The sequence below is a fragment of the Phyllobates terribilis genome, unplaced genomic scaffold (genome assembly GCF_046119375.1).
Source record: "Phyllobates terribilis strain yellow unplaced genomic scaffold, ASM4611937v1 Scaffold_7__3_contigs__length_470593459, whole genome shotgun sequence".
NCBI lineage: Eukaryota > Metazoa > Chordata > Amphibia > Anura > Dendrobatidae > Phyllobates > Phyllobates terribilis.
The window spans coordinates 419,411,637-420,565,069 of NW_027362767.1; the positions used below are offsets into that span (position 1 = coordinate 419,411,637).

The 1,153,433-nt window shown below is 44.6% G+C and overlaps 4 protein-coding genes and 3 long non-coding RNA genes across 8 annotated transcripts; 5 read left to right on the forward strand and 2 right to left on the reverse strand.

Moving 5' to 3' along the window:
• Positions 1-108,356: 108,356 nt before the first annotated feature.
• Positions 108,357-340,682, forward strand: LOC141155582 (uncharacterized). Its single transcript, XM_073642452.1, has 18 exons — positions 108,357-108,471; positions 128,897-128,989; positions 161,287-161,325; positions 179,789-179,833; positions 193,084-193,128; positions 193,911-193,955; positions 210,371-210,421; positions 210,586-210,636; positions 230,014-230,100; positions 230,547-230,597; positions 230,725-230,775; positions 230,925-230,972; positions 231,263-231,295; positions 277,114-277,251; positions 298,444-298,698; positions 320,408-320,701; positions 336,238-336,570; positions 340,318-340,682. Exons 1-18 carry the CDS (start codon positions 108,411-108,413, stop codon positions 340,680-340,682), a joined length of 2,085 nt encoding a protein of 694 aa, XP_073498553.1. The 5' UTR covers positions 108,357-108,410.
• A 4,911-nt stretch (positions 340,683-345,593) lies between these two features.
• Positions 345,594-530,241, forward strand: LOC141155583 (uncharacterized). Its single transcript, XM_073642453.1, has 64 exons — positions 345,594-345,768; positions 346,218-346,394; positions 346,844-347,020; positions 348,385-348,552; positions 360,567-361,529; positions 361,770-361,859; positions 381,599-381,649; positions 381,790-381,840; positions 382,047-382,097; positions 382,218-382,268; positions 382,531-382,572; positions 382,774-382,824; positions 382,954-383,004; positions 383,160-383,216; positions 389,754-389,801; positions 397,064-397,225; positions 400,490-400,978; positions 401,219-401,308; positions 417,772-417,822; positions 417,978-418,034; positions 418,608-418,655; positions 431,510-431,605; positions 447,053-447,541; positions 447,777-447,866; positions 462,654-462,704; positions 462,846-462,896; positions 463,099-463,149; positions 463,279-463,329; positions 463,485-463,541; positions 464,115-464,162; positions 470,667-470,762; positions 471,606-472,292; positions 472,532-472,621; positions 479,231-479,281; positions 479,421-479,471; positions 479,679-479,729; positions 479,865-479,915; positions 480,175-480,216; positions 480,418-480,468; positions 480,598-480,648; positions 480,782-480,832; positions 482,160-482,207; positions 488,338-490,182; positions 490,741-490,875; positions 493,127-493,177; positions 493,279-493,323; positions 493,528-493,578; positions 493,710-493,760; positions 497,490-497,540; positions 498,318-498,365; positions 512,078-512,131; positions 512,368-512,457; positions 516,203-516,295; positions 517,776-517,826; positions 518,606-518,656; positions 518,788-518,838; positions 519,065-519,121; positions 519,959-520,006; positions 524,344-524,439; positions 527,778-527,906; positions 528,070-528,153; positions 529,037-529,129; positions 529,339-529,425; positions 530,075-530,241. Exons 1-64 carry the CDS (start codon positions 345,594-345,596, stop codon positions 530,239-530,241), a joined length of 8,832 nt encoding a protein of 2,943 aa, XP_073498554.1.
• A 1,757-nt stretch (positions 530,242-531,998) lies between these two features.
• LOC141155125 (uncharacterized) lies at positions 531,999-537,795 on the forward strand. The gene is made up of 4 exons (XR_012247513.1): positions 531,999-532,089; positions 534,568-534,660; positions 534,870-534,956; positions 537,527-537,795. It is a non-coding gene; the product is annotated as an uncharacterized lncRNA (long non-coding RNA).
• Positions 537,796-539,793: 1,998 nt separating this feature from the next.
• On the forward strand, positions 539,794-638,319 carry LOC141155584 (uncharacterized). Its single transcript, XM_073642455.1, has 19 exons — positions 539,794-539,887; positions 540,001-540,099; positions 542,584-542,676; positions 542,886-542,972; positions 598,483-598,581; positions 606,443-606,535; positions 609,401-609,499; positions 626,041-626,364; positions 626,595-626,681; positions 626,913-627,005; positions 628,045-628,143; positions 629,685-629,840; positions 630,071-630,157; positions 630,402-630,494; positions 630,733-630,819; positions 631,543-631,641; positions 633,937-634,035; positions 634,274-634,360; positions 638,084-638,319. The coding sequence occupies exons 1-19, from the start codon at positions 539,794-539,796 to the stop codon at positions 638,317-638,319; spliced, it is 2,211 nt and encodes a 736-aa protein (XP_073498556.1).
• Positions 638,320-660,381: 22,062 nt separating this feature from the next.
• LOC141155124 (uncharacterized) lies at positions 660,382-814,365 on the forward strand. The gene is made up of 25 exons (XM_073641796.1): positions 660,382-660,464; positions 660,730-660,831; positions 661,047-661,133; positions 686,901-687,032; positions 687,124-687,252; positions 688,366-688,464; positions 688,700-688,789; positions 689,054-689,152; positions 689,389-689,475; positions 762,343-762,474; positions 762,566-762,694; positions 763,806-763,892; positions 764,128-764,217; positions 764,482-764,580; positions 764,816-764,902; positions 783,888-784,019; positions 784,111-784,239; positions 785,347-785,445; positions 785,681-785,767; positions 786,046-786,144; positions 786,360-786,446; positions 788,065-788,193; positions 788,918-788,998; positions 789,344-789,438; positions 814,242-814,365. The coding sequence occupies exons 1-25, from the start codon at positions 660,419-660,421 to the stop codon at positions 814,302-814,304; spliced, it is 2,496 nt and encodes an 831-aa protein (XP_073497897.1). The 5' UTR covers positions 660,382-660,418; the 3' UTR covers positions 814,305-814,365.
• A 119,421-nt stretch (positions 814,366-933,786) lies between these two features.
• LOC141153300 (uncharacterized) lies at positions 933,787-936,618 on the reverse strand. 2 transcript variants are annotated; one of them, XR_012247280.1, is made up of 6 exons: positions 936,515-936,618; positions 936,170-936,208; positions 935,864-935,902; positions 935,555-935,593; positions 935,217-935,293; positions 933,787-934,107 (listed from the first exon to the last, which is right to left on the reverse strand). It is a non-coding gene; the product is annotated as an uncharacterized lncRNA (long non-coding RNA). The 2 variants fall into 2 exon arrangements; XR_012247281.1 differs by lacking the exon at positions 935,864-935,902.
• A 75,911-nt stretch (positions 936,619-1,012,529) lies between these two features.
• On the reverse strand, positions 1,012,530-1,022,115 carry LOC141153301 (uncharacterized). The gene is made up of 4 exons (XR_012247282.1): positions 1,021,972-1,022,115; positions 1,016,033-1,016,116; positions 1,015,699-1,015,775; positions 1,012,530-1,012,830 (listed from the first exon to the last, which is right to left on the reverse strand). It is a non-coding gene; the product is annotated as an uncharacterized lncRNA (long non-coding RNA).
• Between the last annotated feature and the right edge of the window lie 131,318 nt (positions 1,022,116-1,153,433).

The following is a 1,153,433-nucleotide window of genomic DNA, read 5'->3' on the forward strand; positions in this document are numbered from 1 at the left end:
GTTCTATTAGTCCATCTATACTGACCTCCATCAGGTTGCAAATTAAAAATAATTTTTTTCTGCATCTAGCTCTGAAAAAATATTTGGGCTTCTAGCAGTGTGTGGGACTTGGTCTATTAGTCCATCTATACTGACCTCCATCAGGTTGCAAATTAAAAATAATTTTTTTCTTCATTTATCTCTGAAAAAATATTTGGGCTTCTAGCAGCGTGTGGGACTTGTTCTATTAGTCCATCTATACTGACCTCCATCAGGTTGCAAATTAAAAATAATTTTTTTCTGCATCTAGCTCTGAAAAAATATTTGGGCTTCTAGCAGTGTGTGGGACTTGGTCTATTAGTCCATCTATACTGACCTCCATCAGGTTGCAAATTAAAAATAATTTTTTTCTGCATCTAGCTCTGAAAAAATATTTGGGCTTCTAGCAGTGTGTGGGACTTGGTCTATTAGTCCATCTATACTGACCTCCATCAGGTTGCAAATTGAATAAAAAAAATTTCTGCATCTAGCTCTGAAAAAATATTTGGGCTTCTAGCGGTGTGTGGGACTTGGTCTATTAGTCCATCTACAGTCATGGCCAAAAGTTTTGAGAATGACACCAAAATTATATTTTCACATGATCTGCTGGCCTCTGGTTTTTATTAGTGTTTGTCTGATGTTTATATCACATACAGAAATATAATTGCAATCATATTATGAGTACCAATAGGTTATATTGACAGTTAGAATGAGTTAATGCAGCAAGTCAATATTTGCAGTGTTGCCCCTTCTTCTTCAAGACCTCTGTAATTCTCCCTGGCATGCTCTCAATCAACTTTTGGACCAAATCCTGACTCATAGCAGTCCATTCTTGCATAATCAATGCTTGCATTTTGCCAGAATTTGTTGGTTTTTGTTTGTCCACCCGTCTCTTGATGATTGGCCGCAAGTTCTCAATGGGATTAAGATCTGGGGAGTTTCCAGGCCATGGACCCAAAATCTCTATGTTTTGTTCCATGAGCCATTTAGTTATCACCTTTGCTTTATGGCAAGGTGCTCCATCATGCTGTAAAAGGCATTGTTGGGCGCCAATCTGCTCTTGGACGGTTGGGAGAAGTTGCTCTTGGAGGACATTCTGGTACCATTCTTTATTCATGTCTGTGTTTTTAGGCAAGACTGTGAGTGAGCCGATTCCCTTGGCTGAGAAGCAAGCCCACACATGAATGGTTTCAGGATGCTTTACAGTTGGCATGAGACAAGACTGGTGGTAGCGCTCACCTCTTCTTCTCCGAATAAGCTGTTTTCCAGATGTCCCAAACAATCGAAAAGGGGATTCATCAGAGAAAATGACTTTGCCCCAGTCCTCAGCAGTCCACTCCCTGTACCTTTTGCAGAATATCAGTCGGTCCCTGATGTTTTTTCTGGAGAGAAGTGGCTTCTTTGCTGCCCTCCTTGAAACCAGCCCTTGCTCAAAGAGTCTCCGCCTCACAGTGCGTGCAGAAGCACACACACCAGCCTGCTGCCATTCCTGAGCAAGCTCGGCACTGCTGGTAGTCCGATCCCGCAGCTGAAACAGTTTAAAGATACGGTCCTGGCGCTTGCTGGTCTTTCTTGGGCGCCCTGGAGCCTTTTTGACAACAATGGAAGCTCTCTCCTTGAAGTTCTTGATGATGCGATAGATTGTTGACTGAGGTGCAATCTTTGTAGCTGCGATACTCTTCCCTGTTAGGCCATTTTTGTGCAGTGCAATGATGGCTGCACCTGTTTCTTTAGAGATAACCATGGTTAACTGAAGAGAAACAATGATACCAAGAACCAGCCTCCTTTTAAAGTGTCCAGTGATGTCATTCTTACTTAATCATGACTGATTGATTACCAGCCCTGTCCTCATCAACACCCACACCTGTGTTAATAGATCAATCAATTAAAAGATGTTAGCTGCTCCTTTTAAGGCAGGACTGCAATGATGTTGAAATGTGTTTTGGGGGTTAAAGTTCATTTTCTGGGCAAATATTGACTTTGCAAGTACAGTAATTGCTGTTAAGCTGATCACTCTTTGACATTCAGGAGTATATGCAAATTGCCATTACAAAAAATGAAGCAGTAAACTTTGGAAAAATTACTATTTGTCTCATTCTCAATACTTTTGGCCATGACTGTATACTGACCTCCATCAGGTTGCAAATTAAAAATAATTTTTTTCTGCATCTAGCTCTGAAAAAATATTTGGGCTTCTAGCAGTGTGTGGGACTTGGTCTATTAGTCCATCTATACTGACCTCCATCAGGTTGCAAATTAAAAATAATTTTTTTCTTCATTTAGCTCTGAAAAAATATTTGGGCTTCTAGCAGTGTGTGGGACTTTTTCTATTAGTCCTTCTATACTGACGTCCAGCAGGTTGCAAAAGGAATATAATTTTTTTCTGCATCTAGCTCTGAAAAAATATTTGGGCTTCTAGCGGTGTGTGGGACTTGGTCTATTAGTCCATCTATACTGACCTCCATCAGGTTGCAAATTAAAAATAATTTTTTTCTGCATCTAACCCAGCCAATAGTTTTGGCCTAATACCACAGTTTGGCCACTCAGCTCTGCTCGGTTACCATCCATTGTTTTTTTGTGCAAACAACTCCAGAGTTGTGAATTAGTTAACCACCAAAATGAGTGGAAAAAGGCCTGCTGCTGGTGGAAAGGGGAATAGGCGTGTTGGGAAGGGGAAAAAAGGTTGTGTCCGTGGGGTAGGTGCAGAAGAAAGACCATCTTCCAGCCAAACTAAAATGTCTACTTCTTTTAGCGGACAATGTGATAAGATCCCTTTCTTACGGCCACGCCAATCGCTACAAATTCCAGATGAGGCACAAAAACAGCAGGTGCTTCAACGGATATCAAGTGCTCCTTTAAGTGGGCTCTCCTCCACATCAACTTCAACATCACAAATACTCCAGTCCTCAAAGGTGTCACCCAAATCGCACTTGCTTCCTCACAGCTCCCAAATCTCCAGCTGCCCGTCTGAGTATGAGGTAGAACAGATGGTTGAGTCTGCAGAGCTGTTTACTCATACTATAGCCTGGGAATCAGAGGTCGACTCCAGCGCTTCTGTGAATCCAGACGAGGAAATGATCTGCACTGATGCCCAGAATCTTTATGAGTCGGATCCAGGACCAGACGCAGAAGGTTCTGACCATAATGTAGACCCTCATTCCCAAACTGTAACTCCTGTTGGTGGAGACAATGAGGAAGACGATGATAAGACTCAAATACCTGATTGGAGCGACAACTTTAGTTTTTTGTCAGGGCAGGAACAGGTTGGCTCTGAGGACGACGGGTGTGATAACGCACAGGGTGATGATGATGAGGTCGGAGATCCCACTTACTGTCAACCCACAGTCAGCCAAGAGATGAGGTCAGCAGAGGAGGTGGAGGAAGATGCTAGTGACGACGAGGTCAGGTTGCGCCTTCCTGGACAGAGACGTAATACTGGAAGCACGTCAACAACTGCATCCTCAAACACAACTCTGCCTCTCACCACAAGTCGTGGTGGCTGTTCAGGTCGCATGGGTGCTAAGCCTTGCATAGCCTGGGCATTTTTTCAGATCGATAAAGATGACCCAACTCGTGTTATCTGTAACATTTGTCAGCAAAAGCTAAGTAGAGGCCAAAAAATACATAGTTTGAGTACTTCATGCATGAACCGGCACATGGACATGAAGCATAAGTTGCAGTGGGAAGCTCAGTGTGCTACAATGCGGCCTAGCCGGCCGGGCCAACCACCGTCTGCCATATCTTGTGCATCCGCGGCCTCTTCATCCTCTGTGACTGGGGGGACAGCAGTCACACCTGTTTTGGGGCGCAGACCTGCCACCTCTTTACCCGCAACAGCCAGCGTGATTGGCAGGTCATCATTTTCTTTGGAGGTGGTAACACCAGCTGGTGTTGAGCGCTGTCCGACATCGATAGCACCACCTTTGGATCAAGGCAACCTAACATGTCCGCCTGCATCTTCCTCACAGACCGGCAGTTTGCCGGGGACACCCTTATCAACCCCGTCTAAGCACAATAGCCAGCCCTCGGTCCCTCAGATGTGGACAAGTAAAAGACCATTTCCTCCTAGCCATGAGAAAGCTAAGAGGTTGAATTTCACCATCTGCAAGCTCTTGGCTACAGAAATGCTGCCTTTCCGCCTGGTGGACACAGAGGATTTTCGAGACCTTATGTCCGTCGCAGTGCCCCAGTACCAGATGCCCAGTCGGCACTACTTCTCAAAGAAAGGTGTGCCTGCGCTCCACCAGCATGTCTCACACAACATCACCGCTTCTTTGAGAAACTCTGTGTGTGACAGGGTGCATTTCACCACAGACACTTGGACGAGTAGGCATGGACAGGGGCGTTACATGTCGCTGACTGGGCACTGGGTAACTATGGTGACAGCAGGACAAGGGGCTGCTGTCCAAGTCTTGCCGTCCCCACAAGTTGTGCGTCAATCCTCTTTATGTCAAAGTTCCTCCACTGCTTCTGCCTCCTCAACCTCCTCTCGGTCTTCCACCTGCACCCAAAGCCTGTCTGGTCATGCCACAAGCTTTCTAACTATGCAGAAGGGATCCTGCACACCTCCTTACTATGCTGGCAGTAGGGCTCAACGTCATCAGGCGGTTTTTACATTGAAATGTCTGGGAAATGTGAGTCACACAGCTGAGGAGTTGTGGTCAGCTCTGGAGAACCAATTTCATGAATGGTTGTCTCCACTGGACCTGAAACCAGGGAAGGCCGTGTGCGACAATGCTGCAAACCTGGGTGCGGCCCTTCGCCGGGGCAATGTCACACACGTGCCTTGTATGGCTCACGTGTTGAACCTGGTTGTCCAGCAATTTTTAGCCCACTATCCCAGACTAGATGGCCTTCTGCAGAGGGCACGGTCGCTGTGTGCTCACTTCCGCCGTTCGCATCCCGCAGCTCAGCGACTTACATCTCTACAGAAGTCGTTGGGCCTGCCACTTCACCGGCTAAAATGCGATGTGCCTACCCGGTGGAATTCAACTCTGCACATGTTGCAGCGACTGTGGCAGCACCGACAAGCCCTGGTGCAATACGTTCTGACGTATAGCCTGGGCCAACGAGATTCAGAGGTGGGGCAAATCACGCTGGAGGAGTGGTCTCAGATCAGGGACCTATGCACCCTTCTGCACAGTTTTGAAATGGCGACGAAGATGTTTAGTGCTGACGATGCCATTATCAGCATGACTATTCCGGTGATTTACATGCTGGAGCACATGTTAAACAGAATTCGGAGTCAGGTGGTGGCACAAGAGGAGGTGGAGGAAGTAGAGGAGGAGGAGTTGTATGCGGAAGGGCTAACATCTGCAAGGTCCAGAAGGTCCGCAGCACCAAGGCGGCAGGCATGTGAGGGTGGGGGAGATGGTTTTATCAGGGCGCATGGTAGCAGCCAAACTAGTGAGGAAGGTGCAGGAGCCCAGGAAGAAGTGGAGGACGAACTGATGGAAGACTCATCAGATGAGGGAGACCTTGATCACATTTCTGTTGTGCGAGGTTGGGGGGAGAGGACAGAGGAAGGAAGCATGATTGTTACCTCGCCACCAACACAACAGGGACTTGGTGCTCCTGGATGCGCAACACACATGAGTGCCTTCTTGCTGCACTACCTGCAACATGACCCTCGAATTGTGAGAATTAGAAATAATTCTGACTACTGGGTTGCCACACTGTTAGATCCCCGGTACAAAAGTAAATTTGCCGAAATTATTCCTGCCATAGACAGGGATGCACGCATGCAGGAGTATCAGCAGAGACTGTTGCAGAATCTTACATGTGCTTTTCCACAAAATACCAGTGGTGCACGTAGTGAATCTCACAGTTCCAACTTGCCAACCGTGGGACCGTCAAGTGTTCAGCACTCAAACCGTAACAGAACCACAGTATCTGCTGGTAACATCAATTTTGTGGAATCATTTCACCACTTTTTTAGCCCATCCTTTGCAAGGCCACAGGAGACAAGAAGTCTGACACATAGTCAACGCCTAGAGACGATGGTACAGGAGTATCTCCAAGTAAACATTGAAGCCACGACTGTGTCACTGGACCCTTGCTCTTTTTTGGGCTTCCAATCTGGATAAATGGCCGGAGCTAGCCACTTTCGCCTTGGAGATCTTGTCATGCCCCGCAGCCAGCGTTCTGTCTGAACGTGTGTTCAGCGCTGCTGGTGGTGTGCTGACAGATAAGCGCACGCGGCTCTCCACTGATAATGTAGACAGACTCACGTTCATAAAGATGAACAAATCATGGATCCGAAACGACTTTTCTACCCCTGTGTCATCCTGGTGAGAGTAAAAGCTTGATGATTGGTTAAAATCACCCTACCAAACGTTTTAAGCTTTCAAATTACTAATCATGTTTATCTGTATCTTGACTGGAAAATAATTTGGGCTTTGTAGCAGTGTGCAGCACTGATCCTATTAGGCCATCTATAATAAGCTCCACCAGATTTAAAATTAAAAATAATTTTTAGCTGCATCTAGCCCGGAAAATAATTTTGGGGCTCCGAGATGCGCAAGACACATAAGTGCCTTCTTGCTGCACTACCTGCAGCATGACCCTCATATTGTCAGAATTCGAAGTAATCATGACTACTGAGTTGCCACACTCTTAGATCCCCCAAACTTTTCGATCAACCTTTTCATTTTAATAAAGACCAAAAAAATGGTCATTTTTGAAATTATAAGCATTAGCAGGTTGTTAGAAACTGAAATCAAACAGTTTTCAACTCAAAACTTTATTCTAGGTGATGTTACATTTTCACATAGGACCCCTTGTTCGAAAGGAACTTCTGAACTCTCTCGTCCATTGAATTTGTCAGGTTTTGGATGGTTTCTGCTTCAATTGTTTTGCATGAGGACAGAATACCCTCCCAGAGCTATTGCTTAGATGTGAACTGCCTCCCGCCATCATAGACACTCCTTTTAATGATGCTCCAAAGGTTCTGAATGGGTAGAGGTCAGGGGAGCATGGGGGTCACACCATAAGTTTGTCCCCTTTTATGCCCATATCAGCCAGAGATGCAGATGTTTTATGTGCAGCATGAGATGGTGCATTATCATGCAGAAAAATGATCTTGCTGTGAAATACACGGTTCTTCTTCTTGAACCATGGCAGGAAGTGCTGTTTGAGAAAATCCACATACATTATGGAGTTCATCTTTAGCGCCTTCAGGGATCCTAAAGGGGCCGACAATCTCTCTCCCCATGATTCCAGCCCAAAACATTACTCCACCTCCTCCTTGTTGGCGCTGTAGCCGTGTTTGCGTGGGGTGTCCATCAACCAGCCATCCTCCACTCCATCCATCTGGACCATCGAGCGCTGCACGGCACTCATCCGTGAACAAAACAGTTTTGAAATCAGTCTTCATGTAATGTTTGGCCCACTGGAGCCGTTTCTGCTTGTGTGAAGTGGATAGAGGAGGTCGACAGGATGGCGTATGCACAGCTGCAAACCTCTGAAGGACCCTGCATCTTGTTGTTCGGGGGATGTTGGAGGCACAAGCAGCTTCAAAAACTTGTATGCTGCTATGACAAGGCTTTTTTGCCGCTGCTCTTTCAACCTGACGTAATTGCCTGTAGGAAAGAGTCCTCAATTTGCCCTTATCAGCACGCACACGTGTGTACTGTGAATCAGCTACATACTTCTTGATTGCCAAGACACTTCATCCTGATCATCGCACAATGTTGATTGTAGTCATGCCTTGACCTAAACACTCCACAATTTGTTGCTTCTCAGCAGCCGACACATCCTTTTTCTTTCCCATTTTGGCAGAAAATGTAGGCTGCTTAATAATGTGAGAGAGCCTTCTTAAGTAGTCTTGCCTTTCATTGGACACACCTGCCAAACTAATTAGCACATGTGTCTGCAATTGCTTACAGTGATATAAAGAGCCCTGACACACATCACCATCAATGAGTTTAACTGACAAACAAACAAATTCTTCCCTTATCACTCCTAAACACTTTTTGCATAATAATTTGGAACGCGGTGTACATGTGCTTTTCCACAAAACACCAGCGGTTCACGTAGTGAATCTTACAGTTCTAACTTGCCAACCGTGGTCTGTATGGAATTGTTCAATAAAGGGCCCAAAATTAAGATAACATAGATGGGAGAGGTCTCTATGAATAGGAATTCCTAAGTATTTGATACCCTGTGAGGGCCAGGCAAAGGGAAAGTTGAACTGGATGGAATCCTATATGGATTTGGGGAGGGAGACATCGAGGGCCTCAGACTTCGCTGCATTGATTTTAAAATTTTACCATGTAACAAAGTGATCTATTTCAGCCATAACAGCATGGATGGATATATGTGATTGAGTGATATATACTAGGACATCATCAGCAAATAGAGAGCACTTGTACTCGGTGCCTCCCACCTCAATCCACCTAATATTGGGGTTATGGCGAATTGATGAGAGCAGGTGCTCCGTCACTAGGATGTATAAGAGAGGGGACAGAGGACATCCCTGCCTTGTCCCATTGGTGATTGTGAAAGGTGATGAAAATGTTCTGACGCGCCCCCTGGGCCTTGGGACACCCGGAGCCGGACCCTTTTTGGTGGATGCTGGTGGTTGTAGTCTTCGTGGCGGCGACCCGGTTCCGTGGCTCAGGGCGGTCAAACCAGTGGCGGAACTATTTAAGTGGTTTTGATGTTTAAATGTCCGACTACGCCACCCGTGGATTGCGGTCAGAGTGAACCGCCGCTACAGGGCAGACCACTGAGGCTGGTGTTGTGGGTGCAGCAGAGCGTAGCATAACTCCCCACGGGAGGAGTATAGCCTCAGGGCAGTGTATGCGGAGGATGGGGGTGATGGTGCAGGGCAGCAGCAGTAACGACACGGAGTCAGTGATGCAGTCCAGGGCCTTTACTCACAGTTCTTATTATCCAGACCACGTCTGCAGGTAACGGCTGCCCACGTCGTACTGTGCTCACCAGGTGAGGGGCTCAGACAACTCCCAGATAACTTTGGAGCACTTCACAGGACCCCCTTTGTGTGTCCTTTGTCTGGCCTTTCTTACCAACACTTCTGTCCGGCTGCCTCGGGCCTCCTCTTGGTAAACTTGGCGCCAGTTTCCCTGACCCTATGTGGTGCCTTCCTAGCGGGTGTAGCGAGGGGCTGCGCCACATAAAATGTCAGAGCCTACCGGTTTCTAGCTGAGGGTCGTTTCCTGCCTCCACTAGTTCGGGGACCGGTCTCCCCCTTTGGCCTGACCCCTCCACGCAGGTGGATTCGGGCGTGCGGTGGCGACTCGCCCGTCCGCACCCCTGGGATCCCTTCATTCCTCGTTCCTGGAGCCTTCTCCGCTCCTCTTCCTTCCTTCTCCCTCTTCCAGTCCTGGGCCTTTGTTACTAGGCCCGCCTCCGGAGCAGAGCTCATGCAGAGCCCCTGCTCCCTGCCACTTCTGCTCAGACTTCTCTGCACTGAACTAAGATGGTGCCCACCTTTTATACTCCCTTCTCAATGCACCCAGGAATTGCTTCCTCCCTGCTCCTGCACTACAGGGTTCCCCTTCCTCAGTGTTCCCTCCCCCCACTCCAGCCAGGGACAGGGACTGTCGTGCCCATCTCAGGGGCATATTGGTCGCCCTGCCCCACGGCAATGTGGTGTAATGCATGCAGGTGTCGGGTCCTGATCCACACTCCATCCTTACCTGAGAGTGAGATATCACACCTCTGGGTGAGGTGCAATACGTCTGTAGCAACCGAGCCCTCAGGGTGCTACAGTTCCACTTATCTTCAGCCTAGGTGACGTATTGCGATACAGGGCCGTGATTTTGGCTATAAAAGGGTCCCCTAGACCCCTACCCCAAGCTTTTTAAGAGAATCATATATGGCGTGCCAGGAGACTCTATGGAATGCTTTCTCAGCATCCAACGAGAGTATCTAATTACAAATTTTTAACTGCATCTAGCCCAGGAAATACTTTGTGCCTAGTAGCAGTGTCTGCTAGTCAGCGGATTATCCCGGCTGTTAAGCAAGCTACACCACCTGTAGTTTAGACACTTAATTTTTTCAAAGGAAATGCTTCGGGACCATGGGATACTCAGTGAAGAGCATCAGGAGGCACCCCAAGGCATAGGGGCTGGGACTGGCAGTAGGATGCCTTGCGGTGGACAGCCGAGCTCGATCCTTATAAAAGCTTTTTAACTGCAGCAGCTTTAGTGGACGCTACTGGAGCTGGAATTACGCGGCTGCTGGCATGAGACTTGCCCTCCAATAGATCCTTGTAAATGGATTTAAAGTGTATTCATTCAAATTAGAGAGACAATTTAAATTAAAAAGCTTAGAGCTGCCTCCACCACAGGGGGGCTCGCTCGACCCACCAGCGGACAGGCACCAGTATTGGGAGAGGGGGGCTGGCCATCAGGGTTCACCGCGGCTCTGGCACAAACCCGGCGACACGGAGGTGGCACGGGCAGGAGCGGACTGGCCGTGTTGGCTTCTCACTTTTTGGATTTTAGAAGGGCATGACATGCCTATATCTGTGTCTCCCCCTCCTTTTACTCCTCCACCTCTTTTATTTTCGCATGACTATATGTACTTGTCACTTTTCCATGTGTTAGTTGTGTCTTCTGAGCAGTTTGTCAGCTTTTGGACACCTTTGAAGGTGTTTTCTATGTGTTTCTATGTGTTTTTGTTTGCCTGCCATTGGTTTTAACGGTGTTCGAAGGTGTTCGACGAACAGTTCGACGAACAGTTCGGCGAACACACGGGTGTTCGACGAACCGAACCGAACTCGAACACTACGGGGGTGGCTCAACACTAATCTTGACTGGAAAATAATTTGGGCTTTGTAGCAGTGTGCAGCACTGATCCTATTAGGCCATCTATACTAAGCTCCACCAGATTTAAAATTAATAATAATTTTTAGCTGCATCTAGCCCGGAAAATAATTTTGGGGCTCCGAGATGCGCAAGACACATAAGTGCCTTCTTGCTGCACTACCTGCAGCATGACCCTCATATTGTCAGAATTCGAAGTAATCATGACTACTGGGTTGCCACACTCTTAGATCCCCCAAACTTTTCGATCAACCTTTTCATTTTAATAAAGACCAAAAAAATGGTCATTTTTGAAATTATAAGCATTAGCAGGTTGTTAGAAACTGAAATCAAACAGTTTTCAACTCAAAACTTTATTCTAGGTGATGTTACATTTTCACATAGGACCCCTTGTTCGAAAGGAGCTTCTGAACTCTCTCGTCCATTGAATTTGTTAGGTTTTGGATGGTTTCTGCTTCAATTGTTTTGCATGAGGACAGAATACCCTCCCAGAGCTGTTGCTTAGATGTGAACTGTCTCCCGCCATCATAGACACTCCTTTTAATGATGCTCCAAAGGTTCTGAATGGGGTACAGGTCAGGGGAGCATGGGGGTCACACCATAAGTTTGTTCCCTTTTATGCCCATATCAGCCAGAGATGCAGATGTTTTATGTGCAGCATGAGATGGTGCATTATCATGCAGAAAAATGATCTTGCTGTGAAATACACGGTTCTTCTTCTTGAACCATGGCAGGAAGTGCTGTTTGAGAAAATCCACATACATTATGGAATTCATCTTTAGCGCCTTCAGGGATCCTAAAGGGGCCGACAATCTCTCTCCCCATGATTCCAGCCCAAAACATTACTCCACCTCCTCCTTGTTGGCGCTGTAGCCGTGTTTGCGTGGGGTGTCCATCAACCAGCCATCCTCCACTACATCCATCTGGACCATCGAGCGCTGCACGGCACTCATCCGTGAACAAAACAGTTTTGAAATCAGTCTTCATGTAATGTTTGGCCCACTGGAGCCGTTTCTGCTTGTGTGAAGTGGATAGATGAGGTCGACAGGATGGCGTATGCACAGCTGCAAACCTCTGAAGGACCATGCATCTTGTTGTTCGGGGGACGTTGGAGGCACAAGCAGCTTCAAAAACTTGTCTGCTGCTATGACAAGGCTTTTTTGCCGCTGCTCTTTCAACCTGACGTAATTGCCTGTAGGAAAGAGTCCTCAATTTGCCCTTATCAGCACGCACACGTGTGTACTGTGAATCAGCTACATACTTCTTGATTGCCAAGACACTTCATCCTGATCATCGCACAATGTTGATTGTAGTCATGCCTTGACCTAAACACTCCACAATTTGTTGCTTCTCAGCAGCCGACACATCCTTTTTCTTTCCCATTTTGGCAGAAAATGTAGGCTGCTTAATAATGTGAGACAGCCTTCTTAAGTAGTCTTGCCTTTTATTGGACACACCTGCCAAACTAATTAGCACAGGTGTCTGCAATTGCTTACAGTGATATAAAGAGCCCTGACACACATCACCATCAATGAGTTTAACTGACAAACAAACAAATTCTTCCCTTATCACTCCTAAACACTTTTTGCATAATAATTTGGAACGCAGTGTACATGTGCTTTTCCACAAAACACCAGTGGTTCACGTAGTGAATCTTACAGTTCTAACTTGCCAACCGTGGTCTGTATGGAGTTGTTCAATAAAGGGCCCAAAATTAAGATAACATAGATGGGAGAGGTCTCTATGAATAGGAATTCCTAAGTATTTGATACCCTGTGAGGGCCAGGCAAAGGGAAAGTTGGACTGGATGGAATCCTATATGGATTTGGGGAGGGAGACATCGAGGGCCTCAGACTTCGCTGCATTGATATTAAAATTTGACCATGTAACAAAGTGATCTATTTCAGCCATAACAGCATGGATGGATATATGTGATTGAGTGATATATACTAGGACATCATCAGCAAATAGAGAGCACTTGTACTCGGTGCCTCCCACCTCAATCCACCTAATATTGGGGTTATGGCGAATTGATGAGAGCAGGTGCTCCATCACTAGGATGTATAAGAGAGGGGACAGAGGACATCCCTGCCTTGTCCCATTGGTGATTGTGAAAGGTGACGAAAATGTTCTGATGCACCCCCTGGGCCTTGGGACACCCGGAGCCGGACCCTTTTTGGTGGATGCTGGTGGTTGTAGTCTTCGTGGCGGCGACCCGGTTCCGTGGCTCAGGGTGGTCAAACCAGTGGCGGAACTATTTATGTGGTTTTGATGTTTAAATGTCCGACTACGCCACCCGTGGATTGCGGTCAGAGTGAACCGCCGCTGCAGGGCAGACCGCTGAGGCTGGTGTTGTGGGTGCAGCAGAGCGTAGCATAACTCCCCACGGGAGGAGTATAGCCTCAGGGCAGTGTATGCGGAGGATGGGGGTGATGGTGCAGGGCAGCAGCAGTAACGACACGGAGTCAGTGATGCAGTCCAGGGCCTTTACTCACAGTTCTTATTATCCAGACCACGTCTGCAGGTAACGGCTGCCCACGTCGTACTGTGCTCACCAGGTGAGGGGCTCAGACAACTCCCAGATAACTTTGGAGCGCTTCACAGGACCCCCTTTGTGTGTCCTTTGTCTGGCCTTTCTTATCAACCCTTCTGTCTGGCTGCCTCGGGCCTCCTCTTGGTAAACTTGGCGCCAGTTTCCCTGACCCTATGTGGTGCCTTCCTAGCGGGTGTAGCGAGGGGCTGCGCCACATAAAATGTCACAGCCTCCGGTTTCTAGCTGAGGGTCGTTTCCTGCCTCCACTAGTTTCGGGGACCGGTCTCCCCCTTTGGCCTGACCCCTCCACGCAGGTGGATTCGGGCGTGCGGTGGCAACTCGCCCGTCCGCACCCCTGGGATCCCTTCATTCCTCGTTCCTGGAGCCTTCTCCGCTCCTCTTCCTTCCTTCTCCCTCTTCCAGGCCTGGGCCTCTGTTACTAGGCCCGCCTCCGGAGCAGAGCTCATGCAGAGCCCCTGCTCCCTGCCACATCTGCTCAGACTTCTCTGCACTGAACTAAGATGGTGCCCACCTTTTATACTCCCTTCTCAATGCACCCAGGAACTGCTTCCTCCCTGCTCCTGCACTACAGGGTTCCCCTTCCTCAGTGTTCCCTCCCCCCACTCCAGCCAGGGACAGGGACTGTCGTGCCCATCTCAGAGGCATATTGGTCGTCCTGCCCCACGGCAATGTGGTGTAATGCATGCAGGTGTCGGGTCCTGATCCACACTCCATCCTTACCTGAGAGTGAGATATCACACCTCTGGGTGAGGTGCAATACCTCTGTAGCAACCGAGCCCTCAGGGTGCTACAGTTCCATTTATCTTCAGCCTAGGTGACGTATTGTGATACAGGGCCGTGATTTGGGCTATAAAAGGGTCCCCTAGACCCCTACCCCAAGCTTTTTAAGAGAATCATATATGGCGTGCCAGGAGACTCTATGGAATGCTTTCTCAGCATCCAACGAGAGTATCTAATTACAAATTTTTAACTGCATCTAGCCCAGGAAATACTTTGTGCCTAGTAGCAGTGTCTGCTAGTCAGCGGATTATCCCAGCTGTTAAGCAAGCTACACCACCTGTAGTTTAGACACTTAATTTTTTCAAAGGAAATGCTTCGAGACCATGGGACACTCAGTGAAGAGCATCAGGAGGCACCCCAAGGCATAGGGGCTGGGACTGGCAGTAGGATGCCTTGCGGTGGACAGCCGAGCTCGATCCTTATAAAAGCTTTTTAACTGCAGCAGCTTTAGTGGACGCTACTGGAGCTGGAATTACGCGGCTGCTGGCATGAGACTTGCCCTCCAATAGATCCTTGTAAATGGATTTAAAGTGTATTCATTCAAATTAGAGAGACAATTTAAATTAAAAAGCTTAGAGCTGCCTCCACCACAGGGGGCCTCGCTCGACCCACCAGCGGACAGGCACCAGTATTGGGAGAGGGGGGCTGGCCATCAGGGTTCACCGCGGCTCTGGCACAAACCCGGCGACACGGAGGTGGCACGGGCAGGAGCGGACTGGCCGTGTCGGCTTCTCACTTTTTGGATTTTAGAAGGGCATGACATGCCTATATCTGTGTCTCCCCCTCCTTTTACTCCTCCACCTCTTTTATTTTCGCATGACTATATGTACTTGTCACTTTTCCATGTGTTAGTTATGTCTTCTGAGCAGTTTGTCAGCTTTTGGACACGTTTGAAGGTGTTTTCTATGTGTTTCTATGTGTTTTTGTTTGCCTGCCATTGGTTTTAACGGTGTTCGAAGGTGTTCAACGAACAGTTCGACGAACAGTTCGGCGAACACACGGGTGTTCGACGAACCGAACCGAACTCGAACACTACGGGGGTGGCTCAACACTAACGGCAAGACTTGGACAGCAGCCCCTTGTCCTGCTGTCACCATAGTTACCCAGTGCCCAATCAGCGACATGTAACGCCCCTGTCCATGCCTACTATTCCAAGTGTCTGTGGTGAAATGCACCCTGTCACACACAGAGTTTCTCAAAGAAGCGTTGATGTTGTGTGCGACATGCTGGTGGAGCGCAGGCACACCTTTCTTTGAGAAGTAGTGCCGACTGGGCATCTGGTACTGGGGCACTGCGACGGACATAAGGTCTCGAAAATCCTCTGTGTCCACCAGGCGGAAAGGCAGCATTTCTGTAGCCAAGAGCTTGCAGATGGTGAAATTCAACCTCTTAGCTTTCTCATGGCTAAGAGGAAATGGTCCTTTACTTGTCCACATCTGAGGGACCGAGGGCTGGCTATTGTGCTTAGACGAGGTTGATAAGGGTGTCCCCGGCAAACTGCCGGTCTGTAAGGAAGATGCAGGCGGACATGTTAGGTTGCCTTGATCCAAAGGTGGTGCTATCGATGTCGGACAGCTCTCAACACCAGCTGGTGTTACCACCTCAAAAGAAAATGATGACCTGCCAATCACGCTGGCTGTTGCGGGTAAAGAGGTGGCAGGTCTGCGCCCCAAAACAGGTGTGACTGCTGTCCCCCCAGTCCCAGAGGATGAAGAGGCCGCGGATGCACAAGATATGGCAGACGGTGGTTGGCTGACCGGCTAGGCCGCATTGTAGCACACTGAGCTTCCCACTGCAACTTATGCTTCATGTCCATGTGCCGGTTCATGCATGAAGTACTCAAACTATGTATTTTTTGGCCTCTACTTAGCTTTTGCTGACAAATGTTACAGATAACACGAGTTGGGTCATCTTTATCGATCTGAAAAAATGCCCAGGCTATGCAAGACTTAGCACCCATGCGACCTGAAGAGCCACCACGACTTGTGGTGAGAGGCAGAGTTGTGTTTGAGGATGCAGTTGTTGACGTGCTTCCAGTACTACGTCTCTGTCCAGGAAGGCGCAACTTGACCTCGTCGTCACTAACATCTTCCTCCACCTCCTCTGCTGACCTCATCTCTTGGCTGACTGTGGGTTGACAGTAAGTGGGATCTCCAACCTCATCATCATCACCCTGTGCGTTATCACACCCGTCGTCCTCAGAGCCAACCTGTTCCTGCCCTGACAAAAAACTAAAGTTGTCGCTCCTATCAGGTATTTGAGTCTCATCATCGTCTTCCTCATTGTCTCCACCAACAGGAGTTACAGTTTGGGAATGAGGGTCTACATTATGGTCAGAACCTTCTGCGTCTGGTCCTGGATCCGACTCATAAAGATTCTGGGCATCAGTGCAGCTCATTTACTCGTCTGGATTCACAGAAGCTCTGCAGTCGACCTCTGATTCCCAGGCTATAGTATGAGTAAACAGCTCTGCAGACTCAACGATCTGTTCTACCTCAAACTCAGACGGGCAGCTGGAGATTTGGGAGCTGTGAGGAAGCAAGTGCGATTGGGGTGACACCTTTGAGGACTGGAGTATTTGTGATGTTGAAGTTGATGTGGAGGAGAGCCCACTTAAAGGAGCACTTGATATCCGTTGAAGCACCTGCTGTTTTGTGCCTCATCTGGAATTTGTAGCGATTGGCGTGGCCGTAAGAAAGGGATCTTATCACATTGTCCGCTAAAAGAAGTAGACATTTTAGTTTGGCTGGAAGATGGTCTTTCTTCTGCAGATGTTACTGTTGCTTTAACACCTACCCCACGGACACAACCTTTTTTCCCCTTCCCAACACGCCTATTCCCCTTTCCACCAGCAGCAGGCCTTTTTCCACTCATTTTGGTGGTTAACTAATTCACAACTCTGGAGTTGTTTGCACAAAAAAACAATGGATGGGAACCGAGCAGAGCTGAGTTGCCAAACTGTGGTATTAGGCCAAAACTATTGGCTGGGTTAGATGCAGAAAAAAATTATATTCAATTTGCAACCTGATGGAGGTCAGTATAGATGGAGTAATAGAACAAGTCCCACACACAGCTAGAAGCCCAAATATTTTTTCAGAGCTAGATGCAGATAAAAATTATTTTTAATTTGCAACCTGATGGAGGTCAGTATAAATGGACTAATAGAGAAAGTCCCACACACTGCTAGAAGGCCAAATATTTTTTCAGAGCTAGATGCAGAAAAAAATTACATTCAGTTTGCAACCTGATGGAGGTCTTTATAGATGGATTAATAGAACAAGTCCCACACACAGCTAGAAGCCCAATATTTTTTCAGAGGTAGATGCAGAAAAAAATATATTCAGTTTGCAACCTGTTGGAGGTCAGTATAGATGGACTAATACAACAAGTCCCACACACAGCTAGAAGCCCAATATTTTTTCAGAGCTAGATGCAGAAAAAAATTATATTCAATTTGCAACCTGATGGAGGTCAGTATAGATGGAGTAATAGAACAAGTCCCACACACAGCTGGAAGCCCAAATATTTTTTCAGAGCTAGATGCAGATAAAAATTATTTTTAATTTGCAACCTGATGGAGGTCAGTATAGATGGACTAATAGAGAAAGTCCCACACACTGCTAGAAGGCCAAATATTTTTTCAGAGCTAGATGCAGAAAAAAATTATATTCACTTTGCAACCTGATGGAGGTCTGTATAGATGGATTAATAGAACAAGTCCCACACACAGCTAGAAGCCCAATATTTTTTCAGAGGTAGATGCAGAAAAAAATATATTCAGTTTGCAACCTGATGGAGGTCAGTATAGATGGACTAATACAACAAGTCCCACACGCAGCTAGAAGCCCAATATTTTTTCAGAGCTAGATGCAGAAAAAAATTATATTGAATTTGCAACCTGATGGAGGTCAGTATAGATGGAGTAATAGAACAAGTCCCACACACAGCTAGAAGCCCAAATATTTTTTCAGAGGTAGATGCAGAAAAAAATTATATTCAGTTTGCAACCTGATGGAGGTCTGTATAGATGGATTAATAGAACAAGTCCCACACACAGCTACAAGCCCAATATTTTTTCAGAGGTAGATGCAGAAAAAAATATATTCAGTTTGCAACCTGATGGAGGTCAGTATAGATGGACTAATAGAGAAAGTCCCACACACTGCTAGAAGGCCAAATATTTTTTCAGAGCTAGATGCAGAAAAAAATTATATTCAATTTGCAACCTGATGGAGGTCAGTATAGATGGACTAATAGAATGATGCTATGCCAAAAAGATTTTACTTCACTAGGTGCAGTAAAAAAATTGGTATTCTATACACAGGTGGTATATCTTGCAACACAGATAGGCTACTCCACTGACTAACACACTCTGCAATAGGCCAAAAAGGATTAGCTTTGCTAGATTCAGCCAAATGCTGTGAAAAAAACTTGCACAGCACTGGCACAGACCTGCCTGGCAAAAACTGATAGGAACTGATGTAACCTAGTCCTGAAAAGGACTCCAATTACAATTAGTCTTTACTCCCACAACCTATCTATTTAAGAGCACAGACCTGCCTGATAAAAGTCATAGGAAATGCTGTAACCTAGTCCTTAAAAGGACTGCAATCACAACTATTCCCTACTCCCAAGCTATCTGTAGATTTGTGCGAAAATTGGCTTGAAATTAACAAGGTATAGCGCACACAGCAACAGCGGTGCCGTCTAACACGCAGCTGCAGCAGTGAGAAAATGGTGGCGACGGGGAAAATGGCTTGGTCTTATAGGGCAAGGACATGTGACATACACTGCCAATGACACATGCCCTTGCTTGTGTGAAAAAAAGCACTTCGCTCCGTGTGTGCGCTGCTGATAGGCTGACAGATTGCACCTCCCCACTGTAAATGCGGGAAAGAGAAAAAAAATGGAGATCTTCATTGTTCCTGCAGAGATCCATCCCCTGCCCCTCCCCCCACCCCGCTGTACACTCAAACTGCGTATTAACATTAATTTTCAGCATTACTGAGAAAAAATCCAGTTATGATTTTGGTGCACGAACAGTTATCGAACATAACCTCGAACAGCCGAATTTTTCTCAAATCGTTCGTGTTCGCCGAACGGCTCGAACACCGCCCAAAACAGCTCGAATTTGAGATTGGCGAACAGTTCGAGTAGAACAACGCTCATCTCTAGTCGTCACTAGCATCCTCCTCCACCTCCTCTGCTGACCTCATCTCTTGGCTGATTGTGGGTTGACAGTAAGTGGGATCTCCAACCTCGTCATCATCACCCTGTGTGTTATCACACCCGTCGTCCTCAGAACCAACCTCTTCCTGCCCTGACAAAAAACTAAAGTTGTCGCTCCAATCAGGTATTTGAGTCTCATCATCATCTTCCTCATTGTCTCCACCAACGGGAGTTACAGTTTGGGAACGAGGGTCTACATTATGGTCAGAACCTTCTGCGTCTGGTCCTGGATCCGACTCATAAAAATTCTGGGCATCAGTGCAGCTCATTTCCTCGTCTGGATTCACAGAAGCTCTGGAGCCGACCTCTGATTCCCAGGCTATAGTATGAGTAAACAGCTCTGCAGACTCAACCATCTGTTCTACCCCATACTCAGACGGGCAGCTGGAGACTTGGGAGCTGTGAGGAAGCAAGTGCGATTGGGGTGACACCTCTGAGGACTGGAGTATTTGTGATGTTGAAGTTGAGGTGAAGGAGAGCCCACTTAAAGGAGCACTTGATATCCGTTGAAGCACCTGCTGTTTTTGTGCCTCATCTGGAATTTGTAGCGATTGGCGTGGCCGTAAGAAAGGGATCTTATCACATTGTCCGCTAAAAGAAGTAGACATATTAGTTTGGCTGGAAGATGGTCTTTCTTCTGCAGATGTCACTGTTGCTTTAACACCTACCCCACGGACACAACCTTTTTTTCCCTTCCCAACACGCCTATTCCCCTTTCCACCAGCAGCAGGCCTTTTTCCACTCATTTTGGTGGTTAACTAATTCACAACTCTGGAGTTGTTTGCACAAAAAACAATGGATGGGAACCGAGCAGAGCTGAGTGGCCAAACTGTGGTATTAGCCCAAAAGTATTGGCTGGGTTAGATGCAGATAAAAATTATTTTGAATTTGCAACCTGATGGAGGTTAGTATAGATGGACTAATAGAACAAGTCACACACACTGCTAGAAGCTGAAATAGTTTTTCAGAGCTAGATGCAGAAAAAAATTATATTGAATTTGCAACCTGATGGAGGTTAGTATAGATGGACTAATAGAACAAGTCCCACACACTGCTAGAAGCCGAAATAGTTTTTCAGAGCTAGATGCAGAAAAAAATTATTTTGAATTTGCAACCTGATGGAGGTTAGTATAGATGGACTAATAGAATGATGCTATGCCCAAAAGGTTTTACTTCACTAGGTGCAGTAAAAAAATTGGTATTCTATACACAGGTGGTATATCTTGCAACACAGATAGGCTACTCCACTGACTAACACACTCTGCAATAGGCCAAAAAGGATTAGCTTTGCTAGATTCAGCCAAATGCTGTGAAAAAAACTTGCACAGCACTGGCACAGACCTGCCTGGCAAAAAGTGATAGGAACTGATGTAACCTAGCACTGAAAAGGACTGCAATTACAATTAGTCTTTACTCCCAACCTATCTATTTAAGAGCACATACCTGCCTGATAAAAGTGATAGGAAATGATGTAACCTAGTCCTTAAAAGGACTGCAATCACAACTATTCCCTACTCCCAAGCTATGTGTAGATTTGTGTGAAAATTGGCTTGAAATTAACAAAGTATAGGGCACACAGCAACAGCGGTGCCGTCTAACACGCAGCTGCAGCAGTGAGAAAATGGTGGTGACGGGGAAAATGGCTGGGTCTTATAGGGCAAGGACATGTGACATACACTGCCAATGACACATGCCCTTGCTTGTGTGAAAAAAAGCACTTCGCTCCGTGTGTGCGCTACTGATAGGCTGACAGATTGCACCTTCCCACTGTAAATGCAGGAAAGAGAAAAAAAAATGGAGATCTTCATTATTTCTGCAGAGATCCATCCCCTGCCCCTCCCCCCTCCCGCTGTACACTCAAACTGCGTATTAACATTAATTTTCAGCATTACTGAGAAAAAATACAGTTATGATTTTGGTGCACGAACAGTTATCGAACATAACCTCTAACAGCCGAATTTTTTTCAAATTGTTCGTGTTTGCCGAACGGCTCGAACACCGCCCAAAACAGCTCGAATTTGAGATTGGCGAACAGTTCGAGTCGAACACCGCTCATTTCTAATTAGCAGCAATAGGCTGACTCAAACTCTTTGTTTTGTACTGGAGCATGTAATGAACGTGTGCAAAGATTATTGTAAAGGGAAGGGGAGCAAGGGTGTTGTGACATTGACATTTGTCAATTGTGGTCCTGTTTTATTCAGAGGTGTTTTCAGTCACTATACAGGTGGGGAGGAGGAGATGAGCTGTGACATCATCTATTGTGAATGATGGATCCTGTGTTATTGTCACACCAGGTGCAACACAGAGGGAAAGGGAACCCAGACACTAGGAAAAGGGGGAAAGTGGAGACCTCCTAGTCTGGTCTAGTGTCACCCTGTCTCAACTATTGTCCCTATATTGCCTCTTCAGCAATCACTGGGAGGAGATATCAACTAAACTCTATAGACAACAAGGGTAGACAAATAGGAGGGAATTGCTTAGCTGTAGACGACTCCAAATGTGCACACGGCCTCAAGCTCCAGAGAGGACGAAACATTGCTCTTGCTAAGCCTCACAAGTAGTGTTGAGCGATACCTTCCGATATCAGGAAATATCGTATCGGATTGGATCGGGCCGATACCCAAAAAGTATCGGATATCGCCGATTCCGATACCGGAAACCAATGCAAGTCAATGGGACACAAATATCGGAATGAAAATAAACCCTTTCTTTCCTTGTAGGTTAATTCTACATGAAGTAAAACAACTAAGAATAATGTAGAATGACATGAAAAGCCGGCAATTCAGCAGCGGCATAAGCCGGCACCCGACAATTTACAACAGAAAGAATAGAGCTTCACACATAGATTAGATAGTTAGAAACATGTCAGTCATATATATATGAAGTACAGTGACAGTGTTGCTTACTGTACTTGTCATTTAGTGTAAAGGATTTATTAAAAAAAATATTAGTGTTTTCGTGCACCGTCTCTTTAAAAAAGCCGGACGGCAATTCAGCATCTGTACCCGACAATTTATAACAGACAGAATAGAGAATCACACATAGATTAGATAGATAGAAACATGTCAGTCACATATATAAGAAGTACAGTGACAGTGTTGCTTACAGAACTTGTCATTTAGTGTAAAGGATTTATTAAAAAAAATATTAGTGTTTTCATGCACCGTCTCTTTAAAAAAGCCGGCCGGCAATTCAGCAGCGGTACCCGACAATTTATAACAGAAAGAATAGAGCTTCACACATAGATTAGATAGATAGAAACATGTCAGTCACATATATATGAAGTACAGTGACAGTGTTGCTTACTGTACTTGTCATTTAGTGTAAAGGATTTATTTAAAAAAATAATAGTGTTTTCATGCACCGTCTCTTTAAGAAAGCCGGCCGGCAATTCAGCATCTGTACCCGACAATTTATAACAGACAGAATAGAGCTTCACACATAGATTAGATAGATAGAAACATGTCAGTCACATATATATGAAGTACAGTGACAGTGTTGCTTACTGTACATGTCATTTAGTGTAAAGGATTTATTTAAAAAAATAATAGTGTTTTCATGCACCGTCTCTTTAAGAAAGCCGGACGGCAATTCAGCATCTGTACCCGACAATTTAGAATAGAAGGAATAGAGAATCACACATAGATTAGATAGATAGAAACATGTCAGTCACATATATATGAAGGACAGTGACAGTGTTGATTACTGTACTTGTCATTTAGTGTTAAAATAAAGGATTTATTTAAAAAAAAATTGGCGTTGGGTTCCCCTTAATTTTAGGCTCTAGCGGAGGTTAAGCAGACAGCTTGGGCAAATGTTTGAAGCCTGGGAAGGGGGTAATACCCACGGAGCTTCCCAGGCTACTAATATCAGCCCCCAGCTGAATACCTAGCCTTTACTAGCTATTAAAATGGGGGAACCCCCCCAAAAAAATAACGTGGGGTCCCCCCTAATTTAATAGCTAGCACAGGCTAGGCAGACAGCTGGGGGCTGATATTAATAGCCCAGGAAGGGTGCCATGAATATTGGCCCCCTCCCAGGCTAGAAACACCAGCCGTCAGCCGCCCCAGAAATGGCGCATCCATAGGATGCGCCAATTCTGGCACTTAGCCTCGCTCTTCCCACTGCCCTGTAGCGGTGGCAGTGGGGTAATAGGGTTGGGGTTGATGTCAGCTTATAATGCCAGCTGACATCAAGCCCAGGTTAGTAATGGAGAGGCGTCTATAAGACACCCCCATTACTAACCCCATAGTCAAAGTTAAAAGAAAACACAAACACCCAGAGTAAAGTCCTTTAATTGAAATAAAGACACAATTCTTTATTGTTCTAAATTAAACCATACTTACCATTACGCCCATTCCAGCTGAAGCCAACGATCTCCTGCAATAAAAGAAAAATAATAAAGCAACCTCATCCTTACCTTTCGATGGTTCCCAGGACAGCTCCAGCTCTGCTACATCGAGATGACTGGCTGGACCGCAGCAGAAAGCTGCCATCCAGCCTGTCATCCCGCAGACACTGAGAAGCGCAGGCATACTTCCACTCCTCAGTGTCTGGCTGTGACGGCATCCAGATGAGCCGAGGTCATGTCCAATGAACTCAGCTCACCTCATGCACGTCACTGACAGCGTGGGAAAATTCTCCTGCACTCAGCGCTTCAGCGTGAGAATTCTCCCACGCTGTCAGTGACATACATGAGGTGAGGTCATGTCCAATGAACTCAGCTCACCTCATGCACGTCACTGACAGCGTGGGAAAATTCTCACGCTGAAGTGCTGAGTGCAGGAGAATTTTCCCACGCTGTCAGTGACGTACATGAGGTGAGCTGAGTTCATTGGACATGACCTCGGCTCATCTGGATGCCGTCACAGCCAGACACTGAGGAGTGGAAGTATGCCTGCACTTCTCAGTGTCTGCGGGATGACAGGATGGATGGCAGCGTTCTGCTGCGGTCCAGCCTGTCATCTCGATGTAGCAGAGCTGAAGCTGTCGTGGGAGCCATGGAAAGGTAAGGATGATGTTGCTTTATTATTTTACTTTTATTGCAGGAGATCGTTGGCTTCAGCTGGAATGGGCGTGGTGGTAAGTATGGTTTAATTTAGAACAATAAAGAATTGTGTGTTTATTTCAATTAAAGGACTTTTTTCTGGGTGTTTGTGTTTTTTTAAATACTTTACTAGAAATTCATGGTGGTCATGTCTAATATTGGCGTGACCCCATGAATTTTGGGCTTAGGGCCAGCTGATAATGCCAAGCTGGCCTTAACCCCTTTATTACCCAGTGAGCCACCGCACCAGGGCCCTGGATGAGTTGGGTACAGCGCCAGAAGATGGCGCTTCTATGAACGCGCCATTTTCTGGGGCGGCTGCGGACTGCAATTTGCAGCGGGGGTGGCCCAGAAAGCTTGGGTCTCCCTGTGCTGTGGATTCCAGCCCCCAGCTGCCTAGTTGTATCTGGCTGGGCACAAAAATAGGGCGAAGCCCCACGCATTTTTTTTTTTAATTATTTCATGAAATTCATGGAATAATTAAGAAAAAAAGGGCTTCCCTATATTGTTGTGTCCAACCAGGTACAAATAGGCAGCTGGTGGTTGGGGGCAGCCCATTCCTGCCTGCTGTACCTGGCTGGACACAAATATAGTGCGAAGCCCCACGTCAATTTTTTTTTAATTATTTCATGAAATAATTTTTTTAAAAAAGGGCTTCCCTATATTGTTGTGTCCGGCCAGGTACAAATAGGCAGCTGGTGGTTGGGGGCAGCCTGTTCCTGCCTGCTGTACCTGGCTGGACACAAATATAGGGCGAAGCCCCACGTCAATTTTTTTTAAAATAAATCCTTTATTTTAACACTAAATGACATTTGAGGAGTTAATAAAGATGCAGTCCCTAAATTATTATTTATTTTTTAATTAATTTTTCCCAAAACTTTTGACGTGGGCTTCGCCATATTTTTGTATGCCAGCCAGGTACAGCATCCAGCTTCTATGAACGCGCCATTTTCCGGGGTGGCTGCGGACTGCAATTTTCAGCGGGGGGGGGGGGGCAGAAAGCTTGGGCCTCCCTGCGCTGCAGATTCCATCCCCCAGCTGCCTAGTTGTACCTGGCTGGACACAAAAATAGGGAGAAGCTTCACGTATTTTTTTTTTTAAATTATTTCATGAAATTCATGAAATAATTAAGAAAAAAAGGGTTCCCTATATTGTTGTGTCCAACCAGGTACAAATAGGCAGCTGGTGGTTGGGGGCAGCCCGTTCCTGCCTGCTGTACCTGGCTGGACACAAATATAGTGCGAAGCCCCACGTCAATTTTTTTTAAATCATTTCAGGAAATTCATGAAATAATTAAAAAAAAATTATGTGGGGCTTCGCCCTATATTTGTGTCCAGTCAGGTACAGCAGGCAGGAACGGGCTGCCCCCAACCACCAGCTGCCTATTTGTACCTAGCCGGACACAACAATATAGGGAAGCCCTTTTTTTCTTAATTATTCCATGAATTTCATGAATTAAAAAAAAAAAAGCGTGAAGCTTCGCCCTATTTTTGTGTCCAGCCAGGTACAACTAGGCAGCTGGGGGCTGGAATCTGCAGCGCAGGGAGGCCCAAGCTTTCTGGGCCCCACCCGCTGCAAATTGCAGTCCGCAGCCGCCCCGGAAAATGGCGCGTTCATAGAAGCGCCATCTTCTGGCGCTGTACCCAACTCATCCAGGGCCCTGGTGCGGTGGCTCACTGGGTAATAAACGGGTTAAGGCCAGCTTGGCATTATCAGCTGGCCCTAAGCCCGAAATTCATGGGGTCACGCCAATATTAGACATGACCACCATGAATTTCTAGTAAAGTATTTAAAAAAAACACAAACACCCAGAAAAAAGTCCTTTAATTGAAATAAACACACAATTCTTTATTGTTCTAAATTAAACCATACTTACCATCACGCCCATTCCAGCTGAAGCCAACGATCTCCTGCAATAAAAGAAAAATAATAAAGCAACCTCATCCTTACCTTTCCATGGCTCCCACGACGGCTCCAGCTCTGCTACATCGAGATGACAGGCTGGACCGCAGCAGAACGCTGCCATCCAGTCTGTCATCCCGCAGACACTGAGAAGCGCAGGCATATTTCCACTCCTCAGTGTCTGGCTGTGACGGCATCCAGATGAGCCGACAATGAACTCGGCTCACCTCATGTACGTCACTGACAGCGTGGGAGAATTCTCCTGCACTCAGCGCTTCAGCGTGAGAATTTTCCCACGCTGTCAGTGACGTGCATGAGGTGAGGTCATGTCCAATGAACTCGGCGCACCTCATGCACGTCACTGACAGCGTGGGAGAATTCTCACGCTGAAGCGCTGAGTGCAGGAGAATTTTCCCACGCTGTCAGTGACGTGCATGAGGTGAGCTGAGTTCATTGGACATGACCTCGGCTCATCTGGATGATGTCACAGAGAGACACTGAGGAGCGCAAGCATGCCTGCGCTTCTCAGTGTCCGCGGGATGACAGGCTGGATGGCAGCGTTCTGCTGCGGTCCAGCCTGTCATCTCGATGTAGCAGAGCTGAAGCTGTCCTGGGAACCATGGAAAGGTAAGGATGAGGTTGCTTTATTATTTTACTTTTATTGCAGGAGATCGTTGGCTTCAGCTGGAATGGGCGTGGCGGTAAGTATGGTTTAATTTAGAACAATAAAGAATTGTGTCTTTATTTCAATTAAATGACTTTTTTCTGGGTGTTTGTGTTTTTTTTAAATACTTTACTAGAAATTCATGGCGGTCATGTCTAATATTGGCGTGACCCCATGAATTTCGGGCTTAGGGCCAGCTGATAATGCCAAGCTGGCCTTAACCCCTTTATTACCCAGTGAGCCACCGCACCAGGGCCCTGGATGAGTTGGGTACAGCGCCAGAAGATGGCGCTTCTATGAACGCGCCATTTTCCGGGGCGGCTGCGGACTGCAATTTGCAGCGGGTGGGGCCCAGAAAGCTTGGGTCTCCCTGCGCTGCGGATTCCAGCCCCCAGCTGCCTATTTGTACCTGGCTGGACACAAAAATAGGGCGAAGCGCCACACATTTTTTTTTTTAATTATTTCATGAAATTCATGGAATAATTAAGAAAAAAAGGGCTTCCCTATATTGTTGTGTCCGGCTAGGTACAAATAGGCAGCTGGTGATTGGGGGCAGCCCGTTCCTGCCTGCTGTACCTGGCTGGACACAAATATAGGGCGAAGCCCCACATAATTTTTTTTTAATTATTTCATGAATTTCCTGAAATAATTAAAAAAAAATTGACGTGGGGCTTCGCCCTATATTTGTGTCCAGCCAGGTACAGCAGGCAGGAACGGGCTGCCCCCAACCACCAGCTGCCTATTTGTACCTAGCCGGACACAACAATATAGGGAAGCCCTTTTTTTCTTAATTATTCCATGAATTTCATGAAATAATAAAAAAAAAAAAAACGTGGAGCTTCTCCCTATTTTTGTGTCCAGCCAGGTACAACTAGGCAGCTGGGGGATGGAATCTGCAGCGCAGGGAGGCCCAAGCTTTCTGCCCCCCCCCCCGCTGAAAATTGCAGTCCGCGGCCGCCCCGGAAAATGGCGCGTTCATAGAAGCTGGATGCTGTACCTGGCTGGCATACAAAAATATGGCGAAGCCCACGTCAAAAGTTTTGGGAAAAATTTATTGAAAAATAAATAATAATTTAGGGACTGCATCTTTATTAAGTCCTCACATGTCATTTAGTGTTAAAATAAAGGATTTATTTAAAAAAAAAATGGCGTGGGATCCCCCATAATTTTAGTCTCTAGCGGAGGTTAAGCAGACGGCTGGGGCAGATGTTTGAAGCCTGGGAAGGGGGTAAAACCCACGGAGCTTCCCAGGCTACTAATATCAGCCCCCAGCTGAATACCTAGCCTTTACTAGCTATTAAAATGGGGGACCCCCCCAAAAAAAATGACGTGGGGTCCCCCCTATTTTAATAGCTAGCAAAGGCTAGGCAGACAGCTGGGGGCTGATATTAATAGCTCAGGAAGGGTGCCATGAATATTGGCCCCCTCCCAGGCTAGAAACACCAGCCCTCAGCCGCCCCAGAAATGGTGCATCCATATGATGCGCCAATTCTGGCACTTAGCCTCGCTCTTCCACGCTGCCCTGGTGCGGTGGCAGGGGGTAATAGGGCTGGGGTTCATGTCAGCGCCAGCTGCCATGAAGCCCAGGTTAGTAATGATGGCCGTCTATATGACACCCCCATTACTAACCTACAAAGTGTTAAAAAGAAAAAACACACTACACCCAGAAAAAAATAATTTATTTGAAATAAAACACACCATTTTATTTAATTCTTAGTTTGCTAAAAAAAAAATAGTTACCTGTCCACGTTCCTGCGCTGATCTCCCATGCACAGCTGTCACATCTGGAGATGGTGACAGCTGTGCATGGCTGCTGTAAGCTCACACTGCCGGGAACACGTCCGCTCCCGGCAGCGGGAGCCACTGACTGAGGTCACCGGAGTGCATTCAGGCAGCGCAGCTCCGGAGACCTCCTTTACGGCAGTGCTGTACCGTGGGAATTTCTCACGATACAGCAGTGCCGTAAAGGAGCTAACCGGAGCAGCGCTGCCTGAACTCCGGTGAACCCTTACGGCCCCGTCATTCTAGCGGCGGCAGCGGTTCAGAGCGGTCACATTCTATGTGGCTGCTCTGAACTGGAGATCTTCGTGGGACACTCGTGGACTGCTACGGAGGGGTAAGGATAAGGTTGTGGTTTATTATTTTATATTTTATTACAGGAGATCGATGGCTTCGGGGAATTAGGTGTCTAGGTGAGTATAGGTGTAGTTTTTTATTTTTTACTTTATTTTAGGTGGCGATCGGCGGGGACAGGTAATGTATGAACTAATTTATTGTAGGTAACCACTGGCCACCAATGACATGTATTTAAAATTTATTGGGGACACAGTAGGGCAATTTAAATAGCAGGATCAGGCTGATGGGAACTAGTGCTCCCATCGAGCTGATCCTGCTGGCACGAGTGGACCGGGGACAGACATAGGCCGATGGGAGTAGTAGTGTCACATCGGCCTATGTCTGCCTGCACGCACAGACACCCCGCACACACCCGCACACATCGCACAGACACCCCGCACACACACCCCGCACACACACACACCCCGCACACACACCCGCACACACACACACCCCGCACACACACACACCCCGCACACACTAATCATGATGGGTCTGGGAGGTGAGGCTGACCTGTGCGGCCGTGGGAAAGTTCATGTGAGTTCATGCAGTCAAGCATGAACTCACATGAACCCTCTGAGGGCAACGCGGCGACTTCAAATGAACAGCTGATCAGCATCACCTGATACCTCAGCTGTTCATTTGAAATAACCGGCGGGAAAGCGCAGCACAGAACGGGAAAGCCGGCGGTGAAGTCTTTTCACTGCCGGCTTCCCCGCCCGGGTCCTTCGCTCCCCGCTCCTTGGTGCTGTGCTCCCCGCCCGGTCCTAATTTACGATTGGGATTGGAGGTGGCGAGGGGAGCGGAGGATCGGGATGGGAGGCTGCGGGGAAGCAGTATGGGGCTGTGTGATTGTTTAAAAGCCGGCGGCTTTTTACCGCGCGCTGGCTTTTAAACAATCAGGAGAATTCTCCCACGCTGGGATGGCATTCTGATGACAAGCTGGATCGCAGCTGAGCGCTGCCATCCAGCTTGTCATCCTTCACAGACACTGCAGAGCGCAGGCATTATGGGAACTTCCGATTCCGGTATTCGATATTATAAAAGTATCGGAATTAAGCATCGGAATTCCGATACAGTGAATATCGGCCGATACCCGATATTTCAGTATCGGAATGCTCAACACTACTCACAAGTAGAAATGGATATAGCTGCCACCTCCCTCTCAGACAACCAGGTATTTATACACCTAGACCAGAGACCTAATTAGCCAGAGGGAGGTAGCCACTGGGACCTAAATAATGTTGAGACACCCCCGTAGTGTTTGGGTTCGGTTCGTCGAACACCGGCATGTTTGCCGAACTGTTTGTCGAACACCTTTAAAGCCAATGGCAGGCAAACAAAAACACATAGAAACACATAGAAAACACATAGAAAACACCTTCAAAAGGTGTCCAAAAGCTGACAAACTGCTCAGAAGACACAACTAACACATGGAAAAGTGACAAGTACATATAGTCATGCGAAAAGAAAAGAGGTGGAGGAGTAAAAGGAGGAGGAGACACAGATCTAGGCATGTCATGCCCTTCTAAAATCAAGAAAGGCTGGAGTAAAAATCTAAAATAAGGCTACCAACACCCAGACGTCGTGACAAGAAAATTAAAAAAATTAATATCTTTAGGTAGAATGGCGGTTCCATTCAGAACACTTTCCTTACAAGACTTGGTGGTATCCCCATTGTGAGTTGTGCCAAAAACGGAAAACAATACATTCGGACTAATCCACCATTTGTCATATCCATGGGGCAGGTCAGTAAACGACAACATCGACGCGGAACCAAGTACAGTAGTATATACTGTACCTCCTTTGACAAGGCAATCAGGCGGGTCAAGAAGTTGGGAAGGGGCACCCTAATGGCCAAAACAGACATTGAGGGGGCGTTCCGGTGTTACTTACTACCTGTGCCTCCGAATAGTGTCCGCCTATTGGGCTGCTTCTGGGAAGGAGCATACTATATAGATAGCGGTTTGCCCATGCAGTGCTCCAGATCCTGCTCACTATTTGAGGAATTTAGTTGCTTCCTCGAATAGGTCGTCACGGACGTTTCTAAGGGGGCACATATTATCCTTTACCACAACGACTTCTTATGCCTGGGCACCAAAAGATTCGCCACAGTGTGAATACACGCGGTAGTCCACCTGTGAGAAGGAGAGAGCTGGAGGGAGAGCGGACACCACAGAGCCGAGGGGTTAGATGGAGAACGGAAGAAGGAAAGAGGGCGAGGGAGGTAAGGGAGAAGGCCAACCAGAGCTCCCCCACGTTCCTGCTGGGAGGGGAACATCCCTGGGAAGAAAAGCCACTTGCGCATCCCTTTGAGGTTACGGGCGCGAGCAGGCAGAGGGACTATGCTGAAGTGAGAAGCCGACACGGCCATTCCGTTCCTGCCCGTGCGACCTCCGTGTCGCCGGGTTTGTGCCAGAGCCGCGGTGGTCCCTGACGGCCTGCCCCCCCTCTCCCAATACTGGTGCCCGTCCGCTGGAGGGTCGAGACCCCCCACGGTGGAGCAGGTCTGAGCTCTGTAATTTGAATGAGTACACTTTAAATCCTTTTACAAGGTTCTATTGGAGCGCAAGTCTGGTGCCAGTAGCCACGGTAATTCCAGCTCCAGTAGCGTCCACTAAAGCTGCTGCAGTTAAAAAGCTTTTATAAGGATCGAGCTTGGCGGTCCGCCGCAAGGCGTGCTACCACCAGTCCCAGCCCCTTTGCCTTGGGGTGCCTCCCCGATGCTCTTCACTGAGTGTCCCGGGGGCCCGAAGTGTTTCCTTTGAAAAAATTAAGTGTCCAAACCACAGGTGGTATAGCTTGCTTAACAGCTGGGCTACTCCGCTGACTAGCAGACACTGCTACTAGGCCCAAATTATTGCCTGGGCTAGATGCAGTTAAACATTTTTAATTAGATCTACAGGCGGTGTAGCTTGCAAAACAGCTGGGCTACTCCGCTGACTAGCAGACACTGCTACTAGGCCCAAAGTATTGCCTGGGCTAGATGCAGTGAAAAATTATTAGTTAGATCTACAGGCGGTGTATCTTGCAAAACAGCTGGGCTACTCCGCTGACTAGCAGACACTGCTACTAGGCCCAAAGTATTGCCTGGGCTAGATACCATCCTCTCTAGGCGTTGACTATGTGTCAGACTTCTTGTTTCCTGTGGCCTTGCAAAGGATTGTCTAAAAAATTGGTGAAATGATTCCACAAAATTGCTGTTACCAGCAGATACGGTGTTACTGTTACTGTTTGAGTGATGAAGACGCGACATTCCCACGGTTGGCAAGTTAGAACTGTGAGATTCACTACGTGCACCACTGGTGTTTCGTGGAAAAGCAGATGTAAGTTTCTGTAACAGCCTCTGCTGATACTCCTGCATGCGTGAATCCCTTTCTATGTCAGGAATTATTTTGGCATATTTACTTTTGTACCGGGGATCTAAGAGTGTGGCAACCCACTAGTCGGGATTACTTCGAATTCTGACAATCCGAGGGTCATGTTGCAGGTAGTGCAGCAAGAAGGCTCTCATGTGTCTTGCGCATCCAGGAGGACCAAGTCCTTGTTATGTTGGTGGCGAGGTAAGAATCATGCTTCCTTCCTCTGCCCTCTCCCCCCAACCTCGCACAACAGAAATGTGATCAAGGTCTCCCACATCTGATGAGTCTTCCATGCCCATCGCCTGTTCGTCCTCCACTTCTTCCTCGGCTCCTGCACCTTCCTCAACAGTTTGGCTGCTACCATGCGCCCTCGTTACTCCCTCTCTCCCACCCTCCCATACCTGACTCCGAATTCTGTTTAAACTGTGCTCCAGCATGTAAATCACCAGAATAGTCATGCTGATAATGGCATCGTCAGCACTAAACATCTTCGTCGCCATTTCAAAACTGTGCAGAAGGGTGCATAGGTCCTTCTTCTGAGTCCACTCCTGCAGCGTGATTTGCCCCACCTCTGGATCTCATTGGCCCAGGCTATACGTCAGAACGTATTGCACCAGGGATCGTCGGTGCTGTCACAGTCGCTGCAACATGTGCAGAGTTGAATTCCACCAATTCGGCACATCGCATTTTAGCCGGTGAACTGGCAGGCCCAACGACTTCTGTAGAGATGTAAGTCGTTGAGCTGCAGGATGCGAACGGCGGAAGTGAGCACACAGCGACAGTGCCGTCTGCAGAAGGCCATCTAGTCCGGGATAGTGGGCTAAAAATGCTGGACAACCAGGTTCAACACGTGAGCCATACAAGGCACGTGTGTGACATTGCTCCGGCGAAGGGCCGCACCCAGGTTTGCAGCATTGTCGCACACGGCCTTCCCTGGCTGCAGGTCCAGTGGAGACAACCATTCATGAAACTCGGTCTCCAGAGCTGACCACAACTCCTCAGCTGTGTGACTCACATTTCCCAGACATTTCAAAGTAAACACCGCCTGATGCCGTTGAGCCCTGCTGCCAGCATAGTAAGGAGGTATGCAGGATTCCTTCTGCGCAGTTAGAACACGGGTGGCATTACCACACAGGCTTTGGGTGCAGGTGAAGGACTGAGAGGAGGTTGAGGAGGCCGAAGCAGTGGAGGAACTTCTAGATAAAGAGGATTGACGCACAACTTATGGGGATGGCAAGACTTGGACAGCAGCCCCTTGTCCTGCTGTCACCATAGTTACCCAGTTCCCAGTCAGCAACATGTAATGCCCCTGTCCATGCCTACTCGTCCAAGTGTCTGTGGTGAAAGGCACCCTGTCACACACAGAGTTTCTCAAGGAAGCGGTGATGTTGTGTGCGACATGCTGGTGGAGCGCAGGCATAGCTTTCTTTGAGAAGTAGTGGCAACTGGGAATCTGGTACTGGGGCACTGCGATGGACATAAGGTCTCGAAAATCCTCTGTGTCCTCCAGGCTAAAGGCAGCATTTCTATAGCCAACAGCTTGCTGATGGTGAAATTCAACCTCTTAGCTTTGTCATGACTAGGAGGAAATGGTCTTTTATTTGTCCACATCTGAGGGACCGAGGGCTGGCTGTTGTGCTTAGACAGGGTTGAGTAGGGTGTCCCCGGTAAACTGACGGTGTGTGAGGAAGATGCAGGTGGACATGTTAGGTTGCCTTGATCCAAAGGTGGTGCTCTCGATGTTGGAGAGCGCTCAACACCAGCAGGTGTTTCCACTTCCAAATGAACTGACGACCTGCCAATCACACTGGCTGTTGCGGGTAAAGAGGTGGCAGGTCTGCATCCAAAAACATGTGTGACTGCTGTCCCCCCAGTCACAGAGGATGAAGAGGCCACGGATGTACACGATGGGGCAGACGGTGGTTGGCCCCGCCCGCTAGGCCGCGTTGTAGCACAGTGAGCTTCTCACTGCAACTTATTCTTCATATCCATGTGACGCTTCATGCATGAAGTATTCAAACTATGGATTTTTTGGCCTCTACTTAGCTTTTGGTGACAAATGTTACAGAGAGCATAAGTTGGGTCATCCTTATCGATCTGAAAAAATGCCCAGGCTATGCAAGGCTTAGAGCCCATGCGACCTGAAGAGCCACCACGACTTGTAGTCAGAGGCAGAGTTGTGGTTGAGGATGCAATTGTTGACGTGCTTCCAGTACTCCATCTCTGTCCAGGAAGGCGCAACCTAACGTCGTCGTCAATAGCATCCTCCTCCACCTCCTCTGCTGACCTCATTGACTGGCTGACTGTGGGTTGACAGTAAGTGGGATCTCCAACCTCGTCATCATCACCCTGTGTGTTCTCACACCCCTTGTCCTCAGAGCCAACCTCTTCCTGCCCTGACCGAAAAGTCAAGTCGTCGCTCCAATCAGGTATCTGAGTCTCATCATCGTCTTCCTCATTGTCTCCACCAACAGGAGTTACAGTTTTGGAACGAGGGTCTACATTATGCTCAGAACCTTCATCATCTGGGCCTGGATCCGACTCATAAACCTTCCGGGCATCAGTGCAGATGATTTCCTCGTCTGGATTCACAGAAGCTCTGGAGCTGACCTCTGATTCCGAGGCTATAGTATGAGTAAACAGCTCTGCAGACTCAACCATCTGTTCTACCCCATACTCAGATGGGAAGCTGGAGACTTGGAAGCTGTGAGGAAGCAAGTGCGATTGGGGTGACACCTCTGAGGACTGGAGTATTTGTTATGTTGAAGTTGAGGTGGAGGAGTGCCCACTTGAAGGAGCACTTGATATCCGTTGAAGCACCTGCTGTTTTTGTGTCTCATCTGGAATTTGTAGCGATGGGCGTGTCCGTAAGCCAGTGATATTATCACATTGTCCACGAAAAGAAGTAGACATCTTAGTTTGGCTGGAAGATGGTCTTTCTTCTGCAGATGTTACTGTTGCTTTACCACCTACCCCATGGACACAACCTTTTTTTCCCTTTCCAACATGCCTATTCCCCTTTCCACCAGCAGCAGCCGTTTTGCCACTCATTTTGGTGGTTAACTAATTCTGCAGTTGTTTGCACAAAAAACAATGGATGGAAACCGAGCAGAGCTGAGTGGCCAAACTGTGGTACTAGCCCAAAAGGATTGGCTGGGTTAGATGCAGTAAAACAATTTTATTATATACACAGGCAGTGTAGCTTGCTTCACAGGTGGGCTACTCCGCTGATTACGAGACACTGCTACTATGCCCAAAAGGATTTACTGGGCTAGATGCAGTAAAAAATTGTTATTAGATACACAGGTGGTGTAGCTTGGTTCAGATGGGCTACTCCAATGACTAACAGACACTGCTACAGGCCCAAAAGGATTTACTGGGCTAGATGCAGTAAAAAATTGTTATTAGATACACAGGTGGTGTAGCTTGGTTCAGATGGGCTACTCCACTGACTAACAGACACTGCTACTGGCCAAAAAGGATTTACTTGGCTAGATGCAGTAAAAAATTGTTATTAGATACACAGGTGGTGTAGCTTGGTTCAGATGGGCTACTCCAATGACTAACAGACACTGCTACAGGCCCAAAAGGATTTACTGGGCTAGATGCAGTAAAAAATTGTTATTAGATACACAGGTGGTGTAGCTTGGTTCAGATGGGCTACTCCACTGACTAACAGACACTGCTACTGGCCAAAAAGGATTTACTTGGCTAGATGCAGTAAAAAATTGTTATTAGATACACAGGTGGTGTAGCTTGGTTCAGATGGGCTACTCCAGTGACTAACAGACACTGCTACAGGCCCAAAAGGATTTACTGGGCTAGATGCAGTAAAAAATTGTTATTAGATACACAGGTGGTGTAGCTTGGTTCAGATGGGCTACTCCAATGACTAACAGACACTGCTACAGGCCAAAAGGATTTACTGGGCTAGATGTAGTAAAAAATTGTTATTAGATACACAGGTGGTGTAGCTTGGTTCAGATGGGCTACTCCAATGAGTAACAGACACTGCTACAGGCCCAAAAGGATTGGCTTAGCTACATTTAGCCAAATGCTGTGAAAAACACTTGCACAGCACTGGCACAGACCTGCCTGGCAAAAAGTGCTAGGAACTGCTGCAACCTAGCCCTCAAAAGGGCTGCAATTACAACTAGTCCCTACTCCCTAAACCTATCTCTCTATTTAACAGCAAATTCGCTCCCAATTCACACAGTTATACTGTATAGCGCCCACAGCAGCATCTAATACTCAGCTGTAGCAGTGAGAAAATGGTGGCGATGGGGAAAATGGCTGGGTCTTATAGGGCAAGGACATGTAACATACACAGCCAATGACACATGCCCTTGCTTGTGTGAAAAAAAGCACTTAGCTGCGTGTGTGCGCTGCTGATAGGCTGACAGACTGCACCGCCATACTGTAAAGGCGGGAAAGAAAAAAAAATGGAGATCGGCATTATTTCTGCAGAGATCCATCCCCTGCCCCTCCCCTCACCCACTCTACACTGAAACTGTCTATTAACATTGATTAACAGTATTACTGTGAAAAAATCCAGTTACGCTTTTGGTACACGAATAGTTATCGAACATAACCTCGAACAGCCAAATTTTTTGCAACTCGTTCGGGTTCGTCGAACGGCTCAAACACAGCCCAAAACAGCTCGAATTTGAGATTGACGATCAGTTCGAGTCGAACACCGCTCATCTCTAGTCCTAAAGACAGCCTCTCATCAAGAAGATGTCTGTAATGCCAAGCGTAGAGATCTCCTGCAACCAACTGAAGTGCGACTGTCTGTCACTTCTGACATACCCGTGACATTGTACAGGAGGGGGAGGAGGTGAGCTGTGACATTGCCTATTGTGAATGATGGATCTTGTGTTATCTGCTGTATATAGAGGTGTTATCAGTCATTGTACAGGAGGAGAGGAGGTGAGCTGTGGCATCACCTATTGTGAATGGTGGATTCTGTAATATCTACTGAATATAGATGTGTTATCTCCTATACTATTCCTGACTTCTGAAAAATCTTCTGCAATGTACCGGAAGTAGGAGTCAAAAATAGCCTTCATGGGCAGTGTAAAAAACATCAAGATTTAACTTTTTTATATAGATTGTCATACGAAAAAAAAAAATTGTCATTTTTTAACTCCTTCCCGACATGCACCGTACATATACTGCTCTGCGGGAGCTGCGTTCCTGCAAACAGTAGTATTACATGTGGGTGTCAGCTTTATGCGAGAGCTGACACCCCGCAGCACGACCCATGATTGGTGCTAGCACCAATCAGGGGCATTTAACCCCTCTGATGCTTTTGTCAATAGTGACAGCGACATCGCGGGGCATCGCAGAGGAAGTGGGCTCCCTCTGTGATTCCATCAGCATAATGCGATGCGATCACGTTCTGCTGATGGTTACCAAAGATGGCCTCGGAGTCCCTCAGCTGCCTTCAGGATGGTGGCTGTGTCAGTTTCTGCTCATGCAAATGCAGATGCATTGCAGAGCATCAGATCAGCGATATGGCAGTTTGAAGATGATGTCCCATCCTCGGACAATGTAAAAAAAGTAAAAAACAGTTAATAAAAATTGTAAAAATATTTTTTTTAAAAAATCACAAAATAGAGGGGAAAAAAAAGAAAAAATATTCTGTATATGGAGTCCGCAAAGTATTAGAGGAAAATGTGCTCTCCATGACGCAAAAAACACTCTATCTCTCTTGAGTCTCGCCGTGTTGCTAAGCAGTTTTGTACAGCCACATATTTGGTATTTCTACATTCAGCAGAAATTGTGGGACAAATTTTGGTGCAATTTTTACCGATTTATATGTGAAAATGTAAAATCTGGGGTTAAAACAACATTTTGGTGGTAAAAATGTAATTATTTTTTCTTCACTGCCCAAAATTATAAAATGCTGTGACACACCTGTGGTATCAATATGATTCCCTAGATCAATTCATTGAGAGGAATAGTTTGTAAAATGGGGTCACTTATGGAGCGTTTGGCTGATCTGGCACCTCAGGGGCTCTACCAATGTGACATGGCACTCTCAAATCAGTCCCACAAAATCTGAACCCCGATATAGCACTTCTTCCCTTCTGAGCTTTGCACTATGCCTCAAAAGTAGTTTCGACCACATATGAGGTATATGCATACTCAGGAGAAATTTCATAACAAATTTCAAGTCCATTTTCTACTGTTACCTTTATGAAAATGTAAATTTTGGGGCTTAAAAACATTCTTGCTAAAAAAATGTCATTATTTTTATTGTCACGTCTCAACTTTATAAACTTCAGTAAAGAACCTGGGGTTTCAAGGTGCTCACCATACATCGAGATAAGTTCCCTGAGGGGTTTATTTTCCAAAATGGTGTCACTTGTGGGGGTTTCTACTATTTAGGCACATCAGGGGCTCTCCAAATGGGACATGGCGTCCGCTATTTATTCCAGCAAATTTTGCATTCATAATGTCAAATTGCACTCCTTCACTTCCAAGCCCTGCTGTGCACCCAAACAGTAGTTCTCCTCCATATATTGGGTATCTGCATACTCAGGAGAAATTGCACAACAAATTGTATGGTGCAATTTCTCTGGTAAACCTTGTGAAAATACAAAATATGGGGCTAAAAAACATTTGTGTGGGAAAAATATATATTTTTTTATTTTCATGGTTCATCATTATAAACTTCTGTGAAGCACCTGGGGGTTCAAGGTGCTCACTACACATCTATACAAGTTCCCTGAGGGGTCTACTTCCCAGAATGTTGTCACTTGTGGAGGGTTTCCAGTGTTTAGGCACATCAGCAGCTCTCCAAACGCAACATGCTATCTGCTAATTATGTCAGCAAATTTTATAATCAAAATGTCAAATGGTGCTCGTTCTCTTTCGAGCCCTGGCATGAGCCCATCAGTGGTTTTCCCCCATATATTGTGTATCGGTGTGCTCAGCAGAAATTGCACAACAAATTTTGGGGTCCATTTTCTCATGTTACCCTTGTGAAAGTAAAAAATATTGGGTCTAAAATAACATTTTTGTGAAAAAAAGTTAAATGTTTATTTTTGAATTTCACATTCTAAAAATTCCTGTGAAGCACGTGAAGGGTTAATAAACTTCTTAAATGTGGTTTTGAGCACCTTGAGAGGTGCAGTTTTTAAATGGTTTTGTAAACAATGGTTTTGTAAATTTTGTTTTTAAAATGAGAAATCGCTGGTCAATTTTAAACCATTATAACTTTCGAAAAAAAAAATTATGTTTCCAAAATTGTGCTGATGTAAAGTAGACTTGTGGGAAATGTTATTTATTAACTATTTTGTGTGACATATCTTTCTGATTTAAGGGCATGAAAATTAAAGTTTAAAATTGCTAAATTTTCACACTTTTTGCCAAATTTCCTATTTTTTTCACAAATAAATGAAAGACATATCAAATAAATCTTACCACTATCATGAAGTACAATATGTCATGAAAAAGCAGTCTCAGAATCACTGGGATTCGCACAGAGCCCGGACCTCAGCCCCATCCAACACCTAGACCAGAGATTGTGAGTCCGGCCTCTCCACAACATCAGAGTCTGACCTTACTTCTAGAAGAAGAAGCAAAATTTCCCACAGCCTCCTCAAAAATCTTGTCAACGTCTTCCCAGAAGAGCAGGAGCTATTATATCTGCAAAGGCGCAACTCCATATTAATGTTTGTGGATGTAGAAAGTGAGGTCAGAAAAACTTGTAGGAGGAGTGACATACTTTTCTGCATATTGTGCATATACAAGGGGCAGTTGTAGTCCAATAGTGGCACCATGTCATTAGCTTATGTATGACACCGTGGCTAACCAAGAATAGACACTCTAGGAAATAATGAAGGTGGGCATTATGTACAGCAATGACCACACAAGTTACATGGTTTTCTATTAGATTTGACACAATTTTGGTTTCAATAAGCTCTAGAAAAATTCCATGGACTCTAACAGAGCGAGAGATCAACTTCTGTTGTCTGTTTTTCGGTCACTAGCTACCACCTCCCATATTAATTAATGGTTCTTCTTACATGATTTAAGGACACATATTACAGTTGCAATGTAATTATGTAAAATAATGCTTGAACCTTGACAGCTTTGATTTCTTGCGTGTAGGCTTATGTAATCAATCACACATGGACAGAAATGAAAGCACGTATCATATACTCAAGACTGTATTGAAACGTGGACTTTTCCATTGACTCTGTTAATGAGTATCTACCCTCATTTTATTGAATTCCTGTGTTACTAAATGAAACTTAATCATTGAAATATTCCATATCCCGGTAAAAATACCTTCAAATTAGTTCTCATTGTGGTGGAATATTCTAACCCAATTCTTTGCATCATGGTGGTACTTGTTAAATATGAATTCCATTAATTAAATTTATAATAAGACATTTGTAATAGGATATACAGTAGGTGGTTGCGCATGATGGGACAACTGTCCATCATGCTATGGCTTTTTTCAAAGAACCATGACTTGGTTATTGATAATCTATGTGCTCTAAAAATAGAGCCCAAATGAGCCAAAGTGGCATGGAACATTCCAAATACATCTTCCCGTTTTATTCTGGAAATCAACGGTCAGACCACCAACAATTGAACAACACTGCATATTAAAACCATGTTCCAATAATATCTTTGGTTATATATTAGAATAACTTGAGTTGGAAGGGGGCTATGAGCTGAGTATACCCTAGTTGCTTGGATTAGAAGACTGAAGACTTTCATACATCTTCAATATCTGTAGGCTCAAACCTATTTCTCCCGATAACCCCTAAACATATGCATGCTTAGGTCAATGGGTAGAGTAAGTGTCTGTGGCCAAACAACTTCACTGGTGGTTCATCTCCCATGAATAAAAGGATAAGTCATGATTAGTGATGAGCGAGCATGCTCGAGATGCTCTGCGCTCGCCGAGTATTGCTCGGTGGGAGCTCGTGTCCCCTCCCTCTTTAGAACGCCAATCAACATGCAGGGATTGTCTGCCGCACACTGTAATACCACAGCCATGTTGATTGTGGTATTACAGTGATTGGCTGGCCGCACAGCGTCATCAGGTCTATATCAGACCTGGTGAGCGTCACAGTCACTCCGGAATCAGACAGTGTAGGGAGAGCTGCTGCTGAGCTAGGGAGAGATTTGCTTTTTCCTAGTTGTTGTAGGTATACCAGACTATATTAGAGACACATATCCATCTCAACTAACAGTCCTTCTGAGTAGTGTTGAGCCACCCCCGTAGTGTTCGAGTTCGGTTCGTCGAACATCCGTATGTTCGCCGAACTGTTCATCGAACTGTTCGTCGAACACCTTCGAACACCGTTAAAACCAATGGCAGGCAAACAAAAACACATAGAAACACATAGAAAACACATAGAAAACACCTTCAAAGGTGTCCAAAAGCTGACAAACTGCTCAGAAGACACAACTAACACATGGAAAAGTGACAAGTACATATAGTCATGCGAAAAGAAAAGAGGTGGAGGAGTAAAAGGAGGGGGAGACACAGATATAGGCATGTCATGCCCTTCTAAAACCAAAAAAGTGCGAAGCCGACACGGCCAGTCCGTTCCTGCCCATGCGACCTCCGTGTCGCCGGGTTTGTGCCAGAGCTGCGGTGGACCCTGACGGCCAGCCCCCCTCTCCCAATACTGGTGCCTGTCCGCTGGTGGGTCGAGCGAGCCCCCCTGTGGTGGAGGCAGGTCTAAGCTTTTTAATTTAAATTGTCTCTCTAATTTGAATGAGTACACTTTAAATCCTTTTACAAGGATCTATTGGAGGGCAAGTCTCATGCCAGCAGCCACGGTAGCAGGAAGAGGAAGAGGCGGAGCCTGCCGTGTGCTGCTGTGTTTGAGGTGTGGAGAGAGCTCCTGGGAAGGGAGGTTTTGTTTTTCCATCTGTGACTTTTTGTCTGCCCCCTTCCCAGGAAAGCAGGCTTGCGGACTGGCCTCCGGGGCTGGGCCCCTGACTCCCACCTCCCGGTCCATGCCGGCGTGGGGTAGGAGGAACACCACTTCGGCTAAGGCAGCAAGATCTTGCCAAGCACCTGGCGAGGGGTCTAGCATGAGGACCCGGCTGAGGAGGAACCCTGAGGCCATGACCGCGGCGGCTCCTTCCCCCAGAGGTGGGTCGAGTGTGAGCAGAGGTGCTGCGGAGGTGCCCTCTGATTGGGGCACCAAGTGGCAAAGGAGGCTACCATCAGCTATATCACCCGTGTCCATGAGCACCTCTGTGAGTATGAGGAAGCCTCTAAAAAGCTAAGATCCCTCTGGGGGGAGTTGAGAGCAGCTCAGGGGAGGTCCGAGAGGGCCTCCAGCAGCAAGAAGCCTGAGCTGTCCGCCACGGTCCGGAATATCAAGCGGGCCATCCATGAGTTGGAGGATCGGAGATGTACCATCTTGGCAGGCAGCGGACCCTTTAAGGAGAAGCTCAAGAATGAGGACCGGTTCAGAGCCATGACCGATGGGGCTCTGCAGGGGTCTCAGAGCCCCAGTCAGGCGGTGGAGGACATGGAGGAAGATGAGGCATGCGCTGAGGAGGTCGCGCCCTACCCACTGTCTGGTGGCCTGGTAAGTGATCTCCAGGCGTCGCATAGCGGGATAGCCCCCCAGCAGATGGCTCTCCCGTCTGATTCCTGCCCTTCAGAGGGCAGCGGGAGCGAGGGGGAGGAAGAGGAGGAGGGGAGTAGTAGTGAGGGGGGCTGCCTCATCATGAAGCAGATCCAGCAGGTCGAGTCCCCATTTCGTTTTGGTCAGCTAACATTCGGGGATGAGATCTGTGAGGATGAGCCACCCGGGAGGGGCAAGAAGAGGAAGGCAAAGAAAGGGCAGAAGAAAACTCCGGTCACACATATGTTTGTGCATGTTCCCCTCCCTGGGGCCTGACTGTCCCGTTGTGTGGCACCCGCTACCCACCCCGGCACGGGCCCTATTGTGGGGAGAATATAGGCCATGGCGCGCAGAGCGCTGCCTCTGTTGGTAATAATGGAGGCAGTGGGGCGGATGTGTCTGACATGGAGCATGGCGCGGAGCTTGGCCCGTTGGTGGTTAACATCAGTGGTGGTGCTCAGGCTGGACCTCCTGTGAAAGGGGGGTCTGGTCTGGCACCCGGTGCGCCTGCGGGTGCATCTGCCGCTGCCCCTAGCACTGCTGGCGGCTCACCGACAGCCGGGGCCGCATCTTCGGCGGCACGTGCTGGGGTGTCTGAGTCCCTCACACACGGATCCGCTAAAACTGGATCGCTTTTGGGGGCCCAGGTACCTGCTAAGCTCAAGGGCGCGGGGCCTGCGGCTCCAGCAGAGCCGGCTCATAAAAAGGTGGGGTCTGCTCCCCCGGCGGGGTCCGCAGCAAGGTCGGGGCCCCCTGTGCAGGGGCCCAGTAATGGGTCTGCGCAGAGGGCTCCGCCGCCGGTGGATGCGAGGGGGAGTGGCCTAACCTGGGGCCGGCCGCCGGAGCCAGGCCCTTTGCAGTCAAAGGTGTGACGCTGGGGGGTGCTGAGCCCCTGGGAGCTGGTGCCACGAGTCCAGGGGCCCCCGTGATTAGACCCGCTTCGGGGGCTCCAGCGCGGCCGGCTTCAGGGGGAGTGGCCTCCCTGGCATCTGCTGTACCAACGGGCATGGCCTCAGAGGACCTCTCTGTACCTTTGGGTGCGGGGGGCGTGGCCTCACAGGCAAGCCCCGTCCTGTGTTCGTGACTCCACCCCCAAAGGGGCGGAGCTTAGCCCCAATGGCGCGGCCAGCTGGGAGCAGTGGTGCCACAGCCACAGCGGAAAGCAGCAAGAAAGGTGCCTGTCGGTCGGAGTCTCCTGCATCTGGGGGTTTACCTGGGGCAGGGGCTCCGGCTGTGCGGGTGTCAGGAGAAGCAGGACTGGTCGGAGTTACTCCTGTTTCACTTCCCGTCTCACTTCCTGTGGGTGGAACAGGAGGCTCTGCCAGTGATGCAGGAACTGTGCTGCTAAAGCCTTGTAGCGTTGTTCTTAAAGGGCCAGTAGCACCTGGCAAGCAGAACCCGCCGGCAGGGAAAGTGCCTCAAATTGGAGGTAAAGCCTCACAAAAACTAAAGCATTGTGACCCCAGTGTGCATGGGAGTGGGGTGAATGTTGACGTGGATGTGGATGGTGTGGGGATGGATGTGTCTGCGGCTGGGGATACGAGTGCTGGTATGTCTGTGGCAGGGGGAGAGAGTGGAGTGGCTGGTAGTAGTGGGGGGCTTGGGGAGGGGGCTGGTCCATCTGCCCCCCCGGCTGCGAGCCCCCGGTCTTTTGCGGGGGTGGTAGTCGGGGCATCGGGGGTTTCTTGGGGGGCTTCCTCACCTCTGGACCTCAGGGACGGTGACTTGCGACATCGTTTCTTCGAGGCCCTCAAAAAGGGAGAGCGGACGATCGAGGTAGAGGGAAGAGAGGTGGACTTGGCTTTTTGGCTGGATAGACATGGCCTGGCCGCCTTCCAAGATAAAAGGGAGGGGGAGACGGTATGGTCCCTCCCGACAGCCGGGCAGGGGGTGGCCAGGAGGAATGTGGTCCGTCTTCGGTGGAGGGGCAGTGAAGCGTGCCCGCCGAGAGCAAGGGTCGTGGAGCACCTCCTGAAGAAGGACTTCAGGGCGACCGACATCTTTGCCCTAATCCATCCTTTTGGTACCTCCAGCTTCGACATCAGTTTTGTTCGGCCAGAGGGCCTAGAGCTTTTCTGGTCGAATTTTGAACTGGTGAAGGGGGAGCCCGGCTGGCGAGACTTTGCCGTACAGGCGGTGTCTCGCCAAAATGGTGTTAAGAGAGTGACCGTTCTGACCAACAACGAGTCACTCTCTGGAGTGGATATAATGACGTGGCTGTCCCGTTATGGGGAGGTCACGGACGTCCCAAAAAAGAACAGGGACGAGTTTGGCATTTGGTCAGGGGGCTGGACCTTCATGGTGAAGTTGAAGGTCTCAGGCGATACTGTCACCCACATCCCCTCCTCAGCATTCCTGGGGAGGGACAGGATCCTGGTCTTCTACCATGGGCAACCGAAGGTCTGCCACAGGTGCGGTGATCCACGCCACTTCAGCGCGGGCTGCAAGGTGCAGAAATGTGACTTGTGTGGCGTGGGTAGGTCATCTTGCCGCGGCCTGTGGTGACATTAGGTGTCACCTGTGTGGTGATCTAGGTCACCCGTATAGCCGCTGCCCCCGCTCCTTTTCTAATACCATCTATGGTCAGGCAGGTGAGAACCATGGGGTGGTCCCTGGTGGTGCATCCTCTGCTGGAGCCGGAGGTGGGGGCAGGAGAGGAGCTGAGGGGCCAGTGAGGGATGGCGAGGCCGGTACATCCGCCCATCAATGGCAGCAGGTGAGGCGCCGTGGGGGTAGGGGGCAGGATAAGCCTCAGGCAACTGGGGTGATGACTGTCCCCTCCCCAGAAGCGGCAGCCGGAGCTCCTGAGGCCCTGGGGGAGAAGGCGGTGAACGAGGAGATCAGGAGGATGGAGAGGGAGGAGGTGGCTGCTCCCGGGGACTCCTCCCAGTATGAACGTCTGGACGAGGAGGTGGTGGAGCAGCCTAAAAGATCAGGTGAGAGTAAGACTGGTAAGAGTCGGAGGAGGAGGAGCAGAAAAGGGGCAAAAACATCTAAGGCCCCCCCTTGCCGCTAAGGTGCCGACGGAAGGGCTCACCGGCTCCCCTCTGATCCCCCTCTCCAACCGGTTCCAAACCCTTGACGACTCTGCTGGGTCGGATGTCGAGGGTGAGGGACCGGCAGTAACGTCTGGGGTGTCTTCAGGGAATGGCGGGGTCCATCCTCCAGGGGACTCAGTTTCCCCTGGGGGGCGGACTGCCCCGGGGTCCGGAGGTGAGGAACCCGTTACGGGGAAGGAGGTGTCCGGAGAGATGGATACCTCGGTATCACTTAAGAGGAGGGGAAACTCGGGCTCCTCCTCGGATGGTGAATGGAAGAAATCTGGGGGTACGGTAAAGAAGAAGGCCATCTAACTCAATCACCCATGATGGCGGAACCTACCCCATTGACTCTGGCATCAATTAATGTTGCCAGTATTAAGTCAGATGCGGCTAGATTCACAGCCTTTGATTTTTTCACCCGAGTTGAGGCTGATATTTTATTTTTGCAGGAGACCAGACTAACGGACATGGGGGCCATTTACAAGGCACGGAGGGAGAGGAGGTGCGGGCCCTCATACTGGTCTCTTGCGGCCGAGCCGTATAGCGGAGTAGCGGTCCTTTTTAAGGCCGCTTCGGTGGAATGCAGACGGGTGATTGAGGTAGAAATGGGGAGGTGCTTGGTCCTTGACGTCTTCATGAGGGGCCAAGAGCTCCGGCTCATTAATATCTATGGCCCACAGTCTAAGTGGGACCGTAAGTGTCTCTTCCTGAAGATCAAGCCCTATCTTTTTAAGAGCCGGCAGGTGGTCTTCGGTGGGGACTTTAACACTGTAACTAGGTCCCGTGATAGGGGACGCCCCGGTGACCGGCTGGCTTATGATAGTATAGCCCTGAATAGTATAATGAGTGAAGCTCGCCTGGTGGATGTCCACATCCGACACACCCCAGGTCACGGGGGATTCACCTTTTATAGGGGTAGTAGTAGGTCCAGGATAGATAGGTTTTTTTTAAAGGAGGAGGCCATCTCTACTGCAGTGTCCGCTGTTGAGGTGGAATTCTCCGACCACTGTTTAATTTTCTTTTCCTTGAATGTTACAGAGACCCCCCTGATGGGGAGAGGCCTATGGAAGCTGAATTCGTCTCTGTTGGAAGAAGCGGAGGTGAGACAATCCTTTGAGGAGTTTCTTCAGAGCCAGGTACCTCTCTTGGGTCTCTGTAGCAGTAAGTCTGAGTGGTGAAAGATCTTCAAAAGAAGGGTCGCAAGGTTCTTCCGTCAGCTCTCGAGCCTCAGAGTCCTGAACAGGTACCGCCTGTATCGGGATCTGGGGAGGAAACTCGAGCAGCTCGTCTCGACTGGAAGGGACCATGAGGAAATCTCCAGGGTGAAGGCCTTGCTCAAGAGGTGTCAGTATGATAGGCACACGTCCTTGGTTTTTGAGAGGGATTTCGGGAAGTACCACTCGCCAGACCCTTACAGGAACTGCAGTATGTCAGTGAATTGCAAAGTGGTAACGGGACTGATTGACAGTACAGGATCCCTGAACAGATCCAAATCAGGGATCCTGGAGGTGGTCAGATCCTTCTACTTACACCTCTTGGGGAGGAGGGATCCTGATCGGGATGAGATGTCGGCTTTCCTGGCTGAAGCCATCCCTGAGCCAGGGGATGACCCCTCTCTTCATGTTTTGACAGAGGTGATCAGGGAAGAGGAAGTGAGATGGGCCATTGATGGGCTCCGGCCCAAGAAATCGCCTGGTCCGGATGGCTTAACATCGGAGTTTTTCAGGACTTTTAGGGACTCTTTGGTGCCCCTCATGACTGAGGTGTTTAATGAATGTCTCTCCTCGGACATTCTGCCTGATTCAATGAGGAAGTCTGCCCTGATTATTCTGTCAAAGGGTAAAGACTCATCCCGTATTGAGAATTGGGGTCACATAGCGCTTCTCAATACGGACCGAAAGGTTCTGGCAAAGGTGCTTTTTAATCGGTTGGTGAAGTTTGCGGCTCGGCTCCTTTCGGGGGCCCAGCACTGCTCTGTTCCAGGCCGCAGTACTTTTAGTGCTGTGCTCGGTGTCCGAGAGGCAGTGGAGCAGAGTAGGGCAGGTCACTGGAAGGGGTACTTGCTGTCTTTAGACCAGGCGAAGGCCTTTGACCGGGTTAACCATGAGTACCTCTGGTCCGTCCTTCTGGTCCGTCCTTCTGGTCCGCCCGGGCGGTTTGTTGATTGGTTAAGAGTGTTATACAATGGGGCAGAGACTTTTCCGCTTGTGAACGGTTGGGTTGGACACCCTTTTGAGGTGAAGTCTGGTGTCCGCCAGGGCTGTCCTCTGAGCCCACTGTTATACGTGTTCGCGATCGACCCCCTTCTAAGGAGGGTGGAGCGTGGACCGTTGGTGGGAGTCGGGATGGACCGGGCAGAGTCAGAGGCCACCTTGAGGGTAGTGGCGTACGCCGACGATGTTTCCCTTTTTGTATTCTCGAGAGAGGAGGCGGATTGGGTCATGTCTGAGGTTGAGCGCTACTCGGTGGCATCCGGGTCCATGATCAACCGGGATAAGTGTGAGAGTCTCTGGCTGGGAGGGGGAGATCCAAGTTTTGATCTCCCGGACACCCTTCCAGGGCCTCAGGCCACAGCAAAATTTCTAGGCATCAATTTCGGCCCGGGGGATTATCCCCAGCAAAAGTGGGAGGGCAGACTGAAGATTGCCGCCCAGAAGGTGGATCAGTGGAAGGGTTGGTCCTTGACCCTGAGGGAAAGGGTTAGCCTGGCTAAGAGGTATTTGCTCCCTTTACTAATATACCTGGGCAGCGTTTGCATCTTGCCAGAGCCTCTTTGGACACGGGTCTACAGCCTGTTCTTCCAGCTATTGTGGGGGAATAGGCTGAACCTAATCAAGAGGGAGGTCACGTACCGCACGAGGAGACTAGGAGGGTTGGGTATGGTCAACCCAGTGGTGTTTTTAGTAAACACCTTTCTTAAGGCTAACATCGCCAACCTCTGGTTAGGGAGGGCTCCTCCGTGGGTATTCTCCTGTAGGGGGTGGTTTCAGCCTTTCTTCCAGGAATGGGAGACGGGAGGGCAGGTGAAGGACCTGCGAACGCCTCATGGGCATCTTCCGGCGTACGCTACCCCGGTTCTGAAGGTGATCCGCCGGTGGGGTCTGGGAGTGTGGGAGATCAGGACCTTGTCGAGAAAACTACTTGAGGGGTTCGGTGGAGGGGGGTGTGGTATCATGGACGTCCTGAAGTGGATGAAAAGGCAAAAGGACCTGTTTTTTTCGGGCCACAAACTTTAGTGGGACCCTTGTGTGATGTGATGAGGCCACAAACTCTCGTGGGACCTTGGGTGACGGGTGTGGGTATTTAGTTCAGGTTTTGTAATATTATTTAAAAAAAAAAATTAAAAATTCTAAAAAATAAAAAAATAAAAAAAAATGTAAAAAAAGAAATAAATAAATTTTGTGTGCAGTGTTGTGTCGGCCAAGAGGCCTACTTCTCTCCTTTTTGGCAGTGGGCCAGGTTTTTTAGTTCTCTTTTTTGGGGTTTGGCATGAGTGTATAAGAGTGAATGTGTGTATGTTAGGAAGGGGTAAAGGAAAAAAGGACAAAAAGGAGGGTCAAGGCCTTCCCTTGCCGAGGGGGGTTTTGAGCAAGAGGTATTGCTTTAGTGGACATTTTTCTTGCTAAACATTGCTGGACTTTGTGTTTTGGGCTTTTTTGGGGTTTCCTTGGGGATTTGTTTACTGGGGCTTATATTTGTAAGTTGCTGTTTTTGTTGTGTTTTGTACTTTTATATAAAATAAAAAAAGAGTTCCAGCTCCAGTAGCGTCCACTAAAGCTGCTGCAGTTAAAAAGCTTTTATAAGGATCGAGCTTGGCGGTCCACCGCAAGGCGTCCTACCGCCAGTCCCAGCCCCTGTGCCTTGGGGTGCCTCCCCGATGCTCTTCACTGAGTGTCCCGGGGGCCCGAAGCATTTCCTTTGAAAAAATTAAGTGTCCAAACTACAGGTGGTGTAGCTTGCTTAACAGCTGGGTTAATCCGCTGACTAGCAGACACTGCTACTAGGCCCAAAGTATTGCTTGGGCTAGATGCAGTTAAAAATTTGTAATTAGATACTCTCGTTGGATGCTGAGAAGGCATTCCATAGAGTCTCCTGGCACGCCATATATTATTCTCTTAAAAAGCTTGGGGTAGGGGACCATTTTATAGCCAAAATCATCGCCCTGTATCGCAATCCGTCAGCTAGACTGAAGATAAATGGAACATTATCATCACCTTTCATAATCACCAATGGGACAAGGCAGGGATGTCCTCTGTCCCCTCTCTTATACATTCTAGTGATGGAGCACCTGCTCTCATCAATTCGCGATAACCCCAATATTAGGGGGATTGATGTGGGAGGCACCGAGTACAAGTGCTCTGCATTTGCTGATGATGTCCTAGTATATATCACTCAACCACATATATCCATCACTGCTGTTATGGCTGAAATAGATCACTTTGGTACATGGTCAAATTTTAAAATGAATGCAGCGAAGTCTGAGGCCCTCGATGTCTCCCTCCCCGAATCCATACAGGATTCCATCCAGTCCAACTTTCCCTTTGCCTGGCCCTCACAGGGTATCAAATACATAGGAATTCCTATTCATAGAGACCTCTCCCATCTATTTTATCTTAATTTTGGGCCCTTTATTGAACAACTCCATAGAGATCTTACTTCCTTACTTACTTACTTACATTACTTCTTGGACGGTGAAGGATTTATCCTGGTTCGGCAGAATAAATATACTAAAAATGAACGTCCTACCTAAACTCTTATACCTCTTCCAAACCATTCCTGTGGTAATTCCCTCAAATTTTTGGAAAAGACTACGCAGTAGCTTTTGCAGAGTTATCTGGGCAAGTGGGCGTCCACGCATTCGGGGGGACGTTCTGATCAGACACAAACAAAAGGAGGGCCTTAGCCTTCTGGATTGTAGAAGGTATTACATGGCAGCAGTACACTCTAGAATCCTGGACTTCTTCCATCATTCGGAGGGGAAATTGTGGGTCAAAATAGCTCAATCCATTTGTCCTAAAGCTCTTACCACTCTCCCATGGTGCACCCATTTAATTGTCCCCTCTCTTGGCCTCATGTCATATAGTACTTATGCCACTGCTTTGGCTTTGAGATCCCAAATCGGCCCCTTGCTCCCGATTTCAGATAATCCAGATTTCCCACCAGGACTATCTGCAAATAGATTTCTCGGTTCAAATAAATCCCATCCGATATTATTTTCTCATGTCATCTCCAATACTTCGCTGCTCCCCCTCAATGACTTGTTACAGGGAAGAGCCACTTTCCCGAAGGCTAATTTTGAATATCGCCAGTTACAACACTTCTATTCAACTGTGAAGAAGCACACATCTTCATAGAGATCTCACAAACTTTGAAAAATTGAGCCTATCATTGTCACCCCCTACACACTCCATCTCCCTACTGTATAATCTCCTCATTGCCCAGGTAACTGACACTAGGCCAGGATTCTGCGGTGCATGGGAAAGGGAACTGGGGAAGTCCTTCTCTGACTCACAATGGGATAAATGTTTCTTCCTAACACATAAAACCTCAATAGGGTCCAAAGCTCAGGAAACCTCCTTCAAAATTATCTCTAGATGGTAACGGGTACCAGCAGTCCTTCGTAGATGGTATCCAGTGGTCTCAGATAGATGTTGGAGATGTGGGGAGGGGGAAGGGACAATGTCACACATATGGTGGGCATGCCCTATAATAAATGCATTTTGGGCAAAGGTGGTTCCCATGATTGAGAAAATAACTGGTTTGACTATCCCTAATGCGCCCTCCTTTTATCAATGTTACCAATAAGTAAACGTAGTTATAAAAGGTCATCAATAGGCTACCTAATACAGGCGGCTAAGAATGTCATTCCACGACACTGGAAAAGCAGAGACCCACCCACTGTGGAGAAATGGTTTGCGGAGATCTCCCTCCTTAATAGGATGGAGCATCTGATTGCCATCTCACCGGCTGATGTTGATAGATACTGTGTGATTTGGAGGGATTGGATTGATTTGCAAAACTCTGACGCCTACCATCTAGCCCCCAACTAAAGTTATCCGTGATGTCGGCAAAACAATGATCAGAATCGCACTCTATTGATTGGTGGTCTGCCGTAGTCCGCTCCCTCTCTCTCTATCTTTCATATGGAAAAATACATGCTTGATCTGGATATTGATGGAAAACCCTCCCTGTACCCCCCAATGTACTGTTGTTATGCATAGATTTATAGTTATACTACCCTTTTTACTATGTATATTGTATTTTCTTGTACTTTTTCAACACAAAAATAAAAAAAAAATTGAATTTGAAAAAAAAAATTGTAATTAGATCTACAGGCGGTGGCTAGTCCGCTGACTAGCAGACACTGAAGCTTTGGAGCAGACCTCTGATTCCCTGGCTATAGTATGAGTAAACAGCTCTTCAGACTCAACCATCTGTGTTACCCCAAGCCATAGTGTATGTAGCTTCTTACAGCTAAAAGGGGGGGGGGGAGGCCCGACCCACCTGTAATTGACGATGGCAACGTCATGTAAAACACAGCAAGGGGACTCCAAAAAGAGTCTCCATTTTTTCCCAAAATTGTGGCGCAGACACCACTTAAGTGGCATCAATTGTCCCAGAGTTGCTTAAAATGGTTGGCGAGGTGATTTTCCAAAATACTCAAGCTTTAAGTCTCCCCTGAATGACACAGGTGGGGCAGATGTTGGTTGTTCCGGCCCGCTAGGCCGCATTGTAGCACAGTGAGCTTCGCACTGCAACTTATGCATCATATCCATGTGACGGTTCATGCATGAAGTACTCAAACTATGGATTTTTTGGCCTCTACTTAGCTTTTGGTGACAATTGTTACAGATAACACGAGTTGGGTCATCCTTATCGATCTGAAAAAATGCCCAGGCTATGCAAGGTTTAGAGCCCATGCGACTCTGCTACTAGCAATACTATCAAATGATTGGCTGGGTTAGATGCAGAGCGTCTGGGTTTGGTTGGGGGTCCCCACAGTCTGCCTAGGCTAGATGCAGTTAAAAATTATTAATAGTTACACAGGCGGTGCAGCTTGCTTTCCAGCTGAGCTAATACGCCCAAAGTATTGGTAGACTCTATACTAAATAAGGAAGGATTCACTGACTGTGGTGGCCCCTCCGTGGGCCGTGGCGATTGGTGGAGATTTGGTGGATGATTATAGGAGAAAGCTCCTTAATAGAGAAAGTTGGTGGATTTATACTTTAAATACACGTGTACCAGTGGGTTTAAACATCAGACATGATTTGATGTATCATTATGAGTGATCATTTATAGATTATTATTATATACATGTTCCTTTTTTCATCTTTTCTTTTTCTTTTGGATTATTTACACTTATATGCATTGCTTCTATGCTATACGATTTTAACATGGTATGTGTGTTTAAATTTCTGATTAACTCAGCCTTGAACAGGTCCATAGCAGGACATGACATATAAATACCACTTCCTTGCTGTTTTTTTGCTATGCAATGATTAAGAACCTTTAGTTCAAAACTCGTTTGCTGTTCTTCTCCAAGGTGGACTTTTAAAATAGTTTTTGTATGACCCAATAAAAAGTGGATTTTAGGAGATTTGTTCAGCTGGATCTTCCTGGTTCCTCATGTTCGTCTGGTAGCACTCCTGGCTCCGTGCTGTTGATCTTCTAGGTGGGTGAGCTGATTTTTTCCTTTCTTTTTCTGCCATGTGGCGATTGGTCATCCACTTTCGCTGCCCCTTACTCAACGAATTCACAAACATCTCCCGTTGGTTTGGAGTCCCATTATGCCCAACCAAAAACATAGGCCCCACAGCTAAAAAAAATCGTTCTTAGGCATCGAAATCGACACCACAGCAAGGTTGTTCCTCCTCCCATGGGAAAAAATACCAAAACATTACACCTGATCTAGGTTTTTTGCGCAGTATGGAAAATAACACTACAGCAGATGCAAGTATTACTAGGTCTCCTCGTGTTCGCGAGCCGGGTGATGGCAGTCGGAAGGGTTTTTTCTCCTCATTTATCGCCCGCAACAAAAGGGGGATCTAAACCGAGTCATACAATCAGAATCCGTAGGCAGCTACGGGCGGACTTAGAGGTGTGGAAAACCTTCTTATAATCATTCAACGGCCACACATTATTTATGTCAGCAGAACAGTCCAACATTCAACTAAGATTATTCACCGGGGCGGTAGAATCAGGCGGATATGCAGCGATACTAAATAACCAATGGTGCACAAGCTTATGGCCTCCGTATTGGGCAGAACAAGTGCTGATAAAAAAAACAGACAGTCCTGGAACTGTTTCCAATAGTGGTAGCAATAGAAATATGGGGCGCATGCCTGGCTAACAAAATATACCCTAGCTTTCCTGTGCTTAAAACACAATGTATGGGTCCGCGCTAGCCATGATGCTGAGGGGTCTAACGCTGCTGCTAACGCTTTATCATAATTCAATTTGCAGATTTTCACAGAGCTCCTCCCCAACGCCCACCCATCAGGCAACAGTTGCCCAGCCTCCCTATGGGATCTAGTGGAGAATAGTTGATGCCATTAATCAGAGCGTCAGTTGCCCCGTCGATGTGGCAAGCATACGGTAAGGCATGGGAACAGTGGACATGACTAGTAGCAGGCAGACGGGTTGACCAATGTGAACAAGCCAGATTACAAGTCACCATAGAATTTCTCCACCAGCTAATGATGAGGGGCATATCAGGGGCGTCAGCGCAGCGGTGGCTGACCGGAGTAGCATTTCACTTCCAACTACTGAATTGGGGACATGTGACAAAGAGATTCGTCATCAGACAATCCATAAAAGGGTGGAAAAGGAGTCAGCCAAGTCAGGAGTGTAGATGTCCCATCCCGTGTCACTAAAACTGATATCTCACATCATATCCCTAGCACCATTAACATGATACTCACAATTCGAAGCAACACTACTGTCTACTGTATTTGCGATCGCCTTCTTCGGGGCGCTATGCATAAGTGAATTAGTCCCTCAATCCAAAATTAACACCAGTGGAGGCTTATTACACCAGGACGTAGTCATAGCCAATAATGCAATACGTCTACGCATATGCAAATCGAAAACGGTTCCAGCGGGCTGGGGCACTTGGGTACTTCTACAACCCACAAATGGTATGCTGAGTCGGGTAACAATAGTATAAACATATATAACCATCAGATCACAAAGTAATTTCTTCCTATCACACATTGATGGAATGCCATTATCAAGATACCATTTCCAAGCTATATTTAATAAATGCATAACATCGGCAGGGAACCACCCCAAAGATTATGGGACACACTCATTCCGCATAGACGCGGCCACGGAAGCAGCAAGAGCAGGACTGTCACAAACGGAAGTTCAGAGGATAGGGAGATGGCGATCCACGTGTTTGGCGAGATACATAAGACCGGACTTGTTATCCTAACGTGGTTTGTTTCATTTACTAGTGACGCTAAGCCAACAGTGTGGGAGATAGGCCACTCGTATATATATTGTGCAGAAAAAAGAGCGAAAGTCCGCCCAGGTGGGAGGAAATTTGAGTTTCATAACACATATTTGAACTGGAGAGGTATTAGAGGCCTGCAATGGCCACAGGTACTAATGGAGGTAATCAAGGTATGGAGAGAGGCAAGAGGTCTATCACAAGAGCGCATAATTAATGGCAATAATTAAACTAGACACTGAGCACTTCAGAGAATTTTTCACAAAAATAGTCAGAGATTGTGCCAAGCGCGGTATGGCAAGGTGCCCGAGACATCACGGCCATCGAACGGACAAGGCGGCTAATAAATATTTGGATGGCAAAATTTATAAGAGACAGAGGCAAACAACTGGAAGGAGATAAAGCAGGCCTCATACAGCCCGACTGTGTTCACTTAATGGATATTGGACTGGACATATTCCTGTCAGGACTCCAGGACGGAGTGGAACAAGCGTTAAGAGTGATGGATGGGGGTCAGAGTCCTGCATACGAGTATGCAGGATCCTCCGTGGCCTGGAAATAGAAAGGACATGTTGGAGAGTTACACTTGTTGGCCAACTTGCCATTGAGGAGACTGGAGACACAGGGCATGCTGCAACAAGCTGAATTATTTTAGAAATAAAATTCCTTTCTAATGTAATGAGTATAAACAGTTAATAAAGCTGCGACCGATCCTCACCCATCCAGTTGTAAGAGTTACATGATTGTATTGTCAGTGAAAGGGGGGCGGTAGGGGGCTGAGCGTCTGGGTTTGGTTGGGGGTCACCACAGTCTGCCTAGGCTAGATGCAGTTAAAAATCATTATTAGATACACAGGTGGTGCCGCTTGGGTTACTACGCTGACTAGCAGATACTGAAGCTTTGAAGCAGACCTCTGAGTAAACAGCTCTTCAGACTCAACCATCTGTGTTACCCCAAGCCATAGTGTATGTAGTTTCTTACGGTTAAAAGGGGGGGGGGACCCAACCCACCTGTAATTGATGATGCCAACGTCACATAAAACACAGCAAGGGGACTCCATAAAGAGTCTCCATTTTTTCCAAAAATTTGGGGCACAGACACCACTTAAGTGGCATCAATTGCCCCAGAGTTGCTTAAACCGGTTGGTGAGGTGATTTTAACAAATCCTCAAGCTTTTACTCTCCCCAGGATGACACAGGGGTAGAAAAGTCCTTGCGGATCCATGATTTGTTCATATTTCAGAGAGAACAAAAATTATTATTAATTTGAAAGCTGGTGGAGCTTAGTATAGATGGCCTAATAGAATGAGTACCACACACTGCTACTATGCCCAAAGTTATTTTCCAGACAATATGCAGCTAAAAATTATTATTAATTTGAAAGCTGGTGGAGCTTAGTATAGATGGCCTAATAGAATGAGTACCACACACTGCTACTGGCCCAAAATTATTTTCCAGGCAAGATGCAGCTAAAAATTATTAGTAATTTGAAAGCTGGTGGAGCTTAGTATAGATGACCTAATAGAATGAGTACCACACACTGCTATTATGCCCAAAATTATTTTCCAGGCAAAATTACCTATATGAATTGCAGTCATTGTAATCTTCCAGTCAAATAACTATTAGAGTACAATTGAAAGGTTTTTGTACAAACTGCCTATGATAACAGTATATTTTTAAAAAAATAAAAAACTCAAACTACACTCAAAATGCATGTTCCAAATTATTATGCACAGCAGAGTTTTCAACCTTTTCATTTTAATAAAGAGCAAAAAAATGGTCATTTTTGAAATTATAAGCATTAGCAGGTTATTACAAACTGAAATCAAACAGTTTTCAACTCAAAACTTTATGGGAGGGTATTCTGTCCTCATGCAAAACAATTGAAGCAGAAACCATCCAAAACCTGACAAATTCAATGGACGAGAGAGTTCAGAAGCTCCTTTCGAACAAGGGGTCCTATGTGCAAATGTAACATCACCTAGAATAAAGTTTTGAGTTGAAAACTGTTTGATTTCAGTTTGTAATAACCTGCTATTGCTTATAATTTCAAAAATGACCATTTTTTTGTTCTTTATTAAAATGAAAAGGTTGAAAACTCTGCTGTGCATAATAATTTGGAACATGCATTTTGAGTGCAGTTTGAGTTTTTTATTTTTTTTAAAATATACTGTTATCATAGGCAGTTTGTACAAAAACCTTTCAATTGTACTCTAATAGTTATTTGACTGGAAAATTACAATGACTGCAATTCATATAGGTAATTTGGGAAAATCTGAGAAAATATTATTTGTATAATAATTTGGAACACAGTGTAGATGGCCAAATAGAATGAGTACCACACACTGTTACTATGCCCAAAATTATTTTACAGGCAAGATGCAGCTAAAAATTATTAGTAATTTGAAAGCTGGTGGAACTTAGTATAGATGGCCTAATAGAATAAGTACCACACACTGTTAATATGCCCAAAATTATTTTACAGGCAAGATGCAGCTAAAAATTATTAGTAATTTGAAAGCTGGTGGAACTTAGTATAGATGGCCTAATAGAATGAGTACCACACACTGCTAATATGCCCAAAAGATTTTACTTGGCTAGGTGCAGTAAAAAATTTGTATTACATACACAGGTGGTGTAGCTTGCAACACAGATAGGCTACTCCACTGACTAACACACACTGCAAGAGGCTCAAAAGGATTTGCTTAGCTAGATTTAGCCAAATGCTGTGAAAAACACTTGCACAGCACTAAAACAGACCTGCCTGGCAAAAAGTGATAGGAACTGATATAACCTAGCCCTCAAAAGGGCAGCAATTACAACTAGTCACTACTCCCAACCAATCTGTCTATTTAAGAGCACAAACCTGCCTGCTAAAAGTGCTAGGAACTGCTGTAACCTAGCCCTAAAAAGGGCTGCAATTAGAACTAATCCCTACTCCCAAGCTATCTGTCTATTTCAGATAAAATTCGCTTGCAATTCACACAGTTATACTGTATAGCGCGCACACAGCAGCAGCGGTGCCGTCTAACACTCAGCTGCAGCAGTGAGAAAATGGTGGCGACGGGGAAAATGGCTGGGTCTTATAGGGCAAGGACATGTGACATACACAGCCAATGACACATGCCCTTGCTTGTGTGTAAAAAAGCACTTCGCTCCGTGTGTGCGCTGCTGATAGGCTGACAGACTGCACCTCCCCACTGTAAATGCAGGAAAGAGAAAAAAAATGGAGTTCTTCATTATTTCTGCAGAGATCCATCCTCTGCCCCTCCCCCCGCCCTGCTGTACACTCAAACTGTGTATTAACATTAATTATCAGCATTACTGTGAAAAAATCCAGTTACGATTTTGGTGCACGAACAGTTATCGAACATAACCTCGAACAGCCGTATTTTTTTCAAATCGTTCGGGTTCGTCGAACGGCTCGAACACCGCCCAAAACAGCTTGAATTTGAGATTGGCGAACAGTTCGATTCGAACACCGCTCATCTCTATTTCTGAGTACTAATCCAGCTGCAGAGATATCAGTGATGGGCAGGCAGGCAGGGTATATAGCAGACAACAGTGCACATAGCAATAGGGTCCATTTAAGTACTGTCTGCTGGTGCTTTTACAGATAATTGTAGAAAAAGGCCCAGGTATCAGGGGCCAGGAATAATTATTATTTTTTATCTTAATCCTGATTATTTGCTTAAAAAACAATCCAGAAAACATCGTTTATCTGCGCCATTTGCTTGTTGGCACTGCAGAATACAGCCAGGTCCTTTCCATATTACAGCGCTAAAATTTCAGCTATTTAAAACTGTGGTTTGTCCGTCACATGGATCACATATAATTGCGCTGAAAATGTTTCCATTTCTGGCCTCCATTGAAATTTTGTTGCAGTGTGTCAGTGAAGCTATTGACATCAGTTTAAAAATAGTTACCCACAAGCCAGCTATTTAAAACTGTGGTTTGTCCGTCACACGAATCATATATAATTGCACTGAAAATATTGCCTTTTCTGGTCTCCATTTAAATTTTGTTCCAATGTGTCAGTGAACTGATTGACACGAGGTCGGCGCTGTTAAAAATAGTTACCTAGTGCCACAACAAACACCCACATCTTCTCACTCGACCTTCCTGTCGCAATTAATAGGGGACCGCAGAACACCACTATTGAACACAGAGCAGTGTGAAAAGGTTATTGGTTGGATAGCAGATAATGCTTCCAGTCACTTAGCCACCACCACCACCACCCTGTGTTCCACAAGGTCAAGTCTCAGTAGCCGTGAGTCTGGACTGCATATTCCTCACCCTGATCCTCCTTCCTTTCACCATGCCGAGTTCCCAGAGACAACTGATGCCACACTTGGACACTCCAAAGAGCAATTCACTTTTCCATCTTTACATTCAGGCCTCTCGCCTGGTCCACTTGAAGAACGATAAGAGGAGATTGCATGTAGTGATGCCCAAATATTTGAGCAGCCAAGGTCATACAAAGGCGACAGTGGGAAAGAAACACAAGAGGTTGATGATGATGAGACACAATTGTCAGAAAGTCAGGAGGAGGACCAGTGTGCGGAAGTGGAAGAAGAGGTGGTGGATGATATAGGAACTGACTCAATCTGGCAGGAGGACATGCAGAGCTAGGACAGCAGCACACATGGGGAGGGAGGCAGAGCACCCAACAGGCAGGAAGAAGCAGTGTGGTGGCCGCAGAAAGAAGGCGAGCAACCGTTCCCTGTAACATCAACACAACGGAAGTTGCCAGTTCAACTGTTTGGTCTTCACAAGTCTCTTTGTTTTTTAAAGACCTTGCCGATAACCCCAAAAAGGCCATTTGCAACACCTGCCTGGCCAGCATCAGCAGGGGTAGCAAAACTACCAGCCTGACCACCATCAGCATGATCATGCTCATGGCAGCAAAGTACCCGACTTTGTGGGCCGAGCCCACGGTCCAGGAACAGTGTCTGCGGGTGACACCACTGCTTCTTCCGCTGTTCTGCGTGCAAGCCAATACCCTGTCCATGGTGCATGCGAAGATGCCTCCTGCCCTACACCTGTCATAGCACACTGTCAACTAGCACCATCAGTAAGCATGTCCTTGTCCCAACGCAGAGTTCAGTTGTCCATACCCCAGTCCTTGGAACGCAAGCGCAAATACGCAGACAATGCCCCACAGGCCACACTACTAAATTCCCACATTTTGCGATTGCTTGCGCTAGAAATGTTGCCTTGTAGGCTCGTGGAGATGGAAGCTTTCCGCAACCTGATGGCGGTGGCCTTCCCTCGGTACTCGGTCCCCAGCCACTGCTATTTCTCCTGATGTGCCGTCCCCACATTACACAAGCACGTGTACCACAACATTAGCAGTGCCCTCAACAATGCAGATACAGGGAAAGTCCACCTAACCACGGACACATGGACAAGTGCTTGTGGGCAGGGACAGTACATCTCGCTGATGGCACACTGGGTTAACAAAGTGGAAGCCGGGACCCAGTCGGACCTTAGGACGGAACACATCCTCCCGACGCAAAGGATTGTGGGCCCTAGGTCAATCAGGGTTGCCCCCACATTCTACAGCTCCTGCACCTCATCCTCCTCAGCCTCCTTCTCCTCTTCAGCCTCCATCTCCGAAATGACCACATCAGTCACAAGCTGGAAGCACTGCAGCACTGCCTCGGCCAAGCAGCAGCAGTCTGTGCTGAAGCTAATATGCTTAAGTGACAAACCGCACAATGCTAAAGAGCTGTGGACAGCTCTGAAAGAGCAAGCAGATCTGTGGCTGACACCGCTGAACCTACAGCCAGGCATGGTCGTGTGTGACAATGGTCAGAACCTGGTGGCGGCTCTGAGGTGAGGCGATCTCACACATGTACCATGCCTGGCCCATGTGCTTAACCTCATGGTTCAGCAGTTACTCAAAAGCTACCCAGAGCTTCCGGATCTGCTTGATAAAGTACGCCGCCTGTGTGCCCATTTTAGAAAGTCAGCTACAGCTTCCACCGCCCTTGCCGTGCTTCAGCAGCTTTTGCAGCTTCCGGCTCGCCGACTGGTGTGTGATGTCCCCACGCGTTGGAATTCTACACTGCAGATGTTGGGAAGGATTTTTGAGAAGAAGAGGGCAATTGTTGACTACCAGCATCAACAAGGCTGTCGGTATTCAGTTCAGACTCCACACATAAGACCTCAGGAGTGGACATGGAAGTCCGACACATGTACCATCCTCCAAAACTTTGAGGACTCCACCAAGATGGTGAGCGGTGATGACCCATAATTAGCATCACCATCCCACTTCTCTGTCTTCTGAAATGCTCTCTGCTCACAATCAAAGAGAATGCATTGCAGGTGGAGCACGATGAGATGGAATAAGGAACCATACAGGGTGATTACTTACAGCCCAGCCTCAACTCATCCCAACGTGGATTGGGTGACAAGGAGGAGGAGGATGAGTAGGAGGAAGAACAAAAGCTAGTTTCATGTGCTATAGATGGTACTACCTGCACAACTGTCATACCATCCGTTCAGCATGGATGGCCTGAGCACAGAGAGGAGGAGGAGGAGGAAAGCATGGTCAGTCGTCCTCTTGGTGAGGACATGGAAGTCTTGCCTGTTAGCAGTCTGGCACGCATGGCTGAGTTACGCTGCTTTCCCGTGACCCTCGCGTTCTCAAAATTTTGGGTGACAGTCATTACTGGTTGGTGACACTTCTAGACCCACGGTACAAGGAGAACTTTATATCTCTTATTCCTGAGGCGGACAGGTCTACAAAAATGGGGCAGTACCAGAAAGCCCTTGTTGCAGAACTATTAAAAAATTCCCATCTGAAAACGCTGGCGGCAGAGGTCACAGTTGGTTGGACAACCAAGCAATACAGGCGAGAGAGACTCAACTTCGGTCCAGCAGAGGCAGGGGATCACTGTCAAAGTTCTGAGAGAATTTTCTCAGCCCCTCCCATCACACAGGCCCTGAGGCGTGGGGTACTCTCTCAAGGAGTGCAAATTTTGAGAAGATGCGGAGAGAGTACCTTGCCGACCATACCAACGTCCTCCGTGATTTCTCTGTGCCTTATAATTATTGGGTATCCAAGCTGGACACGTGGAATGAACTGGCTCTCTACGACTTGGAGGTCCTGGCCTGTCCTGCCGCTGGCATTTTATTAGAGCGGGTTTTTAGTGCATCTGGTGGAATTATAACTGATAAGCGCATCCGCCTGTCAATTGAAAATGCTGACATGCTGACTCTTATAAAAATGAACAAGGGCTGGATTGGGCCAGACTTCTCAACACCACCGAATGATAGCAGCATCACATAAACTCAAATCCAGTGTCTTTTTTTGGGAGGTGTATTCCCATGCACCTTTTCACCCCCACACATGGGTATATACGCTTCCGGATTTTGGCTATTTGCTCTTGTCCTCCTCCTTCTCCTCATCCTCATCCTCCACCACCATATCACCAGGGTGACCGTGGTCCGTGATGCAACACCCACATAATTTTTTTAAAGGGTGTTTATGATGCCTGTAAAAAAAATTTTTATACAGTATGTTCATGTATACCCCCCAGGAGTAAATGTTTGTCAGCCCATACACTTAGTGCATGGGCATTACAAGTATAGGAGGCTCGCTCCTTTCTAATGGGAACATTTTTTATGATGCCCTCTTCCACATCTTTTCCAAGGTGCATTGGAGTGCCTCCCAATTTTTGGCAGCACTTGCATTCACTTCATAGGCCAACACTATGGGAGATCCACTTCCTAATAATGGGAACATTTTTTCATGAGGCCCTCTACGTCTCTTCCAAGGGGCATTGGAGTGCCTCCCAATTTTTGGCAGCCCTTGCATTCACTGAATAGGCCAACACTATGGTAGACCCACTTCCTAATAATGGGAACATTGTTTGCAGGAGGCCCTCTGACCTCCCCGTCTCTTCCAAGGGGCACTGGAGTGCCTCCAAATTTTTGGCAATCCTTGCATTCACTGCATAGGCAAACACAATGGGAGACCCACTTCCTAATCATGGGAACATTGTTTTCAGGAGGCCCTCCTCTAAGTCTCTTCAAAGGGGTATTGGGGTGCATCCAAATTTTAAAAGGGGTATTGGGGTGCGTCCAAATTTTGGGCAGACCCACTCTTTAATAATGGGAACAACAAAGCATAGCTGGCTGATGGCTCTCTTAGAATAGTGAGGGTAGACTGCTTGCCCTTTAAGAATAGTAAAGGCCGCCTGATGGCCCAATAAAAATAGGCTTTGTGACTTTCAGAGTCCCTCCTTCATAAATGAAACAGGATGTGTCTGAACATGTCTCACACACCACATGGCCAGATAAGGTTGTAAAATGTTAAAATTACATTTCCCGGTGAATGCATTTGTCACAGTTGAAAGCAATACAAAGTGCAAAAACGCATCAAAAACGCTACATGTAAACATAGCCCAAGGTGTGGTGGAGTATTTTTATTTTTGGCTATTTATTTTGCCTTATATACAAGTCATTACCCTGGAAAGGATGTTTCTTAACATATTTCCCAGGAAAATCCATTTTTATTTCGTTTTTGTATGTTTTATTGTAAGTCTGTAAACGTGGCGTAATACCTTTGACAACGTTGTTGACAGCGGTGACCTGGGAGTCAGATATGCTTCCAGGGGTCTTCCCCATGCCGTTCCCATGTCATTTGAGCACTGTTCCCATCGATTTGTGCAATTTTTAGGCCCTCTGCAGACGGCCGGAGGGAGCAGCCTGAAAAATGCTCGAGTTTCCCATAGACTTACATTGGGCTCGTTGCTCGAGTCGAGCACCCGAGTATTCCAATTTGCTTGACCCGAGTATCGAGCATCCGAGCATTTTAGTGCTCGCCCATCACTAGTCGTGCTAAAATTCAACATGTCAGATCCTTCTCTTACCTGATATCTTCTGTTGAGAGAGTATCATGAGGCCAACTTATGTGTTAGTTGCCAGTGGTTCATAATTATAGAAACAGACTGGCCCACCAGAGAACCACTGGATCCTAGTGTAGGCCTTGTGTCACACACAATAATTGTTCATTCGAATACAGGGCTCCAAAGGATCAGGAAAAGTAGATTTTATTAAGAGACATCTCTATAGTTTACTTCTTTTGGGTTGATGGGAAAAAAATAGAAAGTTCTAAGGCTTCAAAATAATCAACTCTGGTGGGCCAAAGTCACTTCAGTACACATCACTGATTTCCCAGTGAAATGGTGGTGAGCTTGTGCATATACACAGGTGAAAATCTAAACATGCAGTCGTATAATCTGCCAATTTTTCAGGAAAAACACTTTTCTTTATCTGTTTCATTTACTTTCTTCTTGCCAACTCGAACTACTCAAAAATTACATTTGGCATGTCTATAAGATAGCAATCCATTTCATGGGATTATTTCACTATTGTAAGAAGAGTCAATTAAAAAAGAATTAATCACAGATGCAATTAACATTCCCGGGAGGGGACCTGGTGACATAAATCACTATATTGAATTTAATACTGAGAAAATTAACATTTCAGTACGGTTGATGAACAGATATAGAGAGTAACACCAAAGGTGGCACCACACAGTCTGAGCATGAAATCCAGTGATAACATAATGATGTGCAAAATATATAGAGGCAAAGAAATAATTTGCATTGCTTTTACAAATGTGTAGATATGTTCCTCCTAGTTTCTTACCTTTACTCTTGGGTCAAAATATCTAGTGAATGGCACAAGGTGATCAGCATTGAAAAAACAATACATTAATAATACTTTGTTAGGAGAGATTTATGCTAAATGTATCCATATGTGCCCATTTAGTGGTTGAGATGTGTGTTCAAGTCTGTCAAAGGTTCTGCTAGTATGTTACAATAAGGCATTTTGTTTTGTGAAAAATTGTAGTCCTTAAGACATTTTCCATGACTTTTACAAAACTGTCTAGAAAAAAAAATATAGGGCTCATGTATATGGCCTTATTTTTGGTCTAAGTGCGATCTGCCAAAACATCAGATAGCGCTTGGACCGATCTTATTCTTTAAAGTCGTCCACATATCTATATTTTTCCTCGGACCGGTTTGAGGAAAAAATTTGCTGCATGCCCGAGTTTGATCTGATATTTGGATCCCACTTGGCTATGCAAGTCAATGAGTCCATGGGAAACATTGGACTGCAGTAGGATGACATCTGTGTGCAGTCCAATTTCTGCTCACTGACACAATGGAAAAGATGGAGAAATTTTTCTTTCCACCTTTTCCTCATAACTGACCAAACTTTCTCGGATGAGGAGAATATACAGTATGCTCGTGTGATCTTAGCTATATATATATCTATATACAGTATATATATATATATATATATATATATATATATATATATATATATACAGTATATAGATATATATACAGTACAGACCAAAAGTTTGGACACATCTTCTCATTTAAAGATTTTTCTGTATTTTCATGAATTTTGAAAATTGTACAATAACACTGAAGGCATCAAAACTATGAATTAACACATGTGGAATTATATACTTAATAAAAAAGTGTGAAACAACTGAAAATATGTCTTATATTCTAGGTTCTTCAAAGTAGCCACCTTTTGCTTTGATGACTGCTATGCACACTCTTGGCAATCTCTTGATGAGCTTCAAGAGGTAGTCACCGGAAATGGTCTTCCAACAATCTTGAAGGAGTTCCCAGAGATGCTTAGCACTTGTTGGCCCTTTTGCCTTCACTCTGCGGTCCAGCTCACCCCAAACCATCTGTGGAGGTCAGGTCATCTGGCGTAGCACCCCATCGCTCTCCTTCTTCATCAAATAGCCCTTACACAGCCTGGAGGTGTGTTTGGGGTCATTGTCCTGTTGAAAAATAAATGATGGTCCAACTAAACGCAAACCGGATGGAATAGCATGCCGCTGCAAGATGCTGTGGTAGCCATGCTAGTTCAGTATGCCTTCAATTTTGAATAAATCCCCAACAGTGTCACCAGCAAAGCTCCCCCACACCATCACACCTCCTCCTCCATGCTTTTGTGGGAACCAGGCATGTAGAGTCCATCTGTTCACCTTTTCTGCGTCGCACAAAGACACGGTGGTTGGAACCAAAGATCTCAAATTTGGACTCAACAGACCAAAGCACAGATTTCCACTGGTCTAATGTCCATTCCTTGTGTTCTTTAGCCCAAATAAGTCTCTTCTGCTTGTTGCCTGTCCTTAGCAGTGGTTTCCTAGCAGCTATTTTACCATGAAGGCCTGCTGCACAAAGTCTCCTCTTAACAGTTGTTGTAGAGATGTGTCCGCTGCTAGAACTCTGTGTGGCATTGACCTGGCCTCTAATCTGAGCTGCTGTTAACCTGCGATTTCTGAGGCTGGTGACTCGGATAAACTTATCCTCAGAAGCAGGAGTGACTCTTGATCTTCCTTTCCTGGGGCGGTCCTCCTGTGAGTCAGTTTCTTTGTAGCGCTTGTTGGTTTTTGCAACTGCACTTGGGGACACTTTCAAGTTTGCCCAATTTTTCGAACTGACTGACCTTCATTTCTTAAAGTAATGATGGCCACTCGTTTTTCTTTACATAGCTGCTTTTTTCGTGCCATAATACAAATTCTAACAATCTATTCAGTAGGACTATCAGCTGTGTATCCACCAGACTTCTGCACAACACGACTGATGGTCCCAACCCCATTTATAAGGCAAGAAATCCCACTTATTAAACCTGACAGGGCACACCTGTGAAGTGAAAACCATTTCCGGTGACTACCTCTTGAAGCTCATCAAGAGAATGCCAAGAGTGTGCAAAGCAGTCATCAATGCAAAAGGTGGCTACTTTGAAGAATTTAGAATATAAGACATATTTTCAGTTGTTTCACGCTTTTTTGTTAAGTATATAATTCCACATGTGTTAATTCATAGTTTTGATGCCTTCAGTGTGAATGTACAATTTTCAAAGTCATGAAAATACACAAAAATCTTTAAATGAGAAGGTGTGTCCAAACTTTTGGTCTGTACTGTATATATACACTGTGTGCAGAATTATTAGGCAAATGAGTATTTTGATCACATGATACTTTTTACACATGTTGTCCTACTCCAAGCTGCATAGGCTTGAGAACCAACTACCAATTAAGTAAATCTGGTGATGTGCATCCCTGTAATGAGGAGGGGTGTTGACTAATGGCATCAACACCCTATATAAGGTGTGCTTAATTATTAGGCAACTTCTTTTCCTTTGGCAAAATGGGTTAGAAGAGAGATTTGACGGGCTCTGAAAATCCAAAATTGTGAGATGTCTTGCAGAGGGATGCAGCAGTCTTGAAATTTCCAAACTTTTGAAGCGTGATCACCGAACAATCAAGCGTTTCATGGCAAATAGCCAACAGGGTCGCAAGAAGCATGTTGGCCAAAAAAGGCGCAAAATACCTGCCCATGAATTGAAGAAAATCAAGCGTGAAGCTGCCAAGATGCCATTCGCCACCAGTTTTGCCATATTTCAGAGCTGCAATGTTACTGGAGTATCAAAAAGCACAGGGTGTGCGATACTCAGGGACATGGCCAAGGAAAGGAAGGCTGAAAAACTACCACCTTTGAACAAGAAACAAAGGATAAAACGTCAAGAATAGGCCAAGAAATATCTTAAGACTGATTTTTCAAAGGTTTTATGGACTGATGAAATGAGCGTGACTCTTGATGGGCCAGATGGATGGGCCAGAGGCTGGATCTGTAAAGGGCAGAGAGCTCCACTCCGACTCAGACGCCAGCAAGGTGGAGGTGGGGTACTGGTATGGGCTGGTATCATCAAAGATTAACTTGTGGGACCTTTTCAGGTTGAGGATGGAGTGAAGCTCAACTCCCAGACCTACTGCCAGTTTCTGGAAGACAACTTCTTCAAGCAGTGGTACAGGAAGAAGTCGGTATCGTTCAAGAAAAACATGATTTTCATGCAAGACAATGCTCTATCACATGCATCCAACTACTCCACAGCGTGGCTGGCCAGTAAAGGTCTAAAAGAAGAAAAAATAATGACATGGCCCCCTTGTTCACCTGATCTGAACCCCATAGAGAACCTGTGGTCCATCATAAATTGTGAGATCTACAGGGAAGGAAAACAGTACACCTCTCTGAACAGTGTCTGGGAGGCTGTGGTGGCTGCTGCACGCAATGTTGATCGAAAACAGATCAAGCAACTGACAGAATCTATGGATGGAAGGCTGTTGAGTGTCATCATAAAGAAAGGTGGCTATATTGATCACAAATTTTTTGTTTTTTTTGTTTTTGCATATCAGAAATGTTTATTTCTAAATTGTGTGCACTGATATTGGTTTACCTGGTGAAAATAAACAAGTTAGATGGGATTATATTTGGTTTTTATTATGTTGCCTAATAATTCTGAACAGTAATAGTTACCTGCACAAACAGATATCCTCCTAAGATAGCAAAATCTAAAAAAAAACCCACTCCAACTTCCAAAAATACTAAGCTTGGATATTTATGAGTCTTTTGGGTTGATTGAGAACATAGTTGTTGATCAATAATAAAAATAATCCTCTAAAATACAACTTGCCTAATAATTCTGCACACAGTGTATATATATATATAATAAATATGTATAAAATATAAGTAAAAAGACTCCCCAACCACTCTGAAACTCTGCCAATCTGGTGGTCTCCACCAAGATTGGAAGTATTGTTGTCATGCCTATTCAGTCACCTGATGTTGAGGCCACTAATTTGCTGCAGGGTCAGATTACTCATGTCCATCAATCACCTGACCCAGTAGCCAACCAGTGACCTCAGTGATTAAGTATATGAATGGGTCATGTTCACCTTGTGCACCTGAGGGAGTACTTCAAAACTGTGGCGCTGGAGCAACAAGGATACAGAGTGTAGACCCTCTTCTGAACAGTCATAGAAAACCTTTTTAGCCTGTTTCAAGCAATTCCCATAATAGCTCCACCATAAGTTGCAAACTTTTAGTATAGCCTCAGATTGCGCCAACATTGTGCAAATTTTCGAAGCTTTTTACCCAATAATTCTTTAGGAAAATCTGTGATGAAGCAGGTTCAATGTGTTTTTCAAGCGGGTCCACTATGAAACTCACCTGATAAGGTGCTAACTAAAATGCTCCAAAGAATGTACATCTTGTTATTCAGTCTTTTGAGCATTTTTTTGACAGCTTCAAGTTTCCAAAGCGCCAAGAGGTTAAAAGAAGTGAGTTGATCATTCAGCAGGCCTCTTCCATTCAAAAGACGCTCTGTATTTTATAATACAAGTCAATGGGATGGCTCAAAAAAACTCAGAAACATACAAAAAAAAGTGCCAATAAAACACATTAGGAAAAAAAAATGTTTCAGCATTTTCTGAAGTGTGTTCCTCTTGGAAAGCTCGGCGAGTTCCTGAAAAAGATGTTGTGTGCACTTTCCATAAGGAAGAACATCTATAGAAGATCAGAATAATCAGAATCCTTAATGTAAAGCTATTGGCAACTGCATGATTAGAGTTTGAGCCATTTTGAACATATTGTTTTATTTGCTCCTTTCGAAAAAATCTTTATCTTGCTTTAGCAACAATTGTTACATATTTGTGAACTTCTTTTAGTATTTGTGTGTTATGACGCTATGTGGTTATGCAACCATAGGAGCAACCAACATGAGATTGTACCATAAACAGCCATCGATGATGACAAAGCCTCAGAATAGATGATAGATGAATGGGAATCATTTGGGATCCAGTTGCTGAGAACCCAAAGTCTCCTGTGTAAATTGGTTGGGACTGTGAGTAATACCGGTAATTTTTTTCATTTTACGTTAATTACAAATTGGAGTCAGAAGAGATCCAGAGCATAATAAGATATATTTGATTAGCTCTGAATTCATTTATTGTAGATTGAATATCTTGGCAAAATTAAAATAAATTGCCTAATTTGAATTTCGTCATATTCGCTCATCACTAGTGATCATAGTTGATATATATTGTTTATAGGACAACCCCTCTAATAAACTTATAAGGTTAGCTAATAAAGGAAGCAGTAGAAGATTGCCGCCTTAGACTTTCTCAAGAAGTGCTTCTGAAACATCAGTTAATGGATCTATGCCAGACCCTGTCACTGTTTCAATGGATCTATCACCTTACATTGTTTATCTTCTAGTAAACTCAGAATATATTGCCTTGTATGCGGTTTAGTACTGACATCTCTTCATAGTTGGGAACAATGATTTATTGATGCCTCTTGTTCTCTCTAATCTATGTAGGAAAAACTAGAAGGAAGGCTCCACTTCCGCATTTTGGTGCAAGCTTCTCTCAAAGTGATTCTTCTACTATTGAAACAAAAGTTTCTATACCTAAAAGTTGGGGGACTGCATCCATAGCCAACAGTAAAGCCCTGCAGAACTATGTTTTTTCCTTAATCCATTTCCAAAATTTTAGAAGATCAATTACCATGGACATTTCGGTGGGTCCTTTGCTCGGATGATCGGCAGGGTTGCCTGGAGTTGATCTTCTACTGATGGAATATCCATGGAACGGGTCATCTATATTACAATCCCAGCACTTCTTGTTTGTGGATATGCAGCTCAGTGTGGTTCTCTTGTAAAAGCCAAAGCAGAAGCAATGGATAATTGATGTCCTAGGCTAAATATATGGAGGAAGGACTACTATAAGACTGCTAACAGAGATTTCGGCTAGGCTGGCTCTGAATAGTGGGTGCACCTAAAATAAGAGCTATGGGAGTGGCTGTAAGTGAACTAGACAAAGCACTTATCAGAGCATGGTGGCTAGTGAGAAAACGATGCAAACCAATGATAGTACTAACATGGTGTCTTAATATTTTTATTAAAATCCAATGATTTCAGCATGAAGTTTCTACCATTTACTTTATGTGATTTTTATGTATTTCTTATGGGCATTCTTCATAAAGGTTTAGATTCACCATGATAATGTGAATATTTTAGCATCACAATGACGAAACAAGCTGGAATGTAGGTTAAGGTAATTTATATCAGGGATAAGATATTCAACATTATGCAAAACCAGGTTTGCCCATCCTATGTGTCATGTGTTTCCAACCAGTACTTACCACCAGTTAATGGTCCAATTAAAAGTCAATTATATATCTTTATCTTGTTATTGGACTGGAGAAATTAATGTGATTGCCGAATTTTGACTTTTGTTGAACTCTACACTCTGCTTATACCCTAGACTCCCTGGTTCACATCTACTATGAGTAGTACCACATTATGATATAGCTATTATCACCTTGCAATAACTCAGGAGAAAAATCATATTTTTTTCAAAGTATCCATTTTTAAATATATCCAAGAAGGCAATAAGTGGGTTGGACTAGTGATGCAGCATGGGTTTCCAGTACTTTAAGCACTTTAAGCACCTCCTAAACCAGTAATAATGTCTGCTAAGTGCCCCCTTAAAAGATATAATGCTCCTCACTGCCCTCTTAAAAAGTAATGATGCCACCTCCAAAAGTAATAATGGCACCTTTGTGTTACCCCACCATAAAACAACAAAGTTTATAATCTCTTGTATTTGGTACAAATGTGGGGCGTGGCTCCCCTTTCTGAATGAAGTATTCCATCTGTATAGCTTCCCATGGATAGGTGTCCCAGTCGGACCCTGTCCTGCTCTGCCCTTATTCACATTGACGTTGTTTGACACGATGTAAGGTTTTTATACTAGAGACAAGTTAGGACCGTCCCAATGGGTACACCTTGTCATGATGGAATGGCTTTCATGCCTTTCTGATCTAAATAGTGTTAACTAAGTACCCTATGGTATTTGCATGTACTATTAATATTTACTGATTTACTTACTGTAGGGTATATGCTCTCTTTTTTTCTAAAGTTTGTACTTTCCTAATAGGAGTAAACAAGTTTTTTTCTCCCCTGTAAATAGATAGGGCGCCAGTATAGGTGGTACAATAAAGTGACATCAATTCTCTGCCTGTGCCGAGACACTGATGTCTTCTAGATTATAGGTCTACAGCAGTTGGTGGCCTACAAGATAGAGAATGGTGGGATGGAAAGCCTATAGTGTTCAAAGTGGTGCTTATCTTGAAATCTCAGGCACCCTGACATAAGTTTGATGGGGTGCAATGTCTTGAATTTTCAGTGCTAGCGATACCAATGCTACTTTCCTTTTTCTGCTTTTGAAATTTTGTGCCCCTTAAATTTTCATGGCTGGAGCACTGGCTTTTGTAGAGTCCCCCTCAGGCTTCGCCACTGGGTAAGATCATTGTTTTTGGTACCCTAGAATGGATGCTGAGCAGAAGACTGCAAGGATTGTCTTCTTCATAAAGAGGATGAAAAAGGTGGAATTAGTCATTAAGCATGGCGGAAGAAAAAATTGGAATACAGTCTGGTTGAAATACTGTATATAAGGGATCTCTTAAACAGCAGATCAAGACTGGACTCACAGATATTGGCGTGTATGACCACACATGGTAGATTTGTTGCAGAAAATTTCTGTAGCAAATCCAGAGAAAGGGACAATGACATTGAAAGTGGTAAATTTGTAACACATCATGCAGATTTTGGTGTAGATTTTCAATTCGAATGTTCTTTTTCGATGTTGGCTGCAAAATTTTTCTGCAATATATCTGATGTGGTCATACCATAAGCTGCCTATATACCAAGGCAATGGTTCTGTGATTCCCCAACGGTCTCGGTACACTTGGTCTCCAGCAAAGATGTGTCATTACACATAACTTCAACCTGTGATTGACGTCAATAATTAACAAATTATCAAAGAACGCCAGATGTACTGAGATAAGCAGGGGGACCTGAAAATGATGGATGTAGGGAGGGGTTGGGAAAGTATGTGTGTGCAAAAAACAACACAGAAAAAAACAGCTTTACCAACACCAGGCCAGATTACCAATGCACTAGCAGGCGGCAGTAGACCCCCATGATAAAAGCGGGGGCAGCACAGGTGCAAAATACTAATGAAGCAGCAACCCACAAACCTACTAATTCATGGAGAGGGTTGTTGTATACTCTATTATTAAAAATTTGCACAGATGAGGCTTGTATATGACGCCAGTCACACAGATACGTGTGATGCACAGTGTCTGGTTTACAGCCTATTGATGACGCCCATACTATTAGATCAGGCGTTCTGCCCAGCACTATATAAGAGCACCCCACAAGGGCAGACAGCTCAATGCAACCAAAAAACAATAAAAGGCCAGACTGCATTCTGCATAAAAATGGAAAAATGTGCAATAAAAAGATGAAAAATTCCGTATAAAATACATGAGGTATTGGTCGATATTTTGGTCAAAATACGCAAGCTCGCAACCCACGTCAAGGGTCCTCATACTTGCGAGTCCTAACACTAAATTTAAAAACATCTCACAGAAGTACATAAATTCAAGAAACATCACAGAAAAAGAAACAGCCTTATCAGATTACCAATTCACTAGCAGGATGCAGTAGAATCCCACAATAAAGCAAAGTATGGGCAAAACAGAAACTCCATAGTGTATGTCAACAAGTTGAGATATTCTGCCCTGTGTTTTGAACAATCGATGTAAGTCTTAGGACTGAGATATCACCAATCTCTAGGGCTTTAAATTGCAGAAATTGATTTAAACAATTGAAAAAGTTTATTTAGAATTTAAATTTATTTAGAACTTTTTTTTTTATTTTAATAATCCAGAGGAAAACCCTACAAAAAATGGATTATATCGCACATCTTGACTTCCAGATACAATTGAATTCAAGAGAGGATGCCACCCATAGCTAAAAAAAATTCTATCATTCATGTAGTTAGAGGTATCTTTCACTGTAATTTCCCTCAGGATGTCATAGTTGTGATACAGCTTTGTGGGGGATAAAAGGAAGGAGGTGAGGAAAAAGCACATGGTCAACTTAGATTTCCAATTTTGTTGAAGATACAGTTGTGTTTAGGAGGTAAGTCTGGAATATAGGACCATTTAGCTTTTATTTGAAAACATTAAAATTGGATTTATCTTTCCATCTCTATTTATACATAGATTGAAAGATCAGAATTAATTTATTTTGCCATGCTCTGAGGATTGGATTATCAGATCTCGGTATATTTTCACTGATTCCATAACTACTTCTAATCCTTAAATTAAAACTAACTTTCCATATAATGATGTGTGACTCAGCTTCATCTCAGATCTCATAGTCTCCTTATCTGCTTCCTCATCTTTTCCATTGTTCAATTTTCCTTACCTAAGAATGCATTATTCTGGATCACCGATGAAGGCAGAGCCACTTTTAATTCTCATGAACGTTCAACTGACCTCTCAAATTTCTCTTCCTGGGGTTCCATACACTAAAACCCCTTAACCATGAAAAGGCACCTGCAGAAGCATTCAGATTGGGCATGTCCCACTTAGTCTAACAGCATTCATTTTCATCATGAGCCACATCTTTTAATAGCTTCCCAATGAATCTCCAAGGACACTTACAACTGTCATTTGGTATCCCTGCAAAATCTACGACCACACGATCTTCTTAAGGGCGCAGTGAGAGGTCTGCATAAATCGGAGCGAGATTGGAACGCAATGCACAGACTGGCCACTGGTCTCTCTACCTAAGTGTGACAGCTGCATAAAAATACATGTAGCTGAAACACTTGGGTCAGGAGAGCCGCCTTCCAGTCCATGCACTGCGTTCCGATCTCGATTTGATTTATACGGACGTCTAAATACTGATAGTTATGGGTGACTCACATAATAGTGACAGTTAATGGACCCCCATAACTGTGAAGCTCTAGACCACCATAGAAATTACAGCTACAGGACTTCCAAAACATGTCAGCACATTGGCTCAGTGGTTAACAACGTTTGCAATGTTTGGGGTCCTCCTGAGCTCAAATCCCACCAAGTATAACATTTGCAAGGAGTTTGTATGTTCTCCCCATGTTTGCATAAGTTTCCTCCGGGCTCTCCGATTTCCTGACACACGCCAAAGTGTTATTTAGTTTGTGAGCCCCGACGAGGACAGTGATGATGATGTCTGTACAGCGCAGCGGAATTAATGATGCTAAAAAAGTAATTAAAAACAGCAGCAAAAAGACCTCCATTGTGATAAGGCAAATATTGGGCTGGGTACCCGTCAAGGATCTCAAAGATCTTGACCATGTTTTGGAAGTAGTGTTACCTCTGACAAACCAATGGACAGAGATTATATAACTGTCTCTGTCTCCCCTTGATTTAATTATTACTTGTATTTACTTTATACAGCACATATTATGCATTGAACTTCTTTGTCCCTTTTTTTCTGATTTCTATTTCTTCACTTTCTCTATTTCTGAAAAAATTTAAGATTATATTGCATTTTCCTTGTAGGGGTTTTTATATTTTTATTTTTCCTTTTTCGTTTTTTTTGGATTATCCACTTTCTTTTCTATTTTTCTGTTTCTGTTTAAACTCTTCTTTGTGTGTCTGTATGTTTCTTACTATGAAAGTTTTTAACATCTTTCTTTTTTACCTCTTTTTCATCAATTACTTTTGCCAATGTGTTTTTATTTCATTCATTTTTTATATATAGTTAGGAGGTTATACATATTGCGCTCTGAAACTTGAATGGCCATAAAGACAGATACTAAAAGTCACCTGTAAATCCTGTTTTATCAGTTCAGCCTGTAAAAATAAAATAAACACGTCAGAACAATTAAATATTACCACCGTTACTTCTCCTATGACCACCCTCGAACAGAGTAGATTTTTTTTTTTATTTCTTTATTTGTTTTACATTTTGATGTTGGTAAAAGGCTATTTAACAAGTTTAAGGATGGGCCATTTACCCCGTCCCTGACCAGGCACGCTTTTGGGCTTTATCGCACATATGGTTTAAACAGCTGTAAAAAAAAAATTCTCATTTGGATATTCATTTTTATGTCACTGTCACATTCTCTTTTCTTTTTCTTTTGTTCATATCGGTCCATATCAGGGGGAATATAGAGGAGATACTGTAAGTGTCTGTTTTTCCACTTCTTTTTTATGAACCCAAAGAACCATTAAATTACATTTAAAAATTTGTTTCCCATTCTGTAACAATTATTTTTATATATTGGACATATTTTTTTTAACTGCAGTGAGGCTAGTAGCAGTTGTGGCTTGACAGTGGCATTTTTAGTCATTCATTCATTCATTTATTTATTTTTCATTTAGTTAATACATTGTGCCCCCATAAGGTCATAAAACACCTTTAAGTGAATGTGGGTGGGGGAATTTCAATATGTAAATATTTTTATTTTATTTCCCTTGTAACTGGGGCAGGTATGTTAGCCCCAGTTACAGGGGAAATACAGTCTCCTGGTGTACAGCTTTAACCTGTTGGCTGTACTACATTAATACCGTATACTTCTTCACTCTGATATTTGTGTATTGCATTAGTTTTCATTTACAGCTGTATTTCTGTGGTGTGCTGCAGCTATCACATTTTTGGCAGCTATATTTGTGAAATTATCAATAGGGGCAGGAATTCTCAGGGATCAGATGTTATTTACAAGAAGCCCTGGAAACAAGTGTCAAAACCTTATTTTTTTAAATTCTTCATTTATTATGCTTTATGCTCTGGATAGACCCCACGGAATAATAAGCAACATTACATTTGTAGAGAATAACTTCACTTGGAATGGAATTTTTCTGTAAAATCTGCATGAATTGGTGAATATGATTTTTGGCAGATTTGATCATCTCTAACACATATACATAGTATGAACACATAATCTGTGCAGATGTAAATAATAATCATCTACAGGTAACAACTGATTTCTCAAGCTTGAAAATATTTTGGACAGCTATTCGACAAAGTAACTTGACCAACATTCTCAAAGCGATTGTAGGTCTCATAAATCATGAACGGAAACTGCAAATTTACATAAGACATCCTCAAATTATGACACTATGTAATCAGCTTGATCAAAGTTTATGCCATATTTCATGTCTGTCCAGGTCGTTAAAACGTCTCCAGCGCATGATATAGAGTAGTCAGATAGTAAGAAGTGCAGTTAATTAATACATAACCCTGTATATTCAGTTCTCTTACAAAACTGTGCTGATGGTGTGGCGAGAAAATTAGCTAATTAAGATACAACTATTGTATAGAATGATATATATAGACCATTTCACTGACAAGTTTCAATTTAACACCCGAACATCCCAAGGTAAAGTATAACACACAACCTGAAGCACATGACAGACATCATCACTGTACATATTGGGGCATGTAACCTAAATTCCCTTTTTAGTATTTTTTTGGAGTGAGGGTGCAAACTCACACAAGCACAGGGAGAATATAATATCGGCCCCATAAACGACAATAATAACAAAGACAATTATAGAGGACAAAGAAAAGGCTGAAATATTAAACAGGCACTTTTCATCCATGTTCTCCAACAAACCGTCTGTTCCAGCGATATTTCAGCAAAGCAAAAATCAAAGTTCACCACCTGGTATAACTAGTTTAATGCAAAAAGATGTACGCCTGCGTCGGAGCAAATTAAACATTGACAAATCCCTCAGCCCAGTTGGTATTCATCCACGGATACTGAGGGAATTGAGCTCAGTAACTGACAGATCGCTGTATCCCATCTTCTTAGACTCTCTTGTAACAGGGGTAGTGCCACAGGATTGGAGGAGAGCTTATGTGGTACTGATATTTAAGAAAGGTAAGAGGGTGAATACAGGTAACTACTCTCCAGTAAGTCTGACTTCAGTAGTGTGCAAAGTTTTTGAGGGCATCATAAAAGATGACCTGCAGAGTTATATCACAGAGAATAATATAATAAATGATAATCAGCACGGATTCATGAAAAATAGGTTGTGTCTAACTAACATGTTGGGGTTCTATGAGGAGGTAAGTGCAAATCTGAATGTTGGTAATGCAGCTGATGTGATTTATCTGGACTTTGCAAAGGCATTTGATACTGTACCACATAGCAGCCTTATACTGAAGCTACAGAAGCAGGGACTGAGTGAACCTATATGCAGATGGGTAAGGAATTGGCTAAATGATAGGAAACAAAGAGTCGTCATAAATGGTACATTCTCTAAATGGGATAGGGTCAGCAGTGGGGACCGCAGGGATGTGTGCTAGGACCGATTCTTTTTAACCTCTTTATTAATGACCTTGGGGATGGGATTGTGAGTAAAGTGTCAGTTTTTGCTGATGACACCAAACTATGTAGGATATTAAAATCTGATCTTGACATTACATATTGCAGAACGATCTGAATCAAATGACTGAATGGGCAAACACTTGGCAGATGAGGTATAATGTAGATAAATGTAGAGTAATGCACCTAGGATGAAGTAATCCTATTTCTGCATATACATTAAATGGGAGTATACTCGGGACTACAGAACAGGAGAAGGACTTGGGTATTCTGGTTACAAGTAAGCTGAGCAGCAGTACTCAATGTCAAGCAGCTGCGGCAAAATTTTAGTGTATAAAGAGAGAAATAAAATCCCGCAATCCCAATGTACTGTTGCCCCTTTATAAATCACCTTACCATTCCTATAGATTCAACATATTCCAAGATGAGCAGTGCAAGGTGACAAGGTCTGAAAAAAAACATAGTTTTATGATACTCTGTCAGGAGGTGTGTATGCCATATGTCTCTATTTATGGACGCACCAGGTTGTGATGTGCGTTGCTGCCAGTTAAGGATTTTCCTAGCATTTTTCATACTGTAGTAAAATTGTAGCTTGAGAAATTGGAGTCTCTAACAAAAATTTGGGGCTAGATAAGATGAACACATCTTTTTAGTGATATATCGGTGCTGTATACATTGTTCACCTCTGTGTAGTTCATTTTTCACTCTGATAGTTGTTCAGCAATCTTCATCCCCGAAACAGGAGCTATGTGTGGTGTAATGTATGCAGAAGATCTCAAACTTTTTCAGTTGCTGCATTTCCATCGTGTTTGATTTACTATCAGTATGTGAAATGAGGGCCTGCGGCAACGAGAGAGAACCAAAATCTCTTGTACAATGCCCAAGTAAAATGAATACATTGTAGTCTTTATGAAAACATATCAATCACTTGATTCCCATGATGCAAAGCAACGTCATTAAACAAATTACTCTTCTGTACTAGTTAAAACTTAATTAAAACATCACGGGTTGAGATAAGCAGATAAGGCAAAATTCAAATTTGCATATTCGCGTGGATTATCCCAGTAAATTCGATTTGCAGAGAAGTTTTTCACCATGAATTTAAAGTTTCTTATTATGGTCTGGGGTCTCTCCATACCCCAGAGCATATTAAATGTAAGATGTAAAAAAAAAAAAAACTTATACTCACCGCTCCCTCTGCTCCAAACCGTCACTTGTCCAGCCCCCATCGCATTTTCGGATCACTACATCATACATTAGGCTGGGACTCCTGGCTCTGACGAAGCCTGGGAGGGTTCTGTGCAAGTGGTCCTGATGTCACAACATGTGCCGGGACCTTACACGAACAAGCACAAAACCGTGGATTGCAGAGTAAGCGGTCGTGAGGACCATACAGGTGATGGTGAGGAGTGGAGGGGCCAAAGTAGTGAGTGGTGAGGTGTGTATAAGTATTTTTTTACTTTTTGATTGCCCCTTATACAGCACTGTCTTCTGCTTTTCCCTTTCCTTGTGGATGCAACAGATTTAACTGGACAATGACGGCAATAAAATCATGTTCACCACATAGGCAATACTCCCAGATACATACCATAATACCCCTTTAAGCATAGCCTGTAGCTTTACTCATACCTGTAATAACTAACCTTGGAGTGAAAAAATTTAGCTACAGACAATTGAATTCAATGAGACCTGTGTAATATAAAATTTCTCCAGTGGGGGTGCTGCTGGGAATTAAACACTTTATAAATTGCTCCATAGCACACAGCTGGTTATTTGAAGTCCCAGCAAAGAGACTTTCTGTGATCTCCTTATTATTTGTGAACCTTTGAATATTAACGAGTGCTCTCCAGTGCATAGGATTGTGGGATCAAGATAATAAAAATTCTCATCAGTAAGTACTTCTAAATGAATGAAGGCTGTTTAGTGGTAGTTCAGGAGTTTGTCAGATGGTTCCATGGTCATACCTGCTCTTAGCCTGGATAGGTAATCATCCATATACAGAAATTATGGCAAATACTTCATTGGTTCCAACCAAAGGGTAGGCCTGAATGGAAAGTTTTATTTAGACAAGCGGGCTGCCATGCCTACATGGTACTAAAGGGGGGATCATGACTTTACACCAAGAGCAAGTTAGGGTTTGCTTAAGGGGCAAGATGTCCAAGCTGGAGTAAATGGCACCCACCACATTGGTGGTGGCAGAATATGTGGATGCTATACTTTACCAATACAATAGGGATGGAATGGCAAGAGACGTGGCATTAGAGGAGTGATAAACATGATTAGGAAAAATGGAGAAAGGGATTAAAAGAATAGGGCATTCAAAATCTTAACACCCAAAACGTTGTGTTTGCTTGAGCATCCGTAAGCAAGGAGTTCCATTCATTGCTGTAGGGACTTCTCCATGAATTATCAGTCTTGCTTTAGTCAAAGGAGTATCTAGATTTACCAGCACCTGGGGCAGGAAATCAGTTTGGCATCCTCCCCCTCCCCAAGTGGTTTGGGTAGTCATTATCAGTTGAGCAATCATTCATATGTGATTTGCATACTTACAGTCACGTGTCGACTAGCTGCTCTTCCTAATTATCTCATTGTTCAGTGGAAAACTGAGAAAATTTGGAAGAAAAGATAGTTGTCACGTGACCGTAAGTATGAAAATCGCTTACGAGTGAAGTGGCCATGTCATGATTGCTGGAACTAGCAAGCAGAGCTTAATCCTGACAGTGAGTATATAACATTCTGTTAGGATTGGCATGCTACAGTGCTTCATTGTATTATTAAAAGGCTTGTCCAGCCTCTTGCCTCTTGTCACTCTAGGTGACTTAAGCCTTCTCAATTCTCACAGCGCCCGCACTGCACACTTTTAGGATTCTCCCTTGCCAGTGGTAAGGGTGGATGGTCATGTGAGCACAAGTATGCAATTTGCATACTTCTGGCCATATTCCAACTAGACGTGTCCAGCCTTGCTTAATTCATTTTCATTGAGTGAGGCCGCGCATGTCTAGTCGGCAAGTAACAGCATGTATGCAAATCACATACTTGTGGTTTCATGACCTCCCACTCTGACCACTGGCGCCAGAGAATCCTGACAGCGTGCAGTGCATGCTGTGAGATTTCAGAAGTCTGCAGTCACATAGAATGACTGCAGACTCATCAAAAACTTGGACAACCCCTTTTAATGCTTACAACATAAATAAAAACGTAGTAACCCTTAACTCAACCTCACTTAGTTAACATAGCAATGTATCACGTAATCTTACAAGTTATAAATTGTTACTTGTGTACAGGATCAGAACCAGTAAAAGTACAAGAATCCTTCACTAGAACCATCAGCAGTACAGTAATGCAGCATCAGGACCCTCATCAGTACAGAAATACATCACCAGAACCACAAGCAGTACCGAAATCCATCATCAGAACCACTAACTGTACAGAAATACAACTGTATAACCTCTATCAGTACAGAAACACAGCATGAAAACCATCATCAGTACAGGAAGACATCACAAAAACCACCATCAGTATAGGAATACATGGTACATCAATTGTAATGTCAAGTCAAACCCATATACTGTACGTTTGTATCGCATAAACCTACAACTTCCAGTACGTCCTTAACAATGGTTAGCAGATACTGGGAGTTGTTGCTATCAGTAATCAGACTGCAGACAATGCAGGAACCACAGTACTGATGAGAATTCGTCGGCATCATAAAAAATCATTTACGTATCGATGCCTTATAGGTGTCATTTTCTCTGATTGGAGTCATTCTCTTTCTTTTCTTCATCTTGTCCAGGAGCCCTGATGACCTTTCACAGGCATAGCTCATCTCCGCAGACTTCCATTGTGAAGAATATTGTAGATATAATCCCATGTCAATCAGTTTATCCTGTTGGGCAGGGGATTATAATGGTCTACAGTGTACAGCTGTAATCGGACACTGCTTCAGTTAAGAAGAAGGGTGGGGACAGAGAGACAGTGAGTGACAAATGTCTTACAGCAGTTCTCAGCCAAGGAGCTGCTACAGGAAGATCCCCTGTGAACCTAAGCCATGCGGCATTCCCTTTGTGTCAGGCAATTATGATTCAATACCGAGTTATGGGAATACGATACATCCCAATGATACACTAAATAGATTTTTGGAATCACATGAACATGAGGAATGTCACCCTGGCTTCCAGCACAGTGGAATTCTGTGGGATCACTCTGGTGTCATTCATCACAAGTTGTGGCAGTAGTGAGATTCTGCAGTGTCTCTCTGGCATTGTGCAGCACATCCACACATGATACCCTTACAAATAGCAGTATCATTATAATACATCTGAATAAAAATATCTGCCCTATGCTGAGCCCCTGAATAAATAAATACCCATCACTACATTCCCTGCACAAATTATTGCCCACACATTGTCCCTCTTATGGTACATGCCCTCCACACTGCCATCTTTTTTCCATACTGGGCCCCTTCTTCTCTCTGTCCTCTCAAACTGTGTCCCCTCTATATGTCCCTGTCTCTATACTGTGCCCCCTCATCACACTCCCTTTCCTTGTCATACTGTCCCCTCCTGGCTGTGCCCTTAAACTGTCCCCCTATGCTGCCCCCCCACACTACTCAGTCTCTATTCTGTGCCCAGTCATACTTTTCTCCCCCATGCTGTCTCCCAACACTATTCCCCTCAACAGTCTCCTCAAACATTTCCCCTTCCCTCCAATATTTCTCTCCTCTCCCTCTGCTGACCACACTCTCTATATTGCCTATGCACACATCCCCCCCAACTTCCCATTCTGTGTCCGCACCAATCCCATCACCCTCGCCTCCCATACTGTGTCTGCATACATTCCTCCCCTCGATCCTCATACTGTGTCTGCACCCATCCCTTTACCCACCATACTGTGTCTGCACCCTTCCCCCTCATACTGTGTCCTCATAAATGCCCCCATCTTCCACATTTCACCTCATACTGTGTCCTCAAATTTCTCCCACTCCCCTCATTCTGTCTGCACCCATCCATTCCTTGCTGAACAAACTGTGTCTCTCTCCCACCCATCCATTCCAGTAAATCTTTGGTGTCTTCAGTAGTGTTGAGCCACCCCCGTAGTGTTCAAGTTTGGTTCGGTTCGTCGAACACCCTTGAGTTCGCCGAACTGTTCGTCGAACACCTTCGAACACCGTTAAAACCAATGGCAGGCAAACAAAAACACATAGAAACACATAGAAAACACCTTCAAAGGTGTCCAAAAGCTGACAAACTGCTCAGAAGACATAACTAACACATGGAAAAGTGACAAGTACATATAGTCATGCGAAAAGAAAAGAGGTGGAGGAGTAAAAGGAGGGGGAGACACAGATATAGGCATGTCATGCCCTTCTAAAATTCAAAAAGTGAGAAGCCGAAACGGCCAGTCCGTTCCTGCCCGTGCCACCTCCGTGTCGCCGGGTTTGTGCCAGAGCCGCGGTGAACCCTGATGGCCAGCCCCCCTCTCCCAATACTGGTGCCTGTCCGCTGGTGGGTTGAGCGAGCCCCCCTGTGGTGGAGGCAGCTCTAAGCTTTTTAATTTAAATTGTCTCTCTAATTTGAATGAATACACTTTAAATCCTTTTACAAGGATCTATTGAAGGGCAAGTCTCATGCCAGCAGCCGCGTAATTCCAGCTCCAGTAGCGTCCACTAAAGCTGCTGCAGTTAAAAAGCTTTTATAAGGATCGAGCTCGGCTGTCCACCACAAGGCGTCCTACCGCCAGTCCCAGCCCCTATGCCTTGGGGTGCCTCCTGATGATCTTCACTGAGTATCCCGTGGTCCCTAAGCATTTCCTTTGAAAAAATTAAGTGTCCAAACTACAGGTGGTGTTGCTTGCTTAACAGCCGGGATAATCCGCTGACTAGCAGACACTGCTAATAGGCACAAAGAATTTCCTGGGCTAGATACAGTTAAAAATTTGAAATTAGATACTCTCGTTGGATGCTGAGAAAGCATTCCATAATCTCCTGGCACGCCATATATTATTCTCTTAAAAAGCTTGGGGTAGGGGTCTAGGGGACCCTTTTATAGCCAAAATCACGGCCCTGTATCGCAATGCGTCACCTAGGCTGAAGATAAATGGAACTGTAGCACCCCGAGGGCTCGGTTGCTGCAGAGGTATTGCACCTCACCCAGAGGTGTGATATCTCACTCTCAGGTAAGGATGGAGTGTGGATCAGGACCCCGACACCTGCATGCATTACACCACATTGCCGTGGGGCAGGGCGACCAATATGCCCCTGAGATGGGCACGACAGTCCCTGTCCCTGGCTGGAGTGGGGGGAGGGAACACTGAGGAAGGGGAACCCTGTAGTGCAGGAGCAGGGAGGAAGCAGTTCCTGGGTGCATTCAGAAGGAAGTATAAAAGGTGGGCACCATCTTAGTTCAGTGCAGAGAACTCTGAGCAGAAGTGACAGGGAGCAGGAGCTCTGCATGAGCTCTGCTCCAGAGGCGGGCCTAGTAACAGAGGCCCAGGCCTGGACGAGGGAGAAGGAAGGAAGAGGAGCGGAGAAGGCTCCAGGAACGAGGAACGAAGGGATCCCAGGGGTGTGGACGGGCGAGTCGCCACCGCACGCCCGAATCCACCTTTGTGGAGGGGTCAGGCCAAAGGGGGAGACCGGTCCCTAAAACTAGTGGAGGCGGGAAATGACCCTCAGCTAGAAACCGGAGGCTGTGACATTTTATGTGGCGCAGCCCCTAGCTACACCCGCTAGGAGGGCAGCACATAGGGTCAGGTAAACTGGCGCCAAGTTTACCAAGAGGAGGCCCGAGGCAGCTGGACAGAATGGTTGGTAAGAAAGGCCAGAAAAAGGACACACAAAGGGGGTCCTGTGAAGCGCTCCAAAGTTATCTGGGAGTTGTCTGAGCCCCTCACCTGGTGAGCACAGTACGACGTGGGCAGCCGTTACCTGCAGAAGTGGTCTGGATAATAAGAACTGTGAGTAAAGGCCCTGGACTGCATCACTGACTCCGTGTCGTTACTGCTGCTGCCCTGCACCATCACCCCCATCCTCCGCATACACTGCCCTGAGGCTATACTCCTCCCGTGGGGAGTTATGCAACGCTCTGCTGCACCCACAACACCAGCCTCAGCGGTCTGCCCTGCAGCGGCGGTTCACTCTGATTGCAATCCACGGGTGGCGTAGTTGGACATTTAAACATCAAAATCACATAAATAGTTCCGCCACTGGTTTGACCGCCCTGAGCCACGGAACCGGGTTGCCGCCACGGAGACTAAAACCACCAGCATCCACCAAAAAGGATGTCCCAAGGCCCAGGGGGCGCATCAGAACATTTTCATCACCTTTCATAATCACCAATGGGACAAGGCAGGGATGTCCTCTGTCCCCTCTCTTATACATCTTAGTGACCGAGCACCTGCTCTCATCAATTCGCCATAACCCCAATATTAGGTGGATTGAGGTGGGTGGCATCGAGTACAAGTGCTCTGCATTTGCTGATGATGTCAATCACATATATCCATCAGCAGGCTGTTATGGCTGAAATAGATTACTTTGTTACATGGTCAAATTTTAAAATCAAAACAGCGAAGTCTGAGGCCCTCGATGTCTCCCTCCCCAAATCCATACAGGATTCCATCCAGTCCAACTTTCTCTTTGCCTGGCCCTCACAGGGTCTCAAATTCTTAGGAATTCCTATTCATAGAGACCTTTCCCGTCTATGTTATCTTAATTTTGGGCCCTTTATTGAACAACTCCATACAGACCACGGTTGGCAAGTTAGAACTGTAAGATTCACTACGTGAACCACTGGTGTTTTGTGGAAAAGCACATGTTTACACTGTGTTCCAAATTATTATGCAAAAAGTGTTTAGGAGTGATAAGGGAAGAATTTGTTTGTTTGTCAGTTAAACTCATTGATGGTGATGTGTGTCAGGGCTCTTTATATCACTGTAAGCAATTGCAGACACCTGTGCTAATTAGTTTGGCAGGTGTGTCCAATGAACGGCAAGACTACTTAAGAAGGCTGTCCCACATTATTAAGCAGCCTACATTTTCTGCCAAAATGAGAAAGAAAAAGGATGTGTCGGCTGCTGAGAAGCAACAAATTGTGGAGTGTTTAGGTCAAGGCATGACTACAATCAACATTGTGCGATGATCAGAATGAAGTGTCTTGGCAATCAAGAAGTATGTAGCTGATTCACAGTACACACGTGTGCGTGCTGATAAGGGCAAATTGAGGACTCTTTCCTACAGGCAATTACGTCAGGTTAAAAGAGAAGCGGCAAAAAAGCCTTGTCATAGCAGCAGACAAGTTTTTGAAGCTGCTGGTGCCTCCAACATCCCCCGAACAACAAGATGCAGGGTCCTTCAGAGGTTTGCAGCTGTGCGTTCGCCATCCTCTCGACCTCCTCTATCCACTGCACACAAGCAGAAATGGCTCCAGTGGGCCAAACATTACATGAAGACTGATTTCAAAACTGTTTTGTTCACAGATGAGTGCCGTGCAACGCTCGATGGTCCAGATGGATGGAGTGGAGGAAGGCTGGTTGATGGACACCCCAAGCAAACACGGCTACAGCGCCAACAAGGAGGAGGTGGAGTAATGTTTTGGGCTGGAATCATGGGGAGAGAGATTGTCAGCCCCTTTAGGATCCCTGAAGGGGTAAAGATGAACTCCATAATGTATGTGGAGTTTCTCAAACAGCATTTCCTGCCATGGTTCAAGAAGAAGAACCGTGTATTCCACAGCAAGATCATTTTCATGCATGATAATGCACCGTCTCATGCTGCACATAACACATCTGCATCTCTGGCTGATATGGGCATAAAAGGGGACAAACTTATGGTGTGACCCCATGCTCCCCTGACCTCTACCCCATTCAGAACCTCTGGAGCATCATCAAAAGGAGTGTCTATGATGGCGGGAGGCAGTTCACATCTAAGCAACAGCTCTGGGAGGGTATTCTGTCCTCATGCAAAACAATTGAAGCAGAAACCATGCAAAACCTGACAAATTCAATGGACGAGAGAGTTCAGAAGCTCCTTTCGAGCAAGGGGTCATATGTGCAAATGTAACATCACCTAGAATAAAGTTTGGAGTTGAAAACTTTTTGATTTCAGTTTCTAATAACCTGCTAATGCTTATAATTTCAAAAATGACCATTTTTTTGGTCTTTATTAAAATGAAAAGGTTGATCGAAGAGTGTGGGGGATCTAAGAGTGTGGCAACCCAGTAGTCAGGATTACTTCGAATTCTGACAATCTGAGGGTCATGTTGCAGGTAGTGCCGCAAGAAGCCCCAAAATTATTTTCCGAGCTAGATGCAGCTAAAAATTATTATTAATTTTAAATCTGGTGGAGCTTAGTATAGATGGCCTAATAGAATCAGTACTGCACACTGCTACAAAGCCCAAATTATTTTCCAGACAAGATACAGATAAACATGATTAGTAATTTTAAATCTGGTGGAGCTTAGTATAGATGGCCTAATAGAATCAGTACTGCACACTGCTACAAAGCCCAAATTATTTTCCAGCCAAGATACAGATAAACATGATTAGTAATTTGAAAGCTTAAAATGGTTGGTGAGGTGATTTTAACCAATCATCAAGCTTTTACTCTCCCTAGGATGACACAGGGGTAGAAAAGTCGTTTCGGATCCATGATTTGTTCATCTTTATGAACGTGAGTCTATCTACATTATCAGTGGAGAGCCGCGTGCGCTTATCTGTCAGCACACCACCAGCAGCGCTGAACACAAGTTCAGACAGAACGCTGGCAGCGGGGCATGACAAGATCTCCAAGGCGTAAGTGGCGAGCTCCGGCCATTTATCCAAATTGGAAGCCCAAAAAGAGCAAGGGTCCAGTGACACAGTCATGGCTTCAATGTTTACTTGGAGATACTCCTGTACCATCGTCTCTAGGCGTTGACTATGTGTCAGACTTCTTGTCTCCTGTGGCCTTGTAAAGGATGAGCTAAAAAAGTGGTGAAATGATTCCGCAAAATTGATGTTACCAGCAGATACTGTGTTTCTGTTACGGTTTGAGTGCTGAACACTCGACGGTCCCACGGTTGGCAAATTGGAACTGTGAGATTCACTACGTGCACCACTGGTGTTTTGTGGAAAAGCACATGTAAGATTCTGCAACAGTCTCTGCTGATACTCCTGCATGCGTGCATCCCTTTCTATGGCAGGAATTATTTATGCAAATTTACTTTTGCACCGGGGATCTAACAGTGTGGCAACCCAGTAGTCAGGATTATTTCTAATTCTCCCAATTCGAGGGTCATGTTGCAGGTAGTGCAGCAAGAAGGCACTCATGTGTCTTGTGCATCCAGGAGCACCAAGTCCCTGTTGTGTTGGTGGCGATGTAACAATCATGCTTCCTTCCTCTGTCCTCTCCCCCCAACCTCGCACAACAGAAATGTGATCAAGGTCTCCCTCATCTGATGAGTCTTCCATCAGTTCGTCCTCCACTTGTTCCTGGGCTCCTGCACCTTCCTCACTAGTTTAGCTGCTACCATGCGCCCTGGTAAATCCATCTCCCCCACCCTCACATGCCTGCCGCCTTGGTGCTGCCGACCGTCTGGACCTTGCAGATGTTAGCCCTTCCGCATACAACTCCTCCTCCTCTACTTCCTCCACCTCCTCTTGTGCCACCACCTGACTCCGAATTCTGTTTAACATGTGCTCCAGCATGTAAACCACCGGAATAGTCATGCTGATAATGGCATCGTCAGCACTAAACATCTTCATCGCCATTTCAAAACTGTGCAGAAGGGTGCATAGGTCCCTGATCTGAGACCACTCCTCCAGCGTGATTTGCCCCACCTCTGGATCCCGTTGGCCCAGGCTATACGTCAGAACGTATTGCACCAGGGCTTGTCGGTGCTGCCACAGTCACTGCAACATGTGCAGAGTTGAATTCCACTGGGTAGGCACATCGCATTTTAGCCGGTGAAGTGGCAGGCCCAACGACTTCTGTAGAGATGTAAGTCGCTGAGCTGCGGGATGCGAACGGCGGAAGTGAGCACACAGCGACCGTGCCCTCTGCAGAAGGCCATCTAGTCCGGGATAGTGGGCTAAAAATTGCTGGACAACCAGGTTCAACACGTGAGCCATACAAGGCACGTGTGTGATATTGCCCCGGCGAAGGGCCGCACCCAGGTTTGCAGCATTGTCGCACACGGCCTTCCCTGGTTTCAGGTCCAGTGGAGACAACCATTCATGAAATTGGTTCTCCAGAGCTGACCACAACTCCTCAGCTGTGTGACTCACATTTCCCAGACATTTCAAAGTAAAAACCGCCTGATGACGTTGAGCCCTACTGCCAGCATAGTAAGGAGGTGTGCAGGATCCCTTCTGCACAGTTAGAAAGCTTGTGGCATGACCAGACAGGCTTTGGGTGCAGGTGGAGGACCGAGAGAAGGTTGAGGAGGCAGAAGCAGTGGAGGAACTTTGACATTAAGAGGATTGATGCACAGCTCGTGGGGACGGCAAGACTTGGACAGCAGCCCCTTGTCCTGTTGTCACCATAGTTACCCAGTGCCCAGTCAGCGACATGTAACGCCCCTGTCCATGCCTACTCGTCCAAGTGTCTGTGGTGAAATGCACCCTGTCACACACAGAGTTTCTCAAAGAAGTGGAGATGTTGTGTGCGACATGCTGGTGGAGCACAGGCACACCTTTCTTTGAGAAGTAGTGCCGAATGGGCATCTGGTACTGGGGCACTGCGACGGACATAAGGTCTCGAAAATCCTCTGTGTCCACTAGGCGGAAAGGCAGCATTTCTGTAGCCAAGAGCTTGCAGATGGTGAAATTCAACCTCTTAGCTTTCTCATGGCTAGGAGGAAATGGTCTTTTACTTGTCCACATCTGAGGGACTGAGGGATGGCTGTTGTGCTTAGACGGGGTTGAGAAGGGTGTCCCCGGCAATCTTCCGGTCTGGGAGGAAAATGCAGGCGGACATGTTAGGTTGCCTTGATCCAAAGGTGGTGCTATCGATGTCGGACAGCTCTGAACACCAGCTGGTGTTACCACCTCCAAAGAAAATAATGACATGCCAATCACGCTGGCTGTTGCGGGTAAAGAGGTGGCAGGTCTGCGTCCCAAAACAGGTGTGACTGCTGTCCCCCCAGTCACAGAGGATGTAGAGGCTGCGGATGCACAAGATGTGGCAGACGGCGGTCGGCCCGGCCGGCTAGGCCGCATTGTAGCACAGTGAGCTTCCCACTGCAACTTATGCTTCATGTCCATGTGCCGATTCATGCATGAAGTACTCAAACTATGTATTTTTTGGCCTCTACTTAGCTTTTGCTGACAAATGTTACAGATAACACGAGTTGGGTCATCTTTATCGATCTGAAAAAATGCCCAGGCTATGCAAGGCTTAGCACCCATGCGACCTGAAGAGCCACCACGACTTGTGGTCAGAGGCAGAGTTGTGTTTGAGGATGCAGTTGTTGACGTGCTTCCAGTACTACGTCTCTGTCCAGGAAGGCGCAACCTGACCTCGTCGTCACTAGCATCCTCCTCCACCTCCTCTGCTGACCTCATCTCTTGGCTGACTGTGGGTTGACAGTAAGTGGGAACTCCAACCTCATCATCATCACCCTGTGTGTTATCACACCCGTCGTCCTCAGAGCCAACCTGTTCCTGCCCTGACAAAAAACTAAAGTTGTCGCTCCAATCAGGTATTTGAGTCTCATCATCGTCTTCCTCATTGTCTCCACCAATAGGAGTTACAGTTTGGGAATGAGGGTCTACATTATGGTCAGAACCTTCTGCGTCTGGTCCTGGATCCGACTCATAAAGATTCTGGGCATCAGTGCAGATCATTTCCTCGTCTGGATTCACAGAAGCGCTGGAGCCGACCTCTGATTCCTAGGGTATAGTATGAGTAAACAGCTCTGCAGACTAAACCATCTGTTCTACCTCATACTCAGACGGGCAGCTGGAGATTTGGGAGCTGTGAGGAAGCAAGTAGTGTTGAGCCACCCCCGTAGTGTTCGGGTTCGGTTCGGTTCGTCGAACACCGGGATGTTCGAGGAACTGTTCGTCGAACTGTTCGTCGAACACCTTAGAACACCGTCGAACACCATTAAAACCAATGGCAGGCAAACAAAAACACATAGAAACACATAGAAAACACCTTCAAAGGTGTCCAAAAGCTGACAAACTGCTCAGAAGACGCTTTCCTTAAAAAAGCCGGCCGGCAATTCAGCAGCGTCATACACCGGTACCCGACAATTTAGACATGAAGGAATAGAGCATCACACATAGATTAGATAGATAGAAACATGTCAGTCACATATATATGAAGTACAGTGACAGTGTTGCTTACTGTACTTGTCATTTAGTGTAAAGGATTTATTAAAAAATATAATAGTGTTTTCGTGCACCGTCTCTTTAAAAAAGCCGGCCGGCAATTCAGCATCTGTACCCGACAATTTATAACAGACAGAATAGAGCTTCACACATAGATTAGATAGATAGAAACATGTCAGTCACATATATAATAAGTACAGTGACAGTGTTGGTTACTGTACTTGTCATTTAGTATTAAAATAAAGGATTTATTATTAAAAAAAATTGGCGTGGGGTTCCCCGTAATTTTAGTCTCTAGCGGAGGTTAAGCAGACAGCTGGGGCAGATGTTTGAAGCCTGGGAAGGGGGTAATACCCACGGAGCTTCCCAGGCTACTAATATCAGCCCCCAGCAGAATACCTAGCCTTTACTAGCTATTAAAATGGAGGACCCCCCCAAAAAAATGACGTGGGGTCCCCCCTAATTTAATAGCTAGCAAAGGCTAGGCAGACAGCTGGGGGCTGATATTAATAGCCCAGGAAGGGAGCCATGAATATTGGCCCCCTCCCAGGCTAGAAACACCAGCCGTCAGCCGCCCCAGAAATGGCGCATCCATAGGATGCGCCAATTCTGGCACTTAGCCTCGCTCTTCCACGCTGCCCTGGTGCGGTGGCAGGGGGTAGTAGGGTTGGGGTTGATGTCAGCTTATAATGCCAGCTGACATCAAGCCCAGGTTAGTAATGGAGAGGCGTCTATAAGACACCCCCATTACTAACCCCATAGTCAAAGTTAAAAAAAAAACACAAACACCCAGAATAAAGTCCTTTAATTGAAATAAAGACACAATTCTTTATTGTTCTTAATTAAACCATACTTACCATCACGCCCATTCCAGCTGAAGCCAACGATCTCCTGCAATAAAAGAAAAATAATAAAGCAACCTCATCCTTACCTTTCCATGGTTCCCAGGACAGCTTCAGCTCTGCTACATCGAGATGACAGGCTGGACCTGCAGAACGCTGCCATCCAGCCTGTCATCCCGCAGACACTGAGAAGCGCAGGCATGCTTGCGCTCCTCAGTGTCTGACTGTGACGGCATCCAGATGAGCCGACAATGAACTCGGCTCACCTCATGTACGTCACTGACAGCGTGGGAAAATTCTCCTGCACTCAGCGCTTCAGCGTGAGAATTTTCCCACGCTGTCAGTGACGTGCATGAGGCGAGCCGAGTTCATTGGACATGACCACGGCTCATCTGGATGCCGTCACAGCCAGACACTGAGGAGCGCAAGCAAGCCTGCGCTTCTCAGTGTCTGCGGGATGACAGGCTGGATGGCAGCGTTCTGCTGCGGTCCAGCCTGTCATCTCGATGTAGCAGAGCTGAAGCTGTCGTGGGAGCCATGGAAAGGTAAGGATGATGTTGCTTTATTATTTTACTTTTATTGCAGGAGATCATTGGCTTCAGCTGGAATGGGCGTGGCGGTAAGTATGGTTTAATTTAGAACAATAAAGAATTGTGTGTTTATTTCAATTAAAGGACTTTTTTCTGGGTGTTTGTGTTTTTTTTAAATACTTTACTAGAAATTCATGGTGGTCATGTCTAATATTGGCGTGACCCCATGAATTTCGGGCTTAGGGCCAGCTGATAATGCCAAGCTGGCCTTAACCCCTTTATTACCCAGTGAGCCACCGCACCAGGGCCCTGGATGAGTTGGGTACAGCGCCAGAAGATGGCGCTTCTATGAACGCGCCATTTTCCGGGGCGGCTGCGGACTGCAATTTGCAGCGGGAGGGGCCCAGAAAGCTTGGGCCTCCCTGCGCTGCAGATTCCAGCCCCCAGCTGGAACTCAGCTGACCTCATGCACGTCACTGACAGCGTGGGAGAATTCTCACGCTGAAGTGCTGAGTGCAGGAGAATTCTCCCACGCTGTCAGTGACGTGCATGAGGTGCGCCGAGTTCATTGGACATGACCTCGGCTCATCTGGATGCCGTCACAGCGAGACACTGAGGAGCGCAAGTATGCCTGTGCTTCTCAGTGTTTGCGGGATGACAGGCTGGATGGCAGCGTTCCAGCCTGTTATCTCGATGTAGCAGAGCTGAAGCTGTCGTGGGAACCATGGAAAGGTAAGGATGAGGTTGCTTTATTATTTTTCTTTTATTGCAGGAGATCGTTGGCTTCAGCTGGAATGGGCGTGACGGTAAGTATGGTTTAATTTAGAACAATAAAGGAATGTGTCTTTATTTCTATTAAAGGACTTTATTCTGGGTGTTTGTGTTTTCTTTTAACTTTGACTATGGGGTTAGTAATGGGGGTGTCTTATAGACGCCTCTCCATTACTAACCTGGGCTTGATGTCAGCTGGCATTATAAGCTGACATCAACCCCAACCCTATTACCCCCTGCCACCGCACCAGGGCAGCGTGGAAGAGCGAGGCTAAGTGCCAGAATTGGCGCATCCTATGGATGCGCCATTTCTGGGGCAGCTGACGGCTGGTGTTTCTAGCCTGGGAGGGGGCCAATATTCATGGCTCCCTTCCTGGGCTATTAATATCAGCCCCCAGCTGTCTGCCTAGCCTTTGCTAGCTATTAAATTAGGGGGGACCCCACGTCATTTTTTTGGGGGGGGTCCTCCATTTTAATAGCTAGTAAAGGCTAGGTATTCAGCTGGGGGCTGATATTAGTAGCCTGGGAAGCTCCGTGGGTATTACCCCCTTCCCAGGCTTCAAACATCTGCCCTAGCTGTCTGCTTAACCTCCGCTAGAGACTAAAATTACGGGGAACCCCACGCCAATTTTTTTTAATAATAAATCCTTTATTTTAATACTAAATGACAAGTACAGTAACCAACACTGTCACTGTACTTCATATATATGTGACTGACATGTTTCTATCTATCTAATCTATGTGTGAAGCTCTATTCTGTCTGTTATAAATTGTCGGGGACAGATGCTGAATTGCCGGCCGGCTTTTTTAAAGAGACGGTGCATGAAAACACTATTATTTTTTAAATAAATCCTTTGCAGTAAATGACAAGTACAGTAAGCAACACTGTCACTGTACTTCATATATATGTGACTGACATGTTTCTATCTATCTAATCTATGTGTGAAGCTCTATTCTGTCTGTTATAAATTGTCGGGTACCGCTGCTGAATTGCCGGCCGGCTTTTTTAAAGAGACGGTGCACGAAAACACTATTATATTTTTTAATAAATCCTTTACACTAAATGACAAGTACAGTAAGCAACACTGTCACTGTACTTCGTATATATGTGGCTGACATGTTTCTATCTATCTAATCTATGTGTGATTCTCTATTCCTTCTATTCTAAATTGTCGGGTACAGATGCTGAATTGCCAGCCGGCTTTTTTAAAGAGACAGTGCATGAAAACACTTTTATTTTTTTTGATAAATCCTTTACACTAAATGACAAGTACAGTAAGCAACACTGTCACTGTGCTTCTTATATGTGTGACTGACATGTTTCTATCTATCTAATCTATGTGTGAAGCTCTATTCTTTCGGTTCTAAATTGTCGGGTACCGGTGTATGCCGCTGCTGAATTGCCGGCTTTTCATGTTTCACTGTGAGCACTGTTCCCATCGATTTGGGCAATCACTGTAATGCCACAACCACCATGGCTGTGGCATTACAGTGAGTGGCAGACAATCCCTGCATGATTGATGCTCTAAATAGCGCCAGACATGCAGGACACGCTTTTGGTGCACGAACAGTTATCGAACATAACCTCGAACAGCCGAATATTTTGCAAATCGTTCGGGTTCGTCGAACAACTCGAACACCGCCCAAAACAGCTCGAATTTGAGATTGGCAAACAGTTCTAGTTGAACACCGCTCATCTCTAGAAGCAAGTGCGATTGGGGTGACACCTCTGAGGACTGGAGTATTTGTGATGTTGAAGTTGATGTGGAGGAGAGCCCACTTAAAGGAGCACTTGATATCCGTTGAAGCACCTGCTGTTTTTGTGCCTCATCTGGAATTTGTAGCGATTGGCGTGACTGTAAGAAAGGGATCTTATCACATTGTCCGCTAAAAGAAGTAGACATTTTAGTTTTGCTGGAAGATGGTCTTTCTTCTGCAGATGTTACTGTTGCTTTAACACCTACTCCATGGACACAACCTTTTTTCCCCTTCCCAACACGCCTATTCCCCTTTCCACCAGCAGCAGGCCTTTTTCCACTCATTTTGGTGGTTAACTAATTCACAACTCTGGAGTTGTTTGCACAAAAAAACAATGGATGGGAACCGAGCAGAGCTGAGTGGCCAAACTGTGGTATTAAGCCAAAACTATTGTCTGGGTTAGATGCAGAAAAAAATTATATTCAGTTTGCAACCTGATGGAGGTCAGTATAGATGGACTAATAGAACAAATCCCACACACTGCTAGAAGGCCAAATATTTTTTCAGAGCTAGATGCAGAAAAATATTATATTCAATTTGCAACCTGATGGAGGTCAGTATAGATGGACTAATAGAACAAGTCCCACACACTGCTAGAAGGCCAAATATTTTTTCAGAGCTAGATGCAGAAAAAAATTATATTAAATTTGCAACCTGATGGAGGTCTGTATAGATGGACTAATAGAACAAGTCCCACACACTGCTAGAAGGCCAAATATTTTTTCAGAGCTAGATGCAGAAAAGAATTATATTCAGTTTGCAACCTGATGGAGGTCAGTATAGATGGACTAATAGAACAAGTCCCACACACTGCTAGAAGCCCAAATATTTTTTCAGAGCTAGATGCAGAAAAAAATTATATTCAATTTGCAACCTGATGGAGGTCAGTATAGATGGACTAATAGAACAAGTCCCACACACTGCTAGAAGGCCAAATATTTTTTCAGAGCTAGATGCAGAAAAAAAATATATTCAATTTGCAACGTGATGGAGGTCAGTATAGATGGACTAATAGAATGATGCTTTGCTGAAAAGGTTTTACTTCAGTAGGTGCAGTAAAAAAATTGGTATTCTATACACAGGTGGCGTAGCTTGCAAAACAGATAGGCTACTCCACTGACTAACACACTCTGCAATAGGCCAAAAGGATTAGCTTTGCTAGATTTAACCAAATGCTGTGAAAAAAACTTGCACAGCACTGGCACAGACCTGCCTAGCAAAAACTGATAGGAACGATGTAACTTAGTCCTGAAAAGGACTGCAATTACAATTAGTCTTTACTCCCACAACCTATCTATTTAAGGGCACAGACCTGCCTGATAAAAGTCCTAGGAAATGCTGTAACCTAGTCCTTAAAAGAACTGCAATCACAACTATTCCCTACTCCCAAGCTATCTATAGATTTGTGCGAAAATTGGCTTGAAATTAACAAGGTATAGTGCACACAGCAACAGCGGTGCCGTCTAACACGCAGCTGCAGCAGTGAGAAAATGGTGGCGATGGGGAAAATGGCTGGGTCTTATAGGGCAAGGACATGTGACATACACTGCCAATGACACATGCCCTTGCTTGTGTGAAAAAAAGTACTTCGCTTTGTGTGTGCGCTGCTGATAGGCTAACAGATTGCACCTCCCCACTGTAAATGCGGGAAAGAGAAAAAAAAAATGGAGATCTTCATTATTCCTGCAGAGATCCATCCCCTGCCCCTCCCCCCGCCCCGATGTACACTCAAACTGCGTATTAACATTAATTTTCATCATTACTGAGAAAAAATCCAGTTATGATTTTGGTGCACGAACAGTTATCGAACATAACCTCGAACAGCCGAATTTTTTTCAAATCGTTCGTGTTCGCCGAACGGCTCGAACACCGCCCAAAACAGCTCGAATTTGAGATTTCCGAACAGTTTGAGTCGAACAACGCTCATCTCTAGTCTTCAGCTCCACTGGAGCACTTACCACCAACGTTGTTTGCACCTCTGCGGCCCCGGTGAGTGATGTCAGTGGCGTGATCACATGACCTGATGACGCTGCTGATGTTGCCGTGACCTGATGGCCAGGGCTTCAATTGCACTCTCATCTGAAAAACGCAGGTACAATTGATCACTGGGAGCCAGCACACTGCACCTTCTCAGAGCCGGCTATCAGATTGACAGCCAACTCTGAGAACGGCCAACTCCCAGTCCAGGGGTTGGCAAAATGTAGCCATTGGGGAGACATCTCAGACCACTGCATCAGGCGTCCTGCCCACACCCCCATCGTTATGCCTCTTATTTAGTCTGCTTCAGGTGAGGCTATACATTTTCATCCATGTCATGTGTGTATAATTGACAGATTGGTGGAGCAACAGACTAAAGTCCTTACTGACTGCTGTTTCAACAATCAAAGAACGATGTTCCATTAGAGGAAACTGGTGTTGCCTCTCTTAAGACACCACCCTAGGTACTGGACATCTGTTGGTAAATTCAGCCGTAAACACAATCTACATACAAACCTGGTATCAGATGCATAGTGACCCAACAAAGGTGACTCATAGGCTAGAAGTGGTTTTATATAAATAAGTTAATCAATTAAAAAAACAAATGATAATTACAACACTCATTTACACCATGGTATTACAACATAGTATGAGCAGAAATTTGTATTAATGGATGTAATTAAAATGTTTTAGCTCATATGTAAGAGAGTTATGGATTGAATAGAATGAAAATATTAGTCTTTTTGTTTTGTTTTGTTTTTTTGGTTTGTTTTTTAATTTATTTTCCAGTAAGCATTTTGATATATTGAAGTTTACACATTTGCTGCTAAAGTTTGTGAAGTAGGCTAATATACCCTGTCTTGGTAGTTAACGTGTCAACTTTGCTGTACTGCCTGAAACAGGGTATGCAGAGTCATTTTGACGTGCCCCCTGGGCTCCCAGTTCTCAGCCGGCTATTACTGACCCGTCTCCCGGTAACTTTAACCAAACAAATGAACAACAACCCTTAACCGGGCAAACTTCTTGAAATCCGCAAACGGCGTGTCACAAAACTTCTTCACCCTGGCGGGTAACTATTTACAGTTCAGTCCCCAACTACTATACTTCAGTAGTGGTGCTCCCTCCGGGGAGGCTCTTGTCCACTGTAGGCTGGCCCAGCCGGGTCTTCAGCGCTGTAGGGTGAAGGACTGTTCTTTGTCTCCACCCTGTGGACATTCAGGGCATAGCAGCCCCTCTCACCCCTGTGCCTGGTGTAGATGACGTGATCACCAGGGTACAGGTTTTAGGCGCGAGCTCTTGGGATAAGCAGTTCTGGCAGGGGAACCAGGGACGGTGCAGCGCCAGTTGCGTCCGGGACAGGGATATCACTCCTACCTGCTCCCGCGACCTCTTCAGCTTGGCCTATCACCTCTCGATCCATGAGAAGCTTCGCCGGGGCTTGGGCACCGCCGATCACTTGCAGCGCCACCCCCGGTGTACACGGCATGGAGAACGGCATTACCGTGGCAGCGGCCGTGCCTGCGGCTGAAGTTCCCTCCATATTGGGCGTCTACTTTCCCCCTGGTGAACCGTGGCCTACTTTCTCTTCTTTCTCCTCAGTAGGCTGCAGCTCCGCAGGCGATGGTCTGCGTTGAGGACCTGGCGTCGCGCGCTGCTGACGTCAGCTCTCGCTGGGCTCCTTCCAGGACCTTGTGCGGCGTCAGCGTGTGGGGCGGGGCTTCGGACTTCACGCGTTTTCTGCGCTCACACCCCTCTTCTTCGCGCGCGGCGACCCAAAATGGTGGACGATGTCGGGAAAATGACAGCAAATGGCAGGAAAATCTTCACCACGGTAAGTATACAGTCTCTGAAGGCACGCAGTACCCGGTGGTAGCGGGCATGAAATCCTGCCGACTACGCCAAAGTTGACGCGCCACCTGGGCCGTGTGGGGAACCCGGAACCGGGCCTTTTGTGGGATGCTGGGGGTTGTAGTCTCCGCGTGGCGGTGACCCGGTCCGTGGCTCAGGGTGGTCAAACCAAATGGCAGTCTATTTATGGTGCTTGTTACTATTTATAAATTGTCCGACTACGCCACCCGTGGATTGCGGTCAGGATGAACCGCCGCTGTAGGGCAGACCGCTGAGGCTGGTGTTTTGGGTGCAGCAGAGTGCAGTACAACTCCCCACGGGAGGAGTATAGCCTCAGGGCAGTGTATGCGGAGGATGGGGGTGATGGTGCAGGAGTAGCAGTGACGACACAGAGTCAGTGATGCAGTCCAGGGTCTTTACTCACAGTTCTTATTATCCAGACCACTTCTGCAGGTAACGGCTGCCCACGTCGCACAGGAACTGCTTCCTCTCTGCCCCTGCACTACAGGGTTCCCCCTTCCTAGGTGTTCCCTCCCCCCACTCCAGCCAGGGACAGGGACTGTCGTGCCCATCTTAGGGGCATATCGGTCACCCTGCCCCCCGGAAATGTGGTGCAGTGCATGCAGCTGTCAGAGTACTGATCCACACTCCATCCTTACCTGGAAGTGAGATATCACACCTCTAAGTGAGATGCAATACCTCTGTAGCAACCGAGCCCTCGGGGTGCTACATTTTCATAATCGGTTGAGTTAATGGCAATTCTATTATACTGTGAGAAGCCTATGTAAGGTAGGATAGCAACACTATACCCCATATACTGTTCTCTTTGCAAGTCCCCAGTACTCGGGAGGAAAATTGTAAAAATATATAAAATTTCTTTAGTAATTTATTCCATTAATTTCCATTAATTTTAGCTTGCACAAAGTGCCCATATCCTGATATAATTACTGTACCGGAAGTACAGGAATGAAATATGAATCTCCAATATGGAAGCCCCCAGCAAGAAATAGCCATAACTTCCATTCTTCCGACCTACTCATTGTGGGACAGTATTATGATTGTGAGACAGAAATTCTTGAAGGCTGTCTGCTGTATTCTTAGCAATGTTAAAATTAGTTATCACATCAAATGTTAGGTTTCAAGTTGATATAGGACTTATATTGAGATCCATATAATGTGTGATATGTACTTTTTTGAATGGTTCTCTGACTACTTCTCAGACATCCAACTTGGATGAACCTCCACAAAGCTTCTCACAATCTCAGGGTCATGCCTCCTGGCTTCCAGCACTCTGAAATCAACAGATAAGCCTTCTGCTGCATCCAGTTGTCTTACAGCCATACGCAGTACAGTTAGAAGGAGGAGGATGATAGCTGGATATATTGCTTTTCTTTTTTATGCAGTCCCAGTCAGAGACAATAAATCTATTGATATGAGGCATTTTAGAGCCTAGTTCTCTTGATCAATAATCATCAAAGCCTTTGGGCCACCATCAACCAACAACTTATAAACCCATTTTGGTTGATAAGTTTCAGTGTCAAATATAACCATGTAAATAACTTTGAGGTTATTATGGTCATGAAGATGCAGAACCAGGTATGTGCATGTTACTTGCTCTGATAATTGACAAAAGAGATGAGTTCAAATTCAATATAAAGTTTAAGGAAATGTGATAACAAATAATAAATTGACCTAACTGAAATTTAAAAAAAAAATCACAGATAGGAATTGAAGAAATTTTCTCTTAAGTCACCAAAAAGAACATCACATTACAGAAAGAAAGAGGCCATAATTACCAATACCTGGTCACAATACCAATATACCGCAGGATGTAGACAGGCCCCAGTGATACATGTCAGAGGTAGCACATTTATATAACTATAATCTAGATGTAGATGAAGTTGGTAAATGTACAGTAAAGAATGAAAATTCACATATGTGTCATTCATTGTTGCTAGACATAAGTAAATTTCCCCAAATTAGTTTCAGATTTGATTTGTCCTTGTAGGCAGAAAAATTTGACTTGGACCATATCAATTTGGCTCAAATTGGAGATTCTGCTGATGCAACCACTAGATTGTACTTGTACTAGTTCTTTCACTATCACCTCCCTTGCTCAGAACCGGGGCCGCGGTTGCTACGGCAGTCTGATGACAGCGCAGTACACCAGACCGCACGCTGAGGTCTGCTACAGGACTCTTATACTTTGCATTCACCGCTCAGAGGCTGGGATCATAGTTGGTATAACAATTTACTGGCAGGGCAGTATATTAGACTACTTGCTGGAGTCTGTCTCTGTACTTTCACTTTCACCTCCCCAGTCCCCTGAGGCTGGAGCCATAGATGATGCTGCGGCCTGCTGACAGTGCAACATATCATATCTGCAAAAAGACCTGCACAGCAGACTTGGCTTGTCATAAGGCCCACTAACCAGACCATATTGACTCTCTCTACATTGCTGAAATCCACGCCAGTTTTTTCAAGTTGCTCTATTACTCTGTTAAGACTGTATGTACTGCTTTACATTATTATCTCATAAAAGTGCTACTACAGTTGGGAGCAAGGGAAGAAGAGAATATACCTAACCATCTTGCTGTTTCTCATAAACGTTAACTATGAGTCGCTCAAAGAGTTCGGGGGTGGTTGAAAAGCTATCAGAGTTTTCAAGAACTGACCCCCCTGACAACTCACGCTCTCTCAGAAATAACCCATTAAATGTTAAAGCTGCAGACCAATGTAAAAATCATGCTTCTGACAGTGAAGAGGGTGGAGATCAAGAAGATTTAACTCTAAGACAGGCATCTGAACAATTAATGCAATTCATATCTCTAACTACGACATCCCTGACAGGGAAAATAGAGGAGGTGCATTCTGAAGAGGGACGTCTCCGACAGGATATGCAAGCCATGGGGGGGTGCATCACTGAAGTCGAATCAAGAGTGTCTCACCTGGAGGATAACCTTGCACCTATGGAGACTAAATTGACGAAGGTGGCTGGTTCCATAAATGCCTGGAGGCAGAAGGCGGATGACTTGGAGAATAAAATGCGCCAAATTAATATCTGAATCATTGGATTACCAGAACACTCGGAAGGTCTTGGAAAGATTGCTCAAGGACACTTTAGGGGATGAGTTCTCTCCAACATTCGCTGTGTAAAGGGCTCATAGGGTCTCCACAAGACCTCTCCCCCCGGGCACTCCACCGCGACCTTTTCTGGCACGCCTCCTAAATTGCAGGGACAGGGACACTATTCTCCATATGGCACGGCAAAAAAGTCCCATTAAATTCAACAATGCCACAGTATCAATATTCCCGGATTTCTCTATGGAGCTTCAGAAACAACGGGCTCAATTCATGGAGGTCAAGAAACAACTCAGAGAAAGGAATATTCTGTATTCAATGACCTACCCAGCTCGACTCTGAATTGTTTATGAGGGTTCCTCCATATTTTTTACAACCCCAGCATAGGCCATGGAATGGCTGCGGTCCCACACAGGAGCAAATGGAAAGTAGCCCTGATATGTTTGCCGCCGTCCCTATATGTGTGCATAGGAAATGGAACTCTCTCAATATTTGTAATGATAGTAGCTCTTTCCGCCAGCGTCCAATATAACAATACCGGACACTGTGTTCAGTGAAGGTACCCTCTTTTTGGAATACGACAGGAGCATGAGATTGTGCTCCTTCTTGAACTTTATCTTGTTCTTTTTTGTTTTAGTTTCGATAGTTAATGTTTACATAGATACTGCTGCCAAGACACCAATTAAATTGCCTGCAAAATGTAACCTGTGTGACAACGTACATCATATCTGGATAGGGGGACATGGGATCTGAAATTATATGTATGACCTGGAATGTGAGGAGTCTCAAATCTCCTCGAAAGAGAATTACATTTTTTTCCCAGATTAAGCATCATCATCCTCACATTGTAGCTTTGGCTGAAACACACCTGACTAGAGATTCGGCTCGGTATATGCAGAAACCATGGGTGCAATGGTTCATACATGCATTTCACATTAGTTACTCTAGAGTGGTGTCCTTGTTAATACACAAAGATGTTATATGGGAGGTCAAAGAGGCTCGGAGAGGCTCAGGGAGACCCTGAGGGGCGCTTTATTTTTGTGCATGCATCGGTAAATCTGAAAGATTACATCATAATGTGTATCTATAACCCACCCCCAGCTAATATGACAATTCTTAAGAAGGTGGTAAGCTTTGCCCTAAATTATCCGGATGCACATGTTATGTGCATGGGAGATTTTAACCTTGTCATGGTCAACGGTCTTGATAGACTCAGATTGGATGACAGAGCCTCCGGGGTGACCTCCTCTCCATCCCAGTTATCAATGTTCATGGAAGGCAATGGCTGGTTGGATCTGTGGAGGGTACGTCATCCTGATGTGAGAGAATATACTTGCCACTCGTCCACTAGACGCACTTTATCCCGTATAGACTATATATTTGGATCCAGTAACTTGGCAATGTGGGTGGGGGATGTGGAACATGGTAACAGGGGTATTTCAGATCATAGTCAGATAATACTTAAACTCAGGTTTGGCCAAACAAATCATAATTTATTTTGGAAGCTAAACCCATTCTGGCTGAAATTGATAGGCTCCAACGAAAGAACTCTAGACAAGTTGGATTGTTTCATTTCGTCTCATCCTGAACCCCGAAATATTAACTTGTTCTGGGATGCCCTTAAAGCGTATTTAAGAGGATGTTTATCTTATACAATATCTTATATTAAACGGGTGACATCAAGGGATTCGGAAACAAATTATATAACTATTCAAACAAATGAAAATAAAAATGAGTGGTTGAACTCCTATAGGTTATATACCCAATATATGAACACCAAATCTAAGCGTAAATTATTCTTTACCCACCAGTCATATTTTGAATTAGGGAACCAGTCCAGTAAACTACTGGCATTTATAGTACGCCAGCATAACACATCTAATACCATAATTCAAATTCGAAAACCAGATAACTCAATAGTAACCTCAACAGATGACATACTCCAATGTTTTCATGATTACTATAAAACACTATATAGCTCCAAAGGTGTTTTCAACTCCTTAGAATGTCTGGAATATTTATCAGACATAAAGTTTCCCACGTTAAGCCCCACTCAACAAGCCTTTCTGGACGCTGAACTTACTATAGAGGAGATAAATAGAGCTATAGTGGATATGGCTTCAGGGAAGGCACCTGGGCCAGATGGATTTCCTAGAGAAATGTATAGGAAATATCGGGATATTTTGGCACCACTCCTTCTAAAAGTGTTTTAGAGGACCTGGGAGGAAGGTTCTTTACCAGACTCCTTTATGAAGCAAATATAATAATACTTAAGAAAGAAGGGAAAGATCCCCTCGAATGTGGGTCATACCGCCCCATATCGTTGGTAGTTGTGGATTACAAAATTTTCACCAAAATCCTGGCCACTAGACTAAACTCGGTGATACTTGAAACAATACACTCAGACCAGACCGGTTTTATGCCCGGTAAGAATACATCTATTAACATCAGGAAAGTTCAATCAGTAGTTCAGTACTGTTCTCTGGTGCCAGATAATAAATAGTCCCTGACCTCGCTGGATGCAGCTAAGGCCTTCGATTCCATTGAGTGGTCCTTCTTATCTGCATGTTTACAAAAATATGAATTCGGTCCTAAATTTCAGAATTGGATTTGCGCAATATATATGAAACCAAAAGCCCGAATAATTATATATAATACATATATTCTACATAGGGGTCATTCTCTTTGGCAAGAGGAACACGTCAAGGATGTCCCCTCTCCCCTGCCCTCTTTGCTCTTGCAATCGAAGCACTAGCGATATGTATAAGATTCTCTCCAGCCATTATGGGTATAACTATAGCAGACCGTTTAGACACTATTGGCTTATATGCTGACGACATGGTGATATTTATGGATAAAGTAGAAGAAACATTACCACATGTGATTACCACTATAGACAAATTTAGTAAATATTCGGGATTATACATAAACTGGGATAAATCCGCTTTAATGCCTCTTTCCCAGGATCCAATGGATCACCTTGAAATGTTATCCCCACTGCCTATTGTATCTAATTTTAAATATCTAGGAATAAATATCCCAAAACACAACAGACTTGATTTACAATTTAATATTCTCCCGTTGCTAGAACTCGCCAAGCTTACATTTGCCATTTGGAGTAAATTGCCGTTATCTGTCTCAGGACAGATAAACCTGATTAAGATGATTCTACTTTCAAAGCTCAGTTATTCCCTCCAGCATAGTGCAGTATTGATTCCTAAATCTTTCTTCTCAAACCTAAATTCATTAATCTCATCCTTTATATGGGGGAAGACTAGACCCAAACTTAAATTGTCCACCTTACGTAGATCTAAACAAATGGGAGGAGCGGCACTGCCGGATTTCTTTTTGTATTATTTGGCTGGGCAAATCAAAGCTTTGAGTAAGTGGATGCCCAATAATTACCTACCTAATTCGGAGAGCCATTTGGCCCATGCTGCAAAAGTCGATTGCCTGTTGTTTTTTTTTAGAAACAGATAAACCTAATACCCCTAGAGTATTACCCTTACTCCGATTGGCACGATCAGTCTGGAGACAAATTAAAAAGGTGATTCGCTTTGATGACATCATAGCTGAAATGCCATTATGGAATAATACTTACTTCCCAGTGCTACTAAACCACCCATCCACTCAATTCTGGATCTCACATAATGTTTCCTTGGTTAAAGATTTATATGATCGCAGTGTCCTAATGTCCTTTGAACAAGCAGAAACTAAATACAGAATCCCTAGGCCCCAATTTTTTTGCTACCTACAGCTCAGATCAGCAATTCAATCACACTTACGCAACATAAATACAACTCAAACAATATCATCTTTCCCTTTAATAGGGATCCTTAAATCACAAGGTCCCCAAGGTCTTATTTCCACTTTATATACATACATGTTGTCCATGAGTACAAATTCTACTTTATTGACAGCAAGAGAAAAATGGAAACTCCTCATTCCTGATATCCAAGATGAAGATTGGGAGGAGATTCTTGAATCTCCAACCAAGGTGTCCCCATCGGCTAATAACAAAATGACCCAATTATATATAGTACACCAATCATACCTCACCCCGTTACGGTTATTCAGAATGGGACGGTCTCAAACTTCCGATTGCTTAAGATGCCATACAATGGATGCGGATTTTATACATATGGTGTGGAGATGTCCAGTTATCCTATTCTTTTGGAATGAGGTAACCTCGTTGTTAACCTCCCTTATATCTACTCCTGTTCCTCTTAATCCATTAGTATGCCTATTTGGTGAGCTAGATGAAGAGATATGGGGATATCATGTTAAAATTTTCCTGCGGGAGACGCTTTTCTTAGCTAGGAAAATATTGGCGCTACGCTGGATGGGTAATTTACATCCATCTCTTAAAGCTTGGATTGAGCTGGTAAACTGAATTATACCTTACGAGCGGACAATGCATCAGAATAGAGGCTGCTTGGGGAAATTCAATAAGATTTGGGATGTGTGGAACTCATCTCACCTTACTATAGCAACACGTTGATAATGGTCCGGTACCATTATAATAGCTGTAGTAAAGAATACATTGACTCACACTGGATAGTATCATAATTTTATTAACAATGTCGAAATCGCTCTTGGCAGCAGGGTAGTCTTAGTTTTTTCATTCTTTAAGAATATGATAGTTATGGTGGATGTATTGTATCATTCTGAGTTATATGTTTAGCCAAACATATATAAATCTGAATAATTTGAAGTTTATACAAATAACTTATTATACAAACTTGTCGTTTTCTTATAATTATTATGATGAGTGTGTATACGTTATATTGGTTATATACAAAGCGTGTACGTTTTTTTTATTATTATTATTGCTGTTTAATAAACGAATTTAAAAAAAAAATTGTCTTTTCTCTGGGATCAGCAACTGTCTTCTTTTAATTTTCTAAATATTATCTCTTTTTGTGACCTGCTTCAATATTGTGGTTAACTTCACTCTATATCGCGCAGGGTTTCTTTCTAGCAGCAGCAGAAAAATATTTGAACATTAAGAAGCAATGACTACTGTTAAGGGGCAAATCTGACCACACTACACAAATCCCATCTGTCTTATCACATGATGTAAGTACAACTTCCTTACTCTACAGACATTACCCTCATTGGGAGTCCAGGTATACAGTATACCCTTTGGATATGTTGGGATTCTTTGTACAATGTGTTTATCTTTCATTACCTCTATATACTGTGTATTGTAGTGGTCTATAGGGTTTCTCTGCTGCTTTTCATACATTTACTCTTTGGTTAATTTATATATTTAATAAAGTTCAATTCGATACGAACACCAAGAGTCAAAATGAAAGCTTCGTTTCCAAACACCAACGTGACTTTCCTTGGCTCAAGGAGCTATTAGCACTGGATGTAGATATATTATAATTTATCCAGCTACACCCTCTACATATTCCTAAAATAAAAATCTAGATTCCAGAATGTATTTTAAACTCACCGGGCCCTGCCTTTTTCTAACATTGGTCATTGAGGATGGTGGAGGGCAAATAATACCTTATTTATGATCCCTCCCTCTTCCCTGGAATCGTGTCAACACCTTTGTCCAAGACCATAAAGCCAAAAAGGGCAACGTGTTGACAACGTTTTTACTGTTTGCTCAAAGTCTTTAACACCAACGAGGATCATCAATGGTATTATCATGACTTTTGACCAGAAGACGCCATTGATCCTTCTGATAGCATCATATCTCCTCACAGCTGGTAAGATCATCCTGGTTACACTTTTATTAGACTGTTGTGTAATGGAGCTTTTTTATCATAAAGTAGAAATTTAAAAAAAATTGGCCAATTTTAGCATTTTTCTATTTATCTCTAAGTTTTAAGGATGTAGAAGCCATCATGAATTCACTCATGAGGCTTCTCATAAATTTCTAAAGTCCATTTTTACTTTTTTCACCATTTTTAACTAAAATAATTGTAGGTTTTTATAGCTAATTGTGTTTTTGTTCAAGTTTATTTTTAAATGTTTTTAAATAATTGTCTACTGATAGTCAAATGTAAAATGTAAGTATCTGTATGGTCATATGAATAAGGTAAAATCAGGATGCCACATGTTAAGACATGTTGGCCTTTTTACAACAATCATTTTTTTCCAAGTTTTTATTGGAAAATATGGATGTATTCAGTAATGATGCTAATTTTAACAATGTGTATATAAGTTAATTTATAACCTAAGGAATAAAATAAACAAATAAAATTGTTACAAAACAATAAAAAAAAGGAAATCCATAAATTAGGTAAAAAATTAGATTTTCAAAATTATAAAATACTTCAAGTAGAATATAAAAACACATTGAGACAAATTATTAGCTAAGAATGTAATGAAGTTATTCAGATCAATTTTCCAATTGCTCTAATTATGTGAAATATACAGTACAGAAATTTGCACAGCAGATATATAAGTAAGGAATAGTGAAATAATACGAGAGAAACTGGGAGCTGTCAAATTTCGAATGCATGCAGCTTACTGAAACTGGAAGAGATGGAAGGAGGTGATTGAGAGAAGAAAGGAAGACAAGAACAAGAAAGATCAAGCAATGGAAAAGAAAGAGAGAATGGTAAATAGGAAGATCAGAGAGAGAGAATGAACCCCCAAAAAATGGAGAGAAGCTGAGGAGGGAGAAAGGAAAATCAGAGAGGAGGAATGGATGTAATGGAATAAGCAGAAACATTAAGTCAGAAAAAAAGAATCAGAAAGGAAGAGAGCAAATGCAAAAACAGAAATGCAATGTGAGAGAGGTGATGGTTGGGAGTGAGTCAAAAGAAGGAGGAAGAGAATAGAAAAATACCGAGAACAAGAAGAGGTGGGTTAGATGAAGAGAAAATGTATAAAAGCAGAGACAAATAGGAAACACGGTAGACTAAAGAAACAAGAGAGGGAGAGATAACATAAAAATTAATATAGAGGATAAAAAAATCAAGAGATGGAAAGCTAATGAGGGAAGAAAGAAAAATAATTGAGTAAAAAAAAAGGAGACAGAAAGGGAGAAATCAAAAAATTCAGAGAAAGGGAGGAGGACATAGCAAAGACCCAAAGGAAGACATATTGGAAAAAGAGGACAATCAGAGGAGAGCAGAAAAAAGAGAAAAGACCGAAAGGAAGACATATTGGAAAAAGAGGACAATCAGAGGAGAGCAGAAAAAAAAAGAGAAAAAGTAGAAGTAACCAAATACAAAACCTTAAAGAAAAGAGAGAAAATGGTAGAGAAGATAAGAAAATCAGAAGAGAATCAGACTGAAACAGGGAATGGAAAACAGAAACAGAGAGGGAGAAAGGAAAGAAATCAGAGACAAAGAGAAGGAAATGAAAAATGACTGTTAGAAAAAGGAGAATCAAAAATGGAGATTGGTAATGGAAAATAACAAACACTGAATGGAAGAGAGTGGAAAAGGAAAAAAAAGAATCAGACAAAGAATTCACAGGCAAAGACAAAAAGAATAAGATGGAACATGTGTAGTAAAAAAAAGTAAGAAGGAAGGAAAACAGGTAATAGAAAAGGAGAAAATCATAGAGAAGGTTGACTAAATAATAAAAAAACAGAAGAAGGAGAAAGGAAAAGAGTCTGGTGTGGAACAGGAGAGACTGGAGACAAAGGGGGAGAGAGAGAAATGAAAAGAGGATAATTAGAGGAGAATACAAAAAAATATAGAACAAAAAAAGAAAAAAAAAGACTATAAGAAGTTACTGTGTTTGCTAGTTTTTGTTTCCAGATTAGAAAATATAAAATTAATATAAAATAGAGTTCAATTTAAAGAGTGTAATAGAAAAAAAAAGCAAAGAAAAAAATGAATAGGGATTAAATTAAGCACATTAGTCAAGAACATAAATTGCTTTCAATAATGTGTTAATTGCTTTAAACTTTCACTGACTGCACTAACAAAAAAAAATCAAAAAGTTATATTTAAAGAATCTAATTTGGGCTACTCCTCTAAAATCCCCCAGGGTGACATTCTCTACTGGCATAGACCCCAGCAAGATGTAATGTTAAGTAAAGGCTTCGCTAATTCTAATACACAGAAATACATGTAGTATGGACGGCGCAGAGGTCGAATTTATTTGATGACTGATACTTGTATTGCAGAGAATTTACTACGAAAAAAGCAATACAATTACAAAGATAGTTACATTTTCTTTGTAAGGGAGGAGCAAAAAAAAAGTACACAATAAAGAATAAGAAAATGTAAAATTAAAATGTAGAAATGTGTAGGACGAGTGCCAGAGGTGAGATGAAACGCGGTCTACAGGGTTCGTGCGTGTACAGAGCCGTTTAGAACAAGAAAATTAACTATATATTTTACATTTTTGGAAGCTTATTTCTCCCTAAGGGGGGAAAACATTGGAAGAATAATTAACTCCATAGAGCATAGAAAGTAAGGGAGACAAGAAAACAGAAACAGTGAAAAAGAACATTTGTATGTCTATGTCTTTTTAAAATTCCCGTAAAAGGGAAAAAAATGAAAAATGGCCAAGAAACATAGGAGGGGGCGAGAGAAGAGGGGTGGCATTTTGAGCAAAAATACTCAATAAATCATTAGAATAAGAAAAGACTCATAGCGCACTCACCTCTGTTGGGTCCAACACAACATGTGGAAGTAGGGAGCTGAGAAGTGACTCGCTATCTGCTGGTTAACACCCTGATAGGTAATTCATTATGTGGTCTATCATAGGAACAATCTACCTACCTAGATATTTGCAAATTTAGCTACATGATATGTTTGGCAGGAATTTGCATCATGACTGCATCCTGATTTTACATATGAATACAGATTATACTCTGCAAATCAGATATCACTTCTAGATGATCACTGTTTTGTCTTCCATCACTTCTGATTTATGTCCACCACTTTAACTAAATAACATTAATGCATATAGTATCATTTTGTGTACACAGCTCCTATGCAGAACTGTGTGTCTCCATGGCATGATAATAGACTACAAATAAGGCCACGTTCACACGTTCAGTATTTGGTCAGTATTTTGCATCAGTATTTGTAAGCAAAAATCAGGAGTGGAACAATCAGAGGAAAAGTCTAATCGAAACACTTCATCACTTTTGTATTTATAACCTACTCCTGGTTTTGGCTTACAAATACTGATGTAAAATACTGACCAAATACTAAACTTCTGAATGTGGCTTTAGCCTGCAATCTTGGATTGTTCCCCTGCTCCTGAGCACAAATCTATGGTCAGAACAGGGAAATATTATTTACAAGGTGATATATTCCTGAGAGAATAAGAAAGATGTGTTTCTTTCACTGGAATCATAGATTATATGACTAAATCAGTGAGAGATTATATGACTAAATCAGTGAGAGATAAGAAGAGTAAGAAACACAGATTTAGAGCATTAACTGAAGGAGAAGGGAAAAGGTTTGAGCAGCTTCAGGGTGAAAGCCCACTTAGCTCAGAACTTGAAGCTCCATATTGTAAACTAATAAAAAATAAATGAAAAGAAGTTTCCAGAAATCAGCTAACAATCTAGTAAAACATTAACATCTCATGATACACAAACACTCATTATTAACTTGAAATACTTTTTTATACTTTTTTACAAGGTTATATATATATTGTTAAAATGATATCTGCCTCATTTTTTAAAACATAGAGATGGATTTTCCTAGCTTATAAGAAGAAGAGTAAGAAACACAGACTCAAAGAAATAAGTCAAAGTAAAGGGAGAGAGATGGATGAAAGAAGCAGCTTCTGGGTGAAAGCCAACTGAGCCCAGAACCTGCAGCTCCATATGAAAATGTAGACAACCTAAAATGAAAAAAAGTATACAGATATCAGTTAACAAGCTGGTAAAACCTGAACATCTCATAATACACATATACCTACAGATAACTAGAAACACTTTTCCCATGACTGTTTTAAAGCAGTAAAATATATCCACAAAACCACGCTCCTATCTATTAAATTTCATGAGAACTTTGGCCAAAATGAATTGTTGGATCACAGTTATCACTGTATCCTGTTGTCTAAGTAGTTGAGAGTCCACAAAGAAAAGGCATTTATGATTTTGATATTGGTACTAAGGTGACTAAATTACCAACTACCCCATAGGTACATACCAATATGATAAATAACACATTGTAGGTGTGGGGACCTGTAACAGATGTAAAGCTAGAAAAACTATAAAGTTAAGGAAATTAAATCAACAAGAAAAAAAAGACATTTTTGGGTCACTGCCACACATACATGCAGGGAGGATCCTGGATAGCTGCTTTAATTCCAGTTCTGTCTCATAAAATCTGATACACAAAAACATTTCTCGGCTGCTGTATAATTAAGTTCTTCGAGTTCTGGGTAGGATCTTTTGCCCACAGAACAGACTGAATTCATTAAGCCATGGATGTAAGAGTTGACATCTGGGGACTGCACTGGTCATTGGATTACACTGATCTTCATCATGTTCATGGAACCAAGTTGAAATTTATTCTCGAGTTGTGATGATCCTAAGAATAAGAATATGGGTAGCTGAAAGAGGGGATGAGAGTGGACACTCAAGAAAACTGAGAAACTTGCCTTGCCAAATCTAATAAGTATTACAAAAACAGTCTTCCCACCAGCCCAGAAGTTGACCATTGACAAAAGACTGGATGGATTCATGTTTTTCAAGGTTTTGCTAAATTTAAACCTTACTATCAACTTGGTAAAGAACAAGAAGTCAAGATTCTTCAGATAAGGTGACATTTTTCTTATCTTCAAAGTGTCCAGATTTTGTTTCAGGATTTTTTTTTAACCTCAGTTTTATTTTGCTCTACAGCTCAAAATACTACCCTGAGGTTTTAATAACATGCTATTTCTGATAATTTCACCCAAAATTGGTCGTTAAAAGGGTTAAGGAGCAGAAGATAATCCTTAATTACCAGCCCATGGTGCCCTGGGGTTGCTACCACACTAAAGCTGCCGCAGTTTGGTGCTGTGGATAAGACGATATCATCATGAACTTATATAAAAAAGATGTAGCATGTGGAGGGGAAGAGAGGTACACCAGAGAGTGTTTTTTTGCATTTTTTCTATATTTTTTTAACCCAAGTAGGTCTTTTAAGTCTTTGTACAATGTTTCTCACGATTAGGGTAAACATTTTTTAGGGTTTAGTTGTCTCCATAAACTCCACTTAGCACTGAGAAGAGATACTCAAGACTTTGCAGTATCTCTGGGAATGGTGAAGGGGTGCAGGGAATTATTTTGATCATGAATCCTGAAAAAATCTCATAAAACAGGTCTTTGGACTTCCAGAGTAAAAAAGGGATATTGTAGACTTCATCTCAACCTTTGCACATTTTCTTCTTATATTGGTTACATGATAAAAAGCAAAAAATCTTTTTTTTTGTAATAAACAACATCACTCTGGTTCATAAGCTGTATTCAATTCAAGTGAATAGGGGCAAACTTCATTACCAGTTGTAACCTGAGGACAGTTATGCTGTTTTTGCATATATTCATATTATTTTGTGCTCCAACTTTTGCATATTATAATTAAAGAGGTGGTCCAAAACTAACATTTATTTTTATCCTAAATCTCTATCTATTTAATGTCATAATTAAATCTATCTTCTAATATACCTTAGTTAAAAAGTCCCTTCAGTTATTTTCTACTCTATGCAATTCCTTTGTGATAAGGCTTTGTTTGATACTCCCTGTGCATGATGTTACTTGTGGGGGGCGGCGATGATACCTTCTTTTCCTGCACACCGATCAATCTTCCTGCAACATGCACTGACAGTGTTCTCTGCTGCCTGCTTGTCACTTCTGATCAGAGCCAGTGAGGGAGTGCACTGTCACTGATAGCTCAGTGACAATATCCTGATGAATATACATCAGAATTGATAATCAACACATGCACAATAGAGTAGGGACTAGCCCAGCCCCTGGTACAGATGTCACTATTAACACTTAGTGTCAAGGAGATGCAGAGGCTGCAGCAATGATGACTCATTTGAGTATCACAGCAAGCACTGGGATTCTCATACAAAGTGTCATCTAAGAGGAAGTAGTAAAAAATCCTGTCACTGAGCGTACAGTGATGGTGCGCTCCCTCAGATCAGAAGTGAAAAAGCTAGCAACAGAACGCAATGTAAATGTGTGTTGTAAGAAGATTACCTGGCAAGCAGGAAAAGCAGAAACCCATGCCATCACCTTCAAAAACTTCTTGCAATAATTGTCTTTTTTACGGTATCCTCAAGGCCTGTCTGATTTTAAGAACATTGTTTTGTGAGTATAAGATTTATGTCTTCTGGATATAGGTTCATCCTAACGATCTTGAGAACGCAGCCCCATCTCCTGCTGCCATCAGTAAAGAGAAGTGGCTGCTATGTGCAGCTCTCTCACTGACTTCTATAGGAGCCCTGAAAAAAACAGAGGAAATGTGCTTGGCTATTTTCTGAAATTTCTTAGAAAGTAATGGAGAGAGCTGTCCATGCAAGGCAACTTCTCCATTCACAGCAGAACAATATTAAGTTCTGTTCACAAGATCAGTTTCTCCTGAGTACAAGGATACCCCATATGTGGTGAAAAACTATTTCTTAGGTACACATCAGGGCTTGGAAGTGAAGGAGCATCCTTAAACTTTTGGAGCGCAAAATTGGCTGGAATAGATAGTGGATGCCATGTTACATTTGCAAAGTCCCTGAGGTGCCTAAACAGTGGAAACCCCCCACAAGAGACCCCCTTTTGGAAATGATACCCCTCAAATAACATAACTTATCTAGAGCTGTGGTGAGCACCATGATCTTGCAGGTGCTCACAGAATTTTATAACATTGAGCCATGAAAATAAAAAAATCACATTATTCCTACAAAAATGTTGCTTTAGACCAAAATTATACATTTTAACAAGGGTAAAAGGAGAAAATAGACCATGTAATTTGTTGTGCAGTTTCTCCTGAGTACACTGATACCTCATATGTGATGGAAAATTACTGTTTGGGCACATGGCAAAATCTGGAAGGGAAGGAGCACCATTGGAGGGCAAAATTGGCTGGAATAGATAGTGGACGCCATGCTGCATTTGCAGAGCACCTGATGTGCCTAAACAGTGGAAACCCCACACAAGTGACCCCACTTTGGAAAGTACACCCTAAAGGAACTTATCTAGAGGTGTGGTGAGCAAATTTTGAACCCATAGGTGCTTCACAAAATTTTATAAGGTTGAGCCTTGAAAATGAAAAAAATGTTCCCTCAAAAATGTTGCTTTAGCCACAGATTTTTCTTTTTCACAAGGGTAACAGTAGAAAATGGTCCCAAAAATATGTTGTGCGATTTCTCCTGAGTACACCGGTACCCTATATGTGGTGGAAAGCGCCAATTAAATTCAGGAGCGCAATTTTGGTTGGAATAGATTGTCATGTCATATTTGAAAAGCCCATGACATGCCAAAAAAGCTGAAATCCCCAGAAGTTACCATATTTTGGAAACTGCACCTCTACAGGAATTCATCTAGGGGTGTAGTGAGCATTTTTAAGCCAGAGGCGATTCACAGAGTTATATAACATTAGGTGGGGTCAATGAAAAATTTACATTTTTTGAACAAAAATGTTGCTTTGGCCCCAAGTTTTTAATTTTCAAAAGGAATAATAGGAGAAAATTGACCATACAATTTGTTACGCAATTTCTCCTGATTATGCTAATACTCCATATGTGGTCGAAAACTCCTTTTGAGGTACAGTGGAAAGCTCAGAAAGGAAGAAGTGCCATATTGTTCTGCAGATTTTGCAGAAATGATTTGAGGGTGCCATGTCACATTGGCAGAGCCCCTGAGGTGCCAGAAAAGCTGAACCTGACATAAGTGACCCCATTTTACACACTTCACCTTTCAGTGGGCCTTTCTGTCTGAAGTTTAGTCTTTAACAAGTGAAATGCATGCTCAATTGGGTTGAGATCAGGTGACTGACTTGGCCATTCAAGAATATTCCACTTCTTTGCTTTAATAAACTCCTGGGTTGCTTTGGCTGTATGTTTTGGGTCATTGTCCATCTGTAGTACGAAACGACGACCAATCAGTTTGCCTGCATTTGGCTGGATCTGAGCACACAGTATGGCTCTGAATACATCAGAATTTATTCGGCTGCTTCTGTCCTGTGTCACATCATCAATAAACACTAGTGACCCAGTGCCACTGGCAGCCATGCATGCCCAAGCCATCACACTGCCTCCGCCGTGTTTTACAGATGATGTAGTATGCTTTGGATCATGAGCTGTGTAACATACCAGGCGGCGTCCTTGCATAGTGGTCCATCTCCCACTGTGCAAGAGCGCGCACTTGATATCCAGTCCAGACTGCCACTTTGGCTTCTTTCCATGTTGTCTGCTTTGCTTTGCTCTTGCTGGTTAGGGCGACGCCCGCCGAACTTCCTGATTCTTGTAGCTGCTGCAGACACACCCCTAATGCGTCCTCAGCCTATTGCTGTCTGTCACCTGGTATTTAACCCAGCTCCTCCCTGGAATCCAGGCCTGATCATCTTATTTTGTCAGTTGGCTTATGGTCGCTGACATGCCAGGTCCAGTCTATGTTTCCTGCCTTACGGTACTGTCCCGTGTCTGAACTGTGTCCTGTCTGTGCACTCTAGCCAGCTGTCTCTCTGCCTTCCTGGAGGCTGTATTTCCAGGCCTGTCTGAACACGCACCTAGCCTGTTTGTCTCGTCCTCTGGGGGCTGTATACCCAGACTCGCTCCTGTATTTGTTGCAGTACAGTTCCTGTCTGAACTGTCTCCTAGCTTCCTACCTGTTTTGCCTTTATGTCCGTTTGTTCCCCTTTTCTGCAGTGTCTGAACCAGCGCTTGGCTTTACCTAGGCTCGTTCCTGCATTTTGTTGCAGTAACTGTTCTTGTCTGAACTGTCTCCTAGCTTCTTACCTGTTTTGTCTTTATGTCCATTTGCTCCCTTTTTCTGCAGAGTCTGAACCTGCACCTAACTTCTACTCGTTGTCATTGTACTTCCGTTTGTGAGTTGGAGCCAATTCGCTTCTTCTTTGCAAGGACCTTGTGTGTATCTGGTTCTGCTTTTATTTTCCAGTCTGTTCCATGAGAACAGAGCCCTATCCCTTTTGCTTTGTCTTTGTTTACCTCTTCGGCGATTTATCTCAGCCTTGTCCACCACGTATGTGGTTTCGCTCTTCTCAGCCTTATCCACCGCGTCTGCGATTTCGCTCTGCTCAGCCTTGTCCACCGCGTCTGCGGTTTCACTTTGCTCAGCCTTGTCCACCACATCTGCGGTTTCGCTCTGCTCAGCCTTGTCCACTGCGTCTGCGGTTTCGCTCTGCTCAGCCTTGTCCACCGCGTCTGCGGTTTCGCTCTGCTCAGCCTTGTCCACCGCGTCTGCGGTTTCTCTCTGCTCAACCTTGTCCACCGCGTCTGCGGTTTCGCTCTGCTCAGCCTTGTCTACCGCGTCTGCGTTTTCGCTCTGCTCAGCCTTGTCTACCGCGTCTGCGGTTTCGCTCTGCTCAGCCTTGTCTACCGCGTCTGCGGTTTCGCTCTGCTCAGCCTTGTCTACCACGTCTGCGGTTTCGCTCTGCTCAGCCTTGTCTACCGCGTCTGCGGTTTCGCTCTGCTCAGCCTTGTCTACCGCGTCTGCGGTTTCGCTCTGCTCAGCCTTGTCTACCGCATCTGCGGTTTCGCTCTGCTCAGCCTTGTCTACCACGTCTGCGGTTTCGCTCTGCTCAGCCTTGTCTACCGCACCTGCGGTTTCGCTTTACTCTGTTTGTTTAGCACATCTGCGGCTCTGAACTCGTCTCCCAGTCTGTACTGGACCCTACCCAGTCTGCGCTCTAGTCTGCCTGTTCCTGTATTCCCCAGTGTGGGTCAACAGCCGTGTCCGGAGTCTGACCTGGAGTAGACCCTGGTCCCTCTGCTCGGTTCCTCCCTGGTGCACTGGCGTCGTATGCCATCGTGCGACCTTGGTCAGATCAGGCAGATACTTAGCTACGCCCCTCCAGGCACTCTCCGGTTCATGGCACAGTGGAACCACTAAACACGCACACACCAGTCAGTCCGGGCGTGTGCATTACAAGCTGTACCACGCCTTCGCCATACATTTCTCTTTCCATCATTCTGGTAGAGCTTGATCTTGGTTTCATCTGTCCAAAGAATGTTCTTCCAGAACTGTGCTGGCTTTTTTAGATATTTTTTAGCAAAGTCCAGTCTAGTCTTTTTCTTCTTGATGCTTATGAGTGGCTTGCACCGTGCACTGAACCCTCTGTATTTACTTTCATGCAGTCTTCTCTTTATGGTAGATTTGGATATTGATACGCCTACCTCCTGGAGAGTGTTGTTCACTTGGTTGGCTGTTGTGAAGGGGTTTCTCTTCACCATGTTGTCTTCTGTGGGTGCACAGGTCTTTTTGCATTGATGAGTTCACCAGTGCTTTCTTTCTTTCTCAGGATGTACCAAACTGTAGATTTTGTCACTCCTAATATTGTAGCAATTTCTCGGATGGGTTTTTTCTGTTTTTGCAGCTTAAGGATGGCTTGTTTAACCTGCATGGAGAGCTCCTTTGACCACATGTTTACTTCACAGCAAAACCTTCCAAATGCAAGCACCACACCTCAAATCAACTCCAGGCCTTTTATCTGCTTAATTGAGAATGACATAACGAAGGAATTGCCCACACCTGTCCATGAAATAGCCTTGGAGTCAATTGTCCAAATACTTTTGGTCCCTTTAAAAACAGGGTGGCACATGTTAAGGAGCTGAAACTCCTAAACCCTTCATTCAATTTTAATGTGGATACCCTCAAATGAAAGCTGAAAGTCTGAACTTCAACTGCATCTGAATTGTTTTGTTTAAAATTCATTGTGGTGATGTCTAGAACCAAAATTAGAAAAATGTTGTCTCTGTCCAAATATATATGCACCTAACTCTAGGTAAAATTTGTCACACAATTCCTGCTGAACGTGGTAATATTTGACTATTTGAGAACAAGTTATCTTACAATAGTTTGTGGACTCCATATACAGAGCCCGTAAGTGCAGGAAAATCAGAATCCCCCCTCAAGTGACCCCATTTTGATAATTACACCCCTCTGGGAATTTATCTACTGGTGTGACGATTTTGACTCCATGTGTGTTTCCAGAAACAAGCAGCAGTGGATGTTGCTGAGTGAAAATTGCAAATCTGCTTTTGTAGTGCCCCGTACATTGTAGTGCCTAGTATGTTGTAGTGCCCATACATTGTGCCCAGCTTATGCTTCTGGAGCCATAGACCCCGTAAATTAAGCTGGCTCTCATCGTTACGGAAATGCCAAACATGTGGATGCTATATGTGGTTTAGGCACACTGGGGCAAAGAAGTGAGAGGACTATTTAGATTTGTGAGCCCAGAATTTGCTGGAAATATTTGGGGGGGGCAAGAAGCCATAGCACTTTTCCGGAACCTTTGTGCTACCAGTAACATGGAAGCCCCCTATATTTTCATTAACAGATGATGGCCCTGAGTGGGGAGTTGCTTTTTTGTGGATTGATTTGAAGCTTTTGTTCAGAAAATTTTACATAACATTTTGGAACACGTGTATCCTGTGCACTACACTGAGCATTTACATTGGGGTTATCATCTAAATCTCCTAGAGATGTGATTCAGATGAAACCCTGAAGGATCCATTCACTATAATGAGGCAGCAGAGTTACTCTGGTTTCCACCTGGCCTCTGTCCAGCGGTGTTCTTTTTGCTTTTATGCACTCCTAAAAAGACGTACACCACCAGATCACAGGCAAGATGACGTCCACAGTGCCTCCATCTGCCTCCTTGTAGGGAATCTTCCGTCGGGGGTTCCGTCTGAATCATATATTTCAGAGATTTACACAGAAACCCCAATGTAAGCGCTCAGCGTAGAGTGCAGGATATCTTTGGGAGGCAGAATGAACAAATCAACAGCAGGTGAAGAATTTGTTTTATTTTTTTTACACCGTTCCTCGTGTGGTATAAGTGATATGGCGACTTCATTCTTTGGGTCAGTGCGATTACTAATCATGTGTGGGCTTGTTTTTTGCTGGATGACTTGAAGTTTTTATTGCTACCATGTTACCATATAACATTTTTGGTTGCATTCTATTCCGATTTTTAAGAGGCAAAATGAACAAAATCCAACAATTCTGGATTTTTTTTAAGCTGTGTATCATGTGGTAAAATTGATAAGACAACTTTATTCTTCGGATCAGTACGATGACAGCGATAGCACATTTATATAATTTTTTTTATGTTTTGCCACTTTTACACAATAAAAACTATTTTATAGAAAAAAATAGTTTTTGCATCACTACACTGTGTGCAGAATTATTAGGCAAGTTGTATTTTAGAGGATTATTTTTATTATTGATCAACAACTATGTTCTCAATCAACCCAAAAGACTCCTAAATATTTTTGGAAGTTGGAGTGAGTTTTTTTAAAATTTGGCTACCTTGGGAGGATATCTGTTTGTGCAGGTAACTATTACTGTGCAGAATTATTAGGCAACTTAATAAAAACCAAATATAATCCCATCTCACTTGTTTATTTTCACCAGGTAAACCAATATCAGTGCACAAGATTTAGAAATAAACATTTCTGACATGCAAAAACAAAAACAAAAAAACAATTAGTGATCAATATAGCTACCTTTCTTTATGATGACACTCAACAGCCTTCCATCCATAGATTCTGCCAGTTGCTTGATCTGTTTTCGATCAACATTGCGTGCAGCAGCCACCACAGCCTCCCAGACACTGTTCCAAGAGGTGTACTGTTTTCCCTCCCTGTAGATCTCACATTTTATGATGGACCACAGGTTCTCTATGGGGTTCAGATCAGGTGAACAAAGGGGCGATGTCATTATTTTTTCTTCTTTTAGACCTTTACTGGCCAGCCACGCTGTGGAGTAGTTGGATGCATGTGATGGCGCATTGTCCTGCATGAAAATCATGTTTTTCTTGAACGATACTGACTTCTTCCTGTACCACTGCTTGAAGAAGTTGTTTTCCAGTAACTGGCAGTAGGTCTGGTAGTTGAGATTCACTCCATCCTCAACCCAAAAAGGTACCACAAGTTCATCTTTGATGATACCAGCCCATACCAGTACCCCACCTCCACCTTGCTGGCGTCTGAGTCGGAGTGGAGCTCTCTGCCCTTTACTGATCCAGCCTCTGGCCCATTCATCTGGCCCATCAAGAGTCACTCTCATTTCATCAGTCCATTAAACCTTCGAAAATTCAGTCTTAAGATATTTCTTGGCCCAATCTTGACGTTTTATCTTATATTTCTTGTTCAAAGGTGGTCGTTTTTCAGTCTTCCTTACCTTGGCCATGTCCCTGAGTATCGCACACTTTGTGCTTTTTGATACTCCAGTAACGTTGCAGCTCTGAAATATGGCAAAACTGGTGGCAAATGGCACCTTGGCAGCTTCACTCTTGATTTTCCTCAATTCATGGGCAGTTATTTTGCGCCTTTTTTGGCCAACACGCTTCTTGTGACCCTGTTGGCTATTTGCCATGAAACGCTTGATTGTTCGGTGATCACGCTTTAAAAGTTTGGAAATTTCAAGACTGCTGCATCCCTCTGCAAAGACATCTCACAATTTGGATTTTCAGAGCCCGTCAAATCTCTCTTCTGACCCATTTTGCCAAAGGAAAGGAAGTTGCCTAAAAATTAAGCACACCTTATATAGGGTGTTGATGTCATTAGTCAACACTCCTCCTCATTACAGAGATGCACATCCCCAGATTTACTTAATTGGTAGTTGGCTCTCAAGCCTATGCAGCCTGGAGTAGGACAACATGTATAAAAAGTATCATGTGATCAAAATACGCATTTGCCCAATAATTCTGCACACAGTGTATATTCTGAGAGCTTTACCTTTTTTATTTCTACACTTACAGAGCTGTATGGCTACTTGTATGGTGGGACAAGATGGTGTTTTCAGCAATTATTATTATTATTTATTTATATAGCGCCATTGATTCCATGGTGCTGTGCATAAAAAGGGGTTACATACCAAATACAGATATCACTTACAGTAAACAAACTAACAATGATAGACTGGTACAGAGAGAAGAGTACCCTGCTCTTGCGGGCTTACATTCTACAGGAATGGGGAAGGAGACAGTAGGTTGGGGGGTTGCAGTAGCTCCGGTGTTGTTGAGGTGGCAGCAAGCAAGGTCATGGCAGGCTGTAAGCTTGTTTGAAGAGATGAGTTTTCAGGTTCCAGCTGAAGGATCCAATTGTGGCGGATAATCGGACCTGTTGAGGCACAGACTTCCATAGGATGGAGGATATTCGGGAGAAATCTTGGAGGCGATTGGGCGAGGAACGAATAAGTGTGGAGGAGAGAAGGAGGCCTTGGGAGGACCGGTGATTATGTAAGGGAATATATTGGGAGATTAGTTCAGAGATGTACAGAGGAGAGAGGTTATGGATGGCTTTGTAGATCAGTGTTAGTAATATCATTTTTAAATCTGTTCAACATTTTGATTGCATTTAACTCCACTTTTTATTTGGCAGTATAATGAAAAAGCTTTTTGCCAGATTTTTTATTAATTTTTTTTACTGTGTTCACTGAAGGGGTTAACTAGTCTGACGATTTTATAGGTGGGGTCATTTTTTTGGCTTTTTTTTTACAAAAATATGTTTTTTTTATTGGTATAATTTTTTTTCATTTTTTTTCTTTATTTTGTGATATTTTTAAAATATTTTTACAATTTTTTTTAACTTTTTTTTTTAATTTTTAACTTAGTCCCTTTATGGAACTTTAACTTTTATTACTCTGATCGCTTCTATTCTTGTATGATGGAATGAACAGTGCCCCATGAAATGTTCTGAGCTTGGGTTATTTTTTATGACCTAACCCTGCTTTACTTTTCTCTACAACTTTCTCCCTGACCTTTCTGGTGTGTTCTTTGGATTTCATTATGTTGTTTGAACCCTAATGTTCTCAAAACATTCCTCCGAGGCCTTCACAGAACAGCTGTAGTTATACTGAGAAGAAATTACACACAGGTGGGCTCAATTTACTAATTATGTGACTTCTGGAGGCAATTGGTCACTCAGAATTTTATTTAAAGGTATCAGACTACAGGGTGCTGAATACAAATGCACGTCACAATTTTCAGATTCATATTTTTTAAATATTTAGAAACCCATGTATCATTTCATTTACACTTCACAAATAATTGCTAATTTGTGTTGGTATCACATAAAATCACAATAAAATACATTTAAGCTTGTCGATGTAAAGTGAAAAAATGTGGAAAAGTTTACAGGGTATGAATGCTTTTTCAAGACATTGTATGTTGAAGTCACTTTGACATTACTAAGGATGTGTTGCACTAAAGAGCTTAAATATGCAAATTGTCTGTTCAGAGAGAAAGAAGACTAGAACTCTAGTGCCACCTACTGGAAGTAGTAATCCTAAAAATCAATGTCGACCCTTTAACAAGACTTGCCACATAACTTAGGATAAAAGGTAAACCAGAATCTCAATTTGCAGACACTGTGTTTCAGGGTACTGCCCCTCATCAGTGCAAAGTGTGAGATCTGGTTTTGCTGGATGAGAGGTGACTAAGAGGGGATTGCCTGCCATCCACGAGCGATCCCCGCATGTTTTTTTGGGGTGTCTAATAACCGTGAAACATGCAGGGCGGGGATTTGAGCATGTCACTTGAGCACCCGCGATACATGGTGCATACTTGAGTACCCGATGCAAACTCAAGTAGCGAGCACTTGCGCTCAAGAGTAATGACAACTTATTCAATATGATGACCTAATGTTATCAAATTCTGTGTCGTACCTCTGGGTTCAAAATGTTCACTATACCCATTGATAAAATCCTTGAGGGGTCTAGTTTCCAAAATGGAGTCACTTCTGGGGGGTTTCCCTTGTTTAGGCGTCAGAGGCTCTCCAAACGTGACATGACGTACGCTCTTGATTCCGGCCAATTTTGCGTTCAAAAAGTCACACAGTGCTCCTTTCCTTCTGAAACCTGCCATGAGCCCAAACAGTGTATTTTCCCCACATATGGGGTATCGGCGTACTCAGGAGAAATTGCACAAAAGTGTTTGGGGTCCATTTTCTCCTCTTACCTTTGTGAAAATAAAAAATATGGGGCTAAAACATAATTTTTGTGGAAAAAGTTTGATTTTTTTATTTTCAAGGTGCCATGTTATAAACTTCTGTGAAGCACCTGGGGGTATCGGCGTACTCAGGAGAAGTTGCACAATTTCCATTTTTTAATGATACCAGTGTGAAAATAAAAAAATTGCGGTCTAAAGTAACATTTTTGTGAGAAAAAATAAATGTTAATTTTTTTCTTCCACATTCCAAAAATTCCTGTGAAGCACCTGAAGGGTTAATAAACTTCTTGAAGGAGCTTGTGAGCACCTTGAGGGGTGCAGTTTCTAGAATGGTGTCACTTTAGGATATTTTCTGTAATAAAGACCCATCAAAGTCACTTCAAATGTGATGTGGTACCTAAAAAAAGTTTTGTTACAAAATTGAAAAATCGCTGGTCAACTTTTAACCCTTATAGCTCCCTAACAAAAAAAATTGGGGTTCCAAAATTGTTCTGATGTAAAGTAGACATGTGGGAAATGTTATTTATTAACTCTTTTGTGTGACATATCTCTCTAATTTAAGGGCATAAAAATTCAAAGATTGAAAATTGCGAAATTTTCACAATTTTCGCCAAATTTCCATTTTTTCACAAATAAACGCAAGTGATATCGAAGAAATTTTACCACTATCATGAAGTACAATATGTCACGAAAAAAACATTCTCAGAATCAGGGGGATCCGTTGAAGCGTTCCAGAGTAATTACCTCATAAAATGACAGTGGTCAGAATTGTAAAAATTGGCCTGGTCATTAACATGCTAACCACCTTGGGGGCTAAAGTGGTTAAAGGGTCGACATTGAAAACAACCACAACACCACCAACCACTGGTATAGAAGATATGTCCTGTTTTGTTTGCATAGTATAAGGGAGTAACTCCCCCAAAAAAGGAATCGACTTTGAAAGGACGGAACGCTTGTAGTAAGTACTTCCACCGCTAGGTGAAGGTTTCCTTTGGAGTCACTATACCAGCCGAAGTCGTTGGGAAAGGTTGTTTTTGGCTCTAATGTTTTTTTAGGAAACAAAGCATTGGAAATGGTTATTGTGAAGCACGAAATCCAAGAAATCCCAGTAAATGCCACAAGTTCATCAATGGTCCGCTATCAATCTTCCAGAATGTCTTGATGAATTTTTGACACATTTTCATCAGTTCAGATGGTCAAAGGACATCTGGAAAAAAGGTTGATCATTAATAGACATGTCATCTTCTTAGAAACAGGAGAAGCATTCATGAACTTGTGTTTTACTTATGGCAGCTTTCTTGTAGGCTGTCTGTAGCAGAACAACCATTTCCAAGGAAAGGAAACTTCATCGACGCATGTTGATCATCTAAATCAGTCATCACAAAGTAGGCAAAACATTGAACAACATATTGGAAAGAAAATTATTGAAGTCAAACGCAACCTTCTCAAACAATGTCATCTGGCATACTGACTCAGAAAGGTTCCACAATCATTCATCTAGTCCTCCACCATAAGAACCCCGCCCTCTAGAAGATGATTGATGCTTCTTTTGGATCCCTCCTCATATGTAATTGATTTCATGGAAATAAAATACTAACTGCTTCATAGTACAACTAATTATAGACATATGCATTGACTCGCTATTCTTATCTCTGTGTTTCATCTGCTATTATAACACTCACGTTAACAGTTCTGAGCTGCAATAATAGCCAGAGTACAGCCCCTTTGCAAAAAAAAACCCCAAAATGAGCATATATTCAGTACTAACTAAATAAGTAAATGGTAATAGTACATGAAAATAACATAGGGTACTATGTTAACAGCATTTTGATAAAAAAAAAGCATAAAAGTGACCCCACCACGACAAGGTACACCCAATCGGGATGGTCCTATCTTCTATTATTTAAACCTCACCTTGTGTCAGGCGACCTCAACTTAGGTAGAGCAGAATACAGGCCCGACACCTGTCCATGATAAGCTATATAGATGACATGCTTAGCTCAAAAAGGGGAGTCACACCCCTGTTTGTACAAAGTACAAGAAACTACATCAAAAGTAAAGAAATGAGCCAGAACATAAGTTGGAATATGTGTAATGTGTAGGAGCACGTTCACTCTGTGGCTACTCAACAGACGAACCCAAGATGAAAACAAAATGAGCATATACTCTGTAGTAAGTAACTAAGTAAATAGTAATAGTACATGTAAATAACATAGGGCACCTAATTAACATTATTTTGATTAAAACAAAGTGTAAAAGCCATCCTACCACGACAAGGTGTACCCAATCAGGAAGGTCCTGTCCTATCTTTAGTATTAAAACCTCACCTTGTATCAGCCAATCTCAATTTAGTAGAGGGCAGAGCAGGATAGAGGCCAAACCAATCAGACACCTGCCCGTTGGAAGCTATGTAGATGAAATGCCTTGCTCGAAAGGGGAGCCACGACCTTCTTTGTACAGAGTTCAAGAAACTGCAGCAAAACCAAATAAGAGAGACAGAGCATAAGTTGGTATACGTGCAATGTATAGGAGCACGTTCACACTTTAGCCACTCAACAGGAAAAACCCGAGATGAAACAAAATGATCGTACGCGATGCAGGAAGTCAATAAGTAAATAGTAATAGTACATGTATGTAACATGGGGCATTTAGTTAACAGTATTTTGTTACAAAAAAAAGTTTAAAAGCCATCCCACCGCGAAGAGGTGTACCCAATCAGGACGGTTCTATCCTATCTCTAGTATTGAAACGTCACCTTGTGTCAGCTGACCTTAATAAAGATGGGTGAAGAGCAGAACAGGGGCGTGACTGTTCAGACACCTGCCCATGGGAATCTATATAGATAAATTGCTTAGCTTAAAAAGAGGGAGCCACATATTCCAACTTATGTTTCGGCTCATTTCTTTGGTTTGTTTTGCTTAAAGGGTAACATCACCCACAAAAACACCTAAATCCCTCCATAGCCATACAAAAAATATAAGCACTAGCGCTACTTATCAGAGTAGCGATATAAAGCTGTGTACCAGCGCACTTGCTGCCCACGTACATGATAAAGTAATGTCAATAGATAATGAACAGCAGTATGGGCTAATACTCACTGAAAAAGATTCTGGAAGCCTTCCTCCTTCCGATGAGGTTCAAGAAATGGTCCTGTTCTGGATGATGGTTCTTTATCTGATGCTACGAGGACACGGTATGACGGATGTGAGTAGAACGAAACGTGAACTAAAAGTCAGAATGAAAGAGCATACATACAACATCAAGCAACAATTTACTGGACACCCGCTGTCTCTACACTATAAAACAGCACACAATGGTAAATTAACAGGCAGCCCATTCTGGGGCAAAGAGAACGTAAAAGAACATTGGAGAGGAAGGAATTACATCCATAAAATGTCCAGAGCCGAGAGCAAATGGATCTTTACATTAAATACTCTAAGACCATTTGGTTTAAATAGCAAAATAGAGCTGTTTGCTTTTAATTAGAGACTTCACTCCGTGGTCCAATATATGGAGACACTCGCCTATATCAGAAATGCCACCCATAGTGAATGTAATCCCTGATGAAGGAGGTCATAGCCTCAGAAACGCGTTGGTTGGATTGTCGGCACTCTTTTGAAACTGAAAGAGAGCCCATAGTTTGGTGACGTCACACAGACATAGGGCGGCAGATTTTTTCAAGCCAGTATTAGAACAGACGTGGCCGGCCGGCATCTTGTCTATACGGCTTGTGGAGTGTCAAACACAGAGCGAGGATATCCTTCATACCGTGTCCTCGTAGTTTCGGATAAAGAACCATCATCTGGAACAGGACCATTTCTTGAACCTCATCGGAAGGAGGTAGGCTTCAAGAAGCTTACTCAGCGATTTTTAGCGCTTACTTCTATTCATTATCCCTCCATGGTCATATTATCTTGTATTATCGTTGACTTAGCGTTAAAATGTGATTGACAATACAGCATGCATAGTCACACACAGAATATTGCTGCCAGTGATTGCGCTGTCGTTATGACACCGCCTCTGCCGATGTAATCATTGAATACAAATAAAGAGAATGATATTTTCAAATAATAATTTTACAATTTTACAGAAGCTGCAACATGCAGGTGTCATAAAGAATCCTGCTACAGATCCACACTGGCTCTCCTACTCTGTGACATTCTGACTCCATGCTCTTGCCCACGTAAGTAAAATATTTTTCATACATCACAAAACTACTTAGAAGTTCATTGTTTTATCTTAATTTCTTTATTTTAAAATATATGAAAACTTTTATTCCTTGAAATAAATGTATTTTGGATTAGAATATTTTGTTATTTGGTTTCTTTAAAGTTTTCGCACCGTTTGACTTTTATAGGCTGTTTATTTTTCTACACATGCCTGCAGAATGAGCTTGCAGCTCCTCCATCTGCCTTTTCCCGAGACCCTCTCGGAAAAAGATGAATAAAAGAGTTCTAAATTCTCCTGTCAGAACAAGCTCACTTATGGCTTCTAAGTTACCTTCTCAGTTATATGAACAGCAGGTAGCTCGGCTAAAGGGAAGCAAGTGATCCTGTAACCCATTATACATTAATAAGCCTTTGTGTAGTTATCCACAGGTAATTTTGAGAAATGGGAAGACAAACTGAAGATGGTATAAATGCCACCATCACTGGTCTATTTTGTCTATTTTTAATATACTGTATTCCAAAAAGTTACAAATGAACTCCCACTAAACCAACCTCACAGTATTATGTGGATTAGTAATACCCCACAGGAGTTCAGGTATTACATAAAAAATACAGACAGTTAACTTATGGGTCAAAGATGAAAATCAAAATGGTACTACCAGTAATATATTAGATAAAACATGGCATCGATCACAACTAATTTGTGATAATCAATTGTTACACGCACGCCGCTAAGTTCAGATAGGGGAGAGACAGGTTACATGAATTCTTTGGAATCCTGGGGGAACCGTTACTCAGGGCGACCATGGACCATGTGCTGCAGCTTCTCTCAGGCACACAGGGGTACTGACCCTCAGGCACAGACACGTAGGTTGTTTCACTTGCTGACCAGACACAATTGACAAGATTCCTCATAAACGGTAGAACAGTAGCATTTAATAAGAAGCCGCACAGCCAGTGCAAGTTAAGTCTTATGAGCAACAGGCTCCAGTGACAAACAGTGTAGTTTCCTTAGCAGCACAGCAGTTCACAGTCTTCCCAGTAGTACATGACAGCACAGTTCTAATGCAAAGGTACATTAATGAACACAGCATCCTTTACAGCACAGTGAGATGGAGGAGGGGGGAGGGTTTGCTGAGGGAGATGATCCCTGTGACACCATTTCTTCTAGTCCTTATCTTTCTGCCTGACAATACTCTGAACTGCTAGTTCAGGAACTCTACCTGACCTGTGCTTAGCTTCACTCCTGACTTGAATCCTTTTCACTTGCAGGGGTGCTTCTGTGAGATACAGTACACACACACCACCTTTCTCTTCGGCTCCAGCCAGACAGTAAACAACTTCCCCACAATCCCCCTGGGGCTCTGCTAAAATACTCCCCTTCTCCTGTGACTGTGTTAACCCCTCTAATTGCTGGATGCTTCTGGAGCACAACAATTCCTGTTTCATGTACTTGTGTTGCTTCTAATAGTTGCTGAATGCTTTTAAAGTAACAGCACTACATCTGCATGTCACATGCTTCCCTCCGTTTTGAATGTCGTCCTCAACATTCGTCTTAATTGGTCAATTTGACCAGTTCTGAGACAGTAGTGAAAGTTGGATAAATTTATATACAAATTGGCAATGTGAAATTGGTATAACGTTCATAAACATTGATAATAACCTAATCTTACGACCTTTTTCTTGTTGGATGCCTTTAAGAAATAAACAATTAATACAATTAAAACAATCAGCATCTCTTTAGCTGGAGCTTTTCGTACGTCTTCAACAAGCTCTCTCTCTCTATGCTTAAACATTTCTTTGTTTCTACAAAGTCTTTTAAGGAAAATCAAAGCATGAAAACAAGTCTTTCCACCAGACATCTTCCATACTGCCTCTCGGTGGTGAATACCACTCAAGTGGGCTTACCTGGTCCACAGGCAAGATACCTGTTTTCAGTCGACAGTCCTTGGCACTCAACTCAGTTCACCAAGTGTCTCATACGTCAGCATCACGGGACTCCTCACTTCTCAAGTTGACATCCTCCTGGTGGGTTGTTCCTCAGAGACAACTGGTTCTTCGGTCACAAAAGTTTCTTCCGCCACACTCACTTCCCGTGCTTCCTCAGATGATCTTGGAGCTGCCTCTGTAAGTTCTTGTACTTCTCCTGTGTCGCTTGTTTCTGCATGGTCTGGAAATTCGGCTCCTCCTGAGTGTCGAACGGTCTCTTCAGGGGCCAGTGTTCGATCATCAGATCTGAATTGGACTTCATCTGTACTTCTTGATACGAACTCTGGATCCTCAGGACTTAGTTAATTCTCCTGAGAATGGTACATACCTCTCCTTGCCGGTCCGAGAAATGCAACGGTGTGTTCTTCTCCATCTGAACTTAAGGTCACGATCCACCTCCAGAGCTTCAGTCTGTGGTGGTCCCTTAGTCGATCTCGGACAAAGTCGGTCTACTTCTGGGAAGTCTTGTTGTGGTGGGAGATAGTCACAGGGTAGCAGAAAATTCCGATGGACTCTTCTGGTTTTCTTGTCTCCCGTTTCCAATCGGATTTCATACACTGGGCTGTGATCATCTTTCCTCTTTATGACCACATACAGTACAGACCAAAAGTTTGGACACACCTTCTCATTTAAAGATTTTTCTGTATTTTCATGACTATGAAAATTGTACATTCACACTGAAGGCATCAAAACTATGAATTAACACATGTGGAATTATATACTTAACAAAAAAGTGTGAAACAACTGAAAATATGTCTTATATTCTAGGTTCTTCAAAGTAGCCACCTTTTGCTTTGATAACTGCTTTGCACACTCTTGGCATTCTCTTGATGAGCTTCAAGAGGTAGTCACCGGAAATGGTCTTGCAACAATCTTGAAGGAGTTCCCAGAGATGCTTAGCACTTGATGGCCCTTTTGCCTTCACTCTGCGGTCCAGCTCACCCCAAACCATCTCGATTGAGTTCAGGTCTGGTGACCGTGGAGGCCAGGTCATCTGGCGTAGCACCCCATCACTCTCCTTCTTGGTCAAATAGCCCTTACACAGCCTGGAGGTGTGTTTGGGGTCATTGTCCTGTTGAAAAATAAAATGATGGTCCAACTAAACGCAAACCGGATGCAATAGAATGCCTCTGCAAGATGCTATGGTAGACATGCTGGTTCAGTATGCCTTCAATTTTGAATAAATCCCCAACAGTGTCACCAGCAGAGCACCCCCACACCATCACACCTCCTCCTCCATGCTTCACGGTGGGAACCAGGCATGTAGAGTCCATCCGTTCACCTTTTCTGCGTCGTACAAAGACACGGTGGTTGGAACCAAAGATCTCAAATTTGGACTCATCAGACCAAAGCACAGATTTCCACTGGTCTAATGTACATTCCTTGTGTTCTTTAGCCCAAACAAGTCTCTTCTGCTTGTTGCCTGTCCCTAGCAGTGGTTTCCTACCAGCTATTCCACCATGAAGGCCTGCTGCACAAAGTCTCATCTTAACAGTTGTTGAAGAGATGTGTCTGCTGCTAGAACTCTGTGTGGCATTGACCTGGTCTCTAATCTGAGCTGCTGTTAACCTGTGATTTCTGAGGCTGGTGACTCGGATAAACTTATCCTCAGAAGCAGAGGTGACTCTTGGTCTTCCTTTCCTGGGGCAGTCCTCATGTGAGCCAGCTGTGTATCCACCTGACTTCTGCACAACATAACTCATGGTCCCAACCCCATTTATAAAGCTAGAAATCCCACTTATTAAACCTGACAGGGCACACCTGTGAAGTGAAAAACATTTCCGGTGACTACCTCTCGAAGCTCATCAAGAGAATGCCAAGAGTGTGCAAAGCAGTCATCAAAGCAAAAGGTGGCTACTTTGAAGAACCTAGAATATAAGACATATTTTCAGTTGTTTCACACTTTTTTGTTAAGTATATAATTCCACATGTGTTAATTCATAGTTTTGATGCCTTCAGTGTGAATGTACAATTTTTATAGTCATGAAAATACAGAAAAATCTTTAAATGAGAAGGTGTGTCCAAACTTTTGGTCTGTACTGTATACCTTCTCTTCCCAGTACGAACAAAGTTTTCCTGGATCGCCTTTCTCATGTACGTATGTTCGTGTGCGGGAGTGATTCAAACATATCACCAAATACGCTGAAGATACTCGGTACTCGCCCGAGCATACTTACTGAAAGGGTTAACCGAACATACTTGCTCATCACTACAGAGAACTCTTCCAGTCTTTCTTCTCATCAGCTGTTAAAGTGCGCAACATCAACAATAATGTCCGGTTAAAAAGTTCTTCTTGTCCATTACCCTCTGGGTGATAGGGCGTTGTGTGGGATCTCTGAATTCTACAGTACTTTCCTAGCTTGGCAAAGAGCTGGTTCTCAAATTCTCTTCCTTGGTCGTGGTATAACCTCGTAGGGAACTCAAACCTCATAGCAAAATCATTGAAGATCTTCTCTGCTGCTGTGCGACCCGATTTATTGGTGGGGGCATATGCTTGAGCAAATCGAATTAAATGGTCCAACCACCAAGATGTATTTGTAACCACCCTTGCACATCTCGAAATGTAGAAAGTGTGTAGAGACCATCTCAAATGGATACGTAATTTGGATGTTGCCCATAAGGTGCCCGGGTTGATGTGTTGGGACGTTTATCTTTCAGACACCCACACTCCCTGGTCACATACCTCTCAATATCTCTCCGCATGTACGGCCAGAAGAAACGTTCACGGATCAAATTTGTTGTCCTTTCCACTCCCAGGTGTCCCATGTTTTCATGGAGTTCTTTGAAGACCTACTTATGGAATACTCTGGGTAGTATCAACTTCTGGTTTTGTCCTCCTTTATGATACAGGATACCATCTTCACTGAGGCAAAGCTTCGTCCAATCTTTAATTAAAACAGATACTGCTGGTGACTCATAGTCTCTCATTGTCTCTCTCCCGTTTTACTTGGAAACCGATTTTGGTCCACATAAAGTAGAATTCTACCAATTATCTGATCTTTCCGTTGTGCTCTACAGATTTTCCTTTTTGGTAGTTGTTGAATAGACTGGGGTGATCTTGTTCTCTCATTTTTATGGTGCTTTCCACCGTCAACGGACACCACAATGGTGTGTCTTCCTCCTGATAAGCTTGTACTGCTTGGGTAGTGCTCTCAATTACTTCCAGACTGACTTTCTCTGAGCATTCTTGCATGAACTCCTCAGGCTCAATCCGTCAGCATCCACATTGCATTTTCCTGGCCTGAACTTGATGCTGAAATTGAAGTCAGATACTTCAGCGACCCATCTCTGACCTGTTGCATTCAGTTTAGCTGTATTAAGGACATAGGTCAAAGGGTTGTTATCAGTGTATACCTCAAGCTCTTTGCTGTAGTAGAGATAATCTCAAAATCATTCACCGCCCATTTCAATGCCAGGAACTCCAATTTTCCAGAATATAGATGGTAATTCTCTGCGTTTGTCAATGTTCTAGAACCATAACCAATGTCTCTCAATTTTCCATCTTGATGCTGATACAAGGCAGCTCCCAGTCCAACTTGAGAAGCGTCACAATGAAGAACAAATGGTAAATTGAAATCAGGATATCCCAAGATGGGTGGTTTTACCAGGTAGTCTACTAGTTCTTCCAATACCTCCTGGTGGTCTTCTGTCCAGAGAATGGGCTGTTGGGGTAAAATGGTGTTGTTTCTTTTAAGCCCGGTCCTACCCGCGTTCTTCTTTTTCTCCGTCGGTGTTGTTGTCTCTGTCATCCCCCCAAGAGGAGGTATAGCGGGGTGGCAATCCTGGAGAAGTGCCGAATGTAAGTACAATAGTAGGAGAGGAATCTTAATATCTGTCTCAACTTCCCGAAGGTAGTGGGCCGCTTGTCTTTTAAGGCCAGTACCGGAGCGATTTCTGCTGGGTCCATGGTATATCCTTATCTGGACATAATTTTCCCTAGAAATCAGACTTGCCTTTTGAACAGTTCACACTTCTTTGGGGTCAACTTAACTCCGTGTTGTTGATACCGTTGTAATACGGTCCTCACGTGTTCATCATGCTCCCGGAAGGTTTTGCTGTATACCACATTGTCATCCAAGTACGGCTGGCAGATATCGTCCCTCAATCCTTCTAAACATGCCTCCATGCTCCTCTGGAATTCTGCTGGAGCTGAATTGAGCCCGAACGGTATGCAGATCCACTCATATAATCCCCACGGTGTGATGAATGCTGTCAAGGGTCCACTGGACTCTTCGACAAACCCTTGGTGGTATGCCTTACCCTGATCGAGGACAGAGAACCAGGTACTTCCTGATAGGCTATCCAGCATATCTTGGATCTTTGGTATCGGATGTCGATCAAGTACTGACTTTCCGTTTAGTTCCCGGTAATCACAGCAGAGTCTCAAAGTACCATCCTTCATCCTAACACAGACAGTAGGAGATGAATAACATGACTTCGACTTTTGGACCCAACCTCTGTTGATTAGGTCTTGTAAATACTCTTTCACTTCACGGTGTAATGGTTTTGGCACGGACATGTAACTTCTGATTACTGGGGTCGTGTCTTTCAAATTAATTTTCAAATGCAACTAAGGGATACAGCCTATATCAGAGTTATCTTTGGAGAATGCATGACATTCCTCTCTTAGCATCTGTTTTGCTACCACTCGATCTTCAGCACACAAGTGTTCCAGGGGTACTGCGGAATCCCAGGACCCTGAGGTGGGTCATGCAATTTCCTCCCCTGGGCAACTCCTTGTTATGATCTGCAACATGTACTAAGGAAAGATAGGGGAAAGCTGTCGCTACAGTAAGACTAAGCTGAATCCCTACGATGTAGCAGGCTGCCTGTTCCTAGCGAACAGACCTGCCTTAGTCCTCGGCTAGTCTGAACAAAGACCTATAGCATAAGGGGAGGGGTCCCTAAAACAACTAAGGACTGGAACAAAAATGGGACACCTCCTAAACAGAGAAGTTGTTGCAGAACGCAAAAAAACAAATAGACAAAAAGGTACTAAAGGGCCCAGAAGGACCAAACGAACTGACAGAGATAGGCACAGAAGCACCTGGCTAGAAAAACAGTCAACAACACTGAAGTCCAGCATAGCCAGGAGGGCGGAGCTGGAATATAAAGGCAGGTGGTCACGTGACCGCAAAACACAAGATGGAAAAAACAAACAGGAGGGTTCTAAGAGTACCCCCTCTTTTATGAGGATCCTCCAGATCCTCCAGGCAAAGGCCTATCTGGAAACCTCCTGTGGAAAGCTCTAACAAGCCTAGGAGCAGAGACATCATCCGCCTTACCCAGGAGTTATCTTCAGGACCGAAACCCTTCCAGGAGACAAGATACTGTAATCTCCCTCTATGCCATCTAGAATTCAAGAGATGAGAAATTTCATATTCGCCATCTTCCACCACAGGAGGAACTGTGACAGTGGCGTCCCTATCTGATAAATCAGCCTTTTTCTACAAGGAAACATGAAACACAGGATTAATCTTCCAGGAAGTAGGGACATCCAACCTAACACCAGACGGGTTAACAACCTGAAGCACTTTAAATGGACCCACAAACTTAGGACCCAGTTTTTTTAGAGGGAATCCTCAACCGCAGGTTCTTTGAAGACAACCAAACCATGTCACCCACAGTAAACAAAACCTCCTTACGTTTCCTGTCAAAATACTTCTTGAACTTCTTGTTAGCCTCTTGAAGGTTGCAACGTACACTAGTCCAAACTGTCTCCAAATCACCGGAAAAATTCTCCTCCTCCGGCACCTCCGACCCCAATTTGGAGAATGAACCAAAAGACGGATGTCTCCCAGTACAACAATAAAAAGGAGAACACCCAGCAGAGGAGGATGTATGATTGCTAAGAGCAAATTCTGCAAGAGGCAGAAACTCAGACCACAACTCTTGATTATCCGCCACAAAACAACGCAAAAACTGTTCAACATCCTGGTTCTTTCTTTCAGTCTGTCTATTAGACTCAGGATGATACCCAGACAAAAATGACAAATGAACCTGTCACAAAAAGCACGCCAAAAGCAAGCCACAAACTGAGGTCCTCTATCAGAAACAATATCTGTGGGAACACCATGAAGCTTGACAATCTCCTTAACAAACGCTTTAGTGAGTGTCTTGGTGCAGGGCAACTTAATGAATGGAACCAAATGACACATCTTACTAAAATGGTCCATGACCACCCAGATGACAGTAAAACCCTCGGACACAGAAAGATCAGTAATAAAATCCATTGTGAGATGCGTCCAAGGCGCACTAGGAACCTCCAGAGGGCAAAGCAAACCCGCAGAAGGAGTATGTGAAGCCTTTGACCTAGCACACACCGTACATTGACGCACCCACTTGATGACTTCCTTCTGCCATCCAGGCCACCAAAAACTGCGGCTGATAAGTCTCTTAGTCTCCGAAATTCCTGGATGACCTGCCAACCGAGACTCACGACACTCCACAAACAAATCTCTCCTAAAGGTTCTAGGCACGAGCAACCTCCCATGGGGAGTGTTAAATGGAGCATCATCTTGAGCTTTCAGAATCCTATTCTCCAAAACGGAGCCCAATGCCGCCACCACAACTCCTTTCTGTAAAATACTCTCCTCCTCCTCGGCACCGACCGTAGGAGAGAAGCTGCGAGATAAAGCATCAGCTTTAACATTCTTAGTACCAGGGATATAGGTAACAGAAAAATGAAACTGAGAAAAAAAAAGAGCCCACCTAGCTTGACGGGCATTCAAGCACTTGGCAGCATCCAGATAGATCAAATTCTTATGATCTGTGAACACCTGAATAGGAAATCTAGCGCCTTCCAAAAAATGACGCCAATGTTCAAAAGAGAGTTTAATAGCCAGCAACTCCCGATTTCCAATATCATAATTCAGTTCGGTTTCCGAAATTTTTTTTGAAAAGAAGGCACAAAGATGTGCTCCATCCCTATTCTCCTGAGACAAAACTGCTCCGACCCCCACCGATGAAGCATCAACCTCGACCAAAAAAGGCTTGGTCTCATCAGGCTGCATAAGGATAGGGGCAGAACTGAACCTCTATTTGAGATACTTAAACGCTTCAATGGCCTCAGTAGTCCACTGGACCGTATTTGCACCTTTCCTGGTGAGATTGGTTAGAGGCTTAACAATTACAGAAAATTTCTTAATGAATTTCCTGTAATAATTGGCAAAACCCAAAAATCTCTGTATAGATTTCAAACCAATAGACCTAGGCCATTCCTGCACAGCCTGAACCTTCACCGGCTCCATCTCAAAGCCCTCGCTGGAAACAATGTAGCCCAAAAAACTAATTTTCTCCACAGCGAACTCACATTTCTCCAGCTTAGCAAAGAGTGAATTATCACTCAATAACTGCAAAACTTCACGTACACTCTGCCAATGGGACTCCAGATCTGGTGAATAAATCAAAATGTCATCCAAATACAACAACCACATTCTTACCAATCAAAGGTCTCAGGATGTCATTAATAAGGTTCTGAAAAAATGCAGGTGCATTGGTAAGACCAAAAGGCATCACCAGATTCTCAAAATGACCTACTGAAGCGTTAAAAGCAGTTTCCCATTCATTACCCTCCTTCACTCGTAACAAATTGTATGCTCCCTGGAGATCAAGTTTAGAGAATTACTTGGCCCCCACCAACTGGTTAAACAAGTCAGGAATTAACGGCAATGGATAGGAATTGCGTACGGTAATCTTATTAATCTCACGAAAATCCAGACATGGACGTAAACCCCCGTCCTTTTCTTTAACAAAGAAAAATCCAACTGCCACAGGCGACTTAGAAGGTCTAATGTGACCAGCAGCCAGGCTAATCTGTATGTACGCCTCCAAGGCCTTTCTTTCAGGGATAGTCAGATTAAACAAGCGACTCTTGGGAAGAGTAGCTCCCGGAACAAACTCAATGGCGCAATCATAATCCCTATGAGGAGGTGAAACTTGCGACTCCTCCTCCGAAAAAACCCTCAAAAATCTTGAATAGGTAGCGGTAATTCCCCTTTTTCAACAGCTGAAATGCGACCATTACAACATTTTTCATAGCATTTCGGACTCCAAGACTTAATAACATTAGTAGACCAGTCCAGTAAAGGATTGTGCAGTTTTAACCAAGGCAAACCTAGAATGACCGGAGAGGGTAAATGATCTAATACAACCAAGTCCAAAATTTCTTGGTTAACTCCATTGATAGTGAGGGGAAATGCAGCAACCTTGTGAGTAATACATTTCAAGGGAGTGTTATCAATAGTGTTGAGCCACACCCCGTAGTGTTCGAGTTCGGTTCGGTTCGTCGAACACCCGTGTGTTCGCCGAACTGTTCGTCGAACTGTTCGTCGAACACCTTCGAACACCGTTAAAACCAATGGCAGGCAAACAAAAACACATAGAAACACATAGAAAACACCTTCAAAGGTGTCCAAAAGCTGACAAACTGCTCAGAAGACACAACTAACACATGGAAAAGTGAGAAGTACATATAGTCATGCGAAAAGAAAAGAGGTGGAGGAGTAAAAGGAGGGGGAGACACAGATATAGGCATGTCATGCCCTTCTAAAATCCAAAAAGTGAGAAGCCGACACGGCCAGTCCGTTCCTGCCCGTGCCACCTCTGTGTCGCCGGGTTTGTGCCAGAGCCGCGGTGGACCGTGACGGCCAGCCCCCCTATCCCAATACTGGTGCCTGTCCGCCGGTGGGTCGAGGCCCCACACAGTGGGGGGGGGGGAGTAACATCTGCAGAAGAAAGACCATCTTCCAGCCAAACTAAGATGTCGACTTCTTTTCATGGACAATGTGATACGATCCCATTCTTACGGACACGCCCATCGCTACAAATTCTAGATGAGGCACAAAAACAGCAGGTGCTTCAACGGATATCAAGTGCTCCTTCAAGTGGGCTCTCCATCGCCTCAATTTCAACATCACAAATACTCCAGTCCTCAGAGGTGTCACCCCAATCGCACTTGCTTCCTCACAGCTCCCAAGTCTCCAGCTGCCCGTCTGAGTATGGGGTAACACAGATGGTTGAGTCTGCACAGCTGTTTACTCATACTATAGCCTGGGAAACGGAGGTCTGCTCCAGAGCTTCTGTTAATCCAGATGAGGAAATGATCTGATCTGATGCCCAGAATCTTTATAAGTCGGATCCAGGACCAGATGAAGAAGGTTCTGAGCATAATGTAGACCCTTGTTCCCAAACTGTAACTCCTGTTGGTGGAGACAATGATGACGACGATGATGAGACTCAAATACCTGATTGGAGCGACAACTTGACTTTTCGGTCAGGGCAGGAAGAGGTTGGCTCTGAGGAAGACGGGTGTGATAACACACAGGGTGATGATGACGAGGTTGGAGATCCCACTTACTGTCAACCCACAGTCAGCCAGTCGATGAGGTCAGCAGAGGAGGTGGAGGAGGATGTGACTAGCCCTGGGGATGGGGATGACTCGGTACCCGGGCATTTGCCTGGACTTGGGGATGTCGCGGTGGTCGGCTCCCTGGCCCGTACCCTGGGGTCTCTCTTTAAAAGGGTGAATAATTGTTAATTTTATAAGAGTTCATGACGCCACCTGTGGTATCTGGTGACAAGCACCAGCGCTGCAGCAGTCCACTGAGGCCGGTGATAAGGCAGCTCGATTGTATAGCTCCCCACAGGTGGAGCTAGGTCTCAGGGCAGCGTATGCAGGGGGAATGCAGGACAGGCGAGACCCAGCTGGGTCAGAGCAAGAATGGGAACGGACACGGTAGTCACTTCAGTACCTTTTACTGGTGGAAATTCAGGCACATCCCTGAGCACTGTAGGGTGAAGGGTGCATATCAGGATCCTCCCCAATGAGCGGGTGTAGGGCCTCCTGTTTCTTGCGTCTGCGTAGTAAGTTTCTGACCTGCCTGGAGCTAGGCCTAACTTTGTCTCTGTCCTGCGCTGGCTGACCTTGTGGCAGGGCCTTCTCTTGGAGTTCACGCTCCCAGTATGCGGGGCCTAAGCGTCTCCTGGCTCTGTTACATATCAGCACCTTAGCGATCCTGGGACTTGTAGTTCTCCAGGGATTCCGGTTATGCCTTACTGGGTCATAGAGATACCGGTAAGCTCGGATCCTGTGTCCGGTAAATGCTTCGGGGTGAGCTGGTTAAGCTCTTCTGCCCCTTATGTATTAACTCGCCACTCGCCTTCGGCCTACTCGTGCCCTCAATAGGCTATACACACTAACGGCAGCTTGCCGCGCTTCACTGATCTTACGGCACCGGCACACCTTAAGCTCTATCTGGGCTCCCTGAATCTAGCAAGCAGGAGGCTCGTGCTCCACTGCTGAACTATTAACTGCGTTCTCTAGACTAGGCTGAGCTCCCCTGCAGACTGACCTCTCTTAGGCTTCTCTACTGCAGGAACTCTTCAGAGGAACTGAACTGCCTAGCTCCACCTTCCCTATTTATATCCCTAACGGGCTCCCTCTGCTGGTCTGAGGTGGAAGGTGGAGATGTGTGAATGTTTATGGGGGCCTCTTGTGGAGGATTCCATCAATGCACTCTTCTAGGATCTGTGATACAAAGCACAGAGGGGCATCACAGATGCTATTGACGACGAGGTTAGGTTGCGCCTTCCTGAACAGAGACGGAGTACTGGAAGCACGTCAACTACTGCATCCTCAACCACAACTCTGCCTCTGACCACAAGTCGTAGTGGCTCTTCAGGTCACATGGGCTCTAAGCCTTGCATAGCCTGGGCATTTATTCAGATCGATAAGGATGACCCAACTCGTGTTATCTGTAATATTTGTCAGCAAAAGCTAAGTAGAGGCCAAAAAATCCATAGTTTGAGTACTTCATGCATGTACCGTCACATGGATATGAAGCATAAGTTTCAGTGGGAAGCTCACTGTGCTACAATGCGGCCTAGCCGGCTGGGCCAACCACCGTCTGCCCCATCTTGTGCATCCGCAGCCTCTTCATCCTCTGTGACTGGGGGGACAGCAGTCACACATGTTTTTGGACGCAGACCTGCCACCTCTTTACCCGCAACAGCCAGTGTGATTGGCAGGTCGTCAGTTCATTGGGAAGTGGAAACACCTGCTAGTGTTGAGCGCTCTCCGACATCGAGAGCACCACCTTTGGATCAAGGCAACCTAACATGTCCGCCTGCATCTTCCTCACAGACCGGCAGTTTGCCGGGGACACCCTACTCAACACCGTCTAAGCACAACAGCCAGCCCTCGGTCCCTCAGATGTGGAAAAGTAAAAGACCATTTCCTCCTAGCCATGAGAAAGCTAAGAGGTTGAATTTCACCATCTGCAAGCTGTTGGCTACAGAAATGCTGCCTTTCCACCTGGAGGACACAGAGGATTTTCAAGACCTTATGTCCGTCACAGTGCCCCAGTACCAGATGCCCAGTCGGCACTACTTCTCAAAGAAAGGTGTGCCTGCGCTCCACTAGCATGTCGCACACAACATCACCGCTTCTTTGAGAAACTCTGTGTGTGACAGGGTGCACTTCACCACAGACACTTGGACGAGAAGGCATGGACAGGGGCGTTACATGTCGCTGACTGGGCACTGGGTAACTATGGTGACAGCAGGACAAGGGGCTGCTGTCCAAGTCTAACCGTCCCCACGAGTTGTGCGTCAATCCTCTTTATCTCAAAGTTCCTCCACTGCTTCTGCCTCCTCAACCTCCTCTCGGTCCTCCAACTGCACCCAAAGACTGTCTGGTAATGCCACCTGCTTTCTAACTGCGCAGAAGGAATCCTGCACACCTCCTTACTATGCTGGCAGCAGGGCTCAACGGCATCAGTGTTTACTTTGAAATGTCTGGGAAATGTGAGTCACACAGCTGAGGAGTTGTGGTCAGCTCTGGAGACCCAGTTTCATGAAAGGTTGTCTCCACTGGACCTGCAACCAGGGAAGGCCATGTGCGACAATGCTGCAAACCTGGGTGCGGCACTTCGCCGGGGCAATGTCACACACGTGTCTTGTATGGCTCACGTGTTGAACCTGGTTGTCCAGCAATTTTTAGCCCACTATCCCGGACTAGATGGCCTTCTGCAGAGGGCACGGTCGCTGTATGCTCACTTCCGCCGTTCGCATCCCGCAGTTCAACGACTTACATCTCTACAGAAGTCGTTGGGCCTGCCAGTTCACCGGCTGAAATGCGATGTGCCGACACGGTGGAATTCAACTCTGCACATGTTGCAGCGACTGTGGCAGCACCGACAAGCCCTGGTGCAATACGTTCTGACGTATAGCCTGGGCCAACGAGATCCAGAGGTGGGGCAAATCATGCTGCAGGAGTGGTCTCAGATCAGGGACCTATGAAGTTGACGCGCCCCCTGGGCCATGGGGTACCCTGAGCCGGGCCGGTAGACGCTGGGGGTTGTAGTCACTGTGGCGGTGACCCAGTCCGTGACCCAGGGCGGTCAATCCAAGGGTAATTTGTATATATGGATTTTATAATGTCTGACTACGCCACCTGTGGAGTGCGGCCAAAAGGGCCGCCACTGCGGAACAGTCCTCTGAAGCTGGTGGTTTTGCAGCAACGGTATTATTACTCACCACAGGAAGAGTGTAGCTTCAGGGCAGTGTGGGTGGATGATGGTGGTTGTAGTGCAGGGAGTCAGTAATGAACACAGAGTCCGTGTGATGCCGTCTCAAGATATTACTCACAGTTGTTGTAGTCCAGATTACAGATACCAGAGCAATCTACCCCGTCGTGCTGTGCATACTCAGTGAGGGGTTCAGTCCACCCCCAGATAGCTCCGGAGTACTTAGCAGGACCCCCTTCTGGCCTTCTCCCTGCACCTCACACCCAGTGACACTTCTATCCGGTATCCTCGGGCCTTAGCGGGTGACGTGTGTTCCGTCCCCTGGGTCCTATGTGGCTACCTTCTTAGTGAGACTGGTGTGGACTTTGGCCTGCAGTACATGAAATGCAGCAGCCTCCGGTTTCTAGTTGAGCCTTGCTGTTTCTCCGCTAGCTGAGGGACCGGTTCCCCTTATCTGGCCTGACCCCTCTACCTCCTGGTAGCAGCGGGAGTACGGGTGGCCTTCTGCACGGCCCGTAGCCGTAGGGTCCCTTCGGTTCCTGGAGCCTTCCAGCTCCCACTCCTCTCTTCTCTCCTTCAGTCCTGGGCCTCCCAGGCTAGGCCCGCCTCCGGAGCAGAGCTCATGCCTAGTCTCTGCTCCTGTCACTTTTCCTCCTCTGTCTGGCTTGCTCTTTCTAAGATGGCTTCCTATTCATACTCTCCTTGTCATGTGCTCCCTTAAGCTGCTCCCCTAAGCACCCACTACATAGGACCCTCAAACCAGCTAGGGACCTGGGACTGTGCTCTCCCTTAGGAGCAATCTCGCCCTACCCCCACTGCGGGTATGTGTTGGATGCAGGAGTTAGGGTCCCGAGCCATACGCCTTCCTTACCTGAGGGTGAGATACCACACCTCTGGGTGAGATGCAGTAACTCTGTGGCGACTGAACCCTCAGGGGCGCCACACACCCTTCTGCACAGTTTTGAAATGGCGACGAAGATGTTTAGTGCTGACGATGATGCCATTATCAGCATGACTATTCCGGTGATTTACATGCTGGAGCACACATTAAACAGAATTCAGAGTCAGGTGGTGGGACAAGAGGAGGTGGAGGAAGTAGAGGAGGAGTCGTATGCGGAAGGGATAACATCTCCAAGGTCCAGACGGTTGGCAGCACCAAGGCGGCAGGCATGGGAGGGTGGGGGAGAGGGATTAACCAGGGCGCATGGTAGTAGCCAAACTGAGGAAGGTGCAGGAGCCGAGGAAGAAGTGGAGGACGAACTGGCGATGGGCATGGAAGACTCATCAGATGAGGGAGACCTTGATCACATTTCTGTTGTGCGAGGATGGAGGGAGAGGGCAGAGGAAGGAAGCATGATTCTTACCTCGCTACCAACACAACAAGGACTTGGTCCTTCTGGATGCGCAAGACACATGAGTGCCTTCTTGCTGCACTACCTGCAACATGACCCCCGGATTGTCAGAATTCGAAGTAATCCCGACTACTGGGTTGCCACACTCTTAGATCCCCGGTACAAAAGTATATTTGCCGAAATAATTCCTGCCATAAAAAGGTATTGACGAACGCAGGAGTATCTGCAGACGCTGTTGCAGAATCTTACATGTGCTTTTCCACAAAACACCAGTGGTGCACGTAGTGAATCTCCCAGTTCTAACTTGCCAACGGTGGGACTGTCGAGTCTTCATCACTCAAACAGTAACAGTAACACAGTATCTGCTGGTAACAGCAATTTTGTGGAATCGTTTCACCACTTTTTTAGACCATCCTTTGCAAGGCCACAGGAGACAAGAAGTCTGACACATAGTCAATGCCTAGAGAGGATGGTACAGGAGAATCTCCAAGTGAACATCGAAGCCATGACTGTGTCACTGGACCCTTGCTCATTTTGGTATTCCATTCTGGAAAAATCGCCGGAGTTCGCCACTCACGCCTTGGAGATCTTGTCATGTCATACAGCCAGCGTTCTCTCTGAACGTGTGTTCAGCGCTGCTGGTGGTGTGCTGACAGATAAGCGCACGCGGCTGTCCACTGAGAATGTAGACAGACTCACGTTCATAAAGATGAACAAATCATGGATTCGCAAGGACATTTCTACCCCTGTGACATCCTTGGGAGACTAAAAGCTTGGGGATTTGGTAAAATCACCTCACCAACCGTTTTAAGCAACAGTGGGGCAATTGATGCCACTTAACCCTAGAACGCATGACCATAAAAATCTACACTTTCACATACCTGGGGCCCTTTAGGCCCGTGTGCAAATAACATGGAATAACTCAAACTCAAATGACAAACAACTATATACATGAAGAATACCTAGAGTTTCAAAATTCTAACTAAAGTAATCTTGCAGAAAATAGAAAACAATTAACTGGGCGGGCCTGCAAGGCCACAGGTATGCGTTCTAGGGTTAAGTGGTGTCTGTGCCACAATTTTGGGAGTCCCCTTGCTGTGTCTTACGTGACGTTGGCATCATCAATTCCAGGTGGGTTGGGTCGCACCCCCCCCTTTTAACTGTAAGAAACTACATACACTATGGCTTGGGGTAACACAGATGGTTGAGTCTGAAGAGCTGTTTACTCAGAGGTCTGCTCCAAATCTTCAGTGTCTGCTAGTCAGCGTAGAATTTTTAACTGCATCTAGCCTAGGCAATACTTTGGGCGTAGTAGCCCAGCTGCGACGCAATCTGCACCGCCTGTGTATCTAATAAGAATTTTTAAATGAATCTAGCCTAGGCAGACTGTGGGGACCCCCAACCAAACCCAGACGCTCAGCCCCCCTACCGCCCCCCTTTCATGGACAATACAATAATGTAACTCTTACAACTAGATGGGTGAGGATCGGTCACAGCTTTATTAACTCTTTATACTCATTCCATTAGAAAGGCATTTTATTTCTAAAATAATTCAGCTTGTTGCAGCATGCCCTGGGTCCCCACTCCGGCAAGTTGGCCAACAAGTGTAACTCTCCAACATGTCCTTTCTATTTCCAGGACACGGAGGATCCAGCGTACTCGTATGCAGGACTCTGACCCCCACCCATCACTCTTAACGCTTGTTCCACTCCGTCCTGGAGTCCTGACAGGAATATGTCCAGTCCAATATCTATTAAGTGAACACCGTCGGCCGTATGAGGCCTGCTTTATCTCCTTCCAGTTGTCGGTGTCGTATCACTACACCGCCTCTGTCTCTTCTAAATTTTGCCATCCGAATATTTATTACCCGCCTTGTCCATTCGATGGCCGTGATGGCTCGCGCACCTTGCCATACCGCTATCGGCACAATCTCTGACCATACTATAGCTAATTTTGTGAAAAATTCTCTGAAGCGCTCAGTGTCTAGTTTCATTATTGCCATTAGTTATGCGCTCTTGTGATGACCTAGGTTGTTTCCCCCGGCCTGTATAACTAAGATGACCGGACCTCTTGCCTCTCTCCCTACCTTGATTACGTCCATTAGTACCTGTGGCCATAGCAGGCCTCTAATACCTCTCCAGTTGAAATATGTGTTATGAAACTCTAATTTCCTCCCGCCTGGGCGGACTTTCGCCCTTTTTTGTGCCCAATATATATACGAGTGGCCTATCACTCACACTGTTGGCTTAGCGTCACCTGTAAAAGAAACAAACCACGTTAGGATATCAAGTCCGGTCTTATGTATCTCACTAAACAGGTGGATCGCCATCTCCCTATCCTCTGAACTTCCGTTTCTGACAGTCCTGCTCTTGCTGCTTCCGTGGCCGCAACTATACGGAATGAGTGTGTCCCGTAATCTTTGGGGTGGTTCCCTGCCGATGTTATGCATTTATTAAATATAGCTTGGAACAGGTATCTTGATAATGGCGTTCCATCAATGTGTGATAGGAAGAAATTACTTTGTGATCTGATAGTTATATATGTTTTTACTATTGATACCCGACTCATTGTACCGTTTGTGGGTTGTAGAAGTACCCAAGTACCCCTGCCCGCTGGAACCGTTTTCGATTGGTGTATGCGTAGACGTATTGCATTATTGGCTATGACTACGTCCTGGTGTAATAAGCCTCCACTGGTGGTAATTTTGGATTGAGGGACTAATTCGCTTATACATAGCGCCCCGAAGAAGGCGATCACAAATGCAGTAGACATTAGTGTTGCTTCAAATTGTGAGTGTCATGTTAATGGTGTTAGGGATAAGATGTGAGAAATCAGTTTTAGTGACACGGGACGGGACGTCTACATTCCTGACTTGGCTGACCCCTTTTCCACCCTTTTATGGATTGTCTGATGATGAATCTTTGTCACATCTCCCCAATTCAGTAGTTGGAAGTGAAATGCTACTCCAGTCAGACACCGCTGCGCTGACGCCCCTGATATGCCCCTCATCATTAGCTGGTGGAGAAATTCTATGGTGACTTGTGATCTGGCTTGTTCACATTGGTCAACCCGTCTGCCTGCTACTAGTCGTGTCCACTCTTCCCATGCCTTACCGTATGCTTGCCACGTTGACGGGGCAACTGACGCTCTGATTAATGGCATCAACTATTCGCCACTAGATCCCATAGGGAGGGTGGGCAACTGTTGCCCGATGGGTGGGCGTTGTGGAAGAGCTCTGTGAAAATCTGCCAATTGAATTGTTATAAAGCGTTAGCAGCAGCTTTATACCCCTCAGCATAGTGTCTAGCGCGGACCCATACATTGTGTTTTAGGCACAGGAATGCTAGCCTGCGTAGTATGCCTAGCACTGGGAGAGACGATGATGCCATCTTATTAATGCAATGCGCTAGGCTGGTGTTTTGTGTTATGAAGCGTATATTTTTGTTAGCCAGGCGCGCGCCCCATATTTCTATTGCTACCACTATTGGGAAAAATTATTTTCAGGGCTAGATACAGCTAAAAATTATTATTAATTTCAAAGCTGGTGGAGCTTGGTATAGATGGCCTAATACAATGAGTCCCACACACTGCTAGAAGCCCAAATATTTTTTCAGAGCTAGATGCAGATAAAAATTATTTTTAATTTGCAACCTGATGGAGGTCAGTATAGATGAACTAATAGACCCAGTCCCACACACTGCTAGAAGCCCAAATATTTTTTCAGAGCTAGATGCAGAAAAAAATTATATTCAATTTGCAACCTGATGGAGGTCAGTATAGATGGACTACTAGAACAAGTCCCACACACTGCTAGAAGCTCAAATATTTTTTCAGAGCTAGATGCAGAAAAAAATGATATTCAATTTGCAACCTGATGGAGGTCAGTATAGATGGACTAATAGACCAAGTCCCACACACTGCTGGAAGCCCAAATACTTTTTCAGAGCTAGATGCAGATAAAAATTATTTTTAATTTGCAACCTGATGGAGATCAGTATAGATGGACTAATAGACCAAGTCCCACACACTGCTAGAAGCCCAAATATTTTTTCAGAGCTAGATGCAGATAAAAATTATTTTTAATTTGCAACCTGATGGAGGTCAGTGTAGATGGACTAATAGACCAAGTCCCACACACTGCTAGAAGCCCAAATATTTTTTCAGAAGTAGATGCAGAAAATTTTTTTATTCAATTTGCAACCTGATGGAGGTCAGTATAGATGGACTAATAGAACAAGTCCCACACACTGCTAGAAGCCCAAATATTTTTCCAGAGCTAGATGCAGATAAAAATTATTTTTAATTTGCAGTCTGATGGAGGTCACTATAGATGGACTAATAGACCAAGTCCCACACACTGCTAGAAGCCCAAATATTTTTTCAGAAGTAGATGCAGAAAATTTTTTTATTCATTTTGCAACCTGATGGAGGTCAGTATAGATGGACTAATAGAACAAGTCCCACACACTGCTAGAAGCCCAAATATTTTTCCAGAGCTAGATGCAGATAAAAATTATTTTTAATTTGCAGTCTGATGGAGGTCAGTATAGATGGACTAATAGACCAAGTCCCACACACTGCTAGAAGCCCAAACATTTTTTCAGAAGTAGATGCAGAAAAAAATGATATTCAATTTGCAACCTGATGGAGGTCAGTATAGATGGACTAATAGAACAAGTCCCACACACTGCTAGAAGGCCAAATATTTTTTCAGAGGTAGATGCAGAAAAAAACTATATTCAATTTGCAACCTGATGGAGGTCAGTATAGATGGTCTAATAGAACAAGTCCCACACACTGCTAGAAGGCCAAATATTTTTTCAGAGCTAGATGCAGAAAAAAATGATATTCAGTTTGCAACCTGATGGAGGTCAGTATAGATGGACTAATAGAACAAGTCCCACACACAGCTAGAAGCCCAAATATTTTTTCAGAGCTAGATGCAGATAAAAATTATTTTTAATTTGCAACCTGATGGAGATCAGTATAGATGGACTAATAGACCAAGTCCCACACACTGCTAGAAGCCCAAATATTTTTTCAGAGCTAGATGCAGATAAAAATTATTTTTAATTTGCAACCTGATGGAGGTCAGTGTAGATGGACTAATAGACCAAGTCCCACACACTGCTTGAAGCCCAAATATTTTTTCAGAAGTAGATGCAGAAAAAAATTATATTCAATTTGCAACCTGATGGAGGTCAGTATAGATGGACTAATAGAACAAGTCCCACACACTGCTAGAAGGCCAAATATTTTTTCAGAGCTAGATGCAGAAAAAAATTATATTCAGTTTGCAACCTGATGGAGGTCAGTATAGATGGACTAATAGAACAAGTCCCGCACACAGCTTGAAGCCCAAATATTTTTTCAGAACTAGATGCAGATAAAAATTATTTTGAATTTGTAACCTGATGGAGGTCAGTATAGATGGACTAATAGAGAAAGTCCCACACACTGCTAGAAGGCCAAATATTTTTTCAGAGCTAGATGCAGATATAAATTATTTTTAATTTGCAACCTGATGGAGGTCAGTATAAATGGACTAATAGAATGATGCTATGCCCAAAAGATTTTACTTCACTAGGTGCAGTAAAAAAATTGGTATTCTATACACAAGTGGTATATCTTGCAACACAGATAGGCTACTCCACTGACTAACACACTCTGCAATAGGCCAAAAAGGATTAGCTTTGCTAGATTCATCCAAATGCTGTGAAAAAAACTTGCACAGCACTGGCACAGTCCTGCCTGGCAAAAACTGATAGGAACTGATGTAACCTAGTCCTGAAAAGGACTGCAATTACAATTAGGCTTTACTCCCACAATCTATCTATTTAAGAGCACAGACCTGCCTGATAAAAGTTGTAGGAAATGCTGTAACCTAGTCCTTAAAAGGACTGCAATCACAACTATTCCCTACTCCCAAGCTATCTGTAGATTTGTGCGAAAATTGGCTTGAAATTAACAAGGTTTAGCTCACACAGCAACAGCGGTGCCGTCTAACACGCAGCTGCAGCAGTGAGAAAATGGTGGCGACTGGGAAAATGGCTTGGTCTTATAGGGCAAGGACATGTGACATACACTGCCAATGACACATGCCCTTGCTTGTGTGAAAAAAAGCACTTCGCTCCGTGTGTGCGCTGCTGATAGGCTGACAGATTGCACCTCCCCACTGTAAATGCGGGAAAGAGAAAAAAAAATGGAGATCTTCATTGTTCCTTCAGAGATCCATCCCCTGCCCCTCCCCCCACCCCGCTGTACACTCAAACTGCGTATTAACATTAATTTTCATCATTACTGAGAAAAAATCCAGTTATGATTTTGGTGCACAAACAGTTATCGAACATAACCTCAAACAGCCGAATTTTTCTCAAATCGTTCGTGTTCGCCGAACGGCTCGAACACCGCCCAAAACAGCTCGAATTTGAGATTGGCGAACAGTTCGAGTAGAACAACGCTCATCTCTAGTTATCAATTTCAATCACAGAAATAGGTGATGACAAAGGTTTGGATCTCAATTTAAGTTTTTCCAAAAACCCTTTATCAATCACATTAAGTGTTGAACCACAATCCACAAATACCTGAAATTCAATCAAATTTTCCTGCAAAGTAGTACTCCCTGAAAGAAATACGCCTGCAGAGCGTAAACAAGCTATACGGGCGTACCTGACCTCTTTTTTTCTTTACTTAAATTAAGCTCACAATTCTTAATCAAATGGTCAGCTTTACCACAATAAAGACACAATCCCTTGGCGAACCTCCGGTCTCTTTCCTGAGAGGAGAGCAACTTCGCCCCAACCTCCATCGGTACTCCGCCGTCAGAGCAGATTTTCTGGGGACTAGGACCTGGCATTACAGGAGTCTTTAAATCATTCTGTCTAAATCTCAGCCTCCTGTCCACACGAACAGCTAATTGCATGGCATCTTGCAGAGTCTCAGGTGCGGGGAATGCAATTAGCAAATCTTTAACCCTTTCACTCAGACCAGAAAAAAATAGACATTTCAGAGCAGGATCATTACATTTGACTTCTGAAGCCCATCTACTAAAGTGTGTGCAATAATTTTCAACATCACCTGACGCCTGATTCAAACGCCTGAGTTCTGCCTCAGCAGATGAGGTTCGATCTGGATCGTCATATAATAGACCCATAGCTGAAAAAAACTATTCTACAGACCTTAAGCATGGATCATTAGGTTGGAGAAAAAAGGCCCACCCCTGTGGTTCTTTGCGCAAAAGTTACATAATAAAACCTATGCACTGTGATTCATTCCCAGAGGACCTTGGTCTCAAACAAAAATATAACAAACAAGCATTTTTAAAGGAAAAAAGATCTTGCTGTTTACCATAAAAAACATCAGGCAGTCCTACCTTAGGTTCCAGAAAATGCGCTCCAGAACAGCTACTCACGTGTTGCTGGAGCTCGGCCATCTTCAGAGACAATCCCTGCAAGCGTTGAGCCAAATCCTGGATGGAAACGATACTGATCCAAGAATTTCTTTCCTTTTAGTTTTTTGGGCTGGACTTACTGTTATGATCTGCAACATGTACTAAGGAAAGATAGGGGAAAGCTGTCCCTACAGTAAGACTAAGCTCAATCCCTACGATGTAGCGGGCTGCCTGTTCCTAACGAACAGACCCGCCTTAATCCTCGCTAGTCTGAACGAAGACCTATAGCATAAGGGGAGGGGTCCCTAAAACAACTAAGGACTGGAACAAAAATGGGACACCTCCTAAACAGAGAAGTTGTTGCAGAACACAAAAAGACAAACAGACATAAAGGTAATAGAGATCCCAGAAGGAACAAGCGAACTGACAGATATAGGCACCGAAGCACCTGGCTAGAAAAACAGTAAACAACACTGAAGTCCAGCACAGCCAGGAGGGCGGAGCTGGAATATAAAGGCAGGTGGTCACGTGACTGCAAAACACAAGATGGATAAAACAAACAGGAGGGTTCTAACACTCCTGTTCCTTGGTGGGGAGACTGAATTCACGGTCGACCCCTAGGCTAGTCTCACACTGGCTGGATATACTGTTTTAACAGTTTCGATGTGACCTAATACAGTCTTTGGATCCAGTATAATTTTGTGTTTCATAGTATTCATCACCGATACTGTCACTCGAGCAAACCCACCAGTAGAAATCGCAAGCACAGTCTCACCTTGAACTAGGCCTTCCGGAAGTTCTGAGGAGTCTTTCAGCACAAAAAGTCTTTTCTGGACTTTTCTTCCCGGTTCTACCCGGACTCCACACCTCAACCCCACCATTTGGTTTGCAGGGATGATGGTTGGGCACCCGCCTACCTTGACTTCTTTTAGGTCCATTGTATTCTGTGCTTTTTTTTATTCTATGAATCACATTTTCTGCCACGGTGTTGGGTATAGCAAGCGATGTGGCAATTGCATCCACCACCAGCGTCCCTGACTTGTGTTTCATGATGACCTCACTGATTACATTATAACCCAGGATAGGATCCTCTGCCATGTTCTGATCACTGGTCACAAGAAAAGGTACCAAAAGCTGAATGATGTTGCTGTGCTTCGTGGCCTTCAGTTGGAAAGTCACTTCCACCCAGCCTATGAAAGGGATCTCGGTCTGGTTGACGGCTTTGCTGTGGAGTTCCACTGGTCCCAAGAGTGACCGAAGGCAAGTATGTGGCAGGTAGCGCCTTCTCTATTCTTCATTTAAAAGGCTCGCTTGGGCTCCTGTGTCCCAGAGTACTTTTACCAGGAGTCCATCTAGATGGCACTGTATAAAGCACCTTTCACCGATTAGGCTGATGAGGCTATCTTTACTGACTGAGAAATCCTCCTCCCAGGAGTACATCGTTTGACCTTCGCACTGGGCATTAAGTAACTGATGCCCCTGTCTCCCTTTCAGCTGTTGTAGATGGGAACACACTTGGGGATAGTACTGATGCAGCAGTTTTACCTCATGCGCCATTCTGGGGTTTGGTGAGATTTGGATTTGCTTCTGGGGCCTCCTCCGTGTCGCGGTTACCAGTCGCCCTGCACTGGTAACCCGCTGTCATTTAACCCAAACGACCATGACCATTGGCATTCCTTGGCATAATGTCCTTCCTCAACACATCTTAGACAGTGGACACACACCGTACTCTGATTTGATGAACGGCACGCTTCACAAGCCGGGTATCTTCTGTTTTGGAACCCACTCCTGCGTCTGAGGGATATCGGTCTAGCCTGGAATGAATAAACTTTTTCACCTCAATCAACTCGGCACGCAGTTCCCTCTCAGAGGTGGCGCTGGAGGGTCTCTATGTTGATCTTTGAACTGGCCACCGGGGGGCTCCAACTTCAGCTGACTCATTTTGGTGATTTTAGGAGCAGAGCCTTTTTTTAACTTCTGTTCGCTCTCTGACTCCAAACTAGCGGCCTCATTCATTTTTTCAATTAGGATGCCAGGATCTTCTAGGTACTGTTTCAGCTGCAACTTGATATCTTTGCTGATTAATCCCATTGCCAATGATCTCAAGAACTTCTTCTGGACTAGTCCAGCATCAAACTTCTCTTCCTCTTCTACATCTCTGGGTGCAAACAACAGTCTATCCTTTAGTTCAATTGCTCTGAACAAGAAACTTTGGGGTGATTCATTATTATTCTCTGAGAGGTTAATGAGTCGGTGGAACAATTCTGAACTACTCTCCTCTTTATAGTGCTCTTTTAAAATCATCTTCAGTTGTTGGAAGGTCAATTGACTCTTCATTTCTAGCATACTATGCAGGTTCAGTCCTGGGCTGATCACTTTCACCACCCCCTCAACGATCTCATCTGGCTGGTAGCTTTTCTGTAAGCCTGCATCAATCTGGTGCAACAAGTTCCTATAAGACAGTCTCTCTTTCTGTTTACACTCTCCAATCTGTCCCAGGATCTTGAATTCTTTCCTTATGGTGATTTGTGGTGTTAGAGAGGACTGTCTCCCTGATTTATCTAACCTGAGCAGGTTAAAGGTCCTGTCTGAGTCTATCACCTGTTCAGAGGTTTTGGTCGATTCCTGCAGGGCTGTTGTTAGGGCTTTGAATTGTTCTTTCAATTCCTGTAGTTCAGTCTGTGGACGGAGATTCCCGCTTTTGGTAATTGGTGCCGCCCATCCATCCTCCAACTTCAACCTGGTTAGAAACTGTGCTAGTTCCTGGAGGACTGTCCCCATGACGTCTTCAGCTTCTTTCTCTCCCGGCTCATCCATTTTTGCATTAATGGCAGCTAACAGTTGTCTGCGGTTGTGTGCTTTGGAAATCTGTTCTACTGACATTTTTATATGTTCTGCTACTGTTCTCAATTCTTCACAGGTTAAATGAAGAAGCAGCTCACTAATTCTATTTTTTTTTCCACATCCATTGCTGCCAGTGAGTTTTTCTTCAGTGCTGGTTCCCTTAAACTGGTGTAGCAGAGTTGAGTTGAGGTGATATGCTGCTGTGTTTTTCCAGACACTTTTCCTCTTCTCCCGCTACACGCTAATTCCCACTCAGGATTCCGTATATGGGCCACCAATGATACATTCACGCCGCTAGTAGGGGTGAGACAGGTTACATGAATTCTTTGGAATCCTGGGGGAACCGTTACTCAGGGCGACCATAGACCATGTGCTGCAGCTTCTCTCAGGCACACAGAGGTATTGACCCTCAGGCACAGACACGTAGGTTGTTTCACTGACCAGACACACTTGACAAGATTCCTCATAATGCCCCATGCAGGATGTCACTTCCCCCCCTTTTAATGCCCCATGCAGGATGTCACTCCCTCCCATATAATGCCCCATGCAGGATGTCACTCCCCCCCTTTTAATGCCCCATGCAGGATATCACTCCTCCCCCCATATAATGCCCCATGCAGGATGTCACCCCCCCTCTCTTATAATGCCCCATGCCTCCATACATTAAAAAAAAAATCAAATACTCACCTCACTTCTCACCTGCTGCCGCTGCTCAGCTCTAGACTCCAGAGTCTTCCCGCTCTGCAACGTGACGGCTCAGGAGAGGGCGCGGTGGAAGACGTCACCGCGCCCTCTGACCTGAGACGTCACAGTCAGAGGATGCGGGAGAGACCGGAGCTGCTGCGGAGGCACGGGGAGGGGTAAGTATTGTGCCAGCCCTGAGCAAGTGGGGGGGAAGCGGGCGCTGACACCGCTCTCCTCCACTCATGGGTCCCATAGCGCGGTGGGGTGCCCGATGGTGAGTGGGCCCCCCGCCTGCTCAGGGCCCCGGCACTTGCCTGGGTGCAGGCACCGGGCCTGTTCCCCACAATCCCTCTGGGGCTCTGCTACAACACTCCCCTTCTCCTGTGACTCTGTTAACCCCTCTGGTTGCTGGAAGCTTATGGAGCACAACACTTCCTGTCTCATGTGCTTGTGTTACTTCTAATAGTTGCTGAATGCTTTTAAAGCAACAGCACTACTTCAGCATGTCACACAATCCCGACTTGTAATATAATTGATAAGAAATGTATCTAGTAATATCAAACTTTTGTTTTTATAAAGCAACACCATTGAATACAACCACAAAACCACGGACCACCAGTGAGTACTCGTTATGGAAGATATGATCTGCTTTGTTCGCGATACTCACCTCTCCTGTCGGCGTCCAACGCTGTCTGCCGCGGCTTCCCGGATGTCGCCATTGTGACCCGATGTCGTCATGACAGCATCCGGGGCACCAGACAGCAGGAAGATACTTTGGTCATATGCAGTGCAGGACCAAAGTATCTTCTGCATCTGCAGCACTGACAGCCTGTATAGCACAGGGATGGTGCTCCATCCCTATGTTATACAGGCGATCAGAATAAAAAAAGTGAAAGTTCCATAGTGGGACAAAGAATAAAAGTAAAAAAAGTGTTAAAAAGTGAAAAAAAATAATAATAAAATTTTTTTTTTTAAATATAAAAAAATAAAATAAAAAAATAATCCACCAAAAATAAAAATATAATGTACCCATCAATAAATATTATTATGAAAAAAAAAAACAATAAAAGTACACATATTTGGTACTGCCGCGTCCGGAACACCCTGACCTATAAAACTGTCCCACTATTGTACCCCTTTAGTGAACATGGTAAAAAATAAATAAAAAACAAAGCAAAAAACAATGCTTTATCATCATACCGTCAAACAAAAAATGGAATAACACGCGATCAGAAAGAATATAAATAAATATGGTACCGCTGAAAATGTCATCTTGTTCCGTAAAAAACAAGCTGCCATACAGCTCCATCAGCTGAAAAATAAAAAAGTTATAGCTCTCAGAATAAAGCGATGCAAAAAAATATTTTTTTTCTATAAAATAGCTTTTTTAGTGTAAAAGCGCCAAAACATAGAAAAACGATATAAATGTGGTACTGCTGTAAACGTACTGACCCGAAGAATATAGCTACTTTATCAATTTTACCACATGCGAAACAGCATAAAAAAATAAAAAAAAAAAACAATTCCTGAATTGTTAGTTTTGTTTATTCTGCTTCCCAAAAATGGGAATAGAAAGCAATCAAAAAATGTCACATGCCTGAACAGGGCACCAATAAAAACGTCAACTCATCCTGCAAAAAAACAAGCCGTCACATGACTCTGTCTTTCAAAATATGGAAAAATTATAGCTCTCAAAATATGGCGATGCAAAAACTAGATTTTACAAAAAAATGCGTCTTTTAGTGTGCGACAGCTGTCAATCATAAAAACCTCATATGAATCTGGTATCACTGTAATCGCATCAACCCGAAGAATAAAGTCGTCTAATCACTTATACCGCACAAAGAACGGCGCAAAAAATAAACTCTATTGTTAGGGTTGTGCTAGAGTTAGGGTTAGGGTTGGGGTTAGGGTTGGGCTAGGGTTGGGGTTAGGGTTGGGCTAGGGTTGGGGTTGGGGTTAGGGTTGGGCTAGGGTTAGGGTTGGGGTCAGGGTTGGGCTAGGGTTAGGGTTGGGGTTGGGGTTAGGTTTGGGCTAGGGTTGGGGTTGGGGTTGGGGTTAGGGTTGGGCTAGGTTTAGGGTTGGGGTTGGGGTTAGGGTAGGGCTAGGGTTAGGATTGGGCTAGGGTTAGGGTTGGGATTTTTTTCAAAAGTAAAAAAAAGATGACGATATGGTGACTAGTGTTTAGCGCAAGTGCTTGCTACTTGAGTTTGCATCGGCTGCTCGGATATGCACTGTGTATCGCGGGTGCTCAAGTGACATGCTCGAGTCTCCGCCCCATATGCTTCGCGGCCAAAAATTAACCTAGCGGTGATTGCCTGCCATGCACGAGCGATCCCCGCATGTGGGCGAGGACTCCAGCATGTCACTCGAGCACGCAAGATACATGGTGCATACCTGAGTACCCTATGCAAACTCAAGTAGCGAGCACTTGCTCTCAAGACTAATGACAACTATTCAATATGATGACCTAATGTTATCAAATTCTGTGTCGTACCTCTGGGTTCAAAATGTTTACTATACCCCTTGATAAAATCTTTGAGGGCTGTAGTTTCCAAAATGGGGTCACTTGTGGGGGGTTTCCACTATTTAGCCAAATCAGGTGCTCTCCAAACGCGACATGTTGTCGGCTCTTGATTCCAGTCAATTTTGCATTCAAAAAGTCACACAGTGCTCCTTTCCTTCTGAACTCTGCCGTGCGCCCAAACACTGTATTTTCACCACATATGGGGTATTTGTGTACTCAGGAGAAATTGCACAAAGGTTTTTGGGATCCATTTTCGCGTCTTACACATGTGAAAATAAAAAAAATTGGGGCTAAAACACCATTTTTGTTTAAAAAGTTAGATTTTTTTATTTTCACAGCTCCAAGTTATAAACTTCTGTAAAGCACTTGGGGGTTCAGGGTGCTCACCACACATCTAAATATGTTCCCTGAGGGGTCTAGTTTCCAAAATGGTGTCACTTGTGGGGGATTTCCACTGTTTAGGCACATCAGGGGCATATCCGCTAATTATTCAAGCAAATTTTACATTCAAAAAGTCAAATGGTGCTCCTTCCCTTCCAAACCCTGCCGTATGCCCAAGCAGTGGTTTTCCCCCACTTATGGGGTATCAGCTCACTCAGGAGAGATTGCACAACAAGTTGCATGGTGCAATTTCTCCTGTTACCCTTATGAAAATGCAAAACTGGGGGCTGAAAACATTTTTGTGGCAAAAATGTGAAAATTTTATTTTCACGGCTCCATGTTATAAACTTCTGTGAAGCACCTGGGGGTTCAAGGTTCTCACCACACATCTAGATAAGTTTTCTGAGGGGTTTCGTTTCCAAAATGGTGTCACTTGTGGGGGGTTTCCACTTTTTAGGCACATCAGGGGCTTGCCAAACGCAACATGGCGTCTGCTAATTATTCAAGCAAATTTTACATTCAAAAAGTCAAATGGCGCTTCTTCTCTTCCAAGCCCTGTCGTGCGCCCAAACAGTGGTCTTCTCCCACATATAGGGTACCGGCATGCTCAGGAGGAATTGCACAAAAAAACTCATGTTGCAATTTCTCCTGTTACTCTCATGAAAATTCAAAATTGAAGGCTGAAAAACATTTTTGTTGCAAAAATTTGCAAAATTTCATTTTTACGGCTCAATGTTCTAAACTTCTGTGAAGCACCTGGGGGTTCAAGGTGCTCACCACACATCTAGATAAGTTCCCTGAGTGGTCTAGTTTCCAAAATGGTGTCACTTGTGGGGGGTTTCCACTGTTTAGGCACATCAGGTGCTCTCCAAACGCAACATGGCGTCCGCTAATTATTCAAGCAAATTTTACAATCAAAAAGTCAAATGGCGCTCCTTCCCTTTCGAAGCGTGCCATGTGCCCAAGCAATGGTTTTCGCCCACATATGGGGTATCGGCATGCTCAGGAGAAAATTCACAACAAACTCTATGCCGCAATTTCTCCTGTTACCCTTATGAAAATACAAAATTGGGGGCTGAAAAACATTTTTGTGGGAAAAACGTGAAAATTTCATTTTTACGGCTCAGTGTTCTAAACTTCTGTGAAGCACCTGGGGGTTCAAGGTGCTCACCACACATCATCTAGATAAGTTCCCTGAGGGGTCTAGTTTCCAAAATGGTGTCACTTGTGGGGGGTTTCCACTGTTTAGGCACATCAGGGGCTCCCAAAACGCAACACGGCGTCCGCTAATTATTCAAGCAAATTTTACATTCAAAAAGTCAAATGGCGCTCCTTCCCTTCCGAACCCTGTTGTGCACCCAAACAGTGGTTTTTCCCCACATATGGGGTATCTGAGTGCTCAGGGGAAATTGCGCAATGAGTTTTGTCATCCATTTTTTCCTATTACACCTGCAAAAATAAAAAAAATTGGGTCTAAAGTAACATTTTTGTGAAAAAAGTTAAATGTTAATTTTTTTCTTCCACATTCCAAAAATTCCTGTGAAGCACCTGAAGGGTTAATAAAGTTCTTGAATGTGTTTTTGAGCACCTTGAGGGGTGCAGTTTTTAGAATTGTGTCACTTGTGGGTATTTTCTGTCATAAAGACCCCTCAAAGTGACTTCAAATGTGATGTGGACCCTAAAAAAATGGTTTTGTAAATTTTGTTGGAAAAATGAGAAATCGCTGGTCAACTTTTAACCCTTATAGCTCCCTGAAAAAAAAAAATTGGTTTCAAAATTGTGCTGATGTAAAGTAGACATGTGGGAAATGTTATTTATTAACTATTTTGTGTGACATATCTCTCTGATTTAAGGGCATAAAAATTAAAATTTTGAAAATTGCTAAATTTTCAAAATGTTCGCCAAATGTCCATTTTTTTCACAAATAAACACAAGTGATAACGAAGAAATTTTAGCACAATCATTAAGTACAATATGTCACGAAAAAACATTCTCAGAATCAGGGGGATCCGTTGAAGTGTTCCAGAGTTATTGCCTCATAAAGTAACAGTGGTCATTGGCCTGGTCATTAACGTGCAAACCACCTTGGGGGGTAAAGGGGTTAAAGTTGTCGCACCATCTGGCTTTTACAGGCTGTTTATTTTTCTACACATGGCTGCAGAATGAGCTTGCAACTCTTTCACCTGGCTTTTATTTCTCAGCTCATTTGTGACCACATCAAAGTTCGGCTTAGCTTTAATGAAGCCGTTGTGTAGTTATCCACAGGTAATTTGGAGATATGGAGATGACAAAATGAAGATGGTATAAATGCCACCATCACTGGTCTATTTTGCTTATTTTTAACTGTCTGTATTCCAAAAGGTTACAAATGAACTAAACCACGAAACCAACGTCACAGTATTATGTGGTTTAGTAATACCCCCAGGAATTCAGGTATTACATAAAGAATACAGACAGTTAACCATGGGTCAAAGATGAACATCAAAATGGTACTACCAGTAATATATTAGATATAACATGGCATCGATCACAACTAATTTGTGATAATCAATCCCGACTTGGAATATAATTGATAAGAAATGTATCTAAAAATATCTAACTTCTTGTTTTTATAAAGCAACAACATTGAAAACAACCACAACACCACGGACCACCAGTGAGTACTCGTTATGGAAGATATGATCTGCTTTGTTTGCATTGTATACAATAAGATTCTAGATTTTCCAGATTCTAGATTATGACATCTACAGTATTAACTACCTGTCTGTAACTACAGACATTCTGTTCATTCTGTCGTCACAATCACAATTTAGATTGTTAGGCTGATTGCTTTTGAATGGAAGCTCAGCCTGTGTTTTTAATAGGAAGCAAGGAAAAGGCAGCTACCAGACTCTGGAAAAAAAATGTATTCTCTAAGGAAAACAAATGATCAGGCATATTAAAACCAGCATACCTATCTTTCTCTGCACTTCATACACAGTACAAAGTTAGCAGATGACACTGGAGCTGGTTCATCTGATTTTCTTAAAATATCTATAGGCATCTTAAAAAATTAACGTGTGCAGAAAACCTTTATCTAAAACCCTATTCAGTTATTCTGTGATAATAAATAGTTGACTTAGTGTTGAGCGAGTATGTTCTGTCCGAGTATGCTCGGGCCGAGCTCCGAGTATCTACAGCTGCTCGGTGATATGGTTGAATCGCTCCCGTGTGCAGGATTTGCAACTGTTTGACAGCTTTATTACATGTGAGGAATATCTATTTCTTACACATTCCTCACATGTATTAAAACTGTCAAACAGTTGCAAATCATACACACGGGAGCGATTCAACCATATCACCGAGCAGCTGTAAATACTCGGAGCTCGGCCCGCGCATACTCGGCGAAAGGGTTAATAGAACATACTCGCTCAACACTAATAGTTGTTACTCATTCGAGACCCTTCATCAGAGCTGAACATATTGTACCATATGCGCAACCCCAGCAGCTGTTTACTAGCACAGTTCATAAGGTACTGTCTACAAAAATGTATAAAATAGTCTCATGACTGATTTCTTTTTTTTCAAAGAGGCATTCCCATTTTAGTAAATGAAGGCAAATCTCTATGATATTGTGATGCTGAGTCACCTCTTATGGAAAAGCAGTGAGTCAGGGTAGTCAAGGAGTCTGAGGATAAGAGCCAGGAGCATACATCATAAACAGAGGGAAGACACAAAGGTGTAGTCAGGTCACAGTCCACAGTCAGAATTCCAAGGTCAGAGTGCGTCAAGGCAAAGGGGGTAATACAAATGAGTAGTCAATAGGCAAATCCAGGGTCCGGCAACAGAAGATCAGAATGTCTTAATTCTGAGAACAAAGCACAGAGAGCTAACCACACAGAGCTGAAAGCTATGACTGACAGCTATCTGGGACTGACAGCTTAGTAAATTAGCTAGGTAATCACTTGAAACAGGGAACACCCAAAGGGAAGCTCAGCACATCCCAGTCTCAGATTGGATGGCTGAGCTGTCAATCAAAATACAGACAGCTCAGCACGTCACTGCACTAGCTTGGACGACTGAGCTATCAGTGAAAATACCGACAGTTCAGAATGCCCTTGCACTAGATCAGATGACTGAGCTGTCAGTCACTGCATCTAAGACACACAGATAATAATTTTATGATTAATGGTTGTCCAACCTCTTAGAGCTGCATTGATCCTGAGAATTAGGGGCCAAGCAAGCTCACTTCTATCCTCTTTGGAGTTTACTCCTCATAGCATTGCTCATGGTCAAGCAAGAACTGCTGCATGGTCACCTGCACTTGAGTAAACCTCCACATTGATCAAAACAAGTTTATGATAATTTTTCAGTCATCATTAACTATAATTGATAGATATTTTTAGACACTTTTCCTAACTTTTTTTTGTAAAGTGAAGACCTTAAAAACAACCACCACACCCCGACCACTAGTGGAAACTCCTTATGGAAAATGTTTTCTACTTTTTTTGCACAGTGATTCTCCACATTTTGATGAGTATAACATCATCTGTAGTAACTATTCGTCTGTAACTAAGAGTCTAATACTGTCCAAACACTTTATATATCTGTCGGATGAATGCTCAACAGTTTGTCCTCCCGACCCCAAAGACTTGGCCAATCGACATGTGTTTTAATGAGAAATAAGAAGCAAGTTTCCCCTGGTGAAACATTATCTCCCAGGACAACATGATCAGGCATACTAATAACCAACAAGCCCAACCACGTTTTTTCCACTGCACCTGAAGTAGAAGCAGTACATTTCCTACACATCAGACAGTTTGCTGATGCCATGGAATCAAGAGATGAGTGAATAAATTTGAGTGGAATTGAATTCGACTCAAATGCATATTTTTTCTGATTTCCTTCAGCAAAAATGGTGGTCGCTAAATCATAAAAAGCCATCAAAATGTTAAGAAAATATTTTTTTGAAACAACCTTATACTCACCTCTCCGGCTCCTCCGCGTTTCACCCCTACTTGTCCAGTCCTCGGATTGGTGTCTTCTGCATTGAAATCCCACGAGATTTACAGGTTTGCTAAGCCTGGGAGTGTTCTGCACATGTGCCCACAAACGTCGAGGCCCGTGACTTCACAGTTTGTGTGCCCCAACCTTTGTGGTGCATACACAGAACTCTCCCAGGCTTATCAAACCCAGAAGCCTCAGCCAAGAGATCTAGACCCCAGAGCTATCTGTGACTCAGACGCCGATCCGAAGATACGACGAGGATTAGATGAGAGACGGAAAGGAGCTGAGGGGCCCAAGATTAGTGTTGAGCCACCCCCGTAGTGTTCGAGTTCGGTTCGGTTCGTCGAACACCCGTGTGTTCGCCGAACTGTTCGTCGAACTGTTCGTCGAACACCTTCGAACACCGTTAAAACCAATGGCAGGCAAACAAAAACACATAGAAACACATAGAAAACACCTTCAAAGGTGTCCAAAAGCTGACAAACTGCTCAGAAGACACAACTAACACATGGAAAAGTGACAAGTACATATAGTCATGCGAAAAGAAAAGAGGTGGAGGAGTAAAAGGAGGGGGAGACACAGATATAGGCATGTCATGCCCTTCTAAAATCCAAAAAGTGAGAAGCCGACACGTTCAGTCCGCTCCTGCCCGTGCCACCTCCGTGTCGCCGGGTTTGTGCCAGAGCCGCGGTGAACCCTGACGGCCAGCCCCCCTCTCCCAATACTGGTGCCTGTCCGCTGGTGGGTCGAGCGAGCCCCCCTGTGGTGGAGGCAGCTCTAAGCTTTTTAATTTAAATTGTCTCTCTAATTTGAATGAATACACTTTAAATCCATTTACAAGGATCTATTGGAGGGCAAGTCTCATGCCAGCAGCCGCGTAATTCCAGCTCCAGTAGCGTCCACTAAAGCTGCTGCAGTTAAAAAGCTTTTATAAGGATCGAGCTCGGCTGTCCACCGCAAGGCATCCTACTGCCAGTCCCAGCCCCTATGCCTTGGGGTGCCTCCTGATGCTCTTCACTGAGTATCCCGTGGTCCCGAAGCATTTCCTTTGAAAAAATTAAGTGTCCAAACTACAGGTGGTGTAGCTTGCTTAACAGCCGGGATAATCTGCTGACTAGCAGACACTGCTACTAGGCACAAAGTATTTCCTGGGCTAGATGCAGTTAAAAATTTGTAATTAGATACTCTCGTTGGATGCTGAGAAAGCATTCCATAGAGTCTCCTGGCACGCCATATATGATTCTCTTAAAAAGCTTGGGGTAGGGGTCTAGGGGACCCTTTTATAGCCAAAATCACGGCCCTGTATCACAATACGTCACCTAGGCTGAAGATAAATGGAACTGTAGCACCCTTAGGGTTCGGTTGCTACAGAGGCATTGCACCTCACCCAGAGGTGTGATATCTCACTCTCAGGTAAGGATGGAGTGTGGATCAGGACCCGACACCTGCATGCATTACACCACATTGCCGTGGGGCAGGGCGACCAATATGCCTCTGAGATGGGCACGACAGTCCCTGTCCCTGGCTGGAGTGGGGGGAGGGAACACTGAGGAAGGGGAACCCTGTAGTGCAGGAGCAGGGAGGAAGCAGTTCCTGGGTGCATTGAGAAGGGAGTATAAAAGGTGGGCACCATCTTTGTTCAGTGCAGAGAAGTCTGAGCAGAAGTGGCAGGGAGCAGGGGCTCTGCATGAGCTCTGCTCCGGAGGCGGTCCTAGTAACAGAGGCCCAGGCCTGGAAGAGGGAGAAGGAAGGAAGAGGAGCGGAGAAGGCTCCAGGAACGAGGAATGAAGGGATCCCAGGGGTGCGGATGGGCGAGTCGCCACCGCACGCCCGAAACCACCTGCATGGAGGGGTCAGGCCAAAGGGGGAGACTGGTCCCCGAAACTAGTGGAGGCAGGAAACGACCCTCAGCTAGAAACCGGAGACTGTGACATTTTATGTGGCGCAGCCCCTCGCTACACCCGCTAGGAAGGCACCACATAGGGTCAGGGAAACTGGCGCCAAGTTTACTAAGAGGAGGCCCGAGGCAGCCGGACAGAAGGGTTGGTAAGAAAGGCCAGACAAAGGACACACAAAGGGGGTCCTGTGAAGCGCTCCAAAGTTATCTGGGAGTTGTCTGAGCCCCTCACCTGGTGAGCACAGTACGACGTGGGCAGCCGTTACCTGCAGACGTGGTCTGGATAATAAGAACTGTGAGTAAAGGCCCTGGACTGCATCACTGACTCCGTGTCGCTACTGCTGCTGCCCTGCACCATCACCCCCATCCTCCGCATACACTGCCCTGAGGCTATACTCCTCCCGTGGGGAGTTATGCTACGCTCTGCTGCACCCACAACACCAGCCTCAGCGGTCTGCCCTGCAGCGGCGGTTCACTCTGACCGCAATCCACGGGTGGCGTAGTCGGACATTTAAACATCAAAACCACATAAATAGTTCCGCCACTGGTTTGACCACCCTGAGCCACGGAACCGGGTCGCCGCCACAAAGACTACAACCACCAGCATCCACCAAAAAGGGTCCGGCTCCGGGTGTCCCAAGGCCCAGGGGGTGCATCAGAACATTTTCATCACCTTTCACAATCACCAATGGGACAAGGCAGGGATGTCCTCTGTCCCCTCTCTTATACATCCTAGTGACGGAGCACCTGCTCTCATCAATTCGCCATAACCCTAATATTAGGTGGATTGAGGTGGGAGGCACCGAGTACAAGTGCTCTCTATTTGCTGATGATGTCCTAGTATATATCACTCAATCACATATATCCATCCATGATGTTATGGCTGAAATAGATCACTTTGTTACATGGTCAAATTTTAAAATCAATGCAGCGAAGTCTGAGGCCCTCGATGTCTCTCTCCCCAAATCCATATAGGATTCCATCCAGTCCAACTTTCCCTTTGCCTGGCCCTCACAGGGTATCAAATACTTAGGAATTCCTATTCATAGAGACCTCTCCCATCTATGTTATCTTAATTTTGGGCCCTTTATTGAACAACTCCATACAGACCACGGTTGGCAAGTTAGAACTGTAAGATTCACTACGTGAACCACTGGTGTTTTGTGGAAAAGCATATGTACACTGTGTTCCAAATTATTATGCAAAAAGTGTTTAGGAGTGATAAGGGAAGAATTTGTTTGTTTGTCAGTTAAACTCATTGATGGTGATGTGTGTCAGGGCTCTTTATATCACTGTAAGCAATTGCAGACACCTGTGCTAATTAGTTTGGCAGGTGTGTCCAATGAAAGGCAAGACTACTTAAGAAGGCTGTCTCACATTATTAAGCAGCCTACATTTTCTGCCAAAATGGGAAAGAAAAAGGATGTGTCGGCTGCTGAGAAGCAACAAATTGTGGAGTGTTTAGGTCAAGGCATGACTACAATCAACATTGTGCGATGATCAGGATGAAGTGTCTTGGCAATCGAGAAGTATGTAGCTGATTCACAGTACACACGTGTGCGTGCTGATAAGGGCAAATTGAGGACTCTTTCCTACAGGCAATTACGTCAGGTTAAAAGAGCAGCGGCAAAAAAGCCTTGTCATAGCAGCAGACAAGTTTTTGAAGCTGCTGGTGCCTCCAACGTCCCCCGAACAACAAGATGCAGGGTCCTTCAGAGGTTTGCAGCTGTGCATACGCCATCCTGTCGACTTCCTCTATCCACTTCACACAAGCAGAAACGGCTCCAGTGGGCCAAACATTACATGAAGACTGATTTCAAAACTGTTTTGTTCACGGATGAGTGCCGTGCAGCGCTCGATGGTCCAGATGGATGGAGTGAAGGATGGCTGGTTGATGGACACCCCACGCAAACACGGCTACAGCGCCAACAAGGAGGAGGTAGAGTAATGTCTTGGGCTAGAATCATGGGGAGAGAGATTCTCGGCCCCTTTAGGATCCCTGAAGGCGCTAAAGATGAACTCCATAATGTATGTGGATTTTCTCAAACAGCACTTCCTGCCATGGTTCAAGAAGAAGAACCTTGTATTTCACAGCAAGATCATTTTTTTGCATGATAATGCACCATCTCATGCTGCACATAAAACATCTGCATCTCTGGCTGATATGGGCATAAAAGGGGACAAACTTATGGTGTGACCCCCATGCTCCCCTGACCTCTACCCCATTCAGAACCTCTGGAGCATCATCAAAAGGAGTGTCTATGATGGCGGGAGGCAGTTCACATCTAAGCAACAGCTCTGGGAGGGTATTCTGTCCTCATGCAAAACAATTGAAGCAGAAACCATCCAAAACCTGACAAATTCAATGGACGAGAGAGTTCAGAAGCTCCTTTCGAACAAGGGGTCCTATGTGAAAATGTAACATCACCTAGAATAAAGTTTTGAGTTGAAAACTGTTTGATTTCAGTTTCTAATAACCTGCTAATGCTTATAATTTCAAAAATGACCATTTTTTTGGTCTTTATTAAAATGAAAAGGTTGATCGAAAAGTTTGGGGGATCTAAGAGTGTGGCAACCCAGTAGTCATGATTACTTCGAATTCTGACAATATGAGGGTCATGTTGCAGGTAATGCAGCAAGAAGGCACTTATGTGTCTTGCGCATCTCGGAGCCCCAAAATTATTTTCCGGGCTAGATGCAGCTAAAAATTATTATTAATTTTAAATCTGGTGGAGCTTAGTATAGATGGCCTAATAGGATCAGTGCTGCACACTGCTACAAAGCCCAAATTATTTTCCAGTCAAGATACAGATAAACATGATTAGTAATTTTAAATCTGGTGGAGCTTATTATAGATGGCCTAATAGAATCAGTGCTGCACACTGCTACAAAGCCCAAATTATTTTCCAGCCAAGATACAGATAAACATGATTAGTAATTTGAAAGCTTAAAACGGTTGGTAGGGTGATTTTAACCAATCATCAAGCTTTTACTCTCCCCAGGATGACACAGGGGTAGAAAAGTCGTTTCGGATCCATGATTTGTTCATCTTTATGAACGTGAGTCTGTCTACATTATCAGTGGAGAGCCGCGTGTGCTTATCTGTCAGCACACCACCAGCAGCGCTGAACACTCGTTCAGACAGAACACTGGCTGCGGGGCATGACAAGATCTCCAAGGCGTAAGTGGCTAGCTCCGGCCATTTATCCAGATTGGAAGCCCAAAAAGAGCAAGGGTCCAGTGACACAGTCATGGCTTCAATGTTTACTTGGAGATACTCCTGTACCATCGTCTCTAGGCGTTGACTATGTGTCAGACTTCTTGTCTCCTGTGGCCTTGCAAAGGATGGGCTAAAAAAGTGGTGAAATGATTCTGCAAAATTGATGTTACCAGCAGATACTGTGGTTCTGTTACGGTTTGAGTGCTGAACACTTGACGGTCCCACGGTTGGCAAGTTGGAACTGTGAGATTCACTACGTGCACCACTGGTGTTTTGTGGAAAAGCACATGTAAGATTCTGCAACAGTCTCTGCTGATACTCCTGCATGCGTGCATCCCTTTCTATGGCAGGAATAATTTCTGCAAATTTACTTTTGTACCGGGGATCTAACAGTATGGCAACCCAGTAGTCAGGATTATTTCTAATTCTCACAATTTGAGGGTCATGTTGCAGGTAGTGCAGCAAGAAGGCACTCATGTGTGTTGCGCATCCAGGAGCACCAAGTCCCTGTTGTGTTGGTGGCGAGGTAACAATCATGCTTCCTTCCTCTGTCCTCTCCCCCCAACCTCGCACAACAGAAATGTGATCAAGGTCTCCCTCATCTGATGAGTCTTCCATCAGTTCGTCCTCCACTTCTTCCTGGGCTCCTGCACCTTCCTCACTAGTTTGGCTGCTACCATGCGCCCTGGTAAAACCATCTCCCCCACCCTCACATGCCTGCCGCCTTGGTGCTGCCGACCGTCTGGACCTTGCAGATGTTAGCCCTTCCGCATACAACTCCTCCTCCTCTACTTCCTCCACCTCCTCTTGTGCCACCACCTGACTCCGAATTCTGTTTAACATGTGCTCCAGCATGTAAATCACCGGAATAGTCATGCTGATAATGGCATCGTCAGCACTAAACATCTTCGTCGCCATTTCAAAACTGTGCAGAAGGGTGCATAGGTCCCTGATCTGAGACCACTCCTCCAGCGTGATTTGCCCCACCTCTGGATCTCGTTGGCCCAGGCTATACTTCAGAACGTATTGCACCAGGGCTTGTCGGTGCTGCCACAGTCGCTGCAACATGTGCAGAGTTGAATTCCACCGGGTAGGCACATCGCATTTTAGCCGGTGAAATGGCAGGCCCAACGACTTCTGTAGAGATGTAAGTCGCTGAGCTGCGGGATGCGAACGGCGGAAGTGAGCACACAGCGACCGTGCCCTCTGCAGAAGGCCATCTAGTCTGGGATAGTGGGCTAAAAATTGCTGGACAACCAGGTTCAACACGTGAGCCATACAAGGCACGTGTGTGACATTGCCCCGGCGAAGGGCCGCACCCAGGTTTGCAGCATTGTCGCACACGGCCTTCTCTGGTTTCAGGTCCAGTGGAGACAACCATTCATGAAATTGGTTCTCCAGAGCTGACCACAACTCCTCAGCTGTGTGACTCACATTTCCCAGACATTTCAAAGTAAAAACCGCCTGATGACGTTGAGCCCTACTGCCAGCATAGTAAGGAGGTGTGCAGGATCCCTTCTGCACAGTTAGAAAGCTTGTGGCATGACCAGACAGGCTTTGGGTGCAGGTGGAAGACCGAGAGGAGGTTGAGGAGGCAGAAGCAGTGGAGGAACTTTGACATAAATAGGATTGACGCACAACTCGTGGAGACGGCAAGACTTGGACAGCAGCCCCTTGTCCTGCTGTCACCATAGTTACCCAGTGCCCAGTCAGCGACATGGAACACCCCTGTCCATGCCTACTCGTCCAAGTGTCTGTGGTGAAATGCACCCTGTCACACACAGAGTTTCTCAAAGAAGCGGTGATGTTGTGTGCGACATGCTGGTGGAGCGCAGGGACACCTTTCTTTGAGAAGTAGTGCCGACTGGGCATCTGGTACTGGGGCACTGCGACGGACATAAGGTCTCGAAAATCCTCTGTGTCCACCAGGCGGAAAGGCAGCATTTCTGTAGCCAAGAGCTTGCAGATGGTGAAATTCAACATCTTTGCTTTCGCATGGCTAGGAGGAAATGGTCTTTTACTTGTCCACATCTGAGGGACCGAGGGCTGGCTATTGTGCTTAGACGGGGTTGATAAGGGTGTCCCCGGCAAACTGCCGGTCTGTGAGGAAGATGCAGGCGGACATGTTAGGTTGCCTTGATCCAAAGGTGGTGCTATCGATGTCGGACAGCGCTCAACACCAGCTGGTGTTACCACCTCCAAAGAAAATGATGACCTGCCAATCACGCTGGCTGTTGCGGGTAAAGAGGTGGCAGGTCTGCGCCCCAAAACAGGTGTGACTGCTGTCCCCCCAGTCACAGAGGATGAAGAGGCCGCGGATGCACAAGATATGGCAGACGGTGGTTGGCCCGGCTGGCTAGGCCGCATTGTAGCACACTGAGCTTCCCACTGCAACTTATGCTTCATGTCCATGTGCCGGTTCATGCATGAAGTACTCAAACTATGTATTTTTTGGCCTCTACTTAGCTTTTGCTGACAAATGTTACAGATAACACGAGTTGGGTCATCTTTATCGATCTGAAAAAATGCCCAGGCTATGCAAGGCTTAGCACCCATGCGACCTGAAGAGCCACCACGACTTGTGGTGAGAGGCAGAGTTGTGTTTGAGGATGCAGTTGTTGACGTGCTTCCAGTACTACGTCTCTGTCCAGGAAGGCGCAACCTGACCTCGTCGTCACTAGCATCTTCCTCCACCTCCTCTGCTGACCTCATCTCTTGGCTGACTGTGGGTTGACAGTAAGTGGGATCTCCAACCTCATCATCATCACCCTGTGCGTTATCACACCCGTCGTCCTCAAAGCCAACCTGTTCCTGCCCTGACAAAAAACTAAAGTTGTCGCTCCAATCAGGTATTTGAGTCTCATCATCGTCTTCCTCATTGTCTCCACCAACAGGAGTTACAGTTTGGGAATGAGGGTCTACATTATGGTCAGAACCTTCTGCGTCTGGTCCTGGATCCGACTCATAAAGATTCTGGGCATCAGTGCAGATCATTTCCTCGTCTGGATTCACAGAAGCGCTGGAGTCGACCTCTGATTCCCAGGCTATAGTATGAGTAAACAGCTCTGCAGACGCAACCATCTGTTCTACCTCATACTCAGACGGGCAGCTGGAGATTTGGGAGCTGTGAGGAAGCAAGTGCGTTTGGGGTGACACCTTTGAGGACTGGAGTATTTGTGATGTTGAAGTTGATGTGGAGGAGAGCCCACTTAAAGGAGCACTTGATATCCGTTGAAGCACCTGCTGTTTTTGTGCCTCATCTGGAATTTGTAGCGATTGGCGTGGCCGTAAGAAAGGGATCTTATCACATTGTCCGCTAAAAGAAGTAGACATTTTAGTTTGGCTGGAAGATGGTCTTTCTTCTGCAGATGTTACTGTTGCTTTAACACCTACCCCACGGACACAACCTTTTTTCCCCTTCCCAACATGCCTATTCCCCTTTCCACCAGCAGCAGGCCTTTTTCCACTCATTTTGGTGGTTAACTAATTCACAACTCTGGAGTTGTTTGCACAAAAAAACAATGGATGGGAACCGAGCAGAGCTGAGTGGCCAAACTGTGGTATTAGGCCAAAACTATTGGCTGGGTTAGATGCAGAAAAAAATTATATTCAATTTGCAACCTGCTGGAGGTCAGTATAGATGGACTAATAGAACAAGTCCCACACACAGCTAGAAGCCCAAATATTTTTTCAGAGGTAGATGCAGAAAAAAATTGTATTCAGTTTGCAACCTGATGGAGGTCAGTATAGATGGACTAATAGAACAAGTCCTACACACAGCTAGAAGCCCAAATATTTTTTCAGAGGTAGATGCAGAAAAAAATTATATTCAGTTTGCAACCTGATGGAGGTCAGTATAGATGGACTAATAGAACAAGTCCCACAAACAGCTAGAAGCCCAAATATTTTTTCAGAGGTAGATGCAGAAAAAAAATATATTCAGTTTGCAACCTGATGGAGGTCAGTATAGATGGACTAACAGAGAAAGTCCCACACACTGCTAGAAGGCCAAATATTTTTTCAGAGCTAGATGCAGACAAAAAATTATTTTGAATTTGCAACCTGATGGAGGTCAGTATAGGTGGACTAATAGAACAAGTCCCACACACTGCTAGAAGGCCAAATATTTTTTCAGAGCTAGATGCAGAAAAAAATTATATTCAGTTTGCAACCTGATGGAGGTCAGTATAGATGGACTAATAGAACAAGTCCCACACACAGCTAGAAGCCCAAATATTTTTTCAGAGGTAAATGCAGAAAAAAATTATATTCAATTTGCAACCTGATGGAGGTCTGTATAGATGGATTAATAGAACAAGTCCCACACACAGCTAGAAGCCCAATATTTTTTCAGAGGTAGATGCAGAAAAAAAATATATTCAGTTTGCAACCTGATGGAGGTCAGTATAGATGGACTAATAGAGAAAGTCCCACACACTGCTAGAAGGCCAAATATTTTTTCAGAGCTAGATGCAGGCAAAAAATTATTTTTAATTTGCAACCTGATGGAGGTCAGTATAGATGGACTAATCGAGAAAGTCCCACACACTGCTAGAAGGCCAAATATTTTTTCAGAGCTAGATGCAGATAAAAATTATTTTTAATTTGCAACCTGATGGAGGTCAGTATAGATGGACTAATAGAGAAAGTCCCACACACTGCTAGAAGGCCAAATATTTTTTCAGAGCTAGATGCAGAAAAAAATTATATTCAGTTTGCAACCTGATGGAGGTCAGTATAGATGGACTAATAGAACAAGTCCCACACACAGCTAGAAGCCCAAATATTTTTTCAGAGGTAGATGCAGATAAAAATTATTTTTAATTTGCAACCTGATGGAGGTCAGTATAGATGGACTAATAGAGAAAGTCCCACACACTGCTAGAAGGCCAAATATTTTTTCAGAGCTAGATGCAGACAAAAAATTATTTTGAATTTGCAGCGTGATGGAGGTCAGTATAGATGGACCAATAGAACAAGTCCCACACACTGCTAGAAGGCCAAATATTTTTTCAGAGCTAGATGCAGAAAAAAATTATATTCAGTTTGCAACCTGATGGAGGTCAGTATAGATGGCCTAATAGAACAAGTCCCACACACTGCTAGAAGCCCAAATATTTTTTCAGAGCTAGATGCAGAAAAAAATTATATTCAATTTGCAACCTGATGGAGGTCAGTATAGATGGACTAATAGAATGATGCTATGCCCAAAAGATTTTACTTCACTAGGTGCAGTAAAAAAATTGGTATTCTATACACAGGTGGTATATCTTGCAACACAGATAGGCTACTCCACTGACTAACACACTCTGCAATAGGTCAAAAAGGATTAGCTTTGCTAGATTCAGCCAAATGCTGTGAAAAAAACTTGCACAGCACTGGCACAGACCTGCCTGGCAAAAACTGATAGGAACTGATGTAACCTAGTCCTGAAAAGGACTGCAATTACAATTAGTCTTTACTCCCACAATCTATCTATTTAAGAGCACAGACCTGCCTGATAAAAGTCGTAGGAAATGCTGTAACCTAGTCCTTAAAAGGAGTGCAATCACAACTATTCCCTACTCCCAAGCTATCTGTATATTTGTGCGAAAATTGGCTTGAAATTAACAAGGTATAGCGCACACAGCAACAGCGGTGCCGTCTAACACGCAGCTGCAGCAGTGAGAAAATGGTGGCGACGGGGAAAATGGCTTGGTCTTATAGGGCAAGGACATGTGACATACACTGCCAATGACACATGCCCTTGCTTGTGTGAAAAAAAGCACTTCGCTCCGTGTGTGCGCTGCTGATAGGCTGACAGATTGCACATCCCCACTGTAAATGTGGGAAAGAGAAAAAAAAATGGAGATCTTCATTATTCCTGCAGAGATCCATCCCCTGCCCCTCCCCCCACCCCGCTGTACACTCAAACTGCGTATTAACATTAATTTTCATCATTACTGAGAAAAATCCAGTTATGATTTTGGTGCACGAACAGTTATCGAACATAACCTCGAACAGCCAAATTTTTCTCAAATCGTTTGTGTTCGTCGAACGGCTCGAACACCGCCCAAAACAGCTCGAATTTGAGATTGGCGAACAGTTCAAGTCGAACAATGCTCATCTCTACCCAAGATGTGAGCGGTGAGGTGAATATAAGGTTTTATTTTGTTTTTTTAAAACATTTAGGTTATTATGCTCTCTGGTTTGGAGAGACCCCAGGGCATAATCCCTGCATGACCTTGCGATTTTCCCTTTTTATGCTTTTGTTTTTTTCTCCCCTTATTCTAAGAGCCATAACATTTTTACTTTTCCATCTACATAGCAATATGAAGGCTTTTTTTTTTTGTGGGACAAGACGTCCTTTTGAATGACACCATTCAGTTTATCATGTGAGGCACTGAAAAATGGGAAAGAAAAATTCAAGTGCTTTTAAATTGCAAAAAAGTACAATTCTACAATTGTTTTTTGGGGTTTTTTATTTACCATGTTCACTATATGGTAAAACTGACCCGGAAATATGATTCACCAGGTCAATACATGTACGCAGATATGAAACATGTATAGTTTTTTTTTTATTTAAGTGGTAAAAAATAATTAGGAAATTTGTAAGAAAAAATTTGCTCATGTTGTAATTTTTCGACACCCATAACATTTTCATTCTTCGGGATATGGGGCTGTGTGAGGGCTTCGTTTTTGTGCCCTGAGCTGATATTGGTACATATGATTTTTTGATCATCTCTTATTGCACTTTATTGCAATTTGGTGGCAGCTAAAAAAACGTAATTCTGGTGTTTTGATTCTTTTCTCATTATGCTGTTTATTGATTGGATTAATTTATTTTATATTTTGATAGATTGGACATTTCTGAATGCAACGATACCAAATATGGGTATTTTTTTTTTAGAAATTGTTTTTATTTTTAATTGGGGTTGATTTGAACTTTTGTCTCATTTTTTATTTTTTTCATATTTTTAAAAACTTTTTTTCTCACTTTTTACTTTATTTAATAGCCCCCTTTAGGAGACTTGAAGCTGCGATCATCTGATCGCCTGTTCTGCACATAGCTCAAGCAATGCTGTGTATAGCATAAATAACAATCTCCAATGAACGCCGGACATCGGCACCTTACGAATACATGACGTGCGAGTCCACATCAAACGCAAGGACACTACCTTTGACGGAAATGTATGTCAAAGGTCCTGAAGCGGATATGGGACATTAAATTTGTGGACAATAACTTCTCTGTGAATTGAATTTCCCAGGAAATACCGCGCAAACAGGCGAATTTGAATTTTGTCGTTCATCTTTAATGGAAGCTATATCATCTAATTTTCTTGAAATATATATTGTGGGGTTTCTACTCACTTGGGTGTATCGGGAGGCAAACAGGAAGCATTTTCATCTAAATGTCAATGTTGATTTATTGCCGCATAAACCGTCCACAAGCAAAAAGAAAACAAACAGCCTTTTGTGCAGCAAAAACAAAGTAAACAGTCCTTTAGGCAAAGTCTCTGGTTAGCCAGTCCTGTGGGCACATAGACTGAATAGCGTCCAGTACACTGGCTCCATCTGCAGATAACGACACACAAGAGGCCTTCTCCCTCCATACACAGACCATGTGTCAAACAAAGGACTCCATTTTATCTCTTAACCACACCCAGATATGAGGTATGTGGGCAGCCAGACCCGCCCATCTGTCATGGCTGCCCGTAAAACCTGGTCCCGTATGCACCAAACAATCCTCTTAGTGCTATGTGCACTAGAGAAACACTCCAGGATTACATCACAGATGACAGCCATCTCTGTGACACATACCTCCCATCAACTATATGTCTGGTAGCTTCCTTACATACCTCCCCTCTCTGCCTAAAGCCGTGGGGCTTGCCACCTTCTACTACTAGACAGGGGATTCTCGAGAGGGCATCGGTATTACCATGTAGCTTCCCAGCTCTATGTTTCACATAGATGCTGAAATCCTGTAGGGCTAAAAACCAGAGGGTAACCCTAGCATTTTTCCCTTTTTTCTCCCTCATCCACCTGAGTGGGGCATGGTCTGATACCAATTTAAACTTTCGTCCCAACAGATAGTACCATAACGTGTCCACCGCCCACTTTATGGCCAAGCATTCCTTTTCTGTGATGGAATAATTAACTTTACATTCAAATAGCTTCCTACTTAGGTAAAGAACCGGGTGCTCCTCCCCATGTATTTCCTGAGAAAGGACTGCTCCTAAACTGACATCTGAGGCATCTGTCTGGAGTATAAATTCCTTCTTGAAGTCAGGGGCAACCAGAACTGGTTTCTTACACAGAGGCACTTTTAGTTCTTGAAAGGCCATCTCCGTCTCTGAAGTTCATTTGGCCATTGCTGATTTCATCCCTTTAAGGAGGTCAGCCATGGATGCGGCCCTCATGTCAAAGTTGGGGATGAACTCCTGTAGTATCCCACGATTCCTAGAAAGGATCTCACTTGCTTCTTTGAGAGTGGTCTTGGCCAGGTTTGGATTGCCTCCACTTTACTGATTTGGGGTTTGATCTCGCCTCTACCTACTACATAACCCAGGTATTTGTCTTCTTCATTCCCCATGGCATACTTTTTTTTATTTATTGAAAATACTGCCTTCCTAATAGCATCAAACACTGCCTGGACCTTTTCCAGATAACTTCCTCAGTTGGGCTGAAAATTACAATATTGTCCAGGTATGCCGCGGCATATTTCTTATGGGGTGCCAGGATTCGATCCATGGCCCTCTGGAAGGCCTCTGCAGTCCAAACGGCATCCGGACATATTGGAAGCAACTGTCCGGAGTAGAAAATGTAGTCTTCTCCTTGGCTCCCTGTGACATAGGAATCTACCAATATTCCTTTGTTAAATCCAAGGTGGTTATGTACCTTGCTGGCCCAAGTCTCTAAATCAGCTCATTGACACACGACACACGTTGAATTTGGAGACCTAATTCAACTTCTTATAGTCTTTGCAGAATCTCCATTCACCATCGGGTTTGAAAAAAGGACAATCGGGCTTCACCATCTGCTCTTGGATTCCTCAATGACTCCAAGTTTCAACATACGCTCCACGTCGTTTGAGATCAATTCTCGTCGGGCCTCAGGAATTCGATAGGGCTTCAAGTTCACCCGCACATGTGGCTCCATCAGAACCTCATGTTCTATGACCTTTGTGCACCCAGGCAATTCCAAAAACAGATCCCTGTTCTTCTGCAGCAATTCCTGACACTGCTGTTTTTGGGCCTTCATCTGCGTCTTCGCTATTGCGACTCCTCCAATTTCGACTTCTGGCTTGACCAGCATGCATGGAGTTTCAACAGGCTCTCTATCTTGTGTGGTAAGACGACTCGCTCGGCTCTCCCGGAGGCAGACTCAGGGCACACGTTCTCAGGTTACCTTCCTGTTGGCTTATTATATGGCATAAACTCATGCAGGGTTTCACAGGAAAAATAAACAAGACCCCTCTGGGTTAAACAGGAAAACAAAATAAAATATAGTTCAGTGCATAGGTGAGCAGGTTACGCCCGCTCTCAGGAGCACAAACTGCACTGGCAAAGTCCTTGTAAAAAGCTCTGCAGCTTCCACAACACTGGAGACTTCACTCTCCACACCACACTCCAGAGAAAAAAAAAAGGACTGAGCTTTTCCACGTTGCTCAGCCACACCCTGAGGGGAGGTAGGGGGAATGGCGTCCCGCTCTCTTTGCCATTCCCATAAAACTGCACACCCTTAAACAGAGTAAACCCACCAGCATATAACATGCGGGCAGAAATAAAGTAGGTCTTAGTTCATACAGGAGAGAATCCTGAGTGACACATACCTCCCCTCACATATAAAACCAGTGACACTGTCACACTTGCCATGGTTTGATGAGATTGACCTACTAGACCTGGTATTTTTTACATCTTCCTCCTTGATGAATCTTATAATTCACTTCCCCAAGCTTTTCCACCACTTATTATCTTAGGCAAAAAGTGATTGGGGATTTTAAATATCCTTTAGCGTGCCCTATAAGAGACTGTCAGATAGCATGCACTCTAGAGGTACCCAAAAGTGAGCTGCAGTGTGCAAGTGACTGTTTCCGGAATGTGCAGGAGGAGACCAGGAAAGTGGAGTCCACTGTCAGTAGCCGACTACACTTGTTTTTAAATTACATCTTAATAACTTTTCGAAATCACTTTTTTCCATGCAGCTACTACAACATCTCCAACCACAAAAACGTTACATTACACCACATATAAGTTACTTAATCTCAGCTGTAAAAGAAATGTAGTAAATTTAATTTCAGAATAATGTGCTAACTAATGTAGCCTGATATAAATGGTTTGACCACTGTTAAAAGGAAGCCATCAGCCATTTTATGATGCCCAAATTTGAATTTAATCCCGAGATGGTGGTTCCTTATTGGAAACAACTATGTTTTATCCTGAGCCTCCTGCATGGCCTAACCCTGCTCCCATGGCTCCAGCGTCTCTGGACTTGTCTCCCATCGAGCACATCGGGGACGTCATTGGTCGGTGATTACACAGGATCTGACGACTCATGATCTTGATGATTTCCCAAGTGCATTCAGTGGCAGAACCTTCCTCAGACGACCATTAATAACCTCAGTGACAGCAGCCGAGCCTGGAAGTGCGAGGAAATGTTGTTTTTATTTTGGAAATGTTTTCATTTTTCAACATTTACAGAACAGTAACATCTCCATTGTCTGATTTCCATAATTCCAAGACTTTTCCTTTTTGGTGTTGGGCGTTCCAATATCTATGTTGAGGTGTACATATGAATATATATATATCTACATTTGTATATATATATTAGTAGATATATCTGTGTATATATTTATAACTCTTAGAAACATAAAAAGTTGGTAGAAGTTGAAAATGACCAAATTCCACGATACCACGGGAGAGTTGGATATTCTAAAACTGTTAATAAAGTACAGTAATTTAGGTTATTTTTTATAATAACAGTATATTATATAATGGTTACAGCTCATGAAATAAATATGTGATATTTTTTTTGCAGCTACTACAACATCACCAACTACAGCAACTCCACGCAAGACCACTCGTACGTTTCTTATTATCAGCTTTAATAGAATTTCGTAAATTTACTTTTATAAAAATCTCTGTTGTACAAGTTGTTTCTTTTACAGATATCAAATGCTTTATGTCAGAGTTAGATATTGTTCTGTGATATAACATTTAAAAATGTGCTTTAGTAAATTTACCGAAAAGTGTAACTTAAGGGGGTTGTCTGGGACTTTAACATTAATGGCCTACCCTTAGTGTAGGTCATCAATGTCTTATCAGGGGGAGAGAGAGACTCCTGGAGCCCCTGCCAATTAGCTGTTCCCGGTGTTGGTGGCAGCCAATTTAATAAAGGATGGATGTGCATTACTCAGCTGCGGCCTCTATTCCATTGATGGAGCTGTGCTGTGCATCTCCGTAACTTAGCTGTTTTGGCCAACACTGAGAACAGCTTTTAGGCGGGGGCGCCATGTGTCGTAACCCCACTGATCAGATAACCTATCCTAAGGATAGGCTATCAATGTTAAAGTCCCGAACAACCCTTTTAAAGCCCTCTGTGACAGAGTCACTGGTGTTATATGTGAGGGGAGGTATGTTTCGCTACGGCTACTAGCCGTAGAGAACTGAACTTACAACTATTCTTCAGCATTTTATATGTTGGCGGTTTAACTCACTATTGTGAAGGGAGTGGTTTTCGGTAAATGACAAAGAGACGGGAGGGAAGTCATTAACAATACCTCCACCTCAGGGTGTGGCTGAGCAAATTTAAATGCTCAGTCCTGTTTTTTTTCTCCTTCTTTGATGAGTCTGGAAAGACAAGTCTCCAAGCTGTGTAACTTCAGTTCAGGAGGAGTTGAAGGTGCTGCAAATTGGTGCAGGGGAACCCGTACACATATGGACTGTGTTACCATTTGTCTTTTGTTTTACCATTATGCCAGCAAGGCTGAGTTTATTTTTGCTGAAGTCTGCAGTGCTTTATGCCTACACAATAAACCTGCAGATGAAACCGTTACGGTGTCTACTTCCAACTGAAGCTGAGTGAGTCGTCTTGCTATACTTCATACACAATTGATTAAAGCCGGCCAAATTTGCTGATTTTGGCAGGACCAGCTAGTATTTATAGTGCTCTGAAAACTCGGCGTACAACATCATGAGGAAAGAAATATCAATTATATTGACTTAAAACATTGATTCTTTTGATGTCTCCTGTTGTCGAAGATACTTTGTTAATAACAAAGATGTCGTTCTTGTAATATATTAACTGCCAATGAGTGCCTGTGTCCCCCCCCCCCCCCAGGTTGCTCAAGAGATCTATTTTATCTATTACATTTCTCTTTCTTCAAGTAATTTTACTCTACTACCTCCATTTTATAGTGGTGGAATCATGACAATTGCTTGAAACCAGAGCTTACTCGCAAATGGCTCCAATTTATCAAAGCTTTTACTCAAGAAACCTAGCAAAAAAAGTTTGAAAATGCACAAAATTTTGCGACTGTTGTCTTTTTCCCAGTGGGTGGAGCTTGAATGGTATGGGGGTGTGGCAACCGCCACTAGTTAAATTCAGCGGTGGCATTCCTTACACCACAAATTTTATTCAAGCCCCTGCCTGGAGTAAGATTTATAATGAGGCATATACTGAGGCACAGGCTACTTCACACCTTGTTTGATTAATGAAAAGGTGTGTGCACTCCACCCCACCTCCTCATCAAGACCGGTATAAAAAATGCCGGTCTTGATGACTATGGGCCATTATGTTTAAGATGAGTGATGTCGTGCCAAGATTGCTTCTCTCATATTGAGTTCTGTGTTACATTGAAGTTGCAGGTCAATCTGTTTTCTAAATTTCTTGCACCATTTTTGAAAAATTTACATTTTATAAATAGGAACAACAACAAAAACATCAATGTCTACAACTTCTACTCCTCCATCTACAGGTCAGAACATTCATAAGTCTACATCATTCACTTTTGATCACACTATAATATTCCTTATAAAGACGGCTTGTTACATGAAATTAATATGTAATCACATTCAGAATCGGTTGGTCTTTTTAGGCAGGTGTAATCCAAGTATTGTGTCTATGGTTGGTGAATTTATACATTGACTTTTCTTTACACCTCCTCTACATCACAAATTACAATTGCAACCACTTCACCTTTGACTACAAGTAAGTTTTTCAACTAAGTTGAAAATCAAAAAAAACTTAAATCAAGTTGAAGTTGTAAGTAGAGTTTTAACATGAAAATTTAAAATTGGAATTAAATTTTTAAACTTGTTTAAAACTTTAGGAAGTTTTTCACTGTAATCCATATTGAAGGGTTTTCTTGAAGAGTTGTATCTGGTACCTGTGGGCAAGATGACAACCCATTGGACCTTATCCTCTATACCTGCCTGTAAATACTGCCGGTTACCAAGTAAAGTTCTGGTTGTTTTTATGAACTCTGTGTCCTGTGAATTGATTACTGGACTGGTTCCAGAAGAGGAATTCCTGGAGTCAGAAGAGGCCGGCTGGCCAGAAGTAAGTGGGAAACACCACATACACAGCAGCACACCAGAGCGAGGACACACTTTGTCTGTAGGGTGCCGAAGCAAACATGGGCTACAGCTCTCCCACGACTATCTCGCTTGGGCACCTTACATTTGGCTTAGTCGGCAGGATGCGAGCTCCTCGCACAAAGAAAGTGGGGAAGAGCTGACCTATAGCACATATGGAAGAGCACTGGAAGACATGTGGCCCAAGATGGCTGCCAGAAGCATGGACTCCAAGATGGCGACAGGGGTGGTAAAGAGAAGGAGAAGAACCGCCTATTGTGGGAGAGTCAAAATGTGTTCAGCCCACACGAATGCTGGCCCAAAGAAGGATGGGCCCAGCAGCCAAGATCTGTCCCGGAATGGGAGGTACACTGAAGAGGGCATGGTGCAGAGTAAACCCTTGCCCAGTGAGTGGCAGCTAGCAAAGAAAAGAGGTGTGGCTGAAGGCAGAGCCGCAGAAAGTTAAGAATAACACGGCGGTCGAATGAGAGGTTCGGCCCAGAGAGAGGTGGAGTTGGATTTGCAGGAAGTGTGTCACTAGAAAGCGACCAGTGCCATTATCTGCCTTGCGTGTGAGGAGAGAGAGGTGTAGCAGCAAGTCTCCAACAAAGATTCCGTACTGCGAACCAGATTGCCCAATAGAGGTGAGCAATGGAGAAGAAATGATGGAGATCGTCACCCCTGGGGCAGCAGCCTGAAGCCACTGGGGGACGGGGGCCGCCTATGAACTGCCACCACTACCACCAGCAATGGTACAGTGGACAACTGTGACCCAACTGGACGTGGAGCTTTTGGCTCATGAACTCTGGTTTATGTGCTGGAGCCAGATTCCGGGCAGTGGCACTCCTTCGGCTGAGGGCGATAAAACCCCCGGTACAGTCGGCACAGCAACGATGCTGCCATAAGAGGATGATGAGCGGTTTCCATAATGGCTGGTCCCAATTCCGACGTGAGCAGCAGTGATCCTAGGAGATGCGGTGAGCGTATCTGGGCCTGAAGGTGGCGAGACGGGGGTAAGGGTGGCTAAGAAGAAGTACTTGCCCCCACATCTCCACAGCTTGCAATGGTAGGGGAGGCTTTATATTTCATTAAGTGTGAATGCCAGCGGGGTTGGTATGCCGCCGCACTGCCCCACCCCTATAAATGGGAAGATGTCCTGGAAAGAGATGAGGAAGTCTTGCAGAAAAGAGCCAAGCAGGAGGCCCAACAGAGATGGGCTAGGGAAGTCACCAAAGGTTTCCAGACAATGCCAAAGACCGGTGGCCCCCACAAAGAAGGAACAGCACCTGAACAACAGTGGGGAGACTGAGAGAGAGGATGAGGAATTTCCTGAAAGCCACAGCGCGGCTAAATCTCTAGGTGAGGCCCAACAGAGATGGGCCAGGGAGGCTCCTAAAGGTTTCCTGACACTGCCAAAGACCAGTGGCCCTCACGAAGAAGGAACATTGCCTGAACAACAGTGGGGAGACTCTGAGGGAGAAGAGGATGAATTCCCTGAAAGCCGCAGTGCGGCTGAATCTCCAGTTGAGGCGCAGGCAGCTAGCTCGTCGTCCGCGCAGGTGGAGTAGGCTGATTCAATTGGTCAAGGATCGATAGAAGATCACAGGACCACGGCCAGTCAGATGATCCAAAAGTTTAGGGTGACCAGCTATGGTTCCACCCAAGTCGGCTGTGGGAGCGCCACGTCATCGGACAAGGACCCCTAGCCTAGCAAGTATCCTGACCAGATTTGGAAGTGGAGGAACCCACCTTCCTCCTCAGCTTGGGCTGCTTTTATGAAGTAGAGGAAAGAAGCCCGGAAAGTGAAGATAAAGAACCTAGTGAAAAAGGGGCTAACCTACCTTGAGTTCTGAATTTTGCAGGGACCTGCTCCACGTTGTCTATGTTAGTTTACAAATCCGTGCTGGGGGTGGATCGCCCCATGTTTTCAATTTGAACGTTTAGAGAGTGATTAGAAGGAATGTTATTTTACATTCAAGGCCAAGGAGGTCTGAAGCAGCGAAGTTGAGTGTTTTATTGCTGCTTTTTTTTTGTTTATTCTTGTTGCGCCTTTTTCTGCTGGAATTTGAGGCACTGAGGCAAGCCTTGAGGATTGATATCCTCTACCACTAAGACATGCATTTTCCAGGACCCTGCCCTAGAACAAATAGAAGAATGTAGCTGAATTGGCCTATGGGCCCATGTTGATAAAATGGACATGGACACTGTGTTTCCCGGGTCCTTACCAAGAAGAACCGGTACTTCGGAAAAGTTTTGAATGTTACAACTTTGAACTGTCCTGATTGCTGTTCTGGAGCCCTTAACCTAGAAGGGCCAGTGTCCCTTCAAGAAGAAAATGTCAGGACCAGTCTTCGATTTAATGTTTTAGTAGTGTGTGTGGTAGGTCGACTCGCTCGGCTGCTTCCGGAAGTAGACTCAGGAACTGGGTTTTCTCTGCAGGCTTTATTATATGGCATAAAGACTCCAGCAAAAATAAACACGGCCTTACTGGCAAACCAACAAAACAAAAGATAAATGATAGCACAGTTCATATGCGTGTGTGCGGTTTGCTCACACAGGTTATGTCCAGCCTTCAGCTCCTCTCTGAGCTATGGCTGTTCAGTCTGGAGATCTTGCCTCTCCAATCACAACAGAGAGAAAAAAAAACAGGACTGAACATTTAAAGCTTTCTCAGCCATACTCTGAGATGGAGGTATGGGGAATGACTTCCCTCCCATCTCTATGCCATTCCCATAAAACCACACCCTTTATAAGAGGTAACCCCCAGCATATAACATGCTGGCAGAAATTCAGTAAGTCTCAGTTCACACAGAAAAGCATCCTAAGTGACACATACCTCCCCTCACATATAACACCAGTGACTCTGTCACATGTGTTACAATGTTATGAAAATTTACACTTGTATTGGTTGTCTAGTATGGTCGAGGAGGTTGACCATAATTAAAGTGTGGGGAATTTAGGAATGGTGGAGGTGATAGTCTGCACCTGATACTAAAAAGGGTTAAAAGTACATTCCTGAAGTTAGAACCCTTCGGGGCAGCAGTTTGGCCTAGGTAGGGTTAACTGTAACAGCCAGCCCAGTAGAGGGAGGGGGAACTGAGTGCTAGTGTCAAGTGCAGGAAGTGAACACAGTCAGCAGTTGTGCAGTACAGCAGAAACCAGCAGATTTTGCAGGGGCTGCTAAGGTAGATGTGGGCCTAGTATCCTGGACAGTGGATCACCAGAGAGTCCCTCTGCAAGAGTACCCTTAGCTGGCCTGGGAACCTCGAGATAGTCGTTGGGGGCCTGGGGGCACATTCGGTCTGCGAGGCTGCAGAAGAAGTCAGGACTCAAGTACCCAGAGAGAATAAGGTGCAATATTTATGGGTAAGGTTATTTATGGGTAAGGTGCAATATTTACCTAATTATAGCATTTACTACGTTATACGCATGGCTGGCATTTATATACAGTGCCTACAAGTAGTATTCAACCCCCTGCAGATTTAGCTGGTTTGATAAGATGCAAATAAGTTAGAGCCTTCAAACTGCAAACGAGAGTAGGTTTTATGAACAGAAGCATAAATCTTACAAACCAAAAAGTTATGTTGCTCAGTTGAATTTTATTAAATTTTAAACATAAAAGTGTGGGTCAATTATTATACAACCCCTATGTTTAATATTTTGTGGAATAACCCTTGTTTGCAATTACAGCTAATAATCGTCTTTTATAAGACCTGATCAGGCCGGCACAGGTCTGTGGAGTTATCTTGGCCCACTCCTCCATGCAGATCTTCTCCAAGTTATCTAGGTTCTTTGGGTGTCTCATGTGGACTTTATTCTTGAGCTCCTTCCACAAGTTTTCAATTGGGTTAAGGTCAGGAGACTGACTAGGCCACTCCAACACCTTGACTTTTTCCCTATTGAACCAGGCCTTGGTTTTCTTGGCTGTGTGCTTTGGGTCGTTGTCTTGTTGGAAGATGAAATTACGACCCATCTTAAGATCCTTGATGGAGGAGCGGAGGTTCTTGGCCAAAATCTCCAGGTAGGCCATGCTATCCATCATCCCATGGATGCGGACCAGATGGCCAGGCCCCTTGGCAGAAACAGCCCCACAGCATGATGCTGCCACCACCATGCTTGACTGTAGGGATGGTATTCTTGGGGTCGTATGCAGTGCCATCCAGTCTCCAAACGTCACGTGTGTGGTTGGCACCAAAGATCTCGATCTTGGTCTCATCAGACCATAGAACCTTGAACCAGTCTGTCTCAAAGTCCTCCAAGTGATCATGAGCAAACTGAAGACGAGCCTTGACATGACGCTTTGAAAGTAAAGGTACCTTACGGGCTCGTCTGGAACGGAGACCATTGCGGTGGAGTACGTTACTTATGGTATTGACTGAAACCAATGTCCCCAATGCCATGAGATCTTCCCGGAGCTCCTTCCTTGTTGTCCTTGGGTTAGCCTTGACTCTTCGGACAAGCCTGGCCTCGGCACGGGAGGACACTTTCAAAGGCTGTCCTGGCCGTGGAAGGCTAACAGTAGTTCCATAGCCTTCCACTTACGGATGATGCTCCCAACAGTGGAGACAGGTAGGCCCAACTCCTTGGAAAGGGTTTTGTACCCCTTGCAAGCCTTGTGACCCTCCACGATCTTGTCTCTGATGGCCTTGGAATGCTCCTTTGTCTTTCCCATGTTGACCATGTCTGAGTGCTGTTCACAAGTTTGGGGAGGGTCTTAAATAGTCAGAAAAGGCTGGCAAAAGAGATCTTTAATCCACACATGTGAAGCTCATTATTCTTGGTGCCTGAACTACTTCTTAATACTTTAGGGGGACCAAACAGAATTCTTGTGGTTTGAGGGGTTGAATAATAAATGACACTCTGAATTAACTTTTTACGTTTAAAAAAAAAAAAAAAAAAAAAAAAAAATTTGCTGCAGTGCATTTGTAGCACCCTGAGGATTCGGCTGCTACAGGGGTATTGCACCTCAGGCCAGAGGTGTGATATTCCACTCCCGGGTAAGGATGGAGTGTGGAACTGAGCTCAGTTAGCTGCATGCACTACACACATCCCATTTCCGAGGAACAGACCAACGGTACTCCCACTTAGAAATGTGCAGGTACGACAGTGTCTGTTCCTGGCTGGAGTGGGAGGGGGGTGGAGCATCCCAGTAGTGTAGGGGCAGATAGGGGGAGCAGTCTGGGTAAAGCTAGGAGCTCATTGGGTGCTGGTCACCTGAGCTCACACATAGAGGGAGTATATAAGGTGGGAACCATCTTAGATCAGGGTCAGTCAGTCAGTCAGCCACAGTCAGTCAGTCAGTCTGTGAGAAGTCTTTGCAGAGCAGTGGAAGAGAGCAGAGAAGCAGAGCAGCCCCAGAGCAAGAGTGAGAGAGGAGAAAGAAAGACCCAGAGGGGGAGAAAGAAGGAACTCTGAGAGCCCAAATACAATCACAGGGTGAAGAGTTGGCAACAGGGTACTGGATCCCAAACTGGTGGGGGCTACAGCATACCTCAGCCAGAGACCGGAGGCCGTGGGCAGAATCTGCCACGGCCACCCACCATATCCACCCGGAAGGCAGACCACGCGTAGGGTCAGGGAATCCAGAGCCAAGGGTTTTACCAACAGAAGGCCCGAGGGAGCCGGACTTAGGTGGATCCCTGGTGGGGAAGGCCAGAGACGAGGACAGGACAGAACGGGAGCTCAGAACCACGCTCCAGAACTACTTGGGGGTTGGCCGAGTCCAGGACCTGGTGGACGCAGCACGGCTCGGGTGGTCACTCAAGGCCGGAGTGACCGGAACATCTGCAGTAAGTAAAGAACCCTGAACTGCACAACCCGACTCTGACTCTCATTACCATCATCCCTGCACTTCCACAACCACCATCCTCTGCACCTGACCCCCTGAGGCTATACCCCTGCCGTTGGGGGTTATACTACCTAAGCTGCACCAACACCATCAGCCTCAGCGGACCCTGCTGCAGCGGCGGCCGTAGTGACCGCAATTCAACGGGTGGCGTAGTCGACATAAAGAACTTTAGTAACATCAGTAAGGACTGCCACACACTGAGCTTGACACCCTGGGCACGGACCGGGTCACAGCCACTCGGAGACTACAACCCCCATCTGATCCGGCTCCGGGTATTCCCCTAAAGAATATGGCCCAGGGGGCGCGTCAACTTTGGCGTAGTCGGCAGGATTACGTGCCCGCAACACCCGGGTACTGCGTGCCTGAAGAAAAGAACAAGTTTACCTCAAAAAGAAGTCTCCCGCCGGTCCCGGAGGGTCCCCGCCATCGGACTCCATCACAGATCGATTCCCGCCGGTTGTCCGCCATTAACAGCTTTTTCCCGCCATCTGCAGAGTTTCCCGCCACTGGGAGACGATTCCCGCCATTTCCAAAGGTTTCCCGCCTTGTCAGAGCGGACGCGATTATGGGCGTACCAGAGGATGGCAAGAGGCCGCCTCCCATCGTGGGCCAGGACCGAAAATGGCGCCAAAAGTGGAAACCGCCCCCACCAACAGAGACTGTGATGCTAGAGGTGTCTGTCAGCGTGAAAGAACTGCCCCTGGAGCTGACAATCACCAAGTGGCCCCGGGACCGCCCTCGAAGTGGGAGGACTGAGAAGAAGAGAGCAAAGATGGGTGTCGCCTGGAGCAGTCTGGAGAGAGCGCACCCGGAGACAAGACGTCTGGAAGAGAGTCCAGAGAGAGCCTCCCCGGAGATGGAGGGAGAGCCAGGCAGCACCGACCCAGTGGTCAGGAGCCTGATGCGGGCCGCTACTCCAGGCAGCACCGACCCAGTGGTCAGGAGCCTGTTGCAGGTCGCCACTCCAGAAGGCCTGCTGGAGATCCTAACACAGCTCCCCCGAGACCGGGAGTGTGCACAGACTGCGCTGGAGGGCCTCGCACGGAGGATGGCCCGGGTGCAGCGAGAGACGTTAGCAGAATGGAGCCGTGAGATGGCCCAGCAGACAAGAACCCGTCAGCGGAGCACGCCACCCGAGACGAGGAGACAGACCGCCTCTGAGGATGGCGCAGGAGGACTGAAGGCCGGAGACGGCGCCGAGAAGGGAGCCGAACGAAAGGAGGCAGGTAAAGGGGACGTCTCTACCCCGAGCCGGGAAACCGCGCGCCTGCCCCAGCTCCCCGTCGCAGAGCCCGAAGTATCCCCTGCCGTGCCCGTCGCTGCAACGTCACCGCCGCAGACTAGGCCTCAAACGGGAGCCGCGACCCCTGTGACGTCACACGCCTCGACCCCGAGCGTGACCAAGCAGGAAGTACCATCGGCCTGGTCGCAAGGCCTAGTACCCCCGGGCGCTGCAATACCAACAGCGCCCCCTACCTCCGCGGAGCCACCGGCCTGGTCGCAGGGCCAAGTAACACAGGGCGCCGCCGTTCTTACGGTGCCCTTTACTTTCAAGGTGCCCCAAGCCTGGTCGCAAGGCCTGGTCGACCCGGGCGCCACTACCATCAACGCGCCCTCAACATCTAGAGTGCCGCACCTGGGTGAAAATCTATTTGCCCAGCATACGTGCCCGGACGGGTCTGAAACTGAAACTGTCCACAAAGAAAGAGCAGGAGGACGCCGTCGTTGAGTACGGTAGTGAAGAGACTGTATAAAGTTACCCGTCAGGGTATAAGAACTGTTCTAGTTAAAATATAGTCCCCGTTGGGACCAGCCAAAAATTGAACTGAATCCCGTGTGTCCCTATTCCCACTGACCGAGGACTGAGAGCGGTCAATCCTCCCTAATACCTGGCCGAGGACTGAGAGCGGCCATATCCCCTTGTATATAGTTGCGCTTCCTAAAGCGCCCCCTACTGGTTTTATAGGAAACTGTTTTTCTTCAGGAGACTGTCGCACTTTACCCGGTCACAAGTTGCATCGTGACCGGAGGTACCAGAAGACAAGAATATTTTTATGAAAAGTTTATATGAAAAGTTTATGCTGATATATATGATGTTTTATATGTTTTATATGTTTATGTTTATGGAAAAAATTGTATGTTTTGGATGTTGTTTATATCTTACAGCCCGAGGACGTGCTGTGATTTACCAGGGGGGAATGTAGCACCCTGAGGATTCGGCTGCTACAGGGGTATTGCACCTCAGGCCAGAGGTGTGATATTCCACTCCCGGGTAAGGATGGAGTGTGGAACTGAGCTCAGTTAGCTGCATGCACTACACACATCCCATTTCCGAGGAACAGACCAACGGTACTCCCACTTAGAAATGTGCAGGTACGACAGTGTCTGTTCCTGGCTGGAGTGGGAGGGGGGTGGAGCATCCCAGTAGTGTAGGGGCAGATAGGGGGAGCAGTCTGGGTAAAGCTAGGAGCTCATTGGGTGCTGGTCACCTGAGCTCACACATAGAGGGAGTATATAAGGTGGGAACCATCTTAGATCAGGGTCAGTCAGTCAGTCAGCCACAGTCAGTCAGTCAGTCTGTGAGAAGTCTTTGCAGAGCAGTGGAAGAGAGCAGAGGAGCAGAGCAGCCCCAGAGCAAGAGTGAGAGAGGAGAAAGAAAGACCCAGAGGGGGAGAAAGAAGGAACTCTGAGAGCCCAAATACAATCACAGGGTGAAGAGTTGGCAACAGGGTACCGGATCCCAAACTGGTGGGGGCTACAGCATACCTCAGCCAGAGACCGGAGGCCGTGGGCAGAATCTGCCACGGCCACCCACCATATCCACCCGGAAGGCAGACCACGCGTAGGGTCAGGGAACCCAGAGCCAAGGGTTTTACCAACAGAAGGCCCGAGGGAGCCGGACTTAGGTGGATCCCTGGTGGGGAAGGCCAGAGACGAGGACAGGACAGAACGGGAGCTCAGAACCACGCTCCAGAACTACTTGGGGGTTGGCCGAGTCCAGGACCTGGTGGACGCAGCACGGCTCGGGTGGTCACTCAAGGCCGGAGTGACCGGAACATCTGCAGTAAGTAAAGAACCCTGAACTGCACAACCCGACTCTGACTCTCATTACCATCATCCCTGCACTTCCACAACCACCATCCTCTGCACCTGACCCCCTGAGGCTATACCCCTCCCGTTGGGGGTTATACTACCTAAGCTGCACCAACACCATCAGCCTCAGCGGACCCTGCTGCAGCGGCGGCCGTAGTGACCGCAATTCAACGGGTGGCGTAGTCGACATAAAGAACTTTAGTAACATCAGTAAGGACTGCCACACACTGAGCTTGACACCCTGGGCACGGACCGGGTCACAGCCACTCGGAGACTACAACCCCCATCTGATCCGGCTCCGGGTATTCCCCTAAAGAATATGGCCCAGGGGGCGCGTCACATTTCCAACTTCCAGGCTGATCTACAGTACAAATGTCACAATGCCAAGTTAATTCCGCATGTGTCAACCAGCTAAATCTGCAGGGGGTTGAATACTACTTGTAGGCACTGTATATATATATATATATATATATATACATATATATATATATATATATATATATATATATATATATTACTGACTTATGTTAGATGAGGAGGGTATTGCAATAGTGTTTGAGTTCCACATGGTATTAATGGAGTCCCACAGTAATTTATCCGTGACTATACCTTGCCCAACCAATACTAGTCTGTGTGCCTAGCACCTCAATACCAGTCTCCTTATTGATTTTTAGTCTGTTTATGGCCCGTTTTTGTCATTTATGATTTAAATAAATTTTGATTATTATTACTTTTGGTTTTGGAATATTACTCTATGTCTCTCATAGGAATATGCATAACAGACTTGTCTGCCCCAGTATCTATTAAGAAATCTAAAGTTCTGTCTTCAGGAAGAGTCAATTTAATCATTGAGATAGGATCAGTAGAATTAAAATTATAATGGTAGCAATTCTGGATACTGGTTGCCAAAGTCCAAGGGTGAAAAGCGATCATTCACAGCTTTCTGCAGAGGGAGTGGGGGCTTCTGCTTTCCTCCTCCCCCATTTCTCCCCCCAAGCCAACAGAATTTCCCAAGCTAAGAAATTACCAGGTCCATTTAAGTCATCTGCAAACGAGCAAAATATTGTTCTACTGTCTCCTCTTTCTCCTGAGTTATGTAGTTTGAGTTTATGAATTGTTCCTTCTGCTTTGTAAAAACCCAACGCTGTAGAAGTTTACGGTGCTCTTCCCCTGACTCCAACATCTGCAAATATCCAGTCCCATAAATTAGATATTCTTTTGATGGTCCTGCTTCCTGCTCTATAATATATGCAGTTACGACTTTCTCTTTTGTCTCTATCAATCCCGCAGAATCCTGCCATGTACGGTTATATATACTTGTTGGATCTGTCTGAACAGACATCTAATCAGAGTCAGGAAGCAGTTTCAGTATAGCTAACTGATCATGTAACACTCATAGTCACCGTTTGAGGACGGGCAGACCCTCGTATCTAAGTGACACATACCTCCCCTCACATATAAAACCAGTGACACTGGCACACTTGCCATGGCTTGATGAGATTGACGTAATAGACCTGGTATTTTTTACATCTTCCTGGTTGATGAATCTTATAATTCACTTCCCCAAGCTTTTCCACCACTTATTATCTTAGGCAAAAAGTGATTGGGGATTTTAAATATCCTTTAGCGTGCCCTATAAGAGACTGTCAGATAGCATGCACTCTAGAGGTACCCAAAAGTGAGCTGCAGTGTGCAAGTGACTGTTTCCGGAATGTGCAGGAGGAGACCAGGAAAGTGGAGCCCACTGTCAGTAGTCAACTATACTTGTTTTTAAATAATATCTTAATAACTTTTCAAAATCACTTTTTTCCTCGCAGCTACTACACCATCTCCGACCACAAAAATGTCACGTCACACCACATGTAAGTTACTTAATCTCAGCTGTAAAAGAAATGTAGTAAATTTAATTTCAGAATAATGTGCTAACTAATGTAGCCTGATATAAATGGTTTGAACGCTGTTAAAAGGAAGCCATCAGCCACTTTGTGATGCCCAAATTTGAATTTAATCCCGAGATGGTGGTTCCTTATTGGAAACAACTATGTTTTATCCTGAGCCTCCTGCATGGCCTAACCCTGCTCCCATGGCTGCAGCGTCTCTGGACTTGTCTACCATCGAGCACATCGGGGACGTCATTGGTCGGTGATTACACAGGACCTGACAGCTCTTGATCTTGATGATTTCCCGAGTGCATTCAGTGGCAGAACCTTCCTAAGACGATAATAACCTCAGTGACAGCAGCCGAGCCTGGAAGTGCGAGGAAATGTTGTTTTTATTTTGGAAATGTTTTTATTTTTCAACATTTACAGAACAGTACCGTCTCCATTGTCTGATTTCCATAATTCCAAGACTTTTCCTTTTTGGTGTTGGGCGTTCCAATATTTATGTTGAGGGTACATATGAATATATATATCTACATTTGTATATATATTAGTAGATATATCTGTGTATATATTTATAACTCTTAGAAACATATAAAATGTTGGTAGAAGTTGAAAAGGACCAAATTCCATGATACCACGGGAGAGTTGGATATTCTAAAACTGTTAATAAAGTACAGTAATTTAGGTTATTTTTTGATTGTAACAGTATATTATATAATGGTTACAGCTCATGAAATAAATATGTGATATTTTTTTTGCAGCTACTACAACATCACCAACTACAACAACTCCACGCAAGACCACTCGTACGTTTCTTATTATCAGCTTTAATAGAATTTCGTAAATTTACTTTTATAAAATTCTCTGTTGTACAAGTTGTTTCTTTTACAGAGATACCAAATGTTTTATGTTAGAGTTGGATATTGTTCTGTGATATAACATTTAAAAATGTGCTTTAGTAAATTTACCGAAAAGTGTAACTTAAGGGGGTTGTCTGGGACTTTAACATTAATGGCCTACCCTTAGTGTAGGTCATCAATGTCTTATCAGGGGGAGGGTGAGACTCCTGGAGCCCCCGCCAATTAGCCGTTCCCGGTGTTGGTGGCAGCCGGAGCTGCTCAGCTTCAGAGCTGCACTTTACAGCTTTGATGACTGCATAGTGGTCGGGGCCAGGTACTGCACATCCTCCCTATTAAATCTAATAAAGGATAGATGTGCATTACTCAGCTGTGGCCACTATTCCATTGATGGAGGTGAGCTGTGCATCTCCGTAACTTAGCTGTTTTGGCCAACACTGAGAACAGCTGATAGGCGGGGGTGCCATGTGTCGTACCCCCAGTGATCAGATAACCTATCCTAAGGATAGGCTATCAATGTTAAAGTCCCGAACAACCCTTTTAAAGCCCTCTGTGACAGAGTCACTGGTGTTATATGTGAGGGGAGGTATGTTTCGCTACGGCTACTAGCCTTAGAGAACTGAACTTACAACTATTCTTCAGCATGTTATATGTTGGCGATTTAACTCACCATTGTGAAGGGAGTGGTTTTGGGTGAATGACATAGAGACGGGAGGAAAGTCATTCACAATACCTCCACCTCAGGGTGTGGCTGAGCAAGTTTAAATGCTCAGTCCTGTTTTTTTTCCCCTTTTTTGATGAGTCTGGAGAGACAAGTCTCCAAGCTGTGTAACTTCAGTTCAGGAGGAGTTGAAGGTGCTGCAAATTGGTGCAGGCGAACCCGTACACATATGGACTGTGTTACCATTTGTCTTTTGTTTTACCATTATGCCAGCAAGGCTGAGTTTATTTTTGCTGAAGTCTGCAGTGCTTTATGCTTACACAATAAACCTGCAGATGAAACCGTTCCAGTGTCTACTTCCAACTGCAGCCGAGTGAGTCGTCTTGCTATACTTCATACACAATTGATTAAAGCCGGCCAAATTTGCTGAATTTGGCAGGACCAGCTAGTATGTATAGGGCTCTGAAAACTCGAAATACAACATCAATAGGAAAGAAATATCAATTATATTGACTTAAAGCATTGATTCTTTTGATGTTTCCTGTTGTCGAAGATACTTTGTTAATAACAAAGATGTCGTTCTTGTAATATGTTAACTGCCAGTGAGTGCCTGTGTCCCCCCCCCAGGTTGCTGAAGAGATCTATTTTATCTATTACATTTCTCTTTCTTCAAGTAATTTTACTCTACTACCTCCATTTTATAGTGGTGGAATCATGACTAGTGCTGAGCCTCCCCAGTAGTGTTCGAGTTCGGTTCGGTTCGTTGAACACCCGTATGTTCGCCGAACTGTTCGTCGAACACCTTCGAACACCGTTAAAACCAATGGCAGGCAAACAAAAACACATAGAAACACATAGAAAACACCTTCAAAGGTGTCCAAAAGCTGACAAATTGCTCCGAAGACACAACTAACACAAGCATTGAAAACTGACAAGTACATATAGTCATGCGAAAAGAAAATAGGTGGAGGGGTAAAAGGAGGGGGAGACACAGATATAGGCATATCATGCCCTTCTAAAACCAAAAAGTGCGAAGCTGACACGGCCAGTCCGTTCCTGCCTGTGCCACCTCTGTGTCGCCGGGTTTGTGCCAGAACCGCGGTGGACCCTGACGGCCAGCCCCCCTCTCCCAATACTGGTGCCTGTCTGCTGGTGGGTTGAGCCCCCCCCCGCGGTGGGGGGGGTAACATCTGCAGAAGAAAGACCATCTTCCAGCCAAACTAAGATGTCTACTTCTTTTCGTGGACAATGTGATACGATCCCTTTCTTACGGACGCGCCCATCGCTACAAATTCCAGATGAGGCACAAAAGCAGCAGGTGCTTCAACGAATATAAAGTGCTCCTTCAAGTGGGCTCTCCTCCACCTCAACTTCAACATCACAAATACTCCAGTCCTCAGAGGTGTCACCCCAATCGCACTTGCTTCCAACACAGCTCCCAAGTCTCCAGCTGCCCGTCTGAGTATTGGGTAACACAGATGGTTGATTCTGCACAGCTGTTTACTCATAATATAGCCTGGGAAATGGAGGTCTGCTCCAGAGCTTCTGTTAATCCAGACGAGGAAATGATCTGCACTGAGGCCCAGAATTTTTATGAGTCGGATCCAGGACCAGATGAAGAAGGTTCTGAGCATAATGTAGACCGTCGTTCCCAAACTGTAACTCCTGTTGGTGGAGGCAATGATGAAGACGATGATGAGACTCAAATACCTGATTGGAGCGACAACTTGACTTTTCGGTCAGGGCAGGAAGAGGTTGGCTCTGAGGACGACGGGTGTGAGAACACACAGGGTGATGATGACGAGGTTGGAGATCCCACTTACTGTCAACCCACAGTCAGCCAGTCGATGAGGTCAGCAGAGGAGGTGGAAGAGGATGTGACTAGCCCAGGGGATGGGGATGACTCGGTACCCGGGCCTTTGCCTGGCCTTAGGGATGTCGCGGTGGTCGGCTCCCGGGTCCGTACTCTGGGGTCACTCTTTAAAAGGGTGGATAATTGTTAATTTTATAAGAGTTCGTGACGCCACCTGTGGTATCTGGTGAGAAGCACCAGCGCTGCAGCAGTCCACTGAGGCCGGTGTTAAGGCAGCTCGATGGTATAGCTCCCCACAGGTGGAGCTAGGCCTCAGAAAAGCGTATACAGGGGGAATGCAGGACAGGTGAGACCCAGCTGGGTCAGAGCAAGAACGGGAACGGACACGGTAGTCACTTCAGTACCTTTTACTGGTGGAAATTCAGGCACATCCCGGAGCACTGTAGGGTGAAGGGTGCATATCAGGATCCTCCCTAATGAGCGGGTGTAGGACCTCCTGTTTCTTGCTTCTGCGTAGTAAGTTTCTGACCTGCCTGGAGCTAGGCCTAACTTTGTCTCTGTCCTGCGCTGGCTGACCTTATGGTAGGGCCTTGTCTTGGATTTCACGCTCCCAGTATGCGGGGCCTAAGCGTCTCCTGCCTCTGCTACGTATCAGCACCTTAGCGATCCTGGGACTTGTAGTTCTCCAGGGATTCTGGTTATGCCTTATTGGGTCATAGAGTTCCCGGTAAGCTCGGATCCGGTGTCCGGTAAATGCTTCGTGGTGAGCTGGTTAAGCTCCTCTGCCCCTTATGTACTAACTCGCCACTCGCCTTCGGCCTACTCGGTCCCTCACTAGGCTATACACACTAACGGCAGCTTGCCGCACTTCACCGGTCTTATGGCGCCGGCACACCTTAAGCTCTAACTGGACTCCCTGAATCTAGCTAGCAGGAGCCTCGTGCTCCACTGCTGAACTATTAACTGAGTTCTCTAGACTAGACTGAGCTCCACTGCAGACTGACCTCTCTTAGGCTTCTCTACTGCAGGAACTCTTCAGAGGAACTGAACTGCCTAGCTCCACCTTCCCTATTTATATCCCTAACGGGCTCCCTCTGCTGGTCTGAGTTGGAAGGTGGAGATGTGTGAATGTTTATGGGGGCCACTTGTGGAGGATTCCATCAATGCACTCTTCTAGGATCTGTGATACCAAGCGCAGCGGGGCGTCACAGATGCTATTGACGACGAGGTTAGGTTGCGCCTTCCTGGACAGAGACGGAGTACTGGAAGCACGTCAACAACTGCATCCTCAACCACAACTCTGCCTCTTACCACAAGTCGTAGTGGCTCTTCAGGTCGCATAGGCTTTAAGCCTTGCATAGCCTGGGCATTTTTTCAGATCGATAAGGATGACCCAACGCGTGTTATCTGTAATATTTGTCACCAAAAGCTAAGTAGAGGCCAAAAAATCCATAGTTTGAGTACTTCATGCATGAACCGTCACATGGATATGAAGCATAAGTTGCAGTGGGAAGCTCACTGTGCTACAATGCGGCCTAGCGGGCCGGGCCAACCACTGTCTGCCCCATCTTGTGCATCCGCGGCCTCTTCATCCTCTGTGACTGGGGGGACAGCAGTCACACATGTTTTTGGACGCAGACCTGCCACCTCTTTACCCACAACAGCCAGTTTGATTGGCAGGTCGTCAGTTCATTTGGAAGTGGAAACACCTGCTTGTGTTGAGCGCTCTCCGACATGTCCGCCTGCATCTTCCTCACAGACCGGCAGTTTGCTGGGGAAACCCTACTCAACCCCGTCTAAGCACAACAGCCAGCCCTCGGTCCCTCAGATGTGGACAAGTAAAAGACCATTTCCTCCTAGCCATGACAAAGCTAAGAGGTTGAATTTCAACATCTGCAAGCTGTTGGCCACAGAAATGCTGCCTTTCCGCCTGGTGGACACAGAGGATTTTCGAGACCTTATGTCCGTCGCAGTGCCCCAGTACCAGATGCCCAGTCGGCACTACTTCTCAAAGAAAGGTGTGCCTGCGCTCCACCAGCATGTCGCACACAACATCACCGCTTCTTTGAGAAAAAAATTCTGTGTGTGACAGGGTGCATTTCACCACAGACACTTGGACGAGTAGGCATGGACAGGGGCGTTACATGTCGCTGACTGGGCACGGGGTTACTATGGTGACAGCAGGACAAGGGGCTGCTGTCCAAGTCTTACCGTCCCCACGAGTTGTGCGTCATTCCTCTTTATCTCGAAGTTCCTCCACTGCTTCTGCCTCCTCAACCTCCTCTCGGTTCTCCACCTGCACCCAAAGCCTGTCTGATCATGCCACCTGCTTTCTAACTGCGCAGAAGGAATTCTGCACACCTCCTTTCTATGCTGGCAGCAGGGCTCAACGGCATCAGTGTTTACTTTGAAATGTCTGGGAAATGTGAGTCACACAGCTGAGGAGTTGTGGTCAGCTCTGGAGACCCAGTTTCATGAATGGTTGTCTCCACTGGACCTGCAACCAGGGAAGGCCATGTGCGACAATGCTGCAAACCTGGGTGCGGCCCTTCGCCGGGGCAATGTCACACACGTGCCTTGTATGGCTCACGTTTTGAACCTGGTTGTCCAGCAATTTTTAGCCCACTATCCTTGACTAGAAGGCCTTCTGCAGAGGGCACGATCGCTGTGTGCTCACTTCCGCCATTCGCATCCCGCAGCTCAACGACTTACATCTCTACAGAAGTCGTTGGGCCTGCCAGTTCACCGGCTGAAATGCGATGTGCCGACAAGGTGGAATTCAACTCTGCACATGTTGCAGCGACTGTGGCAGCACCGACAAGCCCTGGTGCAATACGTTCTGACGTATAGCCTGGGCCAACGAGATCCAGAGGTGAGGCAAATCACGCTGCAGGAGTGGTCTCAGATCAGGGACCTATGAAGTTGACGCGCCCCCTGGGCCATGGGGTATCCGGAGCCGGGCCTCTAGACACTTGGGGTTGTAGTCACTGTGGCGGTGACCCGGTTCGTGACCCAGGGCGGTCAATCCAAGGGTAATTTGTATATATGGGTTTTATAATGTCCGACTATGCCACCTGTGGAGTGCAGCCAAAGGGGCCGCCGCTGCGGAACAGTCCTCTGAAGCTGGTGGTTTTGCAGCAATGGTATTATTACTCCCCACAGGAAGAGTGTAGCTTCAGGGCAGTGTGGGTGGATGATGGTGGTTGTAGTGCAGGGAGCCAGTAATGAACACAGAATCCATGTGATGCAGTCTCAAGATCTTTACTCACAGTTGTTGCAGTCCAGATTACAGGTACCAGAGCAATCTCCCCCGTCGTGCTCTGCGTACTCAGTGAGGGGCTCAGTCCATCCCCAGATAGCTCCGGAGTACTTAGCAGGACCCCCTTCTGTGTGTCCTTTCTCTGGCCTTCTCCCTGCACCTCACACCCAGTGACACTTCTATCCGGTATCCCCAGGCCTTGGCGGGCGACGTGTGTTCCGTCCCCTGGGTCCTATGTGGCTACCTTCTTAGTGAGACTGGTGTGGACTTTGGCCTGCAGCACATGAAATGCTGCAGCCTCTGGTTTCTAGTTGAGCCTTGCTGTTTCTCCGCTAGTTGAGGGACCGGTTCCCCTTATCTGGCCTGACCCCTCTACCTCCTGGTAGCAGCGGGCGTACGGGTGGCCTTCTGCACGGCCCGTACCCATAGGGTCCCTTCGGTTCCTGGAGCCTTCCTGCTACCACTCCTCTCTTCTCTCCTTCAGTCCTGGGCCTCCCAGGCTAGGCCCGCCTCCGGAGCAGAGCTCATGGAGAGCCTCTGCTCCTGTCACTTCTCCTCCTCTGACTGGCTTGCTCATTCTAAGATGGTTTCCTATTTATACTCTCCCTGTCATGTGCTCCCCTAAGCTGCTCCACTAAGCACCCACTACATAGGACCCTCCCGCCAGCTAGGGACCTGGGACTCTGCTCTCCCTTAGGAGCAATCTCGCCCTACCCCCACTGCGGGTATGTGTTGGATGCAGGTGTTAGAGTCCCAAGCCATACTCCTTCCTTATCTGAGGGTGAGATACCACACCTCTGGGTGAGATGCAGTAACTCTGTGGCGACTGAACCCTCAGGGGTGCCACACACCCTTCTGCACAGTTTTGAAATGGCGACGAAGATGTTTAGTGCTGACGACGATGCCATTATCAGCATGACTATTCCGGTGATTTACATACTGGAGCACACATTAAACAGAATTCAGAGTCAGGTGGTGGGACAAGAGGAGGTGGAGGAAGTAGAGGAGGAGTCGTATGCGGAAGGGATAACATCTCCAAGGTCCAGACGGTCGGCAGCACCAAGGCGGCAGGCATGGGAGAGTGGGGGAGAGGGATTAACAAGGGCGCATGGTAGCAGCCAAACTGTTAAGGAAGGTGCAGGAGCCGAGGAAGAAGTGGAGGACGAACTGGCGATGGGCATGTAAGACTCATCAGATGAGGGAGACCTTGATCACATTTCTGTTGTGCGAGGTTGGGGGGAGAGGGCAGAGGAAGGAAGCATGATTCTTACCTCGCTACCAACACAACAAGGACTTGGTCCTCCTGGATGCGCAAGACACTTGAGTGCCTTCTTGCTGCACTACCTGCAACATGACCCTCGGATTGTCAAAATTCTAAGTAATCCCGACTACTGGGTTGCCACACTCTTAGATCCCTGGTACAAAAGTAAATTTGCCGAAATAATTCCTGCCATAAAAAGGGATTCACGCATGCAGGAGTATCTGCAGACGCTGTTGCAGAATCTTACATGTGCTTTTCCACAAAACACCAGTGGTGCACGTAGTGAATCTCACAGTTCTAACTTGCCAACCGTGGGACTGTCGAGTCTTCATCACTCAAACCGTAACAGTAACACAGTATCTGCTGGTAACAGCAATTTTGTGGAATCATTTCACCACTTTTGTAGACCATCCTTTGCAAGGCCACAGGAGACAAGAAGTCTGACACATAGTCAACGCCTTGAGAGGATGGTACAGGAGTATCTCCAAGTGAATATCGAAGCCATGACTGTGTCACTGGACCCTTGCTCCTTTTGGGATTCCAATCTGGAAAAATGGCCGGAGCTCGCCACTCACGCCTTGGAGATCTTGTTATGCCCTGCAGCCAGCGTTCTCTCTGAACGTGTGTTCAGCGCTGCTGGTGGTGTGCTGACAGATAAGCGCATGTGGCTGTCCACTGAGAATATAGACAGACTCCTGTTCATAAAGATGAACAAATCATGGATTCTCAAGGACTTTTCTTCCCCTGTGTCATCCTGGGGACACTAAAAGCTTGAGGATTTGGTAAAATCACCTCACCAACCATTTTAAGCAACTGTGGGGCAATTGATGCCACTTAACGCTAGAACGCATGACCATAAAAATCTACACTTTCACATACCTGGGGACTTTTAGGCCCGTGTGCAAATAACATGGAATAACTCAAACTCAAATGACAAACAACTAATTACATGAAGAATACCTAGAGTTTCAAAATTTTAACTAAAGTAATCTTGCAGAAAATAGAAAACAATTAACAGGGAAGGCCGGCGAGCCCCAGGTGTGCGTTCTAGGGTTAAGTGGTGTCTGTGCCACAATTTTGGGAAAAAATGGAGACTCTTTTTGGAGTCCCCTTGCTGTGTCTTACGTGACATTGGCATCGTCAATTTCAGGTGGGTTGGGTCGCTCCCCCCCTTTTAACTGTAAGAAACTACATACACTATGGCTTGGGGTAACACAGATGGTTGAGTCTGAAGAGCTGTTTACTCAGAGGTCTGCTCCAAAGCTTCAGTGTCTGCTAGTCAGCATAGAATTTTTAACTGCATCTAGCCTAGGTAATACTTTGGGCGTAGTAGCCCAGCTGCGAAGCAAGCTGCACCGCCTGTGTATCTAATAAGAATTTTTAAATGCATCTAGCCTAGGCAGACTGTGGAGACCCACAACCAAACCCAGACGCTCAGCCCCCCTACCGCCCCCCTTTCCTTGACAATACAATAATGTAACTCTTACAACTGGATGGGTGAGGATCGGTCACAGCTTTATTAACTCTTTATACTCATTCCGTTAGAAAGGCATTTTATTTCTAAAATAATTCAGCTTGTTGCAGCATGCCCTGGGTCTCCACTCTGGCAAGTTGGCCAACAAGTGTAACTCTCCAACATGTCCTTTCTATTTCAAGGCCACGGAGGATCCTGCGTACTCTTATGCAGGACTCTGACCCCCACCCATCACTCTTAACACTTGTTCCACTCCGTCCTGGAGTCCTGACAGGAATATGTCCAGTCCAATATCCATTAAGTGAACACCGTCGGGCTATATGAGGCCTGTTTTATCTCCTTCCAGTTGTCTGTGTCGTATCACTGCACTGCCTCTGTCTCTTCTAAATCTTGCCATCCGAATATTTATTACCCGCCTTGTCCGTTCGATGGCCGTGATGTCTCGCGCACCTTTCCATACCACTATCGGAACAATCTCTGACCATACTATAGTTAGTTTTGTGAAAAATTCTCTGAAGCGCTCAGTGTCTAGTTTCATCATTGCCATTAGTTATGCGCTCTTGTGATGACCTAGGTTGTTTCCCCTGGTCTGTATAGCTAAGATGACTAGACCTCTTGCCTCTCTCCCTACCTTGATTACCTCCATTAGTACCTGTGGCCATAGCAGGCCTCTAATACCTCTCCAGTTGAAATATGTGTTATGAAACTCTAATTTCCTCCCGCCTGGGCGGACTTTCGCCCTTTTTTCTGCCCAATATATATACGAGTGGCCTATCACCCACACTGTTGGCTTAGCGTCACCTGTAAAAGAAACAAACCACGTTAGGATAACAAGTCCGGTCTTATGTATCTCGCCAAACACGTGGATCGCCATCTCCCTATCCTCTGAACTTCCATTTCTGACAGTCCTGCTCTTGCTGCTTCCGTGGCCGCGCCTATGCGGAATGAGTGTGTCCCGTAATCTTTGGGGTGGTTCCCTGCCGATGTTATGCATTTATTAAATATAGCTTGGAACTGGTATCTTGATAATGGCATTCCATCAATGTGTGATAGGAAGAAATTACTTCATAATCTGATGGTTATATATGTTTTTACTATTGTTACCCGACTTAGTGTACTGTTTGTGGGTTGTAGAAGTACCCAAGTGCCCCTGCCCGCTGGAACCGTTTTCGATTGGCGTATGCGTAGACGTATTGCATTATTGGCTATGACTGCGTCCTGGTGTAATAAGCCTCCACTGGTGGTAATTTTGGATTGAGGGACTAATTCGCTTATGCATAGCGCCCCGAAGAAGGCAATCGCAAATGCAGTAGACAGTAGTGTTGCTTCAAATTGTGAGTGTCATGTTAATGGTGTTAGGGATATGATGTGAGAAATCAGTTTTAGTGACACGGGACGGGACGTCTACACTCCTGACTTGGCTGACCCCTTTTCCACCCTTTTATGGATTGTCTGATGATGAATCTTTGTCACATCTCCCCAATTCAGTAGTTGGAAGTGAAATGCTACTGACTCGCCCCCTGCTGAGTCAGTAGCATTTGGTAGTCTGCTATGCACTTTAGATAATGTCCGACTACGCCACCCGTGGATTGCGGTTATTAGGAACCGCCGCTGCAAGGCAGTCCGCTGAGGCTGATGATGAATGCAGCTGGGATGGTGTGACTCCCCACGGGAAGAGTGCGGCCCCAGGGCAGTGTAGTGGTTGGTGGGAGTGATGGTGGTGAAAGTCCCAGTACCGGTAGTGCTGGAGGAGCGAAAGAGCACACAGACAACGTACTGCAGTCCAATGTCTTTTACTCACAGTTCAGGTACTCCAGGTCACTTTTGTACAGGTAGTGACCGCCCGAGCCGTGCTGCGTCCACCAGGTGCGGGGCTCAGTCAACTCCCAGGCAGTTCAGAAGTATGGCACAGGACCCCCTTTAATCCTTTCTCTGGCCTGCCTCACCAGTGACCCACTTTTGTCCGGCTGCCGCGGACTTGTGCGGTTAATCGTGGGCCCCGTCCTCCGCTGTCCTATATGGTGCCTTCCTAGCAGGTTTGATGAGGTGTCGCACCAATAAATGATCACGACGACCGGTCTTTGGCTGAGGGTAGTTTCTCCTCCACCAACTTGGGATCCGGTACCCATAATCTGCCTGACCCTTCACCCTGGATTCTCGTGGGTTCTTAGGGTCCCTTCCACCTTCTTGTTCCTGAGCCCTTCTGTTTCTCTGTCTCTTCTGCTCCCTTTCTGTTCCTTCCTGTTCCTTTCTGTTCCGTTCTCTTGGAGCTGAGAGGAGCCAAAACCTCTGCTCCCCTTCATCTCCTCCTCGGCCTCTCACTAGGCCCTTCTGGAGTAGAGCTCCTACAGAGCCTCTACTCCCTGTCTTCTCCTCTCTGGACAGACCCAGATCTAAGATGATGCCCACCTTTTATACCTCCCTCTGACCATGAGCCCAGGTGACCAGCAACCAATGAGCTCCTTCCTACGCTCAGGAACCAACCCCTATCTGCCCCTACAGCACTGGGTGTTTCACCCCCCCTCCCCACTCCAGGCAGGGACATAGTCGGTCGTGCCTGCACTTCTGTCTAGTGGGAGCACCGTTGAGCTGTCCCTCGGAAATGGGGTGTGTGTGCTGTATGCAGCTAACTGAGCCCTGGTCCATACTCCATCCTTACCTGGGAGTGGAATATCACACCTCTGGTCTGAGGTGCAATACCCCTGTAGCGGCCGAACCCTCGGGGCGCTACATTCCCCCCTGGTAAAGCACAGCATGTCCTCGGGCTGGAAAAGAGCAAAAACAGTTGATTACAGGACATGCAAAAACTTTTTAAAACTTTTTCTACATTTAGAAACGGACGACATTGTTCAACTCCCTTTATGGGACACACTTTTCTCTTCACTAGACATTATAGAAATATTTTCAGTACTTCCGGAACTCTTTTGTATAAAACATCTTATAAAACTCTTGCATTATCACCAAGCAGCATATAAAACTTTCTCATGTAAAACATTTTTAAGTAAAGCACATTCTTGGATTCTTGGATCATGGCCGCAGTGCAACTTGCTAACAGGTGTTCTTTCTTCTTCTAAGTGCAACAGTAGAGCAAACTTGTCTTGAGGTAGACGTTGCAGTCTTTTTATAAAACCAGTAGGGGGCGCTTTAAGAAGCGCAACTATATACAAGGGATTGGCCGTTCCCAGTCCTCGGCCGGTTTTGGGGAGGGGATGGCTGCTCACAGTCCTCAGCCTGTTAGGGGAAGAGGGATGGCTGCTCTCAGTCCTCAGCCAGGTTACTTAGGGGATAGGGCAATTTTTAAACAGTCCTATATCAGTCCCAACGGGGACCACACTCAATTTGAAACAGTCCCACACAGTTCTCTGTACCCTGACGGGTAACTATTTACACTGGTATGCTACTGTTCACTGGTAGCGATACCCTCCAGCCGCTCCTTGCTCCTCATGATCTTCAGGCCCGTCCGGGCTCTCTTGGCCCTCCTCATAGCCATAGTGCTGCAGTTCCTCCTCAGTGAGCCGATGAACATGGAGGGCATACGGTCCTTTTGCGCCCTCATGTCGGGTGAAGGTGACCACGTCACCAGGGTATAGGTCAGTCCCAAGGGGTGGTGGCTTCGGGACCGGGGGCGCACGTGGTTGGAAGGCGCCTGGGGAGTTCAGGCCTTGCGACCGGGCCGGTGACGCTTCTCTCTTTACGGCGCCTGGGGTCAAGGGGCATGGCGCCGGGCGGGGCGTGGCCGCGGCGCTTGCCGCTTGAGGCCTAGCTGGGAGCAGTGACGGCGCGGCAACAGGTGCGATGAGTGGGGCTTCAGGTGACCAGCAACCAATGAGCTCCTTCCTACGCTCAGGAACCAACCCCTATCTGCCCCTACAGCACTGGGTGTTCCACCCCCCCTCCCCACTCCAGGCAGGGATATAGTCGGTCATGCCTGCACTTCTGTCTAGTGGGAGCACCGTTGAGCTGTCCCTCGGAAATGGGGTGTGTGTGCTGTATGCAGCTAACTGAGCCCTGATCCATACTCCATCCTTACCTGGGAGTGGAATATCACACCTCTGGTCTGAGGTACAATACCCCTGTAGCGGCCGAACCCCCAGGGCGCTACACTACTCCGGTCAGACACCGCTGCGCTGACGCCCCTGATATGCCCTTCATCATTAGCTGGTGGAGAAATTCAATGGTGACTTGTGATCTGGCTTGTTCACATTGGTCAACCCGTCTGCCTGCTACTAGTCGAGTCCACTCTTCCCATGCCTTACCGTATGCTTGCCACGTCGACGGGGCAACTGACGCTTTGATTAATGGCATCAACTATTCGCCTCTAGATCTCATAGGGAGGGTGGGCAACTGTTGCCCGATGGGTGGGCGTTGGGGAAGAGCTCTGTGAAAATCTGCCAATTGAATTGTTAGCAGCAGCTTTAGACCCCTCAGCATAGTGGCTAGCGCGGACCCATACATAGTGTTCTAGGCACAGGAATGCTAGCCGGCATAGTAGGCCTAGCACTGGGAGAGATGATGATGCCATCTTATTAATGCAGTGCGCTAGGCTGGTGTCTTTTGTTATGAAGCGTATATTTTTTGTTAGCCAGGCATGCACCCATATTTCTATTGCTACCACTATTGGGAAGAAAAATTATTTTCAGGGCTAGATGCAGCTAAAAATTATTATTAATTTCAAAGCTGGTGGAGCTTGGTATGAAAGGCCTAATACAATGAGTACCACACACTGCTGCAAGCCCAAATATTTTTTCAGAGCTAGATGCAGAAAAAATATATATTGAATTTGAAACCTGGTGGAGGTTAGTATAGATGGACTAATAGAACAAGTCTCACACACTGCTACAAGCCGAAATATTTTTTCAGAACTAGATGCAGAAAAAAATTATATTGAATTTGCAACCTGGTGGAGGTTAGAATAGATGGACTAATAGAACAAGTCCCACACACTGCTACAAGCCGAAGCCCAAATATTTTTTCAGAGCTAGATGCAGATAAAAATTATATTGAATTTGCAACCTGGTGGAGGTTAGTATAGATGAACTAATAGAACAAGTCTCACACACTGCTACAAGCCGAAATATTTTTTCAGAGCTAGATGCAGAAAAAAGTTATATGGAATTTGCAACCTGGTGGAGGATAGTATAGATGGACTAATAGAACAAGTCCCACACACTGCTACAAGCCGAAGCCGAAATATTTTTTCATAGCTAGATGCAGATAAAAATTATATTGAATTTGCAACCTGGTGGAGGTTAGTATAGATGGACTAATAGAACAAGTCCCACACACTGCTAGAAGCCCAAATATTTTTCAGAACTAGATGCAGATAAAAATTATATTGAATTTGCAACCTGGTGGAGGTTAGTATAGATGGACTAATAGAACAAGTCACACACACTGCTACAAGCCCAAATATTTTTTCAGAGCTAGATGCAGATAAAAATGATATTGAATTTGCAACCTGGTGGAGGTTAGTATAGATGGACTAATAGAACAAGTCACATACACTGCTACAAGCCAAAATATTTTTTCAGAGCTAGATGCAGATAAAAATTATATTGAATTTGCAACCTGGTGGAGGTTAGTATAGATGGACTAATAGAACAAGTCCCACACACTGCTACAAGCCAAAATATTTTTTCAGAGCTAGATGTAGAAAAAAATGATATTGAATTTGCAACCTGGTGGAGGATAGTATAGATGGACTAATAGAATGATGCTATGCCCGAAAGGTTTTACTTCACTAGGTGCAGTAAAAAAATGGTATTCTATACACAGGTGGTGTAGCTTGCAACACAGATTGGCTTCTCCACTGACTAACGCACACTGCAAGAGGACAAAAAGGATTTGCTTTGCTAGATTTAGCCAAATGCTGTGAAAAAAACTTGCACATCACTGGCACAGACCTGCCTGGCAAAAAGTGATAGGAACTGATGTAACCTAGCCCTGAAAAGCACTGCAATTACAATTAGTCTTTACTCCCAACCTATCTATTTAAGAGCACAGACCGGCCTGAAAAAAGTGATAGGAACTGATGTAACCTAGCCCTGAAAAGGACTGCAATTACAATTAGTCTTTACTCCCAACCTATCTATTTAAGAGCACAGACCGGCCTGATAAAAGACGCAGGAAATGATGTAACCTAGTCCTTAAAAGGACTGCAATCACAACTATTCCCTACTCCCAAGCTAACTGTAGATTTGTGCAAAAATTGGCTTGAAATTAACAAAGAATAGCGCACACAGCAACAGCGGTGCTGTCTAACACGCAGCTGCAGCAGTGAAAAAATGGTGGCGACAGGGAAAATGGCTGGGTCTTATAGGGCAAGGACATGTGACATACACTGCCAATGACACATGCCCATGCTTGTGTGAAAAAAAGCAGTTCTCTCCGTGTGTGCGCTGCTGATAGGCTGACAGATTGCACCTCCCCACTGTAAATGCAGGAAAGAGAAAAAAAAATGGAGATCTTCATTATTTCTGCAGAGATCCATCCCCTGCCCCTCCCCCCGCCCCGCTGTACACTCAAACTGCGTATTAACATTAATTTTCATCATTACTGAGAAAAAATCCAGTTATAATTTAGGTGCATGAACAGTTATCGAACATAACCTCGAACAGCCGAATTTTTTTCAAATTGTTCGTGTTCGCTGAACGTCTCGAACACCGCCCAAAACAGCACGAATTTGAGATTGGCGAAGAGCTCGAGTTGAACACCGCTCATCTCTAATCATGACAATTAATTGAAACCAGAGCTTACTCACAAATGGCTCCAATTTATCAAATCTTTTACTCCAGAAACCTAGCAAAAAAAGTTTGAAAATGCACAAAATTTTGCGACTGTTGGCTTTTTCCCAGTGGGTGGAGCTTGAATGGTATGGGGGTGTGGCAACCGCCACTAGTCAAATTCAGCAGTGGCATGCCTTACACCACAAATTTTATTCAAGCCCCTGCCTGGAGTAAGATTTATATTGAGGCGCATACTGAGGCACAGGCCACTTAACACCTTGTCTTATTAATGAAAAGGCGTGTGCACTCCACCCCACCTCCACATCAAGACCGGTATAAAAAATTCCGGTCTTGATGACTATGGGCCATTATGTTTAAGATGGGTGATGTCGTGCCAAGATTGCTTCTCTCATCTTGAGTTCTTTGTTACATTGAAGTTGCAGATTAATCTGTTTTCTAAATTTCTTGCACCATTTTTGAAAAATTTACAATTTATAAATAGGAACAACAACAAAAACATCAATGTCTACAACTTCTACTCCTCCATCTACAGGTAAGAACTGTTATGATCTGCAACATAGGCTAAGGAAAGATGGGGAGGGCTGTCCCTACAGTAAGACTAAGCTGAGCCCCTATGTTGTAGCGGGCTACCTGTTCCTTGTGAACAGACCCGCCTTTGTCCTCGGCTAGTCTGAACGGAGACCTATAGAGAAAGGGAGGGGTCCCTAAAGGAACTAAGGACTGGGACAAAAATGGGACACCTCCTAACAGAAGTTGTTGCAGAGCAAAAGATAAACAGACAAAAAGTACTAGAGGTCCCAGAGGTCCAAGCAAACTAGAGAGAGACAGGCACAAAAGCACCAGGCTAGAGAGACAGTCAAAACAACACTGAAGTCCAGCAAAGCCAGAAGGGCGGAGCTGGAATATATAGGTAGCTGGTCACGTGACCACAAAACACAAGATAGCAAAAACTAACAGGAGGGTTCTAACAAGAACATTCATAAGTCTACATCATTCACTTTTGATCACACTATAATATTCCTTATAAAGATGGCTTGTTACATGATATTAATATGTAATCACATTCAGAATCGGTTTGTCTTTTTGGTCAGGTGTAATCCAAGTATTGTGTTTATGGTTTGTGAATTTATACATTGACTTTTCTTTACAGCTCCTTCTACATCACAAATTACAATTGCAACCACTTCACATTTGACTACAAGTAAGTTTTTCAACTAAGTTGAAAATCAAAAAATACTTAACTCAAGTTTAAGTTGTAAGCAGAGTTTGAACATGAAAATTTAAATTTGGAAATAAAATTTTTAAACTTGTTTAAAACTTTAAGAAGTTTTTCATTGTAATCCATATTGAAGGGTTTTCTTACAGCTCCATCTACAACACTTCTCCCAACTACAATCATTTCAACTGTGACTACACGTAAGTCTTCTTTACACTGGTGGAGATCAAAACTTTATTCAAACTTACAGATATAAGGAAAGTTTTAAAATCAACTTTGGAATTAAAGTTTTTAAACTTGTTAAAAACTTTAGCAATTTTTCACTGCAATCCATATAGGGTGGTTTAACCTTAGAAATTACAAAGTAAAACCTGCTCAATTAAACAAGGTCAACAAGGGCCCGTCTGACTTCCCTGAAAAATATAATATTACAAGTCAGGGGTACAAGATTTATGTAGGTAGCATGTTTCTCTATCCAAGTAGTGTATTTTTTCATGGTAACTTTTTGTCACGGCTCCTTCTACATCAGATCTGACAACTACAACCACTTTATCTGTGACTACAAATAAGTAATTTCTAATAATGGCAGAGATTGAAGAAACCTTAATGAATTTGTATTTGCTCAGTTATTCCCTGCACTACATATTGGTTTTTAATGATCAACCTCTTTTTCTTCATTGTGTAGATTCATTTTTTATCTCTTTTTAATATGTTGTTTTATTCATATATATTTTTCAAATAACAATTTTGATTTTTAATTTGGTCAGCTTTGATGACTTACTTATAGGTTTTGTGTATCTTTATTCAATGAGATCTTGTATATACATTTTTTGGACTATATTGGTGCTTATTTGTGATGAGCGAGCACTAAAATGCTTGGGTACTCGTTGCTCGGGTCAAGCAAATTGGAACACTCAGGTGCTCGACCCGAGCAACGAGCCCGATGTAAGTCTATGGGAAACTCGAGCATTTTTCAGGCGGCTCCCCCCGGCGGTCTGTAGAGGGCCTAAAAATTGCCCAAATCGATGGAAACAGTGCTCAAATTACATGGAAACAGCATGGGGAAGACCCCTGGAAGCATTTCTGACTCCGAGGTCACTGCTGTCAACAACGTTGTCAGAGGTATTATGCCACTTTTACGGACTCACAATAAAACATACCAAAACGAAACCAAAATGGATTTTCCTGGGAAATATGTTAAGGAACATCCTTTCCAGGGTAATGACTTGTATATAAGGCAAAATAAATAACCAAAAACAAAAATACTCCTCCACACCTTGGGCTATGTTCACACGTAGCATCTTTGATGCATTTTTGCACTTTTGAATTGCTTTCAACCAAGACAAATGCATTCACCAGGAAATGTCATTTTAACATTTTACAACTTCATCTGGCCATGTGATGTGTGACACATCATCAGACACATGCATACAGTGCTGAAAAGACATGGGAACAGCATGGGGAAGACCTCTGGAAGCATCTCTGACTCCCAGGTCACAGCCTAAAAGTGTGCCCATCATAAGTGTTCCTAGGCGCATGCAAAGATGCCTCCCGCCATGCACCTGTCATTGTAGACTTGCAACAATCACCGTCCACATCCTTTTCCCACTGCAGTGTTCAGTTGTCCCTACCCCATTCCTTGGAATGCAAGCGCAAAGATGCAGGCAGCCACCCACCCACCCACAGGCTGCAATACTATACTGCCAAATTTTTGACAGCTGCTTGCACTTGAAATGTGGCCTTTTAGGCTCATGGAGGCGGAAACTTTTCATAACCCCATGCCGGTGGCGGCGGGTTGTCCATACTCGGTCCCCAGCCATCATCGTTTCTCCCAGTGTCAACTCCGCCTTCCACAAGTATGGGTCCACAACATTACCCGTGCCCTCCCCAGTGCACTTACTGGGAAGGACTGCCTAACCACAAACACGTGGACAGGTGAATGTGGCCAGGGATGGTACGGAGCCAGTCCACAACTTTTTTTGCTGACAGTTGTATTTAGCTCGGTGAAAGGACTGGCATAGACGGAAACCCTATCTACCCTGCGTGTCATTTCTCCCAAGAAGTCTTGTAATGCAGCTTGTTGCAGAAGCAATGGCAGCCCGTCCAACATCAACTCGCACTTGTCGGTGGTGCTTTGACACACACACATCTTTCTTTGCGCATTTAATTTCTTGAATACAGAGTTGGACAATGGCCTGATCTGTAATGCGGTTTGAGAAATAACATGCATAAGCATGGCCAATCCACATTAAAAAAGCAGCCATACAGTGTCCGGGAACCTTCCCCCACACTTTTCTTAGCCAGGGCTGCTTTTCAGCAGGGTTGGACGGCCCCATCAGAGAACCGGAGACTCCTCCGGCGGACCCTGGCTTCTCCTTCAGGAGAGTTCATAGTGCCGAGGTGAGGTCATGATGATGATAGAGGCCACCATCTGCTTAGTTTTCTGTTACTTGGAATGCAAGTGCAAATATGCCGCCAGCCACCCACACACCCACAGGCCGCAACACTAAGCTGCCAGATTTCTGGGCAGCTTTTTGCGCTTGAAATATGGCCTTTTAAGCTCATGGAGGCAGAAGCTTTTCACAACCTCATGCCGGCGGAGGCCGGGTGTCCATACTCGGTCCCCAGCTGCCACTATATTTCCAGGTATCGCCTCCACCTTCCACAAGCATGGGTCAAACATTACCCATGCCCTCCCCAGTGCACTTACTGGGAAGGACCGCCAAACCACAAACATGTGGACAGGTGAATGTGGCCAGGGATGGTACGGAGCCAGTCCACAACTTTTTATGCTGAGAGTTGTATTTAGCTCGGTGAAAGGACTGGCATAGAGGGAAACCCTATCTACCCTGCGTGTCATTTCTCCCAGGAAGTCCTGTAAAGTTGCTTGCACTTGAAATGTGGCCTTTTAGGCTCGTGGAGGAGGAAGCTTTTCACAACCACATGCCTCATGCCTCGTGTCCATACTCGGTCTCCAGCCGTCACTATTTCTCCCGGTCTTGACTCCGTCTTCTACAAGTGCGGGTCCCTGAACATTACTGCTGGTACTTTTCTGTGGGAATTTGCTTGCCTCCTATTAGCCTGGAATATTTCCAACAAATTATGGTACGATGCCATGGTATTAGCACTGCCCCCAGTACCAGTAGCGAAGCCATCCCTAATTTCCTTCTCAGGAAATTTTTATTTAGTAGACTGAGTGGCTGCCCAAATACATTTTCTCACAAAGGAGCTGAAGATAGGGTGGCAGTAGGTGCAAGTTTCTCCAGCCTGTTAGATATTAGAGAGTGAACGGCAGCACATTGAATCAGTAGTTAGCACTGAAGCCTTGCAATGCTGGGATCCTGGGTTCAAATCCCAGCAAGGACAACATCTGCAAGGACTTTGTATGTTCTCCCCGTGTTTGCGTGTGTTTCCTCCTCAGTAAAAAAGCAGCCATAGAGTGTCTGGGAACCTTCCCACACACTTTTCTTAGCCAGGACTGCTTCTTGGCAGCGTTGGACGGTCCCACCAGAGAATCCATTGGTGTGCCTTGGCTTCTACCTCAGGGGAGTTCATGATAGCACTAACTTTGCAGCTGCAATAGGGCTCTTGAGCGGGGGAGAAAGGTTAGCCCTCAAATACTCTGGTGGGCACAATGTTTTTCAATCTGAAACCGCTTCTAAGTGGGAGTTTTATTTCACCACAGCCATATTCTTTAGCTCGGTGAAAGGACTGGCATAGAGGGAAACCGTATTTACCCCGGCTGTCATTTCTCCGTCATTAGGTTCCACCCAATGTCACACACGACCATGCCAGGCTGTATGTTCAACAGTGAGAGACACAGATTAGGCTGCTGTGTTACAGCTTTCAACAACTCTGCAGCGCTGGGCGGTTTGTCACCTAAGCATTAAGCATGTTATTTTCAGCACAGCCTGTAGCCGCTTGGCCAAGGTAGTGCTGCAGTGCTGTCAGCTTGTGACTGATGTGGTCATTTCGGAGATGGAGGAGGAGGTGCATGAGCTGAACAATGTGATTACATTGAGGTTAAATTGGTGACATTGTTTTTTATACTAAAGAAAGATCCTATTGTTTTGTTTTTTTTATGTTTTTTTTTAAGACAAATGCATTCATCGGGAAATGTCATTTTAACATTTTACAACCTTATCTGGCAATGTGGTGTGTGACACATCGTCAGACACATCCTGTTTTATTTATGATGAAGGGACTCTGAAAGTCATAAAGCCTATTTTTATAGGGACATCAGACGGCCCTTACTATTCTTAAAAGGCCAGCAGTCGGCCCTAGCTATTGTTAGAGAGCCATCAGCCGGCTATGCTTTGTTGTTCCCATTATTAACAAGTGGGTCTCCTATACTGTTATTGTGTATCCAGTGACTGCAAGGGCTGCCAAAAATTTGGACGCATCCCAATACCCCTTTGAAGAGACATAGAGGAGGGTCTCAGTAAAAAAATGTTCCCATTATAAAGGAGCGGGTCTCCTATAGTGGTAATGCCCATGCTGTGACTGCAAGGACTGCCAAAATTTGGGAAAAACCCCACTAAGTATTTAAAGACACATAGAGCAGGGCCACAGTAACAAGGTACGACATGTTCCCATTTGAAAGGAGAGGGTCTGCTATACAGTTATAGGGTGTGCAGTGAGTCCAACGGCTGACCAATTTTAGGAAAAACCCCACTAAGAATCTAAAGACACACAGAGCAGGGCCACAGTAACAAGTACGACATGTTCCCATTAGAAAGGAGAGAGACTGCTATACAGTTATAGGGTATGCAGTTAGTCCAACGGCTGACCAATTTTAGGAAAAACCCCACTAAGAATTTAAAGACACATAGAGCAGGGCCACAGTAACGACAAATTCCCATTAGAAAGGAGAGAGTCTCCCATAGTGTTGGCCTATGCAGTGAATGCAAGGGCTGCCAAAAAATTTGGAAGCACTTCAATGCCCCTTGGAAGAGACATGGAGGGGGGCCTCATAAAAAAATGTTCCCATTAGAAAGGAACGGGCATCCTATACTTGTAATGCCCATGGACTAAGTGTATGGGCTGACAAACATTTACCCCTGGGGGGTATACATGAACATACTGTATAAAAACATTTTTTTACGGGCATCATAAACACCCTTTAAAAAAATGATATGGGTGTTGCATCACGGAACACGGTCACCCTGGTGATATGGTGGAGGAGGATGAGGAGAAAGAGGAGGTCAAGATCAAATAGCCAAAATCAGGAAGCGTATACCCATGTGTGGGTGTGAAAAGGTGCATGGGAATACACCTCCCAAGAAAAGACACTGGATTTAAGTTTATGTTACGCTGCTATCATTCGGTGGTGTTGAGAAGTCTGGCCCAATCCAGCCCTTGTTCATTTTTACAAGAGTCAGCCTGTCAGCATTTTCAGTTGACAGGCGGATGCATTTATCAGTTATAATTCCACCAGTGGCACTAAAAACCCGCTCTGATAAATTGCTGGCGGCAGGGCAGGCCATGACCTCCAAGGCATAGAGAGCCAGTTCATTCCACGTATCCAGCTTGGATACCCAATAATTATAAGGCACAGCGGAATCACGGAGGACATTGGTACGGTCGGCAAGGTACTCCCTCAGTATCTTCCCAAACTTTGCACTCCTTGTGAGAGTACCCCGCGCCTCAGGGCTTGTGCGATGGGAGGGGCTGAGAAAACTCTCCCAGAACTTTGACAATGTTCCCCTGCCTCTGTTGGATTGAAGTTTTGTCTCTCTAGCCTGTACTCCTTGGTTGTCCAATGAAGTGTGCCCTCTGCCGCCAGTGTTTTCAGATGGGAATTTTTTTAATAGTTCCGCAACAAGGGCCTTCTGGTACAGCCCCATTTTTATAGACCTGTCCGCCTCAGGAATAAGAGATATAAAGTTCTCCTTGTAGCGTGGATCTAGAAGTGTCACCAACCAGTAATGACTGTCACCCAAAATTTTGAGAATGCGAGGCTCATGGGAAAGGCAGCGTAACATAAATTCAGCCATGCGTGCCAGACTACTAACAGGCAAGACTTATGTGTCCTCATCACGAGGATGACTGACCATGCTCTCCTCCTCCTCCTCCTCTCTGTCCTCTGGCCATCCACGCTGAATAGACGATATGACAGCTGTGCAGGTAGTACCGTCTATAGTGCATGAAACTAGCTCCTGTCCTTCCTCCTCCTCCTCCTCGTCCTCATTGTCACCCAATCCACGTTGGGATGAGATGAGGCTTGGCTGTGTGTAATCACTCTGTATGGTTCCTTGCTCCATCTCATCGTGCTCCGCCTGAAATGCATCCTCTTTGATTGTGAGCAGAGAGAGGTTCAGAAGACAAAGAAGTGGGATGGTGATGCTAATTATGGCGTCATCGCCGCTCACCATCTTGGTGGAGTCCTCAAAGTTTTGGAGGATGGTACATATGTCTGACATCCATGTCCACTCCTGAGGTCTTATGTGTGGAGTCTGAACTGAATACCGATGGCCTTGTTGATGCTGGTACTCAACAACTGCTCTCTTCTGCTCAAAAATCCTTCCCAACCTCTGCAGTGTAGAGTTCTAACGTGTGGGGACATCACACACCAGTCTGTGAGCCGGAAGCTGTAAATGCTGCTGAAACACTGCAAGGGCGGTGGAAGCTGTAGCTCACTTTCTAAAATGGGCACACAGGCGGCGTACTTTAACAAGCAGATCTGGCAGCACTGGGTAGGATTTGAGAAACCGCTGAACCATGAGGTTAAGCACATGGGCCAGGCATGGTACGTGTGTGAGCTCGCCTCGCCTCAGAGCCGCCACCAGGTTCCGACCATTGTCACACATGACCATGCCAGGCTGTAGGTTCAGCAGTGTGAGCCACAGATCTGCCTGCTCTTTCAGATCTGTACACAACTCTTCAGCATTGTGCGGGTTTTCACTTAAGCATATTAGCTTCAGCACAGCCTGTTGCCGCTTGGCCGAGGCAGTGCTGCAGTGCTTCCAGCTTGTGACTGATGTGGTCATTTCGGAGATGGAGGCTGAAGAGGAGGAAGAGGCTGAGGAGGATAAGGTATAGGAGCTGTAGACCGTGGGGGCAACCCTGAATGAATTAGGGCCCGCAATCCTTGGCGTCGGGAGGACGTGTTCCGTCCCAAGGTCCGACTGGGTCCCGGCTTCCACTATGTTAACCCAGTGTGCCGTCAGAGAGATGTACCATCCCTGCCCACAAGCACTGCTAATGTTTTGGGACACGTGCTTGTGTAATGCGGGGATGGCACACCGGGAGAAATAGTGGCGGCTGGGGACCGAGTACCGAGGGATGGCCGCCACCATCAGGTTGCGGAATGATTCCGTCTCCACGAGCCTAAAAGGCAACATTTCTAGTGCATGCAGTCGTGAAATGTGAGAATTTAGTAGTGTGGCCTGTGGTGCTTTCGCTGCATATTTGCGCTTGAGTTCCAAGGACTGGAGTATGGACAACTGAACGCTGCGCTGGGACAAAGACGTGGACGTGCTTTCTGATGCTGCTACTTGAGAGTGTGAAATGACAAGTGCAGGGCAGAAGACATCTTCGCATGCACCATGGACAGGGGATTGGCTTGCATGCACAATAGCGGAAGAAGCAATGGTGCCACCCGCAGACACTGTTCCTGGACCCTAGGGTTCGGCCCACAAAGTCGGGTGCTTTGCTGCCATGTGCCTGATCATGCTGGTGGTGATCAGGCTGGTCATTTTGCCACCCCTGCTGATGCTGGCCAGGCAGGTGTTGCAAATGGCCTTTTTGGGGTTATCGGCAGAGTCTTTAAAAAACATCCAGACTTGGAAAGACCTAACAGTCATACTGGCAACTTCCTTCGAGATGGTGTTACGGGGAATGGTTGCCAGCCTACTGCCTGCAGCCACGACACTGCTTCTTCCTGCCTGTTGGAGTGCTCTGCCTCCCTCCCCCTGTGTGCTGCTGTCCTTACTTTTCATGTCTTCCTGCCAGGTTGGGTCAGTTACTATATCATCCACCACCTCGTCTTCCACTTCCTCACCCTGGTCCTCCTCCTGATTTTCTGGCAATTGTGTCTCATCATCGTCCACCTCTTGTGACATTTTCCCACCGTCGCCTTCATGTGACTGTGGCTGTTCAAATATTTGGGCATCGCTACACGCGATCTCCTCTTACCCCGCTTCAAGTGGACTGGACGAGAGGCCCGAATCTATAAATGGAAAACTGAACAGCTCCTCAGAGTGTCCAAGTGTGGGATCAGTTGTCTCTGGGTACTCGGCATGGTGGGAGGAAGGAGGATCAGGGTGAGGAATATGCGGTCCAGACTCACGGCTACTGAGACTTGACCGTGTGGAAGACAGGGTGGTGGTGGTGGTGGTGGCTAAGTGACTGGAAGCGTTACCCGCTATCCAACCAACAACCTTTTGACACTGCTCTGGGTTCAATAGTGGTGTGCTGTGGTCCTCTAGAAATTGGGACAGGAAGGTGAGGCGAGAAGATGTGGGTGTTTGTTGTGGCACAATTTCGGCTTGCCCACGGCTTTGTCCTCGGCCTCTGCATGCACCATTACCATCACGTCCAGTTCCCCGTCCCTTGCCACATGCCTTGCCCATTTTAAATGGAGGACAGTATCTTCCATGCTCACTACAAATGATTGAGTTTGGAGTGAACTTATATGTGATCCGTGTGATGGAGAAAACAGAGTTTTAAATACCTGGCCTGTAGGTAAGTAGTTTGAACAGCAAACCGCTGTGAATTGCTTCACTGACACACTAAAGGAAATTTTTAATAGAGGCCAGAAATGTCAGTATTTTCTGACAACATATATGTGATCCGTGTGACAGAGAAAACAGAGTTTTGAATACCTGGCCTGTAGGTAAGTAGTTTGAACAGCAAACTGCGGTGAATTGCTTCAATGACACACTAAAGGAAATTTTTAATGGAGGCCAGAAATGGCAGTATTTTCTGACAACATATATGTGATCCGTGTGACGGAGAAAATACAGTTTTAAATAGCTGGATTTCTTGCGCTCTAATATGGAAAGAACCTGGCTGTATTCTGCAGTGCCAACAAGCAAATGGCGCAGAAAAAACGGTGTTCTCTGTATTGCTTTTTAAGCAAATAATGAGGATTAAGATCCAAAGAAAAGTATTCCTGGCCCCGGAGACCTGGGACTTTGTATAGAAATATCTAACAGCAGCAGAAGGCAGAATTGGAATGGAACCTCTTGTGCTATATGCACTGCCGTCTGCTATATACACTGCCTGCCTATACACCCTGCCTGCCTGATTTCTCTGCAGATGGATTAGTCCTCAGAAGGACTGTTTGTTAAGATGGATATGTGTAATGTACGTTTTTTCTCCCTACACTACCTAATACACAAGCGAATCTCTCCCTGACTCAGCAGCAGCTCTCCCTACACTGTCTGATCCGGAGTGACTGTGACGAGCATGGCGGCGCCAGGTCTGATATAGACCTGATGACACTGTGCGGCCAGCCAGTCACTGTAATGCCCACAACCAACATGGCTACGGCATTACAATGCATGGCAGACAATCCCTGCATGTTGATTAGCTCTCTAAAGAGCACCAAACATGCAGGGAGGGGACCCGAGTTCCCGCCCGAGCAACCCAGAAATACTCGCCGAGCATCTCGAGCAGTGAGATGCTCGGGCGAGCACCAAGCAGTAGCGAGCATGCTCGCTCATCACTAGTAACTATACCTTGCCCAACCGATACTAGTCTGTGCACCTCAATACCTGTGTCCTTATTGATTTTTAGTCTGTTTATTGCCCGTTTTTGTCATTTATGATTTAAATAAATTTTGATTATTATTACTTTTGGTTTTGGAATATTACTCTATGCCTCTCATAGTGATATGCATAACAAACTTGTCTGCCCCAGTATCTACATAGAAATCTAAAGTTCTGTCTACAGGAACTAGTTGGTAAGGCATTACTTTGTCTTACAAGCTGGAATCAACTCCAGCTCCACCTCTTTAGCTAATTTCTTCAGGTCTTTTGAATCCTCCCCTCTCCTCTTAGTGCACCCGCTCACAATTCCTTCCATAATAGGTTCCTTTAGTTAATTTACAACAGCAGTTCCCAAGCTAAGAAATGACCAAGTCCATTTAAGTCATCTGCAAACGAGCCAAATATTGTTCTTCTATCTCCTCTTTCTCCTGAGTTATGTAGTTTGAGTTTATGGATTGTTCCTTCTGCTTTGTAAAAGCCCTACGCTGTAGAAGTTTACGGTGCTCTTCCCCTGACTCCAACATCTGCAACTACCCAGTCCCATATCTATTTATTAGATATTCTTTTGACGGTCCCGTTTCCTGCTTTATAATACATGCAGTTACGACTTTCTCTTTTGTCTCTATCAATTCCGCAGGATCCTGCCATGTACGGTTATATATACCTTTTGGATCTGTCTGAACAGACTTCCAGTCAGAGTCAGGAAGCAGCTTCAGCATAGCTAACTGATCATGTAATATTCATAGTCACCATTTGAGGAGGGGCAGTCCCTCGTGTCTAAGGAATACCAGTCAATGGCGCCCCCACATCAATGTCGTTTTTAGAAGTGCCCTATGTCAGCCCCACATACTTCTTCCTCTCATCCCCCTTCCCAATACATGATGACTAGTGTTGAGCGAGCATGCTTGACACTACTCGTTACTCGTCCGAGCATCACGCTACTCGGGATGTTCGACGAGCACCGAGCATTTCCGGGTTACTCGGGCGGGAGCTCGGGTCTCCGCCCTGCATGTTTGGCACTCTTTACAGAGCCAATGAACATGCAGGGATTGCCAGCCAGTCATTGTAATGCCGCAGCCATCCATGTTGTTTGTGGGCATTATAGTGATTGGCTGGCCGCACAGCGTCACCTCGAGTATTTAAAACCGGGCGCCGCCATCTTCGACACAGTCGCTCCGGATCCGACAGTGAAAGGAGAGTGCTGCTGAGTTAGGGAGAGATATATAGTGTGAAATAGGTAGTGTAGGGTCTCTAAAGCCTGCCAAATCAAACAAACAATCCTTCTCAGGACTAACACCCATCCCAGATATCAGGCAGGCAGGCTGTATAGGAGACGCAGTGGTTATACCAGCAAATGCTGCATTACAGTCCTGTGTGCTCCTGTTGGTCAAATTGCTAGACTTATCACCCCGGTCTCAGGGGCCAGGAAAAATTATTTTTTTTTTCATATTAATCCTGTATTTTTTTTTGTTCCTCAGTCAGACTGTCCAAATACGCATCTTATTAACCTTTTGGTATACCCCCCCAAAAAAAAAAACTTTGAGTTTGTCTGTGACTCTTCACGCACCAATATATCTGTTTAAAAGAGTCTGGTGTAGGCCAGAAAAATATAACTGTGGTTTTGCAGTTCCACTGGTCAAATCTCAGTATTATCCTGTTTTTGGCATTTTTTGCTGTAAAAAAAACTGTAATAGTGTCTCCCTGACTGGACAGACACTAATATATCTGTTTAAAAGAGTCTGGTGTAGGCCAGAAAAATATAACTGTGGTTTTGCAGTTCCACGGTTCAAATCTCTGTATTATCCAGCTTTTGGTATTTTTTCCGTAAAGAAAAACGGTAATAGTGTCTCACTGATTCTTCAGACACAAATATATCTGTTTGAAAGATTCTGGTGTACGCCACATAACTATAACTGTGGTTTTGCAGATCCACAGTTTAGATCTCTGTATTATCCACTTTTGGGCCTTTTTTACATAAAAAAAACAATTTGAGTGTGTCGCTGATTGTTCAACCCCAAATATATCTATTTAAAAAAGTCTGGTATACGCCAGTAAATTAGAACTGTGGTTTTGCAGTTCCACGGTCCAAATCTCTGTATTATCCAGCTTTTGGTATTTTTTCCATAAAGAAAAACAGTAATAGTGTCTCCCTGATTGATCAGACACCAATATATCTGTTTGAAATATTCTGGTGTATGCCACATAACTATAACTGTGGTTTTGCAGTTCCACGGTTCAAATCTCTGTATTATCCAACTTTTGGCCTGTTTTACATAAAAAAATAACAGTAATAGTGTCTCCCTGTCTTTTTCAGTCACAAATATATCTCTTTAAAGGATTCTGGTGTAGGCCAGAGAACTAGAACTGTGGTTTTCCTCTTCCACGGTTCTAATCTCCTTTCTATTACCCTTTTTCCATTGATAGTGCGAGTGTAAGCTATTTTACTTAAATTACAATGGGCAAGGCGCGTGGCAAGGGACGTGGAACTGGACGTTCTGGTGATGGTGCGTGTAGAGGACGGGGCCGTGGCCAAGGTGAAAATGTGCACAACCAACAGCCACATCTTCTCGCTCCCACTTCTTGACCGAATTACTAGGGAAGCATACTACAACACCAGTATTGCGAACTGATCAGTGTGAACAGGTTATTAATTGGATAGCAGATAATACTTCCAGTTACCTGGGCACCACCACCTCCGGTCTGTCTTCCACACGGTCAAGTTTTAGTAGCCGTGAGTCTCGACCGCATACTCCTCCTCACCCTGATGCACCTTCCTCCCACCATGCCGAGTGTTGTCAGACAGCAACTGATCCCACACTTGGATACTCTGAAGAGCTGTTCACTGGTCCATTTCCATATTTGTGCCCCTCGCCTGCTCCGCTTGAAGTGGTGGAAGAGGAGATCCCATGTAGCGATGCCCAAATATTTGAACAGCCACGGCCACAGGAAGTCGACGCTGGCAATTTGTCACAAGAGGTCGACGATGACGAGACACAATAGCCAGGAAGTGAGGAGGAGGATCGTGGTGCGCAAGTGGAAGAGGAGGAGGTGGTGGATGATCTAGTAACTGACCCAACGTGGCAGGAGGACACGCAAAGCGAGGCCAGCAGCACACAGGGGGAGGGAGGCAGCGTACCCCAACAGGCAGGAAGAAGCAGTGTGGTGGCCGCACACGGAAGGCGGACAACAGTTCCCCGTAACACCAACACGAGGGACGTTGCCAGTACAACCGGTAGGTCTTCCAGAGTCTGGAATTTTTTTAAAGACTCTGCTGATAACCCCGAAAAGGCCATTTGTGCCACCTGCCATGCCAGCATCAGCAGGGGTGACAAAACTACCAGCCTGACCACCACCAGCATGATCAGGCACATGGCAGCAAAGCACCCGACTTTGTGGGGCGTACCCCAGGGTCCACGACCAGTGTCAGCGGGAGTCACCACTGCTTCTTCCGCTGTTGTGCATGTAATAGAACCCCCTGTTGTGCGTGCAAGGCAATCCCCTGTCCATACTGCATTCAAAGATGCCCCCTCCTCTCAGTCTTCACTTGTTATGGCAGTTTCTCAAGAAACAGCATCAACGTCCATGTCCACGTCCCACTGCATCGTTCAATTGTCCATATCCCAGACCTTTGAACGAAAGCGCAAATTCGCAGCCAACGCCCCACAGGTCACAGTCCTAAATTCGCACATTTCACGACTGCTTGCGTTGTAAATGCTGCCTTTTAGGCTGGTGGAGACAGAATCCTTCCGCAACCTTATGGCGGTGGCCGTCCCTCGGTACTCAGTCCCCAGCCGACACTATTTTGCCCGGTGTGCCATCCCCGAACTACACAAGCACGTGTCCCGAGACATCTGCTGTGCCCTCAACAACGCAGTTACTGGGAGAGTCCACCTGACAACGGACACGTGGACAAGTGCTTGTGGCCAGGGACGGTACATCTCCCTGATGGCACACTGGGTAATGATAGTGGAAGCCGGGACCCAGTCGGACCTTGGGACGGAACACATCCTCCCCACACCGAGGATTGCGGGCCCTATGTCAGTCAGAGTTGCCCCCACAGTGTACAGCTCCTGCGCATCATCCTCCTCCTCCTCCTCATGCTCAGCCTCCATCTCAGATATCACCACATCAGTTACAAGCTGGAAGCACTGCAGTACTGCCTCAGCCAAGCGGCAACAGGCTGTGCAGAAACTCATAAGCTTAGGTGATAAACCTCACACTGCTTGTGAGTTGTGGACAGCTGTGAAAGAGCAGGCAGATCTGTGGCTGAGACTGCTGAACCTACATCCAGGCATGGTCGTGTGTGACAATAGCCGTAACCTGGTGGCGACTCTGAGGCGAGGCGAGATCACACACGTACCATGCCTGGCTCATGTGCTTAACCTTGTGGTTCAGTGGTTTCTTAAATCGTACCCCGAGTTGCCAGATCTGCTCGTCAAAGTACGCCACCTATCAGCTCATTTTTTGACGTTGGCTACAGCTTCCGCCGCCCTTGCTGTGATGCAGCAGCGTTTGCAGCTTCTGGCACACCGACTGGTGTGTGATGTCCCTACACATTGGAACTCTACCCTCCACATGTTGGAAAGGATTTGTGAGCAGAAGCGAGCAGTTGTGGAGTAACAGCTGCAACAAGGCTGTCGATATTCAGGTCAGACTCCACTCATAAGACATCAGGAGTGGACCTGGATGTCTGACATATGTACCAACCTGACAAACTTTGAAGAGTCCACCAAGATGGTGAGTGGCGATGACGCCATCATTAGCATCAGCATCCCACTTGTCTGTCTTTTGCTACGCTCTCTGCAGAGAATTAAAGAGGAGGCATTGCAGTCAGAGTATGATGAGATGGATCAAGAAGCCATAGCTGGCGATTACACACAGCCCAGCGTCATCTCTTCCCAATGTGCATTGGGGAACAATGAGGGAGAGGAGGAGGCGTAGGAAGAACAGGAGCTGGTATCATGCGCTGTAGACGGTAGTACCTGTACAACTGTCATACCGTCGGTTCAGCGTGGTTGGCCTGAGGACAGGGGGGACGAGGAGGAGGAAGAGGAGGAGGAGAGCATAGTCAGTCGTCATCTTGGTGAGGACACAGAAGTCTTGCCCATTACCAGTCTGGCACGCATGGCTGACTTTATGTTATGCTGCTTTAACCATGACCCTCGCTTTGTCAAAATGTTGGGTGACAGTCATTACTGGTTGGTGACACCTTTAGACCCCCGCTACAAGGAGAACTTTCACTCTCTTATTCCTGAGGTGGAGAGGTCTAAAAAAATGGGGCAGTACCAGAAGACCCTTGCTGCAGAACTGTTAAAAAAATTCCCATCTGAACACGCTAGCGGCAGAGGTCACAGTTCGTTGCCCAACCAAGGCGTACAGGCGAGAGAGAAGCAACTCCAATCCAGCTGAGGCAGGGGAACACTGTCAACGTTCTGGGACAGTTTTCTAAGACCCGCCGAGCTTACAGGCCCTGAGGTGCGGGGTAATCTCACAAGGAGTGGAAAGTTTCAAAAGATGGTGAGAGAGTACCTTGCCAACCGAACCAGCGTCCTCCGTGATTCCTCTGTGCCTTTTAATTTTTGGGTATCCAAGCTGGACACTTGGAATGAACTCGCTCTGTTTGCCTTGGAGGTCATGGCCTGCCCTGCCGCTAGCGTGTTATAGGAGCGTGTTTTTAGTGACACTGGGGGAATTATAACTGATAAGCGCACTCGCCTGTCAACTGACAATGCTAACAAGCTGACCCTTATCAAAATGAACAAGGACTGGATTGGGCCAGACTTCTCATCACTACCAAATGACAGCAGATTAACATAAAGTCAAATCCACTGTGTTATTTTGGGAGGTTTAGTCCCATGCACCGCTTCACACCCACACATGGGTACGCTTCCTCAATTCGGCTTTTTTTTGCTCTTCTCCTTATCCTCAGCCTCCACCACCACTATACCACCACCGTCCAAATTTTTGGCAGCTTTTGCTTGGAAGGCATAGGCAAAGACTATGGGAGACCCACTCCCCATTAATGGGAATAATGTTTTTAATATGCTGTACTGCATGGCTCTTGTAAGTAGCATTAAAACCGTCTTGTTAAGCTACTGCGACCTCCACCACTCTCCCAAGGGGCATTAAAACCGTCTTGTTAAGCTACTGCAACCTCCAAGTCTCTTACAAGGGGCATTAAAACCATCTTGTTAAGCTACTGCGACCTCCACGTCTCTTCCAAGGGGAATTAAAACCGTATTGTTAAGCTACTGGGACCTCCACGTCACTTCCAAGGGGCATTAAAAATGTCTTGTTAAGCTAATGCGACCTCCACCACTTTTCCAAGGGGTATTGAAATTGTCTTTTTATTCCACTGTGACCTCCACGTCTCTTCCAAGGGGCATTAAAACCGTAACTTAAGCTACTGAAACTCTCACGTCTCTTCCAAGGGGCATTAAAACCGTCTTGTTAAGCTACTGCGACTCCACCACTCTTCCAAGGGGAATTAAAACCGTCTTGTTAAGCTAATTCGACCTCCACCACTTTTCCAAGGAGCATTAAAACTGTCTTGTTAAGCTAATGCGACCTCCACCACATTTCCAAGGGGCATTAAAACCGTCTTGTTAAGCTACTGAGACCTCCACCACTCTTCCAAGGGGCATTAAAACCATCTTGTTAAGCTAATGCGACCTCCACCACTTTGCCCAGGGGCATTGATATTGTCTTTTTATTCCACTGCGACCTCCACGTCTCTTCCAAGGGGCATCAAAAAAATGGTTTTGTTAAACTACTGCGACCTCCTCCACTTTTCCCACTGGCATTAATATTGTCTTTTTATTCCACTGCGAACTCCACCATTCTTCCAACGGGCATTGCATTTCCTCCTAATTTTAGTCAGCTTTTGCTTTTCAATGCAAAGGGGAACACTAAGGGAGACCTACTCCCCAATAATGGGTAGAAGGTTTTTAGTATGCTGTAATCCATGTCTGTTTCAAGGGGCATTGCAGTTCCTCATAATTTTTGGAAAGCCTTCCATTCACTGCTTAGGCCAACAGTGTACAGGAGACCCAGTTGCTATAAATGGAAAAAACGGTTTAGTTAAGGCCCTATGACCTCCATGTCACTTCCAAGGGGCTTTGGAGTGCCTCGAAATTTTTGGTAGGCATTGCACTCACTGCATGCCCTATAACTGTGTAGCTGAACCTCTCCTTTTGGTACAGAAACATATCCTACTAGACATGTGTGGTGACTGACCTGATATTGATGTGTATGGTCCCTGTTCCTCCTGCTCTTTCTCCTTTGCCACCACCTCATCCATCATTTATCATCACCTGATGCTTTGTTTTAACGGGAGTCATAGTACTGAGATAGTAGCAGGAAAACATCCAGCAATCCTCGGATGAGGTAGAATATGCGCCAAAACGCTGACCACCTCAGGCCTAGCCGCTACTACATAGATGATCTTGCATTCCAAGAAAACAAAGCAGATGCTAACTTCTATCATCATCATCATGCTCCTCACCTTGGCACTCTCAACTCCCCTGATGGAGAAGCCAGTGCCCACCAGAGGAGTCTGGTTCTCTGGTGGGCTCGTCGAATGCTGCCCTAAGGCAGACCGGGCTAAGAAAAGTGTGTGGGGGGATGTTCCAAAGTGAAATAGGGGCAGATGGGGACAGTTTATGGACAGTTTGTGGATACCCGGCCACGGGGCGGCTGGGGACCGATTATGGACACCGGGCTGCCCCCTGGCGGCTGGGGACCGAGCGTGGACACCCGGCAGCTGGGCGGCTGGGGACTGAGTATGGATACCAGGCCGCCGACGCAGCCATGACATGGTGGCCGGCGTCTGCCTCCACATGCCTAAAAGGCCCAATTTCAAGTGCAAGCATGCTAGCACTATGGTATTGCAGCCTAGGGGTGGGTGGGTGGCAGGTTGCACACTTACGCTTGTATTCAAAGAAAACAAAGCAGATGCTAACTTCTATCATCATCACCATGCTCCTCACCTTGGCACTCTCAACTCCCCTGATGGAGAAGCCAGGGCCCACCAGAGGAGTTTCGTTCTCTGGTGGGCTCGTCCAATGCTGCCCTAAAGCAGGCCGGGCTAAGAAAAGTGTGGGGGGGGGATGTTCCAAGGAGAAATAGGGGTGGCTGGGGACTGTTTATGGACACCCGGCCGCCCCCGGCGGCTGGGGACCGTGTGTGAACACCCGGCCACGGGGTGGCTGGGAACCGAGTATGGACACCCAGCAGCTGGGCGGCTGGGGACTGAGTATGGATACCAGGCCGCCGATGCAGCCATGACATGGTGGCCGGCCTCTGCCTCCACAAGCCTAAAAGGCCCAATTTCAAGTGCAAGCAAGCTAGCAGTATGATATTGCAGCCTGCAGGTGGGTGGGTGGCAGGATTCACACTTACGCTTGCATTCCAAGAAAACAAAGCAGATGCTAACTTCTATCATCATCATCATGCTCCTCACCTTGGCACTCTCAACTCTCCTGATGGAGAAGCCAGGGCCCACCGGAGGAGTCTGGTTCTCTGGTGGGCTCGTCCAATGCTGCCCTAAAGCAGGCCGGGCTAAGAAAAGTGTGCGGGGGGATGTTCCAAGGAGAAATAGGGGCAGCTGGGGACCGAGTAGGGACACTCAGCTGCCCCCTGGCGGCTGGGGACTGAGCGTGGACACCCGGCCGCCGGGCGGCTGGGGACTGAGTATGGGTACCTGCTGCCGAAGCAGCCATAAGGTAGTGGCCAGCTTCAGCCTCCTCCAAACTAAATGGCCCCATTTCAAGTGCAAGCAAGCTAGCAGTATTGTATTGCAGCCTGGGGGTGGGTGGGTGGCAGGCTGCATACTTGTGCTTGCATTGCAAGGAATGGGGGAGATACAATTGAACACTGCCCTGGGACAAGGACTTGCATGGGGATAGTCTGCATCTTCTGATGCGGAAAGGATCACTTCTGATGGGCACACTTTTAGGCAGTGACCTGGGTGTCAGAGATGCTACCAGGGGTCTTCCCCATGCTGTTCCCATGTCTTTTCAGCACTGTATGCATGTGTCACATAGCACATGGCCAGATAAGATTGTAAAATGATAAAATGACATTTCCCAGTGAATGCATTTGTCATGGTTGAAAGCCATACAAAAGTGCAAAAACGCATGAAAAATGCTACTTGTGAACATAGCCCAAGGTGTGGAGGAATATTTTTTTTTTGGGTTATTTATTTTACCTTATATACAAGTCTTTACCCTGGAAAGGAACTTCCTTAACATATTTCACAGGAAAACCGTGTGAGTTTAGTTTTTGAACGTTTTATTGTGAGCCCGTAAAAGTGGCTTAATACCTCTGACCACGTTGTTGACAGCAGTGACCTGGGGGTCAGAAATGCTTCCTAGGGCGATCCCCATGCTGTCCCCATGTCATTTGAGCACTGTCACTATCTTTTTGGGCACTTGTTAGGCTTTTAAAAGACTGCCGGGGGTGCCGCCGCAAAAATGCTCGGGTCTCCCATAGACTAACATTGGGCTCGTTGCTCGGGTCAAGCACCCGAGTATCACGGTGAGCTCGGCCCGAGCTTCGAGCACCCGAGCATTTTAGTGCTCGCTCAACACTAATGATAACAGATGTGGGGGAGGTGAGATGTTGTCTCCTCTTTGTACTATATGCATTATAGCAGTATTTGGGACATTGGGCTTAGGTCTAGGCACCACAATTTATACAACTATCACTCCATCCTGCATATTGTATCTGTCCACCCTCCCAGTCTGTTATATGGAGAAGATACTGATGGTTCTGTCTGTCCAGTCCATTGTCAAAATATTCATTCTATTACCTATATTATCTATATATTAATGATGATACTAAGCTCATGTCTCTTCTTTTCAGCAGCTCCATGTATTTGCTTCCTTGAGGAATGTCCCCAGATTTTCCAGATTTTGAATGCATGTCCCCCCTGGTGCAGCAGCTGTCCATGTATGTGATGTTATATACAGTATATAATAATGTCCTATGCTTGCTATAAAATTACTAACTTTGATAAAAACCACTTTAAATGTATTTCTGAGCAAAGGATTTGGAGCTCTGTATCAGAAAAAAATGGAGCTTTAAGGACTATAGATATATATATTCAGGACAGGAAGAGTAATTATAAGGTCCTGGTCTTCTATGTCCGGGCGACTGATCACCATAAAGAGAAATCTTAATTTTCCTAAAATGAAAAAAACTCGAATTGTTTCTTCACTTGTTACTATTGGGTGTTAGTTAATTTTTGTCATTAAGAAGCTTAAAAATTAAAGAAACAAAAACAAAAATAACAATACATTCTAAATGTAACACAAATATGAGACAACCGAAAGCAGAAACATTTCTGTTACTCTTCCGATTCCTGTAGATTAATAATTTTGCCTTTTTGTCTTCAGCTAAAACAACATCCACAACCTCAGCTACAACTACTTCAACTATTACTACTCGTAAGTTTTGGGTATTTTTCCCATAAAACAAACTTGAAATCCAAATCCAAACTGCCCATATGTTTAGAATGAGACTTACTTTGTAGTCTGATCGTAATTTTTAAATAACTTTTCCTTTTTGCTGCAGCGCCTGATACATCATTAGATCCAACTACAATCATGTCACTTCTTACTACTGGTGAGACTTTGGATGTTTTGTCAAGAATAAAAAAGAGGAAAATAAAATAAATACAATGAAATCCTTAGTGAGACGTACAGAAGAGACAGAAGGGGAACATAGTTTTTTACTGCTATATTTAATATTAATAACTTAGCTTTTTCTTACAGTTCCAACGACAACAACAATCTCAACCACAACCACTTCTGTGACTACTGGTGAGTTCTGTTTTTTTTTCAGAAAAAGTAAGACAGTTAAAGACACACATAAATCTCCTTATAATAATGAGTCACTTGAATGTATCACATAAATTATTTGCGCCTTTGCTTCAGCTCCTGCCTCATCCGCATCCCAGACTACAACTCCCTCACTGTTATCTACAAGAAAGTGATTTATATTTTTATTATAAAACACAAAAAAATCTATCAGAGTCAAAAAACTTTGCAAATGTTTTTTTTTTAAGTTTTGATAATAAAATTTTGTAATAACTGTTCTGTTTCTGATACAGCTCCAACTACGACCCAACCTCTAGAGACCACTAGTAAGTTTTTATGCTCATTTCTCTGCTCTTTTCCCAGTCTTTGGGGGTGACCTCATGCTCTCCACCACTCTCTTAGTGCTGACATGTCTAAATGTATGTTTCTTGTAGTATTAAACTTCAGACAGATATTACAAAGCCAAGAAGGGAGAGCACAAATACAATGTAGGAACAGTCAGACAGGGGATCACTAGAACGCCAACACCCACAGATTATAATTCAAGAAGAATTTGACTAATTTGAGGCAGGAGGAAGAGAAGGGGTGAGATAGGATTTGTGAGTTACACATAGTTATTAGAATTATATTTCGGTTTCCTATGCTTGTTATAATTTCCTAATTCTAGAAAAAATATTGTTAAAGTTATTTCTGTGCAGCCGATTTGTAGGTCTGTATCAGAAAAAATGGAGATTTAACCAATATAAATATATAAGTACAGAACGGGTAAAGTCATTACAACTTTGTGTACTTTTACGTATGATCATCATAAGGCCATGTTCATATGTTCAGGTCAGTATTTTACATAAGTATTTGGAAGCTAAAACCAGAAGTGGGTTAAAAATGCAGAAGTGGTGACGTGTTACTATTATAAATTTCCTCTGATTATTCTACTCCTGATTTTGGCTTACAAATGTAGTAGTGTTGGAGGTGATAGTCTGCCTATGATACTAAAAAGGGTTAAAAGTACATTCCTGAAGTTAGAACCCTCAAGAGCTGCAGTTTGGCCTAGGTAGGGTTAACTGTAACATCCGGCCCAGTAGAGGGAAGGGGAACTGAGTGCTATTGTCAAGTGCAGGACATGAGCACAGTCAGTAGTTGTGCAGTACAGCAGAAACCAGCAGGCTCTGTAGGGGCTGCTAGGGTAGGCGTGGGCCTAGTATCCCGGACAGTGGATCACCAGAGAATCCATCTGCAAGAGTCCCCTTAGCCGGCCTGGGAACCTCAAGACACAGTCGGTCTGCGAGGCTGCAGAAGAAGTCAGTACTCAATTACTCACAGGCGGAGTGAAATGGGGTCCATATATACTGTCATTGGTGAGGAGGAATCTCTAGGGCTAGAGAAGAAAGCAACAGAGAAGCTTCACCTAGATCGGGAACCAGGCCTGAAGATGCATCCGGTACCTGTGGGAAAAATGACAACCCGTTGGACCTTATGCTTTATACCTGCCTGTCAATACTGTAAATACTGCCAGTTACTAAGTAAAGTTCTGGTTGTTTTTATGAACTCTATGTCCTCTGAATTGATTGCTCTCCTGGTCCAGAAGAGGAATTCCTGGTGTCAGAAAAGGCCGACTGGCCAGAAGTACTGTAAGTGGGAAACACTACATACACAGCAGCACACCAGAGCGAGGACATACTTTGTCTGTTAAGTGCCAAAGCAAGCATGGGCTACAGCTCACCCATGATTACCTTGCTTGGCACCTTACACAAATACTGATGTAAAATACTGACCAAATACTGAAGTTAGCCTAAGGGAAAATAATCATATTATGTGTGGAATAAAATCTTAGATGATTATCCAAGCAAAAATATTATTTGCATTCATAACAGATTTGTCTGCCCCAGTATCTATTAAGAAATCTAAAGTTCTGTCTCCAGGAAGAGTCAATTTGATCATTGGGGTAGGAACAGTAGAATTGCCTCCAAACTCCTTGAGCTACACATTCACGCTGAACTTTCCTCTCACTTCTCATCTAATTCTACCTTTGACAACCAGCAATCTGGCTTCCGCCCTCATCATTCCACCGAAACTACCCTTACCAAAATTACTGATGACTTACTTACAGCCAAAGCTAATAGACAATTCTCTATACTCCTCCTTCTTGACCTGTCCTCTGCCTTCAACACAGTTGACCACTGACTCCTACTACAGATTCTCTCTTACTTTGGCGTCAAAGACCTTGCCCTATCCTGGATCTCCTCATACCTTTCCAACTGCACATTTAGTGTCTCCCACTCCCACACTGCTTCCTTATCCCGCCCTCTCTCTTCTGTGAAGTCCCTCATTCTCTGTCCTAGGACCCCTACTCTTCTCAATTTACACCCTCGGCCTGGGACAGCCCATAAAGTCCAATGGCTTCCAGTACCATCTGTACGCTGTTGACACTCAGGTCTACCTCTCTGGCCCAGACGTCACCTCTCTGCTGTCCAGAATCCCAGCGTGTCTATCAGCCATATCCTCCTTCTTCTCCTTTCGCTTCCTTAAGCTCAATGTGGACAAATCTGAACTCATAATTTTTCCTCCATCTCGCGTATCTTCCCCACCTGATCTTTCTATCACAATAAATTACATCACACTTTCCCCTGTACCGGCAATCTGTTGGCTCGGAGTAAACCTTGCTGCAGCTTTTTAGATTCATTTTTGCTAGAGAGTCCATTCTCATTGGAGATTTGGATGGAACAACGCGCGTCTAATCCCTGTTTGGGTGCCAAATTTCTGTGAGTGAAATCCACTCTCTTCTATGCGTTTTGAACTTCAAATAAAAAGAAATTTTTTAGGAATGCTCTGGAAATAAAACAGCACAGCCTTGTCATGGTGTACTAAGAAGGATTTCTCATTTATTAATGCACAGCTAAAATTTATATAGTGTCAGAAACAAAGGGAACATCTCGCCCAAGGATGTAGCCAATAGGAATTTAGGGACGGGAACAGAAATGTGAAACTTCTCCTCCCAGCAGTGTTAACTAATTAATCACCATGGAACAAGAGAATGAGACAAAATGGATACACAGAAACATAATGGAATATGTTCTCTCACAGTGCTTGCTATAAATTTCCTAACTTTGGAAAAAATCTCATTAAGAAAACTAAACATTAAAAAAAAAAAAAAAAAAAAGGAACAAAAATTAAATCCTTAGGGAGTCCTACAGAGGGGAGAAACATTGTTTGTTGACACTAAGTCTGATATTAACCCTTTAAGGACTGAGATACTTTGTACTTTAATGACCGAGCCTCATTTTCTAAATCTGACCAGTGTCACTTTATGTGGTAATAATTCTGGAATGCTTCAACATATGCCAGTGATTCTGAGATTTCTTTGTGATACATTTTACTTCATGTTTGAGGTAGATTTAGGTGAATATGATTTGTGTTTATTTATGAAAATATTGAAAAATGGGAAAGTTTTGCAATTTTCAAACTTTTAATTTTTATGCCCTTAAATCATATAGTTATACCACACAAAATAGTTAATAAATAACATTTGCCACATGTCTACTTTACATTAGCATCATTTTTAAAACCTTATTTTTTTTAGGAAGTTAGAAAGTTTAAGCCTATGTGCACGCATAGCATTTTTTAAGCGTTTTTGCGGCGGTTTTCCCACGTGGAAACGCTGTGAAAACGCTTGTTAATAGGTCTGCCATGCATAGCAATGCGAATCCGGATGTGCTGTGCACATGATGCAGACATTTCCGCTCTGGATTCGCATTGTGTTAAAAAATGCAGCAGAACCATTGTTCGGGCGTTTCCGCCTCGAATTCACGTCCATTGACTTGAATTGAAACGCAGAAAAACCGCAGGTAACCTGTGGATTTGCTGCATTTCAATGAAAGCCAATAGGCGCAAATTCATGTAGGAAACACCCTGCGGGTGGTACCCGGGTTGGGGGAGGAGGCTACTACTCCTCTCATCTGACTGCCGCCCTCGCTGATATCAGCGAGAGCGGTGTGCCTGGGAGGAGCCGTAGTCTGCTCTGCCCAGCCTGCGTGCCCGCGGTAGTAAAAAAAAGAAATAAAGTAAAAAGTAAAAAAAAATCCTCATACTCACCTGTCTGGCAGCCCCCGGTGTCCTCCTGGTCCCCGGCTGCGATGCGCTGCTCCTGGCAGCCAGCAGTATACTGGGGGTGCGGGCTCGGTGAGCCTGCCGGGGCTGATCAGCTGATCTTCAGCTGATGAACCCCAGTGACCTCCTGCAGCATGTATACTGATAGGGGTGTAAAATCACCCCTGTCAGTATACAGTGCTGTATTCTACAGCTGTGACATCAGTGATTGCTGATGTCACAGCTGTAGAAGTGACACAGATCGTCGTGGGACACTCATTGGCGGTACGTGGACTGCGTCGTTGACGGCGGACAGGCGAGGAATATGGTTGTTTGTTATTTTACATTTTTTTTAGGGGATCAAGGCCTTCATGGAGGCGTACAATATATTTTTTTTTTTTCTAAAAAGTGTGTTTTTTATTACATTAAAATACTTTATTCTGGCTGTGTTTTTATTGAAAGGCAGCGACCATTTTACTACACGTTAGTAATGGAGGGCGTCTTATAGACGCCCTCCATTACTAACCTGTGCTTCACATCAGCCGCCAATACAAGGCTGATGTGAACCCCAACTTCATTACCCCACTCACCACCACTACAGGGCAGTGGGAAGAGCAGAGGCTAAGCACCAGATTTGGTGCATCTTATGGATATGCCATTTCTGGGACTGCTGAAGGGTGATATTAATATCCACGGAGGGGGCTAGTATCCATGGCCCCTTCCATGGCTATTAATCAGCCTGCAGCTGTCTAGTTTAGCCTTTGCTGGTTAGATTTTATAGGGGGACCCCACGTCTATTTTTTTTACGGGGTCCCCCTGTAATCTAACCAGTAAAGGCTAAACAAACAGCTGTGGACTGATATTAATAGAACATTGTTGGCTAATGGCCCCTTCTGCGGCTAATAACATCAGCACCCAGCGGTCGGCTTTCCCTCTGCTGGTTATAAAAATGACGCAGGAGCCCATGCCATTTTCTTTTTTATTTTAGGCTCTGTGCCCATAATTCAGACATAGCAGCGCTTTGGATGCACATTTTTTCTGCATCCAAAACGTTGCATTCTATTGAATGCAGGTAAATCCACATGTGTTCACTGAACCATGCGTATTTACCGCATTCTATACTTTCTAGTGGTCAAATTTCTGTTGCGGACACTAGCGACTCTGCAAGAGAATTTGACATGCTGCGGTCCTGAAAGACGCACCGCATGTCAGTGTCCACAGGTGATCCGCAGCCTCTGATGCACGCATAGTGGACATGGGATTTCTAGAGATCCCATCCACTATACAGTAACATCTGGACACTGCGGGTTTGATGCTGTATAAACATGCAGCGTCAAACCTGCAGCGGCTCCTGACCGTGGCCACGTACCCAAACTCACCCGCAGCATGTCAATTTCTCTAGCAGACAAGCTAGTCTCCGCTGCAGAATTTGACCGATTGAAGTGTCATTATATGCTGAAGATTGACATGTACCGACAAGAAATGTGCGGCATTAGAACGCAACATTTTGGACTCAACAAAAATATGATGCGTCCAAAGCGCTGCTTGTTGCTGATCAGGGGGACTTAGGGGCTAAAGAAACAGCTGTGAGATGTTAATTATGGCTAGGCACCATGTTTGCCTAATGGCACCTTCCCAGGCTAAAAATAGCAGCTCACAGCAGCCACATAAATTAAATGAATAGAAATGCTAATGAAGATTGGGTGAATAGGACTAGTTGACATCTAGCTCTTTTGTTTGGTGTCAATCAGACCTTTTCATGACCAAACTTAATTAAAGTAAAATAAAGAGCTAAATAAACACACAGAGTAAACACTTTATTTTAAATACAACAGACACATTCTTTAATCATTTAAATGAACGAATATACTCACCCCAGTTCTTATGGTAATCCAATGGTTTAAGCAATGTCCCACCAAATAACTTTATTTAGCTCCAAAAAGCATTCATTGATGTACAAAAACGCTTAAAAAAATGCATGTAAAAAACGCATCAAAATGGCGTCAAAAACACATGTAAAATCCGCATGCGTTTTTTCTGCCAAAGAGATGCAGAAACGCTCAGGAAATTTCTGCTTCAAATACGCATCGTGCGCACATAGCCTAAAAGTTTATCCACAATTTGTCATTTTTCCAACAAAATGTACATAACCTATTTTTTAGGGATCACAGTACATTTGAAGTGATTTTGAGGGGCTACATGACAAAATACCCAAAAGTAAAACCATTTTCAAAAACTGAACCCCAAGATATTAACTTTCAAAAGGGCTAATAGGAGAAAATAGACCTCAAAATGTGTTACAGAATGTCTCCTGAATACAGCAATACCCCATATGGTCAAAAACTACTTCTTAGGCACAGTGCAAAGTTCAGAAAGGAAGGAGCTCCATATCAGAGTTCAGATTTGCCTGGAATGGTTTGCGGGCGCCACGTAACATTGACAGTGCCTCTGAGGTGTCAGGACAGCAGGACCCGCATAAGTGACCCTATTTTGCAAACTATACCTCTTAATCATCTAGGGGTGCAGTAGGCATATTGACACCACATGTGTTTCCCAAAAATCACAAAATTTTATACCATTAAATGGTGAAGAAAAAACTTATATTTTTACAACTATAATATTGTTTTAGCCCCAAATTTTACATGTTCACAAGGGGAAATAGAAAAAAATTACGGCATAATTTGTCACACAATTTCTCGTGAATATGACATTACTCCATATGTGGCTGTACAGTATTGTTTGGCTACACGGAAAGACTTCGAAGGGAAGGAGCACTATTAGAGAAGTTTGCAGACTCCATATACAGAGCCCCTTGGTCCCAGAAGAGCAGAAACCTGCCTCAGTTGACCCCAATTTGGAAATTAGACCCCTTTGGAAATTCATCTAGCAGTGTAGTGAAGAGTGAAAATGAAAATATGCTATTGCAGTACCCAATTGTCAAGCAAGGTGTGGGAAAGACTTAGTGCAACACAAAGGGAAGAGGGAAAGGGAGCCAGACTTAGGGAAACGGGGGGAGTGGAGACCTCCTAATTTGATCTAGCATCACCCTGTCTCCCCTAACGTCCCTGTATTGGCTCTTCACCATTCGTCGCACGTGTACCTCGCCCTGTCTTTCCCTGGCATTTGGTACAGGCTAGGGAAGGGAGGAGATGAGCATTAGTCGATCCCCGCTAAACACTAGACAACAAGGAAGGACAAACAGGGGGAAATTGCTTAACTTTAGATGACTCCAGGCAAATGCCAACACGACCTCAAGCTCCAAAGAGGTAGAAGCACTGCTCTTGCTAAAACGTTCACAAGCAATAATGAATATTGTAGGCACCTCCCTCTGAAGCACAGCAGGTATTTATACACCCAGGCCAAGGAGTTAATTAGCTAGAGGGAGGTAGCTAAAGACAGTCTCTAAGATGATGTCTGTAATGCCAAATGTAGAGATCTCCTGCAACCAACTGCACTTCTGACACACCCGTGACAATACCCCCCCTCTATAAGTGGCCTCCAGACACACAGACCGGGTTTCTCAGAATAAGAGGTGTGGAATGAGCGAACCAATCTGGGAGCGTTCACTTCTGACACTAAAACCCACATCCTCTCCTCTGGACCATAGCCTTTCCAGTGCACCAAGTGTTATAGAGAACGACGTTGGAGACGAGAATCTACAGTCCTTGAAATCTGGACCTCCTGATTACCAGCAAACATTAATGGAGGTGGTGGTAGAGGCGAGAGCTCAAGAGGTTTTACATACTTTTTGAGTAAGGACCTATGGAACACGTTGTAGACCTTAAGGGCCTGAGGAAGTTCAAGACAAAACGATGAAGGGTTAATGACGGTGGTTATTTTATAGGGACTAGTGATGGGCGAGCACTAAAATGCTCGGGTGCTCATTGCTCGGGTTGAACACATTGGAATACTCGGGTGCTCGACCCGAGTAATGAGCCCAATGTAAGTCTATGGGAAACTCGAGCATTTTTCAGACGGCTCCCCTCGGCGGTCTGCAGAGGGCCTAAAAGTTGCCCAAATCGATGGGAACAGTGCTCAAATGGCATGGGAACAGCATTTGAAAGACCCCTGGAAGCATTTATGACACCCAGGTCACTGCTGACAACAATGTTGTCAGAGGTATTATGCCACTTTTACGGACTCACAATAAAACATACTAAAACTAAACCAAAATGGATTTTCCTGGGAAATATGTTAAGGAACATCCTTTCCAGGGTAATGACTTTTATATAAGGCAAAATAAATAACCAAAAACAAAAATACTCTTCCACACCTTGGGCTATGTTCACACATAGCATTTTTGATGCGTTTTTGCACTTTTGCATTGCTTTCAACAGTGACAAATGCATTCACCGGGAAATGTCATTTTAACATTTTACAACCTTATTTGGCCATGTAGTGTGTGACATATCATCAGACACATGCATACAGTGCTGAAAAGACATGGGAACAAGATGGGGAAGACCCCTGGAAGCATCTCTGACTCCCAGGTCACTGCTTAAAAGTGTGCTCATCATGAGACATGATCAGACGCATCCTGTTTTATTTATGAAGGAGGGAATCTGAAAGTCACAAAGCCTATTTTTTGGGGGTCATCAGGCATCCTTTACTATTCTTAAAGGGCCAGCAATCCGCCCTCAATATTCTTAGAGAGCCGGCTAGGCTTTGTTGTTCCTATTACTAAAGAGTGAGTCTCCTATACTGTTATTATGTATACAATGAGTGGCAGGGCTGCCCAAAATTTGGACACACTCCAATTCCCTCCTGAAAACAATGTTCCCATTATTGGGAAGTGTGTCTCCCATTGTGTTTGCCTATGGAGTGAATGCAAGGGTTGCCCAAAATTTGGAGGCACTCCAATGCCCCTTGGAAGAGACGTGGTGGTCAGAGGGCCTCCTGAGAACAATGTTCCCATTATTAGGAAGTGGGTTTCCCATTGTGTTTGCCTATGCAGTGAATGTAAGGGTTGCCAAAAATTGGGAGGCACTCCAATGCCCCTTGGAAGAGACATAAAGGGCCTCATGAAAAAATGTTCCCATTATTAGGAAGTGGGTCTCCAATAGTGTTGGCTTATGCAGTGAATGCAAGGGCTGCCAAAAATTGTAAGGTACTCCAATGCCCCTTGGAAGAGACATGGAGGTCAGAGGGCCTCCTGCAAAAATGTTCCCATTATTAGGAAGTGGGTCTCCCATAGTGTCATACCACGGCTTCCCTGGTGATATGGTGGTGGAGGATGAGGATGAGGAGAAGTAGGAAAACAAGAGCAAATAGCCAAAATCAGGAAGCGTATACCCATGTGTTGGTGTGAAAAGGTGCATGGGAATACATCTCCCAAAAAAAGACACTGGATTTGAGTTTATGTTACGCTGCTATCATTCGGTGGTGTTGAGAAGTCTGGCCCAATCCAGCCCTTGTTCATTTTCATAAGAGTCAGCCTGTCAGCATTTTCACTTGACAGGCGGATGCCCTTATCAGTAATAATTCCACCAGGAGCACTAAGAACCTGCTCTGATAAAACGCTAGCGGCAGGGCAGGCCAGGACCTCCAAGGTGTAGAGAGCCAGTTCATTCCACGTATCAAGCTTGGATACCCAATAATTATAAGGCACAGAGGAATCACGGAGGACGTTGGTACGGTCAGCAAGGTACTCCTTCAGCATCTTTCCAAACTTTGCACTCCTTGTGAGAGTACCCCACGCCTCAAGGCCTGTGGAGGGGCTGAGAAAACTCTCCCAGAAATTGACAGTATTCCCCAGCCTCTGCTGGATTGGAGTTGTGTCTCTCTCGCCTGTAGTCCTTGATTGACCAACAAACTGTGACCTCTGCTGCCACTGTTTTCAGATGGGAATTTTTTAATAGTTCCGCAACAAGTGCCTTCTGGTACTGCCCAATTTTTGTAGACCTGTCCGCCTCAGGAATAAGAGATATAAAGTTCTCCTTTTAGCGTGGGTCTAGAAGTATCACGAACCAATAACGACTGTCACCCAAAATTTTGAGAACGCGAGGTTCATGGGAAAGGCAGCGTAACAAACTCAGCTATGCGTGCCAGACTGCTAACAGGCAAGACTTCCGTGTCCTCACCAAGAGGACGAGTGACCATGCTCTCCTCCTCCTCTCTGTTCTCCAGCCATCCACGCTGAACAGACGGTATGAGCAGGTAGTACCGTCTATAGTGCATGAAACTAGCTCCTGTTCTTCCTTCTCTTGTTGCTCATTGTCACCCAATCCACATTGGGATGAGATAACACTGGGCTGTGTGTAATCACCCTGTATGGTTTGTTGCTCCACCTCATCGTGCTCCACCTGCATTGCATCCTCTTTGATTGTGAGCAGAGAGTGTTTCAGAAGACAGAGAAGCGAGATGGTGATGCTAATTATGGCGTCATCGCCGCTCACCATCTTGGTGGAGTCCTCAAAGTTTTGGAGGATGGTAAATATGTCTGACATCCTTGTCCACTCCTGAGGTCTTATGTGTGGAGTCTGAACTGAATACATTTGGCCTTGTTGATGCTGGTTCTCAACAACTGCCCTCTTCTGCTCACAAATCCTTCCCAACATCTGCAGTGTAGAGTTCCAACGTGTGGGGACATCACACACCAGTCTGTGAGCCGGAAGTTGCAAACGCTGCTAAAACACGGCAAGGGTGGCGGAAGCTGTAGCTGACTTTCTAAAATGGGCACACAGGTAGCGTACTTTAACAAGCATATCCATCAGCTCAGGATTTGAGAAACCGCTGAACCATGAGGTTGAGCACATGGGCCAGGCATGGTACATTTGTGAGCTCGCCTCACCTCAGAGCCACCACCAGTTCCGGCCATTGTCACACATGACCATGCCTGGCTGTAGGTTCAGCGGTGTGAGCCACAGATCTGCCTGCTCTTTCAGAGCTGTCCACAACTCTTCAGCATTATGCGGTTTGTCACCTAAGCATATTACTGTTGCTGCTTGGCCAAGGCAGTGCTGAAGTGCTTCCAGCTTGTGACTGATGTGGTCATTTCGGAGATGGGGGCGGAGGCTGAGGAGGATGAGGTGCAGGAGCTGTAGACTGTGGGGGCAACCCTGATTGACCTAGGGCCCGCAATCCTTGGCTTTGGGGGGACGTGTTCCATCCCATGGTCCGACTGGGTCCCGGCTTGCACTATGTTAACTCAGTGTGCCGTCAGCGAGATGTACCGTCCTTGCCCACAAGCAGTTGTCCACATGTTCATGGTATGGTGGACTTTCTCAGTAACTGCGTTGTTGAGGGCACGGCTATTGTTTTGGGACATGTGCTTTTGTAATGTGGGAACGGCACACCGGGAGAAATAGTGGTGGCTGGGGACCAAGTACCGAGGCATGACCGCCGACATCAGGTTGCGGAATGCTTCCATCTGCATGAGCCTAAAAGGCAACATTTCTAGAGCAAGCAGTTGCGAAATGTGGGAATTTAGTAGTGTGGCCTGTGGGGCGTTAGCTACGTATTTGCTCTTGCGTTCCAAGGACTGGGGTATGGACATCTAAACACTGCGCTGGGACAAGGACGTGGACATGCTTACTGATGCTGCTACTTGAGAGTGTGCAATGACAGGTGCAGGGCAGGAGGCATCTTCGCATGCAACATGGACAGGAGATTGGCTTGCATGCACAACAGAGGAAGAAACAGTAGTGCCACCCGCAGACACTGTTCCTGGACCCTGGGGCTCGGCCCACAAAGTCGGGTGCTTTGCTGTCATGAGCCTGATCATGCTGGTGGCGGTCAGACTGATAGTTTTGCCACCCCTGCTGATGCTGGCCTGGAAGGTGGTACAAATGGCCTTTTTGGGGATATCGGCAGAGTCTTTAAAAAAACAACCAGACTCGGGAAGACCTAACAGTCATACTGACAACTTCCTTCATGTTGGTGTTACGGGGAATGGTTGCCTGCCTTCTGTCTGCGGCCACCACACTGTTTCTTCCTGTCTGTTGGGGTGCTCTGCCTCCCTCCCCCTGTGTGCTGCTGTCCTCGCTCTGCATATCCTCCTGCCAGGTTGGGTCAGTTACTATATCATCCACCACCTCGTCTTCCACTTCTGCACCCTAGTCCTCCTCCTGACTTTCTGGCAATTGTGTCTCACCATCGTCCACCTCTTGTGACACTTTCCCACCGTCGCCTTCATGTGACTGTGGCTGCTCAAATATTTGGGCATCGCTACATGCGATCTCCTTTTGCCCTGCTTCAAGTGGACTGAGCGAGAGGCCCGAATCTATAAATGGAAAAGTGAACTGCTCTTCGGAGTGTCCAAGTGTGGGATCAGTTGTCTCCGGGCACTCGGCAAGGTGGGAGGAAGGAGGTTCAGGGTGAGGAATATGCGGTCACGGCTACTGTGACTTGACCGTGTGGAAGACAGGGTGGTGGTGGTGGTGGCTAAGTGACTGGAAGCATTATCTGCTAGCCAACCAATAACCTTTTCACATTGCTCTGTGTTCAATAGTGGTGTTCTGCGATCCCCTATTAATTGAGACAGGAAGGTCGAGCAAGAAGATATGGGTGTTTGTTGTTGCCCACGACCTCGGCCTCTGCATGCACCTTGACATGTGCCTTTCCCATTTTAAATGGAGGACAATATCTTTCACACTCACTACAAATGGCTGAATTTGGAGCAAACTTATATGTGATCCATGTGACGGACAAACCACAGTTTTAAATAGCTGGCCTGTAGGTAACTATTTTTAACAGCAAACTGGTGTCAATAGCTTCACTGGCACACTGAAACAAAATTTCAATGAAGGACAGAAATGGCAATATTTTCAGCGCAATTATATGTGATCCGTGTGACGAACATATCACAGTTTTAAATAGCTGGATTTTTAGCGCTGTAATATGGAAAGGACCTGGCTGTATTCTGCAGTGTCAACAAGCAAATGGTGCAGAAAAACGGTGTTCTCTGGATTGATTCTTAAGCAATTAATGAGGATTAAGATAAAAAAAAAATTATTCCTGGCCCCTGAGACCTGGGCCTATGTCTTGAAATGTCTAACAGCAGCAGCAGCAGACAAAACTGGAATGGAGCCTCTTGTGCTATATGCACTGCAGTCTGCTATATACCCTGCCTGCCTATATAGACTGCCTGCCTGACATCTCTGCAGAAGGATTAGTCCTCAGAAGGACTGTTTATTGAGATGGATATGTGTAATATACTTCTGTTCTATCTACACTACCTTATAAACAAGCAAATCTCTCCTTAGCTCAGCAGCACCTCTCCCTACACTATCTGATTCCGGAGTGACAGTGACGAGCACAGCGGCGCCAGGTCTGGTATAGACTTGATAATGCTGTGCGACCAGCCAATCACTGTAGTGCCACAACCAACATGGCTGCAGCATTACAGTCAGTGGCAGGCAATCCCTGCATGTTCATTGGCTCTGTAAAGAGCGTCAAACATGCAGGGAGGGGACCCGAGCTACCGCCGAGTAACCCCGAAAATACTCGGCAAGCTCCAAGCATCTCGAGCAGATGCTCGGACGAGCACAGAGCAGTAGCGAGCATGCTCGCTCATAACTAATAGGGACCAATAAACCTAGTTTCACAGAAGGAACTTTCAATCGCATATTCCTGGTAGACAACCACACCAAGTCATTCACATTCAGGTCCGGACCTGACAGCCGTACGTTTATACCTGTCTCCCATGATCTTTAAATTACTCAGAACACCCTGCCATACTGAGGAGAGCGACGAAGCAAATTTTCTCCTCATGAACTCCTGAACCTCCTCCCCCACTAAAGGTACCAAACTGTGGGTGATACCCGTATGCACCGAAGAACGGTGACCTGTCAGTGCATTCTTGACGATGATTATTAATAGCAAATTCTGTCAGCGGTATGTAGGATGCCCAATCCTCTTGTTTTTCAGAGTCGAAAAACCTGAGATAGGTCTCCCGATTCTGATTGACATGCTTGGTCTGTCCATTCGACTGAGGGTGGAAGGCAGAGGAAAAGGACAGCTGCACCCCCAGTCAATAACAGAATGCCTTCCAGAACTTGGAAACAAACTTGGTCCCCTGATCTGGCACCACATCGGAGGGAACCCCGTGAAGCTTCACGATCTCATTTATGAACACCTGAGAAAGTGTCTTAGCATTTGGAAGTGCAGGCAATGCAACAAAATGAACCATTTTACTGAACCCATCTACTACCACCAAAACCACCATTTGCTTGCAGAAACCGGTAGGTCAGTAATAAAATCCATGACAAGTGTGTCCATGGCCTACTAGGGATAGGTAGCGGAAGAAGAGTAGCAGACGGACGGGTATGCAAAACCTTTGAACGCGCGCAAATACTACAAGCAGCTAAGTGTTCAATCATATCCCGATGCAACCCCCGACCACCAAAAACAATGAGAGAGGAAGTCCTTGGTTGCCTTACAACCTGGATGTCCAGCAAGCACATAGCTATAATGTTCCTTAATTACTTTACGGCACAGATCAGATGGTACAAATAACCTTCCTGAAGGGCAGGACACAGGGGCGTCCCCCTTAGCCTCTAACACCTCACCATCCAGTTCAGGAAACAGTGTTGAAATGACTACCCCTTTCTGTAATATCGGGGCAGGGTCACCACCACCAGGGAAGCTCTGGAACAAAGCATCAGCCTTGACATTTTTGACCCCTGGACGAAAAGTGACAACAAAATTGAACCTAGTAAAAAACAGGGACCATCTGGTTTGCCTAGGGTTGAGACGTTTAGCTGACTGGAGGTATGATAGATTCTTATGGTCAGTAATAACAGTAATAGGAAGGACAGTCCCCTCCAACCAATGTCGCCATTCTTTGAAAACCAATTTGATCACCAAAAGTTCCCTATTACCCACGTCATAATTCCTCTCAGCCGAAGACAATTTTTTAGACAAGAAGGTGCACGGAAACCATTTACCAGAGGAAAGACCCTAAGGCAACACAGCCCCAATCCAGACATCCAACACATCAACCTCCACAATAAAGGGTTGGGAAACATTGGGTTGACTGAGTATAGGTGCAGTGGCAAAGTGATTCTTTAAGGAAGAAAAAGCCTGGAGGGAGGCATCCGACCATTTTGAAAAATCAGACCCCTTTTTAGTCATGTCAGTAAGGGGTTTCACGCTAACAGATTAATTTTGGATGAATTTATGGTAAGAATTAGTAAAGCCCAGAAAACGTTGAAGAGCCTTCAGGTTCCCAGGACATTCCCAATCAAGTACTGCACAAATCTTCTCTGGATCCATTCGAAAACCAGAAGATGACAACAAGTACCCCAAAAACTGCACCTCCTGAACAGCGAAAACACATTTTTCCAGATTGGCATAAAGTTTGTTATCCCTTAATGTCTGGAGCACCTGCTTAACATGCCCCCAATGTGTCTTAAAATCAGGTGAGTAAACCAAAATATTGTCCAGATAGACCACCACAAACCTACCCACCAAATAATGGAAAATATAATTTATGAAATGCTAGAATACCACAGGTGCATTGGTCAAACAAAAAGGCATAACCCGACCCTCTAAATGTCTTTCTGGGGTATCGAACGCTGTTTTCTAACCAGATTGTAGGCTTCCCTTAAATTCAACTTGGAGATTACCTTAGCTCCTACAACCTGGCTGAACAAATTAGGAATCAGAGGAAGAGGGTATAGTCATGAATGGTAATTTGATTTAACTTCCGGAAAACTAAACAGGGACATAGACCACTATCTTTTTTCTTCACAAAGAAGAACCCTGCTGCCACGGGCGAAGATGAGGGTCTGATATGTCCCTTATCCAGACTTTCCGCCATGAAATCCTTCATGGCTAAGTCTCTCAGGACCAGAAAGGTCTGGGCTTTAGTAGTTTAGCTCCGGGGGTCAGGTTAATAAGACATTCATAAGCATGATGAGGAGGCATATCCTGACACTCCCTCTCAGAAAAAACATCCTTAACACCAGACAGAAAATCAGGTAATATTTCCGTAGAGACAGTAGCAAGGGAAATATTTAAATGGTTGTCCTGGCAGTAATCTCCCTATTCAATAATCTCCCCGGTTTGCCAATCGACCAACGGATTATGTTTAACAAGCCAAGGAATACCCAAAACAATAGGTGTGGGAAGATTGTCCTGGACATAGGGATTATCACAATGAACTCCATCCTCAGTTTAACTTTATGTAGAATCTGAGTAAATGCTTTCTGTGCAAGTGGCGCAGAGTTAATGGCAAAGATGGAAATAGGTTCAGCTAAAGCACAGCAAGCAAGAACATGAGTTATAACAAACTCAACATCAACCATGCTGACTCCAGCTCCACTGTCAACCAACACAGGAATTTTCTTGGTTTTGCTCTCTAGTACCACCTCTGCTGACAGGACAAAATGGGAACTACAGGTTAGTAACAAACGAACCCCTTGTTTATCGAACTCCAGACTACCAAGAGTTAATCGAGTCTCCTTTTGTTTAGGAATTGAAGGACAGGTCCCAACAAAATGTCCCTTTTTCCCACAAAAAAAAAAACGCCTTTTTTTCCTGCAAATCTCCAAGGAGATGTATGATGTAGAGACACCCTCCAACCGCATGGGTTCCTCCACCTCCCCCACTACTGGTTCACCTCCAGACTGCTCCCCCGGCAGAGGTACACAACCCCGACAAGAAAGCACCGGAGAAGGTGGTCTTATCCGTCTATCTCGTATGCGTCTATCATGATTTATGGCCAACGACATGGCAGCTTCCAAGGACTGAGGGGTTTTATATACTGCCAAGGCATCTTTCAACCTTTCAGTAAGCCCCTCACAAAATTGACTTCTAAGGGCTGAATCATTCCATTTGGAATCTGTTGCCCATCTACAGAATTATGAACTGTACGTCTCCACTGACCGATTCCCTGCTGAAGGCGATGTAGCCTAGACTCAGCCAAGGCGACTCGGTCAGGGTCACCATAGATGAGGGCCAGAGCCCTGAAAAACCATTCATCTCCAGAGAGAGACGGCGGAACTGCTCTGCGAGCTCTGCAACTGAACCCATACCAAGAGAGAAAAGAAAAAAAAAGGTCCACGCCCAATAACACACAGAGAAAAAAAAAAGTGTCAGTTTGTTTTCGTTTTTCCTTTTCAAAATGTGCTCGGCCAGCGATAATGTCACGCAAGGTATGGGAAAGACTTAGTGCAGCACAAAGGGAAGAGGGAAAGGGAGCCCAGACTCTAGGGAAAGAGGGGAAGTGGAGACCTCCACCCTGTGTCCCATAAAGTCACTGTATTGGCTCTTCACCAATCGCAGCACGCTTACCTCGCCCTGTCTTTCCCTGCTGTTTGGCTCAGCCAAGGGAAGGGAAGAGAATAGCACTGGTCGATCTTCACTAAACACTAGAGACAACAAGGAAGGACAAACGGGGAACTTGCTTAGCTTTAGATGACTCCAGACGAATGCACACACAACCTCAAGCTCGAGAGAGGTAGAATTACTGCTCTTGCTAGAGCCTTCACAAAGAATGATGAATATCATTGGCACCTCCCTCTTAAACACAGCAGGTATTTATACACCCAGGCCAGGGAGACAGCCTCTAAGAAAATGTCTGTAATGCCAAACATATAGATCTCCTGCAGCCAACTGCAGGGCGACTGCGTCACTTCTGACACACCCGTGACACCAATGCATTGTAGTGCCCATACATTGTGCCCAGCTTGTACTTCTGTAGATACACACCCTGTACATTAAGTGGGCTCTTCTCACTACAGGAATGGCAAACAAGTGGATGCTAAATGTGGATTAAGCACTCTGTGGGGCTCAGGAGGAGGGGGGAATTTGGATTTGAGAGCACAGATTTTGCTGGATTCCTTTTAGTGGGTCCCATGTCACTTTTCCACAGCCTTTGTGCTACCAGTAATGTGGAAGCCCCCTATATTTCTGTTAACAAAATGCGGACCTGAGTGGGGACTTGTTTGTTGTGGGTTCAGTAGAAGCTTTTATTAGTGGCATTTTGGTGTACAGAAGATTTTGGATCAGTACACAAATATCCTGTGCTCTACACTGAGCACTTACATCAGGGTTTCCATCTAAATCTACAAAATACAGAATTCAGATGAAACCTTCGAATTATCCATTCACTAATGAGGCAGAAGATATACTCTGGACTCTGTGTGGCTTCTGTTCGGCTTTTAAGTGGTGCACAAAACTTTGACCAACCGCACTTTTATGTACGCCGAAAAAGACGGGCACTGCCGGATAATGGGCCAGACAAAGTTTAAAGTATCTCCATCTGCCCCATTATAAGGCATCTTCCACTGGAGCATTCGTCTGAATCATGTATTTCAGAGATTTATATGGAAACCCTGGTGTAAGCAGTCAGTGTAGAGCGCAGGATAAATGTGCGTCAAATCTTACTGCGATCTTAGAATCAAAAATTGCTTTTATTAATTTTTGCATCACTATATTTTGAGAACTGTAATTAAGTCTTTTATATTTTTGCTGAAAGTTATGTGAGGGCTTGTTTTTTGCAGCACAAGTTGAAGTTATTATTGCTCCCATTTTCTGGCACATAGCATTTTTTTGATTGCTTTCTATTCTGATTTTTGGGAGGCATTATGAACAAAAAAAGCAATTCAGGAATTGAATTTTCTTTCTGCCCTTCACTCTGTGGTAAAAGTGATAAGGCAGCTTTATTCTTCATGTTATTACGATTAGGCTATGTGCCCACGATGCAGAAATGCTCCAGATTTTTTCCTGAGCGTTTCTGCCTTTCCCTGGCAGAAAAAATGCATGCGAATTGTACATGCGGATTGTACATGCGGATTGTATATGCGGATTGTACATGTGGATTGTACATGCGGATTGTACATGCGGATTGTACATGCGGATTGTACATGCGTTTTTCCTGCCAGGGACATGCGGATGTAAAGCGTTCTTCACATGCATTTCCGCATGTGGGTTGACAAGCGCTTTCCAAGCGATTTTAGCATCACTTGGAAAGTGCTTGTCAACTTGGTCACACTATATAAATCCATGCAAACGGCATGGATTTACATAGTGTGACCGTAAAGAATGTTAAAAAATAAAAAAATAAATATATACTTACCTTCCGATGGCCCCCGCAGTCTTGCTTCTCTCCGTTCTTGCTTGCCTGCAGCTCGCGGTACACTGAAGGACCTCAGCGCAGGTCCTTCAGTCCACCGCGATCTGCTGGCAAGTGAAGACAAGGAGACCGGGGGCCATCAGAAGGTAAGTATCATACTTATTTTTTATTTTATTCTTTTTTTTACAGGTTCTATGGTACCCGGGTCCGGAGGAGAGTCTCCTGTCCTCCACACCCGGCTACCATCCGCACATTGAAACACTTGGATTCCGCATGTACAGATCCAGTGATGCAGAATCCAAGCGATTCAATGCAAGTCAATGGCGGTGAAAACGCAGCGCTTCCGCAAAATAATTGGTAGTGCTGCGTTTTTTTCCGTAATGATAATCCGCAGCGGAAATTTCTGCAGCATGTGCACAGCACATGCGGATTATCATTGGGGAACATGGCAGGCCTTCTACCATGTGTTTTTTAAGCGCTTCTGCAGCGTTTTTGTCGCTGCAGAAACGCTTAAAAAATGCATTGTGGGCACACAGTTTGACAGCGATACCACTTATACAGTGTGGAACATAAGTATTTGATGCACTGCCGATTTTGCAAGTTTTCCCACGTAAAAAGAATGGAGAGGTCTGTAATTTTTATAGTACTGTGAGAGACAGAATCTACAAATAAAACAACAAAAAAATCACATTGTATGATATTTCGATAATTAAATTGCATTTTATTGCATGAAATAATTACCGTATTTTTCGGACTATAAGACGCATCTGGGCTTTAGAGGAGGAAAATAGGGAAAAAAAATATAAGCAAAAAATGTGGTCATGATGTCCTGTTAAGGGGGAGAGCGTCTGCTGCTGACACTGTTATAGGGGTAATATCCCCTAATTCTGTTCCAATAGCACCCATCCTGGTTTGCATGGCACTCTGGCACTCACCATCCTGGTATGCATGTCACCCCTCATCCTGGTATGCTTGGCACCTCTCATCCTGATATGCTTGGCACCCCTCTTCCTGTTATGCTTGGAACCTCTCATCCTGGTATGCATGGCATCCCTCATCCTGGTATGCAAGGCCCCCCTTATCCTGGTATGCATGGGACCCCTCATCCTGGTATGCATGGCCCCCCTCATCCCCCATCCTGATATGCATAGACCCTTCATCCTGGTATACTTGGCACCCCTCATCCTGGTATGCAAGGCCGCCCTTACTCTGGTATGCAAAGTCACCCTCATCCTGGTATGCATGGCACCCCCACATCTTGACAAGCCTGGCACCTCCAGATCTTGATATGCCTGGCACCCCCACATCCTGGTATGCTGGGCACCCCCTCATCCTGGTATGCCTGGCAGCCCCTCATCCTGATATGCCTGGCACCCCTACATCCTGGTATGCCTGTCACCCCCACATTCTGGCATGCCTGACACCCCCACATCCTGGCATGCCTGGCAGCCCCACATCCTGGTATGCCTGGCAGCCCCACATCCTGGTATGCCTGGAACCCCCACATCCTGTTATGCCTGGCTCCCCCACATCCTGGTATGCCTGACACCCCAACATCCTGGTACGCCTGGCACCTCCATCCCCATTAGACAAAAAAATAAACACTCATACTCACCTTTCTTCTTCTCTCCTCCAGTGCTGTGTCCTCCTCTGCAGCCAGCACAGATCTCCCTGTGTGAGCCGCGCATGACGTCACTGACATGCGTGCTCACACAGGGAGATGCTGTGCCGAAAGAGTCACTGCTTCCCATGCCGGAACTGTGTGTGTGGGGAGCAGTAACTGCACGCTCCTTGAGAGCGGGCACACACTGGAGCCACAGCACAGTAGCCGCTGCAGCCTCCTGTACCCTGCTCCTCCGCCACTGCTGCCCGCCCATACACCCACCACTCACAGCAACAAGACAGTATATAATAGAAGGTTCGGACGATAAGATGCACCCCCCACTTTCTTCCAAAATTTTGGAGGAAAAAAGTGCTCCTTATAGTCCAAAAAATATGGCATTTGATCACCTACCAACCAGCAAGAATTCTGGCTCTCACATACCTGTTAGTTTTTCTTTAAGAATCCCTCCTACTCTGCACTCATTACCTGTATTAATTGCACCTGTTTGAACTTGTTGCCTGTATAAAAGACACCTGTCCACAAAATCAATCACAGTCCAACCTCTCCACCATTGCCAAGACCAAAAAGCTGTCTAAGGACACGAGGGAAAAAATTGTAGACCTGCACAAGGCTGAGATGGGCTACGGGACAATAGGCAAGAAGAATGGTGAGAATGCAACAACTGCTGGTGCAATTATTAGTAAAATGGAAGAAACAAAAGATGACTGTCAATCTTCTGAAACACACAGACAGGGCAACTAAGGAGTGGCCCTGTAAGAAGCATTTCAAGGTCATGGAGTGGCCTAGCCAGTCTCCAGACCTGAACCCAACAGAAAATCTTTGGAGGGAGCTGAAACTCAATGGTGCCAGTGACTGCTCTGAAACATGAAAGATCTGGAGAAGATCTGTATGGAGGAGGGGGCCAAAATCCCTGCTGCAGCGTGTGCAAACTTCGTCAAGAACTACAGGAAACGTCTGACCTTTGTAATTGCAAACAAAGGTTTCGGTATTGGGTTCTATTTTTCTATTGCATCAAATACTTATTTCATGCAAGAAAATGCAAATTAATTAGCACAGAAAGTCCAACAACTACAACCATGCCATCTACTACAACAGAACGACCAACAACTACAACCATGCCATCTAGTACCACAATACACCCAACAACTACAACCATGCCATATACTACTGAAGGTATCTAACTTAATTTATTAAACTTACAATAGAGTATTGGTTCTTCAGCATTGCCAAATGGCAGTTTTCTAATTGAAGAGTCTCCTAAAAAAATAATTTTGGAATCAACCTAATGCAACTGAAACTAACAACATGCATTTCCTTATCGCCTTATTCCTTGGCAAAGTTAGCAGATCATGTCAACCCTTTACAAAGCATGATGATAATAATACTTAACTGTGATCACTTTAAGGTAGAATTTTGCAATCTACAATCTACAATCAACAATTGAATCTAAATAGGTGCATTTATCAGCTCTAATTCAGTTCTAATGTTGTGATTGCATCAAAAGTCGACTTGCTCTTTCTCTTCTCTTTGTTGTTCCTTTTTTCTTTTTTTTTTTCCAGGGCAAGTCAGTACTTCTACACTACCTACAACAACTAAAACCATGCCACCTACTACTACACAAAACCCAACAATTACAACAATGCCATCTACTACCACAGAACTCCCAATAACTTTAACCACACCGTTTACTACCACAGAAAACCGAACAATTACAACCATGTCAGCCACTACCACAGAACGCCCAACAACTACAACCATGCCATCTACTATGACAGAAATCTCAAAAACTACAACCATGTCACTTATTACCACACAACGTCCAACATCTAAAACCATTCCAACTACTACCACAGAAGTCCCAATAACTAAAACCATGTCAACTACTACTACAGAACACCCAAAAACTACAACCATGCCATCTACTACCACAGAAAACCTAACGATTACAACCATGCAATCTACTAAAACAGAACGCCTAACAACTACAGTCATGCCATCTGCTACCGCAGAAAACCCAAAAACAACCATGTCATCTACTACCACAGAACACGCAACAACTACAACCAGGCCAGCTGCTACCAAAGAATATCCAACAATTACAACCATGCCATCTACTACCACAGAAAACCTAAACATTAGTACCATTCCATCTACTACCACAGAACGCCCAACAACTACAGTCATGCCACCTACTACCACAGAAAACCTATACATTAGTACCATTCCATCTACTACCACAGAACCCCCAACAACTACAGTCATGCCATCTAGTACCACAGAAAACCCCAAAACAACCATGTCATCTACTACCACAGAACATGCAACAACTACAACCAGGCCAGCTGCTTCCACAGAATATTCAACAACTACAACCATGCCATCTACTACCACAGAACGCACAACAACTACAACCATGCCATCTACCACCACAGAACTCTCAATAACTTTAACCATGCCGTCTACTATCACAGAAAACCCAACAATTACAACCATGCCAGCTGCTACCACAGAACACCCAACAACTACAACCATGCCATCTCCTACCACAGACCTCCCAATAACTTTACACACGCCATCTATTAACACAGAAAACCCAACAATTACAACCATGCCAGCTGCTACCACAGAACACCCAACAACTACAAACATGCCACCTACTATGACAGAATTCTCAAAAACTACAACTATGTCACTTACTACCACAGAACGCCCAACAACTACAACCATGCCATCTACTACCACAGAACGCACAACTACAACCATGTCATCTACCACCACAGAACTCCCAATAACTTTAACCATGCAGTCTACAACCAAAGAAAACCCAACGATTACAACCATGCCATCTATCACGACAGAACGTCCAACAACTACAACCATGCCATCTACTATGACAATAATCTCAAAACCTACAACCATGTCATTTACTACCACAGAACGCCCAAAAACTACAACCATTCCAACTACTACGAGAGAACTCCCAACGACTACAACCATTCCAACTACTACGACAGAACTCCCAAAAACTACAACCATGCTATCTACAACTACAGAAGACCTAAGAACTACAACAACGCCATATACTATCACAGAAAACCCAACGATTACAACGATGTCATCTACCACCACAGAACGCCCAACAACTACAGCCACGCCATTTACTACCACAGAACGACCAACAACTACAATCATGTCATCTACTACCACAGAATTCCCAACAACTACAACCATGCCATCTACTATCACGGACCTCCCAATAACTTTAACCACGCCGTCTACTACCACAGAAAACCCAACAATTACAACCATGCCAGCTACTACCACAGAACGCCCAACAACTACAACCATGCCATCTACTATGACAGAAATCTCAAAAACTACAGCCATGTCACTTGCTACCACAGAACGTCCAACAACTAAAACCACTCCAACTACTGCCACAGAACTCCCAATAGCTACAATCATGTCACCTACTTCTACAGAACACCCAACAACTACAGTCATGACATCTACTACCACAGAAAACCCAAGAACTACAACCATGCCATCTATCACCACAGAACGTCCAACAACTACAACCATGCCATCTACTATGACAATAATCTCAAAACCTACAACCATGTCATTTACTACCACAGAACGCCCAACAACTACAACCATTCCAACTACTACGACAGAACTCCCAACGACTACAACCATTCCAACTACTACGACAGAACTCCCAAAAACTACAACCATGCTATCTACAACTACAGAAGACCTAAGAACTACAACAATGCCATCTACTATCACAGAAAACCCAACGATTACAACGATGTCATCTACCACCACAGAACGCCCAACAACTACAGCCACGCCATTTACTACCACAGAACGACCAACAACTACAATCATGTCATCTACTACCACAGAATTCCCAACAACTACAACCATGCCATCTACTATGACAGAAATCTCAAAAACTACAGCCATGTCACTTACTACCACAGAACGTCCAACAACTACAACCACTCCAACTACTGCCACAGAACTCCCAATAGCTACAATCATGTCACCTACTTCTACAGAACACCCAACAACTACAGTCATGCCATCTAGTACCACAGAAAACCCCAAAACAACCATGTCATCTACTACCACAGAACATGCAACAACTACAACCAGGCCAGCTGCTTCCACAGAATATTCAACAACTACAACCATGCCATCTACTACCACAGAACGCACAACAACTACAACCATGCCATCTACCACCACAGAACTCTCAATAACTTTAACCATGCCGTCTACTATCACAGAAAACCCAACAATTAAAACCATGACAGCTGCTACCACAGAACACCCAACAACTACAACCATGCCATCTACTACCACAGACCTCCCAATAACTTTACACATGCCGTCTACTAACACAGAAAACCCAACAATTACAACCATGCCAGCTGCTACCACAGAACACCCAACAACTACAAACATGCCACCTACTATGACAGAATTCTCAAAAACTACAACTATGTCACTTACTACCACAGAACGCCCAACAACTACAACCATGTCATCTACTACCACAGAACGCACAACTTCAACCATGCCATCTACCACCACAGAACTCCCAATAACTTTAACCATGCAGTCTACAACCAAAGAAAACCCAACGATTACAACCATGCCATCTATCACCACAGAACGTCCAACAACTACAACCATGCCATCTACTATGACAATAATCTCAAAACCTACAACCATGTCATTTACTACCACAGAACGCCCAACAACTACAACCATTCCAACTACTACGACAGAACTCCCAACGACTACAACCATTCCAACTACTACGACAGTACTCCCAAAAACTACAACCATGCTATCTACAACTACAGAAGACCTAAGAACTACAACAATGCCATCTACTATCACAGAAAACCCAACGATTACAACGATGTCATCTACCACCACAGAACGCCCAACAACTACAGCAACGCCATTTACTACCACAGAACGACCAACAACTGCAATCATGTCATCTACTACCACAGAATTCCCAACAACTACAACCATGCCATCTACTATCACGGACCTCCCAATAACTTTAACCACGCCGTCTACTACCACAGAAAACCCAACAATTACAACCATGCCAGCTACTACCACAGAACGCCCAACAACTACAACCATGCCATCTACTATGACAGAAATCTCAAAAACTACAGCCATGTCACTTACTACCACAGAACGTCCAACAACTACAACCACTCCAACTACTACGACAGAACTCCCAATAGCTACAATCATGTCACCTACTTCTACAGAACACCCAACAACTACAGTCATGCCATCTACTACCACAGAAAACCCAAGAACTACAACCATGCCATCTACTACCACAGAACGCACAACTACTACCATGCCATCTACCACCACAGAGCTCCCAATAACGTTACACACGCCGTCTACTAACACAGAAAACCCAACAATTACAACCATGCCAGCTACTACCACAGAACACCTAACAACTACAAACATGCCATCTACTATGACAAAATTCTCAAAAACTGCAACCTTGTCACTTACTACCACAGAACGCCCAACAACTACAACCATTCCAACTACTACCACAGAACTCCCAATAACTACAACCATGTCAACTACTACTAGAGAACACCCAACAACTACAACCATGCCATCTACTACCACAGAACTCCCAATAACTATAACCACACCGTTTACTACCACAGAAAACCGAACAATTACAACCATGTCAGCCACTACCACAGAACGCCCAACAACTACAACCATGCCATCTACTATGACAGAAATCTCAAAAACTACAACCATGTCACTTATTACCACAGAACGTCCAACAACTACCACAATTCCAACTACTAACACCGATCTCCCAATAACTACAACCACATTACCTACTACTACAGAACATCCAACAACTACAACCATGCCCTCTACTGCCACAGAAAACCTAACGATTACAACCATGCCATCTACTACCACAGAACGCCTAACAACTACAGTCATGCCATCTGCTACCGCAGAAAACCCCAAAACAACCATGTCATCTACTACCACAGAACACTCAACAAGTACAACCATGCCATCTACTAACACAGAAAATCCAACAATTTCAACCATGCTATCTACTACCAAAAAACACCAAACTACTACAACCATGCCATCTACTACAACAGAAATCTCAAAAACGACAACCATGTCATTTACTACCTCAGAACGCCCAACAACTACAACCATTCCAACTACTACGACAGAACTCCCAAAAACTTCAACTATGCTATCTACTACTACAGAAGACCCAAAAACTACAACAATGCAATTTTCTATAGCAGAAAACCCAACGATTACCACCATGTCATCTACTAGCACAGAAAGTTCAACAACTACAAAAATGATATTAGCTACCAGAGAACGCATAACAACTTCAACCATGAAATTGACTAGCACAGAAAACCCAACAACGACAACCATGCCATCAACGACCACAGAACGAACATCAACTACAACAATTCCATCTACTAACACAGAACGCCCAACAACTACAACCATTCTATCTAATACCACAGAATTCCCAACAACTACAACCATGCTATCTACTATCATGAAACACCCAAGAACTACAACCATGCGATCTACTAAGACAGAAATCTCAAAAACTACAACCATGTCATTTTCTACCACAGAGCACCCAACAACTACAAACATTCCAACTGCTACGACGAAACTCCCAAAAACTACAACCATGCTATCTACTACTACAGAAGAGCCAACAACTACAACAATGCCATCTACTATCACAGAAAACACAATGATTACAACCAATACATCTACCACCGCAGAACGCCCAACAATTACAGCCATGCCCTTTACTACCACAGAACGCCCAACAACAACAATCATGCCGTCTACTACCACAGAATTCCTAACAACTGCAAGCATGCTATCTACTATCACGATACACCCAACAACTACAACCATATCATCTACTACCACAGAACTCCCAATAACTTTAACCTCACTGTCTACTACCACAGAAAACCAACCAATTAAAACCATTCCAGCCACTACCACAGAACGTCCAACAAATACAAACATGCAGACTACTATGACAGAATTCTCAAAAACTACAACCATGTCACTTACTACCACAGAACGCCCAACAACTAAAACCATTCCAACTACTACCACAGAAGTCCCAATAACTAAAACCATGTCAACTACTATTACAGAACACCCAACAACTACAACCATGCCATATACTACCACAGAAAACCTAAAGATTACAACCATGCCATCTACTACCACAGAACGACCAACAACTACAGTCATGCCATCTGCTACCATAGAAAACCCCAAAACAACTATGTCATCTACTACCACAGAACACACAACAACTACAACCAGGCCAGCTGCTACCAAAGAATATCCAACAATTACAACCATGCCATCTACTACCACAGAATGCCCAACAACTACAACCATGCCATATACTACCACAGAAATCTCAAATCCTACAACCATGTCATTTACTACCACAGAATGCCCAACTACTACAACCATTCCAACTACTACGACAGAACTCCCAAAAACTAAAAAAATGCTATCTAATACTACAGAAGACCCAAGAACTACAACAATGCCATCTACTACCACAGAAAATCCAACAATTACAACCAGGCCAGCTACTACCACAGAACGTCCAACAACTACAAACATGCCATCTATGACAGAAATCTCAAAAACTACAACCATGTCACTTACTACCACAGAACGTCTAACAACTACAATCATTCCAACTACTACCACAGAACTCCCAATAACTACAAACAAGTCACCTACTGCTACAGAACACTCAACAACTACAACCATGCCATCTACTAACACAGAACGCCCAACAACTACAAGCATGTCATCTGCTACCACAGAACGCAGAACAACTACAAAAATGCCATCTACCACCACAGAACTCCCAATAACTTTAACCATGTCGTCTACTACCACAGAAAACCCAACAATTACAACCATGCCAGCTGCCACCACAGAACGCCCAACAACTACAAACATGCCACCTACTATGACAGAATTCTCAAAACTTACAACTATGTCACTTACTACCAAAGAACGCTCAACAACTACAACCATTCCAACTACTACCACAGAAATCCCAATAACTACAACCATGTCAACAACTACTACAGAACACCCAACAACTGCAACCATGCCATTTACTACCACAGAAAACCTAAAGATTAGTACCATTTCATCTACTACCACAGAACGCCCAACAACTACAGTCATGCCATCTAGTACCACAGAAAACCCCAAAACAACCATGTCATCTACTATCACAGAACATGCAACAACTACAACCAGGCCAGCTGCTACCACAGAATATTCAACAACTACAACCATGTCATCTACTACCACAGAACACACAACAAATACAACCATGCCATCTACCACCACAGAACTCCCAATAACTTTAACCATGCCATCTACTATCACAGAAAACCCAAGAATTACAACCATGCCAGCTGCTACCACAGAACACCCAACAACTACAAACATGCCACCTACTATGACAGAATACTCAAAAACTACAACTATGTCACCTACTACCACAGAACGCCCAACAACTACAACCATGCCATCTACTACCACAGAACGCACAAATACAACCATGCCATCTACCACCACAGAACTCCCAATAACTTTAGCCATGCAATCTACAACCAAAGAAAACCCAATGATTACAACCATGCCATCTATCACCACAGAACTTCCAACAACTACAACCATGCCATCTACTATGACAGAAATCTCAAAACCTACAACCATGTCATTTACTACCACAGAACGCCCAACAACTACAACCATTCCAACTACTGCGACAGAACTCCCAACAACTATGACCATTCCATCAACTACGACAGAACTCCCAAAAACTACAACCATGCTATCTACAACTACAGAAGACCAAAGGACTACAACAATTCCATCTACTATCACAGAAAACCCAACGATTACAACGATGCCATCTATCACCACAGAACGCCCAACAACTGCAGCCACGCCATTTACTACCACAGAACGACCAACAACTACAATCATGTCATCTACTACCACAGAATTCCCAACAACTACAACCATGCCATCTACTATCACGGACCTCCCAATACCTTTAACCACGCCGTCTACTACCACAAAAAACCCAACAATTACAACCATGCCAGCTACTACCACACAACGCCCAACAACTACAACCATGCCATCTACTATGACAGAAATCTCAAAAACTACAGCCATGTCACTTACTACCACAGAACGTCCAACAACTACAACCACTCCATCTGCTGCCACAGAACTCCCAATATCTACAATCATGTCACCTACTACTACAGAACACCCAACAACTACAACCGTGCCATCTACTACCACAGAAAACCTAATGATTACAACCATGCCATCTACTACTACAAAGCGCCCAACATCTACAGTCATGCCATCTACTACCACAGAAAACCCAAAAACAACCATGTCATCTACTACCACAGAACACGCAACAACTTCAACTATGCCATTTACTACCACAGAAAATCCAACAATTACAACCATGACATCTACTACCACAGAACGTCCAAGAACTACAACCATGCCATCTACTACCACAGAACGCACAACATCTACAAGCATGCCATCTACCACCACAGCTCTCCCAATAACTTTACACACGCCGTCTACTAACACAGAAAACCCAACAGTTACAACCATGCCAGCTACTACCACAGAATACCCAACAACTACAAACAAACCATCTACTATGACAGAATTCTCAAAAACTAAAACCATGTCACTTACTACCACAGAACGCCCAACAACTACAACCATTTCAACTACTACCACAGAACTTCCAATAACTACAATCATGTCACCTACTGCTACAGAACACCTAACATCTACAACCATGCCATCTACTAACACAGAACGCCCAGCAACTACAAGCATGTCATCTACTACCACAGAACGCAGAACAACTACAACCATGCCATTTACCACCACAGAACTCCCAAGAACTACAAACATGCCACCTACTATGACAGAATTCTCAAAAACTACAACTATGTCACTTACTACCACAGAACGCTCAACAACTACAACCATTCCAACTACTACCACAGAAATCCCAATGACTACAACCATGTCAACTACTACTACAGAACTCCCAACAACTACAACCATGCCATCTACTACCACAGAAAACCTAAAGATTAGTACCATTCCATCTACTACCACAGAACGCCCAACAACTACAGTCATGCCATCTAGTACCACAGAAAACCCCAAAACAACAATGTCATCTACTACCACAGAACACGCAACAACTACAACCAGGCCAGCTGCTACCACAGAATATTCAGCAAATACAAACATGCCATCTACTACCACAGAACGCACAACAACTACAACCATGCCATCTACCACCACAGAACTCCCAATAGCTTTAACCATGCCGTCTACTATCACAGAAAACCCAACAATTACAACCATGCCAGCTGCTACCACAGAACACCCAACAACTACAAACATGCCACCTACTATGACAGAATTCTCAAAAACTACAACTATGTCACTTACTACCACAGAACGCCCAACAACTACAACCATGCCATCTACTACCACAGAACGCACAACTACAACCATGCCATCTACCACCACAGAACTCCCAATAACTTTAACCATGCAGTCTACAACCAAAGTAAACCCAACGATTACAACCATGCCATCTATCACCACAGAACGTCCAACAACTACAACCATGCCATCTACTATGACAGAAATCTCAAAACCTACAACCATGTCATTTACTACCACAGAACGCGCAACAACTACAACCATTCCAACTACTACGACAGAACTCCCAACAACTACAACCATTCCAACTACTACGACAGAACTCCAAAAAACTACAACCATGCTATCTACAACTACAGAAGACCCAAGAACTACAACAATGCCATCTACTATCACAGAAAACCCAATGATTATAACGATGCCATCTACCACCACAGAACGCCCAACAACTACAGTCACGCCATATACTACCACAGAACGACCAACAACTACAATCATGTCATCTACTACCACAGAATTCCCAACAACTACAACCATGCCATCTACTATCACGGACCTCCCAATCACTTTAACCACGCCGTCTACTACCACAGAAAACCCAACAATTACAACCATGCCAGCTACTACCACAGAACGTCCAACAACTACAACCATGCCATCTACTATGACAGAAATCTCAAAAACTACAGCCATGTCACTTACTACCACAGAACGTCCAACAACTACAACCACTCCAACTACTGCCACAGAACTCCCAATAACTACAATCATGTCACCTACTACTACAGAACACCCAACAACTGCAACCATGCCATCTACTACCACAGAAAACCTAATTATTACAACCATGCCATCCACTACTACAGAACGCCCAACAACTACAGTCATGCCATCTACTACCACAGAAAACCCAAAAACAACCATGTCATCTACTACCACAGAACACGCAACAACTACAACCATGCCATTTACTACCACAGAAAATCCAACAATTACATCCATGCCATTTACTACCACAGAACGCCCAAGAACTACAACCATGCCATCTACTACCACAGAACGCACAAATACAACCATGCCTTCTACCACCACAGAGCTCCCAGTAACTTTGCACACGCCATCTACTAACACAGAAAGCCCAACAATTCTAACCATGCCAACTACTACCACAGAACACCCAACAACTGCAAACATGCCATCTACTATGACAGAATTCTCAAAAACTGCAACCATGTCACTTACTACCACAGAACGCCCAACAAATACAACCATTCCAACTACTACCACAGAACTCCCAATAACTACAACCATGTCAACTACTATTACAGAACACCCAACAACTACAACCATGCCATCCACTACCACAGAAAACCCCAAAACAACCATGGCATCTACTACCACAGAACACGGAACAACTACAACCAGCCCAGCTGCTACCACAGAATATCCAACAATTACAACCATGCCATCTGCTACCACAGAACGCCCAACAACTACAACCATGCTCTCTACTACGACAGAAATCTCAAAAACTACAACCAAGTCATTTACTACCACAGAACGCCCAACAACGACAACCATTCCAACTACTATGACAGAACTCCCGAAATCTACAACCATGCTATCTACTACTACAGAAGACCCATCAACTACAGCAAGGCCATCTACTATCACAGACAACCCAATGATTACAACCATGCCATCTACCACCACAGAACGCCCATCAACTACAGTCATGTCATTTACTACCACAGAAAATCCGAAAACAACCACGTCATCTACTACCGCAGAACACCCAACAACTACAACCATGCCATCTACTACTAGCAAACAACCAACGACTACAACCATGCCATCTACTACCGCACAAAACCCAACAATTACAACCATACCATCTAGTACCAAAGAACGTGCAACTACAATCATGCCATCTACTACCACAGAACGCCCAATATCTACAATCATTCCATCTAAAACCAAAGAACTCCCAATAACTACAACCATGCTATCTACTACTACAGAAAATCCAACAACTACAATTATGCCATCTTCTACCACAGAAAACCCAAGGATTACAACCATGCCATTTACTACCGCAGAAAGCCTAACAACTTCAACCATGCCATCTACTACCAAAGAACACCCAATGACTACAACCATGCCATCTACTAACACACAAAACCCAACAATTACAACCTTGCCATCTAGTACCAAAGAACGCGCAACAACTACAATCATGCCATCTACTACCACAGAACACCCAACAACTACAGCCATGCCATCTACTACCACAGAAAACCCAGTAATTACAACCATGCCATCTACTACCACAGAACTCCCAGTAACTACAACCATGCTATCTACTACTACAGAACATCCAGCAACTACTACCATGCCATCTACTACCACAGAAAACCCAAGGATTACAACCATGCCATTTACTACCACAGAACGCCTAACAACTACAACCATGCAATCTACTACCAAAGAACACCCAATGACTACAACCATGCTATCTGCTACAAGAGAAAACTCAACAATTACAACTGTGCCATCTACTACCAAAGAACGCCTAACAACTACAGCTATGCCATCTACTACCACAGAAAACCCAACATCTACAACCATGCCATCTATTAGCACAGAAAACTCAACAACTACAGCCATGCCATCTACTACCACAGAAAACCCAACAACTACAACCATGTTATCTACTACCACAGAACTCCCAACAACTACAACCATGGCATCTACTAGGACAGAAATTTCAAAAACTACAACCATGTCATTTACTACCACAGAACGCCCAACAACTACAATCATTCCATCCACTACCACCGAACTTCCAATAACTACAACCATGCTATCTACTACTACAGAACATCCAACAACTACAACCATGCCATCTACTACCACAGAAAATCCAAGGATTACAACCATGCCATTTACTACCGCAGAACGCCTAAGAACTATAACCATGCCATCTAATACAACAGAAAACTCAACTATTACAACTGTGCCATATACTACCACAGAAATCTCAAAAACGACAATCATGTCATCTACTACCACAGAACGCCCAGCAACTACAACCATGCCATCTACTAACACAGAAAACCCAACAACTGCAACCATGCCAAATACTACCACAGAAATCTCAAGAACTACAACCATGTCATCTACTACCATAGAACGCCCAACAACTACAACTATGCCATCTACTAGCATAGAAAAGTCAACAACTACAACCATGCCATCTACTACCACAGAAAACCCAACAATTACAACCATGCCAGCTACTACCACAGAATGCCCAACAACTACAACCATGCCATCTACTATGACAGAAATCTCAAAAACTACAGCCATGTCACTTACTACCACAGAACGTCCAACAACTACAACCACTCCAACTACTGCCACAGAACTCCCAATAGCTACAATCATGTCACCTACTTCTACAGAACACCCAACAACTACAGTCATGCCATCTAGTACCACAGAAAAGCCCAAAACAACCATGTCATCTACTACCACAGAACATGCAACAACTACAACCAGGCCAGCTGCTTCCACAGAATATTCAACAACTACAACCATGCCATCTACTACCACAGAACGCACAACAACTATAACCATGCCATCTACCACAACAGAACTCTTAATAACTTTAACCATGCCGTCTACTATCACAGAAAACCCAACAATTACAACCATGCCAGCTGCTACCACAGAACACCCAACAACTACAACCATGCCATCTACTACCACAGACCTCCCAATAACTTTACACACGCCGTCTACTAACACAGAAAACCCAACAATTACAACCATTCCAGCTGCTACCACAGAACACCCAACAACTACAAACATGCCACCTACTATGACAGAATTCTCAAAAACTACAACTATGTCACTTACTACCACAGAACGCCCAACAACTACAACCATGTCATCTACTACCACAGAACGCACCACTTCAACCATGCCATCTACCACCACAGAACTCCCAATAACTTTAACCATGCAGTCTACAACCAAAGAAAACCCAACGATTACAACCATGCCATCTATCACCACAGAACGTCCAACAACTACAACCATGCCATCTACTATGACAATAATCTCAAAACCTACAACCATGTCATTTACTACCACAGAACGCCCAACATCTACAACCATTCCAACTACTACGACAGAACTCCCAACGACTACAACCATTCCAACTACTACGACAGAACTCCCAAAAACTACAACCATGCTATCTACAACTACAGAAGACCTAAGAACTACAACAATGCCATCTACTATCAAAGAAAACCCAACGATTACAACGATGTCATCTACCACCACAGAACGCCCAACAACTACAGCAACGCCATTTACTACCACAGAACGACCAACAACTACAATCATGTCATCTACTACCACAGAATTCGAAACAACTACAACCATGCCATCTACTACCACAGACCTCCCAATAACTTTACACACGCCGTCTACTAACACAGAAAACCCAACAATTACAACCATGCCAGCTACTACCACAGAACGCCCAACAACTACAACCATGCCATCTACTATGACAGAAATCTCAAAAACTACAGCCATGTCACTTACTACCACAGAACGTCGAACAACTACAACCACTCCAACTACTACGACAGAACTCCCAATAGCTACAATCATGTCACCTACTTCTACAGAACACCCAACAACTACAGTCATGCCATCTACTACCACAGAAAACCCAAGAACTACAACCATGCCATCTACTACCACAGAACGCACAACTACTACCATGCCATCTACCACCACAGAGCTCCCAATAACGTTACACACGCCGTCTACTAACACAGAAAACCCAACAATTACAACCATGCCAGCTACTACCACAGAACACCCAACAACTACAAACATGCCATCTACTATGACAGAATTCTCAAAAACTGCAACCTTTTCACTTACTACCACAGAATTCCCAACAACTACAACCATTCCAACTACTACCACAGAACTCCCAATAACTACAAATATGTCAACTACTACTAGAGAACACCCAACAACTACAACCATGCCATCTACTACCACAGAACTCCCAATAACTATAACCACACCGTTTACTACCACAGAAAACCGAACAATTACAACCATGTCAGCCACTACCACAGAACGCCCAACAACTACAACCATGCCATCTACTATGACAGAAATCTCAAAAACTACAACCATGTCACTTATTACCACAGAACGTCCAACAACTACCACAATTCCATCTACTAACACAGATCTCCCAATAACTACAACCACATTACCTACTACTACAGAACATCCAACAACTACAACCATGCCCTCTACTGCCACAGAAAACCTAACGATTACAACCATGCCATCTACTACCACAGAACGCCTAACAACTACAGTCATGCCATCTGCTACCGCAGAAAACCCCAAAACAACCATGTCATCTACTACCACAGAACACTCAAAAAGTACAACCATGCCATCTACTACCACAGAAAATCCAACAATTTCAACCATGCCATCTACTACCAAAAAACACCAAACTACTACAACCATGCCATCTACTACAACAGAAATCTCAAAAACGACAACCATGTCATTTACTACCTCAGAACGCCCAACAACTACAACCATTCCAACTACTACGACAGAACTCCCAAAAACTTCAACTATGCTATCTACTACTACAGAAGACCCAAAAACTACAACAATGCAATTTTCTATAGCAGAAAACCCAACGATTACCACCATTTCATCTACTAGCACAGAAAGTTCAACAACTACAAAAATGATATTAGCTACCAGAGAACGCATAACAACTTCAACCATGAAATTGACTAGCACAGAAAACCCAACAACGACAACCATGCCATCAACGACCACAGAACGAACATCAACTACAACAATTCCATCTACTAACACAGAACGCCCAACAACTACAACCATTCTATCTAATACCACAGAATTCCCAACAACTACAACCATGCTATCTACTATCACGAAACACCCAAGAACTACAACAGAACGTCCAACAACTACAAACATGCCATCTATGACAGAAATCTCAAAAACTACAACCATGTCACTTACTACCACAGAACGTCCAACAACTACATTCATTCCAACTACTACCACAGAACTCCCAATAACTACAAACAAGTCACCTACTGCTACAGACCACTCAACAACTACAACCATGCCATCTACTAACACAGAACGCCCAACAACTACAAGCATGTCATCTACTACCACAGAACGCAGAACAACTACAAACATGCCATCTACCACCACAGAACTCCCAATAACTTTAACCATGTCGTCTACTACCACAGAAAACCCAACAATTACAACCATGCCAGCTGCCACCACAGAACGCCCAACAACTACAAACATGCCACCTACTATGATAGAATTCTCAAAACTTACAACTATGTCACTTACTACCACAGAACGCTCAACAACTACAACCATTCCAACTACTACCACAGAAATCCCAATAACTACAACCATGTCAACAACTACTACAGAACACCCAACAACTGCAACCATGCCACTTACTACCACAGAAAACCTAAAGATTAGTACCATTTCATCTACTACCACAGAACGCCCAACAACTACAGTCATGCCATCTAGTACCACAGAAAACCCAAAAACAACCATGTCATCTACTATCACAGAACATGCAAAAACTACAACCAGGCCAGCTGCTACCACAGAATATTCAACAACTACAACCATGCCATCTACTACCACAGAACACACAACAAATACAACCATGCCATCTACCACCACAGAACTCCCAATAACTTTAACCATGCCATCTACTATCACAGAAAACCCAACAATTACAACCATGCCAGCTGCTACCACAGAACACCCAACAACTACAAACATGCCACCTACTATGACAGAATACTCAAAAACTACAAATATATCACCTACTACCACAGAACGCCCAACAACTACAACCATGCCATCTACTACCACAGAACGCACAAATACAACCATGCCATCTACCACCACAGAACTCCCAATAACTTTAGCCATGCAATCTACAACCAAAGAAAACCCAATGATTACAACCATGCCATCTATCACCACAGAACGTCCAACAACTACAACCATGCCATCTACTATGACAGAAATCTCAAAACCTACAACCATGTCATTTACTACCACAGAACGCCCAACAACTACAACCATTCCAACTACTGCGACAGAACTCCCAACAACTATGACCATTCCATCAACTACGACAGAACTCCCAAATACTACAACCATGCTATCTACAACTACAGAAGACCCAAGGACTACAACAATTCCATCTACTATCACAGAAAACCCAACGATTACAACGATGCCATCTATCACCACAGAACGCCCAACAACTGCAGCCACGCCATTTACTACCACAGAACGACCAACAACTACAATCATGTCATCTACTACCACAGAATTCCCAACAACTACAACCATGCCATCTGCTATCACGGACCTCCCAATACCTTTAACCACGCCGTCTACTACCACAGAAAACCCAACAATTACAACCATGCCAGCTACTACCACACAACGCCCAACAACTACAACCATGCCATCTACTATGACAGAAATCTCAAAAACTACAGCCATGTCACTTACTACCACAGAACGTCCAACAACTACAACCACTCCAACTGCTGCCACAGAACTCCCAATAACTACAATCATGTCACCTACTACTACAGAACACCCAACAACTACAACCGTGCCATCTACTACCACAGAAAACCTAATGATTACAACCATGCCATCTACTACTACAAAGCGCCCAACATCTACAGTCATGCCATCTACTACCACAGAAAACCCAAAAACAACCATGTCATCTACTACCACAGAACACGCAACAACTTCAACTATGCCATTTACTACCACAGAAAATCCAACAATTACATCCATGCCATCTACTACCACAGAACGTCCAAGAACTACAACCATGCCATCTACTACCACAGAACGCACAACATCTACAACAATGCCATCTACCACCACAGCTCTCCCAATAGCTTTACACACGCCGTCTACTAACACAGAAAACCCAACAGTTACAACCATGCCAGCTACTACCACAGAATACCCAACAACTACAAACAAACCATCTACTATGACAGAATTCTCAAAAACTAAAACCATGTCACTTACTACCACAGAACGCCCAACAACTACAACCATTCCAACTACTACCACAGAACTTCCAATAACTACAATCATGTCACCTACTGCTACAGAACACCTAACATCTACAACCATGCCATCTACTAACACAGAACGCCCAGCAACTACAAGCATGTCATCTACTACCACAGAACGCAGAACAACTACAACCATGCCATCTACCACCACAGAACTCCCAATAACTTTAACCATGTTGTCTACTACCACAGAAAGCCTAACAATTACAACCATGCCAGCTGCTACCACAGAACTCCCAACAACTACAAACATGCCACCTACTATGACAGAATTCTCAAAAACTACAACTATGTCACTTACTACCACAGAACGCTCAACAACTACAACCATTCCAACTACTACCACAGAAATCCCAATGACTACAACCATGTCAACTACTACTACAGAACTCCCAACAACTACAACCATGCCATCTACTACCACAGAAAACCTAAAGATTAGTACGATTCCATCTACTACCACAGAACGCCCAACAACTACAGTCATGCCATCTAGTACCACAGAAAACCCCAAAACAACAATGTCATCTACTACCACAGAACACGCAACAACTACAACCAGGCCAGCTGCTACCACAGAATATTCAGCAAATACAAACATGCCATCTACTACCACAGAACGCACAACAACTGCAACCATGCCATCTACCACCACAGAACTCCCAATAGATTTAACCATGCCGTCTACTATCACAGAAAACCCAACAATTACAACCATGCCAGCTGCTACCACAGAACACCCAACAACTACAAACATGCCACCTACTATGACAGAATTCTCAAAAACTACAACTATGTCACTTACTACCACAGAACGCCCAACAACTACAACCATGCCATCTACTACCACAGAACGCACAACTACAACCATGCCATCTACCACCACAGAACTCCCAATAACTTTAACCATGCAGTCTACAACCAAAGTAAACCCAACGATTACAACCATGCCATCTATCACCACAGAACGTCCAACAACTACAACCATGCCATCTACTATGACAGAAATCTCAAAACCTACAACCATGTCATTTACTACCACAGAACGCCCAACAACTACAACCATTCCAACTACTACGACAGAACTCCCAACAACTACAACCATTCCAACTGCTACGACAGAACTCCAAAAAACTACAACCATGCTATCTACAACTACAGAAGACCCAAGAACTACAACAATGCCATCTACTATCACAGAAAACCCAATGATTATAATGATGCCATCTACAACCACAGAACGCCCAACAACTACAGTCACGCCATATACTACCACAGAACGACCAACAACTACAATCATGTCATCTACTACCACAGAATTCCCAACAACTACAACCATGCCATCTACTATCACGGACCTCCCAATCACTTTAACCACGCCGTCTACTACCACAGAAAACCCAACAATTACAACCATGCCAGCTACTACCACAGAACGCCCAACAACTACAACCATGCCATCTACTATGACAGAAATCTCAAAAACTACAGCCATGTCACTTACTACCACAGAACGTCCAACAACTACAACCACTCCAACTACTGCCACAGAACTCCCAATAGCTACAATCATGTCACCTACTACTACAGAACACCCAACAACTGCAACCATGCCATCTACTTCCACAGAAAACCTAATTATTACAACCATGCCATCCACTACTACAGAACGCCCAACAACTACAGTCATGCCATCTACTACCACAGAAAACCCCAAAACAACCATGTCATCTACTACCACACAACACGCAACAACTACAACCATGCCATTTACTACCACAGAAAATCCAACAATTACATCCATGCAATTTACTACCACAGAACGCCCAAGAACTACAACCATGCCATCTACTACCACAGAACGCACAAATATAACCATGCCTTCTACCACCACTGAGCTCCCAGTAACTTTGCACACGCCATCTACTAACACAGAAAGCCCAACAATTCTAACCATGCCAGCTACTACCACAGAACACCCAACAACTGCAAACATGCCATCTACTATGACAGAATTCTCAAAAACTGCAACCATGTCACTTACTACCACAGAACGCCCAACAAATACAACCATTCCAACTACTACCACAGAACTCCCAATAACTACAACCATGTCAACTACTATTACAGAACACCCAACAACTACAACCATGCCATCCACTACCACAGAAAACCCCAAAACAACCATGGCATCTACTACCACAGAACACGGAACAACTACAACCAGCCCAGCTGCTACCACAGAATATCCAACAATTACAACCATGCCATCTGCTACCACAGAACGCCCAACAACTACAACCATGCTCTCTACTACGACAGAAATCTCAAAAACTACAACCAAGTCATTTACTACCACAGAACGCCCAACAACGACAACCATTCCAACTACTATGACAGAACTCCCGAAATCTACAACCATGCTATCTACTACTACAGAAAACCCATCAACTACAACAAGGCCATCTACTATCACAGAAAACCCAATGATTACAACCATTCCATCTACCACCACAGAACGCCCATCAACTACAGTCATGTCATTTACTACCACAGAAAATCCGAAAACAACCACGTCATCTACTACCGCAGAACACCCAACAACTACAACCATGCCATCTACTACTAGCAAACAACCAACGACTACAACCATGCCATCTACTACCGCACAAAACCCAACAATTACAACCATACCATCTAGTACCAAAGAACGTGCAACTACAATCATGCCATCTACTACCACAGAACGCCCAATATCTACAATCATTCCATCTAAAACCACAGAACTCCCAATAACTACAACCATGCTATCTACTACTACAGAACATCCAACAACTACAATTATGCCATCTTCTACCACAGAAAACCCAAGGATTACAACCATGCCATTTACTACCGCAGAAAGCCTAACAACTTCAACCATGCCATCTACTACAAAAGAACACCCAATGACTACAACCATGCCATCTACTAACACACAAAATCCAACAATTACAACCTTGCCATCTAGTACCAAAGAACGCGCAACAACTACAATCATGCCATCTACTACCACAGAACACCCAACAACTACAGCCATGCCATCCACTACCACAGAAAACCCAGTAATTACAACCATGCCATCTACTACCACAGAACTCCCAGTAACTACAACCATGCTATCTACTACTACAGAACATCCAGCAACTACTACCATGCCATCTACTACCACAGAAAACCCAAGGATTACAACCATGCCATTTACTACCACAGAACGCCTAACAACTACAACCATGCAATCTACTACCAAAGAACACCCGATGACTACAACCATGCTATCTGCTACAAGAGAAAACTCAACAATTACAACTGTGCCATCTACTACCAAAGAACGCCTAACAACTACAGCTATGCCATCTACTACCACAGAAAACCCAACATCTACAACCATGCCATCTATTAGCACAGAAAACTCAACAACTACAGCCATGCCATCTACTACCACAGAAAACCCAACAACTACAACCATGTTATCTACTACCACAGAACTCCCAACAACTACAACCATGGCATCTACTAGGACAGAAATTTCAAAAACTACAACCATGTCATTTACTACCACAGAACGCCCAACAACTACAATCATTCCATCCACTACCACCGAACTTCCAATAGCTACAACCATGCTATCTACTACTACAGAACATCCAACAACTACAACCATGCCATCTACTACCACAGAAAATCCAAGGATTACAACCATGCCATTTACTACCGCAGAACGCCTAAGAACTATAACCATGCCATCTAATACAACAGAAAACTCAACAATTACAACTGTGCCATATACTACCACAGAAATCTCAAAAACGACAATCATGTCATCTACTACCACAGAACGCCCAGCAACTACAACCATGCCATCTACTAACACAGAAAACCCAACAACTGCAACCATGCCAAATACTACCACAGAAATCTCAAGAACTACATCCATGTCATCTACTACCATAGAACGCCCAACAACTACAACTATGCCATCTACTAGCATAGAAAAGTCAACAACTACAACCATGCCATCTACTACCACAGAAAACCCAACAATTACAACCACGCCATCTACTACGACAGAACGCCCAACAACTACAGCCATGCCATCTACTACCACAGAAAACCCAAAAACTACCACCATGTCATCTAATACCACAAAACACCCAAAAACTACAACCATGCAATCTCCTACCACAGAACACCCATTAACTACAACCATGCCATCTCCTACCACAGAACACCCAACAACTACAACCATGCCATCTAATACCACAAAACACCCAACAACTACAACCATGCTGCCTACTACAACAGAGCGCCCAAAAATTACAACCATTCCATCTACTACCACAGAATTCCCAATAACTACAAACATGCCATCTACTGTGACACAAAACACAACAATTACAACCATGTCATCTACTACCACAGAATGTCCAACAACTACAAACATTCCATTTACTACCACAGAACTGCCAATAACTACAACAATGGCATCAACTACCAGAGAAAACCCTACAATTACAACAATGCCATTTACTACTACAGAACGGCAAAAAACTACTACCACAGAACTCCCAATAACTTTAACCACGCCATCTACTACTACAGAAAACCCAACAAATACAACCATAACATCTACTACCACAGAACGTCGAACATCTACAACCATGCCATCTACTATGACAGAAATCTCAAAAACTACAACCATGTCATTTACTACCACAGAACGCCTAACAACTACAACCATTTCAACTACTACCACAGAACTCCCAATAACTACAACCATGCTTTCTACTACTACAGAACACCCAACAAATACAACCATGCCATCTTCTACCACAGAAAACATAACGATTACAACCATGCCATCTGCTACCACAGAACGCCCAACAACTACAACCATGCCATCTTCTACCACAGAAAACCCAGCAACTGTAAACATGTCATCTACTAGCACAGAACGCCCAACAACTACAACCATTCCATTTACTACCACAGCACTGCAAATATCTACAACCATGCCATCTACTACCACAGAAAACACAACAATTGCAACCATTCCATTTACTTCTACAGAACGCAAAACAACTACAACCATTCCATCTACTACCACAGAACTTCCAAAAACTACAACCAATCAATCTACTACTACAGAACACCCAACAACTACTACCATGCCATCTACTATCACTGAAAACCCAACAACTACAACCATGTCATCTCCTACCACAGAACACCCAAGAACTACAACCATGCCATCTTCTACCACAGAACGCCTAACAACGACAACCATGCCATTCACTACCACAGAACACCCAATCACTATAAACATGTCATCTACTACCACAGAACGCCAAACAACTACAACCATTCCATTTACTACCACAGAACTACCAATAACTACAACCATGCCATCTACTATTACAGGAAACACAGCAATTACGAACATGCCATCTACTACCATAGAACGTCCAACAACTTCAACCATGCCTACTTCTACCACAGAAAACCAAACAACTACAACCATGCCATCTACTACTATAGAACCTACAACAAATACAACCATGTCATCTACTACCGCAGAACACCCAACAGCTACAACAATGCCATCTATTACCACAGAACATACAACAACTACAACCATGCCATCAACTACCACAGAACACCCAACAACTACAACCATGTTATCTACTACCACAGAAATCTCAAAGAATACAACCATGTCATCTACGAACACAGAAAACCCAACGATTACAACCATGCTATATACTAACATAGAACGCCAAACAACTACAGCCATGCCATCTACTACCACAAAAAAACAAAATCCTACAACCATGTCATCTACTACCACGGAACTCCCAACAATTACAACCATTTCATCTAATACGACTGAACGCCCAACAACTACAACTGTGCCATCTACTAGCACACAAATTGCAACCACTACAATCATACCATCTTCTACCATGAAACGCCCAACAACCACAACCATGACATCTACTCCTGAAGGTATCTTACATAATTTACTAAACTTACCATAGCACATTGGTTTTTCAGCCTTGCTGTCTAGCAGTTTTCCATTTGAAGAGTCTCACCATCAAATTTAATTTTGAAATCCATCAAATGCACCTGAATTAGCAACTTGATTTTCTTTTTCGCCTCATTCCTTGGAAAGGTAGCAGATCATGTCCACTGTGTGTAAAGAATGATGATGATAATAATATTTAACTGTAATCACTTTAAGGTAGAATTTTACAATTAACCAATTAACGTGTAGTATTTAATCTAAATATGTGCAATTATCTGCTCTGATTCAGTTCTAATGTTGTGATTCCATCAAAGGTTGACTTGCTTTTTGTACGACATGTCACTGTCCACATCACATATATCATTCGCCCATTGGCACCATTACATTGTTTTCTTTCTTAGAAATAATTTAACTTTTTTTACTTTGTTTTGTTCCAGGGCCAGTCAGTACTACCACACAACCTTCAACAACTAGAACCATGCCACCTACTACCACAGAGCGCCCAACAAATACAACTGTGCCATCTACTACCACAGAACGCCCAACAACTACAACCATGCCATCTGTTCCTGAAGGTATCTTATTTAATTTATTAAACTTACCATAGAGTATTGGTTCTTCATTCTTGCTATATGGCAGTTTTCCAATTGAAGAGCATCTCTGTGAAGATCTCAGGTTGTGGGTTGTAATAATCACATAGGCAGGTTAACAATGCAACTATTTTTATTCTTTACATCCATGGGTTTGCATCAAATCTAGATAAATGGCCAAAATACATCGCCCCCAGTCCACAATATCCCCTCCCTGGGGCGGTAGTTCCAGTGCCTTTGTACCAGGCGATACTCACTGTCTTCCAACTTTTGGTTGGCACACAAATTTTGTATCTCCAGCCAGAAAAGGTTACAGTCAATAAAGCAAAAGGATTATATACCACCCAATATAATAAATAATAGATATAGCAAATACCTGGGGTTTCAGAAAGCTAATAAAAATTAACTTTAAAAAAATATCATTAAAAACACCTAAAGTGCAAAAATAGTGCAAGAAAATCAAACAACAAAACACAGAGGTCGTGAAGACACAATACATATTGTGCATGGTAACTAAATGGCCAACAAAAATTGAGAAAGTGCATTTACTCTGATAGAGGCCCTCATAGGCTTCTCTTTTTTGTACCAGTACGCCTGTTAAGTGCATCATGCCTTTTGATGAACTGTTACTAGTATAAATACAGCACAAGTGACTGTTTATAATCAGAAACAATAGATACCCAGTCAAAAGGATATATTACAGCAAGGGTAAACTAGACAATTAATACTTAACCTTTAACCCTTTCGCAACCTTGGGTTTTGTCGTTTTTGCTTTTTCGTTTTTTGCTCCCCTTGTTCCCAGAGCCATAGCGTTTTTATTGTTTGGTCAATATTGCCATGTGAGGGCTTATTTTTTGTGGGATGAGTTGTACTTTTCAACGCCATTACTAGTTTTACCATATCATGTACGGGAAAACGGTAAAAAAATTCCAAGTGAGGAAAAATTGCAAAAAAAGTGCAATACCGCAGTTGTTTTTTATTTTTATTTTTCACCACGTTCACTGAATGCTAAAACTGACCTGCCATTCTTTTTCTACAGGTCATTACGAGTTCATAGACACCAAACATGTATAGGTTCTTTTATATTTAAGTGGTGAAAAAAAATTCCAAAATTTGGTAAAAAAAAAAAAATAGCGCTATTTTCCGAGACCTGTAGCGTCTCCATTTTTCTTGATCTGGGGCTGGGTGAGAGCTTATTTTTTGTTCACTGGGCTGAAGTTTTTATTGATAACATTTTGGGGTAGATCCGATGTTTTGATCGCCCGTTATTGCATTTTATTGCAATTTTGTGGCGACCAAAAAACGTAATTCTGGCGTTTAGAATTTTTATCTCGTTACGCCGTTTACCGATCGGATTAATTCTTTTTTTATATTGATAGATCGGGCAATTCTGAACGCGGCGATACCAAATATTTGTATGTGGGGTTTATTTTTTATTATTTTATTTTAAATGGGGCAAAAGGGGTGTGATTTAAACTTTTATATTTTTTTCATTTTTTTTATTTTTTTAAAAACTTTTTTTTCACTTACTGCATGCTTCAATAGTCTGCCTAGGAGACTAGAAGCAGCAGTTGTCTGATCGGCTCTGCTACATACAGGGGACCAGCAGGTCCCCTGTATGCAGCAGAAATGGTCCTGTGCTATGAGCGCCGACCACTAGGTAGCACTCATAGCGACCAAATCATGACAACCAAAGGTGTTTGCTGCAGACCCTGGGTTGTCATGCACGCCCATCGACGACCCGCGATCAAGTGACGGGGTCGCCGGAGGCGGGGCTTAGGACGCGCTTCTAGGAAGCGCGCGTTAAATGCCGCTGTCGGAGATTGACAGCGGCATTTAAAAGGTTAACAGCTGCGGGTGGATCGCGATTCCACCCGCGGCTGTTGCGGGCACATGTCAGCTGTAAGAATCAGCTGACATGTGCTCGGTTCAGTGAGGGCTCAGCGCAGCAGCCCTCACTGAACGGGCAGTACGCAAATGTGCGTACTAAGACGTCATGGGCTCTAAAGGGGTTAATAGAATTAGTTAAAATATTTTTAAATTTAAAAAAGATAACCACGTTACAGACCCCAATAGAAATAAACCATGTTAGGTCAGAGACCTAGATCTCTTAAGGCAGGCCGTGGTCGGTTGGGGTTAATCTGTCTCGACTAGAACAAGGCCTGCAGCAGTGTCCAGCCAAATTAGGATGGACAAGAGGAAATAGCAATCAAAAGGAGTAAACCAGTATCAAATAAAGATTCTCAATGTTGTCAATGGACACACAAAGCCAGAATACTCACAGATTTATAAAGATACAAACAGTGCTAGATAGCTAATAAATAAGGAACGTCCTCACCCATGGATTTGCAGTGCATCTATGATACCGGGAGGAGTTCTCCAAGGAGGGGAGGCAGATCCGTTTGCAGGGATGAGGTGTGTAAATCTGCCTGTTATTACCCTAGGAGGTCTATACTGCCCCTAGCACCCCATTGCTCCTGCCCTTACAAGGACAATCCACATCTAGCCACTGCACTCTATAGCCCTGTGTTTTCCCTATGGTCCCGACGCGCTTCTTCCACCCGGAGTCATCAGGGGACTTGAACTATAGCACTAAGGAGCTAGACTAATCACTAACTCAAAAAGCATGACTGTTGCCACTATTCTGGTGAAGCAGCTATCAGTCATAGTACAGGGTTTATATAGAGGTAGGATGTAACAGAAGCATAATGCACTAGTTTCATTGTCCAATGAAAAGAGTAGTATGTAAATGGCCACCATTATAGATCATTAGATTCATATATCAGGTGTCTCAAATGCTGCACATGGCCCTAGAGTAGCATTTGGAACGCACGCCCAGAGTCTGGACCGCATTTCCGCCTGTGTGGACCGCAGGAGCGTCACTTCCGGTGACGCAGCATCCAGTGATGTCACATCCGGCTGTACATAACGGCCGGAGCCTGCAGTGGAACGCAAGCCAGCCAAATGGAAAAATCACAGCCGGTGAAGTCACATCCGGTGACGTCACCGCAAACAGCGTCCTGGCTGGTTGCTAAGATTGCATAGTTACAATTACCGGGGGGGGCTCGCAATGCATGTGTTTAGTCAGTCAGATAATTATCAAATCAAGAAAAAGTTGCTGGGTGACACACGTGCATTGAGATACAACCAAATATAGGTATATAACAAACTCAATGAACTATTTAATGAGTGGACACTGTATAGATGGTAAGGTTAACAGGAATAAAGGGTTATCTCTGGCAGGAACTATTACAGAATTAGGATAAAAGCAAGCACTGGAGCTATATAAAGTTATAAGGGAGGTCAGAGTACTAATAGAAATGTATGCAAAAAGCCTACATGTAAAGGGATAATTATGGGACCATATAGGAGGTGAGCAGATTACAGGGGACTATAAGAAGCAATTATATGTACACTGCTCATTCATGCCTAGAGGGGACACTATATCCAGATGATCCACCTTGTTTCCGCCTGCAGAACCAACCTATCCCAATTCCTTCCTCTCTGTGGTTTCCGTATGTGACCAATCCCCATAAATTTGATATGTTTGATATTGCCATTATGGCACAAGTTCAGGTGCCTCACCAGGGGGGTGTCACTTTGATGTTCCACATCGCCAATGTGCTCACCTATCCTGCTCCTGAACTCACGGATAGTTTTGCCCACATATTCAAGGCCACAGGTGGTGTACGTGGCTTTGTAAATCACCCCTCTGGTACGGCAATTAATAAACTGTTGTATGTCGTAGCTTTTACCAGTGACATTGCTTTTGAAACTTGTACCAATTTCGATATATTGGCAAGCGACACAATTATGGCATTTAAAACAACCTTTATGATTGTCCAACCAAGTAGGAGTTCAGGGTGTGCCATAGTGACTATGAACCAACCTATCACTTATAGATCTACCCCTTCTGTAGGTAATTAGAGAGCGATCAGTCAAAAGGTTTCCAATGTCAGAGTCCATGCGCAAGATTGCCCAGTGTTTATTGAGGATTTCCCTCACTTGTTTGGCCCCATTGTCAAAAGTTGTCACAAATTTGAACGATTCAGGTGTGGGGGATTTTTTCTTTGGTACCAAAAGACAGCAGCGATTCATATTTTTTGCCGCATGATAGGCCTTCTTTAGGATGTAGTCAGGATAACCCCTATTTCTGAATCTATCTCTCAGGTCTCTGGCCTGAGCCTCAAATACTGCCATGCTAGGACAATTCATCCATAACCTTAGGTACTGCCCCTTGGGTATGCCCATTTTTAGATGTTTGGGGTGGCTGCTGTCCCATTGTAGCAGTGGATTCGTTGCTGTTGGTTTTCTGTATGTTTGAGTTGCCAATTCACCAGTCTCGTACTAGGGGCAGTATAGACCTCCTAGGGTAATAGCAGGGGCAGATTTACACACCTCATCCCTGCAAACGGATCTGCCTCCCCTCCTTGGAGAACTCCTCCCGGTATCATAGATGCACTGCAAACCCATGGGTGAGGACGTTCCTTATTTATTAGCTATCTAGCACTGTTTGTATCTTTATAAATCTGTGAGTATTCTGGCTTTGTGTGTCCATTGACAACATTGAGAATCTTTATTTGATACTGGTTTACTCCTTTTGATTGCTATTTCCTCTTGTCCATCCTACTTTGGCTGGACACTGCAGCAGGCCTTGTTCTGAACTGTTACTAGGAAGGTGCATTAATTGTTGAATAGGCCCATTTGGGCTACTAGGCCCTTTATCTGTATTTAAGATACTAGGTACCTCCCCACCTGTGTGTTTTGTTGTTTTATTTTGTGGCACTATTTTTGCACTTTAGGTTTTTTTTAATGATATTTAATAAAAGTTATTTTTTATAAGCTTTATAAAACCCTAATTATTCACTATATTTATAATAGTCTGCAGTCACAGTCCATACTCCTCCAGACGACATATAAAATAATAGAAGCACAGGTATCCAGTAACAACAGTCCTTAAGAAAGTTCATCAAATCCAAACTACAGAACTCACAACTGTAGTAAATTTATCCAGCCCAGTTGGCAACAGATCTCTAAACTCCATAGTCCATCTATCCATGGCTCCAGGAACTCAGCCTAGATCCTCTCCCTTAGTCATCATTCCACACTCTCCCACTCTCCCACTAAGCATGTGACTTCTTTTCCGCCTTCCCTTGGATCAGCCTTCTGAATGGGCCGAAGTGTTCACACCCTCCCCCCAAAGATAACTGTCCTTTGGTGGAGGTATTTTTGTCAGATGGAACCCATGACCTGGGACTGCATGTGAGACCCCCTGTGGTAACGGCTCCCCTGGGTCTATTATCCCCATCCACACAATAGGACTAGTGGCAGTAATAATAATGGTTTGTGGCCTCTGAAATACTAAGAAGATTAATGGAATGATTGCTTTACCTTCACCTTTAGAGATCTCCTATCTGGCCTTATGTATACATAAAATCCAACCAGCATGTCTTCCTCTGCTTACTGTCACTGAATGGAAATATTGATCCCTGAAGTTGAGCACTTTTCAAGTGAAATTAGTGCACTTAAATTGATAAGTAAGCAAATTTCTAACAAAACACAAGTAAATCGCTAATAAAACATAGCAATCAGATTAACGGAAACGGTGATCTGTGCTGGAAAAAGTCTGCATCCCTTAGAGCCACGAAGACCACTCTATGTACATTTGTCATATAGTCTTTAGAACAAGACCAGCTCCTAAAAGTCTCCAACAAAATTAATTTTGGAATCAACCTAAATGCCCAACAAATACAATCATGCTATCTACTACCACAAGGCGCCCAACAACTACAACCCTTGCACTTACTACAAAAGAATGCCCAACAACTACAACCTTGCCATCAACTATCACAGAACACCCAACAACTACAACCATTCCGTCCACTGCAACAGAGTTCCCAATAACTGCAACCATGTCATCTACTACCACAGAAAACCCAACAAATACAACAATGTCATCTACTACCACAGAACGACCAATAACCACAACCATGCCATCTGCTACTACAGAACACCCAACAACAACAACTATGACATCTACTACCACACAACACCCAACATCTACAATCATGCAATCTACTACCACAGAAAAACCAACAAATACAACCATGCCATCTACAACCACAGAACGCCCAACAACTATTACCATTCCATCTACTGCCGCAGAACTCCAAATAACTACAACTATGCCATCTACTACCACAGAAAACACAACAACTACAACCATGTCATATATTACCCCAAAACGCCCAATAACTGCAACCATGCCATCTACTACTAGAGAACACCCAACAACTACAACTATGCAATCAACTACCACAGAACACCGAGCAACTACAACCATGCCATCTACTACCAAAGAAAACCCAAAAATTACAGCCATGCAATCCAGTACCACAGAACGCCCAACATCTACAATCATGCCATCTACTTCCACAGAACACCCAATAGCTACAACCATGCCATCTATTTCCAGAGTATTCCCAACAACTACAACCATGCCATCTACTACCAGAGAACGCCTAACAACTACAAGATGCCATCTACTACCACAGAACACCCAACAACTACAACCATGCCATTTAGTACCACAGAACAATCAACAACTAATACCATGTCATCTAGTACCACAGAACGCTCAATAACTACAAGAATTCCATCTACTTCCACACAACTACCAGTAACTACAACCATGCTATCTACTACTACTTCAGAACACCCAACAACTACAACCATGTCATCTAGTACCACAGAACACCCACCAACTTCAACCATGCCATCTGCTACCACAGAACATCCAACAACTACAACCATGCCATCTACTACCACAGAAAACCCAACAAGTACAACCTTGTCAGATATTACCACTAGTGTTGAGCCACCCCCGTAGTGTTCGAGTTCGGTTCGGTTCGTCGAACACCCGTGTGTTCGCCGAACTGTTCGTCGAACTGTTCGTCGAACACCTTCGAACACCGTTAAAACCAATGGCAGGCAAACAAAAACACATAGAAACACATAGAAAACACCTTCAAAGGTGTCCAAAAGCTGACAAACTGCTCAGAAGACACAACTAACACATGGAAAAGTGACAAGTACATATAGTCATGAGAAAAGAAAAGAGGTGGAGGAGTAAAAGGAGGGGGAGACACAAATATAGGCATGTCATGCCCTTCTAAAATCCAAAAATTGAGAAGCCGACACGTTCAGTCCACTCCTGCCCGTGCCACCTCCGTGTCGCCGGGTTTGTGCCAGAGCCGCGGTGAACCCTGACGGCCAGCCCCCCTCTCCCAATACTGGTGCCTGTCCGCTGGTGGGTCAAGCGAGCCCCCCTGTGGTGGAGGCAGCTCTAAGCTTTTTAATTTAAATTGTCTCTCTAATTTGAATGAATACACTTTAAATCCATTTACAAGGATCTATTGGAGGGCAAGTCTCATGCCAGCAGCCGCGTAATTCCAGCTCCAGTAGCGTCCACTAAAGCTGCTGCAGTTAAAAAGCTTTTATAAGGATCGAGCTCGGCTGTCCACCGCAAGGCATCCTACTGCCAGTCCCAGCCCCTATGCCTTGGGGTGCCTCCTGATGCTCTTCACTGAGTATCCCGTGGTCCCGAAGCATTTCCTTTGAAAAAATTAAGTGTCCAAACTACAGGTGGTGTAGCTTGCTTAACAGCTGGGATAATCCACTGACTAGCAGACACTGCTACTAGGCACAAAGTATTTCCTGGGCTAGATGCAGTTAAAAATTTGTAATTAGATACTCTCGTTGGATGCTGAGAAAGCATTCCATAGAGTCTCCTGGCACGCCATATATGATTCTCTTAAAAAGCTTGGGGTAGGGGTCTAGGGGACCCTTTTATAGCCAAAATCACGGCCCTGTATCACAACACGTCACCTAGGCTGAAGATAAATGGAACTATAGCACCCTGAGGGCTCGGTTGCTACAGAGGTATTGCACCTCACCCAGAGGTGTGATATCTCACTCTCAGGTAAGGATGGAGTGTGGATCAGGACCCGACACCTGCATGCATTACACCACATTGCCGTGGAGCAGGGCGACCAATATGCCTCTGAGATGGGCACGACAGTCCCTGTCCCTGGCTGGAGTGGGGGGAGGGAACACTGAGGAAGGGGAACCCTGTAGTGCAGGGAGGAAGCAGTTCCTGGGTGCATTGAGAAGGGAGTATAAAAGGTGGGCACCATCTTAGTTCAGTGCAGAGAAGTCTGAGCAGAAGTGGCAGGGAGCAGGGGCTCTGCATGAGCTCTGCTCCGGAGGCGGGCCTAGTAACAGAGGCCCAGGCCTGGAAGAGGGAGAAGGAAGGAAGAGGAGCGGAGAAGGCTCCAGGAACGAAGAATGAAGGGATCCCAGGGGTGCGGACGGGCGAGTCGCCACCGCACGCCCGAATCCACCTGCGTGGAGGGGTCAGGCCAAAGGGGGAGACCGGTCCCCGAAACTAGTGGAGGCAGGAAACGACCCTCAGCTAGAAACCGGAGGCTCTGACATTTTATGTGGCGCAGCCCCTCGCTACACCCGCTAGGAAGGCACCACATAGGGTCAGGGAAACTGGCGCCAAGTTTACCAAGAGGAGGCCCGAGGCAGCCGGACAGAAGGGTTGGTAAGAAAGGCCAGACAAAGGACACACAAAAGGGGGTCCTGTGAAGCGCTCCAAAGTTATCTGGGAGTTGTCTGAGCCCCTCACCTGGTGAGCACAGTACGACGTGGGCAGCCGTTACCTGCAGACGTGGTCTGGATAATAAGAACTGTGAGTAAAGGCCCTGGACTGCATCACTGACTCCGTGTCATTACTGCTGCTGCCCTGCACCATCACCCCCATCCTCCGCATACACTGCCCTGAGGCTATACTCCTCCCGTGGGGAGTTATGCTACGCTCTGCTGCACCCACAACACCAGCCTCAGCGGTCTGCCCTGCAGCGGCGGTTCACTCTGACCGCAATCCACGGGTGGCGTAGTCGGATATTTAAACATCAAAACCACATAAATAGTTCCGCCACTGGTTTGACCACCCTGAGCCACGGAACTGGGTCGCCGCCACGAAGACTACAACCACCAGCATCCACTAAAAAGGGTCCGGCTCCGGGTGTCCCAAGGCCCAGGGGGTGCATCAGAACATTTTCATCACCTTTCACAATCACCAATGGGACAAGGCAGGGATGTCCTCTGTCCCCTCTCTTATACATCCTAGTCACGGAGCACCTGCTCTCATCAATTCGCCATAACCCCAATATTAGGTGGATTGAGGTGGGAGGCACCGAGTACAAGTGCTCTCTATTTGCTGATGATGTCCTAGTATATATCACTCAATCACATATATCCATCCATGCTGTTATGGCTGAAATAGATCACTTTGTTACATGGTCAAATTTTAAAATCAATGCAGTGAAGTCTGAGGCCCTCGATGTCTCCCTCCCCAAATCCATATAGGATTCCATCCAGTCCAACTTTCCCTTTGCCTGGCCCTCACAGGGTATCAAATACTTAGGAATTCCTATTCATAGAGACCTCTCCCATCTATGTTATCTTAATTTTGGGCCCTTTATTGAACAACTCCATACAGACCACGGTTGGCAAGTTAGAACTGTAAGATTCACTACGTGAACCACTGGTGTTTTGTGGAAAAGCACATGTACACTGTGTTCCAAATTATTATGCAAAAAGTGTTTAGGAGTGATAAGGGAAGAATTTGTTTGTTTGTCAGTTAAACTCATTGATGGTGATGTGTGTCAGGGCTCTTTATATCACTGTAAGCAATTGCAGACACCTGTGCTAATTTGTTTGGCAGGTGTGTCCAATGAAAGGCAAGACTACTTAAGAAGGCTGTCTCACATTATTAAGCAGCCTTCATTTTCTGCCAAAATGGGAAAGAAAAAGGATGTGTCGGCTGCTGAGAAGCAACAAATTGTGGAGTGTTTAGGTCAAGGCATGACTACAATCAACATTGTGCGATGATCAGGATGAAGTGTCTTGGCAATCAAGAAGTACAGTACAGACCAAAAGTTTGGAGACACCTTTTCATTTAAAGATTTTTCTGTATTTTCATGACTATGAAAATTGTACATTCACACTGAAGGCATCAAAACTATGAATTAACACATATGGAATTATATACTTAACAAAAAAGTGTGAAATAACTGAAAACATGTCTTATATTTTAGGTTCTTCAAAGTAGCCACCTTTTGCTTTGATGACTGCTTTGCACACTCTTGGCATTCACTTGATGAGCTTCAAGAGGTAGTCACCGGAAATGGTTTTCGCTTCACAGGTGTGTCCTGTCAGGTTTAATAAGTGGGATTTCTTGCCTTATAAATGGGGTTGGGACCATCAGTTGTGTTGTGCAGAAGTCTGGTGGATACACAGCTAATAGTCCTACTGAATAGACTGTTAGAATTTGTATTATGGCAAGAAAAAAGCAGCTAAGTAAAGAAAAATGAGTGGCCATCATTACTTTAAGAAATTAAGGTCAGTCAGTCCGAAAAATTGGGAAAACTTTGAAAGTGTCCCCAAATGCAGTTGAAAAAACCATCGAGCGCTACAAAGAACCTGGTTCACATGAGGACCGCCCCAGGAAAGGAAGACCAAGAGTCACCGCTGCTTCTGAAGATATGTTTATCCGAGTCACCCGCCTCAGAAATCGTAGGTTAACAGCAGCTCAGATTAGAGACCAGGTTAATGCCACACAGAGTTCTAGCAGCAGACACATCTCTACAACAACTGTTAAGAGGAGACTTTGTGCAGCAGGCCTTCATGGTTAAATAGCTGCTAGGAAACCACTGCTAAGGACAGGCAACAAGCAGAAGAGACTTGTTTGGGCTAAAGAACACAAGGAATGGACATTAGACCAGTGGAAATCTGTGCTTTGGTCTGATGAGTCCAAATTTGAGTTCCAACCACTGTGTCTTTGTGCGACGCAGAAAAGGTGAACGGATGGACTCTACATGCCTGGTTCCCACCGTGAAGCATGGAGGAGGAGGTGTGATGGTGTGGGGGTACTTTGCTGGTGACACTGTTGGGTATTTATTCAAAATTGAAGGCATACTGAACCAGCATGGCTACCACAGCATCTTGCAGCGGCATGCTATTCCATCAGGTTTGCGTTTAGTTGGACCATCATTTATTTTTCAACAGGACAATGGCCCCAAACACACCTCCAGGCTGTGTAAGGGCTATTTGACCAGGAAGGAGAGTGATGGGGTGCTACGCCAGATGACCTGGCCTCCACAGTCACCAGACATGAACCAAATCGAGATGGTTTGGGGTGAGCTGGACCGCAGAGTGAAGGCAAAAGGGCCAACAAGTGCTAAGCATCTCTGGGAACTCATTCAAGATTGTTGGAAGACCATTTCCGGTGACTACCTCTTAAAGCTCATCAAGAGAATGCCAAGAGTGTGCAAAGCAGTCATCAAAGCAAAAGGTGGCTACTTTGAAGAACCTAGAATATAAGACATATTTTCAGTTGTTTCACACTTTTTTGTTAAGTATATAATTCCACATGTGTTAATTCATAGTTTTGATGCATTCAGTGTGAATGTACAATTTTCATAGTCATGAAAATACAGAAAAATCTTTAAATGAGAAGGTGTGTCCAAACTTTTGGTCTGTACTGTATGTAGCTGATTCACAGTACACACGTGTGCGTGCTGATAAGGCAAATTGAGGACTCTTTCCTACAGGCAATTACGTCAGGTTAAAAGAGCAGCGGCAAAAAAGCCTTGTCATAGCAACAGACAAGTTTTTGAAGCTGCTGGTGCCTCCAACGTCCCCCGAACAACAAGATGCAGGGTCCTTCAGAGGTTTGCAGCTGTGCATACGCCATCCTGTCGACCTCCTCTATCCACTTCACACAAGCAGAAACGGCTCCAGTAGGCTAAACATTACATGAAGACTGATTTCAAAACTGTTTTGTTCACGGATGAGTGCCGTGCAGCGCTCGATGGTCCAGATGGATGGAGTGGAGGATGGCTGGTTGATGGACACCCCACGCAAACACGGCTACAGCGCCAACAAGTAGGAGGTGGAGTAATGTTTTGGGCTGGAATCATGGGGAGAGAGATTGTCGGCCCCTTTAGGATCCCTGAAGGCGCTAAAGATGAACTCCATAATGTATGTGGATTTTCTCAAACAGCACTTCCTGCCATGGTTCAAGAAGAAGAACCGTGTATTTCACAGCAAGATCATTTTTTTGCATGATAATGCACCATCTCATGCTGCACATAAAACATCTGCATCTCTGGCTGATATGGGCATAAAAGGGGACAAACTTATGGTGTGACCCCCATGCTCCCCTGACCTCTACCCCATTCAGAACCTCTGGAGCATCATCAAAAGGAGTGTCTATGATGGCGGGAGGCAGTTCACATCTAAGCAACACCTCTGGGAGGGTATTCTGTCCTCATGCAAAACAATTGAAGCAGAAACCATCCAAAACCTGACAAATTCAATAGACGAGAGAGTTCAGAAGCTCCTTTCGAACAAGGGGTCCTATGTGAAAATGTAACATCACCTAGAATAAAGTTTTGAGTTGAAAACTGTTTGATTTCAGTTTCTAATAACCTGCTAATGCTTATAATTTCAAAAATGACCATTTTTTTGGTCTTTATTAAAATGAAAAGGTTGATCGAAAAGTTTGGGGGATCTAAGAGTGTGGCAACCCAGTAGTCATGATTACTTCGAATTCTGACAATATGAGGGTCATGTTGCAGGTAGTGCAGCAAGAAGGCACTTATGTGTCTTGCGCATCTCGGAGCAACAAAATTATTTTCCGGGCTAGATGCAGCTAAAAATTATTATTAATTTTAAATCTGGTGGAGCTTAGTATAGATGGCCTAATAGGATCAGTGCTGCACACTGCTTCAAAGCCCAAATTATTTTCCAGCCAAGATACAGATAAACATGATTAGTAATTTGAAAGCTTAAAACGGTTGGTAGGGTGATTTTAACCAATCATCAAACTTTTACTCTCCCCAGGATGACACAGGGGTAGAAAAGTCGTTTCGGATCCATGATTTGTTCATCTTTATAAACGTGAGTCTGTCTACATTATCAGTGGAGAGCCGCGTGCGCTTATCTGTCAGCACACCACCAGCAGCGCTGAACACACGTTCAGACAGAACGCTGGCTGCGGGGCATGACAAGATCTCCAAGGCGTAAGTGGCTAGCTCCGGCCATTTATCCAGATTGGAAGCCCAAAAAGAGCAAGGGTCCAGTGACACAGTCATGGCTTCAATGTTTACTTGGAGATACTCCTGTACCATCGTCTCTAGGCGTTGACTATGTGTCAGACTTCTTGTCTCCTGTGGCCTTGCAAAGGATGGGCTAAAAAAGTGGTGAAATGATTCCGCAAAATTGATGTTACCAGCAGATACTGTGGTTCTGTTACGGTTTGAGTGCTGAACACTTGACGGTCCCACGGTTGGCAAGTTGGAACTGTGAGATTCACTACGTGCACCACTGGTGTTTTGTGGAAAAGCACATGTAAGATTCTGCAACAGTCTCTGCTGATACTCCTGCATGCGTGCATCCCTTTCTATGGCAGGAATAATTTCGGCAAATTTACTTTTGTACCGGGGATCTAACAGTGTGGCAACCCAGTAGTCAGGATTATTTCTAATTCTCACAATTCGAGGGTCATGTTGCAGGTAGTGCAGCAAGAAGGCACTCATGTTTGTTGCGCATCCAGGAGCACCAAGTCCCTGTTGTGTTGGTGGCGAGGTAACAATCATGCTTCCTTCCTCTGTCCTCTCCCCCCAACCTTGCACAACAGAAATGTGATCAAGGTCTCCCTCATCTGATGAGTCTTCCATCAGTTCGTCCTCCACTTCTTCCTGGGCTCCTGCACCTTCCTCACTAGTTTGGCTGCTACCATGCGCCCTGGTAAAACCATCTCCCCCACCCTCACATGCCTGCCGCCTTGGTGCTGCCGACCGTCTGGACCTTGCAGATGTTAGCCCTTCCGCATACAACTCCTCCTCCTCTACTTCCTCCACCTCCTCTTGTGCCACCACCTGACTCCGAATTCTGTTTAACATGTGCTCCAGCATGTAAATCACCGGAATAGTCATGCTGATAATGGCATCGTCAGCACTAAACATCTTCGTCGCCATTTCAAAACTGTGCAGAAGGGTGCATAGGTCCCTGATCTGAGACCACTCCTCCAGCATGATTTGCCCCACCTCTGGATCTCGTTGGCCCAGGCTATACGTCAGAACGTATTGCACCAGGGCTTGTCGGTGCTGCCATAGTCGCTACAACATGTGCAGAGTTGAATTCCACCGGGTAGGCACATCGCATTTTAGCCGGTGAAGTGGCAGGCCCAACGACTTCTGTAGAGATGTAAGTCGCTGAGCTGCGGGATGCGAACGGCGGAAGTGAGCACACAGCGACCGTGCCCTCTGCAGAAGGCCATCTAGTCTGGGATAGTGGGCTAAAAATTGCTGGACAACCAGGTTCAACACGTGAGCCATACAAGGCACGTGTGTGACATTGCCCCGGCGAAGGGCCGCACCCAGGTTTGCAGCATTGTCGCACACGGCCTTCCCTGGTTTCAGGTCCAGTGGAGACAACCATTCATGAAATTGGTTCTCCAGAGCTGACCACAACTCCTCAGCTGTGTGACTCCCATTTCCCAGACATTTCAAAGTAAAAACCGCCTGATGACATTGAGCCCTACTGCCAGCATAGTAAGGAGGTGTGCAGGATCCCTTCGGCGCAGTTAGAAAGCTTGTGGCATGACCAGACAGGCTTTGGGTGCAGGTGGAAGACCGAGAGGAGGTTGAGGAGGCAGAAGCAGTGGAGGAACTTTGACATAAAGAGGATTGACGCACAACTCGTGGGGACGGCAAGACTTGGACAGCAGCCCCTTGTCCTGCTGTCACCATAGTTACCCAGTGCCCAGTCAGCGACATGTAACGCCCCTGTCCATGCCTACTCGTCCAAGTGTCTGTGGTGAAATGCACCCTGTCACACACAGAGTTTCTCAAAGAAGCGGTGATGTTGTGTGCGACATGCTGGTGGAGCGCAGGCACACCTTTCTTTGAGAAGTAGTGCCGACTGGGCATCTGGTACTGGGGCACTGCGAAGGACATAAGGTCTCGAAAATCCTCTGTGTCCAGGAGGCGGAAAGGCAGCATTTCTGTAGCCAAGAGCTTGCAGATGGTGAAATTCAACCTCTTAGCTTTCTCATGGCTAGGAGGAAATGGTCTTTTAATTGCCCACATCTGAGGGACCGAGGGCTGGCTATTGTGCTTAGACGGGGTTGATAAGGGTGTCCCCGGCAAACTGCCGGTCTGTGAGGAAGATGCAGGCGGACATGTTAGGTTGCCTTGATCCAAAGGTGGTGCTATCGATGTCGGACAGCGCTCAACACCAGCTGGTGTTACCACCTCCAAAGACAATGATGACCTGCCAATCACGCTGGCTGTTGCGGGTAAAGAGGTGGCAGGTCTGCGCCCCAAAACAGGTGTGACTGCTGTCCCCCCAGTCACAGAGGATGAAGAGGCCGCGGATGCACAAGATATGGCAGACGGTGGTTGGCCCGGCCGGATAGGCCGCATTGTAGCACACTGAGCCTCCCACTGCAACTTATGCTTCATGTCCATGTGCCGGTTCATGCATGAAGTACTCAAACTATGTATTTTTTGGCCTCTACTTAGCTTTTGCTGACAAATGTTACAGATAACACGAGTTGGGTCATCTTTATCGATCTGAAAAAATGCCCAGGCTATGCAAGGCTTAGCACCCATGCGACCTGAAGAGCCACCACGACTTGTGGTGAGAGGCAGAGTTGTGTTTGAGGATGCAGTTGTTGACGTGCTTCCAGTACTACGTCTCTGTCCAGGAAGGCGCAACCTGACCTCGTCGTCACTAGCATCTTCCTCCAACTCCTCTGCTGACCTCATCTCTTTGCTGACTGTGGGTTGACAGTAAGTGGGATCTCCAACCTCATCATCATCACCCTGTGCGTTATCACACCCGTCGTCCTCAGAGCCAACCTGTTCCTGCCCTGACAAAAAACTAAAGTTGTCGCTCCAATCAGGTATTTGAGTCTCATCATCGTCTTCCTCATTGTCTCCACCAACAGGAGTTACAGTTTGGGAATGAGAGTCTACATTATGGTCAGAACCTTCTGCGTCTGGTCCTGGATCCGACTCATAAAGATTCTGGGCATCAGTGCAGATCATTTCCTCGTCTGGATTCACAGAAGCGCTGGAGTCGACCTCTGATTCCCAGGCTATAGTATGAGTAAACAGCTCTGCAGACTCAACCATCTGTTCTACCTCATACTCAGATGGGCAGCTGGAGATTTGGGAGCTGTGAGGAAGCAAGTGCGATTGGGGTGACACCTTTGAGGACTGGAGTATTTGTGATGTTGAAGTTGATGTGGAGGAGAGCCCACTTAAAGGAGCACTTGATATCCGTTGAAGCACCTGCTGTTTTTGTGCCTCATCTGGTATTTGTAGCGATTGGCGTGGCCGTAAGAAAGGGATCTTATCGCATTGTCCGCTAAAAGAAGTAGACATTTTAGTTTGGCTGGAAGATGGTCTTTCTTCTGCAGATGTTACTGTTGCTTTAACACCTACCCCACGGACACAACCTTTTTTCCCCTTCCCATCACGCCTATTCCCCTTTCCACCAGCAGCAGGCCTTTTTCCACTCATTTTGGTGGTTAACTAATTCACAACTCTGGAGTTGTTTGCACAAAAAAACAATGGATGGGAACCGAGCAGAGCTGAGTCCCCAAACTGTGGTATTAGGCCAAAACAATTGGCTTGGTTAGATGGAGAAAAAAATTATATTCGATTTGCAACCTGATGGAGGTCAGTATAGATGGACTAATAGAACAAGTCCCACACACAGCTAGAAGCCCAAATATTTTTTTAGAGGTAGATGCAGAAAAAAAATATATTCAGTTTGCAACCTGATGGAGGTCAGTATAGATGGACTAATAGAGAAAGTCCCACACACTGCTAGAAGGCCAAATATTTTTTCAGAGCTAGATGCAGACAAAAAAATATTTTGAATTTGCAACCTGATGGAGGTCAGTATAGGTGGACTAATAGAACAAGTCCCAAACACTGCTAGAAGGCCAAATATTTTTTCAGAGCTAGATGCAGAAAAAATTATATTCAGTTTACAACCTGATGGAGGTCAGTATAGATGGACTAACAGAACAAGTCCCACACACAGCTAGAAGCCCAAATATTTTTTCAGAGGTAGATGCAGAAAAAAATTATATTCAGTTTGCAACCTGATGGAGGTCTGTATAGATGGATTAATAGAACAAGTCCCACACACAGCTAGAAGCCCAATATTTTTTCAGAGGTAGATGCAGAAAAAAAATTATTTTTAATTTGCAACCTGATGGAGGTCAGTATAGATGGACTAATAGAGAAAGTCCCACACACTGCTAGAAGGCCAAATATTTTTTCAGAGCTAGATGCAGAAAAAAATTATATTCAGTTTGCAACCTGATGGAGGTCAGTATAGATGGACTAATAGAACAAGTCCCACACACAGCAAGTAGCCCAAATATTTTTTCAGAGGTAGATGCAGATAAAAATTATTTTTAATTTGCAACCTGATGGAGGTCAGTATAGATGGACTAATAGAGAAAGTCCCACACACTGCTAGAAGGCCAAATATTTTTTCAGAGCTAGATGCAGATAAAAATTATTTTTAATTTGCAACCTGATGGAGGTCAGTATAGATGGACTAATAGAGAAAGTCCCACACACTGCTAGAAGGCCAAATATTTTTTCAGAGCTAGATGCAGATAAAAATTATTTTTAATTTGCAACCTGATGGAGGTCAGTATAGATGGACTAATAGAGAAAGTCCCACACACTGCTAGAAGGCCAAATATTTTTTCAGAGCTAGATGCAGAAAAAAATTATATTCAGTTTGCAACCTGATGGAGGTCAGTATAGATGGACTAATAGAACAAGTCCCACACACAGCTAGAAGCCCAAATATTTTTTCAGAGGTAGATGCAGAAAAAAAATATATTCAGTTTGCAACCTGATGGAGGTCAGTATAGATGGACTAATAGAGAAAGTCCCACACACTGCTAGAAGGCCAAATATTTTTTCAGAGCTAGATGCAGACAAAAAATTATTTTGAATTTGCAACCTGATGGAGGTCAGTATAGGTGGACAAATAGAACAAGTCCCACACACTGCTAGAAGGCCAACTATTTTTTCAGAGCTAGATGCAGAAAAAAATTATATTCAGTTTGCAACCTGATGGAGGTTTGAATAGATGGATTAATAGAACAAGTCCCACACACAGCTAGAAGCCCAATATTTTTTCAGAGGTTGATGCAGAAAAAAAATATATTCAGTTTGCAACCTGATGGAGGTCTGTATAGATGGATTAATAGAACAAGTCCCACACACAGCTAGAAGCCCAATATTTTTTCAGAGGTAGATGCAGAAAAAAAATATATTCAGTTTGCAACCTGATGGAGGTCAGTATAGATGGACGAATAGAGAAAGTCCCACACACTGCTAGAAGGCCAAATATTTTTTCAGAGCTAGATGCAGAAAAAAATTATATTCAGTTTGCAACCTGATGGAGGTCAGTATAGATGGACTAATAGAACAAGTCCCACACACAGCTAGAAGCCCAAATATTTTTTCAGAGGTAGATGCAGATAAAAATTATTTTTAATTTGCAACCTGATGGAGGTCAGTATAGATGGACTAATAGAGAAAGTCCCACACACTGCTAGAAGGCCAAATATTTTTTCAGATCTAGATGCAGATAAAAATTATTTTTAATTTGCAACCTGATGGAGGTCAGTATAGATGGACTAATAGAGAAAGTCCCACACACTGCTAGAAGGCCAAATATTTTTTCAGAGCTAAATGCAGAAAAAAATTATATTCAGTTTGCAACCTGATGGAGGTCAGTATAGATGGACTAATAGAACAAGTCCCACACACTGCTAGAAGCCCAAATATTTTTTCAGAGCTAGATGCAGAAAAAAATTATATTCAATTTGCAACCTGATGGAGGTCAGTATAGATGGACTAATAGAATGATGCTATGCCCAAAAGATTTTACTTCACTAGGTGCAGTAAAAAAATTGGTATTCTATACACAGGTGGTATATCTTGCAACACAGATAGGCTACTCCACTGACTAACACACTCTGCAATAGGCCAAAAAGGATTAGCTTTGCTAGATTCAGCCAAATGCTGTGAAAAAAACTTGCACAGCACTGGCACAGACCTGCCTGGCAAAAACTGATAGGAACTCATGTAACCTAGTCCTGAAAAGGACTGCAATTACAATTAGTCTTTACTCCCACAATCTATCTATTTAAGAGCACAGACCTGCCTGATAAAAGTCGTAGGAAATGCTGTAACCTAGTCCTTAAAAGGACTGCAATCACAACTATTCCCTACTCCCAACTATCTGTAGATTTGTGCGAAAATTGGCTTGAAATTAACAAGGTATAGCGCACACAGCAACAGCGGTGCCGTCTAACACGCAGCTGCAGCAGTGAGAAAATGGTGGCGACGGGGAAAATGGCTTGGTCTTATAGGGCAAGGACATGTGACATACACTGCCAATGACACATGCCCTTGCTTGTGTGAAAAACAGCAGTTCGCTCCGTGTGTGCGCTGCTTATAGGCTGACAGACTGCACCTCCCCACTGCAAATGCGAGAAAGAGAAAAAAAAATGGAGATCTTCATTATTCCTGCAGAGATCCATCTCCTGCCCCTCCCCTACCCCGCTGTACACTCAAACTGCGTATTAACATTAATTTTCATCATTATTGAGAAAAAATCCAGCTATGATTTTGGTGCACGAACAGTTATCGAACATCACCTCGAACAGCCGAATTTTTCTCAAATCATTCGTGTTCGCCGAACGGCTCGAACACCGCCCAAAACAGCTCGAATTTGAGATTGGCGAACAGTTCGAGTAGAACAACGCTCATCTCTAATTACCACAGAACGCCCAATAACTACAATCATGCCATCTACAACTAAAGAACACCCAGCAACTACAACCATGCCATCAACTACCACAAAACACCCAGCAACTACAACTACGCCATCTACTTCCACAGACTACCCAACAACTATAACGATGCCATCTACTACCAAAGAAAACCCAACAATTATAGCTTGCCATCTATTATCACAGAACGTGCAACAACTACCATCATGCCATCTACTGCCACAGAACAACCAACAACTACAATCATGTCACCTACTACAACAGAACTCCTAACACCTATATCCATTCCATCTACTACCACAGAAATCCCAATAACTACTGACATGTCATCTACTACTACAGAACACACAACAGCTACCACTATGCCGTCTACTGCCACAGAACACCCAAGAAATACAATCATGTCACCTACTACAACAGAACGCCCAATAAGCACAACCATGCCATCTACTACTACAGAACACCCAACAATTACAACCATGCCATCTACTACCACAGATAGCCCAATAACTACGACCTTGCCATCTACTACTATAGAACACCCAACAATCACAACCATGCCATTTACTACCACTGAACACCCAACAACTACATCCATGCCATCTACTACCATAGGTCATTCAACAACTACAACCATTCCATATATTACTACAAGATGTCCAACAACTACAACTGTGCCATCTACTACCACACAAATTCCAACCACTATAATCATGCCATCTGCTACCATGAAACGCCCAGCATCCACAACCTTGACATCTACTCCTGAAGGTATCTTACTTAATTTATTAAACTTACCATAGAGCATTGGTTTTCCAGCCTTGCTGTCTGGCAGTTTTCCATTTGAAGAGTCTACCCAACAAAACTAATTTTGGAATCCACCTAATTCACCTGTAATTAGCAACTTGATTTTCTTTTTCGTCTCATTCCATGACCAATTTAGCAGTTCATGTCCAACGTGTTTAAAGAATGATGATGGTAATAATATTTAACAGTGATCACTTTAAAGTAGAATTTTACATTTAACGTGTAGTATTAAATCTGCTCTGATTCAGTTCTAATGTTGTGATTCCATCAAAGGCTGACTTGCTTTTTGTAAGACATGTCTCTATCCACATCACATATGTCATGCGCCCATTGGCACTATTACATTGTTTTCTCACTTAGAAATCATTTTACTTTTTTTCATTTTTTTCCAGGGCCAGTCAGTGCTAGTACACAAACTCCAACAACTAAAACCATGCCATCTACTACCACAGAGCGCCCAACAACTACAACTGTGCCATCTACTATCACAAAAATCCCAACTACTACAACCATTCCATCTAGTAGTACAGACCGCCCAACAACTACAACCATTCAATCTACTACTACAGGACGTCCAACAACTACAACCATGCCATCTACTACTACAGAAAGCCAAACAACTACAACCATGCCATCTACTCCTGAAGGTATCTTACTTAATTTATTAAACTTACCATAGAGTATTGGTTCTTCATTCTTGCTTTCTGGCAGTTTTCTTATTGAAGAGCGTCTCTGTGAAGATCTCAGGTTGTGGGTTGTAATAATCACCTAGGCAGGTTAACAATGCAACTATTTTTTATTCCTTAGATCCATGGTTTTACAACAACTCTAGATAAATGGCCAAAATACATTGCCCCCAGTACACAATATTCCCTCCTGGGGGCGCTAGTAAAACTGCCTTTGTACCAGGCGATACTCACTGTCTCCCAACTTTTGGTTGGCACACAAATTTTGTATCGCCAGCCAGTAAAATCCGCAGTCAATAAAGCTTAAGGATTATATACCGCCCAATATAATAAATATTAGAAATAGCAAATACCTGTGGTTTTAGAAAGCTAATAAAAATTAACTACGACCATTCCATCTAATACAATACAACTCCCAAACACTACAAACATGCAATCTACTACTACAGAGTGCCCAACAACTACAACCATGCCATATACAACCACAGAACACACAGCAACTACAACCATGCCATCTACTACCACAGAAAACCCAACAATTTCAACCATTCCATCTACTACCACAGAATGCCCAAAAACTACAGCCATGCCATTTATTAATACAGAAAACCCAACAACTACAACCATGTCACCTACTACCACAGAACCTCCAACAACTACAACCATTCTATCTACTCCCACAGAGCTCCCAACAGCTACAACCATACCATCTACTACCACAGAACAACCAACGACAACCATGCCATCTACTACCACAGAACACCCAAAAACTACAACCATGATATTTACTACCACAGAACAACCAACCACTACAACCATGCCATCTACTACCATAGAACAACCAACAACAACAACCATGCAATCTACTGCCACAGAACGCCTCAGAACTACAAACATGCAATTTAGTACCAAAGAACACCCAACAACTACAACCATGTCATCTAGTACCACAGAACACCCATCAACTACAACCATGTCATCTTCTACCACAGAGAACCCAACAATTGCAATCATATCATCTACAATCACAGAACGCCCAACAACTACAGCCATGACATCTACTACCACAGAAAAACAAAAAAACTTCAACCATTCCATCTACTACCACAGAGTTCACAAAAGCTACAACTATGCCATCTATTACCACGGAAACCCCAACAACTACAGCCATGCCATCTTCTACCACAGAAAATCCAACAATTAGAACCATGTCATCAACTAGAACAGAACGCCCAACAACTACAAACATTTCATCTACTACGACAGAACTCCCAATAATTAGAACCATGCCATCTACTAGCACAGAACATCAAACTACAACCATGCCATCTACTACCATAGAAAACCCAACTATAACCATGTCATCAACTACCTAAGGACACCCAACAGCTATAACCATTCCATCTACAACCATAGAACTCCAAATAACTACAACTATGTCATCTACTACCACAGAAAACCCAACAACTACAACCATGTCATATACAACCTCAGAACACTCAATAACTACAACCATGACATCTACTACTATAGAACACCCAACAACTACAAATATGCCATCAACCACCACAGAACACCGAACAACTACAACCATGCCATCTACTACCAAAGAAAACTCCAAAATTACAGCCATGCCATCTACTTCCACAGAACGCCCAATAACTACAACCATGCCATCTACTACCACAGAACACACAACTACAACCATGTCATTAATAGAGATGAGCGGTGTTCGACTAGAACTGTTCGCCAATCTCAAATTCGAGCTGTTTTGGGCAGTGTTCGAGTCGTTCGACGAACGCGAATGATTTGCAAAAAATTTGGCAGTTCGAGGTTATGTTCTGTAACTGTTCGTGCACCAAAAGCGTGTCCTGCATGTCTGGCGTTATTTAGAGCACCAATCATGCAGGGATTGTCTACCACTCACTGTAATGCCACAGCCATGGTGGTTGTGGCATTACAGTGGTTGCCCAAATCAATAGGAGCAGTGCTCACAGTGAAACATGAAAAGCCGGCAATTCAGCAGCGGCATACACCGGTACCCGACAATTTAGAACAGAAAGAATAGAGCATCACACATAGATTAGATAGATAGAAACATGTCAGTCACATATATAAGAAGTACAGTGACAGTGTTGCTTACTGTACTTGTCATTTAGTGTTAAAGGATTTATTAAAAAAAAAATAATAGTGTTTTCATGCAACGTCTCTTTAAAAAAGCTGGCCGGTAATTCAGCAGCGGTACCCGACAATTTAGAACAGAAAGAATAGAGCATCACACATAGATTAGATAGATAGAAACATGTCAGTCAAATATATAATAAGTTCAGTGATAGTGTTGATTACTGTACTTGTCATTTAGTGTTAAAATAAAGGATTTATTAAAAAAAAAATTGGCGTGGGGTTCACCGTAATTTTAGTCTCTAGCGGAGGTTAAGCAGACGGCTGGGGCAGATGTTTGAAGCCTGGGAAGGGGGTAATACCCACGGAGCTTCCCAGGCTACTAATATCAGCCCCCAGCTGAATACCTAGCCTTTACTAGCTATTAAAATGTGGGACCCCCCAATAAATTACATGGGGTCCCCCCTATTTTAATAGCTAGCAAAGGCTAGGCAGACAGCTGGGGGCTGATATTAAAAGCCCAGGAACGGTGCCATGAATATTGTCCCCCTCCCAGGCTAGAAACACCATCCGTCAGCCGCCCCAGAAATGGCGCATCCATTGGATGATGTCATAAATTTGACATGGCCTTCACCATATTTTTGTGTCCAGCCAGGTACAGCAGGCAGGAACTGGTTGCCCCCAACCCCCAGATGCCTATTTGTACCTGGCTAGAAACAAAAATACAGGGAAGCCCTTTTCTTTTAATTATTTCATGAATTTCATGAAATAATTTAAAAAAAAATACGTGGGGCTTCGCCCTATTTTTGTGTCCGGCCAGGTACATCTAGGCAGCTGGGGGCTTGAGTCCGCAGGGCAGGGAGGCCCAAACTTTCTGCCCCCCCCCCCGCAAATTGCAGTCCGCAGCCACCCCAGAAAATGCCGCGTTCATAGATGCGCCATCCTCTGGCGCTGTACCCAACTCATCCAGGGCCCTGGTGTGGTGGCTCACTGGGTTATAAAGGGGTTAGGGCCAGCTTGACATTATCAGCTGGCCCTAAGCCCGAAATTCATGGGGTCACGCCAATATTAGACATGACCGCCATGAATTTCTAGTAAAGTATTTAAAAAAACACAACACCCAGAATAAAGTCCTTTAATTGAAATTAACACCTAATTTTTTAATGTTCTAAATTAAACCATACTTACCATCACGCCCATTCCAGCTGAAGCCAATGTCTTATGCAATAAAAGTAAAATAATAAACCAACATCATCCTTACCTTTCCATGGTTCCCAAGACGGCTCCAGCTCTGCTACATTGACATGACAGGCTGGATCGCAGCCGAAAGCTGCCATCCAGCTTGCCATGCCGCAGACACTGAGAAGTGCAGGCATGCTTGCGCTCTGCAGTGTCTCTGAAGGATGACCAGCTGGATGGCTGCATCAGCTGCGATCCAGCCTGTCATCTCAATGCCATCCCAGCGTGGGAGAATTCTCCTGCACAAGCGCTGGGCGCAGGAGAATTCTCCCACGCTGTCAGTGACGTGCATGAGGTGAGCTGAGCTCATTGGACATGACCTCGGCTCATCTTTATGCCATCACAGCCAGACACTGAGGAGCGCAAGCATGCCTGTGCTTCTCAGTGTCTGCGGCATGGCAAGCTGGATGGCAGCTTTCGGCTGCGCTCCACCCTGTCATGTGAATGTAGCAGAGTTGGAGCCGTAGTAGGAACCATGAAAAGGTAAGGATGATGTTGGTTTATTATTTTACTTTTATTGCAGAAGACATTGGCTTCAGCTGGAATGGGCTTGATGGTAAGTATGGTTTAATTTAGAACAATAAAGAATTGTGTGTTTATTTCAATTAAAGGACTTTATTCTGGGTGTTTGTGTTTTTTTTTTAACTCTGACTATGGGGTTATTAATGGGGGTGTCTTATAGAAGCCTCTCCATTACTAACCTGGGCTTGATGTCAGCTGGCATTATAAGTTGACATCAACCCCAGCCCTATTACCCACTGCCACTGCTACAGGGCAGTGGGAAGAGCGAGGCTAAGTGCCAGAATTGGCGCATCCTATGGATGCGCCATTTCTGGGGTGGCTGACGGCTGGTGTTTCTAGCCTGGGAGGGGGCCAATATTCATGGCACCCTTCCTGGAGTATTAATATCAGCCCCCAGCTGTCTGCCTAGCCTTCGCAAGCTATTAAAATAAGGGGGGACCCCACGTCATTTTTTTTGGGTCCCCGATTTTAATAGCTAGAAAAGGCTAGGTATTCAGCTGGGGGCTGATATTAGTAGCCTGGGAAGCTCCGTGGGTATTACCCCCTTCCCATGCTTCAAACATCTGCCCCAGCCATCTGCTTAACCTCCGCTAGAGACTAAAATTACGGGGAACCCCACGCCAATTTTTTTTTAAATAAATCCTTTATTTTAACTATAAATGACAAGTACAGTAATCAACACTATCACTGTACTTCTTATATATGTGACTGACATGTTTCTATGTATCTAATCTATGTGTGATGCTCTATTCTTTCTATTCTAAATTGTCAAGTACCGATGCTGAATTGCCGGCCAGCTTTTTTAAAGAGACGGTGCATGAAAACACTATTATTTTTTTAATAAATCCTTTAACACTAAATGACAAGTACAGTAAGCAACACTGTCACTGTACTTCTTATATATGTGACTGACATGTTTCTATCTATCTAATCTATGTGTGATTCTCTTTTCTTTCTCTTCTAAATTGTCGGGTACCGGTGTATGCCGCTGCTGAATTGCCGGCCGGCTTTTTTAAAGAGAGTGTCTTCTGAGCAGTTTGTAAGCTTTTGGACACATTTGAATGTGTTTTCTATGTGTTTTCTATGTGTTTCTATGTGTTTTTGTTTGCCTGCCATTGGTTTTAATGGTGTTCTACGGTGTTCTAAGGTGTTCGACGAACAGTTCCACGAACATCCCGGTTTTCGACGAACAGAACAGAACCCAAACACTACGGGGGTGGCTCAACACTAGTCATTAACTACCACAGAATATACGCCAACTATAACCATGCATTCTACTACCACAGAACGCACATCAACTAAAACCTTGCCATCTACAGCCACAGGACACCTATCAACTACAACCATGCCATTTACTACCAATGAACACCCAACATTCACAACCATGCCATCAACTAACACAGAATGCCCAACAACTACAACCATGCTATCCCCTTCAAATGAGCACCCAATGACTACAATCATGCCATCTACTACCAGAGAAAGCCCAACAGCTACAACCTTGCCACCTACTACCACAGAACACCCAAATACCACAACCATGCCATCTACTCCCACAGAACTCCCAATAACTACAACCATGGCATCTACTACCACAGAAAACCCAACAAATACAACAATGTCATCTACTACCACAGAACGACCACTAACCACAAATATGCCATCTACTACTGCAGAACACCCAACAACTACAACTTTGACATCTACTACCACAGAACACCCAACATCTACAATCATGCAATCCACTACCACAGAAAAACCTACCAATACAATCATGCCATCTAATATCACAGAACGCGCAACAACTACCACCATGCCATCTACTGCCACAGAAAAAGCAACAACTGCAATCATGCCGTCTTCTACCACAGAAAACTCAACAACTATAACCATGTCATCTACTACCACAGAACGTCAAACAACTATAACCATTCCATCTACTACTTCAGAACTTCCAATAATTACAACCATGCCATCTACTTCCACAGAACTTCCAAAATCTACAACTATGCCATCTACTACTACAGAACACCCAACAACTACAACCATGCTGTAATGCACACGCCCGGACTGACTGGCGTGTGCGTGTTTAGTGGTTCCACTGTGTCATGAACCGGAGAGTGCCTGGAGGGGCGTAACTAAGTATCTGCTTCATCCGACCAAAGGTCGCACGACGGCATACGACTCCAGTGCACCAGGGAGGAACCGAGCAGAGGGACCAGGGTCTACTCCAGGTCAGACTCCGGACACGGCTGTTGACCCACACTGGGGAATACAGGAACAGGCAGGCTAGAGCGCAAGCTGGGTAGGGTCCAGTACAGAGTGGGAGACGAGTTCAGAGCAGAAGATGCGGTGAACAGACAGAGTAAAGCGAAACCGCAGACGCGGTAGACAAGGCTGAGCAGAGCGAAACCGCAGACGCGGTAGACAAGGCTGAGCAGAGCGAAACCGCAGACGCGGTAGACAAGGCTGAGCAGAGCGAAACCGCAGACGCGGTAGACAAGGCTGAGCAGAGCGAAACCGCAGACGCGGTAGACAAGGCTGAGCAGAGCGAAACCGCAGACGCGGTGGACAAGGCTGAGCAAAGCAAAACCACAGACGCGGTGGACCAGGCTGAGCAGAGCAAAACTGCAGACGCAGTAGACAAGGCTGAGCAGAGCAAAACCGCAGATGCGGTGGACAAGGCTGAGCAGAGCGACACCGCAGACTTTTTGGACAGGGCTGAGAAAAGCGAAACCGCAGACGCGTTGGACAAGGCTGAGCAGAGCGAAACCGCAGACGCGGTGGACAAGGCTGAGATAAATCGCCAAAAAGGTAAACAAAGACAAAGCAAAAGGGATAGGGCTCTGTTCACACGGAACAGACTGGAAAAGATAAGCAGAACCAGATACACACAAGGTACTTGCAAAGAAGTAACAAAAGGACTCCAACTCACAAACGGAAGTACAATGACAACGAGTAGAAGTTAGGCGCAGGTTCAGACTCTACAGAAAAAGGGAGCAAACAGACATAAAGACAAAACAGGTAAGAAGCTAGGAGACAGTTCAGACAAGAACAGTTACTGCAACAAAATGCAGGAACGAGCCTAGGTAAAGCCAAGTGCTGGTTCAGACACTGTAGGAGAAAGAGACGGTACGGACATGGAGAGAAATAAGAAGCAGGTTTAGGAGACAGTTCAGACAGGAACTGTACTGAAACAAATACAGGAGCGAGTCTGGGTAAGCGGCCCCCAGAGGGCGAGATGAACAGGCAAAGAGCGTGTTCACAAGGGCCTGGAAATACAGCCTCCAGGAAAGGCAGCAGGAAAGAGAACACAGACAGGACTCAGTTCAGACACGGGAACTGATACCGCAAGGCAGGAAACATAGACAGGACCTGGCACGTCAGCGACCAGAAGCCAACTGACAGAACACAATGCTCAGGCAAGGATTCCAGGAAGGAGCTGGGTTAAATACCAGGTGACAGACAGCAATAGGCTGAGGACGCACAAGGGGTGTGCCCGCAGCAGCTACAAGAAGCAGGAAGTGATCGGGCGCCACCCTTAAGCAGCAGAAATAGAGATAAGCAGACAGCATGGAGGGAAGCCAGGGTAGCAGACAGGACTGGAGATCAAGTGCACGCTCTTGCACAGTGGGAGATGGACCACTATGCAAGGACGCCGCCAGGTATGTTACACATGCCATCTACTACCACAGAACACCAAACAACTACAACCATACCAGATACTATCAGATATCGCCAAAGAACTACAACCATGCCATTTAGTACCAAAGAACGCCCAACAACTCCAACCATGTGAACTACTACCACAGAACGCCCAAGAACTACAACCATGCTATGTACTACTACTGAACACCCATCAATTACAACCATGTTATCTTCTACAGCCATGACATCTACTACCATAGAAAACCAAAAAATTACAATCATTCCATCTACTACCAAAGAGTTCCCAAAAGCTACAACTATGCCATCTATTACCGCGGAACGGCCAACAACTACAGCCATGCCATCTTCTAATTCAGAAAACCCAACAACTACAGACATATCATCAACTACCACAGAACGCCCAAGAACTGCAAACATGCCATCTAATACCACAGAACACCCAACAAATACAACTATGCCATCATCTACCACAGAAAAGCCAACAACACAACTATGTCATCAACTACCACAAAACGCCCAACAACTACAACCATTTCATCTAATACGACAGAACTTCCAATAACTACAACAATGCCATCTACTAACATAGAAATCCCAACTATGACCATTTCATCTATAACCACAGAATTCCCAACAACTATAACCATTCCATCTACTAACGCAGAACTCCAAAAAACTACAACTATGCCATCAACAAACACAAAAAACCCAACAACTACAACCTTGTGATATACTACCCCAGAACGTCCAATAACTGCAACCATGCCATCTACTACTAAAGAACACCCAACAACTACAATCATGACAACTACTACCACAGAACACCCAACAACTACAACTATGCCATCTACTACTAAAGAACACCCAACCGCTACAACCATGCCATCTACTTCCACAGAACACCCAATAATTATAACCATGCCATCCAGTATCACAGAAGGCCCAACATCTACAATCATGCCATCTACTTCCACAGAACGCCCAATAACTAAAACCATGCCATCTACTTCCAGAGTACTCCCAACAGCTACAACTATGCCATCTACTACCAGAGAAAGCCTAACAACTACAAAGATGACATCTACTACCACACAACACCCAATAATTACCCATGCCATTTAGTACGACAGAACAACCAACAACTAAAACCATGTCATCTAGTACCACAGAACGCCCAACAACTACAACAATTCCATCTACTTCCACAGAACTCCCAGTAACTACAACCATGCCATCTACTACTACTACAGAACACCCAACAACTACAGCGATGCCATCTACTAAAGAAAACCCAACAACTACAACCTTGTCAGATATTACCACAGAACGCCCAATAACTAGAATCATGCCATCTACTACTAAAGAACACCCAGCAACTACAACCATGCCATCTACTACCACAAAACACCCAGCAACTACAACTATGCCATTTACTACCACAGAATACCCAACAACTATAACCATGGCATCGACTACCAAAGAAAACCCAACAATTACAACCATGCCATCTACTATCACCGAGCATGCAACAACTACCATCATGCCATCTACTGCCACAGAACACCCAACAACTACAATCATGTCACCTACTACAACAGAACTCCTAACAACTATATCCATTCCATCTACTACCACAGAAAGCCCAATAACTACTAACATGCCATCTACTACTACAGAACACCCAACATCTACAATCATGACATCTACTACCACAGAACGCCCAACAGCTACCACTATGCCATCTACTGCCACAGAACACCCAATAAAAACAATCATGTCACCTACTACAACAGAACGCCCAATAACTACAACCATGCCATCTACTACTACAGAACACTAGTGTTGAGCGAGCATGCTCGACACTGCTCGGTACTCACCTGAGCATCTCACTACTCGGGATGTTCGGCGAGCACCGAGCATATCCGGGTTACTTGGGCGGGAGCTCGGGTCTCCGCCCTGCACGTTTGGCGCTCTTTACAGAGCCAATGAACATGCAGGGATTGCCAGTCAGTCACTGTAATGCCACAGCCATGTTGTTTGTGGGCATTACAGTGATTGGCTGGCCGCACAGCGTCACCTCGACTATTTAAAACCGCCATCTTGGACACAGTCGCTCCGGATCAGCCAGTGTAGGGTCAGTGCTGCGGAGCTAGGGAGAGATTTATACTCCGAAATAGTTAGTGTAGGGTCTCTAAAGCCTGCCAAATCAAACAAACAGTCTTTCTCAGGACTAATATCCATCCCAGATATCAGGCAGGCAGGCTGTATAGGAGACGCAGTGGTTATAACTAGTGATGAGCGAGCACTAAAATGCTCGGGTGCTCGAAGCTCAAGTCGAGCACATTGGAATACTCAGGTGCTCGACCCGAGCAACGAGCCCGATGTAAGTCTATGGGAAACTCGAGCATTTTTCTGGTGGTCCCCCCGGCAGTCTGCAGAAGATCAAAAATTGCCCAAATCGATGGGAACGGTGCTCAATTAAACGTCAGGCAGGCAGAATATATAGGCAGACAGGAAGGCAGGGTATATAGTAGGGTGCATGAAAAACATAGCAGGGCACTTGGGACACACTAGTGCCCTCCGATTTTCATGCACCAGTCACTTTGAAAAAGCCTGCCGGCAATTCATCAGCGGCATACATCGGTACCTGACAATTTAGAACAGAAAGAATAGAGCATCACACATAGATTAGATAGATAGAAACATGTCAGTCACATGTATAATAAGTACAGTGACAGTGTTGGTTACTGTACTTGTTATTTAGTGTTAAAATAAAGGATTTATTAAAAAAAATAATAGTGTTTTTGTCTCTTTAAAAAAGCAGGCCGGCAATTCATCAGCAGCATACACCGGTACCAGACAATTTAGAACAGAAAGAATAGACCATCACACATAGATTAGATAGATAGAAACATGTCAGTCACATATATAATAAGTTGAGTGATAGTGTTGATTACTGTACTTGTCATTTAGTGTTAAAATAAAGGATTTATTAAAAAGTAAATTGGCGTGGGGTTCCCCGTAATTTTAGTCTCTAGCGGAGGTTAAGCAGACGGTTGGGGCAGATCTTTGAAGCCTGGGAAGGGGGTAATACCCACGGAGCTTCCCAGGCTACTAATATCAGCCTCCAGCTGAATACCTAGCCTTTACTAGCTATTAAAATGGGGGACCCAAAAAAAATGACGTGGGGTCCCCCCTTTTTTAATAGCTAGCAAAGGCTAGGCAGACAGCTGGGGGCTGATATTAATAGCCCAGGAAGGGTGCCATGAATATTGACCCTCTCCCAGGCTAGAAACACCATCCGTCAGCCGCCCCAGAAATGGCGCATCCATAGGATGCGCCAATTCTGGCACTTAGCCTCGCTCTTCCCACTGCCCTGTAGATTTCTCATGCGGTACTTTGAGAGAATTCCCCTGCGCTCACTGCAAGCACAGGAGAATTTTCCCACGCTGTCAGTGACGTGCATGAGTTGAGCTGAGTTCATTGGACATGAACTCTGCTCATCTGGATGCCGTCACAGCCAGACACTGAGAAGCGCAAGCATGCCTGCGCTTCTCAGTGTCTGCGGCATGGCAAGCTGGATGGCAGCCTGTCATGTGAATGTAGAAGAGCTGGAGCCGTCCTGGGAACCATGGAAAGGTAAGGATTAGGTTGCTTTATTATTTTATTTTTATTGCCGGAGATCGTTGGCTTCAGCTGGAATGGGCGTGATGGTAAGTATGGTTTAATTTAGAACATTAAAGAATTGTGTGTTTATTTCAATTAAAGGACTTTATTCTGGGTGTTTGCGTTTTTTTTAACTTTGACTATGGGGTTAGTAGTGGGGGTGTCTTATAGACGCCTCTCCATTACTAACCTGGGCTTGATGTCAGCTGGCATTATAAGCTGACATCAACCCCAGCCCTATTACCCCACTGCCACCGCTACAGGGCAGTGGGAAGAGCGAGGCTAAGTGCCAGAATTGGCGCATGCTTTGGTTGCGCCATTTCTGGGGCGGCTGACGGCTGGTGTTTCTAGCCTGGGAGGGGGCCAATATTCATGGCACCCTTCCTGGGATATTAATATCAGCCCCCAGCTGTCTGCCTAGCCTTTGCTAGCTATTAAAAAAGGGGGGACCCCACGTCATTTTTTTTGGGGTCCCCCATTTTAATAGCTAGTAAAGACTAGGTATTCAGCTGGGGGCTGATATTAGTAGCCTGGGAAGCTCCGTGGGTATTACCCCCTTCCCAGGCTTCAAACATCTGCCCCAACCGTCTGCTTAACCTCCGCTAGAGACTAAAATTACGGGGAACCCCATGCCAATTTTTTTTTTTATAAATCCTTTATTTTAACACTAAATGACAAGTACAGTAATCAACACTATCACAGTACTTATTATATATGTGACTGACATGTTTCTATCTATCTAATCTATGTGTGATGCTCTATTCTTTCTGTTCTAAATTGTCGGGTACCGGTGTATGCCGCTGCTGAATTGCCGGCTTTTCATGTTTCACTGTGAGCACTGTTCCCATCGATTTGGGCAACCACTGTAATGCACCAACCACGATGGCTGCGGCATTACAGTGAGTGGCAGACAATCTCTGCATGATTGGTGCTCTAAAGAGCGCCAAATATGCAGGACGGGAACCCGAGCTCCCGCCCGAGCATTTCAAAAGTACTCGGCGAGCTCCGAGCATCTCGAGTACTGAGATGCTCGGGCGAGTACCCAGCAGTGGCGAGCATGCTCGCTCATCACTAGTTATAACAGCAAACGCTGCATTACAGTCCTGTGTGCTCCTGTTGGTCAAATTGCTAGACTTATCACCCCGGTCACAGGGGCCAGGAATTTTTTTTTTTTTTATCTAAATCCTGTATTTTTTTTTTCTCAGTCAGACTGTCCAAATACGCGTCTTATTAACATTTTGGTATTTCCCCCCCATCAAAAAAAAATGAGTGTGTCTGTGACTGTTCAGACACCAGTATATCTGTTTAAAAGAGTCTGGTATAGTCCAGATAACTAGAACTGTGGTTTTGCAGTTCCACAGGTCAAATCTCTGTATTATCCTGTGTTTGCCATTTTTTGACGTAAAAAAAAAACTGTAATAGTGTCTCCCTGACTGGTCAGACACTAATATATCTGCTTAAAAGAGTCTGGTGTACGCCAGAAAATTATAACTGTGGTGTTGCAGTACCACGGGTCAAATCTCTGTATTATACTGTTTTTGGCATTTTTTGCCATAAAAAAAAACATAAATAGTGTCTCCCTCACTGGTCAGACACCAATATATATGTTTAAAAGTGTCTAGTGTACGCCACATAACTATAACGGTGGTTTTGCAGTTCCATGGGTCAAATCTCTGTATTATCCTGTTTTTGGCATTTTTTGCTGCAAAAAAACCTGTAATAGAGTCTCCCTGACTGGTCAGACACCAATATATCTGTTTAAATGTGTCTGGTGTAGTCCAGAAAAATATAACTGTGGTTTTGCAGTTCCATGGGTCAAATCTCTGTATTATCCTGTTTTTAGTATTTTTTGCCGTAAAAAAACAGTAATAGTGTCTCCCTGACTGGTCAGACACCAATATATCTGTTTAAAAGAGTCTGGTGTAGGCCAAAAAAATTTAACTGTGGTTTTGCAGTTCCATGGGTCAAATCTCTGTACTATCCTGTTTTTGGCATTTTTTTGCCGTAAAAAAAACTGTAATAGTGTCTCCCTGACTGGTCAGACACCAATATATCTGTTTAAAAGAGTCTGGTGTATGCCACATAACTATAACTGTGGTTTTGCAGTTCCACGGGTCAAATCTCTGTATTATCCTGCTTTTGGCATTTTTTGCCGTAAAAAAAAACAGTAATAGTGTCTCCCTGACTGGTCAGACACCAATATATCTGTTTAAAAGAGTCTGGTATAGGCCAGAAAAATATAACTGTGGTTTTGCAGTTCCACGGTTCAAATCTCTGTTTTATCCAGCTTTTGATATATTTTCCGTAAAGAAAAACAGTAATAGTGTCTCCCTGATTGTTCAGACACCAATATATCTGTTTGAAAGATTCTGGTGTACGCCACATAACTATAACTATGGTTTTGCAGTTCCACGGTTCAAATCTCTGTATTATCCACTTTTGGGCTGTTTTTACATAAAAAAAACAGTTTGAGTGTGTCGCTGAACAAATATATCTATTAAAAAAGTCTGGTATACGCCAGTAAATTAGAACTGTGGTTTTGCTGTTCCACGGTTAAAATCTCTGTATTATCCAGATTTTGGCCTGTTTTACGTGAAAAAAAAAAATTGTGTCTCCCTGTCTGTTCAGTCACAAATATATATGTTTAAAAGATTCTGGTGTAGGCCAGAGAAATAGAACTGTGGTTTTCCTCTTCCACGGTTCTAATCTCCTTTTTATTACCCTTTTTCCATTGATAGTGCGAGTGTAAGCTATTTTACTTAATTTACAATGGGCAAGGATGTGTAACTGGACATTCTGGTGATGGTGCGTGTAGAGGACGGGGCCGTGGCCAAGGTGAAAATGTGCCACAACCAACAGCTATATCTTCTCGCTCCCACTTCTTGACCGAATTACTAGGGAAGCACCCTACAACACCAGTATTTCGAACGGTTCAGTGTGAACAGGTTATTAATTGGATAGCAGATAATACTTCCAGTTACCTGGGCACCACCACCTCCGGTCTGTCTTCCACACAGTCAAGTTTTAGTAGCCGTGAGTCTCGACGCATACTCCTCCTCACCCTGATGCTCCTTCCTCCCACCATGGCGAGTGTCGTCAGACAGCCACTGATCCCACACTTGGACACTCTGAAGAGCTGTTCACTGGTCCATTTCCATATTTGTGCCCCTTGCCTGCTCCGCTTGAAGTGGTGGAAGAGGAGATCCCATCTAGCGATGCCCAAATATTTGAACAGCCACGGCCACAGAAAGTCGACGCTGGCAATTTGTCACAAGAGGTGGATGATGACGAGACACAATTGCCACGAAGTGAGGAGGAGGATCGTGGTGCGCAAGTGGAAGAAGAGGAGGTGGTGGATGAACTAGTAACTGACCCAATGTGGCAGGAGGACACGCAGAACAAGGCCAGCAGCACACAGGGGGAGGGAGGCAGAGTCCCCCAACAGACAGGAAGAAGCAGTGTGATGGACACACACAGAAGGTGGGCAACAGTTCCCCGTAACACCAAAACAAGGGACGTTGCCAGTACAAGCGGTAGGTCTTCCAGAGTCTGGAATTTTTTTAAAGACTCTGCTGATAACCCCAAAAAGGCCATTTGTACCACCTGCCATGCAAGCATCAGCAGGGGTGACAAAACTACCAGCCTGACCACCACCAGAATGATCAGGCACATGGCAGCAAAGCACCCAAAATTTGTGGGGCGAACCCCAGGGTCCACGACCAGTGTCAGCGGGTGTCACCACTGCTTCTTCCGCTGTTGTGCGTGTAATAGAACCCCCTGTTGTGCTTGGAAGGCAGTCCCCATACTGCATGCAAAGATGCCCCCTCCTCTCAGTCTTCACTTGTTATGGCAGTTTCACAAGAAACAGCATCAACGTCCACGTCCCACCGCAGCGTTCAATTGTCCATATCCCAGAGCTTTGAATGAAAGCGCAAATTCGCAGCCAACGCCGCACAGGCCACAGTCCTAAATTCTCAAATTTCACGACTGCTTGCGTTGGAAATGCTGCCTTTTAGGCTGGTGGAGAGGGAATCCTTCTGCAACCTTATGGCGGTGGCCGTCCTTCGGTCCCCAGCCGACACTATTTTGCCCGGTGTGCCATCCCCGCACTACACAAGCGCGTGTCCAAAAACATCTGCCATGCCCTAAACATCTCCCTGACGGCACACTGGGTAAACATAGTTTAAGCTGGGACCCAGACGGACCTTGGGATGGAACACATCCTCCCCACACCAAGGATGGCGGGCCCTATGTCAGCCAGAGTTGCCCCCACAGTGTACAGCTCCTGCGCATCATCCTCCTCCTCATGTTCAGCCTCCATCTCAGATATAACCACATCAGTTACACGCTGGAAGCACTGCAGAACTGCCTCAGCCAAGCGGCAACAGGCTGTGCTGAAACTCATAAGCTTAGGTGATAAACCTCACACTGCTTGTGAGTTGTGGACAGCTGTGAAAGAGCAGGCAGATCTGTGGCTGAGACCGCTGAACCTACATACAGGCATGGTCGTGTGTGACAACGACTGTAACCTGGTGGCAGCTCTGAGGCGAGGCGAGATCACACACGTACCATGCCTGGCTCATGTGCTTAACCTCGTGGTTCAGCGGTTTCTGAAAATGTACCCCGAGATCTGCTCGTCAAAGTACGCCGCCTGTCAGCTCATTTTCGCAAGTCGGCTATAGCTTCCGCCGCCCTTGCTGTGTTGCAGCAGCGTTTGCAGCTTCCGGCACCCCGACTGGTGTGTGATGTCCCCACACATTGGAACTCTACCCTCCACATGTTGCAAAGGATTTGTGAGCAGAAGAGAGCAGTTGTGGAGTACCAGCTGCAACAAGGCCGTCGATATTCAGGTCAGACTCCACACATAAGACCTCAGGAGTGGACCTGGATGTCTGACATATGTACCATCCTGACAAACTTTGAGGAGTCCACCAAGATAGTGAGTGGCGATGACGTCATCATTAGCGTCAGCATCCCACTTGTCTGTCTTTTGCAACGCTCTCTGCAGAGAATTAAAGAGGAGGCATTGCAGCCAGAGTATGATGAGATGGATCAAGAAGCTGTAGCGGGCGATTACACACAGACCAGCCTCATCTCATCCCAATGTGCATTGGGGGACAATGAGGGAGAGGAGGAGGAGGAGGAAGAACAGGAGCTTGTATCATGCGCTGTAGACGGTAGTACCTGTACAACTGTCATACCGTCGGTTCAGCGTGGGTGGACTGAGGACAGGGAGGAGGAGGAGGAGGAGGAGAGCATGGTCAGTCATCATCTTGATGAGGACACAGAAGTCTTGCCCGTTACCAGTCTGGCACGCATGGTTGACTTTATGTTACGCTGCCTTAACTGTGACCCTCGCGTTGCAAAATGTTGGGTGACACTTTTAGACCGCGCAAAAAGGGGAACTTTCACTCTATTATTCCTGAGGTGGAGAGGTCTACAAAAATGGGGCTGTACCAGAAGGCCCTTGCTGCAGAACTGTTAAAAAAATTCCCATCTGAACACCCATCTGGCAGCTTTTGCTTGGAAGGCATAGGCAAAGACAATGGGAGACCCACTCCTCAATAATGGGAATAATGTTTTTAAGATGCTGTACTGCATGGCTCTTCCAAGGGGCATTTAAACAGTCTTGTTAAGCTACTGCAACCTCCACGTCTCTTCCAAGGGGCATTAAAACCGTCTTGTTAAGCTACTGCGACCTCCACCACTTTTCCCAGGGGCATTGATATTGTCTTTTTTTTCCACTGCGACCTCCACGTCTCTTCCAAGGGGCATTAAAACCGTCTTGTTAAGCTAGTGCGACCTCCACCACTTTACCCAGGGGCATTAAAACCGTCTTGTTAAGCTACTGCGACCTCCCCCACTTCTCCAAGGGGCATTAAAACCATCTTGTTAAGCTACTGCGACCTCCACCACTTTTCCAAGGGGCATTAAAACCATCTTGTGAAGCTACTGCGACCTCCACCACTTTTCCAAGGGGCATTAAAACCATCTTGTTAAGCTACTGCGACCTCCACCACTCTTCCAAGGGACATTGATATTGTCTTTTTATTCCACTGTGACCTCCACGTCTCTTCCAAGGGGCATTTAAACTGTCTTTTTAAGCTACTGTGACCTCCACCACTCTTCCAAGAGGCATTAAAACCGTCTTGTTAAGCTACTGCGACCTACACCGCTCTTCCAAGGGGCATTAAATCCATCTTGATAAGCTACTGCGACCTCCACCATTCTTCCAAGGGGCATTAAAACTGTCTTGTTAAGCTACTGCGACCTCCACCACTATTCCCAGAGGCATTAAAACCGTCTTGTTAACCTACTGTGACCACCACATTTTCAAGAGCCATTGAAATTGTCTTTTCATTCCACTGCGACCTCCACGTCTCTTCTAAGGGGCATTAAAACCGTCTTGTTAAGCTACTGCGACCTCCACCACTTTTCCAAGGGGCTTTAAAACCATCTTGTTAAGCTAGTGCGACCTCCACCACTCTTCGAAGGGGCATTGATATTGTCTTTTTATTCCACTGTGACCTCCACATCTCTTCCATGGGGCATTTAAACTGTCTTTTTAAGCTACAGTGACCTCCACCACTTTACCCAGGGGCATTAAAACTGTCTTGTTAAGCTACTGCGACCTCCACCACTTCTCCAAGGGGCATTAAAACCATCTTGTTAAGCTACTGTGACCTCCACCACTTTTCCAAGGGGCATTAAAATCGTCTTGTTAAGCTACTGCGACCTCCACCACTTTTCCAAGGGGCATTGATATTGTCTTTTTATTTCACTGCGACCTCCACCATTCTTCCAACGGGCATTGCATTTCCTCCTAATTTTAGTCAGCTTTTGCTTTTCAATGCATAGGTGAACACTAAGGGAGACCCACTCCCCAATAATGGGTAGAAGGTTTTTAGTATGCTGTAATCCACGTCTATTTCAAGGGGCATTGCTTTTCCTCATAATTTTTGGAAAGCCTTCCATTCACTGCTTAGGCCAACAGTGCACAGGAGACCCAGTTGCTATAAATGGAAAAAACGGTTTAGTTAAGGCCCTCTGACCTACATGTCACTTCCAAGGGGCATTGGGGTGCCTCGAAATTTTTGGTAGGCATTGCACTCACTGCATGCCCTTTAACTGTGTAGCCGAACTGCTCCTTTTGGTACAGAAACATATCCTACAAGACATGTGTGGTTGACTGGCCTGATATTGATATGAATGGTCCCTGTTCCTCCTGCTCTTTTTCTTTTGCCACCACCTCATCCATCATTCATCACCTGAAGCTTTGTTTTAACGGGAGTCATAGAACTGGGATAGTAGCAGGAAAACATCCAGCAATCCTCGGAGGAGGTAGGATATGCGCCAAAACGCTGACCACCTCAGGCCTAGCCGCTACTACATACATGCGCTTGCATTCCAAGAAAACAAAGCAGATGCAAACTTCTATCATCATCATCATGCTCCTCATCTTGGCACTCTCAACTCCCCTGATGGAGAAGCCAGGGCCCACCGGAGGAATCTGGTTTTCTGGTGGGCTCGTCCAATGCTGCCCTAAAGCAGGCCGGGCTAAGAAAAGTGTGTGGGGGGATGTTACAAGGATAAATAGGGGCGGCTGGGGACCTTTTATGGACACCCGGCCACCCCCAGGCGGCTGGGGAGCGTGTGTGGACACCCGGCCGCGGGGCATCTGGGGACCGAGTATGGACACCCGGCCGCCCCCTGGCGACTGGGGACTGAGCGTGGACACCCGACCGCCGGGCAGCTGGGGACTGAGTATGGATACCTCGCTGCTGAAGCAGCCATGAGGTAGTGGCCAGCTTTGGCCTCCTCCAAACTAAAAGGCCCAATTTCAAGTGCAAGCTAGCAGTATGGTATTGCAGCCTCGGGGTGGGTGGGTGTTTGGTTGCACACTTACGCTTGCATTCCAAGAAAACAAAGCAGATGCTAACTTCTATCATCATCATCATGCTCCTCACCTTGGCACTCTCAACTCCCCTTATGGAGAAGCCAGGGCCCACCGGAGGAGTCTGGGTCTCTGGTGGGCTCGTCCAATGCTGCCCTAAAGCAGGCCGGGCTAAGAAATGGGTGTGGGGGGATGTTACAAGGACAAATGGGGGTGCCTGGGGACCATTTATGGACACCCTGACACCCCCAGGTGGCTGGGGACCTAGCGTGGACTGAGTATGGATACCTCGCTGCCAAAGCAGCCATGAGATAGTGGCCAGCTTCGGCCTCCTCCAAACTAAAAGGCCCCATTTCAAGTGCAAGCTAGCAGTATGGTATTGCAGCCTGGGGGTCGGTGAGTGGCAGGCTGCATACTTGCGCTTGCAATGCAAGGAATGGGGGAGGTACAATTGAACACTGCCCTGGGACAAGGACTTGCACGGGGGTAGTTGAAATTCTGCATCTTCTGATGTGGAAAGGATCACTTCTGATAGGCACACTTTTAGGCAGTGACCTAGGTGTCATAGATGCTTCCAGGGGTGTTCCCCATGCTGTTCCCATGTCTTTTCAGCACTGTATGCATGTGTCACACAGCACATGGCCAGATAAGATTGTAAAATGTTAAAATGACATTTCCCGGTGAATGCATTTGTCACGGTTGAAAGCAATACAAAAGTGCAAAAACACATAAAAAATGCTACTTGTGAACATAGCCCAAGGTGTGGAGGAGTATTTTTATTTTTGATTATTTATTTTACCTTATACACAAGTCTTCACCCTGGAAAGGAAGTTCCTTAACATATTTCATAGGAAAACCATTTCAGTTTTGTTTTTGAACGTTTTATTGTGAACCCGTAAAAGTGGCTTAATACCTCTGACCACGATGTTGACAGCAGTGACCTGGGGGTCAGAAATGCTTCCTGGGGCGATGCCCATGCTGTCCCCATGTCTTTTGAACACTGTCACTATCGTTTTGGGCACTTTTTAGTCATTCTACAGATTTCCAGGGGTGCCGCCGCAAAAATGCTCGGATCTCCCATAGACTAACATTGGGCTCGTTGCTCGGGTCGAGCACCCGAGTGTCACGGCGAGCTCGGCCCGAGCTTCAAGCACCCGAGCATTTTAATGCTCGCTCAACACAACAGAGCACCCAAAAATTACAACCATGCCATCTACTACTATAGAACACCCAACAATCACAATCATGCCATTTACTACCACTGAACACCCAACAACTACAACTATGCCATCTACTACCACAGAACGCCCAATAACTAGAATCATGCCATCTACTACTAAAGAACACCCAGCAACTACAACCATGCCATGTATTACCACAAAACACCCAGCAACTACAACTATGCCATCGACTTCCACAGAACACCCAACAACTATTACCATGCCATCTACTACCAAAGAAAACCCAACAATTACAACCATGCCATCTACTATCACAGAACGTGCAACAACTACCATCATGCCATCTACTGCCACAGAACACCCAACAACTACAATCATGTCACCTACTACAACAGAACTCCTAACAACTATATCCATTCCATCTACTACTACAGAAAGCCCAATAACTACTAACATGCCATCTACTACTACAGAACACCCAACATCTACAATCATGACATATACTACCACAGAATGCTCAACAGCTACCAGTGTGCTGTCTACTGCCACAGAACACCCAAGAAAAGCAATCATGTCACCTACAACAGAACGCTCAATAACCACAACCATGCCATCTACTACTACAGAACACCCAACAATTACAACCATGCCATCTACTACCACAGATAGCCCAATAACTATGACCATGCCATCTACTACTATAGAACACCCAACAATCACAACCATGCCATTTACTAACACTGAACACCCAACAGCTACATCCATGCCATCTACTACCATAGGTCGTTCAACAACTACAACCATTCCATCTATTACTACAAGATGTCCAACAACTACAACTGTGCCATCTACTATCACATAAATTCCAACCACTATAATCATGCCATCTGCTACCATGAAACACCCACAGCCTTAACATATTCTCCTGAAGGTATCTTACTTAATTTATTAAACTTACCATAGAGCATTGGTTTTCCAGCCTTGCTATCTGGCAGTTTTCCATTTGAAGAGTCTACCCAACAAAACTAATTTTGGAATCCACCTAATGCACCTGTAATTAGCAACTTGATTTTCTTTTTCGTCTCATTCCTTGACCAATTTAGCAGTTCATGTCCAACGTGTGTAAAGAATGATGATGGTAATAATATTTAACAGTGATCACTTTAAAGTAGAATTTTACATTTAACGTGTAGTATTCAATCTAAATACGTGCAATTATCTGCTCTGATTCAGTTCTAATGTTATGATTTCATCAAAGGCTAACTTGCTTTTTGTAAGACACGTCACTATGCACATCACATATGTCATGCACCCATTGGCACGATTACATTGTTTTCTTACTTAGAAATAATTTTACTTTTTTTCATTTTTTTTCCAGGGCCAGTCAGTGCTAGTACACAAACTCCAACAACTAAAACCATGCCATCTACTACCACAGAGCGCCCAACAACTACAACTGTGCCATCTACTACCACAAAAATTCCAACTACTACAACCATTCCATCTAGTAGTACAGAACGCCCAACAGCTACAACCATGCAATCTACTCCCACAGAACACCCAACAACTACACCCATGCCATCTACTACTACAGGACGTCCAACAACTACAACCATGCCATCTACTACCACAGAACGCCAAACAACTACAACCATGCCATCTACTCCTGAAGGTATCTTACTTAATTTATTAACCTTACCATAGAGTATTGGTTCTTCATTCTTGCTATCTGGCAGTTTTCTTATTGAAGAGTGTCTCTGTGAAGATCTCAGGTTGTGGGTTGTAATAATCACCTTAGGCAGGTTAGCAATGCAACTATTTTTTATTCCTTAGATCCATGGTTTTACAACAGCTCTAGATAAATACATTGCCCCCAATACACAATATTCCCTCCCAGGGGCGCTAGTACCACTGCCTTTGTACCAGGCGATACTCACTGTCTCCCAACTTTTGATTGGCACACAAATTTTGTATCGCCAGCCAGTAAAATCTGCAGTCAATAAAGCTTAAGGATTATATACTGCCCAATATAATAAATAATAGATATAGAAAATACCTGGGGTTTTAGAAAGCTAATAAAAATTAACTACGACCATTCCATCTAATACAATATAACTCCCAAGCACTACAAACATGCAATCTACTACTACAGAGCGCTCAAACACTGCAACCATACCATCTACTACCACAGAACACGCAAAAACAATAAAAAAAAAATCTACTACCACAGAGAACCCAACAATTACAACCATGCCATCTACTACCACAGAACGCTCAACAACTACAGCCATGCAATTTACTACTACGGAAAACCCAACAACTACAACCACCCAACAACTACAATCATGACAACTGCTACCACAGAACACCCAACAACTACAACTATGCCATCTACTACTAAAGAACACCCAACAACTACAACCATGCCATATACTACCACAGAACACCCAACAACTACAACCATACCATCTACTACCACAGAACATCCAACAGCTACAACCATGCCATCTACTACCACAGAACGCCCAACAACTATAACCATCCCATCTACTACCACAGAACACCCAACAACTAGAATCATGCCATCTTCTACTAAAGAACACCCAACAACTACAACCATGCCATCTACTACTACAGAACACCCAACAACTACAACCATGCCATCTACTACCACAGGACACCCAACAACTACAACCATGTCATCTACTACCACAGAACAAACAACCACTATAACCATCTCATCTACAACCACAGAACTCCCAATAACTGCAACCATGAAATGTACAACTACAGAATACCCAACAGCTAAAACCTTGACATCTACTACTAAAGAACACCCAACAACTACAATCATGACAACTACTACCACAGAACACCCAACAACTACAACTATGCCATCTACTACTAAAGAACACCCAACAACTACAACCATGCCATCTACTACCACAGAACACCAAATAATTACAACCATGCCATCTACTAACATAGAATACCCAACAACTACAACAAAGCAAACTACTACCACAGAATACCCAACAACTACAACCATGCCATCTACTGCCACTGAATGCCCCAAACCTGCAGCCATGCCATCTACTATCACAGAATACGAACCAACTTCAACCATTCCATCTATTACCAAAGAACTCCAGAACACTACTACCGTGCTATCTACTACTACTGAACACCCAAAGACTACAGCCATGCCATTTACTACAACAGAACACCCAACAACTTCAACCATACCATCTACTAACACAGAACACGCAAAAACAACAAGCATGCCATCTACTACCTCAGAAAACCTAACAATTACAACCATGCCATCTACTACCACAGAACGCTCAACAACTACAGCCATGCTATTTACTACTACGGAAAACCCAGCAACTACAACCACCCAACAACTACAATCATGACAACTACTACCACAGAACACCCAACAACTACAAATATGCCATCTATTACTAAAGAACACCCAACAACTACAACCATGCCATATACTACCACAGAACACCCAACAACTACAACCATACCATCTACTACCACAGAACATCAAACAGCTACATCCATGCCATCTACTACCACAGAACGCCCAACAACTATAACCATCCCATCTACTACCACAGAACACCAAACAACTAGAATCATGCCAACTACTACTAAAGAACACCCAACATTTACAACCATGCCATCTACTACTACAGAACACCCAACAACTACAACCATGCCATCTACTACCACAGGAAACCCAACAACTACAACCATGTCATCTACTACCACAGAACAAACAACCACTATAACCATCTCATCTACAACCACAGAACTCTCAATAACTGCAGCCATGAAATCTACAACTACAGAATACCCAACAGCTAAAACCATGACATCTACTACTAAAGAACACCCAACAACTACAATCATGACAACTACTACCACAGAACACCCAAGAACTACAACTATGCCATCTACTACTAAAGAACACCCAACAACTAGAGATGAGCGTTGTTCTACTCGAACTGTTCGCTAATCTCAAATTCGAGCTATTTTGGGCGGTGTTCGAGCCGTTCGGCGAACACGAATGATTTGAGAAAAATTCGGCTGTTCGAGGTTATGTTCGATAACTGTTCGTGCACCAAAATCATAACTGGATTTTTTCTCAGTAATGATGAAAATTAATGTTAATACGCAGTTTGAGTGTACAGCGGGGTGGGGGGAGGGGCAGGGGATGGATCTCTGCAGGAACAATGAAGATCTCCATTTTTTTTTCTCTTTCCCGCATTTGCAGTGGGGAGGTGCAATCTGTCAGCCTATCAGCAGCGCACACACGGAGCGAAGTGCTTTTTTTCACACAAGCAAGGGCATGTGTCATTGGCAGTGTATGTCACATGTCCTTGCCCTATAAGACCAAGCCATTTTCCCCGTCGCCACCATTTTCTCACTGCTGCAGCTGCGTGTTAGACGGCACCGCTGTTGCTGTGTGCGCTATACCTTGTTAATTTCAAGCCAATTTTCGCACAAATATACAGATAGCTTGGGAGTAGGGAATAGTTGTGATTGCAGTCCTTTTAAGGACTAGGTTACAGCATTTCCTACGACTTTTATCAGGGAGGTCTGTGCTCTTAAATAGATAGGTTGTGGGAGTAAAGACTAATTGTAATTGGAGTCCTTTTCAGGACTAGGTTACATGAGTTCCTATCAGTTTTTGCCAGGCAGGTCTGTGCCAGTGCTGTGCAAGTTTTTTTCACAGCATTTGGCTGAATCTAGCAAAGCTAATCCTTTTTGGCCTATTGCAGAGTGTGTTAGTCAGTGGAGTAGCCTATCTGTGTTGCAAGATATAACACCTGTGTATAGAATACCAATTTTTTTACTGCACCTAGTGAAGTAAAATCTTTTGGGCATAAAATCATTCTATTAGTCCATCTATACTGACCTCCATCAGGTTGCAAACTGAATATAATTTTTTTCTGCATCTAGCTCTGAAAAAATATTTGGGCTTCTAGCAGTGTGTGGGACTTGGTCTATTAGTCCATCTATACTGACCTCCATCAGGTTGCAAATTAAAAATAATTTTTTTCTTCATTTAGCTCTGAAAAAATATTTGGGCTTCTACAGTGTGTGGGACTTGTTCTATTAGTCCTTCTATACTGACCTCCAGCAGGTTGCAAATTGAATATAATTTTTTTCTGCATCTAGCTCTGAAAAAATAGTTGGGCTTCTAGCGGTGTGTGGGACTTGGTCTATTAGTCCATCTATACTGACCTCCATCAGGTTGCAAATTAAAAATAATTTTTTTCTGCATCTAGCTCTGAAAAAATATTTGGGCTTCTAGCAGTGTGTGGGACTTGGTCTATTAGTCCATCTATACTGACCTCCATCAGGTTGCAAATTAAAAATATTTTTTTTCTGCATCTAGCTCTGAAAAAATATTTGGGCTTCTAGCAGTGTGTGGGACTTGGTCTATTAGTCCATCTATACTGACCTCCATCAGGTTGCAAATTAAAAATAATTTTTTTCTGCATCTAGCTCTGAAAAAATATTTGGGCTTCTAGCGGTGTGTGGGACTTGGTCTATTAGTCCATCTATACTGACCTCCATCAGGTTGCAAATTAAAAATATTTTTTTTCTGCATCTAGCTCTGAAAAAATATTTGGGCTTCTAGCAGTGTGTGGGACTTGGTCTGTTAGTCCATCTATACTGACCTCCATCAGGTTGCAAATTAAAAATAATTTTTTTCTGCATCTAGCTCTGAAAAAATATTTGGGCTTCTAGCGGTGTGTGGGACTTGGTCTATTAGTCCATTTATACTGACCTCCATCAGGTTGCAAATTAAAAATATTTTTTTTCTGCATCTAGCTCTGAAAAAATATTTGGGCTTCTAGCAGTGTGTGGGACTTGGTCTATTAGTCCATCTATACTGACCTCCATCAGGTTGCAAATTAAAAATAATTTTTTTCTTCATTTAGCTCTGAAAAAATATTTGGGCTTCTAGCAGTGTGTGGGACTTGTTCTATTAGTCCTTCTATACTGACCTCCAGCAGGTTGCAAATTGAATATAATTTTTTTCTGCATCTAGCTCTGAAAAAATAGTTGGGCTTCTAGCGGTGTGTGGGACTTGGTCTATTAGTCCATCTATACTGACCTCCATCAGGTTGCAAATTAAAAATAATTTTTTTCTGCATCTAGCTCTGAAAAAATATTTGGGCTTCTAGCAGTGTGTGGGACTTGGTCTATTAGTCCATCTATACTGACCTCCATCAGTTTGCAAATTAAAAATAATTTTTATCTGCATCTACAGTACCTCTGAAAAAATATTTGGGCTTCTAGCAGTGTGTGGGACTATTTGTATTAGTCCATCTATACTGACCTCCATCAGGTTGCAAATTCAAAATAATTTTTTTCTGCATCTAACCCAGCCAATAGTTTTGGCCTAATACCACAGTTTGGCCACTCAGCTCTGCTCGGTTACCATCCATTGTTTTTTTGTGCAAACAACTCCAGAGTTGTGAATTAGTTAACCACCAAAATGAGTGGAAAAAGGCCTGCTGCTGGTGGAAAGGGGAATAGGCGTGTTGGGAAGGGGAAAAAAGGTTGTGTCCGTGGGGTAGGTGTTAAAGCAACAGTAACATCTGCAGAAGAAAGACCATCTTCCAGCCAAACTAAAATGTCTACTTCTTTTAGCGGACAATGTGATAAGATCCCTTTCTTACGGCCACGCCAATCGCTACAAATTCCAGATGAGGCACAAAAACAGCAGGTGCTTCAACGGATATCAAGTGCTCCTTTAAGTGGGCTCTCCTCCACATCAACTTCAACATCACAAATACTCCAGTCCTCAAAGGTGTCACCCAAATCGCACTTGCTTCCTCACAGCTCCCAAATCTCCAGATGCCCGTCTGAGTATGAGGTAGAACAGATGGTTGAGTCTGCAGAGCTGTTTACTCATACTATAGCCTGGGAATCAGAGGTCGACTCCAGCGCTTCTGTGAATCCAGACGAGGAAATGATCTGCACTGATGCCCAGAATCTTTATGAGTCGGATCCAGGACCAGACGCAGAAGGTTCTGACCATAATGTAGACCCTCATTCCCAAACTGTAACTCCTGTTGGTGGAGACAATGAGGAAGACGATGATAAGACTCAAATACCTGATTGGAGCGACAACTTTAGTTTTTTGTCAGGGCAGGAACAGGTTGGCTCTGAGGACGACGGGTGTGATAACGCACAGGGTGATGATGATGAGGTCGGAGATCCCACTTACTGTCAACCCACAGTCAGCCAAGAGATGAGGTCAGCAGAGGAGGTGGAGGAAGATGCTAGTGACGACGAGGTCAGGTTGCGCCTTCCTGGACAGAGACGTATAACTGGAAGCACGTCAACAACTGCATCCTCAAACACAACTCTGCCTCTCACCACAAGTCGTGGTGGCTCTTCAGGTCGCATGGGTGCTAAGCCTTGCATAGCCTGGGCATTTTTTCAGATCGATAAAGATGACCCAACTCGTGTTATCTGTAACATTTGTCAGCAAAAGCTAAGTAGAGGCCAAAAAATACATAGTTTGAGTACTTCATGCATGAACCGGCACATGGACATGAAGCATAAGTTGCAGTGGGAAGCTCAGTGTGCTACAATGCGGCCTAGCCGGCCGGGCCAATCACCGTCTGCCATATCTTGTGCATCCGCGGCCTCTTCATCCTCTGTGACTGGGGGGACAGCAGTCACACCTGTTTTGGGGCGCAGACCTGCCACCTCTTTACCCGCAACAGCCAGCGTGATTGGCAGGTCATCATTTTCTTTGGAGGTGGTAACACCAGCTGGTGTTGAGCGCTGTCCGACATCGATAGCACCACCTTTGGATCAAGGCAACCTAACATGTCCGCCTGCATCTTCCTCACAGACCGGCAGTTTGCCGGGGACACCCTTATCAACCCCGTCTAAGCACAATAGCCAGCCCTCGGTCCCTCAGATGTGGACAAGTAAAAGACCATTTCCTCCTAGCCATGAGAAAGCTAAGAGGTTGAATTTCACCATCTGCAAGCTCTTGGCTACAGAAATGCTGCCTTTCTGCCTGGTGGACACAGAGGATTTTCGAGACCTTATGTCCGTCGCAGTGCCCCAGTACCAGATGCCCAGTCGGCACTACTTCTCAAAGAAAGGTGTGCCTGCGCTCCACCAGCATGTCGCACACAACATCACCGCTTCTTTGAGAAACTCTGTGTGTGACAGGGTGCATTTCACCACAGACACTTGGACGAGTAGGCATGGACAGGGGCGTTACATGTCGCTGACTGGGCACTGGGTAACTATGGTGACAGCAGGACAAGGGGCTGCTGTCCAAGTCTTGCCGTCCCCACGAGCTGTGCGTCAATCCTCTTTATGTCAAAGTTCCTCCACTGCTTCTGCCTCCTCAACCTCCTCTCGGTCTTCCACCTGCACCCAAAGCCTGTCTGGTCATGCCACAAGCTTTCTATCTGCGCAGAAGGGATCCTGCACACCTCCTTACTATGCTGGCAGTAGGGCTCAACGTCATCAGGCGGTTTTTACATTGAAATGTCTGGGAAATGTGAGTCACACAGCTGAGGAGTTGTGGTCAGCTCTGGAGAACCAATTTCATGAATGGTTTTCTCCACTGGACCTGAAACCAGGGAAGGCCGTGTGCGACAATGCTGCAAACCTGGGTGCGGCCCTTCGCCGGGGCAATGTCACACACGTGCCTTGTATGGCTCACGTGTTGAACCTGGTTGTCCAGCAATTTTTAGCCCACTATCCCAGACTAGATGGCCTTCTGCAGAGGGCACGGTCGCTGTGTGCTCACTTCCGCCGTTCGCATCCCGCAGCTCAGCGACTTACATCTCTACAGAAGTCGTTGGGCCTGCCACTTCACCGGCTAAAATGCGATGTGCCTACCCGGTGGAATTCAACTCTGCACATGTTGCAGCGACTGTGGCAGCACCGACAAGCCCTGGTGCAATACGTTCTGACGTATAGGCTGGGCCAACGAGATTAAGAGGTGGGGCAAATCACGCTGGAGGAGTGGTCTCAGATCAGGGACCTATGCACCCTTCTGCACAGTTTTGAAATGGCGACGAAGATGTTTAGTGCTGACGATGCCATTATCAGCATGACTATTCCGGTGATTTACATGCTGGAGCACATGTTAAACAGAATTCGGAGTCAGGTGGTGGCACAAGAGGAGGTGGAGGAAGTAGAGGAGGAGGAGTTGTATGCGGAAGGGCTAACATCTGCAAGGTCCAGACGGTCGGCAGCACCAAGGCGGCAGGCATGTGAGGGTGGGGGAGATGGTTTTACCAGGGCGCATGGTAGCAGCCAAACTAGTGAGGAAGGTGCAGGAGCCCAGGAAGAAGTGGAGGACGAACTGATGGAAGACTCATCAGATGAGGGAGACCTTGATCACATTTCTGTTGTGCGAGGTTGGGGGGAGAGGACAGAGGAAGGAAGCATGATTGTTACCTCGCCACCAACACAACAGGGACTTGGTGCTCCTGGATGCGCAACACACATGAGTGCCTTCTTGCTGCACTACCTGCAACATGACCCTCGAATTGTGAGAATTAGAAATAATCCTGACTACTGGGTTGCCACACTGTTAGATCCCCGGTACAAAAGTACATTTGCAGAAATTATTCCTGCCATAGAAAGGGATGCACGCATGCAGGAGTATCAGCAGAGACTGTTGCAGAATCTTACATGTGCTTTTCCACAAAATACCAGTGGTGCACGTAGTGAATCTCACAGTTCCAACTTGCCAACCGTGGGACCGTCAAGTGTTCAGCACTCAAACCGTAACAGAACCACAGTATCTGCTGGTAACATCAATTTTGCGGAATCATTTCACCACTTTTTTAGCCCATCCTTTGCAAGGCCACAGGAGACAAGAAGTCTGACACATAGTCAACGCCTAGAGACGATGGTACAGGAGTATCTCCAAGTAAACATTGAAGCCACGACTGTGTCACTGGACCCTTGCTCTTTTTGGGCTTCCAATCTGGATAAATGGCCGGAGCTAGCCACTTACGCCTTGGAGATCTTGTCATGCCCCGCAGCCAGCGTTCTGTCTGAACGTGTGTTCAGCGCTGCTGGTGGTGTGCTGACAGATAAGCGCACGCGGCTCTCCACTGATAATGTAGACAGACTCACGTTCATAAAGATGAACAAATCATGGATCCGAAACGACTTTTCTACCCCTGTGTCATCCTGGGGAGAGTAAAAGCTTGATGATTGGTTAAAATCACCCTACCAACCGTTTTAAGCTTTCAAATTACTAATCATGTTTATCTGTATCTTGACTGGAAAATAATTTGGGCTTTGTAGCAGTGTGCAGCACTGATCCTATTAGGCCATCTATACTAAAGCTTCACCAGATTTAAAATTAAAAATAATTTTTAGCTGCATCTAGCCCGGAAAATAATTTTGGGGCTCCGAGATGCGCAAGGCACATAAGTGCCTTCTTGCTGCACTACCTGCAGCATGACCCTCATATTGTCAGAATTCGAAGTAATCATGACTACTGGGTTGCCACACTCTTAGATCCCCCAAACTTTTCGATCAACCTTTTCATTTTAATAAAGACCAAAAAAATGGTCATTTTTGAAATTATAAGCATTAGCAGGTTGTTAGAAACTGAAATCAAACAGTTTTCAACTCAAAACTTTATTCTAGGTGATGTTACATTTTCACATAGGACCCCTTGTTCGAAAGGAGCTTCTGAACTCTCTCGTCCATTGAATTTGTCAGGTTTTGGATGGTTTCTGCTTCAATTGTTTTGCATGAGGACAGAATACCCTCCCAGAGCTGTTGCTTAGATGTGAACTGCCTCCCGCCATCATAGACACTCCTTTTAATGATGCTCCAAAGGTTCTGAATGGGGTAGAGGTCAGGGGAGCATGGGGGTCACACCATAAGTTTGTCCCCTTTTATGCCCATATCAGCCAGAGATGCAGATGTTTTATGTGCAGCATGAGATGGTGCATTATCATGCAGAAAAATGATCTTGCTGTGAAATACACGGTTCTTCTTCTTGAACCATGGCAGGAAGTGCTGTTTGAGAAAATCCACATACATTATGGAGTTCATCTTTAGCGCCTTCAGGGATCCTAAAGGGGCCGACAATCTCTCTCCCCATGATTCCAGCCCAAAACATTACTCCACCTCCTCCTTGTTGGCGCTGTAGCCGTGTTTGCGTGGGGTGTCCATCAACCAGCCATCCTCCACTCCATTCATCTGGACCATCGAGCGCTGCACGGCACTCATCCGTGAACAAAACAGTTTTGAAATCAGTCTTCATGTAATGTTTGGCCCACTGGAGCCGTTTCTGCTTGTGTGAAGTGGATAGAGGAGGTCGACAGGATGGCGCATGCACAGCTGCAAACCTCTGAAGGACCCTGCATCTTGTTGTTCGGGGGACGTTGGAGGCACAAGCAGCTTCAAAAACTTGTCTGCTGCTATGACAAGGCTTTTTTGCCGCTGCTCTTTCAACCTGACGTAATTGCCTGTAGGAAAGAGTCCTCAATTTGCCCTTATCAGCACGCACACGTGTGTACTGTGAATCAGCTACATACTTCTTGATTGCCAAGACACTTCATCCTGATCATCGCACAATGTTGATTGTAGTCATGCCTTGACCTAAACACTCCACAATTTGTTGCTTCTCAGCAGCCGACACATCCTTTTTCTTTCCCATTTTGGCAGAAAATGTAGGCTGCTTAATAATGTGAGAGAGCCTTCTTAAGTAGTCTTGCCTTTCATTGGACACACCTGCCAAACTAATTAGCACAGGTGTCTGCAATTGCTTACAGTGATATAAAGAGCCCTGACACACATCACCATCAATGAGTTTAACTGACAAACAAACAAATTCTTCCCTTATCACTCCTAAACACTTTTTGTATAATAATTTGGAACGCAGTGTACATGTGCTTTTCCACAAAACACCAGTGGTTCACGTAGTGAATCTTACAGTTCTAACTTGCCAACCGTGGTCTGTATGGAGTTGTTCAATAAAGGGCCCAAAATTAAGATAACATAGATGGGAGAGGTCTCTATGAATAGGAATTCCTAAGTATTTGATACCCTGTGAGGGCCAGGCAAAGGGAAAGTTGGACTGGATGGAATCCTATATGGATTTGGGGAGGGAGACAACGAGGGCCTCAGACTTCGCTGCATTGATTTTAAAATTTTACCATGTAACAAAGTGATCTATTTCAGCCATAACAGCATGGATGGATATATGTGATTGAGTGATATATACTAGGACATCATCAGCAAATAGAGAGCACTTGTACTCGGTGCCTCCCACCTCAATCCACCTAATATTGGGGTTATGGCGAATTGATGAGAGCAGGTGCTCCGTCACTAGGATGTATAAGAGAGGGGACAGAGGACATCACTGCCTTGTCCCATTGGTGATTGTGAAAGGTGATGAAAATGTTCTGACGCACCCCCTGGGCCTTGGGACACCCGGAGCCGGACCCTTTTTGGTGGATGCTGGTGGTTGTAGTCTTCGTGGTGGCGACCCAGTTCCGTGGCTCAGGGCGGTCAAACCAGTGGCGGAACTATTTATGTGGTTTTCATGTTTAAATGTCCGACTACGCCACCCGTGGATTGCGGTCAGAGTGAACCGCCGCTACAGGGCAGACCACTGAGGCTGGTGTTGTGGGTGCAGCAGAGCGTAGAATAACTCCCCACGGGAGGAGTATAGCCTCAGGGCAGTGTATGCGGAGGATGGGGGTGATGGTGCAGGGCAGCAGCAGTAACGACACGGAGTCAGTGATGCAGTTCAGGGCCTTTACTCACAGTTCTTATTATCCAGACCACGTCTGCAGGTAACGGCTGCCCACGTCGTACTGTGCTCACCAGGTGAGGGGCTCAGACAACTCCCAGATAACTTTGGAGCACTTCACAGGACCCCCTTTGTGTGTCCTTTGTCTGGCCTTTCTTACCAACACTTCTGTCCGGCTGCCTCGGGCCTCCTCTTGGTAAACTTGGCGCCAGTTTCCCTGACCCTATGTGATGCCTTCCTAGCGGGTGTAGCGAGGGGCTGCGCCACATAAAATGTCAGAGCCTCCGGTTTCTAGCTGAGGGTCGTTTCCTGCCTCCACTAGTTCGGGGACCGGTCTCCCCCTTTGGCCTGACCCCTCCACGCAGGTGGATTCGGGCGTGCGGTGGCGACTCGCCCGTCCGCACCCCTGGGATCCCTTCATTCCTCGTTCCTGGAGCCTTCTCCGCTCCTCTTCCTTCCTTCTCCCTCTTCCAGGCCTGGGCCTCTGTTACTAGGCCCGCCTCCGGAGCAGAGCTCATGCAGAGCCCCTGCTCCCTGCCACTTCTGCTCAGACTTCTCTGCACTGAACTAAGATGGTGCCCACCTTTTATACTCCCTTCTCAATGCACCCAGGAACTGCTTCCTCCCTGCTCCTGCACTACAGGGTTCCCCTTCCTCAGTGTTCCCTCCCCCCACTCCAGCCAGGGACAGGGACTGTCGTGCCCATCTCAGGGGCATATTGGTCGCCCTGCCCCACGGCAATGTGGTGTAATGCATGCAGGTGTCGGGTCCTGATCCACACTCCATCCTTACCTGAGAGTGAGATATCACACCTCTGGGTGAGGTGCAATACGTCTGTAGCAACCGAGCCCTCAGGGTGCTACAGTTCCATTTATCTTCAGCCTAGGTGACGTATTGCGATACAGGGCCGTGATTTTGGCTATAAAAGGGTCCCCTAGACCCCTACCCCAAGCTTTTTAAGAGAATCATATATGGCGTGCCAGGAGACTCTATGGAATGCTTTCTCAGCATCCAACGAGAGTATCTAATTACAAATTTTTAACTGAATCTAGCCCAGGAAATATTTTGTGCCTAGTAGCAGTGTCTGCTAGTGAGCGGATTATCCCGGCTGTTAAGCAAGCTGCACCACCTGTAGTTTAGACACTTAATTTTTTCAAAGGAAATGCTTCGGGACCATGGGATACTTAGTGAAGAGCATCAGGAGGCACTCCAAGGCATAGGGGCTGGGACTGGCAGTAGGATGCCTTGCGGTTGACAGCCGAGCTCGATCCTTATAAAAGCTTTTTAACTGCAGCAGCTTTAGTGGACGCTACTGGAGCTGGAATTACCGCGGCTGCTGGCATGAGACTTGCCCTCCAATAGATCCTTGTAAATTTAAAGTGTATTCATTCAAATTAGAGAGACAATTTAAATTAAAAAGCTTAGAGCTGCCTCCACCACAAGGGGGCTCGCTCGACCCACCAGCGGACAGGCACCAGTATTGGGAGAGGGGGGCTGGCCGACAGGGTTCACCGCGGCTCTGGCACAAAGCCGGCAACACGGAGGTGGCACGGGCAGGAGCGGACTGGCCGTGTCGGCTTCTCACTTTTTGGATTTTAGAAGGGCATGACATGCCTATATCTGTGTCTCCCCCTCCTTTTACTCCTCCACCTCTTTTATTTTCGCATGACTATATGTACTTGTCACTTTTCCATGTGTTAGTTATGTCTTCTGAGCAGTTTGTCAGCTTTTGGACACCTTTGAAGGTGTTTTCTATGTGTTTCTATGTGTTTTTGTTTGCCTGCCATTGGTTTTAACGGTGTTCGAAGGTGTTCGACGAACAGTTCGACGAACAGTTCGGCGAACACGCGGGTGTTCGACGAACCGAACCGAACTCGAACACTACGGGGGTGGCTCAACACTACCAACAACTACAACCATGCCATCTACTGCCACTGAACGCCCAAAGCCTGCAACCATGCCATCTACTACCGCAGAATACAAACCAACTACAACCATTCCATCTATTACCAAAGAACTCCAGAACACTACAACCGTGCTATCTACTAATACTGAACACCCAAAAACTACAACCATGCCATTTACTACAACAGAACACCCAACAACTACAACCATACCATCTACTACCACAAAACACGCAAAAACAACAAACATGCCATCTTCTACCACAGAAAACCCAACAATTTCAACCATGCCATCTACTACTACAGAACGCTCAACAACTACAGCCATGCCATTTACTACTACGGAAAACCCAACAACTAGAACCATGTCATCTACTACCACAGAACCTCCAACAACTACAACTATTCCATCTACTACCACAGAACTCCCAATAAATACAACCATGCCTTCTAATACCACAGAACGCCCAAAAACTATAACCATGCCATCTAGTAATACAGGACTCCCAATAACTATAACCATGCCATCTACTACCATAGAAAACCCAACTATGACCATTTCATCTACAACCACAGAATGCCCAACAACTATAACCATTCCATCTACTAATGCAGAACTCCAAATAACTACAACCATGCCATCTACTACCACAGAAAACCCAACAACTACAACCACGTCATATACTACCCCAGAACGCCCATTAACTGCAACCATGCCATCTACTACTACAGAACACCCAACAACTGCAACTATGCAATCAACTACCACAGAACACCAAACAACTACAACCATGCCATCTACTACCAAAGAAAACCCAAAAATTACAGCCATGCCATCCAGTACCACAGAACGCCCAACATCTACAATCATGCCATCTACTTCCACAGAACGCCCAATAACTACAACCATGCCATCTACTTCCAGAGTACTCCCAACAACTATAACCATGCCATCTACTACCAGAGAATGCCAAACAACTAGAAAGACGCCATCTAATACCACAGAACACCCAACAACTACAATCATGCCATTTAGTAACACAGAACAACCAACAACTAAAACCATGTCATCTAGTACCACAGAACACCCAACAACTACAACAATTCCATCTACTACCACAGAACTCCCAGTAACTACAACCATGGTATCTACTACTACTACAGAAAACCCAACAACTACAGTCATGCCATCTACTACAGAAAACCCAACAACTACAACCTTGTCAGATATTACCACAGAACACCCAATAGCTAGAATCATGCCATCTACTACTAAAAAACACCCAGATACTACAACCATGCCATCTACTACCACAAAACACCCAGCAACTACAACTATGCCATCTACTTCCACAGAACACCCAACAACTATAACCATGCCATCTACTGCCAAAGAAAACCCAACAATGACAACCATGACATCTACTATCACAGAACGTGCAACAACTACCATCATGCCATCTACTGCCACAGAACACCCAACAACTACAATCATGTCACCTACTACAACAGAACTCCTAACAACTATATCCATTCCATCTACTACCCCAGAAAGCCCAATAACTACTAACATGCCATCTACTACTACAAAACACCCAACATCTACAATCATGACATCTACTACCACAGAACGCCCAACAGCTACAACTATGCCGTCTACTGCCACAGAACACCCAAGAAAAACAATCATGTCACCTACTACAACAGAACGCCCAATAACCACATCCATGCCATCTACTACTACAGAACACCCAACAATTACAACCATGCCATCTACTACCACAGATAGTCCAATAACTATGACCATGCCATTTACTACTATAGAACACCCAACAATCACAACCATGCCATTTATTAACACTGAACACCCAAAAACTACATGCGTGCCATCTACTACCATAAGTCGTTCAACAACTACAACCATTCCATCTATTACTACAAGATGTCCAACAACTACAACTGTGCCATCTACTACCACATAAATTCCAACCACTATAATCATGCCATCTGCTACCATGAAACGCCCAGCACCCACAGCCTTAACATCTACTCCTGAAGGTATTTTACTTAATTTATTAAACTTACCATAGAGCATTGGTTTTCCAGCCTTGCTATCTGGCAGTTTTCCATTTGAAGAGTCTACCCAACAAAACTAATTTTGGAATCCACCTAATGCACCTGTAATTAGCAACTTGATTTTCTTTTTCGTCTCATTCCTTGACCAATTTAGCAGTTTATGTCCAACGTGTGTAAAGAATGATGATGGTAATAATATTTAACAGTGATCACTTTAAAGTAGAATTTTACATTTAACTTGTAGTATTCAATCTAAATACGCCCAATTATCTGCTCTGATTCAGTTCTAATGTTGTGATTTCATCAAAGTCTGACTTGCTTTTTGTAAGACATGTCACTATGCACATCACATATGTCATGCGCCCATTGGCACTATTACATTGTTTTCTTACTTAGAAATAATTAAACTTTTTTTCATTTTTTTTCCAGGGCCAGTCAGTGCTAGTACACAAACTCCAACAACTAAAACCATGCCATCTACTACCACAGAGCGCCCAACAACTACAACTGTGCCATCTACTACCACAAAAATTCCAACTACTACAACCATACCATCTAGTAGTACAGAACGCCCAACAACTACAACCATTCCATCTAGTAGTACAGAACGGCCAACAACTACAACCATGCAATCTACTCCCACAGAACACCCAACAACTACACCCATGCCATCTACTACTACAGGACGTCCAACAACTACAACCATGCCATCTACTACCACAGAACGCCAAACAACTACAACCATGCCATCTACTCCTGAAGGTATCTTACTTAATTTATTAACCTTACCATAGTGTATTGGTTCTTCATTCTTGCTATCTGGCAGTTTTCTTATTGAAGAGTGTCTCTGTGAAGATCTCAGGTTGTGGGTTGTAATAATCACCTAGGCAGGTTAGCAATACAACTATTTTTTATTCCTTAGATCCATGGTTTTACAACAACTCTAGATAAATACATTGCCCCCAATACACAATATTCCCTCCCAGGGGCGCTAGTACCACTGCCTTTATACCAGGCGATACTCACTGTCTCCCAACTTTTGATTGGCACAAAAATTTTGTATCGCCAGCCAGTAAAATCTGCAGTCAATAAAGCTTAAGGATTATATACTGCCCAATATAATAAATAATAGATATAGCAAATACCTGGGGTTTTAGAAAGCTAATAAAAATTAACTACGACCATTCCATCTAATACAATAGAACTCCCAAACACTACAAACATGCAAGCTACTACTACAGAGCGCCCAACCACTACAACTAAACCGTCTACTACCACAGAATATGCAAAAGCAACAAACATGCCATCTACTACCACAGAAAACCCAACAATTACAACCATGCCATCTACTACCACAGAACGCTCAACAACTACAGCCATGCCATTTATTACTATGGAAAACTCAACAACTACAACCACCCAACAACTACAGTCATGACAACTGCTTCCACAGAACACCCAACAACTACAACTATGCCATCTACTACTAAAGAACACCCAACAACTACAACCATGCCATCTACTACCACAGAACACCCAACAACTACAACCATACCATCTCCTACCACAGAACATCCAACAGCTACAACCATGCGATCTACTACCACAGAATGCCCAACAACTATAACCATCCCATCTACTACCACAGAACACCCAACAACTAGAATCATGCCAACTACTACTAAAGAACACCCAACAACTACAACCATGCCATCTACTACTACAGAACACCCAACAACTACAACCATGCCATCTACTACCACAGGACACCCAACAACTACAACCATGTCATCTACTACCACAGAACAAACAACCACTATAACCATCTAATCTACAACCACAGAACTCCCAATAACTGCAACCATGAAATTTACAACTACAGAATACCCAACAGCTAAAACCATGACATCTACTACTAAAAAACACCCAACAACTACAATCATGACAACTACTACCACAGAACACCCAACAACTACAACTATGCCATCTACTACTAAAGAACACCCAACAACTAAAACCATGCCATCTGCTACCACAGAACACCCAATAATTACAACCATGCCATCTACTAACATAGAATACCCAACAACTACAACAAAGGAAACTACTACCACAGAAAACCCAACAACTACAACCATGCCATCTACTGCCACTGAACGCCCAAAACCTGCAACCATGCCATCTACTACCACAGAATACGAACCAACTACAACCATTCCATTTATTAACAAAGAACTCCAGAACACTACAACCGTGATATCTACTACTACTGAACACCCAAAAACTACAACCATGCCATTTACTACAACAGAACACCCAACAACTACAACCATACCATCTACTAACACAGAACACGCAAAAACAACAAACATGCCATCTACTACCACAGAAAACTCATCAATGACAACCATGCCATCTACTACTACAGAACGCTCAACAACTACAGCCATGCCATTTACTACTACGGAAAACCCAACAACTAGAACCATGTCATCTACTACCACAGAACCTCCAACAACTACAACCATTCCATGTACTATCACAGAACTCCCAGTAAATACAACCATGCCTTCTAATACCACAGAACTCCCAAAAACTATAACCATGCCATCTACTACTACAGAACTCCCAATAACTATAACCATGCCATCTACTACCATAGAAAACCCAACTATGACCATTTCATCTACAACCACAGAATGCCCAACAACTATAACCATTCCATCTACTAATGCAGAACTCCAAATAACTACAACCATGTCATATACTACCCCAGAATGCCCATTAACTGCAACCATGCCATCTACTACTACAGAACACCCAACAATTACAACTATGCAATCAACTACCACAGAACACCCAACATCTACAATCATGCCATCTACTTCCACAGAACGCCCAATAACTACAACCATGCCATCTACTTCCAGAGTACTCCCAACAACTATAACCATGCCATCTACTACCAGAGAATGCCAAACAACTAGAAAGATGCCATCTACTACCACAGAACACCCAACAACTACAATCATGCCATTTAGTACCACAGAACAACCAACAACTAAAACCATGTCATCTAGTACCACAGAACGCCCAACAACTACAACTATTCCATCTACTACCACAGAACTCCCAGTAACTACAACCATTCTATCTACTACTACTACTACTGAACACACAACAACTACAGCCATGCCATCTACTACAGAAAACCCAACAACTACAACCTTGTCAGATATTAGCACAGAACGGCCAATAGCTAGAATCATGGCATCTACTACTAAAGAACACCCAGCAACTACATTCATGCCATCTACTACCACAAAACACCCAGCAACTACAACTATGCCATCTACTTCCACAGAATATCCAACAACTATATCTATGCCATCTACAGCCAAAGAAAACCCAACAATTACAACCATGACATCTACTATCACAGAACGTGCAAAAACTACCATCATGCCATCTCCTGCCACAGAACACCCAACAACTACAATCATGTCACCTACTACAACAGAACTCCTAACAACTATATCCATTCCATCTACTACCCCAGAAAGCCCAATAACTACTAACATGCCATCTACTACTACAAAACACCCAACATCTACAATCATGACATCTACTACCACAGAACGCCCAACAGCTACCACTATGCCGTCTACTGCCACAGAACACCCAAGAAAAACAATCATGTCACCTACTACAACAGAACGCCCAATAACCACAACCATGCCATCTACTACTACAGAACACCCAACAATTACAACCATGCCATCTACTACCACAGATAGCCCAATAACTATGACCATGCCATCTACTACTATAGAACACCCAACAATCACAACCATGCCATTTACTAACACTGAACACCCAACAACTACATCCATGCCATCTACTACCACAGGTCGTTCAACAACTACAACCATTCCATCTATTACTACAAGATGTCCAACAACTACAACTGTGCCATCTACTACCACACCAATTCCAACCACTATAATCATGCCATCTGCTACCATGAAACGCCCAGCACCCACAGTCTTAACATCTACTCCTGAAAGTATCTTAATTTATTAAGCTTACCATAGAGCATTGGTTTTCCAGCCTTGCTATCTGGAAGTTTTCAATTTGAAGAGTCTACCCAACAAAACTAATTTTGGAATCCACCTAATGCACCTGTAATTAGCAACTTGATTTTCTTTTTCGTCTCATTCCTTGACCAATTTAGCAGTTCATGTCCAACGTGTGTAAAGAATGATGATTTGTAATAATATTTAACAGTGATCACTTTAAAGTAGAATTTTACATTTAACGTGTAGTATTCAATCTAAATACGTGCAATTATCTGCTCTGATTCAGTTCTATTGCTGTGATTTCATCAAAGGCTGACTTGCTTTTTGTAAGACATGTCACTATGCATATCACATATGTCATGCGCCCATGGCACTATTACATTGTTTTCTTACTTAGAAATAATTTAACTTTTTTTCATTTTTTTTCCAGGGCCAGTCAGTGCTAGTACACAAACTCCAACAACTAAAACCATGCCATCTACTACCACAGAGCGCCCAACAACTACAACTGTGCCATCTACTACCACAAAAATTCCAACTACTACAACCATTCCATCTAGTAGTACAGAACGCCCAACAACTGCAACCATTCCATCTAGTAGTACAGAACGCCCAACAACTATAACCATGCAATCTAATCCCACAGAACACCCAACAACTATAACCATGCCATCTACTACTACAGGACGTCCAACAACTACAACCATGCCATCTACTACCACAGAACGCCAAACAACTACAACCATGCCATCTACTCCTGAAGGTATCTTACTTAATTTATTAACCTTACCATAGAGTATTGCTTCTTCATTCTTGCTATCTGGCAGTTTTCTTATTGAAGAGTGTCTCTGTGAAGATCTCAGGTTGTGGGTTGTAATAATCAGCTAGGCAGGTAAACAATGCAACTATTTTTTATTCCTTAGATCCATGGTTTTACAGCAACTCTAGATAAATGGCCAAAATACATTGCCCTCAACACACAATATTCCCTCCCGGGGGCGCTAGTGCCACTGCCTTTGTACCAGGCGATACTCACTGTCTCCCAGCTATTGATTGGCACACAAATTTTGTATCGCCAGCAGTAAAATCCACAGTCAATAAACCTTAAGGATTATATACTGCCCAATATAATAAATAATAGATATAGCTGTAATGCACACGCCTGGACTGACTGGCGTGTGCGTGATTAGTGATTCCACTGTGCCATGAACCGGAGAGTGCCTGGAGGGGCGTAACTAAGTATCTGCCCGATCCGACCAAGGTCGCACGACGGCATATGACGCCAGTGCACCAGGGAGGAACCGAGCAGAGGGACCAGATGCCACTCCAGGTCAGACCCCAGACACGGCTGTTGACCCACACCGGGGAATACAGGAACAGGCAGGCTAGAGTGCAGGCTGGGTAGGGTCCAGTACAGACTGGGAGACAGGTTCAGAGCCGCAGATGCGGTAATCAAGCAGAGCAAAATGAAACAGCAGGTGCGGTAGACAAGGCCGAACAGAGCAAAACCGCAGACGCGGTGGACAAGGCCAAGCAGAGCAAAACCACAGACGCGGTGGACAAGGATGAGCAGAGCAAAACCGCAGACGCGGTGGACAAGGCTGAGCAGAGCGAAACCACAGACGCGGTAGACAAGGCTGAGCAGAGCGAAACCGCAGACGCGGTAGACAAGGCTGAGAAGAGCGAAACCGCAGACGTGGTAGACAAGGATGAGCAGAGCGAAACCGCAGACGCGGTAGACAAGGCTGAGCAGAGCGAAACCGCAGACGCGGTAGACAAGGCTGAGCAGAGCGAAACCGCAGACGCGGTAGACAAGGCTGAGCAGAACGAAACTGCAGACGCGGTAGACAAGGCTGAGCAGAGCAAAACCACAAACGCGGTAGACAAGGCTGAGCAGGGCGAAACCAAAGACGCGGTAGACAAGGCTGAGCAGAACAAAACCGCAGACGCGGTGGACAAGGCTGAGCAGAGCAAAACCACAAGTGTGGTGGACAAGACTGAGCGGGCAGTAACCGCCGAAGCGGTAAGTAAGACAGGACAGAGATAAATCGCCGAAGCGGTAAACAAAGATAAAGCAAAGGTGACAGGGCTCTGTTCACATGGAACAGCCTGGAAAAGAAAGGCAGAACCAGAAACACACAAGGTACTTGCAAAGAAGTAGCGAAAGGACTCCAACTCACAAACGGAAGTACAATGACAATGAGTAGAAGTTAGGTGCAGGTTCAGACTCTACAGAAAAAGGGAGCAAACGGACATAAAGACAAAACAGGTAAGAAGCTAGTAGACAGTTCAGACAAGAATAGTAACTGCAACAAAATGCAGGAACGAGCCTAGGTAAAGCCAAGTGCTGGTTCAGACACTGCAGAAAAAGGGAACAAGCAGACATAAAGACAAAACAGGTAGGAAGCTAGGAGACAGTTCAGACAGGAACTGTACTGCAACGAATACAGGAGCGAGTTTGGGTATGCAGCCCCACAGAGGGCGAGACGAACAGGCTAGGAGTGTGTTCAGACAGGCCTGGAAATACAGCCCCCAGGAAGGCAGACAGACAGCTGACTAGAGTACACAGACTGGACACAGTTCAGACACGGGAACTGATACCGCAAGGCAGAAAACATAGACAGGATCTGGCACATCAGTGACAAGAAGCCAACTGACAGAACAAGATGCTCAGGCATGGATTCCAAGGAGGAGCTAGTTTAAATACCAGGTGACAGACAGCAATAGGCTGAGGATGCATTAGGGGAGTGTCTGCAGCAGCTACAAGAAACAGGAAGTTCAGCGGGCGTCGCCCTAATCAGCCAGAGCAGAGCAAAGCAGACAGTATGGAAAGAAGCCAAAGTGGCAGTCTGGACTGGAAATTAAGTGCGCGCTCTTGCACAGTGGGAGATGGACCACTATGCAAGGACGCCGCCAGGTATGTTACGCCCCCTCTTCTTCAGGCCTGCCAGAATCTTCCGCAGGGAATTTGAGGGCCAATCCTTCTCTTCAAGGAGATTACTTCTACTGTCCACAGGAAGAGACAAAACTGGTCTCATCTGGGTAGCTAGGATGCTACCTCCTATCCAGCCATCCTCAGCAACAGACGAAACGGGTGGAATACCAGGAACAGCATACAAGGAAGTCTCTCTCCACTTATTATCAGGTAGCACCCCAGAGGGTTCAGGAGACAACTGGAAGTCCTCCGCTTGATTGGAGGGGTGCAGAGACTTGGGGGTAACCTCTGCTTCGGGATACATCTTGTCAATCTCACAGGATGAAATGGGCGAGGTTTCAGGTACAAGTTGTAGAAAAGTAACTGTCCCTTTGGTATCTGGTGGTACCCCGAAGGATTCAGGAAACAACTGAAGGTCCTCCGCCAGGTCGGAAGAGTGCAGAGACTCGGGGGTAACATCTGCTTCGGAGTACACTAGAATACACCAAAATAAATGAAGGCAAAAATCAACTATAAGACCCAAAGTTGAAAAATTGCCAATACTTTAATGAAATACATATTAAAAAATACATACAATAATAATAAAAGCAAGACACACCACAGATAAAAAAAGTGGTGGGGTGCCTGGACCCATAATGTGTATAAGCTGACGACTATGTCATACAGATAGCTAACATAAGCATATAATTAATAATCAATACAAAACACGGCATTCAATATCTCGAGCAACAGAGAAGAAATATATATACTTATCACAGAGAATAATAACAATCCATAAATATATGCATTAGTAATTAGCAGATAGCCTCTGTTGGTCCAATATTCCAGTACAATCACATATATAAATATCAATGCCCAAAAGGACATTGGGGTGAGTGGTGGGTGCCTGGACCTCTGACCTGAGCTCATTGGTAACTATGGTTTTATCTCAGCCTTCTTTATAGTCCTTTTGGGCATTGATATTTATATATGTGATTGTACTGGGATATTGGACCAACAGAGGCCATCTACTACCACAGAACAAACAACCACTATAACCATCTCATCTACAACCACAGAACTCCCAATAACTGCAACCATGACATCTACTACTACAGAATACCCAACAACTAAAACCATGCCATCTACTACCACAGAACACCCAATAATTACAACCATGCCAACTACTAACATAGAAGACCCAACAACTACAACAAAGCAATCTACTACCACAGAAAACCCAACAACTACATCCATGCCATCTACTACCACTGAATGCCCAAAACCTGCAACCATTCCATCTACTACCACAGAATACGAACCAACTACAACCATTCCATCTATTACCAAAGAACTCCAGAGCACTACAACCGTGCTATCTACTACTACTGAACACCCAAAAACTACAACCATGCCATATACTACAACAGAACACCCAACAACTACAACCATACCATCTACTACCACAGATCACGCAAAAACAACAAACATTCCATCTACTACCACAGAAAACCCAACAATTACAACCATGCCATCTACTACTACAGAACACTCAACAACTACAGCCATGCCATTTACTACTACGGAAAACCCAACAACTACAACCATATCATCTATTAACACAGACTCTCCAACAACTCTCCAACAACTATAACCATTCCATCTACTACCACAGAACTCCCAATAAATACAACCATGCCTTCTAATACCACAGAACGCCCAAAAACTATAACCATGCCATCTACTACTAAAGAACTCCCAATAACTACAACCATGCCATCTACAACTACAGAACACCCAACAATTACAACCATGCCATCTAGTAGCACAAATCACTCAACCACTAAAACCATGTCATCTAGTACCACAGGGCACCCAACAACTACAACAATGCCAACTACTAGCATACAAAGTCCATAAACTGCAACAATACCATATACAACAATGCCATTTCCTACCACTGAACGCCCAAAAACTACAAAAATGCCATCTACTACCACAGAACGCCCAACAACTATAACCATGCCATCTTCTACCACAGAAGTCCCAAATACAACCATGCCATTTAGCACCACAGAATGCCCAACGACTACAACCATTCCAACTACTACGACAAAACACCCAACAACTACAGACATGCCATCTACTACTACAGAAAACTCAAAAACTACAGCTATGTCATCTACCACAGAACGCCCAACAACTAAACCATTCCATCTACAACTACTGAACACTCAACAACTACAACAGGGTCATATACTACCAAAGAACTCCCAACAACTACAGCTATGCCATATACTACCACAGAGCACCCAACAACTACAACCATGCCATATATTACCACAGAACACCCAAAAATTACAACCATGCCATCTACTACCACAGAAAATCCAACAATTACAACCATGCCATGTACTACCACAGAACGTCCAAAAACTACAGCCATGCCATTTACTACACGGAAAACCCAACAAGTATAGCCATGTCATCTACTACCACAGAACGTCCAACAACTACAACGATTCCATCTACTACCACAAAACTCCCAATAACTACAACCATGCCATCTACAATTACAGAACACCCAACTACTACAACCATGCCATCTAGTACCACAGAACACCCAATAACTACAACCATGCCATCCTCTACCACAGAACAACCAACAACAACAACCATGCCATCTACTACCACGGAAAACCCCAAAACTACAACCATTCCATCTAATACTAGAGTTCCCAATAACTACAACTATTCCATCTACTACCACAGAAAGCCCAATAACTACAACCATGCCATCTACTACTAGAGAACACCCAACAACTACATCCATGCCCTCTGCTACCACTGAACACCCAACAACTACATTCTTGCAATATACTACCACAGATCGCTCAACAGCGACAACCATTCCATCTATTACCACACAACGCCCAACAACCACAACCTTGACATCTTCTCCTGAAGGTATCTTACTTAATTTATTAAACTTACCATAGAGCATTGTTTTTTTCAGCCTTGTTATCTGGCAGTTTTCCATTTGAAGACTCTCCTCAACAAAATTAATTTTGGAATCCACCTAATGCACCTGAAATTAGCAACTTGATTTTCTTTTTCGCCTCTTTCCTTGGCCAATTGAGCAGATCATGTCCACCGTGTGTAAAGAATGATGATAATAATAATATTTAACTGTGATCACTTTAAGGTAGAATTATACAATTAATGTGTAGTATTTAATCTAAATACGTGCAATTATCTGCTTTGATTCAGTTCTAATGTTATGATTCCATCAAACGTTGACTTGCTTTTTGTACGACATGTCACTGTCCACATCACATGTGTAATGTGCCCATTGGCACCATTACATTGTTTTCTTTCTTAGATATAATTTTACTTTTTTTACTTTTTTGTTCCAGGGCCAGTCAGTGCTAGTACACAAACTCCAACAACTAAAACCATGCCACCTACTACCACACAGCGCCCAACAACTACAACTGTGCCATCAACTACCATAAAAATCCCAACTACTACAACCATTCCATCTACTACCACAGAACACCCAACAACTACAACCATTCCATTTACTTCTGAAGGTATCTTACTTAATTTTTTAAACTTCCCATAGAGTATTGGTTCTTCAGCCTTGCTATCTTGCAGCTTTTCAATTGAAGAGTCTCTCCAACAAAATTATTTTTGGAATCGACCTAATGCAATTGAAACTAGCAACTTGCTTTTCCTTTTGGCTTCATTCATTGGCCAATTTTGCAGATCATATCCACCCTGTATAAATAATGATGATAATAACATTTAACTGTGATCACTTTAAGGTAGAATTTTACAATTAACGTGTAGTATTGAATCTGCATAGGTGTGATTTGTCTGCTCAGATTCAGTTCTAATGTTGTGATTCCATCAAAGGTTGACTTGCTTTTTGTTCCACATGTCACTGTCCACATCACATATGTCATGTGTCCTTTCACTACCATTACATTATTTTCTTTCTTAGAAATAATTTTACCTTTTTTTCTTTTTTTTGTTCCAGGGCCAGTCAGTACTACCACACAACCTTCAACAACTACAACCATGACATCTACTACCACAGAACACCCAACAATCACAAGCTTGCCCTATACTACAATAGGACACCCAACAACTACAACCATGCCATCTACTACTGTGGAACGCCCAACAACTGCAACAATGACATCTACTTCTGAAGGTATCTAACTTAATTTATTTAACTTACTATAGAGTATTGGAACTTCAGCCTTGCTATCTGTCAGTTTTCCAATTGAAGAGTCGCTCCAACGAAATTAATTTTGGAATTTACCTAATGCAACTGAAACCAGAAACGTGCTTTTCCTATTCACTTCCTCCTTGTCCGAATTGGCAGATAATGTAGACTTTCTATAAAGAATTATGATGATAATAATAATCATGTCTTCTGAACATAGGAAAAGATCACTGTTGTTGCCTACCTCAAACTTGCAGCACAGATATTGACTACAGTCATTTATGTCTTCTTATACAATGTGAATGTCCACGTAAATAAGATTTACTTCAATATTATTTAAGTGTGATCACTTTAAGGCACAATTTTACAATTTACGTGAAGCATTGAATCTAAATAGGTGCAATTATCTGCTCTGATTCAGTTCTAAGTTTGAGATTGCATCAAAGGTTGACATGCTCTGTGTTCGACATGTCACTGTTCACATCACATATGTCATGAGCCCTCTGACCACAATTACATTGTGCTTTGTCTTATGAATCATATTACTTTTTTATTTTTTTTGTTCCATGGCCAGTCAGTATTACTATACAACCTCCAACAACTAAAACCACACAGCACCCAACACCTACAACTGTGTCTTCTATTTCCACACATATCCCAACAACCATAACCATGCCATCTACTACCAAGGAACACACAACTACAACCATGCCATCTACTACAACAGAACGCCCAACGACTACAATCATGCCATATACTACAACAGAACACCCAACAACTACAACCATGCCATCTACTACCACAGAACGCCCAACAACTACAACCATGCCATCCACTTCCACAGAATGCATAAGATCTACAACCATGCCATCTATTCTTGAAGGTATCTTACTTAATTTATTAAACTTACCACAGGGTAGTGATTCTTCAGCCTTGATATCTGGCAGTTTTTGAATTGAAGAGCATCTCCAACAAAATAAATTTTGGAATTAACCTAATGCAACTGAAACCTGCAACCTACTTTTCCTATTTGCCTCCTTCCTTGGCTGAGTTGGCAGACAATGTCCACCCTGTATAAAGAATGATGATGATAATATTTACCTGTGATCACTTTATGTCAGAATTTTAGAATTTACAAGTAGTATTGAATTTAAAAAGGTGCAATTATCTCCTCTGATTCGGTTCTATGGTTGTGATTGCATCAAATGTTGACTTGCTCTATGTTCGACATGTCACTGTCCACATCACATATGTCATGTGCCCATTGATCACAATTACATAGTCTTCATTCTTATGAATCATTTTACATGTTTCTTTCTTTTTTTGCTTTTTTGTTGCTCCTTGGCCAGACAGTACTACTACACATCCTCCAACTACTAAAACCATGTCTCCTACAACCACACAACGCCCAACAACAACTATGTCATCTATTACCACACAAATCCCAACAACTAAAACCGTGCCATCTACTACCAAAGAACGCCCAACAGCAACAATCATGCCATCTACTCATGAAGGTATCTTCCTAATTTATTAAAATTACCATAGAGTATTGATTCTACAGCCATGCTGTCTGGCAGTTTTCCAATTGAAGAGTCTTTTTTCAATACTGCACCCAAGATATTAACTACATCTACAGTACAGACCAAAAGTTTGGACACACCTTCTCATTTAAAGATTTTTCTGTATTTTCATGACTATGAAAATTGTACATTCACACTGAAGGCATCAAAACTATGAATTAACACATGTGGAATTATATACTTAACAAAAAAGTGTGAAACAACTGAAAATATGTCTTATATTCTAGGTTCTTCAAAGTAGCCACCTTTTGCTTTGATGACTGCTTTGCACACTCTTGGCATTCTCTTGATGAGCTTCAAGAGGTATTCACCGGAAATGGTTTTCACTTCACAGGTGTGCCCTGTCAGGTTTAATAAGTGGGATTTCTTGCCTTATAAATGGGATTGGGACCATCAGTTGTGTTGTGCAGAAGTCAGGTGGATACACAGCTGATAGTCATACTGAATAGACTATTGGAATTTGTATTATAGCAAGAAAAAAGCAGCTAAGTAAAGAAAAACGAGTGGCCATCATTACTTTAAGAAATGAAGGTCAGTCAGTGCGAAAAATTGGGAAAACTTTGAAAGTGTCCCCAAGTGCAGTTGCAAAAACCATCAAGCGCTACAAAGAAACTGGCTCACATGAGGACCGCCCCAGGAAAGGAAGACCAAGAGTCACCTCTGCTTCAGAGGATAAGTTTATCCGAGTCACCAGCCTCAGAAATCGCAGGTTAACAGCAGCTCAGATTAGAGACCAGGTCAATGCCACACAGAGTTCTAGCAGCAGACACATCTCTTCAACAACTGTTAAGAGGAAACTTTGTGCAGCAGGCCTTCATGGTAAAATTGCTACTAGGAAACCACTGCTAAGGACAGGCAACAAGCAGAAGAGACTTGTTTGGGCTAAAGAACACAAGGAATGGACATTAGACCAGTGGAAATCTGTGCTTTGGTCCAAATTTGAGATCTTTGGTTCCAACCACCCTGTCTTTGTGCGATGCAGAAAAGGTGAACGGATGGACTCTACATGCCTAGTTCCCACCGTGAAGCATGGAGGAGGAGGTGTGATGGTGTGGTTGTGCTTTGCTGGTGACACTGTTGGGGATTTATTCAAAATTGAAGGCATACTGAACCAGCATGGCTACCACAGCATCTTGCAGCGGCATGCTATTCCATCCGGTTTGTGTTTAGTTGGACCATCATTTATTTTTCAACAGGACAATGACCCCAAACACACCTCCAGGCTGTGTAAGGGCTATTTGACCAAGAAGAAGAGTGATGGGGTGCTACGCCAGATGACCTGGCCTCCACAGTCACCAGACCTGAACCCAATCGAGATGGTTTGGGTGAGCTGGACCGCAGAGTGAAGGCAAAAGGGCCAACAAGTGCTAAGCATCTCTGGGAACTCCTTCAAGATTGTTGTAAGACCACTTCCGGTGACTACCACTTGAAGCTCATCAAGAGAATGCCAAGAGTGTGCAAAGCAGTCATCAAAGCAAAAGGTGGCTACTTTGAAGAACCTAGAATATAAGACATATTTTCAGTTGTTTCACAATTTTTTGTTAAGTATATAATTCCACATGTGTTAATTCATAGTTTTGATGCCTTCAGTGTGAATGTACAATTTTCATAGTCATGAAAATACAGAAAAATCTTTAAATGAGAAGGCGTGTCCAAACTTTTGGTCTGTACTGTATGTCTCGTCATAAAATGTCATAATATGTGAATGTCTACGAGAATAAGATTTACCTTATTATTTAACGGTGATCACTTCAAGGCAGAATTTTACAATTTACATGCACAGTATTGAATCTAAATAGGTGCAAATATCTGCTGTTGACCTGCCCTATGTTCAACACGTCACTATCCACATCACATACTGTATATCATGTGTCCATTAACTACATAGTTACTTAGTCATTTAGGTTGAAAAAAGACTTAGGTCAATCAAGTTCAACCTTTCTCCACCAATTGCACATTTTGTCACTAAATTAACTGTAACCCACAATGTTATGTGTATTGAGGAAATCATCCAGCCCCTTTTTGAAAGCTGTTATAGTGTCGGCCATCACTACCTCTTGTGGTCGGCATTACACAGTCTGACTGCTCTGACTGTAAAGAACCCTTTCCTGTTTTGGTGCCGGAATCGCCTTTCTTCCACCCGTAATGAGTGTCCCCTGGTCCTTAGTATAGTCTTTGGAAGAAATAAGTCATGTGCTAGTCCTTTGAACTGACCACACATATATTTATACATGTAAATGAGATCTCCTCTGAGGCATCGTTTTTCTAAGCTATGCAAGCCTAACTTTTCCAACCTCTCATCATATGACAGGCCTCCATCCCTTGTAATAATCTAGTTGCCGCCTTTGAACTGACTCTAACTTCTGAATATTCTTTTTAAAAGAATAGAGCCCAAAAGGGGATCCCATATTCCAGATGTGGCCTCACCAGTAAAGGAGTAACAATAACAATACGTTGGGTTTGTGGGAGTTTCTCTCTCTTTTTATACATCCTAAAATTTTGTTTGCTTTTTCAGCTGCTACTTGACATTGAGTACTGCTGCTCATCTTACTTGTAACCAGAATGCCCAAGTCCTTCTCCTGTTCTGTAGTCCCGAGTATACTCCCATTTAATGTGTATGCAGCAATAGGATTACTCCATCCTAGGTGAATTACTCTACATTTATCTACATTAAACCCCATCTGCCAAGTGTTTGCCCATTCAGTCATCTTATCCAGATCGTCCTGCAATATCGTAATGTCAAGATCAGATTTTAGTATCCTACACAGTTTGGTATCGTCAGCAAGAACTGACACTTTACTCACAATCCCATCCCCAGGGTAATTAATAAAGAGGTTAAAGAGAATTGGTCCTAGCACAGATCCCTGCAGCCCCCACTACTATGTCCCATTTAGAGAATGTACCATTTATGACGACTCTTTGTTTCCTATCATTTAGCCAATTCCTCACCTATCTATATATAGTTCCCCCAAGTCCTTGCTTCTGTAGCTTCAGTATAAGGCTGCTATGTAGTACAGTATCAAATGCCTTTGCACATTCCAGATAAATCACATCAGCCACATTATCAACATCCAGATTTGCACTTATCTCCTCATAGAACCCCAACATGTTAGTTAGACACAACCTATTTTTCATGAATCCATGCTGATTATCAATTATTATATTATTCTCGGCAATATAACTCTGCAGGTCATCTCTTATGATACCATCAAAAACTTTGCACCCTACTGATGTCAGACTTACTGGATGGTAGTTACCTGGATCCACCTTCTTACCTTTCTTAAATATCGGTACCACATCAGCTATCCTCCAATCCTGTGTCACCTCCCCTGTTACAAGAAAGCTTAATAATATGAGATACAGCGGTCTGTCAATTGCTGAGCTCAATTTCCTCAGTATCCGTGGATGAATACCATCTGGGCCGGGGGATCTGTCAATGTTTAATTTGCTCCGACGTAGGAGTACTACTTCTTGTGTTAAACTAGTTATAGGTGAATTTTCACAAGTGATGAACTTTGATTCTTACCTTGTTGAATGATCCCACATAAGCTGACGCACCCCTTGCCCACCTGCATGGTAGAAACTATGCTCACTATTAACAATATGCTTCAATGCACTAAAAAGCTCCCAATAAGAACATGAATAAACTTATAGGCCTAAGGCCTAGGCCTATATATTAAGTATATAATTCCACATGTGTTAATTCATAGTTTTGATCCCTTCAGTGTGAATGTACAATTTTCATAGTCATGAAAATACAGAAAAATCTTTAAATGAGAAGGTGCGTCCAAACTTTTGGTCTGTACTGTATTTCTATCTATAATATAACCGGAGATGTGTCCGTCTGTCTGAAGCCTCAATAGACTGCGCAAGCGCGACATGCCTTCACAGTCTGGACCCCACAGAGGAACGCATCCCCATCCTAAACGAAGATGAGAATTGTAGCGCCGGAAATCGCGGTATGCGTAAGCACTGAATGCATACCACGATCTCTGGCACCATAACTTATCTATCTGGGAGGCCAGTTGCCATGGCGTTTCTTCGGGCAGAAGGCCGGAATCAGCCTTCGGAATCGGCACATGCGCATGGCGCGCTTCCGGCGCCATTTTATTGAAGATATATTGCAAGTGTGTCTTCAATAGACACAATGGAGACACACTTGCAGTGTGCCTTCAACAAAATGGCGCCGGAAAGTGCGGACTGCACAGGCGCTGATCAGGCATCACAGTCCTCCCCCACCCTCCCCCGTCTTCTCCTGACATCACTAATCATTTAAATATGTAACGTACCCCCACACTTCTCCGCCATTTTCAAGATTTCTGCATCACACAGTGCCTCCGGTCTCTAGCTTAAAAAAAACATTTAGTACTATATATAGATATATATTGTAAAGCAGCGGCTTGCGGCATTACTGTAATGGTCCAGGGTGTGTTTTGGCTGACCATGTACCTCCCCACCAGGTGACTGGTCACATGACTGTGACATCGCACAGGTCCTGTGCACACAGAAGGTCTGATCACATGACTGTGACATCAGCACAGGTCCTGTGTGTGCACTGGAGGATATATAAACCCTGGTAGATTTGAGACAGGGGGTGTGAAAGACGTGAGGCCTGTTCCTGTGTGTGGGACACCGTTAGCCTGGAGAGGCTTAGTGAGGCCTGGTGAAGCCTGGTGAAGCCTGAAAGGCAGAGGCTGGATCCTTGTGTAAGAGATGCCAGTAGCCTAGGAGGGCCAGAGGCTTGGAAAACAAGAGTCCTGAAAGGCAGAGGCTGGATCCTTGTGTGTGAGAGATGCCAGTAGCCTTGGAGGGCAAAAGGGCTGGAGACCATGTTTGGTAAGCCTTAGAGCCACAGCTGTGGCAGAACAAAGCTGAGTGAAGCAGCTACGACCCGGCAAAGGTAAAAACGCTGCGTTATATGGACATTGATATAAGTGACTTTGCTGAAGGCTGTAACTGGAGCCAAGTGGGCCTGTCTGCCACTTGAAAGGATCCTGGATGTTATGTGTGTAAACATGCCGGTGAGCCACTGAGATGGACTGTGTGATAAGCAGTTATGAAGATAAATAAACTGCTGGATTGTGAAATACTGGAAAACGTGGCAGGTGTGCTTTAATTGACCCGGGGCAGTGAGTGTCACCCAGCATGATGACTAGAGCTGCCTTACAATATATTACACATAGATGTATATATATCTATAGGAGATACTATATACATATATAATAGCGATATGTAATATACACTGTGTGCAGAATTATTAGGCAAGTTGTATTTTAGAGGATTATTTTTATTATTGATCATCAACTATGTTCTCAATCAACCCCAAAGACTCATAAATATCCAAGCTTAATATTTTTGGAAATTGGAGTGTTTTTTTTTTTTAGATTTGGCTATCTTAGGAAGATATCTGTTTGTGCAGGTAACTATTACTGTGCAGAATTATTAGGCAACTTAATAAAAACCAAATATAATCCCATCTCACTTGTTTATTTTCACCAGGTAAACCAATATCAGTGCACAAAATTTAGAAATAAACATTTCTGACATGCAAAAACAAAAAAATAGTGATCAATATAGCCACCTTTCATTATGATGACACTCAACAGCCTTCCATTCATAGATTCTGTCAGTTGCTTGATCTGTTTTCGATCAACATTGCGTGCAGCAGCCACCACAGCCTCCCAGACACTGTTCCAGAGAGGTGTACTGTTTTCCCTCCCTGTAGATCTCACATTTTATGATGGACAAAATATGTCAGCGGAGCAATTCTGCAACAAAATACGTCAGCGGAGCAATCCAGGATGAGGAGTGCCATGCATACCAGGATGGGGGTGAGGGGCCCATGCATACCAGGATAAGGCTGAGCGGGCCATTCATACCAGGATTGGGGATGATGGGCGCCATGCATGCTAGGATTGGGATGAGGGGTGCCATGCATACCAGGATTGGGGGTGAGGGGGCAATGCATACCAGGATTGGGGGTGAGGGTGCCATGCATACCGGGATGGGGGTGAGGGGTGCCATGCATACCGGAATGGGGATGAGGGGTGCCATGCATACCAGGATGGGGATGAGGGGTTCCATGAATACCAGGATAGGGATGAGGGGTGCAATGCATACCAGGATAGGGATGAGGGGTGCCATGCATACCAGGATAGGGATGAGGGGCAGCACAAATACCAGAATGGGGGAACAGGATGGGGGCAGCACATAACATGATGGGGGCAGCTCATAGCAGGAGGGGGCAGCACATACCGGCATGGGAGACCATATACCAATAAAAATGTAGACACACAGGTGGCAAACAGACAGTATATATGTGCATATATATATATATATATATATATATATATATATATATACATTGCTCAAAAAAATAAAGGGAACACTTAAACAACAGAATATAACTCCAAGTAAATCAAACTTCTGTGAAATCAAACTGTCCACTTAGGAAGCAACACTGATTGACAATCAATTTCACATACTGTTGTGCAAATGGAATAGACAATAGATGGAAGTTATTGACAATTATCAATACACCCTCAATAAAGGAGTGGTTCTGCAGGTGGGGACCACAGACCACATCTCAGTACCAATACTTTCTGGCTGATGTTTTGGTCACGTTTGAATGTTGGTTGTGCTTTCACACTCATGGTAGCATGAGACGGACTCTACAACCCACATAAGTTGCTCAGGTAGTGCAGCTCATCCAGGATGGCACATTAATGCAAGCTGTGGCAAGAAGGTTTGCTGTGTCTGTCAGTGTAGTGTCCAGATGCTGGAGGCGTTACCAGGAGACAGGCCAGTACACCAGGAAACGTGGAGGGGGCCGTAGGAGGGCAACAACCCAGCAGTAGGACTGCTACCTCCACCTTTGTGCAAGGAGGAACAGGAGGAGCACTGCCAGAGCCCTGCAAAATGACCTCCAGCAGGCCACAAATGTGAATGTGTCTGCACAAACGGTTAGAAACCAACTCCATGAGGGTGGTGTGAGAGCCCGACATCCACAGATGGGAGTTGTGCTCACAGCCCAACACCATGCAGGACGCTTGGCAGTTACCACAGAACACCAGGATTGGCAAAGTCGCCACTGGCGCCCTGTGCTCTTCACAGATGAAAGCAGGTTCACACTGAGCACATGTGACAGACGTGACAGAGTCTGGAGATGCCGTGGAGAGCGATCTGCTGCTTGCAACATCCTTCAGCATGACCGGTTTGGCAGTGGGTCAGTAATGGTGTGGGGTGGCATTTCATTGGAGGGCTACACAGCCCTCCATGTGCTCGCCAGAGGTAGCCTGACTGCCATTAGGTACCGAGATGAGATCCTCAGACCCCTTGTGAGACCATATGCTGGTGCGGTTGGCCCTGGGTTCCTCCTAATGCAGGACAATGCCAGACCTCATGTGGCTGGAGTGTGTCAGCAGTTCCTGCAAGATGAAGGCATTGAAGCTATGGACTGGCCCGCCCGTTTCTCAGACCTGAATCCGATTGAGCACATCTGGGACATCATGTCTCGCTCTATCCACCAACGTCACGTTGCACCACAGACTGTCCAGGACTTGGCGGATGCTTTAGTCCAGGTCTGGGAGGAGATCCCACAGGAGACCATCCGCAACCTCATCAAGAGCATGCCCAGGCATTGTAGGGAGGTCATACAGGCACATGGAGGCCACACACAATACTGAGCCTCATTTTCACTTGTTTTAAGGACATTACATCAAAGTTGGATCAGCCTGTTGTGTGTTTTTCCACTTTAATTTTGGGGGTGACTCCAAATCCAGGCCTCCATTGGTTAATAAATTTGATTTCCATTGATGATTTTTGTGTGATTTTGTTGTCAGCACATTCAACTTTGTACAGAACAAAGTATTCAATGAGAATATTTGATTCATTCAGATCTAGGATGTGTTATTTGAGTGTTCCCTTTATTTTTTTGAGCAGTGTATATATATATATATATATATATATATATATATACACACACACAGGCACACTTAACACTCATGCATGCACTTTACACATATGCAAACATTTCACAGACGTATATACACACATACAACTGCATATACACTGCCCATATACAGGTATTGGAAATAAATAAAAGCCATAGTGTCCTGCATACCTCTTCTTTGAGTACTTAGTGCAGGATGGTGTGTAAGGAGAAGGAAGGAAATAGGCAGCCCACAGCAAAGATATCAAGCAGGGCTCTACAGAAAAGGAGGTATAAGTAAGAAACGCAGGGGCAGCAATTCAGATTCTTTGCAGTCACAGAGCTGCCCCCTGATTGATCCACCAGACAGCTGCAGAGCAGGATCGCTGGGCTATTGCTGACTCTCAGCACACTAGTTGTCTTTCCATACAGCTGCCCAGCGATCCTGCTCTGCATCTGGAGCGCCACTTCTTACGCTTCACATAAATGTCAGCACTGAGTGAGCACAACCAGTACCGTCACAGTGCCTGAGCACAGCCGGGCAGACTGCTGCTCCCTTCATGTACTGCATCATGGGAGAGTGACGTCAGCAGAGCAGAGAAGCCTGGGAATTCCCTAGCCTGGAGGCGACTTCAGCTGAAGTCGGCTCAGTTGAATGAGAGGCTTGTGCCAAGGAAGGGAGTTTTTCTCCCACTTGGTATATAGCTTGTTTCTGTTTTTCTTGGTCAAATGATCAATGTTATTACTTCTGCTGTTAAATTAAATCATAAAAAATTTAGTGATAAGTTCACTTTAAGTCTTTTTTTTTTCATGGATTTTTCTTTCCCAGTTTTAGTCCAGCCATGTCCTAGATGTCTTCTGCACTACTTGTGCCACAAATAATCCACTCTTTTGTGCTTGAAGTTGCTCTTTTTGAAGACTGTTCAGGAGATCTGGGGTATCACAGCCGCTCCTGACCTTCAGCAAGCCAAACCCGTGTTTTACATTTTTGATGCAAAGAAAAAAGTTTTTTTTTTTTTAATTTCACTAGAATTTAGGTTGTACTTAATTGCAATTATACTTCTTATGATACAGCTCAACCTACAAGATATCACTTAATCCAACTATAATAACTTTACTTGTAACTTTTCTTGTTTTTTTTTTTATATTCTTTTATTAAAAACTAGATGGTGGCCCGATTCTAACGCATCGGATATTCTAGAATATGTATGCGACCGAAAAGGCGCGACTAATCAGCGAAGCAGTGTTTAAATAGGTTGTGCACTACTTTAAATTAACCTCCCAATGTATCCCCCCGGGGCCCCTAATGAATTTTGTAATTACGTCATGTTGTCAATACTACTTGTGACTACATCGCTGACCACGCACAGCCAGCACGTAATTCCCCCGGCTGCAGCCGGCTCTTGCTTCCGCTTACATCACGACTATTTGCGGCTGCAGCCAGAGGTCTCCTGTTCCACGTACCATGGTGAATGACAGGCTGTGGGCGTGGTTATCCCCCATCGTGTTACACCCAGCATCCACCACGCGCTCTGTCAATGAATGCGCATGCGGTGGATGCCGGGTGTGACGGGATGGGGGGATAACCCTGCCCACAGCCCATCACTCATGGTGGAACGCGAAACAGGAGACCCCTTGGCTGCAGCCGCAAATAGTCGTGACATAAGCGGAAGCAAGAGCCAGCTGCAGCCGGGGGTCACATGCTGCCTGTGCGCGGTGACCCAAGTATAAGCCGAGACCCCTAATTTTACAACAAAAAACTGGGAAAATTTATTGACTTGAGTATAAGCCTAGGGTGGGAAATACAGCAGCTACTGTTAAATTTACATATCCTGGTATGTATGGCTCCCTCATCCCCTAATTGTGGTTTCTAAGGCACCGTCATTCCCCTAATCCTGGTTTGTATGGCCCCCTCATCCTGGCTTGTATGGCCTCCTCATCCTGGCTTGTATGGCCCCCTCATCCTGGTTTTGTATGACCTCCTCATTCCCCCATCCCCACAGCAAAGTTAAAAAAATAAACACTAATACTCACCTTCTTTCCTTACCTCTGCTCCAGCGCTGTCTGTCCTGTCTACAGCAGCTCCTGGCAGGATCTGAGGCACAGCACGCGCTCTCAGATACTGCCCTGAGTTGCTGCTGTGAGCAGCCGGGAGATGACCGGCTAGCACCAGTCATCTCCCGGCTGCGTCGCCGCAGATCTCCCGACGGTGGCCTGCGTGTTTCAAATCCAGTGCCAATTCGCGGCCGGGCTGCGCCAGTCGCTGATTGGTCGCGGCCGGCTGGCCGCGACCAATCAGAGAAGCGGTGTTTTAAATTTCGCACCAATATCACTGATTGGTCGCGGCCAGGTGGGTGCGACCAATCAGTGAAGCGTGTTTCAAATCCGGCACCGATTCGCGGCCGGACTGCGCTCGTTCCTGATTAGTGGCGGCTGCTGGCCGCGACCAATCAGCGAACCGTGTTAGTGAGGACCGGGGAGCGGCGCTGCCTGTGCGGGTACTTCCGCTGCGAGCAGCCGGGAGATGACCGGCTAGAGTCGGTCATCTCCCGGCTGCATCGCCACTGACCTCCATGCGGCTACCGTCGAGAGATCAGCGGCTAGGGCCGCTGATCTCCCGACGGCAAGTGTGAAGGGAGGACCGGGGAGCGGCGCCGCCTAGGCCGTCGGTCGGGGTACTTCTGTCCATGATTATGGAAGCAGCCATCATGCTTGCTCTGTTGCTGTTTATTTTACAGCAGTTAAATGTCAGGAAACATGATGTAGACTTCTGTAGGAGAGTGTAGTGGGCATGCTCTATAACTTGTGCAGAGGTCACCATGCAGTGAAGTGGAGGAGGTGAGCTGTGATATCTCTGATTTTAACTGGTGAATTCAGTGTAATTTCTACTGTATATAGAGATGCTATCAGACATTTTACACAAGGAGGAGGTGAGCTGTGACTTCTATTGTGAAAGGCGGATCCTGTGTTATCTACTATATTTAGTGCTGTTTATATAGGGCTGTTATCACTCATTGTACAGGATGAGGAGGTGAGCTGTGATATCATCTATTGTGAATGGTGGAGCCTGTGTTACCTACTGTATATAGAAGTATAATTTTTCATTTTAATCCTGTCTGTGATTATAATGAAATGACCAATATTTAATCCACGAAGGACATGGCCTATTTTAAGCATATTGTCATTAGAAAACCCTATATTTTTCTATTTGGATTACAATTTAATCCAATTTTCTTGTACCATTATATTCCTGTTTCTGTATACTAATTTCCATTAAGAAAATATCCCCTAGAGGTAAGAAACTAAGGATATGTTAAGCTCAACTCATATAATAAATGTATAATAAAGGTAAACACTATATAAAAATAATGTTGATAACAATTGTGTGCTCTTAACAATATGCAGAAAAGAAACACTGCTGGTGCCTCCCTCAATGCTGCAATCCAAATATGTACTACTACAACCATTATAACTGCCCACTTATGGGGGGAAATCACTGTGGATTGTATCATATTGTGTATGTTGGGTGGCAGATGTCGGAACATAATATTGTATGGAGGTCATGAAAGGGATATCACAGTGGGAGAGTGCACTAAGTGGCTTCAATAGGGGCATTATGCACTGTCCTCTTCTTGTCTTTAAAAAGTTGGAAGGTACAGTATGCTTTTCTGTATCGCATCTATGCATCATTGCCCTACCAACTCCATCAAATATTTTCTTTTTTCGGGTTTGGCCCAATTTTGACTTTTGCTTCCTGGCCCTATGATTTTTATGTACCCCTTTGCCCATCTCCTTTACTACTATGCAGTAACAGAGACTTACAGAGGTAACTGGGTAGAGTTAGAAAAAACTGTTGTACCAGACTCAAGTGACACAAAGTTACATGTCATCACCTATGTTAAGCATGTCACTGTCCATATCACATTTGCTATGTGCCCATTGCCAACCATCACATTCTCATCTTTGATTGGAGTGACATAAGTTCATTGCTTATTTATTTATTTTTTTCTTGGTCTAGGCATTACTACTACACAAAGCCCAAGAACTACAAGCATGCCACCTACTACCATGCAAATCCCAACAACTACAGCTATGACATCTACTACCACAGAACGCTCAACTACTACAACCATGACATCTATTACCACACACAGCCCAACAACTGAAACCATGACATCTACTACCACAGGACACTCAACAACTACAATTATGACTCCTACTACCACAGAACGCCCAACAAATACATCTATGACATCTAGTACTTCTACAGAACGCTCAAGTCCTACAACCATGACACCTAATACCACTGAACGCCCAACTACTACAACCATGACATCTATTACCACACACAGCCCAACAACTGAAACCATGACATCTACTACCACAGGATACTCAACCACTACAACTATGACTCCTACTACCACAGAACGCCCAACAACTACATCTATGACATCTACTATTTCTACAGAACGCTCAACTCCTACAACCATGACACCTAATACCAATGAACGCCCAACTCCTACAACCATGACACCTAATACCACTGAACACTCAACAACTGCAACCATGCCATCTATTACCACACACAGCCCAACAACTGCAACCATGACATCTACTACCACAGGACGCTCAACAACTACAACTATGACACCTACTACTACAGCACGCCTATCAACTACATCTATGACATCTACTACTACTACAGAACGCTCAAGTCCTACAACCAGGACACCTAATACCACTGAAGGCTCACCTACTACAACCATGACATCTATTTCCACATACAGCCCAACAACTGCAACCATGACATCTACTACCACAGAACACCCAACAACTACAACTATGACTCCTACTACCACAGAACGCCCAACAACTACATCTATGACATCTACTATTTCTACAGAACGCTCAACTCCTACAACCATGACACCTAATACCACTGAACGCTCTACAACTGCAACCATGTCATCTACTCCTGAAGGTACGTTTTTTAACTTACTAAACTTATCAGATGGAACTGGCTTTTCAGTCTCACTATCTGGATTCTTTCCAATGGCAGAGGTTTTCCACCAAAATAATTTTTTTTTTGCAAAATCAAACCCATGCAGCCAAAACTACAGTATTGCTTTTCCTATTCACCTTTTTTATTGGCTGAGTTGGCAGACAATGCCCACCTTATAGAAAAAACAATGATAATAATATTCATGTCTTCTAAACATAGGAAATGATCACTGCTGGTGCCTTCCTGAAAACTGCAGCCCAGAAATGTACTACAGTAATCTATGTCCTCTGATACCCTGTGAATGTCCGGGTACGTAAGATTTACCTGAATGTTATTGAGATCGTGTGATCCGAAGAGATCAGTGAATCATTTGAATTTCATATTTGAAAGATTAGATGAATTTTGAGATGAAATTTGATTCATTGTGAATTAATTTGCCTTGAAAGTCCTCCAAAGCCTCCAATTGCCCTGGAAAGATGCGAATAACACTCTGAGGTCTCCTAGAACTGTATTCAACCCTTTTAAGCTTCTTTAATGGGATCTAAGGGGTAAAGTTTCTTTTTGTGGAGAGTGACATGCCAGGTTTGGCACGCCAGTATGAGGAGACTTAAATGCCTTGCATGCTCTTCTGGGAAATTAACTATGCAAATTGTCACTACAGAGAGCAAGAGGACTTGAACTCTAGTGCCACCTATTGGAAGTAGCAATCCTACAAGTCATTATTGTCCCTTTAACGAGCCTTGAAATATGACTTCGTATAAAAGCCAAATCAGAATTTCAATTTGTAGACATGGTGTTTCGGGGTGTTGTCCCTCGTCAGCACAAAGTATGAGATCTGATCTGGGTGAGAGGCTAAGCCTGGGAACTAAAGGGTGGAGAGTGACATGACAAGAGACAATTTGCATATTTAAGGATCTTGAATACAAATACAGCCTTAGTAATGTGAAAGTGAACTTTACTTACTGTATAAGGCTATGGGTAATTCAATGGTAAACATTGTTCACTGCTGGGCTTTTATACTCTACTTGTACAGTTTATTCAGTGTTTTATGGCTTTGTCTCCGTATCTTTGTGGCTGAGCTGTGAAATCACTATTAGAGATGAGCGGTGTTCGACTCGAACTGTTCATCAATCTCAAATTCGAGCTGTTTTGGGTGGTGTTCGAGTCGTTCGACGAACCCGAACGATTTGCCAAAAATTTGGCTGTTCGAGGTTATGTTCGATAACTGTTCGTGCACCAAAAGCGCGTCCTGCATGTCTGCCGCTATTTAGAGCACCAATCATGCAGGGATTGTCTGCCACTCACTGTAATGCCACAGCCATGGTGGTTGTGGGATTACAGTGGTTGCCCAAATCGATGGGAACAGTGCTCACAGTGAAACATGAAAAGCCGGCAATTCAGCAGCGGCATACACCGGTACCCGACAATTTAGAACCGAAAGAATAGAGCATCACACATAGATTAGATACATAGAAACATGTCAGTCACATATATAAGAAGTACAGTGATAGTGACGCGCCCCCTGGGCCATATTCTTTAGGGGAATACCCGGAGCCGGATCAGATGGGAGTTGTAGTCTTCCGAGTGGCTATGACCCGGTCCGTGCCCAGGGTGTCAAACTCAGTTGTATGTGGCAGTCCTACAGATGTTATTAAGTTCTTAATGTCGACTACGCCACCCGTTGTATTGCGGTCACTATGGCCGCCGCTGCAGCAGGGTCCGCTGAGGCTGATGGTGTTGGTGCAGCTTTTGATAGTATAACCCCCAACGGGTGGGGTATAGCCTCAGGGGGTCAGGTGCAGAGGATGGGGGTTGTGGTGGTGCAGCATGGATGTTAAATGAAGACAGAGTCGGGTTGTGCAGTTTAGGGTATTTACTCACTGCTGATGTTCCGGTCACTCCAGCTTCAAGTGACCACCCGAGCCGTGCTGCGTCCACCAGGTCCTGGATTCAGCAAACCCCCAAACAAGTCCGGAGCGTGACCCTGAGCTCTCCTTCTGTCCTTTCCTCTGGCCGTCCCCACTAGTGATCCACCTAGGTCCAGCTCCCTCGGGCCTTCTGTTGGGAGACCCTTGGCCTTGGGTTCCCTGACCCTCCACGTGGTTTGCCTTCGGGGTGGATGTGGTGGGTGGCCGTGGCAGACGCTGCCCACGGCCTCCGGTCTCTGGCTAGGGTGTGCTTTTGCCCCCACCAGTTTGGGATCCGGTACCCTATTGCCGACTCTTCACCCGGGGATTGAATTTGGGTTCTCAGAGTCCTCTCTTTGTCTCCTCTGGGTCTTTCCTTCTCTGCTCCACTCTCTCTCTCTCTGGGGCTTCTCTGCTCCTCTTCCTCCTCTGACTTCTCTCTGCAAAAGGCTGGCAGACTGACTGACTGTGGCAGACTGACTGACTGTGGCAGACTGACCCTGATCTATGATGGTGCCCACCTTATATACTCCCTCTATGTGTGAGCTCAGGTGACCAGCACCCAATGAGCTCCTATCTTTACCCAGGCTGCTCCCCCTATCTGCCCCTACACTACTTGGGATGTACCACCCCCCCTCCCACTCCAGCCAGGAACAGACTCGGTCGTACCTGCACATTTCTAAGTGGGAGTACCGTCGGTCTGCTCCTCGGAAATGGGATGTGTGTAGTGCATGCAGCCTACCGAGCTCAGGTCCACACTCCATTCTTACCCGGGAGTGGAATATCACACCTCTGGGTTGAGGTGCAATACCCCTGTAGCAGCCGAATCCTCAGGGTGCTACAATAGTGTTGATTAATGTACTTGTCATTTAGTGTTAAAATAAAGGATTTATTAAAAAAAAAATTGGCGTGGGGTTCCCCGTAATTTTAGTCTCTAGCGGAGGTTAAGCAGGCGGCTGGGGCTGATGTTTGAATCCTGGGAAGGGGGTAATACCCACGGAGCTTCCCAGGCTACTAATATCAGCCCCCAGCTGAATACCTAGCCTTTACTAGCTATTAAAATGAGGGACCCCAAAAAAAATGACGTGGCGTCCCCACTATTTTAATAGCTAGCAAAGGCAAGGCAGACAGCTGGGGGCTGATATTAATAGCCCAGGAAGGGTGCCATGAATATTGGCCCCCTCTCAGGCTAGAAACACCAGCCGTCAGCCACCCTAGAAATGGCGCATCCATAGGATGCGCCAATTCTGGCACTTAGCCTCGCTCTTCCCACTGCCCTGTAGTGGTGGCAGTGGGGTAATAGGGTTGGGGTTGATGTCAACTTATAATGCCAGCTGACATCAAACCCAGGTTAGTAATGGAGAGGCGTCTATAAGACACCCCCATTACTAACCCCATAGTCAAAGTTACAAAAAAATACAAACACCCAGAATAAAGCCCTTTAATTGAAATAAAGACACAATTCTTTATTGTTCTAAATTAAACCATACTTACCATCACGCCCATTCCAGCTGAAGCCAACGATCTCCTGCAATAAAAGTAAAATAATAAAGCAACATCATCCTTACCTTTCCATGGTTCCCACGACAGCTTCAGCTCTGCTACATTCACATGACAGGCTGGACCGCAGCAGAACGCTGCCATCCAGCTTGCCATGCGGCAGACACTGAGAAGCGCAGGCCTGGGAGGGGGCCAATATTCATGACACTCTTCCAGGGCTATTAATATCAGCCCCCAGCTGTCTGCATAGCCTTTGCTAGCTATTAAAATAGTGGGAACCCACGTCATTTTTTTTGGGGTCCCCCATTTTAATAGCTAGTAAAGGCTAGGTATTCAGCTGGGGGCTGATATTAGTAGCCTGGGAAGCTCCGTGGGTATTACCCCCTTCCCAGGCTTCAAACATCTGCCCCAGCCGTCTGCTTAACCTCCACTAGAGACTAAAATTACGTGGAACCCCACGCCAATTTTTTTTTTAATAAATCCTTTATTTTAACACTAAATGACAAGTACAGAAATCAACACTATCACTGTACTTCTTATAAATGTGACTGACATGTTTCTATCTATCTAATCTATGTGTGATGCTCTATTCTTTCTGCTATAAATTGGCCTAGTAACAGAGGCCCAGGCCTGGAAGAGGGAGAAGGAAGGAAGAGGAGCGGAGAAGGCTCCAGGAACGAGGAACGAAGGGATCCCAGGGGTGCGAACGGGCGAGTCGCCACCGCACGCCCGAATCCACTTGCGTGGAGGGGTCAGGCCAAAGGGGGAGACCGTTCCCCGAAACTAGTGGAGGCAGGAAACGACCCTCAGCTAGAAACCGGTGGCTGTGACATTTTATGCGGCACAGCCCCTCGCTACACCCGCTAGGAAGGCACCACATAGGGTCAGGGAAACTGGCGCCAAGTTTACTAAGAGGAGGCCCGAGGCAGCCGGACAGAAAGGTTGGTAAGAAAGGCCAGACAAAGGACACACAAAGGGGGTCCTGTGAAGCGCTCCAAAGTTATCTGGGAGTTGTCTGAGCCCCTCACTTGGTGAGCACAGTACGACGTGGGCAGCCGTTACCTGCAGACGTGGTCTGGATAATAAGAACTGTGAGTAAAGGCCCTGGACTGCATCACTGACTCCGTGTCGTTACTGCTGCTGCCCTGCACCATCACCCCCATCCTCCGCATACACTGCCCTGAGGCTATACTCCTCCCGTGGGGAGTTATGCTACGCTCTGCTGCACCCACAACACCAGCCTCAGCGGTCTGCCCTGCAGCGGCGGTTCACTCTGACCGCAATCCACAGGTGGCGTAGTCGGACATTTAAACATCAAAACCACATAAATAGTTCCGCCACTGGTTTGACCGCCCTGAGCCACGGAACCGTGTCGCCGCCACGGAGACTACAACCACCAGCATCCACCAAAAAGGGTCCGGCTCCTGGTGTCCCAATGCCCAGGGGGCGCGTCAGAACATTTTCATCACCTTTCATAATCACCATTGGGACAAGGCAGGGATGTCCTCTGTCCCCTCTCTTATACATCCTAGTGACGGAGCACCTGCTCTCATCAATTCGCCATAACCCCAATATTAGGTGGATTGAGGTGAGAGGCACCGAGTACAAGTGCTCTCTATTTGCTGATGATGTCCTAGTATATATCACTCAATCACATGTATCCATCCCTGCTGTTATGTCTGAAATAGATCACTTTGTTACATGGTCAAATTTTAAAATCAATGCAGCGAAGTCTGAGGCCCTCGATGTCTCCCTCCCTAAATCCATACAGGATTCCATCCACTCCAACTTTCCCTTTGCCTGGCCCTCACAGGGTATCAAATACTTAGGAATTCCTATTCATAGAGACCTCTCCCATCTTTGTTATCTTAATTTTGGGCCCTTTATTGAACAACTCCATACAGACCACGGTTGGCAAGTTAGAACTGTAAGATTCACTACGTGAACCACTGGTGTTTTGTGGAAAAGCACATGTACACTGTGTTCCAAATTATTATGCAAAAAGTGTTTAGGAGTGATAAGGGAAGAATTTGTTTGTTTGTCAGTTAAACTCATTGATGGTGATGTGTGTCAGGGCTCTTTATATCACTGTAAGCAATTGCAGACACCTGTGCTAATTAGTTTGGCAGGTGTGTCCAATGAAAGGCAAGACTACTTAAGAAGGCTGTCCCACATTATTAAGCAGCCTACATTTTCTGCCAAAATGGGAATGAAAAAGGATGTGTCGGCTGCTGAGAAGCAACAAATTGTGGAGTGTTTAGGTCAAGGCATGACTACAATCAACATTGTGCGATGATCAGGATGAAGTGTCTTGGCAATCAAGAAGTATGTAGCTGATTCACAGTACACACGTGTGCGTGCTGATAAGGGCAAATTGAGGACTCTTTCCTACAGGCAATTACATCAGGTTAAAAGAGCAGCGGCAAAAAAGCCTTGTCATAGCAGCAGACAAGTTTTTGAAGCTGCTGGTGCCTCCAACGTCCCCCGAACAACAAGATGCAGGGTCCTTCAGAGGTTTGCAGCTGTGCATACACCATCCTGTCGACCTCCTCTATCCACTTCACACAAGCAGAAACAGCTCCAGTGGGCCAAACATTACATGAAGACTGATTTCAAAACTGTTTTGTTCACGGATGAGTGCCGTGCAACGCTCGATGGTCCAGATGGATGGAGTGGAGGATGGCTGGTTGATGGACACCCCACGCAAACACGGCTACAGCGCCAACAAGGAGGAGGTGGAGTAATGTTTTGGGCTGGAATCATGGGGAGAGAGATTGTCGGCCCCTTTAGGATCCCTGAAGGGGTAAAGATGAACTCCATAATGTATGTGGAGTTTCTCAAACAGCACTACCTGCCATGGTTCAAAAAGAAGAACCGTGTATTCCACAGCAAGATCATTTTTATGCATGATAATGCACCGTCTCATGCTGAACATAACACATCTGCATCTCTGGCTGATGTGGGCATAAAAGGGGACAAACTTATGGTGTGACCCCCATGCTCCCCTGACCTCTACCCCATTCAGAACCTCTGGAGCATCATTAAAAGGAGTGTCTATGATGGCGGGAGGCAGTTCACATCTAAGCAACAGCTCTGGGAGGGTATTCTGTCCTCATGCGAAACAATTGAAGCAGAAACCATCCAAAACCTGACAAATTCAATGGACGAGAGAGTTCAGAAGCTCCTTTCGAACAAGGGGTCCTATGTGCAAATGTAACATCACCTAGAATAAAGTTTTGAGTTGAAAACTGTTTGATTTCAGTTTCTAATAACCTGCTAATGCTTATAATTTCAAAAATGACCATTTTTTTGGTCTTTATTAAAATGAAAAGGTTGATCGAAGAGTGTGGGGGATCTAATAGTGTGGCAACCCAGTAGTCAGGATTTCTTCGAATTCTGACAATCTGAGGGTCATGTTGCAGGTAGTGCAGCAAGAAGGCACTTATGTGTCTTGCGCATCTCGGAGCCCCAAAATTATTTTCCAGGCTAGATGCAGCTAAAAATTATTATTAATTTTAAATCTGATGGAGCTTAGTATAGATTGCCTACTAGAATCAGTACTGCAAACTGCTACAAAGCCCAAATTATTTTCCAGCCAAGATACAGATAAGCATGATTAGTAAATTGAAAGCTTAAAATGGTTGGTGAGGTGATTTTAACCAATCATCAAGCTTTTACTCTCCCCAGGATGACACAGGGGTAGAAAAGTCGTTTCGGATCCATGATTTGTTCATCTTTATAAACGTGAGTCTGTCTACATTATCAGTGGAGAGCCGCGTGCGCTTATCTGTCAGCACACCACCAGCAGCGCTGAACACACGTTCAGACAGAACGCTGGCTGCGGGGCATGACAAGATCTCCAAGGCGTAAGTGGCGAGCTCCGGCCATTTATCCAGATTGGAAGCCCAAAAAGAGCAAGGGTCCAGTGACACAGTCATTGCTTCAATGTTTACTTGGAGATAATCCTGTACCATCATCTCTAGGCGTTGACTATGTGTCAGACTTCTTGTCTCCTGTGGCCTTGCAAAGGATGGGCTAAAATAGTGGTGAAATGATTCCGCAAAATTGATGTTACCAGCAGATACTGTGTTTCTGTTACGGTTTGAGTGCTGAACACTCGACGGTCCCACGGTTGGCAAGTTGGGACTGTGAGATTCAGTACGTGCACCACTGGTGTTTTGTGGAAAAGCACATGTAAGATTCTGCAACAGTCTCTGCTGATACTCCTGCATGCGTACATCCCTTTCTATGGCAGGAATAATTTCTGCAAATTTACTTTTGTACCGGGGATCTAACAGTGTGGCAACCCAGTAGTCAGGATTATTTCTAATTCTCACAATTCGAGGGTCATGTTGCAGGTAGTGCAGCAAGAAGGCACTCATGTGTGTTGCGCATCCAGGAGCACCAAGTCCCTGTTGTGTTGGTGGCGAGGTAACAATCATGCTTCCTTCCTCTGTCCTCTCCCCCCAACCTCGCACAACAGAAATGTGATCAAGGTCTCCCTCATCTGATGAGTCTTCCATCAGTTCGTCCTCCACTTCTTCCTGGGCTCCTGCACCTTCCTCACTAGTTTGCCTGCTACCATGCGCCCTGGTAAAACCATCTCCCCCACCCTCACATGCCTGCCGCCTGGGTGCTGCCGACCGTCTGGACCTTGCAGATGTTAGCCCTTCCGCATACAACTCCTCCTCCTCTACTTCCTCCACCTCCTCTTGTGCCACCACCTGACTCCGAATTCTGTTTAACATGTGCTCCAGCATGTAAATCACCGGAATAGTCATGCTGATAATGGCATCGTCAGCACTAAACATCTTCGTCGCCATTTCAAAACTGTGCAGAAGGGTGCATAGGTCCCTGATCTGAGACTACTCCTCCAGCGTGATTTGCCCAACCTCTGGATCTCGTTGGCCCAGGCTATACGTCAGAACGTATTGCACCAGGGCTTGTCGGTGCTGCCACAGTCGCTGCAACATGTGCAGAGTTGAATTCCACCTGCTAGGCACATCGCATTTTAGCCGGTGAAGTGGCAGGCCCAACGACTTCTGTAGAGATGTAAGTGGCTGAGCTGCGGGATGCGAATGACGGAAGTGAGCACACAGCAACCGTGCCCTCTGCAGAAGGCCATCTAGTCCGGGATAATTGCTGGACAACCAGGTTCAACACGTGAGCCATACAAGGCACGTGTGTGACATTGCCCCAGCGAAAGGCCGCACCCAGGTTTGCAGCATTGTCGCACATGGCCTTCACTGGTTTCAGGTCCAGTGGAGACAACCATTCATGAAATTCCTTCTCCAGAGCTGACCACAACTCCTCAGCTGTGTGACTCACATTTCCCAGACATTTCAAAGTAAAAACCGCCTGATGACGTTGAGCCCTACTGCCAGCATAGTAAGGAGGTGTGCAGGATCCCTTCTGCGCAGTTAGAAAGCTTGTGGCATGACCAGACAGGTTTTGGGTGCAGGTGGAGGACCGAGAGGAGGTTGAGGAGGCAGAAGCAGTGGAGGAACTTTGAGATAAAGAGGATTGATGCACAACTCGTGGGGACGGCAAGACTTGGACAGCAGCCCCTTGTCCTGCTGTCACCATAGTTACCCAGTGCCCAGTCAGCGACATGTAACACCCCTGTCCATGCCTACTCGTCCAAGTGTCTGTGGTGAAATGCACCCTGTCACACACAGAGTTTCTCAAAGAAGCGGTGATGTTGTGTGCGACATGCTGGTGGAGCGCAGGCACACCTTTCTTTGAGAAGTAGTGCCGACTGGGCATCTGGTACTGGGGCACTGCGACGGACATAAGGTTTCGAAAATCCTCTGTGTCCACCAGGTGGAAAGGCAGCATTTCTGTAGCCAAGAGCTTGCAGATGGTGAAATTCAACCTCTTAACTTTCTCATGGCTAGGAGGAAATTGTCTTTTACTTGTCCACATCTGAGGGACCGAGCGCTTACTATTGTGCTTAGACGGGGTTGATAAGGGTGTCGCCGGCAAACTGCCGGTCTGTGAGGAAGATGCAGGCGGACATGTTAGGTTGCCTTGATCCAAAGGTGGTGCTATCGATGTCAGACAGCGCTCAACACCAGCTGGTGTTACCACCTCCAAAGAAAATGATGACCTGCCAATCACGCTGGCTGTTGCGGGTAAAGAGGTGGCAGGTCTGCGCCCCAAAACAGGTGTGACTGCTGTCCCCCCAGTCACAGAGGATGAAGAGGCCGCGGATGCACATGATATGGCAGACGGTGGTTGGCCCGGCCGGCTAGGCCGCATTGTAGCACAGTGAGCTTCCCACTGCAACTTATGCTTCATGTTCATGTGCCGGTTCATGCATGAAATACTCAAACTATGTATTTTTTGGACTCTACTTAGCTTTTCCTGACAAATGTTACAGATAACACGAGTTGGGTCATCTTTATCGATCTGAAAAAATGCCCAGGCTATGCAAGGCTTAGCACCCATGTGACCTGAAGAGCCACCACAACTTGTGGTGAGAGGCAGAGTTGTGTTTGAGGATGCAGTTGTTGACGTGCTTTCAGTACTACGTCTCTGTCCAGGAAGGCGCAACCTGACCTCGTCGTCACTAGCATTCTCCTCCACCTCCTCTGCTGACCTCATCTCTTGGCTGACTGTGGGTTGACAGTAAGTGGGATCTCCAACCTCATCATCATCACCCTGTGCGTTATCACACCCGTCGTTCTCAGAGCCAACCTGTTCCTGCCCTGACAAAAAACTAAAGTTGTCGCTCCAATCAGGTATTTGAGTCTCATCATCGTCTTCCTCATTGTCTCCACCAACAGGAGTTACAGTTTGGGAATGAGGGTCTACATTATGGTCAGAACCTTCAGCGTCTGGTCCTGGATCCGACTCATAAAGATTCTGGGCATCAGTGCAGATCATTTCCTCGTCTGGATTCACAGAAGCGCTGGAGCCGACCTCTGATTCCCAGGCTATAGTATGAGTAAACAGCTCTGCAGACTCAACCATCTGTTCTACCTCATACTCAGACGGGCAGCTGGAGATTTGGGAGTTTTGAGGAAGCAAGTGCGATTGGGGTGACACCTTTGAGGACTGGAGTATTTGTGATGTTGAAGTTGATGTGGAGGTGAGCCCACTTAAAGGAACACTTGATATCCGTTGAAGCACCTGCTGTTTTTGTGCCTCATCTGGAATTTGTAGCGATTAGCGTGGCCGTAAGAAAGGGATCTTATCACATTGTCCGCTAAAAGAAGTAGACATTTTAGTTTGGCTGGAAGATGGTCTTTCTTCTGCAGATGTTACTGTTGCTTTAACACCTACCCCACGGACACAACCTTTTTTCCCCTTCCCAACATGCCTATTCCCCTTTCCACCAGCAGCAAGCCATTTTCCACTCATTTTGGTGGTTAACTAATTCACAACTCTGGAGTTGTTTGCACAAAAACACAATGGATGGGAACCGAGCAGAGCTGAGTGGCCAAACTGTGGTATTAGGCCAAAACTATTGGCTGGGTTAGATGCAGAAAAAAATTATATTCAGTTTGCAACCTGATGGAGGTCAGTATAGATGGACTAATAGAACAAGTCCCACACACAGCTAGAAGCCCAAATATTTTTTCAGAGGTAGATGCAGACAAAAAATTATTTTGAATTTGCAACCTGATGGAGGTCAGTATAGATGGACTAGTAGAACAAGTCCCACACACTGCTAGAAGGACAAATATTTTTTCAGAGCTAGATGCAGAAAAAAATTATATTCAATTTGCAACCTGATGGAGGTCAGTATAGATGGACTAATAAAACAAGTCCCACACACTGCTAGAAGGACAAATATTTTTTCCGAGGTAGATGCAGAAAAAAATTATATTCAATTTGCAACCTGATGGAGGTCAGTATAGATGGACTAATAGAACAAGTCCCACACACTGCTAGAAGGCCAAATTTTTTTTCAGAGCTAGATGCAGACAAAAAATTATTTTGAATTTGCAACCTGATGGAGGTCAGTATAGATGGACTAATAGAACAAGTCCCACACACTGCTAGAAGGACAAATATTTTTTCAGAGCTAGATGCAGAAAAAAATTATATTCAATTTGCAACCTGATGGAGGTCAGTATAGATGGACTAATAAAACAAGTCCCACACACTGCTAGAAGGACAAATATTTTTTCCGAGGTAGATGCAGAAAAAAATTATATTCAATTTGCAACCTGATGGAGGTCAGTATAGATGGACTAATAGAACAAGTCCCACACACTGCTAGAAGGCCAAATTTTTTTTCAGAGCTAGATGCAGACAAAAAATTATTTTGAATTTGAAACCTGATGGAGGTCAGTATAGATGGACTAATAGAACAAGTCCCACACACTGCTAGAAGGACAAATATTTTTTCAGAGCTAGATGCAGAAAAAAATATATTCAATTTGCAACCTGATGGAGGTCAGTATAGATGGACTAAAAGACCAAGTCCCACACACTGCTAGAAGGCCAAATATTTTTTCAGAGCTAGATGCAGACAAAAAAATATTTTTAATTTGCAACCTGATGGAGGTCAGTATAGATGAACTAATAGAACAAGTCCCACACACTGCTAGAAGCCCAAATATTTTTTCAGAGGTAGATGCAGAAAAAAATTATATTCAGTTTGCAACCTGATGGAGGTCAGTATAGATGGACTAATAGAACAAGTCCCACACACTGCTAGAAGGACAAATATTTTTTCAGAGGTAGATGCAGACAAAATATTATTTTGAATTTGCAACCTGATGGAGGTCAGTATAGATGGACTAGTAGAACAAGTCCCACACACTGCTAGAAGGACAAATATTTTTTCAGAGCTAGATGCAGAAAAAAATTATATTCAATTTGCAACCTGATGGAGGTCAGTATAGATGGACTAATAGAACAAGTCCCACACACTGCTAGAAGGACAAATATTTTTTCAGAGGTAGATGCAGAAAAAAATTATATTCAATTTGCAACCTGATGGAGGTCAGTATAGATGGACTAATAGAACAAGTCCCACACACTGCTAGAAGGCCAAATAATTTTTCAGAGCTAGATGCAGACAAAAAATTATTTTGAATTTGCAACCTGATGGAGGTCAGTATAGATGGACTAATAGAACAAGTCCCACACACTGCTAGAAGGACAAATATTTTTTCAGAGCTAGATGTAGAAAAAAATTATATTCAATTTGCAACCTGATGGAGGTCAGTATAGATGGACTAAAAGACCAAGTCCCACACACTGCTAGAAGGCCAAATATTTTTTCAGAGCTAGATGCAGACAAAAAAATATTTTTAATTTGCAACCTGATGGAGGTCAGTATAGATGGACTAATAGAACAAGTCCCACACACTGCTAGAAGCCCAAATATTTTTTCAGAGGTAGATGCAGAAAAAAATTATATTCAGTTTGCAACCTGATGGAGGTCAGTATAGATGGACTAATAGAACAAGTCCCACACACTGCTAGAAGGCCAAATATTTTTTCAGAGCTAGATGCAGATAAAAATTATTTTTAATTTGCAACCTGATGGAGGTCAGTATAGATGGACTAATAAAACAAGTCCCACACACTGCTAGAAGCCCAAATATTTTTTCAGAGGTAGATGCAGAAAAAAATTGTATTCAGTTTGCAACCTGATGGAGGTCAGTATAGATGGACTAGTAGAACAAGTCCCACACACTGCTAGAAGGACAAATATTTTTTCAGAGCTAGATGCAGATAAAAATTATTTTTAATTTGCAACCTAATGGAGGTCAGTATAGATGGACTAATAGAACAAGTCCCACACACTGCTAGAAGGCCAAATATTTTTTCAGAGCTAGATGCAGACAAAAAAATTATTTTTAATTTGCAACCTGATGTAGGTCAGTATAGATGGACTAATAGAACAAGTCCCACACACTGCTAGAAGGCCAAATATTTTTTCAGAGATAGATGCAGATAAAAATTTTTTTTAATTTGCAACCTAATGGAGGTCAGTATAGATGGACTAATAGAACAAGTCCCACACACTGCTAGAAGCCCAAATATTTTTTCAGAGATAGATGCAGATAAAAATTATTTTTAATTTGCAACCTGATGGAGGTCAGTATAGATGGACTAATAGAACAAGTCCCACACACTGCTAGAAGGCCAAATATTTTTTCAGAGCTAGATGCAGATAAAAATTATTTTGAATTTGCAACCTGATGGAGGTCAGTATAGATGGACTAATAGAACAAGTCCCACACACTGCTAGAAGGCCACATATTTTTTCAGAGCTAGATGCAGATAAAAATTATTTTTAATTTGCAACCTGATGGAGGTCAGTATAGATGGACTAATAGAACAAGTCCCACACGCTGCTAGAAGGCCAAATATTTTTTCAGAGCTAGATGCAGACAAAAAATTATTTTGAATTTGCAACCTGATGGAGGTCAGTATAGATGGACTAGTAGAACAAGTCCCACACACTGCTAGAAGGACAAATGTTTTTTCAGAGCTAGATGCAGAAAAAAATTATATTCAATTTGCAACCTTATGGAGGTCAGTATACATGGACTAATAGAATGATGCTATGCCCAAAAGGTTTTACTTCACTAGGTGCAGTAAAAAATTGGTATTCTATACACAGGTGGTGTATCTTGCAACACAGATAGGCTACTCCACTGACTAACACACTCTGCATTAGGCCAAAAAGGATTAGCTTTGCTAGATTCAGCCAAATACTGTGAAAAAAACTTGCACAGCACTGGCACAGACCTGCCTGGCAAAAACTGATAGGAACTGATGTAACTTAGTCATGAAAAGGACTGCAATTACAATTAGTCTTTACTCCCACAACCTATCTATTTAAGAGCACAGACCAGCCTGATAAAAGTCATAGGAAATGCTGTAACCTAGTCCTTAAAAGGACTGCAATCACAACTATTCCCTACTCCCAAGCTATCTGTAGATTTGTGCGAAAATTGGCTTGAAATTAACAAGGTATAGCGCACACAGCAACAGCGGTGCCGTCTAACACGCAGCTTCAGCAGTGAGAAAATGGTGGCGACGGGGAAAATGGCTGGGTCTTATAGGGCAAGGACATGTGACATACACTACCAAAGACACATGCCCTTGCTTGTGTGAAAAAAAGCACTTCGCTCCGTGTGTGCGCTGCTGATAGGCTGACAGATTGTACCTCCCCACTGTAAATGCGGGAAAGAGAAAAAAAAATGGAGATCTTCATTATTCCTGCAGAGATCCATCCCCTGCCCCTCCCCCCGCCCTGCTGTACACTCAAACTGCGTATTAACATTAATTTTCATCATTACTGAGAAAAAATCCAGTTATGATTTTGGTGCACGAACAGTTATCGAACATAACCTCGAACAGCCGAATTTTTCTCAAATCGTTCGTGTTCGCCGAACGGCTCGAACACCGCCCAAAACAGCTCGAATTTGAGATTGGCGAACAGTTCGAGTCGAACAACGCTCATCTCTAGATCCATCACGTTTGCTACTACATAGTAAAACATTGCATGACTCCTCTTTGGAGAAACAAAGTGTGGGGGACTTAGCCCAAGGGTCAGGGGAAGGGTGTAGCCCACAGGGACATGCAGCAGGAACTGTGTTGGGATTAGAAAGAGATGAAATACCAAACTTGAGTGACACAAAGTTGCATGTCTTACCCTATGTTAGGCATGTGACATCATGTATACTATGTGCCCATTGCCCACCACCGATGGCCACCATCACATTCTCTTCTATCATTGGAATAAATTTACTTTTTATCCTGATGTCAGATATGACTGCTACACAACGCCCAACAACTACAACCCTGCCACCTGAAATTAATTATAAGATAATTCACCATTGGGGCCAGTTTTAGACAAAGTGGGACCCCAAGTGCTCACATATTGCAATATCACAAAGAAATATTTTATCAGTCCATTAAACAAGTGCGATGGACAACATTGACGTCGTTCGGCTGTTGTTTATCAGCCTTTTCACGCAGGCTTGCGAAGAATGATGGGCACAGAACAATCACTAGTAGATCAGTCTGTCAACCCCATACAGTATCATGTTATCAGCAGCAGATCGGCAGTTTACTCCGGGCGATGTGCTGCAGAGAGCAATGATTTTTGTTCCGGCATAACGAATCCATTCAACCAATGAATAAGCAGCATTTTGCTTGTTCGTTGGATGATATTCACACCTATGAACTCTCGTCTGAACTGCCAGTATTTATAAATGCACATGCTCCATACACATACACTGTATGTTAAAGTTACCAGATTTCACAGCCACTGGGTCTCACGGCAGCTATGAGGCCCAGAAACGCTAAGGGAGACTTTTACCCCTTTCTGACCCAAGCTGTACTAATACGTGTCTATGCCCTGGGCCTTATGGGCCAGATACCTATTAGTACGCCCTGGCGATTTCGCCTGCACAGAGGCTATGCTGGCGCGATCGCCATCAGGTGTCAGCTGATTGTCACAGCTGACACCCGGTACTATGTGCAAAGAGCGAGGCCGCACCGCTCCCAGCACATTAACCCCCGAAATGCCGCGAACAAAGTCGATCGCAGCATTCCGGGAGCAAGGGGAGGTAAGCGCTCCTTTCTTACCTCCTCTCCGGGGTCCTGCGCTGTCTTTGCCTCGTCCAGGTGGTTGTCATGGTGACCCAATGTTGTCATGACGAAATCCGGGTCACCAGTAGTCAGGAAGCTACTTTGATCATGCGCATTGCGCGTCCAAATTAACTTCTGCATGCAGCACTGACAGGCTGTATATAGCGTAGGGATGCTGCTGCATCTCTATGATACATAAGCGATCAGGCTGCAAAAAGTGAAAGTCCCATAGTGGGACATAGTGTACAAATTAAAAAAAAGTGCCAGAAAGTGAAAAACATTTTTTAAAAAATTGTAAAACTATTGTAAAAAAATGTTTAAAAATAATCCCCCCCAAAATAAAAATATACTGTACCCATAAATACATATTATTATGGAAAAAAAAACAAAAAACAATAAAAGCACACATATTTTGGTATCGCCGCGTACCGAACGACCGGACCTATATAAATGTCCCACTAGTTAACCTCTTTATTGAACACGGTAAAAAATAAAAATAAAAGCGAAGCAAAAAAACAATGCTTTATCATCATACCGCCAAACAAAAAATGAAATAAAACGCGATCAAAGAGACGAATGCAAATAAAAATAGTATCACTGAAAATGTAATATTGTCCCACAAAAAACAAGCTGTCATACAGCTCTCAGAATAAAGTGATGCAAAAACAATTCTTTTTCTATAAAATTGTTTTTATTGTGTAAAAGTGCCAAAACATAAAAAAATTATATAAATGTGGTACCGCTCAAAATGTACTGACCCGAAGAATAAAGCTGACTTCTCAATTTTGCCACATGCAGAACGGCATAAAAAAAAAAAAAAAAACAATTCCTGAATTGTTGCTTTTTGTTTATTCTACCTCCCAAAAATCAAAATAGAAAGCGATCAAAAAATGTCATTTGCCTGCACATGGTACCAATAAAAACGTCAACTTGTCTCTCAAAAATCAAGCAGTCACATGACTCTGTCGGCCGAAATATGGAAAAATTATAGCTCTCAAAATATGGCGATGCAAAAACTAGTCTTTGCAAAAAAAAGCGTTTTTTAGTGTTTGACAGCTGGCAATCATAAAAGCCGGATATGAATCTGGTATCGTTGTAATCGCACTGACCCAGAGAATAAAGTCATCTAATCACTTATACCGCACGAGGAAAGGCATAAAAAATCAATTCTAGGGTTAGGGTTGTGCTAGGGTTGGGGTTGTTCTAGGGTTGGGGTTGTGCTAGGGTTAGGGTTGGGCTAGGGTTGGGGTTGAGCTAGGGCTGCCATTTTTTCAAAAGTAAAGAAACAAAATGACAATGATATGGTGACTAGTGTTGAGTGCAAGTGCTCACTACTTGAGTTTGCATCGGGTGCTTGGGTATGCACAGAGTATCGCGGGTGCACGAGTGACATGCTTGAGTCTCCGTCCCATATATTTTGCAGCAGTTATGCAGCCAAAAAAACCTTACGGGGATCGCCTGCCATGTAGGAGCGATCCCCCCATGTTTTTTTGGGGGTGTTTAATAACTGTAAAACATGCGGTACGGGGACAGGAGAAATTGCACAACAAACTGCATGGTGCAATTTCTCCTGTTACCCTTATGAAAATGCAAAATTGGGGTCTGAAAAACATTTTTGTGGGAAAAATGTGAAAATTTTATTTTTACGGCTCATTGTTATAAACTTCTGTGAAGCACCTGTGGTGTTCCCCACATGTCTAGATAAGTTCCCTGAGGGGTCTAGTTTTCAAAATGGTGTCACTTGTGGGGGATTTTCACTGTTTAGGCACATCAGAGGCTCCCCAAACGCGACATGGTGTCTGCTAATTATTCAGGCAAATTTTACAATAAAAAAGTAAAATGGCGCTCCTTCCATTCCGAGCTCTGCCATTCGTCCAAACAGTTTTGAGTGTTCAGGGGAAATTGCACAACAAAGTTTGGGATCCATTTTTTCCTCTTACCATTGTGAAAATAAAAAAATTTGGTCTAAAGTAACATTTTTGTGAAAAAAATGAATGTTCATTTTTTCCTTCCACATTTCAAAAATTCCTGTGAAGCCCCTGAAGTGTTAATAAACGTCTTGATTGTGGGTTTGAGCACCTTGAGGGGTGCAGCTTTTAGAATGGTGTAACTTTTTGGTATTTTCTGTCATAAAGACCCCTCAAAGTCACTTAAAATATGATGTGGTCCCTAAAAAAATGGTTTAGTTAATTTTGTTAGGAAAATGAGAAATCACTGGTCAACTATTAACCCTTATAACTTTCTAACAAAAAAAAAATTGGTTTCAAAATTGTACTGATGTAAAGTAGACGTGTAGTAAAATGTTATTTATTAACTATTTTGTGTGACATATCTCTCTGATTTAAGGGCATGAAAATTCAAATTGTGAAAATTGCGAAATTTTAAAAATTTTCGCCAAATTTCTTTTTTTTCACAAATAAATGCAAGTGATATAGAAGAAATTTTATCACTAACATGAAGTACAATATGTCATGTAAAAAAAAATCTCAGAATCAGTGGGATTTGTTGAAGCATTTCAGAGTTATTACCTCATAAAGTGACAGTGGTCAGAATTGTAATAATTGGCCTGGTCATTAACGTGCAAACCACATTGGGAGGTAAAGGAGTTAAGGTTACTGGAGTTCCCAACTGCTGGGACACCTGGAGACTGTGAATTAAAGTTCGAAGAGTTCACAGCCACCAGGTCTCATGGCAGCTGTGAGGCCCAGAAACCCTAATTGAGCTTTTAAGGGAGACTTTAAGGTTATTGGAGTTTCCAGGTGCTGGGACACCTGGAAGATGTGAACTAAGGTTACTAGAGTTCACAGCCTCCAGGTGTTCAAGAAGCAGGGAACTCCACTAACCTTAAAGTCTCCCTTAAGGTTACCGGGTTTCATAGTCTCTGGGTCACACAGAGCGCAGTCTGGCAGTCCGGCGGTCCGTGTGAATCTCTGTAGTACGTCGGACTGCTGGACTGCAATCTGTGTGATACGGCGGCAGCACAGTCTGGCAGTCCTAGGTGCTACATCGATTTCGCCAGGTCACGTGAATTCCTGGACTGCTGGTCCAGGCAGTTGTCAATTGATGTAACCTCACTGGTTGCATCAATTCATAGCCGGCTGGTCTCGTGGAGCAGCATGCCTGGTAGTGGTTGCTGAGAAAGCCTATGGAATGTCATTACGGCGCTCCATATACTTCATACAACATGGGGCATCGCTGTATAGTTGGACTATTTTGGAACTGCATGGAATTTTTTTTTTTAATAAATGGGAGAACGAGGGCATTTATCGGAGAGTGTTTTTGTGAATAAAGGATTTTTTGTGTCTGTTTTTTTCCTTTCTCTTACTGGGTTAGTAATGGGAGTGTCTGATAGACACCTTTCCATTACTAACCCCAAGGGTTGATGCCAGCTGTGATTTTTGACAAATCACAGCTGTCATCAAACCCAAATCCCATTACCCCGATTGTCACCGCAACAGGGTAAACGGAAAGAGCTGAGACAGGGTGCCAGAATTGGCACATCTAATGTGATGTGTCAGTTCTGTGGTGGCTGCAGGCTTTTATTTTTAGGCTGGGAAGGAGTCAACAACTATGGACCTTCCCAGCCTAATAATATCAGCAAACAGCTGTATGCTTTAGCTAGTTATTAAAAATAGGGAAATCTTTGTCATTTTTTTAAAAAATATTTACTTATTGCTAAAAATTACCGGCCGCTAACACTTGACGGTGGAGGCCCGCAGGTGAGATCTTCCGGCCAGTGACTGCCGTCGGCACCGATAACAGCTGATCGGCCGGGGTGCCCGTGCGGGACTCCGGCTGATCATACATTGATGCCCTATCCTATGGATAGGGCATCAATCTAAAAGTAGTGGACAACCCCTTTAATATCTTTGCCTCTCTGCCTTCAGCCATGACCGCATCCACAACTTCAGCTAAAATTTATTCGCCTATTACTACTTGTAAGTTTCAGGTATTTTTGTCATTAAAAAATAAAAAATAAAAAACACAAATTACCCATACATTTAGAATGAGACTTATTCAGGTGATGTAAACTGATTGCATTTCAATAACATATTTTCCTTTTTGCTGCAGCTCCTGATACATCATCAGCTCCGACTACAGTCACATCACGTCTTACTACTGGTGAGTTATTGGATGTTTTCTCCATAATCAAAAAAATAAATAAATGAAATCCTCAGTGAGACGTACAAAGGTTACAGAGGGGAGAAACATATTTTGTTGCTGCTATATTTGATATTAATAACTTTGTTATTTTTCTACAGTTCCAACGACATCAACAACCTCAACCCCAATCACTTCTCCTGTGACTACTGGTAAGTAGAGGTTGTTGATTCCTCACTTGTTACTGTTGGGAGTTTGGCATTTTGGTCATTAAGAAACCTCAAAATTCTAATTGAAAAAAAACAAAAGTAACAATACATTGTAAATGAAACATAATTATGAGACAAACACAGGGGAGAAACATTGTTGTTACTGTTCTGATTCCAGTAGATTAATAACTTTGCCTTTCTGTCTTTAGCTACGACCACATCCACAACTTCAGTTAAAAATACTTCACCCATTGCTACTCGTAAGTTTTGGATATTTTTTTATTAAAAAATCTTTGAAAACTATATGTAAATTCAACAATATTTAAGGCAGGCATTTTGATTGTTTTCTTTTTGTTCATAACTTTGCCCTTTTGGTGCAGCTCCAAATACATCAATAGGTCCAACTACAAGTACATCACTTCTTACCACTGGTGAGTTATTAAATGTTTTATATGCAAATTAATTTCCCAGAGGAGCATTGCATAGCTTACAAGCCTCCTCACATTGGCATGCCAGGCCTTGCATGTCACTATACACATGAAGAAACGTTACTCCTATGATTGGATGTTTTAAAACTAACAAAAAAAAAGAAAAAAAAAAGAAATCCTTAGTGAGACGTACAGAGCAAGCAGATAGGAGAAACATTGTTTGTTGCCGTATATCTGATATTAATAACTTTGCTTTTTCTTACAGTTCCGACATCAACCACCACAATCACTTCTCCTGTGACTTCTGGTAAGTAGAGGTTGTTGATTTCTTACTTGTTACTTTTGGGTGTTTCGTACTTTGGTCATTAGGAAACCTCAAAATAGGAACTGAAAAACAAAAGTAACAATACATTGTAAATGTGACATAACATGAGACAAACATAAGGGAAATCATTTTTGTTACTATTCCACTTCCTGTAGATTAATAACTTTGCCTTTTTGCCTTCAGCTACAACCGCATCCACAACTTCAGCTTCAATCACTTCACCTATTACCACCAGTGAGTTTTGGGTATTTTTGTCATGAAAAAACCTTAAAAGCAAAATACAAATTCTCCGTATGTTTAGAATGAGACTTCCTCAGGGGATGTAAACTGTTTTTTCTTAATAACTTTTCCTTTTTTGTGCAGCTCCTGATACATCATCAGCGCCGACTACAATCACCTCACTTCTTACTACTGGTGAGTGTTTGGATATTTTGACACTAACAAAGGAAAAAGTAAAAGTAACTAAAAATATGCAAAAAATGAAATCCTTAGTGTGACATGCAATGGGTAACAAGGTTTTGTTACCACTATGATTGATATTAAATGAATAACTTTACCTTTTATTACAGTTCCGACTACATCAACATCCACAACCCTGAGTACAACTCTCTCACTGTTAACTACAAGTTAGTATGGTATCATTTTATTATGAAGCAAAAAAAGAAATCCGTATATTCCGGCGTATAAGACGACTTTTGAAGACTGAAAAATCTTCTGTCTAGTCTGGGGTCGTCTTATACGCCGGTAATGTTTTTGAACTTTCAGAAATTGACATGCGGGGATACTCTGGGGGTGTTAATAAGCTGCCGTGGCCGTATCCCTGCCATGTGGGAGTTAATATAAGGTGGAGGGAGTTAAAATACGGCGGCGGTAGGTCCAGCGCTTCTGTGCTGAAACTGACACATCGCTGCGCTGTGTCTTCTCAGGCCTGGGACACAGCGCAGCGTATTCCCAGCAGGGGAGACAGACAGAACCTAGCGAACTTTTCTGACACATCGCAGTGTCTTCCCAGCTCCGGACACAGCGCAGGGCTTCTGTGCCGACAGCTTTCACTTGTCACAGAAGCGCTGCGCTGTGTCTGGAGCTGGGAAGTTCGCATCGCTTCTGTGGCAAGTAGTGTTGAGCATTCCGATACTGTAATATCGGGTATCGGCCGATATTCGCGGTATCGGAATTCCGATACTTAATTCCGATACTTTTACAATATCGAATACCGGAATCGGAAGTTCCCATAATGCCTGCGCTCTGCAGTGTCTCTGAAGGATGACAAGCTGGATGGCAGCGCTCAGCTGAGATCCAGCCTGTCATCAGAATGCCATCCCAGCGTGGGAGAATTCTCCTGATTGTTTAAAAGCCGGCGCGCGGTAAAAAGCCGCCGGCTTTTAAACAATCACACAGCCCCATACTGCTTCCCCGCAGCCTCCTACCCCGATCCTCCGCTCCCCTCGCCACCTCCCATCCCGATCGTAAGTTAGGACCGGGCGGGGAGTGCAGCACAAAGGAGCGGGGAGCGAAGGACCCGGGCGGGGAAGCCGGCAGTGAAAAGACTTCACCGCCTGCTTTCCCGTTCTGTGCTGCGCTTTCCCTCCGGTTATTTCAAATGAACAGCTGAGGTATCAGGTGATGCCAATCAGCTGTTCATTTGAAGTCGCCGCGGTGCCCTCAGAGGGTTCATGTGAGTTCATGCTTGACTGCATTGCATGAACTCACATGAACTTTCCCACGGTCTCACAGGTCAGCCTCACCTCCCAGACCCGTCATGATTGGTGTGTGCGGGTGTCTGTGCGTGTGTCTGCGAGTGTGTGTGGGGTGTCTGTGAGATGTCTGCGAGTGTGTGCGGTGTCTGTGAGATGTCTGCGAGTGTGTGCGGGTGTGTGCGGTGTCTGTGCGATGTGTCTGTGCGATGTCTGCGAGTGTGTGTGGTGTCTGTGCGATGTCTGCGAGTGTGTGCGGGTGTGCGTGGTGTCTGTGCGATGTCTGGGGGTGTGTGCGGTGTCTGTGCGATGTGTGCGGTGTCTGTGCGATGTCTGCGGGTGTGCGCGGTGTCTGTGCGATGTGTGCGGGTGTGTGCGTGCAGGCAGACATAGGCCGATGTGACACTACTACTCCCATTGGCCTATGTCTGTCCCCCGTCCACTCCTGCCAGCAGGATCAGCTCGATGGGAGCAGTAGTTCACATCAGCCTGATCCTGCTATATAAATTGCCCTACTGTGTCCCCAATAAATGTTAAATACATGTCATTGGTGGCCAGTGGTTACCTACAATAAATTAGTTCATACATTACCTGTCCCCGCCGATCGCCACCTAAAATAAAGTAAAAAATAAAAAACTACACCTATACTCACCTAGACACCTAATTCCCCGAAGCCATCGATCTCCGGTAATAAAATATAAAATAATAAACCACAACCTTATCCTTACCCCTCCGTAGTAGTCCACGAGTGTCCCACGAAGATCTCCAGTTTAGAGCAGCCACATAGAATGTGACCGTTCTGAACCGCTGCCGCCGCTAGAATGACGGGGCCGTAAAGCAGCCCCGTCATTGCATAAGCGGGTTCGCCGGAGTTCAGGCAGCGCTGCTCCGGTTAGCTGCTTTACGGCCCTGCTGTATCGTGAGAAATTCCCACGGCACAGCAGTGCCGTAAAGGAGGTCTCCGGAGCTGCGCTGACTGAATGCACTCCGGTGACCTCAGTCAGTGGCTCCTGCTGCCAGGAGCGGACGTGTTCCCGGCAGCGTGAGCTTACAGCAGCCATGCACAGCTGTCACCATCTCCAGATGTGACAGCTGTGCATGGGAGATCAGCGCAGGAACGTGGACAGGTAACTATTTTTTTTTTAGTAAACTAAGAATTAAATAAAATGGTGTGGTTTATTTCAAATAAATTATTTTTTTCTGGGTGTAGTGTGTTTTTTCTTTTTAACACTTTGTAGGTTAGTAATGGGGGTGTCTTATAGACGCCCATCATTACTAACCTGGGCTTCATGGCAGCTGGCGCTGACATGAACCCCAGCCCTATTACCCCCTGCCACCGCACCAGGGCAGCGTGGAAGAGCGAGGCTAAGTGCCAGAATTGGCGCATCCTATGGATGCGCCATTTCTGGGGCGGCTGACGGCTGGTGTTTCTAGCCTGGGAGGGGGCCAATATTCATGGCACCCTTCCTGGGCTATTAATATCAGCCCCCAGCTGTCTGCCTAGCCTTTGCTAGGTATTAAAATAGGGGGGACCCCATGTCATTTTTTTGGGGGGTCCCCCATTTTAATAGCTAGTAAAGGCTAGGTATTCAGCTGGGGGCTGATATTAGTAGTCTGGGAAGCTCCGTGGGTATTACCCCCTTCCCAGGCTTCAAACATCTGCCCCAGCCGTCTGCTTAACCTCCGCTAGAGACTAAAATTATGGGGGATCCCACGCCAATTTTTTTTTTAAATAAATCCTTTATTTTAACACTAAATGACATTTGAGGAGTTAATAAAGATGCAGTCCCTAAATTATTATTTCTTTTTTAATTAATTTTTCCCAAAAATTTTGACGTGGGCTTTGCCATATTTTTGTATGCCAGCCAGGTACAGCATCCAGCTTCTATGAACGCGCCATTTTCTGGGGCGGCTGCGGACTGCAATTTGCAGCGGGTGGGGCCCAGAAAGCTTGGGTCTCCCTGCGCTGCAGATTCCAGCCCCCAGCTGCCTAGTTGTACCTGGCTGGACACAAAAATAGGGAGAAGCCCCACGTATATTTTTTTTTAATTATTTCAGGAAATTCATGAAATAATTAAAAAAATTTGATGTGGGGCTTCGCCCTATATTTGTGTCCAGCCAGGTACAGCAGGCAGGAACGGGCTGCCCCCAATCACCAGCTGCCTATTTGTACCTGGCCGGACACAACAATATAGGGAAGCCCTTTTTTTCTTAATTATTTCATGAATTTCATGAAATAATTAAAAAAAAAAATACGTGGGGCTTCGCATTATTTTTGTGTCCAGCCAGGTACAACTAGGCAGCTGGGGGCTGGAATCCGCAGCGCAGGGAGGCCCAAGCTTTCTGGGCCCCACTCGCTGCAAATTGCAGTCCGCAGCCGCCCCGGAAAATGGCGCGTTCATAGAAGCGCCATCTTCTGGTGCTGTACCCAACTCATCCAGGGCCCTGGTGCGGTGGCTCACTGGGTAATAAAGGGGTTAAGGCCAGCTTGGCATTATCAGCTGGCACTAAGCCCGAAATTCATGGGGTCACGCCAATATTAGACATGACCACCATGAATTTCTAGTAAAGTATTTAAAAAAAACACAACACCCAGAAAAAAGTCCTTTAATTGAAATAAACACACAATTCTTTATTGTTCTAAATTAAACTATACTTACCATCACGCCCATTCCAGCTGAAGCCAACGATCTCCTGCAATAAAAGAAAAATAATAAACCAACCTCATCCTTACCTTCCCATGGTTCCCAGGACAGCTTCAGATCTGCTACATCGAGATGACAGGCTGGACCGCAGCAGAACGCTGCCATCCAGCCTGTCATCCCGCAGACACTGAGAAGCGCAGGCATGCTTGCGCTCCTCAGTGTCTCTCTGTGACGGCATCCAGATGAGTCGAGGTCATGTCCAATGAACTCGGCTCACCTCATGTACGTCACTGACAGCGTGGGAGAATTCTCCTGCACGCAGCGCTTCAGCATGAGAATTCTCCCACGCTGTCAGTGACGTGCATGAGGTGAGCTGAGTTCATTGGACATGACCTCACCTCATGCACGTCACTGACAGCGTGGGAGAATTCTCCTGCACTCAGCGCTTCAGCGTGAGAATTTTCCCACGCTGTCAGTGACGTGCATGAGGTGAGCTGAGTTCATTGGACATGACCTCACCTCATGCACGTCACTGACAGCGTGGGAGAATTCTCCTGCACTCAGCGTTTCAGCGTGAGAATTCTCCCACCCTGTCAGTGACGTGCATGAGGTGAGCCAAGTTCATTGTCGGCTCATCTGGATGCCGTCACAGAGAGACGCTGAGGAGCGGAAGCATGCCTGCGCTTCTCAGTGTCTGCGGGATGACAGGCTGGATGGCAGCGTTCTGCTGCGTTCCAGCCTGTCATCTTGATGTAGCAGAGCTAGAGCCATTGTGGGAACCATGGAAAGGTAAGGATGAGGTTGCTTTATTATTTTACTTTTATTGCAGGAGATCGTTGGTTTCAGCTGGAATGGGCGTGATGGTAAGTATGGTTTAATTTAGAACAATAAAGAATTGTGTGTTTATTTCAATTAAAGGACTTTATTCTGGGTGTTTGTGTTTTTTTTTTAACTTTGACTATGGGGTTAGTAATGGGGGTGTCTTATAGACATCTCTCCATTACTAACCTGGGCTTGATGTCAGCTGGCATTATAAGCTGACATCAACCCCAGCCCTATTACCCCCTGCCACCGCACCAGGGCAGCGTGGAAGAGCGAGGCTAAGTGCCAGAATTGGCGCATCCTATGGATGCGCCATTTCTGGGGCGGCTGACGGCTGGTGTTTCTAGCCTGGGAGGGGGCCAATATTCATGGCTCCCTTCCTGGGCTATTAATATCAGCCCCCAGCTGTCTGCCTAGCCTTTGCTAGCTATTAAATTAGGGGGGACCCCACGTCATTTTTTTTGGGGGTCCCCCATTTTAATAGCTAATAAAGGCTAGGTATTCAGCTGGGGGCTGATATTAGTAGCCTTGGAAGCTCCGTGGGTATTAACCCCTTCCCAGGCTTCAAACATCTGCCCCAGCTGTCTGCTTAACCTCCGCTAGAGACTAAAATTAAGGGTAACCCCACGCCAATTTTTTTTAAAATAAATCCTTTATTTTAACACTAAATGACAAGTACAGTAATCAACACTGTCACTGTACTTCATATATATGTGACTGACATGTTTCTATCTATCTAATCTATGTATGATTCTCTATTCCTTCTATTCTAAATTGTCGGGTACAGATGCTGAATTGCAGGCCGGCTTTTTTAAAGAGACGGCGCATGAAAACACTATTATATTTTTAAATAAATCCTTTACACTAAATGACAAGTACAGTAAGCAACACTGTCACTGTACTTCACATATATGTGACTGACATATTTCTATCTATCTAATCTATGTATGATTCTCTATTCCTTCTATTCTAAATTGTCAGGTACAGATGCTGAATTGCAGGCCGGCTTTTTTAAAGAGACGGTGCACGAAAACACTATTATATTTTTTAATAAATCCTTTACACTAAATTACAAGTGCAGTAAGCAACAATGTCACTGTACTTCATATATATGTGACTGACATATTTCTATCTATCTAATCTATGTGTGAAGCTCTATTCTTTCTGTTGTAAATTGTCGGGTACCGGTGTATGCCGCTGATGAAAATGGATGATAGTAATGTTGTTGTTGTATGCCTTATGTTTATGAGTGACAGTTTTCCTGCTATATACCTGCATGTCATAAGAATTTAAATTAAAAAAGGACCATGTTAAATTCAAATCTGTTTTTTTTTAATTTTTACCGGTGTTTGGTATGCGTTGGAAAAGGGGTAGTCTTATACGGTGAATATATCCTAAACTCTATATTTTTAACAGGAAAGTAGGGGGGTCATCTTATACACCAGGTCGTCTTATACTCCAGAATATACGGTAGATAAAGGAGGAAGAAATTTTGTAGATGTTTTGGCTAAAACTGAAATAATTCAGTTGTTAGATGATACCTCCACTATCATCACCAAAACCAACTACGACCTCCTCTCCAGAGACCACTGGCAAGTTTTTAAGCTCATTTTCCTGTTCTCTTCTTGTTTTTTGGACGTGGTCACATGCTTTCCACTGCTTTCTTATTGCTGAGATACAGGGGATATGGAGATCTCTATTAAAAAGAACAGAGCTCGAAACATTATACATATATATTGGTACTTAAACTGTAGGTGCAGTAACCATAAATTACTCCCAAGGCCTGAGTGACTGACCGCCATGTAGGAAACTCCTCATTTTTCTAAAGTAAAAATGACTTTAAATATTTTGTCACTTATTACTATTAATTTTTTTTCATTGAAACCACTGAAAAAATATAGCAAACTTTTCTAAATAAAGAATTAAGATGTGACATATACAGTACATAAGGAAAACGTTACCAGGCTGATTTGAGGATTAAAAATTGTGTTTTTTTCTACAGCTCCAAGTACATCAACAATCTCAACAACCACTCCACGTCTTACTACTGGTAAGTTATTGGTATACTTGTAGCTAGCAGTGAATATAACATTTTAAAATCTTACTTTTACTTTGCTGTGGGATCTGATGAAACCTTAGAGTATAATAAGAGACATTCTATTTGTGGAGAATAACTTTGCTGCAATTTGAATCTCCTGGGAAAATCCACGTGATTTGGAGAATTAAAATTTTGTCAGATCTACTCATCAATAGTATTGTGACATGGTATAGTTAATGTGTTATGTGATAAAGGGGTTGTATGTTCTTCTGCTAACAGTCTGCAGTCATTCTATGTGACTGCAGACTTTTGAATCCTTACAGCCTGCACACCGCACACTGTCAGGATTCTCCAGTGTTGCTGCCAACAGCGATTTGCATGTTTCCGGTCTCATTCCAACTAGACATACTCAGCCTCGCTTTAATTCAAGTGAAATGTGCGCGGACCAGCAAGTCTAGTCGGCACATGACCGCATGTATACAAATTGCATACTTGTGCTCACATGAACACCGCTCTCAGCAGCAACACTGGGAAATCCTGACAGTGTGGTGCACATGCTGTCAAAGTTCAGAAGCCTGCAGTCAGATAAAGTGATTGCAGACTTTTAGAAGAAGACTGGACAACTCCTTTAAGTTACAAAATTCTACATCTGTAAATGAGAGTAACTTTCTACCTATTTTAATTAATATTTCATAATAACTTTTAGTAGATTAACCAATAGGGTTGCACTGGCCCAGCAGAAAACCATGGGATCTTCTGGTGAACCCAAGCTCTCATACAGTCATTTCTTGCAAAGGTCTCACAGACAGAAACCCCATTAGTAATTGACTTTTAAAGGAGTTGTTCACTACTAGGACAACCGCTTCTCAATATGAACGTTTTCCCCCTTTAAAATAGAAACACCTATAATCATCTCCCGAACCAGTGCCATTCCAGTGGTGTTGGTACACATGTTCCGGGGGGCTCACGTGAGGTTATGTCTCATGAGTAGTGTTGAGCCACCCCCATAGTGTTCGGGTTCGGTTCGTCGAACACCGGGATGTTCGAGGAACTGTTCGTCGAACTGTTCGTCGAACACCTTAGAACACCGTCGAACACCATTAAAACCAATGGCAGGCAAACAAAAACACATAGAAACACATAGAAAACACCTGCAAAGGTGTCCAAAAGCTGACAAACTGCTCAGAAGACACTCTCTTTAAAAAAGCCGGCCGGCAAATTCAGCAGCGGCATACACCGGTACCTGACAAATTAGAACAGAAAGAATAGAGAATCACACATAGATTAGATAGATAGAAACATGTCAGTCACATATATATGAAGTACAGTGACAGTGTTGCTTACTGTACTTGTCATTTAGTGTAAAGGATTTATTAAAAAAAATAATAGTGTTTTCATGCACCGTCTCTTTAAAAAAGCCGGCCGGCAATTCAGCAGCGGTACCCGACAATTTAGAATAGAAGGAATAGAGAATCACACATAGATTAGATAGATAGAAACATGTCAGTCCCATATATAAGAAGTACAGTGACAGTGTTGATTACTGTACTTGTCATTTAGTGTTAAAATAAAGGATTTATTAAAAAAAAAATTGGCGTGGGGTTCCCCATAATTTTAGGCTCTAGCGGAGGTTAAGCAGACGGCTGGGGCAGATGTTGGAAGCCTGGGAAGGGGGTAATACCCACGGAGCTTCCCAGGCTACTAATATCAGCCCCCAGCTGAATACCTAGCATTTACTAGCTATTAAAATGGGGGACCCCCCAAAAAAATGACGTGGGGTCTCCCCTATTTTAATAGCTAGCAAAGGCTAGGTAGAGAGCTGGGGGCTGATATTAATAGCCCAGGAAGGGTGCCATGAATATTGGCCCCCTCCCAGGCTAGAAACACCAGCCGTCAGCCGCCCCAGAAATGGCGCATCCACAGGATGCGCAAATTCTGGCACTTAGCCTCGCTCTTCCCACTGCCCTGTAGCGGTGGCAGTGGGGTAATATGGTTGGGGTTGATGTCAGCTTATAATGCCAGCTGACATCAAGCCCAGGTTAGTAATGGAGAGGAGTCTATAAGACACCCCCATTACTAACCCCATAGTGAAAGTTAAAAAAAACACAAACACCCAGAATAAAGTCCTTTAATTGAAATAAAGACACAATTCTTTATTGTTCTAAATTAAACCCTACTTACCGTATCGCCCATTCCAGCTGAAGCCAACGATCTCCTGCAATAAAAGTAAAATAATAAAGCAACATCATCCTTACCTTTCCATGGTTCCCAGGACAGCTCCAGCTCTGCTACATCGAGATGACAGGCTGGACCGCAGCAGAACGCTGCCATCCAGCCTGTCATCCCGCAGACACTGAGAAGCGCAGGCATGCTTGCGCTCCTCAGTGTCTCGCTGTGACGGCATCCAGATGAGCCCAGGTCATGTCCAATGAACTCGGCTCACCTCATGCACGTCACTGACAGCGTGGGAAAATTCTCCTGCACTGAGCGCTTCAGCGTGAGAATTCTCCCACGCTGTCAGTGACGTGCATGAGGTGAGCTGAGATCATTGGACATGAACTCACCTCATGCACGTCACTGACAGCGTGGGAGAATTCTCACACTGAAGCGCTGAGTGCAGGAGAATTTTCCCACGCTGTCAGTGACGTGCATGAGGTGAGCCGAGTTCATTGGACATGACCTGGGCTCATCTGGATGCCGTCACAGCGAGACACTGAGGATCGCAAGTATGCCTGCGCTTCTCAGTGTCTGCGGGATGACAGGCTGGATGGCAGCGTTCTGCTGCGGTCCAGCCTGTCATCTCGATGTAGCAGAGCTGAAGCTGTCGTGGGAACCATGGAAAGGCAAGGATGATGTTGCTTTATTATTTTTCTTTTATTGCAGGAGATCGTTGGCTTCACCTGGAATGGGCGTGATGGTAAGTATGGTTTAATTTAGAACAATAAAGAATTGTGTGTTTATTTTAATTAAAGGACTTTTTTCTGAGTGTTGTATTTTTTTTAAATACTTTACTAGAAATTCATGGTGGTCATGTCTAATATTGGCGTGACCCCATGAATTTCGGGCTCAGGGCCAGCTGATAATACTAAGCTGGCCCAAAGCCCTTTATTACCCAGTGAGCCACCGCACCAGGGCCCTGGATGAGTTGCGTACAGCGCCAGAAGATGGCGCTTCTATGAACGCGCCATTTTCTGGGGTGGCTGCGGACTGCAATTTGCAGCGGGGGGGCCCAGAAAGCTTGGGCCTCCCTGCGCTGCGGATTCCAGCCCCCAGCTGCCTAGTTGTACCTGGCTGGACACAAAAATAGGGCGAAGCCCCACGTATTTTTTTTTTTTAAATTATTTCATGAAATTCATGAAATAATTAAGAAAAAAAGGGCTTCCCTATATTGTTGTGTCCGGCCAGGTACAAATAGGCAGCTGGTGGTTGGGGGCAGTCCGTTCCTGCCTGCTGTACATGGCTGGACATAAATATAGTGTGAAGCCCCACGTCAATTTTTTTTTAACTATTTCATGAAATAATTAAAAAAAAAAGGGCTTCCCTATATTGTTGTGTCCGGCCAGGTACAAATAGGCAGCTGGTGGTTGGGGGCAGCCCGTTCCTGCCTACTGTACCTGGCTGGACACAAATATAGTGCGAAGCCCCACGTCAATTTTTTTTTAATTATTTCATGAAATAATTAAAAAAAAAGGGCTTCCCTATATTGTTGGGTCCGGCTAGGTACAAATAGGCAGCTGGTGGTTGGGGGGCAGCCCGTTCCTGCCTGCTGTACCTGGCTGGACACAAATATAGTGCGAAGCCCCACGTCAATTTTTTTTTAATTATTTCATGAAATGATTAAAAAAAAAGGGCTTCCCTATATTGTTGTGTCCGGCCAGGTACAAATAGGCAGCTGGTGGTTGGGGGCAGCCCTTTCCTGCCTGCTGTACCTGGCTGGACACAAATATAGTGCGAAGCCCCACGTCAATTTTTTTTTAATTATTTCATGAAATAATTTAAAAAAATTGACGTGGGGCTTCGCACTATATTTGTGTCCAGCCAGGTACAGCAGGCAGGAACGGGCTGCCCCCAACCACCAGCTGCCTATTTGTACGTGGCTGAACACAACAATATAGGGAAGGCGTTTTTTTCTTAATTATTTCATGAATTTCATGAAATAATTAAAAAAAAATTACGTGGGGCTTCGCCCTATTTTTGGGGCCAGCCAGGTACAACTAGGCAGCTGGGGGCTGGAATCTGCAGCGCAGGGAGGCCCAAGCTTTCTGGGCCCCCCCGCTACAAATTCCAGTCCGCAGCCACCCCGGAAAATGGCGCGTTCATAGAAGCGCCATCTTCTGGCGCTGTACCCAACTCATCCAGGGCCCTGGTGCGGTGGCTCACTGGGTAATAAAGGGGTTAGGGCCAGCTTGGTATTTTCAGCTGGCCCTAAGCCCGAAATTCATGGGGTCACGCCAATATTAGACATGACCGCCATGAATTTCTAGTAAAGTATTTAAAAAAAACCACAACACCCAGAATAAAGTCCTTTAATTGAAATAAACACACAATTTTTTATTGTTCTAAATTAAACCATACTCACCATCACGCCCATTCCAGCAGAAGCCAACGATCTCCTGCAATAAAAGTAAAATAATAAAGCAACATCATCCTTACCTTTCCATGGTTCCCACGCAGCTTCAGCTCTGCTACATCGAGATGACAGGCTGGACCGCAGCAGAAAGCTGCCATCCAACCTGTCATCCCGCAGACACTGAGAAGCGCAGGCATGCTTGCGCTCCTCAGTGTTTCGTTGTGACGGCATCCAGATGAGCCGAGTTCATGTCCAATGAACTCGGCTCACCTCATGCACGTCACTGACAGCGTGGGAGAATTCTCCTGCACTCAGCGCTTCAGCGTGAGAATTTTCCCACGCTGTCAGTGACGTGCATGAGGTGAGCCGAGTTCATTGGACATGAACTCGGCTCATCTGGATGCCGTCACAACGAGACGCTGTGGCTTGAGAGTGTAAAATAAATAAATTATTTAAAAAAATGATGTGTGGTCCCCCGTATTTTTAGAACCAGCCAAGGGAAAGCATACAGCTGTGAGCCTGTTTTATTATGCTACAAAGGGACAAATATCCATGAACTTTCCCAGCCTATTAGAATCATCCTCCAGATTTCTGATTTGCCTTAGCTGATTATTAAAAATGGGGGGACCGTACAAAAATGATGCTGGGTCCTACCTATTTTTCAGAACCAGCCTAGGCAAAGCAGACAGCTGGGGGCTGATACTAATAGGCTGGGAAGGGCCATGGATATTGGCCCCATCTGAGCCTAATAAGACAATCCCTCAGTCACCCCAGAAATGGCCCATCCATAAGATGCACCAATTCTTGCTCTTTCCAATGGCTCTGGTGTGTTTTCAATTGGGGCAATGGGATTGTGGGGTTGATGTCAGCTGTGTAATGTCCACTGACAGTAAGACCACTGGTTAGTAATGGAGATGTGTCTGTCAGACACCCCCATTACTAACCTAGTGGTCAAAAGAAATAAACACAGAGACAGAAAAGTCCTGTGACATCACCACTCATCATTCTGGTTCTTGCGATGCCCTCGTGTGAATCGGCGCCTGTGAAATGAGGTAACCTTACTGACGTCACCTCAATATACAGCGGCTGGGTCTCGCGGAGTACAGCGTCAGACTTAGCAGTGGCTGCTGCTCCAGTGTATCGAACTTAGCTCTCTGAACAGAGCTCCATACACTGGGTGAAAAAGACGGGGATTGCCGTGGGACCGCCACTTGAAGTACGGTCTGCCCTGTGGATTATTTTTTTATAGTAATAAATGGGAGAAAGAGTGAAATTGTCGGGGAGTGATTTTTACAAATATAGGACTTTTGTGCGTGTGTGTTTCTTTCTTTTTACTATGGGCTTAGTAATGGGGGTATCTGATAGATGCCTCTCCATTACTAACCCCTGGACTTGATGTCAGCAGACATTAGACAGGTTACATCAACCCCAAAACTATTACCACGATTGCCAAAGTACCAGGGCAATTGGGAAGAGTTAAGGCTAAGCGTTAGAATTGCCGCATCAATTGAATGCGCCAGTTCTGGGGTGGCTGAGGGTTGGTTTTATTAGGCTGGGAAGGGGCCCATATCCATAGCCCTTCCCAGCATATTAATAACAGTTCCCAGTTGTCTGCTTTGCTTTACCTGGTTAATAAAAATTGGGGGGACTCCACATCATTTTTTTAGGTTCCCTTCATTTTTAATATACAGCAAAGGCAAAGCAGACCGCAGAGGACTGATATTAATAGACTGGGATATTTGCTCCTTCTGAGCACACTAAGACCAGGTCACGGCTGTCTGTTTTTCCTTGGCTGGGTAATAAAAATAACATAAACCCCACGTCGTTTTTGTCATTCATTTATTTATTTATTAACAAGTACAGAGAAAAAAAACACGCAAGGAACTGCTCCACTCCTCCACTTGGACCTCCACCTCCTGGTTCAAAATTTATTAATTTTTTATTCTATGTTATTTTCAGTAATTTCCTATCCACATTTGTTTGCAGGGCCTTTGTCCTGCTCTTGACCCCATTTTGCTTCATTTTGCATCCCCCTAGCCCTACTATGACAATTTTACAGCACTAAAGTTTGGGTTCCTATTGATTTATATGTAGTTCGGGGTCAAGTTCTGTTACCCAAACTGAACTTTCGACTCAAGTTCGGCCGAACCCCCCAAACCCGAACTTCCACAGATCCGCTCATCCCTAGAGCTGTGACATCACCTATTGTGAATGGTGGATCCTGTGTCATCTACTGTATACAGAGGTGTTATCAGTCATTGTACAGGAGGAGGAGGAGGTGAGCTGTGACATCACCTATTGTGAATGGTAAATCCTGAGTTGCCCACTTTATATAAAGGTGTTATCAGTCACTGTACAGGAGGAGGAGGAAGTGAGCTGTGACATCACCTATTGTGAATAGTGGAATGATTCACCTGTGTAGAGGTGTAACCTTTCATTTTAATAAATGAGATGACCGATATTTAACCCACTAAGGACACGGCCTATTTTAACCATATTGTCATTAGAAAACCCTATTTTTTTCTATTTGGATTACAACTTAATCTAATTTTCTAGTTTCATTATATTCCTATAAGGAAAATACTCCCTAGAGGTGAGTAACTGAACAGATGTTAGGTTCAGCTTATATAATAAATGTATAATAAAGGTAAACACTATATAAAAATAATGTTGATAATAATCGTGCTTTCTTAACAATATACAGAAAAGAAACACTGCTGGTGCCTCCCTCAACGCTGCAATCCAAATATGTACTACTACAACTATTATAACTGCCCGCTTATCCCGTGTGACTGTCCACATAAGTATGATTCACCCCAGTGTTGCCCAATACAAATATTCACCTCATTTATAAAGTTACTGCATAGTAGATATACATTAACCCTTTAAGGTCTATTTCAGCCAATATGTGAAAACTCTATTTCATATTTTTAATATCTTTGCTTTCAAAGAGTTATTACTTGTTTTCTGATTGCTTTAGGGCTTATACTTTTTTATGCAGAATGACTTATATTTTTAATGACAGCAATTCTATAGGTTATTAACTCTTGCTTCTCTCTGTAGGGATTGATAACTAAAATCTCTTGCTTTTATTGAAATATATATATATATATATATATATATATATATATATATGTCAGGCAGTTCAAAGGGAGTAAGTTAGTCGGTTCCAAATGGAAGTGCCGTAAGGCAGCAAATTAAAGAGAATCTGTTGGACATGCAGGTCATAGAAAGCTGAATAAAGTGATACCTTAATATGTGTGATCCAACGTCTTTTTCCAGAGAATCTACATTTTTCTTATACAGTATAGACCAAAAGTTTGGACACATCTTCTCATTTAAAGATTTTTCTGTATTTATGACTATGAAAATTGTACATTCACACTGAAGGCATCAAAACTATGAATTAACACATGTGGAATTATATACTTAACAAAAAAGTGTGAAACAAATGAAAATATGTCTTATATTCTAGGTTCTTCAAAGTAGCCACCTTTTGCTTTGATGACTGCTTTGCACACTCTTGGCATTCTCTTGATGAGCTTCAAGTGGTAGTCACCGGAAATGGTTTTCACTTCACAGGTGTGCCCTGTCTGGTTTAATAAGTGGGATTTCTTGCCTTATAAATGGGGTTGGGAATATCAGTTGTGTTGTGCAGAAGTCAGGTGGATACACAGCTGATAGTCCTACTGAATAGATTGTTAGAATTTGTATTATGGCAAGAAAAAAGCAGCTAAGTAAAGAAAAACGAGTGGCCATCATTACTTTAAGAAATGAAGGTCAGTCAATCCGAAAAATTGGGAAAACTTTGAAAGTGTCCCCAAGTGCAGTTGCAAAAACCATCAAGGGCTACAAAGAAACTGGCTCACATGAGGACCGCCCCAGGAAAGGAAGACCAAGAGTCACTTCTGCTTCTGAGGATAAGTTTATCCGAGTCAAGAGCCTCAGAAATCGCAGGTTAACAGCAGCTCAGATTAGAGACCAGGCCAATGCCACACACAGTTCTAGCAGCAGACACATCTCTTCAACAACTGTTAAGAGGAGACTTTGTGCAGCAGGCCTTCATGGTAAAATAGCTGATAGGAAACCACTGCTAAGGACAGGCAACAAGCAGAAGAGACTTGTTTGGGCTAAAGAACACAAGCAATGGACATTAGACCAGTGGAAATCTGTGCTTTGGTCTGATGAGATCTTTGGTTCCAACCACCGTGTCTTTGTGCGACGCAGAAAAGGTGAACGGATGGACTCTACATGCCTGGTTCCCACCGTGAAGCATGGAGGAGGAGGTGTGATGGTGTGGGGATGCTTTGCTGGTGACACTGTTGGGGATTTATTCAAAATTGAAGGCATACTGAACCAGCATGGCTACCACAGAATCTTGCAGCGGCATGCTATTCAATCTGGTTTGCGTTTAGTTGGACCATCATTTATTTTTCAACAGGACAATGACCCTAAACACACCTCCAGGCTATGCAAGGGCTATTTGACCAAGAAGGAGAGTGTTGGGGTGCTATGCCAGATGACCTGGCCTCCACAGTCACCAGACCTGAACCCAATCGAGAAGGTTTGGGGTGAGCTGGACCGCAGAGCGAAGACAAAAGGGCCAACAAGTGCTAAGCATCTCTGGGAACTCCTTCAAGATTGTTGGAAGACCATTTCTGGTGAATACCTCTTGAAGCTCATCAAGAGAATGCCAAGAGTGTGCAAAGCAGTCATCAAAGCAAAAGGTGGCTACTTTGAAGAACCTAGAATATAAGACATTTTCAGTAGTTTCACACTTTTTTGTTAAGTATATAATTCCACATGTGTTAATTCATAGTTTTGATGCCTTCAGTGTGAATGTTCAATTTTCATAGTCATGAAAATACAGAAAAATCTTTAAATGATAAGGTGTGTTCAAACTTTTGGTCTATACTGTACGTAAATGTGTTGTAAATGATTTGTGGGCTAGACATACATTTTCCTGAGAATCTGCCTCCATAGATTATTTTAAATGAATGGGGGCGTCACCAGTGTGAGACATGTAATGACTGACAGTCTGCTCTCCTGATCTACATGTCTCACACTGATTACGGCCCCTGTCATTTCAAAGAAGCTTTGAAGGCAGATTATCAGGGAGCTCTGTATCCAGCACATAGACCTTAAAGGGGTTGTCCACTGCTTTCAATGCCCCCACAGTACCTGATATACTGGTATACTGATTGATAACTTCCATCCAATGTCGTATTCCAGAGAAAAGCAAGATTTTTTTAATATGTAAATGAACTGTTAAAGGGATTGTCTGCTACTATGAAAACCCCTTCTGAAGCAAAATGTTTGGCCCGATAAAATAAAAAAACTATACTCACCTCCCGAGGCCGGCGCCATTCCATTGGTGTCAGCACTCGTGGTCTCGGAGATCTGGTGCAGTGGAATGAAACGTGGTACCCGGCACCCAATCAGTGCTATTAATACTGGGGCATAATACTGTGAAGAGGTCAATGAGAAAGACCTCATAATATATGTGGATAAAATATGGGGGTATTACTGTGAGGGCTTCATACTGTTTGCGGGAGAACTGTGAGGGCATCCATGTGTGGTGTACTTTGGGGAGAAATTGTGGGGGGAAATCACTGTGGATTGAATCATATTGTGTATGTTGGGGGGCAGATTTCGGAGCATAATATTGTATGGAGGTCATGAAAGGGATATCACAGTGGGAGAGTGCTCTGGCTTCAATAGGGCCATTATGCACTGTCCTCTTCTTGTCTTTAAAAAGTTGGAAGGTACAGTATGCTTTTCTGTATCTGCATCTATGCATCATTGCCCTACCAACTCCATTGAATATTTTAATTTCTGGGGTTTGGCCCAATTTTGACTTTTGCTTCCTGGCCCTATGATTTTTATGTACCCCTTTGACAATATCCTTTACTACTATGCAGTAACAGAGACTTACAGAGGTAACTGGTTAGAGTTAGAAAAAACTGTTGTACCAGACTCAAGTGACACAAAGTTACATGTCATCACCTATGTTAGGCATGTCACTGTCCATATCACATTTGCTATGTGCCCATTGCCAACCATCACATTCTCATCTTTGATTGGAGTGACATAAGTTCATTGCTTATTTATTTATTTTTTCTTGGTTTAGGCATTACTACTACACAAAGCCCAAGAACTACAAGCATGCCACCTACTACCATACAAATCCCAACAACTACAGCTATGACATCTACTACAACCCAAAGCTCAACAACTACAACCATGACATCTATTACCACACACAGCCCAACAACTGCAACCATGACATCTACTACCACAGATCGCTCAACAACTACAATTATGACTCCTACTACCACAGAACGCCCAAAAACTACATCTATGACATCTACTATTTCTACAGAACGCTCAACTCCTACAACCATGACACCTAATACCACTGAACGCTCAACAACTGCAACCATGCCATCTACTACCACACACAGCCCAACAACTGCAACCATGACATCTACCATCACAGAACGCCCAACAACTACATCTATGACATCTACTACTTCTACAGAACGCTCAGCACCTACAACCATGACACCTAATACCACGGAACGGTCAACAACTGCAACCATGCCATCTACTCCTGAAGGTACGTTTTTTAACTTACTAAACTTATCAGAGGGAACTGGCTTTTCAGTCTCACTATCTGGATTCTTTCCAATGGCAGAGTTACTCCAACAAAATATTTTTTATTTTGCAAAATCAAACCCATGCAGCCGAAACTACAGTATTGCTCTTCCTATTCACCTTTTTCATTGGCTGAGTTGGCAGACAATGCCCACCTTATAGAAAAAACAATGATAATAATATTCATGTCTTCTAAACATAGGAAAGGATCAGTGCTGGTGCCTTCCTGAAAACTGCAGCCCAGAAATGTACTACAGTAATCTATGTCTTCTGATACCGTGTCAATGTCCGGGTAAGTAAGATTTACCTCTATATTATGGAGCACATGTGATAACTAGAGACATGCAAATCTTTTGAAATTTGAAGTCACCACCTTCACCAAAGTTTCACACGAAAATAGTTTGACTACTAATTAGTATTGTGCGATACCTTCCGATATCGGGAAATATCGGATCGGATTGTATCGGGCCGATACCCAAAAAATATCGGATATCGCCGATTCCGATACCGGAAACCAATGCAAGTCAATGGGACACAAATATCGCAATGAAAATAAACTCTTTCTTTCCTTGTAGGTTAATTCTACATGAAGGAAAACAACTAAGAATAATGTAGAATGTATTGGGGGAGGTTGGGGAGACAATAAAGGCATAGAGGTTTAGCCCAATCAAATGGAATAGCAGGAATTAATATTTTTTTTAAGACGTTGTGAGTTACGGAAATATTGACTATGTTAAGTTTTTTTATATTTTGTCAGATATTTATGTTTCACTACTTCCATGCTCTTCACCTTCTTTTTTACTTCTCCCACACTTTCTCCTTCATCATCCTCAGCATCAGCATCTTTTTCATCAACTTCTTCTTCACCTTCCTCATCTTCTTCTTCTTAACCTTCTTCGTATTATTCTTTGTTTACATTCTTCATATTCTTCTTATTCAACTATTATTCTTCTTCATATTCTACTTCTTCATCTTCTTCATATTCTTCTTCTTCATCATATTCTTATTTGTGACAGGCATTCCTGTAGTTGTTATCTATAAAAGTTTGAACATTACACCTTTTGTTCTGCCCGTCACAAAAGATTTACAACAGGATTTGTCCGCATTCAGTTTGGCCTGCAGCAGCAGGTCTTTTCCAGGGGCACCACAAGGAGGAACGGACTCACCCCCATACACTGCTTAGTCTTCTTCTGCTTATAATTTAGATAATATCTTTTGCTCTGATTTTTAGTCTTATGCTTAATGTTCTTCCGCTTTTTGTTCTGCACCTTTTGTACTTCTGCTTCTTGGTTTTCTGTCTCTTGTTCTTCTGTATCTTGGTGGTTGTCTTCTTGTTCTTTGTCATCTTGGTCATCTTCTTCAGGGTCATCTTCTTGGTCTTCTTCGGGGTGGTCTTCAGGGTCGTCGTCTTCAGGGTCGTCGTCTTCGGGGTCCACGTCTTCTTCAGGGTGATCTTCAGGGTCCTCGTCTTCGGGGTCCTCTTCTTCTTCGGGGTGGTCTTCAGGGTCGTAATCTTCAGGGTCGTCTTCTTCGGGGCCCTCGTCTTCTTCGGGGTGGTCTTCAGGGTCGTCGTCTTCAGGTTCCTCGTCAGGGAGATCCAGAGTGATTACCAAGAACCATTTCAAAAAGCTTGAACTTGGAAATGTAGCAGAAGGTACAAGAAGGTTGAGGAACTGACGAGAACCAGCTGACGGTACTGGAACCCGGATGGGTAGCAGAAGGTACAAGAGCCAATGGAACTACCGAGGACCAGCTGACTGTACTGGAACTCGGTTACTAAGCAGGAGGTACCTGTGCCAGAAAGCACTACCAAGGACCAGCAGGCGTTGGTGGAACTTGGATACCGAGAAGGAGGAACCTAAGCCAAAGGCACTGCCGAGAACCAGCTGATCGTACTGGAACCCGGATGGGTAGCAGAAGGTACAAAAGCCAATGGAACTACTGAGGACCAGCTGACGGTACTGGAACCCGGTTACAAAGCAGGATGTACCTGTGCCAGAAAGCACTACCAAGGACCAGCAGACGTTGGTGGAACTTCTATACCGAGAAGAAGGCACCTATGCCAAAGGCACTGCCGAGAGCCAGCTGACGGTACTGGAAACCGGATGGGTAGCAGAAGGAACAAGAGCCAATGGAACTATCGAGGACCAGCTGACGGTACTGGAACCCGGTTACTAAGCAGGAGGTACCTGTGCCAGAAAGCACTACCAAGGACCAGCAGACGTTCGTGGAACTTGGATACCGAGAAGGAGGCACCTAAGCCAAAGGCACTGCAAAGTACCAGCTGACGGTACTGGAACCCGGATGGGTAGCGGAAGATACAAGAGCCAATGGAACTATCAAGGACCAGCTGACGGTACTGGAACCCGGTTACTAAGCAGGAGGTACCTGTGCCAGAAAGCACTACCAAGGACCTGCAGACGTTGGTGGAACTTGGATACCGAGAATGAGGCACCTAAGCCAAAGGCACTGCCGAGAACCAGCTGACGGTACTGGAACTCGGATGGGTAGCAGAAGGTACCCATGAAAAAAAAAGTTGCAAGGCCGCGAGCCAGCCGTAGTTACCGAAACCCACAGTCCTACAGGGGGTGCTTGTCTTATTGGCACTATGGAACCAGCCTTCATTGCCAGATCCCGCAGCCCACATAGGAGTCACCTAAACTGCAGGCACCATAGAGTCGGCTAACCCGACCACAACACGACAGGACAACGCATTGGAGGCAAAGTGACGTTGACACTACCCGGAAACAGCTGGCGTGCTGAAACCAGGCTGGGCAGGAGGGAGTACCCGTGCCAAAGACACTGCCGAGAACCAGCTGACGGTGCTGGAACTCGGATGGGTAGCAGAAGGTACAAGAGCCAATGGAACTACCGAGGACCAGCTGACGGTACTGGAACTCGGTTACTAAGCAGGAGGCACCTGTGCCAGAAAGCACTACCAAGGACCAGCAGATGTTGGTGGAACTTGGATACCAAGAAGGAGGCACCTAAGCCAAAGGCACTGCCGAGAACCAGCTGACGGTACTGGAAGTCAGATGGGTAGCAGAAGGTACCCATGAAAAAAAAAGTTGCAAGGCTGCGAGCCGGCCTCAGTTACCGAAACCCACAGTCCTACAGGGGGTGCTTGTCCTAGTGGCACTATGGAACCAGCCTTCATTGCCAGATCCCGCAGCCCACATAAGAGTCACCTAAACTGCAGGCACCATAGAGTCGGCTAACCCGACCGCAACACGACAGGACAACGCATTGGAGGCAAAGTGACGTTGACACTACCCGGAAACAGCTGGCGTGCTGGAACCAGGCTGGGCAGGAGGGAGTACCCATGCCAAAGACACTGCCGAGAACCAGATGATGGTACTGGAACTCGGATGGGTAGCAGAAGGTACAAGAGCTAATGGAACTACCGAGGACCAGCTGACGGTACTGGAACTTGGTTACTGAGCAGGAGGTACCTGTGCCAGAAAGCACTACCAAGGACCAGCAGATGTTAGTGGAACTTGGATACCGAGAAGGAGGCACCTAAGCCAAAGGCACTGCCGAGAACCAGCTGACGGCACTGGAACTCGGATGGGTAGCAGAAGGTACCCATGAAAAATAGAGTTGCAAGGCCGTGAGCCGGCCGCATTTACCGTAACCCACAGTCCTACAGGGGGTGCTTGTCCTATTGGCACTATGGAACAAGCCTTCATTGCCAGATCCCGCAGCCCACATAGGAGTCACCTAAACTGCAGGCACCATAGAGTTGGCTAACCCAACCACAACACGACAAGACAACGCATTGGAGGCAAAGTGACGTTGACACTACCCGGAAACAGCTGGCATGCTGGAACCAGGCTGGGCAGGAGGGAGAACCCATGCCAAAGACACTGCCGAGAACCAGCTGACGGTACTGGAACTCGGATGGGTAGCAGAAGGTACAAGAGCCAATGAAACTACCGAGGACCAGCTGACAGTACTGGAACTCGGTTACTAAGCAGGAGGTACCTGTGCCAGAAAGCACTACCAAGAACCAGCAGACGTTGGTGGAACTTGGATAGCGAGAAGGAGGCACCTAAGCCAAAGGCACTGCCGAGAACCAGCTGACGGTAATGGAACTCGGATGGGTAGCAGAAGGTACCCATGAAAAAAAGAGTTGCAAGGCCGCGAGCCGGCCGCAGTTACCGAAACCCACAGTCCTACAGGGGTGCTTGTCCTATTGGCACTATGGAACAAGCCTTCATTGCCAGATCCCGCAGCCCACATAGGAGTCACCTAAACTGCAGGCACCATAGAGTTGGCTAACCCGACCATAACACTACAGGACAACGCATTGGAGGCAAATTGACGTTGACACTACCCAGAAACAGCTGGCGTGCTGGAACCAGGCTGGGCAGGAGGGAGTACCCGTGCCAAAGACACTGCCGAGAACCAGCTGATGGTACTGGTACTCGGATGGGTAGCAGAAGGTACAAGAGCCAAAGGAACTACTGAGGACCAGCAGACGGTACTGGAACTCGGTTACTAAGCAGGAGGTACCTGTGCCAGAAAGCACTACCAAGGACCAGCAGACGTTGCTGGAACTTGGATACCGAGAAGGAGGCACCTAAGCCAAAGGCACTGCCGAGAACCAGCTGACAGTACTGGAAGTCGGATGGGTAGCAGAAGGTACCCATGAAAAAAAAACGTTGCAAGGCTGCAAGCCGGCCGCAGTTACCGAAACCCACAGTCCTAGAGGGGGTGCTTGTCCTATTGGCACTATGGAACCAGCCTTCATTGCCAGATCCCACAGCCCACATAGGAGTCACCTAAACTGCAGGCACCATAGAGTCGGCTAACCCGACCACAACACGACAGGACAACGCATTGGAGGCAAAGTGACGTTGACACTACCCGGAAACAGCTGGCGTGCTGGAACCAGGCTGGGCAGGAGGGAGTACCCGTGCCAAAGACACTGCCGAGAACGAGCTGACGGTACTGGAACTCGGATGGGAAGCAGAAGGTACAAGAGCCAATGGAACTACCGAGGACCAGCTGTTGGTACTGGAACTCGGTTACTAAGCAGGAGGTACCTGTGCCAGAAAGCACTACCAAGGACCAGCAGACATTGGTGGAACTTGGATACCGAGAAGGAGGCACCTAAGCCAAAGGCACTGCCGAGAACCAGCTCATGGTACTGGAAGTCGGATGGGTAGCAGAAGGTACCCATGAAAAAAAAAGTTGCAAAGCCGTGAGCCGGCCGCAGCTACCGAAACCCACAGTCCTACAGGGGGTGCTTGTCCTATTGGCACTATGGAACCAGCCTTCATTGCCAGATCCCGCAACCCACATAGGAGTCACTTAAACTGCAGGCACCATAGAGTCGGCTAACCCGACCGCAAACGACACGACAACGTATTGGAGGCAAAGTGACGTTGACACTACCCGGAAACAGCTGGCGTGCTGGAACCAGGCTGGGTCAGGAGGGAGTACCCGTGCCAAAGACACTGCTGGGAAACAGCTGGCGGTGCTGGAACCCAGGGTAAATACTAAAAACAGAGTGAAGCCAGAGGCCTAATTGGAGCAACTTTAAAATCAGTGGTAGACTAGTAGTGTGAATGTGGACAGAGCAGGAGAAATTGCCGTACACACAGCAGGGGAACAGCTGACGTTACTGAACCCCAATAACACGGCAGCAAGTGTTGACTGTGCAGACGGCACTTCTGAGCGCCAACTGGCGGTGTTGGAGCTCAGGGATAATACTGAAAACAGAGGAGGCAGAGGTGTAATTGGAGCAACTTTAAAGTCTGTAGTAATGTGAATGTGGACAGAGCAGGAGAAATTACCGAAGACACACAGCAGGGGAACAGCTGACGTTACTGAACCCCAATAACGCAGCAGCAAGTGTTGACTGTGCAGAATTCACTTCTGAGCGCCAACTGGCGGTGTTGGAGCTCAGGGATAATACTAAAAACAGAGGAGCCAGAGGTGTAATTGGAGCAACTTTAAAATCTGTAGTAGTGTGAAAGTGGACAGAGCAGGAGAAATTGCCAAAGACACACAGCAGGGGAACAGCTGACGTTACTGAACCCCAATAACACGGCAGCAAGTGTTGACTGTGCGGACGGCACTTTTGAGCGCCAACTGGCGGTGTTGGAGCTCAGGTATAATACTGAAAACAGAGGAGCCAGAGGTGTAATTGGAACAACTTTAAAATCTGTAGTAGTGTGAATGTGGACAGAGCAGGAGAAATTGCCGTACACACAGCAGGGGAACAGCTGAAGTTACTGAACCCCAATAACACGGCAGCAAGTGTTCACTGTGCAGACGGCACTTCTGAGTGCCAACTGGCGGTGTTGGAGCTCAGGGATAATACTGAGAACAGAGGAGCCAGAGGTGTAATTGGAGCAACTTTAAAATCTGTAGTAGTGTGAATGTGGACAGAGCAGGAGAAATTGCCGTACTCACTGCAGGGGAACAGCTGAAGTTACTGACCCCCAATAACACTGGAGCAAGCGTTGACTGTGCAGACGGCACTTCTGAGCAGAAACTAGCGGTGTTGGAGCCCAGGGTAAATACTAAAAACAGAGGAGCCAGAGTTATATTTGGAGCAAGTTTTAAATTAGTAATACAGTGGATGTGGACAGAGCAGGAGAATTTGCCGGACACACAGCTGAGGATCAGCTGACGTTACTGAACCCCAATAACACTGGAGCAAGCGTTGACTGTGCAGACGGCACTTCTGAGCAGAAACTAGCGGTGTTGGAGCCCAGGGTAAATACTAAAAACAGAGGAGCCAGAGGTATAATTGGAGCAAGTTTTAAATTAGTAGTACAGTGGATGTGGACAGAGCAGGAGAATTTAACGGACACACAGCTGGGGATCAGCTGACGTTACTGAACCTCCAATAACACTGGAGCAAGCGTTGACTGTGCAGATGGCACTTCTGAGCAGCAACTAGCGGTGTTGGAGCCCAGGGTAAATACTAAAAACAGAGGAGCCTGAGGTATTATTGGAGCAAGTTTTAAATTAGTAGTACAGTGGATGTGGACAGAGCAGGAGAATTTGCCGGACACACAGCTGGGGATCAGATGACGTTACTGAACCCCAATAACACTGGAACAAGCGTTGACTGTGCAGACGGCACTTCTGAGTAGCAACTAGCGGTGTTGGAGCCCAGGGTAAATACTAAAAACAGAGGAGCCAGAGGTATAATTGGAGCAAGTTTTAAATTAGTAGTACAGTGGATGTAGACAGAGCAGGAGAATTTGCCGGACATACAGCTGGGGATCAGCTGATGTTACTGAACCCCAATAACACTGGAGCAAGCATTGACTGTGCAGATGGCACTTCTGAGCAGCAACTGGCGGTGTTGGAGCTCAAGGATTACAGTTCAGGTGGTAGAAACATGAACACAACAGGAGACCTGGATACTTTTGCCAACCAATTATTTATTCTGGAAGAGGACTGGCAAATTCATGCGAGATCCAGGCCTTGTTCATTTTCAGAAAAGTAAGCCGGTCAATGTTGTCGGAGGATAGGCGCATGCGGCGGTCTGTTAGTACACCACCTGCGGCACTAAAGACGCGTTTTGATAATACACTAGCAGCAGGGCAAGCCATCACCTCCAATGCATACTGGCTAAGCTCTGGCCATGTATCCAGCTTAGAGACCCAAAACTTGAAGGGGGAAGAGCCGTCTGGGAGTACACTGAGAGGGCAAGACATGTAGTCTGTCACCATCTGACGAAAACGTTGCCTCCTGCTGACTGGAGCCGTCTGTGATGGTGTAGACATCTGTGGCGGCGGGGACACAAAACTTTGCCACATTTGGGCCATATTGGTCTTGCCTTGTGCTGAGGCACTGCTTCTGCTCCCTTTTTGTGCAGAGCTTCCTCCACTGCCTTGACGCACTGAGCTGCTTTGTAAAGCACTAGCAGCACTGCTCTCGGTTGGAATGGAGAACATGATGGAATGCACCAGTGCATCTTGGTACTCCCGCATTTTACTCTCCCGATTCAACGGAGTTATGAGGCTTTGTAATTTGTCCTGGTAGCGAGGATCTAGGAGGGTGGACACCCAATAATCAGCCGTGTTGAGAATGTGGGCGATGCGGCGGTCGTTTCTCAGGCACTGAAGCATGAAATCAACCATGTGCTGCAGACTGCCAACTGGCCAAGAAACTCTGTCCCCTGCTTGAGGCGTGATCTCTGCCTGCTCTGCATCACCCCACCCTCACTCTAGATGCTGACTACTAGAGCATTGTGTACCTCCCTCCTCTGGACAGATGTCTTCCTCCTCCATTGACTCCTCCTCATCCTCCTCACAAAGTGTCCCCTGCCTAGGCCTTTGTGAGGAACCACGTTGCGCAGACTGTACAGAAGCAGATGGCATTTGTGACTCCTCATCCTCCACCTCTTCCAAAACCTCCTCCCTTAGTGCTTGCAGTGTTTTTTCAAGCAGGCAGATAAGGGGGATAGTCATGCTGACTGGTGCATCATCTGCACTCGCCATCTGCGTGGAATAATTGAACGCACGCAAAACGTGGCAAATGTCCTTCATAGAGGCCCACTCAGTGGTGGTGAAGTGTGAACAGCGCACACTGCGACTTGTTTGCGCCTGCTGCAGCTGGTACTCCATTACTGCTGCCTGCTGCTCACACAACCTCTCCAACATATGTAACGTTGAATTCCACCTGGTGGGTAGGTCACATATGATGCGATGTTCCGGAAGACGTAATCGGCGCTGCAGAGCTGCAATGCGCGATCTTGCGTTGCTAGAACACCGTAAGTGAGCGCACTCTATGCGGTCCTTGTGCAGCAGTGCATCAAGATCCGGATAGTCCCTCAAAAAACTCTGCATGACCAAGTTGAGCACATGTGCCAGACATGGGATGTGAGTGAGGTTGCCTATGCCCAGAGCTGCCACCAGATTTCGGCCATTGTCACACACTACCATGCCTGGCTGGAGATTCGCTGGCACAAACCACAAGTCGCTCTGCTGCTTGATGGCATTCCAGAGCTCCTGCGCTGTGTGGCTTCGATTCCCTGAAGAAATTAATTTTAATATGGCCTCTTGACTTTTGGCCACGACTGTGCTCATATCAGTCATCATAACAGGTAACCAACCGTTCACGGGTCGATGTGGAGGTAGACCGTGACGGCTCCTGCAGCGCTGATTCAGAGGAACTGGAGAATGAGGAGGAGTCTATGTGTACAGACTGGATTCCTGCAATCCTTGGAGTTGGCAGAACACGTACAGCGTCACTCTCAAGATCTGTACCCGGCTCCACCACATTTACCCAATGGGCAGTGAGGGAAAGGTATCGTCCCTGTCCATGCTTACTGGTCCACGCATCGGTGGTCAGGTGGACCTTGCTACTGACGGCGTTTTGTAGCGCATGTTTAATTTTTCCCTCCACATGCTGTTGCAGGGCAGGGATGGCTTGCCTGCTGAAATAAAAGCGGCTGGGCACGTTGTATTGTGGGACTGCCAATGCCATAAAGTTACTGAAGGTGTCAGTCTCCACCAGCCTGAATGATAGCATTTCAAGGGCCAGTAGTTTTGCAATGCCAGCATTCAGAGCCTGTGCTCGGGGGTGGTTTGCCGAGTATGGGCGCCTTTTCTCCCATGCCTGTGCTAATGATGGTTGTAGACTAGCCTGGGAGTGTGAGGATGACAGGGAAAGTGGTGCTGTGGGTGGAATTACAATGTGTTTCTCTATAACAGTGCCAGAGGTTCTTCCATGGCGATCCTGTGAGGAAGCCGAACCAGCTGTGTGTGAGCTGGAGGAAGAGGCTACAACACGAGCTGAAGAGGTGGTAGGTGGCGCTGTAGGTTGGCCTAGGTCTTCAGTGAGTTTTTGTAACTCCACCACATGCTTGGCCCGCACATGTTTCCACATATTTGTGGTATTGAGGTTGCTGACGCTTTTCCCTCTTTTCACCTTCTGATTACACAGCTTGCATTTGACAAAGCAAATGTCATCTGCAACTGTGTCAAAAAAGGACCAGGCACTGCAAGTCTTGGGAGCGCCCTCTTTGGATTTTGGAAGAGCCATGCTCCTAATGGGTGCCAAAGTGGAGGCTACAGGCAACCAAGTCTGCCCCCTCCCTCTCCCTCCTTTTTGGGCCGTTCGGGATATCTCTTCCTCAGAGCTGCTCCCACCACCTTCCTGTCCCTCACGCCATGATTGGTCAAGGACCTCATCATCTACACCACCCTCATCAAACAACTGCTTCTCCTGGGTAGTCTCGACAGCACAGTACGCACCAGAAAGTGGCACCTGAGTCTCATCATCAGATGCGCACTGAGGTGTGCTGCTGACCATAGGCACTGGCCCACCCGCCTCTTCAGATTCAGAGAGACAAAACAGTTGCGCATCACTGCATACTACCTCTTCTTCAAATTCTCGAATTCTCCTTGGCTGGCCCCCTCTTTCCAAGCCAAGAGATTCAGAGAACAGAAGTAGAGATGGCTCCTGTCCAGGGCTCTCTGACTGCCTGGGCAATTTGGCAGGTGGTTAAGAGACAGATGGATGCTCTTCAGTGCTCAGTACCTGAGAGGATCTGGAACTAATTGAAGTCGATGCGTTAGCTGCCATCCATCCGACAACGGCTTCAATTTGGTCCTCCCGCACCAGTGGGGTACGGCTAGCTCCTACAAAGCTGCACATAAAGGACTGTTCCCTTGTAAAACTAGGGGATGCTGAGTCACTGGTGCCCGCAGCAGGCACAGAATCCCCACGTCCTCTCCCTGCAGGCACAGAATCCTCACGTCCTCTCCCTGCAGAAACTCCACTCCCACGACCACGACCACATGCCTTACTCCCTGCCTTCTTCATCTTGGCAGACTAATAAAGATAGGCAGAAAAGTACTAAGGGCTTAGTGTGCTTATTCCTGAACAGCTGCTAACAGGTATAAGAAACAGTAATTTTATAAAGTGTGGACTAGACTTTAATATGAGCTAATGTAGCCTACACAACTGTAAAGTGGAGTGTTTGGTGAACTTTATTTAGGTTTTTTTGTCACAAAAAGACACTGGATGTGCCCAAAGATGTAATACCGATAGTATCACAAACTTTTTGTAGCTATTACAATGCAGGAAGGTAACCTAAAATGCAATAGATGAGGCTACAAAAAATAGGCTAATACTAATCTGGCTTTGGCTGCAGGGCACAAGGCTGCAGAATGGCTCCTCTATCTACTCCTATATAGTGTGTTTGGAACCAATGTAGCTGGATACGGATGGAACCACCACACTAATAGGAGAAATTAGGAAAAATGATCAATTAGCAAAAAAGGACAATGTATGAGGAAGTAACGCACGCTGAGCGCACTACAACCAGACGTGGCTGAAGCACACACTACAGCGTGAGCTGCACTCACACACAGAGACCTTGCAGACAGCGGTGAACATCACAGAGAACTGTGCACTAGCGCTGCAAGGCACAGCGATTTATAAAGTAGCTTGGGTAAAGCAGAATAAAGCAAATAGGTAGCTAAAACTGTCCCTCAGAACAACAGCGTCCTATCCCTAACTGAATTCACAGCAGAGTGAGCTGAAAATGGCAGCGGCGGCTTTTATAGTGCATCATGACATCATTTCAGCAGCCAATCACAGCCATGCCAGTAGTTAACATGCCTACATGCCTAACAGGATGTGCCCACACTTCTTAGGATCCTCATTGGCTGAATAAAATGAAACTGGCTCATTGCATTATGGGAACTTCCGATTCCGGTATACGATATTCTAAAAGTATCGGAATTAAGTATCGGAATTCAGATACCGCGAATATCGGCCGATACCCGATATTTCAGTATCGGAATGCTCAACACTACTACTAATTGAAAGTACTTTAAAGCCTATATTTTACCTGAAGAGATGTGCGTAACACACTTTTGATTTGCATTGAATCCACTTTAACAACAACACCTATATATGCAGTAATTATAAGATGATTCACCATTGGGGCCAGTTTTAGACAAAGTGGTACCCTAAATGCTCACATATTGCACCATCACAAAGAAATATTTTATGAGTCCATTAAACAAGTGCGATGGACAACATTGACGTAGTTCGGCAGTTGTTTATCAGCCTTTTCACACAGGCTCGCGAAGAATGATGGGCACAGAACAATCACCAGTAGACCAATCTGTCACCCCCATACAGTATCATGTTATCAGCAGCAGATCTGCAGTTTACTCCGGGCGATTGGCTGCTGAGAGCAATGATTTTTGTTCCGGCATAACGAATCCATTCAACCAATGAATAAGCAGCATTTTGCTTGCTCGTCGGATGATATTTACACCTATGAACTCTCGTCTGAACTGCCAGTATTTATAAATGCACATGCTCCATACACATACACTGTATGTTAAAGTTACCAGATTTCACATCCACTGGGTCTCGCGGCAGCTATGAGGCCCAGAAACCTTAAGGGAGACTTTAACCCCTTTCTGACCCGAGCTGCACTAATATGTGTCTGTGCCCTGGGCCTTATGGGCCATATACCTATTAGTACGCCCTGGAGATTTTGCCTGCACGGAGGCTATGCGGGCGCGATCTCCACATCTGACACCCAGTACTATGTCCAAAGAGCGGGGCCGCACCGCTCCCAGCACATTAACCCAGAAATGCCGCAAACAAAGTTGATCGCAGCATTCTGGGAGCAAGGGGAGGTAAGCGCTGCTTTCTTACCTCCTCTCAGGGGTCCTGCACTGTCTTTGCCGGATCCAGGTGGTTGTCATGGTGACCCAATGTCGTCATGACGAAATCCGGGTCACCAGTAGGCAGGAAGCTACTTTAGTCATGCGCATTGCGAGTCCAAAGTAACTTCTGCATGCAGCACTGACAGTCTGTATATAGCGTAGGGATGCTGCTGCATCTCTATGATACATAAGCGATCAGGCTGCAAAACGTGAAAGTCCCATAGTGGGACATAGTGTACAAATTAAAAAAAAGTGCCAGAAAGTGAAAAACAATTTTAAAAAATTGTAAAAATATTGTAAAAAAATGTTTAAAAATAATCCCCCCAAAAATAAAAATATACTGTACCCATAAATATATATTATTATGGAAAAAAAACAAAAAGCAATAAAATTACACATATTTTGGTATCGCCGCATCCCGAACGACCTGACCTATATAAATGTCCCTCTAGTTAACCTCTTTATTGAACACGGTAAAAAATAAAAATAAAAACGAAGCAAAAAACAATGCTTTATCAACATACCGCCAAACAAAAATGAAATAAAACGCGATCAAAAAGATGAATGTAAATAAAAATGGTATCACTGAAAATGTAATATTGTCCCGCAAAAACAAGCTGTCATACAGCTCTCAGAATAAAGTGATGCAAAAACAATTATTTTTTCTATAAAATTGTTTTTATTGTGTAAAAGTGCCAAAACATAAAAAAATTATATAAATGTGGTACCGCTGTAAATGTACTGACCCGAAGAATAAAGCTGACTTCTCAATTTTGCCACATGCAGAACGGCATAAAAAAAAAAAAAAAAAAAAACAATTCCTGAATTGTTGCTTTTTGTTTATTCTACCTCCCAAAAATTAAAATAGAAAGCGATCAAAAAATGTCATGTGCCTGAAAATGGTACCAATAAAAACGTCAACTTGTCTCTCAAAAATCAAGCAGTCACATGACTCTGTCGGCCGAAATATGGAAAAATTATTGCCCTCAAAATATGGCGATGCAAAAACTAGTCTTTGCAAAAAAAGCGTTTTTTAGTGTGTGACAGCTGCCAATCATAAATAAATACCTGATATGAATCTGTTATCGTTTTAATCGCACTGACCCAAAGAATAAAGTCATCTAATCACTTATACCGCATGAGGAAAGGCATAAAAAATAAATTCTAGGGTTAGGGTTGTGCTAGGTTTGGGGTTGGGCTAGGGTTGGGATTTTTTCAAAAGTAAAGAAACAAAATGACAATGATATGGCGACTAGTATTGAGTGCAAGTGCTCATTACTTGAGTTTGCATCGGGTGCTCGAGTATGCACAGAGTATCGCGGGTGCTCGAGTGACATGCTCGAGTCTCCGTCCCATATATTTTGCAGCTATTATACAGCCAACAAAAACCTTATGGGGATCGCCTGTCATGTAGGAGCGATCCCCGCATGATTTTTTTGGGGTGTTTAATAACCGTGAAACATGCGGGACGAGGACTCGAGCTTCTGCGATACATGGTGCATACCCGAGTACCCGATACAAACTCAAGTAGCGAGCACTTGCGCTCAAGACTAATGACAACATATTTAATATGATGACCTAATATTATTAAATTCTGTGTCGTACCTCTGGTTTCAAAATGTTCACTATACCCCTTGATAAAAACCTTGAGGGGTGTAGTTTCCAAAATGGGGTCACTTGTGGGGAGTTTCCACTGTTTAGGCACATGAAGGGCTCTCCAAATGCAATATGGCATCCGCTCTTGATTCCAGCCAATTTTGCGTTCAAAAAGTCACACAGTGCTCCTTCCCTTCTGAACACTGCTGAGTGCCCAAACAATGTATTTTCCCCACATATGGGGTATCGGCGTACTCAGGATAACTTGCACAACAGTTTTTGGGATCCATTTACTTTTCTTACCCTTGTGAAAATAAAAAAATTGGGGCTAAAAGATCATGTTTGTGGAAAAAGTTTGTTCTAAACTTCTGTGAAGCACCTGGAGGTTCAGGGTACTCACCACACATCTAGATAAGTTCCCTGAGTGGTATAGTTTCCAAAATGGTTTCACTTGTGGGGGGTTTCCACTGTTTAGACACATCAGGGGCTCCCCAAATGCGACATGCATCCGCTATTTTTATTCATGCTAATTTTACATTCAAAAAGTCAAATGGCGCTCGTTACCTTCCGTTCCCTGCATGCACCCAAAAAGAGGTTTTCTACCAGATATGGGGTATCGGCTTATTCAGGAGAAATTGCACAACAAACTGCATGGTGCAATTTCTCCTGTTACGCTTATGAAAATGCAAAATTGGGGGCTGAAAAACATTTTTGTGGGAAAAATGTGAAAATTTTATTTTTACGGCTCAATGTTATAAACTTCTGTGAAGCACCTTGGGGTGTTCCCCACACATCTATATAAGTTCCCTGAGCACTCTAGTTTTCAAAATGGTGTCACTTGAAGGGAATTTTCACTGTTTAGGCACATCAGGGGCTCCCAAACCGCAACATGGCGTCTGCTAATTATTCAGGCAAATTATACATTAAAAAAGTCAAATGGCGCTCCTTCCGTTTTGAGCTCTGCCATGCGCCCAAAGTGTTTTTCTGCATATATGGGGTATCTGAGTGTTCAGGAGACATTGCACAACAAAGTTTGGGGTCCATTTTTGTCCTGCTACCATTGTGAAAAAAAAATTTGTTCAAACCACATTGGGAGGTAAAGGTGTTAAGGTTACTAGAGTTCCCAGCTGCTGGGACACCTGGAGACTGTAAATTAAGGCTCCAAGAGTTCACAGCCACCGGGTCTCACGGCAGCTGTGAGGCTCAGAAACCCTAATTGAGCTTTTAAGGGAGACTTTAAGGTTATTGGAGTTTCCAGCTTATGGGAAACCTGGAAGATGTGAACTAAGGTTACAAGAGTTCACAGCCTCCAGGTGTTCAAGAAGCAGGGAACTCCACTAACCTTAAAGTCTCCCTTAAGTTTACCGATTTTCATAGTCACTGGGTCATGCAGAGCGCAGTCTGGCAGTCCACCAGTCCATGTGACTCGGCAGAATCTCTGCAGTACGTCGGACTGCTGGACTACAATCTGCGTGGTACGGCGGCAGCGCAGTCTGGCAATCTTAGGTGCTACATCGATTCCACTAGGTCACGTGAAATGCTGGACTGCTGGTCGAGTCGGTTGTCAATTGATGTAACCTCACTGACGTCACTGAGGTCGCATCAATTCATAGCCGGCTGGTCTCGCGGAGCTGCATGCCTGGTAGTGGTGGCTGAGAAAGCCTATGGAACGTCATTACGGCGCTCCATATGCTTCAGACAACGTGGGGCATCGCTGGATAGTTGGACTATTTTGGAAGTGCATGGAATTTTTTTTTTAATAAATGGGAGAACGAGGGCATTTAATGGAGAGTGTTTTTGTGAATAAAGGATTTTTTGTGCCTGTTTTTTCCTTTCTCTTACTGGGTTAGTAATGGGAGTGTCTGATAGACACCTTTCCATTACTAACCCCAAGGGTTGATGCCAGCTGGGATTTTTGACAAATCACAGTTGTCATCAAACCCAAATCTCATTATCCCAATTGCCACCGCACCAGGGTAAACAGACAAGCTGAGACAGGGTGCCAGAATTGGCACATCTAATGTGATGTGTAAGTTCTGTGGCAGCTGCAGGCTTGTATTTTTAGGCTGAGAAGGAGCCAACAACCATGGACCTTCCCAGCCTGATAATATCAGCCCACAGCTGTATGCTTTAGCTAGCTATTAAAAGTAGGGGGATCTTATGTCATTTTTTAAAAATATTTACTTATTGCTAAAAATTACAGGCCACTAACACTTAACGGCGGAGGCCCGCAGGTGAGCACTATGGATAGGGCATCAATGTAAAAGTAGTGAACAACCTCTTTAATAACTTTGCCTTTCTGCCTTCAGCCATGACCGCACCCCACAACCTCAGCTAAAATTTATTCGCCTATTACTACTTGTAAGTTTCGGGTATTTTTGTCATAAAAAAATGAAAAATAAAAAACACAAATTTCCCATACATTTAGAATGAGACTTCCTCAGGGGATGTAAACTGATTGCATTTCAATAACATATTTTCCCTTTTGCTGCAGCTCCTGATACATCATCAGCTCCGACTACAGTCACATCACGTCTTACTACTGGTCAGTGTTTGGATGTATTGACACTAACAAAGGAAAAAGTAAAAGTAACTAAAAATATGCAAAAAATGAAATCCTTAGTGTGACATGCAATGGGGAACAAGGTTTTGTTACCACTATGATAGATATTAAATGAATAACTTTACCTTTTATTACAGTTCCGACTACATCAACATCCACAACCCTGAGTACAACTCTCTCACTGTTAACTACAAGTTAGTAATGTATCATTTTATTATGAAGCAAAAAAAGAAATAAAGAAAGGAGGAAGAAATTTTGTAGATGTTTTGGCTAAAACTAAAATAATTCAGTTGTTAGATGATACGTCCACTATCATCACCAAAACCAACTACGACCTCCTCTCCAGAGACCACTGGCAAGTTTTTAAGCTCATTTTCCTGTTCTCTTCTTGTTTTTTGGACGTGGTCACATGCTTTCCACTGCTTTCTTATTGCTGAGATACAGGGGATACAGAGATCTCTATTAAAAAGAACAGAGCTCCAAACATTATACATATATATTGGTACTTAAACTGTAGGTGCAGTAACCATAAATTACTCCCAAGGCCTGAGTGACTGACCGCCATGTAGGAAACTCCTCATTTTTCTAAAATAAAAATTACTTTAAATATTTTGTCACTTATTACTATTAATTTTTTTTTCCTTGAAACCACTGAAGAAAATATAGCAAACTTTTCTAAATAAAGAATTAAGATGTGACATATACAGTACATAAGGAAAACGTTACCAGGCTGATTTGAGGATTAAAAATTGTGTTTTTTTCTATAGCTCCAAGTACATCAACAATCTCAACAACCACTCCACGTCTTACTACTGGTAAGTTATTGGTATACTTGTAATTAGCGGTGAGTATAAACTTTTAAAATCTTACTTTTACTTTGCTGTGGGATCTGATGAAACCTTAGAGTATAATAAGAGACATTCAATTTGTGGAGAATAACTTTGCTGCAATTTGAATCTCCTGGGAAAATCCACGTGATTTGGAGAATTAAAATTTTGTCAGATCTACTCATCAATAGTATTGTGACTAGAGATGAGCGGTGTTCGACTAGAACTGTTCGCCAATCTCAAATTCGAGCTGTTTTGGGCGGTGTTCGAGTTGTTCGACGAACCCGAACGATTTGCAAAAAATTCGGCTGTTCGAGGTTATGTTCGATAACTGTTCGTGCACCAAAAGCTTGTCCTGCATGTCTGGCGCTATTTAGAGCACCAATCATGCAGGGATTGTCTGCCACTCACTGTAATGCCACAGCCATGGTGGTTGTGGCATTACAGTGATTGCCCAAATCGATGGGAACAGTGCCAACAGTGAAACATGAAAAGCCGGCAATTCATCAGCGGCATACACCGGTACCCGACAATTTAGAACAGAAAGAATAGAGCTTCACACATAGATTAGATAGATAGAAACATGTCAGCCACATATATATGAAGTACAGTGACAGTGTTGCTTACTGTACTTGTCATTTAGTGTAAAGTATTTATCAAAAAAAATAATAGTGTTTTCATGCACCGTCTCTTTAAAAAAGCCGGCCGGCAATTCAGCATCTGTACCCGACAATTTAGAATAGAAAGAATAGAGAATCACACATAGATTAGATACATAGAAACATGTCAGTCACATATATATGAAGTACAGTGACAGTGTTGCTTACTGTACTTGTCATTTAGTGTAAAGGATTTATTAAAAAAAAAAAATAGTGTTTTCATGCACTGTCTCTTTAAAAAAGCCGGCCGGCATTTCAGCATCTGTACCCGACAATTTAGAATAGAAGGAATAGAGCATCACACATAGATTAGATAGATAGAAACATGTCAGTCACATATATATGAAGTACAGTGACAGTGTTGATTACTGTACTTGTCATTTAGTGTTAAAATAAAGGATTTATTTAAAAAAAAATTGGCGTGGGGTTCCCCGTAATTTTAGTCTCTAGCGGAGGTTAAGCAGACGGCTGGGGCAGATGTTTGAAGCCTGGGAAGGGGGTAATACCCACGGAGCTTCCCAGGCTACTAATATCAGCCCCGAGCGGAATACCTAGCCTTTACTAGCTATTAAAATGGGGGACCCCCCCAAAAAAATGACGTGGGGTCCCCCCTATTTTAATAGCTAGCAAAGGCTAGGCAGACAGCTGGGGGCTGATATTAATAGCCCAGGAAGGGTGCCATGAATATTGTCCCCCTCCCAGCCTAGAAACACCAGCCGTCAGCCGCCCCAGAAATGGCGCATCCATAGGATGCGCCAATTCTGGCACTTAGCCTCGCTCTTCCCACTGCCCTGTAGCGGTGGCAGTGGGGTAATAGGGCTGGGGTTGATGTCAGCTTATAATGCCAGCTGACATCAAGCCCAGGTTAGTAATGGAGAGGCGTCTATAAGACACCGCCATTACTAACCCCATAGTCAAAGTTAAAAGAAAACACAAACACCCAGAATAAAATCCTTTAATTGAAATAAAGACACAATCCTTTATTGTTCTAAATTAAACCATACTTACCATCACGCCCATTCCAGCTGAAGCCAACGATCTCCTGCAATAAAAGTAAAATAATAAAGCAACCTCATCCTTACCTTTCCATGGTTCCCAGGACAGCTTCAGCTCTGCTACATTGAGATGACAGGCTGGACCGCAGCAGAACGCTGCCATCCAGCCTGTCATCCCGCAGACACTGAGAAGCGCAGGCATGCTTGCGCTCCTCAGTGTCTCGCTGTGACGGCATAAAGATGAGCCGACAATGAACTCGGCTCACCTCATGCACGTCACTGACAGCGTGGGAGAATTCTCCTGCACTCAGCGCTTCAGCGTGAGAATTTTCCCACGCTGTCAGTGACGTACATGAGGTGAGCCGAGTTCATTGGACATGACCTCGGCTCATCTGGATGCCGTCACAGCGAGACACTGAGGAGCGCAAGCATGCCTGTGCTTCTCAGTGTCTGCGGGATGACAGGCTGGATGGCAGCGTTCTGCTGCGGTCCAGCCTGTCATCTCGATGTAGCAGAGCTGGAGCCATCCTGGGAACCATGGAAAGGTAAGGATGAGGTTGCTTTATTATTTTACTTTTATTGCAGGAGATCGTTGGCTTCAGCTGGAATGGGCGTGACGGTAAGTATGGTTTAATTTAGAACAATAAAGAATTGTGTGTTTATTTCAATTAAAGGACTTTTTTCTGGGTGTTGTGTTTTTTTTAAATACTTTACTAGAAATTCATAGTGGTCATGTCTAATATTGGCGTGACCCCATGAATTTCGGGCTTAGGGCCAGCTGATAATGCCAAGCTGGCCCTAACCCCTTTATTACCCAGTGAGCCACCGCACCAGGGCCCTGGATGAGTTGGGTACAGCGCCAGAAGATGGCGCTTCTCTGAACGCGCCATTTTCCGGGGTGGCTGCGGACTGCAATTTGCAGCTGGGGGGACCCAGAAAGCTTGGGCCTCCCTGCGCTGCAGATTCCAGCCCCCAGCTGCCTAGTTGTACCTGGCTGGACACAAAAATAGGGCGAAGCCCCACGTATTTTTCTTTTTAATTATTTCATGAAATTCATGAAATAATTAAGAAAAAAAGGGCTTCCCTATATTGTTGTGTCCGGCCAGGTACAAATAGGCAGCTGGTGGTTGGGGGCAGCCCGTTCCTGCCTGCTGTACCTGGCTGGACACAAATATAGTGCGAAGCCCCACGTCAATTTTTTTTAAAATTATTTCATGAAACTAGACGGTGGCCCGATTCTAACGCATCGGGTATTCTAGAATATGTATGCGGCAGACCCGGTGCAATCAGCAGAGCGGTGTTTAAATTTGGCGCCAAAATCGCTGACTGGTCGCGGCCAGCAACCGCGACCAATCAGCAAAGCGGTGTTGAAATTTGGCGACTATATCACTGATTGGTCACGGCCGGCGGTCGCGACTAATCAACAGAGCGGGGTTTAAATTTTGCGCCAATAATGCTGATAGGTTGTGGTCGCGACCAATCAGCAAAGCGGTGTTTAAATTTGGCGCCAATAATGGTGATTGATCACGACCTCGACCATTCAGCAGAGCGGTGTTTAAATTTGGCGGCAACAATGTTGATTAGTCGCGGCCGGCGGTCACGACCAATCAGCAGAGCGGGGTTTAAATTTGGCGCCAATAATGCTGATTGGTCGCAATCGCCGGCCGCGACCAATCAGCAGAGCGGTGTTTAAATTTGGCGTCAAAATCGCTGATTGGTCGCGGAAGGCAACTGTGACCAATCAGCAGAGCGGGGTTTAAATTTGGCGCCAATACTGCTGATTGGTCGCGGCCGGCAACCGTGACCAATCAGCTGAGCAGGGTTTAAATTTGGCACCAATAGTACTGATTGGTCGCGGACGGCGACCGCGATCAATCAGCAGAGCGGTGTTTAAATTTGGCGCCAATAATGCTGATTAGTCGCGGCCGGCATCCGCGACCAATTAGCAGAGCGGGGTTTAAATTTGGCGCCAATCTCGCTGATTGGTCGCGGCTGGAGTCCGCGACCAATCAGCAGAGCGTTGTTTAAATTTGGCGCCAATCTCACTGATTGGACGCGTCTGGCGTCCGCGACCAATCAGCAGAGCGTTGTTTAAATTTGGCGCCAAGCTCGCTGATTGGTCGCGGCCGCTATTTAAATGTGGCGCCCAAATGGGTGATTGGTCGCGAGCAGCGTCCGCGACCAATCAGCAGAGCGGTGTTTAACTTTAGCGCCAAGATCACTGATTGGTCGCGTGCGGAGAGCGCGACCAATCAGCTAATCGTATTGGTGAGGACCGGGGAGCGCCGCTGCCTGGTCGAATACTTCCGTTGCGAGAAGCCGGGAGATGAGCGACTGCTCGCAGCAGAAGTATCCCGACCCGCAGCGCCGCTCCCCGGTCCTCCCTTGACACCCTAGCCGCTGATGTCCCCACAGTATCCGCATGGTGTTACAAAGATCCGGACATTTGTGTTAAAAATCGCTGATTGGTCGCGGGCGCTGCCCGCGACCAATCACCGATTTGGGCGCCAAATTTAAATATCGGCCGCAACCAATCACCAATCTTGGCTCCACATTTAAACACCGCTGTGCTGATTGGTCGCCGACGCTGGGCGCGACCAATCACCGATTTTGGCGCCACATTTAAATAGCGTCCGCGACCAATCAGTACAGCGGTGTTTAAATGTGGAGCCAAGTTGGGTGATTGGTCGCGGAGGATATTTAAATTTGGCGCCCAAATCGGTGATTGGTCGCGGCTGATATTTAAATTTGGCGCCCAAATCAGTGATTGGTCGCGGGCAGCGCCCGCGACCAATCAGCGATTTTTAACACAAATGTCCGGACCTTTGTAACACCATGCGGATACTGTGGGGACATCAGCGGCTAGGGTGTCAAGGGAGGACCGGGGAGCGGCGCTGCGGGTCGGGATACTTCTGCTGCGAGCGCCCGTTCATGTCCCGGGTTCTCGCAGCGGAAGTATCCGCACAGGCAGCGCCGCTGACATCCATGCGGCTAGGGTGTGAAGGGAGGACCGGGGAGCGGCGCTGACATCCAATTGGTCGCGGCCGCTATTTAAATGTGCGGCACAAATCGGTGATTGGTCGCTGTCTTGACCCCGACCAATCACTGATCTTGCCGCCAAAGTTAAACACTACTGTGCTGATTGGTCGGATATTTAAATTTGGCGCACAAATCGGTGATTGGTCGCGGGCAGCGTCCGCGACCAATCAGCACGGTAGTGTTTAACTTTGGCAGCAAGATCAGTGATTGGTCGCGCGCCAAGACCACGACCAATCACCAATTTGGGCGCCACATTTAAATATCGGCCGCGACCAATCACCGATCTTGGATCCACATTTAAACAACGCTGTGTTGATTGGTCGCGGCCGCTATTTAAATGTGGCGCCCAAATCGGTGATAGGTCGCGGTCTTGGCGCGCGACCAATCACTGATCTTGCCGCCAAAGTTAAACACTACCGTGCTGATTGGTCGCGGACGCTGCCCGCGACCAATCACCGATTTGTGCGCCAAATTTAAATATCAGCCTCATGCACGTCACTGACAGCGTGGGAAAATTCTCCTGCACTCAGCGCTTCAGCGTGAGAATTTTCCCACGCTGTCAGTGACGTGCATGAGGTGAGCTGAGTTCATTGGACATGACCTCGGCTCATCTTTATGCCGTCACAGAGAGACACTGAGGAGCGCAAGCATGCCTGCGCTTCTCAGTGTCCGCGGGATGACAGGCTGGATGGCAGCGTTCTGCTGCGGTCCAGCCTGTCATCTCGATGTAGCAGAGCTCAAGCTGTCGTGGGAACCATGGAAAGGTAAGGATGAGGTTGCTTTATTATTTTTCTTTTATTGCAGGAGATCATTGGCTTCAGCTGGAATGGGCGTGATGGTAAGTATAGTTTAATTTAGAACATTAAAGAATTGTGTGTTTATTTCAATTAAAGGACTTTATTCTGGGTGTTTGTGTTTTTTTTTTTAACTTTCACTATGGGGTTAGTAATGGGGGTGTCTTATAGACGCCTCTCCATTACTAACATGGCCTTGATGTCAGCTGGCATTATAAGCTGACATGAACCCCAGCCCTATTACCCCCTGCCACCGCACCAGGGCAGCGTGGAAGAGCGAGGCTAAGTGCCAGAATTGGCGCATCCTATGGATGCGCCATTTCTGGGGCGGCTGACGGCTGGTGTTTCTAGCCTGGGAGGGGGCCAATATTCATGGCACCCTTCCTGGGCTATTAATATCAGCCCCCAGCTGTCTGCCTAGCCTTTGCTAGCTATTAAAATAGGGGGGACCCCACGTCATTTTTTGGCGGGGTCCCCCATTTTAATAGCTGGTAAAGGCTAGGTATTCAGCTGGGGGCTGATATTAGTAGCCTGGGGAGCTCCGTGGGTATTACCCCCTTCCCAGGCTTCAAACATCTGCCCCAGCCGTCTGCTTAACCTCCGCTAGAGCCTAAAATTACGGGGAACCCCACACCAATTTTTTTTTTAATAAATCCTTTATTTTAACATTAAATGACAAGTACAGTAATCAACACTGTCACTGTACTTCATATATATGTGACTGACATGTTTCTATCTATCTAATCTATGTGTGATGCTCTATTCCTTCTATTCTAAATTGTCGGATACCGATGCTGAATTGCCGGCCGGCTTTTTTAAAGAGACGGTGCATGAAAACACTATTATTTTTTTAAATAAATCCTTTACACTAAATGACAAGTACAGTAATCAACACTGTCACTGTACTTCTTATATATGTGACTGACATGTTTCTATCTATCTAATCTATGTGTGATTCTCTATTCCTTCTATTCTAAATTGTCGGGTACAGATGCTGAATTGCCGGCCGGCTTTTTTAAAGAGACGGTGCATGAAAACACTATTATTTTTTTTGATAAATCCTTTACACTAAATGACAAGTACAGTAAGCAACACTGTCACTGTGCTTCTTATATGTGTGACTGACATGCTTCTATCTGTCTAATCTATGTGTGAGGCTCTATTCCTTCTTGTCTAAATTGTCGGGTACCGGTGTATGCCGCTGCTAAATTGCCGGCCGGCTTTTTTAAAGAGAATGTCTTCTGAGCAGTTTGTCAGCTTTTGGACACCTTTGAAGGTGTTTTCTATGTGTTTCTATGTGTTTTTGTTTGCCTGCCATTGGTTTTAACGGTGTTCGACGGTGTTCTAAGGTGTTCGACGAACAGTTCGACGAACAGTTCCTCGAACAACCCGGTGTTCGACGAACCGAACCGAACCCGAACACTACGGGGGTGGCTCAACACTAATTGTGACATGGTATAGTTAATGTGTTATGTGATAAAGGGGTTGTATGTTCTTCTGCTAACAGTCTGCAGTCATTCTATGTGACTGCAGACTTTTGAATCCTTACAGCCTGCACACCGCACACCGCGATTTGCATGATTCCGGTCTCATTCCGACTAGACATATGTAGCACCCCGAGGGCTCGGCTGCTACAGGGGTATTGCACCTCAAACCAGAGGTGTGATATTCCACTCCCGGGTAAGGATGAAGTGTGGACTAGGACTCAGTAAGCTGCATGCACCACACACACCCCATTTCCGAGGGACAGCTCAACGGTGCTCCCACTAGACAGAAGTGCAGGCACGACAGCATCTGTCCCTGGCTGGAGTGGGGCGGGGGGTGGAACACCCAGTGCTGTAGGGGCAGATAGGGGTGGGTCTCTGGGCATAGGTAGGAGCCCATTGGTTGCTAGTCACCTGTGCTCACACATAGAGGGAGGTATATAAGGTGGGCACCATCTTAGGACAGTGGTCAGTTCAGAGAGGAGGAGAAGAAGACAGGAGTTCAGCCAGAGAGGGCTGACAGGGAGCTGTGGCTCAGTCTGGGCCCGGCTCCAGAGGCAGGCCTGGAGTGGAGGCCAGAAACAGCAGAAAGAGAGAGGAGAAGGAACGGAAAGGAAAGTAAGAAAGGAACTGGAACAGAGGAGAAAGGAAGCAAGGAACACAGAGAAAGGCCCAGAGACACGAGGACAGAAGGAACCCCATATGCCCAGGAGATACAGGGTGAAGGGTTGGCAGAACAGGGTACCGGAACCCAAATTGGTGGAGGCAACAGATTCCTCAGCCAAAGACCGGAGGTTGTTACCACATCTTGGTGCGACCCCTCACTACATCCACCAGGAAGGCATACCATATAGGGTCAGGGACGCAGAGATCAGCGTGCCCAGAGAAGGCCCGAGGGAGCTGGACAAAGGTGGGTCACTGGTGGGGACGGCCAGAGAAAGGAAAGGAAGGGAGCCCTGTGCCACGCTCTGGAATTGCCTGGGAGTTGGTCGAGTCCCTTGCCTGGTGAACGCAGCACGGCTCAGGCGGTCCCTCATGTGCACAAGTGACCAGAATAACAACCGTGAGTAAAGCTTTGGAAACTGCAATTACAAGTCTCTGTGTTTCATCGCCGCACCAGCACCATCAGTACTGGGATGCTCACACCATCACTCCCAGCATCCACACTAGCTGCCCTGAGGCAATACTTCTCCCGTCGGGAGTTATCCCATACTCGGCTGCTCAAACAACATCAGCCTCAGCGGACGGCAGCGCAGCGGCGGTCCCCACTGACCGCAATCCACGGGTGGCGTAGTCGGACATTGTTAGTACTTAAGACCGCCACTGGTTTGACCACCCTGGGCACGGACCGGGTCACCGCCACGGAGAACTACAACCCCCAGCGATCCGGCTCCGGGTATCCCCCGCAACAGCACAGGCCCAGGGGGCGCGTCAACTTTGGCGTAGTCGGCAGGATTACAATACAAATAGACTGCCATTGGTTTGACCACCCTGAGCCACGGACCGGGTCACCGCCACGCGGAGACTACAACTCCCAGCATCCTACAACAGGCCCGGTTCCGGGTTCCCAGCACAGGCCCAGGGGGCGAGTCACATACTCAGCCTCGCTTTAATACAAGTGAAATGTGCGAGGACCAGCAAGTCTAGTTGGCACATGACCGCATGTATACAAATCGCATACTTGTGCTCACATGAACACCGCTCTCAGCAGCAACACTGGGAAATCCTGACAGTGTGGTGCACATGCTGTCAAAGTTCAGAAGCCTGCAGTCAGATAAAGTGATTGCAGACTTTTAGAAGAAGACTGGACAACTCCTTTAAGTTACAAAATTCTACATCTGTAAATGAGAGTAAATTTTTACCTATTTTAATTGATATTTCATAATAACTTTTCGTAGATTAACCAATAGGGTGGCACCGGCCCAGCAGAAAACCATGGGATCTTCTGGTGAACCCAAGCTCTCATACAGTCATTTCTTGCAAAGGTCTCACAGACGGAAACCCCATTAGTAATTGACTTTTAAAGGAGTTGTTCACTACTAGGACAACCCCTTCTCAATATGAACGTTTTCCCCCTTTAAAATAGAAACACCTATAATCATCTCCCCAACCAGTGCCATTCCAGCGGTGTTGGTACACATGTTCCGGGGGGCTCACGTGAGGTTATGTCTCATGAGTCCTGCGCCCAATCAGTGCTGGCATTCCTGTCCCCACCTTTGGATGTATAAGTACTCAAGAGTAAGTGAGCAGCCAGCGCTGATTGGGGGTAGGGCTTGCGTGATTTAACAACCTCACGTGAGCCCCAGGAATGCTAGTGTCTTCACCGCTGGAACGGCACAGGAGGCGAGTATAGGTGCATTTATTTTCAAGGGGGGCGAACATCCAGATTGAGAAGGTGTTGTTCTACCAGTGGACACCCCCTTTAAGCCAATCTCTTAACAGAAGTATCATTTTTTTATGTGATGATTCTAAAACACCCAGTTTATACAGGTCAGATTATTTTAAACTCTTTCTTTTTATATAGCTCCATCTACATCACCATACCTAAGCACAACCATTCCAACTATTTTTGGTGTCAATTTACATTAAAAATAAGCATGAAAATAAAAGCCAAATATGAAAAAAAAACATAAAGTTGTGCGCCATGGGAAATGTGTCGTTTTTTAAAAAGTATATTGTTTAGTAACTTTCCTTAATTATGGTATAATTCCAGCTACTTCATCAACCCCAACTGCTGCCGCTACAAGTAAAGTGTTTTATATTTTTGATACAAAGAAAAAAGTTGCTGTGTTTTATTTGACTAGAATTTAGGTTGTATTTATTTGCAATTATACTTTTTGTGATACAGATCAACCTACAATAGATCACAGAATCCAACAATAATCACTTTACTTGTAACTGTTTTTTTGTTTTTTTTTATAAACTTCTATAAACATAAGGTATGGAATGACAAAAGGAAACCTGTAAATTCAACTAAAACATATTTTAATGTATTGCTAACTTTTGATACATTTCTTGATACATCATTGACCAGTTTGCTGTGACATCAACTTTTGTGAATTGTGGATCCTGTCTTATCTACTGTATATAGAGGTGTTATCAGTCATTGTACAGGAGGGGGAGGAAGTGAGCTGTGATATCAACTATTGTGAATGGTGGATCCTGTGTTTTCTATTGTATGTAGAGGTGTTATCAGTCATTGTACAGGAGGGGGAGGAGGTGAGCTGTGATATCAACTATTGTGAATGGTGGATCCTGTGTTATGTACTGTATATAGAGGTGTTACCAGTCATTGTACAGGAGGAGGAGGTGAGCTGCGACATCATCTATTGTGAATGGTGGATCCTGCGTTGTCTACTGTATATAGAGGTGTTATCAGTCATTTTACAAGAGAGGGAAAGTGAGCTGTGTAGGGATGAGCGAACCTGAACTGTAAAGTTCAGGGTTTGTATCGGACATTTAGTGTTCGGTACCGAACCCCGACTTTTACTGTACGTCCGTGTTACTATTCGGGTTCGGCCCTTCAAGCCCCATCACAGCTATGCCAAGTAATGGCATGGATGTGGTTGGCCAGTGTACCACATGATGTGGCTTGAGAGTGTAAAATAAATAAATTATTTAAAAAAATGATGTGTGGTCCCCCGTATTTTTAGAACCAGCCAAGGGAAAGCATACAGCTGTGAGCCTGTTTTATTATGCTGGAAAGGGACAAATATCCATGAACTTTCCCAGCCTATTAGAATCATCCTCCAGATTTCTGATTTGCCTTAGCTGATTATTGAAAATGGGGGGACCCTACAAAAATGATGCTGGGTCCGACCTATTTTTCAGAACCAGCCTAGGCAAAGCAGACAGCTGTTGGATGATACTAATAGGCTGGGAAGGGCCATGGATATTGGCCCCATCTGAGCCTAATAAGACCATCCCTCAGCCACCCCAGAAATGGCGCATCCATAAGATGCGCCAATTCTTGCTCTTTCCAATGGCTCTGGTGTGTTTTCAATTGGGGCAATGGGATTGTGGGGTTGATGTCAGCTGTGTAATGTCCACTGACATTAAGGCCACAGGTTAGTAATGGAGAGGTGTCTGTCAGAAACCCACATTACTAACCTAATGGTCAAAAGAAATAAACACAGAGACAGAAAAGTCCTGTGACATCACCACTCATCATTCTGGTTCTTGCGATGCCCTCGTGTGAATCGGCGCCTGTGAACTGAGGTAACCTTACTGACGTCACCTCAATATACAGCGGCTGGGTCTCGTGGAGTACAGCGTCAGACTTGGCAGTGGCTGCTGCTCCAGTGTATCGAACTTAGCTCTCTGAACAGAGCTCAATACACTGGGTGAAAAAGACGGGGATTGCCGTGGGACCTCCACTTGGAGCACGGCGCACACTGTGGATTATATTTTTATAGTAATAAATGGGAGAAAGAGTGAAATTGTCGGGGAGTGATTTTTACAAATATAGGACTTTTGTGCGTGTGTGTTTCTTTCTTTTTACTATGGGCTTAGTAATGGGGGTATCTGATAGATGCCTCTCCATTACTAACCCCTGGACTTCATGTCAGCAGACATTAGACAGGTTACATCAACCCCAAAACTATTACCACGATTGCCAAAGTACCAGGGCAATTGGGAAGAGCTAAGGCTAAGAGCTAGAATTGCAGCATCTATTGAATGCACCAGTTCTGGGGTGGCTGAGGGTTGGTTTTATTAGGCTGGGAAGGGGCCCATATCCATAGCCCTTCCCAGCCTATTAATAACAGTTCCCAGTTGTCTGCTTTGCTTTACCTGGTTATTAAAAATTGGGGGGACTCCACATCATTTTTTTAGGTTCCCCTCATTTTTAATATTCAGCAAAGGCAAAGCAGACCGCAGAGGACTGATATTAATAGACTGGGATATTTGCTCCTTCTGAGCACACTAAGACCAGATCACGGCTGTCTGTTTTTCCTTGGCTGGGTAATTAAAATAACATAAACCCCACGTCGTTTTTTCATTCATTTATTTATTTATTAACAAGTACAGAGAAAATACACACGCAAGGAACTGCTCCACTCCTCCACTTGGACCTCCATCTCCTGGTTCAAAATTTATTAATTTTTTATTCTATGTTATTTTCAGTAATTTCCTATCCACATTTGTTTGCAGGGCCTTTGTCCTGCTCTTGACCCCATTTTGCTTCCTTTTGCAGCCCCCTAGCCCTTACTATGACAATTTTACAGCACTAAAGTTCGGGTTCCTATTGATTTATATGTAGTTCGGGGTCAAGTTCTGTTACCCAAACTGAACTTTCGACTCAAGTTCGTCCGAAGCCCCCAAACCCGAACTTCCACAGATCCGCTCATCCCTAGAGCTGTGACATCACCTATTGTGAATGGTGGATCCTGTGTCATCTACTGTATATAGAGGTGTTATCAGTCATTGTACAGGAGGAGGAGGAGGTGAGCTGTGACATCACCTACTGTGAATGGTGAATCCTGAGTTGCCCAGTTTATATAACGGTGTTATCAGTCACTGTACAGGAGGAGGAGGAAGTGAGCTGTGACATCATCTATTGTGAATAGTGGAATGATTCACCTGTGTAGAGGTGTAACCTTTCATTTTAATGAATGAGATGACCGATATTTAACCCACTAAGGAAACGGCCTATTTTAACCATATTGTCATTAGAAAACCCTACTTTTTTCCTATTTGGATTACAACTTAATCTAATTTTCTAGTTTCATTATTTTCCTATAAGGAAAATACTCCCTAGAGGTGAGAAACTGAACAGATGTTAGGCTCACCTTATATAATAAATGTATAATAAAGGTAAACACTATATAAAAATAATGTTGATAATAATCGTGCTTTCTTAACAATATGCAGAAAAGAAACACTGCTGGTGCCTCCCTCAACGCTGCAATCCAAATATGTACTACTACAACTATTATAACTGCCCGCTTATCCCGTGTGACTGTCCACGTAAGTAAGATTCACCCCAGTGTTGCCCAATACAAATATTCACCTCATTTATAAAGTTACTGCATGGTAGATATACATTAACCCTTTAAGGACACCATCTATTTCAGCCAATATGTGAAAACTCTTTCATATTTTTAATATCTTTGCTTTCAAAGAGTTATTACTTGTTTTCTGATTGCTTTAGGGCTTATACTTTTTTATGCAGAATGACTTATATTTTTTCTCACAGCAATTCTATAGGCTATTAACTCTTGCTTCTCTCTGTAGGGATTGATAACTAAAATCTCTTGCTTTTATTGAAATATATATATATATATATTTACATATATATATATATATATGTATATATATATATATATACATACTGTATGTCAGGCAGTTCAAAGGCAGTAAGTTAGTCAGTTCCAAATGGAAGTGCCGTAAGGCAGCAAATTAAAGAGAATCTGTTGGACATGCAGGTCATAGAAAGCTGAATAAAGTGATACCTTAATATGTGTGATCCAACGTCTTTTTCCAGAGAATCTACATTTTTCTTATACAGTACAGACCAAAAGTTTGGATACATCTTCTCATTTAAAGATTTGTCTGTATTTTCATGACTATGAAATTTGTACATTCACACTGAAGGCATCAAAACTATGAATTAGAGATGAGCGTTGTTCTACTCGAACTGTTCGCCAATCTCAAATTCGAGCTGTTTTGGGCGGTGTTCGAGCCGTTCGGCGAACACGAACAATTTGAGAAAAATTCGGCTGTTCGAGGTTATGTTCGATAACTGTTCGTGCACCAAAATCATAACTGGATTTTTTCTCAGTAATGATGAAAATTAATGTTAATGTGCAGTTTGAGTGTACAGCGGGGTGGGGGGAGGGGCAGGGGATGGATCTCTGCAGGAACAATGAAGATCTCCATTTTTTTTTCTCTTTCCCGCATTTGCAGTGGGGAGGTGCAATCTGTCAGCCTATCAGCAGCGCACACACGGAGCGAAGTGCTTTTTTTCACACAAGCAAGGGCATGTGTCATTGGCAGTGTATGTCACATGTCCTTGCCCTATAAGACCAAGCCATTTTCCCCGTCGCCACCATTTTCTCACTGCTGCAGCTGCGTGTTAGACGGCACCGCTGTTGCTGTGTGCGCTATACCTTGTTAATTTCAAGCCAATTTTCGCACAAATATACAGATAGCTTGGGAGTAGGGAATAGTTGTGATTGCAGTCCTTTTAAGGACTAGGTTACAGCATTTCCTATGACTTTTATCAGGGAGGTCTGTGCTCTTAAATAGATAGGTTGTGGGAGTAAAGACTAATTGTAATTGGAGTCCTTTTCAGGACTAGGTTACATGAGTTCCTATCAGTTTTTGCCAGGCAGGTCTGTGCCAGTGCTGTGCAAGTTTTTTTCACAGCATTTGGCTGAATCTAGCAAAGCTAATCCTTTTTGGCCTATTGCAGAGTGTGTTAGTCAGTGGAGTAGCCTATCTGTGTTGCAAGATATACCACCTGTGTATAGAATACCAATTTTTTTTACTGCACCTAGTGAAGTAAAATCTTTTGGGCATAGCATCATTCTATTAGTCCATCTACAGTCATGGCCAAAAGTTTTGAGAATAACACCAAAATTATATTTTCACATGATCTGCTGGCCTCTGTTTTTTATTAGTGTTTGTCTGATGTTTATATCACATACAGAAATATAATTGCAATCATATTATGAGTACCAATAGGTTATATTGACAGTTAGAATGAGTTAATGCAGCAAGTCAATATTTGCAGTGTTGCCCCTTCTTCTTGAAGACCTCTATAATTCTCCCTGGCATGCTCTCAATCAACTTTTGGACCAAATCCTGACTGATAGCAGTCCATTCTTGCATAATCAATGCTTGCATTTTGCCAGAATTTGTTGGTTTTTGTTTGTCCACCCGTCTCTTGATGATTGACCACAAGTTCTCAATGGGATTAAGATCTGGGGAGTTTCCAGGCCATGGACCCAAAATCTCTATGTTTTGTTCCATGAGCCATTTTGTTATCACCTTTGCTTTATGGCAAGGTGCTTCATCATGCTGGAAAAGGCATTTTTGGGCGCCAAACTGCTCTTGGACGGTTGGGAGAAGTTGCTCTTGGAGGACATTCTGGTACCATTCTTTATTCATGGCTGTGTTTTTAGGCAAGACTGTGAGTGAGCCGATTCCCTTGGCTGAGAAGCAACCCCACACATGAATGGTTTCAGGATGCTTTACAGTTGGCATGAGACAAGACTGGTGGTAGCGTTCACCTCTTCTTCTCCGAATAAGCTGTTTTCCAGATGTCCCAAACAATTGAAAAGGGGATTCATCAGAGAAAATGATTTTGCCCCAGTCCTCAGCAGTCCACTCCCTGTACCTTTTGCAGTATATCAGTCGGTCCCTGATGTTTTTTCTGGAGAGAAGTGGCTTCTTTGCTGCCCTCCTTTAAACCAGCCCTTGCTCAAAGAGTCTCCGCCTCACACTGCGTGCAGAAGCACTCACACCAGCCTGCTGCCATTCCTGAGCAAGCTTGGCACTGCTGGTAGTCCGATCCCGCAGCTGAAACAGTTTTAAGATACGGTCCTGGTGCTTGCTGGTCTTTCTTTGGCGCCCTGGAGCCTTTTTGACAACAATGGAAGCTCTCTCCTTGAAGTTCTTGATGATGCGATAGATTGTTGACTGAGGTGCAATCTTTGTAGCTGCGATACTCTTCCCTGTTAGGCCATTTTTGTGCAGTGCAATGATGGCTGCACGTGTTTCTTTAGAGATAACCATGGTTAACTGAAGAGAAACAATGATACCAAGAACCAGCCTCCTTTTAAAGTGTCCAGTGATTTCATTCTTACTTAATCATGACTGATTGATCGCCAGCCCTCTCCTCATCAACACCCACACCTGTGTTAATGGATCAATCACTAAAACAATGTTAGCTGCTCCTTTTAAGGCAGGACTGCAATGATGTTGAAATGTGTTTTGGGGGTTAAAGTTCATTTTCTGGGCAAATATTGACTTTGCAAGTACAGTAATTGCTGTTAAGCTGATCACTCTTTGACATTCAGGAGTATATGCAAATTGCCATTACAAAAAATGAAGTAGTAAACTTTGGAAAAATTACTATTTGTCTCATTCTCAATACTTTTGGCCATGACTGTATACTGACCTCCATCAGGTTGCAAATTAAAAATAATTTTTTTCTTCATTTAGCTCTGAAAAAATATTTGGGCTTCTAGCAGTGTGTGGGACTTGTTCTATTAGTCCTTCTATACTGACCTCCAGCAGGTTGCAAATTGAATATAATTTTTTTCTGCATCTAGCTCTGAAAAAATAGTTGGGCTTCTAGCGGTGTGTGGGACTTGGTCTATTAGTCCATCTATACTGACCTCCATCAGGTTGCAAATTAAAAATAATTTTTTTCTGCATCTAGCTCTGAAAAAATATTTGGGCTTCTAGCAGTGTGTGGGACTTGGTCTATTAGTCCATCTATACTGACCTCCATCAGGTTGCAAATTAAAAATAATTTTTTACTGCATCTAGCTCAGAAAAAATATTTGGGCTTCTAGCGGTGTGTGGGACTTGGTCTATTAGTCCATCTATACTGACCTCCATCAGGTTGCAAATTAAAAATAATTTTTTTCTGCATCTAGCTCTGAAAAAATATTTGGGCTTCTAGCAGTGTGTGGGACTTGGTCTATTAGTCCATCTATACTGACCTCCATCAGGTTGCAAATTAAAAATAATTTTTTTCTGCATCTAGCTCTGAAAAAATATTTGGGCTTCTAGCGGTGTGTGGGACTTGGTCTATTAGTCCATCTATACTGACCTCCATCAGGTTGCAATTTAAAAATATTTTTTTCTGCATCTAGCTCTGAAAAAATATTTGGGCTTCTAGCAGTGTGTGGGACTTGGTCTATTAGTCCATCTATACTGACCTCCATCAGGTTGCAAATTAAAAATAATTTTTTTCTTCAGTTAGCTCTGAAAAAATATTTGGGCTTCTAGCAGTGTGTGGGACTTGTTCTATTAGTCCTTCTATACTGACCTCCAGCAGGTTGCAAATTGAATATAATTTTTTTCTGCATCTAGCTCTGAAAAAATACTTGGGCTTCTAGCGGTGTGTGGGACTTGGTCTATTAGTCCATCTATACTGACCTCCATCAGGTTGCAAATTAAAAATAATTTTTTTCTGCATCTAGCTCTGAAAAAATATTTGGGCTTCTAGCAGTGTGTGGGACTTGGTCTATTAGTCCATCTATACTGACCTCCATCAGGTTGCAAATTAAAAATAATTTTTATCTGCATCTACAGTACCTCTGAAAAAATATTTGGGCTTCTAGCAGTGTGTGGGACTATTTGTATTAGTCCATCTATACTGACCTCCATCAGGTTGCAAATTCAAAATAATTTTTTTCTGCATCTAACCCAGCCAATAGTTTTGGCCTAATACCACAGTTTGGCCACTCAGCTCTGCTCGGTTACCATCCATTGTTTTTTTGTGCAAACAACTCCAGAGTTGTGAATTAGTTAACCACCAAAATGAGTGGAAAAAGGCCTGCTGCTGGTGGAAAAGGGAATAGGCGTGTTGGGAAGGGGAAAAAAGGTTGTGTCCGTGGGGTAGGTGTTAAAGCAACAGTAACATCTGCAGAAGAAAGACCATCTTCCAGCCAAACTAAAATGTCTACTTCTTTTAGCGGACAATGTGATAAGATCCCTTTCTTACGGCCACGCAAATCGCTACAAATTCCAGATGAGGCACAAAAACAGCAGGTGCTTCAACGGATATCAAGTGCTCCTTTAAGTGGGCTCTCCTCCACATCAACTTCAACATCACAAATACTCCAGTCCTCAAAGGTGTCACCCAAATCACACTTGCTTCCTCACAGCTCCCAAATCTCCAGCTGCCCGTCTGAGTATGAGGTAGAACAGATGGTTGAGTCTGCAAAGCTGTTTACTCATACTATAGCCTGGGAATCAGAGGTCGACTCCAGCGCTTCTGTGAATCCAGACGAGGAAATGATCTGCACTGATGCCCAGAATCTTTATGAGTCGGATCCAGGACAAGACGCAGAAGGTTCTGACCATAATGTAGACCCTCATTCCCAAACTGTAACTCCTGTTGGTGGAGACAATGAGGAAGACGATGATAAGACTCAAATACCTGATTGGAGCGACAACTTTAGTTTTTTGTCAGGGCAGGAACAGGTTGGCTCTGAGGACGACGGGTGTGATAACGCACAGGGTGATGATGATGAGGTCGGAGATCCCACTTACTGTCAACCCACAGTCAGCCAAGAGATGAGGTCAGCAGAGGAGGTGGAGGAAGATGCTAGTGACGACGAGGTCAGGTTGCGCCTTCCTGGACAGAGACGTAGTACTGGAAGCACGTCAACAACTGCATCCTCAAACACAACTCTGCCTCTCACCACAAGTCGTGGTGGCTCTTCAGGTCGCATGGGTGCTAAGCCTTGCATAGCCTGGGCATTTTTTCAGATCGATAAAGATGACCCAACTCGTGTTATCTGTAACATTTGTCAGCAAAAGCTAAGTAGAGGCCAAAAAATACATAGTTTGAGTACTTCATGCATGAACCGGCACATGGACATGAAGCATAAGTTGCAGTGGGAAGCTCAGTGTGCTACAATGCGGCCTAGCCGGCCGGGCCAATCACCGTCTGCCATATCTTGTGCATCCGCGGCCTCTTCATCCTCTGTGACTGGGGGGACAGCAGTCACACCTGTTTTGGGGCGCAGACCTGCCACTTCTTTACCCGCAACAGCCAGCGTGATTGGCAGGTCATCATTTTCTTTGGAGGTGGTAACACCAGCTGGTGTTGAGCGCTGTCCGACATCGATAGCACCACCTTTGGATCAAGGCAACCTAACATGTCCGCCTGCATCTTCCTCACAGACCGGCAGTTTGCCGGGGACACCCTTATCAACCCCGTCTAAGCACAATAGCCAGCCCTCGGTCCCTCAGATGTGGACAAGTAAAAGACCATTTCCTCCTAGCCATGAGAAAGCTAAGAGGTTGAATTTCACCATCTGCAAGCTCTTGGCTACAGAAATGCTGCCTTTCCGCCTGGTGGACACAGAGGATTTTCGAGACCTTATGTCCGTCGCAGTGCCCCAGTACCAGATGCCCAGTCGGCTCTACTTCTCAAAGAAAGGTGTGCCTGCGCTCCACCAGCATGTCGCACACAACATCACCGCTTCTTTGAGAAACTCTGTGTGTGACAGGGTGCATTTCACCACAGACACTTGGACAAGTAGGCATGGACAGGGGCGTTACATGTCGCTGACTGGGCACTGGGTAACTATGGTGACAGCAGGACAAGGGGCTGCTGTCCAAGTCTTGCCGTCCCCACGAGTTGTGCGTCAATCCTCTTTATGTCAAAGTTCCTCCACTGCTTCTGCCTCCTCAACCTCCTCTCGGTCTTCCACCTGCACCCAAAGCCTGTCTGGTCATGCCACAAGCTTTCTAACTGCGCAGAAGGGATCCTGCACACCTCCTTACTATGCTGGCAGTAGGGCTCAACGTCATCAGGTGGTTTTTACATTGAAATGTCTGGGAAATGTGAGTCACACAGCTGAGGAGTTGTGGTCAGCTCTGGAGAACCAATTTCATGAATGGTTGTCTCCACTGGACCTGAAACCAGGGAAGGCCGTGTGCGACAATGCTGCAAACCTGGGTGCGGCCCTTCGCCGGGGCAATGTCACACACGTGCCTTGTATGGCTCACGTGTTGAACCTGGTTGTCCAGCAATTTTTAGCCCACTATCCCAGACTAGATGGCCTTCTGCAGAGGGCACGGTCGCTGTGTGCTCACTTCCGCCGTTCGCATCCCGCAGCTCAGCGACTTACATCTCTACAGAAGTCGTTGGGCCTGCCACTTCACCGGCTAAAATGCGATGTGCCTACCCGGTGGAATTCAACTCTGCACATGTTGCAGCGACTGTGGCAGCACCGACAAGCCCTGGTGCAATACGTTCTGACGTATAGCCTGGGCCAACGAGATTCAGAGGTGGGGCAAATCACGCTGGAGGAGTGGTCTCAGATCAGGGACCTATGCACCCTTCTGCACAGTTTTGAAATGGCGACGAAGATGTTTAGTGCTGACGATGCCATTATCAGCATGACTATTCCGGTGATTTACATGCTGGAGCACATGTTAAACAGAATTCGGAGTCAGGTGGTGGCACAAGAGGAGGTGGAGGAAGTAGAGGAGGAGGAGTTGTATGCGGAAGGGCTAACATCTGCAAGGTCCAGACGGTCGGCAGCACCAAGGCGGCAGGCATGTGAGGGTGGGGGAGATGGTTTTACCAGGGCGCATGGTAGCAGCCAAACTAGTGAGGAAGGTGCAGGAGCCCAGGAAGAAGTGGAGGACGAACTGATGGAAGACTCATCAGATGAGGGAGACCTTGATCACATTTCTGTTGTGCGAGGTTGGGGGGAGAGGACAGAGGAAGGAAGCATGATTGTTCCCTCGCCACCAACACAACAGGGACTTGGTGCTCCTGGATGCGCAACACACATGAGTGCCTTCTTGCTGCACTACCTGCAACATGACCCTCGAATTATGAGAATTAGAAATAATCCTGACTACTGGGTTGCCACACTGTTAGATCCCCGGTACAAAAGTAAATTTGCAGAAATTATTCCTGCCATAGAAAGGGATGCACGCATGCAGGAGTATCAGCAGAGACTGTTGCAGAATCTTACATGTGCTTTTCCACAAAATACCAGTGGTGCACGTAGTGAATCTCACAGTTCCAACTTGCCAACCGTGGGACCGTCAAGTGTTCAGCACTCAAACCGTAACAGAACCACAGTATCTGCTGGTAACATCAATTTTGCGGAATCATTTCACCACTTTTTTAGCCCATCCTTTGCAAGGCCACAGGAGACAAGAAGTCTGACACATAGTCAACGCCTAGAGACGATGGTACAGGAGTATCTCCAAATAAACATTGAAGCCACGACTGTGTCACTGGACCCTTGCTCTTTTTGGGCTTCCAATCTGGATAAATGGCCGGAGCTAGCCACTTACGCCTTGGAGATCTTGTCATGCCCCGCAGCCAGCGTTCTGTCTGAACGTGTGTTCAGCGCTGCTGGTGGTGTGCTGACAGATAAGCGCACGCGGCTCTCCACTGATAATGTAGACAGACTCACGTTCATAAAGATGAACAAATCATGGATCCGAAACGACTTTTCTACCCCTGTGTCATCCTGGGGAGAGTAAAAGCTTGATGATTGGTTAAAATCACCCTACCAACCGTTTTAAGCTTTCAAATTACTAATCATGTTTATCTGTATCTTGACTGGAAAATAATTTGGGCTTTGTAGCAGTGTGCAGCACTGATCCTATTAGGCCATCTATACTAAAGCTTCACCAGATTTAAAATTAAAAATAATTTTTAGCTGCATCTAGCCCGGAAAATAATTTTGGGGCTCCGAGATGCGCAAGGCACATAAGTGCCTTCTTGCTGCACTACCTGCAGCATGACCCTCATATTGTCAGAATTCGAAGTAATCATGACTACTGGGTTGCCACACTCTTAGATCCCCCAAACTTTTCGATCAACCTTTTCATTTTAATAAAGACCAAAAAAATGGTCATTTTTGAAATTATAAGCATTAGCAGGTTGTTAGAAACTGAAATCAAACAGTTTTCAACTCAAAACTTTATTCTAGGTGATGTTACATTTTCACATAGGACCCCTTGTTCGAAAGGAGCTTCTGAACTCTCTCGTCCATTGAATTTGTCAGGTTTTGGATGGTTTCTGCTTCAATTGTTTTGCATGAGGACAGAATACCCTCCCAGAGCTGTTGCTTAGATGTGAACTGCCTCCCGCCATCATAGACACTCCTTTTAATGATGCTCCAAAGGTTCTGAATGGGGTAGAGGTCAGGGGAGCATGGGGGTCACACCCTAAGTTTGTCCCCTTTTATGCCCATATCAGCCAGAGATGCAGATGTTTTATGTGCAGCATGAGATGGTGCATTATCATGCAGAAAAATGATCTTGCTGTGAAATACACGGTTCTTCTTCTTGAACCATGGCAGGAAGTGCTGTTTGAGAAAATCCACATACATTATGGAGTTCATCTTTAGCGCCTTCAGGGATCCTAAAGGGGCCGACAATCTCTCTCCCCATGATTCCAGCCCAAAACATTACTCCACCTCCTCCTTGTTGGCGCTGTAGCCGTGTTTGCGTGGGGTGTCCATCAACCAGCCATCCTCCACTCCATCCATCTGGACCATCGAGCGCTGCATGGCACTCATCCGTGAACAAAACAGTTTTGAAATCAGTCTTCATGTAATGTTTGGCCCACTGGAGCCATTTCTGCTTGTGTGAAGTGGATAGAGGAGGTCGACAGGATGGCGCATGCACAGCTGCAAACCTCTGAAGGACCCTGCATCTTGTTGTTCGGGGGACGTTGGAGGCACAAGCAGCTTCAAAAACTTGTCTGCTGCTATGACAAGGCTTTTTTGCCGCTGCTCTTTCAACCTGACGTAATTGCCTGTAGGAAAGAGTCCTCAATTTGCCCTTATCAGCACGCACACGTGTGTACTGTGAATCAGCTACATACTTCTTGATTGCCAAGACACTTCATCCTGATCATTGCACAATGTTGATTGTAGTCATGCCTTGACCTAAACACTCCACAATTTGTTGCTTCTCAGCAGCCGACACATCCTTTTTCTTTCCCATTTTGGCAGAAAATGTAGGCTGCTTAATAATGTGAGAGAGCCTTCTTAAGTAGTCTTGCCTTTCATTGGACACACCTGCCAAACTAATTAGCACAGGTGTCTGCAATTGCTTACAGTGATATAAAGAGCCCTGACACACATCACCATCAATGAGTTTAACTGACAAACAAACAAATTCTTCCCTTATCACTCCTAAACACTTTTTGTATAATAATTTGGAACGCAGTGTACATGTGCTTTTCCACAAAACACCAGTGGTTCACGTAGTGAATCTTACAGTTCTAACTTGCCAACCGTGGTCTGTATGGAGTTGTTCAATAAAGGGCCCAAAATTAAGATAACATAGATGGGAGAGGTCTCTATGAATAGGAATTCCTAAGTATTTGATACCCTGTGAGGGCCAGGCAAAGGGAAAGTTGGACTGGATGGAATCCTATATGGATTTGGGGAGGGAGACATCGAGGGCCTCAGACTTCGCTGCATTGATTTTAAAATTTTACCATGTAACAAAGTGATCTATTTCAGCCATAACAGCATGGATGGATATATGTGATTGAGTGATATATACTAGGACATCATCAGCAAATAGAGAGCACTTGTACTCGGTGCCTCCCACCTCAATCCACCTAATATTGGGGTTATGGCGAATTGATGAGAGCAGGTGCTCCGTCACTAGGATGTATAAGAGAGGGGACAGAGGACATCACTGCCTTGTCCCATTGGTGATTGTGAAAGGTGATGAAAATGTTCTGACGCACCCCCTGGGCCTTGGGACACCCGGAGCCGGACCCTTTTTGGTGGATGCTGGTGGTTGTAGTCTTCGTGGCGGCGACCCAGTTCCGTGGCTCAGGGCGGTCAAACCAGTGGCGGAACTATTTATGTGGTTTTCATGTTTAAATGTCCGACTACGCCACCCGTGGATTGCGGTCAGAGTGAACCGCCGCTACAGGGCAGACCACTGAGGCTGGTGTTGTGGGTGCAGCAGAGCGTAGCATAACTCCCCACGGGAGGAGTATAGCCTCAGGGCAGTGTATGCGGAGGATGGGGGTGATGGTGCAGGGCAGCAGCAGTAACGACACGGAGTCAGTGATGCAGTTCAGGGCCTTTACTCACAGTTCTTATTATCCAGACCACGTCTGCAGGTAACGGCTGCCCACGTCGTACTGTGCTCACCAGGTGAGGGGCTCACACAACTCCCAGATAACTTTGGAGCACTTCACAGGACCCCCTTTGTGTGTCCTTTGTCTGGCCTTTCTTACCAACACTTCTGTCCGGCTGCCTCGGGCCTCCTCTTGGTAAACTTGGCGCCAGTTTCCCTGACCCTATGTGGTGCCTTCCTAGCGGGTGTAGCGAGGGGCTGCGCCACATAAAATGTCAGAGCCTCCGGTTTCTAGCTGAGGGTCGTTTCCTGCCTCCACTAGTTCGGGGACCGGTCTCCCCCTGTGGCCTGACCCCTCCACGCAGGTGGATTCGGGCGTGCGGTGGCGACTCGCCCGTCCGCACCCCTGGGATCCCTTCATTCCTCGTTCCTGGAGCCTTCTCCGCTCCTCTTCCTTCCTTCTCCCTCTTCCAGGCCTGGGCCTCTGTTACTAGGCCTGCCTCCGGAGCAGAGCTCATGCAGAGCCCCTGCTCCCTGCCACTTCTGCTCAGTCTTCTCTGCACTGAACTAAGATGGTGCCCACCTTTTATACTCCCTTCTCAATGCACCCAGGAACTGATTCCTCCCTGCTCCTGCACTACAGGGTTCCCCTTCCTCAGTGTTCCCTCCCCCCACTCCAGCCAGGGACAGGGACTGTCGTGCCCATCTCAGGGGCATATTGGTCGTCCTGCCCCACGGCAATGTGGTGTAATGCATGCAGGTGTCGGGTCCTGATCCACACTCCATCCTTACCTGAGAGTGAGATATCACACCTCTGGGTGAGGTGCAATACGTTGTAGCAACCGAGCCCTCAGGGTGCTACAGTTCCATTTATCTTCAGCCTAGGTGACGTATTGCGATACAGGGCCGTGATTTTGGCTATAAAAGGGTCCCCTAGACCCCTACCCCAAGCTTTTTAAGAGAATCATATATGGCGTGCCAGGAGACTCTATGGAATGCTTTCTCAGCATCCAACGAGAGTATCTAATTACAAATTTTTAACTGCATTTAGCCCAGGAAATACTTTGTGCCTAGTAGCAGTGTCTGCGGAGCGGATTATCCCGGCTGTTAAGCAAGCTGCACCACCTGTAGTTTAGACACTTAATTTTTTCAAAGGAAATGCTTCGGGACCATGGGATACTTAGTGAAGAGCATCAGGAGGCACCCCAAGGCATAGGGGCTGGGACTGGCAGTAGGATGCCTTGCGGTGGACAGCCGAGCTCGATCCTTATAAAAGCTTTTTAACTGCAGCAGCTTTAGTGGACGCTACTGGAGCTGGAATTACCGCGGCTGCTGGCATGAGACTTGCCCTCCAATAGATCCTTGTAAATGGATTTAAAGTGTATTCATTCAAATTAGAGAGACAATTTAAATTAAAAAGCTTAGAGCTGCCTCCACCACAGGGGGGCTCGCTCGACCCACCAGCGGACAGGCACCAGTATTGGGAGAGGGGGGCTGGCCGTCAGGGTTCACCGCGGCTCTGGCACAAACCCGGCGACACGGAGGTGGCACGGGCAGGAGCGGACTGGCCGTGTCGGCTTCTCACTTTTTGGATTTTAGAAGGGCATCACATGCCTATATCTGTGTCTCCCCCTCCTTTTACTCCTCCACCTCTTTTATTTTCGCATGACTATATGTACTTGTCACTTTTCCATGTGTTAGTTATGTCTTCTGAGCAGTATGTCAGCTTTTGGACACCTTTGAAGGTGTTTTCTATGTGTTTCTATGTGTTTTTGTTTGCCTGCCATTGGTTTTAACGGTGTTCGAAGGTGTTCGACGAACAGTTCGACGAACAGTTCGGCGAACACACGGGTGTTCGACGAACCGAACCGAACTCGAACACTACGGGGGTGGCTCAACACTACTATGAATTAACACATGTGGAATTATATACTTAACAAAAAAGTGTGAAACAAATGAAAATATGTCTTATATTCTAGGTTCTTCAAAGTAGCCACCTTTATCTTTGATGACTGCTTTGCACACTCTTTACATTCTCTTGATGAGCTTCAAGTGGTAGTCACCGGAAATGGTCTTCACTTCACAGGTGTGCCCTGTCAGGTTTAATAAGTGGGATTTCTTGCCTTATAAATGGGTTTGGGACCATCAGTTGTGTTGTGCAGAAGTCTGGTGGATACACAGCTGATAGTCCTACTGAATAGACTGTTAGAATTTGTATTATGGCAAGAAAAAAGCAGCTAAGTAAAGAAAAATGAGTGGCCATCATTACTTTAAGAAATGAAGGTCAGTCAATCCGAAAAATTGGGAAAACTTTGAAAGTGTCCCCAAGTGCAGTTGCAAAAACCATCAATGGCTAAAAAGAAACTGGCTCACATGAGGACCGCCCCAGGAAAGGAAGACCAAGAGTCACCTCTGCTTCTGAGGATAAGTTTATCCGAGTCACCAGCCTCAGAAATCGCAGGTTAACAGCAGCTCAGATTAGAGACCAGGTCAATGCCACACAGAGTTCTAGCAGCAGACACATCTCTTCAACAACTGTTAAGAGGAGACTTTGTGCAGCAGGCGTTCATGGTAAAATAGCTGATAGGAAACCACTGCTAAGGACAGGCAACGAGCAGAAGAGACTTGTTTGGGCTAAAGAACACAAGGAATGGACATTAGACCAGTGGAAATCTGTGCTTTGGTCTGATGAGTCCAAATTTGAGATCTTTGGTTCCAACCACCGTGTCTTTGAGCGACGCAGAAAAGGTGAACGGATGGACTCTACATGCCTGGTTCCCACCGTGAAGCATGGAGGAGGAGGTGTGATGGTGTGGGGGTGCTTTGCTGGTGACACTGTTGGAGATTTATTCAAAATTGAAGGCATACTGAACCAGCATGGCTACCACAGAATCTTGCAGCGGCATGCTATTCCATCCGTTTTGCGTTTAGTTGGACCATCATTTATTTTCAACAGGACAATGACCCCAAACACACCTCCAGGCTATGTAAGGGCTATTTGACCAAGAAGGAGAATGTTGGGTTGCTATGCCAGATGACCTGGCCTCCACAGTCACCAGACCTGAACCCAATCGAGAAGGTTTGGGGTGAGCTGGACCGCAGAGTGAAGTCAAAAGGGCCAACAAGTGCTAAGCATCTCTGGGAACTCCTTCAAGATTGTTGGAAGACCATTTCCGGTGACTACCTCTTGAATCTCATCAAGAGAATGCCAAGAGTGTGCAAAGCAGTCATCAAAGCAAAAGGTGGCTACTTTAAAGAACCTAGAATATAAGACATTTTCAGTAGTTTCACACTTTTTTGTTAAGTATATAATTCCACATGTGTTAATTCATAGTTTTGATGCCTTCAGTGTGAATGTACAATTTTCATAGTCATGAAAAGACAGAAAAATCTTTAAATGATAAGGTGTGTTCATACTTTTGGTCTATACTGTACGTAAATGTGTTGTAAATGATTTGTGGGCTAGACATACATTTTCCTGAGAATCTGCCTCCATAGATTAGTTTAAATGAATGGGGGCGTCACCAGTGTGAGACATGTAATGACTGACAGTCTGCTCTCCTGATCTACATGTCTCACACTGATTACGGCCTCTGTCATTTCAAAGAAGCTTTGAAGGCAGATTATCAGGGAGCTCTGTATCCAGCACATAGACCTGAAAGGGGTTGTCCACTACTTTCAATGCCCCCAGAGTACCTGATATACTGGTATACTGATTGATATCTGCGATCCATTGTCGTATTCCAGAGAAAAGCAAGATTTTTTTAATATGTAAATGAACTGTTAAAGGGATTGTCCACTACTATGAAAACCCCTTCTGAAGCTAAATGTTTCGCACGATAAAATAAAAAACTATACTCACCTCCCGAGGCCGGCGCCATTCCATTGGTGTCAGCACTCGTGGTCTCGGAGATCTGGTGCAGTGGAATGAAACGTGGTACCCGGCACCCAATCAGTGCTAATAATACTGGGGCATAATACTGTGAAGAGGTCAATGAGAAAGACCTCATAATATATGTGGATAAAATATGGGGGTATTACTGTGAGGGCTTCATACTGTTTACGGGAGAACTGTGAGGGCATCCATGTGTGGTGTACTGTGGGGAGAAATTGTGGGGGGAAATCACTGTGGATTGAATCATATTTTGTATGTTGGGGGGCAGATTTCGGAGCATAATATTGTATGGATGTCATGAAAGGGATATCACAGTGGGAGAGTGCACTGGCTTCAATAGGGGCATTATGCACTGTCCTCTTCTTGTCTTTAAAAAGTTGGAAGGTACAGTATGCTTTTCTGTATCTGCATCTATGCATCATTGCCCTACCAACTCCATTGAATATTTTAATTTCTGGGGTTTGGCCCAATTTTGACTTTTGCTTCCTGGCCCTATGATTTTTATGTACCCCTTTGACAATATCCTTTACTACTATGCAGTAACAGAGACTTACAGAGGTAACTGGTTAGAGTTAGAAAAAACTGTTGTACCAGACTCAAGTGACACAAAGTTACATGTCATCACCTATGTTAGGCATGTCACTGTCCATATCACATTTGCTATGTGCCCATTGCCAACCATCACATTCTCATCTTTGATTGGAGTGACATAAGTTCATTGCTTATTTATTTATTTTTTCTTGGTTTAGGCATTACTACTACACAAAGCCCAAGAACTACAAGCATGCCACCTACTACCATACAAATCCCAACAACTACAGCTATGACATCTACTACAACCCAAAGCTCAACAACTACAACCATGACATCTATTACCACACACAGCCCAACAACTGCAACCATGACATCTACTACCACAGATCGCTCAACAACTACAATTATGACTCCTACTACCACAGAACGCCCAAAATCTACATCTATGACATCTATTATTTCTACAGAACGCTCAACTCCTACAACCATGACACCTAATACCACTGAACGCTCAACAACTGCAACCATGCCATCTACTACCACACACAGCCAAACAACTGCAACCATGACATCTACTATCACAGAACGCCCAACAACTACATCTATGACATCTACTACTTCTACAGAACGCTCAACACCTACAACCATGACACCTAATACCACGGAACGGTCAACAACTGCAACCATGCCATCTACTCCTGGAGGTACGCTTTTTAACTTACTAAACTTATCAGAGGTAACTGGCTTTTCAGTCTCACTATCTGGATTCTTTCCAATGACAGAGTTTCTCCACCAAAATATTTTTTTTTTTGCAAAACCCATGCAGCCGAAACTACAGTATTGCTTTTCCTATTCACCTTTTTCATTGGCTGAGTTGGCAGACAATGCCCACCTTATAGAAAAAACAATGATAATAATATTCTTGTCTTCTATACATAGGAAAGGATCAGTGCTGGTGCCTTCCTGAAAACTGCAACCCAGAAATGTACTACAGTAATCTATGTCTTCTGATACCGTGTCAATGTCCGGGTAAGTAAGATTTAACTCTGTATTATGGAGCACATGTGATAACTAGAGACAAGCAAATCTTTTGAAATTTGAAGTCACCACCTTCACCAAAGTTTCACACGAAAATAGTTTGACTACTAATTAGTGTTGAGCGATACCTTCCGATATCGGGAAATATTGGATCGGATTGTATCGGACCGATACCCAAAAAATATCGGATATCGCCGATTCCGATACCGGAAACCAATGCAAGTCAATGGGACACAAATATCGGAATGAAAATAAACTCTTTCTTTCCTTGTAGGTTAATTCTACATGAAGGAAAACAACTAAGAATAATGTAGAATGTATTGGGGGAGGTGGGGGAGACAATAAAGGCATAGAGGTTTAGCCCAATGAAATGGAATAGCAGGATTTCATATTTTTTTTAAGACGTTGTGAGTTACGGAAATATTGACTATGTTAAGTTTTTTTATATTTTGTCAGATATTTATGTTTTACTACTTCCATGCTCTTCACCTTCTTTTTTACTTCTCCCACACTTTCTCCTTCATCATCCTCAGCATCAGAATCTTTTTCATCAACTTCTTCTTCACCTTCTTCATCTTCTTCTTCACCTTCTTCGTATCGTTCTTTTTTTACATTCTTCATATTCTTCTTATTTAACTATTATTCTTTTTCATATTCTACTTCTTCATCTTCTTCATCTTCTTCTTCTTCATCATATTCTTATTTGTGACAGGCATTCCTGTAGTTGTTATCTATAAAAGTTTGAACATTACACCTTTCGTTCTGCCCGTCACAAAAGATTTACAACAGGATTTGTCCGCGTTCCGTTTGGCCTGCAGCAGCAGGTCTTTTCCAGGGGCACCTCGAGGAGGAACGGACTCACCCCCATATACTGCTTAGTCTTCTTCTGCTTATAATTTAGATAATTTCTTTTGCTCTGGTTTTTAGTCTTATGCTTAATGTTCTTCCGCTTTTTGTTCTGCAGCTTCTTGTACTTCTGTTTCTTGGTTTTCTCTCTCTTGTTCTTCTGTATCTTGGTGGTTGTCTTCTTGTTCTTTGTCCTCTTGGTCTTCTTCTTCTGGGTCATCCTCTTGGTCTTCTTCGGGGTGGTCTTCAGGGTCGTCGTCTTCAGGGTCGTCGTCTTCGGGGTCGTCGTCTTCTTCGGGGTGGTCTTCAGGGTCCTCGTCTTCAGGGTCGTCATCTTCGGGGTCCTCGTCTTCTTCGGGGTGGTCTTCAGGGTTCTCGTCTTCAGGGTCGTCGTCTTCAGGGTCCTTGTCTTCAGGGTCCTCGTCTTCAGGGTCCTCGTCTTCAGGGTCCTCGTCAGGGAGATCCAGAGTGATTACCAAGAACCATTTCAAAAAGCTTGAACTTGGAAATGTAGCATAAGGTACAAGAAGGCTGAAGAACTAACGAGAACCAGCTGACGGTACTGGAACCCGGATGGGTAGCAGAAGGTACAAGAGCCAATGGAACTACCGAGGACCAGCTGAAAGTACTGGAACCCGGTTACTAAGCAGGAGGTACCTGTGCCAGAAAGCACTGCCAAGGACCAGCAGACGTTGGTGGAACTTGGACACCGAGAAGGAGGAACCTAAGCCAAAGGCACTGCCGAGAACCAGCTAACCGTACTGGAACCCGGATGGGTAGCAGAAGGTACAAGAGCCAATGGAACTACCGAGGACCAGCTGATGGTACTAGAACCCGGTTACTAAGCAGGAGGTACCTGTGTCAGAAAGCACTACCAAGGACAAGCAGACATTGGTGGAACTTTGATACCGAGAAGGAGGCACCTAAGCCAAAGTCACTGCCGAGAACCAGCTGATGGTACTGGAACCCGGATGGGTAGCAGAAGGTACAAGAGCCAATGGAACACCGAGGACCAGCTGACAGTACTGGAGCCTGGATACTAAGCAGGATGTACCTGTGACAGAAAGCACTACCAAGGACCAGCAGACGGTGTTGGAATTTGGATACCGAGATGGACGCAACTAAGCCAAAGGCACTGCCGAGCACCAGCTGACCGTACTGGAACCCGGATGGGTAGCAGAAGGTACAAGAGCCAATGGAACTACCGAGGACCAGCTGATGGTACTGGAACCCGGTTACTAAGCAGGAGGTACCTGTGCCAAAAAGCACTATCAAGGACCAGCAGACCTTGGTGGAACTTGGATACCGAGAAGGAGGCACCTAAGCCAAAGGCACTGCCGAGAACCAGCTGACGGTACTGGGACTAGGATGGGTAGCAGAAGGTACCCATGAAAAAAAAAGTTGCAAGGCTGCGAGCCGGCCAAAGTTACCGAAGCCCACAGTCCTACAGGGGGTGCTTATCCTATTGGCACTATGGAAAGAACCTTCATTGCCAGATCCCGCAGTCCACATAGGAGTCACCTAAACTGCAGGCACCATAGAGTCGGCTAACCCGACCACAACATGACAGGACAACGCATTGGAGGCAAAGTGACGTTGACACTACCCGGAAACAGCTGGCATGCTGAAACCAGGCTGGGCAGGAGGGAGTACCCATGCCAAAGACACTGCCGAGAACCAGCTGATGGTGCTGGAACTCGGATGGGTAGCAGAAGGTACAAGAGCCAGTGGAACTACCGAGGACCAGCTGACGGTACTGGAACTCGTTTAATAAGCAGGAGGTACCTGTGCCAGAAAGCACTACCAAGGACAAGCAGACATTGGTGGAACTTGGATACCGAGAAGGAGGCACATAAGCCAAAGGCACTGCTGAGAACCAGCTGACGGTAATGGAACTTGGATGGGTAGCAGAAGGTACCCATGAAAAAAAAAGTTGCAAGGCCGCGAGCCGGCCGCAGTTACCGAAACCCACAGTCCTACAGGGGGTGCTTGTCTAATTGGCACTATGGAACCAGCCTTCATTGCCAGATCCCGCAGCCCACATAGGAGTCACCTAAACTGCAGGCACCATAGAGTCGGCTAACCCGACACCAACACGACAGGACAACGCATTGGAGGCAAAGTGACGTTGACACTACCCGGAAACAGCTGGTGTGCTGAAACCAGGCTGGGCAGGAGGGAGTACCCGTGCCAAAGACACTGCCGAGAACCAGCTGACGGTGCTGGAACTCGGATGGGTAGCAGAAGGTACAAGAGCCAAAGGAATTACCGAGGACCAGCTGACGGTACTGGAACTCGTTTAATAAGCAGGAGGTACCTGTGCCAGAAAGCACTACCAAGGACAAGCAGACGTTGTTGGAACTTGGATACCGAGAAGGAGGCACCTAAGCCAAAGGCACTGCTGAGAACCAGCTGACGGTAATGAAACTTGGATGGGTAGCAGAAGGTACCCATGAAAAAAAAAGTTGCAAGGCCGCGAGCCGGCCGCAGTTACCGAAACCCACAGTCCTACAGGGGGTGCTTGTCTTAATTGGCACTATGGAACCAGCCTTCATTGCCAGATCCCGCAGCCCACATAGGAGTCACCTAAACTGCAGGCACCATAGAGTCGGCTAACCCGACCCCAACACGACAGGACAACGCATTGGAGGCAAAGTGACGTTGACACTACCCGGAAACAGCTGGTGTGCTGAAACCAGGCTGGGCAGGAGGGAGTACCCGTGCCAAAGACACTGCCGAGAACCAGCTGACGGTGCTGGAACTCGGATGGGTAGCAGAAGGTACAAGAGCCAAAGAAACTACCGAGGACCAGCTGACGGTACTGGAACTCGTTTAATAAGCAGGAGGTACCTGTGCCAGAAAGCACTACCAAGGACAAGCAGACGTTGGTGGAACTTGGATACCGAGAAGGAGGCACCTAAGCCAAAGGCACTGCTGAGAACCAGCTGACGGTAATGAAACTTGGATGGGTAGCAGAAGGTACCCATGAAAAAAAAAGTTGCAAGGCCGCGAGCCGGCCGCAGTTACCGAAACCCACAGTCCTACAGGGGGTGCTTGTCTTATTGGCACTATGGAACCAGCCTTCATTGCCAGATCCCGCAGCCCACATAGGAGTCACCTAAACTGCAGGCACCATAGAGTCGCCTTTCTCGACCACAACACGACAGGACAACGCATTGGAGGCAAAGTGACGTTGACACTACCCAGAAACAGCTGGCGTGCTGGAACCAGGCTGGGCAGGAGGGAGTACCCGTGCCAAAGACACTGCCGAGAACCAGCTGACGGTACTGGAACTCGGATGGGTAGCAGAAGGTACAAGAGCCAGTGGAACTACCGAGGACCAGCTGATGGTACTGGAACTCGGTTACTAAGCAGTAGGTACCTGTGCCAGAAAGCACTACCAAGGACCAGCAGACATTGGTGGAACTTGGATACCGAGAAGGAGGCACCTAAGCCAAAGGCACTGCCGAGAACCAGCTGATGGTACTGGAACTCGGATGGGTAGCAGAAGGTATCCATGAAAAAAAAGTTGCAAGGCCGCGAGCCGGCCGCAGTTACCAAAACCCACAGTCCTACAGGGGGTGCTTGTCCTATTGGCACTATGGAACCAGCCTTCATTGCCAGATCCCGCAGCCCACATAGGAGTCACCTAAACTGCAGGCACCATAGAGTCGGCTAACCCGACCACAACACAACAGGACAACGCATTGGAGGCAAAGTGATGTTGACACTACCCGGAAACAGCTGGCGTGCTGGAACCAGGCTGGGCAAGAGGGAGTACCCGTGCCAAAGACACTGCTGGGAAACAGCTGGTGGTGCTGGAACCCAGGGTAAAAACTAAAAACAGAGTGGAGCCAGAGGCCTAATTGGAGAAACTTTAAAATCAGTAGTAGACTAGTAGTGTGAATGTGGACAGAGCAGGAGAAATTGCCGTACACACAGCAGTGGAACAGCTGACGTTACTGAACCCCAATAACACGGCAGCAAGTGTTGACTGTGCAGACGGCAATTCTGAGCACCAACTGGCGGTGTTGGAGCTCAGGGATAATACTGAAAACAGAGGAGCCAGAGGTGCAATTGGAACAACTTTAAAATCTGTAGTAATGTGAATGTGGACAGAGCAGGAGAAATTGCCGAAGACTCACAGCAGGAGAACAGCTGATGTTACTGATCCCCAATAACACGGCAGCAAGTGTTGACTGTGCAGACGGCACTTCTGAGCGCCAACTGGCGGTGTGGGAGCTCAGGGATAATACTGAAAACAGAGGAGCCAGAGCTGTAATTGGAGCAACTTTAAAATCTGTAGTAATGTGAATGTGGACAGAGCAGGAGAAATTGCCGAAGACACACAGCAGGGGAACAGCTGACGTTACTGATCCCCAATAACACGGCAGCAAGTGTTGACTGTGCAGACGGCACTTCTGAGCGCCAACTGGCGGTGTTGGAGCTCAGGGATAATACTGAAAACAGAGGAGCCAGAGGTGTAATTGGAAAAACTTTAAAATCTGTAGTAGTGTGAATGTGGACAGAGCAGGAGAAATTGCCGTACAAACAGCAGGGGAACAGCTGACATTACTGAACTCCAATAACACTGGAGCAAGCGTTGACTGTGCAGACGGCACTTCTGAGCAGCAACTGGCGGTGTTGTAGCTCAGGGATTACATTTCAGGTGGTAGAAACATGAACACAACAGGAGACCTGGATACTGTTGCCAACCAATTATTTATTCTGGAAGAGGACTGGCAAATTCATGCGAGATCCATGCCTTGTTCATTTTCAGAAAAGTAAGCCGGTCATCGTTATCGGAGGATAGGCGCATGCGGCGGTCTGTTAGTACACCACCTGCGGCACTAAAGACGCGTTTCGATAATACACTAGCAGCAGGAAAAGCCATCACCTCCAATGCATACTGGCTAAGCTCTGGCCATGTATCCAGCTTAGAGACCCAAAACTTGAAGGGGGAAGAGCCGTCTGGGAGTACACTGAGAGGGCAATACATGTACTCAGTCATAATCTGACGGAAACATTGCCTCCTGCTGACTGGAGCCGTCTGTGATGGTGTAGACATTTGTGGCGGCAGGGACACAAAACTTTGCCACATTTGGGCCATACTGGTCTTGCCTTGTGCTGAGGCGCTGCTTCTGCTCCCTCTTTGTGCAGAGCTTCCTCCACTGCCTTGACGCACTGAGCTGCTTTGTAAAGCACTAGCAGCACTACTCTCGGTTGAAATGGAGAACATGATGGAATGCACCAGTGCATCTTGGTACTCCCGCATTTTACGCTCCCGGTTCAACGGTGTTATGAGCCTATGTAATTTGTCCCGGTAGCGAGGATCTAGGAGGGTGGACACCCAATAATCAGCCGTGTTGAGAATGTGGGCGATGCGGCGGTCGTTTCTCAGGCACTGCAGCATGAAATCAACCATGTGCTGCAGACTGCCAACTGGCCAAGAAACTCTGTCCCCTGCTTGAGGCGTGACCTCTGCCTGCTCTGCATCACCCCACCCTCACTCTAGATACTGACTACTAGAGCATTGTGTACCTCCCTCCTCTGGACAGATGTCTTCCTCCTCCATTGACTCCTCCTCATCCTCCTCACAAAGTGTTCCCTGCCTAGGCCTTTGTGAGGAACCACGTTGCGCAGACTGTATAGAAGCAGATGGCATTTGTGACTCCTCATCCTCCACCTCTTCCATAACCTCCTCCCTTAGTGCTTGCAGTGTTTTTTCAAGCAGGCAGATAAGGGGGATAGTCATGCTGACTGGTGCATCATCTGCACTCGCCATCCGCGTGGAATAATTGAAGGCACGCAAAACGTGGCAAATGTCCTTCATAGAGGCCCACTCAGTGGTGATGAAGTGTGAACGGCGCGCACTGCGAATTGTTTGCGCCTGCTGCAGCTGGTACTCCATTACTGCTGCCTGCTGCTCACACAACCTCTCCAACATATGTAGCGTTGAATTCCACCTGGTGGGTAGGTCACATATGATGCGATGTTCCGGAAGACGTAATCGGCGCTGCAGAGCTGCAATGCGCTATCTTGCATTGCTAGAACGCCGCAAGTGAGCGCACTCTATGCGGTCCTTGTGCAGCAGTGCATCAAGATCCGGATAGTCCCTCAAAAAACTCTGCACGACCAAGTTGAGCACATGTGCCAGACATGGGATGTGAGTGAGGTTGCCTGAGGTTCACGGGTCGATGTGGAGGTAGACCGTGACGGCTCCTGCAGCGCTGATTCAGAGGAACTGGAGTATGAGGAGGAGTCAATGTGTACAGACTGGATTCTTGCAATCATTGGAGTTGGCAGAACATGTACAGCGCCACTCTCAAGATCTGTACCCGGCTCCACAACATTTACCCAATGGGCAGTGGGACTGCCAATGCCATAAAGTTACTGAAGGTGTCAATTTCCACCAGCCTGAATGATAGCATTTCAAGGGCCAGTAGTTTTGCAATGCCAGCATTCAGAGCCTGTGTTCGGGGGTGGTTTGCCGAGTGTGGGCACCTTTTCTCCCATACCTGTGCTATTGATGGCTGTAGACTGGCCTGGGAGTGTGAGGATGACAGGGAAAGTGGTGCTGTGGGTGGAATTACACTGTGTCTCTGTACAACAGTGCCAGAGGTTCTTCCATGGCGATCCTGTGAGGAAACCGAACCAGCTGTGTGTGAGCTGGAGGAAGAGGCTACAACACGAGCTGAAGAGGTGGTAGGTGGCGCTGTAGGTTGGCCTAGGTCTTCAGTGTGTTTTTGTAACTCCACCACGTGCTTGTTCCGCACATGTTTCCACATATTTGTGGTATTGAGGTTGCTGACACTTTTCCCTCTTTTCACCTTCTGATTACACAGCTTGCATTTGACAAAGCAAATGTCATCTGCAACTGTGTCAAAAAAGGACCAGGCACTGCAAGTCTTAGGAGCGCCCTCTTTGGATTTTGGAAGAGCCATGCTCCTAATGGGTGCCGAAGTGGAGGCTACAGGCAACCAAGTCTGCCCCCTCCCTCTCCCTCCTTTTTGGGCCTTTCGGGATATCTCTTCCTCAGAGCTGCTCCCACCACCTTCCTGTCCCTCACGCCATGATGGGTCAAGGACCTCATCATCTACACCACCCTCTTCAAACAACTGCTTCTCCTGGGTAGTCTCGACAGCACAGTACGCACCAGAAAGTGGCACCTGAGTATCATCATCAGATGCGCACTGAGGTGTGCTGCTGACCATAGGCACTGGCCCACCCGCCTCTTCAGATTCAGAGAGACAAAACAGTTGCGCATCATTGCATACTACCTCTTCTACAAATTCTCGAATTCTGCTCGGCTGGCCCCCTCTTTCTAAGCCAAGAGATTCAGAGAACAGAAGTAGAGATGGCTCCTGTCCAGGGCTCTCTAACTGCCTGGGCAATTTGGCAGGTGGTGAAGAGACAGATGGATGCTCTTCAGTGCTCAGGACCTGAGAGGATCTGGAACTAATTGAAGTCGATGCGTTAGCTGCCATCCATCCGACAACAGCTTCAATTTGGTCCTCCCACAGCAGTGGGGTACGGCTAGCTCCTACAAAGCTGTGCATAAAGGACTGTTCCCTGGTAAAACTGGGGGATGCTGAGTCACTGGTGCCCGCAGCAGTCACAGAATCCCCACGTCCTCTCCCTGCAGGCACAGAATCCTCACGTCCTCTCCCTGCAGAAACTCCACGCCCACGACCACGGCCACATGCCTTACTCCCTGCCTTCTTCATCTTGGCAGACTGATAAAGATAGGCAGAAAAGTACTAAGGGCTTAGTGTGCTTATTCCTGAACAGCTGCTAACAGGTATAAGAAACACTAATTTTATAAAGTGTGGACTAGACTTTAATATGAGCTAATGTGGCCTACACAACTGTAAAGTGGAGTGTTTGGTGAACTTTATTTAGTTTTTTTTGGTCACAAAAAGACACTGGATGTGCCCAAAGATGTAATACCGATAGTATCACAAACTTTTTGTAGCAATTACAATGCAGGAAGGTAACCTACAATGCAATAGATGAGGCTACAAAAAATAGGCTAATACTAATCTGGCTGGGGCTGCAGGGCACAAGGCTGCAGAATGGCTCCTCTATCTACTCCTATATAGTGTGTTTGGAACCAATGTAGCTGGATACGGATGGAACCACCACACTAATAGGAGAAATCAGGAAAAATGATCAATTAGCAAAAAAGGACAATGTATGAGGCAGTGACGCACCCTGAGTGCACTACAACCAGACGTGGCTGAAGCACACACTACAGCGTGAGCTGCACTCACACACAGAGACCTTGCAGACAGCTGTGAACAGTGCAGATGCAGAGCACTGTGCACTAGCATTGCAAGACAAAATAAAATTTCTCTATCTTCTCCTATATAGTGTGTTTGGAACCAATGTAGCTGGATACGGATGGAACCACCACACTAATAGGAGAAATCAGGAAAAATGATCAATTAGCAAAAAAGGACAATGTATGAGGCAGTGACGCACGCTGAGCGCACTACATCCAGACGTGGCTGAAGCACACACTACAGCGTGCGCTGCACTCACACACAGAGACCTTGCAGACAGCGGTGAACAGCACAGAGAACTGTGCACTAGCGCTGCGAGGCACAGCGATTTATAAAGTAGCTTGGGTAAAGCAGAATAGAGCAAATAGGTAGCTAAAGCTGTCCCTCAGAACAACAGCGTCCTATCCCTAACTGAATTCACAGCAGAGTGAGCTCAAAATGGCGGCGGCGGCTTTTATAGTGCATCATGACATCATTTCAGCAGCCAATCACAGCCATGCCATTAGTTAACATGCCTACATGCCTAACAGGATGTGCCCACACTTCTTAGGATCCTCATTGGCTGAATAAAATGAAACTGGCTCATTGCATTATGGGAACTTCCGATTCCGGTATACGATATTCTAAAAGTATCGGAATTAAGTATCGGAATTCAGATACCGCGAATATCGGCCGATACCCGATATTTCAGTATCGGAATGCTCAACACAACTACTAATCGAAAGTACTTTAAAGCCTATATTTTACTTGAAGAGATGTGCGTAACACACTTTTGATTTGCATTGAATCCACTTTAACAACAACACCTCTATATGCAGTAATTATAAGATGATTCACCATTGGGGCCAGTTTTAGACAAAGTGGTACCCTAAATGCTCACATATTGCACCATCACAAAGAAATATTTTATGAGTCCATTAAACAAGTGCGATGGACAACATTGACGTTGTTCGGCAGTTGTTTATCAGCCTTTTCACGCAGGCTCGCGAAGAATGATGGGCACAAAACAATCACTAGTAGACCAATCTGTCACCCCCATACAGTATCATGTTGTCAGCAGCAGATCTGCAGTTTCCTCCGGGTGATTGGCTGCTGAGAGCAATGATTTTTGTTCTGGCATAACAAATCCATTCAACCAATGAATAAGCAGCATTTTGCTTGCTCGTTGGATGATATTTACACCTATGAACTCTCGTCTGAACTGCCAGTATTTATAAATGCACATGCTCCATACACATACACTGTATGTTAAAGTTACCAGATTTCACAGCCACTGGGTCTCGCGGCAGCTATGAGGCCCTGAAACCTTAAGGGAGACTTTAACCCCTTTCTGACCCAAGCTGCACTAATACGTGTCTGTGCCCTTGGCCTTATGGGCCAGATACCTATTAGTACGCCCTAGCGATTTCGCCTGCACGGAGGCTGTGCCGGCGCGATCTCCACATCTGACACCCGGTACTATGTGCAAAGAGGGGGGGCCGCACCGCTCCCAGCACATTAACCCCCGAAATGCCGCAAACAAAGTTGATCGCAGCATTCCGGGAGCAAGGGGAGGTAAGCGCTGCTTTCTTACCTCCTCTCCGGGGTCCTGCGCTGTCTTTGCCGGGTCCAGGTGGTTGTCATGGTGACCCAATGTCGTCATGACCAAATCCGGGTCACCAGTAGGCAGTAAGCTACTTTGGTCATGCGCATTGCGAGTCCAAAGTAACTTCTGCATGCAGCACTGACAGGCTGTATATAGCGTAGGGATGCTGCTGCATCTCTATGATACATAAGCGATCAGGCTGCAAAAAGTGAAAGTCCCATAGTGGGACATAGTGTACAAATAAAAAAAAGTGCCAGAAAGTGAAAAACATTTTTTAAAAAATTGTAAAAATATTGTAAAAAATGTTTAAAAATAATCTCGCCAAAAATAAAAATATACTGTACCCATAAATACATATTATAATGGAAAAAAAACAAAAAACAATAAAAGTACACATATTTTGGTATTGCCGCGTCCCGAACGACCTGACCTATATAAATGTCCCTCTACTTAACCTCTTTATTGAACACGGTAAAAAATAAAAATAAAAACGAAGCAAAAAACAATGCTTTATCAACATACCGCCAAACAAAAAATGAAATAAAACGCGATCAAAATGACGAATGTAAATAAAAATGGTATCACTGAAAATGTAATATTGTCCCGCAAAAACAAGCTGTCATACAGCTCTCAGAATAAAGTGATGCAAAAACAATTATTTTTTCTATAAAATAGTTTTTATTGTGTAAAAGCGCCAAAACATAAAAAAATTATATAAATGTGGTACCGCTGTAAATGTACTGACCCGAAGAGTAAAGCTGACTTCTCAGTTTTGCTACATGCAGAACGGCATAAAAAAAAAAACAATTCCTGAATTGTTGCTTTTTGTTTATTCTGCCTTCCAAAAATCAAAATAGAAAGCGATCAAAAAATGTCATGTGCCTGAAAATGGTACCAATAAAAACGTCAACTTGTCTCTCAAAAATCAAGCAGTCACATGACTCTGTCGGCCGAAATATGGAAAAATTATAGCTCTCAAAATATGGCGATGCAAAAACTAGTCTTTGCAAAAAAAGGGTTTTTTAGTGTGTGACAGCTGTCAGTCATAAATAAATACCTGATATGAATCTGTTATCATTGTAATCGCACTGACCCAAAGAATAAAGTCATCTAATCACTTATACTGCATGAGGAAAGGCATAAAAAATAAATTCTAGGGTTAGGGTTGCGCTAGGGTTGGGTTTGGGCTAGGGTTGGGATTTTTTCAAAAGTAAAGAAACAAAATGACAATGATATGGCGACTAGTATTGAGTGCAAGTGCTCATTACTTGAGTTTGCATCGGGTGCTCGGGTATGCACAGAGTATCACGGGTGCTCAAGTGACATGCTCGAGTCTCCGTCCCATATATTTTGCAGCTATTATACAGCCAACAAAAACCTTACGGGGATCGCCTGCCATGTAGGAGCGATCCCCGCATGTTTTTTTGGGGTTGTTTCTTAACCGTGAAACATGCGGGACGAGGACTCGAGCATCTGCGATACATGGTGCATACCCGAGTACCCGATACAAACTCAAGTAGCGAGCACTTGCGCTCAAGACTAATGACAACATATTTAATATGATGACCTAATGTTATTAAATTCTGTGTCGTACCTCTGGTTTCAAAATGTTCACTATACCCCTTGATAAAATCCTTGAGGGGTGTAGTTTCCAAAATGGGGTCACTTGTGGGGAGTTTCCACTGTTTAGGCACATGAAGGGCTCTCCAAATGCAACATGGCATCCGCTCTTGATTCCAGCCAATTTTGCGTTCAAAAAGTCACACAGTGCTCCTTCCCTTCTGTACCCTGCTGAGTGCCCAAACAATGTATTTTCCTCACATATGGGGTATCAGCGTACTCAGGATAATTTGCACAACAGTTTTTGGGATCCATTTACTTTTCTTACCCTTGTGAAAATATAAAAATTGGGGCTAAAAGATCATTTTTGTGGAAAAAGTTTGTTTTTTTAATTTCACGGTACTCACCACACATCTAGATAAGTTCCCTGAGTGGTCTAGTTTCCAAAATGGTTTCACTTGTGGGGGGTTTCCACTGTTTAGACACATCAGGGGCTCCCCAAATGCGACATGCATCCGCTATTTTTATTCAAGCTAATTTTACATTCAAAAAGTCAAATGGCGCTCCTTAACTTCCGTTCCCTGCATGCACCCAAAAAGAGGTTTTCCACCACATATGGGGTATCGGCTTATTCAAGAGAAATTGCACAACAAACTGCATGGTGCAATTTCTCCTGTTACGCTTATGAAAATGCAAAATTGGGGGCTGAAAAACATTTTTGTGGGAAAAATGTGAAAATTTTATTTTTATGGCTCAATGTTATAAACTTCTGTGAAGCACCTTGGGGTGTTCCCCACACATCTATATAAGTTCCCTGAGCGGTTTTGTTTTCAAAATGGTGTCACTTGAAGGGGATTTTCACTGTTTAGGCACATCAGGGGCTCCCAAACCGCAACATGGCATCTGCTAATTATTCAGGCAAATTTTACATTAAAAAAGTCAAATGGCGCTCCTTCCGTTTCGAGCTCTGCCATGCGCCCAAAGAGTTTTTCTGCATATATGGGGTATCTGAGTGTTCAGTAGACATTGCATAACAAAGTTTGGGGTCCATTTTTGTCCTACTACCATTGTGAAAAAAAAAATTGTTCAAACCACATTGGGAGGTAAAGGTGTTAAGGTTACTAGAGTTCCCAGCTGCTGGGACACCTGGAGACTGTGAATTAAGGCTCCAAGAGTTCACAGCCACCGGGTCTCATGGCAGCTGTGAGGCTCAGAAACCCTAATTGAGCTTTTAAGGGAGACTTTAAGGTTATTGGAGTTTCCAGCTTATGGGACACCTGGAAGATGTGAACTAAGGTTACTAGAGTTCACAGCCTCCAGGTGTTCAAGAAGCAGGGAACTCCACATAGTCACTGGGTCACGCAGAGCACAGTCTGGCAGTCCGCCAGTCCATGTGACTCGGCAGAATCTCTGCAGTACGTCAGACTGCTGGACTGCAATCTGCGTGGTACGGCGGCAGCGCAGTCTGGCAGTCTTAGGTGCTACATCGATGTAACCTCACTGACGTCACTGAGGTCGCATCAATTCATAGCCGGCTGGTCTCGCGGAGCTGCATGCCTGGTAGTGGTGGCTGAGAAAGCCTATGGAGCGTCATTACGGCGCTCCATATGCTTCAGACAACGTGGGGCATCGCTGGATAGTTGGACTATTTTGGAAGTGCATGGAATTTGTTTTATTAATAAATGGGAGAACGAGGGCATTTATCGGAGAGTGTTTTTGTGAATAAAGGATTTTTTGTGTCTGTTTTTTTCCTTTCTCTTACTGGGTTAGTAATGGGAGTGTCTGATAGACACCTTTCCATTATTAACCCCAAGGGTTGATGCCAGCTGTGATTTTTGACAAATCACAGCTGTCATCAAACCCAAATCCCATTACCCTGATTGCTACCGCACCAGGGTAAACGGACGAGCTGAGACAGGGTGTCAGAACTGGCACATCTAATGTGATGTGTAAGTTCTGTTGCGGCTGCAGGCTTGTATTTTTAGGCTGGGAAGGAGCCAACAACCATGGACCTTCCCAGCCTGATAATATCAGCCCACAGCTGTATGCTTTAGCTAGCTATTAAAAGTAGGGGGATCTTATGTCATTTTTTTAAAAATATTTACTTATTGCTAAAAATTACAGGCCACTTAACAGTGGAGGCCCGCAAGTGAGCACTTCTGGCCGGCGGCTGCCGTCAGCGCCGATAGCAGCTGATTGGTGGGGGTGCCACGTGCGGGACTCCGGCTAATCATACATTGATGCCCTATCCTATGGATATGGCATCAATCTAAAAGTAGTGGACAACCCCTTTAATATCTTTGCCTCTCTGCCTTCAGCCATGACCGCATCCACAACTTCAGCTAAAATTTATTCGCCTATTACTACTTGTAAGTTTCGGGTATTTTTGTCATAAAAAAATGAAAAATAAAAAACACAAATTCCCCGTACATTTAGAATGAGACTTCCTCAGGGGATGTAAACTGATTGCATTTCAATAACATATTTTCCTTTTTGCTGCAGCTCCTGATACATCATCAGCTCCGACTACAGTCACATCACGTCTTACTACTGGTGAGTTATTGGATGTTTTCTCCATAACAAAAAAAAATAAATAAATGAAATCCTCAGTGAGATGTACAAAGGTTACAGATGGGAGAAACATAGTTTGTTGCTGCTATATTTGATATGAATAACTTTGTTTTTTTTCTACAGTTCCAACGACATCAACAACCTCAACCCCAATCACTTCTCCTGTGACTACTTGTAAGTAGAGGTTGTTGATTCCTCACTTGTTACTGTTGGGAGTTCGGCATTTTGGTCATTAGGAAACCTCAAAATAGGAATTGAAAAACAAAAGTAACAATACATTATAAATGTGACATAACATGAGACAAACATGAGGGAAAATCATTTTTGTTACTATTCCAATTCCTGTAGATTAATAACTTTGCATTTTTGTCTTCAGCTACGACCGCATCCACAACCTCAGCTACAATAACTTCACCTATTACCACCGGTGAGTTTTGGGTTTTTTTGTCATGAAAAAACCTTAAAAGCAAAACACAAATTCTCCGTATGTTTAGAATGAGACTTCCTCAGGGAATGTAAACTGTTTTTTCTTAATAACTTTTCCTTTTTTGTGCAGCTCCTGATACATCATCGGCGCCGACTACAATCACCTCACTTCTTACTACTGGTGAGTGTTTGGATGTATTGACACTAACAAAGGAAAAAGTAAAAGTAACTAAAAATATGCAAAAAATGAAATCCTTAGTGTGACATGCAATGGGGAACAAGGTTTTGTTACCACTATGATTGATGTTAAATGAATAACTTTACCTTTTATTACAGTTCCGACTACATCAACATCCACAACCCTGAGTACAACTCTCTCACTGTTAACTACAAGTTAGTATTGTATCATTTTATTATGAAGCAAAAAAAGAAATAAATAAAGGAGGAAGAAATTTTGTAGATGTTTTGGCTAAAACTGAAATAATTCAGTTGTTAGATGATACCTCCACTATCATCTCCAAAACCAACTACGACCTCCTCTCCAGAGACCACTGGCAAGTTTTTAAGCTCATTTTCCTGTTCTCTTCTTGTTTTTTGGACGTGGTCACATGCTTTCCACTGCTTTCTTATTGCTGAGATGCAGGGGATATGGAGATATCTATTAAAAAGAACAGAGCTCGAAACATTATACATATATATTGGTACTTAAACTGTAGGTGCAGTAACCATAAATTACTCCCAAGGCCTCAGTGACTGACCGCCATGTAGGAAACTCCTCATTTTTCTAAAATAAAAATTACTTTAAATATTTTGTCACTTATTACTATTAATTTTTTTTTCCTTGAAACCACTGAAGAAAATATAGCAAACTTTTCTAAATAAAGAATTAAGATGTGACATATACAGTACATAAGGAAAACGTTACCAGGCTGATTTGAGGATTAAAAATTGTGTTTTTTTCTACAGCTCCAAGTACATCAACAATCTCAACAACCACTCCACGTCTTACTACTGGTAAGTTATTGGTATACTTGTAGTTAGCGGTGAGTATAAACTTTTAAAATCTTACTTTTACTTTGCTGTGGGATCTGATGAAACCTTAGAGTATAATAAGAGACATTCAATTTGTGGAGAATAACTTTGCTGCAATTTGAATCTCCTGGGAAAATCCACGTGATTTGGAGAATTAAAATTTTGTCAGATCTACTCATCAATAGTATTGAGACATGGTATAGTTAATGTGCTATGTGATAAAGGGGTTGTATGTTCTTCTGCTAACAGTCTGCAGTCATTCTATGTGACTGCAGACTTTTGAATCCTTACAGCCTGCACACCGCACACTGTCAGGATTCTCCAGTGTTGCTGCCAACAGCGATATGCATGATTCCGGTCTCATTCCGACTAGACATACTCAGCCTCGCTTTAATACAAGTGAAGTGTGCGAGGACCAGCAAGTCTAGTCGGCACATGACCGCATGTATAGAAATCGCATACTTGTGCTCACATGAACACCGCTCTCAGCAGCAACACTGGGAAATCCTGACAGTGTGGTGCACATGCTGTCAAAGTTCAGAAGCCTGCAGTCAGATAAAGTGATTGCAGACTTTTAGAAGAAGACTGGACAACTCCTTTAAGTTACAAAATTCTACATCTGTAAATGAGAGTAACTTTTTACCTATTTATTTGATATTTCATAATAACTTTTCGTAGATTAACCAATAGGGTGGCACCGGCCCAGCAGAAAACCATGGGATCTTCTGGTGAACCCAAGCTCTCATACAGTCATGTCTTGCAAAGGTCTCACAGACAGAAACTCCATTAGTAATTGACTTTTAAAGGAGATGTTCACTACTACGACAATCCCTTCTCAATATGAACGTTTTCCCCCTTTAAAATAGAAACACCTATAATCATCTCCCCAACCAGTGCCATTCCAGCGGTGTTGGTACACATGTTCCGGGGGGCTCACGTGAGGTTATGTCTCATGAGTCCTGCGCCCAATCAGTGCTGGCATTCCTGTCCCCACCTTTGGACGTATAAGTACTCAAGAGTAAGTGAGCAGCCAGCGCTGATTGGGGGTAGGGCTTGCGTGATTTAACAACCTCACGTGAGCCCCAGGAATGCTAGTGTCTTCACCGCTGGAACGGCACAGGAGGCGAGTATAGGTGCTTTTATTTTCAAGGGGGGCGAACATTCAGATTGAGAAGGTGTTGTTCTAGCAGTGGACACCCCCTGTAAGCCAATCTCTTAACAGAAGTATCATTTTTTTTATGTGATGATTCTAAAACACCCAGTTTATACAGGTCAGATTATTTTAAACTCTTTCTTTTTATATAGCTCCATCTACATCACCATACCTAAGCACAACCATTCCAACTATTTTTGGTGTCAATTTACATTAAAAATAAACATTAAAATAAAAGCAAAATATGAAAAAAAAAATTAAAGTTGTGCGACATGGGAAATGTGTAATTTTTACAAAGTATATTGTTTAGTAACTTTCCTTAATTATGGTATAATTCCAGCTACTTCATCAACCCCAACTGCTGCCACTACAAGTAAAGTGTTTTATATTTTTGATACAAAGAAAAAAGTTGTTGTGTTTTATTTGACTAGAATTTCGGTTGTATTTAGTTGCAATTATACTTTTTGTGATACAGCTCAACCTACATTAGATCACCGAATCCAACAATAATCACTTTACTTGTAACTGTTTTTATGTTTTTTTTTATAAACTTCTATTAAAAATAAGGTATGGAATGACAAAAGGAAACCTGTAAATTCAACTAAAACATATTTTAATGTATTGCTAACTTTTGATACATTTTTTGATACATCATTGACTAGTTTACTGTGACATCAACTATTGTGAATGGTGGATGCTGTGTTATCTACTGTATATAGAGGTGGTATCAGTCATTGTACAGGAGGGGGATGATGTGAGCTGTGACATCACTTATTGTGAATGGTGGATCCTGTGTTATCTACTGTATATAGAGGTATTATCAGTCATTTTACGGGAGGGGGAGGAAGTGAGCTATGACATCACCTATTGTGAATGGTGGATCCTGTGTTGTCTACTGTATGTAGAGGTGTTATCAGTCATTGTACAGGAGGGGGAGGAAGTGAGCTGTGACATCACCTATTGTGAATGGTGGATCCTGTGTTGTCTACTGTATATAGAGGTGTAATCAGTCAATGTACAGGAGGAGGAGGACATGAGCTGTGACATCACCTATTGTGAATGGTGGATCCTGTGTTGTCTACTGTATATAGAGGTGTTAGCAGTCATTGTACATGAGGAGGAGGACATGAGCTGTGACATCACCTATTGTGAATGGTGGATCCTGTGTTGTCTACTGTATATAGAGGTGTTATCAGTCATTGTACAGGAGGAGGAGGACATGAGCTGTGACAGCACCTATTGTGAATGGTGGATCCTGTGTTATCTACTGTATATAGAGGTGTTATCAGTCATTGTACAGGAGGAGGAGGACATGATCTGTGACATCACCTATTGTGTATGGTGGATCCTGTGTTATCTACTGTATATAGAGGTGTTATCAGTCATTGTACAGGAGGAGGAGGACATGAGCTGTGACATCACCTATTGTGAATGGTGGATCCTGTGTTATCTACTGTTTATAGAGGTGTTACCAGTCATTGTACAGTAGGGGGAGGAAGTGAGCTGTGACATCACCTATTGTGAATGGTGTGGATCCTGTGTTGTCTACTGTATATAGAGGTGTTATCAGTCATTGTACAAGAGGGGGAAGTGAGCTGTGTAAGGATGAGCGAACCTGAACTGTAAAGTTCAGGGTTCGTATCGGACATTTAGTGTTTGGTACCGAACCCCGACTTTTACTGTACGTCCGTGTTACTATTCGGGTTCGGCACTTCAAGCCCCATCACAGCTATGCCAAGTAATGGCATGGATGTGATTGGCCGGTGTACCACATGATACGGCTTGAGAGTGTAAAATAAATAAATTCTTTTAAAAAATGATGTGTGGTCCCCCGTATTTTTAGAACCAGCCAAGGGAAAGCATACAGCTGTGAGCCTGTTTTATTATGCTGGAAAGGGACAAATATCCATGAACTTTCCCAGCCTATTAGAATCATCCTCTAGATTTCTGATTTGCCTTAGCTCATTATTAAAAATGGGGGGACCCTACAAAAATGATGCTGGGTCCGACCTATTTTTCAGAACCAGCCTAGGCAAAGCAGACAACTGGGGGCTGATACTAATAGGCTGGGAAGGGCTATGGATATTGGCCCCATCTGAGCCTAATAAGACCATCCCTCAGCCGCCCCTGAAATGGCGCATCCATAAGATGCGCCAATTCTTGCTCTTTCCAATGGCTCTGGTGTGTTTTCAATTGGGGCAATGGGATTGTGGGGTTGATGTCAGCTGTGTAATGTCCACTGACATTAAGACCACAGGTTAGTAATGGAGATGTGTCTGTCAGAAACCCACATTACTAACCTAGTGGTCAAAAGTAATAAACACAGAGACAGAAAAGTCCTGTGACATCACCACTTATCATTCTGGTTCTTGCGATGCCCTCGTGTGAATCGGCGCCTGTGAACTGAGGTAACCTTACTGACGTCACCTCAATATACAGCGGCTGGGTCTCGTGGAGTACAGCGTCAGACTTGGCAGTGGCTGCTGCTCCAGTGTATCGAACTTAGCTCTCTGAACAGAGCTCAATACACTGGGTGAAAAAGACGGGGATTGCCGTGGGACCTCCACTTGAAGTACGGTGTGCCCTGTGGATTATTTTTTTATAGTAATAAATGGGAGAAAGAGTGGAATTGTCGGGGAGTGATTTTTACAAATATAGGACTTTTGTGCGTGTGTGTTTGTTTCTTTTTACTATGGGCTTAGTAATGGGGGTATCTGATAGATGCCTCTCCATTACTAACCCCTGGACTTGATATCAGCAGACATTAGACAGGTTACATCAACCCCAAAACTATTACCACGATTGCCAAAGTACCAGGGCAATTGGGAAGAGGTAAGGCTAAGCGTTAGAATTGCTCCGTCTATTGAATGCGCCACTTCTGGGGTGGCTGAGGGTTGGTTTTATTAGGCTGGGAAGGGGCCCATATCCATAGTCCTTCCCAGCCTATTAATAACAGTCCCCAGTTGTCTGCTTTTCTTTACCTGGTTATTAAAAATTGGGGGGACTCCACATCATTTTTTTAGGTTCCCCTCATTTTTTATATACAGCAAAGGCAAAGCAGACCGCAGAGGACTGATTTTAATAGACTGGGATATTTGCTCCTTCTGAGCACACTAAGACCAGGTCATGACTGTCTGTTTTTCCTTGGCTGGGTATTAAAAATAACATAAACCCACGTCGTTTTTTACATTCATTTATTTATTTATTAACAAGTACAGAGAAAATACACACGCAAGGAACTGCTCCACTTGGACCTCCACCTCCTGGTTTAAAATGTATTTATTTTTTATTCTATGTTATTTTAAGTAATTTTCCTATCGACATTTGTTTGCAGGGCCTTTGTCCTGCTCTTGCCCCCATTTTGCTTCCTTTTGCAGCCCCCTAGCCCTTACTATGACAATTTTACAGCACTAAAGTTAGGGTTCCTATTAATTTATTTGTAGTCCGGGGTCAAGTTCTGTTATCCAAACTGAACTTTCGACTCTAGTTCGGCCGAAATCGCCAAACCCGAACTTCCACGGATCCGTTCATCCCTAGAGCTGTGACATCACTTATTGTGAATGGTGGATCCTGTGTTATCCACTGTATATAGAGGTGTTATCAGTCATTGTACAGAAGGAGGAGGAAGTGAGCTGTGACATCACCTATTGTGAATGGTGGATCCTGTGTTATCCACTGTATATAGAGGTGTTATCAGTCATTGTACAGAAGGAGGAGGAAGTGAGCTGTGACATCACCTATTGTGAATGGTGGATCCTGTGTCATCTACTGTATATAGAGGTGTTTTCAGTCATTGTACAGGAGGAGGAGGTGAGCTGTGACATCACCTATTGTGAATAGTGGAATGGTGGCTCCTGTGTTATCTACTGCATACTGTATAGAGGTGTAACCTTTCATTTTAATTGTAACGGGTCTGGGAGGCGGAACCTCTGAGCTACTATACAAGGGGGCAGTCCTTGTAAGGGAGTGGGTGGCGACCAGCCAGGCAGTCACAGCAGGTGACCGGGACAGTCTCTGGAAGAACGGGCAGGAGATCACGACAAGTGACTGGGGCAGTCTCTGGGTGAACGGGCAGATGGTCACGGCAAGTGACCGGGACAGTCTCTGGAAGAACGGGCAGAAGATCACGGCAAGTGACTGGGGCAGTCTCTGGGTGAACGGGCAGGTGGTCACGGCAAGTGACCGGGGCAGTCTCTGGGTAAAGGGTTGGTACGACCTCTGGCGGCTGATGGTAGACTTGAGCTCCCAGGTGAGCAGGCGAGAGTCTCTGGTTAAACGGGTGGTCACAGCATGTGACGGCGGAGCCTCCAGGAAGACCAACAGACAGGCGGCAGATGAGCGCTCCCAGGAGAGCGGGCAGAAGTCTCTGGACAGGCGGGTGGTCACAGCACGTGACGGCAGAGCCTCCAGGTAGGCTAGCAGACAGGCAGATGAGCGCTCCCAGGTGAGCGAGCAGGAGTCACTGGACAGGCAGGTGGTCACAGCATGTGACGGCGGAGCTTCCAGGTAGACTAGCAGGCAGGTAGCAGGTGAGCGCTCCCAGGTGAGCGGGCAAGCTGGTCCATAGACAGACTGACGGGAGTAGGAAGGCAGACCGTCGGACCTCAGGCAAGCAGGCAGGTGGCTGGTGTGCGCTCCCAGGTGAGCGGGCAGGCTGGTCCTTAGACAGACTGACAGGAGTAGCAAGGCAGACCGTCGGACCTCAGACTAGCAGGCAGGTAGCAGATAATCAGGCAGGAATCTGGCAGGTAACTGGCAGGTAACTGGCAACGGGACCTGAGGGCTGAAGCAGAGTAGTGAACAGTGCAACAACATTGCTCGGGCACCTCCATTTTGGAGGAGGTGCCTTATATATGGTAAAGTCCTCCGGCCATTGGCCGGGGACTCCTTAGGACGGCGCGCGCGGCCCCTTTAAGAGGGAGGGAGGGCGCGCGCGCGCGCCCTAAGCACAGTGGCCGGGAAGGAGCGCGCGCTGCCAGCAGAGCGGGAGAGGGACGCCGGGCACGGAGCAGAGCGGTGAGGGGAACAGCGTCCCTGCCTAGCAGAGGGCAGGGACGCCGGCACTACATTAATGAATGAGATGACCGATATTTAACCCACTAAGGACACGGCCTATTTTAACCATATTGTCATTAGAAAACCCTATTTTTTTCTATTTGGATTACAACTTAATCTAAATTTCTTGTTTCATTATATTCCTATAAGGAAAATACTCCGTAGAGGTGAGAAACTGAACAGATGTTAGGCTCAGCTTATATAATAAATGTATAATAAAGGTAAACACTATATAAAAATAACGTTGATCATAATCGGGCTTTCTTAACAATATCCAGAAAAGAAACACTGCTGGTGCCTCCCTCAACGCTGCAATCCAAATATGTACTACTACAACCATTATAACTGCCCGCTTATCCCGTGTGACTGTCCACGTAAGTAAGATTCACCCCAGTGTTGCCCAATACAAATATTCACCTCATTTATAAAGTTACTGCATAGTAGATATACAATAACCCTTTAAGGTCTATTTCAGCCAATATGTGAAAACTCTATTTCATAATATTAATATCTTTGCTTTCAAAGAGTTATTACTTGTTTTCTGACTGCTTTAGGGCTTATACTTATTTTTTATGCAGAATGACTTATATTTTTTGTGGATAAAATATGGGGGTATTACTGTGAGGGCTTCATACTGTTTGCGGGAGAACTGCGGGGGCATCCATGTGTGGTGTACTGTGGGGAGAAATTGTGGGGGGAAATCACTGTGGATTGAATCATATTGTGTATGTTGGGGGGCAGATGTCGGAACATAATATTGTATGGAGGTCATGAAAGGGATATCACAGTGGAAGAGTGCACTGGCTTCAATAGGGGCATTATGCACTGTCCTCTTCTTGTCTTTAAAAAGTTGGAAGGTACAGTATGCTTTTCTGTCACTGCATCTATGCATCATTGCCCTACCAACTCCATAGAATATTTTCATTTCTGGGGTTTTTCTCCCAATTTTGACTTTTGCTTCCTAGCCCTATGATTTTTATGTACCCCTTTGCCCATCTCCTTTACTACTATGCAGTAACAGAGACTTACATAGGTAACTGGGTAGAGTTATAAAAAACTGTCGTACCAGACTCAAGCGACACAAAGTTACATGTCATCACCTATGTTAGGCATGTCACTGTCCATATCACATTTGCTATGTGCCCATTGCCAACCATCACATTCTCATTTTTGATTGGAGTGACATAAGTTAATTGGTTATTTTTTTATTGGTTTAGGCATTACTACTACACAAAGCCCAAGAACTACAAGCATGCCGCCTACTACCATACAAATCCCAACAACTACAACTATGACACCTAATACCACTGAACGCCCAACTACTACAACCATGACATCTATTACCACACACAGCTCAACAACTGCAACCATGACATCTACTACCACAGGACGCTCAACAACTGCAACCATGACATCTACTACCACAGAACGCCCAACAAATACATCAATGACATCTACTATTTCTACAGAACGCTCAACTCCTACAACCATGACACCTAATACCACTGAACGCCCAACTACTATAGCCATGACATCTATTGCCACATACCGCCCAACAACTGCAACCATGACATCTACTACCACAGGACTCTCAACAACTAGAACTATGACACCTACTGCCACAGAACGCCCAACAACTACATCTATGACATCTACTATTTCTACAGAACGCTCAACTCCTACAACCATGACACCTAATACCACTGAGCGCTCAACTATTACAACCATGAAATCTATTACCACACACAGCCCAACAGCTGCAACCATGACATCTACTACCACAGGACGCTCAACAACTACAACTATGACATCTACTACTTCTATAGAACGCTCAACACGTACAACCATGACACCTAATACCACGGAACGCTCAACAACTGCAACCATGCCATCTACTCCTGAAGGTACGTTTTTTAACTTACTAAACTTATCAGAGGGAACTGGCTTTTCAGTCTCACTATCTGGATTCTTTCCAATGGCAGAGTTTCTCCACCAAAATATTTTGTTTTTGCAAAATCAAACCCATGCAGCCGAAACTACAGTATTGCTTTTCGTATTCACCTTTTTCATTGGCTGAGATGGCAGACAATGCCCACCTTATAGAAAAAACAATGATAATAATATTCATGTCTTCTAAACATAGGAAAGGATCAGTGCTGGTGCCTTCCTGAAAACTGCAGCCCAGAAATGTACTACAGTAATCTATGTCCTCTGACACCGTGTCAATGTCCGGGTAAGTAAGATTTACCTCTATATTATGGAGCACATGTGATAACTAGAGACAAGCAAATCTTTTGAAATTTGAAGTCACCACCTTCACCAAAGTTTCACACGAAAATAGTTTGACTACTAATCGAATGTACTTTAAAGTCTATATTGTACCTGAAGAGATGTGCGTGGCACACTTTTGATTTGCATTGAATCCACTTGCTCAACAACACCTCTATATGCAGTAATTATAAGATGATTCACCATTGGGGCCAGTTTTAGACAAAGTGGGACCCCAAGTGCTCACATATTGCACCATCACAAAGAAATATTTTATCAGTCCGTTAAACAAGTGCGATGGACAACATTGACGTCGTTCGGCAGTTGTTTATCAGCCTTTTCACGCAGGCTTGCGAAGAATGATGGGCACAGAACAATCACTAGTAGATCAATCTGTCACCCCCATACAGTATCATGTTATCAGCAGCAGATCTGCAGTTTACTCCGGGTGATGTGCTGCTGAGAGCAATGATTTTTGTTCCGGCATAAGGAATCCATTCAACCAATGAATAAGCAGCATTTTGCTTGCTCATTGGATGATATTTACACCTCAGAACTCTCGTCTGAACTGCCAGTATTTATAAATGCACATGCTCCATACACATACACTGTATGTTAAAGTTACCAGATTTCACATCCACTGGGTCTCGCGGCAGCTATGAGGCCCAGAAACCTTAAGGGAGACTTTAACCCCTTTCTGACCCGAGGTGTACTAATACGTGTCTGTGCCCTGGGCCTTATGGGCCAGATACCTATTAGTATGCCCTGGCAATTTTGCCTGCACAGAGGCTATGCGGGCGCGATCGCCACCGGGTGTCAGCTGATTGTCACAGCTGACACCAGGTACTATGTTCAAAGAGTGGGGCCGCACCACTCCCAGCACATTAACCCCCGAAATGCCGCGAACAAAGTCGATCGCAGTATTCCGGGAGCAAGGGGAGGTAAGCGCTGCTTACTTATCTTCTCTCCGGGGTCCTGCGCTGTCTTTGCCGGGTCCAGGTGGTTGTCATGGTGACCCAATGTCGTCATGATGAAATCCGGGTCATCAGTAGGCAGGAAGCTACTTTGGTCATGCGCATTGCACGTCCAAAGTAGCTTCTGTATGCAGCACTGACAGGCTGTATATAGCGTAGGGATGCTGCTGCATCTCTATGATACATAAGCGATCAGGCTGCAAAAAGTGAAAGTTCCATAGTGGGACATAGTGTACAAATAAAAAAAAGTGCCAGAAAGTGAAAAACATTTTTTAAAAATATTGTAAAAAATGTTTAAAAATAATCCCCCCAAAAATAAAAATATACTGCTGTACCCATAAATACATATTATTATGGAAAAAAAAAAAATACAAGAAGAGTACACATATTTTGGTATCGCTGCATCCCGAACGACCTGACCTATATAAATGTCCCTCTAGTTAACCTCTTTATTGAACACAGTAAAAAATTAAAATAAAAACAAAGCAAAAATCAATGCTTTATCATCATACCGCCAAACAAAAAATGAAATAAAGCGCGATCAAAAAGACAAATGTAAATAAAAATGGCACTGAAAATGTCATAGTCCCGCAAAAAACAAGCTGTCATACAGCTCTCAGAATAAAGTGATGCAAAAACAATTCTTTTTTCTATAAAATTGTTTTTATCGTGTAAAAGCGCCAAAACATAAACAAATTATATAAATGTGGTACCGCTGTAAATGTACTGACCCGAAGAGTAAAGCTGACTCAATTTTGCCACATGGAGAACGGCATTAAAAAAAAACAATTCCTGAATTGTTGGTTTTTTTTTATTCTACCTCCCAAAAATCGAAATAGAAAGCGATCAAAAAATGTCATGTGCCTGAAAATGGTACCAATAAAAACGTCAACTTGTCTCTCAAAAATCAAGCAGTCACATGACTCTGTCGGCCGAAATATGGAAAAATTATAGCTCTCAAAATATGGCGATGCAAAAAATAGTCTTTGCAAAAAAAAAGGGTTTTTTAGCGTGTGGCAGATGGCAATCATAAAAACCGGATATGAATCTGTTATCATTGTAATCGCACTGACCCAAAGAATAAAGTCATCTAATCACTTATACCGCACTAGGAAAGGCATAAAAAATAAATTCTAGGGTTAGGGTTGTGCTAGGGTTAGGGTTGGGCTAGGGTTGGGGTTGAGCTAGGGTTGGGATTTTTTTCAAAAATAAAGAAACAAAATGACAACTATAAGGTGACTAGTGTTGAGTGCAAGTGCTCACTACTTGAGTTTGCATCAGGTGCTTGGGTATGCACAGAGTATCGCGGGTGCTTGAGTGACATGCTCGAGTTTCCTTCCCATATATTTTGCAGCTGTTATACAGCCAAAAAAAACCTTACGGGGATTGCTTGCCATGTGGGAGCGATCCCCGCATGTTTTTTTTGGGGTGTTTAATAACTGTGAAACATGCAGGATGGTGACTCGAGCATCTGCGATACAGTACATGGTGCATACCCGAGTACCCGATACAAACTCAAGTAGCAAGCACTTGCGCTCAAGACTAATGACAACATATTTAATATGATGACCTAATGTTATCAAATTCTGTGTCATACCTTTGGTTTCAAAATGTTCACTATACCCCTTGATAAAATCCTTGAGGGGTGTAGTTTCCAAATGGGGTCACTTGTGGGGAGTTTCCACTGTTTAAGCACATCAGGCGCTCTCCAAATGAGACATGGCATCCGCTCTTGATTCCAGCCAATTTTGCATTCAAAAAGTCACACAGTGCTCCTTCTGAACCCTGCTGAGTGCCCAAACAATGTATTTTCCCCACATATGGGGTATTGGCGTACTCAGGAGAAATTGCACAACAGTTTTTGCGATCCATTTACTCTTCTTACCCATGCGAAAATAAAAAAATTGGGGCTAAAAGATAACTTTTGTGGACAAGTTTGTTTTTTTAATTTCACTGCTCTACGTTATAAACTTCTGTGAAGCACCTAGGGGTTCAGGGTACTCACCACACATCTAGATAAGTTGCCTGAGCAGTCTAGTTTCCAAAATGGTATCACTTGTGGGGGATTTCCACTGTTTAGACACCTCATGGGCTCCCCAAACGTGACATGGCATCCGCTATTTTTATTCCAGCAAATTTTACTTTCAAAAAGTCAAATGGCGCTCCTTCCCTTCTGTTCCCTGCATGCGCCCAAACAGAGGTTTTCTACCACATATGGAGTATCGGCTTACTCAGGAGAAATTGCACAACAAACTGCATGGTGCAATTTCTCCTATTACCCTTATAAAAATGCAAAATTGGTGTCTGAAAAACATTTTTGTGGGAAAAGTGTGAAAATTTTATTTTTACCGCTCATTGTTATAAACTTCTGTGAAGCACCTGGGTTGTTCCCCACATGTCTATATAAGTTCCCTGAGCGGTCTAGTTTTCAAAATGGTGTCACTTGTGGGGGATTTTCACTGTTTAGGCACATCAGGGGCTCCCCAAACGCGACATGGCATCTGCTAATTATTCAGGCAAATTTTACAATAAAAAAGTAAAATGGCGCTCCTTCCATTCCGAGCTCTGCCATTCGCCCAAACAGTTTTTCCCCACATATGGGGTATCTGAGTGTTCAGGGGAAATTGCACAACAAAATTTGGGGTCCATTTTTTCCTGTTACCATTGTGAAAATAAAAAAATTTGGTCTAAAGTAACATTTTTGTGAAAAAAAATAAATGTTAATTTTTTCCTTCCACATTCCAAAAATTTCTGTGAATCACCTAAAGGGTTAATAAACTTCTTGATTATGGTTTTGAGTACCTTGAGGGGTGTAGCTTTTAGAATGGTGTGGTTTGGTATTTTCTGTTACAAAGGCCCCTCAAAGTCACTTCAAATGTGATGTGGTCCCTAAAAAATGGTTTTGTAAATTTTGTTAGGAAAATGAGAAATCGCTGGTCCACTTTTAACCCTTATAATTTCCTAACAAAAAAAAATGTTGGTTTCAAAATTTTACTGATGTAAAGTAGACATGTGGGAAATGTTATTTATTAACTATTTTGTGTGACATATCTCTCTGATTTAAGGGCATGAAAATTCAAATTTGAAAAATTGCAAAATTTTCAAAATTTTCGCCAAACTTCTGGGTTTTTTTCACAAATAAACGCAAGTGATATTGAAGAAATTTTACCACTATCATGAAGTACAGTATGTCATGAAAAATAATCTCAGAATCAGTGGGATTCGTTGAAGCATTTCAGAGTTATTACCTCATAAAGTTACAGTGTTCAGAATTGTAAAAATTGGCCTGGTCATTAACGTGCAAACCACATTGGGAGGTAAAGGGGTTAAGGTTACTGGAGTTCCCAGCTGCTGGGACACCTGGAGACTGTGAACTAAGGTTCCAAAAGTTCACAGCCACCTGGTCTCACGGCAGCTGTGAGGCTCAGAAACCCTAATTGAGCTTTTAAGGGAGACTTTAAGGTTATTGGAGTTTCCAGCTGCTGGGACACCTGGAAGATGTGAAGTAAGGTTACTAGAGTTCACAGCCTCCAGGTGTTCAAAAAGCAGGGAACTCCACAAACCTTAAAGTCTTCCTTAAGGTTACCGGGTTTCACAGTCGCTGGGTCACGTAGAGCGCAGTCTGACAGTCCGGCAGTCCGTGTGACTCGGCAGAATCTCTGCAGTACGTCTGACTGCTGGACTGCAATCTGCGTGGTACGGCGGCAGCGCAGTCTGGCAGTCTTAGGTGCTACATCGAATCTGCTAGGTCATGCGAATTGCTGGACTGCTGGTCCAGGCGGTTGTCAATTGATGTAACCTCACTGACGTCACTGAGGTTGCATCAATTCATAGCCGGCTGGTCTCGCGGAGCAGCATGCCTGGTAGTGGTGGCTGAGAAAGCCTATGGAACATCATTACAGCGCTCCATAAGCTTCAGACAACATGGGGCATCGCTGGATCGTTGGACTATTTTGGAACTGCATGGAATTTGTTTTTTTAATAAATGGGAGAATGAGGGCATTTATCGGAGAGTGTTTTTGTGAATAAAGGATTTTTTGTGCCTGTTTTTTTCCTTTCTCTTACTGGGTTAGTAATGGGAGTGTCTGATAGACACCTTTCCATTACTAACCCCAAGGGTTGATGCCAGCTGTGATTTTTGACAAATCACAGCTGTCATCAAACCCAAATCCCATTACCCTGATTGCTACCGCACCAGGGTAAACAGACGAGCTGAGACATGGTGCCAGAATTGGCACATCTAATGTGATGTGTCAGTTCTGTGGCGGCTGCAGGCTTGTATTTTTAGGCTGGGAAGGAGCCAACAACCATGGACCTTCCCAGCCTGATAATATGAGCCCCCAGCTGTATGCTTTGTCTTAGCTGGTTATTAAAAGTAGGGGGATCTCACGTCATTTTTTTTTTAATTATTTATTTATTGCTAAAAATTACAGGGAAATATGGTGAGAGAAGGCGTTTTTTTCTCCTCTTTTTTTATTTTGCCTTATATACAATTTTTTCCTGTCAAATCCATTTTATCTTTGGTTTGTATGTTTTATTGCCAGTCCATAATAGTGGATTAATACTCTGACAACACTGTTCCCAGCAACGACCAGGGAGTCAGAAATGCGTCCGGGACTTTTCCCCATGCTGCTCCCATTCCATTTTAGCAGTGTTTCCATCCATTTCAGCAATTTTCTGGCTGACACAGATCTCCTGCTTGGGTCTGTAGGAAAATTGCTCTAGTTTCCCATTGACTTACATGACTTACATTATATTCGTTACTCGAAACGAGCACCCGAGCATTACGATTTGCTTGATTCGAGTAACAAGCACCCAAGCATTTTAGTGCTCGCTCATCACTAATCATTACAAAACCTAAAAATAGGAATTGAAAAACAAAGCAAAAGTAACAATACATTCTAAATGAGACATAAATATGAGACAAAAAAATGGAAAAACATTTTTCTTACTGCTCCAACACCTGTAGATTAAATAAGTTGTCCACTACTTTTACATTGATGCCCTTTCCATAAGATAGGGCATCAATGTATGAGCGGCCGGGGTTCTGCACATGGCACCCCCCGGGGATCAGCTGTTATCGGTGCAGGCGGTGGCCGCCGGCTGAAAGTGCTCACCTACGGGGCTCCGCAGTCAAGTGGTAGTGGCCACTGCGGTGTACTGCACATATGCCTCCTATCCAACTGAATGGGAGGCAGATGTGCAGTACACCGTGGCAGCCACTACCACTTGATGGTGGAAGCCCGCAGGTGAGCACTTCCGGCCAGCGGCTGCCGTTGGCACTGATAGCAACTCATCGGCGGGGGTGCTGTGTGCGGGACTCCGGCTGATCATACATTGATGCCCTATCTCACGGATAGGGCATCAATGTAAAAGTAGTGGACAACCCCTTTAATAACTTTGCCTTTCTGCCTTTAACAACGACCGCATCCACAACCTCAGCTAAAACTTATTCGCCTATTACTACTTGTAAGTTTCGGGTATTTTTGTCATAAAAAAATTAAAAACAAAACATAAATTCCCCATACATTTAGAATGAGACTTCCTCAGGGGATTTAAACTGATTGTATTTCAATAACATATTTTCCTTTTTGCTGCAGCTCCTGATACATCATCAGCTCCGACTACAGTCACATCACGTCTTACTACTGGTGAGTTATTGGATGTTTTCTCCATAACAAAAAAAATAAATAAATGAAATCCTCAGTGAGACGTACAAAGGTTACAGAGGGGAGAAACATAGTTTGTTGCTGCTATATTTGATATTAATAATTTTGTTTTTTTCTACAGTTCCAACGACATCAACAACCTCAACCCCAATCACTTCTCCTGTGACTTCTGGTAAGTAGAGGTTGTTGATTCCTCACTTGTTACTGTTGGGAGTTCGGCATTTTGGTCATTAAGAAACCTAAAAATTCTAATTGAAAAAAAAACAAAAGTAACAATACATTGTAAATGAAACATAATTATGAGACAAACACAGGGGAGAAACATTGTTGTTACTGTTCTGATTCCAGTAGATTAATAACTTTGCCTTTCTGTCTTTAGCTACGACCACATCCACAACTTCAGTTAAAAATACTTCACCCATTGCTACTCGTAAGTTTTGGATTTTTTTTTTAAAAAAAACGTTGAAAACTATATGTAAATTCACAAATAGTTTAGAATGAGATTTATTTAAGACAGGCATTTTGATTGTTTTTTTTTGTTCATAACTTTGCCTTTTTGGTGCAGCTCCAAATACATCAACAGGTCCAACTACAAGTACATCACTTCTTACTACTGGTGAGTTATTAAATGTTTTATATGCAAATTAATTTACCAGAGGAGCACTGCATAGCCTACAAGCCTCCTCACACTGGCATGCCAGGCCTGGCATGTCACTATACACATGAAGAAACGTTACTCCTATGATTGGATGTTTTAAAACTAACAAAAAAAAAAAGAAAAAAAAATAGAAATCCTTTGTGAGACGTACAGATGGAACAGAGGGAGAAACATAGTTTGTCGCTTTGTCGCCATATAACTTTGCTTTTTCTTACAGTTCCGACATCGACAACCACAATCATTTCTCCTGTGACTTCTGGTAAGTAGAGGTTGTTGATTTCTTACTTGTTACTTTTGGGTGTTTCGTACTTTGGTCATTAGGAAACTTCAAAATAGGAATTGAAAAACAAAAGTAACAATACATTATAAATGTGACATAACATGAGACAAACATGAGGGAAATCATTTTTGTTGCTATTCCGATTCCTGTAGATTAATTACTTTGTCTTTTTGCCTTCAGCTACGACCAGATCCACAACCTCAGCTACAATCACTTCACCTATTACCACCTGTGAGTTTTGGGTATTTTTGTCATGAAAAAAACTTAAAAGCAAAACACAAATTCTCCGTATGTTTAGAATGAGACTTCCTCAGGGGATGTAAACTGTTTTTACTTAATAACTTTTCCTTTTTTGTGCAGCTCCTGATACATCATCAGCGCCAACTACAATCACCTCACTTCTTACTACTGGCAAGTTTTCTATATGTTTCTAAATGCTGAAAGTAAAATTCAAATGACATTTGTTTTTTCAGAACGACACTTACTCAGTGGAGGTCTTTTGATTGACATTGCTAAATAAGATTTTTTTTTTTTTTTGCTCCAGCTCCGTCTACATCAACAAACCCAACTACACATACATCGCTTGTTACTTCTGGTGAGTTTTTGTTTTTTTACTTTTTTGTCAATTAATATCAAAACCTATGGATTTAATTATAGAAACCTATAGATTTAATTATAGAAACATATAGATTTTAACTGAGTCATAAATAAGGGGGGAACTTTTTTGCTACCATTATAAGTGATGCCTTTTTGTCTAGAGCTCTGACTACTTTAACAACCAAAACCTGTACACGTATTACTACTGGTAGACTAGGTATATTTATATATATATATATATATGCTACTGTAAAAGTCAGAAGGCCGGTAAAACCTAGGATTTACCGGTCAATCTGGACATTTACCGAGGCCGTCGGTAAAAGCTCAAAATGAAAAGTAAAATTGGACTTTTACCTGTGAAGTCTTGGTAAATGTTAACATTTACCGTCGAGCGTGGTAAAAGTCAGAAATATCAGGTGTGAAGATGGAACATCTGACTTTAACCAAGCGCAGTTGGTAAATGTGCACATTTACCACGGCTTCTTAGTAAATGTAGCTGAGAAGGGTTGTATGCGCAGTTTTACCAACACATGCTGGTAGTTACTTTTACCAACACATACTGGTAAGTGTAAAGATTTACCAATTCACCCAGGTAAAAGTCCAAAATCGTTCGTTTATATGGAATACATCTGACTTTTACCAACGCTGTTGAGAAATGTTAAGATTTACCAAGACTTCACCCGTAAAAGTCCAATTTTACTTTTCATTTTGAGCTTTTACCGACGGCCTCGGTAAATGTCCAGATTGACCGGTAAATCATAGGTTTTACCGGCCTTCTGACTTTTACAGTAACATATATAAAATGTAAAATAGAAGAAATATATAACAGATCAAACCCTATATGAATATGAGACTAACTTACTAAAAAAGTTACTTTGATTGGATTTGGTTTATAAATTAGTTTTTTTGGGGATCAAACCAAACTCTTAAATCATTTAACTTCTTATTACTGGTAATTTTTGTTTATTTCTGTCAGTAAAAAGGCTAAAAGGTTGTATTCCGATGCTAATTAGTTTATCCCAAATATATCCTATCATGATAAAATAGAGTATTTTCCTAATCTGTGTTTTTTGATTCCATTCGAATTACCCATCATGTCTTGCTCCTTATCTAGCTGAACATCATGACTGACGTCAAAATGAGGAGTTGGCTTGAACTACAGTTTGGAATTCCCGGTTATTTCACGTTCAGTTCAACAGTAGCTCAGTAGTCAATATCTGACATTAGTAATGATATTCTGTTCAAGCAGGTGGAAGAAATCAATATATAAAATCAAAAACATGAAGTTATGATTCATATTATTAACTCAGTCTTCTTTTCAACAGCTCCGACTACATCAACAAGCTCAACAACCACTCCACGACTAACTACTGGTAAGGTGTTGGTATATTTGTAGTAAAAATTAAAAGACTTGAAAATGCCAAGATTAAAAAAAAAATAAAGTGTAATTCAATCTACTGGAATATACAAAATTTTGCATGTTTGAGATTCTGGATTTTTGTAAATTTGCATGGATTCAGAAGAATGGCGTCCAGCTGGTCACTATTTTGCTGAGCCGTAGATGGCCAGCATAAGTTAAAAAAAATAGTACTCAGCAATCCACTACTTACCTTCCTCTCTCCTGCTGGCTGCCCATCATGGGGTTTTCAGAGCCTGTCCATCATGTGGTCTTCTTCGTCTTTCCCCCTTCACACTGCCCGCCGTCCGGTCCTCTTCTTTCTGCAATTGCATGTTCAACCAGTTCACTCTGGGTGACCAGGCCTCAGGGGTCACTGCACACCAGACATCATGATGTCATGGACGAGCAAGGCGCAGTGACCTCTGGCGCCTGGTCTCAGCCTGAAGTTCTGGCCTACAATGAATAGGTCAAAGATGCTACAGCGGACTGCATATGACAGGATTGGAAACTGTTCTCTGGGCCTCTTCTACTCCCATCGTGCACCACATTTCTCAGCGTGTTCAATTTATGCTGGGATTTTAAGCCACGACCAAGCCTCAGAGGTTACTGTGCATTGCAAGAGATGGGGCGCGCAACGAAAGAGATGGCTCTGAGGAACAGACGGCAAGCAGCAATTAGTGGTGGTGCTAGACAGGTGAGCCATGAGCATACATTTTTAACATCTTATGTTTAGTATGTTCTGGGGTCTGATGAGACCTTAGAGTATAATTAGAGACATTCAATTTGTGGAGAATAACTGTGATGATACAGAGTAAAATATTAATAAGACAGACATTTAGATTTGTTAATCCAAGAGAAATACCCTTTTATCTTTGTGTATTTGTGTCTGGTCAATAAGAACAGACCAGTATTTGTATAACCCTGAATGTTGAATTCTATTCCTTTGGAAACAATCATGTTTACTATGCTAATGACAAATTGTACTAAGAGTCAGCTATTAACAACAGCCCCTGTGATACCAACTATGTAAATAGATTAGATTAAGCAATGATAGGTGAGCACTGCACCTTTACCTCTTACCTGTGACTGATGTCCTTGCACCAATGTAAATATAAACAGGGATGTCTGTAGTGCTGCAGACAGAATCAAGGAGAGTCAGAAAGACTTTACAAGGAGAATGAGAGACATTCTTCAGGACAGCAGATGGATAGCATGGCATCCAAAGAGACACAGATTTGAATTCTATATGATTCTAGCCTAAGGGTAAGGGCCCTAACTGGAAAGATACGGATCTGCTCCATTAACCATCAGAGAGACATGGATACATTTTGGGGAGAAGCCAGATTGGGGCCCACCGTTCATCTGGCCCCACAGAAACTCTCGGAGAGGCCAGGTTGGGACCCTCGGGTCTCCTGGCCTTGTAACTCGATGGACTGCTAGCTTCCTAAGCTTGCCACTACCTTCTCTCTGTGGGGGCCCACCAGAAGTGGGGGGCCACTGGTTGAGGTAGTCGGCACTGGAAGTCTCCAAAGTCGCAGCTGTTCTCTCCAAGGTGGGCGGAGAAGAAAGGATGAGACTGTGTAGTGTTGTACCATCTTGGGTATTTGCTGGGACTGTTCTGTGTGTTTATTGTCCACTTTGTGTGTTCAAAAAGTATTGCCACGCTGTTTTACCCTCACCCTGTGTTGTCTGAGTAGCAATAAGCCCATAGAAGACCCTGGGTCTTCACATTAACTTTGCTGCAATTTGAATTTTCTGGTAAAATCCACGTGATTTGGAGAATTTAAATTTTGTCAGATCTTCTCATCAATAGTATTGTGACATGGTATAGTTAATGTGTTATGTTATAAAAAGGTTGTCTGTTCTTCTACCAAAAGTCTGCAGTCATTCTATGTGACTGCAGACTTTTGAATCATCGGACATTTAGTGTTAGGTACCGAACCCCGACTTATACTGTACGTCCGTGTTACTGTTCGGGTTCGGCACTTCAAACCCCATCACAGCTATTCCAAGTATTGGCATGGATGTGATTGGCCGGTGCACCACATGATCCGGCCTGGGAGTGTAAAACAAATAAATAATTTTAAAAAATGATGTGATGCCCCCCCTATTTTTAAAACTAGCCAAGAGAAAGCAGACAGCTGTGAGCTTGTCTTATTATGGTAGAAAGGGGCAAATATCCATGAACTTTCCCAGCCTATTAGTGTCATCCTTCAGATTTCTGATCTTCCTTAGCTTATTATTAAAAATAGGGGGACCCTGCAAAAATGATGCGGGGTCTGACCTATTTTTCAGAACCAGCCTAGGCAAAGCAGACATCTGGGGGCTGATACTAATAGGCTGGGAAAAGACTGGGATATTGGCCACATCTGAGCCTAATAAGACCATCCCTCAGCCACCCCAGAAAGGGTGCATCCATAAGATGCACCAATTCTTTTTCTTAGCCTTGGCTCTTTCCAATTGCCCTGGTGTGTTGTAAATTGGGGCAATGGGATTGTGGGGTTGATGTCAGCTGTGTAATGTCCACTGACATTAAGACCACAGGTTAGTAATAGAGAGGTGTCTGTCAGAAACCCCCATTACTAACCTAGTGGTCAAAAGAAATAAACACAGAAACAGAAAAGCCCTGTGACATCACCGCTCACCATTCCGGCTCTTGCGATGCCCTCGTGTGAATCGGCGCCTGTGAACTGAGGTAACCTTACTGCATACAGCAGCTAGGTCTCGCAGAGTACAGCGTCAGACCCGGCAGTGGCTGCTGCTCCAGTATATCGAGCTTTCCCCTTTGAACGGAGCTCCATACACTGGGTGAAAAAGACGGTGATTGTCGCGGGACCTCCACTTGGAGCACGGCGCACCCTGCGGATTATTTTTTTATTCTAATAAATGGGAGAAATAGTGAAATTGTCGGGGAGTGATTTTTAAAATATAGGACTTTTGTGTGTGTGTATTTATTTCTTTTGACTATGGGCTTAATATTGGGGGTATCTGATAGACGCCTCTCCATTACTAACCCCTGGACTTGATGTCAGCAGACATTATACAGGTTACATCAACCCCTAAACTACTACCACGATTGCCAAAGTACCAGGGCAATTGGGAAGAGGTAAGGCTAAGCGCTAGAATTGCTCCGTCTATTGAATGCGCCATTTCTGGGGTGGATGAGGGTTGGTCTTATTAAGCTTGGTAGGGGCCCATATCCATAGCCCTTCCCAGCCTATTAATAACAGTTCCCAGTTGTCTTCTTTGCTTTCCCTGGTTATTAAAAATAGGGGGGACTCCACATCAATTTTTTAGGGTCCCCTCAATTTTTGGATATTTGCTCCTTCTGAGCACACTAAGACCAGGTCATGGCTGTCTGCTTTCCCTTGGCTGCGTATTAAAAATAAGGTAAACCCCACGTCGTTTTTTAAATTTATATATTTATTAATAAGTACAGAGAAATACACACGAAAGGCACTGCTCCACTCCTCAACTTGGACATCCACCTCCTGGTTCAAGATTATTATTATTTTTTTTATTCTATGTTATTTTAAGTTATTTCCTATCCACATTTGTTTGCAGAGCCTTTGTCTTGCTCTTGTCCCCATTTTGCTTCCTTTTTCAGCCCCCTAGTCATTTTACAGCACTAAAGTTCGGGTTCCCATTGATTTATATATAGTCCGGGGTCAAGTCCTGTTACCCAAACTGAACTTTGGACTCAAGTTCGGCCAAACTCGCCAAACCCGAACTTCCACGGATCCTCTCATCCCTAGAGCTGTGACATCACCTATTGTGAATGGTGGATCCTGTGTTTTCTATTGTATATAGAGGTGTTATCAGTCATTGTACTTGAGGAGGAGGAGGTGAGCTGTGACATCACCTATTGTGAATGGTGAATCCTGAGTTGCCCACTTTATATGAAGGTGTTATCAGTCATTGTACTTGAGGAGGAGGAGGTGAGCTGTGACATCACCTATTGTGAATAGTGTAATGATGGCTCCTGTGTTATCTACTATAAACTGTGTAAAGGTGCAACCTTTCATTTCAATGAATGAGATGACCGATTTTTAACCCACTAAGGACATGGCCGATTTTAAGCATATCGTCATTAGAAAACCCTATTTTTTTCTATTTGGATTACAACTTAATCCAATTTTTTTGTTCCATTATATTCCTGTAAGGAAAATACTCCGTAGAGGTGAGAAACTGAACAGATGTTAAGCTCATCTTATATAATAAATGTATAATAAAGGTAAACACTATATAAAAAGAACGTTGATAATAATCGTGCTTTCTTAACAATATGCAGAAAAGAAACACTGCTGGTGCCTCCCTCAACGCTGCAATCCAAATATGTACTACTACAACCATTATAACTGCCCGCTTATCCCGTGTGACTGTTCACGTAAGTAAGATTTACACCAGTGTTGCCCAATACAAATATTCACCTCATTTATAAAGTTACTGCATAGTAGATATACAATAACCCTTTAAGGACACCATCTATTTCAGCCAATATGTGAGGAGTATTTTTCATTTTTCATTTTTTTAATCTCTGCTTTCAAAGAGCCATAACTTTTTTCCTCGTCTGCCTTAGGAGGATTTATCCTTTTTTTTTTCCAGAACGAGCCATATTTTTTATCTTAATAATTTTACATATAGATTATTAACTCTCACTACTTTCTGTGGAGAATGATAACTAAAAGGAAATTCTGCTCTTGCTTTTTGTGAGTTTTTCTACATCTCGGGAGTCTGTAGGTAGTAACAGTTTCCATTGCGTGCAAGAGTTATGTACCTATAGTGTAATTGCTTTGAAGGAAAACATGTGATAAATGGAGGCGCCGTAAGGCAGTAAATTAAAGGGAATCTGTCAGTAGGATCAACCCTCCTGTGCCGTCTATATGGGCAACAGGTCATAGGAAGATGACTAAAGTGATAACTTGATATCTGTGATCCAACGTCTTACTACAGAGAATTTACATTTTCTTATATGTAAATGAGTTGTTAAGATCTATGGGCTGGACATAGATCTCACTGAGAATCTGCATCCAGAGCTTATTTTAAATGAATGGTGTCACCAGTGTGAGACATGTAATGACTGACAGTCTGTTCTCCAGATCTACATGTCTCGCACTGATTACGGCCTCTGTCATTTCAAAGAAGCTATGGAGGCAGATTATCAGGGAGACCGGCACATGGACCTTAACAGCTCATTTACATATTAAGAAAATCTTGGTTTTCTCTGGAATAAGATATTGGATTGCAGGTATCAATCAGAATATCAGGAACTGAAGGGGCATAGAAAGTGGGGGGGTCACTAAATTTGACTTTTACATTAGGGCCCCATAACTTTTTTATGCTCCTCTAACCATCTCATTTACTACTAAAAATCCCAACACAAACCAAGATACAGGTGATCCAAGGGTTAACGAAGGGTCAACGAAGAGATATGTGCTAAAAATGTCTTAATATTATTAAGACAATTTATTAAAAACAGTTATTAAATATAAAATAGCAGGGAGAGTCCGTATCAACAAACCACATGTGAACCAGTCCAAAAATATTGTAGCTAAAGGCTATGGGCAATATCATAGTACTATATGGGCTAAGGTGCAACACGGCAGAGGTAGATTCAAATCACTTATGCAAAATAAAGTATCAATGTAAACCTAATAAAGTGTATAATGCTTTTGTAAACCTTTGTTCCAATTGTTAAATAACATGTATACACCATGATCCACCCTCACAATATATGGTTGATAACCAGGTAGGCATAAATAGATCTAATGAAAACCGCATCAATGTAAAGTGCTTAGTGCGGTTTTGCTGAGGCATATATATTTATACCTCCTGATCTATGGCATAGCCGAAGGGCTAATAAACTTACTATTTAATGGCGGTTAGAGGTCACATGTGGAGAGACAGGGACTTACAGCAGTATCTGGGTAGAGTTAGTAATAGCAGTTGTACCAGACTCCACTGACAACATGTTACATGTCATCACCTATGTTAGGGCATGTCACTGTACATATTACATTTGCTATGTGCCCATTGCCCACCATCACATTCTCATCTTTGATTGGACTTAAATAACTTTCTTGTTTGATTTTTTCTGGGTTTAGGTATTACTACTACACAAAGCTCAACAACTACAACCATGCCAACTACTACCACACAAAGCTCAACAACTGCAACCATGCCAACTACTAACACACAAAGCCCAACAACTACAATCATGATATCTACTCCCACAAAAAGACCAACAATTACAAACATGCCACCTACTACCACACAAAGCCCAACAAATACAAGCATGCCATCTACTACCACACAAAACCAAAGAACTACAAGCATACCACCTACTACCACACAAAGCCCAACAACTACAACCATGCCACCTACTACCTCACAAAGCCCAACAACTACAAGCATGATATCTACTACCACAAAAATCCCAACAACTACAACCATGCCACCTACTACCACACAAAGCCCAACAACTGAAAGCATGTCAACTACTACCACACAAAGCTCAACAACTGCAACCATGCCAACTACTAACACACAAAGCCCAACAAATACAAGCATGCCATCTACTACAACCCAAAGCTCAACAACTACAAGCATGCCACCTACTACCACACAAAGCCCAACAACTACAAGCATGCCATCTACTACCACACAAAACCAAACAACTACAAGCATACCACCTACTACCACACAAAGCCCAACAACTACAACCATGCCACCTACTACCTCACAAAGCCCAACAACTACAAGCATGGTATCTACTACCACAAAAATCCCAACAACTACAACCATGCCACCTACTATCACACAAAGCCCAAAAACTACAAGCATGTCAACTACTACCACACAAAGCTCAACAACTGCCACCATGCCACCTACTACCACACAAAGCCCAACAACAACAAGCATGCCATCTACTACCACACAAAACCAAACAACTACAAGAATACCACCTACTACCACACAAAGCCCAACAACTACAAGCATACCGCCTACTACCACACAAAGCCCAACAACTACAACCATGCCAACTACTACCTTACAAAGCCCAACAACTACAAGCATGATATCTGCTACCACAAAAATCCCAACTACTACACCCATGCCCTCTACTACCACACAAAGCCCAACAACTACAACCATGCCAACTACCACACAAAGCTCAACAACTGCAACCATGCCAACTACTAACACACAAAGTCCAACAACTACAAGCATGCCATCTACTACAGCCCAAAGCTCAACAACTACAAGCATGCCTCCTACTACCACACAAAGCCCAACAACTACAAGCATGCCATCTACTACCACACAAAACCAAACAACTGCAAGCATACCACCTACTACCACACAAAGCTCAACAACTACAAGCATACCACCTACTACCACACAAAGCCCAGCAACTACAACCATGCCACCTGCTACCACACAAAGCCCAACAACTACAACCATGCCAACTACTACCACACAAAGCCCATCAACTACAAGCATGTCATCTACTACAACCCAAAGCTCAACAACTACAACCATACCACCTACTACCACACAAAGTCAAACAACTACAACCATGCCACCAGCTACCACACAAAGTCCAGCATCTACAACCATGCCACCAACTACCACACACAGTACAGCAACTACAACCATGCCACCATCTACCACACAAACCCCAACAACTACAACCATTCTACCTACTACCACAGAACACACAACAACTACAACAATGCCACTCACTACCACACAAAGTCCAACAACTACAAGCATGCCCTCTGCTGCTACACAAAGCCCAACAACTACAATCATACCACCTAGTACCACACAAAGCCCAACAAGTACAAGCATGCCATCTTCTACCACACAAAGCCCAACAACTATAAACAAGCCAACTACTACCACAGAAAGCCCAATCACTACAACCATGTCACCTACTACTGAAGGCACGTTACTCAACTTATTAAATGTACTGTGAGGTATTGTCTCACTGTCTGGCTTCTTTCCAATGGAAGAGTTCTCTACCAAAATACACTTTTTGCAAAATCAAACTAATGCGAACCATGTGAACCAGTTCAAAAATATTGTAACTTAAGGCTAAGGGCAATATCACAGTACTATATGGGCTAAGGTGCAACACGGCAGAGATATATTTCAAATCACATATGCAATCTTGATTTTAATAAACAAAGTGTCAAACTAAACCAAATAAAGTGTATTTATATTTATACCTCCTGATCTATGGCATAGCCGAAGGGCTAATAAACTTACTATTTAATGCCGGTTAGAGGTCACATGTGGAGAGACAGGGACTTACAGCAGTTTCTGGGTCGAGTTAGTAATAGCAGTTGTACCAGACTCCACTGACAACATGTTACATGTCATCACCTATGTTAGGCATGTCACTGTCCATATTACATTTGCTATATGCCTATTTGACACCATCACATTCTCATCTTTGATTGGACTGAAATAACTTTTTTGTTTGTTTTTTCTGGGTTTAGTCATTACTACTACACAAAGCTCAACAACTACAACCATGCCAACTACTACTACTACAAAAAGCTCAACAACTACAACCATGCCACCTACTACCACACAAAGCCCAACAACTACAACCATGTCACCTACTACTGAAGGTCCGTTACTCCACTTATTAAATGTACTGTGTGGTTTTGACTTTTCAATCTCACTATCTGGCTTCTTTCCAATGGAAGAGTTCTCTACCAAAATACATTTTTTTGCCAAATCAAACCCATGCATCCAAAACTACCAACTTGCTTTTCCTATTCACCTGTTTCATTGGCTGAGTTGACAGACAATGCCCAACTTATACAAAGTAGAATGATAACAATACTCATCTCTTCTGAACATAGGAAATTATCATTGCTGGTGCCTTCCTCAACACTGCAGCCCAGAAATGTACTACAGTAATCTATGTCCTCTTATACCCTGTGAATGTCCGGGTAAGTATTATTTACCTGAATATATCGGAGATTGTGTGATCAGAAGAGATCAGCGAATTTCTTGTTTGAAAGACTTGATGAATTTTGAGATGAAATTCGATTCATTATCAACTTGCCATGAAAGTCCTTCAAAGCCTCCAAATACTCTATTTGTACAGTTTCTTCAGTGTTTTATGGCTTTGTCTCCTTATCTCTGTGGCTGAACTGTGAACTGTGATGTCCACTTATCATCTTGATTCACTTCAAAATGGATGCTGTATTTCCTACTTCTGCTTTTATACAGGCTATGATAGCCCTTCCTGTTTGGCTGTGTTATACCATGTAATGAGATATATGTAAGACATTATGGGGGAAACGAACCCAGCCAAGCCAAAGGTCTTTGGATCCATCTCTGGCCAATGCATTCTTCTGCAATATGTGAAATAGTTGTGGTCAATTTAGGTGATTCAACCAATCCAAATCGAAAATTGTTAAAATTCGCCAGGTTCAGCAAATTTCAAGCATTTTTAAATTAGTTCAATTTGCATCAATTCACTTATCTCTACTGATAAAACCTCTATATCTTGCATAAAGCAACTCTTGTTCAGAAGGCACATTGATGATGTATTGATTTTAGTGGGCCCCATAATAGTAACCTAATCATACATTAAAGTATCCTTCTAATGATGGTTCCAACTCAGCATTCCAACAAAAATCCAAAAGTGATGCAAGAGAGGTGGTTCAAAGAACTGGTGGGTTATGGCATATAATAGGTTTCTTTCATTAATGGACACCCCCTACGAGCGAGGGTCATACCAAACTTAAAGACATCTAATCAGCTCTTGAAATCCCCAGTTGGTCCCATTACGTTTGCTACTACATAGTAAAACATTGCATGACTTCTCTATTGGGAAACAAAGTGTAGGGGTCTTAGCCCAAGGGTCATGGGAAGGGTGTAGCCCACAGGGACATGCAGCAGGGGATGAGAATGAGATGAAATACCAGACTTGAGTGGCACAAAATTGAATGTTTTCTCCGTAACAAAAAAGAAAAAAATGAAATCCTCAGTGAGACATACATAAGTTACAGAGGGGAGAAACATAGTTTGTTGCAGCTATATTTGATATTAATAACCTCAACCACAATCACTTCTCCTGTGACTACTGGTGAGTAGAGGTTGTTGATTCCTCACTTGTTACTGTTGGGAGTTTGGTATTTTGGTCATTAAGAAACCTCAAAATAGGAATTGAAAAACAAAACAATTATGACAATACATTGTAAATGAAACATAATTATGAGACAAACATAATGCCACGCCAGGTGTGGGAAAGACTTAGTGCAATACAGGGGGAAGAGGGAAAGGGAGCCCAGACTCTAGGGAAAGGGGGTGAGTGACTGGTCCTTGTCTGGTCTAGTGTCACCATGTCTCAACTACCGTCCTTATATTGGCTCTGCACCAATCCCCACACACGTGCCTCGCTCTGACTTTCCCTGTTGTATGACTTAGGCTAGGGATGGGAGGAGATGAGCGCTAGTTGATCTCCACTAAACTCTATAGACAACAAGGGTAGACAAACGGGGGGGATTGCTTAGCTTTAGATGACTCCAAATGCGAACATGGCCTCAAGCTCCAGAGAGGTCGAAGTACTGCTCTTGCTAAAGCCTCACAAGTAGTAATGAATATAGCTGGCACCTCCCTCTCAGACACACCAGGTATTTATACACCCAGACCAGAGAGCTACTTAGCGAGAGGGAGTTAGCCGCTAGGTCCTAGAGACAGCCTCTCATCTAAGAACATGTCTGTAATGCAAACGTAGAGATCTCCTGCAACCAACGGCAGGGCGACTGTCTGTCACCTCTGATACACCCGTGACACATAGAAGAGAAATATTTTTGCTACTGTTCTGATTCCAGTAGATTAATAACTTTGCTTTTTTGTCTTCAGTTACAACCACATCCATGACTTCAGTTAAAGACACTTCAACCATTACTACTTGTAAGTCTTGGATATTTTTTGATTAAAAAACTTTGAAAATTATATGTAAATTCCCAAATAGTTTACAATGAGTTATTTAATAACTTTGCTTTTTCTTACAGTTCCAACAACATCAACAACCACAATCACTTCTGCTGTGACTTCTGGTAAGTAGAAGTTGTTGATTTCTTACTTGTTAAGATTGAGAGTTTGGTATTTTGGTCATTAAGAAACCTAAAAATAGGAATTGAAAAACCAAAGTAACAATACATTCTAAACAAGACTTAAATGTGAGACAAAGATAAGGGAAAAATATGTTGTGTTACTGTTCCATTTCCTGTAGATTAATAACTTTGCCTTTTTGTCTTCAGCTACGACCATATCGACAATTTTAGCTTCAACCGCTTCATCCAATACTACTCGTAAGTTTTGGGTATTTTTGTCATAAAAAACTTGAACGCAAAATACAAATTCCTGAAATGTTTAAAATGCTAGTTGGCAAGCGAATGTAAATTGATTGTTTTTTTTTAATAACTTTTCCTTTTTGCTGCAGCTCCTGATACATCATCAGCTCCGACAACAATTACATCACTTCCTACTACAGGTGAGTTATTGGATGCTTTCTCCATAAGAATAAAATTAAAATCAAATCAATCACCTCACTTCTTACTACTAGTGAGTGTTTGGATGTTTTGACACTAACAAAGGAAAAGGTAAAAGTAACTAAAAATATGCAAAAAATGAAATCCTTAGTGTGACATGCAATGGGGAACAAGGTTTTGTTACCACTATGATAGATATTAAATGAATAACTTTGCCTTTTATTACAGTTCCAACGACACCAACATCCACAAACCTGAGTACAACTCTCTCACTGTTAACTACAAGTTAGTATTGTATCATTTTATTATGAAGCAAAAAAATAAATAAATAAAGGAGGAAGAAATTTTGTAGATGTTTTGGCTAAAACTGAAATAATTCAGTTGTTAGACGATACCTCCACAGTCATCACCAAAACCAACTACGACCTCCTCTCCAGAGACGACTGGCAAGTTTTTAAGCTCATTTTCCTGTTCTATTCTTGTTTTTTGGACGTGGTCACATGCTTTCCACTGCTTTCTTATTGCAGAGATGCAGGGGATATGGAGATCTCTATTAAAAAGAACAGAGCTCCAAACATTATGAATATGAATATATATATATATATATATATATATATATATATATATATATATATATACACACAGTACAGACGAAAAGTTTGGACACACCTTCTCATTTAAAGATTTTTCTGTATTTTCATGACTATGAAAATTGTAAATTCACACTGAAGGCATCAAAACTATGAATTAACACATGTGGAATTATATTCTTAACAAAAAAGTGTGAAACAACTGAAAATATGTCTTATATTCTAGGTTCTTCAAAGTAGCCACCTTTTGCTTTCATGACTGCTTTGCACACCCTTGGCATTCTCTTGATGAGCTTCAAGAGGTAGTCACTGGAAATGGTTTTCCAACAATCTTGAAGGAGTTCCCAGAGATGCTTAGCACTTGTTGGCCCTTTTGCCTTCACTCTGTGGTTCAGCTCACCCCAAACCATCTCGATTGGGTTCAGGTCTGGTGACTGAAGAGGCCAGGTCATCTGGCGTAGCACCCCATCACTCTCCATCTTGTTCGAATAACCCTTACACAGCCTGGAGGTGTGTTTGGGGTCATTTGTCCTGTTGAAAAATAAATGATGGTCCAACTAAACGCAAACCGGATGAACTAGCATGCCGCTGCAAGATGCTGTTGTAGCCATGCTGGTTCAGTATGCCTTCAATTTTGAATAAATCCCCAACAGTGTCCCCAGCAAAGTACCCCCACACCATCACACCTCCTCCTCCATGCTTCACAGTGGGAACCAGACATGTAGAGTCCATCCGTTCACCTTTTCTGCGTCACACAAGGACACGGTGGTTGGAACCAAAGATCTCAAATTTGGACTCATCAGACCAAAGCACAGATTTCCACTGGTCTAATGTCCATTCCTTGTGTTCTTTAGCCCAAACAAGTCTCTTCTGCTTGTTGCCTGTTCTTAGCAGTGGTTTCCTAGCAGCTATTTTACCATGAAGGCCTGCTGCACAAAGTCTCCTCTTAACAGTTGTTGAAGAGATGTGTCTGCTGCTAGAACTCTGTGTGGCATTGACCTGGTCTCCAATCTGAGCTGCTGTTAACCTGCGATTTCTGAGGCTGGTGACTCGGATAAACTTATCCTCAGAAGCAGAAGTGACTCTTGGTCTTCCTTTCCTTGGGCGGTCCTCATGTGAGCCAGTTTCTTTGTAGCGCTTGATGGTTTTTGCTACTGCACTTGGGGACACTTTCAAAGTTTTCCAAATTTTTCGGACTGACTGACCTTCATTTCTTAAAGTAATGATGGCCACTCGTTTTTCTTTACTTAGCCTCTTTTTTCTTGCCATAATACAAATTCTAACAGTCTATTCAGTAGGATTATCAGCTGTGTATCCACCTGACTTCTGCACAACACAACTGATGGTCCCAACCCCATTTATAAGGCAAGAAATCCCACTTATTAAACCTGACAGGGCACACCTGTGAAGTGAAAACCATTTCCGGTGACTACCTCTTGATGCTCATCAAGAGAATGCCAAGAGTGTGCAAAGCAGTCATCAAAGCAAAAGGTGGCTTCTTTGAAGAACCTAGAATATAAGACATATTTTCAGTTGTTTCACACTTTTTTGTTAAGTATATAATTCCACATGTGTTAATTCATAGATTTGATGCCTTCAGTGTGAATGTACAACTTTCAAAGTCATGAAAATACAGAAAAATCTTTAAATGAGAAGGTGTGTCCAAACTTTTGGTCTGTACAGTATATATATATATATATACATATATATATAATCGTCTTATCCCGTCTGTCTGTCTGTCTTTCTGTCTGTCTGTCTGTCCAGGAAATCCCGCGTCGCTGATTGGTCCGGCCGCGGCCAATCAGCGACGCGGGATTTGAGAAAAATATGGCGACCGTTAGCTGCTCATCTGCAGGACGGAGGTCAGCGGCGATGCAGCCGGGAGATGAGGCGGCGCGAGGCGCTCATCCCCTGGCTGCTTGCACCAAAAGGACCCCGACCGGCAGCGCCGCTGACCTCCATGCCGCTACCGTCGGGAGATCAGCTGCTAGGGCCGCTGATCTCCCGACGGCAAGTGTCAAGGGAGGACCGGGGAGCGGCGCTGCCGGTCGGGATACCTCTGCTGCGAGCAGCCGCTCATCTCCCGGCTTCTCGCAGCGGAAGTTGCCGCACAGGCAGCGCTTCTCACCGGTCCTCACTAATACGATTCGCTGATTGCCACCAAATTTAAACACCCCTCTGCTGATTGGTCGCGACCGCCGGCCGCGACCAATCTTCATTATTGGCGCCAAATTTAAACACCGCTCTGCTGATTGGTCTCGGTTGCCGGCCGCAGCCAATCAGCATTATTGGTGCCAAATTTAAACCCCGCTCTGCTGATTGGTCGCGACCGCCGGCTACGACCAATCAGCGATATTGGCGGCAAATTTAAACACCGTTTTGCTGATTGGTCGCGGCAGCGAATAATCAGCGATTTTAGCGCCAAATTTAAACAAGCTCTCCGGTCCTCACTAACACAGCTCGCTGATTGGTCGCAGCCGCCACCCGCGACCAATAATATATTGCCGCCAAATTTAAACACCGTTTTGCTAATTGGTCGCGGTTGCCGGCCGCGACCAATCAGCGATTTTGGCGCCAAATTTAAACAACGCTCTGCTGATTGAGCCCAGTCGGCCGCACACATATTCTAGAATACCCGCTGCGTTAGAATCGGGCCACCATCTAGTATATATATATATGTATATATAGTTTATAAACTATAGGTGCAGTAACCATAATTTACTCCCAAGGCCTGAGTGACTGACCGCCATGTAGGAAACTCCTCATTTTTCTAAAATAAAAAATGACTTTGTTTTGTCACTTATTACTATTATTTTTTTTCATTGAAACCACTGAAAAAAAATGCAAAATTTTCTAAATGAAGAATTAAGATGTGACATATACAGTACATAAGGAAAATGTTACCAGTCTGATTTGAGGATTAAAAATTTAGTTTTTTTATCTACAGCTGCAAGTACATCAACAATCTCAACTACAACCACTTCTAGCGCTACTACTGGCAAGTTTTCTATATGTTTGTCATAACAAAAATACAGAAAGTAAAATTCAAATGACATTTGTTTTTTCAGAATGACACTTACTCAGTGGAGGTCTTTTGATTGACATTGCTAAATTATACTTTTTTTTTTTTTTTTGCTCCAGCTTCGTCTACATCAACAAACCCAACTACACATACATCGCTTGTTACTCCTGGTGAGTTTTTGTTTTTTTATTTTTTTGTCAATTATTATAAAAACCTATGGATTTAATTATAGAAACCTATAGATTTTAACTGAGTCATAAATAAGGGTGGAACTTTTTTGCTACCATTATAAGTGATGCCTTTTTGTCTACAGCTCTGACTACTTTAACAACCAAAACCTTTACACGTATTACTACTGGTAGACTAGGGATATATATATATATATATATATATATATATATACACATATATATATATATATATATATATATATGTATATATATATATATATAATGTAAAATAGAAGAAATATATAACAGATCAAACCCTATATGAATATGAGACTAACTTACTAAAAAAGTTACTTTGATTGGATTTGGATTATAAATTAGTTTTTTTGGGGATCAAACCAAACTCTTAAATCACTTACCTTCTTATTACTGATCATTTTTGTTTATTTCTGTCAGTAAAAAGGCTAAAAGGTTGTATTCCGATGCTAATTAGTTTATCCCAAATATATCCTATCATGATAAAAAAGAGTATTTTCCTAATCTATGTTTTTTGATTCCATTCGAATTACCCATCATGTCTTTCTCCTTATCTAGCTGAACATCATGACTGACATCATGGAATTCCCAGTTATTTCACATTCAGTACAACAGTAGCTCAGTAGTCAATATCTGATATTAGTACTGATATTCTGTTCAAGCAGGTGGAAGAAATCAATATATAAAATCAAAAACATGAAGTTATGATTCATATTATTAACTCAGTCTTCTTTTCTACAGCTCCGACTACATCAACAAGCTCAACAACCACTCCACGACTAACTACTGGTAAGGTGTTGGTATATTAGTAGTAAAAATTAAAAGACTTGAAAATGCCAAGGTTAAAAAAAAAATAAAGTGTAATTCAATCTACTGGAATATACAAAATTTTGCATGTTTGAGATTATGGATTTTTGTAAATTTGCATGGATTCAGAAGAATGGCGTCCAGCTGGTCACTATTTTGCTGAGCCATAGATGGCCAGCATAAGTTAAAAAAAAAATAGTACTCAGCAATCCACTACTTTACATCCTCTCTCCTGCTGGCAGCCCATCATGGGGTATTCAGAGCCTGTCCATCATGTTGTCTTCTTCGTCTTTCCCCCTTCACACTGCCCACCGTCCGGTCCTCTTCTTTCTGCAATTGCATGTTCAACCAGTTCACTCTGGGTTACCAGGCATCAGGGGTCACTGCACACCAGACATCATGATGCCATGGACGAGCAAGGCGCAGTGACCTCTGGCGCCTGGTCTCAGCCTGAAGTTCTGGCCTACAATGAATAGGTCAAAGAAGCTACAGCGGACTGCATATGACTGGATGGGACACTGTTCTCTGGGCCTCTTCTACTCCCATCGTGCACCACATTTCTTAGCATGTTCAATTTAGGCTGGGACATTAAGCCACGACCAAGCCTCAGAGGTTACTATGCATTGCAAGAGATGGGGCACACAACGAAAGAGATGGCTCTGAGGAACAGATTACAAGCAGCAATCAGTGGAGGTGCTGGATATGTGAGCAATGAGCATACATTTTTAACATCTTATGTTTAGTATGCTCTCGGGTCTGATAAGACCTTAGATTATAAATAGAGACATTCCATTTGTGGAGAATAACTGTGACGATACAGAGTAAAATATTAATAAGACAGACATTTAGATTTGTTCATCCAAGAGAAATACCCTTTTATCTTTGTGTCTGGTCAATAAGAACAGACCAGTATTTGTATTAGCCTGAATGTTGAATTCTATTCCTTTGGAAACAATCATGTGTACTATGCTAATGACAAATTGTACTAAAAGCCAGCTATTTACAACAGCCCCTGTGATACCAGCTATGTAAATAGATTAGCTCAAACAATGATAGGTGAGCACTGCACCTTTACCTCTTACCTGTGACTGATGTCCTTACACCGATGTAAATATAAACAGGGATGTCTGTAGTGCTGCAGACAGAATCAAGGAGAGTCAAAAAGACTTTACAAGAAGAATGAGAGACATCCTTCAGGACAGCAGATGGATATCATGGCAGCCAAAGAGACACAGATTTGAATTCTATATGATTCTAGCCTAAGGGTAACAGCCCTAACTGGAAAGATACGGATCTGCTCCATTAACCATGAGAGAGACCTGGATACATTTTGGGGAGAAGCCAGATTGGGACACACCATTCATCTGGCCCCACGGAAACTCTCGATGGACTGCTAGCTTCCTAAGCTTGCCGCTACCCTCTCTCTGTGGGGGGCCCACCAGAAGCGGGGGGGGGCACTGGTTGAGGTAGTCGGCCCTGGAAGTCTCCAAAGTCACAGCTGTACTTTCCAAGGTGGGCAGAGAAGAAAGAGTGAGACTGTGTAGTGTTCTACCATCTTGAGTATTTGCTGGGACTGTTCTGTGTGTTTATTGTTCGCTTTGTGTTTCAAAAAAAATATTGTCACGCTGTTTTACCCTCACCCTGTGTTGTCTAAGTAGCGTTACACCCATGGAAGACCCTGGGTCTTCACAATAACTTCACTGCAAATTGAATTTTCTGGTATAATCCACGTGATTTGGAGAATTTAAGTTTTGTCAGATCTACTCATCAATAGTATTGTGACATGGTATAGTTAATGTGTTATGCTATAAAAGGGTTGTCTGTTCTTCTACCAAAAGTCTGCAGTCATTCTGTGTGACTGCAGACTTTTGAATCATCGGACATTTAGTGTTAGGTACCGAACCCCAACTTTTACTGTACATCCATGTTACTGTTCGGGTTCAGCACTTCAAGCCCCATCACAGCTATTCCAAGTATTGGCATGGATGTGATTGGCCGGTGCACCACATGATCCGTCCTTGGAGTGTAAAAGAAATAAATAATTTAAAAAAATGATGTGAGGTCCCCCCTATTTTTATAACTAGCCAACGGAAAGCAGACAGCTGTGAGCTTGTCTTATTGTGCTGGAAAGTGGCAAATATCCATGAACCTGCCCAGCCTATTAGTATCATCCTTCAGATCTCTGATCTTCCTTAGCTCATTATTAAAAATAGGGGGACCCTGCAAAAATGATGCAGAGTCCGCCCTATTTTTCAGAAGCAGCCTAGGCAAAGCTGACAGCTGGGGGCTGATACTAATAGGCTTGGAAAAGCCATGGATATTGGCCCCATCTGAGCCTAATAAGACCATCCCTCATCCACCCCAGAAATGGTGCATCCATGAGATGCACCAATTCTTGTTCTTAGCCTTGGATCTTTCCTATTGCCCTGGTGTGTTGTAAATTGGGGCAATGGGATTGTGGGGTTGATGCCAGCTCTGTAATGTCCACTGACATTAAGACCACAGGTTAGTAATGGAGAGGTGTCTGTCAGAAAACCCCATTACTAACCTAGTGGTCAAAAGAAATAAACACAGAGACAGAAAAGTCCTGTGACATCACCGCTCACCATACCGGCTCTTGCGAAGCCCTCGTGTGAATCCGCGCCTGTGAACTGAGGTAACCTTACTGACGTCACCTCAGTATACAGCAGATGGGTCTCGCGGAGAACAGCGTCAGACCCGGCAGTGGCTGCTGCTCCAGTATATCGAGCTTTGCTCTCTGAACGGAGCTCCATACACTGGATGAAAAAGACGGTGATTGTCGCGGGACCTCCACTTGGAGCACGGCGCACCCTGTGGATTATTTTTTTACTCTAATAAATGGGAGAAAGAGTGAAATTGTATGGAAACGATTTTTACAAATATAGGACTTTTGTGTGTGTGTATTTATTTCTTTTGACTATGGGCTTAGTAATGGGGGTATCTGATAGATGCCTCTCCATTACTAACCCCTGGACTTGATGTCAGCAGACATTAGACAGGTTACATCAACCCCAAAACTATTACCACGATTGCCAAAGTATCAGGGCAATTGGGAAGAGGTAAGGCTAAGCGCTAGAATTGCTCGTTCTATTGAATGCGCCATTTCTGGGGTGGCTGAGGGTTGGTCTTATTAAGCTGGGAAGGGGCCCATATCCATAGCCCTTCCCAGCCTATTAATAACAGTTCCCAGTTGTCTGCTTTGCTTTATCTGGTTATTAAAATTTTTTTAGGGTCCCCTCATTTTTGGGATATTTGCTCCTTCTTGTTAGAACCTTGCTGTTAGGTTTTTTTTCCTTTGCTGGTCACATGACTTTGTTGGCCTATTTAATCCTGCTCCGCCCTTCTGGCTTTGCTGGACTTCATTGTATATCTACTTTCTAGCTAGCCTGTGCTCTGTATCTAACTCTGTTAGTTTGCTTGGTCTACGGACCTCTATGTTCTATCTATTTTGTTTGTTCGTCTGTCTGCTACTATTTCTGTTAGGAGGTGTCCCATATTCCTCCCAGTCCTTAGTACTTGTAGGGATTCCCTCCCCACATCTATAGGTCTTCGTACAGACTAGATTAGGACTTTAGCAGGTCTGATCGCAGGATCAGGTTCCCTGTTACATCGTAGGGATTCAGCTGAGTCTTATAGTAGGGACAGATCTCCTCTCTTTCCTTAGCTTTGGTAGCAGAACATAACAGTAAGTCCAGCCTGCAAATTCTCTAAGGAAAGATTTTTCTGTTCCATCATGGTGTCGGTTCAGGATTTGGCTCATCGCCTGCAGGGACTCTCTCTGGAGGTGGCCGAGCTCCGTCAGCACGTGAGTAACTGTCCTGGAGCACATTTCTTGGAGCCTAAGGTATGTTTGCCGGATTTATTTTTTGGTGAACACCGAGAATTTTTTTCATTTAAAAATGCTTGCTTATTGTATTTTCGTTTGAGACCTAAGTCCTCTGGGGATGAATCCCAGCGCGTAGGGTTCATAATGTCTCTTTTGCGCAAAGAGCCTCAGGAGTGGGCCTTTTCTTTGCAACCTAGTGATTCATGCTTCAGATCAGTGGATAGTTTTTTTTCTGCTTTGGGACTATTATATGATGATCCTGACCGTGTCGCATCAGCTGAGACTGAGTTGAGACGTCTAAAACAAGGATCGGGTAATGTGGAAAAATATTGTACACATTTTCGTCGTTGGTCCACTCAAACAGGGTGGAACGATTCTGCTCTGAAAAGTCTATTTCTTGCTGGGCTCAGTGAAAGGGTTAAAGACCTGCTAATTGCTTATCCTACACCTGAGGATTTGCAACAGGCTATGCAATTAGCTATACGGGTGGATAGAAGACTGCGTGCTAGGGTTAATGAGAGCAAATCCTCTGCTATGTCAGTTTCTGGTTATGATAATGTGTGTACTAACAGTGGTGAACCGATGGAGATTGGATCGGTGGCACCTCGCTCTCAAGAAAAAGACCGTCGTTTTTCAGAAGGCTTGTGCTTCTATTGCGGAAAATCTGGTCATTTGATTAAAGGCTGTGAGCTTCGGATGAAGAAAGAAAAAAAAATGGTCAGTCACGCCCGTATTGCCTGTTTAAATTCCAAGGGTATATTTTTAGCTGCTTCCACGATTGCTCAGGAAAAATTAATGGAATTTCGGGTGTTTGTTGATTGCGGGTCTACACTGAATGTAATTGATGGGGGATTCGTGGAAAAACTCAATTTAAAACCTGAACCTTTATCATCCCCCATTGCTGTGGTTTCTGTGGATGGCTCCCCTTTGAAGAATATTACTCTCAAGGTCAGTGAATTTCCTCTCACTATTAATGGTGTTCACCATGAGAAATTGGATTTGGTAGTGTTGAATAACTTGCCTTCTCCAGTAATATTGGGTTTGCCCTGGTTAAAATTTCACAATCCTGTACTGGATTGGTCTACCAGTGAAATTAAATCCTGGAGCCATAAATGTTATGACAAGTGTTGTAATGGGCGTATTGCAGCTTTGGATAGGGGAGAATTGCCTGTTCCTATTCAGGATTTTTGGAGAGTTTTTTCTGAGAAGGAATCGCAGGTTTTGCCTCCCCATAGAGACTATGATTGTTCTATTGAATTTGTCCCTGGAGCGACTCTTCCTAAAAGTCGTTTATTTAACCTTACTATTCCTGAGAGGAAGGCTTTGGAGGAATACATACAGACAAGTTTGGCCGCCGGTCACATTAGGCCCTCTAAGTCTCCTGTGGCGGTTGGATTTTTTTTTGTAAAAAAAAAGGACGGCGGTTTACGTCCTTGTCTGGATTTTCGTGAGATTAACAAAATTACGGTACGCAATCCTTACCCACTGCCATTGATTCCTGATCTGTTTAACCAGTTATTGGGGGCCAAGTGGTTCTCTAAAATTGACCTTAAGGGGGCATACAATCTGTTGCGCATGAAGGAGGGTGATGAATGGAAGACTGCTTTTAACACTCCTGTGGGTCATTTTGAGAATCTGGTTATGCCTTTTGGTCTTACTAATGCTCCTGCATTTTTTCAGAATCTGATTAATGACATCCTTAGACCTTTGATCGGTAAAAATGTGGTTGTGTATTTGGATGACATTTTGATTTATTCGCCAGATCTGGAGTCTCATTGGCGGAGCGTGCGTGAGGTATTACAGTTATTAATGGACAATTCGCTTTTTGCTAAGCTGGAGAAATGTGAGTTCGCTGTACAGAGAATTAGTTTTTTGGGCTACATTATCTCCAGCAAAGGTTTTGAGATGGATCCGGTTAAGGTTCAGGCTGTGCAGGAATGGCCTAGGCCTATTGGTTTGAAATCGATACAGAGGTTTTTGGGTTTCGCCAATTACTACAGAAAGTTCATAAAAAAATTTTCTAGTATTGTCAAACCTCTGACTGATCTCACCAGGAAAGGTGCTGATGCGGTTCAGTGGTCTTCTGAGGCCATTGAAGCTTTTGTGTATCTCAAGGAGAGGTTCACCTCTGCTCCCATCCTTATGCAGCCTGATGTTACTAGGCCGTTTTTGGTTGAGGTTGATGCTTCCTCTGTGGGGGTTGGCGCAGTATTGTCTCAGGATAACGGGGATGGATTACATCCCTGTGCCTTTTTTTCAAAAAAAATTTCGGAGACTGAACTGAATTACGATATTGGTAATCGGGAATTATTGGCTATTAAACTCGCATTTGAACACTGGCGCCACTTCTTGGAAGGTGCGGAATTTCCCGTTCAGGTTCTTACGGATCATAAAAATCTGATATATCTTGATGCTGCCAAGCGCCTGAATGCCCGTCAGGCTAGGTGGGCACTGTTTTTCTCGCGGTTTAATTTCTCCGTTACTTACATCCCTGGTACTAAGAATGTTAAGGCGGATGCCTTGTCTCGCAGTTTTTCTCCCATAGTCGGTGCTGAGAAAGAGGAAAACATTTTACAAGAAGGTGTTGTGATAGCTGCTTTAGACTCCGTTTTGGAAGATGAGATTCTTAAAGCTCAGGAGAATGCCCCATCTAACACTCCTCATGGGAGGTTGTTTGTGCCTGGGACCTTTAGGAGAGATTTGTTTGTTGAGTGTCACGAATCTCGGTTGGCAGGTCATCCCGGAATCTCTGAGACCAAGAGACTGGTGGGTCGCAGTTTTTGGTGGCCTGGATGGCAGAAGGAAGTCATTAAGTGGGTGCGCCAATGTACTATATGTGCTAGATCTAAGTCCTCACATACTCCTGCTGCGGGGTTGCTTTGTCCTTTGGAGGTCCCCAGTGCTCCTTGGACACATTTGGCTATGGACTTTATAACTGACCTTCCCCCCTCTGAGGGTTTTACTGTCATCTGGGTGGTCGTGGACCGTTTTAGCAAGATGTGTCACTTGGTTCCCTTCGTCAAACTGCCCTGCGCTAAAACTCTCGCTAAGGCCTTTGTCAAGGAAATTGTCAGACTTCATGGCGTTCCTACTGACATTGTTTCTGATAGGGGTCCTCAGTTCGTGGCTCGTTTTTGGCGTGCCTTTTGTGACAGGTTGGGAATTCATTTGTCGTTTTCGTCCGGATATCATCCTGAATCTAATGGCCAGACAGAAAGGAAAAACCAGGATGTTGAGCAGTTCTTGCGTTGTTTTGTGGCAGACAATCAAGAGGGGTGGTCTGAGTTTCTGCCACTTGCCGAATTTGCTCTGAACAATCATACATCTTCTTCTGCTGGTTGTTCGCCTTTTTTTTGTTGTTCTGGGAGACATCCGTCGTTTGGGTCGTTCTCCAAGTTGGGATCTGCCGTGCCTGAGGAGGAGAATTTTTCCGGTGATTTGGAAAGAGTTTGGACGGATGTGCGTGGTAATCTTCAGGAGGCCAACAGAAAATCTAAAGACTACTTTGATAGGAAACGACAGGAGGTTTTGTTCGCTGTTGGTGACATGGTTTGGTTGTCCTCTAGGAATCTGCGGTTGAGGATTCCTTCTAAGAAATTGGGTCCCAAGTTTGTAGGGCCCTTTAAGGTGCTTCAGGTTGTCAACCAATCTGCTGTTAGGTTGGAGGTTCCTACCTCCTGGAGAATTAATCCGGTCTTTCATGTCTCTCTGTTAAAAAAAGCTGTTGTGTCGGATGGTGACGCCTCTGCCTCTGTTCCTCCGGTGGTGGAGGACGGGGAATATGAAATTTCTCGCATCCTTAACTCTAGACGGTATAGAGGTAGTTTGCAGTATCTTGTGGCCTGGAAAGGTTTCGGACCCGAGGATAACTCTTGGGTGAGGTCAGATGATGTTTCCGCGTCCAGACTTATCAGAGCGTTTCACAGGAGATTTCCTGATAAGCCTGGTCCTAGGGGATCCGGAGGATCCTCTTAGAAGGGGGGGTACTGTTAGAACCTTGCTGTTAGGTTTTTTTTCCTTTGCTGGTCACATGACTTTGTTGGCCTATTTAATCCTGCTCCGCCCTTCTGGCTTTGCTGGACTTCATTGTATATCTACTTTCTAGCTAGCCTGTGCTCTGTATCTAACTCTGTTAGTTTGCTTGGTCTACGGACCTCTATGTTCTATCTATTTTGTTTGTTCGTCTGTCTGCTACTATTTCTGTTAGGAGGTGTCCCATATTCCTCCCAGTCCTTAGTACTTGTAGGGATTCCCTCCCCACATCTATAGGTCTTCGTACAGACTAGATTAGGACTTTAGCAGGTCTGATCGCAGGATCAGGTTCCCTGTTACATCGTAGGGATTCAGCTGAGTCTTATAGTAGGGACAGATCTCCTCTCTTTCCTTAGCTTTGGTAGCAGAACATAACACTTCTGAGCACACTAAGACCAGGTCATGACTGTCTGCTTTCCCTTGGCTGGGTATTAAAAATAAGGTAAACCCTACGTCGTTTTTTAAATTTAATTATTTATTAATAAGTACAGAGAAATACACATGAAAGGCACTGCTCCACTCCTCCACTTGGACCTCCACCTCCTGGTTCAAGATTATTATTATTTTTTTATTCTATGTTATTTTAAGTATTTTTCCTATCCATATATGTTTGCAGGGCCTTTGTCCTGCTCTTGCCCCATTTTGCTTCCTTTTGCAGCCCCCTAGCCTTTACTACGACCATTTTACAGCACTAAAGTTTGGGTTCCCATTGATTTATATGTAGTCCGGGGTCAAGTTCTGTTACCCAAACTGAACTTTGGACTCAAGTTCGGCCAAACTCGCCAAACCTGAACTTCCAAGGATCCGCTCATCCCTAGAGCTGTGACATCACCTATTGTGAATGGTGGATCCTGTGTCTTCTAGTGTATATAGAGGTGTTATCAGTCATTGTACAGGAGGAGGAGGTGAGTTGTGACATCACCTATTGTGAATGGTGGATCCTGTGTTATCTACTGTATATAGAGGTGTTATCAGTCATTATACAGGAGGAGGAGGTGAGCTGTGACATCACCTATTGTGAATGGTGAATCCTGAGCTGCCCATTTTATATAAAGGTGCTATCAGTAATTGTACTTGAGGAGGAGGAGGTGAGCTGTGACATCAACTATTGTGAATAGTGGAATGATATCTCCTGTGTTATCTACTACAAACTGTGTAAAGGTGCAACCTTTCATTTGAATGAATGAGATGACCGATTTTTAACCCACTAAGGACACGGCCTATTTTAAGCATACTGTCATTCGAAAACCCTATTTTTTTCTATTTGGATTACAACTTAATCCAATTTTCTTGTCCATTTTATTCCTGTAAGGAAAATACTCCCTAGAGGTGAGAAACTGAAAACATGAGCTTATATAATAGATGAGCTTATATAATAAATGTATAATAAAGGTAAACACTATATAAAAATAATGTTGATTATAATCGTGCTTTCTTAACAATATCCAGAAAAGAAACACTGCTGGTGCCTCCCTCAACGCTGCAATCCAAATATGTACTACTACAACCATTATAACTGCCCGCTTATCCCGTGTGACTGTCCACGTAAGTAAGATTCACCCCAGTGTTGCCCAATACAAATATTCACCTCATTTATAAAGTTACTGCATAGTAGATATACATTAACCCTTTAAGGACACAATCAATGTCAGCCAATATGTGAAGAGTATTTTTCATTTTTCATTTTTTTTAATCTCTGCTTTCTAAGAGCCATAACTTTTTTTCCCTTTAAGGCAGTAAATTAAAGGGAATCTGTCAGTAGGATCAACCCTCCTGCGCCGTCTATATGGGCAACAGGTCATAGGAAGATGACTAAAGTGATAACTTGATATCTGTGATCTAACGTCTTACTCCAGAGAATTTACATTTTTCTTATATGTAAATGAGTTGTTAAGATCTATGGGCTGGACATAGATCTCACTGAGAATCTGCATCCAGAGCTTATTTTAAATGAATGGGAGTATCACCAGTGTGAGACATGTAATGACTGACAGTCTGCTCTCCTGATCTACATGTCTCACACTGATTACGGCCTCTGTCATTTCAAAGAAGCTATGGAGGCAGATTATCAGGGAGATCTGTAACCGGCACATGGACCTTAACAGCTCATTTACATATTAAGAAAATCTTGGTTTTCTCTGGAATAAGATATTGGATTGCCGGTATCAATCAGTATATAAGGAACTGAAGGGGTATCGAAAGTGGGGGGTCACTAAATTTGACTTTTACATCAGGGCCCCATGATTTTTATATGCTCCTCTAACCATCTCATTTGCTACTAAAAATCACAGCACAAACCAAGATACAGGTGATCCAAGGGTTAACGAAGGGTCAGCGTAGAGATATGTGCTAAAAATGTCTTAATATTATTAATTTTATTAAGACAATTTATTAAAAACAGTTATTAAATATAAAATAGCAGGGAGAGTCCATATCAACAAACCACATGTGAACCAGTCCAAAAATATTGTAGCTAAAGGCTATGGGCAATATCACAGTACTATATGGGCTAAGGTGCAACACTGCAGAGGTAGATTTAAAATCACATATGATAAAAAAAGTATCAATGTAAACCTAATAAAGTGTATAATGCTTTTGTAAACCTTTGTTCCAATTGCTAAATAACATGTATACACCATGATCCACCCTCACAATATATGGTTGATAACCAGATAGGCATAAATAGATCTACTGAAAGTCGCCTCAATGTAAAGTGCTTAGTGCGGTTTTGCTGAGGCATTTATATTTATACCTCCTGATCTATGGCATAGCCGCAGGTCCAATAAACTCACTATTTAATGCTGGTTAGAGGTCACATGTGGAGAGACAGGGACTTACAGCAGTATCTGGGTAGAGTTAGTAATAGCAGTTGTACCAGACTCCACTGACAACATGTTACATGACATCACCTATGTTAGGGCATGTCACTGTACATATTACATTTGCTATGTGCCCATTGCCCACCATCACATTCTCATCTTTGATTGGACTGAAATAACTTTCTTGTTTGATTTTTTCTGGGTTTAGTCATTACTACTACACAAAGCTCAACAACTACAAGCATGCCAACTACTACCACACAAAGCTCAACAACTGCAACCATGCCAACTACTAACACACAAAGCCTAACAACTACAAGCATGCCATCTACTACAACCCAAAGCTCAACAACTACAAGCATGCCACCTACTACCACACAAATTCCAACAACTACAATCATGATATCTACTCCCACAAAAAAACCAACAATTACAAGCATGCCACCTACTACCACACAAAGCCCAACAACTACAAGCATGCCATCTACTACCACACGAAACCAAACAACTACAAGCAAACCACCTATTACCACACAAGGCCCAACAACTACAAGCATACCATATACTACCACACAAAGCCCAACAACTACAAACCATGCCACCTACTTCCACACAAAGCCCAACAACTACAACCATGCCACCTACTACCACACAAAGCCCAACAACTACAAGCATGATATCTACTACCACAAAAATCCCAACAACTACAAGCATGCCCTCTACTACCACACAAAGCCCAACAACTACAACCATGCCATCTACTACCACACAAAGCCCAACAACTACAACCATGCCACCTACTACCACACAAAGCCCAACAACTACAAGCATGCCCTCTACTACCACACAAAGCCCAACAACTACAACCATGCCAACTACTACCACACAAAGCCCAACAACTACAAGCATGCCATCTACTACAACCCAAAGCTCAACAACTACAAGCATGCCCTCTACTAGCACACAAAGCACAACAACTACAAGCATGCCATCTACTACAACCCAAAGCTCAACAACTACAACCATGCCATTTACTACCACACAAAACTCAACCTCTACAAGCATGCCCTCTACTACCACACAAAGCCCAACAACTGCAATCATGATATCTACTCCCACAAAAAGCCCAAAAACTACAAGCATGCCCTCTACTACTACACAAAGCCCAACAACTACAAGCATGCGACCTATTAACACACAAAGCTCAAGAACTACACCCATGCCATCTACTACCGCACAAAGCCCAACAACTACAAGAATGCCACCTACTACAACTCAAAGCCCAACAACTACAAGCATGCCCTCTACTACCACACAAAGCCCACCAACTACAACCATGTCACCTACTACCACACAAAGCTCAACAACTACAACCATGCCAACTACTACCACACAAAGCCCAACAACTACAACCATGCCACCCACTACCACACGAAGCTCAAAAACTACAAGCATGCCATTTACTACCACACAAAGCTCAACAACTACAAGCATGCCACCCACTACCACACAAAGTCCAACAACTACAGTCATGATATCTACTCCCACAAGTAGTCCAACAACTACAAGCATGCCACCTACTACCACACAAAGCCCAAAAACTACAAGCATGCCACCTGCTACTGCAAAAAGCCCAACAACTACAAGCATGTGACCTATTAACACACAAAGCCCAACAATTACACCCTTGCCTTCTACTACCACACAAAGCCCAACAACTACAACCATGCCACCTGCAACAACTCAAAACCCAACAACTACAAGCATGCCCTCTACTACCACACAAAGCCCAACAACTACAAGCATGCCATCTACTACCACACAAAGCCCAAAAGCTACAAGCATGCCCTTTTCTACCACACAAAGCCAAACAACTACCAGCATGGCATCTACTACCACACAAAACCAAACAACTACAAGCATACCACCTACTACCACAGAAAACCAAACAACTACAAGCATGCGACCTACTACCACACAAAGCCCCACAACTACAGGCATGATATCTACTACCACAAAAATCCCAACAACTACAAGCATGCCCTCTACTACCACAGAAAGCCCAACAACTACAAACATGCCACCTGGTAGCACCCAAAGCCCAACAACTACAAGCATTCCCTCTACTACTACACAAAGCCCAACAACTACAACCATACCACCTGGTACCACACATAGCCCAACAACTACAACCATGCCATCTAATACCACACAAAGCCCAACAACTATAACCATGCCAACTACTACCACAGAAAGCCCAATCACTACAACCATGTCACCTACTACTGAAAGTACGTTACTCAACTTATTAAATGTACTGTGGGGTATTGCCTCACTATCTGGCTTCTTTCCAATGGAAGAGTTCTCTACCAAAATACACTTTTTGCAAGATCAAACCAATGCGAACCATGTGAACCAGTTCAATAATATTGTAACTAAAGGCTAAGGGCAATATCACAGTACTATATGGGCTAAGGTGCAACACGGCAGAGGTAGATTTCAAACCACATATGCAATCTTGATTTTAATAAACAAAGTGTTAAAGTAAACCTAATAAAGTGTATAATGCTTTTGTAAACCTTTGTTCCAATTGTTAAATAACATGTATACACCATGATCCACCCTCACAATATATGGTTGATAACCAGGTAGGCATAAATAGATCTACTGAAAGTCGTCTCAATGTAAAGTGCTTAGTGCGGTTTTGCTGAGGCATTTATATTTATACCTCCTGATCTATGGCATAGCCGAAGGTCCAATAAACTTACTATTTAATGCTGGTTAGAGGTCACATGTGGAGAGACAGGGACTTACAGCAGTATCTGGGTAGAGATAGTAATAGCAGTTGTACCAGACTCCACTGACAACATGTTACATGTCATCACCTATGTTAGGCATGTCACTGTCCATATCACATTTACTGTGTGCCTATTGGACACCATCACATTCTCATCTTTGTTTAGACTGAAATAACTTTTTTTTTTTTCTGGGTTTAGTCATTACTACTACAAAAAGCTCAACAACTACAAACATGTCACCTACTACTGAAGGTTCGTTACTCAACTTATTAAATGTACTGTGTGGTTTTGACTTTTCAATCTCACTATCTGGCTTCTTTCCAAGGGAAAAGTTCTCTGCCAAAATACTTTTTTTGCAAAATCAAACCCATGCCTCCAAAACTACCAACTTGCTTTTCCTATTCAACTGTTTCATTGGCTGAGTTGACAGACAATGCCCACCCTATACAAACAACAATGATAATAATACTCATCTCTTCTGAACATAGGAAATGATCATTGCTGGTGCCTTCCTCAAAACTGCAGCCCAGAAATGTACTACAGTAATCTATGTCCTCTTATACCCTGTGAATGTCCGGGTAAGTATAATTTACCTGAATATATCGGAGATTGTGTGATCAGAAGAGATCAGCAAATCTTTTGAATTTCATGTTTGGAATACTTGATGAATTTTGAGATGAAATTCGATTCATTATCAACTTGCCTTGAAAGTCCTTTAAAGCCTCCAAATACTCTATTTGTACAGTTTCTTCAGTGTTTTATGGTTTGTCTCCTTATCTCTGTGGCTGAACTGTGAACTGTGATGTCCACTCACCATCTTGATTCACTTCAAAATGGATGCTGTATTTCCTACTTCTGCTTTTATACAGGCTATGAGAGCCCTTCCTGCTTGGCTGTGTTATACCATGTAATGTGATATATGTAAGACATTATGGGGGAAACCAACCCAGCCGAGCCAAAGGTCTTTGGATCCTTCTCTGGCCAATGCATTCTTCTGCAATATGTGAAATGGTTGTGATCAATTTAGGTGATTCAACCAATTCAACTCCAAAATTGTTAAAATTCGCCAGGTTCAGCAAATTTCAAATATTTTTAAATTAGTTCAATTTGCATCAATTCACTTATCTCTACTGATAAAACCTCTATATCTTGCATAAAGCAACTCTTGTTCAGAAGGCACATTGATGATGTATTGATTTTAGTGGGCCCCATGATAGTTACCTAATCATACATTAAAGTATCCTTCTAATTATGGTTCCAGCTGTGCATTCCAACAAAAATACAAAAATGATGCAAGAGAGGTGGTTCAAAGAACTGGTGGGTTATGGCATATAATAGGTTTCTTTCATTAATGGACACCCCCTATGAGCGAGGGTCATACCAAATTTAAAGACTTCTATTCAGCTCTTGAAATCTCCAGTTGGCCCCATCACGTTTGCTACTAGATAGTAAAACATTGCATGATTTCTCTATTGGGAAACAAAGTGTGGGGGTCTTAGCCCAAGGGTCATGGGAAGGGTGTAGCCCACAGGGACATGCAGCAGGAACTGTGTGGGGATTAGAAAGAGATGAAATACAATCATGCCACCCACTACCACACAAAGCCAGAAACTACAAGCATGCCCTCTACTACCACACAAAGCCCAACATCTACAATCATGCCACCCACTACCACACAAATCCCAACAACTACAAGCATGCCATCTACTACAACACAAAGCCCAAAAACTACAAGCATGCCCTCTACTACCACACAAAGTCCAACAACTACAACCATGACACCTACTACCACACAAATCCCAATAACTACAAGCATGCCCTCTACTACTACACAAAGCCCAACAACTACAAACATGCCACCTGGTACCACACAAAGCCCAACAACTACAACCATGACATCTACTACCACACAAAGCCCATAAACTACTAGCATGCCCTCTACTACCACACAAAGTCCAACAACTACAACCATGCCACCTACTACCACACAAAGCCCAATAACTACAAGAATGCCCTCTACTACTACACAAAGCCCAGCAACTTCAATCATGCCACCTGGTATCACATCAAGCCCAACAACTACAATCATGCCCTCTACTACCACACAAAGCCCAACAACTACAACCATGCCATCTACTACCACACAAAGCCAAACAACTAAAAATATGCCCTTTACTACCACACAAAGCCCAACAACTACAAGCATGCCCTGTACTACCACCCAAAGCCCAACAACTGCAATCATGATATCTACTCCCACAAAAAGCCCAACTACATCCATGCCACCTACTACCACACCCAACAACTACAATCATGCCCTCTACTACTACACAAGGGCGAACAACTACAACCATTCCACCTACTACCACACAAAGCCAAACAACTACAACTATGCTATCTACTACCACGCAAAGCCCAACAACTACAAGCATGCCACCTACTACCACACAAAACCCAACAACTACAAGCATGCCCTCTACTACCACACAAAGCCCAACAACTACAAACATGCCACCTGGTAGCACCCAAAGCCCAACAACTACAAGCATGCCATCTACTACCACACAAAACCAAACAACTACAACCATGTCACCTACTACCACATAAAGCCCAATAACTTCACGCATGCAACCTACTTCCACAAAAGCCCAACAGCTACAAGCATATCTACTAACACAAAAATACAAACAACTACAAGCATGCCCTCTACTACCACACAAAGCCCAACAACTGCAAGCATGATATCTACTTCCACAAAAAGCCCAACTACAAGCATGCCCTCTACTAACACACAAAGCCCAACAACTACATACATGTCACCTACTACCACACCGAGCCCAAAAACTACAAGCATGCCCTCTACTACTACACAAAGGCCAACAACTACAAACATGCCACCTACTACCACACAAAGCCTAGCAACTACAACTATGCCATCTACTACCACGCAAAGCCCATCAACGACAAGCATGCCACCTACTATCACACAAAGCCCAAAAACTACAAGCATGTCACCTACTGCCACACAAAGCCCAACAACTACAACCATGCCACCTACTACCACACAAAGCCCAACAACTACAAGCATGCCCTCTACTACTACACAAACTCCAACAACTACAACCATGCCACCTGGTACCAAACAAAGCCAAACAACTACAACCATGCTTCCTGGTACCACACAAAGCCAAACAGCTACAACCATGCCACCAACTACCACACAAAGTCCAGCAACTACAACCATGCCACCAACTACCACACAAAGTCAAGCAACTACAACCATGACACCTACTACCACACAAACCCCAACAACTACAACCATTCTACCTACTTCCACAGATCACGCAACAACTACAACCATGCCACCTACTACCACACAAAGTTCAACAACTACAACCATGCCACTCACTACCACACAAAGCCCAACAACTACAAGCATGCCCTCTACTACTACACAAAGCCCAACAACTACAATCATGCCATCTGGTACCACACAAAGCCCAACAACTACAAGCATGCCATCTACTACCGCACAAAGCCCAACAACTATAACCATGCCAACTACTACCACAGATAGCCCAATCACTACAACCATGTCACCTACTACTGAAGGTACCTTACTCAACTTATTAAATGCACTGTGGGGTATTGTCTCACTGTCTGGCTTCTTTCCAATGGAAGAGTTCTCTCCCAAAATACACTTTTTGCAAAATCAAACCAATGCGAACCATGTGAACCAGTTCAAAAATATTGCAACTAAAGGCTAAGGGCAATATCACAGTACTATATGGGCTAAGGTGCAACACGGCAGAGGTAGATTTCAAATCACATATGCAATCTACATTTTAATAAACAAAGTGTCAAAGTAAACCTAATAAAGTGTATAATGCTTTTGTAAACCTTTGTTCCAATTGTTAAATAACATGTATACACCATGATCCACCCTCACAATATATGGTTGATAACCAGGTAGGCATAAATAGATCTACTGAAAGTCGCCTCAATGTAAAGTGCTTAGTGCGGTTTTGCTGAGGCATTTATATTTATACCTCCTGATTTATGGCATAGCCGAAGGTCCAATAAACTTACTATTTAATGCTGGTTAGAGGTCACATGTGGAGAGACAGGGACTTACAGCAGTATCTGGGTAGAGTTAGTAATAGCAGTTGTACCAGACTCCACTGACAACATGTTACATGTCATCACCTATGTTAGGCATGCCACTGTCCATATTACATTTCCTTTGTGCCTATTGCCCACCATCACATTCTCATCTTTGATTGGACTGAAATAACTTTTTTTTTTTTTTTTTTCTGGGTTTAGTCATTACTACTACACAAAGCTCAACAACTACAACCAGGCCATCTACTACCACACAAAGCCCAACAACTACAACCATGTCACTTACTACTGAAGGTACGTTACTCAACTTATTAAATGTACTGTGGGGTATTGACTTTTCAGTCTCACTCTCTGGCTTCTTTCCAATGGAAGAGTTCTCTACCAAAATACATTTTTTGCAAAATCAAACCCATGCAGCCAAATCTACCAACTTGTTTTTCCTATTCACCTGTTTCTTTGGCTGAGTTTACAAACAATGCCCAACTTATACAAAGAAGAATGATAATAATACTCATCTCTACTGAACATAGGAAATGATCATTGCTGGTGCCTTCCTCAAAACTGCAGCCCAGAAATGTACTACAGTAATCTATGTCCTCTTATACCCTGTGAATGTCCGGGTAAGTATAATTTACCTGAATATATAGGAGATTGTGTGATCAGAAGAGATCAGCGAATCTTTCGAATTTCATGTTTGAAAGACTTGATGAATTTTGAGATGAAATTCGATTCATTATAAACTTGCCTTGAAAGTTCTTCAGAGCCTCCAAATACTCTATTTGTACAGTTTCTTCGGTGTTTTATAGCTTTGTCTCCTTATCTCTGTGGCTGAACTATGAACTGTGATGTCCACTCACCATCTTGATTCGCTTCAAAATGGATGCTGTATTTCCTACTTCTGCTTTTATAAAGGCTATGATAGCCCTTCCTGTTTGGCTGTGTTATACCATGTAATGTGATATATGTAAGACATTATGGGGGAAACCAACCCAGCCGAGCCAAAGGTCTTTGGATCCATCTCTGGCCAATGCATTCTTCTGCAATATGTGAAATGGTTGTGGTCAACTTAGGAGATTCAACCAATCCAAATCCAAAATTGTTAAAATTCGCCAGGTTCAGCCGATTTCAAACATTTTTAAATTAGTTCAATTTGCATCGATTCACTTATCTCTACTGATAAAACCTCTATATCTTACATAAAGTAACTCTTGTTCAGAAGGCACATTGATGATGTATTGATTTTAGTGGGCTTCATGATAGTTACTTAATCATACATTAAATATCCTTCTAATGATGGTTCCATCTGTGCATTCTAACAAAAATCCAAAAGTGATGCAAGAGAGGTTGTTCAAAGAACTGGTGGGTTATGGGATATAATAGGTTTCTTTCATTAATGGACACCCCCTACAAGCGAGGGTCATACCAAACTTAGAGATATCTATTCCGCTCTTGAAATCCCCAGTTGGTCCCATCACGTTTGCTACTTCGTAGTAAAACATTGCACGACTTCTCTATTGGGAAACAAAGTGTGGGGGACTTAGCCCAAGGTTCATGGGAAGGGTGTAGCCCACAGGGACATGCAGCAGGAACTGTGTGGGGCTGAGAAAGAGATGAAATACCAGACTTGAGTGGCACAAAATTGCATGTTTTCTCCGTAACTAAAAAGAAAAAAAAAAAATGAAATCCTCAGTGAGACATACCGAAGTTACAGAGGGGAGAAACATAGTTTGTTGCAGCTATATTTAATATTAATAATTTTGTTTTTTTCCTACAGTTCCAACAACATCAACAACTTCAACCACAATCACTTCTCCTGTGTCTACTGGTGAGTAGAGGCTGTTGATTCCTCACTTGATACTGTTGGGAGTTTGGTATTTTGGTGATTAAGAAACCTCAAAATAGGATTTGAAAAACAAAAAAATATAACAATACATTGTAAATGAAACATAATTATGAAACAAATATAATGCCACGCCAGGTGTGGGAAACACTTAGTGCAATACAGAGGGGAGAGGGAAAGGGAGCCCAGACTCTAGGGAAAGGGGGGAGTGGAGACTTCCTAGTCTGGTCTAGTGTCACCATGTCTAAACTACCGTCCCTATATTGGCTCTGCACCAATCGCCGCACATGTGCCTCGCCCTGACTTTCCCTGGCGTATGGCTAAGGCTAGGGATGGGAGGGGATGAGCGCTAGTCGATCTCCATTAAACTCTATAGACAACAAGGGTAGACAAACGGGGGAGATTGCTTAGCTTTAGATGACTCCAAATGCGAACATGGCCGCAAGCTCCAGAGAGGTCGAAGTACTGCTCTTGCGAAAGCCTCACAAGTAGTAATGAATATAGCTGGCACCTCCCTCTCAGACACACCAGGTATTTATACACCCAGACCAGAAAGCTAATTAGCCAGAGGGAGTTAACCGCTAGGTCCTAGAGACATCCTCTCATCTAAGAAGATGTCTGTAATGCCAAACGTAGAGATCTCCTGCAGCCAACTGCAGGGCAACTGACTGTCACCTCTGATACACCCGTGACACATAGAAGAGAAATATTTTTGCTACTTTTCTGATTCCAGTAGATTAATAACTTTGCCTTTTTGTCTTCAGTTACAACCACATCCACGACTTCAGTTAAAGATACTTCACCCATTACTACTCGTAAGTTTTGGGTATTTTTGTCATAAAAAACTTGAATGCAAAATACAAATTCCAGAAATGTTTAAAATGCTAGTTGGCCAGTGAATGTAAATTGATTGTTTTTCTTCAATAACTTTTCCTTTTTGCTGCAGCTCCTGATACATCATCCGCTCCGACAACAATTACATCACTTCTTACTACAGGTGAGTGTTTGGATGTTTTCTCCATAACAATAAAATTAAAATAAAATCAATCACCTCACTTCTTACTACTGGTGAGTGTTTGGATGTTTTGACACTAACAAAGGAAAAAGTAAAAGTAACTAAAAATATGCAAAAAATGAATTCCTTAGTGTGACATGCAATGGGGAACAAGGTTTTGTTACCACTATGATTGATATTAAATGAATAACTTTGCCTTTTATTACAGTTCCGACTACATCAACATCCACAACCCTGAGTACAACTCTCTCACTGTTAACTACAAGTTAGTATTGTATCATTTTATTATGAAGCAAAAAAAGAAATAAAGAAAGGAGGAAGAAATTTTGTAGATGTTTTGGCTAAAACTAAAATAATTCAGTTGTTAGATGATACGTCCACTATCATCACCAAAACCAACTACGACCTCCTCTCCAGAGACCACTGGCAAGTTTTTAAGCTCATTTTCCTGTTCTCTTCTTGTTTTTTGGACGTGGTCACATGCTTTCCACTGCTTTCTTATTGCTGAGATGCAGGGGATACGGAGATCTCTATTAAAAAGAGCAGAGCTCCAAACATTATGAATATATATATATAAAATGTAAAATAGAAGAAATATATAAATATATAACAGATCAAACCCTATATGAATATGAGACTAACTTACTAAAAAAGTTACTTTCATTGGATTTGGATTATAAATTAGTTTTTTGGGGGATCAAACAAAACTCTTAAATCACTTAACTTCTAGTAATTTTTGTTTATTTTTGTCAGTAAAAAGACTAAAAGGTTGTATTCCGATGCTAATTAGTTTATCCCAAATATATCCTATCATGATAAAAAAGAGTATTTTCCTAATCTATGTTTTTTGACTCCATTCGAATTACCCATCATGTCTTGCTCCTTATCTAGCTGAACATCATGACTGACGTCAAAATGAGGAGTTGGCTGGAACTACAGTTTGGAATTCCCGGTTATTTCACCTTCAGTTCAACAGTAGCTCAGTAGTCAATATCTGATATTAGTAATGATATTCTGTTCAAGCAGGTGGAAGAAATCAATATATAAAATCAAAAACATGAAATTATGATTGATATTATTAACTCAATTTTCTTTTCTACAGCTTCGACTACATCAACTGGCTCAACAACCACTCCACGACTAACTACTGGTAAGGTGTTGGCAAATTTGTAGTAAAAATTAAAAGACTTGAAAATGCAAAGGTTAAAAAAAAAATAAAGTGTAATTCAATCCACTGGAATATACAAAATTTTGCATGTTTGAGATTATGGATTTTTGTAAATTTGCATGGATTCAGAAGAATGGCGTCCAGCTGGTCACTATTTTGCTGAGCCGTAGATGGCCAGCATAAGTTAAAAGAAAATATTACTCAGCAATCCACTACTTACCTTCCTCTCTCCTGCTGGCTGACCATCATGGGGTCTTCAGAGCCTGTCCATCATGTGGTCTTCTTCGTCTTTCCCTTTTCACACTGCCCGCCGTCCGGTCCTATTCTTTCTGCAATTGCAAGTTCAACCAGTTCACTCTGGGTGACCAGGCCTCTGGGGTCACTGCACACCAGACATCATGATGTCATGGACGAGAAAGGCACAGTGATCTCTGGCGCCTCGTCTCAGCCTGAAGTTCTGGCCTACAATGAATAGGTCAAAGATGCTACAGCGGACTGCATATGACTGGATGGGAAACTGTTCTCTGGGCCTCTTCTACTCCCATCGTGCACCACATTTCTCAGCGTGTTCAATTTAGGCTGGGACTTTAAGCCACGACCAAGCCTCAGAGGTTACTGTGCATTGCAAGCGATGGGGCACGTAACGAAAGAGATGGCTCTGAGGAAAAGATGGCAAGCAGCAATCAGTGGAGGTGCTAGCCAGGTGAGCAATGAGCATACATTTTTAACATCTTATGTTTAGTATGCTCTGGGGTCTTATGAGACCTTAGAATATAACTAGAGACATTCAATTTGTGGAAAATAACTGTGATGATACAGAGTAAAATATTAATAAGACAGACATTTAGATTTGTTAATCCAAGAGAAATACCCTTTTATCTTTGTGTATTTGTGTCTGGTCAATAAGAACAGACCAGTATTTGTATAACCCTCAATGTTGAATTCTATTCCTTTGGAAACAATCATGTTTCCTATGCTAATGACAAATTGTACTAAAAGCCTGCTATTTACAACAGCCCCTTTGATACCAACTATGTAAATAGATTAGCTCAAACAATGATAGGTGAGCCCTGCACCTTTACCTCTTACCTGTGACTGATGTCCTTACACCAATGTAAATATAAACAGGGATGTCTGTAGCGCTGCAGACAGAATCAAGGAGAGTCAGAAAGACTTTACAAGGAGAATGAGAGACATCCTTCAGGGCAGGAGATGGATAGCATGGAATCCAAAGAGACACAGATTTGAATTTTATATGATTCTAGCCTAAGGGTAACGGCCCTAACTGGAAAGATACGGATCTGCTCCATTAACCATCAGAGAGACATGGATACATTTTGGGGAGAAGCCAGATTGGGACCCACCGTTCATCTGGCCCCACGGAAACTCTCAGAGAGGCCAGGTTGGGACCCTCGGGTCTCCTGGCTTTGTAACTCGATGAACTGCTAGCTTCCTAAGCTTGCCGCTACCTTCTCTCTGTGGGGGCCCACCAGAAGCAGGGGGCCACTGGTTGAGGTAGTTGGCCCTGGAAGTCTCCAAAGTCGCAGCTGTTCTCTCCAAGGTGGGCGGAGAAGAAAGGGTGAGACTGTGTAGTGTTGTACCATCTTGGGTATTTGCTGGGACTGTACTGTGTGTTTATTGTCCACTTTGTGTTTCAAAAAAGTATTCCCACACTTTTTTACCCTCACCCTATGCTGTCTGAGTAGCGTTACGCCCATGGAAGACCCTGGGTCTTCACAATAACTTTCCTGCAAATTGAATTTCCAGGTAAAATCCACGTGATTTGGAGAATTTAAATTTTGTCAGATCTACTCATCAAAAATATTGTGACATGGTATAGTTAATGTGTTATGTTATAAAGGGGTTGGCTGTTCTTCTACCAAAAGTCTGCAGTCATTCTATGTGACTGCAGACTTTTGAATCATTGGACATTTAGTGTTAGGTACCGAACCCCGACTTTTACTGTACGTCCGTGTTACTGTTCGGTTTCGGCACTTCAAGCCCCATCACAGCTATTCCAAGTATTGGCATGGATGTGATTGGCCCGTGCACCATAGGATCCGGCATGGGAGTGTAAAACAAATAAATAATTTAAAAAAATGATGTGAGGTCCCCCCTATTTTTATAACTAGCTAAGGGAAAGCAGACAGCTGTGAGCTTGTCCTATTATGCTGGAAAGGGGCAAATATCCATGTACTTTCCCAGCCTATTAGTATCATCCTTCAGATTTCTGATCTTCCTTAGCTCATTATTAAAAATAGGGGGACCCTGCAAAAATGATACGGGGTCCGACCTATTTTTCAGAACCAGCCTAGGCAAAGCAGACAGCTGGGGGCTGATACTAATAGGTTGGGTAAAGCCATGGATATTGGCCCCATCTGAGCCTAATAAGACCATCCCTCAGCCAACCAAGAAATGGTGCATCCATAAGATGCACCAATTCTTGTTCTTAGCCTTGGCTCTTTCCAACTGCCCTGGTGTGTTGTAAATTGTGGCAATGGGATTGTGGGGTTGATGTCAGCTGTGTAATGTCCACTGACATTAAGACCACAGGTTAGTAATGGAGAGGAGTCTGTCAGAAACCCCCATTACTAACCTAGTGGTCCAAAGAAATAAACACAAAGACAGAAAAGTCCTGTGACATCACCTCTCACCATACCGGCTCTTGCGATGCCCTCGTGTGAATCAGCGCCTGTGAACTGAGGTAACCTTACTGACGTCACCTCAGTATACAGCAGATGGGTCTCGCGGAGAACAGCGTCAGACCCGGCAGTGGCTGATGCTCCAGTATATCGAGCTTTGCTCTCTGAACAGAGCTCAATACAGTGGATGAAAAAGACGGTGATTGTCGCGGGACCTCCACTTGGAGCACGGCGCACACTTTGGATTATTTTTTTATTATAATAAATGGGAGAAAGAGTGAAATTGTCGGGGAGTGATTTTTACAAATATATGACTTTTGTGCGAGTGTATTTATTTTTCTTCACTATGGGCTTAATAATGGGGGTATGTGATAGACGCCTCTCCATTACTAACCCCTGGAATTGATGTCAGCAGACATTAGACTCGTTGCATCAACCCCAAAGCTATTACCACGATTGCCAAAGTACCAGGGCAATTGGGAAGAGGTAAGGCTAAGCTCTAGAATTGCTGCATCTATTGAATGCGCCATTTCTGGGGTGGCTGAGGGTTAGTCTTATTAAGCTGGGAAGGGGCCCATATCCATAGCCCTTCCCAGCCTATTAATAACAGTTCCCAGTTGTCTGCTTTGCTTTACCTGGTTATTAAAAATAGGGGGGACTCCACATCAATTTTTTAGGGTCCTCTCATTTTTTGGATATTTGCTCCTTCTGAGCACACTAAGACCAGGTCATGACTGTCTGTCTTCCCTTGGCTGGGTATTAACAATAAGGTAAACCCCACGTTGATTTTTAAATTTAATTATTTATTAATAAGTACAGAGAAATACACACGAAAGGCACTGCTCCACTCCTCCACTTGGACCTCCACCTCCTGGTTCAAGATTATTATTATTTTTTTTATTCTATGTTATTTTAAGTTATTTCCTATCAACATTTGTTTGCAGGGCCTTTGTCCTGCTCTTGTCCCCATTTTGCTTCCTTTTGCAGCCCCCTAGTCATTACTACGACCATTTTACAGCACTTAAGTTCGGGTTCCCATTGATTTATATGTAGTCCGGGGTCAAGTTCTGTTACCCAAACTGAACTTTGGACTCAAGTTCGGCCAAACTCGCCAAACCCGAACTTCCACGGATCCGCTCATCCCTAGAGCTGTGACATCCCCTATTGTGAATGGAGGATCCTGTGTTTTCTATTGTATGTAGAGGTGTTATCAGTCATTGTACAGGAGGAGGTGAGCTGTGACATCACCTATTGTGAATGGTGAATCCTGAGTTGCCCACTTTATATAAAGGTGTTATCAGTCATTGTGCTTGAGGAGGAGGAGGTGAGCTGTGACATCACCTATTGTGAATAGTGGAATGATGGCTCCTGTGTTATCTACTATAAACTGTGTAAATGTGCAACCTTTCATTTTAATGAATGAGATGACCGATATTTAACCCACTAAGGTCATGGCCTATTTTAAGCATATTGTCATTAGAAAACCCTATTTTTTTCTATTTGGATTACACCTTTATCCAATTTTCTTGTTCCATTATATTCCTGTAAGGAAAATACTCTGTAGAGGTGAGAAACTGAACAGATGTTAGGCTCAGCTTATATAATAAATGTATAATAAAGGTAAACACTATATAAAAATAATGTTGATAACAATCGTGTCTTCTTAACAATATACAGAAAAGAAACACTGCTGGTGCCTCCCTCAACGCTGCAATCCAAATATGTACTACTACAACCATTATAACTGCCCGCTTATCCCGTGTGACTGTCCACGTAAGTAAGATTCACCCCAGTGTTGCCTAATACAAATATTCACCTCATTTATAAAATTACTGCATAGTAGATATACATGAACCCTTTAAGGACACCATCTATTTCAGCCAATATGTGAAGACTAGGTATTTTCTTTTTTTTTCCAATCTCTGCTTTCAAAGAGCCATAACTTTTTTCCTCGTCTGCCTTAGGAGGATTTATACTCTTTTTTTTCCAGAACGAGCCATATTTTTTATCATAATAATTTTACATATAGATTATTAACTCTTACTACTTTCTGTGGAGAATGATAACTAAAAGGAAAATCTGCTCTTTCTTTTAGTGAGTTTTTCTACATCTCGGGAGTCTGTAGGTAGTAACAGTTTCCATTGCGTGCCAGAGTTATGTACCTATAGTGTAATTGCTTTGAAGGAAAACATGTGATAAATGGAGGTGCCATAAGGCAGTAAATTAAAGGGAATCTGTCAGTAGGATCAACCCTCCTGTGCCGTCTATATGGGCAACAGGTCATAGGAAGATGACTAAAGTGATAACTTGATATCTGTGATCCAACGTCTTGCTACAGAGAATTTACATTTTTCTTATATGTAAATGAGTTGTTAAGATCTATGGGCTGAGCATAGATCTCACTGAGAATCTGCATCCAGAGCTTATTTTAAATGAATGGGAGTATCATCAGTGTGAGACATGTAATGACTGACAGTCTGCTCTCCTGATATACATGTCTCACACTGATTACGGCCTCTGTCATTTCAAAGTCGCTACGGAGGCAGATTATCAGGGAGCTATGTATCCAGCACTTAGACCTTAACAACTCATTTACATATTAAGAAAATCTTGATTTTCTCTGGAATAAGATATTAGATTGCAGGTATCAGTCAGTATATAAGGAACTGAAGGGGCATCGAAAGTGAGGGGGCACTATGGGGGATAATATGGTGGAGAGGTCTGTGAGAAAGGCCTCATTATATATGTGGAGAAACTGTGGGGGCATCATACTATGTTGTGGGATTACTGTGACGGGTTCATACTGTTTGTGGAGGAACTGTGGGGGTATTCATGTGTGATGTACTATAAGGAGAAATTGTGGGGGGAATTTCACTGTGGTCTGTATTATATTGTGTATGCTGGGTGGGCAGATTTCTGAATATAATATTGCATGGATGCCATGAAAGGGATATCGCAGTGGGAGAGAGCACTAAGAGGATACAATAGGGGCATGTCCTCTCCCTGTCTTTAAAAAGTTGGAAGGTACAGTATGCCCTTCTACACAAAGCCCAACAACTACAACCATGTCACCTACTACCACACAAAGCCCAACAACTACAACCATGCCATCTACTACCACACAAAGCCCAACAACTACAACCATGTCACCTACTACTAGAGAAGGCCCAACAGCTACAACCATGCCATCTACTACCACACAACGCCCAACAACTACAACCATGCCATCTACTACCACACAAAGCCCAACAACTACAACCATGCCATCTACTACCACACAAAGCCCAACAACTACAACCATGCCATCTACTACCACACATAGCTCAACAGCTACAACCATGCCATCTACTACCACAGAACGATCAACAAGTACAACCAATATACCTGCTACCACACAAAGCCCAACTACAAAGATGCCACCTACTACCACAACTACCAACAACTACAACCGTGCCACCAACTACCATACAAACCCCAACAACTACAACCATGTCACCTACACCTGAAGGTACTTTACTCAACTTATTAATTGTACTGTGGGTATTGGCTCTTCAGTCTCACTATCTGGCTTCTTTTCAATGGAAGAGGTTTTCTACGAACTTTTTTTTTATAAATCAAACCCATGCAGCCTAAACTACCAACTTGCTTTTTCTAGTCACCTCTTTCATTGGCTGATATGACAGATAATACCCCCTTTACACAAAACAATGATCATAATATTCATCTCTTCTAATCATATGAAATGATCAGTGCTGGTGCCTTCCTCAAAACTGCAGCCCAGAAATGTACTACAGTAATCTATGTCCTCTTATACTGTGTGAATGTCTGGGTAAATATGATTTACCTGATTGTGTGATCAGAAGAGATCAGTGAATCTTTTGAATTTCATGTTTGGAAGACTTGATGAATTTTGAGATGAAATTCAATTCATTGTGAATTAGTTTGCCTTGAAAGTCCTCCAAAGCCTCCAATTGCCCTGAAAAGACGTGAATAACAGTATGAGGTCTCCTAGAACTGTATTCAGCCTTTTTAAGACTCTTGAATGCAAACTCAGTCTAATGTCAAAGTGACCTCTACATTCTGTATAAGACTATAGGTAAATAGATGGTAACCATTCTTCACTGCTGGTCTGTCATACGTTATTTGTACAGTTTCTTCAGTGTTTTATTGCTTTGTCTACTTATCTCAGTGGCTGAGCTGTGAAATATGATGTCCCCTCACTATCTAGATTCACCACAAAATGGCAGCTGTATTTCCTACTTGTGCTTTTACACAGTCTATAATAGTTCCTCCTGATTGGCTGTGTTATACCATGTAATGTGATGTCTGTAAGACATTATGGGGGAAACCAACTCAGCCGAGCCAGAGGTCTTCGGATCCCCCTCTGAACGATGCATTCTTCTGCAATATGTGAAATGATTGTGGCCAGTTTAGGAGATTCAACAAATCCAAATCCAAAATTGTTTACATTCGCCAGGTTCAGCAAATTTTAAATATTTTGCCATGAATTCAATTTGCATCGATTCACTTATCTCTATTGAAAAAAACTCTATATCTTGCACAAGAAAGTTCTTGTTCAGAAGGCACATTGATGACATATTGATTTTAGTGGGCCCCATATTAGTTATCTAACCATACATTAGAGTATACTTCTAATGATGGTTCCAGCTGTGCATTCTAACAAAAATCCAAAAGTGATGCAAGAGAGGTGGTTCATAGAACTGGTTATGGCATATAATAGGTTTCTTTCATTAATGGACTCCCCTACAATGTAAGAGTCATACTAACCTTAAAGACATCTCTTCAGCTCTTGAAATCCCCAGTTGGTCCCATCACATTTGCTACTACATAGTAAAACATTGCATGACTCCTCTCTGGAGAAACAAATTGTGGGGGGCTTAGCCCAAGGGTCATGGGAAGGGTGTAGCCCACAGGGACAAGCAGCAGGAACTCTGTGGGGATTAGAAAGAGATGAAATATCAGACTTGAGTGACACAAGGTTAAATGTCTTACCCTATGTTAGGCATGTGACATCATATATGCTATGTGAGCAATGCCCACCACGTTCTCTTCTTCCATTGGAATCAATTTACTTTTTTTTTTGGTGACAGACATTACTTCTACACAACGTCCAACAACAAAAACCCTGCCTGGAACCACACAACGCCCAACGTCTACAACCCTGCCGCCTGCAACCACACAACGCCCAACAACTACTACTATGCCACCTACTACTGAAGGTATGCTATTGAACTTTTTAAACTTACCAATAAACAACCGAACACAGCCAAAACTACCAACCTGCTTTTCCTATTTGCCTCCTTTCTTTGCTGCGTTGGAACATTATGTTGCTCGTGTATACAGAACAATGCTGAAAATAATATTCATGTCTTCTAAACATAGGAAAGTATCAGTGCTGGTGCCTTCCTGAAAACTGCAGCCCAGAAATGTACTACAGTAATCTATGTCCTCTTATACCGTGTGAATGTAAGTAAGATTTATCTCTATATTATGCTGCACTTGATCACTACAGATGAGCAAAACTTTTGAAATTTAAGGCCACCACCTTTTCCAAATTTTCGCAAGAAAATAGATTCACTGCTAATCGAAAGTACTTTAAATCCTACATTTGTCCCGTAGAGATGTGTATAACACACATTTGATTTGCATTGAATCCACTTGCTCATCAATACTGACACCTCTGTATACAATGCAGCTTTTAGACAAAGTGGGGCTCTGGGCAAAAGTTTAAAGTGGGGCCCCAAATGCTAACATATTGCACCATCATACAGGAATATTTCAGTTGTATTTACATCTGCTGAATTCAGGCCGTTAAACAACCGCGTTTTACAATATTGAAGTCGTTCAGTGCTTTTTTACCTGCCTTTTCACACAGACTTATGAAGAATAGTGGGCACAGAATTATCAATATGTCCCCATACAGTATCATGTTGTCAGCAGCACATCTGCAGTTTACATCGGGCGATGTGCTGCTGAGAGCAATGATTTTTGCTCCAGCATAATGAATCCATTCAACCAATGAATATGCAGCATTTTGCTCATTCCTTGGGCGATGTATACAACTTTGAACTCTCATCTGCATTGCCAGTATTTATAGATGCGGATGATACATACACACACACTGTATGTGACACAAATATTGTATGTTGCACAAACACATACACAACGCATGTTACACACATTTACACACAGATGTATACACAGAGCACATACACACACAAATATGAATACACAGAGCAGATACATGCATACACAGAGCACATGCGCATACATATACATGCATACAGATCTTTGATTGGAGTAAAATAACTTTTTTGTTTGTTTTTGGGATTATTTTTGGGGGGTTTAGGCATTAATACTACACAAAGCCCAACAACTACAACAATGCCATCAACTAACACACAAAGCCAAACAACTACAACCATGCCATCAACTTCGGAAGGTATGTTACTCAATTTATTAAACTTCCCATAGGGTATTGGTTCTTCAGCATTGATATCTGGCATCTTTCAAATTGAAGAGTCTCTCCAACAAAATTAATTTTGGAATCAATCTAATACAACAGAAACTATCCGCCTGCTTTTCCTATTGTCATGTCCATCCTGTATAGAGAATGATGATGATAATAATATTCATGTCTTCTGAACATAGGAAAGGACTGCTGGTGCCTTCCTCAACACTGCAGCCCAGATATGTACTACAGTTATCTATGTCCTCTTATACCGTGTGAATGTCCACGTGAGTAAGATTTATGTCAATATTATTTAACCCTGTGATCTTTTTAAGGCAGAATTTTACAATGTTTGTGTAGTATTGAATTGGTATAGGTGCAATTATCTGCTCTAATCCAGTTCTTAACATATTGTTCTCCGCTACTGTGCAAAAGTATAAGCAGGTGTGGACAAAAAGGCTGCAAAGTGAGAACGCTTCAAAAATAAAAGTGATAATCGTTCATGTTATCAATTAACAGGATGCAAATTAATGAACAAAAGAGAAATATAAATCAAATCATTATTCGTTGTGACCACTAGAGGTGATGGAATCGATTCTACATGAAACGAGTCAAATTTTATGAAATTGTTTGGTCCCGGTGAATTCAAACAAAACTGCAAATCGATTGGCATGTAACGCCCAAAAATGTTCGCCACCTACATCAATCACGGAAGGCTGACATGACTTCAGGCACGACCGCATGGGCTTCAGCATAATAGCTTGCCGGCATTACATCACAAAGAACAGCGCAGCCAATTAGGAGAGACTATCATAGCCAATGTAAAAGCTGAAGCAGGGAATGCATGCTGAAAGTGGCTTTGCAAATCAGACTAAGTGCATCCATTCAAGTTTATGGGTGCGTGTAAAACATTGGATTGCACTCAAATGTCATCAGAGTACAACCTGATTTACACAGGCACAGATAATGGAGAAAATGGAGATGTTAAGTTCTCTGTCTTCTCCACATTTGTGATACGATTCTCTCATGCGATAGAATCGGATCACAGTAAACTGACACTGATCAAACTCCGACAGAGTGTGTCATTTACAGAATGGATCTGATTCTCTTGGAGGAGAGAATTATTCCTTGTGTGACCATAGCCTTAGTCTTCGAAAAATCCAGAAATTCAATTGATTTAGGGAGAGAGAGAAAGGAGAGGTGTAACTGGCATCTGTCCTGCTGCTTTTGAATTAGAATTAAACTTATTTTTCATTTTTAAAAAGAAACTGTCAGCAAGTTTTTGCTACCTAATTTGAGAGCAGAATGATGTAGGAGCAGAGACCCTGATCCCAGTGCCGTATCATTTAATAGGATGCTTGCTGTTGTTTTGAAAATATTACTTTTTTATCACCACATAATTATCCCTAAAGAACTAGTAAACCTGCTGCCATGTGATCTTCTATATTCATGAGCTGCGTATAACCCCACCCTAGCACTGACTGACAGTGATTTTATCTCAACTACAGCAAGCAGCCAGCAAGTGATGATTGCAAGAACATTTTCCCCTTTTCCATGCTGCTTTCAGATCATGTAGCAAAAACTAGTGACAGATTCCCTTTAATGTACTAGAATTAATAAGCAGGTCAGCACATTTTTTACAGCAAAAAATGTGAATTCAGTGTCGCACAGTGTGTCTGCTCACAAGTGACTGTTCTGAATTTTTATATTTCTTTTGCAATCCTTCTTGTGAAGGAAAAATACTTGTTTTTTTTAAAAATACAAAAGAATATTCTCTAAAATCCAGATATTGAACTGTGACTGTGTACCCCACAAAGTAGGCATGTTGAAATCAATTATATATATATTTTGCATATCTGTTTTACTAGACAAATTTAACATTTTTAAACGCCACACCTATACTGCACCCTGTTGCAGATGCTGTTTTTTGGATGTGTACTTACCTGGCAGTTCTTATTTTGTCATTATTTGAAATAAAGCTGAATTTTCTTGAAAACAAAAGAAAAAATGAAAAGAAATCTATCCATTTAATTGTGCTTGTCTAACTTTGCACACCTATTTTCTTAGTCCAATTTTATGACTGTACATGCCACACATATACTGAGGACTGCTGCCACATTTTGCTATATTTATGTTTACCTACCTATCTCTTATTTCTTATTATGTCCTTTTTGATAAGGTTTGAATAAATGGGATTGAAAAGATAGTAAAAAGTCAATTATAGCATTATACAAAATATATAATAAAAGAGAAATTGGTTAAGGCATTGGATATGGTGGAAAAAAATAAAAAAAATACAGTGGCTAAGAATGTATGAGCCACTAGTGGCAGCAAAGGCATCATCACTACCACTGATAGAAGCTGCTGTCCAGGCAGCAGTCCTATTAAACATAAGCTACATTAGGCCTCCTTTGTGTTTGGCAAGCGTATTAGTGGGGAAGAAGAGGAGAGCATTATGGGATTTACAACATCACTCATCTTCATCTCAGCAGGATAATGTTACCTCTGACAATGACACTGTCAGTTTAAGTCTGTGGTTTGCTCAGAACAGTTTGATTGATTGCAAATGCCAAAGAGAGATAGTTTTTGGAACTTTTTTTATTTTAAAAAACATGAAAAGTCTGTAGTAAGCTGTGCTATTAAATGGGCTGTCGATCACTACCGAGTTACCATCAATGTCTTAGTAAGATCACTTTGACATTACTAGGGTTGTGTTTGCATTAAATATTGATTTATAGTATGTTACTGTCCACATCACACATGCTATCTGCCAACTGACCACCGTTACATTCTACTCTTTGCTAGGAATAAGTTAACCTTTTTCTTTTTTTTTTTGCTTTGTTTTTTTCCAGGGCCAGTCAGTACTATTACACAATATCCCCCAACTACAGCCATGCCACGAATTATTACACAACACCCAACAACTCCAACCAAGACACCTACTACTAATGGTACTTTACTTAGATTACTAAACCTATCAGAGGGTTTTGATTCTTCAGCTTCGCTGTCTGGCTTCTTTCCTATTGAAGGGGATCTCCACATGAATTACTTTTTCCAAAAATCAACCCAAGGCAGTCTAAACTATCTAACTGCATTTTCAACTTACCTTCTTCCTTTGCATTGGCACATCTTGTTCACCCTGTATAAAGAGCAGTGATGAAAATAATATTCATGCTTTCTTAACAAAGCAATGAAATAATGCTGGTGCCTTCCTCAAAATTACAATCCAGAATTGTACAACAGTTTTCTATGTCCTTTTATTCTGTGTCAATGTCCACATAAATAGTATTTACCTCAGTATTACTGATACTCCCACATTACAATCTATCACATACAGATTCCCAGGCAGACCACCCCCCATTCCAACATACACATAGTATGATGCCTTCACAGCACTTCCCATGCAATATAATGCCTCACAGCTGTCACCACAGTATGATGCACCAAGATCTCATCACAGACAGTATGATGGCCAACACTTCACACAGCTGTGCTACATCAACACACACAGCTTTGCTACATTAAAACATGCATACACCTTGCATGCGCATCATGCTCCTCATCTTTTCAGCCTTGTCACATGACTTGAGAAAGTCTCGTGACTGAAAGATGCTGGTAGGGCCTTCAGTCTCTACATATACTGAACAGTGGAGGAGGGATCATATGGATCCCTGCTCCACCATTATATTCAATTCTATCTTTAACCTGAGGATACATTAAAATCTGAAGCCCAGACATACATCTGACATCCAGCAGGACAGCTCCCAAACTTCGGGACAGTCCTGCTGGATACTGAAAATTTGGGAGGTATAACCATCAGCCTTACTAATAGTGATGAGGGAGCATACTCCCTACTGCTCGGTGCTCGCCCGAGCATCTCACTGCTCGCTACTGCTCGGTGCTCGCCCGAGCATCTCAGTGCTCGAGATGCTGGGTGCTCGCCGAGTATTTCCGGGGTTGCTCGGCGGGAGCTCGGGTCTCCTCCCTGCATGTTTGGTGCTCTTTACAGAGCCAATGAACATGCAGGGATTGTCTGCCACTCACTGTAATGCCACAGCCATGTTGGTTGTGGCATTACAGTGATTGGCTGGCCGCACAGTGTCATCAGGTCTATATCAGACCTGACGCTGCCATGCTCGTCACAGTCACTCTGGAATCAGACAGTGTAGGGAGAGCTGCTGCTGAGCTAGGGAGAGATTCGCTTGTTTCTAGTTAGTGTAGGTGTACAAAACTATATTAGAGACACATATCCATCTCAACAAACAGTCCTTCTGAGGACTAATCCAGCTGCAGAGATATCAGGCAGGCAGTGTATATAGGCAGGCAGGCAAAGTATATAGCAGACTGCAGTGCATATAGCTCAAGAGACTCCATTCCAGTTCTGCCTTCTGCTGCTGTTAGATATTTCTAGAGATAGGCTCAGGGGCCAGAAATAATTTTTTTGGGGATATTAATCCTCATTATTTGCTTAAAAAGCAATCCAGAGAACACAGTTTCTCTGCGCCACTTGCTTGTTGGCACTACAGAATACAGCCAGGTCCTTTCCATATTACAGCTCTAAAAATCCAGCTATTTAAAACCGTGTTCTCTCCGTCACATGGATCACGTATACTTTTTCAGAAAATACTGCCATTTCGGACCTTCATTAAAAGTTTGTTTCAGTGTGTCAGTGAAGCAATTGACACCAGTTTGCTGTTCAAAATAGTTACCTACAGGCCAGGTATTTAAAACTGTGGTTTGTCCGTCACATGGATCACATAAAAGTTCGCTCCCAATTCAGGCATTTGTTGTGAGCGTGGAAGATATTGTCCACCATTTAAAATGGGAAAGGTGCGTGGCAAAGGACGGGGAACTGGACGTGATGGTGATGGTGCATGCAGAGGCCGAGGCCATGGGCAAGCTGAATTTGTGTCACAACAAACGGTGCTTTTTTACCTGTCTTTTCACACAGACTTACAAAGAATGTGGTGGGCACAGAATTATCAATATGTCCCCATACAGTATCATGTTGTCAGCAACACATCTGCAGTTTACATCGGGCGATTGGCTGCTGAGAGCAATGACTTTTGTTCCAGCATAATGAATCCATTCAACCAATGAATATGCAGCATTTTGCTCGTTCATTGGGCGATGTATAGAGCTTTGAACTCTCATCTGCATTGCCAGTATTTATAAATGCGGATGATACATGCACACACACTGTATGTGACACAAATATTGTATGTTGCACAAACATATACACAATGCATGTTACACACATTTAGCACACATATGTATACACAGAGAACATACACACACAAATATGAATACACAGAGCAGATACATGCAAACACAGAGCACATGCGCATACATATACATGCATACACATATTTGATTGGAGTGAAATAACTTTTTGGTTTGTTTTGGGGATTTTTTTGGGGGGGGTTTAGGTATTAAAACTACACAAAACCCAACAACTACAACAATGCCGTCAACTAACACACAAAGCCAAACAACTACAACAATGCCATCAACTTCCGAAGGTATGTTACTCAATTTATTAAACTTCCCATAGGGTATTGGTTCTTCAGCCTTGATATCTGGCATCTTTCAAATTGAAGAGGCTCTCCAGTAAAATTTATTTTGGAATCAATCTAATACAACAGAAACTATCCGCCTGCTTTTCCTATTGTTATGTCCATCCTGTATAAAGAATGATGATAATAATAATAATCATGTCTTCTGAACATAGGAAAGGACTGCTGGTGCCTTCCTCAACACTGCAGCCCAGATATGTACTACAGTTATCTGTGTAGTCTTATGCCATGTGAATGTCCACGTAAGTAAGATTTATGTCAATATTATTTAACCCTGTGATCTTTCTGAGGCAGAATTTTACAATGTATGTGTAGTATTGAATCAATATAGGTGCAATTATCTGCTCTGATCCAGTTCTGTACTTATTGTTCTACAGTACTGTGCAAAAGTATAAGCAGGTGTGAAAAACAATGGTGCAAAGCGGGAACGCTTCAAAAATAAAAGTGATAATCGTTCATGTTATCAATTAACAGGATGCAAATTAATGAACAAAAGAGAAATATAAATCAAATCATTATTCGTTGTGACCACTAGAGGTGATGGAATCGATTCTACAAGAAACAAGTCAAATTTTATGAAATTGTTTGGTCCCGGTGAATTCAAACAAAACTGCAAATCGATTGGCATGAAACACCCAAAAATGTTCGCCACCTACATCAATCACGGAAGGCTGACATGACTTCAGGCACGACCACATGGGCTTCAGCATAATAGCTTGCCGGCATTACATCACAAAGAACAGCGCAGCCAATTAGGAGAGATTATCATAGCCAATGTAAAAGCTGAAGCAGGGAATGCATGCTGCGAGTGGCTTTGCAAATCAGACTAAGTGCATCCATTCAAGTTTATGGGTGCATGTAAAACTTTGGATTGCACTCAAATGTCATCAGAGTACAACCTGATTTACGCAGGCACAGATAATGGAGAAAATGGAGACACTAAGTTCTCTGTCTTCTCCACATTTGTGATAAGATTCTCTCATGCGAGAGAATTGGATCACAGTAAACTGACACTGATCAAACTCCAACAGAGTGTGTCATTTACAGAATGGATCTGATTCTTTTGGAGGAGAGAATCATTCTTTGTGTGACCATAGCCTTAGTCTTTGAAAAATCCAGAAATTCAGTTGATTTAAGGAGAGAGAGAAAGGAGAGGTGAAACTGGCATCTGTCCTGCTGCTTTTGAATTAGAATTAAACTTATTTTTCATTTTTAAAAAGAATCTGTCAGCAGATTTTTGCTGCCTAATTTGAGAGCAGAATGGTGTAGGAGTAGAGACCCTGATCCCAGTGCCGTATCATTTAATGGGATGCTTGCTGTTATTTTAAAAATATTACTTTTTATCACCACATAATTGTCCCTAAAGAACTAGTAAACCTGCTGCCATGTGATCTTCTATATTCATGAGCTGCGTATAACTCCACCCTAGCACTGACTGACAGTGATTTTATCTTAACTACAGCAAGCAGCCAGTAAGTGATGATTGCAAGAACCTTTTCCCCTTTTTCATGCTGCTTTCAGATCATGTAGCCAAAACTAGTGACAGATTCTGTTTAATGTACTAGAATTAATGAGCAGGTCAGCACAACATTTTTTACAGCAAAAAAATTGAATTTGGTGTCGCACAGTGTGTCTGCTCACAAGTGACTGTTCTGAATTTTTACATTTCTATTGCAATCCTTCTTGTGAAGGAAAAATACTTGTTTTTTAAAAAAAATACAAAAGAATATTCCCTAAAATCCAGACATTGAACTGTGACTGTGTACCCCACAAAGTAGGCACGTTGCAATCAATTATATATATATTTTGCATATCTGTTTTGCTAGACAAATTTAACATTTTTAAATGACACACCTACGATACTGCACACTGTTGTAGATACTGTTATTTGGATGTGTACTTACCTGGCAGTTCTTATTTTGTCATTATTAGAAATAAAGCTGAATTTTCTTGAAAACATAAAAGAAAAAATGTAAAGAAATCTATCCATTTAATTGTGCTTGTCTAATTTTGCACACCTATTTTCCTAGTCCAATTTGATGACTGTACATGCCACACATATACTGAGGACTGCTGCCACATTTTGCTATATTTATGTGTACCTACCTATCTCTTATTTCTTATTACGTCCTTTTTGGTAAGGTTTGAATAAATGGGATTGAAAAGATAGTAAAAAGTTAATTATAGCGTTATACAAAATATATAATAAAAGAGAAATTGGTTATGGCATTAGACATGGTGGAATAAAAGAAAAAAAATACAGTGGCTAAGAATGTATGAGCCACTAGTGGCAGCAAAGGCATCATCACTATCACTGACAGAAGCTGCTGTCCAAGCAGTAGTCCTACTAAACATAAGCTACATTAGGCCTCCTTTCTGTTTGGCAAGCATATTAGTGGGGAAGAAGCAGAGAGCATTATGGGATTTACAACATCACTCATCTTCATCTCAGCAGGATAATGTTACCTCTGACAATGACACTGTCAGTTTAAGTCTGTGGTTTGCTCAGAACAGTTTTATTGATTGCAAATGCCAAAGAGAGATAATTTTTGGAAGTTTTTTGATTTTAAAATCATGAAAAGTCTGTAGTAAGCTGTGCTATTAAATACGCTGTCGATCACTACTGAGTTACCATCAATGTCTTAGTAATATCACTTTGACATTACTAGGGTTGTGTTTGCATTAAAGATTGATTTACAGTATGTTACTGTCCACATCACACATGCTATCTGCCAACTGACCACCATTACATTTGACTCTTGCTAGGAATAATTTAACCTTTTTTCTTTTTTTTTGCTTTGTTTTATTCCAGGGCCAGTCAGTACTACTACACAATATCCCCCAACTACAGCCATGCCACGAATTACTACACAACGCCCAACAACTCCAACCAAGACACCTACTACTAATGGTACTTTACCCAACTTACTAAACCTATCAGAGGGTTTTGATTCTTCAGCCTCGCTGTCTGGCTTCTTTCCAATGGAAGGGGTTCTTCACCAAAATTACTTTTTCCAAAAATCAACCCAAGGCAGTCAAAACTATCTAACTGCTATTTCAACTTCCCTCCTTCCTTTGCATTGGCACATCTTGTTCACCCTGTATAAAGAGCAGTGATGGAAATAATATTCATGTTTTCTTAACAAAGCAATGAAATAATGCTGGTGCCTTCCTCAAAATTGCAATCCAGATATGTACAATAGTTTTCTATGTCCTCTTATACCGTGTGAATGTCCACGTAAGTAAGATTTGCCACAATATTATTTAACCCTGTGATCTTTTTAAGCCAGAATTTTACAGTCTATATGTTGTATTGAATCGATACCGGTTTTACAGTACTTTGCAAAAGTATAAGCAGATGTGGAAAATATGCTATAAAGCGAGAACGCTTCAAAAATAAAAGTGATCATCGATTATGTTATCAATTAACAAAATGCAAAATGAAGGCGCCAAAGAGAAATATAAATCAAATCATTATTCATTGTGAACAATAGAACTGATGGAATCGATTCTACGGGAATCGAGTTCAAGTTGAACTTTATGAAATTGTCTGGTCCCGGCGAATTTCAAGAATCTGCAAATTGATATGCGTGAAACGCAAAAAAATGTTTGCAACCTTTACACACATTGAAGAAGAGTACATTAATCACGGACCATAGCCTTAGTCTTTAAATAATTCATGAATTCAGTTGATATGGGTAGAGAGAGAAAGGAGAGGTGTAACTGGCATCCATCCTGCTGCATTTAAATTAGAGTTACACTTTTTTTTAATTTTGAAAGGGAATCCGTCAGCAGGTTTTTGCTACCTAATTTGAGAGCAGCATGATGTAGGAGAAGAGACCCTGATCGAAGTGATGTAACACTTAATGGGATGCTTCCTGCTGTTTTGAAAATATTACTTTTTTATCACACATGACTGTCATTAAAAGACTAGTAAACCTGCTGCCATGTAGTCCTCCATATTGATGAGCTGTGTAAAACCCCTCCCCACAAGTGATTGACAGCGATTTTATCAGAACTACAGCAAGCAGCCAGTAAGTGATGATTGCAAGAACCTTTCCCCTTTTCCATGCTGCTTTCAGATCATGTAGCAAAAACTAGTGGCAGATTCTGTTTAATGTACTAGAATTAATAAGCAGGTCAGCACAACATTTTTACAGCAAAAAAATGTGAATTCAGTGTCGCACAGTGTGTTTGCTCACAAGTGACTGTTCTGAATTTTTACATTTCTTTTGCAATCCTTCTTGTGAAAGATAAATAGTTGTTTTTTTAAATACAAAAGAATATTCTCTAAAATGCAGACATTGAACTGCGACAAGTAGGCATGTTGCAATCAATTATATGAATATATTTTTGTTTTACTAGACAAATTTAACATTTTAAATGCCACACCTATACAGCACCCTGTTGCAGATGCTGTTTTTTGGATGTGTACTTACCTGGCAGTTCTTATTTTGTCATTATTAGAAATAAAGCTGAATTTTCTTGAAAACATAAAAGAAAAAATGTAAAGAAATCTATCCATTTAATTGTGCTTGTCTAATTTTGCACACCTATTTTCTTAGTCCAATTTTATGACTGTACATGCCACACATATACTGAGGACTGCTGCCACATTTTGCTATATTTATGTGTACCAACCTATCTCTTATTTCTTATTATGTCCTTTTTGATAAGGTTTGAATAAATGGGATTGAAAAGATAGTAAAAAGTCAATTATAGCATTATACAAAATATATAATAAAAGAGAAATTGGTTATGGCATTAGACATGGTAGAATAAAAGAAAAAACATACAGTGGCTAAGAATGTATGAGCCACTAGTGGCAGCAAAGGCATCATCACTACCACTGACAGAAGCTGCTGTCCAGGCAGTAGTCCTACTAAACATAAGCTACATTAGGCCTTCTTTGTGTTTGACAAGCATATTAGTGGGGAAGAAGCGGAGAGCATTATGGGATTTACAACATCATTCAACTTCATCTCAGTTTTATTGATTGCAAATGCCAAAGAGGGATAATTTTTGGAACTTTTTTGAGTTTAAAAAACATGAAAAGTCTGTAGTAAGCTGTGCTATTAAATGGGCTGTCGATCACTACCGAGTTACCGTCAATGTCTTAGTAAGATCACTTTGACATTACAAGGGTTATGTTTGCCTCAAAGATTGATTTACAGTATGTTATTGGCCACATCACACATGCTATCTGCCAACTGACCACCATTACATTCTACTCTTTCCTAGGAATAATTTAACCTTTTTCTTTTTTTTTGTTTTGTTTTGTTCCAGGGCCAGTCAGTACTACTACACAATATCCCCCAACTATAGCCATGCCACAAATTACTACACAGCGCCCAACAACTCCAACCAAGACACCTACTACTAATGGTACTTTACCCAACTTACTAAACCTATCAGAGTGTTTTGATTCTTCAGCCTCGCTGTCTGGCTTCTTTCCAATGGAAGGGGTTCTCTACCAAAATTACTTGTTCCAAAAATCAATCCAAGGCAGTCAAAACTATCTAACTGCTTTTTCAACTTCCCTCCTTCCTTTGCATTAGCACATCTTATTCACCCTGTATAAAGAGCAGTGATGAAAATAATATTCACGTTTTCTTAACAAAGCAATGAAATAATGCTGGTGCCTTCCTCAAAATTGCAATCCAGATATGTACAATAGTTTTCTATGTCCTTTTATTCTGTGTCAATGTCCACATAAGTAGCATTTACTTCAGTATTACTGATACTCCCACATTACAATCTATCACATACAGATTCCCAGGCAGACCACCCCCCATTCCAACATACACACAGTATGATGCCTTCACAGCACTCCCCATGCAATATAATGCCTCATAGCTGTCATCATAGTATGATGCCCCAAGACCTCATCACAGACAGTATGATGGCCAACACTTCACACAGCTCGGCTACATCAACACACATAGCTTTGCTACATCAACACACACTGCTTTGCTACATCAACACACACAGCTTTGCTACATTAAAACATGCATGCACCTTGCTTGCGCATCATGCTCCTCATTTTTTCTCCCTTGTCACATGACCTGAGAATGTCTCACGACTGAAAGATGCTGGCAGAGCCTTCAGTCTCTACATATACTGAACAGTGGACGAGGGATCATATGGATCCCTGCTCCACCATTATATTCAATTCTATCTTTAACCTGAGGATACATTAAAATCTGAAGCCCAGACATACATCTGACATCCAGCAGGACAGCTCCCAAACTTCGGGACAGTCCCGCTGGATACAGAAAAGTTGGGAGGTATAACTATCAGCCTTACTACTAGTGATCAGTGAGCATGCTCGCTACTGCTCGGTGCTGGCCCGAGCATCTCACTGCTTGAGATGCTCGGCGCTCGCCGAGTATTTCCGGGGTTGCTCGGTGGGAGCTCGGATCTCCTCCCTGCATGTTTAGCGCTTTTTACAGAGCCAATGAACATGCAGGGATTGCCTGTCACTCACTGTAATGCTGTAGCCATGTTGGTTGTGGCATTACAGTGATTGGCTGGCCGCACATTGTCATCAGGTCTGTATCAAACCTGGTGCCGCCATGCTCATCACAGTCACTCTTGAATCAGACAGTGTAGGGAGAGGTGCTGCTGAGCTAGGGAGAGATTTGCTTGTATATAGTTAGTGTAGGTGTACCAAACTATATTAGAGACACATATCTATCTCAAAAACCGTCCTTCTGAGGACTAATCCAGCTGCAGAGATATCAGGCAGGCAGTGTATATAGGCAGGCAGGGTATATAGCAGACTGCAGTGCATATAGCACAAGAGGATCCATTCCAATTCTGCCTTCTGCTGTTGTTAGATATTTCTAGACATAGGCCCAGGTCTCAGGGGCCAGGAATAATTTTTTTTGGATCTTAATCCTCATTATTTGCTTAAAAAGCAATCCAGAGAACATCGTTTTTCTGCGCCATTTGCTTGTTGGCACTGCAGAATACAGCCACGTCCTTTCCATATTAAAGCGCTAGAAATCCAGCTATTTAAAACTGTGTTTTCTCCATCACCCGGATCACATATACGCTGCCAGAAAATACTGCCATTTCTGGCCTCCATTAAAATTTGTTTCAGTGTGTCAGTGAAGCTATTGACACCAGTTTGCTGTTCAAACTACTTACCTACAGGTCAGGTATTTAAAACTGTGGTTTGTCCGTCACACGGATCACATATAAGTTCGCTCCAAATTCAGGCATTCATAGTGAATGTGGAAGATATTGTCCTCCATTTAAAATGGGCAAGGCACGTGGCAAAGGACAGGGAACTGGACGTGATGGTGATGGTGCATGCTGAGGCCGAGGCCGTGGGCAAGCTGAAATTGTGCCACAACAAACGGTGCTTTTTTACCTGCCTTTTCACACAGACTTACGAAGAATGGTGGGCACAAAATTATCAATATTTCCCCATACAGTATCATGTTGTCAGCAGCACATCTACAGTTTACACCGGGCGATGTGCTGCTGAGAGCAATGATTTTTGTTCCAGCGTAATGAATCCATTCAACCAATGAATGTTCAACATTTTGCTCGTTCGTTGGGGCGACGTATACAACTTTGAACTCTCATCTGGGTTGCCGGTATTTATAAATGCGGATGATACATACACATACACTGTATGTGACACAAACATTGTATGTTGCACAAACATATGCACAATGCATGTTACACACATTTACACACAGATGTATACACAGAGCACATACACACACAAATATGAATGCACAGAGCAGATACATGCATACACAGAGCACATGCGCATAAACATACTTACATACAAATCTTTAATTGGAGTGAAATAACTTTTTTGTTTGTTTTTGGGATTATTTTTTGGGGGTTTAGGTATTAAAACTACACAGAGCCAAACAACTACAACAATGCCGTCAACTACAACAGAAAGCCAAACAACTACAACAATGCCATCAACTTCTGAAGGTATGTTACTCAATTTATTAAACTTCCCATAGGGTATTGGTTCTTCAGCATTGATATCTGGCATCTTTCAAATTGAAGAGTCTCCCCAACAAAATTAATTTTGGAATCAATCTAATACAACAGAAACTAGCAGCCTGCTTTTCCTATTGTCATGTCCACCCTGTATAAAGAATGATGATGATGATAATAATCATGTCTTCTGAACATAGGAAAGGACTGCTGGTGCCTTCCTCAACACTGCAGCCCTGATATGTACTACAGTTATCTATGTCGTCTTATACCCTGTGAATGTCCACGTGAGTAAGATTTGCCACAATATTATTTAACCCTGTGATCTTTTTGAAGCCAGAATTTTACAATGTATGTGTAGTATTGAATTGATGTAGGTGCAATTATCGGCTCTGATCCAGTTCTGTATTTATTGTTCTCCGCTACTGTGTAAAATTTTAGGCAGGTGTGGAAAAAAAGGCTGCAAAGCGTGAACGCTTCAAAAATAAAAGTGATAATCGTTCATGTTATCAATTAACAGGATGCAAATTAATGAACAAAAGAGAAATATAAATCAAATCATTATTCTTTGTGACCACTAGAGGTGATGGAATCGATTCTACATGAAACGAGTCAAATTTTATGAAATTGTTTGGTCCTGGTGAATTCAAACAAAACTGCAAATCGATTGGCATGAAATGCCCAAAAATGTTCCCCACCTACATCAATCACGGAAGGCTGACATGACTTCAGGCACGACCACATGGGCTTCAGCATAATAGCTTGCCGGCATTACATCACAAAGAACAGCACAGCCAATTAGCAGAGATTATCATAGCCAATGTAAAAGCTGAAGCAGGGAATGCATGCTGCGAGTGGCTTTACAAATCGGACTAAGTGCATCCATTCAAGTTTATGGGTGCATGTAAAACATTGGATTGCACTCAAATGTCATCAGAGTACAACCTGATTTACGCAGGCACAGATCATGGAGAAGATGGAGACATTAAGTTCTTTGTCTTCTCCACATTTGTGATACGATTCTCTCATGCGAGAGAATCGGATCACAGTAAACTGACACTGATCAAACTCCAACAGAGTGTGTCATTTACAGAATGGATCTGATTCTCTTGGAGGAGAGAATCATTCTTTGTGTGACCATAGCCTTAGTCTTCGAAAAATCCAGAAATTCAGTTGATTTAGGGAGAGAGAGAAAGGAGAGGTGTAACTGGCATCTGTCCTGCTGCTTTTGTATTAGAATTAAACTTATTTTTCATTTTTAAAAATAATCTGTCAGCAAGATTTTGCTACGTAATTTGAGAGCAGAATGATGTAGGAGCAGAGACCCAGATCCCAGTGCCGTATCATTTAATGGGATGCTTGAAAATATTACTTTTTTATCACCACATAATTGTCCCTTAAGAACTAGTAAACCTGCTGCCATGTGATCTTCTATATTCATGAGCTGCGTATAACCCCACCCTAGCACTGACTGACAGTGATTTTATCTCAACTACAGCAAGCAGCCAGTAAGTGATGATTGCAAGAAAATTTTCCACTTTTTCATGCTGCTTTCAGATCATGTAGCAAAAACTAGTGACAGATTCCCTTTAATGTACTAGAATTAATAAGCAGGTCAGCACTAGAGATGAGCGGTGTTCGACTTGAACTGTTCGCCAATCTCAAATTCGAGCTGTTTTGGGCGGTGTTCGAGCCGTTCGGAAAACACGAACGATTTGAAAAGAATTCGGCTGTTCGAGGTTATGTTCGATAACTGTTCGTGCACCAAAATCATAACTGGATTTTTTCACAGTAATGATGAAAATTAATGTTAATACGCAGTTTGAGTGTACAGCGGGGCGGGGGGAGGGGCAGGGGATGGATCTCTGCAGGAATAATGAAGATCTCCATTTTTTTTTTCTCTTTCCCGCATTTACAGTGGGGAGGTGCAATTTGTCAGCCTATCAGCAGCGCACACACGGAGCGAAGTGCTTTTTTTCACACAAGCAAGGGCATGTGTCATTGGCAGTGTATGTCACATGTCCTTGCCCTATAAGACCCAGCCATTTTCCCCGTTGCCACCATTTTCTCACTGCTGCAGCTGCGGGTTAGACGGCACCGCTGTTGCTGTGTGTGCTATACCTTGTTAATTTTAAGCCAATTTTCGCACAAATCTACAGATAGCTTGGGAGTAGGGAATAGTTGTGATTGCAGTCCTTTTAAGGACTAGGTTACAGCATTTCCTACGACTTTTATCAGGCAGGTCTGTGCTCTTAAATAGATAGGTTGGGAGTAAAGACTAATTGTAATTGCAGTCCTTTTCAGGACTAAGTTACATCAGTTCCTATCTGTTTTTGCCAGGCAGGTCTGTGCCAGTGCTGTGCAAGTTTTTTTCACAGCATTTGGCTAAATCTAGCAAAGCTAATCCTTTTTGGCCTATGGCAGAGTGTGTTAGTCAGTGGAGTAGCCTATCTGTGTTGCAAGCTACACCACTTGTGTATAGAATACCAATTTTTTTACTGCAACTAGTGAAGTAAAACCTTTTGGGCATAGCATCATTCTATTAGTCCATCTATACTGACCTCCATCAGGTTGCAAATTGAATATAATTTTTTTCTGCATCTAGCTCTGAAAAAATATTTGGGCTTCTAGCAGTGTGTGGGACTTGTTCTAATAGTCCATCTATACTTATCTCCACCAGGTTGAAAATTAAAAATAATTTTTATCTGCATCTAGCTCTGAAAAAATATTTGGGCTTCTAGCAGTGTGTGGGACTTCGTCTATTAGTCCATCTATACTGACCTCCATCAGGTTGCAAATTGAATATAATTTTTTTCTGCATCTAGCTCTGAAAAAATATTTGGGTTTCTAGCAGTGTGTGGGACTTGGTCTATTAGTCCATCTAAACTAACCTCCACAAGGTTGCAAATTAAAAATAATTTTTATCTGCATCTAGCTCTGAAAAAATATTTGGGCTTCTAGCAGTGTGTGGGACTTGGTCTATTAGTCCATCTATACTGACCTCCATCAGGTTGCAAATTGAAAATAATTTTTTTCTGCATCTAGCTCTGAGTGGAAAAAGGCCTGCTGCTGGTGGAAAGGGGAATAGGCGTGTTGGGAAGGGGAAAAAAGGTTGTGTCCGTGGGGTAGGTGTTAAAGCAACAGTAACATCTGCAGAAGAAAGACCATCTTCCAGCAAAACTAAAATGTCTACTTCTTTTAGCGGACAATGTGATAAGATCCCTTTCTTACGGCCAGGCCAATCGCTACAAATTCCAGATGAGGCACAAAAACAGCAGGTGCTTCAACGGATATCAAGTGCTCCTTTAAGTGGGCTCTTCTCCACCTCAACTTCAACATCACAAATACTCCAGTCCTCAGAGGTGTCACCCCAATCGCACTTGCTTCCTCACAGCTCCCAAATCTCCAGCAGCCCATCTGAGTATGGGGTAGAACAGATGGTTGAGTCTGCAGAGCTGTTTACTCATACTGTAGCCTGGGAATCAGAGGTCGGCTCCAGAGCTTCTGTGAATCCAGATGAGGAAATGATCTGCACTGATGCCCAGAATCTTTATGAGTCGGAACCAGGACCAGACGCAGGAGGTTCTGAGCATAATGTAGACCCTCATTCCCAAACTGTAACTCCTGTTGGTGGAGACAATGAGGAAGACGATGATGAGACTCAAATACCTGATTGGAGCGACAACTTTAGTTTTTTGTCAGGGCAGGAACAGGTTGGCTCTGAGGACGACGGGTGTGATAACACACAGGGTGATGATGATGAGGTTGGAGATCCCACTTACTGTCAACCCACAGTCAGCGAAGAGATGAGGTCAGCAGAGGAGGTGGAGGAGAATGCTAGTGACGACGAAGTCAGGTTGCACCTTCCTTGACAGAGACGTAGTACTGGAAACACGTCAACAAATGCATCCTCAAACACAACTCTGCCTCTCACCACAAGTCGTGGTGGCTCTTCAGGTCGCATGGGTGCTAAGCCTTGCATAGCCTGGGCATTTTTTCAGATCGATAAAGATGACCCAACTCGTGTTATCTGTAACATTTGTCAGCAAAAGCTAAGTAGAGGCCAAAAAATACATAGTTTGAGTACTTCATGCATGAACCGGCACATGGACATGAAGCATAAGTTGCAGTGGGAAGCTCACTGTGCTACAATGCGGCCTAGCCGGCCGGGCCAACCGCCATCTGCCACATCTTGTGCATCCACGGCCTCTTCATCCTCTGTGACTGGGGGGACAGCAGTCACACCTGTTTAGAGACGCAGACCTGCCACCTCTTTACCTGCTACAGCCAGCGTGATTGGCAGGTCATCATTTTCTTTGGAGGTGGTAACACCAGCTGGTGCTGAGCGCTGTCCGACGTCGTTAACACCACCTTTGGATCAAGGCAACCTAACATGTCCACCTGCATCTTCCTCACAGACCGGCAGTTTGCCGGGGACACCCTTATCAACCCCGTCTAAGCACAACAGCCAGCCCTCGGTCCCTCAGCTGTGGACAAGTAAAAGACCATTTCCTCCTAGCCATGAGAAAGCTAAGAGGTTGAATTTCACCATCTGCAAGCTCTTGGCTACAGAAATGCTGCCTTTCCGCCTGGTGGACACAGAGGATTTTCGAGACCTTATGTAGGTTGCAGTGCCCCAGTACCAGATGCCCAGTCGGCACTACTTCTCAAAGAAAGGTGTGCCTGCGCTCCACCGGCATGTCGCACACAACATCACCGCTTCTTTGAGAAACTCTGTGTGTGACAGGGTGCATTTCACCACAGACACTTGGACGAGTAGGCATGGACAGGGGCGTTACATGGCGCTGACTGGGCACTGGGTAACTATGGTGACAGCAGGACAAGGGGCTGCTGTCCAAGTCTTGCCGTCCCCACGAGTTGTGCGTCAATCCTCTTTATCTCAAAGTTCCTCCACTGCTTCTGCCTCCTCAACCTCCTCTCGGTCCTCCACCTGCACCCAAAGCCTGTCTGGTCATGCCACAAGCTTTCTAACTGCGCAGAAGGGATCCTGCACACCTCCTTACTATGCTGGCAGTAGGGCTCAACGTCATCTGGTGGTTTTTACTTTGAAAAGTCTGGGAAATGTGAGTCACACAGCTGAGGAGTTGTGGTCAGCTCTGGAGAACCAATTTCATGAATGGTTGTCTCCACTGGACCTGAAACAATGGAAGGCCGTGTGCGACAATGCTGCAAACCTGGGTGCGGCCCTACGCCGGGGCAATGTCACACACGTGCCTTGTATGGCTCACGTGTTGAACCTGGTTGTCCAGCAATTTTTAGCCCACTATCCCGGACTAGATGGCCTTCTGCAGAGGGCACGGTCGCTGTGTGCTCACTTCCGCCGTTCGCATCCCGCAGCTCAGCGACTTACATCTCTACAGAAGTCGTTGGGCCTGCCACTTCACCGGCTAAAATGCGATGTGCCTACCCGGTGTAATTCAACTCTGCACATGTTGCAGCGACTGTGGCAGCACCGACAAGCCCTGGTGCAATACGTTCTGACGTATAGCCTGGGCCAACGAGATCCAGAGGTGGGGCAAATCACGCTGGAGGAGTGGTCTCAGATCAGTGACCTATGCACCCTTCTGCACAGTTTTGAAATGGCGACGAAGATGTTTAGTGCTGACGATGCCATTATCAGCATGACTATTCCGGTGATTTACATGCTGGAGCACATGTTAAACAGAATTCGGAGTCAGGTGGTGGCACAAGAGGAGGTGGAAGAAGTAGAAGAGGAGGAGTTGTATGCGGAAGGGCTAACATCTGCAAGGTCCAGGCGGTCAGCAGCACCAAGGCAGCAGGAATGTGAGGGTGGGGGAGATGGTTTTACCAGGGCGCATGGTAGCAGCCAAACTAGTGAAGAAGGTGCAGGAGCCCAGGAAGAAGTGGAGGACGAACTGATGGAAGACTCATCAGATGAGGGAGACCTTGATCACATTTCTGTTGTGCGAGGTTGGGGGAAGAGGACAGAGGAAGGAAGCATGATTGTTACCTCGCCACCAACACAACAGGGACTTGGTGCTCCTGGATGCGCAAGACACATGAGTGCCTTCTTGCTGCACTACCTGCAACATGACCCTCGAATTGTGAGAATTAGAAATAATCCTGACTACTTGGTTGCGACACTGTTAGATCCCCGGTACAAAAGTAAATTTGCAGAAATTATTCCTGCCATAGAATGGGATGCACGCATGCAGGAGTATCAGCAGAGACTATTGCAGAATCTTACATGTGCTTTTCCACAAAACACCAGTGGTGCACGTAGTGAATCTCACAGTTTTAACTTGCCAACCGTGGGACCGTCAAGTGTTCAGCACTCAAACCGTAACAGAACCACAGTATCTGCTGGTAACATCAATTTTGCGGAATCATTTCACCACTTTTTTAGCCCATCCTTTGCAAGGCCACAGGAGACAAGAAGTCTGACACATAGTCAACGCCTAGAGAAGATGGTACAGGAGTATCTCCAAGTAAACATTGAAGCCATGACTGTGTCACTGGACCCTTGCTCTTTTTGGGCATCCAATCTGGATAAATGGCCGGAGCTAGCCACTTACGCCTTGGAGATCTTGTCATGCCCCGCAGCCAGCTTTCTGTCGGAACGTGTGTTCAGCGCTGCTGGTGGTGTGCTGACAGATAAGCGCACGCGGCTCTCCACTGATAATGTAGACAGACTCACGTTCATAAAGATGAACAAATCATGGATCCGAAATGACTTTTCTACCCCTGTGTCATCCTGGGGAGAGTGAAAGCTTGATGATTGGTTAAAATCACCTCACCAACCGTTTTAAGCTTTCAAATTACTTATCATGTTTATCTGTATCTTGGCTGGAAAATAATTTGGGCTTTGTAGTGTAGTGTGCAGTACTGATTCTATTAGGCCATCTATACTAAGCTCCACCAGATTTAAAATTACTAATCATGTTTATCTGTATCTTGGCTGGTAAATAATTTGGGCTTTGTAGCAGTGTGCAGTACTGATTCTATTAGGCCATCTATACTAAGCTCCACCAGATTTAAAATTAATAATAATTTTTAGCTGCATCTAGCCCGGAAAATAATTGTCGGGCTCCGAGATGCGCAAGACACATAAGTGACTTCTTGCTGCACTACCTGCAACAAGACCCTCAGATTGTCAGAATTCGAAGTAATCCTGACTACTGGGTTGCCACACTCTTAGATCCCCCACACTCTTCGATCAACCTTTTCATTTTAATAAAGACGAAAAAAATGGTCATTTTTGAAATTATAAGCATTAGCAGGTTATTAGAAACTGAAATCAAACAGTTTTCAATTCAAAACATTATTCAAGGTGATGTTACATTTGCACATAGGACCCCTTGTATGAAAGGAGCTTCTGAACTCTCTCGTTCATTGAATTTGTCAGGTTTTGGATGGTTTCTGCTTCAATTGTTTTGCATGAGGACAGAATACCCTCCCAGAGCTGTTGCTTAGATGTGAACTGCCTCCCGCCATCATAGACACTCCTTTTGATGATGCTCCAGAGGTTCTGAATGGGGTAGAGGTCAGGGGAGCATGTGGGTCACACCATAAGTTTGTCCCCTTTTATGCCCATATCAGCCATAGATGCAGATGTGTTATGTGCAGCATGAGACAGTGCATTATCATGCATGAAAATGATCTTGCTGTGGAATACACGGTTCTTCTTCTTGAAACATGGCAGGAAGTGCTGTTTGAGAAACTCCACATACATTATGGAGTAGAGATGAGCGGTGTTCGACTAGAACTGTTCGCCAATCTCAAATTCGAGCTGTTTTGGGCGGTGTTCGAGTTGTTCGACGAACCCGAACGATTTGCAAAAAATTCGGCTGTTCGAGGTTATGTTCGATAACTGTTCGTGCACCAAAAGCGTGTCCTGCATGTCTGGCGCTATTTAGAGCACCAATCATGCAGGGATTGTCTGCCACTCACTGTAATGCCACAGCCATGGTGGTTGTGGCATTACAGTGATTGCCCAAATCGATGGGAACAGTGCTCACAGTGAAACATGAAAAGCCGGCAATTCATCAGCGGCATACACCGGTACCCGACAATTTAGAACAGAAAGAATAGAGCTTCACACATAGATTAGATAGATAGAAACATGTCAGTCACATATATATGAAGTACAGTGACAGTGTTGCTTACTGTACTTGTCATTTAGTGTAAAGGATTTATCAAAAATAATAATAGTGTTTTCATGCACCGTCTCTTTAAAAAAGCCGGCCGGCAATTCAGCAGCGGTACCCGACAATTTATAACAGACAGAATAGAGCTTCACACATAGATTAGATAGATAGAAACATGTCAGTCACATATATATGAAGTACAGTGACAGTGTTGATTACTGTACTTGTCATTTAGTGTAAAGGATTTATTAAAAAAATAATAGTGTTTTCATGCACCGTCTCTTTAAAAAAGCCGGCCGGCAATTCAGCATCTGTACCCAACAATTTAGAATAGAAGAAATAGAGAATCACACATAGATTAGGTAGATAGAAACATGTCAGTCACATATATATGAAGTACAGTGACAGTGTTGCTTACTGTACTTGTCATTTAGTATAAAGGATTTATTAAAAAAAATAATAGTGTTTTCATGCACTGTCTCTTTAAAAAAGCCGGCCGGCAATTCAGCATCTGTACCCGACAATTTAGAATAGAAGGAATAGAGAATCACACATAGATTAGATAGATAGAAACAGGTCAGTCACATATATATGAAGTACAGTGACAGTGTTGCTTACTGTACTTGTCATTTAGTGTAAAGGATTTATTAAAAAAAAATAATAGTGTTTTCATGCAACGTCTCTTTAAAAAAGCCGGCCGGCAATTCAGCATCTGTACCCGACAATTTAGAATAGAAGGAATAGAGAATCACACATAGATTAGATAGATAGAAACATGTCAGTCACATATATATGAAGTACAGTGACAGTGTTGATTACTGTACTTGTCATTTAGTGTTAAAATAAAGGATTTATTTAAAAAAAAATTGGCGTGGGGTTCCCCTTAATTTTAGTCTCTAGCGGAGGTTAAGCAGACTGCTGGGGCAGATGTTTGAAGCCTGGGAAGGGGGTAATGCCCACGGAGCTTCCCAGGCTACTAATATCAGCCCCCAGCGGAATACCTAGCCTTTACTAGCTATTAAAATGGGGGACCCCCCAAAAAAATGACGTGCGGTCCCCCCTATTTTAATAGCTAGCAAAGGCTAGGCAGACAGCTGGGGGCTGATATTAATAGCCCAGGAAGGGTGCCATGAATATTGGCCCCCTCCCAGGCTAGAAACACCAGCCGTCAGCCGCCCCAGAAATGGCGCATCCTTAGAATGCGCCAATTCTGGCACTTAGCCTCAATCTTCCCACTGCCCTGTAGCGGTGGCAGTGGGGTAATAGGGTTGGGGTTGATGTCAGCTTATAATGCCAGCTGACATCAAGCCCAGGTTAGTAATGGAGAGGCGTCTATAAGACACCCCCATTACTAACCCCATAATCAAAGTTAAAAGAAAACACAAACACCCAGAATAAAGTCCTTTAATTGAAATAAAGACACATTCCTTTATTGTTCTAAATTAAACCATACTTACCGTCACGCCCATTCCAGCTGAAGCCAACGATCTCCTGCAATAAAAGAAAAATAATAAAGCAACCTCATCCTTACCTTTCCATGGTTCCCACGACAGCTTCAGCTCTGCTACATCGAGATAACAGGCTGGACCGCAGCAGAACGCCGCCATCCAGCCTGTCATCCCGCAGACACTGAGAAGCGCAGGCATTCTTGCGCTCTGCAGTGTCTGGCTGTGACGGCATCCAGATGAGCCGAGGTCATGTCCAATGAACTCAGCTCACCTCATGCACGTCACTGACAGCGTGGGAGAATTCTCCTGCACTCAGCACTTCAGCGTGAGAATTCTCCCACGCTGTCAGTGACGTACATGAGGTCAGCTGAGTTCATTGGACATGAATGAGCTCACCTCATGCACGTCACTGACAGCGTGGGAGAATTCTCACGCTGTAGCGCTGAGTGCAGGAGAATTTTCCCACGCTGTCAGTGACGTGCATGAGGTGAGCTGAGATCATTGGACATGAATGAGCTCACCTCATGCACGTCACTGACAGCGTGGGAAAATTCTCCTGCACTCAGCGCTTCAGCGTGAGAATTAAAGTGTATTCATTCAAATTAGAGAGACAATTTAAATTAAAAAGCTTAGAGCTGCCTCCATCACAGGGGGGCTCGCTCGACCCACCAGCGGACAGGCACCAGTATTGGGAGAGGGGGGCTGGCCGTCAGGTCCACCGCGGCTCTGGCACAAACCCGGCGTCACGGAGGTGGCACGGGCAGGAACGGACTGGCCGTGTCGGCTTCTCACTTTTTGGATTTTAGAAGGGCATGACATGCCTATATCTGTGTCTCCCCCTCCTTTTACTCCTCCACCTCTTTTCTTTTCGCATGACTATATGTACTTGTCACTTTTCCATGTGTTAGTTATGTCTTCTGAGCAGTTTGTCAGCTTTTGGACACCTTTGAAGGTGTTTTCTATGTGTTTCTATGTGTTTTTGTTTGCCTGCCATTGGTTTTAACGGTGTTCGAAGGTGTTCGACGAACAGTTCGACGAACAGTTCGGCGAACACACGGGTGTTCGACGAACCGAACCGAACTCGAACACTACGGGGGTGGCTCAACACTAGTCCTGATCCACACTCCATCCTTACCTGACAGTGAGATATCACACCTCTGGGTGAGGTGCAATAACTCTGTAGCAACCGAGCCCTCAGGGTGCTACACTTCCATTTATCTTCAGCCTAGGTGACGTATTGCGATACAGGGCCGTGATTTTGGCTATAAAAGGGTCCCCTAGACCCCTACCCCAAGCTTTTTAAGAGAATAATATATGGCGTGCCAGGAGACTCTATGGAATGCTTTCTCAGCGACGAACCGAACCGAACTCGAACACTACGGGGGTAGCTCAACATTAGCACCGAGTACAAGTGCTCTCTATTTGCTGATGATGTCCTAGTATATATCACTCAATCACATATATCCATCCATGCTGTTATGGCTGAAATAGATCACTTTGTTACATGGTCAAATTTTAAAATCAATGCAGCGAAGTCTGAGGCCCTCGATGTCTCCCTCCCCAAATCCATATAGGATTCCATCCAGTCCAACTTTCCCATCGCCTGGCCCTCACAGGGTATCAAATACTTAGGAATTCCTATTCATAGAGACCTCTCCCATCTATGTTATCTTAATTTTGGGCCCTTTATTGAACAACTCCATACAGACCACGGTTGACAAGTTAGAACTGTAAGATTCACTACGTGAACCACTGGTGTTTTGTGGAAAAGCACATGTACACTGTGTTCCAAATTATTATGCAAAAAGTGTTTAGGAGTGATAAGGGAAGAATTTGTTTGTTTGTCAGTTAAACTCATTGATGGTGATGTGTGTCAGGGCTCTTTATATCACTGTAAGCAATTGCAGACACCTGTGCTAATTAGTTTGGCAGGTGTGTCCAATGAAAGGCAAGACTACTTAAGAAGGCTGTCTCACATTATTAAGCAGCCTACATTTTCTGCCAAAATGGGAAAGAAAAAGGATGTGTCGGCTGTTGAGAAGCAACAAATTGTGGAGTGTTTAGGTCAAGGCATGACTACAATCAACATTGTGCGATGATCAGGATGAAGTGTCTTGGCAATCAAGAAGTATGTAGCTGATTCACAGTACACACGTGTGCGTGCTGATAAGGGCAAATTGAGGACTCTTTCCTACAGGCAATTACATCAGGTTGAAAGAGCAGCGGCAAAAAAGCCTTGTCATAGCAGCAGACAAGTTTTTGAAGCTGCTGGTGCCTCCAACGTCCCCCGAACAACAAGATGCAGGGTCCTTCAGAGGTTTTCAGCTGTGCATACGCCATCCTGTCGACCTCCTCTATCCACTTCACACAAGCAGAAACGGCTCCAGTGGGCCAAACATTACAAGAAGACTGATTTCAAAACTGTTTTGTTCACGGATGAGTGCCGTGCAGCGCTCGATGGTCCAGATGGATGGAGTGGAGGATGGCTGGTTGATGGACACCCCACGCAAACACGGCTACAGCGCCAACAAGGAGGAGGTGGAGAAATGTTTTGGGCTGGAATCATGGAGAGAGAGATTGTCGGCCCCTTTAGGATCCCTGAAGGCGCTAAAGATGAACTCCATAATGTATGTGGATTTTCTCAAACAGCACTTCCTGCCATGGTTCAAGAAGAAGAACCGTGTATTTCACAGCAAGATCATTTTTTTGCATGATAATGCACCATCTCATGCTGCACATAAAACATCTGCATCTATGGCTGATATGGGCATAAAATGGGATAAACTTATGGTGTGACCCCCATGCTCCCCTGACCTCTACCCCATTCAGAACCTCTGGAGCATCATTAAAAGGAGTGTCTATGATGGCGGGAGGCAGTTCACATCTAAGCAACAGCTCTGGGAGGGTATTCTGTCCTCATGCAAAACAATTGAAGCAGAAACCATCCAAAACCTGACAAATTCAATGGACGAGAGAGTTCAGAAGCTCCTTTCGAACAAGGGGTCCTATGTGAAAATGTAACATCACCTAGAATAAAGTTTTGAGTTGAAAACTGTTTGATTTCAGTTTCTAACAACCTGCTAATGCTTATAATTTCAAAAATGACCATTTTTTTGGTCTTTATTAAAATGAAAAGGTTGATCGAAAAGTTTGGGGGATCTAAGAGTGTGGCAACCCAGTAGTCATGATTACTTCGAATTCTGACAATATGAGGGTCATGCTGCAGGTAGTGCAGCAAGAAGGCACTTATGTGTCTTGCGCATCTCGAAGCCCCAAAATTATTTTCCGGGCTAGATGCAGCTAAAAATTATTATTAATTTTAAATCTGGTGAAGCTTTAGTATAGATGGCCTAATAGGATCAGTGCTGCACACTGCTACAAAGCCCAAATTATTTTCCAGTCAAGATACAGATAAACATGATTAGTAATTTTAAATCTGGTGGAGCTTATTATAGATGGCCTAATAGAATCAGTGCTGCACACTGCTACAAAGCCCAAATTATTTTCCAGCCAAGATACAGATAAACATGATTAGTAATTTGAAAGCTTAAAACGGTTGGTAGGGTGATTTTAACCAATCATCAAGCTTTTACTCTCCCCAGGATAACACAGGGGTAGAAAAGTCGTTTCGGATCCATGATTTGTTCATCTTTATGAACGTGAGTCTGTCTACATTATCAGTGGAGAGCCGCGTGCGCTTATCTATCAGCACACCACCAGCAGCGCTGAACACACGTTCAGACAGAACGCTGGCTGTGGGGCATGACAAGATCTCCAAGGCGTAAGTGGCTAGCTCCGGCCATTTATCCAGATTGGAAGCCCAAAAAGAGCAAGGGTCCAGTGACACAGTCATGGCTTCAATGTTTACTTGGAGATACTCCTGTACCATCGTCTCTAGGCGTTGACTATGTATCAGACTTCTTGTCTCCTGTGGCCTTGCAAAGGATGGGCTAAAAAGTGGTGAAATGATTCCGCAAAATTGATGTTACCAGCAGATACTGTGGTTCTGTTACGGTTTGAGTGCTGAACACTTGACGGTCCCACGGTTGGCAAGTTGGAACTGTGAGATTCACTACGTGCACCACTGGTATTTTGTGGAAAAGCACATGTAAGATTCTGCAACAGTCTCTGCTGATACTCCTGCATGCGTGCATCCCTTTCTATGGCAGGAATAATTTCTGCAAATTTACTTTTGTACCGGGGATCTAACAGTGTGGCAACCCAGTAGTCAGGATTATTTCTAATTCTCACAATTCGAGGGTCATGTTGCAGGTAGTGCAGCAAGAAGGCACTCATGTGTGTTGCGCATCCAGGAGCACCAAGTCCCTGTTGTGTTGGTGGCGAGGTAACAATCATGCTTCCTTCCTCTGTCCTCTCCCCCCAACCTCGCACAACAGAAATGTGATCAAGGTCTCCCTCATCTGATGAGTCTTCCATCAGTTCGTCCTCCATTTCTTCCTGGGCTCCTGCACCTTCCTCACTAGTTTGGCTGCTACCATGCGCCCTGGTAAAACCATCTCCCCTACCCTCACATGCCTGCCGCCTTGGTGCTGCCGACCGTCTGGACCTTGCAGATGTTAGCCTTCTGCATACAACTCCTCCTCCTCTACTTCCTCCACCTCCTCTTGTGCCACCACCTGACTCCGAATTCTGTTTAACATGTGCTCCAGCATGTAAATCACCAGAATAGTCATGCTGATAATGGCATCGTCAGCACTAAACATCTTCATCGCCATTTCAAAACTGTGCAGAAGGGTGCATAGGTCCCTGATCTGAGACCACTCCTCCAGCGTGATTTGCCCCACCTCTGGATCTCGTTGGCCCAGGCTATACGTCAGAACGTATTGCACCAGGGCTTGTCGGTGCTGCCACAGTCGCTGCAACATGTGCAGAGTTGAATTCCACCGGTTAGGCACATCGCATTTTAGCCGGTGAAGTGGCAGGCCCAACGACTTCTGTAGAGATGTAAGTCGCTGAGCTGCGGGATGCGAACGGCGGAAGTGAGCACACAGCGACCGTGCCCTCTGCAGAAGGCCATTTAGTCTGGGATAGTGGGCTAAAAATTGCTGGACAACCAGGTTCAACACGTGAGCCATACAAGGCACGTGTGTGACATTGCCCCGGCGAAGGGCCGCACCCAGGTTTGCAGCATTGTCGCACATGGCCTTCCCTGGTTTCAGGTCCAGTGGAGACAACCATTCATGAAATTGGTTCTCCAGAGCTGACCACAACTCCTCAGCTGTGTGACTCACATTTCCCAGACATTTCAATGTAAAAACCGCCTGATGACGTTGAGCCCTACTGCCAGAATAGTAAGGAGGTGTGCAGGATCCCTTCTGTGCAGTTAGAAAGCTTGTGGCATGACCAGACAGGCTTTGGGTGCAGGTGGAAGACCGAGAGGAGGTTGAGGAGGCAGAAGCAGTGGAGGAACTTTGACATAAAGAGGATTGACGCACAACTCGTGGGGACGGCAAGACTTGGACAGCAGCCCCTTGTCCTGCTGTCACCATAGTTACCCAGTGCCCAGTCAGCGACATGTAACGCCCCTGTCCATGCCTACTCGTCCAAGTGTCTGTGGTGAAATGCACCCTGTCACACACAGAGTTTCTCAAAGAAGCGGTGATGTTGTGTGCGACATGCTGGTGGAGCGCAGGCACACCTTTCTTTGAGAAGTAGTGCCGACTGGGCATCTGGTACTGGGGCACTGCAACGGACATAAGGTCTCTAAAATCCTCTGTGTCCACCAGGCGGAAAGGCAGCATTTCTGTAGCCAAGAGCTTGCAGATGGTGAAATTCAACCTCTTAGCTTTCTCATGGCTAGGAGGAAATGGTCTTTTACTTGTCCACATCTGAGGGACCGAGGGCTGGCTATTGTGCTTAGACGGGGTTGATAAGGGTGTCCCCGGCAAACTGCCGGTCTGTGAGGAAGATGCAGGCGGACATGTTAGGTTGCCTTGATCCAAAGGTGGTGCTATCGATGTCGGACAGCGCTCAACACCAGCTGGTGTTACCACCTCCAAAGAAAATGATGACCTGCCAATCACGCTGGCTGTTGCGGGTAAAGAGGTGGCAGGTCTGCACCCCAAAACAGGTGTGACTGCTGTCCCCCCAGTCACAGACGATGAAGAGGCCGCGGATGCACAAGATATGGCAGACGGTGGTTGGCCCGGCCGGCTAGGCCGCATTGTAGCACACTGAGCTTCCCACTGCAACTTATGCTTCATGTCCATGTGCCAGTTCATGCATGAAGTACTCAAACTATGTATTTTTTGGCCTCTACTTAGCTTTTGCTGACAAATGTTACAGATAACACGAGTTGGGTCATCTTTATCGATCTGAAAAAATGCCCAGGCTATGCAAGGCTTAGCACCCATGCGACCTGAAGAGCCACCACGACTTGTGGTGAGAGGCAGAGTTGTGTTTGAGGATGCAGTTGTTGACGTGCTTCCAGTACTACGTCTCTGTCCACGAAGGCGCAACCTGACCTCATCGTCACTAGCATCTTCCTCCACCTCCTCTGCTGACCTCATCTCTTGACTGACTGTGGGTTGACAGTAAGTGGGATCTCCAACCTCATCATCATCACCCTGTGCGTTATCACACCCGTCGTCCTCAGAGCCAACCTGTTCCTGCCCTGACAAAAAACTAAAGTTGTCGCTCCAATCAGGTATTTGAGTCTTATCATCGTCTTCCTCATTGTCTCCACCAACAGGAGTTACAGTTTGGGAATGAGGGTCTACATTATGGTCAGAACTAGAGATGAGCGTTGTTCTACTCGAACTGTTCGCCAATCTCAAATTCGTGCTGTTTTGGGCGGTGTTCGAGCCGTTCGGCGAACACGAACAATTTGAGAAAAATTCGGCTGTTCGAGGTTATGTTCGATAACTGTTCGTGCACCAAAATCATAACTGGATTTTTTTCTCAGTAATGATGAAAATTAATGTTAATACGCAGTTTGAGTGTACAGCGGGGTGGGGGGAGGGGCAGGGGATGGATCTCTGCAGGAACAATGAAGATCTCCATTTTTTTTTCTCTTTCCCGCATTTACAGTGGGGAGGTGCAATCTGTCAGCCTATCAGCAGCGCACACACGGAGCGAAGTGCTTTTTTTCACACAAGCAAGGGCATGTGTCATTGGCAGTGTATGTCACATGTCCTTGCCCTATAAGACCAAGCCATTTTCCCCGTCGCCACCATTTTCTCACTGCTGCAGCTGCGTGTTAGACGGCACCGCTGTTTCTGTGTGCGCTATACCTTGTTAATTTCAAGCCAATTTTCGCACAAATATACAGATAGCTTGGGAGTAGGGAATAGTTGTGATTGCAGTCCTTTTAAGGACTAGGTTACAGCATTTCCTACGACTTTTATCAGGCAGGTCTGTGCTCTTAAATAGATAGGTTGTGGGAGTAAAGACTAATTGTAATTGGAGTCCTTTTCAGGACTAGGTTACATCAGTTCCTATCAGTTTTTGCCAGGCAGGTCTGTGCCAGTGCTGTGCAAGTTTTTTTCACAGCATTTGACTGAATCTAGCAAAGCTAATCCTTTTTGGCCTATTGCAGAGTGTGTTAGTCAGTGGAGTAGCCTATCTGTCTTGCAAGATATACCACCTGTGTATAGAATACCAATTTTTTTACTGCACCTAGTGAAGTAAAATCTTTTGGGCATAGCATCATTCTATTAGTCCATCTATACTGACCTCCATCAGGTTGCAAACTGAATATAATTTTTTTCTGCATCTAGCTCTGAAAAAATATTTGGCCTTCTAGCAGTGTGTCGGACTTTCTCTATTAGTCCATCTATACTGACCTCCATCAGGTTGCAAATTCAAAATAATTTTTATCTGCATCTACAGTACCTCTGAAAAAATATTTGGGCTTCTAGCTGTGTGTGGGACTTGTTGTATTAGTCCATCTATACTGACCTCCATCAGGTTGCAAACTGAATATATTTTTTTCTGCATCTACCTCTGAAAAAATATTGGGCTTCTAGCTGTGTGTGGGACTTGTTGTATTAGTCCATCTATACTGACCTCCATCAGGTTGCAAACTGAATATATTTTTTTCTGCATCTACCTCTGAAAAAATATTGGGCTTCTAGCTGTGTGTGGGACTTGTTGTATTAGTCCATCTATACTGACCTCCATCAGGTTGCAAACTGAATATAATTTTTTTCTGCATCTAGCTCTGAAAAAATATTTGGCCTTCTAGTAGTGTGTCGGACTTTCTCTATTAGTCCATCTATACTGACCTCCATCAGGTTGCAAATTAAAAATAATTTTTATCTGCATCTACAGTACCTCTGAAAAAATATTTGGCCATCTAGCAGTGTGTCGGACTTTCTCTATTAGTCCATCTATACTGACCTCCATCAGGTTGCAAATTCAAAATAATTTTTATCTGCATCTACAGTACCTCTGAAAAAATATTTGGGCTTCTAGCTGTGTGTGGGACTTGTTGTATTAGTCCATCTATACTGACCTCCATCAGGTTGCAAACTGAATATATTTTTTTCTGCATCTACCTCTGAAAAAATATTGGGCTTCTAGCTGTGTGTGGGTCTTGTTCTATTAATCCATCTATACAGACCTCCATCAGGTTGCAAACTGAATATAATTTTTTTCTGCATCTAGCTCTGAAAAAATATTTGGCCTTCTAGCAGTGTGTCGGACTTTCTCTATTAGTCCATCTATACTGACCTCCATCAGGTTGCAAATTCAAAATAATTTTTATCTGCATCTACAGTACCTCTGAAAAAATATTTGGGCTTCTAGCTGTGTGTGGGACTTGTTGTATTAGTCCATCTATACTGACCTCCATCAGGTTGCAAACTGAATATATTTTTTTCTGCATCTACCTCTGAAAAAATATTGGGCTTCTAGCTGTGTGTGGGACTTGTTGTATTAGTACATCTATACTGACCTCCATCAGGTTGCAAACTGAATATATTTTTTTCTGCATCTACCTCTGAAAAAATATTGGGCTTCTAGCTGTGTGTGGGACTTGTTGTATTAGTCCATCTATACTGACCTCCATCAGGTTGCAAACTGAATATATTTTTTTCTGCATCTACCTCTGAAAAAATATTGGGCTTCTAGCTGTGTGTGGGACTTGTTGTATTAGTCCATCTATACTGACCTCCATCAGGTTGCAAACTGAATATAATTTTTTTCTGCATCTAGCTCTGAAAAAATATTTGGCCTTCTAGTAGTGTGTCGAACTTTTTCTATTAGTCCATCTATACTGACCTCCATCAGTTTGCAAATTAAAAATAATTTTTATCTGCATCTACAGTACCTCTGAAAAAATATTTGGCCTTCTAGCAGTGTGTCGGACTTTCTCTATTCGTCCATCTATACTGACCTCCATCAGGTTGCAAATTCAAAATAATTTTTATCTGCATCTACAGTACCTCTGAAAAAATATTTGGGCTTCTAGCTGTGTGTGGGACTTGTTGTATTAGTCCATCTATACTGACCTCCATCAGGTTGCAAACTGAATATATTTTTTTCTGCATCTACCTCTGAAAAAATATTGGGCTTCTAGCTGTGTGTGGGTCTTGTTCTATTAATCCATCTATACAGACCTCCATCAGGTTGCAAACTGAATATAATTTTTTTCTGCATCTAGCTCTGAAAAAATATTTGGCCTTCTAGCAGTGTGTCGTACTTTCTCTATTAGTCCATCTATACTGACCTCCATCAGGTTGCAAATTCAAAATAATTTTTATCTGCATCTACAGTACCTCTGAAAAAATATTTGGGCTTCTAGCTGTGTGTGGGACTTGTTGTATTAGTCCATCTATACTGACCTCCATCAGGTTGCAAACTGAATATATTTTTTTCTGCATCTACCTCTGAAAAAATATTGGGCTTCTAGCTGTGTGTGGGACTTGTTGTATTAGTCCATCTATACTGACCTCCATCAGGTTGCAAACTGAATATATTTTTTTCTGCATCTACCTCTGAAAAAATATTGGGCTTCTAGCTGTGTGTGGGACTTGTTGTATTAGTCCATCTATACTGACCTCCATCAGGTTGCAAATTGAATATAATTTTTTTCTGCATCTAACCCAGCCAATAGTTTTGGCCTAATACCACAGTTTGGCCACTCAGCTCTGCTCGGTTACCATCCATTGTTTTTTTGTGCAAACAACTCCAGAGTTGTGAATTAGTTAACCACCAAAATGAGTGGAAAAAGGCCTGCTGCTGGTGGAAAGGGGAATAGGCGTGTTGGGAAGGGGAAAAAAGGTTGTGTCCGTGGGGTAGGTGTTAAAGCAACAGTAACATCTGCAGAAGAAAGACCATCTTCCAGCCAAACTAAAATGTCTACTTCTTTTAGCGGACAATGTGATAAGATCCCTTTCTTACGGCCACACCAATCGCTACAAATTCCAGATGAGGCACAAAAACAGCAGGTGCTTCAACGGATATCAAGTGCTCCTTTAAGTGGGCTCTCCTCCACATCAACTTCAACATCACAAATACTCCAGTCCTCAAAGGTGTCACCCAAATCGCACTTGCTTCCTCACAGCTCCCAAATCTCCAGCTGCCCGTCTGAGTATGAGGTAGAACAGATGGTTGAGTCTGCAGAGCTGTTTACTCATACTATAGCCTGGGAATCAGAGGTCGACTCCAGCGCTTCTGTGAATCCAGACGAGGAAATGATCTGCACTGATGCCCAGAATCTTTATGAGTCGGATCCAGGACCAGACGCAGAAGGTTCTGACCATAATGTAGACCCTCATTCCCAAACTGTAACTCCTGTTGGTGGAGACAATGAGGAAGACGATGATAAGACTCAAATACCTGATTGGAGCGACAACTTTAGTTTTTTGTCAGGGCAGGAACAGGTTGGCTCTGAGGACGACGGGTGTGATAACACACAGGGTGATGATGATGAGGTTGGAGATCCCACTTACTGTCAACCCACAGTCAGCCAAGAGATGAGGTCAGCAGAGGAGGTGGAGGAAGATGCTAGTGACGACGAGGTCAGGTTGCGCCTTCCTGGACAGAGACGTAGTACTGGAAGCACGTCAACAACTGCATCCTCAAACACAACTCTGCCTCTCACCACAAGTCGTGGTGGCTCTTCAGGTCGCATGGGTGCTAAGCCTTGCATAGCCTGGGCATTTTTTCAGATCGATAAAGATGACCCAACTCGTGTTATCTGTAACATTTGTCAGCAAAAGCTAAGTAGAGGCCAAAAAATACATAGTTTGAGTACTTCATGCATGAACCGGCACATGGACATGAAGCATAAGTTGCAGTGGGAAGCTCAGTGTGCTACAATGCGGCCTAGCCGGCCGGGCCAACCACCGTCTGCCATATCTTGTGCATCCGCGGCCTCTTCATCCTCTGTGACTGGGGGGAAAGCAGTCACACCTGTTTTGGGGCACAGACCTGCCACCTCTTTACCCGCAACAGCCAGCGTGATTGGCAGGTCATCATTTTCTTTGGAGGTGGTAACACCAGCTGGTGTTGAGCGCTGTCCGACATCGATAGCACCACCTTTGGATCAAGGCAACCTAACATGTCCGCCTGCATCTTCCTCACAGACCGGCAGTTTGCCGGGGACACCCTTATCAACCCTGTCTAAGCACAATAGCCAGCCCTCAGTCCCTCAGATGTGGACAAGTAAAAGACCATTTCCTCCTAGCCATGAGAAAGCTAAGAGGTTGAATTTCACCATCTGCAAGCTCTTGGCTACAGAAATGCTGCCTTTCCGCCTGGTGGACACAGAGGATTTTCGAGACCTTATGTCCGTCGCAGTGCCCCAGTACCAGATGCCCAGTCGGCACTACTTCTCAAAGAAAGGTGTGCCTGCGCTCCACCAGCATGTCACACACAACATCACCGCTTCTTTGAGAAACTCTGTGTGTGACAGGGTGCATTTCACCACAGACACTTGGACGAGTAGGCATGGACAGGGGCGTTACATGTCGCTGACTGGGCACTGGGTAACTATGGTGACAGCAGGACAAGGGGCTGCTGTCCAAGTCTTGCCGTCCCCACGAGTTGTGCGTCAATCCTCTTTATCTCAAAGTTCCTCCACTGCTTCTGCCTCCTCAACCTCCTCTCGGTCTTCCACCTGCACCCAAAGCCTGTCTGGTCATGCCACAAGCTTTCTAACTGCACAGAAGGGATTCTGCACACCTCCTTACTATGCTGGCAGTAGGGCTCAACGTCATCAGGCAGTTTTTACTTTGAAATGTCTGGGAAATGTGAGTCACACAGCTGAGGAGTTGTGGTCAGCTCTGGAGAACCAATTTCATGAATGGTTGTCTCCACTGGACCTGAAACCAGGGAAGGCCGTGTGCAACAATGCTGCAAACCTGGGTGCGGCCCTTCGCCGGGGCAATGTCGCACACGTGCCTTGTATGGCTCACGTGTTGAACCTGGTTGTCCAGCAATTTTTAGCCCACTATCCCAGACTAGATGGCCTTCTGCAGAGGGCACGGTCGCTGTGTGCTCACTTCCGCCGTTCGCATCCCGCAGCTCAGCGACTTACATCTCTACAGAAGTCGTTGGGCCTGCCACTTCACCGGCTAAAATGCGATGTGCCTACCCGGTGGAATTCAACTCTGCACATGTTGCAGCGACTGTGGCAGCACCGACAAGCCCTGGTGCAATACGTTCTGACGTATAGCCTGGGCCAACGAGATCCAGAGGTGGGGCAAATCACGCTGGAGGAGTGGTCTCAGATCAGGGACCTATGCACCCTTCTGCACAGTTTTGAAATGGCGACGAAGATGTTTAGTGCTGACGATGCCATTATCAGCATGACTATTCCGGTGATTTACATGCTGGAGCACATGTTAAACAGAATTCGGAGTCAGGTGGTGGCACAAGAGGAGGTGGAGGAAGTAGAGGAGGAGGAGTTGTATGCGGAAGGGCTAACATCTGCAAGGTCCAGACTGTCGGCAGCACCAAGGCGGCAGGCATGTGAGGGTGGGGGAGATGGTTTTACCAGGGCGCATGGTAGCAGCCAAACTAGTGAGGAAGGTGCAGGAGCCCAGGAAGAAGTGGAGGACGAACTGATGGAAGACTCATCAGATGAGGGAGACCTTGATCACATTTCTGTTGTGCGAGGTTGGGGGGAGAGGACAGAGGAAGGAAGCATGATTGTTACCTCGCCACCAACACAACAGGGACTTGGTGCTCCTGGATGCGCAACACACATGAGTGCCTTCTTGCTGCACTACCTGCAACATGACCCTCGAATTGTGAGAATTAGAAATAATCCTGACTACTGGGTTGCCACACTGTTAGATCCCCGGTACAAAAGTAAATTTGCAGAAATTATTCCTGCCATAGAAAGGGATGCACGCATGCAGGAGTATCAGCAGAGACTGTTGCAGAATCTTACATGTGCTTTTCCACAAAATACCAGTGGTGCACGTAGTGAATCTCACAGTTCCAACTTGCCAACCGTGGGACCGTCAAGTGTTCAGCACTCAAACCGTAACAGAACCACAGTATCTGCTGGTAACATCAATTTTGCGGAATCATTTCACCACTTTTTTAGCCCATCCTTTGCAAGGCCACAGGAGACAAGAAGTCTGACACATAGTCAACGCCTAGAGACGATGGTACAGGAGTATCTCCAAGTAAACATTGAAGCCACGACTGTGTCACTGGACCCTTGCTCTTTTTGGGCTTCCAATCTGGATAAATGGCCGGAGCTAGCCACTTACGCCTTGGAGATCTTGTCATGCCCCGCAGCCAGCGTTCTGTCTGAACGTGTGTTCAGCGCTGCTGGTGGTGTGCTGACAGATAAGCGCTCGTGGCTCTCCACTGATAATGTAGACAGACTCACGTTCATAAAGATGAACAAATCATGGATCCGAAATGACTTTTCTACCCCTGTGTCATCCCGGGGAGAGTAAAAGCTTGATGATTGGTTAAAATCACCCTACCAACCGTTTTAAGCTTTCAAATTACTAATCATGTTTATCTGTATCTTGACTGGAAAATAATTTGGGCTTTGTAGCAGTGTGCAGCACTGATCCTATTAGGCCATCTATAATAAGCTCCACCAGATTTAAAATTAAAAATAATTTTTAGCTGCATCTAGCCCGGAAAATAATTTTGGGGCTCCGAGATGCGCAAGACACATAAGTGCCTTCTTGCTGCACTACCTGCAGCATGACCCTCATATTGTCAGAATTCGAAGTAATCATGACTACTGGGTTGCCACACTCTTAGATCCCCCAAACTTTTCGATCAACCTTTTCATTTTAATAAAGACCAAAAAAATGGTCATTTTTGAAATTATAAGCATTAGCAGGTTGTTAGAAACTGAAATCAAACAGTTTTCAACTCAAAACTTTATTGTAGGTGATGTTACATTTTCACATAGGACCCCTTGTTCGAAAGGAGCTTCTGAACTCTCTCGTCCATTGAATTTGTCAGGTTTTGGATGGTTTCTGCTTCATTTGTTTTGCATGAGGACAGAATACCCTCCCAGAGCTGTTGCTTAGATGTGAACTGCCTCCCGCCATCATAGACACTCCTTTTAATGATGCTCCAAAGGTTCTGAATGGGGTAGAGGTCAGGGGAGCATGGGGGTCACACCATAAGTTTGTCCCCTTTTATGCCCATATCAGCCAGAGATGCAGATGTTTTATGTGCAGCATGAGATGGTGCATTATCATGCAGAAAAATGATCTTGCTGTGAAATACATGGTTCTTCTTCTTGAACCATGGCAGGAAGTGCTGTTTGAGAAAATCCACATACATTATGGAGTTCATCTTTAGCGCCTTCAGGGATTCTAAAGGGGCCAACAATCTCTCTCCCCATGATTCCAGCCCAAAACATTACTCCACCTCCTCCTTGTTGGCGCTGTAGCCGTGTTTGCGTGGGGTGTCCATCAACCAGCCATCCTCCACTCCATCCATCTGGACCATCGAGCGCTGCACGGCACTCATTCGTGAACAAAACAGTTTTGAAATCAGTCTTCATGTAATGTTTGGCCCACTGGAGCCGTTTCTGCTTGTGTGAAGTGGATAGAGGAGGTCGACAGGATGGCGTATGCACAGCTGCAAACCTCTGAAGGACCCTGCATCTTGTTGTTCGGGGGACGTTGGAGGCACCAGCAGCTTCAAAAACTTGTCTGCTGCTATGACAAGGCTTTCTTGCCGCTGCTCTTTTAACCTGACGTAATTGCCTGTAGGAAAGAGTCCTCAATTTGCCCTTATCAGCACGCACACGTGTGTACTGTGAATCAGCTACATACTTCTTGATTGCCAAGACACTTCATCCTGATCATCGCACAATGTTGATTGTAGTCATGCCTTGACCTAAACACTCCACAATTTGTTGCTTCTCAGCAGCCGACACATCCTTTTTCTTTCCCATTTTGGCAGAAAATGTAGGCTGCTTAATAATGTGAGAGAGCCTTCTTAAGTAGTCTTGCCTTTCATTGGACACACCTGCCAAACTAATTAGCACAGGTGTCTGCAGTTGCTTACAGTGATATAAAGAGCCCTGACACACATCACCATCAATGAGTTTAACTGACAAACAAACAAATTCTTCCCTTATCACTCCTAAACACTTTTTGCATAATAATTTGGAACACAGTGTACATGTGCTTTTCCACAAAACACCAGTGGTTCACGTAGTGAATCTTACAGTTCTAACTTGCCAACCGTGGTCTGTATGGAATTGTTCAATAAAGGGCCCAAAATTAAGATAACATAGATGGGAGAGGTCTCTATGAATAGGAATTCCTAAGTATTTGATACCCTGTGAGGGCCAGGCAAAGGGAAAGTTGGACTGGATGGAATCCTATATGGATTTGGGGAGGGAGACATCGAGGGCCTCAGACTTCGCTGCATTGATTTTAAAATTTTACCATGTAACAAAGTGATCTATTTCAGCCATAACAGCAGGGATGGATATATGTGATTGAGTGATATATACTAGGACATCATCAGCAAATAGAGAGCACTTGTACTCGGTGCCTCCCACCTCAATCCACCTAATATTGGGGTTATGGCGAATTGATGAGAGCAGGTGCTCCGTCACTAGGATGTATAAGAGAGGGGACAGAGGACATCCCTGCCCTGTCCCATTGGTGATTGTGAAAGGTGATGAAAATGTTCTGACGCACCCCCTGGGCCTTGGGACACCCGGAGCCGGACCCTTTTTGGTGGATGCTGGTGGTTGTAGTCTTCGTGGCGGCGACCCGGTTCCGTGGCTCAGGGCGGTCAAACCAGTGGCGGAACTATTTATGTGGTTTTGATGTTTAAATGTCCGACTACGCCACCCGTGGATTGCGGTCAGAGTGAACCGCCGCTACACTGCAGACCGCTGAGGCTGGTGTTGTGGGTGCAGCAGAGCGTAGCATAACTCCCCACGGGAGGAGTATAGCCTCAGGGCAGTGTATGCGGAGGATGGGGGTGATGGTGCAGGGCAGCAGCAGTAACGACACGGAGTCAGTGATGCAGTCCAGGGCCTTTACTCACAGTTCTTATTATCCAGACCACGTCTGCAGGTAACGGCTGCCCACGTCGTACTGTGCTCACCAGGTGAGGGGCTCAGACAACTCCCAGATAACTTTGGAGCACTTCACAGGACCCCCTTTGTGTGTCCTTTGTCTGGCCTTTCTTACCAACACTTCTGTCCGGCTGCCTCGGGCCTCCTCTTGGTAAACTTGGCGCCAGTTTCCCTGACCCTATGTGGTGCCTTCCTAGCGGGTGTAGCGAGGGGCTGCGCCACATAAAATGTCAGAGCCTCCGGTTTCTAGCTGAGGGTCGTTTCCTGCCTCCACTAGTTCGGGGACCGGTCTCCCCCTTTGGCCTGACCCCTCCACGCAGGTGGATTCGGGCGTGCGGTGGTGACTCGCCCGTCCGCACCCCTGGGATCCCTTCATTCCTCGTTCCTGGAGCCTTCTCCGCTCCTCTTCCTTCCTTCTCCGTCTTCCAGGCCTGTGCCTCTGTTACTAGGCCCGCCTCCGGAGCAGAGCTCATGCAGAGCCCCTGCTCCCTGCCACTTCTGCTCAGACTTCTCTACACTGAACTAAGATGGTGCCCACCTTTTATACTCCCTTCTCAATGCACCCAGGAACTGCTTCCTCCCTGCTCCTGCACTACAGGGTTCCCCTTCCTCAGTGTTCCCTCCCCCCACTCCAGCCAGGGACAGGGACTGTCATGCCCATCTCAGGGGCATATTGGTCGCCCTGCCCAACGGCAATGTGGTGTAATGCATGCAGGTGTCGGGTCCTGATCCACACTCCATCCTTACCTGAGAGTGAGATATCACACCTCTGGGTGAGGTGCAATACGTCTGTAGCAACCGAGCCCTCAGGGTGCTACAGTTCCATTTATCTTCAGCCTAGGTGACGTATTGCGATACAGGGCCGTGATTTTGGCTATAAAAGGGTCCCCTAGACCCCTACCCCAAGCTTTTTAAGAGAATCATATATGGCGTGCCAGGAGACTCTATGGAATGCTTTCTCAGCATCCAACGAGAGTATCTAATTACAAATTTTTAACTGCATCTAGCCCAGGAAATACTTTGTGCCTAGTAGCAGTGTCTGCTAGTCAGCGGATTATCCCGGCTGTTAAGCAAGCTACACCACCTGTAGTTTAGACACTTAATTTTTTCAAAGGAAATGCTTCGGGACCATGGGATACTTAGTGAAGAGCATCAGGAGGCAACCCAAGGCATAGGGGCTGGGACTGGCAGTAGGATGCCTTGCAGTGGACAGCCGAGCTCGATCCTTATAAAAGCTTTTTAACTGCAGCAGCTTTAGTGGACGCTACTGGAGCTGGAATTACCGCGGCTGCTGGCATGAGACTTGCCCTCCAATAGATCCTTGTAAATGGATTTAAAGTGTATTCATTCAAATTAGAGAGACAATTTAAATTAAAAAGCTTAGAGCTGCCTCCACCACAGGGGGGCTCGCTCGACCCACCAGCGGACAGGCACCAGTATTGGGAGAGGGGGGCTGGCCGTCAGGGTTCACCGCGGCTCTGGCACAAACCCGGCGACACGGAGGTGGCACGGGCAGGAGCGGACTGGCCGTGTCGGCTTCTCACTTTTTGGATTTTAGAAGGGCATGACATGCCTATATCTGTGTCTCCCCCTCCTTTTACTCCTCCACCTCTTTTATTTTCGCATGACTATATGTACTTGTCACTTTTCCATGTGTTAGTTATGTCTTCTGAGCAGTTTGTCAGCTTTTGGACACCTTTGAAGGTGTTTTCTATGTGTTTCTATGTGTTTTTGTTTGCCTGCCATTGGTTTTAACGGTGTTCGAAGGTGTTCGACGAACAGTTCGACGAACAGTTCGGCGAACACACGGGTGTTCGACGAACCGAACCGAACTCGAACACTACGGGGGTGGCTCAACACTAGTCAGAACCTTCTGCGTCTGGTCCTGGATCCGACTCATAAAGATTCTGGGCATCAGTGCAGATCATTTCCTCGTCTGGATTCACAGAAGCGCTGGAGTCGACCTCTGATTCCCAGGCTATAGTATGAGTAAACAGATCTGCAGACTCAACCATCTGTTCTACCTCATACTCAGACGGGCAGCTGGAGATTTGGGAGCTGTGAGGAAGCAAGTGCGATTGGGGTGACACCTTTGAGGACTGGAGTATTTGTGATGTTGAAGTTGATGTGGAGGAGAGCCCACTTAAAGGAGCACTTGATATCCGTTGAAGCACCTGCTGTTTTTGTGCCTCATCTGGAATTTGTAGCGATTGGCGTGGCCGTAAGAAAGGGATCTTATCACATTGTCCGCTAAAAGAAGTAGACATTTTAGTTTGGCTGGAAGATGGTCTTTCTTCTGCAGATGTTACTGTTGCTTTAACACCTACCCCACGGACACAACCTTTTTTCCCCTTCCCAACACGCCTATTCCCCTTTCCACCAGCAGCAGGCCTTTTTCCACTCATTTTGGTGGTTAACTAATTCACAACTCTGGAGTTGTTTGCACAAAAAAACAATGGATGGGAACCGAGCAGAGCTGAGTGGCCAAACTGTGGTATTAGGCCAAAACTATTGGCTGGGTTAGATGCAGAAAAAAATTATATTCAATTTGCAACCTGATGGAGGTCAGTATAGATGGACTAATAGAACAAGTCCCACACACAGCTAGAAGCCCAAATATTTTTTCAGAGGTAGATGCAGAAAAATTTTTTATTCAGTTTGCAACCTGATGGAGGTCTGTATAGATGGATTAATAGAACAAGTCCCACACACAGCTACAAGCCCAATATTTTTTCAGAGGTAGATGCAGAAAAAAAATATATTCAGTTTGCAACCTGATGGAGGTCAGTATAGATGGACTAATAGAGAAAGTCCCACACACTGCTAGAAGGCCAAATATTTTTTCAGAGCTAGATGCAGACAAAAAATTATTTTGAATTTGCAACCTGATGGAGGTCAGTATAGGTGGACTAATAGAACAAGTCCCACACACTGCTAGAAGGCCAAATATTTTTTCAGAGCTAGATGCAGAAAAAAATTATATTCAGTTTGCAACCTGATGAAGGTCTGTATAGATGGATTAATAGAACAAGTCCCACACACAGCTAGAAGCCCAAATATTTTTTCAGAGGTACAGTACAGACCAAAAGTTTGAACACACCTTCTCATTTAAAGATTTTTCTGTATTTTCATGACTATGAGAATTGTACATTCACACTGAAGGCATCAAAACTATGAATTAACACATGTGGAATTATATACTTAACAAAAAAGTGTGAAGCAACTGAAATATGTCTTATATTCTAGGTTCTTCAAAGTAGCCACCTTTTGCTTTGATGACTGCTTTGCACACTCTTGGCATTCTCTTGATGAGCTTCAAGAGGTAGTCACCGGAAATGGTTTTCACTTCACAGGTGTGCCCTGTCAAGTTTAATAAATGGGATTTCTTGCCTTATAAATGGGGTTGGGACCATCAGTTGTGTTGTGCAGAAGTCTGATGGATACACAGCTGATAGTCCTACTGAATAGACTGTTAGAATTTGTATTATGGCAAGAAAAAAGCAGCTAAGTAAAGAAAAACGAGTGGCCATCATTACTTTAAGAAATGAAGGTCAGTCAGTGCGAAAAATTGGGGAAACTTTGAAAGTGTCCCCAAGTGGAGTTGCAAAAACCATCAAGCACTACAAAGAAACTGGCTGACATGAGGACCGCCCCAGGAAAGGAAGACCAAGAGTCACCTCTGCTTCTGAGGATAAGTTTATCCGAGTCACCAGCCTCAGAAATCGCAGGTTAACAGCAGCTCAGATTAGAGACCAGGTCAATGCCACACAGAGTTCTAGCAGCAGACACATCTCTACAACAACTGTTAAGAGGAGACTTTGTGCAGCAGGCCTTCATGGCAAAATAGCTGCTAGGAAACCACTGCTAAGGACAGGCAACAAGCAGAAGAGACTTGTTTGGGCTAAAGAACACAAGGAATAGACATTAGACCAGTGGAAATCTGTGCTTTGGTCTGATAAGTCCAAATTTGAGATCTTTGGTTCCAACCACCGTGTCTTTGTGCGACGCAGAAAAGGTGAACGGATGGACTCTACATGCCTGGTTCCCACCGTGAAGCATGGAGGAGGAGGTGTGATGGTGTGGGGGTGCTTTGCTGGTTACACTGTTGGGGATTTATTCAAAATTGAAGGCATACTGAACCAGCATGGCTACCACAGCATCTTGCAGTGGCATGCTATTCCATCCGGTTTGCGTTTAGTTGGACCATCATTTATTTTTCAACAGGACAATGACCCCAAACACACCTCCAGGCTGTGTAAGGGCTATTTGACCAAGAAGGAGAGTGATGGAGTGCTATGCCAGATGACCTGGCCTCCACAGTCACCAGACCTGAACCCAATCGAGATGGTTTGGGGTGAGCTGGACCGCAGAGTGAAGGCAAAAGGGCCAACAAGTGCTAAGCATCTCTGGGAACTCCTTCAAGATTGTTGGAAGACCATTTCCGGTGACTACCTCTTGAAGCTCATCAAGAGAATGCCAAGAGTGTGCAAAGCAGTCACCAAAGCAAAAGGTGGCTACTTTGAAGAACCTAGAATATAAGACATATTTTCAGTAGTTTCACATTTTTTTGTTAAGTATATAATTACACATGTGTTAATTCATAGTTTTGATGCTTTCAGTGTGGATGTACAATTTTCATAGTCATGAAAATACAGAAAAATCTTTAAATGAGAAGGTATGTCCAAACTTTTGGTCTGTACTGTAGATGCAGATAAAAATTATTTTTAATTTGCAACCTGATGGAGGTCAGTATAGATGGACTAATAGAGAAAGTCCCACACACTGCTAGAAGGCCAAATATTTTTTCAGAGCTAGATGCAGATAAAAATTATTTTAATTTGCAACCTGATGGAGGTCAGTATAGATGGACTAATAGAACAAGTCCCACACACAGCTAGAAGCCCAAATATTTTTTCAGAGGTACTGTAGATGCAGATAAAAATTATTTTTAATTTGCAACCTGATGGAGGTCAGTATAGATGGACTAATAGAGAAAGTCCCACACACTGCTAGAAGGCCAAATATTTTTTCACAGCTAGATGAAGATAAAAATTATATTCAATTTACAACCTGATGGAGGTCAGTATAGATGGACTAATAGAGAAAGTCCCACACACTGCTAGAAGGCCAAATATTTTTTCAGACCTAGATGCAGATAAAAATTATATTCAATTTGCAACCTGATGGAGGTCAGTATAGATGGAGTAATAGAACAAGTACCACACAAAGCTAGAAGCCCAAATATTTTTTCAGAGGTACTGTAGATGCAGATAAAAATTATTTTTAATTTGTAACCTGTTGGAGGTCAGTATAGATGGACTAATAGAGAAAGTCCCACACACTGCTAGAAGGCCAAATATTTTTTCAGAGCTAGATGCAGATAAAAATTATATTCAATTTGCAACCTGATGGAGGTCAGTATAGATGGACTAATAGAACAAGTCGCACACACAGCTAGAAGCCCAAATATTTTTTCAGAGGTACTGTAGATGCAGATAAAAATTATTTTTAATTTGCAACCTGATGGAGGTCAGTATAGATGGACTAATACAACAAGTCCCACACACAGCTAGAAGCCCAATATTTTTTCAGAGGTAGATGCAGAAAAAAATATATTCAGTTTGCAACCTGATGGAGGTCAGTATAGATGGAGTAATAGAACAAGTCCCACACACAGCTAGAAGCCCAAATATTTTTTCAGAGGTAGATGCAGATAAAAATTATTTTTAATTTGCAACCTGATGGAGGTCAGTATAGATGGACTAATAGAGAAAGTCCCACACACTGCTAGAAGGCCAAATATTTTTTCAGAGCTAGATGCAGATAAAAATTATATTCAATTTGCAACCTGATGGAGGTCAGTATAGATGGACTAATAGAGAAAGTCCCACACACTGCTAGAAGGCCAAATATTTTTTCAGAGCTAGATACAGATAAAAATTATATTCAATTTGCAACCTGATGGAGGTCAGTATAGATGGACTAATAGAACAAGTCCCACACACAGCTAGAAGCCCAAATATTTTTTCAGAGGTACTGTAGAAGCAGATAAAAATTATTTTTAATTTGCAACCTGATGGAGGTCAGTATAGATGGACTAATAGAGAAAGTCCCACACACTGCTAGAAGGCCAAATATTTTTTCAGAGCTAGATGCAGAAAAAAATTATATTCAGTTTGCAACCTGATGGAGGTCAGTATAGATGGACTAATAGAGAAAGTCCCACACACTGCTAGAAGGCCACATATTTTTTCAGAGGTAGATGCAGAAAAAAATATATTCAGTTTGCAACCTGATGGAGGTCTGTATAGATGGATTAATAGAATAAGTCCCACACACAGCTAGAAGCCCAATATTTTTTCAGAGGTAGATGCAGAAAAAAATATATTCAGTTTGCAACCTGATGGAGATCAGTATAGATGGACTAATACAACAAGTCCCACACACAGCTAGAAGCCCAATATTTTTTCAGAGGTAGATGCAGAAAAAAATATATTCAGTTTGCAACCTGATGGAGGTCTGTATAGATGGATTAATAGAACATGTCCCACACACAGCTAGAAGCCCAATATTTTTTCAGAGGTAGATGCAGAAAAAAATATATTCAGTTTGCAACCTGATGGAGGTCAGTATAGATGGACTAATACAACAAGTCCCACACACAGCTAGAAGCCCAATACTTTTTCAGAAGTAGATGCAGAAAAAAATATATTCAGTTTGCAACCTGATGGAGGTCTGTATAGATGGATTAATAGAACAAGTCCCACACACAGCTAGAAGCCCAATATTTTTTCAGAGGTAGATGCAGAAAAAAATATATTCAGTTTGCAACCTGATGGAGGTCAGTATAGATGGACTAATAGAATGATGCTATGCCCAAAAGATTTTACTTCACTAGGTGCAGTAAAAAAATTGGTATTCTATACACAGGTGGTGTAGCTTGCAACACAGATAGGCTACTCCACTGACTAACACACTCTGCAATAGGCCAAAAAGGATTAGCTTTGCTAGATTCAGCCAAATGCTGTGAAAAAAACTTGCACAGCACTGGCACAGACCTACCTGGCAAAAACTGATAGGAACTGATGTAACCTAGTCCTGAAAAGGACTCCAATTACAATTAGTCTTTACTCCCACAATCTATCTATTTAAGAGCACAGACCTGCCTGATAAAAGTCGTAGGAAATGCTGTAACCTAGTCCTTAAAAGGACTGCAATCACAACTATTCCCTACTCCCAAGCTATCTGTAGATTTGTGCGAAAATTGGCTTGAAATTAACAAGGTATAGCGCACACAGCAACAGCGGTGCCGTCTAACACGCAGCTGCAGCAGTGAGAAAATGGTGGCGATGGGGAAAATGGCTTGGTCTTATAGGGCAAGGACATGTGACATACACTGCCAATGACACATGTCCTTGCTTGTGTGAAAAAAAGCACTTCGCTCCGTGTGTGCGCTGCTGATAGGCTGACAGATTGCACCTCCCCACTGTAAATGCGGGAAAGAGAAAAAAAAAATGGAGATCTTCATTGTTCCTGCAGAGATCCATCCCCTGCCCCTCCCCCCGCCCCGCTGTACACTCAAACTGCGTACTAACATTAATTTTCATCATTACTGAGAAAAAATCCAGTTATGATTTTGGTGCACGAACAGTTATCGAACATAACCTCGAACAGCCAAATTTTTCTCAAATTGTTCGTGTTCGCCGAACGGCTCGAACAGCGCCCAAAACAGCTCGAATTTGAGATTGGCGAACAGTTCGAGTAGAACAACGCTCATCTCTAATCAGGACCCGACACCTTCATGCATTACACCACATTGCCGTGGGGCAGGGCGAACAATATGCCCCTGAGATGGGCACGACAGTCCTTTTCCCTGGCTGGAGTGGGGGGAGGGAACACTGAGGAAGGGGAACCCTGTAGTGCAGGAGCAGGGAGGAAGCAGTTCCTGGGTGCATTGAGAACCGGGTCGCCGCCACGGAGACTACAGCCACCAGCATCCACCAAAAAGGGTCTGGCTCCGGATGTCTCAAGGCCCAGGGGGCGCGTCAGAACATTTTCATCACCTTTCATAATCATCAATGGGACAAGGCAGGGATGTCCTCTGTCCCCTCTCTTATATATCCTAGTGACGGAGCACCTGCTCTCATCAATTCGCCATAACCCCAATATTAGGTGGATTGAGGTGGGAGGCACCAAGTACAAGTGCTCTCTATTTGCTGATGATGTCCTAGTATATATCACTCAATCACATATATCCATCCATGCTCTTATGGCTGAAATAGATCACTTTGTTCCATGGTCAAATTTTAAAATCAATACAGCGAAGTCTGAGGCCCTCGATGTCTCCCTCCCCAAATCCATACAGGATTCCATCCAGTCCAACTTTCCCTTTGCCTGGCCCTCACAGGGTATCAAATTCTTAGGAATTCCTATTCATAGAGACCTCTCCCGTCTATGTTATCTTAATTTTGAGCCCTTTATTGAACAACTCCATACAGACCTCGGTTGGCAAGTTAGAACTGTAAGATTCACTACGTGAACCACTGGTGTTTTGTGGAAAAGCACATGTACACTGTGTTCCAAATTATTATGCAAAAAGTGTTTAGGAGTGATAAGGGAAGAATTTGTTTGTTTGTCAGTTAAACTCATTGATGGTGATGTGTGTCAGGGCTCTTTATATCACTGTAAGCAATTGCAGACACCTGTGCTAATTAGTTTGGCAGGTGTGTCCAATGAACGGCAAGACTACTAAAGAAGGCTGTCCCACATTATTAAGCAGCCTACATTTTCTGCCAAAATGGGAAAGAAAAAGGATGTGTCGGCTTCTGAGAAGCAACAAATTGTGGAGTGTTTAGGTCAAGGCATGACTACAATCAACATTGTGCGATGATCAGGATGAAGTGTCTGGGCAATCAAGAAGTATGTAGCTGATTCACAGTACACACGTGTGCGTGCTGATAAGGGCAAATTGAGGACTCTTTCCTACAGGCAATTACGTCAGGTTAAAAGAGCAGTGGCAAAAAAGCCTTGTCATAGCAGCAGACAAGTTTTTGAAGCTGCTGGTGCCTCCAACGTCTCCCGAACAACAAGATGCAGGGTACTTCAGAGGTTTGCAGCTGTGCGTACGCCATCCTGTCGACCTCCTCTATCCACTGCACACTAGCAGAAACGGCTCCAGTGGGCCAAACAATACATGAAGACTGACTTCAAAACTGTTTTGTTCACGGATGAGTGCCGTGCAACGCTCGATGGTCCAGATGGATGGAGTGGAGGATGGCTGGTTGATGGACACCCCACGCAAACACGGCTACAGCGCCAACAAGGAGGAGATGGAGTAATGTTTTGGGCTGGAATCATGGGGAGAGAGATTGTCGGCCCCTTTAGGATCCCTGAAGGGGTAAAGATGAACTCCATAATATATGTGGAGTTTCTCAAACAGCACTTCCTGCCATGGTTCAAGAAGAAGAACCGTGTATTCCACAGCAAGATCATTTTCATGCATGATAATGCACCTTCTCATGCTGCACATAACACATCTGCATCTCTGGCTGATATGGGCATAAAAGGGGACAAACTTATGGTGTGACCCCCATGCTCCCCTGACCTCTACCCCATTCAGAACCTCTGGAGCATCATCAAAAGGAATGTCTATGATGGCGGGAGGCAGTTCACATCTAAGCAACAGCTCTGGGAGGGTATTCTGTCCTCATGCAAAACAATTGAAGAAGAAACCATCCAAAACCTGACAAATTCAATGAATGAGAGAGTTCAGATGCTCCTTTCGAACAAGGGGTCCTATGTGCAAATGTAACATAACCTAGAATAAAGTTTTGAGTTGAAAACTGTTTGATTTCAGTTTCTAATAACCTGCTAATGCTTATAATTTCAAAAATGACCATTTTTTTGGTCTTTATTAAAATGAAAAGGTTGATCGAAGAGTGTGAGGGATCTAAGAGTGTGGCAACCCAGTAGTCAGGGTTACTTCGAATTCTGACAAACTGAGGGTCATGTTGCAGGTAGTGCAGCAAGAAGTCACTTATGTGTCTTCCGCATCTCGGACCCCCAAAATTATTTTCCAGGCTAGATGCAGCTAAAAATTATTAGTAATTTTAAATCTGGTGGAGCTTAGTATAGATGGCCTAATAGAATCAGTACTGCACACTGCTACAAAGCCCAAATTATTTTCCAGCCAAGATACAGATAAACATGATTAGTAATTTGAAAGCTTATAATGGTTGGTGAGGTGATTTTAATCAATCATCAAGCTTTTACTCTCCCCAGGATGACGCAGGGATAGAAAAGTCGTTTCGGATCCATGATTTGTTCATCTTTATGAACGTGAGTCTGTCTACATTATCAGTGGAGAGCCGCGTGCGCTTATCTGTCAGCACACCACCAGCAGTGCTGAACACACGTTCAGACAGAACGCTGGCTGCGGGGCATGACAAGATCTCCAAGGCGTAAGTGGCGAGCTGCGGCCATTTATCCAGATTGGAAGCCCAAAAAGAGCAAGGGTCCAGTGACACAGTCATGGCTTCAATGTTTACTTGGAGATACTCCTGTACCATCTTCTCTAGGCGTTGACTATGTGTCAGACTTCTTGTCTCCTGTGGCCTTGCAAAGGATGGGCTAAAAAAGTGGTGAAATGATTCCGCAAAATTGATGTTACCAGCAGATACTGTGTTTCTGTTACGGTTTGAGAGCTGAACACTCGACGGTCCCACGGTTGGCAAGTTGGAACTGTGAGATTCACTACGTGCACCACTGGTGTTTTGTGGAAAAGCACATGTAAGATTCTGAAACAGTCTCTGCTGATACTCCTGCATGCGTGCATCCCTTTCTATGGCAGGAATAATTTCTGCAAATTTACTTTTGTACCGGGGATCTAACAGTGTGGCAACCCAGTAGTCAGGATTATTTCTAATTCTCACAATTCGAGGGTCATGTTGCAGGTAGTGCAGCAAGAAGGCACTCATGTGTCTTGCGCATCCAGGAGCACCACGTCCCTGTTGTGTTGGTGGCGAGGTAACAATCATGCTTCCTTCCTCTGTCCTCTCCCCCCAACCTCGCACAACAGAAATGTGATCAAGGTCTCCCTCATCTGATGAGTCTTCCATCAGTTCATCCTCCACTTCTTCCTGGGCTCCTGCACCTTCCTCACTAGTTTGGCTGCTACCATGCGCCCTGGTAAAACCATCTCCCCCACCCTCACATGCCTGCCGCCTTGGTGCTGCCGACCGTCTGGACCTTGCAGATGTTAGCCCTTCCGCATACAACTCCTCCTCTTCTACTTCCTCCACCTCCTCTTGTGCCACCACCTGACTCCGAATTCTGTTTAACATGTGCTTCAGCATGTAAATCACCGGAATAGTCATGCTGATAATGGCATCGTCAGCACTAAACATCTTCGTCGCCATTTCAAAACTGTGCAGAAGGATGCATAGGTCCCTGATCTGAGACCACTCCTCCAGCGTGATTTGCCCCACCTCTGGATCTCATTGGCCCAGGCTATACGTCAGAACGTATTGCACCAGGGCTTGTCGGTGCTGCCACAGTCGCTGCAACATGTGCAGAGTTGAATTCCACCGGGTGGGCACATCGCATTTTAGCCGGTGAAGTGGCAGGCCCAACGACTTCTGTAGAGATGTAAGTCGCTGAGCTGCGGGATGCGAACGGCGGAAGTGAGCACACAGCGACCGTGCCCTCTGCAGAAGGCCATCTAGTCCGGGACAGTGGGCTAAAAATTGCTGGACAACCAGGTTCAACACGTGAGCCATACAAGGCACGTGTGTGACATTGCCCCGACGAAGGGCCGCACCCAGGTTTGCAGCATTGTCGCACACGGCCTTCCCTGGTTTCAGGTCCAGTGGAGACAACCATTCATGAAATTGGTTCTCCAGAGCTGACCACAACTCCTTAGCTGTGTGACTCACATTTCCCAGACATTTCAAAGTAAAAACCGCCTGATGACGTTGAGCCCTACTGCCAGCATAGTAAGGAGGTGTGCAGGATCCCTTCTGCGCAGTTAGAAAGCTTGTGGCATGACTAGACAGGCTTTGGGTGCAGGTGGAGGACCGAGAGGAGGTTGAGGAGGCAGAAGCAGTGGAGGAACTTTGAGATAAAGAGGATTGACGCACAACTCGTGGGGACGGCAAGACTTGGACAGCAGCCCCTTGTCCTGCTGTCACCATAGTTACCCAGTGCCCAGTCAGCGACATGTAACGCCCCTGTCCATGCCTACTCGTCCAAGTGTCTGTGGTGAAATGCACCCTGTCACACACAGAGTTACTCAAAGAAGCGGTGATGTTGTGTGCGACACGCTGGTGGAGCGCAGGCACACCTTTCTTTGAGAAGTAGTGCCGACTGGGCATCTGGTACTGGGGCACTGCGACGGACATAAGGTCTCGAAAATCCTCTGTGTCCACCAGGCGGAAAGGCAGCATTTCTGTAGCCAAGAGCTTGCAGATGGTGAAATTCAACCTCTTAGCATTCTCATGGCTAGGAGGAAATGGTCTTTTACTTGTCCACAGCTGAGGGACCGAGGGCTGGCTGTTGTGCTTAGACGGGGTTGATAAGGGTGTCCCCGGCAAACTGCCGGTCTGTGAGTAAGATGCAGGCAGACATGATAGGTTGCCTTGATCCAATGGTGGTGCTATCGATGTCGGACAGCGCTCAACACCAGCTGGTGTTACCACCTCCAAAGAAAATGATGACCTGCCAATCACACTGGCTGTTGAGTGTAAAGAGGTGTCAGGTCTGCGTCCCAAAACAGGTGTGACTGCTGTCCCCCCAGTCACAGAGGATGAAGAGGCCGCAGATGCACAAGATGGGGCAGATGGTGGTTGGCCCGGCCGGCTAGGCCGCATTGTAGCACAGTGAGCTTCCCACTGCAACTTATGCTTCATGTCCATGTGTCGGTAAATGCATGAAGTACTCAAACTATGTATTTTTTGGCCTCTACTTAGCTTTTGATGACAAATGTTACAGATAACACGAGTTGGGTCATCTTTATCGATCTGAAAAAATGCCCAGGCTATGCAAGGCTTAGCACCCATGTGACCTGAAGAGCCACCACGACTTGTGGTCAGAGGCAGAGTTGTGTTTGAGGATGCAGTTGTTGACGTGCTTCCAGTACTATGTCTCTGTCCAGGAAGGCGCAACCTGACCTCGTCGTCACTAGCAACCTCCTCCACCTCCTCTGCTGACCTCATCTCTTGGCTGACTGTGGGTTGACAGTAAGTGGGATCTCCAACCTCATCATCATCACCCTGTGTGTTATCACACCCGTCGTCCTCAGAGCCAACCTGTTACTGCCCTGACAAAAAACTAAAGTTGTCGCTCCAATCAGGTATTTGAGTCTCATCATCGTCTTCCTCATTGTCTCCACCAACAGGAGTTACAGTTTGGGAATGAGGGTCTACATTATGTTCAGAACCTTCTGCGTCTGGTCCTGGATCCGACTCATAAAGATTCTGGGCATCAGTGCAGATCATTTCCTCGTCTGGATTCACAGACGCGCTGGAGCCGATCTCTGATTCCCAGGCTATAGTATGAGTAAACAGCTCTACAGACTCAACCATCTGTTCTACCTCATACTCAGACGGGCAGCTGGAGATTTGGGAGCTGTGAGGAAGCAAGTGCAATTGGGGTGACATCTCTGAGGACTGGAGTATTTGTGAGGTTGTAGTTGATGTGGAGGAGAGCCCACTTAAAGGACCACTTGATATCCGTTGAAGCACCTGCTGTTTTTGTGCCTCATCTGGAATTTGTAGCGATTGGCGTGGCCGTAAGAAAGGGATCTTATCACATTGTCCACTAAAAGAAGTAGACATTTTAGTTTGGCTGGAAGATGGTCTTTCTTCTTCAGATGTTACTGTTGCTTTAACACCTACCCCACGGACACAACCTTTTTTCCCCTTCCCAACACGCCTATTCCCCTTTACACCAGCAGCAGTCCTTTTTCCACTCATTTTCGCGGTTAACTAATTCACAACTCTGGAGTTGTTTGCACAAAAAAACAATGGATGGGAACCGAGCAGAGCTGAGTGGCCAAACTGTGGTATTAGGCCAAAACTATCGTCTGGGTTAGATGCAGAAAAAAATTATATTCAATTTGCAACCTGATGGAGGTCAGTATAGATGAACTAATAGAACAAGTCCCACTCGCTGCTAGAAGCCCAAATATTTTTTCAGAGCTAGATGCAGATAAAAATTATTTTTAATTTGCAACCTGATGGAGGTCAGTATAGATGGACTAATAGAACAAGTCCCACACACTGCTAGAAGGCCAAATATTTTTTCAGAGCTAGATGCAGACAAAAAATTATTTTTAATTTGCAACCTGATGGAGGTCAGTATAGATGGACTAATAGAACAAATCCCACGCACTGCTAGAAGGCTAAATTTTTTTCAGAGCTAGATGCAGATAAAAATTATTTTTAATTTGCAACCTGATGGAGGTCAGTATAGATGGACTAATAGAACAAGTCCCACACACTGCTAGAAGGGCAAATATTTTTTCAGAGTTAGATGCAGACAAAAAATTTTTTTTAATTTGCAACCTGATGGAGGTCAGTATAGATGGACTAATAGAACAAGTCCCACACACTGCAAGAAGGCCAAATATTTTTTCAGAGCTAGATGCAGATAAAAATTATTTTTAATTTGCAACCTGATGGAGGTCAGTATAGATGGACTAATAGAACCAGTCCCACACACTGCTAGAAGGCCAAATATTTTTTCAGAGCTAGATGCAGAAAAAAATTATATTCAATTTGCAACCTGATGGAGGTCAGTATAGATGGACTAATAGAACAAGTCCCACACACTGCTAGAAGGCCAAATATTTTTTCAGAGCTAGATGCAGATAAAAATTATTTTTAATTTGCAACCTGATGGAGGTCAGTATAGATGGACTAATAGAACAAGTCCCACACACTGCTAGAAGGGCAAATATTTTTTCAGAGCTAGATGCAGACAAAAAATTATTTTTAATTTGCAACCTGATGGAGGTCAGTATAGCTGGACTAATAGAACAAGTCCAACACACTGCTAGAAGGGCAAATATTTTTTCAGAGCTAGATGCAGACAAAAAATTATTTTTAATTTGCAACCTGATGGAGGTCAGTATAGATGGACTAATAGAACAAGTCCCACGCACTGCTAGAAGGCTAAATTTTTTTCAGAGCTAAATGCAGATAAAAATTATTTTTAATTTGCAACCTGATGGAGGTCAGTATAGATGGACTAATAGAACAAGTCCCACACACTGCTAGAAGGGCAAATATTTTTTCAGAGTTAGATGCAGACAAAAAATTTTTTTTAATTTGCAACCTGATGGAGGTCAGTATAGATGGACTAATAGAACAAGTCCCACACACTGCAAGAAGGCCAAATATTTTTTCAGAGCTAGATGCAGATAAAAATTATTTTTAATTTGCAACCTGATGGAGGTCAGTATAGATGGACTAATAGAACCAGTCCCACACACTGCTAGAAGGCCAAATATTTTTTCAGAGCTAGATGCAGAAAAAAATTATATTCAATTTGCAACCTGATGGAGGTCAGTATAGATGGACTAATAGAACAAGTCCCACACACTGCTAGAAGGCCAAATATTTTTTCAGAGCTAGATGCAGATAAAAATTATTTTTAATTTGCAACCTGATGGAGGTCAGTATAGATGGACTAATAGAACAAGTCCCACACACTGCTAGAAGGGCAAATATTTTTTCAGAGCTAGATGCAGACAAAAAATTATTTTTAATTTGCAACCTGATGGAGGTCAGTATAGCTGGACTAATAGAACAAGTCCAACACACTGCTAGAAGGGCAAATATTTTTTCAGAGCTAGATGCAGACAAAAAATTATTTTTAATTTGCAACCTGATGGAGGTCAGTATAGATAGACTAATAGAACAAGTCCCACACACTGCTAGAAGGCCAAATATTTTTTCAGAGCTAGATGCAGATAAAAATTATTTTTAATTTGCAACCTGATGGAGGTCAGTATAGATGGACTAATAGAACAAGTCCCACACACTGCTAGAAGGGCAAATATTTTTTCAGAGCTAGATGCAGACAAAAAATTATTTTTAATTTGCAACCTGATGGAGGTCACTATAGCTGGACTAATAGAATAAGTCCCACACACTGCTAGAAGGGCAAATATTTTTTCAGAGCTAGATGCAGACAAAAAATTATTTTTAATTTGCAACCTGATGGAGGTCAGTATAGATGGACTAATAGAACAAGTCCCACACACTGCTAGAAGGCCAAATATTTTTTCAGAGCTAGATGCAGATAAAAATTATTTTTAATTTGCAAACTGATGGAGGTCAGTGTAGATGGACTAATAGAACCAGTCCCACACACTGCTAGAAGGCCAAATATTTTTTCAGAGCTAGATGTAGAAAAAAATTATATTCAATTTGCAACCTGATGGAGGTCAGTATAGATGGACTAATAGAACAAGTCCCACACACTGCTAGAAGGCCAAATATTTTTTCAGAGCTAGATGCAGATAAAAATTATTTTTAATTTGCAACCTGATGGAGGTCAGTATAGACGGACTAATAGAACAAGTCCCACACACTGCTAGAAGGGCAAATATTTTTTCAGAGCTAGATGCAGACAAAAAATTATTTTTAATTTGCAACCTGATGGAGGTCAGTATAGATGGACTAATAGAACAAGTCCCACACACTGCTAGAAGGCCAAATATTTTTTCAGAGCTAGGTGCAGATAAAAATTATTTTTAATTTGCAACCTGATGGAGGTCAGTATAGATGGACTAATAGAACAAGTCCCACACACTGCTAGAAGGCCAAATATTTTTTCAGAGCTAGGTGCAGAAAAAAATTATATTCAATTTGCAACCTGATGGAGGTCAGTATAGATGGACTAATAGAACAAGTCCCACACACTGCTAGAAGGCCAAATATTTTTTCAGAGCTAGATTCAGACAAAAAATTATTTTTAATTTGTCACCTGAAGGAGGTCAGTATAGATGAACTAATAGAACAAGTCCTACACACTGCTAGAAGGGCAAATATTTTTTCAGAGCTAGATGCAGACAAAAAATTATTTTTAATTTGCAACCTGATGGAGGTCAGTATAGATGGACTAATAGAACAAGTCCCACACACTGCTAGATGGCCAAATATTTTTTCAGAGCTAGATGTAGAAAAAAATTATATTCAATTTGCAACCTGATGGAGGTCAGTATAGATGGACTAATAGAACAAGTCCCACACACTGCTAGAAGGCCAAATATTTTTTCAGAGCTAGATGCAGATAAAAATTATTTTTAATTTGCAACCTGATGGAGGTCAGTATAGACGGACTAATAGAACAAGTCCCACACACTGCTAGAAGGGCAAATATTTTTTCAGAGCTAGATGCAGACAAAAAATTATTTTTAATTTGCAACCTGATGGAGGTCAGTATAGATGGACTAATAGAACAAGTCCCACACACTGCTAGAAGGCCAAATATTTTTTCAGAGCTAGGTGCAGATAAAAATTATTTTTAATTTGCAACCTGATGGAGGTCAGTATAGATGGACTAATAGAACAAGTCCCACACACTGCTAGAAGGCCAAATATTTTTTCAGAGCTAGGTGCAGAAAAAAATTATATTCAATTTGCAACCTGATGGAGGTCAGTATAGATGGACTAATAGAACAAGTCCCACACACTGCTAGAAGGCCAAATATTTTTTCAGAGCTAGATTCAGACAAAAAATTATTTTTAATTTGTCACCTGAAGGAGGTCAGTATAGATGAACTAATAGAACAAGTCCTACACACTGCTAGAAGGGCAAATATTTTTTCAGAGCTAGATGCAGACAAAAAATTATTTTTAATTTGCAACCTGATGGAGGTCAGTATAGATGGACTAATAGAACAAGTCCCACACACTGCTAGATGGCCAAATATTTTTTCAGAGCTAGATGCAGAAAAAAATTATATTCAATTTGCAACCTGATGGAGGTCAGTATAGATGGACTAATAGAACAAGTCCCACACACTGCTAGAAGGCCAAATATTTTTTCAGAGCTAGATGCAGATAAAAATGATTTTTAATTTGCAACCTGATGGAGGTCAGTATAGATGGACTAATAGAACCAGTCCCACACACTGCTAGAAGGCCAAATATTTTTTCAGAGCTAGATGCAGAAAAAAATTATATTCAATTTGCAACCTGATGGAGGTCAGTATAGATGGACTAATAGAACAAGTCCCACACACTGCTAGAAGGCCAAATATTTTTTCAGAGCTAGATGCAGATAAAAATTATTTTTAATTTGCAACCTGATGGAGGTCAGTATAGATGGACTAATAGAACAAGTCCCACACACTGCTAGAAGGGCAAATATTTTTTCAGAGCTAGATGCAGACAAAAAATTATTTTTAATTTGCAACCTGATGGAGGTCAGTATAGCTGGACTAATAGAACAAGTCCAACACACTGCTAGAAGGGCAAATATTTTTTCAGAGCTAGATGCAGACAAAAAATTATTTTTAATTTGCAACCTGATGGAGGTCAGTATAGATAGACTAATAGAACAAGTCCCACACACTGCTAGAAGGCCAAATATTTTTTCAGAGCTAGATGCAGATAAAAATTATTTTTAATTTGCAACCTGATGGAGGTCAGTATAGATGGACTAATAGAACAAGTCCCACACACTGCTAGAAGGGCAAATATTTTTTCAGAGCTAGATGCAGACAAAAAATTATTTTTAATTTGCAACCTGATGGAGGTCACTATAGCTGGACTAATAGAATAAGTCCCACACACTGCTAGAAGGGCAAATATTTTTTCAGAGCTAGATGCAGACAAAAAATTATTTTTAATTTGCAACCTGATGGAGGTCAGTATAGATGGACTAATAGAACAAGTCCCACACACTGCTAGAAGGCCAAATATTTTTTCAGAGCTAGATGCAGATAAAAATTATTTTTAATTTGCAAACTGATGGAGGTCAGTGTAGATGGACTAATAGAACCAGTCCCACACACTGCTAGAAGGCCAAATATTTTTTCAGAGCTAGATGTAGAAAAAAATTATATTCAATTTGCAACCTGATGGAGGTCAGTATAGATGGACTAATAGAACAAGTCCCACACACTGCTAGAAGGCCAAATATTTTTTCAGAGCTAGATGCAGATAAAAATTATTTTTAATTTGCAACCTGATGGAGGTCAGTATAGACGGACTAATAGAACAAGTCCCACACACTGCTAGAAGGGCAAATATTTTTTCAGAGCTAGATGCAGACAAAAAATTATTTTTAATTTGCAACCTGATGGAGGTCAGTATAGATGGACTAATAGAACAAGTCCCACACACTGCTAGAAGGCCAAATATTTTTTCAGAGCTAGGTGCAGATAAAAATTATTTTTAATTTGCAACCTGATGGAGGTCAGTATAGATGGACTAATAGAACAAGTCCCACACACTGCTAGAAGGCCAAATATTTTTTCAGAGCTAGGTGCAGAAAAAAATTATATTCAATTTGCAACCTGATGGAGGTCAGTATAGATGGACTAATAGAACAAGTCCCACACACTGCTAGAAGGCCAAATATTTTTTCAGAGCTAGATTCAGACAAAAAATTATTTTTAATTTGTCACCTGAAGGAGGTCAGTATAGATGAACTAATAGAACAAGTCCTACACACTGCTAGAAGGGCAAATATTTTTTCAGAGCTAGATGCAGACAAAAAATTATTTTTAATTTGCAACCTGATGGAGGTCAGTATAGATGGACTAATAGAACAAGTCCCACACACTGCTAGATGGCCAAATATTTTTTCAGAGCTAGATGTAGAAAAAAATTATATTCAATTTGCAACCTGATGGAGGTCAGTATAGATGGACTAATAGAACAAGTCCCACACACTGCTAGAAGGCCAAATATTTTTTCAGAGCTAGATGCAGATAAAAATTATTTTTAATTTGCAACCTGATGGAGGTCAGTATAGACGGACTAATAGAACAAGTCCCACACACTGCTAGAAGGGCAAATATTTTTTCAGAGCTAGATGCAGACAAAAAATTATTTTTAATTTGCAACCTGATGGAGGTCAGTATAGATGGACTAATAGAACAAGTCCCACACACTGCTAGAAGGCCAAATATTTTTTCAGAGCTAGGTGCAGATAAAAATTATTTTTAATTTGCAACCTGATGGAGGTCAGTATAGATGGACTAATAGAACAAGTCCCACACACTGCTAGAAGGCCAAATATTTTTTCAGAGCTAGGTGCAGAAAAAAATTATATTCAATTTGCAACCTGATGGAGGTCAGTATAGATGGACTAATAGAACAAGTCCCACACACTGCTAGAAGGCCAAATATTTTTTCAGAGCTAGATTCAGACAAAAAATTATTTTTAATTTGTCACCTGAAGGAGGTCAGTATAGATGAACTAATAGAACAAGTCCTACACACTGCTAGAAGGGCAAATATTTTTTCAGAGCTAGATGCAGACAAAAAATTATTTTTAATTTGCAACCTGATGGAGGTCAGTATAGATGGACTAATAGAACAAGTCCCACACACTGCTAGATGGCCAAATATTTTTTCAGAGCTAGATGCAGAAAAAAATTATATTCAATTTGCAACCTGATGGAGGTCAGTATAGATGGACTAATAGAACAAGTCCCACACACTGCTAGAAGGCCAAATATTTTTTCAGAGCTAGATGCAGATAAAAATGATTTTTAATTTGCAACCTGATGGAGGTCAGTATAGATGGACTAATAGAACCAGTCCCACACACTGGTAGAAGGCCAAATATTTTTTCAGAGCTAGATGCAGAAAAAAATTATATTCAATTTGCAACCTGATGGAGGTCAGTATAGATGGACTAATAGAACAAGTCCCACAAACTGCTAGAAGGCCAAATATTTTTTCAGAGCTAGATGCAGATAAAAATTATTTTTAATTTGCAACCTGATGGAGGTCAGTATAGATGGACTAATAGAACAAGTCCCACACACTGCTAGAAGGGCAAATATTTTTTCAGAGCTAGATGCAGACAAAAAATTATTTTTAATTTGCAAAATGATGGAGGTCAGTATAGATGGACTAATAGAACAAGTCCCACACACTGCTAGAAGGGCAAATATTTTTTCAGAGCTAGATGCAGACAAAAAATTAGTTTTAATTTGCAACCTGATGGAGGTCAGTATAGATGGACTAATAGAACAAGTCCCACACACTGCTAGAAGGCCAAATATTTTTTCAGAGCTAGATGCAGATAAAAATGATTTTTAATTTGCAACCTGATGGAGGTCAGTATAGATGAACTAATAGAACCAGTCCCACACACTGCTAGAAAGCCAAATATTTTTTCAGAGCTAGATGCAGATAAAAATTATTTTCAATTTGCAACCTGATGGAGGTCAGTATAGATGGACTAATAGAACCAGTTCCACACACTGCTAGAAGGCCAAATATTTTTCAGAGCTAGATGCAGAAAAAAATTATATTCAATTTGCAACCTGATGGAGGTCAGTATAGATGGACTAATAGAATAAGTCCCACACACTGCTAGAAGGTCAAATATTTTTTCAGAGCTAGATGCAGATAAAAATTATTTTTAATTTGCAACCTGATGGAGGTCAGTATAGATGGACTAATAGAACAAGTCCCACACACTGCTAGAAGGCCAAATATTTTTTCAGAGCTAGATGCAGATAAAAATTATTTTTAATTTGCAACCTGATGGAGGTCAGTATAGATGGACTAATAGAACCAGTCCCACACACTGCTAGAAGGCCAAATATTTTTTCAGAGCTAGATGCAGAAAAAAATTATATTCAATTTGCAACCTGATGGAGGTCAGTATAGATGGACTAATAGAACAAGTCCCACACACTGCTAGAAGGCCAAATATTTTTTCAGAGCTAGATGCAGATAAAAATGATTTTTAATTTGCAACCTGATGGAGGTCAGTATAGATGGACTAATAGAACCAGTGCCACACACTGGTAGAAGGCCAAATACTTTTTCAGAGCTAGATGCAGAAAAAAATTATATTCAATTTGCAACCTGATGGAGGTCAGTATAGATGGACTAATAGAACAAGTCCCACACACTGCTAGAAGGCCAAATATTTTTTCAGAGCTAGATGCAGATAAAAATTATTTTTAATTTGCAACCTGATGGAGGTCAGTATAGATGGACTAATAGAACAAGTCCCACACACTGCTAGAAGGGCAAATATTTTTTCAGAGCTAGATGCAGACAAAAAATTATTTTTAATTTGCAAAATGATGGAGGTCAGTATAGATGGACTAATAGAACAAGTCCCACGCACTGCTAGAAGGGCAAACATTTTTTCAGAGCTAGATGCAGACAAAAAATTAGTTTTAATTTGCAACCTGATGGAGGTCAGTATAGATGGACTAATAGAACAAGTCCCACACACTGCTAGAAAGCCAAATATTTTTTCAGAGCTAGATGCAGATAAAAATTATTTTTAATTTGGAACCTGATGCAGGTCAGTATAGATGGAGTAATAGAACAAGTCCCACACACTGCTAGAAGGCCAAATATTTTTTCAGAGCTAGATGCAGATAAAAATTATTTTTAATTTGCAACCTGATGGAGGTCAGTATAGATGGACTAATAGAACAAGTTCCACACACTGCTAGAAGGGCAAATATTTTTTCAGAGCTAGATGCAGACAAAAAATTATTTTTAATTTGCAACCTGATGGAGGTCAGTATAGATGGACAAATAGAACAAGTCCCACACACTGCTAGAAGGCCAAATATTTTTTCAGAGCTAGATGCAGATAAAAATTATTTTTAATTTGCAACCTGATGGAGGTCAGTATAGATGGACTAATAGAACCAGTCCCACACACTGCTAGAAGGCCAAATATTTTTTCAGAGCTAGATGCAGAAAAAAATTATATTCAATTTGCAACCTGATGGAGGTCAGTATAGATGGACTAATAGAACAAGTCCCACACACTGCTAGAAGGCTAAATTTTTTTCAGAGCTAGATGCAGATAAAAATTATTTTTAATTTGCAACCTGATGGAGGTCAGTATAGATGGACTAATAGAACCAGTCCCACACACTGCTAGAAGGCCAAATATTTTTTCAGAGCTAGATGCAGAAAAAAATTATATTCAATTTGCAACCTGATGGAGGTCAGTATAGATGGACTAATAGAACAAGTCCCACACACTGCTAGAAGGCCAAATATTTTTTCAGAGCTAGATGCAGATAAAAATTATTTTTAATTTGCAACCTGATGGAGGTCAGTATAGATGGACTAATAGAACAAGTCCCACACACTGCTAGAAGGGCAAATATTTTTTCAGAGCTAGATGCAGACAAAAAAATTATTTTTAATTTGCAACCTGATGGTGGTCAGTATAGATGGACTAATAGAACAAGTCCCACACACTACTAGAAGGGCAAATATTTTTTCAGAGCTAGATGCAGACAAAAAATTAGTTTTAATTTGCAACCTGATGGAGGTCAGTATAGATGGACTAATAGAACAAGTCCCACACACTGCTAGAAAGCCAAATATTTTTTCAGAGCTAGATGCAGATAAAAATGATTTTTAATTTGCAACCTGATGGAGGTCAGTATAGATGGAGTAATAGAACAAGTCCCACACACTGCTAGAAGGCCAAATATTTTTTCAGAGCTAGATGCAGATAAAAATTATTTTTAATTTGCAACCTGATGGAGGTCAGTATAGATGGACTAATAGAACAAGTCCCACACACTGCTAGAAGGCCAAATATTTTTTCAGAGCTAGATGCAGAAAAAAATTATATTCAATTTGCAACCTGATGGAGGTCAGTATAGATGGACTAATAGAACAAGTCCCACACACTGCTAGAAGGCCAAATATTTTTTCAGAGCTAGATACAGACAAAAAATTATTTTTAATTTGCAACTTGATGGAGGTCAGTATAGATGGACTAATAGAACAAGTTCCACACACTGCTAGAAGGGCAAATATTTTTTCAGAGCTAGATGCAGACAAAAAATTATTTTTAATTTGCAACCTGATGGAGGTCAGTATAGATGGACTAATAGAACAAGTCCCACACACTGCTAGAAGGCCAAATATTTTTTCAGAGCTAGATGCAGATAAAAATTTTTTTTTTTTTCAACCTGATGGAGGTCAGTATAGATGGACTAATAGACCAAGTCCCACACACTGCCAGAAGCCCAAATATTTTTTCAGAGCTAGATGCAGAAAAAAATTATATTCAATTTGCAACCTGATGGAGGTCAGTATAGATGGACTAATAGAACAAGTCCCACACACTGCTAGAAGGGCAAATATTTTTTCAGAGCTAAATGCAGATAAAAATTATTTTTAATTTTCAACCTGATGGAGGTCAGTATAGATGGACTAATAGACCAAGTCCCACACACTGCTAGAAGCCCAAATATTTTTTCAGAGCTAGATGCAGAAAAAAATTATATTCTATTTGCAACCTGATGGAGGTCAGTATAGATGGACTAATAGAACAAGTCCCACACACTGCTAGAAGTCCAAATATTTTTTCAGAGCTAGATGCAGATAAAAATTATTTTTAATTTGCAACCTGATGGAGATCAGTATAGATGTACTAATAGAACAAGTCCCACACACTGCTAGAAGGCCAAATATTTTTTCAGAGCTAGATGCAGAAAAAAATTATATTCAATTTGCAACCTGATGGAGGTCAGTATAGATGGACTAATAGACCAAGTCCCACACACTGCTAGAAGCCCAAATATTTTTTCAGAGCTAGATGCAGAAAAAAATTATATTCAATTTGCAACCTGATGGAGGTCAGTATCGATGGACAAATAGACCAAGTCCCACACACTGCTAGAAGCCCAAATATTTTTTCAGAGCTAGATGCAGAAAAAAATTATATTCAATTTGCAACCTGATGGAGGTCAGTATAGATGGACTAATAGAACAAGTCCCACACACTGCTAGAAGCCCAAATATTTATTCATAGCTAGATGCAGATAAAAATTATTTTTAATTTGCAACCTGATGGAGGTCAGTATAGATGGACTAATAGAACAAGTCCCACACACTGCTAGAAGGCCAAATATTTTTTCAGAGCTAGATGCAGAAAAAAATTATATTTAATTTGCAACCTGATGGAGGTCAGTATAAATGGACTAATAGACTAAGTCCTACACACTGCTAGAAGCCCAAATATTTTTTCATAGCTAGATGCAGAAAAAAATTATATTCAATTTGCAAACTGATGGAGGTCAGTATAGATGGACTAATAGAATGATGCTATGCCCAAAAGGTTTTACTTCACTAGGTGCAGTAAAAAAATTGGTATTCTATACACAGGTGGTGTAGCTTGCAACACAGATAAGCTACTCCACTGACTAACACACTCTGCAATAGGCCAAAAAGGATTAGCTTTGCTAGATTTAGCCAAATGCTGTGAAAAAAACTTGCACAGCACTGGCACAGACCTGCCTGGCAAAAACTGATAGGAACTGATGTAACTTAGTCCTGAAAAGGACTGCAATTACAATTAGTCTTTACTCCCAACCTGTCTATTTAAGAGCACAGACCTGCCTGATAAAAGTCGTAGGAAATGCTGTAACCTAGTCCTTAAAAGGACTGCAATCACAACTATTCCCTACTCCCAAGCTATCTGAAGATTTGTGCGAAAATTGGCTTGAAATTAACAAGGTATAGCGCACACAGCAACAGCGGTGCCGTCTAACACGCAGCTGCAGCAGTGAGAAAATGGTGGGGACGGGGAAAATGGCTGGGTCTTATAGGCCAAGGACATGTGACATACACTGCCAATGACACATGCCCTTGCTTGTGTGAAAAAAAGCAGTTCGCTCCGCGTGTGTTCTGCTGATAGGCTGACAGATTGCACCTCCCCACTGTAAATGCGGGAAAGAGAAGAAAAAAATGGAGATCTTCATTATTCCTGCAGAGATCCATCCCCTGCCCCTCCCCCCGCCCCGCTGTACACTCAAACTGCGCTTTAACATTAATTTTCAGCATTACTGAGAAAAAATCCAGTTATGATTTTGGTGCACGAACAGTTATCGAACATAACCTCGAACAGCCAAATTTTTTTCAAATCGTTCGTGTTCGCCGAACGGCTCGAACACCGCCCAAAACAGCTCGAATTTGAGATTGGCGAACAGTTCGAGTCGAACAACGCTCATCTCTACTCGGTGCCTCCCACCTCAATCCACCTAATATTGGTGTTATGGCGAATTGATGAGAGCAGGTGCTCCGTCACTAGGATGTATAAGAGAGGGGACAGAGGACATCCCTGCCTTGTCCCATTGGTGATTACGAAAGGTGATGTAAATGTTCTGACGCGCCCCCTGGGCCTTGGGACACCCGGAGGCGGACCCTTTTTGGTAGATGCTGGTGGTTGTAGTCTCCGTGGCGGCGACCCGGTTCCGTGGCTCAGGGCGGTCAAACCAGTGGCGGAACTATTTATGTGGTTTTGATGTTTAAATGTCCGACTACGCCACCCGTGGATTGCGGTCAGAGTGAACCACCGCTGCAGGGCAGACCGCTGAGGCTGGTGTTGTGGGTGCAGCAGAGCGTAGCATAACTCCCCAGTATAGCCTCAGGGCAGTGTATGTGGAGGATGGGGGTGATGGTGCAGGGCAGTAGCAGTAACGACACGGAGTCAGTGATGCAGTCCAGGGCCTTTACTCACAGTTCTTATTATCCAGACCACTTCTGCAGGTAACGGCTGCCCACGTCGTACTGTGCTCACCAGGTGAGGGGCTCAGACAACTCCCAGGTAACTTTGGAGCGCTTCACAGGACCCTCTTTCTGTGTCCTTTGTCTGGCCTTTCTTACCAACCCTTCTGTCCGGCTGCCTCGGGCCTCCTCTTGGTAAACTTGGCGCCAGTTTCCCTGACCCTATTTGGTGCTTTCCTAGCGGGTGTAGCGAGGGGCTGCGCCACATAAAATGTCACAGCCTCCAGTTTCTAGCTGAGGGTCGTTTCCCGCCTCCACTAGTTTCGGGGACCAGTCTCCCCCTTTGGCCTGACCCCTCCACGCAGGTGGATTCAGCGTGCGGTGGCGACTCGCCCGTCCGCACCCCTGGGATCCCTTTGTTCCTCGTTCCTGGAGCCTTCTCCGCTCCTCTTCCTTCCTTCTCCCTCTTCCAGGCCTGGGCCTCTGTTACTAGGCCCGCCTCTGGAGCTGTGCTCATGCAGAGCCCCTGCTCCCTGTCACTTCTGCTCAGACTTCTCTGCACTGAACTAAGATGGTGCCCACCTTTTATACTCCCTTCTCAATGCACCCAGTAACTGCTTCCTCCCTGCTGCTGCACTACAGGGTTCCCCTTCCTCAGTGCTCCCTCCCCCCACTCCAGCCAGGGACAGGGACTGTCGTGCCCATCTCAGGGGCATATTGGTCGCCCTGTCCCACTGCAATGTGGTGTAATGCATGCAGGTGTCGTGTCCTGATCCACACTCTATCCTTACCTGAGAGTGAGATATCACACCTCTGGGTGAGGTGCAATACCTCTGTAGCAACCGAGCCCTCAGGGTGCTACAGTTCCATTTATCTTCAGCCTAGGTGACGTATTGCGATACAGGGCCGTGATTTTGGCTATAAAAGGGTCCCCTAGACCCCTACCCCAAGCTTTTTAAGAGAATAATATATGACGTGCCAGGAGACTCTATGGAATGCTTTCTCAGCATCCAACGAGAGTATCTAATTGCAAATTTTTAACTGCATCTAGCCCAGGAAACACTTTGTGCCTAGTAGCAGTGTCTGCTAGTCAGCGGATTATCCCGGCTGTTAAGCAAGCTACACCACCTGTAGTTTGGACACTTAATTTTTTCAAAGGAAATGCTTCTGGACCACGGGATACTCAGTGAAGAGCATCAGGAGGCACCCCAGGGCATAGGGGCTGGGACTGGCAGTAGGACGCCTTGCGGTGGACAGCCGAGCTCGATCCTTATAAAAGCTTTTTAACTGCAGCAGCTTTAGTGGATTCTACTGGAGCTGGAATTACGCGGCTGCTGGCATGAGACTTGCCCTCCAATAGATCCTTGTAAAAGGATTTAAAGTGTATTCATTCAAATTAGAGAGACAATTTAAATTAAAAAGCTTAGAGCTGCCTCCACCACAGGGGGGCTCGCTCGACCCACCAGTGGACAGGCTCTAGTATTGGGAGAGGGGGGCTGGCCGTCAGGGTCCACCGCGGCTCTGGCACAAACCCGGCGACACGGAGGTGGCACGGGCAGGAACGGACTTGCCGTGTCGGCTTCTCACTTTTTGGATTGTAGAAGGGCATGACATGCCTATATCTGTGTCTCCCCCTCCTTTTACTCCTCCACCTCTTTTCTTTTCGCATGATTATATGTACTTGTCACTTTTCCATGTGTTAGTTATGTCTTCTGAGCAGTTTGTCAGCTTTTGGACACCTTTGAAGGTGTTTTCTATGTGTTTCTATGTGTTTTTGTTTGCCTGCCATTGGTTTTAACGGTGTTCGAAGGTGTTCGACGAACAGTTCGACGAACCGAACCGAACTCGAACACTACGGGGGTGGCTCAACACTAGTCAGCACAACATTTTTTACAGTAAAAAAATGTGAATTCAGTGTCGCACAGTGTGTCTGCTCACAAGTGACTGTTCTGAATTTTTACATTTCTTTTGCAATCCTTCTTGTGAAAGATAAATAGTTGTTTTTTTAAATACAAAAGAATATTCTCTAAAATGCAGACATTGAACTGCGACAAGTAGGCATGTTGCAATCAATTATATGAATATATTTTTGTTTTACTAGACAAATTTAACATTTTAAATGCCACACCTATACAGCACCCTGTTGCAGATGCTGTTTTTTGGATGTGTACTTACCTGGCAGTTCTTATTTTGTCATTATTAGAAATAAAGCTGAATTTTTTTGAAAACATAAAAGAAAAAATGTAAAGAAATCTATCCATTTAATTGTGCTTGTCTAATTTTGCACACCTATTTTCTTAGTCCAATTTTATGACTGTACATGCCACACATATACTGAGGACTGCTGCCACATTTTGCTATATTTATGTGTACCAACCTATCTCTTATTTCTTATTATGTCCTTTTTGATAAGGTTTGAATAAATGGGATTGAAAAGATAGTAAAAAGTCAATTATAGCATTATACAAAATATATAATAAAAGAGAAATTGGTTATGGCATTAGACATGGTGAAATAAAAGAAAAAACATACAGTGGCTAAGAATGTATGAGCCACTAGTGGCAGCAAAGGCATCATCACTACCACTGACAGAAGCTGCTGTCCAGGCAGTAGTCCTACTAAACATAAGCTACATTAGGCCTTCTTTGTGTTTGACAAGCATATTAGTGGGGAAGAAGCGGAGAGCATTATGGGATTTACAACATCATTCATCTTCATCTCAGTTTTATTGATTGCAAATGCCAAAGAGGGATAATTTTTGGAACTTTTTTGAGTTTAAAAAACATGAAAAGTCTGTAGTAAGCTGTGCTATTAAATGGGCTGTCGATCACTACCGAGTTACCGTCAATGTCTTAGTAAGATCACTTTGACATTACAAGGGTTGTGTTTGCATCAAAGATTGATTTACAGTATGTTATTGGCCACATCACACATGCTATCTGCCAACTAACCACCATTACATTCTACTCTTTCCTAGGAATAATTTAACCTTTTTCTTTTTTTTTTGCTTTGTTTTGTTCCAGGGCCAGTCAGTACTACTACACAATATCCCCCAACTATAGCCATGCCACGAATTACTACACAACGCCCAACAACTCCAACCAAGACACCTACTACTAATGGTACTTTACCCAACTTACTAAACCTATCAGAGTGTTTTGATTCTTCAGCCTCGCTGTCTGGCTTCTTTCCAATGGAATGGGTTCTCTACCAAAATTACTTTTTCCAAAAATCAATCCAAGGCAGTCAAAACTATCTAACTGCTTTTTCAACTTCCCTCCTTCCTTTGCATTGGCACATCTTGTTCACCCTGTATAAAGAGCAGTGATGAAAATAATATTCATGTTTTCTTAACAAAGCAATGAAATAATGCTGGTGCCTTCCTCAAAATTGCAATCCAGATATGTACAGTAGTTTTCTATGTCCTTTTATTCTGTGTCAATGTCCACATAAGTAGCATTTACCTCAGTATTACTGATACTCCCACATTACAATCTATCACATACAGATTCCCAGGCAGACCACCCCCCATTCCAACATACACACAGTATGATGCCTTCACAGCACTCCCCATGCAATATAATGCCTCATAGCTGTCATCATAGTATGATGCCCCAAGACCTCATCACAGACAGTATGATGGCCAACACTTCACACAGCTCGGCTACATCAACACACACAGCTTTGCTACATCAACACACACAGCTTTGCTACATTAAAAGATGCATGCACCTTGCTTGCACATCATGCTCCTCATTTTTTCTCCCTTGTCACATGACCTCAGAATGTCTCATGACCGAAAGATGCTGGCAGAGACTTCAGTCTCTACATATACTGAACAGTGGACGAGGGATCATATGGATCCCTGCTCCACCATTATATTCAATTCTATCTTTAACCTGAGGATACATTAAAATCTGAAGCCCAGACATACATCTGACATCCAGCAGGACAGCTCCCAAACTTCGGGACAGTCCCGCTGGATACAGAAAAGTTGGGAGGTAAAACTATCAGCCTTACTACTAGTGATCAGTGAGCATGTTCGCTACTGCTCGGTTCTGGCCCGAGCATCTCACTGCTTGAGATGCTCGGCGCTCGCCGAGTATTTCCGGCGTTGCTCGGTGGGAGCTCGGGTCTCCTCCCTGCATGTTTGGCGTTCTTTACAGAGCCAATGAACATGCAGGGATTGCCTGCCACTCACTGTAATGCTGTAGCCATGTTGGTTGTGGCATTACAGTGATTGGCTGGCCGCACAGCGTCATCAGGTCTATATCAAACCTGGTGCCGCCATGCTCATCACAGTCACTCTGGAATCAGACAGTGTAGGGAGAGGTGCTGCTGAGCTAGGGAGAGATTTGCTTGTATATAGTTAGTGTAGGTGTACCAAACTATATTAGAGACACATATCCATCTCAAAAACCGTCCTTCTGAGGACTAATCCAGCTGCAGAGATATCAGGAAGGCAGTGTATATAGGCAGGGAGTGTATATAGCAGACTGCAGTGCATATAGCACAAGAGGCTCCATTCCAATTCTGCCTTCTGTTGTTGTTAGATATTTCTAGACATAGGCCAAGGTCTCAGGGGCCAGGAATAATTTTTTTTGGATCTTAATCCTCATTATTTGCTTAAAAAGCAATCCAGAGAACATCGTTTTTCTGCGCCATTTGCTTGTTGGCACTGCAGAATACAGCCACGTCCTTTCCATATTAAAGCGCTAGAAATCCAGCTATTTAAAACTGTGTTTTCTCCATCACCCGGATCACATATACGCTGCCAGAAAATACTGCCATTTCTGGCCTCCATTAAAATTTGTTTCAGTGTGTCAGTGAAGCTATTGACACCAGTTTGCTGTTCAAACTACTTACCTACAGGTCAGGTATTTAAAACTGTGGTTTGTCCGTCACACGGATCACATATAAGTTCGCTCCAAATTCAGGCATTCATATTGAACGTGGAAGATATTGTCCTCCATTTAAAATGGGCAAGGCACGTGGCAAAGGACAGGGAACTGGACGTGATGGTGATGGTGCATGCTGAGGCCGAGGCCGTGGGCAAGCTGAAATTGTGCTACAACAAATGGTGCTTTTTTACCTGCCTTTTCACACAGACTTACGAAGAATGGTGGGCACAAAATTATCAATATTTCCCCATACAGTATCATGTTGTCAGCAGCACATCTGCAGTTTACACCGGGCGATGTGCTGCTGAGAGCAATGATTTTTGTTCCAGCGTAATGAATAGAGATGAGCGGTGTTCGACTAGAACTGTTCGCCAATCTCAAATTCGAGCTGTTTTGGGCGGTGTTCGAGTTGTTCGACGAACCCGAACGATTTGCAAAAAATTCGGCTGTTCGAGGTTATGTTCGATAACTGTTCGTGCACCAAAAGCGTGTCCTGCATGTCTGGCGCTATTTAGAGCACCAATCATGCAGGGATTGTCTGCCACTCACTGTAATGCCACAGCCATGGTGGTTGTGGCATTACAGTGATTGCCCAAATCGATGGGAACAGTGCCAACAGTGAAACATGAAAAGCCGGCAATTCAGCAGCGGCATACACCGGTACCCGACAATTTAGAACCGAAAGAATAGAGCTTCACACATAGATTAGATAGATATAAACATGTCAGCCACATATATACGAAGTACAGTGACAGTGCTGCTTACTGTACTTGTCATTTAGCGTAAAGGATTTATCAAAAAAAATAATAGTGTTTTCATGCACCGTCTCTTTAAAAAAGCCGGCCGGCAATTCAGCATATGTACCCGACAATTTAGAATAGAAGGAATAGAGAATCACACATAGATTAGATAGATAGAAACATGTCAGTCACATATATATGAAGTACAGTGATAGTGTTGGTTACTGTACTTGTCATTTAGTATTAAAATAAAGGATTTATTATTAAAAAAATTGGCGTGGGGTTCCCCTTAATTTTAGGCTCTAGCGGAGGTTAAGCAGACAGCTGGGGCAGATGTTTGAAGCCTGGGAAGGGGGTAATACCCACGGAGCTTCCCAGGCTACTAATATGAGCCCCCAGCTGAATACATAGCCTTTACTAGCTATTAAAATGGGGGACCCCCCCAAAGAAATGACGTGGGGTCCCCCCTAATTTAATAGCTAGCAAAGGCTAGGCAGACAGCTGGGGGCTGATATTAATAGCCCAGGAAGGGAGCCATGAATATTGGCCCCCTCCCAGGCTAGAAACACCAGCCGTCAGCCGCCCCAGAAATGGCGCATTCATAGGATGCGCCAATTCTGGCACTTAGCCTCGCTCTTCCCACTGCCCTGTAGCGGTGACAGTGGGGTAATAGGGCTGGGGTTGATGTCAGCTTATAATGCCAGCTGACATCAAGCCCAGGTTAGTAATGGAGAGGCGTCTATAAGACACCCCCATTACTAACCCCATAGTCAAAGTTAAAAGAAAACACAAACACCCAGAATAAAATCCTTTAATTGAAATAAAGACACAATCCTTTATTGTTCTAAATTAAACCATACTTACCATCACGCCCATTCCAGCTGAAGCCAACGATCTCCTGTAATAAAAATAAAATAATAAAGCAACCTCATCCTTACCTTTCCATGGTTCCCACGACAGCTTCAGCTCTGCTACATCGAGATGACAGGCTGGACCGCAGCAGAACGCCGCCATCCAGCCTGTCATCCCGCAGACACTGAGAAGAGCAGGCTTGCTTGCGCTCCACATTGTCTCTCTGTGACGGCATAAAGATGAGCCGAGGTCATGTCCAATGAACTCGGCTCACCTCATGCACGTCACTTACAGCGTGGGAGAATTCTCACGCTGAAGCGCTGAGTGCAGGAGAATTTTCCCACGCTGTCAGTGACGTGCATGAGGTGAGCCGAGTTCATTGGACATGACCTCGGCTCATCTGGATGCCGTCACAGCGAGACACTGAGGAGCGCAAGCATGCCTGCTCTTCTCAGTGTCTGCGGCATGACAGGCTGGATGGCAGCGTTCTGCTGCGGTCCAGCCTGTCATCTCGATGTAGCAGAGCTGAAGCTGTCGTGGGAACCATGGAAAGGTAAGGATGAGGTTGCTTTATTATTTTATTTTTATTACAGGAGATCGTTGGCTTCAGCTGGAATGGGCGTGATGGTAAGTATGGTTTAATTTAGAACAATAAAGGATTGTGTCTTTATTTCAATTAAAGGACTTTATTCTGGGTGTTGTGTTTTTTTTAAATACTTTACTAGAAATTCATGGCGGTCATGTCTAATATTGGCGTGACCCCATGAATTTTGGGCTTGGGGCCAGCTGATAATACCAAGCTGGCCCTAACCCCTTTATTACCCAGTGAGCCACCGCACCAGGGCCCTGGATGAGTTGGGTACAGCGCCAGAAGATGGCGCTTCTATGAACGCGCCATTTTCCGGGGTGGCTGCGGACTGCAATTTGCAGCGGGGGGGGCCCAGAAAGCTTGGGCCTCCCTGCGCTGCAGATTCCAGCCCCCAGCTGCCTAGTTGTACCTGGCTGGACACAAAAATAGGGCGAAGCCCCACGTATTTTTTTTTTAATTATTTCATGAAATTCATGAAATAATTAAGAAAAAAAGGGCTTCCCTATATTGTTGTGTCCGGCCAGGTACAAATAGGCAGCTGGTGGTTGGGGGCAGCCCATTCCTGCCTGCTGTACCTGGCTGGACACAAATATAGTGCGAAGCCCCACTTCAATTTTTTTAAATTATTTCAGGAAATTCATGAAATAATTTAAAAAAAATTGACGTGGGGCTTCGCACTATATTTGTGTCCAGTCTGGTGCAGCAGGCAGGAACGGGCTGCCCCCAACCACCAGCTGCCTATTTGTACCTGGCCGGACACAACAATATAGGGAAGCCCTTTTTTTCTTAATTAGTATATGAAATAATTTAAAGAAAATTGACGTCGGGCTTCGCCCTGTTTTTGTGTCCAGCCAGGTACAACTAGGCAGCTGGGGGCTGGAATCCGCAGCGCAGGGAGGCCCAAGCTTTCTGGGCCACCCCCGCTGCAAATTTCAGTCCGCAGCCACCCCGGAAAATGGCGCGTTCATAGAAGCGCCATCTTCTGGCGCTGTACCCAACTCATCCAGGGCCCTGATGCGGTGGCTCACTGGGTAATAAAGGGGTTAGGGCCAGCTTGGCATTATCAGCTGGCCCTAAGCCCAAAATTCATGGGGTCACGCCAATATTAGACATGACCACCATGAATTTCTAGTAAAGTATTTAAAAAAAACACAACACCCAGAAAAAAGTCCTTTAATTGAAATAAACACACAATTCTTTATTGTTCTAAATTAAACCATACTTACCGTCACGCCCATTCCAGCTGAAGCCAACGATCTCCTGAAATAAAAGAAAAATAATAAAGCAACATCATCCTTACCTTTCCATGGTTCCCATGACAGCTTCAGCTCTGCTACATCGAGATGACAGGCTGGACCGCAGCAGAACGCTGCCATCCAGCCTGTCATCCCGCAGACACTGAGAAGCGCAGGCTTGCTTGCGCTCCACAGTGTCTCTCTGTGAGGGCATCCAGATGAGCCGAGTTAATGTCCAATGAACTCGGCTCACCTCATGCACGTCACTGACAGCGTGGGAAAATTCTCCTGCACTCAGCGCTTCAGCGTGGGAGAATTCTCTCACTGAAGCGCTGAGTGCAGGAGAATTCTCCCACGCTGTCAGTGACGTGCAGGAGGTGAGCTGAGTTCATTGGACATGAGCTCACCTTATGCACGTCACTGACAGCGTGGGAAAATTCTCCTGCACTCAGCGCTTCAGCGTGGGAGAATTCTCACGCTGAAGCGCTGAGTGCAGGAGAATTCTCCCACGCTGTCAGTGACGTGCAGGAGGTGAGCTGAGTTCATTGGACATGAGCTCACCTTATGCACGTCACTGACAGCGTGGGAGAATTCTCCTGCACTCAGCGCTTCAGCGTGAGAATTTTCCCACGCTGTCAGTGACGTGCATGAGGTGCGCCGAGTTCATTGGACATGAACTCGTCTCATCTTTATGCTGTCACAGCCAGACACTGCAGAGCGCAAGCATGCCTGCGCTTCTCAGTGTCTGCGGGATGACAGGCTGGATGGCAGCGTTCTGCTGCGGTCCAGCCTGTCATCTCGATGTAGCAGAGCTGAAGCTGTCGTGGGAACCATGGAAAGGTAAGGATGATGTTGCTTTATTATTTTTCTTTTATTGCAGGAGTTCGTTGGCTTCAGCTGGAATGGGCGTGACGGTAAGTATGGTTTATTTTAGAACAATAAAGGAATGTGTCTTTATTTCAATTAAAGGACTTTATTCTGGGTGTTTGTGTTTTTTTTAACTTTGACTATGGGGTTAGTAATGGGGGTGTCTTATAGACGCCTCTCCATTACTAACCTGGGCTTGTTGTCAGCTGGCATTATAAGCTGACATCAACCCCAGCCCTATTACCCCACTGCCACCGCTACAGGGCAGCGTGGAAGAGCGAGGCTAAGTGCCAGAATTGGCGCATCCTATGAATGCGCCATTTCTGGGGCGGCTGACGGCTGGTGTTTCTAGCCTGGGAGGGGGCCAATATTCATGGCTCCCTTCCTGGGCTATTAATATCAGCCCCCAGCTGTCTGCCTAGCCTTTGCTAGCTATTAAATTAGGGGGGACCCCACGTCATTTTTTTGGGGGGGTCCCCCATTTTAATAGCTAGTAAAGGCTATGTATTCAGCTGGGGGCTCATATTAGTAGCCTGGGAAGCTCTGTGGGTATTACCCCCTTCCCAGGCTTCAAACATCTGCCCCAGCTGTCTGCTTAACCTCCGCTAGAGACTAAAATTAAGGGGAACCCCACGCCAATTTTTTTTAATAATAAATCCTTTATTTTAATACTAAATGACAAGTACAGTAACCAACACTATCACTGTACTTCATATATATGTGACTGACATGTTTCTATCTATCTAATCTATGTGTGAAGCTCTATTCTGTCTGTTATAAATTGTCGGGTACAGATGCTGAATTGCCGGCCGGCTTTTTTAAAGAGACGGTGCATGAAAACACTATTATTTTTTTTAATAAATCCTTTACACTAAATGACAAGTACAGTAAGCAACATTGTCACTGTACTTCATATATATGTGACTGACATGTTTCTATCTATCTAATCTATGTGTGAAGCTCTATTCTGTCTGTTATAAATTGTTGGGTACAGATGCTGAATTGCCGACCGGCTTTTTTAAAGAGACAGTGCATGAAAACACTATTATATTTTTTAATAGATCCTTTACACTAAATGACAAGTACAGTAAGCAACACTGTCACTGTACTTCATATATATGTGACTGACATGTTTCTATCTATCTAATCTATGTGTGAGGCTCTATTCCTTCTTGTCTAAATTGTCGGGTACCGGTGTATGCCGCTGCTGAATTGCCGGCCGGCTTTTTTAAAGAAAGCGTCTTCTGAGCAGTTTGTCAGCTTTTGGACACCTTTGAAGGTGTTTTCTATGTGTTTCTCTGTGTTTTTGTTTGCCTGCCATTGGTTTTAACGGTGTTCGACGGTGTTCTAAGGTGTTCGACGAACAGTTCGACGAACAGTTCCTCGAACATCCCGGTGTTCGACGAACCGAACCGAACCCGAACACTACGGGGGTGGCTCAACACTAGTAATGAATCCATTCAACCAATGAATGTTCAACATTTTGCTCGTTCGTTGGGGCGACGTTTACAACTTTGAACTCTCATCTGGGTTACCGGTATTTATAAATGCGGATGATACATACACACACACTGTATGTGACACAAACATTGTATGTTGCACAAACATATACACAATGCATGTTACACACATTTACACACAGATGTATACACAGAGCACATACACACACAAATATGAATGCACAGAGCAGATACATGCATACACAGAGCACATGCGCATACACATACTTACATACAAATCTTTAATTGGAGTGAAATAACTTTTTTGTTTGTTTTTGGGATTATTTTTTGGGGGTTTAGGTATTAAAACTACACAGAGCCAAACAACTACAACAATGCCGTCAACTACAACAGAAAGCCAAACAACTACAACAATGCCATCAACTTCTGAAGGTATGTTGCTCAATTTATTAAACTTCCCATAGGGTATTGGTTCTTCAGCATTGATATCTGGCATCTTTCAAATTGAAGAGTCTCTCCAACAAAATTAATTTTGGAATCAATCTAATACAACAGAAACTAGCAGCCTGCTTTTCCTATTGTCATGTCCATCCTGTATAAAGAATGATGATGATAATAATCATGTCATCTGAACATAGGAAAGGACTGCTGGTGCCTTCCTCAACACTGCAGCCCTGATATGTACTACAGTTATCTATGTCGTCTTATACCCTGTGAATGTCCACGTGAGTAAGATTTGCCACAATATTATTTAACCCTGTGATCTTTTTGAAGCCAGAATTTTACAATGTATGTGTAGTATTGAATCGATGTAGGTGCAATTATCGGCTCTGATCCAGTTCTGTATTTATTGTTCTCCGCTACTGTGTAAAATTATAGGCAGGTGTGGAAAAAAAGGCTGCAAAGTGAGAACGCTTCAAAAATAAAAGTGATAATCGTTCATGTTATCAATTAACAGGATGCAAATTAATGAACAAAAGAGAAATATAAATCAAATCATTATTCGTTGTGACCACTAGAGGTGATGGAATCGATTCTACATGAAACGAGTCAAATTTTATGAAATTGTTTGGTCCCGGTGAATTCAAACAAAACTGCAAATCGATTGGCATGAAACGCCCAAAAATGTTCGCCACCTACATCAATCACGGAAGGCTGACATGACTTCAGGCACGACCACATGGGCTTCAGCATAATAGCTTGCCGGCATTACATCACAAAGAACAGCGCAGCCAATTAGGAGAGATTATCATAGCCAATGTAAAAGCTGAAGCAGGGAATGCATGCTGCGAGTGGCTTTGCAAATCGGACTAAGTGCATCCATTCAAGTTTATGGGTGCATGTAAAACATTGGATTGCCCTCAAATGTCAGAGTACAACCTGATTTACGCAGGCACAGATAATGGAGAAGATGGAGACATTAAGTTCTTTGTCTTCTCCACATTTGTGATACGATTCTCTCATGCGAGAGAATCGGATCACAGTAAACTGACACTGATCAAACTCCAACAGAGTGTGTCATTTACAGAATGGATCTGATTCTCTTGGAGGAGAGAATCATTCTTTGTGTGACCATAGCCTTAGTCTTCGAAAAATCCAGAAATTCAGTTGATTTAGGGAGAGAGAGAAAGGAGAGGTGTAACTGGCATCTGTCCTGCTGCTTTTGTATTAGAATTAAACTTATTTTTCATTTTTAAAAATAATCTGTCAGCAAGATTTTGCTACGTAATTTTAGAGCAGAATGATGTAGGAGCAACAACCCTGATCCCAGTGCCGTATCATTTAATGGGATGCTTGCTGTTGCTTTGAAAATATTACTTTTTTATCAGCACATGATTGTTCCTAAAGAACTAGTAAACCTGCTGCCATGTGATCTTCTATATTCATGAGCTGCGTATAACCCCACCCTAGCACTGACCGACAGTGATTTTATCTTAACTGCAGCAAGCAGCCAGTAAGTAATGATTACAAGAATATTTTCCCCTTTTCCATGCTGCTTTCAAATCATGTAGCAAAAACTAGTGACAGATTCTGTTTAATGTACTAGAATTAATAAGCAGGTCAGCACAACATTTTTTACAGTAAAAAAATGTGAATTCAGTGTCGCACAGTGTGTCTGCTCACAAGTGACTGTTCTGAATTTTTACATTTCTTTTGCAATTTTTCTTGTGAAGGAAAAATACTTGTTTTTTTTTAAATACAAAAGAATATTCTCTAAAATCCAGATATTGAATTGTGACTGTGTACCCCACAAAGTAGGCATGTTGCAATCAATTATATATATATTTTGCATATCTGTTTTGCTAGACAAATTTAACATTTTTAAATGACACACCTATGATACTACACACTGTTGCAGATACTGTTATTTGGATGTGTACTTACCTGGCAGTTCTTATTTTGTCATTATTAGAAATAAAGCTGAATTTTCTTGAAAACATAAAAGAAAAAATGTAAAGAAATCTATCCATTTAATTGTGCTTGTCTAATTTTGCACACCTATTTTCCTAGTCCAATTTGATGACTGTACATGCCACACATATACTGAGGACTGCTGCCACATTTTGCTATATTTATGTGTACCTACCTATCTCTTATTTCTTATTACGTCCTTTTTGGTAAGGTTTGAATAAATGGGATTGAAAAGATAGTAAAAAGTTAATTATAGCGTTATACAAAATATATAATAAAAGAGAAATTGGTTATGGCATTGAACATGGTGGAATAAAAGAAAAAAAATACAGTGGCTAAGAATGTATGAGCCACTAGAGGCAGCAAAGCATCATCACTATCACTGACAGAAGCTGCTGTCCAGGCAGTAGTCCTACTAAACATAAGCTACATTAGGCCTCCTTTTTGTTTGGCAAGCATATTAGTGGGGAAGAAGCGGAGAGCATTATGGAATTTACAACATCACTCATCTTCATCTCAGCAGGATAATGTTACCTTTGACAATGACACTGTCAGTTTAAGTCTGTGGTTTACTCAGAACAGTTTGATTGATTGCAAATGCCAAAGAGAGATAATTTTTGGAACTTTTTTGATTTTAAAAAACATGAAAAGTCTGTAGTAAGCTGTGCTATTAAATGGGCTGTCGATCACTACCGAGTTACCGTCAATGTCTTAGTAAGATCACTTTGACATTACTAGGGTTGTGTTTGCATTAAAGATTGATTTACAGTATGTTACTTTCCACATCACACATGCTCTCTGCTAACTGACCACCATTACATTTGACTCTTTGCTAGGAATAATTTAAATTATTATTATTTTTTTTTTTGCTTTGTTTTATTCCAGGGCCAGTCAGTACTATTACACAATATCCCCCAACTACAGCCATGCCACGAATTACTACACAACGCCCAACAACTCCAACCAAGATACCTACTACTAATGGTACTTTACCCAACTTACTAAACCTATCAGAGGGTTTTGATTCTTCAGCTTCGCTGTCTGGCTTCTTTCCAATGGAAGGGGTTCTCCACCAAAATTACTTTTTCCAAAAATCAACCCAAGGCAGTCTAAACTATCTAACTACATTTTCAACTTCCCTCCTTCCTTTGCATTGGCACATCTTGTTCACCCTGTATAAAGAGCAGTGATGAAAATAATATTCATGTTTTCTTAACAAAGCAATGAAATAATGCTGGTGCCTTCCTCAAAATTGCAATCCAGATATGTACAATAGTTTTCTATGTCCTTTTATTCTGTGTCAATGTCCACATAAGTAGTAGAGATGAGCGTTGTTCTACTCGAACTGTTCGCCAATCTCAAATTCGAGCTGTTTTGGGCGGTGTTCGAGCCGGTCGGCGAACACGAACAATTTGAGAAAAATTCGGCTGTTCGAGGTTATGTTCGATAACTGTTCGTGCACCAAAATCATAACTGGATTTTTTCTCAGTAATGATGAAAATTAATGTTAATACGCAGTTTGAGTGTACAGCGGGGCGGGGGGAGGGGCAGGGGATGGATCTCTGCAGGAATAATGAAGATCTCCATTTTTTTTTCTCTTTCCCGCATTTGCAGTGGGGAGGTGCAATCTGTCAGCCTATCAGCAGCGCACACACGGAGCGAAGTGCTTTTTTTCACACAAGCAAGGGCATGTGTGATTGGCAGTGTATGTCACATGTCCTTGCCCTATAAGACCAAGCCATTTTCCCCGTCGCCACCATTTTCTCACTGCTGCAGCTGCGTGTTAGACGGCACCGCTGTTGCTGTGTGCGCTATACCTTGTTAATTTCAAGCCAATTTTCGCACAAATATACAGATAGCTTGGGAGTAGGGAATAGTTGTGATTGCAGTCCTTTTAAGGACTAGGTTACAGCATTTCCTACGACTTTTATCAGGCAGGTCTGTGCTCTTAAATAGATCGATTGTGGGAGTAAAGACTAATTGTAATTGGAGTCCTTTTCAGGACTAGGTTACATCAGTTCCTATCAGTTTTTGCCAGGCAGGTCTGTGCCAGTGCTGTGCAAGTTTTTTTCACAGCATTTGGCTGAATCTAGCAAAGCTAATCCTTTTTGGCCTATTGCAGAGTGTGTTAGTCAGTGGAGTAGCCTATCTGTGTTGCAAGATATACCACCTGTGTATAGAATACCAATTTTTTTACTGCACCTAGTGAAGTAAAATCTTTTGGGCATAGCATCATTCTATTAGTCCATCTATACTGACCTCCATCAGGTTGCAAACTGAATATAATTTTTTTCTGCATCTAGCTCTGAAAAAATATTTGGGCTTCTAGCAGTGTGTGGGACTTGGTCTATTAGTCCATCTATACTGACCTCCATCAGGTTGCAAACTGAATATAATTTTTTTCTGCATCTAGCTCTGAAAAAATATTTGGGCTTCTAGCAGTGTGTGGGACTTGGTCTATTAGTCCATCTATACTGACCTCCATCAGGTTGCAAATTAAAAATAATTTTTTTCTGCATCTAGCTCTGAAAAAATATTTGGGCTTCTAGCAGTGTGTGGGACTTGGTCTATTAGTCCATCTATACTGACCTCCATCAGGTTGCAAATTAAAAATAATTTTTTTCTTCATTTATCTCTGAAAAAATATTTGGGCTTCTAGCAGCGTGTGGGACTTGTTCTATTAGTCCATCTATACTGACCTCCATCAGGTTGCAAATTAAAAATAATTTTTTTCTGCATCTAGCTCTGAAAAAATATTTGGGCTTCTAGCAGTGTGTGGGACTTGGTCTATTAGTCCATCTATACTGACCTCCATCAGGTTGCAAATTAAAAATAATTTTTTCTGCATCTAGCTCTGAAAAAATATTTGGGCTTCTAGCAGTGTGTGGGACTTGGTCTATTAGTCCATCTATACTGACCTCCATCAGGTTGCAAATTAAAAATAATTTTTTTCTGCATCTAGCTCTGAAAAAATATTTGGGCTTCTAGCAGTGTGTGGGACTTGGTCTATTAGTCTATCTATACTGACCTCCATCAGGTTGCAATTTAAAAATAATTTTTTTCTTCATTTAGCTCTGAAAAAGTATTTGGGCTTCTAGCAGTGTGTGGGACTTGTTCTATTAGTCCTTCTATACTGACCTCCAGCAGGTTGCAAATTGAATATAATTTTTTTCGGCATCTAGCTCTGAAAAAATATTTGGGCTTCTAGCGGTGTGTGGGACTTGGTCTATTAGTCCATCTATACTGACCTCCATCAGGTTGCAAATTAAAAATAATTTTTTTCTGCATCTAGCTCTGAAAAAATATTTGGGCTTCTAGCAGTGTGTGGGACTTGGTCTATTAGTCCATCTATACTGACCTCCATCAGGTTGCAAATTGAATAAAAAAATTTTCTGCATCTAGCTCTGAAAAAATATTTGGGCTTCTAGCGGTGTGTGGGACTTGGTCTATTAGTCCATCTATACTGACCTCCATCAGGTTGCAAATTAAAAATAATTTTTTTCTGCATCTAACCCAGCCAATAGTTTTGGCCTAATACCACAGTTTGGCCACTCAGCTCTGCTCGGTTACCATCCATTGTTTTTTTGTGCAAACAACTCCAGAGTTGTGAATTAGTTAACCACCAAAATGAGTGGAAAAAGGCCTGCTGCTGGTGGAAAGGGGAATAGGCGTGTTGGGAAGGGGAAAAAAGGTTGTGTCCGTGGGGTAGGTGCAGAAGAAAGACCATCTTCCAGCCAAACTAAAATGTCTACTTCTTTTAGCGGACAATGTGATAAGATCCCTTTCTTACGGCCACGCCAATCGCTACAAATTCCAGATGAGGCACAAAAACAGCAGGTGCTTCAACGGATATCAAGTGCTCCTTTAAGTGGGCTCTCCTCCACATCAACTTCAACATTACAAATACTCCAGTCCTCAAAGGTGTCACCCAAATCGCACTTGCTTCCTCACAGCTCCCAAATCTCCAGCTGCCCGTCTGAGTATGAGGTAGAACAGATGGTTGAGTCTGCAGAGCTGTTTACTCATACTATAGCCTGGGAATCAGAGGTCGACTCCAGCGCTTCTGTGAATCCAGACGAGGAAATGATCTGCACTGATGCCCAGAATCTTTATGAGTCGGATCCAGGACCAGACGCAGAAGGTTCTGACCATAATGTAGACCCTCATTCCCAAACTGTAACTCCTGTTGGTGGAGACAATGAGGAAGACGATGATAAGACTCAAATACCTGATTGGAGCGACAACTTTAGTTTTTTGTCAGGGCAGGAACAGGTTGGCTCTGAGGACGACGGGTGTGATAACGCACAGGGTGATGATGATGAGGTCGGAGATCCCACTTACTGTCAACCCACAGTCAGCCAAGAGATGAGGTCAGCAGAGGAGGTGGAGGAAGATGCTAGTGACGACGAGGTCAGGTTGCGCCTTCCTGGACAGAGACGTAGTACTGGAAGCACGTCAACAACTGCATCCTCAAACACAACTCTGCCTCTCACCACAAGTCGTGGTGGCTCTTCAGGTCGCATGGGTGCTAAGCCTTGCATAGCCTGGGCATTTTTTCAGATCGATAAAGATGACCCAACTCGTGTTATCTGTAACATTTGTCAGCAAAAGCTAAGTAGAGGCCAAAAAATACATAGTTTGAGTACTTCATGCATGAACCGGCACATGGACATGAAGCATAAGTTGCAGTGGGAAGCTCAGTGTGCTACAATGCGGTCTAGCCGGCCCTGGGCCAACCACCGTCTGCCATATCTTGTGCATCCGCGGCCTCTTCATCCTCTGTGACTGGGGGGACAGCAGTCACACCTGTTTTGGGGCGCAGACCTGCCACCTCTTTACCCGCAACAGCCAGCGTGATTGGCAGGTCATCATTTTCTTTGGAGGTGGTAACACCAGCTGGTCTTGAGCGCTGTCCGACATCGATAGCACCACCTTTGGATCAAGGCAACCTAACATGTCCGCCTGCATCTTCCTCACAGACCGGCAGTTTGCCGGGGACACCCTTATCAACCCCGTCTAAGCACAATAGCCAGCCCTCGGTCCCTCAGATGTGGACAAGTAAAAGACCATTTCCTCCTAGCCATGAGAAAGCTAAGAGGTTGAATTTCACCATCTGCAAGCTCTTGGCTACAGAAATGCTGCCTTTCCGCCTGGTGGACACAGAGGATTTTCGAGACCTTATGTCCGTCGCAGTGCCCCAGTACCAGATGCCCAGTCGGCACTACTTCTCAAAGAAAGGTGTGCCTGCGCTCCACCAGCATGTCGCACACAACATCACTGCTTCTTTGAGAAACTCTGTGTGTGACAGGGTGCATTTCACCACAGACACTTGGACGAGTAGGCATGGACAGGGGCGTTACATGTCGCTGACTGGGCACTGGGTAACTATGGTGACAGCAGGACAAGGGGCTGCTGTCCAAGTCTTGCCGTCCCCACGAGTTGTGCGTCAATCCTCTTTATGTCATTTTTCCTCCACTGCTTCTGCCTCCTCAACCTCCTCTCGGTCTTCCACCTGCACCCAAAGCCTGTCTGGTCATGCCACAAGCTTTCTAACTGCGCAGAAGGGATCCTGCACACCTCCTTACTATGCTGGCAGTAGGGCTCAATGTCATCAGGCGGTTTTTACATTGAAATGTCTGGGAAATGTGAGTCACACAGCTGAGGAGTTGTGGTCAGCTCTGGAGAACCAATTTCATGAATGGTTGTCTCCACTGGACCTGAAACCAGGGAAGGCCGTGTGCGACAATGCTGCAAACCTGGGTGCGGCCCTTCGCCGGGGCAATGTCACACACGTGCCTTGTATGGCTCACGTGTTGAACCTGGTTGTCCAGCAATTTTTAGCCCACTATCCCAGACTAGATGGCCTTCTGCAGAGGGCACGGTCGCTGTGTGCTCAATTCCGCCGTTCGCATCCCGCAGCTCAGCGACTTACATCTCTACAGAAGTCGTTGGGCCTGCCACTTCACCGGCTGAAATGCGATGTGCCTACCCGGTGGAATTCAACTCTGCACATGTTGCAGCGACTGTGGCAGCACCAACAAGCCCTGGTGCAATACGTTCTGACGTATAGCCTGGGCCAACGAGATTCAGAGGTGGGGCAAATCACGCTGGAGGAGTGGTCTCAGATCAGGGACCTATGCACCCTTCTGCACAGTTTTGAAATGGCGACGAAGATGTTTAGTGCTGACGATGCCATTATCAGCATGACTATTCCGGTGATTTACATGCTGGAGCACATGTTAAACAGAATTCGGAGTCAGGTTGTGGCACAAGAGGAGGTGGAGGAAGTAGAGGAGGAGGAGTTGTATGCGGAAGGGCTAACATCTGCAAGGTCCAGACGGTCGGCAGCACCAGGGCGGCAGGCATGTGAGGGTGGGGGAGATGATTTTACCAGGGCGCATGGTAGCAGCCAAACTAGTGAGGAAGGTGCAGGAGCCCAGGAAGAAGTGGAGGACGAACTGATGGAAGACTCATCAGATGAGGGAGACCTTGATCACATTTCTGTTGTGCGAGGTTGGGGGGAGAGGACAGAGGAAGGAAGCATGATTGTTACCTCGCCACCAACACAACAGGGACTTGGTGCTCCTGGATGCGCAACACACATGAGTGCCTTCTTGCTGCACTACCTGCAACATGACCCTCGAATTGTGAGAATTAGAAATAATCCTGACTACTGGGTTGCCACACTGTTAGATCCCCGGTACAAAAGTAAATTTGCAGAAATTATTCCTGCCATAGAAAGGGATGCACGCATGCAGGAGTATCAGCAGAGACTGTTGCAGAATCTTACATGTGCTTTTCCACAAAATACCAGTGGTGCACGTAGTGAATCTCACAGTTCCAACTTGCCAACCGTGGGACCGTCAAGTGTTCAGCACTCAAACCGTAACAGAACCACAGTATCTGCTGGTAACATCAATTTTGCGGAATCATTTCACCACTTTTTTAGCCCATCCTTTGCAAGGCCACAGGAGACAAGAAGTCTGACACATAGTCAACGCCTAGAGACGATGGTACAGGAGTATCTCCAAGTAAACATTGAAGCCACGACTGTGTCACTGGACCCTTGCTCTTTTTGGGCTTCCAATCTGGATAAATGGCCGGAGCTAGCCACTTACGCCTTGGAGATCTTGTCATGCCCCGCAGCCAGCATTCTGTCTGAACGTGTGTTCAGCGCTGCTGGTGGTGTGCTGACAGATAAGCGCACGCGGCTCTCCACTGATAATGTAGACAGACTCACGTTCATAAAGATGAACAAATCATGGATCCGAAACGACTTTTCTACCCCTGTGTCATCCTGGGGAGAGTAAAAGCTTGATGATTGGTTAAAATCACCCTACCAACCATTTTAAGCTTTCAAATTACTAATCATGTTTATCTGTATCTTGACTGGAAAATAATTTGGGCTTTGTAGCAGTGTGCAGCACTGATCCTATTAGGCCATCTATAATAAGCTTCACCAGATTTAAAATTAAAAATAATTTTTAGCTGCATCTAGCCCGGAAAATAATTTTGGGGCTCCGAGATGCGCAAGACACATAAGTGCCTTCTTGCTGCACTACCTGCAGCATGACCCTCATATTGTCAGAATTCGAAGTAATCATGACTACTGGGTTGCCACACTCTTAGATCCCCCAAACTTTTCGATCAACCTTTTCATTTTAATAAAGACCAAAAAAATGGTCATTTTTGAAATTATAAGCATTAGCAGGTTGTTAGAAACTGAAATCAAACAGTTTTCAACTCAAAACTTTATTCTAGGTGATGTTACATTTTCACATAGGACCCCTTGTTCGAAAGGAGCTTCTGAACTCTCTCGTCCATTGAATTTGTCAGGTTTTGGATGGTTTCTGCTTCAATTGTTTTGCATGAGGACAGAATACCCTCCCAGAGCTGTTGCTTAGATGTGAACTGCCTCCCGCCATCATAGACACTCCTTTTAATGATGCTCCAAAGGTTCTGAATGGGGTAGAGGTCAGGGGAGCATGGGGGTCACACCATAAGTTTGTCCCCTTTTATGCCCATATCAGCCAGAGATGCAGATGTTTTATGTGCAGCATGAGATGGTGCAGTATCATGCAGAAAAATGATCTTGCTGTGAAATACACGGTTCTTCTTCTTGAACCATGGCAGGAAGTGCTGTTTGAGAAAATCCACATACATTATGGAGTTCATCTTTAGCGCCTTCAGGGATCCTAAAGGGGCCGACAATCTCTCTCCCCATGATTCCAGCCCAAAACATTACTCCACCTCCTCCTTGTTGGCGATGTAGCCGTGTTTGCGTGGGGTGTCCATCAACCAGCCATCCTCCACTCCATTCATCTGGACCATCGAGCGCTGCACGGCACTCATCCGTGAACAAAACAGTTTTGAAATCAGTCTTCATGTAATGTTTGGCCCACTGGAGCCGTTTCTGCTTGTGTGAAGTGGACAGAGGAGGTCGACAGGATGGCGTATGCACAGCTGCAAACCTCTGAAGGACCCTGCATCTTGTTGTTCGGGGGACGTTGGAGGCACAAGCAGCTTCAAAAACTTGTCTGCTGCTATGACAAGGCTTTTTTGCCGCTGCTCTTTCAACCTGACGTAATTGCCTGTAGGAAAGAGTCCTCAATTTGCCCTTATCAGCACGCACACGTGTGTACTGTGAATCAGCTACATACTTCTTGATTGCCAAGACACTTCATCCTGATCATCGCACAATGTTGATTGTAGTCATGCCTTGACCTAAACACTCCACAATTTGTTGCTTCTCAGCAGCCGACACATCCTTTTTCTTTCCCATTTTGGCAGAAAATGTAGGCTGCTTAATAATTTGAGAGAGCCTTCTTAAGTAGTCTTGCCTTTCATTGGACACACCTGCCAAACTAATTAGCACAGGTGTCTGCAATTGCTTACAGTGATATAAAGAGCCCTGACACACATCACCATCAATGAGTTTAACTGACAAACAAACAAATTCTTCCCTTATCACTCCTAAACACTTTTTGCATAATAATTTGGAACGCGGTGTACATGTGCTTTTCCACAAAACACCAGTGGTTCACGTAGAGAATCTTACAGTTCTAACTTGCCAACCGTGGTCTGTATGGAATTGTTCAATAAAGGGCCCAAAATTAAGATAACATAGATGGGAGAGGTCTCTATGAATAGGAATTCCTAAGTATTTGATACCCTGTGAGGGCCAGGCAAAGGGAAAGTTGGACTGGATGGAATCCTATATGGATTTAGGGAGGGAGACATCGAGGGCCTCAGACTTCGCTGCATTGATTTTAAAATTTTACCATGTAACAAAGTGATCTATTTCAGCCATAACAGCTGGGATGGATATATGTGATTGAGTGATATATACTAGGACATCATCAGCAAATAGAGAGCACTTGTACTCGGTGCCTCCCACCTCAATCCACCTAATATTGGGGTTATGGCGAATTGATGAGAGCAGGTGCTCCGTCACTAGGATGTATAAGAGAGGGGACAGAGGACATCCCTGCCTTGTCCCATTGGTGATTGTGAAAGGTGATGAAAATGTTCTGACGCACCCCCTGGGCCTTGGGACACCCGGAGCCGGACCCTTTTTGGTGGATGCTGGTGGTTGTAGTCTTCGTGGCGGCGATCCGGTTCCGTGGCTCAGGGCGGTCAAACCAGTGGCGGAACTATTTATGTGGTTTTGATGTTTAAATGTCTGACTACGCCACCCGTGGATTGTGGTCAGAGTGAACCGCCGCTACAGGGCAGACCGCTAAGGCTGGTGTTGTGGGTGCAGCAGAGCGTAGCATAACTCCCCACGGGAGGAGTATAGCCTCAGGGCAGTGTATGCGGAGGATGGGGGTGATGGTGCAGGGCAGCAGCAGTAACGACACGGAGTCAGTGATGCAGTTCAGGGCCTTTACTCACAGTTCTTATTATCCAGACCACGTCTGCAGGTAACGGCTGCCCACGTCGTACTGTGCTCACCAGGTGAGGGGCTCAGACAACTCCCAGATAACTTTGGAGCGCTTCACAGGACCCCCTTTGTGTGTCCTTTGTCTGGCCTTTCTTACCAACACTTCTGTCCGGCTGCCTCGGGCCTCCTCTTGGTAAACTTGGCGCCAGTTTCCCTGACCCTATGTGGTGCCTTCCTAACGGGTGGAGCAAGGGGCTGCGCCACATAAAATGTCAGAGCCTCCGGTTTCTAGCTGAGGGTCGTTTCCTGCCTCCACTAGTTCGGGGACCGGTCTCCCCCTTTGGCCTGACCCCTCCACGCAGGTGGATTCGGGCGTGCGGTGGCGACTCGCCCGTCCGCACCCCTGGGATCCCTTCATTCCTCGTTCCTGGAGCATTCTCCGCTCCTCTTCCTTCCTTCTCCCTCTTGCAGGCCTGGGCCTCTGTTACTAGGCCCGCCTCCGGAGCAGAGCTCATGCAGAGCCCCTGCTCCCTGCCACTTCTGCTCAGACTTCTCTGCACTGAACTAAGATGGTGCCCACCTTTTATACTCCCTTCTCAATGCACCCAGGAACTGCTTCCTCCCTGCTCCTGCACTGCAGGGTTCCCCTTCCTCAGTGTTCCCTCCCCCCACTCCAGCCAGGGACAGGGACTGTCGTGCCCATCTCAGGGGCATATTGGTCGCCCTGCCCCACGGCAATGTGGTGTAATGCATGCAGGTGTCGGGTCCTGATCCACACTCCATCCTTATCTGAGAGTGAGATATCACACCTCTGGGTGAGGTGCAATACGTCTGTAGCAACCGAGCCCTCGGTGCTACAGTTCCATTTATCTTCAGCCTAGGTGACGTATTGTGATACAGGGCCGTGATTTTGGCTATAAAAGGGTCCCCTAGACCCCTACCCCAAGCTTTTTAAGAGAATCATATATGGCGTGCCAGGAGACTCTATGGAATGCTTTCTCAGCATCCAACGAGAGTATCTACTTACAAATTTTTAACTGCATCTAGCCCAGGAAATACTTTGTGCCTAGTAGCAGTGTCTGCTAGTCAGCGGATTATCCCGGCTGTTAAGCAAGCTACACCACCTGTAGTTTGGACACTTAATTTTTTCAAAGGAAATGCTTCGGGACCACGGGATACTTAGTGAAGAGCATCAGGAGGCACCCCAAGGCATAGGGGCTGGGACTGGCAGTAGGATGCCTTGCGGTGGACAGCCGAGCTCGATCCTTATAAAAGCTTTTTAACTGCAGCAGCTTTAGTGGACGCTACTGGAGCTGGAATTACGCGGCTGCTGGCATGAGACTTGCCCTCCAATAGATCCTTGTAAATGGATTTAAAGTGTATTCATTCAAATTAGAGGGACAATTTAAATTAAAAAGCTTAGAGCTGCCTCCACCACAGGGGGGCTCTCTCGACCCACCAGCGGACAGGCACCAGTATTGGGAGAGGGGGGCTGGCCGTCAGGGTTCACCGCGGCTCTGGCACAAACCCGGCGACACGGAGGTGGCACGGGCAGGAGCGGACTGGCCGTCTCGGCTTCTCACTTTTTGGATTTTAGAAGGGCATGACATGCCTATATCTGTGTCTCCCCCTCCTTTTACTCCTCCACCTCTTTTCTTTTCGCATGACTATATGTACTTGTCACTTTTCCATGTGTTAGTTGTGTCTTCTGAGCAGTTTGTCAGCTTTTGGACACCTTTGAAGGTGTTTTCTATGTGTTTCTATGTGTTTTTGTTTGCCTGCCATTGGTTTTAACGGTGTTCGAAGGTGTTCGACGAACAGTTCGACGAACAGTTCGGCGAACACACGGGTGTTCGACGAACCGAACCGAACTCGAACACTACGGGGGTGGCTCAACACTAATAAGTAGCATTTACCTCAGTCTTACTGATACTCCCACATTACAATCTATCACATACAGATTCCCAGGCAGACCACCCCCCATCCCAACATACACACAGTATGATGCCTTCACAGCACTTCCCATGCAATATAATGCCTCATAGCTGTCATCATTAGAGATGAGCGGTGTTCGACTAGAACTGTTCGCCAATCTCAAATTCGAGCTGTTTTGGGCGGTGTTCGAGTTGTTCGACGAACCCGAACGATTTGCAAAAAATTCGGCTGTTCGAGGTTATGTTCGATAACTGTTCGTGCACCAAAAGCGTGTCCTGCATGTCTGGCGCTATTTAGAGCACGAATCATGCAGGGATTGTCTGCCACTCACTGTAATGCCACAGCCATGGTGGTTGTGGCATTACAGTGATTGCCCAAATCGATGGGAACAGTGCCAACAGTGAAACATGAAAAGCCGGCAATTCAGCAGCGGCATACACCGGTACCCGACAATTTAGAACCGAAAGAATAGAGCTTCACACATAGATTAGATAGATATAAACATGTCAGCCACATATATACGAAGTACAGTGACAGTGTTGCTTACTGTACTTGTCATTTAGCGTAAAGGATTTATCAAATAAAATAATAGTGTTTTCATGCACCGTCTCTTTAAAAAAGCCGGCCGGCAATTCAGCAGCGGTACCCGACAATTTATAACAGACAGAATAGAGCTTCACACATAGATTAGATAGATAGAAACATGTCAGTCACATATATATGAAGTACAGTGATAGTATTGGTTACTGTACTTGTCATTTAGTATTAAAATAAAGGATTTATTATTAAAAAAATTGGCGTGGGGTTCCCCTTAATTTTAGGCTCTAGCGGAGGTTAAGCAGACGGCTGGGGCAGATGTTTGAAACCTGGGAAGGGGGTAATACCCACGGAGCTTCCCAGGCTACTAATATCAGCCCCCAGCTGAATACATAGCCTTTACTAGCTATTAAAATGGGGGACACCCCAAAAAAAATGACGTGGGGTCCCCCCTAATTTAATAGCTAGCAAAGGCTAGGCAGACAGCTGGGGGCTGATATTAATAGCCCAGGAAGGGAGCCATGAATATTGGCCCCCTCCCAGGCTAGAAACACCAGCCGTCAGCCGCCCCAGAAATGGCGCATTCATAGGATGCGCCAATTCTGGCACTTAGCCTCGCTCTTCCACGCTGCCCTGGTGCGGTGGCAGGGGGTAATAGGGTTGGGGTTGATGTCAGCTTAAAATGCCAGCTGACATCAAGCCCAGGTTAGTAATGGAGAGGCGTCTATAAGACACCCCCATTACTAACCCCATAGTCAAAGTTAAAAAAAACACAAACACCCAGAATAAAGTCCTTTAATTGAAATAAAGACACAATCCTTTATTGTTCTAAATTAAACCATACTTACCATCACGCCCATTCCAGCTGAAGCCAACGATCTCCTGCAATAAAAGAAAAATAATAAAGCAACCTCATTCTTACCTTTCCATGGTTCCCACGACAGCTTCAGCTCTGCTACATCGAGATGACAGGCTGGACCGCAGCAGAACGCTGCCATCCAGCCTCTCATCCCGCAGACACTGAGAAGCGCAGGCTTGCTTGCGCTGCTCAGCGTCTCTCTGTGACGACATCCAGATGAGCCGAGTTCATGTCCAATGAACTCGGCTCACCTCATGCACGTCACTGACAGCGTGGGAAAATTCTCACGCTGAAGCGGTGAGTGCAGGAGAATTCTCCCACGCTGTCAGTGACGTGCATAAGGTGAGCTCATGTCCAATGAACTCAGCTCACCTCCTGCATGTCACTGACAGCGTGGGAGAATTCTCCTGCACTCAGCGCTTCAGCGTGAGAATTCTCCCACGCTGAAGCGCTGAGTGCAGGAGAATTTTCCCACACTGTCAGTGACGTGCATAAGGTGAGCTCATGTCCAATGAACTCAGCTCACCTCCTGCACGTCACTGACAGCGTGGGAGAATTCTCCTGCACTCAGCGCTTCAGTGTGAGAATTCTCCCACGCTGAAGCGCTGAGTGCAGGAGAATTTTCCCACGCTGTCAGTGACGTGCATGAGGTGAGCCGAGTTCATTGGACATTAACTCGGCTCATCTGGATGCCCTCACAGAGAGACACTGTGGAGCGCAAGCAAGCCTGCGCTTCTCAGTGTCTGCGGGATGAGAGGCTGGATGGCAGCGTTCTGCTGCGGTCCAGCCTGTCATCTCGATGTAGCAGAGCTGAAGCTGTCATGGGAACCATGGAAAGGTAAGGATGATGTTGCTTTATTATTTTTCTTTTATTTCAGGAGATCGTTGGCTTCAGCTGGAATGGGCGTGATGGTAAGTATGGTTTAATTTAGAACAATAAAGAATTGTGTGTTTATTTCAATTAAAGGACTTTATTCTGGGTGTTGTGTTTTTTTTAAATACTTTACTAGAAATTCATGGTGGTCATGTCTAATATTGGCGTGACCCCATGAATTTCGGGCTTAGGGCCAGCTGATAATGCCAAGCTGGCCCTAACCCCTTTATTACCCAGTGAGCCACCGCATCAGGGCCCTGGATGAGTTGGGTACAGCGCCAGAAGATGGCGCTTCTATGAACGCGCCATTTTCTGGGGTGGCTGCGGACTGCAATTTGCAGCGGGGGTGGCCCAGAAAGCTTGGGCCTCCCTGCGCTGCGGATTCCAGCCCCCAGCTGCCTAGTTGTACCTGGCTGGACACAAAAACAGGGCGAAGCCCCACTTCAATTTTCTTTAAATTATTTCATGAAATAATTAAGAAAAAAAGGGCTTCCCTATATTGTTGTGTCCGGCCAGGTACAAATAGGCAGCTGGTGGTTGGGGGCAGCCCGTTCCTGCCTGCTGTACCTGGCTGGACACAAATATAGTGCGAAGCGCCACGTCAATTTTTTTTCAATTATTTCATGAATTTCCTGAAATAATTTAAAAAAATTTAAGTGGGGCTTCGCACTATATTTGTGTCCAGCCAGGTACAGCAGGCAGGAACGGGCTGCCCCCATCCACCAGCTGCCTATTTGTACCTGGCCGGACACAACAATATAGGGAAGCCCTTTTTTTCTTAATTATTTCATGAATTTCATGAAATAATTAAAAAAAATTGAAGTGGGGCTTCGCACTATATTTGTGTCCAGCCAGGTACAGCAGGCAGGAACGGGCTGCCCCCAACCACCAGCTGCCTATTTGTACCTGGCCGGACACAACAATATAGGGAAGGCCTTTTTTTCTTAATTATTTCATGAATTTCATGAAATAATTAAAAAAAAAGTACGTGGGGGTTCGCCCTATTTTTGTGTCCAGCCAGGTACAACTAGGCAGCTGGGGGCTGGAATCTGCAGCGCAGGGAGGCCCAAGCTTTCTGGGCCCCCCCCCGCTACAAATTGCAGTCCGCAGCCACCCAGGAAAATGGCGCGTTCATAGAAGCGCCATCTTCTGGCGCTGTACCCAACTCATCCAGGGCCCTGGTGCGGTGGCTCACTGGGTAATAAAGGGGTTAGGGCCAGCTTGGTATTATCAGCTGGCCCCAAGCCCAAAATTCCTGGGGTCACGCCAGTATTAGACATGACCGCCATGAATTTCTAGTAAAGTATTTAAAAAAAACACAACACCCAGAATAAAGTCCTTTAATTGAAATAAAGACACAATTCTTTATTGTTCTAAATTAAACCATACTTACCATCACACCCATTCCAGCTGAAGCCAACGATCTCCTGCAATAAAAGAAAAATAATAAACCAACCTCATCCTTACCTTTCCATGGTTCCCACGACAGCTTCAGCTCTGCTACATCGAGATGACTGGCTGGACCGCAGCAGAACGCTGCCATCCAGTCTGTCATCCCGCAGACACTGAGAAGCGCAGGCATGCTTGCGCTCCTCACTGTCTCGCTGTGACGGCATCCAGATGAGCCGAGGTCATGTCCAATGAACTCGGCTCACCTCATGCACGTCACTGACAGCGTGGGAAAATTCTCACGCTGAAGTGCTCAGTGCAGGAGAATTCTCCCACGCTGTCAGTGATGTGCATGAGGTGAGCTCATGTCCAATGAACTCAGCTCACCTCCTGCACGTCACTGACAGCGTGGGAAAATTCTCCTGCAATCAGCGCTTCAGCGTGAGAATTTTCCCACGCTGTCAGTGACGTGCATGAGGTGAGCCGAGTTCATTGGACATGAACTCGGCTCATCTGGATGTCGTCACAGAGAGACGCTGAGCAGCGCAAGCAAGCCTGCGCTTCTCAGTGTCTGCGGGATGACAGGCTGGATGGCAGCGTTCTGCTGCGGTCCAGCCTGTCATCTCGATGTAGCAGAGCTGAAGCTGTCGTGGGAACCATGGAAAGGTAAGGATGAGGTTGCTTTATTATTTTTCTTTTATTGCAGGAGATCGTTGGCTTCAGCTGGAATGGGCGTGATGGTAAGTATGGTTTAATTTAGAACAATAAAGGATTGTGTCTTTATTTCAATTAAAGGACTTTATTCTGGGTGTTTGTGTTTTTTTTAACTTTGACTATGGGGTTAGTAATGGGGGTGTCTTATAGACGCCTCTCCATTACTAACCTGGGCTTGATGTCAGCTGGCATTATAAGCTGACATCAAGCCCAGCCCTATTACCCCACTGCCACCGCTACAGGGCAGTGGGAAGAGGGAGGCTAAGTGCCAGAAATGGCGCATCCTATGGATGCGCCATTTCTGTGGTGGCTGACGGTTGGTGTTTCTAGCCTGGGAGGGTGCCAATAGTCATGGCACCCTTCCTGGGCTATTAATATCAGCCCACAGCTGTCTGCCTAGCCTTTGCTAGCTATTAAAATAGGGGGGACCCCACATCATTTTTTGAGCGGTCCCCCATTTTAATAGCTAGTAAAGGCTAGGTATCCAGCTGGGGGCTCATTTTAGTAGCCTGGGAAGCTCCGTGGGTATTACCCCCTTCCCAGGCTTCAAACATCTGCCCCAGCCATCTGCTTAACCTCCGCTAGAGACTAAAATTACGGGGAACCCCACGCCAATTTTTTTTTTAATAAATCCTTTATTTTAACACTAAATTACAAGTACAGTATTCAACAATGTCACTGTACTTTTTATATATGTGACTGAGATGTTTCTATGTATCCAATCTATGTGTGATGCTCTATTCTTTCTGTTCTAAATTGTCGGTAACCGATGCTGAATTGCCGGCCGGCTTTTTTAAAGAGACGGTGCATGAAAACACTATTATTTTTTTTAATAAATCCTTTAACACTAAATGACAAGTACAGTAAGCAACACTGCCACTGTACTTCTTATATATGTGACTGACATGTTTCTATCTATCTAATCTATGTGCTCACGGCAAGCGCAGGAGAATTCTCTCACGCTGGGTTGGCATTCTGATGACAGGCTGGATTGCAGCTGAGCGGTGCCATCCAGCTTGTCATCCTTCAGAGACACTGCAGAGCGCAGGCATTATGGGAACTTACGATTCCGGTATTCGATATTCTAAAAGTATCGGAACTCAGTATCGGAACTCCGATACCGTGAATATCAGTCGATACCCGATATTTCAGTATCGGAATGCTTAACACTAGTAATAGATGTATCATCAGACTCAAATAACACTAAATTACTTGTCTTACCCCAAAATTAAATATGTCACTGTTCAAATGAAATATTCTATGTGTCCATTGCTTATACTCACATTATTATGATGAAGGGACTTTTTTGGTTTTTCTTTTTCTTCCGGGTTCAGGCATTACTACTACCCCGAACCCAGCAACTACAAGCATACTATCTACTACCACAGAACGCACAACAACTACAACTATGCCATCTACTTTCACAGAACTCACAACAACTACAACCATGCCATCTACTACCACAGAAGGGACAACAACTACAACCATGACACCTACAACCACAGAACGCACAACAACTGCAACCATGACACCTACTACCACAGAACGCACAACAAGTACAACCATGCCATCTACTACCACAGAACGCACAACTACAGCCATGCCATCTTCTACCACAGAACGCCAAACATCTACAACCATGCCATCTACTCCTAAAGGTATCCTAATTTATTAAATTTACCATAGGGTATTGTTTTTTTGCCTTTATATATGGCATTTTTCCAAATGAAAAGGCTCTTCAACAAAATACATTTTGTAATCAACCTATTGAAATTGAAATTAGCAAACTGCTTTCCTATTCACCTCCTTCCTTGACCGAGTTAGATGATCATGTCCACCCTGCACAGAGAATGATGATGATATTAATATTCATGTCTTCTGAACATAGGAAAGGACTGCTGGTGCCTTCCTCAACACTGCAGCCCAGAAATGTACTACAGTTATCTATGTTCTCTTATACCGTGTGAATGTCCACGTAAGTAAGATTTACCTCAGTGTCATTTAACAATTTTAGAATTTAAATGTAATACTGAATCTAAATAGGTGCATTTATTTGTTGTAAGGTTGTGATTGCATCAAAGGCTGATTTGTTCTGTGTTAGACATGTCACTGTCCACATCACATATGTAATGACCACCATTATATTGTTTTCGTTCTTAAAAATAATTTTACTTTTTTCTTTCTTTTTTTCTTGTTCTAACGCCAGTCAGTACTACTACACAACACCCAATAACTACAACTAAGTCAGCAACTACCACAGAACGCTCAACATCTACCGCAATGCCATCTACTCCTAAAGGTATCGTACTTAATTTATTAAATTAACCTTAGGGTATTGCTTCTTTAGCCTTGCTGTCTGACGTTTTTCCAAAATAGAGTCTCTCCAACAAAATTAATTTTGGAATCAATCTAATGCAAGTGAAACAAACTAATTGCTTTTCCTATTTACCCCCTTTCTTGGCCGAGTTGGCAGATCATGTCCACCCTGTATAAAGAATGATGATGAAAATAATATTCATGTCTTCTGAATATAGGAAATGATCAGTGCTGGTGCCTTCCTCAACTCTGCACCCCAGAAATGTACTACAGTTATCTATGTCGTCTTATACTGTGCGAATGTCCACTTAAGTAAGATTTGCCCCTATATTATTTAACCCTGTCATTATTTTAAGCTTAAATTTTACAATGTATGTGTTGTATTGAACTGATGTAGGTGCAATTATCTGCTCTGATCCAGTTCTGAACATATTGTTCTCCAGTACTGTGCAAAAGTATTAGCAGGTGTGGAAAAATACTGCAAAGTGAGAATGCTTCAAAAGTAAAAGTGATAATCATTTTTTTTATCAATTACAAAATGCAAGTCAATGAACAAAAGAGAAATATAAATCAAATCATTATTCATTATGACCACTAGAGGTGATGGAATCGATTCTACGTGAAACGAATTCAAGTCAAATTTAATGAAATTGGCTGATCCCGGTGAATTCAAACAAAAATGCAAATCGATTTGTGTAAAACGCCCTCAAAAATTTCACCACCTACAGAACAGTTTGCTTGATCACAAATACCAAAGAGGGATAATTTTTGGAACTTTTTTGAATATAAAGTTGAATATAATAAGCTGTGCTATTAAATGGGCTGTCGATCACTACCGAGTTACCATCAATGTCTTAGTAAGATCACTTTGACATTACTAGGGTTGTGTTTGCATTAAAGATTGATTTACAGTATGGTACTGTCCACATCACACATGCTATCTGCCAACTGACCACCATTACATTCTACTCTTTGCTAGGAATAATTTAACCTTTTCCTTTTTTTGCTTTGTTTTGTTCCAGGGCCAGTCAGTACTACTACACAATATCCCCAAACTACAGCCATGTCACGAATTACTATACAACGCCCAACAACTCCAACCAAGACACCTACTACTAATGGTACTTTACCCAACTTACTAAACCTATCAGAGTGTTTTGATTCTTCAGCCTTGCTGTCTGGCTTCTTTCCAATGGAAGGGGTTCTCCAGCAAAATTACTTTTTCAAAAAATCAACCCAAGGCAGTCGAAACGATCTAACTGCATTTTCAACTTCCCTCCTTCCTCTGCATTGGCACATCTTGTTCACCCTGTATAAAGAGCAGTGATGAAAATAATTTTCATGTTTTCTTAACGAAGCAATGAAACAGTGCTGGTGCCTTCCTCAAAATTGCAATCCAGATATCTACTACAGTTTTCAATGTTCCTTTTATTCCGTGTCAATGTCCACATAAGTAGCATTTACCTCAGTATTACTGATACTCCCACATTACAATCTATCACATACAGATTCCCAGGCAGACCCCCCCCATCCCAACACACACACAGTATGATGCCTTCACAGCACTTCCCATGCAATATAATGCCTCACAGCTATCACCACAGTATGATGGCCCAAGACCTCATCACAGACAGTATGGTGGCCAATACTTCACACAGCTCTGCTACATCAACACACACAGCTCTGCTACAATAAAACATGCACACACCTTGCGTGCGCATCATGCTCCTCATCTTTTCTGCCTTGTCACATGACCAGAGAATGTCTCGTGACTAAAATATGCTGGCAGGGCCTTCAGTCTCTACATATACTGAACAGTGGACGAGGGATCATACGGATCCCTGCTCCACCATTATATTCAATTCTATCTTTAACCTGAGGATACATTAAAATCTGAAGCCCAGACATACATATGACATCCAGGAGGACAGCTCCCAAACTTCGGAACAGTCCCGCTGGATACAGAACAGTTGGAAGGTATAACCATCAGCCTTACTACTAAGTAGTAAAATTTGTAGGACTCCTCTCTGGAGGAACTGAAAACAAATGATGGAGGATTGGCACAAGGATCATGGAAATGTTGCCGTCGCTAGCCACGGATACTTGCAGTAGGAACTGGGTTGGGTGAGTAATAGATGTATCATCAGACTCAAATAACACTAAATTACTTGTCTTACCCTATATTAAATATGTCACTGTCCAAATAAAATATGATATGTGTCCATTGCTTATACTCACATTATCCTCTTTCATTGTTATGATGAAGGGACTTTTTTGGTTTTTCTTTTTCTTCCGGGTTCAGGCATTACTACTACCCCGAACCCAGCAACTACAAGCATACTATCTACTACCACAGAAGGCACAACAACTACAACCATGCCATCTACTACCACAGAACGCACAACTACATTCATGCCATCTACTACCACAGAACACCCAACAACTACAACCATGCCATCAACTACCATAGAACACACAACAACTACGACCATGCCACCTACTACCATAGAACGCACAACTACATTCATGCCATCTACTACCACAGAACGCCCAACAACTACAACCATGCCATCTGCTACCACAGAGCACCCAACAACTACAACCATGCCCTCTAGTACCACAGAACGCCCAACAACTACAACCATGCCATTTACTATTACAGGAAGTCCAACAACTACAACCATGTCATCTACTAACACAGAACGCACAACAAGTACAGCCATGCCATCTACTACCACAGAACACCCAACAACTACAACCATGCCATCTATTACCACAGAACACCCAACAACTACAACCATGTCATCTACTCCTAAAGGTATCTTAATTTATTAAATTTACCATAGGGTATTGTTTTTTTGCCTTTATATATGGCATTTTTCCAAATGAAAAGGCTCTTCAACAAAATACATTTTGGACTCAACCTAATGCAAGTGAAATTAGCAAACTGCTTTCCTATTCGCCTCCTTCCTTGACTGAGTTAGATGATCAAGTCCACCCTGTATAGGGAATGATGATGATATTAATATTCATGTCTTCTGAACATAGGAAAGGACTGCTGGTGCCTTCCTCAACACTGCAGCCCAGAAATGAACTACATTTATCTATGTTCTCTTGTACTGTGTGAATGTCCACGTAAGTAACATGTACCTCAGTGTTATTTAACAATTTTAGAATTGATATGTAATACTGAATCTAAATAGGTGCATTTATTTTTGTAAGGTTGTGATTGCATCAAAGGTTGACTTGTTCTGTGTTAGACATGTCACTGTCCACATCACATATGTACAGTAATTTGCCCACTGACCACCATTACATTGTTTTCTTTCTTAAAAATAATTTTACTTTTTTCTTTCTTTTTTTCTTGTTCTAACGCCAGTCAGTACTACTACACAACACCCAATAGCTACAACTATGCCACCAACTACCACAGAACGCTCAACATCTACCACCATGCCATCTACTCCTAAAGGTATCTTACTTAATTTATTAAATTAACCTTAGAATATTGGATCTTCAGCCTTGCTATCTGACCTTTTACCAAAAACGAGTCTCTCCAACAAAATTAATTTTGGAATCAATCTGATGCAAGTGAAACAAACTACTTGTTTTTCCTATTCGCCTCTTTTCTTGGCCGAGTTGGCAGATCATGTCCACCCTGTATAAAGAATGATGATGATGATAATAATATTCTTGTCTTCTGAACATAGGAATGAACTGCTGGTGCCTTCCTCAAAACTGCAGCCCAGAAATGTACTACAGTCCTCTATGTCGTCTTATACCGTGTGAATGTCCACGTAAGTAAGATTTGCCCCAATATTATTTAACCCTGTCATTTTTTTAAGCTAAAATTTTACAATGTATGTGTTGTATTGAACCGATTTAGGTGTAATTATCTGCTCTGATCCAGTTTTGAACATATTGTTCTCCAGTACTGTGCAAAATTATAGGAAGGTGTGGAAAAATACTGCAAAGTGAGAACGCTTCAAAAATAAAATTGATAATCGTTTATTTTATCAATTACAAAATGCAAGTCAATGAACAAAAGAGAAATATAAATCAAATCACTATTCGTTGTGACCACTAGAGGTGATGGAATCGATTCTAGGTGAAACGAGTTCAAGTCAAATTTAATGAAATTGGCTGATCCCGGTGAATTCAAACAAAAATGCAAATCGATTTGAGTAAAACGCCACAAAAAATTTCACCACCTACAGAACAGTTTGATTGATCACAAATACCAAAGAGGGAAAATTTTTGGAACTTTTTTGAATTTAAAAAACATGAAAAGTCTGTAGTAAGCTGTGCTATTAAATGGGCTGTCGATCACTACCGAGTTACCATCAATGTCTTAGTAAGATCACTTTGACATTACTAGGGTTGTGTTTGCATTAAAGATTTATTTACAGCATGGTTCTGTCCACATCACACATGCTATCTGCCAACTGACCACCTTTACATTCTACTCTTTGTTAGGAATTATTTAACCTTTTTCTTTTTTTCGCTTTGTTTTGTTCCAGGGCCAGTCAGTACTACTACACAATATCCCCCAACTACAGCCATGCCACGAATTACTACACAGCGCCCAACAACTCCAACCAAGACACCTACTACTAATGGTACTTTACCCAACTTACTAAACCTATCAGAGGGTTTTGATTCTTCAGCCTCGCTGTCTGGCTTCTTTCCAATGGAAGGGGTTCTCTACCAAAATTACTTTTTCCAAAAATCAACCCAAGGCAGTCGAAACTATTTAACTGCTTTTTCAACTTACCTTCTTCCTTTGCATTGGCACATCTTGTTCACCCCGTATAAAGAGCAGTGATGAAAATAATATTCATGCTTTCTTAACGAAGCAATGAAGCAATGCTGGTGCCTTTCTCAAAATTGCAATTCAGATATCTGCTACAGTTTTCAATGTTCCTTTTATTCCGTGTTAATGTCCACATAAGTAGCATTTACATCAGTATTACTGATACTCCCACATTACAATATATCACATACAGATTCCCAGGCAGACCCCCCCCATCCCAACACACACACACAGTATGAAGCCTTCAAGCACTTCCCATGCAATATAATGCCTCACATCTATCACCACAGTAGGATGGCCCAATACCTCATCACAGACGGTATGATGGCCAATGCTACACACAGCTCTGCTACATCAACACACACAGCTTTGCAACATGAAAACATCCATATACTTGGCGTGCGCATCATGCTCCTCATCTTTTCTGCCTTTTCACATGACCACAGAAATTCTGATGACTAAAATATGCTTGCAGGGCCTTCAGTCTCTACATATACTGAACAGTGGACGAGGGATCATATGGATCTCTGCTCCACCATTATATTCAATTCTGTCTTTAACCTGGGGATACATTAAAATCTGAAGCCCAGACATACATATGACATCCAGGAAGACAGCTCCCAAACTTCGGGACAGTCCCGCTGGATACAGAACAGTTGGAAGGTATAACCATCAGCCTTACTACTAAGTAGTAAAATTTGTAGGACTCCTCTCTGGAGGAACAGAAAACAAATGATGGAGGATTGGTACAAGGGTCATGGAAATGTTGCTGTTGCTAGCCACAGATACTTGCAGTAGGAACTGGGTTGGGTGAGTAATAGATGTATCATCAGACTCAAATAACACTAAATTACTTGTCTTACCCTATATTAAATATGTCACTGTCCAAATAAAATATGATATGTGTCCATTGCTTATACTCACATTATCCTCTTTCATTGTTATGATGAAGGGACTTTTTTGGTTTTTCTTTTTCTTCCGGGTTCAGGCATTACTACTACCCCGAACCCAGCAACTACAAGCATACTATCTACTACCACAGAAGGCACAACAACTACAACCATGCCATCTACTACCACAGAACGCATAACTACATTTATGCCATCTACTACCACAGAACACCCAACAACTACAACCATGCCATCTACTACCACAGAACTCCCAACAACTACAACCATGCCATCTATTACCATAGAACGCCCAACAACTACAACCATGCCATTTACTACTACAGGAAGTCCAACAACTACAACCATGTCATCTACTAACACAGAACGCACAACAAGTACAGCCATGCCATCTACTACCACAGAACTCCCAAAAACTACAACCATGCCATCTATTACCATAGAACGCCCAACAACTACAACCATGCCATTTACTACTACAGGAAGTCCAACAACTACAACTATGTCATCTACTAACACAGAACGCACAACAAGTACAGCCAGGCCATCTACTACCACAGAACACCCAACAAGTACAACCATGCCATCTATTACCACAGAACGCCAAACAACTACAACCATGTCATCTACTCCTAAAGGTATCTTAATTTATTAAATTTACCATAGGGTATTGTTTTTTTGCCTTTATATATGGCATTTTTCCAAATGAAAAGGCTGTTCAACAAAATACATTTTGGACTCAACCTAATGCAACTGAAATTAGCAAACTGCTTTCCTATTCGCCTCCTTCCTTGACCGAGTTAGATGATCAAGTCCACCCTGTATAGGGAATGATGATGATATTAATATTCATGTCTTCTGAACATAGGAAAGGACTGCTGGTGCCTTCCTCAACACTGCAGCCCAGAAATGTACTACAGTTATCTATGTTCTCTTATACCATGTGAATGTCCACATAAGTAAGATTTACCTCAGTGTTATTTAACAATTTTAGAATTTAGATGTAATACTGAATCTAAAAAGGTGCATTTATTTGTTCTAAGGTTGTGATTGCATCAAAGGTTGACTGGTTCTGTGTTAGACATGTCACTGTTCACATCACATGTGTACAGTAATTTACCCACTGACCACCATTACATTGTTTTCTTTCTTAAAAATAATTTTACTTTTTTCTTTCTTTTTTTTTGTTCTAGCGCCAGTCAGTACTACTACACAACACCCAATAACTACAACTATGTCAGCAACTACCACAGAGAGCTCAACATCTACCACCATGCCATCTACTCCTAAAGGTATCTTACTTAATTTATTAAATTAACCTTAGAATATTGGATCTTCAGCCTTGCTATCTGACGTTTTCCCAAAAAAGAGTCTCTCCAACAAAATTAATTTTGGAATCAATCTAATGCAAGTGAAACAAACTAATTGCTTTTCCTATTTACCCCCTTTCTTGGCCGAGTTGGCAGATCATGTCCACCCTCTATAAAGAATGATGATGATGATAATAATATTCTTGTCTTCTGAACATAGGAAAGAACTGCTGGTGCCTTCCTCAACACTGCAGCCCAGAAATGTACTATAGTCCTCTATGTCGTCTTATACCGTGTGAATGTCCACGTAAGTAAGATTTGCCCCAATATTATTTAACCCTGTCATTTTTTTAAGCTAGAATTTTACAATGTATGTGTTGTATTGAACCGATGTAGGTTCAATTATCTGCTCTGATCCAGTTCTGAACATATTGTTCTCCAGTACTGTGCAAAAGTATAAGCACGTGTGGAAAAATACTGCAAAGTGAGAACGCTTCAAAAATAAAAGTGATAATCGTTTATTTTATCAATTACAAAATGCAAGTCAATGAACAAAAGAGAAATATAAATCAAATCATTATTCGTTATGACCACTAGAGGTGATGGAATCGATTGATCACAAATACCAAAGAGGGATAATTTTTCGAACTTTTTTGAATTTAACCCCTTAACAACATTTGACGTACTAATACGCGTCTGTGCCCTGGGACTTAAGAGCCAGACCCGTATTAGTACGTCATGGCGATCGCGCGCGCACACAGGCTGTGCGGGCGCGATCGCCGCCGGGTGTCAGCTGATTGTCACAGCTGACACCCGATACTATGTGCAGGGAGCGGTCCTGCACCGCTCCTAGCACATTAACCCCTGCGATGCTGCGATCGAAGTCGATCGAAGTCGATCGCAGCATTGCGGGGGCAAGGGGAGGTGATCGCAGATACTCACCTCCTCTTCCGGCTTCCAGCGCTGTCTGACGCGGCTTCCCGGGTGTTGCCATGACGACCCTATGTCGTCATGACAACATCCGGGTCACCAGACAGCAGGAAGATTGTTTGTACATGCGCAGTGCATCTCCAAACAATCTTCTCCCTGTCCAGCGCTGACAGCCTACATGGCACAGGGATGGTGCTGCATTCCTGTGCCATGCAGGCGATCAGAGAAAAAAAAGTGAAAGTCCCATAGTGGGACAAAGTAATAAAGTATATAAATTTTCAGAAAGTGAAAAAAAAAAAAAATTGCAAAAATATTTAAAAAAAAAAAAAAATAATAATCCACCAAAAATAAAAATATAATGTACCCATCAATAAATTTTAATATAAAAAACAAAAAAAACAATAAAAGTACACATATTTAGTATCGCCGCGTCCGGAACAACCTGACCTATAAAACTATCCCACTAGTTAACCCCTTCAGTGAACACGGTAAAAAATAAAATTAAAAAATGAAGCAAAAAACAATGCTTTATCACCATACCGCCAAACAAAAAATGGAATAACACGCGATCAAAAAGACAACTATAAATAAAAATGGTACCAATGAAAACATCATCTCATCCCGCAAAAAACAAGCCAACATACAGCTCCATCAGCCGAAAAATAAAAAAGTTATAGCTCTCAGAATAAAGCTATGCTAAAAAATAATTTTTCTATAAAATTGCTTTTATTATGTAAAAGTGCAAAACATAGAAAAACGATATAAATGTGGTACCACTGTAAACGTACTGAACCGAAGAATAAAGCTACCTTAACAATTTTACCACACGCGGAACAGAATAAAAAAAAACAAAAAAACAATTCCTGAATTGTTGGTTTTTGTTTATTCTGCCTCCCAAAAATCGGAATAGAAAGCGATCAAAAAATGTCACGTGCCTGAAAATGGCACCAATAACAACGTCAACTCATCCCGCAAAAAACGAGCCATCACATGACTGTCTGCCAAAATCTGGAAAAATTATAGCTCTCAAAATATGGCGATGCAAAAACTAGATTTTACAAAAAATGCGTCTTTTAGTGTGTGACAGCTGTCAGTCATAAAAACCCCATATGATTCTGGTATTGCTGTAATCACACCGACCCGAAGAATAAAGTCGTCTAATCACTTATACCGCACGAGGAACGGCGTCAAAAATAAACTCTCGGGTTAGGGTTGGGCTAGGGTTAGGGCTGGGTTTGGGGTTAGGGTTGTGATGGGGTTGGGATTTTTTTCAAAAGTAAGAAAAAAAGATAACAATATGGCGACTAGTGTTGAGCGCAAGTGCTCGCTACTTGAGTTTGCATCGGGTGCTCTGGTATGCATTGAGTGTCGTGGGTATTTGAGTGACATGCTCGAGTCTCCGCCCCATATGCTTCGCGGCCAAAAAAACTTTACGGGGATTGCCTGCCATGCACGAGCGATCCCCGCATGTTTTTTTTTGGGTGTCTAATAACCGTGAAACATGCGGAGCAGGGACTCGAGCATGTCCCTCGAGCACACGCTGTACATGCTGCATACCTGAGTACCCGATACAAACTCAAGTAGCGAGCACTGTTTAGGCCCATCAGGGGCTCTCCAAACGCAACATGGTGTCCGCTAACAATTTGAGCGGACAATTTGTTAGCGGATACCATGTTGCATTTGTAGAGTCCCTGTGCGCCCAAACATTGGAGCTCCCCCACAAGTGACCCCATTTTGGAAACTAGACCCCCCAAGGCACCTATCTAGATGCATAGTGAGCACTTGGAACCCCCAGGTGCTTCACAAATTGATTCATAAAAATGAAAAAGTGAAAAAAAAAACAATTTTTCATTTTTATGAATCAATTTGTGAAGCACCTTGGGGTTCCAAGTGCTCACTATGTATCTAGATAGGTGCCTTGGGGGGTCTAGTTTCCAAAATGGGGTCACTTGTGGGGAGCTCCAATGTTTGGGCACACAGGGGCTCTCCAAACGCAACATGGTATCCGCTAACAATTTGAGCCGACAATTTGTTAGCGGATACCATGTTGCATTTGGAGAGTCCCTGTGTGCCCAAACATTGGAGCTCCCCCACAAGTGACCCCATTTGGGAAACTAGACCCCCCAAGGCACCTAGATAGATGCATAGTGAGCACTTGGAACCCCCAGGTGCTTCACAAATTGATTCATAATAATGAAAAAGTGAAAAAAAAAACACTTTTTCATTTTTATGAATCAATTTGTGAAAAAAGTTAAATGTTCATTTTTTTCTTCCACTTTCCAAAAATTCCTGTGAAGCACCTGAAGGGTTAATAAAGTTCTTGAATGTGGTTTTGAGCACCTTGAGGGGTGCAGTTTTTAGAATGGTGTCACTTTTGGGTATTTTCTGTCATAAAGACCTCTCAAAGTGACTTCAAATGTGATGTGGTCCCTAAAAAAATGGTTTTGTAAATTTTGCTGGAAAAATGAGAAATCACTGGTCAACTTTTAACCCTAACAAAAAAAATTTGGTTCCAAAATTGTGCTGATGTAAAGTAGACATGTGGGAAATGTTATTTATTAACTCTTTTGTGTGACATATCTCTCTGATTTAAGGGCATAAAAATTCAAATTTTGAAAATTGCAAAATTTTCAAAATTTTCGCCAAATTTCCTTTTTTTTCACAAATAAACGCAAATGATATCGAAGAAATTTTACCACAATCATGAAGTACAATATGTCACGAAAAAACACTCTCTGAATCAGGGGGATCTGTTGAAGCGTTACAGAGTAATTACCTCATAAAGTGACAGTGATCAGAATTGTAAAAATTGGCCTGGTCATTAATGTGCAAACCACCCTCGGGGGTTAAGGGGTTAAAAAACATGAAAAGTCTGTAGTAAGCTGTGCTATTAAATGGGCTGTCGATCACTACCGAGTTACCATCAATGTCTTATTAAGATCACTTTAACATTGCAAGGGTTGTGTTTGCATTAAAGATTGATTTACAGTATGGTAATGTCCCCATCACACATGCTATCTGCCAACTGACCACCATTACATTCTACTCTTTGTTAGGAATAATTTAACCTTTTTCTTTTTTTCGCTTTGTTTTGTTCCAGGGCCAGTCAGTACTACTACACAATATCCCCCAACTACAGCCATGCCACGAATTACTACACAGCGCCCAACAACTCCAACCAAGACACCTACTACTAATGGTACTTTACCCAACTTACTAAACCTATCAGAGGGTTTTGATTCTTCAGCCTCGCTGTCTGGCTTCTTTCCAATGGAAGGGGTTCTCTACCAAAATTACTTTTCCAAAAATCAACCCAAGGCAGTCGAAACTATCTAACTGCTTTTTCAACTTACCTTCTTCCTTTGCATTGGCACATCTTGTTCGCCCTGTATAAAGAGCAGTGATGAAAATAATATTCATGCTTTCTTAACGAAGCAATGAAACAATGCTGGTGCCTTTCTCAAAATTGCAATTCAGATATCTGCTACAGTTTTCAATGTTCCTTTTATTCCGTGTTAATGTCCACATAAGTAGCATTTACATCAGTATTACTGATACTCCCACATTACAATCTATCACATACAGATTCCCAGGCAGACCCCCCCATCCCAACACACACACAGTATGATGCCTTCACAGCACTCCCCATGCAATATAATGCCTCATAGCTATCATCATAGTATGATGCCACAAGACCTCATCACAGACAGTATGATGGCCAGTGCTACACACAGCTCTGCTACATCAACACACACAGCTTTGCTACATGAAAACATCCATATACTTGGCGTGCGCATCATTCTCCTCATCTTTTCTGCCTTGTCACATGACCAGAGAAATTCTCATGACTAAAATATGCTGGCAGGGCCTTCAGTCTCTACATATACTGAACAGTGGACGAGGGATCATACGGATCTCTGCTCCACCATTATATTCAATTCTGTCTTTAGCCTGGGGATACATTAAAATATGAAGCCCAGACATACATATGACATCCAGGAAGACAGCTCCCAAACTTCGGGACAGTCCCGCTGGATACAGAACAGTTCGAAGGTATAACCATCAGCCTTACTACTAAGTAGTAAAATTTGTAGGACTCCTCTCTGGAGGAACAGAAAACAAATGATGGAGGATTGGCACAAGGGTCATGGAAATGTTGCTGGCCACAGATACTTGCAGTAGGAACTGGGTTGGGTGAGTAATAGATGTATCATCAGACTCAAATAACACTAAATTACTTATCTTACCCTATATTAAATATGTCACTGTCCAAATAAAATATGATATGTGTCCATTGCTTATACTCACATTATCCTCTTTCATTGTTATGATGAAGGGACTTTTTTGGTTTTTCTTTTTCTTCCGGGTTCAGGCATTACTACTACCCCGAACCCAGCAACTACAAGCATGCTATCTACTACCACAGAAGGCACAACAACTACGACCATGCCATTTATTACCACAGAACGCACAACTACATTCATGCCATCTACTACCACAGAACACCCAACAACTACAACCATGCCATCTAGTACCACAGAACGCCCAACAACTACAACCATGCCATCTACTACCACAGAACACCCAACAACTACAACCATGCCCTCTATTACCACAGAACCCCCAACAACTACAACCATGCCATTTACTACCACAGGAAGTCCAACAACAACAACCATGTCATCTACTAACACAGAACGCACAACAAGTACAGCCATGCCATCTACTAACACAGAACACCCAACAACTACAACCATGCCATCTATTACCACAGAACACCCAACAACTACAACCATGTCATCTACTCCTAAAGGTATCTTAATTTATTAAATTTACCATAGGGTATTGTTTTTTGCCTTTATATATGACATTTTTCCAAATGAAAAGGCTCTTCAACAAAATAAATTTTGGACTCAACCTAATGCAACTGAAATTAGCAAACTGCTTTCCTATTCGCCTCCTTCCTTGACCGAGTTAGATGATCAAGTCCACCCTGTATAGAGAATGATGATGATATTAATATTCATGTCTTCTGAACATAGGAAAGGACTGCTGGTGCCTTCCTCAACACTGCAGCCCAGAAATGTACTACATTTATCTATGTTCTCTCATACCGTGTGAATGTCCACGTAAGTAAGATTTACCTCATTGTTATTTAACAATTTTAGAATTTATATGTAATACTGAATCTAAATAGGTGCATTTATTTGTTGTAAGGTTGTGACTGCATCAAAGGTTGACTTGTTCTTTGTTAGATATGTCACTGTCCACATCACATATGTACAGTAATTTGCCCACTGACCACCATTACATTGTTTTCTTTCTTAAAAATAATTTTACTTTTATCTTTCTTTTTTTTTTGTTCTAACGCCAGTCAGTACTACTACACAACACCCAATAGCTACAACTAAGTCAGCAACTACCACAGAACGCTCAACATCTACCACCATGCCATCTACTCCTAAAGGTATCTTACTTAATTTATTAAATTTACCTTAGGGTATTCGTTCTTCAGCCTTGCTATCTGACGCTTTTCTAAAAAAGAGTCTCTCCAACAAAATTAATTTTGGAATCAATCTAATGCAAGTGAAACAAACTATTTGTTTTTCCTATTCGCCCCCTTTCTTGGCCGAGTTGGCAGATCATGTCCACCCTGTATATAGAATGGTGATGCTGATAATAATAATCATGTCTTCTTAACATAGGAAAGAACTGCTGGTGCCTTCCTCAACACTGCAGCCCAAAAATGTACTACAGTTATCTATGTCGTCTTATACCGTGTGAATGTCCACGTAAGTAAGATTTGCCCCAATATTATTTAACCCTGTCATTTTTTTAAGCTAAAATTTTACAATGTATGTGTTGTATTGAACTGATGTAGGTGCAATTATCTGCTCTGATCCACTTCTGAACATATTGTTCTCCAGTACTGTGCAAAAGTATAAGCAGGAGTGGAAAAATACTGGAAAGTGAGAACGCTTCAAAAATTAAAGTGATAATCGTTTATTTTATCAATTACAAAATGCAAGTCAATGAACAAAAGAGAAATATAAATCAAATCACTATTCGTTGTGACCACTAGAGGTGATGGAATCGATTCTAGGTGAAACGAGTTCAAGTCAAATTTAATGAAATTGGCTGATCTCGGTGAATTCAAACAAAAATGCAAATCGATTTGTGTAAAACGCCCTCAAAAATTTCACCACCTACAGAACAGTCTGCTTGATCACAAATACCAAAGAGGGAAAATTTTTGGAACTTTTTTGAATTTAAAAAACATGAAAAGTCTGTAGTAAGCTGTGCTATTAAATGGGCTGTCGATCACTACCGAGTTACCATCAATGTCTTAGTAAGATCACTTTGACATTACTAGGGTTGTGTTTGCATTAAAGATTGATTTACAGTATGGTACTGTCCACATCCCACATGCTATCTGCCAACTGACCATAGTTACATTCTACTCTTTGTTAGGAATAATTTAACCTTTTTCTTTTTTTCGCTTTGTTTTGTTCCAGGGCCAGTCAGTACTACTACACAATATCCCCCAACTACAGCCATGCCACGAATTACTACACAACGCCCAACAACTCCAACCAAGACACCTACTACTAATGGTACTTTACCCAACTTACTAAACCTATCAGAGTGTTTTGATTCTTCAGCCTTGCTGTCTGGCTTCTTTCCAATGGAAGGGGTTCTCCAGCAAAATTACTTTTTCAAAAAATCAACCCAAGTCAGTCGAAATGATCTAACTGCATTTTCAACTTCCCTCCTTCCTCTGCATTGGCACATCTTGTTCACCCTGTATAAAGAGCAGTGATGAAAATAATATTCATGTTTTCTTAACGAAACAATGAAACAATGCTGGTGCCTTCCTCAAAATTGCAATCCAGATATCTACTACAGTTTTCAATGTTCCTTTTATTCCGTGTCAATGTCCACATAAGTAGCATTTACCTCAGTATTACTGATACTCCCACATTACAATCTATCACATACAGATTCCCAGGCAGACCACTCCCCATCCCAACACACACAGTATGATGCCTTCACAGCAGTTCCCATGCAATATAATGCCTCACAGCTATCACCACAGTATGATGGCCCAAGACCTCATCACAGACAGTATGGTGGCCAATACTTCACACAGCTCTGCTACATCAACACACACAGCTCTGCTACATTAAAACATGCACACAATTTGCGTGCGCATCATGCTCCTCATATTTTCTGCCTTGTCACATGACCAGAGAATGGCTCGTGACTAAAATATGCTGGCAGGGCCTTCAGTCTCTACATATACTGAACAGTGGACGAGGGATCATACGGATCCCTGCTCCACCATTATATTCATTTCTATCTTTAACCTGAGGATACATTAAAATATGAAGCCCAGACATACATCTGACATCCAGCAGGACAGCTCCCAAACTTCGGGACAGTCCCGCTGGTTACAAAACAGTTGGAAGGTATAACCATCAGCCTTACTACTAAGTAGTAAAATTTGTAGGACTCCTCTCTAGAGGAACAGAAAACAAATGATGGAGGATTGGCACAAGGGTCATGGAAATGTTGCTGGCCTCAGATACTTGCAGTAGGAACTGGGTTGGTGAGTAATAGATGTATCATCAGACTCAAATAACACTAAGTTACTTGTCTTACCCTATATTAAATATGTCACTGTCCAAATAAAATATGCTATGTGTCCATTGCTTATACTCACATTATTCTCTTTCATTGTTATGATGAAGGGACTTTTTTGGTTTTTCTTTTACTTCCGGGTTCAGGCATTACTACTACCCCGAACCCAGCAACTACAAGCATACTATCCACTACCACAGAAGGCACAACAACTACGACCATGCCATCTACTACCACAGAACGCACAACTACATTCATGCCATCTACTACCACTGAACGCACAACAACTACAACCATGCCATCTACTACCACAGAAGGCACAACAACTACAACCATGACACCTACTACCACAGAACACACAACTACAACCATGCCATCTACTACCACTGAACGCACAACTACAACCATGCCATCTACTACCACATAAGGCACAACAACTACAACCATGACACTTACTACCACAGAACGCACAACAACTACAACCATGCCATCTACTACCACAGAAGGCAGAACGACTACAACCATGACATCTTCTACCACAGAACGCACAGCAACTACAACCATGCCATCTACTACCACAGTACGCACAACAAATACAATCATGCCATCTACTACCACAGAACGCACAACTACAATCATACCATCTACTACCACAGAACGTACAACTACAACCATGCCATCTACTACCACAGAACGTACATCTACAACCATGGCATCTACTACCACAGAACGCACAATAACTACAACCACGCCATCTACTACCACAGAACGCACAACAACTACAACCTTGCCATCTTCTACCACAGAACACACAACTACAACCATGCCATCTACTACCACAGAACGCACAACAACTACAACCATGTCATCTACTACCACAGAACACCCAACAACTACAACCATGCCATCTACTACCACAGAACGTACAACTACAACCATGTCATCTACTACCACAGAACGCACAATAACTACAACCACGCCATCTACTACCACAGAACGCACAACAACTACAACCTTGCCATCTTCTACCACAGAACACACAACTACAACCATGCCATCTACTACCACAGAACGCACAACAACTACAACCATGTCATCTACTACCACAGAACACCCAACAACTACAACCATGCCATCTACTACCACAGAACGTACAACTACAACCATGTCATCTACTACCACAGAACGCACAATAACTACAACCACGCCATCTACTACCACAGAACGCACAACAACTACAACCTTGCCATCTTCTACCACAGAACACACAACTACAACCATGCCATCTACTACCACAGAACGCACAACAACTACAACCATGTCATCTACTACCACAGAACACCCCACAACTACAACCATGCCATCTACTACCACAGAACACCCAACAATTACAACCATGCCATCTACTACCACAGAACACACAACAACTACAACCATGTCATCTACTACCACAGAACGCACAACAACTACACCCATATCATCTACTACCACAGAACACCCAACAACTACAACCATGCCATCTACTACCACAGAACACCCAACAACTACAACCATGTCATCTACTCCTAAAGGTATCTTAATTTATTAAATTTACCATAGGGTATTGTGTTTTTTGCCTTTATATATGGCATTTTTCCAAATGAAAAGGCTCTTCAACCAAATACAACTGAAATTAGCAAACTGCTTTCCTATTCACCTCCTTCCTTGACCGAGTTAGATGATCATGTCGACCCTGTATAGAGAATGTTGATGATATTAATATTCATATCTTCTGAACATAGGAAAGGACTGCTGGTGCCTTCCTCAACACTGCAGCCCAGAAATGTACTACAGTCCTCTATGTTCTCTTATACCGTGTGAATGTCCACGTAAGTAAGATTTACCTCAGTGTTATTTAACAATTTTAGAATTTATATGTAATACTGAATCTAAATAGGTGCATTTATTTCTTCTAAGGTTGTGATTGCATCAAAGGTTGACTTGTTCTGTGTTAGACATGTCACTGTCCACATCACATATGTACAGTAATTTGCTCACTGACCACCATTACATTGTTTTCTTTCTTAAAAATAATTTAATTTTTTTCTTTCTTTTTTTTGTTCTAGCGCCAGTCAGTACTACTACACAACACCCAATAACTACAACTATGTCAGCAACTACCACAGAACGCTCAACATCTACCACCATGCCATCTACTCCTAAAGGTATCTTACTTAATTTATTAAATTTACCTTAGGGTATTGGATTCACAGCCTTGCTATCTGACGTTTTCAAAAATAAAGAGTCTCTCCAACAAAATTAATTTTGGAATCAATCTAATGCAAGTGAAACAAAGTACTTGTTTTTCCTATTCGCCCCCTTTCTTGGCCGAGTTGTCAGATCATGTCCACCCTGTATAAAGAATGATGATGCTGATAATAATAATCATGTCTTCTGAACATAGGAAAGGACTGCTGGTGCCTTCCTCAAAACTGCCTTCCATATATGTACAACAGTCCTCTATGTCGTCTTATACCGTGTGAATGTCCACGTCAGTAAGATTTGCCTCAATATTATTTAACCCAGTGATTTTTTTAAGCTAGAATTTTACAATGTACAGTATGTGTTGCATTGAACCGATCTGCTCTGATCCAGTTCTGAACATATTGTTCTCCAGTACTGTGCAAAAGTATAAGCAGGTGTGGAAAAATACTGCAAAGTGAGAACGCTTCAAAAATAAAAGTGATAATCATTTATTTTATCAATTACAAAATGCAAGTCAATGACTAAAAGAGAAATATAAATCAAATCATTATTCGTTGTGACCACTAGAGGTGATGGAATCGATTCTAGGTGAAACGAGTTCAAGTCAAATTTTATGAAATTGGCTGATCCCGGTGAATTCAAACAATACTGCAAACGATTTGCATAAAACGCCCCAAAAAATTTCACCACCTGCAGAACAGTTTGCTTCATCACAAATACCAAAGAGGGATAATTTTTGGAACTTTTTTGAATTTAAAAAATGAGTCTGTACTGCACCGTGCTATTAAATGGGCTGTTGGTTACTACCGAGTACAGATGATCAAATCTGTCAAGGTTCGATTAGTTTTAGATTGGTGAACTTCCCGATGTGCTCCGAACAATTCGCCGAACAGTTCGTCGAACGTATCCGAATCCCATTGCATTCAATGGAGGCAAAACCATACGCATACACAACACCTTTAAAGGGGCCCAAAAGCTGACAAAACAGCTCAAATTTTAGGGGCAGATACCAGGAAAAGTGGCATCAATTGACCCACAGTGCAAATAGTATAATTATTATTATTTGTTATTATAGCGCCATTTATTCCATGTCATTTTACATGTGAAAAGGGGTATACATAGCAAATAACAAGTACAATAATTTTGAACAAAAGAGTAACCGACTGGTACAGGAAGAGAGAGGACCCTGCGCACGAGGGCTCATAATCTACAAGAGCTGGGTGAGGATACAGTAGGTGAGGGTAGAGCTGTTCGTGCAGCAGTATAATGGAGCGAGGGTTACTGTAGGTTGTATGCTTGTCAGAAGAGGTGGGTCTTCAGGTAACTTTTGAAGGTTTCTACTGTAGGTGAGAGTCTGAAGTGTTGGAGCAGAGAGTTCAAGAGTAGGGAAGATGCACGGGACAAATCTTGTATGCGATTGTGGGAAGAGGAGATTAGAGGGGAGTGGAGAAGGAGTGAGGATCGGAGGGTGCGCGCAGGTAAGTACTGAGAGACTAGGTCACAGATGTATGGAGGAGACAGGTTTTGGATGGCTTCGTATGCCAAAGTAAGGGTTTTCAACTGCAGTCTCTGGGTAACGGGGAGCCAGTGCAGACATTGACAGAGAGAAGAGGCTGGGGAATAGCAGGGGGACAGGTGGATTAGTCAGCCAGCAGAGTTTAGGATAGATTGGAGGCATGCGAGAGTGTTAGAAGGGAGGCCACAAAGCAGGAGGTTGCAGTATTCAAGGCGGGAGATGATGAGGGCATGCACTAGTGTTTTTGCAGATTCACGGTTGAGGAATGTGCAGATCTGGAAGATATTTTGGAGTGGGAGTCAGCAGGAAGTGGAAAGGGCTCGGATCTCAGGTTTCAAGGAGATATCAGTCAAGTTTGTGGGACTGGGGAGAGTGGGCCGCCATCGACTTTGATGGATAGGTCAGTTGGGGGGGTTGAATGAGATGGTGGAAAGATGATAAATTCGGTGATAGTGATAAGACTAAGATACTTGAGGTGCACGAGGACAGTACTGTGCTGTCAGGGCAGGAAGAGGAGGAGGGTGACTCTCAGGGCAAGGAGTGGGAGAACAGATAGGATGACAATGAGGTTAGAGATCCCACTTGGTATGCAGATGAGTAGCTCAGCAGAGAAGGTGGAGGAGGTGGAAGATGAGGAGGTTACTTTGCGTCTTCCTGCACAGACACTGAGTGGTGCAACCACGAAAAGCACTACATCCACAGCCACAACTGTGGCTGTGGCCAGCAGCAGTCGCGGATCTGTTGTTCGCAGGGGCAGCAAGGGTTGCCTAGCCTTGGTCTTTTTGGAGACCGCAAAGGATGACACAACTCACATTATCTGCCAACTTTGTTAAAAATGACTGATCAGAGGCAATAATTGCAATAATTTGACTACTACATGCATGAAATGGCACATACATGATCAACATTCATTAGACTGGGAATTTCACTGCGCTGAAATGCAAACTAGTGGGCCTCGACAACCACCAGCCGCCCTATCAACTGCAACTGCTGCTTCTACCTCCTGTGTCTCTGTGGCAAGTGTTCTCACACAGGTCTCCAGCCGCAAAACCTCCACTTGTTTACCCGCTACTTTCGAGGTGAGTGAGAGCCCATCAGCTGTTACGAAAGTGGACATGCCTGCTGTTTTTGACCGATCTCAGACACCGAGCACACCACATCTTTGTTAATCCACCATAACATCTTCGCCTGCACCTCTCTCACAGTCTCTCACAGTCTAACAGTTTGTCGTGTTCACCCTACTCCACCCTCTTTTAGCACAGCAGCCAGCCCTTGATCCTGCAGTCACATAAAAGATTGTTTCCTCCAACACATGCCAAAGCAAAGAACTTGAACTTCACCATCTCCAATGTGTTGGCCACGGAAATGCTGCCTTTCCACCTGGTGGATACAGACGTTTTCTGAAAGCTGATGGCTGTTGCAGTCCCCCAGTACCAGTTTCGATTACTTCTCTAAGAAAAATGTGCCTGCACTACACTAGCATGTTGCAGACAACATGACCTTTCCTTGAAAAAATCTATGTCTGTCAAGGTGAATTTCACAACTGACACCAAGACAAGCAAGAATGGCCAGGGGAGTTACATCTCGCTGACTGAGCACTGGGTGACACTGGTGGCTGTGGAGGCAGGCAGGGAATGGGTTGCTCCACAAGTCTTGGAATCCCCAAGGCTTGCATGATGGAGAACTAAACCACTACCCACCAGAAGATGGAGAATTCAACTACTAGACAACAGGGGTTGGAGAACTAAACTACTAAACACCTAGGATTGGAGAACGAAACAAATACACACCAGAACATGGAGAACTAAACTAATAGACAACAGGGGTTGGAGAACTAAACTACTTAACAGCTAAGGTTGGAGAACTAAACCACTACACACCAGGGGATGGAGAACTAAACCACTAGACACCAAGGTGTCACTAGACACCAAGTCTTGAAATCCTCAGGGCTTGCTGGACAAACCTCTTTATCTAACACTTCCTCCACTGCTTCTGCCTCCTCCACCTCCTCTATGGCCTCCATCTGTGCCCTCAGCCTCTGCCTTAATGAGACACACATTCCAACAGTGAAGACAGAATTTCCCCCATCTCCGTACTGCGCAGCCAGGGCTCTCCACAATCAGGCTTTGTTTAAATTAATATGCCTTGGAGATCACAGTTATTCAGATCAAGAGTTGTTGACAGCTATCCATGACGAGTTTGAGCAATAGCTGTCTCCACTGAACCTGGAGATAGGGAAGGCAGTGTGCAATAATGGTGGCTCACATCCTCAACCTGATGTTACAGCAATTTATCCCCCGCTATCCTGGCTTGGATGCGATGCTGCGGAAACCACGGTCGCTGTGTGCTCACTTCCACCATTCACAACCCGCGGGTCATCGACTTGCATTGCAACAGAGATCTTTCGGCCTACTGGTTAACCGGTTGATATGCGATGTGCCGACATGGTGTAATTCAACTCTGCACATGTTGCAGCGACTGTGGCAGCAGCAACGAGCCCTGATGCAGTATCTCATGTCGTATAGCCTGGGCAAACGCAATATGGACGTGGTGCAAATCACACTTGATGAGTGGACACAGATGAAGGAGCGAATATGTTCGAAATCCGATCTCAAATGTTAAGTTCGACATGAATATGGCACATTTGAATTCGTCATCGGAAATGCGAGCATTTTTTTTAAATCTGCAAAAAGCATTAACATTCGGCGAACAAGTGCGGGAAAATGATTGCGGTGCAACTAAAGTGTTTTTAACGCTTTGCCAGCATACTGCTTGTGTATGATTAGCGGGGGGACGTGTTTGATGAGGAGAGGGGCTGGGGGGATAGCAGACACAAGCTTAGAGCAGTGCCGTGCTTCTAATTTTTTTTCTTTAACTTTATGTGTGCAAATCGCAGCTAGCCAATCAGAGTGCAGGAAGCATCCACACTGTCCAAACACAAGGGCTTGTGCCATTGGCTGCTAAGATCACATGTCCTCTCTATAAGAAGAGCGGTCATGTTCTCTGAGCGCCATGTTATGCATGTAACTGGTCACAGACGCTGCTGTTGAACCCTGCTCCTGTGTACAGAGAGATTTTAGCAAATAGGCGATTGCTTTGAAGTCAGATAGTTTAGATAACTATTGTCCTGTGTGTCTGTGAAATTGACCTTACAGCAGATTTGTTTTTCTTGTGCTATTACTGAGGTCCAGACAAAAGCAACAGGGCTCATGTCATAATACTGTGTTGTGCACTGCTTCTATTGTGCTCCATGCATGAGTACCCCTTCAATCTATTTTTTCACTTGCTAATGTGATACAGCAAGAAAGCAAGCCCTAATAGCCCACCTTGTCATTTTGTGAGGTTGAAATTCAGCTGTATGCAGAGCTGCTGACTGAGTGCAGAGTACAGAAATCAATTTTATTTCATTTGCTAATGTGATAGCGCAAGCTATAGTAGCCCACCATGTCATTTTTGTGGGGTGAAATTCAGCTATATTCACAGTAAAAAATACAGTGATACAGTGCAAAAAAAATAGAAAAATATATATCCAGCTTACTCACTATTCCTGATGAAATCCTCCGATAGTGCATGGACTGTAAACTTGTATCGGCCACAAGGAATTCAGACAAGGGAAAAAGGGTAGGTAGTCCAGCACCCAAATGTGGAAAACTCAGGAAAAATTAAAAAATATCCTTTATTCCAAAAATAGATTAAAAATTAATTTTGATAAAAACAAGTGCTATATCAGATGCATGCAGTGACATGTTTCAAACTAAAAAAGTTATTACTCCTTGTATGCATACTAGGAGTAAGAACTTTTTTCTATGACAAACGTGATACAGTCTGCCATAACCTACCTAGTCCTTTTGTGTCTGTGAAATTCAGCTTATGCAGAATAAAAAATTTTATTTTTTGCTGTGACTAACGTGATATAGCAGGGTAGATCTGAGTTTTAAATATCTTGGAGCATACATTCTATGTTATACAGGTCTCATTCACACTACAAAAAATACTTTCTTCTCTTCCTAATGTTATACAGCAGGGAACGTCTCAGTTTGAAATAGTTTGGAGAATATCTTGTATGTTATACAGGCCTCATCCACACTAAAAAAATACTTTATTCTGTTCCTAACATTATACAGCAGGGGACATCTCAGGGTGCCAAGGGAGGGAGGATCACTGCGATCGAGGTGGGTTGGTGATACCAGACAAACTGTTACTGAAGGTGCAAGAGACGAAGAACAAATGGAGGAGGAAGAGGTGATGGGCGAGCAACAGTCAGAATATTAGGAGGATAATCATCTGTTCGTATTTGGCGGGAGGGGATGGAAGAAACAAGCATCAGAGTTACCCAGCCACCAACTCAGCATGGGCTTGAACCTCATGGAAGAGCCCGATATATGAGTGCCTTCTTGCTGCACGATCTGCAACATGATCCTCATATAGTTATGATTCAAAATAGTGCTGACTACTGGGTTGCCACTCTGTTAGATCCACTTTATAAGAGTAAATTTTGCCAGATGCTTCCCGCCCTGGAAAGTGACCCACGAATGCTGGAGTATCTAAGAAGTTACATTTCTCCTTGCAGAATGTGACATACTAAGTGTAATGCACACGCCCGGACTGACTGGCGTGTGCGTGTTTATGTAGTGATTCCACTGTGCCATGAACCGGAGAGTGCCTGGAGGGGTGTAACTAAGTATCTGCCCGATCCGACCAAGGTCGCACGACGGCATACGACGCCAGTGCACCAGGGAGGAACCGAGCAGAGGAACCAGGGTCTACTCCAGGTCAGACTCCGGACACGGCTGTTGACCCACACCGGGGAATACAGGAACAGGCAGACTACAGCGCAGGCTGGGTAGGGTCCAGTACAGACTGGGAGACAAATTCGAAACCGCAGACGCGGTGGACAGGGCTGAGCAAAGCGAAAACCGCAGACGCGGTGGACAGAGCTGAGCAAAGCGAAAACCGCAGACGCAGTGGACAGAGCTGAGCAAAGCGAAAACCGCAGACGCGGTGGACAGAGCTGAGCAAAGCGAAAACCGCAGACGCGGTGGACAGAGCTGAGCAAAGCAAAAACCGCAGACGCGGTGGACAGAGTTGAGCAAAGCGAAAACCGCAGACGCGGTGGACAGAGCTGAGCAGAGCGAAAACCGCAGATGCGGTGGACAGAGCTGAGCAAAGCGAAAACCGCAGAAGCGGTGGACAGAGCTGAGCAAAGGGAAAACCGCTGACGCGGTGGACAGAGCTGAGCAAAGCGAAAGCCGCAGACGCGGTGGACAGAGCTGAGCAAAGCGAAAACTGCAGACGCGGTGGACAGAGCTGAGCAAAGCGAAAACCGCAGACGCGGTGGACAGAGCTGAGCAAAGCGAAAACCGCAGACGCGGTGGACAGAGCTGAGCAAAGCGAAAACCGCAGACGCGGTGGACAGAGCTGAGCAAAGCGAAAACCGCAGACGCGGTGGACAGAGCTGAGCAAAGCGAAAACCGCAGACGCGGTGGACAGAGCTGAGCAAAGCGAAAACCGCAGACGCGGTGGACAGAGCTGAGCAAAGCGAAAACCGCAGACGCGGTGGACAGAGCTGAGCAAAGCGAAAACCGCAGACGCGGTGGACAGAGCTGAGCAAAGCGAAAACCGCAGACGCGGTGGACAGAGCTGAGCAAAGCGAAAACCGCAGACGCGGTGGACAGAGCTGAGCAAAGCGAAAACCGCAGACGCGGTGGACAGAGCTGAGCAAAGCGAAAACCGCAGACGCGGTGGACAGAGCTGAGCAAAGCGAAAACCGCAGACGCGGTGGACAGAGCTGAGCAAAGGGAAAACCGCAGACGCGGTGGACAGAGCTGAGCAAAGGGAAAACCGCAGACGCGGTGGACAGAGCTGAGCAAAGCGAAAACCGCAGACGCGGTGGACAGAGCTGAGCAAAGCGAAAACCGCAGACGCGGTGGACAGAGCTGAGCAAAGCGAAAACCGCAGACGCGGTGGACAGAGCTGAGCAAAACGAAAACCGCAGACGCGGTGGACAGAGCTGAGCAAAGCGAAAACCGCAGACGCGGTGGACAGAGCTGAGCAAAGCGAAAACCGCAGACGCGGTGGACAGAGCTGAGCAAAGCGAAAACCGCAGACGCGGTGGACAGAGCTGAGCAAAGCGAAAACCGCAGACGCGGTGGACAGAGCTGAGCAAAGCGAAAACCGCAGACGCGGTGGACAGAGCTGAGCAAAGCGAAAACCGCAGACGCGGTGGACAGAGCTGAGCAAAGCGAAAACCGCAGACGCGGTGGAGAGAGCTGAGCAAAGCGAAAACCGCAGACGCGGTGGAGAGAGCTGAGCAAAGCGAAAACCGCAGACACGGTGGACAGAGCTGAGCAAAGGGAAAACCGCAGACGCGGTGGACAGAGCTGAGCAAAGGGAAAACCGCAGACGCGGTGGACAGAGCTGAGCAAAGGGAAAACCGCAGACGCGGTGGACAGAGCTGAGCAAAGCGAAAACCGCAGACGCGGTGGACAGAGCTGAGCAAAGCGAAAACCGCAGACGCGGTGGACAGAGCTGAGCAAGGCGAAAACCGCAGACGCGGTGGACAGAGCTGAGCAAAGCGAAAACCGCAGACGCGGTGGACAGAGCTGAGCAAGGCGAAAACCGCAGACGCGGTGGACAGAGCTGAGCAAAGGGAAAACCGCAGACGCGGTGGACAGAGCTGAGCAAAGGGAAAACCGCAGACGCGGTGGACAGAGCTGAGCAAAGCGAAAACCGCAGACGCGGTGGACAGAGCTGAGCAAAGCCAAAACCGCAGACGCGGTGGACAGAGCTGAGCAAAGCGAAAACCGCAGACGCGGTGGACAGAGCTGAGCAAGGCGAAAACCGCAGACGCGGTGGACAAAGCTGAGCAAAGCGAAAACCGCAGACACGGTGGACAAGGCTCTGTTCACACAGAACAGACTAGAAGGGAAAGGCAGACCCAGATACCCACAGGGTACTTGCAGAGAAGTAGCGAGTGGACCACAAACTCACAAACGGAAGTACAGTGACAACGAGCAGGAGTTAGGTACGAGTTCAGACTCTGCAGAAAAAGGAAAGGTACAGACATAGAGAACAATAGGAAAGGGGCTAGGAGAGTATTCAGACAAGAACAGACACAGCAGCAAGATACAGGAGCGGGTCTAGGTATGAACGAACAGGCTAGGAGCGTGTTCACACAAGCCTGGAAATACAGCCTCCAGGATAGGCAGAAGACAACAGGCTAGAGAGCGTGTACAGACTGCAGATTAGAGTACACAGGTAGGACACAGTACAGACACGGAAACAGATACTGCAAGACAGGTAACATACACAGGACCTGGCATGTCAGAGACAAAAAGCCAACTGACAGGGCAAGATGCTCAGGCATGGGTTAATTGGAGCAGCTGTTTTAAATACCAGGTGACAGACAGCAATAGGCTGAGGACGCACAAGGGGTGTGCCTGCAGCAGGTACAAAAAGCAGGAAGTGATCGGGCGCCGCCCTTAAGCAGCAGACACAGAGGCAAACAGACAGCATGGAGGGAAGCCAGAGAGACATTCTGGACTGGAGATCAAGTGCGCGCTCTTGCACAGTGAGAGATGGACCACTATGCAAGGACGCCGCCAGGTATGTTACACTAAGCACATCAAAGTGAGGAGACTTTTCAATCCACAATGCTCCTCTGGGAAATATGCAAATTGTCTCTTCAGAGAGGAAGGGAACTAGAACTCTAGTGCCACCTATTGGAAGTAGAAATCCTAAAAGTCAATATTGACCCTTTAAAGAGTCTTGTCACATGACTTAGGATAAAAGCCAAGACCAGAAACTCAATGTGCAGACACTGTGTTTCGGGGTACTGCCCCTCGTCGCAGCTACTCTATTCTTGGTGAGGACTCTGTAATTTGCACGATCTTGGGTACTTGCTGGGACTGATCCATCTGTTTTTTGGCCGCTTTGTGGTTCAATAAAGTACTGACACAATACTCCATGGTCTTAAAACTACCCAGACAACACAGGGTGAGGGTAAACCTGGAGGACTCCACCAAAATGGTGAGCAGTGATGATGCCATAATTAGCCTCACCATCGCACTTCTCTGTCTACTAAAACGCTAGCTGCTCACAGTTAAAGAGGAGGCAATGTAGGCAGAGCAAGGAACTCTGCCCAGCCTCATCTCATCTTAACGCGGATTGGGTGATAATGAGGAGGAGGAGGAGGATGAGGAGGAGAACATGAAACGTGTGAATGTCCACGTAAGTAAGAATTGCCACAATATTATTTAACCCTGTGATCTTTTTAAGGCAGAATTTTACAATGTATGTGATATATTGAATCGATGTAGGTGCAATTATGTGCTCTGATTCAGTTCTGAACTTATTGTTCTACAGTATTGTGCAAAAGTATAAGCAGGTGTGGAAAACAATGGTGCAAAGTGAAAACGCTTCAAAAATAAAAGTGTAATCATTTATGTTATCAATTACCAGAATGCAAAGTGAAAAGCAAAAGAGAAATATAAATCAAATCATTATTCGTTGTGACCACTGGAGATGATGGAATCGATTCTACTCGAATCAAATTAAATTTGTCTGGTCCCGGCGAATTCAAACAATTTGCAAATTGATTTCTGTGAAACACCAAAAAATGTTCGCCACCTTTCCACACATTAAAAAAGAGTATATCAATCACGAAAGGCTGATATGACTTCAGGCCAGGTGGGCATGATTTCTATAGCATGGTAGTAAGAAAACAAATTTAGATTTTATCATGTAAACCCCTGGATGGAGAGCAATGTATACAGTAGAATATTTGCACAAAAAAATTTCAAACAGAGATTTAGCCTGCTATATCACATTAGTAACAGAAGAAATTTGATTTTTGACTGTGGACAAGGCCTGTATACAGTAGAATATATGCACCAAAAAATTTCAAGCTGAGATGTGGCCTGCTGTATCACGTTAGTAAAAGGAGAAATTCGATTTTTTTATGGTGGACGAGGCCTGTATACAGCAGAATAAATGCACCAAAAAATCTCAACCTGAGATGTGGCCTGCTGTATCACGTTAGTAAAAGGAGAAATTTGATTTTTTTTATTGTGGACGAGGCCTGTATACAGCAGAATAAATGCACCAAAAAATCTCAACCTGAGATGTCGCCTGCTGTATAATGTTAGTGAAAGAAGAAATTAGATTTTTTTTTTACTGTGGATGACGCCTGCATACATATATACAGTTATATGAAAAAGTTTGGGCACCCCTATTAATCTTAAGCTTAATGTTTTATAAAAATTGGTGTTTTTGCAACAGCTATTTCAGTTTGATATATGTAATAACTGTTGGACACAGTAATGTTTCTGCCTTGAAATGAGGTTTATTGTACTAACAGAAAATGTGCGATCTGCATTCAAACAAAATTTGACAGGTGCATAAGTATGGGCACCCTTATCATTTTCTTGTTTTAAATACTCCTACCTACTTTTTAATGACTTACTAAAGCCCTTTTTTTGGTTTTGTAACCTCATTGAGCTTTGAACTTCATAGCCAGGTGTATGCAATCATGAGAAAAGCTACTTAAAGTGGCCACTTGCAAGTTGTTCTCCTGTTTGAATGTCCTCTGAAGAGTGGCATCATGGGCTCCTCAAAACAACTGTCAAATGATCTGAAAACAAAGATTATTCAACATAGTTGTTCAGGGGAAGGATACAAAAAGCTGTCTCAGAGATTTAACCTGTCAGTTTCCACTGTGAGGAACATAGTAAGGAAATGGAAGAACACAGGGACAGTTCTTGTTAAGGCCAGAAGTGGCAGGCCAAGAAAAACATCAGAAAGGCAGAGAAGAAGAATGGTGAGATCAGTCAAGGACAATCCTCAGACCTCCTCCAGAGAGTTGCAGCATCAACTTGCTGCAGATGGTGTCACTGTGCATTGGTCAACTATACAACGCACTTTGCACAAGGAGAAGCTGTATGGGAGAGTGATGCGAAAGAAGCCGTTTCTGCAAGCATGCCACAAACAGAGTCGACTGAGGTATGCAAAAGCACATTTGGAGAAGCCAATTTCCTTTTGGAAGAAGGTCCTGTGGACTGATGAAACCAAGATTGAGTTGTTTGGTCATACAAAAAGGCGTTATGCATGGCGGCAAAAAAACACAGCATTCCAAGAAAAACACTTGCTACCCACAGTAAAATTTGGTGGAGGTTCCATCATGCTTTGGGGCTGTGTGGCCAATGCCAGCACCGGGAATCTTGTTAAAGTTCAGGGACGCATGGATTCCACTCAGTATCAGCAGATTCTTGACAATAATGTTCAAGAATCAGTGACAAAGTTGAAGTTACGCAGGGGATGGATCTTTCAGCAAGACAATGATCCAAAACACCGCTCCAAATCTACTCAGGCATTCATGCAGAGGAACAATTACAATGTTCTGGAATGGCCATCCCAGTCCCCAGACCTGAATATCATTGAACATCTGTGGGAACATTTGAAGAGGGCTGTCCATGCTCGGCGACCATCAAACTTAACTGAACTGGAATTGTTTTGTAAAGAGGAATAGTCAAAAATACCTTCATCCAGGATCCAGGAACTCATTAAAAGCTACAGGAAGCGACTAGAGGCTGTTATTTTTGCAAAAGGAGGATCTACTAAATATTAATGTCACTTTTCTGGTGAGGTGCCCATACTTATGCACCTGTCAAATTTTGTTTGAATGCAGATTGCACATTTTCTGTTAGTACAATAAACCTCATTTCAAGGCAGAAACATTACTGTGTCCAACAGTTATTACATATATCAAACTGAAATAGCTGTTGCAAAAACACCAATTTTTATAAAACATTAAGCTTAAGATTAATAGGGGTGCCCAAACTTTTTCATATAACTGTATGCACCAAAAATTTCAAGCTGAGATGTGGCTGCTTTATCATGTTAGTAACAGAAAAAATTAAATATTTATTTTACTGTGGACGATCTCTGCATACAGTAGAATATATGCACCAGAAAAATTCAAGCTGAGATCTGACCTGCTGTATGTATCATGGTAGTAACAGAAAAAAAATAGATTGTTTACTATGGAGCCCTGGATACAGCTGAATATCAGCATAAAAGAATTACAAGGTCAAATGTGGCTTGCTTAATGTAGCACAGTAGGAACAGAAAAAATTTGAGTTTCCAAGCTGTACTCGTGCATGGATCACAATGTGAGCAGTGCACAACAGAGTTCTATGCTGAAATGCGGCCTGCTGTCTCTGTCTTGACCTAATAGCAAAAACGATTAATCTGATGGAAGGTTGATTTCACAGCCACACAGTATCCTATCTATCTAAACTATCTGACTTACAAGCAACCGCCTAGCTAACTAGCTAAAATCTCAGTATCCAGGAGCTGTATCAGTAGCAGCCTCTCTGTGCTGCTACAGTGACAAAATGGTGCTAAAACAACATGTCCACTTTTTATATGGAGAGGGACATGTGACTTCAGCAGCCAATAGCACAAGACCTTGTGTCTGGACATTGTGGATGGTTCCTGCACCCTGATTGGCTAGCCGGAATCCGCACACATTAAGTTAAGAAAAAAAAATTAGATTAACAGTCCGCCGCTACTCTGACCTCACCCCATACCATCCACTCATTAAACAGGTCCCCCCGCTCATCATACAGCACCACTATCCTAGCCAAAGTCATAAAAATACTGTAGTGGAAATGCGATCATTTCCTGCACTTTTACCGAATTTTGCTGATTTTAAGTAAAAACGGTCATGAATCCGAATGTGCAATGTTCTTGCCAAATTTAAAATTGGTGAATGTTTCCCAAACATGTTCGCTGATCTCTACTACTAAGTTACCATCCATTTCTCTGGTGATATCACTTTAACATTACTAAAGCTGTGTTTGCATTAACCCCTTTACAGCCTGTGGTGTATTAGTACGCCCCAGGCCATCACCCCCGGTTCATCACGGGCTCCGGCGCTGAGCCCGCACTGAAACGGGCACATGTCAGCTTTCTTACAGCTGACATGTGCCCGAAACAGCCGCGGGTGGAATCGCGATCCACCCGTGGCTGTTAACCAGTTAAATGCTGCTGTCAATCTCTGACAGCGGCATTTAACAGCGCCGCGTCGGAAGCGCGTCACTTACCCCGCCCATCTGTGACCCAGTCACGTGATCGTGGGTCACTGATGGGTGGACATGGCAACCCGGGGTCTGCAGCAGACCCCAGTGGTTGTCATGTAAAGATTGCTATGAGCACCACCTAGTGGTCAGCACTCATAGCACAGGAGCATTTCTGCTACATAGAGGTGATCTGCTCATCACCTCTATGTAACAGAGGCGATCAGACAGTTGCTGCTTCTAGTCTCCTATGGAGACTATAGAAGCAAGAAAAAAGTGAAAAAAAATGTTTTTAAAAATATTAAAAAAATTACAAAAATATAAAAGTTTAAATCATAATAAAAAATATACCCCACATACACATATTTGGTATCGCTGCGTTTAGAATCGCCCGATCTATCAATATAAAAAAATAATTAATCCGATCGGTAAACGGCGTAACAAGAAAAAAATTCCAAACGCCAGAATTACGTTTTTTTGGTTGCCGCAACATTGCAATAAAATGCAATAACGGCCGATCAAAACATTGTACCTACCCCAAAATGGTATCAATAAAAGCGATAGCCCGGCGAACAAAAAATAAGCCCTCACTCAGCCCCAGATCCCAAAAAATGGAGACGCTACGGGTCTCAGAAAATGTCGTTTTTTATTTTAGCAAATTTTGGAATTTTTTTTCACCACTTAAATAAAAAAGAACCTCTACATGTTTGGTGTCTATTAACTCGGAATGACCAGGAGAATAATAATGGCAGGTCAGTTTTAGCTTTCAGTTAACGTGGAAGGAAAAAAAAAAAACAACTGTGGAATTTCATCTTTTTTGCAATTTCACCGCACTTGGAATTTTTTTTTCCCGTTTTCCAGTACAAGATATGGTAAAACTAGTAATGGCGTTTAAAAGTACAATTCGTCCAACCAAAAATAAGCCCTCACATGGGCACATTGACCTAAAAATAAAAAAGCTATAGATCTGGGAGCAAGGGGAGCAAAAAATGAAAATGCAAAAACGGAAAATCCCAAGGTCGTTAAGGAGATTGACTTACTCTATATTCCTGTCCAAATCACACTTGCTTTGTGCCTTCTGACAACCATTACATTACATTCTCCTCCTGTTAAAGGAATAATTTAACTTTTTTCTTTTTTTGCTTTGCTTTGTTAACGTTCCAGTCAGTACTACTACACAACATCCACCAACTACAACCATGACTCCTATTACTATACAACGCCCAACAACTACAACCATGTCACCGACTACACAGAGCCCTATAACTACAACCATGCCACCTACTAGCACAGAATGCCCAAAAACTACAACCATGTCACCGACTACCCAGAGCCCTATAACTACAACTATGCCACCTACTAGCACAGAATGCCCAACAACTACAACCATGTCACCGACTACCCAGAGGCCTATAACTACAACCATGCCACCTACTAGCACAGAAAGCCCAACAACTACAACCATGTCAACGACAACCCAGAGGCCTATAACTACAACCATGCCACCTACTAGCACAGAAAGCCCAACAACTACAACCATGTCACCGACAACCCAGAGGCCTATAACTACAACCATGCCACCTACTAGCACAGAATGCCCAACAACTACAACCATGTCACCGACAACCCAGTGGCCTAGAACTACAACAAGGCCACCTACTAGCACAGAAAGCCCAACAACTTCTAGCATGCCATCTACTCCTAAAGGTATGTTACTTAATTTAATAAACTTACCATAGAGTATTGGATCTTCAGCCTTGCTATTTGGCATTCTTCCGAATGAAGAGTCTCGCCAACAAAATTAATTGTGGAATCAATCTAATGCAAGTGAATCTAGCAGCCTGCTTTTCCAATTGCCATGTCCATCCTGTATAAAGAACGATGATGATAATAATATTCATCTCTTCTGAACATAGGAAAGGACTGCTGGTGCCTTCCTCAAAGTTGCACCCCAGAAATGTACTACAGTTATTTCTGTGCCCTTATACCGTGTGAATGTCCGCGTAAGTAAAATTTACTTCCATATTGTTTAACTGTTTTCACTTTAAGGCAGAATTTTAGAATTTACATGTAATATTGAATCTAAATATGTGCAACTATCTTTTCTGATTCAGTTCTAAGGTTGTGATTGCATCAAAGGTTGACTTGCTCTGTGTTAGATATGTCACTGTCCACCTTACATATGTAATGACCACTATTATATTGTTTTCTTTCTTAGGTATAATTTTATTTTTTTTCTTTATTTTCTGCTTTTTTTTGTTGTTCCAGGGCCAGTCAGTACTACTACTACACATCCTCCAACTACTAACAACATACTATCTACTACCACACAACACCCAACAACTACCACCATGCCATCTACTCCTCAAGGTATCTTACTTCATTTTTTAAACTTACCATAAGGTATTGGATCTTCAGCCTTGCTATCTGACGTTTTTCCAAATAAAGAGTCTCTCCATCAAAATTAATTTTGGAATCAATCTAGTGCAAGTGAAACTAGCAGCCTGCTTTTCCTATTGTCATGTCCATCCTGTATAAAGAATGATGATGATGATAATAATAATATTCTTGTCTTCTGAATATAGGAAAGGACTGCTGGTGCCTTCCTCAACACTGCAGCCCAGATATGTACAACAGTTATCTATGTCGTCTTATACCGTGTGAATGTCCACGTAAGTAAGATTCATCACAATATTATTTAACCCTGTGATCTTTTTAAGGCAGAATTTTACAATGTATGTGATATATTGAATCGATGTAGGTGCAATTTTCTGCTCTGATCCAGTTCTGATCTTATTGTTCTACAGTACTGTGCAAAAGTATAAGCAGGTGTGGAAAACAATGGTGCAAAGTGAGAACGCTTCAAAAATAAAAGTGTAATAATTTATGTTATCAATTACCAGAATGCAAAGTGAAAAGCAAAAGAGAAATATAAATCAAATCATTATTCATTGTGACCACTGGAGATGATGGAATCGATTCTACTCGAATCAAATTCAATTTGTCTGGTCACGGTGAATTCAAACAATTTGCAAATCGATTTCTGTGAAATGGCAACAAAAATGTTCGCCACCTTTCCACACATTAAAGAAGAGTATAAATCACAAAATGCTGATATTACTTCAGGCACGACCAGGTGGGCTTCCCCATAATGCCTTGCAGCTATTACATCACATAGTACAATGCAGCCAATCAGGAGAGATTATTATAGCCTGCGTAAAATCTAAAGCAGGGAATGCAGCAGCCGTTTAAGGTTGATTTTAGGACAGTGAGCAGACGTCAAAGCTCACAGCTCAGCAATAGAGGTGGGAAGAGAAAGCGCTTAAACATTGGACAAATACTCCAGGCAATAATATGTTGAATAACGGCAGCAAAGAAGATAAGAGTCTGTGAATAATACAGAATTTCAGTTGATATGGGGGAAGAGAAAGGAGAGGTGGAGCTGACATCCATCCTGATTCATTTCAATTACAATCGCAATCTATGGGCATAAAAGGGGACAAACTTATGGTGTGGCCCCCATGCTCCCCTGACCTCAACCCCATTTAAACCTCTGGAGCATCATCAAAAGGAGTGTATATGATGGCGGGAGGCAGTTCACATCTAAGCAACTGCTCTGGGAGGGTATTCTGTCCTCATTCAAAACAATTGAAGCAGAAACCATCCAAAACCTGACAAATTCAATGGACGAGAGAGTTCCGAAGCTCCTTTCGGACAAGGGGTCCTATGTGCAAATGTAACATCACCTAGAATAAAGTTTTGAGGTGAAAACTGTTTGATTTCAGTTTGTAATAACCTGCTAATGCTTATAATTTCAAAAATGACCATTTTTTTGTTCTTTATTAAAGTGAAAAGGTTGAAAACCCTGCTGTGCATAATAATTTGGAACATGCATTTTGAGTGCAGTTTGAGTGTTTTATTTTTTTTTAAATATACTGTTATCATAGGCATTTTGTACAAAAACCTTTCAATTGTACTCTAATAGTTATTTGACTGGAAAATTACAATGACTGCAATTCATATAGGTAATTTGGGAAAATCTGAGAAAATATTATTTGCATAATAATTTGGAACACAGTGTACAGCTACTTGAGGCCAGACTTAGGACTCTGGAACAAGCTGCCACGGTGGCTGATATCACTGCAGTAGCTACCCAGGCAGCTTCTTATGCAGCCAATCTGGTTAACTCGGCTGCTGAGAATGCTGCGGCAGCTGCAACCGCTCCATTACCCCATTTTGCTCTCCTGGAAAAATTTTCTGGTGACAGCAAATCCTGCAGAGGTTTTATTAATCTGTGCTCCATTCAGTTGGAGATGATGGAGGCATGGTTCCCCTCCGAAAGGGCCAAAGTGGGTTTTGTCATTTCATTACTTTCTCACAGGGCCTTGGAGTGGGCTACACCCCTGTGGGAGCGGAGTGACCCGGTAGTGGCTAATGCTGGTCTCTTTCTTACAGCCCTAAAAAATGTCTTCCTAGGTCCTCAGGTCACGCATGATACGGCTCGTATGCTTCTTGCGTTGGTCCAGGGTTCGGTCACCGTCAGCCACTATGCCATCTAGTTCAGAACCTTAGCGGCTGAATTGGATTGGTCTGAGCGGTCTTTAATCCCGGTGTTCTGGAGGGTCTGGCTGGGCATATTAAAATGCTCTATCTACCAGAGAGATTCCAACCTCCCTGGAGGAGTTAATCTCTCTCGCTAACCGAATAGATTTGCGTCATGCAGAACACAAGTTAGAGCTGAAGGTCCCCAGACCTCAGTGTCGGTTGGCACCATCCTTCTCTAGACCCATTTTCAAACCCGTGACTCCAGACCCCGAGCCTGAGGCTATGGATATATCCCGGACTGAGTCTAGCCCCTCTCGATCACCCGACCTGCACATCTCTTGGAGTACCCCATTAATAAGGGTTCCAAGCAGTCGGGAAAACGAGTGTGTCTAACCGCCGTTGGAGGAGGTATGTTAGATTCCAGGGCTCCTTCCTCCAAATTATTGTATAAGGTGACATTGTTCTTCGGAACAACCACAGTTACTGCCAAGGTGTGGGTGGATTCTGGCGCTGATGGCAATTTTTTGTCATCTACTTTTGCCCAAAAGCACGCCATCCCTATAGAGTTACTGCCAAGACCAATGAACATTAGGGTAGTCAACGGTTCACTCCAGGACACGCAAATCACCCACCGGTCGATTCCCCTCACCATGTCATTTCCTCAGGGTCACCGGGAGGTTATCTCCTTTCTTATTATTCCCGGTGGATTAGATGAGGTGCTATTGGGTCTTCCATGGTTACATTGTCACACTCCACACATTGACTGGAATACGGGGAGAATTTCTTCCTGGAGTGAGAATTGTGTGTCTCAGTGTATGGTTACAGTCACCCAGAGGGTAGTCTCTGAGCCTTCTACCGATGTGGCCCCCAGCACAGATCCTCTGTCTGTCCCCGAGACCCAGGTCTTGTCAGATTATATCAAAAAGAACCCTCGGGTAGACCTTTTGTCCCGGTCCATGGATACGGCTGAGGACGATGACAAGCCCAGGCTCACCGTTCCTTCAGGAAGTATGCAGAAGGTGGCTCCAGTGTCCTTAAACCACGTCCCCTCGGGGAGGACGTTCGTTCCCCCTAATCTACAAAATGAGGTGCTCTCCGGGGCACATTCCCCTAAGATCGGAGCTCATTTTGGGGTCAAACGTACCACAAAGTTCCTTCAATGGTCCTATTGGTGGCCCCGGTGGCGCCAGTACGTTAAGGAATATGTTCTTGCGTGTGTCTCCTGTGCGAGAGGTAAATCATCCCGTCAAAGTCCGGCTTGTCTTCTCCACCCTTTACCCGTGGCGGACTCCACAGATCTGACCCCGCTTTTTCTGAATAATGGCCAACATCTGCGCGTTCCGGTTCCTATGCCAGTTCCCTCTATGGAACCTGGGGTCAGAGATTTGGCTCTGGAGGCGCAGGAGGTTTGGGAGCATACCCAGGATGCTATATTGGCCTCCAAGAATCGAATGAGAGAGTCGGCTGACACTCTTCATCGTCCTGCTCCCGTATTCTATCCGGGCGACAGAGTGTGGCTCACGGCTCGCAATACTAAAGTACGTGGGGAATCTGCTAAGTTTGCCCCCCGCTTTATTGGTCCTTTCAAAATTTTGGCCCAAGTAAACCCTGTAATGTACCGTTTACAGTTACCACGACACCTGAGGAGTCACGACTAGTGTTGAGCCACCCCCGTAGTGTTCGAGTTTGGTTCGGTTTGTCGAACACCCGTGTGTTCGCCGAACTGTTCGTCGAACTGTTCGTCGAACACCTTCGAACACCGTTAAAACCAATGGCAGGCAAACAAAAACACATAGAAACACATAGAAAACACCTTCAAAGATGTCCAAAAGCTGACAAACTGCTCAGAAGACATAGCTAACACATGGAAAAGTGACAAGTACATATAGTCATGCGAAAAGAAAAGAGGTGGAGGAGTAAAAGGAGGGGGAGACACAGATATAGGCATGTCATGCCCTTCTAAAATCCAAAAAGTGAGAAGCCGACACGGCCAGTCCGTTCCTGCCCGTGCCACCTCCGTGTCGCCGGGTTTATGCCAGAGCCGCGGTGGACCCTGACGGCCAGCCCCCCTCTCCCAATACTGGTGCCTGTCCGCTGGTGGGTCGAGCGAGCCCCCCTGTGGTGGAGGCAGCTCTAAGCTTTTTAATTTAAATTGTCTCTCTAATTTGAATGAATACACTTTAAATCCTTTTACAAGGATCTATTGGAGGGCAAGTCTCATGCCAGCAGCCGCGTAATTCCAGCTCCAGTAGCGTCCACTAAAGCTGCTGCAGTTAAAAAGCTTTTATAAGGATCGAGCTTGGCTGTCCACCGCAAGGCATCCTACCGCCAGTCCCAGCCCTTATGCCTTGGGGTGCCTCCTGATGCTCTTCACTGAGTATCCCGTGGTCCCGAAGCATTTCCTTTGAAAAAATGAAGTGTCCAAACTACAGGTGGTGTAGCTTGCTTAACAGCCGGGATAATCCGCTGACTAGCAGACACTGCTACTAGGCACAAAGTATTTCCTGGGCTAGATGCAGTTAAAAATTTGTAATTAGATACTCTCGTTGGATGCTGAGAAAGCATTCCATAGAGTCTCCTGGCACGCCATATATTATTCTCTTAAAAAGCTTGGGGTAGGGGTCTAGGGGACCCTTTTATAGCCAAAATCACGGCCCTGTATCGCAATACGTCACCTAGGCTGAAGATAAATGGAACTGTAGCACCCTGAGGGCTCGGTTGCTACAGAGGTATTGCACCTCACCCAGAGGTGTGATATCTCACTCTCAGATAAGGATGGAGTGTGGATCAGGACCCGACACCTGCATGCATTACACCACATTGCCGTGGGGCAGGGCGACCAATATGCCCCTGAGATGGGCACGACAGTCCCTGTCCCTGGCTGGAGTGGGGGGAGGGAACACTGAGGAAGGGGAACCCTGTAGTGCAGGAGCAGGGAGGAAGCAGTTCCTGGGTGCATTAAGAAGGGAGTATAAAAGGTGGGCACCATCTTAGTTCAGTGCAGAGAAGTCTGAGCAGAAGTGACAGGGAGCAGGGGCTCTGCATGAGCTCAGCTCCAGGGGCGGGCCTAGTAACAGAGGCCCAGGCCTGGAAGAGGGAGAAGGAAGGAAGAGAAGCGGAGAAGGCTCCAGGAACGAGGAATGAAGGGATCCCAGGGGTGCGGACGGGCGAGTCGCCACCGCACGCCCGAATCCACCTGCGTGGAGGGGTCAGGCCAAAGGGGGAGACTGGTCCCCGAAACTAGTGGAGGCGGGAAACGACCCTCAGCTAGAAACCGGAGGCTGTGACATTTTATGTGGCGCAGCCCCTCGCTACACCCGCTAGGAAGGCACCACATAGGGTCAGGGAAACTGGTGCTAAGTTTACCAAGAGGAGGCCCGAGGCAGCCGGACAGAAGGGTTGGTAAGAAAGGCCAGACAAAGGACACACAAAGGGGGTCCTGTGAAGCGCTCAAAGTTATCTGGGAGTTGTCTGAGCCCCTCACCTGGTGAGCACAGTACGATGTGGGCAGCCGTTACATGCAGAAGTGGTCTGGATAATAAGAACTGTGAGTAAAGGCCCTGGACTGCATCACTGACTCCGTGTCGTTACTGCTGCTGCCCTGCACCATCACCCCCATCCTCCGCATACACTGCCCTGAGGCTATACTCCTCCCGTGGGGACTTATGCTACGCTCTGCTGCACCCACAACACCAGCCTCAGCGGTCTGCCCTGCAGCGGCGGTTCCCTCTGACCACAATCCACGGGTGGCGTAGTCGGACATTTAAACATCAAAACCACATAAATAGTTCCGCCACTGGTTTGACCGCCCTGAGCTACGGAACCGGGTCGCCGCCACGGAGACTACAACCACCAGCATCCACCAAAAAGGGTCCGGCTCCGGGTGTCCCAAGGCCCAGGGGGCGCGTCAGAACATTTTCATCACCTTTCATAATCACCAATGGGACAAGGCAGGGATGTCCTCTGTCCCCTCTCTTATACATCCTCGTGACGGAGCACCTGCTCTCATCAATTCGCCATAACCCCAATATTAGGTGGATTGAGGTGGGAGGCACCGAGTACAAGTGCTCTCTATTTGCTGATGATGTCCTAGTATATATCACTCAATCACATATATCCATCCCTGCTGTTATGGCTGAAATAGATCACTTTGTTACATGGTCAAATTTTAAAATCAATGCAGCGAAGTCTGAGGCCCTCGATGTCTCCCTCCCCAAATCCATACAGGATTCCAACCAGTCCAACTTTCCCTTTGCCTGGCCCTCGCAGGGTATCAAATACTTAGGAATTCCTATTCATAGAGACCTCTCCCATCTATGTTATCTTAATTTTGGGCCCTTTATTGAACAACTCCATACAGACCACATTTGGCAAGTTAAAACTGTAAGATTCACTACGTGAACCACTGGTGTTTTGTGGAAAAGCACATGTACACTGTGTTCCAAATTATTATGCAAAAAGTGTTTCGGAGTGATAAGGGAAGAATTTGTTTGTTTGTCAGTTAAACTCATTGATGGTGATGTGTGTCAGGGCTCTTTATATCACTGTAAGCAATTGCAGACACCTGTGCTAATTAGTTTGGCAGGTGTGTCCAATGAAAGGCAAGACTACTTATGAAGGCTGTCCCACATTATTAAGCAGCCTACATTTTCTGCCAAAATGGGAAAGAAAAAGGATGTGTCGGCTGCTGAGAAGCAACAAATTGTGGAGTGTTTAGGTCAAGGCATGACTACAATCAACATTGTGCAATGATCAGGATGAAGTGTCTTGGCAGTCAAGAAGTATGTAGCTGGTTCACAGTACACACGTGTACGTGCTGATAAGGGCAAATTGAGGACTCTTTCCTACAGGCAATTACGTCAGATTAAAAGAGGGACGTCAAAAAAGCCTTGTAATAGCAGCAGACAAGTTTTTGAAGCTGCTGGTGCCTCCAACGTCCCCCGAACAACAAGATGCAGGGTCTTTCAGAGGTTTGCAGCTGTACGTACGCCATCCTGTCGACCTCCTCTATCCACTGCACACAAGCAGAAACGGCTCCAGTGGGCCAAACAATACATGAAGACTGACTTCAAAACTGTTTTGTTCACGGATGAGTGCCATGCAACGCTCGATGGTCCAGAAGGATGGAGTGGAGGATGGCTGGTTGATGGACACCCCACGCAAACACGGCTACAGCACCAATAAGGAAGAGGTAGAGTAATGTTTTGGGCTGGAATCATGGGGAGAGAGATTGTCGGCCCCTTTAGGATCCATGAAGGGGTAAAGATGAACGCCATAATGTATGTGGAGTTTCTCAAACAGCACTTCCTGCCATGGTTCAAGAAGAAGAACCGTGTATTCCACAGCAAGATCATTTTCATGCATGATAATCCACCGTCTCATGCTGCACATAACACATCTGCATCTCTGGCTGATATGGGCATAAAAGGGGACAAACTTATGGTGTGACCTCCATGCTCCCCTGACCTCTACCCCATTCAGAACCTCTGGAGCATCATCAAAAGGAGTGTCTATGATGGCGGGAGGCAGTTCACATCTAAGCAACAGCTCTGGGAGGGTATTCTGTCCTCATGCAAATCAATTGAAGCAGAAACCATCCAAAACCTGACAAATTCAATGGACGAGAGAGTTCAGAAGCTCCTTTCGAACAAGGGGTCCTATGTGCAAATGTAACATCACCTAGAATAAAGTTTTGAGTTGAAAACTGTTTGATTTCAGTTGCTAATAACCTGCTAATGCTTATAATTTCAAAAATGACCATTTTTTTGGTCTTTATTAAAATGAAATGGTTGATCGAAGAGTGTGGGGGATCTAAGAGTGTGGCAACCCAGTAGTCAGGATTACTTCGAATTCTGACAATCTGAGGGTCATGTTGCAGGAAGTGCAGCAAGAAGTCACTTATGTGTCTTGCGCATCTCGGAGCCCCACAATTATTTTCCGGGCTAGATGCAGCTAAAAATTATTATTAATTTGAAATCTGGTGGAGCTTAGTATAGATGGCCTAATATAATCAGTACTGCACACTGCTACAAAGCCCAAATTATTTTCCAGCCAAGATACAGATAAACATGATTAGTAATTTTAAATCTGGTGGAGCTTAGTATGGATGGCCTAATAGAATCAGTACTGCACACTGCTACAAAGCCCAAATTATTTTCCAGCCAAGATACAGATAAACATGATTAGTAATTTTAAATCTGGTGGAGCTTAGTATAGATGGCCTAATAGAATCAGTACTGCACACTGCTACAAAGCCCAAATTATTTTCCAGCTAAGATACAGATAAACATGATTAGTAATTTTAAATCTGGTGGAGCTTAGTATAGATGGCTTAATAGAATCAGTACTGCACACTGCTACAAAGACCAAATTATTTTCCAGCCAAGATACAGATAAACATGATTAGTAATTTTAAATCTGGTGGAGCTTAGTATAGATGGCCTAATAGAATCAGTACTGCACACTGCACGACAAAGCCCAAATTATTTTCCAGCCAAGATACAGATAAACATGATAAGTAATTTGAAAGCTTAAAACGGTTGGTGAGGTGATTTTAACCAATCATCAAGCTTTTACTCTCCCCAGGATGACACACGGGTAGAAAAGTCGTTTCGGATCCATGATTTGTTCATCTTTATGACCTTGAGTCTGTCTACATTATCAGTGGAGAGCCGCGTGCGCTTATCTGTCAGCACACCACCAGCAGCGCTGAACACACGTTCCGACAGAACGCTGGCTGCGGGGCATGACAAGATCTCCAAGGCGTAAGTGGCGAGCTCCGGCCATTTATCCAGATTGGAAGCCCAAAAAGAGCAAGGGTCCAGTGACACAGTCATGGCTTCAATGTTTACTTGGAGATACTCCTGTACCATTGTCTCTAGGCGTTGACTATATGTCAGACTTCTTGTCTCCTGTGGCCTTGCAAAGGATGGGCTAAAAAAGTGGTGAAATGATTCCGCAAAATTGATGTTACCAGCAGATATTGTTTAACATGTGCTCCAGCATGTAAATCACTGGAATAGTCATGCTGATAATGGCATCGTCTGCACTAAACATCTTCGTCGCCATTTCAAAACTGTGCAGAAGGGTGCATAGGTCCCTGATCTGAGACCACTCCTCCAGCGTGATTTGCCCCACCTCTGGATCTCGTTGGCCCAGGCTATACATCAGAACGTATTGCACCAGGGCCTGTGGGTGCTGCCACAGTCGCTGCAACATGTGCAGAGTTGAATTCCACCGGGTAGGCACATCGCATTTTAGCCGGTGAAGTGGCAGGCCCAACGACTTCTGTAGAGATGTAAGTCGCTGAGCTGCGGGATGCGAACGGCGGAAGTGAGCACACAGCGACCGTGCCCTCTGCAGAAGGCCATCTAGTCTGGGATAGTGGGCTAAAAATTGCTGGACAACCAGGTTCAACACGTGAGCCATACAAGGCACGTGTGTGACATTGCCCCGGCGAAGGGCCGCACCCAGGTTTGCAGCATTGTCGCACACGGCCTTCCCTGGTTTCAGGTCCAGTGGAGACAACCATTCATGAAATTGGTTCTCCAGAGCTGACCACAACTCCTCAGCTGTGTGACTCACATTTCCCAGACATTTCAAAGTAAAAACCGCCTGATGACTTTGAGCCCTACTGCCAGCATAGTAAGGAGTAGTGTTGAGCCACCCCCGTAGTGTTCGAGTTCGGTTCGGTTCGTCGAACACCCGTGTGTTCGCCGAACTGTTCGTCGAACTGTTCGTCGAACACCTTCGAACACCGTTAAAACCAATGGCAGGCAAACAAAAACACATAGAAACACATAGAAAACACCTTCAAAGGTGTCCAAAAGCTGACAAACTGCTCAGAAGACACAACTAACACATGGAAAAGTGACAAGTACATATAGTCATGCGAAAAGAAAAGAGGTGGAGGAGTAAAAGGAGGGGGAGACACAGATATAGGCATGTCATGCCCTTCTAAAATCCAAAAAGTGAGATGCCGAGACGGCCAGTCCGCTCCTGCCCGTGCCACCTCCGTGTCGCCGGGTTTGTGCCAGAGCCGCGGTGAACCCTGACGGCCAGCCCCCCTCTCCCAATACTGGTGCCTGTCCGCTGGTGGGTCGAGAGAGCCCCCCTGTGGTGGAGGCAGCTCTAAGCTTTTTAATTTAAATTGTCCCTCTAATTTGAATGAATACACTTTAAATCCATTTACAAGGATCTATTGGAGGGCAAGTCTCATGCCAGCAGCCGCGTAATTCCAGCTCCAGTAGCGTCCACTAAAGCTGCTGCAGTTAAAAAGCTTTTATAAGGATCGAGCTCGGCTGTCCACCGCAAGGCATCCTAGTGCCAGTCCCAGCCCCTATGCCTTGGGGTGCCTCCTGATGCTCTTCACTAAGTATCCCGTGGTCCCGAAGCATTTCCTTTGAAAAAATTAAGTGTCCAAACTACAGGTGGTGTAGCTTGCTTAACAGCCGGGATAATCCGCTGACTAGCAGACACTGCTACTAGGCACAAAGTATTTCCTGGGCTAGATGCAGTTAATAATTTGTAAGTAGATACTCTCGTTGGATGCTGAGAAAGCATTCCATAGAGTCTCCTGGCACGCCATATATGATTCTCTTAAAAAGCTTGGGGTAGGGGTCTAGGGGACCCTTTTATAGCCAAAATCATGGCCCTGTATCACAATACGTCACCTAGGCTGAAGATAAATGGAACTGTAGCACCGAGGGCTCGGTTGCTACAGACGTATTGCACCTCACCCAGAGGTGTGATATCTCACTCTCAGATAAGGATGGAGTGTGGATCAGGACCCGACACCTGCATGCATTACACCACATTGCCGTGGGGCAGGGCGACCAATATGCCCCTGAGATGGGCACGACAGTCCCTGTCCCTGGCTGGAGTGGGGGGAGGGAACACTGAGGAAGGGGAACCCTGCAGTGCAGGAGCAGGGAGGAAGCAGTTCCTGGGTGCATTGAGTAGGGACTATAAAAGGTGGGCACCATCTTAGTTCAGTGCAGAGAAGTCTGAGCAGAAGTGGCAGGGAGCAGGGGCTCTGCATGAGCTCTGCTCCGGAGGAGGGCCTAGTAACAGAGGCCCAGGCCTGCAAGAGGGAGAAGGAAGGAAGAGGAGCGGAGAAGGCTCCAGGAACGAGGAATGAAGGGATCCCAGGGGTGCGGACGGGCGAGTCGCCACCGCACGCCCGAATCCACCTGCGTGGAGGGGTCAGGCCAAAGGGGGAGACCGGTCCCCGAACTAGTGGAGGCAGGAAACGACCCTCAGCTAGAAACCGGAGGCTCTGACATTTTATGTGGCGCAGCCCCTTGCTCCACCCGCTAGGAAGGCACCACGTAGGGTCAGGGAAACTGGCGCCAAGTTTACCAAGAGGAGGCCCGAGGCAGCCGGACAGAAGTGTTGGTAAGAAAGGCCAGACAAAGGACACACAAAGGGGGTCCTGTGAAGCGCTCCAAAGTTATCTGGGAGTTGTCTGAGCCCCTCACCTGGTGAGCACAGTACGACGTGGGCAGCCGTTACCTGCAGACGTGGTCTGGATAATAAGAACTGTGAGTAAAGGCCCTGAACTGCATCACTGACTCCGTGTCGTTACTGCTGCTGCCCTGCACCATCACCCCCATCCTCCGCATACACTGCCCTGAGGCTATACTCCTCCCGTGGGGAGTTATGCTACGCTCTGCTGCACCCACAACACCAGCCTTAGCGGTCTGCCCTGTAGCGGCGGTTCACTCTGACCGCAATCCACGGGTGGCGTAGTCGGACATTTAAACATCAAAACCACATAAATAGTTCCGCCACTGGTTTGACCGCCCTGAGCCACGGAACCGGATCGCCGCCACGAAGACTACAACCACCAGCATCCACCAAAAAGGGTCCGGCTCCGGGTGTCCCAAGGCCCAGGGGGTGCGTCAGAACATTTTCATCACCTTTCACAATCACCAATGGGACAAGGCAGGGATGTCCTCTGTCCCCTCTCTTATACATCCTAGTGACGGAGCACCTGCTCTCATCAATTCGCCATAACCCCAATATTAGGTGGATTGAGGTGGGAGGCACCGAGTACAAGTGCTCTCTATTTGCTGATGATGTCCTAGTATATATCCCTCAATCACATATATCCATCCCTGCTGTTATGGCTGAAATAGATCACTTTGTTACATGGTAAAATTTTAAAATCAATGCAGCGAAGTCTGAGGCCCTCGATGTCTCCCTTCCTAAATCCATATAGGATTCCATCCAGTCCAACTTTCCCTTTGCCTGGCCCTCACAGGGTATCAAATACTTAGGAATTCCTATTCATAGAGACCTCTCCCATCTATGTTATCTTAATTTTGGGCCCTTTATTGAACAATTCCATACAGACCACGGTTGGCAAGTTGGAACTGTGAGATTCACTACGTGCACCACTGGTATTTTGTGGAAAAGCACATGTAAGATTCTGCAACAGTCTCTGCTGATACTCCTGCATGCGTGCATCCCTTTCTATGGCAGGAATAATTTCTGCAAATTTACTTTTGTACCGGGGATCTAACAGTGTGGCAACCCAGTAGTCAGGATTATTTCTAATTCTCACAATTCGAGGGTCATGTTGCAGGTAGTGCAGCAAGAAGGCACTCATGTGTGTTGCGCATCCAGGAGCACCAAGTCCCTGTTGTGTTGGTGGCGAGGTAACAATCATGCTTCCTTCCTCTGTCCTCTCCCCCCAACCTCGCACAACAGAAATGTGATCAAGGTCTCCCTCATCTGATGAGTCTTCCATCAGTTCGTCCTCCACTTCTTCCTGGGCTCCTGCACCTTCCTCACTAGTTTGGCTGCTACCATGCGCCCTGGTAAAATCATCTCCCGCACCCTCACATGCCTGCCGCCCTGGTGCTGCCGACCGTCTGGACCTTGCAGATGTTAGCCCTTCCGCATACAACTCCTCCTCCTCTACTTCCTCCACCTCCTCTTGTGCCACCACCTGACTCCGAATTCTGTTTAACATGTGCTCCAGCATGTAAATCACCGGAATAGTCATGCTGATAATGGCATCGTCAGCACTAAACATCTTCGTCGCCATTTCAAAACTGTGCAGAAGGGTGCATAGGTCCCTGATCTGAGACCACTCCTCCAGCGTGATTTGCCCAACCTCTGAATCTCGTTGGCCCAGGCTATACGTCAGAACGTATTGCACCAGGGCTTGTCGGTGCTGCCACAGTCGCTGCAACATGTGCAGAGTTGAATTCCACCGGGTAGGCACATCGCATTTTAGCCGGTGAAGTGGCAGGCCCAACGACTTCTGTAGAGATGTAAGTCGCTGAGCTGCGGGATGCGAACGGCGGAAGTGAGCACACAGCGACCGTGCCCTCTGCAGAAGGCCATCTAGTCTGGGATAGTGGGCTAAAAATTGCTGGACAACCAGGTTCAACACGTGAGCCATACAAGGCACGTGTGTGACATTGCCCCGGCGAAGGGCCGCACCCAGGTTTGCAGCATTGTCGCACACGGCCTTCCCTGGTTTCAGGTCCAGTGGAGACAACCATTCATGAAATTGGTTCTCCAGAGCTGACCACAACTCCTCAGCTGTGTGACTCACATTTCCCAGACATTTCAATGTAAAAACCGCCTGATGACGTTGAGCCCTACTGCCAGCATAGTAAGGAGGTGTGCAGGATCCCTTCTGCGCAGTTAGAAAGCTTGTGGCATGACCAGACAGGCTTTGGGTGCAGGTGGAAGACCGAGAGGAGGTTGAGGAGGCAGAAGCAGTGGAGGAAAAATGACATAAAGAGGATTGACGCACAACTCGTGGGGACGGCAAGACTTGGACAGCAGCCCCTTGTCCTGCTGTCACCATAGTTACCCAGTGCCCAGTCAGCGACATGTAACGCCCCTGTCCATGCCTACTCGTCCAAGTGTCTGTGGTGAAATGCACCCTGTCACACACAGAGTTTCTCAAAGAAGCGGTGATGTTGTGTGCGACATGCTGGTGGAGCGCAGGCACACCTTTCTTTGAGAAGTAGTGCCGACTGGGCATCTGGTACTGGGGCACTGCGACGGACATAAGGTCTCGAAAATCCTCTGTGTCCACCAGGCGGAAAGGCAGCATTTCTGTAGCCAAGAGCTTGCAGATGGTGAAATTCAACCTCTTAGCTTTCTCATGGCTAGGAGGAAATGGTCTTTTACTTGTCCACATCTGAGGGACCGAGGGCTGGCTATTGTGCTTAGACGGGGTTGATAAGGGTGTCCCCGGCAAACTGCCGGTCTGTGAGGAAGATGCAGGCGGACATGTTAGGTTGCCTTGATCCAAAGGTGGTGCTATCGATGTCGGACAGCGCTCAAGACCAGCTGGTGTTACCACCTCCAAAGAAAATGATGACCTGCCAATCACGCTGGCTGTTGCGGGTAAAGAGGTGGCAGGTCTGCGCCCCAAAACAGGTGTGACTGCTGTCCCCCCAGTCACAGAGGATGAAGAGGCTGCGGATGCACAAGATATGGCAGACGGTGGTTGGCCCGGCCGGCTAGACCGCATTGTAGCACACTGAGCTTCCCACTGCAACTTATGCTTCATGTCCATGTGCCGGTTCATGCATGAAGTACTCAAACTATGTATTTTTTGGCCTCTACTTAGCTTTTGCTGACAAATGTTACAGATAACACGAGTTGGGTCATCTTTATCGATCTGAAAAAATGCCCAGGCTATGCAAGGCTTAGCACCCATGCGACCTGAAGAGCCACCACGACTTGTGGTGAGAGGCAGAGTTGTGTTTGAGGATGCAGTTGTTGACGTGCTTCCAGTACTACGTCTCTGTCCAGGAAGGCGCAACCTGACCTCGTCGTCACTAGCATCTTCCTCCACCTCCTCTGCTGACCTCATCTCTTGGCTGACTGTGGGTTGACAGTAAGTGGGATCTCCGACCTCATCATCATCACCCTGTGCGTTATCACACCCGTCGTCCTCAGAGCCAACCTGTTCCTGCCCTGACAAAAAACTAAAGTTGTCGCTCCAATCAGGTATTTGAGTCTTATCATCGTCTTCCTCATTGTCTCCACCAACAGGAGTTACAGTTTGGGAATGAGGGTCTACATTATGGTCAGAACCTTCTGCGTCTGGTCCTGGATCCGACTCATAAAGATTCTGGGCATCAGTGCAGATCATTTCCTCGTCTGGATTCACAGAAGCGCTGGAGTCGACCTCTGATTCCCAGGCTATAGTATGAGTAAACAGCTCTGCAGACTCAACCATCTGTTCTACCTCATACTCAGACGGGCAGCTGGAGATTTGGGAGCTGTGAGGAAGCAAGTGCGATTTGGGTGACACCTTTGAGGACTGGAGTATTTGTGATGTTGAAGTTGATGTGGAGGAGAGCCCACTTAAAGGAGCACTTGATATCCGTTGAAGCACCTGCTGTTTTTGTGCCTCATCTGGAATTTGTAGCGATTGGCGTGGCCGTAAGAAAGGGATCTTATCACATTGTCCGCTAAAAGAAGTAGACATTTTAGTTTGGCTGGAAGATGGTCTTTCTTCTGCACCTACCCCACGGACACAACCTTTTTTCCCCTTCCCAACACGCCTATTCCCCTTTCCACCAGCAGCAGGCCTTTTTCCACTCATTTTGGTGGTTAACTAATTCACAACTCTGGAGTTGTTTGCACAAAAAAACAATGGATGGTAACCGAGCAGAGCTGAGTGGCCAAACTGTGGTATTAGGCCAAAACTATTGGCTGGGTTAGATGCAGAAAAAAATTATTTTTAATTTGCAACCTGATGGAGGTCAGTATAGATGGACTAATAGACCAAGTCCCACACACCGCTAGAAGCCCAAATATTTTTTCAGAGCTAGATGCAGAAAAAAATTATATTCAATTTGCAACCTGCTGGAGGTCAGTATAGAAGGACTAATAGAACAAGTCCCACACACTGCTAGAAGCCCAAATATTTTTTCAGAGCTAAATGAAGAAAAAAATTATTTTTAATTTGCAACCTGATGGAGGTCAGTATAGATGGACTAATAGACCAAGTCCCACACACTGCTAGAAGCCCAAATATTTTTTCAGAGCTAGATGCAGAAAAAAATTATTTTTAATTTGCAACCTGATGGAGGTCAGTATAGATGGACTAATAGACCAAGTCCCACACACCGCTAGAAGCCCAAATATTTTTTCAGAGCTAGATGCAGAAAAAAATTATATTCAATTTGCAACCTGCTGGACGTCAGTATAGAAGGATATTAGAACAAGTCCCACACATTGCTAGAAGCCCAAATATTTTTTCATAGCTAAATGAAGAAAAAAATTATTTTTAATTTGCAACCTGATGGAGGTCAGTATAGATGGACTAATAGACCAAGTCCCACACACTGCTAGAAGCCCAAATATTTTTTCAGAGCTAGATGCAGAAAAAAATTATTTTTAATTTGCAACCTGATGGAGGTCAGTATAGATGGACTAATAGAACAAGTCCCACACGCTGCTAGAAGCCCAAATATTTTTTCAGAGATAAATGAAGAAAAAAATTATTTTTAATTTGCAACCTGATGGAGGTCAGTATAGATGGACTAATAGACCAAGTCCCACACACTGCTAGAAGCCCAAATATTTTTTCAGAGCTAGATGCAGAAAAAAATTATTTTTAATTTGCAACCTGATGGAGGTCAGTATAGATGGACTAATAGACCAAGTCCCACACACCGCTAGAAGCCCAAATATTTTTTCAGAGCTAGATGCAGAAAAAAATTATATTCAATTTGCAACCTGCTGGAGGTCAGTATAGAAGGACTAATAGAACAAGTCCCACAGACTGCTAGAAGCCCAAATATTTTTTCAGAGCTAAATGAAGAAAAAAATTATTTTTAATTTGCAACCTGATGGAGGTCAGTATAGATGGACTAATAGACCAAGTCCCACACACTGCTAGAAGCCCAAATATTTTTTCAGAGCTAGATGCAGAAAAAAATTATATTCAGTTTGCAACCTGATGGAGGTCAGTATAGATGGACTAATAGAATGATGCTATGCCCAAAAGATTTTACTTCACTAGGTGCAGTAAAAAAATTGGTATTCTATACACAGGTGGTATATCTTGCAACACAGATAGGCTACTCCACTGACTAACACACTCTGCAATAGGCCAAAAAGGATTAGGTTTGCTAGATTCAGCCAAATGCTGTGAAAAAAACTTGCACAGCACTGGCACAGACCTGCCTGGCAAAAACTGATAGGAACTGATGTAACCTAGTCCTGAAAAGGACTCCAATTACAATTAGTCTTTACTCCCACAATCTATCTATTTAAGAGCACAGACCTGCCTGATAAAAGTCGTAGGAAATGCTGTAACCTAGTCCTTAAAAGGACTGCAATCACAACTATTCCCTACTCCCAAGCTATCTGTATATTTGTGCGAAAATTGGCTTGAAATTAACAAGGTATAGCACACACAGCAACAGCGGTGCCGTCTAACACGCAGCTGCAGCAGTGAGAAAATGGTGGCGACGGGGAAAATGGCTTGGTCTTATAGGGCAAGGACATGTGACATACACTGCCAATCACACATGCCCTTGCTTGTGTGAAAAAAAGCACTTCGCTCCGTGTGTGCGCTGCTGATAGGCTGACAGATTGCACCTCCCCACTGCAAATGCGGGAAAGAGAAAAAAAAATGGAGATCTTCATTGTTCCTGCAGATATCCATCCCCTGCCCCTCCCTCCGCCCCGCTGTACACTCAAACTGCGTATTAACATTAATTTTCATCATTACTGAGAAAAAATCCAGTTATGATTTTGGTGCACGAACAGTTATCGAACATAACCTCGAACAGCCGAATTTTTCTCAAATTGTTCGTGTTCGCCGACCGGCTCGAACACCGCCCAAAACAGCTCGAATTTGAGATTGGCGAACAGTTCGAGTAGAACAACGCTCATCTCTAGTAAGGAGGTGTGCAGGATCCCTTCTGTGCAGTTAGAAAGCTTGTGGCATGACCAGACAGGCTTTGGGTGCAGGTGGAGGACCGAGAGGAGGTTGAGGAGGCAGAAGCAGTGGAGGAACTTTGAGATAAAGAGGATTGACGCACAACTCGTGGGGACGGCAAGACTTGGACAGCAGCCCCTTGTCCTGCTGTCACCATAGTTACCCAGTGCCCAGTCAGCGACATGTAACGCCCCTGTCCATGCCTACTCGTCCAAGTGTCTGTGGTGAAATGCACCTTGTCACACACAGAGTTTCTCAAAGAAGCGGTGATGTTGTGTGCGACATGCTGGTGGAGCGCAGGCACACCTCTCTTTGAGAGGTAGTGCCAACTGGGCATCTGGTACTGGGGCACTGCGACGGACATAAGGTCTCGAAAAATCCTCTGTGTCCAACAGGCGGAAAGGCAGCATTTCTGTAGCCAAGAACTTGCAGATGGTGAAATTCAACCTCTTAACTTTCTCATGGCTAGGAGGAAATGGTCTTTTACTTGTCCACAGCTGAGGGACCGAGGGCTGGCTGTTGTGCTTAGACGGGGTTGATAAGGGTGTCCCCGGCAAACTGCCGGTCTGTGAGGAAGATGCAGGCGGACATGTTAGGTTGCCTTGATCCAAAGGTGGTGCTATCGATGTCGGACAGCGCTCAACACCAGCTTGTGTTACCACCTAAAAAGAAAATGATGACCTTCCAATCACGCTGGCTGTTGAGGGTAAAGATGTTGCAGGTCTGCGTCCCAAAACAGGTGTGACTGCTGTCCCCCCAGTCACAGAGGATGAAGAGGCCGCGGATGCACAAGATGTGGCAGACGGTGGTTGGCCCGGCCAGCTAGGCCGCATTGTAGCACAGTGAGCTTCCCACTGCAACTTATGCTTCATGTCCATGTGCCGGTTCATGCATGAAGTACTCAAACTATGTATTTTTTGGCCTCTACTTAGCTATTGCTGACAAATGTTACAGATAACAAGAGTTGGGTCATCTTTATCGATCTGAAAAAATGCCCAGGCTATGCAAGGCTTAGCACCCATGCGACCTGAAGAGCCACCACGACTTGTGGTGAGAGGCAGAGTTGTGTTTGAGGATGCAGTTGTTGACGTGCTTCCAGTACTACGTCTCTGTCCAGGAAGGCGCAACCTGACCTCGTTGTCACTAGCATTCTCCTCCACCTCCTCTGCTGACCTCATCTCTTGGCTGACTCTGGGTTGACAGTAAGTGGGATCTGCAACCTCATCATCATCACCCTGTGTGTTATCACACCCGTCGTCCTCAGAGCCAACCTCTTCCTGCCCTGACAAAAAACTAAAGTTGTCGCTCGAATCAGGTATTTGAGCCTCATCATCGTCTTCCTCATTTTCTCCACCAACAGGAGTTACAGTTTGGGAATGAGGGTCTACATTATGGTCAGAACCTTTTGCGTCTGGTCCTGGATCCGACTCATAAAGATTCTGGGCATCAGTGCAGATCATTTCCTCGTCTGGATTCACAGAAGCTCTGTAGCCGACCTCTGATTCCCATGCTATAGTATGAGTAAACAGCTCTGCAGACTCAACCATCTGTTCTACCCCATACTCAGATGGGTAGCTGGAGATTTGGGAGCTGTGAGGAAGCAAATGCGATTGGGGTGACACATCTGAGGACTGGAGTATTTGTGATGTTGAAGTTGAGGTGAAGGAGAACCCACCTAAAGGAGCACTTGATATCCGTTGAAGCACCTGCTGTTTTTGTGCCTCATCTGGAATTTGTAGCGATTGGCATGGCCATAAGAAAGGGATCTTATCACATTGTCCGCTAAAAGAAGTAGACATTTTAGTTTGGTTGGAAGATGGTCTTTCTTCTGCAGATTTTACTGTTGGTTTAACACCTACCCCACGGACACAACCTTTTTTCCCCTTCCCAACACGTCTATTCCCCTTTCCACCAGCAGCAGGCCTTTTGCCACTCATTTTGGTGGTTAACTAATTCACAACTCTAGAGTTGTTTGCACAAAAAAACAATGTATGGGAACCGAGCAGAGCTGAGTGGCCAAACTGTGGTATTAGGCCAAAACTATTGACTGGGTTAGATGCAGAAAAAAATTATATTCAATTTGCAACCTGATGGAGGTCAGTATAGATGGACTAATAGACCAAGTCCCACACACTGCTAGAAGCCCAAATATTTTTTCAGAGCTAGATGCATAAAAAAATTATATTCAATTTGCAACCTGATGGAGGTCAGTATAGATGGACTAATAGAACATGTCCCACACACTACTAGAAGCCCAAATAATTTTTCAGAGCTAGATGCAGAAAAAAATTATATTCAATTTGCAACGTGATGGAGGTCAGTATAGATGGACTAATAGACCAAGTCCCACACACTGCTAGAACCCCAAATATTTTTTCAGAGCTAGATGCAGATAAAAATTATTTTTAATTTGCAACCTGGTGGAGGTTAGTATACATGAACTAATAGACCAAGTCCCACACACTGCTAGAAGCCCAAATATTTTTTCAGAGCTAGATGCAGAAAAAAATTATATTCAATTTGCAACGTGATGGAGGTCAGTATAGATGGACTAATAGAACAAGTCCCACACACTGCTAGAAGCCCAAATATTTTTTCAGAGCTACATGCAGATAAAAATTATATTGAATTTGCAACCTGATGGAGGTCAGTATAGATGGACTAATAGAACAAGTCCCACACACTGCTAGAAGCCCAAATATTTTTTCAGAGCTAGATGCAGAAAAAAGTTATATTCAATTTGCAACCTGATGGAGGTCAATATAGATGGACTAATAGACCAAGTCCCACACACTGCTAGATGCCCAAATATTTTTTCAGAGCTAGATGCAGATAAAAATTATTTTTAATTTGCAACTTGGTGGAGGTTAGTATAGATTGACTAATAGACCAAATCCCACACACTGCTAGAAGCCCAAATATTTTTTCAGAGCTAGATGCAGAAAAAAATTATATTCAATTTGCAACCTGATGGAGGTCAGTATAGATGGACTAATAGACCAAGTCCCACACACTGCTAGAAGCCCAAATATTTTTTCAGAGCTAGATGCAGAAAAAAATGATATTCAATTTGCAACCTGATGGAGGTCAGTATAGATTCACTAATAGAACAAGTCCCACACACTGCTAGAAGCCCAAATATTTTTTCAGAGCTAGATGCAGAAAAAAATTATATTCAATTTGCAATCTGATGGAGGTCAGTATAGATGGACTAATAGACCAAGTCCTACACACTGCTAGAAGCCCAAATATTTTTTCAGAGCTAGATGCAGATAAAAATTATTTTTAATTTGCAACCTGGTGGAGGTTAGTATAGATGGACTAATAGACCAAGTCCCACACACTGCTAGAAGCCCAAATATTTTTTCAGAGCTAGATGCAGAAAAAAATTATATTCAATTTGCAACCTGACGGAGGTCAGTATAGATGGACTAATAGACCAAGTCCCACACACTGCTAGAAGCCCAAACATTTTTTCAGAGCTAGATGCAGAAAAAAATTATATTCAATTTGCAACCTGATGGAGGTCAGTATAGATGGACTAATAGACCAAGTCCCACACACTGCTAGAAGTCCAAATATTTTTTCAGAGCTAGATGCAGAAAAAAATTATATTGAATTTGCAACCTGATGGAGGTCAGTATAGATGGACTAATTGACCAAGTCCCACACACTGCTAGAAGACCAAATATTTTTTTAGAGCTAGATGCAGAAAAAAATTATATTCAATTTGCAACCTGATGGAGGTCAGTATAGATGGACTATTAGAGCAAGTCCCATACACTGCTAGAAGCCCAAATATTTTTTCAGAGCTGGATGCAGAAAAAAATTATATTGAATTTGCAACCTGATGGAGGTCAGTATAGATGGACTAATAGAACAAGTCCCACACACTGCTAGAAGCCCAAATATTTTTTCAGAGCTAGATGCAGAAAAAAATTATATTCTATTTGCAACCTGATGGAGGTCAGTATAGATTCACTAAGAGAACAAGTCGCACACACTGCTAGAAGCCCAAATATTTTTTCAGAGCTAGATGCAGAAAAAAATTATATTCAATTTGCAACCTGATGGAGGTCAGTATAGATTCACTAAGAGAACAAGTCGCACACACTGCTAGAAGCCCAAATATTTTTTCAGAGCTAGATGCAGAAAAAAATTATATTCTATTTGCAGCGTGATGGAGGTCAGTATAGATGGGCTAATAGACCAAGTCCCACACACTGCTAGAAGTCCAAATATTTTTTCAGAGCTAGATGCAGATAAAAATTATTTTTAGTTTGCATCCTGGTGGAGTTCAGCATAGATGGACTAATAGACCAAGTCCCACACACTGCTAGAAGCCCAAATATTTTTTCAGAGCTAGATGCATAAAAAAATTATATTGAATTTGCAACCTGATGGAGGTCAGTATAGATGGACTAATAGAACAAGTCCCACACACTGCTAGAAGCCCAAATATTTTTTCAGAGGTAGATGCAGAAAAAAATTATATTCAATTTGCAACCTGGTGGAGGTTAGTATAGATGGACTAATAGAATGATGCTATGCCCAAAAGGTTTTACTTCACTAGGTGCAGTAAAAAAATTGGTATTCTATACACAGGTGGTGTAGCTTGCAACACAGATAGGCTACTCCACTGACTAACACACTCTGCAATAGGCCAAAAAGGATTAGCTTTGCTAGATTTAGCCAAATGTTGTGAAAAAAACTTGCACAGCACTGGCACAGACCTGCCTGGCAAAAACTGATAGGAACTGATGTAACTTAGTCCTGAAAAGGACTGCAATTACAATTAGTCTTTACTCCCAACCTATCTATTTAAGACCATAGACCTGCCTGATAAAAGTCGTAGGAAATGCTGTAACATAGTCCTTAAAAGGACTGCAATCACAACAATTCCCTACTCCCAAGCTATCTGTAGATTTGTGCGAAAATTGCCTTGAAATTAACAAGGTATAGCGCACACAGCAACAGCGGTGCCGTCTAACACGCAGCTGCAGCAGTGAGAAAATGGTGGCAACAGGGAAAATGGCTGGGTCTTATAAGGCAAGGACATGTGACATACACTGCCAATGACACATGCCCTTGCTTGTGTGAAAAAAAGCACTTCGCTCCGTGTTTGCGCTGCTGATAGGCTGACAGATTGCACCTCCCCACTGTAAATGCGGGAAAGAGAAAAAAAATGGAGATCTTCATTATTCCTGCAGAGATCCATCCCCTGCCCCTCCCCCTGCCCCGCTGTACACTCAAACTGCGTATTAACATTAATTTTCATCATTACTGAGAAAAAATCCAGTTATGATTTTGGTGCACGAACAGTTATCGAACATAACCTCGAACAGCCAAATTTTTTTCAAATCGTTCGTGTTTGCCGAATGGCTCGAACACCGCCCAAAACAGCTCGAATTTGATATTGGCGAACAGTTCGAGTGGAACAACGCTCATCTCTAGTCATGACACTTTCCATGTGTCGCTCCTTAAACCAGTTTGCCTGACAAAACTCATTGAACCCCAACCTGCTACGGACACCAGGGGTGATAATCTCGAGGTGCAGGCTATTATGGGGTCTAAGATGATTAGTGGAAAATAAGGTTACCCAGTACACTGGAGGGGCCATGGATCTGAGGATCATCCCTTGGAACCGGTGGAGCACATTCATGCTCCCCTGCTCGTTGAGGAAAATGAGTGTCAAGTGGAGGGGGATTTTAGAAGAGGGGATAATGTTAAGCGTGGGGCATTTGCTGGATTTGAAATGGGTTCAGAACCATCAGTGGATTCTGTGGTCTCCTGTCGGGTCCAGCCAGGGCTGATGCTGCTCAGCATTGTCATCAGTCCCAACACCTAGCTGGTGCATGAGATGTACAAGCTGTCTCTTGGGTCTTTGTTTCTAGCAACATGAAGCGTAGGTTGCGGAGGGAAACAGGGCTGTTACAGCCTAAGTCCAGGATTCACCGCACTGAGCATGCCTGTGACATGGCTGACCGTGATTGGTGGTTTGGGAGTCAGCTGATCGGGTGACCTGGCACCGCCTGATTGGTCGCGGGTGACGTCACCAATAATGCGACGGTGGGCAGGGCTTAATCCTTAAATAGCCCGCCCACAAACATCGCGGCATGCTCTGATCATTGAGCTGTGATGGTGTTGTTGTGTGGACGCTTGGTCGTTTGGGCTTCACGTGTGCTATAGCTTCTGTCAGCCATGTTTAGTGGGGAATAGGCAGCCTTAGATGGAGGGAGGCAGGTAGCTTTGTCTGACAGTCTGGCTCCGACAAAGGGGTTGCCATACACCCCAAACAGTCTGCAGACGCCATATTCCCTGCACCGCCTGTAAGCCACGTGGAGAGATACTCCTCAGTCCGGTAGCATGCCGGCTGGGAGCACGTATACGCCGGCATGTATCACACACGCATCCTAGCGCCTGCTGTGTAGTCCCTGTGCTGTAAACAGGGCTACAGATACATTATTTATCGCACATCTCTCGTGCAGTTAACGGAGATAGTGCGAATCCCTATTCCCGTTCCAGTGTGCAGTAACACGGAAGGGATTGTTATTTAAGTTGGTTGTTTTACCTTCTCACCCGGAAGGTGTTCGGCCGCAGTCCTCCAGGCTGCATCGCGGACCCCGGGTTCGGTTGCTTTCCATTATTTAATAAAGTTGTTTGCAACCATCCCTTTAACATAATGTATTGTGGATTTTGACATCTCTTTGGGATGATTATCCATTTGTAGAAGCCATCCTCCTTTTAACTTCAGCTTTTTAACAGATGGTGTTATGTTTGCATCACGAATTTGTTGAAATTTCATTGAAATGTTCCCCGTGCCATTAGCTGCAACACAACCACAAAGCATGATTGATCCACCCCCATGCTTAATGGTTGGCGAGATGTTCTTTTCCTGAAATTCTGTGCCCTTTTTACTCCACACATACCTTTGACCATTGTGTCCAAAAATTTCTATTTTAACCTCATCGGTCCACAGGACTTGTTTGCAAAATGCATCAGGCTTGTTTAGATCTTCTTTTACATACTTCTAAGGCTGGATTTTATGGTGAGGACGCAGGAGAGGTTTTCTTCTGATGACACTTCCATGAAGGTCGTATTTGTGCAGGTGTCTCTAAACAGTAGAACAATGTACCACAATTCCAGAGTCTGCTAAATATTTCTGAAGGACTTTTGCAGTCAAATGGGAATTCTACTCTGCACTTTATATAAAATTGTGAATATTGCCTTACTTAGTCATTTATTGATATATGAAAATTCATGGTATGCTTCTCAGTTTATGTGATCACATGGTGAACCTAGGAATCTCATGGCGATATGCTCCCATTAGAGGGTCATTATTTCAGTCAATAGAATTGCCTGTATGATGCAATTATATGGACTGTTCTGGATAAGTTTTCCACTGGGAGGAATTAAGGCTCGTATCAAGGATAATGATTATGATTGCACGGTGCTGTCATAAAGAGAAATGTAGGAGATCATAATTCAGTTACCCTGACTTTATACTTATATTTTATTCATTTATTTAGGAGAATATATAGAGAAGGATAATTTATTTATTCCAGCAGCGGGCTGAGATGATACTGTCTGTAGCTTTTCATGTAATGCTGAACTGATGAATAATGGGATGTATAGCAGTGCGTAAAGGAATAATATGCTGGATGTAAGCCAGTAATAAAGTTAGAGTCTGAAAGGAAGAAAACAAGTGAATGAAATCCATGGAAATAAGATGAATGAATATAAGAGAAATGTGACAGATAAAAGAAATTGGAAGTGCCTCTTTAACAGCTTACTTAAGACAGATGTATCGTTAAAAGGCTTAAGAGGGAGACATCACCATTCATTGGGTTATTAATGACATACTGTTTAGGGTTTTGGTAGTAACGTTCTATGTATATATTCAGAACTAGAGGTGGATACACCTGTGTGAATTAATTATTTAATTTTCTATTTTTTACAGCTACAACTACAATTCCTGCAAACCCCACATCTGTGGCAACTAAGCCCCCTTACACCGAATTTTGCTTCTGCCCTTGTACCTCTTATAATTTGGGATATTGCCTCCGTCCTTTCTACTGTGCTCCATGTCCATGTATGTACTTTGCTTTAGTTCATTAGAACCATAATACACAAGATTAAAGTCAACCCAAATAATATATAAACATTCATTTGTTGTTTTTCAGTCACAACAATAAAACCCACCACAACCACCATAATAACAAAGCCCACCAAACCTGTTAAATGTCTATGCACCTGCCTAGGTCACTTCAAAAATTACTGTGTCCGGCCGTCCTCCTGTTCTCCATGTACAAGTAAGAAATCTTCTTATCCTACTTGATTTTCTTCGATTATTTACTTCCTTTATAATGATGACTGATCACTAGAGCTGCAAGGGTGGAAATTACTTCTTAACTTTTTCCACACATAGCCACAAATCATCAAGACTAAGGTATTGTATTCCAGTCTTGATAAAGAGTGTGCTGGAGTAAGATGCACTAAATTCAATTAAGGTGTGTGTCTCTTTATCAGTTTGGTGCATCTTTTAGCTGCTGTGGAAGGGATTAAAGCTCATATCAAGGATAATGATGATGACTGCACAGTGCTGTCACACAATTAAGTATAAAAGCAATTTCAAGTAATGCTAAACCGATGCATTATGGGATTTATACCACACTAATACTGCGGCCTGTTGCCACGTTTCCTTCTATATGTGTACACATGTATACAGTATTTCTTCTTGCGTTCTTTTAGGTAAGGTTTGAATAATTGGGGTTGAAAAAATTGTCAAAAGTGAATTATAGCATTATACAGATTGTATGGTGAAGGAAAAGTGTTTATGGCTTTGGACAATGTAGGATAAAAAAAGACATAATGTGGCTAAGAATGCGTGAGCCTCCAGTGGCATCAAAAGCATCATCACTACCACTGACTGCAGCTGCTGTCAAGGCAATGATACTATTAAAAGAAAGGTTACAGTAGTCCTCCTTTGTGTCTGGCAAGAGTATTGGTGGAAAAGAAGTGGACAGCATTATGGAATTTAAAACACATCACTAGTCTCAGTCTCAGCAGGATAATGTTATCTCTGACAGTGACACCATCAGATTGATTTTGTTGATTTCTCAGAACAATTTGCTTGATCGCAAATGCCTGAGAGGGATAATTTTTGAAACATTTTTATTTAAAAAAAACACGAATAGTCTGTTGTGCACTGTGCTATTAAATGAGCTGTCGGATACTACCGAGTTACCATCTACATCTTTGATGAGATCACTTTAACATTACTAAGTTTGTGTTTGCATTAAAGATTGTCTTGCTTTATGTTACTGACCACATAACACATGCTATGAGCTAACTGACCGCCATTACATTCTCCTCTTTATTAGAAATAATTCATCTTTTTTATTTTTTATTTTGTTTTGTTCCAGGGCCAGGTAGTACTACTACACAATATCCACCAACTACAGCCATGCAACTTATAACTACAAAACGCCCAACAACTTCTACCATGCCATCTACTACTAAAGGTATCTTACTAAATTTATTAAACTTCCCATAAGGTATTGGATCTTCAGCCTTGCTATTTGGCGTTTTTCCACTTGAAGAGTCTCTCCAACAAAATAAATTTTGGAATCAATCTAATGCAAGTGAATCTATCAGCCTGCTTTTCTATTCGCCTCCTTCCTTGGCCAAGTTGGCTGATCATGTCCATCCTGTATAAATAATGATGATGAAAATAATATTCATGTCTTCTGAACATAGGAAATGATCAGTGCTGGTGCCTTCCTCAACTCTGCACCCCAGAAATGTACTACAGTTATCTATGTCTTCTTATACCGTGTGAATGTCCACGTAAGTAAGATTTATCTCAATATTATTTAACTGTTTTCACTTTAAGGCAGAATTTTATAATTTACATGTAATATTGAATCTAAATAGGTGCAATTATCTTTTCTGATTCAGTTCTAAGGTTGTGATTGCATCAAAGGTTGACTTGCTCTGTGTTAGATATGTCACTGTCCTCATTACATATGTAATGACCACCATTATATTGTTTTCTTTCTTAGGTATAATTTCATTTTTTTTCTTTATTTTCTGCTTTTTTTGTTGTTCCAGGGCCAGTCAGTACTACTACACATCCTCCAACTACTAATACCATACTATCTACTACCACACAACACCCAACATCTACCACCATGCCATCTACTCCTAAAGGTATCTTACTTCATTTATTAAACTTACCATAAGATATTGGTTCTTCAGCCTTGCTTTCTGGCGTTTTCCCAAATAAAGAGTCTCTCCAACAAAATTAATTTTGGAATCAATCTAGTGCAACTGAAACAAATAACTTGCTTTTCCTATTCGCCTCCTTCCTTGGCCGAGTTGTCAGATCATGTCCACCCTGTATAAAGAATGATGATGATGATAATAATCATGTCTTCTGAATATAGGAAAGGACTGCTGGTGCCTTCCTCAACACTGCAGCCCAGATATGTATTACAGTCCTCTATGTCGTCTTATACCGTGTGAATGTCCACGTAAGTAAGATTTGCCACAATATTATTTAACCCTGTGATCTTTTTAAGGCAGAATTTTACAATGTATGTGATATATGGAATCAATGTAGGTGCAATTTTCTGCTCTGATTCAGTTCTGAACTTATTGTTCTACAGTACTGTGCAAAAGTATAAGCAGGTGTGAAAAACAATGGTGCAAAGTGAGAACGCTTCAAAAATAAAAGTGTAATGATTTATGTTATCAATTACCAGAATGCAAAGTGAATGAGCAAAAGAGAAATATAAATCAAATCATTATTCATTGTGACCACTGGAGATGATGGAATCAATTCTACTCGAATCAAATTCAATTTGTCTGGTCCCGGTGAATTCAAACAATTTGCAAATCGATTTCTGTGAAACGGCAATAAAAATGTTTGCCACCTGTCCACACATTGAAGAAGAGTATAAATCACAAAATGCTGACATTAGTTCAGGCACGAGCGGGTGGGCTTCCCCATAATGCCTTGCAGCTATTACATCACATAGTACAATGCAGCCAATCAGGAGAGATTATTATAGCCTGCGTAAAAGCTAAAGCAGGGAATGCAGCCGCCGTTTGAGGGTGATTTTAGGACAGTGAGCAGACGTCAAATCTCACAGCTCAGCAATAGAGATGGGAAGAGAAAGCGCTTAAACATTAGACAAATACTACAGGCAATAATATGTTGAATAACGGCAGCAAAGAAGATAAGAGTATTAGTCTGTGAATAATACAGAATTTTATTTGATATTGGGGAAGAGAAAGGAGAGGTGGAGCTGACATCCTTCCTGATTCATTACAATCACACATTTTTTTCATTCTTAAAGAGAATCTTTCATCAGGTTTTTGCTGCCTAATCTGAGAGCAGCATGATGTATGAGAAGAGACCCTGATTCCAGTGATGTGTCTCTTATTGGGTTCTTTACTGTTGTTTTGATAAAAGCACTTTTTTATGACCAGAAGAATGTCACTAAAGGACTAGTAAATCTGCTGCCATGTAGTCCAGCATATTCATAACCTCTGTATAACTCCACCTCCACCACTGATTGACAGCTTTCTGCCGATAAAGAAAACTGCCATTCAGTGGTGTCGGTGGAGTTATACAGGGTTCAAGATTCAGTGATCTGGTAGATCTATAAAAGGTAAAGCAGTAATTTTATCAGAACTTCAGCAAGCAGCCCAGTAAGTGGTAATCACTTTCCCTTCTCCATGCTGCTTTCAGAACATTTAGCAAAATCTTAGTGAAAGATGTACTAGAATTAATAAGCAGGTCAACACAATATTTTTACAGTAAAAAAAATGTGAATTTAGTGTCCCACAGAGTGTCTGCTCACATGTGACTGTTCCGAATAGTTACAATTCTTGTGCAATTCTTTATGTGAAGGGAAAATTCTTTTATTTTAAATACAAAAGAATATTGGAAAAAATCCAGACATTTAACTTCAATTGTGTGCCCCACAATGTACAGTCTCATGTTAAAGTTTGTGCACCCCTGGTCAAAATTACTGTTATTGTGAACAGTTAAGCAAGTTGAAGATGAAATGATCTCTAAAAGGCCTAAAGTTACAGATGACACATTTCCTTTCTACTTTAGGAGCATAAAAATAAATATATCTTTTCAACTTTTACATTTTAAAAATTGCAAAAATTAAAATGCGCCGATGCAAAAGTTTGGGCACCTTGCATGGTTATTATCTAGTATCGCCTCCTTTTGAAAGTGTCACAGCTTGTAAACATTTTTTGTTTACAGATAAGAATCTTTACATTCTGGTTTGAGGGATTTTCTCTCATTCTTCCTTGGAGAATTCTTCCAGTTCTGTGATATCCCTGGGGATATCTTGCATGCACTGCTATTTTGAGGTCTAGCCACAGATTTTCAATGAAGTTCAGATCAGGGCACTGCCAGGGACATTGTAAAACCTTCAGCGTGCGTCTTTTGAGGTAGTGTATTGTGGATTTTCACATCTCTTTGGGATCATTATCCAATTTTAGAAGCCATCCTCCTTTTAACTTCAGCTTTTTAACAGATGGTGTTATGTTTGCATCATGAATTTGTTGATATTTCATTGAAATGTTACCCGTGCCATTAGCTGCAATACAACCACAAAGCATGATTGATCCACCCCCATGCTTAATGGTTGGTGAGATTTTCTGTTCCTGAAATTCTGTGCCCTTTTTACTCCACACATACCTTTGACCATTGTGTCCAAAAATTTCTATTTTAACCTCATCGGTCCACAGGACTTGTTTGCACAATGCATCAGGCTTGTTTAGATATTCTTTAACATACTTCTAAGGCTGGATTTTATGGTGAGGACGCAGGAGAGGTTTTCTTCTGATGATATTTCCATGAAGGCCATATTTGTGCAGGTGTCTCTGAACAGTAGAACAATGTACCACAACTCCAGAGTCTGCTAAATATTTCTGAAGGTCTTTTGCATTCAAATGGGCATTCTAATCTGCACTATATATAATTTTGTGAATATTGCCTTACTTAGTCATTTATTGATATATGAAAATTCATGGTATGCTTCTCAGTTTATGTGATCACATGGTGATCACATGGTGAACCTAGGAATCTCATGGCATTATGCTCCCATTAGAGGGTCATTATTTCAGTCAATAGAATTGCCTGTATGATGCAATTATATGGACTGTTCTGGATAAGTTTCCCACTGGGAGGAATTAAGGCTCGTATCAAGGATAATGATTATGATTGCACGGTGCTGTCATAAAGAGAAATGTAGGAGATCATAATTCAGTTACCCTGACTTTATACTTATATTTTATTCATTTATTTAGCAGAATATATAGAGAAGGATAATTTATTTATTCCAGCAGCGGGCTGAGATGATACTGTCTGTAGCTTTTCATGTAATGCTGAACTGATGAATAATGGGATGTATAGCAGTGCGTAAAGGAATAATATGCTTGATGTAAGCCAGTAATAAGGTTAGAGTCTGAAAGGAAGAAAACAAGTGAATGAAATCCATGGAAATAAGATGAGTGAATATAAGAGAAATGTGACAGATAAAAGAAATTGGAAGTGCCTCTTTAACAGCTTACTTAAGACAGATGTATCGTTAAAAGGGTTAAGAGGGAGACATTACCATTCATTGGGTTATTAATGGCATCCTGTTTAGGGTTTTGGTAGAATGTTGCTATTAGTGTTGAGCCACCCCCGTAGTGTTCGAGTTCGGTTCGGTTCGTCGAACACCCGTGTGTTCGCCGAACTGTTCGTCGAACTGTTCGTCGAACACTAGAGATGAGCGTTGTTCTACTCGAACTGTTCGCCAATCTCAAATTCGAGCTGTTTTGGGCGGTGTTCGAGCCGGTCGGCGAACACGAACAATTTGAGAAAAATTCGGCTGTTCGAGGTTATGTTCGATAACTGTTCGTGCACCAAAATCATAACTGGATTTTTTCTCAGTAATGATGAAAATTAATGTTAATACGCAGTTTGAGTGTACAGCGGGGCGGGGGGAGGGGCAGGGGATGGATCTCTGCAGGAACAATGAAGATCTCCATTTTTTTTTCTCTTTCCCGCATTTGCAGTGGGGAGGTGCAATCTGTCAGCCTATCAGCAGCGCACACACGGAGCGAAGTGCTTTTTTTCACACAAGCAAGGGCATGTGTGATTGGCAGTGTATGTCACATGTCCTTGCCCTATAAGACCAAGCCATTTTCCCCGTCGCCACCATTTTCTCACTGCTGCAGCTGCGTGTTAGACGGCACCGCTGTTGCTGTGTGCGCTATACCTTGTTAATTTCAAGCCAATTTTCGCACAAATATACAGATAGCTTGGGAGTAGGGAATAGTTGTGATTGCAGTCCTTTTAAGGACTAGTTTACAGCATTTCCTACGACTTTTATCAGGCAGGTCTGTGCTCTTAAATAGATAGATTGTGGGAGTAAAGACTAATTGTAATTGGAGTCCTTTTCAGGACTAGGTTACATCAGTTCCTATCAGTTTTTGCCAGGCAGGTCTGTGCCAGTGCTGTGCAAGTTTTTTTCACAGCATTTGGCTGAATCTAGCAAAGCTAATCCTTTTTGGCCTATTGCAGAGTGTGTTAGTCAGTGGAGTAGCCTATCTGTGTTGCAAGATATACCACCTGTGTATAGAATACCAACTTTTTTACTGCACCTAGTGAAGTAAAATCTTTTGGGCATAGCATCATTCTATTAGTCCATCTATACTGACCTCCATCAGGTTGCAAACTGAATATAATTTTTTTCTGCATCTAGCTCTGAAAAAATATTTGGGCTTCTAGCAGTGTGTGGGACTTGGTCTATTAGTCCATCTATACTGACCTCCATCAGGTTGCAAATTAAAAATAATTTTTTTCTTCATTTAGCTCTGAAAAAATATTTGGGCTTCTAGCAGTGTGTGGGACTTGTTCTATTAGTCCTTCTATACTGACCTCCAGCAGGTTGCAAATTGAATATAATTTTTTTCTGCATCTAGCTCTGAAAAAATATTTGGGCTTCTAGCGGTGTGTGGGACTTGGTCTATTAGTCCATCTATACTGACCTCCATCAGGTTGCAAATTAAAAATAATTTTTTTCTGCATCTAGCTCTGAAAAAATATTTGGGCTTCTAGCAGTGTGTGGGACTTGGTCTATTAGTCCATCTATACTGACCTCCATCAGGTTGCAAATTAAAAATAATTTTTTTCTTCATTTATCTCTGAAAAAATATTTGGGCTTCTAGCAGCGTGTGGGACTTGTTCTATTAGTCCATCTATACTGACCTCCATCAGGTTGCAAATTAAAAATATTTTTTTTCTGCATCTAGCTCTGAAAAAATATTTGGGCTTCTAGCAGTGTGTGGGACTTGGTCTATTAGTCCATCTATACTGACCTCCATCAGGTTGCAAATTAAAAATAATTTTTTTCTGCATCTAGCTCTGAAAAAATATTTGGGCTTCTAGCAGTGTGTGGGACTTGGTCTATTAGTCCATCTATACTGACCTCCATCAGGTTGCAAATTGAATAAAAAAATTTTCTGCATCTAGCTCTGAAAAAATATTTGGGCTTCTAGCGGTGTGTGGGACTTGGTCTATTAGTCCATCTATACTGACCTCCATCAGGTTGCAAATTAAAAATAATTTTTTTCTGCATCTAACCCAGCCAATAGTTTTGGCCTAATACCACAGTTTGGCCACTCAGCTCTGCTCGGTTACCATCCATTGTTTTTTTGTGCAAACAACTCCAGAGTTGTGAATTAGTTAACCACCAAAATGAGTGGAAAAAGGCCTGCTGCTGGTGGAAAGGGGAATAGGCGTGTTGGGAAGGGGAAAAAAGGTTGTGTCCGTGGGGTAGGTGCAGAAGAAAGACCATCTTCCAGCCAAACTAAAATGTCTACTTCTTTTAGCGGACAATGTGATAAGATCCCTTTCTTACGGCCACGCCAATCGCTACAAATTCCAGATGAGGCACAAAAACAGCAGGTGCTTCAACGGATATCAAGTGCTCCTTTAAGTGGGCTCTCCTCCACATCAACTTCAACATCACAAATACTCCAGTCCTCAAAGGTGTCACCCAAATCGCACTTGCTTCCTCACAGCTCCCAAATCTCCAGCTGCCCGTCTGAGTATGAGGTAGAACAGATGGTTGAGTCTGCAGAGCTGTTTACTCATACTATAGCCTGGGAATCAGAGGTCGACTCCAGCGCTTCTGTGAATCCAGACGAGGAAATGATCTGCACTGATGCCCAGAATCTTTATGAGTCGGATCCAGGACCAGACGCAGAAGGTTCTGACCATAATGTAGACCCTCATTCCCAAACTGTAACTCCTGTTGGTGGAGACAATGAGGAAGACGATGATAAGACTCAAATACCTGATTGGAGCGACAACTTTAGTTTTTTGTCAGGGCAGGAACAGGTTGGCTCTGAGGACGACGGGTGTGATAACGCACAGGGTGATGATGATGAGGTCGGAGATCCCACTTACTGTCAACCCACAGTCAGCCAAGAGATGAGGTCAGCAGAGGAGGTGGAGGAAGATGCTAGTGACGACGAGGTCAGGTTGCGCCTTCCTGGACAGAGACGTAGTACTGGAAGCACGTCAACAACTGCATCCTCAAACACAACTCTGCCTCTCACCACAAGTCGTGGTGGCTCTTCAGGTCGCATGGGTGCTAAGCCTTGCATAGCCTAGGCATTTTTTCAGATCGATAAAGATGACCCAACTCGTGTTATCTGTAACATTTGTCAGCAAAAGCTAAGTAGAGGCCAAAAAATACATAGTTTGAGTACTTCATGCATGAACCGGCACATGGACATGAAGCATAAGTTGCAGTGGGAAGCTCAGTGTGCTACAATGCGGTCTAGCCGGCCGGGCCAACCACCGTCTGCCATATCTTGTGCATCCGCGGCCTCTTCATCCTCTGTGACTGGGGGGACAGCAGTCACACCTGTTTTGGGGCGCAGACCTGCCACCTCTTTACCCGCAACAGCCAGCGTGATTGGCAGGTCATCATTTTCTTTGGAGGTGGTAACACCAGCTGGTCTTGAGCGCTGTCCGACATCGATAGCACCACCTTTGGATCAAGGCAACCTAACATGTCCGCCTGCATCTTCCTCACAGACCGGCAGTTTGCCGGGGACACCCTTATCAACCCCGTCTAAGCACAATAGCCAGCCCTCGGTCCCTCAGATGTGGACAAGTAAAAGACCATTTCCTCCTAGCCATGAGAAAGCTAAGAGGTTGAATTTCACCATCTGCAAGCTCTTGGCTACAGAAATGCTGCCTTTCCGCCTAGTGGACACAGAGGATTTTCGAGACCTTATGTCCGTCGCAGTGCCCCAGTACCAGATGCCCAGTCGGCACTACTTCTCAAAGAAAGGTGTGCCTGCGCTCCACCAGCATGTCGCACACAACATCACCGCTTTTTTGAGAAACTCTGTGTGTGACAGGGTGCATTTCACCACAGACACTTGGACGAGTAGGCATGGACAGGGGCGTTACATGTCGCTGACTGGGCACTGGGTAACTATGGTGACAGCAGGACAAGGGGCTGCTGTCCAAGTCTTGCCGTCCCCACGAGTTGTGCGTCAATCCTCTTTATCTCAAAGTTCCTCCACTGCTTCTGCCTCCTCAACCTCCTCTCGGTCTTCCACCTGCACCCAAAGCCTGTCTGGTCATGCCACAAGCTTTCTAACTGCGCAGAAGGGATCCTGCACACCTCCTTACTATGCTGGCAGTAGGGCTCAACGTCATCAGGCGGTTTTTACATTGAAATGTCTGGGAAATGTGAGTCACACAGCTGAGGAGTTGTGGTCAGCTCTGGAGAACCAATTTCATGAATGGTTGTCTCCACTGGACCTGAAACCAGGGAAGGCCGTGTGCGACAATGCTGCAAACCTGGGTGCGGCCCTTCGCCGGGGCAATGTCACACACGTGCCTTGTATGGCTCACGTGTTGAACCTGGTTGTCCAGCAATTTTTAGCCCACTATCCCAGACTAGATGGCCTTCTGCAGAGGGCACGGTCGCTGTGTGCTCACTTCCGCCGTTCGCATCCCGCAGCTCAGCGACTTACATCTCTACAGAAGTCGTTGGGCCTGCCACTTCACCGGCTAAAATGCGATGTGCCTACCCGGTGGAATTCAACTCTGCACATGTTGCAGCGACTGTGGCAGCACCGACAAGCCCTGGTGCAATACGTTCTGACGTATAGCCTGGGCCAACGAGATTCAGAGGTGGGGCAAATCACGCTGGAGGAGTGGTCTCAGATCAGGGACCTATGCACCCTTCTGCACAGTTTTGAAATGGCGACGAAGATGTTTAGTGCTGACGATGCCATTATCAGCATGACTATTCCGGTGATTTACATGCTGGAGCACATGTTAAACAGAATTCGGAGTCAGGTGGTGGCACAAGAGGAGGTGGAGGAAGTAGAGGAGGAGGAGTTGTATGCGGAAGGGCTAACATCTGCAAGGTCCAGACGGTCGGCAGCACCAGGGCGGCAGGCATGTGAGGGTGGGGGAGATGATTTTACCAGGGCGCATGGTAGCAGCCAAACTAGTGAGGAAGGTGCAGGAGCCCAGGAAGAAGTGGAGGACGAACTGATGGAAGACTCATCAGATGAGGGAGACCTTGATCACATTTCTGTTGTGCGAGGTTGGGGGGAGAGGACAGAGGAAGGAAGCATGATTGTTACCTCGCCACCAACACAACAGGGACTTGGTGCTCCTGGATGCGCAACACACATGAGTGCCTTCTTGCTGCACTACCTGCAACATGACCCTCGAATTGTGAGAATTAGAAATAATCCTGACTACTGGGTTGCCACACTGTTAGATCCCCGGTACAAAAGTAAATTTGCAGAAATTATTCCTGCCATAGAAAGGGATGCACGCATGCAGGAGTATCAGCAGAGACTGTTGCAGAATCTTACATGTGCTTTTCCACAAAATACCAGTGGTGCACATAGTGAATCTCACAGTTCCAACTTGCCAACCGTGGTCTGTATGGAATTGTTCAATAAAGGGCCCAAAATTAAGATAACATAGATGGGAGAGGTCTCTATGAATAGGAATTCCTAAGTATTTGATACCCTGTGAGGGCCAGGCAAAGGGAAAGTTGGACTGGATGGAATCCTATATGGATTTAGGGAGGGAGACATCGAGGGCCTCAGACTTCGCTGCATTGATTTTAAAATTTTACCATGTAACAAAGTGATCTATTTCAGCCATAACAGCAGGGATGGATATATGTGATTGAGTGATATATACTAGGACATCATCAGCAAATAGAGAGCACTTGTACTCGGTGCCTCCCACCTCAATCCACCTAATATTGGGGTTATGGCGAATTGATGAGAGCAGGTGCTCCGTCACTAGGATGTATAAGAGAGGGGACAGAGGACATCCCTGCCTTGTCCCATTGGTGATTGTGAAAGGTGATGAAAATGTTCTGACGCACCCCCTGGGCCTTGGGACACCCGGAGCCGGACCCTTTTTGGTGGATGCTGGTGGTTGTAGTCTTCGTGGCGGCGATCCGGTTCCGTGGCTCAGGGCGGTCAAACCAGTGGCGGAACTATTTATGTGGTTTTGATGTTTAAATGTCCGACTACGCCACCCGTGGATTGCGGTCAGAGTGAACCGCCGCTACAGGGCAGACCGCTAAGGCTGGTGTTGTGGGTGCAGCAGAGCGTAGCATAACTCCCCACGGGAGGAGTATAGCCTCAGGGCAGTGTATGCGGAGGATGGGGGTGATGGTGCAGGGCAGCAGCAGTAACGACACGGAGTCAGTGATGCAGTTCAGGGCCTTTACTCACAGTTCTTATTATCCAGACCACGTCTGCAGGTAACGGCTGCCCACGTCGTACTGTGCTCACCAGGTGAGGGGCTCAGACAACTCCCAGATAACTTTGGAGCGCTTCACAGGACCCCCTTTGTGTGTCCTTTGTCTGGCCTTTCTTACCAACACTTCTGTCCGGCTGCCTCGGGCCTCCTCTTGGTAAACTTGGCGCCAGTTTCCCTGACCCTACGTGGTGCCTTCCTAGCGGGTGGAGCAAGGGGCTGCGCCACATAAAATGTCAGAGCCTCCGGTTTCTAGCTGAGGGTCGTTTCCTGCCTCCACTAGTTCGGGGACCGGTCTCCCCCTTTGGCCTGACCCCTCCACGCAGGTGGATTCGGGCGTGCGGTGGCGACTCGCCCGTCCGCACCCCTGGGATCCCTTCATTCCTCGTTCCTGGAGCCTTCTCCGCTCCTCTTCCTTCCTTCTCCCTCTTGCAGGCCTGGGCCTCTGTTACTAGGCCCGCCTCCGGAGCAGAGCTCATGCAGAGCCCCTGCTCCCTGCCACTTCTGCTCAGACTTCTCTGCACTGAACTAAGATGGTGCCCACCTTTTATACTCCCTTCTCAATGCACCCAGGAACTGCTTCCTCCCTGCTCCTGCACTGCAGGGTTCCCCTTCCTCAGTGTTCCCTCCCCCCACTCCAGCCAGGGACAGGGACTGTCGTGCCCATCTCAGGGGCATATTGGTCGCCCTGCCCCACGGCAATGTGGTGTAATGCATGCAGGTGTCGGGTCCTGATCCACACTCCATCCTTATCTGAGAGTGAGATATCACACCTCTGGGTGAGGTGCAATACGTCTGTAGCAACCGAGCCCTCGGTGCTACAGTTCCATTTATCTTCAGCCTAGGTGACGTATTGTGATACAGGGCCGTGATTTTGGCTATAAAAGGGTCCCCTAGACCCCTACCCCAAGCTTTTTAAGAGAATCATATATGGCGTGCCAGGAGACTCTATGGAATGCTTTCTCAGCATCCAACGAGAGTATCTACTTACAAATTTTTAACTGCATCTAGCCCAGGAAATACTTTGTGCCTAGTAGCAGTGTCTGCTAGTCAGCGGATTATCCCGGCTGTTAAGCAAGCTACACCACCTGTAGTTTGGACACTTAATTTTTTCAAAGGAAATGCTTCGGGACCACGGGATACTTAGTGAAGAGCATCAGGAGGCACCCCAAGGCATAGGGGCTGGGACTGGCACTAGGATGCCTTGCGGTGGACAGCCGAGCTCGATCCTTATAAAAGCTTTTTAACTGCAGCAGCTTTAGTGGACGCTACTGGAGCTGGAATTACGCGGCTGCTGGCATGAGACTTGCCCTCCAATAGATCCTTGTAAATGGATTTAAAGTGTATTCATTCAAATTAGAGGGACAATTTAAATTAAAAAGCTTAGAGCTGCCTCCACCACAGGGGGGCTCTCTCGACCCACCAGCGGACAGGCACCAGTATTGGGAGAGGGGGGCTGGCCGTCAGGGTTCACCGCGGCTCTGGCACAAACCCGGCGACACGGAGGTGGCACGGGCAGGAGCGGACTGGCCGTCTCGGCTTCTCACTTTTTGGATTTTAGAAGGGCATGACATGCCTATATCTGTGTCTCCCCCTCCTTTTACTCCTCCACCTCTTTTCTTTTCGCATGACTATATGTACTTGTCACTTTTCCATGTGTTAGTTGTGTCTTCTGAGCAGTTTGTCAGCTTTTGGACACCTTTGAAGGTGTTTTCTATGTGTTTCTATGTGTTTTTGTTTGCCTGCCATTGGTTTTAACGGTGTTCGAAGGTGTTCGACGAACAGTTCGACGAACAGTTTGGCGAACACACGGGTGTTCGACGAACCGAACCGAACTCGAACACTACGGGGGTGGCTCAACACTATCGAACACCTTCGAGCACTGTTAAAACCAATGGCAGGCAAACAAAAACACATAGAAACACATAGAAAACACCTTCAAAGGTGTCCAAAAGCTGACAAACTGCTCAGAAGACACAACTAACACATGGAAAAGTGACAAGTACATATAGTCATGCGAAAATAAAAGAGGTGGAGGAGTAAAAGGAGGGGGAGACACAGATATAGGCATGTCATGCCCTTCTAAAATCCAAAAAGTGAGAAGCCGACACGGCCAGTCCGCTCCTGCCCGTGCCACCTCCGTGTCGCCGGGTTTGTGCCAGAGCCGCGTTGAACCCTGATGGCCAGCCCCCCTCTCCCAATACTGGTGCCTGTCCGCTGGTGGGTCGAGCGAGCCCCCCTGTGGTGGAGGCAGCTCTAAGCTTTTTAATTTAAATTGTCTCTCTAATTTGAATGAATACACTTTAAATCCATTTACAAGGATCTATTGGAGGGCAAGTCTCATGCCAGCAGCCGCGTAATTCCAGCTCCAGTAGCGTCCACTAAAGCTGCTGCAGTTAAAAGCTTTTATAAGGATCGAGCTCGGCTGTCCACCGCAAGGCATCCTACTGCCAGTCCCAGCCCCTATGCCTTGGGGTGCCTCCTGATGCTCTTCACTGAGTATCCCATGGTCCCGAAGCATTTCCTTAGAAAAAATTAAGTGTCTAAACTACAGGTGGTGTAGCTTGCTTAACAGCCGGGATAATCCGCTGACTAGCAGACACTGCTACTAGGCACAAAGTATTTCCTGGGCTAGATGCAGTTAAAAGTTTGTAATTAGATACTCTCGTTGGATGCTGAGAAAGCATTCCATAGAGTCTCCTGGCACGCCATATATGATTCTCTTAAAAAGCTTGGGGTAGGGGTCTAGGGGACCCTTTTATAGCCAAAATCACGGCCCTGTATCGCAATACGTCACCTAGGCTGAAGATAAATGGAACTGTAGCACCCTGAGGGCTCGGTTGCTACAGACGTATTGCACCTCACCCAGAGGTGTGATATCTCACTCTCAGGTAAGGATGGAGTGTGGATCAGGACCCGACACCTGCATGCATTACACCACATTGCCGTGGGGCAGGGCGACCAATATGCCCCTGAGATGGGCACGACAGTCCCTGTCCCTGGCTGGAGTGGGGGGAGGGAACACTGAGGAAGGGGAACCCTGTAGTGCAGGAGCAGGGAGGAAGCAGTTCCTGGGTGCATTGAGAAGGGAGTATAAAAGGTGGGCACCATCTTAGTTCAGTGCAGAGAAGTCTGAGCAGAAGTGGCAGGGAGCAGGGGCTCTGCATGAGCTCTGCTCCGGAGGCGGGCCTAGTAACAGAGGCCCAGGCCTGGAAGAGGGAGAAGGAAGGAAGAGGAGCGGAGAAGGCTCCAGGAACGAGGAATGAAGGGATCCCAGGGGTGCGGACGGGCGAGTCGCCACCGCACGCCCGAATCCACCTGCGTGGAGGGGTCAGGCCAAAGGGGGAGACCGGTCCCCGAACTAGTGGAGGCAGGAAACGAGCCTCAGCTAGAAACCGGAGGCTCTGACATTTTATGTGGCGCAGCCCCTCGCTACACCCGCTAGGAAGGCACCACATAGGGTCAGGGAAACTGGCGCCAAGTTTACCAAGAGGAGGCCCGAGGCAGCCGGACAGAAGTGTTGGTAAGAAAGGCCAGACAAAGGACACACAAAGGGGGTCCTGTGAAGTGCTCCAAAGTTATCTGGGAGTTGTCTGAGCCCCTCACCTGGTGAGCACAGTACGACGTGGGCAGCCGTTACCTGCAGACGTGGTCTGGATAATAAGAACTGTGAGTAAAGGCCCTGGACTGCATCACTGACTCCGTGTCATTACTGCTGCTGCCCTGCACCATCACCCCCATCCTCCGCATACACTGCCCTGAGGCTATACTCCTCCCGTGGGGAGTTATGCTACGCTCTGCTGCACCCACAACACCAGCCTCAGCGGTCTGCCCTGTAGCGGCGGTTCACTCTGACCGCAATCCGCGGGTGGCGTAGTCGGACATTTAAACATCAAAACCACATAAATAGTTCCGCCACTGGTTTGACCGCCCTGAGCCACGGAACCGGGTCGCCGCCACGAAGACTACAACCACCAGCATCCACCAAAAAGGGTCCGGCTCCGGGTGTCCCAATGCCCAGGGGGTGCATCAGAACATTTTCATCACCTTTCACAATCACCAATGGGACAAGGCAGGGATGTCCTCTGTCCCCTCTCTTATACATCCTAGTGACGGAGCACCTGCTCTCATCAATTCGCCATAACCCCAATATTAGGTGGATTGAGGTGGGAGGCACCGAGTACAAGTGCTCTCTATTTGCTGATGATGTCCTAGTATATATCACTCAATCACATATATCCATCCATGCTGTTATGGCTGAAATAGATCACTTTGTTACATGGTAAAATTTTAAAATCAATGCAGCGAAGTCTGAGGCCCTCGATGTCTCCCTCCCCAAATCCATATAGGATTCCATCCAGTCCAACTTTCCCTTTGCCTGGCCCTCACAGGGTATCAAATACTTAGGAATTCCTATTCATAGAGACCTCTCCCATCTATGTTATCTTAATTTTGGGCCCTTTATTGAACAATTCCATACAGACCACGGTTGGCAAGTTAGAACTGTAAGATTCACTACGTGAACCGCTGGTGTTTTGTGGAAAAGCACATGTACACCGCGTTCCAAATTATTATGCAAAAAGTGTTTAGGAGTGATAAGGGAAGAATTTGTTTGTTTGTCAGTTAAACTCATTGATGGTGATGTGTGTCAGGGCTCTTTATATCACTGTAAGCAATTGCAGACACCTGTGCTAATTAGTTTGGCAGGTGTGTCCAATGAAAGGCAAGACTACGTAAGAAGGCTCTCTCACATTATTAAGCAGCCTACATTTTCTGCCAAAATGGGAAAGAAAAAGGATGTGTCGGCTGCTGAGAAGCAAAAAATTGTGGAGTGTTTAGGTCAAGGCATGACTACAATCAACATTGTGCGATGATCAGGATGAAGTGTCTTGGCAATCAAGAAGTATGTAGCTGATTCACAGTACACACGTGTGCGTGCTGATAAGGGCAAATTGAGGACTCTTTCCTACAGGCAATTACGTCAGGTTGAAAGAGCAGCGGCAAAAAAGCCTTGTCATAGCAGCAGACAAGTTTTTGAAGCTGCTTGTGCCTCCAACGTCCCCCGAACAACAAGATGCAGGGTCCTTCAGAGGTTTCCAGCTGTGCATACGCCATCCTGTCGACCTCCTCTATCCACTTCACACAAGCAGAAACGGCTCCAGTGGGCCAAACATTACATGAAGACTGATTTCAAAACTGTTTTGTTCACGGATGAGTGCCGTGCAGCGCTCGATGGTCCAGATGGATGGAGTGGAGGATGGCTGGTTGATGGACACCCCACGCAAACACGGCTACAGCGCCAACAAGGAGGAGGTGGAGTAATGTTTTGGGCTGGAATCATGGTGAGAGAGATTATCGGCCCCTTTAGGATCCCTGAAGGCGCTAAAGATGAACTCCATAATGTATGTGGATTTTCTCAAACAGCACTTCCTGCCATGGTTCAAGAAGAAGAACCGTGTATTTCACAGCAAGATCATTTTTCTGCATGATAATGCACCATCTCATGCTGCACATAAAACATCTGCATCTCTGGCTGATATGGGCATAAAAGGGGACAAACTTATGGTGTGACCCCCATGCTCCCCTGACCTCTACCCCATTCAGAACCTTTGGAGCATCATTAAAAGGAGTGTCTATGATGGCGGGAGGCAGTTCACATCTAAGCAACAGCTCTGGGAGGGTATTCTGTCCTCATGCAAAACAATTGAAGCAGAAACCATCCAAAACCTGACAAATTCAATAGACGAGAGAGTTCAGAAGCTCCTTTTGAACAAGGGGTCCTATGTGAAAATGTAACATCACCTAGAATAAAGTTTTGAGTTGAAAACTGTTTGATTTCAGTTTCTAACAACCTGCTAATGCTTATAATTTCAAAAATGACCATTTTTTTGGTCTTTATTAAAATGAAAAGGTTGATCGAAAAGTTTGGGGGATCTAAGAGTGTGGCAACCCAGTAGTCATGATTACTTCGAATTCTGACAATATGAGGGTCATGCTGCAGGTAGTGCAGCAAGAAGGCACTTATGTGTCTTGCGCATCTCGGAGCCCCAAAATTATTTTCCGGGCTAGATGCAGCTAAAAATTATTTTTAATTTTAAATCTGGTGGAGCTTATTATAGATGGCCTAATAGGATCAGTGCTGCACACTGCTACAAAGCCCAAATTATTTTCCAGTCAAGATACAGATAAACATGATTAGTAATTTGAAAGCTTAAAACGTTTGGTAGGGTGATTTTAACCAATCATCAAGCTTTACTCTCCCCAGGATGACACAGGGGTAGAAAAGTCGTTTCGGATCCAAGATTTGTTCATCTTTATGAACGTGAGTCTGTCTACATTATCAGTGGAGAGCCGCGTGCGCTTATCTGTCAGCACACCACCAGCAGCGCTGAACACACGTTCAGACAGAACGCTGGCTGCGGGGCATTACAAGATCTCCAAGGCGTAAGTGGCTAGCTCCGGCCATTTATCCAGATTGGAAGCCCAAAAAGAGCAAGGGTCCAGTGACACAGTCGTGGCTTCAATGTTTACTTGGAGATACTCCTGTACCATCGTCTCTAGGCGTTGACTATGTGTCAGACTTCTTGTCTCCTGTGGCCTTGCAAAGGATGGGCTAAAAAAGTGGTGAAATGATTCCGCAAAATTGATGTTACCAGCAGATACTGTGGTTCTGTTACGGTTTGAGTGCTGAACACTTGACGGTCCCACGGTTGGCAAGTTGGAACTGTGAGATTCACTACGTGCACCACTGGTATTTTGTGGAAAAGCACATGTAAGATTCTGCAACAGTCTCTGCTGATACTCCTGCATGCGTGCATCCCTTTCTATGGCAGGAATAATTTCTGCAAATTTACTTTTGTACCGGGGATCTAACAGTGTGGCAACCCAGTAGTCAGGATTATTTCTAATTCTCACAATTCGAGGGTCATGTTGCAGGTAGTGCAGCAAGAAGGCACTCATGTGTGTTGCGCATCCAGGAGCACCAAGTCCCTGTTGTGTTGGTGGCGAGGTAACAATCATGCTTCCTTCCTCTGTCCTCTCCCCCCAACCTCGCACAACAGAAATGTGATCAAGGTCTCCCTCATCTGATGAGTCTTCCATCAGTTCGTCCTCCACTTCTTCCTGGGCTCCTGCACCTTCCTCACTAGTTTGGATGCTACCATGCGCCCTGGTAAAACCATCTCCCCCACCCTCACATGCCTGCCGCCTTGGTGCTGCCGACCGTCTGGACCTTGCAGATGTTAGCCCTTCCGCATACAACTCCTCCTCCTCTACTTCCTCCACCTCCTCTTGTGCCACCACCTGACTCCGAATTCTGTTTAACATGTGCTCCAGCATGTAAATCACCGGAATAGTCATGCTGATAATTAGTGTTGAGCCACCCCCGTAGTGTTCGAGTTCGGTTCGGATCGTCGAACACCCGTGTGTTCGCCGAACTGTTCGTCGAACTGTTCATCGAACACCTTCGAACACCGTTAAAACCAATGGCAGGCAAATAAAAACACATAGAAACACATAGAAAACACCTTCAAAGGTGTCCAAAAGCTGACAAACTGCTCAGAAGACACAACTAACACATGGAAAAGTGACAAGTACATATAGTCATGCGAAAAGAAAAGAGGTGGAGGAGTAAAAGGAGGGGGAGACACAGATATAGGCATGTCATGCCCTTCTAAAATCCAAAAAGTGAGAAGCCGAGACGGCCAGTCCGCTCCTGCCCGTGCCACCTCCGTGTCACAGGGTTTGTGCCAGAGCCGCGGTGAACCCTGACGGCCAGCCCCCCTCTCCCAATACTGGTGCCTGTCCGCTGGTGGGTCGAGAGAGCCCCCCTGTGGTGGAGGCAGCTCTAAGCTTTTTAATTTAAATTGTCCCTCTAATTTGAATGAATACACTTTAAATCCATTTACAAGGATCTATTGGAGGGCAAGTCTCATGCCAGCAGCCGCGTAATTCCAGCTCCAGTAGCGTCCACTAAAGCTGCTGCAGTTAAAAAGCTTTTATAAGGATCGAGCTCGGCTGTCCACCGCAAGGCATCCTAGTGCCAGTCCCAGCCCCTATGCCTTGGGGTGCCTCCTGATACTCTTCACTAAGTATCCCGTGGTCCCGAAGCATTTCCTTTGAAAAAATTAAGTGTCCAAACTACAGGTGGTGTAGCTTGCTTAACAGCCGGGATAATCCGCTGACTAGCAGACACTGCTACTAGGCACAAAGTATTTCCTGGGCTAGATGCAGTTAAAAATTTGTAAGTAGATACTCTCGTTGGATGCTGAGAAAGCATTCCATAGAGTCTCCTGGCACGCCATATATGATTCTCTTAAAAAGCTTGGGGTAGGGGTCTAGGGGACCCTTTTATAGCCAAAATCACGGCCCTGTATCACAATACGTCACCTAGGCTGAAGATAAATGGAAATGTAGCACCGAGGGCTCGGTTGCTACAGACGTATTGCACCTCACCCAGAGGTGTGATATCTCACTCTCAGATAAGGATGGAGTGTGGATCAGGACCCGACACCTGCATGCATTACACCACATTGCCGTGGGGCAGGGCGACCAATATGCCCCTGAGATGGGCACGACAGTCCCTGTCCCTGGCTGGAGTGGGGGGAGGGAACACTGAGGAAGGGGAGCCCTGCAGTGCAGGAGCAGGGAGGAAGCAGTTCCTGGGTGCATTGAGAAGGGAGTATAAAAGGTGGGCACCATCTTAGTTCAGTGCAGAGAAGTCTGAGCAGAAGTGGCAGGGAGCAGGGGCTCTGCATGAGCTCTGCTCCGGAGGCGGGCCTAGTAACAGAGGCCCAGGCCTGCAAGAGGGAGAAGGAAGGAAGAGGAGCGGAGAAGGCTCCAGGAACGAGGAATGAAGGGATCCCAGGGGTGCGGACGGGCGAGTCGCCACCGCACGCCCGAATCCACCTGCGTGGAGGGGTCAGGCCAAAGGGGGAGACCGGTCCCCGAACTAGTGGAGGCAGGAAACGACCCTCAGCTAGAAACCGGAGGCTCTGACATTTTATGTGGCGCAGCCCCTTGCTCCACCCGCTAGGAAGGCACCACATAGGGTCAGGGAAACTGGCGCCAAGTTTACCAAGAGGAGGCCCGAGGCAGCCGGACAGAAGTGTTGGTAAGAAAGGCCAGACAAAGGACACACAAAGGGGGTCCTGTGAAGCGCTCCAAAGTTATCTGGGAGTTGTCTGAGCCCCTCACCTGGTGAGCACAGTACGACGTGGGCAGCCGTTACCTGCAGACGTGGTCTGGATAATAAGAACTGTGAGTAAAGGCCCTGAACTGCATCACTGACTCCGTGTCGTTACTGCTGCTGCCCTGCACCATCACCCCCATCCTCCGCATACACTGCCCTGAGGCTATACTCCTCCCGTGGGGAGTTATGCTACGCTCTGCTGCACCCACAACACCAGCCTTAGCGGTCTGCCCTGTAGCGGCGGTTCACTCTGACCGCAATCCACGGGTGGCGTAGTCGGACATTTAAACATCAAAACCACATAAATAGTTCCGCCACTGGTTTGACCGCCCTGAGCCACGGAACCGGATCGCCGCCACGAAGACTACAACCACCAGCATCCACCAAAAAGGGTCCGGCTCCGGGTGTCCCAAGGCCCAGGGGGTGCGTCAGAACATTTTCATCACCTTTCACAATCACCAATGGGACAAGGCAGGGATGTCCTCTGTCCCCTCTCTTATACATCCTAGTGACGGAGCACCTGCTCTCATCAATTCGCCATAACCCCAATATTAGGTGGATTGAGGTGGGAGGCACCGAGTACAAGTGCTCTCTATTTGCTGATGATGTCCTAGTATATATCACTCAATCACATATATCCATCCCTGCTGTTATGGCTGAAATAGATCACTTTGTTACATGGTAAAATTTTAAAATCAATGCAGCGAAGTCTGAGGCCCTCGATGTCTCCCTCCCTAAATCCATATAGGATTCCATCCAGTCCAACTTTCCCTTTGCCTGGCCCTCACAGGGTATCAAATACTTAGGAATTCCTATTCATAGAGACCTCTCCCATCTATGTTATCTTAATTTTGGGCCCTTTATTGAACAATTCCATACAGACCACGGTTGGCAAGTTGGAACTGTGAGATTCACTACGTGCACCACTGGTATTTTGTGGAAAAGCACATGTAAGATTCTGCAACAGTCTCTGCTGATACTCCTGCATGCGTGCATCCCTTTCTATGGCAGGAATAATTTCTGCAAATTTACTTTTGTACCGGGGATCTAACAGTGTGGCAACCCAGTAGTCAGGATTATTTCTAATTCTCACAATTCGAGGGTCATGTTGCAGGTAGTGCAGCAAGAAGGCACTCATGTGTGTTGCGCATCCAGGAGCACCAAGTCCCTGTTGTGTTGGTGGCGAGGTAACAATCATGCTTCCTTCCTCTGTCCTCTCCCCCCAACCTCGCACAACAGAAATGTGATCAAGGTCTCCCTCATCTGATGAGTCTTCCATCAGTTCGTCCTCCACTTCTTCCTGGGCTCCTGCACCTTCCTCACTAGTTTGGCTGCTACCATGCGCCCTGGTAAAATCATCTCCCCCACCCTCACATGCCTGCCTCCCTGGTGCTGCCGACCGTCTGGACCTTGCAGATGTTAGCCCTTCCGCATACAACTCCTCCTCCTCTACTTCCTCCACCTCCTCTTGTGCCACCACCTGACTCCGAATTCTGTTTAACATGTGCTCCAGCATGTAAATCACCGGAATAGTCATGCTGATAATGGCATCGTCAGCACTAAACATCTTCGTCGCCATTTCAAAACTGTGCAGAAGGGTGCATAGGTCCCTGATCTGAGACCACTCCTCCAGCGTGATTTGCCCCACCTCTGAATCTCGTTGGCCCAGGCTATACGTCAGAACGTATTGCACCAGGGCTTGTCGGTGCTGCCACAGTCGCTGCAACATGTGCAGAGTTGAATTCCACCGGGTAGGCACATCGCATTTTAGCCGGTGAAGTGGCAGGCCCAACGACTTCTGTAGAGATGTAAGTCGCTGAGCTGCGGGATGCGAACGGCGGAAGTGAGCACACAGCGACCGTGCCCTCTGCAGAAGGCCATCTAGTCTGGGATAGTGGGCTAAAAATTGCTGGACAACCAGGTTCAACACGTGAGCCATATAAGGCACGTGTGTGACATTGCCCCGGCGAAGGGCCGCACCCAGGTTTGCAGCATTGTCGCACACGGCCTTCCCTGGTTTCAGGTCCAGTGGAGACAACCATTCATGAAATTGGTTCTCCAGAGCTGACCACAACTCCTCAGCTGTGTGACTCACATTTCCCAGACATTTCAATGTAAAAACCGCCTGATGATGTTGAGCCCTACTGCCAGCATAGTAAGGAGGTGTGCAGGATCCCTTCTGCGCAGTTAGAAAGCTTGTGGCATGACCAGACAGGCTTTGGGTGCAGGTGGAAGACCGAGAGGAGGTTGAGGAGGCAGAAGCAGTGGAGGAAAAATGACATAAAGAGGATTGACGCACAACTCGTGGGGACGGCAAGACTTGGACAGCAGCCCCTTGTCCTGCTGTCACCATAGTTACCCAGTGCCCAGTCAGCGACATGTAACGCCCCTGTCCATGCCTACTCGTCCAAGTGTCTGTGGTGAAATGCACCCTGTCACACACAGAGTTTCTCAAAGAAGCGGTGATGTTGTGTGCGACATGCTGGTGGAGCGCAGGCACACCTTTCTTTGAGAAGTAGTGCCGACTGGGCATCTGGTACTGGGGCACTGCGACGGACATAAGGTCTCGAAAATCCTCTGTGTCCACCAGGCGGAAAGGCAGCATTTCTGTAGCCAAGAGCTTGCAGATGGTGAAATTCAACCTCTTAGCTTTCTCATGGCTAGGAGGAAATGGTCTTTTACTTGTCCACATCTGAGGGACCGAGGGCTGGCTATTGTGCTTAGACGGGGTTGATAAGGGTGTCCCCGGCAAACTGCCGGTCTGTGAGGAAGATGCAGGCGGACATGTTAGGTTGCCTTGATCCAAAGGTGGTGCTATCGATGTCGGACAGCGCTCAAGACCAGCTGGTGTTACCACCTCCAAAGAAAATGATGACCTGCCAATCACGCTGGCTGTTGCGGGTAAAGAGGTGGCAGGTCTGCGCCCCAAAACAGGTGTGACTGCTGTCCCCCCAGTCACAGAGGATGAAGAGGCCGCGGATGCACAAGATATGGCAGACGGTGGTTGGCCCGGCCGGCTAGACCGCATTGTAGCACACTGAGCTTCCCACTGCAACTTATGCTTCATGTCCATGTGCCGGTTCATGCATGAAGTACTCAAACTATGTATTTTTTGGCCTCTACTTAGCTTTTGCTGACAAATGTTACAGATAACACGAGTTGGGTAATCTTTATCGATCTGAAAAAATGCCCAGGCTATGCAAGGCTTAGCACCCATGCGACCTGAAGAGCCACCACGACTTGTGGTGAGAGGCAGAGTTGTGTTTGAGGATGCAGTTGTTGACGTGCTTCCAGTACTACGTCTCTGTCCAGGAAGGCGCAACCTGACCTCGTCGTCACTAGCATCTTCCTCCACCTCCTCTGCTGACCTCATCTCTTGGCTGACTGTGGGTTGACAGTAAGTGGGATCTCCGACCTCATCATCATCACCCTGTGCGTTATCACACCCGTCGTCCTCAGAGCCAACCTGTTCCTGCCCTGACAAAAAACTAAAGTTGTCGCTCCAATCAGGTATTTGAGTCTTATCATCGTCTTTCTCATTGTCTCCACCAACAGGAGTTACAGTTTGGGAATGAGGGTCTACATTATGGTCAGAACCTTCTGCGTCTGGTCCTGGATCCGACTCATAAAGATTCTGGGCATCAGTGCAGATCATTTCCTCGTCTGGATTCACAGAAGCGCTGGAGTCGACCTCTGATTCCCAGGCTATAGTATGAGTAAACAGCTCTGCAGACTCAACCATCTGTTCTACCTCATACTCAGACGGGCAGCTGGAGATTTGGGAGCTGTGAGGAAGCAAGTGCGATTTGGGTGACACCTTTGAGGACTGGAGTATTTGTGATGTTGAAGTTGATGTGGAGGAGAGCCCACTTAAAGGAGCACTTGATATCCGTTGAAGCACCTGCTGTTTTTGTGCCTCATCTGGAATTTGTAGCGATTGGCGTGGCCGTAAGAAAGGGATCTTATCACATTGTCCGCTAAAAGAAGTAGACATTTTAGTTTGGCTGGAAGATGGTCTTTCTTCTGCACCTACCCCACGGACACAACCTTTTTTCCCCTTCCCAACACGCCTATTCCCCTTTCCACCAGCAGCAGGCCTTTTTCCACTCATTTTGGTGGTTAACTAATTCACAACTCTGGAGTTGTTTGCACAAAAAAACAATGGATGGTAACCGAGCAGAGCTGAGTGGCCAAACTGTGGTATTAGGCCAAAACTATTGGCTGGGTTAGATGCAGAAAAAAATTATTTTTAATTTGCAACCTGATGGAGGTCAGTATAGATGGACTAATAGACCAAGTCCCACACACCGCTAGAAGCCCAAATATTTTTTCAGAGCTAGATGCAGAAAATTTTTTTATTCAATTTGCAACCTGATGGAGGTCAGTATAGATGGACTAATAGACCAAGTCCCACACACTGCTAGAAGCCCAAATATTTTTTCAGAGCTAGATGCAGAAAAAAATTATTTTTAATTTGCAACCTGATGGAGGTCAGTATAGATGGACTAATAGACCAAGTCCCACACACCGCTAGAAGCCCAAATATTTTTTCAGAGCTAGATGCAGAAAATTTTTTTATTCAATTTGCAACCTGATGGAGGTCAGTATAGATGGACTAATAGACCAAGTCCCACACACTGCTAGAAGCCCAAATATTTTTTCAGAGCTAGATGCAGAAAAAAATTATTTTTAAATTGCAACCTGATGGAGGTCAGTATAGATGGACTAATAGACCAAGTCCCACACACCACTAGAAGCCCAAATATTTTTTCAGAGCTAGATGCAGAAAAAAATTATTTTTAATTTGCATCCTGATGGAGGTCAGTATAGATGGACTAATAGACCAAGTCCCACACACCGCTAGAAGCCCAAATATTTTTTCAGAGCTAGATGCAGAAAAAAATTATATTCAATTTGCAACCTGCTGGAGGTCAGTATAGAAGGACTAATAGAACAAGTCGAACACACTGCTAGAAGCCCAAATATTTTTTCAGAGCTAAATGAAGAAAAAAATTATTTTTAATTTGCAACCTGATGGAGGTCAGTATAGATGGACTAATAGACCAAGTCCCACACACTGCTAGAAGCCCAAATATTTTTTCAGAGCTAGATGCAGAAAAAAATTATTTTTAATTTGCAACCTGATGGAGGTCAGTATAGATGGACTAATAGACCAAGTCCCACACACTGCTAGAAGCCCAAATATTTTTTCAGAGCTAGATGCAGAAAAAAATTATTTTTAATTTGCAACCTGATGGAGGTCAGTATAGATGGACTAATAGACCAAGTCCCACACACCGCTAGAAGCCCAAATATTTTTTCAGAGCTAGATGCAGAAAAAAATTATTTTTAATTTGCAACCTGATGGAGGTCAGTATAGATGGATTAATAGACCAAGTCCCACACACCGCTAGAAGCCCAAATATTTTTTCAGAGCTAGATGCAGAAAATTTTTTTATTCAATTTGCAACCTGATGGAGGTCAGTATAGATGGACTAATAGACCAAGTCCCACACACTGCTAGAAGCCCAAATATTTTTTCAGAGCTAGATGCAGAAAAAAATTATTTTTAATTTGCAACCTGATGGAGGTCAGTATAGATGGACTAATAGACCAAGTCCCACACACTGCTAGAAGCCCAAATATTTTTTCAGAGCTAGATGCAGAAAAAAATTATTTTTAATTTGCAACCTGATGGAGGTCAGTATAGATGGACTAATAGAACAAGTCCCACACGCTGCTAGAAGCCCAAATATTTTTTCAGAGATAAATGAAGAAAAAAATTATTTTTAATTTGCAACCTGATGGAGGTCAGTATAGATGGACTAATAGACCAAGTCCCACACACTGCTAGAAGCCCAAATATTTTTTCAGAGCTAGATGCAGAAAAAAATTATTTTTAATTTGCAACCTGATGGAGGTCAGTATAGATGGACTAATAGACCAAGTCCCACACACCGCTAGAAGCCCAAATATTTTTTCAGAGCTAGATGCAGAAAAAAATTATATTCAATTTGCAACCTGCTGGAGGTCAGTATAGAAGGACTAATAGAACAAGTCCCACACACTGCTAGAAGCCCAAATATTTTTTCAGAGCTAAATGAAGAAAAAAATTATTTTTAATTTGCAACCTGATGGAGGTCAGTATAGATGGACTAATAGACCAAGTCCCACACACTGCTAGAAGCCCAAATATTTTTTCAGAGCTAGATGCAGAAAAAAATTATTTTTAATTTGCAACCTGATGGAGGTCAGTATAGATGGACTAATAGACCAAGTCCCACACACTGCTAGAAGCCCAAATATTTTTTCAGAGCTAGATGCAGAAAAAAATTATTTTTAATTTGCAACCTGATGGAGGTCAGTATAGATGGACTAATACAACAAGTCCCGCACACAGCTAGAAGCCCAAATATTTTTTCAGAGGTACTGTATATGCAGATAAAAATTAGTTTTAATTTGCAACCTGATGGAGGTCAGTATAGATGGACTAATAGAGAAAGTCCGACACACTACTAGAAGGCCAAATATTTTTTCAGAGGTAGATGCAGAAAAAAATATATTCAGTTTGCAACCTGATGGAGGTCAGTATAGATGGACTAATACAACAAGTCCCGCACACAGCTAGAAGCCCAAATATTCTTTCAGAGGTACTGTAGATGCAGATAAAAATTATTTTTAATTTGCAACCTGATGGAGGTCAGTATAGATGGACTAATAGAGAAAGTCCGACACACTACTAGAAGGCCAAATATTTTTTCAGAGGTAGATGCAGAAAAAAATATATTCAGTTTGCAACCTGATGGAGGTCAGTATAGATGGACTAATACAACAAGTCCCACACACAGCTAGAAGCCCAAATATTTTTTCAGAGGTACTCTAGATGCAGATAAAAATTAGTTTTAATTTGCAACCTGATGGAGGTCAGTATAGATGGACTAATAGAGAAAGTCCGACACACTACTAGAAGGCCAAATATTTTTTCAGAGCTAGATGCAGAAAAAAATTATATTCAGTTTGCAACCTGATGGAGGTCAGTATAGATGGATTAATAGAACAAGACCCACACACAGCTAGAAGCCCAATATTTTTTCAGAGGTAGATGCAGAAAAAAATATATTCAGTTTGCAACCTGATGGAGGTCAGTATAGATGGACTAATAGAACAAGTCCCACACACTGCTAGAAGCCCAAATATTTTTTCAGAGGTACTGTAGATGCAGAAAAAAATTAGTTTTAATTTGCAACCTGATGGAGGTCAGTATAGATGGACTAATAGAGAAAGTCCGACACACTACTAGAAGGCCAAATATTTTTTCAGAGGTAGATGCAGAAAAAAATATATTCAGTTTGCAACCTGATGGAGGTCAGTATAGATGGATTAATAGAACAAGACCCACACACAGCTAGAAGCCCAATATTTTTTCAGAGGTAGATGCAGAAAAAAATATATTCAGTTTGCAACCTGATGAAGGTCAGTATAGATGGACTAATAGAACAAGTCCCACACACTGCTAGAAGCCCAAATATTTTTTCAGAGGTACTGTAAATGCAGATAAAAATTAGTTTTAATTTGCAACCTGATGGAGGTCAGTATAGATGGACTAATAGAGAAAGTCCGACACACTACTAGAAGGCCAAATATTTTTTCAGAGGTAGATGCAGAAAAAAATATATTCAGTTTGCAACCTGATGGAGGTCAGTATAGATGGACTAATAGAACAAGTCCCACACACAGCTAGAAGCCCAAATATTTTTTCAGAGGTACTGTAGATGCAGATAAAAATTAGTTTTAATTTGCAACCTGATGGAGGTCAGTATAGATGGACTAATAGAGAAAGTCCGACACACTACTAGAAGGCCAAATATTTTTTCAGAGGTAGAAGCAGAAAAAAATATATTCAGTTTGCAACCTGATGGAGGTAAGTATAGATGGATTAATAGAACAAGACCCACACACAGCTAGAAGCCCAATATTTTTTCAGAGGTAGATGCAGAAAAAAATATATTCAGTTTGCAACCTGATGGAGGTCAGTATAGATGGACTAATAGAACAAGTCCCACACACTGCTAGAAGCCCAAATATTTTTTCAGAGGTACTGTAGATGCAGATAAAAATTAGTTTTAATTTGCAACCTGATGGAGGTCAGTATAGATGGACTAATAGAGAAAGTCCGACACACTACTAGAAGGCCAAATATTTTTTCAGAGGTAGATGCAGAAAAAAATATATTCAGTTTGCAACCTGATGGAGGTCAGTATAGATGGACTAATAGAACAAGTCCCACACACTAATAGAAGCTCAAATATTTTTTCAGAGGTACTGTAGATGCAGATAAAAATTAGTTTTAATTTGCAACCTGATGGAGGTCAGTATAGATGGACTAATAGAGAAAGTCCGACACACTACTAGAAGGCCAAATATTTTTTCAGAGGTAGATGCAGAAAAAAATATATTCAGTTTGCAACCTGATGGAGGTCAGTATAGATGGACTAATACAACAAGTCCCGCACACAGCTAGAAGCCCAAATATTTTTTCAGAGGTACGGTAGATGCAGATAAAAATTATTTTTAATTTGCAACCTGATGGAGGTCAGTATAGATGGACTAATAGAGAAAGTCCGACACACTACTAGAAGGCCAAATATTTTTTCAGAGGTAGATGCAGAAAAAAATATATTCAGTTTGCAACCTGATGGAGGTCAGTATAGATGGACTAATACAACAAGTCCCGCACACAGCTAGAAGCCCAAATATTTTTTCAGAGGTACTGTAGATGCAGATAAAAATTATTTTTAATTTGCAACCTGATGGAGGTCAGTATAGATGGACTAATAGAGAAAGTCCGACACACTACTAGAAGGCCAAATATTTTTTCAGAGGTAGATGCAGAAAAAAATATATTCAGTTTGCAACCTGATGGAGGTCAGTATAGATGGATTAATAGAACAAGACCCACACACAGCTAGAAGCCCAATATTTTTTCAGAGGTAGATGCAGAAAAAAATATATTCAGTTTGCAACCTGATGGAGGTCAGTATAGATGGACTAATAGAACAAGTCCCACACACTGCTAGAAGCCCAAATATTTTTTCAGAGGTACTGTAGATGCAGATAAAAATTAGTTTTAATTTGCAACCTGATGGAGGTCAGTATAGATGGACTAATAGAGAAAGTCCGACACACTACTAGAAGGCCAAATATTTTTTCAGAGGTAGATGCAGAAAAAAATATATTCAGTTTGCAACCTGATGGAGGTCAGTATAGATGGACTAATAGAACAAGTCCCACACACTGCTAGAAGCCCAAATATTTTTTCAGAGGTACTGTAGATGCAGATAAAAATTAGTTTTAATTTGCAACCTGATGGAGGTCAGTATAGATGGACTAATAGAGAAAGTCCGACACACTACTAGAAGGCCAAATATTTTTTCAGAGGTAGATGCAGAAAAAAATATATTCAGTTTGCAACCTGATGGAGGTCAGTATAGATGGACAAATACAACAAGTCCCGCACACAGCTAGAAGCCCAAATATTTTTTCAGAGGTACTGTAGATGCAGATAAAAATTATTTTTAATTTGCAACCTGATGGAGGTCAGTATAGATGGACTAATAGAGAAAGTCCGACACACTACTAGAAGGCCAAATATTTTTTCAGAGGTAGATGCAGAAAAAAATATATTCAGTTTGCAACCTGATGAAGGTCAGTATGGATGGATTAATAGAACAAGACCCACACACAGCTAGAAGCCCAATATTTTTTCAGAGGTAGATGCAGAAAAAAATATATTCAGTTTGCAACCTGATGGAGGTCAGTATAGATGGACTAATAGAACAAGTCCCACACACTGCTAGAAGCCCAAATATTTTTTCAGAGGTACTGTAGATGCAGATAAAAATTAGTTTTAATTTGCAACCTGATGGAGGTCAGTATAGATGGACTAATAGAGAAAGTCCGACACACTACTAGAAGGCCAAATATTTTTTCAGAGGTAGATGCAGAAAAAAATATATTCAGTTTGCAACCTGATGGAGGTCAGTATAGATGGACTAATACAACAAGTCCCGCACACAGCTAGAAGCCCAAATATTTTTTCAGAGGTACTGTAGATGCAGATAAAAATTATTTTTAATTTGCAACCTGATGGAGGTCAGTATAGATGGACTAATAGAGAAAGTCCGACACACTACTAGAAGGCCAAATATTTTTCCAGAGGTAGATGCAGAAAAAAATATATTCAGTTTGCAACCTGATGGAGGTCAGTATAGATGGACTAATACAACAAGTCCCGCACACAGCTAGAAGCCCAAATATTTTTTCAGAGGTACTGTAGATGCAGATAAAAATTATTTTTAATTTGCAACCTGATGGAGGTCAGTATAGATGGACTAATAGAGAAAGTCCGACACACTACTAGAAGGCCAAATATTTTTTCAGAGGTAGATGCAGAAAAAAATATATTCAGTTTGCAACCTGATGGAGGTCTGTATAGATGGATTAATAGAACAAGACCCACACACAGCTAGAAGCCCAATATTTTTTCAAAGGTAGATGCAGAAAAAACTATATTCAGTTTGCAACCTGATGGAGGTCAGTATAGATGGATTAATAGAACATGTCCCACACACAGCTAGAAGCCCAAATATTTTTTCAGAGGTACTGTAGATGCAGATAAAAATTAGTTTTAATTTGCAACCTGATGGAGGTCAGTATAGATGGACTAATAGAGAAAGTCCGACACACTACTAGAAGGCCAAATATTTTTTCAGAGGTAGATGCAGAAAAAAATATATTCAGTTTGCAACCTGATGGAGGTCAGTATAGATGGATTAATAGAACAAGATCCACACACAGCTAGAAGCCCAATATTTTTTCAGAGGTAGATGCAGAAAAAAATATATTCAGTTTGCAACCTGATGGAGGTCAGTATAGATGGACTAATAGAACAAGTCCCACACCCTGCTAGAAGCCCAAATATTTTTTCAGAGGTACTGTAGATGCAGATAAAAATTAGTTTTAATTTGCAACCTGATGGAGGTCAGTATAGATGGACTAATAGAGAAAGTCCGACACAATGCTAGAAGGCCAAATATTTTTTCAGAGGTAGATGCAGAAAAAAATATATTCAGTTTGCAACCTGATGGAGGTCAGTATAGATGGATTAATAGAACAAGACCCACACACAGCTAGAAGCCCAATATTTTTTCAGAGGTAGATGCAGAAAAAAATATATTCAATTTGCAACCTGATGGAGGTCAGTATAGATGGACTAATAGAACAAGTCCCACACACTGCTAGAAGCCCAAATATTTTTTCAGAGGTACTGTAGATGCAGATAAAAATTAGTTTTAATTTGCAACCTGATGGAGGTCAGTATAGATGGACTAATAGAGAAAGTCCGACACACTACTAGAAGGCCAAATATTTTTTCAGAGGTAGATGCAGAAAAAAATATATTCAGTTTGCAACCTGATGGAGGTCAGTATAGATGGACTAATAGAACAAGTCCCACACACTGCTAGAAGCCCAAATATTTTTTCAGAGGTACTGTAGATGCAGATAAAAATTAGTTTTAATTTGCAACCTGATGGAGGTCAGTATAGATGGACTAATAGAGAAAGTCCGACACACTACTAGAAGGCCAAATATTTTTTCAGAGGTAGATGCAGAAAAAAATATATTCAGTTTGCAACCTGATGGAGGTCAATATAGATGGACTAATACAACAAGTCCCGCACACAGCTAGAAGCCCAAATATTTTTTCAGAGGTACTGTAGATGCAGATAAAAATTATTTTTAATTTGCAACCTGATGGAGGTCAGTATAGATGGACTAATAGACCAAGTCCCACACACCGCTAGAAGCCCAAATATTTTTTCAGAGCTAGATGCAGAAAAAAATTATTTTTAATTTGCATCCTGATGGAGGTCAGTATAGATGGACTAATAGACCAAGTCCCACACACCGCTAGAAGCCCAAATATTTTTTCAGAGCTAGATGCAGAAAAAAATTATATTCAATTTGCAACCTGCTGGAGGTCAGTATAGAAGGACTAATAGAACAAGTCCCACACACTGCTAGAAGCCCAAATATTTTTTCAGAGCTAAATGAAGAAAAAAATTATTTTTAATTTGCAACCTGATGGAGGTCAGTATAGATGGACTAATAGACCAAGTCCCACACACTGCTAGAAGCCCAAATATTTTTTCAGAGCTAGATGCAGAAAAAAATTATTTTTAATTTGCAACCTGATGGAGGTCAGTATAGATGGACTAATAGACCAAGTCCCACACACTGCTAGAAGCCCAAATATTTTTTCAGAGCTAGATGCAGAAAAAAATTATTTTTAATTTGCAACCTGATGGAGGTCAGTATAGATGGACTAATAGACCAAGTCCCACACACCGCTAGAAGCCCAAATATTTTTTCAGAGCTAGATGCAGAAAAAAATTATTTTTAATTTGCAACCTGATGGAGGTCAGTATAGATGGACTAATAGACCAAGTCCCACACACCGCTAGAAGCCCAAATATTTTTTCAGAGCTAGATGCAGAAAATTTTTTTATTCAATTTGCAACCTGATGGAGGTCAGTATAGATGGACTAATAGACCAAGTCCCACACACTGCTAGAAGCCCAAATATTTTTTCAGAGCTAGATGCAGAAAAAAATTATTTTTAATTTGCAACCTGATGGAGGTCAGTATAGATGGACTAATAGACCAAGTCCCACACACTGATAGAAGCCCAAATATTTTTTCAGAGCTAGATGCAGAAAAAAATTATTTTTAATTTGCAACCTGATGGAGGTCAGTATAGATGGACTAATAGAACAAGTCCCACACGCTGCTAGAAGCCCAAATATTTTTTCAGAGATAAATGAAGAAAAAAATTATTTTTAATTTGCAACCTGATGGAGGTCAGTATAGATGGACTAATAGACCAAGTCCCACACACTGCTAGAAGCCCAAATATTTTTTCAGAGCTAGATGCAGAAAAAAATTATTTTTAATTTGCAACCTGATGGAGGTCAGTATAGATGGACTAATAGACCAAGTCCCACACACCGCTAGAAGCCCAAATATTTTTCCAGAGCTAGATGCAGAAAAAAATTATATTCAATTTGCAACCTGCTGGAGGTCAGTATAGAAGGACTAATAGAACAAGTCCCACACACTGCTAGAAGCCCAAATATTTTTTCAGAGCTAAATGAAGAAAAAAATTATTTTTAATTTGCAACCTGATGGAGATCAGTATAGATGGACTAATAGACCAAGTCCCACACACTGCTAGAAGCCCAAATATTTTTTCAGAGCTAGATGCAGAAAAAAATTATTTTTAATTTGCAACCTGATGGAGGTCAGTATAGATGGACTAATAGACCAAGTCCCACACACTGCTAGAAGCCCAAATATTTTTTCAGAGCTAGATGCAGAAAAAAATTATTTTTAATTTGCAACCTGATGGAGGTCAGTATAGATGGACTAATACAACAAGTCCCGCACACAGCTAGAAGCCCAAATATTTTTTCAGAGGTACTGTATATGCAGATAAAAATTAGTTTTAATTTGCAACCTGATGGAGGTCAGTATAGATGGACTAATAGAGAAAGTCCGACACACTACTAGAAGGCCAAATATTTTTTCAGAGGTAGATGCAGAAAAAAATATATTCAGTTTGCAACCTGATGGAGGTCAGTATAGATGGACTAATACAACAAGTCCCGCACACAGCTAGAAGCCCAAATATTCTTTCAGAGGTACTGTAGATGCAGATAAAAATTATTTTTAATTTGCAACCTGATGGAGGTCAGTATAGATGGACTAATAGAGAAAGTCCGACACACTACTAGAAGGCCAAATATTTTTTCAGAGGTAGATGCAGAAAAAAATATATTCAGTTTGCAACCTGATGGAGGTCAGTATAGATGGACTAATACAACAAGTCCCACACACAGCTAGAAGCCCAAATATTTTTTCAGAGGTACTCTAGATGCAGATAAAAATTAGTTTTAATTTGCAACCTGATGGAGGTCAGTATAGATGGACTAATAGAGAAAGTCCGACACACTACTAGAAGGCCAAATATTTTTTCAGAGCTAGATGCAGAAAAAAATTATATTCAGTTTGCAACCTGATGGAGGTCAGTATAGATGGATTAATAGAACAAGACCCACACACAGCTAGAAGCCCAATATTTTTTCAGAGGTAGATGCAGAAAAAAATATATTCAGTTTGCAACCTGATGGAGGTCAGTATAGATGGACTAATAGAACAAGTCCCACACACTGCTAGAAGCCCAAATATTTTTTCAGAGGTACTGTAGATGCAGAAAAAAATTAGTTTTAATTTGCAACCTGATGGAGGTCAGTATAGATGGACAAATACAACAAGTCCTGCACACAGCTAGAAGCCCAAATATTTTTTCAGAGGTACTGTAGATGCAGATAAAAATTATTTTTAATTTGCAACCTGATGGAGGTCAGTATAGATGGACTAATAGAGAAAGTCCGACACACTACTAGAAGGCCAAATATTTTTTCAGAGGTAGATGCAGAAAAAAATATATTCAGTTTGCAACCTGATGGAGGTCAGTATAGATGGACTAATACAACAAGTCCCGCACACAGCTAGAAGCCCAAATATTTTTTCAGAGGTACTGTAGATGCAGATAAAAATTATTTTTAATTTGCAACCTGATGGAGGTCAGTATAGATGGACTAATAGAGAAAGTCCGACACACTACTAGAAGGCCAAATATTTTTTCAGAGGTAGATGCAGAAAAAAATATATTCAGTTTGCAACCTGATGAAGGTCAGTATGGATGGATTAATAGAACAAGACCCACACACAGCTAGAAGCCCAATATTTTTTCAGAGGTAGATGCAGAAAAAAATATATTCAGTTTGCAACCTGATGGAGGTCAGTATAGATGGACTAATAGAACAAGTCCCACACACTGCTAGAAGCCCAAATATTTTTTCAGAGGTACTGTAGATGCAGATAAAAATTAGTTTTAATTTGCAACCTGATGGAGGTCAGTATAGATGGACTAATAGAGAAAGTCCGACACACTACTAGAAGGCCAAATATTTTTTCAGAGGTAGATGCAGAAAAAAATATATTCAGTTTGCAACCTGATGGAGGTCAGTATAGATGGACTAATAGAACAAGTCCCACACACTGGTAGAAGCCCAAATATTTTTTCAGAGGTACTGTAGATGCAGATAAAAATTAGTTTTAATTTGCAACCTGATGGAGGTCAGTATAGATGGACTAATAGAGAAAGTCCGACACACTACTAGAAGGCCAAATATTTTTTCAGAGGTAGATGCAGAAAAAAATATATTCAGTTTGCAACCTGATGGAGGTCAGTATAGATGGACTAATACAACAAGTCCCGCACACAGCTAGAAGCCCAAATATTTTTTCAGAGGTACTGTAGATGCAGATAAAAATTATTTTTAATTTGCAACCTGATGGAGGTCAGTATAGATGGACTAATAGAGAAAGTCCGACACACTACTAGAAGGCCAAATATTTTTTCAGAGGTAGATGCAGAAAAAAATATATTCAGTTTGCAACCTGATGGAGGTCTGTATAGATGGATTAATAGAACAAGACCCACACACAGCTAGAAGCCCAATATTTTTTCAAAGGTAGATGCAGAAAAAACTATATTCAGTTTGCAACCTGATGGAGGTCAGTATAGATGGACTAATAGAACAAGTCCCACACACTGCTAGAAGCCCAAATATTTTTTCAGAGGTACTGTAGATGCAGATAAAAATTAGTTTTAATTTGCAACCTGATGGAGGTCAGTATAGATGGACTAATAGAGAAAGTCCGACACACTACTAGAAGGCCAAATATTTTTTCAGAGGTAGATGCAGAAAAAAATATATTCAGTTTGCAACCTGATGGAGGTCAGTATAGATGGATTAATAGAACAAGACCCACACACAGCTAGAAGCCCAATATTTTTTCAGAGGTAGATGCAGAAAAAAATATATTCAGTTTGCAACCTGATGGAGGTCAGTATAGATGGACTAATAGAACAAGTCCCACACCCTGCTAGAAGCCCAAATATTTTTTCAGAGGTACTGTAGATGCAGATAAAAATTAGTTTTAATTTGCAACCTGATGGAGGTCAGTATAGATGGACTAATAGAGAAAGTCCGACACACTACTAGAAGGCCAAATATTTTTTCAGAGGTAGATGCAGAAAAAAATATATTCAGTTTGCAACCTGATGGAGGTCAGTATAGATGGATTAATAGAACAAGACCCACACACAGCTAGAAGCCCAATATTTTTTCAGAGGTAGATGCAGAAAAAAATATATTCAATTTGCAACCTGATGGAGGTCAGTATAGATGGACTAATAGAACAAGTCCCACACACTGCTAGAAGCCCAAATATTTTTTCAGAGGTACTGTAGATGCAGATAAAAATTAGTTTTAATTTGCAACCTGATGGAGGTCAGTATAGATGGACTAATAGAGAAAGTCCGACACACTACTAGAAGGCCAAATATTTTTTCAGAGGTAGATGCAGAAAAAAATATATTCAGTTTGCAACCTGATGGAGGTCAGTATAGATGGACTAATAGACCAAGTCCCACACACCGCTAGAAGCCCAAATATTTTTTCAGAGCTAGATGCAGAAAAAAATTATTTTTAATTTGCATCCTGATGGAGGTCAGTATAGATGGACTAATAGACCAAGTCCCACACACTGCTAGAAGCCCAAATATTTTTTCAGAGCTAGATGCAGAAAAAAATTATTTTTAATTTGCAACCTGATGGAGGTCAGTATAGATGGACTAATAGACCAAGTCCCACACACTGCTAGAAGCCCAAATATTTTTTCAGAGCTAGATGCAGAAAAAAATTATTTTTAATTTGCAACCTGATGGAGGTCAGTATAGATGGACTAATAGAACAAGTCCCACACGCTGCTAGAAGCCCAAATATTTTTTCAGAGATAAATGAAGAAAAAAATTATTTTTAATTTGCAACCTGATGGAGGTCAGTATAGATGGACTAATAGACCAAGTCCCACACACTGCTAGAAGCCCAAATATTTTTTCAGAGCTAGATGCAGAAAAAAATTATTTTTAATTTGCAACCTGATGGAGGTCAGTATAGATGGACTAATAGACCAAGTCCCACACACCGCTATAAGCCCAAATATTTTTTCAGAGCTAGATGCAGAAAAAAATTATATTCAATTTGCAACCTGCTGGAGGTCAGTATAGAAGGACTAATAGAACAAGTCCCACACACTGCTAGAAGCCCAAATATTTTTTCAGAGCTAAATGAAGAAAAAAATTATTTTTAATTTGCAACCTGATGGAGGTCAGTATAGATGGACTAATAGACCAAGTCCCACACACTGCTAGAAGCCCAAATATTTTTTCAGAGCTAGATGCAGAAAAAAATTATTTTTAATTTGCAACCTGATGGAGGTCAGTATAGATGGACTAATAGACCAAGTCCCACACACTGCTAGAAGCCCAAATATTTTTTCAGAGCTAGATGCAGAAAAAAATTATTTTTAATTTGCAACCTGATGGAGGTCAGTATAGATGGATTAATAGAACAAGACCCACACACAGCTAGAAGCCCAATATTTTTTCAGAGGTAGATGCAGAAAAAAATATATTCAGTTTGCAACCTGATGAAGGTCAGTATAGATGGACTAATAGAACAAGTCCCACACACTGCTAGAAGCCCAAATATTTTTTCAGAGGTACTGTAAATGCAGATAAAAATTAGTTTTAATTTGCAACCTGATGGAGGTCAGTATAGATGGACTAATAGAGAAAGTCCGACACACTACTAGAAGGCCAAATATTTTTTCAGAGGTAGATGCAGAAAAAAATATATTCAGTTTGCAACCTGATGGAGGTCAGTATAGATGGACTAATAGAACAAGTCCCACACACAGCTAGAAGCCCAAATATTTTTTCAGAGGTACTGTAGATGCAGATAAAAATTAGTTTTAATTTGCAACCTGATGGAGGTCAGTATAGATGGACTAATAGAGAAAGTCCGACACACTACTAGAAGGCCAAATATTTTTTCAGAGGTAGAAGCAGAAAAAAATATATTCAGTTTGCAACCTGATGGAGGTAAGTATAGATGGATTAATAGAACAAGACCCACACACAGCTAGAAGCCCAATATTTTTTCAGAGGTAGATGCAGAAAAAAATATATTCAGTTTGCAACCTGATGGAGGTCAGTATAGATGGACTAATAGAACAAGTCCCACACACTGCTAGAAGCCCAAATATTTTTTCAGAGGTACTGTAGATGCAGATAAAAATTAGTTTTAATTTGCAACCTGATGGAGGTCAGTATAGATGGACTAATAGAGAAAGTCCGACACACTACTAGAAGGCCAAATATTTTTTCAGAGGTAGATGCAGAAAAAAATATATTCAGTTTGCAACCTGATGGAGGTCAGTATAGATGGACTAATAGAACAAGTCCCACACACTAATAGAAGCTCAAATATTTTTTCAGAGGTACTGTAGATGCAGATAAAAATTAGTTTTAATTTGCAACCTGATGGAGGTCAGTATAGATGGACTAATAGAGAAAGTCCGACACACTACTAGAAGGCCAAATATTTTTTCAGAGGTAGATGCAGAAAAAAATATATTCAGTTTGCAACCTGATGGAGGTCAGTATAGATGGACTAATACAACAAGTCCCGCACACAGCTAGAAGCCCAAATATTTTTTCAGAGGTACGGTAGATGCAGATAAAAATTATTTTTAATTTGCAACCTGATGGAGGTCAGTATAGATGGACTAATAGAGAAAGTCCGACACACTACTAGAAGGCCAAATATTTTTTCAGAGGTAGATGCAGAAAAAAATATATTCAGTTTGCAACCTGATGGAGGTCAGTATAGATGGACTAATACAACAAGTCCCGCACACAGCTAGAAGCCCAAATATTTTTTCAGAGGTACTGTAGATGCAGATAAAAATTATTTTTAATTTGCAACCTGATGGAGGTCAGTATAGATGGACTAATAGAGAAAGTCCGACACACTACTAGAAGGCCAAATATTTTTTCAGAGGTAGATGCAGAAAAAAATATATTCAGTTTGCAACCTGATGGAGGTCAGTATAGATGGATTAATAGAACAAGACCCACACACAGCTAGAAGCCCAATATTTTTTCAGAGGTAGATGCAGAAAAAAATATATTCAGTTTGCAACCTGATGGAGGTCAGTATAGATGGACTAATAGAACAAGTCCCACACACTGCTAGAAGCCCAAATATTTTTTCAGAGGTACTGTAGATGCAGATAAAAATTAGTTTTAATTTGCAACCTGATGGAGGTCAGTATAGATGGACTAATAGAGAAAGTCCGACACACTACTAGAAGGCCAAATATTTTTTCAGAGGTAGATGCAGAAAAAAATATATTCAGTTTGCAACCTGATGGAGGTCAGTATAGATGGACTAATAGAACAAGTCCCACACACTGCTAGAAGCCCAAATATTTTTTCAGAGGTACTGTAGATGCAGATAAAAATTAGTTTTAATTTGCAACCTGATGGAGGTCAGTATAGATGGACTAATAGAGAAAGTCCGACACACTACTAGAAGGCCAAATATTTTTTCAGAGGTAGATGCAGAAAAAAATATATTCAGTTTGCAACCTGATGGAGGTCAGTATAGATGGACAAATACAACAAGTCCCGCACACAGCTAGAAGCCCAAATATTTTTTCAGAGGTACTGTAGATGCAGATAAAAATTATTTTTAATTTGCAACCTGATGGAGGTCAGTATAGATGGACTAATAGAGAAAGTCCGACACACTACTAGAAGGCCAAATATTTTTTCAGAGGTAGATGCAGAAAAAAATATATTCAGTTTGCAACCTGATGAAGGTCAGTATGGATGGATTAATAGAACAAGACCCACACACAGCTAGAAGCCCAATATTTTTTCAGAGGTAGATGCAGAAAAAAATATATTCAGTTTGCAACCTGATGGAGGTCAGTATAGATGGACTAATAGAACAAGTCCCACACACTGCTAGAAGCCCAAATATTTTTTCAGAGGTACTGTAGATGCAGATAAAAATTAGTTTTAATTTGCAACCTGATGGAGGTCAGTATAGATGGACTAATAGAGAAAGTCCGACACACTACTAGAAGGCCAAATATTTTTTCAGAGGTAGATGCAGAAAAAAATATATTCAGTTTGCAACCTGATGGAGGTCAGTATAGATGGACTAATACAACAAGTCCCGCACACAGCTAGAAGCCCAAATATTTTTTCAGAGGTACTGTAGATGCAGATAAAAATTATTTTTAATTTGCAACCTGATGGAGGTCAGTATAGATGGACTAATAGAGAAAGTCCGACACACTACTAGAAGGCCAAATATTTTTCCAGAGGTAGATGCAGAAAAAAATATATTCAGTTTGCAACCTGATGGAGGTCAGTATAGATGGACTAATACAACAAGTCCCGCACACAGCTAGAAGCCCAAATATTTTTTCAGAGGTACTGTAGATGCAGATAAAAATTATTTTTAATTTGCAACCTGATGGAGGTCAGTATAGATGGACTAATAGAGAAAGTCCGACACACTACTAGAAGGCCAAATATTTTTTCAGAGGTAGATGCAGAAAAAAATATATTCAGTTTGCAACCTGATGGAGGTCTGTATAGATGGATTAATAGAACAAGACCCACACACAGCTAGAAGCCCAATATTTTTTCAAAGGTAGATGCAGAAAAAACTATATTCAGTTTGCAACCTGATGGAGGTCAGTATAGATGGATTAATAGAACATGTCCCACACACAGCTAGAAGCCCAAATATTTTTTCAGAGGTACTGTAGATGCAGATAAAAATTAGTTTTAATTTGCAACCTGATGGAGGTCAGTATAGATGGACTAATAGAGAAAGTCCGACACACTACTAGAAGGCCAAATATTTTTTCAGAGGTAGATGCAGAAAAAAATATATTCAGTTTGCAACCTGATGGAGGTCAGTATAGATGGATTAATAGAACAAGATCCACACACAGCTAGAAGCCCAATATTTTTTCAGAGGTAGATGCAGAAAAAAATATATTCAGTTTGCAACCTGATGGAGGTCAGTATAGATGGACTAATAGAACAAGTCCCACACCCTGCTAGAAGCCCAAATATTTTTTCAGAGGTACTGTAGATGCAGATAAAAATTAGTTTTAATTTGCAACCTGATGGAGGTCAGTATAGATGGACTAATAGAGAAAGTCCGACACAATGCTAGAAGGCCAAATATTTTTTCAGAGGTAGATGCAGAAAAAAATATATTCAGTTTGCAACCTGATGGAGGTCAGTATAGATGGATTAATAGAACAAGACCCACACACAGCTAGAAGCCCAATATTTTTTCAGAGGTAGATGCAGAAAAAAATATATTAAATTTGCAACCTGATGGAGGTCAGTATAGATGGACTAATAGAACAAGTCCCACACACTGCTAGAAGCCCAAATATTTTTTCAGAGGTACTGTAGATGCAGATAAAAATTAGTTTTAATTTGCAACCTGATGGAGGTCAGTATAGATGGACTAATAGAGAAAGTCCGACACACTACTAGAAGGCCAAATATTTTTTCAGAGGTAGATGCAGAAAAAAATATATTCAGTTTGCAACCTGATGGAGGTCAGTATAGATGGACTAATAGAACAAGTCCCACACACTGCTAGAAGCCCAAATATTTTTTCAGAGGTACTGTAGATGCAGATAAAAATTAGTTTTAATTTGCAACCTGATGGAGGTCAGTATAGATGGACTAATAGAGAAAGTCCGACACACTACTAGAAGGCCAAATATTTTTTCAGAGGTAGATGCAGAAAAAAATATATTCAGTTTGCAACCTGATGGAGGTCAATATAGATGGACTAATACAACAAGTCCCGCACACAGCTAGAAGCCCAAATATTTTTTCAGAGGTACTGTAGATGCAGATAAAAATTATTTTTAATTTGCAACCTGATGGAGGTCAGTATAGATGGACTAATAGACCAAGTCCCACACACCGCTAGAAGCCCAAATATTTTTTCAGAGCTAGATGCAGAAAAAAATTATTTTTAATTTGCATCCTGATGGAGGTCAGTATAGATGGACTAATAGACCAAGTCCCACACACCGCTAGAAGCCCAAATATTTTTTCAGAGCTAGATGCAGAAAAAAATTATATTCAATTTGCAACCTGCTGGAGGTCAGTATAGAAGGACTAATAGAACAAGTCCCACACACTGCTAGAAGCCCAAATATTTTTTCAGAGCTAAATGAAGAAAAAAATTATTTTTAATTTGCAACCTGATGGAGGTCAGTATAGATGGACTAATAGACCAAGTCCCACACACTGCTAGAAGCCCAAATATTTTTTCAGAGCTAGATGCAGAAAAAAATTATTTTTAATTTGCAACCTGATGGAGGTCAGTATAGATGGACTAATAGACCAAGTCCCACACACTGCTAGAAGCCCAAATATTTTTTCAGAGCTAGATGCAGAAAAAAATTATTTTTAATTTGCAACCTGATGGAGGTCAGTATAGATGGACTAATAGACCAAGTCCCACACACCGCTAGAAGCCCAAATATTTTTTCAGAGCTAGATGCAGAAAAAAATTATTTTTAATTTGCAACCTGATGGAGGTCAGTATAGATGGACTAATAGACCAAGTCCCACACACCGCTAGAAGCCCAAATATTTTTTCAGAGCTAGATGCAGAAAATTTTTTTATTCAATTTGCAACCTGATGGAGGTCAGTATAGATGGACTAATAGACCAAGTCCCACACACTGCTAGAAGCCCAAATATTTTTTCAGAGCTAGATGCAGAAAAAAATTATTTTTAATTTGCAACCTGATGGAGGTCAGTATAGATGGACTAATAGACCAAGTCCCACACACTGATAGAAGCCCAAATATTTTTTCAGAGCTAGATGCAGAAAAAAATTATTTTTAATTTGCAACCTGATGGAGGTCAGTATAGATGGACTAATAGAACAAGTCCCACACGCTGCTAGAAGCCCAAATATTTTTTCAGAGATAAATGAAGAAAAAAATTATTTTTAATTTGCAACCTGATGGAGGTCAGTATAGATGGACTAATAGACCAAGTCCCACACACTGCTAGAAGCCCAAATATTTTTTCAGAGCTAGATGCAGAAAAAAATTATTTTTAATTTGCAACCTGATGGAGGTCAGTATAGATGGACTAATAGACCAAGTCCCACACACCGCTAGAAGCCCAAATATTTTTCCAGAGCTAGATGCAGAAAAAAATTATATTCAATTTGCAACCTGCTGGAGGTCAGTATAGAAGGACTAATAGAACAAGTCCCACACACTGCTAGAAGCCCAAATATTTTTTCAGAGCTAAATGAAGAAAAAAATTATTTTTAATTTGCAACCTGATGGAGATCAGTATAGATGGACTAATAGACCAAGTCCCACACACTGCTAGAAGCCCAAATATTTTTTCAGAGCTAGATGCAGAAAAAAATTATTTTTAATTTGCAACCTGATGGAGGTCAGTATAGATGGACTAATAGACCAAGTCCCACACACTGCTAGAAGCCCAAATATTTTTTCAGAGCTAGATGCAGAAAAAAATTATTTTTAATTTGCAACCTGATGGAGGTCAGTATAGATGGACTAATACAACAAGTCCCGCACACAGCTAGAAGCCCAAATATTTTTTCAGAGGTACTGTATATGCAGATAAAAATTAGTTTTAATTTGCAACCTGATGGAGGTCAGTATAGATGGACTAATAGAGAAAGTCCGACACACTACTAGAAGGCCAAATATTTTTTCAGAGGTAGATGCAGAAAAAAATATATTCAGTTTGCAACCTGATGGAGGTCAGTATAGATGGACTAATACAACAAGTCCCGCACACAGCTAGAAGCCCAAATATTCTTTCAGAGGTACTGTAGATGCAGATAAAAATTATTTTTAATTTGCAACCTGATGGAGGTCAGTATAGATGGACTAATAGAGAAAGTCCGACACACTACTAGAAGGCCAAATATTTTTTCAGAGGTAGATGCAGAAAAAAATATATTCAGTTTGCAACCTGATGGAGGTCAGTATAGATGGACTAATACAACAAGTCCCACACACAGCTAGAAGCCCAAATATTTTTTCAGAGGTACTCTAGATGCAGATAAAAATTAGTTTTAATTTGCAACCTGATGGAGGTCAGTATAGATGGACTAATAGAGAAAGTCCGACACACTACTAGAAGGCCAAATATTTTTTCAGAGCTAGATGCAGAAAAAAATTATATTCAGTTTGCAACCTGATGGAGGTCAGTATAGATGGATTAATAGAACAAGACCCACACACAGCTAGAAGCCCAATATTTTTTCAGAGGTAGATGCAGAAAAAAATATATTCAGTTTGCAACCTGATGGAGGTCAGTATAGATGGACTAATAGAACAAGTCCCACACACTGCTAGAAGCCCAAATATTTTTTCAGAGGTACTGTAGATGCAGAAAAAAATTAGTTTTAATTTGCAACCTGATGGAGGTCAGTATAGATGGACAAATACAACAAGTCCTGCACACAGCTAGAAGCCCAAATATTTTTTCAGAGGTACTGTAGATGCAGATAAAAATTATTTTTAATTTGCAACCTGATGGAGGTCAGTATAGATGGACTAATAGAGAAAGTCCGACACACTACTAGAAGGCCAAATATTTTTTCAGAGGTAGATGCAGAAAAAAATATATTCAGTTTGCAACCTGATGGAGGTCAGTATAGATGGACTAATACAACAAGTCCCGCACACAGCTAGAAGCCCAAATATTTTTTCAGAGGTACTGTAGATGCAGATAAAAATTATTTTTAATTTGCAACCTGATGGAGGTCAGTATAGATGGACTAATAGAGAAAGTCCGACACACTACTAGAAGGCCAAATATTTTTTCAGAGGTAGATGCAGAAAAAAATATATTCAGTTTGCAACCTGATGAAGGTCAGTATGGATGGATTAATAGAACAAGACCCACACACAGCTAGAAGCCCAATATTTTTTCAGAGGTAGATGCAGAAAAAAATATATTCAGTTTGCAACCTGATGGAGGTCAGTATAGATGGACTAATAGAACAAGTCCCACACACTGCTAGAAGCCCAAATATTTTTTCAGAGGTACTGTAGATGCAGATAAAAATTAGTTTTAATTTGCAACCTGATGGAGGTCAGTATAGATGGACTAATAGAGAAAGTCCGACACACTACTAGAAGGCCAAATATTTTTTCAGAGGTAGATGCAGAAAAAAATATATTCAGTTTGCAACCTGATGGAGGTCAGTATAGATGGACTAATAGAACAAGTCCCACACACTGGTAGAAGCCCAAATATTTTTTCAGAGGTACTGTAGATGCAGATAAAAATTAGTTTTAATTTGCAACCTGATGGAGGTCAGTATAGATGGACTAATAGAGAAAGTCCGACACACTACTAGAAGGCCAAATATTTTTTCAGAGGTAGATGCAGAAAAAAATATATTCAGTTTGCAACCTGATGGAGGTCAGTATAGATGGACTAATACAACAAGTCCCGCACACAGCTAGAAGCCCAAATATTTTTTCAGAGGTACTGTAGATGCAGATAAAAATTATTTTTAATTTGCAACCTGATGGAGGTCAGTATAGATGGACTAATAGAGAAAGTCCGACACACTACTAGAAGGCCAAATATTTTTTCAGAGGTAGATGCAGAAAAAAATATATTCAGTTTGCAACCTGATGGAGGTCTGTATAGATGGATTAATAGAACAAGACCCACACACAGCTAGAAGCCCAATATTTTTTCAAAGGTAGATGCAGAAAAAACTATATTCAGTTTGCAACCTGATGGAGGTCAGTATAGATGGACTAATAGAACAAGTCCCACACACTGCTAGAAGCCCAAATATTTTTTCAGAGGTACTGTAGATGCAGATAAAAATTAGTTTTAATTTGCAACCTGATGGAGGTCAGTATAGATGGACTAATAGAGAAAGTCCGACACACTACTAGAAGGCCAAATATTTTTTCAGAGGTAGATGCAGAAAAAAATATATTCAGTTTGCAACCTGATGGAGGTCAGTATAGATGGATTAATAGAACAAGACCCACACACAGCTAGAAGCCCAATATTTTTTCAGAGGTAGATGCAGAAAAAAATATATTCAGTTTGCAACCTGATGGAGGTCAGTATAGATGGACTAATAGAACAAGTCCCACACCCTGCTAGAAGCCCAAATATTTTTTCAGAGGTACTGTAGATGCAGATAAAAATTAGTTTTAATTTGCAACCTGATGGAGGTCAGTATAGATGGACTAATAGAGAAAGTCCGACACACTACTAGAAGGCCAAATATTTTTTCAGAGGTAGATGCAGAAAAAAATATATTCAGTTTGCAACCTGATGGAGGTCAGTATAGATGGATTAATAGAACAAGACCCACACACAGCTAGAAGCCCAATATTTTTTCAGAGGTAGATGCAGAAAAAAATATATTCAATTTGCAACCTGATGGAGGTCAGTATAGATGGACTAATAGAACAAGTCCCACACACTGCTAGAAGCCCAAATATTTTTTCAGAGGTACTGTAGATGCAGATAAAAATTAGTTTTAATTTGCAACCTGATGGAGGTCAGTATAGATGGACTAATAGAGAAAGTCCGACACACTACTAGAAGGCCAAATATTTTTTCAGAGGTAGATGCAGAAAAAAATATATTCAGTTTGCAACCTGATGGAGGTCAGTATAGATGGACTAATAGACCAAGTCCCACACACCGCTAGAAGCCCAAATATTTTTTCAGAGCTAGATGCAGAAAAAAATTATTTTTAATTTGCATCCTGATGGAGGTCAGTATAGATGGACTAATAGACCAAGTCCCACACACTGCTAGAAGCCCAAATATTTTTTCAGAGCTAGATGCAGAAAAAAATTATTTTTAATTTGCAACCTGATGGAGGTCAGTATAGATGGACTAATAGACCAAGTCCCACACACTGCTAGAAGCCCAAATATTTTTTCAGAGCTAGATGCAGAAAAAAATTATTTTTAATTTGCAACCTGATGGAGGTCAGTATAGATGGACTAATAGAACAAGTCCCACACGCTGCTAGAAGCCCAAATATTTTTTCAGAGATAAATGAAGAAAAAAATTATTTTTAATTTGCAACCTGATGGAGGTCAGTATAGATGGACTAATAGACCAAGTCCCACACACTGCTAGAAGCCCAAATATTTTTTCAGAGCTAGATGCAGAAAAAAATTATTTTTAATTTGCAACCTGATGGAGGTCAGTATAGATGGACTAATAGACCAAGTCCCACACACCGCTATAAGCCCAAATATTTTTTCAGAGCTAGATGCAGAAAAAAATTATATTCAATTTGCAACCTGCTGGAGGTCAGTATAGAAGGACTAATAGAACAAGTCCCACACACTGCTAGAAGCCCAAATATTTTTTCAGAGCTAAATGAAGAAAAAAATTATTTTTAATTTGCAACCTGATGGAGGTCAGTATAGATGGACTAATAGACCAAGTCCCACACACTGCTAGAAGCCCAAATATTTTTTCAGAGCTAGATGCAGAAAAAAATTATTTTTAATTTGCAACCTGATGGAGGTCAGTATAGATGGACTAATAGACCAAGTCCCACACACTGCTAGAAGCCCAAATATTTTTTCAGAGCTAGATGCAGAAAAAAATTATTTTTAATTTGCAACCTGATGGAGGTCAGTATAGATGGACTAATACAACAAGTCCCGCACACAGCTAGAAGCCCAAATATTTTTTCAGAGGTACTGTATATGCAGATAAAAATTAGTTTTAATTTGCAACCTGATGGAGGTCAGTATAGATGGACTAATAGAGAAAGTCCGACACACTACTAGAAGGCCAAATATTTTTTCAGAGGTAGATGCAGAAAAAAATATATTCAGTTTGCAACCTGATGGAGGTCAGTATAGATGGACTAATACAACAAGTCCCGCACACAGCTAGAAGCCCAAATATTCTTTCAGAGGTACTGTAGATGCAGATAAAAATTATTTTTAATTTGCAACCTGATGGAGGTCAGTATAGATGGACTAATAGAGAAAGTCCGACACACTACTAGAAGGCCAAATATTTTTTCAGAGGTAGATGCAGAAAAAAATATATTCAGTTTGCAACCTGATGGAGGTCAGTATAGATGGACTAATACAACAAATCCCACACACAGCTAGAAGCCCAAATATTTTTTCAGAGGTACTCTAGATGCAGATAAAAATTAGTTTTAATTTGCAACCTGATGGAGGTCAGTATAGATGGACTAATAGAGAAAGTCCGACACACTACTAGAAGGCCAAATATTTTTTCAGAGCTAGATGCAGAAAAAAATTATATTCAGTTTGCAACCTGATGGAGGTCAGTATAGATGGATTAATAGAACAAGACCCACACACAGCTAGAAGCCCAATATTTTTTCAGAGGTAGATGCAGAAAAAAATATATTCAGTTTGCAACCTGATGGAGGTCAGTATAGATGGACTAATAGAACAAGTCCCACACACTGCTAGAAGCCCAAATATTTTTTCAGAGGTACTGTAGATGCAGAAAATAATTAGTTTTAATTTGCAACCTGATGGAGGTCAGTATAGATGGACTAATAGAGAAAGTCCGACACACTACTAGAAGGCCAAATATTTTTTCAGAGGTAGATGCAGAAAAAAATATATTCAGTTTGCAACCTGATGGAGGTCAGTATAGATGGATTAATAGAACAAGACCCACACACAGCTAGAAGCCCAATATTTTTTCAGAGGTAGATGCAGAAAAAAATATATTCAGTTTGCAACCTGATGGAGGTCAGTATAGATGGACTAATAGAACAAGTCCCACACACTGCTAGAAGCCCAAATATTTTTTCAGAGGTACTGTAGATGCAGATAAAAATTAGTTTTAATTTGCAACCTGATGGAGGTCAGTATAGATGGACTAATAGAGAAAGTCCGACACACTACTAGAAGGCCAAATATTTTTTCAGAGGTAGATGCAGAAAAAAATATATTCAGTTTGCAACCTGATGGAGGTCAGTATAGATGGACTAATAGAACAAGTCCCACACACAGCTAGAAGCCCAAATATTTTTTCAGAGGTACTGTAGATGCAGATAAAAATTAGTTTTAATTTGCAACCTGATGGAGGTCAGTATAGATGGACTAATAGAGAAAGTCCGACACAATACTAGAAGGCCAAATATTTTTTCAGAGGTAGATGCAGAAAAAAATATATTCAGTTTGCAACCTGATGGAGGTCAGTATAGATGGATTAATAGAACAAGACCCACACACAGCTAGAAGCCCAATATTTTTTCAGAGGTAGATGCAGAAAAAAATATATTCAGTTTGCAACCTGATGGAGGTCAGTATAGATGGACTAATAGAACAAGTCCCACACCCTGCTAGAAGCCCAAATATTTTTTCAGAGGTACTGTAGATGCAGATAAAAATTAGTTTTAATTTGCAACCTGATGGAGGTCAGTATAGATGGACTAATAGAGAAAGTCCGACACACTACTAGAAGGCCAAATATTTTTTCAGAGGTAGAAGCAGAAAAAAATATATTCAGTTTGCAACCTGATGGAGGTAAGTATAGATGGATTAATAGAACAAGACCCACACACAGCTAGAAGCCCAATATTTTTTCAGAGGTAGATGCAGAAAAAAATATATTCAGTTTGCAACCTGATGGAGGTCAGTATAGATGGACTAATAGAACAAGTCCCACACACTGCTAGAAGCCCAAATATTTTTTCAGAGGTATTGTAGATGCAGATAAAAATTAGTTTTAATTTGCAACCTGATGGAGGTCAGTATAGATGGACTAATAGAGAAAGTCCGACACACTACTAGAAGGCCAAATATTTTTTCAGAGGTAGATGCAGAAAAAAAATATTCAGTTTGCAACCTGATGGAGGTCAGTATAGATGGACTAATAGAACAAGTCCCACACACTGCTAGAAGCTCAAATATTTTTTCAGAGGTACTGTAGATGCAGATAAAAATTAGTTTTAATTTGCAACCTGATGGAGGTCAGTATAGATGGACTAATAGAGAAAGTCCGACACACTACTAGAAGGCCAAATATTTTTTCAGAGGTAGATGCAGAAAAAAATATATTCAGTTTGCAACCTGATGGAGGTCAGTATAGATGGACTAATACAACAAGTCCCGCACACAGCTAGAAGCCCAAATATTTTTTCAGAGGTACGGTAGATGCAGATAAAAATTATTTTTAATTTGCAACCTGATGGAGGTCAGTATAGATGGACTAATAGAGAAAGTCCGACACACTACTAGAAGGCCAAATATTTTTTCAGAGGTACTGTAGATGCAGAAAAAAATTAGTTTTAATTTGCAACCTGATGGAGGTCAGTATAGATGGACAAATACAACAAGTCCTGCACACAGCTAGAAGCCCAAATATTTTTTCAGAGGTACTGTAGATGCAGATAAAAATTATTTTTAATTTGCAACCTGATGGAGGTCAGTATAGATGGACTAATAGAGAAAGTCCGACACACTACTAGAAGGCCAAATATTTTTTCAGAGGTAGATGCAGAAAAAAATATATTCAGTTTGCAACCTGATGGAGGTCAGTATAGATGGACTAATACAACAAGTCCCGCACACAGCTAGAAGCCCAAATATTTTTTCAGAGGTACTGTAGATGCAGATAAAAATTATTTTTAATTTGCAACCTGATGGAGGTCAGTATAGATGGACTAATAGAGAAAGTCCGACACACTACTAGAAGGCCAAATATTTTTTCAGAGGTAGATGCAGAAAAAAATATATTCAGTTTGCAACCTGATGAAGGTCAGTATGGATGGATTAATAGAACAAGACCCACACACAGCTAGAAGCCCAATATTTTTTCAGAGGTAGATGCAGAAAAAAATATATTCAGTTTGCAACCTGATGGAGGTCAGTATAGATGGACTAATAGAACAAGTCCCACACACTGCTAGAAGCCCAAATATTTTTTCAGAGGTACTGTAGATGCAGATAAAAATTAGTTTTAATTTGCAACCTGATGGAGGTCAGTATAGATGGACTAATAGAGAAAGTCCGACACACTACTAGAAGGCCAAATATTTTTTCAGAGGTAGATGCAGAAAAAAATATATTCAGTTTGCAACCTGATGGAGGTCAGTATAGATGGACTAATAGAACAAGTCCCACACACTGGTAGAAGCCCAAATATTTTTTCAGAGGTACTGTAGATGCAGATAAAAATTAGTTTTAATTTGCAACCTGATGGAGGTCAGTATAGATGGACTAATAGAGAAAGTCCGACACACTACTAGAAGGCCAAATATTTTTTCAGAGGTAGATGCAGAAAAAAATATATTCAGTTTGCAACCTGATGGAGGTCAGTATAGATGGACTAATACAACAAGTCCCGCACACAGCTAGAAGCCCAAATATTTTTTCAGAGGTACTGTAGATGCAGATAAAAATTATTTTTAATTTGCAACCTGATGGAGGTCAGTATAGATGGACTAATAGAGAAAGTCCGACACACTACTAGAAGGCCAAATATTTTTTCAGAGGTAGATGCAGAAAAAAATATATTCAGTTTGCAACCTGATGGAGGTCTGTATAGATGGATTAATAGAACAAGACCCACACACAGCTAGAAGCCCAATATTTTTTCAAAGGTAGATGCAGAAAAAACTATATTCAGTTTGCAACCTGATGGAGGTCAGTATAGATGGACTAATAGAACAAGTCCCACACACTGCTAGAAGCCCAAATATTTTTTCAGAGGTACTGTAGATGCAGATAAAAATTAGTTTTAATTTGCAACCTGATGGAGGTCAGTATAGATGGACTAATAGAGAAAGTCCGACACACTACTAGAAGGCCAAATATTTTTTCAGAGGTAGATGCAGAAAAAAATATATTCAGTTTGCAACCTGATGGAGGTCAGTATAGATGGATTAATAGAACAAGACCCACACACAGCTAGAAGCCCAATATTTTTTCAGAGGTAGATGCAGAAAAAAATATATTCAGTTTGCAACCTGATGGAGGTCAGTATAGATGGACTAATAGAACAAGTCCCACACCCTGCTAGAAGCCCAAATATTTTTTCAGAGGTACTGTAGATGCAGATAAAAATTAGTTTTAATTTGCAACCTGATGGAGGTCAGTATAGATGGACTAATAGAGAAAGTCCGACACACTACTAGAAGGCCAAATATTTTTTCAGAGGTAGATGCAGAAAAAAATATATTCAGTTTGCAACCTGATGGAGGTCAGTATAGATGGATTAATAGAACAAGACCCACACACAGCTAGAAGCCCAATATTTTTTCAGAGGTAGATGCAGAAAAAAATATATTCAATTTGCAACCTGATGGAGGTCAGTATAGATGGACTAATAGAACAAGTCCCACACACTGCTAGAAGCCCAAATATTTTTTCAGAGGTACTGTAGATGCAGATAAAAATTAGTTTTAATTTGCAACCTGATGGAGGTCAGTATAGATGGACTAATAGAGAAAGTCCGACACACTACTAGAAGGCCAAATATTTTTTCAGAGGTAGATGCAGAAAAAAATATATTCAGTTTGCAACCTGATGGAGGTCAGTATAGATGGACTAATAGACCAAGTCCCACACACCGCTAGAAGCCCAAATATTTTTTCAGAGCTAGATGCAGAAAAAAATTATTTTTAATTTGCATCCTGATGGAGGTCAGTATAGATGGACTAATAGACCAAGTCCCACACACTGCTAGAAGCCCAAATATTTTTTCAGAGCTAGATGCAGAAAAAAATTATTTTTAATTTGCAACCTGATGGAGGTCAGTATAGATGGACTAATAGACCAAGTCCCACACACTGCTAGAAGCCCAAATATTTTTTCAGAGCTAGATGCAGAAAAAAATTATTTTTAATTTGCAACCTGATGGAGGTCAGTATAGATGGACTAATAGAACAAGTCCCACACGCTGCTAGAAGCCCAAATATTTTTTCAGAGATAAATGAAGAAAAAAATTATTTTTAATTTGCAACCTGATGGAGGTCAGTATAGATGGACTAATAGACCAAGTCCCACACACTGCTAGAAGCCCAAATATTTTTTCAGAGCTAGATGCAGAAAAAAATTATTTTTAATTTGCAACCTGATGGAGGTCAGTATAGATGGACTAATAGACCAAGTCCCACACACCGCTATAAGCCCAAATATTTTTTCAGAGCTAGATGCAGAAAAAAATTATATTCAATTTGCAACCTGCTGGAGGTCAGTATAGAAGGACTAATAGAACAAGTCCCACACACTGCTAGAAGCCCAAATATTTTTTCAGAGCTAAATGAAGAAAAAAATTATTTTTAATTTGCAACCTGATGGAGGTCAGTATAGATGGACTAATAGACCAAGTCCCACACACTGCTAGAAGCCCAAATATTTTTTCAGAGCTAGATGCAGAAAAAAATTATTTTTAATTTGCAACCTGATGGAGGTCAGTATAGATGGACTAATAGACCAAGTCCCACACACTGCTAGAAGCCCAAATATTTTTTCAGAGCTAGATGCAGAAAAAAATTATTTTTAATTTGCAACCTGATGGAGGTCAGTATAGATGGACTAATACAACAAGTCCCGCACACAGCTAGAAGCCCAAATATTTTTTCAGAGGTACTGTATATGCAGATAAAAATTAGTTTTAATTTGCAACCTGATGGAGGTCAGTATAGATGGACTAATAGAGAAAGTCCGACACACTACTAGAAGGCCAAATATTTTTTCAGAGGTAGATGCAGAAAAAAATATATTCAGTTTGCAACCTGATGGAGGTCAGTATAGATGGACTAATACAACAAGTCCCGCACACAGCTAGAAGCCCAAATATTCTTTCAGAGGTACTGTAGATGCAGATAAAAATTATTTTTAATTTGCAACCTGATGGAGGTCAGTATAGATGGACTAATAGAGAAAGTCCGACACACTACTAGAAGGCCAAATATTTTTTCAGAGGTAGATGCAGAAAAAAATATATTCAGTTTGCAACCTGATGGAGGTCAGTATAGATGGACTAATACAACAAATCCCACACACAGCTAGAAGCCCAAATATTTTTTCAGAGGTACTCTAGATGCAGATAAAAATTAGTTTTAATTTGCAACCTGATGGAGGTCAGTATAGATGGACTAATAGAGAAAGTCCGACACACTACTAGAAGGCCAAATATTTTTTCAGAGCTAGATGCAGAAAAAAATTATATTCAGTTTGCAACCTGATGGAGGTCAGTATAGATGGATTAATAGAACAAGACCCACACACAGCTAGAAGCCCAATATTTTTTCAGAGGTAGATGCAGAAAAAAATATATTCAGTTTGCAACCTGATGGAGGTCAGTATAGATGGACTAATAGAACAAGTCCCACACACTGCTAGAAGCCCAAATATTTTTTCAGAGGTACTGTAGATGCAGAAAATAATTAGTTTTAATTTGCAACCTGATGGAGGTCAGTATAGATGGACTAATAGAGAAAGTCCGACACACTACTAGAAGGCCAAATATTTTTTCAGAGGTAGATGCAGAAAAAAATATATTCAGTTTGCAACCTGATGGAGGTCAGTATAGATGGATTAATAGAACAAGACCCACACACAGCTAGAAGCCCAATATTTTTTCAGAGGTAGATGCAGAAAAAAATATATTCAGTTTGCAACCTGATGGAGGTCAGTATAGATGGACTAATAGAACAAGTCCCACACACTGCTAGAAGCCCAAATATTTTTTCAGAGGTACTGTAGATGCAGATAAAAATTAGTTTTAATTTGCAACCTGATGGAGGTCAGTATAGATGGACTAATAGAGAAAGTCCGACACACTACTAGAAGGCCAAATATTTTTTCAGAGGTAGATGCAGAAAAAAATATATTCAGTTTGCAACCTGATGGAGGTCAGTATAGATGGACTAATAGAACAAGTCCCACACACAGCTAGAAGCCCAAATATTTTTTCAGAGGTACTGTAGATGCAGATAAAAATTAGTTTTAATTTGCAACCTGATGGAGGTCAGTATAGATGGACTAATAGAGAAAGTCCGACACAATACTAGAAGGCCAAATATTTTTTCAGAGGTAGATGCAGAAAAAAATATATTCAGTTTGCAACCTGATGGAGGTCAGTATAGATGGATTAATAGAACAAGACCCACACACAGCTAGAAGCCCAATATTTTTTCAGAGGTAGATGCAGAAAAAAATATATTCAGTTTGCAACCTGATGGAGGTCAGTATAGATGGACTAATAGAACAAGTCCCACACCCTGCTAGAAGCCCAAATATTTTTTCAGAGGTACTGTAGATGCAGATAAAAATTAGTTTTAATTTGCAACCTGATGGAGGTCAGTATAGATGGACTAATAGAGAAAGTCCGACACACTACTAGAAGGCCAAATATTTTTTCAGAGGTAGAAGCAGAAAAAAATATATTCAGTTTGCAACCTGATGGAGGTAAGTATAGATGGATTAATAGAACAAGACCCACACACAGCTAGAAGCCCAATATTTTTTCAGAGGTAGATGCAGAAAAAAATATATTCAGTTTGCAACCTGATGGAGGTCAGTATAGATGGACTAATAGAACAAGTCCCACACACTGCTAGAAGCCCAAATATTTTTTCAGAGGTATTGTAGATGCAGATAAAAATTAGTTTTAATTTGCAACCTGATGGAGGTCAGTATAGATGGACTAATAGAGAAAGTCCGACACACTACTAGAAGGCCAAATATTTTTTCAGAGGTAGATGCAGAAAAAAAATATTCAGTTTGCAACCTGATGGAGGTCAGTATAGATGGACTAATAGAACAAGTCCCACACACTGCTAGAAGCTCAAATATTTTTTCAGAGGTACTGTAGATGCAGATAAAAATTAGTTTTAATTTGCAACCTGATGGAGGTCAGTATAGATGGACTAATAGAGAAAGTCCGACACACTACTAGAAGGCCAAATATTTTTTCAGAGGTAGATGCAGAAAAAAATATATTCAGTTTGCAACCTGATGGAGGTCAGTATAGATGGACTAATACAACAAGTCCCGCACACAGCTAGAAGCCCAAATATTTTTTCAGAGGTACGGTAGATGCAGATAAAAATTATTTTTAATTTGCAACCTGATGGAGGTCAGTATAGATGGACTAATAGAGAAAGTCCGACACACTACTAGAAGGCCAAATATTTTTTCAGAGGTAGATGCAGAAAAAAATATATTCAGTTTGCAACCTGATGGAGGTCAGTATAGATGGATTAATAGAACAAGACCCACACACAGCTAGAAGCCCAATATTTTTTCAGAGGTAGATGCAGAAAAAAATATATTCAGTTTGCAACCTGATGGAGGTCAGTATAGATGGACTAATAGAACAAGTCCCACACCCTGCTAGAAGCCCAAATATTTTTTCAGAGGTACTGTAGATGCAGATAAAAATTAGTTTTAATTTGCAACCTGATGGAGGTCAGTATAGATGGACTAATAGAGAAAGTCCGACACACTACTAGAAGGCCAAATATTTTTTCAGAGGTAGAAGCAGAAAAAAATATATTCAGTTTGCAACCTGATGGAGGTAAGTATAGATGGATTAATAGAACAAGACCCACACACAGCTAGAAGCCCAATATTTTTTCAGAGGTAGATGCAGAAAAAAATATATTCAGTTTGCAACCTGATGGAGGTCAGTATAGATGGACTAATAGAACAAGTCCCACACACTGCTAGAAGCCCAAATATTTTTTCAGAGGTACTGTAGATGCAGATAAAAATTAGTTTTAATTTGCAACCTGATGGAGGTCAGTATAGATGGACTAATAGAGAAAGTCCGACACACTACTAGAAGGCCAAATATTTTTTCAGAGGTAGATGCAGAAAAAAAATATTCAGTTTGCAACCTGATGGAGGTCAGTATAGATGGACTAATAGAACAAGTCCCACACACTGCTAGAAGCTCAAATATTTTTTCAGAGGTACTGTAGATGCAGATAAAAATTAGTTTTAATTTGCAACCTGATGGAGGTCAGTATAGATGGACTAATAGAGAAAGTCCGACACACTACTAGAAGGCCAAATATTTTTTCAGAGGTAGATGCAGAAAAAAATATATTCAGTTTGCAACCTGATGGAGGTCAGTATAGATGGACTAATACAACAAGTCCCGCACACAGCTAGAAGCCCAAATATTTTTTCAGAGGTACGGTAGATGCAGATAAAAATTATTTTTAATTTGCAACCTGATGGAGGTCAGTATAGATGGACTAATAGAGAAAGTCCGACACACTACTAGAAGGCCAAATATTTTTTCAGAGGTAGATGCAGAAAAAAATATATTCAGTTTGCAACCTGATGGAGGTCAGTATAGATGGACTAATACAACAAGTCCCGCACACAGCTAGAAGCCCAAATATTTTTTCAGAGGTACTGTAGATGCAGATAAAAATTATTTTTAATTTGCAACCTGATGGAGGTCAGTATAGATGGACTAATAGAGAAAGTCCGACACACTACTAGAAGGCCAAATATTTTTTCAGAGGTAGATGCAGAAAAAAATATATTCAGTTTGCAACCTGATGGAGGTCAGTATAGATGGATTAATAGAACAAGACCCACACACAGCTAGAAGCCCAATATTTTTTCAGAGGTAGATGCAGAAAAAAATATATTCAGTTTGCAACCTGATGGAGGTCAGTATAGATGGACTAATAGAACAAGTCCCACACACTGCTAAAAGCCCAAATATTTTTTCAGAGGTACTGTAGATGCAGATAAAAATTAGTTTTAATTTGCAACCTGATGGAGGTCAGTATAGATGGACTAATAGAGAAAGTCCGACACACTACTAGAAGGCCAAATATTTTTTCAGAGGTAGATGCAGAAAAAAATATATTCAGTTTGCAACCTGATGGAGGTCAGTATAGATGGACTAATAGAACAAGTCCCACACACTGCTAGAAGCCCAAATATTTTTTCAGAGGTACTGTAGATGCAGATAAAAATTAGTTTTAATTTGCAACCTGATGGAGGTCAGTATAGATGGACTAATAGAGAAAGTCCGACACACTACTAGAAGGCCAAATATTTTTTCAGAGGTAGATGCAGAAAAAAATATATTCAGTTTGCAACCTGATGGAGGTCAGTATAGATGGACTAATACAACAAGTCCCGCACACAGCTAGAAGCCCAAATATTTTTTCAGAGGTACTGTAGATGCAGATAAAAATTATTTTTAATTTGCAACCTGATGGAGGTCAGTATAGATGGACTAATAGAGAAAGTCCGACACACTACTAGAAGGCCAAATATTTTTTCAGAGGTAGATGCAGAAAAAAATATATTCAGTTTGCAACCTGATGGAGGTCAGTATGGATGGATTAATAGAACAAGACCCACACACAGCTAGAAGCCCAATATTTTTTCAGAGGTATATGCAGAAAAAAATATATTCAGTTTGCAACCTGATGGAGGTCAGTATAGATGGCCTAATAGAACAAGTCCCACACACTGCTAGAAGCCCAAATATTTTTTCAGAGGTACTGTAGATGCAGATAAAAATTAGTTTTAATTTGCAACCTGATGGAGGTCAGTATAGATGGACTAATAGAGAAAGTCCGACACACTACTAGAAGGCCAAATATTTTTTCAGAGGTAGATGCAGAAAAAAATATATTCAGTTTGCAACCTGATGGAGGTCAGTATAGATGGACTAATAGAACAAGTCCCACACACTGCTAGAAGCCCAAATATTTTTTCAGAGGTACTGTAGATGCAGATAAAAATTAGTTTTAATTTGCAACCTGATGGAGGTCAGTATAGATGGACTAATAGAGAAAGTCCGACACACTACTAGAAGGCCAAATATTTTTTCAGAGGTAGATGCAGAAAAAAATATATTCAGTTTGCAACCTGATGGAGGTCAGTATAGATGGACTAATACAACAAGTCCCGCACACAGCTAGAAGCCCAAATATTTTTTCAGAGGTACTGTAGATGCAGATAAAAATTATTTTTAATTTGCAACCTGATGGAGGTCAGTATAGATGGACTAATAGAGAAAGTCCGACACACTACTAGAAGGCCAAATATTTTTTCAGAGGTAGATGCTGAAAAAAATATATTCAGTTTGCAACCTGATGGAGGTCAGTATAGATGGACTAATACAACAAGTCCCGCACACAGCTAGAAGCCCAAATATTTTTTCAGAGGTACTGTAGATGCAGATAAAAATTATTTTTAATTTGCAACCTGATGGAGGTCAGTATAGATGGACTAATAGAGAAAGTCCGACACACTACTAGAAGGCCAAATATTTTTTCAGAGGTAGATGCAGAAAAAAATATATTCAGTTTGCAACCTGATGGAGGTCTGTATAGATGGATTAATAGAACAAGACCCACACACAGCTAGAAGCCCAATATTTTTTCAAAGGTAGATGCAGAAAAAACTATATTCAGTTTGCAACCTGATGGAGGTCAGTATAGATGGACTAATAGAACAAGTCCCACACACTGCTAGAAGCCCAAATATTTTTTCAGAGGTACTGTAGATGCAGATAAAAATTAGTTTTAATTTGCAACCTGATGGAGGTCAGTATAGATGGACTAATAGAGAAAGTCCGACACACTACTAGAAGGCCAAATATTTTTTCAGAGGTAGATGCAGAAAAAAATATATTCAGTTTGCAACCTGATGGAGGTCAGTATAGATGGATTAATAGAACAAGACCCACACACAGCTAGAAGCCCAATATTTTTTCAGAGGTAGATGCAGAAAAAAATATATTCAGTTTGCAACCTGATGGAGGTCAGTATAGATGAACTAATAGAACAAGTCCCACACCCTGCTAGAAGCCCAAATATTTTTTCAGAGGTACTGTAGATGCAGATAAAAATTAGTTTTAATTTGCAACCTGATGGAGGTCAGTATAGATGGACTAATAGAGAAAGTCCGACACACTACTAGAAGGCCAAATATTTTTTCAGAGGTAGATGCAGAAAAAAATATATTCAGTTTGCAACCTGATGGAGGTCAGTATAGATGGATTAATAGAACAAGACCCACACACAGCTAGAAGCCCAATATTTTTTCAGAGGTAGATGCAGAAAAAAATATATTCAATTTGCAACCTGATGGAGGTCAGTATAGATGGACTAATAGAACAAGTCCCACACACTGCTAGAAGCCCAAATATTTTTTCAGAGGTACTGTAGATGCAGATAAAAATTAGATTTAATTTGCAACCTGATGGAGGTCAGTATAGATGGACTAATAGAGAAAGTCCGACACACTACTAGAAGGCCAAATATTTTTTCAGAGGTAGATGCAGAAAAAAATATATTCAGTTTGCAACCTGATGGAGGTCAGTATAGATGGACTAATAGAACAAGTCCCACACACTGCTAGAAGCCCAAATATTTTTTCAGAGGTACTGTAGATGCAGATAAAAATTAGTTTTAATTTGCAACCTGATGGAGGTCAGTATAGATGGACTAATAGAGAAAGTCCGACACACTACTAGAAGGCCAAATATTTTTTCAGAGGTAGATGCAGAAAAAAATATATTCAGTTTGCAACCTGATGGAGGTCAATATAGATGGACTAATACAACAAGTCCCGCACACAGCTAGAAGCCCAAATATTTTTTCAGAGGTACTGTAGATGCAGATAAAAATTATTTTTAATTTGCAACCTGATGGAGGTCAGTATAGATGGACTAATAGAGAAAGTCCGACACACTACTAGAAGGCCAAATATTTTTTCAGAGGTAGATGCAGAAAAAAATATATTCAGTTTGCAACCTGATGGAGGTCAGTATAGATGGACTAATACAACAAGTCCCACACACAGCTAGAAGCCCAAATATTTTTTCAGAGGTACTGTAGATGCAGATAAATATTAGTTTTAATTTGCAACCTGATGGAGGTCAGTATAGATGGACTAATAGAGAAAGTCCGACACACTACTAGAAGGCCAAATATTTTTTCAGAGCTAGATGCAGAAAAAAATTATATTCAGTTTGCAACCTGATGGAGGTCAGTATAGATGGATTAATAGAACAAGACCCACACACAGCTAGAAGCCCAATATTTTTTCAGAGGTCGATGCAGAAAAAAATATATTCAGTTTGCAACCTGATGGAGGTCAGTATAGATGGACTAATAGAACAAGTCCCACACACTGCTAGAAGCCCAAATATTTTTTCAGAGGTACTGTAGATGCAGATAAAAATTAGTTTTAATTTGCAACCTGATGGAGGTCAGTATAGATGGACTAATAGAGAAAGTCCGACACACTACTAGAAGGCCAAATATTTTTTCAGAGGTAGATGCAGAAAAAAATATATTCAGTTTGCAACCTGATGGAGGTCAGTATAGATGGACTAATAGAACAAGTCCCACACACTGCTAGAAGCTCAAATATTTTTTCAGAGGTACTGTAGATGCAGATAAAAATTAGTTTTAATTTGCAACCTGATGGAGGTCAGTATAGATGGACTAATAGAGAAAGTCCGACACACTACTAGAAGGCCAAATATTTTTTCAGAGGTAGATGCAGAAAAAAATATATTCAGTTTGCAACCTGATGGAGGTCAGTATAGATGGACTAATACAACAAGTCCCGCACACAGCTAGAAGCCCAAATATTTTTTCAGAGGTACGGTAGATGCAGATAAAAATTATTTTTAATTTGCAACCTGATGGAGGTCAGTATAGATGGACTAATAGAGAAAGTCCGACACACTACTAGAAGGCCAAATATTTTTTCAGAGGTAGATGCAGAAAAAAATATATTCAGTTTGCAACCTGATGGAGGTCAGTATAGATGGACTAATACAACAAGTCCCGCACACAGCTAGAAGCCCAAATATTTTTTCAGAGGTACTGTAGATGCAGATAAAAATTATTTTTAATTTGCAACCTGATGGAGGTCAGTATAGATGGACTAATAGAGAAAGTCCGACACACTATTGAAGGCCAAATATTTTTTCAGAGGTAGATGCAGAAAAAAATATATTCAGTTTGCAACCTGATGGAGGTCAGTATAGATGGACTAATAGAACAAGTCCCACACACTGCTAGAAGCCCAAATATTTTTTCAGAGGTGCTGTAGATGCAGATAAAAATTAGTTTTAATTTGCAACCTGATGGAGGTCAGTATAGATGGACTAATAGAGAAAGTCCGACACACTACTAGAAGGCCAAATATTTTTTCAGAGGTAGATGCAGAAAAAAATATATTCAGTTTGCAACCTGATGGAGGTCAGTATAGATGGACTAATACAACAAGTCCCGCACACAGCTAGAAGCCCAAATATTTTTTCAGAGGTACGGTAGATGCAGATAAAAATTATTTTTAATTTGCAACCTGATGGAGGTCAGTATAGATGGACTAATAGAGAAAGTCCGACACACTACTAGAAGGCCAAATATTTTTTCAGAGGTAGATGCAGAAAAAAATATATTCAGTTTGCAACCTGATGGAGGTCAGTATAGATGGACTAATACAACAAGTCCCGCACACAGCTAGAAGCCCAAATATTTTTTCAGAGGTACTGTAGATGCAGATAAAAATTATTTTTAATTTGCAACCTGATGGAGGTCAGTATAGATGGACTAATAGAGAAAGTCCGACACACTATTGAAGGCCAAATATTTTTTCAGAGGTAGATGCAGAAAAAAATATATTCAGTTTGCAACCTGATGGAGGTCAGTATAGATGGACTAATAGAACAAGTCCCACACACTGCTAGAAGCCCAAATATTTTTTCAGAGGTGCTGTAGATGCAGATAAAAATTAGTTTTAATTTGCAACCTGATGGAGGTCAGTATAGATGGACTAATAGAGAAAGTCCGACACACTACTAGAAGGCCAAATATTTTTTCAGAGGTAGATGCAGAAAAAAATATATTCAGTTTGCAACCTGATGGAGGTCAGTATAGATGGACTAATAGAACAAGTCCCACACACTGCTAGAAGCCCAAATATTTTTTCAGAGGTACTGTAGATGCAGATAAAAATTAGTTTTAATTTGCAACCTGATGGAGGTCAGTATAGATGGACTAATAGAGAAAGTCCGACACACTACTAGAAGGCCAAATATTTTTTCAGAGGTAGATGCAGAAAAAAATATATTCAGTTTGCAACCTGATGGAGGTCAGTATAGATGGACAAATACAACAAGTCCCGCACACAGCTAGAAGCCCAAATATTTTTTCAGAGGTACTGTAGATGCAGATAAAAATTATTTTTAATTTGCAACCTGATGGAGGTCAGTATAGATGGACTAATAGAGAAAGTCCGACACACTACTAGAAGGCCAAATATTTTTTCAGAGGTAGATGCAGAAAAAAATATATTCAGTTTGCAACCTGATGGAGGTCAGTATAGATGGACTAATACAACAAGTCCCGCACACAGCTAGAAGCCCAAATATTTTTTCAGAGGTACTGTAGATGCAGATAAAAATTATTTTTAATTTGCAACCTGATGGAGGTCAGTATAGATGGACTAATAGAGAAAGTCCGACACACTACTAGAAGGCCAAATATTTTTTCAGAGGTAGATGCAGAAAAAAATATATTCAGTTTGCAACCTGATGGAGGTCAGTATAGATGGACAAATACAACAAGTCCCGCACACAGCTAGAAGCCCAAATATTTTTTCAGAGGTACTGTAGATGCAGATAAAAATTATTTTTAATTTGCAACCTGATGGAGGTCAGTATAGATGGACTAATAGAGAAAGTCCGACACACTACTAGAAGGCCAAATATTTTTTCAGAGGTAGATGCAGAAAAAAATATATTCAGTTTGCAACCTGATGGAGGTCAGTATAGATGGAATAATACAACAAGTCCCGCACACAGCTAGAAGCCCAAATATTTTTTCAGAGGTACTGTAGATGCAGATAAAAATTATTTTTAATTTGCAACCTGATGGAGGTCAGTATAGATGGACTAATAGAGAAAGTCCGACACACTACTAGAAGGCCAAATATTTTTTCAGAGGTAGATGCAGAAAAAAATATATTCAGTTTGCAACCTGATGGAGGTCAGTATAGATGGATTAATAGAACAAGACCCACACACAGCTAGAAGCCCAATATTTTTTCAGAGGTAGATGCAGAAAAAAGTATATTCAATTTGCAACCTGATGGAGGTCAGTATAGATGGACTAATAGAACAAGTCCCACACACTGCTAGAAGCCCAAATATTTTTTCAGAGGTACTGTAGATGCAGATAAAAATTAGTTTTAATTTGCAACCTGATGGAGGTCAGTATAGATGGACTAATAGAGAAAGTCCGACACACTACTAGAAGGCCAAATATTTTTTCAGAGGTAGATGCAGAAAAAAATATATTCAGTTTGCAACCTGATGGAGGTCAGTATAGATGGACTAATAGAACAAGTCCCACACACTGCTAGAAGCCCAAATATTTTTTCAGAGGTACTGTAGATGCAGATAAAAATTAGTTTTAATTTGCAACCTGATGGAGGTCAGTATAGATGGACTAATAGAGAAAGTCCGACACACTACTAGAAGGCCAAATATTTTTTCAGAGGTAGATGCAGAAAAAAATATATTCAGTTTGCAACCTGATGGAGGTCAATATAGATGGACTAATACAACAAGTCCCGCACACAGCTAGAAGCCCAAATATTTTTTCAGAGCTAGATGCAGAAAAAAATTATATTCAGTTTGCAACCTGATGGAGGTCAGTATAGATGGATTAATAGAACAAGACCCACACACAGCTAGAAGCCCAATATTTTTTCAGAGGTAGATGCAGAAAAAAATATATTCAGTTTGCAACCTGATGGAGGTCAGTATAGATGGACTAATAGAACAAGTCCCACACACTGCTAGAAGCCCAAATATTTTTTCAGAGGTACTGTAGATGCAGATAAAAATTAGTTTTAATTTGCAACCTGATGGAGGTCAGTATAGATGGACTAATAGAGAAAGTCCGACACACTACTAGAAGGCCAAATATTTTTTCAGAGGTAGATGCAGAAAAAAATATATTCAGTTTGCAACCTGATGGAGGTCAGTATAGATGGACTAATACAACAAGTCCCGCACACAGCTAGAAGCCCAAATATTTTTTCAGAGGTACGGTAGATGCAGATAAAAATTATTTTTAATTTGCAACCTGATGGAGGTCAGTATAGATGGACTAATAGAGAAAGTCCGACACACTACTAGAAGGCCAAATATTTTTTCAGAGGTAGATGCAGAAAAAAATATATTCAGTTTGCAACCTGATGGAGGTCAGTATAGATGGACTAATACAACAAGTCCCGCACACAGCTAGAAGCCCAAATATTTTTTCAGAGGTACTGTAGATGCAGATAAAAATTATTTTTAATTTGCAACCTGATGGAGGTCAGTATAGATGGACTAATAGAGAAAGTCCGACACACTACTAGAAGGCCAAATATTTTTTCAGAGGTAGATGCAGAAAAAAATATATTCAGTTTGCAACCTGATGGAGGTCAGTATAGATGGATTAATAGAACAAGACCCACACACAGCTAGAAGCCCAATATTTTTTCAGAGGTAGATGCAGAAAAAAATATATTCAGTTTGCAACCTGATGGAGGTCAGTATAGATGGACTAATAGAACAAGTCCCACACACTGCTAGAAGCCCAAATATTTTTTCAGAGGTACTGTAGATGCAGATAAAAATTAGTTTTAATTTGCAACCTGATGGAGGTCAGTATAGATGGACTAATAGAGAAAGTCCGACACACTACTAGAAGGCCAAATATTTTTTCAGAGGTAGATGCAGAAAAAAATATATTCAGTTTGCAACCTGATGGAGGTCAGTATAGATGGACTAATAGTACAAGTCCCACACACTGCTAGAAGCCCAAATATTTTTTCAGAGGTACTGTAGATGCAGATAAAAATTAGTTTTAATTTGCAACCTGATGGAGGTCAGTATAGATGGACTAATAGAGAAAGTCCGACACACTACTAGAAGGCCAAATATTTTTTCAGAGGTAGATGCAGAAAAAAATATATTCAGTTTGCAACCTGATGGAGGTCAGTATAGATGGACAAATACAACAAGTCCCGCACACAGCTAGAAGCCCAAATATTTTTTCAGAGGTACTGTAGATGCAGATAAAAATTATTTTTAATTTGCAACCTGATGGAGGTCAGTATAGATGGACTAATAGAGAAAGTCCGACACACTACTAGAAGGCCAAATATTTTTTCAGAGGTAGATGCAGAAAAAAATATATTCAGTTTGCAACCTGATGGAGGTCAGTATAGATGGACTAATACAACAAGTCCCGCACACAGCTAGAAGCCCAAATATTTTTTCAGAGGTACTGTAGATGCAGATAAAAATTATTTTTAATTTGCAACCTGATGGAGGTCAGTATAGATGGACTAATAGAGAAAGTCCGACACACTACTAGAAGGCCAAATATTTTTTCAGAGGTAGATGCAGAAAAAAATATATTCAGTTTGCAACCTGATGGAGGTCAGTATGGATGGATTAATAGAACAAGACCCACACACAGCTAGAAGCCCAATATTTTTTCAGAGGTAGATGCAGAAAAAAATATATTCAGTTTGCAACCTGATGGAGGTCAGTATAGATGGACTAATAGAACAAGTCCCACACACTGCTAGAATCCCAAATATTTTTTCAGAGGTACTGTAGATGCAGATAAAAATTAGTTTTAATTTGCAACCTGATGGAGGTCAGTATAGATGGACTAATAGAGAAAGTCCGACACACTACTAGAAGGCCAAATATTTTTTCAGAGGTAGATGCAGAAAAAAATATATTCAGTTTGCAACCTGATGGAGGTCAGTATAGATGGACTAATAGAACAAGTCCCACACACTGCTAGAAGCCCAAATATTTTTTCAGAGGTACTGTAGATGCAGATAAAAATTAGTTTTAATTTGCAACCTGATGGAGGTCAGTATAGATGGACTAATAGAGAAAGTCCGACACACTACTAGAAGGCCAAATATTTTTTCAGAGGTAGATGCAGAAAAAAATATATTCAGTTTGCAACCTGATGGAGGTCAGTATAGATGGACTAATACAACAAGTCCCGCACACAGCTAGAAGCCCAAATATTTTTTCAGAGGTACTGTAGATGCAGATAAAAATTATTTTTAATTTGCAACCTGATGGAGGTCAGTATAGATGGACTAATAGAGAAAGTCCGACACACTACTAGAAGGCCAAATATTTTTTCAGAGGTAGATGCAGAAAAAAATATATTCAGTTTGCAACCTGATGGAGGTCAGTATAGATGGACTAATACAACAAGTCCCGCACACAGCTAGAAGCCCAAATATTTTTTCAGAGGTACTGTAGATGCAGATAAAAATTATTTTTAATTTGCAACCTGATGGAGGTCAGTATAGATGGACTAATAGAGAAAGTCCGACACACTACTAGAAGGCCAAATATTTTTTCAGAGGTAGATGCAGAAAAAAATATATTCAGTTTGCAACCTGATGGAGGTCTGTATAGATGGATTAATAGAACAAGACCCACACACAGCTAGAAGCCCAATATTTTTTCAAAGGTAGATGCAGAAAAAACTATATTCAGTTTGCAACCTGATGGAGGTCAGTATAGATGGACTAATAGAACAAGTCCCACACACTGCTAGAAGCCCAAATATTTTTTCAGAGGTACTGTAGATGCAGATAAAAATTAGTTTTAATTTGCAACCTGATGGAGGTCAGTATAGATGGACTAATAGAGAAAGTCCGACACACTACTAGAAGGCCAAATATTTTTTCAGAGGTAGATGCAGAAAAAAATATATTCAGTTTGCAACCTGATGGAGGTCAGTATAGATGGATTAATAGAACAAGACCCACACACAGCTAGAAGCCCAATATTTTTTCAGAGGTAGATGCAGAAAAAAATATATTCAGTTTGCAACCTGATGGAGGTCAGTATAGATGGACTAATAGAACAAGTCCCACACCCTGCTAGAAGCCCAAATATTTTTTCAGAGGTACTGTAGATGCAGATAAAAATTAGTTTTAATTTGCAACCTGATGGAGGTCAGTATAGATGGACTAATAGAGAAAGTCCGACACACTACTAGAAGGCCAAATATTTTTTCAGAGGTAGATGCAGAAAAAAATATATTCAGTTTGCAACCTGATGGAGGTCAATATAGATGGACTAATACAACAAGTCCCGCACACAGCTAGAAGCCCAAATATTTTTTCAGAGGTACTGTAGATGCAGATAAAAATTATTTTTAATTTGCAACCTGATGGAGGTCAGTATAGATGGACTAATAGAGAAAGTCCGACACACTACTAGAAGGCCAAATATTTTTTCAGAGGTAGATGCAGAAAAAAATATATTCAGTTTGCAACCTGATGGAGGTCAGTATAGATGGACTAATACAACAAGTCCCACACACAGCTAGAAGCCCAAATATTTTTTCAGAGGTACTGTAGATGCAGATAAATATTAGTTTTAATTTGCAACCTGATGGAGGTCAGTATAGATGGACTAATAGAGAAAGTCCGACACACTACTAGAAGGCCAAATATTTTTTCAGAGCTAGATGCAGAAAAAAATTATATTCAGTTTGCAACCTGATGGAGGTCAGTATAGATGGATTAATAGAACAAGACCCACACACAGCTAGAAGCCCAATATTTTTTCAGAGGTAGATGCAGAAAAAAATATATTCAGTTTGCAACCTGATGGAGGTCAGTATAGATGGACTAATAGAACAAGTCCCACACACTGCTAGAAGCCCAAATATTTTTTCAGAGGTACTGTAGATGCAGATAAAAATTAGTTTTAATTTGCAACCTGATGGAGGTCAGTATAGATGGACTTATAGAGAAAGTCCGACACACTACTAGAAGGCCAAATATTTTTTCAGAGGTAGATGCAGAAAAAAATATATTCAGTTTGCAACCTGATGGAGGTCAGTATAGATGGATTAATAGAACAAGACCCACACACAGCTAGAAGCCCAATATTTTTTCAGAGGCAGATGCAGAAACAAATATATTCAGTTTGCAACCTGATGGAGGTCAGTATAGATGGACTAATAGAACAAGTCCCACACACTGCTAGAAGCCCAAATATTTTTTCAGAGGTACTGTAGATGCAGATAAAAATTAGTTTTAATTTGCAACCTGATGGAGGTCAGTATAGATGGACTAATAGAGAAAGTCCGACACACTACTAGAAGGCCAAATATTTTTTCAGAGGTAGATGCAGAAAAAAATATATTCAGTTTGCAACCTGATGGAGGTCAGTATAGATGGACTAATAGAACAAGTCCCACACACTGCTAGAAGCCCAAATATTTTTTCAGAGGTACTGTAGATGCAGATAAAAATTAGTTTTAATTTGCAACCTGATGGAGGTCAGTATAGATGGACTAATAGAGAAAGTCCGACACACTACTAGAAGGCCAAATATTTTTTCAGAGGTAGATGCAGAAAAAAATATATTCAGTTTGCAACCTGATGGAGGTCAATATAGATGGACTAATACAACAAGTCCCGCACACAGCTAGAAGCCCAAATATTTTTTCAGAGGTACTGTAGATGCAGATAAAAATTATTTTTAATTTGCAACCTGATGGAGGTCAGTATAGATGGACTAATAGAGAAAGTCCGACACACTACTAGAAGGCCAAATATTTTTTCAGAGGTAGATGCAGAAAAAAATATATTCAGTTTGCAACCTGATGGAGGTCAGTATAGATGGACTAATACAACAAGTCCCACACACAGCTAGAAGCCCAAATATTTTTTCAGAGGTACTGTAGATGCAGATAAATATTAGTTTTAATTTGCAACCTGATGGAGGTCAGTATAGATGGACTAATAGAGAAAGTCCGACACACTACTAGAAGGCCAAATATTTTTTCAGAGCTAGATGCAGAAAAAAATTATATTCAGTTTGCAACCTGATGGAGGTCAGTATAGATGGATTAATAGAACAAGACCCACACACAGCTAGAAGCCCAATATTTTTTCAGAGGTAGATGCAGAAAAAAATATATTCAGTTTGCAACCTGATGGAGGTCAGTATAGATGGACTAATAGAACAAGTCCCACACACTGCTAGAAGCCCAAATATTTTTTCAGAGGTACTGTAGATGCAGATAAAAATTAGTTTTAATTTGCAACCTGATGGAGGTCAGTATAGATGGACTTATAGAGAAAGTCCGACACACTACTAGAAGGCCAAATATTTTTTCAGAGGTAGATGCAGAAAAAAATATATTCAGTTTGCAACCTGATGGAGGTCAGTATAGATGGATTAATAGAACAAGACCCACACACAGCTAGAAGCCCAATATTTTTTCAGAGGCAGATGCAGAAACAAATATATTCAGTTTGCAACCTGATGGAGGTCAGTATAGATGGACTAATAGAACAAGTCCCACACACTGCTAGAAGCCCAAATATTTTTTCAGAGGTACTGTAGATGCAGATAAAAATTAGTTTTAATTTGCAACCTGATGGAGGTCAGTATAGATGGACTAATAGAGAAAGTCCGACACACTACTAGAAGGCCAAATATTTTTTCAGAGGTAGATGCAGAAAAAAATATATTCAGTTTGCAACCTGATGGAGGTCAGTATAGATGGACTAATAGAACAAGTCCCACACACTGCTAGAAGCCCAAATATTTTTTCAGAGGTACTGTAGATGCAGATAAAAATTAGTTTTAATTTGCAACCTGATGGAGGTCAGTATAGATGGACTAATAGAGAAAGTCTGACACACTACTAGAAGGCCAAATATTTTTTCAGAGGTAGATGCAGAAAAAAATATATTCAATTTGCAACCTGATGGAGGTCAGTATAGATGGATTAATAGAACAAGACCCACACACAGCTAGAAGCCCAATATTTTTTCAGAGGTAGATGCAGAAAAAACTATATTCAGTTTGCAACCTGATGGAGGTCAGTATAGATGGACTAATAGAACAAGTCCCACACACTGCTAGAAGCCCAAATATTTTTTCAGAGGTACTGTAGATGCAGATAAAAATTAGTTTTAATTTGCAACCTGATGGAGGTCAGTATAGATGGACTAGTAGAGAAAGTCCGACACACTATTAGAAGGCCAAATATTTTTTCAGAGGTAGATGCAGAAAAAAATATATTCAGTTTGCAACCTGATGGAGGTCAGTATAGATGGATTAATAGAACAAGACCCACACACAGCTAGAAGCCCAATATTTTTTCAGAGGTAGATGCAGAAAAAAATATATTCAGTTTGCAACCTGATGGAGGTCAGTATAGATGGACTAATAGAACAAGTCCCACACACTACTAGAAGCCCAAATATTTTTTCAGAGGTACTGTAGATGCAGATAAAAATTAGTTTTATTTTGCAACCTGATGGAGGTCATTATAGATGGGCTAATAGAGAAAGTCCGACACACTACTAGAAGGCCAAATATTTTTTCAGAGGTAGATGCAGAAAAAAATATATTCAGTTTGCAACCTGATGGATGTCAGTATAGATGGATTAATAGAACAAGACCCACACACAGCTAGAAGCCCAATATTTTTTCAGAGGTAGATGCAGAAAAAATATATTCAGTTTGCAACCTGATGGAGGTCAGTATAGATCGACTAATAGAACAAGTCCCACACACTGCTAGAAGCCCAAATATTTTTTCAGAGGTACTGTAGATGCAGATAAAATTTAGTTTTAATTTGCAACCTGATGGAGGTCAGTATAGATGGACTAATAGAGAAAGTCCGACACACTACTAGAAGGCCAAATATTTTTTCAGAGGTAGATGCAGAAAAAAATATATTCAGTTTGCAACCTGATGGATGTCAGTATAGATGGACTAATAGAACAAGTCCCACACACTGCTAGAAGCCCAAATATTTTTTCAGAGGTACTGTAGATGCAGATAAAAATTAGTTTTAATTTGCAACCTGATGGAGGTCAGTATAGATGGAATAATAGAGAAAGTCCGACACACTACTAGAAGGCCAAATATTTTTTCAGAGGTAGATGCAGAAAAAAATATATTCAGTTTGCAACCTGATGGAGGTCAGTATAGATGGACTAATACAACAAGTCCCGCACACAGCTAGAAGCCCAAATATTTTTTCAGAGGTACTGTAGATGCAGATAAAAATTAGTTTTAATTTGCAACCTGATGGAGGTCAGTATAGATGGACTAATAGAGAAAGTCCGACACACTACTAGAAGGAGAAATATTTTTTCAGAGCTAGATGCAGAAAAAAATTATATTCAGTTTGCAACCTGATGGAGGTCAGTATAGATGGATTAATAGAACAAGACCCACACACAGCTAGAAGCCCAATATTTTTTCAGAGGTAGATGCAGAAAAAAATATATTCAGTTTGCAACCTGATGGAGGTCAGTATAGATGGACTAATAGAACAAGTCCCACACACTGCTAGAAGCCCAAATATTTTTTCAGAGGTACTGTAGATGCAGATAAAAATTAGTTTTAATTTGCAACCTGATGGAGGTCAGTATAGATGGACTAATAGAATGATGCTATGCCCAAAAGATTTTACTTCACTAGGTGCAGTAAAAAAATTGGTATTCTATACACAGGTGGTATATCTTGCAACACAGATAGGCTACTCCACTGACTAACACACTCTGCAATAGGCCAAAAAGGATTAGCTTTGCTAGATTCAGCCAAATGCTGTGAAAAAAACTTGCACAGCACTGGCACAGACCTGCCTGGCAAAAACTGATAGGAACTCATGTAACCTAGTCCTGAAAAGGACTCCAATTACAATTAGTCTTTACTCCCACAACCTATCTATTTAAGAGCACAGACCTCCCTGATAAAAGTCGTAGGAAATGCTGTAACCTAGTCCTTAAAAGGACTGCAAGCACAACTATTCCCTACTCCCAAGCTATCTGTATATTTGTGCGAAAATTGGCTTGAAATTAACAAGGTATAGCGCACACAGCAACAGCGGTGCCGTCTAACACGCAGCTGCAGCAGTGAGAAAATGGTGGCGACGGGGAAAATGGCTTGGTCTTATAGGGCAAGGACATGTGACATACACTGCCAATGACACATGCCCTTGCTTGTCTGAAAAAAAGCACTTCGCTCCGTGTTTGCGCTGCTGATAGGCTGACAGATTGCACCTCCCCACTGTAAATGCGGGAAAGAGAAAAAAAATGGAGATCTTCATTATTCCTGCAGAGATCCATCCCCTGCCCCTCCCCCTGCCCCGCTGTACACTCAAACTGCGTATTAACATTAATTTTCATCATTACTGAGAAAAAATCCAGTTATGATTTTGGTGCACGAACAGTTATCGAACATAACCTCGAACAGCCAAATTTTTTTCAAATCGTTCGTGTTTGCCGAATGGCTCGAACACCGCCCAAAACAGCTCGAATTTGATATTGGCGAACAGTTCGAGTGGAACAACGCTCATCTCTAGTCATGACACTTTCCATGTGTCGCTCCTTAAACCAGTTTGCCTGACAAAACTCATTGAACCCCAACCTGCTACGGACACCAGGGGTGATAATCTCGAGGTGCAGGCTATTATGGGGTCTAAGATGATTAGTGGAAAATAAGGTTACCCAGTACACTGGAGGGGCCATGGATCTGAGGATCATCCCTTGGAACCGGTGGAGCACATTCATGCTCCCCTGCTCGTTGAGGAAAATGAGTGTCAAGTGGAGGGGGATTTTAGAAGAGGGGATAATGTTAAGCGTGGGGCATTTGCTGGATTTGAAATGGGTTCAGAACCATCAGTGGATTCTGTGGTCTCCTGTCGGGTCCAGCCAGGGCTGATGCTGCTCAGCATTGTCATCAGTCCCAACACCTAGCTGGTGCATGAGATGTACAAGCTGTCTCTTGGGTCTTTGTTTCTAGCAACATGAAGCGTAGGTTGCGGAGGGAAACAGGGCTATTCCTGCAGAGATCCATCCCCTGCCCCTCCCCCTGCCCCGCTGTACACTCAAACTGCGTATTAACATTAATTTTCATCATTACTGAGAAAAAATCCAGTTATGATTTTGGTGCACGAACAGTTATCGAACATAACCTCGAACAGCCGAATTTTTCTCAAATTGTTCGTGTTCGCCGAACGGCTCGAACACCGCCCAAAACAGCTCGAATTTGAGATTGGCGAACAGTTCGAGTAGAACAACGCTCATCTCTAGTTGCTATGTATATATTCAGATCTAGAGGTGGATACACCTGTGTGAATTAATTATTTAATTTTCTATTTTTTACAGCTACAACTACAATTCCTGCAAACCCCACATCTGTGGCAACTAAGCCCCCTTACACCGAATTTTGCTTCTGCCCTTGCACCGCTTATAATTTGGGATACTGCCTCCGTCCATTCTACTGTGCTCCATGTCCATGTATGTACTCTGCTTTAGTTCATTAGAACCATAATACACATGATTAAAGTCAACCCAAATAATATATAAACATTCATTTGTTGTTTTTCAGTCACAACAATAAAACCCACCACAACCACCATAATAACAAAGCCCACCAAACCTGTTAAATGTCTATGCACCTGCCTAGGTCACTTCAAAAATTACTGTGTCCGGCCGTCCTCCTGTTCTCCATGTACAAGTAAGAAATCTTCTTATCCTACTTGATTTTCTTCGATTATTTACTTCCTTCAAATGATGACTGATCACTAGAGCTGCCAGGGTGGAAATTACTTCTTAACTTTTTCCACACATAGCCACAAATTATCAAGACTAAGGTATTGTATTCCAGTCTTGATAAAGAGTGTGCTGGAGTAAGATGCACTAAATTCAATTAAGGTGTGTGTCTCTTTATCAGTTTGGTGCATCTTTCAGCTGCTGTGGAAGGGATTAAAGCTCATATCAAGGATAATGATGATGACTGCACAGTGCTGTCACACAATTAAGTATGAAAGCAATTTCAAGTAATGCTAAACCGATGCATTATGGGATTTATACCACACTAATACTGCGGCCTGTTGCCACGTTTCCTTCTATATGTGTACACATGTATACAGTATTTCTTCTTGCGTTCTTTTAGGTAAGGTTTGAATAATTGGGGTTGAAAAAATTTTAAAGGTGAATTATAGCATTATACAGATTGTATGGTGAAGGAAAAGTGTTTATGGCTTTGGACAATGTAGGATAAAAAAAGACATAATGTGGCTAAGAATGCGTGAGCCTCCAGTGGCATCAAAAGCATCATCACTACCACTGACTGCAGCTGCTGTCAAGGCAATGATACTATTAAGAGTAAGGTTACAGTAGTCCTCCTTTGTGTCTGGCAAGAGTATTGGTGGAAAAGAAGTGGACAGCATTATGGAATTTAAAACACATCACTAGTCTCAGTCTCAGCAGGATAATGTTATCTCTGACAGTGACACCATCAGATTGATTTTGTTGATTGCTCAGAACAATTTGCTTGATCGCAAATGCCTGAGAGGGATAATTTTTGAAACATTTTTAATTTAAAAAAACATGAATAGTGTGTTGAGAACTGTGCTATTAAATGAGCTGTCGGATACTACCGAGTTACCATCTATATCTTTGATGAGATCACTTTAACATTACTAAGTTTGTGTTTGCAATAAAGATTGTCTTGCTTTATGTTACTGACCACATAACACATGCTATGAGCTAACTGACCGCCATTACATTCTCCTCTTTATTAGAAATAATTCATCTTTTTTATTTTTTGTTTTGTTTTGTTCCAGGGCCAGGTAACACTACTACACAATATCCACCAACTACAGCCATGCAACTTAGTACAACAACTTCTACCATGCCATCTACTACTAAAGGTATCTTACTTAATTTATTAAACTTCCCATAGGGTATTGGATCTTCAGCCTTGCTATTTGGCGTTTTTCCACTTGAAGAGTCTCTCCAACAAAATAAATTTTGGAATCAATCTAATGCAAGTGAATCTATCAGCCTGCTTTTCTATTCGCCTCCTTCCTTGGCCAAGTTGGCTGATCATGTCCATCCTGTATAAAGAATGATGATGATAATAATATTCATGTCTTCTGAACATAGGAAATGATCAGTGCTGGTGCCTTCCTCAACTCTGCACCCCAGAAATGTACTACAGTTATCTATGTCTTCTTATACCATGTGAATGTCCACGTAAGTAAGATTTATCTCAATATTATTTAACTGTTTTCACTTTAAGGCAGAATTTTATAATTTACATGTAATATTGAATCTAAATAGGTGCAATTATCTTTTCTGATTCAGTTCTAAGGTTGTGATTGCATCAAAGGTTGACTTGCTCTGTGTTAGATATGTCACTGTCCACATTACATATGTAATGACCACCATTATATTGTTTTCTTTCTTAGGTATAATTTAATTTTTTTTCTTTATTTTCTGCTTTTTTTGTTGCTCCAGGGCCAGTCAGTACTACTACACATCCTCCAACTACTAATACCATACTATCTACTACCACACAACACCCAACATCTACCACCATGCCATCTACTCCTAAAGGTATCTTACTTCATTTATTAAACTTACCATAAGATATTGGTTCTTCAGCCTTGCTATCTGGCGTTTTCCCAAATAAAGAGTCTCCCAATAAAATTAATTTTGGAATCAATCTAGTGCAACTGAAACAAATAACTTGCTTTTCCTATTCGCCTCCTTCCTTGGCCGAGTTGTCAGATCATGTCCACCCTGTATAAAGAATGATGATGATGATAATAATCATGTCTTCTGAATATAGGAAAGGACTGCTGGTGCCTTCCTCAACACTGCAGCCCAGATATGTATTACAGTCCTCTATGTCGTCTTATACCGTGTGAATGTCCACGTAAGTAAGATTTGCCACAGTATTATTTAACCCTGTGATCTTTTTAAGGCAGAATTTTTCAATGTATGTGAAATATTGAATCGATGTAGGTGCAATTATCTGCTCTGTTCCAGTTCTGAACTTATTGTTCTACAGTACTGTGCAAAAGTATAAGCAGGTGTGAAAAACAATGGTGCAAAGTGAGATCGCTTCAAAAATAAAAGTGTAATCATTTATGTTATCAATTACCAGAATGCAAAGTGAAGGAGCAAAAGAGAAATATAAATCAAATCATTATTCATTGTGACCACTGGAGATGATGGAATCGATTCTACTCGAATCAAATTCAATTTGTCTGGTCCCGGCGAATTCAAACAATTTGCAAATCGATTTCTGTGAAACGGCAATAAAAATGTTTGCCACCTGTCCACACATTGAAGAAGAGTATAAATCACAAAATGCTGACATTAGTTCAGGCACGACCGGGTGGGCTTCCCCATAATGCCTTGCAGCTATTACATCACATAGTACAATGCAGCCAATCAGGAGAGATTATTATAGCCTGCGTAAAAGCTAAAGCAGGGAATGCAGCCGCCGTTTGAGGGTGATTTTAGGACAGTGAGCAGACGTCAAATCTCACAGCTCAGCAATAGAGATGGGAAGAGAAAGCGCTTAAACATTAGACAAATACTACAGGCAATAATATGTTGAATAACGGCAGCAAAGAAGATAAGAGTATTAGTCTGTGAATAATACAGAATTTTATTTGATATTAGGGAAGAAAAAGGAGAGGTGGAGCTGACATCCTTCCTGATTCATTACAATCACACATTTTTTTCATTCTTAAAGAGAATCTTTCATCAGGTTTTTGCTGCCTAATCTGAGAGCAGCATGATGTATGAGAAGAGACCCTGATTCCAGTGATGTGTCTCTTATTGGGTTCTTTACTGTTGTTTTGATAAAAGCACTTTTTTATGACCAGAAGAATGTCACTAAAGGACTAGTAAATCTGCTGCCATGTAGTCCAGCATATTCATAACCTCTGTATAACTCCACCTCCACCACTGATTGACAGCTTTCTGCTGATAAAGAAAACTGCCATTCAGTGGTGTCGGTGGAGTTATACAGGGTTCAAGATTCAGTGATCTGGTAGATCTATAAAAGGTAAAGCAGTAATTTTATCAGAACTTCAGCAAGCAGCCCAGTAAGTGGTAATCACTTTCCCTTCTCCATGCTGCTTTCAGAACATTTAGCAAAATCTTAGTGAAAGATGTACTAAAATTAATAAGCAGGTCAACACAATATTTTTCCAGTAAAAAAAATGTGAATTTAGTGTCCCACAGAGTGTCTGATCACATGTGACTGTTCCGAATAGTTACAATTCTTGTGCAATTCTTTATGTGAAGGGAAAATTCTTTTATTTTAAATACAAAAGAATATTGGAAAAAATCCAGACATTTAACTGCAATTGTGTGCCCCACAATGTACAGTGTCATGTTAAAGTTTGTGCACCCCTGGTCAAAATTACTGTTATTTTGAACAGTTAAGCAAGTTGAAGATGAAATGATCTCTAAAAGGCCTAAAGTTACAGATGACACATTTCCTTTCTACTTTAGGAGCATAAAAATAAATATATCTTTTCAACTTTTACATTTTAAAAATTGCAAAAATTAAAATGCGCCGATCCAAAAGTTTGGGCACCTTGCATGGTTATTATCTAGTATCGCCTCCTTTTGAAAGTGTCACAGCTTGTAAACATTTTTTGTAGCCAGATAAGAATCTTTAAATTCTGGTTTGAGGGATTTTCTCTCATTCTTCCTTGGAGAATTCTTCCAGTTCTGTGATATCCCTGGGGATATCTTGCATGCACTGCTATTTTGAGGTCTAGCCACAGATTTTCAATGAAGTTCAGATCAGGGCACTGCCAGGGACATTGTAAAACCTTCAGCGTGCGTCTTTTGAGGTAGTGTATTGTGGATTTTCACATCTCTTTGGGATCATTATCCAATTTTAGAAGCCATCCTCCTTTTAACTTCAGCTTTTTAACAGATGGTGTTATGTTTGCATCATGAATTTGTTGAAATTTCATTGAAATGTTACCCGTAGAGATGAGCGTTGTTCTACTCGAACTGTTCGCCAATCTCAAATTTTAGCTGTTTTGGGCGGTGTTCGAGCCGTTCGGCGAACACGAACAATTTGAGAAAAATTCGGCTGTTCGAGGTTATGTTCGATAACTGTTCGTGCACCAAAATCATAACTGGATTTTTTCTCAGTAATGATGAAAATTAATGTTAATACGCAGTTTGAGTGTACAGCGGGGTGGGGGGAGGGGCAGGGGATGGATCTCTGCAGGAACAATGAAGATCTCCATTTTTTTTTCTCTTTCCCGCATTTACAGTGGGGAGGTGCAATCTGTCAGCCTATCAGCAGCGCACACACGGAGCGAAGTGCTTTTTTTCACACAAGCAAGGGCATGTGTCATTGGCAGTGTATGTCACATGTCCTTGCCCTATAAGACCAAGCCATTTTCCCCGTCGCCACCATTTTCTCACTGCTGCAGCTGCGTGTTAGACGGCACCGCTGTTGCTGTGTGCGCTATACCTTGTTAATTTCAAGCCAATTTTCGCACAAATATACAGATAGCTTGGGAGTAGGGAATAGTTGTGATTGCAGTCCTTTTAAGGACTAGGTTACAGCATTTCCTACGACTTTTATCAGGGAGGTCTGTGCTCTTAAATAGATCGGTTGTGGGAGTAAAGACTAATTGTAATTGCAGTCCTTTTCAGGACTAGGTTACATGAGTTCCTATCAGTTTTTGCCAGGCAGGTCTGTGCCAGTGCTGTGCAAGTTTTTTTCACAGCATTTGGCTGAATCTAGCAAAGCTAATCCTTTTTGGCCTATTGCAGAGTGTGTTAGTCAGTGGAGTAGCCTATCTGTGTTGCAAGATATACCACCTGTGTATAGAATACCAATTTTTTTACTGCACCTAGTGAAGTAAAATCTTTTGGGCATAGCATCATTCTATTAGTCCATCTATACTGACCTCCATCAGGTTGCAAATTAAAACTAATTTTTATCTGCATCTACAGTACCTCTGAAAAAATATTTGGGCTTCTAGCAGTGTGTGGGACTTGTTGTATTAGTCCATCTATACTGACCTCCATCAGGTTGCAAACTGAATATATTTTTTTCTGCATCTACCTCTGAAAAAATATTTGGCCTTCTAGTAGTGTGTCGGACTTTCTCTATTAGTCCATCTATACTGACCTCCATCAGGTTGCAAATTAAAAATAATTTTTATCTGCATCTACAGTACCTCTGAAAAAAATATTTGGGCTTCTAGCTGTGTGCGGGACTTGTTGTATTAGTCCATCTATACTGACCTCCATCAGGTTGCAAACTGAATATATTTTTTTCTGCATCTACCTCTGAAAAAATATTTGGCCTTCTAGTAGTGTGTCGGACTTTCTCTATTAGTCCATCTATACTGACCTCCATCAGGTTGCAAATTAAAACTAATTTTTATCTGCATCTACAGTACCTCTGAAAAAATATTTGTGCTTCTAGCAGTGTGTGGGACTTGTTCTATTAGTCCATCTATACTGACCTCCATCAGGTTGCAAACTGAATATATTTTTTTCTGCATCTACCTCTGAAAAAATATTGGGCTTCTAGCTGTGTGTGGGTCTTGTTCTATTAATCCATCTATACTGACCTCCATCAGGTTGCAAACTGAATATATTTTTTTCTGCATCTACCTCTGAAAAAATATTTGGCCTTCTAGTAGTGTGTCGGACTTTCTCTATTAGTCCATCTATAAAGACCTCCATCAGGTTGCAAATTAAAACTAATTTTTATCTGCATCTACAGTACCTCTGAAAAAATATTTGGGCTTCTAGCAGTGTGTGGGACTTGTTCTATTAGTCCATCTATACTGACCTCCATCAGGTTGCAAACTGAATATATTTTTTTCTGCATCTACCTCTGAAAAAATATTGGGCTTCTAGCTGTGTGTGTGTCTTGTTCTATTAATCCATCTATACTGACCTCCATCAGGTTGCAAACTGAATATATTTTTTTCTGCATCTACCTCTGAAAAAATATTTGGCCTTCTAGTAGTGTGTCGGACTTTCTCTATTAGTCCATCTATACTGACCTCCATCAGGTTGCAAATTAAAACTAATTTTTATCTGCATCTACAGTACCTCTGAAAAAATATTTGGGCTTCTAGCAGTGTGTGGGACTTGTTCTATTAGTCCATCTATACTGACCTCCATCAGGTTGCAAACTGAATATAGTTTTTTCTGCATCTACCTCTGAAAAAATATTGGGCTTTTAGCTGTGTGTGGGTCTTGTTCTATTAATCCATCTATACTGACCTCCATCAGGTTGCAAACTGAATATATTTTTTTCTGCATCTACCTCTGAAAAAATATTTGGCCTTCTAGTAGTGTGTGGGACTTGTTCTATTAGTCCATCTATACTGACCTCCATCAGGTTGCAAATTCAAAATAATTTTTTTCTGCATCTAACCCAGCCAATAGTTTTGGCCTAATACCACAGTTTGGCCACTCAGCTCTGCTCGGTTACCATCCATTGTTTTTTTGTGCAAACAACTCCAGAGTTGTGAATTAGTTAACCACCAAAATGAGTGGAAAAAGGCCTGCTGCTGGTGGAAAGGGGAATAGGCGTATTGGGAAGGGGAAAAAAGGTTGTGTCCGTGGGGTAGGTGTTAAAGCAACAGTAACATCTGCAGAAGAAAGACCATCTTCCAGCCAAACTAAAATGTCTACTTCTTTTAGCGGACAATGTGATAAGATCCCTTTCTTACTGCCACGCCAATTGCTACAAATTCCAGATGAGGCACAAAAACAGCAGGTGCTTCAACGGATATCAAGTGCTCCTTTAAGTGGGCTCTCCTCCACATCAACTTCAACATCACAAATACTCCAGTCCTCAAAGGTGTCACCCAAATCGCACTTGCTTCCTCACAGCTCCCAAATCTCCAGCTGCCCGTCTGAGTATGAGGTAGAACAGATGGTTGAGTCTGCAGAGCTGTTTACTCATACTATAGCCTGGGAATCAGAGGTCGACTCCAGCGCTTCTGTGAATCCAGACGAGGAAATGATCTGCACTGATGCCCAGAATCTTTATGAGTCGGATCCAGGACCAGACGCAGAAGGTTCTGACCATAATGTAGACCCTCATTCCCAAACTGTAACTCCTGTTGGTGGAGACAATGAGGAAGACGATGATAAGACTCAAATACCTGATTGGAGCGACAACTTTAGTTTTTTGTCAGGGCAGGAACAGGTTGGCTCTGAGGACGACGGGTGTGATAACGCACAGGGTGATGATGATGAGGTCGGAGATCCCACTTACTGTCAACCCACAGTCAGCCAAGAGATGAGGTCAGCAGAGGAGGTGGAGGAAGATGCTAGTGACGACGAGGTCAGGTTGCGCCTTCCTGGACAGAGACGTAGTACTGGAAGCACGTCAACAACTGCATCCTCAAACACAACTCTGCCTCTCACCACAAGTCGTGGTGGCTCTTCAGGTCGCATGGGTGCTAAGCCTTGCATAGCCTGGGCATTTTTTCAGATCGATAAAGATGACCCAACTCGTGTTATCTGTAACATTTGTCAGCAAAAGCTAAGTAGAGGGCAAAAAATACATAGTTTGAGTACTTCATGCATGAACCGGCACATGGACATGAAGCATAAGTTGCAGTGGGAAGCTCAGTGTGCTACAATGCGGCCTAGCCGGCCGGGCCAACCACCGTCTGCCATATCTTGTGCATCCGCGGCCTCTTCATCCTCTGTGACTGGGGGGACAGCAGTCACACCTGTTTTGGGGCGCAGACCTGCCACCTCTTTACCCGCAACAGCCAGCGTGATTGGCAGGTCATCATTTTCTTTGGAGGTGGTAACACCAGCTGGTGTTGAGCGCTGTCCGACATCGATAGCACCATCTTTGGATGAAGGCAACCTAACATGTCCGCCTGCATCTTCCTCACAGACCGGCAGTTTGCCGGGGACACCCTTATCAACCCCGTCTAAGCACAATAGCCAGCCCTCGGTCCCTCAGATGTGGACAAGTAAAAGACCATTTCCTCCTAGCCATGAGAAAGCTAAGAGGTTGAATTTCACCATCTGCAAGCTCTTGGCTACAGAAATGCTGCCTTTCCGCCTGGTGGACACAGAGGATTTTCGAGACCTTATGTCCGTCGCAGTGCCCCAGTACCAGATGCCCAGTCGGCACTACTTCTCAAAGAAAGGTGTGCCTGCGCTCCACCAGCATGTCGCACACAACATCACCGCTTCTTTGAGAAACTCTGTGTGTGACAGGGTGCATTTCACCACAGACACTTGGACGAGTAGGCATGGACAGGGGCGTTACATGTCGCTGACTGGGCACTGGGTAACTATGGTGACAGCAGGACAAGGGGCTGCTGTCCAAGTCTTGCCGTCCCCACGAGTTGTGCGTCAATCCTCTTTATGTCAAAGTTCCTCCACTGCTTCTGCCTCCTCAACCTCCTCTCGGTCTTCCACCTGCACCCAAATCCTGTCTGGTCATGCCACAAGCTTTCTAACTGTGCAGAAGGGATCCTGCACACCTCCTTACTATGCTGGCAGTAGGGCTCAACGTCATCAGGCGGTTTTTACATTGAAATGTCTGGGAAATGTGAGTCACACAGCTGAGGAGTTGTGGTCAGCTCTGGAGAACCAATTTCATGAATGGTTGTCTCCACTGGACCTGAAACCAGGGAAGGCCGTGTGCGACAATGCTGCAAACCTGGGTGCGGCCCTTCGCCGGGGCAATGTCACCCACGTGCCTTGTATGGCTCACGTGTTGAACCTGGTTGTCCAGCAATTTTTAGCCCACTATCCCAGACTAGATGGCCTTCTGCAGAGGGCACGGTCGCTGTGTGCTCACTTCCGCCGTTCGCATCCCGCAGCTCAGCGACTTACATCTCTACAGAAGTCGTTGGGCCTGCCACTTCACCGGCTAAAATGCGATGTGCCTACCCGGTGGAATTCAACTCTGCACATGTTGCAGCGACTGTGGCAGCACCGACAAGCCCTGGTGCAATACGTTCTGACGTATAGCCTGGGCCAACGAGATTCAGAGGTGGGGCAAATCACGCTGGAGGAGTGGTCTCAGATCAGGGACCTATGCACCCTTCTGCACAGTTTTGAAATGGCGACGAAGATGTTTAGTGCTGACGATGCCATTATCAGCATGACTATTCCGGTGATTTACATGCTGGAGCACATGTTAAACAGAATTCGGAGTCAGGTGGTGGCACAAGAGGAGGTGGATGAAGTAGAGGAGGAGGAGTTGTATGCGGAAGGGCTAACATCTGCAAGGTCCAGAAGGTCGGCAGCACCAAGGCGGCAGGCATGTGAGGGTGGGGGAGATGGTTTTACCAGGGCGCATGGTAGCAGCCAAACTAGTGAGGAAGGTGCAGGAGCCCAGGAAGAAGTGGAGGACGAACTGATGGAAGACTCATCAGATGAGGGAGACCTTGATCACATTTCTGTTGTGCGAGGTTGGGGGGAGAGGACAGAGGAAGGAAGCATGATTGTTACCTCGCCACCAACACAACAGGGACTTGGTGCTCCTGGATGCGCAACACACATGAGTGCCTTCTTGCTGCACTACCTGCAACATGACCCTCGAATTGTGAGAATTAGAAATAATCCTGACTACTGGGTTGCCACACTGTTAGATCCCCGGTACAAAAGTAAATTTGCAGAAATTATTCCTGCCATAGAAAGGGATGCACGCATGCAGGAGTATCAGCAGAGACTGTTGCAGAATCTTACATGTGCTTTTCCACAAAATACCAGTGGTGCACGTAGTGAATCTCACAGTTCCAACTTGCCAACCGTGGGACCGTCAAGTGTTCAGCACTCAAACCGTAACAGAACCACAGTATCTGCTGGTAACATCAATTTTGCGGAATCATTTCACCACTTTTTTAGCCCATCCTTTGCAAGGCCACAGGAGACAAGAAGTCTGACACATAGTCAACGACTAGAGACGATGGTACAGGAGTATCTCCAAGTAAACATTGAAGCCACGACTGTGTCACTGGACCCTTGCTCTTTTTGGGCTTCCAATCTGGATAAATGGCCGGAGCTAGCCACTTACGCCTTGGAGATCTTGTCATGCCCCGCAGCCAGCGTTCTGTCTGAACGTGTGTTCAGCGCTGCTGGTGGTGTGCTGACAGATAAGCGCACGCGGCTCTCCACTGATAATGTAGACAGACTCACGTTCATAAAGATGAACAAATCATGGATCCGAAACGACTTTTCTACCCCTGTGTCATCCTGGGGAGAGTAAAAGCTTGATGATTGGTTAAAATCACCCTACCAAACGTTTTAAGCTTTCAAATTACTAATCATGTTTATCTGTATCTTGACTGGAAAATAATTTGGGCTTTGTAGCAGTGTGCAGCACTGATCCTATTAGGCTATCTATAATAAGCTCCACCAGATTTAAAATTAAAAATAATTTTTAGCTGCATCTAGCCCGGAAAATAATTTTGGGGCTCCGAGATGCGCAAGACACATAAGTGCCTTCTTGCTGCACTACCTGCAGCATGACCCTCATATTGTCAGAATTCGAAGTAATCATGACTACTGGGTTGCCACACTCTTAGATCCCCCAAACTTTTCGATCAACCTTTTCATTTTAATAAAGACCAAAAAAATGGTCATTTTTGAAATTATAATCATTAGCAGGTTGTTAGAAACTGAAATCAAACAGTTTTCAACTCAAAACTTTATTCTAGGTGATGTTACATTTTCACATAGGACCCCTTGTTCGAAAGGAGCTTCTGAACTCTCTCGTCCATTGAATTTGTCAGGTTTTGGATGGTTTCTGCTTCAATTGTTTTGCATGAGGACAGAATACCCTCCCAGAGCTGTTGCTTAGATGTGAACTGCCTCCCGCCATCATAGACACTCCTTTTAATGATGCTCCAAAGGTTCGGAATGGGGTAGAGGTCAGGGGAGCATGGGGGTCACACCATAAGTTTGTCCCCTTTTATGCCCATATCAGCCAGAGATGCAGATGTTTTATGTGCAGCATGAGATGGTGCATTATCATGCAGAAAAATGATCTTGCTGTGAAATACACGGTTCTTCTTCTTGAACCATGGCAGGAAGTGCTGTTTGAGAAAATCCACATACATTATGGAGTTCATCTTTAGCGCCTTCAGGGATCCTAAAGGGGCCGACAATCTCTCTCCCCATGATTCCAGCCCAAAACATTACTCCACCTCCTCCTTGTTGGCGCTGTAGCCGTGTTTGCGTGGGGTGTCCATCAACCAGCCATCCTCCACTCCATCCATCTGGACCATCGAGCGCTGCACGGCACTCATCCGTGAACAAAACAGTTTTGAAATCAGTCTTCATGTAATGTTTGGCCCACTGGAGCCGTTTCTGCTTGTGTGAAGTGGATAGAGGAGGTCGACAGGATGGCGTATACACAGCTGCAAACCTCTGAAGGACCCTGCATCTTGTTGTTCGGGGGACGTTGGAGGCACAAGAAGCTTCAAAAACTTGTCTGCTGCTATGACAAGGCTTTTTTGCCGCTGCTCTTTCAACCTGACGTAATTGCCTGTAGGAAAGAGTCTTCAATTTGCCCTTATCAGCACGCACACGTGTGTACTGTGAATCAGCTACATACTTCTTGATTGCCAAGACACTTCATCCTGATCATCGCACAATGTTGATTGTAGTTGACGCACCCCCTGGGCCATATTCTTTAGGGGAATACCCGGAGCCGGATCAGATGGGGGTTGTAGTCTCCGAGTGGCTGTGACCCGGTCCGTGCCCAGGGTGTCAAGCTCAGAGTATGTGGCAGTCCTACAGATGTTACAAAGTTCTTTATGTCGACTACGCCACCCGTTGGATTGCGGTCACTACGGCCGCCGCTGCAGCAGGGTCCGCTGAGGCTGATGGTGTTGGTGCAGCTTTAGATAGTATAACCCCCAACGGGAGGGGTATGGCCTCAGGGGGTCAGGTGCAGAGGATGGGGGTTGTGGTGGTGCAGCGTAGATGATAATTAAATACAGAGTCGGGTTGTGCAGTTCAGGGTGTTTACTTACTGCAGATATTCCGGTCACTCCGGCCTTGAGTGACCACCCGAGCCGTGCTGCGTCCACCAGGTCCTGGATTCAGCCAACCCCCAAGCAAGTCCGGAGCATGTCCCTGAGCCCTCCTTCTTGTCCTTTCTTCTGGCCGTCCCCACCAGGGATCCACCTAGGTCCAGCTCCCTCGGGCCTTCTGTTGGGAGACCCTTGGCCTTGGGTTCCCTGACCCTACACGTGGTCTGCCTTCAGGGTGGATGTGGTGGGTGGCCGTGGCAGATCCTGCCCACGGCCTCCGGTCTCTGGCTGAGGTATGCTTTAGCCCCCACCAGTTTGGGATCCGGTACCCTGTTGCCAACTCTTCACCCTAGGGTTGTACTTGGGTTCTCAGAGTTCCTTCTGTCTCCCCCTCTGGGTCTTTCTTTCTCTCCTCTCTCTCTCTTGGGCTGGGGCTGCTCTGCTCTTCTGCTCTCTTCCTCTGACTTCTCTGCAAAGACTGGCTTCTCTCAGACTGACTGACCTCTCACAGACTGACCCTGATCTTAGATGGTGCCCACCTTAAATACTCCCTCTATGTGTGAGCTCAGGTGACCAGCACCCAATGAGCTCCTAGCTTTACCCAGGCTGCTCCCCCTATCTGCCCCTACACTACTGGGATATTCCACCCCCCTCCCACTCCAGCCAGGAACAGACTCTGTCGTACCTGCACATTTCTAAGTGGGAGTACCGTTGGTCTGTTCCTCGGAAATGGGATGTGTGTAGTGCATGCAGCTAACTGAGCTCAGTTCCACACTCCATCCTTACCCGGGAGTGGAATACCACACCTCTGGGTTGAGGTGCAATACCCCTGTAGCAGCCGAATCCTCAGGGTGCTACATTCCCCCCTGGTAAATCACAGCACGTCCTCGGGCTGTAAGATATAAAAACACCAAAACATACAATTTTTGCATAAACAACATAATAAAAACATATAAAACAACATTTATTAGCAGCATCATAAAACTTTTCATATAAAACTTTCTCGTAGTCGTTTCTTGCTTCTAGCTCCTCCTCCGGACACTGTGCAATGTGTGCCCGGGAAAAGTGCAACAGTTTCTCTAGAAAAATGGTTTTCCTATAAAACCGGTAGGGGGCGCTTTAGGAAGCGCAACTATATACAAGGGGATATGGCCGCTCTCAGTCCTCGGCCAGGTATAAAGAAGGAACGACCGCTCTCAGTCCTCGGTCAGTGGGATTAAGGGAAATACGGGTAACAGTTCAATTCGCTGGTCCCACCGGGGACTATAATAGCAACAGTTCACTGTGCCCCAACGGGCAACTATATACAACTTCTACTCCGCTGTACTCAACGACGACGTCCTCCTGCTCTTTCTTTGTGATTAACTTTAGCTTCAGACCCGTCCGGGTCCTCTTGCTCCTCCTCACACCGCAGCTCCTCCTCCGTCAGGCGATGCACATTGAGGGCGTAGGGTCCTTTGGCACACTTGTGCCGGGTGAAGGTGACCTCGTCCCCTATATAAAGGTCACGACCTCTGTGTCCCTCCGGTAGGTGGGACTCAACGTCTCTTCTTGTCACGAAGACGTCGCCTGGGGTGCGGTGATCTCGGATGAAGCCCCACCCGTGCTGCATATTAAACTTGATCACAGTCCCGGTGGAAGGGGGACCATGAGCTGCACGGGGACTCCTCCTGGCCCGACTCTTCTGCTCCGCGCTCTTTATTTGGGCTTGTTGTTCCCGGACCCGCCTCTCTCTCCGCTCCCTCTCGAAGACCTCGAGCTGTTGCCGGCAGCACTCTGCACGCTCCGCTGCAGCTGCCCGGGTCTCCTGAGTGAACCCCATGAGATCTTCTCCGGTGGGGTCCCACTCAAACTGTGCCTCCTCTAGCGGGGGCGAGGTCCTTTTTACGGGCTTCGGAGCCGGGATCAGGGGCTCACACATGGGCCTTGCCCTCTTTTGGAGCTCTTGTTCGTAGTACTCCCTGGGCCAGACAAAGGGCTGCCCGTCCGGCCATGTGTGTTGGGCGAACAGATCTTCTCCCAGATGCGGCACTCTTGGTTTTATGGGCGCGGTGGTGGTGGCGCCCGGGTTGACCAGGCCTTGCGGCCAGGCCTGGGGCACCTGGAAAGTGAAGGGCACCGTAAGGACGGCGGCGCCCTGGGCTACTTGGCCCTGCGACCAGGCCGGTGGCTCCGCGGAGGTAGGGGGCGCTGTTGGTATTGCGGCGCCCGGGGGTACTAGGCCTTGCGACCAGGCTGGTGGTACTTCCTGCTTGGTCACGCTCGGGGTCGAGGCGTGTGACGTCACAGGGGTCGCGGCTGCGGCTTCCGGTTGAGGCCTAGTCTGTGGCGGTGACGTTGCGGTTACGGGCACGGCAGGGGGTACTTCGGGCTCTGCGACGGGGAGCTGGGGCAGGTACGCGGTTTCCCGGTTTGGGGTAGAGACGTCCCCTTTACCTGCCTCCTTTCGTTCGGCTCCCTTCTCGGCGCCGTCTCCGGCCTTCAGTCCTCCTGTGCCATCCTCAGAGGCGGTCTGTCTCCTCGTCTCGGGTGGCGTGCTCCGCTGACGAGTCTCGGTCCGCTGGGCCATCTCACGGCTCCATTCTGCTAACGTCTCTCGCTGCACCCGGGCCATCCTCCGTGCGAGGCCCTCCAGCGCAGTCTGTGCACACTCCCGATCTCGGGGGAGCTGTGCCAAGACCTCCACTAAGCCTAGTGGGGTTGTTGCTTCTAGCAGGCTCCTGACCAACGGGTCGGTGCTGCTCTGCTCTCCTTCCGTTGTCTCCAGCAGGTCTTCTGGAGTGGCGACCGACAACAGGCTCCTGACCACTGGGTCGGTGCTGCCTGGAGTGGCGGCCCGCATCAGGCTCCTGACCACTGGGTCGGTGCTGCCTGGCTCTCCCTCCATCTCCGGGTAGGCTCTTTCTGGACTCTGCTCCAGGCTTCTTGTCTCCGGGTGCGCTCTCTCCAGATTGCTCCAGGCGACACCCATCTTTGCTCTCTTGTTCTCAGTCCTCCCACTTCGAGGGCGGTCCCGGGGCCACTTGGTGATTATCAGCTCCAGGGGCAGTTCTTTCACGCTGACAGACACCTCTAGCATCACAGTCTCTGTTGGTGGGGGCGGTTTCCACTTTTGGCGCCATTTTCGGTCCTGGCCCACGATGGGAGGTGGCCTCTTGCCACCCTCTGGCACGCCCATAATGGCGTCCGCTCTTCCAAGGCGGGAAACCTTTGGAAATGCGGGAATCGTCTCCCAGTGGCGGGAAACTCTGCAGATGGCGGGAAAAAGCTGTTAATGGCGGACAACCGGCGGGAATCGATCTGTGACGGAGTCCGATGGCGGGGACCCTCCGGAACCGGCAGGAGACTTCTTTTTGAGGTAACGGTGAACTTTTCTTCAGGCACGCAGTACCCGGTTGTTGTGGGCACGTAATCCTGCCGACTACGCCAAAGTTGACGCACCCCCTGGGCCATATTCTTTAGGGGAATACCCGGAGCCAGATGAGATGGGGGTTGTAGTCTCCGAGTGGCTGTGACCCGGTCCATGCCCAGGGTGTCAAGCTCAGAGTATGTGGCAGTCCTACAGATGTTACAAAGTTCTTTATGTCGACTACGCCACCCGTTGGATTGCGGTCACTACGGCCGCCGCTGCAGCAGGGTCCGCTGAGGCTGATGGTGTTGGTGCAGCTTTAGATAGTATAACCCCCAACGGGAGGGGTATGGCATCAGGGGGTCAGGTGCAGAGGATGGGGGTTGTGGTGGTGCAGCGTAGATGATAATTAAAGACAGAGTCGGGTTGTGCAGTTCAGGGTGTTTACTTACTGCAGATATTCCGGTCACTCCGGCCTTGAGTGACCACCCGAGCCGTGCTGCGTCCACCAGGTCCTGGATTCAGCCAACCCCCAAGCAAGTCCGGAGCGTGTCCCTGAGCTCTCCTTCTTGTCCTTTCTTCTGGCCGTCCCCACCAGGGATCCACCTAGGTCCAGCTCCCTCGGGCCTTCTGTTGGGAGACCCTTGGCCTTGGGTTCCCTGACCCTACACGTGGTCTGCCTTCAGGGTGGATGTGGTGGGTGGCCGTGGCAGATCCTGCCCACGGCCTCCCGTCTCTGGCTGAGGTATGCTTTAGCCCCCACCAGTTTGGGATCCGGTACCCTGTTGCCAACTCTTCACCCTAGGGTTGTACTTGGGTTCTCAGAGTTCCTTCTGTCTCCCCCTCTGGGTCTTTCTTTCTCTCCTCTCTCTCTCTTGGGCTGGGGCTGCTCTGCTCTTCTGCTCTCTTCCTCTGACTTCTCTGCAAAGACTGGCTTCTCTCAGACTGACTGACCTCTCACAGACTGACCCTGATCTTAGATGGTGCCCACCTTAAATACTCCCTCTATGTGTGAGCTCAGGTGACCAGCACCCAATGAGCTCCTAGCTTTACCCAGGCTGCTCCCCCTATCTGCCCCTACACTACTGGGATATTCCACCCCCCTCCCACTCCAGCCAGGAACAGACTCTGTCGTACCTGCACATTTCTAAGTGGGAGTACCGTTGGTCTGTTCCTCGGAAATGGGATGTGTGTAGTGCATGCAGCTAACTGAGCTCAGTTCCACACTCCATCCTTACCCGGGAGTGGAATACCACACCTCTGGGTTGAGGTGCAATACCCCTGTAGCAGCCGAATCCTCAGGGTGCTACATAGTCATGCCTTGACCTAAACACTCCACAATTTGTTGCTTCTCAGCAGCCGACACATCCTTTTTCTTTCCCATTTTGGCAGAAAATGTAGGCTGCTTAATAATGTGAGAGAGCCTTCTTAAGTAGTCTTGCCTTTCATTGGACACACCTGCCAAACTAATTAGCACAGGTGTCTGCAATTGCTTACAGTGATATAAAGAGCCCTGACACACATCACCATCAATGAGTTTAACTGACAAACAAACAAATTCTTCCCTTATCACTCCTAAACACTTTTTGCATAATAATTTGGAACGCGGTGTACATGTGCTTTTCCACAAAACACCAGCGGTTCACGTAGTGAATCTTACAGTTCTAACTTGCCAACCGTGGTCTGTATGGAATTGTTCAATAAAGGGCCCAAAATTAAGATAACATAGATGGGAGAGGTCTCTATGAATAGGAATTCCTAAGTATTTGATACCCTGTGAGGGCCAGGCAAAGGGAAAGTTGGACTGGATGGAATCCTATATGGATTTGGGGAGGGAGACATCGAGGGCCTCAGACTTCGCTGCATTGATTTTAAAATTTTACCATGTAACAAAGTGATCTATTTCAGCCATAACAGCATGGATGGATATATGTGATTGAGTGATATATACTAGGACATCATCAGCAAATAGAGAGCACTTGTACTCGGTGCCTCCCACCTCAATCCACCTAATATTGGGGTTATGGCGAATTGATGAGAGCAGGTGCTCCGTCACTAGGATGTATAAGAGAGGGGACAGAGGACATCCCTGCCTTGTCCCATTGGTGATTGTGAAAGGTGATGAAAATGTTCTGACGCACCCCCTGGGCCTTGGGACACCCGGAGCCGGACCCTTTTTGGTGGATGCTGGTGGTTGTAGTCTTCGTGGCGGCGACCCGGTTCCGTGGCTCAGGGCGGTCAAACCAGTGGCGGAACTATTTATGTGGTTTTGATGTTTAAATGTCCGACTACGCCACCCGTGGATTGCGGTCAGAGTGAACCGCCGCTACAGGGCAGACCGCTGAGGCTGGTGTTGTGGGTGCAGCAGAGCGTAGCATAACTCCCCACGGGAGGAGTATAGCCTCAGGGCAGTGTATGCGGAGGATGGGGGTGATGGTGCAGGGCAGCAGCAGTAACGACACGGAGTCAGTGATGCAGTCCAGGGCCTTTACTCACAGTTCTTATTATCCAGACCACGTCTGCAGGTAACGGCTGCCCACGTCGTACTGTGCTCACCAGGTGAGGGGCTCAGACAACTCCCAGATAACTTTGGAGCACTTCACAGGACCCCCTTTGTGTGTCCTTTGTCTGGCCTTTCTTACCAACACTTCTGTCCGGCTGCCTCGGGCCTCCTCTTGGTAAACTTGGCGCCAGTTTCCCTGACCCTATGTGGTGCCTTCCTAGCGGGTGTAGCGAGGGGCTGCGCCACATAAAATGTCAGAGCCTCCGGTTTCTAGCTGAGGGTCGTTTCCTGCCTCCACTAGTTCGGGGACCGGTCTCCCCCTTTGGCCTGACCCCTCCACGCAGGTGGATTCGGGCGTGCGGTGGCGACTCGCCCGTCCGCACCCCTGGGATCCCTTCATTCCTCGTTCCTGGAGCCTTCTCCGCTCCTCTTCCTTCCTTCTCCCTCTTCCAGGCCTGGGCCTCTGTTACTAGGCCCGCCTCTGGAGCAGAGCTCATGCAGAGCCCCTGCTCCCTGCCACTTCTGCTCAGACTTCTCTGCACTGAACTAAGATGGTGCCCACCTTTTATACTCCCTTCTCAATGCACCCAGGAACTGCTTCCTCCCTGCTCCTGCACTACAGGGTTCCCCTTCCTCAGTGTTCCCTCCCCCCACTCCAGTCAGGGACAGGGACTGTCGTGCCCATCTCAGGGGCATATTGGTCGCCCTGCCCCACGGCAATGTGGTGTAATGCATGCAGGTGTCGGGTCCTGATCCACACTCCATCCTTACCTGAGAGTGAGATATCACACCTCTGGGTGAGGTGCAATACGTCTGTAGCAACCGAGCCCTCAGGGTGCTACAGTTCCATGTATCTTCAGCCTAGGTGACGTATTGCGATACAGGGCCGTGATTTTGGCTATAAAAGGGTCCCCTAGACCCCTACCCCAAGCTTTTTAAGAGACTCATATATGGCGTGCCAGAAGACTCTATGGAATGCTTTCTCAGCATCCAACGAGAGTATCTAATTACAAATTTTTAACTGCATCTAGCCCAGGAAATACTTTGTGCCTAGTAGCAGTGTCTGCTAGTCAGCGGATTATCCCGGCTGTTAAGCAAGCTACACCACCTGTAGTTTAGACACTTAATTTTTTCAAAGGAAATGCTTCGGGACCATGGGATACTCAGTGAAGAGCATCAGGAGGCACCCCAAGGCATAGGGGCTGGGACTGGCAGTAGGATGCCTTGCGGTGGACAGCCGAGCTCGATCCTTATAAAAGCTTTTTAACTGCAGCAGCTTTAGTGGACGCTACTGGAGCTGGAATTACGCGGCTGCTGGCATGAGACTTGCCCTCCAATAGATCCTTGTAAATGGATTTAAAGTGTATTCATTCAAATTAGAGAGACAATTTAAATTAAAAAGCTTAGAGCTGCCTCCACCACAGGGGGGCTCGCTCGACCCACCAGCGGACAGGCACCAGTATTGGGAGAGGGGGGCTGGCTATCAGGGTTCACCGCGGCTCTGGCACAAACCCGGCGACACGGAGGTGGCACGGGCAGGAGCGGACTGGCCGTGTCGGCTTCTCACTTTTTGGATTTTAGAAGGGCATGACATGCCTATATCTGTGTCTCCCCCTCCTTTTACTCCTCCACCTCTTTTATTTTCGCATGACTATATGTACTTGTCACTTTTCCATGTGTTAGTTGTGTCTTCTGAGCAGTTTGTCAGCTTTTGGACACCTTTGAAGGTGTTTTCTATGTGTTTCTATGTGTTTTTGTTTGCCTGCCATTGGTTTTAACGGTGTTCGAAGGTGTTCGACGAACAGTTCGACGAACAGTTCGGCGAACACACGGGTGTTCGACGAACTGAACCGAACTCGAACACTACGGGGGTGGCTCAACACTAGTTACCCGTGCCATTAGCTGCAACACAACCACAAAGCATGATTGATCCACCCCCATGCTTAATGGTTGGCGAGATTTTCTGTTCCTGAAATTCTGTGCCCTTTTTACTCCACACATACCTTTGACCATTGTGTCCAAAAATTTCTATTTTAACCTCATCGGTCCACAGGACTTGTTTGCACAATGCATCAGGTTTGTTTAGATCTTCTTTAACATACTTCTAAGGCTGGATTTTATGGTGAGGACGCAGGAGAGGTTTTCTTCTGATAATATTTCCATGAAGGCCATATTTGTGCAGGTGTCTCTGAACAGTAGAACAATGTACCACAACTCCAGAGTCTGCTAAATATTTCTGAAGGTCTTTTGCATTCAAATAGGCATTCTAATCTGCACTATATATAATTTTGTGAATATTGCCTTACTTAGTCATATATTGATATATGAAAATTCATGGTATGCTTCTCAGTTTATGTGATCACATGGTGAACCTAGGAATCTCATGGCGTTATGCTCCCATTAGAGGGTCATTATTTCAGTCAATAGAATTGCCTGTATGATGCAATTATATGGACTGTTCTGGATAAGTTTCCCACTGGGAGGAATTAAGGCTCGTATCAAGGATAATGATTATGATTGCACGGTGCTGTCATAAAGAGAAATGTAGGAGATCATAATTCAGTTACCCTGACTTTATACTTATATTTTATTCATTTATTTAGGAGAATATATAGAGAAGGATAATTTATTTAGTCCAGCAGCGGGCTGAGATGATACTGTCTGTAGCTTTTCATGTAATGCTGAACTGATGAATAATGGGATGTATAGCAGTGCGTAAAGGAATAATATACTGGATGTAAGCCAGTAATAAAGTTAGAGTCTGAAAGGAAGAAAACAAGTGAATGAAATCCATGGAAATAAGATGAGTGAATATAAGAGAAATGTGACAGATAAAAGAAATTGGAAGTGCCTCTTTAACAGCTTACTTAAGACAGATGTATCGTTAAAAGGGTTAAGAGGGAGACATTACCATTCATTAGGTTATTAATGGCATCCTGTTTAGGGTTTTGGTAGAATGTTACTATGTATATATTCAGATCTAGAGGTGGATACACCTGTGTGAATTAATTATTTAATTTTCTATTTTTTACAGCTACAACTACAATTCCTGCAAACCCCACATCTGTGACAACTAAGCCCCCTTACACCGAATTTTGCTTCTGCCCTTGCACCGCTTATAATTTGGGATATTGCCTCCGTCCTTTCTACTGTGCTCCATGTCCATGTATGTACTTTGCTTTAGTTCGTTAGAACCATAATACACAAGATTAAAGTCAACCCTAATAATATATAAACATTCATTTTTTGTTTTTCAGTCACAACCATAAAACCCACCACAACCACCATAATAACAAAGCCCACCAAACCTGTTAAATGTCTATGCACCTGCCTAGGTCACTTCAAAAATTACTGTGTCCGGCCGTCCTCCTGTTCTCCATGTACAAGTAAGAAATCTTCTTATCCTACTTGATTTTCTTTGATTATTTACTTCCTTTATAATGATGACTGATCACTAGAGCTGCCAGGGTGGAAATTACTTCTTATCTTTTTCCACACATAGCCACAAATCATCAAGACTAAGGTATTGTATTCCAGTCTTGATAAAGAGTGTGCTGGAGTAAGATGCACTAAATTCAATTAAGGTGTGTGTCTCTTTATCAGTTTGGTGCATCTTTCAGCTGCTGTGGAAGGGATTAAAGCTCATATCAAGGATAATGATGATGACTGCACAGTGCTGTCACACAATTAAGTATAAAAGCAATTTCAAGTAATGCTAAACCGATGCATTATGGGATTTATACCACACTAATACTGCGGCCTGTTGCCACGTTTCCTTCTGTATGTGTACACATGTATACAGTATTTCTTCTTGCGTTCTTTTTTTAAAGGTTTGAATAATTGGGGTTGAAAAAATTGTCAAAAGTGAATTATAGCATTATACAGATTGTACGGTGAAGGAAAAGTGTTTATGGCTTTGGACAATGTAGGATAAAAAAAGACATAATGTGGCTAAGAATGCGTGAGCCACTAGTGGCATCAAAAGCATCACCACTACCACTGACTGCAGCTGCTGTCAAGGCAATGATTCTATTAAAAGAAAGGTTACAGTAGTCCTCCTTTGTGTCTAGTAAGAGTATTGGTGGAAAAGAGGTGGACAGCATTATGGAATTTAAAACACATCTCTAGTCTCAGTCTCAGCAGGATAATGTTATCTCTGACAGTGACACCATCAGATTGATTTTGTTGATTTTTCAGAACAATTTGCTTGATCGCAAATGCCTGAGAGGGATAATTTTTGAAACATTTTTATTTAAAAAAAACACGAATAGTCTGTTGTGCACTGTGCTATTAAATGAGCTGTCGGATACTACCGAGTTACCATCTATATCTTTGATGAGATCACTTTAACATTACTAAGTTTGTGTTAAAGATTGTCTTGCTTTATGTTACTGACCACATAACACATGCTATGAGCTAACTGACCGCCATTACATTCTCCTCTTTATTAGGAATAATTTATCTTTTTTATTTTTTGTTTTGTTTTGTTCCAGGGCCAGGTAGTACTACTACACAATATCCACCAACTACAGCCATGCAACTTATTACTACAAAACGCCCAACAACTTCTACCATGCCATCTACTACTAAAGGTATCTTACTTAATTTATTAAACTTCCCATAGGGTATTGGATCTTCAGCCTTGCTATTTGGCATTTTTCCACTTGAAGAGTCTCTCCAACAAAATAAATTTTGGAATCAATCTAATGCAAGTGAATCTATCAGCCTGCTTTTCTATTCGCCTCCTTCCTTGGCCAAGTTGGCTGATCATATCCATCCTGTATAAAGAATGATGATGTTGATAATATTCATGTCTTCTGAACATAGGAAAGGACTGCTGGTGCCTTCCTCAACTCTGCACCCCAGAAATGTACTACAGTTATCTCTGTGCCCTTATGCAATGTGAATGTCCAGGTAAGTAAGATTTATTTCAATATTATTTAACTGTGATCACTATAAGGCCGAATTGAAAGAATTTACATGTAATATTAAATTTAACTAGGTGCAATTATCTTTTCTGATTCAGATATAATGTTGTCATTGCACCAAAGGTTGACTTGCTCTGTGTTAGACATGTCACTGTCCACATCACATACTGTATGTCATGTGCCCATTGACCACTATTACATTGTTTTCTTTCTTAGGCATAATTTTAATGTTTTTTTTTATTTTCTGCTTTTTTTTTGTTCCAGGGCCAGTCAGTACTACTACACATCCTCCAACTACTAACAACATGCTATCTACTACCACACAACCCCCAACATCTACCACCATGCCATCTACTCCTAAAGGTATCTTACTTCATTTATTAAACTTACCATAAGGTATTGGTTCTTCAGCCTTGCTATCTGGCGTTTTTCCAAATTAATTTTGGAGTCAATCTAATGCAACTGAAACAAACAGCTTGTTTTTCATATTCGCCCCCTTTCTTGGTCGAGTTAGCTGATCTTGTCCACCCTGTATAAAGAATGATGATGATGATAATAATCATGTCTTCTGAATATAGGAAAGGATTGCTGGTGCCTTCCTCAACCCTGCAGCCCAGATATGTACTACAGTCCTCTATGTCGTCTTATACCGTGTGAATGTCCACGTAAGTAAGATTTACCTCAATATTATTTAACCCTGTGATCTTTTTAAGCCAGAATTTTACTATGTATGTGATATATTGAATCGATGTAGGTGCAATTATCTGCTCTGATTCAGTTCTGAACTTATTGTTCTACAGTACTGTGCAAAATTATAGGAAGGTATGAAAAACAATGCTGGAAAGTGAGAACGCTTCAAAAATAAAAGTGTAATTGGTTAAGTTATCAATTACCAGAATATAAAGTGAATGAGCAAAAGAGAAATATATACAGTGTCCATTTTAGGACATGATCAGGTATCAAAGTCAAACATCAGAATGATGTCAGTTTGAGGCTAAATAACCTGTCTGAGAATTGATTTTGATAAGTGACTTTGACAAGTGATTTTGATATTTCACTTTGATATGTGACTTTGTTAAGTGACTTTTGTAACTGTAATTATGATAATAATAAATAAGTCACTGTTCGCTGATGGGACTTGAACCCAAAACTCTGTGTCTAGAAGCCAGTGCACTAACCACTGAGCTATAAACTCAGTTTAAGAAATCTAGGCATTCTATTTAGTTATGTGATTTTCAGTGCAAACCTGTCTGAAACTCAATGGGACTTTCAGAAATACCTCCTCCAAGCCAAATTCAAATGATGTGTGATTTTGATATGTGAGTTTCTTCAAACATCAGAATCAGAATCACAATGACTTTTAGTCACCCTGAGTATTTTCATGGTTGATCTCATAACACAAGAAAAGCTACTAGTTAGTGATGAGCGTGCATGCTCGTTACTTGAGATTTAAGAGCATGCTCGGGTGTTTTTCGAGTATCTTCAGGGTTATATGTTTGAGTCACTCTGTGCGCATGATTTGCGACTGTTTGACAGCTTTTATACATGTGAGGAATGCCTATTTCTTAGGCATTCCTCACATGTATTAAAACTTCCAAACAGTCGCAAAACATGCACACAGAGTGACTCAAATATAACACCCGAGCACACTGAAGATACTCAGCAAGCACCCGAGCATGCTCGCCGAAAAGGTTAACAGAACATACTTGCTCATCACTACTACTAGTCACTGTCACTTGGCCCTATGGCTGAATGGTAAGGTTTCAGGTTCACAGACTGGAGCTTTCAAGTTCAAATCTTCAGAGCAGAAGAATTTTTTTTGTTGTAAATGATGCTGTAAAAGTCACTTATGAAAGTTACTTATCAACGTCACTTATCAAAGTCAGATGTCAAAGATATGTGAATTTGATATGTGACCTTCATATGTGACCTTCTTTGACTTCCAATTTGGTCCACCATGGTAGCAGGTCTTCACTTCTCATTTTATTCTAGGCTCCTCTTGTGCTTACTAGGCTTCACACTCTAAAATGACATGTATCATGCCTAGAGGCACATGAGCTGAGGATGCCAAGGCAGAAGTGAAGTCTGAAGTCCATGGAGAACTGGCTGGAAGCCAGAAACAGGCAGAGCAAATTGAATTGCTCATTTCTAGTGAAGACTATCTACATTTGCTAAATACAATCCATTATTCTCTATAATCAAAATGGGGAGTGGCTGACAATTGTATTTTCATTGGGTGTTACTAACTAGTGTCTATTTCATGAACACTAATTTCTTTTTCAGCTACGACCATAAAACCAACGACCACTTCCATAACCACAAAGCCCACCAAACCTTTTCCATGTCTATGTACCTGCCTTGGTCAGTTACTTAAATATTGTGCCCGGCCATCCTCCTGTCCTCCATGTACAAGTGAGAAATCTTATTTACTTTACTTCTTAATATTATTGACTTCGGAGACTCTTTAATGCCCTTCAAATATTTTTATAAAACAGTATATTAGTCACATTCATTTTCTACTTCTTTTTGGTTAATATTCAATTATTTTTTCTCAGGATTTCTAAATATTAATTTAACAATTTTTATGTGCTACAATAAACCCTGAGGCCAAGGTCAGACTTCTCCCCAAAGTGCCAGAAGTTGTTGCAAAGGGTTTTGGATTTGGAACAGTAATGTGCCCTAAACACCCTACAGAAGATATCTCCAGGCTTTTTTTAGTGTCAAAATTTTAGTGTCAATTATTTTGGTTTATGGATGATATATTCTGAAGGTGTTTTGAATGATAACTTGTATATGAAGAAATTAAAGTGGACATTCACATGTTCTGTCTAAATGGTGGATGAGTCCTCTGAATAATTTCTGTAGGTTAGGATCAAAGTAAATATTTCAGAGCTTAAATATTTTTTTAGATTACGGAGAAGAGGAAACTCCTTAAAGTTAGTTGTGGTGCTTTGTGAGTGGTACTTGTATTTTGAGTGCAGTCATGGAAGGAATCTTCTAAGAAACTTCTGGGATATCAAAAACATGAAAATGAAGAGGCTTCCTCCAGATTAATCCCGTGACCAATTTGCTTCTGATCTTGTTGACCCACACTTAGCTTGAATTGTTAAATTTGATCACATTTTATCTCTATCAGCCCTGCAGCCATCAACTTCTTCCACAACTTTATTCACAAGAACCAATGGGTTATTCATGAACTCTACCACATCGACAGCTAGTGAGTACAGTATGACAGTCCTTTGAAGAATTTTCATTCCCCTTTTATTGTTTCTATTTGACCTCTTCTTCAATCTAAATGAGCACTTTTTGGCAATTTTGGAAAATCATTTTATATATGAAAAAACAATGGTATGATTGAAGTGAGAGTTTATAACATTTCTAAGCGTGCCAATCATTAATTTTCACAATGCTCAGGCAAAAAAAGACGTAAAGATCTTGCATTGTATTTAACTAATTAAAATAATTTTTACTTGAAACTACTAATTTGGTGAAAAGAATCCAAATTTTCCAATCTATTGTATGTTGTTGACCTGTATGACTAAACCATGTTTGTTCTATGTAGAACCTACAATGCCTACTGTGCCGTGGTATGGATTTCTTCTCATCGCTTTGGCTGCTTCAATTATTGTACCTGCCCTGCTATGTATATACTGCCTGGTAAGTCTTTTATTAACTCTATCAATAAAGCTTTATATTGGCATGGTTTAAAATATGTAACACAATATTGTAGAAGTTTTACAGATGGTTGCTTCTTTTTACAAACCTTAAGGCAAACTTTACTATAGACAAGATACGACAAGTGTCACGCAAGGTGTGGGAAAGACTGAGTGCAACATGAAGGGATGAGGGGAAGGTAGCCCGAACACTAGGGAAAGGGGGAGTGAAGACCCCTAGACAGATCTAATATCACCTTGCCTATCATACCGTCCCTATATAGGTTCTGCACCTGTCGCCGAACAGGAAAACTAATCCCTGTATATCCCTAGAGCTAGGCCCTAGATAGGGAGGGGGGTGGGAACTGGTCAGGCCCCACTACAAACTAAAGACAACAAGGGAGGCAAACAAATGGAAAACTTAGCTTGAGCAGACACAAGAGAGATAACACCAAACGTCCTCCAAGGGCACTAGAGAAGAAGCTAACTGACTGCTATAGCTCCAAGCCTGCACAAGGGAAAATGGAAATATCACCGGTGACTCCCTGAAGTAAAGATTTTTTAAACTCACAGACCAGGATGTGTCAATCGGAGCAGGAGGGAGGTTGCCAGTGGGTCCTAATGGAAGAAGGATTAAGAAGGCGTCTGCAATGCAGTTACCTTCTGCAGCCAGATCCAGAGTGACTGTCTGTTACACCTGACACACCTGTGACACCATGGGACTGCATAGTAAGGCTACAGTGGGGAAAGAGGTATTTAGTCAGCCACCAATTGTGCAAGTTCTCCCACTTAAAAAGATGAGAGAGGCCTGTAATTGACAACATAGGTAGACCTCAACTATGAGAGACAAAATGAGAAAACAAATCCTGAAAATCACATCGTCTGATTTGGAAAGAAATTTTTTTCAAATTTCTTTCTCTTGATCTGGGGCTCCACACAAGATCTCACCCTGTGGGGTCAAAATGATTTTGAGAACAGTGAGCAAAAATCCCAGAACCACACAGGGAGACCTAGTGAATGACCTGCAGAGAGCTGGGACCAACGTTACACAGGCTACCATCAGTACCAGAGGTGTCCCCCTGCTTAAGCCATAACATGTCTGGGCCCGTCTGAAGTTTGCTTCAGACGCCCCCTCAGAAGAAGCACTCGCGAAACGGCGTCATCGGGGTGGTTCCCTACTAGCTCTCTCCTCTGGCAAGTAATATATCCTTACTCTTGGACTTTCTATATACATTCTATATATACTTGTATTCTTATATGTTCAACCTTCTTTCTTTTGAAGCATTAAGACTTATCATTGTGTCTAAGCTAATCTTATTACCTGGTCACCTTATTTTTACGTATGAGTATTCTCTATATGCACTAGCATCTTACACTTACTACGTATGAATATCCTCTATATGCACTAGCACCTTACATAATTAAGGATTTATTACTAATGCTATTTCTCAGTACATATGCCCTTGTTAGGTATGAATGTCCTCTATTTTGCACTAGCACTTTATATTTTTAAAGGATCTATTACTAATGTGAATTTTGAGCACATGTATTTGCATTGCTTATGATTGTAATTTGTAAGGGGATATACTCCTACCTAAACATTGGATTTATTACTATCATTATTTGGTTCAGTGAGCTATTTTGTAGGGAACTCAAGGGTTCCTGCTTTTTTAGCAATTTTTATTTTTTGTTAATCTTTTATATGTATACCCTAATAAAATCATATTTTTAATTATGAGTTTTATGCTTTCCGGTTAAAGCTGCACTTATTTGTGGCAGTTCTTGTGTCTTTAGTGTACTATTGGGAAAGTATACCGGGACCGTTGTGGTTTATATTAAGCCATAACATGTCTGGGCCCGTCTGAAGTTTGCTAGAGAGCATTTGGATGATCCAGAAGAGCATTGGGTGAATGTCATATGGTCAGATGAAACCAAAGTAAAACTGTTTGGTAGAAACACAACTTGGCGTGTTTGGAGGAGAAAGAATGCTGAGCTGCATCCAAAGAACACCATACCTACTGTGAAGCATGAAGGTGGCAACATCATGCTTTGGGGCTGTTTCTCTGCCAAGGGACCAGGACGACTGATCCGTGTACATGAAAGAATTAATGGGGCCATGTATCGTGAGATTTTGAGTGCAAACCTCCTTCTATTAGCAAGGGCATTGAAGATGAAACGTGGCTGGGTCATTCAGCATGACAATGATCCCAAGCACACTGCCAGGGCAATGAAGGAGTGGCTTCGTAAGAAGCATTTCAAGGTCCTGGAGAGTAGTGTTGAGCCACCCCCGTAGTGTTCGAGTTCTGTTCGGTTCGTCGAACACCCGTGTGTTCGCCGAACTGTTCGTCGAACTGTTCGTCGAACACCTTCGAACACCGTTAAAACCAATGGCAGGCAAACAAAAACACATAGAAACACATAGAAAACACCTTCAAAGGTGTCCAAAAGCTGACAAACTGCTCAGAAGACACAACTAACACATGGAAAAGTGACAAGTACATATAGTCATGCGAAAAGAAAAGAGGTGGAGGAGTAAAAGGAGGGGTAGACACAGATATAGGCATGTCATGCCCTTCTAAAGTCCAAAAAGCGAGAAGCCGACACGGCCAGTCCGCTCCTGCCCGTGCCACCTCCGTGTCGCCGGGTTTGTGCCAGAGCCGCGGTGAACCCTGATGGCCAGCCCCCCTCTCCCAATACTGGTGCCTGTCCGCTGGTGGGTCGAGTGAGCCCCCCTGTGGTGGAGGCAGCTCTAAGCTTTTTAATTTAAATTGTCTCTCTAATTTGAATGAATACACTTTAAATCCATTTACAAGGATCTATTGGAGGGCAAGTCTCATGCCAGCAGCCGCGTAATTCCAGCTCCAGTAGCGTCCACTAAAGCTGCTGCAGTTAAAAAGCTTTTATAAGGATCGAGCTCGGCTGTCCACCGCAAGGCATCCTACTGCCAGTCCCAGCCCCTATGCCTTGGGGTGCCTCCTGATGCTCTTCACTGAGTATCCCATGGTCCCGAAGCATTTCCTTTGAAAAAATTAAGTGTCTAAACTACAGGTGGTGTAGCTTGCTTAACAGCCGGGATAATCCGCTGACTAGCAAACACTGCTACTAGGCACAAAGTATTTCCTGGGCTAGATGCAGTTAAAAATTTGTAATTAGATACTCTCGTTGGATGCTGAGAAAGCATTCCATAGAGTCTCCTGGCACGCCATATATGATTCTCTTAAAAAGCTTGGGGTAGGGGTCTAGGGGACCCTTTTATAGCCAAAATCACGGCCCTGTATCGCAATACATCACCTAGGCTGAAGATAAATGGAACTGTAGCACCCTGAGGGCTCGGTTGCTACAGACGTATTGCACCTCACCCAGAGGTGTGATATCTCACTCTCAGGTAAGGATGGAGTGTGGATCAGGACCCCGACACCTGCATGCATTACACCACATTGCCGTGGGGCAGGGCGACCAATATGCCCCTGAGATGGGCACGACAGTCCCTGTCCCTGGCTGGAGTGGGGGGAGGGAACACTGAGGAAGGGGAACCCTGTAGTGCAGGAGCAGGGAGGAAGCAGTTCCTGGGTGCATTGAGAAGGAAGTATAAAAGGTGGGCACCATCTTAGTTCAGTGCAGAGAAGCCTGAGCAGAAGTGAGAGGGAGCAGGGGCTCTGCATGAGCTCTGCTCCAGAGGCGGGCCTAGTAACAGAGGCCCAGGCCTGGAAGAGGGAGAAGGAAGGAAGAGGAGCAGAGAAGGCTCCAGGAACGAGGAATGAAGGGATCCCAGGGGTGCGGACGGGCGAGTCGCCACCGCACGCCCGAATCCACCTGCGTGGAGGGGTCAGGCCAAACGGGGGAGACCGGTCCCCGAACTAGTGGAGGCAGGAAACGACCCTCAGCTAGAAACCGGAGGCTCTGACATTTTATGTGGCGCAGCCCCTCGCTAAACCCGCTAGGAAGGCACCACATAGGGTCAGGGAAACTGGCGCCAAGTTTACCAAGAGGAGGCCCGAGGCAGCCGGACAGAAGTGTTGGTAAGAAAGGCCAGACAAAGGACACACAAAGGGGGTCCTGTGAAGTGCTCTAAAGTTATCTGGGAGTTGTCTGAGCCCCTCACCTGGTGAGCACAGTACGACGTGGGCAGCCGTTACCTGCAGACGTGGTCTGGATAATAAGAACTGTGAGTAAAGGCCCTGGACTGCATCACTGACTCCGTGTCGTTACTGCTGCTGCCCTGCACCATCACCCTCATCCTCCGCATACACTGCCCTGAGGCTATACTCCTCCCGTGGGGAGTTATGCTACGCTCTGCTGCACCCACAACACCAGCCTCAGCGGTCTGCCCTGTAGCGGCGGTTCACTCTGACCGCAATCCACGGGTGGCGTAGTCGGACATTTAAACATCAAAACCACATAAATAGTTCCGCCACTGGTTTGACCGCCCTGAGCCACGGAACTGGGTCGCCGCCACGAAGACTACAACCACCAGCATCCACCAAAAAGGGTCCGGCTCCGGGTGTCCCAAGGCCCAGGGGGTGCGTCAGAACATTTTCATCACCTTTCACAATCACCAATGGGACAAGGCAGGGATGTCCTCTGTCCCCTCTCTTATACATCCTAGTGACGGAGCACCTGCTCTCATCAATTCGCCATAACCCCAATATTAGGTGGATTGAGGTGGGAGGCACCGAGTACAAGTGCTCTCTATTTGCTGATGATGTCCTAGTATATATCACTCAATCACATATATCCATCCATGCTGTTATGGCTGAAATAGATCACTTTGTTACATGGTAAAATTTTAAAATCAATGCAGCGAAGTCTGAGGCCCTCGATGTCTCCCTCCCCAAATCCATATAGGATTCCATCCAGTCCAACTTTCCCTTTGCCTGGCCCTCACAGGGTATCAAATACTTAGGAATTCCTATTCATAGAGACCTCTCCCATCTATGTTATCTTAATTTTGGGCCCTTTATTGAACAATTCCATACAGACCACGGTTGGCAAGTTAGAACTGTAAGATTCACTACGTGAACCGCTGGTGTTTTGTGGAAAAGCACATGTACACCGCGTTCCAAATTATTATGCAAAAAGTGTTTAGGAGTGATAAGGGAAGAATTTGTTTGTTTGTCAGTTAAACTCATTGATGGTGATGTGTGTCAGGGCTCTTTATATCACTGTAAGCAATTGCAGACACCTGTGCTAATTAGTTTGGCAGGTGTGTCCAATGAAAGGCAAGACTACTTAAGAAGGCTCTCTCACATTATTAAGCAGCCTACATTTTCTGCCAAAATGGGAAAGAAAAAGGATGTGTCGGCTGCTGTGAAGCAACAAATTGTGGAGTGTTTAGGTCAAGGCATGACTACAATCAACATTGTGCGATGATCAGGATGAAGTGTCTTGGCAATCAAGAAGTATGTAGCTGATTCACAGTACACACGTGTGCGTGCTGATAAGGGCAAATTGAGGACTCTTTCCTACAGGCAATTACGTCAGGTTGAAAGAGCAGCAGCAAAAAAGCCTTGTCATAGCAGCAGACAAGTTTTTGAAGCTGCTTGTGCCTCCAACGTCCCCCGAACAACAAGATGCAGGGTCCTTCAGAGGTTTGCAGCTGTGCATACGCCATCCTGTCGACCTCCTCTATCCACTTCACACAAGCAGAAACGGCTCCAGTGGGCCAAACATTACATGAAGACTGATTTCAAAACTGTTTTGTTCACGGATGAGTGCCGTGCAGCGCTCAATGGTCCAGATGGATGGAGTGGAGGATGGCTGGTTGATGGACACCCCACGCAAACACGGCTACAGCGCCAACAAGGAGGAGGTGGAGTAATGTTTTGGGCTGGAATCATGGGGAGAGAGATTGTCGGCCCCTTTAGGATCCCTGAAGGCGCTAAAGATGAACTCCATAATGTATGTGGATTTTCTCAAACAGCACTTCCTGCCATGGTTCAAGAAGAAGAACCGTGTATTTCACAGCAAGATCATTTTTCTGCATGATAATGCACCATCTCATGCTGCACATAAAACATCTGCATCTCTGGCTGATATGGGCATAAAAGGGGACAAACTTATGGTGTGACCCCCATGCTCCCCTGACCTCTACCCCATTCCGAACCTTTGGAGCATCATTAAAAGGAGTGTCTATGATGGCGGGAGGCAGTTCACATCTAAGCAACAGCTCTGGGAGGGTATTCTGTCCTCATGCAAAACAATTGAAGCAGAAATCATCCAAAACCTGACAAATTCAATGGACGAGAGAGTTCAGAAGCTCCTTTCGAACAAGGGGTCCTATGTGAAAATGTAACATCACCTAGAATAAAGTTTTGAGTTGAAACCTGTTTGATTTCAGTTTCTAACAACCTGCTAATGATTATAATTTCAAAAATGACCATTTTTTTGGTCTTTATTAAAATGAAAAGGTTGATCGAAAAGTTTGGGGGATCTAAGAGTGTGGCAACCCAGTAGTCATGATTACTTCGAATTCTGACAATATGAGGGTCATGCTGCAGGTAGTGCAGCAAGAAGGCACTTATGTGTCTTGCGCATCTCGGAGCCCCAAAATTATTTTCCGGGCTAGATGCAGCTAAAAATTATTTTTAATTTTAAATCTGGTGGAGCTTATTATAGATGGCCTAATAGGATCAGTGCTGCACACTGCTACAAAGCCCAAATTATTTTCCAGTCAAGATACAGATAAACATGATTAGTAATTTGAAAGCTTAAAACGTTTGGTAGGGTGATTTTAACCAATCATCAAGCTTTTACTCTCCCCAGGATGACACAGGGGTAGAAAAGTCGTTTCGGATCCATGATTTGTTCATCTTTATGAACGTGAGTCTGTCTACATTATCAGTGGAGAGCCGCGTGCGCTTATCTGTCAGCACACCACCAGCAGCGCTGAACACACGTTCAGACAGAACGCTGGCTGCGGGGCATGACAAGATCTCCAAGGCGTAAGTGGCTAGCTTCGGCCATTTATCCAGATTGGAAGCCCAAAAAGAGCAAGGGTCCAGTGACACAGTCGTGGCTTCAATGTTTACTTGGAGATACTCCTGTACCATCGTCTCTAGGCGTTGACTATATGTCAGACTTCTTGTCTCCTGTGGCCTTGCAAAGGATGGGCTAAAAAAGTGGTGAAATGATTCCGCAAAATTGATGTTACCAGCAGATACTGTGGTTCTGTTACGGTTTGAGTGCTGAACACTTGACGGTCCCACGGTTGGCAAGTTGGAACTGTGAGATTCACTACGTGCACCACTGGTATTTTGTGGAAAAGCACATGTAAGATTCTGCAACAGTCTCTGCTGATACTCCTGCATGCGTGCATCCCTTTCTATGGCAGGATTAATTTCTGCAAATTTACTTTTGTACCGGGGATCTAACAGTGTGGCAACCCAGTAGTCAGGATTATTTCTAATTCTCACAATTCGAGGGTCATGTTGCAGGTAGTGCAGCAAGAAGGCACTCATGTGTGTTGCGCATCCAGGAGCACCAAGTCCCTGTTGTGTTGGTGGCGAGGTAACAATCATGCTTCCTTCCTCTGTCCTCTCCCCCCAACCTCGCACAACAGAAATGTGATCAAGGTCTCCCTCATCTGATGAGTCTTCCATCAGTTCGTCCTCCACTTCTTCCTGGGCTCCTGCACCTTCCTCACTAGTTTGGCTGCTACCATGCGCCCTGGTAAAACCATCTCCCCCACCCTCACATGCCTGCCGCCTTGGTGCTGCCGACCTTCTGGACCTTGCAGATGTTAGCCCTTCCGCATACAACTCCTCCTCCTCTACTTCCTCCACCTCCTCTTGTGCCACCACCTGACTCCGAATTCTGTTTAACATGTGCTCCAGCATGAAAATCACCAGAATAGTCATGCTGATAATGGCATCGTCAGCACTAAACATCTTCGTCGCCATTTCAAAACTGTGCAGAAGGGTGCATAGGTCCCTGATCTGAGACCACTCCTCCAGCGTGATTTGCCCCACCTCTGAATCTCGTTGGCCCAGGCTATACGTCAGAACGTATTGCACCAGGGCTTGTCGGTGCTGCCACAGTCGCTGCAACATGTGCAGAGTTGAATTCCACCGGGTAGGCACATCGCATTTTAGCCGGTGAAGTGGCAGGCCCAACGACTTCTGTAGAGATGTAAGTCGCTGAGCTGCGGGATGCGAACGGCGGAAGTGAGCACACAGCGACCGTGCCCTCTGCAGAAGGCCATCTAGTCTGGGATAGTGGGCTAAAAATTGCTGGACAACCAGGTTCAACACGTGAGCCATACAAGGCACGTGTGTGACATTGCCCCGGCGAAGGGCCGCACCCAGGTTTGCAGCATTGTCGCACACGGCCTTCCCTGGTTTCAGGTCCAGTGGAGACAACCATTCATGAAATTGGTTCTCCAGAGCTGACCACAACTCCTCAGCTGTGTGACTCACATTTCCCAGACATTTCAATGTAAAAACCGCCTGATGACGTTGAGCCCTACTGCCAGCATAGTAAGGAGGTGTGCAGGATCCCTTCTGCGCAGTTAGAAAGCTTGTGGCATGATCAGACAGGCTTTGGGTGCAGGTGGAAGACCGAGAGGAGGTTGAGGAGGCAGAAGCAGTGGAGGAACTTTGACATAAAGAGGATTGACGCACAACTCGTGGGGACGGCAAGACTTGGACAGCAGCCCCTTGTCCTGCTGTCACCATAGTTACCCAGTGCCCAGTCAGCGACATGTAACGCCCCTGTCCATGCCTACTCGTCCAAGTGTCTGTGGTGAAATGCACCCTGTCACACACAGAGTTTCTCAAAGAAGCGGTGATGTTGTGTGCGACATGCTGGTGGAGCGCAGGCACACCTTTCTTTGAGAAGTAGTGCCGACTGGGAATCTGGTACTGGGGCGCTGCGACGGACATAAGTTCTCGAAAATCCTCTGTGTCCACCAGGCGGAAAGGCAGCATTTCTGTAGCCAAGAGCTTGCAGATGGTGAAATTCAACCTCTTAGCTTTCTCATGGCTAGGAGGAAATGGTCTTTTACTTGTCCACATCTGAGGGACCGAGGGCTGGCTATTGTGCTTAGACGGGGTTGATAAGGGTGTCCCCGGCAAACTGCCGGTCTGTGAGGAAGATGCAGGCGGACATGTTAGGTTGCCTTCATCCAAAGGTGGTGCTATCGATGTCGGACAGCGCTCAACACCAGCTGGTGTTACCACCTCCAAAGAAAATGATGACCTGCCAATCACGCTGGCTGTTGCGGGTAAAGAGGTGGCAGGTCTGCGCCCCAAAACAGGTGTGACTGCTGTCCCCCCAGTCACAGAGGATGAAGAGGCCGCGGATGCACAAGATATGGCAGACGGTGGTTGGCCCGGCTGGCTAGGCCGCATTGTAGCACACTGAGCTTCCCACTGCAACTTATGCTTCATGTCCATGTGCCGGTTCATGCATGAAGTACTCAAACTATGTATTTTTTGGCCTCTACTTAGCTTTTGCTGACAAATATTACAGATAACACGAGTTGGGTCATCTTTATCGATCTGAAAAAATGCCCAGGCTATGCAAGGCTTAGCACCCATGCGACCTGAAGAGCCACCACGACTTGTGGTGAGAGGCAGAGTTGTGTTTGAGGATGCAGTTGTTGACGTGCTTCCAGTACTACGTCTCTGTCCAGGAAGGCGCAACCTGACCTCGTCGTCACTAGCATCTTCCTCCACCTCCTCTGCTGACCTCATCTCTTGGCTGACTGTGGGTTGACAGTAAGTGGGATCTCCGACCTCATCATCATCACCCTGTGCGTTATCACACCCGTCGTCCTCAGAGCCAACCTGTTCCTGCCCTGACAAAAAACTAAAGTTGTCGCTCCAATCAGGTATTTGAGTCTTATCATCATCTTCCTCATTGTCTCCACCAACAGGAGTTACAGTTTGGGAATGAGGGTCTACATTATGGTCAGAACCTTCTGCGTCTGGTCCTGGATCCGACTCATAAAGATTCTGGGAATCAGTGCAGATCATTTCCTCATCTGGATTCACAGAAGCGCTGGAGTCGACCTCTGATTCCCAGGCTATATATGAGTAAACAGCTCTGCAGACTCAACCATCTGTTCTACCTCATACTCAGACGGGCAGCTGGAGATTTGGGAGCTGTGAGGAAGCAAGTGCGATTTGGGTGACACCTTTGAGGACTGGAGTATTTGTGATGTTGAAGTTGATGTGGAGGAGAGCCCACTTAGAGGAGCACTTGATATCCGTTGAAGCACCTGCTGTTTTTGTGCCTCATCTGGAATTTGTAGCGATTGGCGTGGCTGTAAGAAAGGGATCTTATCACATTGTCCGCTAAAAGAAGTAGACATTTTAGCTTGGCTGGAAGATGGTCTTTCTTCTGCAGATGTTACTGTTGCTTTAACACCTACCCCACGGACACCTTTTTTCCCCTTCCCAACACGCCTATTCCCCTTTCCACCAGCAGCAGGCCTTTTTCCACTCATTTTGGTGGTTAACTAATTCACAACTCTGGAGTTGTTTGCACAAAAAAACAATGGATGGTAACCGAGCAGAGCTGAGTGGCCAAACTGTGGTATTAGGCCAAAACTATTGGCTGGGTTAGATGCAGAAAAAAATTATTTTCAATTTGCAACCTGATGGAGGTCAGTATAGATGGACTAATACAACAAGTCCCGCACACAGCTAGAAGCCCAAATATTTTTTCAGAGGTACTGTAGATGCAGATAAAAATTAGTTTTAATTTGCAACCTGATGGAGGTCAGTATAGATGGACTAATAGAGAAAGTCTGACACACTACTAGAAGGCCAAATATTTTTTCAGAGGTAGATGCAGAAAAAAATATATTCAGTTTGCAACCTGATGGAGGTCAGTATAGATGGACTAATACAACAAGTCCCACACACTGCTAGAAGCCCAAATATTTTTTCAGAGGTACTGTAGATGCAGATAAAAATTAGTTTTAATTTGCAACCTGATGGAGGTCAGTATAGATGGACTAATAGAGAAAGTCCGACACACTACTAGAAGGCCAAATATTTTTTCAGAGGTAGATGCAGAAAAAAATATATTCAGTTTGCAACCTGATGGAGGTCAGTATAGATGGACTAATACAACAAGTCCCACACACTGCTAGAAGCCCAAATATTTTTTCAGAGGTACTGTAGATGCAGATAAAAATTATTTTTAATTTGCAACCTGATGGAGGTCAGTATAGATGGACTAATAGAGAAAGTCCGACACACTACTAGAAGGCCAAATATTTTTTCAGAGGTAGATGCAGAAAAAAATATATTCAGTTTGCAACCTGATGGAGGTCAGTATAGATGGACTAATAGAACAAGTCCCGCACACTGCTAGAAGCCCAAATATTTTTTCAGAGGTACTGTAGATGCAGATAAAAATTAGTTTTAATTTGCAACCTGATGGAGGTTAGTATAGATGGACTAATAGAGAAAGTCCGACACACTACTAGAAGGCCAAATATTTTTTCAGAGGTAGATGCAGAAAAAAATATATTCAGTTTGCAACCTGATGGAGGTCAGTATAGATGGACTAATACAACAAGTCCCGCACACAGCTAGAAGCCCAAATATTTTTTCAGAGGTACTGTAGATGCAGATAAAAATTATTTTTAATTTGCAACCTGATGGAGGTCAGTATAGATGGACTAATAGAGAAAGTCCGACACACTACTAGAAGGCCAAATATTTTTTCAGAGGTAGATGCAGAAAAAAATATATTCAGTTTGCAACCTGATGGAGGTCAGTATAGATGGACTAATAGAACAAGTCCCGCACACTGCTAGAAGCCCAAATATTTTTTCAGAGGTACTGTAGATGCAGATAAAAATTAGTTTTAATTTGCAACCTGATGGAGGTCAGTATAGATGGACTAATAGAGAAAGTCCGACACACTACTAGAAGGCCAAATATTTTTTCAGAGGTAGATGCAGAAAAAAATATATTCAGTTTGCAACCTGATGGAGGTCAGTATAGATGGACTAATACAACAAGTCCCACACACTGCTAGAAGCCCAAATATTTTTTCAGAGGTACTGTAGATGCAGATAAAAATTAGTTTTAATTTGCAACCTGATGGAGGTCAGTATAGACGGACTAATAGAATGATGCTATGCCCAAAAGATTTTACTTCACTAGGTGCAGTAAAAAAATTGGTATTCTATACACAGGTGGTATATCTTGCAACACAGATAGGCTACTCCACTGACTAACACACTCTGCAATAGGCCAAAAAGGATTAGCTTTGCTAGATTCAGCCAAATGCTGTGAAAAAAACTTGCACAGCACTGGCACAGACCTGCCTGGCAAAAACTGATAGGAACTGATGTAACCTAGTCCTGAAAAGGACTCCAATTACATTTTGTCTTTACTCCCACAACCTATCTATTTAAGAGCACAGACCTCCCTGATAAAAGTCGTAGGAAATGCTGTAACCTAGTCCTTAAAAGGACTGCAATCACAACTATTCCCTACTCCCAAGCTATCTGTATATTTGTGCGAAAATTGGCTTGAAATTAACAAGGTATAGCGCACACAGCAACAGCGGTGCCGTCTAACACGCAGCTGCAGCAGTGAGAAAATGGTGGCGACGGGGAAAATGGCTTGGTCTTATAGGGCAAGGACATGTGACATACACTGCCAATGACACATGCCCTTGCTTGGGTGAAAAAAAGCACTTCGCTCCGTGTGTGCGCTGCTGATAGGCTGACAGATTGCACCTCCCCACTGTAAATGCGGGAAAGAGAAAAAAAAATGGAGATCTTCATTGTTCCTGCAGAGATCCATCCCCTGCCCCTCCCCCCACCCCGCTGTACACTCAAACTGCGTATTAACATTAATTTTCATCATTACTGAGAAAAAAATCCAGTTATGATTTTGGTGCACGAACAGTTATCGAACATAACCTCGAACAGCCGAATTTTTCTCAAATTGTTCATGTTCGCCGAACGGCTCGAACACCGCCCAAAACAGCTCGAATTTGAGATTGGCGAACAGTTCGAGTAGAACAACGCTCATCTCTACTGGAGAGGCCTGGCCAGTCTCCAGATCTAGACCCTATAGAAAACCTTTGGAGGGTGTTGAAAGTCCATGTTGCCCAGCGACAGCCCCAAAACATCACTGCTCTAGAGGAAATCTGCATGGAGGAATGGGCCAACATACCAGCAATAGTGTGTGCCAACCTTGTGAAGACTTACAGAAAGTGTTTGACCTCTGTCATTGCCAACAAAGGATATATAACAAAGTATTGAGATGAGCTTTTGTAATTGACCAAATACTTATTTTGCACCAAAATTTGAAAAAAATTCTTTCCAAATCAGACAATGTGATTTTCAGAATTTGTTTTCTCATTTTATCTCTCATAGTTGAGGTCTACCTATGATGTCTATTACAGGCCTCTCTCATCTTTTTAAGTGGGAGAACTTGCACAATTGGTGGCTGACTAAATACTTTTTTTTTCTTAAAAATAGGTGGCACAGTAAACACTGTGTTCGCGATTAATCATTGCATTTGCGCCTGTTTTTTTCTAGCTTTGCATCTTTCTTTGTTTGAACCCTATTCATTATTCCATTTGTACCTTTTTTAAAGTCTATTTTATTTGTGCTCGCCTGCTTTTTGTTTTTTATCACTTTGTGGGCGGAGTTTAGTGACTCCAGATTGTTTTGCTTGATTCATCAATTACGACTTTTTATATTGTCACAAAATTTGGTGAAATTTCAGCCTAGCCTGACTTGCCTCCCCTCTCTGGTGTGTTTTTGAGTATGCCTGAATAATTTTGGTGCAATTATTGGAGCCAAAAGTTGAAAAAGTAGTTGAAGACAGGAAAAAAGACCATTTTTTTCATTTGCACCAAATTCATCAATTGCGTTCTCCATTTTGCTGAATTTTGCCCCAAAAATGTCAACTAATACCGCAAGACAGAAAAGGAAAGTGACTTAAAAAAAAGCCGCAAATGATGAATCAAGGGCCTGTGAGTCTAGATTGTTGAGTTTTCTCAAGTTGGGAGTTTCCTTGATCACCTGCTTCCTGATTGCTGGATACCCCAACTGATCAATTCTCCATATTCACATGTTGGCAGTGACATGATCCAGAGTCTGTATGACTATGTGCTACATATTTCCTTTTTGTAGGGTTCTGGTGTGGCCGATATCTGTAGTCATGTTGCAAGAGTCTTACACTGACTTAAAGTCCCCCTCCACCATTGGAGAAAAGTCAGCTGAATGCCCTGATTTTGATTGAAATGGTCTCCAAGTAAGGAATATGGAGGTCTCTCAACTTTCCCCTGACAGATGATGTCTGGGAAGAGAATGATCAAGCCTGTTCTATTTTAATTGCCGAATCTCTTTCTTTGGCATGAAGATAAGCCTTTATCAGAGGAGTCTGGCATCAGCTCTCTCAAAGAAAACCCAGGAGAGCTCAGCCCTCCAGTGTACCGAGGAGTCAGAAGTAGTGTTGAGCGAGTATGTTCTATTAACCCTTTCACCGAGTATGCTCGGGCCGAGCTCTGAGTATTTACAGCTGCTCGATGATAAGGTTAAATCGCTTCCGTGTGCATGATTTGCGACTGTTTGACAGTTTTACTACATGTGAGGAATGTCTATTTCTTACGCATTCCTCACATGTAATAAAGCTGTCAAACAGTTGCAAATCATGCACACGGGAGCGATTTAACCATATCACCGAGTAGCTGTAAATGCTCAGAGCTCGGCCCGAGCATACTCGGACAGAACATACTCGCTCAACCCTAGAATCAGAAGAGATAGCTGTTAACTCAATGAAAGCTATGTCATGTAGAGTGACATGTAAACATTTCGGAACCCCTGGTCAGTATTACTATTATTGTGAAGAATTAAGCAAGTTGAAGATGAAATTATCTCTAAAAGGTCTAAAGTTAAAGAGGACACATTTCCTTTGTTTTTTTGGAACAAAAAATATATATTTTCATCTGTTGCATTTTAAAAATGCCAAAAAAGAAAATGGGATGGTGCAAAATTTTGGGCACCCTGCATGATTAGCAGCTAGCAACACCCCCTTTTGCAAGTATCACAGCTTATAAACGCTTTTTGCAGCCAGACAAGAGTCTTTCATTTCTTTTTTGAGGCATTTTCATCCATTCTTCCTTAGAAAATTCTTCCAGTTCTGTGAGATTCCTGGGTCTTCTTGCATGTGCTGCTATTTTGAGGTTTAGCCACAGATTGTCAATGATGTTCGGATCAGGGGACTGTGAGGGCCATTGTAAAACTTCAGCTTATATCTTTTGAGGTCGTCTACTGTGGATTTTGACATGTGTTTAGGATCATTATCCATTTGTAGAAGCCATCCTCTTTTCAACTTCAGATTTTTTACAGATGGTGTTATGTTTGCATCAAAAATTTGTTCAAATTTCATTGAATCCATTCTTCCCTCTACCCATGAAATGTTCTCCGTGCCATTGGCTACAACACAATCCCAAACCATATTTGATCTACCCCCATTCTTAATGGTCAGCGAGATGTTCTTTTCCTGGAATTTTGTGCCCTTTTTTCTCCACACATACCATTGATCATTGTGGCCAAAGAGTTCTATTTTAACCTCATCGGTCCACAGGATTTGACCTCCACTGTTCCTGGTAACTGCCATTTCTTAATCACATTTCGATCTGAGGAATGGGCAACTTGAAAATGCTTTGCTTCTTATAGCCTTCTCCTGCTTTGTGGCCTCCGCCATTTTCAGAGTGCTTGACAGCTGATTAGAAGAACCCATGGCTGCTGGTATTTGGCACAAGGTTAGAGGAGGCTGGGTTTTTATAAAGCTGTGAAATTTACACCTGACCTTTCCTAACGATGGTAGAGAACAAGTCATAACCCTAACAGGCTAATTAAGGTCTGACACCTTAGTCAAAGATATCGGAGCACACAAATCTCCAAGGGTGCCCAAAATTTTGCATCTGCACATCCTCTTTTTTTGTAAATTTTAAAATGTAAAAAAATGACAATATATATATATTTTGCCTAAAATACAAAGGAAATGTGTCATCTTTACTAGTGATGAGCGAACGCACTCGCCACTACTCGCTACTCGCCCTAGCATCATGGTGCTCGAGATGCTCGGCGAGTATTTCCGGGTTGCTCAGGCGGGAACTCGGGTCCCCTCCCTGCATGTTTGGCGCTCTTTACAGAGCCAATGCACATGCAGGGATTGCCTGCCATGCAGTGTAATGCTGTAGCCATGTTGGTTGTGGCATTACAGTGATTGGCTAGCCGCACAGCGTCATCAGGTCTATATAAGACCTGGCGCCACCATGCTCGTCACAGTCACTCCGGATCAGACAGTGTAGGGAGAGCTGCTGCTGTGTCAGGGAGAGATTTAATCGTGTATTAGGTAGTGTAGGGAGAAAAAGCGTACATTACACATATCCATCTTCACAAACAGTCGTTTTGAGGACTAACTAATCCATCTGCAGAGATATCAGGCAGACAGTGTGTATTGGCAGGCAGGGTATATAACAGACTGCAGTGCACATAGGACAAGAGGCTCCATTCCAGTTCTGCCTTCTGCTGCTGTTATATTTATAGAAATAGGCCCAGGTCTCAGGGGCCAGGAATAATTTTTTTTGCATCTTAATCCTCATAATTTGCTTAAAAGGCAATCCAGAGAACACGTTTTTTCTGCGCCATTTGCTTGTTGGCACTGCAGAATACAGCCAGGTCCTTTCCATATTACAGCGCTAAAAATCCAGCTATTTAAAACTGTGTTTTCTCCGTCACACGGATCACAAATACGTTTTCAGAAAATACTGCCATTTCTGGCCTGCATTAAATTTTTTTTTCAGTGTGTCAGCAAAGTTTTTGACACTGGTTTGCTGTTCAAAATAGTTACCTACAGGCCAGGTATTTAAAACTGTGTTTTCTCTGTCAAACGGCTCACATATAAGTTTGTTCCAAACTCAGTCATTTGTAGTGCGCGTGGAAGATACTGTCCTCCATTTAAAATGGGCAAGGCACGTGGCAAGGGACGGGGAACTGGACGTGATGGTAATGGTGCATGCAGAGGCTGAGGACAAGGCTGTGGGCAAGCCGAAATTGTGCCACAACAAACACCCACATCTTCTCGCCTGATCTTCCTGTCCCAATTTCTAGGGGATCGCAGCACACCACTATTGAACCCAGAGCAGTGTCAAAAGGTTCTTGGTTGGATAGCGGATAATGCTTCCAGTCACTTAGCTACCACCACCACCACCCTGTCTTCCACACGGTCAAGTCTCAGTAGCCGTGAGTCTGGACGGCATATTCCTCACCCTGATCCTCCTTCCTCCCACCATGCCGAGTACCCAGAGACAACTGATCCCACACTTGGACACTCTGAAGAGCTGTTCACTTTTCCATTTATAGATTCGGGCCACTCGCCCGGTACACTTGAAGCGGGGCAAGAGGAGATCGCGTGTAGCGATGCCCAAATATTTGAGCAGCCACGGTCACACGAAGGTGACGGTGGGAAAGTGTCACAAGAGGTGGACGATGATGAGACACAATTGCCAGAAAGTCAGGAGGAGGACCAGGGTGCGGAAGTGGAAGACGAGGTGGTGGACGATATAGTAACTGACCCAACCTGGCAGGAGGACATGCAGAGCAAGGACAGCAGCACACAGTGGGAGGGAGGGAGAGCACCCCAACAGGCAGGAAGAAGCAGTGTGGAGGCCGCAGACAGAAGGCAGGCAGCCGTTCCCCGTAACACCAACGCGAAGGAAGTTGCCAGTACAACTGTTAGGTCTTCCCGAGTCTGGTTGTTTTTTAAAAGACTCTGCTGATAACCCCAAAAAAGCCATTTGCACCACCTGCCAGGCCATCATCATCAGGGGTGGAAAAACGACAAGCCTGACCAACACCAGCATGATCAGGCACATGGCGGCAAAGCACCCGACTTTGTGGGCCGAACCCCGGGGTCCAGGAACAGTGTCTGCGGGTAGCACCATTGCTTCTTCCTCTGTTGTGGATGCAAGCCAATACCCTGTCCATGGTGCATGCGAAGATGCCTCCTGCCCTGCACCTGTCGTTGCACACTCTCAAATAGCAGCATTAGGAAGCACATCCATGTTCTTGTCCAAGCGCAGCGTTCAGTTGTCCATACCACAGTCCTTGGAACGCAAGCGCAAATATGCAGCCAACGCCCCACAGGCCACACTACTAAATTCTAACATTTCACGACTGCTTGCGCTCGAAATGTTGCCTTTAGGCTCGTGGAGACAGAAGCATTCCGCAACCTGCTGGCGGTGGCCGTCCCTTGTTACTTGGTCCCCAGCCGCCACTATTTCTTCCGGTGTGCCGTCCCCGCATAACACAAGCACGTGTCCCAAAACATTAGCCGTGCTCTCAACAACACAGTTACCGGCAAAGTCCACCTAACCACGGACACGTGGACAAGTGCTTGTGGGCAGGGAAGGTACATCTCGCTGATGGCACAATGGGTTAACATAGTGAAAGCCAGGACCCAGTCGGACCTTGGGATGGAACACGTCCTCCCGACGCCAAGGATTGTGGGCCCTAGGTCAATCAGGGTTGCCCCAATGGTCTACAGCTCCTGCACCTCAGCCTCCTCCTCCTCTTCAGCCTCCATCTCCAAAATTACCACATCAGTCACAAGCTGGAAGCACTGCAGCACTGCCTCGGCCAAGCGGCAACAGGCTGTGCAGAAGCTAATATGCTTAGGTGACAAACCGCAAAATGCTGAAGAGTTGTGGACAGCTCTAAAAGAGAAGGTAGATCTGTGGCTCACACCGCTGAACCTATAGCCAGGCATGGTCGTGTGTGACAGTGGCCAGAACCTGGTGGGGGCTCTGAGGCAAGGCGAGCTCACACACGTACCATGCCAGGCCCATGTGCTTAACCTCATGGTTCAGCAGTCTCTCAAATCCTATCCGGAGCTGCCGGATGTGCTTGTTAAAGTACGCCGCCTGTGTGCCCATTTTAGAAAGTCAGCTACAGCGTCCGCCGCCCGTGCAGTGTTTCAGCAGATTTGCAGCTTCCGGCTCACAGACTGGTGTGTGATGTCCCCACGCGTTGAAACTCTACACTGCAGATGTTAGGAAGGATTTGTGTGCAGAAGAGGGCAGTTGTTGAGTACCAGCGTCAACAAGGCCGTCGGTATTCAGTTTAGACTCCACACATAAGACCTCAGGAGTGGACATGGATTTCAGACATATGTACTGTCCTCCAAAACTTTGAGGACTCCACCAAGATGGTGAGCGGCGATGACGCCATAATTAGCATCACCATTCCGCTTCTCTGTCTTCTGCTCACAATGAAAGAGGATGCATTGCAGGCAGAGCACGATGAGATGGAGCCAGGAACCATACAGGGTGATTACACACAGCCAAGCCTCATCTCATCCCAATGTGGATTAGGTGACAATGAGGAAGAGGAGGAGGAGGAGGAAGGACAGGAGCTAGTTTCATGCACTATAGATGGTACTACCTGCACAGCTGTCATACCGTCTGTTCAGTGTGGATGGCCAGAGGACAGAGAGGAGGAGGAGGAGGAGAGCATGGTCAGTCATCCTCTTGGTGAGGACACGGAAGTCTTGCCTGTTAGTAGTCTGGCACGCATGGCTGAGTTTATGTTATGCTGCCTTTCTCATGACCCTCGCATTCTCAAAATTTTTGGTGACAGCCATTACTGGTTGGTGACACTTCTAGACCCACGTTACAAGGAGAACTTTATATCTCTTATTCCTGAGGCGGACAGGTCTACAAAAATGGGGCTGTACCAGAAGGTCCTTGTTGCGGAACTATTAAAAAAATTCCCATCTGAAAACGCTGGCGGCAGAGGGCAAACTTCGTTGGACAACCAAGGAGTACAGGCGAGAGAGACACAACTTCAATCCAGCAGAGGCAGGGGAACACTGTGAAAGTTCTGGGAGAGTTTTCTCAGACCCTCCCATCTGACAGGCCCTGAGGCGTGGGGTACTCTCACAAGGAGTGCAAAGTTTGGGAAGATGCTGAGCGAGTACCTTGCTGACCGTACCAACGTCCTCCGTGATTCCGCTGTGCCTTATAATTATTGGGTATCCAAGCTGGATACGTGGAATGAACTGGCTCTCTATGCCTTGGAGGTTCTGGCCTGCCCTGCCGCCAGCGTTTTGTCAGAGTGGGTTTTTAGTGCCGCTGGTGGAATTATAACTGATAAGCGCATCCGCCTGTCAACTGAAAATGCTGACAGGCAGACTCTTATAAAAATGAACAAGGGCTGGATTGCGCCAGACTTCTCAACACCACCGAATGATAGCAGCGTAACATAAACTCAAATCCAGTGTCTTTTCTTAAGAGGTGTATTCCAATGCACCTTTTCACACCCACTCATGGGTATATGCTTCCTGATTTTGGCTATGTGCTCTTGTCCTCCTCCTTCTCCTCATCCTTCACCACCATATCACCAGGGTGACCGTGGTCCGTGATGCAACACCCACCTAATTTTTTAAAGGGTACTTATGATGCCCGTAAAAAAAAATTTTTACACAGTATGTTCATGTGTACCCCCCAGGGGTAGATGTTTGTCAGCTCATACACTTAGTGCATAGGCATTACAAGTATAGGAGGCCCGCTTTTTTATGAGGCCCTCCTCCATATTTCTTCCAAGGGGCATTGAAGTGCCCCCAAATTTTTGGCAGCCCTTGCATTCACTACATAGGCCAACACTATGGGAGACTCTCTCCTTTCTAATGGGAATTTGTCGTTACTGTGGCCCTGCTCTGTGTGTCTTTAAATTCTTAGTGGGGTATTTCCTAAACCTGTCAGCCGTTGAACTCACTGCATACCCTATAACTGTATAGCATACTCTCTCCTTTCTAATGGGAACATGTCGTACCTTGTTACTGTGGCCCTGCTCCATGTGTCTTTAAATTCTTAGTGGGGTATTTCCTAAACCTGTCAGCCGTTGAACTCACTGCATACCATATAACTGTATAGCAGACTCTCTCCTTTCTAATGGGAACATGTCGCACCTTGTTACTGTGGCCCTGATATGTGTGTCTTTAAATTCTTAGTGGGTTTTTTCCTAAAATTATCACCCGTTGGACTCACTGCATAACCTATAACTGTATAGCAGACTCTCTCCTTTCTAATGGGAACATGTCGTATCTTGTTACGGTGGCCCTGATCTATGTGTCTTTAAATTCTTAGTGGGGTTTTTCCCAAATTTTGGCAGCCCTTGCAGTCACAGCATGGGCAATACCACTTATAGGAGACCCACTCCTTTATAATGGGAACATTTTTTTTACTGAGACCCTCCTCTATGTCTCTTCAAAGAGGTATTGGGTTGCGTCCAAATTTTTGGCAGCCCTTGCAGTCACTGGATATGCAATAACAGTATAGGAGACCCACTTGTTAATAATGGGAACAACAAAGCATAGCCGGCTGATGGCTCTCTAACAATAGCTAGGGCCGTCTGCTGGCCTTTTAAGAATAGTAAGGGCTGTCTGATGTCCCTATAAAAATAGGCTTTATGACTTTCAGAGTCTCTCCATCATAAATAAAACAGGATGAATCTGATGATGTGTCACACACCACATTGCCAACTAAGGTTGTAAAATGTTAAAATGACATTTCCCAGTGAATGCATTTGTCTTAAAAAAAAAATTAAAAAATGCAAAACAATAGGATCTTTCTTTAGTATAAAAAACAGCGTCACCAATTTAACAACAATGTAATCACATTGTTCAGCTCATGCACTTCCTCCTCCATCTCCGAAATGACAACATCAGTCACAAGCTGACAGCACTGCTGCACTGCCTTGGCCAAGCGGCAACAGGCTGTGCTGAAGATAACATGCCTAATGCTTAATTGACAAACCGCCCAGCGCTGTGGAGTTGTTGAAAGCTGTAACACAGCAGCCTGATCTGTGGCTCTTACCGCTGAACATACAGCCAGGCATGGTCATGTGTGACAATGGGCAGAACCCGGTGATGGAGAAATGACAGCCAGAGTAGATACGGTTTCCCTCTATGCCAGTCCTTTCACCAAGCTAAAGAATATGGCTGTGGTGAAATACAACTCCCACTGAGAAGCTGTTTCAGATTGAAAAACATTGTGCCCACCAGAGGATTTGACTCTGAGGGCTAACCTTTCTCCCCCGCTCAAGAGCCCCATAGCAGCTGAAAATTTAGCGCTATCATGAGCTTTCCTGAGGTAGGAGCCAAGGCACACCAGAGGATTCTCTGGTGGGACCGTCCAACCCTGCTGAGAAGCAGTCCTGGCTAAGAAAAGTGTGTGGGAAGGTTCCTGGACACGCTATGGCTGCTTTTTTAATGTGGATCGGCCATGCTTATGCATGTTATTTTTCAAACCGCATTACAGATCAGGCCATTGTCCAACTCTGTATTCAAGAAATTAAATGCGCAAAGAAAGATGTGTGTGTGTCAAAGCACCACTGACAAGGGCGAGTTGATGTTGGACAGGCTGACATTGCTTCTGCAACAAGCTGCATTACAGGACTTCCTCTGAGAAATTACATGCAGGGTAGATAGGGTTTCCCTCTATGCCAGTCCTTTCACCGAGCAAAATACAAGTGTCAGCGAAAAAAAAGTTGTGGACTGGCTCCGTACCGTCCCTGGCCACATTCACCTGTCCACGTGTTTGTGGTTAGGCGGTCCTTCCCAGTAAGTGCACTGGGGGGGGCACAGGTAATGTTGTGGGACCCGTGCTTGTGGAAGGCAGAGGCGATACCGGGAAATATAGTGGCGGCTGGGGACCGAGTATGGACACCCGGCCGCCGCCGCCGGCATGAGGTTGTGAAAAGCTTCCGCCTCCACAAGCTTAAAAGGCCATATTTCAAGAGCAAAAAGCTGCCCAGAAATCTGACAGTTTAGTGTTGCAGCCTGTGGGTGGGTGAGTGGCTGGCTGCATACTTGCACTTGCATTCCAAGTAACAGAAAACTAAGCAGATGGTGGCCTCTATCATCATCATGGCCTCACCTCGGCACTATGAACTCTCCTGAAGGAGAAGCCAGGGCCCGCCGGAGGAGTCTCCGGTTCTCTGGTGGGTCCATCCAACCCTGCCGAAAAGCAGCCCTGGCTAAGAAAAGTGTGGGGGAAGGTTCTCGGACACTCTATTGCTGCTTTTTTAATGTGGATCGGCCATGCTTATGCATGTTATTTCTCAAACCGCATTACAGATCAGGCCATTGTCCAACTCTGTTTTCAAGAAATTAAATGCGCAAAGAAAGATGTGTGTGTGTCAAAGCACCACCAACAAGTGCGAGTTGATGTTGGACGGGCTGCAATTGCTTCGGCAACAAGCTGCATTACAGGACTTCCTGTGAGAAATGACATGCAGGGTAGATAGGGTTTCCCTCTATGCCAGTCCTTTCACCGAGCTAAATACAACTCTCAGCAAAAAAAAGTTGTGGACTGGCTCCGTACCGTCCCTGGCCACATTCACCTGTCCACGTGTTTGTGGTTAGGTGGTCCTCCCCAGTAAGTGCACTGGGGAGGGCACAGGTAATGTTGTGGGACCCGTGCTTGTGGAAGGCAGAGGAGATACCGGGAAATATAGTGGCGGCGCGGGAACAAGTATGGACACCCAGCCGCCGCCGGCATGAGGTTGTGAAAAGCTTCCGCCTCTATGAGCTTAATAGGCCACATTTCAAGTGCAAGCAGCTGTCAAAATTTGGCAGTATAGTATTGCACCCTGTGGGTGGGTGGCTGGCTGGCTGACTGCATACTTGCTCTTGCATTCCAAGGAATGGGGTAGGGACAACTTAACGCTGCAGTGGGACAAGGACATGGACGGTGATTGTTGCAAGTCTGCAACGACAGGTGCATTGCGGGAGACATCTTCGCATGCACCAAGGATCACTCATGATGGGCACACTTTAAGGCAGTGACCTGGAAGTCAGAGATGCTTCCAGAGGTCTTCCCCATTCTGTTCCCATGTCTTTTCAGCACTATATGCATGTGTCTGATGATGTGTCACACACCACATGGCCAGATAAGATTGTAAAATGTTAAAATGACATTTCCTGGTGAATGCATTTGTCTTGGTTGAAAGCAATGCAAAAGTGCAAAAACGCATCAAAACCGCAACGTGTGAACATAGCCCAAGGTGTGGAGGAGTATTTTTGGTTATTTATTTTGCCTTCTATACAAGTCATTACCCTGGAAAGGATGTTCCTTAATATATTTCCCAGGAAAATCCATTTTGGTTTCGTTTTTGTATGTTTTATTGTCCGTAAAAGTGGCGTAATACTCTGACAACGTTGTTAACAGCAGTGAACTGGGAGTCAGAAATGCTTCCAGGGGTCTTCCCCATGCTGTTCCCATGTCATTTGAGCACTGTTCCCATTGATTTGGGCAATTTTTAGGCCCTCTGCAGACCGCCGGGGGGAGCTGCCTGAAAAATGCTCGAGTTTCGCATAGACTTACATTGGGCTCATTGCTCGGGTCGAGCACCCTAGTATTCCAATTTGCTTGACCTGAGCAACGAGTACCCGAGCATTATAGTGCTCTCTCATCACTAATCTTTACCTTTAGTCCTTTTAGAAATCATTTCATCTTCACCTTGCTTAACTGTTCACAATAACAATAAATTTAACCAGGGGTGCCCAAACTTTTTCATGCCACTGTATGGACAGCTTTATAGTTACCTCCTGTTGATGGCAGAGAAGAAGATAGGTAAATGTTTTTCGCAGCAATCATTGCCTAGCCCGTGCTACCGGTTACACCATCTAGCATCTGTCTCCTCAAGAAGAACCAGTATCATGGGGTCTGTTGGCTTAGAAACATAGTATGAAGCAACCTGTTACATGTTAGTTAAATTAATTACTCTGACAATGACATTCTCTCTTCAATTCACAGATCATAAAGTATAGTAAATTCCATGGGGTGGCCAATTTCACAGAACCAAGCTTCACATGTTAATTGTACAGTGGAATGTGCACCAGGAGCGACCCAACAATAATTGGAGCAACAACAGAAGGAGTAACCATTGAGACTTCATAGCCTCATTATCACCATGTCTGCTCGTCCAAACTGAAATAAAGATTCTTCAAAAGGTTTTTCAGAAAGTTGGGGGGGTTTGATCCCCAGGAACTTGATGATTAGCAGATCAGAAAGAGCTGAACTATTGTAATAACTATAGCCAATTTCAGATGTGCTACTTCTGTAATGATCATTGACCAAGCCTCAACATTCAAGCCCATTGACTCTACTAGTGTAACATCCCTGGCAGCGTGCTTGCATAGTGCACCACCTCCCACTATGCAAGACCGCAATTTTACCTGTCAGTCCAGCCTGCAAATCTTGCTCCAGTTCATGCTATGTGCATGCCTCTTGACTGACTGCTTAGGGCGGCGGCCCGGTTACTTCCTGATTCTTATAGCTGCTGTGGGCGCACCCCTAATGCGTCTCCAGCCTATTGCTGTGAGTCTCTGGATATTTAAACCCCCTCCACCCAGTAGGAGGTGCCTGAGCAACACTAACATTCAGTGTGCTCCTTGACTCTGAAGTTGCCAGGTCCAGTTCTGCTTTTTGTCTGTTTCTGCCATCTCTGGGGGCTGCATACCCAGACCTGTTATCTGTGACTTCTTGTCCGTTTCCGCCATCTCTGGGGGCTGTATACCCAGGCCTGTTATCTCTGACTTCTAGTCTGTCCCGCCACTCTGGGGGCTGTATACCCAGGCTCGTACTTGTATCTCATTGCAGTAGCAGTTCCTGTCTGAACTGTATCCTAGCCTGTTATCTGTTTGTCTCTATGTCCATACCTTCCCTTTTCCTGCAGTATCCGAACCCTCACCAAACTCTAACTCGTTGTCTCTGTACTTCTGTTTGTGAGTTTTGTGTCCACTCGCTACTTCATAGGAAGTACCTTGTGTGTATCTGGTTCTGCTTGTCCCTTTTCCCTTCCTCCATATCTTCCTGTATTTTCCAGTCTGCTCCATGTGAACAGAGCCCTGTCCTCTCTGCCTTGTCCACCGCATCTGAGGTTTCGCTCCGCTCTGTCTTGCCCACCGCTCCGGCGGTTTCTCTCTGCTCTGACTTGCCCACCGCTCCGGCGGCTTCTCTCTGCTCTGACTTGCCCACCGCTCCGGCGGCTTCTCTCAGCTCTGACTTGCCCACCGCTCCGGCGGCTTCTCTCTGCTCTGCCTTGCTCACCGCACCAGCGGTTTCTCTCTGCTCTGACTTGCCCACCGCTCTGGCGGCTTCTCTCTGCACTGACTTGCCCACTGCTCCGGAGGCTTTACTCTGCTCTGCCTTGCTCACCGCCCCAGTGGTTTCTCTCTCCTCTGACTTGCCCACCGCTCCAGCGGCTTCTCTCTGCTCTGCCTTGCCCACCACTCCGGAGGATTCTCTCTGCTCTGCCTTGCCCACCGCTCCGGAGGTTCCGCTCTGCTCTGCCTTGTCCATCGCACCTGCGGTTTCTCTCTGCTCTGCCTTGTCCACCGCTCTGGTGGTTCCGCTTTGCTCTGCCTTGCCCACCACACCTGTGGTTGTCACTCTGCTCTGCTTTCTCACCACACCAGCAGTTCCTCTCTGCTCTGCCTTGTCCTCCGCTCCAACGGTTTCACTTTGCTCTGCTTGTCTACCGCATCTGCGGCTCTGTACCTGTCTCCCAGTCTGTACTGGACCCTATCCAGCCTGCGCTCCAACCTGCTAGTACCTCCCTGTCTGCATACCAGCCGTGCTTGCCAGTGCCCACCTGTCTGCATACCAGCCGTACTTGCCAATTCCCACCTGCCTGTATGCCAGTCTAACCTGCCTGTTCCTGCATTCCCCGGTGTGGGTCAACAACTTTGAACGGGGTCTGACCTGGAGTCACACCTGGTCACTCTGCTCGGTTCCTCCTTGGTCCACGGAGTCAACTAAGTCGCCGTGCGACCTTGGTCAGATCGGGTTTATACTTAGTTACGCCCCTCCATGCACTCCTCGGTTCATGGTACAGTGGGATCACTAATCACGCTCATGCCAGTAAGTCCGGGCGCGAGCGTAACAACTAGTCCTTGGGAACAGATTCTGACCAATCACATATTGATGGCTTATTTTAAGTCTAGACCTTAAAGAAGCCTCCTCCTCCCATCAAAATTTTTATTGTCTTAATATATTGCAATCATCATATTATATAGCACTGTGTGCTTACAATTGCTCCTTTTTCCCTTCTACCCAAGGTAATTCTGTTTTCCATTAGGTCTATGACATCATATGATTAAAAACTGGCTAGCTGAATCCTTCAAAGCTCTATGTAGACAAAGGAGGTCAATTTTCTTTGCACAAGTCATGAGTGACTACAAAAATCTATGGCATGAGGGAGCAGCTGAGTCAGAAGTTGAAGAGGGGAATAAGTCAAATAGAGACAAGACCCTTCCTGTTTCTACATAGAGCAGAGAAAAGAGAATAATTAACTGGGTAGAAAAGCAAAATGAGCAATTGTAAATACACAGTGCTATATAATATCATCATTGCAATATATTAAGAGGATAAAAACTTTGATGGAAGTGTTTCTTTAATCTCAGTTTTCATGCTGCAATAAGTTCCTTGAACAGGAAATTACTAAAATGTTAACTCTACATTTTATTAATCGTCTGGAAACTGATACTTGAATATTTAAGGTTAATAGTAAAATTAAGATTTTTACTTTAAATAATAAAATTAAAATGTTTTCTACAAATATGTCACAAAGGAGAGAAAACTGGGCTTTAGGGGTATTTTAAAGACTTTTAAACATGTCTAATTTATTTAATTGAAAGCTGTGCATATAAAGACTTATTTATGTTTGGTGTATTTGACTTAACATTTTTGTTGCACATTTTATTAATTTTTAGTTTTTCTATACTTTGAAAATATTTAATAAAAATTAATATCCCGAAAAATGGCCATTGTACTTTGTGTCACAATATAATCTGTAGCATCTTCTAATGTTATTTAAAACAACTAGTTCAGATATAAAACAGGATGTAACTCTGGATCAGTACAGGATAACTAATGTAATGTATGTACACAGTGACTGCACCAGCAGAATAGTGAGTGCAGCTCTGGGGTTTAATACAGGATGTAACTCAGGATCAGTAATGTAATGTATGTACACAGTGACTGCACCAGCAGAATAGTGAGTGCAGCTCTGGAGTATAATACAGGATGTAACTCAGGATCAGTAATGTAATGTATGCACACAGTGACTGCACCAGCAGAATAGTGAGTGCAGCTCTGGAGTATAATACAGGATGTAACTCAGGATCAGTACATGATCAGTAATGTAATGTATGTACACAGTGTCTGTACCAGCAGAATAGTGAGTGCAGCTCTGGAGTATAATACAGGATGTAACTCAGGATCAGTAATGTAATGTATGTACGCAGTGACTGCACCAGCAGAATAGTGAGTCCAGCTCTGGAGTATAATAAAGGATGTAACTTAGGATCAGTACATGATCAGTAATGTAATGTATGTACACAGTGACTGCACCAGGAGAATAGTGAGTGCAGCTCTGGAGTATAATACAGGATGAAACTCAGGATCAGTACAGGATCAGTAATGTAATGTATGGACACAGTGACTGCACCAGCAGAATAGTGAGTCCAGCTCTGGAGTATAATAAAGGATGTAACTTAGGATCAGTACATGATCAGTAATGTAATGTATGTATACCGTGACTAGTGTTGAGCCACCCCCGTAGTGTTCGAGTTCGGTTCGGTTCGTCGAACACCCGTGTGTTCGCCGAACTGTTCGTCGAACTGTTCGTCGAACACCTTCGAACACCGTTAAAACCAATGGCAGGCAAACAAAAACACATAGAAACACATAGAAAACACCTTCAAAGGTGTCCAAAAGCTGACAAACTGCTCAGAAGACATAACTAACACATGGAAAAGTGACAAGTACATATAGTCATGCGAAAATAAAAGAGGTGGAGGAGTAAAAGGAGGGGGAGACACAGATATAGGCATGTCATGCCCTTCTAAAATCCAAAAAGTGAGAAGCTGACACGGCCAGTCCGCTTCTGTCCGTGCCACCTCCGTGTCGCCGGGTTTGTGCCAGAGCCGCGGTGAACCCTGACGGCCAGCCCCCCTCTCCCAATACTGGTGCCTGTCCGCTGGTGGGTCGAGCGAGCCCCCCTGTGGTGGAGGCAGCTCTAAGCTTTTTAATTTAAATTGTCTCTCTAATTTGAATGAATACACTTTAAATCCATTTACAAGGATCTATTGGAGGGCAAGTCTCATGCCAGCAGCCGCGGTAATTCCAGCTCCAGTAGCGTCCACTAAAGCTGCTGCAGTTAAAAAGCTTTTATAAGGATCGAGCTCGGCTGTCCACCGCAAGGCATCCTACTGCCAGTCCCAGCCCCTATGCCTTGGGGTGCCTCCTGATGCTCTTCACTAAGTATCCCATGGTCCCGAAGCATTTCCTTTGAAAAAATTAAGTGTCTAAACTACAGGTGGTGCAGCTTGCTTAACAGCCGGGATAATCCGCTCACTAGCAGACACTGCTACTAGGCACAAAGTATTTCCTGGGCTACATGCAGTTAAAAATTTGTAATTAGATACTCTCGTTGGATGATGAGAAAGCATTCCATAGAGTCTCCTGGCACGCCATATATGATTCTCTTAAAAAGCTTGGGGTAGGGGTCTAGGGGACCCTTTTATAGCCAAAATCACGGCCCTGTATCGCAATACGTCACCTAGGCTGAAGATAAATGGAACTGTAGCACCCTGAGGGCTCGGTTGCTACAGACGTATTGCACCTCACCCAGAGGTGTGATATCTCACTCTCAGGTAAGGATGGAGTGTGGATCAGGACCCGACACCTGCATGCATTACACCACATTGCCGTGGGGCAGGGCGACCAATATGCCCCTGAGATGGGCACGACAGTCCCTGTCCCTGGCTGGAGTGGGGGGAGGGAACACTGAGGAAGGGGAACCCTGTAGTGCAGGAGCAGGGAGGAAGCAGTTCCTGGGTGCATTGAGAAGGGAGTATAAAAGGTGGGCACCATCTTAGTTCAGTGCAGAGAAGTCTGAGCAGAAGTGGCAGGGAGCAGGGGCTCTGCATGAGCTCTGCTCCGGAGGCGGGCCTAGTAACAGAGGCCCAGGCCTGGAAGAGGGAGAAGGAAGGAAGAGGAGCGGAGAAGGCTCCAGGAACGAGGAATGAAGGGATCCCAGGGGTGCGGACGGGCGAGTCGCCACCGCACGCCCGAATCCACCTGCGTGGAGGGGTCAGGCCAAAGGGGGAGACCGGTCCCCGAACTAGTGGAGGCAGGAAACAACCCTCAGCTAGAAACCGGAGGCTCTGACATTTTATGTGGCGCAGCCCCTCGCTACACCCGCTAGGAAGGCACCACATAGGGTCAGAGAAACTGGCGCCAAGTTTACCAAGAGGAGGCCCGAGGCAGCCGGACAGAAGTGTTGGTAAGAAAGGTCAGACAAAGGACACACAAAGGGGGTCCTGTGAAGTGCTCCAAAGTTATCTGGGAGTTGTCTGAGCCCCTCACCTGGTGAGCACAGTACGACGTGGGCAGCCGTTACCTGCAGACGTGGTCTGGATAATAAGAACTGTGAGTAAAGGCCCTGAACTGCATCACTGACTCCGTGTCGTTACTGCTGCTGCCCTGCACCATCACCTCCATCCTCCGCATACACTGCCCTGAGGCTATACTCCTCCCTTGGGGAGCTATGCTACGCTCTGCTGCACCCACAACACCAGCCTCAGTGGTCTGCCCTGTAGCAGCGGTTCACTCTGACCGCAATCCACGGGTGGCGTAGTCGGACATTTAAACATGAAAACCACATAAATAGTTCCGCCACTGGTTTGACCGCCCTGAGCCACGGAACTGGGTCGCCGCCACGAAGACTACAACCACCAGCATCCACCAAAAAGGGTCCGGCTCCGGGTGTCCCAAGGCCCAGGGGGTGCGTCAGAACATTTTCATCACCTTTCACAATCACCAATGGGACAAGGCAGTGATGTCCTCTGTCCCCTCTCTTATACATCCTAGTGACGGAGCACCTGCTCTCATCAATTCGCCATAACCCCAATATTAGGTGGATTGAGGTGGGAGGCACCGAGTACAAGTGCTCTCTATTTGCTGATGATGTCCTAGTATATATCACTCAATCACATATATCCATCCATGCTGTTATGGCTGAAATAGATCACTTTGTTACATGGTAAAATTTTAAAATCAATGCAGCGAAGTCTGAGGCCCTCGATGTCTCCCTCCCCAAATCCATATAGGATTCCATCCAGTCCAACTTTCCCTTTGCCTGGCCCTCACAGGGTATCAAATACTTAGGAATTCCTATTCATAGAGACCTCTCCCATCTATGTTATCTTAATTTTGGGCCCTTTATTGAACAACTCCATACAGACCACGGTTGGCAAGTTAGAACTGTAAGATTCACTACGTGAACCACTGGTGTTTTGTGGAAAAGCACATGTACACTGCGTTCCAAATTATTATACAAAAAGTGTTTAGGAGTGATAAGGGAAGAATTTGTTTGTTTGTCAGTTAAACTCATTGATGGTGATGTGTGTCAGGGCTCTTTATATCACTGTAAGCAATTGCAGACACCTGTGCTAATTAGTTTGGCAGGTGTGTCCAATGAAAGGCAAGACTACTTAAGAAGGCTCTCTCACATTATTAAGCAGCCTACATTTTCTGCCAAAATGGGAAAGAAAAAGGATGTGTCGGCTGCTGAGAAGCAACAAATTGTGGAGTGTTTAGGTCAAGGCATGACTACAATCAACATTGTGCGATGATCAGGATGAAGTGTCTTGGCAATCAAGAAGTATGTAGCTGATTCACAGTACACACGTGTGCGTGCTGATAAGGGCAAATTGAGGACTCTTTCCTACAGGCAATTACGTCAGGTTGAAAGAGCAGCGGCAAAAAAGCCTTGTCATAGCAGCAGACAAGTTTTTGAAGCTGCTTGTGCCTCCAACGTCCCCCGAACAACAAGATGCAGGGTCCTTCAGAGGTTTGCAGCTGTGCATGCGCCATCCTGTCGACCTCCTCTATCCACTTCACACAAGCAGAAATGGCTCCAGTGGGCCAAACATTACATGAAGACTGATTTCAAAACTGTTTTGTTCACGGATGAGTGCCGTGCAGCGCTCGATGGTCCAGATGGATGGAGTGGAGGATGGCTGGTTGATGGACACCCCACGCAAACACGGCTACAGCGCCAACAAGGAGGAGGTGGAGTAATGTTTTGGGCTGGAATCATGGGGAGAGAGATTGTCGGCCCCTTTAGGATCCCTGAAGGCGCTAAAGATGAACTCCATAATGTATGTGGATTTTCTCAAACAGCACTTCCTGCCATGGTTCAAGAAGAAGAACCGTGTATTTCACAGCAAGATCATTTATCTGCATGATAATGCACCATCTCATGCTGCACATAAAACATCTGCATCTCTGGCTGATATGGGCATAAAAGGGGACAAACTTATGGTGTGACCCCCATGCTCCCCTGACCTCTACCCCATTCAGAACCTTTGGAGCATCATTAAAAGGAGTGTCTATGATGGCGGGAGGCAGTTCACATCTAAGCAACAGCTCTGGGAGGGTATTCTGTCCTCATGCAAAACAATTGAAGCAGAAACCATCCAAAACCTGACAAATTCAATGGACGAGAGAGTTCAGAAGCTCCTTTCGAACAAGGGGTCCTATGTGAAAATGTAACATCACCTAGAATAAAGTTTTGAGTTGAAAACTGTTTGATTTCAGTTTCTAACAACCTGCTAATGCTTATAATTTCAAAAATGACCATTTTTTTGGTCTTTATTAAAATGAAAAGGTTGATCGAAAAGTTTGGGGGATCTAAGAGTGTGGCAACCCAGTAGTCATGATTACTTCGAATTCTGACAATATGAGGGTCATGCTGCAGGTAGTGCAGCAAGAAGGCACTTATGTGCCTTGCGCATCTCGGAGCCCCAAAATTATTTTCCGGGCTAGATGCAGCTAAAAATTATTTTTAATTTTAAATCTGGTGAAGCTTTAGTATAGATGGCCTAATAGGATCAGTGCTGCACACTGCTACAAAGCCCAAATTATTTTCCAGTCAAGATACAGATAAACATGATTAGTCATTTGAAAGCTTAAAACGGTTGGTAGGGTGATTTTAACAAATCATCAAGCTTTTACTCTCCCCAGGATGACACAGGGGTAGAAAAGTCGTTTCGGATCCATGATTTGTTCATCTTTATGAACGTGAGTCTGTCTACATTATCAGTGGAGAGCCGCGTGCGCTTATCTGTCAGCACACCACCAGCAGCGCTGAACACACGTTCAGACAGAACGCTGGCTGCGGGGCATGACAAGATCTCCAAGGCGTAAGTGGCTAGCTCCGGCCATTTATCCAGATTGGAAGCCCAAAAAGAGCAAGGGTCCAGTGACACAGTCGGGGCTTCAATGTTTACTTGGAGATACTCCTGTACCATCGTCTCTAGGCGTTGACTATGTGTCAGACTTCTTGTCTCCTGTGGCCTTGCAAAGGATGGGCTAAAAAAGTGATGAAATGATTCCGCAAAATTGATGTTACCAGCAGATACTGTGGTTCTGTTACGGTTTGAGTGCTGAACACTTGACGGTCCCACGGTTGGCAAGTTGGAACTGTGAGATTCACTACGTGCACCACTGGTATTTTGTGGAAAAGCACATGTAAGATTCTGCAACAGTCTCTGCTGATACTCCTGCATGCGTGCATCCCTTTCTATGGCAGGAATAATTTCTGCAAATTTACTTTTGTACCGGGGATCTAACAGTGTGGCAACCCAGTAGTCAGGATTATTTCTAATTCTCACAATTCGAGGGTCATGTTGCACGTAGTGCAGCAAGAAGGCACTCATGTGTGTTGCGCATCCAGGAGCACCAAGTCCCTGTTGTGTTGGTGGCGAGGTAACAATCATGCTTCCTTCCTCTGTCCTCTCCCCCCAACCTCGCACAACAGAAATGTGATCAAGGTCTCCCTCATCTGATGAGTCTTCCATCAGTTCGTCCTCCACTTCTTCCTGGGCTCCTGCACCTTCCTCACTAGTTTGGCTGCTACCATGCGCCCTGGTAAAACCATCTCCCCCACCCTCACATGCCTGCCGCCTTGGTGCTGCCGACCGTCTGGACCTTGCAGATGTTAGCCCTTCCGCATACAACTCCTCCTCCTCTACTTCCTCCACCTCCTCTTGTGCCACCACCTGACTCCGAATTCTGTTTAACATGTGCTCCAGCATGTAAATCACCGGAATAGTCATGCTGATAATGGCATCGTCAGCACTAAACATCTTCGTCGCAATTTCAAAACTGTGCAGAAGGGTGCATAGGTCCCTGATCTGAGACCACTCCTCCAGCGTGATTTGCCCCACCTCTGAATCTCGTTGGCCCAGGCTATACGTCAGAACGTATTGCACCAGGGCTTGTCGGTGCTGCCACAGTCGCTGCAACATGTGCAGAGTTGAATTCCACCGGGTAGGCACATCGCATTTTAGCCGGTGAAGTGGCAGGCCCAACGACTTCTGTAGAGATGTAAGTCGCTGAGCTGCGGGATGCGAACGGCGGAAGTGAGCACACAGCGACCGTGCCCTCTGCAGAAGGCCATCTAGTCTGGGATAGTGGGCTAAAAATTTCTGGACAACCAGGTTCAACACGTGAGCCATACAAGGCACGTGTGTGACATTGCCCCGGCGAAGGGCCGCACCCAGGTTTGCAGCATTGTCGCACACGGCCTTCCCTGGTTTCAGGTCCAGTGGAGACAACCATTCATGAAATTGGTTCTCCAGAGCTGACCACAACTCCTCAGCTGTGTGACTCACATTTCCCAGACATTTCAATGTAAAAACCGCCTGATGACGTTGAGCCCTACTGCCAGCATAGTAAGGAGGTGTGCAGGATCCCTTCTGCGCAGTTAGAAAGCTTGTGGCATGACCAGACAGGCTTTGGGTGCATGTGGAAGACCGAGAGGAGGTTGAGGAGGCAGAAGCAGTGGAGGAACTTTGACATAAAGAGGATTGACGCACAACTCGTGGGGACGGCAAGACTTGGACAGCAGCCCCTTGTCCTGCTGTCACCATAGTTACCCAGTGCCCAGTCAGCGACATGTAACGCCCCTGTCCATGCCTACTCGTCCAAGTGTCTGTGGTGAAATGCACCCTGTCACACACAGAGTTTCTCAAAGAAGCGGTGATGTTGTGTGCGACATGCTGGTGGAGCGCAGGCACACCTTTCTTTGAGAAGTAGTGCCGACTGGGCATCTGGTACTGGGGCACTGCGACGGACATAAGGTCTCGAAAATCCTCTGTGTCCACCAGGCGGAAAGGCAGCATTTCTGTAGCCAAGAGCTTGCAGATGGTGAAATTCAACCTCTTAGCTTTCTCATGGCTAGGAGGAAATGGTCTTTTACTTGTCCACATCTGAGGGACCGAGGGCTGGCTATTGTGCTTAGACGGGGTTGATAAGGGTGTCCCCGGCAAACTGCCGGTCTGTGAGGAAGATGCAGGCGGACATGTTAGGTTGCCTTGATCCAAAGGTGGTGCTATCGATGTCGGACAGCGCTCAACACCAGCTGGTGTTACCACCTCCAAAGAAAATGATGAACTGCCAATCACGCTGGCTGTTGCGGGTAAAGAGGTGGCAGGTCTGCGCCCCAAAACAGGTGTGACTGCTGTCCCCCCAGTCACAGAGGATGAAGAGGCCGCGGATGCACAAGATATGGCAGACGGTGATTTGCCCGGCCGGCTAGGCCGCATTGTAGCACACTGAGCTTCCCACTGCAACTTATGCTTCATGTCCATGTGCCGGTTCATGCATGAAATACTCAAACTATGTATTTTTTGGCCTCTACTTAGCTTTTGCTGACAAATGTTACAGATAACACGAGTTGGGTCATCTTTATCGATCTGAAAAAATGCCCAGGCTATGCAAGGCTTAGCACCCATGCGACCTGAAGAGCCACCACGACTTGTGGTGAGAGGCAGAGTTGTGTTTGAGGATGCAGTTGTTGACGTGCTTCCAGTACTACGTCTCTGTCCAGGAAGGCGCAACCTGACCTCGTCGTCACTAGCATCTTCCTCCACCTCCTCTGCTGACCTCATCTCTTGGCTGACTGTGGGTTGACAGTAAGTGGGATCTCCGACCTCATCATCATCACCCTGTGCGTTATCACACCCGTCGTCCTCAGAGCCAACCTGTTCCTGCCCTGACAAAAAACTAAAGTTGTCGCTCCAATCAGGTATTTGAGTCTTATCATCGTCTTCCTCATTGTCTCCACCAACAGGAGTTACAGTTTGGGAATGAGGGTCTACATTATGGTCAGAACCTTCTGCGTCTGGTCCTGGATCCGACTCATAAAGATTCTGGGCATCAGTGCAGATCATTTCCTCGTCTGGATTCACAGAAGCGCTGGAGTCGACCTCTGATTCCCAGGCTATAGTATGAGTAAACAGCTCTGCAGACTCAACCATCTGTTCTACCTCATACTCAGACGGGCAGCTGGAGATTTGGGAGCTGTGAGGAAGCAAGTGCGATTTGGGTGACACCTTTGAGGACTGGAGTATTTGTGATGTTGAAGTTGATGTGGAGGAGAGCCCACTTAAAGGAGCACTTGATATCCGTTGAAGCACCTGCTGTTTTTGTGCCTCATCTGGAATTTGTAGCGATTGGCGTGGCCGTAAGAAAGGGATCTTATCACATTGTCCGCTAAAAGAAGTAGACATTTTAGTTTGGCTGGAAGATGGTCTTTCTTCTGCAGATGTTACTGTTGCTTTAACACCTACCCCACGGACACAACCTTTTTTCCCCTTCCCAACACGCCTATTCCCCTTTCCACCAGCAGCAGGCCTTTTTCCACTCATTTTGGTGGTTAACTAATTCACAACTCTGGAGTTGTTTGCACAAAACAACAATGGATGGTAACCGAGCAGAGCTGAGTGGCCAAACTGTGGTATTAGGCCAAAACTATTGGCTGGGTTAGATGCAGAAAAAAATTATTTTGAATTTGCAACCTGATGGAGGTCAGTATAGATGGACTAATACAAATAGTCCCACACACTGCTAGAAGCCCAAATATTTTTTCAGAGGTACTGTAGATGCAGATAAAAATTATTTTTAATTTGCAACCTGATGGAGGTCAGTATAGATGGACTAATAGACCAAGTCCCACACACTGCTAGAAGCCCAAATATTTTTTCAGAGCTAGATGCAGAAAAAAATTATTTTTAATTTGCAACCTGATGGAGGTCAGTATAGATGGACTAATAGACCAAGTCCCACACACCGCTAGAAGCCCAACTATTTTTTCAGAGCTAGATGCAGAAAAAAATTATATTCAATTTGCAACCTGCTGGAGGTCAGTATAGAAGGAATAATAGAACAAGTCCCACACACTGCTAGAAGCCCAAATATTTTTTCAGAGCTAAATGAAGAAAAAAATTATTTTTAATTTGCAACCTGATGGAGGTCAGTATAGATGGACTAATAGACCAAGTCCCACACACTGCTAGAAGCCCAAATATTTTTTCAGAGCTAGATGCAGAAAAAAATTATTTTTAATTTGCAACCTGATGGAGGTCAGTATAGATGGACTAATAGACCAAGTCCCACACACCGCTAGAAGCCCAAATATTTTTTCAGAGCTAGATGCAGAAAAAAAATATTTTTAATTTGCAACCTGATGGAGGTCAGTATAGATGGACTAATAGACCAAGTACCACACACTGCTAGAAGCCCAAATATTTTTTCAGAGCTAGATGCAGAAAAAAAATATTTTTAATTTGCAACCTGATGGAGGTCAGTATAGATGGACTAATAGACCAAGTCCCACACACCGCTAGAAGCCCAACTATTTTTTCAGAGCTAGATGCAGAAAAAAATTATATTCAATTTGCAACCTGCTGGAGGTCAGTATAGAAGGACTAATAGAACAAGTCCCACACACTGCTAGAAGCCCAAATATTTTTTCAGAGCTAAATGAAGAAAAAAATTATTTTTAATTTGCAACCTGATGGAGGTCAGTATAGATGGACTAATAGACCAAGTCCCACACACTGCTATAAGCCCAAATATTTTTTCAGAGCTAGATGCAGAAAAAAATTATTTTTAATTTGCAACCTGATGGAGGTCAGTATAGATGGACTAATAGACCAAGTCCCACACACTGCTAGAAGCCCAAATATTTTTTCAGAGCTAGATGCAGAAAAAAATTATTTTTAATTTGCAACCTGATGGAGGTCAGTATAGATGGACTAATAGACCAAGTCCCACACACCGCTAGAAGCCCAAATATTTTTTCAGAGCTAGATGGAGAAAAAAAATATTTTTAATTTGCAACCTGATGGAGGTCAGTATAGATGGACTAATAGACCAAGTCCCACACACTGCTAGAAGCCCAAATATTTTTTCAGAGCTAGATGCAGAAAAAAAATATTTTTAATTTGCAACCTGATGGAGGTCAGTATAGATGGACTAATAGACCAAGTCCCACACACCGCTAGAAGCCCAACTATTTTTTCAGAGCTAGATGCAGAAAAAAATTATATTCAATTTGCAACCTGCTGGAGGTCAGTATAGAAGGACTAATAGAACAAGTCCCACACACTGCTAGAAGCCCAAATATTTTTTCAGAGCTAAATGAAGAAAAAAATTATTTTTAATTTGCAACCTGATGGAGGTCAGTATAGATGGACTAATAGACCAAGTCCCACACACTGCTATAAGCCCAAATATTTTTTCAGAGCTAGATGCAGAAAAAAATTATTTTTAATTTGCAACCTGATGGAGGTCAGTATAGATGGACTAATAGACCAAGTCCCACACACTGCTAGAAGCCCAAATATTTTTTCAGAGCTAGATGCAGAAAAAAATTATTTTTAATTTGCAACCTGATGGAGGTCAGTATAGATGGACTAATAGACCAAGTCCCACACACTGCTAGAAGCCCAAATATTTTTTCAGAGCTAGATGCAGAAAAAAATTATTTTTAATTTGCAACCTGATGGAGGTCAGTATAGATGGACTAATAGACCAAGTCCCACACACTGCTAGAAGCCCAAATATTTTTTCAGAGCTAGATGCAGAAAAAAATTATTTTTAATTTGCAACCTGATGGAGGTCAGTATAGATGGACTAATAGACCAAGTCCCACACACCGCTAGAAGCCCAACTATTTTTTCAGAGCTAGATGCAGAAAAAAATTATATTCAATTTGCAACCTGCTGGAGGTCAGTATAGAAGGACTAATAGAACAAGTCCCACACACTGCTAGAAGCCCAAATATTTTTTCAGAGCTAAATGAAGAAAAAAATTATTTTTAATTTGCAACCTGATGGAGGTCAGTATAGATGGACTAATAGACCAAGTCCCACACTTCTAGAAGCCCAAATATTTTTTCAGAGCTAGATGCAGAAAAAAATTATTTTTAATTTGCAACCTGATGGAGGTCAGTATAGATGGACTAATAGACCAAGTCCCACACACTGCTAGAAGCCCAAATATTTTTTCAGAGCTAGATGCAGAAAAAAAATATTTTTAATTTGCAACCTGATGGAGGTCAGTATAGATGGACTAATAGACCAAGTCCCACACACTGCTAGAAGCCCAAATATTTTTTCAGAGCTAGATGCAGAAAAAAATTATTTTTAATTTGCAACCTGATGGAGGTCAGTATAGATGGACTAATAGACCAAGTCCCACACACCGCTAGAAGCCCAACTATTTTTTCAGAGCTAGATGCAGAAAAAAATTATATTCAATTTGCAACCTGCTGGAGGTCAGTATATAAGGACTAATAGAACAAGTCCCACACACTGCTAGAAGCCCAAATATTTTTTCAGAGCTAAATGAAGAAAAAAAATATTTTTAATTTGCAACCTGATGGAGGTCAGTATAGATGGACTAATAGACCAAGTCCCACACACTGCTAGAAGCCCAAATATTTTTTCAGAGCTAGATGCAGAAGAAAATTATTTTTAATTTGCAACCTGATGGAGGTCAGTATAGATGGACTAATAGACCAAGTCCCACACACTGCTAGAAGCCCAAATATTTTTTCAGAGCTAGATGCAGAAAAAAATTATTTTTAATTTGCAACCTGATGGAGGTCAGTATAGATGGACTAATAGACCAAGTCCCACACACTGCTAGAAGCCCAAATATTTTTTCAGAGCTAGATGCAGAAAAAAAATATTTTTAATTTGCAACCTGATGGAGGTCAGTATAGATGGACTAATAGACCAAGTCCCACACACTGCTAGAAGCCCAAATATTTTTTCAGAGCTAGATGCAGAAAAAAAATATTTTTAATTTGCAACCTGATGGAGGTCAGTATAGATGGACTAATAGACCAAGTCCCACACACCGCTAGAAGCCCAACTATTTTTTCAGAGCTAGATGCAGAAAAAAATTATATTCAATTTGCAACCTGCTGGAGGTCAGTATAGAAGGACTAATAGAACAAGTCCTACACACTGCTAGAAGCCCAAATATTTTTTCAGAGCTAAATGAAGAAAAAAATTATTTTTAATTTGCAACCTGATGGAGGTCAGTATAGATGGACTAATAGACCAAGTCCCACACACTGCTAGAAGCCCAAATTTTTTTTCAGAGCTAGATGCAGAAAAAAAATATTTTTAATTTGCAACCTGATGGAGGTCAGTATAGATGGACTAATAGACCAAGTCCCACACACTGCTAGAAGCCCAAATATTTTTTCAGAGCTAGATGCAGAAAAAAATTATTTTTAATTTGCAACCTGATGGAGGTCAGTATAGATGGACTAATAGACCAAGTCCCACACACTGCTAGAAGCCCAAATATTTTTTCAGAGCTAGATGCAGAAAAAAATTATTTTTAATTTGCAACCTGATGGAGGTCAGTATAGATGGACTAATAGACCAAGTCCCACACACCGCTAGAAGCCCAACTATTTTTTCAGAGCTAGATGCAGAAAAAAATTATTTTTAATTTGCAACCTGATGGAGGTCAGTATAGATGGACTAATAGACCAAGTCCCACACACTGCTAGAAGCCCAAATATTTTTTCAGAGCTAGATGCAGAAAAAAATTATATTCAGTTTGCAACCTGATGGAGGTCAGTATAGATGGACTAATAGAATGATGCTATGCCCAAAAGATTTTACTTCACTAGGTGCAGTAAAAAAATTGGTATTCTTTACACAGGTGTTATATCTTGCAACACAGATAGGCTACTCCACTGACTAACACACTCTGCAATAGGCCAAAAAGGATTAGCTTTGCTAGATTCAGCCAAATGCTGTGAAAAAAACTTGCACAGCACTGGCACAGACCTTCCTGGCAAAAACTGATAGGAACTGATGTAACCTAGTCCTGAAAAGGACTCCAATTACAATTAGTCTTTACTCCCACAACCTATCTATTTAAGAGCACAGACCTCCCTGATAAAAGTCGTAGGAAATGCTGTAACCTCGTCCTTAAAAGGACTGCAATCACAACTATTCCCTACTCCCAAGCTATCTGTATATTTGTGCGAAAATTGGCTTGAAATTAACAAGGTATAGCGCACACAGCAACAGCGGTGCCGTCTAACACGCAGCTGCAGCAGTGAGAAAATGGTGGCGACGGGGAAAATGGCTTGGTCTTATAGGGCAAGGACATATGACATACACTGCCAATGACACATGCCCTTGCTTGTGTGAAAAAAAGCACTTCGCTCCGTGTGTGCGCTGCTGATAGGCTGACAGATTGCACCTCCCCACTGCAAATGCGGGAAAGAGAAAAAAAAATGGAGATCTTCATTGTTCCTGCAGAGATCCATCCCCTGCCCCTCCCCCCACCCCGCTGTACACTCAAACTGCGTATTAACATTAATTTTCATCATTACTGAGAAAAAATCCAGTTATGATTTTGGTGCACGAACAGTTATCGAACATAACCTCGAACAGCCGAATTTTTCTCAAATTGTTCGTGTTCGCCGAAAGGCTCGAACACCGCCCAAAACAGCTCGAATTTGAGATTGGCGAACAGTTCGAGTAGAACAACGCTCATCTCTATCCGTGACTCCACCAGCAGAATAGTGAGTGCAGCTCTGGGGTTTAATACAGGATGTAACTCAGGATCAGTAATGTATGTACACAGTGACTGCACCAGCAGAATAGTGAGTCCAGCTCTGGAGTATAATAAAGGATGTAACTTAGGATCAGTACATGATCAGTAATGTAATGTATGTACACAGTGACTGCACCAGGAGAATAGTGAGTGCAGCTCTGCAGTATAATACAGGATGTAACTCAGGATCAGTAATGTAATGTATGTACACAGTGACTGCACCCACAGAATAGTGAGTCCAGCTCTGGAGTATAATAAAGGATGTAACTTAGGATCAGTACATGATCAGCAATGTAATGTATGTACACAGTGACTGCACCAGGAGAATAGTGAGTGCAGCTCTGGAGTATAATACAGGATGTAACTCAGAATCAGTACAGGATCAGTAGTGTAATGTTTGTACACAGTGACTGCACCAGCAGAATAGTGAGTCCAGCTCTGGAGTATAATAAAGGTTGTAACTTAGGATCGGTATATGATCAGTAATGTAATGTATCTACACAGTGACTGCACCAGCAGAATAGTGAGTCCAGCTCTTGAGTATAATAAAGGATGTAACTTAGGATCAGTACATGATCAGTAATATAATGTATGTACACAGTGACTGCACCAGCAGAATAGTGAGTGCAGCTCTGGGGTATAATAAAGGATGTAACTTAGGATCAGTACATGATCAGTAATGTAATGTATGTATACAGTGACTCCACCAACAGAATAGTGAGTGCAGCTCTGGGGTTTAATATAGGATGTAACTCAGGATCAGTAATGTATGTACACAGTGACTGCACCAGCAGAATAGTGAGTGCATCTCTGGAGTATAATGCAGGATGAAACTCAGGATCAGTACAGGATCAGTAATGTAATGTATGTACACAGTGACTGCACCAGCAGAATAGTGAGTCCAGCTCTGGAGTATAATAAAGGATGTAACTTAGGATCAGTACATGATCAGTAATGTAATGTATGAACACAGTGACTCCAACAGCAGCATACTGGATGCAGCTCTGATCAGCTGCTAGTCAGTGTGGTGATTGCGGGTGTGGTGGCTGCAGATCCTGCTGTGAGCTCCAGATCTCTCTGAGAACCAACACCTCTCCACCTGGGGACCTGCTCTCTCTCTTTCCCAGGAAGGGAGCGGGTTTCTGGGATGAGTGATGGAGCCAAGTCCCAGGCTTCTGCTTCCCGAACCAGGCCGGCGGGGGGCAGAAGAAACCAGCAACGGGCCTGCACATCAGAGGACTCGGGGGTGAGACGCTCCACCAGGAGTCGCAGCAATGTGGCTCCTACTCCCCCCGGGATTGTGGAGACCCCTAGAAGCCGCAAGGCTTCCACCATGGAGGAAAAGCCTGACAGCGGCGTGCAAGATGGTGCTCCTTCCGGAGGAAAGCTGAGTGCTCACGGAGGTGAGGCCGACCTCCCTGAGGGGGGATGGGCGCTGCAGGGACCCCGAGAGTCTGTGTCCACCTATACCTCCCGGGTCATGATCCACCTCCGTGAGTATGAAGATGCGAGTAAGCTCATCAGGAGGCTCCGGGAGGAGCTGCGCTGCAGAAGCGCAAAAGCTGCAGGGGCCTCCAAACCAAGAAAGTCCAAGCTCCAAGCCGAGGTAAAGTGACTGACCAGTGAAATTCAACTCCTGGAACTTAGGAAAGCCACCATCTTAGAGCAGAGTGGTCCTTTCAAAGAAAAACTTATAAATGAAGACCGCTTTAGAGAAATGGCTGATACCAGAGAGCAAAGGCAGATGGGGCTGCAGCCTGAGAGCCAGGTGGATGATGAGAGTGATGTTGACCAGCAGGAAGCCCCACCTGGCAGCCTGCAAACTCACCCGCAGGCCACGTGCAGCGAGCTCCCTGCAGGACAGGCGATAGTGACATCTGGTCGCAGTTCTGCCGGCTCTGGGGAGGACAGTCACAGCAGCGGCCAGGAAGGGGTGCTAATGGCGGAGATTAAGCTCCTGGAGTCCCCAGTGTGCCTCCAAAACTTCCAACTTGGTGACGATCTACCAGAAGAGGCACCTGGGGGCCACAAAAAGGCAAAGAAGACCAAGCCAAAGCTGCAGGAAGCGGTAAGATACATATATGCCCCCCTCCCTGTACCCCCTGAGTCGGTGGAAGGCTCAGCTCGCTGTATAAGCCCCGTATCTCAGCCCAGCCTGGGTTCTGCTGTGGATCCGGTGCAAAGGCGCGGGGAGATTACAGAGCGCGGTAGTGAGGCGCAGAGCTCCGTCTCTGCTTGTAGTAGCGGGGACGCAGCAGGAGGTGCTAAAGCCGAGAGGCTGGACAGTGAGGGCGGCCCGGCAGAGGGCGTTCCGTCAGGCCACGATGCTGTGGTGCGCTCCTCAGTGGGAGGGGGGAGCAGCCCGGTGTCGGGGGCAGCTCCGGTAGCCTCGGCACCTCTGAATGCTGTTGCCGCTGATCACTTAGTTGAGAAGCGGTGGCAGTGTGAGGGGGCTGTCGGGGCTTAGAGTTCCGGTCCTCCCACGAAAGTGCTATTTTGTGTTGGCGTCACTGGTCCGGAAGATCCTGATGCTAAAGATCAGCGGCGCCTAACAGTAGCTAAAGATCAGGGGCACATTATATCAAATGCCAAACAGCGGAAATTACCGACCGATGATGTGGAGGGCACACATAAGACCGGGGGTGAGGTTGCCTCCAGTTCTATGGAGGTGACTGAGCCCCTTGTGCCTGATGCGGAGGTCAAAAGGTCATCAACCATTGTTACTGGTCCAGCAGGAATGAATGTGGTGGTGGGGGTGAATGAGGATAATTCATTGTCTAGTGGTATGGTTGCTGGTTTGGTGGAGGGTGAGATGGAGGTGGGTAATGGTGATACTGTTGGGGGTGATGTGGTCGCTGGTCCGGTTGCCCCCCCAGGGGTGGCAACACCTGTCCAGAGTTATGCCAGTGTCACCTCCGGGGCAAATAGGGCATCCTCCTCGTCTCCGGGCTTTGGGGACGGCATGTTGCAACGGCGCCTTCTGGAGGCTCTAAAGAAGGGGGAGAGATCACTAATGGTAGAGGGTCGAGAGGTTGATCTATCCTTCTGCATAGGGAGGCATGGCCTCAGGGCCTTCCGAGAGCAAAAAGGGGGAGATACAGTGTGGTCCCTCCCAACAGCTGGGCCAGGCAGTGTGCGTAGGAATGTGGTCCGTCTTCGGTGGAGGGGCAGTGATGCATGTCCGCCAAGGTCTAAAGTTGTGGAGCTCCTGCTGAGGATGGGCTTCAAGGCGATTGACATCTACGCCTTGATACATCCCTATTCCACGCCTGAGTTTGATGTCAGCTTTGTTCGGCCGGAGGGGCTTGAGCTCTTCTGGGCGAATTATGAGTTGGCAAAAAATGAGCCTTGCTGGCGAGACTTTGCCGTTCAGGCAGTGTCTCGCCAAAACCAGATCAAGAAAGTGACCGTGATGACTTGTAACGAGTCGCTTTCTTGCTATGACATCATGACGTGGCTTGGTCGGTATGGAGAGGTGGTGGAGATGCCAAAGAAAAACCGCGACGAGTTTGGTATCTGGTCAGGGGCCTGGACGTTTATGGTAAAACTTAAGCGTTCAGGTGGTACGGTTGCCCACATTCCATCGTCTGCCTTCCTGGGTAGGGATCGTATCCTGGTCTTCTACCAGGGGCAACCGAAGCTCTGTCACAGGTGTGGCGACCCCACACACTTCAGTGCAAACTGCACCGTGCAGAAATGCGCGTTGTGTGGGGGTGTCGGCCATCTTGCCGCCTCTTGTGTGGAGATTAGGTGCCACCTGTGTGGTGAGTTAGGTCACCCATTCAGCCGTTGTCCTCGCTCCTTTGCTAATGCAGTCAAGACCCCGGTGGGAGTAAGCCGTGAGGCCGATTCTGCTGGGGAGGGGACTAGCAGGGGTGAGGGAGTTGAGGGGCCAGGGAAGAAAAGCAATAAAAAGACGCCTGCCCAGCTGAGGCGTCTAGACAAGCGCAGACAGGAGAGGGAGCGGGGCAAGCCCCAGACTACCGGGGCAGCCCCTGTCCTGGATGCCAGTCTTGCTGCTGAGGCCCCGAGGGATGATGAGTTGGATGAGGAGGTCAGGAGGATCCACAGGGAGGAAACTGCCTCTGCTTCAGAATCCTCCCATTATGAAAGTATGGATGAGGATAATAAGCGGTGGCTAGAGAACAAGCATAAGCTCGGCACCAAAAAGAAGAAAAAGAAGGGAGATAAAACATCTTCTCCCGCTCTGACCAAGGTACCTAAGGAAGGTAAAACTGACTCCCCTCTGGTTGGTCTTTCTAACCGGTTCCAAGCCCTTGATAACATCTCTTCCTCTGAGGAGGAGGCTGAGGGTGAGGTTCCGGCTTCAGTGGAGCTTACAGGGGGCGCCGAGTCTCCTTCTCCTGGGGATGCAAGGTCCTTGGGGGGAGGGACTGGCCCAGAGTCCGGAGACGAGGACGAAAAAAGAAGGAAAAATGTGGGAATGGACACCTCTGTGTCATTAAAGAGGGGGAAGGATTCCTCCTCTGAGGCAGAGGATAAGGGGAGTGGGAAGAAGAAAGCCATCTAACTCAATCACCAGTGATGGCGGTACCCACTCCGTTGACGCTGGCGTCCATTAATGTCGCCAGCATTAAGTCAAATATGGCTAGATTTGCGGCCTTTGATTTTCTCAGCCGGGTTGAAGCTGACATTTTCTTTTTGCAAGAGAAAAGGCTGCCAAATATGGCAGAGGTGTTTATAGCTAAGAGGGAGTGGAGACTCGGGCCCTCCTATTGGTCTCTTGCGGCCGAGCCGTATAGCGGAGTGGCGGTACTTTTTACCGCACCGATAGAATGCAGACGGGTTATTGAGTTAGAAATGGGGAGGTGCCTGATATTAGATGTCCTCATGAAGGGACAGGAGCTTCGGCTCATTAACATTTATGGTCCCCAATCTAAGTGGAACCGGAAGTGTCTCTTTACGAGGATCAAGCCCTACCTTTTTACGAGTCGGCAGGTCGTCTTTGGAGGGGACTTCAACACTGTCACGAGGCCCCGGGATAGAGGAGGTTCCAGAGACAAGCTGACTTATGATAGCGTCGCCCTTAATAGTATAGCTAGTGAGGCTCGCCTGGTGGATGTCCACATCCGGCACACCACAGGCCACGAGGGGTTCACCTATCATAGAGGTAACTGTAGGTCCAGGATAGACAGGTTTTATTTAAAGGAGGAAGCCATCTCTTCAGCAGTATCTGTTGTCGAGGTGGAGTTCTCCGATCACTGTTTGATTTTGTTTTCCCTGAATGTTACAGAGACCCCCCGGATGGGAAGAGGCTTTTGGAGGCTCAATTCGTCTCTCCTGGAAGAAGCGGAGATAAGACAGTCCTTTGAGGATTTTCTTCAGAGCCAGGTACCCTTACTGGATCTTTGTAGTAGTAAGTCAGAGTGGTGGGAGAAGTTTAAGAAAAGGGTGGCGAGATTCTTCCGCCAGCTCTCGAGCCTCAGGAGCCTGGACAGGTACCGCCTGTATCAGGGACTGAGGAGGAAACTCGAGCATCTTGTCTCAACTGGAGGTAGCCGCGAGGAGATCTCCAGAGTGAAATCTTTGCTAATGAGGTGTCAGTATGATAGACACGCTTCTTTGGTTTTTGAGAGGGATTACAGGAAGTACCGCTCGCCCGACCCTTACAGAAACTGCAAGATGTCAGTGAATAGTAAAGTTGTTACAGGACTGGTTCACACTGCGGGGTCCCTGAAAAGATCCAGATCAGGTATCCTGGAGGTCGTCAGATCCTTCTACTCGCACCTCTTGGGGAAGAGGGATCTGGATTGGGATGAGATGTCTGCTTTTCTGGCAGAAGCCGTCCCCAAACCAGGGGTAGACCCCTCTCTTGGTGTTTTGACAGAGATGATCAGGGAAGAGGAAGTTAAGTTGGAGATTGAAGGGCTTGCCCTAAAGAAATCTCCCGGTCCAGATGGCTTAACATCTGAATTCTATAACACCTTTAAGGACGCCTTGGTTCCCCTCTTGACTGAGGTATTCAATGAGTGTCTTTCCTCGGGCACTCTGCCAAAGTCAATGAGGAGGTCTGCCCTGATCATCTTGTCAAAGGGTAAGGACCCATCTTGCATTGAGAATTGGCGTCCCATAGCGCTTCTCAATGCAGACAGGAAGGTTTTGGCAAAGGTGCTGTTTAATCGGCTGGTGAAATTTGCACCCCAGCTCCTTTCAGGAGCCCAGCATTGCTCTGTTCCGGGCCGCAGTACAATTAGTGCTGTACTCTGTGTCCGAGAGGCGGTGGAGCAGGGTAGGGCTGGTCACTGGAAGGGGTACATGCTGTCATTGGACCAGGCAAAAGCATTTGATCGGGTTAATCATGAGTACCTCTGGTCTGTCCTTCTGAGATATGGCCTGCCGGGGGGCTTTGTTGATTGGCTTAAGACCTTGTACGCTGGGGCAGAGAGTTTCCCGCTTGTGAACGGTTGGATTGGCAGCTCTTTTGAGGTTGGGTGTGGTGTTCGCCAGGGTTGTCCCTTGAGCCCGCTACTGTACCTGTTTGCGATTGACCCACTTCTTAGGAGGGTGGAGCGTGGACCGTTGGCTGGGATCGGGATGGACCGGGCAGCACCGGAAGCCACTCTGAGAGTGGTGGCGTATGCCGATGACGTCACCGTTTTTGTTTCCTCTGATGGGGAGGCAGAATGGCTGATGTCAGAGGTAAATCGCTACTCGGAGGCATCCGGGTCTAAGATCAACTGGGATAAGTGTGAGAGTCTCTGGCTGGGAGGAGGAGATCCTGGTTTTGATCTCCCGGACACCCTTCCAGAACCCAAAGTCTCTGCAAAAGTTCTTGGCATCGAATTTGGCCAGGGGGATTACCCCAAACAAAATTGGGACAGCAGGCTAGAGATCGCCACTCAGAAGGTGAACCAATGGAAGGGTTGGTCTTTGACCCTAAGGGAAAGGGTAAACCTGATCAACACTTACCTACTCCCTTTGCTGATCTATCTGGGCAGTGTGTGCATCTTGCCAGAGCCTCTCTGGACTCGGGTCTACAGTTTGTTCTTTCAACTGTTATGGGGGAATAGACTGAACCTGGTCAAGAGGGAGGTTACTTACCGTACGAGGAGACTAGGAGGGTTGGGTATGGTCAACCCTGTGGTATTCCTTGTGAATACTTTCATTAAGATCAATATTGCAAACCTCTGGAAAGAGAGGGCTCCTCCGTGGGTATTCTCCTGTAAGGGATGGTTTCAGCCTTTCTTCCAGGAATGGGAGACAGGAGGGCAAGTGAAGGATCTCCGCACATCGCATGGACATCTCCCAGCTTACGCTACCGTGGTTCTGAAGGTAATTCGCCGGTTGGGTCTGGGAATGTTGGAGGTCAGGACTCTGCCAAGGAAGCTCCTTGACAAAAGGGTTCTGTTGACCCATTTTCAGAGGCCTCTGGCGCTAAGGGATTGCCCAAGTCGGGATCTTGGGGTGGGTCTGCATCTTTTGAATTCTATCAGGATCCCCTCGAAGGTTTGGGACTTGGCTTGGCGCTGCTTCCATGTGAAACTGTGTGTGAGGGACAATCTGAAGTGTAGGAGCTCTGAGGACAGGAACTGTCCTCGGGAGCGTTGTGGTACCATGCTTGAAAGCATGGACCACTTCCTGCTTCGTTGTCCCTTTAACACAGAGGTGTACAACAGGGTGGGCGCCTCCATTGGCTGGCCCCGGCTGGCCGGTCTCTCTTATGTGGAATGGGCCTATGGAGCATTCGGGGACCTGGGTGGTCGGGACCGCTGCACCTTATTTCTAGTTAGCGCAGTGGTTAGGTATCACACTTGGAACGCACGGTGCTTAGTATCGACGCAGCGGAAAATCCTCCCAGTGGGCGATGTGTTTAGGACCATACTCGGTGACCTGGTGAAGGTGCGTTCTCTGGAGTATGAGAGACTGGGTACACGGAGGGCTGCTCTCCTCTGGAGGGGCTTTTCTTTTAGTGTGCCCTAGTCTGGTCATCTGCTCTCCTGGTGGTGGGCTGCTGCTGACACCATAGATTTTGTTTTATTGATCAGTAGACAGTGATGTAGGGCTGCAGGCGCCGAACTTGGGCTTTGTCAGTTGTGGTTATTGTATTGTGTGTTATTCTATTGTTTGTTTCTGTATATATTGTATATATGGGTTTGGGTGTAGGTGTTAGGTTGGGTGGAGGGAAAAGGGGGGAGGTGGGTTCATCTTGTGGGACACTGGTTATTTGGGTGAAAAACTGGCACTGCCTGATCTGGCCTATGGACGTTGGACATGGACTGAGGCATGAGGCGCAGGACCAGCTCTCAGGTCAGTGCCGGGGAGGGACTGGTGGGCTCGAGTGTGGGGGGTTTTGTTTTGTCTTGTATATATTTGCATAGTTAGCATTTATTTTATTTATTTAAAAAAAAAAGAATGTATATATTAGTTTGTATATAATTTGTCGGTTATTGTTTATTATATTGTTATTTTTTTGTTTGGTAACCGGACCAGATGTCATGGTGTAGGTAATTATTATTGTGTATATATGTATAATATGTGTGTGAGGAGAGAGGGAGCGGCTGGACCAGTTCATTACATTGTTTATTTTCTGGTTATTAATTTTGTTATGTTTCTGTTATTATTATTGTTATGTTTTTCATTTTTATAATAAAAGATCTACAGGATGTAACTCAGAATCAGTACAGGATCAGTAATGTAATGTTTGTACACAGTGACTGCACCAGCAGAATAGTGAGTCCAGCTCTGGAGTATAATAAAGGATGTAAGTTAGGATCGGTATATGATCAGTAATGTAATGTATCTACACAGTGACTGTACCAGCAGAATAGTGAGTCCAGCTCTTGAGTATAATAAAGGATGTAACTTAGGATCAGTACATGATCAGTAATGTAATGTATGTACACAGCGACTGCACCAGCAGAATTGTGAGTGCAGCTCTGGGGTATAATAAAGGATGTAACTTAGGATCAGTACAAGATCAGTAATGTAATGTATGTACACAGTGACTGCACCAGCAGAATAGTGAGTGCAGCTCTGGAGTATAATACAGGATGTAACTCAGGATCAGAACAGGATCAGTAATGTAATGCATGTACACAGTGACTGCACCAGCAGAATAATGAGTGCCGCTCTGGAGTATAATGCAGGATGTAACTCAGGATCAGTACAGGATCAGTAATGTAATGTATGTACACAGTGACTGCACCAGAAGAATAGTGAGTGCAGCTCTGAGGTATAATAAAGGATGTAACTTAGGATCAGTACATGATCAGTAATGTAATGTATGTACACAGTGACTGCACCAGCAAAATAGTGAGTGCAGCTCTGGAGTATTATGCAGGATGAAACTCAGGATCAGTACAGGATCAGTAATGTAATGTATGTACACAGTGACTGCACCAGCAGAATAGTGTGTCCAGCTCTGGAGTATAATAAAGGATGTAACTTAGGATCAGTACATGATCAGTAATGTAATGTATGTATACCGTGATTCGACCAGCAGAATAGTGAGTGCAGCTCTGGGGTTTAATACAGGATGTAACTCAGGATCAGTACAGAATCAGTAATGTAATGTATGTACACAGAGACTGCACCAGCAGAATAGTGAGTGCAACTCTAGAGTATAATGCAGGATGAAACTCAGGATCAGTACAGGATCAGTAATGTAATGTATGTACACAGTGACTGCACCAGCAGAATTGTGATTCCAGCTCTGGAGTATAATAAAGGATGTAACTTAGGGTCAGTACATGATCAGTAATGTAATGTATGTATACATAGAATCCACCAGCAGAATAATGAGTGCAGCTCTGGGGTTTAATACAGGATGTAACTCAGGATCAGTAATGTATGTACACAGTGACTGCACCAGCAGAATAGGGAGTCCAGCTCTGGAGTATAATACAGGATATAACTCAGGATCAGTACAGGATCAGTAATGTAATGTATGTACACAGTGACTGCACAAGCAGAATAGTGAGTGCAGCTCTGGGGTATAATAAAGGATGTAACTTAGGATCAGTACACGATCAGTAATGTAATGTATGTACACAGTGACTGCACCAGGAGAATAGTGAGTGCAGCTCTCGAGTATAATACAGGATGTAACTCAGGATCAGTACAGGATCAGTAATGTAATGTATGTACACAGTGACTGCACCAGCAGAATAGTGAGTCCAGCTCTGGAGTATAATAAAGGATGTAAATTAGGATCGGTACATGATCAGTAATGTAATGTATGTACACAGTGACTGCACAAGCAGAATAGTGAGTGCAGCTCTGGGGTATAATAAAGGATGTAACTTAGGATCAGTACATGATCAGTAATGTAATGTATGTACACAGTGACTGCATCAGGAGAATATTGAGTGCAGCTCTGGAGTATAATGCATGATGTAACTCAGGATCAGTACAGGATCAGTAATGTAATGTATGTACATGTGGCACCCCAGGGGTCTGGTTGCCACAGTAATAGAAATATTTCATCTGAGAGCAAGTGGGAGGTTTCTCAGGTCAGGATCCCTAAGCATGCAACACTTCCTGCCCAGACCTGGGAGGGGGGGAATCTGCCCTTATAAACTGGGTCTGGGGTGGGATTAGTGAGTTCAGTCAGAGCCTGGAGACAGTTCCAGACACAGGGAGTTACCGCAGGAGCTCTGTAGGAGCTAGGAGCAGAAGACCAGGGGCTGGAAGCTAAGCAGAGATATAGCTCGCCCTGGCAGAAGAATCTGATAACAGGACACCAGAGTCCGAGGCTGTGGGGACTGATATCCACCCAGCAGCAGAAACCAGCCGGCAGGGGATTCCAGGTCCTCTGGCCATAGAAGCCCGGAGGCTCAGTCACAAGGAAGGGACCAGCAACGCCATCCAGGAGCAGAGGCTAACAGAAGGCCCCAAGTCACCAGCCATACGGGTGAGCACCACACGGTATACTCAGGGACGTGGGCTACTTCTACTCGCTTACAGCAAGGTAGCCAGAAAGAGTGCAGATATACGGGGAGGCCTACAACTCCACCTGGCCAGGGGAACTCCTGTTTGCTCGCAGACTGACCAGTCCCCTTATGTTAGCCAGTACTCCCGGGAGGGTCTGCCTTAATATCACCGGTAAAGACCCTGAACTGCACTGCAAAGACTCTGAGTCGTTCCTGCTTCATCGCCGCACCTGCACTACTAGTGCTAGGACTCTCGTGCACTATCACCCTCACCATCAACTACACTGCCCTGGGGCTCCTCTCTTCCCGTGGGGAGTCACACTACCTCAGCTGCACACACCATCAGCCCCAGCGGTCTGCCTTGCAGCGGCGGTCCGCGCTGACCGTAATCCACGGGTGGTGTAGTCGGACAATTAACCTAAAACCCCACAAAATACCGCCATCGGCCTGACCACCCTGAGCCACGGGACCGGGTCACCGCCACGGATTCTACAACCCCCAGAGACCCGGCTCTGGGTATCCCACACACGTCCACACTAGGCCCAGGGGGCGAGTTATACGCAGTGACTGCACCAGCAGAATAGTGTGTGCTGCTCTGGATCAGCTGCTGCTCAGTGTGCTGATTACGGGTGTGGTGGCTGCAGATCCTGCTGTGAGCTCCTGATCTCTCTGAGAACCAACACCTCTCCACCTGGGGACCTGCTCTCTCTCTTACCCGGGGAGGGAGCGGGTTTCTGGGATGTGTGATGGAGCCAAGTCCCAGGCTTCTGCTTCCCGAACCAGGCCTGCGGGGGGCAGGAGAAACCAGCAACCGGCCTGCACATCGGAGGACCAGGGGGTGAGACGCTCCACCAGGAGTCGCAGCAATGTTGCTCCTACTTCCCCCGGGACTGTGGAGACTCCAGCATGGAGGTAAAGCCTGAGAGCGGCGTGCATGATGGCGCTCCTTGCGGAGGAAAGCTGAGTACTCACGGAGGTGAGGCCGACCTCACTGAGGGGGGTTGGGCGCTGCAGGGACCCCAGGAGTCTGTGTCCACCTATGCCTCCCGGTTCATGATCCACCTCCGTGAGTATGAAGATGTAAGTAAGCTCGTCAGGAGACTTCGGGAGCTGCGCTGCACAAGCGCAAAAGCTGCGGGGGCCTCCAAACAGAGGAAGGCCAAGCTCCAGGCTGAGGTAAAGAGGCTGACCACTGAGATCCATCTACTGGAACTTAGGAAAGCCACCATCAGAGAGCAGAGTGGTCCATTCAAAGAAAAACTGATGAATGAAGACCGCTTCAGAGAAATGGCTGATACCAGAGAGCAAAGGCAGATGGGGCTGCAGCCTGAGAGTCAGGTGGATGATGAGAGTGATGATGACCAGCAGGAAGCCCCACCTGGCAGCCTGCAAAGTCACCCGCAGGCCACGTGCAGCGAGCTCCCTGCAGGACAGGCGGCAATGGCATCCGGTCGCAGTTCTGCCGGCTCTGGGGAGGACAGTGACAGCAGCGGCCAGGGAGGGGTGCTAATGGCAGAGATAAAGCTCCTGGAGTCCCCAGTGTGCCTCCAAAACTTCCATCTTGGTGACGATCTACCAGAAGAGGCACCTGGGGGCCACAAAAAGGCTAAGAAGACCAAACCAAAGCTGCAGGAAGCGGTAAGCTATGTCTATGCCCCCCTCCCTGTACCCTCTGAGTCGGCGGCAGGCTAAGCTCGCTGTATAAGCCCCGTTGTCCAGCCCAGCCCGGGTTCTGCTGTGGATCCGGTGCAAAGGCGCGGGGAGATTGCACAGCGCGGTAGTGAGGCGCAGAGCTACGTCTCTGCTTGTAGTAGCGGGGACGTAGCAGGAGGTGCATCAGCCAAGAGGCTGGACAGTGAGGGCGGCCTGGCGGCGGGCGTTCCGTCAGGCCACGATGCTGTGGTGCGCTCCTTTGTGGGAAGGGGGAGCGGCCCGCTGTCGGGGGCAGCTCCGGTAGCCTCGGCGCCTCTGAATGCTGTTGCCGCTGATCACTTAGTTGAGGAGCGGCGGCAGTGTGAGGGGGCTGTCGGGGCTGAGCATTCCAGTCCTCCCACCGAAGTGCTATTCTCTGTTGGCGCCGCTGGTCAGGAAGATACTGATGCTAAAGATCAGCGGCGCATCACTACAAATTCAAAACAGTGGAAATTACCGACTGATGATGTGGAGAGCACACACAAGGACAGGGGTGAGGTTACCTCAAGTTCTATGGAGGTGACTGAGCCCCTTGTGCCTGATGCGGAGGTCAAAAGGTCATCCACCATTGTCACTGGTCCAGCAGGAATGAATGTGGTGGTGGGTGTGAATGAGGCCAATTCATTGCCTAGTGGTGTTGTTGTTGGTTTGGTGGAGGGTGAGATGGAGGTGGGTAATAGTGATGCTGTTGGGGCTGATGTAGTCACTGGTCCGGTTGCCCCCCCGGGGGTGGCAACACCTGTCCAGAGTTATGCCAGTGTCACCTCCGGGGCAAATAGGGCATCCTCCTCATCTCCGGGCTTTGGGGACGGCATGTTGAAACGGCGCCTTCTGGAGGCTCTAAAGAAGGGTGCGAGATCACTAATGGTGGAGAGTCGAGAGGTTGATCTATCCTTCTGGATAGAGAGGCATGGCCTCGGGGCCTTCCGAGAGCAAAAAGGGGGGGACACCGTGTGGTCCCTTCCAACAGCCGGGCCAGGCAGTGTGTGTAGGAATGTGGTCCGTCTTCGGTGGAGGGGCAGTGATGCATGTCCTCCAAGGTCTAAAGTTGTGGAGCTCCTGTTGAGGATGGGCTTTAAGGCGATTGACATCTACGCCTTGATACATCCCTATTCCACGCCTGAGTTTGATGTCAGCTTTGTTCGGCCGGAGGGGCTTGAGCTCTTCTGGATGAATTATGAGTTGGCAAAAAATGAGCCCGGCTGGCGAGACTTTGCCGTTTAGGCAGTGTCTCGCCAAAACCAGATCAAGAAAGTGACCGTGATGACTCGTAACGAGTCGTTTTCTTGTTATGACATCATGACGTGGCTTGGTCGGTATGGAGAGGTGGTGGAGATGCCAAAGAAAAACCGCAACGAGTTTGGTATCTGGTCAGGGGCCTGGATGTTTATGGTAAAACTTAAGTGTTCAGGTGGTACGGTTGCCCACATTCCATCATCTGCCTTCCTGGGTAGGGATAGTATCCTGGTCTTCTACCAGGGGCAACCGAAGCTCTGTCACAGGTGCGGCGACCCCACACACTTCAGTGCAAACTGCACTGTGCAGAAATGTGCTTTGTGTGGGCGTGTCGGCCATCTTGACACCTCTTGCGTGGAGATTAGGTGCCACCTGTGTGGTGAGTTAGGTCATCCATTCAGCCGCTCCTTCGCTAATGCAGTCGAGACCCTGTGGGGGAAAGCCGTGAGGCCGATTCTGCTGGGGAGGGGACTAGCAGGGGTGGGGGAGCTGAGGAGCCAGGGAAGAAAAGCAATAAAAAGACGCCTGCCCAGCTGAGGCGTCTAGACAAGCGCAGACAGGAGAGGGAGCGAGGCGAGCCGCAGGATACTGGGGTGGCCCCTGTCCTGGATGTCAGTGTTGCTGCTGAGGCCCCGAGGGATGATGAGTTGGATGAGGAGGTTAGGAGGATCCACAGGGAGGAAACTGCCTCTACCTCAGAATCCTCCCATTATGAAAGTATGGATGAGAATAATAAGCGGTGGCTAGAGAACAAGCGTAAGCTCGGCACCAAAAAGAAGAGAAAGAAGGGGGATAAAACATCTTCTCCCGCTCTGACCAAGGTACCTAAGGAAGGTAAAACTGACTCCCCTCTAGTTGGTCTTTCTAACCGGTTCCAAGCCCTTGATAACATCTCTTCCTCAGAAGAGGAGGCTGAGGGTGAGGTTCCGGCTTCAGCGGAGATTACAGGGGGCGCCGAGTCTCCTTCTCCTGGGGCTGCAAGGTCCTTGGGGGGAGGGACTGGCCCAGAGTCCGGAGACGAAGACGAAAAAAGAAGGAAAAATGTGGGAATGGACACGTCTGTATCATTGAGGAGGGGGAAGGATTCCTCCTCTGAGGCAGAGGATAAGGGGAGTGGGAAGAAGAAAGCCATCTAACTCAATCACCAATGATGGCGGTACCCACTCCGTTGACGCTGGCGTCCATTAATGTCACCAGCATTAAGTCAGATACGGCTAGATTTGCGGCCTTTGATTTTCTCAGCCGGGTTGAAGCTGACATTTTCCGCCGAATAGCGGAGTGGCGGTCCTTTTTACCGCACCGGTAGAATGCCGACGGATTATTGAGTTAGAAATGGGGAGGTGCCTGATATTAGATGTCCTCATGAAGGGACAGGAGCTTCGGCTCATTAACATTTATGGTAACCAATCTAAGTGGGACCGGAAGTGTCTCTTTATGAGGATCAAGCCCTACCTTTTTACGAGTTGGCAGGTCGTTTTTGGAGGGGACTTCAACACTGTCACGAGGCCCCGGGATAGAGGAGGTTCCAGAGACAAGCTGACTTATGATAGCGTCGCCCTTAATAGTATAGCTAGTGAGGCTCGCCTGGTGGATGTCCACATCCGGCACACCGCAGGCCATGAGGGGTTCCCCTATCACAGAGGTAACTGTAGGTCCAGGATAGACAGGTTTTATTTAAAGGAGGAAGCCGTCTCTTCAGCAGTATCTGTTGTCGAGGTGGAGTTCTCCGATCACTGTATGATTTTGTTTTCCCTGAATGTTACAGAGACCCCCCGGATGGGAAGAGGCTTTTGGAGGCTCAATTCGTCTCTCTTGGAAGAAGCGGAGATAAGACAGTCCTTTGAGGATTTTCTTCAGAGCGAGGTACCCTTACTGGATCTTTGTAGCAGTAAGTCAGAGTGGTGGGAGATGTTTAAGAAAAGGGTGGCGAGATTCTTCCGCCAGCTCTCGAGCCTCAGGAGCCTGGACAGGTACCGCCTGTATCAGGGACTGAGGAGGAAACTCGAGCATCTTGTCTCAACTGGAGGTAGCCGCGAGGAGATCTCCAGAGTGAAATCTTTGCTAATGAGGTGTCAGTATGATAGACACGCTTCTTTGGTTTTTGAGAGGGAATACGGGAAGTACCGCTCGCCCGACCCTTACAGAAACTGCAAGATGTCAGTGAATAGTAAAGTTGTTACTGGAATGGTTGACTCTGTGGGTTCCCTGGAAAGATCCAGATCAGGGATCCTAGAGGTCGTCAGATCCTTCTACTCGCACCTCTTGGGGAAGAGGGATCTGGATTGGGATGAGATGTCTGCTTTTCTGGCAGAAGCCGTCCCCGAACCAGGGGTAGACCCCTCTCTTGGTGTTTTGACAGAGATGATCAGGGAAGAGGAAGTTAAGTTGGCGATTGAAGGGCTTGCCCTAAAGAAATCTCCCGGTCCAGATGGCTTAACATCTGAATTCTATAAGACCTTTAAGGATGCCTTGGTTCCCCTCTTGACTGAGGTGTTCAATGAGTGTCTTTCCTCGGGCACTCTGCCAAAGTCAATGAGGAGGTCTGCCCTGATCATCTTGTCAAAGGGTAAGGACTCATCTTGCATTGAGAATTGGCGTCCCATAGCGCTTCTCAATGCAGACAGGAAGGTTTTGGCAAAGGTGCTGTTTAATCGGCTGGTGAAATTTGTGCTCCGACTCCTTTCAGGAGCCCAGCACTGCTCTGTTCCAGGCCACAGTACAATTAGTGCTGTACTCTGTGTCCGAGAGGTGGTGGAGCAGGGTAGGGCTGGCCACTGGAAGGGGTACATGCTGTCATTGGACCAGGCAAAAACGTTTGATCGGGTTAACCATGAGTACCTCTGGTCTGTCCTTCTGAGGTATGGCCTGCCGGGGGGGTTTGTTGATTGGCTTAAGACCTTGTACACTGGGGAAGAGAGTTTCTCGCTTGTGAACGGTTGGATTGGCAGCTCTTTTGAGGTTGGGTGTGGTGTTCGCCAAGGTTGTCCCTTGAGCCCGCTGCTGTACGTGTTTGCGATTGACCCGCTTCTTAGGAGGGTGGAGCGTGGACCGTTGGCTGGGATCGGGATGGACCAGGCAGCACCGGAAGCCACTCTGAGAGTGGTGGCGTATGCCGATGACGTCACTGTTTTTGTTTCCTCTGATGGGGAGCCAGGATGACTGATGTCAGAGGTAAATCGCTACTCGGAGGCATCCGGGTACAAGATCAACCGGGATAAGTGTGAGAGTCCCTGGTTGAGAGGAGGAGATCCTGGTTTTGATCTCCCGGACACCGTTCCAGGACCCAAAGTCTCTGCAAAAGTTCTTGGCATCGAATTTGGCCAGGGGAATTACCCCAAAGAAAATTGGGACAGCAGGCTAGAGATTGCCACTCAGAAGGTGAACCAATGGAAGGGTTGGTCTTTGACCCTAAGGGAAAGGGTAAACCTGATCAAAACTTACCTGCTCCCTTTGCTGACCTGATCTGTCTTGACAGTGTGTGCATCTTGCCGGAGCCTCTCTGGACTCGGGTCTACAGTTTGTTCTTCCAACTGTTATGGGGGAATAGACTGAACCTGGTCAAGAGGGAGGTTACTTACCGTACGAGGAGACTAGGAGGGTTGGGTATGGTCAACCCTGTGGTATTCCTTGTGAATACCTTCATTAAGATCAATATTGCAAGCCTCTGGAAAGAGAGGGCTCCTCCGTGTGTATTCTTCTGTAGGGGATGGTTTCAGCCTTTCTTCCAGGAATGGGAGACAGGAGGGCAAGTGAAGGATCTACGCACACCGCATGGACATCTCCCGGCTTACGCTACCGTGGTTCTGAAGGTAATTCGCCGGTGGGGTCTGGGAATGTGGGAGGTCAGGACTCTGCCAAGGAAGCTCCTTGACAAAAGGGTTCTGTTGACCCATTTTCAGAGGCCTCTGGCGCTCAGGGATTGCCCAAGTCGGGATCTTGGGGTGGGTCTGCATCTTTTGAATTCTATCAGGATCCCCTCGAAGTTTTGGGACTTGTCTTGGCGCTGCTTCCATGGGAAACTGTGTGTGAGAGACAATCTGAAGTGTAGGAGCTCTGAGGACAGGAACTGTCCTCGGGAGAATTGTGGTACCATGCTTGAAAGCATGGACCACTTCCTGCTTCGTTGTCCCTTTAACACAGAGGTGTACAACAGGGTGGGCGCCTCCATTGGCTGGCCCCGGCTGGCCGGTCTCTCTTATGCGGAATGGGCCTATGGAGCATTCGGGGACCTGTGTGGTCGGGAACGCTGCACCTTATTTCTAGTTAACGGAGTGGTTAGGTATCACACGTGGAACGCACGGTGCTTAGTATCGACGCAACGGAAAATCCTCCCAGTGGACGATGTGTTTAGGACCATACTCGGTGACCTGGTGAAAGTGCGTTCTCTGGAGAATGAGAGACTGGGTACACGGAGGGCCGCTCTGCTCTGGAGGGGCTTTTCTTTTAGTGTACCCTAGTCTGGTCATCTCCTCTCCTGGTGGTGGGCGGCTGCTGACACCATAGATTTTTGTTTTGATCAGTAGACAGTGATGTAGGGCTGCAGGCACCGAACTTGGGTTTTGTCAGTTGTGATTATTGTATTGTTTGTTATTGTATTGTTTGTTTCTGGATATATTGTATATATGGGTTTGGGTGTAGGTGTTAGGTTGGGTGGTGGGAAAAGGAGGAAGGTGGGTTCATCTTGAGGGACACTGGTTATTTGGGGGAAAAACTGGCACTGCCTGATCTGGCCTATGGACGTTGGACATGGACTGAGGCATGAGACGCAGGACCAGCTCTCAGGTCAGTGCCGGGGTTGGGAATGGTGGGCTTGAGTGTGGGGTGCTTAGTTTAGTCTTGTATATATTTGTATAGTTAGTATTTATTTTATATTAATTTATAAAAAAAAAAATGTATATATTAGTTTGTATATATTTTTGTCGGCTATGGTTTATTTTACTTATTATATTGTTATTTTGTTTGGTAACCGGACCAGATGTCATAGTGTAAGTTGTTATTATTCTGTATATATGTATAATATGTGTGTGAGGAGAGAGGGAGCGGCTGGACCAGTTCATTACATTGTTCATTTTGAGGCTGTTAATTTTATGTTTCAGTTATTATTATTGTTATGTTTTTCATTTTTATAATAAAAAGATCTACAGGATATAACTCAGGATCAGTAATGTATATACACAGCGACTGCACCAGCAGAATAGTGAGTGCAGCTCTGGAGTATAATACAGGATGTAACTCAGGATCAGTAATGTAATGTATGTACACAGTGACTGCACCAGCAGAATAGTGAGTGCAGCTCTGGAGTATAATACAGGATGTAACTCAGGATCAGTACAGGATCAGTAATGTAATGTATGTACACAGTGACTGCACCAGCAGAATAGTGAGTGCAGCTCTGAAGTATAATACAGGATGTAACTCAGGATCAGTACAGGATCAGTAATGTAATGTATGTACACAGTGACTGCACCAACAGAATAGTGAGTGCAGCTCTGAAGTATAATATAGGATGTAACTTAGGATCAGTACATGATCAGTAATGTAATGTATGTACACAGTAACTGCACCAGCAGAATAGTGAGTGCAGCTCTGGAGTATAATGCAGGATGTAACTCAGGATCAGTACAGGATCAGTAATGTAATGTATGTACACAGTGACTGCACCAGCAGAATAGTGAGTGCAGCTCTGGAGTATAATAAAGGATGTAACTCAGGATCAGTAATGTAATGTATGTACACAGTGACTGCACCAGCAGAATAGTGAGTGCAGCTCTGAAGTATAATACAGGATGTAACTCAGGATCAGTACAGGATCAGTAATGTAATGTATGCACACAGTGACTGCACCAGCAGAATAGTGAGTGCAGCTCTGAAGTATAATACAGGATGTAACTCAGGATCAGTACAGGATCAGTAATGTAATGTATGCACACAGTGACTGCACCAACAGAATAGTGAGTGCAGCTCTGAAGTATAATATAGGATGTAACTCAGGATCAGTAATGTATGTACACAGTAACTGCACCAGCAGAATAGTGAGTGCAGCTCTGGAGTATAATGCAGGATGTAACTCAGGATCAGTACAGGATCAGTAATGTAATGTATGTACACAGTGACTGCACCAGCAGAATAGTGAGTGCAGCTCTGGAGTATAATAAAGGATGTAACTCAGGATCAGTAATGTAATGTATGTACACAGTGACTGCACCAGCAGAATAGTGAGTGCAGCTCTGAAGTATAATACAGGATGTAACTCAGGATCAGTACAGGATCAGTAATGTAATGTATGCACACAGTGACTGCACCAGCAGAATAGTGAGTGCAGCTCTGAAGTATAATACAGGATGTAACTCAGGATCAGTACAGGATCAGTAATGTAATGTATGCACACAGTGACTGCACCAGCAGAATAGTGAGTGCAGCTCTGAAGTATAATACAGGATGTAACTCAGGATCAGTACATGATCAGTAATGTAATGTATGTACACAGTGACTGCACCAGCAGAATAGTGAGTGCAGCTCTGATGTATAATATAGGATGTAACTTAGGATCAGTACATGATCAGTAATGTAATGTATGTACACAGTGACTGCACCAGCAGAATAGTGAGTGCAGCTCTGGAGTATAATGCAGGATGTAACTCAGGATCAGTACAGGATCAGTAATGTAATGTATGTACACAGTGACTGCACCAGCAGAATAGTGAGTGCAGCTCTGGAGTATAATAAAGGATGTAACTTAGGATCAGTACAGGATCAGTAATGTAATGTATCTACACAGTGACTGCACCAGCAGAATAGTGAGTGCAGCTCTGGGGTATAATAAAGGATGTAACTTAGGATCAGTACATGATTAGTAATGTAATGTATGTATACAGTGACTCCACCAGCAGAATAGTGAGTGCAGCTCTGGGGTTTAGTACAGGGTGTAACTCAGGATCAGTAAGGTATGTACACAGTGACTGCACCAGCAGAATAGTGAGTGCAGCTCTGAAGTATAATACAGGATGTAACTTACGATCGGTACAGGATCAGTAATGTAATGTATGTACACAGTGACTGCACCAGCAGAATAGTGAGTCCAGCTCTGGAGTATAATACAGGATGTAACTCAGGATCAGTAAAGGATCAATAATGTAACATATGTACACAGTGACTGCACCAGCAGAATAGTGAATCCAGCTCTGGAGTATAATACAGGAGGTAACTCAGGATCAGTGCAGGATCAGTAATGTAATGTATGTACACAGTGACTGCACCAGCAGAATAGTGAGTGCAGCTCTGGAGTATAATAAAGGATGTAACTTAGGATCAGTACATGATCAGTAATGTAATGTATGTACACAGTGAGTGCACCAGCAGAATAGTGAGTCCAGCTCTGGAGTATAATACAGGATGTAACTCAGGATCAGTACAGGATCAATAATGTAACATATGTACACAGTGACTGCACCAACAGAATAGTGAGTGCAGCTATGGAGTATAATACAGAATGTAACTCAGGATCAGTAATGTATGTATACAGTGACTCCACCAGCAGAATAGTGAGTGCAGCTCTGGGGTATAATACAGTATGTAACTCACGATCAGTAATGTATGTACACAGTGACTGCACCAGCAGAATAGTGAGTGCAGCTCTGGAGTATAATACAGGATGTAACTCAGGATCAGTAATGTATGTACACAGTGACTGCACCAGCAGAATAGTGAGTGCAGCTCTGGAGTATAATACAGGATGTAACTTAGGATCAGTAAAGGATTAGTAATGTAATGTATGTACACAGTGACTGCACCAGCAGAATAGTGAGTGCAGCTCTGGAGTATAATACAGGATGTAACTCAGGATCAGTAATGTATGTACACAGTGACTGCACCAGCAGAATAGTGAGTGCAGCTCTGGAGTATAATACAGGATGTAACTTAGGATCAGTAAAGGATAAGTAATGTAATGTATGTACACAGTGACTGCACCAGCAGAATAGTGAGTGCAGCTCTGGAGTATAATATTGGCTATAACTCAGGAATAACTTGAAGATCATCAGCCTCGTCCGGCCCAAAGGTCCAAGTATGACCTTTATCTCTGTACCCCCAAAGCTGTCTATAACTAGTATATAAGGCTATGTTCACACATTGCGTTTTTTTTCTGCAGCAAAACCTGATCTCTTGGCAGGAAAGAAGCTGCATCAAAAGCGCAGGTTTTAGTGTGTTTTTTTGTGCATTTATCGTTTTTGGTATGTTTTTCTTTCAGGATCTCTAAGTTCAGCTTTGCTTCTACTGCAGGAGCCAGAACACAGGTCACCAATGCAAGACATATTTGAAACCCTATTAACCAGAATTTCAAATGTAACAGAGGGGGAGGTGAATTGTTTACCTAAGACACTGGCAGTGCACACTATTTACTTTCACTCTATGGTCTGCCATTCAGTTGCACAGGTATTGTTCAATCTCACACCTACCTCAGCCAATGTTTATATTGTACACATCACTAATTTAATTAAGCTCTCCTAATACAAACAACCATCTCAGTGACCAAGACAAGGTGGTAAAATCACAAAAATAAATGAGTTTCACATACTGCTGTACTTGCTTATTTTCACTAAAAACACAGCAAAACCTGAGAGCTATGTTCACACTAGGCATTTTTTCTGCCTGTTTTCACTACCCATTACTTCCATTGGGTGAAAATGCTGAAAAAATACTGAAAGAAATGACATGCTCTATTTTGCAAAAAAGTATGCAAAGCACAAAATCCTGATAAAAAAAAGTGTGCATGAGATTTCTGGAATCTCATAGACTTTGCTGGTACTATAAAGGTGCAAATTTATAAAAAATGCATAAAAAAACTCTGAAAAAAACAAGATGTGTGAACATGGCCTAACTGTGTATAAGTTGATCTTTCGCAAGGAGGATAGTGCTGCCAATGAAGGAAGCAATGATCTGTCTGCATGTACATGAAGCTCATCTGGCTGTTTTCTAAAAGATTTTCCAGATTAAGCATGAGCTCACAGGAGTTTTATCACAAGGAGGAGGTGACTAGTTCATCTGTTTTCCTCCCTGAGTTTTCTTTGACCTGCAAGGACTGCAAAAACCTTAACTTACATTGACGAAGAATTACAATGACTGATGAATACAGGAAAAATATCTATCTTTGTACCGTGTTTGCCACTAGATAGAAAAATAATATTTATCTTTTATTTTTGATGAAATAATCTATGTTTCTTCCACTATATCAAAGAGTGGACTGGCCATCGGAGTACCGGAGTATCCTCTGGTGGGCTCAGCTGCTTATGCAACAGTAGGTCCATGCAGAGCTCCAAAGATCCAGCAGAAGGCACCTCCACTTGTTTACCTAAACTAAGGCACTCTTTATGCATTTGGTGTCATAGCTTTCCTTCTATTCCCAAGGTTGCGTTGATTAAGGGGATATTCACACACAGAAAATCCAGGTTCCATATATCTAGCTTGCAGAGGATACTATATGGATGATGATATGTAAACATACATGGCTCCAGCATCTAGCCTTGTCATCTACTTGTAGTCTAGTATTCCTAAAAGAGAAAATACCTTTAATGATACTCAGCATTTCAATGTCATTTTACTTCCATCAGGTGTCACTATACGACCACAGATAATGTATTCTTATGCTCAGCAATCCTTCCATGAAACCGGATGAGTCACATGTAATGTAAATGAGTACACCAGACAACCCTGGTGCCAGGTATCCAGATATATACTATGCATTACTACCCAGTACAGTTCTTTACCACAAATGTCTAAAATGTTCAGATACTGTCCTGACAATTTCACAGCTGTCCTGGACTAAAAAGGGCTGTGTTTATGTAACCCCAAGCCATAAGTTGGTGGTCCTATGAGACTAACATATGGAACTATTCCGTAATATGTACTATTCTATACTATAAATAATATATACCATACTGTACTATACTAGAGTATACACCATGCTCCACAAGAGGCTTGTAGGCCATTCTGTTGGGAGGATGAATCGAGACTTATCCTCACAAGCGCTCACTGAAGACATATCTATGAAATGAATTGTTGCGTGGACCAATGAAGTAACTGGACTAGTGATGAGCGAGCACTAAAATGCTCGGGTGCTCGTTGCTCGGGTCGAGCAAATTGGAATACTCGGGTGCTCGAGCCGAACAACGAGCCCAATGTAAGTCTATGGGAAACTCAAGCATTTTTCAGGTGGCTCCCCCCGGCGGTCTGCAGAGGGCCTAAAAATTGCCCAAATCGATGGGAACAGTGCTCAAATGACATGGGGACAACATGGGGAAGACCCCTGACTCCCAGGTCACTGCTGTCAACAATGTGGTCAGAGTATTACGCCACTTTTACGGACTCACAATAAAACATACAAAAACTAAACCAAAATGGATTTTCTTGGGAAATATGTTAAGTAACATCCTTTCCAGGGTAATGACTTGTATATAAAGCAAAATAAATAACCAAAAACAAAAATACTCCTCCACACCTTGAGCTATGTTCACACGTAGCGTTTTTGATGCGTTTTTGCACTTTTGCATTGCTTTCAACCAAGACAAATGCATTCTCCAGGAAATGTCATTTTAACATTTTAAAACCTTATCTGGCCATGTGGTGTGTGACACATCATCAGACACATGCATACAGTGCTGAAAAGACATGGGAACAGCATGGGTAAGACCCCTGGAAGCATCTCTGACTCCCATGTCACTGCCTAAAAGTGGGCCCATCATAAGTGATCCTTGGCGCATGCGAAGATGCATTCCGCCATGCACCTGTCATTGCAGACTTGCAACAATCACCGTCCACGTCCTTGTCCCACTGCAGCGTTCAGTTGTCCCTACCCCATTCCTTGGAATGCAAGTGCAAGTATGCAGCCAACCACCCACCGACCCACAGGCTACAATACTATACTGCCAAATTTTTGACAGCTGCTTGCACTTGAAATGTGGCCTTTTAGGCTCGTGGAGGCGGAAGATTTTCACAACCTCATGCCGGCGGTGGCCGGGTGTCCATACTCGGTCCCCAGCAGCCACTATATTTCCCGGTATCGCCTCCGCCTTCCACAAGCACGGGTCCCACAACATTACTTGACAGTAGTATTTAGCTCGGTGAAAGGACTGGCATAGAGGGAAACCATATCTACCCTACGTGTCATTTCTCCCAGGAAGTCCTGTAATTGAGCTTGTTGCAGAAGCAATGGTAGCCCATCCAACATCAACTCGCACTTGTCGGTGGTGCTTTGACACACACACATCTTTCTTTGCGCATTTAATTTCTTGACTACAGAGTTGGACAATGGCCTGATCTGTAATGCGGTTTAAGAAATAACATGCATAAGCATGGCTGATCCACATTAAAAAAGTATCTATAGAGTGTCCGGGAACCTTCCCCCACACTTTTCTTAGCCAGGGCTGCTTTTCAGCAGGGTTGGACTGGCCCACCAGAGAACCGGAGACTCCTCCGGTGGGCCCTGGCTTCTCCTTCAGGAGAGTTCATAGTGCCGAGGTGAGGCCATGATGATGATAGAGGCCACCATCTGCTTAGTTTTCTGTTACTTGAAATGCAAGTATGCAGCCAGCCAGCCACCCACAGGCCGCAACACTAAACTGCCAGATTTCTGGGCAGCTCTTTGCACTTGAAATATGGCCTTTTAAGCTCTTGGAGGTGGAAGCTTTTCACAACCTCATGCCGGCGGCGGCCGGGTGTCCATACTCGGTCCCCAGCCACCACTGTTTCTCCTGATGTCGTCTCCGCCGTCCACAAGCACGGGTCCCACAACATTACCTGTGCCCTCCCCAGTGCACTTACTGGGAAGGACCGCCTAATCACAAACACGTGGACAGGTGAATGTGGCCAGGGATGGTACGGAGCCAGTCCACAACTTTTTTTGCTGACAGTTGTATTTAGCTCGGTGAAAGGACTGGCATAGAGGGAAACCGTATCTACTCTGTGTGTCATTTCTCCCAGGAAGTTCTCTAAAGCTGCTTGCACTTGAAATGTGGCCTGATTATTACTGCTGGTCCTTTTCTGTGGGAATTTGCTTGCCTCCTACCAGCCTGGAATATTTCCAGCAAACTATGGTACGACGCAATGGTGTTAGCATTGCCCCCAGTACCAGTAGCGAAGCCATCTCCAATTTACTTCTCAGGAATTTTATTTTGTAGACTTAGTGGCTGCCCAAATATATTTTCTCACAAAGGAGCTGAAGATAGAGTGGAAGTAGGTGCAAGTTTCTCCAGCCTGTTAAATATTAGAGGGTGAACGGCAGCACATTGGATCAGTGGTTAGCACTGAAGCCTTGCAGTGCTGGGATCCTGGGTTCAAATCCCAGCAAGGACAACATCTGCAAGGACTTTGTATGTTCTCCCCGTGTTTGTGTGTGTTTCCTCCTCAGTAAAAATAGAGTGTCCAGGAACCTTCCCACACACTCTTCTTAGCAAGGACTGCTTCTTCTCGGCAGAGTTGAACGTTCCCACCAGAGAATCCTCTGTTGTGCCTTGGCTTCTACGTCAGGAGAGTTCATGATAGCGCTAACTTTGCAGCTGCTATGGGGCTCTTGAGCGGGTGAGAAAGGTTATCCCTCAGAATCAAATCCTCTGGTGGGCACAACGTTTTTCAATCTGAAACAGCTTCTCAGTGGGAGTTGTATTTCACCACAGCCATATTCTTTAGCTCGGTGAAAGGACTGACATAGAGGAAAACCTTTATCTACCCCGGCTGTTATTTCTCCTTCACCAGGTTCCACCCATTGTCACACACGACCATGCCTGGCTGTATGTTCAGCAGATCAGGCTGCTGTGTTACAGCTTTCAACAACTCGGCAGCGCTGGGCGGTTTGTCAATTAAGCATTAAGCATGTTATCTTCAGCACAGCCTGTTGCCGCTTGGCCAAGGCAGTGCTGTAGTACTGTCAGCTTGTGACTGATGAAGTCATTTCGGAGATGGAGCAGGAGGTGCATGAGCTTAACAATGTGATTACATTGAGGTTAAATTGGTGACGCTGTTTTTTATACTAAAACAGATCCTATTGTTTTGTTTTTTTTACGTTAATTTTTAAGACAAGTGCATTCACTGGAAAATGTAATTTTATCATTTTACAACCTTATCTGGCAATGTAGTGTGTGACACATCATCAGACACATCCTGTTTTATTTATGATGGAGGGACTCTGAAAGTCACAAAGCCTATTTTTATAGGGCAATCAGATGGTCCTTACTATTCTTAAAAGGCCAGCAGTTGGCTATTTTTAGAGCCATCAGCCAGTTATGCGTTGTTGTTCTTATTATTAACAAGTGGGTCTCCTATACTGTTATTGCGTATCCAGTGACTGCAAGGGCTGCCAAAAATTTGGACGCAACCCAATACCCCTTTGAAGAGATATAGAGGAGGGTCTCAGTAAAAAAAAATGTTACCATTATAAAGGAGCGGGTCTCCTATAGTGGTAATGCCCATGCAGTGACTGCAAGGGCTGCCAAAATTTGGGAAAACCCCACTAAGAATTTAAAGCCACATAGAGCAGGGCCACAGTAACGACAAATTCCATTTAAAAAGGAGAGAGTCTGCTATACAGTTATAGGGTATGCAGTGAGTCCAACGGCTGACCAATTTTAGGAAAACCCCCACTGAGAATTTAAAGACACACAGAGCAGGGCCACAGTAGCAAGGTAAGACATGTTCCCATTAGAAAGGAGAGAGTCTGCTATACAGTTATAGGGTATGCAGTGAGTCCAACGGCTGACCAAATTTAGGAAAAACCCCACTAAGAAATTAAAGACACATAGAGCAAGGCCACAGTAAAGACAAATTCCCATTAGAAAGGAGAGAGTCTGCTATACAGGTATGGGTATACGGGTATGCCGTGAGTCCAACGGCTGACCAATTTTAGGAAAAACCCCACTAAGAATTTAAAGACATATGGAGCAGGTGCCATAGTAACAAGGTACGACATGTTCCCATTAGAATGGAAAGAGTCTGCTATACAGTTATAGGGTATGCAGTGAGTCCAATGGCTGACCAATTTTAGGAAAAACCCCACTAAGAATTTAAAGACACATAGAGCAGGGTCACAGTAACGACAAATTCCCATTAGAAAGGAGAGAGTCTCCCATAGTGTTGACCTATGCAGTGAATACAAGGGCTGCCAAAAATTTGGAGGCACTTCACTGACCCTTCGAAGAGACGTGGAGGAGGGCCTCATAAGAAAATGTTCGCATTAGAAAGGAGCGGGCCTCCTATACTTGCAATGCCCATGCACTAAGTGTATGGGCTGACAAACATTTACCCCTGGGGGGTATACATGAACATACTGTATAAAAAAAAATTTTTACGAGCATCATAAACACCCTTTAAAAAAATTATGTGGGTGTTGCATCACGGACCACGGTCACCCTGGTGATATGGTGGTGGAGGATGAGGAGAAGGAGGAGGACAAGAGCAAATAGCCAAAATCAGGAAGCGCATACCCATGTGTGGGTGTGAAAAGGTGCATGAGAATACACCTCCCAAGAAAAGACACTGGATTTGAGTTTATGTTAAGCTGCTATCATTTGGTGGTATTGAGAAGTCTGGCCTAATCCAGCCCTTGTTCATTTTTATAAGAGTCGGCCTGTCAGCATTTTCATTTGACAGGCGGATGTGCTTATCAGTTATAATTCCACCAGTGGCACTAAAAACCCACTGTGATAAAACGCTGGCGGCAGGGCAGGCCAGGACCTCCAAGGCATAGAGAGCCTGTTCATTCCACGTATCCAGCTTGGATACCCAATAATTATATGGCACAGAGGAATCACGGCGGACGTTGATTCGGTCGGCAAGGTACTCCCTCAGCATCTTCCCAAACTTTGCACTCTTTGTGAGAGTACCCCGCGCCTCAGAGCCTGTGCGATGGGAGGGTCTGAGAAAACTCTCCCAGAACTTTGACAGTGTTCCCCTGCCTCTGCTGGATTGAAGTTGTGCCTCTCTTGCCTGTACTCCTTGGTTGTCCAATGAAGTGTGCCCTCTGCCGCCAGCGTTTTCAGATGGGAATTTTTTTAATAGCTCCGCAACAAGGGCCTTCTGGTACAGCCCCATTTTTGTAGACCTGTCCGCCTCAGGAATAAGAGATAGAAAGTTCTCCTTGTAGCATGGGTCTAGAAGTGTCACCAACCAGTAATGACTGTCACCCTAAATTTTGAGAACGCAAGGGTCATGGGAAAGGCAGCGTAACATAAACTCAGTCATGCGTGCCATACTACTAAGAGGCAAGACTTCCATGTCCTCACCAAGAGGATGACTGACCATGCTCTCCTCCTCCTCCTCCTCTCTGTCCTCTGGCCATTCACGCTGTACAGACGGTATGACAGCTGTGCAGGTGTAATAGTGGGGAAGGGCGTAGCCTTCCCTTGGTACTGAGATAGTTAAAGGAAGTGTCCCTGAGGTCAGACCTCCCTCTCTGTGGTAGACCAAGCTATGGGGGTTAGCTGTAGTGGTCCAGTTAGTAGAGTAGAGGGGGAACTTAGTGCCCTTATCAAGCCTAGAGAGATATAAAGCTTGTTCCTGGTATAATTCCTTCTGGGCTGTAGTACCTGAAAACAGCCACAAGATGCCACTGTTCTGGGTGCAGATGTCAGGTTGAGTCTGCCAGCAAAGTAATAGACAGTGATGGGTTAAAGTTCTGTGATGACAGCTCACTGAGGGTGGGCATATTAGGAAAGTCTCTGTTTAGTTTCCAGAATCAGGAAGTGATTCTTCAGTACGAATTGAGACCGCAAGTTGTTCAGACAGCCTGAGTATAGTGGTTGCTAGGGTAGACGGGAGCTCCGTACCCTCAGACAGTGGGATCCCAGTGTGCAAGTCTCCCCACACAAGAGCACGAGTCCTGTCAGCCCGCTGGAGAAACTCATCAAAGCGTAGTGAGGACACGGAGCACTTCTAGTCTGCAGGAAGCTAAATAGGACTCCAGGCTAAGAAAGCGGGGAGAGATATCGGATCCAGGTCACTGTCAATACAGAGGAGTCTCTTGGGCCAGGGATTATAGCCTCAGAGATGCTCCGCTTAAAGAGGGAACCAGGGCTGAAGCAGTTAACAGTGCCTGTGAGAGAGATGATTGCCTGTTGGGTCTTATCCATTATATCTGACTGTAAATATTGTATATATTCCTCTTCCCCAAGTAAAGTTCAAGTTCTGGTTAAGAACCTCGTGTCCTCTGAAATTATTGCTGCCCTGGTCCCAGAAGAAAATTGCCTGGAGACAGCCGCGATCGGATGGCTTGAAGTAAGTGAAGAGCACTACATACACAGCCACACTTCAGAGGGAGGACACGTATTGTCTGTAGGGTGCCATAGCGAGAGGGGGCTACAGCTCGCCCACGACTACCTCGCTGGGGCACCTTACACAGGTAGTACCGTCTATAGTGCATGAAACTAGCTCCTGTCCTTCCTCCTCCTCCTCCTCTTCCTCATTGTCACCAAATTCATGTTGGGATGAGATGAGGCTTGGCTGTGTGTAATCACCCTGTATGGTTCCTTGCTCCATCTCATCATGCTCTGCCTGCAATGCATCCTCTTTGATTGTGAGTAGAGAGCTTTTTAGAAGACAGAGAAGTAGGATGGTGACGTTAATTATGGCGTCAACGCCGCTCACCATCTTGGTGGAGTCCTCAAAGTTTTGGAGGATGGTACATATGTCTGACATCCATGTCCACTCCTGAGGTCTTATGTGTGGAGTCTGAACTGAAAACCGACGGCCTTGTTGATGCTGGTACTCAACAAGTGCCCTCTTCTGCTCACAAATCCTTCCCAACAACTGCAGTTTAGAGTTCCAACGTGTGGGGATATCACACACCAGTCTGTGAGCCGGAAGCTGCAAACGCTGCTGAAACACTGCAAGGGCGGCGGAAGCTGTAGCTGACTTTCTAAAATGGGCACACAGGCAGCGTACTTTAACAAGCAGATCCGGCAGCTCCGAGTAAGATTTGAGAAACCGCTGAACCATGAGGTTAAGCACATGGGCCAGGCATGGTACGTGTGTGAGCTCGCCTCACCTCAGAGCCGCCACCAGGTTCCGGCCATTGTCACACACGACCATGCCTGGCTGTAGGTTCAGCGGTGTGAGCCACAGATCTGCCTGCTCTTTCAGAGCTGTCAATAACTCTTCAGCATTGTGCGGTTTTTCACCTAAGCATATTAGCTTCAGCACAGCCTGTTGCCGCTTGGCTGAGGCAGTGCTGCAGTGCTTCCAGCTTGTGACTGATGTGGTCATTTCGGAGATGGAGGCTGAGGAGGATGAGGTGTAGGAGCTGTACACCGTGGGGGCAACCCTGATTGTCCTAGGGCCCGCAATCATTGGCATCGGGAGGACGTGTTCCGTCCCAAGGTCCGACTGGGTCCAGGCTTCCACTATGTAAACCCAGTGTGCCGTCAGCGAGATGTACCATCCCTGCCCACAAGCACTTGTCCACGTGTCCGTGGTTAGGTGGACTTTACCGGTAACTACGTTGTTGAGAGCACGGATAATCTTTTGGGACACATGCTTGTGTAATGCGGGGACGGCACACCGGGAGAAATAGTGGCAGTTGGGGACCGAGTACCGAGGAACGGCCGCCGCCATCAGGTTGCGAAATGCTTCCGTCTCCACGAGCCTAAAAGGCAACATTTCGAGCACAAGCAGTCGTGAAATGTGAGTATTTAGTAGTGTGGCTTGTGGGGCGTTGTCTGCATATTTGTGCTTGCGTTCCAAGGACTCGGGTATGGACAACTGAACGCTGCGCTGGAACAAGGACAAGGACGTGCTTCCTGATGCTGCTACTTGAGAGTGTGCAACGACAGATGGAGGGCAGGAGGCGTCTTTGCATGCACCATGGACAGGGGATTGGCTTGCATGCACAACAGCAGAAGAAGCAATGGTGCCACGCGCAGACACTGTTTCTGGACCCTGGGGTTCCGCCCACGAAGTCGGGTGCTTTGCTGCCATGTGCCTGATCATGCAGGTGGTGGTCAGGCTTGTCGTTTTGCCACCCCTGCTGATGCTGGCCTGTAAGGTGGTGCAAATGGCCTTTTTGGGGTTATCGGCAGAGTCTTTAATAAAACAACTAGACCCGGTAAGACCTAACAGTTGTACTGGCAACTTCCTTCATGTTGGAGTTAGGGGGAATGGTTGCCTGCCTTCTGTCTGCGGCCACCACACTGCTTCTTCTTGCCTGTTGGGGTGCTCTGCCTCCCTCCCCCTGTGTGCTGCTGTCCTCGCTCTGCATGTCCTCCTGCCAGGTTGGGTCAGTTACTATATCATCCACCATCTCGTCTTACACTTCCGCACCCTGGTCCTCCTCCTGACTTTCTGGCAATTGTGTCTCATCATCGTCCACCTCTTGTGACACTTTCCCACTGTCGCCTTCATGTGACCGTGGCTGCTCAAATATTTGGGCATCGCTACATGCAATCTCCTCTTGCCCCGCTTCAAGTGGACCGGACGAGAGGCCCGAATCTATAAATGGAAAAGTGAACAGCTCTTCAGAGTGTAGTGTCCAAGTGTGGGATCAGTTGTCTCTGGGTACTCGGCATGGTGGGAGGAAGGAGGATCAGGGTGAGGAATATGCGGTCCAGACTCACGGCTACTGAGACTTGACCGTGTGGAAGACAGGGTGGTGGTGGTGGCTAAGTGACTGGAAGCATTATCCGCTATCCAACCTTTTGACACTGCTCTGGGTTCAATAGTGGTGTGCTGCGGTCCCCTAGAAATTGGGACAGGAAGATCAGGCGAGAAGATGTGGGTGTTTGTTGTGGCACAATTTCGGCTTGCCCATGGCCTTGTCCTCGGCCTCTGCATGCACCATTACCATCACATCCAGTTCCCCATCCCTTGCCATGTGCCTTGCCCATTTTAAATGGAGGACAGTATCTTCCATGCTCACTACAAATGACTGAGTTTGGAGCGAACTTATATGTGATCCGTGTGATGGAGAAAACAGAGTTTTAAATACTTGGCCTGTAGGTAAGTAATTTGAACAGCAAACTGCGGTGAATTGCTTCAATGATACACTAAAGGAAATTTTAAATGGAGGCCAGAAATGGCAGTATATGTGATCCGTTTGACGGAGAAAATACAGTTTTAAATAGCTGGATTTATAGCGCTCTAATATGGAAAGGACCTGGCTGTATTCTGCAGTGTCAACAAGCAAATGGTGCAGAAAAATCGTGTTCTCTGGATTGCTTTTTAAGCAAATAATGAGGATTAAGATCCAAAGAAAAGTATTCCTGGCCCCTGAGACCTGGGCCTTTGTATAGAAATATCTAACAGCAGCAGAAGGCAGAATTGGAATGGAGCCTCTTGTGCTATATGCACTGCAGTCTGCTATATACACTGTCTGCCTATACACCCTGCCTGCCTGATATCTCTGCAGATGGATTAGTCCTCAGAAGGACTGTTTGTTAAGATGGATATGTGTAATGTATGTTTTTTCTCCCTACACTACCTAATACACAATCAAATTTCTCCCTGATGCAGCAGCAGCTCTCCCTACACTGTCTGATCCGGAGTGACTATGACGAACATGGCGGCGCCAGGTCTGATATAGGCCTGATGACGCTGTGCGGCCAGCCAATCACTGTAATGCCACAACCAACATGGCTACGGCATACCAGTGCATGGCAGGCAATCCCTGCATGTTCATTGGCTCTCTAAAGAGCGCCAATCATGCAGGGAGGGGACCAGAGTTCCCGCCCAAGCAACCTGGAAATACTCGGCGAGCGCCGAGCATCTCGAGCAGTGAGATGTTGGTGCGAGCACCGAGTAGTAGCGAGCATGCTCGCTCATCACTAAACTGGACAACTTGAGTGAGTTTATGTTCATACTGTTAAAGGGATTTTCCATCTTCAAAAATACATGTCCTCAAATGTTTGGATAAAAATAATATTGCAAATAAAGCAGGCATTCACCTTCCAATGATCCACTGCTTGCTTTCCACCACTTTACAAGCCTTTGATTATTGTCTGCAATGGTGAAATCACAACTATATTGTGCATCACCACTGCAGCCAATCACAGAGGTCAGTGAGAGACATTCTGAGAGGTTGCTTAAAGTGACTTAAAGCTATGGGGTGCTTCCATTTGCCCAGAGACAACCTGTCTTAGATCATAGGGGCAAGGCTGAAATGTCCCGATGCAGATTATCTAAATTGGTAAGTGTAGCACCATCATCCAGGCCTTCTTTCCACTCATTTGTAGGGTAGTCTTCATTCACAGCACTAACATCTCACTGTGAACTCTAAGGCTCATGCTTGCACCACTATGGGAGATTTGCCAGCTGTTCTGGGAATCCGAGAGATCTCTCTTTTTTTCTGGATGCTCGTCAACATTTGGGGAGTGTTGGCAATTATAGCATAGGGGTATTGTCAATCCTTATGAAGAATAACCTGACCTAGGACATTGGTGGTCCCTTCAAATAAGTGTTTCTTTAGAGGGGTTTCATTGTATACCCTTCAGATTGGTGGAATGTGAAAAGAGTACAAACTGTGAGTTCTTCTCCGATACATGCACTATTCCAAACAATTTCTCTTTGGAATTCATGCAGTAGAAACTTTAGGACTTTAGTACAAAATTTCTTTATCAAGTTTGTACATCATCGATGAGTCCAATATATTGTTCACGTCACCATTGATAGACTTTTCCTTGCTTGGTAGGTCCTCCCACTAGGTCCAAAAATAGTAGAAATCCAACAAAGTCTGAGGCATCATGGGGTGATTCTTATAAAACTTCAATCTTTATTCCAGTAGTAAAAAAAACACCAGATAATAGGTAGATCTCAAGGAATGTTCATAATGAGGCAGAGATCAAAAGGGAGGGGGGGAGAAACAAGGAACAAAGTACTAGAGTATACATAGTGATAAAGTAAAAGTATTCAACAAGTCAGGAACATATAAAGATACAAGACATCCCAAGAGTTATGAAGATTGCATTAAAGGGATAAATTGACACTTGTAAAAGAAAAAATAAACCAGTAAATCAAATAACATTGCGTTAGTTCCACAAAAAGTGTTACTTATGAGATAACCAAATATCCATATAGGCAAGTTAGAAGGATATAATATAAGTCTAGTTTCATACTCGGGATGTGAACGATACCAATATAATTTACTAAAACATTTAAAATCAAGAAATATATCAGATCAAAGAGTGTATGGTTTTATCATACGTATAGTCCCTATGTAACACAGTCAATAATAAATCATTCCATGTGGAAAAATAGAGACATAATGAATAGATAAATGGCTCACAATCACACTTTGGAAAGAAACCAGAGAATCCAGAGGAAACCCGCACAAACAAGGGGAGAACATACAAACTCCTTGCAGATGTAGTACTTCTTGGGATTTGAACCCATGACCCCAGCACTGCAAGGCTGCAGTGCTAACCACTGAGTCACCGTGCGGCCTATATTAGGATGTGCATTCTTTATTTCGTGCCAATGCTTTCTCACTATGTTGGCAATAATTTTACTGTGTTTTGCAAAAGTGGTTACAAAGGCAATTTTTTCTTTCTTAACCGTTGAACTCAGAGTACCCTCATGTGTAATGTTCCACAATGACTGATCTAATAATTCCTAGGGATATCACTGATTAAGACATTTGTAGCACATGTCTCTCCTCTGCCTTTTCTTTGCTCACAGAGTCAGTTACAATTCTCCCAATATGCTGTAATTAGCTTTTAAGTAGAGAATGTACCATCAATATAGGGTGAAGTCTGTCATAGTGTAATACTGAGTTTTTCTCAGTAATTTTAGTAATGAGGCCTGCCCCCCTTTCACCTATAGACTAAAATATCTAAAAAGCTTAACTTCTCATAACTAAAGACTATAAGGAATTTAAGTTTAAGGTGTTATTCATTGAAATACTAGAGAAAAGAATGTAAGGAATCAATATCACCTGTCCAAAACATAAAAGTATTGTCTAAGTACCGCACGCAGACCAGAAATTGTGATGAAAAGTACAGGCTGTGGTACACAGACGCTTCTTCAAACTCTGCCATAAACAGATTAGCGTACGTGGGCGTGACATTCGCACCCATAGCGGTACCTTGTTGTTGTCCTTAGAATAGATCCTGGAAGAGGAAATAATTACTATATCTTTTTATTTCTCTTGGGCTCTGCCTCACTATGAACATTCACTACGATCACCATGTCATCTTTGGTTATCATCTTGACTGGCTTCCTTAAGATACACCCAGTCCTGGTTACTTTCTGGTCACATGGATTACCGTCATGTGACGCCGTGCGATCATGTGAATGCCAATCATCAGTATACACTCATGACTATATGATCACGTGAGGGAGATGGGATTTGTGATGCAGCATCATGTGAGTGATTGTCATGTGATTACTTGATCAAGCGATATCATGACGTCACCCACCATCCTTACACGCAATTTATCTTATTTATTTGACTTAGTAAGTTAATAAACTCTGCGATCTACTCCACCTGTATGTGAACTCCAATACAATTGGTATAAACTCCTCACCATACATCATTCATCTAATCTTAATGAACGTGTTCTATACCTGGGAAGTATTGACAGATACAGCAAGTGTATATATATGGTTTTATGGTGATTTTAATATTGTTATTTATCTTTATGCACTAGTTGATAACAATGACAACTGGGTAGGGCTCTTAGGAGGAGGAAGAGGTGTAGACCATTTACCACATGATATATAAAGCAATACGTGTTTGTCTGCATATCATCACTGCAATTTTAGACTTGAGAATGGCCAATATGACTGAAACATTGCCTTATTTCGTTTCCTCCCTATGTGCGATTTTTTTTAACGATTGTGTTATAGATGTAATTGTAAAATCTATAAGCCATTTCATAAATGATAGTGAATATTAGAGAAAGGCTATAACCTCCAGATGACCCCGGTGCAAAGGAACCCCCCTTGATCTGAACAGGTAATTAAAGAGGATTATCTGATGGATGCAGGGCTGACAAAGGAATTTTGGAATATAACAGATTTATGGTGGCCAGTGGAGATAGCCTATCACCTTTAGCCTCAGCTTGAACAGAAAGGCAATTAGATTACTCTAAAATCCTTTGTTCTCCTTTGGAAGTTATGAATATTGGGTTATTATACAAGGCATAGATATAACAGATAGAGACTTATTTTCAGACTCGTGATGAAGTGGCGAAAGCTACACATTGTCTTACGTCATTGGATGGCGGCAGCAACACCTCCAAATTAATACTGAGATGGAAGACAATATCCATGCCATGTTTCCTATCTATAAAAAGATAAAATCGTGATAGGAACTATGACGTTGATATCTCCTACCTAGGGCCTCCAGGGGCGAAGATATTATGGAAGTTGAGGATCCCATCATTTTCTGAAGACCAGACACATCCCATGACTAGACGAGTTATAAGTCATCGGAGGCAAGGTATATGGGCATGACTTGTGTTAATAAAAGCAAATACTGATATGATCAGTGTCTATTCTGGAAGACATAGTGCGTTGTGATTCTGTACTGTTACTCCCCAAAAATGAAGAGCTCCCCTTCTTAAGAGACAAAGCCATCCAGGTCTAGTGTATTTCTTCTGTTTAGCCTTTTTATTTTATGTAATTCTATAAAATGAATTGTTTTGTCCATTTTGTAACATCTTTGTATATTTTCTGATTAAATATATAAAAATGTAATAGCTTTGTTCGTCTTCCACTATAAAACTGCACTCGTCTTGCACTATAAACCGCTATCTGTCCGAATCAACCTGTGTGAACAATTAGTGGAAGCAGCTAGTTCCTTTTGTTATTGTGGATTGGGGGCAGCGGAGAGATGTTCCCTGCAAATTGGTACCAGCCAGGAGATCTTCCCTGTTGGTTCCTTGACAAATTGGAGGCAGTACGTTATCTCATCGTTGTTACTTGACAAAAGCTGTGGTATGACCGGAACACCTGAGAGCGGGTATAAGACGTGGGTCAAAAGGCGTGAGTACTAGTCCCAATGACCCATCACAAAGTTCAGGCAGCCTGGGAAGGTCCATACTTAGTGCATCAGCGTCTTAATGACGCGAATTACATGGTCACCATTGACCACACCAGGAAGAGGCAGAAGGTCTTACATGTCAACATGATGAAAGCTCATCATGACAGGGAGGCCTACACACTTCCTACTAGAGATGAGCGTTGTTCTACTCGAACTGTTCGCCAATCTCAAATTCGAGCTGTTTTGGCCGGTGTTCGAGCCGTTCGGCGAACACGAACAATTTGAAAAAAATTCGGCTGTTCGAGGTTATGTTCGAGGTTATGTTCGATAACTGTTCATGCACCAAAATCATAACTGGATTTTTTCTCAGTAATGATGAAAATTAATGTTAATACGCAGTTTGAGTGTACAGCGGGGTGGGGGGAGGGGCAGGGGATGGATCTCTGCAGGAACAATGAAGATCTCCATTTTTTTTTTCTCTTTCCCGCATTTACAGTGGGGAGGTGCAATCTGTCAGCCTATCAGCAGCGCACACACGGAGCGAAGTGCTTTTTTTCACACAAGCAAGGGCATGTGTCATTGGCAGTGTATGTCACATGTCCTTGCCCTATAAGACCAAGCCATTTTCCCCGTCGCCACCATTTTCTCACTGCTGCAGCTGCGTGTTAGACAGCACCGCTGTTGCTGTGTGCGCTATACCTTGTTAATTTCAAGCCAATTTTCGCACAAATCTACAGATAGCTTGGGAGTAGGGAATAGTTGTGATTGCAGTCCTTTTAAGGACTAGGTTACAGCATTTCCTACGACTTTTATCAGGCAGGTCTGTGCTCTTAAATAGATAGATTGTGGGAGTAAAGACTAATTGTAATTGGAGTCCTTTTCAGGACTAGGTTACATCAGTTCCTATCAGTTTTTGCCAGGCAGGTCTCTGCCAGTGCTGTTCAAGTTTTTTTCACAGCATTTGGCTGAATCTAGCAAAGCTAATCCTTTTTGGCCTATTGCAGAGTGTGTTAGTCAGTGGAGTAGCCTATCTGTGTTGCAAGATATACCACCTGTGTATAGAATACCAATCTTTTTACAGCACCTAGTGAAGTAAAATCTTTTGGGCATAGCATCATTCTATTAGTCCATCTATACTGACCTCCATCAGGTTGCAAATTGAATATAATTTTTTTCTGCATCTAGCTCTGAAAAAATATTGGGCTTCTAGCTGTGTGTGGGACTTGTTGTATTAGTCCATCTATACTGACCTCCATCAGGTTGCAAACTGAATATATTTTTTTCTGCATCTACCTCTGAAAAAATATTGGGCTTCTAGCTGTGTGTGGGACTTGTTCTATTAATCCATCTATACAGACCTCCATCAGGTTGCAAACTGAATATATTTTTTCTGCATCTACCTCTGAAAAAATATTGGGCTTCTAGCTGTGTGTGGGACTTGTTGTATTAGTCCATCTATACTGACCTCCATCAGGTTGCAAACTGAATATATTTTTTTCTGCATTTACCTCTGAAAAAATATTGGGCTTCTAGCTGTGTGTGGGACTTGTTCTATTAATCCATCTATACAGACCTCCATCAGGTTGCAAACTGAATATATTTTTTTCTGCATCTACCTCTGAAAAAATATTGGGCTTCTAGCTGTGTGTGGGACTTGTTGTATTAGTCCATCTATACTCACCTCCATCAGGTTGCAAACTGAATATTTTTTTTTCTGCATCTACCTCTGAAAAAATATTGGGCTTCTAGCTGTGTGTGGGACTTGTTCTATTAATCCATCTATACAGACCTCCATCAGGTTGCAAACTGAATATATTTTTTTCTGCATCTACCTCTGAAAAAAAATGTGGCCTTCTAGCAGTGTGTGGGACTTTCTCTATTAGTCCATCTATACTGACCTCCATCAGGTTGCAAACTGAATATAATTTTTTTCTGCATCTAGCTCTGAAAAAATATTTGGCCTTCTAGCAGTGTGTGGGACTTTCTCTATTAGTCCATCTATACTGACCTCCATCAGGTTGCAAATTAAAAATAATTTTTATCTGCATCTACAGTACCTCTGAAAAAATATTTGGGCTTCTAGCTGTGTGTAGGACTTGTTCTATTAGTCCATCTATACTGACCTCCATCAGGTTGCAAACTGAATATAATTTTTTTCTGCATCTAGCTCTGAAAAAATATTTGGCCTTCTAGCAGTGTGTGGGACTTTCTCTATTAGTCCATCTATACTGACCTCCATCAGGTTGCAAATTAAAAATAATTTTTATCTGCATCTACAGTACCTCTGAAAAAATATTTGGGCTTCTAGCTGTGTGTGGGACTTGTTGTATTAGTCCATCTATACTGACCTCCATCAGGTTGCAAACTGAATATATTTTTTTCTGCATCTACTTCTGAAAAAATATTGGGCTTCTAGCTGTGTGTGGGACTTGTTCTATTAATCCATCTATACAGACCTCCATCAGGTTGCAAACTGAATATATTTTTTTCTGCATCTACCTCTGAAAAAATATGTGGCCTTCTAGCAGTGTGTGGGACTTTCTCTATTAGTCCATCTATACTGATCTCCATCAGGTTGCAAACTGAAAATAATTTTTTTCTGCATCTAGCTCTGAAAAAATATTTGGCCTTCTAGCAGTGTGTGGGACTTTCTCTATTAGTCCATCTATACTGACCTCCATCAGGTTGCAAATTAAAAATAATTTTTATCTGCATCTACCTCTGAAAAAATATTTGGGCTTCTAGCTGTGTGTGGGACTTGTTCTATTACTCCATCTATACTGACCTCCATCAGGTTGCAAACTGAATATATTTTTTTTCTGCATCTACCTCTGAAAAAATATTGGGCTTGTAGCTGTGTGTGGGACTTGTTCTATTAATCCATCTATACAGACCTCCATCAGGTTGCAAACTGAATAAAAAAATTTTCTGCATCTACCTCTGAAAAAATATTTGGGCTTCTAGCCGTGTATGGGACTTGTTCTATTAGTCCACCTATACTGACCTCCATCAGGTTGCAAATTAAAAATAATTTTTATCTGCATCTACAGTACCTCTGAAAAAATATTTGGGCTTCTAGCTGTGTGTGGGACTTGTTCTATTAGTCCATCTATACTGACCTCCATCAGGTTGCAAATTGAATATAATTTTTATCTGCATCTAGCTCTGAAAAAATATTTGGCCTTCTAGCAGTGTGTGGGACTTTCTCTATTAGTCCATCTATACTGATCTCCATCAGGTTGCAAATTAAAAATAATTTTTATCTGCATCTACCTCTGAAAAAATATTTGGGCTTCTAGCTGTGTGTGGGACTTGTTCTATTACTCCATCTATACTGACCTCCATCAAGTTGCAAACTGAATATATTTTTTTCTGCATCTACCTCTGAAAAAATATTGGGCTTCTAGCTGTGTGTGGGACTTGTTGTATTAGTCCATCTATACTGACCTCCATCAGGCTGCAAATTAAAATTAATTTTTATCTGCATCTACAGTAGCTCTGAAAAAATATTTGGCCTTCTAGCAGTGTGTGGGACTTGTTCTATTAGTCCATCTATACTGACCTCCATCAGGTTGCAAATTGAATATAATTTTTATCTGCATCTAGCTCTGAAAAATATTTGGCCTTCTAGCAGTGTGTGGGACTTACTCTATTAGTCCATCTATACTGACCTCCATCAGGTTGCAAATTAAAAATAATTTTTATCTGCATCTACCTCTGAAAAAATATTTGGGCTTCTAGCAGTGTGTGGGACTTGTTCTATTACTCCATCTATACTGACCTCCATCAGGTTGCAAACTGAATATATTTTTTTCTGCATCTAGCTCTGAAAAAATATTGGGCTTCTAGCTGTGTGTGGGACTTGTTGTATTAGTCCATCTATACTGACCTCCATTAGGTTGCAAATTAAAAATAATTTTTATCTGCATCTACAGTACCTCTGAAAAAATATTTGGGCTTCTAGCTGTGTGTGGGACTTGTTCTATTAGTCCATCTATACTGACCTCCATCAGGTTGCAAACTGAATATATTTTTTTTCTGCATCTACCTCTGAAAAAATATTGGGCTTGTAGCTGTGTGTGGGACTTGTTCTATTAATCCATCTATACAGACCTCCATCAGGTTGCAAACTGAATAAAAAATTTTTCTGCATCTACCTCTGAAAAAATATTTGGGCTTCTAGCAGTGTGTGGGACTTGTTCTATTAGTCCATCTATACTGACCTCCATCAGGTTGCAAATTAAAAATAATTTTTATCTGCATCTAGCTCTGAAAAAATATTTGGCCTTCTAGCAGTGTGTGGGACTTTCTCTATTAGTCCATCTATACTGACCTCCATCAGGTTGCAAATTAAAAATAATTTTTATCTGCATCTATCTCTGAAAAAATATTGGGCTTGTAGCTGTGTGTGGGACTTGTTCTATTAATCCATCTATACAGACCTCCATCAGTTTGCAAACTGAATATAATTTTTTTCTGTATCTAGCTCTGGAAAAATATTTGGCCTTCTAGCAGTGTGTGGGACTTGTTCTATTAGTCCACCTATACTGACCTCCATCAGGTTGCAAATTCAAAATAATTTTTTATCTGCATCTAGCTCTGAAAAAATATTTGTCCTTCTAGCAGTGTGTGGGACTTTCTCTATTAGTCCATCTATACTGACCTCCATCAGGTTGGAATCTGAATATATTTTTTTTCTGCATCTACCTCTGAAAAAATATTGGGCTTGTAGCTGTGTGTGGGACTTGTTCTATTAATCCATCTATACAGACCTCCATCAGGTTGCAAACTGAATAAAAATTTTTCTGCATCTACCTCTGAAAAAATATTTGGGCTTTTAGCTGTGTGTGGGACTTGTTCTATTAGTCCATCTATACTGACCTCCATCAGGTTGCAAATTAAAAATAATTTTTATCTGCATCTACAGTACCTCTGAAAAAATATTTGGGCTTCTAGCTGTGTGTGGGACTTGTTCTATTAGTCCATCTATACTGACCTCCATCAGATTGCAAATTGAATATAATTTTTATCTGCATCTAACTCTGAAAAAATATTTGGCCTTCTAGCAGTGTGTGGGACTTTCTCTATTAGTCCATCTATACTGACCTCCATCAGGTTGCAAATTAAAAATAATTTTTATCTGCATCTACCTCTGAAAAAATATTTGGGCTTCTAGCTGTGTGTGGGACTTGTTCTATTACTCCATCTATACTGACCTCCATCAGGTTGCAAACTGAATATATTTTTTTCTGCATCTACCTCTGAAAAAATATTGGGCTTCTAGCTGTGTGTGGGACTTGTTGTATTAGTCCATCTATACTGACCTCCATCAGGTTGCAAATTAAAAATAATTTTTATCTGCATCTACAGTACCTCTGAAAAAATATTTGGCCTTCTAGCAGTGTGTGGGACTTGTTCTATTAGTCCTTCTATACTGACCTCCATCACGTTGCAAATTGAATATAATTTTTATCTGCATCTAGCTCTGAAAAAATATTTGGCCTTGTAGCAGTGTGTGGGACTTTCTCTATTAGTCCATCTATACTGACCTCCATCAGGTTGCAAATTAAAAATAATTTTTATCTGCATCTACCTCTGAAAAAATATTTGGGCTTCTAGCTGTGTGTGGGACTTGTTCTATTACTCCATCTATACTGACCTCCATCAGGTTGCAAACTGAATATATTTTTTTCTGCATCTACCTCTGAAAAAATATTGGGCTTCTAGCTGTGTGTGGGACTTGTTGTATTAGTCCATCTATACTGACCTCCATCAGGTTGCAAATTAAAAATAATTTTTATCTGCATCTACAGTACCTCTGAAAAAATATTTGGCCTTCTAGCAGTGTGTGGGACTTATTCTATTAGTCCATCTATACTGACCTCCATCAGGTTGCAAATTGAATATAATTTTTATCTGCATCTAGCTCTGAAAAAATATTTGGCCTTCTAGCAGTGTGTGGGACTTTCTCTATTAGTCCATCTATACTGACCTCCATCAGGTTGCAAATTAAAAATAATTTTTATCTGCATCTACCTCTGAAAAAATATTTGGGCTTCTAGCTGTGTGTGGGACTTGTTCTATTACTCCATCTATATTGACCTCCATCAGGTTGCAAACTGAATATATTTTTTTCTGCATCTACCTCTGAAAAAATATTGGGCTTCTAGCTGTGTGTGGGACTTGTTGTATTAGTCCATCTATACTGACCTCCATCAGGCTGCAAATTAAAAATAATTTTTATCTGCATCTACAGTACCTCTGAAAAAATATTTGGCCTTCTAGCAGTGTGTGGGACTTGTTCTATTAGTCCATCTATACTGACCTCCATCAGGTTGCAAATTGAATATAATTTTTATCTGCATCTAGCTCTGAAAAAATATTTGGTCTTCTAGCAGTGTGTGGGACTTTCTCTATTAGTCCATCTATACTGACCTCCATCAGGTTGCAAATTAAAAATAATTTTTATCTGCATCTACCTCTGAAAAAATATTTGGGCTTCTAGCTGTGTGTGGGGCTTGTTCTATTACTCCATCTATACTGACCTCCATCAGGTTGCAAACTGAATATATTTTTTTCTGCATCTACCTCTGAAAAAATATTGGGCTTCTAGCTGTGTGTCGGACTTGTTGTATTAGTCCATCTATACTGACCTCCATCAGGTTGCAAATTAAAAATAATTTTTATCTGCATCTACAGTACCTCTGAAAAAATATTTGGGCTTCTAGCTGTGTGTGGGACTTGTTCTATTAGTCCATCTATACTGACCTCCATCAGGTTGCAAACTGAATATATTTTTTTTCTGCATCTACCTCTGAAAAAATATTGGGCTTGTAGCTGTGTGTGGGACTTGTTCTATTAATTCATCTATACAGACCACTATCAGGTTGCAAACTGAATACAATTTTTTTCTGCATCTACCTCTGAAAAAATATTTGGGCTTCTAGCTGTGTGTGGGACTTGTTCTATTAGTCAATCTATACTGACCTCCATCAGGTTGCAAATTAAAAATAATTTTTCTCTGCATCTAGCTCTGAAAAAATATTTGGCCTTCTAGCAGTGTGTGGGACTTTCTCTATTAGTCCATCTATACTGACCTCCATCAGGTTGCAAATTAAAAATAATTTTTATCTGCATCTACCTCTGAAAAAATATTGGGCTTGTAGCTGTGTGTGGGACTTGTTCTATTAATCCATCTATACAGACCTCCATCAGGTTGCAAACTGAATATAATTTTTTTCTGCATCTAGCTCTGAAAAAATATTTGGCCTTCTAGCAGTGTGTGGGACTTGTTCTTTTAGTCCACGTATACTGACCTCCATCAGGTTGCAAATTCAAAATAATTTTTTGTCTGCATCTAGCTCTGAAAAAATATTTGGCCTTCTAGCAGTGTGTGGGACTTTCTCTATTAGTCCATCTATACTGACCTCCATCAGGTTGGAAACTGAATATATTTTTTTTCTGCATCTACCTCTGAAAAAATATTGGGCTTGTAGCTGTGTGTGGGACTTGTTCTATTAATCCATCTAAACAGACCTCCATCAGGTTGCAAACTGAATAAAAATTTTTCTGCATCTACCTCTGAAAAAATATTTGGGCTTCTAGCTGTGTGTGGGATTTGTTCTATTAGTCCATCTATACTGACCTCCATCAGGTTGCAAATTGAATATAATTTTTTTCTGCATCTAACCCAGCCAATAGTTTTGGCCTAATACCACAGTTTGGCCACTCAGCTCTGCTCGGTTACCATCCATTGTTTTTTTGTGCAAACAACTCCAGAGTTGTGAATTAGTTAACCACCAAAATGAGTGGAAAAAGGCCTGCTGCTGGTGGAAAGGGGAATAGGCGTGTTGGTAAGGGGAAAAAAGGTTGTGTCCGTGGGGTAGGTGTTAAAGCAACAGTAACATCTGCAGAAGAAAGACCATCTTCCAGCCAAACTAAAATGTCTACTTCTTTTAGCGGACAATGTGATAAGATCCCTTTCTTTCGGCCACGCCAATCGCTACAAATTCCAGATGAGGCACAAAAACAGCAGGTGCTTCAACGGATATCAAGTGCTCCTTTAAGTGGGCTCTCCTCCACATCAACTTCAACATCACAAATACTCCAGTCCTCAAAGGTGTCACCCCAATCGCACTTGCTTCCTCACAGCTCCCAAATCTCCAGCTGCCCGTCTGAGTATGAGGTAGAACAGATGGTTGAGTCTGCAGAGCTGTTTACTCATACTATAGCCTGGGAATCAGAGGTCGACTCCAGCGCTTCTGTAAATCCAAACGAGGAAATGATCTGCACTGATGCCCAGAATCTTTATGAGTCGGATCCAGGACCAGACGCAGAAGGTTCTGACCATAATGTAGACCCTCATTCCCAAACTGTAACTCCTGTTGGTGGAGACAATGAGGAAGACGATGATAAGACTCAAATACCTGATTGGAGCGACAACTTTAGTTTTTTGTCAGGGCAGGAACAGGTTGGCTCTGAGGACGACGGGTGTGATAACGCACAGGGTGATGATGATGAGGTTGGAGATCCCACTTACTGTCAACCCACAGTCAGCCAAGAGATGAGGTCAGCAGAGGAGGTGGAGGAAGATGCTAGTGACGACGAGGTCAGGTTGCGCCTTCCTCGACAGAGACGTAGTACTGGAAGCACGTCAACAACTGCATCCTCAAACACAACTCTGCCTCTCACCACAAGTCGTGGTGGCTCTTCAGGTCGCATGGGTGCTAAGCCTTGCATAGCCTGGGCATTTTTTCAGATCGATAAAGATGACCCAACTCGTGTTATCTGTAACATTTGTCAGCAAAAGCTAAGTAGAGGCCAAAAAATGCATAGTTTGAGTACTTCATGCATGAACCGGCACATGGACATGAAGCATAAGTTGCAGTGGGAAGCTCAGTGTGCTACAATGCGGCCTAGCCGGCCGGGCCAACCACCGTCTGCCATATCTTGTGCATCCGCGGCCTCTTCATCCTCTGTGACTGGGGGGACAGCAGTCACACCTGTTTTGGGGCGCAGACCTGCCACCTCTTTACCCTCAACAGCCAGCGTGATTGGCAGGTCATCATTTTCTTTGGAGGTGGTAACAGCAGCTGGTGTTGAGCGCTGTCCGACATCGATAGCACCACCTTTGGATCAAGGCAACCTAACATGTCCGCCTGCATCTTCCTCACAGACCGGCAGTTTGCCGGGGACACCCTTATCAACCCCGTCTAAGCACAATAGCCAGCCCTCGGTCCCTCAGATGTGGACAAGTAAAAGACCATTTCCTCCTAGCCATGAGAAAGCTAAGAGGTTGAATTTCACCATCTGCAAGCTCTTGGCTACCGAAATGATGCCTTTCCGCCTGGTGGACACAGAGGATTTTTGAGACCTTATGTCCGTCGCAGTGCCCCAGTACCAGATGCCCAGTCGGCACTACTTCTCAAAGAAAGGTGTGCCTGCGCTCCACCAGCATGTCGCACACAACATCACCGCTTCTTTGAGAAACTCTGTGTGTGACAGGGTGCATTTCACCACAGACACTTGGACGAGTAGGCATGGACAGGGGCGTTACATGTCGCTGACTGGGCACTGGGTAACTATGGTGACAGCAGGACAAGGGGCTGCTGTCCAAGTCTTGCCATCCCCACGAGTTGTGCGTCAATCCTCTTTATGTCAAAGTTCCTCCACTGCTTCTGCCTCCTCAACCTCCTCTCGGTCTTCCACCTGCACCCAAAGCCTGTCTGGTCATGCCACAAGCTTTCTAACTGCGCAGAAGGGATCCTGCACAATTCCTTACTATGCTGGCAGTAGGGCTCAACGTCATCAGGCGGTTTTTACATTGAAATGTCTGGGAAATGTGAGTCACACAGCTGAGGAGTTGTGGTCAGCTCTGGAGAACCAATTTCATGAATGGTTGTCTCCACTGGACCTGAAACCAGGGAAGGCCGTGTGCGACAATGCTGCAAACCTGGGTGCGGCCCTTCGCCGGGGCAATGTCACACACGTGCCTTGTATGGCTCACGTGTTGAACCTGGTTGTCCAGCAATTTGTAGCCCACTATCCCAGACTAGATGGCCTTCTGCAGAGGGCACGGTCGCTGTGTGCTCACTTCCGCCGTTCGCATCCCGCAGCTCAGCGACTTACATCTCTACAGAAGTCGTTGGGCCTGCCACTTCACCGGCTAAAATGCGATGTGCCTACCCGGTGGAATTCAACTCTGCACATGTTGCAGCGACTGTGGCAGCACCGACAAGCCCTGGTGCAATACGTTCTGACGTATAGCCTGGGCCAACGAGATCCAGAGGTGGGGCAAATCACGCTGGAGGAGTGGTCTCAGATCAGGGACCTATGCACCCTTCTGCACAGTTTTGAAATGGCGACGAAGATGTTTGGTGCTGACGATGCCATTATCAGCATGACTATTCCGGTGATTTACATGCTGGAGCACATGTTAAACAGAATTCGGAGTCAGGTGGTGGCACAAGAGGAGGTGGAGGAAGTAGAGGAGGAGGAGTTGTATGCGGAAGGGCTAACATCTGCAAGGTCCAGACGGTCGGCAGCACCAAGGCGGCAGGCATGTGAGGGTGGGGGAGATGGTTTTACCAGGGCGCATGGTAGCAGCCAAACTAGTGAGGAAGGTGCAGGAGCCCAGGAAGAAGTGGAGGACGAACTGATGGAAGACTCATCAGATGAGGGAGACCTTGATCACATTTCTGTTGTGCGAGGTTGGGGGGAGAGGACAGAGGAAGGAAGCATGATTGTTACCTCGCCACCAACACAACAGGGACTTGGTGCTCCTGGATGCGCAACACACATGAGTGCCTTCTTGTTGCACTACGTGCAACATGACCCTCGAATTGTGAGAATTAGAAATAATCCTGACTACTGGGTTGCCACACTGTTAGATCCCCGGTACAAAAGTAAATTTGCAGAAATTATTCCTGCCATAGAAAGGGATGCACGCATGCAGGAGTATCAGCAGAGACTGTTGCAGAATCTTACATGTGCTTTTCCACAAAATACCAGTGGTGCACGTAGTGAATCTCACAGTTCCAACTTGCCAACCGTGGGACCGTCAAGTGTTCAGCACTCAAACCGTAACAGAACCACAGTATCTGCTGGTAACATCAATTTTGCGGAATCATTTCGCCACTTTTTTAGCCCATCCTTTGCAAGGCCACAGGAGACAAGAAGTCTGACACATAGTCAACGCCTAGAGACGATGGTACAGGAGTATCTCCAAGTAAACATTGAAGCCATGACTGTGTCACTGGACCCTTGCTCTTTTTGGGCTTCCAATCTGGATAAATGGCCGGAGCTAGCCACTTACGCCTTGGAGATCTTGTCATGCCCCGCAGCCAGCGTTCTGTCTGAACGTGTGTTCAGCGCTGCTGGTGGTGTGCTGATAGATAAGCGCACGCGGCTCTCCACTGATAATGTAGACAGACTCACGTTCATAAAGATGAACAAATCATGGATCCGAAACGACTTTCCAACCCCTGTGTCATCCTGGGGAGAGTAAAAGCTTGATGATTGGTTAAAATCACCTTACCAACCGTTTTAAGCTTTCAAATTACTAATCGTGTTTATCTGTATCTTGGCTGGAAAATAATTTGGGCTTTGTAGCAGTGTGCAGCACTGATTCTATTAGGCCATCTATAATAAGCTCCACCAGATTTAAAATTACTAATCATGTTTATCTGTATCTTGACTGGAAAATAATTTGGGCTTTGTAGCAGTGTGCAGCACTGATCCTATTAGGCCATCTATACTAAAGCTTCACCAGATTTAAAATTAATAATAATTTTTAGCTGCATCTAGCCCGGAAAATAATTTTGGGGCTCCGAGATGCGCAAGACACATAAGTGCCTTCTTGCTGCACTACCTGCAGCATGACCCTCATATTGTCAGAATTTGAAGTAATCATGACTACTGGGTTGCCACACTCTTAGATCCCCCAAACTTTTCGATCAACCTTTTCATTTTAATAAAGACCAAAAAAATGGTCATTTTTGAAATTATAAGCATTAGCAGGTTGTTAGAAACTGAAATCAAACAGTTTTCAACTCAAAACTTTATTCTAGGTGATGTTACATTTTCACATAGGACCCCTTGTTCGAAAGGAGCTTCTGAACTCTCTCGTCCATTGAATTTGTCAGGTTTTGGATGGTTTCTGCTTCAATTGTTTTGCATGAGGACAGAATACCCTCCCAGAGCTGTTGCTTAGATGTGAACTGCCTCCCGCCATCATAGACACTCCTTTTAATGATGCTCCAAAGGTTCTGAATGGGGTAGAGGTCAGGGGAGCATGTGGGTCACACCATAAGTTTGTCCCCTTTTATGCCCATATCAGCCAGAGATGCAGATGTTTTATGTGCAGCATGAGATGGTGCATTATCATGCAAAAAAATGATCTTGCTGTGAAATACACGGTTCTTCTTCTTGAACCATGGCAGGAAGTGCTGTTTGAGAAAATCCACATACATTATGGAGTTCATCTTTAGCGCCTTCAGGGATCCTAAAGGGGCCGACAATCTCTCTCCCCATGATTCCAGCCCAAAACATTACTCCACCTCCTCCTTGTTGGCGCTGTAGCCGTGTTTGCGTGGGGTGTCCATCAACCAGCCATCCTCCACTCCATCCATCTGGACCATCGAGCTCTGCACGGCACTCATCCGTGAACAAAACAGTTTTGAAATCAGTCTTCATGTAATGTTTGGCCCACTGGAGCCATTTCTGCTTGTGTGAAGTGGATAGAGGAGGTCGACAGGATGGCGTATGCACAGCTGCAAACCTCTGAAGGACCCTGCATCTTGTTGTTCGGGGGACGTTGGAGGCACCAGCAGCTTCAAAAACTTGTCTGCTGCTATGACAAGGCTTTTTTGCCGCTGCTCTTTCAACCTGACGTAATTGCCTGTAGGAAAGAGTCCTCAATTTGCCCTTATCAGCACGCACACGTGTGTACTGTGAATCAGCTACATACTTCTTGATTGCCAAGACACTTCATCCTGATCATCGCACAATGTTGATTGTAGTCATGCCTTGACCTAAACACTCCACAATTTGTTGCTTCTCAGCAGCCGACACATCCTTTTTCTTTCCCATTTTGGCAGAAAATGTAGGCTGCTTAATAATGTGAGACAGCCTTCTTAAGTAGTCTTGCCTTTCATTGGACACACCTGCCAAACTAATTAGCACAGGTGTCTGCAATTGCTTACAGTGATATAAAGAGCCCTGACACACATCACCATCAATGAGTTTAACTGACAAACAAACAAATTCTTCCCTTATCACTCCTAAACACTTTTTGCATAATAATTTGGAACACAGTGTACATGTGCTTTTCCACAAAACACCAGTGGTTCACGTAGTGAATCTTACAGTTCTAACTTGCCAACCGTGGTCTGTATGGAGTTGTTCAATAAAGGGCCCAAAATTAAGATAACATAGATGGGAGAGATCTCTATGAATAGGAATTCCTAAGTATTTGATACCCTGTGAGGGCCAGGCAAAGGGAAAGTTGGACTGGATGGAATCCTATATGGATTTGGGGAGGGAGACATCGAGGGCCTCAGACTTCGCTGCATTGATTTTAAAATTTGACCATGTAACAAAGTAATCTATTTCAGCCATAACAGCATGGATGGATATATATGATTGAGTGATATATACTAGGACATCATCAGCAAATAGAGAGCACTTGTACTCGGTGCCTCCCACCTCAATCCACCTAATATTGGGGTTATGGCGAATTGATGAGAGCAGGTGCTCCGTCACTAGGATGTATAAGAGAGGGGACAGAGAACATCCCTGCCTTGTCCCGTTGGTGATTGTGAAAGGTGATGAAAATGTTCTGACGCGCCCCCTGGGCCTTGGGACACCCGGAGCCGGACCCTTTTTGGTGGATGCTGGTGGTTGTAGTCTCCGTGGCGGCAACCCGGTTCCGTGGCTCAGGGCGGTCAAACCAGTGGCGGAACTATTTATGTGGTTTTGATGTTTAAATGTCCGACTATGCCACCCGTGGATTGCGGTCAGAGTGAGCCGCCGCTCCAGGGCAGACCGCTGAGGCTGGTGTTGTGGGTGCAGCAGAGCGTAGCATAACTCCCCACGGGAGGAGTATAGCCTCAGGGCAGTGTATGCGGAGGATGGGGGTGATGGTGCAGGGCAGCAGCAGTAACGACACGGAGTCAGTGATGCAGTCCAGGGCCTTTACTCACAGTTCTTATTATCCAGACCACGTCTGCAGGTAATGGCTGCCCACGTCGTACTGTGCTCACCAGGTGAGGGGCTCAGACAACTCCCAGATAACTTTGGAGCGCTTCACAGGACCCCCTTTGTGTGTCCTTTGTCTGGCCTTTCTTACCAACCCTTCTGTCCGGCTGCCTCGGGCCTCCTCTTGGTAAACTTGGCGCCAGTTTCCCTGACCCTATGTGGTGCCTTCCTAGCGGGTGTAGCGAGGGGCTGCGCCACATAAAATGTCACAGCCTCCTGTTTCTAGCTGAGGGTAGTTTCCTGCCTCCACTAGTTTCGGGGACCGGTCTCCCCCTTTGGCCTGACCCCTCCACGCAGGTGGATTCGGGCGTGCGGTGGCGACACGCCCGTCCGCACCCCTGGGATCCCTTCGTTCCGCGTTCCTGGAGCCTTCTCCGCTCCTCTTCCTTCCTTCTCCCTCTTCCAGGCCTGGGCCTCTGTTACTAGGCCCGCCTCCGGAGCAGAGCTCATGCAGAGCCCCTGCTCCCTGCCACTTCTGCTCAGACTACTCTGCACTGAACTAAGATGGTGCCCACCTTTTATACTCCCTTCTCAATGCACCCAGGAACTGCTTCCTCCCTGCTCCTGCACTACAGGGTTCCCCTTCCTCAGTGTTCCCTCCCCCCACTCCAGCCAGGGACAGGGACCGTCGTGCCCATCTCAGGGGCATATTGGTCGCCCTGCCCCACGGCAATGTGGTGTAATGCATGCAGGTGTCGGGTCCTGATCCACACTACATCCTTACCTGAGAGTGAGATATCACACCTCTGGGTGAGGTGCAATACCTCTGTAGCAACCGAGCCCTCAGGGTGCTACAGTTCCATTTATCTTCAGCCTAGGTGACGTATTGCGATACAGGGCCGTGATTTGGGCTATAAAAGGGTCCCCTAGACCCCTACCCCAAGCTTTTTAAGAGAATCATATATGGCGTGCCAGGAGACTCTATGGAATTCTTTCTCAGCATCCAACGAGAGTATCTAATTACAAATTTTTAACTGCATCTAGCCCAGGAAATACTTTGTGCCTAGTAGCAGTGTCTGCTAGTCAGCGGATTATCCCGGCTGTTAAGCAAGCTACACCACCTGTAGTTTGGACACTTAATTTTTTCAAAGGAAATGCTTCGGGACCACGGGATACTCAGTGAAGAGCATCAGGAGGCACCCCAAGGCATAGGGGCTGGGACTGGCAGTAGGATGCCTTGCGGTGGACAGCCGAGCTCGATCCTTATAAAAGCTTTTTAACTGCAGCAGCTTTAGTGGACGCTACTGGAGCTGGAATTACGCGGCTGCTGGCATGAGACTTGCCCTCCAATAGATCCTTGTAAATGGATTTAAAGTGTATTCATTCAAATTAGAGAGACAATTTAAATTAAAAAGCTTAGAGCTGCCTCCACCACAGGGGGGCTCGCTCGACCCACCAGCGGACAGGCACCAGTATTGGGAGAGGGGGGCTGGCCGTCAGGGTTCACCGCGGCTCTGGCACAAACCCGGCGACGCGGAGGTGGCACGGGCAGGAGTGGACTGAACATGTCGGCTTCTCACTTTTTGGATTTTAGAAGGGCATGACATGCCTATATCTGTGTCTCCCCCTCCTTTTACTCCTCCACCTCTTTTCTTTTCGCATGACTATATGTACTTGTCACTTTTCCATGTGTTAGTTGTGTCTTCTGAGCAGTTTGTCAGCTTTTGGACACCTTTGAAGGTGTTTTCTATGTGTTTCTATGTGTTTTTGTTTGCCTGCCATTGGTTTTAACGGTGTTCGAAGGTGTTCGACGAACAGTTCGACGAACAGTTCGGCGAACACACGGGTGTTTGACGAACCGAACCGAACTCGAACACTACGGGGGTGGCTCAACACTACTTCCTACTGCCTACTTTTTGAATTAAATATATAAAAATGTAATAGCTTTGTTCCTCTTGTTTTATAAATTGCACCCCTGAAGCCATACGCTATCTGTAACAGGTGTCCACTCAACCTGTATAAACAATTGGTGGTGGCAGCAAGTTCCTTTCTTTATTGTGGAGCTGGCAGTGATCGTATCGGGGTATGTATATTCCATGTGTTAGAATTGGACGTGTATATACTATATGCTCTTTGTGAGTTCCCCAATAACTGGCTTAGTAGTGAAAACAGCCTTTTATATTACTCGACAGTCAATTTCACAATTGTCCTGACAATTGGAGGTGGGCCACTGCATTTACTTGACAGATTGGTACCAGTTGAGAGATCTGTGTGATTCCCCTTATTTGTTACTTGACAAATTAGTGACAGGGGTGGCAGAGGCTGGCTGGCAAATTTTAGCCTGGGGGGCAAGCACGTAGCACTGGCCCACAAGTTGCGTTGGACCATCTTTAACCTGCTTACCTCTGGCTGTTGCATAAAACATCAGTGGTTGCAAAGCTTTAAAAATGGTTGTTGGTGCTGTTTTCATATTAGGATCATACACACATTTGCGATTCTATATACGGTACATTATTGAGCTCAATCATTTAGAAGGACTTCTAATAGGTGGTGCTATAGAGTTCAAGTCCTCTTTCTCTCTGAAGAGGCAATTTGCATATTAAATTTCCCAGAGGAGAAATACCAGAGAAAAACAGATGTCCGAATGAGGAATTAGGAAGATACGAAAGTCTTTACTAATTTAATAAATATTCCCCAAACATCCAAATATGATTTTACAATCAAACTGTTCTAACCACACGTATCCTCCTCGCACCACAATGCACTATTATTAGTGTTGAGCGAACATGCTCGACACTGCTCGGTACTTGCCCGAGCATCACGCTACTCGGGATGTTCGGCGAGCACCGAGCATTTCCGTGTTACTCGGGCGGGAGCTCGGGTCTCCGCCCTGCATATTTGGCGCTCTTTACAGAGCCAATGAACATGCAGGGATTGCCAGCCAGTCACTGTAATGCTGCAGCCATGTTGGTTGTGGGCATTACAGTGATTGGCTGGCCGCACAGCGTCACCTCGAGTATTTAAAACGGGGCGCCGCCATCTTGGACACAGTCGCTCCGGATTAGACAGTGTAGGGACAGCGCTGCTGATTTAGGGAGAGATATAAACTGCGAAATAGTTAGTGTAGGGTCTGTAAAGGCTGCCAGAACAAACAAACAGTCCTTTTCAGGACTAATATCCATCCCAGATACCAGGCAGGCAGGCTGTATAGGAGACACAGTGGTTATACCAGCAAACGCTGCATTACAGTCCTGTGTGCTCCTGTTGCTGAAATTGCTGGGCTTAGCACCAGGTGTCGGGGGCCAGGAAAAATCCTTTTTTTCCATCTAAATCCTCCTTTTTTTTCCTCCTTCACACTGTACAAATACCCGTCTTATTAACCTTTTGGTGTCCCCCCCCCCCCCTCAAAAAAAAAGCGTGTCTCTGATTTTTCAGACACAAATATAACTGTTGAAAATAGTCTGGTGTAGGCTAGAGAAACAGAAGTGTTGTTTTGCACTTCCACGGTTCAAACCTCTGTATTATCCATTTTGGGCCATTTGTATCTAAAAAAAAAAAACAGTTTGAGTGTGTTGCTCACTGTTCAGCCGCAAATATCTCTATTTAAAAAAGTGTGGTATACCCCAGTAAACAATAACTGTGGTTTTGCCATCCCACGGTAAAAAAATCACTATTATTCAGCTTTTGGTAGTTTTTTCCGTAAAGAAAAACAGTAGTGTCTCCTGACTGTTGTGACACAAAAATATATCTGTTGAAAATAGTCTTGTGTAGGCCCGACATCCCAGTGTGGTTTCGCAGTTCCACGGGTCAAATCGCTGTACTATCCAGTTTTGGGCCTTTGGTATCTAAAAAAAAAGCAGTTTGAGTGTGTCGCTCACTGTTCAGCCGCAAATATCTCTATTTAAAAAAGTGTGGTATACCCCAGTAAACAATAACTGTGGTTTTGCCATCCCACGGTAAAAAATCTCTATTATTCAGCTTTTGGTAGTTTTTTCCGTAAAGAAAAACAGTAGTGTCTCCTGACTGTTGTGACACAAAAATATATCTGTTGAAAATAGTCTTGTGTAGGCCCGACATCCCAGTGTGGTTTCGCAGTTCCACGGGTCAAATCGCTGTACTATCCAGTTTTGGGCCTTTGGTATCTAAAAAAAAAGCAGTTTGAGTGTGTCGCTCACTGTTCAGCAGCAAATATCTCTATTTAGAAAGTGTGGTATACCCCAGTAAACAATAACTGTGGTTTTCCTCTTCCACGGTTCTAATCTACTCTTTATTACCCTTTTTCCATTGATAGTGCAAGTGTAAGCTATTTTACTTCATTTACAATGGGCAAGGCGCGTGGCAAGGGACGTGGAAGTGGACGTTCTGGTGATGGTTCGTGCAGAGGACGGGGCCGTGGCCAAGGTGAAAATGTGCCACAACCAACAGCCACATCTTCTCGCTCCCACTTCTTGACCGAATTACTAGGGAAGCACAGAACAACACCAGTATTGAGAACTGATCAGTGTGAACAGGTTATTAATTGGATAGCAGACAATACTTCCAGTTACCTGGGCACCACCACGTCCGGTCTGTCTTCCACACGGTCAACTCTTAGTAGCCGTGAGTCTCGACCGCATACTCCTCCTCACCCTGATGCTCCTTCCTCCCACCATGCCGAGTGTCGTCAGACAGCAAGTGATCCCACACTTGGACACTCTGAAGAGCTGTTCACTGGTCCATTTCCATATTTGGGCCCCTCGCCTGATACGCTTGAAGTGGTGGAAGAGGAGATCCCATGTTGCGATGCCCAAATATTTGAACAGCCACGGCCACAGGAAGTCGACGTTGGCAATCTGTCACAAGAGGTGGACGATGACGAGACACAATTGCCAGGAAGTGAGGAGGAGGATCGTGGTGCGCAAGTGGAAGAGGAGGAGGTGGTGGATGATCTAGTAACTGACCCAACGTGGAAGGAGGACATGCAGAGTGAGGCCAGCAGCACACAGGGGGAGGGAGGCAGAGTACCCCAACAGGCAGGAAGAAGCAGTGTGGTGGCCGCAGACAGAAGGCAGGCAACCGTTCCCCGTAACACCAACACGAGGGACGTTGCCAGTACAAGCGGTAGGTCTTCCAGAGTCTGGAATTTTTTTAAAGACTCTGCTGATAACCCGAAAAAGGCCATATATTCCACCTGCCATGCCAGCTTCAGCAGGGGTGACAAAACTACCAGCCTAACCACCACCAGCATGATCAGGCACATGGCAGCAAAGCACCCGACTTTGTGGGGCGAAACCCAGGGTCCACGACCAGTGTCAGCGGGTGTCACCACTGCTTCTTCCACTGTTGTGCGTGCAATAGAACCCCCTGTTGTGTGTGCAAGGCAATCCCCTGTCCATACTGCATGTAAATATGCCCCCTCCTCTCAGTCTTCACTTGTTATGGCAGTTTCTCAAGAAACAGCATCAACGTCCACGTCCCACCGCAGCGTTCAATTGTCCATATCCCAGACCTTTGAACGAAAGAGGAAATTCGCAGATACCGCCCCACAGGCCACAGTCCTAAATTCGCACATTTCACGACTGCTTGCATTGGAAATGCTGCCTTTTAGGCTGGTGGAGACGGAATCCTTCCGCAATCTTATGCCGGTGGCCGTCCCTCGGTACTCGGTCCCAAGCCGACACTATTTTGCCCGGTGTGCCATCCCCGCACTACACAAGCACGTGTCCCAAAGCATCTGTCGCAACCTCAACAACGCAGTTACTGGGAGAGTCCACCTGACAACGGACACGTGGACAAGTGCTTGTGGCCAGGGACGGTACATCTCTCTGACGGCACACTGGGTAAACATAGTGGAAGACGGGACCCAGTCGGACCTTGGGACGGAACACATCCTCCCCACACCGAGGATTGCGGGCCCTATGTCAGTCAGAGTTGCCCCCACAGTGTACAGCTCCTGCGCATCCTCCTCCTCCTCCTCATGTTCAGCCTCCATCTCAGATATCACCACATCAGTTACAAGCTGGAAGCATTGCAGTACTGCCTCCGCCAAGCGGCAACAGGCTGTGCTGAAACTCATAAGCTTAGGTGATAAACCTCACACTGCTTGTGAGTTGTGGATAGCTGTGAAAGAGCAGTCAGATCTGTGGCTGAGACCGCTGAACCTACATCCCGGCATGGTCGTGTGTGACAATGGCCGTAACCTGGTGGCGGCTCTGAGGCGAGGTGAGATCACACACGTACCATGCCTGGCTCATGTGCTTAACCTCGTGGTTCAGCGGTTTCTTAAATCATACCCCGAGTTGCCAGATCTGCTCGTGAAAGTACGCCGCCTGTTAGCTCATTTTCGCAAGACGGCTACAGCTTCCGCCGCCCTTGCTGTGTTGCAGCAGCGTTGCAGCTTCTGGCACACCGACTGGTGTGTGATGTCCCCACACGTTGGAACTCTACCCTTCACATGTTGCAAAGGATTTGTGAGCAGAAGAGAGCAGTTGTGGAGTACCAGCTGCAACAAGGCCGTCGATATTCAGGTCAGACTCCACACATAAGACCTCAGGAGTGGACCTGGATATCTGACATATGTACCATGCTGACAAACTTTGAGGAGGCCACCAAGATGGTGAGAGGCGATGACGCCATCATTAGTGTCAGCATCCCACTTGTCTGTCTTTTGCAACGCTCTCTGCAGAGAATTAAAGAGGAGGCATTGCAGCTAGAGTATGATGAGATGGATCAAGAAGCCGTAGCGGGCGATTACACACAGCCCAGTCTCATCTCATCCCAACGTGCATTGGGGGACAATGAGGGAGAGGAGGAGGAGGAGGAGGAAGAACAGGAGCTGCTATCATGGGTTGTAGACGGTAGTACCTGTACAAGTGTCATACCGTCGGTTCAGCGTGGGTGGCCTGATGACAGGGGGGAGGAGGAAGAGGAAGAGGAGGAGGAGAGCATGGTCAGTCGTCATCTTGGTGAGGACACGGAAATCTTGCCCGTTACCAGTCTGGCACGCATGGCTGACTTTATGTTACGCTGCCTTAAACGTGACCCTCGCGTTGTCAAAATGTTGGGTGACAGTCATTACTGGTTGGTGACACTTGTAGACCCCCGCTACAAGGAGAACTTTCACTCTCTTATTCCTGAGGTGGAGAGGTCTACAAAAATGGGGCAATACCAGAAGGCCCTTGCTGCAGAACTCTTAAAAAAATTCCCATCTGAATACGCTAGCGGCAGAGGTCACAGTTCGTTGCCCAACCAAGGCGTACAGGTGAGAGAGATGCAACTCCAATCGAGCAGAGGCAGGGGAACACTGTCAACGTTCTGGGACAGTTTTCTGACACCCGCCCAGCTTACAGGCCCTGAGGCGCGGGGTACTCTCACAAGGAGTGGAAAATTTCAAAAGATGGTGAGGGAGTACCTTGCCGATCGTACCAGCATCCTCCGTGATTCCTCTGTGCCTTTTAATTATTGAGTATCCAAGCTGGACACTTGGAATGAACTCGCTCTGTACGCCTTGGAGGTCCTGGCCTGCCCTGCCGCTAGCGTGTTATCGGAGCATGTTTTTAGTGCCGCTGGGGGAATTATAACTGATAAGCACACTCGCCTGTCAACTGACAATGCTGACAAGCTGACCCTTATCAAAATGAACAAGAGCTGGATTGGGCCAGACTTCTCATCACCACCAAATGACAGCAGAGTAACATAAAGTCAAATCCACTGTGTTATTTCGGGAGGTGTATTCACATGCACCGCTTCACACCCACACATCGGTATACGCTTCCTCGTTTCGGCTGTTTAATCTTCTTCTCCTTATCCTCAGCCTCCACCACCACTATACCACCAGGGTGCCAGCATTGCAAGTTCCTCCGTCCTTATTTTTACAGCTTTTGCTTGCAAGGCATAAGCAAATACTATGGGACACCCACTCCCCAATAATGGGACTTATGTTTGTAATATGCTGTACTGCATGGCTCTTGTAAGGGGCATTGCAAGTTGCTCCGTCCTAATTTTTGGCAGCTTTTGCTTGGAAAGCATAAGCAAATACTATGGGACACCCACTCCCCAATAATGGGACTTATGTTTGTAATATGCTGTACTGCATGGCTCTTGTAAGGGGCATTGCAAGTTGCTCCATCCTAATTTTTGGCAGCTTTTGCTGGGAAAGCATAAGCAAATACCATGGGACACCCACTCCCCATTAATGGGACTTATGTTTGTAATATGCTGTACTGCATGGCTCTTGTAAGGGGCATTGCAAGTTGCTCCATCCTAATTTTTGGCAGCTTTTGCTGGGAAAGCATAAGCAAATACTATGGGACACCCACTCCCCAATAATGGGACTTATGTTTGTAATATGCTGTACTGCATGGCTCTTGTAAGGGGCATTGCAAGTTTCTCCGTCCTAATTTTTGGCAGCTTTTGCTGGGAAAGCATAAGCAAATACTATGGGACACCCACTCCCCAATAATGGGACTTATGTTTGTAATATGCTGTACTGCATGGCTCTTGTAAGGGGCATTGCAAGTTGCTCCGTCCTAATTTTTGAAAGCTTTTGCTGGGAAAGCATAAGCAAATACTATGGGACACCCACTCCCCAATAATGGGACTTATGTTTGTAATATGCTGTACTGCATGGCTCTTGTAAGGGGCATTGCAAGTTGCTCCGTCCTAATTTTTGGCAGCTTTTGCTTGGAAAGCATAAGCAAATACTATGGGACACCCACTCCCCAATAATGGGACTTATGTTTGTAATATGCTGTACTGCATGGCTCTTGTAAGGGGCATTGCAAGTTGCTCCGTCCTAATTTTTGGCAGCTTTTGCTGGGAAAGCATAAGCAAATACTATGGGACACCCACTCACCAATAATGGGACTTATGTTTGTAATATGCTGTACTGCATGGCTCTTGTAAGGGGCATTGCAAGTTTCTCCGCCCTAATTTTTGGCAGCTTTTGCTTGGAAAGCATAAGCAAATACCATGGGACACCCACTCCCCAATAATGGGACTTATGTTTGTAATATGCTGTACTGCATGTGACGCGCCCCCTGGGCCGTGTGTACACGTGTGTGGGATACCCGGTGCCGGGTCTCTGGGGTCTGTAGTCTCCGTGGCGGTGACCCGGTCCCGTGGCTCAGGCTGGTCAAACCAGTGGCAGTCTTTCTTAGGTTTTGAGGTTAATTGTCCGACTGCGCCACCCGTGGATTGCGGTCAGGGAGTACCACTGCTGCGAGGCAGACCGCTGAGGCTGGTGTTGTGTGCGCAGCATAGAATGGGATAACTCCCCTCGGGAGGAGTATAGCCTCAGGGCAGTGAGTGTGGATGATGGGGGTGATGGTGCACGAGCGCAGCAGGAATGACTCAGAGTCTTTGCAGTGCAGTTCAGGGTCTTTACTGATGATTATAAGGTAGACCCTCCCGGGAGTACTGGCTAGCATAAGAGGCCTGGTCAGTCTGTGAGCAAGCAGGAGTTCCCCTGGCCAGGTGGAGTTGTAGGCCTCCCCGTCTGTCTGCACTCTTCCTGGCTACCTTGCTGTAAGCGGGTAGAAGTAGCCCACATCCCTGAGTGTACCGTGTAGTGCTCACCCGTATGGCTGGTGACTTGGGGCCTTCTGTTAGCCTCCGCTCAACGACGGCGGTGCTGGTCCCTTGCTTGTGACTGAGCCTCCAGGCTTCTATGGCCAGAGGACCTGAAATCTCCTGCCGGCTGGTTTCTGCTGCTGGATATATAAGTCCTCACCGCTTCGGATTCCTGTGTCCGGTTCCTATTGTCTTCTGCCAGGGCGAGCTCTGCTCAGCTTCCAGCCCCTGGTCTTTAGCTCCTAGCTCCTACAGAGCTCCTTGCTGTTACTTTTCCTTGCTCTCACTCTGACTCTGACTGTTCTCTGACTCACTCAACCCCGCCTCAGATCCAGTTTATAAGGTCAGAATTCTCCCCTCCCAGGATTGGGGCAGGAGGATGTTGCATGTTTAAGGGATCCTGACCAGGAAACCTCCCACTTGCTCTCCGACGTAATATCTCTATTACTGTGGTGACCAGACCCCTGGGGTGCCACACATGGCTCTTGTAAGGGGCATTGCAGTTCCTCATAATTTTTGGAAAGCATTCCATTCACTGCTTAGGCCAACAGTGCACAGGAGAACCAGTTGCTATAAAAGGAAAAAAAGGTTTAGTTAACGCCCTCTGACCTCCATGTCATTTCCCAGGGGCATTGGAGTAGCTTGAAATTTTTGGCAGGCATTGCACTCACTGTATGCCCTATAACTGTGTAGCCGAACCGCTCTTTTTGTTACAGAAACATATCCTACAAGACATATCTGGTTGACTGGCCTGATATTGATGTGAATGGTCCCTGTTCCTCCTGCTCTTTCTCCTTTGCCACTACCTCATCCATCATTTATCACCTGAAGCTTTGTTTTAACGGGAGTCATAGAACTTGGATAGTAGCAGGAAAACATCCAACAATCCTCGGAGGAGGTAGGATATGCGCCAAAATGCTGACCACCTCAGGCCTAGCCGCTACTACATACATGCGATTGCATTACAACAAAACAAAGCAGATGCTAACTTCTATCATCCTCATCATGTTCCTCACCTTGGCACTCTCAACTCCCCTGATGGAGAAGCCAGGGCCCACTGGAGGAGTCTGATAGTCCAGTGGGCTCGGCCAATGCTGCCCTAAAGCAGGCCAGGCTAAGAAAAGTGTGGGAAAGGTTACCGGGACAAATAGGGGTGGCTGGGGACCGAGTATGGATACCCGGCCACCCCCTGGAGGCTGGGGAGCAAGCGGGGACACCCGGCCACCAGGCGGCTGGGGACTGAGTATGGATACCAGGCCGCCGACACAGCCATGGCGTGGTGGCCAGATTCCGCCTCCACATGCCTAAAAGGCCCAATTTCAAGTTCAAGCAAGCAAGCAGTATGGTATTGCAGACTGAGGGTGGGTGGGTGGCAAGCTGCATACTTGAGCTTGTATTGCAAGGAATGGGGGAGGTACAATTGAACACTGCCCTGGGACTAGAACTTGCATGGGGATAGTTGCAAGTCTGCATCTTCTGATGCGGTAAGGATCACTTATGATGGGCACACTTTTAGACAGTGACCTGGGAGTCAGAGATGCTTCCAGGGGTCTTCCCCATGCTGTTCCTTTGTCTTTTCAGCACTTTATGCATGTGTCACACAGCACATGGCCAGATAAGGTTGTAAAATGTTAAAATGACATTTCACGGGGAATGCATTTGTCATAGTTGAAAGCAATACAAAAGTGCAAAAACGCATAAAAAATGCTACTTGTGAACATAGCCGAAGGTGTGGAGGAGTATTTTTGTTTTTGGTCATTTATTTTAACTTATACACAAGTCTTTACCCTGGAAAGGATGTTCCTTAACAAATTTCACAGGAAAAAAGTTTCACTTTCGTTTTTGAACTTTTTATTGTGAGCCTGTAAAAGTGGCTTAATACCTCTGACCACGTTGTTGACAGCAGTGACCTGGGGGTCAGAAATGCTTCCTGGGGCGATCCCCATGCTGTCCCCATGTAATTTGAGCACTGTCACTATCGTTTTGGGCACTTGTTAGGCTTTTAAAAGACTGCCGGGGGTGCCACCGCAAAAATGCTTGAGTCTCCCATAGACTAACATTGGGCTCGTTGCTCGGGTCGAGCACCCGAGTATCACGGCGAGCTCGACCCGAGCTTCGAGCACCCGAGCATTTTAGTGCTCGCTCAACACTAACTATTATACACATAGACGCACAGCTACAAACACACATTGCATGGAAACAATTCAGGGTCAGACTAGGACAAAAGAAAAGCCCAAGCATGCAAACCCACAACAGCGGTGCAAAAATTTTTTTTTTATTTGGTCATTTACCCAGAAACAAAAAACTAAATTATTTCGATAAAGTGCTTTGCTATTTCCGGCGCTCGCATTGAGAATGAATGCAGCAGATGTGCCCATGCTCGACCTCCGCTTCATTCAGATGGGGCTCTCTACAGCACCATTCCCAGGATTAGTGGGGGTCCCAGTGGTCAGTCTCTCAGTGATCAGGAAGTTATGTCCTATCTGATGACTTAAAAACTTGGCATAACCTTTTTAATATGGACAGTTATTGCTTCATGGGAGAAGACTAACACTGGGCCTCTCAGATTAACCTCTACATGCTGTTAAAGGTATTTTCTGGGACTAATTTATTTTATAACTACCTGCCTGTTCTACCTGGTGCCAGCTCAGAGCAGTCATGGACCGGACTTCTTCTTCCGAGCTGCTCTGTCGTCGGTGCATGACTATCGGCATCATGCTGATTGAGAGCCAGCTTCCCCAGTTATACAGCGGGGAGCCGGCTGTCAATCATCCTGACGTCAGCAGTCACGACCCGTAAAAAGAGCAGAAGAGAAGCTGCTGTTGTGTCAATGTGACGTCAGCAGAATCCGCAGAATTGCCGGCAGGAGCGATCAATGACCACTCTGTGCCAGCAGAGATCCACGCCGGGCAAAACAGGCAGGTAGTTTTTAGACCCATAGTAAAAAAAATAAATTATTCCTGGATGACTCCTTTAACCTGCTCCACAAACTTCTCATTCGTTCAGAGATAGTCCACAAAGCTCTCCACCAGAGTCGTAGCTGGGGGTTCAGCTCAGGAGGGCCAAAACATATGAATGGGCCCTAAACCTGGTAACCCTGATTACAATTACAGTAATGAACCGTAATAGTGCGTATAGGAGAAAGTCAGCAGATGACCGCACGATTAGTGAAAATTCATTTCTATACAAAGGTCAACACTGATATTAACACCATATGTGACCATATAGTGGTAGAAACCAGACCTCCAGATCATACAGTGGGTACGGAAAGTATTCAGACCCCTTTAAATTTTTCACTCTTTGTTTCATTGCAGCCATTTGGTAAATTATAAAAAGTTCATTTTTTCTCATTAAAGTACACTGTGCACCCCATCTTGACTGAAAAAAACAGAAATGTAGAAATTTTTGCAAATTTATTTAAAAAGAAAAACTGAAATATCACAAGGTCATAAGTATTCAGACCCTTTGCTCACTATTGAGTAGAAGCACTCTTTTGAGCTAGTACAGCCATGAGTCTTCTTGGGAATGATGCAACACGTTTTTCACACCTGGATTTGGGGATCCTCTGCCATTCTTCCTTGCAGATCCTCTCCAGCTCCATCAGGTTGGATGGTGAATGTTGGTGGACAGCCATTTTCAGGTCTCTCCAGAGATGCTCAATTGGATTTAGGTCAAGGCTGGGCAAGTCAAGAATAGTCACAGAGCTGTTCTGAATCCACTTCTTTGTTATTTTAGCTGTGTGATTAGGGTCTTTGTCTTGTTGGAAGGTGAACCTTCAGCCAAGTCTGAGGTTCAGAGCACTCTGGAAGAGGTCCCTGCACCTGAAAAACACCCCCATAGCATGATGCTGCCACCACCATGTTTCACTGTTGGGATTGTATTGGGCAGGTGATGAGCAGTGCCTGGTTTTCTCTACACATACCGCTTAGAATTATCACCAATATGTCCTATCTTTGTCTCATCAGACCAGAGAATCTTATTTCTCATAGTCTGGGAGTCCTTCATGTGTTTTTGAGCAAACTATGCGGGCTTTCATATGTCTTGCACTGAGGAGAGACTTCTGTCGGGCCACTCTGCCATAAAGGCCTGACTGGTGGAGGGCTGCAGTGATAGTTGACTTTGTGGAATTTCTCCCATCTCCCTACTGCATCTCTGGAGCTCAGCCACAGTGACCTTCGGGTTCTTCTCTACCTCTCTCACCAATGCTTTTCTCCCACGATTGCTCAGTTTGGCTGGACGGCCAGGTCTAGGAAGACTTCTGATGGTCCCAAACTTCTTCCATTTAAGGATTATGGAGGCCACTGTGCTCTTAGGAACCTTGAGTAGTGCAGAAATTCTTTTGTAACCTTGGCCAGATCTGTGACTTGCCACAATTCTGTCTCTGAGCTCCTTGGGCAGTTCCTTTGAGCTCATGATTCTCATTTGGTCTGACATTCACTGTGAGCTGTGAGGTCTTATATAGACAGGTGTGTGCCTTTCCAAATCAAGTACTATCAGTTTAATTAAACACAGCTGGACTCCAATGAAGGAGTAGAACCATCTCAAGGAGGATCACAAGGAAATGGACAGCATGCGACTTAAATATGAGTGTCTGAGCAAAGGGTCTGAATACTTATGACCATGTGATATTTCAGTTTTTCTTTTTTAATAAATTTGCAAAAATTTCTACATTTCTGGTTTTCTTCAGTCAAGATGGGGTGCAGAGTGTACTTTAATGAGAAAAAAAATGAACTTTTTATAATTTACCAAATGGCTGCAATGAAATAAAGAGTGAAAAATTTAAAGGGGTCTGAATGCTTTCCGTACCCACTGTATAAGACATTACAGTACAGTTGTACAGTTATATATAGTAACTTACAGCAGATGTTCTTTCTGATAGAATCTGTCAGTTTTCTTGTCTTTTCCATCTGGCCCAGACTGACATGATATCGTCTTCCAGTCAGGACTCGGCTGAAGAGATCACAACAAAGACACATCTGACTTCTCACATTTCCAGCCCCGTTCCCATCTATTCCCAACCTGCACAAACTCCTCATCCTGCTGATACCCCAATACTGAGCCGCTGCTGTCGTGTCCCTATTACTGCACCTGCTGCGTGGTACAATAACAGCGCTCCTCTTAGTGCCCCATATAATAATGCCACCACTGTACCCCTTACATAGTAATAATGCCTTCTTTGTGCCCTCTAGATGATAGAATTGTCCCCTAGAAAATATTAATGCCCTGTGCAAATGCCCTAGAAAACAGTGTCCACATTTTGCCTCTAGCATATAATAATGCCCCATATGCACCTTTGACGGTCATATTGACGCTCCCTCTGGGCCGTGGGGTACTCGGTGCCAGGCTGGTCATTACTAGGGGAGATGTCACAGTGGCGGTGACCCAGTCCGTGACCCAGGGCGGTCAATTATAGGAGATATTTACAGGGGATTTATGTACAAAGTTCGTGACGCCACCTGTGGTATGCGGCTATAGGAGCCGCCGCTGCTGTGCAGGTCCTCTGGAGCTGATGTTACTGCAGCAGGGATGGTGTGGCTCTCCACAGGTAGAGCTAGCTCCAGGGCAGTGTAGATGTTATAGGTGATGCTGGGCGTTGTAGTGCAGGGGTGATGGCGCAGATAATAATCACAGAGACAGTGGGGTGCAGTCTTCCGAGTTTACTCACAGTTGATAAGTTCCTCAGGTTGCACTGTACAGGTTACAGCCTCCCATGTCGCGCTGCTTTCACCAGGCAGGGGTTCAGCAATCCCTCAGGTAGTTCAAGAGTGCCTGACAGGACCACCTTCTGTGTGCCGTCCTCAGTCGTCTTCCTGCGGTGGCTCTCGCCCTCCTGCCCTGCGCCTCACAATCAGTGTCCCAATCCGGTAGCCTCGGGGCTTGTCAGGCGACCTGCAGTCCCCTGGACCCTCTGTGGCCACCTTTTCAGCGATGTAATTGTGGTTGTGGCCACTGCACCTTGCAAGTACAGCAGCCTCCGGTTTCTAGCTGAGCCTTGTAGTTCTCCACTAGTTTAGGGGCCGGTCCCCTCTGCGGCTTGATCCCTCCACACCAGGTAGATTCAGGCATACGGGTGGCCTCCAGCACTGCCCGTACCCCTAGGATCCCTTCCTTCTCTTGGAGCCTTCCTTCCTACTCCTTTCCTCTCTTGGAGCCTTCTCCTCCTGGGCCTCTCTGCTAGGCCCACTCTGAAGCAGAGCTCATGCAGAGCCCCTGCTCCCTTCACTCCTCCTCTCAGACTGAACTGAACTAACAAGATGGTTCCCTCTTTTATATCATTTCCTTTCCTGTGCTTCCCTGAACTGCTTCCTCCACCCATACCCACTACATGGTTCCCCCTCACTTGGTTCCCCTCCACTCCAGCCAGGGACCAGGGACTGTGCTCTCCCTTAGGAGAACTCTCGCCCTGCCCTACTGAAGTGGATGTGTTGGATGCAGGTGTTAGGGTCCCGGGCAGCACTCTATCCTTACCTGAGAGTGGGATACCACACCTCTGGGTGAGATGCAGTACCTCTGTGGTGACTGAACGCTCAGGGGCGCCATAATATCATGGGCCCACAGCTCCCCTATTCATAGTATAATGTCCCACAGCTACCTGTACAGAGTATAATAGGCCTACAGTTCCTCTATACAAAGTATAATACCCCACAGCTCCCCTATATGCAGTTTAATGCCCCCACAGCTTCCCTATATGCAATATAATTCCCCAACAGCTCACCTATGCGCAGTATAATGGACCAACAGCTCCCCTATATACAGTATGATGAGCCCACAGCTCCCCTATATATAGTACGATGGACTCGCAACTTCCCTATACACAGTATGATGGGATCACAGCTCTCCTATATATAGTATGATGTCCTCACTGAACCCCCAAAATGGAGTATAATGCCTCCAAAGTAGTCCTCACACTGTATAATGACCCCCAAACTATATAATGGCCCTCACGCTATATGATGGTCCCCTCTGTAGTCCCCACATTTTATGATGGTACTCACAGTAGTCCCCACACTTTATGATGGTCCTCACAGTAGTCCCCAGTTTAAGGGCCCCCACATTAACTCCCATACTGTGAAGGGGCCCCCATATTAGTACCCAAACTGTATATTGGCCCCCTCACTGTATGAGGGCATCCACATTAGCTCCCATGCTGTGTAATGGCACCCACACTTTGAGGGGCCCCAACAGTAACCCCTAAAATGTAAATGAAAGCACCCCTCCCAACTGTAGGGTCCGCCACACACTATGAAGTTGACGCGCCCCCTGGGCCATATTCTTTAGGGGAATACCCGGAGCCGGATCAGATGGGGGTTGTAGTCTCCGAGTGGCTGTGACCCGGTCCGTGCCCAGGGTGTCAAGCTCAGAGTATGTGGCAGTCCTACAGATGTTATAAAGTTCGTTATGTCGACTACGCCACCCGTTGGATTGCGGTCACTACAGCCGCCGCTGCAGCAGGGTCCGCTGAGGCTGATGGTGTCGGTGCAGCTTTAGATGGTATAACCCCCAACGGGAGGGGTATGGCCTCAGGGGGTCAGGTGCAGAGGATGGGGGTTGTGGTGGTGCAGCATAGATGGTAATTAAAGACAGAGTCGGGTTGTGCAGTTTAGGGTATTTACTTACTGCTGATGTTCCGGTCACTCCAGCTTCAAGTGACCACCCGAGCCGTGCTGCGTCCACCAGGTCCTGGATTCAGCCAACCCCCAAGCAAGTCCGGAGCGTGACCCTGAGCCCTCCTTCCTGTCCTGTCTTCTGGCCGTCCCCACCAGGGATCCACCTAGGTCCAGCTCCCTCGGGCCTTCTGTTGGGAAACCCTTGGCCTTGGGTTCCCTGACCCTACACGTGGTTTGCCTTCAGGGTGGATGTGGTGGGTGGCCGTGGCAGATCCTGCCCACGGCCTCCGGTCTCTGGCTGAGGTGTGCTTGAGCCCCCACCAGTTTGGGATCCGGTACCCTTTTGCCAACTCTTCACCCTAGGTTTGTATATGGGTTCTCAGAGTTCCTGCTTGTTTTCTCTGGGTCCTTCTGACTCTCCTCTCTCACTCTCTCTGGGCCTGGGGCTGCTCTGCTCCTCTTCCTCTGGCTTCTCTGCAAAAGGCTGACTGACTCCTCACAGACTGACCGACTGTGGCAAACTGACTCCTCTGCAAAGACTGACCCTGATCTTAGATGGTGCCCACCTTAAATACTCCCTCTATGTGTGAGCTCAGGTGACCAGCACCCAATGAGCTCCTATCTTTACCCAGGCTGCTCCCCCTATCTGCCCCTACACTACTTGGGATGTACCACCCCCCTCCCACTCCAGCCAGGAACAGACTCGGTCGTACCTGCACATTTCTAAGTGGGAGTACCGTTGGTCTGCTCCTCGGAAATGGGATGTGTGTAGTGCATGCAGCTTTCTGGGCTTAGTCCCACACTCCATCCTTACCCGGGAGTGGAATATCACACCTCTGGGTTGAGGTGCAATACCCCTGTAGCAGCCGAATCCTCAGGGTGCTACATTCCCCCCTGGTAAATCACAGCACGTCCTCGGGCTGTAAGATATAAAACATCCACAAACATACATTTTTTTTTTTTTTTTTTCATATAAACAACATAATAAAAACATATAAAATATCATATATATATCAGCATCATCAATAAACTTTTCATATTAATAACATTCTCGTCGCCTCTGGCTCCTCCTCCGGTCACTGTGCAACGTGTGACCGGGTAAAGTGCGACAGTCTTTGGAACTCGTGGCTTTCCTATAAAACCAGTAGGGGCGCTTTAGGACGCGCAACTATTTACAAGGGATATGGCCGCTCTCAGTCCTCGGCCAAGTATTAGGGAGGAATGACCGCTCTCAGTCCTCGGTCAGTGGGATTTAAGGGATAAACGGGTAAACAGTTCACACTTGCTGGTCCCAACGGGGACTATATTATCAGCAATAGTTTCTTTGGTACCCCTACGGGTAACTATATACAGCTTCTACTCTGCCGTACTCAACGACGACGTCCTCCTGCTCTTTTTTGTGGTTACCTTTAACTTCAGACCCGTCCGGGTCCTCTTGTTCTTCCTCCTCACACCGCAGCTCTTCCTCCGTCAGGCGATGCACATGGAGGGCGTAGGGTCCTTTGGCACACTTGTGCCGGGTGAAGGTGACCTCGTCCCCTATATACAGGTCACGACCTCTGTGTCCCTCCGGTAGGTGGGACTCAACGTCTCTCCTGGTCACGAAGACGTCGCCTGGGGTGCGGTGATCTCGGATGAAGCCCCACCCGTGCTGCATATTAAACTTGATCACAGTCCCGGTGGAAGGGGGACCATGAGCTGCACGGGGATTCCTCCTGGCCCGGCTCTTCTGCTCCGCGCTCCTTATCTGGGCTTGTTGTTCCCGGACCCGCCTCTCTCTCCGCTCCCTCTCAAAGACCTCGAGCTGCTGGCGGCAGCACTCTGCACGCTCCGCTGCAGCTGCCCGGGTCTCCTGAGTGAACCCCATGAGATCTTCTCCGGTGGGGTCCCACTCAAACTGCGCTTCTGCTAGCGGGGGCGAGATCCTCTTTACGGGCTTTGGAGCCGGGATCAGGGGTTCATCTAGGGGTCTCTCTTTCCGGAGTCGGGGATGGTGAAACTCCGGTGGCCAAATAAAAGGCTGCCCATCCGGGCACGTATGTTGGGCAAACAGATCTTCTCCCAGATGCGGCACTCTTGGTTTTATGGGCGCGGTGGTGGTGGCGCCCGGGTTGCCCAGGCCTTGCGGCCAGGCCTGGGGCACCTGGAAAGTGAAGGGCACCGTAAGGACGGCGGCGCCCTGGGCTACTTGGCCCTGCGACCAGGCCGGTGGCTCCGCGGAGGTAGGGGGCGCTGTTGGTATTGCGGCGCCCGGGGGTACTAGGCCTTGCGACCAGGCTGGTGGTACTTCCTGCTTGGTCACGCTCGGGGTCGAGGCGTGTGACGTCACAGGGGTCGCGGCTGCGGCTTCCGGTTGAGGCCTAGTCTGTGGCGGTGACGTTGCGGTTACGGGCACGGCAGGGGGTACTTCGGGCTCTGCGACGGGGAGCTGGGGCAGGTGCGCGGTTTCCCGGTTTGGGGTAGAGACGTCCCCTTTACCTGCCTCCTTTCGTTCGGCTCCCTTCTCGGCGCCGTCTCCGGCCTTCAGTCCTCCTGCGCCATCCTCAGAGGCGGTCTGTCTCCTCATCTCGGGTGGCGTGCTCCGCGGACGGGTTCTTGTCTGCTGGGCCATCTCACGGCTCCACTCCGCCAACGTCTCTCGCTGTACCCGGGCCATCCTCCGTGCGAGGCCCTCCAGCGCGGTCTGTGCACACTCCCGATCTCGGGGGAGCTGTGCCAAGACCTCCACTAGGCCTAGTGGGGTCGTTGCTTCTAGCAGGCTCCTGACCAACGGGTCGGTGCTGCTCTGCTCTCCTCTCGTTGTCTCCAGCAGGCTCCTGGCCAGCGGGCCGGTGCTGCTCTGCTCTTCTCCCATCTCCGGGTAAGCTTCTTCTGGACTCAGCTCTAGGCTTCTTGTCTCCGGGTGCGCTCTCTCCAGACTGCTCCAGGCGACACCCATCTTTGCTCTCTTCTTCTCAGTCCTCCCACTTCGAGGGCGGTCCCGGGGCCACTTGGTGATTGTCAGCTCCAGGGGCAGTTCTTTCACGCTGACAGACACCTCTAGCATCACAGTCTCTGTTGGTGGGGGCGGTTTCCACTTTTGGCGCCATTTTCGGTCCTGGCCCACGATGGGAGGTGGCCTCTTGCCACCCTCTGGCACGCCCATAATGGCGTCCGCTCTTCCAAGGCGGGAAACCTTCGGAAATGGCGGGAATCGTCTCCCAGTGGCGGGAAACTCTGCAGATGGCGGGAAAAAGCTGTTAATGGCGGACAACCGGCGGGAATCGATCTGTGATGGAGTCCGATGGCGGGGACCCTCCGGAACCGGCAGGAGACTTCTTTTTGAGGTAAACTCGTTCTTTTCTTCAGGCACGCAGTACCCGGTTGTTGTGGGCACGTAATCCTGCCGACTACGCCAAAGTTGACGCGCCCCCTGGGCCATATTCTTTAGGGGAATACCCGGAGCCGGATCAGATGGGGGTTGTAGTCTCCGAGTGGCTGTGACCCGGTCCGTGCCCAGGGTGTCAAGCTCAGAGTATGTGGCAGTCCTACAGATGTTATAAAGTTCGTTATGTCGACTACGCCACCCGTTGGATTGCGGTCACTACGGCCGCCGCTGCAGCAGGGTCCGCTGAGGCTGATGGTGTCGGTGCAGCTTTAGATGGTATAACCCCCAACGGGAGGGGTATGGCCTCAGGGGGTCAGGTGCAGAGGATGGGGGTTGTGGTGGTGCAGCATAGATGGTAATTAAAGACAGAGTCGGGTTGTGCAGTTTAGGGTATTTACTTACTGCTGATGTTCCGGTCACTCCAGCTTCAAGTGACCACCCGAGCCGTGCTGCGTCCACCAGGTCCTGGATTCAGCCAACCCCCAAGCAAGTCCGGAGCGTGACCCTGAGCCCTCCTTCCTGTCCTGTCTTCTGGCCGTCCCCACCAGGGATCCACCTAGGTCCAGCTCCCTCGGGCCTTCTGTTGGGAAACCCTTGGCCTTGGGTTCCCTGACCCTACACGTGGTTTGCCTTCAGGGTGGATGTGGTGGGTGGCCGTGGCAGATCCTGCCCACGGCCTCCGGTCTCTGGCTGAGGTGTGCTTGAGCCCCCACCAGTTTGGGATCCGGTACCCTTTTGCCAACTCTTCACCCTAGGTTTGTATATGGATTCTCAGAGTTCCTGCTTGTTTTCTCTGGGTCCTTCTGACTCTCCTCTCTCACTCTCTCTGGGCCTGGGGCTGCTCTGCTCCTCTTCCTCTGGCTTCTCTGCAAAAGGCTGACTGACTCCTCACAGACTGACCGACTGTGGCAAACTGACTCCTCTGCAAAGACTGACCCTGATCTTAGATGGTGCCCACCTTAAATACTCCCTCTATGTGTGAGCTCAGGTGACCAGCACCCAATGAGCTCCTATCTTTACCCAGGCTGCTCCCCCTATCCGCCCCTACACTACTTGGGATGTACCACCCCCCTCCCACTCCAGCCAGGAACAGACTCGGTCGTACCTGCACATTTCTAAGTGGGAGTACCGTTGGTCTGCTCCTCGGAAATGGGATGTGTGTAGTGCATGCAGCTTTCTGGGCTTAGTCCCACACTCCATCCTTACCCGGGAGTGGAATATCACACCTCTGGGTTGAGGTGCAATACCCCTGTAGCAGCCGAATCCTCAGGGTGCTACAATGCCCCCACAGTCACACCAAATGTTTTAAGTAAATAAAAAACATCATATACTCACCTAATCCACGATCCCAATGAGCACACTGGGCAAACCAACACGTTAATGGCCCTGTACTTCTGCTCACAGCGACAGCAGGAAAATACAATGGCCGAAGTATACTGACCTCACTGTGCGGGCACCGTTGCCTCGGGCATTGCATCATCCTACCGTGGGAGATCGTGTCTCCCTGCTCTGCCACAGAGCTTAACTGTATTGGGATGCTGCGCAGAGTGTGGGGCCCAGGGCAGCCACCCCCTCTGCTCCACGGTAGCTAGCTACTGCTCCCCTTACACAGTATACACTGTAACACTCCAGTCCATCAAAGTTCACAGCAGATCAGGGTGTACAACGATTAATTGATCCCAGTGTTTGTGTGGGTTTCCTTCAGGCTCTCCGTTTTCCTCCTACTCTCCAAAGACATACTGATAGGGAATGTAGATTGTAGATGGGAACTGTAGATGGGCAGCACGGTGGCTCAGTGGTTAGCACTGCAGTCTTGCAGCTCTGGGGTCCTGGGTTCAAATCCCACCAAGGACAACATCTGCAAGGAGTTTGTATGTTCTCCCCGTGTTTGCGTGGGTTTCCTCTGGGTTCTCTGGTTTCCTCACACACTCCAAAGACATACTGAGAGGGAATCTAGATTTTGAGCCCTAATGGGGACAGTGTCCATAATGGGGAGTGAGTTGTATTTCCTCCACACCGCCTTTCCGTGAATCTCAATATGTGGGCTGGTATGTTTCTCATTATTTGCTTCTGTGTTTTCACAGTTTCTTTCAAGCTGAAAATGGATTTCCGAGCCCGTGATCACACGTGGCTCGTACAATTGAATGAGATGTCGGGCGACATTGCGGACCTAACTGATGGTGGTTCAGGGACATAGCAGGGCTTGCAGGAGAGCATTTCTAAATTCAAAACTTTATTGAAGCGCAGAACCAGGACATGGTGGAATAGGGCTTTCCTTACTAAATATATGGAGAAGGCCCTAATTCCAAGAGGATTACGAGTCCAGATCTTCCCTTCTTTCCCAATTGAGGATGACATATTTAAAAATAAATGGGAAGATCTGGCAAATACGTGTTCCCTCGGATTTTTGGGTCTATTGAAGGATTTGAGTGACGCATCCCTTCGCGATATGGAAAAGGAGATCGAACAAATTCTGATACATCTCCAGAATGAGCTGGATACTACCAAACTGAAACAGCTCAATGACGAGGTCGACCTGGAGTGTCAGAGATGGGTTAAGGAGATTCATGCTAACATGCTAAAGAAATTAAATTGTGATATACACGATAAACAATCGGGTAATGTTTATAGATGGCGTAATTCGCATGATAGATCACGGGCTAGATTCCGGAATGCCCATCCCTCACGCTCCAGGTCCACCTCGGCCTCTTCAACAGTCTCTAATACTGAACCATCTCCCCCTGAGTGCTCGGCCGTCCAATACATACCGGAGCCTCAACCTGTACCAAAGATTCAGACAAGACCTACGAGCAGGAGAAAAAGGACTACGCCCTATCAGGTCAGTGATTCCCGGGGGGAGCACCGTGTCTTCAATTTGACCACCCATGTTCTCTCACGGGCACAGATGGAGGTCCTGAGTTTGGGCCTCTCTTCCTCGCCCACTAATGCTTTTGACTATTTCACTGCCCTTAAGGACCTCCATCTGTTCGCCCGTAAATTAATACTCAAAAAATTACGTTTCAGAGTGTCTGGTGAGGGGGACCCTGTGACTGCGGCAGAGAGGGAGGCCTTGGAAAGTCTGGAGGACCTCTTACGAGAGCAGGCTCAACCACTGATTACAGGTGGGTTACAACAAACAAGACAGCCTAGATCTACAAAGTTCCCTCCCTTGTCTCTATGTCTTGCAATTGAGATTTTTGTGCGTCTGGTGGCCGGGGAATTAAGATGCCTCTCCACAAGGCACTTAATCAATTACGATCTCTGACACTGTTATTAAACCAGCAGACAAGGGAGGGAATATTGTCCTGTGGCCCTGCTCTCAGTACGAGAAAGAGGCGTTACGCCAACTTAGAGATGTCCAGACGTATAAAAGATTACCATTTAACCCTACGGCCTCCTTCTCTGACGCACTCCAGGGGATTTTGGGTCGGGCTTGCGACTTGGGCCTCATTGATAAGTGGACCGTCGAGGCTCTCACAGTCCGTTTCCCGAAAACGGACACGTTTTACTTACTCCCAAAAATTCACAAGGACGCCCTCAACCCGCCGGGACGTCCGATTGTGTCTGGATTGGATGGTTTGTGTGGCCCCATTTCACAGTATATTGATAGCCACCTTCGTCCACTAGTTGGAAATCTTCCATCCTACATCAAAGACACAATGGACGTCCTTACTTGGGTTGACGGCGCCCTGGTTACGGACGATACCCTCCTAGTCACGGCCGATGTCTAGAGCCTTTATACCTGCATTAGCCACGATCTTGGCCTGTCTGCGGCCCGCCTCTTCCTGGGAGGTTCTGACCTGGACGGCCCTTCCAGAGAATTCATCCTTGAGCTCCTCCAATTCGTCCTCTGCCATAATTACTTTTTATTTAAAGACAGAATATACCTCCAAATCCGTGGCACGGCGATGGGGGCGGCCTGTGCCCCCTCGTGCGCCAATCTCTTCCTGGGCGCTTGGGAGAGGGAGATTTTTGGTGATGAGGGGACGCGGGGCGCGGACCATGTCGTGTCATGGATGAGGTATATTGATGATATTTTATTTTTCTGGCGGGGGACGGTGGAGGAGCTCGACGACTTCATGGCACGCTTAAATTCTAACAATCGTGCTGTGAAGCTGACGTATACTTACCATCCTAAGCGGGTCGAGTTTCTGGATATCACACTTGAAGTGGATTCAGAATATCGGATCCAGACTGACTTGTTCAGAAAACCTACCTCAGTGAATTCTCTGATGCATGCTACATCTGCACATGATTTGTCAACCATTCGGGCCGTCCCGGTTGGACAGTTCCTCAGGATGAGGCGGATCTGCTCCACTAATTCTAACTTTGAGAAACGGGCCTCTGATCTGGCTGAACGTTTTAGACAACGCGGCTATAGCAATCGATGTATCGACCGTGGTTATGTGAGGGCTCATAACACTCCTCGTGACCATCTCATTCATCCCCCTCCCAGACACACACACGGGGTACCGGAGAGGATCCGCTACATCTCTACATTCAATCATGAGTGGGGGGCAATGCGGCGGATCCTCTCTCGGCATTGGAACATTTTGAGTGCGGAGCCTTCCCTTCGGGAATACATTGGAGAATCTCCGTGTATGACACCACGACGGTCGAACACTCTAGGGGATTTATTGGTCACCAGCCATTATATTCCTCCTATACTTAATCCCTTCAGATCCCGTGGCCCCAGGATGGGCACTTTCCCATGTGGACACTGTGCTGCCTGCACCAATGTCCTACGTAGCACGTTGTTCGCGAGCTCTGATGGCTCCCGCCACTTTGATTTTTGCCACTATGTTTCCTGTAGCACCACACATGTGGTGTATTACGCCACATGTGGGTGCAGGTTAATATATGTTGGATTAACATCTAGGGAGCTACGAATCAGGGTTCGCGAGCACGTTAGGGACATTGGTGCGGCCCGGTCGGCCGCTGATCCCCGAGAGCTCAAGACACTGCCTCGACATTTCAGGGCCGTCCACATCTGTGATCCGCGGTCACTGAAAATACGTGAAAATACGTGGTATTGATGTGGTCTGTCTGGGCTCTCGGGGTAGGAATGCCAAACGTCTCCTGGCACAAAAGGAGGCGAGGTGGATCATTACCCTGGATACCCTTGCGCCACGGGGTCTGAATGAGAGCTTGGGGTTTGCGCCATTCCTTTGATTTGACTCATCCTTGTTCTATAACTTATGTAATATTTTACCATGGAGTATATGTGATGTCCTATCCTTGGATATTAAGATACTTGATGGAATTGATTGATGTGTGCTCTCCTGCGATCCCTGCTTTATATTCCATCGTATGGGGGTTGCTTTGGTTTTCTGTCTTTTAATACTTTTATTATTGATTTTTTAACTCATGTTTATTCCTCTGTCTAGTGATTTTTCTTCAAGGACCTCACCTGATCTTTGTCTTGATGTCCAGACATCCGGGATATCGTAGTTTTCTCCACAGCAAATCTCTTGGATGAATGACTCACTATGATATAGCCGCCTGTTCATCATTATTTTTTGTCATTATTCTTTGTCATAATTGTTTTATTGATGTTTTTTTATTTATTCTTCTTTATGCTTATAATTTTTCCTTCCCCTTCTTCCCTTGTCTTTATTATTTTTCCTACATAATATTTCCTTTTTCATCTTTCCTTAACTATAGTGGTCCTTTATCCACTACAGCGACTACTCTATGTTCCCATTCATTATGTTATTCATCTTACGCAAGTCGATGCACGGAGTTGGGGCCCGTTGCATTGTGACACTGGGAAGGGCTATGGGATTTTGTTGTGCGCATGCGCTGGGCAGCTCGCGCCCCGCGTCCCTGCGTCATCTGTCTCTATGGCGTCGGCGCCCCCCGGATGTGGTCTTAGTGACGCTTCCGGGTTGCGCCCGCGTCATGATGGGTGGTGCGGGGCCGCGATGGGTGGTGACTACCCCGGCGCATGCGCCGTTTACACCATCCCATTGGCAGCCATCTTCATCTATCACATGATTACACATGTGATGCCTCTGAGGGGGCGGACATATAAAAAGGTCCTTGTGCTTCCCTGATCTACGCCTCTTGAAAAAGCACCCGCGAAACGCGCGTCGAGGCTGTCCTCCACGACAGACACCTGCCCTCCTGTGGTCCTCTTTCTACATGTGACACTAGCCTGGGGTGAGTCACCATTGTCCTGTTAATGATATGCACTATGGCAGCTGACTAATATAACAGGACTGGGATAGACGAGATCCCCATATACTTTGTATTACACTGATATGTCCATGTATACCACCTCTTCCTGCCCTGTTCTTTCTTTCTTCTTTTTTTGCCCTTATTACTTTTTCATTTACACTTAGTATTCATTGCATTCCTTCCATTCTAGGACGATTTGTGTGTACCATTTGCATGTTTCAGGCCATTTATGTATTTGTTTAATACATTTATATTACCTTCTCTTGGGCTAAAGATAAAGTGGGGTTTTTGATCTGCATGTCTGCACTTTACATTATGTACTCTGTCATTTATATATGGAGTTTTATAAGAATTATTAATAAAGTTTTTCCTCCTGTTTATATATACTTTGTTCGAGTTGGCAACACGGATATGGGGTGTGAGTTGTATTTCCTCGACACCGCCTTTCCGTGAATCTCAGAATGTGGGCTGGTGTGTTTCTCAATGTCTGTAAATTGTCTGGAGGCCACCCGTACGCCCGAATCTACCAGGAGGTGGAGGGGTCAGGTCGCATAGAAGGGACCAGTCCCTAAACTAGCTGAGTTCTTAAGCCTCAACTAGGAAACCGGAGGCTGCAGTATTTCAGGTACTGCAGCCACAAGCCACATCTAATCATCAGAAAGGTGACCATAGAGGACCCAGGGGACAGAGAAGACGTCGCCCAGCAAGGTCCGTGGCCACTGGCCTGAGACACTGGGTGTGAGGTGCAGGGAGACGGCCAGAAGGAACACACAGAAGGGGGTCCCGCTACGTACTCCGGAGAGACCTGGGAGTTTGCTGAACCCCTCCCTGAGTAAGCACAGGACGCCGTGGGAAGTTACTCTAGTACTGGTAACTAGAAGTCTAAGAAACCGTGAGTAAACCCTGAGGACTGCACCTTACTGTCTCTGTGATCATTATCTGCGCCATCCCCTGCAGCACTACACCATAACAGCAACATCTATACTGCCCTGGAGTTAAGCTCTACCTGTGGAGAGCTAAACCAACTCTGCTGCATTTACACCAGCTCCAGAGGACCAGCTCCGCAGCAGCGGCTCCATATAGCTGCATACCACAGGTGGCGTTTATATAAGAACTTTATTTCTCCTGTAAATATTCCCTTTTATTGACCACCCTGGGTCACAGACCGGGTCACCGCCACTGTGACATCTCCCCTAGAAACGACCGGCCCGGCACCGAGTACCCCACGGCCCAGGGTAAACAGCACGTCTGATGTAGCCAGACAGTGAGACTTAAAAGGTACCGTGCCGCCCAGCAGCTGCTGAGCGACTGGTCCGGTGGGCATTTGCCCTCCTGCCCCCCCTCCTTGACCCAGACCGCAACTGAGTGGTGGGATCTGCGTGATTCCCCTGTTGTGTCTCTTGACCAATTGGTGGCAGTGGTGATATCTGCTTGATCTCTAAGCTGTTATAGTTTCAAGTTTTATAAGATTCATCCTATGGTGCCTCAAACTTTTCTGGATCTTACTAGTCCTCGATGAGTCAGGGTAGTCACTATGTTGTGAACTTCACCTCTAGAATTAACCCTTTAATATGTAATGTCTGAATGTGGTGGACATCATATTACTGGGGATTACCTTCAGATACAAGCATCATATCAAAGTATTTTAGATAATTTATTATGAGATCATTTTCAATGATAAGAAATAATTACAAATCAAAGGTTTTTGGACGATTAGACCCCTTCTTGACTTCAGTGCCTACTCAACATCTCCAGAACCAATATGGCAAGACTTCAACATTAGAGATGAGCGTTGTTCTACTCGAACTGTTCGCCAATCTCAAATTCGAGCTGTTTTGGGCGGTGTTCGAGCCGTTCGGCGAACACGAACAATTTGAGAAAAATTCGGCTGTTCGAGGTTATGTTCAATAACTGTTCGTGCACCAAAATCATAACTGGATTTTTTCTCAGTAATGATGAAAATTAATGTTAATACGCAGTTTGAGTGTACAGCGGGGTGGGGGGAGGGGCAGGGGATGGATCTCTACAGGAACAATGAAGATCTCCATTTTTTTTTTCTCTTTCCCGCATTTACAGTGGGGAGGTGCAATCTGTCAGCCTATCAGCAGTGCACACACGGAGCGAAGTGCTTTTTTTCACACAAGCAAGGGCATGTGTCATTGGCAGTGTATGTCACATGTCCTTGCCCTATAAGACCAAGCCATTTTCCCCGTCGCCACCATTTTCTCACTGCTGCAGCTGCGTGTTAGACGGCACCGCTGTTGCTGTGTGCGCTATAACTTGTTAATTTCAAGCCAATTTTCGCACAAATCTACAGATAGCTTGGGAGTAGGGAATAGTTGTGATTGCAGTCCTTTTAAGGACTAGGTTACAGCATTTCCTACGACTTTTATCAGGCAGGTCTGTGCTCTTAAATAGATAGATTGTAGGAGTAAAGACTAATTGTAATTGGAGTCCTTTTCAGGACTAGGTTACATCAGTTCCTATCAGTTTTGGCCAGGCAGGTCTGTGCCAGTGCTGTGCAAGTTTTTTTCACAGCATTTGGCTGAGTCTAGCAAAGCTAATCCTTTTTGGCCTATTGCAGAGTGTGTTAGTCAGTGGAGTAGCCTATCTGTGTTGCAAGATATACCACCTGTGTATAGAATACCAATTTTTTTACTGCACCAAGCGAAGTAAAATCTTTTGGGCATAGCATCATTCTATTAGTCCATCTATACTGACCTCCATCAGGTTGCAAATTGAATATAATTTTTTTCTGCATCTAGCTCTGAAAAAATATTGGGCTTCTAGCTGTGTGTGGGACTTGTTGTATTAGTCCATCTATACTGACCTCCATCAGGTTGCAAACTGCATATATTTTTTTCTTCATCTACCTCTGAAAAAATATTGGGCTTCTAGCTGTGTGTGGGACTTGTTGTATTAGTCCATCTATACTGAGCTCCATCAGGCTGCAAACTGAATATATTTTTTTCTGCATCTACCTCTGAAAAAATATTGGGCTTCTAGCTGTGTGTGGGACTTGTTGTATTAGTCCATCTATACAGACCTCCATCAGGTTGCAAACTGAATATATTTTTTTCTGCATCTACCTCTGAAAAAATATTGGGCTTCTAGCTGTGTGTGGGACTTGTTGTATTAGTCCATCTATACTGACCTCCATCAGGTTGCAAACTGAATATATTTTTTTCTGCATCTACCTCTGAAAAAATATTGGGCTTCTAGCTGTGTGTGGGACTTGTTCTATTAATCCATCTATACAGACCTCCATCAGGTTGCAAACTGAATATATTTTTTTCTGCATCTACCTCTGAAAAAATATTGGGCTTCTAGCTGTGTGTGGGACTTGTTGTATTAGTCCATCTATACTGACCTCCATCAGGTTGCAAACTGAATATATTTTTTTCTGCATCTACCTCTGAAAAAATATTGGGCTTCTAGCTGTGTGTGGGACTTGTTCTATTAATCCATCTATACAGACTTCCATCAGGTTGCAAACTGAATATATTTTTTTCTGCATCTACCTCTGAAAAAATATTGGGCTTCTAGCTGTGTGTGGGACTTGTTGTATTAGTCCATCTATACTGACCTCCATCAGGTTGCAAACTGAAAATATTTTTTTCTGCATCTACCTCTGAAAAAATATTGGGCTTCTAGCTGTGTGTGGGACTTGTTCTATTAATCCATCTATACAGACCTCCATCAGGTTGCAAACTGAATATATTTTTTTCTGCATCTACCTCTGAAAAAATATTGGGCTTCTAGCTGTGTGTGGGACTTGTTCTATTAATCCATCTATACAGATCTCCATCAGGTTGCAAACTGAATATATTTTTTTCTGCATCTACCTCTGAAAAAATATTGGGCTTCTAGCTGTGTGTGGGACTTGTTGTATTAGTCCATCTATACTGACCTCCATCAGGTTGCAAACTGAATATATTTTTTTCTGCATCTACCTCTGAAAAAATATTGGGCTTCTAGCTGTGTGTGGGACTTGTTCTATTAATCCATCTATACAGACCTCCATCAGGTTGCAAACTGAATATATTTTTTTCTGCATCTACCTCTGAAAAAATATTGGGCTTCTAGCTGTGTGTGGGACTTGTTGTATTAGTCCATCTATACTGACCTCCATCAGGTTGCAAACTGAATATATTTTTTTCTGCATCTACCTCTGAAAAAATATTGGGCTTCTAGCTGTGTGTGGGACTTGTTCTATTAATCCATCTATACAGACCTCCATCAGGTTGCAAACTGAATATATTTTTTTCTGCATCTACCTCTGAAAAAATATTGGGCTTCTAGCTGTGTGTGGGACTTGTTCTATTAATCCATCTATACAGACCTCCATCAGGTTGCAAACTGAATATATTTTTTTCTGCATCTACCTCTGAAAAAATATTGGGCTTCTAGCTGTGTGTGGGACTTGTTGTATTAGTCCATCTATACTGACCTCCATCAGGTTGCAAACTGAATATATTTTTTTCTGCATCTACCTCTGAAAAAATATTGGGCTTCTAGCTGTGTGTGGGACTTGTTCTATTAATCCATCTATACAGACCTCCATCAGGTTGTAAACTGAATATATTTTTTTCTGCATCTACCTCTGAAAAAATATTGGGCTTCTAGCTGTGTGTGGGACTTGTTCTATTAATCCATCTATACAGACCTCCATCAGGTTGCAAACTGAATATATTTTTTTCTGCATCTACCTCTGAAAAAATATTTGGCCTTCTAGCAGTGTGTGGGACTTTCTCTATTAGTCCATCTATACTGACCTCCATCAGGTTGCAAATTAAAAATAATTTTTATCTGCATCTAGCTCTGAAAAAATATTTGGCCTTCTAGCAGTGTGTGGGACTTTCTCTATTAGTCCATCTATACTGACCTCCATCAGGTTGCAAATTAAAAATAATTTTTATCTGCATCTAGCTCTGAAAAAATATTTGGCCTTCTAGCAGTGTGTGGGACTTTCTCTATTAGTCCATCTATACTGACCTCCATCAGGTTGCAAATTGAATATAATTTTTTTCTGCATCTAACCCAGCCAATAGTTTTGGCCTAATACCATAGTTTGGCCACTCAGCTCTGCTCGGTTCCCATCCATTGTTTTTTTGTGCAAACAACTCCAGAGTTGTTAATTAGTTAACCAACAAAATGAGTGGAAAAAGGCCTGCTGCTGGTGGAAAGGGGAATAGGCGTGTTGGGAAGGGGAAAAAAGGTTGTGTCCGTGGGGTAGGTGTTAAAGCAACAGTAACATCTGCAGAAGAAAGACCATCTTCCAGCCAAACTAAAATGTCTACTTCTTTTATCGGACAATGTGATAAGATCCCTTTCTTACGGCCACGCCAATCGCTACAAATTCCAGATGAGGCACAAAAACAGCAGGTGCTTCAACGGATATCAAGTGCTCCTTTAAGTGGGCTCTCCTCCACATCAACTTCAACATCACAAATACTCCAGTCCTCAAAGGTGTCACCCCAATCGCACTTGCTTCCTCACAGCTCCCAAATCTCCAGCTGCCCGTCTGAGTATGAGGTAGAACAGATGGATGAGTCTGCAGAGCTGTTTACTCATACTATAGCCTGGGAATCAGAGGTCGACTCCAGCGCTTCTGTGAATCCAGACGAGGAAATGATCTGCACTGATGCCCAGAATCTTTATGAGTCGGATCCAGGACCAGACGCAGAAGGTTCTGACCATAATGTAGACCCTCATTCCCAAACTGTAACTCCTGTTGGTGGAGACAATGAGGAAGACGATGATAAGACTCAAATACCTGATTGGAGCGACAACTTTAGTTTTTTGTCAGGGCAGGAACAGGTTGGCTCTGAGGACGACGGGTGTGATAACGCACAGGGTGATGATGATGAGGTTGGAGATCCCACTTACTGTCAACCCACAGTCAGCCAAGAGATGAGGTCAGCAGAGGAGGTGGAGGAAGATGCTAGTGACGACGAGGTCAGGTTGCGCCTTCCTGGACAGAGACGTAGTACTGGAAGCACGTCAACAACTGCATCCTCAAACACAACTCTGCCTCTCACCACAAGTCGTGGTGGCTCTTCAGGTCGCATGGGTGCTAAGCCTTGCATAGCCTGGGCATTTTTTCAGATCGATAAAGATGACCCAACTCGTGTTATCTGTAACATTTGTCAGCAAAAGCTAAGTAGAGCCCAAAAAATACATAGTTTGAGTACTTCATGCATGAACCGGCACATGGACATGAAGCATAAGTTGCAGTGGGAAGCTCAGTGTGCTACAATGCGGCCTAGCCGGCCGGGCCATCCACCGTCTGCCATATCTTGTGCATCCACGGCCTCTTCATCCTCTGTGACTGGGGGGACAGCAGTCACACCTGTTTTGGGGCGCAGACCTGCCACCTCTTTACCCGCAACAGCCAGCGTGATTGGCAGGTCATCATTTTCTTTGGAGGTGGTAACACCAGCTGGTGTTGAGCGCTGTCCGACATCAATAGCACCACCTTTGGATCAAGGCAACCTAACATGTCCGCCTGCATCTTCCTCACAGACCGGCAGTTTGCCGGGGACACCCTTATCAACCCCGTCTAAGCACAATAGCCAGCCCTCGGTCCCTCAGATGTGGACAAGTAAAAGACCATTTCCTCCTAGCCATGAGAAAGCTAAGAGGTTGAATTTCACCATCTGCAAGCTCTTGGCTACCGAAATGCTGCCTTTCCACCTGGTGGACACTTGGACGAGTAGGCATGGACAGGGGCGTTACATGTCGCTGACTGGGCACTAGGTAACTATGGTGACAGCAGGACAAGGGGCTGCTGTCCAAGTCTTGCCATCCCCACGAGTTGTGCGTCAATCCTCTTTATGTCAAAGTTCCTCCACTGCTTCTGCCTCCTCAACCTCCTCTCGGTCTTCCACCTGCACCCAAAGCCTGTCTGGTCATGCCACAAGCTTTCTAACTGCGCAGAAGGGATCCTGCACACCTCCTTACTATGCTGGCAGTCGGGCTCAACGTCATCAGGCGGTTTTTACATTGAAATGTCTGGGAAATGTGAGTCACACAGCTGAGGAGTTGTGGTCAGCTCTGGAGAACCAATTTCATGAATGGTTGTCTCCACTGGACCTGAAACCAGGGAAGGCCGTGTGCGACAATGCTGCAAACCTGGGTGCGGCCCTTCGCCGGGGCAATGTCACACACGTGCCTTGTATGGCTCACGTGTTGAACCTGGTTGTCCAGCAATTTTTAGCCCACTATCCCAGACTAGATGGCCTTCTGCAGAGGGCACGGTCGCTGTGTGCTCACTTTCGCCATTCGCATCCCGCAGCTCAGCGACTTACATCTCTACAGAAGTCGTTGGGCCTGCCACTTCACCGGCTAAAATGCGATGTGCCTACCCGGTGGAATTCAACTCTGCACATGTTGCAGCGACTGTGGCAGCACCGACAAGCCCTGGTGCAATACGTTCTGACGTATAGCCTGGGCCAACGAGATCCAGAGGTGGGGCAAATCACGCTGGAGGAGTGGTCTCAGATCAGGGACCTATGCACCCTTCTGCACAGTTTTGAAATGGCGACGAAGATGTGTAGTGCTGACGATGCCATTATCAGCATGACTATTCCGGTGATTTACATGCTGGAGCACATGTTAAACAGAATTCGGAGTCAGGTGGTGGCACAAGAGGAGGTGGAGGAAGTAGAGGAGGAGGAGTTGTATGCGGAAGGGCTAACATCTGCAAGGTCCAGACGGTCGGCAGCACCAAGGCGGCAGGCATGTGAGGGTGGGGGAGATGGTTTTACCAGGGCGCATGGTAGCAGCCAAACTAGTGAGGAAGGTGCAGGAGCCCAGGAAGAAGTGGAGGACGAACTGATGGAAGACTCATCAGATGAGGGAGACCTTGATCACATTTCTGTTGTGCGAGGTTGGGGGGAGAGGACAGAGGAAGGAAGCATGATTGTTACCTCGCCACCAACACAACAGGGACTTGGTGCTCCTGGATGCGCAACACACATGAGTGCCTTCTTGCTGCACTACGTGCAACATGACCCTCGAATTGTGAGAATTAGAAATAATCCTGACTACTGGGTTACCACACTGTTAGATCCCCGGTACAAAAGTAAATTTGCAGAAATTATTCCTGCCATAGAAAGGGATGCACGCATGCAGGAGTATCAGCAGAGACTGTTGCAGAATCTTACATGTGCTTTTCCACAAAATACCAGTGGTGCACGTAGTGAATCTCACAGTTCCAACTTTCCAACCGTGGGACCGTCAAGTGTTCAGCACTCAAACCATAACAGAACCACAGTATCTGCTGGTAACATCTATTTTGCGGAATCATTTCACCACTTTTTTAGCCCATCCTTTGCAAGGCCACAGGAGACAAGAAGTCTGACACATAGTCAACGCCTAGAGACGATGGTACAGGAGTATCTCCAAGTAAACATTGAAGCCACGACTGTGTCACTGGACCCTTGCTCTTTTTGGGCTTCCAATCTGGATAAATGGCCGGAGCTAGCCACTTACGCCTTGGAGATCTTGTCATGCCCCGCAGCCAGCGTTCTGTCTGAACGTGTGTTCAGCGCTGCTGGTGGTGTGCTGACAGATAAGCGCACGCGGCTCTCCACTGATAATGTAGACAGACTCACGTTCATAAAGATGAACAAATCATGGATCCGAAACGACTTTTCTACCCCTGTGTCATCCTGGGGAGAGTAAAAGCTTGATGATTGGTTAAAATCACCCTACCAACCGTTTTAAGCTTTCAAATTACTAATCATGTTTATCTGTATCTTGGCTGGAAAATAATTTGGGCTTTGTAGCAGTGTGCAGCACTGATTCTATTAGGCCATCTATAATAAGCTCCACCAGATTTAAAATTACTAATCATGTTTATCTGTATCTTGACTGGAAAATAATTTGGGCTTTGTAGCAGTGTGCAGCACTGATCCTATAAGGCCATCTATACTAAAACTTCACCAGATTTAAAATTAATAATAATTTTTAGCTGCATCTAGCCCGGAAAATAATTTTGGGGCTCCGAGATGCGCAAGACACATAAGTGCCTTCTTGCTGCACTACCTGCAGCATGACCCTCATATTGTCAGAATTCGAAGTAATCATGACTACTGGGTTGCCACACTCTTAGATCCCCCAAACTTTTCGATCAACCTTTTCATTTTAATAAAGACCAAAAAAATGGTCATTTTTGAAATTATAAGCATTAGCAGGTTGTTAGAAACTGAAATCAAACAGTTTTCAACTCAAAACTTTCTTCTAGGTGATGTTACATTTTCACATAGGACCCCTTGTTCGAAAGGAGCTTCTGAACTCTCTCGTCCATTGAATTTGTCAGGTTTTGGATGGTTTCTGCTTCAATTGTTTTGCATGAGGACAAAATACCCTCCCAGAGCTGTTGCTTAGATGTGAACTGCCTCCCACCATCATAGACACTCCTTTTAATGATGCTCCAAAGGTTCTGAATGGGGTAGAGGTCAGGGGAGCATGGGGGTCACACCATAAGTTTGTCCCCTTTTATGCCCATATCAGCCAGAGATGCAGATGTTTTATGTGCAGCATGAGATGGTGCATTATCATGCAGAAAAATGATCTTGCTGTGAAATACACGGTTCTTCTTCTTGAACCATGGCAGGAAGTGCTGCTTGAGAAAATCCACATACATTATGGAGTTCATCTTTAGCGCCTTCAGGGATCCTAAAGGGGCCGACAATCTCTCTCCCCATGATTCCAGCCCAAAACATTACTCCACCTCCTCCTTGTTGGCGCTGTAGCCGTGTTTGCGTGGGGTGTCCATCAACCAGCCATTCTCCACTCCATCCATCTGGACCATCGAGCGCTGCACGGCACTCATCCGTGAACAAAACAGTTTTGAAATCAGTCTTCATGTAATGTTTGGCCCACTGGAGCCGTTTCTGCTTGTGTGAAGTGGATAGAGGAGGTCGACAGGATGGCGTATGCACAGCTGCAAACCTCTGAAGGACCCTGCATCTTGTTGTTCGGGGGACGTTGGAGGCACCAGCAGCTTCAAAAACTTGTCTGCTGCTATGACAAGGCTTTTTTGCCGCTGCTCTTTCAACCTGACGTAATTGCCTGTAGGAAAGAGTCCTCAATTTGCCCTTATCAGCACGCACACGTGTGTACTGTGAATCAGCTACATACTTCTTGATTGCCAAGACACTTCATCCTGATCATCGCACAATGTTGATTGTAGTCATGCCTTGACCTAAACACTCCACAATTTGTTGCTTCTCAGCAGCCGACACATCCTTTTTCTTTCCCATTTTGGCAGAAAATGTAGGCTGCTTAATAATGTGAGACAGCCTTCTTAAGTAGTCTTGCCTTTCATTGGACACACCTGCCAAACTAATTAGCACAGGTGTCTGCAATTGCTTACAGTGATATAAAGAGCCCTGACACACATCACCATCAATGAGTTTAACTGACAAACAAACAAAATTCTTCCCTTATCACTCCTAAACACTTTTTGCATAATAATTTGCAACACAGTGTACATGTGCTTTTCCACAAAACACCAGTGGTTCACGTAGTGAATCTTACAGTTCTAACTTGCCAACCGTGGTCTGTATGGAGTTGTTCAATAAAGGGCCCAAAATTAAGATAACATAGATGGGAGAGGTCTCTATGAATAGGAATTCCTAAGTATTTGATACCCTGTGAGGGCCAGGCAAAGGGAAAGTTGGACTGGATGGAATCCTATATGGATTTGGGGAGGGAGACATCGAGGGCCTCAGACTTCGCTGCATTGATTTTAAAATTTGACCATGTAACAAAGTGATCTATTTCAGCCATAACAGCATGGATGGATATATGTGATTGAGTGATATATACTAGGACATCATCAGCAAATAGAGAGCACTTGTACTCGGTGCCTCCCACCTCAATCCACCTAATATTGGGGTTATGTCGAATTGATGAGAGCAGGTGCTCCGTCACTAGGATGTATAAGAGAGGGGACAGAGAACATCCCTGCCTTGTCCCATTGGTGATTGTGAAAGGTGATGAAAATGTTCTGACGCGCCCCCTGGGCCTTGGGACACCCGGAGCCGGACCCTTTTTGGTGGATGCTGGTGGTTGTAGTCTCCGTGGCGGCAACCCGGTTCCGTGGCTCAGGGCGGTCAAACCAGTGGCGGAACTATTTATGTGGTTTTGATGTTTAAATGTCCGACTACGCCACCCATGGATTGCGGTCAGAGTGAACCGCCGCTCCAGGGCAGACCGCTGAGGCTGGTGTTGTGGGTGCAGCAGAGCGTAGCATAACTCCCCACGGGAGGAGTATAGCCTCAGGGCAGTGTATGTGGAGGATGGGGGTGATGGTGCAGGGCAGCAGCAGTAATGACACGGAGTCAGTGATGCAGTCCAGGGCCTTTACTCACAGTTCTTATTATCCAGACCACGTCTGCAGGTAACGGCTGCCCACGTCGTACTGTGCTCACCAGGTGAGGGGCTCAGACAACTCCCAGATAACTTTGGAGTGCTTCACAGGACCCCCTTTGTGTGTCCTTTGTCTGGCCTTTCTTACCAACCCTTCTGTCCGGCTGCCTCGGGCCTCCTCTTGGTAAACTTGGCGCCAGTTTCCCTGACCCTATGTGGTGCCTTCCTAGCGGGTGTAGCGAGGGGCTGCGCCACATAAAATGTCACAGCCTCCTGTTTCTAGCTGAGGGTCGTTTCCTGCCTCCACTAGTTTCAGGGACCGGTCTCCCCCTTTGGCCTGACCCCTCCACGCAGGTGGATTCGGGCGTGCGGTGGCGACTCGCCCGTCCGCACCCCTGAGATCCCTTCGTTCCTCGTTCCTGGAGCCTTCTCCGCTCCTCTTCCTTCCTTCTCCCTCTTCCAGGCCTGGGCCTCTGTTACTAGGCCCGCCTCCGGAGCAGAGCTCATGCAGAGCCCCTGCTCCCTGCCACTTCTGCTCAGACTTCTCTGCACTGAACTAAGATGGTGCCCACCTTTTATACTCCCTTCTCAATGCACCCAGGAACTGCTTCCTCCCTGCTCCTGCACTACAGGGTTCCCCTTCCTCAGTGTTCCCTCCCCCCACTCCAGCCAGGGACAGGGACTGTCGTGCCCATCTCAGGGGCATATTGGTCGCCCTGCCCCACGGCAATGTGGTGTAATGCATGCAGGTGTCGGGTCCTGATCCACACTACATCCTTACCTGAGAGTGAGATATCACACCTCTGGGTGAGGTGCAATACCTCTGTAGCAACCGAGCCCTCAGGGTGCTACAGTTCCATTTATCTTCAGCCTAGGTGACGTATTGCGATACAGGGCCGTGATTTTGGCTATAAAAGGGTCCCCTAGACCCCTACCCCAAGCTTTTTAAGAGAATCATATATGGCGTGCCAGGAGACTCTATGGAATGCTTTCTCAGCATCCAACGAGAGTATCTAATTACAAATTTTTAACTGCATCTAGCCCAGGAAATACTTTGTGCTTAGTAGCAGGGTCTGCTAGGCAGCGGATTATCCCGGCTGTTAAGCAAGCTACACCACCTGTAGTTTGGACACTTCATTTTTTCAAAGGAAATGCTTCGGGACCACGGGATACTCAGTGAAGAGCATCAGGAGGCACCCCAAGGCATAGGGGCTCGGACTGGCAGTAGGATGCCTTGAGGTGGACAACCGAGCTCGATCCTTATAAAAGCTTTTTAACTGCAGCAGCTTTAGTGGACGCTACTGGAGCTGGAATTACGCGGCTGCTGGCATGAGACTTGCCCTCCAATAGATCCTTGTAAATGGATTTAAAGTGTATTTATTCAAATTAGAGAGACAATTTAAATTAAAAAGCTTAGAGCTGCCTCCACCACAGGGGGGCTCGCTCGACCCACCAGCGGACAGGCACCAGTATTGGGAGAGGGGGGCTGGCCGTCAGGGTTCACCGCGGCTCTGGCACAAACCCGGCGACACGGAGGTGGCACGGGCAGGAGCGGACTGAACGTGTCGGCTTCTCACTTTTTGGATTTTAGAAGGGCATGACATGCCTATATCTGTGTCTCCCCCTCCTTTTACTCCTCCACCTCTTTTCTTTTCGCATGACTATATGTACTTGTCACTTTTCCATGTGTTAGTTGTGTCTTCTGAGCAGTTTGTCAGCTTTTGGACACCTTTGAAGGTGTTTTCTATGTGTTTCTATGTGTTTTTGTTTGCCTGCCATTGGTTTTAACGGTGTTCGAAGGTGTTCGACGAACAGTTCGACGAACAGTTCGGCGAACACACGGGTGTTTGACGAACTGAACCGAACTCGAACACTACGGGGGTGGCTCAACACTAGTTGGATGGTGACGCCTCTGCCACTGTTCCTCCGGTGGTGGAGGACGGGGAATATGAAATTTCCCGTATCCTAAATTCTAGACGGTATAGAGGGAGTTTGCAGTATCTCGTCGCTTGGAAGGGTTTCGGACCCGAGGATAACTCATGGGTGAGGTCGGAAGATGTTTCTGCTTCCAGACTTGTCAGAGCGTTTCACAGGAGGTTTCCAGATAAGCCTGGGCCTAGGGGATCCGGAGGATCCTCTTAGAAGAGGGGTATTGTTAGAACTCTTCTGTTAGGTTTTTTCTAGTTTGCTGGCCACATGAACTTTTTGCCTATTTTATTCTGCTCCACCCTCCTGGCCTTGCTGGACTTCATTGTAATTTCTACTCTTGAGCTAGCTTGGTGCTCTGTTACCTTTCTCAGTCAGTTTTGCTAGGTCTTCGGACCTCTATGTTCTATGTTGTATGTTTGTCTTTTCTGCTACAATTTCTGCTAGGAGGTGTCCATCTTTCTCCCTGTCCCTAGTTCTTGTAGGGATCCCTTCCTCACATCTATAGGTCTTCGTTCAGACTAGCCGATGACTTTAGCGGGTCTGATCGCAGGATCAGGTTCCCCGTTACATTGTAGGGATCCAGCTTAGTTCTATTGTAGGGACAGATCTCCTGTCTTTCCTTAGTGCTTGTAGCAGATCATAACAGTTACTACCCTGCTCCTCCTACCCTGAAGCTATTGCTAAACACATTAACTGTTTCTATACTAAACAAGTGCGCCCATCACTGCACTGTACTCAATTCCTAATCTAATACTCTATCTATACCTAACCCATACTGACCCAGTAACTGACACATCTGACATTAGGTCATATACATACTCATATATAAACACAGAGTACAACAATATGTGCACAAAGAGGGAAGAGGTGCATGCCCGTCTCGGTCACCCTCTTACATTCCTCTCTCCTAAAACATGGTCGTCCCTATCATGACAACACCTGTGAAAACACCAATGCACATTTAAAACTCTTAATAGGCATGGTTTATATAAAATGCACGATAGATTAATACATTTTAATCAGTTCCTCTCAATGGTCAACCTTGACCTTGGTCTCACTTGTTTGGGACCCTGGAACATAGAGTTCAAGTCTTTTTATTAAGACCTGCCATTTTGGCCCACTTCAGTAATTTGCCCATATGCACCGGGCAAAGTCCTTCAACCCAGCATGCACATCGGGTCATCCGAAGAACCAAATGGGTTTGACTGACCCTGGTCCCCTTGCTCCTGGGACCCACAAAAAAATGTCCATCACAGGCCCATTGGCCCACAAATTCTGCTCCTGGTTTACCAAACACAGGAAGTCCTTGTTAAGAACACAATGGCCCACTGGTCAACTTACATCAGCTCCGACAGTCCAGGAGCAGTGACCCAGGACGTTGATTGGGTAGTCCTGACAATTTTCTCCCTCACTACATTTTGCTGGGTACTGTCTCTTTAAGACTGGTAGGCTGCTCAATAGTTCCTATAGCAAAGTAAAACAGTCCATAGAGCAATTGCACACAGTCCATTAGTGTGGAAGATTTAACCCTATCAGGGTTCAGTCCCATAATCCAGCAGGGAAATGCGCAATAGGCGCATGAACTTGGAGGGTGGGGAAACTGCAGAAAAGATTCCTCTTTTCAACTGTGGCCGGACTGGCCAATACCAGATACTTCTGGGGGGGGGTTTCACTCGGGGCTCCTGCCCACAGAGCAGCAGAACAGTTTCTTTTTCTTCAAGTGCACTAGCACAACAAGACGCTTTCAAAGTGGCCACTTCACTTTGGGATTCCCCTGTAACCGCCATAATGGGCCACTCCCCGGCCTTGAATATAGATGATGGTGGTCCCAGAAGATGAACCACTGGAGGCAGACCCTCCACTGTTGCTCCAGTTTCTTGTCTCTGGTATCTGCATTAATTGGCGAGGTTTCTTCTTTTTTCGCCCCGCCCACCGTGGGCAGGCACCACTCATGATGGGTGGTCTTCTGGGCACAGGCCACTGCACGGGCCAGACAGATTTTCACACTATTTTAATGTTAGAACACCCATGGTGGAAGGAGCTATCACCAGCCTCTGCACCATCATCCGCTATTTTAGAATGTTCAACGGCCACCATTTTGGGACTACTAACGGCCGCCATTTTAACTTTCACTGAAATCTTCCCTGCATCTGTCTCATCCTCACGAGGCATGATTTCATCCTGCTGACTACACCAATTTTGCGAGGGGTGCAGCGTGGTAGTTGTGGTGAGATATTGCTGTGTTCCTACACCCTGGCACCCTGACAAAGACAAATGTCACAATTCTCATGTGCTGTGTGGGTGGTGTGTAACACTCACGATTTGGTCGCAGATCTCTGCTGTCTTCGGTTTTTCCACTTCAGGAACTGACGCACACACATTTAGGGACTTCCACTCCATTTTATAAAATATAATTTTACTTAACAGCACAACTTCAACATGGTGGAACATGCAGTATTGGGTACATACTTTTCCAGGTTCCCAATCCATTGCACAGCACATTTTGATATTCACCGTCCGTTTGTCCTGAGCTATCCCTGCCATAGTCGACCTCTTTGGCCTCTGAGACGCTCGCAGTTTAAAGAGTCCCGTACTGTCTCCTCTGTACTATTCCCCATCCGTCTTCCTCTTTTGGGAAGATTTTGAGACAAGCTACTCGGCTTGCTCCTGTGGACCGTAGGCCCCAAACGTTAAGGGAAAGTCTGATTCAGAGATCCTGACTAACGTTCCTCTGCTGCTGGACCACTCATGCTTCTGTGCCCCCTGGACCACCAACCAATACTACTCTTCACATCTCTCCCTCAGACTCTCACTAACTAACTGACAGGAAGAAACGTTTCTCTGTCCTGGCCCAAACTCCTCCCCCTTTTGACTGGACCATTCACCAAACCTCCTTCGGTTGCTGGGCAGACTTCCCTGTTACTACCCTGCTCCTCCTACCCTGAAGCTATTGCTAAACACATTAACTGTTTCTATCCTAAACAAGTGCACCCACCACTGCACTGTATCGAATTCCTAATCTAATACTCTATCTATACCTAACCTATACTGACCCTGTAACTAACACATCAGACATTAGGTCATATACATACTCATATACAAACACAGAGTACAACAATATGTGCACAAAGAGGGAAGAGGTGCATGCCCGTCTCGGCTACCCTCTTACATTCCTCTCTCCTAAAACATGGTCGTCCCGACCATGACAACACCTGTAAAAACACCAATGCACATTTAAAACATTTAAAACGGGTCTGACTGACCCTGGTCACCTTGCTCCTGGAACCCACAAAAAAAATGTCCATCACAGGCCCATTGGCCCACAAATTCTGCTCCGGGTTTACCAAACACTGGCTAGAGAAATGTTTACAGAGACTCACAATTAAGAATGAACTGGACACGTCTGTGGGAAAACATTTCTCTAGCCAGGGACACTGTATGAAAAATCTAAAAGTTTTAGTACTAAAAGGTCATTTCAATGGAGACAGAAAAATCTGGGAATTCAAAATGATAATGATGTTCAATTCACAGACAACAGGACTCAATCTAACACCTGGGTTTATGACTCACTACATGGATTAAATTCACACCTCCACCAGATGGTCTCCAAATAATTAAACATTCCCACAGACTTGTCATTTGCAACTAAAACCCCTAAATTTGATCTCTTTAACTTATCATTAGGAGGCATCACCCCCTCCACTTCATGAACAAATGTTTTGTTGTAACATCTCTTAAATGTTGTTCCCCTTGTCTTATGAATTCATTTGTAATATTGCCTGACGAAGGAGCTTCGGTGTTCTGAAAGCTTGCATATATTTATTTTTTCTGGTTAGCCAGTAAAGGTATCACTCCAAGAATACTTTTGTCATTTTTGGACAAAAAAGTATTTACATCGATTTTTCTGGCTAACACGGTACCACAATATAACTTTGCAGAAAACAATCCAAATTTAATTTTTTGGCTTGTGAACAAGTAGAGTTAAAAAAACAGAAGTTGTTGCTACTGAGTGTGAATATGTGGGCTGGTTGAGTGCTTCCATTAGCAAGGTTTTGTTTTTAGCAGCCTGATCCAGTTTCTGCTCTGTCTCTATCTATTTAGAGGCCTGGTTAGCACATACAGCAGTGAGGTGAGTCACTAGACCTAGAAACCATCCTGACTGGGTACACCTTTTTGCGGTGGGATGATTTTTCTGCTTTTTTGATTAAAAAAAAGGAATCTAAGTACCCTGTGTTATTTACATCTGTTACTATTTGTTTGCTTACTGCAGTGGTTTTCACATTGCTTTTATTCTAGATTATTTTTGTCTAATAATGGACATGGTGTGTATGTGTGCCTACATATTACACATATACAAATAGGTGTGTTGGACCTTGTGTTTGGTTTTATTTTTTTCTGTTTGTTTCGATAATGGATAACAGGACCAAATATTTCCTTCAGTGCATAGTCTGCAATGTGTATGCAAAACTGGAGCCGGAGTTTCAGTGTGAATACTGCTGTCGTAGATGTAAGAATGTTGCACATTTGGAGAGCCCCAGAGGTGTCAAAACAGTAGAAACCACACACAAGTAACCTCATTTTGGAAGGAATTCATGTTTGGTTGCGTTGAACATCTAAAACCCATAGGTTCTTCACAGAATTAAATAACATTGCGATGTGAAAATGGAAAATTAATTTTTTTCCACAAAAATGTTTCATTAGCCCCAGATTTTTCATTTTCCTAAGAGTAAAATAAGAAAATGGACCATAAAATTTGTTTCTCAATTCTTCCTGAGTACACTGATACTCCATGAGTGGTGGAAAACTTCTGATTGGGTGCATGGCAATGATCAGAAGGGAAGGATCACTATTTGAATAGTTCGAAGACACCATGTCGCATTTGAAGAGTTCCTGATATGTCAATGTAGCACCCCGAGGGCTCGGCTGCTACAGGGGTATTGCACCTCAAACCAGAGGTGTGATATCCCACTCCCGGGTAAGGATGGAGTATGGAACAAGGCTCAGTAGGCTGCATACAGCACACACACCCCATTTCCGAGGGACAGCTCAACGGTGCTCCCACTAGACAGAGTGCAGGCACGACAGCATCTGTCCCTGGCGGGAGTGGGGAGGGGGGTGGAATACCCAGTGCTGTAGGGGCAGATAGGGGTTGGGTCCTGAGCATAGGAAGGAGCCCATTGGTTGCTGGGCTCATGGTCAGAGGGAGGTATATAAGGTGGGCAACATCTTCGATCAGTGTTCAGTCTGAGAGAGGAAGTGACAGAGCAGGGCCTCTGTGGAGCTCTGCTCCGGAGGCGGGCCTAACCTGTGAGGCCCAGCCAGCACTGAAGAAGAAAGAAGAAGAAGTTCAGTCTGTGAGGAGAAGTGGAGAAGGCAGGGAGTAGGGCTGCTGCATGGGCTCTGCTCCTTGGGCAGGCCTAGCACAGAGGCCGGGGCCAGAGAGAGAGAGAGAGAGAGAGAGAGAGAGAGAGGAGAAGGAACAGTGGAAAGGAAAGGGAACAAGACCACAACAGAAGTAACAAGTGAAACAGAAAGGCTCAGGAACGAGAAGGAAGAGAGAACCCTAAGGACCCAGGAGATTGTGGGTGACGGGTTGGCAGAACAGGGTACCGGATCCCAAATTGGTGGAAGCGAATCATCTTCAGCCAAGAACCGGAGGTCGTGACCAGCCCTTGGTACGACCCCTCGCTACACCTTGCTAGGAAGGCATACCATATAGGGTCAGGGACGTGGGCACGTAGCCCTCCCAAGAGAAGGCCCGCAGGAGCTGGACATAAGCTTGGTCACTGGTGGGGCACGAGCCAGAGAAAGGACGGAAGGGAGCTTTGAGACATACTCCAGAAAGACCTGGGAGTTGACCGAGTCCCTTGCCTGGTGGACGCAGCACGGCTTGGGTGGTCACTGCTTCGCGAGAGTGACCTGGAGAATACAAACTGTGAGTAAAGGACATTGGATTGCAACATGTTGTCTGTGACTTCTTGCTCCTCCGGCACTATTGGTATTGGGACTATCTCCACCATCACTCCCATCATCCACGCTAACTGCCCTGAGGCTGTACTCCTCCCGTGGGGAGTCATCCCATTCTTAGCTGCACACATAACACCGGCCTCAGCGGTCTGCCTTGCAGCGGCGGTCCCGATTGACGGCAATCCACGGGTGGCGTAGTCGGACCTTATCACACTAAAAAGACTGCCACTGATTTGACCACCCTGGGCACGGACCGGGTCACCGCCATGGAGACTACAACCCCCAGCGATCCGGCTCCGGGTATTCCCCGCACGCACAACACAGGCCCAGGGGCGCGTCAACTTTGGCGTAGTCGGCAGCATTCAAACCAACCCGCCCCAACGGGTATTGCGTGCCTGAAAAAAGACTTTTGCACTTACCTGAGAGAAGTTTCCCGCCGTCCGGAGTCGTTTCCCGCCATCGGACGCCATCTTGGGTCGTTTCCCGCCATCTTCTGCCGTCTTCCCGCCATCCGCAGCCGCTTCCCGCCATCGGACGCCATCTTCAGGAAGCCGCACAGGAAGAAGAGGGGCGTGGACGCCGAAAGCGCGCGAGATCCGAAGCTCCGCCCCACGCACTGACGCTGCGTAAGGTCCTGGAAGGGAGGAAGAGCGACGCTGACATCACAGGAGCGCGACGCAATGTCCTCAACCCCGACGATCGACTGCGGAGCCGCGGCCTACGGAGGAAGATCATCGCAAGGTAGGCCACGGTCCACCTGGGGGGAGGAAGACATCGGGAACGGAGAGCAAGATGCCGGAGCGGCAGCAGACTAAGCTGCCCGGCATCGGCAGTGCCCCAGTCATCGCAGGCCCCGACCAGCGCCAGGAGAAGACGCGTGACGCAGGAGCGGTCGCGGGAGCAGGTAAGAGGAGTCTCCCTGTCCCGGACGCTGCCAGCGTCAGCCTGCTCCCGGGCCCCCTGGTGGAGCTGCCGATCCCGGGCGCTGCAGACACCGACCTGCTCCAGACCCCGCAACAAGCCCTGCAGCCGAGCCCTCCAGCCCTGGGCACCGCCACCACCAGCCCGCGCCCAGGCCCAAAGTCGCACCCTCTGACCCCGGACGTCATCAACAGCGGCCTTCTCCAGACCCCGCTGCAAGGCCTACTGCACAAGGGTGCCAAGGGACAGTACGCTCTCCACGTTCACCGGCTCACAGAGGAGAAGCTGCATTACCACCAGTACGAGGAAAGCCAAGAGGACCCGGACGGGTCTGAAGACTGCCCTCAGGAGGGAGCTCAAGGAGGACATAGCTATTAAAAGAAAGTAGCGTGAGTAAGGAACTGTACAAAGTTACCCGTCAGGGTACAAGGACTGTTTTTCTTTTGAACTGTTAATAAGTGTGGTCCCCGTTGGGACGGCTAAAAGACTGTTACCCGTTTCCAAGATACCCCCTTCCTTACCTGGCTGAGGACTGAGAGCAGCCATCCCCTTTCCAACCGGCCGAGGACTGGGAACGGCCAACCCCTTGTAAATAGTTGCGCTTCTTAAAGCGCCCCCTACTGGTTTTATAAAAGAGCTGCAACATCTACCTCAGGACGAATTAAATGGACTGTTGCACCTTTGAGAGAGAAAGTGAACACCTGGTCGCAAGTTGTCCAGCGGCCAGAAGTCAAGAATGTGTATTTGAAGAATGTTTTACTTGCAAAAGTTTTATAATGTGTCTTATGGTAAAAGAGTTCTGGAAGTAATAACCAAAAGTGTTTCATCAGAGTGTTTCCCATGAAGGGAATTGTACAAGAGTGTCTGTTTCCTGATGTAAGCAGTTACTGAAAAAGATTTTGCATACCCTGTGAATTGTTTTTGCTCTGTTCCAGCCCGGGGACGTGCTGTGATTTACCGGGGGGGAATGTAGCACCCCGAGGGCTCGGCTGCTACAGGTGTATTGCACCTCAAACCAGAGGTGTGATATCCCACTCCCCGGTAAGGATGGAGTATGGATCAAGGCTCAGTAGGCTGCATACAGCACACACACCCCATTTCCGAGGGACAGCTCAACGGTGCTCCCACTAGACAGAGTGCAGGCACGACAGCATCCGTCCCTGGCTGGAGTGGGGAGGGGGGTGGAATACCCAGTGCTGTAGGGGCAGTTAGGGGTTGGGTCCTGAGCATAGGAAGGAGCCCATTGGTTGCTAGTCACCTGGGCTCATGGTCAGAGTGAGGTATATAAGGTGGGCACCATCTTAGATCAGTGTTCAGTCTGAGAGAGGAAGTGACAGAGCAGGGCCTCTGTGGAGCTCTGCTCCGGAGGCAGGCCTAGCCTGTGAGGCCCAGCCAGCACTGAAGAAGAAAGAAGAAGAAGTTCTGTCTGTGAGGAGAAGTGGAGAAGGCAGAGAGCAGGGCTGCTGCATGGGTTCTGCTCCCTGGGCAGGCCTAGCACAGAGGCCGGGGCCAGAGAGAGAGAGAGGGAACAATGGAAAGGAAAGGGAACAAGACCAGAACAGAAGTAACAAGTGAAACAGAAAGGCTCAGGAACGAGAAGGAAGAGAGAACCGTAAGGACCCTGGAGATTGCGGGTGACGGGTTGGCAGAACAGGGTACCGGATCCCAAATTGGTGGAAGCGAATCATCTTCAGCCAAGAACCGGAGGTCGTGACCAGCCCTTGGTGCGACCCCTCGCTACACCTTGCTAGGAAGGCATACCATATAGGGTCAGGGACGTGGGCACGTAGCCCTCCCAAGAGAAGGCCCGCGGGAGCTGGACATAAGCTTGGTCACTGGTGGGGCACGAGCCAGAGAAAGGACGGAAGGGAGCTTTGAGACATACTTCAGAAAGACCGGGGAGTTGACCGAGTCCCTTGCCTGGTGGACGCAGCACGGCTTGGGTGGTCACTGCTTCGCGAGAGTGACCTGGAGAATACAAACTGTGAGCAAAGGACATTGGATTGCAACACGTTGTCTGTGACTTCTTGCTCCTCCGGCACTATTGGTATTGGGACTATCTCCACCATCACTCCCATCATCCACGCTAACTGCCCTGAGGCTGTACTCCTCCCGTGGGGAGTCATCCCATTCTTAGCTGCACACATAACACCGGCCTCAGCGGTCTGCCTTGCAGCGGCGGTCCCCATTGACCGCAATCCACGGTTGGCGTAGTCGAACCTTATCACACTAAAAAGACTGCCACTGATTTGACCACCCTAGGCACGGACCGGGTCATCGCCACGGAGACTACAACCCCCAGCGATCCGGCTCCGGGTATTCCCCGCACGCACAACACAGGCCCAGGCGTCATCAAAATAGCAGAAACCCCCACAAGTCACCCCATATTTAAAACAATACCCATCAAAGAATTCATCTAGGGGTGCAGTGGGCATCATGATCCCACAGGTGATTCACAGAATTATATAACATTATATATAAATTACATTTTTTTTCTAAAAAATTTTGCTTTAGACCAATTTTTTTTTCATTTTGACAAGAGTAACTAGAGAAATTACACCACACAATTTGTTGTGCAATTTCTGTTGAGCACACCGATACCCCATATGTGGTGCAAAACTACTGTTGGAGTTCATGGAAGGACTTGGAAGGGCTCATTGCACTACTTAAATTTTTTAACGCCATTTTGGCTGGAATAGATTGCAGATGCCATATCATATTTGTAGAGCCCCTGATGTGCCAAAAGAATAAAAAACACTAAAAGTGAACCTATTTTGAACACTATATCTGTCGAGGAATTCATCTAGGATTCTAGGGGTGTAGTAAGCATTTTTAACCCTCCGGTGATTCATAGAATTGTATAACATTGGGCTATGAGAATGAAAAATTACTATTTTTTTCACTAAAATGTTGCTTTGCCCCAAGTTTTTACATTTCAAAAGGGCTAATAGCAAAAATGGACATTATAATTTGTCACACAATTTCTCTTAAGTACACCAGTACCCCAAATTTGGTCAAAAACTTTTGAGACACGATGTAAAGCTCACAAGGAAAGGAGCGAGATTTTGGATTTCAGATTTTGCTGGAATGACTTGGGGGTGCTATGTCACATTTGAAGAGCCCCTGACATGTCAGAAAATCAGAGACTGGCACCAGCCATGGCTGTTACATCTTTAAAATCCTAATAGAGTACACTAGATAAAGTATACCTTTTTTTCTAAATAAAGGTATTTAGAAAAATCTTTAATATTTAAAAGTATTTTATTTATTTCATCACATTCCTCTGAGAACCCCTTTAAAGGGGTTGTCCAGTCCAAATCGATAAGTCGGTAATCACTCTGTGTGACTACAGACGTATGAATCCCCCCAGCACACACCACTTTAATATGTAAAGTATGAACTTGTTGTTCATCATATTACTGGGGATTACCTACAGATACAAACATAACATGAAAGTGTTTTAGATAATTTATTATGAGATCATTTTAAATTACAAGAAATAAATGCAAATCAAAGGTTTGTGGATGATCAGACCCCTTCTTGACTTCAGTGCCAACTCAACATTTCCAGAACCAATATGGTAAGACTTCAACATGCATCTCCATGGTTAGAGATGATTCAGTCCTACAAATCTGGCACCTGGGACACGGCACCTCCATTGATTGTAACCACTTTGCCAAGACATATGATATAATATACAGTATACATATTCATGAGGTACTGTACAAGGTTGGGGTTCTTCATGAGGGTTCTCTGGTTTAAGAGTCTTCAATTATCTTCTGTATCTATAAATGAAACACTGCAAATAAAAAAATACATTGTTAGATCATTCGGCTTTTGGAATGTTGATGGCGTGAACTATAGTTATTACTTAGTACAGTGTTGTTGTGCGTCCATGTTGACCTCTCAGGACAACCCCATTCATTATACTTCATTAGGGTAATAAATATATGACACCCAAGACTCCTTTGTATTTCCCAAGGTAAAGAACCACTGATAATAGCAACTGACACCCTGGAGGACTTAGCAGGACCATGTATTATATGGTAATTTTTAGACTTCATTGGGCGCCATGTGATATGGAGCTGTCCTTAATGTGACAGTCCCTGTATAAGGAGTTTTCCTCACAAAGATTATACTTATTTCTAGAGAGGTCCCATCATGATAAGCCTAGACCACTAGTGATCAGCTACACTACTTGGTATTAAGTGTACACTTTCGCTACAGCGCCACCACAGGGAAAATGAAGCAATGCACATGTTGTTTTTTTAATCGATTGGCTCCTCGAACCTCTGGGTTCTCTACAAATTGAAGGAGATGCTCTTTGCAGTTGATCCCACCTCTTATAGTAGATGAATGGAGCGCCACTTTAATAATTTCTTAAATGCGTAACTTTCAAGGTGTAACATGAAGCTTTTGGTCTATAATGCAAAGTCTGTAATGGGGTCTCCCAATTCTCATATATCACTTAAAGTTGTGGTCTACAGGTTCAATGATAAAGCTGGGCTGTACTTGTGATCTCAATGTCTACAATCCTGCAATACCTATAATCCCTTTCTATGCATTAGTATCTAGTCCATTTTAACTCCTAAATGAGGACCCTCTGGTTATAAGCTATAGATTATGGTTGTGTTATGTCCAGAAATGAATCTTGAAACTTCCGGACTTCAATTAAAATCAGAAATTAAACCTCATCCTGACCATGTGCCATTTATTAGACGGGGTCTCCTTAGGCACCAAGCCCTGGGTGCTCCTTATATTTAAGTCTTTGCAGTAGCTCTCCATTATGGCTAATTAGGATGGTCCTGAGTGAGGTCCCCCACATGCCCTTGTAGTACTGATGTTCTTGTAACAAATCTGGATTATTTTCAACCCACATTAAAATATGAGTATGAGATATTTACTTACAAAGACACAAATCATCAAAAGTACGAAAATAAGTGCCACCAAAATAATAATGGTGATTTGTGCAGGAGTAATAGATGCTGTGGAAAGAAGAGATACAAAGTTACAACAGGTAATCACAACACATGGATGTTTTCATAGAAAAGAAAGTTCTGCCCTCCTGGCACATTTTCAGCCTAATACTGACAAACGGTGCACAGATAATACTGCCACATAATAACTGAAGTGTTGAAACAACAATATTAATTCTAATAATATTAGGAAATGTAATAATGGGATATATATCTATGCTTAGACGCAAATGATATGGTGGCTGCAGAAGTACAGGCTTAAATACTTACTTGCTGCTGTTGTAGTTGCTGTTGTAGTTGTTGTAGTTGCTGTTGTGGTGGAGAGAAGAGATGCAAAGTTACAACAGATAATAACAACTCATGGATATTTTTGAAGAAAATAAAGCCCTGCCCTCCTGGCACATTTTCAACCTAATACTGCCAAATAGAGCACAGATAATACGCCCGTATAATAATAACTTCAGCGTTGAAACAACAATATTAATTCTAATTAAATTAGGAAATGTAATAATGGGATATATATCTCTGCGTATACACAAATGATATGGTGGCTGCAGAGGTACAGGCTTAAATACATACGTGCTGCTGTTGTAGTTGCTGTTGCAGTTGTTGTAGTTGCTGTTGTGGTGGAGAGAAGAGATGCAAAGTTACAACAGACAATAACAACTCATGGATACTTTTGAAGAAAATAAAGTTCTGCCCTCCTAGCACATTTTCAGCCTAATACTGCCAAACGGTGCAAAGATAATACTGCCGCATGATAACTGAAGCGTTGAAACAACAATTTTAATTCTAATAACATTGGGAAATGTAATAATGGGATATATATCTACGCTTAGACACAAATGTTATGGTGGATGCAGAGGTACAGGCTTAAATACATACGTGCTGCTGTTGTAGTTGCTGTTGTAGTTGTTGTAGTTGCTGTTGTGGTGGAGAGAAGAGATGCAAAGTTACAACAGATAATGACAACTCATGGATACTTTTGAAGAAAATAAAGCCCTGCCCTCCAGGCACATTTTCAGCCTAATACTGCCAAATGATGCACAGATAATAGTGCTGTATAATAATAACTGAAGCGTTGAAACAACAATATTAATTCTAAGGAAATGTAACTGTAATTAATTCTAATTAATTTATTCTAAATTAGGAAATGTAATAATGGGATATATATCTACGCTTAGACGCAAATGATATGGTGGCTGCAGAGGTACAGGCTTAAATACATACGTGCTGCTGTTGTAGTTGCTGGTGTAGTTGTTGTAGTTGCTGTTGTGGTGGAGAAAAGAGATACAAACTTATAACAGGTAATCACAACTCATGGATGCTTTCATAGAAAATAAAGCCGTGCCCTCCCGGAACATTTTCAGCCTAATACTGCCAAATGGTGCAAAGATAATACTGCCGCATGATAACTGAAGCGTAAAAAGAACAATATTGATACTAATAACGTTAGGAAATGTAATAAATGTACAAAGCCTTATCTAGGGGTGCAGGCGGGGCATGTGCCCCGGGCGCAGCTGAAGGGGTCGCAGTCGGGCCGCCTAATGCGGCAGTCCGATGTGTCTCCCCCGGCAGCTGTATTCTGCCGTCCCCAGACTAGGAGTCAGCAGTTCTCTGAGCCGGCGTCAAGTTGACAACCGTCTCAGAGAAGCTGCAGCCACGGTGACTCCCAATGTTAAATTGTATTCGCGTCTCTCAGATGCAAGTACAATTGAAGCTCTGACCTCCGGATCAGAGTGACGCCAGCAGTGTGATCAGGTCATGCAGACAGAGGCGCACATTGGTGGAAAGTGCTCTGTGCTCCAGAGCTGAAGACACCGAAGATGTAATGGAGGGGAAGATTATTGTGGGGGGTGATTTATGGTATGGCTAGGAGAGATTTATTGTATGGCTGGGGGAGATTTATTGTATGGCAGGGGGAGGTTTATCGTATGGCTGAGGGAGATTTATTATGTGGCTGAGGGAGGTTTATTTTATGGCAGGGGGAGATTTATTATGTGGCTGAGAGAGGTTTATTTTATGGCTAGGGGAGATTTATTGTATGGCTGAAAGAGATTTATTGTATGGCTGGCGGAAGATTTACTATGGGGGGAGATTTATTGTATGGCTGAGGGGAGGTTTACTGTGGGGAGAGGGGTGGGGGAGATTTTGTGTGTGGGTGATTGGTGCGGACACAATTCTCACAGTGCGCACTACCCACTGCCAGGATTCTCTGGTGCCGGCGATTTGCATACATGCGGTCACATGCCAACTAGATATGCATGGCCTCACTCAATGACAATGAATTGAGTAAGGCCGGACAAGTCTAGTAGTAATGTGGCCAGAAGTATTCAAATCACATACTTGTGCAAGGGAGAATCCTAAAAGTGTGCAGTGCATGCACTGTGAGAATTCAGAAGCCTGAAGACACATAGAGTAACTGCAGACGTTAATCTCAAACCTGGACAAGTCCTTTAATTATAAAATGAAGCCCAGCAGCCAATCCTAACAGTGTGTAATATCCTCACTGTCAGGATTCAGCTTTGCTTGCAGGTTCCATCAGTCATCACACAGCCACTTCACGGATGTGCGATTTTCATATTTACCGTCATGTGACAACTCGCTTCTCTTTCTCCTTCTCTCAGTTTTTCACTGAACATTGAGAGAATTACGAAGAGCAGCTCTTTGGCACTTGACTAACTGTGCAAATCGCATATGTGCTGGGGGGGGGGGATGCAAAACTGAACTCTTTCCCCGGGTGCCAAAAAACCTAGATACACCTCTGTAAATGTATTTACGCTTAGACACAAATGATATGGCGGCTGCAGGGGTGCAGGCTTAAATACATACGTGCTGTTGTTGTGGTTGCTGTTGTAGTTGTTGGAGCTACAGATATGGATAAAATGAATGAAAGAGTTAAATGTCTATACACTAAGTGCAAAAAGGCAATTATATAGCTAGTGAGTGATTACTGTTTATGTACAGCACCAAGATATAAAGTGGGGAAAATAAGTATTTGATACACTGCCGATTTTGCAAGTTTTCCCACCTACAAAGAATGGAAAGGTCTGTAATTTTTATCACAGGTACACTTCACCTGTGAGAGACAGAATCTAAAAATAAAACACAGAAAATCACATTGTATGATTTTTACATAATTAATTTGCATTTTATTGCATGAAATGAGTATTTGATCACCTACAAACCAGCAAGAATTCTGGCTCTCACAGACCTGCTAGTTTTTCTTTAAGAAGCCCTCCTACTCTGCACTCATTACCTGTATTAATTGCACTTGTTTGAGCTCATTACCTGTATAAAAGACACCTGTCCACACACTGAATAAATCACTCTCCAACCTCTCCATCATTGCCAAGACCAAGGAGCAGTCTAAGGACACCAGGATCTCACCTCGTGGGGTAAGGATGATTCTGAGAAAGGTCAGGAATCAGCACAGAACTACACGGGAAGACCTGGTCAATGAGCTGAAGAGAGCTGGCACCATAGTTTCAAACATTACCGTTACTAACACACTACACCGTCATGGATTAAAATCCTGCAGTGCACGCAAGGTTCCCCTGCTCATGCCATCACATGTCCAAGCCCATTTGAAGTTCACCAATGGCCATCTTGGTGATCCAGAGGAGGCATGGGAGAAGGTCATGTGGTCAGATGAGACCAAAATAGAACTTTTTCGTATCAACTCCACTCGCCGTGTTTGGAGGAAGAAGAAGAATGAGTACAACTCCAAGGACACCATCCCAACCGTGAAGCGTGGTGGGGGAAACATCATACTGTGGGGGTGCTTTTCTGCAAGGGGGACAGGACGACTGCACATTACTGAAGGGAGGATGGATGTGGCCATGTATCTCGAGATTTTGGCCAACAACCTTTTTCCCTCTGTAAGAGCATTGAAGATGGGTCATGGCAGCGTCTTCCAGCATAACAATGACCCGAAAAACAGAGCCAGGGCAATGAAGGAGTGGCTCTGTAAGAAGCATTTCAAGGTCCTGGAGTGGCCTAGCAAGTCTCTAGACCGGAACCCAATGCCCAGCGACAGCCCCCAAACCTGAAAGATCTGGAGAAGATCTGTATGGAGGAGTGGGCCAAAATCCCTGTTGCGGTGTGTGCAAACTTGGTCAAGAACTACAGGAAACGTCTGACCTCTGTAGTTGCAAACAAAGGTTTCTGTGCCAAATATTAGGTTCCTTTTTTCTATTGTATCAAATACTTATTTCATGCAATAAAATGTAAATTAATTATGCAAAAATCATACAATGTGATTTTTTGGATATTTCATTAAGATTCTGTCTTTCACAATTGAAGTGTACCTACAATAAAAATTACAGACCTCTCCATTCTTTGTAGGTGGGAAAACCTGCAAAATCGGCAGTGGATCAAATACTTATTTTCCCCACTGTATGTTGGTGACAGGGGTGAACAAATGGCTGTAAAGTAGCATATAGATTTTTGGAGCAGGTAGCACTTCTAGGCACATGGGCCACTTGGCTCCTGAGATTTGTTCAACCCGAGTTTGAAAAAAGAGGGTGAGGAATAAAAGTAAGGTAAAAAATACTTACTGGTTGTAAAAAAAAAAAGAAAGAAAATAGAAAATTAGTTATTTAAAAAATAGATACATAGTAAATATTAAAAAAATAAAACATTAAAAGAAATTAAAGAGTCCATACACTCCTGTCATATAGCTTCCACATGCTGCCAAACACATACCCAACATTTACATCCTGATTGGCGGGACACTTTAATCCAGGAAACTGATGAGCGAACATGCATAATCCCTTCACACTTTGAGACCCATTTCGAGAGACAGACCATAAAAAAATGAATAAGTAGGAGCAATAACTAGTTTGCTTCTTACATTCCCAACATTGGGACCCCATAAAAAATGGAATATTTTGCCAAATGCCAAGTTTGTAACTCCCTAAACTGTCCCAGTCCTCATTTTAAAGACTGGATTACATCATGTCACTCAAAGTTAGGATCACCAAGCTACAACTGGCCTACTTTGGACACATCATGCGAAGAGAGCTATCACTGGAGAAGGACACCATGTTCAGAAGAATAGAAGGAACATGGCTAAGAGGAAGACCAGCAACCCGATGGCTTGATACAATCAAAATAACGGCAAAGAAGACTCTGTGGACCTATCTAGGCTGCACAAGATTGATCTTCCTACAAATCATTCATCCATCAAGTGGCTATGGCTCAGGATCGTGTCAAAGGCCGTTAGATAATAATTACATCTGCAACAACTCAGATCTAATTTGAAGTTTGCCCCAACTAAACAAACAGTCTCCACGGTTCCAAGAACATATAAATGTGCACTTACTTTGACAAAACACTGTAAGAAAGGAAGGATAAGAAAGCCATTAGTTAATGTACAAAGATCATTGACTTCAATAATGTAAAACTTCATCGGTCGAGACTCTTACGTGTCGGATTGAGGGAATATGATATTTTGATTCTTCATTCACACAAAGATTTCTTAAAGGAAAATTCCAAAACTGATACATTGTGTTCACTAGGACCTCCACCCAACATAGGATCAGAGATCCATACTGCTGAATTCTGCTATCCCCGTCAGTCCCATAGATAATGAATAGAGGTGCAACGCACAAAAATGACCACTTTTCCATTGTAATATGGGACACCTTATTTCCTTTCTTGTGATTGTGGGGGTCTTAATATTGAGACCCCAGGGATCAAACACATCACTTATCCTGTAGATATGTAATAATTTAGTAATTTGTATTTGCAGGACAATACCCATACCTGGAGTATATTTCATGGTCCAAGGGCAGTTGTATGAAAGGTACAGATTGGCACACTCCTTCTCCCCTTAATTGACTCCCTGGGGATAATCTGTTGGTCCTAATGTTAAGAAGCCAATGTCCACCTTCCTGGTAGTTTAGTGTATTGAAGTAGTTAATATCAACACCCATGGTGGGCCAGGGTACTAAAAAGTAAAAAAAAAGGAATAGTTGTTCCAGCGTCTGGTGAAATAATTCTTTCTTTATTTTTCGTACTTTAAAAACTTGCTAAAAATTACAAAGGTTGCATAGAGAGGGTAGGGTTTGCCCCCCTACACTGTCTATGCAACCTTTGTAATTTTTTGCAAGTTTTTAATGGACGAAAAATAAAGAAAGAATTATTTTACCAGACGCTGGAACAACTATTTCTTTTTTTTGAGCATATTCTGGTGTGGATCCACCTGGTTTCGTGCAAGCTGGATTATAAGTACTGGGTGAGCTGACTTTCCTTTTACTATACTAAAAAGTCAATCTTTGATGATTTAGGGTATTGAGGTAGTCAATCCTAGCATCCCTAGTGGTGTAGGGTATTGAGGTGATCAATGCTAACATCGCTGTTGGTCTAGGTTATTGAAGTAGTCCATGCCAATATCCCTGGTTATCTAGTATATCAAAGTAGCCAATTACAACATCCTTGGTGGTCCAGGCTGCGAAAGTAGCCAATGCCAAAATCCCTAATATTCTAGAATATTGAAATAATCAATTCTAACATCTCTGGTGGTCCAGGATATTGAAAGTCAAAGAAAATATTTCTGATGATCTCTTGCAGTGAATATGTTGATATTACCATTCCTGGTGGTATAGGGTATTGAGGAAGTCAATCCTAACATCCATGATGGTATAGAGTATTGAGGTAGTCAGTGCTAACATCCTAGTGGTCTAAGTTACTTAAGTAGTCAATGCTAACATCCTTAATGGTGTACTGTATTGAATTAGTCAAACCTTACATCTCTGGTGGTCTAGAATATTTAGGTCTAGGATATTTAGGTAGTAAGTGCTAACATCGTTAGTTACCTAGGTTCTTTAGGTTTACAGTGCTAACATTCCTGGTTCCTTTGGTTTTTAGGTGGTTGAATCTAACTTTCTTGGTGCTCTATGTTATTTAACGTAGTCAATGCTAATATCCCCGGTGATCTATGGTATTGAGGTAGTGGATACTAACTTCTCTGATGATCTAGGGTATTGAAGTTGTAAAGTCTAATATCCTAGTGGTCTAGGTTATTTAGGCAGTCAATGATAACATCCCTTGTTACCTAGGTTATTTAAGTATTCAATGCTTACATCCCTGGTTACCTAGGTTATTTAGGTAGTCAATGCTAACATCCCTGGTTACCTAGGTTATTTAGGTAGTCAATGCTAACATCCCTGGTTACCTAGGTTATTTACATAGTCAATGCTAACATCCCTGATTACCTAGATTATTTAGGTTGTCAATGCTAACATCCCTGGTTACCTAGGCTATTTACGTAGTCAATGCTAACATCCATGGTGGTCTATGGTATTGAGATAGTTAAGTCTAATATCCTAGTGGTCTAGGTTATTTAGGTAGTCAATGCTAACATCCCTGGCTACCTAGGTTATTTACATAGTCAATGCTAACATCCCTGGTTACCTAGATCAGGGTTCCCCAACTCCAGTCCTCAAGGCCCACCAACAGGTCATGTTTTCAGGATTTCCTTAGTATTACACAGGTGATAATTGCATCACCTGCACAGGCAATAATTCCATCACCTGTGCAATACTAAGGAAATCCTGAAAACATGACCTGTTGGTGGGCCTTGAGGACTGGAGTTGGGGAACCCTGACCTAGATTATTTAGGTAGTCAATGCTAACATCCCTGGTTACCTAAGTTATTTACATAGTCAATGCTAACATCCATGGTGGTCTAGGGTATTGAGGTAGTCAAGTCTAATATCCTAGTGGTCTAGGCTATTTAGATAGTCGATGATAACATCCCTAGTGGTCTAAGTTATTTAGTATCTAGTATATGTAAGGGGTCAATGAAAACATTTCTGGTGATCTCTAGCACTGAAGGGATTAATATCATCATCTCTGGCAATTGAATGTACTGAAGAAGTTAAATTCATCATTATTAATTGTTTTTCCCTAAAATTGTAACGTGCTGAGGAATATGTTGGCGCTATAAAAATAAAAAAATATTATCATTATAATTATTATTATAAATATGATGTCCAACATCACTGGTGTTTGCATGTCTACCCTTTCCTCACTAACCCAGAAGGGGGAGCAGATGGAAGAGAATTGGGTCTGCATAGTTGCTGTATGCACAAAACAGTAGATTTTCAATCTGAATTAATTGTAAAACTTCCTCAATCAAGGTATCCCAATGTTAGCAATAGAAATAACATAAAAAATTATTCTCTCCTAATTAAAAAAATTATGTCCAAGAAAAGAAATTTAGTAGTAGATTTCAATGAACTTTTAGGTTTATATTGTAGTTACCTTTTGCTTGTAAGGTGAGGAAAACCAGCAGGATCAGTCCCCGGGACACTGTCTTAGAAACCATGTTCAATTTCTCTTGGTCGGATATGAGTTGGAGTGAGGTTGTTGTAGATTGGAGTGAGGACACAGGATACATGTGGAGTTTTTATACTCACTGGTAGCACTGGTGTATGATGTGCTCACCGCCTATTCTTTATCTATTGGTTCTGTTATTGTTGACATCATTCATGACAAATAATCTTGAATTATAGGATAAATACTGGCATTCCAAATATCCGAAAGTAGTGTCTTATATTTCTCAATAGCTGCTAATTGCAGGCTCATTCACAAACTATGTGACAGGAGAACATAGACATGTTGCAAATTATCTGTTCCTATTTTTATCATCTGTCGCATTCATTTACTAATTATCAACGTATCTCCTATATATTTACTCTATCTATCTACAGTACAGACCAAAAGTTTGGACACACCTTCTCATTTAAAGATTTTTCTGTATTTTCATGACTATGAAAATTGTACATTCACACTGAAGGCATCAAAACTATGAATTAACACATGTGGAATTATATACTTAACAAAAGAGTGTGAAACAACTGAAAATATGTCTTATATTCTAGGTTCTTCAAAGTAGCCACCTTTTGCTTTGATGACTGCTTTGCACACTCTTGGCATTCTCTTGATGAGTTTCAAGAGGTAGTCACTGGAAATGGTTTTCACTTCACAGGTGTGCCCTGTCAGGTTTAATAAGTGGGATTTCTTGCCTTTTAAATGGGGTTGGGACCATCAGTTGTGTTGTGCAGAAGTCAGGTGGATACACAGCTGATAGTCCTACTGAATAGACTGTTAGAATTTGTATTATGGCAAGAAAAAAGCAGCTAGGTAAAGAAAAACGAGTGGCCATCATTACTTTAAGAAATAAAGGTCAGTCAGTCAGTCTGAAAAATTCTGCAAACTTTGAAAGTGTCCCCAAGTGCAGTTGCAAAAACCATCAAGCGCTACAAAGAAACGGGCTCACATGAGGACCGCCCCAGGAAAGGAAGACCAAGAGTCACCTCTGCTTCTGAGGATAAGTTTATCCGAGTCACCAGCCTCAGAAATCGCAGGTTAACAGCAACTCAGATTAGAGACCAGGTCAATGCCACACAGAGTTCTAGCAGCAGACACATTTCTACAAAAACTGTTAAGAGGAGACTTTATGCAGCAGGCCTTCATGGTAAAATAGCTACTAGGAAACCACTGCTAAGGACAGGCAACAAGCAGAAGAGACTTGTTTGGGCTAAAGAACACAAGGAATTGACATTAGACCAGTGGAAATCTGTGCTTTGGTCTGATGAGTCCAAATTTGAGATCTTTGGTTCCAACCACCGTGTCCTTGTGCGACGCAGAAAAGGTGAACGGATGGACTCTACATGCCTGGTTCCCATCATGAAACATGGGGGATGAGGTGTGATGATGTGGGGGTGCTTTGCTGGTGACACTGTTGGGGATTTATTCAAAATTGAAGGCATACTGAACCAGCATGGCTACCACAGCATCTTGCAGTGGCATGCTATTCCATCCGGTTTGCGCTTAGTTGGACCATCATTTATTTTTCAACAGGACAATGACCCCAAAAACACCTCCAGGCTGTGTAAGGGCTATTTGACCAAGTTGGAGAGTGATGGGGTGCTATGCCAGATGACCTGGCTTCCACAGTCACCAGACCTGAAACCAATCGAGATGGTTTGGGGTGAGCTGGACCGCAGAGTGAAGGCAAAAGGGCCAACAAGTGCTAAGCATCTCTGGGAACTCCTTCAAGATTGTTGGAAGACCATTTCCAGTGACTAACTCTTGATGCTCATCAAGAGAATGCCAAGAGTGTGCAAAGCAGTCATCAAAGCAAAAGGTGGCTACTTTGAAGAACCTAGAATATAAGACATAATTTCAGTTGTTTCACCCTTGTAAATTCATAGTTTTGATGCCTTCATTGTGAATGTACAATTTTCAAAGTCATGAAAATACAGAAAAATCTTTAAATGAGAAGGTGTGTCCAAACGTTTGGTCTGTACTGTATCTATCTATCTATCTATCTATCTCTTTATTATATATCAATCTATAAATCTATCTATTATCTATTTATAAATCTATCATCTATTTATCTATTATCTATCTACAGTTATGCTCAAAAGTTTACATAGCCTGGCAGAAGTTTAGCTTTCTTGGCCTTGTTTCAGAGAATATGAATGATAGCAAAAACACGTTTTCTCCACTCATGGTTATTGGTTGGGTGAAGCCATTTATTATCAAACTACTGTGTTTTCTCTTTTTAAATCTTAATGACAACCAAAAACATCAAAATGACCTTGCTCAAAATTCACATACCCTGGTGATTTTGACCTGATAACTAGAGATGAACGTTGTTCTACTCGAACTGTTCGCCAATCTCAAATTCGAGCTGTTTTGGGCGGTGTTCGAGCCGTTCGGCGAACACGAACAATTTGATAAAAATTCGGCTGTTCGAGGTTATGTTCGATAACTGTTCGTGCACCAAAATCATAACTGGATTTTTTCTCAGTAATGATGAAAATTAATGTTAATACGCAGTTTGAGTGTACAGCGGGGTGGGGGGAGGGGCAGGGGATGGATCTCTGCAGGAACAATGAAGATCTCCATTTTTTTTTCTCTTTCCCGCATTTGCAGTGGGGAGGTGCAATCTGTCAGCCTATCAGCAGCGCACACACGGAGCGAAGTGCTTTTTTTCACACAAGCAAGGGCATGTGTCATTGGCAGTGTATGTCACATGTCCTTGCCCTATAAGACCAAGCCATTTTCCCCGTCGCCACCATTTTCTCACTGCTGCAGCTGCGTGCTAGACGGCACCGCTGTTGCTGTGTGCGCTATACCTTTTTAATTTCAAGCCAATTTTCGCACAAATATACAGATAGCTTGGGAGTAGGGAATAGTTGTGATTGCAGTCCTTTATAAGGACTAGGTTACAGCATTTCCTACGACTTTTATCAGGGAGGTCTGTGCTCTTAAATAGATAGGTTGTGGGAGTAAAGACTAATTGTAATTGGAGTCCTTTTCAGGACTAGGTTACATCAGTTCCTATCAGTTTTTGCAAGGCAGGTCTGTGCCAGTGCTGTGCAAGTTTTTTTCACAGCATTTGGCTGAATCTAGCAAAGCTAATCCTTTTTGGCCTATTGCAGAGTGTGTTAGTCAGTGGAGTAGCCTATCTGTGCTGCAAGATATACCACCTGTGTATAGAATACCAATTTTTTTACTGCACCTAGTGAAGTAAAATCTTTTGGGCATAGCATCATTCTATTAGTCCATCTATACTGACCTCCATCAGGTTGCAAATTAAAACTAATTTTTATCTGCATCTACAGTACCTCTGAAAAAATATTTGGGCTTCTAGCTGTGTGTGGGACTTGTTGTATTAGTCCATCTATACTGACCTCCATCAGGTTGCAAACTGAATATATTTTTTTCTGCATCTACCTCTGAAAAAATATTTGGGCTTCTAGCTGTGTGTGGGTCTTGTTCTATTAGTCCATCTATACTGACCTCCATCAGGTTGCAAACTGAATATAATTTTTTTCTGCATCTACCTCTGAAAAAATATTTGGCCTTCTAGCAGTGTGTCGGACTTTCTCTATTAGTCCATCTATACTGACCTCCATCAGGTTGCAAATTAAAAATAATTTGTATCTGCATCTACAGTACCTCTGAAAAAATATTTGGGCTTCTAGCTGTGTGTGGGACTTGTTGTATTAGTCCATCTATACTGACCTCCATCAGGTTGCAAATTAAAAATAATTTTTATCTGCATCTACAGTACCTCTGAAAAAATATTTGGGCTTCTAGTTGTGTGTGGGACTTGTTGTATTAGTCCATCTATACTGACCTCCATCAGGTTGCAAACTGAATATATTTTTTTCTGCATCTACCTCTGAAAAAATATTGGGCTTCTAGCTGTGTGTGGGTCTTGTTCTATTAATCCATCTATACTGACCTCCATCAGGTTGCAAACTGAATATAATTTTTTTCTGCATCTAGCTCTGAAAAAATATTTGGCCTTCTAGCAGTGTGTCGGACTTTCTCTATTAGTCCATCTATACTGACCTCCATCAGGTTGCAAATTAAAAATAATTTTTATCTGCATCTACAGTACCTCTGAAAAAATATTTGGGCTTCTAGCTGTGTGTGGGACTTGTTGTATTAGTCCATCTATACTGACCTCCATCAGGTTGCAAATTAAAACTAATTTGTATCTGCATCTACAGTACCTCTGAAAAAATATTTGGGCTTCTAGCTGTGTGTGGGACTTGTTGTATTAGTCCATCTATACTGACCTCCATCAGGTTGCAAACTGAATATATTTTTTTCTGCATCTACCTCTGAAAAAATATTGGGCTTCTAGCTGTGTGTGGGTCTTGTTCTATTAATCCATCTATACTGACCTCCATCAGGTTGCAAACTGAATATAATTTTTTTCTGCATCTAGCTCTGAAAAAATATTTGGCCTTCTAGCAGTGTGTCGGACTTTCTCTATTAGTCCATCTATACTGACCTCCATCAGGTTGCAAATTAAAAATAATTTTTATCTGCATCTACAGTACCTCTGAAAAAATATTTGGGCTTCTAGCTGTGTGTGGGACTTGTTGTATTAGTCCATCTATACTGACCTCCATCAGGTTGCAAATTAAAAATAATTTGTATCTGCATCTACAGTACCTCTGAAAAAATATTTGGGCTTCTAGCTGTGTGTGGGACTTGTTGTATTAGTCCATCTATACTGACCTCCATCAGGTTGCAAACTGAATATATTTTTTTCTGCATCTACCTCTGAAAAAATATTTGGGCTTCTAGCTGTGTGTGGGACTTGTTGTATTAGTCCATCTATACTGACCTCCATCAGGTTGCAAGTTAAAAATAATTTGTATCTGCATCTACAGTACCTCTGAAAAAATATTTGGGCTTCTAGCTGTGTGTGGGACTTGTTGTATTAGTCCATCTATACTGACCTCCATCAGGTTGCAAATTAAAAATAATTTGTATCTGCATCTACAGTACCTCTGAAAAAATATTTGGGCTTCTAGCTGTGTGTGGGACTTGTTGTATTAGTCCATCTATACTGACCTCCATCAGGTTGCAAACTGAATATATTTTTTTCTGCATCTACCTCTGAAAAAATATTTGGGCTTCTAGCTGTGTGTGGGACTTGTTGTATTAGTCCATCTATACTGACCTCCATCAGGTTGCAAATTAAAAATAATTTGTATCTGCATCTACAGTACCTCTGAAAAAATATTTGGGCTTCTAGCTGTGTGTGGGACTTGTTGTATTAGTCCATCTATACTGACCTCCATCAGGTTGCAAACTGAATATAATTTTTTTCTGCATCTACCTCTGAAAAAATATTTGGCCTTGTAGCAGTGTGTCGGACTTTCTCTATTAGTCCATCTATACTGACCTCCATCAGGTTGCAAACTGAATATATATTTTTCTGCATCTAACCCAGCCAATAGTTTTGGCCTAATACCACAGTTTGGCCACTCAGCTCTGCTCGGTTACCATCCATTGTTTTTTTGTGCAAACAACTCCAGAGTTGTGAATTAGTTAACCACCAAAATGAGTGGAAAAAGGCCTGCTGCTGGTGGAAAGGGGAATAGGCGTGTTGGGAAGGGGAAAAAAGGTTGTGTCCGTGGGGTAGGTGTTAAAGCAACAGTAACATCTGCAGAAGAAAGACCATCTTCCAGCCAAACTAAAATGTCTACTTCTTTTAGCGGACAATGTGATAAGATCCCTTTCTTACGGCCACGCCAATCGCTACAAATTCCAGATGAGGCACAAAAACAGCAGGTGCTTCAACGTATATCAAGTGCTCCTTTAAGTGGGCTCTCCTCCACATCAACTTCAACATCACAAATACTCCAGTCCTCAAAGGTGTCACCCAAATCGCACTTGCTTCCTCACAGCTCCCAAATCTCCAGCTGCCCGTCTGAGTATGAGGTAGAACAGATGGTTGAGTCTGCAGAGCTGTTTACTCATACTATAGCCTGGGAACCAGAGGTCGACTCCAGTGCTTCTGTGAATCCAGACGAGGAAATGATCTGCACTGATGCCCAGAATCTTTATGAGTCGGATCCAGGACCAGACGCAGAAGGTTCTGACCATAATGTAGACCCTCATTCCCAAACTGTAACTCCTGTTGGTGGAGACAATGAGGAAGACGATGATAAGACTCAAATACCTGATTGGAGCGACAACTTTAGTTTTTTGTCAGGGCAGGAACAGGTTGGCTCTGAGGACGATGGGTGTGATAACACACAGGGTGATGATGATGAGGTTGGAGATCCCACTTACTGTCAACCCACAGTCAGCCAAGAGATGAGGTCAGCAGAGGAGGTGGAGGAAGATGCTAGTGACGACGAGGTCAGGTTGCGCCTTCCTGGACAGAGACGTAGTACTGGAAGCACGTCAACAACTGCATCCTCAAACACAACTCTGCCTCTCACCACAAGTCGTGGTGGCTCTTCAGGTCGCATGGGTGCTAAGCCTTGCATAGCCTGGGCATTTTTTCAGATCGATAAAGATGACCCAACTCGTGTTATCTGTAACATTTGTCAGCAAAAGCTAAGTAGAGGCCAAAAAATACATAGTTTGAGTACTTCATGCATGAACCGGCACATGGACATGAAGCATAAGTTGCAGTGGGAAGCTCAGTGTGCTACAATGCGGCCTAGCCGGCCGGGCCAACCACCGTCTGCCATATCTTGTGCATCCGCGGCCTCTTCATCCTCTGTGACTGGGGGGACAGCAGTCACACCTGTTTTGGGGCGCAGACCTGCCACCTCTTTACCCGCAACAGCCAGCGTGATTGGCAGGTCATCATTTTCTTTGGAGGTGGTAACAGCAGCTGGTGTTGAGCGCTGTCCGACATCGATAGCACCACCTTTGGATCAAGGCAACCTAACATGTCCGCCTGCATCTTCCTCACAGACCGGCAGTTTGCCGGGGACACCCTTATCAACCCCGTCTAAGCACAATAGCCAGCCCTCGGTCCCTCAGATGTGGACAAGTAAAAGACCATTTCCTCCTAGCCATGAGAAAGCTAAGAGGTTGAATTTCACCATCTGCAAGCTCTTGGCTACAGAAATGCTGCCTTTCCGCCTGGTGGACACAGAGGATTTTCGAGACCTTATGTCCGTCGCAGTGCCCCAGTACCAGATGCCCAGTCGGCACTACTTCTCAAAGAAAGGTGTGCCTGCGCTCCACCAGCATGTCGCACACAACATCACCGCTTCTTTGAGAAACTCTGTGTGTGACAGGGTGCATTTCACCACAGACACTTGGATGAGTAGGCATGGACAGGGGCGTTACATGTCGCTGACTGGGCACTGGGTAACTATGGTGACAGCAGGACAAGGGGCTGCTGTCCAAGTCTTGCCGTCCCCACGAGTTGTGCGTCAATCCTCTTTATGTCAAAGTTCCTCCACTGCTTCTGCCTCCTCAACCTCCTCTCGGTCTTCCACCTGCACCCAAAGCCTGTCTGGTCATGCCACAAGCTTTCTAACTGCGCAGAAGGGATCCTGCACACCTCCTTACTATGCTGGCAGTAGGGCTCAACGTCATCAGGCGGTTTTTACATTGAAATGTCTGGGAAATGTGAGTCACACAGCTGTGGAGTTGTGGTCAGCTCTGGAGAACCAATTTCATGAATGGTTGTCTCCACTGGACCTGAAACCAGGGAAGGCCATGTGCGACAATGCTGCAAACCTGGGTGCGGCCCTTCACCGGGGAAATGTCACACACGTGCCTTGTATGGCTCACGTGTTGAACCTGGTTGTCCAGCAATTTTTAGCCCACTATCCCAGACTAGATGGCCTTCTGCAGAGGGCACGGTCGCTGTGTGCTCACTTCCGCCGTTCGCATCCCGCAGCTCAGCGACTTACATCTCTACAGAAGTCGTTGGGCCTGCCACTTCACCGGCTAAAATGCGATGTGCCTACCCGGTGGAATTCAACTCTGCACATGTTGCAGCGACTGTGGCAGCACCGACAAGCCCTGGTGCAATACGTTCTGACGTATAGCCTGGGCCAACGAGATTCAGAGGTGGGGCAAATCACGCTGGAGGAGTGGTCTCAGATCAGGGACCTATGCACCCTTCTGCACAGTTTTGAAATGGCGACGAAGATGTTTAGTGCTGACGATGCCATTATCAGCATGACTATTCCGGTGATTTACATGCTGGAGCACATGTTAAACAGAATTCGTAGTCAGGTGGTGGCACAAGAGGAGGTGGAGGAAGTAGAGGAGGAGGAGTTGTATGCGGAAGGGCTAACATCTGCAAGGTCCAGACGGTCGGCAGCACCAAGGCGGCAGGCATGTGAGGGTGGGGTAGATGGTTTTACCAGGGTGCATGGTAGCAGCCAAACTAGTGAGGAAGGTGCAGGAGCCCAGGAAGAAGTGGAGGACGAACTGATGGAAGACTCATCAGATGAGGGAGACCTTGATCACATTTCTGTTGTGCGAGGTTGGGGGGAGAGGACAGAGGAAGGAAGCATGATTGTTACCTCGCCACCAACACAACAGGGACTTGGTGCTCCTGGATGCGCAACACACATGAGTGCCTTCTTGCTGCACTACCTGCAACATGACCCTCGAATTGTGAGAATTAGAAATAATCCTGACTACTGGGTTGCCACACTGTTAGATCCCCGGTACAAAAGTAAATTTGCAGAAATTATTCCTGCCATAGAAAGGGATGCACGCATGCAGGAGTATCAGCAGAGACTGTTGCAGAATCTTACATGTGCTTTTCCACAAAATACCAGTGGTGCACATAGTGAATCTCACAGTTCCAACTTGCCAACCGTGGGACCGTCAAGTGTTCAGCACTCAAACCGTAACAGAACCACAGTATCTGGTGGTAACATCAATTTTGCGGAATCATTTCACCACTTTTTTAGCCCATCCTTTGCAAGGCCACAGGAGACAAGAAGTCTGACACATAGTCAACGCCTAGAGACGATGGTACAGGAGTATCTCCAAGTAAACATTGAAGCCACGACTGTGTCACTGGACCCTTGCTCTTTTTGGGCTTCCAATCTGGATAAATGGCCGGAGCTAGCCACTTACGCCTTGGAGATCTTGTCATGCCCCGCAGCCAGCGTTCTGTCTGAACGTGTGTTCAGCGCTGCTGGTGGTGTGCTGACAGATAAGCGCACGCGGCTCTCCACTGATAATGTAGACAGACTCACGTTCATAAAGATGAACAAATCATGGATCCGAAACGACTTTTCTACCCCTGTGTCATCCTGGGGAGAGTAAAAGCTTGATGATTGTTTAAAATCACCCTACCAACCGTTTTAAGCTTTCAAATTACTAATCATGTTTATCTGTATCTTGACTGGAAAATAATTTGGGCTTTGTAGCAGTGTGCAGCACTGATCCTATTAGGCCATCTATAATAAGCTCCACCAGATTTAAAATTAAAAATAATTTTTAGCTGCATCTAGCCCGGAAAATAATTTTGGGGCTCCGAGATGCGCAAGACACATAAGTGCCTTCTTGCTGCACTACCTGCAGCATGACCCTCATATTGTCAGAATTCGAAGTAATCATGACTACTGGGTTGCCACACTCTTAGATCCCCCAAACTTTTCGATCAACCTTTTCATTTTAATAAAGACCAAAAAAATGGTCATTTTTGAAATTATAAGCATTAGCAGGTTGTTAGAAACTGAAATGAAATAGTTTTCAACTCAAAACTTTATTCTAGGTGATGTTACATTTTCACATAGGACCCCTTGTTCGAAAGGAGCTTCTGAACTCTCTCGTCCATTGAATTTGTCAGGTTTTGGATGGTTTCTGCTTCAATTGTTTTGCATGAGGACAGAATACCCTCCCAGAGCTGTTGCTTAGATGTGAACTGCCTCCCGCCATCATAGACACTCCTTTTAATGATGCTCCAAAGGTTCTGAATGGGGTACAGGTCAGGGGAGCATGGGGGTCACACCATAAGATTGTCCCCTTTTATGCCCATATCAGCCAGAGATGCAGATGTTTTATGTGCAGCATGAGATGGTGCATTATCATGCAGAAAAATGATCTTGCTGTGAAATACACGGTTCTTCTTCTTGAACCATGGCAGGAAGTGCTGTTTGAGAAAATCCACATACATTATGGAGTTCATCTTTAGCGACTTCAGGGATCCTAAAGGGGCCAACAATCTCTCTCCCCATGATTCCAGGCCAAAACATTACTCCACCTCCTCCTTGTTGGCGCTGTAGCCGTGTTTGCGTGGGGTGTCCATCAACCAGCCATCCTCCACTCCATCCATCTGGACCATCGAGCGCTGCATGGCACTCATCCGTGAACAAAACAGTTTTGAAATCAGTCTTCATGTAATGTTTGGCCCACTGGAGCCGTTTCTGCTTGTGTGAAGTGGATAGAGGAGGTCGACAGGATGGCGTATGCACAGCTGCAAACCTCTGAAGGACCCTGCATCTTGTTGTTCGGGGGACGTTGGAGGCACAAGCAGCTTCGAAAACTTGTCTGCTGCTATGACAAGGCTTTTTTGCCACTGCTCTTTCAACCTGACATAATTGCCTGTAGGAAAGAGTCCTCAATTTGCCCTTATCAGCACGCACACGTGTGTACTGTGAATCAGCTACATACTTCTTGATTGCCAAGACACTTCATCCTGATCATCGCACAATGTTGATTGTAGTCATGCCTTGACCTAAACACTCCACAATTTGTTGCTTCTCAGCAGCCGACACATCCTTTTTCTTTCCCATTTTGGCAGAAAATGTAGGCTGCTTAATAATGTGAGACAGCCTTCTTAAGTAGTCTTGCCTTTCATTGGACACACCTGCCAAACTAATTAGCACAGGTGTCTGCAATTGCTTACAGTGATATAAAGAGCCCTGACACACATCACCATCAATGAGTTTAACTGACAAACAAACAAATTCTTCCCTTATCACTCCTAAACACTTTTTGCATAATAATTTGGAACGCAGTGTACATGTGCTTTTCCACAAAACACCAGTGGTTCACGTCTTACAGTTCTAACTTGCCAACCGTGGTCTGTATGGAGTTGTTCAATAAAGGGCCCAAAATTAAGATAACATAGATGGGAGAGGTCTCTATGAATAGGAATTCCTAAGTATTTGATACCCTGTGAGGGCCAGGCAAAGGGAAAGTTGGACTGGATGGAATCCTATATGGATTTGGGGAGGGAGACATCAAGGGCCTCAGACTTCGCTGCATTGATTTTAAAATTTGACCATGTAACAAAGTGATCTATTTCAGCCATAACAGCATGGATGGATATATGTGAATGAGTGATATATACTAGGACATCATCAGCAAATAGAGAGCACTTGTACTCGGTGCCTCCCACCTCAATCCACCTAATATTGGGGTTATGGCGAATTGATGAGAGCAGGTGCTCCGTCACTAGGATGTATAAGAGAGGGGACAGAGGACATCCCTGCCTTGTCCCATTGGTGATTGTGAAAGGTGATGAAAATGTTCTGATGCACCCCCTGGGCCTTGGGACACCCGGAGCCGGACCCTTTTTGGTAGATGCTGGTGGTTGTAGTCTTCGTGGCGGCGACCCGGTTCCGTGGCTCAGGGTGGTCAAACCAGTGGCGAAACTATTTATGTGGTTTTGATGTTTAAATGTCCGACTACGCCACCCGTGGATTGCGGTCAGAGTGAACCGGGGCAGACCGCTGAGGCTGGTGTTGTGGGTGCAGCAGAGCGTAGCATAACTCCCCACGGGAGGAGTATAGCCTCAGGGCAGTGTATGCGGAGGATGGGGGTGATGGTGCAGGGCAGCAGCAGTAACGACACGGAGTCAGTGATGCAGTCCAGGGCCTTTACTCACAGTTCTTATTATCCAGACCACGTCTGCAGGTAACGGCTGCCCACGTCGTACTGTGCTCACCAGGTGAGGGGCTCAGACAACTCCCAGATAACTTTGGAGCGCTTCACAGGACCCCCTTTGTGTGTCCTTTGTCTGGCCTTTCTTACCAACCCTTCTGTCCGGCTGCCTCGGGCCTCCTCTTGGTAAACTTGGCGCCAGTTTCCCTGACCCTATGTGGTGCCTTCCTAGCGGGTGTAGCGAGGGGCTGCGCCACATAAAATGTCACAGCCTCCGGTTTCTAGCTGAGGGTCGTTTCCTGCCTCCACTAGTTTCGGGGACCGGTCTCCCCCTTTGGCCTGACCCCTCCACGCAGGTGGATTCGGGCGTGCGGTGGCGACTCGCCCGTCCGCACCCCTGGGATCCCTTCATTCCTCGTTCCTGGAGCCTTCTCCGCTCCTCTTCCTTCCGTCTCCCTCTTCCAGGCCTGGGCCTCTGTTACTAGGCCCGCCTCCGGAGCAGAGCTCATGCAGAGCCCCTGCTCCCTGCCACTTCTGCTCAGAGTTCTCTGCACTGAACTAAGATGGTGCCCACCTTTTATACTCCCTTCTCAATGCACCCAGGAACTGCTTCCTCCCTGCTCCTGCACTACAGGGTTCCCCTTCCTCAGTGTTCCCTCCCCCCACTCCAGCCAGGGACAGGGACTGTCGTGCCGATCTCAAAGGCATATTGGTCGCCCTGCCCCACGGCAATGTGGTGTAATGCATGCAGGTGTCGGGTCCTGATCCACACTCCATCCTTACCTGAGAGTGAGATATCACACCTCTGGGTGAGGTGCAATACCTCTGTAGCAACCGAGCCCTAAGGGTGCTACAGTTCCATTTATCTTCAGCCTAGGTGACGTATTGTGATACAGGGCCGTGATTTTGGCTATAAAAGGGTCCCCTAGACCCCTACCCCAAGCTTTTTAAGAGAATCATATATGGCGTGCCAGGAGACTCTATGGAATGCTTTCTCAGCATCCAACGAGAGTATCTAATTACAAATTTTTAACTGCATCTAGCCCAGGAAATACTTTGTGCCTAGTAGCAGTGTCTGCTAGTCAGCGGATTATCCCGGCTGTTAAGCAAGCTACACCACCTGTAGTTTAGACACTTAATTTTTTCAAAGGAAATGCTTCGGGACCATGGGATACTCAGGAGGCACCCCAAGGCATAGGGGCTGGGACTGGCAGTAGGATGCCTTGCGGTGGACAGCCGAGCTCGATCCTTATAAAAGCTTTTTAACTGCAGCAGCTTTAGTGGACGCTACTGGAGCTGGAATTACGCGGCTGCTGGCATGAGACTTGCCCTCCAATAGATCCTTGTAAATGGATTTAAAGTGTATTCATTCAAATTAGAGAGACAATTTAAATTAAAAAGCTTAGAGCTGCCTCCACCACAGGGGGGCTCGCTCGACCCACCAGCGGACAGGCACCAGTATTGGGAGAGGGGGGCTGGCCATCAGGGTTCACCGCGGCTCTGGCACAAACCCGGCGACACGGAGGTGGCACGGGCAGGAGCGGACTGGCCGTGTCGGCTTCTCACTTTTTGGATTTTAGAAGGGCATGACATGCCTATATCTGTGTCTCCCCCTCCTTTTACTCCTCCACCTCTTTTATTTTCGCATGACTATATGTACTTGTCACTTTTCCATGTGTTAGTTATGTCTTCTGAGCAGTTTGTCAGCTTTTGGACACCTTTGAAGGTGTTTTCTATGTGTTTCTATGTGTTTTTGTTTGCCTGCCATTGGTTTTAACGGTGTTCGAAGGTGTTCGACGAACAGTTCGACGAACAGTTCGGCGAACACACGGGTGTTCGACGAACCGAACCGAACTCGAACACTACGGGGGTGGCTCAACACTACTGATAACATGCACAGAATTTAACACAAATGGGTTTGAATGGCTACTAAAGGTAACATCCTCACCTGTGACCTGTTTGCTTGTAATCAGTGTGTGTGCATAAAAGCTGAGTGAGTTTCTGGGATTCAGACAGACTCTTGCAACTGTCATCCAGGCACTGACATTTCTGGATTGTGAGTCTTGGGGAAAACAGAAGAATTGTCAACGGATCTACGGGAAAAGATAGTTGAACTGTATAACACAGGAAAGTGATACAAAAAGATATCCAAGGAATTGATAATGCCAGTCAGCAGCGTTCAAACTGTGATTAACCATTGGAAAATCAGGGGCTTGGTAAAAACCAAACCACGGTCAGGTAGACCAACAAAAATTTCGGCCACAACTGCCAGGAAAATTGTTCGGGATGCAAAGAAAACCCCACAAATAACATCAGGACTCTGTGAAAACTAGTGGTGTGGCTGTTTCAAGATGCACAATAAGGAGGCACTTGAAGAAAAATGGGCTGCATGGTTGAGTCGCCAGAAGAAAGCCATTACTGCGCAAATGCCACATAGTATCTTGCCTACAATACGCCAAACAGCACAGAGACAAGCCTCAAAACTTCTAGAACAAGGTAATTTGGAGTGATGAGACCAAAAGTGAACTTTTTAGCCACAACCATAAACGTTACATTTGGATATGTCAACAAGGCCTATGATGAAAGGAACACCGTTCCTACAGTAAAGCACAGAGGTGGATCACTGCTGTTTTGGGGATGTGTGAGCTACAAAGACACAGGAAACTTGGTAAACGTTGAAGGAAAGATTAATGCAGCCCGTTATCAGCAGATACTGGAGGCAAATTTGCACTCATCAGCTCCGAAGCTGCGCATGGGACGTACTTGGACGTTCCAACATGACAACGATCCAAAACCCAAGGCCAAGTCGACCTGTCATTGGCTACAGCAGAGCAAAGTGAAGGTTCTGGAGTGGCCATCTCAGTCTCCTGACCTCAATATCATTGAGTCACTCTGGGGAGATCTCAAGCGTGCAGTTCATGCTAGACAGCACAGGAATGTACAGGAACTGGAGGCTTTTTGCCAAGAAGAATGGGCAGCTTTACCATCTGAGAAAATAAGGAACCTCATCCACAACTACCACAAAAGACTTCAAGCTGTTATTTATGTTAGAGGGGGCAAAACACGGTATTAAGAACTGGGGTATGTGAACTTTTGATCAGTATCATTTTGATGTTTTTAATTGTCATTTATTTGTCAGTTTGACAATAAATGGCTTCACCCAACCAATAACCATGAGCGGAGAAAAAGTTTTTTTTGTTATCATTCATATTCTCTGAAACAAGGCCAAGAAAGGAAAAATTCTCCTGGGGTATGTAAACTTTTGAGCACAACTGTATCTATTATTGTCATGTAAGGTGTAGGAAAGACTAAGTGCAACACGAAGGGAAGAGGGGAAGGAAGCCAAGACACTAGGGAAAGGAGGAGTGGAGACCTCCTAGGCTGATCTGATATCACCTCGCCTTCCCTATCGTCCCCATATTGGTTCTTCACCAATCGCCGCACAGGAATCTAAGCCCTGTATATCCCTAGCACTTCCTATCCAGGGAAGGGGGGAGGGGTGAGCACTAGTCAGTCCCCTCTAACAACTAAAGACAACAAGGAAGACAAACACGGGGGAAAGTAACTTAGCTAGAGCTGACTTCAGAGAGAGTACACCACATGTCCTCCTAGCACCAAAGAGGAAGTAAGCTGACTGCAATAGCTCCAATCCTTCACAAGGGAACATGTGAATATCACCGGGTGCACCTCCCTGTAGCAGACAGAAAGTATTTAAACACCTAGGCCTGGGTGTCAATTAGCAGGAGGAAGGTAGCCGCTGGGTCCTAGAGTGAGACAGATCTAAGAAGGTGCCTGTAATGCCAAATTAAGAGATCTTCTGCAATCAACTGCGGTGCGACTGTCTGTCACATCTGACACACCTGTGACAATTATCTATCTATTATTTATTTTCTATCATCTATCTATCATCTATTATCTATCTATTATCTATCTATAATTATTTATCTACCTAACTATCATCTACAGTGGCTTGTGAAAATATTCACCCCCTTGTCATTTTTTTGTGTTTTACTACCTCACAACCTGAAATGTCACTATTTTTTTGAGGGTTTGTACCAGTTCATGTACAGAACATGCCTACAACTGTGAACATTTGGTTTTCTTCTTATTGCGAAACAAATAACAAATAGAACAAAATAACTGTAAACTTCAGTGTGCATAACTATTCAATCCCTAAAGTCAGGACTTTGCAGAGCCTCCTTTCTGTGGAAATCAAATTACAGATGCAAGTCACTTTGCATAAGTTTCTTAGAGCTTTCCACATTTTGCCGCTGGGATTTTTGCCCATTCCTCAAGGCAAAACAGCTCCAGCTACTTCAAATTAGATGGTTTCCTCTAGTGAACAGCAATCTTCAAGACTGATCATAAATTTTCAATTGGATTAAGGTCTGGGCTTTGAAGAGGCCACTCCAAAACATTTACATGGTTCAAATTAAACCACTCTAGTGTTGCTTTAGCAGTATGCTTTTGGGTCATTGTCTTGCTGGAAGGTGAACCTCCATCCCAGTCTCAAATCACTGACAGACTGAAACAGGTTTTGTCAAAAATTTCCCTGTATTTCGCACCATTCATCTTCCCCTTGACCCAGACCATTTTCCCTGTCCCTGCTGCTGAAAAACACACAACATGATTCTGCCATCACCATGTTTTACTGTGGGAATGGTGTTCTTGGGGTGATGAACTGTGTTGGTTTAGCACCAGACATAGCGCTTACCTTGGTGTCGAAAAGTTCAATTTTGGTCTCACCTGACCACAGCACCTTCCTCAATATATTTGGGGAGTCTCCCACATGTCTTTAGGCAAACGCAAAATGAGCCTTACAATTTTTGTGTAAGGAAAGGCTTTTTCAGCCCACTCTTCTTTAAAGGCCACCCCCATGGAGTGTACAGCTTATTGTGGTCGTATGGACAGATACTCCAGTATCTGCTTGGGAACTCTGCAGCTTCTTCATGGTTACCTTTGGTCTCTGTGCTGTCTCTCTGATTAACGCCCCCTTGCCGGGGCAAAAGTTTTGGTGTGTGGCCCTCTCATGGCAGGTTTATTGTGGTACTATGTTCTTTCCATTTGATGGTGTTCCGGGGGATCATCAGAGATTGGGATATTTTTTTATAATTCAACCCTGACTTGTACTTCTCAACAACTTTGTTCCTGACTTGTTTGGAGATCTCATTGGTCTTCATGGTGTTGTTTGGTTAGTGGTGCCTCTTGCTTAATGGTGTTGCAGCCTCTGTGACCTTTCAGAAAAGGTAAAGAGTATATACAGTGAGGAAAAAAAGTATTTAGTCAGCCACCAATTGTGCAAGTTCTCCCACTTAAAAAGATGAGAGAGGCCTGTAATTGACATCATAGGTAGACCTAAACTATGAGAGACAAAATGAGAAAACAAATCCTGAAAATCACATTGTCTGATTTTACAAGAATTTTTTTTCAAATTTTGGTGGAAAATAAGTGTTTGGTCACCTACAAACAAGCAAGATGTCTGGCTCTCACATACCTGCAACTTCTTCTTTACGAGTCTCCTCTGTCCTCCACTCATTACCTGTAGTACTGGCACCTGTTTGAACTTGCTATCAATATAAAAGACACCTGTCCGCACCTCAAAAAGTCACACTCCAAACTCCACTATGGTGAATACCAAAGAGCTGTCGAAGGACACCAGAAACAAAATTGTAGCCCTGCACCAGGCTGGGAATACTGAATCTGTAATAGGCAAGCAGCTTGGTGTGAAGAAATCAACTGTGGGAGCAATAATTAGAAAATGGAAGACATACAAGACCACTAATAATCTCCCTTGATCTGGGGTGACACACAAGATCTCACCCCGTGAGGTCAAAATGATTTCAAGAACGGTGAGCAAAAATCCCAGAACCACACGGGGGGACCTAGTGAATGACCTGCAGAGAGCTGGGACCAACGTTACACAGGCTACCATCAGTAACACACTATGCCGCCAGGGACTTAGATCCTGCAGTGCCAGACGTGACCTCCTGCTTAAGCCATTACATGTCCGGGCCCGTCTGAAGTTTGCTAGAGAGCATTTGGATGATCCAGAAGAGTATTGGGAGAATGTCATATGGTCAGATGAAACCAAAGTAGAACTGTTTGGTAGAAACACAACTCGTCGTGTTTGCAGGAGAAAGAATGCTGAGTTGCACCCAAAGAACACCATACCTACTGTGAAGCATGGGGGTGGCAACATCATGCTTTGGGGCTGTTTCTCTGCCAAGGGACCTGGACAACTGATCCGTGTACATGAAAGAATGAATGGGGCCATGTATCGTGAGATTTTGAGTGCAAACCTCCTTCCATTAGCAAGGGCATTGAAGATGAAACGTGGCTGGGTCTTTCAGCATGATAATGATCTCAAGCACACCGCCAGGGCAATGAAGGATTGGCTTTGTAAGAAGCATTTCAAGGTCCTGGAATGGCCTAGCCAGTCTCCAGATCTAAATCCTATAGAAAACCTTTGGAGGGAGTTGAAAGTCTGTGTTGCCCAGCAACAGCCCCAAAACATCACTGCTCTAGAGGAAATCTACATGGAGCAATGGGCCAACATACCAGCAACAGTGTGTGCCAACCTTGTGAAGACTTACAGAAAACGTTTGACCTCTGTCATTGCCAACAAAGGATATCTAACAAAGTATTGAGATGAACTTTTGTAGGTGACCAAATACTTATTTTCCACCAAAATTTGAAAAAAAATCTTTCCAAATCAGACAATGTGATTTTCAGGATTTGTTTTCTCATTTTGTCTCTCATAGTTGAGGTCTACCTATGATGTCAATTACAGGCCTCTCTCATCTTTTTAAGTGGGAGAACTTGCACAATTGGTGGCTGTCTAAATACTTTTTTTCCCCACTGTGCTGACAGACATGTGACACTTAAATTGCACACAGTTGGACTTCCTTTGACCAACCATGTGACTTATGAAGGGAATTGCTTACTTTATACATTTTAGGGGCTTCAAAGCAAAAGAGGTGAATACATATGCACATTCCAATTTTTAGTTATTTGATCCCATAAATTTAATTTATGCCTATATTTTTAGCACTTGACTTCACCATCTTTTAATGCTGATGCATCGCACACAAATCAGATTACAGACATATTTAAGCACAGATAGTAATGTAACAAAATAGGTTAAAGGCCAAGGTGGGTGAAAACTTTCAAAAGTCACTGTATCTAGAATATTATCTAGGATCTATTTTAGGATGTCTTCTCTTTCCACCAGTGTATTGTTACTCCCCCACTGCAACAGCCACACTTCTGCCACAACACATGAACTCCTAACTCAACCGCTGCTCTACCTGGTCAACAGCCACACTCTCACTACAACACTTCCACTCCCAGAGCAACAGCATTTTACCACAACACCTACTGCAACAGCCACACTCCTGCCGCAATAGCTGCACTCCCACAGCAACAGCGGCATTCCCCTCATAATACCTGCACTCTTGCTGCAATAGTTACAGTCCTTACACAATAGCTGTACTTTCATTACAACAGCCACACTCTCAGCACAACACCTTCACCCTCACTGCATCAGCTGCATTTCCATCACAACAGCTACACTTGCACAGTCACAGTCACACTCCCAACTGAACACGTGCACCACAACTGCAACAGCTGCACTTCCACTACAATAGCAGAATTCTCACAATGGTTCCACTTTCACTACAACAGCTAATCATGCCCAGCAACAGTTGCACACCCATCACAACAGCTAAACTCTCAACACAACACCAACACTTCCACTACCACAGCTTTTCCTCCACTACCACTTCAACAATTGCACTCGATCAGTAACAACAATTCTGCAACTACAACAGCTACAGTCGCACTCCCACTACATCTGCAAACCACATATAACGATGCCCCCAAATTAACAACTGAAAGCCAAATACAATAATAATACACCAACACCTGCATTAACATCACAATAGCTTTTTGCCCACTAGAATACCTAAAATCTACAATAGATGCCACAATGGGAACCATATGAAACCACCATTTTATTGTAATGGATTTATATTAGTAATGGGCGAGCACTAAAATACTCGGGTGCTCGTAGCTCGGGTCGAGCACATTGGAATACTCGGGTGTTTGACACAAGCAACGAGCCCAATGTAAGTCTTTTGGAAACTCAAGCATTTTTTAGGCGGCTCCCCTTGGCGGTCTGCAGAGGGCCTAAAATTGCCCAAATTGAAGGGAACAAATGACATGGGAACAGCATGGGGAAGACCCCTGGAAGCATTTCTGACTCCCAGGTCACTGCTGTGAACATTGTTGTCAGAGGTATTGCGCCACTTTTATGAACTCACAATAAAACATACAGAAATAAAACCAAAATGGATTTTCCTGGGAAATATGTTAAGGAACATCCTTTCCAGGGTAATGACTTGTATATAAAGCAAAATAAATAACTAAAAACAGAAATACTCCTCCACACCTTGGACTTTGTTCACACGTTGCGTTTTTGATGCATTTTTGCACTTTTGCATTGCTTTCAACCGTGACAAATGCATTCACAGGGAAATGTAATTTTAACATTTTACAACCTTATCTGACCATGTGCTGTGTGAGATATCATCAGACACATCATGTTTCATTTATGAAGGAGGGACTCTGAAAGTCACGTAGCCTATTTTTATAGGGCCATCAGGCGGCCTTTACTATTCTTAAAGGGCCTGCAGTCGGCCCTCACAATGCTTAGAGACCCATCAGCCGGCTATGCTTTATTGTTCCCATTACTAAAGAGTGGGTCTCCTATACTGTTATTGCATATGCAGTGAGTGGCAGGGCTGCCCAAAATTTGGACGCACCCCAATGCCACTTTGAAAATTTGGACACACTCCAATACCCCTGTGAAGAGACTTAGAGGAGGGCCTCCTGAAAACAATGTTCCCATTATTAGGAAGTGGTTCCCCCATTGTGTTTGCCTATGCAGTGAATGCAAGGGTTTGCAAAAAATTTGGAGGCACTCCAATGCCACTTGGAAGAAAAGTAGAGGGCCTCATGAAAAAATGTTCCCATTATTAGGAAGTGGGTCTCCCATTGTGTTGGCCTGTGCAGTGAATGCAAGGGCTGCCAAAAATTGGGAGTCACTACAATGCCCCTTGGAAGAGACGTGGAGGAGGGCCTCATAAAAATATTCCCATTAGAAAGGAGCGGGTCTCCTATACTTGTAATGCCCATGCACTAAGTGTATGAGCTGACAAACATTTACCCCTGTGGAGTATACATGAACATATTGTATAAAAAAAATTGTTTACCGGCCTCATAAACACCCTTTAAAAAAATTATGTGGGTGTTGCATCACGGACCACAGTCACCCTGGTGATATGGTGGTGGAGGATGGGGAATGGGAATTTTTTAATAGTTCCACAACTAGGGAGTACTGGTACTGCCCCGCTTTTGTAGACCTGTCCGCCTCAGGAATTCAGGAATAAGACATATAAAGTTCTCCTTGTAGCATGGGTCTAGAAGTGTCACCAACCAGTAATTACTGTCACCCAAAATTTTGAGAACGCAAGGGTCATGGGAAAGGCAGTGTAACATAAAATCAGCCATGAGTGCCAGACTGCTAACAGGCAAGACTTCCGTGTCTTCACCAAGAGGACGAGTGACCATGCTCTCCTCCTCCTCCTCTCTGTCCTCAGGCCATCCACACTGAACAGACAGTATGACAGTTGTGCAGGTAGTACTGTCTATAGCGCATGAAAATAGCCCCTGTTTTTCCTCCTCCTCTTCCTCAATGTCACCCAATCCACGTTGGGATGAGATAAGGCTGGGCTGTGTGTAATCACCCTGTATGGTTCCTTGCTTCATCTCATGTTGCTCCACCCGCAATGCATCCTCTTTGATTGTGAGCAGAGAGCGTTTCAGAAAACAGAGAAGCGGAATGGTGATGCTAATTATGGTGTCATCGCCGCTCACCATCTTGATGAAGTCCTCAAAGTTTTTGGAGGATGGTACATATGTCTGATATACATGTCCACTCCTGAGGTCTTATGTGTGGAGTCTGAACTGAATACCGATGGCCTAGTTGATGGTGGTAGTCAACAACTGCCCTCTTCTGCTCACAGATCCTTCTGACATCTGCAGTGTAGAGTTCCAACGTGTAGGGACATCACACACCAGTCTGTGAGCTGGAAGCTGCAAACGCTGCTGAAACACGGCACGGGCGGCGGAAGCTATAGGTGACTCTCTAAAATGGACACACAGGTGGCGTACTTTAACAAGCAGATCCGGCAGCTCCGGGTAGGATTTGAGAAACCACTGAACCACGAGGTTAAACACATGGGCCAGGCATGGTACATGTGTGAGCTCGCCTCGCCTCAGAGCCGCCACCAGGTTCTGGCCATTGTCACACACGACCATGCCTGGCTGCAGGTTCAGCGGTGTGAGCCACAGATCTGCCTGCTCTTTCAGAGCTGTCCACAACTCTTCAGCGTTGTGTGGTTTGTCATTTAAGCATATTAGTTTCAGCACAGCCTGTTGCCGCGTGACTGATGTTGTCATTTCTGAGATGGAGGCTGAGGAGGAGGAGGATGAGGAGGATGAGGTGCAGGAGCTGTAGACTGTTGGGGCAACCGCGATTGACCTAGGGCCCACAATCCTTGGCGTCGGGAAGACGTGTTCCATCCCAAGGTCCGACCGGGTCCCGGCTTCCACTATGTTAACCAAGTGTGCTGTCAGCGAGATGTACCGTGTCTGCCCACAAGCACTTGTCCACGTGTCCGTCATTAGGTGGACTTTCCCAGTAACTGCATTATTGAGGGCACAGCTAATGTTTTGGGACATGTGCTTATGTAATGCGGGGACGGCACACCAGGAGAAATAGTGGCGGCTGGGGACCGAGGACCGAGGGACAGCTGCCACCATCAGGTTGTGGAATGCTTCCGTCTCCACGAGCCTAAAAGGCAACATTTCGAGCGCAAGCAGTCGTGAAATGTGTGAATTTAGTAGTGTGGCGTTGGCTGCGTATTTGAGCTTGCGTTCCAAGGACTGGGGTATGGACAACTGAACGCTGCGCTGGGACAGGGACGTGGATGTGCTTCCTGATGCTGCTACTTGAGAGTGTGCAATGACAGGTGCAGGGCAGGAGGCATCTTCGCATGCACCATGGACAGGGGATAGGCTTGCATGCACAACAGCGAAAGAAACAGTGGTGCCACCCGCAGACACTGGTCCTGGACCCTGTAGGTAACCATTTTGAACAGCAAACTGGAGTCAAAAACTTTGTTGACACACTGAAAAAAAATTGAATGGAGGCTAGAAATGCAGTATTTTCAGCATAATTATGTGTGATCCATGTGATGGACAAACCACAGTTTTAAATACCTGGCCTGTAGGTAACTATTTTGTACAGCAAACCGGTGTCAAAAACTTTGCTGACACACTGAAAAAAATTTGAATGGAGGCCAGAAATGGCAGTATTTTCAGCACAATTATATGTGATCCGTGTGATGGACAAACCTTAGTTTTAAATACCTGGCCTGTAGGTAACTATTTTGAACAGCAAACCGGTGTCAAAGACTTTGCTGTCACACTGAAAAAAATTTGAATGGAGGCAAGAAATTGCAGTATTTCCAGCGCAATTATATGTGATCTGTGTGATGGACAAACCACAGTTTTAAATATCTGCCCTGTAGGTAACTATTTTGAACAGCAAACCGATGTCAAAAACTTTGCTGACACATTAAAAAAATTTGAATGGAGGCCAGAAATGACAGTATTTTCAGCGCAATTATATGTGATCTGTGTGACTGACAAACCACAGTTTTAAATACCTGACCTGTAGGTAACTAATGCGGGGACAGCACACTGGGAGAAAGAGTGGCGGCTGGGGACCGAGTACCGAGGGACGGCCGCCGCAATCAGGTTGCGGAATGTTTCCATCTCCACGAGCCTAAAAGGCAACATTTTGAGCGCAAGCAGTCATGAAATGTGTGAATTTAGTAGTGTGGCCGGTGGGGCGTTGGCTGCATATTTGAGCTTGTGTTCCAAGGACTGGGTTATGGACAACTGAACGCTGCGCTGGGACAGGGACGTGGATGTGCTTCCTGATGCTTCTACTTGAGAGTGTGCAATGACAGGTGCAGGGCAGGAGGCATCTTCGCATGCACCATCGACAGGGGATAGGCTTGCATGCACAACAGCGAAAGAAACAGTGGTGCCACCTGCAGACACTGTTCCTGGACCCTGTAGGTAACTATTTTGAACAGCAAACTGGAGTCAAAAACTTTGTTGACACACTGAAAAAAAATTGAATGGAATCTAGAAATGCCAGTATTTTCAGCACAATTATATGTGATCCGTGTGACGGACAAACAACAGTTTTAAATACCTGGCCTGTAGGTAACTATTTTGAACAGCAAACCGGTGTCAAAAACTTTGCTGACACACTGAAAATTTTTTTAATGGAGGCCAGAAATGGCAGTATTTTCAGCCAATTATATGTGATCCGTGTGATGGACAAACCTTAGTTTTAAATACCTGGCCTGTAGGTAACTATTTTGAACAGCAAACGGTGTCAAAGACTTCGCTGTCACACTGAAAAAATTTGAATGGAGGCAAGAAATTGCAGTATTTCCAGCGCAATTATATGTGATCCATGTGATGGACAAACCACAGTTTTAAATATCTGGCCTGTAGGTAACTATTTTGAACAGCAAACTGGTGTCAAAAACTTTGCTGACACACTGAAAAAAATTTTTAATGGAGTCCAGAAATGGCAGTATTTTCAGCGCAATTATATGTGATCCGTGTGATGGACTAACCTTAGTTTTAAATACCTGGCCTGTAGGTAACTATTTTGAACAGCAAAAGGTGTCAAAGACTTTGCTGTCACACTGAAAAAATTTGAATGGAGGCCAGAAATTGCAGTATTTCCAGCGCAATTATATGTGATCTGTGTGACGGACAAACCACAGTTTTTAATACCTGGCCTGTAGGTAACTATTTTGAACAGCAAACCAGTGTCAAAAACTTTGCTGACATACTGAAAAAAATTTGAATGGAGGCCAGAAATGGCAGTATTTTCAGCGCAATTATATGTGATCCATGTGACGGACAAACCACAGTTTTAAATATCTGGCCCGTAGGTAACTATTTTGAACAGCAAACCAGTGTCATAGACTTTGCTCACACACTGAAAAAAATTTGAATGGAGGCCAGAAATGGCAGCATTTCCAGACCAATTATATGTGATCCGTGTGATGGACAAGCCACAGTTTTAAATACCTGGTCTGTAGGTAACTAATGCGGGGACAGCACACCGGGAGAAAGAGTGGTGGCTGGGGACTGAGTACCGAGGGACGGCCGCAGCCATCAGGTTGCGGAAAGCTTCCATCTCCACGAGCCTAAAAGGCAACATTTCCAGCGCAAGCAGTCATGAAGTGTGTGAATTTAGTAGTGTTGCTGGTGGGGCGTTGGCTGCGTATTTGCGCTTGCATTCCAAGGACTGGGGTATGGACAACTGAACGCTGCGCTGGGACAGGGCCGTTGATATGCTTCCTGATGCTGCTACTTGAGAGTGTGCAATGACAGGTGCAGGGCAGGACGCATCTTCGCATGCACCATCGACAAGGGATAGGCTTGCATGCACAACAGCGAAAGAAACAGTCGTGCAACCGCAGACACTGTTCCTGGACCCTGTAGGTAACTATTTTGAACAGCAAACTGGAGTCAAAAACTTTGTTGACACACTGAAAAAAAATTGAATGGAAGCTAGAAATGCCAGTATTTTCAGCACAATTATATGTGATCCGTGTGATGGACAAACAAGAGTTTTAAATACCTGGCCTGTAGGTAACTATTTTGAACAGCAAACCGGTGTCAAAAACTTTGCTGACACACTGAAATTTTTTTTAATGGAGGCCAGAAATGGCAGTATTTTCAGCCAATTATATGTGATCCGTGTGATGGACAAACCTTAGTTTTAAATACCTGGCCTGTAGGTAACTATTTTGAACAGCAAACGGTGTCAAAGACTTTGCTGTCACACTGAAAAAATTTGAATGGAGGCCAGAAATTGCAGTATTTCCAGAGCAATTATATGTGATCTGTGTGACGGACAAACCACAGTTTTTAATACCTGGCCTGTAGGTAACTATTTTGAACTGCAAACCGGTGTCAAAACCTTTGCTGACACACTGAAAAAAATTTGAATGGAGGCCAGAAATGGCACTATTTTCAACGCAATTATATGTGATCCATGTGACGGACAAACCACAGTTTTAAATATCTGGCGTCTAGGTAACTATTTTGAACAGCAAACCGGTGTCAAAAACTTTGCTGACACTGAAAAAAAATTTAATGGAGGCCAGAAATGGCAGTATTTTCAGCGCAATTATATGTGATCCGTGTGACGGACAAACCACAGTTTTAAATATCTGGCCAGTAGGTAACTATTTTGAACAGCAAACCAGTGTCAAAGTCTTTGCTCACACACTGAAAAAAATTTGAATGGAGGCCAGAAATGGCAGCATTTCCAGCCCAATTATATGTGATCCATGTGATGGACAAACCACAGTTTTAAATACCTGGCCTGTAGGTAACTAATGCGGGGACAGCACACCGGGAGAAAGAGTGGTGGCTGGGGACCGAGTACCGAGGGACGGCCGCAGCCATCAGGGTGCGGAAAGCTTCCATCTCCACGAGCCTAAAAGGCAACATTTCCAGCGCAAGCAGTCATGAAGTGTGTGAATTTAGTAGTGTGGCTGATGGGGCGTTGGCTGCGTATTTGCGCTTGCGTTCCAAGGACTGGGGTATGGACAACTGAACGCTGCGCTGGGACAGGGCCGTTGATATGCTTCCTGATGCTGCTACTTGAGAGTGTGCAATGACAGGTGCAGGGCAGGAGGCATCTTCGCATGCACCATGGACAGGGGATAGGCTTGCATGCACAACAGCGAAAGAAACAGTGGTGCCACCCGCAGACACTGTTCCTGGATCCTGTAGGCATCTATTTTGAACAGCAAACCGGTGTCAAAAACTTTCCTGACACACTGAAAAAAATTTGAATGAAGGCCAAAAATGCCAGTATTTTCAGCGCAATTATATGTGATCCGTGTGACGGGCAAACCACAGTTTTAAATAACTGGCCTGTAGGTAATTATTTTGAACAGCAATCCGGTGTTAAAAACTTTGCTGACACACTGAAAACATTTTTAATGGAGGCCAGAAATGGCAGGATTTTCAGTGCAATTATATGTGATCCATGTGACGGACAAACCACAGTTTTCAATAGCTGGATTTTTAGCGCTGTAATATGGAAAGGACCTGGCTGTGTTCTGCAGTGCCAACAAGCAAATGGCACAGAAAAATGGTGCTCTCTGGATTGCTTTTTAAGCAACTAATGAAGATTAACATCCAAAAAAAATTATTCCTGGTCCTTGAGACCTGGGCCTTTGTCTAGAAATGTCTAACAGCAGCAGAAGGCAGAACTGGAATGAAGCCTCTTTTGCTATATGCACTGCAGTCTGCTATATACCCTGCCTGCCTGCCTATATACACTGCCTGCCTGATATTTCTGCAGATGGATTAGTCCTCAGAAGGACTGTTTGTTGAGATGGATATTTGTAATGTACTTGTTTTCTCCCTACACTACCTAGTACACAACCAAATCTCTCCCTAGCTCAGCAGCACCTCTCCCTACACTGCCTGATTGCGGAGTAGACTGACGAGCATGGCGGCGCCAGGTCTGATATAGACCTGATGATGCTGTGCGGTCAGCCAATCACTGTAATGCCACAACCAACATGGCTGCGGCATTACAGTGAGTGGCAGGCAATCCTTACATGTTGATTGGCGCTCTAAAGAGCGCCAAACATTCAGGGAAGGGACCTGAGCATCCGCCCGAGCATCTCGCAAGTACTCGGCGAGCTCCGAGCATCTCAAGTACTGAGATGCTCGGGCGAGTACCGAGAACTTGCGAGTATGCTTGCTCATTACTAATTTATATCTATAGTTTACTTTGCAGGTCTAATCTTCTCTGTGCAATTTCTTCCCTTTGAGTCTCACATCATTTAAGAATTTCCATTAAATGTCATTTTCTGCAAACTTTATCCAATTCCCTCCACTTTTTGGTCTTCTTCAGGGAAAAGACCTAAATACACAGTTCTGTTGTATGTTTTTTGTGTGATATTGTTTGGGTGATTATAATACCCTGATATTATAGCAGTAATTACAATTCAAACACATTAAATAAAGGTCATTTAATCACCTGAAAACAATCTTAGAATTGCTTGGAAATTATAGACAGAAGAATTTGCATGGCCATAAATAAAGGGTTTGATGTAGTGATCTAGCCTTGTGATGTATTGTCTGGGCACTCCTCCAATTCCTAATTGTACTAATTCATAGGGAATTGTTTGCCACTGATGCTTCCAGCAACTTAACCCAATTTCACAACAGATGGATCACAGTTGTCCCAGTCACATCATAACAGCCTTACTCCCACCGCAATAACTATCATTCAACTGTAGCAGATGTTCTCTGACCAGAAGACTCACAATGCTACTCTTGACTGGTTCACTTTCAATGCAACAACCTGAAATCTTAAAACAACTGCTGTCGCAATAGCTGTATTCCTACTATAACAGTAGTACTCCAAGGATAGCTGTATAACTACCACAACAACACTATTTCAACTCTCAAATCAATAGTTACCCTTCCACCACAACAGCCTCATACCCACTACAATGATGACTTTGCTACTGTAACAGTCACACTTCTAACACAAAATTCACAAGACCGCTGGTAACTGTTGCATTTTTAGAACAACAACCCAAAATTTGACAGGGAAATTTTTTTCATTTTAATCAGTGTCACTTTATGTGGTAATAACTCCAAGTGATTCTGAGATTGTTTTTTTTGTGACACATGATACTTTATGTTAGTAGCAAACTTAGATCGATAAAATTTGTAGTTATTTAAGGAAAATTTTGAAATTTGAAGAAAATTTAGAAAAATTTGCAATTTTCAAATTGTCCATTTTTATGCCTTTCAAACAGATTGTCATACCAAGAAAAAAAATTAATAAGTAACACTTTTCATTTGTCTACTTTAGAATCACCATGATTTTTGAAACATATTTTATTTTTTTAGAAATGTAGGAGGGTTAAAAGTTTAGCAGCAAGTTTTAATTTTTCCAACAAAATTTAAAAAAAAAACATTTTATTATAGATCACTTCACATTTGAAGTGAATTTGGGGGATTATATGTCTAAAAATGCCCAAAAGTGACACCATTTTAAAAACTGCATCCGTCACGGTATTCAAAACTACATTTAGAAAGTTTGCTAAGCCTTCAGGTGCTTCACAGGAAATAAAAAAAATGAAAACAAAACATGAAATATCACTTATTTTCCAAGTACAATGATGTCCCATATGTGGGGAAAAATGAATTTTTGGGCACATGGCACAGCTCAAAAGGGAAGAAGAAGTATTTGAATTTTGGAGCTCCTAATTAGTTGGAATATATTGCGGACAACATGTCACATTTGTTTGGAAAGCCCCAAAGGTACCAAAACAGTAGAAACCCCCCACAAATTACCTCATTTTGGAAACTAAATCCCTCAAAAAACTTATGTTTAGTTGCACTGAACATCTAAAACCTATAGGTGTTTCACAGAACTTTCCAACATTCCACAAAAATGTTTCTTTATCCCCAAATTTTTCCAGTGGCCAAGAATAAATGGTGAAAAAGGGCCATACAATTTGTTGTTCAATTTCTCCTGAGTATATTGATACCGCGTATGTGGTGGAAAACTACTATTTTGGTGCATGCCAGTGTTTGGAAGGGAAAGAGCACCATTTAAATTTTGGAGCACTATTTTGGCTAGAATAGATTGGAGACTCTATGTCGCATTTGAGAGCCCCTGACATGTCAAAACAGTAGAAACCCCCAACAAGTGACCCCATATTTGAAACTAAACCCGTCAAAGAATTAATCTAGGGGTGTGGTGAGCATAGTGAATCAACAGGTGATTCATGAAATTGTATAATATTGAGCTGTGAAAATGAAAAATTACTTTTTTCCACAAAAATATTGCTTTCACCGCAGTTTTATTCATTTTCACAAAAGTAGCTTGAGAAACTGGAGCACGCAATTTTGTTGTGTAATTTCTCCTGAGCACCCAGTATGTGCTAGAAAACTACTGATAGGGCACACGGGAGGGCTCCTTCTGCTAGTTTAATTTTGGAACACCATTTTGGCTGGAATAGATTGCAGACACCAAGTCACATTTGAAGAACCCCTGACATGCCAAAACAGTAGAAACCCTCCAGAAGTGAACCTATTTTAAAACTACACCTGTCAAGGAATTCATCTAGGGGTGTATTGAGCATTTATAACCCTCAGGTGATTCATGGATTTGTATAACATTGAGCAGGGAAAATGAAAAATTGCCAAAGCGAGACATTGGAGTTCAGATTTTTCTGGAGTGATTTGAGGGTGCCATGTCACATTTGAAGAGTCCCTGACATGCCAAAAAAGTAGTCGCTGGCACCAGTCCTGGCTGTTACATCTTTAAAATCCTAACAGAGTACACTAGTAGTGATGAGCGAGCACTAAAATGTTCAGGTACTCGTTGTTCGAGTCGAGCAAATCGGAATGCTCGAGTGCTCGGTCCGAGTAATGAGCCCAATGTAAGTCTATGGGAAACTCGAGCAATTTTCAGGCGGCTCCCCCCGGTGGTCTGCAGAGGGCCAAAAAATTGCCCAAATTGATGGGAACAGTGCTCAAATGACATGGGAACAGCATGGAGAAGACCCCTGGAAGCATTTCTGACTCCCAGGTCACTGATGTCAACAACGTGGTCAGAGTATTACGCCACTTTTACGGACTCACAGTGAAACATGTAAAAATGAAACCAAAATGGATTTTCCAGGGAAATATGTTAAGGAACATCCTTTCCAGGGTAATGACTTGTATATAAGGCAAAATAAATAACCAAAAACAAAAATGCTCCTCCACACCTTAGGCTATGTTCACACGTACTGTTTTTGATGCGTTTTTGCACTTTTGCATTGCTTTCAACCAAGACAAATGCATTCACTGGGAAATGTCATTTTAACATTTTGCAATCTTATCTGGATATGTGGTGTGTGAAATATCATCAGATACATGCATACAGTGCTGAAAAAAAACATGGGAAGAGCATGGGAAAGACCCCTGGAAGAATCTCTGACTCTCATATCACTGCCTAAAAGTGTGCCCATCATAAGTGATTCTTAGCGCATGCGAAGATGCCTCCCGCCATGCACCTGTCGTTGCAGACTTGCAACAATCAACTTTCACGTCCTTGTCCCAGCGCAGCGTTCACTTGTCCCTACCCCATTCCTTGGAATGCAAGCGCAAGTATGCAGCCAGCCACCCACTGACCCACAGGCTACAATACTATACTGCCAATTTTTTGACAGCTGCTTGCACTTGAAAAGTGGCCTTTTAGGCTCATGGAGGCAGAAGCTGTCCACAACCTCATGGCGGCAGCCAGGTGTCCATACTTGGTCTCCAGCCTCCACTATTTCTCCCGGTGTCATCTCCGCCTTCCACAAACACGGGTCCCACAACATTACCCATGCTCTCCCCAGTGCACTAACTGGGATGTACCACCTAACCACAAACACATGGACAGGTGAATGTGGCCATGGACAGTACGGGGCCAGTACACATAAAAATTGCAGCCATAGAGTCCGGGAACCTTCCCAAACACATTTCTTTACCAGGACTGCTTCTCGGCAGGGTTGGACGGGCCCACGATAGAATCCTCGGGTGGGCCCTGGTTTCTCCATCAGGAAAGTTCATGATAGGCGCAAACTTTGCAGCTGCTTTGGGGCTCTTGTTCGGGGGAGAAATTTGGGCCCTCAGAATCAAATCCTCTGGTGGGCCCAATGTTTTTCAGATTGACACTGCTTCTCAGTGGGAGTTCGACACACAAACATCTTTCTTTGCCCTTTAATTTCATGACTACAGAGTTGGGCAATGGCATGATCTGCAATGCAGTTTGAAAAATACCATGCATAAACATTAGTGTTGAGCGAGCACTAAAATGCTCGGGTGCTCGAAGCTCGGGCCGAGCTCGCAGTGATACTCTAGTGCTCGACCCGAGCAACGAGCCCAATGTTAGTCTATGGGAGACCCGAGCATTTTTGCGGCGGCACCCCCGGCAGTCTTTTAAAAGCCTAACAAGTGCCCAAAACGATAGTGACAGTGCTCAAATGACATGGGGACAGCATGGGGATCGCCCCAGGAAGCATTTCTGACCCCCAGGTCACTGTTGTCAGCAACGTGTTCAGAGGTATTAAGCCACTTTTACAGGCTCATAATAAAACGTTCAAAAACGAAAGTGAAACTTTTTTCTTGTGAAATATGTTAAGGAATTACTGTTCCAGGGTAAAGACTTGTGTATAAGGTAAAATAAATAACCAAAAACAAAAATACTCCTCCACATCTTGGGCTATGTTCACAAGTAGCATTTTTTATGCGTTTTTGCACTTTTGTATTGCTTTCAACTGTGACAAATGCATTCACCGGGAAATGTCATTTTAACATTTTACAACCTTATCTGGCCATGTGCTGTGTGACACATGCATACAGTGCTGAAAAGACATGGGGACAGCATGGGGAAGAACCCTGGAAGCACCTCTGACTCCCAGGTCACTGCCTAAAAGTGTGCCCATCAGAAGTGATCCTTGCCGCATCAGAAGATGCAGACTTGCAACTATCCCCGTGCAAGTCCTTGTCCCAGGGCAGTGTTCAATTGTACCTCCCCCATTCCTTGCAATGCAAGCGCAAATATGCAGCCAACCACCCACCCACCCGCAGGCTGCAATACCATACTGCTAGCTTGCACTTGAAATGGGGACTTTTAGTTTTGAGGAGGCCGAAGCTGGCCACTACCTCATGGCTGCTTCGGCAGCGAGGTATCCATACTCAAGCCGCCCAGCGGCCGGGTGTCTACGCTCGGTCCCCAGCCTCCAGGGGGCGGCCGGGTGTCCACACTCGGTCCCCAGCCGCCCCGCGGCCGGGTGTCCACACACGGTCCTCAGCCGCCTGGGGGCGGCAGGGTGTCCATAAACGATCCCCAGCCGCCCCGATTTCTCCCCGGAACATCCCCACAGAGTTTTCTTAGCCCGGCCTACTTTAGGGCAGCATTGGAGGAGCCCACCAGAGAACCAGACTCCTCCGGTGGGCCCTGGCTTCTCCATCAGGGCAGTTGAGAGTGCCAAGGTGAGGAGCATGATGATGATAGAAGTTAGCATCTGCTTTGTTTTGTTGGAATGCAAGCGTAAGTGTGTAACCTGCCACCCACCCACCCCCAGGCTGAAATACCATACTGCTAGCTTGCTTACACTTGAAATTGGGACTTTTAGGCATGTGGAGGCAGATGCCGGCCACCATGTCATGGCTGCGTTGGCGGCCCTTTTATCCATACTCAGTCCCCAGCCGCCCGGCGGCCGGGTGTCCACGCTCGGTCCCCAGCCGCCGGGGGGGCGGCCAGGTGTCCACACTCGGTTCCCAGCCGCCCCGCGACCGGGTGTCCACACACGGTCCCCAACCGCCCTGATTTCTCCTGTTACCGACCCACACACTTTTCTTAAACTGGCCTGCATTGGACGAGCCCACCAGAGAACCAGACTCCTCCGGTGGGCCCTGGCTTCTCCATCAGGGGAGTTGAGAGTGCCAAGGTGAGGAGAATGATGATGATAGAAGTTAGCATCTGCTTTGTTTCCTTGGAATGCAAGCACATGTATGTAGTAGCGGCTAGGCCTTAGGTGGTCAGCGCTTTGGCGCATATCCTACCTCCTACGAGGATTGCTAGATGTTTTCCTGCTACTATCCCAGTTCTATTACTTCTGTTAAAACAAAGCTTCAGGTGATAAATGATGGATGAGGTGGTGGCAAAGGAGAAAGAGCAGGAGGAACAGGCCAGTCAACCACACATGTCTTGTAGGATATGTTTCTGTAACAAAAGGAGCGGTTCTGCTACACAGTTATAGGGCATACAGTGAGTGCAATGCCTACCAAACATTTCGAGGCACTCCAATGCCCCTTGGAAGTGACATGGAGGTCAGAGGGCCTTAACTAAACCGTTTTTTCCATTTATAGCAACTGGGTCTCCTGTACACTGTTGGCCTAAGCAGTAGAGATGAGCGTTGTTCTACTCGAACTGTTCGCCAATCTCAAATTCGAGCTGTTTTGGGCGGTGTTCGAGCCGGTCGGCGAACACGAACAATTTGAGAAAAATTCGGCTGTTCGAGGTTATGTTCGATAACTGTTCGTGCACCAAAATCATAACTGGATTTTTTCTCAGTAATGATGAAAATTAATGTTAATACGCAGTTTGAGTGTACAGCGGGGCGGGGGGAGGGGCAGGGGATGGATCTCTGCAGGAACAATGAAGATCTCCATTTTTTTTTCTCTTTCCCGCATTTGCAGTGGGGAGGTGCAATCTGTCAGCCTATCAGCAGCGCACACACGGAGCGAAGTGCTTTTTTTCACACAAGCAAGGGCATGTGTGATTGGCAGTGTATGTCACATGTCCTTGCCCTATAAGACCAAGCCATTTTCCCCGTCGCCACCATTTTCTCACTGCTGCAGCTGCGTGTTAGACGGCACCGCTGTTGCTGTGTGCGCTATACCTTGTTAATTTCAAGCCAATTTTCGCACAAATATACAGATAGCTTGGGAGTAGGGAATAGTTGTGATTGCAGTCCTTTTAAGGACTAGGTTACAGCATTTCCTACGACTTTTATCAGGCAGGTCTGTGCTCTTAAATAGATAGATTGTGGGAGTAAAGACTAATTGTAATTGGAGTCCTTTTCAGGACTAGGTTACATCAGTTCCTATCAGTTTTTGCCAGGCAGGTCTGTGCCAGTGCTGTGCAAGTTTTTTTCACAGCATTTGGCTGAATCTAGCAAAGCTAATCCTTTTTGGCCTATTGCAGAGTGTGTTAGTCAGTGGAGTAGCCTATCTGTGTTGCAAGATATACCACCTGTGTATAGAATACCAATTTTTTTACTGCACCTAGTGAAGTAAAATCTTTTGGGCATAGCATCATTCTATTAGTCCATCTATACTGACCTCCATCAGGTTGCAAACTGAATATAATTTTTTTCTGCATCTAGCTCTGAAAAAATATTTGGGCTTCTAGCGGTGTGTGGGACTTGGTCTATTAGTCCATCTATACTGACCTCCATCAGGTTGCAAATTAAAAATAATTTTTTTCTGCATCTAGCTCTGAAAAAATATTTGGGCTTCTAGCAGTGTGTGGGACTTGGTCTATTAGTCCATCTATACTGACCTCCATCAGGTTGCAAATTAAAAATAATTTTTTTCTGCATCTAGCTCTGAAAAAATATTTGGGCTTCTAGCAGTGTGTGGGACTTGGTCTATTAGTCCATCTATACTGACCTCCATCAGGTTGCAAATTAAAAATAATTTTTTTCTTCATTTATCTCTGAAAAAATATTTGGGCTTCTAGCAGCGTGTGGGACTTGTTCTATTAGTCCATCTATACTGACCTCCATCAGGTTGCAAATTAAAAATAATTTTTTTCTGCATCTAGCTCTGAAAAAATATTTGGGCTTCTAGCAGTGTGTGGGACTTGGTCTATTAGTCCATCTATACTGACCTCCATCAGGTTGCAAATTAAAAATAATTTTTTTCTGCATCTAGCTCTGAAAAAATATTTGGGCTTCTAGCAGTGTGTGGGACTTGGTCTATTAGTCCATCTACACTGACCTCCATCAGGTTGCAAATTAAAAATAATTTTTTTCTTCATTTATCTCTGAAAAAATATTTGGGCTTCTAGCAGCGTGTCGGACTTGTTCTATTAGTCCATCTATACTGACCTCCATCAGGTTGCAAATTAAAAATAATTTTTTTCTGCATGTAGCTCTGAAAAAATATTTGGGCTTCTAGCAGTGTGTGGGACTTGGTCTATTAGTCCATCTATACTGACCTCCATCAGGTTGCAAATTAAAAATATTTTTTTTCTGCATCTAGCTCTGAAAAAATATTTGGGCTTCTAGCAGTGTGTGGGACTTGGTCTATTAGTCCATCTATACTGACCTCCATCAGGTTGCAAATTGAATAAAAAAAATTTCTGCATCTAGCTCTGAAAAAATATTTGGGCTTCTAGCAGTGTGTGGGACTTGGTCTATTAGTCCATCTATACTGACCTCCATCAGGTTGCAAATTGAATAAAAAAAATTTCTGCATCTAGCTCTGAAAAAATATTTGGGCTTCTAGCGGTGTGTGGGACTTGGTCTATTAGTCCATCTATACTGACCTCCATCAGGTTGCAAATTAAAAATATTTTTTTTCTGCATCTAGCTCTGAAAAAATATTTGGGCTTCTAGCTGTGTGTGGGACTTGGTCTATTAGTCCATCTATACTGACCTCCATCAGGTTGCAAATTAAAAATAATTTTTTTCTTCATTTATCTCTGAAAAAATATTTGGGCTTCTAGCAGCGTGTGGGACTTGTTCTATTAGTCCATCTATACTGACCTCCATCAGGTTGCAAATTAAAAATAATTTTTTTCTGCATGTAGCTCTGAAAAAATATTTGGGCTTCTAGCAGTGTGTGGGACTTGGTCTATTAGTCCATCTATACTGACCTCCATCAGGTTGCAAATTAAAAATAATTTTTTTCTGCATCTAGCTCTGAAAAAATATTTGGGCTTCTAGCAGTGTGTGGGACTTGGTCTATTAGTCCATCTATACTGACCTCCATCAGGTTGCAAATTGAATAAAAAAAATTTCTGCATTTAGCTCTGAAAAAATATTTGGGCTTCTAGCAGTGTGTGGGACTTGGTCTATTAGTCCATCTATACTGACCTCCATCAGGTTGCAAATTGAATAAAAAAAATTTCTGCATCTAGCTCTGAAAAAATATTTGGGCTTCTAGCGGTGTGTGGGACTTGGTCTATTAGTCCATCTATACTGACCTCCATCAGGTTGCAAATTAAAAATAATTTTTTTCTGCATCTAGCTCTGAAAAAATATTTGGGCTTCTAGCTGTGTGTGGGACTTGGTCTATTAGTCCATCTATACTGACCTCCATCAGGTTGCAAATTAAAAATAATTTTTTTCTGCATCTAGCTCTGAAAAAATATTTGGGCTTCTAGCGGTGTGTGGGACTTGGTCTATTAGTCCATCTATACTGACCTCCATCAGGTTGCAAATTAAAAATAATTTTTTTCTGCATCTAGCTCTGAAAAAATATTTGGGCTTCTAGCAGTGTGTGGGACTTGGTCTATTAGTCCATCTATACTGACCTCCATCAGGTTGCAAATTAAAAATAATTTTTTTCTGCATCTAGCTCTGAAAAAATATTTGGGCTTCTAGCAGTGTGTGGGACTTGGTCTATTAGTCCATCTATACTGACCTCCATCAGGTTGCAAATTAAAAATAATTTTTTTCTTCATTTATCTCTGAAAAAATATTTGGGCTTCTAGCAGCGTGTGGGACTTGTTCTATTAGTCCATCTATACTGACCTCCATCAGGTTGCAAATTAAAAATAATTTTTTTTCTGCATCTAGCCCAGCCAATAGTTTTGGCCTAATACCACAGTTTGGCCACTCAGCTCTGCTCGGTTACCATCCATTGTTTTTTTGTGCAAACAACTCCAGAGTTGTGAATTAGTTAACCACCAAAATGAGTGGAAAAAGGCCTGCTGCTGGTGGAAAGGGGAATAGGCGTGTTGGGAAGGGGAAAAAAGGTTGTGTCCGTGGGGTAGGTGCAGAAGAAAGACCATCTTCCAGCCAAACTAAAATGTCTACTTCTTTTAGCGGACAATGTGATAAGATCCCTTTCTTACGGCCACGCCAATCGCTACAAATTCCAGATGAGGCACAAAAACAGCAGGTGCTTCAACGGATATCAAGTGCTCCTTTAAGTGGGCTCTCCTCCACATCAACTTCAACATCACAAATACTCCAGTCCTCAAAGGTGTCACCCAAATCGCACTTGCTTCCTCACAGCTCCCAAATCTCCAGCTGCCCGTCTGAGTATGAGGTAGAACAGATGGTTGAGTCTGCAGAGCTGTTTACTCATACTATAGCCTGGGAATCAGAGGTCGACTCCAGCGCTTCTGTGAATCCAGACGAGGAAATGATCTGCACTGATGCCCAGAATCTTTATGAGTCGGATCCAGGACCAGATGCAGAAGGTTCTGACCATAATGTAGACCCTCATTCCCAAACTGTAACTCCTGTTGGTGGAGACAATGAGGAAGACGATGATAAGACTCAAATACCTGATTGGAGCGACAACTTTAGTTTTTTGTCAGGGCAGGAACAGGTTGGCTCTGAGGACGACGGGTGTGATAACGCACAGGGTGATGATGATGAGGTCGGAGATCCCACTTACTGTCAACCCACAGTCAGCCAAGAGATGAGGTCAGCAGAGGAGGTGGAGGAAGATGCTAGTGACGACGAGGTCAGGTTGCGCCTTCCTGGACAGAGACGTAGTACTGGAAGCACGTCAACAACTGCATCCTCAAACACAACTCTGCCTCTCACCACAAGTCGTGGTGGCTCTTCAGGTCGCATGGGTGCTAAGCCTTGCATAGCCTGGGCATTTTTTCAGATCGATAAAGATGACCCAACTCGTGTTATCTGTAACATTTGTCAGCAAAAGCTAAGTAGAGGCCAAAAGATACATAGTTTGAGTACTTCATGCATGAACCGGCACATGGACATGAAGCATAAGTTGCAGTGGGAAGCTCAGTGTGCTACAATGCGGCCTAGCCGGCCGGGCCAATCACCGTCTGCCATATCTTGTGCATCCGCGGCCTCTTCATCCTCTGTGACTGGGGGGACAGCAGTCACACCTGTTTTGGGGCGCAGACCTGCCACCTCTTTACCCGCAACAGCCAGCGTGATTGGCAGGTCATCATTTTCTTTGGAGGTGGTAACACCAGCTGGTGTTGAGCGCTGTCCGACATCGATAGCACCACCTTTGGATCAAGGCAACCTAACATGTCCGCCTGCATCTTCCTCACAGACCGGCAGTTTGCCGGGGACACCCTTATCAACCCCGTCTAAGCACAATAGCCAGCCCTCGGTCCCTCAGATGTGGACAAGTAAAAGACCATTTCCTCCTAGCCATGAGAAAGCTAAGAGGTTGAATTTCACCATCTGCAAGCTCTTGGCTACAGAAATGCTGCCTTTCCGCCTGGTGGACACAGAGGATTTTCGAGACCTTATGTCCGTCGCAGTGCCCCAGTACCAGATGCCCAGTCGGCACTACTTCTCAAAGAAAGGTGTGCCTGCGCTCCACCAGCATGTCGCACACAACATCACCGCTTCTTTGAGAAACTCTGTGTGTGACAGGGTGCATTTCACCACAGACACTTGGACGAGTAGGCATGGACAGGGGCGTTACATGTCGCTGACTGGGCACTGGGTAACTATGGTGACAGCAGGACAAGGGGCTGCTGTCCAAGTCTTGCCGTCCCCACGAGTTGTGCGTCAATCCTCTTTATGTCAAAGTTCCTCCACTGCTTCTGCCTCCTCAACCTCCTCTCGGTCTTCCACCTGCACCCAAAGCCTGTCTGGTCATGCCACAAGCTTTCTAACTGCGCAGAAGGGATCCTGCACACCTCCTTACTATGCTGGCAGTAGGGCTCAACGTCATCAGGCGGTTTTTACATTGAAATGTCTGGGAAATGTGAGTCACACAGCTGAGAAGTTGTGGTCAGCTCTGGAGAACCAATTTCATGAATGGTTGTCTCCACTGGACCTGAAACCAGGGAAGGCCGTGTGCGACAATGCTGCAAACCTGGGTGCGGCCCTTCGCCGGGGCAATGTCACACACGTGCCTTGTATGGCTCACGTGTTGAACCTGGTTGTCCAGCAATTTTTAGCCCACTATCCCAGACTAGATGGCCTTCTGCAGAGGGCACGGTCGCTGTGTGCTCACTTCCGCCGTTCGCATCCCGCAGCTCAGCGACTTACATCTCTACAGAAGTCGTTGGGCCTGCCACTTCACCGGCTAAAATGCGATGTGCCTACCCGGTGGAATTCAACTCTGCACATGTTGCAGCGACTGTGGCAGCACCGACAAGCCCTGGTGCAATACGTTCTGACGTATAGCCTGGGCCAACGAGATTCAGAGGTGGGGCAAATCACGCTGGAGGAGTGGTCTCAGATCAGGAACCTATGCACCCTTCTGCACAGTTTTGAAATGGCGACGAAGATGTTTAGTGCTGACGATGCCATTATCAGCATGACTATTCCGGTGATTTACATGCTGGAGCACATGTTAAACAGAATTCGGAGTCAGGTGGTGGCACAAGAGGAGGTGGAGGAAGTAGAGGAGGAGGAGTTGTATGCGGAAGGGCTAACATCTGCAAGGTCCAGACGGTCGGCAGCACCAAGGCGGCAGGCATGTGAGGGTGGGGGAGATGGTTTTACCAGGGCGCATGGTAGCAGCCAAACTAGTGAGGAAGGTGCAGGAGCCCAGGAAGAAGTGGAGGACGAACTGATGGAAGACTCATCAGATGAGGGAGACCTTGATCACATTTCTGTTGTGCGAGGTTGGGGGGAGAGGACAGAGGAAGGAAGCATGATTGTTACCTCGCCACCAACACAACAGGGACTTGGTGCTCCTGGATGCGCAACACACATGAGTGCCTTCTTGCTGCACTACCTGCAACATGACCCTCGAATTGTGAGAATTAGAAATAATCCTGACTACTGGGTTGCCACACTGTTAGATCCCCGGTACAAAAGTAAATTTGCAGAAATTATTCCTGCCATAGAAAGGGATGCACGCATGCAGGAGTATCAGCAGAGACTGTTGCAGAATCTTACATGTGCTTTTCCACAAAATACCAGTGGTGCACGTAGTGAATCTCACAGTTCCAACTTGCCAACCGTGGGACCGTCAAGTGTTCAGCACTCAAACCGTAACAGAACCACAGTATCTGCTGGTAACATCAATTTTGCGGAATCATTTCACCACTTTTTTAGCCCATCCTTTGCAAGGCCACAGGAGACAAGAAGTCTGACACATAGTCAACGCCTAGAGACGATGGTACAGGAGTATCTCCAAGTAAACATTGAAGCCACGACTGTGTCACTGGACCCTTGCTCTTTTTGGGCTTCCAATCTGGATAAATGGCCGGAGCTAGCCACTTACGCCTTGGAGATCTTGTCATGCCCCGCAGCCAGCGTTCTGTCTGAACGTGTGTTCAGCGCTGCTGGTGGTGTGCTGACAGATAAGCGCACGCGGCTCTCCACTGATAATGTAGACAGACTCACGTTCATAAAGATGAACAAATCATGGATCCGAAACGACTTTTCTACCCCTGTGTCATCCTGGGGAGAGTAAAAGCTTGATGATTGGTTAAAATCACCCTACCAACCGTTTTAAGCTTTCAAATTACTAATCATGTTTATCTGTATCTTGACTGGAAAATAATTTGGGCTTTGTAGCAGTGTGCAGCACTGATCCTATTAGGCCATCTATAATAAGCTTCACCAGATTTAAAATTAAAAATAATTTTTAGCTGCATCTAGCCCGGAAAATAATTTTGGGGCTCCGAGATGCGCAAGACACATAAGTGCCTTCTTGCTGCACTACCTGCAGCATGACCCTCATATTGTCAGAATTCGAAGTAATCATGACTACTGGGTTGCCACACTCTTAGATCCCCCAAACTTTTCGATCAACCTTTTCATTTTAATAAAGACCAAAAAAATGGTCATTTTTGAAATTATAAGCATTAGCAGGTTGTTAGAAACTGAAATCAAACAGTTTTCAACTCAAAACTTTATTCTAGGTGATGTTACATTTTCACATAGGACCCCTTGTTCGAAAGGAGCTTCTGAACTCTCTCGTCCATTGAATTTGTCAGGTTTTGGATGGTTTCTGCTTCAATTGTTTTGCATGAGGACAGAATACCCTCCCAGAGCTGTTGCTTAGATGTGAACTGCCTCCCGCCATCATAGACACTCCTTTTAATGATGCTCCAAAGGTTCTGAATGGGGTAGAGGTCAGGGGAGCATGGGGGTCACACCATAAGTTTGTCCCCTTTTATGCCCATATCAGCCAGAGATGCAGATGTTTTATGTGCAGCATGAGATGGTGCATTATCATGCAGAAAAATGATCTTGCTGTGAAATACACGGTTCTTCTTCTTGAACCATGGCAGGAAGTGCTGTTTGAGAAAATCCACATACATTATGGAGTTCATCTTTAGCGCCTTCAGGGATCCTAAAGGGGCCGACAATCTCTCTCCCCATGATTCCAGCCCAAAACATTACTCCACCTCCTCCTTGTTGGCGCTGTAGCCGTGTTTGCGTGGGGTGTCCATCAACCAGCCATCCTCCACTCCATTCATCTGGACCATCGAGCGCTGCACGGCACTCATCCGTGAACAAAACAGTTTTGAAATCAGTCTTCATGTAATGTTTGGCCCACTGGAGCCGTTTCTGCTTGTGTGAAGTGGATAGAGGAGGTCGACAGGATGGCATATGCACAGCTGCAAACCTCTGAAGGACCCTGCATCTTGTTGTTCGGGGGACGTTGGAGGCACAAGCAGCTTCAAAAACTTGTCTGCTGCTATGACAAGGCTTTTTTGCCGCTGCTGTTTCAACCTGACGTAATTGCCTGTAGGAAAGAGTCCTCAATTTGCCCTTATCAGCACGCACACGTGTGTACTGTGAATCAGCTACATACTTCTTGATTGCCAAGACACTTCATCCTGATCATCGCACAATGTTGATTGTAGTCATGCCTTGACCTAAACACTCCACAATTTGTTGCTTCTCAGCAGCCGACACATCCTTTTTCTTTCCCATTTTGGCAGAAAATGTAGGCTGCTTAATAATGTGAGAGAGCCTTCTTAAGTAGTCTTGCCTTTCATTGGACACACCTGCCAAACTAATTAGCACAGGTGTCTGCAATTGCTTACAGTGATATAAAGAGCCCTGACACACATCACCATCAATGAGTTTAACTGACAAACAAACAAATTCTTCCATTATCACTCCTAAACACTTTTTGCATAATAATTTGGAACGCGGTGTACATGTGCTTTTCCACAAAACACCAGTGGTTCACGTAGTGAATCTTACAGTTCTAACTTGCCAACCGTGGTCTGTATGGAATTGTTCAATAAAGGGCCCAAAATTAAGATAACATAGATGGGAGAGGTCTCTATGAATAGGAATTCCTAAGTATTTGATACCCTGTGAGGGCCAGGCAAAGGGAAAGTTGGACTGGATGGAATCCTATATGGATTTAGGGAGGGAGACATCGAGGGCCTCAGACTTCGCTGCATTGATTTTAAAATTTTACCATGTAACAAAGTGATCTATTTCAGCCATAACAGCAGGGATGGATATATGTGATTGAGTGATATATACTAGGACATCAGCAGCAAATAGAGAGCACTTGTACTCGGTGCCTCCCACCTCAATCCACCTAATATTGGGGTTATGGCGAATTGATGAGAGCAGGTGCTCCGTCACTAGGATGTATAAGAGAGGGGACAGAGGACATCCCTGCCTTGTCCCATTGGTGATTGTGAAAGGTGATGAAAATGTTCTGACGCACCCCCTGGGCCTTGGGACACCCGGAGCCGGACCCTTTTTGGTGGATGCTGGTGGTTGTAGTCTTCGTGGCGGCGATCCGGTTCCGTGGCTCAGGGCGGTCAAACCAGTGGCGGAACTATTTATGTGGTTTTGATGTTTAAATGTCCGACTACGCCACCCGTGGATTGCGGTCAGAGTGAACCGCCGCTACAGGGCAGACCGCTAAGGCTGGTGTTGTGGGTGCAGCAGAGCATAGCATAACTCCCCACAGGAGGAGTATAGCCTCAGGGCAGTGTATGCGGAGGATGGGGGTGATGGTGCAGGGCAGCAGCAGTAACGACACGGAGTCAGTGATGCAGTTCAGGGCCTTTACTCACAGTTCTTATTATCCAGACCACGTCTGCAGGTAACGGCTGCCCACGTCGTACTGTGCTCACCAGGTGAGGGGCTCAGACAACTCCCAGATAACTTTGGAGCGCTTCACAGGACCCCCTTTGTGTGTCCTTTGTCTGGCCTTTCTTACCAACACTTCTGTCCGGCTGCCTCGGGCCTCCTCTTGGTAAACTTGGCGCCAGTTTCCCTGACCCTATGTGGTGCCTTCCTAGCGGGTGGAGCAAGGGGCTGCGCCACATAAAATGTCAGAGCCTCCGGTTTCTAGCTGAGGGTCGTTTCCTGCCTCCACTAGTTCGGGGACCGGTCTCCCCCTTTGGCCTGACCCCTCCACGCAGGTGGATTCGGGCGTGCGGTGGCGACTCGCCCGTCCGCACCCCTGGGATCCCTTCATTCCTCGTTCCTGGAGCCTTCTCCGCTCCTCTTCCTTCCTTCTCCCTCTTGCAGGCCTGGGCCTCTGTTACTAGGCCCGCCTCCGGAGCAGAGCTCATGCAGAGCCCCTGCTCCCTGCCACTTCTGCTCAGACTTCTCTGCACTGAACTAAGATGGTGCCCACCTTTTATACTCCCTTCTCAATGCACCCAGGAACTGCTTCCTCCCTGCTCCTGCACTGCAGGGTTCCCCTTCCTCAGTGTTCCCTCCCCCCACTCCAGCCAGGGACAGGGACTGTCGTGCCCATCTCAGGGGCATATTGGTCGCCCTGCCCCACGGCAATGTGGTGTAATGCATGCAGGTGTCGGGTCCTGATCCACACTCCATCCTTATCTGAGAGTGAGATATCACACCTCTGGGTGAGGTGCAATACGTCTGTAGCAACCGAGCCCTCGGTGCTACAGTTCCATTTATCTTCAGCCTAGGTGACGTATTGTGATACAGGGCCGTGATTTTGGCTATAAAAGGGTCCCCTAGACCCCTACCCCAAGCTTTTTAAGAGAATCATATATGGCGTGCCAGGAGACTCTATGGAATGCTTTCTCAGCATCCAACGAGAGTATCTACTTACAAATTTTTAACTGCATCTAGCCCAGGAAATACTTTGTGCCTAGTAGCAGTGTCTGCTAGTCAGCGGATTATCCCGGCTGTTAAGCAAGCTACACCACCTGTAGTTTGGACACTTAATTTTTTCAAAGGAAATGCTTCGGGACCACGGGATACTTAGTGAAGAGCATCAGGAGGCACCCCAAGGCATAGGGGCTGGGACTGGCACTAGGATGCCTTGCGGTGGACAGCCGAGCTCGATCCTTATAAAAGCTTTTTAACTGCAGCAGCTTTAGTGGACGCTACTGGAGCTGGAATTACGCGGCTGCTGGCATGAGACTTGCCCTCCAATAGATCCTTGTAAATGGATTTAAAGTGTATTCATTCAAATTAGAGGGACAATTTAAATTAAAAAGCTTAGAGCTGCCTCCACCACAGGGGGGCTCTCTCGACCCACCAGCGGACAGGCACCAGTATTGGGAGAGGGGGGCTGGCCATCAGGGTTCACCGCGGCTCTGGCACAAACCCGGCGACACGGAGGTGGCACGGGCAGGAGCGGACTGGCCGTCTCGGCTTCTCACTTTTTGGATTTTAGAAGGGCATGACATGCCTATATCTGTGTCTCCCCCTCCTTTTACTCCTCCACCTCTTTTCTTTTCGCATGACTATATGTACTTGTCACTTTTCCATGTGTTAGTTGTGTCTTCTGAGCAGTTTGTCAGCTTTTGGACACCTTTGAAGGTGTTTTCTATGTGTTTCTATGTGTTTTTGTTTGCCTGCCATTGGTTTTAACGGTGTTCGAAGGTGTTCGACGAACAGTTCGACGAACAGTTCGGCGAACACACGGGTGTTCGACGAACCGAACCGAACTCGAACACTACGGGGGTGGCTCAACACTACTAAGCAGTGAATGGAAGGCTTTCCAAAAATTATGAGGAACTGCAATGCCCCTTGAAACAGACGTGGATTACAGCATACTAAAAACCTTCTACCCATTATTGGGGAGTGGGTCGCCGTTAGTTTTCGCCTTTGCATTGAAAAGCAAAAGCTGACTGAAATTAGGAGGAAATGCAATGTCCGTTGGAAGAGTCGTGGAGGTTAGAGGTAATTAAAAGCAACATTTCAATGCCCCTCGGAAGAGACGTGGATGTCACAGTAGCTTAACAAGATGGTTTTAATGCCCCTTGAAAAAGTGGTGGAGGTCACAGTAGCTTAACAAGATGCTTTTAATGCCCCTTGTAAGAGACATGGAGGTTGCAGTAGCTTAACAAGACGGTTTTAATGCCCCTCGGAAGTGACGTGGAAGTCGCAGTAGCATAACAAGACGCTTTTAATGCCCCTTGGAAAAGTGGTGGAGGTCGCAGTAGCTTAACAAGACGCTTTTAATGCCCCTCAGAAGAGACGTGGAGGTCAGAGTGGTATAACAAGATGGTTTTAATGCCCCTTTGAAGAGACGTGGAGGTCAGAGTGGTATAACAACACGCTTTTAATGCCCCTCAGAAGAGACGTGGAGGTCCCAGTAGCTTATCAAGATGCTTTTAATGCCCCTTACAAGAGCCATACAGTACAGCATATTACAAACATTATTCCCATTATTGGGAAGTGGGTCTCCCATAGTCTTTGCTTATGCCTTCCAAGCAAAAGGTGCCAAAAATCATGAGGAAATGCAATGCCCGTTCGAAGAGTCATGGAGGTCACAGTAGCTTAACAAGACTGTTTTAATGCCCCTCAAAAGAGACGTGGAGGTCAGAGTGGTATAACAAGACGCTTTTAATGCCCCTTGGAAAAGTGGTGGAGGTCGCAGTAGTTTAACAAGATGGTTTTAATGCCCCTCGGAAGAGACATGGAGGTCACAGTAGCTTAACAAGGTGATTTTAATACCCCTCAGAAGAGACGTGGAGGTCAGAGTTGTATAACAACACGCTCTTAATGCCCCTCAGAAGAGACGTGGAGGTCAGAGTGGTATAACAACACGCTTTTAATGCCCCTCAGAAGAGACCTGGAGGTCAGAGTGGTAAAACAAGATGGTTTTAATGCCCCTCAGAAGAGACGTGGAGGTCACAGTGGCTTAACAAGACGCTTTTAATGCCCCTCAGAAGAGATGTGGAGGTCAGAGTGGTATAACAACATGCTTTTAATGCCCCTAAGAAGAGACGTGGAGGTCAGAGTGGTATAACAACACGCTTTTGATGCCCCTCAGAAGAGACGTGGAGGTCACAGTAGCTTAACAAGATGCTTTTAATGTCCCTCAGATGAGACGTGGTGGTCCCAGTAGCTTAAAAAGATGCTTTTAATGCCCCTCGGAAAAGTGTTGGAGGTTGCAGTAGCTGAAAAAGACGCTTTTAATGCCCCTTCCAAGAGCCATACAGTACAGCATCTTAAAAACATTATTCCCATTATTGGAGAGTGTGTCTCCCATAGTCTTTGCTTATGCCTTCCAAGCAAAAGCTGCCAAAAATTAGGATGGATGGACTTGTAATGCCCCTTACAAGAGCCATGCAGTACACCATATTACAAACATTATTCCCATTATTGGGGAGTGGGTCTCCCATAGTATTTGCTTATGCCTTCCAAGCAAAAGCTGCCAAAAATTAGGATGGAGGAACTTGCAATGCCCCTTACAAGAGCCATACAGTACAGCATCCTAAAAATATTATTCCCATTATAGGGGAGTGGGTCTCCCACAGTCTTTGCTTATGCCTTCCAAGCAAATGCAGACAAAAATAAGGACGGAGGAACTTTCAATAATGGCAACACTGACCCCTGTCACACTGGTGGTATAGTGGTGGTGTGGCTGAGGATAAGGAGAAGAGCATAAAACAGCTGAAATGAGGAAGCGTATACCCATGTGTGGGTGTGAAGCGGTGCATGTGAATACACCTCCCGAAAAAACAGAGTGGATTTGACTTTATGTTACTCTGCTGTCATTTGGTGGTGATGAGAAGTCTGGCTCAATCCAGCCCTTGTTCATTTTGATAAGGGTCAGCTTGTCGGCATTGTCAGTTGACAGGCAAGTGCGCTTATCAGTTACAATTCCCCCCGCGGCACTAAAAACACGCTCCGATAACACGCTAGCGGCAGGGCAGGCCAGGACCTCCAAGGTGTACAGAGCGAGTTCATTCCAAGTGTCCAGCTTGGATACCCAATAATTAAAAGGCACAGAGGAACCACGGAGGATGCTGGTACCGTCAGCAAGGTACTCCCTCACCATCTTTTGAAACTTTCCACTCCTTGTGAGAGTACCCCGTGCCTCAGGGCCTGTAAGCTGGGCGGGTCTCAGAAAACTGTCCCAGAACGTTGACAGTGTTCCCCTGCCTCTGCTGGATTGGAGTTACCTCTCTCTCGCTTGTACGCCTTGGTTGGTCAACGAACTGTGACCTCTGCCGCTAGCGTGTTCAGATGGGAACTTTTTTAACAGTTCTGCAGCAAGGGCCTTCTGGTACTGCCCCATTTTTGTAGACCTTTCCACCTCAGGAATAAGAGAGTGAAAGTTCTCCTTGTAGCGAGGGTCTAAAAGTGTCACCAGCCAGTAATGACAGTCACCCAACTGTCACCCAACATTTTGACAACACGAGGGTCACGGTTAAGGCAGCGTAACATAAAGTCAGCCATGCGTGCCAGACTGGTAACGGGCAAGACTTCCGTGTCCTCACCAAGATGACGACGGACCATGCTCTCCTCCTCCTCCTGTGTTCCGTCCCAAGGTCCGACTGGGTCCCGGCTTCCACTATGTTTACCCAATGTGCCGTCAGGGAGGTGTACCGTCCCTGGACACAAGCACTTGTCCACGTGTCCGTTGTCAGGGGACTCTCCCAGTAACTGCGTTGTTGAGGGCACGGCAGATGTTTTGGGACACGTGCTTGTGTTGTGCGGGGATGGCACACCGGGCAAAATAGTGTCGGCTGGGGACCGAGTACCGACGGACGGCCACCGCCAAAAGGTTGCGGAAGGATTCCGTCTCCACCAGCCTAAAAGGCAGCATTTCCAACGCAAGCTGTCGTGAAATGTGCGAATTTCGGACTGTGGCCTGTGGGGAGTTAGCTGTGAATTTCCACTTTCGTTCAAAGGTCTGGGATATGGACAATTGAATGCTGCGGTGGGACGTGGACGTGGACGTTGATGCTGTTTCTTGAGAAACTGCCATAACAAGTGAAGACTGTGAGGATGGGGCATCTTTGCATGCAGTATGGACAGGGGATTGCCTGGCACACACAACAGGGGGTTCTATTGCACGCACAACAGCGGAAGAAGCAGTGGTGACACCCGCTGACACTGGTCGTGGACCCTGAGGTTCGCTCCACAAAGTTGGGTGCTTTGCTGCCATGTGCCTGATCATGCTGGTGGTGGTCAGGCTGGTAGTTTTGTCACCCCTGCTGATGCTGGCATGGCAGGTGGTACAGATGGCCTTTTTGGGGTTATCAGCAGAGTCTTTAAAAAAATTTCAGACTCTGGAAGACCTACCGCTTGTACTGGCAACGTCCCTCGTGTTGGCGTTACGGGGAACGTTTGCCTGCCTTCTGTCTGCGGCCACCACACTGCTTCTTCCTGCCTGTTGGGGTACTCTGCCTCCCTCCCCCTGTGTGCTGCTGGCCTCACTCTGCATGTCCTCCTTCCACGTTGGGTCAGTTACTAGATCATCCACCACCTCCTCCTCTTCCACTTGCGCACCACGATCCTCCTCCTCACTTCCTGGCAATTGTGTCTCGTCATCGTCCACCTCTTGTGACAAATTGCCAGCGTCGACTTCCTGTGGCCGTGGCTGTTCAAATATTTGTGCATCACTACATGGGATCTCCTCTTCCACCACTTCAAGCGGAGCAGGCGAGGGGCCCAAATCTGGAAATGGACCAGTGAACAGCTCTTCAGAATGTCCAAGTGTGGGATCAGTTGCTGTCTGACGACACTCGGCATGGTGGGAGGAAGGAGCATCAGGGTGAGGAGGAGTATGCGGTCGAGACTCACTGCTACTAAGAGTCGACCGTGTGGAAGACAGGCCGGAGGTGGTGCCCAGGTAACTGGAAGTATTATCTGATATCCAATTAATAACCTGTTCACACTGATCAGTTCGCAATACTGGTGTTGTTCTGTGCTTCCCTAGTAATTCGGTCAAGAAGTGGGAGCGAGAAGATGTGGCTGTTGGTTGTGGCACATTTTCACCTTGGCCACGGCCCCATCCTCTGCACGCACCATCACCAGAACGTCCACTTCCACGTCCCTTGCCACACGCCTTGCCCATTGTAAAGGAAGTAAAATGGCTTACACTCGCACTATCAATGGAAAAAGGGTATACAAAGTAGATTAGAACCGTGGAAGAGGAAAACCACAGTTCTATTTCTCTGGCCTACACCCGACTCTTTTAAACAATCTGGACAATCAGGGAGAAAATATTACTGTTTTTCTTAACGGAAAAAATACCAAAAGCTGAATAATAGAGATTTTTTACCGTGGAACAGCAAAACCACAGTTATAATTTACTGGTGTATGTATACCAGACTTTTTTAAATATATATATATTTGCGGCTGAACACTGAGCGACACACTCAAACTGTTTTTTTTTAGATACAAATGGCCAAAAAGTGGATAATACAGAGGTTTGAACTATGGAACTGCCAAACCACACTTGTATTTCTCGGGCCTACACCAGACTATTTTCAACAGATATATTTGTGTCTTAACAATCAGGAGACACTATTATTTATTTTTTACGGCAAAAAATGCCAAAAGCAGGATAATAGAGATTTTTTACCGTGGAACAGCGAAACAACATTTATAATTTACTGGTGTATACCAGACTATTTTCAACAGATATATTTGTGTCTGAACAATCAGGAGACACTATTATTTATTTTTTACGGCCAAAAATTGCGAAAAGCAGGATAATACAGAGATTTGACCCGTGGAACTGCAAAACCACACTTGTATTTCTCAGGCCTACACCAGACTATTTTCAACAGATACAGTTATATGAAAAAGTTTGGGCACCCCTATTAATCTTAAGCTTAATGTTTTATAAAAATTGGTGTTTTTGCAACAGCTATTTCAGTTTGATATATGTAATAACTGTTGGACACAGTAATGTTTCTGCCTTGAAATGAGGTTTATTGTATTAACAGAAAATGTGCAATCTGCATTCAAACAAAATTTGACAGGTGCATAAGTATGGGCACCCTTATCATTTTCTTGTTTTAAATACTCCTACCTAATTTTTACTGACTCACTAAAGCACTTTTTTTGGTTTTGTAACCTCATTGAGCTTTGAACTTCAGAGCCAGGTGTATGCAATCATGAGAAAAGCTACTTAAAGTGGCCACTTGCAAGTTGTTCTCCTGTTTGAATCTCCCCTGAAGAGTGGCGTCATGGGCTCCTCAAAACAACTGTCAAATGATCTGAAAACAAAGATTATTCAACAAAGTTGTTCAGGGGAAGGATACAAAAAGCTGTCTCAGAGATTTAACCTGTCAGTTTCCACTGTGAGGAACATAGTAAGGAAATGGAAGAACACAGGGACAGTTCATGTTAAGGCCAGAAGTGGCAGGCCAAGAAAAACATCAGAAAAGCAGAGAAGAAGAATGGTGAGATCAGTCAAGGACAATCCTCAGACCACCTCCAGAGAGCTGCAGCATCAACTTGCTGCAGATGGTGTCACTGTGCATCGGTCAACTATACAACGCACTTTGCACAAGGAGAAGCTGTATGGGAGAGTGATGCGAAAGAAGCCGTTTCTGCAAGCACGCCACAAACAGAGTCGGCTGAAGTATGCAAAAGCACATTTAGAGAAGCCAATTTATTTTTGGAAGAAGGTCCTGTGGACTGATGAAACCAAGATTGAGTTGTTTGGTCATACAAAAAGGCGTTATGCATGGCGGCAAAAAAACACAGCATTTCAAGAAAAACACTTGCTACCCACAGTAAAATTTGGTGGAGGTTCCATCATGCTTTGGGGCTGTGTGGCCAATGCCGGCACCGGGAATCTTGTTAAAGTTGAGGGACGCATGGATTCCACTCAGTATCAGCAGATTCTTGACAATAATGTTCAAGAATCAGTGATGAAGTTGAAGTTACGCAGGGGATGGATCTTTCAGCAAGACAATGATCCAAAACACCGCTCCAAATCTACTCAGGCATTCATGCAGAGGAACAATTACAATGTTCTGGAATGGCCATCCCAGTCCCCAGACCTGAAAATCATTGAACATCTGTGGGATCATTTGAAGAGGGCTGTCCATGCTCGGCGACCATCAAACTTAACTGAACTGGAATTGTTTTGTAAAGAGGAATGGTCAAAAATACCTTCATCCAGGATCCAGGAACTCATTAAAAGCGACTAGAGGCTGATATTTTTGCAAAAGGAGGATCTACTAAATATTAATGTCACTTTTCTGGTGAGGTGCCCATACTTATGCACCTGTCAAATTTTGTTTGAATGCAGATTGCACATTTTCTGTTAGTACAATAAACCTCATTTCAAGGCAGAAACATTACTGTGTCCAACAGTTATTACATATATCAAACTGAAATAGCTGTTGCAAAAACACCAATTTTTATAAAACAATAAGCTTAAGATTAATAGGGGTGCCCAAACTTTTTCATATAACTGTATATTTGTGTCTGAACAATCAGGAGACACTATTATTTATTTTTATGGCAAAAAAAGCCAAAAGCAGGATAATAGAGATTTTTTACCGTGGAACAGCAAAACCACAGTTATAATTTACTGGAGTATACCAGACTTTTTAAAATATATATATATATTTGCGGCTGAACAGTGAGCGACACATTCAAACTGTTTTTTTTTAGATACAAAAGGCACAAAACTGGATAAAACAGAGATTTCACCCGTGGAACTGCAAAACCACACTTCTGTTTCTGTGGCCTATACCAGACTCTTAAACAGATATATTTGTGTCTGAAAAATCAGAGACACACTTTTTTTCTTGGGGGGGGGGGGCACCAATAGGTTAATAAGATGGGTATTTGAACAGTGTGAAGGAGGAAAAAAAAAGAGGATTTAGATGAAAAAAAAGGATTTTTCCTGGCCCCCGAGACCTGGAGCTAAGTCCAGCAATTTCAGAAACAGGAGCACACAGGACTGTAATGCAGCATTTGCTGGTATAACCCCACTGCGTCTCCTATACAGCCTGCCTGTCTGCCTGATATCTGGGATGTATATTAGTCCTGAGAAGGACTGTTTGTTTGATCTGGCAGCCTTTACAGACCCTACACTAACTATTTCGCAGGATAAATCTCTCCCTAGCTCAGCAGCGCTGTCCCTACACTGTCTAATCCGGAGCGACTGTGTCCAAGATGGCGGCGCCCGGTTTTAAATACTCGAGGTGACGCTGTGCGGCCAGCCAATAACTGTAATGCCCACAAACAACATGGCTGCGGCATTACAGTGACTGGCTGGCAATCCCTTCATGTTCATTGGCTCTGTAAAGAGCGCCAAACATGCAGGGCGGAGACCCGAGCGCCCGCCCGAGTAACCAGGAAATGCTCGGTGCTCGCCGAACATCCCGAGTAGCATGATGCTCGGGCGAGTACCGAGCAGTGTCGAGCATGCTCGCTCAACACTAATAAGCATGTCCAATCCACATTAAAAAAGCAGCCATAGAGTGTCCGGGAACCTTCCCGCACACTTTTCTTAGCTAGGGCTGCTTCTCGCCAGAGTTGGACGGGCCCACCAGAGAACCGGAGACTCCTCCGGTGGGCCCTGGTTTCTCTATTGGGAGAGTTTATAGTGCCAAGGTGAGGCCATGATGATGATAGAGGGCACCATCTGCTTAGTTTTCTGTTAGTTGGAATGCAAGCGCAAGTATGCAGTCAGCCACCCACCGCCAACAGGCCACAATATTAGACTGCCAGATTTCTTGCAGCTGCTTGCACTTGAGATGTGGCCTTTTAGGTTTGTGGAAGCAAAAGCTGTCCACAACCTCGTGGCGGCAGTGGCCGGGTGTTCATACTCGGTCCCCACCTGCTACTATTTCTCCCGGTATCATCTCCGCCTTCCACAAGCAAGGGTCCCTGAACATTACTGCTAATACTTTTCTGTGGGAATCTGCTTGCCTCCTACCAGCCTGGAATATTTCCAGTGAACTATGATACCACGCGATGGTATTAGCACTATCCCCAGTACCAGTAGTGAAGCCACCCCCAATTTCCTTCTCAGGCATACTATTTGGTAGACTGAGTGGCTGACCATATACATTAGTTTCACACAAAGGAGCTGAAAATAGAGTGGCAGTAGGTGCCAGTTTCTCCAGCCTGTTAGATATCAGATGGTGAAGCACATTGGCTCAGTGGTTAGCACTGAAGCCTTGCAGCACTGGGATCCTGGGTTCAAATCCCAGCAAGGATAACATCTGCAAGTTCTTACCATGTTGTGTGGGTTTCCACCTCAGTAAAAAAGCAGCCATGGAGTGTCCGGGAACCTTCCCACACACTTTTCTTAGCCAGGACTGCTGCTTGGCAGGGTTAGACGGTCTTAGGTGGGTCTGGCTTCTCCATCAGGAGAGTTCATGATAGAGCAAACTTTGCAGCAGCTATGAGGCTCTTGAGCAGGGGAGAAAGGTGAGCCCTCATAATCAAATCCTCTGGTGGGCACAATGTTTTTCAGTTTGAAACTGCTTCTCAGTGGGAGTTGTATTTCACCACAGCCATATTCTTTAGCTCGGTGAAAGGACTTGCATAGAAGGAAACCGTGTCTACTCTGGTCTCCCGAGAGGAGGGTCTCAGTAAAAAAAATGTTCCCATTATAAAGGAGTGGGTCTCCTATGGTGGTAATGCCCATGATGTGACTGCAAGGGCTGCCAAATTTGGGAAAAACAAGTTTAAAGACACATATAGCTGGGCCACAGTAACAACATGTTCCCATCAGAAAGAGGAGGGTCTGCTATACAGTTAAAGGGTATGCAGTGAATGCAACGGCTGCCCAAAATTTGGAGGAACTCCAATGCCCCTTGCTAGAGATGTAGAGGTCGGAGGGCCTCCTGCAAAAAATGCTCCCATTATTAGGAAGTGTGTCCCATATTGTTTGCCTATGCAGTGAAGCAACGGCTGCCAAAAATTTGGAGGAACTCCAATGCCCCTTGCAAGAGATGTAGACGTCGGAGGGCCTCCTGAAAACAATGTTCCCATTATTAGGAAGTGTGCCTCACATACTGTTTGCCTATGCAGTGAAGCAATGGCTGCCAAAAATTTGGAGGAACTCCAATGCCCCTTGCAAGAGACGTAGAGGTCGGAGGGCCTCCTGAAAACAATGTTCCTATTATTAGGAAGTGTGTCTCCCATACTGTTTGCCTATGCAGTGAAGCAATGGCTGCCAAAAATTTTGAAGTACTCCAATGTCCCTTGTAAGAGACGTAGAGGTCGGAGGGCCTACTGCAAAAAATGCTCCTATTTTTAGGAAGTGTGTCTCCCATATTATTTGCCTATGTAGTGAAGCAACGGCTGCCAAAAATTTGGAAGAACTCCAATGCCTCTTGCAATAGATGTAGAGGTCGGGGGGCCTCCTGAAAACAATGTTCCCATTATTAGGAAGTGTGTCTCCCATACTGTTTGCCTATGTAGTGAAGCAACGGCTGCCACAAATTTGGAGGAACTCCAATGCCCCTTGCAAGAGACGTACAGGTCAGAGGGGCTCCTGAACACAATGTTCCCATTATCAGGAAGTGTGCCTCACATACTGTTTGCCTATGCAGTGAAGCAATGGCTGCCAAAAATTTTGAAGTACTCCAATGTCCCTTGCAAGTGACGTAGAGGTCAGATGGCCTCCTGCAAAAAATGCTCCCACTATTAGGAAGTGTGTCTCCCATACTGTTTGCCTATGCAGTGAAGCAACAGCTGCCAAAAATTTGAAGGGACTCCAATGCCACTTGCAAGAGATGAAGAGGACAGAGGGCCTTCTGCAAAAAATGCTCCCACTATTAAGAAGTGTGTCTCCCATACTGTTTGCCTATGTAGTGAAGCAACGGCTGCCACAAATTTGGAGGAACTCCAATGCCCCTTGCAAGAGACGTACAGGTCAGAGGGGCTCCTGAACACAATGTTCCCATTATCAGGAAGTGTGCCTCACAAACTGTTTGCCTATGCAGTGAAGCAATGGCTGCCAAAAATTTTGAAGTACTCCAATGTCCCTTGTAAGAGACGTAGAGGTCGGAGGGCCTACTGCAAAAAATGCTCCTATTTTTAGGAAGTGTGTCTCCCATATTATTTGCCTATGTAGTGAAGCAATGGCTGCCAAAAATTTGGAAGAACTCCAATGCCTCTTGCAATAGATGTAGAGGTCGGGGGGCCTCCTGAAAACAATTTCCCCATTATTAGTGTTATAATCTCTGTTGTTTTACTATCTTGTTGTGGTTTGCTGGCTTCTAGTCTTTTCCTCTGGTGCTGGGTTTCTTGGTCACGTGATCTCTGCATTCTTTATTACCCATCACCTGGCCCCCATTCCCTGCTGGACATCAGTGTTGTAACACTCGTGCTCTGGCTAAGTAGCCTCGTTTAGTTCTTTTTGCTTTAGACTATTGTTATCCTGGGACTTCTTGTTCCACCAGTTTTGTTTCCTTTCATTTTCGTTTCTGCAACTAACCTTTCTGTTAGGAGGTCTCCTGCTTTTGCTCCCAGTCCTTAGATCTTTTAGGGACCCCTTTCCCTTTCCTACAGGTCTTCGTTTGAGTTCAGTGCAGGAGTTTCGGTGGGGCTATTTATAAGGAATAGGGCACCCACCCCAGCATAGGGTAAAGCTGAGTCTCAGTGCAGGGACAGCTTTTCCCTCCTATTCCTTAGTTCTAAGTTGCAGAACATAACAATTAGGAAGTGTGCTTCACATACTGTTTGCCTATGCAGTGAAGCAACGGCTGACAAAAATTTGGAGGAACTCCAATGCCCCTTGCAAGAGACGAAGAGGTCGGAGGGCCTCCTGCAAAAATGCTCCCATTATTAGGAAGTGTGTCTCCCATACTACACTGCTCAAAAAAACAAAGGGAACACTTAAACAACACAATGTAACTCCAAGTCAATAACACTTCTGTGAAATCTACCTGTCCATTTATGAAGCAGCACTGATTGTGAATCAATTTCTCCTGCTGTTGTGCAAATAGAACAGACAACTGGTAGAAATGATAGGCAATTAGCAAGATACCCCATATAAAGGAGTGGTTCTGCAGGTGGTGACCACAGACCATTTTTCTGATCTCATCCTTTTCGGCTGTTGTTTTGGTCACTTTTTCATTTTGCCATTGCTCTCACCCCTAGAGGTACAGCAGCATGAGGCGGTGACTACTGTACAACCCACAGAAGCTGCTCAGGTAGTGCAGTTTATCCAGGATGGCACATCAGTGCGAGCTGTGGCAAGAAGGGTAGCTGCGTCTGTCAGCACAGTGTCCAGAGCATGGAGCAGATACCACGAGATGTGGAGGGAGACATAGGAGGGCAACAACCCAGCAGCAGGACCATTACCTCCTCTTTTGTGCAAAGAGGAACAGCAGGAGCACTGCCAGAGCCCTGCAAAATGACCTCCAGCAGACCACAAATGTGCATGTGTCTGCACAAACGGTTAGAAACCAACTCCATGAGGGTGGTATGAGGGCCCAACGTTCACAGATGAGGGTTGTGCTCACAGCCCAACACCGTGCAGGATGCTTGGCATTTGCCACAGAACACCAGGATTGGCAAAGTCACCACTGGCGCTCTGTGCTCTTCACAGATGAAAGCAGGGTCACACTGAGCACATGTAACAAACATGACAGAGTCTGGAGACGCTGTGGAGAGCGATCTGCTGCCTGCAGCATCCTTCAGCATGACCGGTTTGGCTGTGGTTCAGTAATGGTGTGGGGTGTCATTTCTTGGGAGGGCCGCACAGCCCTCCATGGGCTCATCAGAGGTAGCCTGACTGCCATTAGGTACCGAGATGAGATCCTGAGACCCCTTGTGAGACAATATGCTGGTGCGGTTGGCCCTGGGTTCCTCCTAATGCAGAATAATGCCAGACCTCATGTGGCTGGAGTGTGTCAGCAGTTCCTGTAAGATGAAGGCATTGAAGCTATGGACTGGCCCGCCCGTTCCCCAGACCTGAATCCGATTGAACACATCTGGGACATCACGTCTTGCTCAATCCACCAACGTCATGTTGCACCACAGACTGTCCAGGAGTTGGCGGATGCTTTAGTCCAGGTCTGGGTGGAGATCCCACCGGAAACCATCCGCAACCTCATCAGGAGCATGCCCAAGCATTGTCGGGAGGCCATACAGGCACGTGGAGGCCACACACAATACTGAGCCTCATTTTGACTTGTTTTAAGGACATTACATCAAAGTTGGATCAGCCTGTAGTGTGTTTTTCCACTTTCATTTTGGTGGTGACTCCAAATCCAGGCCTCCATTGGTTAATAAATTTGATTTCCATTGATGATTTTTGTGTGATTTTGTTGTCCGCACATTCAACTTTGTACAGAGCAAAGTATTCAATGAGAATATTTCATTCATTCAGATCTAGGTTGTGTTATTTGAGTATTCCGTTTATTTTTTTGAGCAGTGTATTTGCTTATGTAGTGATGCAACGGGCTGCAAAAAATTTGGAGGAACTGCAATTCCCCTTGCAATAGACGTAGAGGTCGGCAGGCCTCCTGAAAACAATGTTCCTATTATTAGGAAATGTGTCTACCATACTGTTTGTCTATGCAGTGAAGCAACGGCTGCCACAAATTTGGAGGAACCCCAATGCCCCTTGCAAGAGATGCAGATATGTTGATGTGGTACATATGGTGGTGATATGGTTGTGGAGGATGAGGATATAGAGAAGGAGGAGCACAAGAGCAAAAAGCCAAAATCAGGAAGCGTATACCCATTTCTGGGTGTGAAGACAGGGGTGCACGGGAATAGAGTTAGACCTCCCAAAAAAAACACTGTATTTGAGTTTATGTTACGCTGCTATCATTCGATGGTGTTGAGAAGTCTGGCCTATTCCAGCCCTTGTTCATTTTTATAAGAGTCAGCCTGTCAGCATTTTCGGTTATAATTCCACCGGCAGCACTAAAAACCCGCTCTGACAAAATGCTAGCGGCAGGTCAGGCCAGGACCTCCAAGGCGTAGAGAGCCAGTTCATGCCACATGTCCAGCTTCAATACCCAATAATTATAAGGCACAGAGGAATAATGGAGGATCTTGGTATGGTCAGCAAGGTACTCCCTCACCATCTTCTGAAACTTTGCTCTACTTGAGAGAGTACGCTAATTATGGCGTCATCTCCGCTCACCATCTTGGTAGAGTCCTCAAAGTTTTGGAGGATGGTACAGATGTCTGACATCCATGTCCACTCCTGAGTTTTTATGTGTGGAGTCTGACCTGAATACCGACAGCCTTGTTGATGCTGGTAGTCAACAACTGCCCTCTTCTGCTCACAAATCCTTCCCAACATCTGCAATGTAGACTTTCAATGTGTGGAGACAAGAGCGGCGGAACCTGTAGCTGACTTTCTAAAATGGGCAAACAGGCTGCGTACTTTGATAAGCAGATCCGACAGATCTGGGTAAGTTTTGGGAAATTGCTGAACCACGAGGTTAAGCACATGGGCCAGGCATGGTACGTGTGTGAGCTCGCCTCGCCTCAGAGCTGCCACCAGATTCCGGCCATTGTCACACACGATTATGCCTGGCTGTAGGGTCAGCGTTGTCAGCCACAGATCTGCCTGCTCTTTCAGAGCTGTCCACAACTCTTCAGCATTGTGTGGTTTGTCACCTAAGCATATTAGCTTCAGCACAGCCTGTGGCCGCTTGGCCGAGCCAGTGCTGCAGTGCTTCCAGTTTGTGACTGATGTGGTAATTTCTGAGATGGAGGCTGAGGAGGAGGAGGTGCAGGAGCTGTAGAATGTGGGGGCAACCCTGATTGACCCAGGGCCCGCAATCCTTGGCGTCGGGAGGACGTGTTCCGTCCCAAGGTCCGACTGGGTCCCAACTTCCACTATATTAACCCAGTGTGCCGTCAGTGAGATCTACCACCCCTGCCCCCAAGCACTTGTCCACATGTCCGTGGTTACATGGACTTTCCCAGTAACTGCGTTGTTGAGGGCACGTCTAATATTATGGGACACGTGCTCGTGTAATGCGGGGACGGCACACCGGGAGAAATAGTGGCGCCTGGGGACCGAGCACCCTGGGAGGCCCGCTGCCATCAGGTTGCGGAAAGCTTCCGTCTCCACGAGCCTAAAAGGCAACATTTTTAGTGCAAGCATTCGCTAAATGAGTGAATTTAGTAGTGTGGCCTGTGGGGCATTTGCTGCATATTTGTGCATATTTGGCCCACTTAATCGGGTGCTTTTAAGCAATGTGCCTGATCATACTGGTGGTGGTCAGGCTGCTAGTTTTGCTACCCCTGCTGATGCTGGCCTGGCAGGTGGTACAAAATGGTCTTTTTGGGGTTTTCTGCAGAGTCTTTAAAAAATAAGCAGACTCGTGAAGACCTAACAGTTGTACTGGAAACTTCCTTTGTGTTGGCGTTATGAGTAACGCTTTCCCAACTTGTGTCTGCGGCCATCACAATGCTTTTTCCTGCCTGTTGGGGTGCTCTGTCTCCCTCCCCCTGTGTGCTGCTGTCTTCGCTCTGTGTGTCCCCTTGCCAGGTTGGATCAGTTACTATATCATCCACCACCTCGTCTTCCACTTCCGCACCCTCGTCCTCCTCCTGACTTTCTGGCAATTGTGTCTCATCATCATCATCATCCACCTCTTGCGACAGTAATTTCACCTTCCCACCATCGCCTTCATGTTACCGTGGCTGCACCAATATTTGGGCATCGGTACACACGTTCTCCTCTTGACTTACTTGAAGCTGGCCGGGCAAGAGGCCCGAATCTACAAATGGAAAAGTGAACAGCTCTTCTGAGTGTCCAAGTGTGAGATCAGTTGTCTCTGGGCACTCGACATGGTGGGAGGGAGGAGGATCAGAGTGAGAAATATGTAGTCCATACTCACAGCAACTGAGACTTGACAGTGTGGAAGAGAGGGTGGAGATTGTAGTGGCCAAGTGAATGGAAGCATTATCTGCTATCCAACCAACAACCTTATTACACTTCTCTGTGTGCAATAGTGGTGCTCTGCGGTCACCTAGTAATTGGGACAGTAAGGTCGAGCGACAAGATATGGGTGTTTGTTGTGGCACAATTTCATATTGCCCACGGCCACGTCCTCGGCCTCTGCATGCACCATCATGTCCACTACCCCGTTCCTTGCCACACACCTTGCCCATTTTAAATAGAGGACAATATTTTCCACGTTCACGAGAAATGGCTGATTTTGGAACGCAGTTATATGTGGTACGTCTGACAGAGAAACACGATTTTAAATAGCAGGCCGACACACTGCAATGGAATGAAAATGGAAGAAATGTATGATTTTTGAAGTCTTTCCGGTGATATGTGGGACCGAGAACCACGGCTTTAAATTTTAGGCCTGTAATTTACTAATATTATTCTACACAGAGACCTAGTGTGAATAGCTTCACCGACACACTGCAACAAAATGAAAATGGAAGAAATGCATGATTTTTGAACAGTCTTTTAGGTAATATGTCTGACAGAGAACCATAGCTATAAATTGTAGGCCTGTAATTTACAAATATTATTGTACACGGAGACCAAGTGTGAGTAGCTTCACTGACAAACTGCAACGGAATGAAAATTAAAGAAATGTATGATTTTTGAAGTCTTTTCAGTGACATATCTGACAGAGAACCACGACTTTAAAATGTAGGCCTGTAATTTACTAATATTATTCTACACAGTCCTAGTGTGAATACCTTCACCAACACACTACAACGGAATAAAAATAGAAGAAATGTATGATTTTTTAAGTCTTTTCGGTGATATGTCTGACAGAGAACCACGGCTATATATTGTTGACCTGTAATTTACTAATATTATTCTACCCGTAGACCTAGTGTGAATAGCTTCACTGACACAATGTAACGGAATGAAAATCGAAGAAATGTATGATTTTTGAACAGTTTTTTAGTTGACATGTCTGACAGAGAACCACAGCTTTAAATGGCATTATTCTACACAGAGGCCTAAAGTAAATAGCTTCACCGACACACTGCAACGGAATGAAAATGAAAGACGTGTGATTTTTGAAGTCTTTTCAATGATATGTCTGACAGAGAACCACGGCTTTAAATTATAGGCCTGTAATTTACTAATATTATTGTACACGGAGACCTAGTGTAAATATCTTCACCAACACATTGCAACACAATGAAAATTAAAGAAATGTATGATTTTTTAAGTCTTTTCAGTGATATGTCTGACAGAGAACCACGGCTTTAAATTAAAGGCCTTTAATTTACTAATATTATTCTACACGGAGACCAAGTGTGAATAGCTTCACCGATACACTGCAACGGAATGAAAATGAAAGAAATGTTTTATTTTTGAACAGTCTTTTAGTTGATGTGTCTGACAGAGAACCACGGCTTTAAATTGTAGGCCTGTAATTTACTAATATTATTCTACACGGAGACCTAGTGTGAGTAGCTTCACCGACACATTGCAACAGAGTGAAAATGAAAGAAATGTATGATTTTTGAACAGTCTTTTAGGTGATATGTCTGACAGAGAACCACGGTTTTTAATTATAGGCCTGTAATTTACTGTTATTATTCCACACGGAGACATAGTGTGAATAGCTTAACCGACACACTGTAACGGAATGAAAATGGAAGAAATGCATGATTTTTAAATCTTTTCGGTGATATGTGTGACAGAGAACCACAACTTTAAATTGTAGGCCTGTAATTTACTAATATTATTCTACACTGAGACCTAGTGTGAATAGCTTCACCGACACACTGCAACGGAATGAAAATGGAAGAAATGTATGATTTTTGAACAGTCTTTTAGTTGATATGTCTGAGAGAGAACCACAGCTTTAAATTGTAGGCCTGTAATTTACTAATATTATTCTACACAGAGACCTATTGTGAATAGCTTCACCGACACACTGCAACAGAATGAAAATGGAAGAAATGCATGAATTTTGAATAGTCTTTTAGGTGATATGTCTGACAGAGAACCATAGCTATAAATTGTAGGCCTGTAATTTACTAATATTATTGTACACGGAAACCAAGTGTGAATAGCTTCACTGACAAACTGCAACGGAATGAAAATTAAAGAAATGTATGATTTTTGAAGTCTTTTCAGTGATATATCTGACAGAGTACCACGATTTTAAATGGTAAGCCTGTAATTTACTAATATTATTCTACACAGAGACCTTATGTGAATAGCTTCAACGACACACTGCAATGAAATGAAAATGGAAGAAATGTATGATTTTTGAACAGTCTTTTAGTTGATATTTCTGACAGAGAACCACGGCTTTAAATTGTAGGCCTGTAATTTACTAATATTATTCTACACTGAGACCTAGTGTGAATACCTTCACCGACACACTGCATCGGAATAAAAGTAGAAGAAATGTATGATTTTTTAAGTCTTTTCGGTGATATGTCTGACAGAGAACCACGGCTTTAAATTGTAGGCCTGTAATTTACTAATATTATTCTACACTGAGACCTAGTGGGAATAGCTTCACTGACACACTGCAACGGAATGAAAATGGAAGAAATGTATGATTTTTTAACAGATTTTTAGTTGATATGTCTGACAGAGAACCACAGCTTTAAATGGTATTATTCTACAGAGAGACCTAAAGTAAATAGCTTCACCGACACACTGCAACGGAATGAAAATGAAAGACGTGTGATTTTTGAAGTCTTTTCAATGATATGTCTGACAGAGAACCACGGCTTTAAATTGTAGGCCTGTAATTTACTAATATTATTGTACACGGAGACCTAGTGTAAATAGCTTCACCAACACATTGCAACACAATGAAATTTAAAGAAATGTATGATTTTTTAAGGCTTTTCGTGATATGTCTGACAGAGAACCACGGCTTTAAATTAAAGGCCTGTAATTTGCTAATATTATTGTACATGGAGACCAAGTGTGAATAGCTTCACCGACACACTGCAACGGAATGAAAATGAAAGAAATGTTTTATTTTTGAACAGTCTTTTAGTTGATGTGTCTGACAGAGAACCACGGCTTTAAATTGTAGGCCTGTAATTTACTAATATTATTCTACACGGAGACCTAGTGTGAATAGCTTCACCGACACATTGCAACAGAATGAAAATGAAAGAAATGTATGATTTTTGAACAATCTTTTAGGTGATATGTCTGACAGAGAACCACGGTTTTTAATTATAGGCCTGTAATTTACTGTTATTATTCCACACGGAGACATAGTGTGAATAGCTTAACCGACACACTGTAACGGAATGAAAATGGAAGAAATGCATGATTTTTAAATCTTTTCGGTGATATGTGTGACAGAGAACCACGACTTTAAATTGTAGGCCTGTAATTTACTAATATTATTCTACACTGAGACCTAGTGTGAATAGCTTCACCGACACACTGCAACGGAATGAAAATGGAAGAAATGTATGATTTTTGAACAGTCTTTTAGTTGATATGTCTGACAGAGAACCACAGCTTTAAATTGTAGGCCTGTAATTTACTAATATTATTCTACACAGAGACCTAGTGTGAATAGCTTCACCGACACACTGCAACAGAATGAAAATGGAAGAAATGCATGATTTTTGAACAGTCTTTTACGTGATATGTCTGACAGAGAACCATAGCTATAAATTGTAGGCCTGTAATTTACTAATATTATTGTACACGGAAACCAAGTGTGAATAGCTTCACTGACAAACTGCAACGGAATGAAAATTAAAGAAATGTATGATTTTTGAAGTCTTTTCAGTGATATATCTGACAGAGTACCACGATTTTAAATGGTAAGCCTGTAATTTACTAATATTATTTTACACAGAGACCTTATGTGAATAGCTTCAACGACACACTGCAATGAAATGAAAATGGAAGAAATGTATGATTTTTGAACAGTCTTTTAGTTGATATTTCTGACAGAGAACCACGGCTTTAAATTGTAGGCCTGTAATTTACTAATATTATTCTACACCAAGACCTAGTGTGAATACCTTCACCGACACACTGCAACGGAATAAAAATAGAAGAAATGTATGATTTTTTAAGTCTTTTCGGTGATATGTCTGACAGAGAACCACGGTTTTAAATTGTTGGCCTGTAATTTACTAATATTATTCTACCCTTAGACCTAGTGTGAATAGCTTCACTGACACAATGTAACAGAATGAAAATTGAAGAAATGTATGATTTTTGAACAGATTTTTAGTTGATATGTCTGACAGAGAACCACAGCTTTAAATGGTATTATTCTACAGAGAGACCTAAAGTAAATAGCTTCACCGACACACTGCAACGGAATGAAAATGAAAGACGTGTGATTTTTGAAGTCTTTTCAATGATATGTCTGACAGAGAACCACGGCTTTAAATTGTAGGCCTGTAATTTACTAGTATTATTGTACACGGAGACCTAGTGTAAATAGCTTCACCAACACATTGCAACACAATGAAATTTAAAGAAATGTATGATTTTTTAAGGCTTTTCGTGATATGTCTGACAGAGAACCACGGCTTTAAATTAAAGGCCTGTAATTTGCTAATATTATTGTACACGGAGACCAAGTGTGAATAGCTTCACCGACACACTGCAACGGAATGAAAATGAAAGAAATGTATGATTTTTGAAGTCTTTTCAGTGGTTTATCTGACAGAGAACCATGGCTTTAAATTGTAGGCCTGTAATTTACTAATATTATTCTACACGGAGACCTAGTGTGAGTAGCTTCACCGACACATTGCAACAGAATGAAAATGAAAGAAATGTATGATTTTTGAACAGTCTTTTAGGAGATATGTTTGACAGAGAACCACGGTTTTAAATTATAGGCCTGTAATTTACTGTTATTATTCCACACGGAGACATAGTGTGAATAGCTTCACCGACACACTGTAACGGAATGAAAATGGAAGAAATGTATGATTTTTAAATCTTTTCGGTGATATGTGTGACAGAGAACCACGACTTTAAATTGTAGGCCTGTAATTTACTAATATTATTCTACACTGAGACCTAGTGTGAATAGCTTCACTGACACACTGCAACGGAATGAAAATGGAAGAAATGTATGATTTTTGAAGTCTTTTTGTGATATGTGTGACAGAGAACCACGACTTTAAGTTGTAGGCCTGTAATTTACTAATATTATTCTACACAGAGACCTTATGTGAATGGCTTCACCGACACGGAATGAAAATGAAAGACGTGTGATTTTTGAAGTCTTTTCAATGATATGTCGGACAGAGAACCACGGCTTTAAATTGTAGGCCTGTAATTTACTAATATTATTGTACACGGAGACCTAGTGTAAATAGCTTCACCAACACATTGCAACACAATGAAATTTAAAGAAATGTAAGATTTTTTAAGGCTTTTCGTGATATGTGTGACAGAGAACCACGACTTTAAGTTGTAGGCCTGTAATTTACTAATTTTATTCTACACTGAGACCTAATGTGAATAGCTTTACCGACACACTGCAACGAAAGGAAAATGAATGAAATATATGATTTTTTAAGTCTTTTTCGGTGATATGTGTGACAGAGAACCACGGCTTTAAATTGTAGGCCTGTAATTTAGTAATATTATTCAACACAGAGACCTAATGTGAATAGCTTCACCGTGATATGTGTGACAGAGAACCACGGCTTTAAATTGTAGGCCTGTAATTTAGTACTATTATTCAACACAGAGACCTAATGTGAATAGCTTCACCGACACACTGCAGCAAAATGAAAATGGAAGAAATTTATGATTTTTTAAGTCTTTTTTGGTGATATGTCTGACAGAGAACCATGGCTTTAAATTGTAAGCCTGTAATATATGTAATTTACTAATATTATTCTACACTGAGACTTAGTGTAAATAGCTTCACCAACACACTACAACGGAATGAAAATGGAAGAAATGTATGATGTTTGAAGTCTTTTCAGTGATATGTCTGACAGAGAACCACGGCTTTAAATTGTAGGCCTGTAATTTACTAACAATATTCTACACGGAGACCCAGTGTGAATAGCTTGATCGACACATTGCAACAGAATGAAAATGAAAGAAATGTATGATTTTTGAAGTCTTTTCGGTGATATGTCTGACACAGAACCACAGCTTTAACTTGTAGGCCTGTAATTTACTAATGTTATTCTACACGGAGAACTAGTGTGAATAACTTCACCGACACACTGAGACGGAATGAAAATGGAAGAAATGTATGATTTTTGAACAGTCTTTTAGGTGATATGTCTGAAAGAGAACCACGGCTTTAAATTGTAGGCCTGTAATTTGCTAATATTATTCTACATGGAGACCATGTGTTAATATCTTCACCGTCACACTGCAACGGAATGAAAATGGAAGAAATGTATGGTTTTTGAAGTCTTTTCAGTGATATGTCTGACAGAGAACCACAGCTTTAAATTGTAGGCCTATAATTAACTAATATTATTCTACACGGAGACCAAGTGTGAATAGCTTCACCAACACACTGCAATGGAATGAAAATGGAAGAAATGTATGATTTTTGAAGTCTTTTCAGTCATATGTGTGACAGAGAACCACGCCTTTAAATTGTAGGCCTGTATTTTAATAATATTATTCTACACTGAGACCTAGTATGAATAGCTTCACTGACAAACTGCAACGGAATGAAAATGGAAGAAATGTATGATTTTTGAACTGTCTTTTCAGTGATATGTCTGACAGAGAAACACGTCTTTAAATTGTAGGCCTGTAATTTACTAATATTATTCTTCATGGAGACCTAGTGTGAAAAGCTTCACCGACACACTGCAACGGAATGAAAATGAAAGAAATGTATGATTTTTGAAGTCTTTTCAGTGATATGTGTGACAGAGAACCATGGCTTTAAATTGTTGGCCTTTAAATTACTAATATTATTCTACACAGAGAAGTAGTGTGAATAGCTTCACCAACACACTGCAACGGAATGAAAATGGAAGAAATGTATGATTTTTGAAGTCTTTTCGGTGTTATGTCTGATAGAGAACCACGGCTTTAAATTGTAGGCCTGTAATTTACTAATATTATTCTACACGGAGACCTAGTGTGAATAGCTTCACCGACACACTGCAACAGAATGGAAAAGGAGGCCAGTATTTTCCATGTTCAGTTCAAATTTCTGGATTTTTATCGCTGAAATATTGAACAGATCTGGCTTGATTCTGCAGTGAGCAGAAAAATTAGGTACTCTGGATTGCTTTCTAAGCAAATAACCAGGATTAAAAAAAAAATGCCTTTCTATGCCTAGAAATATGTGTAATTATTACAGCAGCAGCATATAGGACATTCAATGGAACAAATGTATGGATTGAAACCGTGCCCACTAGACAGACTTAGGCCGGGAGTATGTATAATGCATACACATTTTCTGGTCCCGGCTCAGAAACCAGTGAATGTGGGGATTCATAAGTCTGCAGTCACACAAAGTGACTGAGTGCAGACTTATCAATTTGGATTGGACAACCCCTTTAATATAACATCTAATATGCTCAGTTTATTACATGTAGATATGATCCAAGCAAAGTTACATAAATCAATGTGAATTTAGCCCCGGTCTGAGACAGGCTGCATTCAAGGGTTTTTAAGGAACTTGGCTCAGTTATAGAAAAAAGAAAGGTAGGAAGGAATGAATTTTTTTTAAGTCTCCTAAATATTAGGGAGCAGCTAGAAAGTATGATATAAGGGTATTGCCAATAGTTCGAAGGAATAGCCTGACCCAAATCATTAGTGGTCTCTTCAAAGAAATTGTCTTTTGGAGAAGTTTCATTTTATGAAGGGGAAGTATAAAACTTGTTTGATGACAGCTACAATGATTAATCAATGATTAAGGAAGGTTTTCCGAAGCGCATCTGTTTCTAACTTATCCTGTTGTGTCATTACAATCCTAGTCTCTGGATATATGTTCATTTTAAAAGATTTACATTAAAATTCAATTTTAGAAGTTTTTTACACTGGATTTTTTGTCCTTTGGCTCTAATATGTGATGTATGAACGTGGTGATCACCATATTACTGGGGATTACCTTCAGATACAAGCATCATGTGAAAGTATTTTAGATAATTTATTATGAGATCATTTTAAAATACAAATCAAAGTTTTGTGGACAATCTGACCCCTTCTTGACTTCAGTGGAAACTCAACATCTCTAGAAACAAATATAGTAAGACTTCAACATGCAACTTCATGGATGGAGATGACTTAGTCCTACAAAACTGGCACCTGGGGTACGGCACCATTTATTATACCCATATTGCCAAGACATATTATATAATATATACTACATATTCAGGAGGTACTGTACAAGGTTAGGGTTCTTCATTAGGATTCTCTAGTTCCAGAGTCTTCAATTATATTCAGGATTTAAAGAAGAAAAACTGCAAATAAAAAAATGAATTGTTAGATCATTAAGCTTTTGGGGTGTTGGTGGAGTGAACTATAGGAATTACTAAGTACAGGGTTATTGTACATTCACGTTGGCCTATTAGGACAACCTCATTTACTATACTTTACTAGGGTACATAGATGACACGGAGGGCGCTACCTCACCCAAGACCCCTCCCCTCTGTATTTCTCAAGGTAATGAGCCCCTAATAATAGTAACTCACCTTCTGGAGGACTCAGAGGGACCATGTATTATATGTTACTTATAAACGTCAAATGACACGAAGTGATCTGGAGCTGTCCCTAATGTTGCAGTCCCTCTATAAAGGAGTCTTGCACCATAGGAGAGTGTTTTTTTCCTAGAAAGTTCCCACCATGGTAAGCTGAGATCACTAGTGATCAGCTACACTACTTTGTAGTTGTCATGAAAGTCAGCCGCCGTCTTAGGTATGATACGTCATACCTGAAGATTTCCCTATTGTCACACAGCTTATACCATGTCACATTTCTGCAGCCTCTGGTAAACAGAACAATTCGCCCCCACCTCTGGAGATCAGTGTCCAGAAACTTCTTTGATATGGTAAATAGATGGGCCAGTTTTTGCTGTGTCCAAGCAGGACAGAGTCAGCTAGGCCCCAGGGGGGTAATTAACACCTGATGTCACTTGAAACCAGAAGCAAACCATTTGTGCAAGCCTGAAAACCATGTGCTTTCTTTGTGGAAAATGGCCACCAAAAGCTACAAGATACACTATCAATTCCTAACCACACGATACAAGTTGGAGAACCCAAATAAAATGTATCATGTGAGGAAGGTGCCCGCGGACACAATCATGGGACTTATAAATCCATGAGTGGCCTGGAAAGCTGGATATTTAGAAGAACCATATACAAGGCCCCAGGGGAGGCATGTTTAGAGTCAATGGCTTCCCCAGAAGAGTAGGATCACGACGAGACCTCTGGTGATACGATGAGATCACCCCAGGGAAAGTTATGGGTACTTTTCTAAAATGGAGCTAAAACGAGCATTGGTAGGGGGGCGGAGCTTAGTAAACTGACATCACTAAGAGTGGGCGTGACAGTACTTTAGTATAGCCGACAGCCAGAAACCCCTTCAGTTTGACCCAGGAGATGATGTGAACAACTCCTAATGTCGGGTCCTGGTCTCTGAGTGGGAGGAGCACCTTTGCCATGTGCTACTGAGGCTTGGACGACTGCAACTAAGCTTGAACCTGTGGGATCACAAATCCTCCCTTGCACCACAAGAACGGTAACTGATTTATCGTTGTTATTCCTGTGTTTTGTATTTCTAATTGTTATAGCTCTTATTCTGGCCAAATACCGTTGTGTAGTTAATTGTATAGCCTTGTAATCTAGTGCATTCTTATAATCGATTAAATCATAAATTAATCGTGGGCTGTATCCTTTACTCTGCATATACGAATCCATTGGTCCGGAAACGCTTGGCTGAAACGTTATTGGGTTGGTTCCTGACCCGATACAAGTCTATTAACGGACCGGGCTTGTATCAAACGAGAACTGGTGGCAGCATACCATCTGGGGGATTTGAGGAAGGCTGGCAGTGACGGTCGGAGGTGTGGATATATATTACTGGCGCAGCCAGGGAATATATATACCGCCCTCACTGCAGAGGGCCTCAAATACCCAGAGGGCTACAGGACGGCCTCTCCGGTGACCACTCACTCTAGGTGCAGTACCTTGACTGACCTGAGAGGCAAGGGGGCGCCAGAGAGTTGTGCCTGTATCGTGGCATCTCGGATTGGTGACGTGTAAGGGACAACACACCACCGTGTTTTCCCCCGCTGGTAGCTGCTTCCTGGCACCACTTACTCTAGGTGCAGTACCTTGACTCACCTGAGAGGTAAGGGGGCACCAGAGAGCTGCACCCACCGGCCGGCATTCATCACAGTAGTAATTTAACCCTTCCGTTACAGCGCCTTCACAGGAAAATTGAAGCATTGCCCATTTCTTTTTTAATTCAATCGGTTCCTCCAATCTCTGGGTCCTCCAGAAATAGAAAGAGGATATTTTGTAACTGTTTCTTGCTCTTATAGTAGATGAGGATCCTGATTGGGGGCCCAATGCAAGAAAGCTAAATTGGTTAACATCCAAAATGTAACATGAAGCTTCCGGTCCATAAGGCAAACTCCCAATTCTCATATATCACCCATAGTTGTAGTCCATGAGTTGAATGATACTGCTGGGCCCCATTTGGGATCTCAGTGTCTACAACACGTATAGGTCCATCGTCACATTAATATCTAGTCCATTTTAACACCTAAATGGGGACGCCCTGGTTTGGTTATCAGCTATAGCCTATGGTTGTGTTATGTTCTGAGTTGAATCTTGAAACTTCTGGGCACCTATGAAAAATCAGTAATGAAGCCATCATCTGACCATGTTCCACCTATTACACTGGTGTCGGAAGGGCCTCTACGCTTCCCCGTAGGTATCTAATCCTGGATGCTACTTCTACAAGCCCCTTATATTTAAGTCTTTGCTCTACAGTTTGTGATCCAAGGGGTAACGTTTCTCCTTGAGGAGATTGACATACCAAGCCTGGCATGCCAATGTGAGGAGACTTTTAAGCCTTGCAATGCTCCTATGGGATATTAAATATGAAAATTGCCTCTTCAGAGAGGAAGAGGACTACAACTCTTGTGCCACCTATTGAAAGTAGCGATCCTAAAAGTCAATATTGATTCTTTAAGGAGTGGTTTGTAAAAGGAGATCCTGAGCGAAGGGGTCCCTTCTACATGCCCTGGTGGTACTGACCTCTTTGTAACAAAACTGCATTGTTTTCAATTTGCATTAAAATATAAATATGACACATTTACTTACAAAAACAGAGGGCATCTAAAGTAGGAAAAAAAGGGAGATGAAGGCAATGATGGCGGTTTTTGCAGGGATAGCAGATGCTGTGAAAAGAAGGAATGCAAAGTTATAACAACCACAATACATGGATATTTTGATTCAGGTTTTGGTTACAAACAAACTATCTCTACCCAGCTGTCACATTTTCAGGCTACATACCGCTGTACAGTGTAAAGATAATATTGCCGTATGGTAACGTAAGCGCATAAAGAACCATATTAATTCTAATAGTATTAGGGAATTTAGCATTGAAGCACATCTTTATACTTAGAATCAAAAGGTTACAGGCTTAAATACATACGTGCTGCTGATGTAGTGGTTGTTATATAGGTTGTTGTTGTTGTATTTGAAGTTGCTGCTGTAATGGAAGTTGTCTGGGCTTCAGCTATGGAGAACATGAGAGAAAGGGTTAAATGACTATACTCTTACTGCAAACAGACGATTATATACTGAAAATACTCAGAGATAACTTCTATGTACCGCACCAAGATTTAGGTTGGCACCAAGGTTGGATAAATGGCTGGAAAGTACAGCGTATATGTTTGGGGTGGATGGAAGCAGAAAATTTGTTGTCATATTGGTCACCTTGCTCCTGAGATTTTTCCAACCCTGGTTAAAAATGAGGATCAATACTAAGGGCTCATACAGACATCCAATGAACACAGTCACATACTCCTCTATACATGGACTGGCCGTGGGTCTACCGGTCCGAGCATGATAGCCTAATAGAAGTACAGCTGGTGAAATAAGTATTGAACACGTCACCGATTTTCCAAGTAAATATATTTCTAAAGGTGCTATTGACATGAAATTCTCACCAGATGTCAATAACAACCCATCCAATCCACACAGGCAGGGGAATCAAACTACAGATGTCCATAAATTATGAGTAATAATCCGAAATGAGACAGGGAAAAAGTATTAAACACATGAAGAAAGAGAGGTGCAAAAAGCCATGGAAAGTCATGACACCAGCTCAAATCTATCAGTTATTATAACACAATCCTGCCACTTAGTGAAAAATAATATCAGCTGGTTTAACTGATGGCCTACACAAGAGATTACCAAGGTGCCACATGAGAAACATCTCACCATGGGTAAAACCAGTGAGCTGCCTCAAAACCTTGGCAACCTTATTGTTGAAAAACATATTTAAGGCATTGGTTACAGAAGAATTTCTAAACTGCTGAAGGTTCCAGTGAGCACTGTTGGGGCGACAATCCGGTAGTGGAATAAAATCATTTCACCATAAACCGGCCACGACCAGGTGTTCCCCACAAGATTTCAGACAGAGGAGTGAAAATATTATCAGAAGAGTTGTCCAAGAGCTAAGAACAACCTGTGGAGAGCTACAGAAAGACCTGGAATCAGCAGGTACAATTGATTCAAAGAAAATAATAAGTAATGCACAAACAGTCAAACAGGCAATCCCGACGTGTCACAGCTGTGTAACAGCCGCGAAACATGCAGCCACGGCGGCTGTAACTGAAATGCCGAGCACGCCGAAACTACTCAGCGAGTACCCGAGCGTGCTCGTTTAAAGGGTTAAACGAGCACGCTCACTCATCACTAGTCATCACCAACAAAGGCTTTTGTACAAAGTATTAAATACATTTCAGTAAGTGTGTTCAATACTTTTTCCCTGTGTCATTTCTCTTTATTACACATAATTTATGGACATCTATGGTTTGATTTCTTTGACTGTGTGGATTGGATGGGTTGTTACCAACATTTGGTGAGAATTTCATGTCAATAGCACCTTTAGAAATATGTTTAATTAGAAATTTGGTGATATGTTCAATACTTATATCAGCCGCTATATATGAAGCTGTCACACTCGTGTTGGAGACTTGCAGCCAGTCCATGCGTGGCAGTCCGGGCACAGATGTCTGCATCAGCCTTAAGGGTATGACCGTGTGTGCACTTTTTTTTTCCTGCCAAGACACACATTTTTTTAAATCTCTGCAACACAGATTTGGTCAGTAAAAAAAATCGGTCATCTGCATTGCCCCATTGAATATCATTTTTTTTTTTTTTGTCTCGGATAAGCACTCAGACCAAAAATACAGTCGTGTGTATGAGCCCTAATAGTGAGGCAAAGGATGCTTACTGACAAAATGAAATCCGCCTGAAAAAGAAGACGTGCGTATATATCCCCAAAATGCAAAACTCCTCAAAAACTTGGAGGTTTTGCTCCGTTTCTGCTTTGAAAACTTTGCAAAAAGACTGTGCACATACCCTTAGGCTATGTTCACATGCTGCGTTTTCGCTGCGTTATTTTCTTCAGGCAAAACCTGCTCTCTTGACACTAAAGAAGCTGCTTACAAAAAGCAGGTTTTGTTGCGTTTTTGCTGTATTTTTTTAGTGCTGATTACATGTCATTTGTCTAGAGTACATGTTTATCGAAATGAGTTTTATTCATGAAAAATGCAGCAAAAACGTAACAAAAACACATAAAAAAATGCAGGGTTGCGGTTGCTCCAGTATTTTCTCAAGCGTTTTTGCACTTTTTAATTGGTGAAAAAAACGCTGCAAAAATGATGAAAGAATTGACACGCTGCAGATTTTCCAAAAAGCAGCAGTTTTCCAATTCAGTCAGGAAAAAAAGCAAATGTGTATATGAGATTTATGAAATCTCATAGCTTTTTCTGGTACTGTAAAAAGCAGCTTAAAATTTACACAAAATAAACACAGCAAAAATGCAATGTGTGAACCTAGCCTTAGGCACAGGTATCTGTTAGACTCTGCAGTTTCGCCAGAGAAAAAAACACTTCAGGGCACATCGACATCTTTTGTCCTGAAGTGTCTTTTTCTGGTGTCTTTTCAATGTTTTTTTTATTTTACTTTTAGAGAGGTTTTTTTTTTTTTTTTTTTACATTTTGATATAAACTATTCAGCAGACTAAAGAATGATCGGGTCATTTCTTTTAGCTTCTAATCTTCACGGCGTTCAAAGAAATATTGGACAGTTGATAATGGTGTATGGGATGGTTCTAATTTGTTCCTGAGATTCACAGCTTTGAGGATTTTAATGAAATGGAAGAAGCGGTGTATAGTTTTGTATTAGGCTGTGTGCCCACTATGCGTTTTTTAAGCGTTTCCACAGCGGTAATTCCGCTGCAGAAACGCTTAAAAAACGCTTGGTAGAAGGTCTGCCATGTCCCCCAATGATAATCTGCATGTGCTGTGTACATGCTGCGGAAATTTCCCCTATGGATTATCATTGCGGAAAAAAACGCAGCACTACCAATTATTTTGCGGAAGCGAGGCGTTTTCGCTGCCATTGACTTGCATTGGAACGCATGGATTCCGCATCCCTGCATCTGTAGATGCGGAATACAAACGTTTCAATGTGCGGATGGTACCCGGGTTTGGAGAAGAGGAGAATCTCCTGCGGACCCGGTACCTGTAAAAAAAAGAATAAAATAAAAAATGAATATTATACTTATCTTCTGATGGCCCCCAGTCTCCTTGTCTAGGCTTGCCAGCAGATCGCGGTGGACTCAAGGACCTGCGCTGACGTCATTTAGTCATGTGACGGGTCACGCGACCGCTGATGTTGGCAGGTCCTTAAATCTACCGCAAGCTGCCAGCAAGCAGAGACAAGGACTCCGGGGGCCATCAGAAGATAAGTATAGATTTATTTTTTATTTTTTGACATTCTCTCGGGTCACACTATATAAATCCATGCCGGTTGCATGGATTTATATAGTGTGACCAAGTTGACAAGCACTTTCCAAGTGATGCTAAAATCGCTTGGAAAGCGCTTGTCAACCCGCATGCAGAAATGCATGTGAAGAACGCTTCACATCCGCATGTCCCTGGCAGGAAAAACGCATGTACAATCCGCATGTACAATCCGCATATACAATCCGCATGTACAATCTGCATGTACAATCTGCATGTACAATCCGCATGTACAATCCGCATGTACAATCTGCATGTACAATCTGCATATACAATCCGCATGTACAATCCGCATGCGGAAATGCATGTGAAGAACGCTTCACTTCTGCATGTCACTGGCAGGAAAAATGCATGTACAATCTGCATGTACAATCCGCATGTACAATCCGCATGTACAATCCGCATGTACAATCTGCATGTACAATCTGCATGTACAATCCGCATGTACAATCTGCATGTACAATCTGCATATACAATCCGCATGTACAATCCGCATGTACAATCCGCATGCGGAAATGCATGTGAAGAACGCTTCACATCCGCATGTCCCTGGCAGGAAAAACGCATGTACAATCCGCATGTACAATCCGCATGTACAATCCGCATGCGTTTTTTCTGCCAGGGAGATGCAGAAACGCTCAGGAAAAATCTGGAGGATTTCTGCATCGTGGGCACATAGCCTTACAGCTGCAAAGCTCAGACCATTTCTCACATCTGCCACAACTAAAGGTGAGAGGATATAAATTTGTACTTACTTTGACAAATTACTGTAAGAAAATAAGAACAGGAAAAATTAATGTATGAAATGGATATCACTCTATGAATAAGTTACAACTTCAGGCAGAAATAACATTTACTGTCAGACTAGAATCTTACAAGTTGGATCACAGATTTTGATTCTTCATTCACACAAAGATTTCTTTAAGGAACATTCCATAATTAATACATTGTGTTCTGCCTAGTACAAAGCCTGAGGGGCAGAGTCAGCACAGTGATAGTTTTTCTATGGGTTTTCTATGACTGCAGAGAGCAGAAAAACTGCGTTTGGATTCCAGTAAGCAGCGAGATCGCAATTTTATACAGATTTTAATTCTAAAACTTTGTTCCAACTTTTTTTCTCTTAATAGGGGCTATCCAGATTTACTAATGGGCGTCAGAAAATTGCTTAAAGGGAGTGTCCCACAATTCCAATGTCAACATACCTGGTGCACTAGGGTATTGGAAACATTAATACTAACTTTTTTGTGGTCTGGAATTTTTAAGATGTCAAAGTCAAAATCTCTAAGGTTTTTTTTCATAAAATGGGTTAAAATTAACATACTTAGTAGATTAGGGTATTAAGGCAGTCATTGTTAATATCCCTGGTGGTCTAGAGTATGAATAAAGTCAAAGCTAACATCCCTGGTAATCTAGGGCACTAATATAGTCAATATTAACATCTCTGGTGGTCTAGGGCACTGATATTGTCAAAGCTAATATCCCTAGTGGTTTAGGGTACTAATATAGTCAAAGCTAACATCCCTGGTGGGTCTAGGGCACTAATATGGTCAATATTAACATCCCTGGTGGTCTAGGGCACTAATATAATCAATATTAACATCCCTGGTGGTCTAGGGCACTAATATAGTAAATTCTACCATCCCTTGTGGTATAGGTCTAGGGTACTGATATAGTCAAGGTTAACATCCCTGGTAGTCTAAGATGTTACTATAGTCAAAGATAACATTCCTGGTGGTCTGGAGTACAGATATAGTGAAATCTAACATACTTGCTGGTCTAAGATACTGATATAGTCAAAGCTAGCATCCCTGGAGGTCTAGATTACTTATATAGTCAAATTTAACTTATCTAGTGGCCTAGTGTACTGATATAGTCAAAGCTAACATCCCTGGTGGTCTAGGGTACTGCTATATTCAAAATTAACATCCCTGGAGGTCTAGGATACTGCTGTAGTCAAAGATAATATCCCTGCTCTTCTAGGGTACTGATATAGTCAAAGCTAACATCCCTGGTGGTCTAGGGTATTGATATAGTCAAAGCTAACATCCCTGGTGGTCTAGGGTATTGATATAGTCAAAGCTAACATCCCTGGTGGTCTAAGGTATGGAAGGTGTCAATCAGAACATTTCTAGTGATCTTTGGCACTCCAGTGACTAATATTAGTATCCCTGATGGTCTGGGGAACTGAAGATGCTACATTCATCATTACTAATAGTTATAGTTATGTCCATCATTGCTGATGGTTCTGTACAGAGAAGCCATTTGTATTTCTGCCCTCTCCATCTCTCCATGCAAGCCCAGAAGAGGAAGCAGACTACAGACTGCAGTATAAAAGGAAAATATTTGTAGTCTGATACCATGGAAAGACATGGCTCCGCATAGCAGCTGTATACACAAAACGGTAGGAGATTTTCAGAATTGTTTCTAAAGCTTCCTCAATCAAATGTATCCCGATGTTAATACAAATGCATGCCATGAAGAAGTTATCCCTTCATGTTAAGGAAAAGTAATGATGGCTCACAAAAGTAATCTTACAATCAACTATTACACTTACATGTTGCTTGTAAGGTGAGGAACACAAGCAGGATCAGTCCCCGGGACACGGCCTTAGACACCATGTTGAATCCTTGTTGGTGGGGTATGAGCTGGAGTGGAGGTGCTGTAGATTGGAGTGAGGACGCAGGATACGTGTGGGGTTTTTATACTCACCCATAGCACTAGATTAGACGTGAGCTCACCGCCTCTCTATTCTCTAATGTTTGTGTTATTTGTTATTATAACAATATGGCTGAGCAAGAAGATAAATACCCACATTCCAAATATCCAATGTAGTGTCCTAAATTTCTCAACAGCTGCTAAGTGTAGGTTCAATTAGTATCTACAGTATGTGATAAGAGAACATACAGTGAACACATCACCAATCTTCTAAGTAAATATATTTCTAAAGATGCTATTGACATGAAATCCTCACCAGATGTCGGTAACAACCCATCCAATCCACACAGTCAAAGAAACCAAACCATAAATGTCCATAAATTATGTGCAGCAATGAAATGAAATGACACAGTGAAAAGTATTAAACCCTTAGGCTGTGTGCCCACGATGCGTTTTATAAGCGTTTCCGCAGCGGCAAAAACGCTGCAGAAACGCTTAAAAAACGCATGGTAGAAGGTCTGCCATGTCCCCCAATGATAATCTGCATGTGCTGTGTACATGCTGCGGAAATTTCCACTGCGGATTATCATTGCGGAAAAAAACGCAGCACTACCAATTATTTTGCGGAAGCGCTTCGTTTTCGCCGCCATTGACTTGCACTGGAACGCATGGAATCCGCATCACTACATCTGTACATGCGCATTCCATGCGTTTCAATGTGCGGATGGTACCTGGGTCTGGGGGAGAGGAGACTCTCCTCCGGACCCGGGTACCATAGTACCTGTAGAAAAAAGAATAAAATAAAAAATAAATATTATATTTACCTTCTGATGGCCTCCGGTGTGCTCGTCTTCTCTTGCCGGCAGATCACGGTGGACTGAAGGACCTGCGCTGACGTCATTTAGTCATGTGACGGGTCACGCGATGCTGACGTCGGCAGGTCCTTCAGTGTACCGCGAGCTGCCGGCAAGCCAGGACTGAGCGAATAAAGACTGCGGGGGCCATCGGAAGGTAAGTATAGATTTATTTTTTTATTTTTTACCATTCTTTCGGTCACAGTATATAAATCCATGCCGTTTGCATGGATTTATATAGTGTGACCAAGTTGTCAAGCACTTTCCAAGTGATGCTAAAATCGCTTGGAAAGTGCTTGTCAACCCGCATGCGGAAATGCATGTGAAGAACGCTTCATATCCGCATGTCCCTGGCCGGAAAAACGCATGTACAATCCGCATGTACAATCCGCATGCGTTTTTTCTGCCAGGGAGATGCAGAAACGCTCAGGAAAAAATCCGGAGCATTTCAGCATCGTGGGCACATAGCCTTAATGAAATTTTCAAAAGTCTTTGGTGATGACAGGTTCAAGACGACTACTGTATAGAGAAACTAGTCGTGTGCATTGCTCAGGTGTGATTTTGGCCCATTCTTCCATACCATCACTCTGCACATCCTGAAGGTTCAATTTTCTCCTTCTTTGAACCCTGAGTGTTACGCTCGCACCTGGACTGACTGGCGTGAGTGTGATAAGGTGCGGTAGACAAGCGGAGTAAAGTGAAACCGCTGGAGTGGAGGACAAGGCAGAGCGGAACCGCATGTGCGGTGAACAAGGCAGAGCAGAAAGGAACCGCCGGAGTGGTGAGCAAGCAGAACAGAACTAAACCGCAGGTGCGGTGAACAGAGCAAAGAGGAACCGCCGGAGCGGAGGGCTAGGCAGAGCAGAGGGGAACCGCCAGAGCAGTGAGCAAGCAGAGCAGAACTAAACCGCAGCTGCGGTGAACACGGCAGTGCAGAGAGGAACCACCGGAGCGGTGGGCTAGGCAGAGCAGAGGGGAACCGCCGGAGCGGTGAGCAAGGCAGACCAGAGGGGAACCGCCGGAGCAGTGAGCAAGTCAGAGCAGAGAGAAACCGCTGGTGCGGTGAGCAAGGCAGAGCAGAGAGAAGCCGCTGGAGCGGTGGGCAATTCAGAGCAGAGAGAAACCGCAGGTGCGGTGAGCAAGGCAGAGCAGAGAGAAGCCGCCGGAGCGGTGGGCAAGTCAGAGCAGAGAGAAACCGCTGGTGCGGTGAGCAAGGCAGAGAAGAGAGAAGCCGCTGGAGCGGTGGGCAAGTCAGATCAGAGAGAAGCCACTGGAGCGGTGGGTAAGGCAGAGCAGAGGGAAGCCGCTGGAGCGGTCGGCAAGTCAGAGCAGAGAGAAACCGCCGGAGCGGTGGGCAAGACAGAGCAGAGCGAAACCGCAGGTGCGGTGGACAAGGCAGAGTGGACAGGGCTCTGTTCACATGGAACAGACTGGAAAATACAGGAAGATACGGAGGAAGGGAAAGGGGACAAGCAGAACCAGATACACACAAGGTACTTCCTATGATGTAGCGAGTGGACATAAAACTCACAAACAGAAGTACAGTGACAACGAGTTGGAGTTAGGTGCAGGTTCAGACACTGCAGGAAAAGGGTGGGTACGGACATAGAGACAAAATAGGTAACAGGCTAAGAGACAGTTCAGACAGGAACTGATACTGCAACGAGATACAGGAACGAGCCTGGGTATACGGCCCCCAGAGTGGGGAAACAGACTAGAAGTCACAGATAACGGGTCTGGGAATGCAGCCCCCAGAGTGGCGGAAACAGACTAGAAGTCACAGAAAACAGGTCTGGGTATACAGCCCCCAGAATGGCGGAAACAGACAAGAAGTAGAACTGGACCTGGCAACTTCAGAGTCAAGGAGCACACTGAATGTTATTGTTGCTCAGGCACCTCCTTCTGGGTGGAGGGGGTTTAAATATCCAGTGACTCACAGCAATAGGCTGGAGACACATTAGGGGTGCACCCACAGCAGCTACAAGAATCAGGAAGTAACTGGGCCGCCGCCCTAAGCAGTCAGTCAAGAGATATGCACACAGCATGAACTGGAGCAAGGTTTGTAGGCTGGACTGAAGGGTAAGATTGCGGTCTTGCATAGTGGGAGGTGGAGCACTATGCAAGCACGCCGCCAGGGATGTTACACTGAGCTTTAGATCCTTCCATACATTTTCTATTGGATTCAGGTCCGGTGACTGAGTATGCCATTCTAGCAGCTTTATTTTCTCTGAAACCAATTGAGAATTTCCTTGACTGTGTGTTTGGGATCATTCTCTTGCTGAAATGTCCACCCTCGTTTCATCATCATCCTGGTATATGGCAGCAGATTTTTATCAAAAATGTCTAGGTACATTTGTCCATTCATCCTTCCTTCAATAATATGAAGTTTTCCAGTGCTGTACATTAAAAATAAGCCCCATGCCAAGATGTTTCCACCTTCAAACATCACTGTTGGTAAGGTGTTTGTGGATTGATATGTAGCACATTTTGTCTTCCAAACATCGTGTTCATTATGGCATCCAAAGAGTTAAATTTTGGTCTCATCTGACCAAATATTTCACAGGCTTGTCTAAATGTTATTGAACAAACTTTAAACAAGATTGCACATGCTTTTTGCTCAGCAATGGAGTCTTGAATGTTGAGCATGCAGACAGGCCAAGGAGGTTGAGTGCATTACTTATTGCTTTCTTTGAAACAATTGGTCCTTGGCTCTTGGACATCTCTTCTGATTATTCTTTTCACTCCTCTGTCTGAAATCTTGCTGAGAGCACGTGGTCTTGGCTGGTTTATGGTGAAATGATGTTCTTTCCACTTCCGGATTATGGCCACAACAGTGCTCACTTGAACCTCCAGTAGTTTAGAAATTCATCTGTAACCAATGTCATCAGTATGTCTTGCAGCAATAAGGATGCAAAGGTCCCGAGAGAACTCACTGTTTTTATCCATCATGAGATGTGTCTTATGTGGCACCATGGTAATGAGACATCTTTTTATAAGCCATCAGTTGAACAAGCTGATATTATTTTTCATTAAGTGGCAGGACTGTGTTCTAATTACTTATTGATTTTAGCTGTTATTAGGACTTTCCATGGCTTTTTACACCTCTTTTTCTTCATGTGTTCAATACTTTTTCCTTGTGTCATTTCTCTTTTTTTCACTTAACTTAATTTATGGATATTTATTAGTGTTGAGCGAGCACTAAAATGCTCGGGTGCTCGAAGCTCGGGCCGAGCTCGCCGTGATACACGGGTGCTCGACCCGAGCAACGAGCCCAACGTTAGTCTATGGAAGACTCGAGCATTTTTGCGGTGGCACCCCCGGCAGTCTTTTAAAAGCCTAACAAGTGCCCAAAATGATAGTGACAGTGCTCAAATGACATGGGGACAGCATGGGGATCGCCCCAGGAAGCATTTCTGACCCCCAGGTCACTGCTGTCAACAACGTGGTCAGAGGTATTAAGCCACTTTTACAGGCTCACAATAAAACGTTCAAAAACGAAAGTGAAACTTTTTTCCTGTGTTATATGTTAAGGAACATCCTTTCCAGGGTAAAGACTTGTGTATAAGTTAAAATAATTGACCAAAAACAAAAATACTCCTCCACACCTTCGGCTATGTTCACAAGTAGCATTTTTTATGCGTTTTTGCACTTTTGTATTGCTTTCAACTATGACAAATGCATTCACCGTGAAATGTCATTTTAACATTTTACAACCTTATCTGGCCATGTGCTGTGTGACACAAGCATAAAGTGCTGAAAAGACAAGGGAACAGCATGGGGAAGACCCCTGGAAGCATCTCTGACTCCCAGGTCTCTGTCTAAAAGTGTTCCCATCATAAGTGATCCTTACCGCATCAGAAGATGCAGACTTGCAACTATCCCCATGCAAGTTCTAGTCCCAGGGCAGTGTTCAATTGTACCTCCCCCATTCCTTGCAATACAAGCTCAAGTATGCAGCCTGCCACCCACCCACCCCCAGGCTGCAATACCATACTGCTTGCTTGCTTGAACTTGAAATTGGGCCTTTTAGGCATGTGGAGGCGGAATCTGGCCACCATGTTGGCGGCCTGGAATCCATACTCAGTTCCCAGCCGCCCGGCGACCAGGTGTCCATACTCAGTCCCCAGCCGCCCCGCGGCCGGGTGTCCACACACGGTCCCCAGCCGCCTGGGGGCAGCCGGGTGTCCATAAACGGTCCCCAGCCGCCCCTATTTCTCCTTGGAACATCCCCCCACACACTTTTCTTAGCCTGCTTTAGGCAGCATTGGACGAGCCCACCAGAGAACCAGACTCCTCCGGTGGGCCCTGACTTCTCCATCGGTGGAGTTGAGAGTGATAAGGTGAGGAGCATGATGATGATGACAGAAGTTAGCATCTGCTATGTTTTCTTTTAATGCAAGTGTAAGTGTGCAGCCTGCCACCCACCCACCCCCAGACTGCAATTCCATACTGCTAGCTTGCACTTGAAATGGGGCCTTTTAGTTTGGAGGAGGCCGAAGCTGGCCACTACCTCATGGCTGCTTCGGCAGCGAGGTATCCATACTCAGTCCCCAGCCGCCCATATTTGTCCTGGTGTGCCTTATACATAAGATTAAGCGCGTATACCAAAACATTACCTGTGCCCTCCCCAGTGCATTTAGTGGGAAGGAGAGCCTATTCCGCTGTAGTGTGTGCATGCCAAACCCCTGTTCATGGTACATGCGAAGATGTCTCCCACCTTGCACCTGTCGTTGCAGACTTGCAACTATCCCCATTCAAGTCCTTGTCCCAGGGCAGTGGTCAATTGTACCTCTCCCATTCCTTGCAATGCAAGCGCAAGTATGCAGCCTGCCACCCACCCACCCCCAGGCTGCAATACCATACTGCTTGCTTGCTTGCACTTTAAATTGGGCCTTTTAGGCATGTGGAGGCGGAATCTGGCCAACACGCCATGGCTGTGTCGGCGGCCTGGTATCCATACTCAGTCCCCAGCCGCCTGGTGGCCGGGTGTCCCCGCTTGCTCCCCAGCCTCCAGGGGGTGGCCGGGTGTCCATACTCGGTCCCCAGCCACCCCTATTTGTCCCGGTAAACTTTCCCACACTTTTCTTAGCCTGGCCTGCTTTAGGGCAGCATTGGCCGAGCCCACCGGACTATCAGACTCCTCCAGTGGGCCCTGGCTTCTCCATCAGGGGAGTTGAGAGTGCCAAGGTGAGGAGCATGATGAGAATGATAGAAGTTAGCATCTGCTTTGTTTTGTTGTAATGCAAGCTCATGTATGTAGTAGCGGCTAGGCCTGAGGTGGTCAGCGTTTTGGCGCATATCCTACCTCCTCCGAGGATTGCTGGATGTTTTCCTGCTACTATCCAAGTTCTATGACTCCCATTAAAGCAAAGCTTCAGGTGATACATGATGGATGAGGTAGTAGCAAAGGAGAAAGAGCAGGAGGAACAGGGACCATTCACATCAATATCAGGCCAGTCAACCAGATATGTCTTGTAGGATATGTTTCTGTAACAAAAGGAACGGTTCGGCTACACAGTTATAGGGCATACAGTGAGTGCAATGCCTACCAAAAATTTCGAGCCACTCCAATGCCCCTTGGAAATGACATGGAGGTCAGAGGGCATTAGCTAAACCTTTTTTTCCATTTATAGCAACTGGGTCTCCCGTGCACTGTTGGCCTAAGCAGTGAATGGAAGGTTTTCCAAAAATTATGAGGAACTGCAATGCCCCTTACAAGAGCCATGTGTGGTACCCCAGGGGTCTGGTCACCACAGTAACAGACATATTATGTCGGAAAGCAAGTGGGAGGTTTCCTGGTCAGGATCCCTTAAACATGCAACATCCTCCTGCCCCAATCCTGGGAGGGGAGAATTCTGCCCTTATAAACTGGATATGGGGCGGGTTTGAGTGAGTCAGAGAACAGTCAGAGTCAGAGTGAGAGCAAGGGAAAGTAACAGCAAGGAGCTCTGTAGGAGCTAGGAGCTAAAGACCAGGGGCTGGAAGCTGAGCAGAGCTCGCCCTGGCAGAAGACAATAGGAACCGGACACAGAAGTCTGAAGCTGTGAGGACTTATATATCCAGCAGCAGAAACCAGCCGGCAGGGAATTTCAGGTCCTCTGGCCATAGAAGCCTGGAGGCTCAGTCACAAGCAAGGGACCAGCACCGCCGTCGTGGAGCAGAGGCTAACAGAAGGCCCCAAGTCACCAGCCTTACGGGTGAGCACTACACGGTACACTCAGGGACATGGGCTAATTCTACCCGCTTACAGCAAGGTAGCCAGGAAGAGTGCAGACAGACGGGGAGGCCTACAACTCCACCTGGCCAGGGGAACTCCTGCTTGCTCACAGACTGACCAGGCCTCTTATGCTAGCCAGTACTCCTGGGAGGGTCTACCTTATAATCATCAGTAAAGACCCTGAACTGCACTGCAAAGACTCTGAGTCATTCCTGCTGCGCTCGTGCACCATCACCCCCATCATCCACACTCACTGCCCTGAGGCTATACTCCTCCCGAGGGGAGTTATCCCATTCTATGCTGCGCACACAACACCAGCCTCAGCGGTCTGCCTCGCAGTGGTGGTACTCCCTGACCGCAATCCACGGGTGGCGCAGTCGGACAATTAACCTCAAAACCTAAGAAAGACTGACACTGGTTTGACCAGCCTGAGCCACAGGACCGGGTCACCGCCACGGAGACTACAGACCCCAGAGACCCGGCACCGGGTATCCCACACACGTGTACATACGGCCCAGGGGGCACGTCACATGCAGAACAGCATATTACAAACATAAGTCCCATTATTGGGGAGTGGGTGTCCCATAGTATTTGCTTATGCCTTGCAAGCAAAAGCTGCCAAAAATTAGGACGGAGCAACTTGCAATGCCCCTTACAAGAGCCATGCAGTACAGCATATTACAAACATAAGTCCTATTATTGGGGAGTGCGTGTCCCATAGTATTTGCTTATGCTTTCCCAGCAAAAGCTGCCAAAAATTAGGACGGAGCAACTTGCAATGCCCGTCACAAGAGCCATGCAGTACAGCATATTAAAAACATAAGTCCCATTATTGGAGAGTGGGTGTCCCATGGTATTTGCTTATGCTTTCCAAGCAAAAGCTGCCAAAAATTAGGACGGAGCAACTTGCAATGCCCCTTACAAGAGCCATGCAGTACAGCATATTACAAACATAAGTCCCATTATTGGGGAGTGGGTGTCCCATGGTATTTGCTTATGCTTTCCAAGCAAAAGCTGCCAAAAATTAGGACGGAGCAACTTGCAATGCCCCTTACAAGAGCCATGCAGTACAGCATATTACAAACATAAGTCCCATTATTGGGGAGTGGGTGTCCCATAGTATTTGCTTATGCTTTCCCAGCAAAAGCTGCCAAAAATTAGGACGGAGCAACTTGCAATGCCCCTTACAAGAGCCATGCAGTACAGCATATTACAAACATAAGTCCCTTTATTGGGGAGTGGGTCTCCCATAGTGTTTGCTTATGCTTTCCCAGCAAAAGGCGCCAAAAATTAGGATGGAGCAACTTGCAATGCCCCTTACATGAGCCATGCAGTACAGCATATTACAAACATAATTCCCATTATTGGGGAGTGGGTGACCCATGGTATTTGCTTATGCTTTCCCAGCAAAAGCTGCCAAAAATTAGGACGGAGCAACTTGCAATGCCCCTTACAAGAGCCATTCAGTACAGCATATTACAAACATAAGTCCCATTATTGGGGAGTGGGTGTCCCATAGTATTTGCTTATGCTTTCCCAGCAAAAGCTGCCAAAAATTAAGACGGAGCAACTTGCAATGCCCCTTACAAGAGCCATGCAGTATAGCATATTACAAACATAAGTCCCATTATTGGGGAGTGGGTGTCCCATAGTATTTGCTTATGCTTTCCCAGCAAAAGCTGCCAAAAATTAGGACGGAGCAACTTGCAATGCCCCTTACAAGAGCCATGCAGCGCAGCATATTACAAACATAAGTCCCATTATTGGGGAGTGGGTGTCCCATAGTATTTGCTTATGCTTTCCCAGCAAAAGCTGCCAAAAATTAGGACGGAGCAACTTGCAATGCCCCTTACAAGAGCCATGCAGTAAAGCATATTGCAAACATAAGTCCCATTATTGGGGAGTGGGTGTCCCATGGTATTTTCTTATGCTTTCCAAGCAAAAGCTGCCAAAAATTAGGACGGAGCTACTTGCAATGCCCCTTACAAGAGCCATGCAGTACAGCATATTACAAACATAAGTCCCATTATTGGGGTGTGGGTGTCCCATGGTATTTGCTTATGCCTTGCAAGCAAAAGCTGCCAAAAATAAGGACGGAGGAACTTGCAATGCTGGCACCCTGGTGGTATAGTGGTGGTGGAGGCTAAGGATAAGGAGAAGAAGATTAAACAGCCGGAACGAGGAAGCGTATACCCATGTGTGGGTGTGAAGCTGTGCATGTGAATACACCTCCCGAAATAACACAGTGGATTTGACTTTATGTTACTCTGCTGTCATTTGGTGGTAATGAGAAGTCTGGCCCAATCCAGCCCTTGTTCATTTTGATAAGGGTCAGCTTGTCAGCATTGTCAGTTGACAGGCGAGTGCGCTTATCAGTTATAATTCCCCCAGCAGCACTAAAAACACGCTCCGATAACACGCTAGCGGCAGGGCAGGCCAGAACCTCCAAGGCATACAGAGCGAGTTCATTCCAAGTGTCCAGCTTGGATACCCAATAATTAAAAGGCACAGAGGAATCACGGAGGATGCTGGTACGATCGGCAAGGTACTCCCTCACCATCTTTTGAAACTTTCCACTCCTTGTGAGAGTACCCCGCGCCTCAGGGCCTGTAAGCTGGGCGGGTGTCAGAAAACTGTCCCAGAACTTTGACAGTGTTCCCCTGCCTCTGCTGGATTGGAGTTGCATCTCTCTCACCTGTACGGCTTGGTTGGGCAACGAACTGTGACCTCTGCCGCTAGTGTGTTCAGATGGGAATTTTTTTAAGAGTTCTGCAGCAAGGGCCTTCTGGTATTGCCCCATTTTTGTAGACCTCTCCACCTCAGGAATAAGAGAGTGAAAGTTCTCCTTGTAGCGGGGGTCTACAAGTGTCACCAACCAGTAATGACTGTCACCCAACATTTTGACAACGCGAGGGTCACGGTTAAGGCAGCGTAACATAAAGTCAGCCATGCGTGCCAGACTGGTAACGGGCAAGATTTCCGTGTCCTCACCAAGATGACGACTGACCATGCTCTCCTCCTCTTCCTCCTCATCCTCTTCCTCCTCCCCCCTGTCCTCAGGCCACCCACGCTGAACCGACGGTATGACACTTGTACAGGTACTACCGTCTACAACGCATGATAGCAGCTCCTGTTCTTCCTCCTCCTCCTCCTCTCCCTCATTGTCCCCCAATGCACATTGGGATGAGATGAGGCTGGGCTGTGTGTAATCGCCCGCTACAGCTTCTTGATCCATCTCATCATACTCTGGCTGCAATGCCTCCTCTTTAATTCTCTGCAGAGAGCGTTGCAAAAGACAGACAAGTGGGATGCTGACACTAATGATGGCGTCATCGCCACTCACCATCTTGGTGGCCTCCTCAAAGTTTGTCAGGATGGTACATATGTCAGACATCCAGGTCCACTCCTGAGGTCTTATGTGTGGAGTCTGACCTGAATATCGACGGCCTTGTTGCAGCTGGTACTCCACAACTGCTCTCTTCTGCTCACAAATCCTTTGCAACATGTGGAGGGTAGAGTTCCAACGTGTGGGGACATCACACACCAGTCGGTGTGCCGGAAGCTGCAAACGCTGCTGCAACACAGCAAGGGCGGCGGAAGCTGTAGCCGACTTGCGAAAATGAGCTGACAGGCGGCGTACTTTCACGAGCAGATCTGGCAACTCGGGGTACGATTTAAGAAACCGCTGAACCACGAGGTTAAGCACATGAGCCAGGCATGGTACGTGTGTGATCTCACCTCGCCTCAGAGCCGCCACCAGGTTATGGCCATTGTCACACACGACCATGCCGGGATGTAGGTTCAGCGGTCTCAGCCACAGATCTGCCTGCTCTTTCACAGCTGTCTACAACTCACAAGCAGTGTGAGGTTTATCACCTAAGCTTATGAGTTTCAGCACAGCCTGTTGCCGCTTGGTGGACATGGGGCCCGCAATCCTCGGTGTGGGGAGGATGTGTTCCGTCCCAAAGTCCGACTGGGTCCCGGCTTCCACTATGTTTACCCAGTGTGCCATCAGAGAGATGTACCGTCCCTGGCCACAAGCACTTGTCCACGTGTCCGTTGTCAGGTGGACTCTCCCAGTAACTGCGTTGTTGAGGGCACGGCAGATGCTTTGGGACACGTGCTTGTGTAGTGCGGGGATGGCACACCGGGCAAAATAGTGTCGGCTGTGGACCGAGTACTGAGGGACGGCCACCGCCATAAGATTACGGAAGGATTCCGTCTCCACCAGCCTAAAAGGCAGCATTTCCAATGCAAGCAGTCTTGAAATGTGCGAATTTAGGACTGTGGCCTGTGGGGCGTTAGCTGCGAATTTCCGCTTTCGTTCAAAGGTCTGTGATATGGACAATTGAACGCTGCGGTGGGACGTGGACGTGGACGTTGATGCTGTTTCTTGAGAAACTGCCATAACAAGTGAAGACTGAGAGGAGGGGGCATCTTTACATGCAGTATGGACAGGGGATTGCCTTGCACACACAACAGGGGGTTCTATTGCACGCACAACAGTGGAAGAAGCAGTGGTGACACCCGCTGACACTGGTCGTGGACCCTGGGTTTCGCCTCACAAAGTCGGGTGCTTTGCTGCCATGTGCCTGATCATGCTGGTGGTGGTCAGGCTGGCAGTTTTGTCACCCCTGCTGATGCTGGCATGGCAGGTGGAACATATGGCCTTTTTGGGGTTATCAGCAGAGTCTTTAAAAAAATTCCAGACTCTGGAAGACCTACCGCTTGTACTGGCAACGTCCCTCGTGTTGGTGTTACCGGGAACGGTTGCCTGCCTTCTGTCTGCGGCCACCACACTGCTTCTTCCTGCCTGTTGGGGTACTCTGCCTCCCTCCCGCTGTGTGCTGCTGGCCTCACTCTGCATGTCCTCCTTCGACATTGCGTCAGTTACTAGATCATCCACCCCCTCCTCCTCTTCCACTTGCGCACCATGATCCTCTTCCTCACTTCCTGGCAATTGTGTCTCGTCATCGTCCACCTCTTGTGACAGATTGCCAACGTCGACTTCCTGTGGCCGTGGCTGTTCAAATATTTGGGCATCGCAACATGGGATCTCCTCTTCCACCACTTCAAGCGTATCAGGCGAGGGGCCCAAATATGGAAATGGACCAGTGAACAGCTCTTCAGAGTGTCAAAGTGTGGGATCACTTGCTGTCTGACGACACTCCGTATGGTGGGAGGAAGGAGCATCAGGGTGAGGAGGAGTATTCGGTCGAGACTCACGGCTACTAAGAGTTGACCGTGTGGAAGACAGACCGGAGGTGGTGGTGCCCAGGTAACTGGAAGTATTATCTGCTATCCAATTAATAACCTGTTCACACTGATCAGTTCTCAATACTGGTGTTGTTCTGTGCTTCCCTAGTAATTCGGTCAAGAAGTGGGAGCGAGAAGATGTGGCTGTTGGTTGTGGCACATTTTCACCTTGGCCACGGCCCCGTCCTCTGCACGAACCATCAACAGAACGTCCACTTCCACGTCCCTTGCCACGCGCCTTGCCCATTGTAAATGAAGTAAAATAGCTTACACTTGCACTATCAATGGAAAAAGGGTAATAAAGAGTAGATTAGAACCGTGGAAGAGGAAAACCACAGTTATTGTTTACTGGGGTATACCACACTTTTTTAAATAGAGATATTTGCAGCTGAACAGTGAGCGACACACTCAAACTGCTTTTTTTTTTAGATACCAAAGGCCCACAACTGGATAGTACAGCGATTTGACCCGTGGAACTGCGAAACCACACTGGGATGTCGGGCCTACACAAGACTATTTTCAACAGATATATTTTTGTGTCACAACAGTCAGGAGACACTACTGTTTTTCTTTACAGAAAAAACTACCAAAAGCTGAATAATAGAGATTTTTTACCGTGGGATGGCAAAACCACAGTTATTGTTTACTGGGGTATACCACACTTTTTTAAATAGAGATATTTGTGACTGAACAGTGAGCGACACACTCAAACTGCTTTTTTTTTCAGATACCAAAGGCCCAAAACTGGATAGTACAGCGATTTGACCCGTGGAACTGCAAAACCACACTGGGATGTCGGGCCTACACAAGACTATTTTCAACAGATATATTTTTGTGTCACAACAGTCAGGAGACACTACTGTTTTTCTTTACGGAAAAAACTACCAAAAGCTGAATAATAGAGATTTTTTACCGTGGGATGGCAAAACCACAGTTATTGTTTACTGGGGTATACCACACTTTTTTAAATAGAGATATTTGCGGCTGAACAGTGAGCGACACACTCAAACTGCTTTTTTTTTTTAGATACCAAAGGCCCACAACTGGATAGTACAGCGATTTGACCCGTGGAACTGCGAAACCACACTGGGATGTTGGGCCTACACAAGACTATTTTCAACAGATATATTTTTGTGTCACAACAGTCAGGAGTAGAGATGAGCGTTGTACGACTCGAACTGTTCGCCAATCTCAAATTCGAGCTGTTTTGGGCGGTGTTCGAGCCGTTCGGCGAACACGAACGATTTGAGAAAAATTCGGCTGTTCGACGTTATGTTCGATAACTGTTCGTGCACCAAAATCATAACTGCATTTTTTCTCAGTAATGATGAAAATTAATGTTAATACGCAGTTTGAGTGTTCAGCGGGGCGGGGGGAGGGGCAGGGGATGGATCTCTGCAGGAATAATGAAGATCTCCATTTTTTTTTCTCTTTCCCGCATTTACAGTGGGGAGGTGCAATCTGTCAGCCAATCAGCAGCGCACACAAGGAGCGAAGTGCTTTTTATCACACAAGCAAGGGCATGTGTCATTGGCAGTGTATGTTCCATGTCCTTGCCCTATAAGACCAAGCCATTTTCCCCGTCGCCACCATTTTCTCACTGCTGCAGCTACGTGTTAGACGGCACCGCTGTTGCTGTGTGCGCTATACCTTGTTAATTTCAAGCCAATTTTCACACAAATCTACAGATAGCTTGGGAGTAGGGAATAGTTGTGATTGCAGTCCTTTTAAGGACTAGGTTACAGCATTTCCTACGACTTTTATCAGGCAGGTCTGTGCTCTTAAATAGATAGATTGTGGGAGTAAAGACTAATTGTAATTGCAGTCCTTTTCAGGACTAGGTTACATCAGTTCCTATCAGTTTTTGCCAGGCAGGTCTGTGCCAGTGCTGTGCAAGTTTTTTTCACAGCATTTGGCTGAATCTAGCAAAGCTAATCCTTTTTGGCCTATTGCAGAGTGTGTTAGTCAGTGGAGTAGCCTATCTGTGTTGCAAGATATACCACCTGTGTATAGAATACCAATTTTTTTACTGCACCTAGTGAAGTAAAATCTTTTGGGCATAGCATCATTCTATTAGTCCATCTATACTGACCTCCATCAGGTTGCAAATTGAATATAATTTTTTTCTGCATCTAGCTCTGAAAAAATATTTGGCCTTCTAGCAGTGTGTGGGACTTTCTCTATTAGTCCATCTATACTGACCTCCATCAGGTTGCAAATTAAAAATAATTTTTTGTCTGCATCTAGCTCTGAAAAAATATTTGGCCTTCGAGCAGTGTGTGGGACTTTCTCTATTAGTCCATCTATACTGACCTCCATCAGGTTGCAAATTCAAAATAATTTTTTGTCTGCATCTAGCTCTGAAAAAATATTTGGCCTTCTAGCAGTGTGTGGGACTTTCTCTATTATTCCATCTATACTGACCTCCATCAGGCTGCAAATTAAAAATAATTTTTATCTGCATCTACCTCTGAAAAAATATTTGGCCTTCTAGCTGTGTGTGGGACTTGTTCTATTAGTCCATCTATACTGACCTCCATCAGGTTGCAAACTGAATATAATTTTTTTCTGCATCTAGCTCTGAAAAAATATTTGGCCTTCTAGCAGTGTGTGGGAATTTCTCTATTAGTCCATCTATACTGACCTCCATCAGGTTGCAAATTAAAAATAATTTATATCTGCATCTAGCTCTGAAAAAATATTTGGACTTCTAGCAGTGTGTGGGACTTTCTCTATTAGTCCATCTATACTGACCTCCATCAGCTTGCAAACTGAATATATTTTTTTTCTGCATCTACCTCTGAAAAAATATTGGGCTTCTAGCTGTGTGTGGGACTTGTTCTATTAATCCATCTATACAGACCTCCATCAGGTTGCAAACTGAATATAATTTTTTTCTGCATCTACCTCTGAAAAAATATTTGGGCTTCTAGCTGTGTGTGGGACTTGTTCTATTAGTCCATCTATACTGACCTCCATCAGGTTGCAAACTGAATATAATTTTTTTCTGCATCTAGCTCTGAAAAAATATTTGGTCTTCTAGCAGTGTGTGGGACTTTCTCTATTAGTCCATCTATACTGACCTCCATCAGGTTGCAAATTAAAAATAATTTTTATCTGCATCTAGCTCTGAAAAAATATTTGGCCTTCTAGCAGTGTGTGGGACTTTCTCTATTAGTCCATCTATACTGACCTCCATCAGGTTGCAAATTCAAAATAATTTTTTGTCTGCATCTAGCTCTGAAAAAATATTTGGCCTTCTAGCAGTGTGTGGGACTTTCTATATTAGTCCATCTATACTGACCTCCATCAGGTTGCAAATTAAAAATAATTTATATCTGCATCTAGCTCTGAAAAAATATTTGGCCTTCTAGCAGTGTGTGGGACTTTCTCTATTAGTCCATCTATACTGACCTCCATCAGGCTGCAAATTAAAAATAATTTTTATCTGCATCTAGCTCTGAAAAAATATTTGGCCTTCTAGCAGTGTGTGGGACTTTCTCTATTAGTCCATCTATACTGACCTCCATCAGGTTGCAAACTGAATATATTTTTTTTCTGCATCTACCTCTGAAAAAATATTGGGCTTCTAGCTGTGTGTGGGACTTGTTCTATTAGGCCATCTATACTGACCTCCAACAGGTTGCAAACTGAATATAATTTTTTGTCTGCATCTAGCTCTGAAAAAATATTTGGCCTTCTAGCAGTGTGTGGGACTTTCTCTATTAGTCCATCTATACTGACCTCCATCAGGTTGCAAATTAAAAATATTTTTTTGTCTGCATCTACCTCTGAAAAAATATTTGGCCTTCTAGCAGTGTGTGGGACTTTCTCTATTAGTCCATCTATACTGACCTCCATCAGGTTGCAAATTAAAAATAATTTATATCTGCATCTAGCTCTGAAAAAATATTTGGCCTTCTAGCAGTGTGTGGGACTTTCTCTATTAGTCCATCTATACTGACCTCCATCAGGTTGCAAATTAAAAATAATTTTTTGGCTGCATCTAGCTCTGAAAAAATATTTGGCCTTCTAGCAGTGTGTGGGACTTTCTCTATTAGTCCATCTATACTGACCTCCATCAGGTTGCAAACTGAATATATATTTTTTCTGCATCTACCTCTGAAAAAATATTGGGCTTCTAGCTGTGTGTGGGACTTGTTCTATTAATCCATCTATACAGACCTCCATCAGGTTGCAAACTGAATATAATTTTTTTCTGCATCTACCTCTGAAAAAATATTTGGGCTTCTAGCTGTGTGTGGGACTTGTTCTATTAGTCCATCTATACTGACCTCCATCAGGTTGCAAACTGAATATAATTTTTTTCTGCATCTAGCTCTGAAAAAATATTTGGCCTTCTAGCAGTGTGTGGGACTTTCTCTATTAGTCCATCTATACTGACCTCCATCTGGCTGCAAATTAAAAATAATTTTTATCTGCATCTACATCTGAAAAAATATTTGGCCTTCTAGCTGTGTGTGGGACTTGTTCTATTAGTCCATCTATACTGACCTCCATCAGGTTGCAAACTGAATATAATTTTTTTCTGCATCTAGCTCTGAAAAAATATTTGGCCTTCTAGCAGTGTGTGGGACTTTCTCTATTAGTCCATCTATACTGACCTCCATCAGGTTGAAAATTAAAAATAATTTTTTGTCTGCATCTAGCTCTGAAAAAATATTTGGCCTTCGAGCAGTGTGTGGGACTTTCTCTATTAGTCCATCTATACTGACCTCCATCAGGTTGCAAATTCAAAATAATTTTTTGTCTGCATCTAGCTCTGAAAAAATATTTGGCCTTCTAGCAGTGTGTGGGACTTTCTCTATTATTCCATCTATACTGACCTCCATCAGGCTGCAAATTAAAAATAATTTTTATCTGCATCTACCTCTGAAAAAATATTTGGCCTTCTAGCTGTGTGTGGGACTTGTTCTATTAGTCCATCTATACTGACCTCCATCAGGTTGCAAACTGAATATAATTTTTTTCTGCATCTAGCTCTGAAAAAATATTTGGCCTTCTAGCAGTGTGTGGGACTTTCTCTATTAGTCCATCTATACTGACCTCCATCAGGTTGCAAATTAAAAATAATTTATATCTGCATCTAGCTCTAAAAAATATTGGGCTTCTAGCTGTGTGTGGGACTTGTTCTATTAATCCATCTATACAGACCTCCATCAGGTTGCAAACTGAATATAATTTTTTTCTGCATCTACCTCTGAAAAAATATTTGGGCTTCTAGCTGTGTGTGGGACTTGTTCTATTAGTCCATCTATACTGACCTCCATCAGGTTGCAAACTGAATATAATTTTTTTCTGCATCTAGCTCTGAAAAAATATTTGGTCTTCTAGCAGTGTGTGGGACTTTCTCTATTAGTCCATCTATACTGACCTCCATCAGGTTGCAAATTAAAAATAATTTTTATCTGCATCTAGCTCTGAAAAAATATTTGGCCTTCTAGCAGTGTGTGGGACTTTCTCTATTAGTCCATCTATACTGACCTCCATCAGGTTGCAAATTCAAAATAATTTTTTGTCTGCATCTAGCTCTGAAAAAATATTTGGCCTTCTAGCAGTGTGTGGGACTTTCTATATTAGTCCATCTATACTGACCTCCATCAGGTTGCAAATTAAAAATAATTTATATCTGCATCTAGCTCTGAAAAAATATTTGGCCTTCTAGCAGTGTGTGGGACTTTCTCTATTAGTCCATCTATACTGACCTCCATCAGGCTGCAAATTAAAAATAATTTTTATCTGCATCTAGCTCTGAAAAAATATTTGGCCTTCTAGCAGTGTGTGGGACTTTCTCTATTAGTCCATCTATACTGACCTCCATCAGGTTGCAAACTGAATATATTTTTTTTCTGCATCTACCTCTGAAAAAATATTGGGCTTCTAGCTGTGTGTGGGACTTGTTCTATTAGGCCATCTATACTGACCTCCAACAGGTTGCAAACTGAATATAATTTTTTGTCTGCATCTAGCTCTGAAAAAATATTTGGCCTTCTAGCAGTGTGTGGGACTTTCTCTATTAGTCCATATATACTGACCTCCATCAGGTTGCAAATTAAAAATAATTTTTTGTCTGCATCTACCTCTGAAAAAATATTTGGCCTTCTAGCAGTGTGTGGGACTTTCTCTATTAGTCCATCTATACTGACCTCCATCAGGTTGCAAATTAAATATAATTTATATCTGCATCTAGCTCTGAAAAAATATTTGGCCTTCTAGCAGTGTGTGGGACTTTCTCTATTAGTCCATCTATACTGACCTCCATCAGGTTGCAAATTAAAAATAATTTTTTGGCTGCATCTAGCTCTGAAAAAATATTTGGCCTTCTAGCAGTGTGTGGGACTTTCTCTATTAGTCCATCTATACTGACCTCCATCAGGTTGCAAACTGAATATATATTTTTTCTGCATCTACCTCTGAAAAAATATTGGGCTTCTAGCTGTGTGTGGGACTTGTTCTATTAATCCATCTATACAGACCTCCATCAGGTTGCAAACTGAATATAATTTTTTTCTGCATCTACCTCTGAAAAAATATTTGGGCTTCTAGCTGTGTGTGGGACTTGTTCTATTAGTCCATCTATACTGACCTCCATCAGGTTGCAAACTGAATATAATTTTTTTCTGCATCTAGCTCTGAAAAAATATTTGGCCTTCTAGCAGTGTGTGGGACTTTCTCTATTAGTCCATCTATACTGACCTCCATCAGGCTGCAAATTAAAAATAATTTTTATCTGCATCTACCTCTGAAAAAATATTTGGCCTTCTAGCTGTGTGTGGGACTTGTTCTATTAGTCCATCTATACTGACCTCCATCAGGTTGCAAACTGAATATAATTTTTTTCTGCATCTAGCTCTGAAAAAATATTTGGCCTTCTAGCAGTGTGTGGGACTTTCTCTATTAGTCCATCTATACTGACCTCCATCAGGTTGAAAATTAAAAATAATTTATATCTGCATCTAGCTCTGAAAAAATATTTGGCCTTCTAGCAGTGTGTGGGACTTTCTCTATTAGTCCATCTATACTGACCTCCATCAGGTTGCAAACTGAATATATTTTTTTTCTGCATCTACCTCTGAAAAAATATTTGGGCTTCTAGCTGTGTGTAGGACTTGTTCTATTAGTCCATCTATAGTGACCTCCATCAGGTTGCAAACTGAATACAATTTTTTTCTGCATCTACCTCTGAAAAAATATTTGGGCTTCTAGCTATGTGTGGGACTTGTTCTATTAGTCCATCTATACTGACCTCCATCAGGTTGCAAATTGAATATAATTTTTTTCTGCATCTAACCCAGCCAATAGTTTTGGCCTAATACCACAGTTTGGCCACTCAGCTCTGCTCTGTTCCCATCCATTGTTTTTTTGTGCAAACAACTCCAGAGTTGTGAATTAGTTAACCACCAAAATGAGTGGAAAAAGGCCTGCTGCAGGTGGAAAGGGGAATAGGCGTGTTGGGAAGGGGAAAAAAGGTTGTGTCCGTGGGGTAGGTGTTAAAGCAACAGTAACATCTGCAGAAGAAAGACCATCTTCCAGCCAAACTAAAATGTCTACTTCTTTTAGCGGACAATGTGATAAGATCCCTTTCTTACGGCCACGCCAATCGCTACAAATTCCAGATGAGGCACAAAAACAGCAGGTGCTTCAACGGATATCAAGTGCTCCTTTAAGTGGGCTCTCCTCCACATCAACTTCAACATCACAAATACTCCAGTCCTCAAAGGTGTCACCCCAATCGCACTTGCTTCCTCACAGCTCCCAAATCTCCAGCTGCCCGTCTGAATATGAGGTAGAACAGATGGTTGAGTCTGCAGAGCTGTTTACTCATACTATAGCCTGGGAATCAGAGGTCGACTCCAGCGCTTCTGTGAATCCAGACGAGGAAATGATCTGCACTGATGCCCAGAATCTTTATGAGTCGGATCCAGGACCAGACGCAGAAGGTTCTGACCATAATGTAGACCCTCATTCCCAAACTGTAACTCCTGTTGGTGGAGACAATGAGGAAGACGATGATGAGACTCAAATACCTGATTGGAGCGACAACTTTAGTTTTTTGTCAGGGCAGGAACAGGTTGGCTCTGAGGACGACAGGTGTGATAACGCACAGGGTGATTATGATGAGGTTGGAGATCCCACTTACTGTCAACCCACAGTCAGCCAAGAGATGAGGTCAGCAGAGGAGGTGGAGGAAGATGCTAGTGACGACGAGGTCAGGTTGCGCCTTCCTGGACAGAGACGTAGTACTGGAAGCACGTCAACAACTGCATCCTCAAACACAACTCTGCCTCTCACCACAAGTCGTGGTGGCTCTTCAGGTCGCATGGGTGCTAAGCCTTGCATAGCCTGGGCATTTTTTCAGATCGATAAAGATGACCCAACTCGTGTTATCTGTAACATTTGTCAGCAAAAGCTAAGTAGAGGCCAAAAAATACATAGTTTGAGTACTTCATGCATGAACCGGCACATGGACATGAAGCATAAGTTGCAGTGGGAAGCTCAGTGTGCTACAATGCGGCCTAGCCGGCCGGGCCAACCACCGTCTGCCATATCTTGTGCATCCGCGGCCTCTTCATCCTCTGTGACTGGGGGGACAGCAGTCACACCTGTTTTGGGGCGCAGACCTGCCACCTCTTTACCCGCAACAGCCAGCGTGATTGGCAGGTCATCATTTTCTTTGGAGGTGGTAACACCAGCTGGTGTTGAGCGCTGTCCGACATCGATAGCACCAACTTTGGATCAAGGCAACCTAACATGTCCGCCTGCATCTTCCTCACAGACCGGCAGTTTGCCGGTGACACCCTTATCAACCCCGTCTAAGCACAATAGCCAGCCCTCGGTCCCTCAGATGTGGACAAGTAAAAGACCATTTCCTCCTAGCCATGAGAAAGCTAAGAGGTTGAATTTCACCATCTGCAAGCTCTTGGCTACAGAAATGCTGCCTTTCCGCCTGGTGGACACAGAGGATTTTCGAGACCTTATGTCCGTCGCAGTGCCCCAGTACCAGATGCCCAGTCGGCACTACTTCTCAAAGAAAGGTGTGCCTGCGCTCCACCAGCATGTCGCACACAACATCACCGCTTCTTTGAGAAACTCTGTGTGTGACAGGGTGCATTTCACCACAGACACTTGGATGAGTAGGCATGGACAGGGGCGTTACATGTCGCTGACTGGGCACTGGGTAACTATGGTGACAGCAGGACAAGGGGCTGCTGTCCAAGTCTTGCCGTCCCCACGAGTTGTGCGTCAATCCTCTTTATGTCAAAGTTCCTCCACTGCTTCTGCCTCCTCAACCTCCTCTCGGTCTTCCACCTGCACCCAAAGCCTGTCTGGTCATGCCACAAGCTTTCTAACTGCGCAGAAGGGATCCTGCACACCTCCTTACTATGCTGGTAGTAGGGCTCAACGTCATCAGGCGGCTTTTACATTGAAATGTCTGGGAAATGTGAGTCACACAGCTGAGGAGTTGTGGTCAGCTCTGGAGAACCAATTTCATGAATGGTTGTCTCCACTGGACCTGAAACCAGGGAAGGCCGTGTGCGACAATGCTGCAAACCTGGGTGCGGCCCTTCGCCGGGGCAATGTCACACACGTGCCTTGTATGGCTCACGTGTTGAACCTGGTTGTCCAGCAATTTTTAGCCCACTATCCCAGACTAGATGGCCTTCTGCAGAGGGCACGGTCGCTGTGTGCTCACTTCCGCCATTCGCATCCCGCAGCTCAGCGACTTACATCTCTACAGAAGTCGTTGGGCCTGCCACTTCACCGGCTAAAATGCGATGTGCCTACCCGGTGGAATTCAACTCTGCACATGTTGCAGCGACTGTGGCAGCACCGACAAGCCCTGGTGCAATACGTTCTGACGTATAGCCTGGGCCAACGAGATCCAGACGTGGGGCAAATCACGCTGGAGGAGTGGTCTCAGATCAGGGACCTATGCACCCTTCTGCACAGTTTTGAAATGGCGATGAAGATGTTTAGTGCTGACGATGCCATTATCAGCATAACTATTCCGGTGATTTACATGCTGGAGCACATGTTAAACAGAATTCGGAGTCAGGTGTTGGCACAAGAGGAGGTGGAGGAAGTAGAGGAGGAGGAGTTGTATGCGGAAGGGCTAACATCTGCAAGGTCCAGACGGTCGGCAGCACCAAGGCGGCAGGCATGTGAGGGTGGGGGTGATGGTTTTACCAGGGCGCATGGTAGCTGCCAAACTAGTGAGGAAGGTGCAGGAGCCCAGGAAGAAGTGGAGGACGAACTGATGGAAGACTCATCAGATGAGGGAGACCTTGATCACATTTCTGTTGTGCGAGGTTGGGGGGAGAGGACAGAGGAAGGAAGCATGATTGTTACCTCGCCACCAACACAACAGGGACTTGGTGCTCCTGGATGCGCAACACACATGAGTGCCTTCTTGCTGCACTACCTGCAACATGACCCTCGAATTGTGAGAATTAGAAATAATCCTGACTACTGGGTTGCCACACTGTTAGATCCCCGGTACAAAAGTAAATTTGCAGAAATTATTCCTGCCATAGAAAGGGATACACGCATGCAGGAGTATCAGCAGAGACTGTTGCAGAATCTTACATGTGCTTTTCCACAAAACACCAGTGGTTCACGTAGTGAATCTTACAGTTCTAACTTGCCAACCGTGGTCTGTATGGAGTTGTTCAATAAAGGGCCCAAAATTAAGATAACATAGATGGGAGAGGTCTCTATGAATAGGAATTCCTAAGTATTTGATACCCTGTGAGGGCCAGGCAAAGGGAAAGTTGGACTGGATGGAATCCTATATGGATTTGGGGAGGGAGACATCGAGGGCCTCAGACTTCGCTGCATTGATTTTAAAATTTGACCATGTAACAAAGTGATCTATTTCAGCCATAACAGCATGGATGGATATATGTGATTGAGTGATATATACTAGGACATCATCAGAAAATAGAGAGCACTTGTACTCGGTGCCTCCCACCTCAATCCACCTAATATTGGGGTTATGGCGAATTGATGAGAGCAGGTGCTCCGTCACTAGGATGTATAAGAGAGGGGACAGAGAACATCCCTGCCTTGTCCCATTGGTGATTGTGAAAGGTGATGAAAATGTTCTGACGCGCCCCCTGGGCCTTGGGACACCCGGAGCTGGACCCTTTTTGGTGGATGCTGGTGGTTGTAGTCTCCGTGGCGGCGACCCGGTTCCGTGGCTCAGGGCGGTCAAACCAGTGGCGGAACTATTTATGTGGTTTTGATGTTTAAATGTCTGACTACGCCACCCGTGGATTGCAGTCAGAGTGAACCGCCGCTCCAGGGCAGACCGCTGAGGCTGGTGTTGTGGGTGCAGCAGAGCGTAGCATAACTCCCCACGGGAGGAGTATAGCCTCAGGGCAGTGTATGCGGAGGATGGGGGTGATGGTGCAGGGCAGCAGCAGTAACGACACGGAGTCAGTGATGCAGTCCAGGGCCTTTACTCACAGTTCTTATTATCCAGACCATGTCTGCAGGTAACGGCTGCCCACGTCGTACTGTGCTCACCAGGTGAGGGGCTCAGACAACTCCCAGATAACTTTGGAGCGCTTCACAGGATCCCCTTTGTGTGTCCTTTGTCTGGCCTTTCTTACCAACGCTTCTGTCCGGCTGCCTCGGGCCTACTCTTGGTAAACTTGGCACCAGTTTCCCTGACCCTATGTGGTGCCTTCCTAGCGGGTGTAGTGAGGGGCTGCGCCACATAAAATGTCACAGCCTCCGGTTTCTAGCTGAGGGTCGTTTCCTGCCTCCACTAGTTTCGGGGACCGGTCTCCCCCTTTGGCCTGACCCCTCCACGCAGGTGGATTCGGGCGTGCGGTGGCGACTCCCCCTCCGCACCCCTGGGATCCCTTCGTTCCTCGTTCCTGGAGCCTTCTCCGCTCCTCTTCCTTCCTTCTCCCTCTTCCAGGCCTGGGCCTGTGTTACTAGGCCCGCCTCCGGAGCAGAGCTCATGCAGAGCCCCTGCTCCCTGCCACTTCTGCTCAGACTTCTCTACACTGAACTAATATGGTGCCCACCTTTTATACTCCGTTATCAATGCACCCAGGAACTGCTTCCTCCCTGCTCCTGCACTACAGGGTTCCCCTTCCTCAGTGTTCCCTCCCCCCACTCCAGCCAGGGTCAGTGACTGTCGTGCCCATCTCAGGGGCATATTGGTCGCCCTGCCCCACGGCAATGTGGTGTAATGCATGCAGGTGTCGGGGTCCTGATCCACACTCCATCCTTACCTGAGAGTGAGATATCACACCTCTGGGTGAGGTGCAATACGTCTGTAGCAACCGAGCCCTCAGGGTGCTACAGTTCCATTTATCTTCAGCCTAAGTGACTTATTGTGATACAGGGCCGTGATTTTGGCTATAAGAGGGTCCCCTAGACCCCTACCCCAAGCTTTTTAAGAGAATCATATATGGCGTGCCAGGAGACTCTATGGAATGCTTTCTCAGCATCCAACGAGAGTATCTAATTACAAATTTTTAACTGCATCTAGCCCAGGAAATACTTTGTGCCTAGTAGCAGTGTCTGCTAGTCAGCGGATTATCCCGGCTGTTAAGCAAGCTACACCACCTGTAGTTTGGACACTTAATTTTTTCAAAGGAAATGCTTCGGGACCACGGGATACTCAGTGAAGAGCATCAGGAGGCACCCCAAGGCATAGGGGCTGGGACTGGCAGTAGGATGCCTTGCGGTGGACAGCCGAGCTCGATCCTTATAAAAGCTTTTTAACTGCAGCAGCTTTAGTGGACGCTACTGGAGCTGGAATTACGCGGCTGCTGGCATGAGACTTGCCCTCCAATAGATCCTTGTAAATGGATTTAAAGTGTATTCATTCAAATTAGAGAGACAATTTAAATTAAAAAGCTTAGAGCTGCCTCCACCACAGGGGGGCTCGCTCGACCCACCAGCGGACAGGCACCAGTATTGGGAGAGGGGGGCTGGCCGTCAGGGTTCACCGCGGCTCTGGCACAAACCCGGCGACACGGAGGTGGCACGGGCAGGAGCGGACTGAACGTGTCGGCTTCTCACTTTTTGGATTATAGAAGGGCATGACATGCCTATATCTGTGTCTCCCCCTCCTTTTACTCCTCCACCTCTTTTCTTTTCGCATGACTATATGTACTTGTCACTTTTCCATGTGTTAGTTGTGTCTTCTGAGCAGTTTGTCAGCTTTTGGACACCTTTGAAGGTGTTTTCTGTGTGTTTCTATGTGTTTTTGTTTGCCTGCCATTGGTTTTAACGGTGTTCGAAGGTGTTCGACGAACAGTTCGACGAACAGTTCGGCGAACACACGGGTGTTCGACGAACCGAACCGAACTCGAACACTACGGGGGTGGCTCAACACTAGTCAGGAGACACTACTGTTTTTCTTTACGGAAAAAACTACCAAAAGCTGAATAATAGAGATTTTTTACCGTGGGATGGCAAAACCACAGTTATTGTTTACTGGGGTATACCACACTTTTTTAAATAGAGATATTTGCGACTGAACAGTGAGCGACACACTTAAACTGCTTTTTTTTTAGATACAAATGGCCCAAAATGGATAATACAGAGGTTTGAACCATGGTAGTGCAAACAACACTTCTTTTTCTCTAGCCTACACCAGACTATTTTCAACAGTTATATTTATGTCTGAAAAATCAGAGACACGCTTTTTTTTGTGGGGGGGGGGGGACACACCAAAAGGTTAATAAGACGGGTATTTGTACAGTGTGAAGGAGGAAAAAAAAAGGAGGATTTAGATGAAAAAAAAAGGATTTTTCCTGGCCCCCGACACCTGGTGCTAAGTCCAGCAATTTCAGCAACAGGCGCAGCACACAGGACTGTAATGCAGCGTTTGCTGGTATAACCACTGTGTCTCCTATACAGCCTGCCTGCCTGGTATCTGGGATGGATATTAGTCCTGAAAATGACTGTTTGTTTGTTCTGGCAGCCTTTACAGACCCTACACTAACTATTTGGCAGTTTATATCTCTCCCTAAATCAGCAGCGCTGTCCCTACACTGTCTAATCCGGAGCGACTGTGTCCAAGAGGGCGGCGCCCTGTTTTAAATACTTGAGGTGACGCTGTGCGGCCAGCCAATCACTGTAATGCCCACAACCAACATGGCTGCAGCATTACAGTGACTGGCTGGCAATCCCTGCATGTTCATTGGCTCTGTAAAGAGCGCCAAACATGCAGGGCGGAGACCCGAGCTCCCGCCCGAGTAACCCGGAAATGCTCGGTGCTCGCCGAACATCCCGAGTAGCGTGATGCTCGGGCGAGTACCGAGCAGTGTCGAGCATGTTCGCTCAACACTAATATTTATCATTTGATTTCTTTGCCTGTGTGGATTGAATGGTTGTTACTGACATCTGGTGATAATTTCATGTCAACAGCACCTTTAGAAATCTACTTACTTAGACAATCAGTGACGTGTTCAATACTTATTTCACCTGCTGTATCTAGATATCTATCATCTATATATTGATCATCTATCTATTTATCTATCTATTTTTCATATCTATCAATCTCTGTTTAACCATGGAACTATCTCATATATCCAGTTATATAATAAACAAGGAAACAAATTCCATCTGTACATAAATATTTGAAAGAGTTGTCCAGCCAATAAAAAATATTTAAAATCAGCTCATAATGGAGTACAAAAAGTAAGAGAAATCAGTAAAAAATAAATAAATAAATACTCTCCTCATTGGTCCTGTTCTGCTCCTGCCCAATCCCCCACCGGTTTCAACTTTCTACTTCAGTGATGACTTCTCGACACAGGGACATGTGACTGCTGGTCCGGGTACCAGAACAGTACCCAAACTTGACCCCAAACCTCATTCAAGTGAATGGGGGCCCAAACATCCCACTGTTTTCCACGCTGTCATCTGTGTGGACAGCGTATGAGCCAGCGACTGTGACCAGTGGTGAAAAAGGTTACCGCCAGTCAGGCATCAGCTGATGACTACTACTCTTATCAGCATTGCCTCCTCTCGCTGATGGGGCAATATCTATGAAGCTCCCGAGACTATTTATATCAGCTCACAGCTGTCTACATAGCCTTTACTGGCTATTAAAAAAGGGGACCCCAAAAAAATTATTGTGGGGTCCCTCTTATTTTTAATAACCAGCAAAGGCTAAACAGAGAGCTGTGGGCTGATATTAATAGGCTGTGAAGGGGCCATGGATATTGGCCCCTCCCAGACTAATAACATCAGCCCTAAGCTGCCATTAGATGTGCCAATTATGGTGCTTATCCTCGGCTCTTTCCACTTGCATTAGCAAGTGGTATAATGGTTTTGCGATTGATGTCAGCTGTTTTATCTCTGCTGACATCAAACCCAAAACACTCCCCGACAAATCCCATCTTTTACCCATTTATTAACATAAAAAAAAAAATCAAAGTAATCCTCACCTGTTCGTCGTTAAGCCATAATGATGATGTCCCATGATGAACACCAACTCTGCTACATCTGGTTGTATTGCTGAGCGGTGACATCAGTAATGTGACTGCTCAGCCCGGCAGCCATAACACACTGAGCTTACCGTGGGAACTGCTGTCTGTGACCTGCGGTAACCTTAATGATGTCACCGCTCGTCACTACAGCCATGTTCTCACTCTAGCCTCAGTGTAATCTGGCTGTCTTGCTGAGCGGTCACATTACTGATGTCACCGCTCAGCAATGCAACCAGATGTGGAAGAGTTTGTGTTCGTCGTGGGACATCATCATTATGGATTAACGGAAGACAGGTGACGATTACTTGGATTTTTTATTTTCACTTCCTTTACATGAAATCTTATAGCAACAGCTGCATTTACCATAAAAGTGGCACTCCCATATAAGTTGCACAGCAGCTAGAAGAGTCCCATACTCATCACAACAACCATACTCCTACTCCAACTTAAGATGTCACACTCCCAATATGACAATTGCTGAATCACCTGAACAGCTGCTCTCGCACCTCACTGCACCTTTACTACACCATTTATGACTATGCAGGCTACAAATATTCAGTTTATGATCTTGTTAAACATCATTAATAAGTAATAAACTGCTACAATATCTGAGTGCAATTAAAGCTGATTTATTAGTTTACTATTATGTAAAAAAGTATCACATAGTATAATATAGTTGTACCTGGAACTTCACTGATAAACTATAATGCCAAAAGTTTCGATTTTTAATGGCAAAAGTTTAGTATCTATCATCTATCTATCAACTATAGTCATGGTGCTGACATCCTTGAAATTGTTCCAGAAAATGAAGTATTTCTCCCCAAAAAATTATATTATTTGAATTACACATGTTTTGTTATACACGTTTATTTCCTTTGTGTGCTTTGGAACAACACAAAAACAACAGAGAAAAAAAGGCAAATTGTATATAATTTCACACAAAATTGTGGGCAAAAAAATTTGATTCAAGCATGTGATTCTCGTTCAAACTCACCTGCGGCAAGTAACAGGTGTCAGCAATATGAAAACCACACCTGAAACCCTATAAAAAGGGAAGAAGTTGACTCAATCTTTGCATTGTGTGTCTGTGTGTGCCACACTAAGCATGGAGAACAGAAAGAGGAGAAGAGAACTGTCTGAGGACTTGTGAACTTGAGATTGTTGATATTTTTCAACAATTTTGGTTCTCAAGTCCATCTCCAGAGATCTTGATGTTCCTTTATTCGTGGTGCGCAACATAAACGCTGGAGAGTTCTGAAATGACCAGCAATGAATCTAAATCTAAATCTAAACATGAGAGACCTGGAGCAGTTTGCAAAAGAAGAGTCATCCAAAATTCCAGCTGAGAAGTGTAAGAATCTTGTTGTTGGTTATAGGAAGCGATTGATTGCAGTTATTTATTCCAAAGGGTGTGCAACCAAATATTAAGTTGAGGTTCCCAACAATTTTTGGAGTTTTGTGTGAAATGATGTCCAATTTGCCATTTTTTTTTGTTTTGTTCCAATACACACAAAGGAAGTAAACATGTATAATAAAAGATGTGTAATTGCAATAATTTTCTGGGAGACATACTTCATTTTATGGAACAATTTCAAGGATGCCAACACTTTCGGCCACTCTATCTATCCTTCTATCTATCTATCCTTCTATCTATCTATCTATCTATTAAATAAAAAAATACAGATGGCAGCACAACCTTAAGCAGATTTTGGGTGCAATACTTCCCGAGTAATACGGTTGTCCAGCGCAAAATATATAAATGGAAAAAATCAGGCAGCACTGCAGTTCAAGGAAAAATTGTGGACTTTAATCCAGCACCAAGTGGTGCAACGTTTCGACCTCACAACACGGTCTTTGTCAAGCACCAAAAGGATTGTTAATGATGTGAGTCTATTCCAGCAAAATGTTGATATTATGAGGGATAAATTTATGGCTAGAAATTATCCAAGGAAACTACTGAAGAAATGGGAGAACAAGGTGAATAGTCTTGACTGTACCAAACTTTTGGGACCGACTAATAAGTCTAATAAGATGTCCAATAGGATACCTATAATAACAACTTTTTTTGTGAAGAAAGTGATTCTATTGCTAAGATTATTTAGAAACATTGGGGCAGGCTAGGTAAATGGATATCTGGTGTCCCTCAGTTTGAGGGCCAGATTACTGGGAGGGGATGTAGGCCCTTTAAAGCAGTGGTCCCCAACCTTTTTTGCACCAGGGACCGGCTTGAAGCAAGATCATTTTTCCATGGCCCAGCAAGAAGGGGGTGGGGTGGGCGGGGCTTTGGTCATATGGGGGCGGGGTAATGGAGGGATTTGGAGTTTAGTGCATACTTATCATATAGTGTAGACCAGGTCCCCGCCAGGAGCCCCACATAATGTGCTGTGCCAGGAGCCGCATCACTGAGGCCCCATCACGCCCTGCAGCAGGACAGGGCAGCTGTCCTGACAGCTGCTGTTCAGCTGCATTTACTTCATCCCAGGGGCGGACACAGACTGTAGTGGGCCCCTGTGCAAGAAATTTTTGGGGGCCCCCCCCGCCCTTCATAAGGCAACAAAGTTATGTAAACATAACCCCCCCATGTGCATCTCTCACCCCCCCATGTGCAGCTCACCCCCGTGCATCTCTCATCCCCCTCCGTGCATCTCTCATCCCCTCCGTGCATCTCTCATCCACCCCCCGTGCATCTCTCATCCACCCCCCGTGCATCTCTCATCCCCTCCGTGCATCTCTCATCCCTCCCGTGCATCTCTCACCCCCCCGTGCATCTCTCATCCACCCCCCGTGCATCTCTCATCCCCCCCGTGCATCTCTCACCCCCCCGTGCATCTCTCATCCACCCCCCATGCATCTCTCATCCCCCCCGTGCATCTCTCACCCCCCCGTGCATCTCTCATCTCTCCCCTCCCTCCCATGTGCATCTCTCATCTCTCCCCTCCCCCCATGTGCATCTCTCATCTCTCCCCTCCCCCCATGTGCATCTCTCATCTCTCCCCTCCCCCCCATGTGGATCTCTCATCTCTCCCCTCCCCCATGTGCATCTCTCATCTCTCCCCTCCCCCCCATGTGGATCTCTCATCTCTCCCCTCCCCCATGTGCATCTCTCATCTCTCCCCTCCCCCCCATGTGGATCTCTCATCTCTCCCCTCCCCCATGTGCATCTCTCATCTCTCCCCTCCCCCCATGTGCATCTCCCATTCCCCCCACTCCTAGTTAATTGTATTTAAAAAAAAATAAAACTTGTTATACTTACCCCCATGCGATCCCTGCAGAATCCTGGCGCTCGTCCAAATCGCTGACACCAGGTTCTCCTGACTTCCGGCCATGTGACGGCGCCGTCACATGACCAGAAGTCAGGGGAATCATGAAGGTGCTGCCGCAGCAGCGCAGCGCTAAGATGTCCCGGACCCGCCGCTTAGCATGGGGCCGGGGGCCCCATGAGGAGAGAGACGCACAAGAGGGGGGCTCCGAGGGGGCTCCTACCGGCCGGGCCCCATACTGGAGTCAGGGCAGTCATGCCCTGATGGCGGCCCTGCTGGAGGCTGGAGGGGCCCCCTCTCCCCGCGGACCGGCTGTAAAACCCCAACGGCCCGGTCCTGGTCCGCGGACCGGCGGTTGGGGACCTCTGCTTTAAAGAGTGACAAACAAATGATATTGACAGGACGGAAAAGGACTGGCTCATAGCCATGTCTAAATTGTATTCACTGTTTCCTTATATTAAAAGGGGATTCCTTTAAGCATCCTTTGACCAAAGAGACATTCCTTATTAAGCATTTTCTCACGTGTGACTCAGAGTTTGTAATTCGCCTTTTGTGTTGTCCCTGCAATCTACTGTACGTTGGTGAGACAACCTGGGATCTGAAAACCAGGTAGAACCACTATAGATACACTATACGCAGAAAAAGAATGGATTTACCAGTGTCTAAACACATTACAGAGGTCGGACATCATGAGAAACAACTTGAATTTAGAATAGTTGACCACTTACCACCCCTGAGGAGGGGTGGGTAGTGATGATCTAGCATGCTGCTTGCTCGAGATTTACAAGCATGCTCGGGCGAGTACCTATTATCTTCAGCGTGCTCGGGGGGTTACATTTTCTTCGGCTCCGTGAACATGATTTGTGACTGTTTGACAGCTTTAATACATGTGAGGAGTGCCTGTTTTCCCAGCAATCCTCACATGTATTAAAGCTGTCAAACAGTCGCAAATCATGTTCACGGAGCGACGAAAACTTAACCCCTGAGCACGCTGAAGACAATAGGTACTCGCCCGAGCATGCTCGTAAATCTGGAGCAACGAGCATGCTCGATCATCACTAGGGGTGGGGATCGGGCCAAATTGTGTAAGAGAAAAGAATTACATTGGATATGAAGGCTAGATACGTTAGGACATAAGGGCCTTAACATAAAGTATAAAATCGAACTGGCAGCTTGGTGACTGCGTCCTCTTTTGATATTCCCTCTTAATCCATCCTGTGTTATGATATGGGGTAAGTGACTCGCCCCCTGGGCCGTGGGGTACTCGGTGCCGGGCCGGTCGTTGGGGCTGGGGATGTCACAGTGGCAGTGACCCGCTCCGTGACCCAGGGCAGTCAATGAAAAGGGGAAGGATTTAATAAAGGGGATTTAAAGTTATTTTAATGTTCGTGACGCCGCCTGTGGTATGCGGCTAAAAGGAGCCGCCACTGCGGAGCAGGTCCTCTGGAGCTGTTGTTGATGCAGCAGAGTTGGTTTAGCTCTCCACAGGTAGAGCTCAGCTCCAGGGCAGAGTAGATGTTGTAGATGTTGAGGTAGCGGTTGTGGTGCAGTGTAGTGCAGGGAGTGATGGCGCAGCAGTAATAATTCACAGAGACAGTGGGGTGCAGTTGTAGCGCCCCGAGGGCTCGGCCGCTACAGGGGTATTGCACCTCTGCCAGAGGTGTGGTATTCCACTCCTGGGTAAGGATGGAGTATGGATCAGGGCTCAGTTAGCTGCATACAGCACACACACCCCATTTCCGAGGGACAGCTCAACGGTGCTACCACTAGACAGAAGTGCAGGCACGACCGACTATCTCCCTGTCTGGAGTGGGGAGGGGGGTGGAACACCCAGTGCTGTAGGGGCAGATAGGGGTTGGTTCCTGAGCGTAGGTAGGAGCCCATTGGTTGCTGGTCACCTGGGCTCATGTTTCTAGAGGGAGGTATAAAAGGTGGGCACCATCTTAGTTCTGGGTCAGTTCAAGCAGGAGGAGAAGAGAGAGGAGTTCGGCCAGAGAGGGCTGACAGGGAGCTGTGGCTCAGTCTGGGCCCAGCTTCATGAGGCAGGCCGGAGGAGAGGGCCAGGAACAGAAACAGAAAGGAACAGCAAAGAAAGAGAGGAAGAAACAGAAGGGCTCAGGAACAAGAAGGTGGAAGGGACCCTAAGAACCCACGAGAATCCAGGGTGAAGGGTCAGGCAGATTAAGGGTACCGGATCCCAAGTTGGTGGAGGAGAAACCACCCTCAGCCAAAGACCGGAGGCTGTGACCATTTATTGGTGCAGCACCTCATCAAACCTGCTAGGAAGGCACCATATAGGACAGCGGAGGACGGGGCCCACGTTTAACCGCACAAGTCCGCGGCAGCTGGACAAAAGTGGGTCACTGGTGAGGCAGGCCAGAGGAAGGACAAAAGGGTTCTTGAGCCATACTCCTGAGCTGTCTGGGAGTTGACCGAGCCCCTCACCTGGTGGACGCAGCACGGCTCGGGCAGTCATTCCCTGCAGAAGTGACTTGGATATTAACCGTGAGTAAAGACCCTGGACTGCAGTACGTTGTCTGTGTGCTTTTTCGCTCCTCCGGCATTACCGGTACTGGGACTCTCACCACTATCACTCCCACCATCCACCACACTGCCCTGGGGCCGCACTCTTCCCGTGGGGAGTCACACCATCCCAGCTGCATACATCATCGGCCCCAGCGGTCTGCCCTGCAGCGGCGGTTCCTAATAACCGCAATCCACGGGTGGCGTAGTCGGACATTATCTAAAACATCTAAAAGACTGCCACTGGTCTGACCACCCTGAGCCACGGAACCGGGTCGCCACTACTACCCCCCTATCGTCTCCCTATTGCCCAGTTTCGAGTGCCCCACGGCCCAGGGGGCGAGTCAGCTTTGGCGTAGTCGGCAGGATTTCGTGCCCGCTAACAACGGGTACTGCGCGCCTGAAAAGAGACTGTTTCATTGTACTAAAGATGGCGCCCGCCCCAGAAGAACGAGCGCCATAATGTGCGCGCCAAAAGACCACAGGAGGTCGCCTCCCATCGTGGGCCGGGTCCCAGAATGGCGCCAAAGAGGAAGCCCGCCCCCAACAACCATGAGCACGGCGGTAGAAATGTCCGTCAACGTGGGGGGGCTGCCCCTGAGAGTGATTGTCAGCAGAATGCCCCAGGACCACCCCCCATGGGGGCGGAAAGAGAAGAAAACTGCGGGGCAGGGGGTTGTGTGGATCAGTCACACCAGACCGCACCCGAAGGTAGAGACAGGAACCAGCTCCAGTGCCCTGGCGCGTGGCCTGCTGCAGGCCGAATCCCCATGCAGCTTCACGGAGCTGCTAGCACACCTCCCCAAGGAAGACCCCGAGTATGTGCGGGCTGCGCTGGAGGAGCTGGACCGGAGGATGGTCCGGGCGCAGCGGGACGTGATTGCCGGGTGGAAAGAAGAAATGGCCCGGCGGGCTGTGATCCTGCAGCAGGAGGCGCCGTCGACATCCAGCGGCACACCAGCCACCGAGGGCAGTGAAAGCAGAGCGGAGGCCGAGGACGACGCCGTGGAGGAGGCCGCGACAGCAGACGCAGGTAACGGAGACGCCCCTACCCCGAACCCTGGGGCTGCCGACCTGCCCCTGCACCCTGTTGCGGAGCCCAAAGTACCTGAACCCGCCATCGACACCGTGCCACCACCGCCATCAACCGGCCCCCAGGCCGTCGACGCTGCCAGTGAGCCCCGCCCCACGCCGTGCCCTCTGACCCCGGGCGTGCTCAGTAAACCACCACCGCAGGCCCGGCCGCAAGGCCTAGCGCCCCCGGGCGCCGCTGCCCCGACGGAACCCCCTGCACCTGCTGTACCACCCCTGGGAGCAACTAGGAAATGACCAGCGCGGGCCTGGTCGCAAGGCCACGTGCCCCCGGGCGCCGCCAACCCGCTCGCGCCCCCTGCCTCTGCAGTGCTACCACTGGGCGCAGATCTCTTCGCCCAACATACCAGTCCGGATGGGCTTCCTTTCATCTGGCCCCCCGAGTATGTCAACCCCCGCTTTCGGAGGAGCCCGCCCGCGGAGGTTGGAGTACCATCTGAGCCCCTCATCCCTGCTCTGGCGCCTCAGGAAACCCCCCAGCTACCGTTGGAGGACGCCCAGTTTGAATGGGACCCCACTGGGGAGGACCTAATGGGGTTCACAAAGGAAACGCGGGCAGACGCAGCCGAATGGCGGGAGGCCTGCCACCAACAGCTGGAAATGTTTGAGAGGGAGCAGCAAGAGCGGCGCGTGAAACAAGAGAAGCTGCAGGTCCGGAGCGCGGAGCAGAAAATGAAGGCCCGGCGAGTTCCCCAAACTGCCCGCAGTCCCCGAGTCACCGGAACTGTTGTGAAGTTCCAGATGGAGCGCGGCTGGGGTTTCATCCGAGACCCTGAGACCATCAGCGACGTGTTCGTGACGAGGAGGGATGTGGAGAGCCACCTGCCGGAAGGTCATCGAGGGCGGGACCTATTTCCAGGGGATGAGGTGTCTTACACCCGGCACCAAGGCGTGAAGGGATGGTACGCCCTCCACGTCCACAGAGTAGTAGAGGAGGAGGAACAGCACTACTCGGACTCAGTACCAAGAGGGCCCGGACGGGCCTGAAGATTATGAGGAGCAAGGAGCGGCTGGAGGGTATCGCTACCAGTAAACAGTAGCATACCAGTGTAAATAGTTACCCGTCTGGGTATAAAGGAACTGTTTGGGACTGTTTCCAGAATAAAGTGTGGTCCCCATTGGGACTGATAAAGGACTGTGTGACTGTTGCCCTATCCCCTAAGTAACCTGGCTGAGGACTGAGAGCAGCCATCCCTCTTCCCTTTAACAGGCTGAGGACTGTGAGCAGCCATCCCCCCTTTTCAACCGGCCGAGGACAGGGAACGGCCAATCCCTTGTATATAGTTGCGCTTCCTAAAGTGCCCCCTACTGGTTTTATATAAAAACTGCAACGTCTACCTCAAGACAAGTTTACTGGACTGTTGCACCTTTAAGAAGAAAGAACATCTGGTCGCAAGTTGCACCGCGGCCAGGATACAAGAATATGCCGTATTTGAAAATGTTTTACATGAGAAAGTTTTATATGCTGCTAGGTGATAATGCAAATGTTTCATATGATGTTTTATATGATAAAAGAGTTCCGGTAGTATTAACAATGACAAAGAAAAGTGTTTCCCATAAAGGGAATTGAACAATGTTGTCCGTTTCTGATGTAAAAAGTTATTGAAAAAGTTTGCATGTCCTGTAATTAATTGTTTTTGCTCTTTTCCAGCCCGAGGACGTGCTGTGGTTTACCGGGGGGAATGTAGCGCCCCGAGGGCCCGGCCGCTACAGGGGTATTGCACCTCTGCCAGAGGTGTGGTATTCCACTCCCGGGTAAGGATGGAGTATGGATCAGGGCTCAGTTAGCTGCATACAGCACACACACCCCATTTCCGAGGGACAGCTCAACGGTGCTCCCACTAGACAGAAGTGCAGGCACGACCGACAATGTCCCTGTCTGGAGTGGGGAGGGGGGTGGAACACCCAGTGCTGTAGGGGCAGATAGGGGTTGGTTCCTGAGCGTAGGTAGGAGCCCATTGGTTGCTGGTCACCTGGGCTCATGTTTCTAGAGGGAGGTATAAAAGGTGGGCACCATCTTAGTTCTGGGTCAGTTCAAGCAGGAGGAGAAGAGAGAGGAGTTCGGCCAGAGAGGGCTGACAGGGAGCTGTGGCTCAGTCTGGGCCCAGCTCCATGAGGCAGGCCGGAGGAGAGGGCCAAGAACAGAAACAGAAAGGAACAGCAAAGAAAGAGAGGAAGAAACTGAAGGGCTCAGGAACAAGAAGGTGGAAGGGACCTTAAGAACCCACGAGAATCCAGGGTGAAGGGTTAGGCAGATTAAGGGTACCGGATCCCAAGTTGGTGGAGGAGAAACAACCCTCAGCCAAAGACCGGAGGCTGTGACCATTTATTGGTGCAGCACCTCATCAAACCTGCTAGGAAGGCACCATATAGGACAGCGGAGGACGGGGCCCACGTTTAACCGCACAAGTCCGTGGCAGCTGGACAAAAGTGGGTCACTGGTGAGGCAGGCCAGAGAAAGGACAAAATGGGGTCTTGAGCCATACTCCTGAGCTGTCTGGGAGTTGACCGAGCCCCTCACCTGGTGGACGCAGCACGGCTCGGGCAGTCATTCCCTGCAGAAGTGACTTGGATATTAACCGTGAGTAAAGACCCTGGACTGCAGTACGTTGTCTGTGTGCTTTTTCGCTCCTCCGGCATTACCGGTACTGGGACTCTCACCACTATCACTCCCACCATCCACCACACTGCCCTGGAGCCGCACTCTTCCCGTGGGGAGTCACACCATCCCAGCTGCATACATCATCGGCCCCAGCGGTCTGCCCTGCAGTGGCGGTTCCTAATAACCGCAATCCACGGGTGGCGTAGTCGGACATTATCTAAAACATCTAAAAGACTGCCACTGGTCTGACCACCCTGAGCCATGGGACCGGGTCGCCACTACAACCCCCATCGTCTCCCTATTGCCCGGTTTCGAGTGCCCCACGGCCCAGGGGGCGAGTCACAGTCTTCTGGATTTACTCACAGTTCTCACTTTGCTCCTGGTTACAACTGCAGATTAGTGTTGAGCGAGCACTAAAATGCTCGGGTGCTCGAAGCTCGGGCCGAGCTCACTGTGATACTCGGGTGCTCGACCCGAGCAACGAGCCCAATGTTAGTCTATGGGAGACCCGAACATTTTTGCGGCGGCTCCCCCGGCAGTCTGTAGAAAGCCTAAAAAGTGCCCAAAACGATAGTGACAGTGCTCAAATGACATGGGGACAGCATGGGGACCGCCCCTGGAAGCATTTCTGACCCCCAGGTCACTGCTGTCAACAACGTGGTCAGAGGTATTAAGCCACTTTTACAGGCTCACAATAAAACGTTCAAAAACGAAAGTGAAAGTGCTTTCCTGTGAAATGTGTTAACCCCTTAACGACCATGGGTCTTTCTGTTTTTGTGTTTTCCTTTTTTGCTCCCCTTTTTCCCAGAGCCAGAACTTTTTTAATTTTCGTTCAATATGGCCATGTGATGGCTTATTTTTTGCGGGACGAGTTGTACTTTTAAACACCATCACTGGTTTTAACATATCGTGTGCTGGAAAATGGGAAAAAAATTCCAAGTGCAGTGAAACTGCAAAAAAAATGCAATTCCACAGTTGTATTTTGGGTCCTTTTTTTACCACGTTCACAGATTGCTAAAACTGACCTGCCATCATTATTTTCCAGGTCGTTACGAGTTCATAGACACCAAACATGTATAGGTTCTTTTTTATTTAAGTGGTGAAAAAAAAATCCAAAGCTTGCTAAAAAAACAAAAAAAAATGACGCCATTTTCCGAGACCCTTAGCTTCTCCATTTTTCGGGATCTGGGGCCAGGTGAGGGCTTATTTTTTTGCGTGCCGGGCTGACATTTTTATTGATACCATTTTGGGGTAGATCCGATGTTTTGATCGCCCGTTATTGCATTTTATTGCAAAGTTGTAGCGACCAAAAAAACTTAATTCTGGCGTTTAAAATTTTTTTCTCGTTACGCCTTTTACTGATTGTATTAATTCTTCTTTTATATTGATAGATCGGGCGATTCAGAACGCGGCGATACCAAATATGTGTATGTGTTTTTTTTTTATATATATATATATATATATTTTATTTTGAATGGGGCGAAAGGGGGGTGACTTAAACTTTTATATATTTTTTATTTTTTTTATTTTTTTAAAAACTTTTTTTTTACACTTTCTGCTTGCTTCTATAGTCTCCAGAGGAGACTAGAAGCAGCAGTTGTCTGATTGCTTCTACTGCATACAAGCGATGAGCAGATCACTTGTATGCAGGAGAAATGCTCACTTGCTATGAGCGCTGACCACTAGGTGGCGCTCATAGCAATTGAGACATGACAACCACAGGCATCTGCTGCAGACCCTGAGTTGTCATGCCCACCCATTGGTGACCCGCGATCACGTGACGGGGTCACTGATGGGCGGGGGTTAGGACTCCCGGAAGCGCGAGTTAAATGCCACTGTCAGAGATTTAACATGTTAACAGCCGCGGGTGGATTGCGATTCCAATAATCAGCTGACATGTGCTCGCTTCAGTGCGGGCTCACCGCCGGAGCCCCCGCTGAACCGGTCTTCCCGACCTGGTGCGTACTATTACTGACCAGGTCGGAAAGGGGTTAAGGAACATCCTTTCCAGGGTAAAAACTTGTGTATAAGGTAAAATAAATAACCAAAAACAAAAATACTCCTCCACACCTAAGTAGCATTTTTTATGCGTTTTTGCACGTTTGTATTGCTTTCAACCGTGACAAATGCATTCACCGGGAAATGTCATTTTAACATTTTACAACCTTATCTGGCCATGTGCTGTGTGACACATGCATACAGTGCTAAAAAGACATGGGAACAGCATGGGTAAGACCCCTGGAAGCATCTCTGACACCCAGGTCACTGCCTAAAAGTGTGCCCATCAGAAGTGATTCTTGCCGCATCAGAAGATGCAGACTTGCAACTATCCCCGTGCAAGTCCTTGTCCCAGGGCAGTGTTCAATTGTACCTCCCCCATAACTTGCAATACAAGCGCAAGTATGCAGCCTGCCACCCACCCACCCCCAGGCTGCAATACCATACTGCTAGCTTGCTTGCACTTGAAATTGGGCCTTTTAGGCATGTGAAGGTGGAATCTGGCCACCACGTCATGGCTGCGTCGGTAGCCTGGTATTCATACTCAGTCCCCAGCCGCCCGGCGGCCGGGTGTCCACGCTTGGTCCCCAGCCGCCAGGGGGCGGCCGGGTGTCCATAAACGGTCCCCAGCCGCCCCTATTTGTCCCGGTGCGCCTTATACACAAGCGCGCATACCAAAACATTACCTGTGCCCTCCCCAGTGCATTTAGTGGGAAGGACAGCCTAACCACAAACACGTGGACAAGTGAATGCGGCCAGGAATGGTCCATCTCACTGACGCCTTCACACTGGGTTAATATTGTGGAAGCCAGGACACAGTTGGACACTGGGATGCAATACGTCCTCCAGACATAGAGGATTGCGGGTCCTGGGTCAATCAGGCTTCAACACAAAGTTCAGAAGGTAGACAGCAGCAGTGGTCGGCCTCCTACACAACGAGTAAATTATTCATGATCATGAGGCCATCCACCTCCTTAGCTTTCTGTTCCTTGGAATGCAAGCACATGTATGTAGTAGCGGCTAGGCCTGAGGTGGTCCGCGTTTTGGCACATATCCTACCTCCTCCGAGGATTGCTGGATGTTTTCCTGCTACTATCCCAGTTCTATGACTCCCGTTAAAACAAAGTTTCAGGTGATAAATGATGGATGAGGTGGTGGCAAAGGAGAAAGAGCAGGAGGAACAGGGACCATTCACATCAATATCAGGCCAGTCAACCAGATATGTCTTGTAGGGTATGTTTCTGTAACAAAAGGAGCGGTTCGGCTACACAGTTATAGGGCATACAGTGAGTGCAATGCCTACCAAAAATTTCGAGCCACTCCAATGCCCCTTGGAAATGACATGGAGGTCAGAGGGCGTTAACTAAACTTTTTTTTCGATTTATAGCAACTGGGTCTCCCGTGCACTGTTGGCCTAAGCAGTGAATGGAAGGCTTTCCAAAAATTATGAGGAACTGCAATGCCCCTTACAAGAGCCATGTGTGGCACCCCAGGTGTCTGGTCACCACAGTAATAGAGATATTACGTCGGAGAGCAAGTGGAATGTTTCCTGGTCAGGATCCCTTAAACATGCAACATCCACCTGCCCCAGTCCTGGGAGGGGAGGATTCTACCCTTATAAAGAGGATCTGGGGCGGGGTTGAGTGAGTCAGAGAACAGTCAGAGTCAGAGTGAGAGCAAGGGAAAGTAACAGCAAGGAGCTCTGTAGGAGCCAGGAGCTAAAGACCAGGGGCTGGAAGCTGAGCAGAGCTCGCACTGGCAGAAGACAATAGGAACCGGACACAGGAGTCCGAAGCTGTGAGGACTTATATATCCAGCAGCAGAAACCAGCCGGCAGGGGATTTCAGGTCCTCTGGCCATAGAAGCCCGGAGGCTCAGTCACAAGCAAGGGACCAGCACCGCCGTCGTGGAGCGGAGGCTAACAGAAGGCTCCAAGTCACCAGCCATACGGGTGAGCACTACACGGTACACTCAGGGACGTGGGCTACTTCTACCCGCTTACAGCAAGGTAGCCAGGAAGAGTGCAGACAGACAGGGAGGCCTACAACTCCACCGGGCCAGGGGAACTCCTGCTTGCTCACAGACTGACCAGGCCTCTTATGCTAGCCAGTACTCCCGGGAGGGTCTACCTTATAATCATCAGTAAAGACCCTGAACTGCACTGCAAAGACTCTGAGTCGTTCCTGCTGCGCTCGTGCACCATCACCCCCATCATCCACACTCATTGCCCTGAGGCTATACTCCTCCCGAGGGGAGTTATCCCATTCTATGCTGCGCACACAACACCAGCCTCAGCGGTCTGCCTCGCAGCGGTGGTACTTCCTGACCGCAATCCACGGGTGGCGCAGTCAGACAATTAACCTCAAAACCTAAGAAAGACTGCCACTTGTTTGACCAGCCTGAGCCATGGGACCGGGTCACCGCCACGGAGACTACAGACCCCAGAGACCCGGCACCGGGTATCCCACACATGTGTACACACGGCCCAGGGGGCGCATCACATGCAGAACAGCATATTACAAACATAAGTCCCATTATTGGGGAGTGGGTGTCCCTTAGTATTTGCTTATGCCTTGCAAGCAAAAGCTGCCAAAAATTAGGACGGAGCAACTTGCAATGCCCCTTACAAGAGCCATGCAGTACAGCATATTACAAACATAAGTCCCATTATTGGGGAGTGGGTCTCCCATATTATTTGCTTATGCTTTCCCAGCAAAAGCTGCCAAAAATTAGGACGGAGCAACTTGCAATGCCCCTTACAAGAGCCATGCAGTACAGCATATTACAAACATAAGTCCCATTATTGGGGAGTGGGTGTCCCATAGTATTTGCTTATGCCTTGCAAGCAAAAGCTGCCAAAAATTAGGACGGAGCAACTTGCAATGCCCCTTACAAGAGCCATGCAGTACAGCATATTACAAACATAAGTCCCATTATTGGGGAGTGGGTCTCCCATATTATTTGCTTATGCTTTCCCAGCAAAAGCTGCCAAAAATTAGGACGGAGCAACTTGCAATGCCCCTTACAAGAGCCATGCAGTACAGCATATTACAAACATAAGTCCCATTATTGGGGAGTGGGTGTCCCTTAGTATTTGCTTATGCCTTGCAAGCAAAAGCTGCCAAAAATTAGGACGGAGCAACTTGCAATGCCCCTTACAAGAGCCATGCAGTACAGCATATTACAAACATAAGTCCCATTATTGGGGAGTGGGTCTCCCATATTATTTGCTTATGCTTTCCCAGCAAAAGCTGCCAAAAATTAGGACGGAGCAACTTGCAATGCCCCTTACAAGAGCCATGCAGTACAGCATATTACAAACATAAGTCCCATTATTGGGGAGTGGGTGTCCCATGGTATTTGCTTATGCTTTACCAGCAAAAGCTGCCAAAAATTAGGACGGAGGAACTTGCAATGCTGGCACCCTGGTGGTATAGTGGTGGTGGAGGCTGAGGATAAGGAGAAGAAGATTAAACAGCCGAAACGAGGAAGCGTATACCCATGTGTGGGTGTGAAGCGGTGCATGTGAATACACCTCCCGAAATAACACAGTGGATTTGACTTTATGTTACTCTGCTGTCATTTGGTGGTGATGAGAAGTCTGGCCCAATCCAGCCCTTGTTCATTTTGATAAGGGTCAGCTTGGCAGCATTGTCAGTTGACAAGCGAGTGCGCTTATCAGTTATAATTCCCCCAGCGGAACTAAAAACACGCTCCGATAACACGCTAGCGGCAGGGCAGGCCAGGACCTCCAAGGCATACAGAGCGAGTTCATTCCAAGTGTCCAGCTTGGATACCCAATAATTAAAAGGCACAGAGGAATCACGGAGGACGCTGGTACGATCGGCAAGGTACTCCCTCACCATCTTTTGAAACTTTCCACTCCTTGTGAGAGTACCCCGCGCCTCAGGTCCTGTAAGCTGGGCGGGTGTCAGAAAACTGTCCCAGAATGTTGACAGTGTTCCCCTGCCTCTGCTTGTTTGGAGTTGCATCTCTCTCGCCTGTACGCCTTGGTTGGGCAACGAACTGTGACCTCTGCCGCTAGCGTGTTCAGATGGGAATTTTTTTAAGAGTTCTGCAGCAAGGGCCTTCTGGTATTGCCCCATTTTTGTAGACCTCTCCACCTCAGGAATAAGAGAGTGAAAGTTCTCCTTGTAGCGGGGGTCTACAAGTGTCACCAACCAGTAATGACTGTCACCCAACATTTTGACAACGCGAGGGTCACGGTTAAGGCAGCGTAACATAAAGTCAGCCATGCGTGCCAGACTTGTAACGGGCAAGATTTCCGTGTCCTCACCAAGATGACGACTGACCATGCTCTCCTCCTCCTCCTCTTCCTCCTCCCCCCTGTCCTCAGGCCACCCACGCAGAACCGACGGTATGACACTTGTACAGGTACTACCGTCTACAACGCATGATAGAAGCTCCTGTTCTTCCTCCTCCTCCTCCTCTCCCTCATTGTCCCCCAATGCACGTTGGGATGAGATGAGGCTGGGCTGTGTGTAATCGCCCGCTACGGCTTCTTGATCCATCTCATCATACTCTGGCTGCAATGCCTCCTCTTTAATTCTCTGCAGAGAGCGTTGCAAAAGACAGACAAGTGGGATGCTGACACTAATGATGGCGTCATCGCCACTCACCATCTTGGTGGCCTCCTCAAAGTTTGTCAGGATGGTACATATGTCAGACATCCAGGTCCACTCCTGAGGTCTTATGTGTGGAGTCTGACCTGAATATCAACGGCCTTGTTGCAGCTGGTACTCCACAACTTCTCTCTTCTGCTCACAAATCCTTTGCAACATGTGGAGGGTAGAGTTCCAACGTGTGGGGACATCACACACCAGTCGGTGTGCCGGAAGCTGCAAACGCTGCTGCAAAACAGCAAGGGCGGCGGAAACTGTAGCCGACTTGCGAAAATGAGCTGACAGGCGGCGTACTTTCACGAGCAGATCTGGCAACTCAGGGTACGATTTAAGAAACCGCTGAACCACGAGGTTAAGCACATGAGCCAGGCATAGTACGTGTGTGATCTCACCTCGCCTCAGACCCGCCACCAGGTTACGGCCATTGTCACACACGACCATGCCGGGATGTAGGTTCAGCGGTCTCAGCCACAGATCTGCCTGCTCTTTCACAGCTGTCCACAACTCACAAGCAGTGTGAGGTTTATCACCTAAGCTTATGAGTTTCAGCACAGCCTGTTGCCGCTTGGCGGAGGCAGTACTGCAATGCTTCCAGCTTGTAACTGATGTGGTGATATCTGAGATGGAGGCTGAACATGAGGAGGAGGAGGAGGAGGAGGATGCGCAGGAGCTGTACACTGTGGGGGCAACTCTGACTGACATAGGGCCCGCAATCCTCGGTGTGGGGAGGATGTGTTCCGTCCCAAGGTCCGACTGGGTCCCGGCTTCCACTATGTTTACCCAGTGTGCCGTCAGAGTGATGTACCGTCCCTGGCCACAAGCACTTGTCCACGTGTCCGTTGTCAGGTGGACTCTCCCAGTAACTGCGTTGTTGAGGGCACGGCAGATGCTTTGGGACACGTGCTTGTGTAGTGCGGGGATGGCACACCGGGCAATATAGTGTCGGCTGGGGACCGAGTACCGAGGGACGGCCACCGCCATAAGATTGCGGAAGGATTCCGTCTCCACCAGCCTAAAAGGCAGCATTTCCAATGCAAGTAGTCGTGAAATGTGCGAATTTAGGACTGTGGCCTGTGGGGCGTTAGCTGCGAATTTCCGCTTTCGTTCAAAGGTCTGGGATATGCCCATTGTAAATGAAGTAAAATAGCTTACACTTGCACTATCAATGGAAAAAGGGTAATATAGAGTAGATTAGAACCGTGGAAGAGGAAAACCACAGTTATTGTTTACTGGGGTATACCACACTTTTTTAAATAGAGATATTTGCGGCTGAACAGTGAGCGACACACTCGAACAGTTTTTTTTAGATACAAATGGCCCAAAAGTGGATAATACAGAGGTTTGTACCGTGGAACTGCAAAACCACACTTGTATTTCTCTGGCCTACAGCAGACTATTTTCAACAGATATATTTGTGTCTGAAAAATCAGGGAGACACTATTATTATTTTTTTTTACAGCAAAAAATGCAAAAAGCAGGATAATAGAGATTTTTTACCGTGGAACAGCAAAAGCACACTTCTGTCTCTCTGGCCTACACCAGACTATTTTCAACAGATATATTTGTGTCTGAAAAATCAGGGAGACACTATTATTATTTTTATACAGCAAAAAATGCCAAAAACAGGAAAATAGAGATGTTTTACCATGGAACATCAAAACCACAGTAATAATTTACTGGTGTATACCAGGCTTTTTAAAATATATATATATTTGAGGCTGAACAGTGAGCGACACACTCAAACTGTTTTTTTTAGATACAAATGGCCCAAAAGTGGATAATACAGAGGTTTGTACCGTGGAACTTCAAAACCACACTTGTATTTCTCGGGCCTACACCAGACTATTTTCAACAGATATATTTGTGTGTAAAAAATCAGGGAGACACTATATATTTTTTTTTACAGCAAAAAATGCAAAAAGCAGGATAATAGAGATTTTTTACCGTGGAACAGCAAAAGCACACTTCTGTCTCTCTGGCCTACACCAGACTATTTTCAACAGATATATTTGTGTCTGAAAAATCAGGTAGACACTATTATTATTTTTATACAGCAAAAAATGCCAAAAACAGGATAATAGAGATGTTTTACCGTGGAACATCAAAACCACAGTAATAATTTACTGGTGTATACCAGGCTTTTTAAAATATATATATATTTGCGGCTGAAAAGTGAGCGACACACTCAAACTGTTTTTTTTAGATACAAATGGCCCAAAAGTGGATAATACAGAGGTTTGTACCGTGGCACTGCAAAACCACACTTGTATTTCTCGGGCCTACACCAGACTATTTTCAACAGATATATTTGTGTCTGAAAAATCAGGGAGGCACTATTTTTTTTTTTTTTTACAGCAAAAAATGCAAAAAGCAGGATAATAGAGATTTTTTACCGTGGAACAGCAAAAGCACACTTCTGTCTCTCTGGCCTACACCAGACTATTTTCAACAGATATATTTGTGTCTGAAAAATCAGGGAGACACTATTATTATTTTTATACAGCAAAAAATGCCAAAAACAGGATAATAGAGATTTTTTACCGTGGAACATCAAAACCACAGTAATAATTTACTGGTGTATACCAGGCTTTTTAAAATATATATATATTTGCGGCTGAACAGTGAGCGACACACTCAAACTGTTTTTTTTAGATACAAATGGCCCATAGAACTGCAAAACCACACTTCTATTTCTCTGGCCTACACCAGACTATTTTCAACAGATATATTTGTGTCTGAAAAATCAGAGGCACACTTTTTTTTTTGGGGGGGGGGGGACACCAAAAGGTTAATAAGATGGGTATTTGTACATTGTGAAGGAGGAAAAAAAAAAGAGGATTTAGATTAAAAAAAAGTATTTTTCCTGGCCCCCGGGACCTGGAGCTAAGTCCAGCAATTTCAGGAACAGGAGCAGCACACAGGACTGTAATGCAGCGTTTGCTGGTATAACCACTGCGTCTCCTATACAGCCTGCCTGCCTGCCTGCCTGATATACCTGGGATGGATATTAGTCCTGAGAAGGACTGTTTGTTTGATCTGGCAGCCTTTACAGACCCTACACTAACTATTTTGCAGGATATATCTCTCCCTAAATCAGCAGCACTGTCCCTACACTGTCTGATCCGGAGCGACTGTGTCCAAGATGGCGGCGCCCGGTTTTAAATACTCGAGGTGACGCTGTGCGGCCAGCCAATCACTGTAATGCCCACAAACAACATGGCTGCGGCATTACAGTGACTGGCTGGCAATCCCTGCATGTTCATTGGCTCTGTAAAGAGCGCCAAACATGCAGGGCGGAGACCCGAGCTCCCGCCCGAGTAACCCGGAAATGCTCGGTGCTCGCCGAACATCCCGAGTAGCGTGATGCTCGGGCGAGTACCGAGCAGTGTCGAGCATGTTTGCTCAACACTACTGCAGATCATAACTTCCCACGTCGCGCTGCGTTCACCAGGCCGGGGTTCAGCAATCCCTCAGGTATTTCAAGAGTGCCTGACAGGACCCCGTTCTATATGCCCTTCTCAGCCGTCTTCCTGCGCTGGCTCTCACCCTTCTTGCCCTGCGCCTCGCAAACAGTGTCCCAAGCGGTTATCCTCGGATCTTTCTGGGAAAACTGGAGTTCCCTGGATCCTATGTGGTTACCTTTTTGGCGACTTGAGTGCGGATGTGGCAACTGCACCCTGAAAGTACAGAAGCCTCCGGTTTCTAGTTGAACTTTGTAATTCTCACTAGTTAGGGGCCGGTCCCCTCTGCGGCTCGATCCCTCCACCGCCTGGTTGATTCGGGCGTATGGGTGGCCTCCAGCACTGCCGGTACCCCTGAGATCCCCTCTTTCCTTCTGGAGCCTTCCTTTCTGTTCCTCTCCTCTCCTCAGTCAGTCTCACCTCCGGGGCCTCTCACTAGGCCCACTCCGCCTGAGCAGAGCTCCTGTAGAAATCCTGCTCCCACTCACTGTCCTCCTCTGACTGGAACCCCTCTAGATGGTTCCATCCCTTCTTATACACCTGCTGAAGTGCTCCCCTAAAATCCTTCCTCCACCCACACCCACTACATGGTTCCCTCTCTCTTGGTTCCCCCCACTCCAGCCAGGGACAGGGCTCAGCAGAGGAGCAGTGCATCTTGCCCCTCCTGCTGGTCTGGAGTAGTGTAGTGTTGGATGCAGGTGTTAGGGTCCCGGGCAGTACTCCTTCCTTACCTGAGAGTGGGATACCACACCTCTGGGTGAGATGCAGTACCTCTGTGCTGACTGAACCCGCAGGGGCGCCACATAAGTTTATTCATTTTTGCTCTTTTTCTGTGTCTTTCAGATTTGAATTTTGGATCAGTGGCCCGTCTCATCCTATTTGGATCACCCACCTTCTATATTAAAAACTTTATTGAATGTACTGTACATGTCGTGTTTTTTTTCTATGGAAATGTAGCACTCCGAGGGCTCGGCTGCTACAGGGGTATTGCACCTCGAACCTGAGGTGTGATATTCCACTCCCGGGTAAGGATGGAGTGTGGACCAGGACTCGTTAGCTGCATGCACCACACACACCCCATTTCCGAGGGACAGGTCAACGGTGCTCCCACGAGACAGAAGTGCAGGCACGACAGCATCTGTCCCTGTCTGGAGTGGGGAGGGGAAGGAAAACCCAGTGGTGTAGGAGCAGATAGGGGTGGGTCTCTGGGCGTAGGTAGGAGCCCATTGGTTGCTAGTCACCTGGGCAGGGCCGGCTCCAGGTTTTTCTGGGCCCCGGGCGAAAGAGTCTCAGTGGGCCCCTTTAACACATACCACGATTCATGATGCAGAGATACGGTGGAGAAATATATATATATAGTACAATGCAAAGATTTCACTTCATGAGTGATATCTATTGTAAATTCCACAATAGCTCAGAAACCGGTGAATCGCTCCACACAGAATAGTGGCCCCCATATAAGGCTCCATACGGAATACTGGTCCCCATATAACGCCCATACGGAATACTGGCCCCCATATAACGCTTCATACGGAATACTGGCCCCCATATAAGGCCCCATACAGAATACTTGCCCCCATATAAGGCCCCATACGGAATACTGGCCCCCATATAAGACCCCATACGGAATACTGGCCCCCATATAAGACCCCATACGGAATACTGGCCCCCATATAAGACCCCATACGGAATACTGGCCCCCAAATAAGGCCCCATACGGAATACTGACCCCCATATAAGGCTCCATGCGGAATACTGACCCCCATATAAGGCTCCATGCGGAATACTGACCCCCATATAAGGCTCCATGCGGAATACTGACCCCCATATAAGGCTCCATGCGGAATACTGGCCCCCATATAAGGCTCCATACGGAATACTGGCCCCCATATAAGGTTCCCTACGGAATACTGGCCCCCATATAAGACCCCATATGGAATACTGGCCCCTATATAAGGCTCCATATGGAATACTGGCCCCCATATAAGGCTCCATACAGAATACTGGCCCCCATATAAGGCTCCATACGGAATACTGGCCCCCATATGGAATACTGGCCCCCATATTAGGCTCCATACGGAATACTGGCTTCCATATAAGGCTCCATACGGAATACTGGCCCCCATATAAGGCTCCATACAGAATACTGGCCCCCATATAACGCTCCATACAGGATACTGGCCCCCATATAACGCTCCATACAGGATACCGGTCCCCATATAATGCTGCATGCAGGCTGTTACCCCCCACATAATGCCCCATACAGGCTGTCCCCCCCTTATAATGCTCCATGCAGGCTGTTACCCCCCACATAATGCCCCATACAGGCCCCTCCCTTTTAATGCTCCATGCAGGCTGTTACCCCCCACATAATGCCCCATACAGGCTGCCCCCCCCTTATAATGCTCCATGCAGGCTGTTCCCCCCCACATAATGCCCCATACAGGCCCCCCCTTTTAATGCTCCATGCAGGCTGTTACCCCCCACATAATGCCCCATACAGGCTGCCCCCCCCTTATAAAGCTCCATGCAGGCTGTCCCCCCCCACATAATGCCCCATACAGGCCCCCCCCTTTTAATGCTCCATGCAGGCTGTTACCCCCCACATAATGCCCCATACAGGCTGCCCCCCCTCTTTATAATGCCCCATGCAGGCTGTCACCCCTCCTCTTTATAATGCTCCATGCAGGCTGTCACCCCTCCTCTTTATACTGCCCCATGCAGGCTGTCACCCCTCCTCTTTATAATGCCCCATGCAGGATGTCCCCCCCTCTCTTTATAATGCCCCGTGCAGGCTGTTCCCCACCTTATAATGCCCCATGCAGGCTGGTCCCCACCTTATAATGCCCCATGCAGGCTGTCACCCCTCCTCATTATAATGCCCCAAGCAGGAATCCCCCCCTCTTTATAATGCCCCATGCAGGCTGTTCCCCACCTTATAATGCCCCATGCAGGATGCCCCCCCTCCCCTCTTTATAATGCCCCATGCCTCCATACATTAAAAAAAAAAAAAAATCAAATACTCACCTCCCTTCTCCTCACCTGCTACCTGCTGCCCGCTGCCTGCTGCCCGCTGCCTGCTGCCCGCCGCTCGCTGCTCGGCTCCGAACTCCAGCGTTGTCGGCGTCTTCCCGCTCAGCGCTCCCTGTGACGGCTCAGGGGAGGGCGCGGTGTAAAGACGTCACCGCGCCCTCTGACCTGAGACGTCACAGGGAGCGCAGAGCAGGAAGACAGCTGATCTGCGGAGGCACGGGGAGAGGTAAGTATCGGGCTGCCGGGGCCCTGAGCAAGCGGCGGAGAAGGGCGGGCGCTGACACCGCTCTCCTCCGCCCATAGCCCAGCGGGGTGCGCGACCGCCAGTGGGCCCCTCTGCCTGCTCAGGGCCCCGGCATTTGCCCGGGTGCGCCGGGTGCTGACGCCGGCCCTGCACCTGGGCTCACACATAAGGGAGGTATATAAGGTGGGCACCATCTTAGGACAGGGTCCAGTTCAGTGAGAGAAGGAGTTCAGCCAGAAAGGGCTGACAGGGAGCTGTGGCTCAGTCTGGGCCCAGCTCCACGAGGCAGGCCTAGGGTGAAGGCCGGAGCCAGAGAGAAGGAACAGAAAAGAAAGTAAGAAAGGAAACAAGGAACAGGAACACAGAGAAAGGCCCAGAGACACGAAGGCAGAAGGAACCCCAAAGGCCCAGGAGATTGCGGGTGAAGGGTTGGCAGAGCAGGGTACTGGAACCCAAATTGGTGGAGGCAACAGATTCCTCAGCCAAAGACCGGAGGTTGTGACCACATCTTGGTGCGACCTCTCACTACATCCACCAGGAAGGCATACCACATAGGGTCAGGGAAACCAGAGATAGGTTTCGCCAAGAGAAGGCCCGAGGGAGCTGGACAAAGGTGGGTCACTGGTGAGGACGGCCAGAGAAGGGAAGAGAAGGGAGCCCTGTGCCACGCTCTGGAATTGCCTGGGAGTTGGTCGAGCCCCTTGCCTGGTGGACGCAGCACGGCTTGGGCAGTCATCGCCTGCATGATTGACACGAATAACAACTGTGAGTAAAGCATTGGAAACTGCAACCCCACGTCTCTGTGCTTCTTCACCACACCAGCACTACTGGTGCTGGGACACTCGCGCACCATCACTCCCATCATCTACACTAGCTGCCCTGAGGCAATACTTCTCCCGTGGGGAGTTATTCCATACTTGGCTGCGCATACAACATCAGCCTCAGCGGTCTGCAGTGCAGCGGCGGTCCCCACTGACCGCAATCCACGGGTGGCGTAGTCGGACATTTGCTATTACATTAAGACTGCCATTGGTTTGACCGCCCTGGGCATGGACCGGGTCAGCGCCACGGAGACTACAACCCCCAGCGATCCGGCTCCGGGTATCCCCTGCACAACACAGGCCCAGGGGGCGCGTCAACTTTTGGCGTAGTCGGCAGGATCATTACCAACCCGCCACAAGCGGGTATTGCGTGCCTGAAGAAGATTGTACATGTACCTTGAAAAGAAGTCTCCCGCCATTTCCAGAAGATTCCCGCCGTCCGGAGTCGTTTCCCGCCATCCGGAGCCGATTTCCGCCATCAGACGTTATCTTGGATCGTTTCCCGCCATCTTCATCCGCTTTTCCCGCCCTGGCAGAGCGGACGCCATTATGTGCACACCAAAAGACAGCAGGAAGCCGCATCCCATCGTGGGCCGGGTCCCAGAGTGGCGCCAAAGAAGGGGCCTGCCCCCAGCAACTTTGAGTGCAGCAGTGGAAATGTCCATCAACGTGGGGGGGCTGCCCCTAAAGGTGATTGTCAGCAGATGCCCCCAAGACCACCCCCTATGGGGGCAGATAGGAAAGAAAACTGTGGGGCCGGGCGCGGCCTGGATCAGTCTGGACCTGCTGCACCCGGAGATGGAGGGAGCAACGAACCCCACCAGCACCCTGGCCCGCAGCCTGCTGCAAGCTGAGCCACCTTGCAGCTTGCCAGAGTTGCTGGCCCAGCTGCCTAGAGACCCGGACTGCGCACGAGCTGCGCTAGAGGACCTAAACCAGAGGATGGTCCGGGCGCAGCGAGATGTGTTTGCCGGGTGGAAGGAGGAGTTGGCCCGGCAGCACGAAAACAGCCAGCGGAGGACCCCGCAAGGACCGAGCAGCGCGCCTGCTGCTGAGCGCGGTGAAGAAGGACCGGCGGTGGCAGACGATGCCGCGGAGGAAGCCACGGAGGCCGAGGCAGGTAACGGGGACGTCATCGCCCCAAGCCCTGAGATCACCAACCTGCCCCCACCCTCCGTTGCAGGACCCGAAGCCCCGGGGACCGTACCCGACACCACGCCTCCACCGCCGCCAGATAGGCCTCAGGCTGCAAGCGTCGCTGACACGACCCGCCCCGCGCTGTGCCCTCTGAACCCGGGCGCCGTAAAGCAGGAGACGTCACAGGCCGGGACGCAGGGCCTAGTACACCCGGGCGCCGCTGCCTCACCAGCGCCCCCTACCGTGACTGTGTCATCCCCGGGCGTGACCAACAGACGACCACCGGCCTGGTCGCAAGGCCTGATCTCCCTAGGCTCCTCCCAGCCGCGTGCGCCCCCGCTCTCGAAACCTCCACCCCTGGGCACGGACCTGTATGCTCAATTGGCAGGTCCGGAGGAGGAGCAGGCACGGCGTCGGAAGAGGGAGCAGCTGCAGGCCCGAAGCGCGGAGGAGAAGACGCGCACCCGCCGGAACCCCCATGCTGCACGCGGTCTTAAAACACCTGGGACCGTGGTGAAGTTCCACCTGAAGAAAGGGTGGGGGTTCATTCGGGACTCTGCCACCGCCACAGACATCCATGTTGACAGGAGCGATGTGGAGGGTCACCTGCCAGAGGGCCATCCGGAGCGGGATCTGTTTCCAGGAGACTTGGTGTCCTACACCCGACACCGAGGCCTAAAGGGATGGTATGCCCTTCAAGTCCAGAGGATAAGAGGAGGAGCGGTACCACTCGCACCCCGAGTACCAAGAGGGCCCAGACGGGTCTGAAGATTACGAGGAAGGAGCATCAGGAGGACACCGTTACTAATGAACGGTAAATGGAATTGTATATAGTTACCCGTAAGGGTATAGAAACTGTTGCTGAGTGGAGTGTGGTCCCCGTTGGGACTAGTGTGGAACTGTTAAAGGGACTGTTACCTGTGTGCCCCTAATCCCTAACCAGGCTGAGGACTGTGAGCAGCCATTCCCCTATCCCCACTGGCCGAGGACTGAGAGCGGCCAATCCTTAGTAAATAGTTGCGCTTCTTAAAGTGCCCCCTACTGGTTTTATAAAAAGACTGTAACGTCTACCTCGGGACCGAGAGTCCCTCCAGTTTACAAGTTTACTGAAGTTTTTGCACTTAAAAAGAAGATCGAGCACCTGGTCACAAGTTGCACCGCGGCCAGGATTCAAGAATGAGTTTTTGAGAATGTTTTCCTTGCGAGTGTTTTATAATGAAAAAGTTTTATATGCTGCTAGAGTAATAATGCAAATGTTTTATGTGATGTTTTATATGATAAAAGAGTACCAGTAACGTTAAATAGAGAAAAGTGCCTCCCATAAAGGGATGGGTTAATAGTTATTGTCTTATATGCGAATGCATTCTAAAATTTTTTGTATGTTTAAATTGTTTTGCTCTTTTCCAGCCCGAGGACGTGCTGTGATTTACCAGGGGGGAAGGTAGCACCCCGAGGGCTCGGCTGCTACAGGGGTATTGCACCTCGAACCTGAGGTGTGATATTCCACTCCCGGGTAAGGATGGAGTGTGGACCAGGACTCGTTAGCTGCATGCACCACACACACCCCATTTCCGAGGGACAGGTCAACAGTGCTCCCACGAGACAGGAGTGCAGGCACGACAGCATCTGTCCCTGTCTGGAGTGGGGAGGGGAACGAAAACCCAGTGGTGTAGGAGCAGATAGGGGTGGGTCTCTGGGCATAGGTAGGAGCCCATTGGTTGCTAGTCACCTGGGCTCACACATAAGGGAGGTATATAAGGTGGGCACCATCTTAGGACAGGGTCCAGTTCAGTGAGAGAAGGAGTTCAGCCAGAGAGGGCTGACAGGGAGCTGTGGCTCAGTCTGGGCCCAGCTCCACGAGGGAGGCCTAGGGTGAAGGCCGGAGCCAGAGAGAAGGAACAGAAAAGAAAGTAAGAAAGGAAACAAGGAACAGGAACACAGAGAAAGGCCCAGAGACACGAAGGCAGAAGGAACCCCAAAGGCCCAGGAGATTGCGGGTGAAGGGTTGGCAGAGCAGGGTACCGGAACCCAAATTGGTGGAGGCAACAGATTCCTCAGCCGAAGACCGGAGGTTGTGAACACATCTTGGTGAGACCCCTCACTACATCCACCAGGAAGGCATACCACATAGGGTCAGGGAAACCGGAGATAGGTTTCGCCAAGAGAAGGCCCGAGGGAGCTGGACAAAGGTGGGTCACTGGTGAGGACGGCCAGAGAAGGGAAGAGAAGGGAGCCCTGTGCCACGCTCTGGAATTGCCTGGGAGTTGGTCGAGCCCCTTGCCTGGTGGACGCAGCACGGCTTGTGCAGTCATCGCCTGCAGGATTGACACGAATAACAACTGTGAGTAAAGCATTGGAAACTGCAACCCCACGTCTCTGTGCTTCTTCACCGCACCAGCACTACTGGTGCTGGGACACTCGCGCACCATCACTCCCATCATCTACACTAGCTGCCCTGAGGCAATACTTCTCCCGTGGGGAGTTATTCCATACTTGGCTGCGCATACAACATCAGCCTCAGCGGTCTGCAGCGCAGCGGCGGTCCCCACTGACCGCAATCCACGGGTGGCGTAGTCGGACATTTGCTATTACATTAAGACTGCCATTGGTTTGACCGCCCTGGGCATGGACCGGGTCAGTGCCACGGAGACTGCAACCCGCAGCGATCCAGCTCCGGGTATCCCCTGCACAACACAGGCCCAGGGAGCGCGTCAGAAAGATTTCAGTATATATTTTGACCAATAATTAGCACAGAAATATTGTATGACATTAACAAATGTCTCTATATGGTTCTTGGACTCTTATGGGCATAACAATTTGAGGGGAATGGGTTGAGCATCATGCTCTTCACGGGGTGTGTGGCTCCCTATAAGACTTGGGACATGGGTTTACCAACCTCAGATAATGGGGGGTGTTACTCAGTCCAATTATGTTTTGACCCTTTGTGAAAGTCCTGGATAGGAACCTTGAATGGCCTATCATTTTAGTCTCTCACAATTAATATGGTCGGGGTTTTACTTATATATAATAGAAGTACTGCTGTATATGACCATGTGTGGGCCTCTTAAAAATGGCGCTCACTGTGAGCTTTCTTGAGATGGCGCTCTCAGCGCAAGTGCTGTAATTGTACCTGAAATAAAAAATCATTGCCATGGATCCGGCAGCAGTGCCGATCTGCTACACTACGTGACGCAGTATGGTCATGCACAATAAAAAGTAAAGGGCTGACCACAACAAAGATGGCGCCGGTGAAGTGTATGCACCTAGAGCGCCTGCCCGGCCGGAGTGTCTCCTGGTTAATTACCTTGACATGCGCAGTTTTGTAGTACTAGACTCCGCATCATGGAGCTTATACTGATATCATAATGGGGTGAGTCCCGCCACTTCATCATGTACACCTGATTTTTAATATTAATTGAACTATTTTATGTATTATGTATGCACTGAATATGATAGAGACACAATTTGCACATGGCTGTGAAGCTATTTTTCAACTGTATGGATATCTATGAATTGTATTAATTGTATCTTTTTGGCACAGCACTTATGCACTTTATTCATATAATTGTTAATTAATTATTTTGCAAATGGATGTACCTTTAAATACTTTGTATATTCACTTACACAGAAAGGCTCACACTGGAGCCGAAACGTCGCTAGAGCTCTTTTTTTTGAGCTAATAAATCATCAATTCCTACAAGGAGTGATGTTTTCATCTTTTTTTTATTTCTAAGGAAGGTTTGATACATACCTGGAGGACGGGTACCCTGTTTTTCTTGTTATGATTGCAAGTGCTGCTTGAGAATTCTTTTATCTATCTATCTATCTATCTATCTATCTATCTATCTATCTATCTATCTATCATCTATCTATCTATCTATTATCTATCTATCTATCATCTATCTATCTATCTATCATCTATCTATCTATCTATCTATCTATCTATTATCTATCTATCTATCATCTATCTATCTATTATCTATCTATCATCTATCTATCTATTATCTATCTATTATCTATCTATTATTTATCTATCTATTATCTATCTATCTATCTATCATATATCTATCTATCTATTATCTATCTATCTATCTATCTATCTATCTATACATCTATCTATCTATCTATTATCTATCTATTTATTATCTATCTATCTAATATCTATCTATCATCTATTATCTATCTATCTATTATCTATCTATCTATTATCTATCTATCTATTATCTATCTATCTATCTATCTAATATCTATCAATCTATCATCTATTATCTATCTATCTATCTATTATCTATCTATCTAATATCTATCATCTATTATCTATCTATTTTCTATCTATTATCTATCTATCTATCTAATATCTATCTATCATCTATTATCTATCTATCATCTATCTATCTATTATCTATCTATTATCTATCTATCAATTATATATCTATCTATCTATTATCTATCTATTATCTATCATCTATCTATCTATTATCAATCTATCTATTATCTATCTATCTATCTATACATCTATCTATCTATTATCTATCTATCTATTATCTATCTATCTATCTAATATCTATCTATTATCTATCTATTATCTATCTATTATCTATCTATTATCTATCTATCTATTATCTATCTATCTATTATCTATCATATATCTATCTATTATCTATCATCTATCTATTATCTATTTATCTATTATCTATCATCTATCTATTATCTATCTATCATCTATCTATCTATCATCTATCATCTATTTATCACATATCTATTATCTATCATCTATCTATTATCTATCTATCTATTCATATATCTATTATCTATCTATTATCTAACTATCTATTATCTATTTTCTATCTATGATCTATCATCTATCTATTATCTATCTATCTATCTATTAACTATCTATATATCTATCTATCTATCTATCATCTATCAATTATCTATCATCTATCTATTATCTATCATCTATCTATTATCTATCTATTATCTATCTATCTATCTATCTATTAGCTATCATCTATCTATCAATTATCTATCATCTATCTATTATCTATCATCTATCTATTGTCTATTATCTATCATCTATCTATTTTCTATCTATCTATTATCTACAGTATTATCTATCTATCTATTATCTATCTATTATCTATCTATCTATTATCTATTATCTATCTATTATCTATCTATCTATTATCTATGTATTATCTATTATCTATCTATATACCTATTAGCTATCTATCATCTATCTATCAATTATATATCATCTATCAATTATCTATCATCTATCTATTATCTATCATGTATCTATTATCTATTATCTATCATCTATCTATTTTCTATCTATCTATTATCTATCTATAATCCATCTATCTAAGCAATATGTGTATGAAGATTTGATCTACTTTTATAGTTCATAGAATTCAACCGACTGCTAATCTGATATAAATAGTTAAGTGTTTGGCCTCCACATTCCCCATTCTATTATATGTTCACCAAATATTAGACTTGTAGTTACTTATAGACATTCTTTTCTTTTTTTCTTTCCTTCTTGTCTCTTTATCTTTCTTTCTTCTTTTTTTTTTCTTCTTCTTTTTTTTCTTTCTTCTCTCTCTCTTTTCTTTCTATAATCATTTTTTATCTATATCTGTAAGAAAGAAAGATGATAGTGGATGGGTGAATAGACAGATAGACATATAGATAGACAGATAATAGATTATAGATAAGTTATAGGTAGATGATAAATAGATAACAGATAGATAACAGATAGATAATAGATAGATAATAGATAGATAGACAGATAATAGATTATAGATAAGTTATAGATAGATGATAAATAGATAACAGATACATAATAGATAGATGATAGATAATAGATAGATGATAGATAGCTAGATAGATCATAGATAATAGATAGATAACAGATAGATAATAGATAGATAATAGATAGATAATAGATATATAGATAGATGATAGACTGTAGATATACAGATGCTTGTATTGTTACTTTTCCACTATTGAATCATTAAAAACTCGTCATTGATAGACAGTGAATGATAACAGAAAATACATACACTTTATGACAGACAGAATATCTCTGTAATGAGGTAGAGAAAAGTTCCCGACATTCCTCGGGGTGGTGTGTGTGAGCACATGGCCCCATTAGTAATTTTCTTTGGGAGACACTATGACAGTCTGCCGTGTTCACTGGTGTCCACACCTACAATCTGGTTTTCCAGGTTCAGTGACGGGTCTCAACCTGACAAGGTCATAATTACACATCCACCCAAAAGACAAAACCTTCCATATATTGATGATCACTCACGATGATGGATAATTACACAGAAATTCTGTAGATACACAATGAGATGACAATCAGCAAACAGGTCCCGTGTACTAAGTGATGCGTCAGTTCCACCACATCACCTTGCAGAACCATCAGTGATTTTGTGTCCATAGTTTTCTGGAGTTCAATTGATTCCACCAATAGTCCCTAGTCATTATTAGTTTCTCGCCTTAGTCTGAAGCATCATTAGGTCCCATGTTGGTCACCGGTACTGAGAGACATGAATAATGTTTGTGAATGAAGACGGCTGCAACTCAGATCTCAGTAATTTTGGACCTCAACATAGCAGCCATGACCCCGACAGGATCCACATCTCTGAAACAAGATGTCCAAGCGTCCAAATAGTCTGAATCTGCAGCCTTCGGGAGACATGGACGCACTTCGCCTTAGTCTGAAGCATCATTAGGAGTCAGTGACAATCGGGAGGGTGGTCCAAATTGCCCTTATCCCCCAAGGGATGGAGAGATCCAGTCTATGACATAAGCTCTGTTCTACATTACATAAGACGGCCACATTATAATTGTATAACATGTAGAAAGTGGTGGATCTTCTTCTCATCAGGATCTTCTGAGTTCCCATGTTGGTCACCAGTACCGGGAGACATTAATAGTTTTGTGACTGAAGACGACTGCAACTCAGATCTCAGTAATTTTGGACCTCAACATAGCGGCCCAGACCCCGGAAGATTCCACACCTCTGAAACAAGACCTTCAAGTGTCCACATAGCATAACTCTGCAGCTCTCGGGAGACATGGACGCACTCTGACCCTGGAGATCTGTGCGGTCTCCACCACCTGATAATTGTGGAGTGTATTCTGTATTACTGAACTACAGGACAAAGGCCATTCCCAGTATTCTGTCAATAACACAGGCTAACTCTTGTAAGCGGCTGCTGCTACATCCACCACCATCCCTACTGTAGCGTCGGCGTCCCTGCCTCCTGCTAGGCAGGGACGCTGTTCCTCTCACCTCTCTGCTCCGTGCCCGGCGGCTTCCTCCCGCTCTGCCTGCAGCGCCCGCTCTCCCCCGGTCACTGTGCTTAGGGCGCGCGCGCGCTCCCCCTCTCTTAAAGGGGCCGCGCGCGTCGCCCTAAGGAGTCCCCGGCCAATGGCCGGAGGATCCCTCCATATATAAGGCACCTCCTCCAAAATGGAGGTGCCCGAGCAATGTTGTTGCACTGTTCACTACTCTGCTTCAGCCCTCAGGTCCCGTTGCCTGTTACCTGCCTGTTACCTGCCTGTTACCTGCCTGTTACCTGCCAGTTGCCTGCCAGTTGCCTGCCAGTTGCCTGCCAGTTGCCTGCCAGTTGCCTGCCAGTTTCCTGCCTGATTCCTGCCTGTCATCCGCTTTCCTGCTTGCTAGCCTGAGGTGCGACGGTCTGCCTTCCGACACCTGTCAGTCTGTCTATGGACCAGCTTGCCCGCTCACCTGGGAGCGCTCACCTGCTACCTGTCTGCTAGCCTACCTGGAGGCTCCGCCGTCACGTGCTGTGACCACCTGCCAGTCCAGAGACTCTTGCCTGCTCACCTGGGAGCGCTCATCTGTTACCTGCCTGTTAGCCTACCTGGAGGCTCCGCCGTCACGTACTGTGACAACCTGCCAGTCCAGAGACTCTTGCCCGCTCACCTGGGAGCGCTCATCTGCTACCTGCCTGTTAGCCTACCTGGAGGCTCCGCCATCACGTGCCGTGACCACCTGCCAGTCCAGAGACTCTTGCCCGCTCACCTGGGAGCGCTCATCTGCTACCTGCCTGTTAGCCTACCTGGAGGCTCCGCCGTCACATGCTGTGACCACCTGCTTATCCTGAGACTCTCGCCTGCTCACCTGGGAGCACTCATCTGCCATCTGCCTGCTAGCTTACCTGGAGGCGCAGCCGTCACAGGTCGTACCTGCCCGTTTACCCAGAGACTGTCCCGGTCACTTGCTGTGACCTCCTGCCGTTTACCCAGAGACTGCCCCGGTCACTTGCCGTGACCTCCTGCCCGTTTACCCAGAGACTGTCCCGGTCACCTGCTGTGACTGCCTGCCTGTCTTCCCTGGTCGCCACCCGCTTCCTTACAAGGACCACCCCCTTGTATAAGTTGCTCAGAGGTTCCGTCTCCCAGACCCGTTACACCTACTATCACCACCATCATCAATACCTCCACTACTACCTCCACTATTATCACCTCCATCACCAACACCACTATCATCTCCACAACTACCACCACTAACCCCATCACCCCCTTTATCCCCAACACCATTACCACCACTACACCCACCACCACTAGACCTATCTCCACCACTACACCCACTATCACCACCACCATTAGACCCACCAACACTAACCCCACCACCATCAGCACCACTACACCCATCTCTACTAAATCTATCTCCACCACTACACCCACTACCCACTATCACCACTACCATTACACTCGCCACCACTAACCCCACCAACATCACTACCACTATACCTACCACCACTACACCCATCATCACCACCACCACTACAACCAGCTCCACCACCTCTATCCCCACCACCATCAACACTGGTACACTCAACACAACCCCCACCATTACCACCACTACACCCACCACACTAAACCCAACACCAAAACTACACCCACCACCAGCACTACACCAACCACTGCACCCATCACCACTATCATCTCCACTGTTACCACCACCACCTCTAATCCTAACATCACCACAATCATTACCACTATCCCCACCACCACTCCCGCCACCATTACATCCATCAATGTTGAGTTTCTTCTTGTACGGTTGGCAGTTGTGTGTTCTGCAGCTCTGGCTCTCGGCTTCTTATCTCCGGAGTATACACCTGCAAGGCACAATCTTTCCAGGAAATATATTTTACTAATCTCTTGATCTGTCAATCAAGGAACTAAGTGAGATTAATTCTGCATAATGTAATTACATTAACTCATGTCTTTCCACTGCCCTGGGGGTTCATTTATAATATTAAAGGCTCCATGGTAAAGTCAGTCCTGTAGTTGCACGGAACAACAATGTAGCACAGCTGAAGATGGTTCCCACTGTAGTAAGTAATTATAGCGTAGTCTATTAGACTCAATAATGAGGACTCATTCTGGACTGTGAAACTTAGTACCCTTATAGAGGGTAACTTATTGCTCTGGGGACTCTGGGCAAAACTGCAATAAGACCATACTGGTCATTTTTAGTCTTGATGTGATAGGTAGAAGAGTTATCATGGACTCTATATTTACATCGCTTATGTGCATGACCCTAATGTTCACATTTTACACAGGTGGGATATCCTGCAGGGGGTATGTTACGTAATGATAGTTTTCTTTATTAATTATAATGCAATCCCATGTAAACCTTAGATGTCATCTCAGAACATTATTCATTTCCAGAATAAAGTTTCCTTACAAAGGTAATAAACCCCTTTGGGACGACACTGAGTAATTCTATTTGTTGTCAGGGCTTGTAGTTCTGACAAGGAACCACCAGGTGTCATCAGAGCTTTATAAAGCACCATGGTGGTGATACTGAGGAATGGCTTGAAGATGGGGCATGAGCTGCGCAGCTGCCATTAATCCCTGCAATTAGTCAGTATTTCTTTGTTTTCACCTGACCGACATGCCTTGATATGTAACATTACACAAGATTTCAGCTGTCAGGGTGTAATTATTTTTATTAAATGCTTGTGGTTTATAATATATTATTACTGGATCTCAGGTTCTAGTTTTCACAGATTTTCTTGATTTCCATTTTGTTGGCTGTACTATCCGTGACGGGTTACTCTGAGGTTATCCATTAAACCCCTGTCTGCTATCCAGAAATCTGCAATTACTTTGAAGCTCAGACCCATGAATCCTGGTGCTATTTATCTCTCAACTCTGCTGCAGCAAGATACCTTATAATAAACTAATTTCTGTAAATACTGGTTCTATTAATATTTTTATCCCAGCAATCAAGGTACATGATTATTATATATCTCTGATATAACCATATTCCAGCACCAAGTTCCTCATCTCATATACATTGCTGCTATTAACTACATCCCTGCTGCAAGTTCCTGATTGCCTACAGCTCTGCTATTAATCATGTTCCTGCTGCAAGTTCTGGACTCTACTGTTTCTCTGTGTGTCTGCCCTCCAGCAGCATCTAGTACTTCCAGATTTACTTGCCCATCATTCATCTTATACACTCTGCTGACTTGATCATCACTAATCTACGAGCTGTTTTGTTCCACTGCATCATCTCCTCCATTCCGTGCTGTTCCCACTGACCCTAAAACTTAGGGAAACCAACTCACCATGTGATCCCATAACAACTGCTCATTTTTGGGACCCCCATCTCTTTGGAATACAGGGGGACTTCCATTCATTGCAACCATGCCATTTGGAGTGACACATACCTGATTGCATAAGGTATAAAATACTGGAGTGTGTTTGGAACTAGAGGGCATGAAGGGTGCTAATTAGCATTATGTATAGAAAAGTACAAACGTCTTAATCACTGAATTCTGGGCTTTCATTCAGCCCCATTGCCCCCAGTGTATAACATCCAGAACCATTGCATCCAATATATAATAACAGGCCTTTCGCCCCTGGTGTACACCATCCGACCCTTCACCCCCCCAGTGTATAACATCCGGCCCCCCGATGTAGAACATCCGGCCTGAATTTTTCCCAGTGTTGTAATACTGTTGGTTTATGCAAAGTATTGGTCTTGGATATCGGTTCACTATGGGTCTGACTCTTGGCATTCCCGCCAATTAGCTTTTGATTATTTACTCGTCACATAAGTCTTTAGCTTAAGCATCACAGTCCTTACATTTTGCAAACCTCGCAGATATTAATAATGATGAATTAGGTCAGCAATATTATGATACCAGAAATCCCCCAAGAGTTGCATTATGCAGCACGGGTGTCTAGTTTAGGATGAGTCTGGTCAATGAGTCACTTCTTTTCCACATTCAGTGATGACAAACATTTCAACTTCAGCCTTAATTATCATGAAATCACAATGTAATGGCTTCTCTTCTCTCCATAATTATTGCGTCTTGTAAAATGTTTTATGAAGAAGGAAGAAGATCTTGAAGCAAGCATCTATGGCTCTACGAGGATCCCTGGGCACAACGTTAGATGTTGTTTTACAGTAAATCTTTGCATTTGTAAAAGTCGTAATTATCACTGAGGGAGGTTATGTGACCAGAGCTTCTGTAACTCTCCATTTTAACTACTACAGGTATGTTGCCTTCAAGAACCATGGTTTTAGAGAGTGGAGGAGAATTTACGTGCACAGTACTTTCAAGATTTATTATCCGTCCTTCTTTACATGGTTACTAGTGATGGGCGAGCACTAAAATGCTCGGATGTTCGATGCTTGGGTTGAGCACATCGGAATACTCGGGTTCTCGACACGAGCAGCGAGCCCAATGTAAGTCTATGGGAACCTCGAGCATTTTTCAGGTGGCTCCCCCCGGCGGTCTGCAGAGGGCCTAAAAATTGCCCAAATATATGGGAACAGAGCTCAAATGATATGGGAACAGCATGGGGAAGACCCCTGGAAGCATTTCTGACTCCCAGGTCACTTCTGTCAACAACGTTGTCAGAGGTATTACGCCACTTTTACGAACTCACAATAAAACATACAAAAACAAAACCAAAATGGATTTTCCTGGGAAATATGTTAAGGAACATCTTTTCCAGGGGGTAATGACTTGTATATAAGGCAAAATAAATAGCAAAAAACAAAAATGCTCCTCCACACCTTGGGCTATGTTCACTCGTAGTGTTTTTGTTGTGTTTTTTTCACTTTTGCATTGCTTTCAACCAAGACAAATGCATTCACCAGGAAATGTCATTTTAACATTTTACAGCCTTATCTGGCTATGTGGTGTGTGAGATATCATCAGACACATTGTGTTTCATTTATGAAGGAGGGACTCTGAAAGTCAGAAAGCCTATTTTTATAGGGCCATCAGGCGGCCTTTACTATTCTTAAAGGGCCAGCAGTCAGCCCTCACTATTCTTAGAGAGCCATCAGCCGGCTATGTTTTATTGTTCCCATTACTAAAGAATGGGTCTCCTATACTGTTATTGCGTAAGCAGTGAGTGGCAAGGCTGCCCAAAATTTGGACGCACCCCAATACCACTTTGAAAATTTGGTTGCACCCCCAATATCCCTTTGAAGAGACTTAGAGGAGGGTCTCCTGAAAACAATGTTCCCATTATTAAGAAGTGGGTCTCCCATTGTGTTTGCCTATGCAGTGAATGCAAGGGCTGCCAAAAATTGGGAGGCACTCCAATGCCCCTTGGAAGAGACGTGGAGGAGGGCCTCATGAATAATGTTCCCATTATTAGGAAGTGGGTCTCCCATTGTGTTTGCCTATGCAGTGAATGCCAGGGTTGCCCAAAATTTGGAGGCACTCCAATGCCCCTTGGAAGAGACGTGGAGGTCAGAGGGCCTCCTGAAAACAATGTTCCCATTATTAGGAAGTGGGTCTCCCATTGTGTTTACCTATGCAGTGAATGCAAGGGCTGCCAAAAATTGTGAGGCACTCCAATGCCCCTTGGAAGAGACGTCGAGGAGGGCCTCATAAAAAAATGTTCCCATTAGAAAGGAGCGGGCCTCCTATACTTGTAATGCCCATGCACTAAGTGTATGGGCTGACAAACATTTATCCCTGGGGGGTATACATGAACATACTGTATAAAAACATTTTTTTATGGCCATCATAAACACCCTTTAAAAAAATTATGTGGGTGTTTCATCACGGACCACGGTCACCCTGGTGATATGGTGGTGGAGGATGAGAAGGAGGAGGACAAGAGCAAATGGCCAAAATCAGAAAGCGTATACCCATGTGTGGGTGTGAAACGGTGATTGGGAATGCACCTCCCAAGAAAAAGACACTGGATTTGAGTTTATGTTACGCTGCTATCATTCGGTGGTGTTGAGAAGTCTGGCCCAATCCAGCCCTTGTTCATTTTTATAAGAGTCAGCCTGTCAGCATTTTCAGTTGACAGGCGGATGCGCTTATCAGTTATAATTCCACCACCCGGTCTGATAAATCGCTGGAGGCAGGGCAGGCCGGGACCTCAAAGGCCTAGAGAGCCAGTTCATTCCACATATCCAGCTTGGATACCCAATAATTATAAGGCACAGAGGAATCACGGAGGATGTTGGTACGGTCGGCAAGGTACTCCCTCAGCATCTTCCTAAACCTTGCACTCCTTGTGAGACTACCCCGCACCTCAGGGCTTGTGCAATGGGAGGGGCTAAGAAAATTCTCCCAGAACTTTGACAGTGTTCCCCTGCCTCTGCTGGATTGAAGTTACAGTGCATTGTGAAAGTATTTGGCCCCCTTGAACTTTTCTACCTTTTGGCACATTTCTAGCTTCAAACATAAAGATATAAAATTCTAATTTTTTGGGGAAGAATCAACAACAAGTGGGACACAATCGTGAAGTGGAACGAAATTTATTGGATAGTTTAAACTTTTTTAACAAATTAAAAACTGAAAAGTGGGGCGTGCAATATTATTCGGCCCCTTTGAGTTAATACTTTGTAGAGCCACCTTTTGCTGCGATTACAGCTGCAAGTCGCTTGGGGTATCTCTCTATCAGTTTTGCACATCGTGAGGCTGAAATTCTTGCCCATTCTTCCTTGCAAAACAGCTTGAGCTCATTGAGGTTGGATCGAGGGCGTTTGTGAACAACAGTTTTCAGCTATTTCCACAGATTCTCGATTGGATTTGGGTCTGGACTTTGACTTGGCCATTCTAACACCTGGATACGTTTATTTTTGAACCATTCCATTGTAGATTTTGCGTTATGTTTGGGATCATTCTCTTGTTGGAAGATAAATCTCCGTCCCAGTCTCAGGTCTTTTGCAGACTCCAACAGTTTTTCTTCCAGAATGGTCCTGTATTTGGCTCCGTCCATCTTCCCATCAATTTTAACCATCTTCCCTGTCCCTGCTGAAGAAAAGCAGGCCCAAACCATGATGCTGCCACCACCACGTTTGACAGTGGGGATGGTGTTTTGAGAGTGATGAGCTGTGTTGCTTTTACACCAAACATATAATTTTGCATTGTGGCCAAAAAGTTTGATTTTGGTTTCATCTGACCAGAGCACCTTATTCCACATGTTTGGTGTGGGTGTGTCTCCCAGGTGGCTTGTGGCAAACTTCAAACGAGACTTTTAATGGATATCTTTGAGAAATGGCTTTCTTCTTGCCACTCTTCCATAAAGGCCAGATTTGTGCAGTGCACGGCTGATTGTTGTCCTATGGACAGACTCTCCCACCTCAGCTGTAGATCTCTGCAGTTCATCCAGAGTGATCATGGGCCTTTTGGCTGCATATCTGATCAGTCTTCTCCTTGTTCGAGATGAAAGTTTAGAGGGACGGCCGGGTCTTGGTAGATTTGCTGTGGTCTGATACTCCTTCCATTTCAATATGATCAATTGCACAGTGCTCCTTGAGATGTTTAAAATTTGGGAAATCTTTTTGTATCCAAATCCATCTTTAAACTTCGCCACAACAGTATCTCAGACCTGCCTGGTGTGTTCCTTCATGATGTTCTCTGCACTTGAAACAGAACCCTGAGACTATCACAGAGCAGGTGCATTTCTACGGAGACTTGATTACACACAGGTGGATACTATTAATCATTACCAGTCATTTAGGACAACATTGGATCATTCAGAGATCCTCACTGAACTTCTGGAGTGAGTTTGCTACACTGAAAGTAAAGGGGCCGAATAATATTGCAAGCCCCACTTTTCCGTTTTTAATTAGTTAAAACAGTTTAAAATATCCAATGAATTTCGTTCCACTTCACGATTGTGTCCCACTTGTTGTTGATTCTGCCCCAAAAAATTAGAATTTTATATCTTTATGTTTGAAGCCAAAAATGTGGCAAATGGTAGAAAAGTTCAAGGGGGCCAAATACTTTCACAATGCACTGTATGTCTCTCTCGCCTGTACTCCTTGGTTGTCCAACGGAGTGTGACCTCTGCCGCCAGCGTTTTCAGATGGGAATTTTTTTAATAGTTCCACAACAAGGGCCTTCTGGTACAGCCCCAATTTTGTAGACCTGTCCGCCTCAGGAATAAGAGATATAAAGTTCTCCTTGTAGCATGGGTCTAGAAGTGTCACCAGCCAGTAATGACTGTCACCCAAAATTTTGAGAACGCGAGAGTCACGGTAAAGGCAGCGTAACATAAACTCAGCCATGCGTGGCGTGCCAGACTACTAAAAGGCAAGACTTCCGTGTCCTCACCAAGAGGATGACTGACCATGCTCTCCTCCTCCTACTCTCTGTCCTCTGGCCATCCACGTTGAACAGACGGTATGACAGCTGTGCAGGTAGTACCGTATATAGTGCATGAAACTAGCTTCTGTTCTTCCTCCTCCTCCTCTTTCTCATTGTCCCCCAATCCACATTGGGATGAGATGAGGCCGGGCTGTGTGTAATCACTCTGTATGGTTCCTTGCTCCATCTCATCGTGCTCTGCCTGCAATGCATCCTCTTTGATTGTGAGCAGAGAGCATTTCAGAAGACAGAGAAGTGGGATGGTGATGCTAATTATGGCGTCATCACCACTCACCGTCTTAGTGGAGTCCTCAAAGTTTGAGATCCATGTCCACTCCTGAGGTCTTATGTGTGGAGTCTGAACTAATACCGACGGCCTTGTTGATGCTGGTACTCAACAACTGCCCTCTTCTGCCCACAAATCCTTCCCAACATCTGCAGTGTAGAGTTCCAATGCATGGGGACATCACACACCAGTCTATGAGCCGGAAGCTGCGAACGCTGCTGAAACACGACAAGGGCGGTGGAAGCCGTAGGTGACTTTCTAAAATGGGCACACAGGCGGCGTACTTTAACAAGCAGATCCGGCAGCTCCGGGTAGGATTTGAGAAACGTCTGAACCACGAGGTTAAGCACATGGGCCAGGCATGGTACTTGTGTGAGCTCGCCTCGCATCAGAGCAACCACCAGGTTCCGGCCATTGTCACACACGACCATGTCTGGGGTGGGTTCAGCGGTGTAAGCCACAGATCTGCCTGCTCTTTCAGAGCTGTCCACAACTCTTCAGCATTGTGTGGTTTGTCGCCTAAGCATATTAACTTCAGCACAGCCTGTTGCCGCTTGGCCGAGGCAGTGCTGCAGTGCTTCCAGCTTGTGACTGATGTGGTCATTTCGGAGATGGAGGCTGAAGAGGAGGAGGAGGCTGAGGAGGATGAGGTGTTTGGAGCTGTAGACCGTGGGGGCAGCCCTGATTGACCTAGGGCCCGCAATTCTTGGAGTTGGGAAGACGTTTTCCGACCCAAGGTCAGACTGGGTCCCGGCTTCCACTATATTAACCCAGTGTGCCGTCAGCGAGATGTGCCGTCCCTGCCCACAAGCACTTGCCCACGTGTCCGTGGTTAGGTGGAATTTCCCGGTAACTGCGTTGTTGAGGGCACGGCTAATGTTTTGGGACACGTGCTTGTGTAATGCGAGGACGGCACACCTGGAGAAATAGTGGCGGCCGGGGACCGAGTTCCGAGGAATGGCCGCTGCCATCAGGTTGCGAAATGCTTCCATTTCCACTAGCCTAAAAGGCAACATTTCGAGAGCAAGCAGTCATGAAATGTGAGAAATTAGTAGTGTGGCCTGTGGGGCATTGGCTGCATATTTGCGCTTGCGTTCCAAGGACTGGGGTATGGACAACTGAACGCTGCGCTGGGACAAGGACGTGCTTCCTGATGCTGCTACTTGAGAGTGTGCAACGACAGGTGCAGGGCAGGAAGCATCTTTGCATGCACCATGGACAGGGGATTGGCTTGCATGCACAACAGCGGAAGAAGCAATGGTGCCACCCGCAGACACTGTTCCTGGACCCTGGGGTTCGGCCCACAAAGTCGGGTACTTTGCTGCCATGTGCCTGATCATGCTGGTGGTGGTCTGGCTGCCAGTTTTGGCACCCCTGCTGATGCTGGCCTGGCAGGTGGTGCAAATGGCCTTTTTGGGGTTATTGGCAGAGTCTTTAAAAAACAACCAGACTCGGGAAGACCTAACAGTTGTACTGGCAACTTCCTTCGTGTTGGTGTTACGGGGAACGGTTGCCTGCCTTCTGTCTGCGGCCACCACACTGCTTCTTCCAGCCTGTTGGGGTGCTCTGCCTCCCTCCCCCTGTGTGCTGCTCTCCTCGCTCTCCATGTCCTCCTGCCAGGTTGGGACAGTTACTATATCATTCACCACCTTGTCTTCCACTTCCGCACCCTGGTCCTCCTCCTGACTTTCTGGCAATTGTGTCTCATCACCGTCCACCTCTTGTGACACTTTCCCACCGTCACCTTCGTGTGACCGTGGCTGCTCAAAGATTTGGGCATCGCTACATGCGATCTCCTCTTGCCTCGCTTCAAGTAGACCGGGCGATATGCCCGATTCTATAAATGGAAAAGTGAACAGCTCTTCAGAGTGTCCAAGTGTGGGATCATTTGTCTCCGGGCACTCTGCATGGTGGGAGGAAGGAGGATCAGGGTGAGGAATATGCGGTCCTGACTCATGGCTACTGAGACTTGACCGTGTGGAAGACAGGGTGGTGGTGGTGGCTAAGTGACTGGAAGCATTATCCGCTATCCAACCAACAACCTATTGACACTGCTCTGGGTTCAATAGTGGTGTGCTGCGGTCCTCTAGGAATTGGGACAGGAAGGTCGGACGAGAAGATGTGAGTGTTTGTTGTGGCACAATTTCAGCTTGTCCACGGCCTTGTCCTCGGACTCTGCATGCACCATTACCATCACGTCCAGTTCCCCGTCCCTTGCCACGTGCCTTGCCCATTTTAAATGGAGGACAATATCTTACACGCTCAGTACAAATGATTGAATTTGGAGCAAACTTATATGTGTTCCGTGTGACAGAAAAACCACAGTTTTAAATACCTGGCCTGTAGGTAACTATTTTGAACAGCAAACTGGTGTCAATTGCTTCACTGACACACTGAAAAAATTTCTAATGGAGGCCAGAAATGGCAGTATTTTCTGATAACGTATATGTGATCCATGTGACGGAGAAAACACAGTTTTAAATAGCTGGATTTTTAGCGCTGTAATATGGAAAGGACCTGGCTGTATTGTGCAGTGCCAACAAGCAAATGGCGCAGAAAAACGGTGTTCTCTGGATTACTTTTTAAGCAACTAATGAGGATAAAGATCCAAAAAAATTATTCCTGGCCCCTGAGACCTGGGCCTTTGTCTAGAAATGTCTAACAGCAGTAGAAGGCAGAACTGGAATGGAGCCTCTTGTGCTATATGCACTGCAATCTGCTATATACCCTGCCTGCCTATATACACTGCCTGCCTGATATCTCTGCAGATGGATTAGTCCTCAGAAGGACTGATTGTTGAGATGGATATGTGTAATGTACTTGTTTTCTCCCTACACTACCTAATACACAACCAACATGGCTGCGGCATTACAATGAGTGGCAGGCAATCCCTGCATGTTGATTGGCTCTCTAAAGAGCACCAAACATGCAGGGAGGGGACCTGAGCATCCGCCCAAGCATCTCGCAAGTACTCGGCGAGCTCTGAGCATCTCGAGTACTGAGATTCTCTGGCATGTACCAAGTACTTGCGAGTATGCTCGCTCATCACTAATGGTTACATACAAGACCTCATACATAGCTTATAAGACCTCTATGGAAATATTAGGAGTTCATCCAAATTATACGCCCTATGTCATCTACTCTCAGTAGGTCAACTCTGATGAGTCATTAAATATATTTGACCAGTTATATATGGAACCAGTCGTGACCCATCTTATTTTACTCTCCTGGAGAGATCACCTGTTAAGTATCCATATTGTGCTGATCTATTTTCTTTATACATTAATGCCCCCTGATGTCATGCTATTTATCTACACGATAAGGACAAAAGTATGTGCCCCCTCCACATTGCAACTCCAGTAGCTTTTCTGGCCTCCCGTTCTACATCCATAGAACGCAGATATGACAGCTCCTGCTCTTCTACAAGATTTTGAAGGCGTCTGTGGGAATTTTGACCCCTTCATCCAGAAAATCATTTGTGAGGTCAGACTTTGGGGGGAAGTCGGACTAATCTTCAATCTTGGATTGGGCTGAGGTCCGGGCTCTCTGCGGTGGCTCATGTTCTTCCATCAAACTCCCCCCTCCATGTCTGAATGGATCTTTGGTACTGATCACAGTCATGCGGAGCAGAAAAGGGTCTTCCCCAAACTATTCTCACAAAACTAGAAGCTATGTAAAGTGCCCCAGCGATGTAGTCGTGGGCGAGCTGTAGTCCCTGCTCGCTCTGGCACCCTACAGACAATACGTGTCCTCCCTCTGATGTGTGGCTGTGTATGTGGTGCTCTCCACTTACTTCAGACCATTCGATTGCGGCTCTCTCCAGGCATTTCTCTTCTAGGACCAGGACAGCAATTAATTCAGAGGACACGAGGTTCTTAACCATAACTGGGACTTTACTTGGTGAAGAGGAATATATACAGTATTTACAGGCAGATATAATGGATAAGGCCCGACAGGTTGTCATTTCCCTCACAGGCGCTGGAAACATCTTCAGCCCTGGTTCCCTCTTTAATTGAAGCATCTCTATGACTCTATTCTCTAGCCCAAGAGAATCTTCCTCATCAACGACTGTATATCCGGATCCTATATCTCCCCCACGTCTTAGCCTGGAGTCCTATCTTCCTCTGCTGCCTGCAGACTGAAAGTGCCCCGGGTCCTCAATACCTCCATTGAGTTTCTCCAGCCGGCTAACAGGACTCTTGCATAGGGAGATCTTCACACTGGTGATCCTACTGTCTGAGGGTATGGAGCTCCCGTCTACCCTAGCAGCCACTGTATTAGGCTGTCAGTAAGGTTCACTGTCCAAACTCTCACTCAATCTTTCTGGAAACTCACTACTTGTTGCCTAGAGTGCCCACCCTCTATGAGCTGTCCTTTCACCCAATTAACTCTTCACTGTCATCCTGCTAGTAGACTGTCACTAACAGCTGTACCATCTTGTGGCTGGTTACAAGTACTGCAGCCCACAAGGAATTATGTTAAACTAAGCTCCAGACACACTCAGTGTCTAATCATGGCAGTAAGTCCCCCCCCCCCTACTCTACTGACTGGATTACTGCAGCTAACCCCTTAGCTTGGCCTAACAACAGTTCAGAGAGGTCTAACTCCGGGAACATTCTATTTTAACTACATCAGTGCCAAAGGAAGGCTAAGTCCTTCCCCACTATTACAGCTACAATTGTCCACAATGAAGCATTAAGATTTTCCTTACCTGGAACGAAGGGGCAGAAGCCAAACTCCGAAAAACAAGCCTTTAGTACTAACCCCTTCTCCACCAATCTGTACAGGTAGGTAACATTCTCCTGTAATTTACCAAGTCTATTTTGTTCCTCGATCGCTAAGAAATAAATGTTTGAATTGATATGCAAATAAGACTATAGAGTTATTTTGGAGATCTGATGTCTCTTTCACTCCAGCTCTTTCTCCGCCCAGCGCCATCTCTTTCTGCATGACTTACAGCTCCTTTTCCTGAAGCCACACATCATACAGGCTGTCAGTCAAGCAGGAGGATGCAGCACAAGGTGAGGAATAGAGCTGGAGTGACTGAGGCATCAGATCTACAAATAGCTCTATATCCTTATTTGCATATCAATTCAAACACTGATTTCTCAGTAACGGAGGAACGGCAATGTAAAGGTATTGCTGAACTTGTCTTTGAAAGAGAATTCATGAATCTGAGACAGATTAGTCACAGATTAAGAAGAGATCTATGATAATATAAAACAGACCTGGGCAAAGTGCAGCCCACGAGCCACAGCCGGCCCTCTGGCTGTTCCAGTCCAGCCTACAGACTAAGACAGCTGATGGGGCTGGAAAACAGTGGCTCACTGGCTGCACCGTGCCCTCCCCTGCCGCCCATTCGCTCACCATCCGCCTGCTGTATCCACAAGCTCTGACTGCCGGAGGCCCCTCCTCCACCATTCAGAGTGTGAAACAGCTAACGCAATGACGTCATTTCATCACGTCAGCTGTATACTGAGCAGAGTCAGTAGACCATAGACAGGAGCAGAAAGCCAGCGGAACAGGACCGAGGTTTGTATGTGGTGTTCTTTTTTTTTCATGTGTATGGGATGTTTGGCTGGACATGGGGAGGCTATGGGGCTCTCATGCTGGACATGGGGAGGCTATGGGGGTCTCATGCTGGACATGGGAAGGCTATTGGGGTCTCATGCTGGAAATGGGGAGGCTATGGGGAGTCTCATGCTGCACATGGGGGGGTCTCATGCTGGACATGGGGAGATTGTGGGGTTCTCATGCTGGACTTGGGGAGGCGATGGGATTCTCATGATGGACATGGGGAGGTTATGTGGCTCTCATGCTTGACATGGGGAGGCTATGGGGGTCTCATGCTGGATATGAGGAGGCTATGGGGCTCTCATTCTGGACATGGGGAGACTATGGGGAGTCTCATGCTGGACATGAGAGGCTATGGGGGTTTGTTGCTGGACATGGGGTGGCTATGGTGTCACACTGTCACAGAATACTGGAGGTAGGGGGCCTAAGCTGACCCTAAGCTGGGGCCCTGACTAATCCCTCATCCTGGAGGTACTGTTAAAGGTACAGAGGTCCAGGCCGCCAGCGTAACCCCTACCTCCTGAGGATCCCTGCACCACAGTAATCTAGTCCTGAGAAGGACCCCGATCACAACAATTGGGAACCAGCGATAATATGCCCACACACAGTATTTAGACGAACGAGACAGTACTAGGGAAAAACCAAAACCACCTTGCATACAACTTCAACAAAACTACAACAGAGGGAACACCAACGGGAAAGGAGATAAATGATAAAGCGAGGAAAGGGAAATAACACTTTCAAATACACTTATCTCAGCAACTCCAAACACCACGATCCGCTCTGTAAGTCTGAATGAAAAGCTTTCACCGACACCTCACAAACAGACCTGCAGGAATATAAAGGAGTCTCACTAACGAAGCATTGATTGCAGCTGGGCGAGGCTGGACCTCAGCTAGCCCAGAGAGAGAGAGAATTAACTCCTTCACTGCCGAGAAAACACAAAGCACCAACAAGTCAGCTGCGAGAAGTCAGGCTGTGTACTCGTGACGATCTTCGTGGCAACACACCCGTGACAGTACCCCCCCTTCTACGAGGGGCCTCCGGACCCTCAGGGCCAGGTTTATCCGGGTGAGTCGTGTGGAAGGCCCGAACTAATCGGTCTGCGTTAATATCCGACGCAGGAACCCACATCCTCTCCTCAGGACCATACCCCTTCCAATGAACCAAGTACTGAAGGGACCGGCGATTAAAGCGTGAATCAATGACCCTCGATACCTGGAACTCCAAGTTACCATTGACAACCACAGGAGGGGGAGGTAAAGGTGACGGTACCACCGGCGCCACATACCTCTTAAGCAATGATCTGTGAAACACGTTGTGAATTTTAAACGTAGGGGGGAGGTCAAGACGGAATGCCACCGGATTAATAACAGAACTGATTCTGTACGGCCCGATGAACCTGGGACCCAGTTTCCAGGAGGGAACCTTAAGTTTAATATTCCTGGTAGACAACCATACCTGATCGTTCACACTTAGGTCCGGACCAGACACTCTCCTCCTATCAGCCATACGTTTGTATCGGTTCCCCATAGTATTCAGATTCTTCAGCACCCCTCTCCATACTGAAGCGAGAGATGAGTAAAATCGTTCCTCCTCCGGAACCCCCGAAGAGCCCCCCCTACTGAAAGTACAAAACTGGGGGTGAAAACCATATGCCCCAAAAAACGGGGACTTACCAGTGGACTCGCTTCGCCTATTATTGAGAGCAAACTCTGCCAGAGGTAGGAAAGAAGCCCAGTCCTCCTGGTTCTCTGACACAAAACACCGAAGATATGTCTCCAAGCTCTGGTTCATACGTTCCGTCTGACCATTGGTCTGAGGATGAAAAGCCGACGAGAATGACAAATGCATCCCCCGCCGTGCACAAAACGCCTTCCAGAACTTGGACACAAACTGAGACCCCCGATCAGACACCACCTCGGAGGGTACCCCGTGAAGCCTCACAATCTCCCCAATGAACACCTGCGCAAGAGTTTTAGCATTAGGGAGAGCCGGAAGAGCGATAAAATGTGCCATCTTGCTGAACCTGTCCACTACAACGAGTATGACCGTTTTACCCGAAGACGGAGGGAGGTCCGTAATAAAGTCCATAGACAGATGAGTCCAAGGACGCTCCGGGATCTTCAAAGGTAAGAGGGCCCCAGACGGACGGGTATGTGAGGTCTTAGAGCGCGCACAAACCCCACAGGACGCGACAAAAGTTACCACCTCTTTATGTAAGTTAGGCCACCAAAACCGACGCGAGAGGAGATCCACAGTTGCTTTACTCCCCGGGTGTCCTGCAAAAACTGAGTTATGGTGTGCCTCGATCACCTTTTGTCGCAACTGATCTGGAACGAACAGTCTCCCCGGAGGTCCAACAGGGGCGTCCCCCTGAGCCTCCAATATCTCCTCCTCCAGCTCAGAGCATACTGCCGAAACCACCACCCCCTCCTGAAGAACAGGAATCGGGTCGTCCGTATTCCCGGCCCCAGGGAAACTACGAGATAAGGCATCCGCCTTTACATTTTTAGACCCAGGACGATATGTAACGACGAAATTAAACCTGGTAAAAAACAATGACCACCTAGCTTGTCTGGGATTCAGACGTTTAGCGGACTCCAGATATAGCAGGTTCTTGTGATCGGTGATGACGGTGACCGGATGAACTGCCCCCTCCAAAAAATGGCGCCACTCCTCAAAAGCTAACTTAATGGCCAGGAGTTCCCTATTGCCGACATCGTAATTCCTCTCAGCGGACGACAATTTTTTAGAGAAAAAGGCGCACGGATGCCACTTACCAGGGGACGAACCCTGTGACAATACTGCTCCCACCCCTACCTCGGAAGCGTCTACCTCTACAAAGAATGGCTGAGACGCATCAGGTTGAATGAGTATGGGTGCCGAGGCAAAACATTTTTTCAAGGAGGAGAATGCTTGACAAGCCTTGTCAGACCACCTAGAAAAATCCGTCCCCTTTTTAGTCATGTCTGTGAGAGGCTTAACCACGGACGAGAAATTACGAATGAACTTCCGGTAATAGTTAGCAAACCCCAGGAAACGTTGTAGTGCCTTAAGATTCTCCGGCCGATCCCACTCAAGAACTGCCCGCACTTTCCCAGGGTCCATACGAAAACCGGACGCAGAAACCAGGAAGCCTAAAAACTGGAGTTCCTGTACGGCGAACACACACTTTTCCCACTTGGCATACAGTTTATTATCCCGCAAGATCTGTAACACCTGTCTAACGTGCTCCTGATGAGACACCAGATCCGGCGAGTAAATTAAGATATCATCCAGATATATGACAACAAACTGTCCCACCAGGTGGCGAAAAATATCATTAACAAAGTGTTGAAACACCGCCGGGGCATTAGTCAGACCGAATGGCATGACAAGGTTCTCATAATGCCCCTCCGGAGTGTTAAAAGCCGTCTTCCACTCATCCCCCTCCTTCATCCTAATCAAATTGTACGCCCCCCTGAGATCCAACTTAGAGAACCATTTGGCGCCCACGATCTGATTAAAGAGATCGGGAATAAGTGGGAGCGGATACGGATCTCGGACCGTAATCCGATTAAGTTCACGGAAATCCAGGCAAGGGCGTAGGCCTCCATCTTTCTTCTTAACAAAGAAGAACCCCGCGGCCACCGGTGAAGATGAAGGTCTAATATGCCCCTTAGCCAGACTTTCAGAAATATAATCCTTCATGGCCTGCCTCTCAGGACCAGAAAGGTTATACAACCTAGCTTTAGGTAACTTGGCCTCAGGGAGCAGTTTTACAGAACAGTCATACTCGCGATGAGGAGGTAGTTCCTGACACCCATTCTCCGAGAATACATCCTCAAAGTCTGCCAGAAATGGAGGTAAGACCCAAGGAGTAACCGCACCGATGACCGTGTTCATGCAGTTTTTATTACAGAATTTACTCCATTGGCTTATCTCTCTGGTTTGCCAATTAATAACAGGGTTATGCTTAGCTAACCAAGGAAGGCCCAACACTATAGGAGTGGGAAGACCCTCCAACACGTAGCAAGACAACAGTTCTTTATGTATTGCCCCCACTTGAAGTTTTACGCCATGCACAGCTTGCAAAAAACTTCCCTGACCGAGAGGCCTGGCATCGATCGAGAATATGGGGATGGGTTTAGCCAACTCACTCAATCGAATACCTTGAACCCGGGCAAACCGAGCATCAACCAGATTAGCCCCGGCCCCACTATCCAGAAGAACAGATATCCTCTCAGTTCTCGTACCCACCACCACCTCCGCCGGTACGAGAAACTGAGACGAACCTAGGGACGAAATACCTACTCCCAGATTGCCGTCCACCACACAACCTGGGATCAACAGTTTTTTCGACGACTCTTTACTCAGCAAGGGGCGGGATGGACACCCCCCAATAAAATGTCCCTTTTTCCCGCAGAGGAAACACCTTCCTGTCTTATGGCGCACCACCGGTCCCCTTCCCCGAAATGATGTCCCTCCTAATTGCATAGGCTCCTCCGGACTGACCAGGGGAACCACCATATGAGGGGACCTTGTAAGAGGTGGAGACATTACAGGGGGTAGAGTTATCCCGCACCTCTCCCGAAGCCGTCTGTCAACGCGAATAGCAAGGGCCATAGCGGCTTCCAGTGACGCGGGAGAGTCATACTGTGCCAACACATCCTGTAATTTGTCGGATAAACCATGACAAAACTGGCTCCTAAGAGCCGGGTCATTCCACTGGGTGTCCGTGGCCCACCTACGGAACTCCGAACAGAATTCCTCCGCCGGACGATCTCCCTGCTGAATCCTACGTAACTTAGACTCAGCAAGGGAGATCCGATCTGGGTCATCATATACGAGTCCCAAAGCAGCGAAAAACCTATCCACTGACTGGAGAACTGGGGAGCTAGGGGGAAGAGAGAACGCCCAAGATTGTGGGTCCCCTTGTAGGAGCGAGATGACAATTCCCACCCTTTGTTCTTCACTGCCCGATGACCGAGGCCGCAGCCGAAAGTACAATTTGCATGCCTCCCGGAAAACAAAAAACTTGTCCCGCCCCCCAGTGAACCTGTCAGGGAGAGCTACTTTAGGTTCTGGTCCGGCTTGCTCCAGAGGATGCAAAACCTTGGACCTAACGTCCGCCAGCCCCATGGACAAACTCTGCAACTGCTGAGCTAGACCGGCTACTGGATCCATGGTAGCTGGAGAAAAACTAAGTTGGTCGGTGAAAATGTCACACTGTCACAGAATACTGGAGGTAGGGGGCCTAAGCTGACCCTAAGCTGGGGCCCTGACTAATCCCTCATCCTGGAGGTACTGTTAAAGGTACAGAGGTCCAGGCCGCCAGCGTAACCCCTACCTCCTGAGGATCCCTGCACCACAGTAATCTAGTCCTGAGAAGGACCCCGATCACAACAATTGGGAACCAGCGATAATATGCCCACACACAGTATTTAGACGAACGAGACAGTACTAGGGAAAAACCAAAACCACCTTGCATACAACTTCAACAAAACTACAACAGAGGGAACACCAACGGGAAAGGAGATAAATGATAAAGCGAGGAAAGGGAAATAACACTTTCAAATACACTTATCTCAGCAACTCCAAACACCACGATCCGCTCTGTAAGTCTGAATGAAAAGCTTTCACCGACACCTCACAAACAGACCTGCAGGAATATAAAGGAGTCTCACTAACGAAGCATTGATTGCAGCTGGGCGAGGCTGGACCTCAGCTAGCCCAGAGAGAGAGAGAATTAACTCCTTCACTGCCGAGAAAACACAAAGCACCAACAAGTCAGCTGCGAGAAGTCAGGCTGTGTACTCGTGACGATCTTCGTGGCAACACACCCGTGACATATGGGGCTCTAATGCTGGACATAGGGAGGCTATGGGGGTCTGTTGCTGGACATGGGGAGGCTATGGGGCTCTCATGCTGGACATGGGGAGGCTATGTGGCTCTCATGTTGGACATAGGGAGGCTATGGGGCTCTTATGCTGGACAAGGGGAAATTATGGGGATCTGTTGCTACACTTGAGGAGGCTATGGGGCTCTAATGCTGGATATGGGGAGGCTATGGGGCTCACATGCTGGACATAGGGAGGCTATGGGGGTCTGTTGCTGGACATGGGAAGGTTATGGGGCTCTCATGCTGGCCATGGTGAGGCTATGGGGCTCTCATGCTGGACATGGAGTAGCTATGTGGCTCTCATGCTGAACATGGGAGGCTATGAGGCTCTCATGCTGGACATGGGGAGGCAATGGGGGTCTATTTCTGGGCATGGGGGGTATTGGGGTCTGTTGCTGGACATGGGGAGGCTATGGGGGTCTCATACTGGACATAGGGATGCTATGGGGCTCTCATACTGGACATGGGGAGGCTATGGGCCCCTCATGTTGGACATGGGGAAGCTATGGGGTCTCATGCTGGAAATGGGGAAGCTATGGGGCTCTCATGCTGGACATGAGGAGGCTATGGGGCTCTCATGCTGGACATGGGGAGGCTATGGGGCTCTCATGCTGGACATTAGGAGGCTATGGGGCTCTCATGCTGGACATGGAGAGGCTATGGGGCTCTCATGCTGGACATAGGGATTCTATGCGGTCTCATGCTGGACATGGGGAGGCTATGGGGCTCTCATGCTGACATGGGGAAGCTATGGGGGTCTCATGCTGGACATGGGGAGGCAATGGGGCTCTCATGCTGAAAAGGGGAGGCTATGGGGCTCTCATGTTGAACATGGGGAGGCTATGGGGGTCTCATGCTGAACATGAGGAAGCTATGAGGCTCTCATGCTGGACATGGGGAGGCTATGGGGTTCTCATGCTGGACATGGGGAGGCTATGGGGCTCTCATGCTGGACATGGGGATTCTATGGGGCTCTCATGCTGGACATGGGGATTCTATGGAGTCTCATGCTGGACATGGGAAGGCTATTGGGCTCTCATGCTGACATGGGGAGGCTATGGGGGTCTCATGCTGGACATAGGGAGGCTATTGGGGTCCCATGCTGGACATGGGGAGGCTATGGGGTCTCATGCTGGACATGGGGAGGCTATGGGGCTCTCATGCTGGACATGGGGAGGCTATGGGGCTCTCATACTGGGCATGGAGAGTCTATGGGGCTCTCATGCTGGACATGGGGAGGCTATGTGGCTCTCATGCTTGACATGGGGAGGCTATGGGGGTCTCATGCTGGATATGAGGAGGCTATGGGGCTCTCATTCTGGACATGGGGAGACTATGGGGAGTCTCATGCTGGACATGAGAGGCTATGGGGGTTTGTTGCTGGACATGGGGTGGCTATGGGGCTCTAATGCTGGACATAGGGAGGCTATGGGGGTCTGTCGCTGGACATAAGGAGGCTATGGGGCTCTCATGCTGGACATGGGGAGGCTATGTGGCTCTCATGTTGGACATAGGGAGGCTATGGGGCTCTTATGCTGGACAAGGGGAAATTATGGGGATCTGTTGCTACACTTGAGGAGGCTATGGGGCTCTAATGCTGGATATGGGGAGGCTACGGGGCTCACATGCTGGACATAGGAAGGCTATGGGGGTCTGTTGCTGGACATGGGAAGGTTATGGGGCTCTCATGCTGGCCATGGTGAGGCTATGGGGCTCTCATGCTGGACATGGAGAGGCTATGTGGCTCTCATGCTGAACATGGGAGGCTATGAGGCTCTCATGCTGGATATGGGGAGGCTATGGGGGTCTATTTCTGGACATGGGGGGTATGGGGGTCTGTTGCTGGACATGGGGAGGCTATGGGGGTCTCATACTGGACATAGGGATGCTATGGGGCTCTCATGCTGGACATGGGGAGGCTATGGGCCCCTCATGTTGGACATGGGGAAGCTATGGGGGTCTCATGCTGGAAATGGGGAAGCTATGGGGCTCTCATGCTGGACATGAGGAGGCTATGGGGCTCTCATGCTGGACATGGGGAGGCTATGGGGCTCTCATGCTGGACATTAGGAGGCTATGGGGCTCTCATGCTGGACATGGAGAGGCTATGGGGCTCTCATGCTGGACATAGGGATTCTATGCGGTCTCATGCTGGACATGGGGACGCTATGGGGCTCTCATGCTGACATGGGGAAGCTATGGGGGTCTCATGCTGGACATGGGGAGGCTATGGGGCTCTCATGCTGAAAAGGGGAGGCTATAGGGCTCTCATGTTGATCATGGGGAGGCTATGGGGGTCTCATGCTGAACATGAGGAAGCTATGGGGCTCTCATGCTGGACATGGGGAGGCTATGGGGTTCTCATGCTGGACATGGGGAGGCTATGGGGCTCTCATGCTGGACATGGGGATTCTATGGGGCTCTCATGCTGGACATGGGGATTCTATGGAGTCTCATGCTGGACATGGGAAGGCTATTGGGCTCTCATGCTGACATGGGGAGGCTATGGGGGTCTCATGCTGGACATAGGTAGGCTATAGGGGTCCCATGCTGGACATGGGGAGGCTATGGGGTCTCATGCTGGACATGGGGAGGCTATGGGGCTCTCATGCTGGACATGGGGAGGCTATGGGGCTCTCATACTGGGCATGGAGAGTCTATGGGGCTCTCATGCTGGACATGGGGAGGCTATGTGGCTCTCATGCTGGACATAGGGAGGCTATGCGGCTCTTATGCTGGACAAGGGGAAGTTATGAGGATCTGTTGCTACACTTGAGGAGGCTATGGGGCTCTAATGCTGGATAAGGGGAGGCTATGGGGCTCACATGCTGGACATAGGGAGGCTATGGGGGTCTGTTGCTGGGCATGGGGAGACTATGGTGCTCTCATGCTGGACATGGGGAGGCTATGGGAGGGTCTCATGCTGGACATGGGAAGGTTATGGGGCTCTCATGCTGGCCATGGTGAGGCTATGGGGCTCTCATGCTGGACATGGAGAGGCTATGTGGCTCTCATGCTGAACATGGGAGGCTATGAGGCTCTTATGCTGGACATGGGGAGGCTATGGGGGTCTATTTCTGGGTATGGGGGGTATGGGGGTCTATTGCTGGACATGGGGAGGCTATGGGGGTCTCATACTGGACACAGGGAGGCTATGGGGCTCTCATGCTGGACATGGGGAGGCTATGGGCCTTTCATGTTGGACATGGGGAAGCTATGGGGGTCTCATGCTGGAAATGGGGAAGCTATGGGGCTCTCATGCTGGACATGAGGAGGCTATGGGGCTCTCATGCTGGACATGCGGAGGCTATGGGGCTCTCATGCTGGAAATTAGGAGGTTATGGGGCTCTCATGCTGGACATGGGGAGGCTATGGGGCTCTCATGCTGGAAATTAGGAGGTTATGGGTCTCTCATGCTGGACATGGGGAGGCTATGGGGCTCTCATGCTGGACATGTGGATTCTATGGGGTCTCATGCTGGACATGGGGAGGCTATGGGGCTCTCATGCTGACATGGGGAAGCTATGGGGGTCTCATGCTGGACATGGAGAGGCTATGGGGCTCTCATGCTGAAATGGGGGGGCTATGGGGCTCTCATGTTGAACATGGGGAGGCTATAGGGGTCTCATGCTGGACATGAGGAAGCTATGGGGCTCTCATGCTGGACATGAGGAGGCTATGGGGTTCTCATGCTGGACATGGGGAGGCTATGGGGCTCTCATGCTGGACATGGGGATTCTATGGGGCTCTCATGCTGGACATGCGGATTCTATGGGGTCTCATGCTGGACATGGGGAGGCTATGGGGCTCTCATGCTGACATGGGGAGGCTATGGGGGTCTCATGCTGGACATGGGGAGGCTATGGGTGTCCCATGCTGGAGATGGGGAGGCTATGGGGTCTCATGCTGGACATGGGGAGGCTATGGGGCTCTCATGCTGGACATGGGGAGGCTATGGGGCTCTCATGCTGGACATGGGGAGGCTATGGGGCTCTCATACTGGGCATGGAGAGTCTATGGGGCTCTCATGCTGGACATGGGGAGTCTATGGGGCTCTAATGCTGGACATGGGGAGGCTGTGTGGGGCTAATGCAGTACATGGGAAGGCTGTATTGGGGCTCATGCTGTAGATAGGGAGGCTGTGTGGGGCTTATGCTCTATATAGGAGTCTGTGTGGGGCTTATGCTCTATATAGGAGGTTGTGTGTGGCTGATGCTGTATACAGCAGGCTATGTGGGGCTGATGCTGTATATAGGAGGCTGTGTGGGCCTCATGCTGTATTTTGGAGACTGTGTGCTATTTTGGACTGTAATCAATTCTCTTAAGCAGAGAACTTTGAGTGCCAAGGTTATTTTCACATGTTACAGGGCACGGCTTCTTCTTGAGCACCACATTAGGGAGTGCGGCGATTATATAGATAGATATGTATTTTGGAGACTGTGTGATGCTCATGCCGTAGATAAGGAGGCTGTGTGGGGCTCATGCTGTATATAGGAGGCCGTGTGGGGCTCATGCTGTATATAGGAGGCTGTGTGGGGCTAATGCTATATATAGGAGGCTGTGTGGGGGCTCATGCTGTATATGGGGAGGCTGTGGGGAGGCTCATGCTGTATATGGGAGGCTGTGTGGGTCTCATGCTGTATATAGGGAGGCTGTGTGGGGCTCATGCTGTATATAGGAGGCTGTGGAAGGGCTCATTCTGTATATAAGAGGCTGTGTGGGGGCTCAGGCTGTATATAGGAGGCTGTGTGGGGATTCATGCTGTATATGGGGAGGTTGTGTGGGGCTTATGCTTTATATGGGGAGGCTGTGTGGGGCTCATGCTTTATATAGGGAGGCTGTATGGGGCTCATGCTGTATATAGGAGGCTGTGTGGGGGTTTATGCAGTATATACAGTAGTTAGGTTATGTGGGGGCTCTTACGGTATCTAAGGGGCTGTGTGGGAGCTCATACGATGCATAGAACGGGCTGTATTCGGGTTCAAACGGTATACAGGGGAATGTCAGCGTACTTAATTCTGTGCAATATTAAGTCACATAATTAATATAATTATTTATATATTGATATTAAAATTGAGCATAATTAATTTCAGTCTATTGGTTCAGCCCTCCACAACAGTCACAGTCATGTGGCCCCTCGGGAAAATTAATTGCCCACCCATGATATAAAACATTGAATTTTAATTTAGATAATATTTAAAAGTTGTACATAATTAATAAAACCAAGTTAAAAACAAGGATACCTCAGAAAAAGTACAGATCATCTGCATTCCACATTGTATGAGAAAAATAATATACCAAAGCATATACGACACATAGGGATGGATACTCAGATATACATGTGCATATAAAGTTCAGCGTGATCTGGTTTTTACTTTTGTTACCCCGACGCTCCTTTCACCCCTATGGCTTCTCCCTGGGGGCTATGGCTTCTTCCACACCCCCAGGTAGAAGTCATAGGGGTAAAACGCGCGTTGGGGTAACAAACATACAAACCAGACTACACTCTGCACCATTCCATATACTTTATGGTATTAATCTACCTATGGATTTTAGTTATGTTATACTTATATAAAGACCAGAACAAACCTGATTTATAGGTAGTAGATGATGCAGGAGAACTAATACTATATAGATGAAGAGGTCTATACAATAGGAAGATAATTCATATGTGAACTGAATGGTGAAATGAATATATAGTAATAAGCTTATGCACTGGCACTTTAAATGCAAATGTATATCTGAGTATCCATCCCTATGTGTCATATATACTTTGGTATATTATTTTTCTCATACAATGTGGAAAGCAGATTGTCTGTACTTTCTCTGAGGTATCCTTGTTTTTAACTTGGTTTTATTAATCATTTACAACTTTTACATATTATCTAAATAAAAATTAAATCTTTAATATTATCATAGATCTCTTCTTTATCTGTGACTAATCTATCTCAGATTTATGAATTCTCATGCATTAATGTAGTGCTATGCTTAAATTTGGGGACACATAGTTATAACTTATCTTTGAAAGAGCCAAATGCAGGGGTGTATTAGGGCCCCAGGCAGTTTAGACAGCGTGCCCCTCTCCTCATCCCCTAGGGTATCACATGACATGTCACTTACCCCCTTTGCTAGATCATGTGATACGTCACGTGATTAACACACAAGTGCTTTGGTGCACATCTGTAGATGCAAAACAAGAGAAATAGCAGCCTGAAATGCAAATTTGTTTCCTTATGTACAGAGCTATACATAACATAGCATTATGCATAATAGAGCAGCGGTGGGGGATTCATTTTCCCAAGGGGCCACATGAGAGACAGTAACTGTTGTGAAGGCCGAACCAAGAGGCTGAAATTAATTCTGCTCAATATTATTTTATATTAATATTAATTCAATCACTTAATATTGAGTAGAATTATGTATGATTACATCCCCCTATATATCATATGAGCCCATACACGGCCCCTATATACAGCATGAGTCCCCATATAGCCCCTATATATAGCATCAGCTCCCACATAACTCCCTATATACAGTATGAGCCCTCACATAGATCCCTATATACAGTATGAGCCCCCTCATTACTCCCTATATACAGGATAGCCTACTACATAGCTTTCTATATACAGTATGAGACCCCACACAGCTCCTCTTATATACAGTGTAAACCTACAAAAAGCTCCCTATATACACTATGAACCCTCACATAGCCTCCCTAGATACAATATGAACCCCCACATACCCCCTATATACTGTATGAGCTCTATCATAGCCCCCTAGATGCAATATGAGCCCTCACATAGCCCCCTATATACAGCATGATCTTCCACACAGCTCTCTATATACGGTATGAGCCCCCACATAGTCCTCTGTATACAGGATGAGCCTCTACATAGCTCTCTATATACAAGGTGAGCCCTCACATAGCCTCCTATATACAGTATGAGCTCAATATAGCTCCCTATATAAAATGTGAGCCCCCACATAACCTACTATATATAGTGTGAGCCCTCTCATAGCCTCATATATAGAGCATGAGCCCCCAAATAGCCTCCTATATAGAGCATGAGCCTCCATATACAATTAGGTCCATATATATTTGGACAGAGACAACAATTTTCTAATTTTGGTTCTAGACATTACCACAATGAATTTTAAACAAAACAATTCAGATGAAGTTGAAGTTCAGACTTTCAGCTTTCATTTGAGGGTATCCACATTAAAATTGGATGAAGGGTTTAGGAGTTTCAGCTCCTTAACATGTGCCACCCTGTTTTTAAAGGGACCAAAAGTAATTGGACAAATTAAATAATTGTAAATAAAATGTTCATTTCTAGTACTTGGTTGAAAATCCTTTGTTGGCAATGACTGCCTGAAGTCTTGAACTCATGGACATCACCAGACGCTGTGTTTCCTCCTTTTTGATGCTCTGCCAGGCCTTCACTGCGGTGGTTTTCAGTTGCTGTTTGTTTGTGGGCCTTTCTGTCTGAAGTTTAGTCTTTAACAAGTGAAATGCATGCTCAATTGGGTTGAGATCAGGTGACTGACTTGGCCATTCAAGAATATTCCACTTCTTTGCTTTAATAAACTCCTGGGTTGCTTTGGCTTTATGTTTTGGGTCATTGTTCATCTGAAGTATGAAACGACGACCAATCAGTTTGGCTGCATTTGGCTGGATCTGAGCACACAGTATGGCTCTGAATACATCAGAATTCATTCGGTTGCTTCTGTCCTGTGTCACATCATCAATAAATACTAGTGACCCAGTGCCACTTTCAGCCATGCATGCCCAAGCCATCACACTGCCTCCGCCGTGTTTTACAGATGATGTGGTATGCTTTGGATCATGAGCTGTACCACGCCTTCGTCATACTTTTCTCTTTCCATCATTCTGGTAGAGGTTGATCTTGGTTTCATCTGTCCAAAGAATGTTCTTCCAGAACTGTGCTGGCTTTTTTAGATGTTTTTAGCAAAGTCCAGTCTAGCCTTTTTATTCTTGATGCTTATGAGTGTCTTGCACCGTGCAGTGAACCCTCTGTATTTACTTTCATGCAGTCTTCTTTTTATGGTAGATTTGGATATTGATACGCCTACCTCCTGGAGAGTGTTGTTCACTTGGTTGGCTGTTGTGAAGGGGTTTCTCTTCACCATGGAGATTATTCTGCGATAATCCACCATAGAATCATAGAATCATAGAATCATAGAATCATAGAATGGTAGAGTTGGAAGGGACCTCCTGGGTCATCTGGTCCAACCCCCTGCTCAAAGCAGGATTCACTAGATCATCTCAGACAGATGTCTGTCCAGCCTCTGTTTGAAGACGTCCATTGAAGGGGAACTCACCACCTCTCGTGGCAGCCTGTTCCACTCATTAATCACCCTAACTGTCAAAAAGTTTTTTCTAATATCTAATCTGTGTCTCCTCCCATTTAGTTTCATCCCATTGCTTCTAGTCTTTCCTTGTGCAAATGAGAATAAAGATGATCCTTCTACAATGTGACAGCCCTTGACATATTTGTAGACAGCTATTAAGTCTCCTCTCAGTCTTCTTTTTTGCAAGCTAAACATTCCCAAATCCTGCAACCGTTCCTCATAGGACATGGTTTGCAGACCAGTCACCATTCTGGTCGCTCTTCTCTGAACTTGCTCCAGTTTGTCTATGTCTTTTTTAAAATGTGGTGCCCAAAACTGTACACAGTATTCCAGATGAGGTCTGACCAAAGAGGAGTAAAGACCGATAATGACTTCACGTGATCTAGACTGTATGCTTCTGTTAATACATCCCAGAATTGTATTTGCCTTTTTTGCTGCTGCATCACACTGTTGACTCATGTTCAGTCTATGATCTATTAGTATACCTAAGTCTTTTTCACATGTACTGTTGCTTAGCTCTATTCCTCCCATTCTGTATATGCTTTTTTCATTTTTATTGCCCAGATGTAGTACTTTGCATTTTTCCCTGTTAAAAACCATTCTGTTGGTTGCTGCCCACTGCTCCAGTTTATTTAGGTCTTTTTGAATCCTCTCTCTCTCTTCTCTAGTATTAGCTATCCCTCCTAGCTTTGTGTCATCAGCAAATTTAATCAGTTTACCCTCAATTCCTTCATCTAAATCATTGATAAAGATGTTGAACAATACAGGTCCCAGGACGGAGCCCTGTGGTACCCCACTTGAGACATTCATCCAGCTGGATGTGAAGCCATTTACAACCACCCTTTGAGTCCGATCACTAAGCCAGTTATGAATCCACCTAACAGTTGCCTGGTCCATTGCATACTTGGTCATTTTTTCAATAAGGATGGTGTGAGATACTTTGTCAAATGCTTTGCTGAAGTCAAGATATACTATATCTACAGCATTTCCCTGATCTACCCAGTCAGTGATTCTGTCATAGAAGGAAATTAAGTTAGTCTGACATGACTTGTTAGTTACAAACCCATGCTGACTCTGGTTAATCACTTCATTCTTATCCATGTACTTACATACATGTTGTTTAATAATTTGTTCAAAGATCTTTCCTAGTATAGAAGTCAGACTCACCGGCCTATAGTTCCCTGGGTCCACCTTCTTCCCCTTTTTGAAGATAGGAACAACATTTGCTCTTCTCCAGTCTTCTGGGACTTCTCCTGTTCTCCAAGAATTTTCAAAGATTATGGAGAGTGGTTCTAAAATTTCTTCTACGATCTCCTTCAGTACTCTGGGGTGTAATTCATCTGGACCTGGAGACTTGAACTCATTTATGTTAGCTAAATATTCCCTCACAATCTTTCTGTTTACAGTTAACTTGGATTCCTCTATTCCTTTAAAAGGACAGTGAAGATCAGTTGATGTTACATTTTCTTTCTGAGAGAAAACAGATGCAAAATAGGAATTAAAAAGTTCGGCCTTCTCAACATCCTCTCTTACCATTTCTCCATTTTCATCCTGTAAAAATCTTATAGCATCTTTGACTTTTCTTTTACTTTTGACATACCCCCAAAATCCTTTTCTATTGCTTTTGACATCTCTTGCAAGCCTTAATTCATTGTCAGCTTTAGCTAACCTGATACGTGCCCTGCAGGATCTGCAGACTGCATTATAATCTTTTTTAGATATGCCTCCCTCTTTCCATTTAATAAACATTTCTTTCTTTCTTTTTAGCATGTGTTTAAGTTCTGTGTTCATCCATCCTGGTTTCCTTAAATGCTTCCCATTCTTTCTACTTTTCGGGATTGTTAACGATTGTGCTTTGAGAATCTCATTTTTAAAAATTTCCCATCCTTCCTGGACATTTTTGTCCTTAAGGACATCCAGCCATTGGATCCCTCCTATTCTCTTTCTGAGTCTCTTAAAATCTGCCTTTCTAAAATCTAACCTTGAAGTTTGAGTCTTCACATGTCTTCCTCCTCTAGTTATCCAAAATTCTATAATAGCATGGTCGCTGCCTCCTAGGGTCCCAGCCACTTTTACCTCCTCAACCATTTCCTCCCTGTTTATAAGGATTAGATCCAAAGTAGCAGATCCCCTTGTTTTCTCCCCTACCTTTTGGAAGATAAAGTTGTCAGCAAGAGAGGATAAGAATTTGCTTGACCTGTTAGTTTTACTTGAGAGAGATTCCCAACAAATGTCTGGATAGTTGAAATCTCCCATGACCACTACGTCATATTTTTTGGAGAACTTGGTCATTTGATACATAAAGAGTTCATCCATATCTTCAGCTTGCCCAGGTGGCCTGTAGTAAATGCCTACAATGGTGTCCTTTCCGTTGTTCTCTCCTTGTATTCTTACCCAAACAGTTTCCACAGAACTCCCAGTCTCTGAAGCTTCAATCTCTGTGCAGATATACGCTTTTCTAACATACAATGCAACACCTCCTCCTCGTTTATCAAGTCTGTTTCTTGCAAATAAGTTGTATCCTTTTAGCCTTTTATTCCAATCATGTGTATCGTCCCACCAAGTTTCAGTGATTCCAATGACATCATATTCCTTTTCCTGCATTAGTAGTTCCAATTCTCCTTCTTTGTTGCCCATGCTTTGTGCATTTGTATAAAAACATTTTAGTTTGTGATTGGTTTCTCTTCCTCCCATATTTTTATTATTTAAATTGTTTTGTCTTTGTTCTTCCTTTCCACTTCCAGTAGCAGAGATCTCAATAGTATTTGTCAGCTGTATGGCTTTTTCTGGCCTTTTGTTTCCCTTCCCACATTGTTCTAGTTTAAAGCTCTCCTGATGAGTGTAGCAAGGCGACTTCCAAATACATGTTTTCCAGTCTTCGTAAGGTGCACCCCATCTCTAGCAAGTAGTCCATCGTATAGGTAATTCATTCCGTGATCCAGAAATCCAAATCCTTGTTGACGGCACCATCGACGTAGCCAGTTGTTCACCTGTAGAATCTTATTCCACCTCATTGTTCCATGGCCATCCACTGGGAGGATGGATGAGAAGACCACCTGCGCTCCCAATTCTTTCACTTTCTTGCCTAAGTCTTCAAAGTCACTGCAGATGGTTTCCAGGTCCTTTCTTGCGGTGTCATTTGTCCCCACATGTATTAGCAGGAATGGGTAGTGATCTGTAGGTCTGAAGAGTCTTGATATCCTGTCAGACACATCTTTAATTTTTGCTCCTGGAAGACAGCACATTTCTCTTGAGGTTATGTCTGGTCTGCAGATAGCGGCCTCTGTTCCTCTTAACAGGGAATCCCCCATGACCACCACTCTCCGTTTTTTCTTCACAACATTCTTCTTTCTCCATCCAGGAGGATTCTGAGGGCTTACAAGGTTATTCATTGCTGGCAAAGTCTTATTTTGCTGTATTTCTTCCTGGTTCTCCTGCGTGAGAGCCTGGTACTGGTTCCTGAGCAGTATGGGTGCTGACTGCCTCTCGATCCTCCTGCTTCTGTGGGTCACATGCTTCCATTCCTCTGTTTCGTCAGGTGCAGTTCGAATTTCTTCTCTTTCTGAATCATGAAGAGATAATTCTGCTCTGTCTAAGAATTCTTCACCTTCCTTAATGATTTTCAAGGTAGTTAACCTCTCTTCTAGATTTCGCAACTTTTCCTCCAACAGGGACACAAGCTTGCATTTCTGGCATGTGAAGTTTGGCTTTTCCACTGGCAAGTCTGTGAACATGTAGCAGGATATGCAGCTCACCAAATGGCTCCTGGACTCTTCCATGTTCTTATTGTTAATGTTCTGAAAACAGTGAAAAAAGCTTAAAAAAAAGCTTCAAAATGCGCGCGCCGGAAGGCGCGCGGTTTACCGATGTCCTCTTTTCAGCTCCAACAGCCAAAATCCAGTGTTCTTTGAGCTCGCGGAGACTCTTCACTTACCCCAAAATGCAGTGGGAATATGCAAATTATCTCCTCAGGACTCCTCCCCTGGTTTACCGATGTCCTCTTTTCAGCTCCAACAGCCAAAATCCAGTGTTCTTTGAGCTCGCGGAGACTCTTCACTTACCCCAAAATGCAGTGGGAATATGCAAATTATCTCCTCAGGACTCCTCCCCTGGTTTACCGATGTCCTATTTTCAGCTCCAACAGCCAAAATCCAGTGTTCTTTGAGCTCGCGGAGACTCTTCACTTACCCCAAAATGCAGTGGGAATATGCAAATTATCTCCTCAGGACTCCTCCCCTGGTTTACCGATGTCCTCTTTTCAGCTCCAACAGCCAAAATCCAGTGTTCTTTGAGCTCGCGGAGACTCTTCACTTACCCCAAAATGCAGTGGGAATATGCAAATTATCTCCTCAGGACTCCTCCCCTGGTTTACCGATGTCCTCTTTTCAGCTCCAACAGCCAAAATCCAGTGTTCTTTGAGCTCGCGGAGACTCTTCACTTACCCCAAAATGCAGTGGGAATATGCAAATTATCTCCTCAGGACTCCTCCCCTGGTTTACCGATGTCCTCTTTTCAGCTCCAACAGCCAAAATCCAGTGTTCTTTGAGCTCGCGGAGACTCTTCACTTACCCCAAAATGCAGTGGGAATATGCAAATTATCTCCTCAGGACTCCTCCCCTGGCTGTTGTCTTCCATGGGCGCCCAGGTCTTTTTGCATTGATGAGTTCACCAGTGCTTTCTTTCTTTCTCAGGATGTTCCAAACTGTAGATTTTGCCACTCCTAATATTGTAGCAATTTCTCAGATGTTTTTTTTTTCTGTTTTTGCAGCTTAAGGGCGGTTTGTTTCACCTGCATGGAGAGCTCCTTTGACCACATGTTTACTTTACAGCAAAACCTTCCAAATGCAAGCACCACACCTCAAATCAACTCCAGGCCTTTTATATGCTTAATTGAGGATGACGTAACGAAGGGATTGCCCACACCTGTCCATGAAATAGCCTTGGAGTCAATTGTCCAATTACTTTTGGTCCCTTTAAAAACAGGGTGGCACATGTTAAGGAACTGAAACTCCTAAACCCTTCATCCAATTTTAATGTGGATACCCTCAAATGAAAGCTGAAAGTCTGAGCTTCAACTGCATCTGAATTGTTTTGTTTAAAATTCATTGTGGTAATGTCTAGAACCAAAATTAGAAAAATGTTGTCTCTGTCCAAATATATATGGACCTAACTGTAGCTACCAATATAAAGTATGAGTATGCACATAGCCTCCTATATATACTATGAGCCTCCACATAGTCCCCTATATACAGTATGAACCTCCACATAGCCCCTATATACACTATGAGCCTCCATATTGCTCCATATATACACCATGAGTCTCCACATAGCTCCCTAGATATAGTATGAGACCCCACATAGAATCTCTATATACAGGATGAGCCTTCACTTAGCTTTCTATAAACACGATGTGCCCTACATAGCCTCCTATATACAGTATGAGCCCCACATAGCTCCCTATATATAGTGTGAGCCCCACATCGTCTTCTGTATACAGTGAGCCCCCACATAGCCTACTATATACAGTGCAAGCACCCACATAGCCTCCAATTTACAGTATGAGCCCCCATATAGTTCCCAATATACATTATGAGACCACACATAGCCTGCTATTTACAGTATTAGCCCCCCATAGCCTCCTCTATACATTATGAGCCCCATATAGCCTCCTACATACAATATGGACCCCCACATAGCCTTCCATATATAGTTTGGTCCCCAACATAGCCTCTCTATATAAAGGATGAGCACCCACATAGCCTTACTATATATAGGATCATCCCTCACATAACCCCCTATGTACATTATGAGCTAATACATAGCCCCTATATACATTATGAACCCCTACATAGCTCCCTATATACAGTATGAGCCCCCATATAACCTCTCTTTATACAGGATGAACCCTCACATAGCCCCCTATATACAGTGTGAGCTCCCACAAAGCTCCCTTTATACAGTATGAGCTCCCACATAGCTCCGTATGTACAGTATGAGCCCCCATCTAGCCTTTTATATATATTGTGAGCCCCCACATAGCTCCCTATGTATAGCGTGTCCTATTTGTCAGTACACCATGTGAGGCATCAGAAGATTTGAAGAATCCTTTGCACCATGGTTGGTTGTTCTTGTACTGCAAAACTCATCTTGTAATTATATTTACCATGTAATCACAAGACAATAAAACCAAAATCATAAAATTCAATTTTGAAAATTGGAAACAAAGTTTAACTATAATTACACAATTGTAAAGTGTGACTCCACAATGTGCATTTATGTCCTTACAATTAAATTGTACATTTATTACAAAAGTAGCAAAGAATTTATTACAAGACACAAGGATGTAAAAACCTCAATAAGTCATGATCTTTCCATGGGGAATGCCGGCTACTCCTCTCCCTCATAAAGCTCTGCTATATTTGTACGACAGATTATAAATGGCCGCATTAAGACGGATTCCACAATAATACCCCATTAACATGCCAGCGCGGAGATCCACCCACTTATATAGACAAGTCCCTGTGACGGATTAGGGTGGTTTATACTGGAGTTGATATCAAAGTCTTTCTTCGTCTGCCGGATTGTGTCTGTCCATGGAGATCCGCTGCTCTCATCTCAAAGCCTCAGTGCTGCTCGCCGGAGCCTGTGTGCTGCTCAGTCTTCACAATGCAGGTAAATGCATAAAAAAAAAATTAAAAAAATTGTATATAATTAGATATTAGTAGTATAAGTATTATCTTTTCTTCTTCTTCTTCTTCTTCTTCTTCTTATTATTATTATTATTATTATATTTTGTTCATATCTTTTATTATATCATTATCTTAGCTGATTTAGTAAGTCACATAGCTGTAGGGCTATTTTTGTAGATGTAAGTATTAAGCTAATATAATAGTTTAATCATACTTATATTATCAGATGTACATGGATTTCTTTAATATACCTGATCTTTGGTAACTTTCAAAATGAGAAATTCCATCTGAGTAAGATCTGGTGACCATTGGATCTGGTGACCATTGTGGCCATTCAATTTTTTTATATTATTTTTAAAATCTTAGTAATAGCTGCAATTGTAGTAGTTGTAATAGTAGTACCAGGTGTTGTACTAGAAATAGAAGAAGTAGTAACAGCAGTAATAATAGTGTAGCAGTAGTATAGCAGTTGTACTAATAGTAGTAGCAATAGTAATCGTGGTAGTAGAAGTAGTAACAGTAATTGTAATAGAAGAATCAGTAATTGATGAAGAAGTAGTAGCAGTATTATACTAGAAGCAGCTGCTGTAGTAGTAATTGTAGCAGTTGTTGAAGCAGCAGCTATAGTTTTAGTTGTAGCAGTAGTTGAAGCAGCAGTTGTATCAGTAGTTGAAGCAGCAGCTGTAGTAGTAGTTGTAGCAGTAGTTGAAGCAGCAGCTGTAGTAGTAGTTGTAGCAGTAGTTGAAGCAGCTGTAGTAGTAGGTGAGCAGTAATTGAAGCAGCTGTAGTAGTAGTTGTAGCAGTAGGTGAAGCAGCAGCTGTAGTAGTAGTTGGAGAAGTAGTTGAAGCAGCAGTTGTAGCAGTAGTTGAAGCAGAAGCTGTAGTAGTAGTTGAAGCAGCAGCTGTAGTAGTAGTTGTAGCAGCTGTAGTAGTTGTAGCAGTAGTTGAAGCAGCTGTAGCAGTAGTTGTAGCAGTAGTTGAAGCAGCTTAGAAGTAGTTGTAGCAGTAGTTGAGGCCGCTGTAGTAGTAGTTCTATCAGTAGTTGAAGCAACAGCTGTAGTAGTAGTTGTAGCAGTAGTTGAAGCAACAGCTGTAGTAGTAGTTGTAGCAGTAGTTAAAGCAGCTGTAGTAGTAGGTGAGCAGTAATTGAAGCAGCTGTAGTAGTAGTTGTAGCAGTAGGTGAAGCAGCAGCTGTAGTAGTAGTTGGAGAAGTAGTTGAAGCAGCAGTTGTAGCAGTAGTTGAAGCAGAAGCTGTAGTAGTAGTTGAAGCAGCAGCTGTAGTAGTAGTTGTAGCAGCTGTAGTAGTTTTAGCAGTAGTTGAAGCAGCTGTAGAAGTAGTTTTAGCAGTAGTTGAAGCAGCTTAGAAGTAGTTGTAGCAGTAGTTGAAGCAGCTGTAGAAGTAGTTGTAGCAATAGTTGAAGCAGCTTAGAAGTAGTTGTAGCAGTAGTTGAAGCAGCTTAGAAGTAGTTGTACCAATAGTTGAAGCAGCTTAGAAGTAGTTGTAGCAGTAGATGAAGTAGCTGTAGTAGTAGTTATACCAGTAGTTGAAGCAGAAGCTGTAATAGTAGTTGCAGCAGTAGTTGCAGCAGTAGTTGAAGCAGCCGCTGTAGTAGTAGTTGTAGCAGTAGTTGAAGCAGCAGTTGTAGCAGTAGTTGAAGCAGCAGCTGTAGTAGTAGTTGAAGCAGCAGCTGTAGTAGCAGTTGTAGCAGTAGTTGAAGCAGCAGTTGTAGCAGTAATTGAAGCAGCAGCTGTAGTAGTAGTTGAAGCAGCAGCTGTAGTAGCAGTTGTAGCAGTAGTTGAAGCAGCAGCTGTAGTATTAGTTGAAGCAGCAGCTGTAGTAGTAGTTGTAGCAACTGTAGTAGTTGTAGCATTAGCTGAAGCAGCTGTAGAAGTAGTTGTAGCAGTAGTTGAAGCAGCTTAGAAGTAGTTGTAGCAGTAGTTGAAGCTGCTGTAGAAGTAGTTGTACCAGTAGTTGAAGCAGCTTAGAAGTAGTTGTGCCAGTGGTTGAAGCCGCTGTAGTAGTAGTTATAGCAGTAGTTGAAGCAGAAGCTGGAGTAGCAGTTGTAGCAGTAGTTGAAGCAGCTGTAGTAGTAGAGCAGTAATTGAAGCAGCTGTAGTAGTAGTTGTAGCAGTAGGTGAAGCAGCAGCTGTAGCAGTAGTTGTAGAAGTAGTTGAAGCAGCAGTTGTAGAAGTAGTTGAAGCAGCAGCTGTAGTAGTAGTTGAAGCAGCAGCTGTGGTAGTAGTTGTAGCAGTAGTTGAAGCAGCAGCTGTAGTAGTAGTTGAAGCAGCAGCTGTAGTAGTAGTTGTAGCAGCTGTAGTAGTTGTAGCATTAGCTGAAGCAGCTGTAGAAGTAGTTGTAGCAGTAGTTGAATCATCTTAGAAGTAGTTGTAGCAGTAGTTGAAGCAGCTGTAGAAGTAGTTGTACCAGTAGTTGAAGCAGCTTAGAAGTAGTTGTACCAGTTGTTGAAGCCTCTGTAGTAGTATTTATAGCAGTAGTTGAAGCAGAAGCTGTAGTAGTAGTTGTAGCAGTAGTTGAAGCAGCATCTGTAGTAGTAGTTGTAGCAGTAGTTGAAGCAGCAGTTGTAGCAGTAGTTGAAGCAGCAGCTGTAGTAGTAATTTAAACCGTAGCTGTAGTAGCAGTTGTAGCAGTAGTTGAAGCAGCTGTAGTAGTAGTAGAGCAGTAATTGAAGCAGCTGTAGTAGTAGTTGTAGAAGTAGGTGAAGCAGCAGCTGTAGTAGTAGTTGTAGAAGTAGTTGAAGCAACAGTTGCAGCAGTAGTTGAAGCAGCAGCTGTAGTAGTAGATGAAGCAGCAGCTGTAGTAGTAGTTGTAGCAGTAGTTGAAGCAGCTGTAGTAGTAGTTGTAGCAGTAGTTGAAGCAGCTGTAGAAGTAGTTGTAGCAGTAGTTGTAGTAGTAGTGGTAATAATTTAGTAATGTGTAGGAGAAGAAGTAGCAATTGCCAAAATAGCAGTAATTGTAACTAGTGCTTGTTATAGTAATAATAGTATTAATAGTAGTACTTTTAGAAGTATACTTAGCAGTAGTCGTAATGAAAGTAATTATATTAGTTCTTATTATATCAATAGTAATATTAATAGTAGTAGTTGTAGTAATGGCAGTAGTAGTAGTAATTGTAATAGTAGCAAAAGAAGTAGAAGTAGTAGTAGTGGTAATAGTAATAGCAGTAGTTGTAGTAGTAATAATAGTAGTTGTCGTAGCAGCATGAGAAGTAGCAGTAGTGATTGTAGTATTAGTGGTAGTAGTTGCAGTAGTTGTAGTAATAGTAGCAGTAGTAGGAATTGTAATGGTAGGAGTAGTAGTAATAGTAATAGTAGTAATTGTAGTGGTTGTAATAATATAAGTAGTAGTTGTAGTAGCAGCAGTAATAGCAATGGTATAAGTAGAAGTAGTTGAGTAAAAATCAGTATCATTTGTAGTAGTAATTGTAGTAACAGGACCTGCTGAGGTGGCAGTAATAGTAATGGCAGTGGTTGTAGTGGTAAAAATAGTTGTTGTAGTAATAGTTGCATAAGTAGTAGTTGTAGAGTATTAGTACAAGTTTTTGTAGTAGTAACAGTAGTTGCAGTAGCTGTAGACATTGTTGTAGTAGCAGCAGAAGTAGTAGTAATAGTACTAGTTCATAGAATCCTAGAATGTTAGAGTTGGAGGGTTCCTCCAGGGTCATAGTGTCCAACCCCCTGCTCAATGCAGGAGTCACTAAACCATCTCAGAAAGATGTCTTCAGCATGTGTTTAAAGACTTCCATTGAAGGATAACTCACCACCTCTCGTGGCCGACTGTTTCACTCATTGATCACCCTCATTGTCAAAAATATCTAATATCTAATCTGTATCTTCTCCCTTTCGGTTTCATTCCATTGCTTCTAGTCTTTCCTAGTGCACTGAGAATAAAGCTGAAATATTCTCTGTTATCTTCTTCAGTGCCTTAGGATGTAATTCATCTGATCCTGGAGACTTGAATTCATTTATATTAGCTAAGTATTCCCTCACTATCTCTCTGTTTATAGATAGTGTCGACTCTTCTATTCCTTCAATAGGACAGTGAAGATCAGTTGATTTTACATTTACTTTCTGAGAGAAAACAGATGCAACATTGGAATTTAAAAGTTTGGTCTTCTCAGCATAATTTTTTACCACTTTACCATTTTCATCCTGTAAAAATCCTATAGCACCTTTGACTTTTCTTTTACTTTTGGCATACCCCTAAAACCCTTTCTTATTGCTTTTGACATCTCTTGCAAGCCTTAATTCATTATCAGCTTTAGCTAATCTGATATGTGCCCAACAGGTTCTGCAGACAGCATTATAGTCTTCTTTAGAAATGCCTTCCTCTTTCCATTTGATACACATTTCTTTATTCCTTTTTAGCATGTGTTTAAGTTCAGTGTTCATCCATCCTGGTTTCCTTAAATGCTTCCTATTCTTCCCTCCTTTAGGGATTGTTAATGATTGTGCTTTGAGAATCTAATTTTTCAAAATTTCCCATCCTTCCTGGACATTTTCTGTCCTCAAGGACATCCAGCTATTGGATCCCTCCTATCCTCTTTCTGAGTCCCTTAAAATCTGCCTTTCTGAAATTCAACCTTGAAGTCTGACTGTTCACAGGTCTTCCTCTGCTAGTTATCCAAAATTCTTTTATAGCACGATCGCTGCCTCCTAGGGTCCCAGCCACCCTTACCTCCTCAACCATTTCCATTTTCCATTTCCAACCATTTCAAACCAGATCCCCTTGTTTTCTCCTCTACCTCTTGGAACATAAAGTTGTCAGCAAGAGAAGATAAGAATTTGCTGGACCTGTTACTTTTGCCTGAGAGAGATTTCCAACAAATGTCTGGATGGCTGAAATCTCCCATGATCACTACATCATATTTTTTTGATAACTTGGCCATCTGATGCATAAAGAGTTCATCCATATCTTCAGCTTGCCCAGGTGACCTATAGTAAACACCTACAATGGTGTCCTTTCCATTTTTTCCACAGAACTCCCAGTCTCTGAAGCTTCAATCTCTGTGCAGATATATGCTTTTTTAACATACAATGGGACACTTCCTACCCGTTTATTAAGTTTTTTTCTTGCAAAAAAGTTATATCCTTCTAGCCTTGTATTCCAATCATGTGTATCGTCCCACGAAGTTTCAGTGATGCCAATGACATCATATCTCTCTTCCGGCGTTAGTAGCTCCAATTCTCCTTGTTTATTGCCCATGCTCTGTGCATTTGTAAACAAACATCTTAGTTTGTGATCGGTTTCTTTTTCTCCAATATTTTTATTATTCTGACTTTTTTGTCTTCTTTCTTCCTTTCCACTTATAATAGCAGAGCTCTCAACAGTATTTGTTTTCTGTATGGCTTTCCCTGGCCTTCTGTTTCCCTTCCCACAATGTTCTAGTTTAAAGTTCTCCTGATGAGTGTAGCAAGGCGACTTCCAAATATGTGTTTTCCAGTCTTGGTAAGGTGCAGCCCATCTCTAGCAAGTAGTCCATCGTATAGGTAATTTACTTCGTGATCCCAAAATCCAAATCCTTGCTGACGACACCATCAACGTCGCCAGTTGTTTACCTGTAGGATCTTGTTCCACCTCCTTGTTCCATGGCCATCCACTGGGAGGATGGATAAGAAGACCACCTGCACTCCCAGTTCTTTCACTTTTTTGCCTAAGTCTTCAAAGTCACTGCAGATGGTTTCCAGGTCCTTTCTTGCAGTAGTGGTTGTAGAATCAGTAGAAGTCGCAGCGGTACTTGTAGCAGTGGTTGTAGTAATAACAGTTGAGGTAGTAGTAGCTGCATAAGTAGTGGTTGTAGAGTATTAGTAGTAGTGTTTGCAGTAGTAGCAGTTATAGTTGTAGTAGTTGTAGCAGTAGCAGAAGTAATAGTAGTAGTAGCTGTAACAGTAGTTGTATTACTGGATATAGTAGATGTTGTTGTAGTATCAAAAGCAGCAGTTTTATTTTATCTTTATATCTGTACACAATTATTGTTGTCATTGCTGATACTATATTACTACTAACAGTAATGATTATAGCATTTTATAGTAATATGAAAATTTTGTTTTTCTCCCACCAGGTGCACAGACTACAAACTCAACAGGTAAATGCAATGCGATAGAATTAACCCTGCGTCTACTGGGACTCTAATATTAATTTTATCAATCAGCCATAGTGCTCGCCACTAGGTGGAGCATTGTGCATGGAACTTCATGTGGCTCGTGAAGGGGCTGTATTCTATCAAGGCTCAGGCGATAATGTTAGACGATCAGAGATCAGTTCCTAAAGAAATGTGTCTCCCTTAGTTTTCGCCTTTGCAGTGAAGTTCACTAACATAGATTTTATTGAGCATTTTCTTTATCTTATAGTTCCAGTCCCAGGATGGGGAATCGCACTTTTAGTCATGATGTCAATTATGGCTGCTTTTGCTCTGGTCAGCATAATCTTCCTAGTAAGTAAAAGATATATATATATATTTTTTTGTTTGTTTGATTTTCTATTTTAAGTTTTCTAGTGACCACTGAATTAGTTTTATGTAGCTTTGTCAGGTCTGCTTTCTGAGGGAGGTACAATATAAAGGAGAAAACATAGAGATCCGGGATGTAAAGATTTTATGATTCCATTAGGTGTTTGTATGTCAATAACTATTTAAATACGGCCAGGATTCATAGGGAAAACTAAGGAAGTCCTGCTCTCCCTGCCGTACCTAGAGGAAGCCTGTGAGTCCTGCTTTCCTCTGACCACAGAGAAAGTCTACAAGGCTCGCTTCCCAGACATAGCTACAGTCTGCAAGTCTCACTTTGACTGCCACACATAAAGAAAGCCTGTGAGTTCTGATGTTCTCTGTCCAAAAATTGAAAAAGAATGTAAAGGTCCATTTACACAAAAACTGGCCAGCGGCATTAAATGACCTCCTATTAGTGTTGAGTGAGCACTAAAATGCTCGGGTGCTCAAAGCTCGGGCCGAGCTCGCCGTGATACTCGGGTGCTCGACCCGAGCAACGAGCCCAATGTTAGTCTATGGGAGACTCGAGCATTTTTGCGGTGGCACCCCCGGCAGTCTTTTAAAAGCCTAACAAGTGCCCAAACCGATAGTGACAGTGCTCAAATGACATGGGGACAGCATAGGGATCGCCCCAGGAAGCATTTCTGACCCCCAGGTCACTGCTGTCAACAACGTGGTCAGAGGTATTGAGCCACTTTTAAGGGCTCACAATAAAACGTTCAAAAACGAAACTGAAAGTGCTTTCCTGTGAAATATGTTAAGGAACATCCTTTCCAGGGTAAAGACTTGTGTATAAGGTAAAATAAATAACCCCCCAAAAAAAATACTCCTCCACACCTTGGGCTATGTTCACAAGTAGCATTTTTTATGGGTTTTTGCACTTTTGTATTGCTTTCAACCGTGACAAATGCATTCACCGGGAAATGTCATTTTAACATTTTACAACCTTATTTGGCCATGTGCTGTGTGACACATGCATACAGTGCTGAAAAGACATGGGGACAGCATGGGGAATACCCCTGGAAGCATCTCTGACTCCCAGGTCACTGCCTAAAAGTGTGCCCATCAGAAGTCATCCTTGCCGCATCAGAAGATGCAGACTTGCAACTATCCCCGTGCAAGTCCTTCTCCCAGAGCAGTGTTCAATTGTACCTCCCCCATTCCTTGCAATGCAAGGGCAAGTATGCAGTCTGCCACCCACCCACCTCCAGGCTGCAATACCAAACTGCTTGCTTGCTTGCACTTGAAATTGGGCCTTTTAGGCATGTGGAGGCGCAATCTGGCCACCACGTCATGGCTGCGTTGGCGGCCAGGTATCCATACTCAGGCCCCAGCCGCCCGGCGGTCGGGTGTCCACACTCGGTCCCCATCCGCCCCGCGGTCGGGTGTCCACACACGGTCCCCAGCCGCCTCGGGGCAGCCGGGTGTCCATAAATGGTCCCCAGCCGCCCCTATTTCTCCTGTCAACTTCCCCCCACACACTTTTCTTAGCCCGGCCTGTTTTAGGGCTTCATTGGATGAGCCCACCAGAGAACCAGACTCCTCCGGTGGCCCCTGGCTTCTCCATCAGTGGAGTTGAGAGTGCCAAGGTGAGGAGCATGATGATGATGATAGAAGTTAGCATCTGCTTTGTTATTTTGGAATGCAAGCGTAAGTGTGCAGCCTGCCACCCGCCCACCCCTAGGCTGCAATACCATACTGCTAGCTTGCACTTGAAATGGGGCCTTTTAGTTTGGAGGAGGCTGAAGCTGGCCACTACCTCATGGCTGCTTCGGCAGCGAGGTATCCATAATCAGTCCCCAGCCGCCCGGCGGCCGGGTGTCCATGCTCGGTCCCCAGCCACCAGAGGGCGGCCGGGTGTCCATACTCGGTCCCCAGCTGCCCCGCAGCCGGGTGTCCACACACGGTCCCCAGCCACCTGGGGACGGCCGAGTGTCCATAAACGGTCCCCAGCCGCCCCTATTTCTCCTGTCAACTTCCCCCCACACACTTTTCTTAGCACCGCCTGCTTTAGGGCAGCATTGGACGAGCCCACCAGAGAACCAGACTCCTCCGGTGGCCCCTGGCTTCTCCATCAGTGGAGTTGAGAGTGCCAAGGTGAGGAGCATGATGATGATGATAGAAGTTAGCATCTGCTTTGTTATTTTGGAATGCAAGCGTAAGTGTGCAGCCTGCCACCCGCCCACCCCTAGGCTGCAATACCATACTGCTAGCTTGCACTTGAAATGGGGCCTTTTAGTTTGGAGGAGGCTGAAGCTGGCCACTACCTCATGGCTGCTTCGGCAGCGAGGTATCCATAATCAGTCCCCAGCCGCCCGGCGGCCGGGTGTCCATGCTCGGTCCCCAGCCACCAGAGGGCGGCCGGGTGTCCATACTCGGTCCCCAGCTGCCCCGCAGCCGGGTGTCCACACACGGTCCCCAGCCACCTGGGGACGGCCGAGTGTCCATAAACGGTCCCCAGCCGCCCCTATTTCTCCTGTCAACTTCCCCCCACACACTTTTCTTAGCACCGCCTGCTTTAGGGCAGCATTGGACGAGCCCACCAGAGAACCAGACTCCTCCGGTGGGCCCTGGCTTCTCCATCAGGGGAGTTGAGAGTGCCAAGGTGAGGAGCATGATGATGATGATGATAGAAGTTAGCATCTGCTTTGTTTTCTTGGAATGCAAGCATAAGTGTGCAGCCTGCCACCCACCCCCAGGCTGCAATACCATACTGCTAGCTTGCACTTGAAATGGGGCCTTTTAGTTTGGAGGAGGCCGAAGCTGGCCACTACCTCATGGCTGCTTCGGCAGCGAGGTATCCATACTCAGTCCCCAGCCGCCCCTATTTGTCCCGGTGTGCCTTATACATAAGATTAAGCGCGCATACCAAAACATTACCTATGCCCTCCCCAGTGCATTTAATGGGAAGGACGGCCTATTCCGCTGTAGCGTGTGCATGCCAAGCCCCTGTTCATGGTACATGCGAAGATGCCTCCCACCCTGCACCTGTCGTTGCAGACTTGCAACTATCCCCATTCAAGCCCTTGTCCTAGGGCAGTGTTCAATTGTACCTCTCCCATTCCTTGCAATGCAATTGCAAGTATGCAGCCTGCCACCCACCCAACCCCAGGCTGCAATAACATACTGCTTGCTTGCACTAGAAATTGGGACTTTTAGGCATGTGGAGGCGGAATCTGGCCACCACGTCATGGCTGCGTTGGCGGCCTGGTATCCATACTCAGTCCCCAGCCGCCTGGCGGCCGGGTGTCCACTCACGGTCCCCAGCCGCCTGGGGGCATCCGGGTGTCCATAAACAGTCCCCAGCCGCCCCTATTTCTCCTGTCAACTTCCCCCCACACACTTTTCTTAGCCCGGCCTGCTTTAGGGCAGCATTGGACGAGCCCACCAGAGAACCAGACTCCTCCGGTGGGCCCTGGCTTCTCTATCAGGGGAGTTGAGAGTGCCAAGGTGAGGAGCATGATGATGATGATAGAAGTTAGCATCTGCTTTGTTTTCTTGGAATGCAAGCGCATGTATGTAGTAGCGGCTAGGGCTGAGGTGGTCAGCATTTTGGCGCATATCCTACCTCCTCCGAGGATTGCTGGATGTTTCCCTGCTACTATCCCAGTTCTATGACTACCGTTAAAACAAAGCTTCAGGTGATAAATGATGGATGAGGTGGTGGCAAACGAGAAAGGGCAGGAGGAACAGGGACCATTCACATCAATATCAGGCCAGTCAACCATATATGTCTTGTAGGATATGTTTCTGTAACAAAAGGAGCGGTTCGGCTACACAGTTATAGGGCATACAGTGAGTGCAATGCCTACCAAAAATTTTGAGGCACTCCAATGCCACTTGGAAGTGACATGGAGGTCAGAGGGCCTTAACTAAACCGTTTTTTCCATTTATACCAACTGGGTCTCCTGTACACTGTTAGCCTAAGCAGTGAATGGAAGGCTTTCCAAAAATTATGAGGAACTGCAATGCCCCTTGAAACAGACGTGGATTACAGCGTACTAAAATCCTTCTACCCATTATTGGGGAGTGGGTCTCCCTTAGTTTTCGCCTTTGCATTGAAAAGCAAAAGCTGACTAAAATTAGGAGGAAATGCAATGCCTGTTGGAAGAGTCGTGGAGGTTAGAGGTAATTAAAAACAACATTTCAATGCCCCTTGGAAGAGATGTGGAGGTCACAGTAGCTTAACAAGGAGGTTTTAATGCCCCTAGGAAGAGACGTGGATGTCCCAGTAGCTTAACAAGACGGTTTTAATGCCCCTTGGAAAAGTAATGGAGGTCACAGTAGCTTAACAAGATGGTTTGAATGCCCCTTGGAAAAGTGGTGGAGGTCGCAGTAGCTTAAGACGGTTTGAATGCCCCTTGGAAGAGACGTGGAGGTCCCAGTAGCTTAACAAGACGGTCTGAATGCCCCTTGGAAGAGACGTGGAGGTCCCAGTAGCTTAACAAGATGGTTTGAATGCCCCTTACAAGAGCCACACAGTACATCATCTTAAAAATATTATTCCCATTATTGGGGAGTGGGTCTCCCACAGTCTTTGCTTATGCCTTCCAAGTAAAAGCTGACAAAAATAAGGACGGAGGAACTTTCAATAATGGCAACAAGGACCATGGTCACCCTGGTGGTATAGTGGTGGTGGAGGCTGAGGATAAGGAGAAGAACATAAAACAGCCGAAATGAGGAAGCGTATACCCATGTGTGGGTGTGAAGCGGTGTATGTGAATACACCTCACGAAATAACACAGTGGATTTGACTTTATGTTACTCTGCTGTCATTTGGTGGTGATGAGAAGTCTGGCCCAATCCAGCCCTTGTTCATTCTGATAATGGTCAGCTTGTCAGCATTGTCAGTTGACAGGCGAGTGCGCTTATCAGTTATAATTCCCCCAGCGGCACTAAAAACACGCTCCGATAACACGCTAGCGGCAGGGCAGGCCAGGACCTCCAAGGCGTACAGAGCGAGTTCATTCCAAGTGTCCAGCTTGGATACCCAATAATTAAAAGGCACAGAGGAATCACGGAGGACGCTGGTACGGTCGGCAAGGTACTCCCTCACCATCTTTTGAAACTTTCCACTCCTTGTGAGAGTACCCCGCGCCTCAGTGTCTGTCCGAAGGGAGAGTTTGAGAAAACTGTCCCAGAACGTTGACAGTGTTCCCCTGTCTCTGCTGGATTGGAGTTGAGTCTCTCTCGCATGTACGCCTTGGTTGGGCAACGAACTGTGACCTATGCCGCTAGCCTGTTCAGATGGGAATTTTTTTAACAGTTCTGCAGCAAGGGCCTTCTGGTACTGCCCCATTTTTGTAGACCTCTCCACCTCAGGAATAAGAGAGTGAAAGTTCTCCTTGTAGCGTAGGTCTAAAAGTTTCACCAACCAGTAATGACTGTCACCCAACATTTTGACGAGAGGGTCACGGTTAAGGCAGCGTAACATAAAGTCAGCCATGCATGCCAGACTGGTAACGGGCAAGACATCCGTGTCCTCACCAAGATGACAACTGACCATGCTCTCCTCCTCCTCCTCCTACCTGTCCTCAGGCCACCCATGCTGAACCGACAGTATGACAGTTGTACAGGTACTACCGTCTACAGCGCATGATACAAGCTCCTGTTCTTCCTCCTCCTCCTCCTCCTCTCCTTCATTGTCCCCCAATGCACGTTGAGATGAGATGAGGCTGGGCTGTGTGTAATTGACCGCTACGGCTTCTTGATCCATCTCATCATACTCTGGCTGCAATGCCTCCTCTTTCATTCTCTGCAGAGAGCGTTGCAAAAGACAGACAAGTGGGATGCTGACACTAAAGATGGCGTCATCGCCACTCACCATCTTGGTGGACTCCTCAAAGTTTGTCAAGATGGTACATATGTCAGACATCCAGGTCCACTCCTGAGGTCTTATGTGTGGAGTCTGACCTGAATATCGACGGCCTTGTTGCAGCTGGTACTCCACAGCTGCTCTCTTCTGCTCACAAATCCTTTGCAACACGTGGAGAGTAGAGTTCCAACGTGTGGGGACATCACACACCAGTCGGTGTGACGGAAGCTGCAAACGCAGCTGCAACACAGCAAGGGCAGTGGAAGCTGTAGCCGACTTGCGAAAATGAGCTGACAGGCGGCGTACTTTGACGAGCAGATCTGGCAACTCGGGGTACGATTTAAGAAACCGCTGAACCACTAGGAGCACATGAGCAAGGCATGGTACGTGTGTGATCTCGCCTCGCCTCAGAGCCGCCACCAGGTTATGGCCATTGTCACACACGACCATGCCTGGATGTAGGTTCAGTGGTGTCAGCCACAGTTCTGCCTGCTCTTTCACAGCTGTCCACAACTCACAAGCAGTGTGAGGTTTCTCATCTAAGCTTATGAGTTTCAGCACAGCCTGTTGCCGCTTGGCGGAGGCAGTATTGCAGTGCTTCCAGCTTGTAACTGATGTGGTGATATCTGAGATGCAGGCTGAACATGAGGAGGAGGAGGAGGATGATGCGCAGGAGCTGTACACTGTGGGGGCAACTCTGACTGACATAGGGCCCGCAATCCTCGGTGTGGGGAGGATGTGTTCCGTCCCAAGGTCCGATTGGGTCCCGGCTTCCACTATGTTTACCCAGTGTGCCGTCAGGGAGATGTACCGTCCCTGGCCACAAGCACTTGTCCACGTATCCGTTGTCAGGTGGACTCTCCCAGTAACTGCGTTGTTGAGGGCACGGCAGATGTTTTGGGACACGTGCTCGTGTAGTGCGGGGATGGCACACCGGGCAAATTAGTGTCGGCTGGGGACCGAGTACCAAGGGATGGCCACCGCCATAAGGTTGCGGAAGGATTCCGTCTCCACCAGCCTAAAAGGCAGCATTTCCAACGCAAGCAGTCGTGAAATGTGCGAATTTAGAACTGTGACCTGTGGGGCGTTGGCTGCGAATTTCCTCTTTCGTTCAAAGGTCTGGGATATGGACAATTGAACGCTGCGGTGGGACGTGGACGTGGACGTTGATGCTGTTTCTTGAGAAACTGCCAGAACAAATGAAGACTGAGAGGAGTGGGCATCTTTGCATGCAGTATGGACAGGGGATTGCCTTGCACACACAACAGGGGGTTCTATTGCACTCACAACAGCGGAAGAAGCAGTGGCGACACCCACTGTCACTGGTCGTGGACCCTGGGGTTCACCCCACAAAGTCGGGTGCTATGCTGCTATGTGCCTGATCATGCTGGTGGTGGTCAGGCTGGTAGTTTTGTCACCCCTGCTGATGCTGGCATGGCAGGTGGTACAATTGGCCTTTTTGGGGTTATCAGCAGAGTGTTTAAAAAATTTCCAGACTCTGGAAGACCTACAGGTTGTACTGGCAACGTCCCTCGTGTTGGTGTTACGGGGAACTGTTGCCTGCCTTCTGTGTGCGGCCACCATACTTCTTCTTCCTGCCTGTTAGGGTACTCTGCCTCCCTCACCCTGTGTGCTTCTGGCCTCGCTCTGCATGTCCTCCTGCCACGTTGGGTCAGTTAATAGATCATCCACCACCTCCTCCTCTTCCACTTGCGCACCACGATCCTCCTCCTCACTTCCTGGCAATTGTGTCTCGTTATCGTCCACCTCTTGTGACAAATTGCCAGCGTCGACTTCCTGTGGCCGTGGCTGTTCAAATATTTGGCATCACTACATGGGATCTCTTCTTCCATCACTTCAAGCGGAGCCGGCGAGGGGCACAAATCTGGAAATGGACCAGTGGACAGCTCTTCAGAGTGTTCAAGTGTGGGATCAGTTGCTGTCTGACGACACTCGACATGGTGGGAGGAAGGAGCATCAGGGTGAGGAGGAGTATGCAGTCGAGACTCACGGCTACTAAGAGTTGACCGTGTGGAAGACAGACCGGAGGTGGTGGTGCCCAGATAACTGGAAGTATTATTTGCTATCCAAATAATAACCTGTTCACACTGATCAGTTCGCAATACTGGTGTTGTTCTATGTTTCCCTAGTAATTTGGTCAAGAAGTGGGAGCGAGAAGATGTGGCTGTTGGTTGTGGCACATTTTCACCTTGGCCACGGCCCTGTCCGCTGCACGCACCATCACCAGAATGTCCAGTTCCACGTCTCTTGCCACGCGCCCTGCCCACTATAAAGGAAGTAAAATAGCTTACACTCGCACTATCAATGGAAAAAGGGTAATAAAAAGTAGATTAGAACCATGGAAGAGGAAAACCACAGTTCTATTTCTCTGGCCTACACCCGACTCTTTTAAACAATCTGAACAATCAGGGACAAACTATTACAGTTTTTCTTTACAGAAAAAATACCAAAAGCTGAATAATAGAGATTTTTTACCGTGGAATGGCAAAACCACAGTTATTGTTTACTGGGGTATACCAGACAATTTTAAATAGATATATTTGCGGCTGAACAGTGAGCGACACACTCAAACTGTTTTTTTTTAGATACAAATGGCCCAAAAGTGGATAATACAGAGGTTTGAACCGTGGAACTGCAAAACCACACTTCTATTTCTCGGGTCTACACCAGACTATTTTCAACAGATATATTTGTGTCTGAAAAATCAGGGAGACACTATTAGTTTTTCTTTACGGCAAAAAATGCCAAAAGCAGGATATTATAGAGATTTGACCCGTGGAACTGCAAAACCACACTTCTATTTCTCGGGCCTACACCAGACTATTTTCAACAGATTTATTTGTGTCTGAACAGTCAGGAGACACTGTTACTGTTTTTCTTTACGGCAAAAAATGTCAAAAGCAGGATAATACAGAGATTTGACCCGTGGAACTGCAAAACCACACTTCTGTTTCTCGGGCCTACACCAGACTCTTTTCCACAGATATATTTGTGTCTGAACAATCAGGAGACACTATTACTGTTTTTCTTTACGGCAAAAAATGCCAAAAGCAGGTTAATACAGAGATTTGACCTGTGGAACTGCAAAACCACACTTCTATTTCTCGGGCCTACACCAGACTATTTTCAACAGATATATTTGTGTCTGAAAAATCAGGGAGATACTATTAGTTGTTTGTTTTACGGCAAAAAATGCGAAAAGCAGGATAATAGAGATTTTTACCGTGGAACAGCAAAACCACAGTTATAATTTACTGGTGTATACCAGACTTTTTAAAATATATATATTTACGGCTGAACAGTGAGCGACACACTCAAACTGTTTTTTTTTAGATACAAATGGCATAAAAGTGGATAATACAGAGGTTTGAACCGTGGAACTGCAAAACCACACTTCTGTTTCTCTAGCCTACACCAGACTATTTTCAACAGATATATTTGTGTCTGTAAAATCAGGGAGACACTATCAGTTTTTATTTATGGCAAAAAATGCCAAAAGCAGGATAATACAGAGATTTGACCCATGGAACTGTAAAACCACACTTCTATTTCTCGGGCCTACACCAGACTATTTTCAACAGATATATTTGTTTCTGAACAATCAGGAGACACTATTACTGTTTTTCTTTACGGCAAAAAATGACAAAAGCAGGATAATACAGAGATTTGACCCGTGGAACTGTAAATCCACACTTCTATTTCTCGGCCTCCACCAGACTATTTTCAACAGATTTATTTGTGTCTGAAAAATCAGGGAGACAATATGTTAGGTGTCGGTCTGGTTCTCGATTTGAAATGGGTCCAGGATCTTCTGTGGTCTCCCAATTCAGTCCAGCCGGGGGTCATGCTGCTCAGCATCGTCATCAGCCCCAACGCCTAGCTGGTCCACGAGACATACAGATTGTCTCCCATGTATTGGCACCTAGCAAGGTTAAGCATAGGTTGCAGAGGGAGACAAGGTGCTTGGATTTTAAATCCAGGATTTGCTGTACTGAGCATGCCCGTGACCTGGCGGATCGTGATTGGTGGTTTGGCACCCACCTGACCCGGTGACCTGGCACCGCCTTTTTGGTCCACGGGTAAAGTCAGCAATGGCGCGTCAGTGGGCAGGGCTTAGTCTTTAAAAGGCCCGCCCACAAACATGGCGGCGCGCTCGGATCATTGAGCATGATGCTGTTGTGTGGACGTCTGTGCTCCACGTGTAGTTTCCGCTAGGCAGGTTAGCTCCATAGAGGCAGGTTAGCTCCATAGAGGCAGGTAGCTTCGTGTTGCAGTCTGGCTCTGTCAGAGGGGGTCGCCTTACACCCCGAGCAGCCTTCAGACATCCTACTCCCTGTAGACACCTGTGGACCACGTGGAGAAATACACCTCTGTCCGGTAGCACGCCGGCAGAGGTCACGTACCCGTCGGTGTGAGTCACACACGCATCTTAGCGCCAACTCCTATTCCGTAGTGCCTGTATCGAAAACAGGGCTACTGCTTTTCCCCCAGTCGCACGTCTCCCTGCGGTTCTTGGAGATTGTGTGAAACGCTGAAACCCGCTCCGTGTGATTTAACACGGAGTGGTTTATCAGTTAAGTAGGTGCTATCCCGGACGCTCTTCTCCCGTGCAGTTAACGGAGATAGAGTGAACCGCTATACCCGTTCCTGTGTGCAGAAACACGGAAGGGTTTAACATTTAAGTTTGTCGCTTTCCTTTCCACCCGGAAAGTGTTCGGCAGCAGTCCAGGCTGCATTGCGGACCCCGGGGTCGGTTGCGTTCCATTTATTAAAGTTGTTTGCAACCGCCCTCTTAACACATTATTAGTTTTTCTTTACGGCAAAAAATGCCAAAAGCAGGATAATACAGAGATTTGACCCATGGAACTGCAAAACCACACTTCTATTTCTCAGGCCTACACCAGACTATTTTCAACAGATATATTTGTGTCTGAACAATCAGGAGACACTAATACTGTTTTTCTTTACGGCAAAAAATGCCAAAAGCAGGATAATACAGACATTTGACCCGTGGAACTGCAAAACCACACTTCTATTTCTCGGGCCTACACCAGACTATTTTCAACAGATATATTTGTGTCTGAACAATCAGGAGACACTAATACTGTTTTTCTTTATGGCAAAAAATGCCAAAAGCAGGATAATATAGAGATTTGACCCGTGGAACTGCAAAACCACACTTCTATTTCTCGGGCCTACACCAGACTATTTTCAACAGATATATTTGTGTCTGAAAATCAGGGAGACACTATTAGTATTTGTTTACGGCAAAAAATGCCAAAAGCAGGATAATACAGAGATTTGACCCATGGAACTGCAAAACCACACTTCTATTTCTCGGGCCTACACCAGACTATTTTCCACAGATATATTTGTGTCTGAACAATCAGGAGACACTATTACTCTTTTTCTTTACGGCAAAAAATGCCAAAAGCAGGATAATACAGAGATTTGACCCATGGAACAGCAAAACCACACTTCTATTTCTCGGGCCTACACCAGACTATTTTCAACAGATATATTTGTGTCTGAAAAATCAGGGAGACACTATTAGTTTTTTTTTTACGGCAAAAAATGCCAAAACCAGGATAATTGAGACTTTTTACCGTGGAACAGCAAAACCACAGTTATAATTTACTGGTGTATACCAGACTTATTTAAATATATATATTTGCGGCTGAACAGTGAGCGACACACTCAAACTGTTTTTTTTTAGATACAAATGGCCCAAAAGTGGATAATACAGAGGTTTGAACCGTGAAACTGCAAAACCACACTTTTGTTTCTCTGGCCTACACCAGACTATTTTCAACAGATATATTTGTGTCTGAAAAATCAGGGAGACACTATTAGTTTTTTTTTTACGGCAAAAAATGCCAAAAGCAGGATAATAGAGATTTTTTACCGTGGAACAGGAAAACCACAGTTATAATTTACTGGTGAATACCAGACTTTTTTAAATATATATATATTTGCGGCTGAACAGTGAGCGACACACTAAAACTGTTTTTTTTTAGATACAAATGGCCCAAAAGTGGATATTACAGAGGTTTGAACCGTGAAACTGCAAAACCACACTTTTGTTTCTCTGGCCTACACCAGACTATTTTCAACAGATATATTTGTGTCTGAAAAATCAGGGAGACACTATTAGTTTTTTTTTTACGGCAAAAAATGCCAAAAGCAGGATAATAGAGATTTTTTACCGTGGAACAGGAAAACCACAGTTATAATTTACTGGTGAATACCAGACTTTTTTAAATATATATATATATTTGCGGCTGAACAGTGAGCGACACACTCAAACTGTTTTTTTTTTAGATACAAATGGCCCAAAAGCAGGATAATACAGAGGTTTGAACCGTGGAACTGCAAAACCACACTTCTGTTTCTCTAGCCTACACCAGACTATTTTCAACAGATATATTTGCGTCTGAAAAATCAAAGACACACTTTTTTTTTTTTCTTTTTTTTTGGGGGGGGGGACACCAAAAAGTTAATAAGACGGGTATTTTCTCAGTCTGGAGGAGGAAAAAAAAAAGAGGATTTAGATGAAAAAAAGGATTTTCCCTGGCCCCCGAGACCTGGAGCTAAGTCCAGCAATTTCAGCAACAGGAGCACACAGAACTGTAATGCAGCATTTGCTGGTATAACCACTGCGTCTCCTATACAGTCTGCCTGCCTGATATCTGGGATGGATATTAGTCCTGAGAAGGACTGTTTGTTTGATCTGGCAGCCTTTACAGACCCTACACTAACTATTTTGCAGTATATATCTGTCACACTGTCTCTGTATACTGGAGGTAGGGGGCCTAAGCTGACCCTAAGCTGGGGCCCTGACTAATCCCTCAACCTGGAGGTACTGTTAAAGGTACAGAGGTCCAGGCCGCCAGCGTAACCCCTACCTCCTGAGGATCCCTGCACCTAAGTAATCTAGTCCTGAGAAGGACCCCGATCACAACAAAAGAGGACAAGTAATAATATGCCCACACACAGTACTTAGACGAACGAGACAGTACAAGGGAAAAACCAAAACCACCTTGCATACAAAGACTACACTACTACAACAGAGGGAACACGAACGGGAAAGGAGATAAATGATAAAGCGAGGAAGGGAAAATACACTCCAAATACACTTATCTCAGAAACTCCAAATACCACGATCCGCTCTGTAAGTCTGTATGAAAAGCTTTCACCGACACTTCCCAAACAGACCAGCAGGCATTTGAAGGAGACTCACTACAGCAGCATTGATTGCAGCTGGGCGAGGCTGGACCTCGTCTAGCACAGAGAGAAAGAGAATTAACTCCCTCACTGCCGAAAACACAAAGCACCAAAAAGTCAGCTGCGAGAAGTCAGGCTGTGTAATCGTGACGATCTTCGTGGCGACACACCCGTGACAGTACCCCCCCTTCTACGAGGGGCCTCCGGACCCTCAGGGCCAGGTTTATCCGGGTGAGTCGTGTGGAAGGCCCGAACTAATCGGTCTGCGTTAATATCCGACGCAGGAACCCACATCCTCTCCTCAGGACCATACCCTTTCCAATGAACCAGGTACTGAAGGGACCGGCGATTAAAACGTGAATCGATGACCCTTGATACCTGGAACTCCAAGTTACCATTGACCACCACTGGAGGGGGAGGTAAAGGTGACGGTACCACCGGCGCCACGTACCTCTTAAGTAACGATCTGTGGAACACGTTGTGAATTTTAAACGTAGGGGGGAGGTCAAGACTAGAGATGAGCGTTGTTCTACTCGAACTGTTCGCCAATCTCAAATTCGAGCTGTTTTGGGCGGTGTTCGAGCCGGTCGGCGAACACGAACAATTTGAGAAAAATTCGGCTGTTCGAGGTTATGTTCGATAACTGTTCGTGCACCAAAATCATAATTGGATTTTTTCTTAGTAATGATGAAAATTAATGTTAATACGCAGTTTGAGTGTACAGCGGGGCGGGGGGAGGGGCAGGGGATGGATCTCTGCAGGAACAATGAAGATCTCCATTTTTTTTTCTCTTTCCCGCATTTGCAGTGGGGAGGTGCAATCTGTCAGCCTATCAGCAGCGCACACACGGAGCGAAGTGCTTTTTTTCACACAAGCAAGGGCATGTGTGATTGGCAGTGTATGTCACATGTCCTTGCCCTATAAGACCAAGCCATTTTCCCCGTCGCCACCATTTTCTCACTGCTGCAGCTGCGTGTTAGACAGCACCGCTGTTGCTGTGTGCGCTATACCTTGTTAATTTCAAGCCAATTTTCGCACAAATATACAGATAGCTTGGGAGTAGGGAATAGTTGTGATTGCAGTCCTTTTAAGGACTAGGTTACAGCATTTCCTACGACTTTTATCAGGCAGGTCTGTGCTCTTAAATAGATAGATTGTGGGAGTAAAGACTAATTGTAATTGGAGTCCTTTTCAGGACTAGGTTACATCAGTTCCTATCAGTTTTTGCCAGGCAGGTCTGTGCCAGTGCTGTGCAAGTTTTTTTCACAGCATTTGGCTGAATCTAGCAAAGCTAATCCTTTTTGGCCTATTGCAGAGTGTGTTAGTCAGTGGAGTAGCCTATCTGTGTTGCAAGATATACCACCTGTGTATAGAATACCAATTTTTTTACTGCACCTAGTGAAGTAAAATCTTTTGGGCATAGCATCATTCTATTAGTCCATCTATACTGACCTCCATCAGGTTGCAAACTGAATATAATTTTTTTCTGCATCTAGCTCTGAAAAAATATTTGGGCTTCTAGCAGTGTGTGGGACTTGGTCTATTAGTCCATCTATACTGACCTCCATCAGGTTGCAAATTAAAAATAATTTTTTTCTTCATTTAGCTCTGAAAAAATATTTGGGCTTCTAGCAGTGTGTGGGACTTGTTCTATTAGTCCTTCTATACTGACCTCCAGCAGGTTGCAAATTGAATATAATTTTTTTCTGCATCTAGCTCTGAAAAAATATTTGGGCTTCTAGCGGTGTGTGGGACTTGGTCTATTAGTCCATCTATACTGACCTCCATCAGGTTGCAAATTAAAAATAATTTTTTTCTGCATCTAGCTCTGAAAAAATATTTGGGCTTCTAGCAGTGTGTGGGACTTGGTCTATTAGTCCATCTATACTGACCTCCATCAGGTTGCAAATTAAAAATAATTTTTTTCTTCATTTAGCTCTGAAAAAATATTTGGGCTTCTAGCAGTGTGTGGGACTTGTTCTATTAGTCCTTCTATACTGACCTCCAGCAGGTTGCAAATTGAATATAATTTTTTTCTGCATCTAGCTCTGAAAAAATATTTGGGCTTCTAGCGGTGTGTGGGACTTGGTCTATTAGTCCATCTATACTGACCTCCATCAGGTTGCAAATTAAAAATAATTTTTTTCTGCATCTAGCTCTGAAAAAATATTTGGGCTTCTAGCAGTGTGTGGGACTTGGTCTATTAGTCCATCTATACTGACCTCCATCAGGTTGCAAATTAAAAATAATTTTTTTCTTCATTTATCTCTGAAAAAATATTTGGGCTTCTAGCAGCGTGTGGGACTTGTTCTATTAGTCCATCTATACTGACCTCCATCAGGTTGCAAATTAAAAATAATTTTTTTCTGCATCTAGCTCTGAAAAAATATTTGGGCTTCTAGCAGTGTGTGGGACTTGGTCTATTAGTCCATCTATACTGACCTCCATCAGGTTGCAAATTAAAAATAATTTTTTTCTGCATCTAGCTCTGAAAAAATATTTGGGCTTCTAGCAGTGTGTGGGACTTGGTCTATTAGTCCATCTATACTGACCTCCATCAGGTTGCAAATTGAATAAAAAAATTTTCTGCATCTAGCTCTGAAAAAATATTTGGGCTTCTAGCAGTGTGTGGGACTTGTTCTATTAGTCCTTCTATACTGACGTCCAGCAGGTTGCAAATTGAATATAATTTTTTTCTGCATCTAGCTCTGAAAAAATATTTGGGCTTCTAGCGGTGTGTGGGACTTGGTCTATTAGTCCATCTATACTGACCTCCATCAGGTTGCAAATTAAAAATAATTTTTTTCTGCATCTAGCTCTGAAAAAATATTTGGGCTTCTAGCGGTGTGTGGGACTTGGTCTATTAGTCCATCTATACTGACCTCCATCAGGTTGCAAATTAAAAATAATTTTTTTCTGCATCTAGCTCTGAAAAAATATTTGGGCTTCTAGCAGTGTGTGGGACTTGGTCTATTAGTCCATCTATACTGACCTCCATCAGGTTGCAAATTAAAAATAATTTTTTTCTTCATTTAGCTCTGAAAAAATATTTGGGCTTCTAGCAGTGTGTGGGACTTGTTCTATTAGTCCTTCTATACTGACCTCCAGCAGGTTGCAAATTGAATATAATTTTTTTCTGCATCTAGCTCTGAAAAAATATTTGGGCTTCTAGCGGTGTGTGGGACTTGGTCTATTAGTCCATCTATACTGACCTCCATCAGGTTGCAAATTAAAAATAATTTTTTTCTGCATCTAGCTCTGAAAAAATATTTGGGCTTCTAGCAGTGTGTGGGACTTGGTCTATTAGTCCATCTATACTGACCTCCATCAGGTTGCAAATTAAAAATAATTTTTTTCTTCATTTATCTCTGAAAAAATATTTGGGCTTCTAGCAGCGTGTGGGACTTGTTCTATTAGTCCATCTATACTGACCTCCATCAGGTTGCAAATTAAAAATAATTTTTTTCTGCATCTAGCTCTGAAAAAATATTTGGGCTTCTAGCAGTGTGTGGGACTTGGTCTATTAGTCCATCTATACTGACCTCCATCAGGTTGCAAATTAAAAATAATTTTTTTCTGCATCTAGCTCTGAAAAAATATTTGGGCTTCTAGCAGTGTGTGGGACTTGGTCTATTAGTCCATCTATACTGACCTCCATCAGGTTGCAAATTGAATAAAAAAATTTTCTGCATCTAGCTCTGAAAAAATATTTGGGCTTCTAGCAGTGTGTGGGACTTGTTCTATTAGTCCTTCTATACTGACGTCCAGCAGGTTGCAAATTGAATATAATTTTTTTCTGCATCTAGCTCTGAAAAAATATTTGGGCTTCTAGCGGTGTGTGGGACTTGGTCTATTAGTCCATCTATACTGACCTCCATCAGGTTGCAAATTAAAAATAATTTTTTTCTGCATCTAGCTCTGAAAAAATATTTGGGCTTCTAGCGGTGTGTGGGACTTGGTCTATTAGTCCATCTATACTGACCTCCATCAGGTTGCAAATTAAAAATAATTTTTTTCTGCATCTAGCTCTGAAAAAATATTTGGGCTTCTAGCAGTGTGTGGGACTTGGTCTATTAGTCCATCTATACTGACCTCCATCAGGTTGCAAATTGAATAAAAAAATTTTCTGCATCTAGCTCTGAAAAAATATTTGGGCTTCTAGCGGTGTGTGGGACTTGGTCTATTAGTCCATCTATACTGACCTCCATCAGGTTGCAAATTAAAAATAATTTTTTTCTGCATCTAACCCAGCCAATAGTTTTGGCCTAATACCACAGTTTGGCCACTCAGCTCTGCTCGGTTACCATCCATTGTTTTTTTGTGCAAACAACTCCAGAGTTGTGAATTAGTTAACCACCAAAATGAGTGTAAAAAGGCCTGCTGCTGGTGGAAAGGGGAATAGGCGTGTTGGGAAGGGGAAAAAAGGTTGTGTCCGTGGGGTAGGTGCAGAAGAAAGACCATCTTCCAGCCAAACTAAAATGTTTACTTCTTTTAGCGGACAATGTGATAAGATCCCTTTCTTACGGCCACGCCAATCGCTACAAATTCCAGATGAGGCACAAAAACAGCAGGTGCTTCAACGGATATCAAGTGCTCCTTTAAGTGGGCTCTCCTCCACATCAACTTCAACATCACAAATACTCCAGTCCTCAAAGGTGTCACCCAAATCGCACTTGCTTCCTCACAGCTCCCAAATCTCCAGCTGCCCGTCTGAGTATGAGGTAGAACAGATGGTTGAGTCTGCAGAGCTGTTTACTCATACTATAGCCTGGGAATCAGAGGTCGACTCCAGCGCTTCTGTGAATCCAGACGAGGAAATGATCTGCACTGATGCCCAGAATCTTTATGAGTCGGATCCAGGACCAGACGCAGAAGGTTCTGACCATAATGTAGACCCTCATTCCCAAACTGTAACTCCTGTTGGTGGAGACAATGAGGAAGACGATGATAAGACTCAAATACCTGATTGGAGCGACAACTTTAGTTTTTTGTCAGGGCAGGAACAGGTTGGCTCTGAGGACGACGGGTGTGATAACGCACAGGGTGATGATGATGAGGTCGGAGATCCCACTTACTGTCAATCCACAGTCAGCCAAGAGATGAGGTCAGCAGAGGAGGTGGAGGAAGATGCTAGTGACAACGAGGTCAGGTTGCGCCTTCCTGGACAGAGACGTAGTACTGGAAGCACGTCAACAACTGCATCCTCAAACACAACTCTGCCTCTCACCACAAGTCGTGGTGGCTCTTCAGGTCGCATGGGTGCTAAGCCTTGCATAGCCTGGGCATTTTTTCAGATCGATAAAGATGACCCAACTCGTGTTATCTGTAACATTTGTCAGCAAAAGCTAAGTAGAGGCCAAAAAATACATAGTTTGAGTACTTCATGCATGAACCGGCACATGGACATGAAGCATAAGTTGCAGTGGGAAGCTCAGTGTGCTACAATGCGGCCTAGCCGGCCGGGCCAACCACCGTCTGCCATATCTTGTGCATCCGCGGCCTCTTCATCCTCTGTGACTGGGGGGACAGCAGTCACACCTGTTTTGGGGCGCAGACCTGCCACCTCTTTACCCGCAACAGCCAGCGTGATTGGCAGGTCATCATTTTCTTTGGAGGTGGTAACACCAGCTGGTCTTGAGCGCTGTCCGACATCGATAGCACCACCTTTGGATCAAGGCAACCTAACATGTCCGCCTGCATCTTCCTCACAGACCGGCAGTTTGCCGGGGACACCCTTATCAACCCCGTCTAAGCACAATAGCCAGCCCTCGGTCCCTCAGATGTGGACAAGTAAAAGACCATTTCCTCCTAGCCATGAGAAAGCTAAGAGGTTGAATTTCACCATCTGCAAGCTCTTGGCTACAGAAATGCTGCCTTTCCGCCTGGTGGACACAGAGGATTTTCGAGACCTTATGTCCGTCGCAGTGCCCCAGTACCAGATGCCCAGTCGGCACTACTTCTCAAAGAAAGGTGTGCCTGCGCTCCACCAGCATGTCGCACACAACATCACCGCTTCTTTGAGAAACTCTGTGTGTGACAGGGTGCATTTCACCACAGACACTTGGACGAGTAGGCATGGACAGGGGCGTTACATGTCGCTGACTGGGCACTGGGTAACTATGGTGACAGCAGGACAAGGGGCTGCTGTCCAAGTCTTGCCGTCCCCACGAGTTGTGCGTCAATCCTCTTTATGTCATTTTTCCTCCACTGCTTCTGCCTCCTCAACCTCCTCTCGGTCTTCCACCTGCACCCAAAGCCTGTCTGGTCATGCCACAAGCTTTCTAACTGCGCAGAAGGGATCCTGCACACCTCCTTACTATGCTGGTAGTAGGGCTCAACGTCATCAGGCGGTTTTTACATTGAAATGTCTGGGAAATGTGAGTCACACAGCTGAGGAGTTGTGGTCAGCTCTGGAGAACCAATTTCATGAATGGTTGTCTCCACTGGACCTGAAACCAGGGAAGGCCGTGTGCGACAATGCTGCAAACCTGGGTGCGGCCCTTCGCCGGGGCAATGTCACACACGTGCCTTGTATGGCTCACGTGTTGAACCTGGTTGTCCAGCAATTTTTAGCCCACTATCCCAGACTAGATGGCCTTCTGCAGAGGGCACGGTCGCTGTGTGCTCACTTCCGCCGTTCGCATCCCGCAGCTCAGCGACTTACATCTCTACAGAAGTCGTTGGGCCTGCCACTTCACCGGCTAAAATGCGATGTGCCTACCCGGTGGAATTCAACTCTGCACATGTTGCAGCGACTGTGGCAGCACCGACAAGCCCTGGTGCAATACGTTCTGACGTATAGCCTGGGCCAACGAGATTCAGAGGTGGGGCAAATCACGCTGGAGGAGTGGTCTCAGATCAGGGACCTATGCACCCTTCTGCACAGTTTTGAAATGGCGACGAAGATGTTTAGTGCTGACGATGCCATTATCAGCATGACTATTCCGGTGATTTACATGCTGGAGCACATGTTAAACAGAATTCGGAGTCAGGTGGTGGCACAAGAGGAGGTGGAGGAAGTAGAGGAGGAGGAGTTGTATGCGGAAGGGCTAACATCTGCAAGGTCCAGACGGTCGGCAGCACCAGGGCGGCAGGCATGTGAGGGTGGGGGAGATGATTTTACCAGGGCGCATGGTAGCAGCCAAACTAGTGATGAAGGTGCAGGAGCCCAGGAAGAAGTGGAGGACGAACTGATGGAAGACTCATCAGATGAGGGAGACCTTGATCACATTTCTGTTGTGCGAGGTTGGGGGGAGAGGACAGAGGAAGGAAGCATGATTGTTACCTCGCCACCAACACAACAGGGACTTGGTGCTCCTGGATGCGCAACACACATGAGTGCCTTCTTGCTGCACTACCTGCAACATGACCCTCGAATTGTGAGAATTAGAAATAATCCTGACTACTGGGTTGCCACACTGTTAGATCCCCGGTACAAAAGTAAATTTGCAGAAATTATTCCTGCCATAGAAAGGGATGCACGCATGCAGGAGTATCAGCAGAGACTGTTGCAGAATCTTACATGTGCTTTTCCACAAAATACCAGTGGTTCACGTAGTGAATCTTACAGTTCTAACTTGCCAACCGTGGTCTGTATGGAATTGTTCAATAAAGGGCCCAAAATTAAGATAACATAGATGGGAGAGGTCTCTATGAATAGGAATTCCTAAGTATTTGATACCCTGTGAGGGCCAGGCAAAGGGAAAGTTGGACTGGATGGAATCCTATATGGATTTAGGGAGGGAGACATCGAGGGCCTCAGACTTCGCTGCATTGATTTTAAAATTTTACCATGTAACAAAGTGATCTATTTCAGCCATAACAGCAGGGATGGATATATGTGATTGAGTGATATATACTAGGACATCATCAGCAAATAGAGAGCACTTGTACTCGGTGCCTCCCACCTCAATCCACCTAATATTGGGGTTATGGCGAATTGATGAGAGCAGGTGCTCCGTCACTAGGATGTATAAGAGAGGGGACAGAGGACATCCCTGCCTTGTCCCATTGGTGATTGTGAAAGGTGATGAAAATGTTCTGACGCACCCCCTGGGCCTTGGGACACCCGGAGCCGGACCCTTTTTGGTGGATGCTGGTGGTTGTAGTCTTCGTGGCGGCGATCCGGTTCCGTGGCTCAGGGCGGTCAAACCAGTGGCGGAACTATTTATGTGGTTTTGATGTTTAAATGTCCGACTACGCCATCCGTGGATTGCGGTCAGAGTGAACCGCCGCTACAGGGCAGACCGCTAAGGCTGGTGTTGTGGGTGCAGCAGAGCGTAGCATAACTCCCCACGGGAGGAGTATAGCCTCAGGGCAGTGTATGCGGAGGATGGGGGTGATGGTGCAGGGCAGCAGCAGTAACGACACGGAGTCAGTGATGCAGTTCAGGGCCTTTACTCACAGTTCTTATTATCCAGACCACGTCTGCAGGTAACGGCTGCCCACGTCGTACTGTGCTCACCAGGTGAGGGGCTCAGACAACTCCCAGATAACTTTGGAGCGCTTCACAGGACCCCCTTTGTGTGTCCTTTGTCTGGCCTTTCTTACCAACACTTCTGTCCGGCTGCCTCGGGCCTCCTCTTGGTAAACTTGGCGCCAGTTTCCCTGACCCTATGTGGTGCCTTCCTAGCGGGTGGAGCAAGGGGCTGCGCCACATAAAATGTCAGAGCCTCCGGTTTCTAGCTGAGGGTCGTTTCCTGCCTCCACTAGTTCGGGGACCGGTCTCCCCCTTTGGCCTGACCCCTCCACGCAGGTGGATTCGGGCGTGCGGTGGCGACTCGCCCGTCCGCACCCCTGGGATCCCTTCATTCCTCGTTCCTGGAGCCTTCTCCGCTCCTCTTCCTTCCTTCTCCCTCTTGCAGGCCTGGGCCTCTGTTACTAGGCCCGCCTCCGGAGCAGAGCTCATGCAGAGCCCCTGCTCCCTGCCACTTCTGCTCAGACTTCTCTGCACTGAACTAAGATGGTGCCCACCTTTTATACTCCCTTCTCAATGCACCCAGGAACTGCTTCCTCCCTGCTCCTGCACTGCAGGGTTCCCCTTCCTCAGTGTTCCCTCCCCCCACTCCAGCCAGGGACATGGACTGTCGTGCCCATCTCAGGGGCATATTGGTCGCCCTGCCCCACGGCAATGTGGTGTAATGCATGCAGGTGTCGGGTCCTGATCCACACTCCATCCTTATCTGAGAGTGAGATATCACACCTCTGGGTGAGGTGCAATACGTCTGTAGCAACCGAGCCCTCGGTGCTACAGTTCCATTTATCTTCAGCCTAGGTGACGTATTGTGATACAGGGCCGTGATTTTGGCTATAAAAGGGTCCCCTAGACCCCTACCCCAAGCTTTTTAAGAGAATCATATATGGCGTGCAAGGAGACTCTATGGAATGCTTTCTCAGCATCCAACGAGAGTATCTACTTACAAATTTTTAACTGCATCTAGCCCAGGAAATACTTTGTGCCTAGTAGCAGTGTCTGCTAGTCAGCGGATTATCCCGGCTGTTAAGCAAGCTACACCACCTGTAGTTTGGACACTTAATTTTTTCAAAGGAAATGCTTCGGGACCACGGGATACTTAGTGAAGAGCATCAGGAGGCACCCCAAGGCATAGGGGCTGGGACTGGCACTAGGATGCCTTGCGGTGGACAGCCGAGCTCGATCCTTATAAAAGCTTTTTAACTGCAGCAGCTTTAGTGGACGCTACTGGAGCTGGAATTACGCGGCTGCTGGCATGAGACTTGCCCTCCAATAGATCCTTGTAAATGGATTTAAAGTGTATTCATTCAAATTAGAGGGACAATTTAAATTAAAAAGCTTAGAGCTGCCTCCACCACAGGGGGGCTCTCTCGACCCACCAGCGGACAGGCACCAGTATTGGGAGAGGGGGGCTGGCCGTCAGGGTTCACCGCGGCTCTGGCACAAACCCGGCGACACGGAGGTGGCACGGGCAGGAGCGGACTGGCCGTCTCGGCTTCTCACTTTTTGGATTTTAGAAGGGCATGACATGCCTATATCTGTGTCTCCCCCTCCTTTTACTCCTCCACCTCTTTTCTTTTCGCATGACTATATGTACTTGTCACTTTTCCATGTGTTAGTTGTGTTTTCTGAGCAGTTTGTCAGCTTTTGGACACCTTTGAAGGTGTTTTCTATGTGTTTCTATGTGTTTTTGTTTGCCTGCCATTGGTTTTAACGGTGTTCGAAGGTGTTCGACGAACAGTTCGACGAACAGTTCGGCGAACACACGGGTGTTCGACGAACCGAACCGAACTCGAACACTACGGGGGTGGCTCAACACTAGTCAAGACGGAATGCCACCGGATTAATAATAGAACTGATTCTGTACGGCCCGATGAACCTGGGACCCAGTTTCCAGGAGGGAACCTTAAGTTTAATATTCCTGGTAGACAACCATACCCGATCGTTCACACTTAGGTCCGGACCAGACACTCTCCTCCTATCAGCCATACGTTTGTATCGGTTCCCCATAGTATTCAGATTCTTCAGCACTCCTCTCCATACTGAAGCGAGTGATGAGGAAAATCGTTCCTCCTCAGGAACCCCCGAAGAGCCCCCCCTACTGAAAGTACAAAACTGGGGGTGAAAACCATATGCCCCAAAAAACGGGGACTTACCAGTGGACTCGCTCCGCCTATTATTGAGAGCAAACTCTGCCAGAGGTAAGAAAGAAGCCCAGTCCTCCTGGTTCTCTGACACAAAACACCGGAGATATGTCTCCAAGCTCTGGTTCATACGTTCCGTCTGACCGTTGGTCTGAGGGTGAAAAGCCGATGAGAATGACAAATGCATCCCCCGCCGTGCACAAAACGCCTTCCAGAACTTGGACACAAACTGAGACCCCCGATCAGACACCACATCGGAGGGTACCCCGTGAAGCCTCACAATCTCCCCAATGAACACCTGCGCAAGAGTTTTAGCATTAGGGAGAGCCGGAAGAGCGATAAAATGTGCCATCTTGCTGAACCTGTCCACTACAACGAGTATGACCGTTTTACCCGAAGACGGAGGGAGTTCCGTAATAAAGTCCATAGACAGATGAGTCCAAGGACGCTCCGGGATCTTCAAAGGTAAGAGGGCCCCAGACGGACGGGTATGTGAGGTCTTAGAGCGCGCACAAACCCCACAGGACGCGACAAAAGTTACCACCTCCTTATGTAAGTTAGGCCACCAAAACCGACGCGAGAGAAGATCCACAGTTGCTTTACTCCCCGGGTGTCCTGCCAAAACTGAGTTATGGTGTGCCTCGATCACCTGTTGTCGCAACTGATCTGGAACAAACAGTCTCCCCGGAGGTCCAACAGGGGCGTCCCCCTGAGCCTCCAATACCTCCTCCTCCAGCTCAGAGCATACTGCCGAAACCACCACCCCCTCCTGAAGGATAGGAATCGGGTCGTCCGTATTCCCGGCCCCAGGGAAACTACGAGATAAGGCATCCGCCTTTACATTTTTTGACCCAGGACGATATGTAACGACAAAATTAAACCTGGTAAAAAACAATGACCACCTAGCTTGTCTGGGATTCAGACGTTTCGCGGACTCCAGATATAGCAGGTTCTTGTGATCGGTGATGACGGTGACCGGATGGACTGCCCCCTCCAAAAAATGGCGCCACTCCTCAAAAGCTAACTTAATGGCTAAGAGTTCCCTATTGCCGACATCGTAATTCCTCTCAGCGGACGACAATTTTTTAGAGAAAAAGGCGCACGGATGCCACTTACCAGGGGACGAACCTTGTGACAATACTGCTCCCACCCCTACCTCGGAAGCGTCTACCTCTACAATGAATGGCTGTGACGCATCAGGTTGAATGAGTATGGGTGCCGAGGCAAAACATTTTTTCAAGCAGGAGAATGCTTGACAAGCCTTGTCAGACCACCTAGAAAAATCCGTCCCCTTTTTAGTCATGTCTGTGAGAGGCTTAACCATGGACGAGAAATTACGAATGAACTTCCGGTAATAATTAGCAAACCCCAGGAAACGTTGTAGTGCCTTAAGATTCTCTGGCCGATCCCACTCAAGAACTGCCCGCACTTTCCCAGGGTCCATACGAAATCCGGACGCTGAAACCAGGAAGCCTAAAAACTGGAGTTCCTGTACGGCGAACACACACTTTTCCCATTTGGCATACAGTTTATTATCCCGCAAGATCTGTAACACCTGCCTAACGTGCTCCTGATGAGACACCAGATCCGGCGAGTAAATTAAGATATCATCCAGATATATGACAACAAACTGTCCCACCAGGCGGCGAAAAATGTCATTAACAAAGTGTTGGAACACCGCCGGGGCATTAGTCAGACCGAATGGCATGACAAGGTTCTCATAATGCCCCTCCGGAGTGTTAAACGCCGTCTTCCACTCATCCCCCTCCTTCATCCTAATCAGATTGTACGCCCCCCTGAGATCCAACTTAGAGAACCATTTGGCGCCCACGATCTGATTAAAGAGATCGGGAATAAGTGGGAGTGGATACGGATCTCGAACCGTAATCCGATTAAGTTCACGGAAATCCAGGCAAGGGCATAGGCCTCCATCTTTCTTCTTAACAAAGAAGAACCCCGCAGTCACCGGTGAAGATGAAGGTCTAATATGCCCCTTAGCCAGACTTTCTGAAATATAATCCTTCATGGCCTGCCTCTCAGGACCAGAAAGGTTATACAACCTAGCTTTAGGTAACTTGGCCTCAGGGAGCAGTTTTACAGAACAGTCATACTCGCGATGAGGAGGTAGTTCCTGACACCCTTTCTCCGAGAATACATCCTCAAAGTCCGCCAGAAATGGAGGTAAGACCCAAGGAGTAACCGCACCGATGACCGTGTTCATGCAGTTTTTATTACAGAATTTACTCCATTGGCTTATCTCTCTGGTTTGCCAATTAATAACCGGGTTATGCTTAGTTAACCAAGGAAGGCCCAACACTATAGGAGTGGGAAGACCCTCCAACACATAGCAAGACAACAGTTCTTTATGTATCGCCCCCACTTGAAGTTTTATGTCATGCACAGCTTGCAAAAAACTTCCCTGACCGAGAGGCCTGGCATCGATCGAGAATATGGGGATGGGTTTAGCCAACTCACTCAATCGCATACCTTGAACCCGGGCAAACCGAGCATCAACCAGATTAGCCCCGGCCCCACTATCCAGAAGAACAGATATCCTCTCAGTTCTCGTACCCACCACCACCTCCGCCGGTACGAGAAACTGAGACGAACCTAGGGACGAAATACCTACTCCCAGATTTCCGTCCACCACACAACCTGGGATCAACAGTTTTCCGACGACTCTTCACTCTGCAAGGGACGGGATGGACACCCCCCAATAAAATGTCCCTTTCTCCCGCAGAAGAAACACCTTCCTGTCTTATGGCGCACCACCGGTCCCCTCCCCCGAAATGATGTCCCTCCTAATTGCATAGGCTCCTCTGGACTGACCAGGGGAACCACCATATGAGGGGACCTTGTAGGAGGTGGAGTCATCACAGGGGGTCGAGTTATCCCGCACCTCTCCCGAAGCCGTCTGTCAACGCGAATAGCCAGGGCCATAGCGGCTTCCAGTGACGCGGGAGAGTCATACTGTGCCAACACATCCTGTAATTTGTCGGATAAACCTTGACAAAACTGGCTCCTAAGAGCCGGGTCATTCCACTGGGTGTCCGTGGCCCACCTACGGAACTCCGAACAGAATTCCTCTGCCGGACGATCTCCCTGCTGGATCCTACGTAACTTAGACTCAGCAAGGGAGATCCGATCTGGGTCATCATATACGAGTCCCAGAGCAGCGAAAAACCTATCCACTGACTGGAGAGCCGGGGAGCCCGGGGGAAGAGAGAACGCCCAAGATTGTGGGTCCCCTTGTAGGAGCGAGATGACAATTCCCACCCTTTGTTCTTCACTCCCCGATGACCGAGGCCGCAGCCGAAAGTACAATTTGCATGCCTCCCGGAAAACAAAAAACTTGTCCCGCCCCCCAGTGAACCTGTCAGGGAGAGCTACTTTAGGTTCTGGTCCGGCTTGCTCCAGAGGATGCAAAACCTTGGACCTAACGTCCGCCAGCTCCATGGACAAACTCTGCAACTGCCGAGCTAGACCGGCTACTGGATCCATGGTAGCTGGAGAAAAACTAAGTGGGTCGGTGAAAATGTCACACTGTCTCTGTATACTGGAGGTAGGGGGCCTAAGCTGACCCTAAGCTGGGGCCCTGACTAATCCCTCAACCTGGAGGTACTGTTAAAGGTACAGAGGTCCAGGCCGCCAGCGTAACCCCTACCTCCTGAGGATCCCTGCACCTAAGTAATCTAGTCCTGAGAAGGACCCCGATCACAACAAAAGAGGACAAGTAATAATATGCCCACACACAGTACTTAGACGAACGAGACAGTACAAGGGAAAAACCAAAACCACCTTGCATACAAAGACTACACTACTACAACAGAGGGAACACGAACGGGAAAGGAGATAAATGATAAAGCGAGGAAGGGAAAATACACTCCAAATACACTTATCTCAGAAACTCCAAATACCACGATCCGCTCTGTAAGTCTGTATGAAAAGCTTTCACCGACACTTCCCAAACAGACCAGCAGGCATTTGAAGGAGACTCACTACAGCAGCATTGATTGCAGCTGGGCGAGGCTGGACCTCGTCTAGCACAGAGAGAAAGAGAATTAACTCCCTCACTGCCGAAAACACAAAGCACCAAAAAGTCAGCTGCGAGAAGTCAGGCTGTGTAATCGTGACGATCTTCGTGGCGACACACCCGTGACAATATCTCTCCCTAAATCAGCAGCGCTGTCCCTACACTGTCTGATCTCAGCCGTCTGTGTCCATGATGGCGGCGCCCGGTTTTAAATACTCGAGGTGACGCTGTGCGGCCAGCCAATCACTGTAATGCCCACAACCAACATGGCTGCGGCATTACAGTGACTGGCTGGCAATCCCTGCATGTTCATTGGCTCTGTAAGGAGCGCCAAACATGCAGGGCGGAGACCCGAGCTCCCGCCCGAGTAACCCGGAAATGCTCGATGCTCGCCGAACATCCCGAGTAGCGTGATGATGCTCGGGCGAGTACCGAGCAATGTCGAGCATGCTCGCTCAACACTACCTCCTATCATTAAAGATTTAAAAGATTGTTTACTAAGTCCGACGTTGCTAAAAGATGTGCACAAAATGATGTATAAGAGATTATTCTGTGCAAGCAAGCTGCCATTGTTCTCCACAGTAAAAATCCTGTTTATACGGGATAATGTTATGCTAGAGTTATGCCAGATGTTCTGCCAAGAATAATTTTTAAGCACGCTTAAAAATCATTTCACCATACAAACAAACGTTTCGCTTTTTCATCAGGAGATCAGCAGTCTGTTTACACTGCAAGATTATCGTGTTTCTCGGAAAGCTCATTCACAATAATCTTTCAGTGTAAATGCACTTAATGTTTTGTTTCCATCCTCCAATTCACAGAGAAAGCCCATAAGTCCTACTTCCCCTTCTACACATAGAGAAAGCCTGTGTGAGCCTTGCTTTCTTCACATAGTTATGGCCTCTAAGTTTTCATTTCGTTGTCAAGAAATAGAAAAAGCCTGTGAGTCTCGCTTTCCCTACCACACATAAAGAAAGCCTGTGAGCCCTGATGTTCTCTGTCCAAACATGAAGTATACTTGTGAGTCCTGCTTCCCTCACAAGCATACAGCTTGTAAGTCCTTCTTTCCCTTTCCTCTCCACTCATAGGAAAAGCCTGTTACTCCTGCTTCCCCACCCACACAAAAAAGTCAGCTTTACTGTTTCCAAACATAAAGAAACCCTTTGAGTCCTCCTTCCACCATGCACACATAGAGAGAGTATGTGAATCCTACCTGCGCTGTTTCCACACATAAAGAAAGCCTGTGAGTCCTGTTATGTAAGATTGTATAGCAACATATAATAATATGATTCCAGGACTAAGTACAGTAATGGGGTCCTCAACTACCCCACAAATTGTAAATTCAGAGGGAGACATATTTCCCAATTAATTTTGATTCTTGCTATAAGCTACTATGTCTTTGGTGCCTAATAAATGATCCTAAGTGGATTATAAAGATTATAGTAGTGTAATCAGTAACAGTGTATGTGGGTGTTGTTATTGGTAATTTACAATTTTAATTCTTTCTTTCAGCCATTGTGGTGCCGAAATACAGAAGATGATTGCCAAGATGGAATATCCTTTTATTCTCCTCATGGCTTGTGTAGGCCAAGAAATAATTGGAATATACAATGTGGGGACAAACCTGTACAGTGCCAAGATTAGTTCCATCACAAGTGGTGTTCGGGAATATATATATTTATATGTACATGTATACACTCACATTGTAATCAAGATACATTCTGCTGTAATCTCATAGCTAGGGACCCATCTAATGTGATAAAAGTACATTATTTATTTTCTGAATTTAACTTGTAATCTAAATCTGTGTAGTTATAAATCTATTATATCAAGTTCTTCAGTAGCTCTTCTCTTTTGGGTTGAACTTTGGAAGGGAGTGCTTCCTTTCTGTAGCATTTTTAGTTTACTATTTGATTCTGCTCCTAAGAGATAATCCCTCCCTATACGCCACCTACTGAACAAAAAAAAAAAAAAGGGGGAAAAACAATCAATGTTAACATGTGAAAACATTATATTAATGGAGTCTGTAAAATGTACAAATCCACTTGGCAAGAGCAACATTCACCTTTAAGGAAGAACTA

What these genes read in the sequence shown, in the direction of transcription:
- LOC141155582 (XM_073642452.1), top strand. Translation starts at nt 108,411, where the DNA reads ATGACTTTTGACCAGAAGACGCCATTGATCCTTCTGATAGCATCATAT. An exon ending in GACTCCATGCTCTTGCCCAC is followed by an intron (nt 128,990 to 161,286) that starts GTAAGTAAAATA and finishes GTTTTTATAAAG; the next exon opens with CAACAACATTGAAAACAACC. An exon ending in CATGTCACTTCTTACTACTG is followed by an intron (nt 230,776 to 230,924) that starts GTGAGACTTTGG and finishes TTTTTCTTACAG; the next exon opens with TTCCAACGACAACAACAATC.
- LOC141155583 (XM_073642453.1), top strand. Translation starts at nt 345,594, where the DNA reads ATGCCATCTACTACTAGAGAACACCCAACAACTACATCCATGCCCTCT. An exon ending in CATGCCATCTACTCCTGAAG is followed by an intron (nt 472,293 to 472,531) that starts GTACGTTTTTTA and finishes TTCTAAACATAG; the next exon opens with GAAAGGATCAGTGCTGGTGC. An exon ending in TATCCCGTGTGACTGTCCAC is followed by an intron (nt 524,440 to 527,777) that starts GTAAGTAAGATT and finishes TTTTGGTGACAG; the next exon opens with ACATTACTTCTACACAACGT.
- LOC141155584 (XM_073642455.1), top strand. Translation starts at nt 539,794, where the DNA reads ATGGGCTGTCGATCACTACCGAGTTACCGTCAATGTCTTAGTAAGATC. An exon ending in TGTACTGTGTGAATGTCCAC is followed by an intron (nt 630,158 to 630,401) that starts GTAAGTAACATG and finishes TTCTAACGCCAG; the next exon opens with TCAGTACTACTACACAACAC. An exon ending in TATACCGTGTGAATGTCCAC is followed by an intron (nt 630,820 to 631,542) that starts GTAAGTAAGATT and finishes GTTTTGTTCCAG; the next exon opens with GGCCAGTCAGTACTACTACA.
- LOC141155124 (XM_073641796.1), top strand. Translation starts at nt 660,419, where the DNA reads ATGTACTACAGTTATTTCTGTGCCCTTATACCGTGTGAATGTCCGC. An exon ending in TATACCGTGTGAATGTCCGC is followed by an intron (nt 660,465 to 660,729) that starts GTAAGTAAAATT and finishes TTGTTGTTCCAG; the next exon opens with GGCCAGTCAGTACTACTACT. An exon ending in CTCCTGTTCTCCATGTACAA is followed by an intron (nt 687,253 to 688,365) that starts GTAAGAAATCTT and finishes GTTTTGTTCCAG; the next exon opens with GGCCAGGTAGTACTACTACA.